This window comes from Micropterus salmoides, unplaced genomic scaffold (genome assembly GCF_014851395.1).
Source record: "Micropterus salmoides isolate LMB-PRFRI ecotype aquatic unplaced genomic scaffold, ASM1485139v1 Ms_hic_scaffold_12, whole genome shotgun sequence".
NCBI classification, from domain to species: Eukaryota; Metazoa; Chordata; class Actinopteri; order Centrarchiformes; family Centrarchidae; genus Micropterus; species Micropterus salmoides.
This window is the reverse complement of record NW_024040263.1, coordinates 29,778,641-30,820,965: the sequence shown is the minus strand read 5'-3', so window position 1 is coordinate 30,820,965 and position 1,042,325 is coordinate 29,778,641. Positions and strand designations below refer to the sequence as shown.

Genomic DNA, 1,042,325 nt, shown 5'->3' with positions numbered 1-1,042,325 from the left:
CTGTTACTCTTACTTAATATAATGTAAAAAATTAAGCAGAAGGAGCTCCTTCGGAGCACGGACGTTGTTATCTTTAAACATTGGGGTATTGATAATTGCACCGTTTAACAGGCCCAGGTTAACACAGCGTGGTGGTGCCCTAGGGTGACTATACCTGGGGGCTCGCTGCAGTTCCATATCTGACCACAGATTTACACAGGGAAATTGTTGGGTGCTGTGGGCATGAGGCAAAAACACAGGTGTGAGTCATGAAAGTCAATTTCTGGGTATTTCACAAGTCAGCAAATCATTCCATATTGACATTACATAGCAAAGCATAGGGTTCATGTAAATGAGCAGATGTTGGAGTGTAGCCAAAAAAGCAATCTAGCAAAATTTTTGTTAACTGTACTGGATTATATAAAAGCGTGCAGCACCTTCTCTGCAAGTGGACCAAGTTCACTGCTGATCTCAGCACAGGAGAACTGAAGGAATACTAGGTGAGCCAAAAGTAATAACCTCTGTTTTTATTTTCATAATATAATAAAGCTGAGTATCATCAGCATAGCAATGAGGTGTTTGACGATGTTTCATAATGAACAAGGAACATAACCTGGTAATTTGACACACTATATGGGGAAATAACACACACAAATAATGAGACGATTTTGTATATTAAACCTCCTTTATCCTAGCTCTATATCCAGGAAAAGACATTACCAAAATTAATCAGGTCCTCAAACATCAGGCCTTTATGGATATTTCTTGTCTCCTTTCATAGGTCAGACGCTAAGGAATGTGAATCCATTAAAAGTAAATCCATTTCTGGTACCATTTCAGAGTAAATGGAGATGCAATAAAAGAAAAGATAAGATTTTCATCCTCGCCTAATTTAAAATCTAAATTTCATGGCCAATATAACTATTATAACAAAGATCCTGTAGATAATGATAAACTTAAGGACTTCTGCTAATGTAATTTGTTCAGATCTTGGTTGTGTCGGCTTAAATATTGCATTCTTAATTTAGTTTTGTGACTTGTGTACACTTCTCTCTCTCTCTCTCTCTCTCCCTCCCTTCCTCCATGTCCATGTTCCACATTAATATCAGAGTGCACGCAGGCTAGCTAGACTAGCAGCTAGCTAAGAGCCTACTTCATCAACCACAGCTTTAAGATGAGTGAGAGGATGGCAACAGGAGATAAATCCTCTACCTCCTATTGCCTCGCCTGTGCCTTGTTGCCATCATGATCCCTTCATTTTAATTTTTTTTAAGTTTCTAATATCCATAGCTACCAGCAGATGCCAACACTGACAAGCCCTGAAGCTGCAACCATTGCACACTTTCACTCTCTCTCTCTTCTCTTTCTCTCTCTCTCTTCTCCCGTGCTCACTCAAAATGCAGGCATGTTGAGTAGTGTGGAGTGACTGGAGCTGCTGCTTGGACAGAGGACCCACTGATATGATATTATTTTCTTTAATTCATGATCGGAATGATAGATAAATAAATCTGGAGCTGTAGAGTTGCACCACTCTTAGGGGAAAAGCATCGCCTATAGAGACCTATTAAAGAGAGAGAGGGAGGAGAGGGAGTGCCGGGATACAGTGCTGCTGTGTCCTGCGCAGAGTGCGAATGGAATGGTCATATGAAAGCAGGACGTGTGTGCATGTGTGTGTTGTGATTGTGTGAGAAAGACAGAGAGAGCGAGAGAGAGTGTGCTTGCTTGTATGACTAAGTGAGTTTGTTTGAGTATATTGTGCAGCAGGGTTGCTTTTGATAGTGAGCATGTTGTGCCATTGTCTTGCCTTGATCAACTTGACTGCCCCCAAATTCCCCATCAGGGAACAGTCAGAGGAGAAATTTGAATTTCAACAAATTTACAATTATATTAGTGTGAAAAGAGCAGATATGCACATTTAACGCCGGAGTCGAGAGGAAAATCAGCTTTCCTTACAGCACCTTATGTAATTATCTTCGCCATGCGTAAACCCAGAGAGGGTCGTGTGTGGTGTGTGCGTGTCTGTCCACAGGTGATCTTGCATACTACTGGTCCCTACTACAACTGGATGGGTTCACACAGCCATTAATGTCTAAACCGCTGGCAACAAAAGTGAGTACACCTCTAAGTGAAAATGTCCTAATTGAGCCCAAAGTTTTCTGGGCCATTGAGGACGCCCCACAGATGCTAAATAGGATTTAAGTCTGGAGACACGCTTGGCCAGTCCATCACCTTTACCCTCAGTTTCATTAGCAAGGCAGTGGTCGTCTTGGAGGTATCTTTATCATGTTGGAATACTGCTCTGCGGCCCAGTCTCCAAGGTGCCGGCAGCACTCATGCAGCCCCAGACCATGACACTCCCACCACCATGCTTAAATGTAGGCAAGACACACTTGTGTTTGTACTCCTCACCTGGTTGCTGCCACACATGCTTGACACCATCTGAACCAAATAAGTTTATCATCAGACCACAGGATGTGGTTCCAGTAATCCATGTCCTTAGTCTGCTTGTCTTCAGCAAACTGTTTGCGGGCTTTCTTGTGCATCATCTTTAGAAGAGGGTTCCTTCTGGGACAACAGCCATGCAGACCAGTTTGATGCAGTGTGCGCAGTATGGTCTGAGCACTGTCAGGCTGACGCCCCACCCCTTCAACCTCTGCAGCAATGCTGGCAGCACTCATACGTCTATTTCCCAAAGACAACTTCTGGATATGACCCTGAGCACGTGCACTCAACTTCTTTGGTCGACCATGGCGAGGTCTGTTCTGAGTGGAACCTGTACTGTTGAACCGCAGTATGGTCTTGGCCACCGTGCTGCAGCTCGGTTTCACTAACACTGACACTGTCATATAACACTAACAAGTCACATGACAGCGGGGAGGGAAAATGGCTAATTGGGCCCAATTTGGACATTTTCACTTAGGGGTGTAGTCCCTTTTGTTGTCAGCGGTTAAGACATTAATGGCTGTGTGATGTGTTGTTTTGAGGGGACAGCAAATTTACACTGTTATGCAAGCTGTACACTCACTACTTTACATTGTAGCAAAGTGTAATTTCTTCAGTGTTGTCACATGAAAAGATATAATCAAATATTTACAAAAATGTGAGGGGTGTACTCACTTGTGAGAATAACCCTCTAATATTTTTGTGCATTTAAGACTGCATGCTCAAGCATCTCTTATGGTTGCAGTGATTAACAATTTTTTAAAAACCTATTTTACTAATAGAGCCTATAGTAAAGCTTAGACTTCCATTTTCTAGCGGTATTCACCATTTTATATTTGTGTAACAACATAGCTAATTATTGTTTAGCCCTCCGCTAAATTGAGTGGGTGGACAAAATTATTTTACCATGCCGCTCTTTTAGACTTTCCAAGTGTTACAGAACTGAATGGATCATTTTGTGTGGATTTGACTCTCAAAAAATTATCATCCACCATTTTACAGCCATTTTCAAAAAAGTCTTTTTGGGCCAGTGTGCATTATATCACAGACCTGGAAGATTAATTAAACGGCTAGGCGCTATGTCAATTTGGCAAAACATGGCGGACTTCCTGGTGATTTTAAATTCTATTCTGGATTTTACAGGAAGCCAATGCAGAGAAGCTAAGACAGGAGAAATGTGATCTCTTTTCCTGGTTCCTGTCAGAACACGTGCTGCAGCATTCTGAATCAGCTGATCAGCTTTTTCGAGCAGCCTGATGATAGGGAATTGCAGTAATCCAGCCTAGAAGTAACAAATGCATGGACAAGTTTTTCTGCATCATTTTTAGACAGGATGTTCCTGATTTGAAATATTTCAGGCCTTTTTGTTTTAATCTTGAGGATTACTGCTTAAAAGTCATGTAAATCAAAAATCCATATCTCCAAAAATTAGAATAAAGAATGTATAAAACAGATATTTTTCTTCTGAGAAGTTTAAAACTTCTGGAAAGGGTCATTTATGCACTCAGTACTTGGTTGTGGCTCATTTTTCACATATTACTGCCTCAATGCGGCGTGGCATGGAGGCAATCAGCCTGTAGCACTGCTGAGGTGTTATGGATCCCAGGTTGCTTTGATAGCGGCCTTCAGCTCGTCTGTACTGTTGGTCTGGTGTCTCTCACTTTCCTCTTGACAACACACCATAGATTCTCTATGGCAGGGGAATTCATTTAAAATTCAAAGCGGTCCAGTTAGATAAAATTTCCTCAAGCAAAGGTACGGAACATCATATTGACTAACTTGTGTTATCATTCAGTACCATAGCCTAGATGTATCAACATATGTATGTAGTCAACAATCGACAAAATAAAAATACAAATTCAATAAAAGTTTAACAATTTACTGTACGTTTTCACATTAAACTGGCGGGATATAAATAAAAAGTAGACTTCTCTTATAATAACTTCTATATTTAAGTTAAAATAAAGGCTGCATTTAAAAATTAAATACATAATAGAGCTTTTTTTAAAAATATACATCTCAAAATTAAGTGCTTTATTTTAAAAAACATTTTTATCAACTCCATTTCACATCTTAAGTCTTAAACAATTTTATATCAAACAATGTCAGCACATCTTAACAATTGAACAGCTTTAAACCCCTACTTTTCTTACTTACATACCCCTTCCCCACTTTCTCATGTTCAGTGAAAAAAGTGAGCTTTAGCTTGTCCTGCCAGCGAGAATTATATTTTCTGTACCTTCAGTTGGGATTTGAGTATGATTGCTCAAAAGATTTGTGCTTTGTCTCGTAGTGGTGGTTTTAATAATCACGATAGTCTTGGAACAAAAGTGACATAGGCCTACTGGTTTTGAACTGCCTGTTGGATTAATGAACACGTAAGAATCTGTCCATTCTTGATTAATCCTTATGAGTCTTGTGCTATTTTAGCCTATCTTTTAAATACTTTTGATGTTCCCTTTATATAGCCTACCACATTAAAACATGTTTGCTCAATCTAGCATATTGAAGGATGCAAATGTAAACTTGCAAATATGAATAAAAAGATTTTCTTGTTCATCTCTTCTCTCTCTTGTGTCTCACTCGCTGACTGGAGACTCAATGGTTATTGTAATACACAGACTTGATTGGCTGAGAAGCATCACATGTACAGTAGCATCAAAGTTAATTGAAATCAATCAAGCACCATTATGTTGCCTCAATAAAACATATTTCTGGCCACATCAATATGCAATAATAACCACTTAAAACCACAAATTAAATGTTAACATGCTTAACAAAGCTTCTGAGAACAGAAAACTTTAAAGTTCCCATGAAACGGAAGCCGGAGTGCTATTTGCTTCCGTATATGTACGTGTTTCCTGCTAAAACACAAAGCTAGGGAGGGACTTGTCACAAATATTGATTGACGTTTGCAGTAGTCAGTAGAGCTCCCGCACCTGTCATGCAGACTGTGAGGACTGGTTCCAGAGTGAACATGGCAGTCGAGACCAAACACATCCTCCGAGGCCGACAGAGGCCAGTTTGACGAGAGGGAATATAGTACCAGGGTGGTTTTCTTTTTGGGTTTGGCTCTTAGAACCCCGGGGCCGGAGTCAGCTAATAGGACCCATAGCAGCACAGCTAATGTTAACCAAGCTAAATAGCTAACAGTTACAGATACAGTTAGCAGCATTTAACTGTATAGCAAAAAGTTAAGCTATCTGTCCTGAAACTGTAAATCACCCGGGTAACATTACTGTATTCCCTGTTGGTCTTTGAGGCTGTGTTTGGTCCTGTTTAGGCTGTGTTCACTGGAAGGCTGCTAAAGGCAGTATCACTGCCCGCTCGCCTGGCTCCGGTTCTGGCGCCCATTCCAGAGCTGCTACCCGCCATCACTCCCTGCTGGGTCCCCCACCCCTGGTCAAAGACTCTATGACGCCCCCTGGCCTGAAAACCTCCATGGCTTGAGTAATGTTAGACGTGTAAACACTAACACTCCTCCAGTGCTCTGAGCTCTCCCAGTCCAGGCAGAGTCAGCTAATATGACAGCTAACTGAGATATCTAGATAACAGCAGCTAGTAGCAGTTAGCTGTTACTTTAGCAACAATAAAGCTATCTGTTCATCAGTAGCTCTGTAAATCACAGATAGTTGAGGCAGGGCAGCCAAGGGACATCAGAGAGAGAACCACAACATATTGTTCTCCATCAAATATAATCCAGTTTCACCAAAATCAGTTAATAAAGATGTTTTTATACAGTAATCAGTAAGACCTGGCCGGCCAGAGACACTGCTCCGGTGGCGTCATGAAAATTGAAAAAGCCTTTCATTGGACGCTAAATTAATACACGCCCCCAAGAGTCATAAACATTTTAAAATTGTTTTCCAGGATATGACAAACTCTTAAATACCATCAAGAATACCTAGAAAACAAATAAGTTAGCAATCAACCACAACATCTCCTTTGTACCAGCAACTAACTGTAAAAGTACAGAGGTGGATTTAAGCTAAGCATGAAATCTGATTGGCTAGTGTCGATTTCTGACAACGTGATGGTTTAGATGCGTCATCTGTTTCTGTGTGTAAGGAACCCCGATTTTGGGAGATTCCCGAGGCGGCGAGGTTGATTCGGGAGTTGGAACTCGTCAAAAGAGCCCTGTTCGTGGCTTTGAACTCCAGGGCTCCTCAAGCTGGGCTCAGCATGAGGCCTGCTGGTCTTCCACCTGATCTCCTGGGTGGAGATCAGGTGGAAGACCAGCTTAAGTCCAGGCCATGACCAGGCCATGCTCCACACCCTGCTCCGCTAGCGCTCCAGCGACTAGCCCCCAGCCTGTTCCCCAGCCTGTTCCCCGGCCTGCTAGCACCGCTAGCCCCCAGCCTGTTTCCCAGCCTGCTCTTCATGCCCTGTCGGATGACCGACCGACCCCTGGCCCTCGCTCCAAGGCCGTCGCCCAGCCCGCGGCCCAGACCACGCCACCCCCTGTCCACGGTCCCCAACCCTCCAACCCCGTCTCTGGTTCCCCCTGCTCCCGCTTCGGTGCCGGCCCTCAGCCCAGCAGCCCCGTCCCTGTTTCCCCCTACTGCTGTCTCGCTGCCGGCCTTCAGTCCTACTCCCCGGCCTCTGGAGAGGTCTCGCCCCCGGCCTCTGGAGAGGTCTCGCCCTCATCCCAGTCGCCCCTTAGCTCGACCTCCGGAGAGGTTACGTCTTCTCCGCCGGGCTCGTGGACGGCCTCCCAGGGCCTCTGGTCCTCGTGGTCGACCCTCTGCTCTGCCCCCTGTGGACCTTAGCTCAGGCTCTCATCCTCCTGACCTTCCCATGTTCCCTCTCTGCCCTGCCTCCGGGCCATCCACCCGAGGTTCCCTGTTCTGTACTCACCTCCGTCCTTCGTCCCGTTATCTGGGCTCGCCACCCTGCCCTCTCCCCTCGGACCTCTTCCACAACGTCCTCCCAGTGCCTCCTTACTTCCTCGGTCCCCAGTGCCCCCGGCTCCCTTGTCTCAGTCTCCTCGGTTCCCCGTGTTTCCCCGGCGTCCACCTCTCCCTCACCTCCACTCCCTGAACCCCTTTCCCCCTTCAATAAAGCCTGTTTATCCCGAGTGTTGCATTTGGGTCCACTCTGTCCCCACAACCTAATCATAATTTATATTCTTTAAACTAGTACTGCAATGAAATGAACTGAAAACATAAATGAAATGACCTGTCATGTGTCAGTTAATGCTAGCCCATATGCTAATGACAATGGTAATGCTAATGTTCACGTTAATGCCCATGTCTATGTATTATTTGCAACGATTTCAAACAAACTTCTTTCACATAGTCATATGGGGTTTTGTTTGTAGAATTTTGAGGAAAATAATGAATTCATCAATCATCCATTTTGGAATAAGGCTGTAACATAACTTTAATAGGTCACGAGACAAAATGCTTGGGAATCACAGCCTTATACGCCATGTCCTCCACCCCCTCTAACCTAAGAGGAGTATGACCAAGCAAGCCTTCACCCAAGAAAAACAAAGCAACTCAGATCAACACAGAGACAGGGACTGTGTGCCACGACTGAATTATTTCAGAGAACCATGTAGCCTAATGAGTTTTTAATGAAAGTGAATGAAACTTCTCATCTCTTGTGATGTTGCCATTCATCAATTACCATATTACTAATGGAGTGGAAATTATTAATCCCTTTTAACTACAAATCAGATGGAATTTTTCAAATCAATCAACATCCAAGTAAGATGTATTTTGGAGGAGCACTGCACCAAAAAGAAACCGGTACATTTTATGACTCAGCCCTAGCGCACACACACACACATATATCTCAGCTATATGAAGTGGTCTTTATGGGCAGGGTAGCCTGTGCCTATTAACAGGAGGAAGTGTCCTTCAGCAAGACACTCAATTCCTCCCTGAACCAGGGGTGCTGATCTGTAGCTCACCCTGCTCTGTCCATGCAGCGAGGCAGCTGAAAACTAAGCATCCCGTATAGCATTATGTAAAAACATACTTTTTTGATGTGTAGCACTTCAGCTGGGAATGTCATTTTTCAATAACTGGGTGTTAATGATTGTTAAGCTGTCTAGTGAACCTTGAGTTTGGAATATTTGATCACAAAGGAAAGTAAATAGCATTCCTAAAAACACAATAGTTCACAATACCAATAAAATATAATTTAAAATAAATATTTTTCAATTCTTGTGAAAAATATTACCATTTTATGACCAAAAATCATCCCAGCTCTGAGAATGTCACATATTGTCTCTCAGATGTATTTTCTGCATGGTAACTAATGTTACTGCTTACATTGTTACTTAAATTAGTTTTCAGTGGCTCCCCCACAGACTTCCAAGCAGAACACCTCAGCCTAGTCAGCATGTCAAACTCGCCACTGCTCCAGCAAAGCTAACATAGTGCTTTGAAAGCCAATGACTCAATCAATTGAGGTTCAAAGAGCTGCAAATGGAATCTGCTTTATGGCAAGTAAATGATGCTTAGCTGCTTTGAAGAATGTTGATTTACTAAAGAGCATGATGAAGACAACATGTGTATTTAAGGGAGCTATTTCAATGGAATCCAGACAGAGTTTCATTGTGTTAGCCTCCCATAGGACTGCTGAAGGTAAAAGAATGAAAGAACAATCTTTGCTGTGGGTCGGTACAATGGGAAAATGGCCTGCAGCCATCTGACTTATTTTTAATTCTGGGGACAGACAGGAGCCCTCTTTTCTGAGAATGGGCAGCAGCATGGGGTGGAGTATAAGTTAACATCAGACAGGTACAGTGAGGGAAAAATTTATTTGATCCCCTTCTGATTTTGTACGTTTGCCCACTGACAAAGAAATGATCAGGCTATATTTTTATAGGTAGGTTTATTTGAACAATGACAGACAGAATTACAACAACAAAAAAAATAGAAAAACACATGTCAAATTTGACCCTTCTGCAAAACATGACTTAGTATTTGGTGGCAAAACCATTGTTGGCAATCACAGAGGTCAGACGTTTTTTGTAGTTGGCCACCAGATTTGCACACATCTCAGTAGGGATGGTGTTCCACTCCTCTTTGCAGATCTTCTCCAAGTCATTAAGGTTTCGAAGGCTAATGTTTGGCAACTCGAACCTCCAGCTCCCTCCACAGATTTTCAATGGGATTATGGTCTGGAGACTGGCTAGGCCACTCAAGCACTTTAATGTGCTTCTTCTTGAGCGATTTGTTTGTTGCCTTGGCCGTGTGTTTTGGCTCAGTGGCATGCTGGACCCATTTTTAATACCCTGGCTGAGCGAAGGAGGTTCTCACCCAATATTTGATGGTACATGGCCCCATCCATCGTCCCTTTGATGCTGTGAAGTTGTCTTGTCCCCTTAGGAGAAAAACAAGCCTAAAGCATAATGTTTCCACCTACATTTTTGATGGTGGGGATAGTGTTCTTGGGGTCATATGCAGCAGTCCTCCTTCTCCAAACATGGTGCGTTGAGTTGATGCCAAAGAGCTCGATTCAGATGATCATTGGCAAACTAGACGGGCCTGTACATGTGCTTTCTTGAGCAGGGGACCTTGCGGGCGCTGCAGGATTTCAGTCCTTGTCAGGGTTTGTAGAGTGTGTGGAAAGGTTGAGGACCCAAAGGTAACAGTTGTAGAGATTTATTAACAAAAAGCGTACACACAAGTGGGAGTGGCTCCAGTTCCAACAAGTCCAAATAAAACATGTAATCCAAACTGAGAATCCAAAAATGTAAAGCAAAGTCCAAAGAGGGGAAGTCAAAAAAACACAACTTAATCCAAAGACAAAAATCCCAAATCCATAGGAACTGGCAGGGAACAAGCAGGTCATGACACAAGACAGAGCATGACAAGCAACAATGGACCAACAAGAGCAGAACAGGAATGACAAACATGACATGACTGGCTAACGAGCAAGGAGGGAATCCACAGGTGAGACACATGAGGTGTAATCAAGACAAGACAGGAAACAAGGTGGCTACAAACAGATGCAGACAAGTTCAAAACAAAATAGGAAACAGAGCATGACACCAAGACATGGACTGAACAGACAGCACTCAGACAAAAATGTAAGTTGACACCAACACTGAACATACAACTCTCAAAAACATGTTGAAACAAGAATCAGAACACAAAAAAGTGGACAAAAACCAGAACAAATGACAACGGACTAGGATGAGTAAAACAAAACACAATACATGTGACTCAAAATGGGAAGAAACTAGTAAACACATCTGAGGGCCAAGGCAAAGAACGGACACAGAAATCTGATTACACAACTAAAATAATAACACTGAACTGATAACTGAACAAAGTTGAAGAGCAAATAAACACAAACAACAGAGGAAACAAGACATGGAACAAAACCGCAAACACAAGACAGGAACACCCAACACCATAAACATGTTGAAACGAACGTTCAGAAGAATCAGAACACAAAAAAGACAAGACAAAATAACAAACAGACAGACTGAGACCAGTGGCCTGTACTACGAAGGGAGTTCAACCTACTCAGAGCTAACTCAGGTTTATCAGGCAAACTCAGGGTTGACAAACGGAAGGGTTTTACGCCACCAATTATCCACCACTTACAATGTTGTCAGATGAAAACACCAGAGTGATTTAGATTTTTTTGACATTAATTTCACCGAATTTCTGATTTTTGTTCCTGTAAAATTCACACTTTCATGTAGGATTTTTTTTCTCGGTTTATAACTCCCACCCTGGCTCCGTATTTTTTGGACACGTAAAATAGTCAATCTAAATATGTGAAAACACATAGGATAATTCAATTATAGACTACATCTAAGAAACTGTCCCGTTAATTAATTAAGATCTCCTCCCTAAAATCACAGAGGCTGCAGGGCTCGCTGCATGAACGTAATACTGATGTGTTTTAAGAATAACTTAATTTCAGCTGTAACCAGAGTGGAACACTTCAGGATGAAATATAAACATATTTTCTCAAGTGGTGTGTATTAATATCCATCTTCTCATCATTAACATTGGATACAGATGTGGTGTGTAGCTCATGTATACAGGGTAACCTCGAGTTAACCACGAAAAAACGTGCTCGGAGCAGTTTAGAGATGCAGCGTAAATTTCCATGGCAACAGACCTCGGTTAACACCTATCCACCTTTCGTAGTACGGGTTAATCAGGGAGTTACACCCGACATCACAAAGGTTACTCCTGAAGTTACCTGGATAAGCTAGTTACCTCGCTTCGTAGTACAGGCCACAGGATAGTGACAGTCCTTCATGGTGTAGTGTGTTACCAATTGTTTTCTTTGGGACTGTGGTCCCAGCTGCCATGAGATCATTGACAAGATCCTCCCGTATAGTTCTGGGCTAATTCCTCACCGTTCTCATGATCATTGCAACTCCACGAGGTGAGATCTTGCATGGAGCCCCAGCTCTCACCAAGCTGCTTGGAGATGGTGTTTTAGCCAGGGTGCGAATTATACAATGACAACCGGGGGTCAACTTTTTTCCCCAGTTCCTAAAGGAAATCCAGTACAGCGCAGATATGTGCGACAGTGAACTAAAATCTTACAATACTTACCATATCCACGCTTGTTTAACTAATGTCATCAGTGTAGATGATAAATCAAATTCATTCCACCAGTTGATGGCTGCCCAATACCACACAACAACTTTTGTAGTCAGAGGTCACGTTCTAGAGCAAAATGCAACTCACAACAGCAGACCATCAAAAATTATCATTTCTAAATGTAAAGTTTCAACTTAATCTTTTTTTAGCAAATATCTCCTTTCCTCTTGCTCATGTTGACTGTGAATACAATGTAATGCAATGTTCAATAAAGCAGTAGTCTTACATTGTTGGGGAATTGGAAATTGTTGGATATCTTCCCTGCTCTGTATAAAAACTGCAATGAAATGACTTTTGTAAATGGTGAAAATAAAACTGAAACTGAATACATTTGAAATAACACCTGGATTTTAACATTTATCTGAGCAGGTAAAACTTCTGAGTGAAAACATATTGCTGCTTATTGTAAAAAGACTCACAAAAGACTTAAAATTACATTCTAAACTCTGTATTGAAGTCAAAATGTATCTACAATAAATAATCAGTTTCACTGCTAATGCCCAGTGCTAGCTGACAATTAGAAAAAATATTAGATGGGCTATCAGCTGGCTAACATTAGATGGCTCATTTTAAGTAAAAGAAATTCTAATTATGAAAATCTAAAGGTAGGAAAGTTAAGTGTATTAAAGAAGCTAGATAGCTAACTACTGACATTAACTTAAAGTGTCTCCACCAGCGTGTGGTTGACTGGACTGGAGCAGCTGCTGCAAGTGATGTGGGCAGACAAGATGTTCAATATATATATTGTAATATTTACAAATACAGGTATGAAAGACCACCATGAACTGTTGTTTATGCCTTTTTTGGGGGGGTTCAATCCTTAATTAGGGCGGTCAAACCCCCTGTAATTCTAGCCATGGTTGTAGCCCATTCCAGCCTTGTGTAGGTCTACAATCTTGTCCCTGACATCCTTGGACAGCTCTTTGGTCTTGGCCATGGTGTAGTTTTTGGAATCTGACTGATTGCTTCTGTGGACAGGTGTCTTTTATAAAGGTAACAGAAAGAGATTAAACTAAGTATAAACAACACTCGTTTGAGGACCACCAGGTGCACATTTTAGACTGAGAGGATGGATGGTTTGAAAGAGGTGTCAAGGAAGCCATTTACACCCGGGTTGAGAAGCTGTCGCTGAACAGAGGAGGGGTTTTACACCACCACTTATCTACCACTTACAATGCTGTCCTTTCATCCCTTCCCAGGAAACTTAACAAACGTTCACTTTTGGCCTCAGGTGAAGATGCCAACGATTGTCGTTCAGATTTGGCCTGGGGTGGCACTAACGACCAAAACGGCTGTCATTACAACAGCCAGGAGCACTAACAAAGCGGCTGTATCGATGATCTTGGCATACAATCCCACAGAGGTTAAATAGTGGAGTTTCTCTACCAGACAGTCAGAACTGAAGAAGTTTCTTGGATGAGGGACGAAACGTCTTCCAGTATCTTCAACCAAGTCCAGCTGCCCTTGATTTTAACCTTCTTTGGATACATGGTAAGTAGAAGATAATTTACCACTTTAGTAAGTACAGTTTCAGTGTAGAGACAGGCCCTGAAAGCAGATTGAAAAGGTTTAAAAACATTACTAAATATACTAAATATGTGGGCTGAAAGTTGCTGAGACACAACTCTTTCTAGTACTTTTCAAAAGAACGAAAGGTTTACAATTACAGGAGTTAGTTAGGTCGCTGAGACGGTGTGTCCCCTGTTGCCTGTCTTAATCTAACAGCTCACTGTAGTTACACCTTCTCATTCCATTACTCCTTCCAATATTTTAAACTGATCTGCTGTCAGAAAATATCAGAAATGACTGTTGTCTTGTTTTGTAGACACGTTTTGTTTGAATGACAGCTGTCAGTGTCCAACTGACAAACACATTGCATTTCCTGCTGTGGTGGATGAAGTATTCAGATTGTTTACTTAAGTAAAAGTACTAATACATCACTGTAAAAACTCTGGAAAATGTTACTTATATAAGTGTGCAAGTATAATCAGGATGCAGAATGAAAAATGTATCTGAAAATCTTTAAGGTCAAATTTTCAATAACATTTTATATTTTTACAATGTATCTTCTTTTGTATGTCAAATATTGATTTGTAAAGTAACTAGTAACTATAGATGTTGAATAATTGTAGTAAAATAAAAAGTACAATATTGCCCTCTGAAATGTAGTGGAGTATAAGTAGTAGTGTCATTAAACAGAAAGCTAAAGCCACATCTAAAGCTACATATACCTCATATTTGTACAGTATTTAAGTATGTTCCACCACTGGTAAATACTGTAAGACAGATTTCTTCTTTTGAATACAAAACTTCAGCTTCTCTCATTATATTATTTATTTTGAAGTTCTGAACACATGATACTCATTGTTTAAAAGCAACCTAATATAATGTATTCTACTTACTGTAAGGCAAGGCAGGGCAAGTTTATTTATATAGCACCTTTCATACACTGCAGTCGTTCAAAGTGCATTACAAATGTGCACATTTCAGTACAGAGATAACTTGGAAAAAATAAAAAGACTATTTAGAAAGAGAACAGAAAATTGAGAGCAAACAAATCCCAAAGTCCCTAATTGGGATATCTACTGAAAAGTGCAAGTCCTTCTACCTTCACAACAAAAATAACAGTGTCAGTGCAGGAACGTGTGTTCCAAAACTGTTGCAAAACATATTTGTCTGACTTTGGTTAAGAGCAACTTAACACCTATACACTCATTTGAGATAGTAAATTCTATCAGTGAGTCTGCTGAAGTAGCAGTGCTGCACTGATAATCTGGCATTTACCCGGTGGGCCCTGTCGTATGGCCATATTTTATTTTTATTTTTTCTAACAATGGCCCATAAAGCAGGTGACGTGGCCCATTGGTTCATTTTCTATTATGACACTAGGCTGGCCCAATCACATCTCTTACTAGGCTGGACCCACCACTCCCCCTCTGTCCTCTCTGCTTCTTGTGTCAGGTGCTGTAACTCTGGCTCAGAGCCAAACATCCACGGCGACCGCAATAACAGCAACAGGTGAAAAGAGGAGAGGTGGTTGGCCATGTGAGGAGCAGGCGAGTGACAGGGAAGAAAGTAACAGAGTGAGAAGGAGGAGAGTGTAGTTGAAGCGGTAAGCAGGGAGTAGCATACAGGGAAACAGGGCCTCTCAGGGAGGTGGTGTGTGTGCCATGTCATGATAATGATGGACGACGACTGATTCAATTAATGACAGCTATAATAACATAATTGTAATGCTCACTTAGTCAGTCAATGTCAAGTAGTGTAGCAACGTTTGTGTTGGCTGAGCAGTGAGTGACCTATAGGTCCATATTCACCTTTACATTTACTCATTTGGCAGACGCTTTTATCCAAAGCAATTTACGTTTGAGGAACAACATACAAGCATCAATAAAGCATCAATACAGTAAGAGATCTACAACTGACAATATTCTTTTATAATATTATTCAAATTATTAGGCTAATGGTTCCCTTAATAAAGATGTGCAAAAAGTTTGTATAATAATAATCTGTAGCTCCACTACACTAAATGTATGCCTGCTTATTTATTACCCTAGTACAGGGGAAGGAGTTTTCATTTTTAACAACTTGTTACAAACTTGTCATATGTTATTTATGCTATTTTGATATATATGGTATGGATGACCAACACATTCTCATCTCAATGCGTCATAACTGACGCTTTTAGAAAGTATGACAAAGCGTAAGGAATTTACGCTAAAGGTACCCTTTAGCATCTGTATGAAACACCCCCGTTTGCTACGTTGAAGAACACAAGGGAGGCTAACGGCTGATGTGCTAACTGGTAGGATTAGCTGATCGACATGCATAAAGTTAGTGACTTAGGTTTAGGTACTAACATTTATGATGGTTGTGGTAAGGGTTGGGGCTTCGGGGGGCTGTCAACACCTTTATCACGAACGTAGCTAGCTAGCTAGCTAACTAGCACTTCCGGTCTGTACGGGACGCCCCAGAGTGTCTCACACAGACGCTAAAGGGTACCTTTAGCATCTAATAACTACGCTTTGGCACCCTTTCTCAAATCGTTGGTATATGACGCCCGGAGATGAGAACGGGCATTAACTATCTGTGGGGTAATGCCTACTCCAGACTTTTCTCTACCTACAGTATGTTAGGTGCTGCTGTCCAGCATGCATATTCATGTGGTAGGCACATAAGTACCAGTGCGCATGCAGAGAGGTCAACTGTAGTTCAAACTCAGCAAACAAACAAGCACACCCTTGATTTCATTGCTCTATCACATACACAGGAGTATTATTCCTCTCTGAACATAAAGCAAAAAGGTGATCTATTAATTACTAAACATTTCATGCAACAGTCAATGAAATACAATGACGTCATGCATTAATCGAATAAACAACTATTTGTGTGGTGTTTATTAAATTCTCTTAGTAATGTTTAGATTACAGTACAGCTTTTTGCACGTAATTGTCAAGTCAATCCAGGTTGTTGAGGTGAAAGACCGTAAGAAACAAGAAGCTGTAGACTACTTGAGTATGGAAACTGTGTACTCCATAGCCACCTCTGATCACCACATAGTCAGTCAAGAGTCTGTGAGTACACTGGTCCACTTACATCTGTACTCTTGTCCACGCCGCAAGGATGGTGTACTGGTGGGGGTGGTCGACTGATTGCGGGGGGCCGGTCTGGGCCAAAAATGCCAGGGCCAATTTTTTGTGCTAGTCCAGCCAGAAGAATTGACAACTTTCATTGAAACGCTGGCCGACAATATCCCTATTGTGACTGTACTGTCATTTCTGAACTAGAAACCATGGGTTGGTCGATCCATCCGCAATGCTTTGTGCAGACAGGCTGCTTCTTATGGCTCATAACTTGGAATACAAGATGGCATCCTACAATCTGAGACACGCAGTCAAAGTTGCTAAAGGAACTCAAATGTAATTATTTTTATAAATCTGTGTATGTGACCAGGGTTTGACATTAACACCCGCCAACCCGCCAAATGCGGGTGGATTTCAGCCGTGGCGGGTAACACAGTCAGTCCCACTAGCCACTTTGGCGTGTTGAAAAATTGTAGTCTTCAAAACGCATCTGCATTAACAAATGTATTGCAATTTGACACCATGACACTACAACTCCCATGAGTACTACCTGCACACAGTGTTTGCTCATTGGTCCATTCGTGAAGCCTACTATCTTTACTGACACTGTAAACGTGAAGACGCTGTGGAGATTAAACTAGCGGACTGAGGGCTGTTTTTGCCTGCCGTTAATTATCAATTTAACCAGCGGCAGTGATGATATAGCGATCTTTTTTAATAGCAGGAGAATCCAGACCACAGGCGCGACTCACTCTTTCCTGCAGTGTTGCCGCGCCAGGGTGCGCGTGCCAAATATGACATCCAGACTTTTGTCAAAGAAAAGATAAAAGCTGAATCTGTCACAGGGCAGCCACAGTCCCTCAGATCTGTAGACCGTCAGCCTCCCGCCTGCTTTTAACCTGGTGGTATGATCTCTGTCATCACACGTGACTGATCGCATGCACACAGACAGTGTTCAGTCAGTGAGTGAGTGTGCGTGGCCGAGCCATGTGGAGAAAAAATGCACAAGAGAGCAAGGGCAAAGGCACGAGGAAAGTGCCGGTAAATGCTGGAAAATAACAGATTTCTGAAGATTACGGGACATGGTGTTACTACTAGCAGAGCTGCCGTTATGTCACATCATAACATCATATCACAACTACCTTTCCAGAGTTAATTCTATTTTTTAATAAAACTACTCATGCCATGTAGGAAAGCAAGAGATACCTTTTGTATGGGAATAATCTGGGAAATAAAGACCTCGTTTCAGGTGATCTCCAGTTACTCAGAGCTTAATGATGATAAACATAAATCCAGCTAAAGCTCTGAGGAAATGCAGATGCAAAAAAGTGCCCAAAACTGGTATAGGACTACATAAAATTTTAATCCTGTTGCCTTAATTGTGGATTTTTCTTCGACAAAATGTATTCTTTGCTCTTTGTTTCTAATGCAAATACCTTTTCTACTCTGTATACTGCTGGTAAAAATATATAAACAGTGTTTCTGATGATTTTTTTTCAGTATAGTTTTTATCCTTTCAGTTCATCTTTTACACCCATGCAGCACTTCCATTATACATAATAAGAATATACTCTTTTATGTGTTTATCTTAATAGACTACATGTTTTACAAGAAAAGGAGCTTTACACACAACCTTATCCAAGCTAATTATAATATTAGTACATTTTAGCATGCCAGTTTAAGCACGCTATAGTCAGCTTGAATCATATAAAATGTAATTTTAAACAAAAATGTGTGGCTAGTAACTTTGTAAAAAAAAAAAGTTAATGTCAAGCCCTGCATGGGACAAATAAATCCTTCAATTTTGAATATACATGGTATGTACAGTAACTGTAGTTACTTATGACTTGTTTTGGGGTGGGATTTCCAAAGAGCCAGAGATATAGAGACCGAGAGTGGACAGGTTGCAGTTATGCTTGAGTGAAATGTGAGCCATTATGCCGCCAATGTAGACAGCTGTATTGGTTGAAACAGAGATGGACAATTGAATTACTCAGATGAAACATGTAATTTGATAAGGCTGTGCTGTTTTGATTTAAATACATCAAATAAAAAAGAAAATAAACATGGTATCTAGCACTTTAAGGTTAGGTTAGTTCTTGGTTAAAATCAGCATAAATCTTAACATTAAATGCTCCAGAAAAGCAAGTAGACCTTTGTGGAAAACTTTCTTGGTTAGGGAAAATTGTGGTCATGTTTAAAGAAACTACTTTGCTTTCAAGGGATCATTTTTGGTGATGCCAATCACCAACCCTCCATGAACTGGGGTCTTCAGTGTAACAGCGATGCTTTTTATACCCAGTCATCCTCCTTAAAAGGTTTTGCTGCTTCTGCCTTTGCTTCTGAGAGATTATTCGCAAAACTATGAGTGTGACGAAATGGCAAACATGATAAACATGAATGATGGTGACTGATAACCATTGTTGCAAGTAGAGTTACAAAAGGAACGCAATTACAGTAATGTATTGCTTTTTGCTGTAACACAGGCATTACTAAAAAAAATCTGTAACATTATACCTGTTACAATCTCAGTAACGCATGTTACAATGCACTTTAACCCAAAATTAAGTGGTGTTCACCAATTCACCAACACTTTTCGGCACCAGAAAAACAAAGAGTAACGCTATTTCCTGTTGTTTATCACAAGGTTATTTGTTATGACAAAGACCCACCCGAATAACATAATTACACATAACTAGAACCCACCTATGCAGGCACATCTTACTATCAGAATAATGTGTCCATTAAATTGCAGTGTAATTTGCATTCAAATTCAGAGACAGTAATATTGTAATATAACTAATTACTCTCAAATGGCAGCATGTTACGACCTGGCTCGTGGGGAAAAGGGAAGCAACATAAACCAGAATGTTTTTGGTAAAAAAGCAAGTTATTTATTTGCAGGTTTGTACAAAAGAACAGAAAACAGGATGGCAGGTGCTGCTTAAAGCAATGAATAAAATATAACAGAGAGATCTCTCCAAAGTGAGAGATTAACTACAGACTACTCTGAGAACAAAGTAAAACAAAACCTCAGTCTTTTTTATAACAATAACCATACACAAGGCGAGAAGCACCCTTTAAGCCTAAAAGTCTCCGTAAACATAAAGTTAAAATACCGTAAAATTTAAATTAATAGCCAAGTCCCAAATAGCTGCCTACTGTGTTTACTGACCGGAACACATTTTGACAAATAAATGCAGGTCTCCATTAAATGCCTGATCAGTTCTTTGGATGTAGCCTCTTAAACCCTGCGAGGTCGCCCGCTTTAGCTGCTTCTAAGCTGCTTAGATCATTAATACAAATATTAATGTTTAAATGTATGATCAATATGTCAATATGAATATGCTACACCTTGTTAGATCATCATATTCTCCACAATTCAGTCGTTCAGTTGATGTAACGAAAACAAAAAGCCCCAAAGTCTAATTCTTCTAGATTTACAAGTGTAAGCGGCATGGTACAAGAGATGACAAGAAAAAGAAAAGCTCTGACTCCTGTTATCTTTGAAGCAAACCTGACCCTGTCCAACCTGTCTAGTAGGTGTGAGTGGCCTTACGAAAGTCACAAATTCAGGGTGAGCTTCGCCTGCGCGAGCCAGGAAAACACCTGCTCAAGGACTCGCATATGCTCCGTCCAAGTCTCCGTATGACCAAATTGTGCAGATAAGCGTTACAGTTAGTCAACCAACGCGGTATTCACCAACCTCTGAAAGGTGGCCGGAGCATTACACATTCCAAATGCCGTAACAGTATACTGTAGGAAGTGATCAGGGGTAACGAATGCAGATATTTTAGAGGCGCGCTCTGTAAGGTGAACTTGCCAATAACCATTTAGCAAATCCAACTGACTGACATGCTTGACAGTGCTTAAGTTATCAATACAGTCCTCCATTCTAGGCAGAGGATAACAATCACAAACTGTAACACCATTTACTTTACAAAAGTCCATTATGAATCTGGGAGAGCCATCAGACTTAGCCTCTAAGAGACAGGGAGAACATCAAGGACTTGAACTGGGGGTAGCTAAACCATTCTGTAGGAGATACTGTTTCTTTTTTCATCAACCCACGCTTCATCTGATTGACATGGTACGGATGCTGCTAAAGGGGTCGCGATCGTTGGTTACTCCCATGTCATATTGCAAAACATTTGTCTGCGTTGGATTATCATTGAAAAGAGAAGGAAATTGATTTACAAGATCAACTACATCTTGTTGTTGTTCAGAAGGCAGGTGTTGTAGTTGGGATGGTAACGCTTTCACCGCCTGAGAGTTTGGCAGTCGCACCCTGGTGCACGGAGGGACGTAGCTTTACGTCATAACTGATTGACAGATCAGGCCGATCAGTTACAATCAGTGCGGAGACACCTGAATTATTTACCAAAACAGGGGTCTAGGATGACAGGGAATCAACTGGACTGGTTTTGGTCTCCTCGTGATAAAACTTCAACACATTAACATGACAAAATTAGGTGCCGATTACATTATCCGTATCACTTAGGCACTTCCCAAATGTAAGGACCAGAGAACTTGGCGGAGAGAGCAGAGCTGGCAACTGGCAGCAACCAAAACTTTATCTCCTACCTGGACCCGGTGAGCAACAGCAGAGCAATCATACTGACGCTTCATCACGGACTGGGAAACTGCCAGGGCCTCTTTAGCGAGCGCTCTCTGGACTGGCTGATATAATCTAACACAATGGTACTAGGTGACGCATTAAGTGACAGAAACTGGTCATGCAGGGATTTAGGTGGACCATCTGGAGTATGACCGAAAACAAGCTCTGGGGGACTACTGAACAGCTTCATGGACAGCAAACAACAAAAACGGGATCCCCTTATCCCACACTCTTCACGTTCTACACAGTATTTGCGCAGCATTGACTTTAAAGTCTGGTGCCATCTCTCTAAAGCGGCCTGGGATTCAGAGTGGTGTGAAAACAAAACTGTCTATCGAGCTACAACTATTTGATAGACAGCATCCCAATCAGAATCAGTAGATTTCAAAGGGGACCACTACAAACCAGAGCTTCCTTACCTAACAGGTAAGTTACTTTTTCACCACTTGCTTTACCGTTACTCACTACAATGTTGGGTTAGCCTTCTGCGCAGAGATCAGATGCTCTCGGGTGACTGGGAGTGCCCCTTCACTGGGTAGCGTTAAGCCTGGGCTGGGAAGATATTCCAGCACAGCAACCTCATCCTGAGATGTAGCAGACTTCACCACCTCTTTCTCCGCCTCAGCTTCATCTGAAACAGCTAAAAGGAAATCAGAAACATCGTTTTCATTCTCACGCGCACGAGCACGCATAATGGCACAGATGGGAAACAAAGTTGACGGTAGATGACCTACTGGAGATGATCATCAACCACGGGTGAATCTAACACTTCCAGTGCAGGGCTTACTTTACCTCCAGCAATGTCATTACCCATCACAAGAACGATACCTTGGACTGGCAACTCAGAACAGACAGTGACATGGAAAAATCCAGTAACTAATTTAGACAGACATACATACAGCGGCACAACACAGATACACATGGATACACAGGCTGTAACACAGTAACTAGCAATCTATAATGTATTACATTTTGAAAGTTACTTGCCCAGGACTGCTGATAACAGCATTGTAGTCCTTTAGGCTTTGTTTTGCCCAGTGAAAGGTGATTGGTCAAATTAACTTTATTGTCATAATAATAAATGCTAAACTATGAGTTAAAGATTTCCTAATGAATCAGGATACTCTGTCTGTCTCACTAAAACACATAACATATAATATAAATATTAGATAAATAGTATTGAACTTTATTGAATTGAGTACTGTATTTATACAGCCTAAGCACTAAATGTAGGATATTTCATCAGTAGGAGGTCACACATACTGAATCAATACAGACAGGGAACACAGTAAATAGTCCAAAGCCTGGGGAATCAAGCACTGTCAGGAAACATGTGACATTTGGATGAGCCTCTTCTGGGCTTCCTGGCACATCAAGCTAAAAGGTCAGGCTATGATAGAGAGTCCTTGGACACGCAACTGTAATTGACCTTTTCCTTTCATAGTAGAGCATGGACTGACATATGCTTCTATAGGGCCCAGCTTCGTTCACTGCTGTACAAATATAATTAGTTAAGTTGCTCGGGGAGTCATTACGTACAGTAAGTATTAAGCCTAAGCTTAGATGACAGGGTTCAGCAGTGGTGACTTAAGTTAAACATAATAGCTTTTTCTTTCTTTGTATCTGCCGTTGTGCTGGATTTGCTGCCAACAAAATTTTAATACAAAAACAAAGATTCATCATGTCATTGGTGGGATGGGCTATGTTTTGTGCTCTATATCTAATTACAAGACTATTACAGAGGCTTGCTGTTGGGTCTAAAGGTTTCTCTTCTTCACTTCTGTAATACAACAACATTAATTATACTATTATAATAATTATACTGAATTATGCTGCAGGGGTGTGGGGCCTGAAAGAATCCAAAGCAGTAGATACCATACAGAATAGAGCTATACCCGTTTTCTGGGGGTTCATAAATTTGCTCCGATCTTAGCAATTCAGGGAGATATGGGCTGGGTACCAGGAGTCTTACAAAGAAAATGTGAAATGGTACAACTGTGGAACTGTCTAATCAAAATAAGAGTAAATAAAAGAGTATTTAGGTGGAGTAAAGCTCACAGGTCTCCATGGGTAAAGGAGATTTATTCTATTTTTGAGGAGGTGGATTTGTTGTATATCTACAGGAATAAGAGAGTTGGGATTTTACCTCTGGCCATTGAGGTTGGCCGTTTCAAAATTATTCCAAAGGAAAACCGATTGTGTGAGCTGTGTGACCTGGGTGAAGTGGAAATTGAATCTCATTTCCTCTTGTACTGTACACATTACGATGATCTCAGAGAATCATTGTTTCTGGAATTTACACAACAAGTCCCTGAAATATTTTGGTATGCTGATGACCAAAAATCTGTATGCTTGTTTGACTGTGATGTATTTAACTTTGCAAACTTTGTCTCAAAGGCTTGGAAAAGAAGGCAAGCTAGTTTGTTTATCTAGATTTAATTATGTTTTGTGTAGGGGTATGTGTATATGTGGGTGGTTATCTGAGTAAATGTGGATGCATCTGTGTATGAATATACTGTATGCCTGTATTTCCATACAAAAGTATTTTTCCTCTTCTAATTCTTGTTTCTGTTTGGCTAACATTGTATATGATGTACTCTGGACCTGGCTATCTTGTATATTAATTTTTTGAATATTAATGTCGGTGTCTTGTAAGCCCATGCGGGCTGGGCGTAATTATACGCATGACACAATAATAAAACTTCATTCATTCATTCATATATCACAGTGATTTCCAACCTGATGTTGTGATTATTTGACAGATGTTCTAATGAGTGCCTGCATCTCATGAGCTAGCACTCTGTCTCACTTACCTTTTTATTTCAGTAATCTAGCAACCTATAAACATCAGCTAGGCTACACATGCTAACCAGCATTAGTGGATTTCTACTGTGTGAAAATACATGATAGCAACTTTATCACATGTATTAGCTTTGACTATCTGAATAAGCCTCAAATTAGCCATAGATGTTGATTAATGGAAAAGTTTACATCTCTCCCTTCATGAAGTGCCAGTCAAACAGCTGTCAGGCATGTTGTCTTTTGTCTGAAGCTGGCTAGCACATCCTGCTTCCGGTCACAGCTTAGGGACAAATACTATTCAGATCATAGCTGATGCTGTAATGGAGGCAGAGAGAACATGACTGTAAGTGGACACAGATCAGAAAGAGTCTCTGCAGAATAGACGATCAGGAAGTGACAGATAATATTTTCCAGTGCTTATGTAATTTGACTGTTTTATCTTGGAGTTGCTTTTTCTTTGCAATTTCTCACCAAGCTTAACTGTGTAAACAGCTTTCCATGAATGTCAGTAATAAAATGGCGGTTTGGTAAGAATATGTGTGATACTACATGACATTGCATGGACAGATTAACGGGTTTGGAGGCCTTGGGGCAAAAAAATGCTGTTTGGGCGCTATTGCGGAACAAAGTCTTAGACTTTCTGGGAGTCTACTCTTAAAATGTTTTGGTTATTTTTTTCCATTTAGTGGTGAAAAAGCCAAAGAGTGAATATTGGACTTACATTCGTCAGGTGGCCAGAAATGAGACTCAAAAATAATGCTAATGTGACTCAGCTGCTCAGGTTTACCTCTTGTTCTGCTGCCTCCAGATGGCCAAAAAAATCAATGAATGCTTTAAAAAGCATTTCAGCCCTAACACAGAGAACAGAACATGATATTTCATTAAGGGTAGGGTTATTTTGGTATTGGGCTGTATTCTTCGTCTTTAAACCACTTTACACCATCCCACATGCCAATTAGTGAATTGTTGAGTCCCATTGCCCTTCAGTGATGTTTTTTGTTTAAAGTGGAAAATATAGCCTGGTGGTGGTGCTAAAGGAAAGATCATTGGGGTCACCTGAGACAGAATGAATTAATCTTTTTTTTTTTCTCCTTTTTTGGGACAGTATGGTAATAGTAATATATATTATCATTGTTATTATTATTTATTTAGAATTGTTAAATCTTTTTATTTCTTATTCTTTTTTTTGATGTTCCAATGTAGTCCACCTTTGTCTGGAGAGCAGGGTGGGTCATGGGTTTGATAAGAAAAATACAGGTAGCCATCCAGTTCAGTTACGTTTTTGGGCTTGATAGTCAAAAAAAGAAGTGGATCTGGTATCCAGGGTAACTTCACTTTCTACCAATGGTCAACTTTCCCTGTAAAATGGTAGAGAACATATTTACTATGTTGTGGTGGCCTGTAAAAACACTTTGTATGTTGTTGCCGCAAATGATTGGCAATGGGCCTTAACAGCTAAAATAATTCTGAGTATTCGGATTCAGAAGAGAATCTTTACAGCCATATATGAGTGTTCCTAGTGTTTTTTAAGAAATATAAAAGGTCAGTGTTAAAAGGTGTGTAGGGTTTTCTCAGGCATTTTAAAACATCTTATATTATTATATAATATTAATAATTTGAAACAGTGCAAGAAAACATACCCAGCTTTATAATGCTTCCTTTGTATGTCCACTTGGTTTGGAACTCCAGAAGCGAGATAGCTGCAGCAATGACTTCGGGGTCCTTCTTCATTTCCCCAAATCACTTGTTGAATCCATGTTGGAGAGACTGTAGTTGTAGGAGGCACACTTTGATTGAAGTCTCCATCTTTGCCAGCTTGTCTTCCAGAAGATAGATGGTGGAGAGAAGCCAACTCATTTGAGAGTTTGATTCTACCTGGAGAAAGTTGAGAGCTGCTGCCATAGGCTTCATTACTGCTTGTACTCCTCCAGAAAGGACAGTTCTGCAGCACTCCACCTAAAATTTAAGAAATGAGTAGAGAAGAGACGAAACACAAGTAGGGACAGCAATGTATTCATGCTACAGCCAAGTATTTATTTATTTTTGTTGTGCTTATAATCTTAAAGACTACAAAAACATAAAACATGTTCATCATTTAATATAATGACATTATGGATCAGAAATAAATAAACAAAAGAGGTGTGTGTGTGTGTGTGTGTGTGTGGCGCGTGTGTGTGTGTGTGTGTGTGAACTCAATACATGTAATGATGTAATGGCTTCCTCTCCTTTCTCCTTGACAATACAAACAAGCTGCTCCACTGCCATGAATTAGGAACTCCATATTATCTGTTTGGGATAGATGTGCTGCAGATCACACTAATTCTCCACCACGTCTTCTCCCAATCTGACCTCCCCACCTTGTTCCATAATGCAGTGCACTTAGCAAATGTAGGGCGAAAGAGGCGTTTGAAAGTGCCGTGGTTCCCCTTCTCCAAGCTCGTGTGATGTGGCCACAAGATTCAGTAGATGGCGGGCACATCTTTGATGTGGTGGTAGCTGGCACTCCATGGTGTGGTTGTTGTCACTTAATATTTCAGTAATATTCTGGAGCTCCATATCTTCTGACTCATTCTCAAGCGCGTTGTCATCCTCATCATTCATCTCTCGCTCAGGTTCTTAGATTATTGTGTGCTCCCCAATTTTTCCAACTGGTACCACTGTCAGTGGTTATGTTGACAGCTTGGCATGGATTTGATCTTTGATCTTCAGCTTGCTATCGAGTGAAAGCACAAATTTAAAAGCCCAACAGAACACAAGCTATAAATTAATGTAATTATAATATCAAAGATTAACGTTACACATGAAAAATTAACATAGCTAACGTTAGCTAGCTAACTACATTTTCACCTACAGTATGTGCAACTCAATATGTTTGCGGAGGTTGGAAGAGCACAGCAACCACTCCATTTTCAGATTTTGGTATAAAAATGTGGCTAGATGTGGCCAGGTATTGTCACTGGAAGTGACCTCTTGTTCTGGGTTTTGCTACTTCATTATCGCATGAAGTACAGTTTTTTTAAAAAGACCATCAAAAGTAACCTTCCTTAAAAAAGATACTTTTTGTTCATGTGCGTTTTGTACTTGTCACGCATTACTACCCACCACTAATTATGTTGTACAAAACATTACATGTACATATGTCTCAAGTTGGGAAAAGAAAATATATTTATTTCAATGAGAGGAGACTTCATTGTAAGTAGTGAAGAAGTATTGTAGAGTCTTTGGCAATCAGGTTCCATGTCATGAAAATAAAGTGAGGTGTTGAAGAAGTTTCTGAGACAGATGAAGACCTTCACAGCGTTGTTTATTAAGCCTGGCCAGAGAAAATGATAACATCATACAACGTATGTACACAGTGTACACCAAAAGCAATCTCAAGGATATATATATATATACTAGGATATTTATCCTTCCTAGAACTGTAAAGATTCACTATGTCTCCAAATAAGGTTGTTGTTCACTCCTCTATACATTTATGAAGATTCTATTGGATATTGGTTCAAACCAAGGCACTATGCTTACTTACGTTAACCTAAGTCATGTTGTGTGTCTTGCAAGCCACAAGCAACACTTTCTACATAGAGCCAGTCAGTCTGTCTGTAATGAAACAAAATAAAGAAGATCTCAACCTGGCAAATGGATAACAGTGCATCATTAACAAGACAGCTGCGCCAAGCAGGCAGAGAGGACAGAAAGTCTGACCTACTGTGTTGTCACAGGCTGTCACATTAGTTTAGCAATTGACCCTAACATGACCTGGAGAAACCTGTGTCACAGTACCCCTACAATTCCTTAACACTCCATTGTGGCGTCATCATATTTTAAAGGGGGTAGTGAAACCATTAGTAGTATATGACATCCCCCTGATTGAGTCTGGACACTTGTTCCTGTGGAATTATACAGAAGAGCTGGATTTGATGAGGAGTGGACTTCTGATGAGCTCAACCTGTACTGGATGTGATGAACTGGAGGTGAACGGGGGGAAGGAGGCTCACAAGAAGAAGAGGTCAGCTGACTCAAGTTAGCCTGGAAAAGGGATTATGACAAGAAGTTGGAAGGCAAAATAGGATACAAGGACATGAGAGGATTTGAAAATAAAAGGAAAAGGGAGAACAGTTTTCCAAGTGATTCCATTCAGATAATGGGGAAATAGGATAGTGGCTGTGACACAAACACACAGGATTTTTAAGGATCCACATGAGGTCGGAAAGTATGTAGGAGTAAAAACTTGGAGATGTACGGTCGGTGAGGATAACAAGAACTCGGTTGGTTATCATTGAGTGTGTGTCAAAGCATCAGAAGCCCTGAAGATTCATCTATTTGGAGATTAAAGTTGCGTGCTTGCTCCCACTTCGATCAGATATGAAAAACGAGGGAGTGGTAAGTGGCATGTCATTGTCAGTGGAGATCGAATCATTTATATGATATTAAAGATGTGTGTGAGGCAAGAAGACTAACATGATTCCGACAAGGGGAGAAGGAGGAAAGTAATTCAGTGTTTTTGTCCTTTGACAGGGAATTGCTGTAAAGCTATATCCTGATTATGTGTGTTATAGGGTGAAGCCATATTATAGAGTTCTGCTCAGATGTTCCTTTTAATTTTATTGTACTTTATTGATCCCTGAGGGGAAATTTGTTAGTCCCCTGCATTTAGCCCATCCTAATTAGGAACAAAGGGCTATTGGGCAGCACCCAGGGAGTAATCAGGGCCTTGCTCAGGGGCACCTTCAGCAATGGTCCATGCTGGACACATCGGTAACTCTCTGGTTCCCAAGCCACATCCCCACGGACTGACAAATATGGATATGTTGTTGCAGTACGTAGAGAAGTCAGAAGATGTGGGAGGTGTGGGAGAACAAGTGCAATGTGGAGGAGTGCAAAGAAGAGAAGGAGCAAGTGCCTGCACTGTCGGGGAAATCACTGGAAATGGAAAATGCAAATAATATAATAAGCAGAAAAGGGACAAACGGAACAGGAACAGAAGATCTGTGGTTATCTGCCGAGGTAATGAATTGTACAGTTGAAATAAAAGGAACATTGGAAAGGATGAAGATGGTGCTGGACGCTGCAAGGAGATTCTTGAACGTTGTGAACATATCGTGAGAAGAGCCAGATGTTACACTAAGGGAAGGATTTGTACCAATTCATACAACTGAGTCGGAGTTATAGAGTGGACAGTGCTGTGAATGAGATCACTTTGGGTGGCCACTGTAAATAGTTTGCACTGCAAAACTGTTCATTCCAGCAGTTGGTGATGCAATCTTAATGGATGCCAACTACAATAAAACTCAGACAGATGCAAACATTTAGTGGTGAGGACAGATGTTTCATCTGAATGTGTTGGTTCTCTTGCTATGAAGGGATCCGGATGGAGTTATGCGCAGGAATGCGATGACCTCTACCCTGGAGGATGGAGGCCGGAACTGCACTGCCGTGAACCCTATGTTCCCACAGGCAGTGCAGGAAATGTGCATTTGATTGGAAATAGAAAATGGCTGCTGAAGAATGATTTGAGATACTGATAAACAATTTTCCTTTTAGGATTCAGATTACCAGTCAGTGCTGAATAGTCTTGTCTTCTCTCTGGATAGATGGAGCAGATCATGTCACTGTAGCTGATATTTGCTGCATGAGGATGTTTGCCCACCTGTGAGAGCTGAGGCAGCAGAGGCAAGAGAGTGGTGAGTGGCTTGAATGTGAAGTACTGTTGAAACACAGAGGCAGGCTGCAGCATGAGGCCTGGCAGTGAAGAGGGACGCCATGGGGATGTGGCTGGAGCGTTTTCCAAGCACCGAAGGCATGTGTGGATAGTTTGGATGGAATTAGTCAGAGGCTGCATGGTGGCGATCAGGGTGCTGTCTGCAGCGGACAGTCCAAGAGTAGCAGAAAGAGGAGAACAGATTCAAGTTTGCCAGCAGCAAGTTGACTGGCATATGAATAGTGTGGCAAAATGTGCTTGGTTAACTGAAAGAGTAGATGCCCGTATCAGCTGATTAATAGAGAGAGAGATTTTATTGAATGAGGCATAAAGATAGTCTTCTTCATGTCAACTAATAGCAGTTCCAATTCTACCAGTATCACTACATAAATAAGTAGAAAACAAGGTACAAATACAATGGTAATTGAGAATTTGATGAGACGTGATTTACTGGACTAATTTCTCACTGCAGACTTGTTGAGACCAATACTGCATTGCAGAATACAAATGTTGTTTTCTGTTCTAATTGATTAAGGAAGACTAGAGTTAGTTCTTAATTCAATGTACCAAATAGCTTTTTAGAGAACTGTCTGTTGCAAGATAGACAAAAAAGCTAATCAGGAAGCATGGCATGTATTTTCCTGGCCATGTATTTGTTGAACTGAGCTCATAGCATTGATTGACACTTCAATCAATCATTATACAGTATGTACAGTGGTCTTACATAGGCATGCAAAAGTTATAATTAGATTTATAGCTCATTTGGGTATGGCCACTTTGTGCACTTCATGAGTGGATGCAAAAATGAAAGTGAAAGTAAAAGCATCTCTCATCTTTGAGCATACAGCCCTGCATATAGAACTATTTTGTGTTTCTTATCCAATATCATTTAAATACTTAACACTGTGTGTCTCACTTGTTCACTTATCACTTGATCAGTCTACCACTAATTGCTTGTTCTTTGCACTATGACATCTGACAGCCTAATTACTTGTATTGCGTTTGTGAGTTATTTTTCTGGTGATAAATCTGCTCCGAACAGTGTTGTTTTATATGACTAATTGTAGGAGCCTTGAGGCATCATTGCTGTGAATGTCATTTGTTTATGTGCAAGGATGCAAGAACCTAATAAATGCAAAAAATTTGAAGTACTTCAAAGCCTTCCATTAAGTTGCAGAAAGCATGAGGGGCAGGGTGAATGGTTGCTGTATCGATTACTGCTTTAATTCTAAATTGAGACTGACAGTTCAGGCAGCTACTGGATCCTCCAATGGCTGAGTCAGTGCCTTGTCGCTGTCACAGCTGTGCTTGCCAGTGGCAGTCTCGTTCCCCTATCAGTGGATAAGGATATCCATCTTCACACCTCAGGGTCCTCAGTAGGCAGCCGCTTTCCCAACCGGCCAACTTATTGCTGAATTTAAGCAGGGCATTTCAGGTAACCAGTTCTCTGGGTGCATTATTTAGCCATACTTCAGGGACGTTTTTGGTGCTGGAGCAAGAAAATCAAGGGCAATGCTTTGAACTTTATCATACCCCTTTTTTGTGCGTATGAAATTTCACAAGTTAGCCACCCTTTCTAGAATCATGTCATACCAATATGTGGTGTGTTCAGTTATGTTAATATTTCAGAAGGAAATAAAAAGGTATGTCGTGACAGAGCTGGCAGTCTGGTATCAGGAAGTCAGAGAAGTCAGATTTGAACCACTTTGTCAGCAATGCTGGCCTCATCCCTCCTGAAGTATCCTTGAGCAAGTTACTGATTGCTTGCATTGACGTGCTGAAGAAGACCTCAGATCATTTGGGACAAGGAGAAAGAGAAGATCTGTACAAGGATTGATGGAAAATATAATGTTAATGATCCTTAGCAACAGTTAATCAGGAAGACGTTCATCCTCCCCAACTCCTTCATTTATTACTGCTGCTAAGGCACACCTCTTGGCTTATATCCCTGCTTGCTTTATTTTCCTTACCATTAAAACCCAAAAGGCAGCTTCTTTGGATAGTGTTCATTTTGGATAGTGTTATTGTTTGAGACCATCCAAACTGAGACCAAGTCATGCCCAAGACCAGTGCCCCGCAATACATAAAATGTGAAACATGATCATAGGCAATTCTCAAATTGATCGCAAAGATCCACATTACCATGAAAACACCCACATACAAACACTAAGGGCTGAATTCAGCACTCTTTTTCCATATTTTACCATCCACCATAACAGAATCTTTTGTGCAAGTTTTCTATTTGACTCTTGCCTTCCATATCTGCAACTGTGTATTCAAACTCATTATTATCGCTCTTAAAGTAAATGTGCCATGTGCCATGTCCATACAGAGCAACCTATTTAACATGTAAATTTTTCATGGAAGTGGAGGCACATTACTCTGCAGTCACACTATGTATCTATATGAATTTTCTAGCCATAGGTGCATTCTCTGTTTAATGTTTTATTCTGGCCTCGTCGTTAACTCATGAAACATAGCATGTGCTTGTGTACAGGAATTTAATAATAATAATAATAATAATAATAATAATAAATTAGATAGCACTTTTCTAACTACAGTACTAAAAGACTCCTTACAGGGGGTAAGATGAAAGTAATTGGTTAAAAAAAGAAGATGAGGGGAGAGAGGACAAGGAAGTCTTAGAACTTGTCTTAGTCTTAAAAAGACTGCATTCCCTAGTTTTGAGGGCCAGTTTGAAAGATGGCATGGAGTTAGCCTGTCGGATGTGGCTGGGGAGGGCGTTCCAGAAGAAGTCTGCAGCAATGGAAAAGGATCCCAGGTCCTGTGCTTTGTCCTGATGGTTTTTAGTGTTGCTGCGTCCGCGCACCTGAGGCGACAAGTGGAAGTGTGGCGGGGGTGGTATCTGGAGAGGTAGGGAGGGGCCAGGTTATTTCCCTGAACTGCTGCACATAAAAAAAGAAAAAGACAAAAGCCATTCTTTCGTCAAAGGGATAAACAGCTGTTGTATTATAAAGTAAAATGTCTGGTTGCATAGATGCTTTCTGCTTGGTTTTAGGAAACCGTTACGGAGGCGTTTCAAACTGTTTTTCTTTTTGAAGAAAGACAGAACACCAACAACATTTAAAAGTGGGCAGCGACAGACGTGTAATCACTGTTTTCAATGGCAGAAAAGACATGATAAAACTACAAAAATTATACAGTTTTGTTTGGAGGTAACAACTTAATGTAATTTTGTGCCTCCTCTGATTTTGTGCTCTACCCAGCATATTTAGTATTGCACTTCTACAGAGTTGTGGGACTTTTTAGGGACAGGAGATGGTCAGATGCTAAGATCCTGACTTTTAGGCCTTTGTATGGGTCAAGGTTCAATTATACTAGATCCTATCATTTCCCATAATCCACCTCAAAAGAAAACTAAAAAAATGTAACAGGCATTTACCAGGCCTGGTAATCTTTAAACCCAAGTGAGATTTAAGACATAAACGGGGTAAGTTTTCAGACCTCAGACAGAAATCTTCCACCAAAGCCACATTATACAACTGTTTTCACAGGCTTTAGCACTCCTTGTAAGTAAACCCGTGTTAAATCAGTCGAGTCTCCATATTGTATGAAAATGAAATCTTAAGCACAAGAAGTCTCATACAAAAACATTTCTTTAAAAGGCAGACGTGATAAAAACTTTTGAAATATAAACCCTTTTTGTTACATAGATATCAGTGGAAATATTTCAGTTTGCACTACACTAATTTTAGTGATCCTTTACTGTCTTTTTAATAGGTAATATTTTATTTATTTCTGTTTCTGTATAGTTTTAAACTTAAACAACAAGAAAGAAATTCTACTAACTAAGACAATAAGTATCAACTGTTGGGTGATGTAATGGGGCTACCAACTGTAGTCCATGGTCAGTGGACAAACACACAGACATAATGACTCCTAGTGGTGCCAACTCATTAATCAGCATTTCAGTATGATTATTATAAAAATAGCTGTGGTACGCTAGTGGTAATTTCTATAACACCAGCTGATGCACTTAAAGTGCAACATAAATAGGAATAATTTGATTCATTCACACGTGATCTTCTAAAAAAGGAGACAGGAGACTATACTTACTGAAGCTATGACTTTTTATCTCCTATGAATCTTTTAAAAATGATGTTTTTTAATTGCACAAGAAGAATCGTCACCACTTCTGTGCCTTTTCATTTACAATTCTCTCTTTCTTCCTTAAGAGTTAGAAGAGGCCAACTGCTATATTTCAGTGCCTCTGAATAATTGATGTTTAATGCTGTTGTGAAGTCAGAAGCACCTCATAGTGGTTGCTTGAGCAAGCAAGGGAGAAACGGTGCACCCTGTTCAAGCTTCCTCCTCTTGTCTTAAGAACAGAGAGAAAGAATGGGAGAGAGACAGATTAAGTTGCAGAAAAAAGAGAAAGGCACCAAAATAAAAGGATAGAAAACGCCCCCCATGGCCAGCGATGCAATTGACACATGGCAGTGGAGGTTAGAGAGAAGTAGAACTGACAAAAAGACAGAGCAGCGGCTGATCTAAAGTCAGTGGAGATACGGGGATTAGCCCTGAAATATTTGTCCTGCACTGATAGATACATATTGTAATATAAATAACTGCTATATGAATAAATGATTATTATTGTTGTTGTAATCGTTACTATTATTATGTTATTATTACTTCACAGACACTGCAGTGTTGGGTAAGTTACTCAGAAATGGTAATAAGTTACTAGTTACTACTCCTTAAAAAAGATCCACGGCCACTGACCTGCCACGCAGTCGCGCATTAACGTCAAGCATAGTGTGTTCAGTAACACAGTAACGCAGCGTTACTTGGATTAGTAACTGTAACATTATTACTGTTTTGGAAATAGTAATCCATTACACTACCAGTTTCGGGTTACTGAGTTACACATTCCTGTCCAACACTGGTCAACTTCTGGTCAAAAACACATCTTTTCCACGAAGCCTATAGTCTTTAGACTTTTTATCCTTGACTTGTGTAATTGTTTTTAACTCGTTATTTTAGACATTTTTAACTTGCACTATTTGAATTATGCACCTCATTTAATTGTACCTTTTAATACACATTATGTAAGATGTCCTGAGTGTCCTGAAAGGACTATAAATAAATGTATTATTATTATTATTATTATTATTAACGGTCAAAAAGTAATGTATCAGTACTGATCGGTTATCGTCAGCTGCCACTGATGTTATGTGGCCGACAGACTCAGGTGCATTCAGTGGACTGTTTTTCCAACTTGAGGATCTAGACTTTGCTGATGACCTTGCTGTTCTCTCCTCAGAGCATATCCATCTGCAGGAGAAAACAGACAGACTGAACAAGTTCGCCAAACCGACAAGCTCCAACATTATTTCCTCAAAAACCCAAGTGCCACTCCAGATGCACCAATCACAGTGAATGGGGACAATCCTAACTATGTCGAGGAGTTTACCTACCTTGAAAGTCTTGTCAGCAAAGACAATGCAGCACAAAAGGACATCAAAAGAAGGACAAATATTTGACTGTAAAACACCTATGTAAAACTGTTTTATGGCTCAGAATACTGGCAAGTGACAACATGTGACATGAAGATCAATGCCTTAGGAAAATTTGACTCATCTTCTGGCCGGAGAAGATCTTAAACCAACAGTTATACAAGATGACTAAGTGCAACAGTACGGTGCTGGAGATCCAACACCATTGAATCCGAATGGCTACGGGATGTCTTCAGAATGGACCAGGATTGAGGCAATAAGTTGCACCAGGATGGACTCCATCAGGTAAAAGGAAGCAAGGTTGGCCCAAAACAACTGTCTCAGCTGAGCTAAAGTAGATTCATCTAACAAGAGGCAAGGCCCAGCATGTAGCACAAGGTCTAGATGGTGGCAGATCATCAAAGCCTTATGTTCCACCAGGGATTTGTTAATTTATCAGAGATGCCCCCCTGACTAGATGTTCCTGGTGTGAGCAAATCTCGTTAAATGGTAATAGTTTCAACTAGTTTGAGGTTTAAGACTAACCCTGGACTTCCATGCATGTTGCATGTTGTTGGTTTGTTGCTAATTTCTACTTTTTGTGCTTCAAGTAGGCCTACAAGCAATGGCTCTCTGCAACCTGGTTTTGTTCCATTCTCTGCCCGGCTGCATATCCCAAGCATTACATAGTCAGAGTGTTTTGCCTGCCTGATTTTGCTAACATGATTAGATTTTATTGATTTGGTAATTGGTGCTTGATTTTTGTGTTTCTAATAATAATAAGAATTATAATAATACATTTTATTTCTATAGCACTTTTCAGGACACTCAAAGACACTTTACAGGTAAAAGCGGAAGTTATGTACATTTAAAACCAATTAAAAACATAATTAGCATAATATAAAATATACAAACAGTAGATAAAAACATGTTGTGCGGAAATACATAAGAGCAAGTGGCGACCATATAAATAACAAAATAACAAACAGCAGCAGGCAGTTGCGGCTCCTACTAAATCTCTCGGTGGGGGGGGGGCAATTAATAATAACTATTAATATTTTTTTACAGTCACAGTTATTAGCTTAGCCTCTGGCATTTTACGGAGCATAAATTTGCCTAGTGGCAAGCGGACTTTCCCTTTCCTCATAGCTTAACAAATTAAATGTATTAGGCTATATTTATACTGTGTCTTACTCACTGGCAGGTCACATCAGGCATCATTGTCATGCGTTGTCTTCAGCAGATGTAGGTTGTAGCTGAACAGAGATAAGAGAAGGCCAGTACAGGGCTAACAGAGGGAGGCAGTTGTAGAAAGGCAATCTATTTATTAACTGTCGCTACAAAGCGAGGTGCATGGACACTTACAGGCAGGGGCTCCAAACTGGAGCCCACTGTGCTGGTATGGCTTTGATAGGAGGTTGAAGAAGTGGACCGGCTGTGGACATGAGGCTCTGTTTTTCGGAGTTGGCTTAGGTGGCTCTCGACAATGATCCAGGCATCCAGTTTTTAGAACAAGTGGACCGGATTAAAAGTCTTACTTTAAAACAAATGAGTAATAAAATTGTATCCTAAAACTATGGCTAAGCTAAGATAAAATCACTTTGGGAGAGGAGTAGTCAGTGCACAAACAAAACGTCGTGCTGCCGTAAGTTGCGCCGTTGTCGTTTCTACCATGGTTAAATAGCTTTTCTTTTTTGTCTGCTTTAATTGTGTTTATTGTTGGTATATGATCGAGAGTGTGTGCAGGCAGACACAAGGACAACTCATCACGCATGGTTTACTCGTGCTCCACAAAAGAGGCAAAGACTAAAATTCCTGTTTTCAACTGTCTCCACCCTTTTTTGTATACAGTCCATAGCCTCCATGGGGCTTCCTGGAAGGTCTTTACTCAATGTGGGCGTGGTCAAACGTTTAACGCCACCCACATTGAGCACTGCCCCGATCTGCACACTGCAGTTAGGGGCTTCTCGATTAAAGCGGCAATGTCAATTTTATTTCTATAGCACATTTGAAAACAACAACAGTCCAAAGTGCTGAACAGGGTCGATGTCAAATACATAAATAACATGTACAAAAATTACTACAGCCAAAGTGAATTACAGGGAAACAAAACAACAACACTTAAAAACATCAGAAACCAGGTTAACGAAGGTTAAAAGCTGCTTCTTAGTCTTAAGCAGGACCTGGGGCGTATGATTATTGTTGGAGACAATGTTGGATCTAAATTTAGTTATAGTGATTTTTACGGCTCTCTGATAGCTTGCAAGGCAGTCTCTTAGAATTTCTAGGGAGACCTGAAGCTGATCTTTTTTCCATTTCCTTTCAGCCTGTCTACAAGTACGCTTAAGAGAGAGCGGGTTGTGTTATTTAGCCATGGTTCTGAGGATGGTTTTGGGGGTTTAATTCTAAAAGGAGCAACAGAAGGAGGAAATGAGCTCCTCAGCACTGAGACCACAGCCACCGTCCAAGTTACAGAGTTTAGATTCTTTACCAGCATTTGTAAACTGCAACGTAATTGAAGGGTTGATCGCACGCTGAAAACGAGCAGGATGACAAGCTGCGATCCTGGAGCAGGGGAAGGTAGCAGTGAACAGACAGGTGATCGGATATACCGGTGTTACAGATTTCCTTGATATGGACACATAGACTGCGTGACAGTACAAGGTCCAATGTGTGACCTTTTTCGTGTGTATCATGTGTCATTGACTGGTTAAGATTGAATGAGTCAGTAAGATTCAAAAATTCTTTGGCCAAAGGATTGTTTTCACAGCATACCTGAATGTTAAAATCACCAACAATAAGAAGACGATCATATTTTAACATTATCACTGCCAGAAACTCCGCAAAGTCAGTTATAAAATCCTTGTTGAACTTCGGAGGGCGAAATACAACCGTGCACAACATAGGAAAAGGATGGCTGAACTCGAAAAGTTGCAGTTCTAGGCTAGCGAAGATGTCACTGGGAATCTGTCGGCAGTGGATACCGCTGCTAGACCTCCACCCCTTCCAGTGGTCCGTGGGGAGCTGAGAAATGTACAGTCGGGAGGAAGAAGTTCTTAGAATGGACTAGACTCAGGGAGAGTCATTGAGCAGGAACATCTTGTTTGCTAGTGATCTAGCGCTGATCAGGGTCATGCGAAGGACAAGCTCAGCCTAGTGGCCGAAAGGTTCTCGTGGTTCACGCCGCCTCCACAAGCCTGCATACGCCGGAGTACGGGAGCCTCGATCGATGGGTAGCAGACAACAGTTTGAGCGGAAGTAATAGGCCAGATCCACCGACCTCTAAAGTCTGGTGAGTAGACAGCAGGGCGACGGTAACATCCATTGCTCCAGAGGCAAGGAATGATCGCATCGGTGGACATCAGGTAGGCTTTGGATCTCACCAGTACACCTCCCCACTTTCTCAGATTTCTAAGACTGTTCTTACGGGAATAGGCACTGGGTAAGCGCCACAGGCCTATAGGTATACTGGACAAGAAGGGAGATTTGAAGTTTGGTCTCTTAGATCGTATTTTGAAAGCAGTGATTCCATGGAGGCTCAGATGTTGAGAAGAGCTTGGTGATTGTACACAAATAAGGCTGAGACATCTCTGCGGCATACATAGAAAAGCAGCAAAGATAACACTGAGCAGACAATTCGGCGCACACATTGGCGCCATCTTGCTTCAGTTGTTTTGACTGTGCTCTGAACAGGTTTGAAAAAAGTCAATCACTGTCGGGCTGAGAAAGCGCCTGGAGCTTCATCATCCAATATTTTTCACAGGCCAATTCATCTAAAAGCCACTGCCCCCTTTGAGGAAGGAAAGGAAAGCATTTTTTTTCATGGCAGTTCTTAAGACAAGCCTGTGTGCATTTACAGAATCATAGAATGGCAATGCATATGATGTGTATGTACACTGTATGTGAATGTGTACAAATTGTATAACTGCTACTGATTATTAAAAGAAGCAGCAAAAAGCAAAAGCAAATTTGGATAAGAAAAAAAATAGAAGATACTGCATCTGTGAAATCTGCTCTTGCTATTCATATGCAAGTATAAATATTAATGCAACTGTTCTGCCAACAAACTTTTAAAGACCCGTATACTGACATGTGGCAGGGACTCCACTGGCACATTTTGTTGTCAGCTCTCAATGCTTTTAAGTCATTTGGACAGATTCTGACAAAAAGTATTCCATAAACTTTGAACAAGGAAATCTGCGCCGTTGTCCTCAGTCAACTGTATTTGGTTACTAATATGGTAACAATAACTGACAGTATATTGTGAACAGAAAAGTGGGAGATGGGAGTGCTCCCACTCACTGCTCTCCCCAATGTTCAATATCCAATCTTAAATTTAGGACCACCTTGAAAATGAGATGGTTCATCGCAATCTTGTTTAAAAAATGTCCTCATCGTCTTCCTCAAATTCTGAATATATCACTCACACACACTGATGGAGAGTGTCTCAAATACACTGAAAACACCATTTGAAGTATAAGTGAAGTATTCTGAATGTGGTAAATGTCATAAATGCCGAGTTTGAAAAAACCTTTGAGTGAGTGGTTGCTCATGTTTTATTTTTCAGACTTACCTCTAATAGTTGCAATTTTATGAATAATTGACTAATTACAGGCTAATTAATTCAAATAAAATAGGGGAAGGACTACACTTGAAATGTTCACAACCAAACTGTAGGGGTCATAAGAAGTGTTTTAACCTTCAGACCTTTTGACCTGCAAATGGCTTGAACCGCACTTAGTGGGAATATTCATCCTTATGTGGAAAACCAATTTTGGATGTTTCAGTCAATTGAACAAAAACAACAAATGCCAAATCTGAGGTAAACAAGGCTAAAATGTCATCAGATGGCATTCTTTCAGATAAACAATGGCTTCATTTCATGGTTGCACTCTAAAGATGGAAATCAAACCACATGTCTAGAAAAACACCCTCGGCAATGTCACATATGCTAACTTGTTCCCCCTGTATGCTAATTCAAAAAGAGACAATCTCCTGTTTTAATAAGTGGGAATCAGCAGCCAACACTGTCATCATATACTGGATTCCTGTTTGTTGGCTCTGGCAGAGATTTGCACAATAAAAGCCTGTGGAAATCTAGACACTGATTACTAGTCCTGCTGACACAAACGAGGGAGGAGTAAGTGAACGATAGCAGTATTGTCTCTGCTTCTTCCCTGATATTGTGTTCCTTCTATAATTTAAGCATCTTATTTCAGATCAGAAATTCTGCATAATAATACATTTTTTGGAGGACAAAAATGACAATCACTGTCAATCAATCTTTTTTGTTACCCTCTAACACAGTTTTCTAAGCTACAGCTAACCACTCCCCAGTCGATCTATGACAGACCAGTACTGTGACAAAATCACACTATCCAAGTCAATGTTTGATTGTGGCATTCATGGATACAGAAATGAGAGAATCTTTGGTGCTATAAACACACTCTGCCCTGACAGACAGTAACATCAACTCAAATTCTTGTTTTGGGAAGGAAGAGTTTTCTGTTCCTCCAGCATCTCATACTGTACTGTCTCCACTCCACTCTCTGTGTCAATAAGCAGCTAATTATCGTGCTGAGGTGTCAAGCAGCACACAGCATTTGGCATGGCCCCTACCGCCTCACCGGTCTCAGGCACATTGTGTAATTAACAGCTTTGGATTATACCTCTGATCGGCCTTTAACCTGGTTTGCCTGGCCGTTTGCAGCAGGGCACTTTATTGTGATGAGCTCCCTTTATCTATGTATACTCTACTTGGTCTATATAGATGTTCAATCATTGCTGGAACTATACCATCAGCTAAAAATATGCCAGATCAGTATATGACTTTTTGGTATGTAAATTTATTCTGAATTGAAGCAACGTATTAACCAGTTTGCACAACTTTCCTTTCAATTTCCCCTCACACTACTGATTTTAATATGGTGTTTGATAACAAAGCTCTTTGGGAGTGCACAGAGGGGATTTCATTGTGATGGAAAGATGATGGATTCATTTTCACGGGCAGTTGAAGGATCAGTCTTAATTATCTCAGGTTTTGGACTTTGATCTGATTCCACGTCTCCTGTCACCTCAGGTGTCTTTACACATCATATTGAATGTATTTGAAGTGTGTGAGTGTGTCCGGTTGGGCTTGTGTCTTTGTGAGGACCACTGTCCTCACAATGACAGTAAAGTGAGGAAAACTTTTTGTTGGTCCTCAGTGTCCAAGTGAATTTGTGGTTATTTCTGGGCTATTGGTAAGGTTTAGCCCTTATATAACATTGGGGGATAGGTCATGGAAAGAAAGATTAAGCAAGACAATCTTAGGACTGATTTTAGGGTACAGATTTAAGGAAAATAGGAATTCACTCAATTCTCATAGTCCTCAATGTCTATAAAACAGCAGAAGCACAGCTGATATGGGTAGAAAGAGAACCAAATCAGCCCCTGGGCATAAATTTGATATTAATGATTCCCAATTCAACAATGTAAGAGCCAACTGGTTGTGTTTGATAAACAGACTGTATTAATGCAACAAAGCCCACAATGGTAAATGTAGAAATACATGGTGTCAATGTATGAGGACTCCTGGTCCCTGCTGAAACTCATGATTTCACTGTGGGCCTACTGAAGTGCAGTATGTTTAGTACTGCTGTGGCTGTCTCTAGAACCAAAAGTGTAGCTATGATGTTAACACAGAGAGAACTCACTGGGCAATTGTTTCTATATACAAAACAAACGTGCATTGGGTAAAATAAAAAAAACGTTGCAGGCATGAATCTGACCTTGATCTGTCTGCAAGTGTTAAGGTACTACAATTTCACTATACTATCATGCTTTGACCGATAATGATCCACATCTTTGCCCTATCAGGTAAAAAAGCTCTACTGCAGCTATGACCATATCTTAGTTTATGTTAGTGTTTAGCTGAGCCTGGCCCTCTTGTCTCCCTCCAATCATGTTTAAACAACTTCTACGACTTTATAATGAAGCATGATGAAGCCTAAGTAATGAGGTGGCAGTGAAAGGCCCTTGTATAGCTTTTCCCAAGCCCTTTAACACAGAGCCCTGACCTTTTTAACCAGCAGAATTAATTGGGCTGGGCTAACCTTTTAGAGGCTAGCTGTGAAATAAGACTAGCGTTCCCGGGTTGCCTCATTATACCACACTAGCTTTGGAGAGTGTGTGCTCCTTTTCCTCTATAGTTTGGGGACGAACTGTAGCCAAAGCCCGTAGCTCAGATGGGGAATACATTTCAGGTCAGTCCAATTGAGCCCAAGCCTGGTCTTTTAGACTCTACTGTCGCATCAAAACTGTTTTCACGGGATGCAGCAGGACAGCGACAGAGTTGTTCTTGATGACAGTTTCTGAAAAGGGTCCTATTAAACCCAAATACCATAGTCCTGGAGAGCTTTAAATGTTGTATAAGGACACCCACAGTAAAACCAATGGTAATTTATCGAGAATTATGGGAAAAAGTAGACCAGATTGTAGGTACTCTTCACCAAGACGAGTAAGAGGGAATGTTCAAAAAGGAAACAGGCATTTAGAATATTCAAACCCAAAAGTGCTCAGTATACAGTATGAACAACAGTTACTGGAAACCATTGAGGTCACAGTAACTGAAAGAATGAGATCATGGGTAAAGTGACCAAAATGGGTTTACTTTTACAGGGTGTCTGGACTCACTCTTAGGGACAGAGTTAGGACATCTGAAAGGAGCTCCTTCTTCAAGTTGGAAGACGCCATTTAAGGTACTTCTTTTGATCTGATTAGGATGCCCCCCGGACACCTTTCTGTGGAGGTATTCCAATTGCGTCCAACTGGGAGGAGACCCTGAGGCAAACACAGAGCATGCTGGAGGGATTATATGTCCCATCTGGCCAGGGAAAACCTTGGGACCCCCAGGAGAAACTCAAGAAAGTATCTAGGGAGATCTGGGCTATTTTGCATAGCCTGCTACATTTGCGACTCAGACCTGCATTAGCATAAGGAAATGGATGGATGGAAACATGTAACCCTTTATAAGTTAGGTACACTCAGACAAAAAGTATTTTTGCAATCAAATACACTATCCAGGTAGGCGTGAACAGTGGCTCTTAAAAGTTGGTAATTTCCTCATTCACGGAGAAGAGCTGCTTGGGCCAGCCTGACTTTACATTGGTGATGCAATGTTAAGTTCATGCTGACAAGTTTTGAAGAACTGAAGAGACAATGTTGCTTTGGCCTTTCAACATGTCACAGCCTCTCATATGTTGTCTGCGATGTCAGATACTCACTTAGTGAATCATAGCAATTTGAAAATAGCCTATTGGATCACTGGCCAAAGTGGTTACTAGATTCAGTCATTGCATCCATTTCAACATTAAAAAATGTCAATTTGTCAAAGAGTCAATGTCAAAGAGTCAATTTTAAACATACACTGTATGTAATTTCACAGGTAAACTGGTCAGAGAGAGATACTCGATCAGTCTTGGGAAGTAACGGAACACATGGAACGGTGTTACGTAATTAGGACACCGTTACAATATTCCGTTAATGTCACAAAAAAGACAATCACAACACTGATACATTAATTTATGATAAAAAAATTTTTAAAGTACCATGCACTTGCCATCCCACAACTCTGTCGCTGTAAAACAGTTTTGAAGCGACTGTAGAGTCTAAAAGGCTCAATTGGACTGACTTGAAATGTATTCCCCATCTGAGCTGCTGACTGGCTACTGGTCATCCCCAACTACCTGACTGTGAGTAGCTACTCACAATAATAGTGCTGCATTTTGTTTGAAGGTCACGTAACGTGACCCCACACCGAAACTCAGACTGCCTGCGTTTAGAGAGAGCACAAGAGGAGAGAGAGAGGGAGAGAGAGAGAGAGAGAGAGTGCAAACTGTAATCAATACATTTAAATATAGGCTAAATGTTGTCGGTCAGTGTCTAGTCAGTGTATTCACTACACAAACGGTGAACAGTCGCCGCAAAGTACTGAGAGAATATCATGACGCACCTGACCGCGACACTGACACCTGTCCTTTTTGTCCTGCTATCTCTGTCCCCCTCGCTTTGAGACACTTTGCTCTGTTTGACTGTCTCTCTGCTCCAGGATGCTTTATTCCCTCTAAAGCGGCTGTGAGCTGCATTTTATCAGAGGTGCTGAAGTTGAAGCTGAAACATTTTTGTGGAATTGTGGTGCTCTTTCTGTCTGATTACAAGTGTTTTCAGTTTCGGTTTTCTTCCTCTGATGAAGAGTAGTGCGCTCGTGTCATCGAGTAGGCTACAAGTCAAATTATTTATTTATATAGGCCTAACTGTTTTTTTAAAAAATGGGCCAACGATCAGTCCATAAAGCATAGGCCTATACTGACATTAGGCTGGCCCAATCACATCTCTTACAGCACTCCCTCCCCCTCTGCTCGAGCTGTTTCTTGTGTTGTGGGACAAAAAATAATAATTCGCCAAATTCGCGTAAATAACCGATATGTAGATATAAGCTAAAAAAATAATAAGCTACTGATTACTGCATTACATTCTATTATATTTTTATGTTCTGAATTGTCTGTATGCAGGATAAGCGGTTGACGGTGGATGGATGGATGGATGGATATATCATTTATTGTTGCTTTATAGACGTACTTTGGGTAGGCGGCAATGGGGGGTGGGGGGGTTAAAACATGAAAGAATTCTGTGCTGGGCTAAGCCCCCAACATTTCAACAGGCTGGAAACGCCCCTGGCATTGAGGTAATCCAAAGTAGGTTGATTATTTAGGTTACTTAACAGTTAATTAGTAATTGTAAAGTAATTTAAAGTAACCGTCCCAACCTTGTCAATGTTTTACCAATCTGAAAAACTGCCTATGTGATCACTCAAATTGAGAGTACATTCAGGTTATTTGAGAAACCAGGTCAAAAACCGAATTCTCTAGTCACAAAGCAGTTAGGTCGGCTATTATAATATAAAGGTCAATAAAGACTGACTGACATCATCTAGTATTTTCTGAATCACCCTATGCCCATTCAACAGTGCAGATATAGGTTATATTGTCTGCACTGATTAATTCCAATGAGAATGCGCCAACCCAAACAAGAGGCATCTGCTCTGTCTAGTGGCCAAGCATGTTGGTACTGGACTGGAGCTTGTCCAGGGGTAGGTACTGTGTGCTGAACATCTATTTTTATATTTTGCATGACATTTAATGTTGGTCTGCCCGTGAGTGGTTTGTTTTTGACCCAGAAAAAGAAAAGTGTAGCTAGCAGTGAGGAGTGCAAAGTCGACACAACTGAAAAATATTAGATTAATCAGTAGTATTTTCTCTTTCATTTAAAATGTGCTAAATCAGTTAAGTTTTCAATGACATTTACAAATACAAGTGAAATGATATAACTGTTTAAATGATGTTTTAGATTAATGAAAATATCAGTTTATGTGCTTATGTGCAGTACAGGATTTTCATGAATCCTGTGGGTCACGGGACTCCTGTGGGATTTCAATTTCACTGTTCACCAAGGGACTGGGACGGAACAGGAACAAAAGTAAATGGCAGTGGGCAGTACAGGCGTCAAAGGTCAGTTTGTATATATAAATATGCAGTTGTAAGATGAATAAATGCGGTTTTGTTTTTTTAATGGGAATGGGATGGGTCATTCTTCTGGGATTGGGACAGGACTGGATGTTTTTTAACTGTCATTGGACTTGAAGGGGTCAGAAGTATTTTCTTGAGAGTGGGATGTGACAGGAGTGAAAATCCTTTCCGGTGTTACTCTCTAGGCTGCAGTGACTGAAGTTATGTTGAAATAAGCCAATGTCTGGTTTATTTCAAGAAAACTATTCAGCACATGGAAATTCAGAGTGGGTGGGAACTTTATATTCAAGCTGTTGATCCAAGTTAATTCCCAACCCTGTTTAAACTGCCTTTTCATTTAGAGAGGAGCTGATATCACAGATAGTATACAGAGGGCTTGTGTTAAAAATATTCCTGACAGTTAAGTCAGGAAAAGTCTTTCCTACCAGTCTGCAGAAATGTGTTAAGGACAAAGCATCAATGTCTCTTGAGTTCTTGTTATTTTTATTGTTTTTTTCTAAGGCTTTTAACAGGAAGTTTATTCCAATGTTACCATTGGACTGGAAGTTAGTGTTACAATCTTTATGAGGAGGCCAGACATGTGGCTGATGAAGATAGGGGGTTCAGGAGGAAATCTAACACACAGAATAAGTTCCACATAGAGTTGTAAAATACTAGTAATGGTAGTGGCAGTATTACAAATATCAATAAAAAATAATTCTAATAATAATGATAGCAATAATAATAATAATAGGACTAATAATAATAATTGAAGCAGCGTGGGGGCAGTAGTTGGCTTGCAATAATAGATCAAGTCTTTCCTAATAATATCGCCTAAAGTAACTATATATGTGGTAATCAGAATCAGTTTTATTGCCAGGTACGTGTACACATACGAGGAATTTGACTCTGGATTGTACAATGCCCACGATGTGCTTACTCATACAAAAAACAAAATCACAATAATAAAAATAAGATGAAATCAGACACAGACTTCAGTGGATAAATAGGACTGGTCCAAGCACATTACGTTTTGGAACTACATTTGAGAGCCATCTGATAAATATGACTAAAACCTTTCAATCCGGTTCCTTTAATGCCAATTACATGTTTCAGTCTCTGTAATAGGATATGATGGTCAGTGGTCTTGAATGAAGCAAAAATCTAACAAGAAAAGACAAATCCTTTGTCTGATGCCATTAGAAGATCGTTTGTAATTTTCACCACTGCTGTCTCTGTGCTATGATGCACTCTAAATCCTGACGGAAAATCCCCCAAAAAACTATTGTTTTGTGTAGAAAGTCACACAAATGTTTGGTTGACTGCTTTCTCAATGACCTTAGCGAGAAAGGCACGGTTGGATATTGGTCTATAGTTGGCTAAAACCCCTGGATATACAGTTGGGTTTTTAATAAGAGGTTTAATTACAGCTACTTTAAAAGACTGTGGTACATAGCCTTAGTAAAGACAGACTGATCATCTCTTGTAAATAAGTGTAACTATGTGTAAAACTTCTTTAAGCAGCCTAGTTTGGATGGGATCTAAGAAATAGCTGAAGTTAGTTGGTGAACTTCGATGGGAGAGAAGCAGCCTAAATATAAATCAGGTTTTACAGTTGTTTATAAGGTTCTTGAGTTTAAAGATAAATCATTACCGGTTGGGGGCAGGAGGTGATGGATTTTGTCTCCTATACTTAGAACTATATCATTAAAGAAACTCATGAATTTGATACTACCGAGGCCTATAAGAATACATGGCTCAATAGAGCTGTGACTCTCTGTCATTCTCGCTACAGTGCTGAAAAGGAACCAGTGGTTGTTCTTATTTTCCACTATTAATGATGAGTAAAACGCTGCTCTGGCATTAAGGAGGGCCTTCCTAAATGTTTTAAGAATATCATGCCAGATTAAACTAGATTCCTCCAGATTGGTGGATTGGCGCCCAATACGCTTCCTGTCCAACACCAAAAGACAGGCAAAGTTAGCAGCAGTTGGTGAAGACCAAAAGAGAGCTTGGAGAGTGCAGAGTGAAAACTGGATTTGTGTCTTTTAAGTGGCCAGAATCACTGTGCCAAATGAATGCTATTGTTGTCTGCTGTGTAAATAAGCAACTTTTTTGCTAACATGTTTACCATTTTAACTTTATAGGGTGATAAATTGTCAGTGTTGTGTTTACAGCTTAATGTGCTGCCAACTGTAATAAGTGGTCATGCTAGCACAGTTAAGAGGAATATTTTAACTTTGCTAACTCTTTGCTCTCTCCATTGCCCCTTTCACTAGCCATGTTTACATCTAATTGTCATGCAAATTTTAAGAGGACTTTTGAAATGTTGCAAAAAATAAAAAAGTAAATGCGAAATGTGTCATTTCCATCAGCTGGTTTGGAGCGAATAAACCAGGCTACAGCAAGCGTAGTTACGTCAGTAGTGGATGTTACTCGTGGCTGTAATAAACAAGACGTATGGGTTCCAAACCAGAAACAACCGGTCGCATTGAACTGAGGGCTAGTGATCTTAGAAAAATGGAGAGAGGTCCCCAGAAATGTATTTTAAGCTGTGAGAATATCCGGCAAGTTCGCTACATCAGAACTTATTCAGCAAAAGTGTTTCCATCTCCTATTTAGCGCATTTACTCTTTTTCGACAAAAGCAAAAATGACCTCAAGCGAATGTAACAACGTTTTTGTGAAATCAAGGATTTTTTTGGGAATTTTGCCATTGCCATCAACCTTTTCTAATGTGATACTTCAAAATGCATAAAAAACGTTAAAGGAAACATGGTTACTGACTCTATACATAATGAGATCCTGCTCCTTTAATGTTACCTTTCCCTAATACATAAGAAACTTGTCATGTTTAAATGTTTAGTATGTTTAGTTTGAGTTAGGTTAAAAAATGAATGGCATCATTTAGCATATGCCATGCTTGTCGACACCACTAAAGGGCAGTATCAAAAAGATATGTCTTGTGATCAATCGCATCGTTAGTCAAATGATATACACACCCTTCAATGAATCCAAACAAGCTTTTACCTGATTGTGCATTATAAATGTATCGGTAGCATTTGGTAGACATAAAGACAGATAGCATTATCATCATAGCTTGTAATATTAGTCCTCAAAAAGTAACTTTTTCTGGTTAAAACTCAAAATCCTGTGATCTGAATAATTACAGATCATTTTAGCATGCCAAGTGTAACTTACAGTGTATATTGGGTGTACTGCACATGTCTTAGTTACAATGAAAAATGACAATGACCTTGTTTAACATTCATGGATGTAATTTAATTTGCCAGAATGATCCTCATAATAGCATTAATGTGTTGTGTTATCTGCATTATTTTTCAAAGAAAAAAAAACACATTTAAAGCATACTCTACAGTGCCTTTGTGCAAGCATTTTAATACAGACTGTACATCTGATGAAAAGATTCAACTATATACAATTTCATGTTTTTGACAGTTTCACTTGGGTGGCAATTTCCTCGTCTCTGGCAGCTGGTAAAATGGCAGTCTGCATTAACAGTGTGGTGTTTAGTTCACAGGGTATTAACCAGGCTTATCCCTGCAGTGTCTGATGAGCTCCTTAACTTTTTTTTTCGCAGGGTAATTCCTGTTTCAAGACAACCTGTGAAAAAGCTAAATCAGCAGTAATGGTATCAAACACAAACATGCATTTAGCTTAATTTAGGACTTGCTGCAACTGAAATAAGAACTTAAAGCTCCCAGAAAGGTGGCTTATATTTGGCTGTTCACTGAGTTCCTTTCAGCATGTGAACAGATTCTTCCTCTGCATTTGCTTATTTGCTTACTTTATTAGATGATTCATGCATGATTCGTCCTGGAACAGTAGTATTTATGGTTTAAATTCAGCCCGACTGGGTAATTGCACAGTAGTTATTGTCTTACCAAACAGAGAAAATGCTCACTTTTTGTGTCATCTTTAAGGCCTAATGAGTATTTGTCATTTGTAATGACATCCTCAAGTGGCACACTGACATTCTTGCCTTCACTAACTTCCAAGCGCCACCCAAACATTTGAATCAATCCACCCTCAAATTGTGTGCCAGCTTTTGTCAGTACAATTCAGCTTGAAGAACAAAAAACAGTACAATTCTACTTTATATGCTAAAGATTTAGTCTAGGTAAGAATGCCTTATCTATATGCAAATTATAAGTTATCAACTTCAATAACTGTTGAACGAGGTGTCTCCAAACATGCTATTGCCTTCATTTGTCAGGCTGCCAGGGTGGCCTAGTTTTTAATGCAAAGTGTTCAATCTTGAGGGAGATGGCAGCATACGCAGACACATAGTCCATAGAAAAACGAGAGGATGGTTAAAAACACAAAATGCCAGTGATGATAATGAGTCTTGTTTGTGTTGCCCACTTTATCTTTATAGCAAATGATAAACCAGCTAGTCAAAAGCAAATGAAAAACTCCTCTGTGATTCTAATTGAAACAATTTCCCTGCCCAGCAAGGGGAACTGAGCAGTTTTAGAAAATATGAGAAAGTATGTCCTTGAGAGGATGCTGAGACAGAACATTGTCCAACAGCCATCTGCAAAGAAAAAAGTGGCACGCATAATTTTAAAATAATGGCTGACATTTTCTTTATATATTGTTGGCCCACTTCATATTGTACAGAAGTTATTTCGTATGGCCCCAGGGCAGCTCCTTTCATAAGACTTATTGCTGGCACAAAAAAGGCACTGGCATCACTGAGCTTGGAGTTAAAATATGGAAATCACACTGATACTTAATTTCTGCTCAAAAGCATCATCAGGAGTGATACTGGAGCTGGGAGGGAGGGGGATGATTGGTTGGTGAATCACTGAGTAGGGAAAGGGAGGATGTGTGGGTGTTAGGGAGACCAAACCAAAAGGTCATACAACGGTTCAACAGGACGGGTTCCACTCAGAACAGGCCTCGCCATGGTCAACCAAAGAAGTTGTGTGCACGTGCTCACCGTCATACCCAGAGGTTCTCTTTGGGAAAAAGAGTATGCCGGCATTGCTGCAGAGGATGAGGGTGGGGGGTCAGCCTGTCAGTGCTCAGACTATTCTGCGCACACTGCATCAAATTGGTCTGCATGGCTGTTGTCCCAGAAGGAACCCTCTTCTAAAGATGATGCACAAGAAAGCCCGCAAACAGTTTGCTGAAGACAAGCAGACTAAGGACATGGATTACTGGAACCATGTCCTGTGGTCTGATGAGACCAAGATAAACTTATTTGGTTCAGATGGTGTCAAGCATGTGTGGCAGCAACCAGGTGAGGAGTACAAAGACAAGTGTGTCTTGACCTACAGACAAGAATGGTGGTGGGAGTGTCATGGTCTGGGGTTGCATGAGTGCTGCTGGCACTGGGGAGCTACAGTTCATTGAGGGAACCATGAATGCCAGCATGTACTGTGACATACTGAAACAGAGCTCGATCCCCTCCCCGCAGGGCAGTGTTCCAACATGATAAAGATACCTCCAAGACGACCACTGCCTTGCTAAAGAAGCTGAGGGTAAAGGTGATGGACTGGCCAAGCGTGTCTCCAGACTTAAATCCTATTTAGCATCTGTGGGGCGTCCTCAAACGGAAGGTGGAGGAGCACAAGCAACCGCCAGCTCTGTGATGTCATCATGGAGGAGTGGAAGAGGACTCCTGTGGCAACCTGTGAAGCTCTGGTGAACTCCATGCCCAAGAGGGTTAAGGCAGTGCTGGAAAATAATGCTGGCCCCACAAAATATTGAAACATTGGGCCCAATTTGGACATTTTGACTTAGGGGTGTACTCCCTTTTGTTGCCAGCGGTTAAGACATTAATGGCTGTGTGATGTGTTATTTTGAGGGGACAGCAAATTTACACTGTTATACAAGCTGTACACTCACTACTTTACATTGTTGCAAAGTCTCATTTCTTCAGTGTTGTCACATGAAAAGAAATAATCAAATATTTACAAAAATGTGAGGGGTGTACTTACTTTTGTGAGATACTGTATGTGCCATTGAGCAAGGCACCTATAGTCCCGACACTGGAACTGGTGCAACACTGCCCCACTTACAAAAAGAATATTGTAAGTAACGTTACTGCATAACTTACATAAAGACATTCATTAAATGTTTCACACGGGAAACAAACAGCAACCTCCTGGGTTAAAGTACGACGTGCACCCAATTTTTTTTTCACTGCTAGATAACCTGAGTAAGCATCAAATAACCTCCTTGATTGTAAGGCAGCGGACCCCTTCTACTTCTTGACCATTGCCCCCCCCCCCCCCCCCCAAAAAAAAGAATTATATAAAATATATGTAGTTAGTTATTATTTTTTTACTTATTTATTTGCTCAGTGTCCCGCCCACAGCCGATATTACTGAAGGTGCAATAAACATCAAATTCTGAAGATCTTTTTCTATGATGACAAGCAGCGCAGTGTGTGAGTAGCCTGTGAACTAACTATTAATAACGTTTTTACTTTTAAACTAAAGTTACAAAGGAAAGTTTTCAATTCAAGTTTTTATTTCATGAAAAGTTCCACAAAAAATAATTGCTATAGTTATTATACTACTACACCACCATTACATTTTTCCTGTCGCGCACCCCCTAGAGGCAGGAATTGCTATTGTAAGGCTAGCTTAGCTTGTTAGCTACCAACCAATGTTTTCTTGCACCATAAAGTTGTGATTTTGAACCAATTAAACTGAACATAACCAAATAATTTGAACCTGGTAAGCTGGCTGGACAGTTATGTATGTAAAATTAATTTTGTGAAAACATTTTTCATTAGAACAAGCTCAATTTCTTCTTGATTTATAATTTAAAAGGGCTAGCTGTGCTTGTAGTTACCAATGTTTTCTTGCAACATTAAATTTGTGTTTTGATTTATTATTTTAATACATAACATATTTTATGTCCAATTTGCCCCAATAAAAAGCTAAATATTTGTTTTCTAGCTATTTTAAATCGTATGTTTGTAGATAATATATACAGTATAACCATTTAAGACATATTTGGAAAATTTGCATTTTTGGATAAAAGTGATTATTGTGTGGTTAGTAAATAGGCCTGGAAAATACATATAACATACCTATGGAATGTCTTCTCATCTATATTTAAAATATAATAATCTATTGTATAATCTTTTGTGGGGCTTTATTTAAATATTTTGGAGCTACACCAGGACCATCTACCTCGTCGGCAGACGTGACTGCTACTGAGGAAACATCGTCAGAGACTTCAGGGGCATCTACTCCCTCTGACTGCAGCTGCAGAGGTCAAAACAGCAATACCACAGCCCTCTACATTCTCCTTTGTTGTTAATTAATTTGTCCATCTCTAGAGTGTGTGTATATTTCTTCGGTTATGGCCAGTGTATGTGATTTTGTGGTTGGTAGGTTGGATTTGGGGCCAACAAAAAATCTTTTTTAGGGTTGGGCTGGCCCTGAATAGGCTATACAGTACACGACAGTTATCTCAACAGTAATTCAGAAATTATTTATAATGTTTACTTGATTTTGTGAAAATGAGGGTCCCTAATTAAATTAAAAGGTAAACATTACCTACATTACCTTAAATAAAAAACACATTACCATTGTAATATTATTGAATGACAAAAGCTCTAACATGTTAGTATTTCCACCTTGAAATGGGCTCCCTTTTGAACATCCCACCATCACCTTGTCTTGGACATACAGGTTCAGTATGAGGGTGTAGGGACTGGGTCGCCAACATACGCCTGCTGAGAAGAGCCTGGCTGCATATTCTTCCATCTGTCTGCCTGCAGAAACTCTATCCGTACAGACAAATTGTCACAGAAATCCAAAAGGAAAGTGTCTCCTTTTTACAGCCTCTTTGAATGTCAGGCAGTTGCATATATCTAATACACTTGAAGGCAAAACTGTTGAGATCCAACGAGTCTGAGGCAGATGATTTGAGCCTTAGAAGCCCTAAGAGCTATAGTCCTTATCTGGTCCTCTTTCCTTTAGCAGACGGCAACTGTATGAACGTTTCCTCCACTCGTCTGTGCTGCAAAGGCTCTTATCTCTGCTCCACTGCATACCTTCTCCCTGCACTCACAAAATTGAGCCACAATTCATTTAACTGCATGTTAACGCTCTCATCCCAAAATGTGATATGTGATATACCCATTTAGAAGAAAAGGTACTTGATATTTTTATATCTATTATCACGTGTGATTGCATCCCCTAAAATATAACCACTTTGCACTTAAAGGTCAAAGGATGGCTAATGACACAAGGAATGTTCCAAAATAACTTTTTCCCTCTTCATTCGATTTGTAATAGATGGTATATTTCACAATGTAACCATCTTCTTTTAAACCCCTTATAATATAATCACTGATACCAATGGAGGCTTGCCATTACATGGCCTCTCAGAAATCTAAGAGCAAAAATCAATGGCATGAGGAAGATTAATGCTTCAAAGTAATGTAGCAGCTTAAACAATAATTTTGTTACAGTTGAGTACTGACTTAAATTCCCTGCATGCCTCCTGCAAGTGTTATTAACAAAGGTAGTGTTTCTCATGGTGCTGTCCAGCAAATGAAACAAAGAGAGAAATGTGTTTGTGCTTGTAGCAGTGTAACACACTACATCACTGTAATTGAGTGTATGCAGGCAAAGCAGGGAAAGATGGTGAGTGGCCACAACAGTGATTGTGTTTGACTTGAACTAATTTTAAACACAAATGAAAGAATGAACTGTACAGTGCTGTGTATCAAAATGTCAGTGTTGTGAGTTAGCAGCTAAGTTTACTGTTCTGGAAAACTGTGGAATGCTACATTGTCTTGCGAACAGTGAAACGTATGATGAAGTAGGTTTGGGTAATCAAACTGTGGAGATCTGCCATAAACATTGTTTTTGTTTCTCTCATTATAAATGTCCACATCACACCCCAGTCACACTGTTTTTCTATCTTTTGTTGTTTACTGTTCAGTCTCCGGACAGATAGACGACATATGTGCCTCATTTGAACAACTTATTGACAGACCTGGCATTCCTAGAGCTCACCGTGTGAGATACTTTGAAGTCAGGGACTTGAGTGTAAGCAGTACCGTGGTTTTTCATCCATCCCCGCTGCCTCACCTATTGACCTTCTTCTGGATCTCACCCATGCCTTAAAGGTGCCATTTCTATATTTTATAGTAATCTTTGTGAGCTGCAGTTATGGTTAGCTGTTACTTTAAGATCAGTCAGGTGTCAATACTCTTCTTCTATTTATGCCAGGTATGGGCTGATTCAGAGCAAAATTATCCACAGGGCACACTGGACCAGGTGCAGAATCCAGGCAAGAATCGACCCAAATATTGACCCATGTATGTGCCTGCTACAGAGATCCTGCCAATCTAATTCACATGTTTTGGTCCTGTACCCCCCTAAATACATAGCCTACTTGGAATTTGTATACGAAACACTCTGTCAGGCTTTATTTCTCCGCGGCTTTATTTCATCTTGAGTCTTCACCTTTTGCTTCCTTGGAAAAGTGGAGAAGTGTTTCTCCTCCAACGCACTGACAAAGTATAACTAGCGTACTTCACTTCATGAAAGTGGAAACATTTAACATTTTCTTAAAGCTACAAGACAGGAACTTGTAGTTTCTAAGGAAGGTTTCTTTAAGGCACTATGTAATTTGGTGCTTTTATTATAAAGAAATAGAGACAGTGTTCAAGTACTACACTTCCAATACATTTCGATTAATCAGTACCCTTTTTTTCTTTTTCTTTTTTACAAAAATGTAATTCCAAGTTTTACCAATTCTTTGTCAGTGCAAAGCAGATCAGCTGAGCATGTAAAAAAATTACAAAATACAAGTAAATAACTATGGAAACTAAAATGTCAAATAATTAATGAATATTTACTGTGTTTAAAGGAAAAGTTTAACGTTTTGGGCCGAGATGAGACGATTGATACCGATAGTTTAGTATAAAAACTGGAAGAGGAGGAAACTCTGGCCCCGTAAAACCCACAAACTTCCATTGTTACATTCTGGTATTTGTACACATTAAGCAAATAAAATGTGTCGAATAGAGTCAGGCTAGCTGCTCCAACCTGCTCCCAATCTTTATGCTAAGGTAGGCTAAGCCACTTCTCTAGCTCTAGCTTCGTATTTTATACAAAGACACAGATTTTCCAGTCATTCAGATTAAAGCTGTTCTTTCAAGGAAATTTCTCTGAAAACCAAAAGCTGCACATAAACTTTGCCCAACTGTATAACTACGGCATAATTTTGTGGTTCTTTATCTTAAACTCGAGACATTACAATAAATATAATGTACTTCTCAGAACACTGTTTACAGTTTCCCTATTACTAGTACACTGTTTCTTTTCCAGGAAAATGATTATGAAATGATGGACCCATAAAAAACAACATTACCACATACATTTTAGTAATATTTGGAGGATACAACATTTAAACTGATGGTTTTAAAAAGCAGCAGATACTTTCATGTTATTTGCCCCTCTTTCTTTGCACGCAATGCCTTGACTTAAAGTCTTTATTCTGAGTGAGGTCATCAGAGCATATGTCATTGAAAAAAAGCCAATATTGTCCATTAACAAAGAGATAAGAGCATATTATTGTGTTTTCTCCTAATCTCAAAGTCCCCCCGACACACACACACACACACACACACACAATGATGCATGCATGCACCTATTCATCAACAACCAAGGGCATGAAATCAATCTCAATATTCATACGTAGCTTCGATGAGTTCACTATAACTGCGTCCTGAGAGATACCATCAACGTGACGCTCACATGACAATAACTGCGGCGAGAACAGAAAAGGGCTCATTTTCCGAGACATGTCCTCTTCGTTCTATGAAGCAGGGCCCGGTAGGACTCAAGGTTACCCTTATCACCAGGAGAAATCATTACGGCGAGACGGGAAGAGAAATCTACAGAGCTTGGTCCCCTATTCCCAAGCATCACAGCTAACCTGTTTATTGATATTCTAACAATCAGAGCGCATGGATGTTGTCAAGGCGAGGCAAGCTTTCTCAGACCTCCTCTCTCCACGCAATTGGCTATTCAGCACATTTATAACATTATGCTTGGCAGCTCCCCTGGAGTTGCCCTCTCCTGCACCACATGCACTGATACGCAGCATGTCATAACAGGGTGATGTCGATCAAAACACTCATTGTGTTCATGTCTATGAGCACTATTACAATATTCACAGCAAAAGAGTTTCACATTAGCTTTTTTTCTTAGATTGAAATACTAAATCGACAAAAAAAATATCGACTAGTTCTCATTTTGTGAAATACCTGACTCAGTCTGCACGGGTCCCATGTGAGCCTGAATGCATATTGCACTGTAGTGTCAGATATGCAGCCTCTTCACTGAGGATCACAGTTTAGTAAAGAATGGGAAAAATGTTCGTTTTTATTGAATTCTTTAACTTGATCTTTTCTCCGGAGTCAAAGTCTTTGTAATTAACAGGTCATTTGTATTTCTTTATTGCCGACTTGGCAGGTGCCAGAAGTCTGTTCTTTTCCTCCTGAGAGCTGTGGCTGCGCTCTCCCCGACGCCTCCATTGATTATAGAGGCTGATAGGACCGGGCCATCAGGGAGCCCATTCTATAAATGCAGCACGCTGTTTGTTCCCCTGTGTGCTGGCCATTCTCTGCTCTCTCTCAACTGTAAGGATGTGTGTGGGGTTCACAGTGTGTGTGTGTGTGTGTGTGTGTGTGTGTGTGTGTGTGTGTGTGTGTGTTTCTTGACTTGTAGTCAGACAATATGAGGTGGGGAAACCAAGTCAAGGATAATCTAAGGCGAAAGAAAGACTGCAGGAGAGTGAAATAAAGAGGCAGAAAAAGAGAACGTCTCTGCTTCTTCAGTGTGCAGCTGCCAATAACACTACTGGTGTCAGCTCCTCACACCAACATCTCCTTTTCTCGTTTCCTGGCTGGTTGTTCCCTCTCTCTTTACTGTCCTTTTTTTACCTCATCCCTTATTCTTCTTTACCCCACATCCTCCTCCTTTTATCCTAGTTTTTTCTCTCCGTTGCCTCCCTCCTCAGCTCTCCCATCCTTTTTCCTCTTTGCTATTATTACCAGCCACATTAATACCAGGTGTGTAATTGTAATGATTCTTGTCTGTTTGGTAACATGTACAAACTCCTCATTATTAAGTACAGTACAAAAAGTGGCAAAAGGTGTTGTGGTTATTTTGAATCTGGGAAGGAAAGCATGGTGTTGGTTTGGTTTGGTTTCATGATACATCGCATTTCCTCAAAGCTCTACAGTGCAGGTTGCAAAGTTAGCTTGACCCATAGAGGCACATTAGCCACATTTACGGGAAATACGCTAGATTGAAAAATACTGGAAATTTCTTTTAAGTTGACATGATGATGTTGTTTACTACAGTTATCATTTAGCATACTGAGCTACTTCAGCTTTCATTTGAAAGAGTTTTTCTGGCTCAGATACTGTAAATGTATTCACTACAACATGTCTCACTGAAATGTAGTAAATAGTAAAAGTATAGAGTAACTACATCTACATATCTACAGCTATTGAGTAAGAGTAGTGTGCGAAGTTTGACTGTGTTCCAGTTAAAAAACTGACTTGGCACATTCTTACCTCAATAAAAGGCAAACAAGATGTTATGCATAAACTGAAGCATGATACAGGATGAAGCAGTGGGCTACAAGTTCTGTATGTATTTCTGTCTTGATAATATTTCACTGTTACAGAGTGCTGCAGTCTTGCCTCAATGTAGAGTATGGATTTGGTTTACTTCACCATAACCAAAATTGCTGGTGGGCGATTCCTGTTACCTTAACAATACATTATTTATATATTTATAACAGTGTATTATAGTGCAGTATACGTGTGAAATTAGAATGAATGACACATGTACCCACATGCTGAACAGTTCACTTATGGCTGTACGTAAATGCCAGCCAGCTCCAGTGTTGGCTTCAGCTGAGAGCAGGAGGTCTTGCTCACTCCCTTGCTGAAAGGATTCAGCAGCGCTTCAGTTGTTCATCTCTGGAGTTGGTCCACTGCACAGCTCCATTTGTAGCATCAACTGTCTGAATGCACAGCTTGTTAGCAGCTCCAGGCCAGCAAGCTCGCTGCGGTGCAATGGGGACGCAAGCAGGGAAGCAGCAGGCCCACCGGCACCGCTGGCCCAGCCTTAATGGTCATCATAGCAGACAGGTTAGATACTGGTTGGAGAGAGAGAGAGAGAGAGAGAGAGAGAGAGAGAGAGGAATGGCGAGAGCTGGGGAGGCGGGGGTGAGAGATGAACAGAAAGGAGCAAGACACTTCTTTGATATTAAAAACTGAAATGAAAAAAATCACTGGGCTCTCTGTTTATCAAAATACTCCCGTCAGCAAAAAAGGTCAGGAGAACTGTCAATTTAACATGGATTGTGGCTAAAGGGTTCTAAAGAAATAGTGTAAATGCTAGGGTCAAAAGAATGAGAAGTCTTTCTGAACAGTGAGGGTGAGGATTTTCTCTGTAGAGCCCAAGTTACTGTACCTGCTTGTCTATAAGAAACGTAAAATAGATCATGACCCTGGTAGTGCTAAAAGACACATGGCTTTATGGATTCAAAGATGAACAAAAGTCAGACATGTTTGTAGTGTATTGTGTCAGATTTGTAGCCTGGGTGGCGGCAGTGACAATGTCAGTCGGTCCACCACTTTGGTCTAGACTGAAATATCTCAATAACTACTGGATGGATGAAAATTGTACATTAGTAGATATGAAGTATTAAAGGGTAATGAGAATTTCCAGGACGGTTGGATTTTTGGCCCTGTCCCAGAGGAGAACTTATTTCAGAAATTGAGAAATGTGGTGAAACCTTCCAAAAAATATTGGCCCAAAATGGTGGTCCTAGATAATGCGGTTAGAAACTTTCTCTTTAGTTCTCACAGTGTGATCGCTGCTACAACCCACAGATGCAAACCAACCAAACTTGAAATGACACAGAATACACAAGTCAGTGCAGCTTTGAAATTGACATTTTTGAAAAGTTAAGAAAAGAGGTTTTTGGGACTTTTCTGCGCTTTCAAAATATGAAATGGATGATGTGCAATTGATCGCACAATCTGACATGTCTCAAAACTGATATTGTATTGTCTGTAAGAAATTGCACCCAAGAATCTTTTATACCCGTCTCACACAGTGTGACATTCAATAAACCTGTAAGCTTGCTCCTATCGTGCAGTGTACAGTGGCCATCGGATGAATGCAACCTATCAGCATGTGTCAGCTATTGAAGAGGTTTGACAATCAGCAGATTATAAGCAAGTTTTATCATTATGTCCAGTTAAAGGTAAATATAAACTTATTTTTGTGAGTTATTTTGCAACATCATTTAAATATGTGACCCTGTCGACCCTGTGTTATCACCAGCGGGAATTCCATCACTGAGGAATAAATAAAGTTTACCAAAATGAAGAAAAAAATGTGAGGATGTTCCGAAGATGCTGTTTATAGTCTTCAGGCTGGACCTCCAGCAGGAACTGAACAAACATTAATGAGTAAAATAGATATTCCATTTTGGAAAGAATCCATAAATGCCTGCAGAGACAAAAAAAACTTTTTTGTAACATTGCAATTAACATAAAGTCACTCAATCATGTAAAAGTCTAAACAGCACAGTAGGAGAAGGGGCACAGTGGTTGCCAGCATTTGTTTTCCAAGGAAGAGCGAGACAAGGACTAAAACAAACAGCATCTGGTAACAAAGGCAAACTGTATGACCCACTTAGAGCTGGGCTCCGATTGGAAAGGTCTTCTCCTCTATGTTCTGGACACTCTGTACTTCAAAGTTGCTCTCTCATTATGCTATCTCTCATGTTGGCCGACTAGACACTCAGCTGACTCTAAACTTCAGGTCGGCTTGTTTTCTGCCGCCCGCACACGCCGCTCTGCGTCCAGATGGAACCAAACACAGAGTGAGCGTTTGCACTTTCTGTGGGGGTTCAGACATCTGTGCCATGCTTTGAGCTCACTTTGAGCACGCTTCTTGGCTTAAGAAAGCTTTGATACTGAAAGCAGCAGGCACGGAGCCACAAGTACGAACAGTATGTCGAGCAAGAACAATGGTACATTTGTAAAATCAACCAATTAGCATGGAAACGGAACCAGGACAAAAGCTGCCCCCATGGCACTAAGAGGAAAATTGAAAAATGAACCAACCTGGAGACGCTCGCAGTATCCAGGTGGGGCTAACGACCACAGAGAACTCAAACATATGAAGTCCTATTTAAAGAGCGGTGACATGGCTGAGATGTTGGCGCCTCGCTGTTTTGTTGTGGGAGAGAGAGTGAGAGATTTAAAATGGAACAACTCCCAGGGGCACGAACATTCATATTTGCAGGGAACAACAGAAACCTAAAAGGGATTGTTGAAGAAATATAACAGCCATTAGTTGTGCAGAAAGTGGTTGCTGACAATGAAGGAAACCATTTTCCTTCAGAGTGTGACTCTCCCTCCAAAGTGAATGCAATGAGCCCTGTGGAGCTAAACAGTCCATACATGCTAATTCATTTTTCCCTGATTGAGGATACCTGAAAGAAGAAGATAAGTTGAGAGTGTACACAATATTTCCACTATTATATTCACTTTCCTGAATTCATTAAACTGAAACAATAGCAGAGAAAGTGGTGGCCTGCTGTGTTATAGAGAAAGAAATCAGTATGGAATATGTGCAAGAATGTGCACAAATGAAAAAACAAAAAAAGTACAATCCTAAATATTCAAAAAAAAAAGAACCTGCTCTCATTGTGTGATGTCTTTTTGTAGCTCTTTCAAGGCGGGTGGCAAAAAAGGTGGAGAAAGTAAACAACGGGTAAACAAGGCTGTCAGTATGAGCGACGTGTAAAGTTGCAACAGACAAACGTAACGAGGTGCATGTCTGAAAGGCCTAATGAATAGTTAAAATACATAAAGGTATAAAAGCATAAAGTGCGTCACAGCTATGCACCATTATGAAAGTTCTTCTTCCTCTTGTTGTTCTGCAAGTGGCGTGAACCACTTTTACCTTCTAGATACGCTGTTTGTACAAGGTGATCAGAGACCAGAGGGAGACCCATAATCTTATATGTACAGACAGATAGCATGTGAAAATATGCTTGTGGTACCTGTTGGGTGGTCTGAGTTTGTGGTTTAAGTTTCTACTTGTATGTGCTGTTCTGAAAAGAGCAGAAATGAAGGATAGGTTATCCATGCCAAGCACGGAAGTAAGGCTGAAAATGTTTTTTTTGTCTTTTCTTATATTTCCTGAAAAATAGAACAGTGGCATATTCTGACAGCTTACGATCAGCTTTTTGCTACAGGTAAAAAAGGGGAAAATATTAGGGGCTGTGGCCGAGGATGTTATGAGAGCAGTCTAACAGCCAGTCTGTTAGCTCTATTTTGGTTACTTTTTTGATCAATTCTCACGTCGATCTTTTTTCCAGCTGCAGCTGTGAAAAAGCTTTGAGAAACTCACTGTGCAATTGCTCAGCACCACACAGCATGCAGAAAAAGTTGGCGTCTAGCTGGTGATTGGAGCAAAAGGTGAGTAAACTTAGGCTGCGTTCAGACTAAAGTGACCTAAATCAGATTTTCAGTGTGAACAGGCCAAGTCACATGGAATCCGATCTCTTCCAGTTCAGATTTGGGCCACTTTCATATGGGGTTCAACTCAAATACAGGTTGGATTTTTTTAAATGCGTAGAGCTCCCATCATCACAATTCTGCTCTAGCGGGAGTCATGGTAAACGAAAAAGAGATAGATAGATAGATAGATTAACAGATAGATAGACGTGCCAGAATCAGTAATGAATGTAATGAAAAGGACACAAAGTTTTGAACATCTGTCATGTGACCTCGAGAGGAAACAAGTAAGGGGCAATGAAAAGCGGGCCGTGAAAATTGAGAGGGCCTCAATGTTAACTTTTGTGTGATAAGGTGATGCGTGTCATCATATTATTCTTTTGTTCACACTGGAGCCTTATATGGACATATAAAAAATAATGTAACCAGTCATTCAAAAAAATATGCTCTGAGCAATACATCAGCACTAAGGCCTAAATGAATCAGGTGGCCAGAAAAATGACTCTAAATCAATGCTAATGTTGCTCCATGATGGATGTGTAAAACTGCAACCAACACGTTTGCATAAACAACTTTAAGAGGCGATATTTCAATGTTGTGTTTACACATTGTAGTTTGCATTTTAAAAAAAGTAGGAATACAAAAAGCCATCACTGTCCCCGTATGACATTTGGTTGTGGAAAGTACTGTCATTTATAGGTTCCTATTGTCAACAGTAGGCTCTCACCATAGTCCAGGCTTGTCATCCGTGGGCGAGGACAATCTCTTCTCGTCACTCTCTTGATCTCCAGATTGGGAGCAGGCAGGCAATTCCTTTGTGCTGACAGGCAACGGCAGTTCCTCTGAAGAGGAAGAATCACACTTTGTAATGAGCTATCTTCCCCAAATAGGCTCAGGAGGACGGGCATAAGAGGTAGCAGCGCGGGAGCTGACATAGGGGTATGATAGGAATTAAAATACGCTGCGCATGAGAGGAACATCACAAGGATGACAATGCCTCTTTGCTTCAATGTAGACTGTAGTAGTATCTGTCACCACCATAGACTTTCAACTTCACATTCAGTCAGTTAGTGCATTGTGACACAGCCAGGATGAAGTTCATTTTACACTGCTGACAAATGTTCTCTTAGAACCTTTAAATGCTACAGAGTTAGTTAACTTCATGTTCAATTTGTACCTGGAATCTGGTGCCAGGACCTACTGAGTGATTGCATTTGTATTTCCCCAGTTTACACTGTAAAGCAGCCTCTAAATATTAGATGTGGAAATGATAGTTAATATAGTGGTAAACAATGAGAAAAAAAACAGTGAATTAGACAAAATGCCCCTCAGGTAATTTGCTTATTGAAAAAATATGCACCCACAGGGGAGTGGTTAAAAATTCACTAATTAATTATTGGCAAATACTATGAGGTCCTCTGAAGTGGCACAGCAATCTGTTCAGTTTTTTAAGACATGTATTTTCACATGGATTGAGACGGATGGGTTACTATTATTATTTCAGTTATGAGGGTCCTACTTGAAGAATGAATCTTAATTGCAAATTCAAATTTTTCTTTGTCAAAAGTTGGTGTTTGTCTGATGGGACATGTTGTATTGGTGTATTAGTTTTCGTTCTAGATTGAGTGGTTAATCAAAAAGAAAATCTAGTAACAGTTTCTCTTCCATATTGTCACCACAAGTGACAAGTTCGTATGAAGGTGTTTTTCTGTAGGGAATATGATGTTCTTTGTGCATGGGTGGCGGCTGTTTTTTTGTCTGCAGTGGTGTGTGTCCGTGTGTGTGGTGGGCTGCAGGTGAGCTTTGGCTGATGAGTGGGTGTAGGTTGTTCCAGGGAGCTGACTGGTTCCAGCCTCTTAGCGGGCCGTTTAATCTGTTGTAACAGATTCATTTCTTAAAATGTAAAAGCTGGTCATTTTGCATCATTATTGAGTAAATATTGAGTCCATCCACATGCGGACAAACTGCATGATTCAGTTTGATGATAAAAAATCTCGTAATGGGAGCATGTGAAGGAGAGCACAGTGAGAGAACACCTCATTCTATCTACAATTTTCAATCTGCACGCCAAAACTGTTAATTATGACAATCTGAGTTCCATGTGTTAATCTTTTCTCTCAAATCATGCAGCAATTAGTGTCATTATGTGCACAATGAGTGCTTAGCTAAGTTCCAGGAATTATGCAGGGTTCCCCTTTGACCCTATCTCACAGTTACTATTTTTGGATCTGTAAAAACAGACAATGTGAGCTCGTGAGCTATTTAGGTAGAGGCGGTCTAGCATAGAGATCCCAGTCTTCTGTAATGCAGTTGTTTATGTAAGTTAGATAGCATTTACGTAAGTTTTGGTACAGTACAGAAGACCATAATTAAAAGAGGTAAGCTGATAGTGTAATACTATTGTTTTAACCAAAACAATAAAATAAAAAGCCAATTACTGGGGATGCACAGCAGGTTCACAGAGTTCACCACAGAATCTGCAACAACAAAATGAAAAGCTGAAAAAGGGACTTGCCTTCGTGACTTACCTGAAATGATGATGAAATGGAAACATTCCAAGGGACAATCCAACTTTTTAATAAGATTATAACTTGACCTAAACTTCACATAATGCCTTCAGTCACCTTTGACATTACCATATAACATCTTGTTTTACCAATACAGGATTATGTACGTTCAATTTTGTGACATATTTGACCTAACTAAGAGCACCACAGTGACCTTGTGAGTGTCATGTCTCACAGACATATTAGTCTGGATGTGCAGGTATCTTTATGATCTGAATCTACATTGGTTTTTATCACAACATATGGCATTAGAAATATGAAAAAGACAAATAATTAATCTTCAAAACTACTGAAAGCAGTTATAACAGAATGTTAAACTGAGAAAGTTGCTTAGTTTGGTAACATGAAGTATCACTTACAGAAACAACCAGTTTTCTCCCTAATGTCTATACCAGTACAAAAACCCTTTGTTCATTTCTCTGCCAAGCTGTCACTGACAACCAACGATATGCAGTTAAAACTGATTGAAAAAGATATATTAAAGCTTTAAACTGCTTGTTTGGGGTAATTAGCAGTCTGAAACAAGAAGAACAACAGCATCAATCATTTCAGAAAGTGTCCCAGAACGGCATATGTTTACATTCAAGTGATGAAGTCGTCTAATGGCCGTAGGAATCATTACAGGCGCTGTATATAGAGTGACAAAATCCATGTCAGGAGGAGGTTGAGGTGGATGGTGGACAAAACATGTGTTAAATGACAATGTTAAAACAATGTCACAGTCTAAAAGGGGGTCTTTTCTAGCCATGTCTCTGCACCTCACCTCTGCTTTAGTGCGATTTATAACGAGCTTCAGCTCATTGTTTACCTTTCCGGCCTGCCACAAAATGTCTTTTTCGGCCACAGCAGGCAGCTGTTGTCAGCAAAAAATCTAAAAACCCACATCTCACTACCTGCTCAGCACCACTGTTTGCAACTGGCTGGTGAACTTAGTGGAGCATTTAGCAGTTAAAGAGTCAGATATTCTACTCAGGGAGAGACCAAAAACAGAGCAAAAAGAGGCTTAATATTGGTCAGGTTGCCATAACTTGACTCCAAATCATATCAACTTGTATTGTCACATATTCAATAATACACAGTATGCAATATTCATTCTCTTCATTAAATCCATCGTAATTAGGGTAAGTCCCTTGGTCAACGGGACTGACTGGAAATTTACCTAACATAAGCCATGCAAACACAGGGATAACATACATCCAACAGCAGTGCTAACCACTGAGCAGTACTGGTCTGTTGTTATGCAAAGGAAAAGTAAACCACGGGTGTTGCCCCACTAACATTAACTTCATGTGGCATGTTGCCTGCGTCTTGCACATCTTGCGCAACTTTCTCAGAAAGGCCAAGAGAGCCAGCACGCCCCTCTTATAAGAGATCAGTGGTATCTGATCCTAAACAAGTTTTAACCACACAACTACACAAAAAACACTTCTGCTCTCACCTTGCACACAAACTGTTATGGACTATATTTACTGCTTGAAAGGATGGTGTAGGTGTCATTTGAAAAGAACTCACAATAAGATAGAAAATATCCCCAACGTTATAATAAATGTTTTGCTCTCCACAGTCATGGAAAGGGAAATAAGGAGGGAGTAAATGGTCAGAATTTTCATCAGCAAGCTTGACTTCTCTTCTGTTTCCCTGCCAATCATATGTGAAGGCCTTTGTGCATAAGAGACACATTACTTGTACTCTTTCTTGAATAGCCAGTCCCTTTAAAGTACTACTGGAAATTTTATTCTCAAGAGTGGTTTCTTTCATCAAGTCTGCTCGGCTTTATTATTAAGCTATTAATTATAACCTACTCTTGGCTAGACATTACAATTAAGATAATTTATTGTTACAGGTTTAAATTAAATCAACAGTTAAAACCAGGTACACTGGATGGCATTATGCTGTTAATGAGCCCCTCTTGTGTTTTCCTTTCTTTTAAATAAAAGCCTGGATGTTCCACCGGTGCTGATGATGGGCTGCTTGTGGCCAGACAGTTAGAGTACACGACACATCTTTAAATAAATTACCTCTTAATAGTTTCAATAAGACATTTTATTTCAAAGCCCTCTACTCTGTGCTGCAGGGCTGTCATCTTATTCTCATTTCCGCCGCCTTCTTGTCTTTGCTTTGGTAGTAGGCCTACAGGGTTGTAGTGTTTATTTTTTGCCGTCACTCTTTCCTATTTTATCATTATCTGGGGTCTAGGATTGCAGTTGAAATTAATTTGTAAAATTGACCTTTTCTTTTTATTGCTTTCATCTGTATTAGGAAAGTCTCCTTTCCCAACATAACTTTTTTTCTTCTGTACCAGAGCTTGACCCAGCCATATTTAAGTGGTGGTGTTTGACCTGATATACTTTGGTTTATGAGACAAAACTATAACTATATGTAACTAACCATTAAATTAACATAATTTGAACGCTGTTATCTAACGTGTTACCCAAACAATATAAATGAAATATGTTAATGTAACACTTCAAATGTAAGACTAAACATTTTGTCTCACTTGTGCCCTTAGAGGCAAAAATCTTCATTACTCCCCCAATAATAAGTGTTGGATGGAATAAACAAAATACCAATAATTTTACCATTCTATTTTGTTTCATTTAGGTCATGTAATCATCAAACTCAGAAGTGTTTATCCTCTGAGGAGCATGCATATACTTACATAGCAGTCACAAAATGAAATGTATGCGCTGGATAAAGGAATAAAATTCAGCTCATTTAGGCACCATTTAATGTTATTAATGTGGTCATTTATTATAATAATAATATATTTATACAAAAACATTACATGCATGCATTTTTGTGGTCTGTCAATAAGCCTACCTGAAATTCTATGATAAGATTTAATGCCATGTTCAACCACCAATTAATGAGTCCTTATCTCAATTTAACTCTCCACATGAGTCCATATCTCAACAAAAACCTATTTTCCGGATCCCAGCAAGCAAGCAAAATACTCAGTTTGAGTTTAAATCCAAGAGTTGGCCAGCAAAAATATAACCAAGTGAACCCTGAGTCAAGCTCTGTAATTCTCTGACAACACCGGAGTTCAACCTTCTTAAGTTTCCTTAAGAAATACAAACGTGTCTGAGCTTTCTTCACCATTGTGGAGATGTGAGATGATCATGTCCGGTTCTCGGTGTGCAGTGTCAGCTTCTGTCAAGCCTGAGGCCCTTGTACAACAAGTCCCGGTGCAGCATAACGTGTGAAGTTGATCGTAACATATCGCCATATTAACGCAAGCCCTACTCAATATACTTCATGGTAGCCTTCTCATTAAATTTTCATTTGAAGATTTGACCTGATGGTGGTGCAAAAGGAAAGGTCAGCGGTTCAATCCACTTAGCTCATGAGAGGAGACGAGGCACGACCCTGGGTTCACGAGAACGAGGCGAGATTTTAACACGATTTTTAAGAAATTTTCATTGGCAAAGTATATGACTGGAAAACTTGTCTTTTATTCAACAGAAAGTCACAAAATGCAAAACAATGCAGGGGCATTTTGTTTGTTGCTTAAAGGGTTTGAAACTATTTTTTTTCATTGTCTACCTCTCAGAAAATGTATCTGCCACTTGTATGTATGTGCTAAATTAAGTAATAACATTCAGCTCATTGCGGCAACATTTAATGTAAATGTTGTTATTCAATGTTCAGTATATTTATACAAAAATATTACATGCATGTTTTGCACATTTATCAAGGCATAAGGAACAGAAATAATAATACAAAGTGGGTAGATAAAGTACTATAAATATGTGAGTATAAATATAAAATATAATACAAAATATAATGGAGTGTGGGTATATACATTATTTACATTATTAAATAATTATTATGGTATAAAATAATTGTTATTTTAGAACAGTACTAGTGAATAAATAGCAGCAGAATAGCAGCAGAGATTATTGCACATTAATTATTAAACAGATAACATTGGACAATGCACAAATGACCCATGTATTTCAGTGCATGGCAATCATTCCACCTTACTTAACAACCAAGTATTTCAAAGGTACCTATGATAACAAGAAAGATAAAGGTCACCACAGTGTAACATACAGTCAGCGCTTAATACAAAACCCACAGTTCAATCACCAATGAATGGGTCCTTATCTAAGTGTACTTTTCAACAAGAGTCCATATTTCCAGAAAAACCTCCTTCTGGATCTCAGACAGCAAACAGAAAAATACTTATTTTCAATATAAAGAGTTGGCCTACGAAGGCCTCTTGCGTATAATAGACTTAGCTTAGTGTTGCTCCACAGCACCGCAGTTGCCTCCCGTAGTCCAGCCGGTGCTGCTAGCCAGATAACAACAAGCTGGGCTTCCTCCACTGGTGAATTTGGTTTGAAACGCTGCCATAGATATTCCCTGAGCTGACTGGTGGGTGTGTTGTGTGTTACACAGGCACGTGCATGATTGTCACTAACATCTTCTATGCTAATTTCACCCTAACACTCCATCATGCTGGTCACCCTACACAGTAAGGCTGGGGTACACATACAACAAAGTCATTCCTACCACCACATTTGGAGACCAATGTGTTAGCTGTTCCAGAAAGCCAGACCTGAAGTGTGAAAAGCCTGCCATCATAGTGAGGGGTGACATGTAATTATCATTCAAGTGGGTATTATGACTCACACAATTGGACAGTCTTCCCTCAAAGGCATTCAAAGTATTGTTCTCAGTTTTGTCCACGAGAAGTTTCAGTGGTGTGAAGGATTGTAAATTTACAGCTTGAGAGAAAAAGTTGATATTGGTTCAAAAACAAAAGGTTCAAGACCAAAATCAAAGGGTCTTTGATTTGGGGGATCATGAATGTGCTGAGCGAGAGTAGATGTGGCTGCTAGTAGTGGTTAAACAAGACTTCCTCAAACATGTGCCTTGGGCCACCAAATATCCAGAGCAAATGTTTGAAAATGTGCCTATTTGTTTGTGACCAAGATTGACATGAAGGAAAATTTGACTTAAAGACCATGACAACATGTCAGAGGGTCAACAAAATTAGGAATTATTAGCCGTGTTTCGACCTAAGGAACCATACCCCGGAACTAAGAACCTTTGGAGGAACTTACTGTGTTTCCACCCTCGGGGGGTAGTACTTTCAGAAAGTACCGGTACTTTGGGTGGGCGGGAATTGCCTTGCAGTGAATTTCTGAATGGGCGAGTAGAAGCTACTGGCTTTAACTCGAGCGTGTCGAATGTTTTCCTACGACTGCTCCTCTCTTTTCCACCGTTGTTTGCAACCCAGTAACTCACAATCAACGGTCAGCTAGCCACACAAGGGTCCAGAGTTGTTGTTTTAACTTTTCATCAGTCAGGAAGTTTATACACAGAGCCGAAGTCGGTCTGCTCCTCTTATGTTTATGTTTGTGTTGCTTTCTCTGTGCTGGAGTTATTTTAAGAACGTTATGGCTTTATCCAGTTTGTTATAACATTTGTAACAAACTTTATCATGTGTCTCTCCATTATAGTCCCACACAAAAAAGCTGTTTTAATGGTCAAGCATAGCCTATAGTTTCTCATTATATTCCAATCAAATCTGATGTTTATTTACACATCCATACCCACGCAACACCATCGCAATCTGACCTGTAGTTGTAGACCTGTAGTAGTAGACATACATGTGACTCTGGCCAACAGTGTTGTACAGGCAGACAAGCTGATAGACAAACCAAAAGACTCACTAACCAGCATGGCCATCCTCACGGTCTGCTGCTAGAGGGCAGAAGTGTACACGCACTGTTGTATGTAAAAAATACATTTTCTAGGCTCCCATGGAAATACATATAAACAGTTATTAGTGCAAAACATTACATTTAGTGTGCGCACGCCTTGTTCACGCAAGCACCAAAACTCACATATATAAACACACACATACAGTGCTGCTGAGTCCTGAGTATGAAAACACCTAAACAGGCATACACACGTACAAATTCACTGCATGTTTGTTCTCCCAGCAGCTGATGCTGGCAGAGACAGCTCTTTCAACTCTTCTCCACAGAGACGGGGAATTTATGGCGAAGTCTGTAAGGCTGTCCAACAGTGACCTCTTGGAACCCTTCTCCTCATCTTACCTGTGAAATTTGTTAAAGGTTTGAAACAAAGACAGATTAAGCCAGACATAGTTTTTAGGCCACACACTTAGTAAAGAAATATTAGATTATTGCATCAAACACAGGACATCGCCATGAGTTTAATCTAGATCCAGACATTGGTTAGTCACTACTTCATCCAAGTTTTCATCCAAAGTTTGAACTCACTATATTCTTGTCATATGGGGCATTTAACAGGAGGAGGTCAATAAGGATTGGTGTTGTGGAGTCATGTGAAGTAACGTAATGTGAAGTCAGTCAGTGGTAAACTGCACCAGACAACTCGCTAGACTTGCTAACAGTGTTGACAGCTAAATGAGGTTAGTGGCGTTTCTGCATTGATGCCCAATTTGCAGGTTAGATTGACTGGGACCTCCAGTATTTCACATGGCTAAGTAATGGATGCAAGGGTGGATAAGGAACACAACAAATCAAAAGTGAGGCACGGTCTGGTAGAGCAGCACAAGGCCAACCCTAATTCTGTCCGGAAGATCAATGCTTTCTGTTAAGTCCATGGGTTTTACACGCAGACGTGTGAGTGGCAACCTATGTTAAGGTTGACAGAGATCTAACAGTAACTATCCAAAAATCCTTTCAACTCCAAATTACTTGTTTGCCAGCTCTAAAATAAAAATTTATATAGATGGAACCTGAAACAAATAGCTGTAATTATTTCTCAGGTTGTAAAAGGTGAAATAGATGTTATTTACAGCAGGCATGTTGACTTGTCATAGCAGGAAAAAGCACAGACAGAGAGACAAATGCTCACACAATTCCTTCTCCTACAGAGATTAATGCTCTCTCATCCACACTGATCTCAACAGTTTTGAATGCTCCTTGAATTAATTTGAATTTTTGATTAATTATGAATAATTTGAACTTATTTTTTCTAAGATGAGATATCCAACTCGCCCAAGACACATGAAGTGCCAGCCAAAGCATGTATATGTATATGTTAAGTTTAAACAAAAGTGTGCGAAATTTTATCAGTTAATCTATATAGGAGACACTAGATATAGCAGATGATGTTCTTGGGAATCAGCATCACCGAGAACCTGACACGGTCATCTCACATCTCCACATTGGTGAAGAAAGCTCAGACACATTTGTATTTCTTAACGAAACTTACTTTTGCTTTTTCTTAACTTTTACAGAGGAGCAATAGAAAGCATTCTGACTGGAAACATCACCAACTGGCATGGGATGTGCACGGCCCAGGACCGGAGGGCTCTGCAGCAGGTAGTGTTGTAGTCAAGACCGCCGAAATCAAGAGCAAGTCAAGACCAAGACCAGAGTTTATCAAGACCAAGACTTTTAGGGGCTGAGACCAAGTCGAGACCAAGACCGAGGGAGGCTGAGACCGAGTCAAGACCAAGACCAGTTCCCCACATTACATGACACACGATAAAATGTGAAACATGATCATAGGTACTTCACAAATTGATCTGAAAGATCCACATTCCCATTGAAACACCCACATATAAACACTATGGGCTTGATTTACTAAAGGTTTGTGTGAGTACAAATGTGTGCAAACGTGATATCACCAGCAAATTACCACGTAAGCTGATCTACTAACGGTGTGCACGCAGAATGACGTCTTTCAAAAGTGCAAGATAGCACCTGTTGTTCATTTACTACTTTTTCCTTAATGAATATGCAGTTTGGGGTGTTTTAATTTTATTGTTCAAAGAAATGGGAGGGTAGCATGCAAATACATTTATTTACTACACGCAATGTGATCTACCAAGCCTAAACGCAATTTCATGGGAGTGCAACAGCATCTATATTTAATATGTTTGAAAGGAAGGTGCAAACCGCCAAGTGTTGCACGGAGATGGCTGCTGTTATTGTTGTGAGGAGACACAGCCGTAATGAAAGAAGATGCAGAGAAATTAACAATATTAGATAATATAATTCTATATCCATTATATTGAAATACAATTATTTCATTTTATTTACATGTTGTTTTTTGTCTATTTTCCTTTAGCTTTGTCAATACTGTTGTATTAACATTCATGCCAATAAAGCAAATTTTGTTTCGACCAGACATCTTTTCTCTGTGAGATGAAAGAATTTAGAAAGTTGCGTGGCGCTGCGGAGAGCCCCCAGCTGCAATGGATCAAGCATAAAACCAAATGTTCACAGCGCGACAGTCATAATAGCTACACAGCCCATTTTAGGTACTGTATCAGAGACGGAATGGGGAGTTGGGGTGTACAGGGCCAGGGACAAGAGATCGCGGAGCGACCCGGCACGGTGTGGACGGTCGGTGATTGTTCTTTCTGGCTGGATGAAGCACAATCTGCTGCCATTTCCTTGAGTCTGGGTCATTCTGGCATACTGTATCTGTTTCTGCTGGAGTTTCCCAAAGCAGTTTTTCCAGGTGTCCTGTCCCAAGTACTTAGTGCAGTCTCAGGCAGGATGGGCAGGTACATGTGATTTCCACAATGAATGAAACAAACCAAGGTTCTTACACATTGGCTGCTTTCCCTCCCGACTCTCCATGGCAGAAACCATTAAACCCACCTCCATTATGTTTGCTCCTGTTGTCATCTACACAATAATTCTTAGTAAATCACCTATAACAGGTATTACAAATGCACGTGCAATATTTTGGAATATTATATATATATATATATATTATTATTATAATATTCATAAAATATCAAAAATCTCTCGTTTCGGGGCAACACCGGAGTTGTTATTATCCTAGAGTCTCCGGACCTCTTTAGTTAGTTAGTTAGTTAGTTAATAATCGCTCAATTATCTTAAATCAATCAGTCAGTCTCGTATCTAAAGGGTCAAAGGGACGTGGAAATAGGCAACACACACACTTTCTTGATTACAGTGAATTTATTAACTAACTAAAGTGATATAAAAGGTGGTTAAAATACATCAGGGAAAATAAGCAATGGCTAAATGAGAATGGAGGTTCATTTGTGGGAAGCAGAGGAGAACTAATAAGAGTAAGCTATGAGTTTAGGAGTTAAAAAGACAATATTGACATTATGGGACATCCCTGACCACAGAATGCTTTGTTAGGTCTTACGGCTTGTCGACAGCCTGCTTTGGCCTGTTGCACGGGTCCCACGCTAGCTGCCCGATCCTGGCTTTTTGCTAGGGATTCTCCGGGGTTCTCCGTGTCTGAAGAAAAACCTCAAGGGTTGGCCGTCCTCCATCTGGCAATTCGGTTTTTTTCAGGTTTCCTTCGTTTCCTTCGAGACGACATGGCTTGGTCTGACCTCGGTAAAGTTGGCTCAATGAAAAAGCTTAAAAGGGAACTTGGTCGTTCCTGAATTAGACCAGTGTAACTTAACAGACTGATAACTTTAACAAAACAAAAACAAAGAAAATAAAACAAGTAAAGTTGCTGGAACTGAGGGAAAATCGATGTCGCGGTACTTCGCGTGTGTAGCTTCAAGCGAAACAAAGACTTTGTTGCGCTGGTGGGAATTCTTAGGGCGTTGCCTGGAGAGGCACGCCGGACGCGTGCCGAAGCGTCCAGAGAGCAGAGCAGAAGGGCAAGAGCACGAGGAGAAGAGAAGAGAGGAGAAGAGGCGATTTCGTGTGTAGCTCTTTTGTTGTCTGGGGCGTGGTTCCCCAGAGGGCGTTTCCGGTTTCCCGAGGGACTGCCTTTCTACGCGTATTATAATCAGATATTTTCCACATTCAAACCTGGTCAAACAGTTGTACCGTTCTCCGTTAAGCATTTGGTAACAGGAAAACAATTGTCACATTATTGGTCACGATGTTAAATAATGAGTGACATTTATACATTTCCGACGATGGTATGTAATACTTATTTCGTCCACTTGGGGGAGCTCAGGTTACATGAGGAAAGCTTAGATTAATCTAAACAATCTTTCCTTAGGGACTGGGGAATTTAGTTATTCAGCCTTAAATTCCATCTGGCGATTAAGAGTATAGTATGACATTTCTTTATCATCATTTCTAAAGGAATTTTGTGAAAAAGTATTGTGAACAAGCATTGGTTACACATAAGATGAAGGAGTGTCCTTAATCTTGCTGAAAATAAAAACACTGCAAAAGTAACTTATTTAGATTCTTTTCAGCACTAATATCAACAACAGATAGCAACAACATGGTAATATAACTACTCAAATAGAGGCAAACATAATCTAGTAACTAAAAGATTTAATTGAACAGTTAATGCTTTGACTGCAGTCTTTGTTTATTTAAAATCTGGCTGTCCTGGATTATGTCACACTTAGGCGTAAAAGGGGGTATCCCTTTGATGAGGTAATGAAACACAGAGCAAGGACAGCTGCCACGGTTACAGGTGTGTGTGTGTGGGGGGGGGGGGGGGGCAGTTTAGGATTTCCTGCCCCCCTCCAAGGAGAGTTTCGATAGGCTGTTATATATATATATATATATATATATATATGATGGTTAGAACTACAACCATGTAATTTTAAACATATTTGCATTCGCGATTGATTTGCAGTCTCTGGACGCAGAGGGGTGAACATCTCCTGCTCTGACTGCAGCTGGGAGGGACTGCTGTGCAAGGACTGGGCTGCCTGTCGGTGCGCCGCTGAGAAGAGAATAAGAACGATACGTGCTTTCAAGTCAGAGACTCCAAAAGTCTCCAACAACACAGCTAACATTGCTAGAGTTGGCGCAAGTTGTGTTTTTGAAAAAAAAAGAAAGTAGACAGGTCTGAAAACACGCTAAATACAATTGGCAACCTTACCCCTGACCTTCTGGAACAGCAGCCTCTCTCTTTTCTGGGACCTCCTGATTTACAAATTAAGCACTGAATATTAACATTGAGGGTTGCGTGAATTGCATTCAAGGCAAGGCTACTTCATTTACAAAATAAAATGTATACACGGGGTTCATTCAAAGTGGTAAATTCACTGACAACGCAAAAAGGATATGGTGTCACCTTGTGTAATGTTTACAACGCAGATCATTAGGTCTGGCAATACCAGTAATTTATTGCTGCTAAACCTAGTCCATGCATGCAAATTGAAATTATATTGGTGGATTGTCTAAATTTGAGTCTGATCCAAACCTTTCCGTCTTGTCATTATCCTAGTGATTATTTTGCAGATAAACCCAGTAACCACCACCCCTTTGAAAAAAAGGAACCTAAACAGAGGAATGGAGCCATTAAATCTGGGTCCCTTCAAAGAGCCGTTTTTCCGATCCCTAGGGCGGCTGTGGCTCAGGGGGTAGAGCGGTCGTCCTCTTATCAGAAAGTTGGTGGTTGATCCCCAGCTCCTCCAGTCTGGATGTCGAAGTATCTTTGGACAAGATACTGAATCCCAAATTGCTCCTGATGGCATAGCCATTGGTGTGTTAATATATATATATTTCTGTTTCAGAGTGTGGAAGGGATGAGTGCTCAGAAAGACTAGAAAGGCGCTATACAAGTTCAGACCACTCGCCATAGTTGAGATTGAAGACTGGTCTATTCATGTGATAAACACCTATAGTGTTTGATGAGAAACCAGAATAACAGGAGGAAACATATATACCATATGACATCATTTTTGTATAAGTAATACTTAAATACTTTAAATCAACAGGTTGCTCGGTAGGAGGTTTGTGTGAAAGGAATTAAAGGGATCTCCAAATTTATAGGTAGATACGGTTAATACAATGAGGATATACAAGTACAAACGGTGTGTTTCTGTAGCTAAGATTCAAACCCACAACCTTTGTGTTAGGGGTTCCAGTCACAGAAATCTCTTATGCTTTTGATGACCCCCCTGACAACTGAATGTATTAACAATTGATCTGATCATTGATTAGAAGCAATATATTTTGTGGCAGAGAATGCTGTGAGTGTGTGCACTAGTTTTCTACTGTTGCTGTTGAAGATTTATTTGGAGTAATTTTGCTAAACAAGGAAATGTGGCCATGGCAAATTAGATTAAGCTAATTGTTTATTCCTTGGGGTTTATATGAACAACATTACACACAAGGTTAATTATCTCAATAAAATACCCTAACATAATCGACAAAGATCATGTCTTTGATTAGCAAACGAGTTCCGTTGCTTTATTCCAATTAAACACATGATAAATGGCGTGTGACAATCTGCTGGCTCTGCTCGCTATGTTTACACAGGAACCCTCTGAACCTCTTTTAAAAATCACAGTTTAGTAGTGACATACAGTATAAGTCATAGGCTTTACAACTGACAATAAAGTCACGGCTCATAAATCATTATGTCACGCTGCAGCTGGTTTGCTGTGTGCTGTGATAATGACTTATATTTTGACAGCAGACGGAAAAAAAATGTTGGCCATTTAACGACTATCCATTAACATCTAAAAATGTAGTCAACCTTATGCAGCCGCGCTCGAAAAACAGATAAAATGTCCTGTCAGTCAGCGTTTGTCAGGGGAGAAACGGAGCCACATGACAGCAGGAGGATACCTGCATGTTACACACTTTCACCGCTTCCCTGAGTCATTAGCATCGGTTTGTCATGACAGCACCTGACACATGACAGGCAAAGGCCTTCTCTGCTTATCATCCCAGGAGAGCACATCTGACAGCCAGACAACTTGACTGACTCACTCACTCATACACTGACTAACTGGCTAACTAACAGACAATCCTACAGTTGGGTGCTGCAGCACTACACAGATGATAAGCATAGAGGACAAACAAGCTGCAGACTGGAAGTGTAGAGTGGAATGGAAGAAATTGGCAAATGGCAAACTGCTCTGTTTGTTTGGAAAGTAGCCTACGATGCAACGCACCAAAGCCATTTGTGACCTGAGTGACACCCTCCCACACTGCCACTGCTCCGCCACAATCCCCCTCCAAACTTGGAGAGTCAGAAATAGCAGCAGAAAGGAAAGGGAAACAAAGAAGCTAAAAGACTTAGAGAGACTAGTGGTGCTCTCTGTGCTAGCCTGCCAAGTGGCACCGGCGCAACTGCGCACAGAGTTAGGAGCCAAAGCTTGTCAAACACAGGGCACCCATCCAATCCAATGGCAGAGGGGAGGGCTGGCTGCCACTTGTGTCACCTAGAAAAAAGACGAAAAGAAAAGGTCTCTTTGCGGTATAAAGACCCAGATTGCAGGTGCATGTTCACATCAAGGGGTGGAGGAAATTAGATCACACTCCGACTACTAGAATGGGCCAAAGATTTGATTTTTGCACTGAACTGTTAATTCCTTCCACACCAAACCATATGTCTGGACTGCTGCATATGTCCTGCACTATAAATAAAAGGAGGGTTATTGCTGAACAAGTAAATTTCATGGCGCACAATGATAAATGTGTCTTGTGATTGTAAATGGTGTTGGCTCGCTTGCAAAGGCGCTTTGTTCTGGGTATTTACTGGGAAAAAGCACCTGGGGGACATAAAAGGAGAGTTGCCTTCTCATCCGGGCAAAGTGTGTGTGTGTGTGCGCAGATGTTTCTTGATTGGGTTTGGACTGAGTCTACCTGTGCATGATGTGGGTCTTGATTGGGTTTTGGTGTATGATTGTCTGTGAGTGTGTTTGTGTGCATGTTTAATTCCATGTATCTGCATAATTATCTTTAACAATGTTTCTCATTGTCAAAGCAAGAAACTATTAACATTTTTCACACGTAACCCCCCCCCCCCCCTCCTCCCCACACACACACACACACACACACACACACACACAGACACACACACCCTTAGATAAATGAGTGAGATGTCCAAGAGAGATCATTATGGGAGAGGCTCTAAATCGATGCATCCTAATTAATTACCTGCTTGATGAATAGGAGCGAGGCCCATCACACTTGACAGCCCAAGAGAACAGGACTGGCTGTTCAATCTCACACATAATACCCACAGACAACTATAGACCCCCTGTACAGACAAATGTATAACAGTGTTGTCGGTGATAACAAACTAAAATTACTGGTTGGAAAATGTTTTTTTAACAGAGACCCCCATACACCTGATATTAAGATGTGACCTGCATCCGGATATCTTGAAAGAAGGAAATGTATGTTGATGCAAATGGAAATGCATGCAGAACGCATTGCAATCAGAATGCTATTTCATTTTAGTGTGATCGGATGGCTCCCAGAGTCTCCAAAAGTAGATTCGGAACCAGAGCCTTCAGCTATCAAGCTCCTCCCCTGTGGAATCAGGTCCCACTTTGGGTTCGGAAGGAAGGCACCATCTCCACATTTAAGAGTAGACTTTCCTCTGTTATAATGCTTATAGTTATAAGCTGACACAGGAGAGGCCTGAACCATGCCTTAGTAATTGAACTCAGCGTTAAGTTCAACCAGGAAGACTGTCATGACACGCCACTCATTCATATCTCTGTCTCCCTCCTTCACTCCTTCTTTCCCTGCATCTAGCAGCCGTCTATGGGTGTCTCACTTAGTTTTCCAGTCAGGTTTCACCACAATAAGCTCAGCCAATCATGATGTCACTATTACACTTTAAACCTGTTCTTCCCTCTGCTGACAGCTGTCATTTCAGTCTGAAAAGCTGGGGCCCTTCTCCACCTCATCACCCCCTGCTCACCAGAACCAGGCTTTTCCAACATCTTCTCCATCTTCTCATCACATCTCCACCAATGTCTAGACTTCATGGGGGTTTCTATGCATTGGCAGCTCCACCCCCTTTTTATATAATACCTTGTCTAATTGCCAAATGACTTTGCACATTTTCATTGTATTACATGTCAATAAATTGTCATTGTTCACTCAATCAGGTCTCTCCTGATTGAAATGCTGCTGCTATAGGCCAAGACTAATGATAGACTTCCCATGATGCATTGTGCTCTTCCTTTCTGTGGAGATATTGCATTGGGCTGCTTCTCTCTCTGGGGGGAATTGTTGGGTCTCTGTAAATAGCATTGCAAAGAGTCTACACCTGCTGTATGAAAAGTGCAATGAGATAACTTTTTTATGAATTGGCACTCTATAAATACAGCTGAATTAAATTGAATATTCTTAAGAATACTTTGCACCCAGCAAGCAAAAGGTCACCTGACTCAGCCGCTTCCTGCCAGCTCAAGCAAAAACAACAAAAAGCTATGGATGACCTTCCTTCTCAAACAAAAAAGAAGTAGAGCCCCTACAGCAGCCTTTTTTCCCTTGACTTTAGGTGTGCAATGTTTGTTGATAAGTCAGTCAGAGCAGTTTAAGATTATATTATTAGCTTAATATTAAGATTCACAACTGGTATTAATTTCTACAGCATAGTGATTAGATAGAATAGGTAGAATGGAAATAAAGTGTATTATATGTATTATATCTAATCACTATGCTTGTAGAAATTATTACCAGGTGTGAATACACTGGCCTGGGATCAGATATTCAGAAAAACAGCCTAGGATCCCAGAAATTACATTCATGTTGGACGAATGGGTCTCTAACAGCAAGGGCAGATGTCTTATGCACTATGCTACACATACTGTAAGGATGGGGTGACATCATAGTTCAGGTTATAATTGTAATAACTAACTAAATGGCAGACTAGAATCCAAAAGCACGGCACAGAGAGCAGTCAAAGTCAGTTTACAGAGGCAAGCAGGCACCAGGAAATCAAGAAACACAAGCAAACAAATCTGATGAGGGTTCCAAAAATCCACATGCAAAGGTGTAAAACAGGTAGGGCAGTGAAACAGGATACAGAATGCTGGAAAGCTAGGCCAAGCACACTAGACAATCTGGCGGCGTGTGAGTGGAAATGGCCCATCATATATACACAGACTGAGGGGCTAATGAAGGAATGGGATACAGGTGAGGAGATAGGCGGGGACACTCAGGTGAGGTGAATGGATGAACAAGGTAATGGGGGGCAGCAGAGAATGGCTGATCTGTAACGACAGGAGAGTTAGAATGTGAAATCATGACTAATGACTGGGAAGAGTTGCAACTATAATGGCTACTTCACTAAGGTGAGGGGACCTTCATCATCATTGTTACAACATCAAACAAGCGGTTAAGGTTGTAGACTTGCTCCCTTAATAATTGCTACGGCCACTTTACAGGCTTTACGTGTTTTATTTATATAGCACAGATTTATAACAGAAGAATTAACATAACATAAGAATTCTTATTGCACTGTTCATTTAGAGCAGGTCTGTACTGTACTCTTTGTAATATTTTTACAAAGAGACAACACGTTCCACCATAAGCAAGCACTTGGCAACAGTGGCAAGGAATAACTCCCTTTTAACAGGCAACTTCGAGCAGAACCTAGACTCAGGGTGAGTGAGAGAGCAGGAGTAAAAAGAACACACAGTTGCACAATATAAGTTCCACATAGAGATGTAAAATAATAGTAATGGTAGTAATAATTAGGACTAAGGATTTACAGAATCAGAATCGTCAAGTCCTGCCTATAGTTGACTGATAGTCGAATCATGTGGCAGGGTTACACACGGTAGCTCTGCTTTAATCTTGAGAAGCTGCAGAGCTGCAGTCTCTATTAATTCAACTTACATTGTAAATTCCCAGCTAAACTGAGGCTTTTTGAAGACCCTTTTCTGTCTCTCGCCTGTCATTCACCGGTCTTGTTCAGAGTTTTGCGTGCATTCCGTGCTGTCGACAACTGCATGCACTTCGCGGTTCCTTGCGGGTCTATTTCAAGTAGCTGGCTATTTAAAAACGATATAATATTCCTTGCTTGGTTCATCGACAGTGATAAATTATCTGAAAGTCCTGCGAGGTGCAGACAACTTGGCACAACACCAGTGAAGCAGGGGCTCCGCTCGTCTCTTCAGCAAGTGTTCCTCTTTTGCTACTACACACATACACGTTACACCTACACATGCGCACTGATGACCCAGGGTTAGGATTACAATTTTGGATTTATTTACACACTTTGAAAACATTTTTTGAAAGTTAAACATTGAAATGTATATTGTAATAGGCTGGATATTAACTTACTGGGAGAAAACTGGTAGTTCTATGTAAAATCAGACGTTGAGCACCCCCATATCGCCAAAATCGTATGATCCTTGTTTCGCTGCAAAGCCTCGACTGTGAGACTGGCAGTCGAATCAGGCTCCACCCATCGAAGCATAGAATCTTCGACTATTAGGAGTCAGCCCTAGTATTAATACAAATATCAATAAAAATAACAGTAATAATAATAATAATAGGACTAATAATTGTAACAGCAAGTGTCGAACAGGAACACGATCCAGTCTCTTTAGCTCCAGAGCCAGAACCGCCTGCAGAAAGCAACAGAAGGAGAGAGGAGAGAGATGAGAAAGCAAAAAACTACAGGAGAGGGAAGAAGTGGCGTTAGTAACGTGCATTAATGGAATAAGAATGCATACAGATGGAGAGGAACAGGAGGTAAGAGAAACTGCATATTTAAAAAAAATATTTTGTAAAGCAGTTGAAAAAAAGTAACGGTTGAAAAGTACAAAATGAATAAAGTTTATTACGGATTATTATCTTTCCCTAACCTTAACATTGTGTTGGTCATAGATAACGTATCTACACCACATGTCAAAAGCAGGTGTAAATGGGCTATGAAAAAAAACATCTAAAAACAGAAACTACACATTACAAAGACAATTGATTCCATCTTTTAATGTAAGTACAACCTAGGTTTAATTATGTTTCAGTTACTTTCATAAAAAAGATGTATACAAAAAGTAATATTTCATATTTCATTCAGCCACTTCAACATGTTAGATGATTTAATTGCTGGTGAAGGTTTTTTGACTGTTGATTACATCGATTTGTCATTTTTAGTTCATGATCAATACACAGGCCTTATGCAGGCCCTTAAAGTTCCTACATAAAGTGTTATTTAAAAAAGTAACTGCACCCAGGCAATTAACCTGACTTAGGCTGCAGACTAGTGGTGACAACATCCTCTGTCGTGACTCTGTGCCATGGTGATGTAGTTATGCACTACTGCAGCTGGGTGTGATTGGAAGTACAACTGACCACATCCAGCTATGATCAGTGCTCACAGGTCAAAATATTTTAAACTAGTTACAAAACCAAGTACCCGAACTAACTTTAAATAAGAAAGAAAGACTGCGCAAAGTATTGAACTCAGTATGGACAAATGGACACGCAGCCAGGGTGAAGGAACCTACACACCCTCCAGAGCACACAGGAAGGGAGCACAGAATCCAATAACTTTTCATTTTCCCATTGAAAAGGACTGTCTTACTCCTCTGTAATCCTGTCTGTGCAATGATCCCCAAAGACATGCACCTAAGAAGAAGATCAGTAGGCTCATCTCTGAGCTATCTGGACGACCAACGTCACATTAAAACCCTGCTAAATTCAAATAACACAGTGTGTTAAAGAGCGACAGATGAAATACGGTCGTATTGTAATCTGGTAATCTGATTGATGGATTGGGACACTGTGTCAGCAGAAGAAATAAAGAATGTGAGTGGCAATGTGAGAAATAAACCAGCTCAGATTGGTTGAGTGAAGCATGATATACGTATCTACTGGCCACATCTTCTCAGTGTGGCCTATTGTGTGTGTCTGTGTCTTTTCTGTCTCTGAGTTTTTCCCTCGGTTGCTGTTGAGACTATCTATCTCCTCTCCCTCATATGCTCCATTTCTCCCATCACACTCATTCCTTTCTTGGACTAAAGCAATAGTTTTAACGTTGTTTTCTGCACTTGGAAAATGTTTCTTTGTGGATCATCACAAAGACAATAAAGACACATATTTTTGTGAGAAAATTTGCACTGTGATGATACTGCCGCTATTATAAATAATGACATTTTCTAATACAGGTACATTGGAAATACAGGTGCATTAAAAAAATTTTACATCGTGAAGAAGTTCACTTTCTTCCGTATTTTAATTTATAAAGTGAAACTTTCATGTATTCCAGATTCATTATACTTAAAGTGAATATGATAATTATGGCTTACAGCTCATGAAAATCAAAACTCCAGTATCTAAAAATGTATTATTTTTAGAATTGTAGAATATGATGAATAATAATGTCGACCTGAGAAGAGCTCTCATCAGCTAATTAAGTCAAAACAACTGCAAATGTTTCCTGAGCCTATAATCTTTCAGTCTGGTTCTGGGGTGCACAATGAACGTTTCAACGATATTCACATTCGTTTAGATGCACCTGTATTTGTGGAAACAGCATGCAGCTGTTGACTCATATTTGAGACTGGCCGTTGTTGGGAGACATGTTCTCTTGCTCTTCTTGGTGCTCTACCAACTGAAACATGGCTTCACCCTGTAGCAATGAACACTGATAAAACAAATTTTATTTCTTTAGGCTATTAACCATTTATGACAGCTCCTTCACACTGCTGTGTTCATCCTACACCATACAAAGGGGAGGGGGCGGGGTCCTGCATTGTCAAGTTGTGGTGATAGCAAATGGCCAGACTGTTAAAACTCCACAACAATGAGTAGTCCTGTAACCTTTATTATCCCATGATCCCAATCGCGACATGGAGTAACATTGCACTCAAAGCACACAGGACTGAGCAACAGCTGACAATGTTAGCCCCAACAGCCGGTTAAAGGTGGACTAAGTAATTCTAGAGAAATCCAACAATATGACAACATGAAATCTTTATTGCCAGGTACGTGTACACATACGAGGAATTTGACTCAGGATTGTACATTGCTCATGATGTGCTTACTCATACAAAAATACCATAACACAATAATAGAATAATAATAAAGTAAAAACAGACACAGACTACAGTATAGACAACACTAATATACACACTATGAACAAAACAATATTGACATATTGACAAATAGTGCAGTGATCAGATTGCAAAGGATGCAAGAGTAAACTATTATTCTCACTATGTACATGTTGAAGGTGGATATGATATACAGGTACACATACACATGTACACAGTGTGATGGAGCATAGTGCAAAGGATGCTGGAAAAAATAAATAAGACATATGACCTTATGACCTGAGGTAGGTGTATTTGTATACAGTATATACAATATGACATAGTATGAACAGCACTGAAATAGAGAATGGTGAATAAATAAATAATAAGTGGAAACCAGTACACAGGTGGCTGATTAGAGAGAGAGTTACTGGGTTATTGCACAGGAATTGTTCCTGACACTGTGAGTCAGAAATCAGCTGTTCATCAGAGTGATGGCTTGTGGGAAGAAACTGCTTCTGTGCCAGTTGGTTTTGGCGTACAGTGCTCTTTAGCGCCTACCAGAGGGGAGGAGTTGGAACAGGAGCTGGAGCTGGGAGCTGGTCAGTTGCTGCTGCTAAGCTAACATGTAGAGAGGACGAGACGGTCCCAGAGCCAGCACGTCAGCTCCAGACAGTGAAACTCGAAACTCTGCTGCTGCTATAGCTAACATCACGACAACGGCGTGTCTTAGTGAACTAGAAAGTAGCTGAATGCCTGTGGGCAAGACATTTAACTTTACCTGACACACTATTCATAGCTGGATCTGCCGGAATAGTGTTGTGTGGTGGGGTGCATGCAACTTTGTTTGTTTCCCATTTACAGAGCCAGGGCTTTGTACAAACAGACAGCTAGCAGACCATGAGGAGATATTCGCTGAACTGGACAAAAAGACGTGGATTAGATTAGAACCGAGAGTTGGGCAAGTTACTTGAAACATGAAATCAATTACACATTACATTTTACATTACGTATGTTACATTTTTAATTACTTTGTAATTGCTCAAGTTGCAAAAGTTGTTATATTACTGGTTACTTTGTTTTTGTTACTCAGCCCAGCTCCATCAAAGGTGTCTTCAAACAAGTCTACACCCACACGTATGGAGGACCGGTCCTGACACAGTCAGAAATAAATAAAGAAATAAGTAAATGCTCAGTAAATAAATAAGCATCCAATTAAACACACAAAAAAATAAAGTAAATAAATAAATGTAGGTAGTAATTAAATTATACAAGGAGACACAAATGTATATATTTTAATTAGCGCCTTTACTTATTCACCTTTGTAATAATTACCTTATTTGTTTATTCTCCGTTATAATCTTCAACTTCATTTATTAATTACTTGTGTGTTTTAATATTTTTGTCTGTTTTATTCTTCCTTTGTATTTTTTTACCTTATTTATTTTCACCCATGGTATTTATTTCTGCCTGTCCTTTTTACATTTCTGTATGCATTTCTGCCTCATTATGCAAATGAGGAGGGGCTGTGTCTCAAGGGGTGAACTTCTGCACCATTGGTGGACCAGTCAGACGGGAGAGCTCTAGGCCTTCTCTGCTTGCACACATCAACGAGCAGCTCTTTACACAGTCAGATGGCTTCCTTCAGTATATTTAACACGTGTAGAAATAGAAAACGAGAAACTTGACAAGCAGCCAGCCTACAGTTCGCAGGTATTAACTGACCATCAACTGCTAGCTTAACATTAGCCATGGTGATTGCACCTTCACACACCTTCCAGCTCTGAACAAAAGGCTAGTGATTCTGAATGGAGGGTTACCAGTGGCTAACGTTTACAAGCTAGTTAAAGCTAAGGTAGGCAATTAGCATTTATTGTTATTTTTTGGAATTCACTTTACAACCTAACAGCAACCAATAAATCAAAGGTGCTAAGGTGCAAAGAAATGTAACAAATCCAGTATCTGCGAGTCAAACAAGCATGGCCAATCATTTCATTAGGACCAAATGGCCTACCTGCCTGTCGACATGTCTACATGCCTACCTGCGTGCACTCTGCCCATGCTTTCACTCCACACGAAAATAGGTTGAAAATAGGCGGAGTAGCTTTGGATGGGGTTTTTTTTCGGATACCTTCGAAATCTAGCTGTCTATTGCTAGTTTATAACGTCCTCACCCAGCTTTAAGAATAGATGGAGTTACCAGGAGACATTTCTCCTCTCCTAGTAGAGGCTAAATGCTTGCCCCAGCACCAAACTTTACTTATTTCTTGGCAAAAAAAATGTATTTTCACTTCAGTTCTTTAAGAAAATTAAGACCAAAGAGAAAATAGGTTCACATACAAATGCGTTTGCGTGTGACTTGGCATGACTCAATTCTCCCAGTGTCCTTTACTTTACAGTATTGTGTGTGTGTGTGTGTGTGTGTGTGTGTGTGTGTGTGTGTGTGTGTGTGTGTGTGTATGGATATCAGAGGGGACAGACAGAGTGAGTCTGAGGTTCTGGGGAGGTTAGGCAGGCAGACAGAGCGACCACGCAGCGATGCCACACTGTGTATGTCACGCTTGATCAACTCTCATTACAGCTGTGCTTGCACAGTAGGCTCATAAACATGACCACAGAAGCAGGATCACATCCACACCCACACACACACCTGAACACTCACACTGGCAGATGTAATAACCTGTGGCCTAATTTGCATACATTTTATTGCAGACTTGTCAGCCTTCTGCCCGACACCTCCTGCCTCGACGCCTTTACATGAGAATTGGCGTCAAGCTGCGATCGCTCATTGCACATCATCAGAATCACAGGAAGTACCTCAACACACAAACACACAGAGAAACAAAGGACAAACGAGGCAGAAATAAATCCACCATCCACCATCATTTTAGGAGGGAGAAGCAAACAAAACTATTGCTTTCATGATAAAGTGTGTTACAGTGACGTCTTGATGTCTAAATAGTCAAAGTGATTTATTTTCCTTCCTGTTTCTTCCAGATATTTTTAAAGCATCTACAAACCAGGCATACAAGGGTGTGCTATGCTGACGATACATGCTCCACTGAGAGCAAGATGCAATCTTGATCCATAATTTTCACGGCTGATGTAGTTTAAAATGTCAATTTGCACCCGTTATCGAGATAAACACAGAGAGCTCACGGTATTGTTAAATAATTTAATTTCATGGTCTAATCAGTGTGGGTTTCATGGACATCAGATCCATATCCAAACACATCTCATTACAGGCTACCTGCTCGGATCAGCCAAATGCTGTTTGAATATTCTTCATTGATCAGATCGTCATTAGCGACTAGACACGTGTGAGCCGTGAAAATGGATTACCTTAATTTTGAAGATGGGAAAATGGTGGATTAGAGAAAAGCATAGAAGTTAGACTGGCTATCTCCTCTTGCCAACAATCAATAGATGTAGAAAGTGATTGAAGCTTATTACTGACTAGAGTTAAAGGTGGGAAAGAAAGCCAAGATAATCCGAACCCTCTGTATGCTCTGTTACTGAGGAATTTGACATATCCTAAAACAATCTAATCCCGAGGATGAGTTTAAAATCTTCTTCCAAGTTTCTGGTTGAGTTTTTTGATGTGAGCATTAGCATTCAGGTGCTGGAGCTGTTAATAATGTCAAAGGTCTCCATCTGAACTGCATGACTAATTTAACAGAGGTGCGATTTCATTAAAAGAGAGCAATGTGTCATGATACCTTCCAGTCAATTTGCTCAAAAGAGACACTGATCTACATTTGATCTACTCTGCTGGTGGCCCTGAGGACTTGATTCCTCAATGACTCTGCACTGATGAATCATCTACTTGTGTTGTAGTTGACCCTGGACTCTATTAAAAGGCGTCCGAACCCAGAACTGAACAGACACAACCTTCCCTGTGCTTCTGAGGGAAACAGAAGATGAAAATCTAAACTGCACTCCTCCCTGGGGGGATCAGAGTGTTCTGAACACTGAGAGGCTGTAGTTAGCTGTCATGTTGCTTCTCCTTTTAGGATTGAGATTTTCACTTTTGGAAATAAGTCAAAAGAGTTTCCCATGGCATTAAGAACATGCGGAAACACACACATTTCACTGTCAGCACACACACACACAAACTTCCCTTAATATCCTCTACTCCTCGCCACTGTCACTGCCACCATGTGAAGCATGAGGGACGAGAGACAAGACAAGGAGGGTAATGAAAGGATTGATGAGGAGGGATTGCAGAGGGCAGGATGCAGGGAAGGGGTGAGGGAGAAAACTGTCAGTCAGGAATTGTGGGAGGTAGGAAAAGAGAGAAATAAGGGAAGATATACAGAAAGAATTCTGCTACTTTTCTCTTTCCCCTGTAAGGTAGGGAGTTGGTCAGTCAGAGGCTGAGCTGAAAACGGGCTCACTCCCACACACGGTCAGTACATATGTTGCCAGGGAAAATACATTTATGCACATAACAAAAGTTTTACAAAACAAAAACTTAAAAGCAAAGAAAACTGCATTAAAACCACACTTGTGACCGTTATTGCTCTAAACACAGTCCAACATTTCGCATAAAGCATGAAAAACCAAAGATGAAGTCCGCAGTCCCAAACACAATTTAGAAACTAAACCCTTTGACCTTAGACCCGAGTGGGTGCAGCGAGTCAGCAATTTTCATCTTAATGTTATTCACTTCATCATCCTCTGGCTCCGGTGAGCTGACGGTGACATGTCGCCTATGAGGAGATCCTTTCCACACTGTCTAAGTGGCTCATCTGCGTGTTAAGGGGCATAGTTTGAGGTGATATTATGTTTACTGCAAGACAATCCCATGCCTCAGAGCTCCCTTAGCATCAGTGGAGATGAAGAAAAAGAGCAAGGGAAATAGCTTTTTGTTCACTGAGGCGATGAGCTTCATGAGCACAGCCAATAGAGAGGGAATGAAGTAGGAGAAAACAATGAGTCACCATGAGGGGCATAAATGAAATCCATCTTATCTATTTCTAATTTCAGACAAAGGTATATTGGAGGTGTGAAAATAAACAAATAGTTGTGTGTGGTATATTGGCACTGTTTCCATCTCCGTGCTATTTCACACCTCTCATCTCTAATTGTCTCGGCTGTTCTGATAAAGCTGTCTAGACACTTCAACGCCATGAGTGGGATTAGTATCCGGTGCATTGCACATGTTAACATCAGATTCAAGTGAAAGTAAGTACTTTTCTTTTGGGGTGTTCTGGAGCCGAGCTGAGGGAGCACCCAGCAGAAGGGACACCACACAGGCCAGCTGGGGTGAACGGCCTGTCAAAAGCCCGGCTGGATCTGGTGCATCAAACCTCTGTTGCACAGTAATGGAGACAGCGCCCCAGTCTGCGTGTGGCATCCAGAGAGGAAGCACTCTGAAATGGAAGCGCTGACTTTTGGATGCCATTAATTTGCAGTGACAGTTTGGCTTTTGTCGGCCACAGTGCTGCATAAGAGAGGTCGACCTTAATACTGCGCTCAGCCTCTTATTTTATGTGCTTGAAAAAAAGGAGGGGAGGGAACTGTCTCTCTTTACATACATTTGGTTAAACAGCAGCTGGCAGTCAGCAGTGATTATACACCTAAGCCTGTGCATTATTTATGCCACCTTTTAAAATCCATTAAAAGTCATTTTGGTCTCCTCTAAAACCTGTCATTATCGATTGACTTTACTGTAATTGCTGCTTTAAGCCCTCAAAGATTTTCTGCCGGGTGATTAAGGATGTAGGCACGGCTGCAAGAGTGTGCAGCGAACATACGCTAATCAAGGCACCGTAAAACTAGCCAGTCCAGGTTATATTTCACTGGTGGTCAGCAGCTGAGGCAGATACCTGGATTCAGTCTCAGCCTGGAGACTTAGATTCCTCAGACTTACTGTGGCTCTCCTCCTCAGCTGATGATTTGTACACTAATAAGGCTGTGGTTTATTCCCACAGTAGCAGCTACTAAATTTGAATGGTATCAATCACTTGCACTGCAAAAACATGCACAGTGCTGGCTTCATACTGTGACTTGCTGAATTGAAGCGTGCAGCGTTTCTAAGCAGAAACCATCTGACTTTATCAAACCCATAACCACATGCTGGTTCTCAATATCACAATGTTTTTATTCACAAAAACACAATTAGCAGCTCAGATCTCTCACTCTCTCTATTAAAGAACTGCAGAAGTGCTTGAGTGAGAGAGAGTAATCAATACTGACATCATTAGCATGGCCTCGCCCGAGTGGCTGTCTCAATGTTCTGTGTTTAACATTTAACGCCATGAGCCATTGGAAATGTTTCTGGAGGGGCTTATTAATTCAAAAGCAAGTCCAGCAGAGTGTGAGGCCACCCAGCAGCTCGGTGATCTAATGCTAAATGGGCTTTCAATTGCTTTAGTATGGTTTTTAACTGCAAAATGAGTCTAAAGTAAGTGTAGTAATGATTGAGGACAGACAAATTGTGAAAGAGAAAATAGTTCAAGGGCCAAAGTTCATGTTTGATCCTTTGCAGTCATAGTGAACTAAATGTAACAACCGGCCATCAGGTCATGACAGAAATAGGTCTTTCTGTTAGAGAATGGTGCAGTGTAGGCCTTGTCTAGCATGTCATATCTTGTGGTGTAAATTAATTTATATAACAATGCATTAAAAGGCAATATGATTTGTCTGCGTGTGAAGGTAATCTTCTATTTATAGATTGTTTCGCATTGATTTTCCGAATTTTTTGCTGTTTCTCTGTTTTACAAATTACAAATGCACACACATTCACAATTTTCGTCTAACTTGTATTTTCAAACCACTGTTTCAAGACATGCATATAAATTCTGTGTTTGCGGATCAGTTCCTAAATGTCATTTTGACTTGGAGAGTGTGAATATAAGATCCACAAATGTAGTGTTTGCAAATTTTTGTAGATCGTGTTTTGTGTTTACAAATTGTAATAAATTATTGTATAAATTTGTGTGTTCTGTGCATTTGCTGATAGTGACATCACTTTACCCCAATAGAACTGCTTGAAACTGACAAGGTGTAGGGAGTAGACTTTGCTTTGCTTTCAAGAGTCACAACCCACAGCTGTAGAGTGATGTGTGACCCCTCACAGGCCTCATATGTATCACCTTAGAGAGTCTCTTCAATCAACGCCGCTCAAACTTTCAATGTCATCCTTCGACCCCAGCAGTTGAATAGATGCACTGCTCTATAACTGTGAATCAAACTGTGCTTTGTTTCAAGCGGTAAACACACCAGATGAAGTGTAATTGGGCACCAGTTCAGAGATGACAGCATATGTAGCAGCCACCTGAACAGAGTCCAGGCCAGGCCTGGGCTGGGGCTGGTCCGATGGGAGGTCTATACACCAGACTCCCATGGTACCAGCAGATGGCTGAGAGGCTGACCAAGTATGGAGATTCAATCTGCTACTATTATCCAAGGTGGGCCAACTTCCTCCCGCCAGCAGGTTGTCTCTTTCATCATGCACTCGCTCTCCAAACCTAATGTGTCCTCTGTGTATCAGCTGTGATGTTGTATAGCTCTGCTGTGGGTGGAGAAATAGGAGAATTTCTGAGTCATGCTGACAATTTTGGGAATAGCACTTGATTGCAAATGAAAATGAAGCAAGCAAATAAATCTTGAAATGATGCAGAGCACTTGGGAGCTTAGCAACAAGGGATAATTCCTCCCAAATATTTCCATATCTGTGTATGGGAGGAGCTGATGAGTGTGAAATGTTGAAAGGAAATAGGAGTATGATTAAATCAAGTGAGCAATGGGGCTGCATGTGTATCCATTTGTTTGTGGACGCTAGTGTGTCTGTATAACTGTCTGTTTATGTGTGCGAGTGTGTCCGCAAAGGTGGTTCATTAAATTGGACAAAAATAAGAGAAAATAATCTTTCAATCACTTCCCACAGGTCAAAACGTTGGTATGTTGGTATGGAGATATAAATCAATATTTGGGTAAACAAGAAACTAAACTCCAGGAAACACAGGGCTGTAGAGGTGAGCCTTCAATTTAATTCTTAAAATGTGATCAGAGTGGAGATTCCCATGGAAGGAGCCACAGACGAGACGCACACATGCACCGCTCAACCGGACATCTTTAGCAGCACATTTTCCTCTTTAAGAGCCCGTAATGAGGGACAGCCACATATCACTGTTTAATCTTCCATGGCGCAGTTTCTATCTGAAGCCAGACAAATGATGGGAGGTAAGGAAAAGGAAAGGTCAGCCGATTCTCTGGCTCATTGATTGTCTCAGTTTTGTACCTAAGTTGCTTGTGTGTCCCCTCGCCTGAGTATGAAGTATAGTTTGCCACATGTCAGGAGCCCACACTGATAACTGTGGATCATGAAGGTCACCTGCAGTAACAAACGCAAATAGGAAGGCACACATACACACAAAGCAGAAAGATGTGTACACCGAGACGGATAACACACCGTAATTGTACCACTGATATAAAATACAGCACTGCGTGTTCTACCTTTCCCTCTCTCTACTTGGCACAGTCCGTCCTACTCAGTCTTCTCAGCCTCCTGCACAGTTCAAGTTCAGTCATCTCCTAGGGGGCTGAAGCACTTACCTAGGAGAGCAATCTCACTTTTTTCTGCTGCTTTTCACTCCTATTTCTTCTTCTGCTCATTTGACAACCTTTCACTCCTTTTTCCTACTGCTTCATCTTGGATCCCACCAGCTCTGTCGTTTCTCTCGCTGCAGGAGGAAATATAAGGTGGTCAAAGAAAAGGTGCACAAAGACAAACAGGTACAATGCTGTTTGCCTGTCTTTTGCCAAAAGTGTTGGCAAGCTCTACATTATCTTTTCAATGTTGGATTCCACATGGCACGGCTGCGTCGCGTTCCAGCTATTACGTGATTCCACCAGATGCGCCGCAGCACGTTTCAGAAGTTTCCCAGAGGAAGCTCTCCACGCTGCTCCACAGAGAATATACGGCTAGTCTATTTTTCACGGAAGCTGTGTCAAGCTGCACAGAGCGGATCAAACCGGACAGGAAGTCAGGCACAGAAACAGCACAGACAATCCAGTCAATTTTGATAAGAGCTCAGTACAGTTTCAGAATTATCTCATGCAGGTGTGGCCTATAATAGTCTTACATTACATTACATTTGTCATGACAGTATAGTGTTAAGAAACACATAAAATGAAAATACTGAATGCATATTTCTATTTTGGAAATTTAAGTTGACATGCAAGGCTGGAATATGCATTAGTGATTAGGATTGGCAATTGGCAATTGGCAATTAGCATTTAGCAGACAAATCAGAAATACCTTATTGATCCCTGTAGGGAAATTCTTTGTTACAATTGCAATTCCTTAATTGTAATTAAGGAATAGAATAATGACAGAAAGATGAAGTAGAAAATATAAAGAAATATATAAATATAAAAAATACAAAAATAAAATATAAAGAAAAATATGTAAAGTAGTGTGGATATGTACAATATTTACATTATTAACGGATTTGTAATGATTGTTTATAGCGTAACCAGGCATGACATTTACGTGATTATAGCCAATAATGGAAGCCTGTTGTAGCCGATGGATTATGTGTTTGGTAGGCCTATGTCTAATATCCTTGTTTATATTTGGAAAACAGAATGTAGCCTATAGCTAACATGGCTCACTGTTGAGTTATATATAAAATAAAGACATGATTGCTTTTGCAATTATCCTTATGACTCTATATTATTTACCTTGCTGTGGACCAACCAATCCAGTCCTTTTTCCCTGTTGAAATACCTTTAAATGACCAATACGACGTATTAGCCTGTGTAGAATTAGCTAGGTTGGAAAGCTAGCCTTCTTGTATCACCCAGCAAAAAGATTCATTATAATGTAAAAAGGCAAGCTATGCAACCTAAAACAGAAAACAAATGCATTTAAAGGTATGTACTGTAAATAATATTTGTTGTTTAATATGTTTCATATGATTTTTGTAGGGAGAATGTTATTGAATTCAGGTACAGTGTACACATTTCCTGTTATTGTGTATTCAGTTTACGGCAGGACGGTAGGTCAAGGTGGTTCCACTCCTATTCACATTCTAGAACAAAAGGAGAGCTGATGCACGTTGAATTTACCTCATAATTATACGAATTTCACGACTAATATCATGAATAAGTTTTGCCCCATTAACACCTGTTATTAAATGTGTTGCACCAGTCTGGATTCAGCATTTCATTCTGAGCGGTAAAAGGCAAGCATTGTCTTTTTATTTTCATGCCAATTTAAAAATTTAAATATTAATAAAGACACCTTCAGATTTTGTTATGTCTGTATGTTGGGAAATTAACAATGACTGTCTCCCATTAATTTCAGTACTGTTGATGGTCTGCTATTGTGAATCCCTTTTATTATCTCATCGTTTACGGGACATTTTACCCCTAATGATGTGGTAGTCCACCAAGTGCTTGTGGTCTATGTGGTCCATTAAAACTATAACCCCATTGGTGCCATTTGTATTGGCAGATAAAATATCACTGTCTCACTGTGCCTACAAGCTCCTTTATGCATGGTCGATGTTCAATGTCAGCCTACTGACAGAAAGTTACTGCTCGTGGTCTGGCAAATTAACAAATAATACACATGTGGCGTTGCATGTTTTGTTACAATGGGTAGTTTTGTGCATTTGAAACAAGCAGATAAAACACTTAGTACCTCTAATGCATACTGTCAGTAGCTTTATTTAGCAAACCTAACAGCTGCAATTTACAGTGTATTCCTGGCCATATGAAAAAAAATACAGAATACAGGAATACAGAAGGATCAACAGCACTCTTCTTCATGTTTGTCTGTTTTATTTCACATAAGCTTGCACTCATTGGGAGTTTTAGATGCCTCAGTTAATCATGTACATGTCTACATGCAATGAGATTTTTATGTAGGACTACATAAACGTCTGGATGAATCTGCAGCAGTTCTTCACCCATCTACATTTCACCTGTTGGTGTGGCTTATACCTACTGTGTTTAGCTACTCTCCCACCACTCAAACCTGTTTGAACACAGCGCTTGAGCGTCACATGTAGAGCCACACAAACAAATACTGTCATGTGTCTTCATACATTACATTTGCACTGCTGTATTTCAGTGGAACACGGCTTTGGCTACGGGCATCTGACATGGTTTTAGCAAACTGGTGGCAGATCATGATATTCTGTGTCTCACTGGATGCCTAGATTGCAGTGTACTGCAGGATTTGTAATGGCATGCCCACATCCATATCTTCCTCCCAATCTGATCAACAAACCAGGCAAGGGAAAAAACATAATTGTCAATTTGCCAGGGCAACGCTGTGCTATGTGCATGAAAACTATGTTGATATGTGTCATTACATCAGTGTCATGACAGGAGATGTGTAGGCATCAGGATTTACCATTTGAGCCATTAAAGCCTTTTAGCTCCAGGAACAACTTTTGTGCCATGATCACAAGTGCAGGTACTGTAATTGAAGCAACCTTGGTCTGCCAACGGCTGCTGAAGAGTTACTCTGCTGCCATGATATCCACACTGGGAATCTAAACTAGCTTCATCCAAAGAATTTCCATGCACATTCTATACTTTTTTCAAGCTTTTCCTTTTGCTTGCTTACTGAAGAGTCTTGTTGGTGCCATAAACCAATATGCTGTTGTCATGAAACATTGTCCGAGCACAGGACTCTAATGGTACATAGCGCCAATAACTGTCGGTCCAGAGTGGTAATGACATCATAGACCATATTACAAGTCTATGTAAAATGTCAAAATTATTTGTGTAGCTGTTATTTTAAGATAAAATGTCTACACAATGTTTGCTTTAAATAGGCTTTTGATGATATGATGTGCCGGAAATCAGTGCAAAGATGATCCTGTCATGATCAAACATACAGTAGTTAGTATGTGTAACAGTCATTTCTTTTAGTTTCGGGAAGTTTTGGAACAAGTTTCAATGCATTCTCTTGCACCTTCTCTGTGCTGGCATCAGTACCAGATTCTGACAAAACAGGGCAACAGTGAAACTCGCTGCAGCTTAGTGACGTGTTTCGGTTGGCACTGATGGGCAGTAGGAGCACAAGAGCTGCCATTTGGCTCCACCTGGCAGCTCCTGGCAGCTCTGGGTTGATCTCAATGGTGCGGGATGCTGCTGTATTGCTATTTCATAACTTCAATTCTTCATCTGTGTAGAAGATCTCACAATAAAAAACATTATTGTGCCTTTCAGTGTCTGCACAGCTGCTGATTATCCATAGCTCTGTTGTCACCTACTATTTTGTTTCAGGAAAGATGAATTTACTCTGTAAAGGTGCTCTCACTCCACATTCACTACTGCCTGTGAGGCTGCAAGCTAAGGGTCAAAAGGGATGGTAGAAAAGGTTAAATAAAACGAGAATAAGTATCACAATTTGTGAAGGAAAAATAAAAATGAACATTTTCAGACTTTGAAGAATATTCTTTTGTTATATCCGCAATAATGTGGACACAGAGAAGCAAGGATTTGGACCCAAAATGAAACCTAAAAAACCTAGGCTGAGCAGATTCAGTTCTTGGCATTTATTAGTGAAGTAAGACCAAGAATCCACAAACAGAAAATGACAATGTAATCCAGGCACGGATGTCCAAAACAAAAACCAAAATACACATCCTCAAAAATTCTAAGTCTGGCAGTAAAGCACATGAAACTAGCAGAGAATCTCGACAAGAAACACAGGGAGTGAGTGAGACGAACTGACAAAGACAGAAGGACACAAGCAGACAACAAATCACAGAGGGTAGGATGACTGAACACAGGTGAGAAACATTAGGACGGGCGCAAACAATCAACCAAGGAAAACACAAAAGCAGGAAGTTAAAGTTAAGATAAGACACATAACACAGCAGGAAGAATAATTTCAAAATACAACAGGAACAAAGACGACTCAAAAAAGGTTTTGAGAAATGCTACATCCGTCTCTGCAATACAAAGTTGTAACATAGTGTAGAGTTCATTAAATCAGTCGTACAACCTGTTCATCTAACTTTATGAGATAACAAATTGTTTCTTTCCCCCCTGTTTGTTTTTTAATTATTGTGAAAATTAGTGTCATGACTTTTGCTGGCATTCGCTTCCACATTATAAAACAATGGAGCTGAAAAGCAAAAGAAATGTCTTTGTGAGTTTAAAAGTGCTTTTTAATTTAGTAATTTCTTTGGCTATGACAGACACTTATTTACAATGTATTGCAATGTAATACCAGAATCTAAAGTCTGTGTGTCTCAGTTGGTAGATAAATGCTTGAATCTGCGTTAATCACTGTAGCCTTACCATTTGAATGTAGGTAAATATAAAGCATGGTTTTCCATTTGACATTGTATCACTAATATGACCACATCACAAGGGCTAACAAAGTAATTAATAAGGTATTACTCTAATTAGCAGTGATTGCAAATAAAAAAGCCAACTTTTCTAATTTCAGAAAAACAGATTCTTCGGTTTTGGCTTACTGGAGGCCTAAACGGTGCTTACCCATATTAGCATTGCAATTGCCTGCATGCAAACTTGTTTAGCTAAACCATTGCCAACAGTGCCAGGGGTCCACATTTAATTAAGCTTGGTAATAAATTATCAAAGAATTCAGCTCAGAACGTCTACACCTCTGGGCATGGGCATGCTTTCTATTCGTTAACTACAGATACTGCACACCTGCAGTATTTTGAAAAAAATCCCTTCAAACATATAATATGGCATTTCTATGAACACTGTGAGATCACCTAAGGCGTCACAAAGAGGGAACAATGCTAATAACTTTTTCATTTTACCCAGTATTCATCTCAATGTTTTCATGATGTCTGAATTAGAAGTTTCAAAAAATAAAAAGGAAGTAAAAAGAGTGGGAGACTGGAAGGGGCATAATTCTTTATGGCTGAGCTCTTAATTAGGTGACAGGGGTGGATGTGGTGGTGGTGGTGGTGGTGTGTGGGGGGGGGGGGGGGGGGGGCATAATTATTCATTTAAGTGAACTGGCTCGAACTCACAACTAGTCTGTGAGGGAGAAATGATTTATGGGAGCCCTGAAAAGCCCTCTGTGGGATGGGCGATAGAGGCGAGTGGAGAGGCAGGGCTGCTGGACATGGTGGCAGTAGTACTGTGAGCATAACAGAAGGCGAGGACAGACACAGAGACGGGGGGGAAAAACAGGCACTCTAGGGCTGATGGGAAATACTGCTGCCTTACATGCACTGCAGGACTGTTTCCAACCCGGGTTTGCTGTGCCTCAATTACCATATCTGTGCCAGCGGTCAGAGATACTAGAATAACAAAAACGACAAAGTAAAAAAGTATGAGACAGAAAGCAAGACAGGGGATGGGTGGGACAGAGAAAAGATAACAATACAGAGAATGACCGAAGTGGACATGTAGGACTTTAACAGAAATAAAGAGGTTAGAAAATGAACACAATCGCTGAAGATTACACTGATAACAGTGGAAGATTCACAACTCAAAATCCCTCATTTCAGCACAAGGTAGACAAAAGCAATCCTCTCAACTCTTGCCAGCGGGATTTTGCTGAAATGACAACTGTTGCTTGCAGATTTTATTAGCTGTAGCTAGCTTTGCTAAATAAGCTAACTCGCTCCATGACTTTGTTAAAGAAGCTTACTCCATCTGGCTTTTTCAGATTTTCAGCTGAATCAATTTAAAATGAAAACTTGAAAAAGAAAATTAAGGGGGGGGGTCATAAATATGCTCTAGATGGTTAAATGATATCATATTAAAGACAGAGGTTAAAGCTGCATGTCCCAGGCAAATAGTCAGCATCCTTACCAGTTTATGATCCATGAGCAAGGCATGGAAATAAGTAAATAAATACCATTGTTCTTGTATTGCAGTGTGGAGCCTATATAATGTACTTCTTCATATTTTCAAACAGTAAATTTTCACTTTCATGTAACAAGACAAAAAGCTTTTAGGATGAGGACGAACCAATGTGTTTGTGTTTGGCAAGCGTAACTAACGCAGTATCTCGGGTAATGTTGGTTGGAGTGTAAACCTGCAAAAGCAAGACAGAACTGCAAATGTACCTATGAATTCTGTTACCATCCAGACATTGGGGATATTACGCAGTGGATGTGCTTCTCGTGTACAGGACTTTTTAAACCACAAGATATTGTAGCAAGTTATAAGATTGTAGAGGTGACACGCACAGTTTAATCCTTACACATTTGGAAAGGCAAGGAAAAAGACTGGACCCCCCAAACTCTTTGTATACAGAGTAACTATCTACTCCTCATGCACACCACTCCAGCATGTGGAGATGTCCTAAGCTTGATAGGCCTGCCATATGATTGGAAGATTAAAATTTGCAGGGGGGGTTTAATGAATGGTCAATTGACCAGTCCCCTGCACGCATACAAAGCCAGACTCACTCTTTCACACTATCACTAACAATTAAAACATAATCTCAGCAGGCCTACTAAATCAAAGCCACAGTCTATTTAAAGTGTGATCAGGCACACTGTGGTGGGACTGCAGGCCTAGTTTGACCCCATCAAGTCTTAATGAGGTCCACCGAGTCATTAACCCATACATTTAAATAACATGCATCAATATTAATAGGTTATTAATGACTCAAAGCAATTATGTATACAGTAGACTGAACAGTGAGTGCAGTGAGGCAGACACCGCAAGCAAGAGCAAGAGATAAAGACAGTGATATTTTAAGAGTGTTTGTACATGATGTTATATGTGCTTGTCAGTGAGGAGATTGTGTAAATGATCAAATAAAAGCAAGTATTCAAATATTAGCTGAGTTTCACATTTCTTGCGTTGGCGGGCATGAACAAATAAAAGCTGGTCCTTGACAAAACCTATTTTTAATTCAATTGAATGAACACAGACTTACATTGCCAAAGCAAGGGTGAAATAAAAACGTGTACACAGAAGAATTGTGATTTTGCTAGTAAATGTAAATGTATGTCAATGTATTTTATATAATCAGTGTCTGGGAGCGGGCAGTTAGTTTCAGCACCAACACCGACTCTTTTCTGGGCTCAGTTCTTGAGTTTGGAGGGCTTTGGAATAGAGGGTGTCTAGGGGGCTGAATTTAAGGTGATTAAATTATTTGACTGATCTCTTTTGAAATTTAATTATCAGTGGGTATCTGCCCATTTCTGCTCTACACACATCACTCAGTTCAGTTCACTTTCTGTGTACTTGTAAAATGAGTTCTGCATGTCAAGATTCAGTTGGATGTTTGTCCCAGCAGGTATAGCTACGGTGACTGACTGGACCCCGTACTTCACTACCACACCGTGAAATGGTCTGGAAATATTTCATGGACACCGCTTCTCTTGGTGAAGAATTCTGTTTGTTTTCATACATTTTATAGTTTTGAAGTCTGTAATAGAGCCCTTCATGCCAAATACTCAAAAGCTTTTTTGAAATCAATAAAACAAGTGAATATATTACAATCGTTTGTTTGTCAAAGAAAGTTTAGGGCAACTTAAAGATGTTTCGCCTCTCATCCATGAGGCCTCTTCAGAGAAGAAACCCTTTTTGATGAGAGACGAAACATCTTCAAGTTGCCCTTGATTTAACCTTTCTTGGATAACTATGTTCTGGATGACTCACATATTTTGTTTGTTGTACATATATTTCAATTAAAGTGTGAAGGATAAACTCGGTTGGTGTTACAGTGTTTTGGAGGAAGCCAATTTGATTTTTTTTTTTGTTTGTCAAGGGAAAATCTAGTATTCTTGTATTTAGCTTACTACAGAATAATTTACCTATACAACAGCTGACACAGATGCCAAAGCATTTAATAGAGTGTGATTTGTCCCCGCTCTTGTGAATGGGGGAAATGAGCCCTTTGCACCAGATGACTATAATGAGTGTAACACAAATTGTAACACTGCACTCTGCATCTCTGATGTGCTGCATCTGAGTATTTCGTTATTAATGCTGTCCGGGCAACAAGAAAGACTTTGTCTGTGCAATCAAGTCTTCCTCAAGTAATTAGGAAATCAAGGGTGTTTCTGTATCTTCAACTGTTTCTTATAACGTATTTAGTTTTACTTTTTAATACATTGATCTGAATTCATTAGATTTATTGGTATGTCTTTGTACAGATTTTCAAAATGTGCTCTAAAGATGACCAATCAACATTTTTGATGGGTCGTTCTTGTGGATGCTTTTGTGTTGAAGTTGTTCCACATTTCTCATAATTCATTTTGATCAAAGGCATCCCCAATATCTTCAAGTTTCATGTGGGTCTAATTGTGTTTTTGTTCCCACTTGTACATTTATTGTTAAATTCTGCCACGGTGCAGACATGGAGTATAAAGGTTTGGGCCCAAATGCAGACACTGGCAATCAGAGGTAAGGTCTAGTGACTCTTTATTAAACAACAGATGAACTTAAAGGTCACAGAGGTAGAGGTGTCTGAAAAACAAACGCACAGTTCTCCAAAGGGTAATCTAAAAATCCAGCAGGAAACTTAAAGCCAAAGAGCATGAGAGGCATGAGGAAAACACTGGTGAAAACACAAGACACTGGAAAGTACACTGTGTGAACAACACATGAAACAACAATGAACAGGCAACTAGACAGAGTGAGGCAGAGACTTGAATTGCTGGGGGTGGAGATAACAAGACAGGTGAAACACATCAGGGCAGGCGCAAACAGTCAACCTAGAAACAAAAGGAAGTAAAAGCAGCACAACAATCCGGGGCGGCAGTGGCACAGGAGATAGAGCGGGTTGCCCATTAATTGCGGATTAATCCTCTGCTCCTCCGGGCTGCACGTTCCATCGGTGTGTGAATGTTAGCTTCCGTTTGAGCCTTTTATAGACAGTGTATGGTTTGAGCACTTAGGCTGTGTATGAATGGGTGAATGTTATGTAGTGTAAAAGCACTTTGAGTGGTCGCTATACAAAATACAGAGCATTTACATGACTGGTGGTAGACAAACTCACACTACAGTGGCAGGGAACACAAGAGGAAAGCTCACTAAAAAAACAACAGCACAAAAACCAAAATAACATTTAAAAAACGAGTGACAGTTTCTGATTTCATGTAGCTGTGTGGGGCCGATCTGTGAGTGAGATTTAATTTATAAAGCTTTCTGGGTTCCCTTCTTGTGTCTTGTGTCTGTCAGTTGGAGTTTAAAGAACACATTTATTTAGTTGTGGTTTGAAAGGAGGGATTGCTGTCTGATACTGAATGCACTGACAGTGGAGGGGTCTGTGTCAGGAATCGCACAGTACATCTTCTACGCTGGACTCAAGAGCAGGGGAGTATGTGAATCTCCATAAAGAGTCCCATCTGAACGTGCTGTTAACTATGTACAGGCCCGAGGCAGACAGAGAGATGCACTGCCTCCCTGCCACTTTGATTTATTTCAAGGTTGTTATGATGGTTGATGCTTGGTGTGGGAGCCCATCTTTTGTCCTACTATAATAGCTTATATGTAAAATGAAGCACAATGTTCCACAGCACTAATTCCATGAATAGGGTCATGTCATACTCACCAATCTACGGCTCTTCTGGTTACTAGCAAATTCCAATCACTTCTACTCTGCTGGGGGTTTTTTTAGTCTGTGTTAAATATAATTTAACACATCATGAAGATGCCTCACATTTAAAACCTACCTAAGGGGTGATGCATGCCTGGATGTCTTCACGGTTCTGCCACAAGAGGCAACAATGAGCCCCTCCTGCACTGGAAACCAGGCTTTGAAAAGCCAAACAACAGTGAGAAAAGACTTGAAAAATGCCTGCATGGTTAACTTTCCATCTCAGATAAAGGGCAGCAAACAGCCAGTTGTTCTTTCTTTGTTTGGGTCTGTTCGGGTTGATTTTATACCTGGTCTAATTATACTGAACTCCAAGCCAAGTCTGACTGTTCTTGAGTCTTTTTGTCTCGTTCAGACTTGATCTAATCATGCATACTTCGAGCTGATGGAAGGTGTGAAGCATCTTTGCAGGAAGCGCTGAGTTCCATTGACATTAGCTTAACACAAAGGAAAAAAATGGCAAAGTTGAAGACACTGCAAACAAAAACAGTATTTCTGTTAAAAAGATGTGAATTCAGCAGCAGAGTGGTGAGTAAACATGACTGTAGTCATACTGATGGAATTAGTGCTTAACTTCAAGATAAACATGTAAACATGTAAGTGTTGGGTGTAAAATGGCATCACATTAGAAAGGGAGAGAATCTTAGAGCATCTTTTTAATATATGATAAAATATACTTAAAAAAACAGGGAAAATTATGAGTGAAGGCCTATCACTAATATAAACCTATTTCGTATAAAGGTCTCTCTGCAGTTGAGGTAAATGGATAGATGATGGGTCTTCCCTTTGTGTAATCTCATACACTCATGACTGGGGGCAAACAGCAGTGAGTCCATTCATATGCAGCACCTTCACAGAAATGTCTATGCTAATAGCAGCTGTGTATTTGTGCACGTGTGTGTACAAGTATGCGTCTTTACACCACAGAGGTGAGTGACAGTGTTGTTCGGTTCGGATCAGCCCAAGCCCAGACGGTTCACCGGCGGGTGAAGCCGAGCACAGAGGGAGAAAATGGCACAAAAATCTCAAAAGCTGGTCCTAAGCGAAAGCCTAATCCTTTTATGTGAGGACTCTTTTCATGTTGTGAGTGACGGATGCATGTGCGAACACCTACCGTAAGCAAAGGTTTATGTATAGATTGCAAATCTGCAGAATCAAAGCTTGAAGATTTGAAAGCAGCTGCACATTGTGAAGTCTGGGAGAATAAATCTAAGTTAGACTTTTCTCCAAGTCATTTCTACTTTCAGTGAAGTGTAGGAGTAACCTTTAAGACCAGCTTTCAAGTGATCACGTCAGTAATCACATATACATGCAGAGCAGGAACAGTCAGAAATGAGAATTTCAACCTACAGTTTCTACAATGATGATTTTTAAGTAAAAATCAAACATACCACCACTAGCAATAAACACATTGTCATTTGCACCAGTGAGGAAGAAACTACACAATATAATGTAATAGCAATAGCACATTTGGAGATAACATCGAACATCCATCCATCCATCGTCAACCGCTTATCCTGCGTACAGGGCAGTCCCAGCTGACATCGTGCGACCCTACTCTGTATTATTTAGTAGTTACTGCTTTAGGTAAGGTTTTGTTCATTGAGGCTACCAATACATCGCACCGTCATCCCAAAAAATGAACTTGTTGGTAATTGCATGCCCAAGAAACCACGTCACTCAAAGATATCACTTTATGCAGGTTATCTGAGAATCGTGTTTGCATCCACTGTGGTAACCTGAAAATTCACATATGCATGCAGCAGGTCAGTCATCAGATGACTTCCCTACCTACCTAATTTTAACAGCATTACTTACTCATACTAACTGTAGTGACTCTACAGTATGCTGTTTATTCGTGTTTTTGTTTCTTTCTTTTTTTGTTTATGTTTGTCCGGGGAATAGTGCAGCCGCGAGAGGAAACAACAGTGGTGTAAATTGAGACTTTTGATGGAAATATTTCAAATAAAAGGATGCATACCATTACACATGTGTACACGTAAAAAGCCAATGCAAACCCTGTTACCGGTAATTGCCGTTCTCCAGGAAAACTCTTGCTGGGGAAATCAGGTTTCTCTAATCCCTGGTTTAAGTGATTGTAAATGCACTACATGTCTGTCTTTTGTAAATGCAAATAAAACAGCCTCTGTCCCTTTAACACTGTCATCTAGGACCTAACTGGCAACTCTCACTGTTACTCTTACTGTAAATCAAAGGTTTTCAAACTATGATGCACGTCTGTCCAACTGGGCGGAAGAGTTGAAAGGGGGGTGTGGAAAAAGAGATGTGATGCAAAGATATTGCTGGAGTTGAGGGGATTTTTACTTTCATCGTTAATTTAAAGGGTATGGTAGGTTGTTAAAATAAAGATAATTTGGAACTTGACGGTAGTTTGTGTAGGAGTAATGTGAAATCTATCTGCGCAGCCTCATATAAATCTGCATTATGAACTTTAACTATGTTGAAGAGATATCATAAAGCATACTTAAGCAATAGTGTATAGTGTAGAACATGATATAGAGAGAATACATTTTTTACACAATAGGCAAAAGATGGCCCAACATGTGACATCGCAGCTTGGTTTTGAGGATAAGAGGACTGAGGCAGTCTGAGAATATGCCATGAAAGCATAAATCTGTGCCTCCATGTGGTGTTTTTCTCTGCTGTGTCCAGATGTTAATTGTCACAGCCAGCCACAATTACGACAATCAAAGCCCTTGTGTTGTAGCAGCCTTTTACTGGACACATGAAAACACAGTGTATTTTCCACATCAGAAGGAACTGTGTGGATCCTCAGTACATAAAAAAGGACACATGGTCCTTGTAGATTTAGTGTCAGTTTTCAGAATGTATGTTTCCTGCTAAATGAGGGAACGGAGAGAGAACGCAGAGACTCACTGGACTCTTTGCCATCGTTATTTTTTTTTTTGCTCTCCCTGTCTTGATTGAGTCCACATAGTGAATTGGAACAAATGACTCTGGCTCACTGGCTGCGTCCAGAGCAACTGCAGGAAAATGTTTTCAAAACGGCCAATTTTTTCTGAGTTCACATGCCCGCTCCCAGACATGAATTCAATGGGATTCATCAGTAGAAATCACAACAAGGGACGAGCAATACCAAAGGATTGGCACCTGAAACGGCCTAGACATGTTTTTAAAGCACTGCTCATGGAGAGTATACTATATTTCCACTGTGACACAGCATCAACATGAGCATGATTTGTCTATATGTGGGTGCTTGGGCAATTGTCAGCTAAGTGAGAGCAATCAATATAAATGTTATCGAGTCATGGGTCCGCTGTATGAATGGCATTGTTATCTGCCCGGGAAGAACAATATTCTCACAGCAGTTATTCCGGGCACAATGACTTGCTCTTTATTGGCTCATGAAAATCTAAGCTGTCAAACTGTCAAACGGAAGCCAGCTTTCACTAATATATCTCAAAACTGTCTGCAATACCTCTACTGCAAGAGAGGGAGGAAAAAAAAAAAACAGCTACGGAGAAAATTAAACCACTGCCAGTATATTGACTGCCACTTAGCGAGAGAAGAAAGAGAGCAAATGAAAAAAGGGAGACAAATTTTTTATTGCTGCATTGTAAATTAGTGGGACACAAACAAATGCAATCTCAATATGAGAGAGGTAAACACAAACGGGTAAAGCGCGGGACCCTGAAGGACCAAAAGGCCAACCAAAGCAATCACAATTATGGCTGTTTATAATCAGAATAATGCATTTTAATGCCTCTGCACACCCAGCAGGGGGCTAGCGGCATCTACAGGTTGCCATTTTGATTGATAATAACAAGGATGTGCTCACAGTAACCATGGCAACGGTCGCATATCATGCATGATGCCCAGGTCCGCCTTTGTCCTCTAATAGCAGGCTAATGAGCGGCACCGGCATCGGAGTCAGAGATGACAGAGACTGAAGGAACGAGCGAGCGAGTAGTGTGAAACAGAGAATAACAGGCACACAGAATGAGGACCATTACTGCAGACTGAAATCATCTCAATTCCACAACAGCGTTCAGCTTCAGAGTATCTTGGTAACAGTAGCTGTCACTCGCACTCCCTCCCACAGTTCCATTATCTTTCTGCTGCTCACAATATAAAGATTTCAACCACAGCTGTAACAGTCTAAACCACTGGAACGCGGACTTGGCCGGGCACCAGCATGTGTGGGAGGGGGGCATAGGAGCAGGTAGCCAGAAATAACAATATAGGTGGGAAAACTGTTCATTTAAAGCAGAACAGCCAAACAAAAGTTAATTGGAGCAAGCTAAAATGAAGAAACAACATATTTCTATGCTACCATAACACCAGACAACATAAATCTTACTCTTAATTGAAGACTGACTAATAGGCTAAGTCCTCCTCTGTTCTCTTTGTAATGATCCTGTCCTATCCTGCATTAGTAATGTAAATAATACCCAGTGGATCTACAAATAGTACCATTTGTAATACAAAACACTAATGTTTCTTAGTTTCTTGTCAGTCAACAACACATAGGACAGGATATTACTATGTTTGTACCAAAATCCAGGTAGGCTAATTGCAAAACTAAGAAATTACTGTCTAATAGTGGAAATGAGAGCAGAGGTTGGTATCAAGGATGTGCTGTAATGGAGTCAGAGGACAACCTTTGCAGTTTGTTTTATTTAGACTACTCGAGCTGGTTGACTTGCTAAGTAGTACATAGCATACACTAAGCCCACTGAATGTCAAAAAGGAGCACAGGCTTACAGATACTACACTGCTGAAAAAAAATTAATGGAACACTTAAATCACACATCAGATCTCGATGAACAAAGTAGCTCAAAGTTCAAAATCTTCACTGTACACTGTAAAATTATGTAACGACGGTCAGTAGATACTAAAATCACCAACCAATTGAGGGCTGGATTCAAAATCACACTGAAAATCTAAGTAAAAAATTTAAATCACAGGCTGATACAACTTGCTCATCCAACTTCCCTCATATTGTGGCTCAGTGGTGTGTCTGGCCCACACTCGCCTGTATGCACTCCAGACAACGTCAGCCCATGCTCCTGATGAGACAGCGGATGGTGTCCTGTGGGATCTCCTCCTAGACCTGGATCAGGTCCTCAGTGAGCTCCTGCACAGTCTGTGGCTGTACTTGGTGGCGTCAGATGCACTGATACATAGTGTCCCAGAGGTTCTCAATTGGATTTAGGTCTGGGGAATGTAAGGGCCAGTCAATGGAATTAATGCTTTCATCACCCAGGAGTTGCCTATACACACTGTCCTGCACCAGGAGGAACCCAGGGCCCACTGCACCAGCGTAAGGTCTGACAATGGTTTTGAGGATTTCATCCCGGTCAGGGTACCGTTGGCTAGCACGTGGAGGTCTGTGCGACCCTCCAAGGATATGCCTCTCCGGACCAACACTGACCCACCGCCGAACCAGTCATGCAGGCAGCATAATGTTCACCACTGCGTCTCCAGACTCTTTCTTGTCTGTCACATGTGCTCAGTGTGAACCTGCCCTCATCTGTGAAGAGAATGGGTTATAATAATAGCGGACCTGCCAATACTGTTCTTTGGAGAATGCCAATTGAGCTGCACAGTGCTGTGAGCACAGTCTGTTTCTGACAGTTTGGTCAGAAACATGCAAACCAGCAGCACTCTGAAGGTCATTTTGTAGGGCTCCGGCAGTGTTCCTCCTGTTCCTCCTCACACAAAGGAGCAGATACTGGTCCTGCTGCTGGGTTGATGCCCATGGCCCTGTCCCTTCGATAACTACACTGTTAAAGGCTGTAGTGTCTCAAAAATTATCCCAGGCATCAGTGATCTCATGTTGATGATTCTACAACACTTAGTTTGTAGAAATATTGTTTCAAATAATTTTGGAAAAATTGTCTCTTCGATAACTTCACTTTTAAGAGTTTTAGTGTCTCAAAAGTCACCCCACAAAATCATTGATATCTTGTTTGTGATACTTCAACACTTAGACACAGAAATGTAGTTTTGTATAATTTTGGAGAATTTCTATCTTCAATAACTTTACTGTTATAAGCTGTATTGTCTCCAAAATCACCCTACATGCCAGTGATCTAATGCTTGTGATACTACAACACTTAGTTCATAGAAATATAGGTTTGCATAATTTTGGGGAATATTTATTTTCAGTACATTTACTGTAATAAGCTGTAGTGTCTCCAAAATCACCCCAATCGTCAATGGTCTCATTTTGAGAACGGGTGCCACCAATCAGGCAGACAGACAACTTCCACTTAAGGTCTGCCAAATAACGTCCCCCAACACTTTAAAGAACTTCACATCGTGTCCATTTGGGGAACAATCTGCGAACATTATAAGGCAATGTCATTGACACCAGCAGGAAAGTTATCAAAATGTTCTAGGAAAGTAAAATGTCTAGCTGGGTATCTGAATAACAGTGAAGCTCAAAGCACATTTTTTCAAACTAAGTGCTGTAGTATCATCAATAGAAGACCACTTATGATTGAAGTGATTTTGGAGACACTACTGCTTATAACATTACATTTATTCATTTAGCTGACACTTTCATCCAAAGCGACTTTCAATTGCTATATATATCAGAGGTCGCGCGCCTCTGGAGAAACTAGGGGTTAAGAGTCTTGCTCAGGGACACATCAGTGTCTCACAGTGGATTTGAACCAAGGTCTCTCACATCAAAGGCATGTGTCTTAACCACTGCTCTATCACCACCCCTTAGCAGTAGCAGTGAAGTTATTGTATATTACTGAATATTAAAATTCCACATAATTATGCAAAGCTATATTTCTACGAACTAAGTGTTGTAGTATCACAAGAAGGAGATCACTGATGTGTGGGGTGATTTTGGAGACACTACAGCTTAGAACAGTGACGTTAATGAATATTAAAATTATGCAAAATTATGCAAAACAATATTTCTACAAACCAAGTAGTCATATCACAAGCAGGATATCAATGATTTGTGGGGTGATTTTTGAGACACTACAGCCTTTAACAGTGTAGTTATTGAATATTAAAAATAGGCCTACCTAATATTAGGTGTGCAAAAGACTTTTTTCCCCTAAACTAAGCAGTATATCATTAATGTGTAAGGTGATTTTGGGGGCACTACATTGTCTAAGTGTGAAGTTATTGAATATCTCTGCAGTATGTGTTTTCGGTGTTGCACTTTGTAGACGGTCCCTGCACACTCGTCTCACAGCCGGCTGCACGTAGAGACCAATGTGATTTGTGCTGCTCCTAGGAAGACTCATTTATGTGAAAATGTACTTGTAGCTTGTTGTCTACTTAACTATGATAATAAAGAGCTGGCCAATCACAGCGCAGTATACTGTAGGACTTGCTCTAACTACGGTTGCTCCATTGACTCTAATGCAAAAGGAATAATTTTCTAGCTTTTTTTTTTTTTGCTGTATTTTTCTAAGATCTGGTCAAATGCTGTTCTCGGGGCACCTGTAATAGTTACATTCGCTAAGCGGAGAGGTTGAAAGGAGAAGTACTACTTATTCCCATTCCTCAATCTAAAACAAATCAAGAAAAATGTAGGCTGTGGATTGTTTCTAATGTAATGTTAGTTAGCTAATGCTACCTAACTTACTACTGAATGTAAAAGCCCTACTTTTTTGCTTTTTAATGATTGTAATAGTGAATAGAGACCTACCCAGCTGGACAGGAACTGTGTTAATCCTTAATATCGTTGTCCTTTGTCTCAAACCTCAGGTGAGTCAGTGGTTCACTTTTACTCTGTGATCATTAGGCTTAGCTTCTATCATTATTTTATTCACGTCAGTCTGACAGCCTGAATACAACCTTCAAATGTATAATGCAAACCTTTCTGTCTCCATTCTGAGATCACTTTTTCGTTTTCCCAAAAATTAGACATTATTTCTCCAGAGAGTGCAGTTATAGACAGTTGCTGCTCTGTGTTAGGTCAGACAGATTGTTGGACTTAGCAACAGTAACTAAGGGGGGCGTAGCTTAGCAACGGGTCAATTGCTTATGCTTCCTTACTGCACAGATTGATATCCCTGAAAATTAATTGACTGATGTTACACTGTGATGTTTAAGTGGGGTGTTGATCGTGAGACATTCACCAATTTATCCAGGTGAAAGACATTCCCTAGTTGCTCCAGAGGCGTGCGACCCCTGACATACAGTACTTATAAGTTGCTTTGGGCAGCACGTTTGCTACCGGGCTGGAACTTGCTGCTGGTGCTTTTCCCTGCTGGCTTTCGCCGTTGTGTTGAATTCCCCTGAATGAGAAGCACAGGAATTTTCCCTGCCTGGAGATGATAAAAAGAAAATAAGCGTCTGTAGGTTGATAGATGTGGATCAATTGCCTAGACATACACACTCCAGAACATGCTTTAGTGTGAGCATGTGAAACAGTTTCTTCATAATTAATTTGTTGAAGAGGGGAAATAAATGTATTTACACAAGGGGGGACCAAACACACAACCCTCCGATGAAGGGCCTGTGAACTACTGAGCACGTATTTGCCGACCCTTGACCTAAAGCCTTCATTACACTGAAACAACACGACGTTGGTGGAGATACTGCTGGATATTCAGTGCTTCCTTAGAACTAAACATAAAAAATTTAACTCTTACAATTCTGTTTCAACACATTCGTTTTGAAAATATATCAAATCTGCATGGTGATGATAACTCTGTTTCAACAATTCATTACCACATCTGAGCTTATAAGCCCCATCCCTGAGAGTATACCCCGCTCTCGCTGCTGCGGAGCTGAGGAGCATAATCCCCGCCCCGTGTGAGCATCTCCGCTGTGTCCCGCGAGCGCTCCCTGCAGTCGCTGCTGCAGAGCTCCGCTTAGTGCTGTTCTCTACAATACGTATTAATTCTGAACATGTTGCGTGCGTTACGGGTACCGGGTTGCAGCACCCATAAGCAGCTATATGTGTCCCGAAATACAAGAAAAATAGTGAGAGATGTGGTGTTCCCTCGCTGAAGTCTCTGCAGTTATTTATTAATTTACATTTCCTTTATACCATCAGAATTGTCTTTGTTTCAATTTACCAGCATTTATCAGTCCTGTACAGGTCTTGTCTTCCAAGACACATTTTCATGTTTTTAACAAATAACATGCAATAAAACTCCAAACCAAAAAACATATACATTTTACATCCTCCATTTCCATACATATATTCATCTGTCCAAATACATTTATTCATTTAGCTGACACTTTTATCCAAAGCAACTTATAATTGCTATACATGTCAAAGTTCACACGCCTCTGGAGCAGCTAGGAGTTAAGTGTCTCAGAGACACAATGGTTGATGTGTCACAGTGGGAATTGAACCCCGGTGTCCCACGCCAAAGGCAAGCATCTTACCTATGCACCACCCCCCAAATATCTTTGGCTATTACTGCAGTGCAACATACAATCTGTCACTCATAAACTGACGGCATGAAATAGGATAACAGTATAACAGTATTCATCACGAAACGTGTACAATTAAAGCATTTTCAATAGTATCAAAAATAACACCATTTCAAAATATTCCAACATGCCACATCGTTATGTAGCCAGCCAGTATATTACTCTAACCCCGCAGTTATTGAGGGAAAACAGCAGCACGTGTGCTCTTGATCATGGTCCCTAAGGGTAAACCACAGTGCTGCTACCTGCTACAGCAGACCGACCATTCAGACTTTTAAGCCATTTTACTCATTTTACAGCACATAAAATCATCTTCAAATAAAGGAAATAAAGTACAGATATCACCTTAGATATTTTAACACCATAAAATCTATAAACGATTCCTGACATAATCGAAATACAAACAGACACACACACATAAACACACACAGATTTCTTTCTTTATTAGAGAGATTATATTTATTTGATACAGAATGCTATCAGCGTTGCCAGGTCACTTTTCTTGGGCTTTAGCCCCGAATGTTTTGACTGTAGCTCCAAATGTAACTCAACAACAACATCAAAAACATTTTCCGTTTTAATATGCAATAATCCTCATGATGCACCCTCTCTCGCAGGTCTTGGACCTGCCTGACCTAATACTGCTACATTTTGTTTGAGGTTCATGTGACGTGACCCCCCCCCCCCCCCCTCCCTCACTGTTACCCAGCATGCCTTAATTCCCTCTGAAGATTCTGTGAGCTGCACTTTATCAACTGCTGAAGTTAACGTTTGTGTGGATTTGTGGTGAGATTTATGTCTGAGCACAAGTGTTTTCAGTTTTGGTTTTCTACCTCTGATGAAGAGCAGCGCAGTACAGTTCCAGACGGGCTCCGTGTCTGTCAGACAGTTTAAAAGGGGTAGCCTACTACCATATCAGCAGAGCAATAACGAAGGTTAATGCACAGCAGGGGGGCAGGTAGATTTTGTTGAAATATTATGACTCCATTCTCACAAGATTGTAATTTTATTCTCGTAATATTATGAGTTTTGGCTTCAAAATATTATTCTGCAAATGTCAGAGAACACAGGTATGTGGGAGAGATTCTGAATGTGCAGAAAGTTTTAAACATGAGTAAAACCTGCTGAAACACAAGAGCTATTAAAGTCCTCGAGTTTATAACTGAATTTAAATGAATACATATATTATTGAGATTAACAGGTACCACATGCACATTTAAAGACTTTAATTCAGTGATGCCTGCTGTGTGCCTGACTCAGCAGGGATGAAATGAGAATGAGAAAAGTTATATCTACAGTTGACAGAATGCCTGAGAGCCTTACTGCATTATATTACACTATATTTTTATATATTATAAATATTATATTTTATATTGTCATCTGTCACCTGAATTTTGTGATTCCCTTATATATATATAAATAAATACATTTCCTCAATAAATTGGTACAGAACAATTTACCAGAAGGCAAGAAATTAAGTGTTTCAAGTACAAACTCTTCAGGGGGAGGACCCCCCGACCCCCCCTCCTCTCCCATTAATATTAATGTTAATTATAATCATAATAAATGTATGTAAATGGCCCATGATATTTAATCATTAAAATGTAGCTCAATGATTTATAAAAAAAAAAAAAAGAGTGAAAAGGAAGGTGTTAAAGACAACTTTCAGTTTGACAAATGGCATAGCAAGGGAGCAACAGAAAATGAGAGTTGATAGAGTTGCTGTGCTGTCTTTGAAAGTGTTCTGGACTGGGATAAGCCCCCAATGTTTCAGGAGCCTGGAAACGCCCCTGCATAATGCACATAGTTGTTTGTTCCTAAGTAAAATAGCACTGCTTTTACTTTTTTTAGCTCAGTTGTTTAACTAACCCATAGGCAGATGTAAAAGATTTGGCTGAAACTAACAAGTACATCATGAAAATAAGGTGAGAGATGCAAGAAACCCTGTATGTCTGACTGTGGATTCAGAGAAATCTCAATTTTCACTGCTTTCCCTTTTTGTCTGTTATGTTTGCAGACAAATCGATGAATACTAGGTAGATGTCAAAAGAAGTGTAACCCACGAGGCAGCACACATCCTCCTACAGCACTGAACGATGTGCTAATATCCACTGATTTATTTTCCCCTTGTAGATCCTGTGACTCTCCATCTAGTGAATTAATGATGGAACTAAAAGCAGGTTATCAACAAGTGATCAAAAGAGGACACAGACAAACACCCCTGTGAAGTCAAAGTGTGTGTACAGTATAATGGCCTGCATTTGAGGATAAAATTTCATACTGTTGTCCTGCTAACTGGGCTGACAGCTTTTGGTTTCATGCCACCAAACTCCTTTCACACATGCAAAAAGTTCTGTACACATGATAGAGCCATATTGTTGCATAGGGTGACATGTGAACACTCCTACTTGCAATAAAGAGTGACATGTTTATATTACTCTATGTACAACCTGTCATGGGACTACACTGTGTGCAGCTCTTGGGAAGGCACTTATTCACATGCATGGCACTGTTATCAAAGAAACATTTCATAAAGTTTGTCAACCACAGGACCATGAAATCATTATCTGTCATTAATTTGAGATTGAGGTTTCTTCTAAATTCCTAAAAAGTCACTCTGATGCTGCAGATAAACTCTGCATTGACAGATTCTATGCACATGTCATGCTTGCTTGTTAGCTCTGCATTACATGTTTCATGCACTTTGTTTGCCACTGCCTTCTTTTATTAAATTAAATATGAGACTATTTATTGATATTGTGTTTTGCACTGAAGCTGCATTGTAATATTTATTTTCCTGTTTAATGTGTATTATTCAATAAAAAAAACTTTCTTTTACTCTGTGATTATGTGTCTTCATATTGTCTAGGGTTTTTTATAACTAGACTTATTACTCAATGACTTATGTACAGCACTTTGAATTGCCTTTTTTTTAAAAGGTGCAATACAAATACATTTGCCTTCCCTTGTCTTTTCCATGCTGAGCCAACATGATCCCTCACTGGCTTCCCTTCTACAGACACTGTAAAGGTGAGTGAACATGTTATGCTCCTATAATCTAAATTTAATGCTTGTTTGTTATGCCCCTGTGCCAGTGGGCATGTTTTTGACAGTAACCCAAGATGATGACAATGATGACATTTCTGGCCATTATTATTGTAACACCATAACTCAGGAACAGTAGGGGAGTTTGTGAACATATTTCACCGTTGGTGAAAGCTTATTGTGACATCATAATAGGTTTTTAGCCATAATTCAAGAATTAAATGGGTGATTCCAGATTTTGCACACATAGGACAGGGCAACACAATAAGTAAACAATAACTAGTGGGCTATAGTATGGGCTTTCCTCCATGTCATCGATTGTGCCTTTAACTTCCTGCCTTGAATTAGAGCATCACAGGAATTGCGAGACTGTAAACAACACCTAGCTCATTGTGATCCTGTGAGTTATGCTGGGTACACACAAAAAGATAATTGGGCTGATTTTGGGCCAATTTCCCCCCTTCCGACAATCCTAGCTATGTCCCGATTATCTTGATGGTTCTACAGATTATCTTATCAGATTCTCCCTTGGTGTGAGGTGTGTTAAGAGTGTCCGAACCTGATCGGAAGAACGTCGGAGGCGTCCAGATCGCGAATCCTGATGTATGGGGGGATCCCCGAGGACAAACGCGCGCACGTTCTGGAGATTATCATGTGAAACGGAACAATATCCAATCAGAAAGCGAGATGATTGAAGACGGAAGCATAAGAAACACATACATGGCACAGCACAAGGTGAAATTAATGTGGACAGCAGAGATGGAGGATCAGCTTGTAGATTTGTGGCAACAGCACAAATGTTTGTTCAACGTCACAATTTCTTCCTGCAGATAGTCCGCCATGCTTATTCTGAAGTCTCACGAGATTTTGCGAGATTTCCTGTGTTCACAGTCTAGACTCGGGTTGAAAATCTGTTTGTGTGTGGTGTGCTGTCTTTGTCACATCATGGCACACCACACACTATAAGAGCAAAACGGTTAAATCTAGGATTTTTTCTCCTCATGTTAGTGGTCTATCACATTTTGAAAATCTTATAAGATGTAAAAAAATCCTTTGGTGTGTACCCAGCATTAGTGAGTCAGTTTCAGCTCAGAAAGAAGCTTTGCATCTAAAACTGCAACAACAAAAGCACCACATTTCAGCACACTATACGCAATAGAATCCATCTTTACATAGTAATGAAGTACATATGTCCGGTTAGCCAATACATCCATGATAATCAGTTCAACAATGTATATTCACTGGAATCATACATGTATTATCAACATAGTGATAGTTTCTATTTAGCCAAAAATATACTTTATACCTTTTTTGTAAATCCTTCCAAGTATTCAATACATACACACGGGAAACAAATTAAAGGAAACCCCTGAATAAAAGAGTGGATAAACTTATGAAATGCAGATGCTTCAATGCACCAGGGCTCAGTGAGTTGGTGAGTTTGAAAATGATTTGAATAAAATGCCACGGCCTTTACATTCACCAGATCTCAACCCAGTTTCACACCTTTTTGGAGCAATGTGTTATAAAATGCTCTCCACCACCATCTCCTTAAGTACAAATGATATGAATAAACTTTCATTCAAGGTCTTGTGTACTCCTATGAGATTGCTGTCAAAGAGGCAAGGAACACATATTTCCCGAATCTGATTGCTAGTCAAGGTCATAACTCCAGAATCCTTTTTAAAACTATATATTCAGTAACTAGTCCTGCACCCATTCAGCCAGATGAATCTTTTCCTGAAAAATGTGAAGAATTTCTTAATCGCTTTTTTAACAAAATCGTGGAGATTCGGCAGCATTTTAACAATAACCTCAGGGAGGTTGGAGCGGACACATGCCCACACACTTCATTAACTAACTTTAAGGAAATCTCTCTGTCAACCCTGGAAAGCAGGTACCATCTGCCCTTCAGACTGCATTCCGACTTGGTTCTTAAATGCTGTATTTCAGACGGTTGGCCCAGACATTTTAGACATCATAAACAGCTCATTGTCAGTTGGCATTTTTCTTTCTTGCCTCTGTTGATCCACTTTTAAAAAAGCCCTCTTTAGATGCCTGTTTTAAGACCCATTTTAATTTTAGACCCATTTCCAAGCTGCCATTTTTATCTAAGATTTTAGAAAAAAATCGTTTCAACTCAGTAAATCTCCTTTATGAACAATAATGACATTTTTGAAAAATTTCAATCAGGTTTCCGCTCCCTACTCTGCTCTGATTAAGGTCACTAATGATTTGCTGCTTGCAGCTGATTCAGGCATGTGCTCTGTTTTAATTCTTCTTGACCTCAGCTGAGCTTTTGACACTGTGGACCATGATGTTTTAATTAGTCGTCTGAAAACTACGCTGGCATCAATGATGTGGCCCTGGATTGGTTTGTCTCCTATCTGTCAAATAGATCATTTTCTGTGATCCATGAAGAAGCCTCCTCTTCTCATGCTCCTCTATTTTGTGGGGTTGATCTTGGGGCCACTGTTATTCACCATATACATGAAAATCATTCAGACTCATAATATTGATTTCCATTTGTATGCAGATGACACCCAGTTGTATGTCCCATTAAGGCCTGGTTCTTTCAATGTCTCTGGTATTCTCTCTTGCCTCGCTGAGATAGAAGCCTGGATGTCGAATAACTTCTTTCAGTTAAACGACACAAAATCAGAAATCATTGTATTTACCCCCATAGGAACCAGCACTAGCTACCTCAATAACCTCAACAACAGCCTGGATGTCTTCTCGGATAACTTTCATAAAGAAGCTTGCAACCTTGTGTTATGGCAGAAAATTGTGTCCTCTTACATTTAATCTTTTATGTATGTTCTTTTACTATTATTATTATGTATTGTGTTGTATCCTTAACCTTTCCTCCCCTATACTTCTTATGTTAGTCTGTCCACATTTACTAGGGTTTAGGTCAGAGCTATGAGATTGTTTTGGTGCTTTCCCTCTCTTGTTGTTACTCTCCTCTCCTGGAATGTTCATTCAAGGCCAAAACATAGAGACCTAGACTGTGCAAATGATTATGCATCCCTTTGCTCGCGGCCAGACATTAGTGACTGTCTTAGGAGACAGAACCTCTGGTCCAGCTGATTTGTGTTGTAGTACTTCTCTGCTTATTCTCTTTTGTTAAATAAATTCTTCAAAGACAACGGTTTGTTGTAACTCAATTATTTGCTCAGCCCCTCACCAGGAATATAATTTCCACAACACCTTGGTGTCATTTTTGACTCAGAGCTGTCTTTTGATGCTCAGGTGATGAAATGAGTGCAGTCCTGTTTTGTCTAGCTGAGACAGCTAACTAAGATAAGACCGTTCATCTCCTCTGCTGACTTAGAGAAGTGTTCATCTCTCTAATAGAAGCTGTTCTGGAGGCTCATGGTGGCCCGACTGCATACTGAGACACGTTGGTTTATCCTTTCATTTGTCACCCGTCTGTACTTTATATGAGTATGGAGAGACACTGCAACTTGACTGGTTGGCAGAGGCATACAAGCTGCATGGCGGTAATTCTAGGTTGTTATGTGTTTTGCATATGTTTTGCCTTTTGTTTACCTGTTTTCTTCCTCTTTCCTTGAATACTGTATGTGTTTCACGACCCCCGCAGATCCAGGATTAGCTGATTTTGAAGATTCACTATAGAGATGCCTGAAGAACTAAGAACAAAGGGCCTTTACAGAAGGTAAGAGCTCCACAAACTGCTACATACACAGACTGTAACAAGCATGTTTACTACAAATCCTCTCAATTCCGGCATCCTGACCAACCAGTAGAATTCAGGGATGATCCCTGACGGTCAACCCACCCACAAACACTGCAGAGACGAGTGATGTTACCTCACTCTGTATGCTTGTTTGTTTGCTTTAAAGTATGTGTTGCACTTTATAGAACTTTAGCTATCTACCTTTAATTAAAAATTTCAGTCTATCCTTTCTAACATCCTGTGAATTAGCTATAACTTGGAATAGATGGCTAGCTTCGGCATGAATTCATGAATTTTAATAATTGTAATGATATATTGGTAAATATTTCATTAATTCATCCTTAAGTCTTGAAAACATAATAACGAAAACGTGAAAAAGTTACATTTGAGTTGCAGGGTTTTTCTTTCAGCATCTTCCGCAAATTCTGTTAGTGTAAGTCTGTAATAAAAAATATTTCTTGCGTATTTTGGCAATAATTTAGATATAATGTCACAACTGTGATCTATATACAATTTGTTGATAAGCAGTGCCTTATGTATATTTTGACAACTCTATACAGTTTCTCTCATCTGTCTTTCTGGACATTGTTCATGGCTGTGAAAAAGTCAACCTGGGCGCAGGTGACATCTGGTCTCTCTATAGTTTAAAAATGTGAGCTGCAGAATATAAAATGTCTTTAATGTTATGTTATGCTCTGTCATTTTAGAGAAACATTACTATTCAGTGATCCACTGTTATTATAGCAGGGCACAGCTATGCAAATAAGCATTGACAATAATCAATGTAAGTTCTTGCTCACATAAATCAGATGTCTGTTGTTAGGTATAGCTATAATCCACCAATAAACACACATAGCCATAAATTACCATTGAATGAAAAATATTTTTGCTAACTAACTAACTAAGTAACAATATGCATTTCCTGATCCACAATCAAACCAATAACCATATTCAGAGTGAAAGTTCAGAGTGCTGCGACCCCCTGTCACTAACAGAGGGATACTGAACACCATCAATTAGCATTCTTATTAACATCATTAGTTTTCACACTTGTGAATTATATACAAATAAGTACGCTAGTGGCATAGCAGTGAACAGATTTCAGAAGCACTTAGTTTCTCCACTCAGATTTCCATGACTGTGTGCCCAAACGCAGGTCAAATAAGAGCTGCTTCATGAATTCCAGATCCAGCAGATCTGTGTCTGTGCGTGTGTGTGTGTGTGTGTGTGTGCGTGTGTGTGTGTGTTGGTGTGTGTGTATGTGTGTGTGTGTGTGTGTGTGTGTGTGTCTGCTTTAAATTAATAAATGTATATTAATTAAAACAATCTTCACTGAATACTTTATACACAAATATACACACATTTTATTTAACAAAATGCAAAAGTATATTATCATTTTGATAATGTCGGCAGCCTTGATAGTGTTCAGCAATCTCCAGAGGCTGGTAGATAAGTGTTGCGTGCTGCTATAAAACTAGTGGTGCATGCATGCGTCTAAAACAGTGGTTCTGCAGGGACTTTCTGGCTCTGTAGGTTGATGATATTGACAAACATGGCCCATTGTATTAATTGGAAGTCTGAACATATTTGGAGACCACTGCCAGAAATTCACTCTCAGATCTTTGCTGAGATCTCTACCTGGAAAGTGGCTGATGCTGTTTAACTTAATGGGCTGTGGTGGCAATGGGGATGTCTGCTCAGCAGCACTGACTGAAGATGTCACCTCAGATGAGTTAGATGACAGTTACTTCACCTCTGGACTAAAAATAAGTAAGTACTGAAAATTTAAGCATGAAAATGCACAGCAATATAGTGCATAACTGAATCAGTTAGATAACCTGCACTACAGTTTATTGTGTTGATTTCCTACTTTGAGCATTATAAAACTGTACAAAAGAACTTTTTCATCTCTTGCCAACCATTCTGACCCGAGTATAATCCACTGTGTTCAAAGAGGATCAAGTGAAATGGAGTTTGTGTCCTTTGCATCCTTTCACCAACAGGAAGCAGTGTGTGTGTGTGTGTGTGCGTATGTGTGTGCAGAAGCAAGCACATGTGTGTGTATGCCTACATGTGGTATAACAGGAGGATGACAGGGCATCATGCTCCATTTCTGCTATCTTTCCCTTTTCATTAATTCTCCAGAGGTAGTCAAAATAAGGCTTCACTCCAATTCCCACTGCACAAGAAAACCTGTCAGTGGGTTCATGTTGCAATACAGAGATCTCATAAAGGACCCCCCTCCCACACACACACACACACACACACACACACACACATACTGTCTCTCTGCCTTTCTTTCTCACATGCTCTCTCTCTCTCTCGCCTCTCTGTTTTATGATCCTTATAGACTATCAGCTTAGCAATTCTCTCTCTGCAGCCAAAAGTATTGTGGTAACAAATCTCACGCCCTAATCTCACCTGGGCTTATGTCAGGGGATGTTGCTGCTCATGTTTTCCAATCTAAGCACTGAAAACTCATATGATTAAATTACTGAGGCAAATCAGATATGGGTGAGGCGGAGTGCCTGGCTCTCCTTTCAGCTACCTCATAGATAGGAGGCCTGTGTATGGAAAGGTTCAGCCAACTCTGCAGAATAGCCTTACCAGACAAAATCTGTCAAGATCAATGTGTTTTGACAGTGGCGAGAGCAAAATAGCAACTGACAAACAGTACAATGATTTTGGCAGAAGTGGATGTGGTGGCATTGATGCAATCCGCTGCAAGTCTGGCTACAGGGCGAGCAAAAGCCGTGAGCAAAGCTGCATGGGATACATCAAGCTGTGCATGTGAAGTCATAGTGGAAAGGGGCTATCTGCAGCAATCCTAAAAATGACATCATGGGGGTAAACTTACTTTGTTAGATGAAAAACTATTCTTGTATGATACAAGACATTTTCATTTTATGCTAGAGAGCACAGATGGGGCCAAAAAGCAGACATAACATCTAGCTACTGAGCATCACTTTGCAGTTGCAGCTTCTTGCCTGACCATCTCCACAAAGTAAATCAAAAAGTTATACTTTACTAATCCCTGTGGGGAACTTCACTGACCTACCTTAACTTTTTTCAGGAAGAACCCAGGGAACAATTGTTGTTTTAAGGTCAGTGCCTTGCAATGGCAGAAGAATTTTTAATTCAACTGATAAAACTAGTATTGAACCATTACTCTGAATACTAATATATGTCTGAATATACACATAGTATACTTTATATAGTAAATATTCTTGTCATAGTGTGTGTGTCTATGCAGCTGTGTGTGGAGCCCTTACCTTCGGTAAAGGCCCTTTGTTCTTAGGTCTTCAGGCATCTCTATAGTGAATCTTCAGAATCAGCTAATCCTGGATCTGCGGGGGATGTGAAAGATGTTAAAAGCTGCTACTGACACATATGTAACCTTTTCCTTTTCACGTAGCTCCTCTGTTTCTGCTGAGCCTCTGTGAGGGTCATCACTCTTTTTGAAGAGGTAGCTTTGAACATAGGTGACCAAATCCAAATACTACAAATGCTGGGCTTCACATTGATTATTTTTTTGCAGGCACACAAAAAAAAGATTAAAACTGCAGAGAAAATCCGGGACTCGTGCTGACAGGTTATATAAACAGTACTCTACATTTAAGTGAAAAAATATATAAATATACCATATTTATAGTATCCATCACAGTTCATCACACGGTACCATATTTACCATATTTATAGTACCCATCACAGAGTGGGTTGCCCAGCGTTTGAGGCAAAGGGATTTGGTCACCCTAGTTTAAAACTACTGTATCTCTCCGAATAAAATAGTAAAGTAGGTGTGTAAGGAAGTGTCACAGCATGGTCCGGGGCAGAATTATGGACATAATTCTTGTTGTTGGCAGGCCAGCTGTGGCTTAGAGGAAGAGCGGGTCGCCCAGTAATCTGAAGATCAGTGGTTTGAGTCCTTGGGCATGATACTGTACCCCAAATTGCTCCCGAAGGCTGTGCAATGATTAGTTTCTTCCCGGTAGCAGAGGCACCTTGCATGATAGCCTCTGTCATAATGGGGTGAATGTGACATGTAGTGTAAAAGCACTTTGAATATTTGAAAGACTAGTTATGTGCTATACAGTCACAATCCATATGCCATTATTTTGTTCTATCTTGTGCTGTTCAGTGTTTCCACATTTCCATCATTCTTGGACAGGTTATTATTAAAAGTGAAAAACTCCTTTTTCCATGTAGCAGTGGCTGTCTCAACACCACACCAGATGTCCCCTCGCTGTTTCTAAAAAGTAGATTTTGGTTGTTATTAGTACCAATGTGAATAATGTATTTGTAATAAATCAAAATTAGCCCTAGTCTTAATAATAAAACGACAGATTTTTAATAAAGCAAATTAATTAAAATTACTGATTCAAATGATAAATTCAGTGGAGTTAGAGAAGGATGTAACTGGGACTGTTTTAAATGAGAGGGGTGAGGCAGGGTAATGTGTTTGGGAGCTCACTGCTCTGTTACTGATCCCTTTCTTCATCATCATGCCCTGAGCTGAAGCAGAGTTAAATGGATGAAACTGCGATTCAGATGGCAGTGGTGGCCCAATCAATTGCTTTTCAGATGTCTGCTTTACTGCCCAGGCATTTTATTCCAATGCGAGGTGTTTTCGTCAAGCCTCCTCCTTCTTTCAAATGATGCACTGATGGTGTCAAGTCAGCCATATGCTAACCAATTGAGAGGCAAACCGGAGACATATAATCCTGCACTTAAAGTCAAATGTTCCAGAGACTTGATGGTTTTATTGTGAGGAGAACAAATGGTGATAATTGGACGTACACAGACAAACACGGACAGAGAATCAAGCTGTTCAGACATATCAAATCATACATATGTCCTTGCATAAGGACCCAACTTTGACCTTATGCTTGATGCACCAAATCTCCACTGTCACAGACTTCATCATACAAACAAGTCATTAAAGAGAAGATCGATTCAAGTCATAATGGAGGAACATTTGCATATAAAAGTTCCTTTAACAATCTCACCATATGTGTCTACAACACACATTGAACTTTTCCTCACCCTGTCTCTTGTGATGGAGCTGAAGAAATTAATTGTGTATGTGTATGTGTTTACTGAGCATTCACAGTGCCTAGCGCATGTGTGTGATTGAGGTAAGCGGGGCTGCTGTAATGCTGATAGCCTCCTGCCTTAAAGTTTAATCACTACCTTAGACTGCAAGCCAGAGCCACAGCCATTTCTATGCATCTGTATTATAATTCGACTTGTGCAAGCTCACGTAAAACTGTGTTCGCAGCCTGCTGTCAATGTGCCCCTGATCTGATCCTCTCATCAGACAGACAAAACAAAGTCTTTGGGGGCATTTTGTTTTGTTTATGAAATCTGGTTCTACTGTATGAGAGCTATAGATTGAAGACAGCAAAAGGTCACAGTTGTCTTACTCTGAGAGGAAAGGTTTTAATCTGTCATCATAATTCAGTTTCTTAGAAACAATACAAAGACTGGAAGCTCTGAGCCTGAACTGGAACACAGCACACGCTACAAGATAAGAATAAAAAATTAAATTATGACAGTTAGAACTGGGCTTTAATACTGTACACATGTTTTGAGGGATGCCTATGTTTGCCTTGAAGGGATAGTTCAACATTTTGGGAAATTAGCCTTTTCTTTTGCCGAGTGTGAGATGAAATGATACCAATCTTGTCTGCGTGTAACACCCCCAAACTAGTTCCCAATTGACCAACCACTGTATAAAATAAGCGGGCAACAATAGAACACGCTGTACAAAATATAACCTCCAAATTTATTCATATAAAATAGACATGCAAAGGGTTAAAACAAGACTGAGGCTAAGATAGTTAAAAAGAGAGTTCAAATGGGGGAAACTGTTAGTTAAACGGAACTGCAGTTCGTCGTGGCTGGGTGTGCTCAACTTCGTCTTCCTGCGTGGGCGAAGCCAAACACAACAGGAACGGGTCTGCTGTTGGTCACAGGCTGGTCGGTTGTAGCCTCACTGCTTGGGCCTCTGGTAACTCTACTAAGGAGCGGTTGCTCTACACTGGCAGCTCCCCAGACCACGACCCAGCCGGGTACCACACTCTTACAAAGAATCAGCAGCCTCAGCACACCCACACACTGCACACAGGAGACAAACAGAAGACTCTTGAACCTAGTGTGTGGCTGGTTAAATAGTTTGCAGATGGATGTCATGCCCAAGCACACCTGTCTGCCATTAGTCCATACCCATGCAATTAACCCAAGTGCAAAACTACACCCACCAAATGCACACTCACTCTAAGTGCTCACCCCTCACACTAACACTGCACTCAAATTTGGCTGATACAGGTCTACCCCGTTACATGCGCATTAAGTACTGAGCTGGAGTCAGGACGTGTTTAGGCTAGCTTAGCATGGAAACAGGGGTGAATTGCTAACCTGGATCTGTCTTAATTTAAAGAGGTGGTATTATGCTGATTTTCAGTTTCAAAATCTTATTTAGGGGTTGTACCAGAGCAGGTTTACATGCTTTAATTAAAAAAACAATAACATATTTTTTGCTGCACATTGTTGCGGCTCCTCTTTTCACCCTGGGTGTTGAACGCTTCCTTTTAGCTATGGAGTGATACATCTTGTCTCTACATGATGCTCCTAGTTAAGGACTACCAGCCAGTCAGAAGCAAAGTAGGGCGGGTCGTGATAAACACTGCTTCGGTTCAGCTGTACATATTCCCCTTACCAGCTTGTCAAAATGGACTGGAGCAAGAGTTTCAGAGTGGTGAGTTATTAATCTGAAAGTATCTTTCATCCATAAAGTTTTAACTGAGCTCTGTCTCTACATCACAGTAACAACTTTATGTCCACTGACTGCCTGGAGGGTAGCTAGTGTTTGGAAGGGAGAGAAGAGGTGTATTGCAGCTCGGAATTTTGCCACCAATGTTTTTGAGGGCATGTCGGAGTAGCCGCTTGGCGAGCGTTATATGAGGCGCATTTAGGAAACGGCTGGACTACAAACGAGCTGTTTTCAGGCAGTTCAGAGCAGAGTTTTCTGTGGGAGATGGGATCTCTTTGGGCAGGACTTTGGGCTTTTTCACTTTGCAAACCTATTACATGCACAAAAAGGTATAAACTCAATAAAGTAGAGGGGAAAAGCCAAAAAGCAAGTGTAAAAACAATCATTTGTGTGTAGTTACAGTACATGCTGAAAGAAATTCTTGGCAAAAAACAGCCAGATGCATTAACTGCGCTATCGTATTGGGCAGATGTTGTTTAAGTAATAACTGAATTTATTTCTGCTTACAGATTAAACAAATAAGATACAAAGTGTTAATACTGTAAGTGAGTTTTAGAGGTGTTGGTAAAAGTGTTTTTGAATTTTGAGAAAGCCAGGCTTGCTGGTCTGCGCTGCTTCCATTCTCCATGCTAAGCTAGGCTAGCCACGACCTGACTCCAGCTTCGTTCTTAGAGCAGCAAAAATAATTATTTTGTTAACAACAGATCCAATGACTACATGTAATTTGAAAGCTGTCGCTTCCAGGGACAAGCTGCCAGAGAAAATCACCTAACTCTGCAGTTCCCTCATCCCAACAAAGTGTTTGTTTGTTTTTTTGCATTTTTAAGCTAATGGTTTTGTTTTTAGGGCCCACAGCTTTACTGTTTTGCTTCAGTCTCATAACTTTCGTGCACCTCTTTGCCAGCTGCAGCAGGCAGCTGTTTTTAATTTTAAAAAACCTTTGATTGACCACTATATGCTACATGCTCAGCACCATACAAAACAGACCAAGTTAGCAACTAGCTGGTGAACATAATGGAACGTCTAGCAGCTAAGGACTAAGACAAAACGGAGCTAAAAGAACCATCCCTTTGAACTGTTCTCTCATACTCTCACACACATGCCGACACCTAAAGATCTATCCCAATAGATCACACCAAAGCCCTTTGGATATATTGGTAATAATGGAGAGGAGGCCAGGCTCTAACATGAAGTTGCACAGCACTCTTGGGAATTAAGTGATGTGAATCACAGAGACTGACAAATTAATGTCACTATTATTGAGCATGAGACCAAGCCATGCTTAATGCATGCAATAGTGTTCTGCAAGTGTCTATGTATGTGCAAATGCATACAGTTTGAGTAAAGAAGAATTTTGTGTCTGTGTGTGTGTGACTGTGTTTATGTATGCACATGTGCGTTTGTTTGTTTGTGTATGTGCCCAGGATGTATGTGGCTATCTATGATATTCACATTTCCATTCAGGCAGGGGAGTAAGTAGGCTGGTACCTAATGAGCCGATAACTGGGAGCAGCATATGGTGTGTTCTGTATGGTTCTTTTGGCTCCACCATTAGCACAGATGTGAGATGGTATAGATGTGGAGAGTGGGTGGGTCAGCTATGTGAGAAAATGCACAGATATGCGTCTGCTTAGACACACAAAGCTGTTTCATGATTACACAATCTCTTTGGGATGGAATGTAGATGATGTGACACAAATGCAGATGATACCAAATCCCAGAACTGTAGGGTTTTGGAATTTCCTTCATTTCATCTCATGTCATTATGAAAGTCCTCTTCAGATGACAACAAAATGTGCCACTGTGTTTGAAGAGGCAGTTTAATGAGGAGAAGCTTCTGGCAGTTCAGATTGATACATATTTTTAGGATAGAATAAATGAATGAATACATGCCATTGACTTCTGTTTGCTTTTTCCCACTGTTAAGACCTTGCTCATTAAAAATGACAAACTGGACTTTGTTTTCATGTAGTATTAATTAAATTGTATGCATGATGTGCTACCAAGGTATCACGCAAAAACAGCCTTTAGATATCCAAACACTTCTGTCATATAACATTTTAATGTGGCTGCTCTAAATGTGAGCGTTAAATATGGGGGCGGATTAGTGTTCCCTGCCCAAAGTTTGCTGTAACTTTTTAAAACGTAATGGTATTTCACCAAAATGTCTTTAATAATCAGTCAACGGATCAAATGACTACATGTATGAAGAAGGCATTGCTTGTAAACCCACAGAGGATTATTGCCCGACTCTTGAGTTTACTGTTACTGTTCCTATTAGCATTATTTCTAGCAGCAACATGCCTCTGTTTTCAACAAAAAGCGCTAAAAACCCACTACAGACAAACATTTTTGTCCAAGGGCCCTATGGCTTGTTTTCATGGTCGCTGCCAACTCCTAAGGGATAATTTTTTTTCACTGCTAAATGCTCCACTATGTTCACCAGCTAGTCAGTAACTGTGTCTGTGTGGTTCTGGATAGGTAGCGAACATTAGAACTTTTAGAACAGCTGCTGGCTGTGTGAGGTTGACAGGTGATGTGAGAATAAACCAACACAATAAAGGTGCAGGCTTTAAAACCAGAACAATGAGCTGAAAGACACTAAGACGCTTCATAGAGTTGAGCAGATCTGCAGAGCCGGTGGTAATTCTCTGTAGGTTAGTCACTACGAGCAACACCTTTGATATTACACATTATCATTGTAACATTGTTAATGTGAAAATCTCACGTGTAGCTATGAACTATGGAAGCATGATTTCAACTGAAACATTGAAGGTATTAAAACTAAATGTTGACACAGGCCCACGTTAGGGCCCTTACCATTTCACTTTTTTATTGCAATTCAGTGGTGCATATTATCTAACATTACGCTCACCAATTGCCTACAAACCAAACAACCTGGGTGATTTGGGGCTTTTGGGCCACTGGGGGCCCCAGGGCAGTTGCCCGCTTTATTTAATCAATTGTTGCCTAAATAGAAAAGGTGCTAGATAATTACCAGGACTTATTTATTGTCTGTAAAGTCCTCATTATCATTTGAATTAATACAATTAATTAAAACCATATTCCAAATACGCACAGTGCTTTATCCTGAATCCGCATGTGCCAAGTGTGGCCATAACATCTCCCACAAGTGCCCAGGAAAACTTTGAAATATCTAAACTTTAATAATAAAATAATCCAAAATGAGAAGCCTTTTTATTAGTGCATAATTCAGGCTCATTGATTATTTATCGTAGCGGCTGGGGGCTGACTGCAGTCTGAAAGGTTATATAGCAATATTCCTGCTACAGAAATAACCCAGAAGTAGGAGGGACGATAGAGTTTTAATTTAAATGAATCGGCCAGGAGTTGGAGCTGAATGTTCAAGAGAAGGGCTCCCAGTGTTTCTATCATGTCATCTCATTGACAACTCAGTCTTTATCCTATTTCTTATTGCTGTGCTTTCTCAATGCTTAATACAAACCTATTTTTGTCTTTAGCCTCTTTAGTCTGTGTTTTCCTCTCTACCTCACTATCTCTGCCTTCCTCCAAACCATTTTTACTGCACTCCCATCCACCTTATCCCATTTAGTCCTTGTCATTTCTATGAGAAGTGGAACTTGCAGAAGATATGTATGCATGTTTATTTTATAATTCTGGTGTTAAATTCTTGAAGGATTCCTGCAACAAACTATGTACTTGGGTACTAAGAGGTAGAGCAAAGACAAAATTCTCAATTATTCTTTTGTTGTCTTAACTGTTGATTTCAAGAGGAATTTCCTTGAAAGTGACATAATGAAAGAACATCTCCTTTAAACTAAAGTCTGTAGTTGTTTATCACTCATTTATTTATTATTGGACACTTTAATCATCTTTAACTTTAATAATTTAATTGCATGCTTGCCTGTAGACAAATTGCATATATTTGAATGTTCAGCAGACCTGCTACAAACTGGCTAAAAGATCTCAATAGGTTTGGCAGGATTGGCATTTCAGTGGAATGAATCTACTGGAAGTGTACAATCCAAACACTGTCCCTATTTTTCCCAATAATAAGTGCCACATTAGTTCTTTCCAGGAAATGCCCTGCGGCATTATTACAAACTGACATAAAAGCCAACAAATAATTAATTTACATTTCAAAAAAAACAAAAAGCAAACGAGTGCCACCTAAATTTAAACGTTTCATATCAAATGAATAAAGAAAATACATATGGGCTTAATTATTGAGTCCATTTGCATTTTCTTTATAAGCTTTATTATAACCACCTGTATGGTAAAGTGTGGTGAGAGACTGATCATAGTTGAGAACAGTTCCCAAACTGCTATTTGGAAATGCTGATCAGACATGTTGGATCACCCCTGTCAGCTGATAATGTCGGTGCATCACAATGTAATATTTGATGCACAGACATATTTGCTTCATCGTCAACTCTGAATACAGTATAACCATTGGTAAGGAAAAATAGATGCCATCTATAGTATAGGGATTCAAGTATCACTGGCAGTGCATTGACGTAACATGTCACAAGATAAAGAGACAATTGTTCGAACCCCAAAACAGCCTTCATATAGCTTTGTCTGTTCTCCATTTTGATCAAATTTGTCCCTGCAGTGTCTCTCTTCAGTAAACACAGCACCATACAGTAAAAAAGCAGATATGGTGGAAGCAGATTGTACATCTAGATATCAGATACAACATTACTTGGCCAAGGATGTGATACTTTTTCCTCTTGTGGATCAAATGTTTTATTTTGTTGAAATTAGCTATTGGTTTTAAAACAGGAATTTACATTTACTTTTTAATGAAACATTTGTATTGGTACATATGAATGCCTACTCATTGTCACATGTTTTGCAGTGGTCTACCCAGTTATCCTCTTATTTATGGGACCCTGTATCTCTGTATCTCTGGTCCGAGCTGGACTCAAACCTCCACTTTCTAAGTCCTTACGGACTGAGCTACTGCCGCCTCCTAGCATTGTCACTGTGAGCATGTTAGCATGCCAACATTAGGGTTTAGCTCAGTAGTCTCATACAGCAGCTGGCATAGTCTTGTTTTCCTGTACAGTGTGTCCGAATGTTTTTACACTCCATAAATATCTGTATCTGTGGGAATGTAACCATGTACAAACTATAATGTTGCCATGACAGTGAGTGAAAGACATGAAACGGTGAATAAGCTAATTCCTACTACTTCTTTCCTTAGATTTTGGAAAATGTGTACCATTAAAAGTCTTGCTAAACTAGCTATTAACAGGTCCTGTGGACACACAGACAACATCAGCCGGACAACTTCTAATGGAAAGAGTGTGATGTCAGTGTGCTCTAATTTGTTTGAGTTATGTGGCTGATAAGAAGGGGTGCAAGCGCTTTCAATCTTGTTGCATCAATCACAAAAAAATTCACTGACACCATAGCTTAGCGTCTCTATAGGAAAACAATCTTGATGTCAGCCACTAGTGTGACTCTGCTGCTATTGTCAGTGTTTCAAGTCAAGAATCATTATCTTGTTAAACAGTGATTCACCCATTCATCATGTTGAATATCCCCATCAACACTGTTTTGGCTCTGTAGAAAAAGACTGCACAGTTGTGCTAGTTGATGGAAAAATGTTTGTCCATTGCCAGCTTCAAACATGTTCAAACATCACACTTAGCCAAAACAAGTATTAAGTAAGTAATCCAAATTGCACATATTTGCTGTTAATTGTTAATCATTGTTGTTCTATATTTTTATATTGTCAATTTATATATGTACACAATGATCTCCTCCGTTGCAATACGTCTGCACAACACAAACCTGGAATAATGCATATTGTAAATATCTGCAACGTTGTTCTTTGTCTGCAAATAGTTGTATTATTTTTCTCTATTCTTTTTATTATTCTTATTTAACTTGCATTGTTTATTCCATATTTATATATTTCTAGATTTATTTTTGTCAGCTGTGTGTTTGTCTACGTGTAGCACCTTATCACCAAAGCAAAGTCCTTGTATGTGTAAAACACTACATGACAATAAAGCTCCTTCTGATTCAAAACTCTTGCTCACACATTTATTTACTTAGCTGACGCTTTCATCCAAAGCAACTTACAATTGCTAATTATGTCAGAGGTCTCACCCCTCTGGGGGTGACTAAGGGTTAAGTGTCTTGCTCAGGGACACAATGGTATTTGTGTCACAGTGGGGAATTGAACCCAGGTCTCTCACACCAAAGGCAAGCGTCTTATCCACCGCCCCACCACACAGTGCTTGAAGTGGGGGAAAAAGTGCCTGCACTTTCCATTCACGTGTTGGTGCGTGTGTATTCACCACCCCCAATGCATTCTGGAGACGTTTTTCGCAACAATTTATGGTGGAAATGTCTTCAGATGAAGGGAAACACAAAATGGCACAGACTAAATAAATATATTGGAATATAATGCTGTAATTAGTAGCTTGTTTTTTTTTGTTTGTTTTTTTGACAATGCACATTTGTTTCTTCTATATTTAACAAATGCTTTCAAAAAGTGATGGGGACATTCTGATTCTGACATGTCCCCAGCCGCGCCAGCTTAAACGCTGTCATCCTTTTTTTTTAATGTCCCGTGCCATCCAGGCTGTGATTGGTCGGTTCACGAAAAGTGACATTGACTAACTACTTTCTGCACACGGCTTCATGAAAGGCACCCAAGCTTCTCCCTTTCCTGTCTCCGCCGACAGAAATTAGCAGGCAGAGTGAGAACGGGAACAGGGCAGCGTCACATAGTGCCCAGAGAACCTGATATGGAGAAGGCAGAGAAGAGTGTAGACAGCTTGGGAAAAGTGCTGGTATCCAAGAAAAAATCCCGGCATGCCAAAGAGTAAAATGTAAAAGTGCTAGTACTGCGTACCGATGTGTACTTGCCCACTTCAAGCACTGGGCTCACACCAACATATGTAGTTCCCCAAAGGAAGCCCGTAACAGTAACAGAAAAGATCGAATTCAGCATTCTTCTATCACTAATCACAGTCTATTGTGTCTGTTTGGTCAGGGTCCATTTAGTCACCTGTTGACATCAGCGATTTGCGTTGCAAATGCTTCTCCCAGTGTGTCGCAACAGGGGAACTTGAGAGCTGTATTCAGATAGCTGCATTTTACTTCATGCAGGGTTAGCAAGGTGGCAGAGGCCTTTAGGCTTCAATGGGAGAGGCTGGCTCTGTGCTTAATGAGCTTGGAGCCGTCCCAGACTTTGGTCTCTTTCATCCCTGTAGCAGTCAGTGCAGCCAGTTAGCTCACGAATGTATGGAACAACCCCCCCACCCACCCACTCTCTCAGTTCTTTCTTTCTTCACATCTCTTTCCCTCCGAGTCTTACTGTCTGTGTCTCTGTACCTCTCTCGGGCTGCTTCTTTACCTGGTCCAGTCGTTTGTTCTGTCGGATCCGCTAAGTGTCAGCATCCGCTATGATCATGCGCACTTTTGCTACTCCTCTGCCTTCTGGCTGTCAATGCACTGCCTTGTTTCTTCTTCCTGCTGCTTCATTAGCTGTGGGTCCCTGTGTATCGGGACACGGGGAGAAAGAAAATGCTAGACGCTCACATGCAAACACCAGAGCTTGCGTCTCTACAATATGTCCTATATGGAAGAGAGGTTGCCTTGAGGTTAGGAATGCTGGGTAGTGCTTCTGAAATTGTCGTGGGTTAGAATCACCAGACCAGATGATCTGTTAAGGGAAAATAGCCCAATTACTCTTTCTTCCCTTAGCATTGACAAATCCTTGACCAAGACACTTAATTGCCGGTAGAGATTTGTTGGCTGCACAGATGCCATTGGCTGTGGTAGTTGGTACTGGACTTCTTGCCAGAGTGATTATGTGTAATTCTTGGACTGTACAGCTAGGCAATGCCAAAACATTTTGCCTAAACATGATATTTGCTACTTTTTTCCTGTTCTGTTTTTTTAGTTAAATGTAGATGATACGTCTGAGAAATTCAAAGCAAAGAGACAGAAGGTAAGGGATCAAAGAGCAGGAGAAAAAGTTAAGTAATTGTCTTCTGTCTAAAAAGCCTCCACCCTGTCCTTTCATTCAGCATAAAGAGGTGGCGAGGTCAGGCTGGTGGTGAGAAACTGCTATGCTGATGTCGCTGAAAGGACAAAAGATCTTTGTTAGTACCCAGATCAGGTGTCCTTTAGGCTGGCTGTGCTCCCAGATCAGGCTGTGGTTTGTACTGGGGCCCCAACTACTGTGGGTGGGGAAGTGGTAGTGATATTCTCAGCAAAATAAAGTCCATTAGACAAAAACAGAGCACTGCCTTTCTTTCACTTCTCTTTCATGTAGGTGGAGCTACTTGGGTATGTAATACAATAAAATAGCCTGGGAGACCTGATAGTGGCTAATTAGGGTAAATTTAATATTTAAAATATTTAAATTAAGGCAACTAAAAATCCAAATGTGCAAATGTTATTTGTTAAGATCCCCATTAGATTCTGCATGGCAGCATCTATTCTTCCTGGGGTCCACACAGTTTACATGCTGACAACCCAAAAAATTTACATTTACTCATTACATACACAAACATAATAACAAAAACCGTAATGCACATCTACTGTAAATTAAACAGTAACAACTGACACAATTTAAATACCATAAACACAGAGAAAGTAGACCGTCTCTGACTTTCCAGATAACTATCATCTTTGAACGTAGAATGCTCATGGAAGCCTTACACACCGAAGAATACTTATTAAAGCAGCAGTAGGCAATTCTTCTAAAAATAACTTACAGAGAGTACATGAGACAGACAATCTGTGAAAGGAATCTGGTTCCTCTGGCTCCTCTTATTGCTCCTAATGCCATTTGCAAGAATCCACTGCTCCCGAGTCAAAACCGAAAAACAGAGCCATGAGCAGTCTGTAGCCACTGCTCGTGCACACGCTGTGCAGCCCACTCCTTGCGTATGCTCTCACTCAGTCAAGCTCAATATCTTCAGCTCACAGCTTCAAAAGTTTTGCAAAGAGGAAAAAATATGTCTGAGAAACTACCAGCAGCAATGAAAGAACTGCCTGTCCCTCCTTCGCCACCAACAGCGCATAGTACAAAACACGTGTGTGCATGGGCGTAAATCTCATCTCACAGTAGGGGGGACAATAAAAATAAAATTTCACAAGAGCAATTTTTGAGGGGGACACAAATAATACAGCCAAAATTGTACTTGTTGGCCTATAGGATACGTGTACACAGAGAGAAGTCTTACTACTATTTTTCTGGCCAACAACTCAAAGCAATAGTTGTTTAAATATGACTTAAGTTCATAGGTTAACCACACGGCCATATTATCCTAAATAAATTGCGACCTCTAGGCTACATAGTAATTTAGGTTTCTTCTGGGATGGAGCATGTCTCTTACATACATATTATATATAATTAGATATTTAACAGAAGCAAGCCAACTGCTCTGCCACTTAACATCATAATGCGCAAAACCCAACACAACGGTGGATCTACGGTATCAGCCTAATATCGGTTCACACACAGGATTATCGCTGTAGTAAGAGATGCACAGATTACGTTTTCCTGGCTGATTCCAGTTACTGATTTTTTTTAAAACGTCTGACCTGCCGATTCTAATTTTATTTCTTTCTAAGATCCATAACTGACAGCATACACCAACATTTTTGCAACTATTTATTGGAAAAATCTATTTTAGGATCCCCATCAGCACCAGTATAAATGTTAGCTTTTCTCACTGGTCTCAATTGTATGGTCATAATGAAACACTGATTATAATATAACATTTTCACTGGAAGGAGCTGAAAATGAATTGCAAACCATTTTAATTGTTCTGAAATCTCAATTTATTTGTGTTTAATCACAAACTACAGTAATCTGCTCACCTTGCTTTTCCCCTCAGACACACAACCACACACCTACACCTGTCTGTCTCTCTCTGTCTGCTCTGACTTTATTTGTCAGCAGTTTTATTTAAAAGATCTCGCGTTTGGTTTTTCACCTGCGATTCTGTTTTCACAGCAGCAGATGAGCCGCGAGTAGAGGAGGCTTGTTGGGGAATAACTTTTGAAGGGGGACAGTGGTGTACTAGCCTCTCATCCAGCTGTTTCTGAAGGCAAGGTTGGGCAACAAAGCACTGGTGGGACGTCTTTGAGAAGAAGAGCTGTGGTGAGAGGGGCCAGGGCCTTGGCAAGACTCTTGCCTTGAAGAGCGGGCCCTAGCTGGGATGAGTTTTTTCAGGGATAGGCTCCTGCTCCTGCTCCTGCTCCTGCGTTTGGTGGGAGGGGCTTAGCGGAGTGGAAAGAACAGAAGGAAGAGACACTGACGGTTTTGCATTGTATGTTCAATTTGTTACCGAATCCTGCTTTAATTACGAAAGCAAAAAGAAAAAGCACAATAACTCATAGAAAACATGTATAACATAAATAAGCTCATGAAATTCCCATATTCAGTAACATTATATATCAAATGTACATACTTCTTCTAACATGAAATCAATCCATTGTTTATCATCTGGAGGTATTGGAATTAGCTGAGTAGTTCTAGCTACTGCCAAACCTATAATCATAGTCCTGGCATTTCATTTGATAAAATGTTAATATGTTCTTTTGATTGGGGTTAAAGAGGCAAAGGGAAAACCGCTAAGCATCTCTCTGGATGAAGAATTTCACAAGGCTTAATTGGTACAGGGCTTTATGATAAGACCCTCATTTAACAACTGCAACATATACAACTACAGGACTTTAGTGACAGGAGACCATGCTCTTCTGTATGTTATTAAAGTAGAAAGAAAGAGGGAAAACGAAAAGCTTTTTCTCTCTATATCTTCAGCTCAAGGTTCAGCAAAGAGCAGACTCACACTTCAAAGAGCGAGGGTTGAATCCCTCATTGAGGTAGACTAACTGAAACATCTTTGCTGAGCATCTATAGTGCACTCATTGTGTGCTGCTTCACAGCACAGCATGCACACAAAAATGAATAGCAGGTGGCCACTTAGAGGTAAAGACGTCTAATTTAACATAATTTAACACATGCTTTGAAATGATAGTAAAGGGGCAGCTGTACTCAAATATAAAAATATAGTTATTCCACAGCATTAAATGAAGCATGTGGGAGTGAAATTAGATCATGTTTATGCACCTAATATCACACCAAGCCAAATCAGTTTAAAATCAGTAATTGTAAAAAGCATTTTTGAGGCATTAATGAGAGTTTTGGAGATTTTGTGTGATATTTTTTTATTCACTACATAACCAGTTCAAAGAAAAGCAGAACCCTTTTTGAATCTGTATTTTCAAACTCTTTCATATGGGTAACAGAGAAAATCAAAGTAACAAGACTGTCTCTGACTATAAAAAGGAAAACTGTTGAGAGAGTCCAGAAAGTCAAACATTTAAGATCTGTTTCAGCTGCATACATTAAAGTCTATTATGAATAACAAAAACCCCTGAAATGAACAGAACAAAATGACTCAAGATGTTTTTTAGAAATACATGATGGTGAGATTTGCAGTCAGGTTAAATCTGGTTTGTTTTGGTGAGGAGAACAGAAAATGCAATCCAAGTGACAGGGTGGTACATGGGTGCTGGGAGGCTTTAGGGGCCAAACACATGGGAAACCTGTGTGGGGCAAAAATAATTCAGGATTGTGGAATAATTCAGCCGGCACAGTGTTTAGAAACGACTAGAGCTTTCACACAATTCTAAGGAAAACTTGCTGATGGTGATGTTTTTTGACAGGACGAAAAGTAGGAGCGTGCTAGAAATTCAACAGCCATGGTTTGGAAAAAAAAAAGGCGAGAGTAACGAGGAGAAAAGAGGAATATGACAGGATATTTTTCCCATTTTCGTTGGGTTTGTAAGGTGGAGGCAGAATTTGTTAGTATCTCCAGAAAGATCTATTGACATCCTGTCACAGAACTGGTAGAAGGGTAATTGTTAAATGAAGAGTGAAATATGAAAGGTTGACAAGAGCAAGGGCTGACACTTTACAAATTGGTAGAGAGGATTTGAGAAGAGAGAAATCATCTTTCTTTAATGGTGATCCGGAATGTCAATATCCTTTTAAAGGGTCATACATTTAAAAAATGTATAGTGTTATGCAATTTAAATAGTAACACATCTGTACGAATTTTAACTCCCTAACACATTTGTTTGGAAAGTGCCACGTCACACCCAGACACATGTAAAGCCAATGACAGGAGACAATGCTGTGTTTGCTCTAGTAGAAAAAAACAGGAAAGGGGAAAAAAAGCAAGTCAGTAGAGCGGTAAACTCGCCCTTGCTGATCAGCTTTTGTGGTAAGCCTTTTTCTTTTATTCAAAATCCCTTCTCTTTCCTGCTTTTTCCCTTCCTTTTCACTTCAAAACCAAGTCAGCCAACCTCATCTACACCAATCTCAGCTGTAGAAACAGAAAAGACAGAAGAATGACTTTAAATTGAACAGAGAAACAAAGCGAAAAATGATTTAGAGTTACCCACAGACCTGACAGGAGGTAATGGCTTCTTGTAGGAATCACTGCAGGAATATGATGTAGGGAATTTAAGAGAAGCATCAGACTCAACTAGGCATATAATTTCTTCACCTAATCAATACAGTTACTTTAAGCTATATAAACAGTGAATCAAATGGCTATGTTTAATGTGAAAGCAGTCACTTGCATTGAGAAGTGTGAGCCTGTTCTGCTGTTCCCCTTTGCTCTACTTAGCTTTTTAGCCTCTTTTAGCACATTATTTTGGTTTTGTAGCACATTTACTGTTCAGTCTCACATCTCTCAGCTGCTTTCAGCAAAGAAAAGCCCTGATAAACCCAGTATACCTGCCCCAAACAGAAGACAGGAAAAGTTAGCTATTAGCTAGAAGAGAAAGTTGCACATTTAGCAGCTAAAATTTAGATATTTCACAGGAGTTGGAGAGCAAAACAAAGCTAAAATGAGAGGGAATACTGGACATATACTGGAAGAAAGTCCAAGTTCAGATTTATTTATATAGCGCATTTAAAAAACAACCATAGTTGACCAAAGTGCTTTCCAAGCTCAGGATATACAAACAAATATACAAAACAAAGACAGAAGAAAAGGTCAAGGTATCAAAACTCAACTCAAATGGAAAGCCAATGAATAGAGGGAATAGTGAGTCATAAGCAAGGACTTTTTTTCAATTTCAGCTGTCCGAGCAATTCTTGTTTAAATAGATAAAATGTTCCAGAGATTTGGAGCAGCCACTCAAAAGGCTGGGTCACCTTTATATTTTGACCTGGATATGGGAACATTGAGAAGCATCTGATCCGATGACCTCAGTGCTTTGACAGAAGTGTGAGCGTGTAAAAGTTCTGATAAATAAGAAGGCGCCAACCCATTTCAAATCTTAAAAACAAGCAATACAATCTTTAATTCAATCCTGAAGTGGACAGGAAGCCAGTGGAGCGAGGCTAACGCTGATGTGCTCACGCTTTTTAGTTCCAGTTAGATGTCGAGCTGCTGCATTGTGGACTAACTGTAACCGATGAAGAGACTTATCCAATTCAACTTGTAAAAAATTACAGTAGTTAGTCGAGACATAATAACCAGATTCTACCAGATTTTTGGTAGATGGACGAATATATGATTCTAAAGTACCAAGAGCATCTACATCGGCACTTAAATCACCAGGACAACTAAAGTTCTCACTCATATTTTCGTTAAAACAGAGAAAATTCTGATCCAACCATATTTCAAGATCTCTCAGGCAGTTAAGCGAGGTCTGAACTGAGGCTTAGTCATTGGAGTTTACGGGCAAATAGATTTGTATGTCATCTGCAAAACAATGGAAGGAAATAATATTGTGTTAATGGTGCTGAGTATAGCTGCCTCGGTGTTAGGTGCGCTTTGTTTTGTTTTTGTGTGTTAATTCAGTTATCGGCTGTGATTCCCGGAGCTCTTTGAACATCAGGGGAACAACTCCAACGGATTTAATTTCCACTTTTCTCGCATCATCAGTGGAATTATTGAACATTTTGGTGAAGGGTTCTCTTGCTGTCGCTCGCGCTGTGAAGCGCCGCAGGAGAGGAAAAAGAGCTGGGTCGCTCGTGCGCCTTCGCTGGCGGGAACTCTGCACACCACGACCGGCAATATTTCTCTCCAACGTGCGCTCACTGTGCAACAAACTGGATGAACTTCAGCTTCTGGTGGGGGAAAAACAGAGACTTTTATTCATCTTCTGTTCTGTGCTTCACAGAGACGTGGCTGTGTGAGCTCATACCGGACTCCGCACTGCAGCTGGCAGGCTTCCAACTGTACAGACTGGACCGCGACACAGAACTCTCTGACAAAACAAAAGGTGGAGGTGTCTGTTTTTATATTAAGAATGGTTGGTGTAGCAACGTTACAGTGGTTCAGCAGCACTGTTCTCCTATTCTGGAATATTTTATCATTAAGTGTAAACCGTTTTACTCCCCTCGTGAGTTTGCTTCATTCACTCTGGTCGGTGTTTACATCTCACCGCACGCCAACATTCAGGACACACAGAGCATGCTGGCTGACCGGATACTGTGTTTGGAGCAGACAAACACGGACTCCCTTGTTATTGTTCTCGGTGACTTTAACAGGGGAAATCTCAGCCAAGAACTCCCCAAATACAGACATTTTTGGGGGGAGAGAGAGGGGAACACTTTAGATCACTGTTATACCACAGTTAGCAGTGCCTATCACGCTGTCACTCGCGCTCCACTAGGACACTCTGATCACGTGATGGTCCATCTGATTCCTGCTTACAGGCAAAAACTAAAACGCTGTAAACCTGTAGTGAGGACATCAAAGAAGTGGACTAGTGAAGCTGTTGAGGATCTTCAGGCATGTTTGGACTGCACTGACTGGGATGTTTTCAAGAAGGCTACCAACAATCTGGATGAGTTTACAGAGGCTGTGACGTCCTACATCAGCTTCTGTGAGGACACATGTATACCATATACTACGTTTACAGCTAACCTCAGACAGCTAAGGTTGGAAAAGGAGGAGGCATTTAGGAGGGGTGACAGGGCGTTAAAGTACAGGTTTAGCAAGGAGGTGCGAGAAGCTAAACGACTGTACTCAGAGAGACTAAAGAACCAGTTCTCTGCAAACGACGCCACTTCTGTCTGGAGTTGGTTCAGACAGATCACAAACTATAAACCCAAAGTCCCCCCACTCCATAAACGATTCTCACCTGGCAAATGAGCTGAACCGGTTCTACTGCCGCTTTGAGAGTCAATGGGACACCATCCCCTGTGACTCTTCCGCTCAGCTTCAGCCTCAGTCCACCACTTCTTCCGCCCCCCCTCCTGACGGGGTCGGGTGCACCACCTGCCTGTCTCGCCCGCACCGTCGGGGAGGTGGAGCATGAGCGCGTGCGATAGGATGCAAATATGTCGTGGACAAAGACAATGATGGTGCACTTCTACACCACCATTATAAGTCCATCCTCACCTCCTCCATCACTATCTGGTATGCTGCTGCCACTGTCAGGGATAAGGGCAGGCTGCAGCGCATCATTTGCTCTGCTGAGAAGGTGATTGGCTGCAATCTTCCATCACTTCAGGACCTGTACTCCTCCAGGACTCTGAGGTGTGCAGGAAAGATTGCAGCTGACTCCTCCCACCCCGGACACAAACTGTTTCAGACTCTCCCCTCTGGCAGGAGGCTGCGGTCCATCAGGACCAAAACCGCTCGCCACAAAAACAGTTTCTACCCTTCTGCAGCTAGCCTCATCAACAAGGCCCGGGCCGCCACTGACACTTCCCCCTTTACAAATGATACAAATGTCTCTGCACATGTAAATACTGTTTCATCTCGTGTCGTGCACAGACCTGGTACGTTGCACATATTTGTTGTTAACTGTTGATCTTTGTTGTTGTATATTTTTATATTGTCAGTTATATTTATATGTACACAATATTCTCTTCCGTTGCGTTACTTCTGCACGGCACAGACCCAGAATAATGTATATGTATATATCTGCAACGTTGTTCTTCTATTCCATATTTATATATTTTTACATTTCTTTATGTCGACTGTATGTTTGTCTACGTGTAGCACCTTATTACCACAGCAAATTCCTCGTATGTGTAAAACACTACTTGGCAATAAAGTTCCTTCTGATTCTGATGTACAGTTAAAAACCAAGGGGAACATTATGGATCCTTGGGGGACCCCACAAGAAAGAGGGACAGCAGATGAAGAAAATTTACTAACGTGAACAGAAAAACGCTTATCTGCCAAATACAATCAGAACCATTTGAGGGCTGTGTCCTTAATACCGACACTCTGTTCGAGTTGGAATAAAAGAAACGAGTGGTTCACCTTTTCAAAGGAAGCTCTCAAATACAAGAGCACTAAAACAGCAGAGTTTCCCATGTCAACAGCTAAAAGAAGATTGTTTAAAAACTTTTAAAAAGGTTTCGGTACTGTGACAGGGCTTACATTTTCATTAGTACTAAACTCATCTAAAAATGACTGAAGTTAATTTAAAAACAACTTTTAGAGTTTAGAGATAGGTCTAAAATGAGTTCGCAGGACGTAGTTGTTTAACTACGTCAGAAAGAAGGGGGAATGTAACTGGCTCAAACTGCTGGAAGACCGCTTTGCCGAAAGGGGAGACAGAGGGGTCACTGGTAAACATAGTGGGTGAAAAATGAAAAAAATAAAGTAACAACATTGTAGATGGCACAATCAGTGACTGGCACAGTCTGAGTCAGGGTTTACAAGAGAGTTAAAAACATTAAAAAGAACCTGCTGCTACTGGCTGAAATTATTAATTTAATTTTAGCAGATTTAACTGCTCTCTGGTATTTACATAATGTGTCCTGCAAAATTTCAAATTTGTCCTTTTTCCACTCTCTCTCAGCTATTCTGCAGGCACGTCTGAAAGAGCAGGTAGTATCATTCAGCCACAGTCATGAAAGTGGTTAAGAAAGGTTTTTCCTCAGTGGAGCAACAGAGTCCAATATCTCAGTACAAGTACAGTCAAATAGGTAGGTGAGTTCCTCAACACTGAGATTACATCGAGATTACGTCATCGAGATTAGCAGGGTACGCTTTAGGGTGAGGCTACCTTGAGATTGACAATTCACTACACGGTGGCCTGTAATGCATATCCCTCCCCAGCTCCACCTGTACAAATTTGGTCACTTCTGGTTACAAAAAACGAGATAGCATGGGCCAATGGCTATGTCCACTTATTTTATGCAGTCTATGGCATAATGCATCAGATTTTGTTTGAGTCAATTTCATGTGGAATTTGTCTGTCCCAATTAGGTCAAAATCTTATCTGGATTTTATCAGCATACAAGACACTTGAAATGACAAGTAAATGGCAAAAGGCTCTTGCACACTTGTGAACAGGTATAAAGAACAACAAATAGAGGACAGGACACTTGCAGAATTGTCATTGCTTTTACAATAGGCCTGGGACGTAATCAGGATAAAGTGCTTTTACCCATTTAATCTCAAATGTTTCAATGCTGAACAGTGACTGGGAAACCAGATGTTATGGCACATTAACTCAGCACAGACAGCATCTTGATGGAGCCCAATTCCATTACAACTGTTAATAAACTGATGAGCAGTTGGCACCTTACTTGGCAGCCACTGCCATCAGTGTATGAATGTGTGTGTGAACGGGTTAATGTGACATTTAGTGTAGAGCTATTCAAATTAAAACTAGAAAGTTGCTATACAAGAACAGTCCCTTAACCATGTACTATAAAAGTAGAGATCTGCTGAAAACAGCTTAAGTGGCTTCATGAAAAGGTACTCCGAGCAAAGAGTGGCAACAATTTAAGTCAGTGAGAGAAATAGAGAGAGAGCAGAGATAAAACTGAATGTGTCAGTTATTAAGTTATTATGCCTTTATGGCTTGTGCAGTATGTAAAAGTCATAAAAAAAAACAATTTAAAAAGTGAGAAAATTACAGGAGGATAATGACAGGGTAAGACGACAGATGGGATGGATTTTTCTTTCTCTGGTCAGTCAGAGACTTAACATGTTAAAGAGGTGGTATTATGCTCATATTCAGGTTAAAAAAATAAAAATTAAAAAAACACACCATATTTTTCTCATACTGCACATTGCTGTAGCTCCTCTTTTCACCCTGTGTGTTGCACGCTCCGCTCTTGAGCTACAGAGTGACGCATCTTACTTGTACAAAATCTTTGCTGGGAGTTGCACATGCACAGTTCCCAGGTAAGGACTACTAGTCAATCAGAAGCAGAGAAGGGCAGGTCGTAAGAAACAAGGTAGTGTGATCCAAATCAAAGCCGCTTCAGACTGCGACTGAAACCTAGCAGATGGTATAAGTTATTCTCAAGTCCACAACATCATTGTTCCACATCTTACCATCAGGACTAAACGTTGAACCGTTGCCGGTGTTCTGACGATCTATACTGCCTTGCCGAAAAATGCTACCATAGCGCAAATCGATAGACTCGACTCTACTCGACCCTGCTCCGTTTTCCATTGCAGATAGTACCCACAGATAGTATGTAGCTTGTTGTCATAGCGATGCCACACACAACTGCCGCGACGTAATGTTCAATGCAACACACGCACCAGTGATCCACACAGCTTTCTCTTTTTTTAAGTTAAAACGTTTCAACATTCCTCAGAATGTAAAGACAGATAAGCGGTATGAAAACCTTCCAGCTGTGTTTTCCTCTGCCATTATTGCTGCAGCGGTCTGTGTGACGGCGGGAGCAGAGGGCTCTGTGAGCAGGCGGCCGGCCGGCCTCAGAGTCTTCCCCCCGCAGCCACTTGCGGAGCTCCTCAACTCCGAAAATATTCAAGCACATTTTTCTTCCGCCATCATCTCTTGTAAAACTGTCAATATTCAAAATCTACACAGCTGATTTCTCACCTCAAAAATTCTCAGAAGTGGATTTAGTGATGAAATTCCATACGAAATCTGTAAAATATAAAACTTTGTTGCTGGCCTCTGTCTGGTGCAGCAATGATGATTCAGTGAATAGAGTATATTCTCTCTGACCAGTCAGCAGTCTGTCATGTTTTCATATTACATTTTAGTACCCCTCCACTTGCTTGGAACCTCGATGGAGGTGAGGTGATTCGAAAAAAAGTACCTGAAAGCAGGTACAGGTACAACATTTCTACAATGGAAAACCAAACAAAGGCGAGTCGAGCTAAAGGGCCTCCGCTCAGACTAGCTTGGTTTGAGGGCGTGCCTGACCCCCTAGCTGCTTGGCAAGCTTTATGACATGTTTTCATTGTGACGTCACAAGTACAGGAAGTGAAGGGCTGGACTACAAACGAGCTGTTTTCAAGCGGTTCAGAGCAGAGTTTTCTGTGGGAGATCGGAAATCTCTTTGGGCTGGACTTTGGGCTTTTTCACTTTGCAAACCTGTTACATACACAAAAAAGATATATAACTCAATAAAGGAGAGGGAAAAAGCCAAAAAGCAGAATACCACTTCTTTAAAGTGAAAAGTATACTGGTAGTGTGAAAATTGGGATAAAATTTATTTTCAAAAAAGTTGGTTTGGAAATGTCTAGTTTAGATTAGCTGTGGTGTTTTCATTTAGTGTAATTGCACATAATAACATGTTTTGCTATCAAAATATTCCTGTCATGTTTTAAGTAATGAATTTAGGGCTGGCCCCCAATAGTCGAAGATTCGATGCTTTGATGGGCGGAGCCTGAATCGACTGCCAGTCTCACAGTCGAAGCTTCGCAGCGAAACAAGGATCATGCCATTTTGGCGATATGGGGGTGCTCAACGTATGATTTTAAATAGAACTACCAGTTTTCTCCCAATAAGTTAATATACAGCCTATTACAATATACATTTAAACGTTTAATGCTGTAAATAAACATGTAAAAAGAAAAACACTTTCAATCAATGTTTTTAAAAATGCGTGAATAAATCCAAAATTGTAACCCTAACCCTGGCTTGTCAGTGTGCATGTGTAAGCGTAGCATGTGTGTGGTGGCGGAAGAGGAACACTTGCTGAAGAGACTGAGCCCCAGCTTCACTGGTGTTGTGCCGAATTGTCCGCACGAAAACACACATGACACAACTATCAGTCGACTGTAGGCAGGACTTGACGATTCTGATTCGACTATGTAAATCGTTAGTCGGGGACAGCCCTAAATGAATTGTTAATATATAAAAAAATGACACATTTAAAAATGCTCTCTATGCTCTGTAATCGAAAAATGCTGAGAGTTAATTACGGGATGTCAGATTGTCCCTATGCAGCCAATAAAGTTTGAAACAGACCTCAATACACCCAACACTGTTCCCAAAGTTAACACTCTGATCCCAAGATGAACACAAACATTTTACATATTATCGATGATACATACTAGATGACACTGATACTCAGATTCTGCCATTATAAGTACCTTCTGTAAAAACACTTACAGATCACCTAGTCAAACTGCTGGCTACTTGTACAGGATTAAGAACTATTTTCTCATGGGTAGATCTTTCTCGCTGAGGTCATCTGACTCGGTGGTGACTTGATGGTGTAACTAATAAAATGCTTATGACTCCATTCCATTTAGATGTGCTAAAAATCCATGCAAAAAGATAGGATTTACAGTGCCAGGTCTCTGGCATTAGCCCACATAAATGTAATTCATCCGTTATTAATGTTATTCTATACACCAAGCTGTGTTTGACAAGTAAAAATGTCGGCTGGGAGAAAAGTCTGTATGGATATTGTAACATGAACTTTCCTCTCAGTTCATGATTATTAAGCAATTTATAGACTTATTATCTAGCAATTGACTAAAACCTTGTTGATTCTTTGTAAATACAAGTGGATACATTTCAAGTTACTTTAGTTGTAGCAATGTCTTCTAAAAAAACCTTGATCATCTCTCCATTTTGAAAGGAATCTCAGATGTCTCCTGAAGTGTCAGTTGATGTAATCACCTTTCTGAGCTCACTGTCAACGTGATGTGACTCACCTACTTTCTGTCATACTTATTGAACCTGTCATGTAAATTGAAGCCCACTTTTCTGCAGGGCCAGCAGCAAGTGTTCTACTCTTCATACAGCTTTCAAACAGCTCATTAATTCAGAGTTCTCAGAGCAAGGCGGGTTTGTGGATGGTATAGAAGGCTCTTCAGGGACTGCTGGTTGGTGAGTAAAGGGCCTGAGGTCGGCCTCCCTGCTGGTTTTATGTCTTCTCTTCCTTAGAAGCTGGACAGATAACAGTACGGTGGGAAGCCGCCATGCTAATCAGTTGCTGAGGGCACAAGCCAGTAGTCCCTGGTGTTGAACGAAAGCTACTGGATTCCAATGGATCATGGTGTTACAGAGCATGACTAGACCCTGAAGCGTGCTGGGTTAAAGTTGAAGGTGGAATTAAAGTGCACCGAGAGAGTTAAGATCACATAGAACAGAGTGAAGAGGTTTGGAATTGTGTGGCCATAGCCAAGAGACCAGCTGATATTCATTCCACCATCAGAACATTTTGCTTATTACCAAGCTGGACTGACTTGCAACAGTGTTTGGTGTCAGTACTGTACATGTTTGAAAATACCACGTAGAATAACAAAAATAAAAATAACAAATTTGACAATGGCAATAGACCAACACAGAATACAATACAGCAGCCCACCAGCACAAAGCATAAACCTTCCAGCCAATAAGCCAGAGTTTTAGCAACAATAAACAAACTGGAGTCAAATACCAGCATGTAACACTACAGCATCCCAAAGTATCCAGCCCGGAGGTTGTACTGCACAGTCCAGACACAAATCATGCCCCCTGGTACGGGAGGCAGACACGCAAACAAGGAGGCTAAAACTCATGGGGACATTAGTCGCTAGCATGTCTCTTAAGGCGTCGGGGTGTGAGGTTTACACACTGCCTAGCTGGCTACTGGCAGTAAGCCAGATCATTTATTATATTTATGTCACTGACACGAGGTTGAGGTCCCATGGTCGAGTTTGAGTCTGGACTGCACAGTACAACCTCAGGCCAGTTACATCAGTACAGATCTTCCTAACTGGTTAGTTGATCAACTTCTCCCAATATCGATCAGATGAACTAGGCTGGTAAACTCAAAATGTCTTTCCCAGCTGCACTTAACGGTCCAAACAGATATAATCCTGAACAGAACAGAAAAGGGCATGATTGTGATGCTCTTTAGGAGTTGTGCCTGTAGCTGACTTTACAATGGCCGTCAATCTACATATCAGTTGACATTCCCACATTTATGTCAGATGTAATTGCTGAAATCTCTCAGAGTAACACTTGCCTCTTCGTTGCTGCAATATCCTTACATTTTCTGGAAGTAGTAGAGGATTTTGGAAGTACACTGTCCACTGGTATACAACCACAGCCAGCCCTTTCATTATTTAGCTGTGGTGCTAGATCTTTAAATCCTTGTCCTACAGTTGTGTGCCGGGGCCTGATATCCTGACAACAAAAATCCACACAATTGTTTGATAGTTGCAATTTTACAGCGGCTGGTGGTTGCCTGGATTTTTGTCCATGGTCAGCTTCTTCTCAATGTGTCTCTGCAAAGAGGATGTGCCGTATTATGTGGCCAGTGAGATTTTTGTCTGTTGTCACAACAAGGTCATAATGTTATATCACTGTACCGCCTTCTGCAAGTTTTTGTTTTGTTTCATCCATTAAAGACTGTTAGCTCTGCAGACTAGTTTAGCACATGAGCTACGCTCTCACTCAACATGTATTCACATGGGAAACGGACACAGTTTGATATTAGTTGGGTTAATTCATAACCAAACTAATTCATTTCTCCTATACTGTGTTGCTCCTCATGTGTTTAAAAAAAAATAAAAAATCTGTTTTCTGTTGCAACTGTGACAACAATTGCTAATGAGCTGAAGTGTGTGGCCGAGCGCCCACTCTCCACAAGGGGAATCACAGGCTCGGTCAGAGCCCCAGTGGAGATTCAGTTCACAACAGTGAACAAATTGTTTTATACTACTGTCACCGCCCCCACACTTCTGTGATCCTTTTGATGGATATCATGTTTATTCCTTTGTGATTTTCTCTGTCAGCGGTGGCAGTTTAGTGCGGTGCCCCACTATCACTGAATGAATGATAGATTTACAGTGAACAATGACAGTGGGGAATTCACATACCCTCTGTTTTTACTATGACTAGTGATCTGTCACTCCCTCCATTTGGACTGGAACTCATTTTGTTGGTTGGAGGCACTTCCACTGATGTGCTCAGTCAAACAGATCATAATTGCTTTTTTATAATCATGGCCTGCTGTTCTACAGCTAAAAGATGGCAAACATGAAAAAAACAGAAGAGGAGACAATTTTACACTTCAGATCACCAACACAAAAAAACAAACATATAGGTTGTGGTTGTGTCCCCAGTTCCTCTGGTCTGATATATGGCAAGCCCCCCAGTGGTTGAGTCAGCTAGCCGTGAACATCGCCCCACCAAATCCATCTGTTCAGGCCTCTGGTGCTGGGCAGCCCCACAATGTCTCCACACAGCCGGGGAACTGTTGAACCCACACACCTTCCTGTTTGGCTGGCTGGCTAATTGCTGTCTCTCACTCTTCGCACATGTACACACTCCTCTTTTCTCCTTGCCTTTCTTAATGGCCCATGCTATGAATATGCATGGTGTTGTATTGTGCCCACAAAGGGGTTAGACTGGCATATGTGAATGCATGCATTATTGTGATGAATATTTCTTTTGGCTGCCATTCCATACATTTCTGAAATCGTGGTAAGGAGATAGATTACCATAGAGAGGCCAACTGTTATAATGTTCTATGCTTCAGCCGTTGCAACTTAATACTGAAACACAATTATTTTCAACCAACCATACTGAACATACCCACACAATGCAACTATACAAAATTACAGATTCTTACAAATATTTCTGAACTTTCCAACTTCTCTTTATGCATGGTTAAGCACCTAAAACTCAAACACTAATATATTTACGTATATTTTACCAAAAGAGTCAGCCAGTCTAGCAACTCTGTGTGGCTTTATTTAGGCACTGTCATGCCTTGAGCAAATGCTATCAACATGCCAACATGCTCGTAATGTTTACCATGTTCCCTATCTTAGTTTGGAGTGTTTGCATGCTAACATTAGCTAATTAGCGCTAAAAAAATACAGCTGAGGCTAATGGATATGTCACTTATATTATATAGGTATTTTGTATTAAACCACAGTATGAAAACTTTGTCCCGATAATGGCACTAGTCAAAGTCAGGGAAAGACTAGAGTTATACGAAGTCCTCCTGAGGGGAACTTGAATGTCTGTCTAACGTTTCACAGCAATCCATCCGATGGTTTTAGAGACATTTCACTCAAAACCACAAAAGCCCATACAGATAACTGCAACTACACTACAGGGTGTTTTTACTCAAATTGTTATACACAGTGAGGGAAGTTCTCAGTCATCAGTTGCGCTTAACAAGGTCTATAAATGACCTTCTTGTTTTAAAAAACAGGCTTTGATGTTTTAAGACTATTCATAGCAAATCTGTGTGCATTGGCATTTCAAATATATTGCTAAAATAGTGATGCAACACCTTCTGTGATAAACATGTTTTAACAGACCTTGTTTTCAGTTATTTAATTAGGGCCAGATTTCATGGGAAGCGCCTTAGCTGGAGATATTTCTAAAGTTTTTAATAGAAATCATGTGAATAGACGTCCTCTTAAAGCACTCCTGATCCCCTGGATCACTCTCCAGTGAATCCCTGTTCGAAATGTTGGGCCTATATGATTTGTAAAAAACACACTGCTTGCTGCTGTTTTGAATAGGATTTTAGTTAAAAAGTCAGGAGAGACTGCTTTGTTTGTGGGTGAAAGCAGTGTTTCCCGTAATTAGCCTATGATTTGGACAATTATCAACGCTGACCGCCACATACTACTGATTTTCTATTTATTTTTACTAGGCATATTTAAAATTGGATTTGATTGAGGAGCTGCATTTTGGAGTGGCCTTTTATTGTGGCCAGCCTAAGGCACATATTTGTAAACTGTAGTTAAAGAATATGCGTTTAGAAAATAATGGGCCCCGGGTTGAGTGCTGACGGGGAAATCAGAAAGTTTTCAGAGAAAGACACATTAACACACTTGTTAGTTTTGGCCTTTTCACTGGATTTTTTGACAATAAGAGAAATACAGAATAACACCCAACATTTAGCCTCGAATTAACATGCTTTTTAGCGTCTATCATTTGTTTAGTCAATTTGACTTGTTTTGTCTTTTAAATGTGCCCCTTTAAAGCTTATATTGCACCATCATTGTGTAGCCAGTAATCTTCTATAACAGATTTGTTTTTGCCATGGTTATTGACACTCCAAGGTAAGGTTGTCAATAATACAGTATAGTTAATATTATATCAACTCCTGCATGATCGTAGAGAACAACTCCTCTGTTTCTGCTTCAAGGCAGGCTCCAGATTTGTTTTATGAAACCCTCTGAGAACAAATAATATAGTCAAATATAAAGGAATATCTATGTGCAGGGAGAATAAAGTAGAGATCTGTTAGACGCAGCCCTTCCTATACAGTATCAAGATATGCTTTGTCTATTCCCTGATTTGTTTAAAATCTACCTGCAATTCCTTCTGATTACTGAAGTCTATAGAGTGCACACTTACGAAGTTAGTGAACATTGTGATGGTAAGTCATAAATCCACCAGTACTGACATACTGCTGTGCATTTAATAGAGAATAGGCATAATCCTTCCCTTTTTCAATTTTTCTGATCCCTCCTCAGTCAAATGGCTCTCATGGTCCACTGTTAGATGATTTATTTTAAGATATCTAGATTTCTTTGATATGACAGTTTTTCAGTATCTTTAAATGAGTCATAGAATAATCATTCTGAACACCATTCGATTTTTACAACGTTGTTGTTTTTGTTTTAGTTTGTTAGGAGCTATTGTGCAAGGTTTCCAAAGGGAGTTTTGAAACTTCTGTATCCTGTGATACAGCATAGACATTACTATTAGCTTTACTGCTCTACACATGAACCTCCCAAACAATTATCAGTTAGTATCTAGTTTGGTACAGACCAAATGGTGTAGATCTGTTTAAGTGTATATTTCTATTCAGAGCTTAGTTATTTTTGGACTACTAACTCAGTTTATGGCATTATACTTGTGTTATTTGGGTAACAAAAAGTTCAAAATATTATTTATTCTACTAAGAAATATTGTGCTATTACAATTATCATGAATCCTCTAAGGTTCACAAGAAGAGTGGCTTATCCAAAAATGAACTAATATGTAGCGATCTGCTCTGTATAAAAAGTCTTTGCCTCCTCTGGTGACTTAAACATGTGGGTCCCCCTTTTCAAGCAAGATCTTCCACACAGCAGTGCTTTCCCATAAACAACAACATATTTATGTGAAAAAAACTCCTTTTACTCAAAGGACACCTTTCACTGTGTTAAACAGCACTTGCTTCTTGGCAACAACAGTGCTCAGATCAGGGTAAACTCTGCAGATATATCCTTGGTATTTCATCTCACGATGCGTCGGCCTCTCAGGACGACATCCTGGTTACTATATGGAACAAATGGGTACAGGTTTAGTAGTAGCAGGCTGGGAGCCAAGAGTGCAGTGTGCAAGCAACTATGGAGTTCTATAAACCTCTAAACGTATTTATTCTCTCAATACTCCAGGTCCTCGCTGTCTTTGTATCCCTTAAGCACATTTAAGAGGACCTGTGTGATCTATTAGAATTACCTTGTAGGACCTCAAAACTTTGTGTGTTTGGCTATTTTGGTCACCAGATGTTCATGGAGAAAGTCAAGAGATACCATTATCTAGAGGGTGCACATTATGATCTTTCAATGGAATATTGTTGAACAGATATTAGTGCTAGAAGCAAAGAAGAAAATGGAATTCAGAGGGAACATACGAATTATTCTATTCTAATACTTAAAATAGGAATGTTGCAGGAACTTGTTAGTTAAGGATATCAGTAATTAACTGAGCATATTCAAACACAGACAAACACTGGTAAAGTATTTTGTAATGCACAAAGTGGCTTATCTTGGCTACATGTAGAAATTTAATTATAAGACCACAAAGAAAACTATCTTCTGAAAAATGTTACGTTAAGGAAGCCAACCTACTGTAAATGTAGAAAGCAGAGTTGCTCAATACTGACAGAGTCACAGCAAAATTACAGCTGATTGGTGCATATGTTGACATGGCACTTCATAGCTGTAATTGCAATTATTCTCTTGACCAGTACAACAAATCCAGACATTTAATGTTATCATAAAGCTCTGTTTATGCTCAGAAGGAATGATCAACAAATATTTATTTTCTTAAAGACAACGTTGGTTCATCTTGGTTGACATTATTAGCAGAGTGACGGTATATTATATACACAGCGGTAGTGTTTTCAACTGTAATCTGTGACCATCAGAATATTTGACCCCAGAAACAACAGCTGAAAGAGAACTCTTCAGCTGTAGGTCCCTACAGACTATTTCAGACCAAACCTTTATCCTCACACATTTCCTGTGTCTATTATTTTCAGGCCAAATAGGACATTGTCTAAATAGTACTAATACAGGTAGGCCTGTAGGTACCATAGCTTGGCATGGCTATAGGTTGTACCAGACAAAAAAATATTAAATACTTATAAATGGATTGCCATGACATTTTGTATAGACAAGAATGGTACCTAGAAGATCGCTAGTCACTACCCACAGCCATAGCTGTCATTTACACTTTTTTGAAATGGCTGATCTTGTCCCCACCACTTTTTTGAAAGCATTTGTTACAATTGTTCTGAAAAACAGCTTGCAACAAGAAATGTTAACTAACAACTGAAAATTTAAGTTTTATTAGCACGATAAGAAAACATGCAATGCAAAGTAAATATAGAAGATCTGTGTTGTCCAAAAAAAGTAACTTAAGCTCAACAAGCTATTTATTACTGCATTATATTTTATTTTATTACTGAATTGTCACCTGCCACCTGAATTTTGGGCATTCCTCTTTGTAAATAAATACATTTCCAGCATAAATTGGTGCTGAACATTTCTCCAGAACGCAGGAAATTAAATGTTTAATGCTCAAAATCTTCAGGTGTAGGATCCACAGAATCCCAAATTGAATATTTCTTCTAAATAGTGTTAAATTATCTTCTTGTCTCCCCAAATTTTGTGCATTGTTAAGTCTCGTGGGCTAAGTGTTTTGTCACACCCCTAATCTGAGCCCTTAAATGATCCCACCACTTTTCAACACAAAGTGACACCCTTGCGGTACCATGAGGTCAACTTTGTTGTTTTTTCTGAAATATCTCAAAAGCTATTCAGTGGAATTTCATGAAATTCTGTACATATTCATAGTGCTGAGACAATGAATGACAACTATTGGACTATGGGACCATAAAAGTTTGTGTTGATATTCATGATCTCCAGAGGATGAATTGTAATCACTTTAGTGAACCCGTGACTTTTCATCTAGCTCCATCATCAGTTCAAAGATTTCAATTGTTAATTTGATTTATAACCAAATACATGCACAAATAATGACATTCCCATCAGCTTCAGTTCTACTTTGTGTTTTAATCCTAGATAGAAAAGGTTAACATGCTAAGACATTCAACATAGTAAACACTGCTTACTATTAAATGGCATTGTGAGTTTGTTGGAATGCTGACATTAGCGTTTATTTCAAAGCACTGCTGTGCCTAAGTACAGTCTCACAGGGCTGCTAGCCTGGCTGTAAACTCTTGTTTCTTGACAAATGCTAATAAATCCAAGCCCTCAGATCATATAGCGCAACTGGTAGTTAGGGAAGCAATAATGAAAAAATGTTTTGATGCAAGTTATTTGCCTCTGGCCCCAGTCTATTTTTCAGATATTGTGTTGCATGGCAGCACACATCTTCAGCCTCAAAACTGGCAATGACAAACTGACATAGACCCAAAGGTGGTGGTAATTTTCAGCTCGTTATCTCTACAATTTAACCTTGACAAGAAAGGAAAGGGCAGAATGTCTGTCTGTCTGTCTGCCAGTCACTTAGTCGATGGGTCCGTCGGTCGGTCTGTCAGTCAGTCAGTCAGACAGTCCAACCATGAGATACAGTGAATGGAACAAAGGAATAAGTAAAGAGCCAAGCAGAGATATTGCGGCACATGTAGAGAGAGAGAAAGGAGCGGGGTCAGGCCAGGGCACACTGGGACACTCATTAAATAATTACAGCCTGTGGTCAAAAAGCTGTGAAAAAATGTGACAAGGTCGCTGTGCTTGTCAGTGGAGGACACTCTCAGAGAAAAGTGGGAGTTGAACATCAGCCTTCTTTCTCAAACTATCAGAGACATGATATAAAAAGATGATGAAACCAAAAAGGGAATCAAAAAAGGCTCTCATATATAGTGTATCAGAACTCTTCCTGTGATTTGGCATTTTGTGACATGAAAGCAGTTATTCTGTTCTGTTTTGCCTAACAGTCGGTGCAGTGCATTAATATTGGCAGCCCCCACTGAAAAGGTTCAATTGGTCTGGAACAGCATTTTAATGGGGATAAAATGGAACAAGCTCAAACAAACAAACATTAGGCTCTGAGTTAATGAGCTTGGCTGCACAATATAAATGACATGGCTGTCGAGTCCTTCGCTGTGTATGGTGTAGCTGCACTGTCTACCATGAGAAATCCAGCTTGTTGACAAGAGGCAGCATGCAAAATTAGATGTGTGGGTGAGAATGTGAATGAGCGAGCAGGTCAGTGAATGAGTAGACTGACTGACATTGTTGGGATTCATTATGTATTTGTTGTCATGGCTTCCGGTCATTTAAAACATATGTCGCCTGTATTTTAATGTTCTGTTGGATTTATCCAAATTTAGGGGAACAATTATATTGAATTATATTCAATATAACATATACTGTGTATGTACTGTATATATGTGTGTGTGTGTGTGTGTATGTATGTATGTATGTATGTATGTATGTTCTAACCATTTTGCTTCTGCTTGAGGACCAGTAACATAACAAAGTAGAGCTTTTTAAATTCGATATGATATCGATATGATGTTTCAATTGTAACAATACTATTTCTTATATGGGTATGTGATTTTTCAAAATAATGGTTATTTTGGGGGGGGGTGATTACTACCAATTTAAGCTATCATGATTGTTGGACTATTCATGTGTTCATTGTTGTTGGAGAGCGGAGCAGGAGAGGAGAGGAGACAGCATGAAAGCAGCAGAGCAGAGAACAGTAGGAAAATATGTTTTTGAAGCTGAAGAAGTGTTCTCAAATCTGTCATCAAGAAAAAAATCAGTTGATCTTGGCAATCTTATACTGTAAGTACTACTACTTACTGTGATCAGCACACACCTACATGCTTCTCCTTCATTCAAGAACAAATGTATCTGCAGTTGTACATGGTTGGCCCTAAAAATACATGACAGTATAATGTACAATTAACAGTGACTTTGCCATGTTTTACAGATTATCTGAGTGACTTCATGAAGCTTGTGTTTGATGAGGTGTTCCCGGTCCCACCAGACTCTCCTGATAGTCTGAGAAAGGACTGGAGGAGGAAGGCTGGGTTTTATGCATCAGTCAAGCAAAGGCCTAAAGACATCAAGAAAGTCTCAGTATCCACAGGAAGACGTATCAGGATGACCACTGTGACCCAAGAGCTCCACTGCCTGTTGACACAACTTCAGTACTTCAGTAACACGTTACCCCAATGGAGGACATGATCTGTACTTTTTACAAAACTTATGGCTTTGCTACATTGTGCATTTTATTTATATATATATATATATATATATATATATATATATATATATATATATATACACACGCGCGCACACACACACACACACTTACCCAATTTGTATTTCCATTCCATTGGATATAACTTGTGCTTTAGTTTTAAGGTTTTTGCTCATTTCTAAATATATCATCTATTTCCCTCTAAATGTGTCCATGATTTACAAAATGAACATCGTGCTGAATTGAAGAAGACTTTAGCTATTTAGACCATACACTCATCAGGAAAGTGTTTACTAAGGTAATAAATCAAGTGAGAAGTAGGGTCAATGCAATCAGACTTCTTTTAGCAACCAGTGAAGTAGCTCCCTGCTGGCCATTAGAAAGAATGCAGGTTTAGGCACTTCCGCATTGGCTTCACCTTTCAGACCCGGAGTTTGCCTCTTGGTGGGCTTATAATAAACACTAGCTCCCAAGCATCCTACCGACTACAGCAACGACACCGCTGCTAACAAAATGGAGCGATTTGTTTATACTAGCCTTGATACAAGGCAGGAGCTGTGACGTTGCTGTGCCTCCGGTGAAAGTAACAGAGCCTGAACAGCATGCCGGTGTTTCTGCATTGATTGTGGGATCTCTGTATAAAAGTGGTTGTGTTTCTGGTTATGCTTGCTCATGAGTTCATACACACCTGGTTGCAATCTTAAAACTGCACCGCTATTGGCCACTGAAAACCACATATTGCACCTTTAATTTATTTTATTCATATTAATCCTAGTATTGCTATGAATTACTGGAATATTTTTACACTTTTTTAAATTGTACACATATTTGCTTTTGTAATAAATTATTACAGTTATTAATGGCCAGTATGGGTCATGTGATTTGGCAATACGTGTAATGATCTTGAAAAATCACATAAGCTATATAGCGCTCCTAAATAAACAATCTGCTCGGAACAAGATGGCTTGAAGCACTTACGGCACTTTATTTATTTATTTTTAAGCATAGTTTATTGTTTGATCACTTGCACTAATGTTTTATCAACCAGATCTATATGAGTTATTTTTTTATATAGAATTGTGGCGGTAGTACTTTTAGTGTCTGTCATACTATTTTGTGATTTATGTGCTCAAGTGCAATTGAATATAATAATTCTGAGGTTTATTATCACTCAGGTTCTACTTACCTTGTAATCAATGATTGACAGGGGCAGGGTCATAAATAATTGTGCAATGAAATGTAAACGTATGGTGGATTGTATGACGTATGTGAGTGTTAAGTCCATATGTGTTACTGGTGTTTACTGCAGCCTCATGCGGCACTGATTCCCCAAGACAAATTTACCTCAGTGGACAATAAAGTTGATCTTATCTTATTTAGCTGTGCTCACTTTGCTGGGCTTCCGGTGAAAGATACACAAATATTTATTGAAAGGGGCAATGGAGCTAACGCAGTTAAATGCAGTCAGTGTAACGTTAAAATGCAACCAGCATGGATTAGTTCAACCTGCAGCTGATAAAAATATTACTGTAACGTTGCAGTGGGAGTTTACCTGAGTTTCCAACATGTTGTGTGAAGCTGTCTTTGTGTGCTTATCAGTCTCTGTGCGAGCACTGACCAGGGTGCATCTAAAAACCACAGCGCTCGTGGCCGATGAAAACTACATATAGCCCCTTTAAGAAATCAGTATCGGTTTTAAGATTAAAACAAAAAGTATTGGTATGACATTGAATTTAAAAAGCTTGGTTTCACCCATCCCTATTTTGTAATGATACTGGTCCTCATAAAGCTTCAGTTTCTAGTGACTCATATTTGTGCCCATGTCAGTAGCCACTGTGACCCATCCACCATTGTGTCCCTGAGCAAGACACTTAACCCCTAGTTGCTCCAGAGGAGTGCAACCTTTGATATGTATAGTAATTGTAAGTTGCTTTGGATAAAAGCATCAGCTACATGAATAACTGTTAAATGTAACTGGACTGGAGGACATCCTGGCTGAAGACCAGATTTGAAGAAGGGACTGACTGGTCTTGTGCACAGTTTTGTGTGCATGCCGTGCTGCCGACGTCGCGGGTCTATTTCAAGAAGCCGGTTATTTAAATTTAAATTTAAAAACGATATAATATTCTTTGTGTGGTTCATCAACCCGAAAGTCCCACGAGGTGCGGACAACTTGGCACAACACCAGTGAAGCTGGAGCTCTGCTCGTCTCTGCAGCAAGTGTTCCTCTTCTGCCACAGCACACACGCTACACCTACACATGCGCACTGACAACCCAGGGTTAGGGTTACAATTTTGGATTTATGCCCTTTAAAAACATTCATTGGCGGTTTTTTGGTTTTTACATGTTTATTTACAGCATTTAACATTGAAATGTATATTGTTATAGGCTGTATATTAAAATATTGGGAGAAAACTGGTAGTTGAGCACCCCCATATCGCCAAAATGGCATGATCCTTGTTTTGCTGCAAAGCTTCGACTGTGAGATTGGCAGTCGAATCAGGCTCCACTCATCGAATCTTCGACTATTTGGGGCCAGCCCTACATTTGAATATTGTCCACTGGACAGCGGATATAAATTTGAAAATGAAATGTCAAAACAGATTTTCCATTTCCATCCAAAGTATGTGAAAATGAAAATGCAATGAAATTACGGAGGTGTAAAAAATCAAGCAGCATAGATGTCTGTGTTACCCCAATGTAAAATGTAAAAGCTCCCATTGCTGTTGGATGACTAGAAATGTGTGTTATAGGCCTATTTTAATTTGTATGAGATCAATACAGCTTTCACACAGACTGTCCAGTTTTTTGTTTTTACCTCTCCTCTGTCCGGCACAAAGCAAGATAAGAAACATCAAATTACATTCCTCGATCCTTTCCAAATCAAATTAGATTTCTGGGTTGTGTTATGCCACTCCCAGTGCATGGGTCTACTAATCCAATCATGGAGGGCCAAGGCTCACTTCATCCAAGTCCAAGATAAGATGCACAGAATCAAATTAATTATTTTATTCGAGAGGGATTTTTGAATGAAGCAATTGTAGAACGCTCCCCTGTTCTTGGTGGTGGGAAACATTAACCGCAGAGGAGAACTGACTGTTTCTCACCGTAATCCTGAACAATCTCATGAACAAAGTATGCACTTAAATCCAAGGACGCTCCTTTAAAAGTAGCTGCTGTTCTAGAAAACAAGTGAGATGAAAAATCAATTTTTAATATTTTCTCGGGTTCAGCTCAAGCACACCGATTGTCTACAAACTGAATGAGGTTAGTAGTGCATATTTTTCTTCTCATTCAAGGAAGATCAATTGTTCCTTATGAAATACTTGTTTGTTTTTTTTTCAGCTGCTCTGGCAAAGCCATTTTTTTTCACCTCACAGGTGACCGCCTAAGGCTATGAAGAAACAGGAATTAATGCTGCTGAAAGATGATTGATTAAAGGCGGAACATTGGATTAAAATCAATAGCTGCACTGCAATGCTCAAGCAGAATTTTATTGTTTTAACTCTGTTGACTGCTCCAGCTACAGTTTTAGATTGATTTATTGAGTAGTGTTTTGTGCACTGGTGGCAGATTTTTAAACAAAAAGGGAAATATTCATGAATGTTTAAGTGTTTCAGTGACTCAGTGAGCTAGTCAGAGGTAAAGACACAGTCAGAAAAACATTGGTAGAGGCTGGTTTCTAAGGATACGTTCAGGCTGCAGGCCTTAATGCTCAATCCCGATTATTTTCCCAGATCTGACTTATTTTGTTTGACAGTTCACATTATTGCTTAAATGTGGCCCATATCAGACTCCAGTGTGAAATGTCCATGGCCAGAAAGTGACCTGCATGCACATAAGAATAAGGGTGCTTTCACACCTAGATCGTTTGTTTTTGACCGAATCAATTTATCAAAATATGTCACTTGTGTTCACACCGCACTAGGGCTGTCCCCGACTAAAGATTTCTATAGTCGAATCAGAATCGTCAAGTCCTGCCTACAGTCGAATCGTGTGTTTTTCTGCAATGCGAGAAGCTAAACTGAGGCTTATTGTTGACCGTTTTCTCTCTCTCTCTCTCTCTCTCTCTCTCTCTCGCCTGTCATTCACCGGTAATGTGCAGAGTTTTGCGTGCATGCCGTGCTGCGGACAACTGCATGCACATCGCAGTTCCTCGTGGGTCTATTTCAAGTAGCTGGCTATTTAACAGATATAATATTCTTTGTGTGGTTCATCAACGGTGATAAATTATCCGAAAGTTCCGCGAGGTGCGGACAACTCGGCACAACACCAGTGAAGCTGGAGCTCTGCTCGTCTGCTATTTTGGATATATCCATGACAACAGCAACACAAAATGAATCGCGGGATGACTTGGTGCTGCGAGAAGCTGAAATGCCTCATAGATATTTGGTCAGAACAACACAGATCTGACAGATGTTGACACCACAAGAACATCAAAGTCTACAAACTGGTTAGTGATAAAATGAAAGAGAGGTGTTGTGATCGCTCCATTGAGCAGTGCCGCGCGAAGGCAAAAAAACTCTGACAGCAGTACATTATACAATACATTTACCACAACAGCATACTGCAACAAATTGGCAAAATACAATGCTGAAGCTCCATGTTGACAAGCGATCTTTTGGCGTTGGTTGCCAGGCAACGCATTAATTTGTTCCGGTTCATGGGTCAGCTGTGTGTGAACCGCTCCAGGGTTCGTATGGAATCCAGAACACCTCTTCTAGGCCATCTTGTGTTCACATATTTCCAAACAAACCGGGCCAAAGGGAAATGCCCCCTTCTTTTGGAACAACGTCTCCAATCAATCCAGGTGTGAAAACACCCTAACACAACTTCACACGCAACATGCTGTCATGCAGAAGTAAACACAACAACTCAAGTTTTCATGGGAGACTCCCGTTTTTCATTGACCTCTAATGGGTCACATTTCTCCCAAATTATGACAAGTGTTCACAACTTTCTGTTCTTTCCATTACGATTTCTGGCGCTGTTTAATGTAACTGCCCAACTCACTAACGTTACACTTCCTCTCTCTCTCGACTGTGTCCGCACAGACACAAGTAGCATGCACATAACTCAGAAGAGAGCTCACGCTCCGGTGGATTTCAGGTGGAAGAAAGGGAATTTGTGAGCAGATGATAGCAAGGTAGAGAAGAAAGAGAACCACATGTTTAATTATACCTTTTTGAGGAGCTTTTTGTTCACCACGGCTCAGTCTACAGCAGAGCCGTGACAACAGCTGCTCTAGAGTGACGTCAAAGGCGCATCAATTCCGACCTGCGTGTCCAGACTCAGGTCGCATTTGGATCACATATGGAAGTGGCCCAAATCCAAACTGGAAAAGATCAGATTCCATGTGACTTGGGTTGTTCACACTGTCATAAAAAGATCAGATCTGAACCATATCTGAGCAAAAAAAATCAGAATCTGAACGTAGCCAAAATCCTGCGCATTGCTTTGCTGCAGATGTCCGTTGGAGATGTTATTTACCAAGCTCAGCAAGACATTTCTTTACACAACATGGGAATATTGTAAGTCAGTTTAGTTCAAAACTGAAATGTAGAATAGTTTTTGCTAGAGACAAAAGTGACCAACCACTGTAATGTGCAGTGGCATAACCAGAAAGCTGAATATGAAGACAGTGAGCAAAATCAAAGTGAAAGTTTGGCAGGAAGCTGAGGAGAACATTGACTTTTGACACCAGCTGGAGAAAAAAAATTACAGGAATGAAATGAAATTCCTTACAAAGGAAATGGAGATGATAAACCCTGTCTCTGCATTACACAATAGGGAAAGCATATTTTGAGCTAATTTTTTTCACTTGAAAGTCACAAATAGATGAGCACTTGCTCAGCTTTGGGAAAGAGCAACTGGTGGTGTTTGCTAATGTGCTACAGTGTAATACAATGACACAGATGGAATAAAACTAGATAATAAGGTGCGGTAGCACTAGTCCTGTTACAATAATTAATCAGTCTATTTTAACAAATGTCACTTTAGAGACTGCAGAACAGCAGTGCATCATGAGAGATTAATGTACATGGCCTAGGGTAGTGACGCAGCCTGCTTCTACAGTGCACTGTAATACAAAGCCTGTGTGCATGCTGTTGCTTTGATGAGTGCCTTTTCAAAACTGATTTCAACTCTTTTAGAGAAACTGAGATGCATGACCACGATGTCTTCCACTGGAGGGGGACAGGGGAAATGTTTGCAGGGGCTCTACTGTCACTATCACCTGGATTGCTGGTTGTCCTTCCTCTTCATAATGTCAGTGTCTGTTTGCAGAGGTGATGTATCCGGCTGACAGAAACATGTTCAAATTGTGAGACAAACGCGGTGAGCTGAGGATAACCGTCTGTGTTGCAACCAACAATCTAGACAAAGTGCCAGCATGTAGCCAGGAGTCACTGATGATAAGTTGCCATATTTAAATCAAGTTGCTTCCTCGCTCATTTTTTCTGCCTCATCGACAACACGTGTAAATGTTTTATGTTCAGCCCCCTACATGTTCAAATTTATGAAGTACGTCATTAGACCATATGTTGGTGAGTGGTTTGAATTCTAATGTCATCTGTGTTTATACACGTTTTGTTTGTGTGTACTGGAAATAATAAACTAAATTCATAAATCCCACATACCATTTCAAACTTTTACTGTATGGGACACATGCCAAGTCAAGTATAAATTCTTACTCCTATACCTTTAAAAATGAAACTGAATGGCCTTTTTCTGTCTGCAGTATTATATTGTTTTAGTGATTCCTTTTCATTCTTACGGCCTTTTCTCAACTTATACTGCTACTTTGGTGCAAGATGGAATATTTCAGCTGTATGGGTCAATATTTAGAACAGCAAAAAATTAGTGAATATGAGAATCTGTTATGCTCTTGTGATTGACACAATGGTCCTGGAATGGTGCTGAATTGGGTTTGCTGTGAAGAGTATCTGTGAGAATGAATGACCTGTCTGCTCTTTTGACACAGCAGTTGTGGTCTTTTTCTAACTGGACAACTGATATATTGGCACTGCCTATTAATGGTCGATGTCACGTCGTTATCTATGTATATGATGGCCAGTAAGTTAGAACAAACTAAGTGTTTGGAAAGCTGCTATACAGCTGTAGTAAGTGTTGCTACAAGTAAATCTTCATTGGAAGCAGTTAAGCTACAGCAACAGTTCACATCTGTGAAAAGTAAGAAGCAACACAACAAGCTGCTCAGAAAAACTCTCATCAGGAGCAATTTTGGGTTCAGTATCTTGCCCAAGGACACTTCAACATGCAGACTGGAGGAGCCAGGGATCGAATGGCAAATCTGGTTTAGTGGGCAACTCAATTTCCCTCCTGAGCCACAGCTGCCCCATAACAGTGTGTCCATTACATTGTTTGTCCACCAGAGAGCAGAGGCAAGTTTATTTTTCATTTTCCCACTTATACTATATCTTAGTGACAATTCTTCAGGAACCAGAGCCATTGGATCCCTATCATATTAAGTTTGAAATGTTTAGTCTTTGTTTAGTTTTTGTACTTTTTTTAGTTCAATATCTGTCTGCCTCAAAAATCCCAAATAGTTGGGCTCTATTACACTTACACAAAAGTGTGTATTTGTTGTATAAGATGTAAGACAAAGTCAGACGTGAAGATTTCTATCTTCTTCTCTGCTGCTTGTGCAGTCTTGTGTATCTTAGCAAACCAGAGTGTGGCGCAATGTTGCCCAGGCCAATTAAATATGAATGGGCACTCGTCTCCTTATGCACAACAACGATACAATATTTAGCACATGATGATCTGTGTCACAAGTACTCTCCTTTCCCTTGCATCTCGCATCGAGAGCCCTGAAGAGCAATTAGGGCCCTTTTTTCAAGAAGAGGAGAGACAGGATGCGGCTGGGACTTTAAATGGCTGTGTTTTAGAAGCAGCAATACTGCAGATCAAAGCCTGCCTGTCAGAGCCTCTTATTAACCATTAACCATTTTGGGGCTCCGGTGTGTGTATTGTCATTAAAAAGTAGGCCGTTGGTCCGTACTTCTACGGCATCTGTATTTAGGTTTCTTTATATTTTAAATTAATAGAAGTCCAATGCATGCTTGAAGTGCATCCAAAAAAATGCAAGGGTTTTGGTAAAGGTTGTCAGGAGTTGGTGATTCAATTTAAATTTAATTTATATTGCACCATTTGATTGCTCTTAGCACATAGCCAGAGATGTTATCAGGCCCAGCATCTTGACTCATATTCACCCTCAGCAGGACTTTCTCACATCCGTTGTAGATACTTACAGTCTGTCTGCATCTCAGCATCTCTGAAGTCAGTCTGTGCACTCAGCACAGTCCTGTAGAGCTACTGTAGTTTCATCTGTCCACACCTATCTGTTTTTTGTGATGGTTTAACACTTTTAATTATCTGGGAGTAAGTAGGCAGGACTCTCACTGTTATCAAGCTTTGCAAGGTGATTTGCTTTTGTTTGCCCAGGTTTTAAGATATTTGGGTCAAAGAGTTCTGCTTCCACACTGATACAGTGGAGGTCAATCAAATGCCCTGCACAGACAAATTACTATTATTTGTAAGTCAACAATGTATCAGTCTTGAAGCAATCTCCTCATTACACTTGGTCATGCTGTTAACACATTTTCATAGGGATAATTTTTGGTGCAAAGTACTTCTGGTAAGCTAGGCCAATGGCATATCCACTGTAACCATAGCTTGAATTTAATTGTATTTACCTGTTTATCTCATTCAACCAACTCCTAATATTCTCATTAGTGGATGGGAGTATTCATTTGCATTTTCTTACTTACTTACTTACTTCCCCTGCCCTTTCTGTTCAGTGGTAGAAGGACAAAAGTAGGACCTACAGATTATCTGTTCTAAGGTGCATAATAGTTCCTTGTCAGTGAGCTTCATTTTAGTCTTTTATGGACTGATGTGAAATTGTGCTATTCTTGTGACTCATGTATGTTGTTTTACATTTTTCTGATGGTATTAATCACATTTATGTTGTTTGTATTATAGTATTTTATCTAATATGTTGATGTTTTTATAAAAATGATAAAACACTGAAAACAAAAGTTATAGAGAAAATTAAAATTTGGGATTACTAGACATGTGACCTACTCATTGCCTATTTAGCACACCTGTGAGTGCTCTTGCAATTTCCTCAAAGTGAACCAGAAGAAGCCATAGGCGAAACATGCGTTGTTCACAATACATATAGTAAAGTCCTATCAGTGTGCAGTGGGTTGTTTTTGATTTGTCATTATTTGAATGTTTGGCCACACACTTAACATGAAGATCTGACACTGTAATATTGTAGATATGACAGAAAATATGGAAAAGCATAATAGGTCCCCTTTAATAGCAGTTCACTTACAAACCTGAGATGAAAGCAACTATGTAGAATAAGAGGATCACTGGAAATGTTCGTTTGAGTACCACAAACAAATATGGAAATTACACCTGTTGGCATTGCTAGAAACCACCAGAAGAAAAGGTGGACATTTTGTGTTTTTTGTTTGTTGTTTTTTAGCCTGTGAGTGTTAAGGCAGCATAGATACAGAGCAAACATGTTTACAAAGGCTTTATTGCTTGTGAATAAATTTGATGTTTTCCTATGAAACACAAATAATGCCAATCAGCTGGTGGATGTGAAATTTGATACAGTATGTTGTGCGTGAAGTAGTATGCCATGTAGGTCTTGTTGTAGCACCATGGTTACATTATCAAGCTGCGGGACATGTGACCTATACAATGAAACACGGTGGGTCTCCATATGGGCTCGAACAGGAAGAGGTAATGGAAGTGACAGGTTTATATACCTCACACCACTAACTTCAGGAGCGTATAGCTTATTCAACCTGTCTCTTGGGCCTGCTTCTTTGGGGGTTTGAGTCCTGCCTGAACTGTAAAAACGATTTGTTTGTAACATTTTGATAACTATTTTTCTTGCCTGACGAGCAGTATGCCAGCGTGCCATTTAATTTTGTAGCAGGATGTGGGCTGTGAAGTCTCAAAGAAAGCTTACAGTGGTGAGAAAAAGCCTATTATTTTTATGTCTAACAGCATATGATGAGAGAATGCATAACAGAAGCAATACAAAGGGAGAGAGATGGTAAAAGGAAGAATGCAGTTGAAAGAGACAAATCTCTTGAAAAAATGAAAAGGTGAGAGGTATAAAAACAGTCAGGGGCAAAAGTAAACCTGGATAAAAACAAAGAGATCTGAAGTACGACAGGTAGATAGATCAACATGAAGGGATAAATGGGAGGAAAAAAAGTGAGAAACAGGAAAAAAACTAGCGAGTAATCACGTCTTTGAAAGCAACAGAGGGACCAGTGAACATTGCTAAGTGCATACATTGTCAGAAAGCATGAGCATCTGGGTTGTCATAAGAAATGGCTATTTCGTGTTCTCCCTTTGGTTCCTGAGCAGTGGATTGTGTCTCTTGACCTCCCTATCAGATCCTGGACTCCCATCCATCACCTCAGGGAGACATATTAATGTGGCAGCATGTTTTTAGCTCATCCATCACAACATCTGATGGCCCACACAGTACTCAGGTAAGGACACAGTCTAGTCACTCAGACTGTTGATTAATCAGACCTTGTCTGACTCTCTTAAAGGAAAGACCATGTGGAATAGGTGGTTCTTTGGTCTCTGAGTAGAAAAAGTAGGTGTAAAATAAATGAATAGGCAACCAAATCATACAGAGTGTGTAAAGGTTAGTTATATCAATGGTCCTCCTTTTCTGGAAGGTTCTCCAAGAGCTCACTGGGTTGAGCTTTTGTTTGCACTTCTTGACCTAAGCCTTGGTCATGATCTTTGAGGGCACTTGACAGGCAGCTGCTCCTGGAACAGTTTTCAGCCTCGTGCTCCTCTTCTGCATCCGTGAACTGGACAGGGCTGTTCGTCTTCGTGGTTCTTGCATGGCCTTTTTGAGTCAGTGATCGGACAGGGCTGCAGCTATGCAAGTACTGTGTTTTAGAGGTCTGACTTGTGGAGTTGCCAAAAAGGGCAGCCCAAACATCATTGGAAGCATGTGACTGCAGGTCGAAAAATTGGAGTCTGGACTGCAACACTAGCAGTTCTAGCCACTAGGTTTTAAGTCGTTGTCGGAAACATTAGGAGATCAAAACAACCAGGGGACATGGGCATCTTCAAGTGAGATACACGGTCAAGTACACAGGGGAGACAATTCAGTGCAGTAGATCCACAGCATCCCTTACTTGTGATAACATTTGAGGTTTCACCAGGACAAGGACTACACAAGTCCTGGTTAATGGTGGTGTTGCTTCATGCCTTGTGGGTTTGTCCTTTTGTTGGACATTCCTTGAAGTTGGTGGTGGAGGGTTGCGCTTGTCAGAGAACAGTAAGATGGAGGCTTTCTGCCATATGGGTCAACATTCAGATTGCCAGAAAGTAAGGCTATCACAGAGAAAAATAAGAAAGCAGATTTGTTATGCTATTGTGATTGATACGTTGATCAACAGTTTTTGGACATAGCAGTTATGGTCTTTTCCAACTGTTGGATGATTTTGACCTGCTTTTGGGCTGGGGTCTGAGTCTGGGTCTGGGTCAGACGATGTGTAGCCCATGTATGGGCAAAACCTTTCCACAGTGCAGAAGCAAAGACAGTCAAATGCAGAAAAAAACTACTTTAATTCAAAGTGGCTGACTATCAGTGGGTTTAAAGCTCTCAAAAAACATATACGACATAACAAAATAACATACTTATATTCCCCACTGTGGTGATTTTTGTCCCTAAGGTGCTATAGGAGGAGTTTGTTAAAGTATGGAGGTAGATAAATGGAGGTAGATCCAATATTCAATGCAATTTGGCTGACTTCCTGTTGGGTTTAGCATATGGTTCCAAGAGACTTTGAGTCCCGGCATTGTACACGTGTCTACAAAAATTTGGTAGATCTAGGTGTAACAGACAGCTGGGGCCATTGAAATCTTGCAGGGGACTATAGAGCTGTTTTTCCAAACACATGCCCTTGAGCAGTATCAGACAGACACATTTCTGATGTGTGTGTGGAAGGTTTTGTGAGATTTCAAGCATCCTAAACCTCTCAAAATACAGCTTGCATACAGGGCGGCAGTAGTTCAGTCCATAAGGATTAGGCTGGGAACCGGAGGGTCTGGTCAGCTCAGACCAGAGTTGTGGAGGAGGAGGCCTTGAGCAAGCTCCTGAACCCCCAACTGCTTGGGGCGCCATACTGACTGGCAGCCCCCTCACTTTGACATCTCTCCATGTGTTGCTATGGGTTGTGTTTGTGCATGTGTGTGTATTTCAGACCTGTGCGTATACTACTGTTTCATGGCGAATAATGCGTTGCCATCACAACGGCGTTTGACATTAACTCACAACCTTACATCATCTAGGTCTTAAGGCTTTTTTGCGATCCTTTTGTGGCAAATCGGATCATCCTGCTAGAATGAGTACTGTAACAAATAAAACATGTCACTTCCTGTTGCCAGCAGGTGGCGCTTTCACTACGACTGTATTTTAATTATCTTCCCAAATTATGTATTTTATGGGCTCTTCTTTTATGTGTAATATGATGTAAAAGGTACAACTGCACATTGTAATAGAAAAAAAGGAGCCAGCGGAGGGGTAGTCCTAATAATCCAAGAGAAAATTTAATTTAGGCTACAAGTAAATAACTTGAATATTCACTGACATTATAGTCACACATTTGAGCGTTGCAAGGCTGCAACATCTCACACACACACACACACACACACACACACACACACACACGTCTGCCACGTATTATGCATGCATTGGAAAGTTATATTAAACTTTGCAATCGGATTTAGCAGTGAGGAAATACTCCTGAGTTAAGCCCACAATCACTATCATGCAGCTCAGAGACTTTGCCTTGGATTGGGCGTATTCAGAAGAAAACACAGTGATTTTCGATTTTTTATGACCAGGGAATTTCCAATTTTTCTTCTTCAAATCAGGATGAAATCTAAACATATTTTATGAAGTGGTGTGTATTAATAATAATTAATATGCTACTTCTCATCATTAACACTGAGTACAGATGTGGTGTGTAGTCCGCGTGCTGGGTAACCTCGAGTTAACCACAAATAAAACCTGCTCGGAGCAGTTTAGAGGTGCAGCGTCAATTGCCATGGCAACAAACCTCGGGTAACACCTATCCACCTTTCGTAGTACGGGTTAACCGGAAAGTTACACCCGACGTCACAAAGTTACTCCTGAAGTTACTTCGATAAGCCAGTGCGTTCTGTCTGTTTTCCCTCTCCCTTGTGTTTTTGTTTTGTCAACTGTCTGTCCTGTGTTGAGTAGGTGTGGCTCTCCTGGACCTCTCTCTCTCCTCGTCAGGACACCTGCGGCTTTCTACTCACCTGAAGCAGATCCAGCAATCACAACTCCTGCCTTAAACCCTGGCTTTCCAACCAGTCTCTGCCAGATCGTCTGTCTTTTTGGACCTGTCTCTCACCTGTCTGCCCGCACTCAGCCCCAGTCTCTCAGAGGAATTCACAGCACCATCATTCCCCTTTTGTTCAATAAAACCTCTGTACCTGTTGCTAACCGTACCTCCGTGTCTGCTACTGAATCCTAGACAGCCCAGGCTAACATTTACACACAAAGTGAAAGTCTGACATCAGTAATGCAGAGAATAAACGTTATTGCTGATCCTGTCTTCCATTACTGCCGATCAGATGGAAAGTCAGGCAAAGCTGTAAATGTTCTGGTAAATTAACTAAACTGGGTTAATCCTCAACAGCTGACCCAAGCCATTCTCATTCCTAGGGCATCAGATACCTATGGGGGTATTTATGTTTCAATATTATTTGTGTGAACAGATGAGCGATCTGTGTGTAAATGTGTAATCTGTAAATATAAGACACTTTGCACAAACACAAAATGAAGATTTGTAAACTCTCAAAAATATTTTGCTAATAGAAAACAGATGTGCAAATACATAAATAAATTTCACAAATAATAAAAATATCTGAATATATTTAATAGCTTACAAATAAATGAACCACATTTGTGAAATCTTCCTAACATTTACAGCATTCAAATTATGCATTTGTGAGTCCAGTTTTAATTTACAAATTAAAGTATTTGTCACTTTTAAACAGGCATTTGTGAGTCCTGCCTGTATTTGTCGATCTCAGTTCTTCACACACGAAGTTTTTTGAAACAAACTTTCCGCCAATGGAAAGAAAATTGACTCGTGTCATTCAGCTGTTTTCGGAGACCACGGCTGTTTCTCAGTACCGAGTTTGCCAAGTTTGGACTTCTGTACTTTAAAGCTCGGACTTGGCAAGTTTGGCTCGGGAGTACAAACTTCCAGGAACGGGAGCATGCAGTCAGTTATTCAGCAATTGGAACAGCAGCAGACTTGATGACGGCAGGACCGTTAACGGCCGGGATCTCACATCTCCAAAAACGTCGTAGCAATTTTTTAAATCAGCTCTGTCTTCAGAAATCAACCACATATTTGGAGTTTAAATAACTATATTCCCGCATTTAAAAACTACTGTGACACAAGAACAGCAGTATTATAAGTTACAGTTCTGAGTTTTCTCGTCCAACATTTCCGCTTTTTGGCAGCGAATGCATCCTGGGATATCTGGCGATCCGAAGTCCACACAAGTCACCAACGAGGCAGGCTTGATAAAACGGGCGGAGCGAGAACACATCCGAGTATTTGGCTAGATACCTGGGGCTAGACGGTTCACACAAATAATACTGAAACATAAATACCCCCATAGATACCTTGCTTTGTCACGTCCTTCGGCGTCTGGTACCATGGCACATGGCCGCCTTTAGCATCATTGTTCAAGTATGTCTAATATAAATAACAAAAGTTCAGTCTTTCACCCAGGAGACCAGTGTTTGTCAACAGTGATTGTTTTTAGTTAAGTAACGTTACTTAAGTTACTCAAGTAAGTAACATAGCCAGTTCATGATTTCCCTAAACATATCCAAGTAGTTTCGTTGCCTAAACCTAACTAAATTGCAATGTTTGACAATGTGTAAACCACTTTTATTTATGTTTATTTATTTATTCATGCTAACTTTTAATGCAGAGCCCTACACTTGCAAAAATTGTGCTAAGGGGCCCCCGGGGCATTAAAAAGAAACGCCATGGGTGTTGACCAATCCATGCGTGACAAGATGAGAATGAGTTGGCTGAACCCACCAGGATCGTATACAGTAGAGGGTGGTAGGACAGGAGTGAAAATCCACTCCCATCCTATCCCTCTCCCACAAAAATACTCCTGTCCAGTTCCAATCCAAGAAGAATGACTCCCGTCACATCACCAATTTAAAAAAAGGAATACAGAGTTCAATCATAATCCGTGTGTCATTCGTTCTTTTAATATTCAATTGAAAATCAAATTCAGAAAATGAAGAAACCGTTCATATTTATTCATTTAGGAATCTGATTCCAAAAAGCAAATGGCTTGTTTTACATACTTTCGATTTCATGCTCAAGTCAAAAATAAGAAATGACAATATGGGCCACAGACTGAATTTAATTTTGAGTCTGATTTGTATAACCAGGAAGTTACTGAACCGTTTGTCTTGCACTTGATGATAAACGTGCCTCAAATACACTTGGGAGATGTCGGTACCTGATTAAATGTAATGAATTGAGCTTGAACATCAACATGAGTGTTTGTAGTTAGTGTTTTGGGAAATAAAAAATGAGAACTTAATTTGCACTCACTTGTGCATTTGTGTAACTCACTGTATGCGTGGACAGGAATAGGAACGATTCCGAACTTCTTGAGAAGCCTCAGGTTTTTAAGATTTTTTTTTCAGTAGCAAAGAAATTCAATAGTCAGTACATCTAATGCTGTTATTATGCAATTTGGTGAACCTTTACCATTTTTCAAAGGTTAGTAAATATAAAAACGGGGCTCACATCGCTTACTGTTTCTATGTTTTCTTAGTTTATCTGTTCACGACAGTAAAAACCTTTTTAACATAACATTCTTCAAAATAGTTGAACAAACTTACATTGATGTTCAAGCTCATGTTCATTACATTAAATCACGTAGCCAGTGACGGACTGGCCATCTGGAATATGGGCCACTCAGAATGGGTCATTGTATTGATAGAAGAAATAATACTAACAATAATTTTGTCTTTGAATATTTTCAAAATGTTATTTTATGCATGCAGCCACAAACATTTACGATCAGCCCAAATGTATGTTTTTATAAACACAATCATGATCTATATTATGTAACCAGTTGGTCGCATAAAGGTGGAAACCAGAAATTGAGCATGAGCTATAGGATATAAAATAAACCTGGGGCCTGTACCACGAAGCGAGTTCAACATACCCAGATTTTCGTTATCTGGCTTAACTAACCCTAACAATCGCGGTCGGGATTAGCGGTACCACAAAGCTGGTTATCAACTAAGTCAACCCAGGGTTTCCCAATTCGGCCATGAGAGCCTTCACATAAAAGAGGCGGTGTTGGCAGAAGATGACCAATCACAGACATGAACAAGTCCGCTGTCAGCAGAGCGTCATATTTTATGAACAAGGATTAAACTGTAACACTACAGAAATACGACGCCTGCATCTGACACATGCAGGGAGACAGTATGGAATCAGTATGAAGTCCTAAATAAACAGGCGCAGGCATAGTCTATAACATTGCGTTGATTTAAAGTGTTATGAGCTGTATGAAAATATCAGCCTTATTCATTCAGCTCGACTCTGTCGGCGTTTCCACATTAAAAGACTCGAGCACTGAATAAGTGGTCTTCCACCTCACTTGTCGTCACTTTAAAAATGAGATTAATTTATTTAACACACACACACACACACACACACACACACACACACACACACACACACACACACACACACACACACACACACACACACACACACACACACACAAAATTGTCTCAAAACTCTAAATTAACTTCATAAAGCAATGAAACGAAAACTCCATTCATGCCATAAAATGTGCTCATAGTTGTTGAAAGACTAAATCTCAACATTTAGGCTACTGAAAACTCATGACTACAGTTTCTGTAGTAGGCCCAAGAAAGCTATATTAACCTAAAATAGATAGCCTACGTTCATAAGACATGAACATACATAAGAAAAATTAAACCCATTTATTTTAACGGCTGCCTCAGGGTGTGTGAAACAAACTGGGAGCAAATAAAAAATATTAAGCACATTTCAAAGGAGTAAGTAGGCTTATCCTGCTGTACTGTAAATACGTGTAGGCAACAATAGCCTAAGGCTTTTAATCAGTCTCTGTAGGATTACATCGCTATAGTCAAAAGTTTCTGCACATCACCGCTGCAAACATAAAGCAGCCTATTAGCTAAAACAGGATTTCCTACAGATGGTGATGTCATTTTCCAAGAGAGCTGATTAGTCAGTAGGGAGCATTTTCATAGACTTGATCTCTTATCTGGAACATAACCTGCTCCGGAGCAGGTTAGCTGTTCAGCATAAGTTACCATGGAGATCTACACCGGTAAGAAGTGAACTCCTTCCTGGTATTGAAAACACAGGGTTAACCCCGAAATAACCTGGATAAGTTCAAATCCTGCTTCATGGTACAGGCCTCTGGACGATGTGATTGACAACCTTGCAGAGAAAAGCAAACTCCTTTTGTAGATTGTTAACTTTGATGGTCAGACACATTTATTTATTATACTGTCGCTATGCAGTGCTTTTTTGATATCCTGGTAAACTCTTAATAATATAGTTTAATGTAATGGGCACTGTGGCAATACATTACTCTTTCCATGTTTTGGTGGACCTGTTGTTTTATTAGGCCTATGTAGGCTTACTGTGCTTTAACTTTGAACCATTGTGTTTGTGCTGAATGTGCCTAGTGGAGTGGATCACATACCACCAATATCACTCTGCTGCCACTCTCAGATGGTAAATTGTTGTGGGAAATATGTCTATTTCTAATGACGCACTGAGATGAGAACGCGTTTCTGATTTATCAGAGGTGGGTAGAGAAGCTTAACTGTACTCAAGTAAAAGTACTTTGCATAAACAAGTAATCAAGTAGAAGTCAAAATAATTACTTGATTAAGAGTATGAAAGTATTTACTAAAAAATTACTTTGTGAGTAACTTAAGGGGGAAAAAAGGGTCTTTTCCCCCTAGTCTTTTATTTGATGTGGATGTGATTTGAATTATTTCAGATGGTCTTCCTCAGATAAAGGTAAAAAAGTGAACATACACTTTATTTATCTCCTGATTAGATAGCGTGCCACATTTACACCAGGACAATATTCCCACTGTGTATCCATCAAGAAGAAAGCAAATTCCTGGTCACACAAATTGGATACATTGAATATCAAAAACAAATTTGGTTATTTCAGTTCCTATTTTTGAATTGAGCATACAATCAAAAGAAAAAAATCAGTATGGAATCAGATTCATAAACAATAATAAAATAACAAATAGGTTTGTTTTCTGATTTTGGATTCCCAATCCAATGAAATGAATGAATGAATGATAACATGGATTCTTCATATTAGATCTGCATATTTTTATATAAAAATAGATCACACACACATCTGATTCCCGTGACACCAACTTTTTTTTTTCTGTCATGTCTCAGTCCCGTGATGAATAGTGAAATTAACTCCAAAAAACAAATAGTCACCCTCTAGTGTACAGCAAAATATAGGGAAATTTTACTGATTACATAATTCATTCATAAGTTATTTGTATACTACTTTTTTTTTTTGGTCATGTCTGTCTTCATAAAGACATTTTATTGTCTTGTCAGTAAATTAAAGGGGGAAAAAAGAAAACAATGTTCAGAGTCTTTGAAAGAGAAACTGTACAGTCATCTGGCACATCTGACATACCTCTTCATAACACCTGTGAGGGGCAGGGGAATCTCTAAATAGGAGATTGTGAAGACCATCGTGTAATGGATTTTATTGTGTCACAGGCATTAGGCTTTTTACCCTGTTTTCCTCGTCTCTCTGGTTGCATTTCATGGTCAGCTTGTTTTTTTTCCCCCACAGGGTTTGCTCAAGGAAGACAGGTATTACTGTGCTGTTGGCCCTTCCTGTGTTTCATCACTTTCCCTTATGTCCTCCTCTTTCTCAGCCATCTCTATATTTGGTCAGCCTTATCTTTTCCCTTTCTCCCTTTTACAAATTACTACCTCCACTTCTTAGGAAATGACAACAGTCCTGCCGCAGCATGAAGAGAGCTTCTCATGTGAAATCAAAATGCACGTCATGTGCCAGCACATCAAAAGCAGGCTGTGTTGGCATTCTCCTCCGCCTCACAAGAGGCATTAAGGATGCTTGGTTGTAAAGCGTTCCACTGGTTGATGAATCTCAATGAAATGTAAACTTAAATAGAACATTTTTCATGCTCAGGATTAGAAATGATGTTCCTTCTTCTGTTAGTGGAATACAATAGAATACAAGGGTTTGAGCAGATGTGGTTGTTTTGTCTGGGTCCATTACATGATGAACTGTGTCCAAGCAGTGCCCCCTTGTGGTTGCATGTGACAGAGTCCACCGACAAGCCTTTAGACAGGTTTCCATTTTGGGGGAGGGGGAGGGTGGGCGGTCATATTTTGCCTTGTACACACTTAATCTGAGAATCCTCCACCCCCCTTTTTATTTCTATTTAAAATGAAGGTGATATGATTTAGAGATTTATGCTTCTGAAGGTGTAGAAAGAGGAATCCAGAGCTCTGCCTCTATCATTATTTTAAAATGAGTACCATAAAGCAAAGGTGGTAGCCATGTTGGATTAATTTAGCTCGGTATAAATGTAAAATCAATGGAGGTGGGGGTAGTTGGATGGGGGGGGGGGGGGGGACAGTTAAGCTCCAGCTAAGCATGAATCATACACTAAAGAGCAGTTTTTTTAGAGCTCTACATGATACAAGCGTACAGGGCCACAGTTGGATGCAGTCAAAACTCCAAAAAGCCAAACCAAAAGCTTTTCTTTTCACCATCCCGTCGCCTCAGGCTTGCGGAGGCTTTTTTCAATGGAGGTGAGTTGAGATTTTGACATTGAGGAATAACATTAGAAACCTAGCCATCTTTCCAAAAAGGTCAGATATCATCCAGCTCTTGCCTACCTATAGTTAAAAGCAACACTGGACTCCCAGGACTACTTAGTCCTTTCTACTGGCAGCGCCACCGTCCACAGCGAGGAACACTTTGAGATGAGAGTACTGTGTGTGTCTTTCATCTGCACAGTGTGAACCTCCTGTCAGATCCTTTCCTTCTGCTCCTCTTTCTCTCTCAGGCTCTCACACTCATAAACATGCATGTGAAGGCATGGAAAAACACTGTGGGCACACACAGACACACACAATACATCAGAGTCGAGGTGGTCCTCTGCTGCTCAGGTGTGTTGGCGGTCGAGAGTTTACCTTCAGGTCATTTGCTGCCATTCCTGTGAGAGAGGCTCATTGGCCGATGCAAGCAGCTTGCTCTGGCGTCCGCAGTTTGTACAGTTACTGCTCGCTTTTTGGGTAATTCAAGATCTGTCAGATGCGGGGGAGGACTGCAGTGTGGGGGAGAAACAACACAGGACTAGATGAGATGTCTAAATGGCATGTCTGTGCAACTTGTTTAGGATTGGAGTGCAGGGGTAAAGCCAAAAGGAAAATAAGTAAATTAAATTAGGTTTCTTTTCCACAGCGAGCTCAGTAGGGGCCATTTGCAAAATGTCACTAAACACTTCAAGCTATGGCAAACCACAAATGTCAACATAAAAAATCAACTATGGCACGCTGACTCAGATTGAGTGCAGCCAAACGATAGAGGCAACAGCTGAGCGTTTATCACTCTGCATGCCAGCAACACATCCGATTGGCACGGTGGGTAAACCTGGCTCCGCTACACCTCGTCACAGCCGCGGGAACAGCCGGGAAGAAGCAATAGATGGTGAATCAGAAGAAGAGTGGGAAAGACTGGGAGACAGACGGGGATAGGAGAGTGTGTCTGATTGCATGAGTCTGGCCATGTTTTTTATCTGTACTAAGCTAGAGAGTAATTTCCTGTGGTTACACTGTTGATGTAGTGAGCTATGTACTTTCCACTGCCTTTCTTACTATATTGACCTGTTGCCACTGGAGACAGTTATAAAGGAGAAGAAATCTTCTCAAACACTTCTTTTAGTGGCTGACAAAAAGCAAACCCTGGAAGCGGGCTGCTGAAAATCCCTGTTGCTGTCGTAGCAAACTGCATTACCTGCTGTAGTTGTGCACACAAGGCTCTCACCAGGCTGTTTTGCTGTATTAAGTGGACTGAGTTTCGGTCCTTCTCTCAGACTATGCCCGCCGAATAAAGCAAAAATGGGTCTCAGGTCAGGATCAGGTCATTCGTCATGTTATAAAGTTGTTATGGTGGACGTGTTAGCAAACAGTGGTGTGTATACACATCCAGTAGAGTCATGTTTCTGGCCACTAGGTGAAGGCAAGTCCCGAATCCACTCTCCTTTTTTACTTCTGATATGGTTTCCACCACCGGCTGCTTGAGGCCAGTGGCTCAAAGCTATATCAGCTGCTACTGGCATAATACAACCAAATCTCTGGCCAAAGTGTCAGCTTTTGATTTGCATTGTGGGTAATGTAGGTGCCAGGTTTTGACATGGAAGAATGTGGAATAAAAAAGACCTTATCTCTGGTCCTGCTGCATCGATTTTGATCCTTTTTTTTTATCTAGAGCCGTTATAGGAGTGCAATATGTGACGGACTCTCTGCTTGGTTCACACTGCTGTTGGTTTGCTCTTTGTCTCCAGGGCTGCAGACCTGACTGGCAGGGTAATCAGTAGCATGGAACACACCTAGGCCCGGTATGCCCTATGCATATAAGCCAGAGCAGCAGTCAATCTTTGGGTGGATCTCCTCATCGCACATCTTGCGTAGTGGTGTTCAGTTTCCTGTTCCTTTTTTTTGCAGCACAAAATCCATGCAGCACATTTCCACTCATCCTCTCTCTACACTACTGACTTTACAGATTCCTCCCACTCATTGGTTTTGCTTGTTTGTTTTAAATAAATTACTTTGTTACTTAGTTAACCCACGTATCTCCCCTTTTTTATGCATTTTTTGTCAGTGACAAATGCTGAATCTATAAAGGTACTCGTTTCCCAAATCTCCAGAACAGAGGTGGTGAGTAACATGTTATGAACAAATTGAGGGTCATAGGATTAAAGTCCTTTGTTGTACAAATTGAAAAGCCCTTTGAGGGAAATATGCAATTTTGAGTTATATAAATAAGTCACTAGACCAATAGTCTCATTGGACTTAAATATGATAATTAAACCCAGTTTGTCAAATACAGAGATATCCCTTAATTATCCCTTAAATTTTCTTCTGTTTGGCAGAGTAAAGATCAAGCACCAATGCTTTCTTCCTGTGTAATGCCTGAGTGCTGCCATATTAGTGTTTATTCTACTTTATCACTGACTGCTTTTCGGCCCTCTTGGCCCTGCAGTGTGCAGGGCTTTTGATGACTGCTGTCTTGGCCTTCATGCCGCCTGTATTGCTGCTTCACCTCCTTGTCCAGTTCCTACTTCATCATCTCTGCTAGAGCTGAACTTGGAAAACACCAAAGAGTGAATAGATGAAAAAGATGCTGGTTGGTGTGCTGCACTGCTGGAGTTATAAATGCCAGTGATGGCCAGTAGGACTGTATCCTGCTGGGGCTTTCTACCTTTCTGACTGCCCCCTCTCTAAAGCATGATATCCTTTACCTGTACCAGTGTTCAGTAGTTACTGGTGTACAAAGTAACATTTCCCTTATTGATTTTGGGCATTTGCTCAGCAGGAATCCCAGTGGCTTTTATCTGCAACCTTTAAAAAGACATTAAAAGCAAGGTAAAAGGTGGTGTCGATGCAGAGGTGTGAGCAGAAAATCTGCTTCTCTGCATGTCTGATATACTGTATCTAACTTGCAGTTCTGAGGTCAGGCTTATGCCAATATACTGTGATGATTAAAAGACTACAGCCAAGAGCTTTGAAATGTCTTGACTTTCTACCACTCCCCTGCAGAACAGTCTCTGAAAATGTACCACACAACAATTCTTCTCTAATCAACTTGCTCCCTGGGCTGCTGTCACTTGCTGGGGAGGATGTGATTGATTAAAGGGGAACTGATGTTACACATCAGAGTCTGCTTGCAGGTGTTGGGGAGCCTCAAGTGATGTCACTAGTAGAAGATTACAAGTTGTTGTTGAAAATGACAAAAGACCTGGGTGTGTGGAATGAGAAAGAAATGAGAAACAGCTGGTTCTTCTTCATCAGGAATCAATCAGTGTTGGGATCGATCTTCACTGCATCATCAAAATAAACCATAAATTACTATAATGCAAAACAGTGAAGGGAACTGTGGCTTTTCCCCTCTCCTTAATTGAGTTTTATACCTTTTGTGCATGTAACAGGTTTGCAAAGTGAAAAAGCCCAAATTCCAGCCCAAAGGGAGTTCCCATCTCCCACAGAAAACTCTGCTCTGAACTGTCTGAAAACAGCTCTCTTGTAGTCCAGCTGCTTCCCTTTCATCCCTGTGACGACACAGGGATGAAAGCTAAATGCTCCTCATAACGCTCGTCAAGCATCTCAAAAAAACGGTGGAAAAATGGTGATCTGCAGCACACAGCTCTCTTCTCCCTTCCAAACACTAGCTACCCTCCAGGCAGTCAGTGGACATAAAGTTGTTACTGTGATGTAGAGACAGAGCTCAGTTAAAACTTTATGGATGAAAGATACTTTTGTTGCAGATTAATAACTCACCACTCTGAAACTCTTGCGCAAGCCTACGTTGCCGAGCTGGTCGGCAACATGTACAGCTGAAATGAAGCCGTGTGTACCGGCTTCTCACTGGCCTGCCCTTCTCTGCTTCTGATTTGCTAGTAGTCCTTAACTGTAGGATCTACGCATGTGCAACTCCCAACAAAGATAAATTAGAAGATGTGCAGTATGACAAATAATAGTTAATGGTTAATGTTTTTTTTTTTATTATTAAACAATGTAAACCTGTTGTGGTCCTACCCCTTTTTTTACTAACACATATGAAGAGTTTAAAAATGTGTGTGTGTGTGTGTACACAGAGAGAGATAGTACATTTGTTGATTCACAGAAATTGAATTGGCAACTAGTCGTTTTTCATGTAAAAACATTTCATGGTTCCTGTTTCACAAATGGGAAGAAATGTGTTTTTTATAATTTTGAGGTTTGGAATGATAAAACAAGCATTGTGAAGGTGTCACTCTGGGCTCTGGGCAATTGTGATAACAATTCTCACTATTTTCAGAATGTTTATAATCAAAAATTATCATAAGATTTATCCATAATGGAAAAAAAGAATTAATTGCAGTCTGATAAAAAAAAATAGTTCAACCTCAGCCAACTACAACAGTAAATTGCTGCTTTTACATTCAGTCAATGCATGAGTATTAATAATTATAATATATACTAGCATGACAACCCCAGGTGACTTTTTCATTGCGCATTGAGTTTGTTAACTCTGTGCTGGGGCTGCGCGGTGTTGCGATTGTTTTGATTGGGATGCTGTATGGCCATGTTGTGATCTTAATGGCATCTCAATGAACTGGTCAGCCTTAGCTCATTGATTATCATGTTGTTTTTAACTGTGACCTGTGAAGGGACAGCAGATGCAAATTAGCTTGAAGCTTTAGTCTGGTACAGTGCATCAAATGGAAATGTTTCTGTTTTTCTGTAGGCTGTCCCTTTTTAAATAAATAAATGACATGAAATCCACCACTGCTCACCTGACACCACCTTATCTTAGGACATATCATTTCTAAGATTTCTCTCTCTCCCTTTATTTAATTTATTATATATATAAATAATACACACGCTACTATGAGCTTGTTCAGAATGTTATTGTGGAGTCAAACACTTTTTTTAGACAAATGTTTAGGATGTAGTTCTGATGATTGATGAACTTCTGTTAAGTTAAAAGACCAAATTTCTTGTAATGTTGTTTAAAGAAAAATAATTTATTGGAAGGCAGCAGGTCCGTCTAGGTCATTATTTGTTATTTTACTGTGAGATTCATCAGGATTCTTTCACTAATCAACAGAACAAACCTGAACAAAAATTCATTCCTTTGCCATTCGTACTGCAGGTCAAAGTGCGCCACAAAACATAAGTGTAGCAAAGCAGCGAAAAAAATAGACTTGAGATTTTCAATCAGATTTTTAGATAGAAAAGCCAAAACTGTCAATGGCTTCTTTTGTTTTATTGTTTGTTGATTTACACTAGATGGCAGCTTTACACAATTCATGAGCCATGACAAAACGCTCTTTTAGGCATGTATGTTTTGCACTTGTTTGGTAGACCTGCACGTTCAGAGGACTGCAGGTGGTTCAGGCTGAGCTGGAGTTACGTTTGGTTTCAGATGATAGCTAGGCCTATATTGCTTATTACCATTTTTTTAAGTCTATTTCCCTTTTTTTGCACAAATTCCACCCTTTTAACGGAACAGTGAAACAGTGAAAGGAACAGTAAAAGGGAATAATAAAAGACACTTCTTAGGCCTAATCTTTTAAATACAGCTTAGGCTGCTCTAAAAAGCTGCATGTTGAACTTCTTGCACTGTTTTTAATGTAGGAAAGTAATACAGCGATCTCAGCTGTTGTGTGGGGTCACTCAGGGCTTGCTGAAGAGGATTATTCAGTCGTTAAATTCCGCTGATGAAAAGCCTAAAGCTCCATCCTGGATTCAACATCCTCACATGATCGCTGCACTCTGACTCCACACACCTGTGCGCGTGCTGTCTGTCCTCCCTCTCGCTTTTGTCGTTTGGTGATGAGTGGATGACGTCATTAAAGACAACTACACATTGACTCCTGTCCGCGACTGAGGAAACTGTTTATTTGCCTGCCTCGGAGGAAGCCGTCTCCGCGGGATACAGGCAGCAATCATCAGTCGGATAAACAGACTTCTGTCAAAGCCGCGGTGAATCATTGTCAGCCTCTTGTCATGGGCAGTAATGTGTCGGGCATATCGACGCTGCAAAGAGGACAACAGCAGGGGTTCCATAGACTTCGAAACTCTCAGAAAGGTCAGTGGTCATGCCAAAAACTAAATGACTGATAACTAAACGCATCATTTGGCACCTTCTTAAGAACGTCTGTACCTGAAAACGAGTAGTTTGTGTGTGTGTGTTATACATCCTCGGGTAGAAAACCGAACTTAAATGTTGTTTTGTAGCCTAGAGGGCGGAGTTTAATATGGAAAGATGTTGAAGTCACTCATGAACCACTTTCTGCAGTTGTTGACGCACCTGTATTGTCCGGGGTGCTGAAGGACAGCTCCCGGTTCGGGCTGCAGAAGGAGGGCCCGCTTCTTGTTGGTTTAAGTAGCCAGTAATGGTTGGGGGCATGCAGGTAAGGTGTGATCTGATCTGAAGCCAGTGAAAGCTTATCAAAAGGCAAACACACCATGCGTAACTTCACTGGACTGAGATTTTCTAAAACGTTTGCTGGACTGAGCAGAATATTGAACATTTGTTAGCCTGTAAGAAATACAGAACAGATTGGTTCTAAACTTTTCTACATAACTTTTATTTTATAATTTCCCTTGACAACTCTTCCTCCCCTCTCTCAACCCAATGGCAAGATTAAACTGGTAGAGTTCCCTTGGGCAAACATTGGCTACTGGGCTTCTACTAGGTCTTCAACTACCACCCTCTGGGCATGGTTTACAATGCAGGATCCATTGTAGTTGACGTGGTACACAATAGGTCTTGTTCATGGGTGACTTATAAATAATGACATTATAAATGATGGCTGGATTTCATTTAGCTGCTTCAGATTCAGCATCGTGGCTCACTGTAACATGCCTTACTGGGACACTTATATCAACACGTTCACAGTGAACCTGCTGCTTCCAGGGCTCTTTGTTGCAGCTGGTCTTAAAGGCAGGGGAAGGCCAACAGATTTATTTAATAGCTGTGGTAGTTGGAGATGGGTTGAGGAGACAGGGTGGCTGGTTGTGGCAGAGGAGAGAGGACAAATGGAGAACAGCAAGGCGCTGTGGCCAGCAGAGCTAGCAGGGAAGTGTTGGTTAGCATGCAGGTAGGCAAGCAGGGAGGCAGGCATGAGATAAGAGATGATCCTGAGGCACAAGGGAAAGGCAGTTAGCGGCAGGCTAGGAATCGAGACGAATAATAATCACAAAAACGGCCGAGCACAAGAAACTAAACTAGCCCTGAGCTGAGGCAATGATCTGGCGCCAAGCGGGAGTTAAACCAGAGTAGATGAGCTGATGGACTGCAGGTGTGTGTAGGCTGAGAGGTGACAAGCTGATAGCAGACAGGTGTGCACGAGGAGCCAGGAGCAGAGGCCACCCCCACACAATCAAACACACACATAAGTATGCTACCACCAATTCAGCTGCTTTAATTGGGACATGTTTACAAGTGCAAACAGCTGCTAACATCAAATACTTCTCCTCATTCAGCACTAATTTGCTGTATGTCATGTAATAGTGAAAGCGCCCATTATGTCGTCTGCAAATGTCCAAAAGGATAATCCTGTGACAGCAGTGAAAAAAAGTTCATACATTCTTGTCACATTACGCCGTGTTGTGAACTGAGTTAAAAGTTGATATATAAGTTGACGTGATCATCTGACACAGGGTCATAAAATACAGTGGTAGGCTTTAACAAAACCATGGACAGATTTATAATGAGAGGAGGCGAGGAAAGTAATGAAGGATGTAGACTACAGACCGAGAGATGAGAAAGGCCTCTAGACAGAAGGTGCATCTCAACTGCATTCACGTTTCCCTCACTTGCGTCTTTACCTTGTGTGTCAGCAAGGAAACCATGCGAGCAGAGAAGAAATGAGGAAATATGTTTTTAGAGAAATGAGACGTCCCTTCCCCTGAAGTTCCTCGGGAAGAGGCGTCCGTTTCTGATGACGGTGGCAGCTCATCGCAGCTAGATCAGCTGTCAGTCGGCTTTAACAGATGTAGAGACTTTTGATGGAGTTTGTGTGCACACACGCGTACTGTGCGGATACTGATAAAGTCTCCCAGTTATCAGTGCAGAGCAGCACGTTTTGTCTTTGTAGCTGTTACCTGTTAAACAAACACCTGCACATGAAGAACACCCTGCATTCTGTATTTAGACTGTGTCAGAAGCACAGATTCATTCCCACTGGCACTATACGCGTTTATATTTCTTCATTATCTGCATATCTGTATTTATTGATATTCTGATTGTGAATTCATTATTGAATAACCCTGAACATGATCATGGCGTCTTTGGAACATTATGATTTATTAGGGTAAATGTTTAATGGGAAATTTAAATGATTTAACTCATATCAAAGCCAAGACTCTCCAACTTTTTCTGACTTTAATTGTCTCCTTAACAAAAGTTAATGGTGGAAATAACAAAAGATCAATCTTTCTAATAAATGAAGAAAGTGGTTTGAGGTGTTTTTGTTGTTCAGACCTACAATGAACACGTGTTTTTAACTAGATGGTGAGTCAATTCAAATACATTTGGGAGTGCTACACTTGAGTTTAATCTGTTATTTATGATGTTGTGATTGATCAGTCTGATCAGCAGCAGAGTCCAGTCAATATAGGGGAATCCAATAAGGGGTTGTGTCGGTCAGTGAAAGACTTTGGTGAAGGCTGGTCTCTGTTTCCTCACTCATGGCTCCTCCTCGATCCTGTTGCACAAGAGCTTTGGGGCAGTCTGCAAGATGGTGGACCACAACACCATCCGGTTCAAGCCCACCTGATCCAGCCCCACCCCTACCCAACACTTTGCTCAGGAACAATGTCCAAAGAACACTCTTCAAAACATACAAGTGCAAATCAGGAATCTCAGTGCTGCAGTCACGTTAAACCTGCAGTGGGGAACTTTTTTCTCCCCCCCTCTGGCAGTGAGAGCGTACTCATGATGTACTGTATGGCTACAGGTGAGCTTGCCCCAGGCTCGTCTTCAGAAATAGGCTGGTTACAAAAGAAGTTTCCTGTTCCAAGAAAAAAATCCATTATTTAGGTGGCCTAAATGTAATAGCTACAAATATTTTACAAATACTAACCTGTCCAAGAGCAGTAACATGATACCATGTCTGTCCTCAGTCCCTTCGCTTCTGTCGCTGCCCTCCAACGAGGGAAAGCTACACCAAGGTTTATCTGTTTGTCCACGCTGCCGATCACTTTCTTTTTTTTTGACTTTCATCCTTCCTCTGAACACAGTTTCTTTTTTATGTGGAGCATCAGAAACTCTTCCTTAGGTTTTCCTGCCAAGGGCTGTGCCATACCCATAGTTGCTGTAGCTACTCCGTCACTACAGTTTCTCCGGAGCCATGTAAAGAGAGAGTTGCGTCATCTCCATTCACCTTCATACCACGTTACCGAAGCATATTAACACAAACTATACAATAATAATAAACAAAACTTTCTCTCCAATGGACTTTTTTTTTTTTGACAGCAGCGGTGGATCATGGAGTTCTCTTCATGGCTCTGGGTTGCCACTGGCAAACCAATTATTGCTGGATGGTGTAAAACGCATCATTACACATCAGTAAACTGTGAATACAGAGAGATTTCCCTGCCAGTGATGGGCTTAATCAGCATTGTGTGAGCTTATTTGGCAAGGGCTTAAATGTAATGGATGTTTATATTTAAAAGTCCCACACTCCAGCTTTAAGGTCCATTTAGAGGCTGCTCTAGAGCTCTCTAACATACCACATGATCTTCTTCAGCAGATAGTTTGTCCATTGTCGTGGAATTGCACCCTGACTTTGACCAGTTGACAAAAGAAATCTTACCTCAAGATCTATGGAAAAAATTCACTTTGATGAGAAGTGCTCAGGAAAAAAACATCAATTTCATCTCCTAAAGAAGATCATGCGATACGATCTAAAGCTCCAGAATAGCTACTAAATGGGCATTGATGTGGGATTGTTTTGTCAGTTGCGGTTTCCAAGGTCCAGAATGAACTTCCTGTTATACATGTGTTGACGGGGATAAACTCGGGTGCACTCTAAAATAGATTTATACACAGAGGAGGGAAATAATGTTAGGTAGGTGTCTATAAGTACACAGACCAGCTAAAGTAACAAAATCCGTCTGCATACTTAGTTAAACAATAAAATGTGCTTTTTTACAGCCAAACTTATTGTTCTCACGTACCCACTCTAAAGCATTTCCCAGGACCCTCTGGACTGAGTCCCATGTGTAATATATTCATGCAACGTAAATAAATAGTAAAAGTCCACCTCCACATCCCCCGGTCCTGATCCCACTGTTACATCTGGATTACAGAGGGGAAAATGAGCCTGCGGAGCAGTTTAAAAAGGAGCTGTCATCAGGATAATCACCATAAGCACACAGTTTGCTCTTTCACATCCTCGCTCTCTATCTCGAACACACTATCATCGAGTGCACGGCTATTTTCACATCGCAGGAACACAGATCAGAACAAGTGAGTCAGGCGAAGAGAGGCAAGGCGGTGCATTAGAAAAGAGGGACCGTTATTCAGCCAGGTTCCCTTGACAACCACCCGTAACATGTGCAACAGTTCCCATGGTGATGGTTTGCAGAGTGCGTTATCAGCAGGAGATGATAGCCGATTGGGATGAGAACAGACAACGTCACTGGCTGCCATTCAGAAATGAAAAGACGGAAAGGGGTTTGTGCTGCTCTGCATCCCAGTTTATTAGGTTGGTGTTTGGACAGAGCGCAGTGATTGGTTGGATATGGAACAGAGATATTTTCAAATCAATGCTCAGCCGAGGAGACAATGAATCCACTCAGTCACATATTCAGCCTATAACCCTCCAACACATGTCTCTCCAAATGACATCTGAAACACACACTTTTCTTAGCTGAGTGTGTAACTCAACTTTGTGCTGATGACTTCCCATACATTGTCAGAGCAATCTTATGCTCATTTCCTACATAAATAATAAACAATTCTTTGATTTGATTATTTAATTTGATCTTAAAGCTGTTATTCGCTTCTCTGCAATGTCTTCCTATAGGTATGCTGTCGCACTGGGCCCTAATATTGTAGGAGACATGAGTTTCAATAATCAGTTGTTAGAGAACAGTTCAGATTGGTTGGGCAGAATGTATACAATTGTATGTTTTGTGTAACAATTACTTGATATGTTAAAAGAATTGTGAAAAGGTGCCAAACATGTCTTGTTTCAGCTACTCAAATGAGAGGATTTGTTATTGTTTCTTTGGTCAGGTATCCGCTAAGCCTAAACTTAAAGCAGCAGAGGTCTACACAGAGGGTTAAAGTAATTGACACAGTCGGCTTAACGTTACCGTGGCCTCTTTAGTTGGGTCTAGAAACAAATCAATGAGTCGTGCTTTCTTCTCAATTATGAGAGATAACATTCACTGCCCGAGACATATGGTCTTTAACAGACTGCAAGAATCCATAATCTGTACAATGTTCCATCTCCATAAGCAGCTTTCCAACACACACATACATCCAAACAAACAGGCACAGCAGTGGGAGATGCAGCAGCGGTACTAATTGTACAAATAGTAGTGAAGTAACTTCCAAGAATTTTCCCCTAAATCTGCAACTCCCTTTCAGCTTTTCAGAGCTTTATAATGAGTTTCAGCTCATTGTTTAGAGGTCCAGACAGTCAGTGTCAGAGTTAGATTGCAAGGCTTTAGCTATTTTCTGGATGTAGCATGTAACTCAAAAAAGACATGGTACAAAAGATTTGTTTGTAAATGTTTTGCACTATATATAAAGAATTTTGTTCCTATAGAAGTATTTTTTGGCTTTTGTACTAGAGTTTTTGTTTCCTCTTCAGCGACATTAAGAACCAGCATTATGGTCTGTGATGATATAATGCCACTGAGCACAGCTGGTCATGTGACAGATGTAGTGGGACTGCATGTCGGCAAGAGTCTTCCTTGGGGACACCGCATCACCAAATGCACTTAAACATGGTGTTCAGTCGCAGCCGCTGACACAAATATAACGTCTGAAAGTACGAACCGCCTTAGGTTCCCACTAAGTGCATGCAGACAGAAAAGAATAACTGAGACATTGAACAGATGTAGCTGAAGAAGGCATGTAGTGTGATAATGTGTGCGCGTCTCTGTGGGAAAAACAGAGTGAGCACTAGAGAAAGAGAGAGGCAGGCATGGGGAATGCAAATGCACAAACGAACAAGATGTAAAATAAGTCCTCATGGGTAAACAACAGTTTAGTTCCAGCTCATTTCTCCATCTTTTTGGAGATGAACCCCACCTCACTCAGAAAGTCCTGCCCGGGTAAAGAGATAAATGCAAACTACAAATAATACATTTTTGAACATTTATCCAACCAGGGAAATGAATTCATTTGATGTTTTCCTCAAGGCACTCTAAAAGCAAGAGAGAGAGAGAGCAAACCATCCACTTTTAATACCTATGAATGGCAGTCCTAACACTAAGAGGTCAAAGTTGTGCCGTAGGTTTTCGTCCTTTGACAAGACAGAAAATGCTTTTGTAGAAAGTGTTTTATTGGTTGGTATGTTTTGCTTCATTGAGTTGTGAAACAGCCCATTTTTCATGAGTGACTTAAACAGTCAGTCAGAGCCGTACATCATCGCTTTTTCATTAGAGCAAACTGACTCAGATCATTATACTACATGAAACTACTGCGAGGGCGCCACAAGGTCATGTTATTACCTCATGCACGCACTGACACTCATACATATGCAAATAGATGACCAGTTTCCAGTTCACATACTTCACAGTACACAATAGTGACCAGTTACTGTTGACTCAATCCAAAAGATCAAGTCCGGTTAGGTTTATTTATAAAGCCCCATATCACAAATTTGCCACTGAATCTGTGCAGCATACAACACCATATATCCTTAGACCCTCTATTTGGATGTAGAAAAATCTCTAAACAAAACTTCAGTGATTTCAAATACATCAGTAAGTCATCTCCATTCACCTTAAGTGGTGAAACAGGCCCAACTTGCAGTCTGCAAAATGTGGATGACAATCTCAAACATGTGATTGTCTTCTGCCTATTTTCAACCACAGTTTCCACCATGATAGGGCTGATGTGGACTTGATTTTCTTTTTTTAATAAAAGTAGAACTAAACAGGGGCGGACTGGCACAATAATTAAGGCCGGGAATTTGACCCCATACCAGGCCACCCTGTTCACGCAAACCACCAGACCGCTAATTTTATAGACTTTTGTACAAAACAGGTACCAAACTAGGTATAGATTTGGCCACTATGTTCACCTGACCAACAAGTAGTTATCAGAACACCAAGTTTTCTAGGTATGCTATGGCTATGGGTGCACTTTTTAAATAGAGAATGAGATATTCAGAGTTTGCTCAGATTTTCAAATAATTATCTTTATATTCATGCAGCAATCATAACAAAGGTATCAAACAACTGCAAACACACACACGTTACATATTCGTAGTGGTTACCTTAACAAGACCTGACACGGGGGACTTCCAGGAGTGCAGACATGTGAATGTGTTTACTTTGAGATTCGTTCATGGTTATGTTTACTTCATGTAAACCTATCCCCTCATTGTAAAACTTCATCCCAAGTTCTTGTAATAATTCACATGAACATGGTTTCAACAAAATCATGCCAAAAACCACAAAGTATAAACTAGGCTGTGAAGCCCACAGATGCGCCTGATGAAGATGCTTTATATGTCATGCTCCATCATGAAAGCACTTATAATGGTCATTAAGGAATTGGTGCAAGGAGTGCTAGCAAAGAGAAACAGATTGATTCATCGCAAATGTACATGCTGAACACTCCAAGGCAATTGGAGTAGTTAAAAAAGGTTGTAGGTATGGTAGCTGGTATGGTTTGCTATAGGAATCAGTCTACATTATGAACAACCAACAGCCACAAGAACTGCAGAAAGAGTAAACTTTTCATTATTAGAGCGCCAGTCAATATTTATTTTTTAGCTATATGCTAACATGAGAATAAGCCATGACAGCTTGATAGGTGCCAGGCAGCAGGCTACCTGTCACTATTACTGATGTTTTGACAATGACGATGCTTCTTGATCATATCACCCACCAATTAATTACTGGGAGGGGATTTTCATTGCGTCCTTTATAATCAGATACCTGCCTGTCCAAATCTGCATCTGTAATCAACTCCTTTCTACATTCATATACATTATCTGAGCCCTGGAGGAGAAGCAATTAAACAATACGCATTTTTTTTTCTCCCCAGTTCACCATAGCTATTTGAAGTAAGATTATTTCTTGATCGACTGCAGCCCTTTGTCTGCAACAGCCATTACCACAGCATTGCCATATCATGTTCTAGTCCAAATTAATTATAATTAATTTCACAGTGCATGGTCTGAGAGGCTCTGAAGGGGTTTATTAGAAGGCGGGTAATTTCATACACTGCCTACGAGAACAAACAGTGTTCTATACAGATTGCAGATATGCCATCTCATTCTGGAAATTGACAGTAGATATGCCCTCTCCCCTAATCCAGCCCTATTCAAAGAAAAGCTTTTGCTCCAGACTGAATTCAACAATCTAAATGCTATGTATTCCACTCATGCTGAGCTCCAATGTCCTGGAGCTGCTAAAACCTTTTGGAAAGCTTTCAGGCAACAAATTGACCCTGTCAAAAAGCCTCCTGTTCCCTGTTAATAAGGTATAAGGTAGCAAAGGAAATCACCTACAAATAATTTCCTTGTGAAGTCGAATAGGAATGCTTTACATACCTAGGGATTTATTTCAAGTTAATTTAAAGCACTATGCAAAGATGGCAACAGGAAGCACGAGTGGTTTGACACTTAACCATTTTAATTTCTATCCACCAACTGATCAAATAATGCCCTCATATAAGCATAAATTCAAAGTCTCATTCAAAACAATATAGAAAAAAACAAAGTGTAAAACAAAAACAATGCTTGAGTTTTCAAACTGTTATTTGAGACTGTAAACTAAATCTAAAGCCATACTAACCTGGACTTTCTATGTCTTACTGAGAGCTGGCTCCACTGTGGCATATCATCTGTCTTTTGAAAAGACAGAGCAAAAGGGAGAAGAGGAGCAGTTTTCATATACTGTACATAGCAGAGGATTTTAGACATATACAGAAATACAACGGGTAATCTTCAATGCTTGGGACTGAATATTGTTATCACCCCAAATTAACTTCAATGTTCTTTAGTACAACCCGCTTTTACACAACACAAGCTTTCACGATGAGTGAAAAAAAGTATTGTAATATGTGATCACTTTTCTGTGTATCTTGTTTGGGGATTATAATATCACCTGGATGGCTAAAGGCGCTAAATGGAAATAGAAAGCATCATGTCAAAATTGAATTACCTACAAGAACAACAAGGACAAGTAAAGTCCCTCCTTGTTTTCATGAATAACTAACATGCAATCTGATCACAGGCCTATCAGATCATAATATGACATTGGTTGTTGGAAAACTGACCAAGAAATGACTGGTCCATTATACAACAAATGTCATGACTGTTAAAATCAGGGATTCCAAAATGTAAAATGGCAGACTTGAACTGGTATACAGTAACAATGACGCATGACTTCAACACCTGCTGTGATAATTTCATGACAGGTATTAATGGCTTAATTGACATATACACTGAAGTGTAGCTCTGAAAGAAGCTCATGTCAAGTGAAGATATCTGAAGGAATATAATGTAATATCTATAATGAAAAAACGTGACTCTCCCTTCAAAACAAAAGGAAACTGATCATCTCATTTACACAGGCCTGAGAAACAATGTTGTCACTGAACTACACAAGGCTATGATGAATTACATCTTAAAACTTTTTGAAGAGGCTAAGAGTAGTAGCTCCAAACTGTGAGAGCACACCACCAGTTTAACCAAGTCAAACACCCATAAGCATCAGAGTGTAAAGGAGCTGAGAATAAACAACGGACATATCTCTGACAATTGTTACATCCCGAGGTGATATTTATTTGAAGTAACGCAAATGGTGTACAGACAGAAAATGGGCCAATGGGTGCTGTGGAAATCAACAAACAATTAGAACAAAAGGAGGAGATCCTCAAAAGGAGGATTACTGCTCTACAGGGGTACTAACAAAAACAAGAGTAAACCTACAGCATTTGCAAAACACAAAACACAAAGCGCACAGCACCCCTGAACCTGGTGAAAACTAACATGAAATATGGTGTGTGCAAGAAAGGTGTCAGTTATCTCTAAAGCTTAAACCTGGCCCACTTCCTTACCTTCACACAGTCAAGTACACAAAGTCTTGCATGGGTAACAAAACACTACTACTTCAAGCTCTGAGACATGTGTACCCAACGCAAGCAACTCAGGTCAGATTGCTGCCACGAACGGCAGACCCGTAGTAGCACGCCGCACGAATCGATGGCATGGTCACCGGAAACCCAGGAAGTAGGCGGGACCTTCCCTCCTCGTGCAGCCAATCCTCCGCGTGGGTTGCACAGCCTGCTCAGCATACCAGGTAGCCTACTCAAAAGCACAGGCAAATACAGGGGGGGGCAGCGGCAGCCGTAACACAATGCAACAACTGCAGAAGAATTCTCTACTTTTTTTCCAACACAGTGGACTACAACACTATTTTAATCTATTTTACATACAGATTACTCTTGAAGAAAGTCCAGAAAATGATGAGTAACATGAGCAACTCAAAAGCCAAAGACATCCATAATCTCGAATCTGCAGTGATAAAGAAATACAAAACCCAACTTGAGCCAATAACAGACCTTGTTAACTTGTCAATTAAAACAAGGATTTATTATAGGATCTATTTAGCATGTTTATCAGCAACCTCCCGGAGAGATGTTTTGAGGTTGGCTGCCAAATGTATAATGAAGAAACTGTCATTTATATATCTGCCAGAACAACTAGCAAACTAGCTTTCTGAATTTTTGCATTTTGGATTGGGATGGCTTGAGTCCTCTCACTTTACACTGAATGTAAAAAAAACCCCATTTGTTTCCTAAACAACATGAAAATGAAACTATCATGGTAAAAATATAGAATGAGGTGATCAGTAAGATTGACAACAGCAATATATAAGTATATAAGAATCATCTTAGACTCACATGGATAGACAAATAAATAATATTTGCAAAAAGGTTAAATCAAACTGCTTCAGACTTATCAGAAAGTATCTGACATAGAGAACAGCCCAGTTTTACTTGCATGCAGGGTTGGGGAGTAACAGATTACATGTTATGTGTTATGTTATCAGGATACAAAAAAAAGGTAACTGTACTTCCGTTACAGTACAGGAAAAAAAATGACGTAATCAGATACATTTTGGCAGGTACATTTTGAAAAATGTTACCTGCCTCCATGTGTGTCTTTTTATGAACAGTAGATGGTATATGGGGGGGACGTGTCGCAGACATTGATTGTTGGCGTTTACAATTGCTAGTAGCGCCGAATGTTTGTTAACGTTAGGCCACCCACCCCATCATGCAGACTCTGTGCAGAATAGTCCCGGCTCTCAGAGTGTGAACACGGCAGCTGGACAAGGACCGAGCAAAGCCTCTGAGACCGAAAAAGTCCAGTTTGACCGCTGGGAATACAGTAACATTACTGAGGTGGTTTTCTTGCCGGGTTTGGATCTTGGCACCCAGAGGCTGAGTAAGGCTTATAGAACCGCTAGCAGCACAGGTAACTGACCGAGCTAACCAGCCACAGATACAGGCAGACAGGCTACAGTTAGCGGTAGCGATGAGCCAACCCTCCCAAGTTGAGCTGTTGTAAACTGTTGCTTATTAATGAACAAACAATAATAATTCATAAAAACACGTTTTAACTGAATAAGTACATATAATTTCTTCTTGACTGGCAACTCTCTGCTATCTCACAGAGGACATCTCTTGTCCTGTCTGAGGCACCATAGCTATACAACTCGCTTGGATAGGGGAAGGGGGGGATGCAATTGGCAACTTTCACCACTAGATGCCACTGAAACTTACACACTGAACCTTTAAATGTCATCAAGAATACCTACAAAACAACGTTTTTTGTCATTGATGGGCCAGATACTGCCATAGTGGTGACATAGTGCAAATCATATCATATAAAAACATTTAAACATGGATTATGGGAGATTTTGTTATTCTGTTTCTCTAAAAATACACTGAGGAGACAACACATCTTTGATACTCTCTTGTCTTCATTTGCCTATTGAAGTAATCCAAAAGTAACTAAAAGTAATCAGACTACATTACTTTTATTTTGTGGTACTTGGATTACATTACTGATTTTTAAACAAGTAACTAGTAATTGTACTGGATTACATTTTTTAAAGTAACCCTCCCAACCCTGCATGCATGCCATGATATTCTCACACCAATCATATTGTGCTACTTCCTGACCACAAGCCTCACAATCAACAAAAAAAACCATCACATCACTATAAAACCAAAAAATAAAATCAAGGAGAAAGAAACAATGAGGCTGGACCACTGTCACATCTTGGAGAAACACAGTGTGTTTAGCTTTGAAAGCTTAGAAAGCTATTCCAACCCTAATGCTTATTTTTAAATGCCTAAATGGCCGTGCTCCATCCCTGCTTAATTTGTTTGTTGAAAGACACCAGTACTTAAGTAGAGTCAGCACAAGGGCCTCAATAAACTGTTACTGATGTGTTAATGTGTAAAACCTCATTTGGACAGTCAGTCTTCTCTGTTAAAGAAGCAAAACACTGGAGCTGTCTGGCCACTATATTGAAAATGCAAATGCACAGTTTTATTGTTTTCAGTAGAGATGCTAAATCATGGCTAATAGAGAAGCACCATTGTTCAATAACCCTTTACAGACACACATGTATTTTTATTTTATTGTATTTTTATGCCTGAATTGTATTTTTCTTGTCTTTTCTTTCAATTTTAAATTCTTTTAATTTCTTTTTTATATTTTAACTTTTTAAAAAGCCTCCTGTGGACAGGTATTGTTAATTAGTATTTCTCTACTGACACTAGACACAGCACATCTAAATGCCGATGGTGCTCTGTGTCTGCAAGATGTGTAAATGAGCAGTGAGTGTTGTGTTTTCATCTACCGCTGCTACACCGAAGGGTCCAAAAGATGATTTAACAGAAATCACTTCTGCAATGCTTACTTTAACAACGTACAACTATTAAGGATTGATTTCAACTTCGTTTGCTGAATTTTTTGCCATATAGCCCCTATTTATCAGTTTGTGAATAATAGGAGCTACATAGTAGAACACAGCCGAGTGGAGTCATAATAAAAGACACTTATAACATACCCAGGAAATATTCAGAAAATATTTCAACCATTTTCTACACTCCTTGCTGTAGAAGTGACCTCTCTGTTTTCATTGTGTGACAGTTGACCTCGCTTATGCAACGTAGCACCGACAGTACAGCTGCCTGCCCGGAGTGTTTTCGAACATGCTTAACACCTGCCTAAATCAGATACAAGGTGATACAGGCACGCCGTCACTCCTGGGAGGATTCAAGCTCCTCCGGCACTCTAATGCAGCATTCACACTTTATGTAAACATTTTTTATAAATAAAAAAGGCAGGCATTTTCAAACCCAGACAGTCGCCTGTGCCAGATGAGCTCACCAGGTTAGACAATGTGTCATACTTATATAAGACAACGTAAAGGCAATGTGCTATCACAAGAGTGGTATTAATGCATTTTGAAATTGCTTACGAGTGCCTTGGTGACAAGGATGCATTGTTTTTCTCTTGAAGAAACAGCAACCTGTTATTTTATAGTCTATTTATGTTATGTGTTGTCAGAAATATTTGATGAAATTGATAAAATTATGCAATTTTATTCCTAGAACTGCGTGAAGGTGAAACATGTATTCATGTAATGGCTCCATGGCTGCTTTAGTTTCCTGCTTTGATGACAGTATTTGTCTCCTTGCCCTTACATTTCCAACAGGATCACTTGCCTTGTAACTGCTATCCAAGAGTATAAGTTGACTATCTTGAGGGAAGTATTGACTTCCCTCAAGATGGGAATATTGCCTGCTCATACTCACTACGACAGATGTGTGTTTTAATGGTACATTGCCGTGATGTTGGGGACGAGCAGCTTGCCTTTTGTAGTCAGCAGCTCCACAGCTTTTAAGGGTGGAACAATAAAATCTCAGCTTGAATCATGATCATGTGCCTTTTATACATGCACAGTGAGTTCTATAAAACATGGTGAATCATGGAAACAGTTGCTGGAAATGATATGTTAAATTTAGGTCAAGGATTCATAGACTTCTCTGAATGGTGTAAAACGACTTCTTGTCATTTTCGGAATGTTTTTCATATTACAGAATTAAAGTGAAATCCAAGCTCACATGGGTAGCAAGCAACAGTGTTTGAGATCCAGATGGTTCTATACTGCCATGGTTTTCAAAGGGAACATGTTCTGCATTCTGGACTTCTTTGGCTAAGTGCTCAGAACAAAATATTTGCGTAGAGGTTGTTTAGTTTCCCCAATGTACAGGTCTGTGCATTCCTCACTGCACTGGACCGCATACACTAGACTGCTTTTCTTGGTGTTTGGGTGTGTGGTCTTTCGGGTGGAAAAGTATCTGTCTTAGCATGTTATTTTATAAAACGCAGGGATTTGGTGTTCTCCAATCTTGTGATACTCCAGACACACATAGAATCACAATGTTGTTGCATTTACTTTTTTTTTTTCCCTTCATCACTCGTTGTGTGGGTGTTCTCTGGATCTTGTGGCTGTTTGCACAAAGCTCCAGTTTGGATATCCAAGTTTTAAGTGCATCCTTCAGGAGTTTATGTACCATCTCTTGGGCTTGGACGCTTGTTGGTATGTTATCAGCTCGATGGTACAGGGTACTGATAACTCCTAGCTTATACTCCAGTGGGTGGTGAGAGTCAAAGATTAAGTATTGGTCTGCGTGTGGGTTTCCTGTATGCTTCAATGTGGAGAGTCCTGTCCTCTTCACTGTGTACAGCACAGTCCAAGAACACCAAACTTTTGATGCTGACATCCTCTCGTGTAAATTTGATGTTACTGTCCACTGAGGGTTTTAATTGCGTCATCCACAGATCTGTACCAAAGGCTTGGTGCTGTTTCAGGGCTCTGGACTGTGAAAATAGCCACAAGATCCAAGAAGAGCACCCACACTTTGGTTGATGAGGAAAAGAAGAGTAACCGCAGTATCAGAGAAACGGACAGATGGTCTGAAAGAGGAGTAAAAGAATCCATTTACACCAGAGTAGAGAAGCCATCTCTCAACCTGGCAGGAGGTCGGCAACACCACTTAGCCCTCACCAACAATGCTGTCCTTTCATCCCTGCTCGAGAGATTAAATAAACACTCACAATGGCCTCATGTGACAATGCCAACAACAGCCTTTCAGACTTGGCCTCAGTTGACTGTAATGACCATATAGACAGTCGGCCCGGAGCACTAACTGTGCACTAAGAGTGAAATCCATCACCTTGATAACAACCACACAGAGGTTAAATAGCTGGGATTCCCTGACCATCAGTCAAAACTGAAGAAGCCTCTTCGATGAGAGGCGAAACGTCTTCAAGTATGTTTAACTAAGTCCAGTTCCCCTAATTTAACCTTCCTTACTCAGTTATTAATCTTAAACCTCCATTTACCAATTCTTTGGCGGCTTGAGTGCAATGAAAGCGAGCTTTAAACACAACACTGACAGACGATCGCCCTTTCAATGAATATGAAGAATGTATGCATATGAGAAAGGTTAGGATAATTTGAATAATTAAATTAGTTTAATTGGTTTCAAAATTAGTTTGTAAATGTGCTAAAACACAATAACTGAAGTGAGATGGTCCCATAAGGTGACTTTTGAAGTGTTTCTTTATGTCCAGTCTTGTGTGACAATATAGTTTTATTACCTTGTTTTTTCACTTGATATTACATTTTCATTTCAAAATGAATTTGTGGTCAATCAAAATACCACAAAAGAAAAGAGCATACACAATGCCCATAGAGTAGGAGGAAGGGGAATAAGAGAGGTCAATAGGGGCCCACAGCTAATTTTTGCCCCAGGGCCTCTTGGCAAGTTAATGTCTGTCTATGACTATGACTTAATTTGTGCTCTTAGGATTTTTCTTTTGTGTTATTAGATCATTATTTTGATGCTCCAAACCCCAAAAGAGCACTTCAGGTGAAACCATGTGGGCCACATATTATAATCCCTTGTTGCATCAAATGACTTGATAGAAAAAAGTGTGTGTGGCACTGACAGTATCTTAATTCATATTAGATCAAATGTTGTTACTCAACTCGTATCAAATAAAATAAAACATAACGGCATTTGTGGTGAGCTGCTCTGCACAGAAGAGTCATTGTGATTGGAAAATGAACTGACTTGGAGAGGCCAATACCCTGTCCTAATGTGACCTAATGCTTAAAATGTAAAAAAAAAAAAAACTAAACAAAACTATTTTTCTTTCCGACCAGACCACCAAACAAATAGCTTTTCTAAATGGCACCAGATCAAAAGAAGTATATAAACCACACAAATGGTTTTGATTGCACAATTAAAAAAAGAGAAGAAGTTGGACAGAAAGTCAGAAATGTGGAAGTAAATGTTGGCAAAATGACAAGTCAATCAGGATGTGAAGTGATGGTTTGCGTTTTCCATCACGCTAGCATTGGGAACATTGTGACAGGGAGGCAATTATTTTTAGATTAAAAGGGTGCATTACACTTCATTTAAAATTCATTGCACATTGTTGCATGCAGAAAATCAGTTACATGTGACTATAGTCTGATCATTTTAAAAAGGACAATATGAGTGTAATACTGTAAAAACAACATCCACATGAGATTTGCACATTAACAATTTCCACTGTGTACAGATGCAACTACGTTACGATTCCTGTGAGCTATTTGTTCACTCCGTGGGGAGAGCAAAGGGTTTGGTGTTGGTTCATTGTCAACTGAAAAACACACAGTATGGCTTGATATGAAGTTTTAGCAAAACTTGTTGGCATAACTCTTAACTGGCTAACTGAGTGGCTAAATATCTTTTATTTTTAACATTGTAAGACTACAAAATCTAGCAAAAAGAGTCAAAGTTTGACTGGTGAAGGTTTAGTCAAAGGTCAATATAGTATAATATTTGGACACATTTACCATTAATACAATAAATTAATGCAAAACCCATTTTCAGTTAGCAGCATGATAGTCATCATAGTCTTCATGTCAGCAAACTAGCCATAGACACTATTCTGCTGTTCAATAAGCAAATTTTTTTGTTGTTGATGGAGTATACCAACAATGGTGAGTGTTGCATCATGGGCTGTTTGTACTGTAGCTTTTTTGTTAGGCTCTTCAAGGCTGTTTATGGTGTGTCTTTGCGAATAAGATACATCTTCTGATACTTAGGGCAACATCATCAGTGATGTACACTGGGTCATCTTCTGGGTGGGTGTGCTGGCTGTTATTGTACTTCCTCTTTCCTCATAAACTGTGGAGCTGCTGAGTACACACAGTGGGCTGTTTGCTTCCATATTACAGAATGGTACCAGTAAAACACATCTGTCACTGTTCGTAAAAGCATGTAATGTTCCTATCTTTATGGGGAGAAGTCAACATATGTTGGTGCTTGGACAACAGTTGTAAGGCTTATAATCATAAAAGTGCCATGATTGCATCCTGGTTGCCATACAGGTAGGAAAACCCCACAGAGGCACCAAAAAACAAGGAATTAAAGTAACTATAAATCACTTAAATTTATTTTTTATGTTACTGGTGTGTGAAACTGGATAGCGTGCTGGGAGCTCTTTATTTCACTGATGATTACACAGTAAACAAGTATTCATATGATTTGTAAATACATTCCAATCAAATCTGAAGTGTTACACATCACCTCTGCCACTCAAAAAGCACAGGCTGCCATTCAAAAACACACTAGCACTGCTTTCAAATAATTTTATGCACACACACACAGACACACAAGACGGATCTCCCCTCCGGCCTGCTGCTCTGCAGAGCTGCAGTAGTGTTTCTGATGGGATAATCTTAATCTTTGTGTTGTGCGACGGCCCATGTGAGGAAGGGATTACATATTTATTTGGGGAGTTTTCATCCCGCCTTTACCATCTGTCACCAGTAGCATGGCCATGGGACATTTACAAGAGCTTTATAGTGGAGTTATGGAGTGATGGTATGAACATGAGAGCGAGAGAGGTTGTGTATGAGTAAGTGTGCATGAGTAAGAGAGAGAAAGAGGAAGGAAGGAGTGGGAGTTACCGTTGGTAACCCCCCCTCACCCCCACCTGCTGGGTGAATATTCATTAAAGTGAAAAAATTGGGGGCTTTCCAGTAAAGTGAAGCAGAATTGTCTGGGTGTTTTCCCATGCTTTCTGTTGGGAAAGGGAAGATCCTTTTTAAGTCCCAGGGTGATTGAGAACCAACTCAGCAGTAATATCATAAACCACATGCCTAAAAAAACTTTTCATGGTATTTCACATACAGAACTAAAATACAAAAGTCTTAGAAACACATTTTATTTATATATAGCGCTGGGCACGTTAACGCGTTATTATTGCGTTAACGCATTAATTTATGCTGACAATTATTTTATCTAAGTTTTTATTTTATTATTATAAGTTTGAAAGTCCGTTGCTCACTGGCTCTGAATACACATACAGTCAAACCATGGGTCACAGGAGGGGCGGGATGTTGATCAGCCTGCAAATCACCCACCCAAACAAGCAGTGGAGGGAGGCTTCTGCAGACTAAACCAACATCTGCACCCTGTGTTCAATGTTGCTTTACGTTACTTGGTCTGTGCTTGTAAAATATCCGCGACTTGTAACGTCATTTCAAGTTTTTAACAGAGTGAAGTCTGTGCGAGTGAACACACGCACCGACCCCCCCAGGTAAATCCCTGGCAGTGGCAAATAGCTTTAGTTTAATATTTGATTTGATTACATTAATGTTTAAGTTGATATTTACAAGAAATATTTTATTGCTACTGTGTAAAGAGAATACTGCTGGTAAAAAGCACCTTATTTGTTTAAAGTGTTTGCAAACCAAATGTTATTACACTTTTGTGTGTGTATAGCAGTACATTTAAATGAAAATTGCGCAATACACTACTTTAGAATTCATTATTCAATTTTACACATAACAATGCGATTAATTGCAAGAAAATCATGCAATTAAAAATTGTAATCGTTGCCCAGCACTAAACTTTTTACCTGCAATATGCTGTAGCCACTCTCCCAGTTTGGGGGTCACAGCCCCCAGTGCTCCAATTACCAGTTTATCCAGTTTGTCAGTCTGGATCTTGAAGTCCCACAGGATCTTAGCTCGGTCATTCTCAACTACCTTAGGAGGTGTCTCTCCATGAAGGTTCTTCATCTTCCTCGTCCTCACCCTCGGGTTTCTGCTGTCTGAGGTTTTCACTAAGCCCTTCATCTTTGGAGGCCATCTTCCTGATGTACTCCTGGATCTTTGTTGTTTCATCCTGGACAGTGGTCTTGACACTCACTAGCCCTCAACCTCCCTCGCTACGCTTGGTGAACAGTCTCAGGGTGCTGGATTTGGGGTGAAACCCTCCATGCATCTTCTTCTGCTTCTGCTTCTCCCTTGTATCTCTTTAGGCGAGTAGCCAGAGCGGTAACTGTGCTTTCAGAGCAAACGCAAATTTTCGTCTCGCAACGCTTTTCTTGCGTGAGTGCATTCGCTGCAAGTGTTCACACACAACGCAAGAAGGTGATTTTAACGCGATAACGAGAATAAACACAACTTGCAGGTCTGTCAGCAAGTCAGCAGGACAACAACTTCTAAAATGTTTTCTGAATGGAGTTCAGATCGATCAGGGCTATGCTATGCTAACTTGGTCACAGTAAAGTACAACGATAGCTGGAATAAAGTTACATACAACTGTTTTCTGAACTCACCAGGTAGTTCAACCTCCTCGCTTTCTTTTCTCCCAGCAATGTCCAGTTTTGTCCGTTTTTTATATAATTATGAAGTAGTGCCGAACAACGCTAGCTGCTGAGAAGCTAAAGATAAATCAACGTTGTATGCTAAAAACTAAAGTAAAAAGCTAATTTAATAAAAGCAGTTTATTCCAAGCTCCTCCCTTGAGCAAACGGCGTAGTTGCGAGCAAAGTCCAGTCCGACCACGGATGTTTATTTGTCCGAAGCTGTAGCGCTGCTCCCTGCTCCTCTAGCCCAAGTTTAGCAACTTGCAGATTTTCAATCGCCCGACCTGCCTGGCCTCTCCGCTCTGAAGCTGTCGGTGACGTATGCACAATCTCAACGTTGATAGGCTATCGCAACACAGCGTCATGCGAATTTCTCGCTTGAGTTGAAAATATTGTAACTCACCACCCCGAACGCTCACTTCGCTTTTGGTCTGGAAGCACCATAAGTCTTTGTTTGGCAGTCCCCGGAGCCTCAGGTATCGACAGCTTGTTGTATTTTTTAGGTAGCCCGTTCCTTGCACAATTTTGTAGCTCTGAGAGCTGACTAATCTCTCTTCGTGTTGCCTTGATCTTGGCCTCTAGCATTCTCCTCTTTGTGGCTTGAGGTGTTCATCTCTGGCATACATCAGCTCATTGGTCTCGGTTTGGCTTTAGTAGGGATAGTATGTAGAGGTTGTGGAGGGTGTGTGGTAGTGGAGCAGGTCAGTGAGGCAGTGGGTGGGGGCCTGGTTGTGGAGGGCATAAAGGCAAAAACTAAAACGGTCCAGAAAGTGTAAACAAAAGCCATGTCATATAATTATTGGTCATACAATCTGCTGTGAAAAAGACAACACACTCCTCCAAATTTCTACCTGGAAGTCACGTTTATTTGCATGTAATGTCTGCTTGATCCAGATAAAAGCAGCTGTAAACGTAAAGACACTGGGCGATAACATTACATGATGCGTGCGCTCCCATGCGATCACTTTTTAGCACAACATCTGTCTACTCTGCTGTCCAGTCTTTCTGGCCACGTAAAATCCGATTTCAGGTCTTTTAAAACCTTATACAGTCATGATTAACACACGTTTAAAGACAGGGACATTTCCAGGGACAGCTACAGACGGGGACAGGCCACCAAGAACCAGAAAACGGGGACAGGGGACTAGTCCCACTACTTTAGATCGTCATGGATGAACGTCTCATAGCGGGTAATAATTTAATAAAGCAGGCATTTCTAGAAGGCACTCTGCATCAAAGTTTTAGTACAGGTTTGTTTGGTCTCCACAAGTTCTTGAAGGAAATATCTAGTTCCTAGGCTGCTAAATGCTCCACTATGTTCACCAGCTCATAGCTAACTTTTTCATTGTCTAGTTTGGTGGAAGGAAGGTGATGTACAGTGGGTTTAACAGAGCTTTTTCACTGAAAATATCTGCTGCCACTGCAAAAACAGGGTTTATAAGAGAAGTAGACAGAACCAAAATTCTTGGCTGTAAAACCAAAAAGAAGAAGCTGAAAGATACTGAAATGCTTTTTCAGCTCACTGCAGAGTCTGTCAGTCACTAAATCACAGCAATCTTAGGAAAAATGTAGTCATTGCTTGAGATGACATGAGATGAGACACATTATCATACCCACACCAACACTGTTTGCCACAATCTTCTCAATATGCAAATGTTTCTGTTCTCTGGCTTATGATTTATTTTACTAAATAACTGATTCAGTTTTTTGGTTTGTTTACATTGGAAATACCAGCCCTTGAAGTACTTGCCTGACATCAACTTTGATTACCTGAGTTTGGGTATAGAACCTGATACTGTTTTGGTTTAAAACATTTGCGTTTTGGGGCAAATTTATGGCCCATGGCACAATATTACCAAACTTCCAAGGCATGGCTCCCACTTTTTATTTACCCAGACACAGTGGAAACTGGCGGCTGACCTGTTGTCTTAGCAAATGCCCAAAAGTGACACATGTTTATGTTCAAGTGACAAATCCATCTTTCTCCAAAAAGCAGGAGTCAGGTGACGTTACAGAACAGCAAAGCAGGATATGGGAAACCACTGTTCATTTTCCATTTCCTTCCGACAGTCAGTGTTGGTTTCTTTTAGCCATGCCACGATTGTTCCCTAATCTTTACCAATTGGTTATTATTGTAACTGTGGCGCGGAGCTGCTCTAACCTTAACCACAATGTTTTTCAAGCTGTACGAGTCCTGAAACATGCTGAAACATTACTTAGAATTTTAAGGAGTGCCCTTGCTCTGCAGAATGCCTTTGTGGTTATGGTTACTTTCCAGCTCTCACAGCATCGAAAGTCAACAGAAGGGACGCACATAACATCTTTTTAGATAAGAAGATATCCACACAAAATGCTTACGCAATCACATGTTGTTAGCAAATGTTTTTTACATTCACAAACCCACATACTGTACATCTTTTGCATCAGTTCACCACATTCACATTTTACTGCAAAGCCTCCACCACAAGCCCTAGCTTTACTCACTCGCTTGCACAAACATGCTTTTAGTAGCTCTCATTCCTTTCAATGTAACTTCACAGCTGATTCTGCCTCTGCTCAGATAGCTCTAAATGCAGGATTACTTTCCAATAAAACTTGCATTCTAAAATTACTTTTTCCACTTTACCTCTTTAATTGGTTTTTCTGTTGTGACTGAGATCTGGCTCAGTTTTGTCATTCAACCCACTGTCTGGACTCTCTGCCAGACCTTAAGTTCTTTAGCCCCGTTAGCACCTCTGGCTACAGTACGAGATAAGCTCATATTTTTACAATTTGTTTAAAATGCTGCCAGTTGCTCCATGACTCAGTTTTGAAGTTGTAACTGCTTCAGCAGTCTAATGCAGGGATCTTTGCTGTTGTGCATCCTACAGACATACAAGGACTTTAATATTCAAATTTCTTTGCTATTCTGGTTGTTTGATGCAAATTTATCTTGTCAACTGTTAGAAATCTGTATTCATCTTTCTGTTTTGCATTTCATCAACACAAAAACTGCCAGACAATTCTCAAACACCCACACATCTCAAGAGGCTCCAACTCCTGACCTCATGTCTGTGTCAGATCACTTCTTTAAGGGTCCCCAAGCGGTGCTATTTTACTAGCTCGACACTTTGACGCGTCCTTGCTACTGGATGCTAGCTGTGAGCGCAGATGTGCCCCTAGCATGATAGGTGCTCCTTCGTCTGTGACATTGTCTATTTGGTTATTATGAAATCTGAAAAGCAAGTCAATCCCCATAGACCCCCATGTTAATGCCTAACTTCACAGGAGGAATAAACACGTTTACAGCCTGGTACAAAAAATTGTTTTGGTCTCCACCTTCACAGCTGGAGCAGCCCACACTGAGCTTCACAATGACTCTTCAGAGACCTATGAGTGATGTAATTGAGACTACATCTGTTTTTTATTATTCACTCTATGGTTTTCATAATGTCCCAACCTCACACCCTGCACCCAGGCTGATGTCCAGAAATGTCCCCAACACAGCAAAACAATAAGAAAAAAAGAAATTGCAGGCAGAGAGCAGGGTCTCTGCAGATACAGATGCCGCCACACAGTTCTAGTGGGTCATGAGTGATGATTGAGAGGGATTAGCAGGGATTATCATTGTATGAACATGGACTTGAATTGCATCGAGTTAAATTGAGTTGCATCAACTCCGTAGATATAAGGATTAAAAATATATTTGTATTATTGTTATTGTCGTCAACATCAGCAGTGTCACAAGTGTTGCCAGAAGGACTTGCTAAAATTTGACAGAAAATCCTTTGGAGCTAGCATCCAATCACAAGGATGCATCGAAGTGACGAGGAAGCCAATCATAGCACTAGTCGGGCGGGACTTGATGGGAAAAAAATAAAAACCCCAGGCATGAGGTTTGTCATCCACATCCAACACCCACTATGGACAGGGGAACATGCACTTTTCAAAATCCTGTTTTTGCCCTCAAAAACACACTATTTTTAATCCAGCAAAATGCCGTGGAAGCTGAACATGGTCCACTAGATTAGTCTACTGAAGACAAAGGGATGGTGCCTATGTTTATATATTTAAAAAATAATAATAATCCCCCACTCATGTATGTGTCATCCTCAAGCTCTGGTCCTCTACCAGAGGCCTGGGAGTGTGTGTGTGTGTGTGTGTGTGTGTGTGTGTGTGTGTGTGTGTGTGTGTGTGTATATATGTGTGTATATATATATATATATATACACACACATATTATATATATATATAAAATTTTTGCGTGTGTGTAAAAAAGACTTTCAAAAGGCTTTGAACATAAGAAAAAGCTAACTCATTCACTTACCGTGATTTTGATAAAACTATTAACAGTGTGTGACTTTTTCATATTTTGATTTCTTATATCTCAATAAAAAAAAATCTACCAGTCCCATTATTTAAAGAGGCGGTATTATGCTCATTTTCCGGTTCAAAATCTTATTTAGGGGTTGTACCAGAACAGGTTTACATGGTTTAATTTTCAAAAAACACCATATTTTTCTCATACTGCACATTGTTGCAGCTCCTCTTTTCACCCTGTGTGTTGTACTCTCTGCTCTTGAGCTAAAGAGCGATGCATCTTACAAATCTTTGTTGGGAGTTGCACATGCGCAGTTCCCAGGTAAGGACTACTAGCTAATCAGCAGCAGAGAAAGGCGGGTCGTAAGAAACAAGGTAGTGTGATCCAAATCAAAGCCGCTTCAGACTGCGACCGTAACCTAGCAGATGGTATAAGTTACTCACAAGTCCACAACTACACAACATCATTGTTCCTCATCTTACCATAAACCACTACAAAAATCACCATATTTCAACTCAATTTTCCATAAAAATTGGCCAAAATTTTGAGTGTTTGCTCAGTAGCTTTCACATCAGGTGTAATGTTAGCATTATAGTTATAACTTTAGCTGTGTTAGCCAACGATTACACCAACTCCGCACTTGAACAGTCTGTGAAGTTACGTGTTTATTTTAAATATAATTCACAACCAATAAAGCATACTTACGGGTTGTGATTGTGAATTTCCAGGCCCAAACAGAGTCGGAGTTGCATCGTCTTTTAGGACTAAACGTTGAACTGTTGCCGGTGTTCTGACGATCTATGCTGCCTTGCCGAAAAATGCTACCATAGCGCAAATCAATACTCAAATGTACTCGGCCCTGCTCCGTTTTCCATTGCAGATAGTACCCACAGATAGTACGTAGCTGTGTTTTCCTCTGCCGTTGTTGCTGCAGCGGTCTGTGTGACGGCGGGAGCAGAGGGCTCTGTGAGCGGGCGGCTGTCCTGCCTCACACGCTCCTCCCGCGGGTTGGCGCAGGCTTCCCCTGCAGCCACTTGCGGAGCTCCTCAACTCCGAAAATATTCAAGCACATTTTTGTTCCACCATCACACAGCTGTAAAATATAAAACTTTCTGTTGCTGACCTCTGTCTGGTGCAGCGGTGATGATGCAGTGAATAGTGAATATTCTCTCAGCAGTCTGTCTTGTTTTCACGTGACATTTTAGTACCACTCAGCTCGCTTGGAACCTCGACGGAGGTCAGGTGATACAACAAAAAGTACCTGGAAGCAGGTACAGGTACAACATTTCTACAATGGAAACCCAAACAAAGGCGAGTCGAGCCAAAGGGCCTCCGCTCAGACTAGCTTGGTTTGAGGGCGTGCGTGACCCCGCTAGCCGCTTGGCCAGCTTCATGATGTGTTTTCATTGTGACGTCACAGTGAAGGAAGTGAAGGGCTGGACTACAAATGAGCTGTTTTCAAGCAGTTCAGAGCAGAGCTTTCTGTGGACTTTTTCACTTTGCAACCCTGTTACATGCACAAAAAAGAGATATAACTCAATAAAGGAGAGGGAAAAAGCCTAAAAGCATAATACCACCTCTTTAAAGTATCACTCATATCGCCAAATGTTTTATTCCACAAGATGTATTGTTTCACATGATTTTATAGGACTAAGATAAATGTTAGCTTCTCCAACAGGCCAACATTGCCAGGTTGTAGTTTTAAGGGAAATGTAGCAGAGTATATACTGTACACTACAAGAAAGAATATTTAGCTAGTTTATTACCTGACTAAAAACATTATGAGCAGGGAAATGTGACTGTTTGTGTTTACTGCACTCACCATCTCTAAAATTGCAATTTTATCCAAAGTGGCCTTGCTTCAACTACTAACCTTTTCTGAACCAAAAAACTGATCTGAGTCAAGTGGTCTTCATATTACATAATTTTCTCTTTTAGAAATGTGAAATGATTATGCACTGATTGTTGACTCTGTTAATCATGCCACTCTCACTGATGATCTTCAACACTGGGTTGAATTTAAGGAAACAGCCCTGGAGTTAAAGATATTGGGATGCTTTCAACCTGTTTGTGTTGCTCCAAATCTTGTATAACATTTATTATATGTGCTTCCCTCGGGGTGTATCATTCAGAAACACAATGTCTCCTTTCATTGCTTCTCTGATGATGATGTAACGTAATGGCAATTCTCTGAAGCCAAACACGATATTACGCGATGCTGGATGGAAGATTTTAAGATAAATAAAAACAATCCTGGGGTTATTCTCTGAGCCTTTTGACTATTTAAGGGAAATCTCGAGTTAGTCTTATGCTACATGCCAAAAATGACTTTTCCAGCTCCACCCTCCAGTTTGTGCAGGGTTGCACACTTGTGACTGTGCCTTTCAAAAGTGCTACAGATAATAAAAAGAAATCTGTTTTATGATCTGACAACACCATGGTTAATGTCTGGTTGCACAATGTCTACACAGGTGTAGCAAAAGCAGCACGTTAACAGAGCAGCAGCAGCTTCAGTCCTCTCTCTGTGTCTACACTAGTGAATGTAGGTTGCTTTAGTTTTGGCAGTGCTCGGAACCCAGTGCACAATCACTGTAGTCACGTGCGTGAAATTGAAGAAAATCGACTTGGAGTGGATATAGTGAAAATATCTATCTGTGATTCAAAAGCAATAACTTTTCATATACTGTACTATTACCCCATTATAAGTGTTGACTTCCTGATTCTTGTACCCTGAAGCTACCAGATCCCAGCTAAGTCCTGTGACTCCTCTTCTATCCTTCTCTCAGGCTCAGAGCAAATCGTGTTTTTCCATCGTGCTGGAGAGACACTGATACTCAGGTCTGAGCTGCTGGAACAAGAGGACAAGATGCCCTTAAAACACTGCTTCAATCTGCTTTTCTCTGTTCAACTCTGTCCCAAAAGAGAAACAGATTACAGATTACCTCTGGGTAATATCTTTGGTAGCCTCTCCTGTGTCTAATTAAAAAGGCTATTGTTTTAGTGAGTACATAAAGCAGTGATTGAGGTGATTTTCATTTTGAGCTGTGCCAGCTCTATGGGACAATCACAACACTCTCAAGAACTCAATTTTCTTTTGATCTCAACTCAGCTCAACACACCTCCTGAAGGATCTAAACGCTGCAAAAAACCTAGAGAGGGAAGCCTAACAGGTTGTAAATGTGATAAATGAGAGGAAAGATAAAGTGAGGGTCACATAAATGGATAAAAGAAAGCTCTGGTGATCTGTCTGTACATCTGGAGCTATCCTTTTGCCAAATGTGACATGAGCCAATGGATGTCAAGGAGGATACAGTGTGCTGATTCAGTGCTGAGGGCATGGTTTGGAAACCACTAAACCAACAGGGCCCCTGATTGATGGCGCCAAAAATCCATGCAAACGCATTCATATGTTTCCCCACGCAGCAGCTGTCCCATATTAATGTAATGTAATGAACAATAAACACCCCATCGTGATCGGAATTGCAATTTAAAAGTCACAGAGATCTGTTCTGAGAGGAATTACAACCATATGTAGCCTACTTCTGCCCGTAAGAGAGGGGAGAGCTACAGGAAACAATCACTTTCCTCATTAAAGCAAATATGTTTTTTTTTTCTGGACACATGTTTTTAGCCATGGCGATGACAACGTCTTTGTCTGTCTGCTGTTCAGTCGGTTGATCAGTGCACGACTTTGGCCCAGACTAAAATGTCCCAACGACTATTGCCATGATATTTTGGACATACATTCATTTGAATCCTGCTGACTTTGGTGATCTCCTGAGTCTTCCTCAATAGCGCCACCATGAGGCTAATATTTTTTAGATGAGAAGATCGATATTGCTCTCATGTCTGTACAGTAAATATGAAGCTACCACCAGCAACCAAATGAGCATACCAAAGCACTGGAAATGTTTCTATCTACCTGTTTCCCCATCTTTTCAGCTTTGCGCTAAGCTAACTATGCCTTTATGACATTCTCCATGTATGACGTTGATTGTTTTTATGTAGTTTGTATGATGCTTTGGCAATACTGTTGTTACACATTCATGCCAGTAAAGCTAATTTGAATTGAACTGAATTGAATTGAAATGTTGGCACCCTTAACTGAGATGGTAAACATGCTAAACATGAAAAAACGTAGCATTGTCAACGTGAGCATGTTAGCCTGCATGCAGCTGCAGCGAACCACCACACTATAGACTCTTGTTTAACTGATAATACAGAGAAAATATAGTACTGAATATACACCAGACAACATGTAGAACTTATTAGATCGCCAACATAGTTCATAATTCAAATGTTTTCATATCCACAGTGACACCTCACTGTAACTTGTCACTCCACACCAGCACATTTTGCCTCAGCGTATCAGACATGGAAACGGTATTTTCAGTTTCTAAGCAGCAGAGACAATAAGGCATTTCTTTGCAACAATCCAGCCCTGGGCCGAGCAGGTCTGAGAGATATTAAAGCAGAGTGACAGATCTAATTATCACCTCCCCACTTCTGCTCCAACTCTGATGAAAAGTACTACATTACACCAGACATCCTATGCCCTCAAACTAACTTTCACCTTTGCTAATAACTAAGAGTGTAGATATCTGGAATACCTGCTGAGGGCATGTCTCAGAATAGAAAGAAAGGGATTTGCAATAAGGCTGGATTTATGAAAGGAGGAGACCATCATTATTCCAATGCTTGCTGCAGCCACTGTGCAAATGCCCCCTACTCGTTATCTCTCACCTTTCCCACCTCAGTCTTTCCATGTTTCTCATTTTCTCTACTTCAGATTACATAATGATCCATAGTCACTTTAGCAAAGATTAAGTGCAGTTTCTCCACCTCTCCTCCCTTCTCTCTCGATATTGTCCTGTTTCTGGATTATATGAGGTTCCACCTTTACTCATATTACAAATGGCCTTGTGATGCAGCTCCAGTGGCTGCGCTGAATAGGAGGTTTTGTTTACACACAAGCCGAACAGCACTCTCAGGCAACACCAACTGCAGGAGGCCCATTCTGCTGACCTCCCTGCCACTCTGCATCTGCTGCCAGATTCCCTTTCACTTCCACACAAATCACTTACAAAGAGGCAGCAGGCCCCTTTCTGCTGGCAGGATGTTATGTCGCCCCTGTAGATTGGTATACTTGATATACGTCGTGCTCAGCTCACACCTTGCTGTTGTATTACTCTTCTGAATACTCTGTCTCTTTTTGTCTAACTGTATAGTTACTGTTCATTGACTCTGTTTCATTGGACTAATGGACTGATGAGTGTGTGTGTGTGTGTGTCCCTGTGTGCTTACATATGCATCTTTGTTAGCTGTACGTAATTCCTTTCGAGCAGTGGTTGTCGTGGAAACCTTGCTCGTGTCTGTTCTCCAGCTGCTGTCAAGCCGGAAGCATGCCGGGACATGTGGCAATGTAGGTTGGTTAATCATCAGCCACAATGTCAGATCACTGCAGCCACGTGATGTCTGATGGCTGTACTCAATTTCAAAAAACCAAGAAACACTTTAACTGCAGACACAGAAAGATCTCTCATTCAGATGTCACATCTAAAATGACAACAAACTAATAAACATGTGAAATGTGTATTGATACGTATTTCATCCTCATCTTTTGTCCCATCTTTACTGTGTATGAAGTGGAGACGAAGGCCTGTGGGTGTGAGTACATCACATGCCAGCGAATATTTACATAGATGGTGATTTTACATTATTGAAAGAATTAACAATTCAAGTCAAAGAGTAGAATGTGGTCTTCTTATCTGTTGGTCTGTTGGTAAAAAAAAAGATAAGAATGAAATGGACCCATGTTTTTGATGCCATAAAGTGACGTTTTTCAGCTTTTTGTCTTGCTTGACTGGTCTCTTTGTCATCTTATCCCAACTTGCTTTTATTTTAACTATTTTAACCCATTAAAAAGGCAGATACCTGAATCTGAACCAACTTTGTTGGCCAAGTATCTTTACACATCCAAGGAATATGACTAAATTTTATAGTAGCTCTTAATTCACTTACGCACAGTGCAAAGAACATAGAGGAAGACAAAATGAGACACACATAGACACGCAGCTAAAATTAGATAGATTTAAATTTATTGTCATTATGCAAACTATTGGTACAGAGCTAACGAAATGCAGTTAGCATCAAGTACAACAACATTCACATTAGGTTATATAACCGGTTGGTTAATGTAGAGTAATATTGTTGTATTATAACAGTGTAGGGGTTCAGTCAAAAATATCAATAGTGTGCGAATAACGCAATAACTGTATGTTAAAGTACTGTGAACAGTGCAGTATGAATACAAGGTGCAATTGGATTGAAGGTGTGTAGTTCAGCAGGGTCACAGCCTCAGGGAAGAAGCTGGTGCAAGAGCGTAGGCTCCTGTAACGCCTGCCAGATGGTAGGAGGGTAAAAAGTCCCTGGTTGGGGGGGCATCCTTCATGAGGTTTCTTGCCTTGCCCAGGAGGTGCTTTTGATAAGTGTTTGAGATGGTGGGTAACTGGGTGGCGGTGATCCGTTGGGCAGTCTGATGCAGAGCGGTTACCATACCACACTGAGATGCAGTTTGTGAGTAAGCTCTCAATAGTACAGGGTAGAAGCCCACCGGGATCCTGGGACACAGGTGAGCTTTCTTAAGGCTCAGTATTAGGAAGTAATGGAAAGGTAAGATCATCAGAGATGTGAGTGTGATGGAACTTGAAGCTTGACACAGGCTGGAATACAGCTCCTATGTTGTGTTCATGTTTTTTGACTGTTCAGGTGAGTTAGGGCAGAGTGGAGTAGCTGTAATTGTCATGTCATTCACATTGACGCAAGAAAGAAAACTGTTCATGCAATAAAAGCATATGTGCTTATGTTGGAAATCCACATTAATACTGTATAAATCCAAATATCTGCAGCCTTTATTCTGTGCAAACACCAGTTATCTCTAAAGGGACTGTCAGAAATAGTAAGTTCAGCTAGAGCACACCAAACCTAAACAGAACAGAGCAGAATAACATATGTTGATGCTTGTGGTATTAGCCAGAGAAGTCCCCATCAGCCAAGAAGATATGGATGAAATAAATGGCATACATAGAACTTATAAATAGTCACAAAGGCAGTGTATCCGCTGAAGATGTATAGTCTCCTCTGATACCAGTTGAACTGCATTGAACCATGAGCCGCATCGCATTATCTAGGTTATGTAATGCAATTTAATGTACAAACTCTCAGAAGTTCACCTCAATCATGTTGCAGAGGGGACTGCAGGCCAAAGGAAGCTTTCTTGTTTAAAGGTTAAGGCCGACAGAGCGGTGGCTGCATTATTAAAACAGGAAGTAAAAGGTTCTGTACAAAGGAAGGATGTTCTAGCAATCCATTTGTGTGCAGTACCAAAGTCAAGCACGACAAGGAAGTGCACTTTACTTCAGCCCCTTCCTTTAGTTTGTATCTGCAAGGTTACATGACATAGTGACTATAAAGTCAAACTGAAAGTTGTCTGTCCAGTCACCATCCTTCTTGCAGCCGCGTCCATTGCAAGCCAAAAAGTTGTTATACCTTAGTGATGTGATGTGATAATGATGTTACCAGTGGGGAGACTCACCTGGCTTGTTGGTGATACTTATATCACAGCTTTTTCTCCAAATATAATTTATCCAGGACCAAAACTTTAGCTCCTTCCATGCTGTTAATTAATCATTCTTACTCTAACCTATCAAACTTCAATGGAATTGCTTTTTTTATTTTTACTTTGCTCTAACTCAGGAAGTCAATTTTGATTTTTGTTGCTTGTGGTGTCTTGAAAGTTGTCTTGCATTGGCTTAAGTCAACTAGGCTTCTTTAAAAATCCTGAACCCAGATTTTTTTCAATTGTCTGCCGAGGTGATACATGAAACCAAATGTGGTTAGGCTCTCATTGTGCTTTGAGCACTTTCCATCAACTGTCTTCACCTCAAATGTGTGCACCATGTGTGTATCTACAGTGTCTCATTTAGCAAAACCAAACCTTGAGGTTGTGCTCCTGATTTCATTTTGATCACCATCCCAGCCAGGCTGCAGTATTTGTTATGGTTACATGGTCATAATCATTAAAAGTGATGGGGGGAATGGGAACATGTAAATATTATTACCTGCAGGATTTAGTGGGTAATGTTTTAAACATAAACATGAATGTACAGTGTAATGCAGCCAGTTGTTTAACACTCACTCAGCATCTCATTTCATCATGTCTCTAAATGGCAAAATTGTCTCCTTATCCCAATAAAATTTAAACTTACTTTTTATATACAAGATTTCTTTTCGAAAACATAAACGATACACAATCTAGAATCAATGGCCGATCATTTTAATAGAACATGATGCAACTGTGACTGAAATGCTGTGAAATTGATAATTATCCAGTGGTGACATGTAACTAACTACATTTACGCAAGCACTGTACTTAAATGCAATTTTACAATTTTAACTTCACTACACTTATCTGACAGCTGCCATTATAGTAACTTTTAGATTAAACTTGTATGTGTAAAACATATGATTACTTGAAAATGTAATGAAAAATAGTAGACAGAATAGAACAGATTAAAATATCCTATTGTACATGAAGAAAATATTGTTAATGAGTTCCACCTGCCTGTTAATTTATCAGTAATAAATATTTGATAACACTCTGAATTGTGCCATTTTGCATAGTGAGTACCTTATTTTATTGGCAAATAGGTTTTCTGATACAAGGAATTTGCTTTGCGTTGGCGCACAATGATGAACATACTGCAAAAAGTCAAGAAATATATAGAAAATAAAAAATGACAATAAAGAAATTAGGAATATTAATGAGTATGTACAGCATATCTGATTTTAGAAGAGCTGTACAGTTCAGTGCAGGGATGTGCAAAATATTGACCAGAGAATGTGCAAAAGTTCACAGTATGAGGTACAACAAATACTATGTAGAATGCATATATCATATATCACATATCACATATATAACATCATATATTGAGTGATCGTGATCATCTTATCTAAATCTCTGCCAGAAAGCATAAGCCTCTTGTATATTATATAGGAAAAATATCTTTCACAACTGTAATTATGTATTCCTAGCTTTCAGCCAGTATATGTTAATTTATATATATATATATATATATATATATATATATATATATAAACAAAAGTATATATGAAATTAGATATATCTACTTTACCTTACCCTGTCCTTCACAGTGCCACTATCTAAGAGCCTGCAGCTTTAGGCCCAAACTGCACACAGTGGTGTCTGAGATTGAGGGCTATGAGGTCACCATGGATACGTGATGACAGCTGGAGTCAGAGGCCTGACTCTTGAGGGGTCACCCAGTCTGTCTGCCAGGGGCCTGGAGCACATAAAGAAGTATGTAAGGTGGAAGAGTGAGTGCTGAGAGCAAAGAATGTGGCCGCTTGCTCTCTGAGGTTGTGGGTCCATACTTTGCCTCAGACAGATTTTTGAAACAACAAAGTCTATGTGGAACAGTTTACAGTGTAATCGATTTCATTCATTAATGTTATTACACTTCTTGGTCTAAATCCTGCAAACGGATCAATATGAATGCAGGTCAAAAGGGCCTACATCTTCGCATGAAACTTCCCCACCTCCATAAATAGGCCTACTCCTTGTCAGGACTTGGCTTGGCAGTGACAGCGTTAAAGGCGCTCAGCCAGTCTCCACCTTTTATGTAAATGCGAGTGTGAGTGATTGGGACTGGAGGCAGGAGAGCGCTCAGTGAATGGGGGGGAGTTGCCTTTACGGATGTGTCTCTACGCTCACAAGAAGGAGGTGTGGGTCTCTGTCTCCAGTGTTTGCATCTATTCGGAGGAAAGGAGCGGTAGGCTGCCCTCGGATGCGAACGTGCAATCATGTCACGAGCGCTGGACTGTGCAACGAGAGCGTCTGAATAATCCATACAGACGATAAGCAGACTCTACGGGAATAAAGCAATGGGTGGGCAGATAACGCGAAATGCCTTTTACGGTAAGACTTATACATTTTTGGCTGTAATGTTTTGGTATATTAAAATGTAACACAGTCTTGTGTAGGCCAGTACGTTCAGTTTTTGTCATTTGGTTCTGAAAAGTGGTTAAGTGTTAAATTCATATAGCCTATTAGCTGTGTTTTCAGGTACCATATTGCTACTACAGCCTGTTCTTTGGTCACAGTTACGTCACTCCGGTGATCACAATAGGGGTCTCGAGACGTACAGCTGTGATTCTCTGGTCTTTTGATGAAGGCGTTGCTACAAACAGGGTCTCGCCATCTCCTTGCGCTCTAACGAAGATCCTGTGACCTGTTCAGTGAAGAATGGAAAGTTGTGGGTTTCCCTTTGCTCCGTGCTGTGGTGCGGTTTCCCCCCCCGAAACCCCTCATTAATGAAGAGACACACACGTTGATTTCCTATTTCGTTATCCTTTATTCTAACGGTTTGTTTTGGTCTTGCAGTAAGGTAGTGTTTGGGTGTTTTTATGTGTGTCTTCAGGTTTTCAGGTCTCCCTCCTGGGGACTTTGTGGCTTTACTGTCAGTTAATAACCAGTGGAAGTCAACAGTGTGGTTTCTGTGTAGGTTTATGGGCAAAAATGTAGGCCAGTTTCAGGCCCTGCGTGTCTTGTTTGATGATCCCTGAGGCCACAAGCAGCAATAAACATCTTCATTTTTGTTACAATAAAAATAGTTAATTTTCCCCCTTTCTCTCTCTCACTTTCTCTCTTTCTCTCTACATTTACAAAATAGAACATAATAGCAAACTCTGAACAAATAGTCCCACAGGGAACCAATGGGGCGATGGGACCTATGGGAGGTTTCCGCAGCCTTTTCTGCTGTTGACCACCTGATCATTCTAATTAAAGCCCCAAGATAAATCCAATTAGAGGGACAGACTAAGACAGTAGGATGAGGAAGCTATAGCTCCTTCTCTTTGGGATCAAGGTCAAACACCTAATTAAATAACTTTTTGTAAGGTGTTTGCATTCAAATACAATATTACCTGATTTATGGGCTCACCGTGTAAATATTGACATTCAACAGGCGAGTTTTTGATTTTTCAGTTAGCAGTATGTAAACTGAAAAATCAAATCTAAAGTTCCCTTTAGTACCCTTGTGAAAACATGGATCCCTCAGGACTAATACTCATTTCACTCCGTATTAATTGGTCAATTTTACAAGACAGGCACAATTTTGGTATAATTTAGGAGAATTTTGCAAAAGATCTCTGAACTCTACCCACAGGTCCATTTTCATCCCTAAATTACCAGCCACTTAGGGATACAAAACTGTATCTGGTTGAGGCTACTGTTTAGGCTAACATTTGCAGTTGTAATCTTTCCCTGACTTGTGTCAGTGTGCCCCCTTATTTCTGAAAGAATTTGTTGACAAGACAAGGATCTGAGCTTCTACAATACCAGTGTACAGTGGTTAATCCACTTCTGTAGATCATAAACATTGTAAATGGTCCACATTTTTTCCCTCTGGCTTTTAGACTCGGGCTGTTTCCTTGCCACACAGTCCTGATGGAATGGATTGTATCAGAATCACCTTGTAAATAAATTAGATTGCCTTTACAATCATGGTTTATAGTTTGCCATTGTAACATTCCTCCATTTTGACAAGTTTGCGGATTTTGTTGCTGTTTTGTTTATTTGTTTATTAGGTCCTCTTTATGTTCTTCTACATGCCAGACGTCTATGACGCAGCTGTTGCATCTACACAGCAAATATTTTGAATCCCCCCCTGCTTCATTAGTTCTGTTCTTCAATAGACATCATGGTGTTATGCATGCTGGCTCACTGAAATGGTTACTCAGACACTTCAATGCAATTGACTCGTTAATTAATGTTATTAATTACACATGTGCTTCTCCTACTATCACAAGCCAAAATGTCTGCTTTGAAAAAAGTCCATTACCTTGCCTTTTTGGCAGCTTAACCCACACCTGTGAACTTTATAGTTGTTAACATTTGCTGTTGAACTTCATTTATAACTCAATTGGCATTGAGTATTTGGCTCATTTTAAGTTCTTTATAAAACATACACAGTGAGCTTGTCATTATTGGAACATATTTCGCAATACTAACAAGAGTTCTGTACATTATACCACATATTACAATGCTAATTAGGCCATCAATCAGTAATTTGACATTATATGTTGTGTCTGAAATTGATTATTAGCCTAAAATAGTTTTTTATTGTATTATCTGTCTTCAGTCTTTAAACACGACTAAAACGTTTGTTCTCAAAATTAAAATCATAACATACATGTGATTTCGTGATGTTTTCAGAGGTCTTCAAGAATCAAATATTCATTTCAGCTGTGTGATAATCACTAACTTACATTTAGAAAAGCTGTGTTACAAGTGAATGGGAAAAAGTCTGGTAATCCTAAATGGAAGAGAGGACTGAACGAAATGTAATATAAAAGTACAAGCGTTGCCATGGGTACCCACAGCCATTGATAGAAAGCATCACTTTGCTTCTGCTGCTTCTTATAGAACTGAGAAGACAGAGCAAAGTTTAAGAAACCAGGTTTTCATCACATTTTAACCCTCCCAGTGCTGTTTTCCTCCATGCTTGCAGCTGTCGAAGAACTAAAACTTCCTAAATTGAAATCTCTTATCCTCAGAGCTGTCACTGTTCTTATTACTACTCACTGTTTATACATAGATATGAAAAAGGTGTGAGGTACTGAGGAACATGTTATGCTTTCTCAAGTTGCACCTCTGCAGGCTGTTGTTCTCAGGTGTGAGGTACCAGAGCACATCCAAACAGTGTGTGCTGAGTTGGTTGCATAATTTGGTCTGCCAAGTGTGTGGGAGCTCCACTTCTGTGCTCCCGATTGACTGAAAGTGGGCCAGAGTCTGAGGCTGCACAGGCTGATTCGATGGAGCGTCTGGCTCCTCTAGATGTGAATTGGATTCGGTGTCCAAATGTAAAGCGGAGACTGAGCTGAAAATATGCCACATAACAAAGTAAAGTTCCTAGAATCTGATGGGATCTCAGTATTGTTGTGGCTTATCTGAATGCCAAATAAAGGCAATGGATAGTTAATACGGTGTGCAAGCTACAAGCCACCATTGAAAATATTTCCTTTTTCTTCTTCCTCTATCTTTTTTTCCCCTCTTTCTATTTGTGTGCAGCTAGAAAGACAGAGGTTTAATCAGGCCTGGACAGTTGCTGTGGAGTGACTGAAACATATGTCCCAGGGTCAGGTGACATTGTTAAGAGTGTGTGTCAGTGTGGTCCATGTAATTCTTACTTCGTTTGACTGAGGGCAGCATGTTCTGGGGCAAAAGTCTGTCACCTACATCAACACAGAGTGGCGAGATCCCCTCACATATACACGTGCGCAACCCAACCCTTTCATCAAATCATGTGTGTCTGTGTCTATCTGTCTGTTTACGTGTGTCTGCAGCCAGTCCTTTCAGCCTCTTCCTCATGACAGGTCACCTTCAAGGCAGTGCTCACATTATTACTTCCAGCCAGTACTGAATTGCATGTTGCCTGCTTTCAGTCAATACACACTGCATATCATTACGCCTCTCCACCAGCCTGCTCTCTGTCACTGCCAAAGAACGTCACTGGATTGCATCGTGCTCCATTGTATGGGGCCTCACGATATTATTACTTATTGATTACTGTTGCGTAATCCTGCTCATCAGGAGAACGTGGTAACAGCAGGAAGACTAGTGGGCCATAGTGGATGACGTCAGCCAGACTCGTCCCCATGTGTCTCACTTGTCACTGCCAGGTCAGTGTGCAGTGAATTATTGATAGCAGAGGATCTCTACAGCAGGGTAACCCAGGACAGGAAACTAGAGATAAATAGTCCTTTGGGTAGTAAAGAGTAAATAAAGTTATTTAGTTGCCACTTCTTATAATATATATTTTGTTATATGTTTTATGTATTTATTATGTTTCGTGCTCAGGTCTGTATTCTGCGTTTTAACTGGCTGCGAAACAACCTAGGGGACAACAAACTTTTACTTTCATTAACAATTAATCTGCAGGTTATTCTCTTGAAACCAATGTTTAAAGAGGTCATTTTAGGCTTTTTGGTTTTTTCCCTCTCCTTTACTGAGTTATATTTATTTTTTGTGCATGTAACAGGTTTGCAAAGTGAAAAAGCCCAAAGTCCAGCCCAAAGGGAGTTCCCATCTGCCACAGAAAACTCTGCTCTGAAAAGCTCGTTTGTGGTCCAGCCTTTTCCCTTTGATTCCTGCGACGTCACAGCAAAACACGCACTCGTAATATTTGATAGTCCGACACGCCCTCAAAAACACCGGTGGAAAAACACTGAGCCACAGCACACAGTGACAAGACATCCACCTACTGCCTCTCCTCTCCCTTCCAAACACTAGCTACCCTCCAGGCAGTCAGTGGACATAAAGTTGTTACTGTGATGTAGAGACAGAGCTCAGTTAAAACTTTATGGATGATACTTTTGTTACAGATTAATAACTCACCACTCTGAAACTGTTGATCCAGTCTATGTTGCTAAGCTGGTCAGGGGATATACAGCTGAACCGAAGCTGTATTTACCGGCTTCTCACAACCCGCCCTACTCTGCTTCTGATTGGCTAGTAGTCCTTAAGCTTGAAGCTCCCAACAAAGATCTTGTAGAGATAGGATGTATCACTCAATAGCTAAAACGAAGCCTTCAACACAGGGTGATACGAGGAGCTGCAGCAATGTGCAGTTTGACAAAAATATGGTGTTTTTTTTTGAAAATTAAACCTTGTAAATCTGTTCTGGTACAACCCCTAAATAAGATTTTGAACCTGAAAATGAGCAGAATATGACCTCTTTTAAATCCATTGTTTCCACAGACTGTGCTGTCTCTGCAACAGACCTATGTACGTTCCAATAAAGAAGGAAGAGCAAGCTCCAGGCAAACATTTTATTTTAGGCAGAACATAGGCACTTGTGAGATCATAAATATTTTTTTTTACAAACCCAATCTGCTTCTGGACAACAGATAAAAGTGGCTAAAATGAAGACAATCTCAGGATGAATGAAGAAGTAGCCTCAAATTAGGTCAGTCTAATGCCACCAAATAGCTGCTAATCTAGAGTAAATCATTAACTGACAGGATCACTTGATACAGCTCTGACCAGTGGCATTGTGGAAACCCCCCACCATGCAACATTACCATGGGCACGAGTCATCTATCAATGCATCAACACCGAATCAATAGATTTGTCATGATGTTGCCTAGCAGCCCTTCAAGCCCTTTGGTTACTACCAACATAATGAGTTATGAGTCTGTAATGAGTGTCCCCAGGTAGAATAGCAGCTACAGGTACAGTTACTATCACCACAGTACTCATTGAGTCATTGAGAAACACACAGCCTATTGAGTTTCACACTCAACCTGTATCTCCATAGCATCTGTCCACATCTATAAACACACATGCCAGAAACTTTGGAGCTCAGTAAGAACAGTAAGACGCTGTGAAAACAAGGGTCAGTGTAAAAGGCACCATACATTAGCTGTGAGCTTCTGCCAGGGCATAGAGTACATTAAGCCATCTTGCCTGAGCTGTATTTTTAAGCACGTAAGCCTAAATGATAACGTGTGTGATTAATCGTTGCTATTATTGCGTGATTCATTTCACAGTTGGTGTGAAACAGGCTGAAATGCCATTTTGTCATGAGTCAGTGGGACTGAATACATCATCTAGACACTGCTATGTAAACATCATTAAGATTGTGTTTGTCATTGCCCTCCAGGCTCGTTGGCAGTGTAGTAAATGACACTGTCAACGGAGAGCAAAATCAAATAAAGAACTTGAGCAGAAAGAGTAACATTTTACATTGGTAACCTTTTGTAAAAGAGGAAATTTGTGCTTTTATCTTTCCTGAGATGGTAATGCTTGCAGTTATTGCAAGAGAAGAAAATGAGTGTTTAGCCATAACAGTCCAAGATTGATGGATCTAAAGTACGGTAGTACATTAACAATAATTTACACTAATGGCTACATCTGTACACAGTGATAAGTTTCACTTGAAATGCTAATCTAAGAGTTTATTTTATGTTACACCCAACACTAGCCTGCATGCTTGCATATTTCCAAATGTCTTGAATACTATTATGGTAAGAGACTATTATAGATTCACACAGCCTGTGTGTGTGTGTGTGTGTGTGTGTGTGTGCCTGCGTATTCTCTCTCCAAGTCTCTGAGGATGAGTGTTAAGCTGGGCTTTACATAGCAACAGGTACAGGGTGTGGGTTGCTATGTGGGCTACCTGTGCTACATAAGCAGCGCTGCTGTTGTGACAGACTCATCATGTTTCCATGCTAATAGTAGGCATAATGGTTATATATGGTGGAGGGTCTGCCTCAACGGTCTATTGTTTCAGGCTACCTTGTAGACACATGGGGGGGGGGGGGGGGGGGGGGGGGGGGGTTGCTGCATCTTAGATCACAATAGAAGAGGATTACTTACACACACTTTAGATGGAAATGAATATACTTGTACGTATACTCTCCATCTGCTGTTTAGTATTCTTTTACACCACACCCTGTCAGCGTTTCATTGCATTTGAAAAACACCAAGCATGGCTTATTTGCAAATAATATTTTTTTAATTGTATGTAATACAGCTTAACTGTTACCTTATGAGAACTTTTAATATGGAGAATAGCTTTTACAGTTGTTCCCCGGAGCAAGTAAGACATTTGATTTCCAAATACGGAGCAAATCTTTGAATAGTCTTCTCCCACCTATCAAATCCTATTTGCATGGTAAACCACTTAGCTGATGGTTGGTTGGTTGGTAACGACTGCGTAACTCTAGATAAAAAAAACAAATAACAACACACTGATGCACACACACGAACACACAGACAGCTCACCTCTCACTCACGTCGTCAGCCAAATTAACTGGTGAGAGATTAGCTTTCTGCTCCACGGGGATGTTCATTGGTGTATGACAGGTATTAGCCGCACACGAGCCTGTGTATTGTGTCGAGGGATTGGAGCTGTCGAGTGTGTGTTGTTATTAGTTGGATAAAGACCTCTATACTTCGGGGCAGAGGAATACAAGTGTTTCATCCCATTTATTCATAATAAGACATCCTTGACCTTTGGAAGAATGTCTCCTTTGAGGCTGTTTTACCAGATAACACGCATAAAGCTGTGTGCACAAACAGAGGTTTTTCAGAGGCAGCTGTCAGATTGATGTTAACAGGAGCCGTTTTCAAGGCTTTTACATCAAGGGGTCGCATCTAGGGCTATGTTGTCATGAGCATACGTCAGGATTTGTGTTGCTGAGGTAATTGAATGGCGAGGAGAAGCCTTTAGGCTGAAGCTGCTTTGGTCTGTCTAATAACTTATAACTACAACATATGATTTAAGAGTAAACCCTGAATCTTAAACAGTAGAAATGCTACGTGGGAAAATAACCCCACACATAAAAACCTTATTTTGCTCAAAGTTCTACAAAAAAAAAAATACAAAGCTTAACTCATATTTTACTGTCACATACTCTGAGGCCATGTTCGGACAGACTATAGCCCTCAGGCAAATACCATATGAGGTGGCGTTGGTGTTGACGTGTTGCTACAGAATACCTGTGTAGAAGATAAAATGTGAAACAGGAAGTTTGAACTGTAAATGCAATGGGATAAACATAGAAGCCATACTCTCCCTCTTCCTGTACTTAACTTGGATAACAGGATGGGTCAAAATGTCACAAAGCACTTAAAGACACGTAAATCCCATTTAATCGGGAATAGCTGCTCAGCAGTTAACTCATTTGTTACAAGGTATGAGTCAGTATATCCTGCAAAGCTGTTGTGTCTTTAAGGATGTGTTGCTAGTCAAGAGATTTGGTAAAATATAGGATTAAAAGATCTATCAGAATGATACAAATAAGCAAAGATGTTAGTATTGTTCCATACATGGATATTTCCCTTTGTTTGAATCGACTCGGCTAGCCAAAGTGTGCACAGGCTGAGTTGCAAAAAGCTAGAATGTGAGACTATAAATATAATTTTGTTGTGTCTGAGTAAACAAAAGGCATCTGTTGTATCCTAGCTGATAGCCACAGAGTAAAAGAGTGCACTGATCAAGACCTTTAGATCTGAGGGGTTGCTAAGGAACATGAATTCACACATAGCCTATTTCTCTCCACAGCAGCTGTGCCTCTTTAGAGCCCGGTAATGCATTCAGCTCAATCTGCCCAGGACCACGTGCACCACATTCAACAACTGCTCTCCTGTGGCTCTGCCTAAGACAAAAGGCCTTAACGATGCTCTTTAGGCTGAGGCCAGCTTGAACGGCAGACACGCTTAGGGTGAAAAAATAGAAGCGTCATAAAAAAAGACGAGAGGGAGACAAAGAGAAAGGGAGAACACAAAGAGTGCTGTTTTTTAGGACTAGCTGCACGGTCTTATCAGAACTCCACAGGACATCTGCTTACACGATGTTAGCTTTCATCTTTCTGTTTGTCAAACTGTCCTCTGTGATTATGGCAGTGGGTACAGAGCGAGTCCAAATCACCATTAACTGAATTTTAACTACGATTTTACTTTGACATTTTCAATTATAGCTATTTATTTTTGTGAGCGAGCACCTGCTAAGGGGAGGAATGAAACTTCACTAACTTATACATCCAGGTAAACTTCGAGTGTTGTTGATGTTTATGTTGATGGATCAGTCCCTCGGATTTGAAAAAAATAGTTTTTTTTCCTAGTCCTATATTATACAGGGAAAAATCAGTCAAAAAAGAGACAGACCAATTTCTCCTCTGAAAGTAGCTTGAATAGGGCATAACGCATCACAGCAGGGAGACGGATACAAAATATCCAGGTGAGATTTTTGAGGAAAATGTGGATCACTAACTGGATGCAAAAGTAGAGCAGACAAGTTGAGAGAATGAATATAAATTACTACTTCACCACAAAATACTGGAATGTGCTTACCCAACTTAGAGTTCAGTGTCTTACCCTGGGACACTTTGGCATGTGAACAGGAGGAGCCGGGGATCGAACTGCCATGAAATTAGTGGACGACCAGCTCTACTGCCCCATGTTGTTTCTAGTAGCTGCTTAATCATGGCCATATCCCCCAGACTCTTTTCAGACACATTTACTGCTGATGCATCTAATTATCAAGTCAGTGAAGCCTTCCTCTGCATGTTTTCTTGACTCTTGGCAAACAGCCATAGAACTGCTGGATTTTGGGATGAGGCACATGACAGTGTGATGTGTGATATTTAGTCTTGTTAGGAACTTGTGATGGATTTATTTTGTGGGCCACTGTTTTTTATACAAGAGTAATGTCTCAATCAATTTCAATTTAGCCAAATAATGGATGGTTATTAATATCTGTTATGCAATAGGTTGAAACTGCATTATACTGCCAGCCAGCGCATGGCTTCTACTAAAGGCTTGTGGTGACAGATGCCCAACCGAATGGGTGACATGGACCATCTTATCACATCCATTGTCTTTCTAAATGGCTGTTTGTCTGGGAACAGTTCAGCATGTCAAGAACTGAAGAGCATCATTTCTGTCATGTTTTGCAATGTTGACCTGCATGGAAATTTGTTTTTCACCATGCAGAGCCCAATGTGATTATGGCTGATTAGCTTATTACTCCGTTGCTCACAAATAATCATTAAAGAACCCAAAAACAAGAACTCAGAAAGGTTAAATTATGCGGTACTATCTGATGTTATTTTCTGTGATGCAAAGCTTTTCATCAAATTCAAAACAAACTGACTGACTGAACCTGACGTCCTGCTCCAAATTAGGACATGTTTATTTCACAGTAGAGCTCATCTCCATTTGTGCTTTGCTCTTCTTCTGTCTCTCTCTGCCTCAGACTCCCTCGGTGGCCCGTTCCCATCCACGTCGCACCGATGTCACCACAAACCCAAGAGGTGCCTGCCTATCCAGTGTGGCAGCGTTGGTGGTCCCCTTCCCATCAGCCCACTCCTCTTCCATCCAAATGCAAAGGGATCCCAAATCGTCATGGACCTTGCCCAGAAGACAGTCAAGAGGCAGGCCAGTTTCTGCAATGCCATCACCTTCTGCAACAGGCCCATAATGCTGTATGAGCAAGTTCGCCTCAAGGTATTTCATGTCAGAGTGGAGCACTTGAGCTCCGGAAAGTCTGGGAACTTTTAAACCATACTATTGACTTTAATTTTAGGTTCACGCTTAAAATACTGAGTCCCACGAGAAAGATTCAACTACATTGTCTGCAATGGAATGGAAACCAGCACTGCACTATTTATATCAAATCTTAAATCAAATATTTTCCAAATAAATTAATAAAGCTACATTTGGTTTTCTTCTCCCCAGATTACTAAAAAGCAGTGCTGCTGGAGTGGGGCTCTACGTCTGGGCTTCACCTCCAAAGACCCATCCAGGATAAATCCAGACAACCTGCCCAAGTACGCCTGCCCCGACCTGGTCTCCCAGAGCGGCTTCTGGGCCAAGGCCCTGCCTGAGGAGTTTGCCAATGAGGGCAACGTTATCGCCTTTTGGGTTGACAAGAAGGGCAGAGTCTTCTACCGCATTAACGAGTCCAGTCCCATGCTGTTCTTCAGCGGAGTCCGCACAGCTGAGCCCCTCTGGGCCCTCATCGATGTATACGGTCTGACCCGTGGAGTGCAGCTGCTAGGTAGGTTTGTTGAAGAAGCATAAGATCCAGAGCTTTACCAACCAGGCAAAAGGGCAACTGCCCCAGGAACCCAGACCCACGGGGGCCCTAATTTAATTAACTGAATATAAACTGAAATGAAAAGGGGTTATAATACCGTATATAAAAGAACTGGACTATTTCTTGGGCGGGTGCTGTTACCTTCTGGATTGTCCGTTGGTTGCCTGGCAACCTCATGGTGACTAGAGGACTCCAGCAAGTCAGGCCAATAAATAGTATGCCCCATAACACTTTTCATTTTTGACACTGGATATTTTACAGATTTCAGGCGCATTTCGTCACCAACAAAGCCAGGCTAGCTCTTTCCTCCATTTCCCAGCATTTATGCTTAGCTAAACTAACTTGCTGCTGGTTTTAGCTTCAGATTAAGCATGCATCCAACCTACAGCAAGAAAGGGAATAAATGTGTTTCCCAAAATGCCGAACCATTTCCTAGTGGCATCTCCTCCATTTGTAACTAATCTTAAAGGACATTTCCGGTTTATTCCAACCGGCTGTGTTTTCCATTACAGTGACTATTGTGGCTCCATGTTAATTTTGCACTACCTCCAACTCGTACAAAAAAATGTACGGCTTTCCAAATACACATGATTTTACATGAATCATTTCAAAAACTTGTCTCACTTTGCTAAGAGTAAAGCTGCAATTATAGCTACCTGCAAAGTGTCTCACAGGCTGTAATGGCTTTTTCTTAATCCATATGGAGAACGGACCATTTGGGCCGAGTGGCCTTATCTGTTTTCCAAGTCTGGCTCTCTGCAGCAAAAGTTTTTCTCGCCAGTCTGCTGTGGTGAGCAGTGAGAGCAGGAAGACCACTAGCTTCTTGACGTTTGCTGTCTTTTGGGACAGTCCTGTTGTCTTTCTACCTCCATTCTACATGTCTCCCCTTCCATTTAATTTAGCTACTCCTCTGCGTACTTTGTTTTAATAAATTTTGTCGGCCATCAAAGCGAAATTGACTTCATTGTCAGTCAGGTAAACAAACTAGCGTGAAAGGATGAATATGGAGGGTCAGCCAGCAAGTTGCCACAGGTGCAGATTCCTATGCACTTACTATTTACTATTATTTCTGTGTTTTCCTTCGGTCAGACTCAGTGACAACTGTAAAAAATGTTTTGAAAGCTTTGGGATGGCTTGCCCAGCTTGCCTCATATCAACGTTGTTTTGTGCAAGTCCCCATTTACTTCAGTCTTATTAACAAAGGTTGTGAGTGCAAAGCATGACCCATAGAGCCACAGTAGCCACATTTATTTTGAAATGCGCCAGGTTGGCGGAATTATCCTTTAAGGCCTCGTGTTGTAGAGAGGTCCTGTGTTAAGATCTACTTTTAAAACCTTTAATATTTTGGTTAATATATTGCTTTATGCTATAGCCCTTTTCCATACACATGCTGGCTTGGCTTGACTCAGTTTAACTCGGCGCAACAGACCAGCATGGCAGTGATTTCCATCTCCATTACAGTAGGGCTACCTGCTTGAAGGTATGGCAAGGATTATGCGAGTACGCGAGGGTCCGCTAGGGTGTGCGTGACAAAAAAATCATCCTCAGAGGGGGTACGCGTAGGGTCTGTGCGGACGTCCGCGTGCCTCCTGTTTTTTGCAACTAGCACTACCTGTGCACCAACCTACTAATCTACTGTGCATGTGTGTAACTTGTCCGCCAAGCTGACTCCAGAAAGTAGTATAAACAGAAGTAGTCCGCCTCCGCTCCAGAGTATATATGAGGCTTATGTCTTGGTGAGCTGAGGAATGAATGAAGAGAGGGAGTGGTGTTCAGAGAATTAAAATGTTATTTTCTGATTGTTTCATGGCGGGTACATTCCGAAGCACAAACAAACACATCCACAAACCTCCTCACAAACGGAGCACACGCTTCAGCCTCTTTACTCTGCGTGTGTGCAGCTCAGCCACACCCTTTGGCAAACAGACGCACACAGACCTGCAGCAAACGAAGCCCAGGCGGTCGGGCGTGCTTTGGCTCAACTACACAAATAGTCAGGCGCAACTCGGCGCGACTCAGCACAGCTCGGCGCATTTAAACTTGTAATGGAAATTTAAATGAACCAGGCATGTTGTGATGTTGTCTCCACTGACTGAAGTGCCAATGGAAAAGACCTACTACTACTACTACTACTGTGTTATTCCAGTCTTGATACTGTGTTTTCGCGAATGCTATGTTTCTGGTGTCCTTTCACTACAACCTTCTGCCCAATGACAACTGACAATCATAAACACACATTTAAAAAAAGGCTTATCTCCAATTATACCACGTCAGTTTAATGTATTTTAACACAATCTTTTACCATAGCACCAATGATTGTGATCATTTATTGATGTCATAACTATTTGTCTTTAATGGGGTGAAAGCAATGGGGTATTTTTAGATGACTTCAGACTTTGGTGCTTTTTGCTTTGCATATTTCGGCATTTCTTGTGTCCTCAGGTTTACTGTAAACATTTTCTTTCTAGAGGGTACCCTTGCTGTCTTTGTGTACAGTAAAGCCTTCCATGAAGCAATGGAATAACAATGAACAAAGGCTATCTATATATCTGAACAATATTTGGCCCCCAAATTTACACAACAGCAACAGCAGTCAAAAAGCTACGCTGTGCATTATCAAGGTATGGTAGATAGCTTAACATACATACCGCTAAGGGTATAGGACAGGATTGTGCGGCCCAGGCTTTGATGTGAGATAATGTATACACATATTTCTTTCCCTAGGAGAGTCAGTGCTGTCATCTCCTTGGCTGTTGTAAAAATAGACCATGGGTCACATGTTCCACAGATAGCACATTTGATTGTAATTGTGCACTGTGTTGATTGACACTGGGATCTCCAGGCTGGATGTTTAGTCTCTTGATTACGTGGGAACCCATATTCTTAGTTTTCCCCTCTCTGTGTTTGCCTTTCCCTTGATGACCAGTGGCATTTATGGTTCATAACTCAAAGTCCTGTTGCCATATTCAACATAGCCTGTCCTAATAAATCACTGTTTGCAGATGGGGGGAAAAAAACCCTTATTAGATAAAGGGACTTGTAGAATATCAAATAGCATAGGCCCACTAGCAGAGCTTACCCCCCCAAGGTTTGCTGACTGAAGTCTATGTAATGCATCTTTCCAAGAAAGATCTGACCCCTTTCAAACACTGCCCCAAATACAATTTCAATCAAAAACCTGGCTTCTGCTTAGCCCTACTGTCTTTTTTCAGTCAGGCTATATGCAAGGCTGCCTACAAAGCAGTGCTCCTGTTCCTCAGGGGGCCGACTGACTGACATCTGCCCCCACAAACGGGCCTGTTCAGAGGGGCGGAACACTACCGGAGGTCGAGATAGAAATACATCTTCTAGACAAGAAACGGCCCTTTGTGACGCTGAATGGCCAATTGAGTCAGCTCTGTGTAACACGTTTCTGTGCGCCACGCTCAATGAACCTTTCCCTATCCTCAGATAAGCCCTTGGGCTTTCACATCTGAGGCCTTTGCCTTGCTTTCACTCCTTATTTTATCTGGCATTTGAGGAGCTGTTGGGTTTTTTTTCAGCCTCAGATTCTCAATTAAACCAATAGCTTGGGAAGCAACAGATAAAGCAATAGCAATGGAGCATTTTCTTTGTTCCTTCTAAATCTTCCAATACCTAAATAGCCATTTTAGTACACATTTTGCTTTTGCTGTTGCTGAAAAGGGTTTTATAACGGTTGTAGACAGTTTATCTGTGAGCTCCCTTTTACTTTAATTTAGATACTTGATCACATTCTTTCTCAAAACATCCCATTCTCTCAAGCCTACACCTCTATTCTTTGCAGCCATGATGAACAAATTTCCCCTCTAGTTTCCAAAACAATTATATTATCTCCATTTCAGCATTTTTCAGCAGAGAGTGAGATTATTCGTGTGCCTCCCTGGAAATACTATAATCCTTGCTACATAAAGATTGAATTAAAGTTGTATGGTGGATTAAGTGTCTCGCTCAAAGACATTTTGCACAGCTTGTGCATGTAGCCCTTTCATAATGTAAATTAACAGCTCCGGTAGTGTCTCTAGTGTCTGCATTCAGCAGGGAGAGTTCTACACACAAACACTTGCACAAACATCCACACACCTTCAAAAGCAGCTTTCACAGTCTATTCAAATCAGCCATTCTACCTGTCTTTATATCAATTTAGATCCTTCTCCTTCCAGCTGTTGCGATTATGTTGGTCATTTCACGTCATCCATTTTATTTAATGGCCCCTGTGTATTTGCTGTCAGCATATATCTGGAATAGTTGTTTCCATAAATGCTTAGCTGGGTGCTTTGCTTTATCACGACTAATGGTTAGACAAGTAGAAGGCAGGTTTTCCCACAGTAACTCACAGGTAGGTTTTGCTCTTAACCAAAGACAACATTAATAAGGAGCTTACTGCAACCCATATATACAAATATAGCTTCTAAAAGAGGGATTTAAGAATAACTTGACTTAACTGTCAAGGCATGGTTTGTAGTTTTAATCCTCACAATAAATATATGGGAACACATTTAAACAGCATAAACTTAATTAACAGATATTTCCCCCACTTTGGGACTGCAGAGACAAACTGTAAACACAATATTGACATATTATCACTGTTTAAATTGATATGGCAAACTTGTTACGAAACAATTGTGTGTGACTCCTACTGATGTAAGTCCAATATTCACCCTCCTTTTAGTTCTGTTTTTAGTCTTTATCAAATGCTGTCTCTTTAGCGGCTAAACACTCTACTGTGTACTGTGTACTGTACTGTGTCTAACCAGGAAATATGCCTTTAAAGAGGTATTAAGTGATGATTTGCCATATGGGGCCAGCATAAAAAGGAATAATGACTACATTAGCATTGTCCCCATATAAAGTTGTTATGAAGAACATATTTGTAAACATTTGCCTGAGTCAGAGATGCCTTTGTACACCCATTTTTAATGGGTGTTGCCTTGGCCAGGAGGAGAGGTCATCAGGTGGTGCCAAACCCTTAACCACAACACTGCAGTTGGCGGGTCAGCAGTAGTGACCAGGCCACTGCCCCTCTCCTCCAGGCTTCCAGTTAATGTCCTCCCTCTTGCCCCGGAGCCAATAGGAGGCTGTTTTTCCCTCTTCTCCCAACCTCCCAACAGCTGTTTTACTTTTGTGGCCTCTCATTCCAACTTTAGTTATCAAATTCCTCACCGCTTTGAGCCGGGAATCCTCGGCATCCCACTTCTACTGTAAATAGCTGTGTTGACCAACCTTCGTCTAAACAATCCTGGACAAGTTTTTGGTACTTTGCCCCCTTCCATGGGACGATTTTCTTTTCATCAGGGGACTACTTGATAATGTCAGGTCTCAGGGTTATGGACAGTACCTCCTCGTGTACACGGAGTTTACTCCCCAGGTCGCGCTTCATTTCCCATCCCTGGGTCGAGTGCAGCAGATTCTGATGTGCTTCGCCCTGAAAACAGGATAGTTATTTACAAAGATAGTGGTGCTCAGTAGTGATTTTCTTTTGGCTGGATGTTTGTTTCTTCTTTTCTGTTCCATGGTATCTGCAAGCGTTGTAAACACCTTGTCATTGTGCCACCATTATCTCCTCAGGGGTCAAAGCACTTTTACACCCTGATAGAATGTGTGCCATGGTTCCTTTGGCTCCACACAACTTACAGAAGGCAGTCCTCCCTCATTTCCCTCCTGCTTTGGGGGACAAAGCACACACCTGCTCCTCTCAAGCTTGTCAGGACATTGCCCTCAAACGAGCTTAGGGCATTTCTTGTATACATGGCACAGTATACCTCTGGGACCTGGAGGAGAAGATGAGAGGGCTTCATGACATCTTGAACCTCTCTCTGGCTACATCCACATTACTATGTTTTTATTTAAAAGCGCAGACCCCTTGCTACGTGTGCACCTCCCATGCAGACTAAAACTGCGAATCTAAAGAACAAAGCAGAAAAGTTTGAAAACCCCGTTTTCATTTTAAAACAAAAAAGTAGTAGTGTGGCTGTAGCCTCCATGATGGGATCTCTGTGCTGAGGAGCTTTGTTGCTGGGTCAATGGTGCCGTAATTTCCTGATGGGTCACTGAAAGTTTCCTTAACATACTCCTCCACCTCTTCTTTAGAGTTTTTTAGAGTCTCAGACTTTGCCACTCCTAGAAGTGATTTGCTGAAGCGCTATGGGTCTTTTATAAACTGGGCTCTTGTCACTTCATTCCTTTTGTGCCTTCGTTTTAACCCCGCAGCTCTGCTCACTCTGATGAGCTGTTCTCAGAAGCTGGCTGTCACTTCTTTTATTTCTTCTTTTTCCTCAGTACTGGCCACTTTGAACTGTTTTTTCAGGGTTTTGATCTTCTTCCTAAGTTGTTTGGTCTTCCTCTTCTCTCTTCTATTGGCCTGCTTTGCTGGTCAAGGAATTCACCTTTCTTTCTATTGTTCCTGCTTGAACCGCTACAAGCACTTTGTTCAGGTATTCATCAAGCCCACTCTTGGCTTTGCTCATCGTGGGCTACTTGATTCTTCCTTTGTTGGCTGCGGTGGGCTGTCTGGGATGGCACTGGAGGTTTCCTGTTTGTGATCTTTGGGAAATGCAGACACTGTGAGATTTCTACAAATGTGGTGTGCTTCCAGTTTAGAAGTCTCCTGCATTTCACCAGACTGTATGCCTGTACAGTGTGCATATATTTCTCCTTATCCACACTTGGACCTAATCTGATGAGGAGTGATAGGGATGAATGAGGTTATCAGAACTTGGCAGAGTCTATGGCAGAAAAAAGATTTTGATGAGAGGAGCAATGAGTATAATAAGGCCAAGTGCAGACACAGGAACCCAAGGGATTTAGACCAAAACACAAGACACACAAGTTCAGTTTCCAGTGTTTATTTCAACTTACGCCACAGGTGAGACAAGTAAAATCCTAAATAGGTGCAAGCTCTAATCAAAGTTCAAGGAAATCCAAAAATGTACCAAAACATGTGTAGAATACAAAGGAAAACAGACAGATGCTCACTTAAATAAACAAGAGGGGGTGATTGACGAGACATGGGTGGGACACATGAGGGCTGGGCAAACAATCAACTAAGGAACAGGAAATAAAACTGGAAATCACAAAAACCCAAAACCGTAACAGTAAGAGTGAACCAAAAAAATAAAGTGAAAGATGCTAATATACTGCTTATAACTAGGGGTAACTGCAGAGTTGGGTGATAATTCTCTAGAAGTGGTAGATTTTACATTACATATTTAAAAGTATTTTGTAAAAATTGCTATTTTTTTAGAACATTTGATCTTAAAAGTCTCCTTTCACATACTGTACAAACAGCCCTTCATTGTTTCATCAATAATATAAAAATATTGATTTTAATTTTTAAAATGTCTTAGCACATGTCCTCAGCAACGTTTAGCATGTTGCACCAATGTCTTGAGATTCCTGTCCTGAGGTCAGTGCAAAAGTAGAAAAGCGAAGGATGAACTTGGAACACATTTGGAACACCTTTGATCTAGAAAGGTTGAAATAGGAGCAGTATCATGGTGATAATCCATCCCACATGAATCACCTGGGGGATACATCATCCATGACAGGAACAAAGGGGGGCAGGGCTGATTTAGTGGTTTCACGCCTCCCCAAGTATGATGACAGCAATTTAAGAATTTACCCTCCCACCTTCCAACCCGCTAATGCAGTTGAGACAGAAAAACCGATGGGACATCCTCAGTGACTCTATAAACTAATGCATGTTGGCAAAGCTTTCTGGGGAAAGCTTTCTGGGGCCCAGCTGCTAGGGGGGCCCATGCAGTCCAGCACTAATGATGTTCAAAGATAACCAAATTTTATTATGAACCAAAATACTCACCATTACTTATTAAAATAACAAAACAATTTAATTTTAAATGTTGCTTTAGTAAAATATATCCTGTTTCATAATGAAAACCCCCCTCTCCTGAAAATGGTATGAGTCATGTTTGTCGTACACAACGTCAGAACATCAAAAGTGCACCACATGCAGCAGGTCTGTGTTTATGCAGGAGATAGAGAGAGATCACAGCATGTGTTGACATGAGTAAACTAGATTTGCGGAGGGCCCATTTACTGGACATTTTCAGGGGCCTAGTCATTTAAATGGACAGGCCTGCATGTAGGAGAGTATACTTTCACACATCCATATTTTTGTGCTTTTGCTACAGAGAAAATGTGTCACATAAGGTGACGTTTCTGCTTAGGTGCCTGAGGTAGCAGGTGATTGACTGCACCTGGCCTTAAAATGGGTAAAAACAATATTGCAGAGTTTGGCAGGATAATCTTTAGGGCAGACTGAAGCTGTCCCCCGCGGGCTTGAAATCCAACAAGCCAGAAAAAGTTTGTTTAATATATACCCATGTCCCGTTCCTAAGGTTAGCTGTCACTCTCATACAGTATTTACACACACGTACACACAGCCGAACTTTACTTGACACTGGGAAGGAGGCTGAGTAACTGAGCAATTCCAGCTGTTGTGAAGCCAGCAGGACTCAGATTGTATGAGTCAGTCACAGTGGAGCTTTAATCAAGAGGGGCCCTCTGTGGGACTTCCCTGAAGGACAAGAGAATGAAGCCTGATTGCAAATCCTTGAGGCTGCTAACACCTCTCAACCAGGCTGACTCAGAGAAGGCCAATCTAGCTGTCGCCCAAAAGAAGCAAAGCAGTTAATTTAGTTCATAGAAAACATAGTGTCCTGGAAGAGAGACTATCTCTGCATTTCATCAGGAAAAACTACATTTCACTCTGCGGGGGAAACACTAAAGAGCTTCTGACGTCTGCAGTGTAATGACAGATTGTCCTCAGGTCCTCAGGTGATGGAGTGAATTACACGGTAGCTCTTGACCAGAGAATGAGGTCCTATTGGAAGGTCAGGAAGCAATTTTTGCTGTCACTCTACATGACTGGCAGAGCAGCTGTAGTAAAGTGGGAGAAACATATGAAATGCCCATTTTTATCATATCAACCAGAAAATATGATGCAGGGATTCTTACAAGCATAATCAAAGCGGTGTGCTCTTTCTGTAATGTATCTTCTGTATACAACCACAGTAGTCTCCTCTTTTATGTAATCACACTTTGTTTATTTTGTTGGATAAATCACCATTGATTGTAGAAATGTTATTTTGTGTAAAGATGACAGATGTGGGCGAGGTGAAAGGAAAACTAATCCTGGAAACTGAAGTGCTTCGGTGAGAGTAAAACAATGTGTGAAGGCATGATGGATGGAGGCGCGGCAGGCCCGACTCTTTGTTTATGTCTTTCACAAGACGTGTCAGAGGAGCTGGCTTGTCTCTGACAGCGCGTCAGCTCGCGAGGCAGGGTTGTCCTGTTTGAACCTTTCACAACATGTCATGTTCGTAAGGCAAAAGTGAAGGATGCCATCACTGATAGAAATGTCATCCCTCATGTGTTCCGATGTAGCTTAGCAGCTGGTTTGGTTAAAGATTGGCTTCTACACCTGCATGTGCTCAGAGGTTTCCCTTCACTGATGTTACAGGTGTAGGAAAAGCACAATTTCTCTAGGTGCCAAAATAAAATGCAAGCCTTGTCTGGCAGCTTTTATCTCCAAATATGTTGAAGCCTGATGCCAGCAAATATAAGTCTCCTCCAGTTTAACAATACCCAGTACAAAAGACAAAGTAAAGGTTGGGAACTTACCTACAGCAAGTAATATTACAACATTCCCTTTACAAACCCTCTCAGACTTGATTGCTATGCGTGACTAGCAACTCACTCAGAACAGGCTGTAGAGCATTATCGTATTAAAGTATTAATGACATATGAAATTTGGATTAAACCAGTTGGTCTGGTGTGGGCTCACATGTAAATGTGCTGTTAGCCTTAGCTTGTTGGTGTAAGATAGAAAGAGGTTGAGATATCAGGAGAGTGTGTGAGTGACAAGTGAGAATAAAGGGGTGGATTAGCACAGCCTTCATCAGTGGTATAATTTGGTTCGCTTTTCCCTTCCCACGTCAATTGGAAAGGTTTTCTCTAGCCCACGGTACACAGAGACGAATTACCATGAAAAACTAAATCTAATGACAATGAGTAGAACTTAGCAAGGGATGAAACAAATTTAATCCCAGCACTAATTATGAAAGTTCAAAGGTGTTCAGAGAAACAAACACTTTTTAAATGTTACCCAGTTCGGGAGTTGTCTTATAGGAGGTTTAAGTTTTTTCGCAGTGTACAATACAAACAGGATTTAAAAAATTAAATAACTCAAAACTTCTGTAATACTTCGTATTTTGTACTTTTGGTTACTGACTGTGCTTTGGCTCCACTCCTAGGACTCCACTAACGTGAAGTCACATAGAATGACAGAAGTCTATTAAAAACACTTGTTGTGTTATCCAGCTCAGAGAGAGAGACAGACCAAGGTTCCCTTACTTCTGAAATCGATTACTTTCAGTGGAATGATGACTTGATTATTGCGCGCACTTGACTGGCACTGGTGTTTGACTTGGCAGGACTCCCAGTTACTAGCAGCACTTACGAATCATGATGCTGCACGCAGAACCTCCAACGAAAATACACAAAGCAGAAAAGATGGTGTAAATCTGACTTTTTTGTAGTCATTTAGGAAATGTAGTGGGTGTAGGCTTGTAAAGACATCAAGCAAAGTAAATTTAGCCACATTCTTTATCTTGGCTTATGTTACATATAATTTATGACGGTTCTTTGTCAAAGAGAGTTAGTCAAAAGAAGAATAAACTGGAATTGTATGATTTGGCATTTAGAATCAGTTTTAAATGACTGTACCTTGGCTAGATTTCCTCGTCAGAGAGCCAGATCAAAGGACATTAGTAAAATAATTCCATTTCAGACTTTATCAGAAGTGAGAAATATCTTTATGTGGAGTGTTCCTGTTTTTCCTGTGCTCAAAAGAAGCTATTTTACCCATACTTTAAAACATGGTGTTCAGGGATCATCCTCTGAAACATCCGGCCATTGAATTCTGCTTGGGGTTTATGAATGTTCCTTTATGACACAGATCACGTAAGTGGATGACAGTCAGAATCCCTGATCAGAAATACGATTCAAAAACAAAGTGAGCATGTTAGTCATGTGCTGTTATTATTTAAAGGATAATTCCAGTTCATCACACCTTGGGACATATTTTCTTAGGCCGTCATTCCTAGTGGTAATAAAACCTGGGAACACTGCAACATCAATAAAACAAGTGTGATGGGGCAACATGAGCAGGTATCCAACCACATAGGTTTTAAACAAACACCACTACGAGCAACAGATTTCACATTACACATAATTCATCCACACTCCTGGATTCCTATAAATATGAATGATAGCAAAGGGGTGGACGTGCATGTGTTCAGAGTGTCCGTCTTCTCCCAGTAATAAATAATTAGCCTAATAACAGCCTTCCTTCATGCTTGAGCACAGAAATAAAACAGGGGAGCTTTAATATAAGAAGCTTGTGATGGAGGTTATTAACGCTGAGGTCCTGGCATGCTGATTGGCATAGAAGGGGCGGCACATGCTGAATTCTGCCGATGACCTAAGGGACAGGGCTTTTGTGACTTACCGGGCGTTTTGCCTGCCTCTTTGTTATGGCCATGTGTCGCCCTGGGAGCCTGCTGCTCTTTCCAAAAGCCCAGGGTTCAAAGCGGCCCCGCCCGATCACGGAGCGGGGATTGGGCCAACGCCAGGGAATAAAGAACATCCTAAACATCTAGCACAAGACCCCTCTGACTCCGTCTCTCTCTTCCACTATACCAACCCCTCTCTTTCTCTTTCCTGCTTTATATATATCTGTGTCTCACTCGCTTGGCCAGTCAGTTTTCATTTCTTAATCCCCAGGTCAGTGACTCAACTATACGCTGCCTTGTCCCTCAAAGGCCCTGTGTTGACTCCATGCTTTACCTGTTCATAGCAAAATCTCCCTGGATTTCCATCTCTACCTTTTGCCTTCTCCTCAGTTCTCAATTCCCTTTATAGCTTTTGCCCTCTCTTCTCCACTCCCCTCCCGTCCCCTCCCCTCTCCATTTCAAATTGCTCTAAATTTTATTTTCTCTTCCTAGTTTTAGCTCTTTCTTCACCTTTTACCAACATCAGATGAACACCTCCAGAGACTATGGATAAAGATAAGCCCTGTGAGATAGATTGTGTGCGTGAGATAGAGTAAATCCTCCCCCATCACACCCCCCCCCCTTCCAACACTGGCTCAAACTCCTGGCACGTTCCATCTACTCAGGCTAGAAAAGCCACTAAGCCAGCCTCTGCCTCTATCCACGTCCCCATGCACAGCATTAGCTAACCTGCTTTGCAGCTATTCCCTAATCAAAAACATTTAAAGTGTGAGCCAACGCCCGTGTAGGCCAAAATAGACACGCTACCATTCCTCCTCCCATTACCCGCCACCCTTGTCCATTCATTTGCGATGGATTAGCCCAACAGGTGCTTAATTATTCTAATCAAAAAATGCTCCAAGGAGAAACTGGGCGAAAAAAGGCAACCTAAACTGTGTTTCAATTTTTTTTATAAATTTCAATGAAAGAGCTAATCTATAACTCTCACACTCCTGTGCATGAATTAATTAATGGTTCAGCACAACAGGTGCTATATTTGATTTGAAATTCAATTAAAAGTGAAGAAGGTGAACCCCTCCCCCCTACCCAATCCCTCCTGGCTCACAGTGTCAGCAGCTGCATCTTCCATGGCCTCATTACAACTCACACGTACACACACAAACACACGCACACAATGTTTAATACTGCTTTCAAAGTGCTAAATTCTGGCCCTGGCCAATGGGAAAGAGCATCTGTAAGTGGTGGATTTGAAAGGGACCAATAGGACAAAGGGATTGTATCAGCTAAAAACGCAGGTGCACCATGATCAGCAGGCAGCAGCTGGTGAGGTCACAAACGGACTCACACACACACACACTCACACACACACACACACACACACACACACATACACATTGTGTGCACAAACATGGCAAACACGCACACAAGCTTTTCCAAATGCATGGTAAATATTCTACAGTCCTTTCATTCCTCTCTCTGTCCTCCAAGCTAACAACAAGCGTCAGGAACACATAAAGTACAGCAGTGCCTCCATCTCACCAGCCTTTGATGAATAAAGAAGCAAAAAGAAGAATACATGGCACGCCAGCCAATATGGGTTTGAAATGACTGCTCTTTGAAAAGTGAGAGAGGAAGAGAAAAAGGGGCAGGATATAGAAAGGAACATAAACCCTTCTGAAAAGCTTTTTGAAAAATAGCTGATAAAATACTATATTTTTTAGAGGAATCAATTCACCGTGTGTATGAGTTTGTGTTCACACTTTCTACGTTTGAGTTAGAGTCGGAGTGACACGCAGAGCGGGTGAGATGATTTGCGGCTCTCTGGAAGCCTCCGCAGACTCCTTTCAACACAAATCCAGCATTGTCACTGGCAGCCATCCCTCCCTCTCTGAATTTACCTCTCCTCTCTGTTCTCTCTCCCATCCGCTGTTATCCCCCGAGACATGTCATCATCCTCTCTGCAGCTCCAGTCCTCCCGCATGTCCTGGAGGTCTTGCAACAAAGTCTATCCCATCGTAATCCAATTTAGGATGGAGTGATGGGCAGCAGGGAAATTGCCAGCTCTGGAAGACACACACACACACAGATAAAATTTCATTTGCTGATGTCATTCAAATCCCTCAATCACTCTGCGCGAGTGGGCCGCCGACTGCACGGCATCGCAATCAGTTTGTGGTTGAGCGGTTCGTATGCCTCCTCCTCACTCTATGGCCAAAGGAGAGGCCTTCCCTAATCATCAGAGAGCAGCATTCGAGGTCTGAGTCACATTATGGTTTCTCTACTTCATTAAAGGCCTCCCTTCAGCAAATGGCTCTCTGTCTGAGGAAATGGCATAAAATCAGGCAATGGACTACATGGCAGACTGAGCTGTTCAATTACAACTTAACAGCCATACGTTGTCAGGCTCTGCTCATTTCCACAGTCTGTTCTCTAAGATCTGGCGAGGGTTATCACGGAGGCTGAGAGTCCATCAGGGGGAACTGATAGCAGAGGAAGTAGTAGATGAAAATACGAGCTGGCATGCTAGTCATCTTCAGCTAGCCTTGGGGACTCACAGTTAACTGCTGCACACACTTCTGAGCAGAGAGGTGTTTAATGGTTAATTAGCAGTCTCTGGGAGCTGCCCTGTGCACCAAAGGCTCTGTCCTCTCCATTTTATGTCTCTAAAAAATCAATTAGCAAAATTACAGGGCCCTGGTTCCATTAAACATTAATCACAGAGCATCCTGCTCTGGGTTAGCAGCTAAAATTAATTGACGGCTGACATGACTTTGAAGGAGCAGTGATGCCATCTCAGCTTTACAGTGTACAAGGACTCATCGGGCGGCATTTCAGTGGTGCAGATCAGTTTCAGTTCAAGACATTTGCAGCATGATATGATGTTAGCCACTGTCTTTGTAGATGACTAAGGTATACTCAGGTGAACCCTCTGAGGTAGATTTAGTTAAGATGTGGACTTGGACCTTGAAGCCTGGAATGATTGTCTGTAGGGCTGGGTATTTAAAAAAAAAAAAAACGTCTTTGGTACCCATCAAAATGTGGGTGACGCAACTGCCAATTAGCTTGAAAAGTCTATGCAGAAAGTGAATGGGACTTTTATTTCTGAAACCCTGGACACCTGAAAGAAAATTCTATTCTACTCTCTTCTACTTCCCAACGCTATACCGAGAGCTGGCCTGGAATGTCGGGTTACATATTTAGCCCTGTTAACTTATTCTTTGTAAAGATAGTTCCTGATCTTCATTTTTCATCAAAAATCTTTCTTATGCAACATGTTGAGCCTCATCCCACATATGAATTCTAGTCTAGTAAAACAAAAAAAATATATAACTAGTCCTATCTGTCTGTAATCTTAGACGAAATACCTAATTCTGCTGACTCAATCAACCCAACAGTACTGTATTCAACTACTTCTCGCCTTATGCTTAACTAATCTGAAATTGAATTGAATTAATCTCAATGCAAAAACTACAAATTCTTTTTCAACTTGCCACTTGCTGTTATAAATTAGCAACATAATCAAACTATAAAAACTATATTGAGAAAACGTCAAAACTGTTCCTGGTTCAGCCAGTATGACAGCAGTGCTTCCTCCAGGCCTGTCATGACTCGATCTTCCTTTGGCTGCATCCCTTTCAGCTGTGGGAGGGCATCATAAGAGGCTTGGCTGCTCTCTTTTCACTGCTACAGTTTACAGTTAGTGGTGGGCAGCCTGTCCCACAGCCCTGGTAATTGAGGCTAAGAGGTTTATCTGGAGTCGGGCTCTCAGGTCCTGGTCAGATAGAGGGGCCAGGACTGGAGAGACTCTCCAGAGACAGTCACTGGCCAGTCACTGTCTTTTATCCCCCCCTTTTTCTTAGTGTCAATGGCTTTCCTCTGCCTCTGTCTTTGACTGAGGAAGGTTGCTCTATATCTCCATAATCTTAAGGGGTGTCTCTTGTTTTCCTCCGGTCCTACAAATACACATGTGCATACATCAGACACAAACACAGACGGCCCACCCCTGTAGCCCACGCCCGCCCAAACTCCGAGTAGCACGGGTCTCTCTCGGAACGCCAAGCTAATTTTACCCCTACCACCGGGCGAGGCGGGGGGGGGGGGAGAGAGGAAGGGCACATTTAGAGGTGTTATTTTGAGACCGTAAGCAAGTTTGAAGGCAGCTTATCAGAGGAGGAGGCATTTATGTGCATGTGACCCACTACTCTTGCTATTGGACACATTGGCTGATATTAATGGCTTTCTGTAGAGGGATACTGTACTATGGATTGCAAGGAATCCAACCAACGAATGTATTCACACAAACATGCGCACACATCCACCCACGTATTAAAATTTGTTTTCAGGAAAGTAATTTGTTCTTTGCTAACTGACACCATACCACATTTTCTTGTATAAAACTAGATGATTCAGCTCTGTGCATATATAGGAGCAACTGGCTTTCTTTCATTTCTTTATCTTTAAACACACTTCCTGACACTCTCATTTGCCGCAGCCTTGAGTAATTAGAACTACCCTACACTGCATACAACTTGAGCAACTGAAGCTAAATTGCTCTCTCTTTTTTATCATTATCGTGTTGTCACACTAGCTGCAGATTCAGCCCTTCTTAGAACTGAATGTTCGCAACTGGGATTCAGCTGACTGCAAACTTCATCGCCACAGGCGTTAGGCAAATTGCTAATCAAAGCAAAACACAGTAAGGCCACTATTAACTGCTGTTCTCTCTCCATCTCCATCCCACTTTCTCTTCTCTCCCCTCCCTTTCCAGACAGTGAGATTGTACCTCCTGACTGTCTGCGCCCACGCTCCTTCACCACAGTGCGCTCCTCCTCTCTGCGGCGTGAAGCTGACGACTCCCGCCTGTCCGTCAGCCTGTGTGACCTCAACCTGCAGCAGGATGATGGAGGCTCTGCCCACAATCACTCCCACCGCCACACCCTCCACCTGGCCTCGGCTGCCTCCTCATCCACCTGCCCAATACCCCAGAACTCCCTCAACTCCCAGCAGTCCTCTTTGCTGCCGTCTGCCCTGGAGAGCGACCTCCACTTCCACCAGCTGCGCGGCGCCCACATTAAGACACTGGACGAGCAGACGGTGGCACGATCTGAGAACGCACGGGAGGAACGCACTCTAGTTTTCACCAACCGGCCCTTGCGCACTGGAGAAACGGTCTTCATCAAAGTCACCAAGTCCAGCCCGGCACGCTCGGGCTCATTGTCCTACGGTGTGACGTCCTGTGACCCGGCGGTGCTGCGCCCCAGCGACTTGCCCTATAATCCAGAGGCTCTGGTGGACAGGAAGGAGTTTTGGGCAGTGTGTCGTGTGCCGACGCCTCTCCAAAGCAGTGACATCCTGGGCTTCTTGGTCAATCCCGAAGGGGAGGTCATCCTCAGCCACAACGGCACCAACGTGGGCATGCAGGTGTGTGTGGACAACTCCCGCCCACTCTGGATGTTCTTTGGTCTCCATGGGGCTGTGACTCAGCTGAGGATTCTCGGTAAGTAAGCAACGCATGAAGTCTCATTAGATACTAGGGGGTATAAAAAGAAAGAGCATTTAAAGGGATACTCAAGAGATTTACTCTTGCACTTCATTACAGTTGGGGATTTGTGAGAATGATCAATCTAATATGTCCAAAAGCGCCAGATCCTACAATGCTCATAATGCAACCAATAGCTTCTGTTTGCTAGATCCTCCCTGCCTGATAAACACCAACATCTTTTAAACTCCAGGTCCCCAGTTTGCCAGGCTTTCTGTTAGAGCTAGACTAAATATGACATATTGCCCAATATAAGCTTGTTGCTAATATATGGTATCTGTCTATATGAAGTCGGGTAAGTAACAAGAAACTATAGTACAGAATGGCCAAACTCGGTTTAAGTTTATCCAGAAACAGTGTCACATTTACATAGTTTTTCTACCAGAGAACAAGTTTATTTTTACTACTAAAATGTTCACAGAAAAAAAGAGAGATCCCTGTAGAAATAATGTGTTCATTTAAAAAAAAAAAAAAAAGACTATCAGTCAATATATTGTTTTGTTTGATTGTTATGATTTGACATCCGGTACGGTTCAGGCTTTACGTTCTGTCGCAGGAGCGATGACATTATACATCTGTTCTCACAGGCTAAGTGTGAACTGAAAACTTACTCGTACTAAAGCTGTTTTCAGAATGGCAATAGCACTACATCAGTATGTCAGGTGAAAGACTGAATAGTCTCAGAAATTCATAACGACAAATGTCTGACACAGATTAAGTACACTGGAATATCGGAAATGTTGGACATAGCAAGCACCTTCATATGACCATCTTACTTTGCAACTGTTGTGTAATTCACTAAAACTTAGCTCATATTGAATGAAGTGTTGACGTTATTTTGTCTACCTCCTGGAAGTGTCCTAAGTGGAGTAATGAGCACCCTTTGTTCTTTGACCACATGCTTTATCTTGTGGGATAATTTAGGCCAGTGATGCGTCCCGGGTCAGAAACTTACAGATCGGGATATTGATCTTCATTTGGCTGGGCACACAACTGGTGAGGCCATGCTTAATTCACTTACTCCATGCGGTTGAAATCTATTTGTGCACAGTGTTGATAGCTCTGACAGTTCGCCAATGGAGGCAAACCACATCTCCTCGTTTGGAAATTACAGCTATGGTCGTGACCAGCACGAAAGGGTCAAGAGTTAGGGAGAGCACTTTGTCACTTTATTTGTCACAATATTTACGGCAGATGTCTTGAGACAGGAAGCTTCTATACACATTCATAGGATTAGCGAGAAAAGTAGATGCTCTGTCACGACCTTGGAAGATGAAAAACAGGAAGCACAGCAGGGATGACAAGATGTCTCAGCGGGGTAGATACTTTGCCTGCCAGTGGTGGGGGACACCTGAGGTTTGTTTACCCTTTCTAAACGCTGATAATGACAGGGGGAGCAGGAAAGGTGTGTGGCAGTTCTGGACCGACACTTCATTTCACCCTGCCAAGCATATTCCCCTCCCATGATGTGCGTGGGGAGGTATGGGGGGGGGGGTATGAAAAGTGGAAGACAGCTCTGCAACAGGCTATCTTTATGAATGACATTCTGAATGATATTTGTTCCCACATCCGCCAAAGAAAATCGACAAAATCCTATTTAAACAATAGCAGCACACACATTTACACCCATTCTTAAAATCATCATTTTGAACAGAAGGCCATTATTGCATATAATCACCCAGTGAGAGTAAAGAGTTGACAGCCTTTGTCAGCTGTATAATGCAAACTGGCACATGCAGCAGTGGATAATGTCTTCTATTAATGCAGCTCTAAAGAGGCACAACAACAAAAACCAGCACCGGCCTTTCAAAGTGGTTGTCTGTGGAGGAAGAGGCATCTGCAAATGCATCCTGCTTTTCTTTTCTGACAGGAGCGGAAAAGGAAGCAAAGGTTAAAAGAGGTTAGAGGGAGCAACCTTAGCTTTAACTGGACATGCAAGAGAGCCTGTCTATACGGCTTAAACCTTTCACTCCTCAACAGATAATGTTAGAAGATTTTAAACTTGGTTCTTTGTATGTTACACATGGGGAATCTCTTTATTCACTATAGTCTGTTAGGTTTACCCACTTAACATCAAGCCAAGTAACAATGACAGTTATGTCAGTACAAATCACAGTGAGTTTCAATAGTATATGTTGAGGGAGAATATCAGTGATCAATTCAGCGAATACCAAAATATCAGAAATTCAGCTTTTAAGGACTTTATGTCCCTCTTTACCTTGAATAAAACAAACCTTACCTTCTCTTGCATTTAAAAAAAGAACAATGTTTTGATGGCACAGTAAGGGCTTTTGCTAGATCCTGTGTCATTTGTCAGAGAGATTGCCTACTTTACTGTTACATTACACTTTGACTTGGCAACTGGGCATTACAGACCACCTGGCTTGTGCATTTAATCATTTACTGAAACCAGAGCGCCTTGGCAGCACAACAAAACAGGAATAGCAGAACAATGAAACCGGTATGAGGAACATCTCCTTATCAGAGCAAAACTTGGAATTCCCACTGAGGTGTGAATCATCTTTACTTTCCGGCTGCTTCGAATTTAGAAAGCATCTCTTATCTCGCTCTTGCAACTCTTGATCCATTGCTTTGTGTTGACCGTAGAGCAATTTAGCTTTCAGTGATGCTGAATTCAAGCTGTGCCTTCTACAGTGGGCTCCTGCTCTTTAGAATGGCAAGATAGAGCAGTCATCACAAAGGCCTCTCACTTCAAACAAAGCATGAGGTAATGGACTTTTCTATTAGGAACAGGCATACTCAAACAGATACATCAGGATAGCTCAGGCCAAGAGTCCCTGGACAAGATAATGATGTGGATGAAATTGATGCTCTATTAGGTCTATTAGTAATGGCAGTTAATACGGATTTTATCATATTATATTAGGAATCTATATCAGGAAATGTATTCTGTACAATAGATATACTTCAATATGTGTCTTAGTATCAGAATATCTATGTGTAACAATTCGTTCGCCTGCCCTTCGGGCCTGTGGGTAATAAGCGTCTACAAGTTCTTCTTCAATAATCTTCTTTAATCGACACCAAGATCCCAGACGGTACACACATGAGCTGCGTTTTGACCAAAGGAACTACACCCCAGAACTAGGAACCTTTGGAGGAACTCACTGTTTTTCCACCGGAGGGACCAGGGTCTAAATGTAGTTCTGGGGTCTACATCTTACCCCCTAAAAAGTCCCTGCTCAGGGGGTAGTACTTTCCGAAAGTACCGGGTACTTTGGGGGGGCGGGGCTTGCCTTGCAGTGAAATTCTGAATGGGCGAGTAGAGGCTTCTGGCTTTAACTGGAGAATGTCTGCCGTTTTTCTACGACTGCTCCTCTCTTTTCCACCATTGTTTGCAAACCAATAAATCACAGTCAAATAGCCACACAAGTCTCGCCGATGTCCGCCTGAGATCGTATGTTGGCATTAAATATATTGGAAATAGCAGCCAGCGTGCAGCAGTGTGTTTACGCTAAATACTGGGTCCTAAGTTGTTGTCAGGAGGTTTTTACACAGAGCCGAAGTCGGTCTCCTCTCCAAAACAAGCGGAACAGCTGATTACAGCAGGTAATGAAGCTCGTTAAACATCACGTTCCTCCGACGCTCAGGCGACACAAAAGTGAGTTCTGCAGCTGATCTGCGGCCTTTGTCTGCTGGAAATGTTTTAATAACCTTCCAAACTGTCGCAATTTTATGTTTGTGTTGCTTTCTCTGTGCTGGAGTTATTTTAAGAACGTTATGGCTTTATCCAGTTTATTAAATGTGTAACGGACTTTATCGTGCGTCTCTTCATCACACTCCCACACAAAAAAGCTGCTTTAATGGTCAAGCAGTTCTATAGTTTTTCATTATATTCCAGTCAAATCTGATGTTCATTTATAAATGTTGCTCATGGATAGTGGTTACAAATAATGATGCCTGTGCATCGCTGTGTACAGCCAGGCCTACAGCCAACGTCAGCTGGTTACTTTGCCTAACAGTTCGCAGGTCTTTAGACCACGGTGGAAACGAACACAACAGAGGGCTGAAGGAACCTTTTAGTTCCTTGAAAATAGACCTGGGGACTTAAAAGTTCCTGGTACCTTTGGTCAGAAGTGCCTATGTCTCCCCCTGGAAACATGCAGGTGGGAACCAAAATAATCTGAATTAACAAATGATAAGGAAACAATTTCTGTGTACCAATAAACTTAATTCTGCAAGTCCAAATAATTTTATATTACTGCTACTGTACAATAAATCCTATCACCTTATACTGCAAAGTTTCATAAGCAACATAAATTATTATCAGAAATTAAGTAACCAAAATCTATAATGTAACTAAGTAACTAAGGTTACATATGTAAGAATACATTTTGTATATCAGTTTACCCTGATCACCCTGTTGTGGATGCATTTCCTTCCTCATAATTATACAGTTTTTGAACATTTTACATCCTGCATTGTTTACAATGCGTTTGTTAGCTTGTAGTCTTCTGAGAAATCTACTAAAGCAGCGGAGAAAAACTGTAATAACCTTAACTAATTACTCCACAAAGTGGATCTGGGATTAGTTTGGGGTTGTGAACTGCAATAAAGGTTTTGCCATGTTGTTAGCACTTGGCACTGTCCTTTGGGCTATAATGAATGTGTAAAGAAAAACATTCACAGCGATCCATGCAACTTTAATATTTCACTCTAAACCAAAAGTGTTGGTCTGACAGACTGACTGAATGACCAGCTGGTGCCCTCCCTAAAGCCACACCAGTAGCATGGCCAAAATATATGTGGGTGGATTAATCTGATATACATAAAAACTGACAGTCTGTGTTCTCAATGCTCTCCATGCCAAGACATGTCACCCTCAGTTTTACCCACTGGGATACACTAACTTAAAGAATTGCATTCACCACATTTCTTTCCTCCATTTTACACGTACATCATCTCATACATCTCTTATTAGTGTATCAAAAAATAAGCTGAAAAACAAACCAGCTGACAGTTGAACTTCAACAGAGAGAGAGATATTGAAGGGACCTTGTGGCGTGGAAATAGGACACCCATGCAGTGACCCACTTTGCATGAATTATAGATTCCATTAAAATGTCAGCATGCTCATGCTCAAGTCTCACCACCCACATCCTCATACACTGCAGCTGCCACGCTTCTCTCCTCTCAACTTCTGTCATCCTCGCTGGTGTCGTCTTCTCTCCTCTTCTCTTTACTTATCTTCTTTCCTCTTCTGCACTTTTTTCCTCATCATTTTTGTGGTGCCTTCACACCTCTTTCTTTCTAACCCCCCAATTATCACACATGCATGCCTGCTGCAGTGTCTGACACACACACAGAGTACTAGTATTATTACTTAATTATTGAATGATATGATTATTGATTATGATTATTTTGTTGCATGTTGGCTGAGAGTTTGTTTTGCACTCCTGCAAAATGGTGGCAGCCTTTATAGAAGAGACTTTCACACCTCGGTTGTGGAATTTTGTTTATAATGTTGCTTTTTCTATTATTTGTTATTTGTGCAGTGGTTTGTGAGGGGTTGGCATTTCATGCTGCGGCAGGCTAAGCAAAGGACACAATTCAGGATGAAAGAATGAGAAACAAGTTGCACCCAATTATCATTTTTAATTTCATAGGCATTTTCTAAAACTTTAAAAGCAGCTTTTTTTTTTTAAAGCAGATCCTTTTTTGCTCTCTCTCTCTGTCTAGGCATACGGCATGCATGCATACATGTGTTGACACATATGAATAGAAGCACATCTACGCTTCTCACTACACCTGATAAAGCGATAAACTACTCTGTGTAGAGGACTATGTGTTCTCCCTCCAAAACAGCACTTTTGTCTCTTAAGGTAAAGTCTCCAGCGAAGACGAAAAGAGGCTATTAACATTTTCTGCAGCAAGGTAAACCATGACCTTAAACTACTACCTTCTGAACAGCTTTCCTCTCATCCAATCTAAACACACACAAATGAGCTGAGCATAAGTGCACGTTTGTCCCAATAGTGCCCTTAGAACAAGAGATTCTCTGCAATTAAATTAATGGCCACCAATTTTGAAACTGTTTGTGTTTGAGGATAACATTTCACCAAAAAAAATGTTCATGTAAACTATTTGCAAGGGTCCTTTTCCTCTTATCCTTTATTTCTGTGTTGCTTTGTTTCTATTTATTGCTTTTTCAGTCCATAAACAGGCCTGGAGATTTCTATTCCCTCCCCTTAGGTTGTATTGTAGAAAGAAATCTGTGAATCACTGAAGGCTGTCAAGGGTGATCCTCATACACGAAAACACACACTAATCCCCCAACCCTCAGCCTCCACTGTCGTCCTCTGCAACCCTCATCCCCAGCCTCACCCACCTCCCTCGTCACATACTTTGCATTCCGCCCATGCTTGCAGAAGGAAGAGGCTCTCTCCATAGATGTACTCGCATGTGCTAAAGATGGGCGGATAAACGGATGGAAGGACGATTAGATGGACGGATGGGTGGATGGAAGTAGATGGCAGTAGAGATGTGGCCACAGAGAGGCAGCCTGCCTCTCACAGCTGTTCACTCAGGTCCGTTTAATCTAGTGGTGAACAGGGGGGATCAGGGCTAGGCACCACGGATCCTGCCTCAGCTGCCCTGGGTGGGAGGTGCCTGCCTGCCAGGGGGATTAAGAGGGAGAGATGGGCGAGAGGGAGGGAGGGGAGGGACGTGCAGAGAAAGAGGATTTAGTTCCACAGGGGAACCACTCATGCTACAGGGCTGCAGCGTGATCAGGCTCGAGTAATCTGATGAAAGGTGAAACATGATGAGTGCAGTAGCACCTTGTAGGGGTGGCATGGTGACTTTACTGATCAACACTCACAAGCATGATGCTTTGATTCTGAGCCTTTCTACACATATATAGTCTACATTTTTTACATGTAACTTCTAGGGGTATTCTCTGGCTGCTTTGAGTTCCTTTTACAGTGCATGTTTTAAGGACAAGACCAAGTGTTTATCAGGCCACTTAAAGTTTGAAACCTAATTTCCGTCAGTGGAAGGTGGGGGCTGTGTCCAACCATTTTTGTAGCATTTTTTTCATTTGAAGTTCTCTCTCAAGCTCCTTTTTCCTTCTTCACTTCACTGCTTTTGTCACTTTTTGTGATGACTCAAACACTATGAATGCCTTTAAGGAGGGACTGTAAAAACATGTCTCACCCTTCTCTATGACGGCAGAGTTTTTTGCCCAGCGTCAGAGAGTGGCTGTTCAAAATAGCTTTAAAATGTTTAGACGCATCCTAAAACCTAGTTTGTTTCAAGCAAACTGAAGCCTTTATCTTTTCTTGTTTATAGCATAGCTTGCCCATATGCAGTGCCTAGGTCCATATAGACACACCGAGATAACACGGGACAAAAACCTTAAAAGTCTCAAATTTATCAAGAGGAACACAACATGCAGTAAAAACAAGAGAAAAGTGATAATGAGACTAAATCAGACAACTACTTTGGTGCAGTGTTAATTTACAGCCAGGCAATTTATTTCAGAAGCATTTTTTGTTATTTGTTGAAATTCTCTTTACATCACGACAGCAATGAAAAATTAAATAACCTGTTATCTGTGGCAATTTGGATAATTTCAAACTCTAGCTGGATTTTCTCCAACACTGCCTGCCCCAGCTTTACCTGATACATCCAATGGATGGAGCAACAAAAGTAAAACTTTTAATTGGTTATAATGCACTGGGGTTTTCCTTTGAGCTGGGCCAACATATTTCAGGTTTACCTTAGAAAATAAAATTCAATACGATGCATAAACAGAGTTTGGTCTTCACAAGTAGCCAGGATAGTTTGGAATGCATTTTGGATGCCAGGCAGATTAGAGACAAAACGTTGTGGGTTTGCTTGCGATGAAGTAGCAGTCCATCAGCGGTGTATCCCTGCCTTACGCCAGGACGTGCTTATGTTTGTGGCCTGCCTTGTATCTATAAATAGACATTGGGTTACAGCATCTCACACATACTGAGTGGATAAGGAGCGTGATTCTGCCTGGGGCGTCCCTGCTAAAAATGTTTACCTGTTACATCATGCAACACGCTGTACATACATTACAGATTATACACAGTTCAACAGGGTAACCCCCCCCACCCCCAGCAATGCCAAATCAAATAGCTCCTAATTGAACTCACACTGAGGTGTTTCAGCAACGGTGCGTTTAGCCTGCCCTACGTTGTTGACATGTTGTTAATTTGTCCTTTCTTGTGCTTCAACTACAGATAACATCTCTCTGTGAGCATTTTGTTAACTTGTTCAGATTTTGTTGATTTGTCCTTGATTTTTGTGCTTCTACTACGGTTTAGTAGGCTACGTACTTAAATTGTTTATTTTCTTTTGTCTGTTTTAGCTCCGTTTATTGTTGATATATGACCGGGAGTCTGCACAGGGTGTTTTATTTTGAAAATCGACCAGATTCTCTATGCCATTCTGTGTCTGACTTCCTGCTCGCTTCATCTGCTCTGTGCTGCTTGATGCGGCTTCCGTCAAAAATAGACTGGCAGATAGTGTTGTAGTACTCGAGACCGGTCTTCTTGATGGTCTTGGTGTCGTCTTGGACCACATTTGTACTCGGTCTTGTCTCGGTCTCGGACATTGAGGACTCGGGATTTTATTTCAAGACCAGTCAAGACCATAACTTTGGGAATAAATTGCCTTTGCATTGTCTGATTTATTTGTTAACATCCTAACTTTGATTGGATGGAAAATATATTGCTTTGAATACAACCAGTAACCCTAATTAAACATGTGTTGTTCCCGTTAACGACTGTCACCTCTCCCCACGACTACAACACTACTGGCAGTGAATATTGAACTTCAGCTAAACTTTTTTAAAAAACAAAGCAAATCGAATCGTAATCGCAATATCTGGCAGAAAAATTGCAATTTGATTTTTTTTTTGCTCTGCCCTACTCCTACTATAGATGCATAAGCAACAGTGACATGATGCCACACCAACTGTGACCAAATCACTGACACTTTTTATGACTTGCCAGTTATGGGACAGTTTCTCTCTATTCCAATGACCCGTTATTGGCTTGGCCCTGAAGTGCCCTGAGCATCAGTTGGATTGATCAGATTGCTGGTGCAGATGGCAGCACAGAGAAGCAGCCTGCCAGACTGCTGGGACATTCATTCGTGTGGGGCTGTCATGATGATGTTACTGGTCAGTGTCGACGGTGACTCTGCCACACCGGATGACTATGGTTTTACTTTATTTCCTGTCAGCGGTCCAGGAGAATAGACACACCATGACCTGTTCCTCAGTAAGTTTCACCACAGTGGAGTGGTGTTTTCTGAAATAGGATGGTAAAATATCAAAATGTGCGCACAGCAGCTTATTTCTGATGCAGTTGTTGGTCTGCTATTTTTTGGTAGGAAGGTAGTGTACACTGGGTTTATTATTGTTTCTCTGTCTGTTTCATCTGGATACAATACAAAAAGCACTAAATTAGTTTACACCAAAACAATTAGCTAAAAGAGACTAAAAAGCACATTAGAGCTGCAGATTCTAGTAATATTTATCACTATAAGCAACCACTTGCACATTACACAGACATTGGATCCATTGTTAATGTATAAAAATTGATTAGTGGAGCTTTAAAGTCACATGTTCAACTGGTTATGTTAAGGAATTTGAATCCAGTCTCGTCAGTCATACGAAAGCCTGACGTGTCTTTTCTGGCATCACTGGCATTTCAACATGTGTTTCCTAAACTTGTTCATGGAATTCCCATTTGTTCCCCCGACCGACATGTAAAGATAGGACGTGGAAGAATGTAGGACCTCTACGCTGTTTTGAAATAGAAAGGAAAGTAGGGAGAAGTTCTTCCCTTCAGTGATGAATTTGCGCGCACTTCTAAAATGACTGACTCACAAATTGGAGCGCTCTCTCTGCGCACTCATGACGATAAATGTAATGCCTGGATACCTGGGAAAAAATGTTAACCCGGCACTTAATTGTTTGTACTATTGTGGATCAAAAATTATGATATTGCTATTGCAAGTGGTTACTGAAGTAAGTTGAGTAGTTCAGTAAAACTAATTCCCTGCCTTTATCTGCTCCGACTAGGTTCCACTCATCTCGGGGATCCGCGGGCCACATCGAACCCCAGCTCGCCCTCCTCCTCTCCGCATACCCCCAGTGCCCTGGGCAGTGGCAGCTCTGATCCGGTGCTGAACGGAGGCCTGTGCTCAGCCGCTTACTGCAGCTCAGCGGGGGGTAGGTACACCCAGATAGGGAGCTACTGCCGCAGAAGCAGAGAATCAATCACCCCACAGGGGACTGGGTGGAAGCCATAATGGGACACTGAGCAGATGTCCTCCTGTAGTAGTTGAAAACAATGGCCAGAGCTTCATTGTCCCACCGCTGCAGTAGAAAAATGTTCGGCACGTGCTGTCATGTCATATAGCACTGTTACACAAAGAGGCCCGATGCAGTGTCTTTTATTCTGTCACTTAGTTTCACTTTATTCATTCAGCTTGATGTCGTTTAAGTTCAAGTATATATTGTCAAGTTTGAATTTATTTGGCTACTGTACTTTTCCCATGTTTCCTAATTTAACATTTGGTTTCCATTTCACCACAGGAACAACCCAAAATTCACCAGTCAGCCTCCCCAAGTCACCTACGTTCCCATCAGGCCGCGGGCCTTGGTCCGACGAGTGTTCGATCTGTTATGAGAACACGGTGGACACGGTCATCTATGCCTGCGGACACATGTGTCTGTGCTACACATGCGGCCTCAAACTCAAGAAGATGTCCAACGCCTGCTGTCCCATCTGCAGAAGGCAGATCAAAGACATTATCAAGACCTACCGGAGCACGTAAGGGGACGGACGCCCTCGGTAAGAACGGCAAAATCCCAGAGTCAGGGAAAGAAATGTCTAAGTTCAGGGAATATGAACTCTGGTACTTTAATTTTGGTATATTCACACATTTATCGTTGGTTGGTTCTTTCACATGGCCTTCACTGGGAAGGTCTCTTTCATTTTAGAGTCGCTGTCACAGCCTCCCTGCAGAGGCAGCACTTGAAGTGACAGGGGGATCCACGGAGAACTTTATTCTTACCAGAAGTGTTCGATCTCTCCTGGAATCCTGGAAAACTTTGAAGGAGAGGGGAAAAACTGAACCAGTTCCAAAAGTCTTTCATTTGTTGAGCCATGTCATAAGATTTAGGGACTGGGGCTGATTGTCTTGATAATAGTTCTCTTCCATGATGACTAAAGCTCTGAAATATGCTTTCAACCCGATGCATATTTCTGACTCAGTAAGAATGAACACCCTCAGCAGGTAATCATCTCAGTATGTCACAACTTTTGTCTGTGTGTTACTGATCATTAGAAAGGAGAAGTCATCCTGGCAGCGCCATGACAAAGTGATTTCTGTAATTATCGTGGTGATTATCAGTGAGTGATGTGCTTAGAGATGAAAGGCGGTGCTGAGTGTATTAAGTAGGATTGTAACACCTCTTGTACTCATATAATCTAATGTACCTTTATGGTAGTTCTATTGCAAATGTCAGTGGTAACTATATTGTTGTGCTAGCTAGCTGCTTGCTCTGCAGTGTGGTATATTGCACTGAAATCAGCATCGTCCTCTCAGAAATGCCCCGTTACTAGCAGAGAGGATAAAGACATTCATGAGTTCAAACTATCTAAAAACCTGCGTCCAGCAGACTCAGCAGCTCTGAATCTATGAAGGAATCAGGAAGTGGAGTGTGTGTGTGTGGGGGGGGGGGGATCAGTAATTTGGATTCTCCTCAGGGCAAGAAGTCTTTTTTTTAAGAAGATGTGAACTATTTTCCCAAACTCTACCTACAACCATGCCTGAATACACTGTGAGTGCTCATGACAAATTGACAGGTCCTCTAAAACAGTTCCCATAACAACACGTAAAGTCAAAGGATTGTTGCCATGGTATCAAAAGCCAGCACAGCCTCCTGCCTTAACCCACAGAGGGTTCATTTGTTACATGCGGATGTATCGTATGCTGTGTTTTCTGCCGTTCTCCAAAACCCCAATGACAAATTACCAAATAATGCTGTTGTGTGGCACAAACACAAACTGTCACAAAACGTTCACTCAGAGGGGGGAAAAAAAGCACACAAATTTAAAGTTATTTTTGTAACATAAATCCATAACAATTCCAATATTTAACTATTACATTGTGTAATAACCCTTGTGACAGGCCTTTCACCAGCAACAAAGATCCTTTACAGAATCAGTTTAGGGGCAGGGTAATAAAAAGCTCATATTTTGAATATTTGTATGACTTCTATCCCCTAATTTCATTATAAACAGAAATTTCACCTGTAAATACAACAACTCAGCAGTAAGCCATAGCTTATTATAGGACATCACTCGAAGCTGAGAGGCTGTTTTTTTCATTTTGTAGATCAATAAATGGGGCTCAAACCTATGCTGCTATGGTATTTGCCAGTTGTCTTCTCTGGGCAAATGCTGACATTGATGTTTTACACATCCCTCCTCCCACATTACAGTTTGATTACGCTACAGCTTGAAGTGTTAATTCACATTTGAATGTTAACTTATGTACTTAGAGAGAAACAGTTTTTATCAGTGTGCTTGAATTGGAAAAAAAAAAAAAAAAAAAAGGAAAAAAGTGTTTCTGTTTTGTTTTTTGAAGTTAGTTTTGATTGATACTCATGATTCTAAGATTTGTTTTCTTGTTTATCCAAAACCATGAGAAATGTATTCTTGTTTTTTTAATAGTGAGAATATAGAGGGTTTCTTGTACCTTGCAGCAATAACAGATATTGCAGTTCACAATCAAAAGCTCATTGCTTTGGGGTGCAAGATGTAAACTCGGTTTTATTACAATCCATGACTTTCAGATGTTCTTTTTGTAATTTATCTTGTGCCCTTGTTAGGGAGCCCTACTACCCGTTCTGTATTTATATCTCTCATCATTATATAGTGTGAAAACCATCACTGGATGGAAATGATAAACGTCACTTTATAAAGCTACTGATTGTAATCTTATAAATGTTTTGGCCAGCGTTGCTCTGAGACTCTGGCATGTTTCATTTTGTGCAGATACTCCGACCAAATTGAAAAATCTTTGATATTTTTATTTTTTTAATACATTGTATAAATGCAATTCCCTTGGTACAAAATCCAGTACTCTGTTTGGGCTTTTTTAAGATTTACATCCATCAGTTTTGGACTACATTAATTAATAAAAACAACTTTCATGAATTCATACTAAAACAAATAAATACAATTTTGGCTGTAATCTGTAAATTATTTTGCACACACACTTTAATGAAAGGATGTAATGCCATTATTTTATTTTACTTCTTGCATCCAGAATACTCCACAGGCTCCTTGAATGTTACTGATCCTGTAATGTATATTTATTTGTCCATCACAGGTGTGTGGACTATTTCCTCCAAACTTGCTTTTCTTGTGTTTGTTTTCTTCTACTTCTACCGATATGACTCCTGTGTCTCCAGCCAGTCGCACAGCAGCGCATTTAGAGATTCTTTCTGTATATCTTAGTACTTTTTGTCACGCATGCATTATGTGTTCACTCTGCGTGAACATCGGGACCAACAGTACACAAGCATCAGGGTGGAACACTGTTTTGTGTTTATGTAGACGGGAAATCACTGGCTAGGAATACTATACAGATGGCCATTGTTGGGACACAGCGGCTGAAGTACTTTGCAAAACTGTATTTTCTTTCTTTTTCATTTGAAACAAGTTTTTGTGAGCTCTCTTCAGTGCGAGTCGGATGATTGTGGTAAATAAACTTTCCAGATGTGTTTGAGCAAAAATGGTTTGTTTCATAATTGAAATGACATTGACACATATGTGACAATATTTTCTTTCATGGAGTGAGAATATAATACATTTTCAGGAATAAGAGACAACCATATTTGAAGGCTGTGTACCTTAAAAGCGGCTGTAGTTTTTTATGAAATTACTTATCAATTAATCACTTTTTTATTGCCTATTGGTGAACGGGTTGTAACCGCACATAAAAATGAACCACACGCCTGCTTTTTCGGGCGCTTGGAACTGCCATTAATCTGTGTCCGTGAAGGAATCGGGTCAGATTTTCTGCATGCACGCTCACGAGTCTCATGCCTACTGATAATAAACTATTTACTGTACACAGCGACAACACCCCAGCTGACAAAATGAAGTCAGCACAAACGCCCAGCTCCCAACACAACATAGACTCCAACACAAACTCCACGTAAGGATTAAAAAAAAACAACTTATGTGCTGGAGCCTGTCAGGTCAAACAAGAATCTGGCGAAAAAAATGGGTTAACGTCAGAAAGGCATTTGAGTTATGGACAGACCTCCGCTTTGTTTTGGATATAAAAACCGACCCAGAGTTGGCTTTCATCCTGTTGGACAGGTAAACTAACATTACTGCAAAACATGAAATATAGTGGTGGGGTTTTTGTTGGCTCAAGTTAGATAACCAGTTGCTAAAGTTATCCATTGCGAAATACTAAAGCTGTAACATTATGGCTTGCCACATTACTTCACCAGCTACTGCTGGTGTTATATCAAAGTTTTGATTTTAGCCTGCAAGAAATGATGTAAACAAAGCAAATGGGGAGTGATTTGTTAGCCTATTGTGATGCAAGGCAGCTAAATTAGCATGGATCTTGACCTTGTTTGCTTTGTAACGTTAAATTTAGATTTATTGTTATTTTACCAATGTTTTTGCCGATGCCAAGTGGTCATTCATTCATTCGAGAATGTGGAGGAGCAAGCATTTGGAAAGGTAGTGGTGCAATCTGAAACCTTACCACTAGAGGCTACTGAAAACTACACATGGTGCTTTCAAAGCTTCATTACCCATCTTTTCGGCCCCTTGGGGGCAATGCAACAAGCAATGGACAAAACACAATTATCACCTTATAAAGTTGTTAGGCAAACTTGTAAGCAACAGCTGCTTATTATTATCATCTCACTGCATAACAAGCTGAGATATATTTTATGACTTAATCAAATACATTTTGTAAATCTTAAGGCATTTTTCGCAGTGCCAACACTGACAAATTATCACTATATAAAGATGGTGCAAGCATGTTACCAAACAGTCGTCATTTACACATCCAAGGAACACTCCGGCAACATTAGCACTACTGCTGGAAATAAAGAGGATGAGAGCAGAAAGTAGTTTGAACCATACATTAAAATTGCAGGCCGGAAAAAGGACCAGATTTGGTTGACCAGTACCTGTGGGTTTGTCACTATGAGTAACACCTTTCACAATATACATGGTCATGTGACCCATTGGAAACAGCAGCTTTAACTCAAAGTACTGAAAGTATTTGTTTTCGTCTCACCACCACTGCAGCTTGTGCAATGACTCATTGCAAAGTGCCCGTCACACGTGCTCATTACGTGCCGCTATACTTAACAAGGTCCAGCTGAAGCCTCACCTAATCAAGTCATCTGTAAATCGCCTCACTGCAAGAAAAAACCCGTTTTACACAGGTTGCCGTGCCTTCTAGAATACCTCAAATGTAGAGATGTCCTGGATTGCAACATCTGGATATATAAACCCCTGTCTCACAATGGACAGTAGCTCTGTTAAGACCCTTCTGCAGGAATGATTAACATGCTAAAGCTGCAGATTCATAAATGCTCATTGGCTCTGTGCAGCAGAGGTTTCACATGAGTCACTGAAGGCCTGCTTTTCATTTCTCACTTTACTTTCCATTACAGAGTAGATTGAAAATAGAAATTTCATTGCAAGTGTTGAAAAAGCAGCATTTCTTTCTTCAATCTCATATCATACATAAATAGATTTGGAGTGTCTGCATTAGTACTTTAAACATAAATATAAAGATATTATCAGATAAGTACAGCATGGCTTGGCCAACTACTGTAGCCAACAGACCGTTCCTTGTAGTTTTTAACAGCTGATAAGTCAAATCTCTATTTTCCACAATTTGTCATATTTGTGTTTGCATTTCTAATTTTGTGTTTGCAAATAATATTATTTCAGTCAGGACCACTTTAGTTACAGAAACTTATCGATCTGCAGTAGTTATATTTGGCGTTATGGCTCTGTTCAGCAGCAGCAGAGATTGTACTAATGCTATGCCGGATTTAGGTTTACAAAACAATCACCATATTTAAGGACTGCTTACTAGGTTTTTATGAAGCTCTTGACTATCACATGACCTTCACCAACTGTAAATGCTGCTGGCTTGGCCAGGCCTCCTTTGTAACAAATCGTTGATCTCAGCGGGTCTTACCTGGTCAAATATGGGTTAAATTAAAAACATTAAAAAAAAACATTTGACAGACCTAAAGAAACTGAAATTTTAGTTAGGAAATCACACAGATGTAGCCAGACGTGCCCTTTGGAGGTCTAAGTAAAACACAATGTTAAGTCAACTGGGGGTCCCGGCCCTCCGTTACATCGTGTGCTTTGGCTACAGCTGGGGGTCCTCAAGGTGACAGGTAGGGGATTAGGAAATACTTGCACCCTACATTGAAACTGACTGCACATGTGCTCCTACTAAAATGGCTGCACTATAAATTCATGGAGCATCTCATCCAGATGTGTCTTCAGAGCTTCCCGATAGCCATCTGTCTATCTGTGTCTGCAATAGACTGACTAATGACATCTCCATATAAAATAATAGATTAAGGGATATGAATAATTTGAGTAATCTCATGAAAAGAATAATCCACACGAGTGTATCTAATAATTCTCATTGTTCAACTGAGCATTCATAACCCTGACAGAGATCATCATCCTTCAGTGTTCACACCCAATATTATAAGTTATGCTGTATAAAAGAGGACCCATCATAATATAATTTAATTTCAAGACTCAGTTATGTACATATTGAGATTGTAATGTGCAAGTCTATTCATATGAAAATCTCTCTGTGCTTGCGGTCTGTCCAAGCAACACTGGTTCAATAGAGCCATCTAGTGGAGATACACTGGCATGGTCACCTGTTAGTTTGTCAGCACATGAAGGGTTTAGTTAAAATAAAAAAAATAGCATTTAATTGCTTTTTTTCCTGGAGTTTTCAACAGAATCTCAAGGTCTTTTTGACTTGATGGAATTTGCTTTGCTGTCATCTGAGTAGTCCTCAAATTCAATCTCCTCCATACTATACCAACTGTTATATGAACAAATTCCTTACTTTTGTCACAAGATTGTAGTTTATAGCTCAGTATTATATACTTACTATTTTTTTTTTTTATTCACATGACTTTTTCACAGGTCCAGGTAACTGTTATTAACTGATATTAAAAATCCAACTGATTAAAGCTGCACTAATCAATATTTTTTATATTAACAATGGATCAAAAGACTAGTAGGAGTGTGAGAGATATCACTCATAGTGACCAACCCACAGAAACTGCAATTTCCTTCAGTTCTATGGAGCATTTCAGCATTTGTTAGCTAGTAGTTTTTTTGTTTCAGGGTCCACAACTTTACTTTAGTTTTAATTAACTCACTGCTCTCATTATCATCATTTCCAGCAGGTGTTTCCAAGGAAAAGGTTCTTATTCCAACTGTAGGCTATGCGTCACCAAACATAGACAAAAGTTGACTAGAAGCTAGCTAGTGAACATAGTAGAGCATCTAGCACCAAAAGAGCTATATATTTTTTTCCTCAGGAGCATATGGGAGGCCAAAACTAAGCTAACCAACTAAAAGGAGAGGAGAATATATTGGACTTACATTCCTTATGTGGACAGAAACAGAACACCAAATGAATGCTAATGTTGCTCCCTGACTGCTGGATGTCTAAATAGGCAATTGTTAGCTAACTTTTGCCAGACTATCTATAGTGTCAGCAATGCTTTAAATGGTCAACATTTTACAAAATTCTACAGATTCAGTACCCGGTATGTCTCAATCTCAGTCAGAAAAGTATGAACGATGGTATGAACCGAACAGCGGTGTAAGCATATATTTCATGTAACTCTGGACACAAGTTATAAATCTCTCCACACACACACACACATTTGGATACAGGAGAGCAAAACTTCTAGTCTCCTCATTCCTGGGGCTCCGAGAGCTCGTTCATCTTCATTCATCGCTCTCAGCCTCCTCACACTTTTCTCTCATAATTCATACCTTGCTATATATAACCAGCTGCATTGTTCTGCTCCTCCACATCTAAACTCACTTAATCTGGCTCACACAATAAAGCGAATAAAGATAAATGTCTCAATGTGTAATATTACTGTCAAATACTATCTAGCTATATCACCAGCAGGGAGGGGGTTTGCTGCTCTTTATCTGCAGTAGCACATGTGACTGGAAGTGACTTCCAGACAAATGAAAAGGAGCCGGTCTAAAACAACAAAGATAATACATTTAATATTGTTTCTCTTTTGGGCAATGCGAGATACAATGTAAACATGTACAAGATACAAAAAACAGGGAACAAGACTTGTCAAAATGAAAAGGGTAGATAAGAAAATGCCCCGTTTTCAAAATAATGCACACGTGCAGAATGTCTCCAATCAGAAAGGAATTTGGACAGCATTTGCTTTCATTGTATGTCGTCCCAGTGCACTGGACACTTTGAACAGATTAGTGTGTGTGGCCTTGCAATGTATGATTTAGTGTTCAGACTCTCATTGGATTATTATTGACATTTACAGTGGAATAACGCCCCCTTTTGTCCTCCTTGTGAAGGAGGAAAACAAGCAGTTTGCAAGGGTTAAACACACTTTGCATAACAACAACGGTGATAGAAAAAGAAAATAAAAGAATTGCACCTCCTTTGGTCCAACTCGAGGCCCGTAGTTGTTATTGTGTTCGTTAGTGTGGCTTACATGCTGGTAACGGCTTGTTTTCGTCAGAATTTACAGATCAAGAGCTTGATGGCATACGGCTTCCAAGTGTTTTTTTTTTGGCACACTGCTCTCGACAGCAGGATGGTAACAAACTCTATTCTATAAACGCAACTTTGACGCTAAAAGAAGGATCCACCTTCCCATGAATCTACCCCACGCTGTAACTCAACATCAATCACTTCTGACAGCTCACCTCCACCACAAAGATACGGCTGAGTGCCGACCTGCACCAGAGGCTCCCACGTAGAATGGCCGTTAGCGCTGCAATAGCATCCGACTGGCTAAGGTTAATTAAGACACAATGTTGTGCTAATTAGAAACAGGGATTCAAAACAGAGACAAAGAAAAAGTGCCACAGAGACACAGCTGCATGCCTCGTTCCTCGACACAGCCTCTTCTCTGGAGCTCTGAGACAGCTCCCGCTGATGCCCGCTAGTGCGTCAAATAACTGCGATTCTGTGAACAAGTTTTCAGAATGACATAAATAATCAGCATTCTCTGATTCACAGGCTTGGGATTTTTTATTTTTTTTTACCCCAACTGCTTGAAAAAAGCCCTGCAGCCTCGCTTGTTATTTTTCTTTGTTCTCTCACACTCTAACAACTAGATATTAATTTAAAAAACCTGCAAAATCATCCCCTTAAATACCTCTCACCTGCTCCTACACACTTACTAAAACTTTCCTATCCAACCTACCCCCATCTTCTATCAAACCAATGTCATCATTAACTTTTAATTGCCATTTTTATTAACTCAGCAATCACTTCCAGAGCTGGGTGCTGTTGACTTCAAGCACTTTTGGGTTTTTTTGGATTTCTTCCCATTATAAATTAAAGCTTGTTTCATAGATGTGAATAAACCCTTCAAATCCTGTGTTACACTTTGATGGCATTCAATTGTTTTCTCAACAGAAACACAAAGGAACAAGGCAAAAACAGAGACAGGGAATCCACCGTTTGAAGTCATTTTTTGTCTTTTCCCAAAAAACTTTTTCCCCAACACCCAGCTCAACTCTCACACCCTCAGGGCTACATAAGATCTGAAGACACTGACAGTAAAAGAAGCTAAAATCAGACGCAGAATCACCTTTAAAAAGGCATTCTGTGGACGAAGAGTTAAGACAGACAGAAGCTGCTGTGGTGTGAACTCACTTGTCTCTCACTGACTTGCCGTTTCTTGCGCAGCAGAATCAAAAACGTCAAGTGCTGCAATTAAAAACATTGTTTGGAGTAATGAGATCTCACAGTTCAGAAGAGGAGCTCATTAGGTCTGGGTTGTTGTTTTTTTACCTGTTTACGGGAATTATTTTTCATCGTTTTTAGAGTGGAAGCAGTGCCCACTCGCCTTTCATCTCCCTCCTATCAAAGCAAAGCTCCTCTCACCTCCCTCTCACCTTGTCTCCTAGAATCCACTATCTTATCCATCTTGTGTCTCACTGCATCCTGCTCTCGCAAATCTCCTCCTTGACCTCCAAATTCTCTTCTCCTGAGCGCACCTGCAAACAATCCATCTCATCATGCAAAAACACCCCCTCCACCCCACCGCAAACCCTCCTAGATATCTCAATCATTTCACTGGGAATAGACTGCTTGGCTGTGTCGAGGAAGGACAGAGATGCAAATACGGTGAGGGAAGAAAGAAAGAGAAGTGGGGAGCAGAAAGGAAGTGTTGGAATATGCTATGGCAGCAGCTAGTGTTGGGGATTACAGAGCTTAAGGTGCTTCACGCCTGAGAGGTGCCATCCATTTGTTAAAATAAAAATAGAGTGAGGAATAAAACAGGGTGAAGGCGTAGCGGAGCTATCTCGCCCGCCTGACTTCGGAGAATACGTCGGGGACACTCATATATTTCCTTTTGGCATGAATGACTCCTCATCATCATAGAGCGCGTGTTGGCATGTGCGCACACGCTCGGTTTTGCAGGTGGAATGCAAAAATATTACCTCCCCCAAATCCATTTCCATTCTGCCAAGTGGATGCAGCCAGGTTTACGTGCGGCGTAGCTGAGACAGGCTGAACTGGCGTAGGCCATGATTGGAAAAAGAAGCGTGTAACTTAAAGGAGCAGTTAGACATTTTGGGAAATAAAGTCACTTTCTTACCCAATAGGAGTTAAGATTGATAACCTACCACTCTCATGTCTGTATGCTAAAGCCAAAACCAGGATCGAGTCAGCTTAGCATAAAGACTGAAAACCGAGATAAACAGCTGACCGAATGTCCAACATCTCTAAAGTTCATTAATTAGCACGTTAGGCCTATATCTCATTTGTTTAATGTTGCCAGATACAGGACACAGCAGACAGGTGTAAGTTGCGTGCTGGACCACGATTGGCTTCCAGTTGTGATGTCACACTCTGATTGGCTAGCACATATTGCCTCAGTTGGTTAAAAAAAATGACGTGTCAAACATCCAACTAAGTGAGGTAACCATAAGCAAAACATGTCTTAACGTCATGAGAGTGGTATATCTTGGCAAAAAAAAAGTGAATCAGGATATTTCCTAAAATGTCAAGCTAAAGGATTTATGGACAACCCCCCCCAACAACAATACAGGCAACTCTGTGTATATGTCTGTACACGCAAGAAGTCTTTAGCACAATGACGTATTCACCTTTAGCACATGGATAAGGCCTGCCTGGGGCACAGCAAAGACGAAAATAAAGGTTTTTCTATTTTTGGCGTACATCCTGGAAGTTGATGGATTGAAATGAAAAGGCCTGAAGGAGCGTTCATCTCCCCGCTTTCTTGTTTACCATCTAGACTCTCTCCAGCCGATTCCAAATGTCACCTTCGCCATTGTGATTGGTGGGGGGAAAAGTCCGGTCCTGGTTTGACAACAGGGGGGTAAATGTCGAGAGAGGGCTCCACGTAGGTGCAGAGAGGATACACTCCAGAGGGATGACAAAGAATAAAAGACGACAACAACAACAACACAAGAAAATATCAAAAATCCATTCAGGCACAAACGTGACAGCTCAGAGCAGGGCCACAGAGGGCCCTGATGATGGGCCTATGACTCTCCATCGTCGAAAAAGACCCCAGATGGCTGTAATGTCAATACAGAATGGGTCAGCGGGTTTCTGCCATGCCATTCACAAATCACTGTCCGCTGCTGATCCAGGGCAGGAGGAGCAGAGATGCTCATGTTCGTTATTATAAAAGTACATGTCAGGAGATTATGAGATATCACATACCACTGCTTTGGTCCAATGATGCTTTCAGGGCCTTTCACATGTGCTCTTTGAAATAAACTTCAAATAATATGCTTGAAATGGTGGTAAAAGCTTGTGACTGGCAGTTTAACTGGAAATATCTGCTCCCAGCATGAGAAGTGGCAATGTTCACGTTTTCCTACACCTGTGATATTTTTCCTCATGTTCAAGCATGATGTGTTTCTTATCTATTGCACATTTCCTTGTGGGTACATTCCCGAATTTGACAAAAAGGGTAAAAAAATAAAAATAAAAAATGGGGGAAATAAGAAGGAAAAAATAAAATGAAAGCATGAATAAAAAAAAAGATGCTACACAGCTAAATGTAAGCCTGACACAGAACGATTCCCTTGCTATTTCAGAAGTAAATTCAACTCGATCAAACAAAACAATAAGCAATAATAATAAAAGCAAAATGTTAAAAGTGATTCAACACATTTACATAATGCCTTCGTCTGTATGGGCAGAGGCCTTGTTGCATCCTAATTCTTAATTTTAGTATTTTAGGTCCTTATATGATGATATTTTTACATTTTGTTGATTGAGTCGACATTTTGCATATCAAGCTGAGTGCAAAGTGTAACAATGATAATGTGTATAATAGGATACAGAGATATTTGGAATGGGGGAATAAGGTGATTATCAAACTGTGAAAAGAGTATTCATAATAAATATACATTAAATCAGGCATTATGTAAAGCACAATAAAGATGAAGGAAGTGCCCATGATTTGCTAAAGTTGCAGCACACAGCATAGATAAAAAAAAAAAAGGATTTTTGTTTAAATTTTCAAAAAAATTAATTATTTCCCAATGAAAACATGTGGTACAAAATATTTTTAGCTGCACTGAGATTTTTAAAAAAAGAAAAGAAAACAACATTACATTTCTGTACAGTTATAAATGTGACTCACTGACCAGCAGCGCATTTCTTATTGCACTGAGGTAGGACGGCTGGTAAGCCAGGTAGATGGAACAGAAATAATTTGTAGTACCTTTGACCTCCCACAAGAGGTCTCTATTACTCCAATTCTACTCAGACTTTGGCATGGTCACTGCCATAACCTCATTTGAGGTAAGAAAAAAAAAATTACGATTAAATAATTCCAAAAAACGTATTCAATAAATAATATGCTGATTATTTACTGCATCTTTACATTAATGCACCATAAAAACAGGTTTAAAGTGCACTAATTCACAAAACAGAATCACTTCGTTCCTAATTATTGTCACTGTGTGATCACAGAGTAACGTATTAACAAACAAAAAACAAATACGGTTTCACTAAAATAGATTACTGCGATCTAGCAGGTACTGTACTTTGTTTAATACTATGATACTGTCCAGCAGAAACATAATGAAGTTAGTGTTCAGCCTCATACAGAGAGCTCAAACCGTTCGTTAGAAAACGTATTTCAGCAGTCTTGAACATCAGCCATTTGAATTTTGAAAGCTGGATTTTAGCTCCACATTTTCCATATAACAATTCTGCAATGGGGGAGAATCTTTCCAAACTTGATATTTTAGGTGAGAAGTCTTATTTATATGATCTTATAATATATGAAACCCAACTATCATTAACTTTTAAACAAGTTAATACACTACGTTGTGTTCTATTTAAAGGTCAAAACCCCATACTGCACAGCAATACCTAATAACTTTTTAATTGACTGTGTCTTTTTTAGAAAATACATCAAGTGCTTCCAGTCCAGGCCTTTTCAGTTCACTCAGGCATTTTGTTGAATACACTGTATTACTTGCATATAAATAAATAGTAAAATCACAAACAAAGCCAATGAAATGACATTTCTCTGTGGGCTAAATGCCATGCAAATATGTCCCTGGGATTTAATTATTTCACCGTATTTCCAGTAACTATTCAAAACATATCTGCAACAGCAGTATTATTATATGTATACAAAGCAAAATATATACAAAATAAATTGTTTCCGGAACTAAAAGCACTACAGTAAACCTAAACCTTTGTAAACTAATTGTTTTCATCTTTTGAGGTTAAGATATCCAGATACGAGGTTGTTTTGTTCTGGAGAGCACTGAAGTTACAAGTTGTTCTGTTGTGTTTTTTCAAGTTTCACAGGTTTATTTTATGCATTTGTTATCCCAGATAGTTACACCTGGGATTAAAAACATGAATATTACTGTCACATATTTTCTGGGGCTTGAGAATCTACGATAAAGCTAAGCCAATGTATCGAACCTGAGCACCTACTGATTACTTTGCCAGTGTCCAATGGTACAAGACACGAGGCAGGAGCTTTAACTTTTCCAATTCTAGGCAGACGGTGGAAAACAGATGTCACAAGAAAGCAGAAATAATTCTCTAAGAAAGACTTGCACCAACACAAGACATTATAACATGAACAATGAAACAAAATAAAAATATCGATAACAAGATTAAAATGTTGTTTTAGTTTGCTTGGTGACTTTGTGCTTCAAACGAATAAAGTCTCTGCTGACTTGAACCCCTTAAAAGCACTCTAGATCGAAACCTTGCACTTTGTTTGCACTCTATAGTGGCGCTCTTAATTGGTTATGGAAATACTCCTGGTGGTGTTCATAGGCCTATGGCACTCTAAAAAGATTTGGTTGATTTAATGTTTTACCATCCACCATTTAGGACCATCCAGGTGAACAAAATACAAAAGGCACTTATCGGCCATCATAGTCAGTGATGGGCAGGAATAAACATAGCCATTACCCTGCTCAATTTCTGTATTACATGATGCAAACCTCTTTAAGAGGTTATCACTCCCATTCATACCATTTTAAATCTTAAAGACACTGTCCTCCTCAAATTTGAAGGGTGACCAATCCCATGTTTCTGTCCCCCATTGCCAGCCAAAATATTTAAAATGTTTATACTCCCCTTCGTATACATTTTAGTAAACCAGCACTAAAGGTGTCCTTCCCTATCAGATTAAAACATCTTTCTTTTTACACCCAGTCTTTTCATAAATGTACATTTTCAAGGACATATTGCTTAGAGGAGATTGCGGGTAACATTCTTAAGGAGTGATGCCACCCATGTCCTTAAAGACATCAAAAGGGGGGGTGGGGGGGGGGGGGGGGGGGCGAAGGGTTGTTTTTATTTTTTCCGCTCTAGGTAGTTGGAGGGGACCCAGCCCTTGCGAGGAAGCAGGCTGTCCTGCACCTGGCAGTACCACCATCCATTGGGGTTTCTCTCCAAAACCTCCAGATAGGTGCCCTCAGTGAAACCCATAGTTTCCTCATCACCACGATAGTCAGCGATGGACACGTACACATCCCTGCCAAGGTTGTTGTGGATCAGTTGGCTCTTCTCTATGGGCTTGGGTCGGACTGTGGACACGGGGATGCCATTGCGTTGGTTAACTCTGCTAAGGGCGTCCTGGACATTGCTTGTGCTGAATGAGCTCCCTGAGGACCCCAGGCTGGAGCGGTCGGTAGGCCTCGTCTGACTTTCAACAACTACATGCGGCCGCACTGTGCTGAAGGAAGCATTTCGACGGACACCAAGAGTGGCAGAACCAGAGCCATAGTGATCACTTCTGCCAAGTGAGTCATTTCGCCTCAGAGATCCTGTCATGTAGTGCGCGTCCTTGGCTGGCTGTGTTGTGGTCACATACACAGACTGAGGCCTCACCGCCACCTGGCGTACCCCATTTCTCATCCTAACGCCTCCATTAACCATTCCAGATGGCTTAGAGAAGCCACCAGGAGGCTTAGAGGGAATCGGTGGCGTGTTCCTCCTCAAGCCTTGATGCTGCTGGTTCAGACCCTGAATATTGATGTTATTGAGGGTCAAAACATGCTGCTCGTTTTTCTCCAGGCTGTTGGACTTGCTGCCACCACTCCCGTGGCCATCTGATTCTAACCCACCTGCATCACCCACTTGTCTGACAGGTTCCAGGTAGTACGAGGGAGCCCAGCCTTCCTCTGACCCCCAACGGATGTACCACCAACCGCTTTCCTGCTTCTCCAGAACCTCGACCTCCACACCGGCTGGAAAGCTGATCTCCGAGTCCTGGATCTTTTTATAGGCGTCCACGGAGCGGTAGAGATTGGGGCCTTCAACGTCTGAGTCACCACGGCTCCCTTTGGAGTAAACAGAAGAGAGATCTGAGGTACTGCGCGAACACATTGAGTCCTCTGATGAGATAACGGAGGCTGTTTCAGAGTCATCTCCACGAGTAGGTTTGAGGCCATGTCGAAACTGACTTGTAGGCCTCAGCTGCCGTCTCAGAGAGCTGATGTCCATCCTCTCAGGACTCTGGGGCTCTGATTTGGTCAGGAGTGGTTTAGGTCTTACAGAAGGCTTGGGCCTAGTGGAGGGGCTCTGGCCTATTCTCTGCTCCACATCTCGGCTTAAGGCAGGGTTTTTCTTGGGGCCTCTGCTCAATTCATCTGATGAAGAGTGGGGGCTGTTGTCGTGCGACCTGAGGCTGATATCTACGTGTCTGCCCAGGGTCTGGCTTCTCCGGTTCATCTCTGGTGTCACTGTCTTCATGGGTCTACCAGCTAAAGGTGATGATCCAGAGGGTTTGCGTGGGACTGTGGAGGAATGGTAGCTCCTTGGGGAATTCGGCTCACTGGAACCTTTGACTGAAGTTCCTTCAATGCCACTGCTTCGCCTGAAGCCATCATTCTCATAGATAGACTCCTCTTTTGCACCCTCCTCTACAGACCTGAAGGAAGCTCTTCGATGGGTGAACACAGGGGATGCCTTGCAGACAGGAGAAGCCTTGCACGAAGGAGGGGAGTTGCGGTACTTGTCGCTGACCACGCTGCTGATCTTCACATCCAGGACACGGTCATCCTTCAGGGAATCTGTGTCCGATTCACCTTCACATCCAATTGCAGGAACATCATATTCAGGTTCCTCATACACAGGCCTGCTCGGTGGCTCTGAGGCTTTAGAGGCAGAGTTAGCAAGAGTGGGAGTCTCCTCGGAGTCTTGTTTTTTGACAGGTGGAGCTGGGGGAGGAACTTTGGGCCGCGTCAGGGTGCTGGTCCGGCGGTTGAGGTTAGGCTTCTTGCGCTTGTCGATGTAGGAGCAAGGGGCCCAGCCCTCCATTTCTCCGATCTGCACATACCACCAGCCTCCAGGGTTCTTCTCTATCACCTGGACAACAAGACATGAAAGATAAAAGAGTATTTTATTTTCTTTAGGATTTGTCAAACTTGCTAAACACTGAAATGGGATAAGGTTAGGGTTTAGATGATCTGATAATCAAAGACATGCCGTTATTTTACCTGCTATTACTTCTTACTGCTTCTTGCACAGACAAGACAGACAGACTGACAAAAGTTAACACACTGTCGAGAACTGTCAGCTCAACATAACTTAAAAAACCCTGGAAGGAATCTATGTTGTTATCTTCATCCCTCTACCTGAGTCTCTGCAGAGTGAATTCTGTCTACATCATCACTGTCTACATAAACACAATTCTCAAGGTCGCATCTCTCTTGCATCAGCTTTCCTGTCTATCTGGGGAGCACTCAGTTGACATACATATTCAGTGAGCCCTGACTGTCTCATCTCAGTGACAACAATGTAGACCTGGCCTCTTACATCAGCCTTTTGTCCTCCACGGAAACTGATGCCGTCAGAGATCGAGGACTGGAAATCAGCTATAGTGTAATACTCTGCTTCCACAGCAGGGGGCTCTGGTGGCTTTGGTAACTGGAATCCCTGTACAGCAAAGGGGGAGAGATGTGGGCAGCTGACATCATATCTAGCCATCCTTATATTTAATCTGACAAAGACTTAAGAATGATTATGACTAAAGACATAATGAAGAAGACATCTTCAATGCTATTCACATTTCATAGTATGTATAGTATATATAGTAAGTGTGTACAGCGGTAGATTCAGATGATCAAGGCTGAAAGTGTATTTGTGTTGTTACTGTGCTTTAATGGTTGCTATGTCAACTGGGAGCTAATCAATAATCTTTCTTAAAGTAGGAAATATTCTTATTTACTGTATTTATAGTGTGTTGAAAATAGTTTTCATCTAGAACCTCATCTAGAACCAACATCTCTGGTATTTTTAGGAAGCAGTAGCTTGTGAATTCTCTTACCAAGTTGGTTTCTCTTCTCGGGGGAGGTTTTTGTCTCAGATTTGGAGACCCTAAAAAACAAACAAAGAAACATCTCAATAAAATGTATTTGCAATGTACTTATCCTCAGAGTTATATTTGTGCCTCATTCCTGTGTAACAGAAACACTGAGAGGCTGGCAGTCATGAAGTCTGCGCAAGGGCCCCCTTTTACATGACTGAAGCAACATCGCTCGTCATTCAGAATGAGCACGCCACTTCTCGTTTCACCCCAGTAGCCAGAGGGAAGGTCCGGTGAGACATCTCAACCATGCTACTCAGAGCAGTATTATCTAGCTACAGTTCCGGAGGTTAACCGGTCGACATGCATATATGCATATCAATAACTTGGGTTTAGGCACACACACTTCAGGGGGCTGTCAAGAGTAACACAGCCAGCTAGCTAGCTAGCCAGCCAGCTAGCTGGCGGTATAAAAGTAAACAAGGGTCTTACAAATGCAGTTCCGGTCCTAGGATTGCTGTCCTAAAACTGGAGCCTCCGGTACTGCAGCGACATACTACTCACTGGGGTTATGCAAGTAAGTTGTCTTTCATAGCACTCGTTTCACTGTCTCACTATGGGACATGAGGTAGTCTTATTACCAAACAAGACTACCTCAAGCAGTCCCTCTAGGATTTCGCGATCACAACTATTAATGCAAATTCAACAAATCCCCACGAATTCAGCGCGACTTGCAATTTTGACCAATCACCACAGCTTTTCTGCAAGTTTGACCGATCATCGCCATTTCCCGCATAACATTATCATACGTCAGCTTGTCATTTTTGAAATTGTCTTTTTTTGAAAAGCTGCCGCGAAATCGGGCATTTTACACTGCAACAATCACTGAAAATGCCCACGAAATTTTGCGCGCAATCAAGTGCTCAATGATTGCCCACCTCACTCCAGTCAGATTGCTAGTATTATCTAGGGCTCACTAGGGATGTAGGGAAGCACTAGAACAATGGTAATCAGCTCCACAGCCCCATAACAAAACCTTAGTAATAGTTAGTGTTTAGTTTTTCTTAACTTCTGGTTGTTAAATTATTGTGTAATTGATTATCTTGGTATGTTGCCAGCTAAATTCTGCCATATATGCAGTAGCCAACTAAGCCATTGGTTGCTTTGCTGATTGCCAGCTAGCATACTCTGGTCAATAAAATTATAAATTAGATTTAGATTTATTTAAATTTACAGACACTATATTTCCAAGCTATATTTTAAAGGAACTAGTGTACATTAATGATTGTAATGCCTTGGTCGTGTAGCTGTGGTATACCTGCTCCCTCTCCCTACCTACAGTTACTACTGTAGTAGTAACTGACAATGCTACTAGTCACCTGACAGATAGTCAGAAATTATCTCCTCAATTTTCTGATTGTCTGGAATCGTGGCACGCTGTTACACAAGCTGAGGAAGTGCACAGTGTGAGCAAGTGTCCAAGGGTTTGCCAGCATGCAACAGGGACATTGAAAGTGAGTAAATGTGTAAAACTGGGTGAGATGAAAACACTCTTGTGGATATTGGCAAACACGCAGACAAATGTGTTGAACATAAAATAGATTTTTGTTTCCCCAAATTTAAACTTTCTTTGTGTGATAATAACTTCTCTACAATATAATGCACTTGAAAAAAACATCTCTTTCTGTGCACGACATGTTCCAACACATGCTCAGGAATGAGGCACAAATCTAATGCCATACACTATTAAACACAAGCTGGCCATACATTCTGACTTAAGTAAGTGAGTAAGTACGTAAGACAGAAATCCACACACAAAACATTTTAAAATCAAATAAATAACCTCAGGTTAGTGTGACAAAGTATTATTTATTAGATTATACCAACCCCACCCCCACCATTAGATACACCACCAGCCATGTAGCTTACCTATAGCATCAAAACCTACACAAAAGGAAAATGACATGCCTTAATGTCTCATACATACACTACAAATTCTCTCCATAGCTGCAGTGCATTTACTGCTTTATTCACTGGTACAGAAAGCTCAATTGGCTCCTAACATACCACAAATACTCACCAATTTCCACTCTATGCGGTGCCACTCTTGCAACAGCTGGGGACCCTGGCTCGCCTCTCCCTTTATTTTCATTTAGAGCAGCACTCGCTGCTATTCCCAGACATGGGCTGTTGGTGTCACGGCCCGCGCTTAGCCTCCTGCCCGTCTCGGCGTTGATTTCAGAGTTATAGGGCATGGGCAGGCTAATTTCGCTCTTAGAGATGTGGCGCTCTGGTGTGGTGCTACCCTCTCCGTCTGTCTGGATGTCCTTCTCGCTGACCGACTTCTTTTGCAAAAGGTTGCTGATCTCCATGATGTTGCCGATGATCTCCACAGGGCCGGTCAGGGTCTTCTTGCGAGGGGAGAAGTCCTCTTTCACCTTTTTCAAGTAGGAGGCCGGGGCCCAGCCCTCTTTCCCTAAATATCTGCGGGTAGGATGCATAAAGACAGAATGTTTCATCCTGTATTCTGGTGAATTGTTTCTTGCTATCATTTAAAGAGGCACTGCACCAATTTTACACATAAAGGTCAGTATATGGCGGCATGAAGTTTGAAAGGTGTGGACATTTTGTTTTTTAAATGTGCTTTTTGTGACTCCCCTAGCTGGAAGTGTAATAATAACCTGTTATGATGAGTGAATAAACAACTAAATTTCCACATTCTCTGACATTTCTGTACAAGTATGTAATAAAATACAAAAAGAAAGATCGTGTGTATTGAAAAACAGACACTTTTAATTCTAGTGACGCAGGGGTAGCTAAAGGCAAATAAAAGAGACACCACTTCCCACATTTCCACATTCATTGTCTAGCTAATTGAGTCATTTTAGAGTGCTGTGTGAAACACTAAGTGATGTTTCCAAATGTAACTCTGAGTCATTTCCACTAGGTGGACCATTTTCTGCTCACACAAGATGTGATTGTTTCTGCTCCCCTGTTGCACAAATCCAACGGGACCACAAGGAGTCCCCCTAACTAAAAAATCCCCATGCTTGGACTTCAATGTATAAACAGCCCACTGAGAGCAGCACGACTCCAGCCTACATCTAGAGGATTATTTCTTGTTGGACAGTGTGCTCTAAAATGACTTGCTGTGCATTCACTGAAGGCAAAGTAAGTAAGTCAAGTCAGTTTTATGTATACAGCCAAATATCACTAACCACACTCCCTCTATCCGTAGACCCTTGATTTGGATGAGGAAAAACTCCACAACAGGCTGTTTAAACAAGCAGTTTGTGTATTAGCCATATACTACAAATAAGCACATATAAGCATGTTTAACAGGGACTCTGTGTCTATGTTTGTGTGTCCATAAGCATGCACACTCTTAAGTCTGCATGTGTATTTCAAATGCCACGAGGCAGCATGTGATAGTAATCCTCTGCGCAGTGGAGCTCCACTCTGTTTTGCACCCGGGGATACAAGGAAACAAACAACCGACAGGAAATATAGAGGGGCTGGGCAAAAAAACATACATATGTGCAAACAGGCAAGACAGACTACACGTTAGAAATCTCAAGCAGGACACCCAGTTGATCTGTACAGAGCAACATATACCAATGTTTTCTCCTCAATATCATTACGGCAATAAAAGCCGCAGGACACAGCTGCCTTAATCACAGCACTCAGCAATGATGACTGACCAACAATGTCACTGTTCTGTGAGGATTATACATTGAAACTGGAAAGAAAATTTGGACAGATTCCATTTCTCCCATTTAGCTGCTATGTGTTGATGCTATTGCTGTGGCGGTCCTGTCAGCTGAGCACCTTTTACTCCTCAGTGTTTGCTCACCTGATGTACCACCAGCCCTCCAGGTTCTTTTGGATGACCTCCACGGTGACCCCTTTCTCAAAGCTGACTTCATCCTTCCCTTGACTGGTGTGCGGCTGTGTGGTCACATATTTCTCCTCTGGGGGTCATAAGGGGTAAAGGAAAGAGAAAGATGAGAAACAAAGTGATAGAACTGTTATCATTGAACACTCTTACATCGAGGGTTCAATGATAACATATAGTTTACATCTTCCCGGAGGGCCTTCTGAGGGGGAAAATGGTGAGTATGACCTACTTAAAATGTTCTGACTGTTACAATACCAACATAAACACAACCGTCTCTCCCTTGTCTTACACAATAATAACACCCGGCTCCCTCTACTGGCTGAACCTCTCCCGCTTGCTGCTTGTTTCTTACCCACGCTAAAACTCATTCAAGCTATTTGGACACTGATCCAAATGTTCATCTCTCTCCAGAGGGAGATTCCGCTCCTAGCAGCAGGCCTACATCAGAGCCCCCCTCGAGGAGATAAGATATTTGGACCAAGGTCTCTCTTCTCAGATGCATATCTGACTGCCACTACCTTCTCACACTCTGCTGGGCTTCCAACACCCTGTAGGGAAGGAAATCCTACAACGGGCTTAGTAGGGAGAAGTAAAAGGTAAAGGGATTTATAGCCACCAAGGCAAAAGATGGCCGCAGAGGAGGAGACAAAAGACTGGCAGACCAAGCATCAGTGGGAGAGATGATTAGCGGACAGCACATTGGCTTTTCAATGGATGGTGAATTGGTACGGTATGCAGAGGAAGAAGAATCTTTTACATATGCAATTCAGTGGCAGAAAATATGACGGGAGGGAGGGAGGAAGAGCTGTAAGAAGGGATCAAAAAATAAATGAGACCTGAGTTAGACAGGAGAGAATGTGATTTTAGATTACGGGTAGTTAATAAAATCCGTAATGGTAACAAGATTGCTCCGGGAAATGTGAGGGGCAGGGAGGAGATCTCAGAGCTATGTGAGACTTTGTTCTGAATGCATGCTTTCGATAGGTGGGGTATGTCCAAACGGAGGGGATTCAAGTTCCTCTCCTGCCTGTCACTGCTGAGCAGCTGAGGTCAATAATGTGGACCAGAGTGGAATGTCTGGCCCTGAACCTCAACTCCCAAAGCATATTGTGTATGTGTGTGTGTGTGTGTGTGTGTGTAGAGGTTAGGTTGAGTACTTGCAGACGGACAGGGAATAACAAATGGGGTGGCTTACAGAGGAATCTGGAACGTCTACCGAAATGTATGTCCTGTTATGTGTGTATTGATGTACTACTAACAAAATATTTGGCTCATCTTTGTGTGTGTGTGTGTCTGTGTGTGTCATGTAATCACTTTTAATCCCCTGAGGTAAGGAACAAAAATGATGTGATAATAAATCACGTCTGTTAGTCACATCTGTGTGTGTGTGTGTGTGTCTTTCACGAGCTTTACATGTGCCTTAGTGTCCAAAACTGTGTGTGTGTGCGTGCTGGCACCGGCGTCACACTGCAGGGACAGAACAATGAGTTGAGTGGGCGGTCAGTGAGACTCTATAAATCAGATTAGGGGCCTGCTGTAAATGATAGCGCTCTGTGAAAGCACAGGCCGCTGCCAGCAGTGCCGAGGTAGGACCTGCTCTTACTGAACCTTGTCGAGCACACATCAAGGTCACTTTGGCGTCAGTAACCAATCAACACTCCCAGAGAGGTCAAGACGCCCTGACCTGGCTTTGGGTCAGAGCACGGGTGAGTCAAAAAGAGGTGTGCTGTAATTGAATTGTATTGTCAAGATCTCTGGATCAGGTCCATGTCTTTATGACGCACCACGTATAAGACAAAGAAATCTGTGTCAGCAAACAGGCTGCAGAGTATACGACTGCTTTCTACCATTAGCAAATTACATCCTGAGAGAACATAAATCTACGGGATCTGTCTTTGTTTTTGTCCTTTGCCAGTGCTGCTAAATCAAACTGTATCTCAAGTGTCTGCGCGGAGCTGTAAAACCTCACTCACCCGTTTCTTATCGCTAGCTCAGCAATGCATTATCAGGCAGGGACAGTAGTGCCTCCATTCACAAAGCAAAAAAAGAAGGAATTGGGGATGACAAAGTGGGGAGGATAAGAATAGGAGAGAGGTGGAAAGACTGAAATTTGGCACAGGTCAAATATTAGCTGCAAATATTTATATAACAGTTTTAATATAACAGTGTTAGAACTCAACTCAAGATGAAATCCACTCCTATTATTTCCAATAGCAAGCCATCTAAAGTGCCAAGCAATTCAACACAAACCACTACTGTACCTGCACACAGTGGTATTTGATCCAGGTCTAACTGAAGCACAGATAAACCGACTTGAGGCAGAGACAGACAGCATACAGTAATTGGACAGCACGTCAACAGACAGTAATACAGCCGCAGAGTGAAGAGTGGTTCTGGATGAAATAGTTGGAAAATCCACAAAAACGAAGTCTGACCTAACTCCAGACAACAGCTGGTGGTGGTGATGGTGGAAAATAGGCTACTGGTCCAGGAGCCGTTAGCTTGTTTGCAGCAGAGCCAGCAACACTGGCTGCCGTGTGAGACTGCTCTGTCCTCTGCGGCCTTTATTAATATGACACATTTTCAACCAGTAAATCTTAACAGTCACACAGCAGTGTTTTCATTTCTCTATCTAAGCTAAACCGACGCTGTTTTAAGCAGCAATATCCTCTGTAACAAAAAGTACAACAAAAACGAGCTCCGGACGTGGTCTACAAAGTCGTGGATCCAACCAATCACATTTTTTGATGATCTGAGGGCCAAATGTCAAAGTTGTACAACGGAATGATGTACTTCATATACAACACAGCTGCCTCAGATTTCTGCACTGACATTCAATAGATGTGAGTAACTTTGGTACGCAACAAAGGATGATAACAGAAACACCTTTCCATGGCAGCATGAACAGATTAACCTGTTTAGGGGGGCCCTCAGGGTAGAAATGAGCAGCTGGACCCGCATTTACCCACCTGCCCAACAACATATAACTCCAAAATTTAGTATAGAAGGTCTTTAAACTAGAATTTGGCACAGGGCCACTCAAGGTCTTTATGTCAGTTAACGTTGTACTGCGTTTAGACCGACTATATCCCTGCAAATTCTTTGCGTCGATGCTTTCGTTTAATCCATATAACTGTATAGCACACTGCTTCACGCGGACATTTATTGCCTATCGCAACAGCAGGACGGCATCTGATCAGAAAGCATCCGCTCTATCGTCAAGTCACGGAGCATAGACAAGGAAACAGTAACAGCAACTTTAGCATTTAACTGATATCATTACTGCTTGTTGAGTTGAAGGCTAGCCAAAGTAAGCTGTAAATGTATACACACGTGCGTTTGGTGTTCTTCGCCTGGTTGGGCCGTGAGTTTGGGTTGTAACGTCACACTCATGGGTTAACTTACACAGTTGATCCCTGAAGAAGCAAAAGTACTTCTTAAAGGATGAAACGATGAAATAATCTGTAGAAGCTTCGATTACTAAAATCGTGTCTCAGAATTGTACAAGCTGTTGTGTAGAGTTCCCAAATTACAACAAAGCAACATAATGTGAAATGAAAAAGTAACTCTGCCCTATGGAAGTAAAAAACCTAGGTGTCTAAAAAGTGCTGGAATTCAAGAATATGGCCTCCAAAAGTGTTTCATGCTCTCATTCTCTGGTGGCGACAGCTATCCGGGTGACTCATCCACGCTCTGAGGTTGAGGTCTGTGTGATTAAAACCAGTCCGCAGATTAGGCTGCTGTCCCACTTTCACACTTTCCACCACTTTCTCACTGTTCTGGGAGACATATGTAGTTAGGTAAGGCTAACACTGTTCTCCTAACCTGCTACAGTATACGCTTCATATGCTTTCATGAATGATGATATACTGTAAATGGTGACCCTTTAATGTTTCTACTTAGACTTGTGACAAAAAGGTTGCCAGTTTGAATTCCTAAATCAGCCGAGTGGGGGAAGTGAATGAGTGAATGACAGGTATCACTGTTGTTTCACACAAAACCAAATAGGATGAAGGACTTCGGTATGTGGTTACCGTGCATCAACTGCTTGAGGCGGTGGAGTATGTAAGAATATTTCCTGTATGTCAGTGTGTGTTTGTTTTTAGAAGGAGCAGGGGCCCATGTTGTTTTTATTCTAATGTTTTTTTCTCTCCTGAACAGTATAAGTTACTGTTTGCTCTACAGTAGAAGCACATGCCATTTGACTTTTTAGTTTTGTACATGCAGATTGTATTGTATTCATTCACCTCTCTTTATTCTATGCCCTGTTCCCCGCTGGTCTGGGGGGAAGGTGGTGACAAAAGCCAGTCCAGCCAGGTTATATTATGATAATGAGAAACAAAGACTATTTGAAAAGTTTTTACAGGAGGTTGAACAACTCCAGGAACAACTTCCATAAATTATAACTACAAGGTGTATTTCTAGAAGTTGCCTGACTGAGAAGTCCGAGAAAGGTTTGAATTCAAAAGCTCTGACTCGCCCCAAAGAGAAGTGATTGTGTACTTTCAGACATAGACTCATGTCTCTCTTTCAGTACTAAAGCAATAATGACTGGACAAAACCGCAGGTAACTTGCCAAATGCAAAAGTTAAAAACATGAAAGACCATTTTCATATTTGTCTGTTGAGTTTTCTTTTATGAAAGCATTCCATGCAAAATGTGAAAGTCCTTAACGTCATTTTAAACCTGAGGGAGCTTGCTTTAATTAAGCAGTAACACTCTTATACAATCATTTATGTTCACATGGCTCAGTTGCTGTAAAGGTTGTTGCGTTTGCGCTGTAGGAGCCAAAGAGCCTTAATTACTCAAATGTGTTTAATGCAGTCCAATTATTTTCTTGCTCCATGTGAACTAAAGGGTGTTTCATTTTGACGCAGTGACTTTTGAGATTTTACTGTAAGGGCTGACTCACGGCCACCCAATATGCTGCTCCCGGTAGTTACTTGAGGCCAGTTGTTGTTGGCTGAGTATGTTCATGAGGTTGTTTACCATGTGGCCGCAAAATAGGTGAAGAGTGGGGCTCAGCAGCGGTACTGTATATTTGTTTCTTAGTATGTGGGGAAGGTGTGTACTGTATGTGTGGGTAAGTGAGATTCAGACACTTATTATTGTCTTGTTTGGACTCTTTTGCAATTATCAACATTTTTATCTCTTATAATAACATTTTACATGTTTATGTGACTAAATAATCTGAGCTTCTGCAACTCACAATCTTATTGGCAAAAATAACGGACTCAGGTGCCATTACGTGAGCTAACGTTAGCTACTCTGTATGCTAATCATTTTTTTAAAGTGCAACATTTTAGCAAATTTTATTAAACAAAAGATAATGTTGTCGTGATAACCTGTATCAGACATGTATGGAATTTACTCTTAAATCACAATTTAATAAACTTTGTATTTTTAGTTGATGAAAATATGGCCATATATTTTGCAGGCCTGCACTGCAAACATTTTATCCTGGCAAACTGTTAGCTTGCCACAAACAGCTACAGGTTAGCACTAAATCACAGGCTGTAAGAGAAAAGTTTAATGTTCTCTGAAACATGCTACCATCATCTTTTGTCAATAACCTTTGAACACTTTGCTGAAAAGCTGCACACGTCAAAAACTGAAATGGCTTACAAAGTAGCTAAAGTTAGGTCACATAATGACACCTGAGGCACATCTATTCGATGATGAAGACTGTAAGATATTGTTGAAAACTCTGAAATAGCAAATAAACGGACATAGCAGGAACCTCCGGCTCTGAAAAGTGAAGCCAATGTGTCTCTCACATCACTAATTTTTCCCAAAAAACCAAGATGGTGAAAATGCCAAACTCGAGGCCTCAACACTCGAGGCTTGAAATAAATGTCACAAGAATTAACTAGCACACTGGTTACATGCATGTTGATCATTGCTCTTTTAGTTTCTGTAGGCTAAGAAAACAACAAGTATTTTCATCTGTAAATGCATATGTGGTATATGTATATATGCTAACAATTATGCTCTACATGTGTATGTGTGGTCTACAAGTATGAGTCCACATGCATGAGCTGGTTTGTTACCTTATGTGATGTGGAGAGAGAAAATGACTCAGTGTTTGATTCCTTGTGGGTACATGTGTGGGTTTGTATTGATTTATGTATGTGCAGGCTCAGCCATGTGGGATATGTATATATGCATTTATGCAAACTGGGTTTTCTGTGCACGTGAGTGTGTGTGCCCGCTGTCGCCCAGTTCACCTCTGCTCTGCTGGCGGTTGACGATACCACCGAGGGTCCAGCGGCGGTCCAGCCTCTTCAGATGCGCCTTGCGTCTCTTAGTAACTGATGATGATGAGCAACCAAGAAGGAAAATACGCAAACAAATGTAGAGTTAGTGTAAGAAGCAGAGATTAAAAAAGTGAACAAATGCAAAAAAAAGCTGTTGTTAGTGGCACCAAAAAAGTTTCCAAAGGACAATGGCAAATAAAAAGCTTCTTTAAATCAATTACAAAGCCAGCAGATCATTTCTTACAGGGTGAGGACAACCAAATAATAACAACAACCAAATCTTTTTTGTCTTTTTTAAATGTCAAAAGTAAAAATCAAAAATGGTATATGAAGGATATTTAGTAAGGATAGCTAAGCACCACATGTTATTCCTTACCATTATATATTTGTGGATGTGTACTTCACTATTTGGTCCATATTTATCATGTAAATATCAGCATGTAATAAGATTCTATTTTATTTTATAGCATCTGACGAAAGACAACAGACAACACACCACTGTGTACCTTAAGCTACGTGTTATAAGGTAACAATGCACAGCCCTGCAATAAATACTAACTTTGTAACTTATTTCCAGCTTTTTGTGCCAGAGACATGTGAAACAAAAACAAAAACCACTGATACTTTCTAGTTGACACAGAGAAGCAGGTAGGATTCCCGCTACAGGGAGGCGTTTCTGTGTGTACCGTCTAACCATGAACCTCAGCTCAGTAAATGTGTCAAATCAGTTTGTGGCTGAAACTTGTTTTAATTTTGACCTGTTCTGTTGATTTCTTTTCCCAATAATACACATTTTTGTTTAGACTATGAACTGTTAAAAAAGGGCAACATGCCTTTAACAATATCCAAGAATCCTAGGTTGCATCTTTGAATTATTTCCTTTGGTCGACAGTCCAAAATCCCAAATCCCAAAGGTATTTAATTTACAAGGATATAAAACAGGGAAAAGCAGGAACCATTATGACACCTGTTGTGGTTTTGTGGGCTCCAAAACGCTACAGACTGACATGAGATGACACAAATCTATAAATGAGGAATTCCTTTTGAGCACCTGATTTAGCACAATGTCGTGGTGAGGATATTTCAACCTGTGCTGAAACGGAGATTTTTGCAGTGCATATAAAACATACTTTTACAGTAAGCTGTGCAAGCTAATGAACACTGACAAACGTAGATGGCTAACATTACTATATTCTTTTAGCTTATCATCTGATCAACTAGTAAGAAAGACAAAGCTCAGTCCCTGTTGATATAAACTGGTAATTGATGAGATCTACATACAGTATCTTAGTAGGACTGTACACTGTCTCTAGCTGCTGCTGCTGCTGCTGCTGAACTCTCAGCCTCTAGGACCCTTTATTAGTTCAAAGCCTGTATGGTAAAGCAACATGATGAGTCAGTTTCCTGTCTTATTGCATTCTCGGACGCCATATGAAGAGCTAATAGATTTTTGCAGGGAAGGATAGATGCAGCACTTGTCTTCTGTCTATCTACTGTGGTAATCTAATTCCTTCTCTGTCGCTCACTTTCACCATCTTCTGTCCTCCTTCACCTTCTTATCTCTCCATCTTTCCTCCTGCTCGACATCCCCCACTCTCCCTTTGTTTGCTTCTGCTACTTGTCATTTCCTCTCCCTTTTGATTCCTCTCTGCCTTCCATCCTTCCCACTGAGCACCACCCTACTCCTGCTGACCTCCTAATTGAAATATCAGCTAAGGGAAGGCACAAAGGGAAATGTTATTTCAAGGTAATTTCAGTGGGGCCAGGCTGCGCCTGTCGGTTCCTCTCCAGTGAGCTGAGCTGTCAGTGGAATTAGGTTACAGACCACGCAGAGATAATGAGATGTAAGAGACGACAGGAAGCGGGAAGGGGAGATCAGAAATAAGAAGTGACGATGTGTGCAAACACAAAGACACCAGGCCTAATGGGAAAATGGCAGCCACTGACAGTGGACAGGGGTCCACAGTGTGTGTGTGTGTAATGGTGAGCTCAGGTACTTCAGGCATAAACTCACTTGAGCAAATTGGTTAACAGAGAAAGAAGAGAGTGAGAAAAGGCAATGCGATGAGAGCGTGTCCACATTTTTTTAGTGTGTTATTTTTTTCTTATCTGTAATTACAGCATACATTTCTATTTTTGGTTGTTTTTTTATTTTAGACATGCTTTGGCGATGCAAACATCTGTGTTATCATGCCAATAAAGCCTTTCAATTGAATAGAATGTATTGTTTCTCCTTTAAATTCACTGCCAGACCCCACAGGCTTAAAGGATAATTCACAACACCCATAAACAGACTTTGATGTGTAGAATGGGTGCAGCTCCCCTTTAAGGCACTATTACACAGCCTTTGTCATTAACAAACAGCGTGAAAATGCTCAAAATTAAAAAAACAAACAAAAACATTGCATCAAAAGCATTTACATGTACCATGATGCAAACGTAAAGCTTTGCACAACCAAAGGACAAGATGACGGCTAGAAAAGAGCTCTGAAATCACCCCTGCACCTAATAGCAGGTGGAATTAACTTGTGTCAGTGAAGTAAGGAAGATACCAGCCCAGATTCACTGTCAGAAGGCAGAGGGCCCTGTAGCTTGGATAAAACTGGCCAATTGTCTTAAAATCCCCACGGATGAAAGCTGTGGTATCCAGCTGTTTGACTTTTTATCACGGAAATAGTTAAATAACTTGCCATCACACGCTATAGGCTACATGTTCTCTCCCAGTACCTATGCACCTTTATCAAATAGCGCCTGCTGCTGTGAGACATCGTTGTTACTGTACGTTGCCATGTAGCGGTTCCCGTGTGTCATGTTGCTTGTAGTGATTGGCTTATTTCAGTTGTAAAAAAAATTGACCTGTGAGAATTTTTGAGAATCTTTTTTTTTATAAAGAGCAAAAGTTGGGCTTGTGAGTGTGTGTGAGAGAAAAACAAATCCAAGAAAGAAATGAGAAGAGCAAATCACAGTGGCTGTGACAGCTGTGCAGGCACTGTCATCATTCTAGCAGAGTGTGATTTTGTGTGTGTGTGTGTGTGTGTGTGTGTGTGTGTGTGTGTGTGCGTCTGGCAGAATGTGCACGGTTCAATGAAGCGTGGAGGCTTTTGTGTTTTAACGAGAGACAGAAAATGTGTGTTAGATCGTCCAGTGGCATTCTACAGCATAATAAACTATTGCACCATTCCTGTTTAATTACTACATTACTTACTGGAGATAAACGGTGCGCATATGCATGCTCCCTGCATTTCTGAGCATGCATGTGTGTTTGCATTATATTTATCGCTATTGGAATCGATCGGTCTAAAAGCAGAAAGGGGCTTATGACACAGTGATGAAATGCTCCATCCCAGCAGTCAGACTAAACAGTAGGGAGGAAAGGGTCACAACAAAATGAGGCTCCTGCAAAAGTTGCAGCCTCCCAGGGGAGTTAAAAGGAATTTTTAGTGTTGCCAAAATATTGCAAACGCTTTGGCTGCGGTCTGGTACCATTTTACCATGGAGCTGCGACTGTGGTCTTCAAGGTTCCTAATGTGTGACTGGAAGTGTGTTTGTGAGTTCGTGTTTGTGCATGCATGTTTAGCGCTGACTCCTGTATTCTGTTTTTAGTCTTTAATCCGGGAAAACCACACACCAAAACCTTTATTGAGAAATCAGGGTCTGTTCCACGCAGACATTTCTCGAATAACGAGTAGGCCAGCATGACGTTTATGTCTTTCTGTGTTTTATGAATCCAATAATGTTCTGTCTGTGTGTGTGTGCTTGCGCCAACCTTCTCCAGTCCTGGAAGTGCCCAGATCCAAATCGTCTCTGGTTACATTCTGGGAGTCCAGGTATGTGGCAGGCACCCAGCCCTGCTCCTCTGCTGTGCTGACAAACCACCAACCTAGAGAGAGAGAGAGAGAGAGATACAGGAAAGAAAGATGAAAAAAGACAGAGAGACAAACATGTTCGTACTGCTAACAGTCATCAAGGCCTGAAGGATGGCAGCGGGCATCATTCCCACATGGTGATTTACACCAAACAATGGAAATTACACATCATTGTTGCTCATCTCTCTAAAGTAGCACAATGTACTGTGACTGTGGATGAGCGCGCATTTGCACTAGAGCAGATTCAGCCTGTGTATGGGTGATAAAACTGTACATCTAATACGGTGGGCTTTTCCGTAGCATGACAGAGAGATCTGAGGCGGACTCACGGTGGCTAAACGTTTCACCTACTTGGAAAGCTCTCAACATTACTAAACCAGACACTGAAAGAGAAGACAGCTACTGGAGAGAAGAAAGTCTTAGATCAATGCAGGTTAAAAAAGCAACTGTTGAGACAAGTTGCTGCACTTTTCACTATTGCTCAATACGAAACATGTTATATTGCAGCTGTTTCGGGACCTCGCTAAGTGGCTCCAAGTCGGACAATTCAAGGTTATACAGTGTGAAAGCCTAAGAGTCCAAGCCATGCTGGCAGCACAGTGAGGGAGTACTTAGGCACAACAGTGCTTTAAGTGAAAGGCTAATATTAGAATAGCAACAGGCTCACAACAATAATGTTAATGCTAATATTTAGGAAGTACAGTGTTTACCATGTTTACAAGCTTAGTTTCAGGATCAGAAATCTGTCAGGATCAGAAATCTTTTTATTATAGTAGGTTTTCACTTACAACGAATCTGCATTGGTATTTCGGAGCACAAAATAGCACATACCACAAAAAAGATCAAACAAGTGAATGAATCTAAAATATAAATATACAATAAAAACGTAAGATAGATCTGTTTTAAAATAACTTCACAATGTTTAAAACGAAGAAGATGTGCAAAACACTGACTAAGGAATGTGTGACAATGTTGTGAATGTGTAAAAAATAATAGTGCTAGATTTGCAAAAATGTGTGTTAAGGTAATGCAGTGGATGTCACTAGTTTTGCAGGAATTTAGTCATAAACCAACGTATTGTGAAACATTTCTCTGATAATGAAAGAAGATGGATAACCTTTGGGATGACCAAATTTTTGGGGGGAACACAAATGTTTTTTCCACTAATTTAACTCTAACCCAAAAATGTCAACCTAATCCCTAGATGAAAAGTCAGGGGGGATCACCAAAATCATAAGGTTTCATCCTTTGAAGACCATGAATGTTGCTGAGACATCGCAGTCTGGACCGACAGACCTATCGACCAGCCAGCATCGTCATCCCTAAGAGTCCTGCTGCTACTGTGGCTAATAATACCTTGGAAAAGAATAGCATGCTGAATTGATGCCATTAGAGAGCTCAGTGTATAATGTACAAGAATTCTTTGCAATATTGGTGATTAATGACACATCATTTCTTTGTAAAACAGCCAGAGAACTTTTGCTGGACTGTCCACATTTTCCCAGACTATCCTTCGTCCACTGACTCACTCTTGTGTCTTCAGGGAGTCTCATGAAGCTGGACGGATTTTCACTCACAAATGAATTAAATATCACAGTATGTAACGCCACACGGTTGCACTTTATTTGAATTAAACTTTACTTACATACAGTACTTCCTCCATACCAAAGTTGTAGAGCAGAGATCATACTTTGACTACCACTGACTAATGAGGAGTTTGTGGTCACATGTAAGCTGTTCTGTTACAACTTTCACTGAGCTGACTTGACACAACTACAAAAACATGTCACTTTGGGCGCCACCCGCAACCAAAACAACCGAGAATCAAGTCATTTACATCGATCACATTTTGACAACTAGCATGTGCCGTTCTTTAACGAAGAGTATGTTTGCCAAATTTGAAGGTGTGTCTAGTATTGCCTTTGTAACATTTGGGATCATAGCAATGGTGCTGACATGTCTTAAAACGAGATGTGACATTTTTGTTGTCGCTCTAACTTCTGGCTAGAAAACCATTGCGTGACCCATTCTTCCAATATACACAGGACACAGATATTTCTATCTAACAGTATGGATGAATGTCTTTATGAAGGCACTGCAGCACAACCAAAGTAAGTAGTTCAATGCCTTGCTTGTAGGCACTTCTAATAGTAGCTGTTGTGTGTATATGTTTGCTACAATCACAGTAAATTTCACTAATATCCCTTGGTTTTATTTTGGCAACCCTCTCGTCTAAAGTGCTCAGACTGGTTTCAAGTGTCCTTTCGTATGTTAAGTGTAACTGAATGAAAACTAGAACTAGAAAAGGAGAACTAGAATGGAAACAAACTAATTTTTTCCAAGAACCAGGTCATCACAATGTATTTAGAGCTATATGGCTCAGCTCTCTAATGTGGTAGGCGAAGCCTGGGTGAATCAACCCATCACGCCCTCTTTTATTACCCGGCAAGACACCAATCACATCAACACGTATGAATGATGTGGAAAATATGCCTGTAACATAGAGCTGTATCATAGGGAAACTTGCAGTAATGGTGACAAGGGGGAAGGTGTGTTTCTACTGTATTAAGCAGCTACAGTAAGTGAAAGCAACTACAGACCATGGCTCCAGAGAAACAGAGATTTGGTTGGAACAGAGAAATTGTCAGAAATGAATACTCATAACTACATGTGTAATCATTTAAACAATTACTGAGTAAATAGTGAAATAATTTGCATTTACAAATAAACAATACTTTGACATTATTTATCTTGCTGTTAAAGAGACCACGGTCTTAGCAAATAATATGGTACAACCAAGTTGACTAGAGCAGTTATCAGAAAATAATGCACTTCCCTCTACTTTAGAGGTCGGCCATTCTTTGTGTTGCACTTTTGAGTTTAGTATCTGCCTTATAGTATGTTGAGTTTTGGGTTCTGTCCTGTATAGTATCCAGTATCTGCTTTATAGTCTGTTGTGTTTTGAGTTTCTCTGAGTTATTGTTTGGTCAGTTCATTATCTGTTATTTAGTTGGTCTTTGATTCCATGTCATGTTCTTAGTCTTGTATAGTTCATGTCTTTAGTGTTTACTCCTGGTCTTGTGTTCTCTGTACTGTGTTCTAGTTCTGTGTTCTGATATTTTGTAACATGTGTGCGTTTCTGTGTTGTCGCTTATTCACTCTGCCCCAGGTCTGCAAGATCAAGTCTCTCTGTTTTCCTCTGCTCTCCCTCTCTGCCTCGTTAGTCTCATGTCTGTCACCTGTGTTGCTCCCGCCCTGCTCGTTAGTCCCTGTGTATATATACCTGGTGTTTCTGTCTTGTCTTTGTCTGGTCATTGTTCATGTTACCTCCCAGTCTGTCGTGCGTGTACTCGCTGCCTTCCTGTAGCCAGCCTTGCTCGTCTTGTCACCCTGTACCTTTGGATTTTTGTTAGGATCACCTTGTTTTTGGACTCTGTTAACCAGCCACTCTGTCAGTAAGTGTGCTCGCCTTTTGTTTGTTTTTTGCCTCAATAAATCCTCTCGTTTCACTGCACCACCTCTGCCTTGCGTCCTGCATTTGGGTCCTCCAACCTGCCTCCACTCCACCCATCGTGACAGTTAAATGTGTTTTTGAACAACTATGCAGCCTGTTTTGGATTATTATGTCTTACACGTAATAATGAATAATAAATATATATATATGTGTGTGCCTAAATTATTAAATATTCAGTTTAATCAGTAGTCCATATTTGTCATAAAAATGCCCCAAGCCAGAGGTGACATGTTCAATGTCACCTTGAAATGGAGAAAAAGACACACAAAAAAAGTAAATCTTCATATTCACAAACAGTGTTGGGCAAATTACTTCCAAAATGAAATCCATTATAGATTAGTAGTTACTGTCACTTGAGAGTAACTAGTTATATTACAATATTAGTGTCTCTGAATTGTAATGCTTTGCACTACTTTCACTTAAGTTATTTTCACTGCTATTTAATTGGTGCATTAATCAGGTGTGTGGCTGCATAGGAGGGTTCTAGTGATGTGCAGATCGCAGTTCTAGACTCTCTGATCATGAAAGGAATTTGTTTTATGAAAACCCATACAGAATTCAATGTACACGTGATCCATGATGATAAAGACACAGAAAAATAGAAATGCCGGTGCTTAAATGTTTCTCGGTGTTGGTGACTTATTCAAAAAAAAAAAAAAAAACACCACTTACTTTCAGGTTAAAATGAGTTATTACACACATTACTGAGATTCTAACAAGTATATCACCAAATTTTTATTAGTAATGCGTTATGTTAACGCAGCAAAAAGCAATACATTACTGTAATTGCATTACTTTTGTAACGCGTTACTCCCAACACTGTTCATGAATGTTTTGGATATTTTGCTGGATCATATTATTGATTCATTTTATGTTGATAAATTCATCAATCAACAACTAATCATTTCCACAATACACTATTCAAATGTTGTTTTAGTGCAATGTGTGGTAACATTTCTCATGTTTGACAAAAAAGTTTTAATGTGCTTACTATAGGTAGCTGTCTAATGTATATGAGAGCATGTGTTGTGTTGCAGGAGAATATGTGTTGAGAGATGTTTATTTCTGTATTTTGTGTTATCTTTGTAATGCTGCAGAACGGAGTCCAAAACAAATTTCCCTTCGGGGACAATAAAGTATATCTTATCTTATCTGATCTTAATTAAAGCTCATGCCACTATATACCCTTTTTCGCTTCTGGACTTGTCTCTTGTAAGACAGTGAGGCCTGTGGCATAAAAACACCTTCTTCTTACACACACAAGCTCACACAAAATCATGCTGAAATACTGTCTCTCCTGAATTTCCCCACAGCGGGTCATGTCTCGCAGTTACACAGGGGTTCATTCAACCCAAAGGCCTACAGACACATGGGGGTTGTGCACAGTAGCTGCAGTGTAGCTACTCCAGCCTGAACTTGCTCACAGTGACACTAGCTTTCTGTGGATGCTCTGTACCTTCCTCCCGACTGCTTTCATACCTTTGCAGAGACAGTTACAGTGCAGTTTGGCTACGGGAGAGGTCATTTTGGACCAGTCAGGATCTATTTAAGACCTGTTATAATGAACAGCGCTTGCACTGCTGAAGCAGCCTTGGTTGCTTCAGTGGAGAGTTTTGATTCCTGAAGGTAGATTTATTTTCTGCCGTGTGAAAGGTCTGTCTAGCAGTAAGAATAACCGTATGAAACACATTAGTGCTCTCATAGGTTGATTCATTGCAACTGCTTAAAAAGCTCAAAAAGAATTGGAGCCACCTGTATGGAGGAGAGCAGTAGTTGTGCACAGAGACAAATGCAGTTCTTCCGCTCTTTAGCCCACCTGGCATGCAGTGGAAAAATAGACCAATAAATCTCCTGCACTGATATGATTGAGGTGAATTTTTGCCATCTGCAGTGGCAAGTGCAAGACCTAAGCTGCTGCATGTCTCATCTTCAGCAAGACCTCATTTTACTGACGGTGCAAATCATCAATGGTTTACTCCAGACCACTAAAGAATAAAAATCTGTTCAGTTCTTGAAGTTGTGCAAGTATCTTTAGCCATACTGCTGATCAAAGCTGACATCAGAACCAAAAATTATTCCCAAATTTGTACCTGTAGTCAATTTATCTAGCTACACTGGCCAGCAGGATTCCTAGTTGTTTTTGGGGAACTTTGTTGTTTATCTTTGAAGAATTTAGTGACACGCAGCACTATTTTAGGAAACACGCTAATTAGCTCTCCTGCCAAGAGTTAAATGAGAAGATACCACTCTTATGAGTTTACACTTAATATCGCATTATCCTATTTTATGTTAATTAGTGAGCTTTAGAGGTGGTTTTGTTAGAGCCAGGCTAGCTGTTTCCCTGTGCTTCCTGTCTTTATTCTAGGCTAAGCTAAGCGGCAGCTGGCTCCAGCTAAATATTGACCGTACAGATGAGTGGTATCGATCTTCTCATCCAACTCTTGGCAAGAAAGTGGACTTTCCCAAAATGTCAAACTATTCCCATAAGTCATGCTCTGCCATACAATCACAGGTTTGCAGGTGGAAAATATGTTACGGTATGACCAGTTGTGCAAAAAATAATGTTTTTTTTTTCATTTATAAGCACTGATCGGCATGTGTGAAGAAAAATGAACAATATCACTTGGCCATCACCAGGCTGGGAGATATTTTTCTGGTTTTCTGTCTTCTTCACATATGCACGCCAACACAAAACATCCTAAAGGCCAGAAACAGTCAAGCAGGCTCTCTATCTTACTCACACACGCCAAGCTTCAGACTCCATCGTGTGCACACATGGTAGTGCAAGGCAAGGTTTTGACAGCACCCAGTTCCCCAATAAATCCAGCTCTGGAGAAAGTGGGCACAGTAAAAGCAGATAAATGAGGACCAGAAACAGCGCTGGACCCCCTCAATTATACACATGCACTCTACTCTCACACAGACTGGAGACAAAGGGTAAGAAAAACAAAATGGAGATGCAGATATATAGGAGAAATGAAAAAGCAGTCACTCTCTCACTGTAATAGCCAGTTGGCAGCATAGCAAACCTGGACCCTGAGAGAAGTGGGCTGACCCTCATGTATGAGAAGCCTGTAGTCAGATTGCAGTTTTCACAGTAAATCTGTCCCGTAGGAGGAGATGTGAGCCAAAGATTGGCAGCCAGATGGAGAAAAATTACTCAGAGTCAATTAAAGCAAAGCATAACTTGGCTGAGCAAATGCAAGGAATGATGCATAAACTGACCAGTAAGGTTCAGAGAGGGCGTGGTGGGCCGAATTACTGTTAGGTTGAATATGCTCACTTGAAGAGAGATTGACTATTGACAGTTAAGTAGATTTGTTCATTTTTGTCCCTTTGGAGGCAATGCCTAATGGCCGGAGTATTCTTCAACCAAACTAGTTGGTACAACATGTCATATGATGATGCCGACAGACAAAATAGTTTATAGCTGTTTGAAACGGCCACACTCAAAGCCTGTCATCACAGAGAGGGGTTCAAATGAGGATAACGGTGCACACTTTTGGACAGTCTCTGTCCCGGTAGGACCCCTTGAGAGAGGAGTTGGTTGCATTGGAGTAACGTTAAAAACACCTCGGCAACAACTCGCCTCTCGCAAAATTTCAGAGCGAGAATCATCCTTGAGTGAAACTCTGAGGGGGGTCACTCGTGGGGATCCTTTCCAAGATGTCGGCCACCTGGTAAAACAGTTTGAGCCTGTCAGTGGCAAAAGGAAGGAACTTTTTGTGGACATAATTTTGACAGGCGCAATTGCCCCAAAGGAATATGTTGCAGCCACTGCAGACGGTTCGCAGCTGCCGGCTGAAGCCATCTGCTGCACGGATTCCAAAACTTTTTGTACCTGCGCTAGTCATTTCGATCCAGAATATGAGAAAATATGGCCCAGGTTTAAAAATACCTAAATTACCCTCAGAGTTCCCACTGATATTAGCACAGCGTGAAAAAATGAAACTGAGCTAACTAAAAAGTTCAATCTGGCTCAATTTTTGCTGCAACGCAATGCGACAACATCCAGTAACGCACTGCGCCAACCAATCAAGTACATTCAAATTCCTAGTTTAATTAATTTGTGACATGAATTGGGTGTAAATCTACTGTTTACCCTTTCAGCTAATATCAGTAAGATATTTCATCATCTTACTGATGGATGAAGCAACACACCCCAACTACCGCAACTCTTTGTGTTTTTTTAATGCTGTTTTTGGTCTTAACTGGCTTGGTTTGTTGCCCTTGTTCAAGACCATGATATCCAAACTAGTACCAGTCAAATCTTTTTAAGAAATTAGACATGGATATTCTCATCCCCCCAGGGGATGAATCCAAATGATTTTGGTGACATAAGGACACAGTTTCAACTTGTGCACAAGACATTTCAAAATCAGACAGGCATTTGCATTCCCTGAGCACATTTAACCATTTTGGACTCTCCGTGACCTTTCCTCTACCACCAACCTCAGGACAAATTCACTACTTTGCACACAGTTTATCTCTTCATCTGACAGGCACATTGCAATGAACTGTACTGAGCACATCCAGGCTTCCAAGGGGATATGCGATTTAAATTCTAATATCCTTTAATACTGCCTTTCAGCATCAGGGCAAAATTAACTTTGTTAGTTTCACTACTTGCTAGAAGAAAAACAAAATTACTAGTATGTTTTTAAGGATGTAATGAAAAGCTGCTTGGAACTGATAAAAATGCTTTTTAACTTTTCGTTTTTCTGAGTTAAGTTTCCTATTTCATGTAAGTAAAAATACAGGCACACGGTGGAAACTACAGTGTGTATAAGTCTTGGAGATCGAGAGATTCAATTCAAATCTTAACTTCCCACATAATCTTGCCTCATATGAAGTTCAGTGTGGCTTCAAATAATGTCAAATTGCACCCTAGAAGTTTTGATAAAAGACCTACTTAATCACTTTTCCTTTGAAACATCACAACATGATAACTGCACATGTACAGTACATGGCCTGCCATGGAAAAACAAAAATCACGCTGGCCAAAAGCCAGTTGGTGGGGTGGACGCCGGGTTTGGTTTGACAAATAAAAGGTCTTCAGGTAATTATACTGTAGAGCCATCTGTACATACAGCAGAACACAGGGGCAGACTGTTGTTTTAACAGGTTGAAATCATCATACCTTGTTTTTATTTTGGCTGGGTCCACTCTGTGTGTGTGTGTGTGTGTGTGTGGGTTTGAGTGAGTCACACTGATAAGCACAGCAATCCTGGAGCTCTGTGAGTCCTCTCGACTTGAACCTGAGCTGTAATGAATGGAATTCGATAGGATGAGAACATGAGCGCTCATTTCCTGTTGGTTATCAGGTCTTTTCATTGCCCAGGTGCTTAGTGAAGTGGAACCTGACCTACTCTTTACCTAAAGCAAACACTAAAATTTCGAACCGGTCTAAAAATCGTGTCGTTTTGTTTTGGGGGGGGGTTTCTAAATTGACGCCCTTGCTGGTTTGTCTGACATAACAGACCCAACTGCTCTGGAGGATTTATGAGGCGCTCAACAACTAATGACTAATATTCAGAAAGGTAATGCAGCAACACCTGCTGTCTCCCACACACACACAAACACACATAACAAAATCTGAATATGTAAGACAGTAGAGGAGCTGTAATTGGCATATTCTTACAGTGTTCAGCTCTAATTGGAGTTTCAAGTGCTGCACCATGTCTTGGCAGGCAATAATTGGCTACTTTCTCCTGCGGAGGGAAAGAGGAGGTCACGGGGGAGACAGTGGTACAGTAACTAAGCAGACCAAGATTATCTCCGCTACAGGCCTGTGCTCTGCGGGAGAGGTCTGAAGATATAGGAGATGTGATGCAGGGTCCGAAAAGTATGGGTGATGAAAAAAACATTAGAAAGTGAGCAAACCTGAACGAGTGGTGTGGGCAAAGACAGAAAGAAAGAAGACAAAAGAGGGAGAGCCAGCAGATGTTTGGCCGGGCCTTCAAAGCCATATTATTCACACATGCACTTTCTCATTTTGAGTGTTTCAGAACGGTGATCAGACAGTTTTGACAATGATGTCTTTTGGAAATGTGACATTGGTGGTAACAAGGTGACTCATTCTTGTTTTTCCTCTCAGCTTCTAATTAAACACAGATCCCCTGGAGAGCAGCGAGCACTGGAATGCTTATCTTCAGAGCAACGTATTGAATTGCCTGCATGTATTTCTGCAGAGTAAGCAGAAGGGGGGATTCAAAGTCGAAAATAGCAGCACAGCAATTGTTGTTGCCTAAAACCAGCTGTGAAATCAGCCACAGTATAATCTTTAACATGAACTTTCACTGCACCAGCTTTATCAATGGAATCGAACGACAACGGGTTTTTTTTTACGTAGATCCTCCTCCTCATCATCATCATTTTATACATACATTTCTGATCCATCCAGTGGACATGCTAAAGATGATAAACGAGGTGGCTGTGGCTCCCGTTGAATCATCAGTGTGAAAGATGAGCAACTGTGTAAGTAAATACCTGGTGCTCTGACAAAAAGTCTATGTACAACTTGTGTTTTCTGAGCTGCTAATGGTGAAATAAAGCTGATATTACACTGTGTAGATATAGCTTCAGCAATTAAGCTCAATTAGTTTGGATTTTGCTCAACGGCTACAGCTCAGATTCTCACCTCTGATTGAAACATTAGGGGTCGACCGATATGTTTTTTCAGGGCCAGTACCGACACCAATTATTAGTAATCAAGGAGATCCATGACCAATATTTGGAACCGACATACATTTGCAGTATAAATTTAAAGAGTTAAAATTTAGAATAACACAAACTCCAACACAAAACTTTGCTGCAGTGCGTTTAAATGTATGTTTAATTAAACGTATAATTAATTGTCATGTCTTTTTTAATTGTCAATCTTTATAAATAATAAAGTAATATGAATCAGAACAAGGACACAGGAGGTCAGTTGATACTCCTTATCGGTTCTTTTTCATTACTGAATAATTGCCCTTTAAAAAAATACATGATTTTTACAAAGAATAAATTCAGAACAGGATTAGAATTGAATATTTTATTGTAACTTAATGTTTCCGGGTCACCAACAAAACTAACATTTACAACAGCAACGTCACTATACAAACTCAATATCTCACTGAAAACAAATATATACCTGACGTCAAAGTACTGAGTGGAGTTTAGAAAGAATGTCAGACATCAGTCAGTATCTGCCGTTCCTCCTTTACCACCTCCTCCTCCCTCTGCTGCTACAGGGCAATGTGCCTTCTTTGTTGCCCAATGTATAGTTATCCCAATCTCAATTATCTTACACTCCCATATTTCCTCTTGTGTTGAGAAACATTAACGTTATCAAGATAACTTTTAAATGTTATGTTTATAATATAATTAAGAATGATCTTAAATCATGTTTTTTTTATTTTACACTTCAGGGAATATCAATGAAACTTGTGTTTGTTCATTTGTTTAAGAGTAGATTTGATCGTTTTTTGCAAATAAACTCTATTATGTTATATTAAGTATTATATGATTTATTTTACTCATTGGTATCCCTTTTAAATCATTTAATTCTTCAGCCATCTGAGTTGCAGTTTCTCATTTTCCATACGCATGTGTCAGAGTTAAAATGGAGGAGCGCCATTTACAGTGGGGACGCTGGGGACATGTCCCCGCCACTTTTTGAAGAGGCTGATTTTGTCCCTATCAATTTTTGAAAGCAACAACAAATGATAACAAATGAAAATGCTTTGAAAAAGGTTTGTTTTCACCTTAAAAAAAAAACATGTAATGCAATGTAAATATAGAAGAAGTACAAATAAAAAAGTAACTTAAGCTAAAAAAGACAAGCTACTAACTGGGCATACTACATTTTTAGATTTTGAAATGTCACCTGCCACCTGAATTTTGTGTTTCCGTTTCTATAAATAAAGACATTTTCAGCATTGGTGCAGAAAATGTTTCTATTTATGCAGGAAATTAAGTGTTTGATTCTCAAAATCATCTGAGGGACGACAGACCCCGACTCATATATTTCAGCACTGAATATTTCAGTCTCTCCCCTAATCTGTCCCCACCACTTTTTAGTGACGCCGTTGAGGAGCGCACATTCTCCCGTCAAGTTTGTTTTGTTATATATCTCAAAGTTTACGTATGCAGCGTTTCTCAAAGAGGCCCTGGGTCTTTGTCCACGCTGTAAGATGGAGACATTACATCCCAGTTTGAAGCTCATGTTTCCCTGTTGAAGTTTTCATAAAACGCAGGGGTCTTGTTACTGAGCCCGATTTGTTACATGTAAAAGGGGATAGCCAGCTGTGGGGTTTTCAATAACCAGTGTTGCCTAAACATCACGCTCAGTAGGGTAAAGCTCTTGCCATTACTCCTTCATACAGTGTATGTTTGTGTGCTCTCCTGTGCTGCCAATATTGTCCTCTGACACGCACACACCTCACACACACTATCATCGTGCTCATTAAAGACAACACAGTTTTCTGAAATGCAGAGCATTCACCAGCCTGTTGGGTTCCTGCCAGTATCTGTAAGCATCTCTTTGCTATGCTTATCGACACATGCTGGTTTTAACCTGAGCCCCTGACAGTGGCTCCCCGTTCAGCTTAAAGTAGTCTCCTCTGAGCCTCCGCTATCCCCAGATTGTCTGAGCTCAATGAAGTGACTGAAGCAGTTTAGCACTTTTTTACTGCCTGAGGGTAAAGCTAGCTAACAGGGCTAAGCTAGTACATTGTGAGAATGATACTAAGCCATCTCTTGGCTCAAGACATACCATCCTGACTGATGTTTGCTGTCTGTTTTATAGCCTAATGCTAATGCTTGCCTCCGGCCTCCCATGTGCACTCTGTCCAAAACAGCATTCTCTGATCCAGAATATCCTTTAAGCTAGCCCTCAGTACACCTTGATTAAAGACATGGGTTACATTTGACAGCCTAAGGCAAAGCTTATGTCAAGTTAGCATGCATGCAAAACATTTCGAAGCGACCTAAGGAGAAGACTTTAAAAGGGAAATGCTGCATCATTTCACATTTGGGCACTTTGATCATTTTTATGGTCACTGACAATCCACTTAATATTTAAACTATAAATTAATTCTGAATGATTCAACTTTGTATCACATTGGCCCCATAAACCAAAGATGTGTCACTCATATCTTGTATCTTCCACGCAACATTGTTGGCTATATAGAATGTATTGTGTAGGACCTTTCTAGTTTTCCAACCGCTTAACCCACATCACATTCATCACATTTGCACACATTGATACACTGATGACAGAAGTTACCTGCAAAGTGTCATCTGCGTATTAGTTGAAAGAAACTAATTATTCACACACAGTCACAGCAATTTGGGGCTAAGTATCTTTCCTAAGGACACTTCGACATGCAGACTGGACACAGTGTAGTTCTGAAACAACTAGTTGATTAATGGATTAGAGGTGTCTTTTCTCCATTTTATATAACTAGTGCAGATGGGACGCCTCCCTGCCTTGTTCAAAATGTGCATCTCACATTGGTAATAAATACCTAAATAAATGAATAAATACTTTGATATAGATCTCAGTTGTAATAGCAACAGCAACTCACATAATCATTTCCTCTGAAGTAATGGGCCTACAAAATAAAAGTGCAACATCTTTTGCTGCACCGCTTTATTTCGAGTCTGTGGCTTGCTTAACACACCTCTGAAAAAAAGCCTCAGGAAACTTGAGATTGGATTCCCCAGAATGAGAAGCACAGGAATTTTCCCTGCCTGGAGATGTTGGGGAAATTAAAATAAGTGTCTATAGGTTGATAGATGTGGATCAATCGCCGGGACTCACACACTACAGCACATGCTTTATTTTGAGCATATAAAACAGTCTTTTCATAGTTAATTTGTTGAATTAACTATGAAAAGTAAGAAAATATGACCGAACACACAACCCTCCGATTGAAAGGCCCGGGCAGTACTGACTGAGCTAACCGGTCACTCAAACTAATGTGACAACCCCTGACCTACAGCATTAATAACACTGAAACAAGATTCTGCTGGATATTCAGTGCTTCCTTAGAACTTAACATAAAAAATAAAACTTTTACAAGTCCGTTTCAACACATTCGTTTCTAACATAGATCCAACCTGTATGATGACGATAACTCCGTTTCAACTATTCACTACCACATCGGAGCATATAAACCCTGTCCCCCACGAGCGCTCCCCGCCATCATCGCTGCAGAGCTCTGCTAAGCACTGTTATGTAGTATAGGCTTTTTATTCATTCTGAATGTGTCACATGTTAAACTTGTATATGTTGGTTTCCTGCTTGGGTTTTTACCTTATGATGGGCATTATTAGTGAATGATCATGATTAGGGCCATAATAATGAACTCATTTGCCTCAAACATCGCAAACCAGGATTCTGTGTAAGCCTACTGACTATGGTTTCTTAACACAAGGGGTAGAGCCTTAAGCGGCAGGCAGTCCAATACACTGACTTTAATTCAGAGGAATTTCTTGACATTTTCAAGCCACTACACTACAGTAATGTAATTATTTTGTAGCCTTAAGGTAAGGCTTACCCTAAACTAACAAAAGCATGTGGTGCAAATGACATAATGCAATGCGTGGTTCTGATACTAAATTTCAGCTCCAGGCTTTCACTTTATGAAACTGGTCTGCACAGGGTACAGCCAGACCAAGCAAAGCACTGAGGACAAACCCTTGGAAAGGCATTGTGGGTTAGACTGAGTGCTGCCAGCCTCACCAGATCTCGTGCACACTGGGAAAGGTGTGGCGTGAAAATGTTGCCAAACTCATGGCATTGATTCTATCTCAACAGAATTGTACCTGCAGAGCTGAGCAACAAAAGCCCTGCCTGCGCGAGCAGCTCCACTGTTCCCCGCGACCGCTCCCCGCCATCATCGCTGCAGAGCTCTGCTAAGCACTGTTCCATAGTATAGGCTTTTTATTAATTCTGAACGTATCATATGTTAAAACTGTATTTGTTGGTTTCCTACTTGGGATTTTACCTTATGATGGGCCATAACAATAAACTCCTTTGCCTCAAACATCAAAACCAGGATTCTGTGTAAGCCTACTGACAAGAAATATACCACATAACTGAGAGACATCTTCAGTGTTTCCATATAGTCCACAGAAATTTACAAAAACATAGCTGTTATCACTTTCCAGAATAGAGGATTAGTACTAACTGACAACCCAACAGGAAGTTGTACTCTATGTGGGGTGTAGAGTCAAGTCCAGAGATAGGTAAGCAAATCTGTCTAATCTCTTTAAATCAACTGTGACAAAACAGCAAGTAGGGCCAAGATATTTCGGCAAATGGCTTTTCCGCCTGGTGTTGTGGCTCGGGCGGTACGCTAACCCAAAGGATCCTGTTTGCAGTTTAGTGTCAAGGTCCTCCTGGCAGATCCATTAGTCTCGGCTGATGGAACAAGGGAAAAAAGGGTATTTTCCCCCACATATATTCCCCCCTCTGTCACTGTGGCCACAGAGTGGAACGCTAGTCACTTAAATTTACAAGTAATTGTCTGAGATGATATCAGAAAGTGAGGAAGAAAACATCTATAGGATTACTGCTCATGAGGCCATGTGTACACAACATCAAGTATTTGTTTGAGTGCTTGTGTCTTTATTAGGTAGAGAGCAGAAAGAAAAAGAAATTGCGAGAGATTACATGCAAAAAAGGTCCCCTACCTGTCTAAAACTGGGAATGCGATTACAAGGCCACCTCGGCCCAGAACAAAAATGAATGTACATATATTTGGCACTTTAAAAAGCCAACAAATATCCCGGATCCCCATGTGTTCATCTATTACTGTCCATGCTCACTTTCCATTTTGCTGACACTTTTATCCACTCTGGATTCCCCTGATTTGTTTTATAGTTTAAAAGTGAAATGTCTTAACAAGTGTTGCATGGATTGCCATGAATTTTGGTACAATTTGGTGATCCTCTGACTTTTCAACTAGCACCATATCCCTGGTTTAAATTTTGATTTGTATACTAATACTTTGGTTTATGGCTAATGACATTCCCATCAGCCTCAGCTTCATCAGGAAAACTGTCACTAACTAAAAATACGAATGCCTTTAAAAACTTGCCTCTTAATCTTCTAGTACTAACTGTTTTGCTCCATGTGCCCCATCTGCTATTCCAAGAGGGATGTCCAAGTTTTTCAAAAGGGGTTCTCATCAAGTACTGACACAGGTCTGTGGCTTTTAAACCACACTGACCTTTCCTCTCCATCGCCTTCACATTACTGCCTCTCCTTAGTGTAAAACACCATATAATTTAACTGGTCGCATATGCAGATTTATTTTCTCCAGCTGGGACATTCCTCTCTCCAGACGCTCTATGGTTCCCATGTCCAAGGACGGACCACAGGGAGAAAACCAGGACAGTGGCCCGGATGAGGCCTCTACTCCTCTCGCAGGGACAATTTCATTGCATGTCCAGCCCCCACCCCCTTGGTGCTTCATAAATCTCACTTTACTATATAGCGGTTCCTAAGTTGCAAGATACATGTGCAAGGATACAGGATACACCCAAACAAACTAATGCAAATACACACCAATCCCTCATCTCACACACAACTTGTGATTTAACCAGTTTTCACTATGACAATGGGTCTTCTTGACACAATACTGTGAAACAGCTGGGTCTAGACATGCAAGGGCAATAACTTCTCACGGGGGCAAAACAACAACATCCAACTCTGGAGTTGAACCCATAATTAGGTCAAGCCTGCAGACACTTAATAACTAGTTGAAATATTCAGTGTTGGAATGAGGAACAGCATCTACATGCTACCATGCATCTATGATACCATGTGTGCTCAATATGTGGATGGAAAAAAAGCAGCATTTAAAGAAAAAATCAGGTGAAATATGGATTACAGCCTGCCTTGGAGAGGGTTAAAAGACATCACTGCACTACAAATAGGCACGTGTAGACCAGGAGGCTGCAGTAAAACCTTGAAACGGGGAAGGGGTTTGTGGGATACTATACGAGTTCTCAGATGTGTTTGTCTTGGCATAGCCTCCGAGTGATGTCATCATCATCTTCGTCATGGCTGTTCCTTCACTTCTTTGGCCCAGTAAATGACGACAGCACACATATCCAGCTCAGGCATATTGCTGTAAGTGCTTCAGTCAATATTAAATGTTAACATTCAGAATGGGGCTTTCAAATGGGTCTGGTGAGCAGATGCTGTCAAGCCAGATTTTCATAAGTGGGATCTCCAAAGAAAATGACTGTGTAGCTAAGTCACACTAATAAATATTTATTAACACTCAATGATGCATGCACCTAATTCCAAATAGTTTCTGAATTCCCCACTAAGTAAAGAGTTAACAGGAACACTTGACATTTCCAAACCTCAAAAAACAAAGTTGAAAGGAAAGCCGGAAATTACACTCACGTACTTGAAGTCAATCTTGAGAAGACATCAACTTCCTTGAGTACAAGTTTGACCGAAAGCCACAACACAAAAAGAAATAATTTCCCATGCAACATATTTACTCTTCATTTAACAATTACCTAATTTATGCTGACAGAGGACAAATAGGAAATGAACCAAATGCGATGTTCGTCATACACAGAAATGATAAAATAACAAGCTGGTTCAATGCTAAAACTGGCTAATTAAGGCACATAATCACTCAGATGTGATATCTCTATCTCTATGACAATGAATTCACATGCATAATAAGTGCATAGATAAGAGCAGAGACAACAATGGCAACGCGGCTTATTTGTGCCAAGCTGCTGAGTTCTCTTGAGTTGTGCAAGCTGCTGGCTGTCAGTGGCTGTTTGCATGGAAAATAAGACCAGCTCTGGGATTGCTAAACAGAATTTCCACAGGGGGGAGGGCCAGGTGAAACATGAAGTGCTGCATCTCATGGTGATGCAGACAGTATCGGTGTTCAGTTGATCGGCATTGTTATAATAATAATAATAATAATAATAATAATAATAATCTTTATTTGTAGAGTTACAAAGTGCTTTAATTAATTAATCAAATATAGTCAAATATTGTCACTGCAGTTCATTGCGTACATACTGGATAAACCTTTATCCTCGTAAATGTTGGCTTTACACCTTTACCAGCCTGGCTCCAAAACAGAAAGTAACCAATCCAACATCTCAATTCTCACTTTTACTAAGAGGAACAATAACATCTGAATTTACTTTGCATTCTTGTTGCAAAAGGAAAGAGACTGGCCTCCAGCCATCACACTGCCTTTCCTCCACAATCTACCCCCCCAACACACACAGACACACACTGACTGCTGCCAGTCAAACAGCACCTCCAGGTGGTGCCAAGCCTCAGCTAGGAGTTTGGGAGAAGAGGGGAGAGACCGAGGGAGAGCAGAGGAGCGAGGGGGGGGGACTCTTGCGGACAAAGGGAGTAAAAGAAGGGAGAAAGAAGGGAGACAGAGTTACTGGGTGAGCGTGCTTCTATGTATATGTCAGTATGTTTGTGCTACTACTGTGTCCTCAGAGAGAGGAAGATACAAACAGGAAGAAATGCCAAACGCCAAACCAAATGTCAGGCTATTCCAAGAACTTGTATTTCTTTAACAAAGCCACATTTTTATGTTATTTAGCACATAACTTATGTAAATGATAATGTTCTGTTATGATCTAAGTGTGTGGATGGTTGTCACAGACGTGCTTGGCATATAAACAAAAGAAGAATCCTCTTACCACTTTCGCTCTTCTCAATCACATCCACCGTCTCGCCGGCCTTTAGGCTGATCTCGGAGTTCTCCTGCCTCTCGTAGTTGGCCACGGCCACGTACTGCTCCAGCACCATGGGCTCCGAGCTGTCAATCCCTGAGGGGAAGAAACAGGCCGTCAGCCACCTGCCCGCTGTGGCACCCCGCGAACGCCCGCCGCAACCAACTACACTGCTGCCGCTGTGCACCCGGTACGCCGCCATCGGCCGACCCCCGCTCCCTGCCGCCCTGACCAATCAGAACGCAAGCTCAGGACTTGGCTGCATAGTCCAAAACATCTGGCCATATAGCGGAGTCGACCCCCGGCCCACAGCGATGGACTGAGGAGCATTGGAAGGAATCAAAACAAAAGGAGGGAACGGGGTGAAGATGTTTGTAGGGGCTGCATCTCGTGACTAAAGTGGATCCATGACCTCAACCAAACTTCTAAAGAGAAGTCTAAAGAAAAAAGAGAAATAGAGGAGCTGCTAATGGTTTGAGGGGAAGACTGGGGAGAGAACGAATGGAAGAATGGTGAAGTTTCCTTGTGGAAAATCAACAGTGCAGTTCAGAGGAAAGGCCTCCCCTCTACTGCCTTTGGGAGCCAGCCGTTGGACGGCGAGTCGGGAGGGGGGGTGAACACACCAATCATGGTAGTCAGCACTGCTGGCCTTAAATAGAAACATATGAGTGGACTAGAGAAAGAGAGAGAGAGAGAAACAGGGAAGGAGGTTGAGTCCATGTTTATGTGAAACAAAAGAAGAAAGCATTTCATTTGGGGTTAGGCCACTCTGTTTTCTCTCTCTCCTTCTCTCTGATGTTTAACCTTTTCAGTGCCAGCAGTGATTTCATTTACTGACTTCATGTGGTCTGATTGTTTGGTCACAAAGAGATGACCCCCACAGATTCAATTGGTCTTTCCAACAGACTACCCTTCATATCCTGGTGTTTTGTTGTTAAAGTGTTACAATGTATGTGCCCGTGATGTGATCAGGAACAGAACATGTGTGCAGCAAGAAGAAAGAAATTGACCAACAATCACTGTATAAAGAAATGAAAAGTCTTAGCTATTTATTTTTAACAAAAAGCATTTATTCAAATCTCTCCTGAAATTTGTTAAAATTGTGAATCCACTCCATGACTCATTCCATGAGGTGGTCCAACGAAACAGATGTCGCCAAAAGCTGATCATAACAAATCATGAAATAAATGTAACCAACTGACTCACCATAAGATTGAAACTGGACAATTTAAAACACTTTATTTTAGTGTTTCACTGATGATGTTCGTGAACATTTAATGCCATTTCTTAAAATTATCAGCACATGGATACTTCCAGCTTGGCAATGTGAGGTGCAGACACGCGTCAGCAGAGCTCCCGACAGTTTCTGATGAACTACACTTTAATAGCGCAAGTTAAGCAGTCCAAATCGTCTTTATAAGGGTTGAAGTGGTGCTTACGAAAATCGCATTGATACAGCAAGATGAATAAGAACAAAACGGTAGCAAATGCCCCACCAACGACGAGAACCAGTTTAGCTAGCAAGTTAGCCACGATGGCTAGCGTAGGGAAGTCTGAAGACTCTCTGTCAGATAATGACGGTGTCTCCATGAGCCAGCTAGTAAGATGTTAATGGAAGTCATGGGTCCCGAAGTTTTTGAAAAACCACCTGAATTGGAACGAGCACACCAATGTTTGGGGCCAAAACCACAGGAAGGTCGGCATCCTCGCCCACTGGTAGTATGTTTTCACAGATTCCAGGAGAAGGAAAAAGCACTAAGATGGGCCAGACAACATGAGGCAATGTATAAGGACTCTACTTTGAGGATTTATCCTTACATCTCTGCCGATCTCGTCAGAAAACGCGCCGCTTTTAAAAACAGTTGCTGTATCAGAAGGAGGTACGATTCCAGTTGCTCCATCAAGCACAACTACGATTTCGTTTTGGGGACAAAACATTACTTTTCAATACGCCTGATGAGTCTCAGCAGTTCTACGACCAGCGGTTGTTGCCAGACATGAATAAACCTTGATATTATGGCAGCAATATTGCGAGTTACAGAAGAGAAATGTTGACTAGGTTGGTTTATGTTCTCCTTTGAGTTGATAATTGCAATGCACTTTTTTCACAACTCATTTAGTAGGCTTATGGATCCTACATTTGATATCAGGTTTAAAACACCTTAATGTGACAGGTCTGTTCTAGGTCTAATACATAATGCACTTTATTTAGCTGGGCTAATTAACAGGTTATTCAGTAATTGTAATGATGATGAAAACCTTTACCATTGATTGCCCCCCCCCCCCCCCCCTTTTTTTTCTCTCACATTCATGTTTATGCGACATTATTAATGCGACGCTGTGTCTGGTAATGGTGCCTGTGGTCCGTTTATACACTCATGGGTAGGCTTGATTTTACATTTTATGCTTAACGTTTTTCTGGATAGATATTATGTCGGGAGCTCTGGGAAATAACTGAAAAGGATATGGACTTGGATCGTCGGAAGTTGAGAGATAGTTGTATGCTACGGCAAATCTAGACTGTTTTATAGTTTGGTTGGGTTTGTTAAAATGTACCATTTGCTGGGTTTTTGTTTTTTGGGGGGGGGTATACGATATTTGGGCACACAGACAACTATTGATAAATAATGGTAGACACTAGTGATAAGGTGACAAGTACTGGAGGGTCAGCTGTGCGCTTTATTAGTTGGAATGTTAGAGGCTTAAACGGACCAGTGAAAAGAACTCGCATATTTACGCATTTGAAGAGATTGAATACAGAAATAGCCTTTCTACATGAAACGCACCTGCGTACTGAAGATCATAACCAGCTGAGGAAAAATTGGGTCGCCCCGGGCCTACCACTCCAGTTTTAACCATAGGGCTAGGGGTGCAGCAATTATTCACAAAAGAATACAGTTTACTGCATCTGGAACGATTTCAGATCCCCAAGGGCGGTACATTGTTGTATATGGTCATCTCTTTAATATTCCAGTAGTCTTGGTCAGTGTTTACGCACCTAATTGGGATGACATTAACTTTGTTAAAAAAAAAATTTCCTTGTTACCGGATTTAAACACTTATACACCTTATATTTGGCGGAGATTTGAATTGTGTGATGGTTACGGATCGTTCCACCCTAAAACAGTACCCCTCTTAAAAATGTCTCAGACTCCTGCGGGTTATATGACACAAATTGGTTGTGTGGATCCATGGAGATTTTTATTTCCTGATAAAGAAGAATTCTCTTGTTTTTCACATGTCCACCAGACTTATTCAAGGATAGATTATTTCTTCACCGATAAAAGGCTTATCCCCTCAATAAAAAAGATTTTACTCTGCTATTGTTGAATCAGACCATGCCCCCGTCATTCTCGATATTTGTTTCTCTTATAACTACCCATCGCAGCCTGTGTGGAGACTGAACACAACTTTAATTTCAGATACAACCTTTTGCCAGTTCATATCTAACGCGATTGACAACTTTTTACTAACTTATAAAACAGACTCTATATCACCATCATTATTATGGGAGACATTCAAGGTTGTAATAAGGGGAGAAATAATATCGTACTCTGCCTCACGTAACAAAGAATCTATACGGAAAATTGATCACCAATATACTATGGCTCCAAAACCAAAACTGTGCCTTAAGACAAGATATGATTTATTATCGACAGAAAAAACAGAGCATGATTTGGTTTTTGCCTGTGCTAGGTTTTATGAACATGGAGAAAAGGCAGGTCATCTACTTGCCCAACAGTTAAAAATTAAATCAGCATCCCAGCTTATTCCCAAGATTAGGAAAACATGTCAAGAAGTGGATCAATTGTCAGTGGACCCTCAAGAAATAATTCTGCTTTTCAAAAATTCTATTCAGATTTGTATACTTCCGAATTTCCACAGGATGTCACTTTTATGTCAGCATTCGTGGCTAATGTAAACTTACCCTCAATTAAACAAGATCAACAGAGTAACCTGGATAAATCCTTACAACTTCGAGAGATAGAAGATTCAATCAAAGCCATGCAGAGCGGTAAAGCCCCGGGACCAGACAGATTTCCCGTCGAGTTCTATAAAAAATTCTCTTCTGTCTCCCTTACTTCTCAGTATGTTCAACAATTCTCTCGAAAAGTCGACTCTGCCATCAAGTCTTACACAGGGCCATATCACAGTTCTCCTGAAGCCAGATAAAGACCCCCTGGATTGTAGTTCCTATAGACCGATTTCCTTATTAAATGTGGATGTTAAAATTTTATCTAAAGTATTGGCCTCTAGAATAGAGCATCTAATTCCAGAAGTTATCTCACAAGACCAAACGGGCTTCATTAAGGGACGTCACTCTTTCATTAATATTCAAAAACGTCTTAATGTTGTACATTCCTCTGCGTTGGAGGGTAGTCCTGAAGTGATTATCTCTCTGGACGCAGAGAAAACATTTGATAGAGTTGAATGGAACTATCTATTTGCTGTGTTAGACAAATTTGGATTCGGTCCAAAATTCACTTCCTGGATTCGCCTGCTTTATCATCAACCAAAGGCAGCTGTAATCACAAATATGCTCACAATATTTCTCTCTGTTACACGGCAAGGTTGTCCCCTTAGCCCTTTGCTATTTATTTTAGCTATAGAGCCACTATCATCAGTACTCAGAACTTCACACTCTATTAGTGGTATTAAAAGAATGAATGTTGAGTACAAAGTTTCTTTATATGCTGATGATTTATTATTATATATAACTAATCCGCTGTCGTGTGCCTCTCAGATTGTGAAGATATTTATAAGACTACGGGGTCTTTTCAGGTTATAAACTGAACTTTTCTGAAAGTATATGCTTCCCTATAAACCATATGGCAGATCAGATCATGGATACAGACCTGCCCTTTTGCATATCAAAATCTGGTTTTAAATACTTGGGAATTAATATTACTCGCTCATACACTGGTCTGTTTAAAGCAAATTACAGTCCCATACTTAAAAAACTTGAATCTGACTTCCAACGTTGGAGTGTTATATATTTGTCTCTAGCTGGTAAAATCAATTGTGTTAAAATGAATGTGCTATCCAGATTACCGTATTGAGTCTCCCAATTTTTCTGCCAAAATCCTTTTTTCAGTCAGCTAATAGGCTGCTGTCTTCCTTTATTTGGGTTGGCAAAAAAACAAGGATACGTAGAGAGCTTCTTGAGAGACCAAAAAAGGATGGAGGATTGGCTCTCCCGAATTTGTTAAATTATTATTGGGCAGCAAATTTACAAAAAGTCGTTTATTGGTTTCAGTCTCCACATACAGACTGGTGTGCAGTGGAAGCCTTATCATGCAGGTCAACATCGCTTGCTGTGCTGATTACAATGAAGTCAGAATTCTCACCATCGCAATTATCCTCAAGTCCAGTTGTAGTCCAGCTGTTGAGATTTTAAACTCAGTTTTTAAATTAAGAATTCACCCTAACCCAATAATGGCTCTGTTTGGAGTCAGAGGTGACGACCTCCAAATAGCTAAAAATAAAGAGAATGCCCTGGCTTTTGTCACATTAATAGCTAGAAGAAGAATTCTCCTAGAGTGGAAATCACACAATCCACCTACTATGTCATCATGGCTTAGTGACCTAATGATGTTTCTAAAAACTGAAAAAATTAAATATTTTCTCAGGGGATCAACCATAACATTTTACAAAACATGGGACCCTCTAATAAGCTATTTTGAGAAGAATATACTCCTCCCTCTTTAAAGTAATTTGAGGACCCCCCCCCCTTTATTTATTCATCTATTATGTATATGGGTATGTGTATATAGGTATACGGTTATGTATGTATCCTTAAAATTTATTTATTTAGTTTGGTTTTTTTTCGCAAAAAATTAGTTGTTGGGGCTGTTTGTGATTCACAATTTTTGAAAAACCTATTTTATTGACTGGTGCTATTGTAAAGCGTAGACTTTCATCTTTTCAGCAGTACTCCCAATATCACAATTTGCATTAAGACATAGCAAAAGGCATTCCTGGCAATCAGCAGGGCTAAAAACGAGGCTTACCTAGTCTGCCTTCATTCAGTTGCTCATGCATACATGCTGGACAATGTGACGATGACTCACAGTTTGGGGTTGGTCTCCCACTACATACGCAGTGTTGGGCAAGTTACTTCCAAACTGTGATACATTATAGATTGATAGTTACTGTCATTTGAGAGTAATTAGTTTTATTGCAATATTACTGTCTCTTAATTGTAATTCTTTACACTACTTTTGCGTTACTTTTCACTGCTGTTTAATGGGAGCATTATTCTGATAGTAAGATGTGCTGTATAGGTTTATCCGCAGATCAGGTGGGTCTTTGCCATAACCTGCTGATTAATAGCGCGTGGAGCGAGGGGTGAAATAGGATGAATCGTCTCCCCATTAAGAAAGATGCTGTGCGCATTTACACACGTGGTACAGCAGCATAACGTCATTCATTATTTGAATCCCCCAACACTCCAACAAGATCGGTCAGGATGGATTGACAGCAGCCTCTCTAATCATGAAAGTAATTCATTAAAGCACAAACACACAGCCTATAGAAATCTATTTACGCATGATCCATCAGGGGAGCTATGTCTTGTTAGGAGGAGCCATGTTATAGCAAATCCAATACATTACTGAAATACACGTTACTCCCAACACTGTAAGTACGTCATAGATTTTTTTAGATTTTTGGGGTCAAAATGTGTGACAAGGTGTCAGACAAGAATGCATTTACACAACCATCCACCAACTTTGAGTGGACTGGTACTAAACGCTGTCATTTAATGTAATGTTAAGAAAATATACTACACATCATACATCATCATGCGTGAAGGGAAAAGGCACGTCAGCCCCAGCAATGACACAATACAGAAATCATGTGGAGTCTGTGATGAGCAAATAAATAATCACTGGCTAATTACTGAGGCTGAAAAGAAAAGTAAGTGTCATTCTTTGTCAGCAAATCTCTCCATCTGAGATGGTGAATTCTCTGTTGTCAGCGTCTTTGTCATTTTGTAAATGGGATTAGACCTTGAACATAAATTGTATTATAAGAGTTAAGCTGTGCATATCCAGCATGTTAGATGACACTGTCCTTAAAGATCTAGGAGAAGATCTTTCTAGCTTAGAAGAATCAATCATCACTAGAATAAGCCTAGTGTTAACTGTGCAGCTCACATCTACAGTAAATAGTGAGTGTTCACAGTGGCCTTGTATTGTGTTTTTATGAGAGTGAAACATGTTGCAGTTCACTCATACATGGGGGAATAAGAAGTAGGCTAAAGCTTTGACGCAGTGCTTAAAACACAATTAAGCATCTCTACATGTTGTTCCTCAAATAAACAGGCGGGGAACTCCAGGGAATGCTCGTAACCTCACTTCCCCACTGGGTGAGGCTGGGCATTCATCTCAGTCTTTCTTCTTTCGCATTCTCCCGGGAGGCAAAATAAAGTAACATATTGCAGAGAATGTACGTATGTGCAGGGAGCAATCAAAGTCAGCCTGAGGTAATAAAGCAGCACATATCCAGCTATTTAAAAGCTTTATGCTGTTGTAATAGCAACTACGCCTTGTTGAGACCTGTTACATTCTGCCTTCAACATCGCAATATTTTTTATTGCACAAGATTTCATGTTGAAATTAGGGAAATTAGAGAGTTCTGAACCTTCGCGTCTGCAAGAAATATGATGTGTTTTTTGTGTGACTAAGTCTGTTCGAAGGGGGCTTTGTCTTTGTTGTTCCTAACTCGTACTGACACAGTGACAGTTCTAATGGAAGGAAACAACATATCTTTCCCCACCAATGCCTCAATTAAAGTTGAATGTCTCAAAGAACACTGACTAAATGTTCACCAGATGGGATTGTATTTGTGTCAAAATGTGCATTTATATCTGCAAGAAAAACATGTTCTTTCCTGGAATGTTTATTTGCAATAGAGACCATTTTGATTCCTCTTCTTCTCTCTCGGCTCATTAGTCCTATACACCCATACACCCAAAGTTGATTGAGGTCACAGCAGTGATCTATTTTGCAGACAAATGTAAAGAACCCGACTTGACACCTCATTTCAGTCTAAGACGCTTCACCTAAGGTCCATGTTCTGGCCCTGGCACTTTGCCCAGCTGTAACGTTGGACAACCAGGTCTGCAAAGATGGATGGACAGACTGCAGAGGAAGAGAGGGTGAATTTGAGCAGATGGGTGGAAGGAGAGGCTGATGACAGCGCATGCAAAGCAGATGTCGAGAGAAAGCTCTAGTCTGAAAAGAAGTAAACTGAAAACCAAAAGGGATGCAGCTGGCACGTCTCTCTCACACAAGCACAGTAGCGCATGCATATTCAACATGTTGACAGAGACGCACAAGGCTACCTGAGGCCTCTTTCCTCGGGCTGTCTGTAAAGCCGTACATCCATACTGCAGACGAAGAGAAGGAAGAAGAGAAGCAGAGAGAGATTATTCAGTTTGACAGCATGCAGAAGCAACAGTATGGCAAAGCACACCTTTATCACACCTACTGAACGCGAAATACAAAGTGGCAGAGATAAATTACTGCAAATACTCCTCATCTGGGTCTGACACACAAAGCTATGTTGTTCAGCTTAATGTTTACCCTCCCTCCTTTAGACTGCATGACACTCATTCCACTCCACTTCCATGATCCCCTTTCGCCTCACCCAACACCCCCACCCCCCCTTTATACTGTATTTTATGAGCAGTTTGACATATTTTGTAAATTTAAAAAAAAAGGACTAAAGCATGTTTATATTCCCCAAATAAAGGAAAGTATTGGTTTGGTAACAGCACCAAAACTCTTGGCACAGATATTAAAAATGTACAACCATTCGACAAGTAGTTCAACTTGACCTAACTCCTGGAGTAGTAAAGTAGGTTTTATTACATGGGAGTCTATTAACGTGACTGATTGTTTTCCAGTTATTAGTCAGACCCCATGTTTTTCCATGGAGACAGAGATAACACTAGCAAAAAAAAATGTATTTCAAGAGTGAATTTCCCCACAATGTGAACACATTCTCATTAAATATTTCATTTAGTTGTAACCACATCCCTGTCGTACAAATAATGACAGTAAAGCACACCCTCTTGTGCAATATTGTTTACATATTATCCAGTCCTACTTATCTTGGATTTCCTTTGCTTTTAATCGATCATTTTGATTAACAATGGTTTTAATTGTTTTCTCCTCTAGGTGTTTACTACCCTTGGTAGGAGCAGTTATGTAGCCAGCCGTTTTTTACAATAATCAAAGACGTGTTGTCTTAACTAGACTCACAACAGCTTTGACTGTTTCTAGAATTAGGAGAAACTGCCATCAATGGGCGCATCAGCAGAGCTATGTGGGCAGTGAATCAGGGGCCTGGAAGCAGGCTAACTAACTGGTAGTTCAAAAATATCTTCCTTGGTTTATGGCTTTAACAAGTACATCTCGTTTTATCGCTCTACGGTCCATGAAACATTCAAAAGCCATCGCAAATTGTCATCAATCTGAAAATAGTGCGGGTTCCTAAATAGTGAACTCATCATTTGATAAGTACACGTTTTCCTGACGAGTGCTGCCCCTGCTGTGAAGCCGGCAGCTCCTCTCCGTTGACTCACGTGAGATAATAAAAGCCAAATCCCCTCTCGCTATCCACCAGAGCCTCAGGAGCCTTGCTGGATTGATGTTGGCCCCAGAGGGAGGGATACGGGCTCATCCCAGGTCAGCCAGGGTCAAACCCCACTCGCTAACTCCCTTCAGTGATTATTATTACCCACCCGGCTGCTGTCACTGTAGCGGTCAACATCTGATTAAAGTTAACCCTCCTCTCCACTCTGGTTTTCTCCAGGGTAAATCACTCCCCCTCTAAACAAATACACACACATACATACGGATGCTTAATTCCTTTCAGGTTTGAGCGATGACGCAACACACCAGCAGAACCAGGAGTGTTTTCTCTCTCCCTTTGCTGCTGTCGATAATTTTCCTAGAATTCTGGATCCCCAAATGTCTAAATTCCCCCGCGATTGAGGGCCCAGGGAGGGTGAAAATGGCTTCTCTGAAGTCCTTATTTATAGGTTTGGATTGGAGGGGATTAATACTAGACAACTAGCCCCCAACCCCCACCCCACCAACAAGGAGTGTGTCAACTCCCTATGAAGCCTGGTAGACGCAGCCTGGTTTGTTCCCTTAAATTCTTTTTCAAGCCTTAAAATGCCGACATCCTGCTCTCAGATTATTTAATTTGCCCCCAACCACGTCTCTTGTGTAAGGCACCTATCTACCTTCACTATCTCTAGTCAATTTAAGAAAATACAGTGTGTTTAACAGCTACAACATCTGAGGCTGAGATCTGCGAAGGCTTATGGTGTACCCTGGAGTCACTCAGTGCCAGAGCCCCCCATGGAGAAATGGGTTGGACTCGCACAAAGCTCTAGAGGGAGTGTAACTCGCATTTATGATTCGTTACATCAGCATCACTTTAAAGAACTAGCAGCAGAAAGGGTGTGGGAAATGGACTTTTAATACACAGGGTTTAATGTTTATATATATATCATATATATCAAATGAGTTTTTTTTAAATGAAACATCTCCCAAGAACAGGCACTTGGCACAACAATTCACACATTTTGGGTGTGTTTTCTGGAATGATGTATTTTCTACAGTGTAGTTGCTACTGGAAACTAACGTCCAACCTGCCTCTGCCTTCTGAATGATGATTCACAGCAATCCCTTACTCTCAATCAGCGTAGACTAGGCTTAGCAGGGCTCATTGCAGCGAGAAAAAAAAACATATTTAGACTTTGGTTCCAACCCAATCTGCCCTAAAAACAATGCTGGCTAACAGTATATCCTATCCCTTGAGTGCACAACTACCCACAACTGTGTGGTCTGTAGCCTATATATCCTATGTGCGTAACATGGTATTGCTGCCTGTATCTTTATATGTCAAATATTGTTTTTGTAATTCAAGTGTATAAATTCCTCATTTGAGAGAACAAATTATTGAGCACACATAGTAAGTATTTTGAGGGAATGCTTTGTGATTTGATTAACTGACAAACAAGAATCATACGTTAATGACTCTATTGTTGACATCCCAAAGAACCAAGACAAAGGCGACCAATAACAAATTACAGCTAACCAATATTGATTCGACACTTGTGAAAAAGCACAGCAGCCGAGAGTGACACCAGCGCTAACAATGTCAAACCACAGGCAGACGCTAACTAGTATTGACGCAATGTTTAGCAAGAAGTGGAGAGGCCAGCAGAGAGGAAACAATTCAGCCCTGACTGTGAGACACACAAACGTTGGCGGGACAAATAACATTTGTGTGACGTGACACAAAGCTAGCAAAAAAACAGCCGTTAGCAATGACGAACGCTTCCCGATCCAAGCTGGGAGAGTGTGACACGGTGTGGGTGCTCGCTTCAGGGTGAGGTCAAATCACATCACAGGCCACATCTGGTCCACGGCGAGCGCTGCCACTTCTGGGCCGTCCGAACTCTCTCTTCTTCCTGTTCTCCTGCTCTGTGCTTCACTCTTTCCTCTGGCTCACCTCACGCACAGGTTTTTGTTTTAAACGTCGCCTCCTTTAGATTTAAAGGAAGCCGAGCCACGCAGACACAACACCATCACTCCCCAGGGAAGAACTCTTACTGCTCTGTCATCCTGCATTTGCTGAGCCACAAGGCTTTAAAGCTATAAAGCTGTGATAGACAATTATCATTTTTCGGCCTAAATCAATACTTACTTTACTGTGTCTTCAACACTGATGAGATAAGAGTGTGCTGACGTTATTATTGCTGCAATTAAGTGCTCAGTGTGATGTTAAATGTGTTAAGGTCAACATAGAGAAGGATTTTATTCTCACAGGTTCTGCACAGCAGGTAATGGAGGGTGTAAGTGTCATATAAATGTGTCTATTGACTGAGGAACTCCTGATTGTACAAACCACAGCCCGGCTCTAAGATCCTAATTAGCACAGACAGCTTAACAGATATGTACACACACAAACTGCCCCTGTCCACTAAACCTTAACTTGTAAAAACCCTGACACACACACACATCGACATGAAGATACAGCCCTCCTCCCTCCTCCAAGTAAATACGACTGGCCATTCCAGCATCTGACTGAAATCTTATCCACTGTGCCACGTAAACAAAGTAGCGCCTGTCTCAACCCTGAGGCCTCTGCAGCCCAAACAGCACCCTCCTCCATTCCCTCTGAATCTGGCCCTCACACGGAGGAACGCAAGCGCCGTCTGCACTCTGCAGAGCAGGGGAAGAGTGCAGAGCCACGGGCCCCTGAAACTCCCTGGACCTGACCTGACCCCATGTTTTAGAAAACAAAAACACGCCTGATATGATATGTCCCCCGCAGAGTTGAGGTAAGATGAATTAGTGTTCTGTTTCATTTATTTCTTTCTTTTGAATCATTAGGTGGAATGAAATAAAATACACTTTCAAATGTTTTCTGGTTGGTTAAGCCATCAGGACACCCTCAACTGGGGGCCACTGTCTTCCACTTTGCTACTCTTTTTTGCCAGCTTGATATTACACAATGGTGAGTCAACAAATACCCAGTGTACATGTGCTGTTCAAAACATCCTCTGTTGCTTGAGAAAAGTGCTCTGGCACAGTGGAAGCGATACGTTTATGCTTCCAGCAACGACAACAACAATTTGTTTGGAATGAACAGAAGAACGGCATGTTGAAAGCAGCAATAGTCATTGTGGAAAAAACGGGCAAACAAACAAACGAAACACTCAAAGTAACTTTAAGCAACAGCTCAACATTCTGGACACTTATTTGCTTTCTTTCTGACAGAAGAGAAGATGTTTATCACTGTTGTGTGTTCATTAAGTATGGAGCTAGGGGCAGGAGCTGCAGCTAGAAAACAGGGGTAAACAGCTAGTCTGGCTTTTTCTCAAGTTTACAACTATACCAGCACCTCTAATGATGCTTTCAGACCAAAAGTGAGGGTTTGGGGCGGCGCGATTACATACAAAGTCAATGCAAAGATGCAGAGAAAAGAGATTTCCTGTCAGGCAGTGGGGAGGGGGCGCTGCTGGCTGCTGAAAATTTTCAACTCGAGCAAGAAAGTCGCATGACGCTGTGTCGCGATAGCCTATCCACTGGCCGACGGAGAGCTGCTGAGCACTGGAAGAGAAAGCTCGGAGGCAGCGCAGTAGCTGTTGGACAAGTAAACATCCGTAGTTGGGACTGGATTATGCTCCGACAACTACGCCGTTTACCCACGGGAGGAGCTCAGAGTTGACTGCTTTTATTAAATTAACTTTTGACTTTATTCTTTGTAATTAAAACATTGATTTATCTTCACTCGCGCTTCTCAGCAGCGAGCTACCGTGGGCACCCAGAGCTCTGTGATACTACTTCATATTTATATTAAAAAAGGGACAAAACTGGACATTACTTGGAGAAAAGAAAGCGAAGAAGTTGAACTACGTTTGGAAAATATGTGTCTGTTACTTGATTCCAGCTATTGTTGCCCTGATCGATCCGAACTCCATTCAGAAAAGAAATATTTTAAAAGTTGTCGTGCTGTCAGACCTGACAAAGCATCAATTCATAAATTTAACAAATCGGCATCATGTCAGCCCTAAATTTCCTCAGCCTTAGTCTTTTCTAAGTGTTAAAACATTTTTCCTAACAGATCTAATCTAAAACCATTACTGGCTAGAGTTAAATATATATTGTTATACTGTAGAGAATAATGCAGTTGAATGAGGTTACTTCTGAAAAACTTTACCCGACTCTCCCTTAAACACCAGTCATGTTCTGAAATCTACAGCAGAACCCAATGTATGTCTCTATTTCATCCATTACCATTTCATGTAAAACAACACGTTACTGGCTAAGATAATCATGTATCTTAGATTGTACTATGCATGGAATAATAGAATTACACATGACTTTGTTTTGTTCTTGTCTAAATATTGGCATTGGCCATCGGTCGACAACTTCTCAAGAAGCTGCACTGTGTACTGTGTTGATTGCTAAGAAAAAGTTGCATCATATAACTCAACAAATTGTAATTTTACATTTGTGTTTATGAACAAATAAAACAAACAAACCTCCACACACTCTCACACACACATCCACATAGGTCGACACAGTTTAAACAACAGCGAACATTGAAAGGAAAAAGATTTACTCTACCCTAAATGTTATGATGATGAACGGTGGTTACTAAACCCTCTCTCAACACAAAGCCTTCAGAAGCATCTCAGGGGTTTACAGTGAGAGCAGCAGCACAAAGAAAACACCACAAATACGCCCTGTCCTTTAGGATAGCGATAGGGTGTGATCTACTTTATGTCATTCACCACCTCTGCATGTATATAAAAAATACTGATAAGTTTATTTTAATTGGTTCATGATGCCACTTCCATTCTCCCCCTTGTGCCATTTGTTTGCAAGAATCAAATTATAGGAGAGATCGGGTGCAGAGGGCATGTGGCACTTCCCCTTCATTAGGGGATAGTGTTCCTTCACTTTCCACTCACAAAAATATTGCAGACGTTCAGTAACTAAAAATAGACATTCAGACACCCTCTTGCAATGCTGACTGACATAATGTTACTTCAGGTCATAGCAGAGATCACTGGGTCAGTGGAGTGGCATCCAACTGGGCAACATCCCAAAGACTTAGGTTGCTGACACAAAGGGTATGAAAGCCAGCTGTTTCAAAGCATAATGCGCTACACTGTGGGGATGTAGAGAAAAACCACAAGCTGGCTTATCTGCAGCAGCAATCAGCTTCCACTTTAAGGAATGTGGATGTAATTGAATTGGTAGTAAGCTCCCTCTGGGGATACATCAAAACCGATTCCTTGCAAGAGGGTCACAAGGTGCCTGTGCTTTTAATTCAAAACTAAACTCACAATTAATTTCAAGAGTGGTTTACTTGAAAGAAGTCACCTTGACATTTATTCAAAAGGTTTATGAATGAGCTAAAAATCAAAGGGATGTAACTAGTGATAGACCGATTCATTGGTCGGTCAATTAATCGGTATCTGGCCGATTTTATATTAATCTGGATCGGCCAAAACCTGCACTCACGAGGCCAATATATCATCCTAAATGACAGCAGATCTAATTTAAAACCATTACTGGCTGACATTAAATATATATTGTTATACTGTTGGAGAATAATGCAGTTGAATGACGTCACTTCTGACAAACTTCATCCCCCTCTCACTTAAACACCAGTCATGTTCTGAAGTATTTTTCTATTTCATCCATTAACATTTCATCTAAAACAACACGTTACTGGCTAAGATAATCATGTATCTTAGATTGTACTATGCATCTATTTCATTCATTAATAAAAACTCCATCCAAACAAGCTGTTTCCAAGCTGTTGCTCTCTAAATATCAGCATTGGCCATTGAAAAATCGGTCGACCATTAGACACAACATATAAGCTACTTTTTGCATTGCTGTACCCCTTCTCATTAGCAAAAGCTCTCTCAAAAGATTTCCAGTTCCAAACACAACCTTTAAGCTACTTATATATAAAGACAAAGCAGTCTTTTAAGGCATCTGTAGCAAGAGAATCATATTCTCCATTAACCACAAGCCATTTCCTGCATTTCCTTATCAATAATTCATGAGAGGTATGACTGATACTTCCCTGAATTCCCTCAGTCTACCTACTCTTAAAAACACAGGGTTCTAAGATGCATATATTAGTGACTCACATGTACCAATGCTTTTGTTAAGCAGCTATACTGTAGCTAATACCCTCTAAAAGCCATACATTTGCTAAGATGGCTAATGAGGCAAAGAATGCTTGACAGTAAGGAATGGATGAATAGCCTTACAGTCAAACAAGCCTGTTATTGGCTTGATGGCCCGTGCCACTGAATTCACATGTTGGATGCAGCGGATGTATGACTGGATGTTTTTACTCAATATTCTACTGATTTGCACACAGTAGGGCCTATGTTTTATCATATTATTAATATTAATATTAATAATAATAATCACATATTAATATTATCATATTACAGCTTTTGTTTACCTCTTAAGTCTCAGGGTGTCCCCTAACTAGCACATACCTTCAAAAGCATCTCTTATAAAGAAAAATCATTATTATAATTATTATTTAGAATACTAGACATGTGTCATTCAAAAAGCAAACAATCCTTTAAAAGTCCTGACTGCCACATCCAAGAATAACGCTTTCTCTTAACGGGACATATGTTAATGACTCTATTTTGACATCCCATAAAAGTGTCAGGCAATTCTGAAACCCCACCCTGGACTGCAAGGCAAATCTAGGGCCAGAAGTAGAGGGCTTGGCAGCTTTTTCAAACCACTCCAGACGACAGTAAGTCAGCGTTCCACACCAGGACAAGTAAACAAGCCCTCTATTTCTTTTCCACACATTGACATCACTCAACAGACAAGTCACAGGGAGAGTTTAAGAGTCATACGCCATGCAGCATAATGTCCCCCCCTTGGAGCTCAAAGAGGTGTTCTATTAAGAGCAACAAGTTGAAAGAGAAAGGAGGGTGAAGTTAGCTTTGGTGAAGGATAGTGAAGGAAAACAGGTGACTTACCCGACTTGCGCTTCGAGCCATAGTCCCTGAGGGAGAAGCAACAGAAGAGGGACATGGTTAGTGACAGCAGTTCCCGCTCGTTCAAGAAAAAAACATGCAGTCACCGCATATGGAATTTGACAATCCTAAATGGCAAAATCTCGCAACTGCACTCACGCAAAAACACATGAATGCAATGGGCTTTAGGACACTAACAAATGCATGTGTTTGAGGGGGAGAGCGAGAGAGACAGAGTGAAGGATGGAGAGGGAGGGAGGGATGACTTTGGACAGCTGCCCGTACTCCCTGCAACAGACACAAATTAGTCATGTGACTCCAAAGCGGCACCACCATCCTCTTCCTATACTCCTTCTCTTCCTCCCTCCCTCCTTCCCTCCATCGTCCTGTCAGACAGAAGAAGGAGACCTCTCCCCACATTTGAAAGAAGCAGGATCAGTTTGTTGACTTGCTTAATTGATTCTAATGGGATTATGCCACAAGGCTAAGCTATGGGGGAAGGTGGGGGGTGACACAGCGTTGTGAGTGTGCTTGTGTGCGAGGTTTGACGTGTCTCTGCTTCTGCGCTTGTCAATAGTGGCTTTTGGACTCAGGCAGTGTGGCCATTGGGTTAGAAATGATAAACGAATGGAAAGATCAGGTGAACACATATTTTTTCCCTCCCTCCTATCATTTTATTTATCTTGTGCTACTCAGAATCAGTATGCCATTTCAGTTTCCCCAAGGCCTAATCAAAACCTCACCTAACCACAAATTCTGCCATGTCATCCTGCTGCAGTTCAGTTTGAAAAACAGACACAGGCAGAGCAATAAAACTAGAGCAAAATGCTGTAGTGAAATCCCACTAGAACCTTCTCTCCCAAGTGAAATACCCCCCTATGGTTTAAAAAAAAAACACCACATAGGCGGTAATATCAACCCCCACACAGCAACAAGGGATGCAGAGACCAGAAGGTGATGCGCTTTGTGGATGAGCAACACGACTCTCATTTCAAGAGGAGTACCAGATTGCAGCTGACAACTGTCGGTATATCTTGGGATTACAGACGGAGGTGTGTGAGGTAAGCAGGTGTGTGTAGGCACATTGGTGTGGATGTCAAGTCAGTGACCGTGTGCCCACAAACAGGCGGTGTGTGTAATTGATCATGGATGTTCCCCTAAGATTCAGGATCAACTACCCAGTTGCAAGAGCATCCTTGATTGGGACAGTTGACCTCGCTGGCCCTTGTCAAACAGCCCATTTCATTAATAAGGGGCCTCTTATCGTGGAAGGTATGAAAGAGTGCAAATAGGTCGGGAAGATTATACTGCAGTGCCCAGAGAGCAGAAACAGCTCAGGGCAGCGTAGCCGGCAGTCAAGGTAGTGCCCTCTCACTGCATGAGGTTAATGAAAACCTCCTCACCGCATTCAAGCTAATAAAGAGACACACCGACATGTGCTGGCCGTGCACATGATTGCACACAAGTGCACGACAAGAAGACAGTGGAAGAGCAGACAGTAGTCTGTAGCCTCACTATGCTTTTCCTAGCTCTCTTTTTCTCTATCCCTTCATCCATTCCCCTGTGAGCTGATGTATTTGTCTCTTTGTGACGGGCTACAGCAGATGAATAAAGCCTTTATACCAACCTCTCCACCAAGATCACTGTGTGCTAGCAACCAGAATATGCTTCATTGTCACCAAAAGTGGGACACAGAGAGAGCGGGACTTGACCCCTCGCCTCATCCCATCCATCTTGAGTCATGCTGGACGCACAGCCTCTAATACATAGGGAATGGATAATATTCAAGTCAATGGCCAACGACTTTCAATGAGTTATACAGCCGAGTGGAAAGTATGCTGTGGACTGACCGCGTCTCAGAGTTGGCAGGATATCTGCCAGGATGCTTGCCCTTTTCACTCTGGGCTTGCCATAGTGGCATTAAAAGATGCTGATATCCTCTGTTCAGGCGCAACAGAATATTTTGCATTTCCATGTAATGTCACATTTCCATGTGCACAGGACTCTTCTCTTACCCACTCTCAATCTTTTGCCAGCTCAAATGCACTGTCAAAAAAATTATGGATGCTAAGGTCTAAAATTAGTTACTACCTTCAGTTAAATTCCAAAGTGAGTCTTACTTTCATGTCACAAAACAAAGAATTATTTTAGAAACTGCATGCTTATTAACATCACAGAATTGGTTCCTCAGTCGTAGAAGCTTACATTAACAAGAAAACTCCTTTTAATTTCCTCTATTACTGGTAATTCAATTAATTTGCAAACATAAAATAATACTATGCACAGATCCTGTAGCAATCGTTGATGTTTTTGTCCTGGTCCACCTTTGTAGGACTTTAAAGGACAGCAGAGATTCATGGTCATCTGTCTCTGGCAGCAGCCTTTACAGCAACTAGCAGACTCCGACGCCAGCACTGTTTGCTCTTTTTAAAGCTAGAGGCCTGTTTACCAACAATAACAACCTGCTCAACATATATATACATGACAGTTAACCAATGTACAACTGACCTAATGTGTAAACGGATTGGCCCTACGTCAGCCAAACTGCAAACACAGGTTTTATATGCAAGCTGGTTGCCTGCTGGGTTAATTGAATAAGCTAAGGGTAAATGATCTATGCAGGGCGACAATACAATAGGTGTAAGAGTGGGACCTGGAAATGGCTGGTTGTAACTTATCAAGAAGGTGAGGACAGGGGCCAGTGTTTGGTGGAAAACAGCAGCAGCATGAAAAGTACTTTGCTGCAGCAAATTCCCTGGGACCCCGTTAAGCTATTCACGCTGTGCATGGTTTGAAATGCAAACATGACCTCGAAGCTCTATAAACAAGTTCCAATCAAGAGAAACGCAGGGACATAAGCAGTTTCTGGTCCAACTGTAGATGTGTACACAAATCCTTCAGTCTTCAAGTGAAGGCCTAAACCGAAACTGATTGCATTTGATTCTCTGGGGTTAATTGTTCTCAATAAATGATCATATGCAGTCACAGGAGATCCAGCTGTTGAATCCCTGTGTTAATCCTGACACATAAAGTGCCTTACGACTGGATCAATAGCATGTGCTTTTACTGTTGTCATGGAAAGCAGGTCAAAGTAAAGGTTAGCTTGTATCGCGTGTGGTTGTTAGCATTAAGCAATCACAAAGGGATTTACAACAACATGTCTGCACGACATCCAAGCATTAGCCCACTAAAACAGCTCAGGACACATTAGCCATACTTGCAATTAGCAGCTAATTACGATAGCACCAAAATGAAGAAGAGACATTATTTCTGTAACAAAGTAAAAAACGTTTAGCTTGTTAGCTAAGGAGCTAACATTTAACATTATATTAGGACATGACAGTGGGAGTGCAGGTGGCTATTTTTGGCTTATCGAAGTATGGTTTTGGAGGCATCTGCAAAGAATTATGGTAGGAAAGAGGGGCAGGTGAGTGCAAAATGTGGAGAGACAGAGTAAGAGGATGAGGACGGCGAGCAGAAACACAGCGTCCAGGCTCTATCCAGTGACCCGAATCCCTCAAGCTGAAATCCAACTCTTCCCTCCAAGGTTGAGCAACGGCCTCTTTTCCTATACATCTCCTAGAAGTATGGAGAGGAGGAAGCGAGGGGTGAAAGGTGATGTGAAGAATACATACTGCAGTGGTGGAGAAAAGGGTTTTTTATGCGACTGGAATCTCAAGGCCATTTTTCCAGCCATCACATTTTAGCGTATTTTTTAAGTATACTTCCAGTATGAAAAACAATTTCACAGTCTTGACGTCATTTGCTTTTGGTGAAGTGAGAAAGGTTCATGCTCACATCAATACCCTTCAAGTTAGTTCTATTTAACTACTTTAAGCCTTACACCTCTTTTCCTGTGTTTCAGAATTTTGACAGTGTGAATCTTTTGATATCAGAATCTAAGAAGAATCTCGGTTCTTATGTGAATATCGACCCCCCGCCCCTACTATTTGTGGCGACAGATTATTACACGCACAGATGTTGATGTTGACAATTCCATCACAAATACATGACATGAAATATGGATGTTATTTTGACAGCAGCAATTTTTTACTGCCACTCAGTCTCACGTATGCAATAAGCAACCAAATGCCATGTATCTGTTAGTGTGTGTGTATATCTGTCAGACATAGTAAAGAAAGGTATGTGTATCCTGAACAAAAATACTAACAGATGGGCTAGTTGCATACATAACAACACACAAACGCACTCGCACACATTTCATCCCACTTTTCATCACATACTGACATTTTGTCACGGTGCCTTCACTGACTACATCTCCATGAAACAGGGGCGCTTCCATGCATGTCTTATCAGTTCCAGAGCATTGAGCTCTCGACATTGATTGTCAAGGCAAAATTTAGCACAGTGAGGCAGGCCATGTGGGGAAAGGGTCAGGCAGGTCAGCTCAGTGGTCAGCTGACTTCAGAAGTGTTAGCCAAGGTATTTTTAACTGTTTGGTCATGAATGATTATGTATACAGCAGACTCAGGAATCTGTTTTTCAGCCAGTCCCTCAAATTGACACAATTCCACACAGGAAAATGAATAAATCATGCCTTTTGTTTTTTATTCTGTCTAACCACCTATTCCTCAACTGGTATCTATAGGACATCGGAGTGCTGCTGAACTAGGATTATGTTGGCTTTTAAGGGGTAAAGAAATGAGGTTGTTAGTTGAATTAAGCCTCTTAAAGAAAAGCTGTAGCTCTGATTAAACAGTAGATGCTATTGCTCAGTTTATGTCCACAGACGGGGACATAAGAGATTGAACTTGCCGAATGAAATTGCTTAGATCTGGCTTGAAAAAAGAAAACCCCAATGAATTTGAGATATTTAATAGCATGTCTTAATGATATAAAATTAAAGTACTGTTCTTCCCAATCGCTCTGTTTTACTGAGATTTTGGTTCGGAGTAGCGTTGGGTGCTTGGATCCCGTTACGCTTCCTTGCAAGCCTAGTGTATTGGATTTGTTTGTGGACAGTCATAAACTCTGACTACACTCTTTATATAAACGTTTGGTTGCTTCAAATTGTAAAAGACACTTAAAAACTGGTCCATGAAGGCAATGGATTTACTCATTCAGAGTGAGTGGGTAGGCAGATAAAGGCCTAATCAATGTGTTTACAAGTATTAGCATAATGGCTGCAAGTTAATGACTTTCAATGGCCCCCCGCTAGGCTAGCCTGCAGGACCAGTAAATAAACACTTCTCGAGGTTATCTGCTTAGCCTATCTCTCTCTCTCTGCCTCGTCTTGTCCCTGGACTCCACACCTCAGTTTGAGCTTTGCGTCGCCAAATCTGGAACTCAGGAGTTTTTTTCTAACCCTCCCGCCGACAGGCCCACCTACTCTAAGCCCCCCAAGAGCCCCAAATTAGCCTCAGCCGTCCCGTGTCTATTAGCCCTCATGGCTTTGACAAGGCTAAAGCCCACTGTGGGCGTTAACACTCCAGATGGGGTTCAAGGAATCAATTAACCTCAACCCTCTCCCGTACACACAAGTGCAGACACACTTATTTTACACACGGAGACACATGGAGGTTGCAGATATACAAAAGGATTGGCAGCTGAGGGATTATTAAGCAAATAAACACACAAGTTTCCTACCACTGTGAGGTGCATATACACAACATGAAAGTGCACAATTTTATTACTAAATTGGGTATCTGGACCTTTTCCGATTTTCAGTCGCTGCATACAGTCCGTGCCTGCAGTTGCCCGGTCATAAATTTGGGGCTGTATGTGGACAATCTGCTCTGACCTTGGCAGACGACAAAATGTATGTTCCATGGACCCTCAGGGCTATGTGCATGCTTCACTGGCTCCCAGGTAAATACCACACTGATTTTAAGATTCTGCTCTTCGCCTTCAAGGCCGTTCACAGCCTCGCTGCTCTGTACCTCACCGACCTCCTTCACATCAACACACCCAGACGTACTCTCAGGTCTTCTTCTTCCATCCAGGAGGCCTATGTAAAAGATGTAGACTGTGCTTCTTGCAAAAGGATTAAATAAATAAAACCACCTACTGAAATTATATTAGGCTTCTACTGGTGGTAAACCATATGAAATGATAATGAATGTAGTAACTATAAGTAATAATAACACTTGTAATATAGTACAATATGTAATTAACATTGTATTTTTCAAAATTGTCCTTATTTTCAAATCTCAATGATGACAGTTTTGACTCCTCTCTGTAGCCGGCTCTCCCTCTCACTCCTCTCTCCACCCCTGAAGCCCACAGAACCTGCCTGAGCTTTCCAGAACAAAAGCGGCTACTTCAGAGTTTATCATCGACTCATGATGCCTGTGCTCCTTTATCTCCGACATATTTGGGCTACAGCCTTTTTTGTTGCAGTTTTTATAGCTGAAGTACATTAATAAAGATGCTGTTTGTTCTGTTTTTGTAGTATATTCCACAGGGAAGCTATATTTGTTAAGCTATAACATGTTCGCAGTAACTATGGTTTAAGTCTCTAAGACAGAGGGAGAGGAATTTGTTGCCCATGTTTCCTGGCAATCAAATAAATAGAACAGTGGCTATACAGTAAGTGACCATTATAGGAAAATAGTAGCACAAGTAGCTACATCAAGCAAAACTGTCTCGGTACACAGCAATATCTATCTAGAGTTTACAGTAGCCACCATAAGCTATTAGTCATACCAGACCAAATAAGGCTGTCTATCTAATCAAGCAAGGGTATATTTCAATTCAATTCAATTTTGCTTCATTGGCATGAATGTCAAATAACAATATTGCTAAAGCTTATGTGACGCCCTGTGGGGTCATGTGTGGGTGTAGGCTATCTCTCTCTCTTCCTTGTAGAGGAAGAGCTGATTGCAGTAACTCTGGGCACCTGGGCTAATTGCCCTGTAGAGTATTTGTAACTCTGTTTTCTAATTCTGCAGGAGGCTGCTGTCGAGGCCAGCTATTTTGAAATACCTCTTATTTTGGTTAAATTTGGTTTAAATAAACATATTTTGTTAAACCTCTACCATGGTGTGTCTCCCTTTCGTTGTGGCCTTCTGAGCCGGGTCATAACACTTAAAAGATAATACAAAAGAACAATTAATTTTGTGTGGGTGCACCATAGGCCAGTAGTACGTAGAAGTCATTTTATGTCACGATCCTGTCCTGAGTTTCTCTGAGTTATTGTTTTGTCAGTTCAGTATCTGCATTTAGTCTGTTTTGGTTCCATGTCTTTGTTCCCAGTCCTGTGCCTTAGTTCATGTCGTAGTATTTGCTTCTAGTTCTTTCTCTTCATCATTTTGGTTTATTCTGCTCGGTACTCTGTGTTCCAGTTGTGTGTCCTCGTTTAGGTATTGTCCTGTTATGATCCCTGTGTTAGAGTTTGTCTGTGTCTTAGCTCCTCGTTCTGTGTCTCGGTTCATGTCTTAGTGTTTTGGGTTCTGTCCTGTGTCCAGTGTCAGTTATATAGTCTGTTGTGTTTTGGGTTTCACTCATGTCCGTCTCTGTCTGTCACTCATGTCTGTCTTCTTGGTTTCTTAGTTCCCAGTTCAGTGTTTTACTTAGCTTCAGTCTGTGTTAGTTTAGTGGGGATATGTCTGATGGTGTCTGAAGTAGTTTGTTGTCTGATCTGTTACTTCTTACTTTGATATATATTTGTCTCTCTGTTTTCCCCTTCTGTCTCTGCCCCGTTAACCCTGATCCCTCTCACCTGTGTTGCTCCCGCCCTGCTCGTTAGTCCCTGTGTATATAAGTTTGGTGTTTCTGTTCATTCCCTGTCCAGTCATTGTTGCGTGTAGACGCTCTGTCTGGTGATGTTCTGTTGCCCTGCCCTGCCCTGCCCTGCCCTGCCCTGCCCGTTATTTTGGATTCGGCCACTCCGTAGTAAGTGTGCTCACCTTCTGTCTGTGTGAAACCTTTGGAACTGTACCTGCACTATCCGTGTCCTGCAAATGGGTCCTCCAACCTGCTTCACCACCTCACACACTCCTGACATTTTATGTAGAAGTAGTTATGAATTCAACCTTTCATCAGTAAGTGGAATAATGTTATTTCATCTTTCAAATGCAAGTTACATAGTCTTCCTTTAACTCACGGGGGTGGATGTATAGTGGATTTCACTCGCCTGCAATGTTAACTGACTGTACTTTGAGGGGAGTTGCACTCAAATCTCGTTGAACTACGGTCAGTGACAAGAAAGCTTTTTGATTCTGATTCTTAATGATTGATAAAACCGAAATCCACATTAGCCGGGGTGGGGGGGCATGAACTTTTTTTGACTTCTGAAAGGGGGCGTGACAGAAAAAGTTTGAGAACCACTGATTTAAATATACAGTGACAGAGCTGTACACAGCCCTAATACTCAGTAACACAAACTCAAATCACCCACTTATTCCTAATTAGCCCAAAAATACCAAATCTGTCCTCAGCCCTGCCACCCGGTTGAGAAGCTCAAAAGCTGACCAATCACAGGAGCCCATGACTTATCCCAGTAATAATCTGATAATCTTGCAGCATCTCTCTCCTCCAGGCACTAGCCAAGGTCGATCCCTATTGTTATTCATGGAGAGGGTTGTGAGGGGGCATGATGAATGATGATAATATCACCCGTGTCTCACACTACGGTAGCCTATGGGGGACAGTGGCCAATATTTTCATCATGGCTAAAATGCGGCATGCGCATATTAATAGAGAAATTTGTCAACGTTATGGTCTGCAGAGGACAGATAATGCCACTTAGGCTGATAGTTATATGATTGCTATACCACAGGCCCAGAGAGATAAAACAAATCACAGCCCACGTCTCATGCAAATTGACTCAATAAAAATGCAAGATGGGGAGAAAGATGCAAAGTAAGAGAAGAAAAAAATGAAGTCTCACAAAAAAACAGAAAGGAGATAGGAGGGAGGGGCGTCTATGAGGGTTTGGACAAGTAAGAAATTCCATCCGGTGGACATAGATCTCACACAGGAAGAGTGGGGTGCCAAAATGGATATAAATACAGAAAGAAATACAGAAAAAGACATGAAAGGAAGCCTTGGGGAGGTTTTTGAGTGGACACAAGATTGGACCAGCGGCTGACCTGCATACAGCAGCTGAGGGGGAAGAGAAATCCATTTGTATGCTGTTTGTATTGTGAAGTGACGCCACCATGTGGAGTCACTGGAGAGCAGAAAGTTGAGATTTCTTACTTTTCTGTTAGTAGTTTGACGCAAATGCAGTGCATTACCTTGAGTATTGGTTCCCAGCATTTTCTGCTTGTGATCTTTCAAAGACTAGATTCACATTATTTATCCTATTCTTAAACAACACACAAATGCCCATATGTGCATATGAAAGGGTTACTGGTTTCCTGGTCCATACTTGACATGAAAGACTCCTATAGTGACTCCAGTTTAAGTGATGCGGGACAAGCTCCACAGTCCTCGTTCTGAGCAAAAATGCATTCCAATGTTTGGCCAAAGCTGATGTGAGGCTTCAGATATCTGCGATAGACAAATAAAAGTGGGTATCTTCCAAAGGTATAGAGTCTTTAGTACCTAACTTCCTCTGTGTTTCATAGGACAGTGTCTCTTTTAGAGCAAGGCAATTAATCAAAAAGTAACCGAAAGTGGCATTATGACTACTTATTTTAGTCACATCAACGTGACTAAATACACTACCAGGCAGAGTTTACTGTGTGGATTCATTTCACCAATCAAGTTGGCACTGTTCCACATTAATCATTCACGTGTGTCCAGTCACTCGGACAAACAAAACAACTCAAATGTTGGAGAAAAGCAGCTGCTGGGAGGTGCAGATGAGAAAGAGCTGGTACACAAAAAAGTTGTCCTGTCACACGACAAATTTCTATCTCTTGTGTTCCTGTATCTGTCAACTTGTTCGTATCTTCTTTCTCCAAGATGTCAAGTGCTTTGCATTTGTTTTTCTAAGATTTCATCTTCAGCTCTCTTCTAGGACCGTTGCACTTCAAAACTTTCACTTAGGATCTACTGAATCAACTGACTTCTAAAATCTTAAAGAGGTCATATTATGCTTTTTGTCTTTTTCCCTCTCCTTTATAAAGTTACATATCTCGTGTGGGCACACTTCTCACAACCTCTGACAACATGACACAGGACTAAACACTAAGCTAAATGTAAATACTGCCACAAATAGCGGAGCATTGCAGCCTTCTTTTTCGTTTTTCTTATATTCTGCCCGTTTTCAACTCGTGATGACCTTTCCACTGATCCAAAACCCACATGGTGGGAACCACTGACCTCGAGGATCTAACACCAAAAAGAAGCGACTCTGTAGAGGAGTTACACGGGGCAGTTCCCATGTGTGTGAAAGTGCCTGAAATGTCTACAGCTGTGTGAAAGTGTGCAAAGTACCCGTTTTGTCACATCAAAATGTCATGAAGCTGTTAGGATGAAGTCCGTCCTTTGATATCAGTCTTTTGCGAAACATCCATGTTTTTGTTGTTTTCATTCATTCCCGCTGAAGGTCCATTCAGAAGACATTAAACATCAAGGGCGCTCGGCTTCAAAAAAGGAGCAACTGATTGCACAAGAGTGACATCAGCTCAGGAGTCTCACTGAGCTGCAGCGCTCCGCAGCTCTTAAAGACAGGCAGGCGGGAGAGGAAACTGTGGCTGATGGCGGGGATCTGCTCAGGGTCTGTGTGTTTTCTGAGCTTTGATTGATGGGATTGATTCCTGTGCTGTGCAGCGGGGCTCATGGTTCCCTTTTCTAATCGGATCATAGTCTGAAAATTCAATCTTACATAATAGAGTAGGAGAGGTGCTGGCTATTGTCAAAGCTTGACTTCTTTAATAAGATTTTATAGAGGGAGTATAAAAAGACATCGCAGTTCGATCCGGTCATAAAAATGGCACTGAGGTCAGACTGTACCCCTCGCTTTAACCTAAATGCTAACATATTGCATCCGCTGCCTCCTCAATGGATCATTTTTATGTCTTCTGTAGCTTGTCGGAGATATTGAGGGATGGTCAGTTTCTGACCAGAGGTGCTCACCCTCCCCCCACCTCCTCTTCATCACCCTCCTCTTTTTTCCAGGAAGTGATGCAGTAGACAAATTTCATCACCGTTGCAGCTACAGCTGTCCTGGCCTGCACTATTCATCACACTCATGTGCAGTCTGGCCCTTCCGAGAGCTATTACTGTACCAAGGCGGACCCCACCTTGACAACACCCGGTGAGTAAGCGCGCAAGGACACGAGTGAGTCAGACACCGCATCCAATAGAGCAGAGACTGTAGAGCACAGACAGAGGAGGGAGGTGCACTGAACTAACTGGAGAGCAACAAACACGCTGCACACAGCGAGCTATAAAACTCAGCTATTCTCCCGCCGCCGTATTTCTTTCACCATGAACACAAACATTTTAAAATATAATTACGTGACTTGTATAACTGCTCTGCTTGAGATGGATCGAAAATACGGTCACACATGAGAGCACATACATGTACACACCTCACACACAAGACCTCCCACAGGCCTCACGCTCGGCTGACTCCTCACCACTCTGACACACTTTGTTTGTGTTTAACCCCACGGACGCCGGTGCTGCACACCACTCGTGCTGTGCTGTGCGGCCTCCAGTGAGTGCTATTGATCCTAATAGTGAAGGGAATAGAGCAGCTTATCCATTAAGCTTGAGTGAGTCTGTCGCCTGTCTCCTGCTCGCAGCAGACGGACTAGAACAGACAGATGACTGGGAGGAGAAAGAGAGAGGTGGAAGACTTGGCGGCGGAGGAGGCGAGAGGGAGGGATGCTTCATGTCTCCTGGACAATGGAGAGGAGAGGATGAAATAAGTGAGGCAAGAGAAAAATTGAAGGAGATAGTGGAAGGAATCGCACAAAAACAAAAACAGACATTAAATACAGACTTAAGGACAGTAAAAAGCACCATAAACAATAAAACATTACACAAAGGCAAGTCTAAACAGCCTTTTAAAGTTGTCCACAGTGTCAGCATGCCAACAAGCCCCGGTCAGAGGACCTTAGAGACCTACTGGTGGCCAGTGTTAGGCAAGTTACCTCAAATGTAATCCATTATAGATTACTAGTCATTTGAGAGTAATTAGTTATATTACAATATTACTGTATCTGGATTGTAATGCTTTAAACTACTTTATCTATTTAATGGGCCTATTATTCTCATACTGAGATGTGCTGCATAGGTGGTTTTCTAGTGATGTGAAGAATTAAATCCATGGATGGGGTGGGTCTTTGTCATAAAAATTAACCTTCTGATTAATAGCGGGGGAGGAGGGGATGGGTAAAATGGGATGAATCGTCTCACCATTAAGAAACACGCTGTGCGCATTTACGCATGGGTTTGAATCTTAATTTCAGGTTAAAACGCAAGTTACTGAGATTGTAACAAGTATTATATCACCAACTTTTTGGTAATGTGCTAAATTACTGCTTAAAAGCAGTACATTACTGTTATTGCGTACTTTTGTAAGAGGTTACTCCCAACACTGCTGGTGGCATAGGGCAGCAGTAGATATATAGTAGTAATGTAGGCTGGTTGTAACTTAATAAATAACTCAGGATGACCAGGACATTCAACGACACACAAAGTCACGCACATGAAGACGTAACAGCAAACAGAGGAGATGGTATGGTAAGAAGTTAACACCAGATCACTAGGATATAATCGATGAGCTGAAAGGACGCGCACTCCAATACACCCAAACACACCCAAACCCTGGTGGATTAATATTATTCTCCAGCAGTCCATCCTTCTAAGGGTTTCAAATCACTTTTCTTCCTCCACAGCACCTAGGACACACATGTATTTGCACGCAAACATTAAAAAACACACACGCTTCTAACACTCACTCTCAAATGACGATTTTAAATCAATGGCCAATCTCATTCCTGAACACACTCCCCCATGATTCATTTTCATTTAGCAGATGCATTATGGGTAGCAAGGAATCCAATTTAGCCCTGACACAAGTCAAGTCCTCTGGTTGGAACTAAGCAGTCTTGTGAACGATTCACCCCCCCTGAGTATGTTCTTCTTTGACTGCATTAAAGCCAGCAAGAAAGAAGAGGTTCTGGCTCCTTTTCATCTGAAGCTGACTGGAGCACAGCACCTAGTCAGGCAGACGTTTGCTCAGCTACACCATCTCTGGGTTTAATCTGCTACTTCCACTTCATAACGTACATAACATCTTTAGTACATTCTATGTGCTCCATATTTAACAGATGTATTCAGGGAGCATTTCTTTGTCGACAAAAAAGATAAATCTTACATCACATGTGTATTTCTATCTAAACTCACTGGTGATGGTTGGTAAAAAAAACTTCTTTCTATCTACATGTACATCTTTATATTAGTTTTCACTCAAGTGAAAGTTGAAGCCAAGATAAGGCTTTATTGTATCAGTCTCTGTGTTACAGTCTGTGTGTCACAGTCGGTCTGTTACAGTCTGTGTGTCACAGTCTGTGTGTCACAGTCTGTCTGTTACAGTCTGTGTGTCACAGTCTGTCTGTTACAGTCTGTGTGTCACAGTCTGTGTGTCACAGTCTGTGTGTCACAGTCTGTCTGTTACAGTCTGTGTGTCACAGTCTGTGTGTCACAGTCTGTCTGTTACAGTCTGTGTGTCACAGTCTGTCTGTTACAGTCTGTGTGTCACAGTCTGTGTGTCACAGTCTGTCTGTTACAGTCTGTCTGTTACAGTCTGTGTGTCACAGTCTGTCTGTCACAATCTGTCTGTTACAGTCTGTGTGTCACAGTCTGTGTGTCACAGTCTGTGTGTCACAGTCTGTGTGTCACAGTCTGTGTGTCACAGTCTGTCTGTCACAGTCTGTGTGTCACAGTCTGTGTGTCACAGTCTGTCTGTTACAGTCTGTGTGTCACAGTCTGTGTGTCACAGTCTGTGTGTCACAGTCTGTGTGTCACAGTCTGTCTGTTACAGTCTGTGTGTCACAATCTGTCTGTCACAGTCTGTCTGTCACAGTCTGTCTGTTACAGTCTGTCTGTTACAGTCTGTGTGTCACAATCTGTCTGTCACAGTCTGTCTGTCACAGTCTGTCTGTCACAGTCTGTGTGTCACAATCTGTCTGTCACAGTCTGTCTGTCACAGTCTGTGTGTCACAGTCTGTCTGTCACAGTCTGTCTGTTACAGTCTGTGTGTCACAATCTGTCTGTCACAGTCTGTCTGTCACAGTCTGTGTGTCACAGTCTGTCTGTCACAGTCTGTCTGTTACAGTCTGTGTGTCACAATCTGTCTGTCACAGTCTGTCTGTCACAGTCTGTGTGTCACAGTCTGTGTGTCACAGTCTGTCTGTTACAGTCTGTCTGTTACAGTCTGTCTGTTACAGTCTGTCTGTTACAGTCTGTGTGTCACAGTCTGTGTGTCACAGTCTGTCTGTTACAGTCTGTGTGTCACAATCTGTCTGTCACAGTCTGTCTGTTACAGTCTGTGTGTCACAGTCTGTCTGTTACAGTCTGTCTGTTACAGTCTGTGTGTCACAGTCTGTGTGTCACAGTCTGTCTGTCACAGTCTGTGTGTCACAGTCTGTCTGTCACAGTCTGTGTGTCACAGTCTGTGTGTTACAGTCTGTGTGTCACAGTCTGTCTGTCACAGTCTGTGTGTCACAGTCTGTCTGTTACAGTCTGTCTGTTACAGTCTGTGTGTCACAGTCTGTGTGTCACAGTCTGTCTGTTACAGTCTGTCTGTTACAGTCTGTGTGTCACAGTCTGTGTGTCACAGTCTGTCTGTCACAGTCTGTGTGTCACAGTCTGTGTGTCACAGTCTGTCTGTCACAGTCTGTGTGTCACAGTCTGTGTGTCACAGTCTGTCTGTCACAGTCTGTGTGTCACAGTCTGTGTGTCACAGTCTGTCTGTCACAGTCTGTGTGTCACAGTCTGTGTGTCACAGTCTGTCTGTTACAGTCTGTCTGTCACAGTCTGTGTGTCACAGTCTGTGTGTCACAGTCTGTCTGTTACAGTCTGTCTGTCACAGTCTGTCTGTCACAGTCTCTGTGTCACAGTCTGTCTGTCACAGTCTGTCTGTTACAGTCTGTGTGTCACAGTCTGTGTGTCACAGTCTGTCTGTCACAGTCTGTGTGTCACAGTCTGTCTGTCACAGTCTGTCTGTTACAGTCTGTCTGTTACAGTCTGTGTGTCACAGTCTGTGTGTCACAGTCTGTGTGTCACAGTCTGTCTGTCACAGTCTCTGTGTTACAGTCTGTGTGTCACAATCTGTCTGTCACAGTCTCTGTGTTACAGTCTGTGTGTCACAGTCTGTGTGTCACAGTCTGTCTGTCACAGTCTGTGTGTCACAGTCTGTGTGTCACAGTCTGTCTGTCACAGTCTGTCTGTCACAGTCTGTCTGTCACAGTCTGTGTGTCACAGTCTGTGTGTCACAGTCTGTGTGTCACAATCTGTCTGTCACAGTCTCTGTGTTACAGTCTGTGTGTCACAGTCTCTGTGTTACAGTCTGTGTGTCACAGTCTGTGTGTCACAGTCTGTGTGTCACAGTCTGTGTGTCACAATCTGTCTGTCACAGTCTCTGTGTTACAGTCTGTCTGTCACAGTCTCTGTGTTACAGTCTGTGTGTCACAGTCTGTGTGTCACAGTCTGTCTGTCACAGTCTGTGTGTCACAATCTGTCTGTCACAGTCTCTGTGTTACAGTCTGTGTGTCACAGTCTGTGTGTCACAGTCTGTCTGTCACAGTCTGTGTGTCACAGTCTGTGTGTCACAATCTGTCTGTCACAGTCTGTGTGTCACAGTCTGTCTGTCACAGTCTGTCTGTCACAGTCTGTCTGTCACAGTCTGTGTGTCACAGTCTGTGTGTCACAGTCTGTGTGTCACAGTCTGTGTGTCACAGTCTGTGTGTCACAGTCTGTGTGTCACAGTCTGTCTGTTACAGTCTGTCTGTTACAGTCTGTCTGTCACAGACTGTCTGTTACAGTCTGTCTGTTACAGTCTGTCTGTTACAGTCTGTCTGTTACAGTCTGTGTGTCACGGTCTGTGTGTTACAGTCTGTGTGTTACAGTCTGTCTGTTACGGTCTGTGTGTCACGGTCTGTGTGTCACAGTCTGTGTGTCACAGTCTGTGTGTCACAGTCTGTCTGTTACAGTCTGTGTGTCACGGTCTGTGTGTCACAGTCTGTCTGTCACAGTCTGTGTGTCACAGTCTGTCTGTCACAGTCTGTCTGTCACAGTCTGTGTGTCACAGTCTGTGTGTCACAGTCTGTGTGTCACAGTCTGTGTGTCACAGTCTGTCTGTCACAGTCTGTGTGTCACAGTCTGTCTGTTACAGTCTGTGTGTCACAGTCTGTCTGTTACGGTCTGTGTGTCACGGTCTGTGTGTTACAGTCTGTCTGTGTGTTACAGTCTGTGTGTCACAGTCTGTCTGTGTGTCACAGTCTGTGTGTCACAGTCTGTCTGTCACAGTCTGTCTGTCACAGTCTGTCTGTCACAGTCTGTGTGTCACAGTCTGTGTGTTACAGTCTGTCTGTCACAGTCTGTCTGTTACGGTCTGTGTGTCACGGTCTGTGTGTCACAGTCTGTGTGTTACAGTCTGTCTGTGTGTTACAGTCTGTGTGTCACAGTCTGTCTGTGTGTCACAGTCTGTGTGTCACAGTCTGTCTGTCACAGTCTGTGTGTCACAGTCTGTCTGTCACAGTCTGTCTGTCACAGTCTGTGTGTCACAGTCTGTCTGTCACAGTCTGTGTGTCACAGTCTGTGTGTCACAGTCTGTGTGTCACAGTCTGTGTGTCACAGTCTGTCTGTTACAGTCTGTGTGTCACAGTCTGTGTGTCACAGTCTGTGTGTTACAGTCTGTCTGTCACAGTCTGTGTGTCACAGTCTGTGTGTCACAGTCTGTGTGTCACAGTCTGTCTGTCACAGTCTGTGTGTTACAGTCTGTCTGTCACAGTCTGTGTGTCACAGTCTGTGTGTCACAGTCTGTGTGTCACAGTCTGTGTGTCACAGTCTGTCTGTTACAGTCTGTCTGTTACAGTCTGTCTGTCACAGTCTGTCTGTTACAGTCTGTCTGTCACAGTCTGTCTGTTACAGTCTGTCTGTTACAGTCTGTCTGTCACAGTCTGTCTGTTACAGTCTGTGTGTCACAGTCTAAATTACACTGGCATATACAGGACAGAGGAAAAGACTGGGAGAAAGAAGAGAGCGAATGATGCTCATAGAGACAAAGGAAAGAGGAGAGACCAAAAGACAGTAAAAGAGAGATGTAAGCAAGATGGAAATTTGTATGGACAGCGAGGAAATGAATGAGTCGCATGACTGCATTGGTGTTGGTGTTTGTAACCTTGAGTTGTCACATCAATTAAACGTACTTGAATTTATGAAGCCGAGACAGATACAAAGAATTAGAGGAGGGGGGGAAGATAGAGAGACCCTATCATGGTGTGCCGGAAAACCCTGGCAGGGAGAGGTCACTAAATCCTGCCTGCTTCACGTCTTTCCTCACATCCAAGAGAGAAAGATGAGGACAAAACTCTGAACTACAGACTGACAACAGAGGAGAGGAGAGGAGAAAATATTGGGAAAAGTAATTAAAATACCAAAAAAGACATAGCCTGGGTCTAACAAGACCAAATACTTGTGTGCAGCTGTCTCAGGATGCATGCAGGAACACATTACAAATGAATAGTGCAATACTGTCATTTGAGTTTTGGAGAAGTGAGTGTGTTCTCTAATTAAAAACTACCCAAAGGGGCTATCTCCTGCTACGAAACAAGTCATTCTCCTCACCCACTCTCATATCCATCAATTCTCTGTAACCCCCCCTTCTGTCTGGCCTGGTAGGAGGTTTCAACGAACTCAGAGAGAAAGAGCTGATTCGGGAATAGGCTAGGAAGTGAGGACAGACAGAGGGGTAATGAGCTTAGCCACGGTATAATCATGCTGTTTTTGAGGTGATGGGTGAAACAACGTCACGCAAAATTCGGTTACATCCGTGACACGATGCACAGGTGCTGAAGCACTTGTGCTAGGTGTATCAACAACTCTGAGCTATTGTTGTGTGATTAAAGTGATTTAATTCCTCTTCAACATTTTGTTTTCATGTTGTGCATGTAATTAGTATGAGCAAATTTACATACTGTGTGCATGCATGTGCATCTGTGTGTGTGCATTCATATGAATCTGTACAGACTGATCCAGTTTGTAGGCAAAAATAAATAAGCCATCATTACTGCGGTGGCATCTCACTTGTAAACTTGAGCAATGATGCTATAATTTATGTAAAGAATGAAGATTTGAAGCTGTGTGTACAACTTTTGTCAAGAAACACGTCCAGTAGCTCTTGTACAACGTGCTGCATGCTGAAATATAGTCATGAAAATGCCATTGAAACTATGGTTATATGTTAGCATCTAAAAAACTTTGCAACCAAATTTAGTACAGTGTTTCATCTTATGGTGTGTAGTTTTAAGATTCTCCCACAATAAACTTTCAATTAATCTCAAAAATATTTCCTTACACTTAACCCCAGTTTCAGGGGTTTACAATATGTAAGAGGTTTATAATAAGTATTTAATCTGACTAGCAATAACTAATAGATTAGTTTGTTGATTTATAATCACACGCAAGCAAATTCAAAGTTCTTTTAAAATTTGTATCGGCTACGGTTCAAAGTGAGACTATGCAATTTTTGTTGACCAGCCCCCACTAGTCGTGATTACAGGACATCGGCGCACTAAAACATACATACAAGAGTCAACAAACTATTAATGCCAGCTACTGCACACAGCAATACCTATCAAAGGTTTCCTAATATTAGCTAACATTAGACTCCAAGGCTACTGGTCATACTGCACTGTATCATCATCTTTTTTACATGTTAATATGTTCCAGGTCTTAAAGCAAGAACATTTTCTGTGCCTGAAATGTGTATGGGGGCTTAGATTAGGGGTGTGACGATACACTTAGCTCACCAGACACATGGAAACACGATACTGGGTTCACAAGAACAAGACGAGAAGATAATTATACATTGTTCAGAAGAAATCTTCAATGTGGAAATATATGATGGGGGGGCAGAAAAACAAAAACTGATGTCTGTTTATCTGTTTTTCCGTTTTGAAAAAACAACTTGGTTTTGAAACAGAATAATGAAAGAACGAACCATAGATGGATTCTTCAAGTACTGCCTGTAATCAGAATTGACGCCACTTATCTGTGAAGCCGTAGTCCACTGATTTATTACATTCTGACAAAAATGGCCTTGTTACGCTGGCAAAGGTCCATACGATCAATAAAATATTTAATCCAAAAAGCATTATTATTTCAATAAATACACACGGACTGCTGTTGCGTTGTTTTATATCAGCCTAACTTCAGTTAGCGTGTAAACCAAAAAAAGTGCCTACACGTTGACCTTTTGATAGACACCTCAGTTGACCCAATAGAAATTTCCCCTGTTTACAGACTTCAACAGCCAATGAGTGTCCACATAGTCGGGAAGTGCCAGTCCCTTTTCTTTCTTTCGTGTATACACCGAACCACCAATTGTGCTGCGGACTGGTGCTTCACACACACATATCACATACAGTTAAAAAAAAAAATATGCAAGAATACTTTCCACAGACATATTGTCGAATATTAAACGCCCCACGCCGGAATTCCGGCACAGCGCCGGAGAACTTTAAGCCCTTTGTTTCTCCGATCCTAAATGAAAGCGGATCTAATCTAAAACCACTTACTGGCTAGCGTTAAATAATATATTTATACTGTAGAGAATAATGACGTCACTTCGGACAAACTGTACCCCACTTTTCCTTAAACTCCAGTCATGTTCTGAAATCTACAGAAGAACCCAATGTACAGTATTTTTCTATTTCATTCATTTGCAACTCCCGCTAAAACCATGTTACTGATAACCATGTATATCAGATGTACTCTGAATGGAATAATAGATATATCAGCATTATATATCGGCCAATGGCAGCCCTGCTCTCTTAATATCAGGATCAGCATTGGCCCTTGAAAAACCCATATCGGTCACCCACTAGTACCACCGCAGTAATGGTGGTGTCACTGGAGAATTTGACGCCTAAATCAGGCGGTGGATAAGCCTTTACGTAGAGCGTGTGTTTTGCGTTTCTTTGTGCATGCACAGTATGTGTATGTGACACTCACTCCACTGGGGGGTTGATGTCCTCGGCTTTTGTCTCAAAGAAGCGCAGCACCTCCTCACTCTGAGAAATCTGAGGGGGGAGTCGCACCAGCGCCTGAAGAGAGAGACAGAGCGAGAAAGGGAGGTTACTGAGACGACAGCCTACATCTGAAATCATGTTCTTTACTTGTTTAGTACATTAAAGCTGCACTGATCAACAGTTTTATATTAATAATGGATCAAATGACTGTGTGTAATTTTAAACGGGCCACTCAAACAGACAAACCAACAAGGAATTATCACTCCATAGTTACCGTTTACCTTTACAGAGCTCTTTCAGCTTCTTTAGATATTTTTGCCGCAGACAGTTGCTCTGATAAACCCACTGTTACTGCTAACTGCCTAGCACCAAAAAGCAGACCAAGTTAAAGGCAGAATGAGTAGGATTTGTCGGCTGCGGTTTGTAAACACAACATTCAAAGTTGGCCCCGGCTCAATGACAGCAGAAGCTCACGCCCACAGACAGCGGTTGCCAGGACACAACCCAATGTACCACCTACACATACCTACATAAGGCAGTGACTCAAGAGCAGTGTACCGGACTACCTGCGGGAACATTTTTGATTTTTGATTATAGTGTCAAACATGGCAGAACAGAGCCCCGAGGGAGAGGCAGAGCAAGGAACAGAGGTTAATGCCCAGAAAAGTCCCGAATACAGCAAAATACAAAAGTTTGTTTGTTCTGTTTACTGGATTTGCAATTATCAAGTAGCCAGAAACGTGACAACAAAATAATCCACTAATGCAGCTTTAAAAAGATTTTAATGTTTAGGTTTTAAACTTGGATTTTGGAGGAAGTGTTTAACAACCTGTGTTGGGGAGGATACTTTGGAAATGTAATAGGTTACCGATTTCAAGTTAGCCTATTTGAAACAAACTTGTAGAATAACTATTTCAATTAATTTATCAAAGTAACGTAGCTTATTAAATTTAATTACTTTTTGATTACTTTTCAAATTTCTAGAGAGGCAATTTAACTGGCAGACTGTGGCTGGAAATGGCAAAGTAAGACACATGAAAAACATGCAATGAAACAAAACGAATATTATGTAACATAAAGCCTAGCTAGCGGAAAACTTTGATTAATAAACACTTAAGTCACTGAATTGACCCTGCCAAAACAGAAATGTGCTACTATTCAACAGTTTATTTATTTCAAACAAAATCTTACTGTTCAAAATTAAAAATTATTAAATAATATCAAATAAATTTTATAATTTGATCAATGATTTAATCATTCATCTCCGACAGACGGCTTATGCGCTTTTATTTTGTAGGCAGCAACGTAACGAAAACAACAACAGGGTGTAGGATGAGAGAAGCGTGGCAGAAGTTAGCAGACTGAGTGCGATGGACTTCACATAACAGGATTCATTACTTGGATTAATTTTTATGAAAAGCTGTTTTGATTCTTATGATCGGTGGACCCTTACAGACTAAAGGAATATAAATAATCAAGGAACGGACACATTCGGGCTTAACGAGCGCTTCAAGAGGTAATGGGAGTCTGAACTTCTTTTTTTCTTGCCATCTCTTGTACCATTCCGGTTAAATCTATAACAATTAGACTTTGGGGCTTGTTGTTTCCGTTAAATGAACTGAACGATTGAATTGTGGAGAATCTGACATATTGATCATAATATTAAACATTAATATTTGCATTAACGATCTAAGCAGCTTAGAAGCAGCTAAAGCTAAAGGCGACCCCGCGGGGTTTAAGAGATTTTATACATCCAAAGAACTTCTATAAAAACCAGACCAGGAGTTTAATGGAGACCTGCGTTTATGGGACTCGGCTAATAATTATTCTGCATTCACCATCCGCTCACATTTATACACTGAGCCTAAGTGCTCAAACAGAAACTAACATTCAAATACATTCATGCCCTGGCAATTCGGGGTTCAGTTTCTTGCCCAAAGACACTTTGACATGCGACCTGGAGGAGCCGGGGATTGAACCGCCGCCCTTCCGATTAATGGAACCCGCTCCACTTCCTGAGCCACAGCCGCCTGTAATGGTAACTGTAATGGATTACAGTTACATTTATTTTGGAATTTAATTACATAACTAAATTACATGTAACTAGTTACTCCCCAAGACTGATTACAACTGAGGTCTGTGTGATTCACCTCAATATAATTAAGGTGAACAACACAGACGTTTGGCTACCAAAAGGAAATTAACAATGCTTCCTACACTGTCTAACCATCTATATGTAATGATCTGGTCAGCTCCCACCAAAGGAATAGCTCATGTACAGAACCAGGGTGCTGGACCGTAAAGATACGCAACAACATATGTAGCGTGTAGGCTTTTCATTTAAATCGGCACAGCCCGAGCTACCTTCATATTTCATTCATTGGATCCTATATTATTGAAATGGCCTTGTGGTTGTGACGGAAGAGGTCATATCTCGCTGTGCACCTACCGCTGGCTGGACTCCTGCAATCTTTACAGAGCAGATCCTTCGAGAAGACTGTATAATTACTCTTCCTCTCTGTTGTGTGCCTCATAAACAGGAGGTAGGAAGTAAACAGCGTGGCACACTCCAGCACTGGGCAAAGAAAACAGGCTTGCTATAGCAACTGGAAACATTAGAGTGCTTCAGGATATTTTGGTAATGAGGAAGCCTTTGCCTGTGCTGAGGTAAAGATCAGGTTAATTTCAGATGTGTGTGATTGCTTTTGGTTTTTAAACTTCTTTAGGTCCTAATTACTGAGCTGATACTGTGGCTAACCTTTCTTAATGCAGGCCAACAATGCTGCTCCCTAACTGTGCATATAGAGACAAACATAAGAGCCCAGATGTGATTTAATGCACGCTCTCCCTACTGCTTGTGTGGTTTTGTTCCAAAATGCAAGGAAGTGGGGAGGGCATGAGGAAAGGATCTGAATCTGGCATAAATAAATAAAAACTAATAAGAGAGAGAACAGGAAGTGATAAGGCCAGCCTTCCTTTGACTAGAGAATGACGAAAGGCCGCCGCTTTCAAGGATTCTTTTTTCTTCGGGTAACGGGACGCTAATTTGGAGGAGAACTTTTTTCAAATGAAGGGATAGGGTAGTTAGTGAGTGGGACTTTTTGGAAATAACAGAAGAGCTCAAAGTCTGTTTCATGCAATGACTGAGAATTTTGATGCACAACTAGGTCACTCCGCTTTTCTGACTGTGGCACCCCTGGAAATAAACAACCCTTCTTCAAATGCAGTAGGAAAAGATCATAACATTTTCCCACCACTGTGAGTCCTTCATAGTCTCAGACAACTGAATTGTCAGAGCAGATTACTGACTCTTCAAATGTCTCAGAATAGTGTTTTTATATATATATATAAATATATAAAGAGAGAGAGAGAGAGAGAGAGAGAGAGAGAGAGAGAGAGAGAGAGAGCTGTACACTGCAAGGACTTTTCACGTCCCATGTTTCAAGCATGTGAAAGGACGATATGGGCCGTGACATTTGACCCCTCACAGGCTGGGGGACATTCCCCAGAGTCAAATGGGAAACTAAAGGTTGTTGACAGTAAAGCCTCTTTACCCTGCAGTAGTCATCGATGAAACGCAACCGCTTCATGGCCACGTCTCGCACATGACTCCTCCGGAACAGGATTTTGCCTGAAGGGGAGGAAAAGGAGAAAGAAGAAAAATCAATATGCAGGAGGAGGGAAAGGAAAGCAGAGGAATTGTGTGATGATAGATGGAAAGGAAGAGGAGACAACAGACAGAGAAGAGGAGTAAATATTTGACACGTTTACAGTCCTACCGAAAAATACAATAAGTTTATACTGATTTTGCAGCACTGACTGCTTTGTGTAATACACGGGCCGACCAGGAGATGTCCGTAATGTACACTGGTGATTCATCATGGCCAAAGCAATCTCAGTCCCACACTCAAGGCCCCAGATGTTCCCCTATGGATTCCATGACCTCTGTCTGTGACATGACTTTCTAAATAAAAACTAGGATACATACATACATCGTGCATTTTAGGCCCTCCTCTCATCCCACCCAGGGGGAACATAAAAGTCACACTACCAACCCCCTACAATCAAAATATATGCACTGCATCCTGTTTAAAGTGTAAAGCGATGAGTGTTTCTTACACAATCAGCTCATTTGGAGGTACTATTTAAGCAGTCCTAATGCTACATGACCAAGAATAAACATAGTGATCATTTTACATATTCACCGGGCTACTGATCGATGAATAAATACAAAATAAGTTTCCAAACAAATCATTTTAAACCACCATCAGGGCTTTCTGACAAGTAGTGTGCCTTATATGACTGAAACCTGATGATTTCAAGTAAATATGCTATCAGCTATTAGGTATGAGTGGGTTAGCATTACAGGTTCTCATGTTGTACACTGCGCGCCTATAAAAGAAGACACAAAATGGAGGTGAGACAAGGCAGAATTTTACTATTGTTGACGGAGTGCTGTAGTTTTATTGGGAAGACTGACAACAAGAACCAAAGGGAAGTTTTAAAATCTCTATTCATTATTTGGTCTAACAGCTTGTTTTGTCTGACCAACAGTCCAAAACCCAAGAATTTCAGTTTAGAAATGTAGAAGAAAAACATCAAATTTTGTGAAATTCTTTCTTCATTCAATTTTTATTTACTTACTGATTATTAAAACAGCTCATGTTGTTTCAGCTCTATCTAAATAACTGATGACTGAGTTTTGTTACGGATACTAAAGCAATATTTTTTAATACCTATATTTTCTTTAGTTTCTTTACACTTCTCAAATGTTAGATGCTGCCTGACCAGGGTCTGAAATGAAACTTTGACGTGCTGTTTAGCGTGTGCCTCGTGCAGACTACACGACTTTCAGCGTCGGCGATGGCCGTGCTGTTCACACTACACAACTTGCCGTCTTGTGACGGGAGTCTTGAAGTCGTTGTGGCGTTCACACTACGTGACTGATCGTGTCAGGAGGTCACACACTACGCGAGCTGACAAGGTCACCCGACGCTGGTCTCCACACCACGTTTTGAGTGCGTCGTTGAGCTGTTCATAAATAACAACTGCCGACCACTGATCAACCACTGATTTACTCCTGACCACAGCCTGGCGGTCGTCGGCTAAAAGTCGTGTAGTGTGAACATGGCTTAAGTTGTTAAAGTACACGTACTAAGGCTCTCTCTGGCTGTACTCATCTCATTAAAGGCAAAAAGCCCAAAAATATCTTTAAAGAGGTGGTATTCTGTTTTTTGTCTTTTTCCCTCTCCTTTTTTGTGCATGTAACAGGTTTGTGAAAAAGTGAAAAAGCCCAAAGTCCAGCCCAAAGGGAGTTCCCATCTCCCATAGAAAACTCTGCTCTGAACTGCCTGAAAACAGCTCATTTGTAGTCCAGCCGCTTCCCTTTCATCCCTGTGTTGTCACAAGTGCGCCTCACTTAACGCTCGCCAAGAGGCTACTCCGACACACCCTCAAAAACGCGGCAATCTGCAGCACACAGCTCTCTTCTCCCTTCCAAACACTAGCTACCCTCCAGGCAGTCAGTGGACAGAAAGTTGTTACTGTGATGTAGAGACAGAGCTCAGTTAAAACTTTATACTTTTGTTACAGAATAATAACTCACCACTCTGAAACCCTTGCTCCAGTCCATGTTGCCAAGCTGGTCGGCAACATGTACAGCTGAACCCGAGCTGTTTACAGTGTTCTCGCTGACCCGCCCTTCTCTGCTTCTGATTGGCTAGTAGTCCTTAACTAGGAACTGCGCATGTGTAACTCCCAACAAAGATCATGTAGACAAAGATGTATCACTCCATAGCTAAAACGAAGCGTTCAACACAGGATGAAAAGAGGAGCTGCAGCAATGTGCAGTATAACAAAAACTATTCTGTTTTTTGAAAATGAAACCATGTAAACCTATTCTGGTACAACCCCTAAATAGAATTTTGACCTCTTTAAATGTTGCCTAAATACAAGAAGCCCTAGAAAGGTTGTTGGCTAAATAAAATTGGCCAATGTTTTTCATTTAAATCCGGAACCATCTGATTGAAGTAAACAGGATTAAGAGTTAGAACTGGTGTTCCATGCCAGCTTTTGGTGCTTGGCAGTTTTCAATACTGTGCCGGTGCTATTTACACATTTTGGTCGGTCGGTACCAAAACAAGTACTGAGGTTCATTACCAAGCCCCACACCGAAGAAGTTGTTTTGAGATTTCTAACGTGTATATGGCAAAATGTTTAGTTAATAGTCCAACTTTATCTGAATTACTGTTCCGCAGTTTACTGAATTCACACAGCGAGGGTAGAGGAGTTTATCCTGAAACAAACATCCTCAAAGAAACGCAGACAGTCGATAATGTTTGCATCTGGTGCCACTGGCTTCATAGACAAGTGGTAGGAGGATGTTTGGTGGGTTTCCAAATTGAGTGTGTGTGTGAGCATGAGAGAGAAAGACTAAAAAGAGGGGGAGGGCTTGAGGGGTGATAGAGCGCATTTACAGTAGATGCTGTGACCGTTTGTTGGCCACAAGGCTGTAAACAGTGTTTACCAAAATAAACTGCACTGTACAGACAAGGGGCATTTCACTACCTACGCACTAATTAATCTACAGAAATCTGCAATGACAAACCTGTGTACACACACACACACACACACACACACACACACACACACACACAAGAGACATCAGAGTGATTATCAGAATCACTGTCAGCCCTTCTGCCCCTGACAGTGATCTCCCACAAACACCATTATTGATCACCGCCACACTGTACTGTAGGTCGCCGTGAGCCTGAATGTCAGGCGATGACTTAAGGCAGGAGAGATGAGCCTGGGTGGCATGACTCCAGGCAATACTAGGACACACACACACACACACACACGCGCACACATATACACACACACTGTATATCTCAGTTAGTTACACAAAATTCAAATTGATCCAAAAAATCACTCAGACATACAGGCATGCAAACCAGCTGAGATTTAAAATCACCGATAGTGCCCTGTCAGGAGTAAAACACATCTATACAGATACACACAGACACACACATGCAGCGCAGGCAGGCATCAGTAACCAGCTCATATTGACGCTGGGCTACTGCAAGCCATACATTATTAATTTGGAACCTGTTCAGATAACTGGAGCTCTGGAGCAGGCTATTACCTGGGAGAAAGGGGATGATCCTCTTCTTTGGGTCTTTCTGCCCTCCCTCAATTGGGAACTTGTCAAGAATCTGCATCTGTGGGAAGAAAAGCATTTTGGTTTTATATTTTTTGATGGAAAGTACGCTTATCTGCTTTCTTTTCCGAGAGCGCGATAAGAAGATCAATATCAATCTCATGTCTTTGGTAAAGTGCTGGAGTCAGGAGGCAATTAGCTTAGCTTGGCATAAGCACAGCTAGCCTAGCTCTTTCCAAAGTTCACACGCCAACCAGCACCTTCCCAGTTTACCAATTAACTGAAAAAACACGTTTGTTGAACCAGTATACAAAGGAAAACGTCAAAATGACAAATTGTACAAGTCATCTAACTCTCAGACACCCTGCAGCATCAACAACTAGCTTAGCCTCAGTGACTGCATGCCGGGAATCACATTTCTTTTCAATTTGCTGTTACTGGCCACATCCCATTACACAGTTAGCTTTGTGCAAACACATCCCAGACCAGTCTACTGTGTGATTATTGACTGTAATGTACATTTAATTTCAAACTGTAACCGCATACTTCCTTACACTGCTCGTTAGTGTAAGTAATGTGTCACTGCCCAAAACCGCTTTGGACAGAGCTAGGCTAGCTATTGTCCCATGCTTCTGTTTTTTGTGCTAAGCTAGGCTAACCACATCCTGACACAAGCTGCATACTAAATACAAATGACATGAAATTATTTTTTATTTTTAGTAAGAAAGCAATATGCTTACTAATTATTTCATTTGATGTGTGACTTATTTCAGTTGGTTTATTATTATTACTGTATAAGGATACTTCTCTATTACTGTAGAAAATTAGACATCCTTTACTTTTTATTTTGACTAGGAAATATCAGGTAAGACCTTTTTCCTTCAAAGTGGAAGTGCAGTATTTTGGGGAGGACGCCCTTCTTATGCATTTAATCCTTAACCCACATCAGCGTATCGCACATATACTAAAAATCAAAGCCTGTCAACAATTCTGTGGCCCCAAAGGCGCGGCGCAGCGGTGGCTTGGAGAGCTGCAGGGTTCACGGGAGTCAAACGAGCTCCGATTTATTCATACAGCACGGCGACACGCACATGGTGAGAAGAGAAATGCTGACACAGGAGCTGAACGTGCAGGCAGAAAAAAGAAATAAAAAAGGAGGAACCGAGAGAAAGTTAGACGAGAAAGACGGAGAGAGAAAGAGAGATGCAGCAGAGGTTAGGGGGTGTAGAGGAGTGTGTCAGCCCTATTGTGTTTACCCAGTTTCACCCTTCAAATAAATCATTGAAAAGAGGGATTAGAGAGAAAGTAAAAGCAAAGCAGAGGAGAGATGCAGAGGGCTAGCAGACATACTGTACAGCACTGCAGCAAACAGTTTCATACAGTAATCAGAGATGGAGAGGAGGTGAAGAAGGATGTGTGTATACAGGCACACCAGAAACCCAGAAAGGAATATAATTAAAAGGAAGGGAAGAGACATCACTTGTGTCTGTATCTGATGGCTGAGGGCTGAAAAAGACCCTGGGGAACTAAGAGAGCAAACAGCCTGGTTGGGCTTCAAGACAGCTAGTATGGAGACATCTAGACACACACATTCAAATCTCCAATGCCCCCTCCTGACACGTCCGTCCCCAGATCCAGTTCCCTCTGCCCATCTATCAATCTGCATCCACCTCTTGTTTTTAACCACTTGACTGGAGAGCTAGAGAACACCAGAAAAGAGACAATGCTACACAGGTCACGATCCAGATTCTCCCAGCCCCCAAACTCCTAGTCCTCCTAGGTGCCTGGGACAATTACAATAGGGGTCGGGCTCGAACTGGCCTACTTGGATCAAGGTCAGATCATTATTCAAAATGGTCTGCAGCTGGTTCAAGCTCGCCCTTACACACACACACACACACACACACACACACACACACACACGCCTTCCTTTCACTCGCATCCCGCCAGGAAATCACAGAGAGAGAAGATGGTGAGAGCAGGTGGGACGGTGGGATCAGGTGACAGAGCCTAAGACACGGCTGCTCTTTTAAGTGCACGCACGCACACCGCACACTGTACGGGGAACACTCAGCGCGTGTGTCTTCCTTAACTTGGAATATGACAAACACACACTCATTAGTCCAGGTGGTACTGTTCACAGGATGTCAAAAGAGAAAGAAAAATAAATAAATAAATAAATAAATAAACACTCATGCCAAACCATTGCTCCACTTCCCAGACTTCACTTCACTGTCTCCTTGGTAACCAGCACAGAGAGAGCGTGAAGAAGAGTTGTGAGGGGACGTGATTGGATGATGCTGCGCAGCTCTGGACCACTGGTGTAAATGTTGGGAGTCAGGTAAAAAAAAAAAAAATGCCGAGTCGATGAGGTTCTTTTATCTCTTGTCAGAGTGAGCACAGATTACTATGACGTAATGTGTCCAGTTCACACCTTAGCTTTTCTGCCCAACTCGTACGCATTACACCTTCAGGGAGATCAGGATTCGGTTGCTGCTTTTTGCTTTTAACACTTAATTCAAGCTGATTCCAATGCTGGGCCACATTTCTCCAGATAAGAGCTTAAAACATAAAAAGGAAATGTGATTTACAAGAGTCACATAATATTTTAACATGAATAAAAGGAAGAGAACTCACTCTCTTTGTACGCATAACTGATCCCACAACGTTCCTGATTTGGACGATGGAAAGAGAACTGATCCAAAATGCAGTGCACCTGTATGGACACGAACAGGGAGAAAGCACCAACATGTGCATCTCCACCACCAATCACAGTCGAAAATAACAGCAAGTATGTCAATTTTCTCTGCCCATCACAGTTGAGGCTCTCCGTCTCGCCTCCAAAAAAAAACCATGATTATGACGCACCACGTAATCAGGGCTGATAGCGAGGCCTCCAAATTCCATTCAGGTATTGATCGCATTGACAAAAACACACGGCAGTAAATGGGAACACATCCGGCCAGGTAAGGTCTAAATCTGGCTGGTTCCAAATGATATTCAGTCTGGTAGGGTCTCGTTTAATAAGAACTAAGTGGACCAGGGAAGACCTTTTGTCTTTGGTGGGGCTAAAACAAGTAATTATTATAAAAAAGTATGTTGAGTATTTTTTCTTCAGAGTAATCAATGAATTTTTATATTTAGTTATAACAATTTCTCGCAGCCCAAGGAGATATCTTAGATTGCTTCCTTTTTCAACCAACAATCTTTCCAAAGGTATTCAATTTTCACTGATCTTTATTCTTTATTATACCAGAGAAGGTTAAGCGAATGCTTAGGCTTAAAAAAACAACTGATCGATCGCAAAACCTTTCAGCACTTGTTCTAGGTCAAATGTGAACCTGCTAGTAGACCAAGCCAGCAAGACAGCTTGAACATTTTGTAGAGTAGCTTCTCAACTAATTAACACAACATCCACTTCAAGAACAACACTCTCTTGAAACTGCAGTATACAGTATAATCCTAGTTTCAGTTACAGAAACTTGAAAGATGTAGAGGCAGAGGAACAACGAGCAGCAGCTCCGTCTTCATATCATGCACATGTGCTAAGAATAGAGCCTCCATATAAGGAACTGTGCGAGTCAGTTGGCATAAACTTGGGGGATGCCATACTGTTATTGTGCAGTGGATTGATGCCTCACTTCCAGTTGGAGGTCATGTGACTGTAAGGGTTCACCCCAGGCTTTGCAGTAGTGGAACAGAATGGAATGGAAATAAACACACACACATTGTAAAAACTCATGACCGGCACGGGAAGGCACAGCCATGTGATCTTCGCGCCATTTCCAGAGGAACATGGTGGCAGCGAGCAAGGCCACAGACTCGGCATGCTTGTTCTCACTGGTGTCAGGGCATGACATGATAAGGTCATTGCTCTTGCTGCTCCACTTGTGTCTGCAAGCAAGCATACAGTTAACGGGACAGGCAACACATATCCTGTCTCCACGATGTAAACATGTTGTCTCCTCTCACTTTTACTCCCGGGATCCATCAATGTCCTCCTTGCCTCCCTTGACCCTGTTTTCTTCTTGTGAAACACGAACTCCGAAACTAAAATTATCCACAACTCTTTTACACACGAGGATGACCAACTTTTACTTTCTTTATCTTTCTTAGTACCGCTCAAATCCTAAAGACATAAGGGCAGAAACAAACGGAGCACATGAATCAAGTCTCAACGTGCATTAGTATCCAGTTTCAGAGAGACAGATGTCTGAGATGGGTTGGAGGGGGTGGGGTGGGGTGCTTTCTGTTCCAGCCACAACCACTCACAGTTGTGTCTCTAAATATAAACTGGCACCCTGGCACCAGATCTGGACAAATCACTGCCCTGCACTGGCACATTATATTTGGATGGAACATGATATCCTGGTATCCTGCATGCTTCTATGAAGAGATTGCATGAGTAGGAGTGGCATAGAGGTTGGATGTGTCTCAAGCTCAGTTCCTGGAGATGTCAACAGTGTGGGGTGTTATCCACCATGTGGCCTTTTAGGCTCCCATCCCCTCAATTTCAAAAAGGCAACAGGTGCAGGGACGTGGTAACGTCTGTCTGTCCACAGTCGCTCATTCATCACCCAACACTCTCAGGCTCTGGGGATGGGCTTTAACTGGGACACACCCTTAATGGAATGGGATCCCCTTTTTCTCCTGAGGCTGAACTGGAATTTCAGCTTATCTTAAAACCTGGTGGAATCTGTAGCCATATGAGTGATCTGAATCGTATCGTGCTTCCACTGTTGTAGCGACGGAGCACGGGGTTGTTTGAATACTTTTTGAGCTGCAACAAACAATCTTTATTATATATCTGTTTATTATTTTTGTTTTTCATTTAACTGACTAATTGTTTAGTCTATCAAATGTCTGAAAACAAATGTCTATCAAAATCCCCGCAGAAGTCAAGACGTTTAAAAATTTCTTGTCAACAAACCCTTTGAAATATATCAGAGAACTTTGCTTGATAAATTACTAATACAATAAAACAATTGTCAAAATTGTGGTATATTTTTTTTTCTGGTTGGCAGACTAATTGATCATTTAACCACACTATTTATAATCACCAATTTTCTATTGTACCTCCAACTTTAGATTAAGGATAAAAAATAGCAGAGGGAGCTCCTGATGAATGATTTCAGTCAAACAGAGTAATTTAATTTCATCCAAGCGCTGAAACAAATTAAAGACTCATGAGCCAGTTTGCCAATTGTGTCAATTGTGTCAACTGTGTCAACACTGGACTGGAGCAAAACACTGCCTGCTAGAGAAGAACTTTGGCAGGGAAATGTAGAGTTTTCAAACCACTGGAACAATCCATACGTCGCTCTCTCCAGTTCAGCAGAGGTAGTGGTTAGTGGTCGACTGGGTTTTTCAATGGCCGATGGTCGATATTTAGACAGCAGAAAAGTCATGTATAATTCCATTTTTCCATGCAGATATCTTAGCCAGTAACCTGTTTTAGATGGAATTTTTATTAATGAATGACAGAAAAATAGATATGGGTTATGCTGTAGATTTCAGAACATGAATGGTGTGGGCTACAGTCTGTCAGAACGTCTTTCATCTGCATTATTCCCTACAGTATAACACTATACATTTCACACTACCCATTAAAGGTTTTTCAATTAGATCTGCTTTGATTTAGGATGATTTATCGGCCTTGTGAGTGCAGGTATTGGTCGATGCTGATAACTAGTAGTGGTGTTGAAGTTCAAACAAATGGATGTTTTACTCTCACACACACAGTCATTAAAAATACATTAATCAAAGAGATAAAACAGGACAAGCTGCGAGAAAACCTTGAAAAGAGAACCTGTCCAGTGGGCAAACAAGGGAAGAAGAGAATGAAAAACTAACAGGTGCTTTTCACCACATATATTGGAATTTACGGCGCATTGGGGCCAAGATGGCAATTTATATTTAGTTCATAAGTTGCAGTTTTGAAGGAATGAGAAACAAGAACAGGGCCAAGCCTGTGCAACCCATTACATTTAAACAAAAAAGAATAATTTTAATCCTCAGAACTTTGCCCTTCATTCGTCTCTAAAGTTTTTAACCTCTCTTCATATTTAATAGAGGCACTGGCATTTTCAGGCCATGAGTTCTGCCTGAGAAACCGAACAACTGCTTGACTTTCCACAGTGCCCGTAACCTCAATCTGGGGAAAAGAACAGTGTCGGCTTACCCACACTGTTTGAGTTTGTAGGCCAGCCAATTTACAGTTCACTACAGGCGAAGGCAGAGAGGAAGGACTCTCACCTGTGCCAGGGTTCAGCGCTAACGGAGTAGCATAGGACCTAATTTAGCCATGCTGACGGTCTCAAGAGTTTCCATGCTGACAGCCAGGACAAACCTTGGGCAGTGTGGCCAAACCACAGTCTCTCCCAGAAGGGGTGAATTTGATGGCAATGCCTTCCCTGTGTGTGTGTGTGTGTGTGTGTGTGTGTGTTAGTGCTCAATGCACTCCATGGCCCACACTTATAAGGGCGTGGAAGGGAAATGAGAAGTGAGGTTTGGAATATAACCATGAGTGGGCTTGAGAGAAGTAAAGAAAGCATGAAAGAGAAAGACAAAAAACACTGGGAACACAACGGGATAAACCAAAAATAAGACAAATGTGAATACAAATTAGCAGCTTTTCCTTGTCAGGTCAAGTTATTAAATGACAAGGAAACTAGGGCAGGGATGAAAGAGTGTTTTATTGATTTAATGAAACACTCTGCAGTTTGCTATCACTGACAGCTAATAGCTAAGTTTTGCAGTTTGAAAGATCGGGACTACCTCCACTCTAAGCAGGCTAATTTTGAAAACACTGTTGATTTCTGAAAACAAACACGACTCCACACTAGCATTTTCATGTCTTTTTTTTTGAAAGATGTCTCTTCAAACCACCAGAATCCTTGCATCAGAAGTCTGCGTCTGAGTTTCCAGTTTTCAGAGTGTGACTGACGTTTATCCGACCCACAGAAGAACAGTCACCACACAGAATTCCTACTACTAGAACGTTCATCAAAGACCATCCAGGCGGTTGGCTCAGCTGGTGGAGCGGTAGTGCGCGCCCCATGTACAGGGCTGAGTCCTTATCGCAGCGGCCCGGCTTCAAATCCAGCCCCGCGGCCCTTTGCTGCATATCATCCCCTCCCTCATTTCCTGTCTTATCAGAGATAAACGCAAAAAAGGCCCAAATAAATCCAAAAACTCAGGAATGTCAACCAAAAAACAGCAACACCGTTTAACACATTTTAGCTCGCTGTCATAATTTGTAGTGATATAATTTTTTGTGTTGCTATTATCATTTGCATTTCTTTGTCTGGACAAAATCAATAGCACAGGGGTCACACTCTGGAGGCTAACTTTTCATCTGTAAATGGCACTGTGCTCTGTTAAAGCGTTTTTAATTTGAAGGTCTTTTATTTCCTTTAAAGCTCTCTGGCCTCGCTCCGTAGTATGAAATATAATCCGACTGAGACGGAGGGACCCCAGTGGGCACGGGCAATCACGAGAAACACCGGTAACGCATCACACAGGAGTACAAACATACACGTGCACACATTAACAAATAAAATGTATGCATGTAAAACCACAACGTTGTGGTGATGGGGAGGACAGGAGACCGATATGTGAGGAGTGGGGGGGGGGGAGAAAGGGTGAGTAACTGGAGGAATGAGATATGAATGTGAAAATGTGGGAGGGAGGCATAGACAAATAGGGAAAAGACTGATGGGGAAAGCAGAACGAGAGGCGACAGACACCAGGATTTCACTGTGAATTCTAGTGGGAACTCTCTTATCTCTGTGTGTCGCTATCTCTCTTTTTCTCCTTGACCAGGTAGCATTAAAAGCCTGCGTCCTGTGTGTCCCGTCCAGCCTGCTGTTTACCCAATTACTGATTATTAACCTACAGACAGAGAGGTGAGGCAGGGCATTGGCTGGACAGGGATTGGCCGTTCTCAGCGATACTGTAGATAAGGAGAGACAGTCTATTGACAGTCTTTTCTGCACTATCAGCAATAAACCGTTTGTTTGAACATGTTTGGAAAGCTAGGTGGGGTTTCGGCATCAGGAGACATAGGGAAGTATGCTTGATTAACTTTCAAATACATGGTTTTTGCGTGGTATTGCCTTTTGGACATTTATTTTAAGTAGGTGTAAGTATCCAACACCACAGTGTAGCTGTCCAGCAGTCAGAAAAAAGAGCATATAAATCATTAATCAACAATTATTTTATTTCCAAGGAAGAAAATGTGTTTTAGGCCTTCCACAAATATGTACTCTATATTTCACTCAGAATTTAAAGCTGCTTCACATAACTGTTTTGTGATTTAGCATCTTTCAAAATATGGTAATGCATTCTTTTTTGAACAATCCTAGTGAAAACTGGTGCAGCATACGTGTTGCTCATTCTCAGCGTTCCCAGGTCAAACCTGTGCGGGTCTAGTCACCAGCTTTGACAATACTGTTTGGTCTTGACAAGAATGAATGAATGCATATCATTGCCACGATATTGTTATTATTATGGCATTACCCGCAGCAACCACTTTACTGAAGGCTAGTTCAAATTCGCCAAATGAACATCCTCGTTGGGTGAACATTATGTCATTGCAAGCAATCCTTATACAGCTCTGTTCGGGGAGAGACCAAAGAGGTGAGTGGCAATTTGCTTCCATGATGGCCATCTGTTTTAAAAGATGAGCTGTCACGGGCTATTAATAATTGTGTCCTTATTTCAACGCATTTCTTCATTTTTCTTCTCTAATTTTTTTCTGCTACGTCTTCTTCTCTCGATTATTACACAGGAACCACCAAAACTTGTTGTAAATGGTCTAAAAGTCTGGACCATCCAAAAAATGCTTTCACACTAAAAACAAACCGAACCATGGTTCAGTTTCACTGCCTATCTGACCAAATTTCAGTTGTTTGGTCCAGACCATAGACTGTAAAAAAGAAGTGGACATAGTCACCGTGACATCACCAGTTGGTTTGCGTACTGCCGTTTTGCAGCCTCAAATTTGGCAGTTTGGCCACCGGCATGTAGATTTTTTTGCAACCAAGCACTGGAAGTGACCATATTTGGATGAGACGGTGGAGCTAGCAAGCTTGGTTAGCTAGGTGCATTTGTAATCTGAGTTAAATGTGATCTTAATAGGGATACTAATTTTGGCTAGCAAAAAACAGGCTTAAAACAAAAATTAACAGCAGACTCTCAATAAGCTTGTTCAACGGTGCAGGTTAACTTTATTGTCTATTTTCCAATTTACCATTATTTACTAAATGAACATTGTGATTTGTTGAAGAAGACTTGAAACTAACAATTCAGATCATAAACTCATTATGAAAGTGTTTACTGAGGTAATAAATCAGAAGTAGGGTCATTTTACCTTTATTTCTTGTGTAACCGGATTTATATTTTTGCAACCAGAGTTGCCCCCTGCTGGCCGTTAGAAAGAATCCCGCTTTAATTTACTTCGGCATTGGCTTCAGTCGTGAGAGCCGGAGGTTGCCGCTTGGTCTGAACCGTGGTCAGGGGGGATTTCACACCTGTAATTTTAGTTCGGATCAAACTGAAAAGTCAGAAAGTCCGGGCTAAACAAGGTAGGGGTGAAAAGGCCCTTAAAGGTACTCTGTGGACCACTAGTAGCACTAGGTGGGCCCCTCTTTTATTTTGTACTAGGAATGTGTATCACGCATTGCAGTAGCCTACACATTCCCACTGTTTTCATGTTATTCTGCTAATCTAGTAGTTGGTGGTGGTAACCCGCCAAGAACGTAGAAGAAACAACTAACAAACCATGATTGAAAAGATTCCTTGCAAATGTTTTATGGGGAAGAAAATCCACACAACGCACAGGTGAGTAACACCGGAGATAAACAACTTTTGCTTGTTTTCAAGAAAACTCCAGAGGGCACCCTTAAGGTTTCAATATGGTCCAAACAAAGTTCTAGTTGGATCATTTAAGTTTTTCATACTACCATTAGTGGTCGCCAAAGATAGAAATTTTCAGAAGCTACACATAAGCTAGGGCCTTTAAAAAGTGTCTTTTTAGGACACATTGATATTTGAATGTATGTAAGAGCTATAACTGACATATGAACAACCATTCAGGTGGAGGAGACCTTGAGCTAAAGAGAAACGAGGGCCGGTCAGCCGAGCACGGAGAAGACAGGGAAAGAAAACAAGACAGAGACAGATAGAGAGCAATAGCGGATCTCCAGATTACAGGCAGCAGTGTAAACAGCGGAAGCAAACTGGGGGAATATACATACTTCATTCATCAAATAATATGGTAATCGCCGCGAGCAAAAGCCAGAAGAGGAGGAATCACAAGAGAATACCCTGACAGAGACCTCTTCCTGAACTCCCATCCTCTGCCTCCATGCCATTACATACAGAGGCTGCCAGTCATTGGGAGGGCCTCTCCACCTTGACACAAAGAACACAAGCCCAGAGAGGAACAACACCTAACCTCTTCTCCACACACTGGAAGAGGCCAACCTAAACACTCCATATAAACATATGGGATCAATGTAGCAAAGGCCTTAACCTCTAACTTGAGCACGGTGGCTTTGACCCAATGCTGTGTGGCAAAACAGAAAACAAATCTGTATTGAGATCCGCATGTCAATGTCGGACTATCATCTTCGTCGGGTTATTCAAATGTGCCTGACTTACGATATGATTTGCTGCATTCATTTATTTTGTTTTATTTTTGGCTGAAAACACTGACATATAATCACCTCAAGTTATTGAACTGTAGGCAAACAATTGCCTTTTTTAAAACCAAGTTCACTATTCACTCCATTTTGGTCTCCACCAACTCTTGAGGGAAATATCTGTCTCCTTAGCTGCAAAATGCCTCACTCTGTTTACTAGGCAGCCACTAATTAGTTAGATGATAATTAATGTGGTTTGTCACCTTGACGGCCTTAGCTATGTTTCACGCTTTCCAAATGAATAATTCACCCACTACTTGTACGCATGGACTAAAACCAGGTATTACAAAAACATGAATTGATAATAAAAAAAGTGTCTCGATGAAGACTTATTATTTTGATGACCTGGTCGTGAATCTCATCTCTCTCTCATCCCCCACCAAATAAACTGCCATTAATCTTTGTTGGCTAGGTATCTCAATAACTTGTTAACAGAGATTTGGTGCAGAGTTAGGCCATGGGTCATGGAACAATTTGTTTTGTTGTGGACTTTTCTAAAGGATTTCTAACATTGCATATTTTATAAAGTTTTTGCTATTTAATCATGAACTACTGCAGACATGACATAGCATACTGATGCCTTTTTTAATCTAGATCCAAATCTGTACAGCCTACTGGTTCAAGAATTTTAACATTTTGTATCATTAAATGAACAAATCGGGCAACCTTGTCAGAGGTATATAATTTATCAAATGATATCTCCTTTTCTTGTGCTTACTATCTTTAAATTAACAATAATTATCACCCTCTGTCAACTGTCAACACTTCCATACCCCTTCCCTGTCTGTCTACCTGATTCCCTGAATTTGTCCCAGTCACCTTGCATTCACACTGGCAGGTTTTCTGAGCCATGGAATTGTCCCACAATTGGTTGAACTGTGCTCATTCATCCTAAATTTAGCCCACTCTCGTGATCCCTTGCCATGGCTGTGGGAAACACTGCATACTTTCCCCCTTCTGCTCCCGGTCCAGTGAGGACCTGGCCTGGGCCATCCTGTCAAGTGCTCGATTGTAACTCACAAGAACAGGCCCTGTGTTTGGTGTGTAGGTGTCCTTCCTCTGCCTCTCAGGGGCGAAAAAGTATGTTTCCTGCTCTTCTCTCTCTCACACACACCGATAAATTAAATAAAACAGCTCTTTATCCTCGACCTGAAACAATGGGCTCCCTCATTCAGTTGAGTTACAGTACGTTCACAGAACACCTCAAGGGCAAACAGGCTGAGCTAGTGAGCTGCCTATTTGGTAATTTATCCTCGAGGATGGCATACCGATAATGCCTAGTTGTGGTCTAGACATGTGTTTCCATCAAACACCCCACTTAGAGGTTAGAGATTCCCAATTCAATGACCTTCCTTTTAAGAGTTTTGACCACTGCTACTGTATAATTTTCTACGCTGAACATAACATGCTGTTTGCCGAAAGCCTGCTGCTAGCATCCGTAAAGCTATTTCCAAACGGACTGAACATCGACCTTGAGACTGACTCTCTCAGCAAAACAGACTTGTATCATTTGTTGTTTCTTCAAAGTTACACTTAACACCGAAAAGGGAACGTTGGAGAGATGTAACGTTAAAATGTCCCTAAACTAAATATTCAGTTGCTGTAGGGATGCTCGTATAAAGGCAGACTTGGAAAAAGACAAGAGAAGGCTTGTGTTCACGCACGCGGGCAGAATACAAACCAAAGGCCCTCGTAAAAAGCATGAGTCAGAGCGCATCCTTCTTTCAGATGGTGAGCCATGCCACAGCTTTATATATACTAACTTCGCTGTGGGCCCAAGGACACCCAGGGCACAGTCGCCCACTCCTCAGAGGTTCCTGAAACATGCTTACGAAGGCTTCTTTGCAATAGGTGAACCTGAAGAAACATGTTTCATTCCCTCCATCTGCATCATCAATGTCATCAGCATCAACACCATGAATCTTAATCATCAACGCCACTAGTATTGCTGTCATCCTCATCACCATAATCCCTGTCATATCGTCTTCACTGTCCTCCTCTGCCTCATTATCAGCACCGCAAGCATCATCATCATCATCATCATCATCCTCCTCCTCATTACTCCTTTCCTCTCTGGCCCTCCGGCTGACCTGTTCCTCTCCCTGTCACGATTTCCTTACTTCTGATGAGAAACTTTGGCGGCCTACTTTTGGCAGAAGGACACGGTTTGACTCACTAGTCGGGTCTGGATGAGACAAAACCACATCAGTGCTCACCAGAGCAGCCAGGAAGAGCCAGTCACATCCTGACAAGCAGGATGAACTGTTCTTTAATGGACAAACAGAAAAGAACAGATGGGGGTGGGCAGAAAATAATTATGTAAGGGTATGGAGAAGGATAATAGAAAATGCATGTAAGTGTTTTTAGTTTTTAGGTGACATATTGTTGTGGCAGGTGTGTGTGTGCGTGTACAAGCCTCTGTCTGTCTGGATTCACTTTTCTCTTCCTTTTTCCCTGCCTGTAATTGAGGTATGTCGATTGTTAGCCAGTAACAAAAAAAAAAAGAAGAATCAAACCTCCATTCCAGCAGGGCAGCTTTCATCTGCCAAACAAATAAAAATAATGACATGGCGATGACAAAGGATGGCAGAGAAAAAGTTGCTACTTTCTCCCTAAACAAGTGTGACAACACGAGATCCAACTCGCTCTTTACAGAACAAATGTGCACAGACAAAATGGATCCCCACCGTGCGGTTCTAGCAACATTTTGCATTAATATATTCTTTCTATTAGCCGCACATGACTTCATTTTCACAGAGGGCCACTAAATAGCACTAATATGGCTCCTTATTTTTATTATAATACATTCTCTACACGGCTGGCTTCACACTGGCAAAAGCACTTTGGAACTAAAGGACATGTGACTGGATCCGTTCAAATTCATAATTTTCCAGGAAGTGCTGGCAGAAGGTAAAGCTTTTTTAGTATGATACAAAAAGACACAAAAAGAACTGGTCAGTGCTACATCCAGCAGACCAAATGCAGAACCTAAAGAGTTGGTTTTCAGAAGAAAGCCTTAACAAAGTCAGTCAAAGCAACATCTGTGGCCCCTCTCATTCATCTCGCCAGCCCAGAACCAGGGCCATTATGTTTCTAGGAAGACAGCCTGTTATGGTTATTAGTAGGAAACAGTCTTGAAATCCCCAGCAGTCTTTGCCAAAGCTTTGGTTAAAGCACTCTCCAACCGTTTCAGAGCGGCCATCCATGTTTCTCTTCCCCAGGGTTAGCATGGCTGCTGAGAGCAGCAGGGTCTCTACACCACATAAATGTTTGGACAGGAGAGGCTCCAGGTTTCTCTGAAAACAATGGGATCAAACAGGACCATCAAAGGAATCTAGCAAAATCAAAGGCTGGCAGAGAGAACTTCACTTTCAGTCCATATACCGACAGAGATAGAGGATTACTGAGTATTAGAAAGCTGGTCTGTCAGCATTGCCAGTGGTAGTTTTATTCATGAGTGTCACAGTGCAAATGGAAACATCAAAGAACCAGGCAAGTAAGAAGTGAGCAGTGAAGTGCTGGCGGTGATATAGTGCATTGTTTTAAAAGAGATATCTGCTAAATCCTAGAAATATGTAGCAAGGGATTTTCACAATAGAACTCACTTAACAGCAGCCAGGCCAAACTTTGGCCATGTGAGAGCCGCTTTCTTTGACAACTCAATAAAGCGCAGACCAAGTTGGGTGACCTTTGCCCCGTGCCATCTGACAAAGCTAACAAAATCAATCTTGCAGCTTCTGACTGGGAGTGATTTTGTGCCAAGCCATCCATGAACCATTAAGCTTCATTAGTTTCCTCCCAAGCAATTTGAGGAACACGCTTATGCACGAGAGGCAGAATAACAGGAGGAAGAAATGTATCCACTCCACTCACCTACATGTCTCTGACTTCTCCAGAATGGAGGAACATTCAGACATACTTTGCATGCTTTCCTGTATTTATTATTCTACCTCTGTCTTTTTATTCCACATTGGCAGTATATCAGTTGAAGGGGGGAGTCTATTTCCACCTCACACTGCCCCACTGGTTATCAATGGGACCTTTCAGAAAGGACCTTTCCTCCACTGATTGGGAATTTTTTCCTGTTGGACTAGCACACTGGAGCTATTGAGATGTGTCCCCTGTAACTTTCTCACTATGGCCCCTTCATATTTACTAGTGACCCAGAGACCTCTGGTCCAATATGCATATGGTATCAGCTTGCAGCAGGCCAGGGGTGCAAGGGGCACAAGCATTCTCTCAGTATGGAATAGTCAATCTGAGAGACTGAGGGCAGGGTCCCGCTCCGTTCCAAAATAAATAGAGTCCAGCAAAGAGAACTCGATACTTTAAACATGAGAATAAAGCATCCAAGTCAAGTCAAGAAAACAGAAAAAGACCATCTTCCATATACGACTATATCTAACAAACAGAGCAGGCTGCAGTAGAGAATCTAACTGTGACCCAATATACAGCACGGTACATTAAATTGACTTCCCTGTGGATTTCTTGCTTGTACTATAAAAAAGGCCTGTCAGCTGCCTGACGTTTTGAGGGTAAGGCAGAGATGAGATGAGAGAGAGGAAGAAGAGGGGAGAAGGAAGGAGGGGAAGAGATATAGAGAGAGCAGAGAGAGATGCCGTGCAGTGATACATCTCTACGAGGCTAAGGGATACAAACCATGTCTCCCCTGCTCCCTGACCAATTACTAACACACACATTGATTCATTGAGGCGACGAGGTGTGGAGAACACGGGCATAGACACAGCGGCAGTAAACAGTCATGAGGCTTGCACATTAATCTATAGAAAACAATGCTGCAAGTTCGCAGGGTTGACAAAACACATCAGGAGCAATGGAATTAGGGATTTCGACACAAACATGCCCTGCATGGTGGATGCGGGGGAGCACATGAGTGATGGATGATTACCTGTAGGTCGAAGAATTTGCTGTATCTTCTGTAGATGATGTGGGAGGTGTTGTCAGAGTAGGTGACATTGATGAGATATACCTGCCAAGAGAAGAAAGACAAAGTAAAAACTTGGGTCACAACTTGTTCTTTTGCATAAATCTAATCTCTTCAGCACTCGTTGAAACAGTTGATGCCAATAAATTGATTGCAATGGCATACACATGTGCTCGCGGTATCAACAAACTCACAGGCAACATGCTCACACAGCCCAAAACCAATTCCCCCAACATGAACGTTCAATGACACGCACTCATAAATCTGTCAGTGGTTGACACTAGTATGGTGGATAGAGACAGCATCCCTCCTTTGTCAGCACACTGACCTGCTGGCCTTTACCCTTGACTGAAGCAGTGCTGCAGCCCAGAGAGGCCTGATAAGATTGGGCGAGATTCCATTTATCCGTCAAGAGGAGGTAAGTGGTGCCGCCATCATCTCTAATCTAATGAAACATAGATAACCAAGGTAATATCCAGAGGCCAGGAATATTTCATCAGAGACGTTAAGAGCAGGTGGGATGTTCAGAAAAGGGCTCTGTATGTGAAATTACTCTGGATAAGTTGTTATATAACGTTAGGCTACAAGCTTTCGTAGGGGGAAATTATACTGAGCTACCACTTTATTGGGTACACCTCCATGATCTAATGCAACCCAACACAACTTCCTAAAGCTTACTTTGTTCTAATACTTTGTTTCCCTCATGGATGTAAACAGGGGTAGGAAAGATTTTAAAACCCCTTCATATAATGTGATCCAGTATAACATTAACACAACTACAAGAGGTCCTAGATGTCAAAATATGTATTTTGTTATTACCTTCCAAAACAACTCAGGTTAGCATTTTCTTATGTGACCTCTGAGGTTATCAGCAGGACAATATAATTTCTCAATGCCTTTCAAAATGCATAAAGACATGACTGTGAAAAATGCATTTTGTACTGTGCCATCTCTATGACTCTCAACGACTTCTGGTCAAGTCTCGGACAGCTAAAACTACTTGGTTATGGTTAGGGGGTGATCGTGATCATGGTGAGAAGAAGTGCTTGGTTAGAAAAAGATTATGGTCATGGTGAAAAAACAGCATTGACTGTAGGCATAAGACAGGATTAAAGTCAAACATTTTGTACCTCTCGTTGAATCGTTGCATTTTTGCGTTGTAATTCCATGCATGGCCACTAGACCGCGCTTCGGAAAAAAAGGATTCATGTGTTTAAGCATTTGAAAAGATACTGCTGTGTTTCTGAACATCATTGAGTGTCAACTAGAAGCCAATATCTGCGTAATCAAAACAGCATTGTGCAGGTGCACCAATAACCTGGCAACACTGGGTATTGTAGATTTAATTCTCGACTGACGTTCCCTCCTACTTTTTGAAATCAAGACCTTTATTAAGAATACAGAGACAAAGCCATCAATCCTGACATATTATTACAGATTATAGCCATTTTTCCCATTGTTGTTGCCAGATCACAACAGCCTATACAAAAAGCATTCATAGTGTTTCTGTATTTTTTGTACCCAGCACTTCATAACTGCATACATCTGACATGTACTCAATAAAGAGCAATAAAACAAGATGTTGTCACCCAGCCAAGACATTCTAGCTAAGTGGCCCAGACTCAGCGCAAATAGAAACCCACTTAGCATCAAGCCGCCATGAACACATGAAACGATTGACTTTGCTTCATGTATAGCATTCAGATTAAATACAGGCAATGTGTTTCCCTGGTGAGCAATTCCTGCTCCTTATTTCCAGCAGGCTCCATCTTTCTGACTGATCTTACACTGTCACTCCAATCCTCTGTACCTGCCAGGAGCCTCCAGAGCAGAGCCAAGATGAATGAGGTCGAGTGAAAGACCTTGACGTTGACGTACGAAGCGCAGCAGCTTGAAACAAAAGAGGTTCCACAACAAAGCCGAGGGTTAAAAGGCCTTGTTGCTGCTGGAAGGGGCTCAGCTACTACTGGCAAGGAGCCACCGCAGTGTGTTCACTCCCATGCGAACACTACTGCTACTGGCATACAGAAGCTGTGACTGTCACAATACACTGACAAACTTGTTCTTAGCACGTTAGGGTGTAACCACAGTGATCAGCTTTGACATATTACTATGAAAATGTGCTTCCTGGGGTACTGCCGAGTTATGTAGTCCAAAAAAATGGTTTCACTGTCAGCAATGTTTCCAAGTGACTTTGAGAGTTTTGCAGACTAACAAGGATTCACGAGTTAAGCAAATAGCTCTTTTTACTGCTCAATAACAAATTTTATTTCAGAAAACTTTAAGGGCAAACATGGAAAAGTGAGTTGTCTGGTTGCTCATGTGTCCTCAAGTCACGTGGGGCTTCATCCTAGCTTCTAAAGTTTTATGTAAAGGCTAGGCTTGACTTCACTGGAGCAAAGTCTCTTGATGTTGTTAGTGCATACCAGTCAACGCTGGTAGCAACTAAATGACAAGATATGCCTCAGAGTGAATGGAGGGGCTGCCCCAGCACTTGTCAGAGCTTGTTTGTGTATGTTGAAGTCTAACAATACATTTTTATATTCATTTTTATCCACACTAGAAGTGAGGCTCTATGGATGGCAATGTCGATCAGTTGGTCAGGTTGTCCACAAAATATCCCAACTGAATACATTGCCATGAAATTTAGTACGCACATTCATGGTCCCCCATGGATGAGTCCTGCTGATTTTGGCGATCCCCTGACTTTTCCTGTTTTGTTACGTGTCTCAACAACTATTAGAAAGGATCGCCATGAAATTTGGTACGGATGTCCATGGAGCTCAGAGGATGAGTCCTAATGACTTTGGTGATCCCCAAGTTTTTAACTGGCACTACCAATTGGTCAAAGTTATGACTTATTTAGCGAAACATCTAAAAGATAGATTGGCACACACTTTTGTACAGACAATGATTTAGCGCCATCATCAGGTCAAAACTTTGTTTGACCAAATACCTGTGAAACTACTGACTTTCCATCATCCTCAGCTGCACTGTATGTTTAGTGCTAATTAGCAAACGCTAGCATGCTAACATGCTAAACTAAGAATATTAACATGGTATACATTATAACTGCCAAACATTAGCATGTTAGCATTGTCATTGTGCACATGTTAGCATTTAGCTCAACACTCATTACAGCCTCTCAGAGCCACTAGCATGACAGTAAACCCTTGTTCGAATATTTCTTTGCCATTTCCTTACTGCAATTTCTTGTAACTTCAGCCAACACATACGCTGCTACAGATACACCTGCTATAGGCTATATTGGCCTGGTCGAGTTATTGGTCAGGCTCTCGTGTATATATATACACACATCAGTCACAAATATGTGTGGATCGTACCCCAAAGTCTACTATGTGGCTGTGTGTTTGTGCTCTGACCTCAACAGTATGTCACCGTATCATCTGCCCATCATACCTCTGGGCCACTAAATTCGACTCAGAAGCAAGTCTGTGCTGAGCTGAGGTATAAGATATGAACCAGGCTGGAAGAAGTGGAAGATCCAAACCCCAGAAGCAGATGGGTATGTGATGGCAGCCACGGTGGAAAACACAACTAACACCAATCCGTGGTCAGCCTGTGCCCAAAATATCAAGCTTAAACCTAATGCCCCCCCACCCCAGTCCTCAAAATAGACTCTATTCACTCAACACAGCGAGTAAATCACAACAGTCTGGACTGCTGCCTCTCCGGTTAGGCTAAATTAAAAAACAACATCTAGCAGTAAACATCTTATTTGGCCATAATGAAATCTAATTATTTATTTTTCACATTGCATGGAAGCTGCTTTTTTTTCACCTTTTCATGAGGAATGAGACACATTCCTGCAACAACTAAAATAAGCCGACAGAGGCTGACTCAGAGCTCAAGTACATCCAGTCGTGAGTGCTAAGTACAGCCAGAAAACCCTCAATCAAGGATTTGTGGAACACAAATGTAACACTTTAACCCTCAATTTAGCATAAAATGGCACTATATAAGCATTCAATAAATTGGTTATAACACACTTGTTGTAAGCAACTTTATAGACATTTTAAGTGGTTATTAATGAACAGTATTTGTCAACAATTATTACTTCTCCCAAGCAGACATATTTTATATTATTACAACTTATTATATTGTATACTGTTTATACACCAGCATCCACTTGTGAGTGCCCACATGAGAAGTTTTAGTTGTTGACAAAAACATTAATAAACACTTAAATCAACTCACACCTACATTATAGTGTTTATTAAATGTTTATATATTAATAAATGTTAAAGTAAATTTTTACCAACTAAAGATTTTTTGCAAGCATCAACAACACTAACAACAATCCACCAATAGACCGTCCACATTCTTGTCGGGTTTTAGAGCCAAACAAATCAAGATTAAAAAGTCGATCATCTTGATTGCTGCAAGACCTCACTGCACAGCAGGCCTGTCTGGACCAATAAGGCATTGCTGCAATTCCAAAATAAAGGCTGAAATTTGGGCGAGGAAGCAACATAAAAGCTCACGTGGAGAATCTGCATGATCTCTTGGTTTGTAACACTCAGCTGTTAATAACCACGCCTAGATTTGGAAACAGGAAGGTGTTGGAAACTAAAATGGGTATCGAGGGATTATGAAACAATGAGGAGGTTGAACCATAACTCACTGTAGATGACTGTAGAGAGCCTAACATTAAGATTGACCAGAAGGACTGTTATTGTAGTGCATTGCTGCTACTGAAAAAAAGCAATTCCCTTAATGAACAATATCTATCAATCAAGAGGCATTCTATAATTCAGAGAAAAAAACAAGAGCCTTTTCTTGATCACAGATTAGTCGAGTTTTTTCGTCAGACTCCACTGCAGTCACGTGTCAATATTTTCTGACAAGTCAACTTTCTTTTCAAAGGAGTCTAAAAATTGATTCGTAAACGAGGGTGGAAAAACAACTCCAAGAAGGCTTTGGGGGCTTGGATGTCCCAGATAGCAAGAAAAGACCTGTTATTCCCACAGAGGATGCGGGACTTGAAAACAAAAGTTTTATTCATTCTCAGAAGCAAAGAGAGAAACATGAAGTCTTACGACAAAACAAATTGGACCTCTGATTATTTCATCATGTTCAGCTGAAACGGCTATTAATATTCATGTCAAGTTTACAGCTTACTTTCCTCGTCTCCTAACTCTCCTGAAGGAATCATTTCTTCAATAACTTGGACATTATCATAATTCCATGACCATAGGAGTGTACATAACATATGAAGAGAGAAAATAACTTACAGTTTCAGAGGAAAGCCAGGACCCAGTCTCACGGTTTTCAAGTGAAGAAGGCAAAAGAGCAGAGTGCTTGGTGGGGCAGAGAATGTGGGCCTAGCCACTAAATGCAGTGAACCCCGCCTAAACTACTATATTTAAACTAACCTATAAAAACAGACACACATCATACTTTCAGACTACGAAAGAGCAAATGCTCTGACTACAAAAAGTCAGGTTGGAAAAATTCTCTATGCATGGGAGTGAAGTCTTTCCACATGGAACCACAACTGGCCTAAATGTCTAATGCAGTCCGTTATTCTTTCAGTTCACCCAGAGAGGTTAACGAATGACAATAAAGCCAGACAAATTCTTCTAAGCTGTTTTACAGCAAAGCCAACAAAAATGTCACAAGAGTGAAATAAACAGTAGGACAATTCCATTCATAAGCTCTGGCAGGGGGTCTTTGGAAACCCCCTAAAGACAGAGTTTTTGTATCCGCTGCCAAAACAGTGCCCTTTATTAACCACACACCAGGTCGACGCCTCGACTTTCCTTTACTGTCGTCACTTCCACTAGGAAATGGACCAGCCTTGTCTTCTGTGCTTCTGTGGTGGGCACAGGAGGTCAGTGATTCCAATAAAGTTAAAAGGCCAACAAGGTCATGTCCTCATGTAAACAACTTTTACTAGTACATACACTGCCTCAAAGGTAGGTCTTCATAGGATGCATTCCAGTTAACTGCCTTTTACAAGTTTAAGTCTGGCTACAAGCACTTTGATATGTTAATTTCAAAGCAACATGAGACAACTAACAGACCTCCACAAAGGAATGGGTCACGATTTCCGAATTCAAAGAATGGTCGAATAGTATTTATTTTTTCAAGTAGACAGTCGAATAGTATTTTTACTCCAAAGTGGTCCAAGTTGTGCTCCAACGGCAATATTACAGATAGCAGAGTATGTATCAGAGCTGATTTTAAATATTTTGGTGCAAGTCCAACTCAAGTGTCAAGTCTGTCAACGGAAGACTGCAAGTCAACGTGCAAGTCTTTCATGTCTCTGAATGCTGAACATTAAAATGACACTGCATTTGAACATTTCCCTTTCAAAGCTATCAGTTATTTTAATGCATAGGACGGATAAATAAATACAGTGTGAGATGTGTGACAGTGCAATGTCTGCCCATGTCTTTTGTTTTTTTGTTGTTCTAAGGTTTTACTAGGTCAAGGTTTCTACATGAATGTTTTTGTGTTCAAATTAAGTCTTTAGGAAGTCAAATCCTCATTTACGTGGTTTAAACCTTCTTCTTCCTTTTTCTTACCACTTGGGGGGAAGTGGAAACATTTAATGACACAACATCAACATTTAATCACCTTATAAGTTGATAAGGAGAAAGTGTTAGCCAAGAGTTGCTTATTTTCACATTCAGCAACATTAGCATTCATTTGGAGTCATGTTTCTGTCCACCTGGCAAATGTAAGTCTAATATTATTAACCAGATCAAATATTTCTAATACCTCCTCCTTGAGTGTGTTGTTAGAGAAAGAATGTCTTACCATTTTAATCAAGCCAGTCTGATTCTAAAAACTTTTCCCTGAATATCTAGTTAATCTCCTCAAGAGCGCTCCATGCAAGTCAACGCCATTTCTTTTTTCTTCCCATTCCTCTCTTCCTCCTAAAATGGCACGACAACACACCCAGTGGTGTTAAGAGCAATGAATTCAGGTTATTTTCCCATTAAAAAAAAACAAACCAGAGCCAGCACAGTTGAGGCCACACATGATGCCCACACATATTTTGTCTAACCACAGAGCGTTGCCAACGCTGGGTGACGTAAACATAAGTAGAGCAGCTGTTCCAGAAGAATGTCAAGGAAGTGGAGGCCATGTTCAAGCGCCACAACATGTGCTTTTACACCGAACGCAGACAAAGGAGCGTGGGAGACGTGTCGCTATCAGTATAGGGCTGTTGGCGTGCATTTAAGACTTCTGCAGGAGACACATAAAACATTCACAAATCCCAAACAACATCTGGGAGTGAACACATGAAAACAGCCCCCAGCATGCCTGTGAGGTCCTGGTAATAACGGTGTTAGAACGACAACATCCGACTCTTCTGTCAACCAATCGTGTCAGTGCATGCAACGTGGATACACACTCCTGTCAGCATCAGTCAAAAAAATCACTGACTTTACATACAGGCGTCAGCAAAGCTCCGGACTTCCCATATTCTCTTTCTCTTTCTCACACACACACAATTAGCCCATGAGCACTTCCACCTAGTCGTCAAACTCTCTCAAACAATGGCCAATCCAAACAAAAAAAGCGCCTCATAAACATCCCCCCCCAGCATGCACCTCCTGGTTAGGGGGGAGCATCAACCTTTTTTACTGAGATATCACTCTGTGTTTGATAGGTCAATAAATATTTGAGCGGGGAACAGTTCTCTGAAGAGATGTTTTATGGTACCAAATAACAACACCATCTCCCAGTCTGGGCCTGTGAGTCTCTAGAAAATGAAATGTTATGGAACTGGGACTTGTAGGGGAAACAGAAGCTTTAGGTAAACATGGCCGTGCCCAACCTTGCTCTCTCTTTTATCACCTCCTCCTGCAAACGCGCATACACACAAACTGTTCACAGGGGGAGAATGTGTGTGTGTGTTTTTTGTGTGTGTGATGCACGTTTTCGACTCAGCGGTCCAGCTATCCCTACGGTCCGACAAGCACTCCCCTTTGAGAAAACCCTGGGTCTCATTCACCCCTCTGCTCACTAGATAAGCATTTCCAGCTGGTTTCACAAACATAACAAATGAGATATAATGGGTGCCACAGATTGTGTCTTTCTCTCATTTTCTCTCCCTTCCTCTTCCCTCTTTTTTCTTCTCACAGTGACTAGCCTTGTCTCATGGGACAGAGTAGCTAGAGAAACTAGGCCACAGACTGGCCCGCTGAGATAGAAGAGCCCAAAAGTACACAGTACAGCTCAGCTCAGCCCTGAGAAGCTCCTGTTACACACATACTGTACATATAGTAGCCTGGCTACTACTCAACATGCCTACCTATAGAGTTGCACTCCAGTTCCACTCTGTGGAAACAATAACTGTGCATTAGAGTCCAAGTAATCCAGTCCAAGTTGTACTAAAATAATATCACTGTATCTTAACACAGGACCATTAATTCACCATCACTGAAGTCTGCCTGAGTGTAATTTGCAACAATAGCCTGCTAAGCACAATTATTTGTTTTCAGAGATGAGAATATTGATACCATTCTTATGTCAGTGTGTTCAGTATAGAGCAAGCCGCAGGAGGTGATTAGCTTAAAACTGGAGGCAGGGGAAACAGCTGGCCTGTCTCTGTTCAAATGACAAAATGTAAAACCGCAACTTTGCTTGATTTGTGCACAACAAAAAAATATAAACACTATGTCGATCAGTTAGCTTTAGAGGTGCTGATAGGAGTATTTTTGAACATCGTACCAAACCAGGATAGCTGTTTGCCCCAGCCTCCATTTTTAATGTGGTTACAGTGGTATCGATCTTCTCATCTCCACATGAAAGTGCTAAAATGTCACACTATTCCTTTAATCATCATGCAAAGATGCGTCACTTTTTTCACATGGCAGGCGCTGAAGCATGAGGTCGGATTGTCGTCTCCGACATCCAGAAGCCATCAGCATACTTGTATTTTCGTTTATAGCTAAGGCCACGCTATTAATGTTGTCGAGACATTTAACATCCTTAGTTGAGTTCAAAGTAACCAAACATGACACCAGATCTTAGGCTAGGTTAGCATTTAAAGGTTCCCCATACCAAGATAGAAACACTCATTCCTCTGAGGCACTTTAAAGCGCTACTTACTGAGATATTTAATAATATTTATTGTTATATTAATTCATTCATGTGCGTGACAGCTTCTTTGTGTGATTGTCTCACTGTGCTATTGTATATGTCATTTGTTCCCTGATCTCTCTTATAAAAAAGATCTTGATCATGAGACTTATTGAATTGCTAAATCTTAACTTTGACATTTACAGCACACTTTCTGTCATCTACAAGGTTAAATAACCTACCAGGCAAGGTGGATATCTTCCACAGGGCCTAACCCAATCAGGGGATCTTGTACCAAACTATATGTTTAGTTTGTTGTCATTTCAATACATTTGTTTGGGAATATGCACCACTACAGCACAATATAAACTAAAGTGCCTTGAGGCACGTTTTGCATCATTAATCTTGCAGCCATGTCAACGTCTAGTATAAAGACTATTATTATTTCAGTTTGTATTGTTCTTATATGGGGCGTAAATACGTTTGTGATTAATAGGATAAACACAAACAAATTGGCACACAGCAAACCTGGAGGCAGGTGGTAACTCCAGTATGGGAGTACTGGTTGGTTTCAAGAGCTCCAGGCACACTATAATTAAGCCGCCATGTGGAGTCTGCTGTGCGTACTGTTCTTGATGGGTACTTGAAGGCAACAGAGTACATATACAACACCCAGAGAATGGGAGGAAGGAGGGTTGGAGTTGCCAATCAGGGGCCCAGAGTTCATTTTTGCCCCGGGGCTCTGACTGTACAGTGATGCTTCAACAGTGTCAGAATTTATGTATCAGTTTCACTGCGGTCACCCCGTGTTAAAAATATATACAGAGTACAGTGTTTTGGATGGTATTATCCACAAAGTCAGGTTCTCAGGTGCAAATTTGTTCTGGATGAGGATATCCATTACATGTCTAATATTCATATCATATTTCCATGTCTTATAAAACAGGTACATTGTGTCTGATAAAGGGGCACAAATGGAAAAGAGTCCTGTGAATTCCTTCTTTCAAACAATAAGTGTGCTAATTGGTGCCGTGACGTACAGAGCGCTAACACAGATTCTCACCTATTAGTGTGGTATTGATGAAGAAAGCCACAAGAGGCAAGAATCAGGAGGGTATGAATAATGCCTGAAGCCTATTGTGAGGTGACTTTACTGGAGAATAAAGCGACCTGCATTCTTACAAAATGACTGTAGACACAAGATGAAAATCCAAAAAGGTATATTTATAAGATTACCAGATCAGGTTTGACACATTTCAAAGCTCCAGGACAGCTACTAGCCTAAATGGACCTTGTGGTACGATTATTTTTGTCAACTGCTGTTTCCAAGTTCAAGGATGAATTTATAATCTCAATTTTCAAAACCAACACGAACAGAAGCCCCCTAAAGAGCTGAGAAGAAAAGAAAATTTTACAATTCCACGACAGTGGGCAACCGCCATCTGCTAACGAAGATCACGTGACCTTATCAAGAGCTCTAGAATAGAGAACAGAACAGCAATTAAATAGACGTTATGGTGAGATTTATACAGACTACTGGTTCCCAGATCATTTTGCTGTTGTTGTTTTTTCTGGAGGGTGTCAAAATCATTTCAGGATTCAGTCATTTCATAGACAGGCTCCTCTTGACTTCATACATAAAAAATAACTAAAAAAAAATGTGCTTTTTGTGCATTTACGGAAATACAAACAGTGTACATTTCTGGAAACTGTCCATTTCAGACATCTTTTGTGTGGACAGGTAGACTCGGCTTGTCTGACAAAATATCAGTGAAGATGATACCATATATTTGGACTACGTTTTGTTGTTATTTGAGTGGGTGATATTTATTGGATCCACTGGTTTTGATTCTTAAATGAAAGTTCGACTATACAGAAGCACTGCGATGAAACTATCTGGCCGGGGGAAGTTTTGCTTCCACCTTACAGCTCAGTGGGGGAAAAAAAGCAAGTTACCTGGCACTGCATGAACTGAATCATTTGGTGAGAATGCATGTAAACTAGCCACATATAATGCACCACAGCTTTGACTCCAAAAAGAGCCAGCAGTATGTCAGAAAGTCAGGATAATAATAACCTGCATTAGGAGGTCAGAGTGCTGATGGTGCCCAGGTTGCTTATTTGACATTATACACTATGACTGCTCAGTGTGGTGATGAACCATGTCTCCTGAAATATTGTGGGGAGTTAGCTTCTAATGGTTTGTGACTGTTAATTATTGATAAGCAGATCCATTGCTGATAAGAGCCTCACACTGAGCGTGGCTTAGCCGTGGTCTTCATGGAGCAGCTAGGCTCCATTTAGTGGACTAAATGCAGCGTTTATGTGTCACGCTGTGACTGTGAACAGGCCAGAGAGACACACCGCTGACACATCTGAATGGGACAAGGTGGGATTAAGGTGACATGGATGAAGATGGGGCAGGCAGGCAACTCACGTAGTGTTTGGACGGATTGCGCCTCTTCTCCACGTCCACGACTTTCACGTCCAGCACAGTCCGAAACTGCATCTTGACCCTGCAAAGGCTATGCATAAAAACTGAGAGGCGGGCAGCTGCTGCGGCTCCAGATAAGCTGTCTTGTATCACGGGAGAGAAATCACAACATTCATCACTGTGTCATTTAACAATTCAGCGGCCCATTAGGAGATCAGCTCGCTCCGCGGTCCGCGTGCCTGCTCGGACTTCCCTCCGTCGACGCAGCGACCATCAATCTGATTAGAAACTTATCGATAGTCCATTTAAGCCCGCGCTGATCGCTCTCGGTGAAATGCACGCTGCCGAATATCCGAGCAGAGAGCGGTGTGCGCGGTGCCTTCGGCCACGCAGACCGGCCAGCGGCGGGCGGAGCGCTGATCAAGTCGGTCACCTTAAAAATAAGGGGAAAGTGCAGCGAGTTCCTTTGTGTCTGCCGCGATGCCTACGAAAGGGGGCATCTGCGTACCTGGGAGGGGGGTTACAGGGGCTGGCCGAAAGCAAGGGAGCCGGCAAATCCAGCGCCAAGCGGCTCCTGCGTTACAGCAGGCGCGGTGATTTTAGGGAACGGAGTGGGATGGGCTTCACGCGCGTCCTCAAGGCTACTTGGAATAAAGCACTCAAGAAAAAAAATAAAAAAATAAAAACATTTGGCTCTGCCTTCATGACAAGAAACGTGCTGTTGCGTGATATAATTATGAGGCAGCCGATGGGCAGTGTAGTCTTCACTCGGTTTATTGACTCATTCATTCGCCTTCTTCCCCCCTGGAGACCCATAACTTTTCCTCCCCGCTTAGGACCACATGAAACAATATGTTAGAATATCTGGCACGACGTGCAGGTCTGGATTTAACAGAAACTGTATTTTATTAACTGAAATGTTCTTAATCCCGTTGTTCGAGCAGAGGGACTGTCCTCAGTTTGTGGACACTGCAGCCTCTGGGCCGCGAGCAGCTTTCTGGCCGGAGACACGAGCGACTGGAACTATGGATACAGATGTTTCACAGGCGGCCAATCAGCAGCAGCCTGCTCTACATGAAAGAACCAATTAACAACTAAACACTGCCCCCCTGTGCACACAGAAACGCACACGATAGTAAAGCCCACTTTTCTTTTCTTTTTTCAGTTCATAAGTTGAAGTTGAAGTTGCATTAAAATGCTTTCAGAGCATTACTCAGAAAAAAAAGCAGTATCATCTTTTAAATAACTTATGAAAACCTCATTTTATTTTAATGACTTTAACATATCCATGAGCCCGAGACCCGGAATTCCAACCGGGCAACTGCCCCAGGGCTTCAGGGGCCGGACGGCCTACTGTGTGTCGACTGCTCTGTGGTAATGTAACTGAAAATGCATATGGGAATATGCAAGGCTGGATTACTAGCTAGCCAATGTGGGCAACTGCCCCAGGCCCCCAGATCATTAGGGGCCCCAAAGGCCCTTGCTTCACTGCGAGGCAATTCATTTGTGGTTATTTAATGACACATGAGGTTTAGTTTCCTCATCGTAAAGAGTGCTACTCAACCTGTGGAAACGTGTACGTCTACATGTAGCTCTGCAGGGAGCCTTCTACAGTCGTGATGATGTCAAAGTCGGGATCTCAGCCTCAACCGGGGATGCATGTTGTCGCATAGTTTGCATGAAGATATAATATACTAGATATAAGATACTATACTAGTATTTTAATATAACACTATATTTCTTACATGTTTATCTTCTTGGTTTAGTGAGCCGGGTGGAGCTTCAGTTTGTTAAGGAAGAAATAGAAAAAGTTTGGGGGTAGTTAAGACATGTATACTGCTGCTTCTAGCCAATTTTTCTGTTGACTTGTCTCAAGAAACACGTAATATAAATATTTCAGAACAGTTGTACACATTTGACATCAGAGTCAAAGGAATGGGGTTTAATGGGGACCCAGGAGCTCATCTTTGCCCCAGAGCCCCCAGGCAGATTAATCCAGGTTATTTATTGTTTATTTATATCAAAATGTGCCAAACTATCACAAATATTTACAACAGTGGATTGCACAGTGGTCTTGAAATGTCCCTGATGTCCATTTTCTTAGGCATGGCTTTCAAATTTATCTTAAAATGAATATTTAACCTTAACACGGTAACACACTAGTAATTTAAAATACAACAACAAATATGCAGTTCAACTAATGTTGGCAGGCGCCTTACTTGACGTTAGTCATGATGATCAAAGGAATACAAATGGCATGATTTACTTAAATGTCTTGGACGATCACATTTAGGAGCAATAAGCCATACTACACGCAGTTTATTCTGTAATATACGGGGTGCTCAAGTTAGAACACAGTGTAATGGCTGTCGCTGGTGCTGACGATGTCACTGTTGCACTCCAGCGACGTGAGGACCAGCTCCAGCGCTGCCCTGCTCACGTTGAGGCTGTGGCGTTGCCTGACTGCAGACAGAATGTGCAGGATGTGGCAACCCTTCTCTGCATCTACAGGCGCAGGAGGAAACAACTGTCAGCACACCGGTACGAGGCCATGTGAAGCAAGGTTAAATGAAGACTTACTTAAATAACTCTTGAAAAGAGGATTTCTGAAGTTTCATTTTCCAATATTCTCGTTAGTAATTTTGAATTATTTTCTTTCATGCATCTGCATCTACAGTCAACATGAAGCTCCTCGCTGTAGATGCGATTAGTAGTTTGATCTTTGACAAGCATATACAAAAGTTTTCATTCTTAATTGCTTCTACTGAAAGACAATTGCTGCTAAACTCAACACACTGCCACACAGGAGACTGTGAATGAGTCAGACTACAACTACAGCAAATCAACACTGAGAAGAGTTTGACACTTAATTAAGAGCAAATATAAAGTCTACTTACACTTCTCTCTCTTTGAGTCCTCCCTGATGATGTCTTTGACGGCTATGAGTAGATCTGTGTCTTGTGCCGTCACCTGGTGAGGGACAACGGCATCAAACAGACACATAATGAATCCCTGCGATACTGAAGCGGGAGGAATTCATTTAAGATGTATCTGCTGTTTCTTACATGATAGACTTCATCTTGGGATTTGACCTTGCGGTACACAATACCCTCGTCCAGTAAAATTTGCAGGGCCTCCTTCAGAAGCTGGCGTAGCTGCTGGCAAGCAGACGGACCTGCCACAGGCTGCAACAGAGACGCATGATGATACAGCGCTTACAGTGGATAAGCATGTTGGCACGAGAGAAAGACACCTGTTACTGTATTTGCTGCCTTTTGTTTCAGTTTTCTTAATCATTTTCTGTTATCAAACTCCACTGCTCTGTGGAAACCTCTCAGTGTGAAGACATCGTCGGGTTTTGTGGGAAAAAGGAAAACCAAGAAGTGCCAAGAAGTTCTTTTGTCAGCAGCTTTAATAGTTGAATAATTCTAAACAATACAAATTAGCTTCTCTGCTAGGGCTGTATTTCTTCATTTCATTCATCACTCTCACCTAAGAAGGAGACTTCAAATAAAGTCTGTAGTTTGATTTTTTTCCTTTCATCCCACCACCACACATCTTCAAAAAGAAATTGTTCCCTTATAATTATTCTGGCATACCTGGTCTGCAGATGCTGTTTGAGGCTTGCTGGAGATCAGAGGCTGCAAGAGGTCCTGAACATCATAGGGTCTGAACCTGGTCACAGACTTCTGGTTAAGGAAATCCTTGATGACGTTTGTTGCCTTGCTGAGGGAACTGATGGATGAGTCACTGGAAAAAAGATCTCGCCTTAATACAATTTGTACTAATGCTTAAATATACTTTATGTCTAGTAGGGCTGAACGATTAATTGCATTTGCGATATTACCGCGATGTAATAAAACGAGATTTTCTAATCACAAAGGCTGCGATTACACTCTGGTCACATGACACCCAAGAGTAAAGCAGTCTGCAGACGAAGTTGATGCTTCGTCTGCACGTTACGCTGTACCTCGCCTTCTTGTTGCATAATGGCCTTAAGTTTGAAAGAACATAACCTTTAGTGTCACACAGGGAATGAAAGCATCACCCGCCACCCACCACCACCCGCGGGTAACGTGGTGGTGGTGGGTGAAATCGTCGGGCCATCCACGGCTTTGACGGACAGGAAAAATGCACAACAGAAAGACACGTGTAGTAAGGTAAGCATATTGTGGCGATCAGCGCCTGCGTCACACACACAGCACGAAAACCCGAGATGCGAAACTTGATTTTATTTTCGTTGGCCAACTTTTGAATTGAACCTCAAACTGAGTATTTTTTGTTTGCTTACTGGGATACAGAAAGATGGACTCCTGGGAGATTTGAACTGAGATAAGGACGCATTAATTGATGAACTGTGAGTTTTGTATTGAGCGCTTACTGTATAACACACTGTGGTGAGTTAGTTTTTCTTGTGGTTGGTAGGTAGGCCGACCTGATGATTTTATATCATTTCATCATTATTATAATTTGATATATCTTTTCCACTATTGCTCATAATAATAATTCTACCTAATTCATCCTAACACAGGCCTGACCCACAAGAAGAACAGGGTATGTTCTTCTAAAATTGTGTTGGTCATGCTATACACTGATTTACTGCTTGTCCATTTTGAATAATACAGGAGGTAAAGTGCTTAAAAATTAACTGCATATTAAATCGCAATATTGGTTAAAAAAAAATAAAAAATAAATCACAATTACATTATTTTCCAAAATCGTTCAGCCCTAATGTCAAGAAATACTGTAATTAATTTAGGGCTGGACAATAAAACAACAACAACAATAATTATGGCAACATAATTTTTTTCAATAACAATATAAAAATGTTCCATAAATATTCAATAAATCTTTGATTATCTTGAATCAAACACAAATTAGGACTTTTTTATTAAGATGTTTATTTTATTTAGGAAAAAGTACTGAAAAAAATGTTTTTCGTGCATATTGTTGACAATATTTTATCATAGTAGTTTTGAATGTTCCACCTCAGATTTGTTAAGTGATTCACTGTTTGGCATCAAGTGTGAGTTTAAACCACAATTAACCATCAGGTTTCTTCAACTTTCACTCAGCAGCAAAAGTCAGCCTTTAAACTCGAAAGAAAAATTGACTTGATACTTATTGTGATAATTTATATATATATATATATATATATATATATATATATATATATATATATATATATGAAACTTTTTAACGTGATAACATTTTTGGCCATATCGTCCAGCTAAATTAATTAGCAGTAAGTCAGGCTCAACTGTGACAGTATATAAAAATTAAAACCTGCTTTCATTGTTGTTCCATGTTAAGTTAATCAAAATTAATCCTTTTTAATAGCTCCCACCTGCTGTGCATGTTTTACTGCATCTCGTAATACAAACAAACACGGTGAAACTTTAAAGGGCAACTATTGTTTTATATGTAAACCCACAAAAACTATTACCGTCTTGACACACATCATTGCAAGCCTGATAATCAGACATAATGAACTGCCCCTTTTTTGACTTCATTCATTCAACTTGAAAATTGTGTATTCACGTTAGCCGACTGAAGGGCGAGTATTTCGTTGTGTATTGCCCGAACGAGTCAGTAGCCTTGATAGCGGGTGCCAGGTGCAGCCATCTTAACATTCAATCTCATCTAATCTGCTTGTTGCCATTTTAGTGGGCATTTTCCTGTTGCTATTTCTGATAGATTTAGCTTGGTAGCTATGAACAAAACTGATTGGTCGACTCCAATCAGCAGAAGTCAACACTTATATGAATCCCTGAGGTGGTGATTAACACCGTTTTTAGCACTGGTGATTAACACACAATTAACAATGTGTCAAATGACGCAATGCCACATGACGCAGCGAGGGTGACCACCTGCTAATAAGCTCAAGGGGGGACAAAGGGTATGTTTCTGAGGGACAGACTCACTGATAGTGGTTTACCCATTTCTAGCACATACCACCTTACATGGTATATTAATAATGCCCTATTCCCCTAAACATGTGTAATTGCTGATGTATGCTCATGAATAGGCCGACCAATGTGTATTTTTTTTCTAAATAAAGATTCATAATATTTTTATAACATTCAGTGAATTGACAGATGCACTTCCACTTACGATTTACTTTAGCTATTTAATTTTATTTATTTTTCATTACAATTTATTGACTTTAAATAATTATAATATAAAATTATAGGATTAACAGGAATTGTAGTTGTTCAACACCACAGGAACAGTTTAAAAAAAAAAAAAAAAAAAAAATAGTCTTAACTCACAACTCCAGAGGTTCACGGAACGAGAAGGGGGAGGAAGGATGGTGAACTTGCATGTTAGTAAAGGCAGGCGCAGGAAAAAAAAAAAAAAAAAAACTGTTCAGTGTTCTGGGGACACCTTTAGGACTCAAACCTTTTCACCGGCATCTGAATCAAATAAGGAAGAAAGATAAGAGACAGAGTTAAAGCAACATTAATTTTTATTATAAGCTTCCAAATGGTTTTCCAGTATAGACAGAGAAGTGCAAACCCATCACCATCACAAGGTGACAACAATACAAAAAGGTGCCAAGATACAATCCTATGCAAAACAATGACATATTTTGACCTTAAAGGCTACGGTTTCCTAAAAGTGACACATTTGCACCCCTGTAGACAGTCCACCAATGTTCAAAATCAATCAAACTTCATCTTAGACAAATGGGGTCTTACATAACTAGGTTTCTTACCTTCAGGTTTCTTCTTGAACTTGTATTTCTTCTTGGAGCGTACAGCATTTAGGAGATCCTTCTCTTTCACTACGTAAGTGTAGAAGTCCTTGCAACTGAATGTGAAGTTGCTCTTCACCTGGATTTCTGACTTGATGAGGTTTACCGAACATATGTTCCTTGTGTCCGTCCAGCATCCTGTCATCAGTGAAAAGACCCTCTCCACTGAAGCACTGGTGATTGGTACACTCAAGAGGAAAGAAGCTAATGCTGTCATGTTTGGTGTGTGTGTGTGTGCTTGAGTAAGGTGGCCCACTTCTCCACGACTGGAGCTCCAGACTGCACGATGGCCTGTTGGTGTGGCAGAACGACACAATACTCATCATATAGCGCATCCATGCCCAACTTCTTGCTTAGCTGCAGGACATCTACAGCTTCACAGAGATGGGAGAAGTTGAATGGGCTCTTCTTTAGTGCCAGGCTAGCCCACTTTCTTCTGGTAGTTGGAGTCTGAGAAGTCATAGCGCTGCTCCAGGTAGGTGAGAGAGGACTGGTAGAAGTTGCACATGTCCTCTCTGAGCGCAGCTGCCTGTCAGTCTGGAAACTGCTGGAGGAGTACACCCGTCTGGGCCCCAAAGAAACCATCTCTCTGTCGTTGCTGTAGCTTGGTTTTTAGGGTGAACATCATATCGTAAAGCTCACAGACAGTCCCATCTTCTCGCTCCAGCACCAGCACAGTGTCATGGAAAATCTTCAGCGCATTGCTGTAAGGAGAGTCAATGATCCTGTGTGCTGGCACTGTTTGCATTATCATCATTTCTCTAATCCCTGTTTCATGTAATAATATTTAGATGAAAAAAAAAAGTTGAGTGCAATTAAAATTAATTACCTGTAGATCAGCCGCCATAGTAACTTTGGGCACTGGTCCTCTCCCAATGAGAGAAAGTAGGTCTTGATAGGAGCCCAGCTGTCGTGAAGTCTCTTCACTGCAGGCCACAAGCTCAGCCATCTTGTGGGCACATGTCTAAGCAGGGACTGGTACTCTATCTCCACAAAGGTGTGAATTGACTTAAGTTCCTCAATGCGTTTTGCAGATGAGGAGAAGTGGCTAAAAGGTCTTGTTGACGACATTTTCGATGTCGATATTTAGCCGATCTCCTGCGTGTTTTGCACTGTTGTGAACGATGTGGGCCACACAGTTTGCCTTCAAAATGCAATTGTTGTTCTCTTTCAGTTTCTGGAAGACAGAGTTGTATCTCCCGTAATTCAGACTAGCAATGTCAGCGGAATACGCAGATATCATGTCTAGTCCCAGTCCGTTTTCCTCCAGACCAGACCATCTGGTTGCGGATCGCGGCAGATGTTTCATCACTGTCATCATAGAAATCAAGGACCTTCGTCTGTACTCCCAACTCTGGCGTCCAGTAACGCACTGACAGTGGGAAGAACTTGGTGGTCCCATGATTGGAGGCATCTGAAGCCACTGAGAAGAATGGCGTGTGGGCTGTGGAGACACACACGCAGATGGGATGAACTTAACAGAGGTTCACTAAAAACAAATTATTATAAAAAATACAAGATACTGCTTTACTGTTTTGATCATTATTGATTTTATATAAATATTATCTAAATATTTCAAATATTATAGCTGCTTTTGTTTGTTTAGTTTGGGAGATAACGAATAGTGAAATGTTGCTCACAATCATGTAAGGATACACAGAGCCTGGTTTCACGAAGGCACGTGTGAGCAGCATTATGTTAGTTAACGTTAGCTACTGATTCAATTTCAGTGAACTGAAGGAAAAGTTGACTTTTAACATAACAGTAGAAGATGATTAGCTAACATTAGCTAGCTAACGTTAGACAAATAGCGAACACACAACAATGTTACATCCATGAACATAACTTTAACTTTACCTTTGGTTGTTGCCTCTCGTTGCTCATTCAGTGGTCTTCTGAGGACTTTCAAGCAATCTTCGACGGAGGCAGGGGCAAGCACATCAGTGACAATGGCTTCCCGCCTTCGTCCGACCACAGGGCATCCTCTTGGCAATGTCCGAGTCCGGATAAATCGCTGGGGCTAGCTTTGTGCCACAATCTCCTGCTCGATATGATGTAGCGTGTTGGACAGTGTGATACACACTCGTCACCTCTGCAGCAGTCACTTTGTCAGCTAGAAAGTCGTTTTTAGGTCGGAGGAAAGCATCCATAGCTTTCGATGTCTCTTTCTGTTTCTTGTTTCACGTTTCTTGTGAGTCTCCGTGAGTCTGTGTCGTTTGACATCGTATTCCCCTCCATGTCCGATTGAGAAGGACGTTTTGCAAAGGTCACAAAAAGCCCTCTCGGTATCCCCCTCAACACCTTTCAGCCACAAATATTCATTTTCCCACTCTTTCTTGTACCCACACCTTCTCTTTTTAATTGATGATGGCGGTGCCTCAGACTCGGTCTCTTTCTCAATTTTTCAAATTGGAAAGCGCGCAGCTAAAAGTTCCTGCCCAGTGTGTCTGGTATGCACATACGTGCTGTCATGACAACAACGAAAAAGTTGACAACAACCTAGTCAGCAGTTCAACTGAGGGGTGGGTCACGTGGGTGTGGCAACAGTAGCATGCTGAACTGTCAAGTCATGTTCGTTTGGCTGCCTGGGGCTCGAGGATATAGAGCGACCAACTTTTCTTTTTTGAGGAAGCATTGATTATGCGTGACACGGTCTCAATTTGACGCAAGAATTGGGCTTCAAACGCGCTACACGGGACGGGTGGTCACCCTAGATGCAGCCAGTGTGTGTTTCCAATATACTGTAGTATGTGGATTGAAGTGGTTTTCTGAAAACAATATTGAGACCTCTGTGACTGCGTTTACTTTTGCCACTTATTGTACTTTTTACATGATCAAATAAACTCTGCAACTTACCCACTAGTCCTGTTGCTGTACACAGAGTATGAGTATATACATACATGTACAGTACATACAGTACATATGGGATGAATCACAGACTTTCTCTATTTCTATGTACAACAGGGATGGGCTACCCTGGCATCGTTAGATTAATTTGCATTTTAGTTTGGAACCCCTCAGTTCATTTTTCAATTTCCAAGCATGTTCCCAAGGGGAGTTATCAACAGGCGCTCATAACAATGCCTCAGCATTTATCCTGATTGATTATAGGTCTATCCAATTGCAATTGGATAGAAATGTTTGACGCAGTGGCGAGTAACACATGCAAGTTGGGCTGGTTCTTGTTCCGTTTTGAAGCCGAAAAAGCGGCCTGGTCACAAACATTCTCAAATTGTAGCACAGTACACTAAAATTTAAATAGGCACTACAGTAAGATAATCTTGATTCATATTTGATCAGCACTACCTAGTTTGACAGTTTGATCTGCTCCTCTGTCAGTCATCGTTTCAAGCCCATCCCATATTAGATAAACGTTGATGATTTGCCCGACTGGATCCGCTTTGGGTGCAAATCTGTCTGAATGGGAGAGGACCAGACGTATCTGCCAGAGCAAATGAAACATATGCTCGGCAGATTCGTCTGGTTTCCACGCTTGTGATGGGCACCAACAGAAAGGATTCTATTTTCATTGTTTTCAGTGTAAAGTTTTTGTGTCAAGACATTCAGAGGGCTCTCCACCCCACAAAGAAAACATTCTCGGTTAAACATTGGGCTGTATCATTGGTTGTCTCAGTTAGGGCTCTCACAATGTGCGTTTCCATCCACCTGCTTTTATGCTGTTAAAGTCTGTTTCCATGTGCAACGGATACAGACTTAAAGCGTGTGACTTCAACATCCACTGAAGCCTCCCCTCCACTGAAGCAGCATTCTTTTTCTGTTGTAGTTTTCCACTGTGTGAGGTTTAACTAGAACTCTTTTAATTACATATTCTTGTTAAACTTCTGCAATAATTTAATGCCACCTGACTGAAGAATGAGCGCCACCAAACTTATCTTTATCTTGATGTGCCCAACTCCTACTATTCGCGTGACAGAGGTGGATGAAAACATTAATTACCACTTTCTACTGCCGATTTTCTGGAAATTTGGTTAAAATTTGCACTAAATTTGGTCGGAAACCTGGCTCCAGCGTTATAATCTACAGTGATGGTAAGTTAAATGATGGATGTTTGTACCCTGTTGCATCAGTTTGCAGCTGGAAGGGTTTGTCATAGCACTGTTTGTAGAGCTGAGGTCCCTCCATCATCCACGCTATCTGGGCCGCCATCACTGGGTCGTTCACTTTGTCTGGGAACACACACGGATACAAACATGATGAATGGGCAGAGATGGCGTGTATTCTCAAATAAAAAGCGTGCTGTGTGAGATTGTGTGAGAAAGCGAGACACATGTAAGGCTGTCACAAAACAAGGCTGCGGTTTCCCCGCTAGACAATTCAAGCGTGTGTGGGTAGTGGATTGCATGAGCTTGTAGTTTCCAATGAACCATCAGTTAAATGTAATTTGTTGTCTTACTCTATTATTTAAAACATGTAGCTGGATGGTAAATTAGTGAAAGTGGATGGTGAATTTAGATATCATACTGCCACTCTGGCCTACGGAGAACGGCCCTCTGCACTCACAGTAGGTGGAGGCCATGATCTCTCTCTGTTGCCTCGACGTCTTCACCTTTCCTCTGACTCTGAGCAGCTCTCCAATCTCCAGGCAGCAGCGGCTCTGCTGAGCCTGTCTCAGCTTCTCCAGCTCAGCGACTGGGTTAAAGCTTTCCTGAACCCCAGCACTGTGATTCCCCCCTGCTGGAAATGAAAAATTAATATAGGATATTACATAGTGATTTGTTGTAATAATAAAATAAATGTAAAATAATTATATATATATATATAAAATAGATAAATAGGCCTTAATATTAATCAATTTATTAAGCACTGTTGAAAATCGTCAAAATAATCTATAAAGATGACAGAATTTAAAGCTGCACTGACCAATATTTTTCCATAAACAGGAGATTGGGTGCGTTCAAGATTACTGCGGCTGACTTTCGCCAACTTAATCATAATCAAACGTGAGCTGCTGGCGTCAGCAGGGACAGGGTACACATTCAACCTGTGTGAGCTTACTGTGAGCTTGGTACAACAACTGATCTCGCGGCATGGTGACGTTTGCCGGCACTGCAAAACATCACCATGCCGTGAGATTCCAGCGAGAGAGGCCAGCGGCTGCAGTTGCTTTTCTCCGGCAGCACAAAGTTGGAACCGCCTTTTGCCTGATCAATGACTGATCTCGCGGCATTTTTCTTTGCAACTGCAAAGAAAAATGGCGAGATCAGTCTGATTGATTGATCTCAGCTCACAGCTCCAAGGAGTTAAGGCAGAGTTGGAACAGTGAAGCCATCAGTGACGCTGCATTGGTGTTTGGCAGATGAGCCTTGTAGGTGGGCTGATTAAAGAGTCTCGATTCAGCACGACCTCCAATACTAGATGAGGAAAATTTTTTGAAATGATTTAATTTGATTGATCTCCTCAAAACCTAGGCCTAAGAGTGTGGAAACGTTGTGTTTAAACACATTAAACGGACTTAAAAAATGTCAAAATCTGATAGTAAGAGAGGTGGAAAATCACACGACTAAATTTCCCTTCACTGGTGTGATGTCACCCAGTGACCTAATGAGAGTGATGTCAATAAAATAAAAAAAATTCCACTTAATGTGACAGTTAACGCAACTCAACAAGGTGGACAGTGGTCACTGGGGGTAAACATAAAACCTTATTTTTTGTACAACAAAAGTTTACAACCTTGATAAAAAAAACAACATTTGATAGATTTTGAACAGGATATAATAAAATAATGATGAAATATTTGGAAATATATATGTTTTTTAGATCTAAGTTGAACGAACAACACTGGGGACATGGCAAAATCCCAAAGTACCTCTTAAACCAAAGCTTTTGTAAAAAAAAAAAAAATTAAACCAGTATCATTGTATTCATAATTAAGAACAACTGGCCTTACATGAAAAACCAAATGGAACTATTATTTGCCCCAAACTGAAATCACAAAAGGCACCACACACACCACAAACTCACATTTAGACGGACCCCCCTCCTCTTTCAACAGGTCATTTTTCCAGCATAGGCAGTTTATAACGCCAGTACCATCATCCACTGTGAACAGAAGGAGACTATTTTTAGACCTTTATACATAACAGGAAAGTGTGTGTGTGTGTGTGTGTGTCAGTTTGTGAAACGTAAACAAAAGTTGGGGCATTGTCACAGATGGAGACGTTCTCAATGCTTCATCCATCACATGCAACAAATGACGCCGTCATAGTGGGTCCCAAAATGACACTGCTAAAATCCCTAATGTATCACATAAGGTTCTGTACTTGCAAGTGTTTACTGCAGTACCAGACAAAGCACTTCTGTTACACACAGGGACACAGCAAGGTTACCCCCATAGCAGAAGAAGTCGTCTCTTTCTCTCTTGTAAACCACTGTCCCAAGCACATCAACTTTGGAGATTGGATGGGAGTTGTAGAAGTAAATACCTGTGGGTACAGAGCAAAAATAACCACCACTTATTATTACTGTGAACATCAGGGATCAGTCACTGAGTCAAAACATGAGTCACTTTTTGAACCGTATCAAGAGAAATCCAAGGGCAAAGTTAAACTTAACCACTCAATGTTGTCACAAGTGACACAGTTAAGACATTTAAAATGGTACATGGTATGAAACAAAAACATGTCTGATAAATGTGGCTGTGAACTTAACGTTACAAAGTAACTTAATTAGCTACCTTGCTAAGTTTCAGTAACCGGCGTTAGTTCACAAGTTGGTTAGTTTGGTCATATAATGATTCATGTTTCTTTAGATAGCTGTTCAGACTTGTAATGTTTCAAATGTGCAGACCGAGCATACAGTCAGTTTATTAAACTATATCTAACTATCTTTAGCGTCTCTTAGCTGTTATAAAGTTACCTGGCACCTGTGTGGACTCCATCATCTGCAGGATGTCTGTGACGTACAGCCTGGTGAAGGCAGAAAAGATCGGGTCCAGTCCCCACAACATGGATGGAGGCTCTTCCGCTGGATCCATCGTAGCTGCCTGCATTTCATCCTGAAAAGCAAAAGCAAGACTGTTTATCTCTTTTCGTGTTTTTCCAGTCGTTTGGTGCAGTGTCTAGCAAGAGAGTAAACTAGCTGCAGATGGCTACTTTTTCTTCTTCTTCGGTAGCCGCGGCACTGAGTAGTGCAATGCTGCCTCCCACCGGTGAAGGATCGACATTCCGGTGGAGAGGTTTTGTTTTGTTTTTAAATTTATGTATTTATTTTGCACAATCCAACTATCATAGCCACTTTAGGACAAAATATAGCCCAGGACTAAGTAAAAAACAAATAAGGTGCCAGTTAAAAGTGCAAGTATAGACTTCACAAACAGCAAGGAAGAACGAAAAAAATAAATCAAAGCATGAATGGAAAAGAGAAAAAATACATCAAAACAATCCATTTTAACCTCTGGTTGGGGTCCAATTAAATGAAAGATCCGATATAAGCGTATAAAGTAATATATAACCTTCTTAGAATTAACTATCTTCATTTAATTTAAATAAAGAGACAGCTCTTTCAGAAAAACAGTGAAATGTGGGGTGTTTTTTTAAGAATTTACATTTGTGTAAAATATATTTCGCTAGAATCATCATTATAGATTAAAACCCAATCTAATATGACTATAAGTCAAGGTTGATATAGTCAGATTACTATGTAATATCCAAATGTGGAAGTCCTCCCAAAATAATTTAAACATATTACAAGAAAATATTAGATGTTCAGTTGTTTCTATTTCTGTATTGCATAATACACATTCATTAGAGTCACTGTTGAATCTTAGTAGTAAAAATTATTTGCAAGGACGTATTTCATTCATTGTTTTAAAATGCACTTCTTTAGCTTAAGGGGGTACTGGGATCTAATTCTCTTAGAGGTCACACAGGGGTATTTCTGCAATATATATTTTATTTTTAGAGGAGATGGAAAACATTTCTTGGTTAGAGAAGATCTTAAAAACTAATTACATTTTCATCTAAAACAGGACATGCTTCAATAGACTTGTGAAAAGTTTAGGTACCATTGGGGTGTGTAATAAGGCCTCCCTGATCATTTGAATAAAGGCTTTTGGAATCGCTCCGATCACAGCACAATATTCTCTACTAGTACATATTACACTGTATTTATGTCTAAACTCATCATAGTCCAGTATGTTAGCTCTGTCATCCACTAGATGTTGAATAGACCATATTCTTTGCTCCATTCATTTTTAAAAATAGAAAGACTTCTTCTTTATCAGAATACATCTATTGTTCCAAATTGGTGTGTTATGAGGGGGAAAATTATGTTTATAGATCAGTTTCCAATAATGGAGGACTTGATGGATGAAGTGTGTAGCTTACTAATTTCAGAATCACAAATCTCCAGTGGACAGCTGACCTGCTTGAGAAGTTCTTCTTTTTGTTGTTCTTGTTCTTGTTCTTGTTGTTCTTCTTGTTGTTCTTGTTGTTGTTGTTCTTGTTGTTCTTGTTGTTCTTCTTCTTGTTCTTGTTGTTCTTGTTCTTGTTGTTCTTCTTGTTGTTCTTCTTCTTGTTCTTGTTGTTCTTGTTCTTGTTCTTGTTGTTCTTCTTGTTGTTCTTCTTCTTGTTCTTGTTCTTGTTGTTCTTGTTCTTGTTGTTCTTTTTGTTGTTCTTGTTGTTCTTGTTGTTCTTGTTGTTCTTGTTGTTCTTCTTGTTGTTCTTCTTGTTGTTCTTGTTCTTGTTGTTGTTTTTGTTCTTGTTGTTCTTGTTGTTGTTGTTGTTCTTCTTCTTCTTCTTCTTCTTCTTCTTGTTCTTGTTCTTCTTCTTGTTCTTGTTCTTCTCTGGGTTCATGGCTGATCGCAACCAACTTGTTTAGGTGCATACCGCCACCTACTGCACCGAAGTGTGTAATATCATGGCATTTACATGCTTCAGGTTACATTAAAGCAGGGATTTTCAAAGTCTGAGACTGTGGGCCTCCCCTCAGACAAAGCTTGGGACCCCCCCCCCCGCACCCACCCACCCCCCCACCCCCCAACCACATCTTTAGTTTACTTGGTAAGTTTCGCTCAATTCTTGGACGCCTATGATGATTATATTATTTGATTCCACAGACACTCTACAATTGAGCCAAGATGCACTAATATTGCTGTTTCACATAACTTCTGACTACACCAAATAGTTTTAAAAAAAATTCTGTCCTAAGACATTTATTAGCTTCTGACGCTGATGAGGGGTAAAGAGTTCCCCAAAACTACAGTATCTCTGAACTCTCCCACATGTAGGCTATTATATGTGATCTCCTTTTGATAACTAATGCGATCAGTGTGTAATATTGTTTCACTTCCATTCGTTGAACCTCCCCAGAAACTGTTTGGACTGTTTGGAGCTTCTTCTGCCACACGTCACTCACTGCCTTTCTAATTAATGATTTGGCCTCTCCTTTTCCAAAGGGAACTTTTATTACTTCATAACGCTCTCTTTAAAATCTCATTTGCTTTCTTATTCACCTCAACACCAACATGAGCAGGGCCGAACAAAGTTCCACATCAACTCCAGCTCTTTGTATTCTCAGCATTATCGTAAATCTTTCAATCAATAAATCATCCCTTACTGTTTCTTTGGAATTCAAACTATTAAGGGCTGCAGTAGAGCCTGAACAAATGACCTTACCTCTTCTATCTGTTTCGACAGATAATACAGATAATTTATTATTAATTCTTTTACATATCAAAGTCAGGTATGTGTGCCCCTGATCCTACATGTTCACTCCCTGGATCTTTTGATCCATCAGTAAATATTAACATATTGTTATAATAATTCCTCTTCACATAATCATGAACCAAATATCCAATATTATCCAGATTCCTTTCACTATATTCTCTCTGCTTCTCCACAAGCTTCAAGTCCACATCAGAGCACTTTTCCAACTATCAGGCATTACACCGTCTCTCCATATCTTATTAAACAGTTATATAACAGAAATATAATTTCCAAGACTTCTTCTGGTAATTGTCTAAACATAGCGTAACGTATAGTTGATCTTGTCCTGGAGCTGTATATCCACTTCCCTCAAGGACCATTTTTAACTCATCTAATGAGAAGTCCACGTCAAGTGCCGATTCACCATTATTGTTTTTCTTTCTTACATCACTATTTGTTCTTTTCTCTTGTTTATGTATTTCATCTAAATGAATTCCCCTATGTAAGCTGCAAACTTCTTACCCAGTAGTTTAGCTTTCTCCTTATGTGTAATTGCCAGGTATTCAGCACTGGGATTTTACAGATTTTTTAATCATTGCCCAAATGTCACCCAGTTTAACTTCTCTGCCAATGGAGGAGCAGTATTGCCTCCATGCATCGACTTAATTATTTTACGTGCCAAAGCTCTCTTTCTTTGATAGTCAATAAGATTATATTGACCCAAATGCTTACTTAAAATTCTGAATGCTTGATTTCTATCTTTTATAGTATTTTTACATTCATGGTTCCACCATGAAACTAGTTTCTTTTCCCCATTCATGGTGCTCTTAGGGATGCAGGTTACTGCAGCACTAATAATCATGGAAGTCACTGCTACAGCGCAGCTATTTACATCCCCCTCCATCGATTTTCTTTCAGTCTGCTCATTACAAAGTTCTCTGATTTTTTCCCATTCAGCTTTAGGAAAACACCATCTCTCTGTTACATAACCCTGCTGAACATACATGTTAAAGTTCAAGGAAATATAAGACTGGAAGGTGATCAGTTCCTTTGTTGGTGTTATTCTTTACTTTCCATTCACATAAATTACTCATATTTACAGAGAATAAAGTAAGATCTATACATGAAACTGAATTCCTTGTAATATTAACCCTAGTACCTTTTTAATGTTTCATCATTAAGGCAATAAAGTGATCTCTCCTCGATTACTTCTTCACCTACTTCTCCATTTGTGTTTGTATGGTCACTTCCCCACATAGTGTTGTGAGCATTAAAGTCTCCACATCATATTTCTCTACTATCAACACTTACTGAGATCTCATGAGATGTTTGCATTGACAATTCTGACTTCCAGATCAGTTACAACCTTCTTGAACTCTTGTCCATTAAACATCTGGCATTCAAGTGGAGGATATGAAATAGCATAATGAAGCAAATCACCCTGAGACACTCCATCATAATTAGAGAGGTTCAACATCTCATGAATCAGTTCAGCTGTAACTTCTTTAATAACCAGTATCCCTATAGCTGCCTTTACAAATGTCTGGATTCTATCACTTTTGCCGTATTGCCACATTCACAGTCTTACAGATGAAAGCAACAATGTTGGTTTTACACACAATCAGTGTATCTTCAATAATCTCCTTTATCCATGAAATTGTTTTTGTTTGTCTCTGACTTGTTATGGGTGATGAAACCTCAATTACTTATCTATTCTGAGACTTGTCCTGCCAAGTCTCCCATTCTTTGATACTTGAAACATCGAAGTGGTTCTGAGATAAACTCTCTGACATCATAACTCAGGTATCCCATTCTTACTCTCTTTGGCATAGCTTTTTCAAACTCAAGGACTATAGACAGGCTATCGGTTTTCACCCCCTTTCTTTGTGTTTGCAGTCTTGTGGCTTTGACCACCTTTCCTCCTTTTACTTCCTGAATGATCTCTATTGTCATTGCCAAAGGTACATCATAAATAACACCTCTAAGCTTTGCTGCATTCCCAGGGGTATGAGCACTGATCCTTTCACCATTCAGTGTTTCTGTTCTGAGAAACCGTTCTCTTTGCAGTTGATCTCTAGCAAACACCAAAAGCCTCCTGTTACTTAAATATTTGGCAAACTTGATCTTACCCATTTCTTTCTAAATTGCTTTTGTTAGTTTTAGTGGGTGAAAATGCCCCCAGGCTTCTCTTGAACGTTATCATCACTTCCATTCACATTCATCATTATAGGCTTCACTTTTTTGGACATGTCGCCCCCCTCTAAACCATAGGTTGAACTTCCAGAACTATCGCACCCCCCTTTCTCCTTTTTTATTTACATCCTGCCATGACATACTATCACTACCTTCGTCTGTACGTTTACCCACAATAGTCACATTCACGGTACAGTTTGTTTCTAATTCGCCAAATAATGCTCACTCTCAGCAACACGCTCGAACACAATTCCAGCAAAACTCTCTCCGCTCCGACTCGAATTAGAGGATTGCATACTTTTCATGTTTTCTTTCTGAGCAGATGTCCCCAATGAAGTTTTGTGTTTTCCATCATTTAGTACTGATATTAATTACCTTCTTTCTTCGTCATACCTGTTGCAAGCCAGGAGCAAACATTTGAGTTTGATTTTCCATACACTGCATTTATAGGCCAGTATTGACCTGTTGTCTATTCTATGGAGTGTTTGATGGACTTTCTATTCTGGAAAGTGCGGACAAGCTATCTGAAGCAATTACAACACTGGGTTGGTTATGTTCTTCCACCCATTGTAATGCTAACACCATTCTGAGTAACTGAGATGCGCACATGTTACATGTTTTTCACTGGTACCTCACAGCGAGGGATGAAGAAAGTATCTCCTGTGTGCCCAATTCAATTCAATTCAATTTTATTTATATATAGCGCCAAATCACAACAACAGTTATCTCACAGCGCTTTTCATAAAAGAGCAGGTCTAGACTGTACTCTATGATGCTATTTACAGAAGCCCAACAGTTCCCACCCAGTCTCCTGTTCATTTGAACCATCTGGAAATATGAACATCTTGTGTTGGCGATGGTCAATATAGTCTTTACTCCTGTTCTGGGTTTTCATTTTTGCAGCAGGCTATATTACTCCTGTAAAATGGCCTATATGCCTATATATATATATATATGAGAGGCTGATTTCCCCCCAAAATTGGGGAATTTTCGCAATGGTGTCTGGGACTTGTAGTTTCAGAGACACAAAGAAACCGGACCGTAGTGTTTCTTGAGGCGATGGCGGCCGATGGATGCAGTAACACTACAAAGAACAAGTGGTACACCGCAGACTAATTGTTTTGTTTCTCAGCGTCGTCGTGAATACTTTAAACATACCCCCCAACATATCTTTGTGTTCAGTCTCCGGTGCAGGGGAGGGCAGCAGGAGACTGAAATTCCCCCGCCAACTGTCACACACGAGGAGCAAGAAGAGAAAGAACCGCAGTCGCGCGCACTCGTGAGCGCGCACAGACACTAAATCCGCTAGACAACTAAACCTGTCCCGGACCGCGGGAGAGATGACTGTTTTTACCGTTTTAGCAAATCTTCATGTACGGACCACCTGTATCCATTTGTACCCTTAAGGAAACTAATTATTCTGTGGAATACAACTATTTGGGAGGACGCCTTACTCATCTTTTGTTTTCTTTTGGAGAAAAAAGCCGCACGGGGTTTGTCGAGCCAGTGGGTAACGTTAACGTTAACGTGAGTCAGGAGTTGGAACAACGACAAGCTTTCCGTACTAACTTACATTTCAAAAAACTCTTTTGCTGGACACGTAACCTTTTAAGACTTTTTTTAGGGGCTAACAATGACCCTGGACTGCCCAAAACAGTGTCAGAGGCTAAGCTAGGTTTTGAGCTGAACTATTATGAAAGCTACACGCTGTGTTGACCAAGCGGGTATTTATAGCGAAAATTTGGAGCGTTACTCCAAAAGCTATTGCTAAAGGAAACCCACACTTTAAAGTTTAAATCCACTGTCAACTTTCTAACGTTAGCTAATTGAATGACCCAGGATTCACCATGTCGTTTTTTAATTTCCGTAAAATATTTAAATTGGGATCTGAGAAGAAGAAGAAACAGTATGAACACGTCCGCAGAGATGAGAATCCAGAGGAAATATGGGACATAATCGGTGAATTGGGAGATGGCGCCTTTGGAAAAGTGTTCAAGGTACGTAATGTCTCCTTCAGTAAACCTGAGTCTTTTGTAACCTCTAAGTTACATACCCAGAAATCCTGTTTTTGAATCCCGACACAACGTGCCAGCAGTGTCACCTCAGTGTTGCATTGCTTTGACCCACCCACCATCTTCAAAGCAGCACACCAGCCCTGTGACAGAGGTAGGGTCAAATATTACTCTCCACAGATATCCAACAGGCTTGTCCCTTCTCCCTAGGAAGTTTGTTTCCATGTGACTCACGTGTCATCAGATCCACTCATTTCTGGAAACTTACTGGTCTCATTTGCAGGCAAAGCTGGAGCAAAATCTACTTTTATGATGCTGGTGGATGATGTTTTTATCCTCTCTGCTCTAAACAAAGCAGCCAAATAATTCCCCTTTTACACTGTCAAAGCAGCGTCCCTTGTTATCATTTTAATGGAGCCATTGTTTGGTTTGAGCCTCATTCAGAGCTGGAGCCAGAAGCTTCATTTGCATGAGTGACAGTAAATTTGATCACACAGGAGGGCTCGACCAAGTCCAATACCAGGAAGTCTGTGGCTTATGAATGCAGTTCAGATGTTCTGTTTTGTACTTCATTGCCAAATGCTATTTTTGGAAGTGGTGGAATAGTTGGACTTCACCAAGATTACATGCTGGCATTACTTTGTATTGTGCTTAAATTAAGCCTAATCTTCTTGCACAATGATTTAGTCACAGGTTGCCAATTTCCCAGCATTCCAACAGCAAGGCTCACATGAACTAGACCCACAGTTCAAGAAGAAGGAGAAAGTACCAAAACAGATCATTTATCGTAATTATTATATAACACGGGCAGGTCACCAGGAAGTGGCTGCATCCCATATTGCTGTGCCGACTTCATTGAGCACATCCTGCCTGCAGAGGAGCCAACACAAACAGGAGAAATTTCACTTTCCACTTTAACAAGACATTTCTGATGTTCTGCTGACTTGCGCAGACCTACAGCAAAGCAGGGGGGGGGGGTTATTTGTTGTTTTTAGATCCTCTTAAAGGCGTGTGAGATGTTTATTGCAGGTCTGAGGTCAGGGCAACTTAAAGTCCAACATAAACCAGATTTGGCCGTCCATGAGTCTTTGAGATTCATTTAGAGCAGCGAAACGGGGACAAACACAACATTTCTGAACTAGATCCAAGACAAGCAAGACTTTACACTGAAGTGAATAAATGTACGAGTCCTTTGGCAATTCAACAGTTTAATAACGTTCTCTTCCTACAGGCTCAAAACAAACAGACCGGCATCCTAGCTGCAGCCAAAGTTATTGACACAAAGACCGAGGAGGAATTGGAGGACTACATGGTGGAGATCGACATCCTGGCCTCCTGCGACCACCAAAACATCGTCAAACTGCTGGACGCTTTCTATTATGAGAGCAAACTCTGGGTGAGTATAGGGATGTGGTCTCTGCAGTGCTAATGTCGTCAGTGTTTCCTCCATGTCACCCAAGCAGAAGAAATATGGACCTAATATAGCCGTTCAAATTAGCCTAAAATTGTAAAGTAAAAGTAAATTTCTCCCCACTGTAAATCTGCTCTATAAAATCACAGAAGAAATACTGTTTCATTGAGTCTGTTTTATAAGCTCTGCTTTTCAGTTTTTATGATAATTGACATAATGGGCTCAAAATTGTATAAATGCCTTTAACCTGCAGTATTGTTATAAGCTGTAATTAAGTTCCTTTCCTGCTCTAATATTGTTATCAAAATGTGAGGCCAAAGTTCCCACGAGCAGCAGAAACAAGCAGCTTTGAGAGCAGTTAATCATCATACCAGTTTATAATCCCTTCGCTTTTGATATGGGCTTGTTTTTAAATAGCTTTGTTTTTTTTACTGTAGCCACTTATTGCAAACAAAGATATATTTTGTCATCTTGTATCTTTGAAAACTACCAGAAGTTTTGTCTAGTGGAGCATCAGTGTGTGGGCTCCAATGAATACTGATTAGTTGTGTGTGTGTGTATATATAGTGCCTTATACCTTGGCCCTGGAGCAAATAGTTTCAGTAGTTATGGATTATACCTGAGGGCTAAACGTGAGGGAAGTGTTCATGAATAAATAATCAGTCTCTGAGGAACTCAGTGACTGAGGTGGATTGCAGGTCAGTCCGAACCAGTCATTTAGGGGTTTCTCTTTCCTATCATTCACACACAATATGTAACCATGCAGAGCAAGGATTTAAAAAGGATAAAACTACATAGATGAAGGACAGATTTAGAAACAGGGCATTAACACATGAGTCAAGGCCATGGTGCACAATCGGAAGTACCACACAAGCATTCAACAAGACAGTCAGTTTATTATAAACTCCCATGTTAACCTGAGTATTTAATTTCAGTGCATTTCATTGAGCGCTCTGCCCTTTTCCTCGCCATTGTCCTCTGAACAATGGTCATAGCTGATGGCAGTTGTTGATTTTTTTTTATTATTTTTTTTATCCTGGCCTGTGTGGCCCCTGCAAACAGGAGAGAGTGTCTAGGACATTTCCTCCTTGAGATGAAAGGCTTTATTCCACATAATCCAAGAAAGTTTGGGAGGTGACTCACTATATAACTGCACACTAAATTGTGTCACTCACTGACCTTCGTTGCCCTGTGCTGTGTTAAGCAACTATTTCAATTGCACAGCAACAGTTTAGGGCTTCAGGCTGTGACATTGCTGATACTTCTGTCCTTTTAGGCCTGTACACATGTTGGTGAGATCATATACAGTCTTACATCCTCCCTCTCTGTGCCACATGAGTGGATTAGAAATTATGTTGGTTGGTGCATGCTTGTCCATTTATTTGTGTGTGTCAAATAAACATGTGGGAGAGGAAACCACAGCCCTGGCCCGTGGTTCCTCTCTGCCTGCTGCCACTCTGAAAAACCACTGTGGTGTCTATTGTACAACAACAGAGCCACTAAAACAACAGCACGCCTACAGTGAAACGTATAATGCCGTGCGTGTTGAATAGCCAAGACTGTTCTGAGACTTGAGGCATTGTATGTCTTGTAAGGGCTTTGTTGTTGTAAGTAGAACAGTCTTGAAAAGCTCAACTGAATAAAAGAATGCCACCGAACCTTGGTGAAAAGTGTTTTTAGGAAGATTTTGTCACTTTCCATTTAACATGCAGGCTGACCCTGTAAATAAAGCGAGTATCTTAACCAACATATCAACCACAATTAGTTTCTCAATGGTTACAGAATTGCAGAATCGTGGCTTTACTTCCTCTTCTTTAACGTGTTGTTGCCCAAACCTCAGTGTGGATGGATGAGTTAGCATCGTGCCATAAGGCTAGCCTTGTGTCTAGCTCGATAAAGACACATTATCATACTCACCCCTGCCTGAGGTGCCGTATCCATAGAAACTTTAATCCTATTTACAGGCCTAAAGTCTGGCAATATATCTAGCTAGCTAGCTACCTAGCAGCTGTGTGAGACCTTTTCCACAATGTGGCCCCAACTGGGCCAATCCTCTTACATCTACCGGCATACTGAAAGCTCCTAAATGCCTTTAAGGGCTCAGAGGGTTTCATTCAGACTAGGTGGAGGTTCATTCTCAAATTGTCTAGCCATGTGAGTAGTTAGGGTTTGTGATGGCGGCAGTGATGATGATGAGTGCCTTTTAGAGTTTTGTATGTATATTCCAGCAGACTAAATACATGGAGGCCAGCATTTCTCTCTGAGCTTTAGAACTATAGATAGACAATAGATTTGAAAGGTCACTGGGTACAACTAGAGCATTACTGCCTAATGAATGGCCTGTGCTCACCTCTTTATGAAATTCATTTTGTAGCACAGCTCATTGCTAACCACTAAATAATAATAATAATGTGATGCGTAATAATTTTACATAATCAAAACTGTGTTGCAAATGTTGATAAACGCACTGTGACTCTGTTCCTTTTTCTCCTCGCTGGCAGATCCTCATCGAGTTCTGTGCAGGAGGGGCTGTGGATGCTGTCATGCTAGGTGAGTCAGCATTGTTATAATGTCAAAAAGGAAACTGTCCAGAAAGCAGCACTAAAAAGCAAAGTGAAAGGCCAACCGCATATCACATGCTTCATTCGTCAATACAGTGAATGTAGCTTAATCCTTTATCAATGATTAGGTTGGATTAGTGGATTCCACAGTCAGGAATGTTAAGCATGTGTTGTGTCCCTCTGCAGAACTGGAGAGACCCCTTACAGAGCCTCAGATCAGGGTGGTTTGTAAGCAGACTCTGCAGGCCCTCGTCTACCTTCACGACAACAACATCATCCACAGAGACCTGAAGGCTGGCAACATCCTCCTCACGCTGGACGGTGACGTCAAGCTGGGTAAGGGCAAAGTCAAAGATTTAAAAAGTTACGAAGTGATTTACAATAAGAAACAAGGTAGATTAATTTATTATTTTACAACAGGGTTGTATAATGAGATAAAATTGTCATTCATTTTATGCTACTCACAAAAAGCAAACATAACATACAAAATGATATACAGGGTGAAGGAATAAGCAGAAGAAGATAGAAATAAAACTTTACATGGTGGAGTGCTGAGGATGAATTTGGGAGTCTCACAGCCTGGGGGAAAAAGCTGCTCCGCAGTCTGGTGGTGTGGCAGCAGAAACTTCTGTATCTCTTCCCAGAAGGCAGCAGGGTGAACAGGCTGTGGCTGGGTGCCTCACCTCACCGATATCACTGATACTCAGGAGTTGGGTACCAATGAGTGGTTTTAATCACCCGCTCCAGAGCCCTCCAGTCCCGGGCCGTGCACATGCCCACTTCCCATGCCAGTATGTGATGTTTTCAGGTCCAACAGAGTTGTAGCTCTCTTCACAACAACACAGACGCAGGTCGGGCACGTCTGGTCTCTCTGATACATCCGCACTTTGTTCACGCCGTGAGAACTACATTTATAAATCAACACAGTACACATATATCAGTGCATTATACAGTACATAGCTTAGCGGAAGAAAATACAAACAACACCTAGCATAGCAAAGATGACGTGGTAAAATACCTTGTTGGCCGCTTGTGTGAAAAGAGGTTATTAAATCCTTTAAAGTCCCTTGAAAGTCCATTTGTAACTTTTAATGCAGTGTAACAAAGTCTCGTAGCCATCTGCTCCGCTGGAACCCGAAACAGTGCGCTATTTTTAACTTTACATTAAATTAATTATTATTATTTGTTAGAACTGTGCATCATGAACACACAAGTATTTATGCAACAACACTTACAAGAGTTCTCTCCATGTCGGGGGATTCAGTCTTGGGTGTACAGCATGATCAGGAGAGGGGGCTGAGCACACAGCAGTGGGGGGGGGGCTCTGGTGTGACCGGCAATCCAAACTCTCTTCTGGTCTGTTTGTAAGAAAGTCCAATATCCAGTTGCAGAGTGTGGTACTTAAGCCAGCCAATCAGTTCGTCAATCACTTTCATGGGGGAGATTGTGTTGAAAGTTGGCATCCTTTGTGGATTTGTTGGTTCAATAAAAACTACTAATAAAAGTAAATAAAATCCAAAATATAACAAAACAAGATAAAACCATTTAAATAGTTACATCAGATAACATCAGTTAAGAAAAAGCCAAGAGTGAGTCTTAAGAAGAGACTTTAAAGAGGTCACTGAGTTTGTCTTCCTGAGATCCTCAGGCAAGGAGCGCTGCGGCTCAGGGGCCCGGACAGCAAAAGCCCTGTCACCTTTGGTGACAAGTGAAGATAGTGGAACCATTAGCAGGGGCCTGCCAGAGGATCTCAAGCAGCAATCGAGCAGAGATTATCCGGCGACAGATATAAGCAGGCGCCTGGCCATTCAGGGCTTTAAAAGCAAGCAGTAAAATCTTAAAATCAATTCTAAAACGGGTAACCAGTGAAGGGCAACAAGGATTAGTGTGATGTGCTCGCTTCTCTGAGTACTCTTAGATAGACTGCAGCCTCTTTTTTAACATCATTAGATAAGCCACCAGGGCTAGAGGAGAGGTTGTTAATGCTGCTGTGCAATCTCTGATTTGGAGTCATTGAACTGCAGGGAATGTTTTGACATCCACTTCTTTGTTTCAGGGAGGGGAAAAATGAAGATCCATAGGTGCTTAAATGTGTACTGTTGTAGGATGAGTGGAGAAAACTGTAAGCTATACAAACAGGGTATAGGAGAAAGTTAGGAGCTAGTGTCAGTTGTCTTGCTTAAGTACATTTTTCCTGGTTCAGTTTCGGCAATTTCTTTACTTTTCCAGGGGAAAACCATAAATGAGTTCACAGTCTAGCAATGTAGGCTGCTTGCCCTTAGCCATAGTCTCCATGTATTTATCTCATGTTTCTTAATGATATGGCACAGGAATGTCCTGTACAGTGAAACCATCCATTTATAGCTGCATTCACACATACAGCCCAAATACATTGTTAGGTTCAGGCGTCTGCGTGGGTCACACAGGTCGGGTCAAGGTAAAACAGATTTACCTCTTTGAATTTTACGACAATATATTTTTAGCTCTAGTAATGCAATAAGCTTGCAAGGTCACATGATCCCCATCATGCAGTTACTCTCTATACATGCAAAACAGTCATAAGAAAGAATATTGGGACTCTTTGTATGTTTTATCCAGAGTTGTGCTGCTCTTGTTCCTCTTACAGAGCATTTCCTGAATGACATAAAAGTCGCAATATTTACTTGCCATTTTCAGTTTGATACACATACGGTTTCATTTTTGTAGTTTTTGGCCATTATTCCTACCAGTAATAACAAATCAAATATTAAATAAAAATGCAGTAAATAGTAAAACAAATTGTTTGTGGAGATTGGAAAGTCTAAGTCACACTGAATCTAAAATCTGATGAGATTTGACTCAAATTTCAGCAATTGGTGGCAGAAGTTTTTAAAGTTTGCCTCCATGAGCTGTGTGTCGCACCCTCTGCTGCAGCCCCACCTGTTTAGCGTGCTGGTAAACATGCAAACAACTAACTTCCTGTTCTTCTTAGAACACCGGCGTGCACCTATTCCTTTGCCCTCATGCAGTATCCCCCCCCTTTATCTCTCCTATGAGAGTATCCTGAAAATGTTCCGTTTAAAAAGAGAGCCATAAAAGAAATTCACTGTATACTGCACACTCTTTCTGTTGCATGGCCACTGCAGACATGGCAACATGAATTAGTGAGCTTTATGTACAGCAATTGTTTGGACTCGCTGCTCAGTGTGTGCACACACACACACACGTATCCACAGCAGATGCAGTAACGCAGCTTACTTGGAATGAGTCACTGCTGGTGAATGGAACAAGCTCGGTGAAATAACACAGCAAGCATTTTGTCCAGAGACATAACACACAGAGGTGCCTGTGCATCTGCCCGCTGGGGCACTGATGAGCTGTTACTCATAAACGATACAAACAAGGCATGATGTCATCATGCAAATGTAGGAAGAGCTTTATAACAGCATATGTTTTTTTTGGGCTGTTATTTTGTGTTCATTTCATGTGCTGATGAGATTAGCTACTGTGCTGCTCATTGGTACAGATTTTCATGTTGTACTATGGGTTGTGTGGCTACATTTGGAATATAAATGATGACCGTGTTGTTCCTCTGGCTAATTTCTGTTGAATCACGTGTCTTTCAGCTGACTTTGGTGTCTCTGCCAAAAACACCAAGACGCTGCAGAGGAGAGACTCTTTCATTGGAACGCCTTACTGGTGAGTGGGAAAATAAAACAAAACCCATTTTTGTTGAAAAATGACCAAAGACACGATTAACATACACAACTGCTCACCATCAGGTTTGCCCTTTTGCCTTTCTTGCACCCAATACAATAAACATCCATGAACTCCACGTCTCCTTTCAATGACTTCCAGGATGGCTCCAGAGGTGGTGATGTGCGAGACGTCCAAGGACCGTCCATACGACTACAAGGCTGATATCTGGTCCCTTGGGGTCACCTTGATTGAGCTGGCACAGATTGAGCCACCCAATCACGAGATGAACCCCATGAGAGTCCTGCTGAAAATAGCCAAGGCTGATCCCCCTACCCTGATGCAGCCATCACGCTGGTGAGTCACCGCCCAGAGCTCCTTTGTCCTGTTGTTCCACCCCCCCACCCGCCTCTGGTTCAGTGCCCATTACGGATTCATTCAGCTATTAGGACCGCTAACTGAGCTAACTAGCTAACGGCAGTTATTATAATTATATGTGATGTGCTGCCCCCTATTGTTCGACAGGTGGAGAATAGTGTAAATTCTACATGTTACCTTTTAATGTCTTTGTGTTTCTGTTGTTCTTTTGTACATAATTTTTACTTGTAAATACCTCTAGTAAAGAATAAATTTAAAAAGATTGAAGTTTTATTTTTTGCTTGTTTCCACCTCTAAGGTCCCCAGAATTCAGTGATTTCTTAAGGCGGTGTCTGGACAAGAATGTGGACAACAGATGGAGTCCGACGCAGCTGTTACAGGTACCTTTGTGTTGAAATTGAGATAATCCTACCTTCCCCATCCCATACCCATGTACCACCTGCCATTCAGAGCATTAGCAGTCCTAGAGTCCGACATCTGTTTACCTGCTTGGTGTCAGGTCTGTGTCAGGTACTAAATCGTGTGTCCTGGCAAGACTGACACTCATCCCTTTGTGCTCGGGTTGACGTCAGCGGTCTTTTTCCATAGGGTTTAAAGTGCTTGCCAAGTCAGAGCCACTTAGGTACAGAGCTGCAGTAAGAACACATTCATACACACACACAGCAAATACTGTACAGCGCTGCGGCTAAAGGATTGTTCTGCGCAGAGGAAGACTCAATGGGCTTGAAAATACAAAATAGCGGTCTGCCACCGATGAAGATTTTGATATCGAAGAAGCTGCATATTCTCAGGCCAGCGATAGAATATGTGCAGCATATTTCTAATCCAAAGAAGGTGAGGTTAACGAGATGTAGACGCACTGTGTTAGGTCCTGCGTTAATTTGCATGAAAGAAGTTAACTGATCAATTTATTTACCTGTTATTGTGAAGTCACTCAGACAGAGGATGACAGAGTAACAGGGTGGAGGAATGTAAGTGTTTTAACCCATATTGTTTAAATGTTATTTGGATATACTTTGTTGTGGTTTATACAGTCAAAGTAGGCGCAGTCTGTTATACTGTGAGCAGTTTATATCTCAAAATCTATGGGATTAGTTGTTGGTGGGGTGTCCGGTCTTTGCTGCCAACCACATCGAAGTGCTTTCAGTGAAGCACTGTTGAATGTTGAGTTCACCACATGCTATGCACAAGGTGTTAACATATAAATTAAACGTTGATTTCTGATCATGTTTTTTATTTTATTTGCCTTTTGCACAGCATTCATTTGTGTCCAGTGTGATAGACAACAGGCCACTGAGGGAGCTCATAGCCGAGGCGAAGGCTGAGGTCACCGAGGAGATTGAGGAGCACAAAGAGGAAGAAGAGGAGGAAGAGACAGAAGCACATCTGGTGTGTAAACATTCATCAGTTTGTCAAAGGTTTGCTAGAGGAATTAGCATAGTTGAGCGAAGAATGCAAACACTTTTTATAGTTTTGTTTTCATTAAACGGGGCAGACTGAATTTGCAGATGAACAATATGCCACACATTGGGTTGTACTTTATACTGATTACTTTATTAATTGACTAAAGATTTATGAGCAAATATTTTGATTACAGATTTAATAGTAATTTTCAGGTTCTCAAATGGGAAGATGTGCTTTGAAGAGCTCTGCAGTTTGGCATCAAGTGTTTGTTATGTTCTGAGCATAAAGAAAAGTTTAAAGCCACTTTTAACCATCTGGTTTCCTCAAATTTCCCCCAGGAGCAAAAATCAGCTTTTAAACTTGAAATAAATATTGATTTGACATTTATCGTGGTAATTATCGATATCGAATGGTAAGAAATGTTTTTTATCGTGATAACATTATTGGCCATATCGACCAGCCCTACTTCACCTTAGGCTCTGTGTTAATGTGACATTTGGTAATCGTAATGATTAACATAGCTTTAATTGATAATTTAATTTAAAACAAAATCATTAGTTGCAGCCCTGATGCTTTCCTGATTCAGCGTTATAAACATTTTAGAATTTTATATGTTTCATTATTGATGAATCTGCTGGTTATTTCCTCGATTAATCAGTTAATTATTTGGACTATACAATGTGTGCATTACTATTACCCAGAATGCAATTTGACCCAAAGATATTCAGTATACCACATTGAAAACCAAGAAAAACAAATCTGTATTTTTGCTTGAAAAATGACTCGATCAGAACATGATTCATCTATTATCCGTTCATTTCTTGTCCATCAAGATATGGATTTGTCAGCAATTTTTTCCAGCTCTTACAGTGATTGGTCAGTGGACCCCTGTTGTGTTCTGGCTTTGGGAGAAACCACCCTTCCTCACCTCTGTCTCTTCTTCAGGGTCACAAACGCGCCGCCTCTGATGTCAGCGTGGCCAGCACAGAGGAAGAGAAGATCCCCGTCTCTCCCTCCGTCTTGGAATCAGTCCCTGAGAAGGCTGAGCCACTGCTGCCCGTGGCCACGCCCACTGAGCTCCCTGTGGTCACGCCTACTGAGCTCCCTGTGGCCACGCCCACTGAGCTCCCTGTGGCCAACCATGTGGTGGACACTAGCTTTGTGGAGGAGCCCGCTGCCCCTGGCGCTGGGGAGCACACGGAGGAGTGTTCAATCACTCCAGTTGAGGGTGGTGAGGTAGAACAGAAACAAGTGGAGGAAACGCTTCCAGAAGCAGGAGTAGATGTTGCCTCCCCAGGACCAGAGGCTGAACCAGAGGCACCTGCTAAGGAAATGCAGCAGCTGGAGATTGCTGTTGAGGATGAAAAGGAAGTGGACACAGCTGAGGTTCCAGCCAATACACAGACCAGCACAGAGAGTTCAGAGGTCACTGAAACTCCTCAGGAGGAAAAGATGACTGTTGTGGAGGAATCAAGCACACCAGCAGAGGAGGAGGAGGACCAGTACAAACATCTGAAGGTGACACTGACACTACCAGAGCCAGACAAAGTTCTTCCAGAAGAGGAGAATGGCGAGAAACCAACAGAAAAGGATAAAATAAATGCAGAAGATGAGAAGACTGTTCCAGACAAAGCTAAGGATGATAAGGAGAGAGATTCAGACTCGGGGAGCGTCTCAGCCGCAGATAACAGCAGCGTTGACCTCAATCTGTCTATCTCAAGCTTTCTGTCCAAGACAAAAGAGCGTGGATCTGTTTCCATACAGGTAACTCACACTTGACCACACACTCAAAGATAAGAAACTGTACTGCAGACTTGCATAGCTACAGGTACATCTATAAACTCCTCTTTCTTGTTTTCTCAGGACACAAGGCGTCAGAAGAAGACGTTGAAAAAGACTCGCAAATTCATTGTGGATGGAGTGGAAGTTAGCGTGACTACATCAAAGATCGTCACTGACAATGATACCAAGAACGAGGAGATGAGATTCCTGAGGTATTCGCCTACCTTCATTTGCATCCACACAGGGCTTCAGTTTTATGCAAATATTATGTAAATACATTGCCCGGGAGCCTACGTGTACATCCTGACTCCTGTCAAAGTCCTTTTAGGCCTTTTAAGTCATACCATTCGGCCGCCATCTTGGCAACGCTTCCTGGCAGCTATTTCGGACTAACAAGACCAGGCTCCTATCTGAATGAATGGGGAGAGACCGTTACGTCAGTGGAACCACACGATTGGCTGAAACGTCAGTTACGGGCTTTCCCCATAGAGTTGTATTGAGAATGTGATTGAGTGGCGTGTCTCATCTAAAATGTCTCTGCTCCTGTGTGGAGTTAATCTCTTTAATGCTGAATCTGTAAGCCACCGTTTCAGAACTCTAGGCAACAAGTGCTCACCACTCTGACATGCTTTGTGCTTTAAAGAGGTGGTATTGTGCTTCTTGGCTTTTCCCCTCTCCTTAATTGAGTTTTATACCTTTTGTGCATGTAACAGGTGTGCAAAGTGAAAAAGCCCAAAAGTCCAGCCCAGAGGGAGTTCCCATCTCCCACAGAAAACTCTGCTCTGAACTGTCTGAAAACAGCTCGTTTGTAGTCCAGACGTTTCCCTTTCATCCCTGTGACGTCACCGGGATGAAAGCTAAATGCGCCTCATATAACGCTCGCCAAGCAACTAGTCCGACACGCCGTCAAAAACAGTGAGCTGCAGCACACAGCTCCCCTGTGTTATTTGAAAATTAAACCATGTAAACCTGTTCTGGTACAAACCCTAAATAGAATTTTGAACCTGAAAATTAGCACAATACCACCTCCTTTTAAAAATAAATAAATAAATACAATTTTCTTCTTCCACCTTTCTAGGCGCCAGGAGCTGAGGGAGTTGCGTCTCCTGCAGAAGGAGGAGCAGAGGGCCCAGCAGCAGCTCAGCAACAAGCTGCAGCAGCAAAAAGAACAGATCTACCGGCGCTTTGAACAGGAGACCACGGTGAGTGACCCAACTCAGAAATGTCAGGGCTCACAGTGTTAACATTGTTTTCAAATCTGTAAATTATGGGCTCAAAGGCATCCCAACAAAAATGCTGTTGTGTTTCTTTACATTCTCCAACGGACAACCATGTGAGCAGTCTTCCCGGTAACACTTTTCACTGTAGTCTTTTGCAAATGGTGCCCATTTTTGTCTTGACTTTCTAAGCCCTTTCAGAGCCATGCTTTATATCATTGTGTAACCTTAATAATATTTATAACTTTTACTAATATAGCACTTATCAAACAAAAGTACAAAAGATAAACACAGGGTGAAAAAGGGCACGTAACACCACTATATAAGATAAAATACATAAGGACAATGCAAGAGACAAAATACAAATGAAAAAGAAATGGGAAATCACAAGTAAGTAAAACAGATTGACTATAAACATAAGACTAGAATAAATAGCGACTTTATATGACTAAAATAACACCATAAGATAAAACGGGCAACTCCGATAAAATCAGGATATGCCTTCTGATAAGTGTGTTTTTAAAAGAGATTTAAAAGATGACAATGACTCTAGGCTCGTGCGGACTACACGACATTCAGCGTCGGCCGATGGCCGTACCGTTCACACTACACAACTTGCCTTGTGACGGAAGTCGTTGTGGCGTTCACACTACGTGACTAATCGGTGACGGGGGGTCCGACGCTGGTCTCCAAACCACCTTTTGTGACGAAAACACGTGTGAAAAGGGAAACGGCGTGAACCTACAGACAAAACAGCTGTTGTTTGTTATTATAAAGAAAGCAATTATAAATACAAAGAATAATGGTGAGAGAATGGATCAACACACGCAGGTAGCAGGGATTGTCTGAGCTACAGAGGGAGCTGGAGGGGAGTAAAAAGTGTTTTGCGGTGCAAAAGTAGCTGCCTGCTCTCATTGGCTGGATGTGGATGTCGGGTCGGCCGACTCCACCAGATATATGGCTGGCGTCGACGATGTGTCAGAAATGTGTTGGGGAGCCGTTTTGATGCGTCCTTGAGTAGTTCACACATAAAGACTGGCGACCACCGATCGATCGCTGATTTACCCCTGATCACAGCCTGGCAAATCGGGCTTAAAATTGTGTAGTGTGAACTAGGCTTTGGAGAGCCTTACTTCCTCGGGCAGGTCGTTTCAGAGCCTCGGGGCCCGGACAAAAAAATACTCTGTCCCCTTTAGTTCTAAGCCTAGACGCAGGAAGATCCGGAAGATCTCAAATTTCACAGAGGTTCATAAGGAGTTAAAAGGTCTAATATATTAGCAGCAGCCCAGCCAAAGGGAGCCTTAAAAGTAATCAATGAAATTTTAAAATCAATCCTAAAAAAACAGGGAGCCAATGTAAAGAGGCTAGAGACTCCTGTGTCGTTTGTTTTTGTTTTGCGAGGTGTTGGGGACCAATAACTTTACATGTTTCTGATCATGGCAGGAAAGTGTGCCTCTGTCTTGTGATAACAATTTAATCATTTGTTCTGTTAGTCACCATTTCTGCCTGCCTTGCACCTGGAAACTCGTATGCATGAAAACTGACTGACAAACTGCATCCGCTTGATTCAAAATGAAAATTCACTCAATGCAGATGTCCACAGAACTGCTCTCAAAATTGCATGTTTGTGCAGCAAAACATTGTGACCTTATGATTTAGGAACACAATGAAGAAATGTAAAAAAGAACAGATTCTGTGGTTGTTTGAAGAGGTTTGCTTTGACCCTCTTCAAACGTAGCCTGTCCAGATGTAGGGAAATGTGTAAAAGACAAAGAGTCATCTGAGTGTGTTACTTTTCTCCACTGTACACAGATCCAGATGTTGTGGTATTCACAAATTCTTTGTGTGTTAGCCTTGGATGCAGACGGATTGTAAATGGATTTTAATGTAAAGTTGTCGTTCGCAACCGAGTTGTTACAATTTTCCATCCATTGCAATACATTAAATAATTTGCAGAGTTATGACAGAGCTTGTGTTCATCAGCAATTCATGCAAACCCAATTAGGCCTCTTTTGAACTCTGTTGGATGCCTCATATTACTTTGAAAACTTACGTAATGATGGTTATTGTCAGATCTCTTTTAAGAGTGACTCACTCTGCTAATGGCCTCTCAATTTTGTATGACTCTCCCATGTAGCTGCTTCTGTAATAGTGATTTTATTATTTCAAAATGTGGCATTTTGTCTGGCTTCTAAGACTTTGTTTATGTGGCGTCTACCAAACGCCGTTCACATCCACAGCTTCCGCCAAATGCTTCTGAGGTTTTACACACCGAAAGAACAGAATTGCTTCCTCTTTCACAGCGATTCATTTCACTCATGTGATGTGACCCTCTGTGTCCTCCCAGAGTAAGAAGCGTCAGTATGACCAGGAGGTGGAGAACCTGGAGCGACAGCAGAAGCAGACCATCGAGAGGCTGGAGCAGGAGCACACCAACCGGCTCAGGGACGAGGCCAAACGCATCAAAGCCGAGCAGGACAAAGAACTCTCCAAGTACCAGAACATGCTGAAAAACCGCAAAAAAGAGGTTAGCATGTGGACCATGTTGTGTTCAATTTCCTTTCACTCCCCTTGCCCACAAGTAGTCCCTTAGGAGGATGGGATAGCTTGTAAAGTTCCTATTTATAGTACTTTATTTTGACAGTTAGACACACCTGTCTGATCTGTCTTCTAAGTGTTTACATAACCAGCATTTAGCTGCACAGGGGCTAAATCAGTCTGCGCTGCCACTTCTTATTTATTTTCTCACATGGGGCTAATCTGGTCATAGCTGTTGTCTCATTTTATTTCCATCTATTGCTCATGGCTGCCCTGACACAGGGCAAACAGAGCATGTAACAAACGCTATCATGAAACATATTAAAGAGGAAATTATCGGAACACAGCCAGACGAGGCAATGAGGGCTTTGAATTTTGATACACACTACCTCCTTCCTCTCAGCTCTCCCCAACATGTCTTTTCTTGGAACAGACTTCAAACTGTGTGATGGTAGCATGCACAAAGTTGTTCAACAGTTACATACTGTGCTCAGTTGTGTGTGTGCGCAGTCTTTAGTGCGACGTGTAGGAGGGTAATGTTCTGTGATCCACAGGGAGTGGCTCATGTTATGATTCAGTCCTTTCAGTTGTCCTTGTGCACCCTGTGCAATGTTCCCAGACATGATCGAAGTGGACATGCTACGTTTAGAATCTGTAGGGTAATTTATAGACATTTAGAGACAGGCAATAATAGATAGCCTGAATGTGTTGACTGTACATCATTGAGCACTACATGAGCATGTAAAATGTCAGGTGAGCCAAGTAGGCCAGATTAATGTGACTGACGAGCAGGGGAATTGTCTGGTTCATCAGCTCAAGCCATGCTTAGCCTGAGGTAAACTTGGCAGAAAACCTGTAGGCCAGCAGACACACTCTAAAACTCACACCTGGCCTCATAAAGCCTCTGCTGCTTCGTGTGTTTTTAAAAGGTTTTTGTTGCACTAGATGATGCTCCTTGTCTGTCAGTGGAGAAGTGCCTCGCTAATTTAGGCTACGATGTATCATTATTGTGGATGAAGATTCAGTGAGTCTCTGGTTGTGGCTTTGTCAGTTTATTGTAGACTCTTGAGATTAACGCCTGGACCTGTTTCCTCGTGTCGTTTATGATCTCTGTCTTCCTTTTGTCCAGGAACAAGAGTTTCTTCAGAAGCAGCAGCAGGATCTGGACAGCGCTCTGAAGAAGATTATCCAGCAACACAAACATGAGCTTGCCACTATTGAGAGAGACTGTCTCAACCACAAGCAGCAGCTTCTCCGAGGTAAAAATAATAACTGGCTTTATTCACTTATATTTGGGTGTCTATTTATAAAAGCATTTATGAAATGTTTTATAAATACTTTAATGTACAAAAAAAATTCTCATACTGTCCGTTGCTTCAGCACCTTTAGTCACTCTCTGAACACCCCATTTTAGCTCCAGTCTCTTTAAAGCCCACTTTATTCTCATTCCCGGAAGCCTCCCGAGGGGTAGCCACCAGCTGGCACTGTGCATGGAGATCTGGTCTGGCTATGCAATACTAGGCCTCACTGTTTAAAGTACAAAAGCACAACTTTAGTCACTGGTTTTGGTGAAATGTCATCATTTTTTATGGAGAAAATATTTTTTTACTTGTTAGTAGGGCTGAACGATTTGGGGGAAAAAAAAGATCTAATAACGAATTTTCTGCCAGATATTGCAATTATGATTAGATTTGTGATTATTATTTTTTAAAAGTTCAATATTCACTGCCACTCTATTTTTGACGGAAGCCGTGACAAGCAGCACAGAGCAGATGACTGGGGCAGGAAGTCAGACATAGAACGGCGGAGAGAATCCGGTCAATTTTCAAAATAAAACGCCGTGTGCAGACTCTCGGTCGTATATATCAGCAATAAACACAGTTAAAACAACTTAACAACGTAGCATACTTAACCATAGTAGAAGCACAAAAAGCAAGAACAACTGAACAAAATCTGAACAAGTCAGCAAAATCAGGCAGGCAAAACGCTCTTATGTGTGATGTGTAGCCTGCACAGAGCGGAACGAAACACGCTCACTGAGAGCTGTTGACCATAGTTGAAGCACAAGAAAGGACAAATTAACAACACGTCAACCATAGGTGTCGCTACCTGTGCCCCTGTATCCATGTGCTGTGCCCCAATAAAATTGTCAAGACCCCTTGGCCCTTGACCCCTTGGAGACAGTGATTATCCGTCTCTCAGTGAAGGTTACAACTCTGGACTAATGCAAGATGGAAACTAGAGGATTCACATTGACTATTAAAATGTTGATTAGTGGGGCAGACTGGGCAATATGGACGTAGATCTCTCAGTAAATAATATAACAATAACATTCAGTTAAGTCATAGTATAAATTAGGGCTGGACAATAATGTAATAACAATAATTATTGCGACATCATTTTCCTCTAACAATATATATATGTAACAAATGTGCAATAAATATTTAATAAATCTATCGCCGATAACTATTATTTACAGGGGCTATGCTTAAATTTGTCAGTAAAGTAGATGCTGGATCATAAGCCAGTAATAGCACAGTTGATCCAAATTAAGCACCTGCCAAGACCCAGTCTAGACGTCTTTAGCAGGTCACACAGACCCAGGTGAAACACAGGCAGCCTCAGCCAGTACGAGCACAGCCAGAGATGTGCAGCCAGCAGCAGTCTTAACAGACTTTATGAGAATTTTTCTAGAAGAGCCTATTACAGAGACAGAGCGGTAGAGCACTGCAGTGTCAGGTGTGACTGTGCAGCAGTGGCAAATTGTTTACATGGCTCACAAGTCAGGTGGCAGGGCAATGTCAGAATTCTTCTTAGGTGGTGACAGGAATGTGTCCTTATGCTCCGGTTAAAGCCCTTTCTGACATGACAGCACCAGTATTAATGGGCTAAGCAAGGGAAGCTGGTAAAGCACATACTAACACTACACTTCAATCAAATTTACATGGGTGATGAGGGGCCCCTGATGTCAACAACGTAGGGCAGGCTAAACGCTCCGCTGCTGAAACACTTAAGTGTGAGTTGACGCTGAACAAAACTGCGGCACAGCCGCTGCCTGTGTCTGTTCAGCTGAAGCCATTATTCGACGTTGTCCTTCGTTTGTTGTAAAATGTACACGCCCTGTGCCCGCTGTGATTGGTGAGTAGTACCCATAGGAGGCGCATGGCACGTGTGATTGGCTAGCAGGTTTGTCACACAAGGACGAAACAGAATGAATTTTTAACTGCATGACTGTTTAAAACGGGTCAGATGCGCTGCATGATTAACCTACATTTTAATCTCCATCTTTACGATTAGCTAATCGCGTTCTTTCAAATCGCGATTTCGATTTGAAAGCGGTTAATCGTTCAGCCCTACTTGTTAGCAGTTTATTTAGTCACTAACTACAGCTAAAGGTAGCTGCCGCTAGCTAGTTAGCCGGCAGCTAGCTGTCCCATTAGCTGGCTCTGCCCGTACTAGAAGCTTGGTGCTCCGGGTTTACACCTCTATTGTTAGGACAGAAGCTTTGGACCGCTGGGAGCGCCAATTTCAAGCAGAGCCAGCTGAGTTAGCAGTAGCTAGCGGCTAAAGTAACTGCTAACAACGAGTAAAGTTATCTGTCCATCAGGAAAATCTGTATATCACAGATAGTTGAGGCAGAGCAGGACATCAGAGGGAGAACTACAAAACATTTAACTTTCTGAGAGACAGACTGAAAAATCTGCAGCTTTATCTCGATGGAATGATCTCTTGGTGTTGTGTTGGACGGCGGGGCTGAGAGCAGCGAATTCAGTGTGTGTTCAGTAGGCGGGGTCATCCACTTAATGTAAATTTCTTAATTTATTTTACTAATATGCTTCAATGTTAAACAAATAGTGAAATATGTGTTTAAGATCTTTTTGATTGACAGTGAACATCAGTGATTTGTCTTAGTCAGCAAAAATGTCAAACATTCTCTAATATCTTTATTGATAATGGAAATAATGGTTGGTTGAAGCTTTTACTTACAGCCACTGTTCTGTGCTATAAACCCCACTGATTTCCTACTCTTGTACTTGTAGAAGGTTTTATTTTTACAGTCTTGTTGCGTCTTGTTCTGCATATTACAGCATTGAACATAATAGTCTCATTTATCGTTAGTCAGATCAGCTGTAAACGAGCCTGAAAGTCCCTCCGACCAACTAACACTAACTGCATCCTCCTCTGACTTGAGTGCAGTCAACAGCAGCCTGTTAGCAGTTAGCACTTGAGACTTAAAGTGCCAACGAGCTACACAAATGACACTTCTCAGAAATGCTCACTGAACCAAGTCACGGGAGGTTGTAAGTGTGCTTTAGGAGCTTGTAAGGATCTTTTACTGGGAGTAGAAATTATGAGAGTTCAAAGCTTACAGGCTGAAACGTCATTAGTAAAGTTGATGTTAGTTGACACAAGTATCGGAAGCATTCAGCCATTTGCTTCTAATGAGGTAACTTCAGCCCACAACTGTTGTATGTCTTCTGCTCCGGCTTGTTTCTCTCCACTGCATACCATCTAGTAATACAGAATGCTCTTAAAATGAGACATCATGTTGAGCAGAAATTCCCCTCCAGTAAGCCTGTGAATGGTTCTTCTGTGCAATAATTTAGCCTCGTCTGTTGTTCACTTGTGTGTCTGCGTACAGCACGGGAGGCTGCCATGTGGGAGCTGGAAGAGCGCCATCTGCAGGAGAAGCACCAGCTGTTCAAACAGCAGCTCAAAGACCAGTACTTCATGCAGAGACACCAGCTGCTGAAGAGACATGAGAAGGTACCAGCTGGATGAGGGACTTAGCATTATTATTATAGCTCCTTTAGGTGCCGATCGGACAGAGACGCATCGCTACAGGACCGGCCCGCTTCAAAAACGCCTTAGCAAAGTATGTTGGGCAAAACAGCTGGCAGAGTTCACCCTTGCTCTACCGCCCTATTTATTGGCCACGTAAACGGAGAGATTGATCTGGCTGCTCACACAATTCCATGCATACATTCACTGATTAGTATTTGAATAATGGTGGCGGGGGGTCCTTAAATTAAATGGTTCAGAGATCACATAGACTAAACAACAAATATGTGAAATAAACTGCGTATGTGCAAAGATCTACAGTGTTTGAGAGGGAGGAGGGGAGTGTCAGTGGCGGCCCGGACCTTGTTGATGAGGCTAGCTGCAGAAGGGTAGAAACTGTTTTTGTGGCGAAAGGTTTTGGTCCTGATGGACCGCAGCCTCCTGCCAGAGGGCAGAGTCTGAAACAGTTTGTGTCCGGGGTGGGAGGAGTCAGCTGCAATCTTTCCTGCTCACCTCAGAGTCCTGGAGGCGTGAAGGTCCTAAAGTGAAGGAAGATTGCAGCCAGTCACCTTCTCTGCAGAGCGAATGATACGCTGCAGCCTGCCCTTGTCCCTGGCAGTGGCAGCAGCGTACCAGATGGTGATGATGGAGGAGGTGAGGATGGACTCAATGATGGCGGTGTAGAAGTGCACCATCATTGTCTTTGGAAGGCTGAACTTCTTCAGCTGCCGCAGGAAGTACATCCTCTGCTGGGCCTTCTTGGTGATGGAGGTGATGTTCAGCTCCCACTTGAGGTCCTGGGAGATGATGGTGCCCAGGAAGCGGAAGGAGTCCACAGTGGTGACTGGGGAGTCACTCAGGATGATGGGGGAGGGTGGGCCTGGGCTCTTCCTGAAGTCCACGACCATCTCCACTGTCTTCAGAGCGTTGAGCTCCAGACTGTTCTGGCTGCACCAGGTCACCAGATGGTCAATTTCCCACCTGTAGGCGGACTCATCCCCACCTGAGATGAGCCCAATGAGGGTGGCTATCTTCTATCTATCTATTAAGCTATCTTGGCTCAATTGTTGAGTGTCCATTGGATCAAGTAACATAATCATGATCCTATTGGCAACCAGGAACTGAGTGAAACTAAGCAAGTAGACGAGTAGACTTACTGTCACATTTACCAGAATCAAAACAGGAAGAAAGTAGTCAAGTAATAAAGCCTGTCTCTTTGATTGACCACCTGGGCCAAGTGTGATATTGACGAGTGGTGCGACTCCTCATCTTGCACTGAAAAGTAGAGAATATTTTACTTCTACTTTCTTGCACGTCTAAACTGAAAAACACAAGAGAGGAGGTCATGCTGGCCGTACCATAGGGAAACAATGGTTTTGCTGGCATCTCTGTCCGATCGGCCCCTTCCAACCTCAGAAAGACCCTTAGTTGGTTTGTTTCTGTCAAAAATGGTCTCGTCTTGTCAAATGTCAAAAATAAAGTTAGAAAAAGTTGCTGTGGAAGCTCCCTCCATGTTTCGTGTCTGCTGGCGTGTGCCCTGTACAGGAGATGGAGCAGATGCAGCGCTACAACCAGCGTCTGATTGAGGAGATGAAGAACAAGCAGACACAGGAGAGAGCCAGACTGCCGAAGATTCAGCGCAGCGAGGCCAAGACCCGCATGGCCATGTTCAAGAAGAGCCTTCGTATCACTGGGGCCGCCATCACCCCCGAGCAGGAGAGGGAGAAGGTCAAACAGGTGACACGCAATATGGAATGAAATGAACCATAATTCTTTTGGCCAGATAAAACACAGTGAGCTCAAATTTCTTAAAATAACTACCTGTGAAGCCTAATCGTGTCTGTGTTTTCCAGTTTGCAGCCCAGGAGGAGAAGAGACAGAAGAATGAGAGGCTCCATCAGCAGCAGAAACATGAAAACCAGATGAGAGACCTGCAGCTGCAGTGTGACGCCAACATCCGAGAGCTTCAGCAGATGCAGGTACAGATTTAAAAACAAACACTTTTATCACCTTCGGACACAGTAACCCTCCGTTTCTAGACACTGCTTCCCTGTGTATGTGTTTCAGAACGAGAAGTGCCACCTGCTGATTGAACATGAGACCCAGAAGCTGAAGGAATTAGACGAGGAGCACAGCCTGGAGCTGAAGGAGTGGCGGGAGAAACTACGACCCAGGAAGAAGGCACAGTATCTGTTACACCTGACCATAATATCCACCTGCAAAACATTACTTCCTTTGTTTGTTAAAAAACGCTGTCTCAGAATAATGACAGACACATTCTAGCTGATCCTTTTTATTACCTGAAGCCAGAGGCCAGGATCATGTGTTTGGTCGTGTGTGTGTGTGTGTGTGTCTGTCTCAGGGCAGGGTCTTAAAAGTATTAAAGTATTGACTTTAATAATCTCAAAATAAGTACCGTTAAAGTCACCGCCGATCTCCTTCCAGTGCTGATTCATCCTTATTTTAGCCACTTTCAGAGTTAGCTTTGTACATTCTGATCGTAGTATTTCGTAATACTATAATAGTGACTGATAACAGTTTTTCGTAAAATGGATTACGTCATACTACAATCTTCAAGTAGTCAGATCTACAACAGCGCGCTCTAGACCGTGTAGTGAGTACAAGCTCGGAAAGAAAACAAAGAACTGATTAGCTTCAGTTCAGATAGGAGCCTTTGTGACCAAAATGTGAGGCCATAAGCATCTTTTTCATTTTATGTTATGATGGTACACAGACACACACCTTACAAAGCTATTGTGTATATGAATGTGAGTAGTATTATAATATGTTATATTTGTTAGGGCTTAAAATCCATACTGATTTATATCATTATATATCCATACCATTATATCCTTCATTACTTTTCTCAGTATGACCGTGAAGTTGGCATTAAATTTCATTCTATTAAAAGTCCTAAAACGTCTTAAATTTAAGGGTGAGAACCGTGGGGGTACCCTGGTATCTGTCCGAAAGCTAATCTCTCATACTACTGGACACTGCAGCCTAATATTTTACATGCACATGCTCAAGGGCCTCTCATGGTTGCGGTGATTAATAATTTTATTCTTATTGACCGAGCCTACAGTAAATCTATCGTCTTTTCATCAATATTCCCCATTGTACGATATCAGTTTCCCATACATTGATTTATTTATACATATTGGGTTTTTATTTTTTTTATTTTTTATATACTATTTAAAATGGGTTAAATCATATGTTTGATTGCAGCGCATATTCACTCAGCGCCTCCTCTCGCTCGGCCGCTCCCTCTTTCTCTCGCATATTGACAACGGACCCGTCTGTGAATTTACATTTATTCATTTAAACTTAAAATTGCTATATATGTCAGAGGTCGCACGCCTCTGGAGCAACTAGGGGTTAAGTGTCTTGCTCAGGGACATAATGGTGGATGGGTATAGTCCAAAGGCATAATCTTATCCATTGTGCCAACGCCAACCCCAAATTGAATGTATGTATCGTGAACGCCGCTGTACCAATCTCTCCAGCACAACGCTATCAGTGTCGGAGACCCACTTTCCAAAAAGTTATCAGCAAGCATATACCAAGCCTTTCTAATAAAGATGGCGTTAGAAAACAGCTGGGATGTCGAATGTTAGCAAGCTGTACATAAATAGTCAATATCACTGCATCAAAGTGAAATGAGTGGACACAGCCCCGGCATTCAGGATCCAAAATCCACTGTTTTACTCTCATGTAGTCATATGTCACTACTGCAACAGATGGAAGTTTAACCTCCTGAGTAACCAGGCTGTTTGTCCAGCTCCTTGCCAGGTGAAGGCTGATAACACAGTTTTGTTGTTTGATCCACCAGGTGTAAAGGGACCAGATTAAACCACAGTTTAAAAATACATTAAAAAGGCTCCTCAAATATTGCTAAATGATTGTCTGAAACCAGCATGTTTCTGTGTGTATCCTGCAGGCCCTGGAGGAAGAGTTTGCCAGGAAGCTGCAGGAACAGGAAGTGTTCTTCAAGATGAGCGGAGAGTCGGAGTGCCTTAACCCCTCCACCCAGAGCCGCATCTCCAAGTTCTACCCGATCCCCACCGTCCACTCCACCGGTTTCTAGGAGAAACCTACGTACACATGCACAGACATACATACGGTGCACATGGACATGAGTGCACACGCACCGACAGTTAAGACCGAACCTGTGCTGCCTTGCCCTAATCCTCTGAAAGCTGTTGGACAGTGTGAGAAGCATTTCTGTTAATGGACTCCTCAGTCTGCAGCTCTGCCCTGCAATACTCTTACTTATTTTGCAAATTTGGTCATATTTTCAAACTACTACAGTCATTTTGAAAGAGAATTAATATTTTCAGATCCAGTGTCCAGTGGTCTTCGACTCAAAACCACTAAAGTGAAGTAGCTCTCTGTTTTCTCGCTCTCTGATCATTATTTGCTGCTCAGTTTTTCTCTCATTTAGACATTGGCACTAAAGAAAGGAAAGAATTTTTTTTTGTTTGTTTTTTGTTTTTTTTTACACACAATGTTGATGATTCAATTTGATTAAATATTAAATAGCAATCTCATAATTTTATAATAAGTGATGATAAAATTGAATTTATTTCTGATACAGGAGCCAGAGCACATTTTTAATATGAAGGAATGATCATAGAATATATCTTTACTACATTAAAAATCTCTGTTTGAATTGTAGGTTGTGTTACATCAGAGGTTCAACTAACCCGTCTAATGCATGATTTTAAAGCAAGCTTTCTTAAGTTTTTCTTACAGAAATGATTCCTTCTTTGAGGGTTTTTCTTCAGAATGCCTTTGTGTCTCGAGCATAACCTGAGATCACTATTTAGCAACAAGCATTAGTTGCTTGTTGTGTACATGGAGGTGTGGAGATGGTGTTTACATCCAGAGACAAATGATCACTGTTGGGACACTAAGGAAGTCACTGTGGTGGCAGGAAAAAAAGACTGCAACAAGCATTTATGTACCTGTATGTTTGTCAGTCTGCTTTTTCTGTTTTACGTAACACCACTTTATCATTGTCAAGCAAAACCTATGTACCTATAGGAGCATTATTCAGGGATGAATAAAGAATGCAATTTTTTCCACAAATTCTGGAAACATTTTGACAGTCTTATGACTTTCTAGCATGCTACTTTAAACAGAAATCACCTAATCTGCAGTACAGACGATGACGCGTCCTTTGTATGTGCTTTGGTTTTCTTAATATGACTCCTCATAAGGTATTTTACTACCAGATGTATCATGGGTTGGCCTGCATGGCTTTTCTTTCTTCTTTGTATTGAAATGATAATACTGTTTTTATTGTAATGCTAGCTAATAGCCTTAATAGTTCAGGAAAGCTGTACTGTACTGTACCCGCCTTTAAAGATTTCGGTTGAACTGTAGGTTTTGTGCCACCTCGCCAACTTAATGTTCTGTTCTGACTTTATGAAGGATATTAACAAATTCAGAATTATTGCATCTGTATTCAAAGTAACAAAAAAAGAACATGAACTCTTAGCAGTTTTTTATTTTTATTTAGACTGATGTATTAACGCAGTTGTAAAAACAAAATGTTCAAAAAATGGACCTGACTGGTTTAGGCCATCTTGACTTCTGATTGGTTCATTTGATCAACTTTTTTTTATGATTGGCTATTGAGAGTTATGGTTAGTCAGAGGTATTTAATAACTGAACTGTAGAAAATGCAATGAAGGAGTGCTGTGCACCTTTTTACAAAACTTTCTCAGTAGCTATTTATATAAAAACATCTCCCAAGCTACAGCATCTGTACTGTAGCTTATTAATTGCAGTTTGCAGTGTGCATCAGTCAGTTCTTGTTCTGTTGGTCAGTGAGATTCTTCAAAAAGTCAGTAAATTGATTTAATTCTGAATGTTGAATGAAAATGATATCCATATCAAAATCGTTATGCATTTAAAAAAAAAAATAAATGTATAGTTTTTAGATTACCTGTGTAAAGTAGATTTTGATTTTTGCTGTAAATAAACATTTTTCTCTGTTCTACAGTTGTTTTGTCTCTGATGTGATTCCAGCTACTAATACATTTGTTATGAAAAGTTATGAAAAAACACTTGTCGGATTAGAAAATGCCAGCGAGTATGAGAGGGTAAGAGAAGGCAACTCTTACCCTTTCACCCCTTAGTACAGTGTATGACACAAGGTAAATTTCACAAAGACAACTCTGCACAGGAGAGGTTCAGGAATATAAAAAAACAATCAAATCATTAAAAAAAACCCAGATACATTGTGGGTTTCCGTAAATTTACCACCTTTTTACACACCAGGCAAACTCCACGTGAAACAGGATTTCACACGCAGGCCCACATATTCAGTAACTTGGCTGTTAAACACCAGTGTCCCTCCTCCTCCTCTTAGTCATCAGTGTGAATTCTGAAAAAACAACACAGAGGATGCTTAATTGAGAAGCCAAGTAGAGCTTTTGCATTTAGTCATAAGTTTGCCACTCATGTCATTGACCAAATTAACTAATCTTTATCTGAACCCCCAACTGATCGGGGTTTAATGGATACAATTTTTGAAAGTCTAGTCTTCATACACAGTGGGAATTTTTAGAGAATCCCTAGTTAATCTTATTACCTTAGTTCAAATAAAAATGCTATTGTGTGTATGCAAAGTGGTTCAGTGGCCAGTTTTTCCTACAGAATGTTATAAGGAGTTTCCTCCCAAACATGTTGTTTGATAACAGCTCAGATTCATTGAACTTCCACCAATCCTCCATCAGGAGTCAATATCCCTACTTGTGAAAAAAGCTCCTGATACCGCACCAAGTCTCCAAATGTCGACGTTTGGATTATGTCTATTTTGCTTACTATTATTTCCTCAGACCAAACAGGCTTTATTAAAAATACACATTTTCTTTTAATAATAAGGTGCATATTGAATATACTTTACATATCATCTTCGTCACAGTGGTATCTCTGTTCTTGGACTCTGAGAAAGCATTCGATAGGGCTTCCTGTTCCTGTATACACACTCATCTTACTTTCCTCTTGAGCGTGGGAGAAGACAGGTGTGCCCTCCATTCCCATTGCTTTTTGTATTGGTTACAGAGTCACTGTCAACCTCAGTTCAGCACTGTACAGGTAATAAGGGGATTTTAAGAGTGAACCAGGACCGCACAATCTCATTGTATGCGGACGATGTCCTTCTTTATGTATCTGATCCTCTCTTATCCATTCTGCATATTCTCCACACTTAAAGAAATTGGTAGATTGCTATAAACTCGACCTTGATAAAAATCACCTCTTACCCATAACAACTACTGCCAGCCAAATTGTTTTTCATTTTCTACCATTTAGAATTACAAACAATACATTTGGTTATCTTTGTATATCTGTTACAAAATCTGATTCTCAACTACTAAAGGTCAATTTTACTTGTGGATCGTACCTGACTGGATCTTATTTGCTGGTCCGCTATGCTCTTCTCACTAGCCAGACAAATTAATATAATTATTAGTCTTCCAAAGTTTTTGTATTTTTTTCAGTGCATTCCATACTTCCTCCCAAAGCCTTAAATCTTGATAGCCATATTCATGATTTATTTGGAATAGTAAAAGCTTGGATCTGGAAATTTTTTTTACAGAGGCCAAATGTGCATGGTGAAACTTTCAACTTTATTACTAGGCAGCAAACATCAAAAGCTTATTAAATTTGTTCCGTGATACATCCTCCTTCAACATTGCTGCTTCTTTACTAATTTAATCTAGGTCTTGTTTATTTACACTTATTGTTTCTGAAAATAATATTATAGGGTTCATTTAAAAAATGTTGGTTATGATGCAGCAGCGATGATCTAATTATGAATTATCCTGCAATGACATTTTAAGCCTCGTTTAAAGAATTAAAAAATCCAGGCCTGTGTCAAATTGACAACCATCAAATCTGCCAACCTTACCTCTGTCACCTTTTTCACCCTTGTGTCCCTCTGGACCAGGAAGGCCTTGTTCACCTGTGTCCACACATAGAGAGAAGACTGCTTTAAAATTTGGGACATTAAGAACCAATACCAGTCACTGTAAAGTAAAGTACAGTAAACTCATTGTAGACTGACACTATAAACCAATGATACAACATTAGATGGAAAAAAGATATTACACTAAAATATTGTAGCCTATAGACAAAAAGTTTCCTTTATGGCATGAAGAAACATGGCAACATGTTTACTGTCATCATTAAATCTGAAGTATAAAAGTACTTAAACAGTACAATCCACTAGATTTCTCATTCCAAACTCCACCTTTTTCTTTAAAGATTTTAAGATCTACCTCTTTCTCCTTTCAGCCCTGGGAATCCCATGTCCCCTTTCTGTCCTGGTCTCCCAGGTGGTCCTACAATGTCTCCATGTGCTGTGGAGGACAAATTCACTTGTTGTTAGAAATCCTAATTCTCACATCTTTCAGCTACTTTATCTTTTTTCTTTTCACTCGTAACATTTGCAAAGTAAACGCTACTTTTACTTTTGATGTATTCCACTAAATCAGTGATGTTTGTGTGGGAACCAAACAATCGGCTATATCCGGGAGGACCTGGAGGGCCGGGTGGTCCCTGTGGTCCTTGAATGATGCGTTCCTCATGGTTCCGTTGGATTTCACGTAGCAGACCATGAGCTGGAAAATAAGAGAAGTTAGTGTCAACCATCACCTCTACCCATTAGGTTTCATTGTAGATTTTGATCTGTGATGTGGAACATCGTAGAACAATTGCTCACATTTAATGTATTCCAATAAATCTGTGGTGTTTCCATGGGACCCAGACCATTGTCTGTATCCAGATGGACCTGGGGGGCCTGGCGGTCCTGGAGGTCCTTGGAAGACACGACTGTTGTACTCCCTCATAATGTCGTGTAAGACACCGTGGGCTGCAAATGAGAGAACACTGTGATGCAAGTAAATGCTTTTATGCAAACCCCAAAAAATAATCAAAATTTTCAGACTGGAAGAAAATTATACTGTATCATGAGCAAAAATGCATTAGCATTTAGCATCAATAGCAATGAGGGTTTCAACTTAAGCATTAAAGACTGTCATTCTTCTTTGTGATACATTTACAGCCTGTCATCATAGGGGTTTTTACCCAATGGCAGCACTCCAACCATTAAAGCTTATACGACTTACATTTGATGTATTCCACCACATCCACGACATGTTCGGGGGAGCTAAACCATCGGCTGTGTCCAGGCATTCCTGGAAGTCCAGGCGGCCCTGGAGGTCCTTGAACAACTCGATCAGAGTCTCTCACAACATCACGGAGTAGACCGTGGGCTGCATGTGGAGGACAGTCATGTAAGAGTAGGACATATAATATTGACAGCAAGGTTCAGAGAGAGAAAACCTGTCATTTGCGATGTGGTACATAACAAACTTCCTCTAGATCACCTACATTTGATGTAATCGGTTACTTTGACAGCCATACTGGAGTAGTCTCCGGTCTCCAGGCTCCAGTCTCTGGCGCCAGACACACCTGGCTCACCCTTGTATCCTGGGGGTCCAGGAGGGCCTGGAGGACCTGGAAGTCCAAACATAGCTGCTCTCGAACTGTCCCCTGGAGACAATAAAACGTAACATGTCTTCAGAAGAAGTAACAACTTAGTTGACCATGGGTCATATTTGTAATGCAGACATGATGCAGACAGATTGTTGAAGTGACATTTTTGTGAATGTCAATGTCAGGATTGTGTCTCAAAGTAATATTTTTGTATGGATGTGACAGTAAGCCTCATGCATGTCGAGGGTTTTTTGTCTACAACACAATGCCACCTTGTATGCAAGGGCGTCACTTTGTGATGAAAAGTGGTGGGGACGTAGGGGCTCAGATTAGTGTTGTGAAGAGACTCTTAGCTCGCGAGACATCACGATACGCGATATTAGGTTCACGAGAATGAGACGAGTGTTTTAAAGATATCCTTAATGCCGAGATATATAAGTGGGGGGGCATCCCCCAGGAAATTTTGATCTTTTAACAGTTAATTTCCTCCCTTCTGGTGATATTTTCTGCACCAGTTTCTGGTGGAAATATTTTTATTTATGAAAACAAAAACACAAAATTCAGGTAGGACTTCAGGTAGGATTTCAAAATATATAAATCTAACAGATCAACTTTTCTTATGTAATATCATCCCTGCTGAGGCAACACATATTTATGATTTAGTCTTAGCCTCCTTTTTTTATCCTGTTCACAGGTAGTGAATGTAAAATTTGGCCAAAAAGAAACTGTGTCAAGAAGTTGTTAAAGTTGCTGACTGATGCATGGATGTTTTGGGGTCATTTTAAATTAGTATTTTTCTTAGCTTAAGTTACTATTTTTGGACATTGCACATTTGTTTCTTCTATATTTTAATTGCATTTCAGAATGTTTCTTTAACAATTTATACTTTAAAACGTGGTGGGGACAAAGTCAGCCATTTCAAAAAGTGGTGGGGACATGTACCCAAGCATCCCCAGTGTAAATAACACCTATGCTTGTATGTAGTAACGTTTCCCCCAAACCATACCATAATTGTTAAACCATGCCCTTAAACAATTAGCCATCCAACATCCAAGTATTCCTTTAAGCTCACTCTTTCTGTATTCTTGTCGTTCTGCTTTGAGCGTCTCTCTGTTGGAATGCTCAGCATTGGAAACCACTCCGCCGATTTGACCAGGAGGGCCCTCGGGTCCAGAAGCACCAGGGGTTCCTGGTGGGCCGCTGAAGGAAACACCTTTGGGAAGACAATGGAACAGATGTGGAGGCAGCAAAATGTATAAAAGTATTTCCTCAGAATTCCTCATGAACTTATGAAGCTAATGATTTCAGTCAATCTCACTTTGCAGGTAGTCGCGGATGTCTGAACTGATGTAGTTCCCAAATCCTGGTGGGCCAGGTACACCTGCTGGTCCAGGTGGGCCTTGTGGTCCAGGGATACCCGGGGGACCAGGTGGCCCCTGAGGACCCACAAGTGCTTGATACCCAGCTAGTTGACAATGAAAATTACCATCTGTTAGCATTAGAATGGTACTAGATCTAATCACTTCATACATAAACATAAACCCTAAAACCTTAAAAACATCATTTTTACAGCTGCACTACGTTGTATTTGTGTTGCTTACTTGACAACAAGTTTCCAGGAGGACCAGGAGGCCCAGGGGGTCCTGAGGGTCCAGGGACACCTACGGCGCCCCTCTCTGATGACAGACAGGACCCACAGTCAATCACAATCACCAACAGGACACCTTTTTAGTAGGCAACCTGTAGGTCACTCACCATTCATTAGGCTGAGGACACGTTCAACCACCTCCTGGGTGTTGACTCTGTAACTGCCAGCGTGCAGAGACCCAGGAGGTCCTGGTGGACCGGGAGGACCAGCAACGTATCTCCTCACTTCCTCTCCTGGACACAAATAATTGACACATTTTGGCAAAGAGCCTCACTTGCTATGCTCTCAAGAGCTGGGTATCAAACCAACGAACTTCCTGATTTTGAAAAAAATCAAGTAAATCGTCTGTTTGTACATAAAAGTACAGTCAAAGCTAGTTATTTTCTTTGACTAGGTCTTTGCCTATTACATAACCAATGGCTACCAGTAAATAATTACCACATGTCAACTTGAAAAATCCTTGTAAAGTTGACATGATGTCCAAAACACAGATCATTAACCAAACATAAAACAAGACTATCCCATTCAAATGTATCTGAATTTAAATGGGATAACCGTCATCACCCGTCATCATTAGCATGACAGATTCAAATTTTTACAATTCATATACAAACATGGCTGGCACCAATATGATCCATTACACAAAATGATGAAGAAATGTTTAACTTTTCATAAATTTATATGTGGCCATTAAAATAAAATATTGATTTTAGCTGCGAAGTATTCCATCGCTCAGAAATTTGAGGATGTTAACCACCCTCAAATGAGACTTACGTTGTAATAGGTTGATGATGTCATTGATAGAGATGGAGCCAGGTGGACCTGGAGGACCAGGAGGGCCAGGAGTCCCATCATATCCTCTACCTGGACCTGAATAGGTAAGCGTTAAAAGGTGGTTTTCACCACTGTTAGAAAAATGTAGATTTTCACATACAAACATCCTGTGTAATCATAAATTTAACAATATTGTGTAACTTGTCATACTCTGGATGTAGGCGATAACTCGGTTCGCCACATCATCCACCAGCCCGTCCCCTGCGGGCCCTAGGGCGCCTGGAGGACCAGGAGGCCCAGGAGGTCCAGCCAGGTACTCCCTGATGTTACTACCTGCATGTCAAGACAATTTTATATAAAACAGATCACTTAATTTAGCTCTTTGTTTCATTTGATCGTAGTACTGCATTAAGTAGACGAATACCGGTACATAGCTTACTCTGAAGGTATTCTGCGATGTACTGGCCCACATCAGGTGATCCAGATCCACTTCCATCTCTTCCAGGTGCACCAGGTAGGCCTGGGGGGCCGCCTGGTACGACAACACAAATTCTCAAAAATATGTCATGTACATGTAGAAAAGGCCATACCAGCCTCGAATAGCAATTTTAAAGATTCTTTTCAAAGATTAAATAACTACTATTATGACAACTGCTAACTTTTTAGAAGGTACTAGAGCCCGACCGATATATCGGCCGGCCGATATTATCGGCTGATATGAGCTAACTGCATTTAATCGGCATCAGCGCTTATAACAGCAGATATATGACTATTGCTAAAGAGACACAGATCCTTCACACATGTCATGAGTGTTGCCAAAGTCCTTTTAGGCAAGTCATGACACTCGGCAGCCATCTTGGCAACGCCTCCGGGCAGCTATTTCGGACTAACAAGACCAGGCTCCTATCTGAATGAATGGGGAGAGAGCCAGAACTGCACTTATACAGGTCATCAGGATAATGAAAACTACATGAATAGAATAAGCATTAAAATCTGATAAAAATCGCTGAAAATGTTTGACAACTTTGCCCCAAAATAAGGTTTAAAAAGCACGATTTGTTGAAATATGATTCCCGCTTTGGCTGTTAAAAGCAGACAATTGGCTTTCTAGCGGGAGGCGCGAGATAACCGCCATCTTTACCGTTTTGGGCTTTCCCCATAGAGTTGTATTGAGGATGTGATTGAGTGGCATGTCTCCTCTAAATTGTCTCTGGTGATGCATAGTTTGCCCACCAGAGGTAGCTCTGCAGCTCCTCTGTTAACAACACTGCCTCCATGCTCGTTCAAATTCGCCAAATAAATGTCCTTGTTGTGCGAACATTATATCGTTACCACCGGGCAGGAAAGGAGGAGAAGACAGCAAGCAATCCTTCTGCATCTCTGTTCGAGGAGAGACCAAAGACATGAGTGGCAGTTTTCTTCCATAATGGCCATCTGTATCAAAAGATGAGCTGTCACGGGAGATAATTGTGTCCTGATTTCAATGCATTCTCCGTGCATTTGTTTGATCTGAAAGTCCGAACCATCCAAAAAATGCTTTCACGCTAGAAATGAACCAAAACATCGTTCAGTTGTATCCGGACCGAGACTACCTCTTTTGGTCCGGACTGTGGTCTAGCGGAGGTTTCACACATCTAAATATTCTCTAAAATCATGACATGTTACAGCAGCTAACGATGCACATTGCTAAATTAGCCACAAAGCTAATGCCGCATTTATTAGTGGAGGAGCACTAACGTTAATGAGCCATAAAACTATTGCTTCTGATGTAATCTAAATATATCTTCGAGCCGCCTATCTGCATTTTTAATCGACTCTAAAACATGCTATATACTATATACGGCATGTTGTAGAGCCAGCTGGTGGTTGAGAAATGGTTCTCGTAGCTTTGGATATTATCAAAGAGTGATGGTACACTAGATGAATAAACTAGATGTGAATATGCTTCATTGAATGTAGTTATTTGGGCAGATTATGTGTAATGTAAAAATACATAAAGCCTACGCTTATTCTCTTTCAACCATATGTTTACAGTTGCATCTTCCTGCAGCAAACATTTATTGATGTGATTGATTGAAGTTGTTGAGACTGTAATCTATTTTATTAACATAATCCATTTAGGAAAATGTATTATAGCACACATACAGAACAGCTTTCACTATCGGCCTGTTCTAAGTGTAGTTTATATATAAAAAGGGGTCTACTACTCTTTTTCACTTTAATATTGTCATCAGCCCCCAAAAATATCGGTTGGGCTCTACAAGGTACAATTTCACTAAGCAGCAATGAACCTGGCAGAGTGGTGAAAACTGCAAAAGCATGACTGGGGGTACTGAGAATAACCACTCCAGTTTTCAATATGTTTGAGTCCTTTCAGCTCTTTCTGACAGCTACCCCTATTTAGAAAATGCTTAAAGAATAATTCAAATAAATATCTTTTAGGTCATCTTTGTCTTATTGATAGTTGTCTTAGAGTATCAGCCATCAGTGTCATCCATAGTAGCTCGCTCACAGGCAAGTAGGGCTTCTAGTAAAGATATGATGGTCTTACCAGTGGAGACCCCAGGGACTCCCGCATCGCCTGCAAGGAACACATAACAAATATGACACAAAGTCCAGCATTTTCTTTTCCAGACTTTCTTTTCAAGGAGATTCAAGGAGACAGCACAGACAGAAAGGGTTTGTGTGTAACCATTCATTATGGATAAATCCAGTGTAATAACACTTGAACAAAAGATAAAGATTTGTAACAGGTCTGTAAGACAGAATTTGAATGAGTTTACCTTTAGGTCCTTGTGGCCCCTCTGGACCCATAGGTCCAGGCTGACCTGGGAAACCTAATGTGAAAACAAAATCACTGATTCATCATCTGGTAAAAGATCTTGGAGGTTCATTATTGACCAAAGAAATATCTCCATGGTAACTGAGTAAACCCCACCTGCTGATGAAGGCCACAATATGTGGCTGAAAGGTCCAGAAAAATACAGGAAGTGAATTTTTTACTAATTTTCTACAGATAAATCACAGTTCCTCTAATTTTGTATTTGCACACAATACCTATTCTTAAATGAGTTAAGACTGCCATAGCAGATCTTCTTTATAATATATTTAGTAACAACCCGTATCGTCTAAAAGTTGTTGACATACCAACCTGGTTCTCCTGGACTTCCTGGAAGACCCGGTTGGCCTGGTTCCCCTGAAACATTCATCTTTAAATTAAAACTGAGATTGTGTCTGTTTTAAAGGCCAGTAGTTTCTAAACACAATAATGCATTCAGTTGTTTGTAATTTATTCACCTTGGTACCCTTGGGGTCCTGGGCCACCTAAGGCAAATTAATGATAAGATGAAATAAGTTTTCCTGAAAAGGTTCTTCACAATTTGAAAGAAATATCCTAATTCTTATCTTGACACTTTCACTAATAAGTTCTAGACAGATACATCGAATTTCTCAAACCTACCTGTGGAACCCTGCGGGCCTTGGGGTCCCGGAGGTCCCGGTGGTCCGGCAAAAAAGGTTTCTAAGACAAAACAGGGAAAGAATGCATGAAAATGCCAAACAAAAGCAGTAAAGGCGATTTATAACATGTCCAGCTGTTGACTTACAGTACATTTGAAAGGAAATTCCTATTCCAATTTATTACCTGATGTAGGGACAAAGCTGCCAGGTTTTCCTTTCTCTCCTGGAGGTCCAGGTAAACCAACACATGTGAGGACAGCAAGAGAAACATTACTTTTTATCCTGACATTGCTTAAATCAGAGGTTTTTAAAGTATGGGGAACCCCAGGAGACCTTAAGGGAGCTCCAGATCCCATCAAAAAGGGTAAGAATTTATTTTCACTCTAATTCCATCAATAAGTAACACAATGACAGAACATATGACTGGTTTGGTCATGGGTTTCATACACTTAACATCTTATCAGATAGACCTTTGGGCAAAATCTTATGAAATGAGGGTAAAATTTTTGTCAGTTTAGGGGTCCTTGGTGTGAAAAGGTTTTAGAACCACTGGCTTAAATCATCCTGTATGCTGATGATCTATCTATCTATCTATCTATCTATCTATCTGTCTGTTTGTATTGCAAGTTGCAAGTTACTTGTTTACCTGGCTCTCCAGGAGGACCTCTTTCTCCCGGAGGACCTTGTTTTGTCTCACCTAAACAAAAGTGACAGCAACATTTGAAGTGTCATCAGTTTGATCTAAGCCACTGTACCATTTGTTTGGAAATGCCCTTGGTATGTTACAAAAAGCTTTGAACATACCAGGAGGACCTTGATCACCAGGTACTCCAGGAGGCCCTGGAGGTCCTGGTGGGCCTGGAGGTCCAGCGACTGAGAAAAGTTCTGTAAGAAATGAAAACACAGAGGTCATAGCAGTGTGCATTAGTGTATATTACAGTGATATTCTTGATACCACATCCAGACATTACCAAAGTAACAAATTAAATAAAAAGAGAGGGACTCACTGTCTGTCTGGGTGGCACTGACACCAGGCTCACCAGGTTTTCCTTGCTCTCCCTTCTCCCCCTTTTCTCCTTTCTCTCCTTTCTCTCCTTTCACTCCTTGTTCTCCCTTTGAACCTAAATAATTATGTCAGTGTACCATCATAAAAAATAACAGTATGTTCAATGTGATTTAACAATCCTTAGGTCCATCTAACAGTTGCAACTTTTCAGATGCCTAATCTGGGTTAGGAGTTTGAATTTACCAGGTTGTCCTGGGATACCAGCAGGGCCAATGGGACCAGACAGACCAGGGGCTCCAGCAGGACCTGGAGGCCCAGCGGGCCCTGGAGGTCCAGGGATGGCCACAGTACCAGAGCCACCTAGAAACAAAATGAGAGAGACAAACACCAGTTACCCTTTATGAGACACTTTTCTATGGCTTAAAAACAAATCCACAGTACACTCTGCTCGTCTGTGTGTTTTTAGTACAAGAGTCGATGTTCTTACTTGAAGTGATGATTTTACCAGGTAATCCTGGTTCACCTAAAAGACAATGTAATGTTAGATTTCATAGTAAAACTATACATTATAGACAGATTTAAATTGTTATATTTGCCTTTAAAATTCTTCATTAGAGAGTTTCAGTGTCAAATCATAACACTAACATTTTAAAACCTTAATTAAAGGCTAATAGTAAACATTCAATTCTTAGTTTTGGCAAAAAAACAAAAAACAAACTAGAATTAACCCCTAGTTTCACTAATGTATTTCTCACATTTACATATGTTAAGAACTTGAGTAAAGTGTAAAAATAGTAAAAATAACAATGACAGCTGGTCTATCAGTTGCTCCACCACTTTGGCTGTTAAACATGGATAGATTTTCATGAACCTTTATACAGACATGAATGGTCCAGAGAAAACAACTTAAGTCATTCCTTGACTGTTCATCTTGTTCCATCAACAGGTCAACATTTCTCTTTTGACCTTAGCAACACTGTGCGGCATCATGCTGTACTCTTTGTGTTTTTGTGTTTGCATGGTTTCGCCTTTTGCATGTATATATGTTTATATTTCGTCCTACACAGCCATCTGAGATAAACGCCTAAACCCCAATAAAGGCAATATATACGTTTTAAATTAGCAATGTACCTTCCACTATCATTTGAAAGAAAACAAAGGGGAAGAAAGTGAAACATGTTATAGTAGGAAGTAAGCATAAGCATATTGTCATTATATGTATATAATGAGAATATTCTTGAGTAATAAACTTGCATAACCTCAGGTGTGCTATCTAAGTTAATGACTCTTGTGGGAATCTGTTTGTTTAATACATTTGGTACATCTCATAACCAAAAGCTTAGACAGTAAGCTGAGTGGTTATGGAGATAATTGTGCAGATGCTTTGGTTTCTTGTTTTATTGCCACTTTTATGTCCAGTACATGGCAGGGTGATGTGGACAGTTTTTACTTTCATTAGCAAGGAAATGAGGCATTACCTTTATCACCAGGCTGTCCTGGATTTCCAGCAATACCTGTGGCATTTGGATCAGAAAACAAGTATAACAGATTGTATTTATTGTATATTAAAATATAAAAATATAATCTTTAAGGAGAGTAGAATTTCATTTTGGTATATATTTTCATACCTGGGGGTCCTTGAAGCCCAGGGGGACCTTGGGGAAAAAAGATCTTTGTGAGGTTTAAGACAGATGGTTTTGATTTCAGTGCAATCAGTTAAACATAAACTACCTAAAGTTCCTCAGGCAATATTAAACACAGTTCATTACATCACAGTTGATTAAGTATGCTGCCATAATTAGACAGTGTTGCGGTACCTTGGGGACCAATATCTCCAAGAAGTCCAGGTGGTCCTCTCACACCCGGAAGTCCCATTGGACCCGTGTCACCTTACATTCAAACAGAGCGACTGGATTTTACAGAGCGATCTTTACTGAAACAGCAACTGTGATAAATCTTTTGTGGTCTTTCTTTTTACAGCAGCTGCAGAAAAATGTGAAAATGGTTTTGTTCCAAAACTGAAAGGTCTGCTTTCTGTAGCTGCAACCGATATCTAAACGAACAGACACATGATCTGTCAGTGGTGTAGCATCATTAAACCACTATGTGCTCATACACTCTACTGTACTTTTCACATCTGTTTAGCTTTCTTTGCCAAATAATGTGATATCACTGATTTGCCGTTTTGAGTGACAAATCCATCCATCTTACAGCACTCTTGCATGGTAACAGCACACATTTCAATCCAAGCAACTAACATTACCATGTCAGAAAGTATCCAAGCAACTCTCTCTCACCTTCGATTCCTTTGGATCCCTTTGGTCCAGCAGGGCCTGGTATTCCAGGATATCCTGGCTCACCTTTAGTCATGAAAACGGGAACAATCAAAATCCTTTTTCTGAACCCATACAATTTTGTTACGAGGGTTTGTAGACTTGTTAAAAGCAACTTACTAACCCTAATCCATTCTTATTATACATTTAACAGGATAAAAATACACAAATACTGAAATTGTGGAAATTTTATCTTTTCTTTTTTTTTCTATTATTTTCTCCTGTTATTATGGTCATACCAGACAAAGTGAAACTGTAGCAGCAAAACCTTTGACTTTGAGAGTATTGCATTGAGCCACGTGCATTTTTGTTACACACTGTCATTTGTTTAACACTTGCGCGCCTTTTTTAAACTAATTCTACAAGACTGTGTATCCTAGTTTATGTGCAATAAAAATAAGAAAAAGCCCAAAAGGCACCTTTTGTTCCTGGAGCTCCTACTTCACCCTGGAAACCCTTTGGACCCGGAGCGCCTGCAGACAAATATAACATATTTAATACACAAATGCCAATCAAAACCAAAGAATAGACTAATTAAAATAAAAATCACATGGAATGGAATTTACCTGGGCTTCCTGGAGCACCCTGCTCTCCCATGGCACCTAAATGAAACAGAAGAAAACATACTGGCTGCTGATTATTTGCATCATTTAAGGCCTTTTTCACATGTTCCTTATTAAATTACTGATTCTAATGTGTTTTCCCAACCTGACAATTTCCATTGTGTATACTAATGAAAATCTTTTTTTTTCATCTTGACACAACATTTTTTATTGATGTCACAGTTCACTGGTGATTTAAAGTTTAAATGGTCTGTAAATTGGCTAAACATGCAACACTCTGGTATGGTCCATTAAATGTTATCTGATCTGATATGCCATCATGACCTTTGACCTTACCTTTCAGCCCCACAGGTCCAGCAGCACCCGCAAGACCAGGATGTCCTGGCTCACCTTGAGATCCTGTCAAAACCAAGTTTCATGCTCAAAGGCTTACCCTGAACTAATAACTTTCCATATTCAACATGGGTAACATAAAAATATTTTCTACCTTTGTCTCCTTTCTCTCCAAAACCTGGTGGTCCAGTCTCTCCGCGGGGGCCCGTCGGCCCCTCCCGGCCCCTCTGGCCCGGTGGTCCCTCGGGACCTGGTTCACCTTCAAAAAGGAGAAGAGACTCAGCCAATGTTTTCTTTTTCCTAGTGTCTACTCATCCATAAAGAACAATGAAAATGAGCTAAACTTATCACTACCTGCACTTCCCTTTGGTCCCCTTGGTCCATCCAACCCTGGGTGACCCATCTGCCCGTGAGGACCTAAAGAAATTAGATATATGAGTAGAGAAGGAGGAGGCTATGAGTTTGCCAACTCTGCGGGAAGGAAAAAGCTACAACACATCTGTTCTCAGTCTTACCTGGCAGACCAGGAAAGCCGCTGTCACCTGGAAAAGACCAATTTATACCTGTTTATAGAGCTTAACTCTATGACACACTGAGAGGCTTGATATTCATAACAATTTTGAATACAGAAAGACATGCAGGACAATTCCTCACCTTTTTGTCCTAGCGGCCCTGGTTCACCTGTAAAGAAACATAACAACATAATGATGGATATCAACAAAATATACATTTTCAAAATAATTTATGATTCGTGCAAACATGCCTTTAGGTCCTGAATCTCCTTTCTCCCCTTTTAGTGAGTATGCAAGTGTTTCTAAAAGTAGAAAAAAATAGTTCCGTCACATCCAAGTCCACCAGGTTGTTTCACTGAAAGATTTATGGGCTTCTGTGAAGGCAGCTGATACCTCTTAAAGCATCCGAGCGGAGTTCAGCCCTGACCAGCTGCTGAACGGCTCTCTGCAGTTCAGCGCTGTCCTGTCTTGGTCCGCTCCCTGCATCTCCCCCTGGCCCAGCAGCCCCCAGGTTGATCCCATTGTCAGAGCGGGTCAAAGTAGAACCAGAGGAACTTCTGCCGATGTATGGTGAGTCCAGCGGGTCGATGATGTTGAGGCCTGAGGAGGCCGACAAGCGGCTGGACCTGGCTGACGCAGTGCCGGTGATGGCTTCGAGGGCGTCCACGCGATTCTTGAGGCGTTTCACTTCTTCACCTGTGAGGCCAGAGAGAATATGATGGACATGTTCAGATCACCTTCAGTGACCCCTATAAAAGTAAATAACATGCTGCCAGAGAATCCATGCGGTGGAGTTGCTGTCTTACCCAAAGCGATGAGTCCAAAGAGGAGGCCGAGGAGGAGGAGCAGGCTGAGCAGGAGGCCGAGCAGCCACTTCCACCAGCTGCAGCAGGAGCAGAAGCCAAAGCCTGCTTCATCTTTACTGATCTCTGAGAAACAAAAAAGTTAAAAGACAGAGTCACCTTTTTAGGTCCTGTATTTTTTCTCTGTACTGTTTTAGTTGAGGCGTTTACATTCATCCACATATTTCTGAGCTAAATCTCTTACTATCCGTAGTTTTTATAGTTCCTGTATTATCCTAATGCGCCACATTTTTCTTAAAAGAATAAATGGACGTTTTGGGAAATATGCTTTCTTAGTTAGATGAGAAGATTGATACCACTCTCATATCTGCATGCTAAATGGAAAGCTTCAGCCAGGAGACAGGAGGCCATTAGCTTAGCATGAGACTAGAAGCAGGAGGGAAATGGTGACGGTGGGGAGGGGAGACTTGGGGGGGCTCCCCTTATGCAATTGCTGGCTCCCCCACCCCCCTATTAACATATTAATTACCGACTTTAAGCTAAGCTAAGCTAATTACCTCCTGGATGTAGCTTCATATTTAGTGTAAAGACACCAGAATGGCACCAGTCTTCTCATCTAACTCTGGGCAAGAAAGCAAATTGCATATTTCCCAAAATGGCAAAAAAGCGAATAAGTGTAACCGTTCCTCTTTCTTTCCACTTATTTCTAAGCATTCCACTTGTCTTTCTCTGACTGATTCAACACATTGTAGGAATACAATGCAACACAATACAATACAACGTCCAAGGTTTTTCAGAAATTGTTAATCACAGCAAGAGGTCCTCAAAGACTTTTAATTCTATGATCTGATTAAGTAATTCTGCAGGGAATCAATCAGTTTTTGCTGGGGGTCTCCCAGGATTTGAATGTAAACTTGGATAAACAACAGGTTATTATAAAAATAGAAAAGTAAAAATGGGGCCATATACAGTACCTGCATAGGTGGCTTTGTCTTTTGTGGCGACTTTTAGGGGTACAGCTTAAAAATGAAACAGCAAATAATTACATACCAAACAAGATATATAATGTGTATGATACATCTAAAAACTAAGATTTAGTCTACATTTGGCATGTGTTCCTTCCTCCATTGAGCTGGATGATAGCTGTTTCTCTCTCTTCAGTGAGTCCTCAGAGTAGGTAGCTACAAGACAGAACAATTACAACAGGACGTTATCAATCATACATAGAAAATGATTGACAAGTGATTTTAAAATGGCAGTAGCAATAAAAGTAGCTGAGGCAGTGGGGAAGTATATCTGTGTTAGTTGTACTTAGTAGTATTTAATATTACCAGAAGTACTTGCAGGTACAGCAGACATGAACTGCTTCCCTGTGTCTTTGGTCATGACCAGCCGCTCTGTCTCCTTCCTGACGGGCATATTCTCCTTCTCTATCAGCACAAACTTAAAGTCTTTGCCTGAGGCCTCGTCATTAGTGGGACTGCTGGGTCTCACTGCGAGAAACATGACATTAAAAACTCAGAGATAATGAAGACCTACTGAGAGCACTGTAAATAAACAAACATCCTGTAAAAACTGAATTAACTATGATGCCTATGAAGACATTTTGAGCATCTACGTGTGCAAAGAAACATTAAAGACATTTGTTGTCACAATTTATAGTTGGATTTTGTGAATGATGACACTCTTATATGTCTGCATTATTTCTATTCTTATTTTTATTCTAAAACTTGTAATTATTTCTAATTATCAGTACTTATTTCTGTCCATGAGCTGCTGCAACATCTGAATTTTCCCTCTGCTGTAAATTAATGTATATTGTAAGGGCTTGTAGTGTCCAACAAAAAGTGTTTAAACTACCTTTTACAAATAAAAAAGTTAATGAATCTGTCTATATATCTAACGCCTCACCTGTGGTTGTGCTGATTCCAGCGCCAGATACATTTTTCTGCACACCGTAAACTGTAAAGAGACAAACGGACATTTAGACAGTAAAAAGTAACGTTATGGTACTAAAGCTTATAGAACACATAGCTTTTTTTACACTAACTCCGCTGTTTCCTCATTACATCTTGTGAAATTAGTTTGGTTGTTCATTCACTAACTTTTTTGGAGCGCAACTTTAATATGATCGATATAAATTTTATTTATAAAGCACACTTAAAACCACCAAGGTTGACCAAGGTGCTTTACAGGATATTTTAACAAGTTCAATATTGACAACTCTAAAAAAGGTCAGTTGAGCTTTATGCCTAAAACATTTTCCTTTTCCCCGGTTTTCGTTGTTGCAGGTAGACAATACCAGGTGATTAGAAGAAAATCCATGCATATGTTTTGTTTTTATCCGTGGCTGCAAATCACGGCTTTACCTATTTGTGAGTTTGTTCCAGCGGGGGAGAGGATAGCGGAGCTGGTGCTAGCCAGGTTATTCTGGACACCATACACAGGAACTGAGACAGAGGGAAAAACAACATGGTGATCTACTGTCAGGACCAAGCTTAGGATGTGAAATCCCAGTGGACTGTGACCTGACAGGAAGAGGCTCACCAGTGCTGCTAGCAGATAGTCCACTGTTCACGGGGGGAGAGCTGAATGTCAGGTTGTTCTGGACTCCTCCTGGACATGACAGAACAGAACAGATCTCTCACAGTTGGCAAAGAAAAGAAAAACTTCAGGCCCAGTTCACCTGTACCTATTACTACATCTCTTTCAACAGGTGAAGATCCATTTATGCCCTACGGTCAAATCTAATGTTCATTGGTCCATCATGCCACAGTGAAGAAGATGCTAACTGGAGAGACTGATTTACCATAAACAACTAAATGTCTTATTGTAAACAACCTTTGCTACATAGAGTTTTATTGGAAGCATCCGATAAAAGCCTTTGTGCAATACGTTTCTTGTTGTCGTCTGCGTTATTTTCATTTCATGTTTCATGTTGCATATCTCACTAACCTTCTAACACTTGATTCATTTACACCACATACATCTACACTGTTCTATTTTTTCCCCCAAACCTTTCATATATTCTAGATTCATTACACATAAAGTGAAAACATTTCTTTTTTGTTTTAATTTTGATGATTACAGCTTACAGCTCATGGGCATCAAAACTCTAGTATCTCAAAATGTATTAGAATTTCAGAATAATGAATTTATAATACAGAAATGTCGACCTCAGAGGAGCTCTAATCAGCTAATTAACTTACAACACATGCAAAGGGTTCCTGAGTCTTTAATCTCCCAGTCTGGCTCTGGTGCTCGCACTGAAACTTTCCATGATATTTTTTAGATGCACCTGCACGTAGAGAGTGTTTCTCTTCAAGTGTGAATGGAATATTTTTTCATCACTGAAGACTTTTTAGAAAGTTGTTCCTTCTGGATTTAAAGGGGCGGTTCACCCAAATAACAAAGAGATTTTTGTGGTATGAAGCCATGCAGATAGTTTTATAAACCTTGAGAGGAGAAATCAACTTTTGAAACCGATTGCATTGAAAAAAAAATGACATTAGCAACATTATCACATTGTTTTTATTCAAATAAAACATGTCTTGGTTATTTCTCTGGATAATCCACAGACTTCAGTGTTTCATTCTGCAGTATTTGAGTAAACAGGATGTTGTATTTTTGGAAAGGAAAGCTCAGTTTTTAAAATGTCATTTTTAACTGCCTTTGTATTGGTAAAACAATTTTTTTTTAATAAAACATGCTTTGATAAGGTATGATCCTGAGAATGGTTCCATACAATGTTTGTTTTAATTTCCTCTGGCAACAGGTTGCTGATGCTATTGATTGTCCTACATGACTGACCTGACTGGTAAAGGGTGGAGGTAGTGGACAGGTTGTTGGGATTGGTATTGTAACTGTAGCTACTGCTCACACCTCCTGGCCAAATGCTGCCGTAGTTGTCTTGTAGGGAAGACAGAAAAATAGAAAAAGTAATTAAAAACTGAGGGCATGTGGAATGCAGAAATCACTGTAAAGAATCAAACATTACAGTTTCTTCTTCCTGGTATATAAAGGAAACAACATTTAGAAACAATATAGATATCATAATCAACATCAGCTAGCATTTTCAAAAACATAGCACTCTCATGATCAAAAACGGAGAACTAAAACTCAAACTTGCAATGACGTCTGGCATTAGCAAGTAATTTTCATTCAGTGCTATCACAGCCTTTGGAGTATGAACTTCAACATGATCATTAAAGAAAATAGACTTGACAGCTGATTGGTTAAACCTGTGGGTGAGCTCTCAGACATGGTCCTAGTGTCCATGCTGGCCTTCCTGGGGATCGGCAGCGTGTTGGAGCTGGTGCTGGTGGAGCGGTTTCCTCTCAGCAGACGCTTCACATCATCCAGCTCCGTCCCTGCACAGCACAGGCATCCAGCTACCACTTACTTCAAATTCAAACTGATTATATTTCACGATTCACATTTTACAACAGTCTCACAGTGCATAAAAGCGCACACAAAAAAATCTGACTGCATGAATACACTCACAGCTTGCTGGAGGAGAAGCACTCTGGAGCCTGGCTCTGATCGCACTCTCTGAAGAACAGAGAAATGGTTCATTAAATATCATCATTACTTGAATCTATGATAGTAATCTGCAAAGTAAAGGTACAAAATTGTACTGATGTGTAATTTTTGTTTAGGCTCTGTACCTCTGCTCTGAGTTCTACCTCTGGTGGCAGAACTTGATGTTGTACTTGAAGTGTCTAAAAGAAAAACAAATTCATTAAGCTACAAATGTCAGCACAATATTGACCCTGCTTTGAGTTCTGTTTTGGGCTCAATTTACTTCAAAGAAAAGTATCAGACTATTCAGCTGCCAATTGATCTACCACGTTCAAAAGCTAGCCTACTTTGCCGCTCCTTTACTTGGCAAGTTTGTCAAAAGGGGAACTTACTGTACTCCTTCCTGCAGTACTCTGGAGAAGAGTTTGTGCTTGAACTTTCTGAAACATGGTGACAAAAGTAAAGATCCTGTTAGCCTTCAGTTTATTTTCTCCTATCCAAATGCTGTGAAGTATTGCTGCTGGCCTTTCATTCAAACTACCAGCAAAAAAAGACATGACAGTTCAGTAAAGAATAATTGATCTTTGACCTGTGACTAACCGTCAAAGACCTCAGAGAGGGCTGCTGCCATGGTGGTCATGCTCTTCCTCTCTTTTGGAACAGATGAATAAGTGATTGCTGAGGACGATCCTCTCTTCGCTTCCCCAGATCCTCCTGAACTGTATCTGGTCTTCGGCACTGTTGAAACTGTCACACCATCTAGACCCCCTTCTCTTTTTCCTTCTCTGCCACCACTCATAAAACTTGAAGACGTGCTGGAGGATTCCCTTCCAGCAGCCCTAAAGCCTGCCCCTGGGCCCCAAGAAGCTGCTGAACTCCCACCACCCGAGGACACGGCAGAGGAAGCTCCCAGAGTAGTGATGCTGATGCCCCCGGTGCCCTTGCTGGTTCCGGATCCACCAGAGCTGGCGGCATGGGAGCTGCTGGATGTAGTCAGAACTGAGCTGCCTGGACTGCCATAGACTCTCCCACCAGACCCTCCTGCATTCAGAGAAAGATCACCTGGAGGAAAAGAAAGGAAATAAAAAGAAAGGCGGAGATGATTTGCCCTCTTGTTATGATAAATGATAAATTACAGTGATCATTTATTAGATTTTATGTCAGAATATCATCCTTGTGTTTTTCATCTAACCTTTAAAAGGCAGATCTTATCCAATCCCTCATCATATACTTAAGTGACTTTGCCCACTGGAGCTGAGGAGGGCTAATATCTCGTGGCCTGAAGCCAGTTTCAACTACAAGACTGCACTGGCAAAGGTAATATGTGACCTATAGCGTGAACACCCATTTCAACTTATCAAATAACATTCCCAAGGTAACATGACTGAGCATGTCTTATTACTCTGTACCATTAAATCCTTCCACTTTTATGTGAGATTGATTTATGACACTCACATTTAATGTAACTGCTGCTGGTGTAGCCCAGGGCAACAATTTTTTTTTTCTGATAAAAAATTATCAGCTGTCACCTGGAAGCTTGACGGGCCTCTAGCTCCCTCCAGTGGCAAAATATTGTATATAGTGTCACTATAATTCTTTGCCTAACCCCAACACACATTAAAGGTGCATTGCTTGATGTTTTTGGCCCCATTGGGGGCAGCAGAACAAGCCATAAACATAACGCTGAGAGACAGTATATTTTGACTACCAATATATTTAAATCCAATAATCACACTCCTTTTAGCTCTTTTTTTGGTCTCCATTTACTGCAAAGAAAAATATCAGTTTCTTCGGCTGATAAACAATCTACTATGTTCACAAGCTAGTTGCTAGCTTTGAAAATCATTTGTTCTGTGCTGGGCAAGTAGCATCCAGGTGATTTATTAAAACGTTCAGCTGAAAACTGCTGCCCGCTGCGTCTAGAAACGAGGCTCATGAGAGCGGCTAGACTACAAGCACAGCTGATCCAAATCCAGTTCTAGCACAGACCCAGTCCAGACATTTTTAGCAGGTCAAACAGACCCAGGTGAAACACAGGCAGCCTCAGCCAGTGAAAGCACAGCCAGAGGTCTACAGGCAGTCTCAGATACAAGCAGCTCAGACTCTAATGGAGGATTGAGTTACTGTGCAGAGGTCCATTCAAATCAGCAGTGGTGTTTTCTAGTAGAGGTTTCCATTCAGGCTTATTACAGAGACAGACTGTTTTAAAGGAGAGGCGAGAGCACATGTTTACATGGCTCACAAGTCAGGTTTGTGGGCCCCATAGCAGAATTTTTCTTAGGTGGTACCATAGGTGTGTGTGCTTATGCTCTGGTCAAAGACCTTTCTGACATAACAGCGCTACTAATAATGGGCTAAGCATGGAAAGCTGATGAGGCACATACTAACACATGTCATACACTTCAATCAAAAATATATCAACATGTACATGGGGAATGAGGGGGTCTGTGCCTCAGTAGAGCTTTATTTCTAGCAACGCCCCTGTGCATCACTGTATTGCCTTTTTGCATTTCAGCACAGCCACAGTTATAGTCCAACACCTTACCTTTGCTACTCCCTCCAGCACCTTCACCAGAACTGACAGTCTTGACTGTAATTAGATTGTCCATCCAATGCTAGCTGTTGCGAAAAAAACAGAGGCTACACATTATTTTCTGCTACAAAGGATTCATGAGAAAAACGTCTGTTATGGGCTTCTGGGTGTAATGTTAAAAATGTTAAAGACTAAAACTAGAAAAAGTAGATTTTCATTACGTTGAATTGGAACGTTATTGTACCCTAAGGCAGTATTTACACACACAGTCCCTTTGAACAAGTCATATAGTTTCATTTCTCATAGTCATATTTCTTTCCTTTGTAGCCATCTTTAGAATCCACCATGCCTTTGATTTGAAGGCTTCACCTGAAGCTGTATAGAAAGGGGGGGTAGCTCTTTGTTCACTTGATGAATGTGACTTTCCTTTGAACAAAAAGGACCTACAGTATAATAGCAAATCACGACAGAAACTCAGTTGAGACAGGGCTGAGGTTTCAGCCATAGCTGGAAGGAAATTGCCCACTAATCATACAGTCTGAGTCTGTATGACAGAGGGAGCTCTGCTCCTGTGAAAGAGACATGAGCTCCACAAAAAAGCCTCATTAGAAAAAATTATGGGGAGCGCTAAAATATCAAAAATGTTGGTTCCACTGTTTTTTTTCTTTGTAAATGTTTTTTCCTGTACACTAGTAAAGCACTTGTCAACATGTGTGTTTATTCAAGTTAGAAGATATTGCAGTTCACTGACTTTATTACTCATTATCCCATAATGGTTCCTTGTTAACTTGGTTAACTTGAGAAAAAAAATCGTGTTGCCATTATTTATTAATGAATAAAATGACTAACTGTGTTGCTCTTACACTGGCAGTAAAAGACAGCATTTGGGACAACTGACAGTTAAAATGCATCCTGTTTGACTCTCCAGGCCAATAAAGCAATAATTTATCTGAGATGACTGGTCTTTTTGGAAATATTAACTTGATCTAACAGGAGAACTGGGCATTCAGCTCTAAGCATCCAGCACTTACCACCCCCAAACCACATCCATGCATCCACATGAAGTTATTTTTATCTGAGATGAATGGAATATCAGGTATAGCCAACATTTCTACATTTTCATTTCACAGTGTACATTTGCCTGGCACTCATACATGCACAATTTACATACATTTCTCAAATGTGTTATAAACAACTACAGCGCAAACATCAAATCTACCCCTAGCAGATAGTAGGTCTGATGTTGAGTTTTACATTGTTGAAAACCTTTCAAGCGATTTGGATCTCTGCTGGGAAACAACTGGGTTTCATTCTGCAAACAGCACATCTTTTTGGTCAAGTGCAGTTTTGTTATTTAATCAGGTATTGCAACTTCCTCATCCCCTCACTGTATTTGGTATTATGTTTGTTTAAATATACATGTGAACATATAATGCATATAATTTATACCTTCTATCTTAGAATCATTGTTTGTATTAGATGTTCACAATGCGTAGATTTCTCGTTTTTTTTAAGGTTGCTTCTTTTTTCTGTCCTTGTATTTCAAACAAATATTTTGAAGATTCAGTTTCCCTGTTTGGGATCAATAAAGTTGATCTTCCCTTATCCAGTGTTTAAAAGTCATCAGTCATTTTCTAACACAAGTTCAAAAGTAGTTTTAAACATTCTTTACAGACCATCTGTAAACGTTTGCTTTATGGCTGTAACTTCGGAGAGCATTTCCAACTTTGATAACAAACTGTAGTGAGTTTTGCTTACCTTTTAGATCATTTGTGCAAAAATGATTCCTGCCACTCTTATGTTCCCTTGCAGTAAAAACGTAATCGGTCTTTTCTATTTACCACATTGCAGTGTACAACATCCAGGTGCTTAAAGAATACGCTGCACTGTGCCAGGGACTCAAATGTGCCTGGAGAGTTTATGTATTGGCTTTGTCTGACTCATAGCTTCAGTCGACAAGTTCCAACAAAGTGGAAGGGGCCGTTAGTTCAGCCTGTGACAGGCACACTGTTTAGACAGTACAGGAAAAATAACCCCGGGTTCAAAACAATGAAAGAGTTAAAGACTGGTGTAAAGAAGTAAAAGTGGTTGAACAGTGTGTTGCACTACTGTACTACTAATTACATTTCTTTCTACTCTTGTGATTCATAAATATTAAAGGAATGTGACCTTGAATCTTCAAAGCGAAAAGCGAAAACAGCTTGGACAAAACAACGGCTCATTTTCTTCTACCTGTTTTTACAAAATATGGCGCAGCGCTATGAATTGTGAGCATCATGATTCAGCAGCAGATTCCTCCTGGTTTCCTCCCTGGTGCAGTCAGACCCACAAATCCACTTCATAAAGAAGGGCGACTTGTGAGCATACATTATACACAAATGTTGTTTCTTTATAAAAGACGTCTTTTGCAAAAGGCTAAAGTTGTTGTGTTGAGAATTTGATGACTTTGTTTACATGCTTTAAGCTTTTCAGTGGCAATGAGGCCTGACTCGCACTCTGAGCTTGGCACCACGCTCCCACACAAACCATGACTGCACTCTGTCAGATTTACATTCATTCTCACTGGAGCTGAGAAATGCATTGTTCACAGGTACACAACTTCAAATTACTGAAAAAAATCTTGTTTTATTGTGGTATAGAGCTCGCCCCTGCTGCTAAATGTTCAGCAGCTAGTTGCTAACTTTGCCTGTGTGGAGCTGGGCAGGTAATGTGCCAGTTTACTAGCGCTTTCTTGCAGAGATAAGCTCCTTGCTGAGGCTAGAAACAAGCGGGGGACCAAAACAATAAAGTTGCAGGCCGTAAAACTAAAACCATGAGCTGAAAGGTGTTGTAAAAGTCCATACAGTTGAAGAGAACTGCCGAGCTGACAATAATTCTCTGTGGGTTTGTCCCATTTGAACAGCTGTTAGTGCAACTTTAACTTGTTGTAACCTGATTGGTGTTCATATGTTGGTTTAATTCACACACTTTAGGATGTTATACATTTTTAGGGTCCATGCATATGTTGGTTTACATGGATTCTGGAGTCTGGAATATTGTACACATAAAAATCTGTACCCTTTAAGGAATTAAACTCCAGGCTAGAATTAATTTTAAGTTATATTGATATATTTAAATGTGGTGTGATCAAAAGACAAAAAGGAAGACAGAGGTCAGAAACAAGATTAAACAATATTAAATTAAATCTAGAATAATTTCGTATGATGGATGATATTTTGTTACATCTGTTGCTTGCGGTCTGAAACTGTGTTGGGTGGAATGTGTGCAGAATGAATCCTTTAGTGACACGGACGCTTCTGCTATCACATGGTCGAAATGTCTGTTGATTTAACAGCAATCAAATAACAACGTGGCATGATGTTTTTTGTCTCTATTATAGATAAGATAACATTTTCTTCATTGTCCACGAAGGGAAATTAGTTTTGGATTCTGTTTGTTCTCCAGCTTCACAAAAACAACACAAAAATAACAATAACATGGACATTTCTCAACACATACCTATGTTATTATGCACATTCACACCTTCTCACAATGGCTGCTTTTGATGGCATAACCTATAAAGTCTGCAATGCCCACCATAAATGTTGCACATATTATATTATATTGCACAAATGACAAATTGCGCATAACCTACGTAATACACAAAGACTTATTGAACCTATATAGCCTATGTGTTCCACAAATAACATATTGCACAACCCAAATAACCTATGTATTATGTATTAGTATTGTATTGTTATGTATGTGTTATGCCAACTTTCCACTTATTTATTTGAGTTTCAACATCCAGCTAGCAAGGCAAAGATTTTGTTTTGGTCTTGGCCAGGCCAAAACAAGATGTCATTGCAACATGCCTGATGTGAAGCCTACTTTTCCTCCTCAGATATGCTATAAAAAATGCATAGTTCAGGGAAAAATGAATGAGTGTCATGTAAAACCCACACACCTAGCGGCGAAACAATATTAGTCAGGTATGTTTCAGTGCTGGCAAGTGTGGACCTTCACCTAAATACTTCATTCAGGGCCTCCAGGAGTAAATAATAGCCCCAAGTTCCAAATAAAACCTAACTTGAGTCCGTTTTTAGAAATTTTTAGAAACTGGGGACATACGTAAGGTTTTCAGAAAATGATGAGCAATTAAATACACTTATAGAAGAATGTTGTGGTGAAAATGCTGGCATGGATATGTAAAACATTTCTCCACCTTCGGCATCTAACACATGCCAGTCTCAGTGATCTTTTTCTAATGGGGCCATTTGCACACAACAGCATCATTCAACTCACCAACAGTCAAAGCAAAGAATACAAAACATGCTCCGGGGCATTTTAACATCCCACCTGTAAATGTAGGAAGATGCTAAAAATCATTTTGACACTATTTAACAATGTTGACGACTTCATCAAAAGCCAAACGTGTGCCAACAGTGTCGTGGTGAAAGTTACACTGCCACACATCATTTTTGTATGAATCATATCTTCACATTCTTGTACAGGCAGCCAGCCAGCCACAGGTGTTTCATAGCATCTGTACACCTGAAACTTATGAAGACTGTGTGTGACTCACCTTCAGCAGTGCTATAAATCCTCCCACATAGGTAACAGTGGTGTGTCATATTCCCCAGGTCACAAATGACTTTTTCCAGAACTGTTTTTGAAGGAGGTCTGGTGATATTCTGAATTTTTCTTGTTGTGAACAAATCCCATGAAAACAAACGATGAATTGAACAAGTATTGTGTGTGTGGCCAAAGATGCAGAGATGGACTAAGGTAAGTCTTTTGGGGCAAGTCCAAGTTAAGCTTCAAGTGATGTCAAAGCAAGGCTAAACTCAAGTCTAAAGTCTTCTTAAGCAGTTTGCAAGTCACATTTTGAACATGTCCCTTTCAAAGCAGTGTTAGGGTTTTTACACTGCTGAGACCAAGTCCTTTTCAGTGCAGATGGCTTTAGGATTTAGGGTTGTGGGTTCTGAATAGGTCATAAGTCTGAACATATCCCTCACATCCCCTGGATCTAAAAAGACAGTCTGTAAAATGTTCTAATAATTTTTATATTTTCCATTTTCTGTTCTACTGTACAAGGGCGGCACGGTTGTGCTGTGGTTAGCACTGTCGCCTCACAGCAAGAGTTTGCATGTTCTCCCCGTGTCTGCGTGGGTTCTCTCCGGGTGCTCCGGCTTCCTCCCACCATCCAAAGACATGCAGGTTAATTGGTGACCCTAAATTGTCCTTAGGTGTGAGTGTGACTGGTTGTTTGTCTATGTGTGGCCCTGCGATGGACTGGCGACCTGTCCAGGGTGTACCCCGCCCTCCACCCGATGTCAGCTGGGATTGGCTCCAGCCCCCCCGCGACCCTGTATGCAGGATAAGCGGTTGACGATGGATGGCTAGTCTACTGTACATTTTTAAAAGTGGTTTATTATTTTGAAAATGAAATGTGAGGCTGTATATCTCAGAGTTTACTGTATGGCCGTGTGCCGAGTATTGTATTTAAACATATATTCTTTACATCTCTTAGCCTAAAAATAGGCACATTTATTGGCACTGAGATAAATAAATATGGTATTTGCCTTTAAAAACAACTAAGTGTATTTTTTACAATATAATATATTAACTGCACTTTAGACCTTTACTTATTAAGTCTCACATCTAAGTCAACAGCTCTCTCTCTCTCACCTTTGTGGGACAAATCAAATCTATTGTTTGTGTTAATGTAATGGTATGTGAGGACAGCCTGCTGTCTGCTACAATATCCAGTAAAGCACAAGTCACACACATGTTGTAGTTCAGAGGTAACAAGTGTGAGCAGTATTTCAGAGTAGGCACAAGGCATGTCCTTCATCCCACGTATCGTGCAGCACTAGGCTAATAAATCAGAGAAATTGGTGTGACTCATATCTAAAAGAAATATATTCAGCTGCTTTCCCCTTAATATATCTTTAATTTAATTCTATTAGATTTTAAAATGTAAAATTTATTTGTATAGACAGAGCATACATATATCATACAAACAAATTAGGGATATAACTAGCAAGTTTCAAAAATAAAATCAATATCACTCATTAAAAGAAGTAACTTTAGGTATTTGCAAATATATAATTTCTTGTTTTCCACATTTCTAATTGTGGTTCCATGTTGACATACTTCATGGCAAATGTGTAGTTTGATTTGAAGTCAGTGCATGTCTCTTATACTCGTCTCCTATACTGTATGAAATTCCCCCAGAAACCTACTCACAGACCTCCTCCTGCTGACTGGATTGAATATTCCTGCTGCTTTGTATGTCAGATGCAGTCTTTATGATAAGCATAAGTGCTCAACTCCAGTATGTTAACAGACGTCTGGGTCCTCACTGCGCTGCGTTATCAGAAACTATGAACCGCTCGTGGCTCACATCTCTCCCCTACAGTGGGTGTTTTATTTTGTGTTTTTTTTATTGATCTATGTTTTCTCGATTAACTTAATGATTAGAGAGGCTTCTGTCAGTCATTTTATACGTTTCCATGTGCGCAATAAAGTCAGCGCAACTATAGTGGGAGGTTTAAGCAGCTGAAATAATTTAGATAATTTAGATGCTCTGATGGAGCTCAGGACTGATCAGGACGACGGCTGCTTTACTCCAAACAGCTTAATTGTATGAACCTGGATGTGGAGAACACGGAAGATAAATTAACATTAGATTCTGACCGATCCTGTTGGCGTGTCGGGAGATTTTGATAATCAATGAAGTTACGCTGCTGTGCCTGGTGCGTAAATGCGCACAGCATCTCTCTTACCATCGGAGTAATACGCCCCTAAAATAAATAAAATAAAAAATCAGTGAAATAGGGTAGAGCGGCTAAAGTTGGCAGGCTACACTTTTGCTTTTTCCATTACCACACCAAAACTATTGACTGAAAATGAGTGATTTTTCACGACATTTCCTGTAGTACTTGTCTACTAAAATATCAGTAACATTCATAAGTAGTTTATATTTGCCACAATTTGTTCCAACTTCAGGCCTACCCTACATGTATACCTGTACCTGAGTTGAGACAGCCATCTGTAATGCTGTAAAGCTGCCCAACCAATTCATTGCAGTAAAATATCTTTTTAAAACTAGCTTTGCGCCGGATGTAAGATTGGCCCTATATGATCTCCACTCCGGTGCAGAAGGTGGCGGTAACGCATCAGTAAGCTGGGTGCTGACCGCCGTCAAGCAACAACAAGAAGAAAATATCATTGAAACTTAGAAAAATACTTATTTTGTCAATTTCTTGACAATGAAAAAACGTGTGATATGAACTGGTGATATTGCTCTTTATTTAGCTATAAACATACTTGACTTCCGGAAGTCTGTAGGCTATCATTTGTTTTTCCGTTTTGGCTGTCATGGCGGCGCCCTGAGTGCAGCAGCTCTACAGAAATCCCAACACCTTTGCATCAAGAGACAAACAAAACAGCGGGCTGCAGTCATGACGTTCAAAGATATGATGAAGTGGAACACAAGAGTGTCTGCAGCGTACGCTGTCGGCATCTGGACCCTGATAGGTTCATACGCGTTCTTCAGATACACGGGTCGTTTTGAGGACACGCCAGGTGAGGGAGGTGATCTGTGACAGCCAGTTTATTCCACACCGTAACATCCTTATTACAATTTGAACTAGTTCTTATCTCTAATCATGTGCAAGTGATTTCAGCTCGCTTGTTCTGGATTAACGTTAACCCATATAGACTATGTATTTACTCTGTTATTGCTGTCATCTCGACTCAATAGTGCTGTGTCCAGTGACGTAAAATAACTAAATACATCAATTACTGTGCTTGTGTACAGCGTACTAAAATGTGCTCCAGGCTACAACATTAAAATGATGATTGAACGATTTAATAATGTGCTCCAATAAGCACTGCCAGAGTCCTTTCTGTTTAATGAGAGCTTTTACTTTGCTGGTAATACATCTGTACCTTTACATAAATAAAAGTTAGAATGCAGGAAATGTACTTGTAATGGAATATTTTTACATTAATTTAGACTTGGGCTAATTTTCTGTTGCCGTATATTCCTTTAATCCCAGTTTATCTTTATTTAATATCAGTACTAACTGATCACTAAGTAATTTCTTACTATGCCTCTCCCCCTCAGTGAAAAAAGAAGAAGCGGCGCAAGAGCTAGAAATTCCAAATGAAGTAGTTTACCAGACTGCTCACACCAAAACTCTCATCACCTACAAGAAGGATTTTGTCCCGTACAGCACAAGGATCTACAATTTCATCAAATCCTTCAGTAGTGAACCAGGAAGTGGAGACGGTGGACAGTAGCTGCACCAGTGCAAAGGACAAAGGACATAAAGATTTGCTCGTGTGGACTATGAATTTATGTGTGAGAACATGAAATTCCAGTGTGCTATCACCTGTCCAGGTCTGAGGGAGCTGCCGTTGTGTTTGGACGCTAATGGACTAACAAAAATATTGTCAACTGTCAAAAGTAGTCATCATAATTCCTGTCATCTTCATCTGCATCATTGTCCACAATATAAAGATGCCACAACTACTGTGTATCTTTAAATAAACTCTTGTTTTAACATACTGTAGGCTCAGATTTCATACCATAATACTGTGGACAAAAGGTTCTCTGGTGTTAACATAGAACCGTTCAGTACTACATGCTGTTTGGAAGAACAATATTTTGGCAGTAAAGATATTGTCACCTTTGTGAAACCAGCAGTATATCAATAGTCCTTTTTCACCGCAGACATTTTGACTTGCCCAAGCAGGAAAACCACAGGTTAGAGACAAACAAACAGAATTCTTCACCCAGAGACTTGGTGTTCAAATCCGACTTTATATATATATATATATAAGTGAACTTGCTGTTCAGTTGGATGAATGTGCTGCTCCTGGCCTGTCCTCCTAGATAGAGAGGTGAAGTCTCTGTTTCATGCTGATGACCTTGTTGTTCTGTCTCCTACTGAACTAGGACCACAGCAGCAGCTGGACAAAGCTGAAAAAATCTTGTCAGAACTGGGCCCTGGCAGTGAATATGAAGAAAACTAATGTTGTGATTTTTCAAAACTAAAGTAGTAAATGAGAAAAGGCCTGAAGAACTCTAAATGCAATTAAGAGACAATTTTATAATTTCCAAATACCAATAAAATTTGGCATAAAATATTTCCAGCCCATTGCACTGTGTGGTAGTGAAGTACGGGGTCCAGTCAGTCACCGTAGCTGCAGATCCATTTTACAAGTACACAGAAAGTGAACTGAACTGAGTGATGTGTGTAGAGCAGAAATGGGCAAATACCCACTGATAATTAAATTTCAAAAGAGAGCATTCAAATCATTTAATCACCTTAAATTCAGCCCCCTAGACACTCTCCATTCCAAAGCCCTCCAAACTCAAGAGCTGAGCCCAGAAAAGAGTCGGTATGTCGGTGCTAAGACTAATTCCCCCTCCCAGACATTGACTCAGTCTCACGGCAACACTGCTTTCCAAACTCCAATCAGTGTAAACCAAATTATAACGTAATGTAAAGAAACATGTTTAGAACACTGGAAAGAATAAACTACAAGCCAAAGTAGATCATGATGTTATCGGGCCCTGAAAAGAGATGATGGTACTGGCAGAATATTTCTCTCCTGTCAGACACAGTACGCACAAGTACAGGCTCAGTGAGCACAAACTGGATATCCAAAAAGGAGCAACCAAAAGAAAACAGAATGTATGGTCAGTGCTTGACAGGTGAGGCTGACACGGAGACACACTACCTCTGACAATCTGAAACATTCAATGAAATAATGAAGGGTTAGGGTTCGGTTCAACTCTGTAATCTCAGATTTCAAAGAGGCAAATGAGCTCTGAACATTAAAAACAATCCTATATTTACAATAATTTAAAAAGTCTTTGTGGTGTTTATATAGTTCTGTCTTATTTGTATTATTTTAAGTTTACATTTTCTCTATTTACTTTAAGTTAAAAAAAAAAGGAGCCTGGCAGTCAGGACTGTCATTCAGCTGTCAAACACCGACATCCAGAGGACACGTTCATCATTTGTGCAGTGAAATAACCTTTACCGAGTTTTATATATATATATATCCACCTACCTCAAGTGAATAACACCTGCACAATAATACTTATACTTATTTATTCCAGCATCCTTTGCACTATGCTCCATCGCACTGTGTACATATGTATGTGTACCTGTATTTCACATACACCTCCAACATTTACTCCTGCATCCTTTGCACTCTGCTCGCTGCACTATTTGTCAATATGTCTATATTGTTTTTGTTCATAATGTGTATATTAGTGTTGTCTATACTGTAGTATGTTTTTATTTTATTATTATTTTATTATCGTGTTATGGTAATTTTGTACGAGTAAGCACATCCTGAGTCAAATTCCTCCTATGTGTACACATACCTGGCAATAAAGCTGATTCTGATATAAATGTTAAATAAATGTTTCCTAAAGCCGCTTTGACAATCAAAGCATGAAATTAAAATAACTCATGTAAAGTAAAGTAAATCAGAATTGCTCAGTAACTGAGTAAATAAACCTCCGGAAGAAGCTGAGGATGTGTGACGCTACTGCGTGTTCCGGCCGCTCGAGGGCGATAGCGTCCCGTCCGCGCCGCGAGACCACGGAAGTTGCGAGCGTGCTCCCCAGCGCAACCAAAACAATGAAAGCTATCGTTCAGAGGGTCACCAAGGCGACTGTGACAGGTAAGCGCCTGTTTTGATCCGAGCCAAGCTGTCATGCTTCGACACATCTGGCAGTGTCGAAACACCGAGGCTGATTCATTCATTCATTCATTCATTAACGTCGCGGGCCACTCACGTTAGCTAACGTTGACCTAGCCGGGTTAGCATTAGCACTCCCAGCGAAAGCGAAAGATGTGAGGAGTCCAGACAGGAGCACTGCTGGCTGGGTGTTCAGGCTCGGAGGAACTCAGTAAAGGTTATTTCACCGCGCAAATGGCGAACGTGTCCTCTGGATGTCGGTGTTTGACAGCTGAATGACAGTCCTGACTTCCGGGGCTCCTTTCCTCCACACACAGTGATGTCATTCAAACTGTCACCTGTCAGTCTTAATGTCCACAGCAGCAGCAGCAGCAGCAGCAGCAGCAGCAGCTGCCCGCTCACTCATCAAACTTCTGCTCTTTTCCTGCAGTGGGAGAAGAACAGATCAGCTCCATAGGACGAGGACTGTGTGTACTGCTGGGTATATCAGTGGAGGACACCCAGAAGGATGCTGACTACATGTGAGTGTGTGTGGGAGGGACCTTCAGCACCAGAAACAGAAAGCCAGCCCGGGTTTGAGCTCAGTCAAACATTTGTGTTAGGTGCTGGACCGCACTGATGAAATCAGAATTATTAACTGATAAGTGGTAAAAGACCAAAATACAGAGATGCTAAATTAATGAGGAGTTTTTGCATGTTTTGAATCCAGGACCATAGGGACCTCTAAGGGCGCTAAAGTCTTGTCCTTAGTATTTTGATTTTATTTTTTAATAATAATAATTTTGTATCATACAGTTTACGTTCCACAATTAAAAGTTTTAGACCTTCATGCTAGGAAATAAACTTTACAAAAGGTGTAAACAGTGCACAAGTGATTAGTTAACAGAATAAATCGGACTTGAAAAAACATATATATATATATATAAGAAGAAGGAGAAGGAGAAGAACATCAGATAGCTTAATTTTTGTTTATGGTCAAAATGTTTCAAGGTTGTCGAGGGGACTCAGTATTTCAGTCTTGGCTGTAACCCGGTAGAGCGGGGCGTTATGGCCACAGATGTGATCACGATAAAAAGTGTCCTATCTTTCTTTCAAGTTTAAAGGCTGATTTTTGCTCCTAAATGAAAGTTGCAGAAACCAGATGGTTAATAAACTTTTTAAACTTTTCTTTATGGCCAGAACAAACGCTTGCCAAACAGTGAATCACTTAACAAATCTGAGGTAGGACATTCAAAACAAGTATGCTAAAATATCTTTTCAACAAATATACATGAATAATTTAAGTAAAATCTTTTTTTCAGTCCCGTTTCCTTAACAAAATAAATATCTTAAAAGAAAGATTAAGTGTTACTTTGTTCGTGATTCAAATAAATTAAATCAAACATTTACTGAACATTTGTTATAATTTTATTGAGGAAAATCGTGATGAACTTATCATTGTTGACCTGCTTTGAATTTAACACTGCTGGGTTTTTGTTTTTAAATATTTGAATGTATTTTTGTGTTATTTAGTTCAGCATTAATGGGTTAAAACACTCAAAAGCTCAGTGTGGTCCCTTCAAATAAAGCCAATAAGTTCTTGGCCAGTATTAACGTAACTGATAAGAAGGACTGTCCCAGACAAGTCGATTCCTCACTGCTTTTCCTCGTGTGTTCTCAGAGTACGCAAGATCCTGAACCTGCGGCTGTTTGAAGACGAGAACGGCCGTGCGTGGAGCAAAAGTGTCATGGACAGGGACTTTGAGGTGCTGTGTGTGAGCCAGTTCACACTGCAGTGCATACTGAAAGGCAACAAGCCAGACTTCCACTCAGCCATGCCTGCAGAGTTGGCCCAGCCCTTCTACAACAGCATCATGGAGAACATGAGGAGCGCATACAAGCCAGAGCTCATTAAGGGTGCGTGAACCGATGACTCGGCAAGCTTTATAGTCCTACAGTGGTGTGTCCGTGCTGCTGTTGGATGTTAGAGCTAATAAAAACTCTAAATTTATGATTTATTTCCCCCTGAAAAATTAGTTGAATCATTTTCACAGTTTCTGAATATAATGGATTTTGTGAAATCCGAGGTTAAAGTAAGTAAGAATTTAAAGTGTCGTCGTGAATTGTCATTGTGTGTCAGTAATACGTTTAGATCAGTGCCTGTAGTCACTTCTCAGTGTAAGATTATGGCTTTTTGGGGGGCGGCAGATGAGGATTATCTTTGACTGTGACGCTGTGGTGGTGACGGTGGCAGTGAATTAGGTCAGCCCACCGGGGAGCAGGTGCGGAGAACACCTTGTCCCAGCAAGGGAGGCATAAGGCTTCCTAATTAGTCCCCCCCCCCCCAGAGAAGAAATATGATGGTGCAGCACTTTTCCTCCGCAGCCCACGGTTTCATTGTGCAGATGGTGTCATTAATCTCGCGGACCCAGTGGAAGAAAGGAGAACATTTAAGTCGAAACTTCCTGTCCTCCTACAGCCCCTTCGTCTTTTGTCCCCAATGTCTCAAGGCTCCACGTTATCCTACATCCTTATGAAACATCGACTGCCAATGCCAAACAAATTCCACTTTACTGTCTATTAATATTAGGATGTGGTGTCATTCGGGATGTACTGGGCTACGTGGATTTAGTGGGTTTATCTTATATCTTTTATTTATTTTTTATTTCCAGGTCTCATTTTTTTATGGCTTGTAAAATTTGTCTCTCTTTTTCGTTTCTAGACGGGGAGTTTGGGGCCTACATGCAGGTCCACATTCAAAACGACGGACCGGTTACCATCGAACTGACGTCACCTACTGGTCCCACAGACCCCAGACAGGTACGTTATTAAGCATGATGGTTTGGACAGATATTAACTCAACTTATTAGGTCTGTGCTGGAGCTTTCAGCCAAACTTCACAGTCTTACGTCAGTGGAGGGGATTTTCTCAGTTGTCGTGAAGATGGCGCAGTTGCCAGATGCAATTAAAAGCTCAGGAAAAAAACAGTGAATGGACATTAAATTAAGATTGTCCGTAGTTCATTTTTTACTAAGAGGAACAAGTTATTTACATATTGAAAGTAAATATGTAAAATTAACTTTGGTTCTCGTTCATGTGTCATTCTACTCTTCAAGGTCTTTTATTTGTCATTTTGAACCACTAGGTGGTGACATTTACTCTTCTGTTGTGCGTTCTTGTAGAGCAAAGCTTTAAAAAATGATCTGAGTATAAAAAAAGATGGATTGTCAGCAGACAGGATGTTTAAACCACTGACCATTTGCAAATTATACATTAGATTTGAGCCCAGAATTTGAGGCTGATACAGATTTTTTTGTAGTTAATAGAAAATAAACACATAACACATTGAAACTTGAAATAAAAAAATCTTATATTTGGCTTGAGCTATGTACTAATCAGGACACTACACTAGAAAAATAAGCCTTGAAATATAACTATACATTTTAAATTGTAAACTTCCTGGAATTAGGATCCATACTGTAACAACTATAAACAACAACAGAAGTACATTAAACTGTATTTAAGTTACGATTTTAAGAAGAGTCTCAAAAAATGTATAAATGCAGCCCACAAAACAATTATCAGAACTATGATAAACATTAAGCAATGGATCAAAAGTGTAATGTGATAGGTGTTGCTCATACTGACAGACCCACAGCTATCACTAACTCTGCAGTTTTCCTCCCAGCTAAAAGAGATTTTAAACCCATCTTATCTACTTTTTTTGGCCCAAAACACAAACACAAAAATCACACTCACAAAAAAAAAAAAGTTTTGTTTGCAGCAGCAGAAAGCAGCTGTGCTTAGCAAATTAGCTCTGATAAACCCATTGCACCTGCCCAGCACCAAAAACCAGACGGACACAGTTAGAGACTAGCTGGTGAACATGGCGGAGGATCAGTTTGTGGAGACTGAAACAGAAAAACATTGGCCTTACTTTGTCAGGTGGCCAGAAACACGTCAAATAAATGCGAATGTGGCCCTAATGTGTCTGCTGGATGTGCAAATAGGCAACTGTTTGCTAACATGTTCACCATTACAACTAAGAATAGCATTTTTGTCATTTTTATGAGGGTACATGAAAAAGGAATAACGTGTTATTTGTGTTGCCAACTAAAGGCTTCCTTGCTTAGTTAATGTTCTTGTGTCCAGCTGTCCATACAGTACTCAATATTGTAGAAATTACCCTTCGTAGGGGCCTCTTGGTGTATTTGCCCCCGAGAGCAGGTATTGAGGCACTATATGTATATATTTTTGTGTGGTTGCCTTTTGTGAGTAGCATAAAGGTAACTGTACCTTCATCTCATAATACAGTCTGTGTTGTAAAATGAATAATACATCTGTCTTGTATAAGCTAAATACTGATAAAGGAAGTGTTGTTTTTGGAAATTCAGACCCAAAAAAAAAACTTGTCCCAGACAGTAAGAATCGTGTCCTTGCCAACATCGACGTCTGCTATTGCCACCTCTTCCGTAGCCTTGTGGTGTGGGACTGATTCACTGTGTTCTTTCTCAGTCACCCCCATGGCGATGATGGCTTAGTTAGGTGTTTGTGTGTGTGGCGGGGGTGTTATTGTGGGCTTCATATAATTGGCAGCACAAGCCTGAATAGTGCTGAAATGAATAGTCAATTATTGATGAGTTGATTGATGTCATCTTAGAGAACTTGCAATGTTTTTTTTGTACAGATTAAAATATGTCCAGAGCACCAACTCGGCAGGACGGTCGAGCACTGAAAGTTTATATCGAATGTCTGGTGTTGTGTAGCTGTGTTTGTTTGTTATTTGATCAGAAAGCTCCTGATTCAAGCAAAATGTAAAACTATGTTATTGACTGGTTGTGTTAAAAGTTTGGCTTCTTTTGCTAAATGAAAAAAGGGTTTTATAGAAAAAGGTTTATATTTCTCAAAGAAAGATATGGAAACAAGACTAAGGCTGCAACTATGTCAGCAGCTCTGTGAGGCTGTACAGGTGCATCAAAAAAACCAAATAAATAAAAATCGATTATCATGGAAAAGTTAGTTAGTTCTTCCGTAATTTAATTCAAAAAGTAAAACACACACAAAGTGAAATATTTAAAGCCTTTTTATTGTGTTTTAATCTTGATAATTAAGGCTTACAGCCTAATGGAAATCAAAACACCCAATATCTCAAAATGTGTATAAGACAGAAATGTTTACTTGAGAAGAGTTCTAATCAGCTTATTAACTCAAAACACCTGCAAAGGTTTCCGGAGCCTTTAATCTTTCAGTCTGGTTCTGGTGCTCACAATGAACTTTTCCACAATATTCAAAGTTTTTGAGGTGCACCTGTACATAGGCACAGCAATGCTTTAAGCTCAATGTTAACATCAGCATGCTAACGTGCTCACTGGGACAGTGCTAACTTGCTGATGGTCATTTTTACCACCCCAGTTTTAGCGTGTTAGTATCCTAGTAGGCTAATGCATAGGTAGCGTTATCCGAATGTTCTCCGTCACTGACTACATTTCTTCAAACAATGGCTGTCTGTCATTTTGATCTATCATGTCGTTAAGTAATTCACATGAAACAATGTTGATAATCTCATGTAGTCCACCTGTAGCAGACCCCCTATCCATTTGGTGGCGAATGTGCATATTAATTAGCTGTAGTCTAGTTGTTTTGTCTTTGACCGCACATGCATGACCTCGTTGTCGGGCTGGCGTTAGCCATCGCTTTGGTGAGCTGTATCGCTGCATAGCTTAGCTATCTCAAAATGTCACAACAGCATTCGAAGTATCTGTAGACAACCCGATAATTGTGATGTGGTGGATAAACGAGGTGAAAAAAAGCAGTGCGTTGGAGGGTGAAGGACAAGAAAGGAATACTGAAAACGTTTATCAGCCAGCGGCAGCTAATGTTACAGGGAAAGCAAGTGGCAATGAAAAGTGTCATCTTTTCTCTCCATGTCCTTATAAATGCATCATCTGTATATAAAATGTTATTGAGATTGAGTTGTTTTTGAAAATCAAATGCTATTAAAAAGCCTATTTGTCTCATTATCATTAAAAAATGTAAACTAAAATGATGGGTGATCCTGTCTGTGAAAATGACAACGAGAAAGTCTAACACAACTTCTCTGCCAACCTTTGCTTATTAGCATAAAAGAGAAATGAATGTCTGTCTCAGATTTATGGTAAACCATTATATAGTTGTTGGGATATTTCAGTCTCGACTGACTTTGCCGTCCTTAGAGCTATTAAAACTTATTATTCTGGTATCAGTACCAAAACTTAGGCATCACATTGGCAATGATATCACGACACCCAACTACAATAATGTTTTTTAAATCTATTTTTCAAACCATTAATTTATTAATAATAAAAAAAAAGATTCAGAATTTTGTTCAGTGGTTCCCAAACACGCTGTGCCATGCCCCCCTTTGGAAACCACAAAATACTCAACTGGTAACAACTTTAGTTTCATTACTTTATGTTGCGGCAAAGAAAAAAAAAGCAAGTAAAATCCGTCAATAAATAGACTCAACAGACATAAGACTGTTACACTGACAGTGAACTCCAGAGCAAGATAGGCTTCTTCATATTTCCTCCCCTGTCAAACTTGACATATCCTTCCGAGCATCAGAGCTCTCTTTCTTCTTTATTATTTGCAAATAACTTGGATTAGTAGGCTTTTTTCACAGCAGACATTTTGAGTTGTCTTAGTAGGAAAAGCAAAGGTGGAACTAATAATATTGATGATGTGTTCCAGCAACTAATCAGTATCACCCGTGTTTCACTCCATATTGTTTCTCCTTTAATGGCTTTCTGCCCAATTTTGGAACACTGGATTCAATGATAACGAAAATGTTTTTGAGAATATTTTCTGTTAATAATACGTGGGTCATGTGTATTGGTTGGTTAGTCAGATAGTTAATGCTTAGTTTCAGCTCTAGACATCTCTCTAAAGTAATCACCATTTGTATATAGCCATTTATTAATATCAATATTTAACAAAGCAGTACAAACCAGAAACTAAGTAGTGGAGATGTTAAACCAGCGGATCCAATCTTTTCTGTCACGCCCGCCTTCAGAAGCCATAAAAAGTTCATGCCCCTCCACCCCAGCACAAGTGGATTTCATTTTTATTAATCATTAACAAAACAGGCAGTTGAAATAAACAAGATTTAGGTAACCAAAATATCCTTGCTAGGATCAGAGCCCTTGTTTACTTATGTCACCACATGACATCACATCACATTCATGCAACTTTAGGTACGCTCCACATCCACGACCCCCCTGAAGTGGCTCTACGCCCTCCCTGGGGGGCCCACCCCCCTGTCTGAGAACCACTGTATTAAACCATGGAAACGAAAGACAAATACTTCCTAGCCTCTCAGTAACAGGGATACACCTCTCCCGGCCTCTTATTCCAGCCATTTGAAAGAAGTTCATATATTTGTCTTCCTGAATCAATTCTAGTCACTTCCCTGGAACCCGGCCAACATCCTTATGCTTTGGCTTCGGGCCGTCTTTGGCTGCTCTCCCCTTGGTGGGCTTGGCTCACTAGTCCAAAGGGAGGGATATTAACCAGTCCTCAGAATTTTAATCTTGTCTGTTTGGGATGTTTTGCTGTGGGGGCCGAGGAGCCAAAGCCAAGGCTGAACATGAGGGATAAAAGGCCAGCCAATAGGCTAAGCTTGGCACAGGGAGGAAAATGAAGCAACGGCCAACAGACACTGTCCCTTTCTTTCCACAAATCAGGGATTTAGTCCACTGCAGGGTCAAGCGGCCAGCAAACAATGGTGTTATCCAGAGCAATGAAAATCATCCTGTTTGGATGTTCTCTTTGGGACGCTGAACGGCCGGGGTCGAGAGCAGAGCGGTCCTGAGTTTTTCTGTTTGTTCGTCTGACTATCTGTGCATTTTGTTTTGGGCTGTGAGCTGAAACTCAACATACACAGAAATGACGTAATGTTTGATCATGTTAGGTCAGGTTTTTATGGGGTTTGGCTCCAGAGTTTGAGGTTTTAATGTAGCTTCAACATCAGAATTTGAAATCTCGATTGCTTTATAGCAAAAAGAGAAACGCGAATGTTCGGTGTCCATTTTGTTGAAAGTATGTGTCTTCCCTCATTTTTGTGTACAGGCAGTAGGTTTGATACTACAGCATGTTAATGGGTTCATGTGGGAGGGACAGAATTTTTTGGGGGCCTTTGAATAATGTAATGTCTTATGCAATGGCTTGGATTTTTAAGATGACATTTAGTTCATAAATATTTCCCTGGCAGCCATTAAAGTTTTAGCATCTGTGTTTACAGGCCTTTTTCAGATGACGGGTAGCGTACCTACTTCATCATTACTGTGGCGGTGTTTTATGGCCTGTGAAGAATACAATGAGAAAAGGAGGAGGAGCGGTTTTGATTGGAGTTAAGACTAGTCATGCTGAGTGGCACTGGAAAGGGCTATTTTGAAGTGTGTGAGAAGGCAGTGCATGCAGTCACAACAATAGACTCCTTGAAGTGATCATATGACAAACCAGAATAGCTCTAAATGAGGAAAGAATAGCAGTGGGAGCGTATCCATAAAGACAAATCAGATGTGAAGTGCAGGTCTGTGGCGCTGATGTGTTTCTCCCTCTTTGTTTAATTAATTAGCCTATACTAATTCTCATGCATGTCGGGACCTTTGGGTGAATACCGAACATACTGCAAAGGTCATGATCTGCAAGTCATGATGCAGCGTGTACATGGTGTGTGCCTCCGCCCACTGAGCCAATAAGAACCCTAGACTGACAGGTTTCAGTTATAGTTCAGCCAAACTGTAGGCAAAAATGTATTTTTAATATAAATATACATTTACTAAGCAGAGATATTTGATCATTAAGCTTGAATAGAATTTGAATTTGAATCTGTATTTCGAACATGCAAGAGAAAGTATTAAAAAAAAATAAAACAGATGAGCAGCAAATGTACCCTTTTTTTCTTGTGTTAACATACTTCTATCACATGTGCGAAAAGTTACCTACAGTGCTTCTTGAAAATAAATTCTTTGTACATTTTGAAAAGGAATATGTTTGGGTGTTGCTTTAGGTTCTCATTTAGTTTATTCCACAATTTAACTCTGCAAATTGATAAACATAATCTTTTCCTTGTTGTTCTAAATCTTAAATTAGTCTTAAAATTTCCCCTTCCCCTTATATCGTACCCTCCCTCCCTCTCAGAGAACATCTTTTGTATAATCCCAGGCAATAGGCAATTTCTTGCTTTGAACATGAATACTGCAATTTGATATTCAATTAGATCGTGGTATTTCAGCAATTTAGACTGTAGAAATAATGAGCTTCATTAAGTTGGGGCACTTGCGAGGTACTATTTTCATAAAGGATGGTCAAAATTTAAACGGATAAGGCAGTGATATTCTATTTTTTTTACTTTTGACCTTGTATGGTCAAGCTGCAGAAATGCTGGGACCTACACCTTCTGTAATACAGTTCAGTAGCTTCTTTCATCTGACCCTTCCTGTCCGATACATGCCCACATCTTCGACTGCGGTTTGTAACGCAGGTTTTCTGTTGTAAATGTGAGGTTTCGCTACGCTGATGATGTCACACTGAATCTCTGGCTCATGGCACGCTCCGCTATGCAGCTCCTCAAGGCTGAGGAAGAATTTTAATTAACTAAACTCATATACATCGCCATTAAACGGCCCCTATAAAAACAACAAGTGTTTGGAACAACAAATGTGTTCTAATGAAATGAAGGTTAATTGTCCCGTAAACAGTTTGATTCTGCTGGCAAAATATTATTTACTGAAATGTAGATTTTAAAGCATTTAAAAAACAAATTGCCCGGCTTTTGTTCCTTGAGACATATTAATAGTAAAAATTAGTTATTTCATAATTTAAGTTACTTCTGTTATTAGTATTCGTGGCGATCAAGTTCTTAGTTGTTTTGGTAATGAACTAATGTTCTACAAACTCATCCATCTTGAAATGAAAGCCCCCCCCATGTGAGGTCCTAGTCTCAAAAACTGAGAGGTGCCCACACGCTCGACTCAAGAGGAGCGATGACCATACATTTATTTATAGAATGCTTTTCGTGGTACTCGTAGACACTTCACAAAGGTTAAAATACATACCTTTAAAATACAACACACAACAGTCAATCATACATTTAAAGCTGTTCTGAAAAGATGGGATTTGATAAGTGATTTGAATATGGACGAATCGGTACTGTGTTAGGACAGAGAGTTCCTGAGTGAGGGGGCAGCGATGGAAAAGGCTCTATCGCCCCAGGTGCCATGCTTGGACCTGAGTGACAGAGACAGGAGGTTACAGGAGGCAGTGTGGTGGTGGAGCAGGTCAGCGAGGTAAGGGGCTTTGTGAGCGAGGCGAAGGACTTTGAATTGGATTCGTTGTGGAGGACAGAGGTGATGCGGTCACGGGAGTGAGTGCGGGTGAATAGACGATCAGCAGAGTTCTGGATGTACTGCAGTTTATTTAGGACTTCGGTTGATGTGCCATATGCAACAGTCAATTCTGGATGTGATGAAGGCGTGAATGAGTGTTTCGGCAGCAGAGAAAGACTGTGATGGACGGAGACGGGCAGTATTTTTCAGGTGGAAAAGGGCACTTCTGACGTGATGTTCAAAGAAGGGGTTGCTGTTGAGAATGACTCCAAGGTTGGCGAAGTGTAGGGAGGGAGACAGAGTGGTGTTGTTAATGGCGAGGCATAAGTTGCGAGTGATTTTGGGACAGAAGTCTTAATTTATTTGGAAAAAGTTTGCTTGCGTCTATGATTTTTATTTCAGTGAGGCAGTTGGTCAGAGTGGAGTGAGTTGTAGTGGTGATGGATGTACTGGAGATGTAGAGCTGGACATCGCCGGCATATTAGTGGAAGTGGAGACGTCTCCTTTAATGTCACCCTTTTCGCCGAGGACACTGCGTCGAACATAAAGAAAGCTTTACAGTGACGTGAGGACAGTCTGCAATTACATCCTCAGGCATACACGACATACTACGTTACGACCTAGTTTTGTTTTTCGAGGGCTGAGGTTTCCTCATCATGATTTTGATGGTTAAAATCAATGGAGTGTCCCTTTTTTTAAATTGGTAGCTTTCTGGTCTTAAATAAACATTGTGTATCATTTAATAGGAAAAGGTCATCACTTTACCATTATCCTATTCTCTTTCGTTTTAAGAAAGCCATAAAAGTAAATGGTGACGTACGTTGCATTTCTGAGATATTGCAGTGGAGCTGTAACAAAGTTAGCTTCAGAAAATATTAAACTGTAAGATAAAGTTTTTTTTTTTTATTAACCACGCTTTCCTCTTTCTTGTGTTTCCTCAGCTGTCAAAGCAGGAGAAGCAGCAGCAGAGGAAAGAGAAGACGCGCTCCAAGGGCCCCTCAGAGTCCAACAGGGAGAAAGTCACCCAACGTTCCCGACAGGACCACAATGCCAGTAGTGGAGCTGACGGGGATGTGTCATCAGAGAGGGAGCCCTAGGTCAGCAGGGTGGGGGGGGAGACCCAAACGCATACAGTCACATACTGTATAGTACATGCTCATACACACACCAGGTGTCTGCTGGCTAAAACTTTCTTTTATTATCTTCGTTTCTTGTGTTAAAGAGTGTTATTGGAGGTCTTGAGTCAGTCATCATGTTGGACAGGCTAATCTTAAAATTAATTATTATTTTTGGGGGTTTTTTTCATCATATCCGATAATATTTCGGGTGTTTAAAAAATACCAGGTATGCCCCCCCCCCCCCCCCCCCATTACTTCTGCTTTAATAACCACAAGAGAACTTAATGTATTTTTAGCCCCTTTCAGAGCTGCCCTTCATTACCTTAATATGTTGTTGGCAATTTAAAATGTCAGTCTCATCTTTGAATAAGTGCCTTTTCCATAAAACATTTCACTTGCAGCTAAAATCTGAATTATATGTCTTACCCTCACCGAAAAGGCTTCAGAACACAAAATACGTGAGAGAGAGAGATATTAAATGTGCATATTATTTCCCCTTCTTAAGCATTATGTAATACATCTGTCACCTAATTATCATTTATTGTTTTGGGCGTACGACGTGTTAGCAGTCACACATCTAGCAGACAGAACATTACCATTCATTTTGAAGCTGTGTTTGTCTCAACATAATGAATGGAAGTCATAAACTCTCACTCTGCCTTTAGCTCTATTCTCATCTCCACAAACAAAGAAAAATGTCTGGCTCTTAAAGCAACATTATGTAGAATTTTTTATCTTAAAATAACAGCTTCACAATCATTTTGATGGTACACTGACTTCTGATAGGGTGAATGACGTCTTTGTCATTGCCACTCTGGGCCCAGGGCGCATGTTATTGGCACTGAGTAACACTGAAACCCCGGACGGGAAATCTTATCGCTGTAATGCTTTATGGCACCATGTCACACACCAACACGACTCTTCAGCAAGCAAGCTATAAAAAGAAGCAAAAAGTTTATAATGTACAATGTAAGTTATTTGGAAAAAGCTAGCTCAGTATTCTCAGTATGAATGTCGTGCCAGAGGCCGAAGAAGACATTGTCAGAGGAAGCGAGGAAGAGAAAAAGTGGCCGAGCAAAAATAAATAAACAAGAGTAAATATTGGACTGACGTATACTCGTTGGTGCCCAGCAGGCCTTCTTGCTGTTGGACTAGCTTTGTTGGCTATCTTGCCACACAAGTTTCAAGCACAATTAAGCTGCTGCTGGTGGAGAGCGGCGCAAGTGTCAAGCCGGAGCCAGGCGAGCCGGCAACATGAACGTTAGCTAATGGCAGAGGCAAAGAGACGGAAGAGGACGCTGATGGAGGAAGCTAAGAGGAGAATAAGAGAGTGACCAAGCTAGAGTTTGCCGGACGTTGCCGAGAGCTTTGTGAACTAAAAGGCTGAAAAGACCGATGCCGAGCTGACCTTCTTTCTTCACTCGGACTATTTTCTCTTGTGCTGTAGCACTTGCTTGACGTTTGGCTGTGTTAGCAAAGTTGTTGACTTGCTAGTTTTTGATTACAAGTAAAGAAATCACAACAAATGTACAGATGTCCTTATTTACAACGGCGGCAAATTACAGAAACAATAGGGGCGCTAAAACACACAAAAAAAACCCCACATCTTACATAATGTTGCTTTAAGCTGCTTAATGCTTCACTATGTTCACCAGCACGTCACTTAGTTTGTCTGTCTGCTGTGTGGTGCTTCAGCTATACTATGACTTTATATAGTATTATTTTTATTTTTGTGTGTGTTTTTTTTTTTTTTTGGACCCTCTTGAAAACGAGATGCTGCATCTCAAGGAGTGATCCACTAATAAATTGAATTAAATGGAATATTGACTGTTCTCTTTGTTACCTTTTATTTATTTAAAGAGTTGTATTAAATAAAAAAGTAGATTAAAGAACTCTTAATAGACATGAACACCTGAGAAAAAGACAAACATTTACAGCTGTGCCTTTTTGCAAGAGATTGCACAGTTGTTATTTTGTTTTTTTGCATCGTCAACAAATACAGTTGCCCCAAAAAAATCCTTCCCTCCCATTTATTATATTAGTGTATTGTGTCAAGTACAATATGGCAGCTTTAAATGTGCACTGAGAGGAAAAAAGGAGTATCGTTCACATTCACCTCAGCATCGCTGTTTTTCACTTCTCCTTTTCCGGCCTGTGCCTGCCCTCTTTGTTATTGTTGACATTGCGGTGAAACTCAGCAACGCTCATGAGAGACTGACCTGTTTTTTTCTCATTCTGTGCTAAAGATTGCGGGGATGAGGGGGGGGAGGGCAGTGGTTGGGGTTGCTCTTATTTGCCTTCAGTATTTGTTTACTAGTGCAAAAACAGAGGAGTTCTGGGAGAATAGAGATGGGGAGGCATTGAGTCTGCTCCCCCTGCTGAGGCTGCTCCTGCTGGCTCCTCTCCCTGCATGAACTCTCTGGCATGCATGCACGTTAACGGATACACCATCACACTGGCACTGCAACCGCACTTTAACAGTGCCCGTGCTTCTTGTTCCTCTCTCCACACGCATTGGTGCAGTCAGTTACATATTGACAGAAGCGTGCCTGACACCAGTATGAGCATCTGAAATTCACCAATGAGGTGTGTTGCATTATTTTTGCCTTGTTTGGTACAGTTTTGTTTTTGTTTTGTATTTTGTTAAACACGCATGCACACACCCTATCTCGTGTGGGACCTTGCAAGCCTGTAGTCCAATCTCAGACTCCTCTACAGCAGGGGGCCCTGCACTGTAATCCCCAAGTGCATGTTGGGTATGTGCCCCACGGCATAGAGGCTTCCATGTTACATAAGGCCTTTTTGTCTGACAGAGGGCCAGAGAGAGGGAGATGGGAGAAAGACGGGGAAGTGAGGGGGGAATAAAGGAGCACAAAATTTATTTGGTTTTTCATCTGGGTGTGCAGCAGGGGAGTGCGCACACAGCACTTCTGGAAATGTGTGCACTGTGGGGAGAGGAGAGGGAAATTTGGATGTAGGATAGATGTCAGACAAGGGGCTTGCTTGCTTGGCTCTGTCGCTGCATATTTTAAAGAGAGAATTGGTGTTCTCGAGGTTGGCTTTGCATGACTTAAACATGAGCGTTCCTCTGAATGAGTAATTTGCGACAGTCTTCCATTATCTTCTCTGATCATCCTTCCTTCCTGTCTTCAGTGTTCTGGTTTTGAAATGAACAGGTTCTGCTGCTCGTCAGGTTACTGCGAGCAATTTCTAGCCCGCAACTGCTGTTCTAATTGGTTGCAGATCACCTATTACAGGCCTGTCAGAGGTTTATTCAGCGAGTAGATGTTACTTCCATTTTAAATGTTTTATGTAGCTGCTTTCACAGTGTTGTGCCTTTTTATATTTAGTCAAGCCTACAGTCACATTCTTTGTTTTGTTTGTCCCAATTTCACTTTTGATAACTGAATTTGTATCTGTTTTCCTAAAATAGCTCTTGATACTCTTGTGACCTTTCTTTAAAGTTGCACTAATATTTTTTTTCCCCAGTATAGCAATGGATCAAATGACTGTGTGTGAAAGTTGTCACTTGTAGTGACTATCAAACTCTGCAGTTCCCCTCAGCTATTTAGACTGTGTGTAATCAGCCCATTGTTTTGGTTTTCCCCACCACAACTTTGCTCAGAGAAATGAAAGGAGAGTGAATATTGGACTTGCCAAAAACATGCTCCAAATTAATGCTACTGTTGCTTCCTGTCTGCTGGATGTGTAATTAGGTTTGCTGTTTGTTAACATGTTTGCCATAACAAAGCAAAGGTGTTGATAATATGTTTTTAAAAACAAATATATATATATACAAATACATTATTTCTTCCTTTTAGGGCTGTTATTTGTTGGTTGTCACTTGGTCCTCTGGGTTTGTTTAAATCTACAATAAAGAAGTATGGTATAAACAGTAACTTAAAGTGACTAAGCAAACTTTAAGTGGATATTGCTGTGGAACTGAATTAATTAAAATGTGAATGAATCTGCCGTTATTCTGCTATTTCCACAAAAGATGCATAGTTACGCTTTAAACTTTTAAATACTTTACCTGGACAATTATTGATTAAGGAAAATACAAATGATTAGACCCAACCCGACAAGAGACCAAACTGATTCTGTTCTGTTTTCTCTTGTGCAGATAGATGTCTGCTGGAGACATGACGGTGAGCCCACTTTCCTCAGGAAGGCCTTAATCCTTAGTGACTCTTGAACCTGATCGTGGACTGTCCTCCTTCCTGTTTGGAAATCAGCAGGATTCTCTTGGCCTGTCGCAGAACATCGTTCCCTTGCTGGTGTCCTTGGCTTCTCTCCTCCTAAATCAGATAGGACTGGCTAGGTGTAAACACCACAAGACTGTTTTCTTAGATTGATGTTGGGAGACTGAAAATGGGTGCATAGAAAGGGAATGGGTCGTATGGGATAGAACAAACATCAGCTGTTAGGTTGTGCTCTCTTACTCTGTCTTTTTCCCCCACTGCCTATCTTTCCATGTTCCTGCCTCCATCTGGCTCTGTCTCTGTTTCTCTTTCAGATTCTCCCTGCCTGTCTCACTTAGCCTGCTGTTCCCACTTGATCTTTGATCACTTGACATGACACTGACCCTGTAGCATAACTCCTAGTCCTTGTCTTATAGTACAGGCACAAGAACATCAGGACAGTGATAATGTAATAGGGCTGAACAATTAATCCAAATGTTACTGAAATCGCAATATTTAGTAACAGCAAAATGTGTGTTGAAATGCAATTTTTAAATTAAATATTTCCGTGCTGCAGAGATGTCCTGGCCTACACGTCATATTCTGCAGACTTAAGAAAACTATGATTAGAACAGAACCTTGCAAAAAATCACACCTTAATTCATTTTAATGTTATTCAATAAAAATGAGAATAACATCGCAAATCCTATCACAATTTCAGTATCAGTCAAAACAATTGCAATTAGATTTTTATTTTAAAATCGCTTAGCCCTATAAAGTGACCGCCTTGCCGATTTCACTGCACCAGTAACACCTCATACATACATATATATATATATATATATATATATATATATATATGTCACATGTGTAATGTCTGTAAGGTTATTGTGCCTGTATGAATAGAGTGTATGTTTTAAGGTTCAACTGAAATTGTTAAAGCACACAGGTATTCTCTGTAAAAATTTATATCTCATAGTTAGGCACCAACCTCTACAAAACACTCACACACACACACAAAAAGCCTCCAACTACTCACATTAAGTTACAAGCACGGACACATGTCTTGTGTTGCACCTTAGCTTCCTAAATTAGCTAACAAACAAACATCCGGCAGAAGAGGGGAAGAGGGCCCTGCTAACGTCAGGCTAGCTGCTAGTTAGCCGAACGGCTTCTAAACGTACCTTCAAATGTCAACATTGGATGGTTTCGATGCTAAATGATGTGGTCCTTCTTTAAGACTGCTGCTGACACAACACAATATTTCTAGTTTGTTTACATTGTCTCTCTGTGGTTGACAATAAAAGCCCCACACTGTTTTTTCCCACTCAGAAGCTTGGAAACTAAAGGTGCATAGTGATGTATCTCTAAAATACTTTTTTGTCTCTTTCAGAAACTGATATTTGTTATTTCATTTGGAAATCCTCATAAATGACCTGAATGTCTGTGTGCTTTATCACCTCACCAGACCCACACAGAGGAAATGATCGCTTTGACCGCAGCTATTGTGGCACCATTGTGGTTGGGACTTTTTCATTATGACACTGTCCTGCTGTCACATGACGGATCTGATTGTACACTTTGATGCCATTTTATAAAGATGTCAGTAGAAAAAGTGATCTATGCTGTGCTTTGTGTGTTTTCTTCTGCTTGTTTTATGTGATGCAAAAGCAAAGATGCTTGTCCTTATTTCTCCTTTCAGCATCGCCACCTGGCCCATCTACACTCTCCCAACTTTTTTTTTTAGTTCAGCAAATTACTCCTGACCAACCAAACCATATCCACCCACCCCTTTTCTCTCTCCCTCCAATGGTGCTGAGCTTAGGTTTCTCCACGTTGTGGTGGAGAGCGGCAGGGGAGAGCGAGGAGCTGCTGTAGCCCGTACTTGGGAGCTCTCGGAGAGGGAAGACATGACCCAAATATGTCTGCTAGCCAGCTAGCCTTCAAATTGGACTAGAACTGCAGCTTCCCTCTGCAATGACTGCATTGTGATCCCAATACCAGACAGGCATTACAGTAAGAGAGGAGGAAGGTGACTGTGGGGCCTTGGATTATTGATGTACTGTACCAAACATCTGAGACGGCTGCAATTAATCACAGCTGTAACAGGGTGAGAACGGGGAGTGTTGAGTAGGGCAGATCTTCAAGGTTTGTCTTTCTATGGAATCACCGGTGTATTTCAAAGCAACATGGCTGTTTGTGTGGACACCCTGAGCTGTGGGGCAGGGCAGAGGGAGTGGGCGTGGTCAGTCTGACATGGGAAAGTGGGTTAAATTCCAAGCATTCTCTTACATCTGAAGCCACACGGTTTCTGGTCTGTCTTCTCTACAACTTATCTCACATCTTGTGTGTGTTTGTGAGGGGCCTTTGCCAAGCCCAATGGCTATGGAAAAACAATTTAACTGGATTTAATTTGTTGCCCCCCCCTTCCTCCTCCTTCCTCTTCCCCTTGTGTGTATTTTTTTTTCTTCTTTTCTTTTGTGCGCCTCTGAGAGGTAGGGAATTCATCCTGTTTGGCACCTCCATGCCCAGTCCGAGCTCGCTTTGAAAGTTAGACAGGCCAGGTTTCATGGTAGCTTTAAGGTCTCCAGTCATGAGTGAATTGTCACCAGAGAATGCTTGCCATATGTGATGCTAAAACGAGAGGTAGTTTTTATCTTAGGACGCAGGCGTGGATTATTTTTCCTTTAGAATATGTTGGGCAACTCTCAGTCACATCTATCATCTCATTTCTTGTGATTTATTTTATCAGTCTAAGCTCCATGTTCCAAAGGGTTAACAAGCACAATGAAACCATGTTGCCAAGAGCCCTGACCACTTTTTCCATTCTTGCTGGAAAGTTTCCAGTGCTATTTATATGAAACCACAGGCTCGACAATCAAGAAACCCAACTTGGCCCTGATGAAGTACTATCCATTATCCTAAAGTTCTGTTTCACTTAAATCGTTACGTAGAAAACATACAACATTGTTATTTGTAGAAGATGTAGCTGGCGTGGAAGGAATCGCTGTAGTGTTTGGCTGCTGCCCACATAATTTGTGTACAAACTAACAGGTAAGGTTATTAGAAAGCCGAAACCGCTTCACAAACACAACTTTACTTTATTATCAGTATGTCATTTCCGCAGGCTGCTGCACTGCATATAAATATAATACATTCCCAGAAGAGGGCAGTGAAAGGCACGCATCTTTATTTCACTTTAACTGAACAACAAACAATTTACATGTATTTCAAATCAAATACATGGTATTGTCAAAATTGAGTCGGAAGAGCCAAATCATAAACCATTGTGTGTCAATGACACTTAAAGGACAGTGTATTTTTGTGCGACATGTTTAAGACATGCTTTAATGTTTCATGTATTTTTGGGTACTTTTGGCTACCAAAATATTACACACTATTTTGTAAATGTACTTGAAGTATGACAAGTGTGGTTTTGTACCTGAATTCAAAACAAAATGCATATATGTATATGAAAAGTAAATAGTAAAGAATTGTACCTGCACCTAAACCTAAACTTGACATTGTAATCTGAAACATACACACACATCCAAAGCTATTTTATTTATTATTATAAGGAGAGGAACAAGCTTATTGTTTAACGCAAGACAAGGTTTTCATGCTTTCTGTGGCAGAGGTTTTCATAACCCAACCAATCTGTGCATATTACCATTCAGCAACTCACCACTGGGCTATAACTGCTGCAAGTGCGTGCATCTGCACTGTATGCACATTTATGTGTTCTCATTTGATCAATAATTCATAACTGGCAAACTGACACAAGAATGTCTACCTTGTACTTACTGAATACTTGCAGTATATTAACGTTGCACTAATCAATATTTTTATATAACCACGGGAAGATATATGTGATGTGAAAGGTGTTGCTCCTAGTAACAAATACACAGAATTACCACTTCAGCTCTACAGAGCATTTTACCATCTTTCAGCTCATTGTTGTCGTTTTCCAGCTGCAGTTCTGATAAACCCGCTGCACGCACACACACACACACACACAAAACATACCCAGTACCAAACAGCAGACAGACAAAATAAGTAGATAACATAGTGGAGCATTTTGATAAACAGCCGGAGCTAATTATTGAGAATAAATAGTGGATATTCTTGGGTGGTCAGTAACACAACTCGAAATAAATGCTACTATCGCTTCATGTCAGATGGATGTGTCACAATATCTCACAATATCTGCTTTATGAAGTGATGTCATTGTTGTGTTTACCACTTCTGGCACTGCCCCTAATGGCCCCCCCAAAAACTCTAGTAATGCAGCTTTAATTAGCAGTCAGCCTTAACTTTGTACATTAAATAAATTAAGAATAATAGTACATAGGCTAACAAGTACAGTGTCATTTTGGTGGAAATGTACTAGAACACACACACATTACTAATAATAAGGTAATAGCCTAACTAATAATTATTTTTCCAGTATCAGAAATCACCAGGTTTGTGACCTCGGTTTCCCTTCAGTCAGCTCTCAATTCAGTTCAGCTTTATTGGCTTGAATGTCAAACAACAATGTTGCCAAAGATTAAAATATAATACAAAAGAACAATTCATTTTATACAGTTCATTAAATAAAAAAAAAAGGAAACAGTAAAAGTGTGTGTTTGTGTTGAATATGTTAAAATATTTCAAAAATAAAACAGTGTGTCAGGTGTGCTGTGAATTCAATTAATATGGTTAATGAAATAAATAAATGAAACAGTAAAAGTGTGTTAAAAAATTCTCTCTCTCTCACTGTGTCTCCCTCCCTCTCTCCCTCTCTCTCTCTTTCTCTCTCACTGTGTCTCCCTCCCTCTCTCCCTCTCTCTCTCTTTCTCTCTCACTGTGTCTCCCCCCCTCTCTCTCTCTCTCTCACTGTGTCTCTCTCTCTTTCTCTCACTGTGTCTCTCTCTCTCTCTCTCTCACTGTGTCTCCCTCCCCCCCTCTCTCTCTCTCTCTCTCTCTCTCACTGTGTCTCCCTCCCCTCTCTCTCTCTCTCTCTCTCACTGTGTCTCCCTCCCCCTCTCTCTCTCTCTCTCTCTCACTGTGTCTCCCTCTCTCTCTCTCTCTCACTGTGTCTCCCTCCCCCTCTCTCTCTCTCTCTCTCTCTCACTGTGTCTCCCTCCCCCTCTCTCTCTCTCTCTCTCACTGTGTCTCCCTCTCTCTCTCTCTCTCACTGTGTCTCCCTCCCTCTCTCCCCCCCCTCTCTCTCACTGTGTCTCACTATGTCTCCCTCCCTCTCTCTCTCTCTCTCTCTCTCTCTCACTCACTCGCTGTATCTCTCAACCTCACCTCAGCAGACGGAAGCATCCATGGAGGGCTCGTGCAGCAGTCCTCTGCCTTACTTCCAAAACCACTTTTCAACATGACATAAAAAGCAAACCCCGGCTCTTCCAGCCAGAAACTCGCCGTTTTCAGTCTTCGCAGCATCCCAGCGGTACCAATTTACCAACTTAGTTTTTTTTTTCCTCTTCTATTTATTTTATTTTTTTTACCCTCCCTCCCCCCCGCTGCACGGACACCCCTCCCCTGTAGCTCATCATCCATTCCCGGAGATAAATCCATTCCCTGGGAATTAAAGGAGCTTGCTCGTCTTTTTGTTTGTTCACTCCGGGGATCCGCATGGATGTGGCAGCGGTAGAGGGGATGTCTCTGCCGGGTATCCGACTCCGGAATCGGCCGACGCAAGTGATGCCGAACCAGAAGAAGGTCAGGGCGAGACGGAAAAGACGAAAGGAGTTGCTTTTGATCCAGATATGCTTGTTCGGCGGCTTGCTCCTGGTCGTGACGGGGTTCTCCTACTTAGCGGAACATTCAGGTGAGCGTTTCTCCGTTTGTTCGGCTCCTGTGTGGAGCGCTGGGAGAGCAGAGAAGGGGAGCTGGATTCCCCCAGCAGTTAGCTTGTTCCCCCACAGTAACGGTGCATGTTTGCCTCTGTAACATCTCACCAGTTAACTGTCTTCATTTGTCACCAAACGCACAGCTGAGCTGTGAACTGTAAAGGGACAGTAGTGTGAAAACCATCGTGCTTTCATCTTAATCTTCCTGTTATCAATTAAGCTGAATGTTACTCTTAATTTTCCCACAGGCACTTATAGTGTGGCACATTTGATTGATTGGTTAAGGTTTCATTGTAAAGTGGGACTGTTCCGTTTGAGGCTGAAAGTTGTGCTCTCTAATATTCTTCCAAAATCTTTTATTTTGTAGTAAAAAAAAAACGTGTGTTCTGTGTCATTTACAGGAGAAGATGTCTGTGGCTTTATAAAAAAAAAAAAAACAGCTTGCATTTTATCATTCTGTTAACATGTGTGGAAACCAAGTAGTTAAAGAGAGTTGGATCCTCTTAACCAGCCCTGGTCTGGCCTAAAGTGGGTGTCTGTACTGTCACACAGGTCTATAATGGGAATTCATCTGAGCTTTATCTATGGGGAACTGTTCTGGGTGGAGGGATGCAGGGGCTCCTGAATGTTCAGGTGTTAGAGCTGCAGAGGGAAATCAGGGCAGTGAGCCCCAGGGTATATAGGCCCACACCTTTCCAGGTTACTGCAAATGTGTCTCTCTCCCTCGCTCTAACTTTACTTTAGGGGTGTACAGGCATGCTTGTCAAATGATTAGTATTGCCAAAGCATCCAAATGCAATCAGATGAAACCCTGGTAATAAAGAAACTGCAGCACTCAGTTTCCTCACAGAAAACATCTGTACCACTTGACTTGATGTCTGCGCGTTCCTCCCTTTCTATCTTTGACTGTGCCCCCCAACACTCCTCTTAATTACTGAGTCAGCGTCAGTTAAAGTGAGATGCATTTATCACTTTTCATGGACAGAAGGCCTGCATGAATATTCATACACTCATGATTTGTGCATCATCAGTAGGACTTTTTTTTCCCTCTTCTTCTTCTTTCCTCCGCACCGCGTATCCTGGATACATGGAAATGCAACAGTGCTGCTCTCTGCATGTGCTCTAAATTAGAGGTGAACAAGAGACGACACCGGCGCGTTTAATGCATTTCCGTTGTCCCCATTGTGTTCTTGTTAAGTCTTAATCAGCTTGCCGGAATATCAATTAAAGTTGATTATTTATGATGCGCTTAATGAAGTTCTGCTAAATTGAGCTTGATGTTGCGGAGCTGGAAGCGGAGCACTCAACGCCTCCTCACAGGGGCACATTTATCATTCCCACACTCCTCTTCTTCTCGCCGTGTGCGAGATTGCGAGAGATAGACGGAGGGAGGGGAGCAGTGGCACGCAAACCTGCCGCTGTAACTGCTGTGTGTGGTGTAGTGAAGGTGAGGCCAGGTGAGAAGTTCAGCCATGCCCCGAGGACTGTTGAATAACTGCGCTTTTTAATTCTATCTGAATCCCTCTCTTAGGCCAGACTTGTGGTTGGCAGGGTGGAAAGGGCAGAGTGCTCCTGCTGGGCCCTCTGAAGTATGAAATGAATTCATTGGTGTTGCTGCTTTCTTGAAGAATGTGCAGATGTAGCCACAGTGGGAGCCCCACTTTGTGCGCTGCACTGTGGCTCCACCCCCACCCCCCACCCCCACCTCAAGAGGATTTTGTTTTGGAAAATCATGAAATTCCCCTTCAATGTATGAATTGGGGGGAGGGAGGGCGAAACTGAACTGACACATCTGTGGTGCACTCCTCCAGCTGTTCACTAACCTACTATTACATAAAGAATCAAACTTTAATGGGACAGAGAAGACAGCCCTGGCCATTAAAAATACAACAAATTGCTTGACACGCACTTTGGTTCCTGCAGCATCCCAGCAACGCAAACAAACATGTAACTGCTGCGTAGAAATGGAAAGGCCCAATTCGTGATGGTAAAATGTGCTGAGACACAACAGAGCTGAAAAGATTAATCGATTAGTCGAATGACGGAAATTTAATTGATGACTATTTTGGTGATCGATTAATTGTTCTAGTAATTTTTCAAGCAAAATGCTGCTTTTCTCTGCTTCATATCAAAGCTGGCACAGCGCTCTGCTGTACATTAAAAGTCCCTTTGCATTAGGACTGGGTTTCAGTCAGTGCTTTTTCAGGTTCGTAATCTTCATTAACGCCCCTGTGCACTGAGATTTTGGGCTGTCACAGGCGAAAGTTGACTTTTGTAGAGCTGCAGCGCTTAGTTGATTGATCAATTATTCAAGTGACAGAAAATTACAAAACTAATCAGCAGATAAATAGATCATGAGCGTCTGCTGGCGACCGATATTTGCTGACCCTGGTTTACAAACCAATCAATCAGAATTACTCATGAAACGATGAGCTAACCTAAGGCTCCTGCTAAAACATATTTACCTCAATCAATCAGTCAATTTGCAAAATCAGCATTTCAAGTTACCCTCTTTTCTGCCGTGACTGGCTTTACAATCTCCTACCTGTCTTTTTGGATACACAGAAGTAGCAGCATATGGTCAAACCTGGTTTATTGTTTTGTATATTCAAAACATGAGGGAGTCCCAGATGGACGGCGTGACTTGACGACGCGTCTCTACTTGCTTTTTTCTTTCCCAGCTCTGCGATTCACCATGCATTCATCGCACCATCTGATATGCCTCAAAATTGGCATTGCACAGTCTGACACAGATCGAGACAGAGACTTTTTTAGAGACATGCGATGAACTTGTTAGATTGTTGTTATCCCACCTTCTCTTATTATTTAATCAGTCTGGTTTTTTTTTTCATTTGTATGATGTTTTATTTATACAAGCTCATATTCCAAAGTAACTAAACAAATATGGTTTTTGTATCTATACTGAAACTCAGGTATCAGATCACAGTTTCAGTTTTTCTACGTCTTTATGTATGAAAATGCACCATCTAGATGTTGTAGCTGCATTGAAAATGCCCTTGAATCTATTTTGAAAGTACTTTTCACTGTGACAAACCTCTTCCAGGCTTCGCCGTCTCCAGCCCCAGCAGCGAGGACCAGGGGAGATGGGGAGGGAGGAGGCTACTGCAGGAAATGGACAACAGCAGCCTGGAGGAAATGGAGAGTGAAGGCTCTAAGAACTGCACTCCTCCAGGTAAGACAGGATGAAAGAACGAGGACAAGCGCCCCCCCCCCCTCCATTTTTTGCTCTCTCCTCCCCTTCCAGAACCGAGAGAGGGAGATGGAAAGAATGAGAGAAAGTGGGAATCAAATGATCGCCCCGCATATTCTGTCTTTTCTGGTCCCCGTTATTTTCTCTTTCTGACACGGGGTAACCCAGATTGTGAGGTCAGGTGATTTCCCATGAGCACAGGCTACGGCAGGCGGCGACATTCTTGCTGCCTCAGCTGTTTTCACTCGTTCTCCGTCATATTTGTTGTTTTTTTTTTTTAGGATCCTGCAGGTTTCATTCTCACACCCTCCACCTAGCTTCCCCTCTCCATCTCACACCAACTCTCCCTTCATGGCTCCCATTCCCTACCTCTGCGTCTCCCTCACGTTTTTTCCCCACGGTGGCCACATCTCAGAAAGAAATTCCCTGTTTCCATGGCGACATTTTATCTTATCATCAACCAGCGACTTCTGTTTGAGGCACTCAAGGATAGCGTGCGGGGAGGCTGAAGGCATTTTGTGTGGCTCCTTGTTTGTAAAGTTTAACATCACTCGATCCAGTTAAAAAGGGTTGAAAACATCCATGTGTAGCTGACCTTAAAATTATGAAACGCTTTCATGTCATATGTAACCACGTCTTATCGGACCAATTCTTACGCATGCACGGACTCTCACCATCACCCATATCTGTTGCTATTTTTAGAAGTAGATTGAAGGAAAGATGATGTTCATTCCTGTTATAATTGATGTGTACGAGGTAGGATGGAGAGGGGTGATTTTGCTGCAGATCACATTTGTCTTTTTTTACCTTGAGCAGGAGAGACTGTTGGCCTCCCTTCAGAGGGAGGGACAGTTCACTCGTGAGCTCATTAAGCAAAATGACTGTCATCAATCTCCTGTTTCGCCCTCCCAAGGTTGCCAGTGTCTTCTATAAAAGGGAACCGAGGTCAAAGTTCAACTTGTTCTGTTATCCTGCTTATTATACAGTTGCTGCTCTTTCCTCCTCTCGTGCTAAATATAAAGCACATACCCCAGTGGCCTCAGGCCCTGCCACCCTCTTGAGGACTGCAAGGTTTTTGTTTTAAAAAAAAACCCATGGCCCTCTCTGCTGATTTCTACTCCTGTGCCTGGTATGAGACACATAAAGCATACCCTCGTGGGGAGTACATGAGTCATTCCTCATCTGACCTTTGAGAGGGATGAATCTGCGTGTTTCAAAAAGATGGTGGAGGTGTGAAGAGAAGGATGTCCAAGCAGTACTCATGGGCTGTAGCGTGACAGCAGGTGTATTTTGGATGTTTATCTCCACAACTGTTTTTTTTAATCAGTAGCAAAAACTGTTTAGTCTGTAAATTATGGCAGAATTGTAAAATAATTCCATTTCAACCTCCCAGAGGTTGAGATACTTGTTTTGTCCAACCAACTGTCTAAAGGTCTCCTATTTGAAACAGCCTAGTAACCTGAGGAGTGATCGATCTTTACTTGACATGTTGCCTGTTTTGTCCTTTTCTACTTGTGTATTGCATCTGTATACTTTCCCTGACAAGGAACTATGGATGTGAATTAGCATTCTTGATAAATTCTTGCATGTTTTTATTTTTTACTGATTTCATTAATTTGCTCTGCACCTATTATATAAACAAATAAAGTAAAGTAAATAATGGTTGCTGTTAGTTCAGTGTTTACTGCAGCGTCCCGGGTTCAAATCCATCCTGTAGCCCTTTGCTGCGTGTCGCTCCATATCTGTCTCCCTCTTTCATCTCTTCATCCACTCTGCTATCAAATAAAGGCAAAAGATGCCCCAAAAATATCTTCAAATTAAAAAATTAACTGACTTCGTTCATCCAGCGCCATAGGCTAGTCTCTGTGAAGTCACCCATACGTTTCTGAAGCGCTGTGAAGCTCAATGTGGGCTCTGGCCGTCGCCGTCTTCACCTTGGCTACTCCAGAAATGGGCAAAGAGGTGGAGCGTGCGTCTGTACTTCTACTCTTTTTTTTACCATGCTTTAGGCATGTTTATTTAAGCTGTGAAGTTGGACATTTTAACATGGAGGTCTATGGAGGTTGACTCGCTTTTGGAGCCAGCATCACGTGGCTGTTTTTTTTTTTTACCATAACCATGATGCTCCTCTAACCTAAAAGGGTAAATCCACCTATTTTCCACATCATAATCTGTTTACAAGTGTTGTGGAGTACTCTATGTGAAATATGTTGTATAAAGCCTTTTGTTGCTCCATAGGGAGCTGTGTGGAGTTCACCAGACCTCTGTGGTCCACTCCTCATCAGCTCAAGGCCGGATATTCCCATAACATGCGGACACATGGCTGCTAGCAACTTGCCCGCTTGAAACACATTCCTGAGGACCTCTCTCCATTTTTCCAAGGCCATCACTGGTTTTGTTTCTGGTTGGGAACCCCCATCTTGTTTATTACAGCCATGTGTAACGTCAACTACTGACGTAACTACGCTCGCCGTAGCCTGGTTTATGCGCCATAGCCTGGTTTATTCCAATGTAATAGGCGGCTCCAAACCAGCTGATGGAAATGCACATATTTCGCATTTACTTTCTTTTTTCTTTTTTGCGACATTTCAAAAGTCAGCTTAAAATTCGTATGACAATTAGATGGAAACGTGGCTATTCAGTGTCAAAGTTCATAGTGATAGAATTGAGGGAGAAGTAGGAAACTAGGAAGCTGAATCGTTTTAACCAAGCGCAGACATAGAGAATTAGGCACAAGGCAGAGCAGGTTCTCTTTATCAGAGTTTATTAACATAAAGTACACAACTTACAACCAATGTCAGGGAGGCGAAAAACCGAACAGAATCCAACACAAAGGAATCCAAAAAGAAATCCAGACATGGGTACTGATAGTTGAATAATGTGGGAATAAAGCCGACTATTTAAAAACGATAAAATATTCTTTGTGTGGTGCATCAACGGTGATAAATTATCCGAAAGTCCCGCGAGGTGCGGACAACTCGGCACAACACCAGTGAAGCTGGAGCTCCGTCTCCCCAGCAAGTGTTCGTCTTCCGCCACCACATACACGCACACACGCTACGCCTACACATGCGCACTGACGACTCAGGGTTAGGGTCACAATTTTGGATTTATTTACACACTTTTAAAAACATTTATTGGAAGTTTTTTCTTTTTACATGTTTGTTTACAGCATTAAACCTTGAAATGTATATTGTAATAGGCTGAACATTCACTTATTGGGAGAAAACTGGTAGTAAAATCATACGTTGAGCACCCCCATATCGCCAAAATGGCACGATCCTTGTTCCGCTGCGAAGCTTCGACTGTCAGATTGACAGTCGAATCAGGCTCCGCCCATCGAAGCATCGAATCTTCGACCAGCCCTAAGACACACACTCATGTGAGGCACGTTAGGCAATCAACCGGGAAGACAGATAAGAAATAAAGTAGACTAAGACACAAGTTTTAAAATAAAACAGAACTCAAACCAAGACCATGACAGAATCAGACTGATCATCTCAAAATTGTGCACTGGTGCTAATGCGTCTGACTTCTGACACAGAGGATGGCAAAATCAACTGACACACTGCCAGTGCCCTCTCATTATTAACCTGCACTGACCATCACTTTCACTTGTTAAAATGACAAACGTCATTAAACAGGACGACTTGTCTGTTGTCAGATTAAAGTGCTCTCTGCATGCTGGTGCTCCGCCAAAGATCATTTGTCATCTCTGCAACACCACCGTACAACTGCGAGGGTAGTTCCCACACAGAGTGATACCTCTTCTCTTGTAAAGCGTGTCAATTTCAGAGTACCACTCTCCATTTAAACGTTCATTCATGTTATCGATCAAGCTCCTGACAAATAAGTAGTCCCACATTCAGTAGGCTGATACACCTGTTATTTCAGTGTGACAGATGGTCTGCATATTTAATCAACATTTAGGAAAATATAAGTTAAGGATTATGAGTGAGTATTAGATTAGACTCCATATTGGCAGATACCCAATATCAAAGGACTCAGATAGTGATCAAGTCCGAAAACCTACTAAAAACCAAAGATGTGGGCCTCGAGGTGGCACAAGGGTGGACTAAAAATAATAGATAAAGTAATAAAGTTGATTCTCAACATTGATTTTATCACATTTCTGTCAATCGGCTAATGAACGTATCGACTAGTTTTCTGTGTGATCATGTAGCTTTCACAAGTATTTGTACAAAACAGTCAAAACAGCTTGCCAGCCACAGAGCAGAGCACAAGCCTGGCTGATGAGGAAGCATCCCAACACGAGCTCTTTGTTGGGAGGCACTCACTGATTGTTGCCTGAAATTAAAGGCCTGCTGATCGAGTGCTCGAAAGATGAGGGGGAGAGAAAGTCAGATAGACTGAGAGGGAGAGAAAAGGGCCCTCATTTGCAAATTCCCCCCTCCCAGCCACACATGAAACAAGCCATCACACCCGTCGTTATGTCTCCCTCCCTGATTTTAATTGTGAGGACCCCGTCGCTTCCATGGATTCAGACACTTGTTTAGTCCTCCCACCCCTTCCCCTCACTGTCATTTTTCAGTTAAGGGAAAAAAGAGGGGAGGCATGGTTACATCTTAGTTACTTTGTCACTTCCAGTCCCTGCTTGCACTGCCCCTGCTCCCTTGAGGTTTACAAATTGCTGAAAACGTCAAAAAGAGTTTCCTAGCTTGTAAAGAGGTGGTGTGTTCACACGCTGCATGTGTGGTTGTGAGTGTTGATTTGTGTGCGAGGTGAATACAAGCAATCTTCCTTCCTTTTGTCATGGAAAACAAGAGTTGTTCATTTTAATGACTTTGCTGCTCAAATTTAGGCCACAATGTACTTTGATGCCACTCGTTTGTGGTGGAAAATAAGAAAAAGGCCATTGCTTTTGAAGATGTGTGAGGAAGGGGGAGATTAATCTTAACGTAGTTTTCATCTGCAGTAAAGCTGATAAAATGTACTTTTAACACACGTCCATGCACGTTACTCCTTCAGTGTCACACACCACCACAGTCCCCATGCATCTTCTTCTTTCTCTCTCTTTTCTTTTATTCTCTCAAACACGCTTGCAAACACAGGTGGTTAATGTAAGCCCCTGAGCAGCTCGGTGTACAGTGCCTGTGTGATTAGACCGATAGCGCTCTGCGTACGCCGTACATGTGACTGCTCTCTCAAGTGGTCTTTCCCCAGAGGACAGTCCTCCGTTATTAAAGATCCTCTCCTCTCCGCTCTGCTCAGCTCCGACGCAACACATTTTAGGTAAGGAAGCTGCCACTGTATGACTTAATCAGGGCTTCCCTGTGAGGAATGTGGCGTGTGTGCACGCATGCTTCTGGCTGCAAGTTGCACCATTAGGAATCTATCCTCTCTAGAATAGTATTGATTAATGCGAGGGTGCTGGCCCTGGGTTCAGCAGGTAGGAGTGTGTAGCGGTTTGTTCACCATGTGTGAGTACTTGTGTGTGTGTGTGTGTTTTTGCTCATGCTTGACTCACGTCACGTGGGCAGCCTCCTAGCTCCTCCCCGTGTGCCAGAGGCAAGTAAGGCAAGTAAGCATCACCATATGTTAATACAGCCGATGCATTAATCAAATCAGAAAAAATGATCACTGCCTAATACCCCGACAATAGACCCCCACTAATCAAATGACAAATTGACCCAGGGAGCTCCCAGAATGATTTCCTCTGAGAAATCAATGCTGCCATATTACAGGCTTAGCTCTGAGTGGGCTGCTGCTGCCTTCAAAACACAATGCAACAACTGTATTAACAGTTGCAGATGGTGGCAAAGTTCTTTCATAACTGCCTAACGTGCAGATTGGCAAAGTCATCTTGTTGCGATATTGCAGGAGCTCTGTGCTCAGGGGAATAAGACCAATCCATCACAGCAATTAGCTAGAGAGTCAGAGTCCCCTCTACATCCTGCTCCTGCTGATTCACTGCCTGTTTATGCCTCTTCTGTAGGTAGAACATGTATCCAACATTATTTGCTGTTTGTCTCTTACTGCTGTTTTCCTTTCTTTCCTTGCTCACTGATTGTCATGTTTCCTCTCTGTCTCTCTCCTATCTCTTCCCACATTCGAAGGAAAGGCTTCCCGGTTCCTCTGCTGAATTATAGAGCTCCGGTTGTTTGCCAGCAGCAAAAGTAGCTTGACACACCTTTAAAGATTCATCCTACTGGTGTGGCTGTGAGCAATGTTGAAGCTGTTTCCTGAGGGCCACAAACATCCTCCTTTCCAAAGAGCTTTAGAGGACATAGCAAAGTATTTTTCTAAACAGCATGTTTATATGTATACAGTGACTGGGTTGCAGGCTCCTCAGCGTGTCTCTGTTGTTTCCATTTGAGCATTTGTGGCGTTTTATATTGAATATCTTTATTAGACAAGACCTGCTTCTTTACTCTTTGCATTTGTTGTTCATTTTTAACTTGAGAAAAGTTCTGCATTGTTTTCTGTAACGTTACAGTACATGCTCCTCTTAACTCATTGGACAGCACTGATTACATGGCTACTGAAATGGGTGCAATAGGTGAAATTATCTTTCTTTCTGTAATGGTAGGGCATTTTCTTTATGTCTTCTTCAGGTGTCATTTAATGGTGCAGCTAGGTCTGTCACGATAACTATTAGTTATCGACATATCGTACAGTATATGAACATGACCTTGATAACTTCTGCTGACCTCGATATTGCCAGTTGTGTTTACATGCTTGTTTGTTTATGTTTGTATTATGAATTTTTTCCAACATTTTAGCATCATTAGCAACATCATGCCAGAATAGAATAAAAAGCAGGATTTCCCCCACCTTTATAAGACTTGGGACACAGCGCCTAAGCCAAATAAACAGAAAAAAACTATGCTGAGACACGTTTTGTTGTCATTTCTGGTTGCACTGCTTCTGTCCTCGTCGTCCTCTCTGTGTCGGAGTTTCACTGTGTGCGGGGCTCAGGCAGCTCTTCCCCACACAGCCACAGCGGCAGTGAACCGGGTGACGTGAAGTTACTCAAGTTAATTGGTGTCTTTACCGACGACTGCATAATAAGTCCAAATGGACTTGGTTTCAAAGCCGTACTCCACAGCTCCGACGTGGGAACATTTTGGGTTTAAAAACAGTGGCCACAAAAAGGAGCAATACAAGTGTTACATGTTATGTGCCAAATGTTTGATATTTATTTAAAGCTTCAGTGTGTAAGATTTAGTGTCATCTAGTGGTGAGGGTTGTGAATTGCAACCACCTGTCCAGTCTACCACTGCCCCCTAACCTTTCAAAGAGCGTAGGACAGCTACGGTGGCTGACACAGCACAAAAGGTGTCTCTTCTGAGACAGCAGAGAGTGGCCAGTCAAGAAATTAGGTTTCTTTAGGTATATTTATTAAGTTATTATATTTACTTAATTATTCAGTAAAACCATGTGTTATTGTGACTTGGCCTCTGACAGATAACATGGAAAATGTAAGCCAAGAGTGTGAAACACTGTTTCTGCACCGCAGTCCATTATAGGGCTGAACGATTTTGGAAAATAATCTAATTGCGATTTTTTAAACAATATTTATCAATATAAATAGATTTAATATGTGATTAATTTTTAAGTTCTTTACCTTCTGTATTATTCAAAATGGACAAGCAGTAAATCAGTGTATAGTCTGACCAACACAATATTAGATAGATGGAACTACACTGTTCTTTCTTGTGGGTCAGGCCTGTGTTATGATGAATTAGGTAAAATTATTATTATAAGCAATAGTGGAGAAGATATATCAAATTACAATATGAGAAAGATAATTTGAGTCAAGTCATGGCATTAAATAATATGCAGCCTGCTTGACACACCTCTGAAAGAGCTGTCAGAAAACGTTATTCCCCTAAATGTGCTCTGCCTGGAGATACTGGGGAAATGTGTCCGTAGGTTGATGAATGAGGATCAAACACTGAAACAAAAACAGTGCAGCACATGCCGTGATCTGAGAAACATTCGCTGCAGAATCTATTTGTTGAAGAGAGAGGGGAAAAAAACAATAAACAAGTTGTCCTGAGGTGCCATCCAGCCTTGGGTTATGAGTCCTGCACTGTACCAACTGAGCTAACCGAATAACATGGTGAAACAAGTCAATGTTATGCCTTATATTCTCATCCACCATCTAATGGTTGAAAATAATGCTCTGATGCAAAACTTATTTGCAGAGCCCTGCTGTATATTACTTCTACTTCTTCTTCTAACGTAATAAAAAAATAATGGTTTATTATGTATATACACCACTGAAAACATAGTTATGGATTTTATAATTGCATTTCTGTCGATAGATAGATAGATAGATACAATATGTAGTTTTTTAATGATAGCATTTACTGTATTAATAAAACACTTTTGTACTTCCTTTTTTTCATTGGGCTGTAACTACACTTAGAAACTAACAACACAACATTTTCTCTGTTGCTTGCAACAGCCACAGTTCTGCTTCTTATGTGAAGGTATCGGGTCAAGTTTTAGCTATTCACGATCCCGAGCCTCTCTCTGACTACACCACAGCTAACGACATGCACTCCTCTAACACCATAAAACAAACAGCTCCCAGCACAACACAAACTCCACAGAAGGATAAAAACCAACAACAAAGTTTTATATGCCGAATCCTGTCAGACCAAACAAGAATCACACGATGTCAGGCGAAAACAGTCAGAAAGGCTTGAGTCAGGGAGAGAGCTCCGCTTTGTTTTGGAACCAACAACACAGACACAGAGTTGACTTTCATCCTGGTGGACAGGTAAACTAACATTTCTGCAAAGAATGCAAAATATATTGTGATTTTGTGTTTTAGTTGGCTCAAGTTAGATAACTTTAGCTCGCCTGCTCATGGTGCAAAATACTCTCTGTGTGGCTTTCTACATTACTTCACCAGCTAACGTGATCCATATTACTGTCCTGTGGACCACTGTATTATGTCAAAGTGTTGATTTCAGCATAAAGGGGGGGGGGGGGCTATTACTTTGATATTGTGAGGAAAGAATGAAAGAAAAACTATGTATGACTATACTACTCTGAAGCCAATTTCTTGCTCTGCCTAAACCAGACTAAACCTGCCAACACACACACACATGTGCTGCACGTAGCACATTAAAAGTTAAGGTGCAGGGAGTATGTGATAAAGTGTTTGATGTGTTCTAAGAATATGAACATTTCAATCTGTCAGATTGCCTTATCGGAGGATAAGCTCTTCACATGAACAAGCTGAGGAGCTGAGAGGCTTTGATGGTGATTGACAGATCCGCAGCTCCCAAAGGGTAGACCAGCCAGCTTGAGACCTACCAAGGGATAGGAATATAAATAGCTAAACGGAATTATTGTCCTGATCAGAGTGAGATAAGTTGTTGCATAATTTGATGACATGTAAACATAACTGATATATTTACAGATAAAATCTGTCCTTGAAAGCTACTGCTGCATGGAATTCACTTTTTGACACGGAAATGTCAGCCAATGGGAAGCATATCTGCTTTGACTATAGGGATGTGAAAAGGTGATCAGGTTTTTGTGGCCCAGATCCTGAGCCTGTCCCTTGGCTTAAACATTCCGAATCTGCCAATACCGAGTCCAATCCAGTACTTGAACTTAACTGTTGATTAAATATGTTTCTCACACATTCAAATAATAATAATCTGTAGACTACTAAATCTGACTTTTTTTTTCCACTAGCAACTTCATCCAAATAATGGAGGTCCTGGTTCAAACCTTTAAAGTTTCTTTTTCAGTGGTTCAGGCTGGTGGTGGTGGTTTAATGGTGTGGGGGATATTTTCTTGGGACACTTTGGGCCCCTTATTGTGCATTTGGGATGTGGTGGAACAGGAGATTTGCATCATTGATGTGCAGCCGACAAATCTGCATGTCGATATGGACATGGCTTCCCTGACCACCGGTGTCCACCACGGTGTTCGAGGGTTACCGCCCCTTGAGGCACCTAAGACCTTGAGACCACAGCTTTCCGCTGCAGCTTCGGCAATAGAGGTTTTGAACATTGCCCACTCATGTTCAATGTCCCCAACCTCCACAAGGATGCCAGAAAAGCTCCGCCGGAGTTTTGAGTTGAAGATCTCACAGACAGGGGCCTCCTCCAGACGTTCCCAGTTCACCCGCACTACTCATTTGGGTTTACCAGGTCTGTCCAGAGTCTTCCCCCACCCCTGACCCAACTCACCACCAGATGGTGATCAGTTGATAGCTCCACCCCTCTCTTCACCCGAGTGTCCGAAACATGCGGCCTCAAATCAGATGAAACGATTACAAAATCGATCATCGATCTAAGGCCTAGGGTGCTCTGGTACCATGTATCCTTATGCTCGAACATGGTGTTCGTTATAGACAATCCATGACTAGCACAGAAGTCCAACGACAAACACCCACTCAGGTTCAGATCAGGGGGGCCGTTCCTCCCAATCACGCCTCACACGCCCACATGCGCGTTGAAGTCTCCCAGCAGAATTATGGAGTCCCCTACTGGAGCCCCATACAGAACTCCATTCAGGGTCTCCAAGAAGGCCAAATACTCTAAAATGCTGTTTGCTGCATATGCACAAACAACAGTCAGAGTCCCCCCCCCCCCCCCCCCCCCACTACCCGAAGGCGTAAGGAGACGACCCTCTCGTTCACCGGAGTAAACTCCAACGTAGCGGCGCTCAGCCGAGGACTTGTGAGTATCCCCACACCCGCCTGGCGCCTCACACCTTGAGCAACTCCAGAGAAGAATAGTGTCCATCTTCTATCAAGGAGTACGGTTCCAGAACCGAAACTGTGCGTGGAGGTCAGCCCCACCAGATCTAATTGGTAGCGCTCCATCTCCCGCACAAGTTCCAGCTCCTTCCTCCACAGAGAGGTGACGTTCCACGTCCCCAGAGCCAGCCTCTGCCGCCCGGGTCTGGTCCGTCGAGGCCCCTGACCTTCTCTGCCAGCCATGTGGCAGCGCACCCACCATCTCATCCATACATATAAGTTTTATTGAAAATGTTATTAATAACTGAAAAGCAGTTAATTGGTTTGGTCCTGGAAGTCTATAAGCTCCTTATGTTATGTTAGTGTTTTACACCTGGCAACATTTTCTCCACACAGACAGGAGGAGGCAACAGGATGTAACGTTAAATGTTCAGTGACTGAAGGTCTGCAAGCTGGGTTCAGCACAAAAGTGCAACTATTTGGACAGCAGCGTGCGTGTGAGCTCGCCATGCAGTGCATGTTGGTCGACCCAGCACCAAACCGCCGTGGCGTGGCGAAAGCTATTGAAAATAATGGGTTTTATAGCGCAGTGGTGCTGCTGTTGCGGTGGGTCTGAAAGGTTACACCTGCTCGACTCTCACAGCTATGGCATCGATTGTAAGTGACACCTTTGTAGCAGACCTAAAAAAATTTTGTTATGCATTTTAATAAATTTATGAGAATTGATACCCAATTATGAATTCATAATTGAAGATTCATAAAATCAAAATTTTCCTCGTTAAGGGCACCACCGGAGTTGTTATAATCCTAGAGTGTCCGGACCTCTAGGTAGTTTTGAATAATTATACAATACTAGTGATCAGTTAGTTAATAATCGCTTAGTTATCTTAAATCAGTCAGTCAGTCTCATATCTAAAGGGTCAATTCTCTTGGCAGGAACTAGAAATAGGCAACACACACAGCTCTTGATTATATTACAGTGAATTTATTCTCTAACTAAGGTGATAAAAAGATGGTTGGATACAGGGAACATAAACATTTGCTGAACAATGAGCCTGGAGGTTCGATTGTGGGAAGCATTTGACTCATACGGCATAGAAGGGCTAATGAGAGTAAACTAATGCTATAATTTAGGAGTTAAAATGGACATCTGATCACAGAACGTGTGTTGAGTCTTACTGCTTGTCGACAGCCTGCTTTTGGCCTGTTGCACGGGTCCCACGCTAGCTGCCGATCCTGGCTTTTTGCTAGGGATTCTCCGGGGTTCTCCGTGTATGATTGAAAACGCCTCCTCTGTCTGGCAATTCGGCTGTTTTCATGTTTCCTTCGTTGTACTGTTCTAAGCATTTGGTAACAGGAAACAATTGTCACATTATTGGTCAGGATATTTATACATTTAACGGCATTTCCAACGAGGGCATGTAATACTTATTTTGTCCACTTGGGGGAGCTCAGGTTACACGAGGAAAGCTTGGATTAAATCAAAGATCGTCTCTCCTTAGGAACTGGGAATATTGTTGATTCATCCTTAAATTCAAGCTGGCGATTAAGAGTATAGTAAAACATTTCTTTGTCATCATTTCTAAAGGAATTTTGTAGGAAAGTATTATGAACAAGCATTGATTACATTAGATGAAGGAGTGTCTTGCTGAAAATAAAAACACTGCACAAGTAACTTCTTTTCAGCACTAATATCAACAACAAATAGCAACAACAGTTAACATAACTACTCAAATAGAGGCAAACGTAATCAGGTAACTAAAGATTTAATTAAACTTAATTAAATGCTTTGAGTCTTTGGAGACTGCAGTCCTTTTACATTGAAAGTTCAGTGTCTGGACCATGTCACACTTGGGTGAGACAAGGAGTATCCCTTTGATGTGGTAATAAAACAAAGAATAAGGTCAGTTGCTACGGAAACGTGTGTGGGGGGCCAGTTTTGATAGGCTGTTCAGAGAGATGCCAATGGCTGGTTCGTGTCCCTTTGTCAGTTTTGTCTCGTTATCAGCTTCGGAATCAAAAAGGTGCCAGTTTTATGGTCGGGCTAGCACTTAGAGAAAGCAACTTTGACCCCTCCCCTTCTTCTCTGGGGAGGAGAAAGGAATTTAGGGTAGCTCCACATTTATTCAATGTAAAATGCACAAATCCACACCGTTGTTCACTACACCTTTATATTTAATTCCCTACCAACTTGCCACGTTATTTAACTCAGTTATTTCCTTTACTTGGGCGTGCAAAGCTGGTGATGATCCCGTAGGTGCTGCATCAAATTTAATGAAATGTTAGATATTCGTTTCTTTAGCAGCAACCTTTTAACGGCATGTTTTTGAACAGGTGATCCGTCACCTCTTCAATAACGCCCTGGTCAGTCTGTACCCGAAATGCTCCCACACTTCAACCATTTCTTTGGTGGAAATAAAGCTTCACAGTTTGGTCCCTCTGCCATAGTTTAGCCAGTGAACAGTAGTATGATGTCTCTGATAAGCACTGCACTTAAAGCTGATGCTCGTGTTACTTTGTTTTGTGCAAGATGCAACAGTTTCGTCACCCGCAACAGAAACACTCGGTGCAGCGGAGCCTTTTCGGTTTATTAACCGTGACGTTTTAAAGCTGCTGCATAATCATGCATTTTAGACCCAAACAATCACTAAAAAAGTTCCCAGAAATACTGAAGGGACTGAGTGAAGCATCTCACTTCTATTGGATCTTTGTTGGGAATTACACATGTGCAGTACCTGGTTAAGGACCACTAGCAAATCAGAAGCAGAGTAGGGCGGGTCCTGATCAGCCAGTAACCAGAGGGCTGTTTCACAAAACCAAGATAGCGGATTAGGCCGGGATTTTCCAGATATCCTGGAATTTAGCCTTGACTCGGTTTCACGAAAGCAGTAGTGTTAGGATTTCCTAAACAGAACCCAGAAGCAGCCCGGAGACAGAGAGCAGTTCAGGATGTTTATTAGTGTGAACAAAAAGGTGGATGGTAAGTAGGCAGAGAACTAAAGCTGAGATCCGAGAGGTGGGGGCTGACGGGCAGGCAAAGTAACGAGGATTGGGTCCAGACAAACTGAAGGCTGGTGTAGGTGACTAGAGACAGAGAGAGATAGGTTACAGAAGTAAAGGCTGGACTACAATCCAGCTGCCTTCAGAAGTTCAGGAGCAGTGTTTTTCCTGTGGGAGATTGTAAATGCCTTTGGGCTTTATCACTTTGCAAACCTGTTACATGCACAAAAAGATATATAAAACAATAAAGGAGAGGGAAAAAAAGCAGAATATGACCTTTTTAATAGTCTTATCAGTGCCTGTGATTAAGGCGCGGTGTTCAAACCTTTGATGCATTACTGTGTTACCATGCTGCAGATGTGAAAAGATTTTCTGTTCATTAAGCTGGCATCACGCTGAGGTAATGGGAATGTGGGTACATTCTATTGCTTCAGTCACTCATATGAAAAATGTCAGCGTAACACTAAAATTCATTCATTATTGTATTGATATTCAAATAATGTTCTGTAAGGTACCTGCTATTTCTTGGACGCAATATTTTATAACCAGAGAGGATAAGTGCCCTAGAAATAGTACAGACATGTATCTCTTCTATAATAAATCACTGTTCATATGTACAGTTTGAGTTAGAGCTGAACAACTAATCGAAATATTATTGAAATCGCCAAGTGCAATGTCCAGTATCACAGGAGCTGCTATTTTCTGATAAAGGTGCAATGTGTCACAACATACTGTTTTAAATGAAGCACTGTGGTGCTGCAGAGATGCCCCCAATAAAATCATGACTAATAATTCACAACAAGCCAAAATAATCGTAATATGATCGTTTTTTCCTCGTCCTATCAGTTATGTAGAACTGCAGTTTCTCCTTGCATTTTATCGTCCATGTGATCTGAATGCAGCAGTGATGCCATTTTTCCACAGAGATGAATCACGAGGGGTCGAGCTTTATACATGGATTCAATAGACTGATCGTAACCTGCTTCAGAGTGAGCTGTGCAGCCTGTGTTACCATGGTGATGTACACTGTTTTAAACTGAGTCACCGACGGCATAATGAAAGGCCAGGGTTATGCCCTAACTAAGCCCCATGAGTTCAGTCACACTGATTGACCTTGCTGATGTGCTGGTGAATGCAACATGCAGTATGACTCTGGATTCACTTACTTTAGATATCTAACATATTGTTGACCAGAAAGCAGAGTTGACCACCTGTTTTCGGAAAAGTGTCTGTATCAACTTTTATCAAGAGGAGAGATGTTCTAGGTACTTAGTGAGTCAAAGTGATTAGTAAAATTACTCTGTAATTAACCATGGTGTATTTTAGAAAAGATTCTCTCAATCTTTTCCTTAAAAAAATTGTATTTTGATTTGGCAACATTGCTGCATCTCAGTCGTGATAAATGTTTAAACTCCATGTATTGGCACATCTGTCTTTTTTCAGCTCTATGTATTCAGAGATGGTTAAATGAGTGTGCACTTTCTACTCTAAAGAACAAGCTACATATAATGCAGCTTGCATTTTTGGGTCATTTATCGACGAAGGTCAAGTAAAAATTAGAAACACCTCTCAATAAAACACAATGCAATTCAACAGCACCACAAACAGCCTCCAGAACGACCATACAGCTGAATCAACACCTCTCAGTTTCAAGAAAAACTAAACAATGTAAGTTTTGTGAAGGTAAATTTATTGCAGGACTGCTGACTACATGTGCTGTGTATATTCAAATACATGCTGGTCAGAATAATCAAAATTAATGGAAAATTAAATATGCTAGAGTATCAACTAGCAAATACACTATCACTAAATATAAGGTTTTTGTGTCACAAGTATGTGCTTCTTAGTTGAGGCCATTATTCTCTATATACAGGGGGACATCTATCAAAGAAGAGGCACAGACAGCACTCTACATGGACAGCACAGCACATGCAAAACTTACTCAATATTGTTGTACAGTTACATTCACTATAGATCATTTTCAGTGTGTTGTTGTCATGCATTCTGGGGTATGTAGGACATTAGGGTATGTTGAGGAACTGTAATGGTGGCTTTTAACATTGGACGGATGGATCTGTTATATTCAGGTTTCAGTAAGCCGTGACAGTGTGGTGGTCAGACGGCATGCACATTAAGAGCACCCTAAAACCATAAAACACAGCACAAGCAGCTAAATGGAATTCAGACATCATTCATTTTAGTATTTACCCCTGTGCTTTTCCTACTGTCATATGTCTCAAGCTATAGTATTAAAAAAATTAAAGTGGCTGTAACTGATAGTTGACAACAACAATGTGTCAAATGACAATGTGAAAATAATGTGACAGTTAGGGATGCACCAATCCAATACTGATAATAGATACTGGCCAAATAACTAGATCTATTCAATTCAATTATGCACACACTACACGACGTGTTAATAGCGTAGACACGAACATTTTGCTAGGACATAGCATAGAGGGAGCTAAAAATAAGAGGTCAGCAGTTTGGGAGGAATTTCACGCTTAGTACACCAACAAGTTCTGCAGCTGCTTGCAGTAAAGGGCTGAACGATTTTGGAAGATAATCTAATTGTTTTTTTTGTTTGTTTTTTTTTTACCAATATTGCAATTGCGATTTAAAATGCAATTCATTTTTAAACTCTTTACCTCCTGTATTATTCAAAATGGAGAAGCAGTAAATCAGTGTATAGTATGACCATCACAATATTAGCTAGATTAAACATACACGGTTCTTTCTTGTAGGTCAGGACTGTGTTAGGATGAAATTAGGTGATGCATGAAGTGCATGAATTATTATTATGAGCTTGGGTGGAGAAGAAATAAAAAATTATATAATATGAGAAAGATAATTTGAGAGTCAAGTCATGGCATTAAATAATACGATAATATCATCAGGTTGTCCTGCCTACAGATTACAAGAACTAAGTTTACCACAGTGTGTTATACAGTAAACGCTCAATACAAAACCCACAGTTCAACCACCAATTAATGCGTCCTTCTCTCAGTTCAAATCTCCCAGGAGTCCATCTTTCTGTATCCCAGTTGATGCTTCGTCTGCAGACTGCTTTCCTCTTGGGTGTCATGTGACCAGAGTGTAATCGCAGCCTGTGCGATTAGAAAATCTCGTTTTATCACATCGCGATAATATCGCAAATGCAATTAATCATTCAACCCTATTGCAGTATCTGTAAAGTCAATGTTTCAAGGGATGGCGGTAGCACTGCAAGATATATCATAGCCAACTTATTCAAGCACATCCAGAAGCAAAGTTAGGAAGCAATGTTTAAGTCAAGCCTGATGTTTCTTTACAGAATGATTCCCAGTCTCTTCCTCACAGTGAGGAATACAGCTAATTGATTTTACACTGGTGTAGAATCTGTACTTAAAGCCCAGGTATTGGTATCGGGATCGGGACTGAATAAGTCGGATCAGTGCATGCTTGTGACAGTGTAAAAGGGGTTGCTCGTAGTGATGTACCTACAGAGAACAACCACCTGAATCTGGAGCTCCCCTTATTTTTTGAGCCTTAAAGCTAGTTTCACCTCAGTGTTTAGCTGTCCGGCCCACAACTTTACTGTTCTGGGTCACTCTCACCACTCTCGTAGCGTTGGTTTGCCTCGCAGCAGGCACATGACTTAAACAGAAAGCTCTAAATACCCCACTGTACACTACCTGCTCATCACTAAACGGCGCTTAATTGGAAGTGAAAACAAAGGTGAACGCTGAAAGGAATGATTACCCAATGTGTCCGTTCTCCTCATCCATCACAGTTTTCTGACTGACTTTGTGGCTCAACGACTTGGTTGTGGGTGTGCTTAGTTTCTTAGAGTATGTGGCTAAACTGTTGACTTGCTTCTGATCATCAGACTGCTCGTGTTTCTTGCACTGTCAATTTTAGTTGTAGGAATTACACGTATTTCAAAAATATGAGTTATAAAAAAAACAGAATTATCCAACAGTGAAGTTGACTACAAGCAGCTTGTTTCATGATTCCTGTCCAGGGTTTGCTCAGTCCACTGTTCAATCACAGTCCAATCTCTGTGACCTCTAACTGCAGCTGTGCATTCATAAATAATAATTCTGTTGTTATGTGACTGCTCCTACGCAGTTCAGTTCATAGTTCATGTAAGATTATGTAATTTCTTTTGTAGCAGTAAAACAGTTAGCAGTGGACCTTTCTCACAGCCCCTACTGAGAAATCTTGGACTACAAAGAGCGAGAAGAGGATTAATGCAGCACAATAAACATAGAGTCATGAACTAGTGAGTGATGTGTCCTACTCAAACCATGCAGAAACTACATCTTCTCAGCTGAAGGGAGCTAGACTCATGATATATGTGTAATGCGTGCATGCGAGCACATCTGTGTATGTGTGTACATATAGAAGTTTGCTCGGGCATAGTGTGTGCGTGCTGCAAACTGTGCAAGGAAGGGAAAAAAGCGGGAGTCCTTAAATGTCACATTGCTCAGCACGGTAACTACGCTCACGACATGCGATGTGTCAGCCTGCATCATCATCGTCCACTGAGCATGTGCAGAACAGGCCCCCAGCCCTCCACGTGCGCTCAGAATATGCACGAGATGTACACGGGGATGAGCTTGTACAGATCCCCGAGGGTGGGAGATGCAACTTTAATCACTTTTGTGTGCGTGTGTGTGTGTGTGTGTGTGTGTGTGTTATGCTGAGTGCCACCATCCCCCTGGTTGTTTTTGTTATTGTCCTTAATGTTTGCTCTCTGTTGTCCCAGCAACATTAAAGCGTTGACAGCCTCACATGACGGCCGCACTTCCAAGGGTCCGTGACATCAGCTGGAATGAAACCCCTCTATCATCTGTGTGAGAGAGAGTGTGTCAATGTTAAACTTAACATGAACACTCTCACCGCTCTATTTGCTCTACCTCCCGGCCCCAGTCGAAACTCCCAGAATGCTTTGCTTCCAGCCAGTGCAGGGCCTTAAGTTCACCTGCAATTTTTCAGTACTATAATATTTGTTATTTTCATCCAGCCAGCAGTGGCCAAGACCATTTTTGGTCATTTTCTTTTTTCTTCCTTCACAATAACAGATGCAAAGATTACAGGACCAGTACAATGTGTTAGTGATAAACACGTTTTCACTCAGACAGGTTTAAGGTCTCTCTGTTTTATAGTAGAGGAATAGAGCTGTATGGATTTAAGAGCTATAAAATGAGTTGGATGTTCATAGACCATTTGGTTTGCCCTAAAGCTGAGTGGCTGTTCTTCTCAGTTTTAGGAAAGCACATATTATTCTGTTTTCTAAATCAGGATGAAAAGTCAGTTTGTTTTTTTTCCAGGGCGATTGTGCTGTGCTTCAGTGAACTTATTCCCTTTGACTAGATACAAAATAAGTGTACATGCCAGCTGTGGCATATCTTTTTTTTCTCTATCTTTCATTATCTAGAGATTTGTGTTTAGATGCTAATTGAAATGTGTCCAGAGAGTTACTGATCCTTCAAATAACGATTGGTTAAATAGCAAAACAGATGTAAAAAGTTGATCAGATGGTATTTGGACTATCACTCCCTAAAAGACCCATCCTAATATCTCAAGCCAACTCAGTCCATCTTTCTAAGCAATCTTCAGACCACACCGTTTTTTACCCTCCTTCATCCGCACTAGCAAACCATATTTCACTGCCATGTATTAGGGAAGTGGTTATCGCATCATTCAGGAGATATTTTCTCTGTTCTTTTTAACAGAGGGAAAGCATACAGTGACACACACGCACAAACACACACAAAGAAAACATTTCCCACTGTGCATAATTAGCCAGCCGAAGTGTGAGATGCAAAAGCATAATGGGCTGGATAGCCTCCAGTTGATGGTAGTTTGACGAGAGAAAGCAGAGGGTGATGTATTGCAAATCCATAGTGCTTCACACCCCTGTGTGGACTGAGCTAGCAGGGAATTCATTATTGGCATATTTAACTGTTATTCATCACCACCGCGGCACCCGCAGATCTGCTAATGGAGTTCCACTGTGGCATTTTACTCTATAAAACTGTCCCCTTGTCAATTCTGTCAACTATTGTGGGATCCAGAGCATTTGATAACTGTGAATTATTCATTATGACAACTAGGCAACCCCACAGGACATCAGGGCTGCAACTAATGATTATTTTCGTAGTCAACTAATCTGTTAATTAGTTTTTCCATTAGTTGACTTGAACCCCTAACCTTTACCAAACCATATAACTTATTCAACAAGCTATCATTTCGTGAAGATGGTTTACTATTCTAAATAAGATTTATATAAAACCAAAGTAAGTACCGTAACCACAACTGTTTTACTGAGTGCTTCTAAGTTTCACGAGCCGAGAATGTTCTCTACATCATGAGCCAGATTTTGATTTACTTTAAAATAATAAACCATTATTCAGACTGTAAAGACAGAATAACAGCGATACGATACTTACCGTTGTGGCCTGTCGTTGCTGCTTTATTGTTGCTGCTGCAGTGGTCTGTGTGACTGGGACCAAAGGGCTGTGTGGGCGTGACTGACGGTTGTGGAGCTTATCAACCCCAAACGGGAAGGCGAACACTGTAGACTGACTCCTCTGGTTGCAAAAAGAAGTCCGGTTCCATTAGAAATAAGGTAAAATGTGGCTACTTCTCAGCTGATTTATTCCCTCAGTAAACACTTTCCTGATGAGTTTATGGTCTCAGTCGCTAGTTTCAAGACTTCTTCAATACAACATGATGTTCATTGAGTAAATGATGGTCCCATTTAGAGGAAAATAGACCATAAAGCAGAGTAGGCTTCAGGGCGAGATCATCTATGATTGACAAGTTGTTACCATGGCGACCTGTCAATCTGGCGAGAGTGACTCGTACCCTTGGCACTGTGTAAATTTAACAAGCGCCGTTGAAAAAGTGTATTAGGAGTCGGCTGTTCACTTTCTCTGGCGAGTACATTTAATTTTAAGCCTGTTTTTCGCTCGACAAAATTATCATCCCGGTTAAAATGACGGGAATTGAATGAATTAAAGATGCACCTAGCTAAGCAAGCTAGCTAGATCAACACGGCGCCGTTAGCTCCACCGTCTCGTCCAAATATGGTCACGTCCGGTGCCGCTGGTTGCAAAAAATCAACATGGCGGCGCCCTAACGGCCAAACTCGAGAATTCAAAACGGCACAAACCAACAGGTGACGTCACGATGACTACGTGTGCTTCTTTTATACAGTCTATGATCATCCCCAAAAAAGTTGAGCACATTTTCGATTAGCCATCAACTTTCGTAAAACTGCCAATATTCGAAATCTACACCGTTTATTTCTCGCTTTAAAACTTGTCAAAAGACATTTAGTGATGAAATAATGTACAAAACTTTCCGCTTCTTGATTTAATGCTTCATCTTCTTGAGTAGTCTTACAATGGAAGCGATACTGCCCCCAGCGCCCAAAAAGTGCATTGCAGCTACAAATGAACAACCAGAAATCTCATCTCAACAACATCTCTGTAATGACGCTTCGACAATGAAATTCTGCCTCGACACATTTTTATAATCGACATTATCGATTATGTCGGCTAATCAACATCAAAAATAATTTTGTTTTGTTACAACCTGGGACTTTTTTTTGTAGTTGTGGCCATAAGTTAATTACGGAGCTCAGTCAGGGACACATGAAGGAACCAACCTTTTATAGCAAATGGTTGTACGGTTAGATTTGGTGGAAACGGCTCTGTTCTTTAAGGGAGCTCTCAAAGAATCCAAGCAGCAACAAGGATTCGGTTGGAATAACTATAAACACATACTTGATCTAGGGATGTCCCGGTCGATCTGTGTCCTTTATAAGTACTGACTGTCACAACCGGCTGTTATTACAACACAATACACAAACTTAAACAAAGGTATAAGAACCAAAATGGAGGATGGACTCTACTCGTCCACACCGAGACGGCATGGAGCACAGCTCAGTTAGGCTACCATGCTATCTGTGGGTTTGAGATATGTTAGTTGATGTGTGTAGGGCGTGTGTGTGATGGGTGTAGGTGTAGGCATGTAGAAGAGAGAGAGGAAAAGAAATAGGCACCCAAAGCAAGGCACAGAGAATCCTAAATGTCGTGGCAAAAAACAGTAACTGTCCCTTTTATCACTCAGGAACCCAGCAAGCGACGTTGTGATAAAAACAGTTAAATCTGTATATTCCTTTTGCGGGTATCTGAAATCGTTAAGCGTATAACGATCTCCTTTAGGATCCAAAATTTGTTCATCAAACACAAAAATAGTCTAGAGAGTCTTAACTAAAGTTGTCAAGTTATCTGGGGTTTGGCTTCAGTGACTGCCTTAAACTCGAAAAAAGGCTTAGGAGATGAAAGAGGACACTTGGACAACGCAGCTCCTTACAGTCTTTGAATTTATGTCATTTTCCACAACCATCAGTTGTAATTCATACATCATCATTGGAGTTTAGTAGGCCGATAACCTTTAAATGCAAACACACAAAAAAGAAAACACATCAGGTCAGTGTTAATTTCTATGCAGTGAAAAACTATCAAAGTGTAACTATTAGTCCACGTTTCTTTACCTTTTCTGCACCTTATTTAAATAATATTCCAATTATACACCGTCAGCATTTGTGACTCAAATTAAACACATGATCAAAATATCAAGTTATTAATCACATCCAAATAAATAAAGCAGTTCATCTAAGAATGACGATTAGTCTGAATAATAATAATTCAACTTTAACCCCAGCTCTTAAATAAACCAGTTAATCATCCATCTACAAGTATCGATCGACTACTGACTTAATTGAATCATGTTCATATTTCCGCTTTGAATGACGTAATAATGTAAAGAAACAATATCATCCTCTATCATGACTCACGACTAATAAGCACATTAAACAATCACGTAAACTAATCAACCACGTTGTTAAATCAAAGCAGACAAAATAAACGCACAGCACCATCTCAAAAGCGCCACACTGATATTTTTAAACAAACTATTTTATCTTGCCGCATGCAAATCATTAAAAAATACCGGAATCCAAATACACTTAAACAAAGCGATCGCTCACATCTCCTGCACACTGATGCACCCGCCGCTGTCAATCTCCCTTTCCTTCTCCTTCTTTAACTCGGGCACATTTGCCGGCCCTAATTCACATTAAATTGGCGTCTTTTCCCGCCTGGCTGCAGCTTTTGCTTATTCTTATAGCTTGCTTGCTAAAGAGTTGTGTTAGTGCTGTAAAGCATTACGCCATTGTCATGATGGCGAGAGACACCATTCTCCCTGTGACAAGTCAGTAGACTATCAAAATGACTTTGAAGCTGTTATTTTCAGGTACAATTACTACATAACGTTGCTTTCACTTGGTAAGGACAATGTCATCATGACCAATGGAAACAATGGTCAAAGCTCTGAAAATGAGATACCAAGGTGTAATAAACTGCAATTATCCTTTACAGTGAACATCAGGAATGTAGATGTCAGCTTGACCCATGCTCTGTTTTCCAGACAGTGAAATCTGTGAAGCAGTAAGTCAAATTTGTATTTGATTGACTGGCAATAGTGTTTCATCAGTTTGAGATGTCACATGGATCGTAGTGTGTCTGTACTGCTCTGTTTCTCTTTTTGTATGTTTATCTCTCTCTCTCTCACACACACACACACAGTGAAATCCTCTCTTTACTCCAGAGGTTGGGTCTGGCCTGTACTAAACTGTAATATCATATGCTTAGTCATTAAAACAGCAAAAAACAGCAATAGCCACAGCATCACACACACACACACACACACACACAATCCACATAAGAGCCTGCCATCCAAATCTCCAAATGCGGTTAGACAACCCCCTCCCCTCGTCATCTTACCCCCCAATGCCAAATCTAGCCAGTGGTGCCTGTTCGTTTCCATGACAACGGCCTAAAAGTATTATATCATCACTGAGGAGGGAGCAGGCAGAATTTTTGCACACATGCACACACACACACACACACACACACTTGCATTCCCTCACTTTCGCTCTCGCTCTGTCACACACATCCCTAAGTGCCCTCTACCCCACCCCCTCTTTCGGAGCATACGGAGCCTTGTCCTGTGTTACGCAAGACTCCCGGGCCCTTACTCGGGAGAGATGACATCATCAGCGGTAACAAAGAGGGCGAGGGGGACAGGAGTAGGACTTCTTGGGGAGCATCGTTGCGGCTTATTGCTGCACCGTGTAGTTATACCTTACAATGAGGTGTGCGTCCATTTGAAATTCAATTGGCAGACGCCTAAATTGCGGTTTATCCCAAAATGACTTTGGTAAACAAACACTAACAGTCGCTGCTCACATGTGCAGTTTCAGATGGCAGGACAACTCAGTTAAGACACTGAATAATTATAGGCTAATCAACAGATTTTGCCCCTAAATGAAACCATTAACATCCATGTAGCTGGTGATCTGTGGGACCTGATGGTTTCTTAGCTGTTCACTTAATTTAAGTGAGTGGGCCTGCGTTGTGGTTTGCTCTTATTATGCTAGGATATAAGGTGAGCTTCAAGATATTACTTGTGATTATTTCTCATTAACTCTTTATGGCAAGAGCTCGGCAAGGTGAAAGCAATGTGTAGAAGGTGGTGAAGGGGGAACATAGCTTGGCCTGCGGGCTTCCTGGCTCCATATTTTATAATTAAATAGCAGAGATTGCAGGAAATCCCCAGAGACGCTCAAGCATTTCTGCACCTTTTCACCCCCATCTCTGTGATGGTTATAAATAAATGTGAAAGATGGAGGGAGTGAGGGAAAGGTAAAGATGACGAGAGTGGTTATCCACTGGGATTTGTACAGTAGATGTGCGAAGGAGAGCTCCAGGCCAAGAGCAAACGGAACACCACCATATACATACATACAGTCATCCCACTTCTCTTCTCTTCTCTGTTTCCCTCTCTATATATAAACCCACACACTCGACCGCTTTCATGGTGTATTACTTGATGTGATGACATGATGACCTGAAACCTCACTAGAGCTGGAACAACAAGGCAATCGACAGAAAATGAATTAACAACTGAAAAGTCTGATTGCTTCGACATCTTTTGCAACTTGCTTTTGTGACTTTGGAATAATTCTCCTGACCGAGGGATGTACCAAAAATGAAAGTTGACACGTGTAAACATTGTTTTATGAATGCAAGTGAACCTGAAACCATTCATCATCTGTTATTGTCTCTCTCCCTTCACACTGAGATGACGTCGTGCACATACAGTAGAATTAGGCTAGCTGGTTTTGGTGGCGGTAAAGTTTGACACAGTGCATAAAGTGATCATTTACATTTTTGTCATCCATGGTGTCCTGGGTAAAATGTTTTTTGGGCCACAGGGCAGAATTTTCCGACCTGAAAATGTGACTCATGTGAATCATGCAGATCATGCTTTTTCAAACTGACACATGGAGGTAGCGAGAAAATGGGCTAATGGTGTAAGGCTGAGTTCATTTCAAGTTTTGATGTACTTGATGACTGTAGTGATGACTACTGATGATGTAGTGTTACCATAGCCACATAACCAGCTTTACTCAGGGCTGTATAGTTTTCCTGCTTTTTTGCACTTGGTCTAGGACAGAGCCACGCCTCCTAACCCCTGCCCGACTCACCTCACTTTGGTTGGTTTACAAATGTGTGTAAGAGGAGGACACAGGCTGACAGGCAGTGTTAGGTTATCGTTGTTAGTTGCAGCCTCACCTATTGTATCTGAAGGTAACATGACACAAGTCTAGTTGCCCTTGATTTTAACTCACCTTGGATTACTACGATCTGGACGCCTGTATTCACAGACAACAAGACACAATTCTAGGCCGTTAGTGACAAGAACCTAGTGAGATCAAAGATTGCTCACACAGTCTAGCACACTATACCGCCATTAGAAATTATGCAGAAGGATGCCAGACGGAGCAAATAGGAGTCTGAGGAGGGTGAAGATCGGGAGCAAAACAGATTTGGCCAAAATGCTACAACACTCCAGCTAGCGTGATACTCTTGTGCATCCCACCATGTTAAGAGGAGCCTAAAGGCAAAAGCAAAGGTACCGCAGAGCTCCGGCACGAGGACAACAAGCCAAAACAGAAGTCATGCTACATCTCGATTCAGAGCCCCTCAGTGGCTCCTTCCAAATTGCCTGGTAAATTAAACAGGCATAGGATGGTGCAGGCGGGCGGGCAGGCGGGCGGGCGGGCGGGCGGGTAGGCAGGAAGTCAGCTGCAACAGGAGAATGATGCACGCCACGGCAGAATGTGTCCCGCAGCAAGCTGAAGCCTGATTGCTGATTGATACATTGACTGCCAGTGATTGTGCATAGTGAAGAGAACGGAGAGACCGGGATGATTGCACAAAGGGAAACAATGGAAATATCACTGGTCCCCTGTGTGTTTGTGTGTCTTTGCACGTGGGTTTGTGTCTCGAACCATCTGTGTGTTCAGTGTTGGTGTGCTTTTTGTGTGTGTATGTGTAACACAGCCAGCAGGGGTAGTTGGGGCCAGAGCACCATCAGCAGCTGTTAAGGGTTATCCCAGTGACCTCACTTACAACTGTGCTAATTACCAGGCCAACTACCTCATTTTTTCTTTCTTTCGCTCTATCTTCCCCTAATGTGCCATCAGTACAACAACATCCTTCCTTCTTTCCACTCCTCCTCTTCTTATCTGTCCACTACCCCCAACCCACCAATACCGCACATGTATTTTTTTTTTCTAATCCCCAAACATCATGCATAATGCACCGCATCCCGGCCTGCGCTCTGCATGTAGTACATCAAACGTCATCGCTAATGGAAAGTGTACCGGGGAGCAGCGGCTGCAGTGGCTGCAGCAGAGGAGTGAGTCCCCTCAGGTTAAGACTGGCAGTCTATTATTTTTGCCCACCTCCCCCTTCTGCTACTTAAGCACACTCTACCTCAAGGAGACACTCACTTTGTTGCTATGGGAGTTTGTGTTCAGACGGAAACAGTTGAGCACACTTTACAGGCACCCAGACAGGAGCGCTGATAGTGATCAAACACATCAAGTCGGACTGATGGGTGTGCATATATTTGGCAGTGCTGTTCATACGATTTCATCCGCTCCGTAGACAGTTTTGTTAATTAACGTTAACAGATTTTCCAACCCCCCCGAAACTGCCATTGTGATCAGATTAATACCTACAGTATTTGAAAAATAGTTTCATAGGAATTCCTGTTGAAACAGACTAACTGAGCCAGAAGCAGCAACATTACTGCCTTTGCTCCGGATAGGCTTGCATCTTGTCATCAACTCTCTTTCATCAGCAACAGTGTGCGTAGAGTAATTTGACCATGACAGTTTTCACTCAGGTTCGGTATCTTCTGGCATTGTGCACATTTTGTTGAACCTGAAAGCACCATTTCTTTACTTAGCTTTATTGTATGAATATGTTTCTGAATAGGCTGAGTGTGAGTCATTCTTCAAATGCAGCAGTTGCATAAGAAGTGACCTGTTGGGTATAGTTAAAAGAAACCTTTTGTGTTTTTAGACAGATAGTCATATGGCAGCGATCATATGCCCTCGTGTTAATGAATGGCTGTCTTGCTGTAAGACATTCAGCAGACTGTGCATTGGTGGTGGCTCCCTGGATCACTTGTAGCCAGAAATAAACAGTGACAAAAACAACCCAAGAATGCTTGATTTAGTCTTACCTCGAATGCCTGAATGTAAAATGACCACTTGTGTTATGCCAGGGGACAAACCAATGACCATCACCACGGGAAAGTCAGAAAAGAGAATGAACCCTTTCCATGTGATGTCCTAATAATGCAAAAAGTCTCACTGTGCTTTTAGATTAAACTTTAGATTAAAATTTGACCCCAGGATTGTTTATTTGCTCCAAGCAGATTATGTACAGTAATGCCTGTACAGACGTCAGCTGTAGCTGTGGCTGTGTGTGTTCGGAGTTTGCCTCTGTAGCTCAGCCTCTGACTGATATCAAAACTAACCAGGAAATCCTGTTCTTTGTTTTATTTTTCCCTCCTTATTATCACCTGATGTTTATGAACTGGATGCCACCACCAAGTTAAACACAGTTTTCTGCGCAACTTGATATATTTTTACCTTGCCACCTTTAAAATGAGCTTTGCCATCAGTCTGAACATACCCCTAAAAAGGAAACATTAATGAGATGTGACCACTGCCATCTTATGTCACCAGACTATAGGGAAAACTCTGCATAGCAGAGTATGTGAGGAAAGCTCTGGCCTCTTGTGTCCGAACTGTTTAATCCCCAGCCAGGACAGTGTAGCTGCTCAGTGACCAGCAGTAGACCATGAATGGACAGCTCCCCAGACTCTGTGTAACTGTGTGAAGATAAAGTGTAAAGCGTGAGTCCACCCTGACACACGGCAGCATATAAAGTTAAGCCTGGTGTAGCATGCTGTTGGGGTCTAGTAAGGGCAGGTTTGGTTAAACTAGTAAAGTTAAAATAAAATATATTCAGAAATATATTCAGAAAGTTATTAATATTTTAGAAAATAGGCCTATTCATGAAGATTAATAAAACCAGGGCGCTGGCATCAGGGACCAATAACCAAACATGGAATTTTTGGAGTTTATAAAAGAGTTTTGCCCACCTATAAATGCCAATATTGAGTGCATAGTGAACAACCAGTCGTTATTACAGCCCAGTACACAAATAACCACAGGCTTCAGTTTCACAGTTTCAGCCAACAAACCATTGTCATCTACTCAAAGCACAATAAAAGCATATAGCAATCAGCAAGCATGTGATGTAAGTGTATGTGGGTGTGTGTGGGTGTGTGTGTGAGACAATATAGACGGGGGAGTGAGAAAGAAGGCTCGTCATGCAATGATCCAAAATGGCGCAGGCAGATGCTTAAGCAAGGAGTTAGGAACCAAAATGGAGGACCTGTCCTCACAAAGATGGCGTGGAGCACAGCTGGAGTTAAGCTGGCGGGGTGGGGGGAGAAAAAGGCACTCAAAGGACAGTATATAATATCGTGGTTGCTATGGCAAGACACAATGTGCCTACCACGTTTTCACACAGTACCCAGCAGTGAACTTGCATTCAGGAGCCGTGGTGCTGGACTTGGTCTTGATAAAATGTAATTATTGGCTCGTCTGGCGGTGGCAGGAGCTAACACAATAAGACAAAATCCTCATTACTGGAGCTGGTATTTGGATTCTACTTCTCACAGTCAGGTGTGAGTGTGAGGGATTTTGGGACCGTTTCTTTGTTCAGGCTTATCATCTTACATATAGGCCACTTCATAGTTCGAAATATGAACGAGATTGGAGGGTCTTTCTTACCTGTAATTGTAAATATTACAATATATATCCTATATTCATGTTTCTATAATCTTGAAATACGATTTCAGACACCCTTAAAATAGACCATACCATTTCCTAACCTTGACCTTAGTTGAACGTCTTGTCTGCCTGCATCAGTCCCAGTGGCTCATTAAAGTCCACTGCACCACACAACAAGCTAATGGAGACAATGTAGGTTAATGTAAGCAGTTCGCCATCTAGCTTGTTGAACACACATAAATATTCTACCATCGGAGTTTCGTAATTAGATTGTGTCAAGTGTCTGTGGAAGTTTAGCTAACTATTGTTAGCTATCTAAGGATAACATTAATTTTTCCTAATTTAGCTATTTGATGTTAGCTAGCTGAAAGCCCGCCCTATTATTACCAATGTTGGCTTGGTATTTCATTACCGCACTGTAAAATGTCATATTTGATCTAATTGTTAGCTAACACTGGTGCTTAGGCATGAGCAGTGAACTTGAGGATTAGTTATTGTAGAGATACATTTTGACATCAATGTAGTTTAATAGTTAATTTCTTTTTTGAGTCTTTTTACAACAAGCACACCATTTGTGTTTTCAGTCTGGAGTTTTACCTGGCAAGGTAATTGAAAAATGTTCAAATCCAGGTGTGTTACTTCAAAGGGATAACTGCTACTTTATTGAACACAGATTACATTTCATTCAGAGTCAGCATGAGCACGAGGAACGGAGATATTCAACAAAGTTGAAACTTAAATCTTGAAATGAAAAGAATTAGGAATTAGAGATGATAATTCAGCCTGTGTTTTATGATAGTGTCTTTGGTTATGGTTCAGCATTGTGTGCATCTGTGGTTGAGCGGAAATGAAGACCCTTGACTACAAAAGTTGTGTGGTATGGGACACCCATCAACTGGTGTAATAAATTAGATATTCCATCATCTACAGACTGCAGATAATACATTTAACAAGCAAGGACACTGTAAAACTTTAGTTCACTGAAGCACATGCCTGCGCTGTACTGGGTTTCCTTGCCGAGCTGGAAAAAAGGTCGACCCCCCTGATTGTCATTGTATAATTCACACTGTGGGCCACTTGTTAAGGCTTCTGGCCTTACATGTAGGCCATAACATGAGGTCCCAACAAGGCGTTAGTGAGGCAGGTGCTTGGTGTGTGTCTGCATCCTTGTTGGTGTAAACCAGACGATGGCGATGAGTACATCTGCTGCCAGTGTCTCCCCCTGCCACAGCGAGCATCAGACGCGGTGAATGCCGGCTGCTCGACCAGCGCATCCTCTCGTCTCTATCCCCATGTCCACTTGACAGAACTCAGCTGCTGAGCCCTTTTCATCACCTGCTCATGTAGAGCACCATTCACCTCAATCTGGCTGCTCTCCTGCCGTCCGCTTCTTCCTGAGTTGAGTTGCTATTGTCCACCATTGTGCTGGTTATTAACATTGTGTTATGAGATTACACATGTGTCTACATTCCACTGTGCTCTTTTAGCTGTATGTGAGGTCATCATTCTACTTTTTTAATTTTTGGGACAGGTGTCCTTTCGCACAAAAGTGTGGTGAATATTACTTGTATACCATACCAGTAAGTCTGAATTGTTCCCATAAAAATAACTGAACAATTGAACTTTGCAGAATCTCGCCAATCTTAAAATGTGTAACATGCCCGTATTGAAAACAGTTCAAACATTTATATTTGTATGTGCGATATAAGCAGCTTTGAACCAGCTGAAGCGGGTGACCCAGTGGGCTTTAAGAGGCTTTATACATTTAAAAAACTTCAATAGAAACCAGACCAGTGTCTGATTAAGATCTGCGTTTATTTGTCAAAACATGGGGCCACACTAGGCCAGTAAAAGGGACAGGCGTCTAATTGGGACTAGGATTTTGATCGAAGTTTTAGGGTAACCCTGTTTGGCTGCATAGCTTACATTGTTCGTACTTAGTGTGTTTCTCTTTTACATTTCCAAGAGGAAGATCTTTTAGGATTAGTACTAACCAATGCTTGGTGAGCGTAATGCTATCTTGGAGTTTCGCTGCAGTTGCTGAAGTATAAACTTCTCCAAATCCATTAAAGAGCAGATAGAGCTGCTAAAGTTAGCCTTGATTCTGATAACATTCAGTTTTCTGTGGTGATATACTGCACAGTGGATGAAATGTCCATCTAACCCATAAAATGTAGTTAGCTAATGAAATTATTCTTCGCCTTGAAAGTACAGCTAGGTTACTACTGTAGGCTGTAAGCTAGTTAGCCGGACATGCTAACATTTGCAGCTGGATTTGCATTTGTAGCGTGTATAATCATAACGCTAACACTTTTGCTCTTTGGTTTTGAAAAAGCTACCACCCTCCCTAGCAGAGTCCCGTGCACACCTCTTCAGCATGTTGAGGAATCCAAAGCTTGACAGGAAGGCAATGCCTAGGTGTGATTGCTAAGCTATGATTGGACAGTTTCTGTTTGATTGAGGGGTTTAGTAGATTTTAAGTTATGGTTGTCACAACTGATGGCTAAAACTACCAAAAGAAGTAGTAATAAACCAGACTTGTCCTTTAAGTGTAAAATTCTGTATGTTTTCCACATATCTAGCATTTATATAGTGCTTTTGTCTAAAGCACGTTACCATCAATTTAGGGTACAGTGTCTTACCTACCGTGTGGACAGGAGTAGCTGGTGATCGGACCGCCAACCCTGCGATCACTGGACGACCCGCTGTCCCTCCTGAGCCACAGCGTGTGTTTCTGATTGGATTTAGAAAGAGTTAGGTGCTGTGAAGGGGAACCTTTCAGTGTTGATGTGTATAAAACACCTTGTTTACATGAAGGTTCAGTGGGTTTCTTGTGGGAGTTTGTGGTTCTGCATCACATCCGCACATCTACTTACTATCTCTCATGGGAAATTGGGCTTCATGCTTCTTGGAACAGTAATTAGCAGTATGGGTTTTTATCTGCAGGCTCTTTGAAGACTTCAGAAGAGCATTCTGCTAATTTCATTTGAGTTTTTTCAGTCTTTCTTTTTCAGTCTTGTCTTTCACCCTTTGATTATTTATGGTGATTTTTTCGGGTGGGGCATTTTGCTTCAGACATTATTAATGTGTTTTTCTTTTCGCCTACAATACATAAAGCTCTAATTCCCACCATGAGAGGTGCTTGTTCTTTCCCTTCACACACTAGCCTGGCATTTTGGCTGGATTGAGGTTGAGCATGTAACAGTAAATATTAAACACATCCAGCTGTCGCTGTGAGATGGCCGTCTGTACTGCTGCTTTGTACCTTCTGTGGCTTTTTACAAGATGGTCTGCATTGTGTTAGGCTTAAGAAGTTATAGCAGTAGAACATAGTGCAGAGGAGGACTGCAGCCACTCAAACACAGCGAGATACTGTAGATGCAAATAGGTCAACAGAGTGCAAAACAGAGGGAGAGTGGGAGAAAACAGTGGGAAAGTAGTGAACTATTCTTTCTGCTCATTTTCTCTCTGCAACATGTTGTGAAGGATGTGAGATTGAAATAAGACTAAATGTAACTGAAATAATAAACTGCTCTTTTTCCTTCTTATGGTTATCCTACCTGTAGTGATGAGCCTCCTACACTAAGATGTATACCATGTGCCCTTAATGTTCCCGAGTCAAACCCTTGGTCTCATGTTTCTGTCCCTGTGTTGCTTGAAGTTTCTAGCCATGGTAGCAGTGTACTTCACAAGGGATGGCAATGTCACTGACACTCGGTCGCTTGGTTAGTCGGTCCACTGTGTTAGTCCAGACAGAAATATCTCTATATCAACTATCAGATGAATTGCCATGACATTTGGTGCATTGTAATAACTTTAGTGATCCTTTGACTTTCCATCTAGCGCCATCATCAGGTCAGAACGTCACTTTGTCCAGCACTTTAGACAAAATACATTAGTACTGACATTTCTATTTAGTGCTTAGTGTTAGCCAATGCATAATAGACTAACGTGCTAAATTATAATGATAAATGTGGTGAACTTTGTGTGCTAAACATCAGCATGTTAGCGTTCTCATTGTGAGTGTGTTAGCATGCTGACGTTAGCGTTTAGCTCATAGCACCACTGTGCTTTACTTATCTCATGTTGTCTCAAGGTGCCTCAAGCCCTGGGACTGTAACCAATTTGTTTTAATTTATTTGCCTTTTATTTAACGTGGGTTGATCTCCGGAAGTCAAAAACTCCTTTCTCTCTAACTGGCCTTACCCAGGGAACTGTGTAGGTGCTGAAATATGTAACCGATGTTAGCAGTGGCCTGTGAATGGGCTCCTGATCTGTGTGGGAGGAAATGATGACAGTGTGACTTGATGCTTGAGGGCTAAGAGGCAAAGGTTCTTCAACACTCTCCGGCAGCCAAGCGCCTGTCACTGGTCTTGGCAGTCAAGGAGGGACTGTGGGGCTGAGAGAGGGGAGGAAGTCAAGAAGCCATGGAGAGGGGGAAGAATAACTCAGACCACCATTTAAAACGAAAATCCCTCCTTTTCACCTCTTTCTGTTTCCCTTCACACGCTCTCCATGTGCCAACTTTCCACTATCCTCTCTCCGTCTTTTGCTCACACACAGTTGCCCTCTCTTGCTCACTTGTACTCATATTTCCATGCAGAGTGGAGTTTGCAAAAATCAGTTAAACACCCACCAACCTTTCTCTGTCCTTTGCTCTCCATCCCACTTGCCTTACCCTAAATATCCCTTGCTCTATTTCTACAATGCTCTCTCTCCTCTTTGCCCTCCACTTCGTCCTCCTAGTGCTCACTTTTTCCATTTCCCTATTCTTGTCGCTCTCCGAGGAAGCATGCTCAAACACGGTCCTTGGCAGAGTGCAGTTAGACTGTCACACACACTTGGGCAAGGTGCTCTCTGGGCAAGGATCCTTGTCAGTACACATGAGTTCAATGGGTTTCTGTGCTCACAGCGCTGACCTCTCTGCTGGACATTGGAAGTATGTTCCTTGCACCACGCTCTGCGGAAAACGCACACACACACTATCACACGCACACATATACACACCCTCACATGCTGTTCTAACCGTATGTGTCTGTCTCTTTCAGCTCTGCACGAGTTCCCTACAGACCTGTTCACACACAAGGAGAGAACTGAAGGAGCTGTGGCCCTGCATGTCCTTTGTGTAAGTTTTACTACACATGTACAACTCTGCGTTCATGTGTGTGTGTGTGTGTGTCTTGTCAACATGCGAAACTGCGTGTAATTGGTCTTTTACATTGCATTTTAAAGGGTACAGTATAGCTTATTCCTCTGTGCTGTAGAGCTTGCTGCTTAAGGAAATGACTGAGCCTTTTAAAAAAATTAGACAATATAATTGTGACCTGTTTATTAAATTTACATATTTGGTAGGAACCAATGGGCTTGGGGCTCCTTTTTCACATATGCTGTTGTACTTCCCAAGACCTGTAAACAGACTTTGGTGTGTAAAATCTGTGTGGAGTTATAAGTCACTACAACTGCAACACCTCAACCTAAATCCATCCCAAAGTGACACAGTCGTTGTCATTACCTGTCATGTTTGCTTTTTATCAAGTCGTAGAATAACGCTGGCAGGATATCATCCAAAGCAAGGCTAAACAAACTGTATATATTTCATCCTCTCTGGCTGAGCAGAAGACAGCGTCTGGATCAGGCCCAGTCCTTTCCTCCTCCCCCCCGCCTCCTCCTCCTCTCCCCTTCTGTATCTCATCAGTTCAGCACATGCATGACCGGCCCCACGGGCCACTCCAGCATGGTCCAGCAGGGGTCAATATGCGAGGTCAAGGCTACGATGGAGCCCCTCTGCAGTCACTCTGGTATGAGTGGCACAAGGCAGGCAGAATGTTCCAGTACATGATGACCCATGTTGTGTTGGGCTGTTGCTGATGCTCTGGGGGGCTGACTGTAATGGAAGCTCATGCCAGCAGAGCAGCGTCTCCAGGGAACTTTGCTGTGCACAAACAGAGCACTAAGAACTACCAAATGGACCACTTTGCCAGTACATGTCTGACATTATAGGCAATGTCACTACTTAGAGTGCATCCACCCTCTGAGTTAGCCTTTTCCTGTTGCAGAAGGGCAAATGAAAGTAACCTTTTCTAGGATGCTTGGGTATTTACAAAAACTATGCCAAAAACACAGTATAACAAGCTATTTCCATCTGATGTCAGGATGCGAGCTAGGGAAGAAGCTAAAGCAGCCGAAATAAACACGGAAGGAATGTCCGCCAATATGCTGAATTCGCTCATTCATGCTGAACAAAACACTGTGGAGCAATCCCGCAACCGCGTGTGCTTTCACATTGCATTCCGGCTTTCCAGGTTACCTCCGCTAAGTCCGCCTACGCCGCGGTTGCCTGAGCTTATCCGGTGAATTTTCAAAATAAATTACCCTGTGCAGAGTCCCGATCGTAAAACAAGAATAAACAACAAACAGACAAAAAATTAACCATTTATCTACGTAGCTCACTTAATCATAGTAGAAGCACAAAAGCAAGCACTGATTACCAAATCGATAAAATCTAAACATGTCAGCAAAATCTGGCAGGCAAAATGCTCTGATTCTGAAATGCTCCCTGTGGATATGCAGACTGAAGTTGACGGAACAAAACGGGGTCAGTGAGAGCGCTGAGGAGAAGGTAGTAGAAAGCACAGTAATGACAAATATATCACAAGTCAATGCTGATACACTTCCAGTGGACGTTGACTCCAGGCTGGAGACTTAATAAAAATGTGGCGCAGCTGGAGTCGGTGGACTTTCAGAATTAGGCCGTTAAGAAAAGACAGCGACTTGTAACACAACAGCTTGAAACGTGACTCCTATTGCGGCATTGCGGCTGTGGCTTTTCACACAGACCAACAACACCAACATTCCCGGCTCAGAGGCGGATCAAATCGGACCCCCCTTTCCGGTACCTTTCACACAACGCAGCGAGCCAGCATATTGGGGTAATAATCCCGGAAAATTGGGCAGTGTGAAAGCGCCTTAAGTGAGAGCACTGACAGTCTCCTCAGTAAAGCTCCTTTATCTGTCACATGCCTTTAAACAAGGTCTTAAACTAGGGCTGCAACTGATGACCATGGGAGGTATTATTTAACTAAAGGGCAACCTAGAGCTTTCAACTGCATCTCACGGTCTTGCATAGCAATAAGAATGATCTTTGTCCACTGATAACAACGGTTTGTATTACATTATTTTTATTGGATTCTTTGCAGTGCCACAAATCAACACATCACTTTCATGAGAGCAGATCTACTGTGAATAAATCAGTCAATAATAACAGGAGGGAAAGGCGCTTTTAGAAGTGCAGAACCAGCAGAGATACATCAGATTATCACATTTGGATGTAAAGTATAGCATACATTATTTCTGTAAATTTACTATATTAACCATGTCCACATAGTCTATAAAGAACTGTGACTTTACTTAGGTGTTGCTGGCACTTCACTTGGGACTTCATAGCCAAGACAGGAGACTTGCAAAACAATGGCCTTGTCCCACCTCTGCTTTGTACTGAGCAGCCAGAATACGTCATATAAATGTGCTGGCTCCACTTATTAATCAGACAGTCCTCCTACGTCGTACACAGGTTAAGATATCAAAAACCAAAGGCTTTATGAAGTCGAATCATAAAACAAAACTTCAAATCTTAAAATTCTATTGAAAAATAACTAAACAAATTACAGAGCAGATGTCATGTGGCTTATATTGTCTGCATTATGCAGCACTCATAACAGCATTTGGTGTTGCTTCAGGGATGTTGATTTAAACAGAGGAGTAGATCCATCCGTCTTTTCGTTGTATTATCCTCTGATTCAGCCACAAGTGAAGCTGCTGTGAACTGATTCCACCGTCGGTCGCAAGATTGTCATTGATCATGTATGTTTCTGGTATTGGATGCAGCTTGAAGGCAGAAATCTGTAAACCGCTTTGTGTTAGAGTCTCATTTCTGAATTTTAATATCACTGAATTTTACCTCCAACTGCTGTTATCTTGACGGCTGTACTGCTGACCCCCCTCCAATTCTGCACAGCTCATGAGTGCGTCATCACTTCACAGAATTTCTTCTTCTCAGGATTTGCTCTCTATATTTAACATTAAACATGCACACACATTTACTTTCAGTATGCACATACCATCAGTAACAGCTACAGCAGGCTTGAGATGGCGATGAAGGCTGCATTTTTTCCCTCCATCTCAACCTCACACCCGAATCAAGATTCAACCCAGTAGCCAGGATTACATGTCACACTCTGACTTTTTGCTTGCACACTGAAAGTCGTTCAGTGTGTGGGCTCAGCCGTAGCTCTCATGCAGGCGTTGGGTAGTTCAGCTCATTCTCACCTGCTTTCAGAAACAGGAAAGAGAAGAACTATTGCAAAGGAAAATGTGACTCAGTACTGAGCACAAAAGGAATAAGAAATATTCTCTCTCAGTGCCATTTTTCTGTAAGCAAGGCTTCTTTTTAACAAGGTGTAAGGATATTCATGCCTTTCCTTTGTTCACACATTTTCCGTCAGTCTGTCGTCACTACCTGACATTTTCTCTCTTGATCAACGCTGTCTTTCTTTCTCCACCCTGTCTCTGCTTCATTTTGGCTTCGGTGTTATATGTATTATGTGATGCCAAGGATAGGTTAAGTTTTCCATGATTTAACCTGCCATTTTAAGACTATTCAGGAGATATTTGGAAGGACAGGATTTATTAAAGGTTCCCCAAGGGTCAGTATTAGGACCATTATTGTTGTTTTGTACAAATATGATATTTGTTTCCAAGGTTTCCAAAACATTAATTAAGTTTTGAATTTGAAAAGTCATTGAATATTGTAAATAGTTGATTTTGATGAACTATCATTTATTTAGCAAGAATTAATTTACAGTGTCCAGAGTGTCTTAACTAGAATTTTGTGGGAGTGATAATAGATTATAAATGTATAAAGTTAAGGATTTCTTAAAGGAAAATTCCAGCATATTTCAACCTGGAATATTTGCATTGAAAACTCCCACACACTGTCTAACTTGCATAAAATAATAATAATAACAACATTTATCCCTTCATCAGGCACATGGTGTTACATACCGAATTTTTTTTGCAAGCTACGAGTGTGCAGGAATTGTTTTTGCAACTTTTGACCCACTTGTCCCCCTCCAACGCAACGTCTCTCATTATAGAGGTGCGAAGTAATTAACTGTTGAGAACCTGGAATATTTGCAATAAATGTTGCCGTTGGGACACCATGGGTCATACTGACTTCATAGTGATTCGGGGAAACGAGGACTCTTTCCTTGCAAATAATGGCTATCAGAGCAAGCTACACAAGCCTCCTACTCTTCACGTTCCTTCTATATTTTACTTCATTTTTGGAAGTATAGGGAGATAAATATAAATACAAATTCAATGTTCATGTTGCATAAAAGAGCTTAAAATGTTCAAAAAAGAACAACACATTGTTTATGTTTTTTTATATAAAGGTTGTATGAAGTGAGAAAAAGAAACAATATTACTTTAAATTTATTTAATTTATTCATGGGGTCTGAAATAAACTGCCATTATATTGAATTTATAGAGCAGTTGTATTTTGATATTTGTCAGATAGGGCCCATGGTGTCATTCTAGGTCAGAGGTCACATTTTCCATCCGTTCAGACAGTAGGGGAATAAGCCTTGTACAGTACGTAACCTTCCGCGCTGGGCTTTTTTTAATGCAGTACTTTTAAAAAGTGAAAACTAACTTCCTTATTTAAAAATGTAAATAGTGTGGTCCTACAGTTATGTTGTTCATGAACGTTTGCTGTCTTTAAACCGTTAATATACTGCACTGCATTTGCATGGATCAGACCTTTTTTTGCCTTCATTTACTAGAACTCACTGTTCCATTTTTTATGGCCATTTACATCTAAATTTAATGTAGCAGTGGGAGCAGAGGGGTATTCTTCACTGTATCTCTCAGGGTACATACAGAGATCTGTTCGAAATAGATTCAAAGGCTGGAGAAGACATGGGAGGTGGTAAACAACATCACTTTGTCCAGTTTGAAATATCAGTGCATATATTACAGCTGGTTGCTGTAATATATGTTAACCGTCTTAGTGTGGACTTTTCATCCTATGGTATCATATATATAAATCACATCAAGCAACATGTTCATACTTCACCGTCCCCTGTAATATCTCTCTCTGTCTGTCTTCGCAGACCATTTACATGTTCTGTGCCCTGGCCCTCGTCTGTGATGACTACTTCGTGCCCTCCCTGGAGAAGCTGTGTGAGGTATGAATGTGAGGTGTTAAAGGTCCTGAAAAACTAGCTCTCAGATCTTAAAAGTTTATTTAGAACATTGAATAATAATGACTAAATAAGCCACAGTCAAAACACTCAAAAACTCAGATAATGAACAGATATTTCTTCATCTGGGCTGCGTGGGTGTGCATCACGACATCATTTGGCCCATCCCACGTGGGATCACTATAGACTGCTGTACTCTATATCAAACATCAAAAATACAGCAAGGCATCCTCACCTGTACAAATCTACATTTATTAAAATATAATATTAAATATGCATGTACATAATTTCAAGTAGTGTAGGCTCATGTACAAAATGTCAAATACATGTTGGACTACACAGCCTTTAGACTTTTCTCCTCATCTCTTCCTTGAGTAACTGAATACTTAAATGTTGCCTATTTGAATAGCTAACTAAATCTTTGGATGTCACTAAACAAGGTATTGCTGGTTCCCAGTATAAAGGAGAGTATAAAATAAATAGAAAGGATATTTATTGGACCCATTTTCTTCCTCCAGACATGCTGTCAAGTTTTCACATTAAGTGGTAAAATATCGGATTAACAGTGTGTTTACATAATCAGACAAATGCAAGCTTTAGAGGATCTGTATTATCAGCTAAGGGTCAGGGTCAGGCTGTGACTGATCTTGTAGTCTGGATTTTCTAATTGCAGTGGGTATTTCCTGGTCAAAGATGCACTTTTAATTTGTCTCCTACTACTTTTCTGGCAGCGTCTCCATCTCAGCGAGGACGTAGCAGGTGCCACCTTCATGGCCGCTGGCAGCTCGGCCCCTGAGCTCTTCACGTCCATCATAGGTACTCACGACAATCACCGCCCTCCACCCTACCCCCATCTCTTAAGTCCTCTGTAAGAGGACACATGTTGCAATGCTGTAGCTGGATTAGGGAGGAAGCATGCATGCCTTTTAATGGATGTTTTATATAGATGCTTTTATCCCTAGACACTTCTTTACATGCAGTAAACAAACATGAAATCACATCAGAATAACATTAAAGTCATCTTATGCAATAATCACTAGAGAATTGCTGGTAAGGAGTAAAGGCGTTTTTTCTTTTCCCTTTTCGTCTTTGATCATGTGTTCAGTGTAGTATATCTGTCTCTGCCAACAATATGAAGAACAGTCACTTCAAAGGTGGCACATTACTGTATTCTTTATAAAAAAAAATCAAATTATACATACAGACAGGGTTTCAAGACATTTCATTCTTCTGATGGGTATAGAATGAAGAAAATTTCAGGTTTTATGGGCTTCTTTAAAAAGATTTTCTTTCCCCATGTGTGTTTGTGTGTGATTGAGAGAGAGAGATCCATGGCCGACCGTGAATATGGCCAAGTTATTTACATATGTTTTGACAGTTGTGCGACATCTGTTTGTCAGCTCTGCAGATGCTGTGCTGCAACTGGAAATGTCAAGTTGTGTACAACACATCATTCATGCTCTGTATGGCATCATAATGCTGTGTGTGTGCATGTGCGTGTGTGTGTGTGTGTGTGTGTGTGTGTGTGTGTGTGCGTGCGCTTATTCTCTCCCCAGGGGTGTTCATCACCAAAGGTGACGTGGGTGTGGGGACCATCGTGGGTTCAGCTGTCTTCAACATCCTCTGCATCATCGGCGTGTGTGGCTTCTTCGCCGGCCAGGTGCGGTACACACACAAATATGCAATTTTCATCATTTCACATCTCACTATAGATCATTCTGTATGGACTTGGCTGGGGAACCGGTTCGAGTCCAGCATGGACCATTGCCCAAAGTGCCCCTGAGCAAAGGCCTTGAACCACTTACTGCTCCCAGGGTGCTGCACAATGGATGCCCACTGCTCCTAATTAGGATGGGTTAAATGCAGAGGACAAATTTCCCCTCAGGGGTCAATCAACTATAAGAAAAAATGTACAAAATGTGCCGGTACACACTGGAAACATTTTTATATGTTTTGTTTGTTTTGTGACACTTTTATATTCTCCTCTGTGCTCGATCTGCTTAACCAGCCACATGTACAACATGCCATCAGTCTCAACCCATTAGATAGTTTGTATCTCTTTTCAGCTATGCATCCTCAGTGCTGCGTGTTGAATGAGACAGAGATATCATAATGTAGTGCAGCATCTCGCTGATGCTGTCTGACATGCCAGGGATATGGAAATGAGTGCAGTACAAGGATAAGCTCTCTGCTCTGAAAAATATATGCACTGGACTCTAAACAGTGATGCAATCCCAGATTGTGCATTATGTAATCATAGTGAGATAATGAGGGAGAAGGGCGGGCGATGTAACATGGCTTGGAGGAATGGTGTGCAGTAAAACCATCCTCAAGTCCGGCCATTGCACCTCACTACTGTTTGCTACCCTTGGCTGGCTGTTCAAAGCAGGCTCCCTCTATGAAGCACTACTGTACAAGCAAACATTTATGTTCTAACTCTACCATCTGCATCGCAACAGCAAACGATTCCACAGCTGGGAGTGGCACATTCAAGATGCGACTTCTGACCCTCCACTTATGTATAGTGGGAGTGTGAGCGCTGTGTGGGAGAGTGTTGTAGCGTTAGTCACTCCTGCATCGTAGCCCATAAAGCTGACTAACACACGGGCACCTTTCCTACAGAGGATGGTACCTTGCAGTTGGTTTTTTCAGTGACTGTGATTCAGGAGGTCAACTCAAGAGCTCGCGTAAGAGTGAATGAACTGAAGCTGCATACATATGTTTTGCAAGTGTACTGATCTCTGTTTTCCTTCCTCCTTGCAGGCAGTGAAGCTCTCTCATTGGGCTCTACTCAGAGATTCAACTTATTACATATTTTCTATCACGGCCCTCATTGTGGTAAGAGGTCATAGACTCACATGCAAATACACAGCTCACATGCTAATTTGAAAGTGCAGGTTATGGTTATCTGCTTTGCTATCAATACCCAATACCAATACCCGCTTTCTGCCTCAGCAGTAATCCTAGATAGTAGAAAGTCAATGAACACGTACAAGTACTGTACATTGACTGTCGATGTGGATACTTAGCAGTTTTTTAATCTTAGCAATCCTCCCTGTTGAAGCTGTGTCCCAAATCCATGATACAACCTAATTGTAAGCAGGGTTTGAGTATGAATTGTATTCACACTAGAACAAGGGACAAAATCATTTATACTCAAAAATGTCAGTATGCATATTAAAAAACACTTCATTTTTGAGGATGCTGATGGACACTATTGTCCCACAATGCAATGCACAAAGGAAATGCAGCAGTAGTAGGAAGTAACTAAGTACATTTATTCAGATATTGTACTTAAGTACACTTTTGAGGTTGGAAAATAATAATAAAAAATCATTATAAAAAAACAAAATTTAATAAATGAATAGCCACTAAAGTATAACGACATGACACAACAAAATATTCACAGTGGGTTTAAAAATGTACAGTATGAGTTTACTGTATACTAAAAGGGAGGGTCGGGTGGTTTGAGAGTCAGTGGGCGTCTCTGGCCTTGTTGATGAGCTGCAGACGGAAAGAAACTGTACTTGTAGCGCGAGGTTTTGGTCCTGATGGACTAAAGTAGCTACTAAAATGCCACTTACACGTTAATGCACCTAATAATAATAATAATAATAATCAAATAATGTAATGCATTTAATAATATGACACTTTTGCAAAAATGAATAATTTTGTGTTTGATACTTACATATATTTTGCTGAAAATACTTATGTATCTTTTCATAAGTAAAATGTTGAGTACTGTGCAAGTATTTTTACATTGTGGTATTGATACTTTTACTTAAGTAAAGGATGTGAATACTTCCTCCACCACTGACACAGAGGCTCTACTCCAAGCTGCAAGGTGGTGGAGAGGAAGCTCCAAAAACATCATCAAACGTTTAGCTTCCTCAGTGTAAAGTTTAATTGGCACAACTATTTGTATCTAAGGTATGTTTATTTCTTGGACACCAACTGCAAAAACAGTGTACTATAAATGATTGTGTAGTGCACGTACAGTTTGCAGTTAGTATCATGCTATGGGCCACACAGTGTGTTCTTTCATGTCATGATGAAGCCAAAGACGTTTTCCACAAGTTTCTAACCTCACCTAACCTAATCACCATGCACACAGAAACGATAAATCAAAAGCTAAATAAACAGGAGAATCACATGACTATGATATGTGATACAGAATCCATGATTTCACATATTCATTGTGCAACACGCTACAGAGACAAGCTGACCAGTGATTTCAAAATAAAAAAAGGAACTATCTGTTTCTTAAGTACCTTCCTATCTAGGAATTATGTATAATTAAGATAGATAGAGGTCATGCTTTGACCTTTTTCTGGCTGCCTGAGCTTGGTCATGCCCTCTAGTGGAGAAGATGTTGCAGAATTAATTTCCCTTTCAATTACTGCCTCCGCCTAATGTCCTCTTGTGTCCTCTTTGTCTTGCTTTTGTAGTTCATCTACGATGAGAAGGTGTGCTGGTGCGTAATGATATTTTCTGTAGCGGCCTCTCTATATATATTTATATGTTTTTTTAAATACTGAATCACTGTATAAATCTTACTGACCTTGTGTTTGTGTGCAGGTGGGAGTCTCTTGTCCTGATCCTCATGTATGCAGTCTACATCCTCATCATGAAGTGAGTGTCATCACCAGAAACTGCTAATGCCTTCAGTTAATTGATAAGTTGCATTTAGTTAGTTGCGGCCCCTTCTCATTCATCTGTCATTGCCAGGTTTAACGGCAGAGCACATCGCTACTTTGACCGTCGAAAGAAGAGCTCTATGAGTCTGGCCAATGGGCTGACAGGAAGCACTGATCTGGAGGATAATGTCACGTGTGACGCTACTGCAGTCCTGCTCAAGAAAGGTAACATAATCTGCTCTATTTAACACGGGCTTTGCCCTCTAACAGGACTCTGAAGGTTTTAGCTGCTCATCTCTGCGCACTGAAATTTACATAAACATAAAGTCAGTTGGGGCACCACTCCTCATCTATTTTTGTTCAGCTCCGGGATAAGACAGTCAAGGATGACTTTATTATTGACAAAGTTCTGTCACTTTTTTGTCTTGGGATGATTGCCAGTATAGATCTTCAATGCTAAAGCTGCACCTTGCTGTCCGTTTCTGGGCTGCGTATATGGTGAGATGATGGCCACAAATGAATCCCTGATCCCCTTGTTGGCAACTGAGAACTTCCCCTACTTGATGAAGCCCACTGCTAACACACTGAGCACTGCGCTTCCACCTCCTGGCCCTCTGTACAGAAACTCTAAGAGGGAAGCGCACAAACCAGCTGCAGACCAAGCCTGTGTCTTGTTATCTTGACAAACTCTAGGAGTATATACATGGGCCAGAATTCACTTGAGTGAAACGAACAACGGTCCCTCAACAACACCAGAGCATTCATCTGTATAGTAGTGTGGTGGCTGCCCACCTTGCATCCAGTTCTGCTAACTGGTCTTTCCAGAAGACCATGGACAAGAAGACTGTAGTAACACGGTAGTCTTGTCCTGGTGGCCCAGTTGATGGTGGCAGGATACAACTGGTGCCACCAGAAGGAAAGGACAAATCTCCTGGGTGCTCAACTGTCAAGGGAGGGACTGTTTTTGCCACCAAGATTACTCTAGTGTTTGCATCTTCTGTCCTCTCTGCCCTCAGAGGTAAGGTATAGTGTGGAACACAACAACAGCGAACAGAAGTGAGCAGCACAAGATGCTGGCTCAGGCCTTCACACATCCTTCCAACCTCCAACTTGCTTCAGCACAGCCTGCTCCGTCAGCTTGTTCTGCTGAGGAGGTGATGAAGAGAACCAGGGTGGCAGGAGACAGTTGGTTCAGCAGATGGTTACCATGCTGCATGTGCTTGAATGTGCAGCGTCCCACAGAAGCCAGCAGGGACCTGGACTACTGGACAAAAATACCTCTGGCACAGATAACCACTTACATTTCTGTGTTCTCTCTGACAGGACATGGGGATCATACCCCGCCCTAACATGGGTGGTAGGTGGTGGACACCCCTTGGAAATGGAAATGATCACATGAACCTATGGATGGCATAGTTAATGTTGGTGCTGCAAGAGGTCCAGCCACTGATGAGCAGAAAATGCATTGGTAACAATGAGGGGACCTGTTGTGTCAGCAGATAGGGTGGAATTCGCACTGTACCATTGCTGCAGCCTGCTGAAAGCCTACAGGCACTGTACATCTTTCATATTTAAGACCTGGAAAAATGCTGAGATAACATCCAAAAGTGGAACCCTGAGGATAAATCGACATACCGTCCTGACATGGCAAGCCAGAGATGTTTGAGAAGGTGGCAATGAGGCACAATGACTGTTCTTTGTTTGCTTACATGAGATTGTCCTGTGCTAGAGGTGGCCTTTGCTTGAAGGTCTTGCTTGAAGACAACGATCAGTGAGACATTACTCTGCAACACAGCGGAAATCTTCTCTAGCATCCTTGAGTCCATTCAAGCAACGTCTCAATTCATAGTCAAACAAGACAGTTTTGGCCTCAGCTGAGAGCTCCACCCCAACTCTATGTTTATATCAGAAATAACCACAGACCGCAACCCACATTTGCTTTCAGTGTCTACTTCGTATCTACAGCAAGGACACGTCCACGTCCCACACTGGCTTGCTGAATGAGCTACCGAACAAAAAGTGAAATGCAAAGCACTGTGGACCTTAGCTTGCACTCAACTCTAATTCAAACAAGTACTTTCGGGCCACCCACTCAGAGGTTTGGAGAGTAAACTGTCCAAAGACCCCATTTCTTTCAATTTCTTTCAATAATAATTGACTGTTAACAATAAATTAAAAAATCGCCTTCACATGATTCTTGACTGCAAAAACATGATGACTAAATGAAATTTTAGTGGGACTAAACAGCATTGCAGTCAGATGAACATTAGTATGTTATTTCCCTCTAGCTAACTTCCACTGTAAGCCGTCGGTGCTGATGGTTGATGAGCTGCTGTCTGCATACCCCCACCAGCTGTCTTTCTCTGAGGCCGGTATGAGGATCATGATCACCAGTCATTTCTCCCCCAGAACCCGCCTCACCATGGCCTCTCGCATGCTGATCAATGAGGTACATATGCACTAAACTAAACTGTACATGAACTCACATGTGTGAACACTACGTTTGACTCTATGTTCAGTTATGTAGTTCTACATGCTACACGTTATTTCAAATTTGAAAAAGTTGAAAGGAGAAATATTTTTGTCAACTTAAATGTATTTAAATACTCAAATCCCTGCCAAACCAGAGTCTTAGCATAAAGACAAACCAAATAACACTGTCTGTGTTCAACAGAAGAAGGAGTGGAATGAATGTTGATTTTCTTTCACTTTCCCTCAGACACCTGTCTGCTGCAGACTACAGTCTGGATGTAAATCTAAACTTCTGCTTCAGACAAATAAAAGGGACTTTTCCTGATTTCCATAATATAAATATAAAATGAAAACAAACTTGAGTAATTAACTGGGTACCATTCATGCTACACGACAGTAATGCAAAATGTCCAAATGTGTTCATGGAATGAATATAGTCAGAGCTTCATGTTGTTTATGGTAATGTGCTCTAATCACTTCCAGAGGCAAAGACTGATCAACACCACTGAGACTAGAGTCAACCGCATCACCAACGGCGACTCTGACTCAGCCGCCAGGCCTCAGGGGAGGCGGGGCTTAGAGAATGGGCTGAGCGGATCTGAACAGGGTCTGAACGGGAGATGCAGACTTCAGCGGCTGGAGTCTGGCAACGAGACAGAGAATGAAAATGAGGATAATGAAAACAATGAGAACGACGAGGAGGGAGAGGGAGAAGATGACGATAATGGCCCCCTGGTGCCTTTCAAAGTTCCAGGTACAGCGCAGATAAAATAAAATGATCGCTGTCGATAATTGCTTGTTATCGGTGCTGTCACTGAAGCCATCATCACATTTTTGGTTTTCCTCCTCCCTCCAGCTGGGGGGTGTAACAAGCTGAAGTGGCTGACCATGTGGCCGCTGTCCTTGCTGTTGTTCTTCACCGTGCCTAACTGTGCCAAGCGCCGCTGGGAGAGATGGTTCATGGTCTCCTTCTTCACTGCCACCATCTGGATCGCTGGCCTCTCCTACATCATGGTCTGGATGGTCAGTGAAGTCTCACTCACTGACATGCTGAAAACACATCCTGATCTTCAAAGAATGTAAAAATTGTCTCCATATTATCCTTTAGGGCTTTTACTTTTTAGTTTAAGTGACTTGTTATTGCAAAACAAAGAAGCTATTAAACAGTTACATCATAAATGTGTGTTTGGCCGCATTCAGAGGACAATAATCCTTTGTCTGTTTCAGGGCTTTATCTCCTCATCAAATTCAACTAGTTGCTAATATACAGTGGGACCAATATATCAGGTTTGACAAACAGAACAGACGTGAACATTATCTCTCCACAGTGTGCCACAGTTTTCACCAGCATACAGCAGCTTCTGCTGTCACTTAAATCTGAAACATAACAGAAAGCAGAACTACTGTAAAGTGAAATATTAGCCCTGTTTAACTAAACAAACTGGATTTTGCATTATTTTTGGCAATTGCTAATTCCAATTGTAATTTGAGATGTGGAGAAGATGAGAAATGGAAATGATTGTTCCATTAACATATAAACATTTAAATAGGGCTAAACCATTTAAAATGCTTAATGCACTTTTAGTTATTAATGGCAAAACAAATTGTACTAATTCAATGCTGTATTGTATTTTACTGTTATAGTAAGACTGGAGAGAGAGTTTTCCCAAAGTGAAAACATAATGTTCAGCCCCCCCCCCCTTTCCCAACCTAATCATGTTTGTGCAATCCCTTAATGAGACTGTTGCAGAGCAAGAAACGCTCTCTCTGCATAACAGAGCAGCAAAATGAATCCCAGAGACAGCTGATCTATACTCAATTCATCTGGTATCCCCTTTGTCACAGAGGAGGAAAACCCTGAGGATTGTTACATTCTGTGCTAATCTGTATTTTTTTTGAGTGTGCATAAAACTCTGTTACTGCTACTTCTGTAATTTTATTCCAGATGGGAGCTTGTTTCAGTTGTGGTCTTTATTTGATTTACTGTACTGCTGAACTATGTAGTAATATTAATAATAATAATATAGCTTTACAACAATCAATACAAAAGATAAATATGTCACTATACAAATAAAGAAAACATTAAATATGCATCACACAGTAAAAGTGTGTTTTGAAGAAGTGAGATAAAAGCGGGAACAGACCGGTATCCTCTGGTAGATTGGGCCCCTACACTCAATATAACAGTATACTAAATAAAAAACATTTTGGTTTCAGGTGACTGTGATCGGCTTCACTCTCGGCATTCCTGATGTTATCATGGGCATCACCTTCCTAGCAGCAGGCACCAGCGTCCCAGACTGCATGGCCAGTGTTATTGTTGCACGGCAAGGTACACACACACACACACACACACACACACACACACACACAAATACACTCCAAATACACCATAAGACAGAAAGCTTAAATCAATATTTCTGTTGAATGAAATGAAAGACTGAAATAAAGCACACATGCTGTGAAGAGAAGGAGTGGTGTTACACAGCAGAATATAGCTTGTCACAATTGACTTGTCTCCTGACTGTAAACAGACCTTGACAGTGTTGCTCTCCTTGCCTCAGGTCTGGGAGACATGGCCATCTCCAACTCCATAGGCAGTAATGTGTTTGACATACTGGTGGGCCTGGGCCTGCCGTGGGCACTGCAAACACTCTGCATCGACTACGGCTCCTATGTGAGTGCTTCTCAGCTCCGGCAGAGGAGATTCTGCTGGACCAGAATAGAACAGAGCGGTGTTCATGAAGGACGGGATATTCAGATATGCTGTAATATTCAGCGCAGGGCAGGCTTTGTTATACACAAAGTATTTGTTGGGGCACTGCATAGTTTATCACCTTACACTGAGAATATAATAAGTGTTAATTGGCCTGCTGATTACTTCTCATACAATAAAAAAACATTTGGACTAGGTGTAATAAAAGTCTCGGAGCATAAATACATAATGTTAGCCTGTGTGTATCAGGACAGAGCATTAACTTTTAAATACCTACATTACCTGACAGTATATCTCTGTTTGTCTCCTTAGATCCATCTCAACAGCAGAGGTCTTATATTCTCTGTTGGACTCTTACTTGCCTCAGTATTCGTCACAGTAAGTACCAGACTTTTAAAACTTACTGATCTGGGCAGTCCTGGCCATAAAGCACATTAAGCTTTTATAGTTTTGAATCCAACCACACTGTAGGCATGGATTTACATGGGGATGATATGGTTACGTCCCTGCCAACTTCCAGGAAAGCTAAAATCCCCCTACCAACATTTGGACTTTTAGTCACAAGGTTGAAACAGTTTGTCATTTTTGTTCAATGAAATCTGCACTGTGCTACACAAGCACAAAGTCAGCACACTGAACGGCAAGATCACTACACATGAGTTGCTCACCATCACCTGTGATGTGAAACTGTGTTGTGGATTTGAACATACAGTATGTAGCTATTTAGCTAGCGGATCTAGCCGAGGATGTAGTTCATCCAATGTGTGTGGAATGGATGATTATTTGAATGTTGAATGTACAGCACTGATATTTGGCGTCTGGGATCTGACCTTGTCACTGCTCACAAGGAAACACCAAGCTCAGCAAAGCAGGAAGTAGGGGTTGATGAAAATAACTGGACCCGATTCCTACGAATCTCCTCCAAGCCATATCTCCTACTGTGGTCTCGACAATCACTCATGTGATAAATACTTCTCTGGCTTCAGGAACCTTCCCGACCACTTTCAAAAGGGCTCGGGTTGCACCCTTGCTCAAAAAGCCCTCACTTGACCCAACTCAAGTTGAGAACTATCGACCAGTGTCTTTTCTACCATTTTTATCCAAAACTATTGAACGGGCAGTATTCAAACAGGTCTCAGAATTCCTCTCACGGAATGACCTCCTAGATCCATATCAGTCTGGTTTTAAGAGTGCCCACTCTACTGCAACGGCTCTTCTGTCTGTAACAGAAGCCCTAAGGTCAGCTAAAGCTGCAGCCCAGTCCTCGGTTCTTATCCTGCTTGACCTATCAGCTGCCTTTGACACAGTCAATCACATGATCCTGCTATCCGCCCTCTCATCAATGGACATCTCGAGTAAAGCACTCCTGTGGTTCGAATCCTACCTCTCTGGGCGTCCCTACAATGTTTTGTGGCAAGGACAATTATCTTCCACCCACTGCCTCTCCACAGGGGTGCCCCAAGGCTCAGTGCTAGGACCCCTTCTCTTCTCAATCTACACCACCTCACTGGGGCCGATCATTCGCTCGCACGGCTTCTCTTACCACTGCTACGCAGACGACACGCAACTCTACCTATCCTTCCCGCCAGGCGATCCCACTGTCTCGGCGGGGATCACAGACCATCTCTCGGACATATCTGCATGGATGAAGGCTTGCCACCTTCAACTAAACCTCTCTAAGACTGAACTCTTGGTCATTCCAGCCAAGCAATCTATCCACCATAACATCAAACTACAAATTGACTCCTCAACCATCACTCCAACCAAGGTGGTGAGAAACAGAAGCTGTCCTTTTCAGACCATGTTGCTGCTATCTTTCGCTCATGCCGCTTTGCTCTATACAACATAAGGAAAATCAGGCCTTACCTCAGTACGCCACCCAGCTTCTGGTACACGCCATGGTTACCTCTCGCCTCGACTATTGCAATGCCCTCCTAGCAGCTCTCCCAGCTTGTGCGGTGAAACCCTTACAAATGGTTCAGAACGCAGCAGCGCGTCTGGTTTTTGATCAGCCTAAAAGGACTCATGTCACTCCATTACTCAGTGACCTCCACTTGCTCCCTGTGGCCTCCAGAATCAAAATCAAGTCACTAATGCTTGCATACAGAGTGACTACTGGGTCTGCACCATCTACCTGAACTCCATAATATGAGTTTACGTTCCTTCTCGCCCACTATGCTCCTCCAATGAACGCCGCCTGGCTCTGCCATCCCTTCACACAAAGCAATCCCAGTCCCATCTGTGACACCACGATGGTGGAACGAGCTACCACACGCCATCAGAGCAGGGCCGTCCCTCTCTAACTTCAAGAAGCTCTTGAAAACTCATCTCTTCTGAGAACACTTCCTCTTATAACGCCTCTAACTTCTAACATGCACTTCCTGTGCTCTTCTTCTATCCCCTACAATGATCTTGTATTGATTGCACTTTTTTGTTTTGATTGCACTTTTTGTTAACTCTTACTTCCTTCCCAAGGTATTTACCCCATTGATGTGATATGTACTATGTGCTCTTACTAGTATTTATTGTTGCTCTTACACTAGTAAGAGCAGCTTACTACAGTATTATTACTTATTACAGTATTGTCAGTTGTCGATCTGTATTTGATGCTCTGTTGATGCTTGTATATTGTTCTTCAAATGTAAGTCGCTTTGGATAAAAGCGTCTGCCAAATGAGTAAATGTAAATGTAAATAACTCCCCCTCCCTCTAGGGGAAGGTAGTCTGGGAGTCTACAGGTGGAGGTTGGGGCTTGAGAAATGCTTTGTGAACAGCAGCAGCAGCAGCAAGTGACAGCAGAGCTTTCAGTACTGTGGCAGCAGGCAGTTTTTGAGGGCTAACAGACATGTTGAGTGCATTTCTTTCCTCATAAAACATTTGCAAAGATGATTTTTAAAGTATTATAAATCCAGCATTGTCCTATGTACTTTCATGTTTACCAGCTTGCAGGCTTCTTCTTCCCTGACTTTGTTGATAAGTTGCTGGGTTTCTGTTGCTCAGTGGAACAGTGATAAATCATTGACGTCGCCCAGGTGCGCTGCTAGAGGTTAAAAAACAGTACACTGCCGTTATGAAAAGGTGTGTTGGTTATATGCTGCAGTGAGAAGAGAATGTCGCGTGTTAGTGGCAGTGCACTCGCGTTGACTGCCTAAGCTCGCACACAGTCTTTGCTTCATTTGTGTCTTTTGAACAAATGAACAGACTTGATTCTGCTGCCATTATTTCATGCATTTTGGGGTAAAAAAGGACTATTTTGCTATTAGAGTCAAATTTATCCCTGATAGCGGTTCAGAGCAAATAAATGTACACAATTACCCATCCCATATCCACTGATGTGCCTGCCCCCTTTTGTGACCCTACCAACTTTTTTCTTGCATGCTCGAAATAAAGATTTCAATAGAAAAAATACAACAACTTTCAAACCAAACCTGCACCCTCGGGTTCAACCATGACCTTTGTGGCTTGGTATCACCAGTCATTTGAATTTCAATTTAATTAGTCAAACAATGTTGCCAAAGTAAAAAGTCACATATAAACAGTCTCTTCCCCTGGGCTAGACTCAGTCCACTTCAACAGGAGTTGTTTAAATACAATTCTACTAATCTCTCAGTACTCAGTGGCACGACACCCTCCCCGGTTTGTTTTGTACTGTAGTTAATATTTCATAAAATCTCTCTCCTTCCTGCAGGTTCTTGGTGTCCATTTGAACAAATGGACTCTGGATTGGCGACTGGGCTTGGCCTGCCTCATCTTGTACGCCATCTTTTTATGCTTCTCCATCCTGATTGAGTTCAACGTCTTCATCTTCGTCAACCTTCCCATGTGCCGAGACATCCACTGACCTCCCTCCTTTTCTTCTTCTTCTTCCTCTGGCTTATGGAGGAAACCTCATCTGGCTTCCGGGTTCTCGGCGCCTTGGAACCAAGTCCTACCTTTTATTTTTTAAATAGAAAAATAGAGCTCTATATGATTTATCTTTGGTGCAATACACAAAAGAGAGAAGACACCGGAAGTTTGGTTTATTTGGGACCAGACAGGAGGCGTGAGAAGAAAGTCCCAGCAGCAGAGATTGCTGCCAATCGTCTAATGAACTGAAAGGTTGGCTGGAGTTAATATAACTGTATAAACACCGACAGTTAGGCTACTGTTGGTGAAGAAGCTGCTACTGTAACTGACTGACTGGTCAAAAGAGAGAAGTCCTGCGCTAACAGCGATTTTTAGCTGGATTGTTTGTTACTCTTTGTACAAGTTTGAATATAAGCACATGATTAAGGTATTTTTAAGTAAAAACCGGCTTTCTCTGTATATATTTGAGCATTATATATATATTATAAGTACTAATATTAGCTGATATATGGGATTCTCTTATGCACAACTGGATCAGTCTTGCAAAGCTGAATGATCTGATGACAGTGGCAATACTGTTATTTTTTAATGATTTGTTCTGCCAGTCATACACTCAAAATACTTCTACACGTCTCCCATGCTCAGTAACAGCCAACACAGCATGCTGTACGAGCCACAAGTCAACGCTTTGCACTGAGAGAATCTAAATATTTAACACTATTCGCATAGTCTATTCATGTTTGTTTTTCTGTCTCTCTACAGGCATTTCTGTGTAGGCGGGGTGGGGGGGGGCTTTCTTTTCTTTAATAAAACCCTCATAGGAAAGGGATCTCCCTGGAACTAACATCCAGCACTGTCACTTTATTGATTAGAGATATTATTCTATCATTTCAAAGCCTCTGCAGGTACTCTAAACATGTAACTACTGAATTTAAAGTTCCCTCTAGACGGTAGACCTCTTACAATATTACAGAATTAGGTTTTAGTATCTGAGTTGAGTTTAACATTGTTACTTCTTAAAGCCAAAAGTATTTTTAGAATAGGTGTAAGGTCGTAGATTTGGACTTCAGTCAGCTTGAGTGCACAGTGTGTGTGTGTGTGTGTGTGTGTGTGTGTGTGTGTGTGTGTGTGTGTGTCACACTCTCGAGGGGAACCAAGGACACCACTGTTACTGGGAAGACATAATCATGATTTATTTATGAATTAATTTATTCAAAGATCATGTCTAAGCACCAGTTTCAGCCCTTTGGATCATGTACAGTGTATTAAATGGAACGTTCTCCGCTCTTTGACCACGGAGCTGTACAATGTACTATACCTAATATGTAATCTCAGTACTGGAAACTGACTTGATGTTGTTTATATTTAAGAATAGAACTTTATAATTTATAAGTTTTGTATAGTTTGGAAAGATATTGCAACATTTGTATATTGGTACAAACACAGTGGTTTCCGACGACGATGATGCGCGGCAGGGTTGAGTTGCCTTGGAGATGTTGTCATTTGGTGAGATGGACTGAAATGCAGTCTTTATCACTGGTCCTAACATGGGTGGAAGCTGTCGCTAATCCCATTGCATGTTGAAATAGTGATGAATCATGGTTGTAAAAGATTCACTTTCAGATAATAAAAAAAGGAACTGCACACCGATGGCACACCACCTTTTGAACTTTCACGACATATTGTTTCTTAAACACATTGCTTGAACTCTTGTGCCATCCCTTGTTGGTTGTGGCCATTCTCCTGCTTGTATTTGAGCCAAAGAAACACCTTTGTCAACAGTATTGTCACTCTGTTCCAGCATGTGTTGTGGAAGATGTGTATTTTTTTGGACTTTTATTTTTACCTTGAAGGATTCTTATTCAGTTATCAGGTTCTTAGAGTTGCTGATATATTAAAAGCGTCCTCTGTAGGTGTTGTTGCCTCTCCTGCAGCCACAAGAGAGCGCTGTAGCGCTGTGTTACATCTTCACAGATGGCTGCTTCATTCAGTAGTAAGTGGTTATATTTTCAGGTAGGCTACATAGAAACAAATACTGGTCTGTTTGCATGCCTCTTTCATAATTCAGATTATTTTGTGTGTAATTTTAATGCATTTCCAAGATCAAAAAGGCACTGTCTTGATTATGCTGTACATATCAGAGGGATATGCTATTATAATGATGTTGGAATAACTTCTGATGAGATATATACAGTATTTAGAATGTAGGCCTACAACAGTTAGTTTTCAGCTAATTAATGTTGTTTTATGCTCATGTCTTTTGAATTTGTTTGTAAATCCTCGTTTTTGTTGATGAGGACCTCTGGGCAGAGCTCAGAGTCAGAGAGAGTTGAAGATGTTGGCTTTTGTTCCCAGTGGTCTTCTTGCAATAAACTGATTTACATACATGAAACGTGTTCCCATGTCTTTGGAAGCTGTTCACTTCAACTTCAACTGTGTATTTTGGCAGTGTGTTATCATAACAATAAAGTGAGACACACTCAGTATACTCAGCAAGTTTGCCTGAAAAATCCTTTATTATTCATTCACAGTATATGGTACCAATTATAATTTTAAGCTGATTTAACCTCTGACATTCCAACAGTAATAGCATACGTGTGTTAAAAATGGATAGTTCATCAAGTTTGATGGTTTTACTATATCGTTCAATAAAGAATCAGTCTCACTTTCTATTAGGCATCGTTTATAAAGGGTTTAATGTATCACAGATCAGTTGGGTCAGAATTCCCGATGAGCTAAAAAGACAAAACAAATGCCATGCTGGAGATTAGCAACCCTACGCTTGTTAAAGCTACACCAATCAATGTCTTTACATTTACAATGGGTCATTTGACTATGTGTAATATGAAGGGGGTCCCTCTTCATGGTGGACCCATAGATCATTTTCAGTAACGCACAATTGCCGTAGGTTTTCGGCACCACAACTACTTGGTTAGGTTTTTGGTTAAGATCATGGTTTGGCTTGAAATAAGTACATGTTCGTGTGCAGTGAGTGCACGGGCATGCCAGCAGGTTGGTAGGTAATCAGGTAGGCAGGCTCAGTAAGCCAGCCTATGATTTCACACAGTCACAGACACCAGATTTGTTTTCATTTTGTGTCAGTATATATGATTTATTGATTGCTGTCAGGATGTAAAGAGAATTTCATCAAATGCTTCTGAAATGAATTGCCTTCCCTAGCTTTATGGTGATAAATTTAATATACTGTTACTGTGTAATATTTCTATAGTAAGCTCATCATCACAATATCTACACAATAATAGAGGAGAAAATACAATGAAATGCTTGAGCTCTGGCTTCCCCTGCCTTAATTAAACAGAATGTGCAGTACAATACAATAACATTAAATATTTACAAAAGTGTGAAGTGCACAATATACAACACAAGTGTGCAATATGCAATACAATACATAATAAAAATACATGTATTTTTGCAATACACATGTCTGCTAGTAAGTACATAGCTGTTATGTTTGCAACACAGACAGAAAATGCATGGTTTATTCTCAAACACAAGGAGTGAAATGTTATAATTCACCCCACAGTCTGGTTTAGTTGTAACAAAGCCTGGGGCGAAATGTCCATCCATCCATCGTCATCCTGCGTACAGGGTCGCGGGGGGCTGGAGCCAATCCCAGCTGACATCGGGCAAAAGGTGGGGTACACCCTGGACAGGTCGCCAATCCATCGCAGGGCCACACATAGACAATAACCACTCACGCTCAGGGACAATTTAGTGTCACCATGTCTTTGGATGGTGGGAGGAAGCCAGAGCACCCGGAGAGAACCCAAGCAGACATGAGGAGAACATGCAAACTCCACACAGAAAGGCCGGGGCAACCAGGGTTTGAACCCGTGACCTTCTTGCTGTGAGGCGACAGTGCTAACCACTGCAACACCGTGTGGGGCGAAATGTAACATTAAGTAATAAGGAGTATGAGAAAAACATGATATTGAAAGTGTTTTAACACCTGAATTTTTTACATAATTGTTGTGTGTGTGTTTGCGGGGGGTGGGTAGGTGGGGTGGTGGGGTGGGGGGGGAATCCAAGTATCTTAGTTACTGTCAGTCATAGTAGTGACATATTAGCGGACATAATCAAATTTAACCAAATGGGCAAATGTGCACCAACTGCATATTAGAATATTAGTGTGTGTGTCTGTGCTTGTTTTTCTTGCACCGACACAGTGGAGACAGACATATGGCACTACTGGAGTGCAGGCATCATGGGGAGAAGAGAAGCCTACAGGTCTTACACCAACATTTGATAAATAATAATAACCAAACAATTAAACATTGCTGTACGTGTGTCAGAGACATACTGAAATTCAAATAAAACATATACATACAACTAAACATTTTCTTGGGGTAGTTGTTATGAGTTGTTATGCATTGTTATGACTAAACTATACTCTTGTAGCCATTAACTAGCTTACCTTACAGCTGACAGCTAAAACAGCACTAACAACTTGCATAAAAGATATCTACATAGGCACCTGAGGGGCGTCTCGGCCTGCCGTTAGTTGTCAACTTGACCAGCAGCAGCGATAATATAGCAAGCTTATTTTAATAATATAGCAAGCTTATTTTAATAATATAGCAAGCTTATTTGAATAATGTGTGAGGGTGCGTGCACGCCAAATATAACGTTCAGTAGCTTGTCAACCGAGAATGTAAAGGTATGTATATAGACATTAAACATGATTTAAGTTGGATGAGTTTAACTTCAAAGCAGAAAATACTATAACAAAATAAGTAGAGTTTCAAAAAAAATACTTTCTTAATTCAAAATAATTTGTTTCCTTCTATAATTGGCAATGTGGAATAAGGACAAAACTGAGCATGTGCAGAGTGAATCAAGTGATTCATAACTTCTTCCTGAAATTGGACGTGTTACAACAGACCGGTGTTGAGCGCCGTGTGGGCCCCCTTCCTCTCTTGGTCCCTTTCTCATAAGCATCTTTTGAAAAATGTTGATAAATAATTGAGCAATTGAACAGCTGTACACATTAAACTATGGTGGTGATCAGGGTATTCACCAATGAACCGTTCTTACCACATTTAAACAAGTAATAATAATCTGGGATTTGTGCTTACGTCTGCACAGTTTGAAATCTCACCACATTTCAACTCTCTTTTCTTAACACACTGTATCCAATTACTTTACTGTGGTTACAGGAGGTTTGCTTTGAGTATCATGTTTAAAATAACACATATTATGTTCTTCATGTTTATTGAAGCATTCATCATTCCCAAGACAACGCTGACTAAATACCATCTTAGTTGTCATAGCCTTGAGAAAATGCTTACTATACTGCATAATGAAAGACAACTGAACAAGATTTCTCTAACAGTCATGCTTTGTTTGCAGAAACAAGAAGACAAACAGCTTTCAAATAAATGATAGCCTTTACATTGCCATTTGTATTATTTCAGTACATTTAATCTATCTTTGTGCCCAAGCCCACAGCGTAAATTAGTGGTTCAGAGGCATGTAGGCCTAAAAGCAAAATTATTAAAACTTTAAAACGCTATTAGCTTGATATTAGCTTAAACCATTCTTATCTGCTGGATGGGACTGTGCTCACTTTTCTTTGAAAGAAATAAGTTGGCAGCTGTTTTCTTTCTCTTTCCTTTTTGGTACCTTAAATTCCCTTTCTTTGGGACAGACTTGACTGTCACGTGTGATTGCTCCAGCAGCAGCAGTCACTCTGCTATCTTAAGGTGCATTCACACCGAAAGCGAATCCAGCGTTTTGGGGCGGCTTGATTAAACACAAAGTCAATGCAAAGATGCGAATTCGCTTCAGGCCGCGCGAATGAGGCGTTTGACGCGCAATTCGCTTGTTCGCGCAAGTTAAACGTTTCAACTTGGGCGAAAGATTCGCTTGACACGATGCTGCGAAAGTCTATCAGTGGTGACACTGTCCAAACAATACCGGTGGCTTCGGAGCGTTGTTTGGAGAGGACCAGGCGAGCGGTGTAATGACAATCCGCTGGCCGACAGGGAGCTGCTATAGAACGTGGAAGTGGACGGGGAGCAGCGCTGCAGCTTTCGGATAAATAAACACCCATAGTCGGTCTGGATTATGATCTGACAACTACGCTGTTTACCCGTGGGAGGAGCTCAGAGTTAACTGCTTTTATTAAATTTACTTTAGTTTTTGGAATTACAACTTATCTTCACTCGCGCTTGTCGGCAGCTAGCTTCCGTGCACATCCGGTTCCACTGTTGTTGTAAGCGTCGGATGGCACCAGAGTTCTGTAGGACTACTACTTCATATTTATATAAAAAACGGACAAAGCTGGACATTACTTGGAGAAAAGAAAGCGAAGAAGTTGAACTAACTGGTGAGTTTAGAAAATGTGTGTCTGTAACTTTATTTCAGCTGTCGTTGTACTTGAACAGGTTAGCATAGCATAGCCCTGATCGATCCGAACTCCATTCAGAAAACACGCATTTTAAAAGTTGTTGTCCTTCTGACAGACCTGACAAATCATGAATTCATATGTCTAACGAAACGGCATCATATTGTAGTTATTTCAGCATCATTTTGATCCGTTTATTGCAATTAAATCACAGCCAAGTGTTTACTTTGGGGTCATATAGCTATAGTATCCGCGGGCTGTGTTTATTTCGTTGTGTGTGAACACTCAAAATGTCCAGCGATCAAACTTGCGCGAGTAAAGCGAGGCGAATATTAAATTCGCTTTCGGTGTGCAGCTTTAGAGCATTTAAAGATGAATCCTACAGTGGCAGGCGGCCAAAACCATTTTGCATATTTGCATTTTATTTTTATTTTTTGGGGGGGGTGAAGGGGGGTACAAAGTTCAGTCGCTCAACTGATTTATTCAACCAATTTGAATTTAGTCATAATACTACTTGCTTAGAAATAAAACATTGCAATCAAAAACAAACTTTTTATTCAAGCTTTTTCAAGGGGCCTCCCCCCAGCCCTCCCCTATTTTTCGACGCCTTTGCCTGTGTTACAACCGTCCCCGGTCTCCCCTACCTGAAGTTTGTGGGGTCCACCCACAGTCTATGTGTCCACCGAGCATCGCATGTTTTCCAAGTGACTCTATGATAAGCAGAATTACTTGCTTTTGCACAGTGCCTTACACTGAAATGCTATGTGTGTTGAGCCAATGAGGCAGAGGCGTCATATTACTGCAGCCCTCCCCCTCGCCCTGGCTCTCTCACACCTCAGTGGTTTTATCCAAACCCGGTGTTTCCGTCTCTGTCCGACATTAAACCATGTAACCGACCCAGTTCGGGGACATTGAGGCTCCTCGGTGTCGCCCGAAATCCAAACAATACGGCAACAAACGACACAGCGGCCGTGAGTTCCCCATGGAGCCTAACCGGAGAGAAGTGCCGAGTCCGCGGTGTTGAAGGAAACCACTTTCAAGGTGAGGATCTTAGGGGTGTTTGTCTGCAGCAGTAAACAGACTCCAGACTGTTAGTTCAGGCTCTAACCAGAATTTCTGGCAGGAAATGTCGAAGTCTTGAGACATAACTAGGCGACTGACTCCAACTTTGCTGAAGGTTTTCCTGCTGGACCGTGTGCAGGCTCTCCTGTTGTCTGCCTGTGGTGCAGACCTGCTAGAAGAAATGTCCCTGTTCATTCTGTAATTTAAGGATTTGGACGTGACGTGAAATAGATTTGACAATCCACAGTGGTGGTGGAAAGCATTGGACCGTGTAGCAAGAAGTTGTAACTTAGTCTATTGCAAATCCCCATTTAATGGATCAAACCACGATGTTTTAATGCAGTTACAGGAGAATGTACACATGCATAGAGATGAGTGACTCCTCTGTGACATGACTGTGGCTGATCTGGTTTGGCTTTATCATATCATCTTAGCAGCATTTTGTATTAGTAGCATTAGTAGAAGTAAATATATGTGCATGGACTTGCATCACAAACATTTTTGACAAGGACTTTTGTCCTTGGGAATACAACTGTCATATGGATAAACAATCCTCAGGCCTTGTACTGTAGTTTCATAATTTTAGAGACTGTATAAACCATTATTTTGGGTACTAAAGACTGTAAGACCTTCCCCCCATACCCCCAAGAAAACTGAATTCATACAGTCCCTTTCATTATTTATAAGTAAAAGAGGTTAAGCATACATAATTGCAAGAAGGTGTACCCTAACTTAAACCACAATTTTAATTAGAAGGGAAATTGTAAGCTGCAAATCTCTCCACAAAAACCCAAACAATACTGAACCGTACTGTAACTCGATTTTGGAGTAAAAAGCTTCTAAATAAACTGTTACTACTGTCACTGAATGGATGAAGTGGAGCACTTCACATTTTGGCTGGATTCCAAAATAATCAAATAGGATAATACTAAAAGATGAATGTGTGCTCTCCCAAAAAGTCAAACTAACTTCTCTACAACAAAAAGAAAAAGAAACACAGACCTTCCCCAATGCTGCGCCTAATAACTTTCATACAGTCCCTTAATCGTTTATTTCCCCAGTTGTAATCCACTATCAGTGCCTGTATGGAAGTGCGTAGTGCTTCACCCCCCTTACCTTTCAGAAACACGTAGGACCTGTCTGAACCTGACTAAACACATGTCATTCTTTTCTCCAAACTTGTTTAATATCTTTCTCAGTTCCTGATGCTTATCGCTGTAAAAAAGGGAGCAATTTCCTTATTTAAGCTTCTTTGGAATCTGTTAAAGGGATTAGCTTCACTGTAAAACCCAGATTTGTTGGCACAAAGATCCCTAGTTACATACTGCTATGAGGACATGAATCAGCAGAAAGGTATTTTAATGAAAAATAACTTTTAGCTCGTCAGTACTTAATTAGGGTTGTGAAGCTGATATTGTTTTTTGTCCACAGTCACACTAAAATAATTCCGGTTGCCGTCTGCTGTCTTTCAGGTGCTTTTGTTTTTATCATCGTAGAGAGGTGTTTTCTGCTTTACCTGGATGTGATTGCTGTGAGTTTAGATTTGAAAGTAAACCACTGTCCCAACCACTTCTCTCTGCAAGTTCAAGGCAGAACTGAGAACTCCACGGGTTCATAAAAAGTGATGTCATTTTCGCTGGACAAGGAAGCGGCCACTCAAGTTACAGATGTGAGCATAAACTGTCCCTGCGGGGGACGTTAACACTGAATGCTTTCACAGGAACAACACCGATGTCTGCTGTAATCCGGCAGCGGGGCATGAAATCAAACACACTGAATATTAGCTTCATACATGTGTTCAGATTATGTTGGTGAGCTATGTATCTGCCAAAAAACCTATTAATATAAATAGTATAAGTGTGGCGAAATAGTTTCTTGCATTCCTGCCACATTTCAGAATTAAAGTGAGGCTTAGTTGCAGACAAGGCCGGATTAACCTGTTAGGGGGCCCTGGGGCAAAAATGAGCTGGACAGGATCTCTATAGATACTGAACAAAACATCTGAACTAAGAAGCATCTTTATTTCAGTGATTTCTTATCGAATTCCAGCTGCGCGTATCGTGTCTGTGGATTCAGGTATGTCTGAATTATGTATGACTCTGAGCACAAAGCATTTTTCTCTGAGCCCCAGGCAATTGCCTTTGATGTCTACAACGTGTACCACCACTGCAGAGATTTGTCATTTAGCTACCTTAATAGGAGTCCCGACTTGGGGAAAAAGGTTAAAAATCATCTTTATTGTACAGGATAGTTTTTCATCCAGATGGTTAGAAGAGTCTGCTGCAAGTCCCCTCAGAACAACGCTGTTGTTTACAACATTCTGAGTTTATTATATATCCCCCTGTAATTATTTTTTATAGAAAAATGGATGCTTAGCTCTCTGTCTTGAACGTACTAATAATACATGACAGGCACAAACTGCAGCTAGGAGCCTTGAAGCCCCTATCATCTTAGTTTAAACTGTGCTTTTTTTTTTTTTTTTATTCACAAGGAAATGTACAATAAATAAAAATACCACAATCTAATTGCCACACTGTGAGTTGAGCCTTTGGGGGCCCCATGAGGGTCTGGGGCCACAGGACACTTTTCCTGTGTAGTAATCCAGTCAGTCTTGCTTACAGACAGGCAGGGGCCAAAGTAATTTAAATCAAAATCCCTTATGTTTACCCTCTGCTTGTCTTCCATATCTCCTCCATGACTCCGTAATAACAAGTTCTGGTATAATCACGGTAATTAGACAATTTTCTGTCCGTTCTGATGCTCCCACCCTGTCTGCTCCATCTTCTGCCTCCTTCTCGTCCTTTTAAATTGAGAAGTAGAATTTCTGCAGACGAAGTTCCCACCTCCTCGCATCGGGCTCGACCCTTGGCTTGATCCAGTGTTCCTGGTACTAATTTAAAGAGGAGTGGCCCAGAGAAAACAGCCAGGCTTTTCTCGGCTGACCTCTGATGTGGAAAGTTGTTTTCTGGGCGGTGCTGGTGCCTGAGACGGTCTCTCACCACGATTCAGTCCATTGGCACTCTTATTACTGTATATGTGAAGTTGCATTTGTTTGATGGTGACTTTGAGTGTTTACGTATTGCTGGTGCAAGACTTCTAAAGCAGTGGTTAGAGGTTAGGCTGCTGGTCACGCTGGTGTTTGACTGACAGAAGTTGCATAAACATTTTGTGGAAAAAATGAAAGTAATTCAAACGAACTTCCATCTTTAAGTAAAAAAAGCTGTGAGCCAGTGAGTTCAGCTGAACTTACAGAGAACCCCTGACCCAAATACTGCTCTGTGGCCGCGTACACACACACACATTTGCAGAGCTGTTGACACTCTTTCATTACTCAAATCGAAACTTCTTTTTTTATTTAAGTAAATGGTTAAAGTCAGTGTAGGTTTCATATTAAATGAGTTGTATTTCCACCCTGCTAACACTGTGGACACACACCATTATCTGGTTTGTCTCAGGGCAATAACATACTTCTTATCTGCAGCAACCCCCCCCCCCCCCCCCCCCCCTTACAGCAGCATGGCGCCCTGCTAGCCTCTATTTCTTCACTGGATCTCACAACTGACTAATGAGGCAGCACTTCATTTGGTCTTGACAGTTTAAACAAATACAAGTTAAGTCTGTTGGATATGTTTTTATGCTTTTAGAAGGTGGGAGGTGGACGTCTTTGTTCTGGTTCAAAGGACAGCGACATTTTATATGTTCACAACTTGGTGGATCCCTGGAAAAATCAAAGCTTTCTCGATTGGAATCATTACTAACCCAAGAAAACGATCGTAAACACATCTCATTGAGCTTTGATTTATTGCTGGCACATAGCAAAACTAAGACGTCTTTGGTCAGAGAGAAATGAGAGAACGATCTTGGAACGCAGTTTGATGATGATCAGTGGTCCCTTCTGCTCAAGGGTGCACAAAACGATTAGATTAGTGCAAGATACAAAATCTTGAAACTATCCACAGAATATTTTCTTCTCCTGTTATACATCTCCAGATTGCACCAAATCGATGTAGGAAATTTCTTACATGTGACTTGGGCATGCCTAAAAAATTAGGCCCATGATGGGAGGCAAGAGAAAATACACTTAGGGCTTGATTTACTAAAGGTTTGCGTGAGTAAAAACGTGTGCAAGCTTGAGATCACCAGCAAATTAGCACGTAAGCTGATCTACTGACGGTGCGCACGCAGAATGACGTCTTTCAAAAGTGCACCTGTTGTTCATTTACTACTTTTGCCTTAATGAATATGCAATTTGGGGCGTAGCATGCAAATACATTTATTCACTGCACGCAATGTGATCTACCAAGCCTAAACGCAATTTCACGTGAGTGCAACAGCCTCTGTATTTAATGTTAAATAGAAAGGAAGGTGCAAACCGTTGCGCAGAGATGGCTGCTGTTATTGTTGCCAGAAGGAGACACAGTTGTAATGAAAGAAAATGTAGAGAAATTAACATTAGATAATATTATTCTATATCCAATATATTGAAATACAATTATTTTATTTATTCGATGAACTATATGAATAGAATTTTTTTGTATTTTCCTTTAGCTTTGGCAGGACTGTTGCATTAACATTCATGCCATTAAAGCAAATTTCGTTTCGACCCGACTTCTGTTCTCCGTGAGATGGAAGAATCTAGACAGTTGCGTGGCGCTGCGGAGAGCCCCCAGCTGCAGTAGTGCACGGATCACGGGTAAAATTATTCATCCAGCCAGAGGGAACGATCACCAGCTGTTCACAGCGCGCCGGTCGTAATAGCGACACAACCCATTGTAGGTACCGGAGAGGGAATGGGGCGTTGGGGCCGACAAGGACAGGAGCCTGCGAAGCGACCGGGCACGGTACGGTCGGTCAGTGATTGTTCCCTCTGGCTGGATGAAGCACGATCTGCTGGCATTTCCTCTCATCTAGGTTATTCCAGCCTACTGTATCTGTTTCTGCTGGACTTTTCCAAAGCTGTTTTTCCAGGTGTGCTGGCCCAAGTACTTAGTGCAGTCTCAGGCAGGATGGGCAGGTACAGACAATTTCCACATGCTGGGGAGGCACTGAATGAAACAAACCAAGGTTTTTACGCAGTGGCTGCTTTCCCTCCCGACTCTCCATGGCGCAAACCATTAAAACACGCAAAACCCTAAATACTCACACCCCCATTGTGGTGACAGCTGCCAAAAAATGTATTTTGTCAAAATAGAGTGCTGTGGATCTTCCTAGCCACTCACAATGGGTGAAGGAACTCAACAAGTGCCATTAGAGAAGATCAAATATAATGTAAGAGGTAAGATGCAGAGCAACATGGCAAGCCTGGATTCACTTTTTAGAAACATTGTCCAGTGAATCTGCACTCTTCCACTTTTGTTTTAGTAATTTCTTTTTTTCTTCTATAAAACTTAAAAAGGTCAATAAAAACAACGTTGTTTCTCAATCTAAGAGTTTTTTTAAGAACAGTGGAATCTTATGAGGCATTCACACCAAATTTAATCCACGCGACGCTGGACCACTGCTGAGTGTTCACGTACAACACGATAACGTGAATAAACCAGGAATAAACACAACTCACCATTACTACAGCTGTATTAACCCAAAGTAAACATTTTGCTGTGATTAAATAGCAATAAAGGGTCAAACTGATGCTGAAATAACTACAGTATGATGCAGTTAAACATATGATTTCATGCTTTGTCAGGTCTGTCAGCAGGACAACAACTTCTAAAATGTTTGTTTTCTGAATGGAGTTCGGATCGATCAGGGCTACGCTACACTAACTTGGTCACAGTAAAGTACAACGATAGCTGGAATAAAGCTACATACACATGTTTTCTGAACTCACCAGGTAGTTCAACCTCCTCGCTTTCTTTTCTCCCATCAATGTCCAGCTTTGTCCGTTTTTTTAAATATAATTATGAAGTAGTGCCGAACGACGCTAACGACACTGGAACCACAGTGTCCCTGATGGGGTCGACGATCTAGTTAGATTGACTGTTCATATTAAAACATTGATCCAGGTCATAGTTATCATCTGAAGAATACCACAGTTGAGCTACTTTTTGTTGGTTCAAAGGTAGGGCTGAACAATTTAGAAAAAACATCTATTTGCCTGACTGACAAGGCAAGTTTATTTGTATAGCACATTTCAACAACAAGGTAATTCAAAGTGCTTTACATAAAACATAAAAGCAACAGGGAAATATAAAAAAAGAAAAAAAAAAGTTTAAAAGCAACATAGGGAAATTGAAAAAATACACATTAAAATATAATAAAAGTTACAGTGCAGTGTACAATCAGGGTTTAAAGAGTTAAATGGAAAATAAAAACAGGCTGAGGGGTTGAGCAAATAACTGAGTTACAATTATTTTGAAAAGAGAATAAACAGAGAAGTGCACTTCATCTACTCTCTCTGACATTGCGATATGATTTGCAGTATTGGAGGGTGATATTATTTTTACATAATTGTTCTAATTTTCATTGAAAAGCATATTAAAATGCATTATGGTGTCATTTCATGCAGGGATCTGTACCAAACAAAGAGTTTTAAACATCTTCAAACTTACCATGCGGACAGAGATCAATCTTCTCATCTAACGCTCGGCAAGAAAGCAAATAAGCATATTTCCAAAAATGTTTGAGTTTAGAATGCCTAATTAATTATGACTTGAGCGTTAATAAAACATTTTTACCAAACTTAGATGAGTGAGCCACAAATCACCAATAGTAGATAATCATTTCCAAGTCAAATAAAAACATTTGTTAACGTTCAAATGATACTGAAGAAGAGCCACATACACACCACGAGTCTGTATTCACGACCATCAAACACTGAAGCTATTCGTCAGCACTGATGCAGCACAGCACAGCCTCACAGCCAGCGTGACACCCACTGGGAGAAAATTAGGGTCCCACGCCACCATTAGAGCGGGCTTTAAAACAAATACCAAAGAGCTTAATGATGTCCCACTGTCTCTCTTTTTTATTATTATAATGCAAAACACAATGAAGTCTGTGTGTGTTTGGATGTCAGGGGGAGGGGAGGGGTGTCATCTTTTTCTGTCCTGTTTCTCTTTATGAACTGGAGAATTTGTTTACGTGTTAATAATATGTTTAAATACCTGTATTTAGTTTATGACATATTAACGTATGTAATGCGTGTGTGTGTTGTTTTCGTTATGAACAGTGTGTCTCTGTGCTGCCGGGGGCTTGTGTGTGGTTCTAGAGGGAGGGGCCCGTGTTTACTTGCAGCTGATACTCTTACACACATGCACATAGACTACAGCTACACATAGACTACACACAAAGAGACACACACCGTGGTCTGTGTGCTCTGTCTGAGGAAAAAATGTTTATATTAGTTGGGGGTTTGATGGGAGTTGAGTGTTTTGGTTTGGGGGGGGGGGAGGTTCAAGGCATTCCTACACTTGGTTTTGCCAAGTAGAGCTGGAAATATGAGCTGCCCTGGTGGGAAGTCATCTTGTTTCCTACAAAACCCAGCATGCTCTCTGATTCGCAGAGGTTTATGGATGTGGAAACATTATTTACCTTGCTAGTCAGAGTTTTCATTGGCACCGTCATTAGTATCAGATCAACAGCAGAAGAACGCAAAGGATGATCACTAGCTGATTTCCAGGAAATGTCTTCACTGGGAGCTATTTCGTAAATCTCATCTTTTAACTTTCCCCCGACTCACTTTTGTCCGTTTGTGGAAATGAAACCATCGTGCCAGACAATCAACGCTACTTTGGGACACTCAGGAAACGGTACAGTCTCACCAGGTCACCAGATTTGTACTGGAGCAAAGTCAGCATGTATTTGACTTCACTGACTTTATAGGGTCAACTAAGAATTATTTAAATTTTCAGTTCAGCCATCTTCTCTTTCAGTTGAGTGAGTCTGTTAAATGTCAGAAAATAGTGAAAATGTCCCTCACAAATGTTTTCAAATAGCTTGTTTTGTCTAACTGTGCAAAACCCTAACATATTGAGATAACGGTGACATGAAACTAAGAAAAGCAGAAAATCCCCACATTTGAGATGCTGGAAACTAGGGCTGAAACGATTTATTGATGTTGACTCAGCTAACTGATTAATTGAGTTATCTTTGTTTTTCTACAGTTCATAAGCTTTAAACACAACAGTGACTTATTACTGGGGCTGTGCAAATGAACACATTTTATTTTCAAATATGATTTTGGGTGCCTTCGATTACAAAAACAACATAAAATGATTATTGTGCCGCATTCTGTTTTGCAATCCCGTTTTGTCTTGTGTTCTAAATCCTGTTCTTTACAGCGGTGGCTTTCGACCCTCCCTAAAAGCCCAAACTTCCTCTCAGCCACGCTGTAATGTTTATTTCAGCTTGAGCCGAGATGACCGGGGGTTATCTGCTATAACTTGCTAGTCTCCAGTATTAGCTTAAGCCTATGGCATTTTATACTTGGATGGGTCACAGTGTCTCACATTAAAGGCAGGCGTCTTATCCATTGCACCATCGCAGATACAGAGCAGCATTAGCATTCATAAGGAGTTGTGTTTCTGTCCAATATTTACTCTTCTTTTGGTTCTGTGTTTGGTCTCCAGCGACTCTTGAGAGAAATATCTGGTGGTTTGGATGCTAAATGTTGGACTTTACTTCGCTAGCTAGCGTTAACGTTGTCCACTGCTGATGTAAAGGTTGACGAAAAGGTCCTCACAGGCTGAGTGAGCTAAAAGCTATGGCTAAACATGCACTTCCTGTGCTCTTCTTCTATCCCTAATTATCCTAATTATCTTGCATTGATTGCACTTTTTGTTAACTCTTACTTCTTTCCGTAGGTATTGCGTTATATACTATTAGCTCTTACTAGTATTTATTAGCGCTCTTAGTAGATGTATTGTCAGTTGTATTGATGCTTGAATTGTTGTTCCTCAAATGTAAGTCGCTTTGGATAAAAGCGTCTGCCAAATGAGTAAATGTAAAGTTACATAAAGTTAAAAGAGAAGATGTTTAATTTAATTAGACGCTGGTCTGAAGTCAGTACATCAGAGAACCGTGCTGACGATGACCTTACAGAGACCACTAAGTGTGTCTGTTGTATTAATGCTAATAAGTTTAATAATATCTATATACACACAGTATTTCATGCTTCAGAACCGTAAACAAGTCATCTGATCTGATTCATCATCAGGAAGATTAGAGGCTGATTTGGCCACGTCTCCTGTTGTCTTCTAACAGCTAACAAGTGAGCTGAAAGAGTCAAAACAGCTCAGTAGAGAGAAGGCGGGGTGATACTCTCTGTGGGTGGTCCCTCACATATACATTTGAGCAATTGAGTATGTGAAAATATTGATTATCTTTAACTATGAAATAATGTAAATTAATTTCAACTTCTTTTCTAAAGAGAATATGCTGCAGTAGTGTCACCCAGACACATGTTGGCAACCAATGTGTCAGGATTTATAGCTGAAATTAAAATTTCACAGCGGTACAACTTTTATGCAATGACAATGGCACCATTGCAAATGTAGCAGACATGATCCACTTGTGTTCGTCACTGTGCCTTGTTAAACACTTACCACAGTGGGCAGTTTGGAGTTTCACTGATGTTTCCATTTAGCTAAACGTTGGTGAACAAAGACTTCCATGTTGTTTTGAAATTGGCAGGTTCACATTTGATCGTCTGAAAGTGTGCTATCCTGACCCGAGCCTCCCGACTCTGCCGTATTTGTCAGCATTCTTTTTGTTTTTTCTCTCCACCTCAGCCTGTGAAGGTGGGGGGTGATGGCCTCCTTCCTGTGTGAGATGAAAGTGCATGTTAGGACTGACGGACGAACGGACCATCTCCCCAGTGTGCGGGGGACTGTGAGCCTCTTCCAGGAAGGGAAGGGCCGGCCTAATAAATGTATCCTGGCTAGAGATAACGGGGGAAGAGAGTGAGACTGAAAGAGGCAGCGCACGGGACAAAGACAAGTCCTCCACAGAGAGAGAAACTGAAGACAAAGATAATTAAAGGGAAACAGAATCTGAGTATAGAAAGATGTCAGCTCAATTAAATACCACCAGACTTAAGTGTAGTTTCTCTGAAGCACAAAAACTTTGTGTTATGGTGTGAAAGAAGGGCAGCTGTGCTGGAACCGAGGCTCTCCAAGATGGAAAATTAATTATGTATGTATGACAGCATGGGAACAAAATTTAGGGGAAAAAGGGGAGTGAAAATGTGAGAGAGTGAGAAAACAGGAGGCACAGGTAATGAGAGACAGCAGTTCAGGCCAAAAATAAGCTGAGGATTGCATTCGAGCAGACCAGCACCTCTATAATACTGGCTGTGGCCAAAGCAGGAATTTCCTCTGGTTTCACCACAGCTGAAATGTCTGGACTGAAGTGTGTTTTTGACCCACAGAGCTGCTGCCCCTGCAGGCGCCATCCAAGACGTAAACACACACCCAGGCGTGCGAGTTACCCAGTGGACAGGAAGACAACATGGCCTCCAGCACGCCACCCGGGAGTCCTCTCAGCGGCCTCACGGACAGGACCGGCAGCTTCTTTAAGGTTTGCGAATGTTCAAAGATCTCAACACATCACTTCCTGTGTGCCAAATGTTTTTCTCTGGGAAAGGCTGACTCAGCACTGTGTGAGTTTTTCCCTGTTCCAAACACAACAAACAGCTCGGTGAATCAGCTGCATCAGGCTGATCCACAAAACCTAGTAACTACACGTCTGTCCAAAAGCTAGTTCAAAATCCAATGAAATATAACAAATTCTATTGTTTTCATTTGTAGTTCACAGAGATCCTCTTACAGTGTAGTTGACGTGAAGTCCTGGATATTAAATGTTCATCTGCAGTTTTCTGTAGTGTCCCAGTAATATTTGTGGTTACAAATACTGATATACTGAATATTCTGCTGGCAAAATATTATTTATGTTTTTTTACTTCCTTATTTAAATTGTTTGCTTTTATCAGTATATGTGGCAGTTATGTTTTTTCAATGTGGTCACAATCCATTTTCCATTTTCAGACTAAAAAATGAGCAGCACTTCTTACTTTTATTTAAAATCTGTCTCACTGTTCACAGCTTTCTCCTGGCTGCCTCTTCTTAGTTCATTCAGGTTGTTTGGCAAATCCAGTGTCCTGTGCAGATGAATAAATAAAACCCATTTTCAAGGCTAAAAACGTTTTAGACCAGGATCAACAAACACTGAAAATTGTCTCCCTTTTAATTTCGTTTGCAGTTTTTTCCATCCTTACTAATCCTGTGAAAGTGCTCTCTGTATGTGTCTGTGTGTCAAAACCAAACTCATAGTTTCCTATTGACTCCATCCATGGCTTCAACTGCAGTCCATGCAGAGAATCACTTACCTCTATATACACACACACACACACCCCACACACACACACACACACACACACACATATATGCACACACCATCTTAAAGGAGCCGAATAAATAAACCATCTTGTGTGTGTCTGTGCATGACATCTGCCTCGCTGCTTCACTCTGTCCATGTGTTGTGCAGAGTGAAGAAAAGAGTAGAAACAAACCAGATGAATGAAGTGGGGGAGGTTCATAAAAGTCACTGAAACCAGACTTTTTTGCTGAGTGCATTCCTGGATATCAGTAATTTCCCTCTAAAAGTCAGCAGTGTGAAATAAGGCCTGCATGGGCGCCACTATTAGATCTCCACAAGGCACTCTGCCCACAGCCAGTCACTGAGCAACTCTTGTGTTCACGGACCTGGATTTATAGCTTAAGAATTTCCCATGTTTTCTCCTCTGGCCCTTTTCCCCCATTTTCATTCATATAATTCACTGCCTGTCTCTTTGTAGAAGGTAGTAACTATCTTTCACCTTCCTTCCATGGCTGGATTAATAACTCTTCATGAGGCCCTGGGGCAAAAATGAGCAGCTGGGTTCCTCAGACTCTATCTGCAACCCCTGGCTGCGGTTAATTGTCTTTTTTTTGCTTAGAAAGGTTCCTAACTGAGTGAATTGACCAGGGACTTATAGGTAAGGAAAAGTGCTTTTTTCACAGAGCACCTGTTCGTTGATTTTGAGAACATCCCAAAAGTATGGAAATTCTGTATGATTAGCTTAGCTTAGCTAACCATAAATAAAAATAAGATTACTTCTTTGTCGAATCAATCCAGTTGGGAGGAATCATGAAAAACAAGCATATTGAATTTCTAGTTAACGACCTGTTAACAAAATACAATACTATACCCTGCCACCCCACAACCCCACAGAGCGGGCACAGGGCGTGTACATTTTACAACAACAAACGAAACTAGAGGAAAAGGTGTGATAATGGCGCCAGCCAAACAACTCGATTTTGTCCGGCGTTTAGCCTACACATTGTTAACGTGTTGTTTATTTGTCATTTTGTGCGCTTCAACTATGGATAAGAGCTCTCTGAGTCCACGCGGGCTAACGTTACATATCCACACGAAGCATTTCAGAATAAGAGCGTTTTGCCTGTCTGATTTTGCTTATTTGTTCTGATTTTGCTAATTTGTTCAGATGTACTTGATTCTTGTGCTTCTACCATGGTTAAGTAGGCTACGTAGATACATTGTTAATTTTTATTTGTTTCTTTTAACTGTGTTTGTTGTTGATGTACGATCAGGAGTCTTCAAAAGGTGTTTTATTTTGAAGCTTGTCTGCCAAAAGAACTTGATTCCGTATCAGATGACTGGGAGGACTACTATTTTTTTTAATGGTGTTTCATGCTTTTAGGTTGTGGAACATTGTCTTTAAAAAATAATGTTTTTTACATGCTGTGCAATGGTTCAGAGTATATGAAATCACCAGTCAGTGTTAAACAAAATGGGAAGCTTAGCATGAAAATCTGCAGAGAAGAATAACTTTGGTATTTTTTAAGCTAGGCCTATATTTTGGTGTCGAAATGAGTAGTAGGTACAAAAAGGTTTGTAATTTGTGCAGTAGATTGCTTCAGCCAGCAGCCACACAATATGACTGTTAAACCAGGTGTCTGACAACCTCATGGACAGGATCCCTACCAGTGACTCCCGGTGACATCCTTTGTTTGTAACAGGAAACAGAAGTCTCGCTCAAGGACAAGTCTAGCTCTGAAATCTGGGGGGAGATGAACGAAGGAGAGGAGTTTGCTGTGTACATGGAGGAACTGCTTGCAAGATTTTATTACTCCAACAAACAACAAACTCCTCTCTCCAACTCTGACTCACGTTTCCACCATCGTCTTCCTGCAACAACGCTCTCGCAAAGAGCCATCTACTGCACGGATTGCAAAACCTTCATTTTGACACCAAAATATGTGAAAGTAGGGCCCAGGTTTAAAAACACCAGAATTATCCTTTAAATAGGAACCGATTCCTGTTTCAGTGTAAAGTGTGCAATAATGCCTATAAGCAGTTGACATTAATAGTTAACAGTTTAGAGAATATTATAGACAAGGCATAACGGACAGAAGGGCGAGAGAAAAGGATGCAAATACAAATCAGTCTACTAATTCAGCACCACCACAGACAGCCAGCACAGTTAGGCTGCTGGTATTTCAGAGCCATGGTTGGGGCCGTAGACTCTAACTTGCACAAACCTCAGTCAAATTAAGGACTAACATATTCAGCTCACAAGCCTTCCGCCCCTGCTCTCTCTCTGCTACTAAGAGATGGCGGTGGGGGGTGGGGTAAGTTAACAAGGGGTCATTTTGCTAACAGGTGGGATGGCATCTCCCCTCATCCTCCCCCCTCTCTAATCGCACAGGCACAATTAACAGGCATGTTGCTTTAGCAGAGTTATTCTTAAAACTTCAAAATTGAAATAGAAGTCCAGGGTTAGCACTATTGGAACTGGGTCACAGAATATTAGCCAAACATAATATGGACTGACAAAGCACAATCCAACCACTGAGTAGACTACAGAAGGCCCAGAGAAAAATGGGTTCCAAAAATATTCAGAGACTAATTGCACCGTTGTGGTTCAGTAATGATCTAGGGGCACTTATGCTTTTCTGGACTGGAAAACAAAGTCTAATTTGAAAGGTTTTTTAAGGGGAAACGGGATTCTCCTGTCATGCAACACTGTAAAAACATTGACTGAACGAAAGTTTTAAGTAATTTAAAATGTAAAATAATACATTTGGTGTCTGAACTATACAGTTTTATCTATGTTGCAAATAGCTATTATTAACAAGTGATACCAAACGTTGGAAGCACAGTGTGTATGTGCACACAGTTTCCTGCTGAACGTGTGACGTTTCAATCTAGTCACCTGGTGAACGAAAGAAATTTATTCATCATAAATGTAAGAAGCCATACTGTATGTGGTCAGGCTGGTTCATCACGTACAACTAGTAATGTCAGTTTCTCAGTTGACTAATGAAACTATGGAAATACCGCATCCTCATTTCCACATCCTTTTTATTTCATATATATTAAGTAAAGTTATTTAAATAACTTCATGGTGAAGCTACTTTAGTATCCTTAGCTGAATAAAGTTCATGAGTTTGTTGTACTACACTTTCTTTAACAACCAAATGGTGAAGAAATGCTGCATAGTAATTCGATTAAACCTAAATTAATTTGGGATTTTTCAACGTGTAAGCACAAAACTGAAATTATGAAGTACCTAAAAGTAGATTTTTGATGCAAGGACACCTAAAGATAAGGTAAAAAAGCAGGACAGTCGATACTATGCTTCACTGTGCATATTCTCAGACAAATGTTTTAATTTAACAAATTAATGACATAATGACATAACAGTAGACACACAGTTTACCTGGTTGGTAATCCAATCTGGGCTCTGTCCCCTGAACCTGACTCGTGGAAGTCCAGCTGCTTAAATTTCACTATAAAACGTTTTGTTCAGAATGGTACAATGAAGTTAGCACTTCGTAACCCAAACCTATTCTCTGACATAGCTTGTGTGATCCTTCTTGGTTGCTTGAGGGGGCTGAAAGGAGAGAATGTTTCAAATGTTTCCTTCTCTGGGATGCAACCATAGTCTAGCAGTACTAGTTCAGGAGTTTAAACGGACACGTCTGTAGCATCTGGTTATAGGATTCTCACAGCTTTTCACAGGAAACATGACGCCTTGCTGTGTGCGAGCGCTGGCTGTTCCTCCAATGCAGGTCAGTTGTTCAGATATCCCTGTCTTCACTAGGGTTCAAATTGAGCATCCCCAGTCTGTGTTTGAACTGTCTGTGTGTTAGCTGCAGTGTTACTGGAGCGCTAACTTGTCAACTCATGTTTTATAATAAAGTTTTGACCTGAGACAAAGCCGGGGGAGTGTGAGGCTTTAACAGAGCTGGCTCCGCTTAGTCCTGCGAGGGGGGGGGGGATTAGAGGGGACTGTGGTGACTGTGGTCTGGCCCGAAGCCCAGCCGGTCGGAGGAAAGTTTGGGAAAGTATGCCTCCTACTGGTTGAAATGTATACTGGAAGCAGAAACTCTTCCTTAAATGATATTGTGCTTTGTGGCCAGATGCCACAATAAAATACCTAAATGGTCCATGGAAGCCATCTTGTTTGAACTGTTTGACACAGATAATCAGTGTAAAGCACCAGAATTTCAACATCTGCTCAGATATGTTTGAGGCTCTGAATCCCTGGGAGTGCTCTAAAATGTGGAATGCAGGAATGTGGACACGGGTTGAAAAAACCCGGGGGGGGGGGGGGGTTGATCAAGGCGAATGGGCAGCCAACCACGCAAGTGTTTTTTAAGTAGGAGTAAAACACCTTCCATATCTGTGTTATCACGATCTGATGACCAGAATAGGAGTGGGCTAAAACTAAATACAACTCTTATATCAGTTGACCTGAAAATAGTCCTTCGTGACATGGGAGATGCGATCTTACAAGCCTTCCGGCCCAGATGTATCCAGTTGTTTACACGCTGTTTGCTATGGAAATTGCTTTTTCAGTTGGGACACATTGCGCAAAGTCTTGTGTGCTTCTCTGCAGGACATCTTTGGAACATTTTTCGGCTCACTCTGGATGCTTATGGGGGCCTTTTTTTTTTTTTTTTTGGACAACTCTTTGTCGCCATGTTTCCTGCCTATAGTAAATCTGGTCAACACAGGAAAAATGACTAATTGTTTCCCTGCCCTTTGTCCTAGATGTGACCAGCGCAGCTCATCCGTTTGAGCAATACTGTTGGTTTCGTTTACTCCTGCCCCCTCCCTCTTATCTTTCCTCATCAGTCAAAGCCTCTCATTCTATATTCTTCCAGCTGATTGACACATTTGCGTTGGAGATTGGGGAGCTGAAGAAAGAGATGGGCCAGACCTCTCCAACAGTTGCCAAGGAGCCTATAAAGCTACAGGGGTAAGACTTTTTTCCACAAATCTTCTTACCCCCTTGATCAAAACTTGACTACTCAATCTCACTAGTTTTGTTATTAATTTCGGATAATATCTTGAAATGTTATCTTGACGATGCAGGTCATGTATTGCCATCAGCGTGTTCTGCGTTGTTTTGCATTATGCTAAATCTGATTTCCTTCAACATTTGTAAATGCTATGACACGTTGATGCTCATTTTCACCAGCAGGTGGCAAAAGTGCTTCACTCTCTGTCTTTCTCTGTGTGTGTCTCTCTCTCTCTCTCTCTGCCAGGCTGGAGAGTGAAGTGAGTGGTGTTTATCTGCAGTCCCCTCACTGTAGTGGGGTCGGGGGTGAAAGGGATTCTGGGTACGACTCCCTGCGGAGGAGGATGAGCGTCTTGGACAGGCTGACTCAAACCCACCCGGTGTGGCTGCTGCTAGCAGTCAGTGAAGAGGAGGCCAGTCGCATTCTGCTCAAACAGCCACCAGGGGTGAGGGGTTACCATCCTGGGATACAAATGTTAACGTGTCCTTTGAATATTGTATTATATTTCATGGCTTCTTACTCTGTGGTTTCAGGTGTTCCTAGTCAGGAAGTCAGCCACTCTGCAAAGAAAGGTTCTGTCTATGCGTCTGAAGGAGGATCAATCTGGGGCTCCCATCAGCCACTTCCCTGTTAGAGAGAGCCAGTACAGTAAGATTTGTTTTATCTATACCTGGAGTGCTGGGTGGGTGGAGATAATCACATTAGGATTAGGACAAGTTAATAATAATAATAGTCTAAGTGATAGGTAAGATGGTCTTTCAGTTTCCTTTGGTCTGCAGAATATTATTTTGTTGAACCACAGTCCCTGCGGTCACACTGTACTCTGGGTCACAGAGATCAGGATGTCATTTCCCGTCTGCCTCCACATACTGTGTACAAAGATAAACCAAAACGCAAAAGAGAAGTGTGTGTGAGTGGCCCACTCGTTCAGTAAATGTCTAGCGCCAACTGTGACTGCATTTTGTTATGGTCACATGAGTGGTTGCACTGTTACCTGACACTGAATGTGGGACTTGAGTCAGGTTTGGCCTTAAGATGTGGGTCAGCTTCTTCTCAGTTGGCTTCTCATACAGCACAGTCTGCTATATTAAGTTAGCCTTGTGCATAAACAGTTTGAACGGTTTTATTAAAAATATACAAATTACCCATCCTTCTTAAATCACATTTTTCATTCGCGTGCGCATTGTTTGTGTAAATATTACATTTGGAAGGTTAAATGATATCTTTATATATGGCTGTATGTAGAAACTAAAAACTGAAAGACTGCAGCAAACGCATATCAGAGAGCCTAGAGTCTACAACATAAAGCAAGGGTATTGGTACTGTACAGTAAGGAGCATTGTAGGAATATCTTGATGGGTTTAAACCAGGGGCAGACTTGGACAACTGTAGCCACACCAGCCCACATTACCACGCATCCCCACTCACGAACACACGCGTTCACTACTTCTATTTGTGCAGAGATGTTGATATAATATAAGCAGTACCGTGTGTAACAGATTTGTAACATTAAATGTATGTGACCGGCTAACAAGGCTTAATAGTCTTTAAAGAGCACATGTTTATAACAAATTTACCCAGTTAAAAACAACAGATCTCTCCATCTGAGTATGTTGTACCGTCTGTCTGCTGTCTGTCTGCTGTTGCTGTCATTCTCTACTGCACAAACCCAAAGTTACATTTGTGTGTTTTCTTCCCACCACTACTTTTGACTGAATGTCCCAATTTGAGTAACCTCTGATCGGGTCGGTCAGCCCATCTTGGGACCATGCTGGCCATTGCTAACTCTTATTATTCATTATTATTAGTAGTAATAGTAGTATACCACAGTGAACTTGTGAAAAGCAATATAACCCCGTCTTATGCACTGTTAACCTGTAAAAAAAAGTTTATGCATGTTCAGAATGACAGTATATGTCTATTTCTTGTAGCTTAGGTTATTTCTTATTTAACATTTTTAATTCTATTTCATTCTCCACCTTTATTTTAATGTTTACTCACTAGCCCACTTGAATCTGCTCTCTTTCCCTTCAGTTCTCATTTCCCCACACTTGCACACACCTACACCTCTGCTGCAAACACAGCGTCTTGCCCCGCCTCTTTCTGTTTCTCTCTCTTCCTGTATTTGTGTGCTCTGTTTACGTTCTCCACCAGCAGTGGGGTAGGTTTTACAAAGTGGCCGAAATCACAGTCGCGATTTCCAGCCGCATTTCTGTTTTCAGCCGCATGCGGAGGAAGCTTGTTAATGAGGAAGCCTATCGAAACTGAAACCATTGCTGCAGGTTACCGAGTGACATTTGCACTGGTGTGTTCACTGTTCTTTACCCGGTGCTTGTAAAATATCTGCCGTGTCAGAGTCTTATAACCTAATAATGGCATCTCTCTCTGTGTTTCTCTACAAAAGGCTAAAATGGGTCACCAAATATACTTGAGCGACTGTTAATATTCTTGGGCTGCCCGCCCAAGTAAAGCCTTTGTGTGGGAAACACTGACTATTATTAATCTGACTGGCCCACCCCAAAACAAATGGTCAGGCCCACTCTGGCAATCCGCTGCTGGTTTAAACCCTGGTACAAATCTTTGAACCAAAGTTAATGGCAATCCATAAACAGTATTTTTCTCATTTGTTATTTACATTTATTTATTTAGCTGACGCTTTTATCCAAAGCGGCTTACAATTGCTCTATATGTCAGAGGCACGCCTCTGAAGCAACTAGGAGTTAAGTGTCTTGCTCAGGGACACAATGGTGTCCCACAGTGGATTTAAACCCGGGTCTCTCACACCAAAGGCATGTGCCTCTAATAGCTATCCCTGTCTTCACTAGGGTCCATATTAAGCATCCCCACTCTGTATTTGAACTGTCCACTTGTCAGTGCTCCAGTAACACTGTAGCTAACTTGTTAATTTGCGTTGTATAAAAAAGTTTTGACCTGACACAAAGCTGGGGGAGTCTCAGGCTTTAACAGACATAGTTCTGCTTAGTCCTTTGGCACAGGCTACAAAGACGTAAAGCTTCCTTGTCAAGAATTAAATGCTGGCAAAGCTGGACATAATGGACAGAACAAATGTTCCAAATGCAAATGAGTGAGTTTCAGTCTAGTTGGGATTTAATCTCTATATTTCCTTTTGCAGCCTTTTCTCTTGAGGGATCTGGGATCAGCTTTGCAGATCTGTTCCGCCTGGTGGCTTTCTACTGTATTAGCAGGTAAACAACCAAAGCATGTTTTTCTGTCCACCCATCTGTGTTTTGCTCCGTGATGAGAGTGTGATTCGAGGATGGAAACACCGTGGATGAAAATAATGTTTGTTGAGTAAGCAGTCAGTTCTGAGTGCCCGAGGCTCTCACTTCTTGTTTTAGCTCGTGCCAGCTCGGGAGACCCAGACAGACACTGGACTTAAAACAACAGACACAGGAAATAGAGGGAATTTGTGCTGCAAGCAACACTGGATTCAACTAGCACATCAGACAGGCCTCCTAAAATTTTACAAATGTAGATTAGATTTTTTGAGCTGAACATTCTCAATCCCAGCATGTCTGTATAAGTCTGGAGTTCCATATCTTATGGCTTTGTAATGGAAACAAAGGGTTTGTCAGCATGTTTGTATTAATGATGACGGAAACTGTTTTCACTTCTTTGTATGTCAGTGTTTTGGGTTTTGCTTTGCCAACCAAACTTTTATTATCCCTTTTATTTGGGGGCATCACTGTCAAATAAGAACAGTTATAACATAAAGCAATGAACATTGAACTGCATTGATGAGACCGAATCACTAACTTGCTATTGTCAAGTACATTAAAGGTACACAGATAGATCAGCATTTTAGGTTTCAGAACTCAACTCACAGGCATTTCATTTGATTACCAGAGCTCCTTCTTTGCTTCATGTTTTAATATTTTCTTATATTTGTTGTATTTATTTTCTGTGGCATTGTCTTTTCACTGATCTAGGGATGTCCTGCCTTCCACACTCAAACTCCCAGAGGCCATTGCATCTGCTAAGACACAGAAAGACCTGGAGGAGGTCGCTCAGCTTGGTGCAGGTAGCCTCATTACTTTATTCAAAATCTGTATTAACACTTAACTTAAATTATCATAGTGGTGGTTTTGCAAGTTTTACAGCCTGTCTGCTCTGTTGTTTGCTTACTTTACTCCGTGTGTGTGTGTGTGTGTGTGTGTGTGTGTGTGTTTGAGCTCAGCCCCGACACGGAGAGTAGGATGTTGTGTACATAAATATATAAATTAATAATATTAAAAAAATAACAATAGAACAACAACGATTAACTATTAACAACAAATATGTGCAATGTGCCAGGTTCGTGCATGATATGAAATGAAGTTATGTTTACATGTGCAGAGACGATTGTATTATTTGAAAGGGAGGAGTGTCAGTGGGGGACTGACACTCGTTAATGAGGCCAGCTGAGAACTGGGAGGGGGGCTTGAGGTGGAGAAATAGCAACAACAAACAAACACAATCAAAAAAACAACACATGACAACGCAATGCCGACTGAACGCAAAAGGTGGAACCCGCGGAAGAGCAGCGCCCAGACCGACCGCGGCGCGCACACAACAGAGACCAGCGTCATCCCACCACCGCAGAGCGCACAACCAAACCGCCAAAACGCCACACAGTCATCAACATCAATGCACAAGTGACGAGCCCAACCCACACATTGTACGAGCACGGCGACACCCCATGCCTGGCAGCCCCCCGTGTATCCTGCGCGCGAGGTCAAGCGAGCGAGCAGACGGCAGAACACAACGCCAACGCCAGCAAGTCCCAGGACGGCAGCAAACCAGTGCAGGCCACCGTGAACCCACCAATAAAAGTCCGCCTCCCCCCAACCGCCGGAATAATGAAATCTGCCCGCGCCAGCAAACATCCCCCATGCACAGCACGCCCCCAGGCTGCCGTGCAACGCCGGCCAAACCAGCAACGAGGCAAAATCAACTAGCCCAGCTGCACGTCGCCACCAACCCACCCACTCGTCAAGGGCTGATTAATTCCAGGCACAAGCCCAGAATAAACTGGAGCACAGCCCTGCACCCTCACTGCACATCCCGAAAACTAACTTTATACTTCAGTCTCCAGAGGAGTCCGACAGCCGGCTGACAGAGAAATGGGGAAGCATGGATCTGGCCAACAAAGCAAACCAGGGACGCAAACCGGTCCCTCCAAGCCAACGAGGAAATGCCTCCCCCGGACTGCAACGCACAAACTAATGCCCAGCAGCCCTCCAGAGACCCTGCACAGAAAAGAAAAATGCATCAAGATGCATCGACAATCGCCCTACAATCCCATCGCAGCCCTCCGAACCGCAACCGGACTGATCTGCGCCGCGCCCAGAGACCCCCACCCCCAGTAACCAGGGCACACCGCGACCCACCAAAGCGCAAAGGACGCCTGACCACATGTCCCAGGGAGAGCTGCGCCCCGCCCCGAGGGAGAACAGCAGAGAGCCGAAATGGGGAGCTCCCCGCTGCCAGGGAGCGATAACGTGGGAGCCCCCCCCCCCCAGTCAGCCGTCCCTAAGGAAGAGGGCCAAAACCCACCCCGACAACACCGGCCATGTGCCCCAGGGACTCCCGAATGCCCCCCCCTGTGAAAGAGCCGGCAGGGGGAAGCAGCGAGAACCCCACCCCTGCCGAAGAGGGCCCTGGCTAGGAGAGGAGACAACGGGCCCCCAGTCCCAGGGACACACCATCCGACCCCGAAAATAAGCAAGAGTCCAAAGACCCCCAGATCCAGAGCGGGCCACACAATATTATTGATTTCAAAGTAGCAACTTACTTGAGGGTAGTTGCACAGTAATTAATTGTAGATAAATACAAATAAAGAAAGTGTAACAAACAGCACTAACATCTTAGATCTTGCATCTTCTTTGGTTTTTGGCAAAGTTAAGTCTTCACTTGATTGTCACAGACAATATGTCCACTGTAATTAAAAGTAGCCTGTAGATTTGGACCAGAATTTCACAGGTATGCCGAAGTTTTCTAGATACAGATAGAGATACAGTCAGTTTACATTTCATTACTGAAAAATATCCATATGATCTGTGCTTACAGGTACTTGTATTCCTCAATAACCTAAACTTCTGTCCTGGCCTTGTAGTCCCAGGTTGAGAGCTGACTGGAGATTCTGGCCTGTTTAATCTTTCAAGTAGTTATTGTCCTGGCATTACTCCTCTTATGAGCCTCTTTCCACTTTTTTCATTGGGCACACTGCTCTCACACTGCAATCATTTTGCCTTTTCTTCTTCTGTTGTTTCTACGTCTTTCCACCACTTAAATTTCTGCCGTCACCTCTGTTCATCAGCATCCCGCCTGGCATGATAACTTTCCTGCAGCACTCAGTTGTGTGCATGAAGTCTGTAGAAATCAATAAAAAATTGTAAAATACCCACTAACCTATTTAAAATTATCTTAACATGACAAACCTAGTAGTATAAATTAAGACAGAAAACCATGGTGTTAGCAAACGACTTGGTGATGTCATTCCCGCTGTGTCATGTGACTCACTGTTTTATCAGTTCCTCTGCCAGGCTAAATACGTTTCTGTAACAGACTTGCGCCCATGTTGTAGGACACAACTTCTGTGCGTATTTACTACTTTTTAAAATTTGCCGATGTTTGAATTTTTTTAATAAGTGCAAGAGACAAATATCAACAAAATCATACAGGAAAAAAAAAAGATTTAAATCTTTAACTGTTATATTTGACATCCAAATTAGTCATCAAGAAGGTGGGACATGAGAAAAATGCTATTTTATGGGGTGCTTGGGAGCCACTTATTTACAGTTTGTCTTGGGATTTAATTTACATTTACAAGTGCATGTTTTAGTATTTTGCACATGGATTATTACAAATGTAATGGGTGGGACAGAAAATGTCCTCCAATACTGGAATGTCTCTGGTGCATATTGAACAGTGGTCTGCTAATCAGCCTTTTTAATGATTAAAAAAATCCACGCTTCCATATTTGTCTTATGGGGTTGATTTCCTAACAACATACTGTAGCCTAAGAATGTGATGTTTCTGTTAGTGGACTATTTGGAAATACTGACCTATCCTTCTGTTTATTGGTAAAGTTCCTTTCCTGCCTTTGTGTGTTTTCCTGCCTGTGTGATTGTCTGCCCCACCCTGATTTATTATTATTATTATTATCTTCTCTTCACTTGTGTATTTAGTCGGTGTGTTCCTTTGTCTCAGTGCCAGTTCGTCCTCATTCTTACCTTGTATTTGTTCTCTTCACGTCTGGATCTTTTCTTTATCTTCTTGGACCTTAGATTTTGGATTTTTTGCCTGCTCCCTGATTTGAACTGCCGTGGGTTTTGACCTTTGCCTGCCTCACCATCCCCATAAGCCTCTTGTACTCTGACTTGTGCCGTTAAATAATTGAACTGCACCTTCTTTGCCTCTGAGTCTGCATATTGGTCTAACTCCTCATGTTCCCTGTTATCATGCTTGCTAACTGTGACACTTTAACAGTAAATGTCAGCATGACTTTGAACTTTCCACCAAGGGAAAATCTTTTTAAACCATCTCTTCTCTCAGATGTGTTACTGTTTTTAATAAGGTTACTGAACAACAATGCCAGAACTTTGACATAAAGAGAAAGTGTGAAAATGTATGACAAAGGCATTCGCATAGTAAACGCTCAATGTGTACACAAGTTGGTTTTCATACTGTAAAGCTATGAGCTGAAACGAATGGCTGTAAAACATATCGTATGCTTTGGAAAAAAGTTTTTGGATAAAGTTTACAAGATTGAACCTCAAGGATAAAACACCAGTAGCCTGTTGTAATTTATTACACCACATTGTCTTCAACCTAGCGTTGCCAGGGTGTATGTTACAGCAGGTGTAGCACTCACGGGCAGGCAAATAGAGATAGAACAGCCAGTATTTATTTGCAAAGGTTGTTTTTATTTTTCTTGGTCCATTCACACTGACCATTTACTTCTGGTTTCTGTCAAGTCTGTCAAGTTATTCTAGGCTGAGCTGCTTTGAAATTGCAATGAGTCAGCTTCCTAGGTTGGAAGCCAACGACATAGCTCAGTGCTTAGTGTGGGGCTGAAGGGAGTGGCAAGTGGAAAGATACTGTGGGCTGTGCAGTGTGTAAAAACACACATCACACAGAATTAAGACATATATGATAACACACAAGGCTTTGAGTATGAGTGCTTCCTAACATGTGAAATAAACAGTGTCATAGCTACTTACAAACATGGTCCTGTGCTAAAAGCTGCTAATGTATATGCATGCTGGCATTCCTGTGAATGGAAGTGGGTGTGCATTGCTGTTCAAACAGTTGAACAGCCTCTTTTAGCTAACTTGTGTAGTCATTAAGGAAGACTCCCTTTCTCCCCTCCCCGTTTCTATTTAAAGACAGACGGGAGACTGCCTTCTTTTATGTTGTTGAATGTGAGCACGCACATGTGAAACAGAAACACATGTTGGAAAATTGCTTCAAACATTTATGCCAGTGACATTGCAGCTGATTTGCCTTCCCTGAGGCCACGCATGGAGGGTGGTGTTATGCAAGAAAGGCATGTTTTTAGCATTAGGCACATTTTACTTATGAACTGCTGTTGTTGATCATACAAATTCTGTCAATGATGGATATTTCTCGTGAGGGTAGGATTCAACTGGTATTTGTAGCCAAGCTAACAGCATGACTTCAGTGATCCAGACTGACAATTGGATCCAGACTGACATATTGTAAGGGCATTTTTAGCGCCATCTTCAGGTCAACATTTGAAAATAAAATTTGGTTTATTTGATTTGTTTACAGAATAACTGCAAAACAAACGACATTCCCATCTGCTTCAGCTGTACTTTGTGTTTACTGCAAATTAGCAAATGTTAGCATGCTTACATGCTATTAAGATTGTGAGCATGCTAAACCTGCGCAACGTCAGCAATTTAGCACTGTCATTGTGAGCATGTTAGCATTCAAATGTTAGCATTTACAAAAAAATTTGGATAGATGCCTTTATTTCTATTTCTGTTTATTTCTCTTTTCCCCATCCATATGTAGTAATTATGAGTACTATTTTAGCTGTGAAGGTAATAATGACACTGTGTGTGATGTGTGTGCGCAAAGACAGTGAAAAACTTTGGCAACACTGCAAACTTCACTAAACATCTGAGATTAAGTCAAAATAATAGGAAGATGTTATGAAGCGGCAGTTCTGAGCAGGATATTTTTATTATAATTAAAGAATAATACAGTAGTTTGATGTCTTGTCATTATGCAGTGACAGTTGGACTACAGTTGAAAATTAGCCTGCTGGCTAACACTGGCACATTTACAGAAATGTTGATGCTATTTTGAATTGGTAAGGCTACAGCCTTCTCCTTATTTCTCTCATAAATACAGAAACGGGAGAGGGGAGGTCACATTAAACTAGAAATAAAATATGTCAAGGGTCAGACTCAATATATCTGCCACTCTTTCACTCTTCAGGTTAACCTTTGAACAAAAGCAAGGCAAGGATATTGTAAGCATTGTAAGATTTTAGTTCACTGATGCCCGCGTCTGTGCTGTACTGTACTTTAATGTAACTTATCAGTACAACAGACTCATGTGCTACTTGATCTGAACTCAAACTGAAATATTGTTTTCACTCATTTTGCAGTTGTTTTGCCCGCCTATCTCAAAGTGCACAATCTCTCCTGTTCCTTGCAGGCTTTTGCTTTGAAAAATCTGCAGAAAGTAGCAAGTTCCGCTGACAGTAACTCGAACAACAACAAAATAGTGACTGGAATTGATTAGTGGAGAAAAACAAGCAGTTGTCTTAAATAAAAACATTACTCAGAGCAGCAGAATGTTGAGTATGACATGACTCTGTTGTTGTACACATTTATCATGTGAGCTTTACTGGCCTTATAAATTACACAACTTTATTGCGTTGGTTATAAACAAAATCTCTTATCTGTCAATTTTTATTTGAAAATCACATATAAATATTGACATAAATCAAAGTGAGCAGCACTCCTCTTTTGTGGAATCAGTGTCTTATAGTGAGGTCAGTCAGTATTAAATGTGCTATTTGGAGTGAGTTGCCTGCTTCAGTCTTGACTGCGGTGTCAGGTGGTCATTGCTCACATGGACCAGTAAGAATACCATAGGCAGATTTCAGTCTCCAGACACCGAGGTATTAAAAGACATATGAAACTGCTTATCAGCTGGACCCTGCTTCTTTAATGCCCCGATAATCGAAGTTAACAATTCCATTTTTAGCCCGAACGAATATTCATAGATATGTTGAAGTGGCGTTATTGGTTGCTTGTTCATTTCAGTTTGGTTTAATCGTGTCACTATATTTCTAACTTCCTATTTATGCTTGGCTACTAGAGCTGAGCGTGTTAGAGAGACAGGCGGTGAAGGTGTTAAGGCATTACTGCTCTCATCTCTAAAAAAAACAACAATAAAATAAGTGAGATTATAAATAAAGAATATGTGAAGCATGAGCATGAGAACTGTCTTGCCAAATAGCCGAAAACAATGGGAGGATTCAGTGGAAAAGAACGTCACAGTGAGAGTACATGTCCTCCACTGTTATTGGACACTTGCACTGTCAAGACATGTGGAAAATGATATAAATAAGGTTTGTAGATAGAAATAGATTAATCAATAGTAGATAGTATCCTTAAATACTCAGCTAGGGGAAATACAGCAACATGTAGAAGGAAAAGAGGAAAACAGAGGAGGCAGAGGGAGTGGAGGAACGGGAACTGAGTGCTGTGTGGTGTGTTTAGTTCCCTCCCACTCTGTGATTTGCATGGGCGACTCCCTCTTTGTGTCTCTGGTTGTGTGTCAGCCAAGAGGCACAGAGCTGAACTCACCGCACTTCTGCTATCAAGCAAGACGCAACCAAGCAAAATGACAGGCGAGGAGAAAACTTAGGAAATCTTTGAGGAAAGAACTGAACCTTTGGTAAAAAAAAACAGCTGAGTCTTTTCTTTAACTGATCTGTTAAGACTTTTGATCCCAGTTGCTGTCTGAGGAAATTCTCTTTCTGGGAACCTTGAATTGTCCATGGAGAAGTATATGTCTAACTTAAGGTTAGTTAATGTTTGCCTCTCTGTGTCTGTGTATTACAGGTTTCTGGGACTCTGCCCTGTGCAGTCAGCGTCGCACCTCTCCACGCCCCAGTCGTCCTCTGAGCCGTACCCTCAGCCCCCAGCGAACGAACAGGAACAGGGAGGTTGAGGGGTCTCAGCAGAGATACCCCGGGGCTCAGTGTGACAGCGCGCCCCCGACCCTACGGCCCTGCGCTCCCCCATCTTCCTTTCGTCTGGAGAGAAAACAATCCAGCGGCCCTCTGTGCTTCGTCAACCCCTTGTTTCTCCAGACTCACCAGCACCACCACCGCTGTGAGGACGATGTGCCTTCACATGCCGCCAAGTCTAATAACAATGTAGACAATGCGGAGAAAACATCCGTGAAGCCATTAAGCAGCAGTCAAGGTAGCGAGCAGCAGGTGGACAAGATTAAACTGAGCGGCAAATCGCGGTCCCCTCCCCCTCGGCCCCCTCCCCCACACTCAATGCCACGCCGGCGCCCTGCCCCACCTCCACCTGGACCTCCAGCAGCTACCACCAGACCCAAGAGCATGCCAGAAGCCATTGCTGTGTCTGTGAGGCAACAGCAGTCCCCCAGCAGACGCCCAGCACCCGCTCGACCATCAATGGGTGCCAAGCATAGCAGCCCATCCAAAACTGTTAGCTCACCAATCCCCGTGCCTTCAAACCCACCACCTCCTAGGCCTAAGAAGCCTGATCTGGAAGCTCACCGCTGCCACATTGCCCTGGATGATGAGACCATCGCCAAGGCTCTGTCCCGTGCCAAGCTTCCATCCTGCAAGCTTTCACCTGCCGTCCCTGCTGATGAAATACTGGACAAAAATGATGGGAGCCCAGAATCCCTTCCTAATGAGAGAGGACGCCAGCGGCTCAGTGACATGAGCATGTCTACTTCTTCTTCTGACTCACTGGAATATTCACAGTCTCCTGGATTCTCTTTGGGCCTGGCCCCTAGCCCATCCCAACACCTTAATCATCCAGTGGAAGATAGTAGTGAAGACGATGAAGATGGAGAAGAAGAGGAAGAGGAAGACTATGGCGTCGGCCTGGAGACGGACCTAGAAATGCGCCTCCGTCCGTCCTTCAAAGCGCGGCGACACAGGGTCGGCGTGAGCCTGAGTGGTGGCTCTTTTGTCCTCCCCAGGGCGCTGAAGGGACGCTTCCGCAAGGTTAGCGGGATGCTCAGCTCCCTCATGACCCCGGAGAGACGGGCGGTGAAAAGGATCGCTGAGCTGTCCAGGGACAAAAGCTCATATTTTGGCTCCCTAGTCCAGGATTACATCAGCTTTGTTCAGGAGAACCGAGGCTGTCACACATCAGGGATGGATTTTCTGCAGACTCTCAGGCAGTTTATGACACAGATGAAGGCTTACCTGCGCCAGAGCTCTGAGCTAGACCCCCCTATAGAGTCGCTCATACCGGAGGACCAGATTGGTAAGTCGGCCAAGAAGATTGGCAATCTTTAAAACCATGAAGTTACATGTTCTCTTGAGATTTGTTGGTTGCAGGGTGGGATCATGTATTCTGATCTGTTAAACATCTGCTTCTGAACGCGTGGGCACATGTGTGGGATGTTTTAGTCACATCCGATCTCTGACAGTATTCACTTCTCTACATGTTTTCCTTCCAGTTTAATTTGAGAAGTAAAACCTTTTTAGTGTTGGCTCAGAAAAGAGAAGATTTACAAAATGACTTCATTCATTGACAACGTTCAGCGAGTGCCCGGGCGTGCCATTGTCTTGGGAATCAAACTACATTTACATTTATTCATTTTAGCTGACGCTTTTATCCAAAGCGACTTACAATTGCTATACATGTCAGAGGTCGCACGCCTCTGGAGCAACAAGGGGTTAAGTGTCTTGCTCAGGGACACAATGGTGGATGTCTCACAGTGGGAGACATCCACCATGTCTCCCACACCAAAGGCAAGCATCTTATCTATGCACCAGCACCACCCCAAACTAGTTGAAGTTTTCCATATTAGTCTGCCTCATTACTGGTGTTGAGTTACTGAAATGCCGGTGTGCTGTGCCCCAGTGAGTTATTCTTAGCTTCTGTTCATCGGTATGATCTCACAGTGCAGTTGAGGCTCATTTTGAAAGGCAGAACTTTCATTTAAATGTATTTGTATTCGACCTACATGGTGCTGAATGTTTGGTCAGATACGTAGTCTCTAGACTATTTCATTGAGGCAAAATTCTGGTGCGGCTGCTTGTGTTTAGACAACATTTGACATTTGAGAACTTTGGTTTCTTTTGTTACATGAAGTAGCTGTGAAAGTATTGTTGCAGCGTTAGCACTGAAACTCATACTAATTGAGGTCATGATGATTTACAAATAAAGTTTGAAGGCATGAGCAGCCCTATGAAATGGATGTTTCATTCCAGTCAGACTATTCTGGACTTAAGAATTGGCATGAATATGAAAGCATGTCTTTGCACTCATCTCAAATCCCTTGTTCATTGTAAACAATAACAGCAAAGCCTTGTTCAGGGACAGAGAAGCGCTCCATTCTGGTTGTGGTAACAGACCACACATACGCACATAAAGCATCTCACGCTAACAAGTGATCTCGTGAAGAAATGTAAATGTTTTTTAAACGGCGACTGTTGAGGTAAGCAAAAGGTTAATAGTTTTGTCTGAGCAGGCAATCCAAACTCTTTTAGAGATCCCACCATGAGAGGAATTTATTTTTTTAGACGATTAGAGGTGAATAACAGGAATACATTGTCCTGGAAAATCAAAACAAAACTCTACAAAACTCTACGAGTAGGAGCATGCAGTCTGGCTGACGTCATGCTGCAATTCTACGGAAAATTTTTAAAGAAAGGAGAAGTAGAGTTTAGCTGGTGTCTGTGCTTCTATGAGGAGTGTTTACAGAAAGATTAAAAAGAGTGTGGTTACGTTATGGCTGAAAGTCTGACGTCTTGGGAAAGAAATGTTGAAGTCTCACTCTAAATCTTTTGTGTTTGTAGTAAAAGGGGAGCTAGAAGTCCAACCATTTGAGTATTTGTAGGGACTATGATACTAAATGTTTTGTTTGTTTGGCCAACTATTTATTGTAAAGGGAGGGTGTATGCACTGCAAAAACTAAAATCTAAGTAAGATTAATTATCTTAATTGAAAGCAAAATATATTTGTCTTTTGTCTGATGAGATATTTTTATTATTAGAGAATTTCACTTTCAATTTCACAAGTTTTTTTAGTCCTTAAGTGAAATATTCCTGTTCTTTTGGCAGATAATTTTGCTTATTTTAAGTAATATTTCCCAATTTTTTATGCTTTTTTTCCTTGTTTTTGAAAGCTCACTTTTTGCAGTGTGGCGGTCAGCACACACCCTAACTTGTAATATGAGCTAACTGGGAGGATTTGAATTAAAAGGAAAGGCTGTCATTTCTGGATTGTAAATCAGAAAACTGTGTGCTTTTAAAGTACATAAAGTTTTTAGTGTACATTCTTGCTGATGAGTGTGTGTGTGTGTGTGTGTGTTTCCATGATTAAACTCTTTATACCACACACTCTCCTGCCGTTTATTGTAGTTGAGGGAAGTCTTTATACAGGTTGTAATCTTGATAAACCCCAATAACAATCATTGCTCAATATACAAAGGAAATTAGCCTTTCTGGAAGGAATCAGGATGTCTGTAATCAGAACGTGTGTGGGTGTGTGTGCGTGTGTGTGAGGGTGTGTCATTATTAGTCTCTGCACCCCTCCTTGTGTACACATGATTTGACAGACTTATCCAGCCTCTGTAAACATCCCAGGCCTCACATCGTTCATAACTTTTTATTTGTCCTAGCAGTATGCATTCAAGCACCAAACCCTTAACTCAAGCGACCCACGACACATGGTTGTTAGACAGAATGTGGAGGATTGTGCTGTAGTGTAGGTGCACATTCACCCTGTAGTGTTCTTCGGACTCACCATGAATGCAACTCAGGATTCTTGTATGTGCATGCTAACTTGTTTACGGTGTTGCAAGACATTGGTTCCATGTAGCTCACTGCATAAACACTGCCTGGAGGCTGGGAATGCGTATGCAGGAATCGCTGTGGCAGTACTGCCAGGAAACAATAAGACACAATTGTGTAAATGTACCATGCTGTACATAGTTGAAGAAGGCAGGAAATTATTTGGAGCTTATGTAGGTAGGTAGGAGGTACAGATGGAGCCATTGTAGAGGTCCGAGAGCAACTTTTTTACTGCATGCGAGATGAATGAATGGTATATTTATGAGTAGGGTAGAGTTCTATGTTGGATTTGTCAAGGGTCAGACTCAATATATCTGCCACTCTTTCACTCTTCAGGTTGCCCTTTGAACAAAAACACTAATATGTAATCTAAATGGTTAGTCAGTTATAAATTGTGTTACTTGAAGTTTTTGAAAGCCAGGAATTACAAAGGATTCACACTGAGTTTGCTACAGGCAGGATATTTTTATTATGATTAAAGAATATGACAGTAGTTTGATGTCTTGTCATTATGCAGCTATTATTTTGAATTGGTAAGGCTACAGCCTTCTCCTTATTTCTCTCATAAATACAGAAACGGGAGAGGGGAGGTCACATTAAACTAGAAATAAAATATGTAAAAAGTATCGGTATCGGAAATACCAGCAAGGATATTACTTGGCATTGGATCGGATAGGAATTAAGTGGTATCGCACATCACTAATTTTAATTCGCTTTGTTTTTAATCCTGTTAAACATGTTGTCTTGTCTGTTTAATGCATGATTTGAATTAAGGGGGGGGATTGGGGGGGTCTGACCCCCGCTAGTTAAAGCTTAGACCCCCCCAAAAGAGGCAAAACCAACAGTTCAGGCGGGGCTTTCTTACCTGTAATTGTAAATATTACAATATATTTTCCATACACATGCCTTATATTCAAGACTCTTGAAATACCACGGTATATTTATGAATAGGGTAGAGTTCTATGTTGGATTTGTCAAGGGTCAGACTCAATATATCTGCCACTCTTTCACTCTTCAGGTTGCCCTTTGAACAAAAACACTAATATGTAATCTAAATGGTTAGTCAGTTATAAAATGTGTTACTTGAAGTTGTTGAAAGCCAGGAATTACAAAGGATTCACGCTGAGTTTGCTACATTTTTGTAAAATGCTGTTTTTGTACATATATTGCACAAATGCGGTTCTTACTCTGTGTATTCCAGTCAGTGGCCACTATTGTTGATCTTGTGCAAGAATGGTGTCTTGCTTTACTCCTGTTTGAGTAGTGTTTGCTGAATAATTTCATGGCCTTTTTGAATAAAATTAAATACTATACATATGTGAAGACTGTCAAGACTTTACTGCAGCGGCCTGGGTTCGAATCCAGCCTTTGGCCCTTTGCTGCATGTCGCCCCATTTCTCTCTCCCTCATTTCCTCTTGCTATAAACATAAAGGCAAGAAATGCTTAAAAAAAAGAAACATATCAAAGAAAGTCCCATGATGACTGGAAGTTAAGAGTGTATCTGTATGTTCAGTGGAATATTAAGGACATGTATGAAAGTGTACTTTCATAACCCTTGAACCCAGCTAAATCCTGTCGTGTATGTCACTGGCCAATGAGATGGTTGGTTCTCTGAGGTTAAATGTCATTTTAGCGTTTGCGATGTCAGCTAACTTTGTAAAACACAGTGAATGTAATGTGTGTTACTGTCATCCTCTACAGACCAGGTGCTAGAGAAGGCCATGCACAAGTGTGTCCTAAAGCCTCTGAAGAGCGTGATCGAGGTGGCTTTACATGACTTCCAGGTAAGAGATGGGTGGAATCTTCTTAGCCCACTATTTCACACCATCATAAGAAAAGTATAATTTCTTAGCTAGACAAGGAACACTGTATTTAAAACACATGAGGCATAGTGAAAGAAAATTTCCCAACCTTAATTTTTTAAGGGTGAGCAGAATCCTTCCACATATCCTTACGTACTACCCTAAAAGAGGAGCTTAGAAACATTAAAGATAAAGACACAGTATTAATGTTTTGTTTATCACCTGACCTGGCCTATTGAGTCAGTAAACCTTACCATTAAGTTGGTCTGTTCTCTACAGGTGAGCAGCGGAGCGTTGCAGCAGCTGAGGGAGAACCTGGCCCTGGCTAAGACTAAGGAGCCTCAGGAGCTAGGGGTGGACGGAGCTGTGCCCCCTGACCCCATGGCTATTGAGAAGATCCGCCACAAGTTCCTAAACATGAGGAAGATGTACTCCCCCGAGAAAAAGGTGTCATTGCTGCTGCGTGTGTGTAAACTCATCTACACCATCATGCAGGATAACTCAGGTATGAAGAAGTGTTTCACTTCTTATTTTTGCAAGACAAAATGTTTTGTGAAAAGAGCTTTATTTTCCATCTTAGGTTCAGATGCTGTTTATAGCTGCTTCCTCTGTCTAACCTGTGTGACAACCACACCTACCGGCCTCTCCGCTCTCTGTCTGCTTCCTTCCAGGGAGGATGTACGGTGCTGATGACTTCCTGCCCATGCTGACTTATGTTGTTGCTCAGTGTGAGATGCCTCAGCTAGACACAGAGATCCAGTACATGATGGAGCTGCTGGACCCATCTCTGCTGCAGGGAGAGGGTAGGTCCTGTTGGTTTGCACCGTTTTCATGATCAATGACTTTCATAGTATATTTACATAGTTGTAAAAAACACACAATATACAATGAGTACAGTATCACATACTTTGGCCTTTACCCCTGTCCTCTTGGTGCATTAAGTACAGAGCTGGAGTCTGGGTGTCTTTAGCTTAGCATTGAGGAGGGAAACAACTTGCCTGGCTCTCCATAAAGTGAAAAAATAATTAAACCAAAACCTCATAAGGTCACTCAATAACAAGTTATATCTTATGTGCTTAACCTGTACGTTAAATGTAATGTAATAAATGATTATCTCAGGGTGAGATACAAGTTAATTAGTTGAATTTAGAGTTGTTGGAAGGTGTGTTTTTGAACTTTGGCTATATGTCTCCATACAAGCCTAGGCTAATAACATGCTAACCTCAGCGCCGTACTTTACCAGACATGAGATTGACACTGATGTTGTCATCTCACTGTCAGAAAGACAGCGAAAGAGTGCTGTGTCCCAGTGTTTGGAGGTTGTCCCTCCAACCTAAGCAGACAATTGGCTGAATTTGGCAGAGTCGTCAGCTGATTGCGCTCCCCAGGGGCTTTGAAAGCTGGCCCATGTATTCAGTTCAATCTCTTCCTTCCTGCATGTTACAACCCATGCTGTGGCATCTTCTTTGCACTTAGTTTATTTAATTATACTCATTTGTATTTCCCAAAATGTTGGTCTATTTCTTTAAAAACGTAAGGTTAAAGGTCCAACACATGTAAGCAAAGACCATAAAGGGAGAAGCCAGAACCTGTCCTTCTATCTGTGTTGCGCATGTGAGGAGGAGACTGGAGGGGAAAAGACACTTCACAAGTACCCAGGCTCCTCAGCTGTTTAAATATTTCAGAAGGCGTTAACCTCCACTTCAAATTATATAATGTTGGATATTTGAGGTGAGGCAAATTACAATGTGATATTATGTTAATGTCCATTGCAGCCTGTTGTATAACCTGGTCAATGGAAGGAGGAAGCACTTAACTGTGTGCCGACAAAAGTTAGAACAATTAGGTTGTTGAAGTGTTGCCCACTCTCATTGAGCGTGAGACTCTTTTTATACTCTCTCACGCCACACATCAATTTTCTCATGCAGGGAAAAACAAAAAAAGCGGTTGAGTTTTGCATTATAAAAATGCTCTGTTTGAGACTGGCTCTCTGCTCCAGGATGCTTCCCTCTGAAGCTGCTATGAGCTGCCCTTTATCGGAGGTGCTGAAGTAAACATTTGTTTGGATTTGTGGTGAGATTTCTGCCTGATCTGAGAAGTGTTTACAGTTAGTTTCTGTTTTTCATGTCTCATCCAGTACAGTCCCAAACGGTTCTGTCTTTCAGACGGTCTGAAGGGGATACTACCATATCAGCACTAACGTAGGCTAATGCACAGCAGAGTGTAGGGCAGGTAGACTTTAAAAAAATATTTATAAACTTTAATTAAATGATTCTCGTAATATTACAACTTTCTATGACTCTCTACATGTCAGGGAACACGGATATGTGGGCTAGATTTTGAATGTGCTGAAAGTTTTGAACATGAGCAGAAAACTCACTGAAACACAGGAGCTATGAAAGTCCAGGCATCTAATTTTGTTATAGATATATTTGTATTGTGTTTTTATTCTAAACTTTCCTCCCTTATACTCCTTATGTTAGTCTGTGCACATTTACTAGGATTTAGGTCAGAGCTGTGAGATTGTTTTGTTTTTTTCCTCTCCTGGAATGTTCATTCAAGGCTGAGAGAGGATCTCTGTTCGCCAAAACATAGAAACTAAAGACTAAATCATGCATAAATGTGTGTTGACTCGCCAGGGAAAATGAGAAAACACATCTGAAAGCAATACAGAATGCCTGAGAGCCTTACTACAATATATTCTGTTATTTATTTAATATTTTGAATTGTCATCTGCCGCCTGAATGTGTTTTCCTTTCTGGATTTTTCACCATAATGCAGGAAGTGTTTAATGTTCTGTCTAAGTGTTCTGTATATCTCCAAACTAAATTTAAAAAGTTGGCAGCCCTGTGTAAGTTATATAAGGATTCTCCATATATGCCTGTAGTTTCTGTTTTGCCTGCTCTGATCAATATGTTTATATAAATAAGGGATAAAATGACTAAATGTAATATCAAAAGCAGACAATTTTCTACAGTTCACATCAGTTCTACGAGTCTAACGAGTAAAACTTAAAGCAAGAAAGATGAAATATACCGGTAGGTTCATTTTGTATATCTGTGTGATTATTTGAGATCTAATGAACAGGTGAAAAGAAGTTTGCTATACCTTTTTAAGTTATTTTAGTGCAATAGATCAAAATAGCTATTTTATCATTTAGTATAAAAACAATGTATTTTATTCTTGCTTTACTATTGCAATTGTGTCACCTTGGTTCTGTCAAAACCCTGCCATCAAAACAAAAATGCCAGGTTATTTTAGCTCAGTGTTAGCACTGGTTCCATGTGTTAGTTTTGAGGGTTGCCTTTAAGGCAAAACTGTATAACCCTTGCCAAAGTCACAAGTGACACTTGATGGATGATGGTTGTATGCTATAACGTAGCATAACCGTAGCATAGTAAGTAGTGAGGAATCATAACGTAAACTCAGTTATTTTCTTTCCAAACAGCAATTTCTTTCTGAAGTCAGCTAATGTTAGCCGCTATAGGGTACCGGTTATGCCAGAGTAAGAAAGGCTGTAGCAGCTAAACCTGTGAGTGTACAGAAGATCCTGGTTTCTTGCTTTTGCATTCATTCATATATTTTATTTGTAAGAGGAAGCTGTGTGTGACTAAGAAGGTAGTCAAAACTGCCTATAGCTCTTTGGAAATGTTCCTAATCACTGCGGTATAGTCTCGATTGAAGACATGATTGTTACTACTGCAGTGAAATAGAAAGAGTTTTCTTGTGGGAGATGATTTCATTTTCACTTAAGTTTTAGGATTCTTCAGTTTTGTTTTAGTTCAGTCTAACACTGGTCTTCTACCAGGACCATCTCCGCTGAGTTGAGTTGACCAGGAAGGTTTGGGAAGCATGCTAGAGAAATGTAGGCGTATGAAGGACATTGGTAGGAAGTTTCAGCTGGCGTTTGATTTGAATGGGCTGGAACAGCTTCAGAGGAAAAAGCAGGCTGAACCTGGCCAGAATGAAATATTTTCCCATTAACCTGGCATGTGAGCTCATTGCCCAAATATGATGTATATCCTTTGGAAAGTACAGTTTCTTTTTTTATTACAAAGGAGGAAGTGTTTGACGCTAACATTGTAAATGAAGTCTTATGGTTTCATTTCTAGATCACTAACCCTGCTGGGGTTCAATGTCAGTTCAGTTTTGTTTCTTTTTCTCCATTAAGCATTTCAAACATCTTTCTCTCCTTTCTACCCCCCAGGGGGCTACTACCTAACCAGCGCGTACGGAGCCATGGCCCTGATCAAAAACTTCCAGGAGGAGCAGGCAGCCCGGGTGCTGAGCTCCGAGGCCAGGAACACTCTGCACCAGTGGCACCGCCGGCGCACCGCCCAGCGTTCAGTGCCGTCCATGGAAGACTTTCAGGTATCACGCCTGACCTGAACTCACCTTGAACATCCAGGCAGTGAGTCTAAGTTGTACCAATTCCAAATAAATCCAAACTTCGTGTTCAGTATTGGAAAGGTGCATGAAAAGTGCTGTGTTTGGCCCTCATCAGTGAAAAGGACCATCTACATTCTCTACTAACATCACAGCATGTGGATCCGGATCTGTGGTTCAATTTGTTGGTAGAAAGCTCCCTCTAGTGCAACATTTAACAACTGCATGGATTTATTTCCACTCCACTATAACTGCATCTGTTTTTTTTTTTCTTCTGCCTGCCTGCTGGACTCATCAGTCATTCTTCTTTTATTCATTGTGGAGATTTCTGTTTGTACTGCCAAATGTTAACACAGGACTTTTTGTTTCTCTCTGTAGAACTATCTCCGTGTAGCCCTGCAGGAAGTGGACACTGGCTGCACGGCCAAAACCCTGGTCGTCCACCCTTACACAACAACAGAGGAAGTCTGCTCAATCTGCGCCTACAAGTTCAAGATCCCCGACCCTGAGAACTACGCACTGTTTCTGGTCACTGAGGACACCAGCCAGCAGCTCGCCCCGGACACACACCCTCAACGAATCAAAGCTGAGCTCCACAGCCGGCCCTGTGCACACATCTTCCACTTTCTTTACAGGAGGGTGCCTAACCTTAACCTCTGTATTCCAGCTGTTATGCACAATGGAAACTGCCTTCACGTTGAATAGTGGAGGAGTATGTAACAGCTTGCTTCACTTGATCCTAAACAACAGTTCTGTTTTGTGGTATTGTCTCGGTGCTTGAAGATGTTTGTATTGTAAATAGATTTGAGGATGTCTGAATGGAAACAGAAACCAAGCTGTATATTGGCATAGTGATGCAGATATAAAATGTTTTTTGATCAAATATGACGCCATGCAAATGACAAGGTGATTTATTTTTATGAGGAACCACAAAGGGGAAGGATGGAAAGTGTTGGTGTTTCACTCACGCACCTCAAGATTGGGGCTCAAATTTGGGTCTGAAAGAATGAAGGAATTGTAAGTTTGTTCCAGGATTTGTTCAAGTTACCAACAATTTAGCCTTTTAGAGTCCACGTGGCCCTTATCTGGTTTAATAAGGCTGTAAATTGAAATTGTTGGACTGTGCATAAAGGGTTGGTTGGCAGGATTTTTAGTATGTGAAGTGTTAAATTCAGAATGTTGGACATCAACGACCTCAAAGCAAAGGTCATACATTTTAATACAGTGGAAACCACTTATAGCGATCACATCTGTCCATGTCAAATTGATCACTAATGAGTGGTTGATCATTTTAACCGCTTTTTCTTTTTTTCTAATGCAGACATTTTGATTGAACACATTTTTTACAAAAGATACCTGCTGCTGTGAGAGAGTGGGGTGGCGATAATTACACACTGTAAAAGTGGGTAAAACTAACTGACAGCAGAAGGAAGATATCACATGTGTGCACAGCAAGCACACGCACTCGCACATAGTACAGTAATGTTAATAGAGCAGGCAGGGACAGTCATTACACCCTGCGTCAGTCCCAAAACCTCGTACAAATAAATTAGAAGAGAGCCTAAACGCAATGACAGCTTGCAAAAACTGAACACTGTAAGCAGACTACTAGATTACTATAAGCAAATGATTTAAAAAGCTTTTGTATAGGAATGATTCTGTAAGCGGTTTCCACTGTATTGCATTTTATGTAACTAACGTTTGCCTTAACTGCTGTGACCCCAGGTGCCTTAGAAAGGAATTGAACATACTGCGTGCTACTGAAATCTTTCAGCTGTCATCCAGTGATTAGTCAGCTTTCATCCAAATGACCCAGATAAAAACTAAAACATTGATTTAATAAGTAAAATTATTGTTTTTTTTTATTACTCTTATTTTTATTTTGTGCAATTGCTGGTCAGTTGTAGCTTGTATGTCTGTGTAGAAATATTTTTATATTCAAATGTTACCTTTTTCATCAGTAAAGTGACAAAGATTTGTATTCTGATTTAATATTTCTGTACTGCACTCAATAGTGGACTTGGATTTATGCCAGTTATTTCTCAAAAGTCAATTAAAAAACAGTTTCTATTGTTTGTTGTGCAATCTTTGCTACATTATTTTTAAGAGGACGTGTCAGTTATTGCTGGCGACCTGTCCAGGGTGTACCCCGCCTTTCGCCCGATGTCAGCTGGGATTGGCTCCAGCCCCCCCGCGACCCTGTACACAGGACAAGCGCTTGACGATGGATGGATGGTGTCAGTTATTGAGCATAATATCAGATTTCTTTGTGGATCAATACTAGCCTTACCAGCCTTAAATTGCTTAAATCAGCCAGACTTAGCTGAGGTGCTGGAGCAATAGACAGTCTACTTGATGTATTTACAAACTGTATACATTATACAGTAATTAAACAGATTTTTAATTATTTGCAGGGGTTAAATGTAAGGTGGTAAGTGTCGTGGAAATTGCATCTTGCTGGTGAGGGATTAAGCAAATAATTCAATAACAACCAACTGTTGTCTTTGAAGAATTTATTAACAAAAGAGAATAAACAGAGAAGTACTAAAACACAAATACAGCTGGTCCAGAGACCTGCCGCCTAGGGAGGCTTCGGGTGTCTGGCCCCGAGCAAAGGGATGCATAATCATTTACACAGTCGAGGTTTGTATGTTTTGGGAAACAGAGATCCTCTCTCAGCCTTGAATGAACATTCCAGGAGAGGAGAGAAACAACAAGAGAGGGAAACACCCAAACAATCTCACAGCTCTGACCTAAACCCTAGTAAATGTGCACAGACTAACATAAGGAGTATAGGGGAGGAAAGTTTAGAATAAAAACACAATACAAAATTAGTAATAATAATAGTAAAATAATATACATATAAGATTAAATGTAAGAGGACACAATTTTCTGCCATAACAGTAAGGTAAGAGCATTTTTGTTGGTTTTATATATAAGGTCAGATGAACTTTTCCTGAGAGAGCCTTCTCTAAGAGTCGTTGCATATTAATTGGTGTTCAGTAGTAGAATGTGAATCAGTTCACACCATTGAACCTCCCATGCCTTTGATTTGAAAGTGGTCTAAAAAATAATGTCACATTCATAATCATCAAACTAGCCTTTCTACAGTTCCTATGATAAATAATAACATATTATTAGTCGTACACTACAACACCTCCATGTTGTAGATCTCTTGTGTCGAACCATCACTGACCCCAACTTTTACTCCTGAGTCTTGAGTCTTCCTCTAACTTGGGGTTCTTTAAAGAACTTTAGCAGATCACTTTCTGGAGGAGTGAGTGGTATTTCTTAAACTTGTTCTGGTCAGTGAGTACTATAGATAAAGATGGTGGTGAGGGATCAAATAAAGGTCAGTAGGTAAAGACAGGTTGTCAGATATCAACTAAAAAGTAGCCTACTACTGAACATCGGGTATCTATCAATACAGCCAATGATTGTGAATGTTAAAGTAAAATAGCAATGATGAAAACATGGTGGGTGTTTTATATTACAATTTAAAGTGATCACTTAAGTACGTGATGAACAGTCCGCCTTGGGTTAAAACATGAGCATAAATCAATAGCATTACAGTACCTTGAATGGAGGATCTTAAATTCATAGCACACCTTAGGTTTTGAGGAGCTCTAAGAGTATGATCAATTACCATGTTGGATCAAAAAGCCAATAAGAGTGAAATATAGTAAAGTTAATGAATATGTTTATTGATGCATCAAGAAGAATGTTACATAGTAAAACAGTCTTAAAAGAAATCATTCTCAGCAGGACTTCTTATACAGGCTGTTATGCATTAATGTATGACACCATACGTCATGTCTACTGCATCACCGTTTAAAAAAAAAATTACACTGACACTAATTATTAATGCTGTGAGCAAACTCACAGTAACACAGAATGAACATGCACCACACATAGAATTGTGCAATACATATCACAGCAGGTTGTCTGACACTGTCAGATTTGTTTTTTGGTTTGATGGCTGAGGTCTGGGCTTAAGGAAAACCTTGATGGCTAATTGGATGAGTCCTGTCAGTCTGGCTAATGCATCTTGGCAGATGCTGCCCCCCCCCCCCCCCCCCCTTCTCTCACCCTCACATCTTGTTCTTTCTAAGGAGAGGTGAAAAAGATATAAAGGTCTGGCTTGGGGAGCAGGGAAAATCACACCTTATGCACCACAGTGGAACATATCAACAGGGCAGGAGCACTACATGCTGCCTGTAGGAATTGTGAAGACCTTTATAGGAGGCGTTTTCACCTAGATACATCAACATAATAATAAATAAATAAATATAAATATATAATATATATAAATATATATAAATAATAAAGTTTACTCTCTTTAAAGGGCTGTTCATGTGATTAACTGTAGGCTCCATCAGCCTGGGCATAGGCGGAATAGGCAAATACTAAGGGCGCCGCTCACCCCTTGGGTCGCCCGAGCGCCCAAATTATTTTTTTTAATAATTTTTTTTTATTACTAATACAACTTAAATATTATGGATTAAAAAAAGCGATCGTGAATCCCGGGGGAATCCTGAATCCCCCCGGTCCGACTGAGTGACGCATCAATCTCCATCGCCCCCGCCCTGCTGAAAAAAACCCCGTTACCTGTGTGTGATTGTAACGTTCGCTAATTTGAATTTAAACTTGTATTAGAAATGCAAAACTTTCCACATCTGCCATCAAAAATTATGACAAACATTGAGCTCCTGACTTTCCTGCACGAGAAGAAGCTGATGGAAATTTTCCCCAATATGTGGGTCGCTCTGAGAATCTCTGCCACTCTACCTGTGACAGTCGCTGCTGCTGAAAGGAGCTTCTCTAAGCTCAAACTGATTTAAAAACTACCTGAGATCTACAATGGCTCAAGAATAGAATAGTTATTTATTTTTTGTGCAATGGTCTTATTTATAATTTTTGGAATGTTACATATGCTGTAAGAAAGGCAAGGAAAGCAAAGGAAAGCAAGGTTTCTGTAATATAGTTTTTTCTGCAATAACATAATATAATATATACATATTTATATTGTATCTATAATACGTTGTGTGTTTGTGTTTCCAAAATATTTTCAAAATAAAGAAAAACAAGACAAACCTGTGCAGTTTGTTTCTGTGTAAGTTTATGAACAAAAATCCAGGGGCATCAGGTGAAATCTTGCTATAGAGCAGCACTGCTGTGGATTTTATGAGCGACTAATAAATGTTTATTAAAATTTATTTATTTTTAATCAGATTTCAGCTTTTAAGCGAGGAAAACAGGCTTGTGTGGGCGGGTCGGTCTGGTCACACTCATCTATCTGGTCTACGCCCACCTCGCTTGCTCGGGTACCCAGTTCAGCACAGCGGCACAGTCAGGGATGTAACTTTAGTTTTAGTTACACTTTCACACCCCACGATTTTTTATTTATTTATTTTTGCTTTGTCTTTCACTAGTGCTCAAGTGAGCTCCGCTGTTCCGTCTGTACGGGAAGGGTCATGTTCTCGTGCTTCTTGGTGAGTAGGCCGTGTTGCCGTTACAGACAGTTACAGAACAGCAACGTTAGCCGATAAAACGTTAACTGTAACCGTCATCTGCAGCTACGGCTAAACGGTTTTAGCATTAAAGGCTAATGCAAGCTTTAGTTCACCGGAAGCTAACTCAACGGTTATAAAGGGCGTCACGTCAAACTTCCGTTGCTTTCGTTTTCTAAAGCTGTTTTTCAGTGGGTTTAAACTAAAAGGTTTGCGTTAAGTTACAATATTTTACCATTGCTTTGGCTCAACAGAGTTTCAGTTAGCTATAACGTTACTCCTTATATTGAAATTAAGAAAATTTAAATGAAATTATCCGCTTCAAATGAACACTTGTCACATGACGCAGGAAGTTTACCAGAGCATCGCATTATGTAACTTCTGTTCATCTCTGAACATGTTTATTTATCTTCATTTAACTTTTCTTTAGACGGCAGCAATAGTTACAACACGAAGCTACAGACACACTTAATACAGAGACATAAACATAAACCAGACAAAGTTAAGTGCCAAAGTGGTTATTACTCTGTTTTTAAAAACTATGTATAACGTTACAAGACTGTTCATATGCAGCCTAAAATAAAGTGACTAAATAAGAGGTTGTTATAACTGTTACACCAGTGCAAAGTTCTGCGCATAGGTAATGACATAAATCATTGTTGTGTTTACCTCTACAGTATGATTGCATCATATCCCCTCAATCCCCTCTAAGTTTAATCACACAGTAAGCTACAGTAATACTGGAAAGAATATAGAGTAACACCAGGCTTTTCTTTTGTCTGCCACTCAGAAATTGTACCTGCCACTTTTGAGATGTAAGCGTTAAATGAAGGATGAACATTCAACTTATCAATGTAAATAAAGTTGTTGTTTTTTTTTTTGTCTTGACCCACCTCGAAGCTACAAGTATTGTTGCTTGTATCTTGTTTAATTATATACACATTATAGGTAGCTAGTATTGGAGAAATTAAAAAGCAAAGGTGGATCTTTTCCAACCATTACGTTTAACAATGAACCACTGACTCTTAAACTTGGCCCTCTGACCCCTTTCTATCGTTGGGAACTACCTGTCCAACTGACTGTGTCCTCTTCTGTACTAGTGCTGCAAATTCCAGCTGTGAAACAAAAATAAGACGCTAAGTCAGTCCAGCTGATTGAACGAAAAACAGCACAGAGTGACTTATCACCAAAACAAACTGCTAACTTCCTAATCAAAATGCCTGAGCACATGTATGCACACATGTCATCTGTATGCTCAGTGATAAGCAGTGACGTTTATGCTAAAATTATGCGTCTGTATTCTGGATCTATTTCTGTCAGTACCACAATCATGTCATTTAGGCTGAATTAAGAGTTTTGCACACTGAAACTTTGCTTTGTGAGTCAAAGCAATCGTAAAATAATGTAATACTTTTTATGGATCAAAACAAACATCACAATTAGCTGTGATTGTGCAGGAAATTCAAATTCATCTCTTTTTTCAGGAACCTCTGCCTCCGTGATGGATCTCAAAACCTGTCTCCAAACCACACTGAAGAACAAGTATCAGAAACTGAATGAAGCGTACTCATTACTTCCTTCAAGACTTTGCTATCGGGCGCTCAAGCACGACTACCCGTTACCAAATTTGCACCAGCATGAGTTTAGATATGTTGACAAGTCTGACCTTCATGCTTGGATTCTTTTTGAAACTGTCCTGCTCACTGATATTTTATCATGTGATTGCAAACACAACAGCAGAAAAAGAACAGTCATTACTTTGGGAGTATGTGGCGTCGGGAAAACCACAACAGTGCAGAGTTGTGCTCTCGATTGGGCCGAAGGGAAAGGGTACCACAACATTCACCTCCTTTTTCCTCTCACATTCTGGGAGTTAAATTTGCTAAAATGCAAATTGAGCCTAATTGAGCTTCTCAAGACGTTTTACCCTGATTTAAAGGAGCTCAATGTTTCCAGCTTGAATGAAAACAACGTGTGGTTTGTCCTCGATGGACTGGATGAGTATCATCTCGAGCTAAACTTCAGCTGTTCAACTGTGAGTGATGTTTCTGAGGTATCCACAGTGGATGTTCTAGTGACTAATCTGATCAGGGGGAATTTACTTCCCCAAGCTCACATATGGATAACAACCCGATATGCAGGAGCAGCACAAATCCCTCATTGCCATTTGCTTAAAGAGACTGAGGTTGAGGGGTTTAATGATGAACAGAAGGAGCAGCACTTCAGGACAGTTATCGGTAATGATTATCTGGCCAACAAAGCCATCGACCATGTGAAAATATCAAGAAGCCTGGACTTCCTTTGTCAGATACCGCCAGTCTGCACCATCATGGCAACTGTTCTGAAGAATGATCTAAAAGCAGATGATGGGTTTAAAATAAATCCTTTGAATCTAACCCAAATTTACTCAAATCTGGTCAAAGCATCAAACTCTGATATTATTGCCAAGCTGAAAAAGCTGGCACTGCTTCGGATGAGAGAGGGTAATGTAATGTATGAGTCTGACCTTCAAGCGAGTGACATAAGTGTTGAGGAAGCGTCCGCTTTGGCCAGAGAGTGTCCACTGGTGTTGAGAGAAGAGAATGGGCTGCACAACACCACAGTGTTTCGCTTTGGTCACTCGAGCATTCAAGAGTTCTTGGCTGCGTGTACCAAGTTGGACGACATTGAAGCGAGTCCTACCCCGTCTGTTAACTGTCTGTATCTCGTGGACCAGGCGCTGCAGAGTGATGAGGGCAAATTTGATGTCTTCCTTCGCTTCATCTTTGGCCTCATTAAGGAGCGCGGGATGTTGGAGCCCACCGATCGGCTGTTTGTCTACACCAAGAAGAAGATCCTTGACAACATTTTGTCTTACAGAGCTGTGGGCCTGTTCCACTGTCTGAGGGAATATGACCGGCAGGCTTTACTGAGCGAAGTCAAGTCATTTCTGCACTCGGGCATCTCTCCGATCTACGGATTCACACCGATGCATTGGCAATTCATGATCCAAAGGACCAGCAATTTTGAAGGGATGCGAGGACATTTTGAGATGCAAGTGTCCAAAAGATGTGATGAAAGTCTTCTCAGACACATACCACATATTCTGAAGTCCAAGAAAGCCATGTAAGTTCAGCATCGATACATGAAAATTTGTACATTTACACTTTTTTTGTTTTTTTGAGACATCAGGCGTGTTGAAATGGGAAATTTGACTTTTTCATTGCTTTGAGCACCACAAACAAAATTCCATTTGGTTTGATTGTATTTGGGTCTGAGAGGTGGCCATCTCAAAATTTGTTTTTTTTGTTTGTGACCCCGTTGCTGAGGCCATCAAACACATTTTCCCCCTCACTTTTGTGTGATCACTTCATTGTTGGTTTTGGTCTGTGCATGCAATGTGTTTACAATTTTTTATGTGTCTTTGACTCCCATCTCCTTGCAGGCTGCGATTCTCTAACCTGACAGATAAGTGTTGTCCAGCTTTAGCAACAATCCTCAGCACAAAAGAGTCCTACCTGAGAGAGCTGGACCTGGGATACAACAGCATCAGTGACGATGGAGTCGGGAAACTTGTGGAGGGGCTGAGCGATCCGAATTGCAGACTGAAAACACTCAGGTTGCAAGGCTGTGAAATGACCTCGCATGCCTGTAAATATCTGGCCACGGCCCTGACCCAGTCCCTCAAACTGAAAGAGTTGGATCTCAGCAGGAATGAAATAGGAGATGATGGGCTGCGACATCTTGCAAATGGCTTGAGATCTTGTGAATGCAAGTTAGAAACACTAAAGTAAGTATTGGGAAACAAACGTACCTGTTCAATCCCTTTTACTGCATAACATGTTTATTTGCACATAAAATGATGATGATGGTAAAATTACACAGTTAAGAGAAATAATTATATCATAACAGTTAAAGAAATCACCAAACAAAATTACCTTAAAATGTAGCAGTGGAAAAAATAAAAACTCAAACTAAATGTGTTCATTATAGAAATGTGGCTTTATAGATATTTATTTTGTAATGTTACTATCCCATTTCCTTTTCATGGTAGACTATCACAGTGCAACATTGAGGAAAGGGGCTGCTGTTATCTGGCCTCAGCTCTGCAGAGGAATCCCTGTCTGAAAGTGTTGGATCTTAGCATCAATATGATCAGAGACAAGGGGGCCAATGAACTCTTCGCAAAATTTGATATATCACAGCTAACAAAGCTGGAGTGAGTATGAGTTAATATTCTGCTTGTCTTGTCAACATGACATAACAAACAGATACAAATTACAATAACATTTTGTTTCTCTTAATGTCTCTTTGGCAGGATGTACCACTGCGGCCTCACTGCGTTAAGCTGTGAAAATATTGGGGCATATCTGAAGGTTGAAGCCAGCAGTCTGGTAGAACTCAATTTGAGCAACAACAACTTGACAGATGCAGGGTTTGGGCTCATCTGCGAGGGCATGTACGCATGGTGTAAACTGGAAAAACTCAAGTAAGACTGCCTTGCTCTTATATTTTGTTAAGTTTGAATTATTTCTGCAATATTCAATTAAAACTGCTCATATACTAATAACTTAACATCCCTAAACCATTGATTATTTACATTTTGTCTTATTTCCCTTCAGTGTTTCAAGATGTGCAATCAGTGGTGCAGGTTGCGTTTATTTGGCAAAGGTCCTGTGTTCAGTCTCGCAGCTCTACAGTGGGTGGATACAAAAAACAGACTGGCAGGCAGTCGAGCTGAAAGACCTTGACCTCAGCATGAACTGCCTCAGAGACAAGGGAGTCAAAGAAATTTCTGCTGGACTGAAGAATCAGTACAGCCATCTGAAATCTCTCAAGTAAAATATTTTCAAATGTAATTCTTCATTACAGAAATGTTATGTTAGATGAACCGTGTGCTGTAATATGATTTTGTTCTAATTCAGCCTGAGTCACTGCAGCCTGACCGATGAGTGTTGTGCAGAGCTTGCATCAGGATTTGCGTCAGAGGAGAGCATTATCAGCGAGCTGGACCTGTCTGGCAACAACCTCCAGGACAAGGGAGTGAGGAAACTCTGCATCGGATTGAGAAGCCCTCATTGTAAACTTGAGAAGTTATCGTAAGTTGTTTTTTTTTTTTGTTAAAATAAAATGAACAGATTGTTGTCAGTCAAAACATGGGTCCAGATAACTCAGCCATTTAGTAAGGACAGCTACTCAAAGTAACTATTAGTTACTTTGTTAATAATTACCACAATATGACTCTTAACAGCTTGTCAGTCATGTTATTTGAAGGCCCACAGTGGGTCCAAATATTAAAGCTTTTATTCCTTTAAAACACGTTTTATGAAATTGAAACATGTTGTAACTAATATATTGTTTCTCTATGCTGATTTCCAAATCAGCAAGTAATCAACAAGTACGACATTATGGGCTGTGTGGAGCAATTACAGAAACCTGGCACCAAATGTCCTGTCAGATATGTAGTCTCGTTTATTCACGCTGTGATATTACCACCATCACATGTAAATCAATGAGAAAACCAACACGTCTCAAACGAAGGGCTGGGTATTTGAAATGTTTTGATACATGTGCTGATGCTGACGTTTCAGCAAATGATACTTTCATTTACTCTGAAAGCAGGAGATGCGATGTAATTTCCATGAATGGCCAGTTCCTGACACATGGGGCGGTACTGTAGCTGTAAATGTTACTATCGGCGCGTCAGTTACGCACAGAAAGCATTCGTCATCTCTCTGCTGGTTATCTGAAGTCTGATGTGGCACGGTTATACGAGCCCACAGTATGAAATAAAGTAAGAGGAAGTTAAGAAAAGATTACGAAAAAGCTCTTGCATGAGGCCCACTGTTCTGATCCTTATAGAATAACCACATGATACATTGACTACAATTTAATTTGATAGCTGCCAATATTTAGAGTGAGCTGCTATATGGTACCATGTCAAGTACTCCTGTTTCTCTCCAGACTGAGGACCTGTGGCCTGAGCTCAAAGAGCATTCAGTTCCTGATTGCTGCCCTGAAGTCAAACCCCCAACATCTGGCAGAGCTGCATCTGATGGGCAACAATCTGGAAGACTCAGGAATCCGGATCCTTATGGAAATAACAAAGAACCCGAAATACTCCTTACATACAATAGAGTGAGTACTTATATTGAGGACTTTAAAATGCCTATGTGTATTGCTCTTACTTCTACATCCTCTGGTCAGTATGAAGCAGTAATATAGTCCAGGAAATGAAGTTTCACTCACTTTCGGACTCCTGTCTCTATTTTCTTATCTTTCAGTGTCTCAACAGATTGAGGAGACAGACAGAAGGCAGACTCAAGGACACAAACTGCTACAACTGGCTCACATTTCTCAGACCACATACTTCGCTGTATTTCGGTGCATATTGTAGCAACTATATCAAGTGGTGTTTTGTTTTATTTGTTTGCCTTATCTACTCTTTTTAAAGATTATTTTCTAAAGATTATTATCTTATTTTTTTATAATACTTTGTACAATAGATTTATGTTTTTATGCAGTGCCTTAGTTCTAAACCGCCATGTGTTTTCTCAGGTTGCAGTGACCTGTACTTGAAAGTGAAATAACCCTGAGAAATATGAAGGGACATGTATGATGAATGTTATGTACTAAAGTAGTTAATCTAATGCAGTAATTGGAATAAAATGTAATCTCTTGTCACCGCAAAATAAACTGTTAGTGTTGTTTTGCAGTGTGTTCATTGTTATGTTGTAGCAGCACTCCATCTTGTGGCGAAACCTTTCATTTCAGTAGTTGACGCCAGTTGGGACCTTGGCTGCGTGTATCAGTGCAGCGCAGCAGGCAGCAGCTCCTGTGTCACCGCAGTGAACGCACTTCTGAAAGCAGGAAGCAAAGGTATGATACAGGACATTCTCCGATGTATCACAATAACAACACGTTTTGTCAGCATCCTGCAACAGGCATGTTGCAAACAGCTGTTAATGTCAGGGACGTTTGAAATAGCTGTTAAGTAAGTGCAGTGCAGTGCAGTGCAAGAGTCGGAATTGATAGTTGAATGCAATTTGGCTTTGATGTCGTGGTAATGTGATCAAGGCGAGCGGTGCCAAAAAGTGCAGAGGGGTGTGCATTGGCACCAAAGCTGGGTATTTGCCGGGTAGGCCTGTATGGCGCAGTTTCAGCGGAGAAATAGCCCACTTGGCAGTCATGCGGGAATCTCCTCTGCCATCATGCTGCCACAGCGAGATAAACAGTGTTGTGTATCCGACTGGAAAGTGGATGCTGAGACATGCAGACATTTGTAAAAGACCCTCATCCCTGCAGTGTAATCCTAACTGCGTGGTCATTGCGGCAGTATGTGTTTTACTGGCATTTAAACGAAATGCAAACGCATTTCATTAAGAAATTCGGATAAAGTAAAGATTTATTTGGATAAGAACAGTTATTTATTGCGAGCTGTTACCTCAAAGCCACGTGAGCCGTAATCATAAGATTCGCACGTGTAGGGACTGTTATGTTGCTGTGCACTCTGAAAAAACAGATGCAATTGTCCCTCGTGGAGTTTGTCTTTGATATCTGGTGAGATGGACAAAGCTGTAAACTGTGGAAGATAACTCAGTTTTTCCCCCAAAAAAAACTTTCCTCGAGATCAAAATATATAAAAATAATTAGCAGTGTGATGTAGACGCGAGCCAATGTTGCGCGTGCACGTGTTGCGGGCGCGTGCCCCCCAAACAATGTGAAACGGGTTCTAACGTTTCAACGGACGTCGCGAGCTTTATCTACAAAGTTAGCTAACTCACTAACGTTAATTATTCACATAGAGCAGAAAGCACAAGGTAAGAGGAAAGATATACAGTTATAATATAAAAATATTAGTTCCAGTAATATTTTGAAGTAGCATAGGCATATTTTTCATTAAACATACATGTGATTATTGTGTTGATATTAGCTTTTCTCATAATATTACACAAAATGAAAGGTAGTGTCCGAGTTAACGTTTTGAGATTAACGTTATATTTGAATTAGGCTAATTGAATAATAATAATTATTATTATTATTCAATTAGCCTAATAATAATAATAATAATTATTATTATCTTTTTAAAGGTAAGCTTAGCTAGTTTGTTGAAAATGTGGCTCAGATTCAGGATCAGCCGTAACTTAGATGTTAACTTATTACACATCCATAACTATATGTACTTAGTGTAAATTCAGAAACTGCTCAGAAAAGTAACCCAGTTTGCTAGATATGACAAGGTACTGTGACTTAGTGTTTTATTTAGCTGGATGCAAGTCCAGCATGAGGCTGGAAATCTGTTTTTTGAACACAGTTTAGGAGCAAACCTGTATGTATTGGTAAAGCTGAGTACAAAAGGAGACAAGAAAAGAAACGGTAAAGAAAAACTAAACAGAGGCTCATCCAGTAAATCAATAAAAAAAACAAAAGAAAATCACAAAGGGTGAGGGTTATACTCAATAAAGTCCAGTAAAGAAAGAAGGTTCAGCACATTTCTTAGTTTTTTAACATTATATAAGTACATTTACATTTAGCTGACGCTTTTATCCAAAGCGAATTACAATTGCTATGCTGGATCAATGATGGGTAAAGTGTCTTGCTCAGAGACACATTGTTGGATGTGTCACAGTGGGGGAATTGAACCTGCGTCTCTCACACCAAAGGCATGTGTCTTATCCACTGCATCATCAGCAAGGAGTTTCTGTAAGACAGTGTATCTGTTGTGCAGTGATGTCACCTCTTAAGATTACCTTTGTTCAGTTAAAGACTTGTAGAAACTCAACCACTTCTGGCTGAAAGTCATCCCCTTTTTTCCGTATAGTGTAACCTCTGCAGATACACATACCTGTTATACCTAACATAGGTTGAACATGCTCAGGAGGGGGTGGGGGGTGATGTGTTTATCTGATATGATATAAATAACTTCTCCACACATGTTAATTACCGTGCTGTTATTCAATATGCATAATTGAAAGTATGTTTGTATTGTTTCTCTGCACTCTGGCAACAGTAGCTTTAACATCCATCATTGCTTAGTTAATTGCTGTTCATGTTTTATGGACACAAAGTGCAAGCCCAGTCACTGTGCAGATGTCTGTGAAAGAGTGACAGTTCTCCACAGGTCCGCGTTATTTGGCTGCATGTTGTTGATTCTTGTTTGCTGGGATCTCACAGTATCTTCCAGGGTGATCTACTATGGGGAAGGAGAAGCTCCACATAAATATTGTGGTAATAGGACATGTCGACTCAGGCAAGTCCACCACCACCGGCCACCTCATTTACAAGTGTGGGGGCATTGACAAGAGAACAATTGAGAAGTTCGAGAAGGAAGCTGCTGAGGTATGACTCATATTGTTCTCACTTGAATTTAAAATATTATATTTTTAATGCTTTTTTATTGTAAAACTGCTTTCCTGCACGCCACTAGGTGTTCTAGTGCAACACTATCTTGTTCTGTGTAACTGGTGTCTTGTCTAACAAGTATCATGTCTATTTTTGTGTCCTTATCCTGTAATCTGTGTGTTGTTACTGTATTATTATGTGGTGATGCAATCACTTTGACAGCACTTAGCACAACAAAAAAACTCTAATTGGATTGCTGAAACATTTGGGAAAAGTGGTGGTTGTAAATGTAGCTTTATCTGTAGCCTAGATAGCCTTCAGCTATTTTCTCCCAATTACCAGCAAAACAGAGTAGTACACCAACTGTCACGGTGACTTTCTGAGAACTAATTAATTGCAAGAGTTTATTAATCATTGTCTTAAGAAGTTTATAATGGACATTTGGAATCCAAAGTTTGCATCTAGTCACAGCTTTTCATAATTTTCACAATTGTTGCTCATTGCCACCTGACCTCAAAGAGGTGAAGTTGAAAATACAACAAGGAAAGTTTTTAATCAGTAGAATTAATTAGTAAAAAGTAATATAACAAGTACTCGTCAAGTACCGTAAGTGTAGGTAAAGTTATTGATCAAAAATGCTGGGATGTGAAGTAAATGTTACACGTCTTTACTTTCCCTTCCATATCCCCTAGATGGGAAAGGGTTCGTTCAAATACGCCTGGGTTTTGGACAAGCTGAAGGCAGAGCGTGAGCGTGGCATCACCATTGACATCTCTCTTTGGAAGTTTGAGACCAGCAAGTACTACGTCACCATCATTGATGCTCCAGGACACAGGGACTTTATCAAGAACATGATCACTGGGACTTCTCAGGTAGAGGGAGAATGGGTAGAAGAGTAGAACCTGCATGACAGAGAGAGAAAAGTACTTGAGAAGGGAAGACGTTTTCACATATCTCTCTCTCCCTTCCTTAAGGCTGACTGTGCCGTGCTGATCGTGGCTGCAGGGGTGGGCGAGTTTGAAGCTGGCATCTCCAAGAACGGGCAAACTCGTGAACACGCCCTCCTTGCCTACACCCTGGGAGTGAAGCAGCTCATAGTGGGAATCAACAAGATGGATTCCACTGAGCCCAACTACAGCCAGAAGCGCTACGAGGAGATTGTGAAGGAAGTCAGCACTTACATCAAGAAGATTGGCTACAACCCTGACACTGTGGCCTTTGTGCCCATCTCTGGCTGGAACGGAGACAACATGCTGGAAGCCAGCGCTAATGTGAGTCCGCAGTGAGACCCAAAGTATATATATATATATATATGTTGACAGTATTTACAGATAATGAATAATGTCCTCACACAAAGCCCCTATGTTTAGAATTATACTGTATCTTAAGTGATTGTTACATATTTAGATATAAAATTATGCAACTTCAAACTGTTCATCAGTTCAGTTCATCTGCTTTTGGGCTTCTAATTAGTTTGAAATGTCTAAAGGTGCTTTCAGACAGTGAGCTTTTACCGCCACGCCTCCATTGTCTTCAGTGTAAACACAGCTGCAGCTGTGTTGCTGAGATCGGCTGGGAGCAGCAAGGAGAGGGAGGGCGCCTGTCGCTCTTGTGAATGTGCACATCCCTTTGCTGCTGCATTCAGAGTTTGCTATACCATTGCTAACCATTTCCTTCCAACCTAATTTATTTAGCTGTGTGATGATCTCATGCTAAGTGGATAGCAGCAGCCTGTGGTGTACAGACTAGTAGAAACGGAGGTAGGTGGGAGCCATGGCGGTGTAGTTGCACCAAGTTACATAGGAACATACCACTTTTGCATCCAAAAAATTGCTGCAGAGGCAGCACGGTTGTGTATTTAGCTAAGCAATGAAATCACCTCGCTGTAAACCTTCCCAATGAAACCTGCCTCTCCACAGATGACCTGGTTCAAGGGCTGGAAGATCAACCGTAAAGATGGTAATGCCTCAGGCACCACACTGCTGGAAGCTCTGGATGCCATCCAGCCCCCCACTCGCCCCACTGACAAGCCCCTCCGCCTGCCTCTGCAGGATGTCTACAAGATTGGAGGTGAGGGTGGCGTTGGTGGGAGTGTGATTTGTAGGTAGAAATAAACTGATGAGACGGAAGTTGTCTAATTTTCAAGTTCTTCTAGTGTTAGTGATACCAGATTATATGGTAGAAGTAGTTTGGGAATGAGAGCCCCTTGTAACCAGTGCTGGGTAACTTGGGTAACAAGCTCTCTGCCATTAACTTAGTAGGGTACTTTTGCGTTACCAAAAATAAAAAACTCTTCGAAAGTCATTTGCGTGTCTCCAGCAATTATACTGGCTAAAACAGGAATAACAGACGCAGACCCTTTACAGCCTCTTTATGTTTTGATTACAAATTATGTGTTTATGCAGTTTTTTTTTTTACAAGCTGTTGTCAGACTTTAAGTTACTAAACTTCCTCTCTGCCAGGTATTGGGACCGTGCCAGTGGGCCGAGTAGAGACAGGAACCCTAAAACCTGGCATGGTGGTGACCTTTGCCCCGGTCAATGTAACCACCGAAGTCAAGTCTGTGGAGATGCACCACGAGGCCCTGACTGAGGCGCTGCCTGGTGACAATGTGGGCTTTAATGTCAAGAATGTGTCTGTCAAGGACATTCGCCGTGGCAACGTGGCTGGAGACAGCAGGAACGACCCGCCACAGGAGGCAGCCAGCTTCACCTCTCAGGTCTGCATACAGGAGTTCAGGGTCCAAAATTAACACCGATCAAACACCACATGTGGGTAAATTTAGGATTTGGCAGAAAATAAATTGGGTCACCAGCTCACTATCCACAGCTATTTTGATGTCTGCAAATAATATATATATATATAGCAGCTTAATTCTGCTTTGATGACTCTGAAGTTGGCTATATTTCATATCAGTATAAATATCAGAACAGTGGCTAGCGTGTAACATTAAAAATGGCAGGGCTACGGCTACACTCACACTCTCTGAACTATATTGACTTAATCATCACTGCAATCTCCGCTCCTGCACGTGCCTTTGCCTGTCTCTGCTGTTGTTCAGGTGATTATCCTAAACCACCCCGGTCAGATCAGTGCTGGCTACGCCCCTGTGCTGGATTGCCACACTGCGCACATCGCATGCAAGTTTGCAGAGCTGAAGGAAAAGATTGACCGTCGCTCTGGTAAGAAGCTCGAAGACAACCCCAAGTCCCTGAAGTCTGGAGACGCTGCCATTGTGGACATGATCCCCGGCAAGCCTATGTGTGTGGAGAGCTTCTCCGAGTACCCCCCACTGGGTAAGTTACTTCATTAGAACGTCCAGGATGTTTGCTTGTGGGTCAAGTTGCCACACTATAATACTTTTTTTCGCTTCAGGTAATTGTGAATTGAAATGACATTTTAATCAAAGCTAATAGATGTCCTGTCCACCATGCTTCCTAAGGGAGATTTGCAGTCCGTGACATGCGTCAGACCGTGGCAGTGGGAGTGATTAAAGGTGTGGAAAAGAAAGTCACCGCTAGCGGTAAGATCACCAAGTCTGCACAGAAGGCGCAGAAGGCCAAATGAACGTTGTACTGGGCTGCTGCCCCAAACGCTCACCGTGGCCGAAGACAGACTAGCACCTCGCACCTTCTGCACACCATAGTCAGCGTCTGGTCTATTATCACAATGCATCGCAAAAGCAGACGAAGGAAAAAAAAAAAACTACCGCCCTGTTGGTGATTAACATGTTACCACACTGTTATATGTAGGTTTTATTGTAGGTTGTGTGCTGTTGTAGTTAGAATAAAGCTGCTAATTGATCTAGCTAACAAACTTAGCACCGATAATAAGGCATGGATGTTCTTTTGCCAGGTCTTTGTGGTAGTAATGATTTGTTCTAGCTTTAAAAGAGATATGCTACTAGCCAGAGGTAGATCGGCTGTTCGCATGTTTCCTGTTTGCATCTTAGAGAAACAAGCTCCACGAAACTCCCGGTCTGATACCTGTACGCTTCATGCCTAGCACTTTGCTTAACTTAAGCACCCTTGCCTTAGCACTGTTAGATGTTACTGTTTAATTCATGCACCTTAATCACTGTTATTTGTGAGCACATGTTCAGTAAAGATGTATAAACAGTATGTCTTTGCTCCTGGTGTCATTGCCAAGCCAAGAACCTCACTGTTTTAAGTGAACGATGATAATGGGAAAGCAAAAAACAAACCGCTTCATACAATGTCCTTTATTGTTGAATGAGAATAAAAGTTCATCTGCATTTTCATTACATTACAGGCTTCATAAATCTAACTGAGATTATTACTAGTGCGTAAATATGTGCACATAATTTAAATAAGTTAAAAGAAACGTGACAGAATGTTAACATGTCAAAGGCCCGTTTTATGCCCAGTAGCAAAATGATCTCTGAATTAAAAAACAAAACAAAACGTAAAATGCCTCAAGTCAGAACATTTGCAAGGAGAGAAAAATGAAGACAGTGCAACTATTTCTGTTTGGCAGAACCTAATGCACTTTTCAGGATTGTAGATATGGAGATCAATATGTACCACAAATGCAAGGCACCGATATACTGCATGTACTGCACATTTTGTAGACTTCATTTCAACTGGGGTCTTTTTTAAATTCAGATGCAATCAGTTGGAACCTTAACTAGTGATTTGTCTAAATGGCATGGCATTCATTTTCAGTTATAGATAGGTTTGGATATGGCAACCTCTTCATGCAAAATATACTTAAGTATATGAAGGAAATTAAAATCCACTTCTTTAAAGCAAACTGACCCAAAACCTCCTTCACATGTAATGTAGTCTTTGATACTGGATTTCAGAATTCATTGAGGTACTGCTAGCTAAGTGTGATCATTCACCTCTGAGGCTTTGGATGCTATATGGGTAGTATCTACCTGCATCTTGTGGCGCTCTCATTATTTTCCTATACTTAGAGAGAAGCACTTCATCTTACCTGATGCACCTGATTCTGTACCATGCAACGGGAAGAGGAAGTTGGTCGTTTCTCATTTTGATGTCACTGCTCAGCAGTTCAAGCAGCAATAGATGTTCTGCTCATATTAGTAATGAAATAAGCAATACATTCTGCAGCAAGCCCACTTCAAGGATGCAAATATAATCCCACATTATGAAAAAAGTAGACAGTAACCATGATTTAAATATCTTCCTTTCATGTAAAAATAGGGTGGCAAAAAGCCAAATGCAAATACAAAGTTAAATTTGTGAACATTTCTTTCAGTGTATCTGTTCCCGACCAAAACAAAGCTCTTTGCTAAGATGCAAAAATATCAAAATATCAAACAGTTTTTTAAACCAAGAAATGACATTCAAGATGTGTTTCCATGAATAATTGATCTGAAAAACAAACAACTGCTCCTAAGATCCCTTGCAACAAAATGGACATGTATCGTCATATTTTGTCTAATGTTGGCATTATGATATACAAATCAGTTACCTGACTTTTCAGACTTGCTTCTAATTCAAGTAGTTTCTGTTTGTTTATTGTTATGAGGTAATGCAATGCATTTTTCAAAGCTAAACTGCATAACCACACAATGACCATGTAGCATTGGCAAAAATCACCCGTTGTTCACTGTGACGGATTACATAACTCAAGCACATTTCAGGAGTCTGCTAATGGATTTACGGTATGGAAATAATAGCAACCCGATGCCAGAAACTGTAAAAAGAATACGTTAAAAAAATCTACCCGCATTTGAAAATGGTCAGCAAAATTGGCAAGTACACAAGACCCGTAGTTTAGGAGCCAAAACTCAACAAATACACATCGTTATGGTCCTTGTGTGTGGTATTTTGTTTTTAATTTTTGGTTGAGGATAGTAATTCATATAATTTAAAGATTATTAAAGAAACTTCGGGAGGTTATCAGGTTTTCTAAAATGATGGGGGAAAAATAAATATAGTAACAAGAATGGAAAATGAAAAGTTTGGCTATGGTGAGGTAACATTCACTTCACTATGGAGGCCTGTCATGTGATTAGAGAGACAGGAAGGATTTTGTTTACATGGCCACGCAGTTTAAGTATTAAGACCCATTTTTTTCCCCATTAATTACAACGGTTGTGAGTGGTGTTCTGGCTTGGTGTTCATGCCTTTCTACTTTGTTAAGTGTAAACCGTATCTTGCTAATCTCAGTACCTTTGAAAACATGCAATACTCATGCTGTGTCTCTAGGTCACATATAGTCAAACTGTCTTTCAGGACCAAGTTTAGTTGGCTTTTTTTAATGGCAAAGTCTCAGCTTTTGGGGGTCTGTGTTCCCATTACACAAGCCTTCATCTCAGATTTGGCAATCATTCTTTAAAACAACAAGTAACTCATGCAATGATATGTCTTGTCATCAGCCTGTATGAAAATACTGTGATTCTTATCAAATGGATCAACAAGAAAATAAACAAAAAAAGGACCCATTGTTATATCCCACACCCCTCCAAAAAGATAAAAACCGTCTTCGTGAGGTGAGATTTGCATGTACATGTAGGCAAATTTATTTTAGCCGTACGTGTGGCATGTTCAGCAATTCGGTGCTGCCAGCAGAGGGCGAGGATGCGTGACCGCTGGCCAGGCTACGATTGGAGCCCTGGGACCCTGCCCCTGCCCTGCTCCCTGTCCTCAGGAGCTCGGAGGAGTAGGTGTGGGCCTCAGCAGTCCCCAGAGACAGGAAGTCAAATCCCTGCGCCTCTATGTCCCTGTCGCTGATAAAGAGGTCTTCCTCGCCCCAACCACCTCCACTACTCCTTCCTATACCGCCTCCTCCCCCAGGGTCTTGGCTACAGCTGTGGAAGCCAATGGGGGAGTCACTGCCTGTACTGGGGCTTGGAGATGACAGGCTGTGGCTGTGGTGGGTGTCCTGGACAGTCCCCGAAGCATGCATCAGGTCCTGCACTGACATGGATTTGCCCAAGCCTCGGTCCATCTGGCTGGGGCCTGAGCAGCAGCCCAGGGCTGGAGGCACCAGGGACTGCAGCTCCAGGCTCATATGTCTCCTCCAGGAGCCCTCCTCCTTAGGGTTTAGCTTGCCATTGCTATTGGTGCTGCCGTGCAGCTGCCGCCCAAGTCTTCCCAGCCCTAACCCAAGGCCCAGGTCCTCCCCAACACTGCTGTCCTCCATCTGCATCCCTAAACCTCCACAAAAGTCCTCCATGTCGGGGGGCACTTCTGTGGAAGTCGCTCGTGGCAAGTTGTTCGGGCCCCCGCTTCGGCTGGGAGGGGGTGGTGGTGGAAGCCTCGCCAGAAGAGGAAACCCTCTGTCTCCGGCTCCTCCGCCACTGCAACTGCTGATACTGTTTGGGGTGAGGATGGGTGGAGAGCTTCCCACAGCCTCATCGGTGCCACTTTCAGGTGTGGTGGCCTGAGCCTGGGAGTGATGATGGTGGGGGTGATAATGGTGGTGATGATGGTGGGGATGACGCAGTGGTGACGGGCTAAAACATGAGGATGCAAGGCCGGAGGGAGGCGTGGAAGAGGAGGCATTGAGGTTGAGCTCGTTGGGCGGTGCCAGGATGAGATGGAGTCCTCCCTGGGAGAGCTGGGAGTTGGTGGAGGAGCGTGTGACACAGCCACCAGGGGGAGGCGCTCCGCTGCTGCTGACCTGGGTGGAGCAGGACAGGTCCTTGCTGAAGACGGAGGAGTGGTAGTCAGAGGTTTGTTCCAGCTCGAACAGGGGCAAAGAGGAGAGGGTGAGGGCTGAAGACGAGCCTTTACGCAAAACCTGCCGATAGATGTCGAGCAAGGAGTCGAGCTTCGACTCAATCGACTGGACCTGTGAGGAGAGAAAGGGAGGACAGGAGTGAGGAGTGTACAATTAATAAAGCAAGAAAAGAAAAATAATGGGGAAGGAAAGCATTTTAAAGCCACTATCTATCTTTGTCTTTGATTTCAAATGATTCTAATGGCATAAGAGGTGGGGATACGTTTAAATATGGGGATGATGCTGCTCATTCTCAGGCAGACCCTCCTGGAAGACATTAAAGGTGTTGCACTCGGTTGCACTTTACCAATCACTGCATGAAGAGGGTATAAATGTCGCAATGTTGGTATTGGAAAGTTACAGAAATTGTCAAACAACGTGGAAAAGAGAGGGGCGTTCCGAAGCTATTTGGCCACCTGACAAGCAGTTCTGATAGAAAAGTGTTACTTTCAGTCCTTCACACTCAGATCTGTGTGCATTGTTATCTACAACAGTGTAGTTTTTTGATACCGCTGGGGGGTGCGTACGTTGTGCATAACATCCATCCATCCATTGTCAACCGCTTATCCTGCGTACAGGGTCGTGGGGGGCTGGAGCCAATCCCAGCTGAGATCAGGCGAAAGGCGGGGTACATCCTGGACAGGTCGCCAGTCCATCGCAGGGCCTCCCTCACTGCATTATATTCTATTATATGTACATATTTTGAATTGTCACTGGCCACCTGAATTTTGTGTTTCCCTTTATATAATAAGACATTTGCACCATAAATTGGTGCAGAAATTTCCCCCAGAATGCAGGAAATTAACTGTTTAATGCTCAAAATCTTCTGGGGGAAGACCCCCATATCCCCCACTTGTTAAGTGTCCCCTCCAAGAAACCAGTCTCTGGCTTCACACACAGTTTCTGGGAGGAACATTCACTTATTAGTTATATATAATTGCTTTTCACATGGCTTTTTTGTTACCTGGGAAAGTGATTAATATGTTGTTTGTCATTTACTTGTGTGTTTTGTTTTTAATAACAATAGTAACAACAAGAATAAAACAAAAATACAAATTAAAACACCAAATGCCAAAGTCGATACTATTTGTTGGGTGGCGGTAAGGGACCTGGATAATGGATAGGGGGGCACAGGCCCAAAAAAGTTTGAGAACCACTGCTCTAAACCGTTAGTCTAATAGAAGAGTCTTAGCAGACAAACTTTTTATTACCCCCCCCAAACTCCATTTGGGGGCTGCGTCTTGTCAACTCTGAAGTATCAGGGGATTGTTGGAACACAGATCTTTTCTCATGTAACACAGAAGTCACTTAACGGCGCGCACTGCTCTGCTGCTAACTCGCTGCCATTAACTGGGAAGCTGGTTAATTCAATTCACTTCAAATTAGCTTTATTGGCATGAATGTGTAACAACAATATTGCCAAACTATCATACAAACTTCATAAGATCAACCCCATAAGCGTACGTGTGTTTGTGTTAGAAAAATTTAAATGTATTTAAAAAATTAAAAATAAATAAACAGTAAGCATGTGTGTGTTAAAAACAAATATGTTAAAAATTAAAATAAATAAATAAAACAGTAAGTGTGTGTTAAAAAAAATTAAAATATATTAAAAAGTTTAAATAAAGTAAATAAAATAGTAAGCTTGTGTGTGTGTTAAAAAAAATTAAAAATTAAAATAAATAAATAAAACAGTAAGTATGTGTGTTAAAAAAAATTAAAATATATTAAAAAGTTTAAATAAAATAAATAAAACAGTAAGCATGTGTGTGTTAAAAAAATAAAAATATATTAAAAATTAAAATAAATAAATGAAACAGTAAAGTATGTGTGTTATTATAATAATATATTAAAAATTAAAATAAAATAAATAAATGAAACAGTAACGTATGTGTGTTATTATAATAATATATTAAAAATTAAAATAAAATAAATAAATGAAACAGTAACGTGTGTGTGTTGTTATAATAATATATTAAAAATGAAAATAAAATAAATAGATAATAATGGTTAGCTCAGTTAGCGGTCCTATTTGCTGATTCTACCTGGACGTACAGCTCGGTTTACTGGGGAAGTGTAGGTGTAGCACATCAGCTTTGGTGCGCTAGGAGAAAGAGGTTCTCCCAGGGCGGGGAACGTCTCGGGTTACGTATGTAACCCTGGTTCCCCGAGAAGGGGAACGAGAGACTGCGTCGGTTACGACACTATGGGAACGCCTCTAGGCGAAGCAGGTCTGAACGTGAATGAAATCACTCCAATCCTATTGGCTTGTTGCTAGAACGGTAAGGTGTGACGGAATAACCGGAGGAGTATAAAGCACACCTGTACACACTCATCATTAGCTTAAACTATGAAGCAGGCGCTTCAGGCGGGGAGAGAGGTGCGGCGGGCCGACGCAGTCTCTCGTTCCCCTTCTCGGGGAACCAGGGTTACATACGTAACCCGAGACGTTCCCCTTCGAGGGAACTCGAACTGCGTCGGTTACGACACTATGGGAACGAGATACCCACTAAACCGTGCCGAAAACCCCGCCTGCCCCTGTGTGCAATAAAGTGGCACGACTAAGAGGAGAGCGCACGAGTGCCAGGTGCCGAAGGAAGGTCAAGACTGTAAAACCGAATGAATGTGTGCGGAGTGGCCCAGCCAGCCGCTAAACAAACATCCTGCAAAGAGGCCCCGGAAAGGAGGGCTCGAGAGGCCGCCATGCCTCTGGTAGAATGAGCCCTCACAGCCACAGGTGAAGGCAAACCGCGCACCTGATAGGCCAGGGAAATAGTCTGAACAATCCAGTTGCTAATCGTATGTTTGGATGCAGGGAGCCCAGCCCTGGGGGACCCAAAACATACTAGCAGCTGGTCAGCCTTCCTCCAACGGGAGGACCTCAGAGTGTAAATACTCAGTGCTCTGACCGGGCAGAGCAGATGAAGCCTCCCGTCCTCCGCCGTCACATGAGGTGGAGGATGAAATGCCTGCAGCACCGTGGACCCTGCCGCACAAGAAGGCACTTTAGGGATGTATCCTGGACGAGGGTGCAGGATAGCCCTAATGTTCCCCGGGGCAAACTCCAGGCTTTGCGGGGAAACCGAAAGCGCTTGGAGATCCCCCACCCTCCTCAGAGAGGTGATAGCAAGGAGAAAGGCCATCTTGAGGGTCAAGTGCTTAGCCTCAGCTGACTCTAGGGGTTCGAAGGGGGCCTCAGCCAACGCCCCAAGAACCACCGCCAGATCCCAAGGGGGAACCTTGGACCGAGTCGCAGGTCTCATCCTCCGGGCACCACGGAGGAAACGTACAACCAAGGGAAGTTTCCCCAAGGACCCCTCCCTCAGAGGGGTGTGGAAAGAGGAAATAGCTGCCACGTACACCTTGAGGGTGGAAGGGGAAAGACCAGCAGAGAACCGGTCCTGGAGGAACTCAAGTACCTGAACCACCGGGCAGGTAACAGGGTCCACCGACCGCTCCCTACACCAAGTGGAGAAAACACTCCACTTCAGGCCGTACATCCTCCGTGTGGACGGGGCCCTGGAGCTCAGGAGGGTCTCGACCGCTCCGGCTGTCAGACCCGCCTCTAGATACTGTGCCCCCTCAGGGGCCAGACCCATAGTCGCCATATGGCGGGGCAAGGGTGAAGAACCCGGCCCTGCGCCTGGGACAGCAGGTCTCTCCTCAGAGGGACCCGCCACGGCGGGCCGTCCAGGAGCGACATGATGTCCGAGAACCATACCCGGGTTGGCCAGAACGGGGCTACGAGCAGTAGGCTGACATTGTCCTGGCGGACCCGCTCCAGAACCCCCGGGAGCAGAGCAACTGGGGGAAAAGCGTACAGACGTAGCCTCGGCCACGAATGTACCATGGCGTCCAGACCCAACGGGGCTGGAGGAACGAGAGAAAACCATAGCGGGCAGTGCGTAGTCTCTTGAGACGCAAACAGATCCACGTCTATGGGGCCGAACTCTTCGCACAAGAGCTCCACCACTTCGGGGTGAAGTCTCCATTCCCCGGGCCTCAGCCCCTGCCTCGACAGCAGGTCTGCTCCCTGATTCTGCGTCCCCGGGAGATACATCGCCCTGAGCGACAGTAACCTCTGCTGGGACCACAGGAGGATCTGACGCGCCAGTCTGTCCAGAGGGCGCGAGCGCAGACCGCCCTGGTGATTCAGATAGGCCACCACCGTTGTGTTGTCGGAACGAACCAGGACGTGGTGGCCTTGGAGATCGGGCAGGAAACTCCTTAGAGCCTGGAACACTGCCAACATCTCGAGACAGTTGATATGCCACTCGGGTCGATGCACCTGCCAGGATCCCCTTGCAAAGCGGCCGTCCATGACCGCGCCCCAGCCCGTGAGGGAGGCGTCTGTCGAAATAACCAGCCGGCGACAAGACCCTCCCAGCGCGGGCCCCTGGGACAGGAACCAAGTTTCCTTCCAAACTGATAGGGAACGAAGACACTTGCGCGTAACCCAAATCAGATGGAGAGGATTTCCCCTCGGGGAAAAACCCTTGTTCCTTAGCCACCACTGCAGGGGTCTCATGTGCAGTAGTCCAGATGGTATTACGCTGGACGCAGCTGCCAGGAGACCCAACACTCGTTGAAAGTGTTTCATAGTGACGGCGTGGCCTAACTTCACCCCTCTCACGGCGGCCAATATGGTGTCGACACGTGCCGGAGACAATTGTGCCCGCATCGTTGTTGAATCCCATATAACCCCTAGGAACGTAGTCCGTTGGGTGGGCGCCAGCACGCTCTTCTTTGCGTTGAGCCTCAGCCCTAAACGCCGCAGATGAGCCAGAACGACATCTCGATGCCGAACCGCCAACTCTCGAGACTGGGCCAGGATGAGCCAGTCGTCGATGTAGTTGAGAATCCGGATGCCCCGGAGCCTCAGCGGGGCCAGTGCTGCATCCATACACTTGGTGAATGTGCGAGGGGAAAGTGCCAGGCCGAATGGAAGAACCCGATACTGGTAAGCCACACCCCCGAAGGCGAACCTCAGGAACTTCCTGTGAGAAGGACGGATGGAGACGTGGAAATAGGCGTCCTGTAGATCTATCGTGACGAACCAATCCTCGGATTGGATGTGCGACACGATGGCGGGGATGGTGAGCATCTTGAACCTGAATCTCCTCAGAGACCGGTTTAGAACCCGCAGATCCAAAATAGGGCGCAGCCCTCCGTCCTTCTTGGGGACTATGAAGTACCGACTGTAGAAGCCGGCGTCTCTGTCTGGGGGGGAGACACGTTCCACGGCCCCTTTCCTCAGCAGAGTCTGAACTTCTTGTCCCAACACCGGACCTTGCTCCGGGCGGACCACAGTCCAAACCACCCCGTTGAATTTTGGAGGGCGGGTTCTGAACTGTAGTCGATACCCATCTATGGCAGTGCGCAGGACCCACGGAGAAATGTTCATCAGGCTCCGCCAAGCGTCTGCAAAGTCTGCCAACGGAACCAGCCCCTCGGGGCTGGTGGTCGGTGTCTCGTGTGATCTTCTGGTGGACCCCTGAAGCCCCAGAACGGCAGGGGGGAGCCGCCGAAGATCCACGGTGGGTGAGTCGGGATGCCGTCCGCCTACAGACCCTCGGGGCAGGCAGTACGGTGCGGACTCGTTGGTGGCAGGTGCGTCCTGAACGTGTAAACGGCGGGATAACATCACCTGTTGCCACGGCGGAGGGGACCTCGGTCGGCCTCCGGGGGGGTGGGGGGGGTGCGGGAGGGGAGAAAAACCTCCCCTACCCTGGTCTTCAGGACCTCTTCCCTGAGCTCCGTCGGGACTGGATGACGGTCCTCAGATCGCGTCTCACAGAAGGCTGAGGTTGAGAGCGTCGCCTCGCTGCCCCAGCCCCTCGGGGGGGTCCCCGAGAAGCGACACTCTGCTTCCTCTCCTCTCGGTAGGAGCTTGTAGAGGGAAGGGATCTACGCCCGGCAGCCTCAGCTGCCTGGGGTGCAGACCGGCGAGGGAGGTACTGGCGGAACGCTTCGCCTTGCGTCTTAATGTGCTGGAACCGATCCACCACAGAGTCCACTGCGTCACCGAAGAGGCCCGCCGTGCTCACCGGTGCATCGAGGAGGCAGCTCTTGTCCCTCTCTGACATGCCCGCGAGGTTGAGCCATAGGTGACGCTCCGTGGCCACCAGAACCGACATGGATCGACCAATAGAGCGGGCCGTTTCCTTGGTGGCCCGGAGAGACAGGTCTGTGGTTCTGCGAAGTTCCGCCAGATCTTCCTCAGAGGGACCCCCCTCTGAACCATCTCCTGAAGCAGGTCGGCTTGGTAGGCTTGAAGCACCGCCATGGTGTGCAAGCTCGCACCTGCCTGGCCCGCTGCCATGTACGCCTTCCCCACGAGGGTGGATGTGGTGCGACATGGCTTGGAGGGTAACGCCGGCTTCTCCAGGGAGGACGCAAGTCGAGGGGAGAGATAGCTCGCAAGCGCATCCTCCACCCGAGGCATCCTCCCATAACCACGGTCCCTAACCCCCATCACATTGCTGTAATTAAGTGATCGGGGTGTGGAAAGCCGTGTAGAGAAGGGTCTGCCCCATGATTTACTCAGTTCATCATGTAAATCAGGAAAAAAAGGCAGAGATCGGCGTGGAGGTGGTGCGTGGTGCTTAAGAAACCTTTCATCAAGCTTCCCACTGGCCTGTGGTGTCTGCTCCTCCTGTGGCCAGTCGATGTCGAGCTTAGCCACGGCTCTAGTCACCACCTCGAGCAGCTCGTCATAGTCGGGCGCAGCCTGATGACGTTGCCCCGACACCCGGAAGTCATCGTCCATTACGCCGAGCACATCCACCTCCTCGGAGTCGGATTGCTGCAGCATCTCCGGATCCAACCCGCGAGCGGGAGAAGCCGAGAAACGGGCTCCCGAACGAGGAAAGGAAGCGTCGGAGCCAGCGGATGAAGGTCGGGAAAAAGCCTCAGCCGTCCCGAAATCCTCCGACAGATCGCGCTGTGAGCCCCATGAGTGAAGCCGCCGGGCCGCCTCAGCGGCCGCAGGGCCCGCACCACGGGGAGAACACATCCGGCCGTCCTCAGAAAAGAGAGCCATGCGGGACCTCAGTACCCGCACGGAAAGGGTTTCGCAATGGCCGCAGGCAGCCCCCTCGAGAGCTGCCCGGGCGTGCTCCATCCCCAAACATGAGACACACATCTCATGTGAATCTCCATCCGTGATGTACCGAGGGCAAGGAAAAACACACTTTCTGTACCTCTGATTGCCGGACATGCTGGTAGACTTCTTCCTCGGGTAAGACATTTCGCTGCTTGTAGGACTGGAGCTTTCTTCGACAACATACAGAGCGCCTGCTGAATAGAAAAAAGCTAATGATGAGTGTGTACAGGTGTGCTTTATACTCCTCCGGTTATTCCGTCACACCTTACCGTTCTAGCAACAAGCCAATAGGATTGGAGTGATTTCATTCACGTTCAGACCTGCTTCGCCTAGAGGCGTTCCCATAGTGTCGTAACCGACGCAGTTCGAGTTCCCTCGAAGGGGAACTCAGCAGGGAATGCTACAGCGCCAGAACCGGTACAGGCTCGGTGGCCTCCCAGTATATCACGGCCGGACTGCAACAGAACACATCCTCTGAGACAGTCCGAGGCCAGTTTGACATTTTCAGTACAGAGATGATTAACAGCGGCTCCGGAGTCAAGTGGGAGAGGAGAGGAGCCACCGACCAAACCAGAGTTGGTGATTGATGGAACAGTGAAACACTAACCAAGACGGTTTTGGTGAGTTATATTTAGTTTCTGTCTAGTTTGAATGAGTTAACAAGGCAAGTAGTTTGGTGAAAGACTTGAATTCAGAAGGTGTATGGCTTTATTTTTCAGTTTGATAATGAAATGTGGTGTAATAATATTAATAACTTGACATTTTGTGAGTTTATTTTGTTTATTTATAAGACTGAAAAAGTGAACAGAGCTTGTGTAATGTAGTGAAATCGCCACTCACACACATCTTCCAGCTGAAACTATGAGGAGGCAGAGCTGGAGCCTGCTTTATCATAAAAACGTGAAGCAGGGGCAAACAGTTAGCCTGGCTCTGTCTAAAGTTAAAACAAAAACAAAAAACGCCTACCAACACCTCAGAAGCTTACAAATGAACGTGCTGTAGCTCATTTGTTTTAACTGTACACAAACAGAAATATAAAAGCGACATGTTGTGGTTTTATGTGGAGTTGATTACCATTTCTTGATCTTGTCGCAACTGTGATGTTGCCACGTTTGTCACTGTACTCCACAGTATTACTCGCAGTTAATGAAAATGTTATGGCAAGCAACTTAGGTCACTGTTACATCGAATATATACCACAATATTATTTCCCACTTGCTGTAGTACAGTATCATTGTGTTTGCACTGCGTAGGCAACCCCCCATATATATATAGAGCAGAACACGAACCTGCCGCTCCACCTTACAGACACGACCCAGCATGCTCACGTCCTCTAAAATATCTCCATCAGACAGCAGCTTCTCCCGAATCTTCTTATCCAGAGGGATCTGGCCTTTCCCAAGGATTTGGTCCACTCTGGAACACACACACACACACAAACACACACACACAAGCACATGCAAATACAATAAGACATTAATGATAGGAAGACACAGACAAAAAAAAGTAGAAATCCAGAAGAAAGCCCACAGCAAGGAAGGAAAGTACAGACTGCAACAGAATAATACATTTATATTGAAGCACATTTTCTTTTCCAACATATACAGGCGAATGAGAGGTTATTCTTCCTCAGTGGATTTGACAAATACTGTATGCTGGAAGAGAAAACATTACCAACCATGTAATGATGGCACGTTACTAAATGTGTTTCTTCAGTTGTTACTCTTAATAAAACCTTGTAGTCGTGTTGTTTTACAGCACACATTCAGTTTCTTTGTCTCATTCAGCACTTCTTGCTCAATCCAGTGAAGTTCAGTAGAATTTGGTTACTAAAATATTTATGTACAGGATTAAATTCAACAGAGGGCCGTGCAATCATAATGCCACAAACAGTTTGGCGAAATATATGATTAAAGCTTTGACAAGACCCTCAAACATCAAACCAAAGTGTGTCTTTTCTTTTCCGGTGTGTTTTTATACGTCTTGGTTTGTGTGTGGTTTGCCACTTGATCTGGTGATACTAGACAAATGCAGTGTCCCCAAAAGTGTTTAAATTGAGCTGATCATTTGAAATTCTTGGGAATTATACTTTTTGTGATTAGCTAACATCTTTAGCATCTAAGTTTTGCACACATATTTACAGCTATTAATTTAGCTGATGCTTGCTTTATATGTCAGAGGTTGCACGTCTCTGGGACACCTTGGTAGATGGGTCGCAGTGGGAATTGAACCCGGGTCTCTCACACCAAAGGCAAGTGTCTTATCCACTGCGAGATCAAAACAAATACAGCTGAGTGTAAAAGGTCATTATTGACCTTTAAACCAGCTGCAATGTTAAGTCAAGGTCCGTTAACTAGCTTTTTCCGGAGCTTTCAACCGCATCTCCCAGTCTTACTAAGCGTATGGAGGAGCATACGACCATGTGAACAGGTATCACCGTGTGATGAGTCATCACCATGACAACTGAGCAAGCTCCCCTGTTGATGGAGACTGTGAGATGTGGCTGAAAACGCCCTAAAAAAATAGTCGATGAACGAAATGTTAATACAGTTTCACAATCCTATCTCCAAATCTGACCAGCACTCGCTGTATTAGAGACAGCATGAAGTGCATGCAGCAGTTTCAGTTAACAGTCAACAGCAGCAGGGGTCAGTGCTACAGCAGCAATGGCAGGTAGGCGTTCACTGTTGCTGATTGAGAATTTTGTTTGTTTGGTGTATGGTGTGTGTTACAGAAGATGTTTCTGTGTGAGATGTGTTAGTATCTGGTTGCGCGGGGATCCTAGAATTAAAACACCAAATGCCAAAGTCGATATATTGCAGACTGTTTTTAAGTGTTTGGTTAGTGGATGACAGAAGTGTGTGAGAAAAGAGCAGTGCATGACAGACATTTGTGAAGAAAGGTTTCAGTTCACTTCAGACCAATCAATTCAAAGAAGAAACATACACTTTGTCTTATAGTCCAGATTTTTTCATTTTTTATATCTTTAAGAACAAACAACCTCGTGAACTGACTGAATGAGAAGCAAACTGAAACCAGGTGACATGTGAGTGGATTTAGGGAGTAGGGGGGGCATTCTGACCCCTGAGTGGCGTTCTTTTTGCCCTGGCTGTTAGATAAGGGCAGGGAGGGGAAGGAAAAGGTCTTGGCTCGGCTGCTCGGGCCTACAATCATGTCCAGCCTGTGAGGGAAGCAAAGCAAACACACACACACACACACACACACACAGAGGCAGACATACATACACATACATACACACAAAATCACACAATGCAAAGAACAAACACACATACAAAGACATCCGCGGAGCACACAAATATACCCATGTATGTATAAGGTATGAGAGCAGGTACACACACACAAACACACACATGCATACGCACCAAGATACAGATGAATCAGTTACAGTGTGGTCAAACATCTCTAGCCAGACAGCGAAGACTAGAGGAATGAAAACTGTCAGCTGTTGTCATGCAGTCTGTTGCCAGCCCTACCTGGTCTGCAGGCTCTTGATGCGACACAGCATGTCCAAGTGACCGGCAGAGTACTGTTCGATCACGTCCTTGACATCATAAGGACGCAGTGTCTCCTTAAACTTCTTCTTGGCTACATGGAACTTCATTATCCTGCACAAAGAGCAGATAAATTCATAAATCTGCCACAAGGGGGAGCTCTTATACAGTCAGGACACATGACCTACCGACTCCCTGAAGCTGAGACTGCAGCAGTGTGGCTGATGAAAACACCTGAAACTGTGTCTTTATTTTTCGTTTTTTACAAAGTGCATGAAATCTGTAACCCCATCCCATTCCAACAACCTGTTTCTTCACACCAATGCAAGCAGTCGGAACACCTGAACAATCACTTCGTTGGACAAATAAAAAACATCCATCTGCTTATTTTAGCTGTGTGTGTGTGTGTAAAAAAATCACTCCCTGTGGAGCCTCAAGGCTAAATTCAAGTGAATTTGGGAGTTTCTGGGTCCTTGAGTGGTGAGGACAGACGGCAAGAAAACTGAGCATTAGTAAAGTGGACATGAAGCAGTTAGTAAATGTTTGTTTTGAGAAATCTTTTTCTATGGGCAGTCAAGCTATGGGCATGTTTCAGTCACAAACTCTGAACCTATATAGTCCATACCTACATTGTTTCTTCATGACTTGAGGTTACTTGTGTTGTTTTCCCAGTAAATCCAACTTAAGAGTAGATGTCACAGCAAAGGTTTAAAGGTTTAGTCAACACAAATAACCCCAAAACACATTTATTCGTACTGCACATGAACAAATTAACCAAAAAATGCAACATGTCTTTGCAGAGGCAGGCATCACTGTGATTAGTTTTATTGCTTTTTAATGAAGAAATAGACCCTGCCTGGCTTCATCGCACTAGAGGTAAGTGCAGGGTTGGGCTGTTACTAAGTACACTTACTCAAGAACTGTAGTACAATTTCTAAGGGAATAATTGTACTTTTTACTCATACATTTATCCAACTAGTGATTTAGCAGAAATATATGAGCTTTTAAAATATGAAGCACTACTACAGATTTAACTGTCCAACAGTAGTAGTTAGAATCAAATATACCAAATAATAAAGCAATAGAAAGCATCCTGAGTGGAAACATCACAAACTGGCATGGGATGTGCACGGCTCAGGACCGGAGGGCTCTGCAGCGGGTGATTAAAACTGCTCAGAAGATCACTGGTACCCATCTCCTGAGCATCAGTGAGGTGAGGCGCCTGCGCAGAGCCCAAAGGATACTAAAGGACAGTACGCACCCATCCTGTTCACCCTGCTGCCTTCTGGGAAGAGATACAGAAGTTTCCGCTGCCGCACCACCAGACTGCAGAGCAGCTTTTTCCCTCAAGCTGTCAGACTTTCTTATTCATCCCCAGCACTGCTCCACTGAATATAGTTTCTTTCTGTTTACCATTTTTATAATTGCTTCTATATTAATATATATTGTCTGCTACGTAGAAGAAGGGAGTTTCAAACTCAATTTCACTCTACAACATGTTGTACTGTGACAAATAAATCAAACTTGTAACTTGTGTATTCTATAGTTTAAAGCCTCAGAAAACTTGGCTTCAAACCTTAAGTATTTCTCAAAATATTCAGAAAAATAAAAAAGTATTATCTACATATTATCTATTCTAATTATATAATTCTCAAAAACCCAGCAAATCTGCTTCATCAGGGCTGTGTGGATGGGGATTGACTGAGTAACCAAACAGCCCACCAGACAACTTCAATCACAGTATGAATTCAGGTGATCTCAGGAGTCATGTTTACTTACTATTGACTCAAGGACTCCAAAAAGATCACTGTAACTGTTTTTGCAAGCGCCCACTATTATCTCATGGGAATATTACAGCATTAGTTGAACAGAAAAATGCCAGAATGTAACTTCAATTGTTCAGTTCTGCTATAGAGAAATGCATTTTTGTTGTAAAACAGTGGGTTGAGCCATTTGAATTCATCTTTGATTAAAGTATAATAACTTAAAGGGCTAATATGCAGTTTTCAGTAATGTGAGCACAGCTAAATATATTGGATATTAGTGAGCTAGACTGAATATTATTATGAGATATAATGAGATGAAAAGTTAGACTGCAGAAGGTAACATTACTGTCCTGAATGGTTCTTCCACTGTGTTGTTGTTCTGCGCTGTTATGTTGTTGAAAAAAACAATGGTGATGGTGGAGAAGCTGTGTAGCTGAGTATCAGTAAAACGTCAATAAATCTAAGTTGAGCCTTACAAAGCAAACAGCGGTAGATACATGCCAACATTATGTTGAAAGCCACAGAGAAAACCTGGGTGGGGTTCATTTTTAAGAGAGGTTACAGCCAAGTGACAAGAAAGTGATTTATTAACAAGTGATTTTATGGAAAAACTACACATAGTCCCTTTAAATCCAATATTTTGTTTAAATTTGATCTGGGTTTACATTTTTTAAAACAAATTTAAACATATTTAAGATATTACTACATCTATGTTTCTTTAAGGATACATCATGGCTAAGAAACACGCCGTATCCTTGTGACATGATCACTTTACATAGCTTTGCAGTGTTAATGCTCCCACTAACCATATTTCCTGTCTCTCAACTCTGTATCCAATCACATGAACTAAAGATGGTCTAAAAATAACCTTAAAAAAAAAAATCTCCCGGTCACTTTAATCCCCTGAGCATGTTCAATCATGAGAGCTGCTAGAAGGCAGCGGGTTGCAATCAGGGTTTGTTTGCACGCAACCTCTGCAATAGAAAAATTCAGCATTAATTTGACTGAAAGAGAGAGTCTGATTTCCTTTGCCTCACCTGACAGCTCTAATGACAGACTTGACTGAGGGCAGCAAGTCTTCCATCGAAATCTCGCAGTGACAGCCCTTCTCATCAAAGCCATCCTCCCCTGCAATGTTGGAGTCTGCTGCTTGGGAGAGAGGATACAGAAAGGAAAGATTATTTGAACTTTTACATGTGTCGCATTAGTCTTAATAATCTGAAACCTCAGTTTATATGCAATCAGTGATCAGATTCACCTGCAAAAAGCATCTGATTTTATTATCAGTCTTACCTGCATGGTTGTAAAACAGAGAACAGGGACATTTTTATTCTAAGCTGACTTAGTGTTGGCTTATAAAACTGATAAAGTATAGCAAACGTGCTCGCAAACAGTTGCTGGAACAACAGTTAACATTCACTGGGAGTCGTGTTTAGTAACGCTCCTTTTAGCTTTTGCTTGGTAAATGCTGCACTACGTGTACCAGCTACTTGCTAACTTCATCTGTCTGCTGTTTGGTGCTGGACAGTTAGCGCACAGCAGGTCTATCAGAGATCTGCTGCTGGAAATCAGATTGATGAGAGCAGAGTTTGTGGACCGGAAAATAGAAAACAATTAGCTCAAAGACACTAAAATGCTCAATTAAGCTGCAGAGTTGGAAGTTAATTCTTGATGGTTTCATCATTATAAGCGAACCCTTTCACATCATGCAGAGGTATATGATTCACTGTTAATACAAAAATATGTATGCAGGTTTAAGAAACCTGAGATTAAGGTATCCTAAAGTAGCATGTTGTTGCATTAACTGGGTTATTCTTAATTTTTTTAAGTAAACCAAGTTGCGGGATCTTCATTAATCATTAGTGAACTGTATTGAGAGTGAAAGACTGCTTTTTTGACTGCTGTCTGGAACAGCAGACTAGTAAAGAACAGGTCTCTGGTGTGTGCCTGCAGTTATATTGCTAACTTTGTGACAGTGGAGCTCTGTTTACGGGCCTCCTGAGTTTACAGCACCCTGAGGAAGTAAGCAGAGGGCTACACTACAAGCCGTGTAACCTGATGGAAGTGTGAACAGTGCTGATAAATGATTTGCTCCATTCAAATAACTTCTTATTTCCCCTCAAATTAAGTCATAATGAAAGGGAAATGTTTCCCTCAGCTAGCTAACATGTCAGTAACAGAGAATGACCAGACGGAGCATGGCTAATCAGTTTGGTTTTGGCTAGCATAATTATTAATTCCTCTCCACCAGCAGGTCTCAGCCAGCTGGCTGGCTCTGACACCCCATATGGCTCCTGGAGCTCACCACCCCCACCTTCCATCAATCCATCAGTCACCCACAAACACCAAATGGCTGTTACCCAGGAGGTCTTGCCAGGCCGCCACAGCTAGGCCAAAAGGAAGGAAGTGCAAACGAAAAATAGCATTCCGTTACTCCCAATGCACCTCAATAATAGACAGTAAGTGTTCAGTTGTTTCACGCTTGGACTTTAAGGATAGTTCAGCTTTATTATTTGCTTTATGTATTCAGGAAGTTACTGCGCCTGGCCTATAGTCCAGCACACACAGTGATTTTTGTGTTTTGTTACTATTCAGCTACATCCACAAGCAATTTTTCAGCTCATTCAGAGAGAATGACAATGAATTCTACCTTGAATTTGTAGGAATCACAACTCAACCTAGTACTGCAACCTTGTACTGCTTATTAATCCAAAGTCAAACCTTGTCTGGAAGTGGAATAATGGGACAGAGTCACCCACCATCAGTGGTGGAGCGCGACTGGCTCTTAAGGCGGAGTGAAGGTCTGAAGCGTGTGCGGTCGTTGAAGCTCCAGCTCTTCTGTACCTTGGCAGGGCTGGTGCCCTCTGTCCCAGCCTCAGCCACCGGAGACCGCCGGTCGTTCACTGAAGACGTCTGCCTGTTCTTGATGCTCTGACCTCGGGGGCTCGCCAACCTCACCCGCTCCTTGAAACTCAACTTCTGACTGTAGAGTGAAATGGGGATCAATGGTGGTACAGAGGGGAGTTGGAGTGAGGAGAAGAATAAGGAGGGAATGATGTTGTGAAGAGGCAGAATGACAGATAGATAAAGATATGTTAATGGTGTAAGTTTTAGGGCAACAACATCCATTCTCCAAGACTTTTGGCAAACTTCTGTTCGTTGACACGATCTTATCATATGGCAGTCATAATTAAGAACGAATTCACTAATATAAGGGTTGCAGGACAAGATGGAGAAAGAGTAGCATGCATCGCAGCGTTGCAGCAGGTGCTTTACACAAAATGCAAGCTCAGGTTAGGTATGATGCTTCAATTGCGTATTTGTAGTTTGTGCCTTGATGTGTGCATGTTTTCTTGTTTTTATCCCATATGTGAGTTTCAGTATTTCATTCATGTGACAAACTAGTTAGCATGTTGCTTAAAAGGACATCCATTATCACATTGTTGTATTTAATGGTTAAATATTATGCTTTCATTTGTGCTGATATTGTGATATATGTGAAGTACCACACCCTACAACAAATCACCATTTAAAGCTACAGGATTTATTGCACTTAAGTTCCATGTAAAGTGTCATTAAAGGGTTACGGAAGATAATGTATGAAAATGACTTGAGAAAAGTGAAGCAACAGAACAATGAGATGTACATGTAGAGAAAATAAGGGAGTGGCGAATTCTGTTTATGCAGTTGTACAGTATATAATGGTTCCATGCAAAGGCAGTGCACAGCGTCAGGCATGGCTCATTTACAGTTTTTCTCGATTGCTTAAACACATTTCTTGAAATTATGCCTCTTTTTCTCGAAACTAAAAACAAATCCACAACTTCTCACCCAATTCCCCAAACGTCCTATTTTCAGGTCTAAATGAAGCTCTCCACTCAAACCCAATAAATGTTCCTTTGCCCTCAGATACAACACACACACACTACAACACAGTCTTCCACACTGGTGAGATAAATTCAAAAAAAATATTACTAATAATGGTTATAAGTGGTTCTCCCCCTCAAAAACCTTTTCACATGATGAACACAACAAAAGAAACAAAAAATGTAAACATATTTAGACATTCTCATCCTCTACCTTCTTCTCCTCCTCCTTCCTCCTCCTCTTCCCTACTCCTGCTCTGCCTCCTCCTTCTCCTCCTCTTACTCCTACTGTTCCTCTTCCGTCACCTCTTCCTTCTCTCCATACTGCTCTTCCTCCTCCCCCTTATCTTCTTCCTCCTCCTCTCTGGTGTCTTCTACCTCTTCCTTCACATCTCTCTGGATCCATTGTTTCAAAACTGAATGAACTGACTCTGGCCCATTATGACTCTTTGTGTTTCCACCTTTGTAGCTGTGTGCTAATTAAGCTCAAGCTTTGCTGACTTGAGTGAACAATATTGAATGTCAGTGCTTTCTCAGTGACCACACGGTGTAGGCAATGAGAAATGAAAGGATTTGTGTTTAGAGTTTAGAGAAATGGATGTGCTTTTTTGGAGTTATGGGTTTTGAAATTTTAGTTCAAAAGCCTGCTTGTAGTGTTTCAACAATTGAGAAAAACTGTAAAAGTGGTACTGTATATTGGATTTAACATATGCAGTTGTATTTAAAAAGACAAGGCACACATTTTTCTCATTGTCTGCAAATCTAATGAAAAGACCAAATCCACACCAAATGTGTTGTGTGTCATTCTATACTTTCTGAAATTTCTGTGTAGACATTATATATATATATATATATATATATATATATATATATATATATATATATATATATATATATATATATATATAGCCCCCAGTGCTCAGATTACCACTGGCACCAGTGTTGCTCTTACTTTCCACATCTTTTCTAGCTCCTCTTTCAGCCCTTGGTATTTCTCAAGCTTCTCGTGTTCCTTCTTCTTGATGTTGCTGTCTCTTGGGATCACTTCATCCATCACTGCAGCCTTCTTCTGCTGTTTGTCGATCAACACGATGTCTGGTTGGTTAGCCATCACCAGTTTGTCAGTCTGGATCTTGAAGTCCCACAGGATCTTAGCTCGGTCATTCTCAACTACTTTAGGAGGTGTCTTCCATTTTGACCTTGGGACTTCCAGCCCATATTCAGATGTTCCTGTACTCTATGACAGCTACCTGGTTATGGCGTTCCACATACGCACTTCCTGCCTGCATCTTACACCCTGCTGTTATGTGCTGTACTGTCTCAGGGGCATCCTTGCACAGTCTGCACCTGGGGTGGTCCTGCCTGGTGTGGTAGATCCCAGCCTCTATTGATCTTGTACTGAGAGCCTGTTCTTGTGCTTCTGTGCTGTCTTTTAGTCCAGCCTTTTCCAGCCACTGGTAGGATTTCTTGATATCAGCCACTTCTTCTATTTGTCTGTGGTACATGCCGTGCAGCGGCTGGTCTCCTCTCCATGAAGGTTCTTCATCTTCCTCGTCCTCACCCTCGGGTTTCTGCTGCCTGAGGTTTTCACTAAGCCCTTCATCTTTGGGGACCATCTTCCTGATGTACTCCTGGATCTTTGTTGTTTCATCCTGGACAGTGGTCTTGACACTATAATTGTATATATACTTGTTAGGGTTAATCCATTGCTGGGTTTGGTCTTTTCATTGGATTTGTTGACAAGAAAAAAATATCACCATACTTATGTAGTTATTGCTGAAATAGAGGCACATGATGACTGACACAGAAACATGTCATCACTAGTGCAAGGAATAATACCATAGAGTTTATATCAGGGAGTGGAGCGTGAAATGTAGGGTAGTTTAGATGCAACACCAGAAGCTGTGTGAAGAAAAAGATAATAGTGATGATGATAATTTTCATCTCTCTACAGTCAGGAAAAAGCTGACAAATGTTAATTATTTCACATGATCTGCTTCTGAGAATGAATCCTGGTATAAATATTCTGATAGCAAATGTAGTTAAACCCAAAAACACAACAGGCAGAGGTAGCGCATTGCTCAGGCAAAGATCAAACAAAGGCGGAGAGTATTACTCTAAAGGCGACTGATGTCTCCCTGCAATATTTAATTACTCTGTGCTCTCTGTGGCAGCACAGCCTCCTACAGATACCCATGCACCAAGAATTAGTCAGCATTCCCAAATAAAAACGTCATGTAACGGAGGAGCAGAAACGCTGTGTACCTATGTTTCCGAGTGGAACGCCTCCTCAGTAGCTTCTGTTTATTACTATGAATTTTACTAAAAAACCAAGGGGAGATAGACATACGGTGATGTGTTACTTGATGCAGAAACAGAGGAGAGAAAATATTCACCTCTGAATGTTTTGTGAGGTGAAACAGCGCTTCTTAAGCCTTATTTCTCTTTTGCCTTTTTACTTTGACCCTTGTGGCTCTTACTACTTATTTCTTGTTTTATGTTGCATTCAGTCAACCTGAGAAACTGGTTAAATACCTGACATGTAAATGTGATGACTGTATGTCAGACTGTATGTATGAAGGTGTGGCAAGCCGTTTCAACATTTATTCTTTGTAGCTTACTAGTCACTATTTGAAAGCTACTAGTACTTATTTATTAGTTACTAGTAACAATTCCAAAAGATACTATTAACATTTTAATTCTTACTAGTAAGAATGAAATAGTTAATAGGTAACTAATAAATAAGTACTAGTATCTAAATCCTCATTAATATTTAATCTGCAATATCTAATTTGCATTGTTGTAGATATCAAGTTGTGAGCTGGAGATGTCTTGTGTCTGATTAGTTACTAGTAACTAAAAAATAAGTACTAGTAGCTTTTAAATAGTGACTAGTCAGTTTATGGAATATAGTCAGCTATGAAATATAAAGAAAGCTGATTTTCGGTTGAGGCTTCAATTTGTCGAACACTGACATTTAGAAGCAGCAGAACGGAGCCAATTGAGCTTATTACAGTAAAATGAACATCTACAGCACGATTCGAAAAAGGCTGCAATTTGGTGACTCACATACTACATGTCGATATCCCTCATTTAACTGTGTGAATTCAGCTGGGCCATGGCAACAAGTGTCTGAGTCACCAGTGAGAGGGCCAGTAACCTTTAGACAAATGCTTGTGGGGTCACCGAGGGTATTACAGTAAGTTTTTGTCATATAGCTGTGTTTCATCACCCCACTTCTGTGATATATTAATTTGAAGATTAATAAATAAATCTAGCTAATAAATAATGTAAGGCGGCTCCAGTTGGACTGTACCATGTGGCTTTTAATCTCGTCTCCAGCTCTGCAGTGGAGATGTAAATCAGGGAGTCATGGGCTTGCAAAACAACAGGGGTAGGCTGGAGCTCTCCTCCCTTGTTCTAACGACATGCTTAAGGTTGAGTGGGATGAATGTTCAACTCTCTAAAATTTCAATCTTCTTAATTTGGTTATTTATTTGATAGACTCTTTGGCTTTCTCTGCAATGTGGTTTAGTTTATATCACACCAGACTCAAGGGAAAACGACTACCTTCAGGATGACATGGTGGTATGCAGACAAACATTTACTCAGTGTTTCATATCTGCAAACACAACATATTAAATCCCTCAACCCTCACTGCCCTGCATGCTGTCCTCCCCTATTAATTCTAAAAACGCATTAGCTAAATGACTAACAAAATTTGGTAATATGAACACAGACCCACATATATATATATTATACTTTTATTTTCTATACATATATATATAATATGAGTATAATAGATACAGTACCTGAGGTAAGAATATAGTTAAAAAATAGAGAAAAATATGTGTGGGTATGTGTATGATTGCTTGTATTTGAGTGCCTCAGCATGTATGTGTGTTTTTATAGAGGAGAACAAGTGATAAAAAAGAAAGATAGATGATACCACCCAACGGAAAGATAAAACAATGAGTCATACAGAGTGCAAGTGTAAAAGTCGCTATTAGCGGGTCTACATTTCATCTCCCACAGCCTTAAACACCTCTCTCACTGACAGTGCAGTTCACACAGAAGTGGAGCAACAGGTGTATACTACTTTAGGTGTATACTACTTGGTATTGTCCTACATATATTGCTGGATATCAGTACAAAAATGTTGATACTAGTGGCGATACGATACCTTAGTTTTGGTACAGATGGAAAAATTATGTCACTTTAATACTTTGCTACCTTACTACACTACGCTAAGGTGAAATGGCGACTGCGATGGTATTTGGCACAAAGGTACCCATTAGCGTCCGTATGACACACCCACTAACTCCAGTGTTACCCATCCGCATCAGGTGACGTAATACACAGAACCAAAAGTCAAAGGCTACTTATTATTATATATTAATATTTCATAGACAATACAAAAAAAGTATTTATGTTCGACACCCAGCCCTATTCTTGAATGATGGAACTACAACATGGATGAACGACATTGAATTTTCAGTGAAACAGCAGTCACAAACCTTGTGGTCGACTCTCCCTGCTCCTTCCTGGAGTTGGCACAGGAGAAGAAGAAAAAAGTATATATTAGAAAGCATGTTTTTACTCTTGTTAACACTGTACTTAAAGTACCATACCAGTGCTTTTGCATGTTTGAGCCCATTTACTACAAATCACACTTTACATTACAGATAACCATGTAGCAAACTATACTGCTGTATTTCAGAATTTTTTATGCATTTTTCCCACTTGCTAAAAATCAATAATGAGGTTTATGAATGTAGGAATTTGTTAAAAAACTGTAAAGCCAAAATAGTGGGCAAAAATGTTACGTAAATGATGTGTGATTTTTGAGCGAAAACCTGCAAGCACACCATTATGATCCTCTAAATCAGCATGATAGGAAGATTTTATGCATTAAGGACTTTGTCAGCAACTGTTATACAATATTTGAGCATAGCAACACATCAATCAATAATGAGCAGTCCAGGGGAAATAGACCTTAACAATTAGCAGGCTCACTACAAACATGCAGGTTAATGCAGACTATGCAGCCAAAAAAAGGAAGCACTTGCAACCAAAGAAGATATAATGACTGAGTGACTGAAGATATGTTCACTTAATGAGATGAAGCAGTGTCTTGGATCGGCGTGTGTTTTGTACATTATGTTCATTATGACTGTAACTGTTCAATAAATGGGTGTGGGGTTGGGGTGTAGAAAAAAACAGAATTAAGCGCTTAATTTGGAGATCAACATGAAAAGTTGTTTTTCTGTTTTCTTTAAGTGTACTAATGACAAAAGTAAGAAATAGAAAATGTTCAATATCCCAAGGAACCTTCTAAGTTAGCTGTCAGTGCAGAGTTAGCTAGCGATCTGTTAGGGTGGTTAGCTTTACACAGAAACTAGTGTCCTCAACACATCAGGCATACATCTAGTGTCTGGTGTATACTGAAGAAAAACAGCAGGACCTTCATACATACTGACATTACTAATATAATATCCAGAATAATGGAGGTTCTGTGCTCTCAACTTGTACTGCAGGATAACAGCAGGAATTTCATACAAGCTAACGTTACTCTTTTATGCTAACGTTACTTGTGTATGGCGGCCATTTGAGTTTGTAACCTCTGCTCCTGTTAACGGTGTGGGACACGCAAATAATTACTCACTGCAAGAGCTAACTTTGTGTAGTGTGGGTTATTAATGCTACTAGTTGCTGTTTCTCACTGGAATTCAATGTGTTTATGCTAGATAGAGCTGAGAGATCGGTGAGGAGCGGTGTGCAATTAGTATTGAAAATACAAGGAGTGCCACATTCAAATAACAGACATTTTACTGGCTTCTAGAAAGTTGCTGTATTGCTAAATAGTGAAAATATCAATGAGCTATCATGACATCATGGCAATGAGGCTTCTGCCCCCCATGCTGTGTGCAATTACTCAATTGTTTGGTGGGAAGTGGGAAACCCATCCATAGCGATCCATTTACATATGCCAGCTACCAAAGCTACAAACAGACTAAAGTCTGCACTGCACATCTAAATTACTTAGGGCATCGGTGCTCAGTGGCCGCCCAATTTAAGGAAACTGTGCAGCAAATTCAAAAAAGCTTGATTGGCTCATTGAGGCCACAATTGGTGTCATAAATATATACGCCATGGAGGGTGAATGCAAAAATTGCTGCCTCAGTCTCTCAAAGCGACAGCAGTGAGCTCTGGCCCATTGAGCACTCAACTGACTTTAGTGAGAGAGCCTAACTCAGAGTGAATGCTATGGAGGGCTAAAATGTCCATTTACATAACAGCAGAAAAAATTAAGGCTAGTTTAGAGATGTCTTGGAAATCATCAGTTTATTGTTAATTCAAGCAAGTTGAGATTAACAGAGACTGGAAATGATCAGTCTTTTTGATAGCTGTGAAACAATTTATTTATAAAAAAGGTAATTATAAAATCAGTGCATTTGTATTTTCAATAAAGAGAGCAGGGCAAATACATTTAACAATAAGACAGCACAAAAAAACGTGAAAAGGCTGAATAATTTAAAAAAGATAAAATGAATGTACATAATTGAATGTATGGAAAAGATGGCTCGAGTGGCACAGACACCAAATACAGACACCAGCTGCCATAGTTGTACCTACTTTGTAGGGCTGCAGGTATGCAACGCCTTCAAGTGAGGCTTCCAGGTAGCAATGGAAACCGAGTTCTCATCAGCCGCATAACTACGCCAAACACACTGCATGCAGAATACACAAAACCAGGAAGAAGGAAAAAAGTACAAAGAAGACACCCCCAAAGAAAAGATAAATGGAAAGGAATAAAAAATATGAACAATAACAAAAACAACGCAGAGGGAGTCAGAAGGAAGAGGAAGAAGGAGGGTAGAAAAAAAACACATTTTAAAAGCTGATTAGTGAAACCAAAAAACAGGTGTGTCACAAGTCTGTGGTTGGGCAGAGGTCAGGCATGGATACATGCCTGTGGGAAGGCAGGAGGCTCTCATAGTGCCGCCATGTGGCGTCCAGGTAGGGTCTGGTGCTGTCGGTGGAGTAATAACGCCACGCAGCCTGGTACAACATGGGGATGAACAGGATGAAGAGGAGGAGGAGACAGGAAGAGGTGGAGGCCAGGAAAGAGGAGGATGGGAACATAAAATGGGAGAAGATGGAAGGGAGAAGCCAAAAAGGAAGAAAAGGATGCATATGGAGAAATATATAAGGAGGACAACACGAGGTCAGCACCACTGAAATTCAGGATGAAACAAACGGCGTGTGTGAAGATCGGGCTGGAAAAGATGGAAATGTGTAAAGTAGACAGAGGAGTGGCAAGAATGGGTTTGCCAAACTGGTGTTTTATCACAGGAGAGTCTGAAAGGGGTGGGGAAAAAACCTCCCAGAGATTAGAGAGCTTACTGCAAAGTGAGGATGAGGGGGCCCTGGGCTTGACAGAGTGAAGCTACATGCTATGTGCTTTTTATTGGGTAGTTTCAGGGTTTCATAGAGTCCAAAAAGGGAAAAGAGAAACTGGAGAGTGATACAGTCTTTTAAACACATTGTCTATTATGTAGGCACTCAGTTTAATTAGATGCTGTTGTGTATTGTTTTGAAAAACACCAACAATTCACAACAATAATAATTATGTTTTTTACGTACAAAAACAATAATGTGTGTCAGAGAAACTGAAAGAGAGTAGGCTGTCTGCTTTACCTGGATGAGGTAGGCGGCTGGGTTTCTCCTTTTCTCAAAGTGCTTCTGTCTGTGCTGCTCCTGGACCTTCAGGGCAAAGCCTGACCCCAGAATACCCTGGTATGATATTAATAGGAATAAATATTTGATGCGTATGTATCTCAAAGACACTCAAGTATTTTTGAGCTGCTGAGAAAGGCAATACAACACTAACAAGAACATCCATGGTGGCTGCATGAAAAATGACCGTTGACCTTTGTGGACACAGCCAATTGCTGTTGACCGCTGTTTGAACTAAAAGGAGTCGTGTGGTTGGAAACAGATTGACTCTGTCCACAGATCAAATCTGAAGCTGAAAATAATTATATATTGTATATAAAGTGCTGGTAGGCATGTTTAGAATCTGTGGAATCTAGCTGCGTTATTAAAGTAAATATTCCCTAAACCTCACACACCTGCTACCAAATACTAAAGATATAAATAAATAACCAGGCTGCAGCTCACTCACAAGCTGATATGTCAGAATAGCGCTGACAAATCTGCCTGATCTGACACTTCAAAAAGAAACGATTTACTCGAAGAATACAGACTTACCGCTGGCAAGGCAAAGAACGAGATGCCCAGTAGGGCAAACCCTGCCGACAGCATCCGCCCTGTCCATGTCTTTGGTGTCTTGTCCCCATAGCCGATGGTTGTCAGGGTAATCTGTTAAAACAAGATGATAAACTTATCATCCAGTCCTGAATGATGCTCATACTGAGGCTCTGGCAATTTATGCAGATGAGAGAAATTTTAGAGTGAAAAAACAAAAACAAATCAAATGACACCACTCTCTGTTTAAGCTTTACTTCCAGCCACGTTGTATAAAAGTCCATAATTATCAGCTTAGAAAGCAAGTGAAACAGTTAACAGGAGGTTGTTTCTTGAAGGACCTTTTGGTACCATTTTTTATTTATTTAGCCACGCTTTAAAGGTTTATTATGCTGTAACCAAGTTGTGGTTAAAGTCCTTTATATATCAGTCATAAGCAACTAATAAGAACAATGTTTAGGTTTCCAAATTCCTTTTGCTGAGCAGGACACTTGATTTGTGATTTTATTTTTACCTTGCTTGAATTTAATTTAATAAAAACACATTAATATTTACTTATGACATTTGTTTGAATGATTTTTTTTTCTAAAGTACATATTATTGCACATGTTACTGAATTGTTGAGGTGGTGTCGAATGTGTTTTGGTGTGTCCAACTGTGTGTTTTTTTCTTGTGCATACTGTGAATTCAAATGATGCCTTCAGGCAGTGCAATCACATCTAAATGATTAGACCTGGATACTTTATAGGAGCGAGTCTGTATGGCCTTGGTTCTAAGTAAACTGGTGAAAGCCTGTTGTTGAAATGCTTATTGTACCTTAGTAAAAAGGACTATCTATCTATCTATCTATTTAGGCAGACCGGGTTATCGTTTATTCAGGCTCTGATTGCCTTGCATGCCAAAGGCAGCTGCATCATTTGGTACCATTATGATTTTTAGAGCTGGTATGAAGATGGTGGTTAATGGAGCCGTGCACAGCTAATGTTTATGGAGGAGCTGTCAGTGCTCAGAGGCAATGACAAACCGAACAGGAGCAGTAGACGCTGATTTTCAGCATCCAATGCAGGGCACACATTTGTGAAAAAATTACAATAACAATGAAGACATTTAATGTAAAAAACAAAACAAATACACTCACCGTGCCCCACCACAAGGCATCTGCGTAGGTAGCAAAGTCCTTGTTGAACTTGTTTTCCACGAGGTAGACGAGGAATGAAGAGAAGATGAGAACCAAGAAGCCAATGTACCAGGCGGTTACCAGCTCCTGCAGGCAGAGGTCATCGTGGAAAAAAGAAAATCTTGTTAATCCACAACCTCTTTGGCATATGAACATCCACTTTTGCTCAACCTAAATCGGCTTTTCTATTGACTTTGAGGACAAAACTTTCTATGTAAATGAATAAGCAGGTGATACAAGTGAAAGTTATGATCAATTATTGAAAGTGCTTTAAATCCACTTCAATCATTGCAAATGAATTTCTAACACACAGGTCCTTTTGCTTTTACAGTAGGGTGAGAGCTTTTCATAGAAACTTAAATACATAAGGTACATGATAAGGTTGTCAAGCTAGCACTTCCCAGCAATTTTCATGTAATTAATGTCACCTCCTAAGATGATGCTGTCAGCAGTGAATCACTCTTACAGTTTTTCTCAGTCGCTTTGGTACATTTCCCAGATCAGAATTGAAATTCTTAAAACTAATTGTTCAACCTCCACATCATCTCGTCACTTGTGCACATCATAAAAGCACTTTCTCATTGTTTTGAACAAATTGCAAATGACTCGACACACTGATGCAAATGATTATGTACAATTGTCTGCTGTTTCCTACATTATCAATTGCTTATGTCCTGCTGATCACAATGAATTATACCAGTCTCTGCTGAATAATCTTAACCCCCAAAACATCTAGGCACAAGTTCACTGCATTAGTCACTACATGCAAAATAGTTGAACATGTTATCAAAAATAAAAGTTAAAATACTTTATTCATATAGTATAAACGGCACAACACAGTGGATTATAGATGGACTATACGTGTATAAAATGTCTATCTATATATTCATTCATGTATATACATCTAAGCCCTAATCAAATATTTTTTTACTCCGTTTTCCTGTGATAACGGGATAATTTTCTCGTGATTTCGAGATAACCATAATGGTAATTATAGCTTGGGTTGATTGATGATTAGGGCTTCCGTATATATATATACGTATATGAATATATATATATAGATAGACATTCTATACATGTCTATTAGAATTTTTTTGTAAATGTGTCCTGAATTGATGAAGATATCTGTTGTGATGTTGAAGAGAATCTGTGATACAACAAAGGGGTGTATCCCATGCAACAGTCCTGTCTCTTTCTTTTCTTCTTACAATGACATGCTCTGTCAACAAATTACAGTACAAACAGTAAAAGCATAGCTGTGATTCCTGTCCTCTCTCCTGCAATGTATAACTTTGTACTGGTGAAAGTGATATATGCCAGACAAAAAAAGTGCAGCCTTGTGCATTTTCAATCATTGTCATCGAAATCTTAACCAAAATGTACATCAGAAAATACTTACAGAGTACACAGTTATATTGACAAGATTGCTAAACATTTTGACTTGCTTGTTCATAAACAAGACACGAGGACTTGTCGTTCTGATGGCGCTGACAAGTTCAATGAAATAAAGATTTGCTTTTGAGAGATAGACTAAGGATTTTGAGCAAGTTATGGGCTTTTGCAGGTAATCCACTGTGTTGTGCCGTTTGTACTACCTGTTTTGAGAAATGCGCTTACTGTTTTGCAAATGTTAAGGATGATTCGAGAAACGCACCAAAGCGAAAGAGAAAAACCGTGAATGGAGATCATAATGTAAGTTGAAGCAAAAACATGTCAAGTCATTAGTGCCAATTATCAGGCATTGGGTTGGGTTCAGGTTCAGGACTGTGTGAAGCTTGGGGCTCAGGCCAGCAGAATTATTTTCAAAAATCTCTGTCTCATCCTGACTGGCCCAGCGGGCTGCATCTATGCGTGTCATGTATTGCAGGTAGATAGATACACAATCCCCAGCGGGAAGACTGAAAGATACACCCAGTACCTAATGTGTTGCATTAGCCCGGTCAATGGTCAATAATGGATGGGGAAAAAAGCAATTACACAGACTCCCTTTGTTTTTATTACGTTTATTTGTCAGGGTACAAAAACAATTATCTCATACAAACAGAAAAGATGGTTTGTATTTAGCGACTAGCAACTGTCCAATCTGCAGTGCCTGGGCAGGTAAACATGTCAGGTTCAGGTCTTAAACTTAACAGTACCAGTAGGGTTCAGCTAGGTTTAGGTCTCAGTTTCATGCCCATATGCCAAACTCCACCCTGACCACCAAACTACACAGCACTTTACATAGCGTTTACTATAAATGTCCAGCTTTATTGCTTTTCTTTTGGTATTGCTGTTGATGTACTGTTGACCACTGGCTTCCGCTGCAGTGCAAGCTGAAAAGGCGCCGACCACCACCTTAGCCTCCACCTTTATGTCAATCAATTTTATCTACTGCTGCTCACCAGAGTGGATACTGTTGCCGATACACTGAAAAACCTCTCCAGCATTACTCCCTTCAGTAAGTTATTTGTGAGATTCATTAAAGGTTCAGTGAGTAATATTTCTGAGGATCTATTGACAGAAATGCAATATAAGATCCATAACTATGTTTTCAGTGGTGTGTAAAGACCTTACATAATGAACCGTTATGTTTTTACTACCTTAGAATGAGACATTTATATCTACATAACCGCAGGCACCCCCTGCTGTGGAGGTCGCTGTATTTTGTCGTTATGTTTCTACCGTAGCCGCCAACGAACAAACTGCGCTACAGAGCGCATTTCGTCATCACGGCGTTCTTCTTCTGCTTGTGTAATTCAGATAGTGTAGACGCCCGTCGCTACATTGAATACGTACAAAGAAGAAGAAGAAGAGGGAATAATAATAATAATAGTAATATACAGTCTCCGAGTAGTCTTCTGGTTTATTAGAAGAGAAGTGACATTTGGACAAATGAAGGAGCACACACGTGTTATTTAGCACGAGAGCCGACAGCCAGACGGAGTCGGGACAGACAGCTGACGGTAGAAAACACGGATTTTGGGGATTTTCCTAGAGGGAAGGCTATAACGTTAATATGGGACAGTCTGAAGTTGTCTGTTTTCTACTGGACAGGTAATTAACTTTGCTTGTCAGACTTTAGCGATGCAAATGCAAACTGTTTTTTGAGAGCTTTAGCTAGAAGCTGGCCATAATCACGAGAGACTTGACATGTTTCCCCTGTCAGTGGTGTGAAATATGGATTCATTTCATACCTATTCTCCAGCCTGTGGTTTGGCTTTGCCGGTTACTTAGCGAGACAATCAGCTGATCAGTAACTGGTAATTGGCAATAAAACCGTAATGTTAGCTTAGAGCATGGAAGCATCAGCCAGCTAAACTTTTACTGCGCTGGTAGAAAAAATATGTAGTTGGATTGTAACTTCATGTAGTTCTTCTCCAGCCTCTGTTATGGCTTTGTTACGTGGACAGAAATGCGCCCTTACCTTCCTGAGAAAAACACCTGATGAATATTATTGGTATTGAAACAGTAACAGCAGGGAAGCTCAGATCAGCAGCTAAACTTCACATCTTACTGCCCTGGTGGAAAACATGTATTTCTTTTTACTGCTAATGGTGATATATAACAAGACCGTGTGCCTATCAAGTGACCAATAATGAATACTTTCCAAATTTGCATGAAAAAACTTATTGGATTGTGCTTCCCACTGTGCACACAAATATGTAATTTGTGCTTTTACATGCTAAAAGCCCATTACAAACGTTGCACCGTTTTACCACATGCTGAAATTATGGCTGTCAGCACTACTTTGTGTTTCTGCTGTATTTAAAAAAATTAAAAGAGACATTTTGGTAATTTTTGCAGATTGCTTATCTAATTAAGCAAAGCCAGAGGAGCCTTGATTCTCACCTGACTATGCCTTTGTAAACTTCATGTATTCTGTGGTTTATAATTGACTGTGGTGCAGAAACAGTGAGCCTTACATTGTCCTGTTATCTGTCAGTGGTCATACCTGATGCACTAGATGTGATAGCGTTTGAGAATTTCTTCATTTACTTTGGTATGTTTGTCCAGATGAGCCAACCCTCCCAAGATGTAAAATAATGTATTACAGGAGTATGAGACATCATGTAGCACTTCATCTCTTCATGTGGCTGTTGTTTAGTAATGAAAAAGTAACAATAATATTCAGAAAAACATATGGTTTTACATAATTTATATAATTTTTTAATATATCTAAAAGAAACCTCATTTCTTGACTGGCAATCTCTTTTATCTCATTGATATCATCTTTGTCCTGTCTCAGGCACCGTAGCTATACTGCTCGCTTGGGTAGGGAAGGGGGGGTGCAATTCGCAACCCCCACCACTAGTTGTCACTAGAACTTACACACTGAACCTTAAACATTTCAAAAAGCATGTTTTGTAAATAGTTTCTACAGTAGAAAAAGTGTATTTGTATCAGAGCCATTAGCAACACAAATCGGGGTTTGAATACTGGGGGGACGAGAGGGGCATCTGACCCCCCTAATAAAGACTTGGACTTCCCCAAAAGAGGTCCAAAATTCCTCCTGACCGTTGTTCAGGTCCAATCCGCAACTACAGCCAACGTTTGGTTGAGGTTATGGCTGCCAAAGGAGGGTCAACCGGTTATTTAATCCAAGGTTTCACATTCCTTTTTCACCCTGCACTGTTAGTGTTTTCAATAAAAACATTAAAAAAACATATAATTGTTTGTGTGGTATTAGTTAAAGCGGACTGTGTTTATCTATTGTTGTCTTAGATAAAGATCAGATCACATTTTGTGGCCAATTTATGCAGAAATCCAGGTGATTCAAAAGGGTTCACATACTTTTCATGCTTTCAAGAATCTTGTGATACCATTTCAGAAACCCCTAAAACGGACTATACCATTTCTTAGCCTTGAAGTGGCAAAAATCTAAGAGACAGATATCTCAAAACCAAACCAAACGAAAACAATCTGCATGGCTGCATACCACCAGAAGCTGAGAAAGTATCTGTGAGTTGGGTGACCTGATCCTATAAACTGATTCAGCTGCGTGTAAAGACCTTTTCTTTTACTTCAGGCTAAACAATTTCCTGGTCAGAAACGTCCACGAATCATCTACAGTGGCCCGAAAACCCTTTCAGAGAAGCCCTTACAAAACACATACTCACTACAGACACAGTCTTACCTTATTTGACCTTTTCATTTAAAACGTGCTGTTGGTTTTTCAGTGTGAAAGTGCAGCTGTGTTACAAGTAAAGAAGAACTAGGACAACAACAATGACCTGTCCCGGCTTCTGCATCTATGGGGGTTATACTGATCTAAAATAGAAGTTAAAAGTGGGTATGGGTTCATCATGGTGAAGAGAGAGGAGAGTGAGAAATGACTGAAAAGATAAAGTCAGAGAATAAAAGCTGGACTGAGCTCTAAGTATTTCAATACCAACACAGAGTCTAATACTTCTAGATTTTTTCTGTACCTTTTATTATTATATTGTATAACATTTGGTAATTTGGTAAAAAATGTAAAAAGAATTGAAATTGAACACATGAATCTGACCAGGCAAATAATACAAACAGAGTCAACATGGATAACCTCTAATTTATAGAATAAATTATAATTAAACATGTCTATAATGTGTTGTACACAACCATTTACGCAAGGGGGAGAAAATATTAGTAAACAGCACCTTAATCTGTACTACACCACCAATGACTACGACTTCAAAAATGAAGTTGAATCACCTTAAGGATTAATTACATGGCTGTGCTGCTGGATTGCATTCGTTGCACTGGGTGTATGTGCCTATTCGTTGTGTTTTTTAGAGGACAGTAATATAACTCTCTCACCAGTTTACGAGGATTTATTTAATAATTATCAACCTACCTTGCTGTGTGCGTAGACCACAGAGCCCAGCAGCTTCCAGGTGCCTCCTCTTCGGTCCATTCGCACCATGCGTAGGATCTGCAGGAAACGCAGGCTCCGCAGGACCGAGGTGGCGAAGATGTTGCCCTGGCTACCCGCCGACACCACCGCCACAGACGCTATCAGCACAATGATGTCTGGAGGGCAGAAACACACACAAGGGCTCACCAAAAGAAAAGAAGAAGTCTGCACTCAGTATAATTCATTATGCCACAATACCTGGAAACGAAATACATCATGTTCAACTGAATGAGAATAATATTCTAGGACAAGGCTTCCTATAATAAGTTGTGTTATTTTGTAAGTTACTTGTTTGACTGAAAGCTCCATTCCTGCAGTTTGTAATTTTAGTTTTTGTCATCTCTGTGTTCATATTGTTTATTTTCATGATATTTCTTGCACTGATGATGAATACAAGTCAACAAGTCAACTGTAAAGTGATTTGTTGAAGACTTTTTGTCCAAGCCAACCTGTCTTACTAACACTGATCTTAATGTAAAACAGGCCTTTTAAACAAACATGTGGGATGGTTAAAGCCTTGAATAATCACGTTGCTGCAATAACGGCGACCCACTGTTGTCACCTCACGCCTCACGGTGACAAGTTATCCCAACAAAGGCTCCATATTTCTGGAGCTGACATAATCTGCCATGAGCAACAAGAATGTACTGTGAACTCCTCCTATATACGCTACATGTTCGTATAATAATCCACATCGATCGTGTGGGTTTTGTATTATTTTCTCATTTAATTTTCCCATAAGCACATATAAGCGCAGACAAACCCTATTACTGTATGTGCTACAAATTGTGACAGACAGATACACAAACATCAACAAACAAAGGCACAGACGGAGAAACAGGCAGACACACACACACACACATACAGGTTTAACTGTTCAGAGGAAGTTCACACAGAAACCACACTGAACAAATTAATAAAATCGAACCCACAAAGAAGACCGACAACTAAAGTAACAAGCTGCTATGACTCAGGTTTGCCCTCCTCCTTCTCCCTTCGCTCCTCTCTCATACTGATCTTTAATTTTAGTGACGCACCATGTGAAACTCTAAGTAGTGTTATTTAGTTCACCCCGTGCAAGAGGTTATTCCCTTATATACTGTATAACCATCCCTTTTGCTCCTGTCGTCCTGCCGAACCCATTTTTTGAGAGAAAATGCTGACCAAGGTGTGGCTAATGGACAAGTTGACCCATAGTGGGCGAGAGAAAAGTCAGCAGCACCATAAAAAATACATAAATGACGCCCATGAGACGAGTGATTGACAGAAGGGTGAATGTATGTATGCATTTGAGTATCAGTGTGTGGTACAAAAGGTGTAGGGACTTTTGGAAAGCTGAACATTTTTAATTCTAAAGAAGTGGACGGAAAATGATGATGGCTTTTATTTATTCAACTTTTTTTGCTTTTTTGTCGCTCTGTGTCTCTGTGTGTACATTTTACAGTATAGTATATAACAGAAGAAGAAGTAATTTTCCTTTTTTGAGAAAATCCCGTGATTCTGGCCCCCAAATAATCTTTTGAAAAATGTTGACATTTGACTTTGTTATTTTTTCACCTTTATTACTGAAAAACATACTTATAACAGAAATACACTCATCACCATAGGAAAAGGAAAGTACAGGGAATGGACTGAGCGCAGTGGTACTTGAGATGATCACTGCTCACACCATCTCCCGTCCAGACCAGCTGGACCAAACGTCACCTCAAGTGGTGTGATCGAACCAGGAGAGAGGAAAGCCAGCAGGGATTAGCGCTAAGCTAACCCAGATCAGACCTAAGGCCATACCACTGCTCAGCCTACTCCTGGCTAAAGTCCGGTCGCAAGAAAATAAAATGGATGAAATAAAATACAGGATAACTCAGCAAAGCAAAGGCATTGCGATGAAACACTTAAGACATGTTATTCATGCAGCATTTGGTGATACCAGGCTTGGTGGTTATCTGCACTCCGTCTCTGCATGTATAGGAAGTACCACTAGAACCTGGCAACTGTTTTGATGGTTTAAGTAATTTTTCATGTAAAAACATTTGATGGTTCCAGGCAGCTTTACAAATTTGAAGATTTGCAGCTTTTCCTATTAATTATATTAATAATTTGAAAGTAGTGTTAATAATGTTGAAGTTTGGACTGTGGTCAAAACAAACATGTATTGTCCAACTAGTACTTTTACTTTTAATACTTCCCAATTATACTTACATATGTAGCAGCAATGCAGTACTTTTACTTTTAACAGAGTGTTTTTACAGTGTGGTATTAGTACTTAAGTAAAGGATCCTAATACTTCCACCACTGCTTGTCACGTATCATTTATCATTAAAAAAATAAATTTTCCAAGCCTTAAAAAGTCATTCAGAACCATAGGAAACATGATACAACTGTTTTTCAAGGCTGAGTAAGAACTCTTCATGAGGACTAAACTGATCTTCATGTGTAAAATTGGAGCAAAGAAAATTAAACTTATGTTTGCCCTTCAAACTGATATGCTGTCTTACCACTTTTAAAATGGCGATTTCAATCTACTGAACCTATGATAACTCTCGTCTGGTTGGATGACTTTAAGTCATGCCTGAAGTAATCAAATGGCAAAATGTAAAACATGTGTAGATGTATGTCTGTTAGTTTTCTGCCTGTAACAACAAACTGAACTAAGAAAACACAGAATGTAGTTATCGTTCTGTAATGAAATATGTAGTATGAAAAACTAGCAGAAAATCAAAACGCTTTTTTTTCTGTCTTTTAGAAGTATTCAACGTTAACTCAAGGTCAGTATTTTTCTTTCCACATTGGATATATACAAGACTGGGGAACAAAACCCCTCATTTGCAGCCAACATAAAGTGTTCTGACCTCCAGGCAAACCCTCCAGTGATGGAACCCAACAGGGAACTCAGACAAACATATCAGGAAGATTATATGATATCACAGTCCATCCTCGAGCACACTGTTCTGCACTTAGAGGACTGGGATAAACTGACATTATAAACAGTGTTTTTACACCTGCTGCTGCCTTACCACTAGGCAAAAAACATCATGTCATTGTTGCCTTTGTAATAACAAAGTGGTACCAGCATGAATAGTAAGACAAAGTCCCCACGGAAGGACGAGGAGTTTTGAATCATCGAAACACTTAACTGCAAAAGTTGCTTCTCTCATTTATGTGTTGACTCACTTATTATTTTCACTCCAGCACCATAGATCTCATAATTTTCTCCTCTATTTGCACTGTAAAAAAATCCTCAGGGCACGTCAAAACTTCGACAAGTATTATTTTTGTCTGTAAAAAAAAACCCCCAGTGATTTAGCAGCGGGGGCTGCAATCTAAAAACAAACCGTACATGTTCACATTGTATTTGTAATTTCATACAAAACTCCCACAATCCCCTTCTCGTATGCATTTTAAATTTGATTACATCACTGTGCGAGAGGTACAGGTACATACTGAGACCTGAACACACTTTTGATAACGCAGCACAGTCACAGGGTAAGGAAGCAAGAACAGAGAAAGCTAAACGATACTCTACTAATTTATTAATCTGATACTGATCATCGCCTCCAGCTGTTTCTCTGTCGCTCAGAGTTCAACTCATTTTGTCATTTAATCCCATCATCTCATTTTTTCACACTCTCTTTCTCCACGCCCTACGCTCTCTCTGTCTCTCAACGTGCTGACAAACTACAGAGCTGGCTACAAAGCGTGACGAAGGGAGCTCACGGCACCCTGCGTGATCTCTAAGCCGTGCCCCCCATCCCCCCCCACCCCCCCAGCACCCTACTGTACTTTCCAAGAAGAAGCAGAGATCCATGTCTAAACAGTGGAAAGAATAGAAGGCAGTTAATGCAACCTCGTTACGTAAATGCTCTCTGCTCTTATGAGCTCTGACCACAACTGAAAATGACACGGGCAAACTCTGGTCAATAGCGTGCTGTGGAACAGTGCTTACGTCTTACATCAAACTGCGTTCACAGAGAGGACAACTGCGATCCGCTGCAGGGCAAGTAGGAGGCAACTTGAAGGAGAAACAATGAAGGAAATGAAATGGCCTGGCTCCTTTTGAAAAAAACTTTTTGGAGGGAATAATATGCGTCTGTTTCCCCAAAAGAGACTCCACATAAAGGTTTGCTCCAACAACTAACCTATGACGCAGAAAGGCTTCCTGGCAAAGCGGAGTCGTCCCTGCCATCCTCTGTAGCGACAGCAGCATCCTGCCGACCAGATACGGATGATGTACTCCAACCCAAATACCACAATCATCACAAACTCCTGTTCAAAAAGACAGAAACAATAGTTGTTTTGGCAGTATGTTAATGAGTGTAACAGACGCATCATATATTGTCAGTGTGAAGAACAAATCATCGCTTATTATTAAACATATCATTAATGCAATGTTTATATCATTAAAATGAATGCCGGGATGACAAAGTATTGTTTCTGATAATGACTATAACAGGTCATCTGTTATTGCACACACACAGATTCAGCTCGACAACACTGGTGCAATTAGTGCAGTGCAATTTGTGAAATGGTAGTTACTGCTGCAGGGACAATCGTGTGTAAATGTGTAAAAAAATCCTCTCCTTTCATTTAGAGGCTTTTGAAAAGCATGGTTTTATAGTGAGCATCTTTCAGAAAGCACTTTCGCTCTTGTGCCCACTAGTAGCTCGTTCTGTCCTTCTTGACTTTGTTCATGAAGGCAACTTTGAACTCCATTTAGCGCTATTAGTACTAAAAGAAAGTAAAGTACCCTGTTTGAGGGCAGACTTAAGAAACAAGTCTATTTATTACAGAGGAAATACTCTTCATAATATTAATTCGGTATTTCACATCTGCCCTCTAAACTGTTAAATCACAATTAGCACAAATCCCTCTGCAAAAATATCTAATTACATTCCTACATTTTCTACCTCAGTAGACAGTGTGTTTGGACTCACTACCTTCAGACAACAAAAACAGAAAGAAAGAAAAGAAAAGAGTAAAGCATTTTGTATTTCCAAAACAAAATGTTATTCCTGGCAGTGGGGTGAAGGCTTAGAAACTAAATTTAGACCTTTGTGAAGGCAAAAACATTTACAGAAAATATGACTGTACCAATAAAATAATGTTTTGTGCATTTACAGACTCTGTCATCTGTATTTCTAAAAAAAATAAAAGTGACTGAAGACTAAAGGAACACTCTTCATGGTGCGTATGTTATGTTATACGTGTGTTAGCTAATGACAGGGAGTGGGTCAAAATTCTGCCTGCAAAAATGTAATCATATTTCATCATACTGAATAGAATTAGGTCAAACTGTCACATCCTCAAAAAAGGCTTAAGCACACTATGTTATATACTTTAACAATGCTCAGTTAGGTTCAGGGTTGGTGTGGGTAACAACCTGATAATGTTAAAATTGTCATATTTGAAGTAGTCGGTGAATATACTGTATATTTGGGTGTAAGGAAAATGGGTGAAAGGTAATGAAAGAAGAACTAAAGGAAAAAGGAAACACTATGGAGAATAGGTTTAACTGGCATTTTATGATAGAAAGTCATTTTTGGTTGTTGGTTGTTCAGTATCGTACCAGAATAAGGAGACAGTAGGAGGAGTAGTCCTGATGAGGCGGGATGGTTGAGAACACAGAGAGGACCAGGCAGCTGAACACCAAGATGAACCTTAACAGAACGACAGAAAAACAAAGGAGAGACTCATAAATAGGTAATACACACACAATTCAATCAAACAGAATGACACCACACTGACCAGCAGATAAGATCTCCAATTCCAAAACATCATTTCCACTGGTCACAAACATGCTGTTGATCATAGAAATGTGCACTAATGTGGAATTGTCCGCTGTATTTTCCTAACTGACAAACTCTTGAACCCATTCGGGTAGTGAAGGAGGACCAGAACACGAACAAACTGGCAGCACAATCACAAAACTTATTTCCTCTCCGCAGTGAACCATGAGCCCGACTATTATTCAATTTCCTGAGATATAAAGTTAATCATGCTTGTTTGTGTAACATGATTTGCAAGAAACAAGCAGTGAAACTGCGGCTATTGGAAAACAAGCAACATCCGACCATTTCCACACTCCAACTGTCGCTCCCTCCGCCAGGAAACCGTACCCTTCCATCTTCATAACCATAACTTGTTTTGTTTTTTCCATCGCATAAATCTTCCAAAAACACATCATTGTCTGAAACACAAGCTCTTGATGCTTAACTGTGAGAGCACATCTGTGTTTTATCATCTCCTCTTAAGCCTTCTGGAGAAAGGACTGCTTTTTTCAGTCATGCCCTGCTTCATGTTTGTGCAGTTACACATTAATATTTCAAACGGGAGACCTTTCGCTAAGCTCTGACCTTTAGGCCTCTAAATTTGTGAGAAACCTTCACTTCAAATGGAGAGACATCACTCTCAGGCCACTGGTTTAATGATAGTATGGGCTGATATGTGCAACGTTACTTAGCGGGACAGGAAAGTTGGAGTTAATTTAAAAAAAACAGCTGTGTGGGTGGTAACTATCGGTTTTCTGTGCTGCTTATATCATGAATCTCACTGAACCTCACAGTTTAAAGGATCAGTGTGTAATATGTCTGAGGATTTATTGACAGAAATGCAATATAATATCTGTACTATTTTTAGTGCATTGTGAACCATTATGTTTTTATTACCTTAGAATGAGCCATTTCTATCTACATAACCGCGGGTCTCCCCTTCTATGGACGTCGCAGTATTGTGTCCATGTTTCTACAATAGCCGACAAAGGACAAACAGCGCTACAGAGCGTGTTTCACCATCACGGCGTTCGTCTTCTGCTTGTACAATTCAGGCTGTGTAGACGCCTTTTTATATACAGTCTATAGTAGACGCCCATGCATCCATAGAAGAAGAAGAGGAGATAATAATAATAATAATAAACAGTCTGAGTAGTCCTCTGTAGTAAGAAGAGAAGTGACATTTGAACAAATGAACGAGCACACACGTGTTATTCAGCACAAGAGCCGACAGCGTGTGGAACTTAATAAGATGAAGGCAGGAGGAGTCGGGACAGATGCAGACAGCTGACGGCAGAAATCACGGCTATAATCTGTGTGGATTTTCCCAGATGGAAGGCGTTCATGTGGGACACATGTTTTCAAAGCGGAGCTGAAGTTGTCTGTTTCCTGCTGGACAGGTAATTAAGTCAGTCGGACTTTAGCAATGCAAATGTAATCACCGAGAGACCCGCCATGTTTCCCCCGTCAGTGGTGTAAATATGTAACGTTAGTTGGATTAATTTCATGTAGCCTTGTTATTCTCCAGCATTGTGGTTTGGCTTTTCCGGTTATGTTAGTGAGACAATCAGCTGATCAGTAACGTTGGCTTACAGAGTGGAAGCATCAGCCAACTAAACTTTTACTGCCCTGGTAGAAAAAAATATGTTGTTGGATTGTAATTTAATGTAGTTATTCTACAGCGCTCTGTTATGGCTTTGCAACGTGGACAGAAATGTGTCCTTACCTTCCTGAGATAAACCGATGATGAATATTATTGGCAATAGAATGGTAACAGCAGGGAAGCTCAGATCAGCAGCTAAACTTCTGTTCAATACTGCCCTGGTGGAAAACATGTATTTAATTTACTGCTAATAATGACACATAACATGACCGTGTGCATCAAGTGACCAATAACGAATACTTTCCGAATTTGCATTGAAAAAACGTGTTGTTGTTTTTTGGGATAGTGCTTCACCACTTTGCACACAAATGTGTAATTTGTACTTTCACATGCTAAATGCTCATTAACATTATTGCGTTTTACCACAAGCTGAAATTATGGCACTCAATAATACTTTGTGTTTCTGTTGTATTTTAAAAAATTGCAATTCGCAAGTCTTACCACTAGATGCCACTAAATCTTACACACTGAACGATGTCTATGAAGATTCTCAGTCATCCAGGTCAATGACGGCTTCTCAACCCTGGTGTAGATGCTTCCTTGACACCTCTTTCAAACCATCCATCTTCTCTGTCCAAAATGTGCACGAGGACCACCAGGTGCACATTTTAGAGGGTTGAGAAGCCGTCATTGAACAGGGGAGGGGGTCTACGCCACCACTTATCCCCCACTTACAATGCTGTCCTTTCATCACTTCCCAGGAAACTCAACAAACGTAACCTATTGGCCTCAGGTGAAGATACCAACGATGGTCGTTCAGTCTTAACGACTGTAACGACTGTCGTCACAGCAACAAGGAACACTAACGAACCAGCGGTATCGATGACCCGGGATAACGACCCCACTGAGGTTAAATAGCTGAGTTTCCCTGCCAGTCAGTCAGAACTGAAGAAGTCCTTTGGATGAGGGACGAAACGTCTTCCAGTAGCTTCAACCAAGTCCAGTTGCCCTTGATTTTAACCTTCGTTGGATACACACTAAACCTTTAATAAAACAGTCAGCCGCATCCTTTAAACTCCACCCTTCTGCAGCATAAAATAAAACTGAGGCAACCATTTAATATAAAGTTCTGAAAATGTTGAGAAATCAAGTTCAGGACACAGTTTCATGTTATTCATCACAGAAGCTGATGCTCTTCTTGCTTACTGTGCTGATTCTTTTCTTCTTCTTTTTGGCCACTGGGGGCAGCTGAAACAATTTGTGAAGACAACACTGATATATCATCACCTTTTATGTTGATATAAGCAAACAGCTTATTTACAAAAACAGCAGTTACAGAGCAACATTGGAATTGTGTTTCTGGTCACCTGACGAATGTAAGTTCAATACTCACTCTCCTTTAGCTCTATTTTGGTCTCCTCTAGCTCTTAGCTGCTAAATGCTCCACTATGTTCACCAGTTAGTCGCTGCTTAGTTCCAGACAGCTAAACATGAGTGGAAACTCATTATAAATCTCTGTACAGTTGAGGGGAGCTGCAGATTTGGGTGATTATTCTCTGTAGGAGCATCACTGAGAGCGCTACCCTTGATATTGTCATTTCACACATTATAATTATAAAGATATTACTTATAGCCATTTTAGGTGTGACCTGTGGTTAATATCTTCATCATCCAGGTAAGTGAGCTCTATTTAAAAACAGTTTGTTGATCTACTGGAGCGGCTACTTTGTCAGAAATACAGCAGGGGAAGACAAGTCATTTGTGATTGATTATAAGACCAATAGTGATTTTGATATTTGAGGATTTTAAAATCCGATATTCCGATATATCTGCTGATATTCTTTTTTTTTTTATAGAAACACATGATATAAACAAAGATTATCCCTAAAATGTGTTATGTGTAGTTATAAAACATTAGATAACCTTATATAATTCAGTTTTTTTTTTTTATTGTTGTAAAGAGTACTTTGAACAAAAGCTGATTATGTTAGCTGATTGTTGTTTTGTGGTGGATTTGTTGCATTCAAAAAATGTGTGTTGCTTACACGGGAAGTTGCAGAGTGCCTTCTGGTAGACGAACAACAAAACTCATGACATAATTGAAGGTTCCGTCTTTCCGTTTCTTTTTCAATTGTCATTTATCGGTTTTTATAAACACTATAACAGCGCTATAAGCCATTTTTGCTTGCAAAAGTGTCATCATTGGCAGTGTGACATTAATATCATTGACTTGGTTTGTGGTCCATCGCCACAGCTCCATACTATCAGCCGCTTGGTGCCCAGATTATCACAGAGTTGAAAGGAAGTCTTTCAAGCTTAAAAATTAGGAACCATCAGGATAACATCCAGTGTTTGAATGCCGCCTGTGTGAAAATGGTGGGTTTGCAGAGTGGGTCACTGTCCCATAGCCTACAGCACAGTCCAGGACTGTGCTGTTCTGACCCCAGTTGGGCCCTCTTTGACATCCAGAGAGCCAAAATGGAGGTCAAAATTTTCCACAGTCTCGAGAATAGTTATGTCATTATTTCTCGACCCAAATGTTCTCTCCGCTTTGTCACATGGCTCATAGTGCTGCTGGAGGTTCTGAGTGAAATAAAAGCATAAAGTATCAAAACTTTGAGGTTTGCTCTGTTGACTTTCCCAAAGATTTGAATAATGTGATTTTGATTGGTGGAAAACATCAAGTGACAAGCATTGTAGTGCTGTCAGCTGAAAAGCAAGCTCCTTGTCACCGGCACACCTACGCCTCTCGCACTTACAAGGTTGTCAGACCGAAAATTACAGAGTGACAATCAACTCCCTTCATCCATAGCCTAATATGTGTTTCCATTTTGAATATATTTACAGTGAATGAGAGTAGAGAATTACTGAAAAGCACCCTGACAGCGTCATTAAGCTCTCAACAAAGTTCACTAATTAATCCCCCAAACTAGTGGTCTCTCAGCTGGCCTTAGTGCCAGTGTGTTCGTGATGCCCTGTGCTCACAGGCGGCAGAATTAATCTGGAGTGTCTCGCTCCGCACTTCCAGCCAAGTGATTGCTCTTAACCTTCCAAACAGCAGCGGCTGAAAACTAAGCTAGCTTACACACACACACACACACACAAATGCACCCTCGCAAGCGCAACATAGAGGTATATGTCCTTCCACCCACTCGCCCAATCACCTCTTGCGAATGCACCCTTCACTCCCCCTTCACACACATATAAACAGAAAGAGACCACTGAATGAGTGGTAAGTGCTGCTCTTATTTGCATAATTTAATTGATCTGTTTGGAAAATGAGTCGAGGGACTGGGGGATATTAACAGGAAATCCATCTGTGATCGTCTTTGTTATCTGCGGGGAAAGAGAGGTGGCTAAAGGTGGTACTAATCGCCCACGTGAAATCTGATTGGCCACCCCTGGTTCCCTAATAGGACCTGTATATGAAGTTACTGTTAACATTTCTAGTTACAAAGTCCATCACGACCACAAAGACACACAAAACGACTACAGTGATGCAAATCAACCGCAAAATGAAGCAAAATAACTACAGTGCTGCAAACAACTACAAGGAGACACAAAACAACTAGCGAAATAACCATGAAATAAAGCAAAACAACTTCAAAGAGACACAAAACAACTACAGTGTGGCAAAACAACTACAGTGACATAAAACAACCATGAAACAAAGCAAAACAACTACAAAGAGACACAAAACAACTACAGTGACGCAAAATAACCATGAAATAAAGCAAAACAACTTCAAAGAGACACAAAACAACTACAGTGACGCAAAATAACCATGAAATAAAGCAAAACAACTTCAAAGAGACACAAAACAACTACAGTGACGCAAAATAACCATGAAATAAAGCAAAACAACTTCAAAGAGACACAAAACAACTACAGTGACACAAAACAACCATGAAATAAAGCAAAACAACTACAAAGACACAAAACAACTACAGTGACACAAAACAACCATGAAATAAAGCAAAACAACTACAAAGACACAATATAACTTCAGTGACACAAAACTACAAAGAGACACAAAACAACTACAGTGACACAAAACAACCATGAAATAAAGCAAAACAACTACAAAGACACAATACAACTTCAGTGACACAAAACTACAAAGAGACACAAAACAACTACAGTGACACAAAACAACCATGAAATAAAGCAAAACAACTTCAGTGACACAAAACTACAAAGAGACACAAAACAACTACAGTAACATAAAACAACTACAGTGACGCAAAACAACAGACACAAAACAACTACAGTGACACAGAACTACAAAGAGACACAAAACAACTTCAGTGCTGCAAACCAACAACAAAGAGACACAAAACAACTTCAGTGACACAAAACAACTACAGTGACACAAAACTGCTAAGAGACACAAAACAACTTCAGTGCTGCAAACCAACAACAAAGAGACACAAAACAACTTCAGTGACACAAAACAACTACAGTGACACAAAACTGCTAAGAGACACAAAACAACTTCAGTGCTGCAAACCAACAACAAAGAGACACAAAACAACTACAGTGACACAAAACTGCTAAGAGACACAACACAACTAAAGTGCTGCAAAACAACTACTAAGAAACACAAAACAACTATAATGAAGCAAAACTACAAAAAGACAAAAACAAATACAATGACGCAAAACTACAAACAGGCACAAAACGACTACAAACGAGTGTCTCTTTCAGTCTGGGTGTCTCCCAGATTGTCGCATAATTGTCCATGGCTATACGCTTTAATAAAAAGCAGATATTTATTAACATTATTTAATATTAGTATATTAAATGTTGTTTATTTGGCATTCATTTATGACTCTGAATAAACAATGTAACTATTAATAATGTATATCTTATTAATGCAAAATCCCGGACTTTAAAATTGAGTCTTAACATATTTTTACTAACCTCCCACATGTGTGTAAGTGTGTAAGGTATGGATTTGCCTTGCGAATCAGGTATCAGGTTTTATTTCTACAATGAACCAAGATATATGGTGGAAAGATAAAATCAATGCAACCTCAGGACCCACAGATTGAGTGTTGAGAACCATTACTCTGAAAGTCATCAAAAAGGGCCGTTCTAATGACTCCTGGTCATGTGTTAATTGGTTTACTGATAAACTAATAATGCTGTAACGATGAGATCTGATTGGGCGTCTTACGACAGATAATTACAGAAGCTCATGCTCACATGACATGAAGATGTCCTCTGATGCTGTCCATGGTCCTGAAACCAAATTCTGCTCCTGCCTTTTCATTGTATCCGTGGGTTGTTGATTCATCATTAAGTTTTATTCTCACAGTAAAAAAAGATGTTATTTAATTTGGGTTGATATGAAAGAAGATAATTAATTATCTATGTCTTTGTAGCTAACAGCTGTCTTTTCCTATTACCCTACCATTTATACTGAGCTGTTTCTCAACACATAATATTAATTTATCAATTAGAAGAGTACTAAATCAATTCTAGTGAGGGGGTCAGTGTAATCTTGTGCTGTGGCATAAGGTACCGTTCTCAAATACCATTGCTGGCCCTGCAGACAAAAAATAAACCACTTTTTCACTTGACTCGGCTGAGGCGAAAAAAAAGGCGGAGTGTGTCACATTAATGTCAGTTCTGTGTTATACTCACAATTGTACGATGAGGATACAAAAAGATACTTAAAACCTAATAATATACTTGCTAGGTAGGGTGTCTGTCAGCCTTTCAGATGTCTGTCTGTCTCGTTACTACATTGTCATCTATTTTTCACTTGACCAGGATCTGTATGTATTGTATTAGATTACTGAACAGCTTTTACATACAATTTCTGTAGTTATGAGAATTAAGGTAAGTAAGTAATTTGTGTGATCCAGTGCATTTTCTCTGTAATCAAGAAGCATGACCATGAAGTTCACGAGGTCCAAAGAATAAAACATCTTCCATAAAAGCTTCATCACCAATGGGCTCAACATAATTACCCACAGTGATCTGTTGACCTCCTTTTATGGTGACTGTAACCCCAGAGACATGACCTCATGACCTCTGACCTGCCCTGTGAGGTCATGCAGTTACATTACTCCACACAGCTGGTCATGCATTGCATGCCTCAAAGCATTCTTTACATTCGCTCTGACAAAAAGCTGGTTTATTCCAACAGCGACAGGCCTTCTCAGTGTACTCATCACATTTCTGAGGCTTACATGGGGAGGGGGGAGTAGGGTTAAGGGATGTGTCAAACACTATGAGATGGTTATCACCTGTTTATGTACTGTACTTACATTTAAACACTGTAAATGCATGCACAGCATGTGTATAACAGGGAGCCTGGGCAAATGAATGTGGCTGTAAAGACAGCTGCTTCCAGACCAAAGACGACAGAACCAGGTCCACAATGCACCTGGGCTCTTTGAAAGGCTGAGCCACTCAAACAGTGGCGGAGGGGAAACATTGTGTCTCTGCTTCCCCATTACGCTGATGTTATGCACCTCAGCCTGTAAGCGGCATTGAAAGAGAGAGCAGAACGAGCAGAATGTGTTTGGGAGATTAGACGAGTGAAAATTAACTTGCAAAGTTGGCTCAAAGAGGGACCGGGAGCGAGGATTTTCATGACGTCTGACTATTGATACAGTGAGGTGTTTAGGAGGAGTCTTGTGGGTTCGTTTGTTGGTGTGTGAGGCGTTTTGTGTTTAGAAGAACAACACAGTTCCGATAACACAGGGAACACAGAGCACTGTGAAAATAATGCCCGCAGAGTAGGATCTGTTTGTGCACAGTACACAGCACGCAGATTTTCTAACTGTTGTGGCTACATTAAGAATCACAAACACATGCACACTAGAACTTGAACATGACATATTTTCTAGGGCTGCCCCCTAAAGGTCGACTAAACCATTAGTCGATGAGAAGAGTCTTAGTCGCCAAATGTTTCGAAATAAATTAACACATCTCCTTGCTGGTTGTTCACAATCATCACGGCTTGTCATTACAGGCGGCTCCTTGCTTGCCCATTGTAAAATGTATATTATAAAAGGTCCTGGAACATTTTTGGATGCCCCAACATGTGTCCATCCATCGTCAACCGCTTATCCTGCGTACAGGGTCAGAGGGGGTGCTGGAGCAAATCCCAGATTACATTGGGCGAAAGGCGGGGTACACCCTGGACAGGTCGCCAGTCCATCGCAGGGCTACACATAGACAGACAACCACTCACACTCACGCCTATGGACAATTTCGGAGACACCAATTAACCTGCATGTCTTTGGATGGTGGGAGGAAGCCGGAGCACCTGGAGAGAACCCACACGGACACGGGGAGAACATGCAAACGCCACACAGAAAGGCCGGGGCAATCTTTGAATAATTACATGAATTACGGGGTATGACATAAACAGTCCCAGGTTTACATACTTGGATATGTAGCCACTGTTACTTAAAATATGTAATCAAATCAAATATTATCAATTACATTACATTATGGCTTATTCAATAATTAGAATTAAGAAGTTACGTCACCATTTAATCAACAGCAACAGCTACGTCACTCATTGCGTTACTTTTGTAACTCAGCCCAGCTGAGCTACATTTTCTATTTCTGGTTTTGGAAATTGGAGGTAAACAATACGGGGAATTTAAACGTAACTACCATTTTTTCTAATTTAATCTTGTGTAAGGAGAACATCTGCACCAAATGAAGCGTTGTAACTAGTTGCATTTGTCCATAGTCCGAAGCCATAACGCTTTGTTAAGTCTGCTTAGCTAACATTTGATATCACAAAGTCAGCAACGTTAAACTGAGTCCTTGTCTCTCCCACATTCCCTATCAGAAAAGGAAACAACGCAACATACATAGCTTAAATCTAACGTTGAGCTATATTTTTTGTTATCAGGGAGAGAGCAGTTGAGACTGCTTGTTAAGACTGCCTGATTAAATAAAGATTACATTAAAAAAAAAAGGTTGTTGTGACTGTTTTGTCCATTTTGACCGCTTTGCATTGTGGGATGCAGTAGGGGAGGTAAACTGGCCCGATGCATACAGCAGATTTTTTCCGAATCAGTACGACATCTAGGTATTTTGTAGCATACTGCAGATATTGCTTTTGTTTGCATACTGCAGACTACATACTACATTTTACATTTTGGCCAAATCAGTAGATACTGCTAGTAACAGTGGTTTCCAATACAACTAGAGAGAGCAAACAGATATCAAGTCTACATCCAACAACAACTAACTGTTGAAGTGATTTAGAGTCACTGGATTAGTTACTGTAATATGTGTGTAATGTTTACTGAATTTTTAAATTATTAATTATATTATATTAATTATAACAATTATAGTACTGTAACCCATTACCAAGCAATGTGTTTACATTTTTATTCATTTAGCTGACGCTTATCCAAAGCAACTTACAATTGCTATACATGTCAGAGGTCGCACGCCTCTGGAGCAACTAGGGGTTAAGTGTCTTGCTCAGGGACACAATGGTGGATGTCTCACAGTGGGAATCAAATCAAGGTCTCCCACGCCAAAGGCAAGCATTTTACCTATGCGCCATCACCACCCCTCCTTGTGTTACTGCCCAACACTGAGTGATACCAACGTTTTTATAGACAGACAGTCCCAGAAGGTGCTGAAAGGTGTGAAATAGTATATATTTTTTTACATTAACATGATGTAGCTGTAGCATCACTGAGGATCATGGTTTCAAGTTTAATGGCAGGGCACTGAGGTGGTGCTGTGAAATGTCATGCCGTGTAAAATGTAAGTACATTATGCAGACAGTTGTTTCCTGCTTCATCCTGCTGGTAGATGTACCTGCCAGCATTGTTTTTGCGCTCTTACTTCCTCCCCCATCAAACATGACGACCCTTAATGCTAAGTTGTGCACATTTTGCTGGCTTCACTTGTTGAACCCCTTAATTTAATTTCAATATAAAAAAGCAATGCACTGCACAGGGAAGGCTTTTTTTCCCTGCTGTGCGGTAAGGGCTAGATGTTCAGTTGTTAATAATACAATATATATTGGGGACATCTGGAACTACTTCCTATCTTGATTATTAGTGTTTTTCAGTATTTCTACTTAAAAAGTCTGTGATCAAAGATGTGTAACATTTTTTTACTTGTGCTCTGCCTGACAAGATGATATCTATTTTAAAGCGGTACTGTAGGTTGAGACAAAAAGCCCTGACAGCAAAGCTTGCTTCCAAACAAACACTTTAAATATGACACATAACACATCGTGTCCTGATGTCCCGGGAAGATACACACAGGCTCTACAGTTTCTAGGAACACTGTTTGTTCTTTTTCAGCTCATAGTGTACGGTCTGTGATTTGTTTTCGTAGTATTTAGAAATAAATTGTAACAGTAGACATACAGTTTAAACCGCAGTGTATTTTGCTATTATTTCAAAATGTTGCACCTCTTTTTTAAAAGCCTTAATCTTGCCCTAGTTGGTGTTATATTGTATAACCAATTACTCCCTCATCCTTCCTCATTTCCTACTGTGCCCAGAAAAGATAATTAGTGCAAAAAGCAGATGGACAGGGTGCATCATCCCCTAATGCTTCTCCCCTCACAGCAGCACAGGAGATAGAGTTAGCTACACAGCTTGGCAGAGATATCAACAGCTCAGCTCCCAAAAAAGAAACACAAGAGGAAAACAAGAGGAGCCTGTGTAGGGCATGCACATAATCCCCTGTGCTGTGAATTGATGTTCTATTACAAAAGCAAAATGTGAAGGCACTACGAGGAGATAAAGCCACAAAGACCACCCACAGTGCTCTTCTACTTCGCACTCATCCTTCATTTGAACATAGCCAAGAGACCATAATGAAAATTCAGCAAAAACTGCCATGGGTGTGTAATGAAAAGTTAAGGGCCTTTAACATGCTTGTTGGAAAAGAAAGAGCAATACATCTGGATAAAACCACAAGTGTGCAAACCCGTAAAACAGCTTTATTCCAGTTTAATGTGTCCTGTTCTCTCATGTCGAGGCACGTAAAGAGGCTGTGCAAATTAAAACTCCATCAGCAGAGCTGTAGGAGGACTTGTAATGGAAAGTAAAGGAGGAACTGAACAATTCAGACTTCATAAATGAGCAGGAGCCTGTGCGGCCTGCCACTGTTCATAAAGCTCTGCTGTGTTGTTGGTGAGGTGTCTGTCCCTATAGTTACAGTAAGTACTGTATGTTGATGGGACAGCAACTAGGACTGAGTGATTAATTGTTTACATATCAAATATTGACATTCATGTGGTTTTAAGATGACAAGAGCTGCAATGTTAATTATCTTCTTCTCCTAGTCTTAACAAACTGTTAAGGTTTCGCTAGAAAGACTATAATGACAACTGCAGGCAATCAAATGAAATCAACATTTGTCAGAAAAAAACTAACTTATTACTATTTCTAATCAGGCCCTACCTCACTGATCAGGCCCTACCTCACTCAGTACGCCACCCAGCTTCTGGTACAGGCCATGGTTACCTCTCGCCTCGACTATTGCAATGCCCTCCTAGCGGGTCTTCCAGCTTGTACGGTGAAACAACAAATGGTTCAGAACGCAGCAGTGCGTCTGGTTTTTGATCAGCCCAAAAGGACGCATGTCATTCCGTTGCTGTGTGACCTCCACTGGCTCCCCGTGGCCTCCAGAATCAGATTCAAGTCACTAATGTTTGCATACAGAGTGACTACTGGGTCTGCACCATCTACCTGAACTCCATAATACGAGTTTACATTCCTTCTCGCCAACTGCGCTCCTCTAACGAACGCCGCCTGGCTCTGCCATCCCTTCACACAAAGCAATCCCAGTCCCGGCTGTTCGCATCTGTGACACCACGATGGTGGAACGAGCTACCACACGCCATCAGAGCAGGGGCGTCCCTCTCTAACTTCAAGAAGCTCTTAAACTCATCTCTTCTGAGAACATTTCCTCTTATAACGCCTCTAACTCCTAACCTCTAACATGCACTTCCTGTGAACTTCTTCTTCTATCCCCTACAATGATCTTGTATTGATTGCACTCTTTGTTAACTCTAACTTCTTTCCCTATTGATGCGATATGTGCCATTAGCGCTTACTAGTATTTACTGCTGCTTTTATTAATATGTATTGTCAGCTGTAGATCTCGTGCTGTATTTGATGCTCTGTTAATGATTGTATGTCATTCCTCAAATGTAAGTCGCTTTGGATAAAAGCGTCTGCCAAATGAGTAAATGTAAATGTAAATTTCTGAGTAACTTGTCACATAAAGGTGGCTTAGAAAAGACAGCAAACGGTCTGTCGAAAATCGGTTGCCGTTTAAAACCACAAACTAACCACGGCACAGAATATCAAGAATATGAAAAGCTCTGGGGGTCAGCTGTCCACGACAGACCTAAACCAGCAAAGGTACCAGCACAAAAAATAACTCCGGTTCAAACACTGCTACGGTGACGAGGACAGACTCAAAGCCATTATGACCGCAGGTAAGACAGAACTCGGCTATAGCGACAGATTTACTTAGGTTTACTCATACTTGTACGGTTTGATGTCAGTACTACGTGCACTGCTGATTTCACTGTTTTTATATTGTTTTTACTAGAATGCATAAATAAGACTTGTTTCCATTAATGTCACTAGGAAGCAACAATTAACTAAATATCATCTAATTATCGTTATAGACAAAATATCCAGATGTCATTTGTCAGTATCGCGCACCCCTTCTTCAGGGCAGGCCTGGCATGACAATTCATCCTCACTACTTTGATTTGATTATTTTTCACACGCAGATCCCATTATCCCTGTCATGGGAGAGGATATTGTCCAAAGCGATCATTGTCAGGGATTGATCTGCGTCATTTACAAGCTTATCGATCCTATTCCATAGTTGAAAATGTCCTCAGTGACTTTCTCGTACAGTCGCATCTACTCGACTGTGATGTGCTTAGTCCTTCAGTGTCCCACTTTTCAGTGACTCTCTCCATCGATAAACACTATTTGTCTACTTTCTCCAGCCGGTGACGGGTCAATACTTGGACCTTCGGGCTCCATCCAACTTCTCCCTACTTCTACTACCCCCAATCTCACTCCAGGCAAACAAGTATTAATGGTGCCAGGTGAGGGGATAATGAGGCACCTAGACAGAGATTCACCGAGGTCGGCGAGTGGCAGAGACATACAGAGCTCTCATTGTCACATCGTAATGAGAAACGGACATGGAAGAGGAGTGAAGCGGCGTCCTGGACTAACCTCACAGAGTTAGGAAAACTAATACCTTTATGTCTTGAATAAAGGCATCACCTGTCCAGATGGTGTTCTGGCCAACAACCACTGGAACCACCACGCCTACACTCCCTTGTGGTGCTCACGGCGGTGTGAAGATCAATCAGCCGAGGGAGAAAAAATTAAAGTTAGAGGCTTCAATTTGTTCAGGACACACGCGGCAGAAAACAGGAATCTCAAAGGTCAGCAGTTTAGATGAAAGGAGTTTTAGCAGAATGGACCAGTGTAAAAATCATCGTCAAGACATATGTACTTCATATACTGTAGAGCTATAAACTCAATCATATCTCTGATAAACTGCCGCAGATTTCTCTTTCACTTGAGTGTGGAGAATACCAGTGGAGCTGGGCAGCAAATTCGTTTGGTGTGCTATCTGCTCAGGCAAACCCCTGTGACCTCAAAATAGCAAGGACATTAATCAACAGTGTGGGAGTGGGCCGGTCGATAGGCTGACGTCCAGCATCCATCTCCATGCAGTCTAATTTTGGATGATAACGAAGGATGAGGATGATGTCTGAGAACATTAAAATGGTCTGCGCCGCTTTGCAAGAGCTGAATTATTAATCAAACACAGATACGTTGTGACGACAGCTTCTCAATCAATAGGCAAACTTTTTTTTTAAATCTTCAGCTCCTCTTTTCTGCTTATTTTCTTCAGTGATAACTGAGGCTGGAGGATGGCATTTGAATATAATCCATTTTCTGTCCAAACTTCTGTGGAATAGTGCTCTTTTGTTATAAGTATAGTGCTTTCCACTGCTCAAGCAAATTCATATGTCCTTCATAGATGTCTGCTCCTGAAAACTAATCACTTCCTGTTCAGAAAAAGAAGGATGTAAAGGTATGTAATTTCAAATTTGCCAATTTCAACATCTAACGCCCTCCACCTTCTTCTTCTTTTTTTTTTTTTTTAAACAAAGAAAAGAACTGTGCATATAAATATTCAATGTATCTACACATAACCCTGCAGGTATTAATACCCACAAACCATCAAATCCTCAGTGGAGGTTTTGTATGTGTATGTATAGTTTATGAGCATAAACATATCAATAAGGATGGAAAAAACACCTTGGAGTCTCAGACAAGTTACTGTGAATATCTGTGAATATCTGAAAATCCACCACAAGGCTAAATACCAGTGTTTCCCAGAGGAGCAGGAAGCCTCAAGCAAGGCCACAAATGCACGAAAAGCAGGGGGAAAAAACAACAACTGGGCAGTGGGGCGGGGAGGCTGGAAGACAAGATGGTTATCAGAAAAGCAAGTGGGATCTCTGTGGTTAACTGCATGATTAACAAGCACGAAGGAGAGAGAGAGAGAGAGAGGACTGAGGAAAGAGGCTAAGGAAGAAAGAAGAGAGTGAAAAGAATGGCAGATCCATTCACAAAATACCCCCATTTCTGCTTCAAACACTGGGATTCTTTTTTTCTTCAGTGGACCTAAACCCACCTCTGATATTGTGACAATGCATTAAAAGTTTCCAAACAGGGAATGAGCTTCCTCTTTCCTGAAGGGCAGACATTTTTGTCCAGAGACAAGTTTGTCTTGCAAACATCTGATGATAGAATGTCTCATAACCTGTCCATGAATGCAACATATATTTCAGCTGTTTAAGCCTGTATTGGAGAAATACTACCACTTATATCATTCAGTCCTTTAGTGGCAGACTGGGAATTCAATCATTGGAAATGTGATAATGCTGTGATGAATGACCTCTGGATGACATGACAAATTACTTGCAGGGGAACACTAAAGACTTTACAGAGACTCCATCACTCTAACGCTGATATCCTAAATATATTCAGAGGACTAAAAGGAGGGCTATGTGATGAGGCATTAATGATTCTCAGCAGATATCTGATTGCAGAAAATAGTGTCAGTATCTCTAATGGCAGCTACAATAAAGATTTGTTTTACATGAAAGATCATCAATCACCTTTTATCATATTGTCTCTGCACAATGTGCTCAAGAAAAAGCTGGTTTCTTAAGTTTTTTCCAAACACGTTCACTTTTCAGCAGATGGCTCATTCAAACCATTCAAATAATCTGAAATCACTTTTTTATTTTCTCCACTTGAGTGAGAACAAAACCATCACCCCATCCTTCTTCTCCGCATCTAAGTCATAATCTCATCATAGATTGTGGTGACGGTGTCACAGCCAGTTTTGTAAATGCAGTCTCACAGAAGCACCTCACCAGCATGTATGATCCCTGATTCAGTTAGTGTGAAACAATGAATAAAACTGCCACCAGCCAAACCCGTCATCAGCAAACATAGAACCAAGAAGCAAAAGCATTCACATTTATAGTATGTACAGTCTTGGCGCCCTTTCCAAATTAATCTTAATTCAACATGTACAGCAAAGTACAGCTGAGGCAGATGGGCATTTCTTGAACCAAAGTAGGTCTATTGTACCAACTGAAATGTGACCTAAATGTGACCATTGACCTAATGGTCGAGAAGAGAAAATGTCAGGGCTTCACCAAAGTTTTTAGGATTCACCCTTGGCAGTACAAAATTACAATCCATCCAATAGCTGTTGAGATATTTCAGTTTGCGGTGAAAGTGGTGAACCAACGACAGACCAACATTGCCATCACTGGAACCATGCCTGCTAACATGGCTAAAATGATTTAAATCTTTTGGCACATCCAAATAGGCACAACACAAGTATATAAAGAAAACCTTACAACACTTAGGCAGCATTTAGAAAAACAACTCTGCAAACTCTATAGAGAAATGCTGCAGGTTTTAGCTCCAGAACAATCAGAGGACTAAAAAATACATTCTCAGCTAGTTTGCCAACATCATTTAGGTCGATTTTAGTCAATTGTATGTGCATATTCATCAGTTTTTAGTGTCCTGGAAAATGTATGTTATGTTATTATGTTATAGCTTTTGTTGTTGTGTCGTGTAAGCCATGCAGCATTTCTGTGCTTGTGTTTTTTGTATTTGCAATGCATTTCTGTTTTTAAAAATGGATTTTTAAGGTATCTTTTATCTGCATTGTGTTAATTTTTGTTTTACTATGTTTGTGGGGTCCAAAAAGTTTTAATAAAGACGTTAGAGTGTAACTGGCCTTTTCCCATCATTCTGTGATCTGATGCTATGCTGCACACGGCATGAGTCTGCGAACAGCAGGGCACAGTGAAAGGAGTGGGTTACCTTGCTGAGAGGTTGGAGGTGTGCAGTCTGTTGCCTGCAGCTCTTCATCTAACAGCTCACTGTGGTTGCCTGCTTTGTATTTCAAACTGATCCTCTGCCAAAAAAATCCCCAAATGACCATTTTGTACATGCATTTTTGATGATAGCAGTCAGTGCTAAACTCACTGACAAACACTTGTGAAATTCCTGTGACTACCGCATAATAAAAGTCAACTCGCGTTGTTTTAATGCGAAACTGATGTGAAATGTTCAGTTTGCATTAGCAAGAACTTAAAAAAATTTTTTAGGAAAGGTTATAATACTGCAAATACAGAAATATTACAATACGTTATCAGAGGGCCATAGGCTCACAATTGTGTTACTTGACTCACCGATGGAAAGTGACTTAACAGACATTTATTTAAATGGAAATCTTTGAGATTGATACTTTAAGATACTATTAATATTATGTTATAAACAGACTAAACAGGAGATAACAAACTGCATGTTAAAGAAGCGTGTGTGTCTACAGCAGAAGTGTTGCTATGTTCACAGGTCGACATCCACATTTAAAACATATTTTCAGTGTGTGCAAATGAGAGAAATGAGATTGAAGATTTCAGATGAACTGCAGGTGTCAGTTCACAAGATACAATCAGTACGGGAAGTGACTGTTTTTTTTTTTACAAGTGCTGCTGCAGCAAAACCTTAGCCACAGCCGACAGAAGACAAAATGACACAGCTTCAAGTTTTGACTCACATTTGTCTTTTTGTCAACAACAGCGCCGTCAGCTACCTTTTGCTTCCTCAAATGACAACGTACAAGAACTACACATGCACTGAGTCATCCAAAAACTTGTATCACAGTGACATGCACTGTTCATTAAGCATCTGGTTGGAAAGTACAAATCAGCACATTTCCACTCACGTCACTGCAAACATTTATTTCTCTCTTTATATTAGCTGCATGCAGAGATGATAAAACACAATTACTGAACAAACCTCACAATAAGGGACTTGGGAGTGTTTCCTATATGCCGTACTGTAGTTCTCTCATCATTTCATTACATCGCGTGGGCCCTTGTAAACTGTATGCGTAGGCCCTTCCATTATGATTCACTGCAGAAGAAGAAAGACATTTACACAATGGCTTTCTAAAGCGCATCCAGCACCGAGCTATAATATCTGGTTAGAGATTTACATTATTAAGTCCCAGTGTGAGACCCAGCCCCTGGTTCATGCCTTTGCTCTCGGTTCATGAAGATGAATGCAGTCGAATAAAAATGACTACAAACAACGTCTGACAAAGATGAATAGGTAGACAAAACAAAGTGGAGGGAGGCTTCCGTGAGGTGATGACAGTGGATTCACAGTGATAGATGCATCCCTTCCTGCCATCCATAACCTTCAGCCTCATCACCACATAAAGGTGATGGGCAGCCATTGTTAAAAGAGGAGTTCACCTATTGCCTCTGCTAATTTGGCGGACAACAACATTTAACTTGATTTTCAGCACCTTTCTCGCTCTTGCAGCGTTGAGATGATGACAAGGATGAGAAGTGATTGATGGAAGTCCTTCCTGACGCTGCTCTCTTGATCTCTTTGGCTCGACTGACTGGCAGATATTAACGGCCAAGAAAAAACATGCACCTGATTGCATGCCACCACTCATGGGAAAACCATTTTCTGAGTCCTGTGGAAAAGCAGTACACTTCCTGTTCAGTCGCAGAATGGTGAACAGCACATTCTTTGGCAGGTCCTCAGTGTCTCTGTTAAAGGGATTTGTTGTGCCGTTTTTACAGAGTGGGTACACTTCAGACCGATGCGTGCGACTGAGAGAGCTGCTCGGTTTTTGTGGAAACAATAATTGAGGTGCCAGATAATCCCGCTCACTGTTGACTTTTCTGTTCAAGGTAATTTGAACTTCAAGCCACCGTGGTGTAACACAGAAATCAGAAACCAAGAACAGCAAGCAAGAAGCACATAAAAAAAAGGCATTCCAGTATATCAGAGTGACAGAAAAACGTTCTGGTGAAAGGTTACACAGTGAGACATTTTATGGTGTATGAGTGGTTTTTAATAACCAGGCGAATGTTTCAAATGAGGGGCATTCATAGGGTCAGGAAGATAAAACACATAAATACAGGAGCTGGTTGGCTGTTTTTGTTACTGTAACAATAACAACCTCAAGCCATGAGACAGCCCGAGAAAGCCAAATGGAAAGATGATATAAATCTGAGATGTTAAAACTATTCACTTTAGAATGCTCAAGTTGGAAATTATGAGAAGTTTTTTGGTTAAAGGGTGTGGGGAGGATGAGGTCTGAGATGGAGGTATTTTCCATCCATTAGTGGCATAGCATGAGATACACACATAATTCACTTTCCACATCTTCACCCAATTAACTAATCGCATCATAATCGAGCGAGCTCTGGCTGGATGTTTCACGTCAGTGAGAAGTTATCGAGCCCCGAGAGCCAAGCAAAGCTTTTCTCATTCTCACACACACACACACACACACACACACACACACACACACACACACACACACACAAACATCCAGCAGGGAGCTGCATATTGTTATCTAAAATTATATGAATGAACACAGCTGATGCAACAAAACAAACCGTTTCCAAACACATTCTGGCAGATGTTAGCTTCTCGGCTTAAGTCTTTTTAAAAGATAAAAAATAAATAATACACAAATAAATAAAAAATATGAATTGGTACTGAATAATGCATGGTGCGGATGTTATGAGCTTAGGCAGCAGCTGTGGCCCAGCACTAAAAATGTTCTTTGTATGTCCCTAAAATACAGAAAATCAGACTAGAACCCAGGAGTCAAAAACACACTGATGTAATGGTGAAAATACAAAAAATTGCAGATAGAAATAACTTTTTTGTTGTTGTCATATTTTAGGGGGCTGGGTTAAGCCTCAACGTCCCCGTTCCAGCATCACATGGGTCAAGTCCAAGAGGAAGATTTGCAGATTTAATCGCTGTGGTCATCCTCGCTGTTCCTCCTCTCACTAACTATTAAGTTTTTTTCTTTCCTCTGTCACTGGTCTATGGGATAGGAGAGGGTCAACAAGCCCTTCCAATTAAACAGAATACAGTGTTTGTAATTCCCCTCTATAAAACATACAAGCCTTTTCTGATTTGATGGCCCATCAGCATGAAGACATCATTTGTCAGTGCCTTCTAAAACTGTAAGAAATCCCTCTTAAAAAACGCTTTAGGCACAAAAATGAAATGAGGGTCAGGGTTGAGGGTTACTGTAGGCTGTCTCAAGGAGACATTTCAAACAGCAACAGACAGGAAACCAACAATGGCAGAGAGAGAACTGCGCTATGAACAAGGTCGCTCTGAATGTTTGGTAACGCTACACTTGATACAGAATGGCGTACATCTTCTTTTGTCCCGATGACAATGACATTCTCGTTCCCATCTCCTGTATCATTGACCTTGAATTAAGAATCATCCATTCAGCCATTCTGACCGCTCTCTATTTCAAAGCCAAACAGCCGTCAAAGCAGATATTTGACAACAAGGTTCACTAACAGACATCAGAAGAACAATATGAATAATAGGCTTTTTCATGTCAGGATGGTCAGTTAGGCAAACAGGTGACACAAAAGCAGCATACAAATAGTTTCTTGTCTTCAGTTTCACTTTTAAAAGGTATCAGGGATGAAAAAAAAAATCTGTTGGTGAATAAAACAATTGGCATCGATTGCTTTTAGCAAACACATAGCAAAGAGGGCATTAATAATAATGGAGCGGACAGAACAAATGGATTTTCCCACACTGCTTTGACAGTAGCTCCCTTCCATCACGCCACCTGCATCTTTTAGAAAGGTAACTAAGTTAGCATGTCTGAGTGTGTTTGTCTGTGTCAGTGACACAAACTCTTATCTTTCATTTCTCCTTTCTCTTTCCCTTTGTGTCTGCTGAATCACACCAGCTAAGATTTCAGTTTGTCTGAAGACTGCTTATTATGCTTAATTACTCCCACTGATTGGCTGTTGTCCCCGGTCAGGCCCAGGCAATGCATGTTTGTGTGTATATCTGTGTACTGTATGCCTGTGGGTAAATGTGGGTGCAACTACCAACAAACATGATGTCATTTCACATTGTATGCAAAGATTTATTTAGGTTAATACGTTTGTACGGTTGCAATTTCTAAAGCAATTTCCACAGCTTTAACTCACACTTTTACAAGTAGGATATTGATTTTCATAACAAGCTGTTAAGATAAAAAAACAAAAAACATTCTGCCTCATTCATTCTTAAAGTGAATTAGTATTTTCATCTTGGCTGTTAAACTTGAATGTGTGTTTTACCAGCTGATCTCTGTTTGCTCCTGTTTGACCTTTTCATGCAGCAGTTGTTCAAGCACCTGTGTCAAACCAGTGGCTACTTGGCTCGGGTCTCTGGCAGTTCAGCTGCTTCACACCACAGTACAAGTGTAAGAGAGTTTACATCTGGAAGCCATTGCCTTAGAGTCTTATTATCAAATTACAAATGATAAAACACGCTGGTGTTAGCCTGCTAGCAAGCTGCTGGAGAGAGGCTAGGCTGGAGAGTGAGAAGTTGCCAGCATTATTCTCGACTACTGTATCAGATATCAGACAGATAAATGTGGGCACTTTGTTTAAGGTTCCTGGTTAACACTGATAAAACCATGTCTGGCACCACCAGGGTTTACTCAGAGGAAATTATGCTTCTAAAAGATTTTGTTCTTTTGACAATTTTTAAGCTAAATGCACATGCAACATATTGTATATTATCTGACATAACAGAAAGACTGCTGAGAGGAACTCACCTGTGTGTTAAGTATGGTGCTGGAGTCAGAACGTGGTTAGCGTAGCATAACGATGGAAACTGAGGGAACCTATAGCTCTTTTTGAAGTGAAATTACCAAGAAACACTCCAACTAAAATCACTATCTGAGGTGTTGCTGGGTGCACTGGGCAGGCTAGATGTTTCCCCTGCTTCCAGTCTATTAGTTATTACAACCTGGGTCTTATTTTTGTAGTCCTCCAAATTAAAACAAAACAAAATACATAATTTGTCCATGCCCAAGCATTTTCTGATCGTACGCCCCTGTCAGCAGAACAATATTATTTGTCTGCCTTCCAAAACTGTTACAAATCACTCTTGTAAAATAAATCTGTTTTGTGATGTGACAACGTCGTGGTTTGGTTAGGTTTGGGGAAAGACCATGGTCTGGGTTGAGCAGTCTCCCGTGTTACGTCCCGCATTTTGTAGACCCATTATCCATCCCGACCTCCTTCCTGTGCGGACTTTGCTGCTGTATAATAGTGTCACCTCCTTTTACGGAAGTAGCAAGAGTGCAGAGGTTAGCTGGCCTCTACAGCGTCTTACACTTGCAGCTAAATTGCTGGCTGCCTAATCCCGCTGTGGCTTTACAATGGCTGAAGCCTTCCCTTGGAGCTGTCAAATCTCTCCGTTTGTTTGTCAAACTAGCCATGCCGACATTAAAAATTGAGAAACAGCATGCTACAGCGTACAGGAGGCTGCAGACGAAGGCATTATGGCTCATGGTAGTTCACTGACAAGGCAGTTTGTATGTGTGTGAGACTGTTGACAAAGGAAATGATATAGCACATCTGTAAACTTTTTGATGGAACTTTTGCTCTGATGATCAAGTACCACAATGATCTTTATGACGTTTGTTATGCTTTAGATTAACTGGTATGTGTGGGGTGTTGTCCGATCAAAGGCAAAAGTATTTATATAAACAGCAGAATCACAAAAACCTCATTTCTCTCTAAGAACCATGTCTTTGTAATCTCTGTGCAATGCATTGTAAAAACGTGGAGAAGAGCTCACATGGCAGTCAGTCTCTCACCAGAGGCATTCATGGTGTTGCTCTCAGTTGTGCACACAAAAATGACAGAAGTGATTGTGTAAAGAATGATAAAAGAGAGCTTGGGATAGAAGTTTAAACCCTACCTTCTCCCACCTGGCAAAGCATTTGCTAATTAGCGTGAAACAAAGTAAAGCTAAGACAAATGGGAGTGTCATTAGTATTTCAGGTACTGAATATTGGTAGATATATTGACTTGATGATGGTGCTAGCTGAAAGGTCAGAGGACCAAAGTTATTACAAATGAATGTCTGTACCAAATGTCATTTCCATTTAAAAGAGTTGTTGACATTTCAAGCTGAACCAAAACATTTTAACACAATGGTGGTGCTAAAGGAAAAGTGAAGGGATTGCCAAAGTCATTAGAATTTATGTTCTGGTGACCACGAGCAACTCCCTAATTTCATTGTAATCCAACAAATATTTATTGAGATTTTTCCCTCAGGAGCAAAGCGGGTGAAAGTCATTGCCATGCCTGGAGTAACTCTTCTAGCATAGCTTAAAACAAAACACAATATTTCACTTTTATTATACTGTCATCTGCTGGTTCCCTAGTAAATCACATTAAGCCTGTGGCAAAGAACCTTGGTGTTTGGTTTGATAGTAATTTAAATTTCGAGCAGCACACCACAAAGCTTGTTCAATCATGTTTTTATCAACTTAGAAATATAGCTAAAATTCGATCTATGTTAACTTTTAAGGACACCGAGACCATTTTACACGCCTTCATCTCATCACGCCTGGATTATTGCAACAGCCTTTTCACCTGTTTAACCCAAAAATCTATTGATCGACTCCAGACTGTCCAGAACTCAGCTGCCAGGCTTTTAACCAGAACAAAGAAATATGACCACATTACTCCTATTTTAGCTTCATTACACTGGCTCCCAGTATGTTTTAGAAGTGACTTTAAAATTCTATTGATTACTTTTAAAGCTCTTCATGGCCTCTCGCCTTGTTATATTTCTGAACTTTTAGTCCCATACGCACCAGCACGCACCTTGAGATCCTCGGGCAGAGGTCTGTTGTCTGTTCCAGAGTCTCGACTGAAAACTAAAGGGGACAGAGCGTTTGCTGTCAGGGCCCCGAGGCTCTGGAACAGCCTGCCCGAGGAAATCAGGTCGGCTGAGTCAGTGAACTCTTTTAAGTCCCTTCTTAAAACATACTTTTATAGGAGAGCCTTTCCCGATCTTATTTGACTTTATTTTATTCTATTTTACTTATCTTAAACGTGTATTTTAGTCTTTTCTAATGTTTTCTTGCTTTTATCTTGTATTGTTTTTGTATGATTGTCTTTTGTGTATTATTGTTGTTATACTTGTTAAAGCACTTTGTAACTTGTTTTTGAAAAGTGCTCTACAAATAAGGATTATTATTATTACTTATTTATTGTGAATACACTTCGTAGAGCTGGCATCAAAATAAGGAAACCTACCATCTTCTGGTGTAGTTAGTCTGAGAAATCGGCTATTCATTCTTGGGAATGAATGTCTCGTGTCTGTAGCAGTGAAACTCGAATTTACGAATTTATGATCCGACTGACTACAGCCTCAAGAATGATCAGTACTGTAGATGCTTCGGAAATAAATGATGTCTTTGCTGAATGAGATATGAAATGAAACTTCACTAAAAGAGACAAACTCAGCACATAGACTCACAGACATAAATGCATATTTTCACAGCACCTGCATGAAGAGAATCTCTCAGAAAGAAGCATCAAAAAGTTCACTTAGGATAATGATGAGTGTGGGGGTCTGCATCGGTGTGGAAACCACTGTGTTATACAATCCTATCTACTCTGAGGGCTAACAGGTCAGACACACAAGTAGCTGAATGTCTGTCTGAGAACTCAGAGCCATTAGAGAAAGATCTCTGGATTGCCTCTGCACAAACTCAATGTGAGACATCAAAATGGACCCGCAACAAACAACAGAGACAAGAAATCCTGTGTCTAAATCCCTCAACAAACATGGGCTGTGGAAATGAATCGCTGTGAAAATCTGCCCCTAGTCAAAAGAGCGCAGAAAGACATCTGGTCCTGATTACACTACTCGCTGACAGCAGGATGTCTCCTGTCCTCTTTTTGTCTCTGCTTCATCACTCCTCCTCTATCTGCAGTTTCAGTTCGCCCTCAGCTTTTCTCGGCATCTCCCCGTCTTTGTCTCTTTTGTCTTTTTCTCTCACTTTCTGTCTCAGTTTTCTCTGGCTCATGTCCAGGAGTTCTGCTAATCTCTTGGCGCTTGTCTGCAGTTCTGCAGTACAAGAAGCAGTAGTTTAGGAGGTAATGAGAGAGGGATCTTAGCTCTCCAGCTAGACGAGGCCTATGGTGGTTCTGCTGCTGGGGGATGATGACCACCCTGTCACATGAACTCGCCTGCCTGGCCTCAATGACCCCCCTCAGTGCTTTGGCTTATTTACAGCCCGGCAAGGACAGACAGAATCACTGCAGCGATAGCACCAGCAGGGTGACACAAGGTCGCTCCATCACTGTAGTGTGAAAGTTGTAATCTTTGTTGCTTCATTTTGCTGCTGACATCTCAATATTACATTTGGGAGACAAGTATTTTGCCTTATTTCACCAACATCTTTTAGTCCAAAGTTTTGCTGACTGGAGATCTGATTTAATGAGATTATTACTATCAAACTGGATTATTATTCGAGACCAGAGGTTTTCAAACTGCAACTGCCCAAGGGGACATGGGAGAGATGATGAGCGGGAGTTAGTTATTGTGGTTTGTTCAACTTACCAACACACACATCTCATGGAAGCAATTATGATATGGTCCGACTGCCGCACTTTACATCGAGAATCATACTCACTCTTGATGATGAAAACGGTCATCATCATCCACAGCTGTTGCAGTTGTCTCAGTGTGTTTCACCGAAATGTGTCCTAAGTGGTAGTCTGCCCAACACATAAAACTGTACAAAAGACAAACATACTGCATATCCACACACACACACACACACACACACACACACACAGACCTGCTGACCAGATTGTGCCCTTTGAGCGCAAACATGTTAAATAATTCAGGAGCAGCTGAAATGCTTGCTAACATTAAACTGTTTTATTCTGCAAAGTGACAAAAAAGTTTCCTTTTGAAAAGTGTCTCAGTGCCATAGCGATACAGGAAAGGGGTTTTTAAGAGGGAAAGGGCTTTAAATCTTTAATGAACATCCGTCATACTGATTGTATTGGGTGTAGAAAGGGTAGAAGAATCTGTGTTATTTTCCAGCTAAAGTGTCTCGAAACAAATTGGCATGGCAGCAGATCAGGCTGACTGGCCAAAGTGCTTTCTGCTGTAAGACAATTCTTGCCATCATTCATCAAGAAAATACTGCACTCTGTGTACTGCACTTTTGTTAAATAGAAACATTGTTTGAGATTAAACAAAAGACAGAAGACAGAACAAAAGCTCCACAGTCAAATGTTCGCTTAAATGAAGAAACAAAACACTGAGCTTTAACACTAGAACCAGAAGCAGCCTGACAGCTTGCTCAAACAACCAGATGAAAAAAAAAAGATCTATTCCACATCTTTCATTAGCTATTACTTCACTTATGTATTTTCCAGGCTTTGCTGACTTGTATCATTAATCAGAAATATTGTTGTCTTTAAACACAGACATCCGGCCAGTGCACTTCTTATTGTTGCTGTCATGATTTCAGCTTTGCACACTCTGGTACACTGGTATGGATAGGTTTGCCAGTGAAAAGTCAAACAGCATGATGTAAAGTGGATGTGGGTGTGCAGGGGTCCCGTCCCTCCGGTGGCGCTCCACATCACTGCTCCAGACAGCATGAACTCACCAGAACAGCATGGTAAGCTCATGAGACGGAGGCCATAGCGGCTTTGGAAAACCTATCCCCTGACATTTTCCATTCATAAAATTCCTGGAATTGAGATGAAGGAGGGAAAATAAATCATGCTGCAGCCTGGTGTCTGTCTTTTTTCATATATGTTTTTTTCATGTTTCTGTGATTGGCAGAATGAGGGTTTAGCCATATGTTTCCTCCTACTACCATTCTCCACAGCCTCCTTTTGTTTTTCCTATTGACATAAAATAGACATAAAGAACGGATTTGCTGAGTGCGCCTTCCAAGTGAAGTGGTTAGAAATGAGAGGCTTTTACAACATGGAAAGGTCTTCATTACTCTGCATATTACCAAGAGCCATCTATTGATGGAAATTTCCGCATCCCCACACTTTTCAAAAAAAAAACAAAAAAAAACATGACTATAATTTCAAAAATGCCTCTTTAATCTCTCCCCCATCTACCCATGGTTTTGTCTTAGTTCTTAAACACTCAGCCTTTATGATGTACAGTATGTGTACCACATTGCGGCTTATTTGGTTTTCATATTTATTGAACAAAATTGGCAAGCTGGATTAAATAAGGCAATTCAATTCACTTTTCTAATCCGCAATTCTTTGAGGTGGTTTTCCATTCAGTAATTAAGGGCCCTCCCGCTAACATACCACCCGTGCTGCAGCAACAACTGCAAAAAAAAAAAAAACCCGATAACGATAAAAGGATTAACTTTGAGGTAAATGTTTTAAAAGAAATCTGTCAATTCATCAAGCGAATAGGAACAATGCTTTCTTCTGATCCCTTACAAACCAGACACTGCAGCCGTCACAGCAAATGACCTGGGTAAAGATTGGAAAACAGATGAATGCTAAAGAATAAAGTGCCTGGAGTGCCGTGACAGGCTCATTCTCAAGTTAAGCCAGTCATTACCTCTGGATAGAGCTAATTAATCACCTTCTTCATTAGTTTATTCATCACTTCATACCAAAGCTTCCTCGTCCCTTCACTCACTTATTTGTTTTTATTACTGATCCATTGCCAAAAGGTGGGCTGTGCCGAGTAAACAACAGGGAAATTACATGCAAATGGTGATGCAAAAATCAAAGCTGTGTATAAAACTCTGCATGCCCACATGTGTGTACTGACACAAAAGAACACACACATATTCACACATACAGACCAACACATATAAATCAGTCTGTGGTAGAAATACACCACACATTCTGCTCAATATTGAAGCAATATACTGAGTTCATCTGAGGCATTGATGGAGCATGGTCAAGCTTGCTGCTCTGTCCATTTCTCAACAAAAGAAAGCAAATCAAGTTTATTCTAGAGCCACTTTAACCGAAGTGCTCCACTGAGAACATTTTAATGAATTAAATGGATACACTACATTTAAAATCGGCATTTATGGATTTAAGTGTTTTGTGATGAAGTTACATTTATTCTTGAGGCTGTAAGTAAAATTACGTTTTATTGCTATTATACTATTATTATTATGTTCTCAGAAACAGCTAAGTGGTCTCAGCTGCATATTAAAACGAATGAAAAAAACATCCTGCTCCCCCCCCCCCCAAAATCCAGTTTGAGTTTTGCCTTTTTACTATTGTAGTAAGTAAGTACAATGATTCAGAATACTAAAGCATTTAAAAAAATTTTAAATCTCATCAGTTTAAACACAGTTCGTGGTCTAGACAGAAAATGCCATCCTTTTTATCTCTTTTCATAATGGTTTTACTTAGAAGAGTCTTTATATAAGTGCCTGTCTGAAATGTACTTTTAAAGTAAATTATAATACAAAAGATAGGTATGTGAGATTGTCCACACCCTTTAAGGAAGGGATTAAATCCTTTATCACGTTATACTGAGAAATAATGATCTTTCAGTCAGTCAGGCAGTCTGATTTTGGTTATTCCGCAAAGGAAATAATGCTTTGTGGCAATAAATGAGTCCTTACAACATTCCCTAAGACAGTATGAAGAGTATAGCAAAAAGGTTTATCAGTATATGGTAAATGGTCTGTACTTGTATTGCACCTTTCTGGTCTTCGGAACTGCTCATCAGAAAGAAACTAATCATTCACACACAGCCTCACACTGATGGCACAGCATTCAGGAGGAATTTGGGGTTGAGTATCTTATCCAAGGACACTTCCACTTGCAGACTGGAGAATAAAACCGCAGACCTTCGTGGGCGTCCTGTTCTATCACTAAGACACATTCACCCCTCAGTACCATCAACCTTCCCCCGACTGTGATACATTTTTTTTTGTTGTCAGCTTTTTGTAAAAGACCCTCTGTCTGAGTGTTGTCCAGCAAGGTGTTGGGAATTTGGGAAAAATGAGACTACAGGACCCCCAGAGCCTGCGGAAAGGTTGGCGTCACCGACTATTTTCTCTTTACTTTCATTTTTGCACACATGGTCTCTCCTGTGTGACTCATGTGGACTTGTGGTATGTGACATCCCCTGCTGCACACCGCCGCTAATTGGGATTAGCATATTACCCACCAAAACAATGCTGCGGTGATACGAGTCTGCCGGGTCCAGTGGCCTTTATTCACCGCAGACCCAATAATCTCCCCGTCTCTGTGAGCAAAGCTCATTAAATCTCGGGGAATGGAGCCCATTATGACTGCCTGTTGGCTCTGGCACCTCCTGCAAATCCTATCATGGCACAGAAATGGAGCTGTGGCTAGCGTGGGGGCTAGCGGACAGCTAATCACAGCCCCGGTGTTTGGACTAGCCAATTAGCACTCCTCACTGATCCCTGAGCTCACAGGATTAAACCTAAACAGCAGCAGAGGCCGACTGTCAGGACAAAATAGAAAGACAGAAATATGTCCGCTCACGCGCACGCACACACAGTCATATATAAAATAACATAAGCTCATGTAAAAAACAAGCTTTCCTTCCAGTTTGCCTGATTTGTGAAAGTTAATTTAGGAGTTATGAAACTGCTGATCCTTATTACTACATATGATATCCTTCATCTCAGCTTAGAGTACCTACACTGGAGGATAAGAAAAGCCTAAATAGCAGCATCATTACAAGTGAAATCATTTAGCATCTTATACTAAACAAGTTACTTTTATGGCACCATGCTGAGCTGTTTACTGTAGTGTCCTTTCTTGTGTGTTTTTATTGTGAACTTCCAGCAACATAGCCTAACCGCTATGCCTCCACTAACTTACTTTAGAGACAAGTGAGGTAGGTGCACATTACAAAGTCAGCTAACAGCCTGTCTTTATCCACAATTTTAACTTCTGTTGTTGAATCCAAATTGCTTCCTCATATTTCAGATACCGTGTGGTGATTATCTGTTCAGCACAACTTGCTAGTTTTTCATTTTGCATTAGTAAAGATAAATTAGCTTTGTTAGCTGAGGGCAACAGGCCTCATGCTATAGATCAGTGAATTCAGGAACATCCCCCACTAGAGTACAAGGCACAGCCTGTTGCAGAACAAATCATTAGATGAAAAATTGCAAGTTTGAATAGTAGTTCAAATTCTGGAATAAAAAGTGACAGTCCTCGCACACAGCGCTAAATCGGAGGATAAACATCATAGTGTACAATAATGCTCTGATGCTGCTGGCTGATTCAAAAACAGTTTAAAGCCCTTACCCTTGTACTGATGGAAGACTGCATGTTCCCATAATGCCTGCGTGAGTCCAATGTGAGTCTCCCACAGGGAAAATCACATCATAATGACATTGTAATTACATAACACAAAATGCAAAGCAATAAAAGTGCTGCACACTTGAAGGCAATAGAGCTCAATGTTTTGTTTTTATCGTGTTGGAAAAAGTGAAATTGTAGCTATGATACAACATGAAAAGCATTATCTCATACAACTGTTTCAACATGAATTATACTGTATGTGCACATATATATATATATATATATATATATATATATATATATATATATATATATATATATATATATAGACATACAGATAAGAAGGAGGCTGAAGAAGGTAATGGCAACCTAAATAGCCAAGAAGCTCAATATTAAATTTTACATTGTTATTTAGCTTCATGATTGCTTTCTTCCTGCCAGCCTTTGGTTTTAATTAAAATAAAACTCAGCAATATTTTCCCCTGCATGTTGATTTTCATACAATACTTAATTAAAGTTACATTATTATGAACAAGTTGGGATAGTAGATAGGCAGCAGACTTTGTAATAATTCGTTAGTCCCTTGTAATGGGTAAGATTGTTGTGAATGCAGGCCTATTTTAATCTAATCCCTTTACAGTTATTCTATTCAGGTGCACAACCAGATTCAGCTAGACTGGCGCACATTTTGGTGTGCAAAGATTTTCATGAGCTTGACTTGACATGCTTCACTGTGGCCACAAGCCACAACTAGTAATGACAGAAGGGAATGAGTAACTCGTCTCTAACTTACATGACACCCTCTAGAAGCCTTCAGATCAATCACTTCAAGACCATGTCAATAATTAGTTCTTGATAGACTGTGAACAGCCAGGTCAGATTTGCTGCAGTATCGTTACATGGCAAGGCATCTCTCTTCTCTTGTTGATCCAATCCATCAGAACACTGACTAAAACCTTTGAGCCTGTGCAGATCAGTAAACGGTGTGAAATATGCTAGTTATTTACTGAAAACCCAACAAACAGCGATACGAATAAAGAAGCTTATAGTTTGAGTCACATCGCAGCCAAACCTGTAAATGATTTGTGAGTCATGAGCAGGGAGGAAACACTACATGACTCAGGGGGCAGAGATCCATCTGTCAGGTTTCCCCATTTTCAACAGTTTCAAACACTGAAGAGCACTTAGACATCCCACAGGGCTGATGGCTCGTTTCTGGTCTATCTGCTCCGGTGAGCAGAATGTCCAAGCATGTGGAGCTATCAGGAACATAAGGAGATTTCTCAGATTTGACACAATCTGTGCAGTCAGCGGCACCAGTGAGTGTAGCCAGTATGTGCTCCTTTGCTAAATTGAGGAGCTCTTCCTCTGTTTAGCAAAGGATTATCTGTCTTATCAAACAAATGAAATCCATGCAGAGGACATTATTAATGCAATGCATGTAACTACATGCACAGAACAATGAGACTCTGACATGATGTTGGGTAAACTGTTGGGGTTGAATGGTCACACATAGTGGGTAGCAATTTTAAAACAAGTAATTATTATTATTCACTTTCAGTCCATTTTGTGGGAAATTAATCTGGTCACTCCCCTGTTTCCAGGCTGCTAAAGACTGGAGTCTAAATAGCATCACACTGTGGTGTCTATGATGGAAGAGGAAGGGTAGAGGAAGGAGCCAAGGAAATGAGAACAATTTCCCCGAGGGGCCCCAGCAACCAGAGGAGCCATTAGAGTACAACCTAATGGAAGCTCTGACCCAACCACAGGTGTTCCCCAAGGGCGTGTTCCTGGACGTTTTGAGTTTCTGTCTGGGTGTCTTCCTCTCAGTTAGCATGTCTTTCTGCAGGTCATTTAATTTGGTGTGGCATGCATGTATGTCTGTTCATGAGTCACCTCACCATGCTCCTGCTCCCCTTTTTAAGAGTAAAGAGGCTACACAAACAGTACGCTTTGTAACGGACAGGAGTTCAAGTGGCACTAATGAACTCAGGCTGGGAAAAAAACAAGATAAATCAGAGTGGCTACTGTGTAGGAAGAAGGATGCTTTGGCCAGACATCTGGGGCCATTGAGGGAGGCTCACTTTGTTTCCAGTGGCAGTAAAAGGGAGCTGGCCTGAGCTGCAAGTATAAAGTGTGCAGCGCAGACTGGAAGTTGAAGAATTTCCGTCCCGATGTGAGTGTGACAGAAAGAGAAAGCGAGAGTAGGCCAACGTCTGCCAGCAAGAGCAGCGCTCTCTTTTTCCACAAGGAAGAAGTTATGGCGTGATTTGCATGTCATCCAAACCACTCCATTTGTCGGGAAATTGGCGTGCGCATCCGCATATGTGGGTGAGATACCATCTAGGTAGTAAGATCTACCCAACTGACTGCACACAGGCACACGCACATCATTCAGTTTCCCACCTCAACAAGTGTGCCATCATGCTGGGCGCAGTGGAAGGACGGCTGGGCGCAACACAGCAATTCAAAAACCAGCACTTGACAAATTCAGCCACAGAGTCAGGAAATCATGCACATACCACGGTCAATCAAACACTAATAATAGCTTTGCCTCCGCTCAAAATTATAGTTGGGAAGGGTCATTTTGTGTTAGTCAGCTCTGATGTCTTTATTTCATATCTGCACGGCTGACTGCTGCGGATGATTGGATGCTTGCAAGTGCATCACCTCAGTCGCTTTCCGGCATGCACTGCAGGGGCGCACCGGTAACCAGGTAAGTACGTACAGTATCAAACCAGCAAAATAAAAACAGTGTCTCAGGTCCGTCATCACGTTGCACATTCTATTAGCTACACTAACATGACCACTAATGAGAAGGCATTACAGAGGCCAAAAATAACTTGGCAGGCTGGTGAGGCTTGATCCCAGCCCTGGGTGCCGTTGGCTATAAGAATATATGGACTGTGGCCGTGGCCAGCTCTCCTGTTCGCCAGGCCTAATTATCGCACAATCACGCCTCACTAGCTGCCTCCGTCAGTCCGGACAGGTGGGAGGGAAAAGAGAGAAAAAGACGAACAGAAAGACAGAGCAGGACTGAGAGGGTAAGGTAAGTGAGTGATAGGTCAAAACAATAAGGACGAGACAAAAGTGAGAAAAAGGAAGCCCAACTCACGAGTGGAGGGAATATGAGAAAGAGCTGAAAAGCCAGAGAGGAAGGTAAAGGAGAGGGTAACGTAGACAGAGGCCAAGAGAGAGTGAGGGGGTGCAAGAGTTTATGGATGACTGTGGCAATGTTTTTCTTTTTCTCTCCCTCCTTATTTTCCGTCTGAGGTACACGGTCATTTGGCGGCACTGGCTGAGACCACCAGCGTGTTTCCACTTGGCCGTCTGGTCGTCTGCCTGTCTGTCTATCTGTCTGTTTGTCTGCCTGACTACAGGTTCTCACTGTCTTCCTGATCATCAGTTTCTCTCCCTCTCAGTCTTTAGTCTTCTAGTCTGGCTGTTTGGCTGGTTAACCGTTTGTCACTGTGATCAACGAAGGAAAGCAGAGCCCTCATTTCCCCTCTGCCACAGAGTCAGGACTTCTGGGGGGCACACACACACACACACACACACACACACACGACATTTGAAACAGCCCAACATTTACTGCATATGGAAAATTTGCTGTGATTTCCTGAGATGCAGACTGTGTCATACATTCTTTCAGTGAAAGGCGTTGGTTTGGTTATTTAAAGAGACACCTTAAACAACAGCCAAGTGGTTCAAACAACACACAAACGTCTGATTTATGATGGAAAAAAGTAAATAAAAGTTGCCATCCTCTTGGAGCCAGCTGTGCTGTGTTTCCAAAATTTCCAAATTTGGCTCATTACTGCCTCATTAGCATCACAAACAGAAGAAATATGAACAGAAAAGTTGGTTTTTGTGAATGGTTAACCATGCATTATATTGGTTTTATTTAGCCAACAATCCACTCAAAAGTGTCAAAGCCTTCAGTTTTTAGGGTATGGGTGACATCAGTCTGGAACGCACCAGACAGATCAACAGCAACACATTTCACGGTGGCATATGTGCAGTATATTTGGCATCAGATGCAATATAGTGTGACATTTTGGTTCCACAGCATTTCCATTAGCCAACGCTATGGCTGAGTGGAAAATAAGAGAGAGAGAGAGAGAGAGAGAGAGACACACGCAAAAGAAAAATCCGTTGATGTTTTTTTTTTTTTTATAGTGGAAAACAACAACAGCACCAAAAATCAGCCACAGAGCATGAAGCTTTACAACCACCACAGAGGCGTTAAAGCAGGGTCAAGGAGGTAACAAGGGCATAGTCAACAGTCTTTGATTTGGTTAAAGGACTAAGAGTATGAAAACCAGACGTTGTTTGAGGTATGTGGGTAGATATGTGGGTAATGGAGGTGTATGGGGGATATCCCCACTCCCCTCCCTGTCATTTGTATTTCACTTCTCCAGATTCTCCATCAAGTTGATATGCTTTTTGTATTTCCATTTCCCCACTCTGTCACAAGGCTCACAGTAATATAATAAAAATAAATACCGGCGTAAGTGAGAAAGAGCGCAGTGAAGGGAGCAGGCGGTGGTTAACACAGTGGCCACTGAGGCGTCAAGGTGTGATTAAAGCTGACAGCTCACCAGTCTCCTCCATGTACTCAACTGCCAATCTAAAATAACCCAATACTGCTTCATCCTGCTTTAGTACCACAATGATCACTAATTTGTCCTTTATTATACAGAACTGAAAATAGGAGAATAACCAGTCTTGATCAAATGTTACCGCTATTACTTCATTATTAAAGCAGAAATCCATACATTTCCATATGTTAGCATTCTTGAACTATAGATGACAGAGAAGCATCTGGTGTGATGTGCATCCTTTTTGCATCAAGTCAGTGTTAAGGTCTCAGTATGCTTTAAATGGACTGGGTTGTTGTTAAACTACATTTAAAGGCAAAAGTGTTTATAGCCTCAGTCATAGGAGGGAAAAAAGCCCGCTGTCATGGAGAGAGGCAAGATACAATTATTGTACAAATGAGAACAGTGCACACTTTTGGAGGACATTCATGGTGTTGCATTTGGTTGTATACAATAAAAGTCTTGGAAGTAGTTGTGGGAAGTATGAAAAAAAAGTTAATATCTGGCTACTTGATTGATTGATTGAGAATTTTATGTTTCGGAAAGGACATTTGTTGTTTCAGACAGGCTCAGACTCTGTTAGCTGATTCAAGAAGCACTTTGTTTGAGGCATACTGATGCCTTTAAAGGTGGGGTATAGAATTCTGATCCAATCCAATGTCTTTTAGTCAAATTCAGTGAATATCTCCTCATGGTCCACTAGCTGTCCATTCTGTGTGTGCACTGAAAAGAATCTGTGTGTTGTACACAACCCCTGGCTCTGTAAATGGAAAACAAACAAAGTGGCTTGGACCGAGCCACACAACACTTTTCCAGCCATTCCAGCCATGATTTGTGTGTCATGCTATTGAATTTCTTCAGAATCACATACCCATCTTCAGAAGGGCTTGTAGCTTCGGAAACCGCCTCCCTCCACGCCTTTCCCGACGTCGGCTGTTACTGAACATTTCTACTACTTTCAACAATCTGACATTCACACCCACCTCATGCTATCATTAGTCAGCTGTGCGGAGGTGAGAGGGTTTGAACTTCTCTCTCGGCTCTCCTTTTTCATTCTTTACACATCTATTTCTGTCACTTTTCATGTGAACAACAGAGTGCCTTCCTGGAGAGACTGTCTGTTTGTGTCGGACAGTGAAGAAAAGGTCTGTTCAATGATTTACAGTGGCTTTGACATCCTCGTGAATTCAAATGAAAACAAAGAGAATCTCCTGTTACTGCAGCTAAAATGCAACCTTTATCATGGCTTCTGAATGTAAGGGTTTCCCATTTGATGTACTTTAATATTTTCCTCCAGGTAATCTTGCAGCTTGCGGGCATGTTTAATAATTGCCTCCAGAACAATTCCTATAATCCCAACATGAGCTTTGCAAAGGTCATCACTGTCTCTCATGCTGACGTCAGAAAGCCCATGAACTTTCCATCTGGCTACAACTGTATCACTTAAGGTGTGCTTACACTAAAGCTCATGATGCAGTGTTTGCTTGTGTCACACTGATCTTTCAGTGACCTTCTGGGCTTGCATGGCGTCGGATCACCAGGGCTGCGTCGCAAAACAAGGGAGGAAAAGTAATTATGGATGGTCAGAAATAAAATGGAAAAAAATAAGAGAAAACACATGGAGATTTCACAAACTACTTTAAAAGGAGAATTGGATTAGTTCGGGTTGGGTTTAAGTTTAGCTTGGTTAATTTAGTTTTAAGAGGAGAATGATATCAGTGATGAGCTGGTGCAGGAAATGGATCACTTGGCAGTTTTGATGGGTGCTTTGAGTTAAAACAGATATGGTACTGAAATATCAGCAACAGCGGTAGCAGAGAACAGCTTGTTTTAATTGTCTCTGAAGTGGAACAGCTGGCTGCGACTACTGGGCCTCACAGCATAACACAGAGAGAGCGAAAGAGAAGGGGGGAGAGACAGAGAGAGGGATTGGATCCAGGGCCAGGGGTTGAGGCCAAAACACTCATTCTGTTATTAAGAACTTAGGAGTTTGTCCTTGCTGACATTAAGATGACTTAGGCCTCCATACAAAATTCAAAACACTTTCCAGTGGGGTGATGCAGTGAAAAATTAAAAACACAACAACCATTTCCAGTCCCGAATCTTAGATAGATCTGCTAAAACAATGCAAACAAAATAAAAATGTGTTAACCAGTTTCAAGTAACAGCAGGCATCGTACTTTAATACCTTCGATACAGCCCATTGCTACTGGAAAATGGTCCAAAACTGTGAATTGAGACACCCAACTACCTGCTCATCGGTAGCTGGAAAACTTCCAGTGGTTGAACTCACTTCTTCTCATGCCTGTTTGCTCACACAATTTTCTGGTTGCTTTCTCCTGCACCGCAACAACGTCAGGCACCTCCTTGATAAGTGATAATTGTTCAAAAATAATCCTTAATTATGCTACTTCGAGTAAAGCCGTCTCTGTGAGAGTTGTTCCCTCTTCAGCTTTAATAGTGTTAATAACCTCTCTAAGTATTTGGTTATGGAGTGGTTTCTTAAGGCTGCTTATTTCAAAAGGTCAAACTCGTCACAAATTCTCCATAACCGCAGAGGCAAAGCTTTCTTTTTCTCTCTGTGCCACACTGTCGCTCTGTTATCAGCGGTGCACAGGAGTTGCATATGACATATTGGGTTTCACATGTGAAATGAATGTGAATCTACTCAAATGGCCCTTCTTTTGGAAGGACGTGTTGTAATATTGTGCCCTTTGTGGTGCAGATAAAGAGGTAGGTTTTTTTTTACCAGTATAACTGTCACAACTGACATTGATGGTGCTACTGTATGTGTGTCTTCTGCAGTCTGTTGAAGGCAATTTTTGACAATTGTTCATTCCTGTAACATCAACGCCAGCAGGGGTGAAAATGACAGCGGTAACTGAAATAGTAAAAATGTCTTACTGTGTGTATGTTAAGGCTGAAAATACATGCTGTAAGGATACTGGTGTCCACACTATCACCTATAAATGGTTTCTATAAATAAAAAAGCACCACTTGCAGTGTCTCTACTCTGTTGAAAAACTAGCTAGCATTAGCATATCAGGTAGTCTCAGCTAGCATTTGGTAGTAGTCTAAGTTAGTAGTAAGAATTGACAGACAGGCGTATAATGAATTGCAGTTTATACCATAAATAATAATAATCATATCATTATTTTAAACTTCTTGCTCTCTGACGCTCTATGTTATCTACGTTCTTTCTGCGACACAGTTGGTTTCGTCCTCTGCACAGCTTCATACGCTACAGGGATCGTTTTGCCTGCCCATTTTTGTTGACTTAGTCCTTTTTACTCACATTTTTGTGCTTACGCCATGGATAGGTAGACTGCCTAGTTAAATGTTTTTAATTGTGTTTAATGCTTATATACAATCAGGAGTCTGTACATGGGGTTTAATTTTAAAAGTTGACTGGATGATTTATGTCGTTTCTGTGTCTGACTACTTCGGAAGCTGCGTCGCAGCCAGAAGGGGATGCAGCCGTGTCGGGTAGGATCAAGCAGGGGACTGATATCAAAACCATTGCCATTTGTGGGCAACTATGTACCTGGTATCAATATATAAAATGCTATTTTTGAATATTATAAATGTAATGGATATTCAGATAGCAATATCACTAATATCTTACTAAATGTGAGCTAAAAATATAAAATTATAAAAAACAACTTTTCTCCAACTAAGAGGTAAAGAGCGGCAGAATGACTTTAAAAACAGGCAACGACAAAAACGGCATCAATTTATCAGACTTTCTTTCATATAAAAGTAAAACTGTGATTATGCTTGATGCAATCTTACTATATTATATGTAGCACACCGATACAAACCTGGAATATCAGTTAGACAAATTGAGATATTTTCCTCAGTGTGTTCATTTTCTTTAATGCCCTATTGTATTAGTGTACTGTAGTGTGTTATGCCATGGAGGCACCTGAAGAAACAGCATTTATCTGTATATGATTGCTACAGATGGCCTTTAGAGCTGCTGCAAACAGCATTGACACAGCATCTTAAAACCATGTGAAAGAGAAAGTAAAATACACACTTTGCTTTCTGCTGCATCTTAAATTTATCTCCATGTTTGCAATGCCCTGGAACCTAAGTGATAAAACTCTGTTGGAAATAAACCAGCAGAACAAATTCTGTTCTCACAACAAGGCAGTTTTGAGCCTGATTTATTGCACCGATATGCTGCTGAGAACAAATGCCTCTCCATTCCCCAGTCACGAATATTCAAATGAGATGTTCAATTTGTGTTGGGGAGATTATTGGAAATCTACAGACGCATGCAGGATTCTCCCTAAAGCCTGGTTGAAACCATGTTATGCTCTAGAGTGAATGACTTGCTGAGATACCAAGTCTTAAATTAAAGTGGGATCTCCTGCCTGCTCCCAGCCTGCATTTTAAGCTTTTGGCAAAACCCAATATTTCTGCTGAGTAAGACATTCTGAATTCTGCTCAGCATGACAGAGCTTTGTGCTGCTGAGCTGCTGAAGTCTAAACTTTGTGAACAAAAAAAACCTGCAGACAGGAAACTGAAGGGAGAGTAGAGGAGAGCAAACATGTCTTTTCAAATGTATGATATGCTTCTGTGTAATAAATGCATGTAACCCTTGTAAGCCGGGGGGGCAGCACTGACATGTGACAGTGACATGACATAAAAAATCATATTGATTTTTTCATGTATTCTTCATGTGGGAAATGTAAAATAGTACAGCACAATCTGAAACACGTGCAAATCAGTCAGATCAAAATACATTCAGTGCCATAGACTGTAAAAAAGAAGTGGACGTAGCCACCGTGACATCACCCACTGGACTGTGGATTCGCCCTCTCCATCTTGGTTTGTTTTTGGAACCAGAAGTGACCATATTTGGACAAGAGGGTGGAGCTAGCTAGCATGATTAGTGAGGAGCGCCTGTAACTCATGTTAACTGGGATATTAATAGACGGGTTTCTGTGCATCACAGAGATGCTCGCGCAACCGGGGGGCAGAAAGCAGCTCTCTGTCTTCACGGCACATCAGTTTATACGGCATATCTATCTGTAGTGTTGGGCAAATTACTCAGAAATTGTAATAAGTTACTTTTTACTTATTATTGGGTATTAAAAGTAAATTGTCATGTTACTCGTTATGTTACAATTACTTTCAACCACCCCACCCCATCCTAAAAAGTGACAGGAAACTTGTTCAGCAGCGCATTTTAGAAATTAATCCACTTTACTGGAACAATAATTAAACAATCATAAATAATTAATCAATCTGTGATCTATTGGGGAGTAGGTTAGTGGATGTGACTCGTCTTTTCTCAAAACTCAAATCTTTATGGTCCACCAGTGAGTTAAAGACTATAAATATAAATACCAGAAAGATTAAAACATATAAATACACTATAAAATAGCGCTAAATACAGGCAACATTTATATAAAAGAACCTTGGGAAATCTTGAAAATAATTCATGTCACCTTACAAAGCTCTTGTTGTACTGTCCAATCCCCTTGAGGGAAAGTGAAAGTGTGCTGTTTGACAGATGGCCTCAGCCTGCTACAGCGAACCATGACGTGCAGCGGATGTTCCTCATCCTCCATTATCCCACAGGACATTGGTGAATGAAGTTAGTTGGCCACATGAGCAGCAATTGGTAACAAATATTTAAACTAGGTGGAACTGCACTGCCCATCAAATGTATTCAACAGCTGCTATGTTTTTGGAAAATCAAAGCAAAGACAGTGACAGGGCATTACAATATTTTCAAAAGACTCATTTAAATAAAAAAAAATGTAATTGTACGTCCGGCATGTCAGCTGATGACCTGTGAAACCACAGAGTGACTTGCGACATGCATCTTCATGTACTTGACCTAACACACACGCTTTGACACTGGCTCAGTCATCAGGTGAAGAATCTGCGGCCGTGTAAACGATGACACGAGTTTTTCAGGAAACTTCACACATTGAAATCGTGACATTCACGCACATGATGCACACACATTGCAGCACACACCAAGATGCGAGTGTTAATAACCTGTGCTTGTGACTCACCAGCACCCAGACATGTAGCGTTTCAATATGAGAGACCATTAAAAACAGCCATTCATGACATCTTATGTGTGGCTGGTCTGTATATGTGTGTGTTTACATTTGCATCGAAGTCTGTACATGCCAGTTACTTAGAGGTTCCTTCTCCTGCCTCGCATCCCTGCAGACATCACTTCACAAAGAGCATTGCACTGCTGCTGGTCACACACATCTATCTCGCTCACAGCCCTTCGGTGACTCACTGCACTCTGGCCAAAGAAAAGGGTCATGCGCATTTATTATCAGTTGTACAGTACGCCTACACTCTGACTGAGGAGCAGGAGTGAGAGCAAGACAGCCAAAGAGATAGAGATAGAAGAAGACAAGACAGGATGAAAAAGAGATACAGCGCTGAATAAAGCTCACATGTTAAGTTACAGCCGGTGTATATGAAAAGACAAGGTAAACCTAAAGAATACCAGAAGACAAGCTCAATTTCTATGTATTTCAAGCCATGCAATAAGTGAACAGAGTTAAAGCGTTTTCTCTAAGCTGCGCCAGCAGCAGTTCAGCTGAGGTACATCTTGTTCCTGAGAGCTGGAGAAAAGGAATGAAACAAAGAATAAGCTCAGAAGAAAATCGCAGAGAAGATGTGTGCAGATGCATCGCAGCAAGGCTCTGTGGAGAATGAAAAAGCTAATTTGCTGAAATGAAGCGATGCCCTGGAGATAGACCATTACACTGAATAGCGCTACTGTGCATGTTGCAGGAAGGAACAAGGGCTGACCTGGCACAATGCTGCCTTTATGTTCATAACTGCAATGCATGCAGAGTGACGACGTCATCCACCAACATATACAAAGACATAAATTAGAAGGAGAGCAGGCCAAAATGTAGGCGGCAGACACGTTGTAATTCTGGTCTGAGTATAATGAGGTTGTTAAAATACATTAATGAATGAGGGGCCTAAGATTAGCTGCTAACACATGGACTCCCATTGCCTGACAATACTCCATTACAAGTAAAAATCATGAACTCTAAAGATTACTTACGTAAAAGTAATGACATTTTATCAGCAAAATGTACTTAAAGTATAAAAAGTAATATAATATATTATAATTAGACTGACTGAAATCAATCACTACTATTTGATTGTTTGATTTGTCTGTTCATGAAACGTATCTCCAATACCTTCAAGTCATCATCATAACTCTGCTAGGGTTCCGGTCAAACTGTGCAGGCTTCATCACTCCAAGCTTTTCTTTGGCTCCATATGGGGCTAAGGTTGTCTTAGACAAATTAGTAAAGTCAGATCTTTAATATCCTTTTGTTGGTATCTGTCACTTTCAAAAGATTAGTAATAACATGTTAACATATAACATGTTTTTCATATGTACACGCTTCAAGAGGTAGGCTGCTTAACTATAGGTAGATTAGCTTAAAATATTGATATGATACGCATATGCAGAAAAGTTTAACTTTGAGGACTTCAAGGAGGAATCCAAGTATTTTCCAGATCAAAAATGAAACAAGCTATTGGAACTCAATGCTACTTCTAACTATGCTAGGTTATCTCCAGTGACAAAAGGACTAGATTAGATAGGGACTACATTATCTAAAGTGACTATAAATTAACACTCAGGCAACTGATTTAGCAACTTTTGTTTGACATTGCTTTGTTTTCATGATGCCTTGCGCTCAGTGGCTATACCAAGGAGCCTAATATTAAATTCTTTGGAACGTTAGGCCATAGTTTTTGGTGTGGGTCAGAGGCAATACCGCCACCAAGTGAACATTAATGTGAAACTACAACCTATTTATCAATATAGTACTATCTACTCAGATTATCTACCATAGATTTTTATTTACTTATTAACACTTATTTTACTACTCCTACTAATTTCTACATGAACATATGTGTGACCCAAAAGAGGTTATTAATGTTTTTTTCGGTATTCCATGAAGTTTTCGTTTAACCAATTTTTACATCACAACTCTGAGTGATTTTGTTTATAGATTGAGTTTTTTAGGTTTACAGTTAAATATTTCTGCTTGGCTGTTTCTTACAAAAATGTGATCTAGATATTCAGTTAAACAAATTCACTTTGACACTCCTGAGACCATCTGATACACACACACACACACACACAGCACACGTACTGTACTGCACTATTTATCTCTGGCCCTTGTTCTTCGCATCAAAGAAAAGGCTTAAAAGAAAACTCCCTTTTACTTATCTTTAATTAGATTATTTTCCAAACAGCAGTAAAATATCACTGACAAAGTGCAGGCAAAGTGCAGCTGGTTTGAACAGAAGGCCCTTTCTGTAGTACAGAGAGGATGGTGCACATCCAATGTAATCATATTTCAAAGGTGCTCTGTGTAAAGCAAGACAGGTGAGAGTTTGGTCTTATTGAGTTACAGTAGACTGCAAAGCTTTTTTCAAACCTAATAAAAGACATATAAAAGTCAGACATCCAGAGATGCGCTATTTTTCTTTGAGTAACCAGTAGTATACAACTACTTTGTACTGGATTAAGCCTGCTGCGATGTAGAGGAGCTTTTCTGATTTCATAAATGTGAAGTCAGACTATAGGCATCCAAAACACACTGGCATAAATATGATAGACACCACTACGATTAACTCTGACATGGGGGAAATATACATTTTGAAAGCAATTATTAATACTCATGAACTACTGCACCTGACATAGGTAAGTGTGCTGCACAGACTGCACCTCTGTACTTCTGACATCGCTGTGCAGTGCAGTGTTTTCTCACCCTCACCATCTAATAGAATCCACCAAGGGAACAATAAGTTGTCAGCAAGTGAAGTCAACAATGGAAAGTAATTATTCAATTAACCCAACTCTAAGCAAGCATCTTTTTATTAACTGTAAATTACTCTTGAGATGTTCACATCACATCCAGGCAACTGGCTACCTCATGAAGAACATCAGAACACTAACTCATCCACTGCTCCCTATATAATAAATATCATATAGTGAGTAGCAAATTATGATTTCAGACACTTCACTGCTGACAAGTGTAGCTACGAACAAAAGTAATTTGCAAAATGTGGTGCATTGCATTGTGGGATTGTTAGCAGAAAGTAATATAGATGCCATTTACACACTCTGTCTGGTCTGTTAAGCAAAGGCACAGAGTCTACCAGAGTCTACCAGAACAGGTTTATATTGTTTCATTTTCAAAAAACACCATGTTTTTGTCATAGTGCACATTACTGCAGCACCTCTTTCCACCCTGTGTGTTGAACGCTTCATTTTAGCTACGGAGTGAAGCATCTGACTTCTCTTTGAGATGCACATGCAGAGTCCCTAGATAAGGACTACTAGCCAATCAGAAGCAGAGTAGGGCGGGTCCTGACAAGCCAGTACAGTTGAACAAGGCTTGGGTTTAACTGTACATGTTCCTGAACCAGTTTTGCAACCTACACTGGAGCAAGAGTTTCAGAGTGGAAGTTATTAATTTTTTAACAAATTGATCTTTCATATGTAAAGTTTTAACTGTCTATACATCACAGTAACAACTTGATGTCCACTGACTGCCTGGAGGGTCGCTTACATTCTGTTGGGAGGGTGGAGGTGAGGGGAGGCAGCGGGTGGATTTCTTGTCACTGTGTGTGCTGCAGCTCAGTGCGTTTCTCCACCAGTGTTTTTGAGGGCGTGCCACACAAGCTGCTAGGCGAGTCATTATGACGCATGTTACATAGTGATGCAGATAGGTTGCAGAGGTAAAGGCTGAACTACAATTTAGCTGTTTTCAGGGACTTCAGGAGCAGTGTTTTCTGTGGGAGACTTTTTCACTTTGTAAATCTATTACATGTACAAAAGAGATATACAACACAGTCAAGGAAAATGAAAAGGCCTTTAAGCAGAATATGACCTCTTTAAATTCTATTTGAAATATGTAAATACTACTTTCATTCACATTTATACTTCCTATATCAAACCCCCCCAGACACTTTCACTCATTCATGCTCCTTTATCTTCTCTGTCTTGAGACCATTCACACTTTGTTTTGTGATACACACTCTGTCCCTTCACTTTCCACTCAGTTACACCATGTATTTGTGCTTCTCTGCTTTATCTGTCTTCCTCCCCCCTTCTGTTTCTCTGCTCTTTCTTTCCATTTGCTGAACTATGCTCCAATTAGTTTGGCCCCACAAGGCAGCAGTGTACCAGTGAGGACACTTTATAAGGGCATCTCCGCACGCATGCACACACACAAAGCTTTATATACTGACCACCTTATTGTTGAACACAAAGAGTACATATTGTGTAATTAAAACCATGTATATGAATAACACTGCTATTACTACAATTTGTATTTAAGGAATTTTACTTTTCCAATGATATGTACTGTCGCAATATTACACTATACTATCGCACAATATAATAATAATAATAATAGTTAACTACCCGTTACTATGTTTATTATGCACCATACATTTGGGAAAACATTCTTAGGAGGCTGTCATCACATGCTCTATTTTCAGATTGACACAAATAGGACTTAAGCCTGGTATAATCGATTACACATCGCATAACCATGTTTTGATTTGCCTGGAAAATAAAGTGATGTTATGATATGACTCATATGTCAGATCTTCTGTGCCATTGACAGAAAAGGAGTCATTGTTTTAGGTTTCGTCAGTATAGGCCGTAGTAGACGTAGGCCTACACTGTCACAACAACACAACCTAAAATGTAAGGTTGCTGTTGTTCTTCATTGCAGGAGAGAATATGGTAGTTTTCTGTTTTTTCAAAATAAAAGAGGTGGTTCAAGTGATAGTCAAACAATATAAGGAAGTTGTCAACACCACCATTGTTGGATTGAGTTAGAGTTATGTTACTCATAACTGTCATACAAATGCAATGAGATTACTTTACTCATTAGTCGGTCAAAAAAGTAATCAAATAAAACAGCTAGGGGGAAACAGCTACATGAATACTGTTAGAGTACAAATTTGACTGTTGGACAGAGTAGGGCTAGCTGTTTCCCCTTGATCACACTCATTTTACTAGGCTAAGCTAATGTAACGTGGGAGTTCGATGTGTGGTGGTTGGAACGCTGTTTATGAGAAGAAACAACAGGATGGAGACGGATAACTTTCTTACGCAGCAATCCCTCATTCCACTTCTCACATGACTAAACTAACCAATCAGAAGCTAGCAGGAGTTAGACTGAAGTAAAGGAAAACACAGAGGTAGATTCTGCTTAATATTGTATCAGATTTACAGATTCAAATGTAATGATTTAAACATGTAAATATGTAAATACCAACTGTGTAATACAAATAAAAATGTAGTGAACTGAGTAAACACTTTAAATATATTTTTGGTAAATTACCTCAAAAATATGAACTGACTTAACTTCTCTTACATTACCTCTTACACTAATATCCTCTTAGCGCTTGTGTAGGTACCAGACATGCCGGTAAGGTCACACGTGATTGGCTGTATGTTTCTTTGATGACGAGGCAGATTGTGATTGGCTGTACGTCAGAGTGTTTACGGATATAGTTTTTGCGGGTCAACTGTGGAGAACTCAGAGCCATTAAATAATCTTAAACTTATTTACCGGCTCTGGGAGAACTTATACAATGATACAGCACTGCGTTTAAATAGGACCTACCACAGCTTGAGCATCAGCTGTAAATGCCCTGGGAGCAGAAAGGTCACGATCGGTTAATTAACGTTACAACTCTAATGTTAGCTGCCGATCAAGTTAAGCTAAAGTGTGTCTGTACGTTGTTGCCATATTTATAAAGCATATGTGAAATAAAAGCAAACATTTTAATGGATAAATAAAGAGCAGATCTGATACCTACATCTGTACATGGGGCACAATGTAGTTTATCTGAGTGGCGCTTGCATAGTGTGACGTTACCGGCAGGCGCAGGACTCCAAGCAGATCTGACCACCCGAGCACATCTGGTACCTACACTACTACTAAATACTAAATGCACAGACATGAGATATTAAGCAAAAAAAGCTTATATATGTTACTGCTGTCCTGTTTAGCAGGGACTAACGCCTTCAAACCATTATCTGTAAAGAGACTGGGTTTCTGTGGAAACCTTTGGCTGGGCCAGATATCCTCAGGTCCTCACACACACTGTTAAATTGCTTTTTATGAAACACTGTAATCTTCGAGGGTTATGTCAAATATGAATCCGAGTTGATCCCAAGAAGCAATTGACCAAGCTCCGTATTACATTTAGTGATATGCCTTTCTAGGCTCCTCTAGGCTCCTGTGGGTCTTAACGCAAGACCCTCCTTTTCTAAACTGTCCAGTTTGACAACCTGCCCTGTTCTATACAAGTTGACTCAGCCTAGCAACAATGAGAGTATTTTCCCTGCAGCAGATTATAAACAGTAAAAATTTTATTGCCATACTGTATGTGTCAATTAACACTTGCAATTAAGTCAGTGAGTTTGGTTCGCGTGCTGAACTCATAGAAAAGGTGGATGTCATCATGACCTTTGCTCAGCCGAGCGCATGCCTTAGTGAAAGCTCGCTTGCCAGAGAGAGACAGTGAGCCTCCCTCCACATAATGGGCCCCCTCGACAAGAATGCATGAGCAACACAGCCTGCTGCTAGAAACACAGGTCATATGATGCCCGATTTCTTCACATGTTAAACATTGATTGACAAACTCCTTATATTTCAAAATTGATCGGCATTTCAACTATGATTATTAGAAAATAGTCCTAACATTTCCTAAACACTTACTACGACAGGTTGCTTTGATGACTTTGCTGCTGTGGAGAAGTCAATTTTACATTTATATCTTAACAAAAATGAGAAGTTAGAAACAGGAACAGTCAGAGTATATTCACTTATCGCAGCATCTAGCCTGAGTTGTAAGGATGTGTAATATGACTATAGTAACATATTATACTGTATCACTGCCTACCACTAACATCAACTTCATAATGTCAACAAACCGTATTTTAGGGGCCTTTAATGTCAGTGCAGCATCGCTCAGCGATCCTAAGCTAGGATAGAGAGGTAAACCTACTTTTTTTATTTTCAAATAAAAAACATGAATGGGCTGAGATTAGCAGAGCATCCATTTGCTGCCTGGATCAAAACTGAAGTTGAAACCCCCTCCAATATAACTTTCTCAACATGTGAAAGGCCTATTTAGCACCTCAGATGTTGTGTGACAGATAACAGTAACTATTCTCATACACAATTTCAATAGCTATTCATTCGTGCTTCTCTCTCAGCTCCTATCAAGCAGGCTGAGAGGCTGCAGAGGCTGCCGTTAAGCAAATCCACATGTTTGCAAAGTGGTAAACACAATGCATTTATTTTGCTGTCGCACCCATGTTGACTGACACCTTCCATTCTGCTCATTCCTCTTCCTGAATAATACCAATTACTGAGCAGTGGAAGGAGGGGAGAGAGATTAAAACACTTGCGTTGAGGAGTATGAAAAGACAGATCACAGCATGAGGACTGAATTATTTACATAGTTATTTGCATGTTGGTCATGCCTCCAGGTGCATCATTTCTATTGGTCTTTAAATAATTTGCCTACTAGCTTGACTCTATCGGTCAAAATCAGTTGCATCCCAAAGTACAGCAGCTGTCATTCTAACTGAGATATTAATGCTCCCAAAACACATTTCAGCTAGCATTTCTCATTTCCACATGTCTTGCAGGGAAGTACAGGTAACAATAAGTATGGCCATGCAGAATTGAATCACATGAACATGGAGCAAGAAACATTTCTATAAGCCTTTCATAACAAGTGGAACTCCTCCTAAACTGGCTCTGCCACCTGTGTCCATACATGCATTTATATGCAGTTGTTGTCGATGACTTCAGGGTTAAGGGTGTCACCCTATTCACAGCAGCAAACGACATCATCACTGTAGGAAACTAGAGGTGCTGCTTTTCCCTGACGTTCAGAGGAAATATCAACCTCATCCTGTCTCTCAGCACAGCCATTTGTTCGGATAAAACTTTAACAGTGAGGAAGCAACAATGATAAGCATGGCCTCAATCTCAACCAGGGTCAAACCGTACACAACGGCAGTCCACCAAGGCAGCAAAAAATTTGTTATTTTAATAACATAAATGTCTCTAGATGCATCTGGATTCAAGTTTGCATCCAAAGGCACACAAGGATTATGTAAAATTGCAGACTCATGAACACTGATTCACGGTCATTTACATTGATCATGTTGCTGTAGTGCCAAGTACAGATAATTGTACTCACAGGTCCAGTTAATGAAGTACTGCAGCTGGTGGGATAACTGCTAACACGCTACAGTGGGAACACCATGGATACAGGAGAAATTAATACTTTTCAAAGATAGTGACCCCATTCATTCCTAGAAATGTTGCTCATTGGACACATAAGCCAGAAAGGTCTCTGTGGGTTTTCTCAGGTTTTTTGGTATACAGAGCTGCATGATTCTTCTGGTGGAGGAGCCGGCTGACTTCCTGTTAGCTCCCATTCCCATTCATTACTCTTTGTATTGTGAATTTTTAAACTATGAAGATTTAACATGGTTAAACTTTCTTGGAACTCAGGAAGCTATCTATGTGTCAAAGTAAATGGTAGAGAGACCAGTGGTTTCAGGGGAATACATCAATGTGCATTTGCCATGGAGAGCACAGCACAGAAGCCACCAAGGAAGAAAAACACTTCTTTGGCATATGTACTGTGTGAGCAACTTTTATTGAAATGAATAGACACCATCTTGGAACATGATATGATGTTCTCTTAATAAATCCATGATTATGTGCCAAAAACTAAATTGGTTTATAAATGGTAGTGGCACTATCTGCATCAAAAACTAATGAGTTCTTCCTTGGCCCAGAACTTCTCACCAGGCTTTGAGATATCCTGCTAACTAACAGACTGGACCAAAACATAATGTGACTAAATAATGTTCTCACAAAATTATATATATATATTTTTTTATTTTTTTTAGCTGTTTGCATTGGTGAAATATTAAAAATGTGTGCTTAAAACACAGGTATTTCTCACAGGTGCTCAGGATCAGTGGCGGACTGGGATAATAATTCAGGCCGGGGATCTAACGTCATTCCGGGCCAGGGTGTAGCAGTTGTCTGATAAAGGCATGTGTTTACATACACTTTGATCAATTTAACTGATAGGCTACGTCAATACCAAGCACAGTCACGGCTCAACATTGTGCTGTCTGCAGCCATCAGCGATGGATGATGGCATTGTCCCAACCCTAAAGGCACCCACCTGACACCCTTAACTCTGCATAACTCTAAGCCTTAATATAATTTTAATATGATTTATATAAAGATTCACCCCCTGTACAGTTGTCAACAGGGAAATTGGCTATAGAGACCAAAACATTTTTTTGTACCAGGCTGTAAACATGTTTATTTCTGCTGTTGAGGAGGGCATTTTAACATGGTGGTCTATGAGGAACTTCAGTTTTTGGCACTTCCACGGTGGCCATCTGAGGTTGCCGCAATAATGACAGGTTAAAAGTGTGGTTAAAAGTGTTGTTTCATTTAGCATTTTTAACACTCACCTGACACTCCAGGCTAGTCTCAGCTTGCCAGGCAAATGCAAATGTAATCCTGAATCACCAATTAGTCTGCCTGAGCAGTTCTAACCAGGAAACAAATCTATTGTAAATCTATTGTAAAGTGACAGAAAACACTCTGCATTATCAAAACCATTTAAATATCAGTACTTTCTGCTAAATGTACTTCTGCTTTAGAGTCTTGTGTGTGCTGCAACAGAAACTGATGCTTTCAGCCAAGCTCCAGCTATTCTGGCTGTCAGTCGCAGCAGCACACAAAGACAGGGAGGGGGTTATCACTCAGCACCTCATTAGACAGAAATGGAAACACATTAAATAATAACCCTCTATTGTGCCTCCACTCAGAGGTTATTTGGCATGTTAGGTGTGTGTGTGTTCATTAATTGTCAGAGAATTAAATAGTCCATTAATTTTGTTTTCTGGTAAAAAATAAAATAAAATAAATGTCATGGAAACCAGATATGGGCAACTTAAGTCGCACAGAGACTGACTTCAGACTCGACTTCAGACTCGTCCTCGAAAGACTTATTCCCCTCCCTCCATTACCTATAACCTGCCTACTTAACACACGGCCACGGGTGTGAGAGGACAACAAACACCGCCAGCTGCTGAGCCATTCATCATAAACTTGACTGCTAACAGGTTACAGGTTTATTGTTGATCATGTAATGTTACAGTTTTATTTAGTAACATTATACTGGGTTTGAGAGTTTGGGGAATGTGTTGACTTAGTTTATAAGCTGTGATTAGTTGCTGCAGTGCACATTACATGGTTGTGCTCTGTAAGTGAAAAACTGGTTACAGGTTCAGATTCCCTTACAGCTATGCAGTTTTATAAGCAGCCTGGTTTGAACGCAGCAGGTGATACAACATTCATTATAACCACGAGTGACTTGAGACTTAAGTTGGACTCTAGCTCAAAGACGTGTGAGCATCTCTGATACAAACGCACTGGCCCAAAACTGGATAAAAATCTGGTACAACACTGACTATAGTTTTGCTCAGTGCTGGTGTTGTTTGTTTGCGCGTCTTTGATTGACAGATTTTAGTCACATCAGACCTACTGAAGCGTCCTCATGAATGTTTCATCAGTGGACAGATCAGCAGCTAAAAGAATGAGGCAGCAAGCAGGGAACAACATGTTAGGAGCTATCGCAGACACTGCTGTTAGTGGCCACACACATGGTGAGCCACATATAGTAATCATGATGATAGGTCAGGCTTTTGAGGCTCGAGACCTGAGGCTTCCATTAACGTCAATGTTAATAATTAAGACATGACTGCTCTGGGAAAATAGCTTGGCTGTGAAACTGAGACGAGAGTGAGAGGCAAGGGACTGAAGAGGGAGATGGAGTGAGAGAGGTGGAAACCTGCAGCAGTGACAACTTTGAAGAGAGGGTGAGAAAGCGAGGAAGGGCCTGAGAGAGAGAGAGAGAGAAGATACTGTGTGAGAGGATACATGTTACATCCAAGAATCAAATGAGGGACAGTGTAACAGTTAAGTGCTATGCAAGCTAAAGTTGTAGTTCCATGTATACACACAACAGAGCATGCACTTGTTAATTTTAGCGAGAGAGGAGCTGAGAAAAATTTTAATACACTCATTTTAGTCGCCTTTAATTATTGCCATGTGCTCGAAGCAAAACGTACTGGGACTGTGTGCAGCCTGAAAGCAACACCTGCAGACATTACTCAGGGCTGAAAGTGGTACTGCCATTTTTTTTTTTTCAAGAAATAAAATTTATGTTATGTAAAATGATAATTAAATTATGAAATTATAATATTCTAGAATTAAAACTCAGTCAAAGATAAGATAGGTAATCTATGAGAAAGTATCAGGCATCTATAAAGGAAAGTAAAAATATAGTAAGTAGAGCTGATGCACTAATTTTTTATCATGATTTGTGATATTCAAATATAAATGCTTTGTCATTGTCATGTTTCCAACCACCTGGCAAATGTATTTCTAATTTCCATTTTCTTTTGGCTCAGTTTTTGGTCTCTATCAACTCCAGAGGTAAATACCTGGCTCTTTAGCTGCTAAATGCTCCACCATGTTCACTGGTGAACAACATGTCTGCTGTTTGGTGCTGAGCAGGTAGTGTACAGGGGATTTTTAGAGCTTTGTCTCTGATAACAACTGCCTGCGGTGAGAAAGATGCGATGAGAGTAAACCAGAACAGTAAAGTTAGCTAAACAATGAACTGAAACTCACTATAAAGCTTGGTAAAGCCGAGGGGAGAGGGCTCAGGCGTGGGGGCCCGCATCACCAGCCTTTGCAGCTGCTGTGTTTTGGTCCCTTGGCAGGTCACATGGTGCAGATGAGAAGATGTATGTCGGTGGTGGCGGGGGTTTATTTTTGAGCACTGCCATTCTGAAGCAAGACCCCCCCTCCCTCCCCTCACCTCTCCCCGCCATCGTTTCTCTTTTTGCATCCTCCACCCCATCCTCTTTTCTCCCCTGGCATCCCATTTCCCTGTGTAATTAGGCTTCTAATTAAGGCTGTGGATGTTGAGAGGATGAATGCCCACTGTCGGCCTTGCCTTTCTTTCTGCCGCTCTCTCTCTCTCTCTGCCAAGAGCCAGCAACTGCACTGTAAGTCTACAACACAAAGACCCAGAGCTGGCTTCTCTGACAAATTGTGTTTTTGTATATTTAATATAGAGCTGCGGATTGGTATATTCAGCCTGCTTATGAAATGAGCATAATGTTGTAAAATGCAGATATGTGCTCCATGCATCAAAAGGGAGAGAAATACAGTAAATCTCCCCACCACCAAAGGATTACATGGAGGAGGCACATCAAGAAACAGACAGCAGTGGTATTAAAATAGCACAACAAAAAGAGCTTTGATTTCCCTTTCAGTCCAGCAGCCTCCAAGTCCCAAATAATGATGAAATCAAACAGTTTTCCGTTAATCCTTTCTTTTAAACTATGCTTAATCATAGTTGTGCTTTCACATGACAGGTGAAAACGTCCTGTCCATTTCTAGATAGTGTCACATGTCACATTGTGCTTTCATTGTGTAGACAAAGGTCACAAATCATCACATCATTCATGTCTACAACACATGAACTCGATTTTAAAGGATATGCTTGTGTCAGAAATGTCATGTGACTGTAGACAGATGAAGTTCTTCATTTGTGATATAAACTAAACTTTTATCATTTGAGTCACTGAACTCTCCCACAATCCCAAAGACATTCACACCTAGGTGTAAACCCAGCTTGTGGACCCAGTTTTAAGTTAAGATTGTGTCAGTGACTTGTGACTCATGATGTCACCTGATCAACAAAAAAAACAAAATCCCTGCAAACCAGCTAAGGCCCCCATCCACGCTACTGGGTTTTCATTTTAAGAAGCTGCAGACCTCGTTTTTTGTTTTAAAACTCTGGGTAGCACCATGCAAATAACACTTATAGCCTACACTTGTAAGTTATTAAATGTCAGCATTTACTTTGCGATGACTTCCAGTCTGTTTTTTTCCGCCGTCACAGCCCGTGTTACATTCAATAACTGTCCCAGCTCGTTACTGGTCCATGCAAAAAAAATCTGGTGTGGTTCTTCGTCTGAGGTACTTTATTCTTTCGCCAAATCTTCTGTAATTACTGAATAGAGCATCTGCTTCATTACACCGGCACATGCATGCCCAGTGTACATGAATGGCCAATAGATGTGCGTTTTCCGTCTTTTTAGTACAGACGGAGATCAACTCCAGTGTTTCCCATATCAACGCTGACCGCCACATATTGATTTTAGATTTTTTTTTTTACTAGGCCTATATAAAATCGTATTAGATTGCATATCGCCAACCTCTTCCATGTAGAACTCCAAATCCTTCAACCTACTAGCTAATTTTGGTTATGCTTGTTAATTTAATTATTAATCAGAGTTCCATATTAATAGTTTATTGTATCTTATGAGACAAAATGAGGTAATTGACTTTCAATATTCTCCATGAGGGGAATTTAACAAGTTCAATTCTTTATTATTATTATTATATTATCATATTATTTAATATAACTATTCATGCCATTTAAACCCTAATTCCCAACACAATAGTTGATAATGTTATTTATGGTGTCATGAAAATACAAGGCACTTTTTTATAACCATCCAACCAGAAGAAGTCACCAGAGATAAAGGACATTATCATAAGAGGTAAATGGCTGCATTTGTGTAGTGTTTTACAGGTTTGCCTTTCATTCACTCACACACTCATACAGATGGCAGTGAGATACCATGAAAGGTGCTGGCCAGACCAACTTGGGGTTCAGTGACATAGCACAACAAGGCCTGGGCCCCCCACTGACGCCCCCCCCCCCCCCCCCTTCAAATAAGACAATTGTCTCTGCACATGTAAATATCACTTCATGCCATATAATGCACGAACCTGGCACATTGCACATATTTGTTGTTAATTTGTTGTTGATTGTAAATTGTTGTTTTTCAATTGTTATTTTTATTTATTTATTGTCAGTTGCATTATTTTTCTCTATTCTTCTGTTATTCTTATATAATTTGCATTTGTTTCTTACATATTTATATATTTCTACATCTATTTATGTCAGCGGTATGTCTGTCTGCGTGTAGCACCTTAACACCAAAGCAAATTCCTTGTATGTTTAAAACACTGCTTGGCAATAAAGCTCCTTCTGATTCCGACAAAGACAATTCAACATGTAGACAAGGATAAGCGGCTTACGATGGATGGATGGATGGATAATTGTCCACACAGACATCTTTGATTTTTGGCTAAATTTGTTTTCACATTAGGTTCTATGCTAAAGTTGTATTAAACCCCTATAGGCCACAAGGGTGCCCAATAAGGGACGGCTAAATGAGAATAGCCTGTCCAATTTAAGATATTTTCACATGCGACAGTGTCCAAGGTGGACAAATGTTGCATATCGTCACATAATTTATGTCTCACTTCTTTCCAAAGTATTTGCCCATGTTACAAAATGTATGTGATGCACAGTATTTGTCTAACTCAATATAATATGTAGAGCATGTGCATTTAGTCACAGTATTTCATGACAGTTGAACCAGCCAGAAGAAACCCATCCCCTGGCAGCAGTATAAAATAATGGGGGAGGTGTGAACAGCTGTATATATTCTAAGTAGCTGTGAGGAGTAAAAAGACCAGCCTTAAACCATGAAGAGCCAGCATGCTCCTAATCCTGGGGTGACCTCTGCTGACATGTCCTTGAGCAAGACACTATGTCCCTGCTAGGTCCAGCAGCACTGCTCACTAGTTGACCCTGCACTATGACCTGAGGATTCCAAAAACAGAGCTTCCCCATCTACTCTCTTTGATGCACTGAATGATTTCACACCTTCCAACTTCCAACCTGAAATACTGTGTCCCAATTTGTTGTTGTTTTCTGAGCATTTTGATTATTAATCAACAGAAATGTGAAGAGGCTGCTGTTTGTTTTTCTGCCCCACTCTCACACTTCAGAGCTAATCTGTCCATAGCTAACAAGCAGCTGAAAACGTGAATTTACCAACATTCGCCTTATTTGTTGCTACTTGCTTTCTTCCTGCCATCCTACACCTCTAAAAGACAAGACATTAAGCAAGGCTGAGGATGTGTATGGTAGATATGTGGACTCACAGGTGGAAGTTGTCATCCATCATATGGATATTTATACTCGTGTTCCCCCACCCATACATTCAATAACTTCAAAATGCCCAGTATGCACAAAGCCACTTTCAATCATAGGGAAGTCAATCAGGTGATCAGTGACAACACACACAGGGAATGTTCCTGCAGAGTGGATGCATGTATATTGTAGGTGGTTCTGTGGAGTGCAAACAGATGGATGGATGGATGGATGGACGGCATATGGATTGGGTGATGTGTGGGCTTTAAGTGTATGAGTGAGTGTTTGTGTGCCTGGTGGGCGTAGGCATGAGTGGTCATTGGGTAAGTATTTGTTTGTGTGTTCATGTAGGTAGAAGAGACATTCGTGCATGTGTATTAATGCAGTACCCGGGTGTGAAACAGCTGATGGGTTCACATTTGTGTGGGAGAGGCAATGAAGGCTGAGTGGCCTGCCAACAAAGGCAGCTGCCTCTCACATTCGAGTCACACATCACTCAATCACTATCACCGGATACAGATCACATTTTAATACCAGGTGTAAATGTTGTGTATCTTAAAATGATCCACTGTTGTTGTTGCCTTGTTGTTTTTCTCGTAGTGCAGTGTTTGTCATATTAAACAGCAACACAAAACTGAGAAAATTCACAGCATTTCAGTTTTGTGTAGCTCACAAGGTAGTGACTAGAAGACATATGACCATTAATAGGATTGAAGAGTAGGCATGTGAATTAATTTCCCAGGCGGTGTTGTCCTGAGTTGAGTCTATCAGGCAAGACTCACTCCCAGACTCTGCATTCTAGCCAGAAATGAGTTATTGCTAGCTTTATGTTACAGAAGGTACAGATTAGGGTTAGCTCCATAGTGAGGGGAAATATCTGACAACACTGACAAGGGAGGAGGGATTTGTGCGCAGCCAGAGAGGAAGTTCTTCCAGCGGGGTTTGACTCGGGCAATAACACTCCAATGCATGAGATATGTGCAACCACACACAGATTACTTACTCTAATTCTATTTACCTGGCAAACAAAAGATAGAAAGATTGTAGTACTAAAATCATAGTACCATAAACCACTGCGCAGTGCTTTGGTATCTAAAAGCCTTCAGCCTCATGCTCAAACAGACCCTCCTGCTTTACACAAGCTAATTTTGGTCTTAACGCTCGCTAACCTGGTCTGTATGCAGATGGTCTGCACGCACTGGCGTATGCACTGGTGTGGGTGTGTGTCAGAAAGGCTGGTTTGAATAACAGATCCATCAGTTTGAAAGCTTATTAGACGCTAAAACACTAAACAGTGGCTTATAATTCTGTTAAATTACAAAATTGTACAAAATAGTATAAAATTGTTATATTATAATTAGGTTCTGGAAAAGCTCTGGAAAAGTATCACAGTGACACATTTTATCTTTAATAGCAAAGACCACAAGGTAAATGGTAGAAGTACAGTATAATCTATGTTAAAAATTTATCCAATAGGAATGTGCATGTTTTTAATTGGTGCCTTGCCAGATGACATAATGTCTGTCTGAATACCACCTACGGCTACAGCTCCACTTTTCTTTTCTTTTGGTAATACCGTCTAACAGTGTATGCCTCAGCATACTACATGCTACAGAGCTGGTTTCCACATCTTGGAAAAGGCTAAGTGGTCCATTACACAGTATGTCAAATTAAATGGCATTTACCTCTGGAAAAAAATTACTGCACATCAGTACGCACACAAGCATCTCTCAGACATCAGGAGGTAGGGTGAGTTATAACATTGTGCAGGCGTTAGTCTTTTCATCGAATCAGTCAAACACAGCCGTGAAACAGCCATCTCTCTAGTGTCTTTCAGCACACAGTATAAAATGACTTTGGCGTGTTGCTGAGCCCAGCTGAGCCTTTTGGATTTGCTGTGAACTGAAAGAGGAGGGCACACACTGCAGGTGGGTGAGCTACCTTTGTTCCCAGCTCCTTGAAACTCCAACATTTCCATTTATCACTCCTCAAGTTTTCTCTTTCATGGGTCCATGCTGGGTATGAGGTGCAACCACAAAGGCAGGGTAAAAAAAAAAAAGTAGCTTCAACATTGATTCAAAATATCTACTGTGACATTTGCATTTAACAAACATTGGTAAAAAAAAAAATCTGTAAAATCTATTTCATGACGTTTCTCGCGTTCCTCACTTCGTATTTTTAATTATGTTTAATATTATGTTATTATTTTCTGTCAATGCTGCTCCCATTTGAGACCACGCTTTCTCTGAGAAAAAATCTTATGATGTTTGTCGTGAAACAACAACAACATGGCTGCTGTCTGTGGAGCCTGCAGAATCAAATATGAGGGCTGTTTTAACTAGTCCTCTGTGTCCCAGTCTAATTAGAAAGAAGCCAGTAAGCACACAACTTCACACTGTGTTTACAGCACCATTAAAGACAAAGCTTTTTCTCGCTGTCACCGATGGGTTCAGTTGTAATGAGTCCTGCTTCACATTTGTACTCAAATGGAGGACTTACCATTACACACACTCACCACACCATTTTCTCTCTCTCGCTAAACACCAGACACCATAACAATGTAAAAGTTTGCAGCGTCAAATTAGTTATATGTAGAAAAAGCTAGTCTGGAGGTCTTGAATACATGTAAGAGGAAAACAGTGTGTAAAATGGTGCATTTAACAGCTCAGTGGTAGTTTTACAGCTTGAATAGGCCCATGACAGACAAGTCCTGTAGACACTTGCCCACAAAGATGCGGCGCTTCAATCCTTGTAAACGCTTGTAAGAACAGTGGGTGGGCCCGATTAAAAAGGCTACAGTGAGAGTGTGTAATAGAGCATGGAGTATCATTAAGTTACAGTGGGGGAGGGCATGATATGATGCAGTTTTATCAATTAGTGGTCTGATGGATGTTCAGCTGCCTGTGATTAGCAGGGGTAAACAGCAGCTGTTCACTGGAGTGAAAGTTGTTCCACCAGGGAAGGTCATAACTCTGTCGACACAAGAAGTAGAGGCTGCAGCTCAGGACAAGATACAGCTGATTCATGAAGAGGTCTAGAAAGAGTCTAACGGCCTGATCTGAGTCGATTCATTAGTACAGTGATTCCCAACCATACCCCTGGGGGGATTCTGCAATTGGCAAGGGGTTACATGGAAATAAAAAAAATACAATGGAAAAAATAGAAATTACATTGGAACTACTAATTGACATTTGGTAAGCAAGCAGAGAAGACAGCAGTTATAAGCAGTTGAAATAGTTAGCAAAAAGTAATGAATAAACAGTAAAAAAAAAAAAAAGTTAGCTAAAAGTAATGGATATTGTTGAAATAGGTGCTAAAAGTAATGAATAAAAAGTTAGCTAAAAGTGATGGAGTAATGTAAACTTCCAGCTTCAACCAGTTCATGTGGTAATATAACAAACGTAAGCTTGACCAAACCACCTAAACATTAACTGTTTACTTGTATGAAAACATTATAGCCTGCCAATATATACTTAAATATTAATATCCACTTTTGTAATAATAATAATAATTATTATTAATTGAAGATTTTTTTAAAGTGATAAAAATATTCAGTTTAAAATCAATTCACGTCAGGTGGTTTTGATGAAGGGTTTCATCTAACAGGGCTGAGGATGCTCTTTCTCTACAGTTTTGCAGGGATTTTGAGCTTGAGCTGACGATAGAAAGGGTGAATTTATGGGCACTCAGTGGCCCCAGCAGGTTAGCATACAACGGACAGGTCGCTGCTGGAACCTTGGAGGGAAGGCAAACAGGTTGGTGGTTCAAGCAGAGCAAGCGGAGCATAGGGCCAAGGATCAGAGGCATGCAGTAACGCTCATCCAGGCGCACAGAGGAAAAAGAGAACAAGAGCAACTTCTTTCATTTCTTCTGCTGAGGCGCTCAATGAATGTATAAGCAGTGCAATCTGTTCGAAAGTCATTATATTCTTCTATTCACGAGTAGCCAGGCAGAAACCAAGATAAAGGATTACAGAGTCTCTCGGGTTGAAAGAATATGTTCATTGTGACAGATACGGTATGGTTTACTGTTTGCTAAGGCTAAGAACTGCTGGCTTATATCTTTAAAAAAAATAAAAAGTTCATATTTTAATTATTATCTTCTCATTCAACTGTTTATGTCCAATCCAATCCATTTTATTTATATAGCACATTTTAAAAACTGGGCTCACAAAGTGCTGCACAAGGAAATAAACATGTAATAAAACACATACAAACAAATGGTTCACGAACAATTGAAAGGCAACAATAGACCACACAGCTGTTATGCTGGGTTAAAAGCAAGTTTCGAGGGTGGTGGCCATTTTGACCTGTGGAGGTAGCTCATTCCATTAATTGGAATTAATCTGAGATATAACTCGGTGCCAACCAATTTAGTGATTTGAAAACAAACAGTATGTTCGTAAAATGTAATCTAAAACGGACCGGGAGACAGTGGGCTTTAGGCCAGAACTGGTGTGACGAGCAGCTGCCTTTTGGACTAATTGTAGGTGTGGGTAAAGGGTAGAAACTGTTTACATTAACAGCTTCTCTATAGTGGTCTCACTAATGAACAGAAAACACACTAAAACAAGTCTGGCTCCAAGCATGAATAAATAGATAATTTTGTGAATGACACATTCAAAATAATCACACTTTAATGACAAAAAGACAAAACAAGTTAAGCCAGACTTGGAAAGTTCACAGAACTGGTCAAAACAACCCAACCCTGTAAGAAGTTCTCTGTAATCCCACGTCAAAACAAGAACGGGGGGGAAAAAATTTGCAACAAAAACAACAAAAAATAGGTTTTGAGAGAAAGAACTAGGACGATGTGGGATTTTAATACATGCCAGCTGGGAGGGAGCCTTTTTTATTTTCCACTGTGTGAAGGTTTCATTTGGCTCAATGGGTGTTTTTCAAAGGGCAAACGGCCATTCCAAAACCAGAATAGACGTGTGAAGATGCTGTGTTTTGGGTTCAGTAAAGACTTGCCTCTGACACTGCATCTGACAGCATACCTTCCAAAATGCTTGATGTGACATAAAGGACATGCTGACCATACGTGTTGCACAAAGGACACACACCGCTGTTTGTTAAAGTTATTCTGAGGCACACAATGCTGAATCCTGAAAGCAGGATGGCTAAAAATGGGTGATGCTAAAACTTGCCCAATTTTCCCAGTGGTTTTGCACAGAGGTATCATGGTGAAGCCCCATGGCGTCATTGCTGATGACAGCCCTTTTAAATGTCATGAAGGTTAAAAGAATATAGTTAAAACAACATTTCTATTTTTTCCAGAGAGACCTTTGAGAAACCTAGAGCCTCAGCACAGTAGAGGAGCCCTCCCGCCATCTCAGCTCTTTCAGATTCAATGTGGGCACAATGCACTCGACACCAGCATGACAGAGGACTCAGGCTCTCGGTGTTCGGGGGCAGTGTGACACAGATGAGACGTAGGGGTGTGCAAGAAATAGATCGCTAGTGTACACAAAAGGAAATTGAAATTTTACTCCACTCTTTGTTAATTGTATCATCCACTCTGTTTTACAGTGATTAAGTATCAAAAGATATTTTTATCCTACAGCATTTTGATCTCTAACATTTAAAGTCCCGTATAATACAGTATATATATGAGTCCTTTAGCAGCTACAAATCAACAACACCAAGCGAAATGGAGTAGCGGCAGACAGGTGGCAAAGGCAGAGAAGTACCGTATGTAGACATGTAGCACTCTTCCATTAACTTTTGATTTACTTCAACAATTTAAAGTGAGATTATATGAAAACGCCTTACTTAACCATCATACTGGTGGTTTAGAGGTATTTACAAAGGACACTACTCCTTAATCACCACAGGAAATTGGTTAGATCTGGGTGTGTGTTTAACAACTGGCTGTGTCCTTCCGCAAAGCAGAAAACAGATCCACTGAGATCACATGGGAGCTGCGGGGAACAAATATGCAGAATTTATAGTTTGAGGATTAGATCTAAATATAAGTTATGAATAAAATCTCTCATTAAAACATATTTAATTCTCCTATAAAACCAATAACGACGGTTGGTTTTCCATCTCCCTGCAAACTGCCAAGAGCAATAATTCTACTTCACAATCCTCACCACCGCAGCCCGGCTGAGATATAAATTACTTTGACAAATATTTTTCCAAAAACCTCAGTAGCCATACGTATGTAGACTCCAGATCCAGCGGAGCAGGAGCATGACTTAATCACTGTGACAAGCCAGTCTGAGGGACATTCCAACAGAGAGCTGAAACCCAAAGGATTTCATCAATGACTATTAATATACATCAAAGTGGAGAACAGACACCTAACTTGGAAATATCTCAAAAAATTTCCTTTTGGAAACAAGCTTCATTGAAAGCCTCTCAGCTTACAATGCACCTTTACAAAGAAGACACTGTTGGCGGTATATTCCTCTGTCAACATACCTTTCAAAACCCTTTCATCTATGATATGTGATCAGGCTACTGTACTTCATGCTAATCTTTTCTCTCTGCAGTCAAGCTAGCCTATTAAAAGCCGGGGTAGGTAATATGACCCGTGCGGTACAGTCATTTCAGCCACTCTGTTATTCCAACTAGCAGCTGTTGTGTGTTCCTGCTCAGCTTGATTCCCAAAATTCCCCCCCCCCCACCACCCACGAGCTGGCATGATGTGGGGTCAAGCTTATTTTATAAAGACAAACACCTAAGAGTTGATTTGTCGAGCAACTGGCAAACATGACTTGGCAAAGAAAAGGGATGGGCAATATGAGAGTTAATTTAACAGACTTGTGTTGGTATAGTAACTGACATTCAAGCTGCTGCGATTCCTCGTGATTTAGGGATAAGAGGCTCCTCACGCACAGTTTGTAACACAGTCAACATCTGTTATGCTTGATGCTGAGTAGACATGATTTGACCCCGGCTCTCGGAACATTTAGTACAGTACAGTTGAGATATTATACTGTATGTAAAAATACTAATGTTGAACCCGTGTGGCCTCATCCTCCCTTACAGTCTTTGAGACGCTGATTGATAATGACACACCAGCTGGTCAGAAACACACTCCACTCTGAGACATCACCGTTGCTCCTATGCTCTCACTCTCTCACTGTCACATACACACACTCACTTCTGTGCTGCCTTCGCAGCAGCAACTGCCCCGTAATTCTAGTACCCAAATCCACACGCACACACTGGTTTTAGCAACCGTTGTGCTCATGTCTCCTTCTCTGCAGGTCCTGTCAGAGCTCACAAAGAGGGAAGGAACCCGTCCAGAGTAAACGCAGCACAGTTTAAGAGAGAGGCCACACTTCAGCTTTGATGAAGAGGTGAGAATATCAACAAGTATCCTTTACAAGGTATATCAAACACGAAAGAATCTTGTCTTTGTGATATATGATCCACATAACAAAGAGACATTTAAAAAGTTCAGTCATGAGGCAAACCTGGATAAAGGTGTGTTACAATTTATTTAATTCATTTCATCAGTGTGGTACCTAGCACATATTTCTGCGCAACGCGCTTGTCAGATTCTCCTTCTCTTTGGCTGCCTGCAGCAACACTTCACCTGTCCTCGTCTTAATCTACACTACAACAAACGGGAAAAGAGCATGCACGCGTGTTTCTTTGTGGCTATAACATCTCTGCTGACACAATGTCCAGATACCCTGCAGTCCCTGCTGTTGCCAGTGGAGAGCTGAAACAGCCAAACACCAAAAGAATGTTTTACAGTGATCGATATTTAATGTTTTATTAGACTATAACCAATCAAAATTCAGGTTTAGTCTAAATTTCAGGAAAAAAAGGACAGAGGTTGGGACAACTGCTCGTATTTCGGGGCAGTCACAAATTTTTTGGGAAATCTGGTCACCCTAAATAAAATATAGCTTTGGAGAGAGCCATGCAAGCTCTTTTTCTGCTTTACTGGTCTTTATGCTAAGCTAATCTAACCATTTCCTGGCTGTAGTGCTATCAATCCTCTTATATAACTCAAAATAAATAAAAAGAAAAGTATATTTTCCTGAAATGTCAAACTATTCTTTTAACAACAATTAAATTACTATGTGTAATGATAAAGGGGACGCTTGTAGTGACAAGTATCCGGGAAATTAAACAACTGGGCAGCCAGCCATACGGAGCTTTTTAGATTATTTTTGTTTATTGCTTTGGTGTTCCAGCGCATCCTGTCTGGTTTAGATTCTCTTCTCAACCTTGTTTCCTGCCTCAGCAGGCAGCTGCGTCAGTGGAAAAAAGCTCTGAGAAGCCCACTGTGAGATAACTGCCCAGCACAAATGGCAGACAGACAAAGTTAGGGACCAGTAGGGAAGAAAATTTTATATTTAGCAAGCAAACCCGGACATTTTTCTCAGGAGTTGGTGGAGAACAAAACAGAGCTAAAACAGTAGCGAATATTAAACAATATTACACAACCCGTTCTTTATGGACGCATGGTCAAGACCCCTTGGTGTCAGTTTGTATCGCACTGGGGAAACCCCTTAGCATCACAGTTCAACGCACCTGTAGCCTCATTTTACTAAAAGGTAGGTGTAGGCAGTGTTGGGGGTAAAAAGTAATGCGTTACTCTAATCAGATTACTTTTGTCAGTAATGCAGTAACGCATTTGTTACTAATAACAAAATTCATTCATGTATGCATTCACCCTAGAACCGTGTTGATGTAATTTAAATAATCCATTTGTATTGAATACATCAAATGTCGGTTCAGTATGGAGAAAAAAACACTTTCTGACAAGACAGCAGTCTTTTGCTGACTCCGATGAGGAACAGGTTGTCTGACAAACGATTTGAGAGACTCCTGCTCATCAGGTATAACCACTTCTTTGATAAGCATGTCCAGTGAGAGGGAAAATCTACTTTAAGGCCATAGTTTGGCAAGTGAGCTACAGTAAGTTTGTTGTGTGGGTTTGGCCTGTTAACTGCACAGTTCAAAGGACGTTACATAGGCCTCAATCATCTGATGTTGTGATGAGGGCCAGTGTCTTATTTTTATATTATTTTCAACAAATTAATATTTGCACTGCCCCGCGATGGACTGGCGACCTGTCCAGGGTGTACCCCGCCTTTTGCTCGATGTCAGCTGAGCTTTTTTGAGTAACTACCCCAACACTGGGTGTAGGATACTTAAACAGAAAGGTCTGAGGAGGTAAGGAGGTGATTGAACGGGTGAGGTAGAACCAGCAGCTAATTTTTCACTGAAAAACACTTTTAACTCACCTCCAGCTCTCTCTGTAGCACAAACGATCCCTGCTACCTGCGTGTGCTAATCCATTCTTTCACCCATATTCTTTGCCTTCATAATTTTTATCTTTATAATAACAAACCACAGCTGTTTCGTGTGTAGTTTTCCGTGATTTCCCATGCCTTTTTTCCCCGTGTGTTTTCTTGACAAAACGTGGTTTGGAGACCAGCCGTCGGGTGACAGAGTCGTTGTCGGCTCGTGTAGTGTGTGACCCCCCTGTCGCTGATCAGTCATGTAGTGTACCACAACGACGGGCCGTGTAGTCTGCACGAGCAGCAAATCTAACCAAATTGCGGCATTTCAAAACTACTAGTTTTATTTTGAGGGTTTAACTAGACGTTGCATATTTATTATAGCTAACTTGACTGGATGTTGCATACTTTTTGTTGCTAACTTCAGCGCAGAGACCTACACAGCGAAAAACGACCTTAAAGCGGTACCCGGGGCATTAAAAAGTGACACCATTGGGTCTTGACCAAGCGTCCATATGTGAGAAAGTGTTAACCTGACTCCCAATAAATAATAATGTAGGTACTGTATGAAACCGTTGGATGCTAGGATGTTAAGAAGAGGTACTTTATTAACTTGGGTACCTCTCCAGCTACCAGCCAACATTCAGTAAACTGGTCCATGCTGGACTGGGTATTTTCGGTATTTTTAAATCTGGGCCCTATTTTCACATGTTAGAAAGAAAGCAAAAAAATTCAATAAGTTTAAATTCAGATCCTTCAGTGGGTACATGGTACCACTTTTGGGTTTTGGGTTTGTTCATCAAAGCCTGTATAACGTTCAGTCATAATGGATTAATTGGTCTCAGCTATTAAAAAACATTAACCAGCTTTGGGGTGGAATATGTTTAAATCCACTATTGTGCCACACCATTAATGTTTCTCTTTTTTACTGCAGTTTGCCTGTGTTTGGAATAATGACCATCATTATTTTAGGGACTATCTTCTCTGTGACGTAAATCATTTCTTTTTTCTGATGCACCTGCAATTTGGGCATAGATGTCTTTTTATCTTTTATTTTGCTCGTGTTGGGAAGGAAACTCATTTTGCCAAAGCTCCTCTATAGCTGCACAACCGTTGTGTTGTCTGTGTGATTCATTTTACTTCAGAGTTTAAGTCTCTTTACAAAAGATGCTGACATTATGTGTACTCATTACATTTCAAATATGCTGTACATGCAATAGCATTATGATAGGCAGGTGTAGGAGCTGACACAACACTACTGAAGGAAACACACAGCACTCACACACACACACACACACACACACCAGGAGAGGCCTGGGGGAAAATAAGTGTTCAAAAACGTGGCACATTATGACCTCTTCATGTCAGTGGCATGTGTGTGATCTCTTTCTCCTTCAGCCCCCAACCCCCCTCCTCAAACACATGCACACACATAACACTCTCTGTATCTAGATGACAGAGGACTTCGCCTGAGGTGACCTCGGGAGCAAACTTAACCGCTAATGTGTTCTGACAAGTCAGCTACAAGAAAGTGCTAACAGAGCAATGTAACAGTTAAAAGCAGGGTGCTCATTCATACCTCAGCACTTTAACGTCAGTCCTGTAACCCAGCTGACCATTTTCCTGTACATGATGTGTAATTTGGTGTGGACAAATAAGAGATTAAATTGGCCGGGCCACGGCTGTATGGGACTATAAACCTTGTCACTGGTTCAGAAAGCATGGCTCCCTCTCACAGAATTCAGACTCAGAAATGAGTTGACCCATGACACTTGTGACTTGCCGTCATAAAACACTAACCTAAGAGAAGGCTGTCACAGAAAAAAACAGAGGAAATATCACCAAATGACTGCTTTCTTAAAATTTAAATAATTGATTTTACATTTAGCTATTTTGTAAAGACAGCTCGGGACCTGAATACTCTGCATTACCTGGTGATCTTGACAAACACACACAGTATTCTGTTTTGCCTCCAAGCTAGCTGTTAGTTTTGGAGTTGAGTGAGGTTGCCCTTCGCACAGGTTCCCACACTGAGCTTTTTATGCTCCCAAACAGATGGGCTATGTACAGGCATGTACATGTGGTAAGATGGGATAGGGCTGATATTGCATTTTTTCTGTGTGTCTGAACTGAAACATGAAGGCATCGACTACAGGAGCGAGAGAAAAGACAGGAGAAGGAAATAAAGGCCACAGAGCTGTAGTGTGTTTGTCACATGGTGGAGGAGAAGCCAATTCTGATTTTTTAGGTTTAGGAATTTAGGTTTTGCATCAGCTACAGATTTCTTAGAAAAACTGTAATGCAACAGGAAACAGAACAATAAAAGCATCACAACACAAACAGAAACCATAAAAACTCCCCCCTTCAGTCACATTGTCATTTCTCTCTCTCATTTCTACCGTTCTCTCTTTCACTTCTTCCCAGCGTGGAGGCACATTACACACTGTTCCCAGCTGCGGTGCTGCCCCTGTGGGTAAGACAGCGAGGTCAGAGGGCCTCTGGCCTGTCACCAACTACACTGAAGCGTTACCAGGCTCGTGCCGAGAGCATGGCCCAGTTCTGTATCTCCCTGATGTGCTGCCACCACCTCCCCCTCCCCAGGACCAGTCTTCAACATGTATGCTCACCCTGGCTGTGAGTAGATGGTGGTATATCCTTTGTCCTTGCATAGAACCCCCCCACCCCCTCAAATTATGACTACTGTAGTGTGTAGCCTACGTCACACTAGAACGAGGCACAGTGGTGCTATTTTTGAACCAAGAGCTTCTTTACTGTGGCATTTTGATGCTGTGGGTCTTTTGACGTTTGCAGTTAAAGTTGTGCAGCCTTTAATAAAAAATATGATATATGGCTGATTTTATTCAATGCAAATGTAGGCAGTAGTGAAACTAATCACATCCTGCATCCGAAGTCCACTTCTTCTTCCCGGAGAGTAATGCAAATCACAGAAAGCCGAATGAGCACCTATTTCAGATGTTAGATTATGTTACTGCTGGTGTTCATGGTTATTCCCACAGGGACATAACAGGACCACAGACCCATGAACTCTAAACTAGTATAACATGGCAGAAGTTGCTAGGGCATGGCTTGCATCAGCCACGACTAACTGCTGGCCATGGTGGAACAGCAGTGACAGCATGGCCAGTAGGGGTGACACCTTCAGCGTATGACAGAAACGCACACGCAGGCAGGAGTGCTCTCTCAGATTTATTTTTGTTTGCTTATTGAAACCCACCCAAGATGTCTTTCTTCCACTCTTGAACTCAAGAAGGCAGCATCAATTTCTACGGCAACACGAAAGTGCCCAAAATTGCCCTTTTCACATTGGGACTTCTCAGACGCTTTGCTGCTTATACAAAAACATACTAGGAGGCTGGCTATGTGTGATTGTGTATGTGTGTGCTTTGCATGAGGCTTGCACTGATCCACCTCAGTTGGCTTGGGCGGTCTCAAGGTATTTCAGTATACCAGGGGTATGACTTGCAATGGTGTCAAAAACACAGACGCTCCTCTTTCTATTAAACTGATGGGGAGATGCCGTGTTGAGGTGCTGTATTGTCATGTATGCATGTAATGTAGGTGGGCAACGCGTGAAACTACCTGACATCATCTTCACTTTTCCATCAGTTGGTAAATAACACACACACGGGGACAAACTGTAACAAACATTGCACGTTTAGTGCTAAACTTCATTGCTCCGCTGCATTTACCTGCCGCTCTCTCTCGCTCAGCTACACACTCACAAAAAGGAGTTACTCGATGGCGTCTACAAGTGGTGGGAAAATACTACAGGACAGATACCACCCATACCTACACCTCAGCTGTCAGCAGACAAACCCAGTGATTAGGCTTGAACTAAAAATTAGTCACACTGTTTGCCCCAATTGCTCCCCTGAAGGCAAGAATCTGCCCGAACATGTGTTGAGATCAGGAAAAACTAAAACAGTAATAATAGTCTAAAAGAGGCAGAGCTAGGAGAGGTCAGACTCTTTCCTCCTCTCTTTGTTGTAGCGACTGGCCTCAGCACAATGCTAACATAGGCACAGTGATGAAGGAAATGCAAACAAGCAGCACTGTCTTTGTATTTATACCACAGGAGAGAGAGATGAAGGGAGGATAGGTGATGACAGGAAGAGGCGATGATAACTCTCAGGAGATGTGCGTTCAACACTTGAACACCACTCACGGCTGATGGTATAGGTCATTCTGATGTAATGCCTCTTCAATCTGTGAGATTATGGCTTTCTTGGAAAAAATAACATGAAATCTGTGGAGGCATTGCAGTCAATATGAAAGGGTGAGCGAAAGGAGAGGCAATAAGGCGAAATGGTACGAGCAGATGAGAAAAAGGTGCTTTTCTCACACTGAAGGTGACTCACACAGTCCTTTCCCACACAGACTACAACCTGTGAAATGACTGGCCGGGACAAGCAGCCCCAAAACCTCCTAATCAGAAAGTGAGACTCCAGGGGCAGCCAGGTGAAAAAAACCTCGCCCACGATTGCCAATTTCCAGCTGCTGCCAGGAGTTCCTGACTTGGCTGGATCTCACAGTGTTCAGTGGTGGGAAGCCAACCAGAAGTGATGCCTACAAATATATATACACTATTTAGTAGGTATATGGGCATTCAAGATTTGCAGGAAATGGTATAGAAGCAGCAAAAATTTGCCTGAGTGACTCAACTGCTGATGCCTGCTCATTGTGGGAGGCGTTAAAGCGAGGCATCCTTAAAAGGAAGCAAAAAAAAATGTATCTCTTAGCTGAAGCACAATACCCACAATGCATGTGTACAGGTGTGGCCTCTGCTAAGGCCCTGTCTTTGTGTTTATAGAAAGGCCAACCCTGAAAACAGAGTGAGGGAACTCCCTCTGAGTAAACACAGGACTGAAACATGATACCTACAGCAGGCATCTCCCATCAAATGTGACTGTCCTCTGATTCAAACAGGCAAAGTGATTTACATATACATACATTGATACAGTACGTACATGTGATTGGCTGGATTTAATGTGTATAAATGTGTATTATTATATACTGTATAATTTCAGTGCACTATGAAGACCAACCTGAAAATACTGACATAGGTAATGCCATGGTAAACATTTAGTTGGCTTTATGTTCTTTGTGAAAGCCCAGTTACTGTGTACAGCTGCTATTTAGCAGACTTTGGATGTGAAAGCATCTTTGAACCCACGAATAGGAAGAGTTTTCTAAGCAGTTAATTGCAACAACATTCAAACAAGTTCCTGAAAGTTGATTATCATATTGTGTTGACATGAATGGAAACCATTTGAAAGCAGGACCTACACATAAATTCAATTAAAGGGCTAAGCTACGCACAGCCACGATGTTTCAAGACAAGACCAAACACACAAAAATGTAATAAATAGCAATAAAAAGCTTCATATTTTTTGACATCGATAATTAAAGTATCAAATCGTTATTTCTTTCGTGTTTAAAGGCGGATTTTGGCTCCTCAGTGAAAGTTGAAGAAACCTGATGGTTAATTGTGGTTTAAACTTTTCTTTATGGTCAACACTTCATGCCAAACACTGGATCGCTGCAGAGGTGGAACATTCAGAACAATTCTGATAAAATCTATGACAACAAATATGCATCAGTAAAATTAAAGTAAAAGCTTTTTTCAGTCCTCAACAAAATAAACATCTTAATAAAAAGTCCTTATTCATGTATGATTATTCAAGTGAATAAAATCAAACATTTATTGAATATTTATTGAACATTTGTTTTATTGTTATTGCAAAAAAAATGATATCGCGATAATTATTGTTATTGTTTTATTGTGCAGCCCTAAATTCAATACATTAACATAGAAACCATTTGCATTAAACACACATATTCTGTCCTTCCACATCTGAATCAGACTTTCCCTTCTTCTCGTCAAGCTGTCACAGAAAAAAAATGTACGTCACAAATGAGTGTGCAACGCCTATAACCATCTTGACATCCTTACACTGACATAGTGTCAAGCACCCACCATCTGGACAAAGATATCACAGCTCTGCTTCATGTCACTGCTCTGATCAAACAAGTCAGTTTCTCTTCAACACTGATGCAAATTTGATCGTAGTTTATAAGAAGCTTTTTTTCCATTGAGTCATACAATCAAAAGGTAACAGTGGACCTTGACTATGTGCTGCCGCAAAATTTCCTTACGTGTCACACAGCCAGATTACAGTTTTTGAAAGCATCACTTAGGCACTAATTTCATTTGTGGAAACTCTAGACACATCTAGAAACATCATTTCTTGTTACACATTCTGTCAAGTGTTCAAGACATTGCATTGTGCCTTTATATCTTTAAAGAAACCTTGCATGTGCAGAGTCATTGGTTAAAATAAACAAATTATCATGAAATACCATCGGGACATTCAGTTAGACCACCCACACACAACATACTGATAGTTTCACTGTGTAGTTGTTTGTACAATCATTAAAAATTGTAGTACAAAATATGTGATACATGTTTCAATTTAGCACTACACATATATACGTCCCTGTAAAAGAACTAGAATACTACAGGCACAGTGGAATCACTGAACAAAATCTGACATTTCCTGATTAAATTCAATAGAATCGTAAATTAGGTGTCTTTGAATGAAAGCAAAAATAATTAGCTACAAAGAAAACTAGAGTAAAACGTCAAATGCAGTGTTACCTGGCTTATCTTAAAAAGCAAAACAAAGGATTGATTACATTAACTTCTACATTTCCATCAACCCTGCCCACTGGATTTGGCCACAGGTTCTCAATCCATGTCACAATAGAGGTTTTCATTAGCCAAACATCTTGGGAAGAATCTTTGGGGGAAAAGTGGTACATGGGATCATAGACACAGTGACTAATAAAGAATGATGATGAAATATTACATCCATAGACTAGGTTGTCTAGATTGGTTCACATTTCACGGTACTTGGAGCTCATTATCCTGAAACTTTCATGATTTAAACATAGAATATTGTTCATCAGTTTCCATAAAACTATCCAATAAGAGTAATGCAACAATTACTTTTAATTTTGAGCAGTTGTATCAATTGATAGTTAAATTATTGTGATGAAATAAATAGACAGTCATCTCAAATGTGTTTAGCTGTGTCATTTTGAACAGGTGATTTTAGCTGAATGTACAAATGAGCTTATGTGTTTTGTATCCAAACGACTGGGAAAAGTGTTTTGAAACATGTGCATTTTGATCATCATCATTTGTGAGTTTTGTGTCTAGAGTTTTGAAAAAAGTACATCCCAGAGTAGTTGTAAAAAAATAAATAGACTGTTAAAACGTATACACTCGGTGAAAGGAAATCAGACATTTATATGAATGCCAGCGTCTACAGGGAGTTGTTTCCGAGTTGAATCTACAACAGTACTGGGACTTATTTCACACCAGAAGGCATAAGCCTCTCTAAGAGATGATAAAGGTGGGGTTTATAAGAAAAAAAAACAAATATTTCTAAGTGACAGAATCTCAATTGCTGGACTATAAACGAAAGCTCAAAATATAGTACATAACAGCACTGGGATTCAGATCATCGGATTAGTCATTCAGATGTCAACTAAACATTCAATTGTCTGTTGGCTTCAAATACCCAACAGTGCCTATCAAACACAGCTTGTAGCAGCCTATATATTTAAGTATTGCAACAATAAACCGACTAACATTTAACAAGTGAGAGCAGCATCACTCCGTCCACTCAGTTCAGAACCCTGAGGTGGAGGAACACTGTTTCCTCCCCCCACACACACACACACACTTTCCTGCCCCTGAACATACTTCCTAGGATAAGAGCTTGTTAATCCAGAGGTGAGATGAATGGTAGCCCTGTGTATGTGAGTGTGCAAGCAGGAAGGAGGGCAGGGGCTGGGACCCCCGACGCAACTCAACTCAGCACAAAGACTGGCTCAGTGCTGCTGCCGTCACACAGAGGGAATGAATAAAAATACACATGTATGCAGTAGCCAAACAGTATACAGGAAAATGCAACGGCAGAGGTGTTGAAAGGCATGTGTGAGTAATATATCAGCCTTCAGTAAGCTATCAGTATCCAGTATAAAAGTTACAGGGTCAAATGTTAACATTGCCTAACATTCCTTCTGAGCATCTACAGTGACTTTACCTCTGGCTTTTATTTTTAACCTTACAGCTAAGGCACTAATGAAGTTGACCCAGATGTTCCCAGTTCTTCGTGTTATAATTTTAAAGAAGTAATTTCCCCCGGAGGCCTGTTTGTTAGAAAGTGGAACACGGTTGAAGGCGAAATATCCCTTTAAGCATCAAAGCCAATGATGATGTGCAGTGCGGGCATGTCAAACAGAGGATAACTGAATGCTCGTAAGCATATTTGCTCCTCTGATCCGTTCCTAATGTGTCGGAGTAGAGTCAGAAGTCAGACAAGGAGAAGAGCTTTTTTTATTTGCTACCTGAAAGCAGTGGATGATGAAATTGAACTTCTGTGAGTTATCGCTTAAACTGCTCAAGCAGAACAGCTCGGCCAAATTAGTATTAAACACACTGATCCTCATCAGGAAGCATGTGCACATACATAGACACAAGAGGAATCACACAATATTGCATTACCACCACATGACAAGACTCTCACCATGGAAGCAAGACTTTGATTATCTGATTTAGTACAATGTGTCCTGGCACAAACCTCTGTTTTTATAGTGCTGTGTCTAAACAATGACTTATACAAAGCAAATAAAACACAAATAATCCTCCAGAATATGATGTTCTCTAAAGTCATGTTCATGCATTATGTTCCAGTGCCAACACGGGCAAGAATGATTTCCATATGGATTACAGTGACTGTTTAAAGCTGCATTAATCTGTTTTTGGCTGCATGGCAACAAGAAGTAACACAACACAACATATTATCACTTTATAAAGTTGATATGATGAACATGTTAACAAACAGTTTCCTATTTACAGGTACATACCCAGCAGACCTGGATTCATTTGTAGTCGTGTTTCTGGCCTGCCGACAAATTTAGGTCCAATGGTCAAACTTGTTTTAGCTCTGTTTTGGTCTTCACTTACTCCTGAGGGAAATATCTCACCTTTTGCTAAATCAGTCCCTTCAGGATTTCGCAATGTCACGATCGCAACTATTAGCACAAATTTAACAAATCCCCTTTTTTGACCACTACAAATTTTTAACCCATCATTGCATCTTTTCCGCACATTTGGGCCGCAACAATCACTACAAAAGGTACAGAGGGACTGCTAAATGCTCCACTGTGTTCACCAGCTAGTAACTACCTTTGTCTGTCTGCTGTTTGCTGCTGAGCAGATACTGTACAGTGGATTTATCAGAGGTTTCTCGCTGTAAACAATGACAGTGACAGTAACAGTGTGGGCCATAAAAACCCAAACAATGAGCTGAAATACCCTGAAATGCTCTTCAGAGATGAGGGTAACTGTGGATTTAGGCGATAATTATTAATTCACATTACACGCAGTCATTTCAATTATTGTTATTACTTATTAGTACAGCTGTAAAGTATTGTGACAGACAATGGTATGGCAAAGAACAAAAGTTACTACAAACTGTAGCAGATCTTTTTTTAACCTCCATCTGTCTATTGTTTGTCCCAACACAACACTTAACCCCTAACTTAAACCCTATTAGTGCTTTAACTTGTTTTTGACACTGAGAATCTGTGCTGTGTCTTTAAACAGGCAGGATGTTTTCAAAGCAGTAAGAACTGATATTTTACACCAACGATCTATCAAATGATAATGTGATCGTTGTGATGAACCTACTGAGAATTATCATTTGACTCTGCGGCTCTCCTCGGCTTTGTGAGTTTGTGAGAGTGAGTTTCAGTTCATTGTTTATCTGCCCGGCCCACAACTCTACTGTTTTGGTTCACTTTCACCATTCTCATAGTGTTGTTTTTAGCTGCACAAGGTAAGGTCAGTGCAAACGTTTTATTAACCCACTGTACACTACCTTCTCATCACCAAACGGCAGACAGACACAGTTGGGGACTAGCTGGTGAACACAGTGGAGCATTCAGCATCAGGGGTTGGTGGAAACCACAGGAGAGACCAAAAACAGAGCTAAAAGAGAGAGTGAATACAGAACTTACATTCATCAGATGGCCAGAAACATGACTCCAAATGAAAGCTAATGTTGCTCCGTAACTGAATGTGTAAATTAGAAAAAGCTTGATGACTGTTTACCATATCAACTTAAAAGGTGATGATATGCCAATGTTGTGTTCACAACTTGTTTCCGCTGCCCCCAAGTGGTTATTGGACATGTGTGGATCTTTTTGCTTATTATTCTGATTCTTGCTTGTATATGGACTCAAATATACAGCAAAGAAATGTGCAAGTTTCTTCTTCACCATTCAGCTCGCTGCAGTTACATCAGTTTCACTGTAATCATGGCTCTCCTGCACCCAGGCGATGAAAGGCACAGGAGTGTGTTGCAGCAGGCCCAGGTGGCTTACACAGCTCTAATGTATGCAGGGTGGGGTCGAACTTCTATTCTTAACAGATTGCATTGCTTTGAGTTTATCTTGTCAGCCTACATTTGATTATAATAATTATGCTTCTTGCATAACATACTGAAATAACTACAGACCATTCAAAGATACAGCTGGCTCAAGTTTTATGTAGAACTATGGCCTTCCTTACAGTTGACATCACAAAGCAGCATGGCAGGAGAGAAGAACACCGATTCCTTCTTTACTGAGATGATGCAAATTCACTATTTGACTCAGGGACATTCTAGTGTCGGGTATCAGTTTGTAATTAAGGGAATGCAGCAAATTTTCATCCAATGTGGGTATGAGGAACGGCTTGTGACAAAGGTACCCAAGGCAACCATCTAAATAAAACATCCTGTCATGGGACCACCAACATACAAGGCTTCTCTTTTCAAATACAGTTTTTCCAATCACTCTGGCGCTAGACACAAATCTCCCAACCGATGATCAAAATGCCCATTTTTCAAAACTCTAACTTTTTTTTTCAATTGCTTGGATACAATCCAGCTAAGATCATTGTTCATTGAACTTAGGTCACCTATTCAAAATGGCACAAATTAACATCAAAGTATTACAGTTTTAAAACACTATTCACACATTACATTTGAAACGACTGTCTATTCATTTCATAACAATGATCTAACTACCAATGGAAACACCTGCCCAGAATGATAACTTATTGCTGCATTACTCTTAATGCATAGTTTTATTGAAACTAATGAACAATATTCCATGTTTAGACCATTAAAAGGTTTCAGGATAATGAGATCCACTGACACCAGGTACTGTTAAATTTGAACCGACTGGACAACATTATTCATGGACGTAAAACTGACTACTCAGACACTGTGCCTATGGTCCCACGTACCACTTTTCTGGACCATGTTTCAGATTTGCCCTTGTAATTGCTTAGCCACTACTGCCAGCTCATTACTGAACCTGGCCAAGACAAGGAGGAGAGGTCGGAATTTCATTGGCCAGCGGGCAACAATCCAAGTGCCTGCACAGAGCAGGGCCAACATCGCCATGTGTGCAGCTATATCGTAAGATGGTGTTGTGGGGTGCAGACCTCTTACTGGATCATATAATGCAGTACTCCTTGAAACCTTCCTTGATGAGCTAAATCAGGTCTGAAGTCTTGTGTGGGATAAGGTTCCACCATGCTCAAATGGTGCAAGAATGTTTTCGGGCCCTCCACAATTTACCACCCTGTATCTACCCCCATACTCTCCTGTCCTTAACCAAACTGAGGATTTTTCTCCACATACGGTGAGCACCTTCACGAACAAGTCACCCTTCTGCACCGAAAACTTTATTGACATTTGTAATCACAGAAATTACTATAATTCTAGCCCCAAAACACCAACACAATGCCATTTTTCAAAAGAAAGCGTCGGTGGAAATCATGGATAATGATGATAATGGATCATGGGCCATGGATGGTGTATGCAATGACATCACGGCAGATCAGTGTCCGGCCTGGATTCACCATGCCCAAAGATTCTTCCCAAGATGTTTGGCTAATGAAAACATTCATTGTGATGTGGATGAGAACCTGTAGCCACATTCACAAGACAAGGTTGAAGGGAATAAGGAAGCACAGTGATCCATCCTTTGTTTGCTTTCTACAGTAAGCCAGGTGAGGAACACCATTATACTGTCGTTTTTTGTTGCTAATAATTTTGCTTTGATTCAAACACACCTATGTTGGGATTTTACTGTGCCTGTTCTATTTTCTCTACCAGTTCTTTTACAGTGACGTATTTACATGTAGTATCAAATTGAAACATGTATCACATATTTTGTAGTACAATATCTAATGATTGAACAAACAACTATACAGTGAAAACTATCAGCGTCTTGTGTGTGGATGATTTATAAAGTAAATCTTTTTTCAGTCCCTTTTCCTCAACAAAATAAATATTTTGATAGAAAAATTAAGTGTTAAGAGTTATTGTAATTGGGAAAAATTATTATTATTGTTTTATTGCCCAATCCTACATTTTAACCACCTGTTCTCAAGCAAATTCACACCCTGGGCCCTAAAAAGGCTAAGGAGGGATTTTGTTTGCCACTTTGTAAACTGACTCAGAAACAGCAGTTTTAAATGCTCCATGTGCAGAAATCTGGTTTAAAGAAACATTGATAAATATGCTCCTCAGGTTTGCAATAGCATTAAATGTGAAACACAACTAGCTTTATCAACAGCTGGACGTGAATGATGTTATTTTGTAGATGAAAACTTGGACAGTGACGCTTTCAACTGCAACAACTGTCGTATCAGCAGACCAGTGCAACTTTCAAGGCCACTAACCATCATCGCGGAAAAAAATCACAGGAGAGAGAGCAAAGGGCTGAGTGGGAGTTTAGTCCATCCATTTCACCAGTTCAAGCTCACTGCCACAGGGATGAAAGAAAATTATTCCTTCAACGTTCATGAGCGCTCATGTGAAGAGAAAAGGGTTAGAGTCCATGGAACCTCGTGGGTGTGCATGAGTCAACACTTTCACAGGTAAATTAGCATATTTGAGTCAACCTTTTAGCAAAAGTGTAGACTGAAGTGGACAAAAGGAAATCCAGTGGTGTCCCTCTTAAGTTATAGCCCCAATATACGAGGATAGGGAAAGTCATCATTTAGGTGAATGACCTCTATGATGGGCAGTGGCATCATCACAAAACCTCTTTGACCCCACAAAGGCTGGACCGGCCTCGTAAAGAACGGAGACTGAACTGATGTCTGAAACACTTTCACACCACCATAAATATTATCCTCCTCTGTGTTGGATAGAAAGGAGATTCTATAAATTACCTTAAAAAGCAACAGGACATTGTGTAAAAGGTTTGTTTAATCCTTATTTACAATTGTGTTTTCAAATGTAGGCCACTACAGCTCTAGATAAGAAAATGTTGAAGCACATCAGTTTAAATAATGAGGTGTTTGTCTCAAACTCCTCTTGGACGAATGCTGGATTTGATTGTAGAAATATAAGCTCCTCTAACTATAACTCTTAGCATGTCCGGTCCATCTTGGAAGAAACAGGGAGCCGGAGAGTCCAGAATGGAGGACGCTGTGGTAGCTTATCAGCTGTGTTGGCTCATCCACTTTGTTGGGAGTTGAGATAAAGTAAATTGCACAAATGCATTTTAAATAAACAAAATGTACTGCCTGCTTAGCCACCAAGCTAACAAGCTTGCTACTTTAGAAAGCTAGCTATGGACAGCCAGAGGGAAGCTCAGACAAGCGCCAGTGTGTTTGTGGCTTGCTAGTGTGTTTAGCCAATAACTTGCCAGCTACAGTTGTTCACCAAGTAGCACTGTGAGTAGTTCTTACATCACCAAAACTTCTAACACCTCCTGTTTCATAATTAACTTCTCTGTGCTACGCCTATACTCTGAAATTACCTGTAAAAATCAGGATGTTTTGCAACAGTAGCAATTGCTACAATTTCTTAAAAAAAAAAAAAGATATTTCCAAAGTTCACTATAAACTTCACTGAGTAGGCTATAGCACACATAACACACACACATGAACTCCCCCAACAGGGATCCTGCAGGCCTGCCCCCTATTTGAAATAGAAGCTACTTCAAGGATGCCTTAAAAAAATAAAAGTGACCAGTTTCACGTGCTGCTTGGATTAATGCAACAGCTCAAGCAAAGCAGACTCACCCATCCTCTTTGCAAACACTCCTCTTAGTGCATGGACACACACAAACCCCACCCACACACCAAAAAAAAAACCTCCACAGTCAGCATGTGTCTCAACTTCCTTCCTCTCAGTCAACAGTCATGATGCCACAACAACAGTCGCATGCGGGAAATCAAATGCAGCTGGTTGGGAAGCCAAGAACGACAGCGGGCAGACAGCAAAGCTGAAGATGTTCCTGATTTTTGGCTTTCAGGAGTCAACAGAAACTGTGTTTTGTTTTTAACAGTATAGATGTGAAACTTAAAGTAAAGATGTGAACCAATGAAGGCCTCGTGAATGCAGAAGTAACTGAAAATAAACTGAAAAAAAACAACCAGTCTTTGATGTTTATTTCTACATATTCATATTTTAGTGAAACTGTAATTCTAGTGCAAGTGTGTTAAATCTTAAATTTAAGCTCCGCTGAACAAAACAAAGGCTCCTGTACAGTCATCAAGGACGTTGCAGTAAGCCTCTCTTTGTATCATAAACCTGGACATGGATTTTTAAGGGTTAATTCAAACAGAGAATGGATTTTCTGTTAAATTGGATATGGTGAAGAGGTGCTCACCCTGAGCCTATTTTCATGACTCCACTGTGTCGGCCATTATATAGAAAAGTGACAAAGTAACGCGTGAAGATATGCAAGACTGGGGTAGAATGGTCTGCTCCTGTTAGATAAACCACGGCTGTACCATTCTGACATTTGAGCTGTTACGAAATGTGTCTGAAAGCATGTGCCTGCAATGAGGGTGGAACAGCATCAACAGGTGTTCAACTTCAGATCTTGACAACAGACTATCCTACATGCAAATTATGGAAATAAACTTACACAAAAGCATGATAAATGAACGCCCATGTTCTCGGTCTCTCCAGCACGTTGTACAGGTAGTTTTGCAGCCGCCGGTAGCGCACGTTTCTCCGGCCGCTCTGGGCGCTGTATATGAGCGGCTTCCCCAGCAGGCTGAGCCGGGCTCCCTGCTTCCCCCTCAGGCTCTCGGACCCGGCAGCACCTGCTGCCGTGGAGGTGGACAGCAAACCGTCTCCCGCGTTGTTCATCATCCTTCGTCCGGACTCCACATCTTTCGAGCCGTAGCCTTCGTTACGATGCCCCGGCGATGTTCTCATCCAGAGCCCGGTGCCGCCTTCGTCTCCGCTGTGGTTCCGGGGCATGGCATCACCAAAGCGGGCATCAAGTGCGCGGAGGTCTTTTCAAGCATGCGTGTCCTGTGGCGGGAGCTGTGACCCGAACGACAAATTACACTTGAGACGCAGTCTAACAGGCGATGACTTGGAGTGAAACCGTTGGCAGAGAAAGGCACACTGTTAGGCGTCACACTTTGACCGCCCTCTTCCTCTCGCATCAACCTTTTCTCAAGCCATTCACTCAACTGCCGCCGCGCGTACAGACATCCACCGCGGCTGTCCTGTGCGCGGAGCTGTACAGTCTGACAAAACAAGAAGTTGTGGGTACAGTGCGTGTGTGTGTGTGTCAGTGTGGATCTGGAGGGATGATATTTTTAGCATTCATTTCCAGCACAGGCTCCCCTCTCAGTGCGCTTTACCGCCTGTTGCTTCAACGCAACTCTGCGCGTCTGCGGCAGATGCACGTCCTGCTGGACGATATCTTCAACCCCGTGTTACAGCAAACAGTTAACTAACCTCCACACCATTTAAGAACGTAGATTTCAGCGTCTACGAGTTGTTTTTTTTAGGTGGTGAGAGGCGAAATGCAAATGAGCAAACGCTGCTCCTTGCATAATTTAATTTCCCCGAAACAGTTCCAAATTACACCACGTTTTTGAAAAGCCTATCAGGTAACATGGATTGGGATGAATTTTCCACTTGGTCTGCTGGAAAAGAAACCGTTGAGGACGGCTCACTGAACATCTGCAGAAAATATTATGGTGGAACCAAAATAAACTAATTCAGAGAATCTTTTTTTTAATTGAGTAGGCCTATGTTAAGGCATATGTGTCCTGTAATTATGGTGTAAGTACCTAAAGGTTATATTTAATCAATTTTGCATAAGAAAAAGCCTTGCAGGGTCATCATTTCAATAGCCTATATCAGTCTGTCATCTGCTGTCACTGATGTCTTATGGTGCTTCTGTGATATTTGCCTACTATAAAATTATATAAACTCAAAACTGGTTATGATGCACCGTTTAATTAAGATGTGTGACCCATATCGCCCTGTATGTTCACAGTAAAGGCTGCGAGTCAAGAAGCTGAACGAACTAAAAATACAGCTTCCTTTGTGTCACAATGGCCTAAAGCGAAAGCGGTTAGAAATGTGATGTCGGTTATGCCTCATGGACTTCCTCTTCACATAGGCCGTGGACACACTTCTGTTCTAGACTTGTTTTCGGCTTACAGAATTCTCCTTAAGCTGCCTCATCACCAACCTGAATGGATGCTGCCCTCAGACACACCAAAAGAAAACACTTCTTAGAGTGAAGTTGAAGGAAAGTGTGTGTGGCTGACAGCCTTATCAGCTGGAGTCAGCATCCTGTCACAACTACTCAGTGTGTGAGTAGGAGATGGCCAGAAAGCACTGAAGTGCGTATTCTCGTTTTCATGGTGCGACAGCCTCAGAGAAGCGACTCGAACAACTCTGTCTATGTCTTCCAACAAAACTACGCCATCTACTGGTGGATGCAGCACAAGACAACCTTTCCAGACACTACAATCTCACAGGTTTACAATATAAATCTTTTGCTCTCAGTTCTTATTCATGCAGTTTGCTCCAGAAGCTCATGATAGTAGGCTATGTGGTCACACAGTGATCCGTAGCGTGAGACCTATTCCTGTTACACTGACATAAGTGGTTTTGTTGGTAAGGTTCATTTCCTCCTCTTTATTTTCAAAATCTGCATCCTTTGCTCTGTTTCAATAAATCTGAAGTAAATATAGCCTACAAGTGGCTGTCAGCTGTCATTACAAACTCACGCTGTGCAGCCAAACATTGTCCAAACCCAGAGAACTTGATTTAAAATTCTAGTGAAGATCCGAACGTTTCCAAAGAAACCAAATAGACTTGGAGTTAAGTATGAACATTTGTTCTTGATCCAGTTTGGCAAACGTCAACTTAAGGCCCACTTATTAGCTTTATTTAGTAGTTTTAAGTCAGCGGATGAGGTTTGCTCAGTTTCTCATGGGATCGGATCTGATGACATCATGACATGAGAAGTCTGCTCAGAACCACTGAGGCTTGCATATCACTGCCCCCCTTCTGTGACTCTGCCACAGTGACAATTGATATAGGAGTAAGTGTGTGTTTGATTTATTTTTTATTAGCCTTTTTGTGTACTTGGTGTGTTTGGTTGTTGTCTGTCTCTCTGTGTTCTGTCTCCCTCCACACGGTCTGGTGGGAGTTCCCCGGTTGGCGCCTTCACACACCCGGCTCTGCTTACTCCTCTGCACACCTGATCCTCATCCTGCCAATCACGATGCCCTTTATAAGCCCAGTCCTGGCCAGAATGTTGAGTCATTTTGAGTATGCACTCATGTCAGCCAACTAGTCTGTCTGATAACTTATCAGCTTTTGAGAACCTCCTTGTTTGCTTACTTTGCTCTATTAATTGGATTTCCCCGTCTCCAGGAGCCACCTACCAGACCACTGACTGAACCCTGGAACAACCTGCTCTGTCTGCCAGCCACTAGAATTACTGGTTTACTTCCCGCCACACTCCACCAGCAATCTCCTGAAACCAGGACCCAACCCTAACCAACCCCCCACTCACCAGCAATCAGCCCAAACTCAGAAATCTCAGTATTTGGTGTTTTATAAAAAAATCAGTTGTCATGGAGGGTCTCTTGAAAAGAATGATAAGAACAATATATATATATATATATATATATATATATATATATAAATGGGTACTGATCACAAACTTGACATTGCATGTCAAGAGACCCATCTCCATGACAACTGAACTGAAAAAAGTAGTAATTGGACTATGATTTTGGATTGTTTTGTCAAATGAGGTCTTTGGTTTGCATATTTAACTGACTGTTAAGTAGCAGTAGCTCAGCAATAACATCTATCTTTACAAAGCTCATAATCAGTTTTGGCCCCGCAACCCTGTACGCAGGATAAGCAGTTGACGATGGATGGATGGATGGATAATCAGTTTAGCTTCAGTTCGCAATTACCGTGCACAAAAACACACATGATTCGACTATCAGTCGACTATAGGCAGGACTTGGTGATTCTGATTCGAGTCCTTAGTCGGGGACAGCCCTACTGAGCTCATAGTGTTTCTAATTCTTTGTCCATCCAATTTACATACATGAGGCTGTCAGAATATTAAAAATAATATAATATATTAAAATGCAGTACAATACAACAGCATCACTATGAACTCAATCCTAAAACATTTACTTGAATTAACGCCTCTATCACAAACAAAAACTGAACATTACAGGCATCGTAAGAGTAGACTTTATTCAGCTGCATTGGATTGCATTAGGCTGTGTAGGTGTACCTAATAAAGTCAATACGCTCGGAGGACATGTAATGGCTCATATAAACAAGTGTAATTCAACCATTAAAAGATAAATAGATAAAGGTCTATAATCACTAGAAACTCAAGTTTTTCGAATCTGCTAAGATGTACTGTAACTGTGCATGCTGAAGTCGCACTCAACATTTCCACTTGTTCCTCTTGAGAGGAAGCAGTTGTAAGCTTACAAATTGTGCAGTTATCATCTAATCTGGTGACATGATGAGGTGGCTTCCTGCAACAAGCACATGCGCCCTGCCATTCATCTTCAACAAGTGGCGTAACAAGACATTAGAATAAGGAAAAACAGTCTAACACTGAATGGATAGGCTCTTATATGTCCTTTCCCCCAAAGTGTGGATTTGTTTACTTTTTTCACGCAGTATCTTTCGGAAAGCCATCTTAATGTATAATATTAAAAATGAATAATGTTCATAATGTTTGTATTCCACTTCCGGTCATGGTCTCTGTTTCCACCAATGTGTGACCTTTGACCCGATTAGATAGATGAATCCATTTCCTGGGAGCAGCATGGAAATTTTATCGTGGCCTCTTGACTTGTATGATCTGCGGTTCCCTTTTCCACCATGGTCCGTATCCACGCTTTGTACAAGGAGGTCGTGACCCCTAGTGCTGTGACCAGGGAATCCGGGGGCCCAGCTGGCATGGCGAGGCTGGTGGGAGGGTTAGTCAAGATTGCCTGCAGATGTTGTTTCGGGGGCCCTGTGCTTATTTAACGAGAGGATGTGGAACATAAATCTCCCAAGCCCTCTGCTGCACTGTATCATTTGTGAGGTCACACATGAGGACATTTTTGTCCAGCTTCCTCTACAGTGACACGCACTGCAGCAGCACCTGAGGCAGAGAGTTATGGTGTTTTATTGTAGCAGTACATGGCTGTCATGTGCTTGATATAATTTTTGCTCTCAGAAATGTACCTCTGCTGCATGAGACTGTTTTTGCCTTGAATTTTTTCTCTTGCAGAAGCTACATGGAGAGAGCAGAGCCTGCAGTTTGTGAAAGGATAAAAAACATAGTGAAGGCAGCGCTATGACTGGAGGCAAAGCCAGGCCTGCGATTGATAAAAACAATTAAGGGAACACTGATTAGCACTGGCACAATGAGAATAGGAGCCAAGAACTCCCTAATTATCCAATACAAAAACAAACAGGATTTATCACTTTAAATGAGAAGGAAGAGATGGACGATCAATATAACAGACAAAGTAACACTAATACTGCCAACCTCAAGGGCGTAATCAAAGAGCATGTTCCTCCAATGGCAAGCTAACAAAATAACATTGCTGATAAAAGATCTTAAAATGACCATATCAAATAAATGTACTTTACTGACATGTTAGTCAGGAAGCAACAACTACTCTTTTATAAGTAAAAGGCCAGCACTGAAGATTTTTCTGAATTAAGAAAAGTAAAGACGTATTTGTTGCAAATTGTTCTTGGAGCTGCAGTTACTGATTTTCTTTGGCCACTTGGGAGCAGTGCAACAAACTGAAAACACAACTTTGACTTATCTTTAGGACGTTCTGACAACCATTGCTAGCATGTTGCCTGCAGACACGGAGCAACGTTAGCATTCAAGTCATGTTTTTTATATGGCAAATGGAAGTCCAAGATTCTCTCTGCAGTGGATAGGACACATGCCTTTGGTGTGAGAGACATAAAATATTGACTAGTGCAAGTTTAATCGGTAACTACACTACTCAAGTATAAAGCAGTGACAGTGAAAGTTAATTGTTGTCCACAACTTTAACAAAAATTGTGTGTTCAAAAGCATTTACACACTCATTAATGGCTTCCAGCCTCAGAAACAGCCGACACGCCCACCAACCCAGATAATGTTTCACTGTTGCCAATATGTACTCACTTTGGATTTCATGCTAAAATGCATGTTGTTGTCTCAGTAGTTCTACTCTGTGCAATGACAACAAAGTTGAATCTAATGTAATCTAATCATCTAATGACCATGTCATTTAAATATGAAGGGCTGCAGCACAAGATCAGGAGTCGGCTACAGATCTAGTTGCACTTGGGATATTCCAGATATATCCGCAATTTCCACAGAACAATAGTATAAAGTGGTTGTGGGACAGAAGTATGTTCACACATCTTTGATCTGTTTATTTGCACATACAGCATCTAAAAAAAGTAATGGTACAAATGGCTGTAGCTGCCAGGGAACCAAAATCACATCCCCACCATTGTTTCTGGGAAAACAAAGAATGACATTTAATTGAGCTCACAGCTGTGTTTACAGCTCCCACATTTTGACAGATACATGCAATGTTTTTCATAATGACATTCCTTATTTTTTCCATTTATTTTTATTTTTATGGTTGTCGTTGATATTTTACATAAGGTTAAAGGAATAAGGTTCAAAAATACCCTTAATTTCTTTCTTGCCAAAGTTAGATTAGAAGATTGATACCACTCTCACATGTATATGCTAAATATTAAGCTAGAGGCATAAAGCATTAGCAGAAATACGGCTATTCTACATAACGTGTTCATTGTGAGCTTTGGAGGTGCTGGTAGGTAGATTTTTTTTTTTACCTCTGGACACAGCCAGGCTAGCTGTTTCACCCAAGCTACAGGTCTCCTGGGTGTAGCCTCATATTTACCATACCGACATGGAAGTGGTATCGATCGTCTCATCAAACTCTCGGCAAGAGAGCGAATAAGCGTATTCTCAGAAATGTCAAATTATCATCAATGTAAGACCTCAAAGGAATAAATAAGTACTTGTCAGGTAATTTCCTTGACCAATATTGACCATTTATTTTCGCAAGTAATTTGTCACTATGTGAAAAGAGGAAATTTTGATATAAATCCATCTTAATCACATATCTGACTTAAATGTACCTTACATTTAAAATGTTATCCAGTGAAACACTTATGACTTAAGTCAAACTGCTCTGTGAATTTACCTCCTCAGTTTGTGGTGCTGCTCTGCTGAGACATACAAGTGAAGAACTGAATGAGGACATTTATGGGACTAAGCAAAACATTCCCCATTTTTTTCATATTATGTCAAAGGTAATTGTGGGCTTAGAGAATAATGAAAATGAAAACACAAAAAATGTGATTATTTCACTTTAGAGATTTAAGGGAGACATTGAAATGAGAGCAGTTTTCTTCCACACATTCTTTTTATTTGTAAATAATAAAAATGAACTTTTTTTTTTTAAATATAAAACATACACATCATTTGAGCCACATCTGTTATACAAACAAGAAATGTTGCAGTGAATGCTTTACTTTTTTCTAATTTTCTTTTTGTTTCAGTGGAACACAGAAGTTGTAAACAATCAGCAATTTTTTTCCTGTTAATACTGACAAAGAAAAAAAAAGAAGGAAAACCAGCTTCACCGGACGATGAAACGAAATGTCGACTCTTCTGAAGTGGGACTGAACATGGCCAGGGTTCAGACACTGGGTTTGAAGAACAAAGTGTTCGGACGACAGCCTTTAGAGTAGTGGTATACCTGTAGTTTTTGCAGCCATGTCTTTAAGCTAGGCCAGTTTGTGACCCAAGTCCATCGCCTTGTATTGTCCCACTGCATGGTCCCTTAATGACGTATTAACTGCTCCTCATCCATCCTATTACATTATGACTTGGCCCCTTTGCAAATATCACTGAACCCAATGAAAACTGTTGAGTATTTACAGTCTATGACTCTCTGTGCATCTGCATTTTTATTTATATAACTTAAAAGTTCATGTGTTAGCATAATCTGAAATGATTATTTTGAAACATAATTCATATTTCCATATAAGTGAATCTGATTTGTAAATATTTATTCATACATCTCAGCCCCTTGGAGGTATACTATGATATAACAGTAAGAGGGGCTGTGAGGTCTGCTCAGTACTACTGTACAATACAGTACATCTTTCAGAGGGTCGAGGAAAGACATCAACGTAATCTTGGGATTTAGTTTGAGAGACATTCAGCACCGGACTGAGAGACGTGGAACAGACTGCAGTTGAGTTCAGATGTCTTTGCGTAATGGGAATGGGTTCGGTTTCTTGGTTTTATCTCTTTAATATTCAAGTACGAGCAAACTGTACAACTGCATGCAACATACAAGCGGCCCTACAGTATGTGGAACTAACACACGTATCTATTTCAGTATCTTTTTTTCTGTATCTGTTTCATTTTACAAAAATGTGCATGCAGCTCGGAACAGATTCCAAAGTCATGCTGGCCCCGCCTTTTTCCTGGTGGGAGGAGCCTGCGGGGCAAACAGAGAATGAGCATTGGTGTTGGTGTCCCGACAGATCAGTCTGATTGGTTACCTTCACATTCACAGAGATGCACAAAGGAAACTGTGAGTGATTCTTTTTTTTCTGTTTGTTTGTCTGTTTCCTAATATCTTGACAAAGAAATGAACGGAACCAGTGACGGGATTGTTGCTTTTTTTCTTTTTTTAACTACATGTTTTTTTCAAAAAGTTAAACTTTTTGTTGTAAAAAAATCAAGCTCTTGTGCTTGTGTTTAAATTTCAAAAGAATGTAAACTAGGGGGTTGGATAAAAACCTGAAACGTGCTCGGGTGAGGGAATGCACTCCCCAAAAATGTGAAAAATTAGACAGTCCTATCTTCTTCTTGGTAGGTGAACAAAGTTTTTCTTTTTTGTTTAGTTTTTTTACAGTGACGTTGTACCCTTGTGATATTTCAAAGTGACGTAAATTTTATTTATTGGTCAACCTCCTGGGAGGCCTAATATACATCTATACAAAGACAACTGGCCTGGACGTTTGCCAGCGGTGGAACAAGGAAAACAACGCTGCACGCTAATCTCACTGTCAAGTGTAAAAATCTAAGATGTGTCATCATCACCAGTCCCTCTCCTGCAGACATTTAGTAGTTTTAATATCCTTTTTTATCTCTTGTGTTTTGTTTTTTTCTCTCCATGCACACACCAGACTGACAACATTATCATGAGCATTTTACAGACTGTAAGGACATTTTGTGCCAGTAGTAACAAAGGGAAAGAAATGAACGACAAAGCAAACAAGCCAAAACAGTGCGGCTTCAGAGCAGCCATGGTAAACATATTGAAAAGTGGATTTTTTTGACAGAGAGAGGGACCAGTGATGCGGCTCCAAGGTCTAGGCACCAGAAGAAGGCCCTGTGCTTCCAGACTGAATACCCATGCGGGAGCATCCTGCCTGGGGGCAGCAATGCTGGCAGTCTGTTGGGGTTCTGGAGGAGGCCACTGCAGAGAGGACTGCCCCACCTGCAGCTGTGGAGGGTGATTTCCTCTGTCTCGAGTCCATACATTCCGATGCTTACATACATTTCTTTGCTATTGTTGATTCAGTTAAAAACCACCCTGCTTCATTTGATTCTCTGACACCGACACTTTTTTGTCTCCCGTCTCGAGAGTTACTTCTTGCTGTCTATGGACAGCCCTACGTCTTCAGCATTCACAGAGAAAAACAATGAGATTTTTCTTTGAATGAATATGAAACACTAAAATGTAGCACTCCCTACAACAGACAAAATTAACAGCGACAGAAGTGATTGTCAGATCTCAACAAAGCTTTCTCGTTGTGACTGTTTATGATTGTTGTTGTTCTACATTTCCGCCACCTGCTTGTTTCTCTCTACATTACGTTTCATGAGTTTGCTACTCGTTAAGCGCTGTAGAGCTGTTGGTCCACTAGGATCGGACCCCGGGCGGTCCGGAGGAACTGTCAAGTGACGACTGGGAAGCCCGCCGCGTTAGGGAGGCAAGAGTGGGATCCACCAAGGAGGACGGTGGGAACAACTTATACCAACCAATGACTGTGCTTGATAAGTCCAATTCCTCCAATAGAATTTGTGCAACTCCCATGAAGCTTTTATGGTCCATGCGGCCGTAGTCCCCCCATACAATCACCTGAGGGAAAATAATTCTCTGTCAAATTACTTCCTCCTGCACATTTTATCAGGTGTTGAATTTAGAAAAAAAAACAACTTTGTGATGAAAACAAGTATATCTTCATCTCACCTGTAAGACTTTACCCTGTGGGCTTTCCTCGAATAGCAGTGCTTGCTGGTACAGAGGGTCAAGTGTTTTCCGTGCAATCTTGGTTTTCTTTTTGGCTACGTACGCTCCATTATTCAGCAGATAGACCTTGACATATGGAGCTGAGGGCAGAGACAAGGCAATAAAAAAGCCATCAGTGAGGAATAGGGCTGCAACTAAACTAATTTTCATTATCAGTTAATCTGTCGATCATATTCTAAATTAATTGATTAATTATTGTGGTGGTCTGTAAAATGTCAGAAAATGGGGAAAATGTCCATCAGTATTTCCCAAAGCCCAGATGACATCCTCACTTGCCTTGTTTTGTCCAAAACCCAAAGATTTACTGTCATGAAGTAGCAAGGAAACCAGGAAATATTCACATTTAAGAAGCTGAAATCAGAGAATTTGGACTTTTGTTCTTAAAAACGATTAATCGATTATCAAAGTAGATGGCAATAAATATAATAGTTGACAACTAATCAATTAATCGACTGCTTGTTGCAGTGTACGTCATAAAAAAATTTGGAGATATACGACTGATGTCTTGAGTGGAAGGGAGGGATTACTTGCTCTTTGGTTTCTCAATATCGGTTCTCACCAGGGAGAGATTTGGATCCTGGCTTCTGAACAAGCCCTCGTGCTCTGATGACTTCCACCTCCAGCTGACCCTTTTTCTCCATCATACCAATCTGGATGTCACCTGGGAAACACAAAAAAGCGAAAAGATTTAATAGAAGTGGAATGGATCGATGAAGACATGAACGTGGAGTCAGAAAAAATAAACCACCAGGTGGTAGTGACTGCACACTCAGCCCTAAAGCATATGTCATCTTTTAGTAATACTGATGGGAGCAACGTGTTTTGCTAAGCACTTCAAATTAAATCTTATATTCTTATTATATTATACTGTATACTATATACTGTACTACAATACATTATACTATATAATTACATTTTATATTATACTATGTGATATTATTACTATATTGTTACAGCTACAGTTACACATTATTACTTATCATATTATTTTCTATTGCAGTGGTTCCCAACCTTTTATCCTGGGGCCCCCCCAACAGCTGACAAAACATGCACACACACAAAAGATGATGTAATTACTTACTAATAGCAAACAAATGGAGTCAAATGACGCCTCTGTGACTCTGTGTAAATCAATGCCAGCTCTTGGTTGGCCTCCACCAACAGTCTCCTGGTGTTTTGTTTCTTGGTATTGTTTAATACCGAGTTTATTAAACACGGCAACTTTATGAAACGTACTGCTGATGGAGAAAATCAGCAGAGACATTTAACAGGGAGAGAGTGAGGGAAACGCTGCCTTGTCGAAAAATGCTACCGTAGCACAAATTGATAGTCTATCGAGTCGCTCTGCCATATCAAAAAATTATACCTTATGTGTTCCCTTTTCCAATCCCATAAAATTAAAACTCACAGTATTATGACATCTTCTGTTTTTTGATTATATTATAACATAATTTAAGGGGTAGCGTATTCTGATACACTAATTTCCCCTATCAAATAATGCTCCCACTATGGAATCATTTTAATTTGCACCACTACTCACTCCATGTGTACTGTACGGAGATGACGAGCATGTTGAAATACTATATTATGCCATCTTTATTTAAGATATCAGGGGTAGCGTATTCTGATTTTTTAGATGTTGCTAACGATCAGCCACTGTCTCCACGGCATGCCCTATAGCAAGGTTGCACAGATTTATGGGCAACGCTTGTGGGTCATACACATGAGCAGACTTTTGTGTCGCGATTTTGGTCTCTGTTTCAAAACCATTACAGCCCTACTACTAAGTAGTCTGCCTATTTTCAGTGAGGAAAAAATGTATACAGACTTTTGTACCTATAAATTATCTAGTGTGTTATCACAATTTTTAATAAATGTGCAAAACAAAGTTTTTTTGACAACCTCAAAACAGATAAAGCTTCGGGCACCCCAGGTTAGGAACGACTGTTCTATTGTATTGTACCCTGTTATAGTAGTTTTTATCATATTACTCTTACAATTACATATACATAAAATATATTACATTGTGTACACAATATAACAAATCTAATACAATATCTTGTGTGTGATATCACACTTCACTACAGACGGGGTCTAGTTAAGTTAAGACACACAAGCTGCTAGAAATAATTGAGAAAAAAACTGGATGTGTACTACCACTACTAAGGCCCCACCTACACTGAACGAATACGATCTCCATCCACACCAGCGTTTCAGCTGTGTATCAGAGTTGATCTCCGTCTATACTAAACTGACTGAAAACGCACATCTAGTGGCCGTTCATGTACACTGGGCATGCGCGTTAAAAATATTTTAACAAAAATACCCTGTCAACTTATAAGACTCAATCAGAGAGCCAAAGGTGATCGTCTGCATCATTGTTTCTAAAGTCCTCCGTTTTTGCCCGTCTTCACAAAAACGCCCTCTGGAGTTTTAAAACGTGTAAAGCGTTTTCAAACTTCTCCGTTTCTCCGTCTTTGTTTTCGCCGGTTTAGTCTGGATGGGAGGTGCAAACACAGCAAAAGGTCTCCGTTTTAAACGAAAATGCAGTAGTGTGGATGGGGCCTAAGTATCACTAGTATCTTACCTATGGCAGGAGTAGCCAGTGTTTGCCTTCCCACTAACTGAGCCGGTCCCAGGCCATCCAGAAAGTCACTGAACTGACTGCTGGCACCCAGATTCACTCCAGAGAAGATCAAACTAACACAGAAAACACATATACATGAATTAATTACAACAAGTATCACCAAAATCAACATAAAGACAGAGGTGATTCTTTTAAGGATCAGTGGTCGCCTCTCTCCTACATTACTCTTGTTGGTGTCTGAACACAGTCAGCATACTTTGAGACTTCAGAACTCATTTTGATCCTGTCAGGAAAACCCATTTGCTGCCTGTAATTATTTACAGCATGAAAAACATCTTGAAAACTGCCCAAGCGCGATAATCCATCACAGAAAACACCAGACCTTAATTTGATTCAGTCAACGGTAGTGTTTTATCACTGCCTGACTGAGCCCAAGTTGAGTGTGGTCATTATATTACACTCTGTTTACTGTCAGTCACTTGCATGCAGAAACCGAACATGTTGGCATACAAACTTTACTGTCATATCCACATCATTTTATAAACCTACAGTAGCTTTAACATTTGAAACCAACAATAAAGATATTGTATTAACATTGCAGCAAAAAACATAGGTGGAAATGTAAAGTAGACATAGAAATAAATAAATGAACTATCATTTGGCATTCTCCTTCAAAAGAGAAAAAAGATAATATCGGAGGGAGATGTAGAGTGTGTAGATGGTTGATGGAAAGTGATTAAAACAGGAATTATGTGGTTTACTGACTTCCCCTCAGAGTTGCAGCTGTTCATGCTGCCATTATTGGACTCTCTGCTGGGCTGGCGGCTCATGTTCCTGGTCAGCTCTACTGCCATGCCAGTCTCTGTGCTCCTTTGGATAGGTGCACCTTTCTCCTTTTTACTCTTCCCTTCTGGTTGAAAGAGCAAAGACAGGAAAAAATCACAACGTCAGAGATGCGGTCTTAGTTATTTTTCACCTTTATTTACCCAGGAAAAAGGTGCAGGTGTGCTTTTCCCCCTCTTTTTGGCCTGTCTCACGGTGATTCAGTTTACAGTAGAAGGAACGTACATGTAGGTGCAAGGTGACTGAAAAACAGCATTGATGAAATGAGCAATACCTGAACACTGACTCCAAACCACAGAATTCTTAAAATATTTTGATCCCAGTCTGATCTCTCATTCAAAGAACAAACAGTAAACTACTCTCAGTAATTATTATTCAAGTTGATGTCATAAAGAAAATTTACTGGGGAAGTTTAGTTTAAATTGGGAAATATACTTTTTCACTTTCTTGTGAACAGTTGGATCAATACCAACCCCCCATGTCTGTATCCTAAATTCAAAGCTTCAGCCAGCAGACAGCTATCTTAGCTTTAAACAGGAATGTTATCTCTCACAGAAAATGAGAGATTCCTTTGACCCTTGTTGTGGTTAGGAAACAAGACATCCTGACTTTTAGTCACTGGGTCAAGCTGTAATGCTGGATCCTTCCCATAATGCAATTAAAAAGAATATTTTGTTAGAAACTGCCTAGTAAACCCCTATGCCCTTAAAACTTCAACAACCCTGATGACAGGGTTATTTTTTCACCCCACAGAAGACACATGAAATACAATGAACCAGCTTCCACTGCACATGGGGTGAAGCCTTTTTTATTTTAAACAATTAGTAGGAAAAAAGGGTAAAAAATACAAGATTCAGTTAAGGACTGTGTGATGTCTCTGTCTGAAGCACGGCCAAAGTCGCACCCATGTTCTGCTGAATCTGGTAATCAGCAGTAAACAGGAAATTGTTGGGCAGAAAAGCAACCCAAACAACACTGTGTAGCATCGTGGACTGGGGTGCATGCACCTTCTGACTCATAATACTGGCACGTATGGTGAGAGAGAGAAAAATGTAGCTGAGTATGCCATTATATCTTGTATATGCGGAGGATGAGATAGATTTTTACATTTAGCAGGTGAGGTGGTCAAGAGCACACGCTGAGTAATATACAACCTAACATAAAATGGTAAGTAATTTCCTGCAATCGCATTAAAATCCTAAAGTTTAAAAACTTTAACATAAGTCTCCCTTACCTGCTTTTGCTCTTATCCTTCACAGCAAAGATTTTTCAAATTAAGGTTGATGTCTGTACTATCTCTACTCCACCTCACCCCCACCCCCTACATCAGTGAGAGAGGGCGAGAGACCCCCTTAGGCCCAGTGCTCTCTAATAGCTTTTTATGTCCACTACAAAGAAGGGGAGTGCAGTGTTTGGCTTTCATCATGAGTTTCACACCGCCCCTGTGGTAATAGTGCATGCTGGACTATGTTGTGTGACTGGGAGCTGAGCTGCGAGGGGCTCTCAGCTGCTCACAATGTTCTGAAACTCTCCGAAAGATATTATTTTGTTGTTTGTCTTTATAACGAGCGCTGGGGCAATAGAGGTTTGTCTTTCATAGAACAAAAGGACTCTTGCTCCTCAGGACAAATCTTTTGGATATTGTCTCTATGTGAAACAGTCTCATCATTTTGTGGAATCAGTACAGACATAAATTCCATGTTGTGTATTTTAAGTAAATGCTTTTTGGTTTAAATGTAGCATGGTGTTGGGCCTATGTTTTGGAGAGCAATCCAGATTAAAGTAAATTACAGAGTTTGCATTTTTCCTAATCAAAATCATCCTGACAAAATTCAATAATGGTGCTCAGTAACACACTTCACTACATGGTGAGGGAACCTTTCAGGCCGCAAATTACAAAATGTATTCTTTAAAGGGACACTCCTGCGATTTAGTATTTAGGATTTAGGATTTGTGTCTTAGAGCGTACTCACACCAGGCCCAATTGCCTTGTACCGTACCGAGAATGATTCCCCGCTGGCCTGCGCTCACATTGCGCATAATGTTCCGAGCCCAAGCACATTTACGTCATCACTACAGATGACTTGCTGTTTTATAAAAAAGCGCTCTCTTTCGCACAGCACAAAGGTTTTCATGTCCGAGTTTCGTGCTCGGTCACGGATCACCTCGTGTGAGTACACTCTTAGTGGCAACCATTAAATGCATTCGTCCCCAGTTCACGTCAGGGATATTTGTTTGAGGCCATTTACTATCTATCTCTCCTCCCTGGTGCACATACTCCCCCAGATACTTTTTTAAAAATAAAGAAAGAGATGTTTTGGTCTCAGGTGCACCGCAGCAGATCAGGGTGCATTTGGTGCACACAAGTGTTTATGTTTACTTTTTTTATTTTTTAGCAGCCATGCTAAAAAATACATGTCTAAAAGTCAAAACAAGAACAATTTGTGGGCAGACTTAAACAACTCTAAACAAGTGTGTGTGTGTGTGTGTGTGTGTGTGTGTGTGTGTATGGAGGGGGGGTCAATGTAGCTGTTGTGACCCCGCAGCCACGGGGCTTACTTTCCATTCCAATTCTAAATTAAATATTTAAGTACATAATAACGTTTACTGTTAATCCAATTTTTTAGGAGACATTTTGCCACATTCATGTCACACATAACCTGTATGATATAGAGAAGCCTAACTACTGAACATTTTAGGGTTGCCATGGCAACTCACCGGGGCCACTGATCTGTGAAGTGCTGCGGCTGCGACGGTTGCCTACGATGGCCACCACGCGTGCGCTGAGGCTGGAGCGTCTCTTCTTGCTGCCGCCACCCACCGTGCCCAGGGCTGTGTCTGATTGGCTGCCGTCGGTGCGCTCCTGGGTGTAGATCTCTCCGCTCACACTGGAGCTTTTCAGCATGTTGCGGCCCACTGATCTTATCTGCCGACTGAAGAGAGAAGACACTGAGTGACACTGTGATCTGGAGTGACAGAGAGGGGTTGTTGTTAAGGTCTCTGTAACTTCCTCTATACTGTACCTTCATGTTCGGAGAACACAGAAACAGCATGGGTGGCAAGAAATGGTGGATGATGATAATTATAACATTTCAAACTGACTGTGGTTGAGGAATAATGTTTTATGAAACAGCTTGTGAATCAAATGATAGATGAGGAAACATCTGGGGTCCCAAATAAGCAACATGTGGCAGCAAATAACTGAAACTAAGACATTGGTGTTTGGTGGTTTTTATGTTTGGTTTGACATAGTTTTGCTGTCTTTTAGGCCACAACGCTCTAGAAGCAGACATTTAGATATCAGGGGACCACCCTGGTTACAAAGAGATCAAGTAAGAACAAATGTTCTAGCAGTCCAAAGCTGATAATCATATCATGTATTAAAGTTAATTCTTCTCAAACGAGCCACTACACGCCGGAAGAAGCTGCCCAGCGCTCGATTCTGCCTCCTAGGGGTTCGGAGGAGCCGCCGCATGTCTGTCCCCTCACTGTGGGTTAAAGTGCTGCAGGAGAGCCCTGATATGCTGCCCCTACCAACCGTAGCCTCCACTCCCAGCGGGCCCCTAACAGCCACTGTGCAGTGGCCCGTGGGAGCCAGGGAATGACTCGGGAGGGGGAGAGTAGTTTGAGGCCTTTCCACCGCCCCCTGCTGGGGGTTTAGGGAAGGCTGTGTGGCAGAGGGAGAGGATGGGAGGGCAGGATCCATGTCTGGAGGATGAAGGGGGGCCCGGCGGTCACAGCACAGGATGCATGCAATGAGGGATCTGAGACATGCAGAGGGGATTGCACAAACACACATACACAGGCACATGGGCCAAATATAACAAAAATGACAGATAACATTGTATAAAATGCTAATTCATAGGCATTTAAGTAGAGTGTGGGATACATTAACATATATAGAAATATCACATTTGTTGTTTTTGTCTGAAAACCTTGGGTTTGTAAAGCTACACTGTAACTAAACATTGACCATTAACTTGTTCAATTTCAGTGAGTTCATTTAAAAAAATGTATGAATATGAGCAGGAAAAAGTATCTTTTTAGTGGTTTGATTTTGAAAGGTCAGCTTTTTGAAATACAAAATTTTCATCCAACAACAAGTGATACTAAGGATAAGCGACCAAATGAAATGAAAGATTAATTTTACACGATTTAACTTCCACTGAATTATTTGAAATTGATGAGGTGCAGCATACAAAACGATACAGGTATATCAAGCAGGGGAAATGGCTGAAGAACCACAGTTATAAAGATTTATTAAATAAAGATGTAAAAAGGGTTTGATGTGTCATTGCAGCGTCACACTGTCTCTGTTTCCGTTCCTCTGTATGTACTCAGTCTCTTCCATAACCTATCATCAAACTGGCCTGAAGCACATGGGAGGGTGTCCACTGAATCCAGATATTAATAGCCCACTCTGACTGAAAACTGACCTGAGGCCAGCTGTCCTCGTACATCACTGGATTACTAATTCATATCGCCTGTCCCTCTAAAAACTGACCCCTTGTCTGAATTATACATTACAGGTCCTCTAAAGCTGACTGAGCAGTTTTTATTACTGGCCGCTCCATTGTCTGCTTCTTTTAATTCAAACTTGTGTTTTCACCACTTTTCTGATCACAGACACACGCTCACGTCTGCCTAAACAGTGACGAGCTTCTGAACAGCTTCTGGGACGCTGTTGATTTTTTTCTCCTTTATCTCTCTGTCTCTCTGCCTGAAATGCTCCTGTGGCCACTTGATGTGATCTCTGTTATTGTTTTGTAAATACTTTATCCATGTGTAACGCAGGCATATTAAGATTTCACCTCACGCCATTCCTTATAACAACTGCATGTAGGTGTTATGTTTACGTGTCCACATACTTTTGACCATGTTTGTGATAGTGCTTGGTTTATTTAAACTGACAAATGTGAAAACCTCTGCTTTATAACACTCAAGTGAGGACACACTGTCTTTTTTATATTCTAAGTCTCTCTCTCTCTTTCTGTCCCACCCCCCCCACCCCTCACACCTCCAACTCTAGAAAGTGTGTCAAAGTCTGTGGGGCTGTTTTTATAACGCTCTATTTGGATTGATCTGTGGTAAGGCCATAAATAACGCCCCCTCTCTCTCCTCCTCCCAGACCTCAATACATTAGCCAGCTAATAAGCTGCACTACATCACCACCTGGCCTACTGAGGACCACTGGGAAAAGGTTGTTTGTCCCTGTCAACACACTGCTATTGGTCATCCGGGGATGTGTGTTTGTGTTTGTGTGGGAGTGTGTGTGCACATGAAAAGATTGTGGGGATTTTTTTGTGAGTTTTTTTTTCCCCATCTACTTTTTAATTACTTATTTCAGCACAGTTGGACTTGATGGTTTTGTAGCAAATGTTTAGTTTTAGTTTAGGTGTTTTTTAATTTAGCATTAGCATTTTTTAATGTATTCTGATTTTATGTAGAAACAAAAAGATCAAGCTAAAAATTATTTAGGCTTGGCGTTGAACTAATCCATGCTTATGAGAAGGCCAAAACTTGAAAAAAGTAAATTGAATATTTACATGTATATGTTTTGTTGCATTATTATTAGTATATTATGTTGGTCATGTTAGTTACAGCGACTGAGAAGTGGAGAAGCTTTGTACCTGAGTATCAGTAAAACCACAGTAAATCAGAATTAAACGTTATGAAGCAAACGGCAGCAGGTCCGAACTAATGTAATGTTAGCTGACTGCCCTGCCTTACATCACTGTAGGGTAACGTTAGTATAAACGAATCACTGCACATTTGCTTTTTACAGTTAAATCCTTTCTTGTAGGCTAAATCAACACTTTGACATAATATTGGTGGTACACAGAATATTAATATTCATTTTTAAGTGAGGGAACAGCCCACTGACAATAGGGTAGTAAAAATGTGATTTATTAATAAGTGATTTCATTGACAAACTACATATAGCCCCTTTAACATTTTTATATCACCTAATTTTCTTAAAGGGGTTTGTTTAGTATTTCACCTCTATAAAGTTGGAGGACATTTGTGAGACAGATAAAAAAAAAAGGTTAAAATTGATGGCTAAAATGAAATCCTGTATGGGTCAAGCACATAGACTGTATATAAAAATGGTCAAGCACCAAAAGCCACAGCAACATAATTGCATCTTTATTAGACCCTTTAGTCCCTGCCTCCTAAACATCTAACTGCAAACCCCAGTTTGCAATGCATGTTTTCTGTTTAAACTTTCAGTCTTCAAGACCAAGTATAGATTTTCTCTGACTTGAGCAAGCTTAAAGATCCACAGAAAGACATTATAAAACTGTTTATACAGGTTGAGCAAGACTCCTCATGGTGAGTAAACTAATGTTTATGTGTAAAATTGGTGTGCACTTTAAACCTAAATTACTCTGGTAGCTTTATGATGACTTGGAGAGCGGGTACGATAGTAAGGATAATGCTTTGGAAGGTGTGGATAGGTGACAAAGCACAAAATGACAGAAATGTCATGAAATGATTCATGTGAATAAGCTAACTGCGCCTCAAAAATAAGCAGAGACAACATCCTTCAGCTGAAAGATTCAAGTGTAACACTGTATCCTTAAGCAAGACCCTGTATGCCTACAAGATCAAGCTGACCTTTGACCTCCTTTTGGAGGTTTTAAGAAATAAGAAATTAACTTCACTTCACAGTTCTATGAGGAATTGTCTATAATTGCTGCTATTAAAAAGTTTCCATTGTGTGTTGTTATCTTAAACGAATAGGGATTAAGGGATTTTATATATTTGGGGATCCAGACCTGGTTGTACAGTGAGAAGATGGATCGTGTGCCATCTTCAGTGAATTCCCCATTTCAGATCTACTGATCTTTACCTGGACTCCCTCGTGTCTCCAGCTACAGTGTGTCTCCTGCGCTTCAACTCCTCAGAGAAACGTCTCTTTCCTGCCGCCCTCTTCCTCTCCTCCTCTCCATTCACCCCCCACGAGATCCTCCTGTCCTTCTTCTCCTCCTCTAATGACTTGGATCTGAGTTCAGTTTGTTTGTGTTTCCACCATTTATTGTATGTTTCCGTATGTTTGTGTGTGTGAGGAGAGAGGCGATAGAGCATGCAGACGAACAGAAACATGCAGCAGTTGGGATGCAGAAATAAAATAGAAAGACACACAGTGATCAGCATGCGTATGACATACATCTTCCAATTACCCAAACATTTAGGATTATTTCAAAAAGGGTGAACTGACTGTTTGTGGATGGATGGTGAAATTAAAAAATGATGATTTAAACTAAACATATGATCAATAGCCAATGAGGACTGACCTGAGTCGTCCCCCTGGTCGTTCTGATTGGATAGACATGTAGCTGGTGCTACTGAGGCGGGAGGCACTGCTGGCACGGGAGAGGGCTGACACATCGCTCATATCACTGTCTGACGATCTGGCCGACATGTTGTCACTGCTGCGCCTCTGTTCTGCGTACTTCTACAGAGACGAAGGGGTACAGAAATTATGATTGGGAAAAGACAAACAGACATACATATCATTTGATTAGTGCAGGAAGAGGAGGAATGGATCCAAAGATTAATTGGAAAACACGGATGCTGACCTCCCGTTTGGTCTTGAGGTCCGATTCAGGGTCGTGGGAGGCTGAAGGCCGGTAGGAATGTACTTTCATCTGCAGCTGTCGGGCTCGCTCCTCTACTGCGAGGGCTGAGACCAGAGAGACACAAAAAGATCAAGATATAAAGAATATGGACAAATAAATAGAGTGGTAGAAGGAGAAAACCAAAACCAGGAAAAACAAATCAGAAACATTGGTGAGAGAGACTACAGGGAGAATGTTTGAGGATGCAGGATCTGGTTTATGTCACTAGATGGAGCATCATGTGCACTGATTATATCTATAATGGATGCTAGGAAATGCTCATGATCAACATGGGAACAAATAGAATTTGCTTCTGTGCTGGGTTTGCCAAATTGAAAAGAATCCGACAAATTAATTTGCCACAGAAAATGACAACTACACCTGTGACTAGTAAGATTCTCTGTAGCCTACATTAAACTACACACTAATTTAACTAAAACAGTACACATTAGCAGTACTAATTATTTCAAAATGCTGTTCAACCCAGAACTATGAAATTACACTTCTGCGAATAAATATCAGCCTGTTTTACCAGGTTTATTATCTGCATGTGCTTTATTTACACAGAGACATTGCAATAGAAAATAAATAGGCTGAAATGATACATTCTTCTAGATCACTTCAATCAACCTCAGGAGCAGCAGTAAGTACTCAGTGGTTTGTTTTTATCTTCATTTTTGCATCTCAGAATACAAGGCTGCCCTACCCTAATCTGATCGACAGAATCTGATTGGTGGAGCTTGTCAAGGCTAAATGCAGCCTGACAGACAATACAGAAGGAAAAATAATAATAAATCTAGCCTAATGCAGATATTATTTTGTGTTTTGTGGGGATAAGATCATTAAATTTGCTCACACTGCTCAAAAACAATAAAGGAACACTGTCATCACAGTAAAACATCAAGGCAATAAAACTTCAAGAATATCAATCTGTCCAGTTAGGAAGTATAAGCGGTTGTGAATCAATGTCACATGTTTTGGTGCAAATGAAAGTTAACAGGTGCACTGGAGAGGCAACAGCAAGACAACCCTCAAAAAGGGAATGGTTTTGGAAGTAGTGGCCACAGACAATTACTCTCTCCTTATCCTTCCTGGGTGATTGTTCTCTAGTTCTGAGTTTTCCTAGTTTTCTTGTCATTCTGGTAACATGAGGCGGTACCTGAAGCCCACTCAGGTTGCACAGGTAGTGCAGCTGCTCCAGGATGGCACATGTTTCAACAAGGTTTGCTGTGGTTCCCAACATATTCTCAAGAACATGGTGGAGATACCAGGAGATGGGCCTTACATGAGAAGGGCTGGACAGGGCCGTAGAAGGGCATTAACATCAAGACATCAAAATGGCGTCGCAGACGGCCGCCTCTGGATTACGTTCCGTAGTACTTTTTGTGTTTTTGTTTAAACTCTTTTTTCTGCCGTCCTTCTCTAGTGACATTTACCAGAGAAGAGCACTTAAAACACTGGACTTTCAACTGCTCACACTATTCCACCGCTCTTTATCGAACCTGGAACTTTCCCGGAGTTATTAGTTGGAGAAGCAGTCACTCTGTATGGGATATACCAGAGACGCCGAAGGGGGAAGCATGCTGGCGCACTGGTTAATCTGAGACAGCAGGGTTTTCGCACTGCGCTCCCTTCTATCCACTTGGCAAATGTCCGCTCTCTGGCCAACAAAATGGATGAACTGCTGCTATTCAACAGAACTAACTTCTGCAGATCTGCTGCTTTCTGTCCTGGCTAACCAAGCACATCCCAGACAGCGCACTTCACCTACCAGGATTTAATCTCTTCGCGTATCAGAGCTCACGGGAAAAACAAGGGAAGGCAGACTCTGTTTCTACATAAACAAAGGTTGGTGTACAGATGTCACAGTGTTGAAGAAATCATGCAGCCCTCACTTAGAGACCTCATTCATAAACTGTAAACCGTTTTATTCACCGCGGGGGTTTTCCTCATTTTTTCTGGTCACCGTTTACATTCCACCTCAGGCCTGTGTTAGTGAGGCGTTACTACACCTGGCCGACCAGATAACTAACGTGGAGAAAAAACATCCAGACTCCCTGCTGGAGTTCTCGGAGACTTCAACAGAGCAAACCTCAGCCATGAACTTCCAAAGTACAGACAGCAGATTAAGTGTTCCACCAGGGACACTAACACACTGGACCACTGCTACACTAAATTAAAGGACGCCTATCGCTCTGTTCCCTGTGCAGCCTTGGGACTCTCTGATCACTGTCTGGTTCATCTTATCCCGACATACAGGCAGAAACTGAAATCTGCTAAACCTGTAAAGAGTTTGAAAAGATGGACCAACGAGTCAAAGCTGGATTTACAAGCCTGCTTTGACTGCACTGACTGGAGCGTTTTTGAGGTTGCAGCCACTTATCTTGCATCAGTTTTTGTGAGGACATCTCTGTGCCAACTAAAACCTTCCGCACATACAAGAACCAAAAACCCTGGTTCAAAGCGAAACTCGGTCAGCTTCGTCAGACCAAAGAGGAGGCCTTCAGAAGTGGGAACAGAGTCCTGTACAACGAGGCCAGGAACACTCTGACTAAAGAGGTCAAAGCAGCAAAGAGGAGCTACACTGAAAAGCTAGGAAACAGCTTCACATCCAGCGACCCTGCGTCAGTGTGGAGAGGCCTGCAGCGACTGTCTGAATGGATCTGAAAGCTGAATGGTTTCTACTGTAAGTTTGAGAAGACCACAGTCACACCTCTCCTCCACTCCAACACCATTTTCACCTTCCCCCACTGCCATGGTGTCACCCCCCCTCTCCGACCCCTCACCTGCACTCATGATCTGTGAGGGGGATGTGCGCCAGATCTTCCAGAGGCAGATGAGGAAGGCTCCTGGACCTGACGGTGTGTCTCCATCCTGCCTGAAAATCTGTGCAGACCAGCTGGCCCCCATCTTCACACAGATCTTCAACAGATCACTGGAGCTGTGTGAAGTTCCCTCCTGCTTGAAACGCTCCACAATCAACCCGGTCCCCAAAAAACCCTCCATCTCTGGACTAAATGACTACAGACCTGTCGCCCTGCATCTGACGCCACCAAGTAGAGCCACAGACTGATCTGATCTAAGTCTAGGAGAAGATCCCCTAGGACCCCGTCCGCCGTCTCATCAGGAGCATGCCCAGACGTTGTTGAGAGTGCATGCAGACACGTGGCCAGACACACTAATGAGTCACATAATGAGTTGCTGTAATGAAGGTCACGCAAGTTGAATCAGCCTGGGATTTCAATTTGTTCACTTTGATTTTTAGTGTGCGATTTTGAATCCAGCCCTCAGCCGATTGGTGATTTTGGTTTCATTTGACCATTGTAACGTCATTATGTTCTCAATGAATTATACAATGTACATTAACTATTTTGAACTTTGAACAATTTCGTTCATCAAGATCTAATGATTTAAGTGTTCCCTTTATTTTTTTTTAGCAGTGTATATTAATTCTTACAATGAAGCTTCAAGCTTACAATGCATCATTTTATATTCTAATTTTTATTTTTATTTGAATTTCTCATATACAAGTACACACACGCACACACACACACACACACACATTCTAACAAAAAAGCACAAAGCTAAAGCAGGAAGGCAATGTTCTTGTAACAAGAATAAATTTTTGGTGATTATGGCTTTCATTCAGGTCTTTGCACACTGTGCCTAATTGAGAGGTGTGTTTAAAGATGTAACAGCCTTGTCTCAGTCTTAGTTCTCTACCAGGAAACTTTCGGTGGCTGACATGACCCATCACCCATCATTTTATTGCATCCACCCTCTTCTGGAACCAAACCCACATCCTTGAATCCAACGTACCTTGCTCTATGCTGCTGCTTTTTGCAGGGAGCTTAGGCAGCTGCCTGCCCCTGCGACCTGATGAGGGAGTCCCCATTGGAGGAGAGGGGCTTCCATGAGGGTGTGCTCTGACAGGCAAGAACACAAAGACACATATATAAAAAGTTATTATTTTAACTGTATCCATTACTAACTGAAGACGCCAAAAACTGAATCACAGAGACAATATACTGAAGGCAAGTATTAAAGGTCAAAGGTCATGTCAGGAGAGGAATGGATCAGAATCATCAGTAAATTGCAGGAGAAGTAAAGGGAGTGACATTGAGTGTGTTTACAGATGGAATGCACAGTATCTCAGCATTTGCATATATCCTAATTACTGTATTATAATACTGAGTCGGTAGATTTATAAAATAAACATTACTTCACAGTACCAAAAATTACTAATAAACTGCATAAACCACTGTAGAACAGTGTTAAGATATTTACATGCCTACCCCAACAAACATGGATATCTTACTTTTTGAAATTGAGCTATGACATTATTTTGGCTTATTGAGATATGACTTTAACATGTGGTACTTGTGCATACAGTAATCCCACACTCGGTGATACATAGCAGAAATCAGCACACAGGGGAGTGGAGGCATAGTGCTGGCAGTAGCATGCACCTGTCCAGACGTGGTGAGTTTGGGCAGGACCCAGCCAGGGCTGTCTGGCCAAAGGGCCTCAGCGGGCCCCCTTTCCCCCTACTGCCCCTCAGGATAGAGGTGGGCTGGATACGACTGCCATCAGCAAATAGAAATTAAATGAAAATATAAAACCTTATAAATACAGTCAAATGAAATCAAATGAAAATAATACAATGTAATTTACTCATTTCAGGGCTCTATGTGTAATGCAGATTCGACGGGGCTGTAGTCTATTATAAGACACATGTGAAACAGGGGAGAAAAGTTAATCTGGCTCTGTCCAGAGGTAGAAAAAAAATCTGCTCCTCTAAAGCTCAACAATTAAGACATTATATCTCCTGTAAAACCACAAATGAACACCATAATGTGTTAACCAGTGAGCTTTAGGGGTGCTGGTACGCATAAAGATAGAGCCAGGCTAGCTGTTTCTAGTCATCATGCTAAACTAAGCTAATCGACTTCATAGTTTTTGGAATGACTGTCTCTTAATTCCAACCACGTCAAACACCCACCACAACAATCAAGCACCTAGAAACCTACCTAAATATCAGCAAACTTCCATTAACATGGGGGAAAAAAGCAAAAAACAAAGGTCTGTAAAAATCAAATCACAAATACTGGATTGTGAGAGGTAATGTTAGTGTGTTTAATGCTAATGCATTTGTTCTGAACGGTGTTATGAGGAAGCTTATTTAAATTTTCAGCAAGCATTCAAGGCTGCACAAGCCGCGAGTAAATGAAAAATTCAATGTTCCAGACCAGTCACAGATGTTCAGAGATCATCCAGAGAAGAAGCGACAGTTATGAGAAGAAATAAAAGTTAGGTGAGTGAATGAATGAATGAATGATCTTACCTGTCGCCCTCCAGGCTTTTTTTGCTGCCCCTTTGACAGTTTGGACTGGATGAATTGCTACACTGCCTGGTTCGGCAAACAGCAACCACAGAGAGAGAGAGAGAGGGAGAGAGAGAGAGGAAGAAAAACAAACACGATGTGGAGAATGATGACCCACAGAAGAATGGCAAAACTCAATACTGACTGATGTGTGTTAGATATAATGTAAAAGGTTCAAGCCGAGCCATTACAGTTTGTAAAAGGAATATAGCTGAGAATTGCACATTGCACATCATTTTCTTTTCCACCAGCAGCAATATCACAGAAAAGAAAGCGCTTTCAAGGCAGAGAAGTTGGAAAATTCATAACAGGTGCTCAGCAGAAAGAGCAGGTGCAGCACAATAAAAGAGGGATTTCGCAGCCTTAGACCACCAATATTTACAGGAAAGTGGAAAGAAACAGTGCTGATCACAAGATCTGCGCAACGCTATCATCTACAGGATGTGCTCTAGGCTACAGGATAGGCTTCGAAGGTACAAGCAGGCAAGCAGAGCTGTAGCTCAGTGTTTTCAGAGGTGGGCACAGCAGGAGGGTGCAGGCCTGGTATACCTGTCGTCCTCAGAGGCCACATGTTCTACTAAGATCCTGGGGCTTGGGGGAGTCTTGCGGGGCAAAGAGTTGGAGCACCTAGAGGGGCGGAAGGGTGGGGGGAGGAGCATCCCAAGGTAGGAACACCAGGAGAGGTTGTTAGTGAGTAAAGGGACAGTCGAGGCTTTGAAATCGCGAATGCATGATAAATTTGCAAAATCATAGCATAATATCAGTCAACAGATTCGCCTTGCCTTGACTTGACTTATCGTATATCTCAAGTCATTATAAGCACTGTACAAATTAACTCACAGAGTGATCATCTTACTGGCAACTTAGATGTTGCTTTTTATTTATTTAAAGGAATAGCTTTCTCATTTTGGAAAACACACTTAATAGTTTTTAAGACATAGTCAGATAAGCAATAGCCAGGAAATGCAGCTTAACTTAGAATAAATAAAGGGGGGAAGCAGACAGACCTGGTTGTGTCCATAGGTAACTAAATCCACCTATAAGCATCCACCTAAAGCTCATAAATGAACATGTTATATTTAATATTTTTTAACTGTACAAAAACATGAAGTGTAGATATGGTTTACCACTGAACAGAGCCAGGCCAGTTGTTTCCCTCTTTTTCCAGCCTTTACAGACATAAGAGTGGTATCAATCTTCTCACCTATTTCTCTGGAAGAAAATTAATAAGCACATTTCCCAAAATGTCTGAGTGAAACCTGCACTGACATAACCTTCCAGGGATTTACATTAAATTGTGTCATTATTTAGACTGCCAAACACTACCGGCTTATTTTCTGTCTTTGAAATTAAAGATATTTCAGTAATTCCAACCAGGGAACATGTTTTTCTATGAAAGTGTGCAATGGCAATTCATTCATGTATGACACGGACGCATGACATGAACTAGAGTGAAGACATGCAGCAGCTAAAACCTTATCCTCAGTGCTGGATGATTCAATCATGCAGTCCAGAAAAAAAAAAAAACTGATTTGAAAGCTGTCACTGAAGATATTTTCAGCAGATCATTGTTTCTGTATCCATCTTAATAAAAAATAAAATATTAGAATCTTTTGCTAATTAAATTCATGTACTGCATCCAAAATGTGTGAATGATTGTACCTGTCTCTGTCAGGGGAGTGAAAGTTGGTGTCTGGTCTCAGACAAGTGGTGCTGGCACTCCTCACTCTGTCCAACGACGGCTGCAGGTCGCTGCACCGTCACAACATGGCAGAAGAGAGAGAAAGAAAGATAACGAGAGAAAGAAATAGAGATGGAGACAAGATGTACAAGGACAGAGGATGCGAGCAGAGGTGTCAGGGAGAAGAGAGTGGAATGACGTGAGAGAACAAAAGGGTTACGAGTAGGAGGTAGACAAAGAGAAATACAGAGAAAGTGAGAAAATGCAGGATAATGTGTGGTAAAGTTAAGAAAAAGAGAGAGACGGGAGATAGAGGGAATGAAGGAGAGACAAAAAGAGAAAAATGAAGGCCATCAGACAGTGCAGTCACATGTAATGGCCCTGATGCTGTATCTCCGTTTATCATAGCCAGTCATTCCTTGCGGCCATACACTGTGAGACCACTCAGATGGAAGGTTGGTGAGTTGCCATGGGAACCAGGTCCAAGTGGGAGAGGGGACTGGTTGTAAGTGTGAATGCGTGAGGGGGGTGAATGAGTGAAGAGGAGAGGAGCCGCCAGTGTTCAGGTCTACTCTTCCTGCAGCTGTATGTTTGTCAAGTCATGCTGCTCTGTGACAACGGTTCCTTTCAACAGATGGCTGGCTCCGTGCCATCGCATGACATTGCACATAATGCCTCATGGATGGCAACAAGGGCTTAGGAGTTTAGTGTTTGTTTAATGCTCTGCCAGTACATGCTTAAGCCTCTGCTATCAGTTGTCACCCGAAAAAGAGAGAAACTAAAGGTTCTGGGTGGAGGGAGGACAAGGGGGGGGAGATTGTGCGTGAGGTGGGTGTTTTTCTTACCTAACCGTGACCTCATCAGTGAACCTGAGCACACGGTGTGTAAGGATGCTACGAGGCATGGTGCCGCCCCCGTCCTGCCTGCGGTGTGGCTTTCTCTTTAGGCATGCAGGGAGGGTGGAGCTGTAAGCAGGGCCCCACCCACACGAGGCGGGGAAAGACCCGCGTGCAAAGGAAGGCAAAGGGAAACAAAAATGATACATGCAACTGACAGAAATAAGCAGCGACAAAGTAAGTGAAGGGGAAGAAAACAAAAGCGTGAAACTAAGCAGGCTTCTTGCAAATGATCAGGAGAGACAAAGAAGCAACATTCACACTATCACATTATGGTGCAACATAAAATATGGTTTCCTTCTCAACTCCCTACTCAGAATATATGAGAATGGATTGCTATAGATTTGAAATGTGCCTGCTGGTGATCACCAGGCATAGCCAATCACTAAATGAACACATGAGATGAACTGCATCCTGACCTCAGAGTGAGGAATTCATTATGTAAGAGTGTAGAGATGGTTCCTCTTGCCCTCCCTCACATATATGGGGAGATTACTTGTAATACTGATTATATAACACAATCTACAGATCTAAAGCCGTTGAGGCCGTACGTGGCGAGGAAACCGAGCTATGGTAGATCTATAAAATGTATAGGAGTGCCATGAGAGCACAACAGAGAGAAATGGACGGATCATTATGTGTTTTCAGTGCTGAGAGAAAAATAGAGTATGCTTCATGTGACTATGCACCGATCTGGTACACATTATGATGCCAGGATCAACATCTTATAAATACATTAAAGGACAGTATCGATGGTTTTGCATGTTTTAGCCCATTAACTGCAACTCACATATTCTTTACATAATGCTGACCATTTCCAAACCATTCCATACAAGTTAGTACCAATTAGGTACAAATTAGTACCTAATATGGGGCAGCTGCCACTCAGGAGATAGAGTGGGTTGCCTCTATTTGGAAGATCGGTGGTGTGGTTCCCAGGATTCACTTGTCTGCATGTCAAAGTGTCCTTGGGCAAGATACTGAACCCCAAATTGCAAATTGTGCGTGAATGTTAATTTCGGTTTCTTAGGCAGTTGGTAGTGTGTGAACAGGTGAATGTGACATAGTGTAAAAGTGCTTTGAGTGGTTGGAAGACTAAAGAGGTGCTATGCAAGTACAGACCGTTGAATTTACTAGTTATACTAGGACACCATGCCCCTTGTTTGTAAACGAGGCTTTCTGTTATAATAACATAAATAATCTGTAGTCTGCAAACACAACCCAAGATAACCTGATGAGATCATTTTGGGATATTTTCTCTATAAGGATAAGGCTCCTCCAGAGACTCAGGAGATACTAAATTGACAATAGTCGTGTTTCCATCACTGTTTTTTTACGCGCATTTTGAAGTCTTGCATTAGAAAAGGTTGATGTAAATATGACTAAATTCAGGGGAAAAAAAGTTTTTACTCTCGCTTGAGGTGATTTTTGCCTTTGTAGAAAAAGAGTAAATGTGCTAATTGGGAGATGGAAACACTTTTTCTAAATAAGGTCTGACATAGCGAACTTGTAACTCACGTCTGATCAGCTGTTTCTGCTGTCGGCTCTTGCCTGATATTCTTATAACGTGTGGAGACATGGCTGGTAGCAACTTCTGCTTAATACACATTCCTGGGGACCTCGCTCCATTTTTCTCAAATCCACAGTCCTCAGTTCCATGCAACTGGTTTTATTTCTGGTTTGGAACCCATACGTCGTGTTTATTACTGCCATGTGTAACGTCAACTACTGACATAACTACACTTGTCGTGGCCTGGTTTATTCGCTCCAAACCAGCTGATGGAAACACAACTAATTCGCAGTTTCTATATTTTCTTTTTTTGCGACATTTCAAAAGTCTGCTTAAAATTTGCATGACAATTGGATGGAAACATGTCTAATAACACGTAAAATTGATCTACTGTCCCTTTAAACAAGACTAAGAGTCTGCAGCCACGCAAGCAACTCTGTGGTGCCTGGTGCTTTTGAGCTAAATGCTAGTGTCAGCATGGCTAACAATGACAGTATTGACATGCTGATGTTTTGCAGGTATAATGTTCACTGTATCCACCTTAACCAGCATGGTAGCAGGTTAAGTAGCACTAAAAATGTACAGCTGAGGCAGCTGGTAGTATCATAATTATGTGGTAATACATCCAATAATTGGAGACATTTTACACAATACCACAAATTTCAGCCTCATGGTGGCGCTAGAGCAGTGGTTCTCAAAGTGGGTCCTTGAGGGGGTTCCCCAGCAAAAAGGGGAATAATTTATTTACACTATATTTCCATCAGTAAGTAACACAATGACAGAACGTATGACTATTCTGGCCATGGTTTTCATAAGCTTTCTATAATAAAACATTTTAAATCCAAAATCCTATCAGATTGGGGACCCTGGGACAAAATCTTTTCAAATAGCGGTCCGTGGTCTAATTTGTGTCATTTTAGGGGATTCATCCTCTAGGAACCATGGGAAATCTGGTAATCACAAATGTATCTGTACAAAATTATACAAAGTATCTGACAACAAAGCTTCCAGATGGCATACCTGCTTTGACTGCACCAATGACTACCTGTTCTTAACTGCTACTTAAAACTTTGGTTTGGTGTAAAATCAGTCTTCAAACTTCTGTTATGCTATAGAAAATAGTCAGATGTGACGTCAATTACATGGGGTTTGGAGTTAATGGTCTACAAGATGTAAGAAGATGTAAGAACATCAGTATGGCCTTGCAAAGCATTGCATAATACAGAGGGGAAAGCAACACAGACCATTTAGTTAGTCAAAGCGGCACCATGACAAAGCAACTCGGCACACACTCCAACCAGAGCAAGGACAAGCAGCACAGTGGTCTGGGAGACATATAGGCATTCATTGCATTGAGAGAACACTGCCGCAACTTAAGGACCCACCAACTCCACAAATGAGTCTGGGAAAGCTGGACAGGCACAGAGAAGGGTGTGCACGACTGCCTTTCACTCTAAACGCTTACCTGTAAATGTCTTTATGGATACCATTTACTAACAGGGGCATTTTGGGGGGGAGTGTGTGGCTGTATCTACCTATGCCCCTGGTTGTATGAGTGAAGATCATGGATGTAAAGCAAGACAAGAAGAAAAGTGGAAAAAATATACAACTGCTGTGAGTGAACATATCAAATGCAATAAAACAAAAGAAATTAATCAAAAGAGCTTTGCCTTCATTGAGGTCAGTCACTGAGCAGGTCTCTAATCTCCTCACACAGTGATCACTGTGTTGTGTGTGTTTTTTTTACCAGACAGTTGTGCTGATTGACAATAGTCAGACATGGATTTATGAGTGTGCAACAACTATTTGACCCTGATGTGACACTTTGAATTTTGTGTTCATGCAGTTGCAAAAAAGCAGACATATACTGTACAGTATCTACAGTCCACTCAAGATAATCAACACTCTGTTTGCAACCTCAAGTGTGTAAAGATGGAGTTGTTGAAGTATAATGAGAATGGAAATGATAATAAAATGGCATATTTTATCCAAATAAAGCTGAATGGTGGTTGTTGTCTTTGTTAAAAGTTTTACCTGTTTGTGTGCAGGCACTCGGCACTCCCGCCGCGGACAGACCTGTGCATCTCCAGGACCTCACTGTCATTGCCATGACGATGGGTGAACAAATGAGAAACAACCCGAGAAAACACAACAGAAGAGGATGGCAACTCAGACAGGCAAAGTGAATTTATGAATGAGAGAAACCAGGAAATCATAATCCTGAGATTTCAGTTAAGTCTGCATTGAGCAGTACAGAATGATATAACAAACTTAGTATGTTGCAATGACTAGTTTCACGCTGTTAGTAGTATTAGTAGAAATTAGATAGACACATTGATTAACCAAATCAAGATTTAACCTTTATAAACTACTAATATTATAAATAGTACCATTTCAGGACTCCAAAATTACATTTTGGAACTTTATTTCATGATGAAGACCAGAGCTGCTGTCACATCTTTGCTGAATGACCCACTAGGAGCACTAATGCAATGTGTGTGAATCTTTAACAACAAGTACACAGGTTACCTGTCCTCAGAGTACTCGTAGTCCGAGTCACCAGAGCGTTGGTGCTCCAAGTGGGAGTCGTTGTAGCGAGAGGGAGAGTGGGAGTGATGCCGGTTCTGGTGGATCTCATCCAGACTCCTGATTAAAATACAAATACCTCATGAATTTAAGGTTTTCATTTTGGTATCATATGAATGTTGGTCCATTAGTTATTATAATATTTCAATATGTCCACCCTTACTTTTGGTCTGATCTAACACAATCTGAATGAACACATAACAATTTGAATTTATTCAGCAAAATGAAGGGCAACGTCAGATGCCCTGATGTTGTTTGGTTGGACTCTGGTTAAATTTTCAACAAAAATAAGAATGCAATGCAAGTGTGACAATGTTATTACAATTACATAGCATACAGGCAACACACCATAACAAAATAACTGATCTTTGACAAAAATTGTGTAAGTTCTCTGGTATTGCTCTGTAACATAAATGCTGTTTTAATTCACAAATTATTTCCACTTTTTCTTCAATGTCAGTGCATCAGCAATTTCACATTAAAAGCACTCCAGCGATCCCTATGTTTCCAGAAAGGCTTTTAATTTGAAACATATACAGAAAATAGCTGCTGTCGTACTGATGGAAGTAATATGATGGAAATGTACTTTATTCTAAATTTAGAGTGTGAGCCATTGTAGTGCAGGGACATCCATCCACCCTCAATATTTTTTACTCTTTTATGAGTCTTCATGTTGGCCACTTCTCAACACAACAATTTACAAATGGCCTTATCGATGCTTGAAAAGCAAAATCTCAGAGGAAGTGACAGCACATCTGTAAATCAGACAGACTACAAAGACAGCAGCACACAACCTCTGCTTGTTTTTGGTTGACATAACTTAGTTTGATCTGCTTAGTTGCTCAGCTGGTTATAAACGGATGTGTGCTAGCAGTTATAACAGATAAGAAAATGATCATGATGAACCCATTCCTGCAGAATACTTCACTGGTGAACTATCAAATGCAGCAGAAGCAACATGTTTGATGTGTGTTATGCGTTGAAAGAAAGAAAGACGCAAAGGTAACAGATAGCAGTAGAAAAATTGATTAATTTGGCTGAATTGGGTCCAGCCTGTCAGCTGTCACACATTGTTGATATTCCTGCCCAACTCTCTCCATTTAATATCGAGGATGTAATGTATTATTACAAGTTCTTTCATTCCCAACTCATATGGAAACTAAAAGCTAGACATATTGTAAGTTTTTCAGCCATGCTGGCTTTAACATATTCGGGTACCTCAAACTGTCAGAAGAGTTAACTATATAGACATACACAACAGAGATGTGTATTAATTGGTAGTGATTTGGCCATAAAGTAGTGAGATTAAAATCATTCATAAACACATGTTAACAAGCCGCATAAATTCCCTGACACATGTACAGTATAGTGAGGCACTCACACTGACTGGTATTGTTGAAGGCGAAACAATAATCTGATTAAAAAGCAAAAATGCCAGATGTGTGAACATGTAATTGAGACTCTACAGTGGCATTACCTTTAAACAACACTGAGATCATTAAAAGTCAGTATTTACTGGCTGAACAATCTCAGTACTGCATATGTAGTGCATATAAAAACGTTTTAAATATTGGTTAATACAGGAATTTCAACCCACACACCAATGACAATGTTCACCAGGTGATGCTGACCTTTGCATGGGCACGTGTGCGGGCCGTGACCGAGCCCTGCAGGAATCCTCTCTGTGAGGAGACACTGAACGGGAGCGGTGCTGGACGGGCCGCTCCTGCTCAGGCACAGCCAACGTACTGCCCCGCTCTCTCTCCCTGGAGTTACGCTCCGCACCTATACACACACACACACACACACACAAACACACACACAAACGCACACACACACAGATCACGCATGGATACACACACACACACATACACAAACACACACAAACACACACACAAACGCACACACACAGATCATGCATGGATACACACACACGCACACATACACACACACACATTGATACAAACGTGTTTGTTGATTCATGGATACACCGTTCACACACACAAGCATGGATACACATACAGAAACACACACACACATCCAGGCATTAGTTGTGTGTCTTTTGATTAGGATGTATCAGTTGTGCTACTGACTACCACTACAGATGCCCCTCTCTTACAGACTGTAGAACATCACATCAGGATGTTTTACAGACAAATGGCCAGCTAGCAAACAGGTTCGCTGGCCTGAGTAGCTGACTGTTTCTGCAGTGACTCTGTCGGACCTGAGATCAGTGAGATTTGCATCTCTCACTTCTCGGTTTAACCTGCATGGAGCGCCAGAATATTCACCCCCTGGGGATACTTAGCTACTACGGCTACAAAGAATATATATAATCCACAAGATACAGAACAATACAGATAATACTTCAAATGCACGAGATTAATATTTACATAATCTCTATAAACAGATATCTGCATATCAATGCAAAATTGTCATCAGACGATGGGTTCTGAGACTGATTTAGAGAACCTGTATTAGTTTAATTTTCTAGCTACATGTAGATGGATCATTTAGACAAAGACAGTTGGAACACATTAAAGGCTTAATTATATATGTAACTCTCCTGGTTGAATCATCAGTACAAAAGGTGAGCAACACTTACAGAAAATATGTGGTTGTTTGACAAAGAAAGTCAAGGTACAAGTCTGTGTATAAAAAATTATGACTCCCAAGATAAAAATCTGTTTAAATGATCTCCCTTTTAGATTCTGGGTTAACTGTGGATGAATTCAGCAACTTTGGCATCTTGGCAGCAACTATGGCGTCTTGTATTATTGCGGTTTTGAACAAAGAAATGTTTGGATTTTGCTACAGCTCCTCCCACTTAACAACTCTACTTTGCATTTATCTGTTTAAAAGATGAGATGTATCATGTATATTATTATTATCATATATATTCATTTATATCATATATCATATATTCAGAAAATATATAAATGCGCATTATTAGTGCACAATTACAATCTGAGCACAGTTCATGCCTAAGCATAAAAATAAGCACAGCAACGTTCAAATAATAATAATAATAACACTCAAAAAAACTTCAAGTGTGGCAAACCATAGCAATCTGATATTTGGAAACGCCAAAATGAACCATATAAATGTATGAATATTTAAATCAGGACAACATTCATCTGACAGGAAATTAAGCCATAGCAGAAACAGTCAAACAAAAAAGCAGTTGTAGTGATTCTATTGTCCAAAATAACACAAATTCAGCTTCTGCTGTACATGTTCAGTGTCCTTTCAGTGAAGTAAGCAACTTTTGGGATGAACTATAAGCATGCAGGAGAATGGCAGGAAACTCAGTGGAATGGCAGTGGACAACTGCAGCTCTACTGTCTAACATGCACTCAGTGCGTCAGTGTTTCTATGGTCCAGCAGAAGAGGAGAAACTGTTCACTGCAGCCTCAGTAAAGTACAGTACACTGCTAAACTGCAGCACAGCAGTAAAGGCTATACACTACAACACTGCAATACAAAATCATCAGTCCAGCAGCAAAATGATGAATTGCAAAACTCTTTGGAGTGTTGCTTTTAGCTGATACAGCAAAGTTGAATAAATTACTTTAATTTGGGTGTGCAATTTGTTCTAAAACATAGAGTGGAGTCAAAAGGAGCCTGGAAGGTTTGGGAGAAACACATGGAGGGAGGATGCAAAGAAGACACTTTCTCACCCAGTGCTGGACGCCGATAGGCTAATACAAGGAAATACTCAGTAACCATGGCCCCCACCCACCTTTAGTCACTACCATCAAACCATCATCAAACTCTGTATCAATGATGCGATGAGACCCTGCACACGCACACACACAAATACAACACACACATACAGGACAGGTAAGGTTGAGAGATTCTGTGATTCAGTCTCCCACACAGAGAGACACAAAAGAGAAAGCTCAGTAAAGAAGAGGTTAACCACTGCACACGCAGACACCCTGTAGGATTATAACAAGGGATTAAATCATACACATACACCAATATTTATATACACATAGCCTGTAAAAATACAGTATAATAAGACATACTCTGTAGTTTCTTGCTGGGGCTGTCTCCATGGACGTGTCTGCGTGGTAGATAGGGGGAGGGCTGGGGCAGAGGTATAGAGGACACATCATGTGTCTGGAGTTTATACCAATGAGGAATGTCGTCCAGCAGGGCCGTCTCCAACTCTATCAGGATCTGAGAAAGGGAAAGGGTGAAAGAGGCAGGTGAGGGAGAAAAATAGAAACAGACTTTTCAGAGGTGTAAAAAAATGTGTACAAAAGTGTAGAAAATAAACAGGAATTTGTATCCGGTGTAAGGGTGCACAAAACAATGACATGGAGTGCTCTGGTGACCTCAAGGATTAAGGTGCTGATCATGTAATTGCAACATCTATCTCTACTGTCAACTCTCTAATAAAAGCATGCAATGACCAAACTACAGGTGCTGGTCATATAATTAGAATATCATCAAAAAGTTGATTTATTTCAGTAATTCCATTCAAAAAGTGAAACTTGGATATTATATTCATTCATTACACACAGATTGATATATTCAAATGTTTATTTCATTTAATTGTGATGATCAAAACTCACAACCAAAGAAAATCCCAAATTTACTTAAGACCAATAAAAAAAAGGATTTTTAGAAATGTTGGCCAACTGAAAAGTATGAACATGAAAAGTATGAGCATGTAAAGCATTCAATACTTAGTTGGGGCTCCTTTTGCCTGAATTACTGCAGCAATGCGGCGTGGCATGGAGTCGATCAGTCTGTGGCACTGCTCAGGTGTTACGAGAGCCCAGGTTGCTCTGATAGTGGCCTTCAGCTCTTCTGCATTGTAGGGTCTGGCGTATAGCATCTTCCTCTTCACAATACCCCATAGATTTTCTATAGGGTTAAGGTCAGGCGAGTTTGCTGGCCACTTAAGAACAGGGATACCATGGTCCTTAAACCAGGTACTGGTAGCTTTGGCACTGTGTGCAGGTGCCAAGTCCTGTTGGAAAATGAAATCTGCATCTCCATAAAGTTGGTCAGCAGCAGGAAGCATGAAGTGCTCTAAAACTTCCTGGTAGACGGCTGCGTTGACCTTGGACCTCAGAAAACACAGTGGACCAACACCAGCAGATGACATGGCACCCAAACCATCACTGACTGTGGAAACTTTACACTGGACTTCAAGCAACGTGGATTCTGTGCCTCTCCTCTCTTCCTCCAGACTCTGGGACCTTGATTTCCAAAGGAAATGCAAAATTTACTTTCATCAGAGAACATAACTTTGGACCACTAAGCAGCAGTCCAGTCCTTTTTGTCTTTAGCCCAGGCGAGACGCTTCTGACGCTGTGTCTTGTTTAAGAGTGGCTTGACACAAGGAATGCGACAGCTGAAACCCATGTCTTGCATACGTCTGTGCGTGGTGGTTCTTGAAGCACTGACTCCAGCTGCAGTCCACTCTTTGTGAATCTCCCCCACATTTTTGAATGGGTTTTGTTTCACAATCCTCTCCAGGGTGCGGTTATCCCTATTGCTTGTACACTTTTTTCTACCACATCTTTTCCTTCCCTTCGCCTCTCTATTAATGTGCTTGGACACAGAGCTCTGTGAACAGCCAGCCTCTTTAGCAATGACCTTTTGTGTCTTGCCCTTCTTGTGCAAGGTGTCAATGGTCGTCTTTTGGACAGCTGTCAAGTCAGCAGTCTTCCCCATGATTGTGTAGCCTATAGTACAAGACTGACAGACCATTTAAAGGCCTTTGCAGGTGTTTTGAGTTAATTAGCTGATTAGAGTGTGGCACCAGGTGTCAACAATATTGAACACACACACTATTCACAATATTCAAATTTTCTGAAAAACTGATTTTGGGGTTTTCATTAGTTGTCAGTTATAATCATCAAAATTAAAAGGAATGAACACTTGAAATATATCAGTCTGTGTGGAATGAATGTATACATTATACAAGTTTCACATTTTGAATGGAATTACAGAAATAGATCAACTTTTTGATGATATTCTAATTATATGACCAGCACCTGTATATACATGAAAAACCTCATCTCCCACCTCTCCCAGGAATTCACTCTCCTCCTCCTGGACTCTGGGCTGGTCCCAGACTGTGATCTCTAGCATGCGTTCTCTGAAGTCTCGCCGGTGAACGTGGGAATATATGAAGGTCTGGTTCCACTTGGGCTCAGCACTCTTCTTCACTGTTTTAGTCCGCCGTTTACTCTTATCACTAGAACAAAGGCGTGAACACTCAAAGTCTAGATTACAAGGGGAAAGCCTTTAAAAAACGGCATTCCTGAAAAATAACAAGGGTGGATGATTTCAAATGAATGGCATTAAATGCTCAACATACAGTTAAACACTGAAATTCTTCATGCTGCAAATGAGATGAGGCAGATAAATGTTTTTTTTTATATCATTCCTTACTGCTGGTGTGAGGCTCTTTTGTCATGCAGGTCATTACTGATGGACTGTATTTGTGAGATTTACCTACAAAAACAGAACAGAAAAACAGAAAGACCTTACCTTCTATCAGGCAGGAAGTACATCTTGACATAGGGGTTCCGAGGTCGTCCGTCTGGTCGGGGTGGCAGGTCTATGGCTTGAAGGACGTTGACGATCAACTGATGGCCCACTTTGTCGTACCACAGCTTCACCTGGAAAAATGTGTGGAAACAGTTAGCCTCTATCCATATCTATTTCCATTCACCTGAACCTCTGACTCTCCTCTTTCAGATACTCACAGAGAGCTGTCCAGGCAGTACCAGAGGAAGGTCTCGGAGGGTCCCTGGGCTAGTAGGGGACATCACAGATATAGAGGGACGGTCCATCTTTTGCGACTCAAAAGAACTGGAGCCGGCTGTTAAAGAGAGCGAGAGTTGTTGTTATAAGCCATAGACAAAAACTCAATCAACTCCAACATTTGGAGTAAGAGCACAAGAGTAAAGAGTGTATTTCTCTCCAGAAGCTACTTACATAAGCAGTAAACAATGGTAATATACATGACCAATAAAGCTGCTCATATGAACACTTACTAGATTCTAGAGGAGGATGGGATGACTCTGGGATTCTTGGGATGTCTCTGTAAAAAGGGAAAGAGACTCCTGAACTCTCAAATTTACAGACTTGAAATCAACATACTTGCAATGTACAGACAGTCAGGACTTTAGTGTACATTCATCTTTAAAAAATGAATGCGTAAAAGACTCATGTCAACCAACATTTGTAGAAGAAAAGCAAGCAGTCAATCAAATACACATTTACATAATAAACATGGTAGGTAGGCTTGTAGAGGAAAAAGGATAGCTGGAAACAGGGATTTTCTCTTGGATCATAGGATTTCAGGAAAGGCTTAAGGGGAAGGGGCTCCACCCATTAAATCAACACTACTTACTGATATGCTCTATACACTTTTCTCAAGAAGTTTTTGGACATAATTCGGTGGATAGAGCTTTTAGATAAAGGAAGGAGACATATCAAAAGTGTCCGTCAGAAAAAAAAAATCAATCACTCAAGCACTTTAATGATAATTAATACATTTTAATTACATCAGTCTCAGTCTTACCCTATAGGTCTTGAAACAACTATTTCCACTTGAGGTTCAGCCTTGGATTCGAGGATAATGTTGTACACTTCTTTCTTAGTTGCTCCTGGCAACGACTTCCCATTCCACTGCAGCACCTCGTCACCTGGAACCAAGATGGCCAACATACACAATGGTGATCCTGCCTGAAGTTCATCTCACTTTACATTTGATTGTAAAAAGCAGCGTACCACATCTTAAAGTTAAACTGAAATTTAGGTTTTTATGTTAGGAAACACTTAAAAAGAGGATTTTTGGACATATTTGTGAAAATGAATAGCTTGACTCCTTTCATAGCTGACGTTGCTATCAATATTGCACTACTGTCTGGAGAATGTTGATCCAAGATGCTTTTCCCCTTTTTCAACAAGACCAGGTTTGGCGATCAACTGAAAGGAAATTCTGCCAGCTCACTTTTATAACATTCAAGGCTTTTAAGGCCCAATCAAGCTGTTAAGTTTGCATCCCACTCAGAAAGTGAAACCTAACAGGCTAGGCAAAGTAGCTTCACTCCTAAAGTGTGAGCGAGCCTTGCTAGCTAAAGTTAGCACTGAGTCACACATTTTGTTCATGTTATTTCAACACCTGCTGAGTCACCTCAGCTCCTGCACACATCCCACATTATACAAAGGACAGGTATCTAGCTAGCGTTAGCTTTCTCTTTTTCATGACCCTCGATGTGGTGATGGCAAAAGGACCAGACAGCCAAAACTCACAGCAACAGGTAGTTCAGGAACCACACCACTCTGTACATTACCACATGATTCCAATCAAGACACATATTAACTTAGGGAGGGATCAAATCAAAGATATGACTAAGCAATCGGTCCACAGCTGCTTAACTACCTGTGTGTCAGTTGAAGTTCACCCTCAAACAGATATTGCACCTATCAATTTAGACACTGATGTAGGGGGTCAAAAACAAAGTTTGAGATTTTACTAATTCCGCAGCAAAAACTATTTTTTTACTATTAATTATTTATTTATGGTTTATTTAATAGAGATAGATCCACAGTACATAAACAAACTGAGAACAGCTATCAAAAGCAAGTTTCACAGTGTTCATAGTACAAGATGCAATACTAGTACAATGCCAGTACAAGATACAGTAAAACATTTTTGACTTTAAAAATCTGCTTCTCTATTAAACCATTATCAATCACACACAAATAGAAACAATATATGCAACAAATTCAATATAGGCTACAGTGTATTCACGGAAATCACACCTGCACGTAGGTGTCCCACAACATCTGCCAGGCTGCCTTTCTTGACTTTGGTGATAAAGGCCCCAAGTCTCCCTGTCTCTGTCATCTTCCCTCCTACCACCTGCACACAAAGGAGAGAAAGGACAATGCATAGGAACAGAGATTGATGTTGCCAGACTCAGTGACATTTCTCTGTTCTCTGCAGGATTCAGTAATGGCTCAACAGGCACTATTCTACAAACCTGTGTCGTGGAATACTCCACCTTTCACTGTTTGTTACCCAGTACACCACAGCTTTCACAGGAACATCACTGTTTGAACTCATCGCTAAAAGCTAACAAATTATTTACAAGCTAGGTGTGATCTAGGTCTGAATGAGAGTGATTCCCTGCTTACTTTTAGGCCGAGGAGGGAGCCAGCCTCACGCGGCATTGCTGACCTCTTGCTTAGCGTGATGCGTCCGATTAAGTGGTCCCCCTCTTTGGACGGCTGCCATGTAACTGGATGCTACAGGAAGAGATATGAGGTATTGGGCATTGTGACGGAGGGTAGGGAAGAATGGAAGGAAAACAGAGAGGAGGGAAGGAAATAGTAAGAAAAAGGAGGACGGGACAGGTGTGGTGATGTGTGATAATTACTGTTTAGGCTTTGATAGAAAATAGAAAATGTTATTTTTCATTAATGCACTTAATAACATCTGTTTGCATGTGAGTCCATGCAGCTATCTGTTACTGTAAGTAGTCGGGGCAGAGGCAGCATGTTAACGCTCTGAGTCTGTCACGTTTTGCTGAAACTTACATGCCACACTGTAGGATCTAGAGAATGACAGTCCCAGTCACCTGCACAGACAAAAAGGAAGGAAATAAGTTAATTGGCATCTTTCATGTACAGTAAATGTATTTCAAATTTTATGCTTTCAGTTCCAAGAGAAAGACTGCATGTGTCACGGTCTGGGTTGCTGCATGTGTGTTTTGAGTGTTTCCTGTTTGAGTTTGAAGTTTGTCTGTCCCTAGTGTTCTTGTCTTGTTTTACTTCCTGTCTTTGAATGTCGCACCTGTCTCATTCCCCTGATTGTCATCAACTGTGCCTTGTAATCCTCATCCCTCCTGTGTGTGTGTTTATATAGTGGTTGTCTTCCTGGTTGAAGTTGCTGGTGCATTGTCTTCTTCTCTGTAAAACACTGTAGATGTTTCTGTATTTCTGGATCATTCCCTGTGTCACCTACTGTATGTACTTTTGGATTTCCTTTGTATGGGTTGGACTTTTGTTTCCTATTGGATGGTGTCAATGTTTGGATACCGTGCTTTGGTTTGGACTCTTCATTTCGTCTTCTCCTGTTTTGTTAATAAACACCTTGAACTTACTTACTCAACTTGAGTGTCTGCGTTTGGGCCCAAAACCCCTGTTACCGTAAAGTAACAGCATGAGGAAAATATGTTTCCAATTAAACGACCAAAAGATTTTGAGTTTAGGGCCTAACATTGTCATTGTGAGAAGACCTCTCACGGGTTTATCTTCCAATCTTAATTATACATCTTCTCCACCTGACACACTGGCCATTCATAAACATAGTATGGGAATGCCCAAAAGCATAATCAGCGAAGAAGGTTATAACTCGGCTAACATTGACACTAAAATACTTGCTCTACTGGATGTTATGTTTCATGAAATGCCATGATAAATGCAACTACTTGTACCATTGTCTGTTTACAGAAGGATAAAATACTGTCAAAGACTTCTTCATTGAAAGTAACCAAGCTTCTTTAAAGAGGTCATATTATGCTCATTTTCAGGTCAAAATCTTATTTAGGGGTTGTACCAGAACAGGTTTACATGGTTTCATTTAAAAAAAAAAACACCATATTTTTGTCATACTGCACATTGAGAAGCCGGTAACCACAGCTTCGGTTCAGATGTATATGTCCCCCTTACCAGCTTAGCAACATAGACTGGAGCAAGAGTTTCAGTATCCTTCATCCATAAAGTTTTAACTGAGCTCTGTCTCTACTCGCTGCTTGGCGAGCATTATGACACGCATTTTGCTTTGTCGTCACAAACGAGCTGTTTTCAGGCAGTTCAGAGCAGAGTTTTCTGTGGAAGATGGGAACTCCCTTTGGGCTGGACTTTGGGCTTTTTCACTTTGCAAACCTATTACATGCACAAAAAAGGTATATAACTCAATAAGGGAGAGGGAAAAAGCCAAAAAACAGAATATGAACTCTTTAAAAATATCCTATTGATCCATCAATTACAGACTTTTTGTTTTTATTTTTTCCCCCATTTTTGGATTTGTCCTCTTTTGGTGGAGGTTTTTTTTCTTATTTTCTTTATTACCCAATAAAATCAAACACTGAATGACAAAAGGGGGTGTAAGGTATGGAAGAACAGACTGTTAAAGACTGAAATGAAAGACTTTTGGATATTGCAAGTTAAATAGGAAAAAAAGAACCACAAAGACATAAAAGTTACTGACAAACGCAAATAAAATGCAATTACAGAAACACAGCTAAATAAAAATAACTTCATTCATAATCAAACTGATTCACTATGCTCCAAGTTGGTGTGTTCAAAACCCATGCCAGAGCCTGGCCAGGGACAAAGGCAGTGACTGTCGAGTATCCCAGCTCTCATTAACACTGACAGATGGTCGGCTAGAGTAGAAGGACTTTCTGGCCCAACATCAGACCAGAGCAGCCTACAAGATTCATGGCCACTTTTCCACCACAGGAATAAAACAGCAAGATGACATCAGATAAAAAGGACTTTGAGGAACCTCATTTTCAAGGTAAGTGAAATGTTCGAGTTTCTGGCAAAAGAGAGCAAGAAGGGAGATAACAGAGCTCAAACTTTATCGTAAGAAAAATAAACATGCATCGCTGTTTGTCAGACAAGTTTGTTAAGACATTTTTAGTAACAATCAATGGGAATCAAACGGAAAATGACTGCTCCTACAGGTTAGCCATGGATGATGGAGATCAGACGTGACTCTAGTGCTGATAATCTGAAAGTCCACTGAGAATACTTGAGGGGATAAATGCTGACTCCACAGTTTGAGCTGCTGAGTAGGGGTTTTTGTTTGAGGATGAATGCAGATTACAAAATCAGGACTGCTCTTCTAACTGATGCTACATCAAAGCATCAGCTGCAGGTATTAACGTAGTATTGTTCTTGATAAACAGTGTGTGTGGCATAGATCCTGTCCTCATCCACTCCATCTGCTATTTTACCAACTGCAGTTACTAAAATGAACGAGTTCCAAAATCCCTGCTCCCCATGCTACGTCACGATATTGAACTCCCATCAACCTGTTTATGCTCACTTTCACCACATGGTCTCAACAACCTCCCTAAATAAAAACATGAGCTAATTTGGTGTCATTTTGTACATCTTTAGAGTGATTTAAGACAATTTACAAATTCAGTTTTGTTCATTTCAAAAAGAGTTATAACAATCAGTGAAGATAAAGTCAGAAGGCTGAGATGTCCTCCCATCATCAAATAGACAAACATGTGAAGATCATAAAAACTCAAAGCTGACCCTCCATAAGTGTTAGAAATTGCAATTTTGCCCATCAGACAAAGAAATATACTATATGTGAATAAACAAAGGTCAAAGTACCTTGTGTCAAATGGCCTGTAAGGCATAGGTGACCTGACTGGTCAGATGGCAAGACCAGAGACCAGTTTTAGTATTTATCACCCAGGTATATTGTAGCATCTCTGATCTGCCATTGACATATTCTCTTGTTGTTGTACATTTTCCAAGCAATCACACTGGATGTCACCTCAAAGAAAGATGGGTGAAGAGGACGTGGTGGCAATGAACAGAAAGTTTAAGGTTCTTTTTTATTATATTTTCTTCCTGGAGTTGAAAATAAGGATTTATGGGATACTGTTTGTATTGTTTCAGTTGTTGAGAAAAGCAAATTGGGCTGGTTTTATTAAAAAAAATACCTCAGCAGCAGCCCACAAGTGTGAGGCTACAAAAAAAGCAGAAGGAATTATCGTTTGAAATAAGCAAAATTTATTTGAAAATAGTTTGTCCTCGATAATCGCTCTGGGTGTCAACAAGATGCTTCTAAATAGTGGGCTCGCATTTGGTCACGTCCACCTAAAAGGACTGGACCACCCAGATCGGAATCCCAGAAGCGGTCGGTCTTAAACATCCTCAGGTGGTCGGTGTAAATGAGGAGGAGGTCATCGGTAAGCGCCTCAGACACATGCAAAGATTGAAACCAGCAAATTTTTCTTAGTGCAGATATTTAGCCTGTCTGATTTTGAACTGGATCATTAATTTCTAATTAGTCTATTAACAAATGTTTCTTTCTACATTCATACTGCATATATAGGCTAATGAAGATGTTAAAGTTCAAGACTAGACAAAGCTGTAACACTAATTATATCAGATTTCAGCTTTGGTTAAAGCAATGATGTTCTACATCATGGAAAGGACAGAAAACAAATTATCCAGTCAACAGGCCATATTGCAATCTATCAATGATTTAAAGATGTAAAGAAAATCTCTTTCCACATCATTGGTTGTTTTCTCTGCACCAACACACCAGTACCCGGTGTTCTTTTTTACACAAAGGAAGTAACCCAATTAAATTGAATCACTCTCTGCCTCCATTTGACTTCAAACTGAGTCAAAGCTGCTGTGTCATTAAAGCCTCAGTGTAGGAGATACGCAAATATTGCCTTCTAATACCTAAATCTATGCTGTGTGCTATGACAACTGATAACAGCTATTTAACCGGCTGACAACAATCCAGCGCCTAAGCATAATATTTTCATTACTTTATGATATAATAACAAGTGCCTCATTTAAAGTATGCTCAGTGTGGGAAGCACTCCCTCACACACATCAACTATGATAAGAACAGCTGATATCAGGTGCACCGGGTCAATGAAAATGTACAGCCGCAGCAGTAACTTGTTTCAGCTCTGATAATCACTGCCCCTTTCTGTAAATAGAAAAAGCATTGGTTTGCATTGGTTTGCAATTAGTGGGCAAAATTGAAAACACTGTTTACAATAATCCTGCTAAGAGGATTCTTGGAACATATAATAAAATAATTTCTGCATGAAAATTACGTAACAACTTCCTGCTATACATCAACTCTGTTTTGCGATGAGTGTTGGAAAAAAAATCAAAGTTAAGCTACGGTATCTCACGGTCGTGAGTACACCCCTCACATTTTTGTAAACATTTGATTATATCTTTTCACTTTGCTGCAATGTAAAGTTGTGAGTGTACAGCTTGTATAACAGTGTAAATTTGCTGTGCCCTCAAAATAACACATCACACAGCCATTAATGTCTAAACCGCTGGCAACAAAAGTGAGTACGCCCCTAGGTAAAAATGTCTAAATTGGGCCCATTTAGCTATTTTCCCTCCCCGGTGTCATGTGACTTGTTAGTGTTACAAGGTCTCAGGTGTGAATGGGGAGCAGGTGTGTTAAATTTATTTTTATCGCTCTTACACCTCATGGCAAAGAACTCTCTGAGGATCTGAAAAAAAGAATGGTTGCTCTACAAAAAGATGGCCTCAGCTATACGAACATAGCCAAGACCCTGAAACTGAGCTGCAGCACGGTGGCCAAGACCATATAGCTGTTCAACACGACAGGTTCCACTCAGAACAGGCCTCGTCATGGTCAACCAAAGAAGTTGAGAGCATGTGCTCAGCGTCATATCCAGTCATTCCATTTTTGGAAAATAGACGTATGAGTGTGCCAGCATTGCTGCAGAGGTTGAAGGTGTGGAGGGTCAGCCTATCAGTGCTCAGACTATACTGCGCACACTGCATCAAATTGGTCTGCATGGCTGTTGTCCCAGAAGGAACCCTCTTCTAAAGATGATGCACAAGAAAGACCGCAAACAATTTGCTGAAGACAAGCAGACTAAGGACATGAATTACCGGAACCATGTCCTGTGGTCTGATGAGACCAAGATAAAATTCTTTGGTTCAGATGGTGTCAAGCGTGTGTGGCAGCAGCAACCTGGGCAGTAGTCAAAAATTATTTTTGCTTAGGAAGGTTCCTAACTGAGTGAAGTGAACCGGAAGTATTTCAGTGGCAGCCATGATAAGACCTAGTCAAATTCTCTAAAAGCTAAGGAAAGGAGCGTCAGTGCTTCCTTTCTTATCTCCTTTAGCATAGGGTACACCGGACCATCCTTTACGAAACTCAATTGATAAAATCCTTAAAGTCCTTGCAATAGGCAACAGTAGCACATTATGATACTTGGAGAAGACACTCACAATTTCGTTCTTTCTTTTGGTTTGTTTTAACTTTGCTTTGCAGTAATCAAATGCTTTTTCAACACCATTTTATGTTTCAGATTGTTGAAATATGCTATAAAGTGTTGCATTAGAATTTTCTACAATAGAAAAAAAAGAAATCACCAACCATGGCAGATAAAGGATGTTGATTGTAAGTTACCACTGGCTTTTAAGCCTTTTCTCTCTTAAGCCATAACTTGCTAATATGCATATGTCTTGAACTGTCAACAATAACTGAGACCAATGCAAACTGTTATTTGTCTTGTAAAATGATCAAAGTGAGTATAATGTTGCAGCATGTTGGTTCACGTTACATATTGCCAGCCTTCGGCTGAAGTAATTTGACTTCATTCACAGATGCTAACAGCATCTCCTTAATAAAGGCAATGATCAAGCTGGATGACCTCTACAGTAAATGTAATGTAATATTTCAGTGTTTCCCATACATTGATTTATTTGTGGCTGCCTACCACATTATCACCGCTGACATATTGATTTTCGATCACTATTTTTTTTCTAGGCCTATTTAAAATGGGTAAAATCGTACTTGATCACAGAGCTGTGCGCAGCGCATATATTCCATTATTTGGTGACTGCTACCCTATAGGCCTTTTTGCTGACTTCATTATGAAGTAATATATTCCACCGTGTTGTCCACCTTTAGATGGCCTGCAATAAAACAACACGGAGCACAGTGTCAAAGATGCACCTTTTGTAGTCCATCTTCAGAACATTGTAGTTTAATCACAGTAGGTCACGTCACTAACCTCTTTACCTAAGTCCTTATGAATTCTTCTGAACTCTCTTCACATCTTTCCTTGACCTCATGACGTTTTCCATTAAGGTCAAGGAAAAGTGGTTAGTGAGGCCCAGTTGAGGAGTACAAAGACAAGAATGGTGGTGGGAGTGTCATGGTCTGGGGTTGCATGAGTGCTGCTGGCACTGGAGAGCTACAGTTCACTGAGGGAACCATGAATGCCAACAGCACTGTGACATACTGAAACAGAGCTCGATCCCCTCCCTTTGGAGACTGGGCCGCAGGGCACTATTCCAACATGATAACGACCCCAAACAAACCTCCAAGACGACCACTGCCTTGCTAAAGAAGCTGAGGGTAAAGGTGATGGACTGGCCAAGCATGTCTCCAGACCTCAACCCCTTTGAGCATCTGTGGGGCGTCCTCAAATGGAAGGTAGAGGAGCACAAGGTATATAACATCCACCAGCTCCGTGATGTCGTCATAGAGGAGTGGAAGAGGACTCCAGTGGCAACCTGTGAAGCTCTGGTGAACTCCATGCCCAAGAGGGTTAAGGCAGTGCTGGAAAATAATGGTGGCCCCACAAAATATTGAAACTTTGGGCCCAATTAGGACATTTTCACTTAGGGGCGTACTTTTGTTGCCAACGGTTTAGACATTAATGGCTATGTCATGTGTTACTTTGAGGGGACAGCAAATTTACACTGTTATACAAGCTGTAAATGCTACGTATCGCTTTCTAGTCTTTTTGACCACTCAAAGCGCTTTTTACACTACATCTGCATTCACTATTCACACACATTCATACACTGAGCCTAAGTGCTCAAAGAGAAACTAACATCACAAACAGAAACTAATTCACACACACCGACCTTCCGATTAAGGGGCAACCCACTCTATCTCCTGAGCCACAGCCGGCCAGTGTACACTCACTACTTTACATTGTAGCAAAGTGTCATTTATTCAGTGTTTTCACATGAAAAGATATAATCAAATATTTACAAAAATGTGAGGGGTGTACTTTTGTGAGATACTGTATGTGCACACATTGACTCAACATTTTTACTGTTTCACAGGTCTACATAAATCTGATAAGGTAATCAGCTGACACCAACCCCAACACAATAGCATTCCATGAAATGCAGTTTCTTCTATGAACTGAAAAAGAATAAGATGCTATGTTACCATCTCACTTAACCTAATGTGCCTATATAGGAAAACATACTGCACATTATCTTGCAAACCTTGCTTCCAGCCACAGATGAGAGTAAAAGGAGACATCCTGTTTTGAGGCCCAGGAAGCTAAAGAGTGTTTAAAACAGCTAATAATCTCAATCCACACCATCTACCCATTACCAGTCCCTGAGTTAGAGTAATCTGGATTAAAACATCTGGAACAGGCCCCTTCTGTGACTGGTGAGAGCGATAAGCTGATAGAGCACAGCTAACTCTACCTACTGCCTATTCAATTTAGATGCTCTCCCATGGCTTATAGCACAGCCTAGCAATACTTCTCTAACAGCATGGAGGTGCAGAATACATAAATACCAAGAAGCCTGCGGTAACCACAGCCAGGCTTGATTTTAGCTGGTGGTCCATGGTTGGTTGGTGCAGCTGGCTGTTTACGAAGCATTACGTAGCAAGCGAGTCACTGGCCTAATTCCACAAATCTGCTGGCCTAAATCACAGGGACTCTCCAAATAAATGAGAGCTGTCCTGAGAGCAGCAGGGTTTAGCCACAGCACAGAGGTGTAGATGACACACAGTGATAGTAATGCACTGTGTGCTGGGTGGGTGCTTCATCCTATCACTTATCGTATAGTTTTACTGTCCGAAATTAGAATGTGCTGGTATTAGAATAATCTTACGACCAAAATATCTCTGCTTTTTTGCACATTATCGTAATTCTACTACCAAGGCTATTTTAGATGCCAGGGCTAGGAAAATATGGTCATGGAGTGTGGGAAGAGGAAAGACATTGCAATGGAAAGCAGCTTTATTATGGCATTCTTATTTTACTCAGCTATTTTAGGATCATTGAATCTTTACAGCCAACTTTCATTTGAAAAAGAATTCTTTTCCTAGGTTAAATGCGTCAGATCATATGTCTGATCATTCAGTTGGGATCTTTCAAGCATTAACTGCAGGTCAGGTTACAATTAGCCATGAAACCTATTAATGCTGTGATTCTAATCCTGCCTACATTTAACTGGGTATACAGGTGATACAGGCAAAGTTTGTACTTGACAGTGGTGAGAGAACAACAAATGAAATGGTTTAATTAAGTTCCTTTATGATTCATGTAGACAGAATGAGGATCACATATGCAGATTAAGCACAAACATGTGAGCTAGGTGCACAACTTAACTTCTGATGAGTTAACAAATAACTTAAAGGAACACTGGCTAATGTAAGGAAATGGATAACTGCAGTGCAAGGTATGCGATTTCAGATATTTTTAGCTTAGTAAGCTAGTGCGAGTGAGCACATCTGTCTAACTGACCTTTCTCGCTGACGCTTTCCATGTCCACGTCCTCACAGCTGGTGTACTCGGGCGTGGAGCCGCCTTCTTCCTCTGAGCTGCTGATGGACATCTGCCTCTTGCTGACTCCGCGCTTGCTCTTGTATGACCGTGGAGGGGGCGGCCGCAAAGACTCAGACTGGTCTGAGCTCTGAGAGTCTTTCCTCAGAAGGTTATCTCCACCCTTGTCCCTTGGTGTCCGTGTTGTACCAGGCTCTAGGCGGCCTTTGTTCAGGCTCCTATCTGGAGGCACCGGCCCCCCAGGTTGGGGTCCTGATCTCACTATACCTCCAGCAGGTGGAGCTCCCCCGCCAACCCCCACGGTCCTATCCACAGTGTAGGCTTGGTGGTTCTCCAAGAGGGCCTTGCGGTCTCCCTCCCCACCTCCACCCCTCCTGGCTAGACGGTTTTCAGGCACCTCCCCTGCACTGCCTCCTCCACCACCTCCTCCTTCACCAGGCCCTAGGCCGACCTCATTGATAGCCAGATCACTGTGTCGTCGTTCATGGCGAACCTTGGACACCTTAGCATGCATGCGCATCTCCTGCTCCTCCTTCTGTGGTTTCACCGGGTATCGTGCCAGATTGGGATCACTACGGTAACGATTCTGGAACTCCTCCTCACGTCGTTGGCGCTCCCTCTGCTCCTCATCCTCTGGGCGTCTCCGGTGTGTTTCTGAACGACCCAAGTTCTCCTCCCCATCCTCGTAGTCCGTAGAATGGATCTTCTCTAGCCTCCGTCCTTCTCCTAACCGCCTCTCTCCTCTTTCCCCATGCCCCACCCTCTCATCCAGGGATGACTGTGACGGCAACTTCCCAGCAGGTCTCCGGCCACTACCACGCCCTATGCCTCCCTTACCATTTTGTTCATGAAGGGAAACTGGCCTTTTCCTGTATAAGAAGAGGATTCATTATACCAATGTACCATACAGTCTACAGACACATCATTTCCATAACAGCAACGTTATCATTTGTAATATGAAAAAATAAATTTCTGTGCTAAGAACATTCCTTTATATATCTGCAAAACCCTGCTCACTTTTATATGAACAGACCACTAACCAACATGATACAGTGATGAACCCTTACCTAACTCACCCACTAAATGAAAACAAAAGGATTGAATCAAAGACCTCTCAAGACTAAAACCTGTGACCCTGCGTCTCAACTGGTTAAGCTAGAATAGACACAGATCTATTCTTTTTTTTTAACCCAGGGATTAAAAAACAACAGGAGCTTTAGCCAGCAAGCAGTCCTAGCTTTCTGGGTTTTGAAAAAAATGGTTCCCATTCTCCAATTCTCTGATTCCCATGATGTTAATGAAAAAAGGTACAGGTTGTACAGGTAAAGCATCCTCTATTACTGCAGCATAAAGATGAAATCTCATAGGCGTTGTGTTCAATGTCTATAACTTGATGCCTTACTTTTCTCTAGGTGGTTCACTTTGGGAGCGGGAGCTGGGCATGGTGTCCGCACCCTTGGCAGCAGTGACGCCGGCGGGCAGCTGTGTCCCGTCCAGCGGCCCTGCGTTGTTGTTGGTGCTGGAGGGCGGGGCTTGGGACCTGGAGCGGAGTAGCTTCCTGTCCCGTTGGGCCTCACCTCCCTTGCCTGGGTTGTTCAAGGAGGTGCCCAGGCTCCCAGGCAGCACCCCTGACTCCGAAAACCATTCTCCTGATTTGGTGAGAATCTCCTGCTGTTTACGGCACAGGTTGCATACCCACATTACCTGAGGTTAAAAAGACAAATATGTTTGCAAGCTGGGTTCAGCAGCATTACAGAAGAACATTAAATAAATGGAATACCTAAAAGAAGTTGTTAGGTATGCCTGTGACACAAAAGTAAACATTTATGCAATACAAATTAATTTGATAGAACATAGGCTAGCACACGACAAATGCAGCATTGTTACATACATGGGAGCAGATGCAACTCCTAGACATTTAAAAGTCTTGTTCTGTCTATCAACTTTCACAAACACCTTTTACAATAAATTTCAGCTCACATAAATGGTGGTAGCTCATCTTTTAGGGGAAAAAAATCTAATCTCGGTGTCCCCCGCATGCTTTCCCCTCATTTCGTTGCTACAGCTAATCAAATATTAGAGAGCACTCAGATATAACAGACTGGCTGTTTTACCATTTAAACATAGCCATTATCCATGAAAACCACTTGGTGAAGGCTATGGAACGTTACTATTATTTACTGTACTGCTGTTAGAAAAATATGATGTGTTTATGTGTGATTCTTATTGCATTGTAACCCATTCAGATCATATTGGTGATATAATAAAAAGATCACACTTGAGAGGGCTAGAAAGAATTCTGTAATACTGTAGCAGAAGAAGAGGAAGGAAAAATGAACACTAACTGGTATTGCACGGCTAATGGTAGCGCTATGTATTGTTTTTATCCAACAAGAGATGCATGTGCAAAGATGGGGCAATGACTATTCAGTGACCCTTCGTTGCACATGCAAGCAATGATTTTCTGTGATTTAGCCTCAAGATTCTATGAAATGCACCATCACAAAATAAGACTGATTACCATGCACAGTAGCCTTGTCAAAATTGTATTCTTCATCCTCTAAATCAAACCCATAGACAATATCAAATACTCACATGTAGCCATGGCTACCGAATATCACCTCACTTCGACAGCAGAAAAACAGGATTTATCTCCCTCCGTATTTATAATCCCAAAGGTTTATTTTTCAGAGAATAAATCCAAAGCAAAGAGGAAACATAGTCGTCCCTTGAAAACAAAACACCCCTGGAAACCCCAAAATGTTACTCCTTGACAACCAGGGATGGACTGTTAGCAGTCAGTTTAGCAGTTAGCTGTTAGCCTTCCGCGCGCCAAAGCACATTCATCATGGCCTGATTGAATCCTAGTTGGCGCATGTCCAGACTAATCTAAAGTAAATCAGCTGCCCGCATGGCCCACAGCTGTCGGGCAGCCGCCCAGCCACACACTACAGTCTCTTTCTCTCTCCGTCTTTCTCCACCTCTTTACCTCAGCTGAGGGGCCACAGATTAGCAGTAGCCAGTAATCCTTTCAGCTCTTTACCATTATTCAACTCAGCTCATCAGCTGACAATACCATCAGCTCACAAATCATAACTTCTAACCTATACACCCCCCCCTCGTCCAACATCCCACTCAGGCAAAAGTACACAGGTTAGAGATTAAACCTAGATGCCCCATCCCCCTTCTGCCTTCTTTCCTAGTTCATGATGGAATGTAAGCTACTTTACAGCATTTGCACCCAACAACTTTCAGCCAAATAGAAACAGTCAAATCATTCTTCACATCTGGATACCTGTTGTGACACTTTTTAACTTTTAATGTGAAGACCCACAAGTGACACCTACAAACTGAAGTTTTTGATTCGGGATTCCAATATGATACCTTTTATGAAACCTTGCTTTAGAGAATTTAAACATTATTTTTCTCTGCAAACCCCTTTTTGACATTTCAAACTTTATTTCCTTATGGGTACCAACCGAAATGTGCCTGCAGAGTATCAAAAACCATCAAGTAGTGAAAGTTGGTGTTAAATGTCTTAATGAGATATTTGCTGATCATTGTGCAAATTTTAGAAAATGTATTTTGTTCTTGTGCTGCTGCATGTTTTATACAACATTTAACAAAACGAAATAATCCTACAAAGACTTTTTTCATATTCATACTTTAAAATCCAGGCTAGGTATAGCATGTTTCAACCATAAACAAAACCAAACTTGAGGCTAAGCTAGCCATCCCAAATGAAATAGTTTGACAGTCAAATGATGCCAAACGAAAATGAAAGTCCTAAAACTAAAATACAACCACAAAGAGTTGAGACGTGAGTGGACAGTTTTCCATTATACATCATTGACAAAGCTGTAGAACTTGACTTCTTTTGTCAAATAAAAAACACATTTATATTTCTCACGGTAAGATATCATTTTGGTATTGGTACTGAAACCCAGCCCTAGTATTGAGGTTCAATCAGCACCCAGATGGCCTGAGAGTACTGTATCTATAGGTTGCTTTGCTAAACGCTGCCAACGAAGAGAAGTAAATGCTGTGATCCACAAGCTTAATCCTTGATTGAAAGCATCATATAGAAGAACGCACATCAGGACTGTTCATGGCCCAGTGTGTTCTCAAACCAAAGAACAGAACAAAAAACAGATCTCATTTTCTAATGGCACGCCTCTGTGTGTTTGTTATGTGCTTTAAAGCCTACAACGCAGATGGGGGAAGGGCAGTAAACAATAAAGAACGTATGGAACACATGGGCACACACACACACACACACACACAAAGGATATAAACATATAATCCTTCCTGGAGTGATTGTGCTCTGCATTCCTGGATAGCCTGAAAGATATTGTAGGGGGAATTAATATGTACATGAGATCCAGTCAGACCCTCCGTTAAGCTGACCAATAGGCTTCGTCCAAAGGCTGCCTACTCTGGTGTCACCTCGAGTCCATTTCGCTGCCTCGCTGCGTGCTGAGGAGTGCGATGTGCTGTGAGAATGTGTCTGTGTGTGTGCAGATATGTGTACAGTATGTATATGTAGGACACTTCTGAAACCTTCTGGCCCAAAGGAGTGTGGCGTGGGCGACTGCCTGTAGGCGAGAAGTGTGTGCATGGAGAATGAGCAGTGCCATCTCTCTCATGTAATAATGTCAACCTCCTTCTGCCTAAAAAATGTGCTTCTCCATGGTAACCAAATCGTGGTGAAGAGCCAGTGTGAGAATAGGGGGACAAAGCAGTGTGTGCAGTATGTGTGTGTCAGTACTGAAGGACAATGACAACAGAGAAAACAAAAAAAAAGCCTGCACAAATGCCATTGAGAGTGCCTCGAGTTACCATTGCATTACCAACATGAACCTGAACATGGATTTCCTCCCTCTTTCCCTTCCTCACTTTATTTACATTTCTTTCCCTTCCTACTCATTATTTCCCTTCATTTCTGTTCCTTCTCTTTCATTTTCTCTCCTTTCTTCTCCATTTTTCCTTTCCTTTCTTCTCTTTGCCCTTTATGCCGTTTCCTTTCTTTCATTTCCTCCCCTTTGTTCCTTTTCTTTCATTTCCACCCCTCCTATTTTTCTTTCATCTCCTTTATTTTCTTTTCCTAGCCCTGTATTTTTTTCTCATTCCCTTTTTTACTATCCTATCTTTCCTTTCCTTTCCATTTCATTCACTCTACTCTTTTAATTTCCTTTCTTATTTCCTTTATTCTCTCCTCACCCTCCAGCTCAGCTGACACACCCGGCTGACTTGGCAAATGAAGACACCGCACACCTGTCACTCATACTTCTTCATCCCATACCCCCTTCGCTTCATCTCCCGCCCCCAGCGCTGCTCCATCCATCTGCTGACAAAATGGTGAAGACTTGCGTCGCTGCCGCAGCTCTGCCAACAGCAGCGGCATTCAACAGCAGCTCACGGCAGGAACAGCATTCATTTAGGCCCGAGTTGTGTGAACATCAGCTTTTCCTTAAATGGGCAGAATAGATGGGAGCCTTGGGGGGGGGGGGGGGGGGGGGGGGGCAGTGGAGAAGGTGTGGTTGGCTTTCAGTGAGCGTGTGCAGTGACCTTGCCCTCAGCACACACATACACACACCTCGACAGAATGACATATGAGGCAGCGCTGGGTGTAAACTGCTATCGTTCAGGGAATGGTAAATCCTGAATGGTGGGAAGAAAGACGACCGCAAAAGACATAATGCTCCATTTCCTCTAATAAGGTAGTAGATCAACTCTGCAAGCAGGCCAAATTCATTCAGTGGTGAGGAAGGCTGAAAGAAAAGCAGAGCTGTTGGATGGTTTTACATTTCTGATCTCAGGATTGTGGAGAAGACTCTGGCTGCCCTCAGTGCTCTACATTATACCCAACAAGTTCCCCAAAAACAACTAAATACTGTACGGTGTATGTAACTGCCCTCCAAAACGACAATTATATGCTGATCTGATGCCCGTATGAGCAGGATCACATCATTTGTCTGTGCCTTCCAATACGTTACAATCAGTGTTGAAAAATGTTTTCTATGATGTCACAACACTATAAGGTTTATAAGGCTAGATGTATGCAGAAAAACGACTTGGTAAAATTTAGGGATATATTAGGTTTGACTTGAGTCCTTTGTTTAGGTTAGAAAAGCATCTTGGTTTTGATTAAAATTACTACTTGATTAAGGTTTGACATTGCAACAACATTGGCATGACCAGTGTGACTCTGATAACAACCTCACCTCCAGGGGTGGACTGGTAATTTGGTATACCGGGCAAATGCCCAGTGGGCCGATGCACATTTGGGGCCAGCGACCGGCCCATCAAGCGCAGACAGTGGCCCATGAATTTCGTGCTTCCCTTTATAAAAATATAGACTTTTCCATCTAAATTGGTGCAAACAATGTCTCCAGAATGCAGGAAATTAAGTGTTTAATGCTCAAACTCTTCTGGGGGAGAATCCCCGATCAAATATTTCATCAATAAATATTTTTTCTAAATAGAAGACATATGAAAAAATATTCTTGTCTTGTAGTCATGGCCACCAATCTTGTGAAATGTCACGTCTCAGTGTTTCGTCACACCCCTAATCTGAGCCCTTAAATGGAAGAATGGTGAATGTGTGAGGGGTGTCCGACCGATTTTGGTGGGCCGCCTGGGCCAAAAATGCCAGGGCCAATTTTTTTGTCCCAGTCCGGCCCTGCTCTCTTCATCCTTTTCTCCCCACAGACCCAGGTCCTAATTCCAGTGACTGCTATTCCAATTAGAGCTTTTTCACTTGAACGTAAACAAATGTAATTTATGGGTATTTACTGAAACGACTGATGCTGTCTTTTTTCTTGGGAGGGACAAACCATGCAGACGTTTTTAGATGAAGATTACTGCTAAAATGTTGAGGAAACAACACTATCAAAAACTGTTGGTGGAAATCATGGACATGCAAGAAAACAATTTATGATGATGAAATTACTAGCGCTGGCACACAATTAAATATTCATGATGCTGTTTTTAGTTTTTAGTTTTTTTTTAAATCACAAAGGTCTCAACCTTTAATGACCAGTCCTCAAGTAGATGACCATTTATTTTAAAATATAGACAATAAAGCTGAGCAATATGTTTCATTTTTCAGAAAGAGAAATGACTGTTTTGTTACAGAAGATTACAGAACAGTAGCTTGCATAATTGGGATGTCAAGACTTTCTATATGTTAAGCCAACCTGGGCTTAAAGCACTTTATTTTGATGCTCAAAGCGCTTCATAGTGAGGGGGGGAAACTCACCTATACCACCACCACTGTGCAGCACCCACCTGCGTGACGCATGGCAGCCATTTAGCATTTTTACCAGAAATTTCACCACACATCAGCTTGAAGTGGAAAGAGGGAAACATAGAGCCAGTTAGACTGGGGATGATTAGCAGGCTAGGTGGAGAGAGCCAGGACACCGGGGAACACCCGCGTCTTTGCGAAAAGTGCCATGGGATTTTAATGACTACAATAAGTGAGGACCTGGGTTTAACCTCTTATCTAAAGGCCCCACCAACACCACTTCCAGCAGCATTCTAGTTTCCCCAGGAGGTCTCCCATCGAAGTACTGGCCCAGCCTACACCTGCTTTGCTTCAGTCATTCAGCAGTGACAGGATACTGGCCAATGATGTCGCTGCTTTCCCTGATCTCAATAACAAAAAAAGAACATTATTTTTACTTTCCAAAACTATGAAAATGACACCTAAATTGTAATAAACCGGAATTATCCTTTAAGTTCACCCAAAGATGTCCAAAAAACGCACGGGCTTCAAATTCACACATGGGATTTCACTTTTCATTTATGACTTTTCACTGAGGGTGATAATATTAGGAACTGCAAAACTTACAAAGCACAAACTTATCTTGAGCATGTTGCTGCACGCTTTTGCCAGATCCATTCAAGTAGGTCGAGACTGTGAAGTGATATTGTCTGTCTTTGCTATAATGTTTGTCAGCCTAATAAACACATATTTTTCACATATAGGACATAAGGACAGGCACTGAAAGGGGGATAATGGACAGAAGAAGGGAACGATGAGTTGTTACAGAGGCTACTACAGACACAGTGGTGTATGGGAAGAGAGGAGAGGAGTGTGAGGATGAAGGAGAGAGCAGCGGGTTAGTCATCTAGTACTGAGGAACATGATCGAGATTATGCAGTGCGTCCTTCCTTCCAGTAAAAAGTGCAGTGTCAGCTTGATGCAGTTAGCGAACAAGATTCTGTGTTGCTGTATCAATGTGAATCTGAGTGTGTGACTTAATTTGTGTGCTAGCGGGAGATTGTTGGCCATAAAATAATTTAAACCACACAGGATATCAAGTACTTACAAATAAACATTAGAAATAGTGGCAACCAGACTACTGAAAACCCCAAATGAAACATGTACATCTTATATAATTGATTGATGCTATGACCCAGCTCCAGCCTGCTATCCACTGGGAGGCAGTGCTCATCTACAAAGGAGATAGATTGTCAGTTGGTTTGTTCAGTTTCTGGAAGCCATCTGGAGCTGACATTAAACACACAAACAAACACATAAACCAGCAAGAGCAGAGCAGCTTGACATAGAGGGCTATGAAACACACATGAGCTTCTTCACACACTTCAGCGCTAACTTAGCCTTTCTATCACATACTGAAGTTGATTTAAACTTGATAATTATGTGTTGTTTAGAAAGCGGACCAAACAGTGGCATTTAGTTCCCAACACGGATGATATAATTAACATTATTCTATCCTTCAATTTCAAGTTCAAGAAACCTGCTTGAACATGAAGTTGGTACACACATTAAGTCATTGCAATCACATCAAATACAATATATTACCAAAAGTTTTGGGTCGCCTGCCTTTACATGCACATGAAGGTTAATGATATCCCATTCTTAATCTGTCGGGTTTAATATGAAGTTGGCCCACCCTTTGCAGCGATAATAACTACAACTGTTCTGGAAGGCTGTCCACAAGGTTTAGGAGTGTGTTCATGGGACTTTTTGACCGTTCTCCCAGAAGCGCATTCAGGGGCGCCGCCAGGAATTTGTGGCCCCAAGACAAAAAAATCTAATTGGGCCCCCTCTGCATCTCTAGGACATGCAGGATGATGGTGCATATAATGTATAATAAAATATAATTTTACGTTAGATTTTACCTATTTTGGGGGGGCCCTGTCAGTCAGGGGCTCTTTGAATTGTCCTAACTTTTTCCCCCTATAAGGAGGTCAGGCGCAGAAGGCCTGGCTTGCAGTGTCTGCTCTAATTCATTCCGAAGATGTTCTATCGGCATCAGTATCAGGTCTCTGTGCAGGCCAATAAAGTTCTCCACACCAAACTCGCTCATCCACCAAGCCAAACCCCTGAAAAACTTGTCTAGATCGTCGATTTTCTCTTTGTGTAAGGAGCTAGGTAACAACCATTTGTAAATTCTGTCTTAACTTTATTGTCTGCAAGCGTCACATCATTTTTCTGGCCTGCTCTCTGGTTTGCAGTTTGCAGTTTGTGTGAATCCATGTGTTTGCAGCCTGCAGAAACGCTACTATTATGCCCCATTTGGCTGTTTAGCTTACATAAGTGTTCACCTTTTCCAACAATATGCTTTCCCTTCAAACGTTACAAGAGGAAAGGCTTTTAGTTTGAGGGTTTATTGATGTTTTTTCCAAACATAACGCTAGTTCAGGTAAGGCTGACTGGGGTTGGAGTGTAAACTTCTTTAAATCCATTTAATCCATCAGGACTGACGCACTATTAGCCTTAAATCTGACACCATAAATGCCATGAAGCTGCATCCAGCATCGTTGCCAGTTCCTTTACGAAGAAGTATGCCTCCTGGAGCTCCTTATAAAAGATCGACTTCCTCTTTAGCATGACAGCTAACCATTAGCATGCTGACAGGTACTGTCAGAAAGCGCCGCAAGCAACACTTACATATAAGGGACCTTATTTCGGACCTTGTCTTGCTTTACTCACGTGAGTAAACACAAATAGTCCAGTGGTCAAACTCGTGCAAGAATGCGGAGAGAAAAAATTCACTTTGCGTTGTGTGTGAAAACCATTAGGCTCTCTATGACGCATCTAGCAAAAGCATGTGACAACGACACATTGATTGATTGACACCGTGACAGCCAAGGTGGCTTCCTGTTTGGGCCGTCCTTTCTGAGGCCAGGACTCTCTGATTATCACCTGCTGCTCCCTAGCTATACCAGCTGGTGGAGTCAGTCACTCTGTCTCTCTCTTCCTGGGCATGTGGTTTGTGGTTTGGGTTAGGTTCTCTTCGTGTTTAATTGCTTTGTTCACTACACTTCACTGTACACACATGCAGACACTCAACACACTACTGATGTTACTGATTTACCTACTTTATCTGTTGTTTTACATTTTGTTAAATAAATCTTTAGTTACAAGTTACATGGTGTCCTCTCCTCTTTGTCCTCCCTTTGAGCCGTGTTATGACAACACACATGCAGACAAATCAGTGTGGCATTCAGTTGTTAGTTAATAATGAATCAATGTACTGTAAGTACAATTGTTCTGTACAGTTATTTGTTGGGACACCCAGCTTGAAACCAGGAACATCCCACATATACTGGGACTACTGTTGTTGTAGTGAATGAAGGACATCATACAACTTTTTCCCTTTCTATTGATTATTTTTGCCTTACTTACGTTATGCTTAGGAACAGTCAAACAATGAATTCTCCTTCTGACTATCCAAGGGCTCAGTGACATCCCAAAAAATGCAGTGAACAAGCATTAAAGGTTAAGTGTGTGAGATTTAGTGGCATCTAGCGGTTAGGTTGCCAATTGCAACCAACTGTCTAGTCTATCGGTGTTTGGATAGCGAAAAAAAAAAACAAAAAAAAATACTTTGTTATCGGTGCTGAAATAGATCTCAGTCATGGCAGCAGCAGTTACTCACATAATCACTTTGTCTTAAAAGCGCGAGAAGTTTGTTTACTAGAGTTGAACGGAGCTTTTACTTTAAAAAAGCAGGCTACAGACTAAAGACTCTGTCACATGCTTTACTGTAAACATGTGAAACAGTCCTTCATGATCAATTTGTGAAACAGAGGGACAAAATTGTACTAACAAGGGATCGAACACAGAGCCTTCTAGTTGAGAGACTTCCACTTTCCCAACTTAGCTTACCAATCACCGTTATAGCTAGTTTAAGTATTATGCCTCATATTCTCACCCACCATCTAATAGATGAAAAAATTTGCTCTGATATAAAAATTATTAGCTGACCCCTGCTGTCCATTGTAACTTCTTCTTCTTTGAATGTACGTATTCAACGTAGTGATGAACGTCTACACTGACTGAAATCTACAAAAAGGAGAAGAAGGTGAATGTAGTGGCGAAATGCCCTCTGTAGCGCTGCTTGTTTTCAGCCATCGGCGTCGCCAAGTCATTTTTCAGGGACTTTAGCCCCGAATGTTTTCACTGTAGCCCCGAATGTAACTCAACAACAACATCAAAAATATTTTCCATATTAATATGTAATCATTTTTATGACGCAGCCTGTTTCACAGGCCTTGAAAGAACAGAGGTTTGAGGCTACTTGCAATAATATTGCTACATTTTGGCCTATTGAATACATGAAAGATTTCTGGGCTGGGCTAAGACACAAATGATTCAAGAGTTTGGAACCGCCCCTGTTTTCAGCTACTGCAGAAACATGACGGGGCAACATGGCAACCTCCACAGAAGACGGGACCCACGGTTATGTAGATAGAAATGATTCATTCTAAGGTAATAAAAACATAACAGTTCATTATGTAAGGTCTTCATACACCACTGAAAACATAGTTATGGATCTTATATTGTATTTCTGTCAATAGATCCTCAGAAATATTACACACTGAACCTTTAAGGGGAAGTGGTAAGTGGACAAAGTGGAACATATACCTGGGCCCCTCCCGTCTCCCCATGGCAAGGCTGGTCTGGTCTCAAACACACAGGCAGGGAAAGCATGCACAGGCATGAGTGTGCATTCATTATGTAGTCTCATAAATGGTCTGTAGGGTACAGTGCTTTCTTATATGCATGCCCATCCCCATTTTTGTTAAGGATTTATTCCAGTATCCATTTGCCCCTTGTCAGCACAGCCATGTCTACAGCCATAGGAAGAGGGGTCAGGATGGGTCAAAAGGGTCAGACAACCCTGCCAAAAGCCTATATCATGGCTCATGCTCACTCTGTCCGCCAGTTTTAGGGTCTGCATTCATTCTCAGAATTAGAGTACTGATGCAGGATCACCAGCCAGCTGCCCTGGGACCGCTTAACCACAATGATCTATGAGGCGAGAACTGATAGTGGGTCTGAATTCCTGTTCTGATACTGTGAATGAGCACAGACCCAAGTGTGAAGGGGAGACAAAAGTAGTGACCCATGCAGCAAAATCCATCACCCAGCAAGCCTTACCCTGTCCTTCACTATGAGACACTTTGCAAGGGGAGGAGACAGACAATGGACACAAAGTTAGTAAGGGTTTACACTGGAGAGAAAATCTTCTGAGGACACACATAGTTCCAGGTGGCTCCACCCCACACAGGACAGTAAATGCTCAGAGAAATTAAAGTTGGCAAAAACTATGAACTGTCAGGGACTCCCTCAGTTCAGTTAAGTCAGTAATCCATAAGTGGATTTGTACACACACTGGCTCTGTTCCAATCGGATAGCTCGCTCTCTTGCATCTGCAGTTGTTGGGTTTTCAACCCTTTCTCTCTCAGCTGGGGAAATTATAGGTCTGGCCAACATGGAATAAACTAAACTCAGACATATTTTACATCACCTTTTCAGGGTAGAAGTCAACATGCTGTTACCAAACAAGAGAGATCTCAGCTCCAGATTTGAACACAGCCAGCATTTTTACCTTCAGGTGGCATAAACATCACATTCACAGCACAGAGAGAACACAAAAAAGATGCTAACCACTTTGTCCTCCTTTGTGGCATGCAGTCCAGGTAGCAGTGAGGATTGGGAAAAGTGAGGGTGAAAGTGGAGCAAGAGATAGAAAAGAAATGAAAGAATATAAAAGATACAAGAAATAGAGTGGCAGAGAGGGTGAATTTGTGGAATGGGATATTGGACAGATTGTGGGAATAGAAGGGAAAAAACAGAGGAGAAAAGAGGGGAAAGACAGTGGTGTAAACATTTGTTAATTACATTCTGCAGAACTGATACACATACTTAATATTCAGTGACAGAGTGTGAGGCGGTGTGGACAACAGTATGCGAATGTATGTGACCACTGACAAGTTAGGCTGCAGTGACATGCATGACCTTGGTGTGGCAACATCAATATGTGTCAAAGCTCCTCAGTACAAAGAGGAAGCTGGGACGCCAAAAGCAACATGGGGCAAATTCTTCCACAGCCCTTACTTTTAATAAAACCTCTGTCTATACCTCGGCGTTTTCATTTTCAAATACTCACATGTTAAAGACGCTTTGCTCACAGCTCAGACTATAATGAAAACGCTTCAGATGTCGGTGAAAGGGGAACAAACACCAGTTTTTATTAACTTAACTATCACTGACTTGTTTTTTTTTATAATATTACAATCTTTGTTTTGACCTCAGGTTACAAACTAATTAGTTCAAAGTCTGCTGTTGTTTTTACTTAGTTATTAATGTAACCTGCTAATGAGTCCTGTGAATACCTGTAAATACAGTGTGATGAATTAATAAATCTTTTACTGCTAATAACACAGTATGTCCGTTTTAATGTCAAGCTTTGAGGCCTAATCGGAGTGTGGATGGCATTTGCACGGCATGTTGCTGTGACGCCTTCTGCAGAGAGCGCTTCCACACAGCTGTGTTATTAGGAATTGACGAATTATCATCAATAGTAAGTTTTACAGAGCCCCTACATCATATTTCAGTGTTTTTCAATATATCTGATAGATATTTGCCTCTGAGAAGATATACAATGGATGTCAATGTAAATTAAGAGAATCTTTTTCCCTCAAGCTGTGAGACATCTTAATTCATCCTCAGCACTCCAACATATAAAACAGTTTTATTAATATTATTATTATAGGTTAGAGTTATGCTCTTTGTGAGTAGCATAAAGGGAACTACAAACTTCATGTCATTATACAACCCTGTATTGTAAAATGACAAATAAATCTACCTTACTCAACTCTTTTTCTCCACTGTTTTATGGGGAATAAATGTTTTTCACATGTGTTTTCATATGTGTTGTTTTGAAAACCTGGACAAACAAAAGCAAAACTACACTAAGTGTAATTTAATACTTTGTAAATGTATTTTTAAAAGCCAAGCTGCTAACACTACGAAAACACAAGGCGCTGCTGAAGTGGGATAAACGAGCACAATATATGAAGGAGAAGGTTTTCATATAAAGAATCAAAGTTCACACTTTCCTAACCCTGCTATTTTGCTTGGCTGGCTGGACGACCGAGGACAGAGGCAAACACATCTCTCCCACAGTTATACACACACACATACACACAACTTTTTACAAATGTACACACACGCAGAAAATAAATGAGAGACAATTTACATGTTGTGTTCTCTTATCATTTGCAAGGATTTATTAATTAAATTGCTCAGTGTAGGAAAGTCAGAAGTCTTAAGTTGTTGGTTAAGTGATGCAACAAATCTTAAATGGAACTTAAATAAACTTATTTGAAAAAAAATAAAGCTGTTGCATTATCAGAAATCCTTGTGAAAGGGTGAGATAAGTGCTAAAAGTAACAATACAGTATGTTTGAAAAATTACCTTATATTGTAACTTAAAGAGACGTGATTTTCTCTGTTTAATTCCTTCCTGGTGTTGTAAACGGACAACAATAGGATAGTGTAATGTAAAAGAACCAGGAACCAACGTTTTTTGTATGTGGTGTATTCTAAACCCAGCTAAACTGACAGGAAAAAAACGTAGTTATTGATTAATTGATTCACAAAAACATGCTCACATGAACACATATAAGAGAGTCAATTTTCTAGGCATATGTTGTTACACATGAAACAATGATCTGCACTAATTCTCCCTTTTTTTGACTGAGTTAAATTATGTAGGCCCCTTAAAATCCACATAAGTGATGATAAGTATCATCTCATGGATTTTAACATTCATTTTTAAAAAATGGCCAAATTGATTGATATTATCCTGAGCACATCCCTCAAATAAATCCTTTGCTTTATTTGTTGTTGTATTTATAGATCGCATTTACATCATTTTAGTCTCACCTCTTTATTTCCATGTAACAGCCTGCCTGCTGTGAAAGTAATATTAATGGCTTTACCAACAGGGAGACTATCTTTATCTCCTATTCTCACTGGCTTTTTAATTTTGCATACGTGCAATGCCAGTGTGAGCCCAGTCCCAGCTGGGCTGGGCGGATCCTGAACAGATTGGGGACCAGCAGGCCAAGGGTGGAGGGCCCATAGTCAGGTAAGATACCCAGGAGGAGGTCCTCTCTCTTGGGTTGGAGGGGAGCCCAGGAAATGCTTGGATGGAAGAGGGCCGGCTCTCAAAATAGTGCAAACGTGTTTGGGTTATGGATGGATGCCACACTGATCCAACCTGTATCAAGTGAATGGTTTTAATTTGGTGATATTGTGTGGGTCTTTGTTTTATAGTAGTGTGGTCTTTATAGCCTGTAGTCTTAGAGGTAGCACTGCTCAGTGACTTTAGCGCATTGTGGGTTTAAGTTAACGGATGTTTTGTGTGTTCATTTGTTTGTTTTTATTTTTTGACATACTGAGTGATGATCCGTCTGGCTTTTCATCAAATGCCACCAACATGTCACATGTTGACTTATCCAGTGAATATATCTCTGTATCTTCAAGATGGATACATTTTGAACATTCATGTTCACCAAGATTAGCTGATTTCCTGATTTTCCTCTAGTGTCATCGTCAGGTCCATTACTGTTAATAACCAAATGGTAGCATCCTAACATGCTATACTAAGAATATTAACATCTGTCTGTCTTGCTAACCTAGCTGGGCAGAGAATCTGTTCTCTTGGTGTGTATGTGTCTGTCTTGCCTGCTTGCCAGCCATTTCCAGCACTGTGTTTTGTGACTTTGTGCAAAAAACAAATATTTACCACAAGTTGATGCAGCTGATAAAAGTAACACAATCATTGTTATCTATAATTTACAGTGCTGTGCTGAAGTTTGTCAGCAGAGGAGATGCTGGATCATTAGACAGTACAAGCTGTAATATTAGCAATATTCACCTATCCTGTTCAATAAACGTTTGTTTATCCCTCATTCTGTTCTGTAGAGGTCAATTTATTCTTAGGTCAACAGATAAAGGAGGGATGATTGTAGCACTGGAGCACTGTGTGAGGTGCCAAGTAATGTAACATTAACTTTACAAAAATTTTAATATTTTTTTACTCTTTTTTGAATTGAATTGATATGGTTGTCCCCCTTGTTAAATAAATGTGATTAAAATGTAGTACTGATTTGCTGATACCAGCTGATCCACACGCCAATATGTGAAGAAGGGGGGCATTTTTATCTACTTCAAGCACTGCCAAAACTATATTTTCATAAAAATATGGCTAAATACACAATTTCCCTTTCTCATTAGGGTGGTACACTGAACCATGTTGCCCTCTTCCCTCTAGGCATGTTGCTTGAGAAGGTCAGCACTGTCACTGTTTGGCACGCTTGCTTGATGGCTATAGTGCAGTCACAGGAGACACAGGACAAAACATGCTACAGGTGTGCTTTTACATTCAAGTAAGATACGGTGCTTTAAAACCATTCCACAACACTACAACCTCAGACTTAAAATGAGCCTGGAAGGGCCTATGACTGGTGCCAAGCCATTCTTCCAATACACTTTGCTCTCGCCAAAGTGTGACCAGGAAGCCACAAAGCAGACGGTAACAAACACAGAAGCAGAAGGACTAACTGTACATCAGCTACAGCAGGAATGAGGTGAGTGTGAGAGGAACAAGGAAAAAGGGAGAGGTCAGAGGTGAGGTGTCTCACATTGTTGGAGCGCAGAGAGACCCGCCCTCCACAGCGAGCGCAGAATTTGGTCTGGCAGTAGGAGCAGAGGTGGCCGCAGCCATCGGCAAACTTGGTCTTGCGGCAGATGCCGCAGGTGGGCGCGTCGTCCTTCTGCTGTGTCTGCTGACGCCGCGTCTCAGCCCCGATACGACGCACCTCCTGTTTGTAGCTCTCAAACTGCTGGTGCAGTGTTCTGAGAGGAGAGGAGAGAAAAGTAAAGACTGCCCATTAGTGGTACATCATACATTTCCAAACTTTTTGTACTTGATAAACTTTACCCTTCAGAGCCGTCCAGTCAGATCTTCCTGTCTAAATATCCTTACGTTCATAAAATATCAACAGAAAAGGACGTGGCGGGATTTCTGAATAACTGAATAATTTTGAAAATAAACAAATGTAACAGAAACAAAAGTGATGTTATGATTGTGCATGTTTGTGAACAACTTTTCAGTTCCGGCAAAATAACTGGCAATTAGAGCACCACTTGAAAGGGGTCTTTCAAAAAAATCATACACGCAATTAAATGAAACTTCAGTTCAGTTTTGCTCTCTGTGGCTCACAGCCTTTCCCCTCCCTGCTTCCCGGGATGCCTATGATGGAAATAAACCAAGTGTGAATTGCAAATCAGGCCATGTGAAAACACCCACAATGTTGTCTCAACAGAACTGTCAAAGGAATACTGCATTAGCATACCATGGCTCTCATATATGGGACCCAGACATGCACTTTAATTACCTCTCTGAGTGAGAGAGATAGAGGAAGAAGATGGCTTCATTCACAGCTTTGCAGCCAATTTGCCTATTTGTGGAAGCAGGCAAACTTTAGTTAAGTCTCTGGCAGTACACTGACTTTACAGTTGTGTCTGTGAGTTATTTGTCAAAAACAATGCATGGAGACAATGCAGTGCTGTGCCATTTCTGGTTCTGGGCATTTGCTGAGGTAAAAATAATTAATTCATACTAAATCTGTTAACCCTAAAAAGAAAGTTGTATAAGTGGAAGGCCTACTGGTTAGCAGAACACTTAACGTCTTGTGCTGACTCACTGAACAGTTCAGAGTAAAAAAATCAGCAAAATTGCATGAAATATAAGTGTAATGGAGCAGCTGACTTTCTGATTATTCTATAAGTCTGTACATTTTCTGAAAAAAGTCCCATCGCACATTCCAAGATCCCAAAGAAACATTCAAATTTCTTGGTTTGTCTGACCAACAGTACACAAACGCCAAAGACATTTAATTTACACTGAGGTTAAGCTAGATCACCTGGGTCCATTGAAAGCAGACATGTCCTCCCGTCTACAGTGCTCGGCTGCTGGGTAGGAAACAAGTAGAAAACATAACACCTGATCTGCTGTCAGGAGATTTTTGTGGTAGAAATAATCAAACAGATAACACTCCTCCACCATGACCCATCCAAAGTCCAGGAACAATGCTGTGCTGTGTCTTCACAGAATACTTTCGAGTTTAAAAAAAGGTCTGTCGGTCTTCAAAAACAAGCTGTCCAAACAAGATGTTACATAATTCCCCCAAAGTATACAATCTCCCTGAAAAAATCTTTCCTGAGTATGCCAAATAGAAACTTTCCAAGCCGACAGAAGTCAGTTGTACATTCCTCTTCACTGGTGCCTTAAACGCTGTCTGTGGCTAGTGCTAGAGCAGAGACAGCAGACTGCCACCATACAGAGTTGGATCACCGATGTGACCGGCTGACTGGTATATATTTGGTCAATCTGCTGACACAGGGAATAGTTGGAACAGGAACAGCAATTTTGTGACGTGGAATGTTGAAAAGATGTGAAAAAATGGAAAAATACACATTGATGTCAAGGTTAGAAAATGAAACATCCTCTGTAACACATTGCCTATGTACCTTTAGGCTGAGCTTTTGAATATTATCAAGTCTTTCATGCATTTTCTCAAATATTTGGTATGTTGTGTTTAAGTTCAAATGCTGAAGTTTTGTAATGCCTGAAGGGGACTTAACAACTAGCCTAGGGGCTCAACATCAAAGCATTTGTGCCATCTATAATGCAGAGCCCGGGCACTTTAAAGCTCACTCATATAAGTTAACATAATGAAGATCATCATGTGTTATGCCTTTACACCCATTCTGATCTCTTTATCCATCACCAGTTTTGGCTGTGCGTGACTGAGGAAAACAGGGTGAAGCTTAGAACAGATTACACAGATACTGTGATAAGACATCCATTCAGATACAGATAAAGGATTTAGATATTAAGATATACTAATGATGAATGGACATTTGAGTTGACACAAACCTCTGCTTTTTCAAATGGAAAAACAACATGACACCGCCACAGCAGCAACGTCATAAACGTGACCTCTGACCCGTAGAAACTATCTATCCTGCCAATGTGAGTCCAGGGGCTGAGCCAAGCCCATGCACCATGGGAACAGCTGTCAGAAACAGAGGGTGCACAGCCGGTTGTCATAGTAACGTGGTGGCGTCAAGCGCTGCGTGTCAGCGGGTGTCAGTGCACCAGCTGTTCCTGGTCTTAGAGCCACAGTTTCATCAGTCTTTTCTACCATTTCCACACATTCAGCAGACATGCACAATTAAAGCTGCACAAGGTGACTCTTTTAAAGATAAAAATAAATCTGTGCTCTCAGCCTAGATCACAAAGGAGGTCTGTAGAAGTGAGAAGAGCCTCATCTCTCATCACCTCTGATTGAAAATCTCTAGATTTAGGGTGAATTTATGATGTAAGGTCTGGACAATTTTTTCCTTACAGGAAATGCCCCAAAAATATCAGTGGAATTTGTTCCCCACAACATTAGATATTTTATATTATCTTCTCAAATACCTTTACGTAAAGACACTTCCATGAACAGCTGCTTGGTGCCCCTGAAAACTATGTTGATGACAATGGTGAGACTGAACCAGAACAGTCGTAGGCCTTACAACAAAAACAATTAGCTGAAAGACACAGAGTGGAGAGCATATGCAGAATCAGGTCTCAGCATTTATATAAAAACATTGATTATTGCAGCTAGAAATCACAACAGTTTAATAGACCCAAAGACAAGCGCTACAACTTTTTCTCCAAATTTCATATTGCACAGTGCATCATAACCGATGTCAATGACATAGAATGTGTGATTGTAACATGCCAAGACAATATGCTCCATAAATGCATACAATACTCAGTGAAACCGCTGAGCAGTGCGCATCAAGATGGACAGCATTAGAGGAAACATTGGAAACATTCAGTAATAGCCTACATGTTTGAGCCTCAGTCAGACCAAGCAGGAAGCTTCCGGTCAGAGTACTGAGGCAAACGCGGGAGTCCCTTAAACCTGCATGCTATTGTATGGCCAGCAGGGGGCGACTCGCTGGTTGCAAATAATCAACGTGGCGGATCCCTATTGGCCAAATTTGACGCTTCAAAACAGCAGTCCACAAACCAACGGGTGACATCACGATAACTACATCCATTACATTAATTCATTCCAAAGCGACTTACAATTGCTATACATGTCAGAGGTCGCACGCCTCTGGAGCAACTAGGAGTTAAGTTTCTTGCTCAGGGACACAATGGTAGATGTCTCACAGTGGGAATCGAACTGAGGTCTCCCACACCAAAGCATCTTATCTGTGCGCCATCACCACCCACACATCCACTTCTTATATACAGTCTATGAGTCAGACGCAGACTCCGATAAGTAGTCTGTTGTGTTGGCTTTTTAGCTTGTAACTGGCTAACACAGCGTTAATTGTTGTGAAACATACAGTGATATTTGCTGCGATGTTACAGTGTGCTCACATTGTCACATTGTTATTACATAGTAGATAGTGGAAGAAAGCTCCAGGGTTTACAATCAGAAACTGCACTCTCTAAGTTTGTTGTCAAAATGTTCACTACCCTTCTGCACTGATAAATGAACTACACAGGCTCCACTACAACTACACACGCAAACAACAAATTTAAAACATTACCACAGAGCTGAATTACCATACATTTTACACAGTAGCTATAAAATTGTAAAAGCCTTTGGTACGAATCAATATTTTTGTTAATTTAACAATGTGTGTGTAATATAAAGAGGGTTGCTCATAGTGACAAGTGAAAAGTGGAACATTTAGCAGCTAAGAGCCAGATATTTTTCTAAGGAGTTGCTGGAGACCCAAGGGGCCCAAAATCAATTAAGGCAGCTTTAATCACACCACTGCTTTACCTGCTATGACGAGTCAAAATGGCTACCATGATTATTCATTAAAAAAATTATTCTAAATTCCTAAATTGCTCAACAGTAGCAGTACACTTACATGGAATGTTACATCACTCATTACATTATTTTCAACTGCATTATTACTAATGCTAATCCTAATTACCAAACTAACTGAGCACAAACTCCAACATGCACCCCAACTATTGTACAGACAGAAAAAGACACAACATGTAATATGTGTCATCTGTGCATTCCTCACTGCACAGACCTGTATCTTGGGGAAACTAAACAACCTCTACACAGAAGCATGGCTCAACACAGAAGGGCCAACTCCTCAGGTCAAGACTCAGCAGTTTATTTACATCTGAAGGATAAAGGACACTTGTTGGAGGATCACCAGGTGCAGATTTTGGACAGAGAGAATGGATGGTTTGAAAGAGGTGTAAAGGAAGGCATTTACACCCGGGTTCAGAAGCCTAAACAGAGGAGGGGGTCTACACCACCACTTATACCCCACTTACAATGCGGTCCTTTGATCACTTCCCAGGAAACTGAACAAGCATTTCCTCTGGGCCTCAGGTGAAGATACCAACGATGGTTTCAGATTTCAGATTTGGTCATGGCTGGTTCTAACGACCATGAGCACTAACAAACCCGGCGGTATTGATGATCTTGGCAAACGATCCCACAGAGGTTAAATAGCTGAGTTTCCCTACCAGTCAGTCAGAACTCAATAAGTCTCTTGGATGAGGGACGAAACGTCTTCTAGTATCTTCAGTCAAGTCCAGTTGCCCTTGACCTCAACCTTCGTTGGATAACTATGACCTGGATGACTGAGAACCTTCACAGATAACCTGTTCACACTACTGTAATGTGTTACTATCTGACACTGTTAGCATGTGGCCGTGGCAGACAGTGACCAGGGGGGTCCAAGTGGTGTGAACCACCTGAACTGTGGCTGTCTCCTCTCTCTAGTTCAACACCATAGGGACAGCCAGACAGCCAGATGTGGGATAGCCATGCTTATGCCTTGTCAAAATAAGTATGCAAATGAGCACACATGCCCACAGTTGCATACACGCACACACAAAGACGCAACTATAAACAATGACACAGACAGAAAACCCTCATATACACATGTATGGGTTCACCTATGCCTCACATATTCAGCTCAGTATGTCCAAGGACTCCTTACCTCTTTCTCTCTTTCTGCCTTTCTCTCTCTTGTTCTCTTTATCACTCCCTCTTGTGTCTCCACTGTCTTCACCAGTCATTTATGTGGAGTTGTTAATTAGCACCGCTATGAATACATTGCTCAAGGATGGAGAGTGGAGAGGGGAAAGTTGTGCTGTGTGTGTGTGTGTGTGTGTGTGTGTGTGTGTGTGTGTGTGTGTGTGGTGGTGCTATTTCTGTCTCATCAGCTGATTACTGGCAACACCTTGCAGAAGTCTTTTTCTCGGTTGGAGGAGACACAACAATTTAAAAAAGAAGCAGTCTGTATGTTTCGGCCCTCAGCAAAGAGCAGCAGGAAGTGCTGATGAACTATTCGCTAAGCCCTGCTCCTAGTTACTATAGCTTTGTCTGTAGCAAGCAGCGGCAAATTTACCACTCGCAATTCAACATATTTGAAAGAATGCCTCTTTAAGTTCACACAGAGGTAAACAAAAGCAGTCATCTCATTTCTGACCGACGGCAGTGGATTTTGCTGGCTGAGACAACTGTTGCTAACAGAATTTATGAGCTGTTGCTAGCTAGAGTAAGTTAATGCTTATAGTTGAAAACTCCATCGCAATGGAATTTAATGACTCTTTAAATAGTTTCATGTTTAATGACTTGTAAAAACAGTACCCAACTCTTAAAGATGCACATGGTACATACGATATAAAGCTTAAATACAGGCTAAAGCTAGCTGTCCCCACAAGTCAGCATCCTCGCCAGCTCACGGCTTTTGTAGAAGACATGAAAATAAAGGAGTAGAATTGTTCATGTGTTTCAGGATAGAGCTTGTTATAGTAAGATATGATTTTTTCTTTTATTGTAACATAACTCTTGTTACATAGTTTGAAAGCTTACTATAGAAAAACAAATTGTGTGTTAACCATTGACTGTATGAGGTGTTAACAGACTTGAAATCAGATTTTAAGTGGCCAGAAAGACGATGAAAAAAAAAAGGAGATAGGTAAGGAAAGGTAAAGATATGAAAACATAGCCTGCCAATTTATTTTAAAATTTAAAAAAATTAGTCAACCAATGGGAATCTGTTAACCAAAGTATTTGATCTAATACTGTGCTTTTTTAAAATTAAAGACTGGAAAGGAAGGAGAAGAGAGCGAGAAGGAAAAATGAAGTAGGTATAAAGAGTGAAGCGAGGAGAGCGTGGAAGAGTTAAGAGGAAAGATTAAGAGAAGGAGTAAGAAGAGTGACACAAGAAGAATATAATTAGTGTCTTTGCACACCACACTATGCAACACAATTACAGATTAATGCACAGCACACCTGACACAGAAGCTTTGTGAGCCAAAGTTTACATGTGCTATGACAAAATGTGACGCCACAGTGAGTAATGTCTTAGCACCATGGGCAAATAAGGACCTAGACAAAGGTGAATTTGTGTCCCTGTCCATTGATGCGTCCAATCAACGGCAGGGACTCAAGGATTGAACAGGCTGATAGTATCAGTTAGCCTGCACCATAGTTTTAGAACAGTACAATACAGTTACAATAGTCAAAATGCATGAAACCGAAATTGTCCCCCTTTTTTATTTCACATATAATAACATTATATTTTTTTAATGACATACTGACCACCAAACCAAAAATGTCCCCGGTTTTCATTTCAGAAATCTGGTCACCTTACAGTATGTTTATGCTTTAATATTTGTATTTCCAAACAGTATGTTTTACTTTTACAGTTCAAGATTTGAGGATGAGGCCTAACCAATGAGTTTGGCAAACCTAATGCCATCTAACTCAAGATTGTGTCGTGTAAATTATTGAGATAATAGCATCGTGGATCCCACAGGATGGATGTTCCAGTCCTGAGGGGTATTCTTCTGACAAAACCTGTCACCCTATTAAATAATGTATTTAGCTAATGACATGGCCCTTGTCTTTGGGTTCCTATGATTAGTTAGCAGGGCTGGCGTGCTAACAATCCCAACTTACAACAGCAGACACTGTTAAATCCATTCCTTCCATTTTTTTAGACTAAAGAAACCACACCCTCCAAACTATTGTGATATCAAGTGCTGCTCTTATTACAGTTGAGAAGTCCGAAACCTGACAAACCTGCAGTGCCTACTTAGTGTTTAAGTTATCATTTGACAAGCTCTGTCCAGGTGTGGGATTTAGCGAATAGTCAATTGACACCAGTGGTTATAACAAACTGCCATTTTTCAGTGGTTTGGAGCTTTTTTGTTGGAAGAACAAAACAAGCGTGGTGGATTAATAGTCCCAGCACTGTATGACAGCACAATTGAGGGTGTTGAAGGAGGCTTGTGATGGAGCTAGAGACCGAGAAGATGACAGACATGTTGACACACGCTGTGAGGAAGCAAGGAAAGGAGGAGTCAGGGGTGGAGGCGGAGGGATCAGAAGTGGTAAATGAAAGGGAGCAGACAGACAGTGAGAAGACACAGTGGTGTAAAAAAAGAAACAGGCAGACAGGAAGAACAGGTGAGGAGTTTGTATACACAATCCCAGAAGTCTTCCCATCTCAGAAAGAGATGGACAGACAAAATGCTATCTCCAGGGAGAAGGAGGAGGACAAGGAGGAGGAGGAGGAGGAGGAGGAGGAAGGACAACAAGTAAAAAAGCAAAGGATGAACAAAGAGAGCCAAGACGGAAACAAGCGTGGGCCAGAGACCAGCGGAGGAGAGAAGCTGATGCATCCGGAGCCACTCTATAAATACCACTTGAGAAGAGGAGTGGATGATGGAAAGAGGATGGAGACAGGATGATGGGAAGAGGAAGGGAAAAAGAATAGATAGATCTGCTCAGGAACACTGGTAATAATTTTAGGACCATTAGTAATTTATTGAAGTGAAGAATGAAGTTATGTGTCAAAAAAATCCTAAAAAAATCTGTACATTTCTGCCGTGTGTGAAAATGGTCAAAAGAAGAGAGAAATAAGTAAAGGGAAAGACAAGAGCAACAGATGAGTGCTTAACCAAACGCAAACATCGTCTTTGTTTTCGTGTTTGATTGCCGTGATGTTGTCCATGACGACTTTTACTTATTTGGCTCCCTCCATTGTCAAAAGGCTATAAAATGGTACTAACGTCATAACGCTAGCAGAAATAAAGCACCCAGATGGCCTTTGTGTATCTATCTTTAGGGCAGCAAATTTCTCAAACAATCTGGCCATTCCTCACTAGCTTGATGGGATTTGATTGCGAGCTGTCATTCTTTTCAGGATTCAGTGTCACATCTACACCGACTGCTGTTGTCACTTAAATCTGCTGGTCTAATACATACAGAGCTTTAGGGGAGCAATGTTCAGTGAAATTGCTGCGTTCTCCATCATTTATTTTTGAAAAGAATGTCGTCTTGATGCTAGACACCCTAACATTTTGGGAAAAACAGACTATTTTACCACCAAATCTTTACCCCTTTCCAATCCCTCATTCCCAGTGTCCTATGAAGGTGTACGCATAGCCAAACAACAACTATCTGCAACAAAATCTACTAAATGTCAAACTTTATGCAACAGAACTTACATTTCCATAGTGTTTCCACCATTCTTCACCACCCTTCTGTTCAGGAATAGCGCCATTTGGTAAGTCAGTTGTCCCTGTTAGGTTGTTTTATTGTTCACTTCCTCGCTGGTTTGGGATGTTCTTTAATATGGTGAACTCCCCATGGGAATGTCCCTACAGAGGTGAAGTGGATAAGGCAAGTGTACAGGGGCCAGAATTGGATTGGATATTACCCCGATCCCCTATTTTCCCAATATTTCCTTAAAGTGTCTATTTCATGAACTTTTCCTTGTAAGTTTTGACTAAAATATCTCAACAATTATTCACTTGATTACCATAAAATTTAGTACAGTAATTCAGGCAGAATTTTAGGAGGTTGGTAGATCCCCTGACATTATTCACCACTATCAGATCAATATTTCAATTTGTGCAATACTGTGGCTTAGGGTCAAAGAATTATTAATGACATCTCATCAGCATCAGCTGTACTTTGTGTTGTGCTAATTATCTCTGCCAGGGGAAGATCCTGCATTTGGTTGTGTGTGTGTCTGTCAGCATTTAATCTGGCATACTACGGGACCCATCAGCCTAATGTAGTTTGTGCACATTACGACTGTAGGCTCATTTTTGAAAAACCTACTTTATCGAAAGAGCCTACAGAAAGCTTAGACTTTTGTCTTTGTTGCCAGCTAGGCTAAAAACAAATCTTATCATGGCTGTTTCAGGCCACATTTTGCCCTTCGTAGCTCAAAACCTGACATCCATAGAAAGTTTGGTCTTATCTTGAACAGGAGCAGATTAATGCCAAACCCAATATGTTATGACCCACTAAAGGCACAGTTCGAAATGAAAAAACCCTTATTTTGTGTGGTTTGTCTGTTACAACAAAATGTAATAAATAAATAACAAAATGTTTAAAGTCAGAAGTTTGGACTTATGGTCCCGTTTATTGTTTCCTCATAAAGTTACAATCCCATCACACTATTCTGTACATCTTATAGGAAACTGAGACTATTATTATACAAAAACAACTTCCTCCCCTTCACTCCTCTCCTCTCATGTATACATGCTGGACACACAGCTGCCCTGCACTCTCTGGTGGAGATCTGCACTCTACTGAGTGCACTCTTCTAGTTAGCAAATGTAACCATGCTAACACTTTAGCTACATGTCTTCCTCCGTCCATCAGACTAAGAATCCCCTACCATGGCCAGTGCTTAGACGTTGATATATTTTTTATTGATGTTTACCCATATTTATGGAGCAGAGTGCTTTTTTGGCATGGACTCCCCACTGAGTATGTGTGTATCTCTCTCTTCTCTGCGTGCATTTTTCTTTCTTTTCCATTTATATCCCCCTAACTCTTCCTCCATTTCCTTTATTTCTTTTCCTCTCACACCTCACCCACTCTCATATCTCCAGTGCTGTATATTGAATTCCATTCTGTTAAAGCCTTCTAGTTCAAAAAATGTTCCACATCACTGTACATACAAAATTCACTTTGCACTGTTCTCCTCTCCATTTCTCTCTTAAACACTGAGACACACACATGACATGTAGTGTACAAATCCTTTGACCTCACAGCCTGCTGGGTGATGTATAAGCCACGACTCTAGTTGATGGAGTAGTTATGGAGTAATTATGGGCGACCTCTAATCCCCTGACTCTATCCCAGCAGCCTCGGCCTGCAGCCTCCCTACTTCATTTTATTCTAACTTAATTTTTTGGGGGCCCCAATCGTGTTTTATTTATGTCCAAAATGTTGTGCTTGAAATCTATGTGAAGACTTCATGTTTAGCAATTGTTTTGTTCCTGCAGGAGAGGAGTAAATACTTGGTGCCAGTCCACACGTCAGCATGCTAAGATAACATTTTCTATAACTGCTCTTGACAGTTTTTTTTACTTTTTACAAGTCTAATCATGCACACATACATAGGGCCCTGTGAAATCTGTTCTAATTTTTCCCCACATTCCGTGTTTTCAGTTTTAATTTTTCTGAATTCTGTGTTTTACAATTTAAACAGATTTTATCATCAGAAAGAGTGTGTAATCATGTGGTGGATGAATACAATTTCAACAACTTAATAAGAAAATACATATGTTACATATGTAATAATATAGAAATGTTCAAATGTATGTGTGATTATTAGACAATTAAATTATCAGAATCAGATCATACTCAGTTTTATTGCCAGGTATGTTAAATAGGTTATTACCTGCTAGGTTAGGAGGTTATTACTGATCATTTCTTCCCACAGATCTTCTGCAGGACAGCCTCCACTTTCTGCTTGACTTATCTTATTATTACAGAATATCTGACTCCGCCCACACAGACAAAGTCTTAAACAAGCTCGTGTCTTGCACACTTTTGTTTCTGTGTAAAAGATTTTCTTCCGTCTTCCGAAGTGGTTGCACTTTTGAGAGTTTGTTGAAGTGATGAGCTGTAGCTAACTCGCTGACTTTGATATGACAGCGTGTGTGTGTGTGTGTGTGTGTGCTCGCGCGCGCGCGTGTCCGCCTTCTGTGATACTCCGACACGCAGAGAGGAGGAAGCAGGGTGCGCCTAAATAACGCACCAAAACATTGCAGTATAGTTTTTCTGTCCGTTTGGAAACAAGTGCTGTGAAAAGGAAGCTTATAATGCTCGGGGAAACCCTGACGTTTATAAATTGCAACCACATTTTAGCAGATTCCTGCGACATTCCGCGTTTAACAGCTGATTCCAATTTTAGAGCCATAACTACACTTTCACTTGTCACTGGGACATCAAAACTACATGTATAGAATCAGCAGTAAAATCTGATAAAAACTGCTGAAAAAGTTTGATGACTTTTGATGACCCAAATTAAGGTTTAAAAAGCGTTTTACCTGTTATACCATATTATATGCGTAGTAGACCCTTACATCAGTGGAACCACACGCCTCGACTCCTCTTAAAACATCTCTGGTTATACATCTTTACAGCTGTGTCAGTACACTGTGACATCACTGTTGGGTATGGTCACAGGTGCAGTAGAGCATCATTTTGACCACTCCTGTCAGTGATGATGTGATGCTCACAGGAGCAACAGACTTTGAACCAGAGAGGGCAGTAAAATACTACTTTTCAGCCTGCTGTAAAGTTACTTTTTAAAGTAGCCTATATTTGTTTTTTTGTTTTAAATGACTTCACATGAAAATGTACTGTGCATCTGTTTTAGCATATGAATTATTAGCATTGCTGTGGTATATTCAGGTGTGTGCCAACATATACAGTTAGATGATTATATTGTAGCTGTTTTTACAGTTTTTGATGATAACGTGTATAATTGACATGCAGAATGTATGTAACCAAATGATTGCACAGTGAGCATTAACAAATGTTTGTGGTCAGTTTCACTCGGTTATGTTGGGTAGTGAGATGCTTTCACACAGGGCACCAGAGATCACTCAGTGTTTTGATGAGTATAAAAATGATGTGAATCATATGGCCCTCACAGTCACCGTGAGTGACCCTCACAGTCAACAGCCCTCTTCACCACCCTAAGCAACACTAAACACCAGATGAGGAAATACCTTAGGAAAGAATGATGTCCATTACTCCAATAGAGTTTCATAGACTTGGAGATTTTTAAATATTTCAATGTAAGTGATGGGGGACAAAAATCCAAAGTCCTCATTCTGTGTAATAATGCATTCAAGTTTAGCAAAAGGTAATATGAGGTTTCCGCAGACTGAGTTAGACAAATAAAGAGAGAGATTGATAGATATCTTCCAGGCCTTTCTAGCAAAAAAATTCCCTTTTAAATACAAATTAAGACAAGCTTTGTGTTGGTTTTTACCTTAATGTATTTTTTTTATTGGGAATTATATCACTTTAAGCTACTATATAGATGTGTAATAATGCCTCAGATGCTAATGCTATATTTTCTCCTTCAAAAAGATAAAGCTGCTCATTAACTAGGGAGCCAGAAAATTACATACATACACACATAAAGTGATAAATATTGATATATGTTATACAGTTTGTTATGCTCACATATGAACCATTATTAAGTCACACAGAATCTTGACTTTCTTAGTATTTTTGGGTTTTTAAATTTGAGGAATCTGCCTGGCAATGTTGCTTTCTGAAGGAGCTGTGGTGGACAAATATGGTCTTCATAAAGCAGCTGTTAAACATTACAGGTGTGTCACAATCCCTCTCTTACACACAAACACACACTATTTACATGTTACGTTATTTAAATAAACATACAGACATACTTTTTTGAGTGGTGGCTGGTTTTACCAAGAGGGTACAAATTTGAGTCCCGTGCAATGTTGTGTGTGGCCACTCAATGATAAAGTCCCATCACTTCCTCTGACCACAAACACAGACAGAGATGGAAGGAGAGAGGGAGAAGGGTGTAGAGAGCCTGGTCAACCCAAGCAGAATGCATTCTCATTAAACTTTAATGCTGGGGAGGTCTGGGAGCACTAAAGAGGCTACTCACTGAGGCTCACTGAGGCTCACTCAGGTCTCGCTCTCTCTCTCTTTCTGTCTGCCTTGCTCTCTCTCTCTTTCTCTCTGTCTCAACATACTCGCTCAGAGTCCCACCCAGCCACACACTGCCAGCTACCATCTCTTCCCATCCTCTGTGCATGTGAAAGACCGTGTCCTGGTTCTCTGTCACACTTTGTTCCCTACGTCTTTGCTGCTGTAGCTAATGATTAACCGAATCAGGCCAGCTGTATCAACACACAAGGCTGTTTCCTAAATCATACAAGATAGTTAAACATCAAAGATAGCTCAAAGGCTTAAGGTAATGTTCTCTCTCTATTCTTTTACAAAATAGGAAGAACAAGAGCAGCTTTAGAACATGCAGACATGACTTTATTATTAGGTTTTTAACACACACTGCATAGCAAAAAGCAAGTGGACACCAAGCATCTCAGCGTATATGACAGCTGAACTCATTATTATTATTCAGTTGGTTAGTGATCTAGTCCCTCATGCTACTCATGCAAGTAGCTACAGTGCTGTTATAGAGCAGTTAAAGCATTGCTACTGTAGAACAGCCTCCACTCTTCTGTTTTCATGCTTTCCACCAGTTCTGGGGAGAGCATTAGTGAGGTCCAACACTGATGCTGGGAGATAAGGTCTTGCTTAATGAGGTAGAGGAAAAAGCTTTGTGCAGGTCAGTCCTGTTCTACCAACATCAAAACTGGGAATACAATTTCTTTATGGACCGGGCTTTAAAACATCACTATCTGCAAATGTTTGGGAACCATGCAAGACATGCAATAGAGATGACAGATGTGTAGACAAACTCACAGGAACAAACACACACACACTGATGTCCCACAAATTATGTACACACACACACAGACATTGTCACCCGCCATCCCCCTCTGGAGTCCATTTATCCAGGTGTTGCGGACTCACCCGACTGCCTTTGAGTTCTTTTAATTAAGAGCAAAGTGTGTAGCTCCAATCCAGCATTACCACACACACACACACACACACACACACACACAAAGCAAATTAATTCACACTCTCTCCTGCTGTTTGGAAAAAGAGTGAAGGCTGGCTGAAAATCAACCAAACAAAGTACAGTGTACAGTGACAAAGGCAATCTGTCTTTGCAAGAGTGTAGTTTCCTTCTGCAAGCTTTCATCCACAGACCGAGACCAAGTGTTTGTGGTACATTTTGTGTCCTGCCTCTCATAAGTAGCGCAGTACCCGTGCTGTCAGACATACTGTATAGATGCTGTTTGAATGTGAAGTGTATGTGTGGATTTTAAGTGTGTGTGAGAAAGAGCACAGCTTGTATGGGTGCACCTAAAAAATGAATTAACATACAGTACACTTTCTTTCTCATTTACATTCAAATATATCATCATACATACACACACACACGGCCCACGCGCACAAACATATATCTGCACACACGGACACAGTGCAAACATTTCTCAATGTAATTAGTACATTTCAGCAGTCGGCCAAAACTGAAACAGGTTAACAAGAAAAAAAAAGGTTCAGAACATCAACAGCAGCCAGTGAAGTGAATATTTAAATATTTCAGGAACCGCTTCCAAGTGTGTGCTATTTTCAGACCTGATCCATAATTCAACATTAGCATTTTTCTCACAGAAACCTTGAAACTCTTAAGTCTGCTTGTGGAAATGTTTCTCTTTATCTCAGCTTAAAGATACCAAATTGGGTTTAGAGCAATGTTTTTTTCACTCTAGAGACAACATTTGACAATGCTAGCTGTTACGCTTTTCAGCTAGCCACAGTGCAAACAAACTAAAACTATCGTAGCAAGGAGAAGGATATCTATTTTAAACATAGAAGAGAAATAATACAAGTCATTTATATTATGTTTAAAACAAGCTTAGAGGATACAATAGACAGTTAGAAGCTGGTAAAAGCAGCTTCTAACTAAAATGCTAAAAATTCTAAAAAATGCTGCAGCACTACTTTATATGGCTTTAAACTTTCAAGCATGTTACCCTTCTGTAAACACCTAATGTAACATCACTAATGAAGGTGTGGCCAGAGATGAAACCATGAAACCATGACTAGCCTTAATCATGAGAAAGCTGTTGCTCTCCAACATTGTTCACTTAATCAGTTGAGTCAGGATACTAGTGAAGTAAATAGATCAAATAGACCATTGGATAGAAGGTCTGCGAAGTGATTTCATGGGTACCTTTGAAAAGTATTGTTAGTATTCCTGAAATACAAAAATACAGTAGTTTATTTTGATACACGGCACGGCTGCTGTACTTTGTAATATATTTTCATACATTTAAAATTAGGATGTTTAATATCTTATTTAAAAAATAACACTGTGATGTAATGAGGCCCTTTTGCAACATGCATTAGACATGGAGCAACATTAGCATAAATTTGGAGCTGTGTTTCTGGCCACCTGATGAATGTAAGTCCAATATTTGCTGTCCTTTTAGCTCTGCTACCTAGAAAAACATTTGTTTCTTTAGCTTCTTGCTTTGGCTAGAAATGAGTCTGATGAAAGAAGTGGGAATGAATCAAAACAGTAAAGTTGTGGGCCTTAAAAACCAAAACAATGAGCAAACAGACACTAAAACACTCGATAGAGCTGAGAGTCAAGTGATATTTCTCTGTGGGTTCATTACTATAAGCAACTCGTTTCCCATTATGTTGTTTATATAAAAAATATTGATTAGGGCAGCAGCTTTCAGGACAAATGGTCAAATCCACCAGGAACAAAACACTTACTTTTAGGTCTCACATTTAAACAGTCAGGCTGTTTCTCCTAGAAACGAAAGCCTGGTCTTGACCTTGACCACCAAACTACAATTGACCACTTGGTGGACAGTAGCAGCCATATCAGACAGCAGACAGGGAGAGGGGCTTTGCTGCCCTGTAGATGCACCCTGTAGCCTGCAGCCTTGGGGAGCCTGGTAAAGAGATTAGCTGTGTATGTGTGTGTGTGTGTGTGTGCGTGGAAACCCCTTACAGAAGCTCTTCCCATTCTTTTTGTCTCCCCCTTTTCTCTCTCTTTCCACCGCTCTAATCCTTAAAACCGCTAAATCCTCCCTCCTCTCCCTCTGTCTGTGCCCCGGGTCCTGATTTATTCTTCTGTCCATCTGGTGTCAGCGCACAAACTCCAGCCAAACAGCACCTAGTACTGTGCCATAGGTCAGAAAACTGTTGAAGAATTTCATAATTGCCACTAAAAATAACACTAATGCCAGATGGTGGGTTCCAGTAAATTCAAGGAGTACTAATACTAATAGCATTTCATTGTACTCTAGCTCTATTAACACAAGTGGGGAACTCCATTGACCACACCCACCACTCCAACCTTAAGGCCCTGCGTTGTGCATCCACTGTCTGAAATGTGTGCAATCTCTCTGCTGAGCACATCAATATTTTACACATTATTTCTATATTTACATTTTGGAAACCTCAAAGCTCCCCTGGGTGCATGGCAACTTGGATTGTTGAAGAGAAAATATTTCCTGTTGTGCTAGGAGAAGGCTTTTTTGACTTTTTCACAGCATCGGAGAGGTTGGTCACTGCTACGTTAATCATTTTGCTCACTCCCCACAACATGACAGCTCCCCTCCACTAACATCCTCTGGATTATGAAGTCAATGGAGGGTTTAGCAAGTCAATGGATGGAGTCTCTGTGGTCTATAGTGTATTAGACGTGGATAAAGTGTTCGTTAGCGCTTTGAATCAGTGAAGTAAAGCTCAGGTGCTTACTTCTCACAGTCAGACCAGAGCAAATTATTAGCCCAGAACCAGGTGTTCTGGCTCAGCAACAGATCGGGACACTTCAGCTTCTCTCAGGCTGGAGGTTGAACTTATGACAGATAAAGTCCAGTATCAGTAGAACCTTATCTCTGCCAGCTGCTCGGGTCTCAGGCAACTCTGCAACCAGTTGGACAGTGCTGACCAGGGGAATAGTCTTGACGTAAGGTGCAGAATGTTCTTTTTGCATGTGATTTTTCACTGCTGGGGGAAAGCACCGTTGGCTATTATACACTGCTCAAATAAAGGGAACACTTAAACAACACAATGTAACTCCAAGTCAGTCACACTCCTGTGAAATCAAACTGTCCACTTAGGAAGCAACACTGATTGACAATCAATTTCACATGCTGTTGTGCAAATGGAAAAGACAACAGGTGGAAATTATAGGTAATTAGCAAGACACCCCCGATAAAGGAGTGGTTCTGCAGGTGGTGACCACAGACCACTTCTCAGTTCCTATGCTTCCTGGCTGATGTTTTGGTCACTTTTGAATGAAATTTCACTCTAGTGGTAGCATGAGACGGAGTCTACAACCCACACAAGTGGCTCAGGTAGTGCAGCTCATCCAGGATGGCACATCAATGCGAGCTGTGGTAAGAAGGTTTGCTGTGTCTGTCAGCGTAGTGTCCAGAGCATGGAGGCGCTACCAGGAGACAGGCCAGTACATCAGGAGACGTGGAGGAGGCCGTAGGAGGGCAACAACCCAGCAGCAGGACCGCTACCTCCGCCTTTGTGCAAGGAGGAGCAGGAGGAGCACTGCCAGAGCCCAGCAAAATGACCTCCAGCAGGCCACAAATGTGCATGTGTCTGCTCAAACAGTCAGAAACAGACTCCATGAGGGCCCGACGTCCACAGGTGGGGGTTGTGCTTACAGCCCAACACCGTGCAGGACGTTTGGCATTTGCCAGAGAACACCCAGATTGGCAAATTCGCCACTGGCGCCCTTTGCTCTTCACAGATGAAAGCAGGTTCACACTGAGCACATGTGACAGACGTGACAGAGTCTGGAGACGCCGTGGAGAACGTTCTGCTGCCTGCAACATCCTCCAGCATGACCGGTTTGGCGGTGGGTCAGTAATGTTGTGGGGTGGCATTTCTTTGGGGGGCTGCACAGCCCTCCATGTGCTCACCAGAGGTAGCCTGACTGCCATTAGGTACCGAGATGAGATCCTCAGACCCGTTGTGAGACCATATGCTGGTGCGGTTGGCCCTGGGTTCCTCCTAATGCAAGACAAAGCTAGACCTCATGTGGCTGGAGTGTGTCAGCAGTTCCTGCAAGAGGAAGGCATTGATGCTACGGACCTGCCCGCCCGTTCCCCAGACCTGAATCCAATTGAGCCCATCTGGGACATCATGTCTTGCTCCATCCACCAACGCCACGTTGCACCACAGACTGTCCGGGAGTCAAATCTGGGAGGAGATCCCTCACGAGACCATCCGCCACCTCATCAGGAGCATGCCCAGGCGTTGTAGGGAGGTCATACAGGCACTAGGAGGCCACACACACTACTGAGCCTCATTTTGACTTGTTTTAAGGACATTACATCAAAGTCGGCCTGTAGTGTGGTTTTCCACTTTGATTTTGAGTGTGACTCCAAATCCAGACCTCCATGGGTTGATAAATTAGATTTGATTACCATTTTGAACACCTTGCTCATAACGTCTTTCGTTATATATACAGAATATACATATTCAAGTCTTATACCATTACAGAGCTTGTCTCTTCCTTTAAAAACAAAAAAAATAAGTAAGAATACAATCCAATAACCATAACCCATAACTATATACTCTACAATATGCTCATGATATTGCTTGTACCCTTAAACCGCTGGATGCCATTAACCACTCTAAATACTGTCAGCGATCTAGGAATTAAAACCTATGTTCCAATTGCAAGCCTAAGAGTATAAACTTACAGAGTCACACAAGCCTCCTTCTGATATTACCCAAAATACAGTAGAGTAGGGGATGCCTCCTGAATGCATGTAAAGTCAAAATAAATCGTTCTCTTCAATAACAAGAGCCCATCAGTCTTCTATTTGTCTGGTGATATTGTTCTAGTTAGCAAATGGTAACACTTATTGTTTAGCATTTTTAAGTATATAAACATTTAATACATTGTTTATAACACTATAAAGTAGTTGTATTTAGGAGTGGGAATCACCAGAGGACCCACGATACGATATCATTGCGATTTTAAACATGTTGCAATTTATTACCTATTATCCAACTTCGAATTGTGTCCCCAAAGGAAAACTCTTTTTGTCGTGGACTGAAAATGCAACTGATTTTATTATTATAGTAAAATAGTAAATTTTATATTTATCTGTATTTTAGTCTTTTTAATGTTTTCATGCTTTTATCTTGTATTGTTTTTGTATTATTGTCTCTTGGGTATTATTGTCTTTACACTTGTTAAAGCACTTTGTAACTTGTTTTTGAAAAGTGCTCTACAAATAAAGATTATTATTATTATTATAGTACCAAAAAGTTAAATTCTCATTGCCAAGGAAAATATCGCGATACTATGCTGTATCAATCCCACACCTATTTGTAAGCAGATTCAAAGGTTTATTAATGTATGGTTGGGCACCCATAAGTGGAGGCTGATGTATAAACATATAATGACTAGCAATAAAAAACACTGTACTGTAGCCTACTGTAAAATATATAATAATATTGACTTAAAGGTGTCCATTTATCTGCTTACTACTGTGTTACCATTTGTCTTGCTAAAAATCATCATATGCATTCAGCATCTTGCATAACAATCTTGCAAAATACACTGTAATAAACATTAAAGACTGCCTGACTATTGCTCACTAGCCATTATTCCCAAATTTCTCTAAAATCCCATTCCTCCTTTGTCAGTGGTGTGCTGGTCCCATCAATGATTAGCCAGATGATGAAGCCATTATTGACTGAACCTGAGCCTGTGCCTCATGGAACATTAAATACATCACTTCCTCTCAAGGGGCCTACAGCAGCTCTCACCCAGTTTCCCTTCAGGCTGCAGTCAGGAAATGAAAACAGCCATTAGAACAGAAGCAAGCCAGAGTGCTATAGGATGCTGCACGCCTGCTACGACAACATCGTTCATTAGAAACAGGGTCCTTGCATGTTTCAGTGCAGGTGTGGGTACAGCTCAGTGTAGGCTCTGGTGATTCAAATTGCCATTGCTCGTGGTGGGAACCCCTGAGGCATCAGACTACAATGTAACCAGCCATTTGTAAGAGGTAGCTGTAGCACACCAGCCCTCATGACAAAACACTGTAATATCTCTAACATCTCAAAATCTCTTAGTGTCTGTGCAAACTGTGTGTTTAAAGTGGCCTATAGCTAGCTCCTATCATTTCCCCTTAATGCCATAATGTTCTTTTAGTGGTTTACAGTCTCTGTATAGTCTCATCATTCTGTAATCTATCACCGGTTATTCTTTTCCATACACAGCTCAGATTCAGAGCTGGCATTTGATCAATATAGAGAGGGTTTGCAAAGGTGCAAAAATATATTTGGTCTCTTTTCTAATCTGTAAGGTGTCTGTTTCAGGCCTGCTAAGATTCCCAACCACACCCCATCTTCTCCTTTCCGCCGAGGGGAGCACAAATGACCGTACACACCGCCTCACCAGCGTCCGTCTGTCGGGCTTACAAAACGGTTTGTGTCGCTCCAGGCCTAAGAGCTATAATGTCATTGTTATTCCCATTTTTGTCAAAGCGCTGTCTCCCTCTCTCTCTCTCTCCTCTCTCTCTCTCACACACACACAAACACACACACAGAGGCGCGCGCACGCACACACACACACACACACACACACACACAGATAAAGCCACTCCAGTCTGCATGCGTGCGTAAAAAGGAAAATCAGAGCGGTGTTGGAGGTGTAAACTGAGGGATGGGGTGCAGTCCCCATTGATGAAAACGAGTGGGTGAAAGATGGATAATGCTATGATTCATCACCAGCACCCCCTCCCCCACAACCACCACCACTACCACCTCCACCGGCACTGTCACACCCTATCCTCGCGGCACTCTCTACATCTGTACGTTTGACCCTGATTCGGGTCATCTCCAGTGACGGTGACGGCAGCCTACATTGTTTCCAAGTATTGATTTATTCCAACAGCATCACGCCTCATAACGCACGCTGTATTTCTGGTGATGCTGAGCAGCTTTAGAAACCCACCCTGAGCTGTTACTGAGCTACTGTGTCTTCATGCTGGTGGGTTTCTTTTTAGGGAACACGCCACCACCGCTACAAGTGCACAATGATGGCAGAGCAGATGCATCGGCCAGTGGTTACTGTATGTGATGGGTGTGTGATGGTAACCACTACAATGGTAACACTGGGTTGTAACGGGCAGTTCGGTGTACAAGGGACATCTTTCTAACAGGGATTGCTCTGCGTTACGCGTTCTAACTTCCACAGAAGAGGAAAATGTTGCCCTTACTTTAGCATAGCTTGTTCTTTCTCCTCTTCCTCCTTTTGCCGAGCCATCACTGCCATGATGATCTTCCTCTCCTCCTCGGTGAGATGGCTGAGGTCCGGCAGATCCGGCATGGATGGCGGCACGGTGGGTGGGCGAGGGCCACCCTGGGGCCCCACCGAGGCGGACATCTTTTCCACCACCACCCCACCACCTCCTCCTCCTCCTCGGCGAGTCGTTTCGGCTGACAGGTTCCCCGGAGCGTTTCCGAGCCACACCTCACGACGTGGTCCGCGTGTAGAGCGGCAGCGGCAGCCGCAGCTCTGGCGAATAGTGCAAGCCGCTCATGGTTGCAGGCACCCTCGGTTGTGCTTTTGTTTGTCCTCTCTGGGTGTTTCTTCCACCACACTCTTGTCGTCGTCCCCCCCCACCCCCCGCCTGCCCGCCTCTCCCCTCCACCGCCCGGATTCAGGAGGAGCCCATCTCCGTTTTCTACGCCGGTAGTTGAGTCGAGCTGTGGGGGCCCCTGGATCACTCGGCTGGGCTGTGGTTCCTCCGCTGTCTCGGACTGGAGCTGGATGTTAGGGCGGTATCGGTCCGTACGACTTCTTAGCTCTCTCTCTCTCTCTCTCGCTCTCTCGCTCGCTCGCTCACTCACTCTCTCTCTCTTACTCTCTCTCTCAGTCAATGAGCATGCAGCCCTCCTTCCTCTCCTCTTTTTTTGCGGAGGAGCGCTTACTCATGTGAGAATGGGGTCCTCACCATCATCACACGCACGCGCAGCCTTTACAGTGGCTACTACACACACGCGCGCACACACACACACACACACACACACACACACACACACACACCCAGTGACAACAACACGCACACGCACAGATACGAGTGACACAAGTGGTACACAAAGTTACTAAGATCACAAGGGGCACAACCGACCTTAATATCCAATTCTCGCGATACTTGCTCATTATTTATTATTTTGCTAATTCAAATAAACCTATTAAAGTTTGTTTTATAAACTAAGTGTAGCCTACAGCGCCAACATAGGCCTACACACGAAAGCTGTCGTCTGTCTTTTAGCTGTTTGTCCATTTCAGCACCATGGACAGCAGCTCCCCTGAACACTTCTCTGGTTTTTCTTTAGAACATTCTGCTATCTGCCTCATAGCCTTTTGGTAATCAGCTAATTATCCTCTATTTGGCACAGTCCGTTGCAACTGTGCACATTTACTAGCACGAGCAGTTGTTGCTCACATTCTGATTATTTTATTTTATTAAACACATTGTGTATACTTTTTTTGCCAGTGTGTTTAATGAACTCTTGCTGTATCTATGTCTTCTCACTTGATGCAAATAGCATTTTATGTGAGGAAGTGTGGTGGCTTTTACTAAACATTTTACATGTTTTTATTATTTTATGTTAGCTTATGTTTAGCCTAGTCTGTGTTTCACCTGGCTACAAGACAGATTTTCTCTTAGGGACAATAAGGCACACGAAGTTATGTTCTCTTTATTATTTATACAATGTACATTGAGCAACATCAATATAGCCTAATAATAATGTCCCTATCTTATCTTCTTTTTAATGGGTTAACCCAAGCAAACAATTACTTTGTGTCTCAATTCCACAACTTTATATTCCTATTTGCCACACTAGACAAGCAGACAAATTTGAAGTTTAAGGTGTAAGAGAATATCTCCTTTTCCACAGAAACTGTAGAGATCTGTATACTTTTGTCAGCTAATCTTAGAGCGGTTTAAGCTCCCTGCTGTATCAAACTGATTATTTGTCCATCTCGCTTTGCATGCAGATCCAGACTCTCTATACCGATCCGGTGCTGACACCGGTTTCTCCCGGATGACGTAATGCTGGGTGACTGGCTGATTCCATCCAGCAGATGGCATTAACCCCGGCTGCTGCCACCCAGCCTCCTTCAAGTGACGTCACCGAGGTGGTGACTCTACCGCGGTGACGTCAACTTTCCCTGGTGCAGAATTTTGTCATCATTTAGGTCGTGACTAGGGACCACCGGCCCCGAGTGACACAGTCGTGCCACAGCAGGACAGATGTTTGGTGCAGACCTCAGACAATACTACACCCTGAGGAGTCTGTAGCAGGACAGAGAGGCCCTGCTCTTTTCTTTACATTTAGCTCCAATAAGGTTTAACAATTGTGAAATATGAAATGCCATGAAAGGTGTTATCCAAGGCCAGGTTTTCACTGATACTAATGCAGTTGAGGGGGTCGGGTGAAACCACATGAAACTACACCATATGTTTCAAAAGTTTTCCCATATCCAAGTGTCTGGTCAGGGACAGAGATGCAGTGAAAATAACCCTGAATCACACAGGCCCATGAAAACACTCTAACACTATAGTTCAATAATGAATGAAATATAGAGAGGATAATATAGTTATTGGGCAAATGTAGAGTATGGAAAATGATTCACATAAGCCTAAACACTTTAATGGCTGCAAATTAGGATTGACCTCATTACTCACTGTGAGTGATCAAGAAAAAATACATAGGGAGAATAACCTGTCATCAGTACAAAACCCCCACATTTTACAGCCTTTTTCTGTATGGGTGCCATCTCATTTGCTCAAAGGATACTGAGAAAATACAACAATTCTCCTTGCTGTGCAAATCAAGAATGTCGGGAATAAATAACATGTCATGTTTAAATAAGGTTTAATTTGTTGTAATATTTAAAACAACATTTGCTGCTATAACCCTTTTGCTTGTCTTGAATATTATCACCAATAGTTAAGCTAATAAGAAATGGTACTCTGTTGTTAGTGACTATTGGATCTAATGTTTACAATATTCAGTAACAGTATATAGTAGCTACTGTTTAAAGACAACATTCCCACAGGTGGACATCACCACACCAAGACTTTGACAAAGGGAATATACTGACATCTAGTGGACGGATGTAAACACTGCATGTACAGGGAGCGAAAATGAACTTCTTCACCACTCAAGAGTGCCTACATCCATCCATCCATCGTCAACCGCTTATCCTGCGTATAGGATCGCGGGGACCGTGCCTGCAGTTGTTGAAGAATTATTGTGAGTCAGGTTCAGGTGTGACGAAGAAGTTTCAGAGACTTAACATAGCATTGTTTATTGAGCCGAGGAGTGCCAGCATGTGAACACGTCAAATCTGAAGGACGCATCCTGTCTGGGGATATTTATCCTTCCTAGATCTACAGAGATTCACTAATTGTCCAGATAAGGTTATTGTTCATCCCTCTATACATGTGTGAAGAGTCTATTGGTCATTGGTTCAAATCAAGACACGTTGTGTGTCCTTCATGCCACATGCAACACTTTCTACACAGCGACCCTCAGTCAGTCTGCAATGAAAAAAAAGCACAGATAATCTGGACCTCGGGTTACCTAACAAATGTTTAACAGTGCATCCTCATAAACTCAGCTGTGTCAGTCAGTCAACAAGCTGGCAGAGAGGAGAGAAAGTGTCTGGAGAGTCCCTGTCTGTCACCTTTTGCTTAATTTAGCTGAGCGACTGACCCGATCATGACCTGGGGAAACCTGTTTCATAGTAATTCTGATTTATTCCTTCACACATTACTACATTCCTACTTTTCTAACATTAGCCAACATTTAGCAACCAAAAGCTTTTGGTCCTGCCAGAACATGTAAGGGCTGTTGAAACACCCTCCCCCACAATTTTCTCAACTAAACCCTCATTTGAAATTCAATATGTTAATGAGACAATTTTTTTTTTTTTTTACACAGCCTAAGTTGCAAATTGTAAGTGAAATTAGCACCCCCTGGTCATTTCTGTACAGTCCCTAAGGCATTGCCACAAAAATAGTGTTCATCTGTGTATTAAAATATCAGTGCAGCAGCACACCTGAAATTACCTTATTACCTTTTTGTTATCTTCATTTGTACTGAATTATTTTCATATTTTTGTGCAAAAGGAGATGAAACAAGTGGAGTTCAGATGTTTATTCCCTTGAGAAATTTAAATTAAAAGTCAAAGATCCCTATCACAACAGAATACAGGAAGATTTATGGGAAGTGTGGTCTTAATTTAGATAAATACTTTGCATCACAGAGACTGCCAATCCTTTTGACAATGGACTGATTTCCTTTGGTAATTTTACTAGGACAACATTTAATTTGATAAAATTTCTAAAAAAATGCTACATGAAACATTTTTACCATTGTTAACATGAGAAAAACATCACTATGCACAAATATTTTCTATTGCTTTTCATACTGGCCACATTTCCTTTCTCACAGTGCCATCCTAATTTTGTTCTTCAGGAGGCAGATTGGAGGACAGTTGGTATAACTGTTTTCAGTGGGTTTTAGATAAATGGTGGTGACAGAAAAATAAATGTAATTCAGACACAGTATATAGTCTGTTTTCCCACCAATGCTTTCACATTCACATTTTCAATTATTGGCTCTTAAAAAAATAGCAATAGATCAGAACCAATATTTTCTGGCAACAAAGTCCATCAGCACTGCACAAATATTTGGAAAATATAAGATAGGTGTCAGAAACAGAAAAAATACAGAAGGGCCTCTTGAAGCAAATTCCCCCCCTCCTTTTGTTGAACCCAGATATGTTGGGATGCAGTCTGTCTACTTCTTGATGACCTCTGAGTCTACATCTTCTGTGCGGGACACCACTTTTCCATCAACAATTTCCTCAATCACCACCCTCCTCCTCTGCGTTATAACTGGTTGAGCTGCAGACAAAAATGAAACAAAATTTTACCTGTAGGATATTGCATTTTTTTACGAGCAAAGAGCAAAAAAATACAGTGGGGGGGATTTAAACTTACGTTTGACTTCAGTCTTGACTTCGGTCTTGACTTCGGTCTTTTGAACAGTTTTGGAAATAGTTTTGCTAAAAGATAGACAAAAGTTAGTTTTTTAGCATTCAAGACACACATTTTGGAAACAGACTTAGTATTTGTTCATTAGTGAGCTTTAAATGCGCTGTTATACAGATTTTGTTCCCTTTGGACAGGGCCAGGCTAGCTGCTTCCCCTTTTTCCAGTCTTTATGCTAAGCTAACAGTCTGCTGACTGTAGCTTCCTATTTATTGTAAAGACATGGTAGTGGTATCAATCCTTTATCATCTAACTCTCAAATCAAAAGCAAAAAAGTATTTCCTAAATTGTTGAACTATTTGTTTGATAAAAGAACTGAATCAACAGATTTTTTCTCTATTCTACCTGCCTGCCCGTCCAGCTACAGAAGAATCACACGGTAAGTGTGACAAAGATCTCACTAAAGAATTCCCTTACGTTTGATCCTCTCCATCCAGCAGTCTTCTGTACTCAGCGATCTCCAGCTCCAGCCTGGTCTTAATGTCAAGCAGCACCTGGTAGTCTGTGCCCTGCCTCTCGATGTCCACCCTCACCCGACTGAGCTCGCCCTCCAGGGAGTTGACCATGGCCTGGAGCTGGTTCAGCTGCTGGCTGTAGCGTGACTCTGTCTCTGCCAGTTGGCCCTCCAAGGCAGATTTCTGCATGGCGGAGAAAACAGGAGAGTTTACTGACTGATTATTTATCGTGTACAGTCAACCATGTTGTAATATATATTACGACAATAAGATCACAGACTTGAGACTGAGCAACGCAACAGGTTAGCAACATTTATGTTATATAGTAGTGCAAAACTATTGCATGAAAATGTGTGTTGTAGCTTCCTTTGGTATTGACATATGTTGTATATGGGATCTCATTTACCAGGCTGTGCTGGGACTGTAGCTCAATCTGCAGGGCCTGCAGGGTCCTCTTGAGATCGTTGATCTGACTTCGGGAGGTCTGGAGGGTCTCTGTGCTGGATGCCACTTGCTTGTTCAGGTCGTCAAACTGGAAGACATGAGATTGTAAAATGTCCAAAAGCTACTCAGGCCATTTGGAAATTGCTTGATATTTAGGACACATTTTCAGTTAAATGCAGGCATGAGATGAGATGATATTAACAAGGTATCACCTCGTTCCCCTCACCTTGACCTTGTACCAGGCCTCCATTTCGCGGCGGTTCTTGTCAGCGATACCCTCGTACTGAGACCTGATCTCCTCCAGCATCTTGGTTATGTTCTCCTGAGGCCCGCCGTCTACCTCCACGTTCACAGAGCTGGCCTTAACTTGGCCACGCAAGCCTGCAAGCTCCTACAGGCGGGACAACAGGGACAAAAGGTCGAGTAAGGTCAAAGATAACACGAACATGAAAAAAGGACTGGACCACAGTTAAAGTGTGACTATGTAACCTTTGAAAGACAAAACAACACATACCCTTATGCAATTCGGTAAACCAGCCTGACTTGGTCTGGTCTGTATCTTGTTATGTTGTAATGTTAGCTAACATTAGCAAACTTGTTTTTTAAAATGTCTTAAAATGTCATTTTGCCCATCTTGCCATCTCCATCTATTCTTATGTATTAAATAGCGTTACCTCTGTGTTTTGTACGGCCCCTTGCACAAATAAAACTTGAAAAACGTTATTCATGTTGATGCTCATTTAGGAGCACATCTGCAAGTAAATCAACTGAGAAGTTATCAGATGAGTCACTATTTGCGTTTGGCAAATAGTTGGCTAACTGTTTCATGAAAAACCATTTTAATGTTGTTTTGACCCTTAGCAGTAAGACTTTCTAGAAGCTATGACTGGAATGGATCTTTAATATTTCTATTTGGTCATATAAAGAAACAGAACAAGACTGATCTTTTGTTTTGCAGTGCAGAAACTGATAACTGTGAAGATATTGAGGACAATTGGGCACCTGAGCTCACTGATGGTCTAATGATATTCCCAACAGCAGAACTCTCACCTCTGCATGGTTCTTCTTCAGGTAGACCAGCTCCTCCTTCAGGCCCTCCACCTGCATCTCCAGGCTAGACCGGGCTGTGGTCAGGTCATCCAAAACCCTGCGCAGTCCGGAGATGTCCGACTCCACTGACGTGCGCATTGCCATCTCATTCTCAAACCTGTCGAGAGACACCCAGCACAGTGGTTTATGTTGCTGTTCCCACTATCAAAAAGACAAACCAGTTTCACCAGTTTAATGCTCTGTGACAACCCTGGGACATTATGTCCACATGGACTGGATCTACTGAACAAACATGTGATGTCATGTCGCCATTATAAAAAAAATAGTAATGCCAATTAGATTTTTCACCACACAGGACTGAAACCTTCTGACATAACATTTCCACTCACTTTATTCTGAAGTCCTCTGATGCCAGTCTGGCGTTGTCAATCTGTAACATCAGCCTGGCATTGTCCTGTGAGGCAACACTGATCTAAATAAAGAAGAGGAAAAAAAGCATTGTCAGTGGTTTCTTATCTACATATAATATAACCACAAAGGCGTGTTTGTGATTCGTTATGTAGAATATGGGCTGGCAGTGTTTCCTTGATCAGCAGAATAGTTTGCTTTGCGCCGGACTCTTTCAATCTGGATGGCATCACATTTGCTCATTAAGTGTTAAACACCCCTCTTGGCAGTTCTTGGCACAAAAAAAAGAAAAAGAAGCTCTACTTTTAAAGTCTAGTGGTCCAGCTAACTTGTTCTTTCTGACTTTAACTCGCACTTGCAGTACATCCTGTTTGTTGTTCCTGATATTTTATGCTAACTGAGAATTATACAGCTGACTTTAATGTGTTATTCATAATGCAGTATGTCAATATGGTGGGGAAAGAATAAAAGGCTTTCTATGGGTTGGATTGTAATTTGTGGAGGATAAGCCCACCTAAAGTTTTTAAAAGTATCTTAAGTCATGTTATATAATTATCAAAAACGACATGTGTTATATATTCCAAATATGTTTTATTAAATCACATTATTTTTAGGTTATCATATTATTATTATGATTATTTTAAAGTAGTAAAATAGAATGTATATAATTAAAGACGTCTTGGTTCATGTTTCTGAGACTGTGGGGAGGGAAAAGCATACCTTTTTGCGCAGGTCGTTGATGATTGCCTCATACTTGCTGTAGTCCCTGGTGGTGGGGGTCTGCTTCTCGTACCACTCGCGGATCTGACGCTCCAGCTGCGCATTAGCGGACTCCAGAGAGCGCACTTTTCCCAGGTAGGCGGCCAGGCGGTCGTTTAGGTTCTGCATGGTCACTTTCTCGCTGCCTGAACTGTTCACGTTACCTCCGGCACCGTTCACCGCGTCTGCCAGGTCAAAGCCAGACCTAAGACCGTTGGAGGCGTAGGACACCCGGACGTTTTCCCCACCTGCACCGCCATAGACGCTTGTACCCCGCTTGGAGCCTGTCATTGTGGGCAGAGAGTACAGGGACAGGGCGGATAACCCAGAGCGGTACGGGCTGTTCATGTTGTCTTCTGTTCTGATACAGGAGCAGTCAAAGAAAGACACGAAGGAGACAGTGCTGAGGCGGACTGGAGGATGGATTTTATAGCCTAGCCTCCTTCCTGAACGTGGGCGCGGCTGAACAGGTAGGTGGAAAGATGCTGCTCGCCACCATCACAGGTGTGGCCACAGGGCGTGGTGGGTTGGCATTCAGGTTTACTGCCCGCGATAGCCTACCTAACGGCTGTCACGGAAATTTCAGTTCAGGTGAGTTAGGCGTGAGAGGCATTGTTCATCCCAATTGTCACCTTTAATTAAGCCTCACACACTTAATCTCATGAGGAAATACAGGATTAACATTCCTTTATAAGCAGTCACTGGCTAATTTATCCCAACATTAAATATACATGTCTTCAACACACGACCCAAAGCTTAATAAATAAATTGGACCATGTGTCAGTGTAATTGTACTTCCTACTCATTTTAACAAACTGACCAACTGTTGTTTTTGATATTACTGATTTTATTAGTTGTAGGTACAATCACAGTTAGGTGCTGAGAGAATGTATTGTTCCAGTGTTTTGCTGCCCCGGGCTGCTGTCGCATAAGCAAACATAGGTGAGCTTGATCTTTTTAGGTTTATGCTTGCATGTGAATAAACATGAACTCAAAAGGAGGTGAGGGGTCTGCTAAACTTTAGAAATTAATTTCACTCATTCAGAGCAGAGCTAACATAACCTTGTCTCATACAGTGGCCATGTGTACAATGGATTTTTAAGAATGGCCTATACTGATACTGAATTCACATTTTCATGTGCATGCAATCACTTGTTGTGCTTTAAGCTCTACAAACCGACAGCAGTGATCATTTTTCAGTATCAGATGGCAGCACAATGCCTGAGGATGGCTCTTGTCTTTAAACAAATTATGTTTTCTTCAATGTATATATTATTTCTTATTAGTGATTAGTGAAATAGTTTTTTCTGACCTTTCCAACATAAGTTATTTTTCTAATCAAAATCTGACCTTGGATTGGACTAAAAAACATGAATAGTTTCAGCACTTCTTCCACAACCCTCCTTTACCAGAAGGACATAGGTCTGCAATTCTCTTTCAGAAAATAATAATTCCATGCTGAGTTGTGGATTGATTGCATACGGGCACGTCTGTGTTGTGTCTGTCAGCACGTTTTAATTCAAGTGACCTCAACACGCAACATGTGTATCTCAGAAGCTAGTCACAGAAAAAGACAGCATGTTGTCTGATCCCCCAGTTGCAGATACGCAAGACTGGAAAGTTGTATTGGGATCCAGGATGACTGACTACAACAGTGTTTTGATGTTATAATATGACACTCAAAATGTTCAGGAGTCGTTCCCTTTTCCTCTGCTAGCAAGCTTGTAATGCCTATCCACTGTGCAAAATACAACTAAAAGTTGATCTTGGCAGCCATAGTGGAATACTCCCGGAGAAACAAGGACACTATAGAGACCTTATTTATTTTTCGTAACAGCTGCCAAGTAGCCCTGTTTTGAATACTGACAGTCACTCCGAAACTCAATAGGCTCCAATTCCCAAGAAACATGTTTGTTCTCATAACTGCTGACATTTATAAAAACAAGTCCAAATATCATTTAAATGATATAATTACCAGTATGGACGCTGTGAAATGGATCAATTAGAAGTGATTGGCAGGCGTTTTACTGTTAATGGGTGGACTAGCGGGTGCTGCTCTTTAATCAGGTGTTCTTAATGTGCGTGTGTGGGGTTTTTTGTTACCTTTCATGAGAAATTTACGAAACCGCCAGTAAACCAGTCTAATGAGGCATTACTAAGCCACATTTCTCTACAAGCATTTCTTAAGAACTGATCTGAGTACTGACATGTAAATGCCCCTTAAGTCAAATAGAAAATGAATCAGATAAGCTTCTTTTAGATACCGAAATCTTAGCAATACAGAGTGTTAAACTGGATCTAAACTGACAAAGGAGATTAAAATAAAGGGGGTTGGCGTTAGACCAATGCATAATTTGAAAGAATGAACTCAAGAGCTGAAACTAGGGTTTAAATAATCAATATATTTATTTTTACAATGGATCAAATTACTATTTATAATGTGACAAGTCGCTTTGTAGTGACAAACCCAGAGAGAATTATTAAACAACTCAGCTGTGTTTTAGCTACTACTAATCAATCAATGGTCTGTTTTTAGCTGATTGTGCTGTCCCCAAGAGGCCAAAAAACCTATTAATGCTGGTGTAAAATAGATCTAGACAGACAGGTGTTTAAACTAAAGATGACTAACTAAACAAAATTCAAAATCATAGTTTGAGCTAGCTGTCTTGAGAAATGATTTCTTAAGAGAGTCAGGGTCTGCAAGAGTTAATACGACACAGGAGCCTAAATTGAGGTTGAATATTTATTGGTTTTTCAACATACATGTCCAGGCCAATGGTGACCTTTTAGGGATGCTTTTCTTTTTGTTAGATTAATATTATTCTGCTTTGTTTTTGTTAAATTTAGAGTTTCTGTCTCTGTTGTTGTCACGCCTAAATAAAGCAACTAAGGACAATAACATAAACTGGCTGAACTTGGGTGAGGTTGGAAGGCTAATAGTGAAAAGGTTAGAAAAGTTTAGGTGTGGGATTCAGGACAGATTTATTTAGGTGCTTGTTTAGTTTATTTAAACAATATTTTATTTAAAATAATACAAAAGAAATAATGTCTTAACTAATTTCTAACAGGTAGCTCCAGCATCCCAGTTTGGGTTTCATCACGTTGTCACATTATCACGTTGCCAGGTTCGATCAAACCAAACTCAGTTTATCTCGTCACCTCAGACATACCCACACCACATCCACCAGCCCCTGTGCCGACCCCACCGACCACCAGGAACAACACGAAGTACACGGCGCTGACTTGTTCAGCTGTTTGAAATATTTGCCCATCCTTGTTCTACATAAAACTAAATTACAGCGTGTCACTGCTAATCTAATTGTTTTGTGAAATGCAAGTGTTGTATAACCTTGAGGTGCTTTGCAAAATGTCAAACAGATGTGAGAAGGATAACAGTTATTCAGGCACTGTCGAGGTACTTATTTTTTTAATGTTTAATGATACTGACATTAATGTAATTGTTCCCTCAGGCTAAGAATGGAAATACTCAAACTTTGTCATATAAGGCTTTGTTTTTCTGTTGCTTTTTCTTGCTGTGGTCCCTCATTATTACATAAGAACCAGAGTGGGATGGCACAAACGAGCATTCATGATGGACGTGAAAGACACATCGTCATTAACTCGGTTCCCTTCATTGCATAGGAAAAACACCCTCAAAGGAATTTCTTTTATCTGTCATGATTGTTTTCTGGGCTATAAACTGTGAAATGTATGGAATGAGGTGTGTCTGGTAGTCTATTAAGACCGCAACAACATAATTGTTCATTCTTCACTCTCTGGTATGATCAACATTAAAGTTGTGGATGGTTTGGTTGATAGAATTAAGGTTCTGATACTGGCTGAGCCAACATTAGGATGGACCTATTGAACAGTTACCTGGCTAGCTACAGTAAATATTCTGCTTAGTGGACAAGTGGGAATGTATTTCTTGAATTACAGAGTAATAAAGCAGCATTGTGGCCACTTGGACATATAATCACCTTTAAAGATTTTATGGCAAATACAACCCTTACCAATTTAGACATCAGCAGCAGCAGCACACACAGCAACATTAGCATGTACTTGTAGTCTTTTTTCTGGCCCCTTGATAAAATATCCAATATTCACTCAGTGGTGGTCTTAGCCGCGTTTCAACCGTTTCAAATGAAAAAAAGCTAAAGTTATAATATTCAAAAAATTCATCCACTTTTACAATAAACTACATAATTTCACTCAATGTGTAGAGGCATGTACATGGGATGTGGAGGTGCTAAGTGGGTTGCAGCACGCCCAAAAACCAGGCATTATAAAAAAAAACATTAATTGATTATAAATAAAACTGTGATCCAGAGTTGCAGGGAAGAGAGAGAGAGAGAGAAAGAGAGATCATGTGGACGAGAAAGTGCCAGTATGGACAAAAAAGCTGATGTTACATAAAAACTTTGTTTGATCACGTGGCCTAATGTTTTGTCTACAGCTCTGTGGTTTATCACTGAGGTGTGTGAACTCACTGCAGACTGGAGTCTCAGTTTACAGTGACAGACATACGCTTGTCTCCTCTATGAAACTTCTGCATCCTCTCTGCACTGCATTATTCTAAACTATAATGAACTGGTCGTGGGTCACATCTCTCTCTCTTGTCCAGGTGCTGTCTCTCCCTCTTCCTCTCCTTGCAGGTCGCATGCATAAATCCCTGTTGTTGACGGTGTATTTGCTGTGGCTGCTTTGACATACAGCATGTTGGTGTTTGGTGGAGTTTGTTGTCTGCTGAGATTTAAATTGTTGTTCATAACGATTAGATATAAGTTATCTTGGCCATTCAAATAACCAGATAAATCAGAATATCTTGCACCATTTAGTATGCCTTTATTATATGGTATGCGTCCCTGTGTTGGGGAGACCGGGGTTGGTTGGCATACTTTATGAATATGGAAATGTTTTCTGAAATTGATGATTCATGATTAAAGTCCTGTTGTGTATTTGTGCCAACCAGCCCCATCGTGGGGTTAGGTAGGGCCCCTACATTTGCTGCTGTATTAGCTCTGTATTCACTGTCCTTTTAGCTCATTTTTAGTCACCAACCTGAGGAATAAAACTGGCTGTTAAGCTACAAAATGCTCCACTGTGTTCACCAGTCTATTTTTGCTTAGAGACAAATCTAGCAACTTTATCTCCCTTGTAGAGAGTTGCCAATGTTTGTCATTGAAAGTGCAATGTCACATTTGAGTCATTGTTGAAATAAAAACATGTGAAGCTTTAAATGGTACAATAATAATAATGATTATTTTCAGTTGAAGCATAAATAATGAGTGCTTGAATGAGCGCTTTACAGGTTTAAATAAGCCCTGAGGGACATAGGTTGAAGGATGTGGTATCTTAAGAACATCTGTTATTATAAAAGCACATGAAACATGCTTTAGCTACACATAACCCCTACAGCAGAGTCTGGTAAATAGTTTATGTGAAGATAATCCCTTCTGCAGTTGTGGATTTAAACCATAATACCTTCCAATCCAGAACTCAAGTGCTTGTGTAATGATATCATGTACAGACAAAAACCTCCTGGCCTGGGGTTTGTTTTATAATTGTTAGAGAATGGATCAAAGCCATTGTATGTTTGTATAACAGGTGTTTCTCTTTTCCGCGTCTGTCAAACAGTAAAAAACTTCTTGTACAGAAAATGAGGGATCACATGAGAAAGATCAAAGAGCTGCTAGGCGCCCACCCGGGAGGGGAACAGAGGCAGAGGAATGTAAAGTCACAGAGGTCAGGAACACGAGGGAGCTGTTAAGACTGTTCATTGTTAAACCTGTAATCTGAGGCCGACTTGTTTATTTTCTGTCTTGTAGGCAGTGTCCGCCTCTGAAGCCTCCAACTCTGCTCCTGAACTTGACTCACTCTCGCCGTCAGTTACGTGATTCCCCTTGACCAAACAATCCTGCAAATGCCGTGTGACTAAGGCTATTTCTTTGTGGGAGAAACATGACAACTAAAAACAGGCTCGGTAGCATTCCCTGTTTGTACTCACAGCAGAAATCATCTGTCCCAGTTACTCAGAACAAAGCCGCCTACAACGCCCTGACAGGTGTCGTTTTTCCAGGATTTTAATTAATGACATTAACAATCGCCGTCATCATCATTGCTGTTCAGGAGGCCACCTTGCTGAGAGGGTGTGGGAGTGTGATGACACTAAGTATCCTGGCAGTCCTGTCTGGCACTATTTGGTTAGTCAGCATGATTTGTGTGTGGGTGTGTTTGTGTGTGTGTGTTTGTGTGTGTGTGTGTGTGTGTTTAATGATTAAAATTTGCATTAACATTTTTTCCTCTTCCCACACATTTTCCTGCTTTACTGTCTACTTATAAAGCTAATTTTCTCCTGCTCTGTCTCCATACCTGTCATTCTGTCACTCTCTATCAGTCCATCTCTCTCTCTCTTTATGACCAAACAGATGGATGAAAACCACAACCAAGACCACATGAGAAAGTCAGCTGGCTGCTGATCCTCTGTCGTTTCTCAGCGTAAAGAATAGAAGTCAAAGCACGGACAATATTTGCACAGCGGTTGTAGCAGATGGAAGTGCAGGGTCAGTTGTCTGCACATCCCCACATCCTGCTAACAGGCAGGATGTGGGGATAAAAGTATCTAAAGTATACAGCAGGCTTGTCTTTTGTAATGTGTAACTGTTAAAGTGAGACTGTTTAAATTACTAAATCAAAAGCTGAATGCATAAGCAATAAAACGCACTATCATGAATTTTATACAATTTTATTTTTTGTGCAGTTTCAGTCTTACAAAGACACACAAATAGACTTTGCTATGACACTTTTTGGTGTGACCAGAGCATTATTGCTGCATTTGAACATTTAGATTAAGATAGCGATTACAAAGACAAAGAATCTGGGTGAAAGAGTGGATTAGCATACACAGGTAGCAGGGACTGTCTGAGCTGCAGAGAGAGCTGGAGGTGAATAAAAAGTGTCTTGCAGTGAAAAAGTAGCTGCCTGCTCCCATTGGCTGGATGTAGATGTCGAGTAGGCCGACTCCTCCAGATATTCAGCATGCTAGATATGTGGCTGGCTTCGGCGATGTGTCAGTAATGTATCGGGGAGCTGTTTTGATGTGTCCTTGAGTAGTTCACACATAACAATTAGCGAGCCCGATTACAAATCGGGTTTAAAATCGTGTGAACTAGCCTTTACTTAGTTTCACGTGCGCAGTATCAGAAACCATCAATAACTTAAATTCATATGCTGTATGTATGTGTCATGCTGCGCTTTAAAAATGACCGGTCTATCAACTGGGGAGCAACACCAGGCTACAATTTTATGTTTTGATTTTTTTGTGGTAGTGAATATTTGAAGGTACTTTTGGATCCCAAAGTACCTTCAGATATTCAAAGGAGTCTTTAAATACCACACCCCTTGCTTAATCAAACACATCTTCTCATAACGCCTAAAATATTTTCAGTACAGTATGTCTGTGACGACGCCATACAGGCTGTCTGCTGGTTGTAGAAGATAGCTATGAAAATATATCAAAATTCCTGAAGCACCAAAGCCATAATGTGTCTCTGCTGAAATACAGGGCTGTAGTTGTGGCATGTCAGGTCAGTAAGCAGTGTATCCAAGGAAATATTGAAGCCACATTATAATATTAAGAAATGAAACCTTTGGCCCAGACAGACACAAACACTCAGTTATTGTCTAAAACCAGCCAAGACTGTTATTGAGCAAGATGTAGTAACTCTGCACAAAGCGTGTGTTACTTGACCTCAGTGCAGCTTCACATTAATTATAGTACATTTAAAGGTACCCTCTTATTAAAGCACAACTCAAATACACACATGCACTCACACACAGATCCCATCACTGCATCTCCCTGAACATTCACTCCACAGCTTGTGTTGCTGCCTGTGTGAAAACAGCTCAGTAATCCTGGATCAGAGAGGACAAAGGGCCCCAGAGTGCTGGTGATGTAAGCAGCGTGTCCAGTCAGTGCTTACCCCACTGCTCTCGCCTCTCCAACACGCTGCCTCGGGAGGTGAGGTGGGACGGAGAGGAACATCCCTGGCGTGGAGGACCCTCAAGACCACAAACTGACACACACACAGCGATACTGGCAGACTAATGGCAGCCTGTCTGCTCTGTCTCAGGGGCCCGCTACTGATGACCTGGGACACAGTGGGAAGCGGAACGTGTTGACCAGCTCGCTGTAGAGGAATGTAGCTAAGCTGTGTGGAGTGGTGGATCGGCTCAGTGTGACCAGGTGAACAGACTGAGGGACTTTTGCTGTCTCGTTACTACACTTACTGTGCCTTATTTCGTGGAAGGCCATGTTGCCTCAGGTGGGTAAACATTTACCTAGTAAACGCCCCTGGCAGCGTGTGATGTAAAGTGGGTGGCAGACTGTTGCTTGTTATAACTCTATAACTCCGTGTATGCATTCTGCAAGAAACATAGTAAGTTGGATAGTCGCGTGCTATCTGAATGTTTTGGCTATCAGCTGTGTTGCGTCATTTGACTGTATGGAAATATCAGCGGCTCATGTTGTGTGTCTGCAAACATTTGGGTGTGCTCTCTCTCAGGTCTCCATGGACTCCAGTCACACCATGTGGGGTTTGAACACCCGCTTGAAGAGCTTCCTGGAGCAGGTGAACAGGCTACAGGAGGCCAACTGGCGACTTGAGGCCCAGATAGCTGACTGGGGCGTCAGGAGCACCTCACGCTCCCGGGACTGGTCCCAGCAGGAACAGACCATCAATGAGCTCCGTGCCCAGGTCAGACTCAGTTTTGCTGAGATTTTTAAATATATGGTGATGATTTGGAATCACCAGAGGTTTTCAAACTGTTAAAGGTGAGGCTCAATGATCTGAAGTGAAAAAAAATTAGTTATCAAAAGGAGATCACATAGAATAGCCTAAATGCGTGTGATTTGGTTTAAGAGATAGTTCAGACACATGATAGTAGGGGATTTTTACTGACTCCTAGAGTCAGGAACTAAAACATGCCAGGGACCCACCTTTTTTATGCATTTGGTTTAGTCTGAAGGTATTAGCCTATCATGGCTCAATTGTTGAGTGTCTATGGGATCAAATAACATAATCATGATCCCAAAGGCATCCAGGTAAATTAAGGGGGTCTGGGGAGGCACATTTCCCCAAGCTTTGCCAGACGGGAGGCCCACAGTCTCAGACTTTGAAAACCCCTGACTTAGACATTTCACATCTGTTTGACAGACAAAGGTATAAAAGTGTTTCAGATGTGCCAAAGTTTTATTTCCATTCAGGCTTTATGATTATGCTCCATTACATCAGCTCAAGGCCATATTGGCTGGCAGACACCAGAAGTAGGTGTCTATGATCAAACAGCAGTCAAAACAGAGACACATCAGATTACTATTGTACTATTGTTGATGACGACTGCGTGCAACATCATGTCAACAGCTTCAAGTAAATGTTCACCAGGTAAAGTGACTTAAGGGCAGCGCTGGCTGGGAAACAGCAGCATTAATTAAAACCATCATCAACTTCAAGTTGCTGTTGGAACTTTATACAAAGACTGAGAGTGTATAGTGGCTAAACATAGGTTGGAGTCTATAGAAGTTGTAAATTGCTGTTGATTAGTGATAATTATCATGTTTGTACTCCAGGCGGTTAGCCAGCAGCCTCTTCTTGAACCTTTTCAAAACCAGCTGGATACTTATTTGCTGACAGAAATTGACATTCTGGAGAAGCAAGGGCAGTAAAAAGCTTATTTTAGTGATGTTTACTGTCCTACAATGTTGGATCAGTACTATGAAGGATCTTTGTTAGAGATAAATCATTAAACTAACTTGAGGATTAGAAACGTTGCTGTCACACAGAAAGAATGCGGAAAACATTTTATTACTTTAAAGGCCCTTCCACTTACAGCAGTAGAACATTAACGCCAACGGGTATGGTTATCTCACATGTCCCGACTTGATGGTTTTCAACTGCTTTCTTCTTTTAGCGTCACTCTCTGCATGAGTAGGTGTCACTGACTGACGTTTTAATCTCTTGTTTCTTGTTTCATACCCCGTCATCCAGCTAAACTCCAATGTTTGGCTGATGTGCCTGTGACTGTGACAGGCACAAGAGCAACCTCTGCGTGTGTCATTGTTCACTGAGCCAGGCAATGCTTTCATGTCAACATATAGGATTACTTTGTAATTGATCTTCATAAGAAGTGCTTAGATTATCTTATTATTTACAGCAGAGATGTTATGATGAGTAAGTAAGACATTAAGTTGGAAATCTTGTCAGTACTCATTCATTCATCTCACATGGGCTTAAAAATGGGGAGGCACTGAAACATCCTCATGAGTGTTTTATACGTATATGAAATAAATGTTAAGCAATTTTTCGTTATCTTTGGCGTTCCTTCAACATGGGTGCGTCTTGTTCTGAAAGTGTTGTATTCATAAGACAACAAAGGGAATAAGGGTGTGTTAGCATTTTAATGTGTAAAGACAAGGAGCCACCTTTTTGTAGGCTACTGGGATTCCTCCATTGGAACCTTTTAACCTAAACAATGAGAATCAAAAGAATCGGGAACGAATGGCACATTTTGGTCATTTTTACACAAGCCTCTGTATCACTACTAATGCTCAACTAAAAAAACCCAGTAATTTGTTTGCTGTGTTGTGTAAGATGTTAGCTTTACTCCATGTACTGTATGAATGCAGTACATGCTTCAGAACTGATTGATCCCAGAAGTGAGGTGAGGAGAGATTAAAAAAAAAACAATAAAAAAAATAATTTCAATTGTAACAGCCAATTTGATGTGCTATAAAGCACAATAATTATTACCCAAAGATTATTTCAGTGTTTTACAAAAGATGAACAAGTTATATTCACCAGACTGCACAGGGCACATCAGGCATTATTGTACAGGAACATCATAATCTATTCATGTGATTCCAGTTTTCCAAAAAGACTGTACTCCTCAGCTCATCAGTCGCCATAAGTACTTTTAATACAAAAGTTGTGGTTTGTGCAAAGTCTTTGGCTCATTATAGCTTATTTGTGAGTGGATGCATTTAGTGAGATGCAGCATTTGAAATGTTTAAAATTGTGCATTTCTTTGGTTTTAATCTGGACTGAATTTGGCTTTCCACTTTCCAAAATGACTCATTTTCATCAGGGAGGCTATACCAGGAAAATAGCTTGAAGCTAATGAGCCAATATTAGGTTAGTTTTGGCCCTGGTATAGTTTTGAATCACCTAGACAGGAAATAGATTGTTTGTCCAGATATGTACAAAGTTACTAACTCATTTCTTACAGGACAAACATTTTATTTTATGTAGAGCATCAAAGCGTACTATACTAAAGGAGAGACATAATCATCCCTGATATAAAGGTTATTCTTCCAGTAGTCCTTTTGCACAGAAGACATATTAACACATTGGTTTATTAAGTTCTCTACGCGTAGGTGGCAGTGCAAAGTAACACAGTATAATAATACAGGACGTAATGTAAACAAAGGATTTTACTCTGTTAGACAAGACCTCTACCAAATTCCCTGGCCCAAATTAACTTTACTCAGCTGTACTCTAATCTTATGTTATTGTATTGTTTTGTATTTTTTTTGTCAGGTTGGTAAACTACTGATGGAGAATGCCCAGCTGGCATTACAGTCTGACAGCATGAAGTCCAGAGCTGCTGCCATCCGGGCCAGGTCAGCTGTATTTGGCTAAAGTTTTCCTGAAAGGTCTAATGCCCCTCTCCCTTGATCAATACAGTCTAGGGCTATTAATTAGTAAATTAGGCAAGCGATTGCATACCATAAGCATATTACACTCAATCATACCAAAGTGATCCGGTACAGAGGAGAAAAAAAAATATTTGTTTCTTAATTGGAACGTAGTAATACCTGCTAGGATAGAATGTGATCATTACCGGCATCACAATATATTAAGCATAGGTTTAGAATAACTAAGAAGGACTTCCTCTTTTCATCCTGCTGCAATGCTTTTCCAGGCCTCTGTTATCTAGCTCAGGCCAGTTCTTGCTCTTGTGAGCCAGCTGGCCTGGATTTGTATGCCTCCAGCCCGGGCTTTGTGCTGCGTCAGCACTTTCACTTATGTATTGATGCAGAGTGACACCAAGCCCCCACCACCACCACCACCACCACCACCTCCCTCAACACACACAAACACACTACCTATCCACTGTCAGCCATTAACCCCTGAAGGACAGTTGCAACACTCTGCAGCTTGAAATAAATACACCAGTTCTATTTATAGCTCCAGCTGAGGTTTCTACAAGACTCTGGACTGTATGACACACATAAATTCTGTCAAGGTCTTTTTTTCTTTTTTTTCCTTCACTTTCATGTATGTAGAGTTTTAAGGACAGAAGCTAAATATATAAATACATAAATAATTATATAATAAAAATGCTTAAAGGTTCAGTGTATAAGTTTTAGTGGCATCTAGTGTTGAGGGTTGCAAATTGCAACCAGTGGCTCACGGTGCATTCACGTGCTCCTCGGATGGTCCCATTTCCAAGTCCCAAGTACACCTTGCTAGTACCGGGTTGGACCCCCTTCTGCCTTCAGACCTGCCTTAATTCTTCGTGGCATACTTTCATCAAGGTGGTGGAAACATTGCTCAGAGACTTTGGTGACAACCATGCCACATTCACAGTCACTTAAATACCCTTTCTTCCCCATTCTGATGCTCAGTTTGAACTTCAGCAAGTTGTCTTGACCACGTCTACGTGCCTAAATGCATTGAGTTGCTACCATGTGCTTGGCTGAATTGAACAGGTATACCTAATAGAGTGGCCAGTAAGTGTATTTTGCAGCAGCAAGTTATACTATGGATACATTTGAAATATATAAATAAACAAAATTCTAAATAGATAATATATCCATCCATCCATCCATCCATCGTCAACCGCTTATCCTGCATACAGGGTCACGGGGGGCTGGAGCCAATCCCAGCTGACATCGGGTGAAAGGCATCGTAGGGCCACACATAGACAGACAACCACTCACACTCACACTCAGGCCTAAGGACAATTGCATGTCTTTGGATGGTGGGAGGAAGCCGGAGCACCCGGAGAGAACCCACGCAGACACAGGGAGAACATGCAAACTCCACACAGAAAAGACCTTCTTGCTGTGAGGCCACAGTGCTATCCACCGGACCACCGTGCCACCCTAAATTAATATACAGTACATTAAATACAATTAAATACATTTAATTACATTGCTTTTTTTATTCTTTTATTCAAGAATTTTATTCTACATTAATTAATCATAGTATTTTATTATTTATTTATTATTTAAGCATTTATAATTATTTATGTATTTATATTTAGTTTCAACTCTTAAACCCTCCATTTAATGCACCAAAATAGAATCTTTCAGCTAAAATCACAATCCCTCAGTGGGTACTCACTGGCTATTGTTGGAATCCCCTTTTAAATTAAGTAGATATAAGGCAATACTTGACTTTGATCTATTGTCCTCAATTTGAATTAATATATTTTCTCTGGCCATTTCACCCTTTCCTTCCTGTGTTTATATGAGGTGTTACTGCATTATTGCATATTGCATTTGATGTATGCCATGGATATATGAGTAACAATAAATACTGAATTGGATAACCTTCCCTGTTGACATCACATCATAGGTGTGAGACGGAGGAGAGGAACACCATGCATCTGGAGCAACAGGTGGCTCTGCTCAGGGAGTCAAAGAGGAAGGCAGATCAGAACAGCCTGACGCTGCAGGCAGAGATTCGGCACTCCATGTCAGAGCTGCAGGAGATGCAACAGGAGTTTGAGGTCACTATATGTATTGCAAATGCCTGTTATGACATCTTTTTTTCTTTCTTACCCCACAACCTTTTTAATTTTAATGTACCTTTTATTTATTCAGGCAAAAATGTAACTTTACAATGACAGCCTGACAGAGGGAGAACACTTCTCTTTATCAGACTGGAAAGTTTGCTTGGTGGAAGATGTGGTGTGACTCCTTGGGAGCAATGTTGTGAGGAGCCTGAGCTCTAGGTACAGTCACAGAAGGCAAAATACTCTCTAAATTGATTCTATAAGATCAGGGAGAACTTCACAGGCAAACATCTGGTGGCTGGAAAGCCCAGCAACTGAAATTTTCAATTTCTCCAAGAGTTTATTTGGTTTAGTACCAAATATGTAGAATAAAACAAATGAGATTCTGATGTACTTTCATGTTTTGTTCCAATTACATTTTGCTAGCTTAGTCTTTGTACAAAATTTGACCACAGAGATTGAGGGCAAGGATATTTGAGATGCTCTTTTTTACGCTATGAGTGGTTCTCTAAGTGGGGTCTGGTGACCCCTAGGGGTCCTTGAGGGAGGTCCAGGGGGTACCCAGCAAAAAGTGAAATAATTTATTTTCACTACCATTCCATACTTCCAAACCTAGTGCTTTTATACAAGAAGAGTAGATTACATAACAAACTATGTGTAAAGTGCTGTATGTTATTATGGGAATAGCTGTTGTCATTGTTATGAGAACATGATCATTACAAGTAGCCTGTACTTTCACTTCCAACCCTGACATTATAGTCATGTCATGTTTGTCTGTGAGCATTTGATTTGTGAGAGTGACGTTTCACAGTATCTAGCAATTCCTCATCCCTTTACTCATCCAGCCCTCCTCTCTCCTTGCTTCCTTTCTTACCTCCTTCTTTTTTTTCTCATTCCTGCTGATTCTCATTTTCCCTCTGCATTGCGTGGACTGCCCCCCCCCACCCCACCCCCAACACACACATTGCTCTTGCCTCTTTCTCTCCTTTGGATTCATTCACAAACTAGATTCATCTCCCTTGTTTTCTTGTTTTTCTCTTGTATTTCTCACTCCTTACATCACTCACTCTCTTCTCACCGTTTCTCTCTCTCTCTGCCTCACTCTCTCTCCTGCTCACTCCCCCTTTTCCTCCCTCTGGTTGGCTGTTTGCAGGCAGCCCGGGCTCTACAGCTGCAGCGGGCCGACTCCTGTGATGCTCTGTTAGAGACGGCCACAGAAGCAGCAGCAGCAGCAGCAGCAGCGAGAGGTGAGGAGGATGGCACAGGGATGGAGCTCACCCAGCTCCTCGACCGAATCAGAGCGCAGTGCAATCAGAGCAGACTTCCCGGCCCAGGTGAGAGACACCTTGGCCTGGGTGCCGTGTCTAATCCACTCCCTGGCTTGGCTGGGCCCAGCCGCTCTGGAGCAGCAGCAGCAGCAACCAGAACACACGGAGGAGCTCTCAGTCAGGTACGCAGCGCCTCCTGCATCTTCACTCGCATCTTTTTTTCACCGATGACTCTCTCATGTTGCCCTGGCCCTCTGCCAGCGAGACACACCCTCAGGACCAACTCCAGGCTGTCACATAGGCAAGGCAGACTGATGAATTTGCTTGGCTGGAGTTAAATGCTTAGCAGAGTGTTTGCTGACGGTGGTGAAAAGCTTAGGACTCACCATGCCTCTCCCTCTTTTTTTGTGAAAGTGTGTCTGGATATGCCTTGATGCAGGTTTGTGTATGTTTTTGTGTGATTGTCTCTGTCCTCTGTTGTTAGTAAAAAAGCGCAGTGTGGGTGCCTTTTATTATCCCAATGCTCCTGTGCCACAGCACAATGACTTTGGTCTGACAGTGACAATAAAGTGCCTTCGCCAAGGGCTGCAAGCTACCACAGTGAGAAAATGGAGCGGGTTTGATGAAATGCCCGTTGTTTACATCAGACCTTCTCTGTCTGTCCTACTAAAGTAATGGTTAGACAATGCTGCAGTCAAAAGCCTGCGTGATGTCCATAATTATTATATTTTATTAATTTAAAAAAACTTGCAATCATCTGAGTATTACATTGTTATTATATTGTTTTAATATTATACAGGGAAAACCTGTGCTTCTTGGAAAGAGTTGCATTGTTGGCACTACATGACATCCATCATTTTCAGTGGCCTTTTTAATCTTGAAGGTGCTTCTAAACAAACAAAAGCTGTGTTTACATTTGGTGTAAAACGCGTTGTGGGGTATTCTTGAGGTCTTGAATGTCTCGAATGCATTTCTCACCTCATAAAACATTTTTAAAGACGATTTTTGAATATTTTAAATTGTTTACATCCATGTTTGCTTCTCTGCCTTTGCTGACACATTTCTTGTTAATAGTGTAAAACCAGTTGTAGAAAATGTGTTGCAACCTAAAGCATCTACAGTACATGTACAAAGCAGGGGCCCACTCGAAAAATATTGCTCCATAGCACCACAAGTGGTCACAGAGTACTTATTAAATTGCTCATTTAGAATCTCTGTAATGGTTTATAATATAAACTATACATCAACAACATGCACCAGTAGTTTGTCAAAATCACACCAGTGATGTCTGAAATATCACTAGATAAATAAATTGATAAATTGTGGAGTACCTAAGTACAATTACACAACTTCTGTACAATTTAAAGGTGTTTCCACTTGATGATACTTTACACTTCTACTTTACTACATTTCAGAGAGAAATATTGTACTTTTTACTCCACTAAATTTATTTGATAGATATAGTTACTAGTTACTTTGCAGATTAAGATTTTACATTCAAAACACAAGATCAACAAATAACATGATAATTATGATGAACAGTATATAAAGTAGTTTTAATGAACTCTATCTCAACTGCATTAACTACAAGTAGTAATAGAAAAACAGTAGTAATACAAGTACGAGTCATACAATATATAATAACATAACACTGTGTGACAGAAGCCATTCTGTATAATGAGTAATGGTAAAACTGTACTTCTGAACTTTTACATTAGTAACATTTTGAATACACAACTTTTAGTTGTAATAGAGTATTTTTACATTGTGGTATTGCTACGTTTAGTGGATAAGTTTCAGTTAGAAAGCTCCACTTCCATCACTGCCTGAGATGACAGATGGAATAATAATTTAGTAATCTTGTTGGCCAGTGTTGTGAGTAACGAACTGGAACTGATGTAGGAAAATCTAAATTTGCTTGTTGCAAAATTTGCCTATTAATTAAAATAGACTGCATTGAAACAGAAAATGAGAATCACTGGAGTAATAAATTAAAGAGAGGATCACTTACATAACTTCAGTAATCTTCTTTTGTTTTTACTGTCAAAATATTGCCATACAGTAACATTGCTGAGACAGCTTCACCGCTTCACTGCATTTTAAGGCGGGTGAGGACGGAGGGTGTGAAACGCCTAACAGCTGTACGATGTGTCAACACAGCTTGTACAGCTGTGTGCACACGCAGGCCTGGTTGTCTGCTTGACTATCTGACTGTGTGCCAGTGGGAAAGAACTGTTACCACAAGGTGTGTTTTGTTTATCTAGTAGGCCTACAGATTTTTTATTCCAAGAATCCACGTACCATCAGCTACTGCACCGTAACACGTTCAGTCCACATTTATGTTTATGTGTGATATGTAGAAAAACAGTTCCTCCATATTGTCCCACGAGGTTGAAAATCTGTGTTTGTTGTGTTAAGTGGTGATGCTAGCATGCTAGTAGAAGTTAAAATAAGTGAGTGTGTATGGTTGGGTGTGTATTTGAGATGGTGGCAGGGTGTTTTAGAGTTCTTGTACCTCTTTTAATGTCTGATCCATGTCACCTCACCCAGGAGGAGGCAGCATGGGCGCAGGTGAGCCTCGGCGGCGCTGCCCTGAGGGAGGCCCGGGCTGAGCTAGCTGAGGCCAGGAAGCAGTGGCACTCCCTGCAGGTGGAGATTGAGACCCTACACGCCTTGGTAAGAAAACAAACATTATCACATAGCAGGACGGCCAACTCCTTAACTTTAACACTGATAACGCTTCTTCCGTGGCAAGTAGCAGATTGTGTTGTCTTTGTAGAAGTGGTATGATAATGATAATGACAATTTAAGAACAAAGAATATACACATATTAGTAGCATAGAATATAGCAGAACACACACTGTATACGGATAGGACGGGAAATTGGTGGTGTGGTTTAGATGTTTCAGCCCAATAGCTACAAATCGCATGTATTTTACATACCTGTCAATCATTTTCCAAAGCTTTCCAAATGATTTTACCTTCCAACCACCCCTTAATTTCTAGTGATTTCTTGATTTACTATTTACTACCGTATGAATATTATTTGGAACAAGGACATCTAGAAAAGCAAATATTCAGTTGGTTTTATTTATTTACTGCCAGGTTATCATCATGTAGTGGGAGGGCAGTTGCAAGCAGGTTCTGGAGAATAGTCTGTAATAATGTATATGCAATTAGTAATTGGTTAAAACATGCAAAACCATTATCTGTTAAAACTAACAATGTAACAACTGCATATAAATGGATTTATACAATAACAGGATCTGTGAGGTTGAATTTAGGCACGGCAGTGCTTTGAGCTTGAGGCTAATACAAGTATGCTAAAATGTTTAACAGGTATAATGTTTACTGAAGCGGCAACCTCCAAGGCTGAAAAATGAAGCCAACCCAGGAGTGCAAAAAAATGCAGTTCCTTGAATGGCCACTTGAGGCTGCCTTCAAAACGAGTCAATACCCATAAAATGCCCAGCTATACAGCAGATATAAACACAATTACAGCTTGGTACAAAAACAGTTTTGAACTCTATAGCTTATTTCCCCCTTAATGACAACCGTGTAGGGGTGAATTTTTATATAATTCACTCATTTAAATTATATTAAAGCGTTGAATTATTAAGGACAAGGCTGCTTTTACCAGTTGGTGCCTTCTCAGGTTCAGCAACCAGGCTTTATTCAGTCCTCTTCAGCTCCACTTCTTGCCCATTTATTGGAGTAGCCAGAGCTAAGCACTGACAAGATGGCGATGGCCAGTGCCACCCGGATTCACAACAGCTACAGACGCTTCAGAAACTTACGGGTGACATCACGGATATTACATCCATGGTTTACACAGCCTTTTACCATGTTACCATTTACCATGTTCGCCATTTTAGTTTAGTGTGTTAGCATGCCACCTTTTGCTAATTAGCACTAAACACAAAAGTACAGCTGAGGCTGATGGGAATCTCATTTGCACCTATTTGGTGACACACCAAATAAACAAACGTATTGGACAAATAAAACTTTTGACTTGTGATGACAGTAGATGAAATGTCACCAAAGTTATTTCATCAAAGTTACATTTTTGAAATATTTCAGTCGGGATGGAAGTGGTGGACCGACTGACCAGCATTACCATTCCTAGATTCAGGCCGCTAACGTATGTTTATATATTCTACATACATATGTATATGCATCATTTTTAATAAAGTGTCTTTGCAGTATAGTTTTCTTTAAGATGCATAGAATAGTGTGATAGTTGATATTGGGCGGCTGCGGCTCACGAGGTAGAGCGGGTTGCCCGTGAAAGATCGGTGGTTCCACTTGTGTAACACATATGAATGTTAGTTTCTGTTTGTGTGATTGGTGAATGCAATGTAGCGCTTTGGGTGGTCGAAAAGACTGGAAAGGCGCAATACAAATTTACATTTACATTTTAACCAAGTGTCCTAGCTTCATCTAACTCTATAAACTTAAAGAAAAGTTCAAACTTCTGAATTTAAACATTTTGTTATTTATTTAGAACATGTTGTTGTAATGCACACAAAATAAAACCCCTCCCAAACAAAGAAGAGTTGATGTTGACTGTGGTTGTCCACTAATCAGAAGGACGCATGTTGTAGACAAGATACTGAACCCCGAATACTGAGAGTGTGTGTTTGATGAGTTGAGTAGTTGGCACCTAGCAGGGCGGCTACTGCCATCAGTGTTTCATCATCATGTGTTTGTGAATGGGTGAATCTGACATGTGTGGAAAGCACTTTGAGTGGTCGGAAGACTAGAAAGGCATAGAGTCCATTTGCCATTACCATTCAAGATAGCAGTCAAGATAACAAAAACTGGGATTGAATTTTCTAGTATCATGCCTAACTTTAGTGGGTCATAACAATATCAGATATGGAATTAACAGGCAGAATCTCCAGTTCAAGATGAGACCAAACTTTTCTATGGATATCAGTTTTTGAGCCACTAAAAAGGCCAAAATGTGGCCTGCAACAGACTAGGTAAGCCTTGTTTTTAGTCAAGACTAGGGCTGACCCCGAATAGTCGAAGATTCGACTGTCAGTCTCACAGTCGAAGCTTCGCAGTGAAACGAGGATCATGCCATTTTGGCGATATGGGGGTGCTCAACATCTGATTTTACATAGAACCACCAGTTTTCTCCCAGTAGGTTAATATACAGCCTATTACAACATAAATTTCAACGTTTAATGCTGTAAATAAACATGTAAAAAGAATAAAACTTTCAATAAATGATTTTAAAGTAAATCCAAAATTGTAACCCTAAGCCTTGGTCGTCAGTGGGCATGTGTAGGCGAAGCGTGCGTGTGTAGGGGCAGTGGAGGAACACTTGCGGAAGAGACGAAGCCCCAGCTTCACTGGTGTTGTGCCGAGTTGTCCGCACCTCGCGGGACTTTCTGATAATTTATCACCGTTGATGAACCACCCAAAGAATATTTTATTGTTTTTAAAAAGCCGGCTACTTGAAATAGACCCACGAGGAACCACGACGTGCATGAAGCTGTCGGCAGCACGGCATGCACGCAAAACCGGTATGTAGTTGCGATCATGCCACAAAAAAAGCCACTTGAGGAAATTTGAAGTCGTCTCCAACGCATAATGGTGGAAAAACTCACGTCTGGCATGGCATGCGGTTAACACTTTATTTTATGCAGAATAAAATTACTTACAAAACACTGCTGCTTGCATTACGGATGTAAGTTGAGCTCGTACATATGCAAAAAACAGTAAACACGATGCTAACGGTAGGACATGACAAAATCCATCACGAACATACACACATGCACGCAAGCACGGTTGAAAAACTGTGGCTTCCCCAGATTGTAATTCCCTCTCGCTACTTACCTGTGACTTCCTCATATAGCCTCTGTTACCATCTGTGATGCCCTGCCTATGCCCCCTGGTGTGCAGGTGGAAGACTGTCACCCCTATACAACTTACCACTAACACACAACATATAACACACATCAAAAACACACATGATTCAACTATCAGTCGACTATAGGCAGGACGTGGCGATTCTGATTCGACTATGTAAATCCTTAGTCGGGGACAGGCCTAGTCAAGACGATTGCCAGGAATGCCTTTTGCTGTGTTTTTACGCATATTGTAAAATGGGAAATATTGCTGAAATGACAAGTCTAAGCTGTATGATCAATTTAAGAGGTTTTTCAAAAACCCCTCCAGACTTTAGCCTGGCAGAGATAATATTGCATATTAAATGTGTTTAATGGATATATTTTAGCATTTCACACCCACCAACATGAGCTTGTACACCTAAAACTATTGCAGTGTCCTTGTGGCTCAACACTACAGAGACCTGTGTTCAGTTCCCAGCAGCAAGGCCTAGGGCTTAACCCGACCTAGCTAACAAACACAACTGGCACTATTCGCTATCCACAAATATAACACTATTAGTTTCTACATGGTTCTTTAAATTCAATGTGGAGTTGTTAAAGAAAGTTAAAGGTAAGTGTCCAGTCATTTTCCTAAAAGCTCCATGCCTCTTTCTTTTCAGGAGAAAGGCCTGGAGAGCTCTCTTCAGAACACCCAGAGGCTGTACTCCAGCCAGCTGCAGGACCTTTCCCAGGTGATCGCAGGGCTGGAGAATGAGCTGGAGCAGGTAAGGAGCGGGTTGGCCACCCAGCGCCAGCGTCACAGCCAGCTCCTCAACACCAAGATGAGGCTAGAGCGAGAGATCACCACTTACCGACGTCTGCTGGAGCGTGAAGAGGGCAGGTGAGGGCAGGAAATGAATGAATGGAAACATTAGAGGAACTAGGAAGTATTCGTTCAGTTGGAATTTTGTGGTTTCAGTGTCTGCCAGGAAGGAACTTGTTACATTTTAATTAATAGGTTTTCCCACAACACTGGAGCAGCTTCTTCTACAAACGCAGTGAAACAGAACAGTGTTGAACAAAAAACAAATAGGACAGAAATGTAAATTTTTATGTAGCATGCATCTAAAAAGCAGACTTCAAACACATACTCATTCACTGACATGACCAGACAGACAGTTCTTCCTCAGCTCTTACAGACAAAGTGAACAAAACTATTTCTTAATCATTTTCCATTATATAGCTGTCAAACTGATAATTTCCTGTGTTCAGTCTGGTTAAAGCCTACTAGTCTGTCAAGGATTATGTAGAATCTCTCTGTGGAAACTCTGTATGGAAGTAATGGCAGGTTGAGACATACACTGTATGGCTATAGAATATGGCCAAGTAACATAGTCATGTCACAACTGGAATTTCAAGCTGTTTTACAAGGGAATATTCAGTTCTTTTGGAATAGCCTTTAATTTTCTTTTGGACCATGGATAGACATCTCACATCGAGCTCCTTTGCAATGTAACACATTTGCTGATTGTTATAATATAGTTTGAGTAAGATAATTTGGTTTTATGACTCTTGTAGAGGTTACAGACAGATTGGCGTGCTGCCTTGAAGTGGTTTTCCTCTTTTATTTAGATTGCCTTTGACTGATGTCATTGCTGCAAGGAGAGACAGGATGTGTCATGCGAAATATCCATTTGTTTGTTAATATTTGAGAAGGGTGGCGACTGAGTGGGTAAGCAAGCTGAGGCTCAAAAGCCTGTGGGACAAAAAAAGAGATGAGAACGTCCTCATACAGTGAAAACGACTGAAGCACCTGAACACATAAAACCCCAAAGGTTTCTGAGATGGTTATGTCTGCAATTTAAACAAATAAAAGGCACAAAAGATAATACTGAAAGGTAAGTGCACAATACTTTTATATCATGTTTTAACAATTATTGTTTAATCTGTGCAAAGATAGTTCCTCTGTATTTGTGGTTGAAACTGTCTTTTGCACCATATGAGGACTCACATTTGTGCTAATGATAAAAGTGCAGACCTTAGGCACAGTGGTGCTTTGAGCTAAATGCTAAATATTCACATGCTATGTCTGAACCAAATTCTGTGGCAACCCGTCCAATAGTTGTTGAGAGGTTTCACTAAAAACCACAACTGTCAATCTCATGGTGGTGCTGGAGGAAAAGTAAGGGATTAACAAAGCCATTGAGATTCACCTTCTACGGACCATGAATGTCTGTGCAGAAGTTTAAAAAAAAGTTCATAATCCCCCAGGATGTCGGCCATAAGCAGCCATCTCTGAGGCTAAAAAATTAGGCCCACCCTGTAGTGCCAAAAACTCCAGTTCCTCGAATGGCCACTAATTATGACAGCCTGTGTTCAGCTAGGGTTGCTGTTTCCTTTTTCAAATTTAGTCCTTGTCACTTGAACACCCAGTTGGCTCTTGAAGTAGCAAAGTACATTCTTTCAGGAAATGGCGTAAGTATTTCAAGAAGACCATGAATATTGTTTTACTTAACTATGACACACAAATGTGTCTGTATTAATCTAGTGCAGAGGTCACTAATAGGCAGACCGCGGTCCGGATCCAGAGCAGCCGCCGTCCTCTCTGGACCCCCGACCTACAGCCGATTCGCTGATGCTATGCAGTGGATGTGGGTAGTCCAAGCTTCACTGCTGTAAAGGAGCGTGCCGATAAATACAGCAAGGTAGACAGCATGGGAAATTATAGTGCTATTGTCAGAGGATTATGGTAACAGTGGAGACAGGAATGGAGGCTGGAACTTCTCTGACAGACTACCTCAGGGCGATGTTGGCAGACAGTCCCATCCTGCTATACAGGCTCAGCAAAGATGGACTGAAGGGCTGTTTGGGTTTGGGCAACAAGAGCTCAGATGTGGCATGCTGCAGCTCAAGAACCTGCGCCCTTGGTGATTAGTTAGCTAGAGGTTGGTTGGAATCTTCTGATGCTGTATAAGTTACCATACGTCATTTTAAAGGAATAATTAGACATTTTGAAATAAACTGTACATTTACTCACTTATCTGTCCATTAAATATGAAGCTGCAGCATGGTGTAAAGTAGAGAAACAGCTTGTTGTGGTATCACAAATTGTCAATCTTACACTTTGGTTTCTCTATACATTAAAACAAACAAGATATAATGTGTCCATTAGTGAGCTTTAGAGGTGCTGGAAAGCCCATTTTTTAGTTTAGAAAGAGACCAGCTGTTTGGCTTCCTGTCATCATATGAAGCTAAATGTCTCACAGTTGTAGATTCACATTTGCCATACAGACATGAGAGTGTCATTGTTTTTCCAAAATGTCCAATTGCCACTTCAACCAAGACACAAGAAGGCCTTTTGGTTGTTACTACTCTGCACGCTGCCTTTCTGCCTGCAGGTACATGGGTCGTAATGGGCAACCAGTGGGTCTGCGGCCCTGGAGGTCTTCCTTGGACGAACCAAAGGAGAATGGGCTAGAGAATGGCTTCAGTGATCCTGCTGTTACTCCAGATGAACCCAAGTCTGAGCCCCTTCCTGAAATACCTTCACTCCTCCCAGAAGACAATGGGCTAAAGAAAAGCATACTGCATAGACAGCAAAGCCTTGTGATACTCACAGGTAAGACGCTCACAAGTCACAAGCTAGAGTCCAAGTCAAGTCTCAAGCCACTGAGCTAGAGTCCCAGTCAAGTCTCAAGCCACTGAGCTAGAGCCCAAGTCAAGTCTCAAGTCACTGAGCTAGAGTCCCAGTCAAGTCTCAAGCCACTGAGCTAGAGCCCAAGTCAAGTCTCAAGTCACTGAGCTAGAGTCCCAGTCATGTCTCAAGTCACTGAGCTAGAGCCCAAGTCAAGTCTCAAGCACTGAGCTAGAGTCCCAGTCATGTCTCAAGTCACTGAGCTAGAGCCCAAGTCAAGTCTCAAGCCACTGAGCTAGAGTCCCAGTCATGTCTCAAGTCACTGAGCTAGAGTCCAAGTCAAGCCTCAAGTCACTGAGCTAGAGTCCAAGTCAAGCCTCAAGTCACTGAGCTAGAGCCCAAGTCAAGTCTCAAGTCACTGAGCTAGAGCCCAAGTCAAGTCTCAAGTCACTGAGCTAGAGCCCAAGTCAAGTCTCAAGTCACTGAGCTAGAGTCCAAGTCAAGTCTCAAGTCACTGAGCTAGAGCCCAAGTCAAGTCTCAAGTCACTGAGCTAGAGCCCAAGTCAAGTCTCAAGTCACTGAGCTAGAGTCCCAGTCAAGTCTCAAGCCACTGAGCTAGAGCCCAAGTCAAGTCTCAAGTCACTTGTGGTCACTTACACTTGTCACTTACAATGAATGTTGTATCACCCAGACTCTCAAACCGAGTGTAACATTAACTAAATAAAACTGTAACGTTGCATAATCAACAATAAACCTGTCACCTGTTTTTCACTTACAGAGCACAACCATGTAATGTGCACTGTGACAACAATCATAGCATATAAACTACTGTAAGTCTACACATCCCCCAGACTCTCAAACCCAGTGTAAGGTTATAACTAAATAAAACTGTAACGTTACATGATCAACAATAAACCTGTCACCTGTTTGCAGCCATCGTTAATAAGTAACGTGATGGCAGCTAGACGTAAATCATTACACTAATCAACCACCACAAGTTTGGCAAGTAAACAAACGCTCATTCATTCATTTTTTGAAGTTTTAAAGCCAAAGTTTATGATGAACGGCTCAGCAGCTGCCGGTGTTTGTTGTCCTCTCTCATGCAGTCCGCGTGCAGCTGATACTACGTGTTGCGTAGGCAGGTTATAGGTAGCAGAGGGAGGGGAATAACAGCACGTTCATCAGACGTTTCCTAAAAATAAACATTGTTCACGAGTCCCGCACCTCTAGCCCGAGTCGAGTCTGAAGTCTTTTGAGGACGAGTTTCAAGTCGAGTCTGAAGTTACTGTGTGTGTGACTTAAGTCGAGTCCCCATCTCTGAGACGCACACATCTTATTATGATTTGTCATCAATGTCTTCTCACAGAGCCAGAGCAAGATAAAGACTTGCCAATCTCCACTGTGAAGACTCAAGAGATTCTTCAGGGCAATGTGGTGCGAGAGAGTGCAGAGGGTCACGGCACCATTGAGTAAGTATTGATCTTTTTGCCCCCCATTGACCTGTAGTCAGCACGTTTGGTTCAGTCTGAAATGTAGGCATTTTCTAGTTGCAAGCATTAACAGCATCACTTCAAAGCATACTGTTCTACATTACCCAGATAAATGCCTTTATGACTGCAAAAAAAACATAGTTTCTTGCTTGCTTAATCACCTAAAGCTTTTACACCTCTCAGGCTTTAACTCAGTAAGGTTTTTAATTACTCATGATTTTTTAAAATGACACAATCATCCACGTCCTCCCCGCCCCGGCGGCATCTGGTCCGGCAGAACAGATGCACAAATTCAAAGGAATTACATTTACACGTCAAGCAAGTTCAGATGCATAAAACGTTTAGTTGGCTGCACAGGTTCCCATGAGTAACTCATCATAGCGCTGCATGGGAATATTCCTCCTTTAATGGCTTGTGTTTGATGTGGAGAAACCCGCCTGGTGGAGAGTCTCCAGGGTGTGGCACCTGTTATTGTTGGACGGGACATGGGTGGAATTCTTTGTTCATGCTTCAGGTGTTACCAGACACATACATACGCACGCATCATATCTACAGACACACAAATCTAGTCCTCCTGACAGAATATTTACTTTGTCTTTTAGCTGTCATCACAGATAGTTTAACTGACTCTGTCACTTGATTGATTCTTTACTTAATGTTTTTTGAAGCCGTTAGTCACTGATGTTTCTTAACCCACAGTAAATGCTTTTAGCAGGTTAGTGGTTAATTGCTCCCGATGGTCAGGTTAGCTGATGTATGCTGACTTTGTGTCTGCTGGTTTTGTAAATAGGGAGCTGTTTGCTAACAAACTCACCACATCCACTTTTTAAGGTGAAACTACTGTCTGTCAGTGTTGTGTTTGTAACAGGCCAAACCAGGTAGCCAAAAGAATTATTAGTCCTAAAGTAACCAACATCTCCTACATTCATTTACCCAAAGCCTAATCTCACATGTGTTTTGGTACATTTATTGCAACTCACCTCCTAAAGAAAATATATGGTACAGATGCTCAAGCGTTCACTTTTTCCAGCCATGATCATCTGTTAGTCGGTTTATGTAGTGACACACTTGCATATACAGTGCTTGCATCTTCTGCAGAGGCAGCACTTCTATTTGTCAGACAGAGACTTCATGCATCATTTTGAATTTAGTTTGCTTGATAAGGCAAATATCCCAGGTCCTGATCTTCAGTGGCTGTGTTCACTGCCACACTGGTTGTATTTTATCACAAAACAGGCGCATATTCGGTTTTGTAGCTCTCAGACCAGGTCATTTCTAAGCCAATTAAAACGTTCTCTCTTGCTGCCCTCTGGTGTTACTTTGGTGCATACGTAAATGAATAAATTATTTTTACCATTGATTTTAACCAGTGAAATGGCCCATTCTATATGGGATTATATGATACACAATAATACTATACCTAAATAAATAGACATCCAGCAGTTGACCAGGCCAGAGGCCTAACGGGCCCCGGGCCGGTGGCCTAACGGGCCCTCATTCTCACACTTCTTTCTCTTGGATGTAACTGTAACTTAGACTTAGATGAACTGTTGTCTTTTCAATATAATTGATATTCTTTTCAATGAGACACAAATTCCAGTAAAGTTCAGATTAACTCAAATTTAGTGGTAATTTCAAATAAACAAATACAACAAATACGTGTGTATCCGTGCTGGTCCCGGGAGCAGACGTCCTTAACTCCGTATTACATTGGTTAATATGTCTCGCTCTTCCTCTGTGCACAATGTGAGGTGTGTGTGTGTGTGTGTGTGTGTGTGTGTGTGTGTGTGTGTGTGTGTGTTCTTGTGAAGTCTGAAGTCTGTCTTCCTACAAAGATGTGAAGGCCGCAGCCTGAGAGTAAAAGGGACAAGCGAGAAAAATGCATCTTACATTATTCTAATAAACATGTTAAACATTATCCAAATCAAGCGAGGCATATAAAATATTCAATCATCATAGTTAAATAAATATCTTCAACAATTCAAAGGAAATACAAATCATTATTGCATACATTATAAATGTTCCTGAACAAAAGAAAACATGTTTGATACACAAACAGAATAGAAACCTAAAACAAACAACCTTATTAAAAATGTTTTCTTAGTGTCAAAGCATTGGCCCAATAATCTGATAATACATACTGTCCTATGACAAAAATGAATTTTTGTTGCCGAGACTTCTAACCTCTTTCCTAACAGGACAGAGAAGATTGACAAGGTGATTAAGCAGTGGGAGGGCTCCTTCTTCAGAGGGAATCCCAAGCTACGTAAGAAGTCTGTGTCACTGCGCTTCGACCTGCACATGGCTGCAGCAGACGAAGGGTGCGCCCAGACCAAACAGGACAGCCTCCCTGACGTGGAGGTGCGTCTCATCATGAAGAGATCTCGCAGCATCCCAACTATCACGCAGTAACTCAGTCACTAGTATGTTTGTGGTAACACTGGTGATGTTGAAGTTACAGAGATAACGTCTGTGTCATTGACATTTGGGATATTACCATCCATTACCATCAAGCTTAATATGAATTTTAAATTACAGCATTCATTGATCTTCACGTCACAACTGATGAATGAAACTGAAACTTCTGTCATCCTATCCTGACTCTGGCAGAATTAGCACCATTTTCATTGTGCCAGAAAACCACATCAAATATATCGGACCTACTTTCAGTGGATAACAATGAAAACACCTTACTGTGTCATTATTCTGGACGAAAAAGTGTCTCTCAATACTGTCAGTATGTTGTCACAAAAGAGATTATATCAAGCATATGGCGGCTTAACTACAGCATTGAAGTCTAATTAACACCTGGTGCAGGAGGATGAGTGCACATGGAGATAAATGGAGGTGTGGACAGATCACTATGAGCTGCTGTGAACTATCTATAGGTGGATTTTTATGTTTGCTTTTCTTTAAGAGACTATATAAAAATTATTGGGGGAGGGGGCTTTCTAAATAGGGGGAGGATTGGGGGGGGGGTGTTAAACTTCATTTGTCACTTTCTAATAGCAGCTCCCAACTTCACTTTAGTCTGCATCTACACAGAAGGCTGAACATTAAGTAAATAAAATGTGTAAAAAAAAATATATATATATATATATATATATATATATAAAAATAGCCCCTCTCATGTGTCATCCTGAAGCTCGGCTCCTCTACCGGAGGCCTGGGAGTTTGAGGGTTCTGCGCAGTATCTAGCTGTTCCTAGGACTGCACTCTTCTGGACAGAGACCTCTGATGTTTTACCTGGAATCTGCTGTAGCCACTCTCCCAGTTTAGGGGTCACGGCCCCCAGTGCTCTGATTACCACTGGAACCACTGTTGCTCTTACTTTCCACATCTTTTTTGCTCTCTAGTCATGGACTAGAGAGCATATATATATATATGAAATATGAAAATTATTAAAACAATAACGCTGGAGCGGGTGATTACTTTCAGCTCCCCTTCTCACCCCAATAATTTCTGTAAAGTCCCTAAGTGTTTGCACTGCAGACATATACAGCACTTAGATACACATCAGCACTGAGAGGTATCCAGGATGTGTGTACTTCTAGTCTTTAGTCATTGCAGTTCATTCTCTATGTGGAGAAAGAAAAATCTTGCAATTCAAACTGATAATGTAGCTATATTTTAAAATGCATTATCTGGAAGGAAAAAAACTGCTCACTGTGATCTTAACAGCAGTGGGGCTTGTAATACTCACCTTGTGTCTCAGAGAATTTAGATTCCCTGTCTTAACCAGAGGAGGGCAGTATTTGTAAATAGTTAACACAGCAGTGTATCTTCTATGCTCCGCTCTGGATGTGTAGCACGTCTGTTACACCTTAGATTAAGAGTTTTTATGCTAAGTTTTGAGTTGGCACCAAAGATATTAAAAACAACAAAAGGGCCACCGTGCATTGCGTTGTGCATTAAGGTGCCTCCAAATATGTTGAAAATATTTAAAGATATTACCTATGCAGTCCTGCGCTTGACTTTGCTTTGCTTCATGAAGCACATTCTTCATTTTGGGAGCTCTGTAACTTCATAATGAAGCTTTTTGCTTTTATCTAACAATTTATCATTTAAAATAAAAAAGGAATATGTGCAGACAGTTGCGTTTTTTTTGTCATGTTTACAATCATAATCTTATTTTGATTTACTAGAAGACACAAAGCTATAAACCACAATGTCTTCCCTAATGTCTACAGAATGCTTTGATGGTAAGTTAAAGGAAGAGATAAAGCTCTGTTTATCATACACAGTGTCTCTCAGACATTAACACCAAGCATACCAATGCACAAGTTCAACATGCTTATTTTTTATCACAACAATTTGAAAAAAATCATGAATAGAAAACAAGTAGTTTACAGTGCAGTTTAATAAATACATTCTGAACTATATATCTAGGCTATCTGTTTCTGTTTGAAATGAAAGGACACGCCAGTATGTTGTGGTTGTTTTTCTTCAAGCCTGTTAAGAAAACTTCAAAATCTCTCATCGCTATATTTTATAGCATCAGCTGGTGCAGATTTTCACCCCAAATGACATGGGGATCATTCTACACTACGAAATAAGAAACATCAACTAATGTAGCATGTCCTAAAGTGTTGGTTTCTTTTACACTTTAATACAATAATATTTTACACTGAAATTATATTTGGGTGCTTCATATATTAAGTTTTACATCTGTATTGTTAAGTTTGTTTTAACATACAATCTACAAACTCCTTGGATCCTTTAACAGTAGTAGCATGTCATTTAATTACAATCCTATGTTGCTGGTATATTCCTGCGTGACAGCTGTTGAGTCTTGTCTATCTTCATATATGCCATTACACCTGTCTTTTCAGTATGACTTTTATCATCTGACCGTGCTACGACTCTGGATAGTCCTAATCAATCACTAGTTCAGATTTTGTTGCTATTGCACTCCAGCAGATACAGTAACTTGTCCAGTGTAACAACAGCAGTAGTGACACTTAACGATGACCAAGGTATTGGACAGGTTACTTAAGAAAAGTACAGCATAAGACAGGCAGGTAGGTAGTGCCTTAAGACCTAAGGCTTGGCTATGGCGGCCTGAATAAGCTCGATGACTTTGTTGCAAGGCTGCAGGGGGTCATATTCTGCAAAGATGTGGCATACATTCTCCATGCCAGCCTCTATACCTTTTGCCACAAAGCCAAACATTCTGTTGGGACAAAGAAACAATAGATTTGATTAGATTCGATTGGTATACAAGATCTGTATTGCAGGTCAGTTTGAACCCTGGGAGGGTTTACTGTGGATCATTTTGACATTGTATGCAATGAAAAATTACCTTGCACCAAAACTGGAACCTTTCACCCAGCTGTAAGAGTATAAAAGACAAAGTTTAAGATTAAAAGATGTGGTTTACTCTCATGCATTCTGCTAAGATAAATGTTCATTAGGAAAATGACTGAATTTATTTTCACTGCTGATATTTTGACATCACAGCAGGAAAAGTAGGAATAATTAATAACATTAATGAATTCAGTAATCCATTCCAGCACCCTGGTATTGTGCGTTCTGGCTCGCTGTCAAGGATTACTGAGACAACAAAATGGAACTACATGACACATTCAATCATGTGGTTGTATTTTTATGTGTTGAAAGGTATACTAATGAGGTGATTTATCAGCTTGTTATATACGCTTTCCAACATGGAACAGAATGTAACCATGTAACATGTTGGCGCCTACTCACAGTCGATTATCTGGATCTTCACCACTGTAGCTAAGCAGGTGAGCAGGGTAATGGCGCCTGAAGAAAAGCCTGTGAAGAAATGATTATGGCTGTTAGAAATGATCAATAAAATGTTGCACACAAACCACCATGAGTTTGTTGTGTGCAACACTGAGTAAAATCTCTGCAAGTTGACAGGATGTGTCTTTTCTTACTTCCTGTTGATATCTGTCAATGTAACGCCCTTCAAAGACACCTTCAGGTTGACTATGGCTGGTGTGAAGGAACCCGGGGCCTTCTCAAGTGTGGAGGACACCGCCTTCTGCACTGCACAAGGGCCCGTCAGCATCTCAATGGAGACAGCATTCAGGTAGACGAAATTGCAAGCTATGGAAAAGACAAGCATTGTGATTAGAAATAGAGGTTGAATGCACAATCAGGTGGAATTAAACATGTAGGCAGTAACACGTAAAGTGAAGCACCCTCCAACTCCCTCCTTGATTATTAGTGGATTAATCCCTTTTTTTTCAATCTCCTAGGCAAAATAGACATATTTTATAGTCATATTTTACATACAAATAATTTCAAATATGATTTGGCCCAAATTGACTCAATTCAGTTACAATACAATTTTTCCAGAATATATATAAAAAATAGACAAATGTATTTCCTCAGATAGGTGAAATCTAAAAGTCATTTGTGTGTGTGTGTGTGGGGGGGGGGGGGGTTCCTCTGTGAACTAATTAGCTAGCTAGCGTTTTTTAATCTTAGTTAGCAAGCTGTTTGGGAAAAGCTACTGTTAGCATTTCCTTCATTCCCACAGTACAGACGAAGAAAATGTAAGAGCATATCTTATTTATAGGTCAATTGAATCTAGTTTAAAACCACTTGTGTCACTTAGTAATGTCTTATTACATTTTATGTTGTTCCTTAGCCTGCTGACATCAGCAATTGTTGCTGCTGTTCCTTGTGTTTTTTACCAGAAGTTGCAGTTTGTATTGTAAGCATTACTTGAAGATAAGTGCTAGCAAATGTATAACATGCTGATGTAAAAACGCATAAATATTTATTACTGTATTGTCCCACCTGTTGTACTCTTGTCCACTGATGCTGGTTTGTCGTTTGCCCTCCCTTCTGTTGCACCCAGATCTGTGTAGGCAAATAGGTTTTATTTTTTCTTCCTTTTCTCTCTCTCTCTCTCTCTCTCTCTCTCTCACTCACACTCACACACACACACATACACCAGTGTTTTTAAAGGCCTACCTTGGGAGTGGAGCAGTAATCTGCAGGGTAAAGCATAAGCAGAAATTGTGTGCTGGTAGACCAGGGCAGAGAGACTACCTGCAATGATAACACAAAATTATAGCTTTGGTGAAGCTTAAGAATGAATGAGAAATTCTTTGTCTTATATGGGACCACAAAAGCTCAGATAAAACTTTAAATATTTAATGTATAGTGTCATTGAGGTGAGGTATATGGTATTAGGGCAGTATAGTGTTAGTGTTAGTTACTGTAAGTTATTTTCTAGTGTGAATGTGGTAATTTTGCATTTTAAATGTATCTTGATGCATTGGCCCATTCCAGGATCAGTTGCAGTTTGAAAAAGTCTGGATATTGTCATGATATGAAGACTTTAGGTGAAATTTAAATTATGGACTGAGTAAATCTGGTTTATTGCCCCTTTTTTTTGCCATGTTCAAAGCCACCACAGTTACAACACAAGTAGAATTCCGTAGAAGCAGATATATCACTGCATGTCACAGGCTCTGATAAGAAAGAGAAAGCTCACATTACACCTTGATAAAGGCTTTGTGGGTGTGAGAACACACCCCATGATCTCAAACCATTGAATAAGAACGAGATCCACCCACATCCCAAGAGGCCAGACTTGGCTGACGCAGTTCTGGTGTGGCTTCATCTGCCTGACAAGGATGTGCATTCATATAGAGTAGGCGAGTGGATTTTGGGTTTAGAAGGAAATTGATATGTAAAACAATATAATGTTGCGGTTGACTTTGACTTACCGAAGTATGGTTCCTGAGAAGAACCTTTGATGCGTACGCCCTTAGCTGATGATTCAATGAGGAAGTGTCTAACAAGATCTGAACTACTCTCTCCTGTTTTGATGAAAAGACAAATGTCAGGAAAAACAAGATTTGCATGTAGTCAGTGGAGTTAACACACAATGTTAATGTACATATCACCTCCAGACAACCAACATGTAAGGATTCTTTAAAAACATTTTTTAAATAGCTGACTGTTAGTTGTGGTACTCGAGGCACTGAGTAGGCACACCAAGATCATTAAAAACATATAAACACTGCTCTCAAGAAGGCCTTTCTATCTGACCATGCCACAGGCCAGGGATAAGGTAGCAGTTTGTAAATTATAAACTGTAAATTATATTTAATTTGAAGTAATATTCCCAAGCTTATTTCACATCTTCTTCCAATGTTGCTTACAAATCTTTAATCATTTTGTTTCACTATATCTATATATTAATAATAATAACTTTATTTGTATAGCACTTATATAGCACTTTGCAAATTGTTCCATGGAAGTCAGAAAAAGAAAATATTGTAGCGACATCTCTCCACCAAGGATGATTCTGTTCTCTAATTATCCTTGGTTGAGGGATAATTCAGTAGAGGAATATTGTTGACGTGCTCTCGGTGCTCGACACAGAATTCACATGTCTTTCTTATCCTGCATTCCTACAAAAGTTGAACGAATACAAATCTGCGAATGACGTCAAGCCTCATAATTGTTTTGAGAGTGAGTCAAATCTTTCCTCTTTGATTGCTTATAGTGCCATAAACAGCTGGTTTTCATGTATGTTTATACAGTGTATACTGTGGGTGGAAAAAATAACAGCACTGTCTACTGCCTCGCCACAGATAGCTGGATGTGATCAGACATGCCCACTGACATCAGCGGAGTTGTGTGAGAGATTCCCTGTGCCTTTCAGGTCTCTGGTATAGACAAATGACGACAGAAGCACTGTGCTACACTATGCTCAAGTTGTTTGTCTGTGATAGTGGTAGTTATGGCATTCAAGGCCTTCTCTTTACTGTATCTGACTTACCACTGCTGTGGCGTTTTATAATAGTGCATGATTCAAAAGGGGGCATTAGGTCAGGCTGCTGGACTGATTAGTAATGGTTACCTGGGTAGGCGCTAGCAGTGAAGTTGGCGGATGTTTGGTCCACCTTCATCGCCAGACCGAAACTGCCTCTGTATGAGGTGCTGTCCCTCACCACAAATGTTCCTGCTTCCTTGTCCTTTACCAGGGCTTCAGCTAGAATGAATCACAGAAATCAAGTAGAGACAGTTGCAAATGTGTGTTTATTATTGTATCTGTATCTGTAAAAGAATTAGAACATTTTTTTAAACATCAGATCCTGCAAGATGGAGTAACTTCTTAGCTTGACTAAAGCCATTATGTCCTCAGTGAGTTATCTTTGGAGTGGTGTTTGGAGATTTTTACCTTCTGCTCTGCTGACATGTGGACGGAACCAAAACTTTGAAGTGTCCATGACAAATTTCATTGAGGGCTGGCTGCCATTGAAATGGGCCTGGAAACCTAAACAACCATAACAAAAAACAACAGTAGGATCAAAAATTGTTTGAAATGTCGTTCCTGCCAACAACATAAACTACTATGAGACGTGCGACTCACTGCGAGGAGAAATTGGGCTTGAGATGGAAAAAGGGATGGTGTGTATCAAGTCAGTTTCTGGTCCATTAGACTGAATGTGCGAATCTGGCTGGGGTGCACCGTTGACTAGCAGTACAGGAATATCGGTCAGAGACCCAGAGAGCGAAGACGGACTGCTGTGGACTCCTTTGCTGTGAAGCTTCTGTAGATGTCCTCCCTTTGTAAGCGGGGGCTTGTCTGGGCTCTTATCAGATGGCCTCGTTCTGGACTCATGAGTGAAGGAGCCGGACATGCAAGTAAGGATGGAATCTGGAGAGTCTGCATCTTCACTGGCCAGGGAGAGGTTGCTATGCAGAGAGGTAGAGGTTATATTTATTGCAAATGCAACAAATCAATACCCAATATTTTCTATGTAGAGTTTGTGTCAGTAAACATTAATATGAAAGGAAGAAACATTTCTAGCATCCTTTAATTTGCAACTTTAGAATGAAATGAGGGGTGTAAATGTGGGAATGTGGTTAAATCTTGTTGTTACTGCCACAAAACTTGTGTTCCACTGCAATGTTTACCTGCCAAGGATGTAGCTGGTGTCTGAGCATGTTGACATGGAGAGGAGCGAGGTGGCACTGTTCCTGTTGGAGTGTGACAAGCGCAGGGATCCTTGGGAAAAGGCTACGTCATGCTTCGATGAGTGATTTCGTCGGGGTGCACTCCCACATGGCAGCGGAGGCAGGGAGGACGTAGGGGAGCTGGAGAAGACAAGCATGCCATGGGGACTGCAGCTGAGGCTGCTGTGTGTAGGGATGGGTATACTGGGTGACGTTAATGGGACCACGGAGGGCGAGGAGCAGGGAGAACATCCTCTAGGGACCAACACACAGCGTGAGACATCTTTATCTGAGCAGGAGTTGTCTGGTGATGGAGGGGAAAGTGTAAAAAACACACTGAAAAATGAGAATGAAATGTCAAGAACGATGTGAAACTGACACTTAGTGGAAAAAGAGTCAAAGTGCCTTTCCCTGACTTCATGCTTTGGTTTTCTATTAGCAAAGAGGCTTGGCCCCGTACGTAAACACATCATTTCTGAAACTCATCTGATAAAAACCCACATTTCTTATGCAGGTACCTGCTTGCAAAGTTCAGGCCATTCCCTCCAAACAAAATGATTTGAACTTTGCATTTCTGGCGTTGCGATGATACCAAATCACCTAGAGGCGTGCCAACTTGTTCTGCCTCACTGTTTTGATGTGCACTGTGTGAGTTTATGCTCTTAGGAAAACACTGTGGTCAAGCCATGAGCCAGACAAAGGCCTTTTGCAACTACAAGTTATATAAAAATGACTAATGTTCACACAGAAATAGAAGAATCTCTGTTTGTGACTGTAGGTAGGTGCTGTGGTGAGTGCTGGCATGAGGGAAAATACTGTTTCACAACAACAGGGAATGAGTTCTCATCAACACCTCAATTTTCCCTTTTACTGTTTTAACCGCTGCTTAACCTAAGCGTTCTATTTTCTGATTTCTCTTCACAGTTGATTGTTTTCCCTCAAACCACTGTTGTGTCTCCACCACACATCGCACTCTTTTTCATGAACCTATGACCAAACTTCTTTCAAAAAAAAAAGACGAGCAACAGGAAATTCATTTATGTGTTTTGCTGACTTTTGTGCACACTTTTTGAGTGAAAACGCCACTGTACCTCATTTGCGCCTACTTCTCTGTATCTGTAGTATGTGCAGGGTGGGGTAATCATCTTGGCAGTGATCCCAGAACAGCTGAAGTGGTGCAATTACCCCATGATTTAAAAAAAAAAAAGTAAAACGATCTCAATAAAGGGAGGGTAAATTTCCAAAGCCCCGGGCTATGTGTACTATTTATTTTATAAGAGTGACGGTGGTTTTACTGGGCTCTGTGTCACACATCTGTAGGTTGGAGGCTGCCCTTTGTTGAACTTTGTTGATGTGTTTAAGTATGACTGAGCTATAACATAGAAATGAGAATGTGTGAATAGTGCAGAAACAAAATAAAGCTCTCATGCAAAGTGGCTTGACAGTCGTATTGTACCTGTAGGAGGGCTGATGCATGTGGGACTTCCGTTGACCTGAATGGGTTCAAATGTCGGGTCCAGTTCCAGGATGAGCTGGTTGAGATTATCCAGGGAGATGTCGAGCTCAGGGTCATCATGTTTGTCACTGGGCTCTGTGAGACTGGGATGTTGATTGACTGGCTCCTGCCTCGAGTCCAGACGGATAGTTTGACCCACTCTCAGAACGTGATTGGGTATCATGTGGCACATGCCTTTAGCTGTAGGCATCATGTTAGGAGAGCTCACCGTCTTCTGGGAAGACCACAGACATAGGTGCAATGGAGAGAGATCAGTTAGAATGACAGCCTCACCTTTGTCCTCTTTGCAAAACAAACCTATCACAAACCCATCATAGCAACAGCTTGCTACCATTTCCAGAGTGTTTGCGTTTGCAGATGTCAGATTTTAATAAGAATAGTTCTTCAATAGAAAGTTTTTTCATGGCAGTTGGACAGTGCTGTTTTATATTTGGTTAGTTCACTCTAAAACTTATTAAGCAATAAGTAACTTGAGCATTGTTATTTTGGTTAATAAAGTTAATCTACAGTATGTGTCCCAGACGGTGTAAGTCAGCATGTGTAGCCCAAGGCTTCCCTCTTGTTTTGCAATCCATGCATAAAACCACTAAGTGAACAATGACACAAGCTGAGTAAATGCTGATATCAGCGTGAATAGCCTAGCAGTTCAGGAAGGGTGTGGTTTTATGGGGGATGATCAGCTCACACTGTGTCTCCCTCGCTGTGTTTCAGACAAGGAGCGGCGCCCAGTGAGTCACCCAGGTGGCTGGTGGTTGCCATGACCACACTAGTGTTTTCCTACAACAGCCAAAATGTTCAGGTATTTTGGAAAGTAGTTTACAGAAAAAAATCTGCTTTTTGGAGGGGGGTCATAGTTCAGAACATATTTTTAAATTTTGAGAGGCACCTACTAATTTTCATAAAGCTTCTCCTTGAGATGGGAGCGTACGTGTGAAGCATCAGAATTTGCTTTCCATCATGAAAATTTGCTTATTTTTTATTTTTATGACTTTGCCATTCACTTTCACATCATTTTTATTTAGTTTAGTTTATTTTTTTGTTTTTACGATTAGCATAAAAAGGGAACTATAACTTGCATTCCTGTGTGTGAAATAAATGAATCTTACAACCGCATAGCTTTTTATGTCCCTGCTAAGACCTGCTGCAATAATAGTAATAAAAATGAAGTACTGTTAATATGTTTGTTCAAAGCTGACGATACATTGACCAGTGGTGTATATTTTTACAATGTCCTGTTATAGGATAAAGTAACGAAAGGTCTTCTTACCTTATTGTCTTCAGGTGAGAGTTCCACTCTTGTAAGGTCGTTTTACTTTCAGACTGTGCACTGTTTTACTTTGATGCTTTTATTAACGAAATCCCATCCCTTTTCTACCAACCTATCAGCAGTGAGGATCACTAATCCCTGTGGCTCCAACTAATGATGTCATCATAGCATAGCATGGCTGAAGGGGTGGTTTTTTTCAGCGGTGAATTCAGATGAGTACATAGAGCTTCAACTGAAAAGGGTGTATCAAAAGAGGTGGTGAATATGATGTTATTTGGAGTGTTCCACTTACTAAGGTTTCAACTTGAGCATGATAAAATAAAATATTGAAGCATGTACAGTAGCTTTGGAGAATGTTTGGAGAGAATACCGGATGATGTGGGAAACGTTGAAACAAGCAGGGGATTGACTCCTTTAATCTTTTGTGTTGCTTTACAAGCTGTCACCCCAATTAGCTTTTTGTCTGATTTCTCTGGAGCTGTAAGATTCCACAAAGCCAGTATGGTGGTGAGTTTATTAATGCTACTAATGTTCTTTACATGTCCTCTGTTTTCACTGAACTAGTGCTGATGATGGCATGGTAAATTGTTTTAAACATGTCAGTCTGCTCTGGGTGTTTCTGCCTCTCTTAACCTGAAAGCCAAGTGATCTTTCTTCTGCCACACAGCTCCTTAGCTTGTTCTGCTTGACAAATGTGTGCACATTTTTCTGTGTACTGTAGCTGATAATGTTCACATGACACATTTGTCCTATTGTCCACCAGATGTATTACCTTCTTGATTTGGCAAAGGAAGCTATAAACATCACTGGTTTTTCTTATTATTGTGAAGATATTTACTTTTTTCCTGTTGAGCAATCTTGAACTTGCCTTCAATGTCAAATAGTTTCAGAAAAAAATTGGCTGCAGGGAGCTTGGTGGCTGGAAACCGTGCAATGGAATGCACTGCGATTTTTGACAAGTTCTTGTCTGGTTCCTGTCAGCGGTACAGCACAGAGGCTTCTCTTCCTAGAGTCTCACAAAACATCCTGATTCATTTGGGGAGAGTTAATTCCTCTGCATTTAAGTGCAGCTTTCGACTTTCTGTGGAGCATGGTTTCCTTTGTTTGTAACCTTTACTGACTTTGCTTTTACAGTCAAGTCAATTTTATTTAGATACTCCGATCACAAATTTGCCTCAAGGGGCTTTACAAGCTGTACAGTATGTACCAGCCTTTATCCTTAGACCCTTGTGTGCGCTCCCATGGCTCATGCATTTAAGATTTAATCTAAAATTATTTTCTTTACATATAAGCCTTATTTGTAGGTATAAATGAATGTATGTATTATTTGTTTTTCTATTGCTACTTTAAGTTTAATGTGTTCAAATGTTTTTAATCCACATTCATTCTGTTGTCTTAATGCTAATGTAGTAATTAGGACAACTGAATTATTGTTTCAGTGAATTTAGTCGTATTTAATTATCTTACAAAATTGCAAATGTCTTACAATACAGAAAAAAAAGAAAATAAAACGGTTTAAAGATGTGGTTTGTACAGATAGTTTAATGTATATGATTTCTTGCTTTTCAAATGGTTGAGTGACAGCACTGTAAAAAACACTGTTAATTTCATGAAATACTGTACACTGCAGCAAAATCAAAAAACAAAAACAAAGCCTTCTGTACTGGAGAGAATAAACATGAACAAAGAGACAAAAACTGTAAAAAAATTTCATTTTAGCTGACGCTTTTATCCAAAGCGACTTACAATTGCTATATATGTCAGAGGTCGCATGCCTCTGGAGCAACAAGGGGTTAAGAGTCTTGCTCAAGGCCACATTGGCGGGTGGGTGGGTCATAGTGGGGGATTGAACGCGGGTCTCTCCCACCAAAGGCATAGTCTTATCCATTGCGCCATCACCACCCGAATGCATGTAAATGTATATGATTACTTCTGATATGTACATGTAAAATATATTTTTGATTTTCAGACACTAATGTTCAACAGTCCACTGTGTGGTCTGCGGGTGTGAATAGGCTGTTGTCCATCCTGAAGCAGCTTTAAGGAGAGAATGTGGTGGTGGTCTCGGTGTCGTTGGCCGCTGAGCTCCTCCTCCTGCCGCAGGTGTACCTGAAGAACCTCTCCTGGCTCATGCAACCCAAGTCCTTCAGCAGCTTCAGGAGGTCATGACGAAACTTGACACCGATAAAGGCATAGACGAAGGGGTTCAGGCAGCACCTCAGGAAGGCCACACACTGGGTGACATCGGTGGCATAAAGGAGAAGGTTCTCATAGTTGCAGTTTTCGGTTCCTCCTTTAGCAGCGAGAACTGTGGTCCAAAATAGGACCAGGTTATAAGGGACTTGGCAGACCAGGAAGACAGCTACCACAGCCAGAATCACCTTGATTGCTTTATTGCGTTCAAAGTTACGAGCCTGGCACAGGGTCTGGACAATGCTGCTGTAACAGAAGCTCATGACCAGGAGCGGGAGGGCAAACGCCAAAACAATCTGGCTCGCCTGGACTCTGACGCGGAGCGGGTCAGAAGTGCTGGAGTAAGGGGTGCAGGTGTTGTTATTGATAGTGGTGTAGCTCATTTCTGGTATGGAGAACATCAGTGCCATCACCCAGATGAGAGCTGATGACACCTTGCTGAGAAACATTGCTTGGGAGCGGTGGCGGTGAGCGGAGACGGCCTTGGCGATGGCGAAGTAGCGGTCCACACTAATGAAAGAGAGAAGGAACATGCTGCTGTAGAAGCTGACCTTATAAATAGTGTGCATTGCTTTGCACAACGCCAGGCCCAGCACCCACTCTGCCGTGGAGTTGGCAGCCCAGAAGGGGAGCGAAAGAGCAAAGAGCAGATCGGCAAAGGACAGGTTGAGCAGGTACACATCCGTCATGGTCTTGAGACGCTTGAAGTAGAAGAAGGTGAGGATGACCAGTATGTTCCCTGCGAGCCCCAAGAGGCAGATGATGGAGTAGAAGGTCGGCATGAACCAGAGGCGGAAATGGCGGTTGGAATCTTTCACACAGAGCTGAGGAATGTCGTCGTAATCCAGACTATAGTTATAATCCGTGTAGTTGGGCATGGCGGTTGAATTGTCTTCATGCAGAGACAAGCAAGACTGCGTACAAAGATGAATTTAATGATCAATTATAAGCAAGTAACAAGTAAAGTAAGGCATGCCACCTGCTTTTCACTGCACCTGACATGTTTGACTTATTTATGTACTTTAAGGTTACCAACCACTTCCTTGAAAGATGTTGTGCGTGTGAGGGGACAGTTACCTGCCATTTGCACTTCTGGACACAAATAGCTATAAGCGTGGTAACATCCTGTTATCTTTCAACTTTATAGTAAGAGCTGCTGTACTTCTTGTGTTTTTCTTACCTTAAATTGTATGGACCATATCAGCCCAGCTGGCAGCAGCTTCAGGATATCTGAAAAACAAATAATAATAATAATTAATAATAATCAATTTTAGACAATCATCACATGTAATGAGAGTAATAGAATGATCAGATAGAGGTACCGTGATTTAGTACTACAATTCTGCAAAGTTAAAGAACTCACAAGAGACAGATTAACCAAAGAGGGGTTAAAACTGAAAAAGCAAGAAGCTGAAATATCCTGAATTTTACACCCTAGTGCGTAAAACTCCAAAAAAGCTGCACCCTACACTTCCCATACCGCAACCAATAGCATATTTATATTAGACCCTGTCTTCCTGGTACATGTCTTTCAAACTTCATAACCCCAGTTTGTAACTTAACCTTTCTGTTATAAATGTGCAGTCTCTAAGCTGAAACTGACAAAATCTAGTGACATTATTAGGGTTATTTCCTACAGAGCCACAGAAGAATTACTAGTTAACTGACATTTATGTGGAAAAGTGGTGGGGTTCCCCTTTAAAAGCTAGCCTTCTAGGCATATGTTGAATGTTTTTCAGATTACTGGTGACCTTCCAATGCTTATTGTTAGAAGGTAGTTGCCCCATGTGCAGCCAGGTCATTTTAAAAAAGGACTTGGTAGTATAGTAGTCATAAAGTACCCAGCCATTGACTGTCATACTGTTAAAGGTTATTTGTTAAACTTCAGCACAGACTGCAGTTATTCAGATAATCTGATATCAATACAACTTCTATTTGTGTGTTGGTAGAAAAGGGATGGGATTTCGTTAATAAAAGTATCAAAGTAAAACAGTGCACAGTCTGAAAGGAAAAATGTCTCTAATCTCTGTTTCGCTGTAAGATTAAGAAGAAAATTCGGGCTACTCCCAAATAATGATGGCGAACGATTGACTACAGACGCACAGTTCTAACTGTTTTTAGGAAATATTTTGTTGCCTGTAGTGTACTGTGTTTAAATGCTCATCTGCCTAGAGACTGGGGATGGAAAATTTGCGGTTTAACTATATCTCTGTGTAATGCATCAGATTTCAAGTGAAGTTTGAAGTTAATGTATATTATGCATGGTCAATGTTTAATAAAGTTGAAATAAAAAAAAAAAAAAAAAATTGATTTACACATACATGTGTAAAATCAACACCCAAAAAAATCTGTGTTGCCAGGTTGTGGCTTTCAATCAATCTGCTCTTCAAAAAGCAGATTTTAAAGAGGGGGAAACAGTTGCGGCATTGACAACGCTTTCAGTCATCTTACACATGCACAACCACGTTAGTTGTAGGTTACTGAACAGGCTACATGCTGTCATCACTCCCTGGTAGACAGAATACCTGTCACTGATTCATTTGATACCAGAAAAGTCCATCCAGCCCCAAAATCTGATCTGAAATCTTTGACACTTTTATCAAATTTGCTTTTGACATTGCTAACTCTGAATCATTTAAACATGAGCAATTCGATGTCTGTGAAGATTCTCAGTCATTCAGCTCATAGTTATCCGAGATAGGTTAAAATCAAGGGCCATTAGATGTGGCTGAAGATACTTGAAGACGTTTCTCCTCCGTCCAAGGGGCTTCTTCAGTTCAGCCCTTGATTTTAACCTTCCTTGGATTATTTCGATGGCTTTTTTACATCCATTTATTCACCACAACTCATACAACATCCTTTTAAGAATCATAGTTAATCTCTGATAACGTACTCACCGCTGACAGAAGTCATGTCGACTGTGAGAGTAGCACGCTTTAGACAAAGCCACTTAACACAGATGAGTTGAGTGTCTGTTTGATGGTGGTTTCCCCTTGCTGAAGTGAAACAAACACTCCCGTAAAAAAACTTTTTTCCCCTCAGCCCTCAAATCATGTGAGAAAACTGAAAACCACAGTCCAACAAAAATATCAATAAAACTTTTTTTTCAAATAAATAGCATTTTTTCAATTAATGTCACTACAATGTACTATTACTATTGAAATATGTAGATTAGATCAGTCCAAACTGTAGTGGCGTCTATCATCAGATGTAATTAAATATAATATATCAGGACACTTTGACAATAAAAAATAATATAGATACGCTTTATTATCTGTCTGGGTTTAGGGTCAGTGTCATAAACATACTAATCATCTAATCACTAATCACCAAAATGTTCAAAATGTTCAAAACAGTTCAGTAAAATTTAGCCAAATAAAAACATACACACAACTCATGTATTAAGACAGAGCTATTTTTTTTTGTTGTTATTTGTGGAGTTGTGTGGGTTTTATCAGTTTTAGCCCAACTAACACGACTAACCACAAACTCATGTTTCCACGAAAGGTGCTGCATTAACCCAGTTAATCAGACACTTTTTTTAAATTCCCCCATTCACATGCAGTTCTGTTATTTTTTTGCTCACAAGAGGAATTATTAAGTCAACACATAGTATACAACATTTAGTAAAATATTAATGTTGGTGAGACAGCTGTTGTAATGGACAGCAGATTAAGCTTTGCAAAAGTACACTTTTACCCACTAACTCACAAGATCTCTACAGGCTTCTGCACACCTGTATCTCTGCGGTTGTGGTTTTTTAGCTTTCACTAGAGGCAGTGCTAACCGCACGGAACATAGTGGCAGATTGTCTTGCAGTGGGACATCTTTCACATTTAAAGTAAAGCACTACTAAATCTGATGATTACACCTTCTCACGACAGGCTGAAATCATAGAAAACATCCCACTAAACCTCCTATTTGTCAGGTTTAAATCATTTCTTTAGACACTAATTCTGCTCTGTTCTAATGTTACATGCGCAACTGAACCCTCAGGAGGATTGGTACTTTTGCACTCACTGAAAACAGGAAATCAGAACAATTCCCTCACATCTTACCCACTTCCCTTACCTGTACTGTGCAAAGGACAAATGTGCTTTATATGCAAGCACCCTACATGCAGCAATGGATGTTTGTGATAAAAGCAACGATATACAGCGTACTTGTTTTTGATCATTTATGCACCTTACATTAATGAGATGTTATCAAAGAAGAAGGTTCTGTAGTATACTATTAAAAGCAATCTCATGCATTTTAAATGATGCATGTTTTTACTGTAAATGTACATTTTGTTTTATACTAAAAGATAGTAATATAACACTTTGGAAAACAATTTAAGTGAGAAGTTGTTTAGGGTAGAAAATTTTATTGGTATAAATATGCAAAAGGAAATTCATTTTAAGACTGCATGTTTATGACTGTTCAAGCTGTTTTACGACATGAAAATCCATGTTTAAGCAAACCTCGTTACACTGTGTGCACAATTACGGTACATTTAAAAGTCTTCTGCTGAAAATTGCAATATTGATCATAACACAAATGTTCTAAGCGTACTGCTTTTGATTTGATTGACAGCTAGCAAACTTGAGAACACTGGTAGTCGAGCATTGTACAGCATTGATGATCATGTGATATACATATGGACTGAACTGGGCCGGGCCCAAGACAACCAATACACAAGTATAATAAAAATGCTGATAATAAATAACAAAAATAACTTCTACTAATGACTACAAACTCCTGAGACAATACCGTCACTGTAATACTGATACAGAGAGTAAACAAATATTGGTCAACCAGCTCCACTCTTCACAAGTGTACCAACTTATTTTGAAAAATTGCAAAAATACATGCAAAAATAACAAAAAAAGCAACAATGACACTACAATACAAAAGGACAACGTTAAATATAACACTGAACAATGTTTGTTTCATGTGACAGCTTTTTTCATCTGGGCTCTGTCATACATAGTGCTAGAGATATGTATCGATATGTGCTAAGGAGGGCCTGTATGGGTTCTTCCAAATGGCAATGAGGCCTATATATAGTGCTTTCACATGGGCTTATGTGGCGCACTTAGAAGCCGTTGGTTTTAGACAGGACCATTGCTTGTCGGCTTCAAGTGTTTTGCATTTGTCATTTATTTGAATTCAGCGCATGTCTGTGAGCCGTGGTGTTTACAAACTCCTCTAGAGCATCAGCTTTGCTTCAGGCTTGTTAAACAATGAGCCCCTCTGAACTGTTTATACGCTTTGACAATCTGAGATGATACTGTGCAATATATGTTATCTGAGGATGATGTCAGGCCAGACGTGATGACAGCCAGTCATCACAGACAGTCGTGCTGGACTCAGTGGGCTGCTCTTGCTTTGCTGGGGCCCTCTGATGGCTCAGTCGGGGCATCTTCTGCCTGAGCAGAGGCGGTCTCTGAGCCTGTGTTACTGTCGCTGGTTCCCTCCTCCATGGCTCCCTCGGGCACGCTCTCCTTGTCCTCTGATGCCCCCTCCTCACTGCCTGGATGAGCCTCAAGCACCTCTGAGGCCTTTGGCTTCCCTGATTTAAAGAAAGAAAAAAAATTTCCAGAAAAAAAAAAAAAAAAAGAGCCAGATCCAGTCCCAAAGCCAGAAATAAAGGCCAGTGTTGCTCACCTGGTGTATCTGTGGTGTTGGATTCTGTATCCTCGCCTTCCTTGTTGCTGCTTTCACTGAGAGAGTTTTGCTGGGACTTGCTGCCATGTGTTGCACAAATATATGTTTTTCTTCTTCTGCTAAGACACAGGTGGGGGCCTCTCTTGCACCTCGGTCTCCCGCATCCTTCTCTCTTTCTGCCACCCGTTTGCGCGCTGCTTCTTCTGCTGCAGCAATCTCTGCAGAAATCTTCTCCATGTCCACTTCCACCTTCATACAGCACAACTTAAAAGTACAGAAATGAAGCATTCAGTGTAGAAAGGTGAAAACAATCGCTGCACTCGTGAACATGCATGTGCATGTTGGACACAAAGTGACATTTACTTTATGTAACTAAATAATGTAACTGAATGAGCAGATTGTTCTGTTCTTAACTACTTAACAATGTATCAGCATATGTTCATTCTTGAAGTGAATGGATGCTGTAAGAAGCTCTGTAAAGGATAAATGGCGCCGCCTGTTGAGAACAGTGGACAGTGCACCATTTCAGAACAACAGTTTTTGTTATGGGGGCTACAAATTGTTAACGCTGACAGCTATATGATTGCCAGAACATGTGGATGGAGTTAGCAGCAGCTGGTGGCTGTAAGGCAAACGTAGACTGGCACATAACCAGAGCTGAACACTGTACAGTTAAACATGCAAAAATAAGGCTCGCGTGCAAGTAAGCAATGACTGAGCTCCATGTAAAAGATGCCGTACCCTTTTGAGCTCATTTGTGAACGACTCTGTGGCTTCGATGAATTTTCTTTTCTTGTCCTGGTGGCGGTCTTCAATCTGAAGCAATTCTGCCTCCAACTTTCTCTGTGACACAAGACACACAGGCACCACAGTTATTAACCCATAAAAACCAAAGCTGTCTGCTCAATGTCAGTATTATGTGAACATTAGAAGACCACAACTTGATCATACCTGGTGCACCATCAAAGACTGGACCTGGCGTTTGAGGACTTGCATGCGAGCCGTGGTAACAACTGACCGCACATCTGGTACTACGCTCTCGCTAAGGATCTCGCTGATCAGGCGGTGGTTGCGTTGGAAACGAGACGCAGCTGAGTGCTTTATAGAAAACCCGTCGTCGTAATCTGAAGACATGAAAAACATCTGAGTTGTTATGACATATATATAACACACAGAAAAAGCAGCAGAGATGGGATTCACAGTCACCATCTTCGGCAAACTATGGCACAAAATGACACAATCAAGACACTATAAACATAAGGAGGATATTGCTCAATATTTATACAGAGTTAGAGTTAAGTATAGGCCATTATGTCATAATACATCCTTAAGCAAAGCAATGGGACAAACAGTTAATTATAACCCACTATATGTGGACAGAAGTTTCAAGAATGTAATCAACAATTTTCATTTGTCAGCAAATGTTCTTCTTTGTCTTAAATGTACACTCCTTTAAATACAGGATAATGGTGCAGGAAGGTCAAATCCAAACACAGTTTATCTAATGTTTTAAGACAATAATCATCCCTAGTTACTTTTTCCACACTCTCTGGTGATAAAGCATTAAGTCCAGGGGGATCATGTTTATTGGATGTATTTATTTTTGCTTCATTCAGCTTTGGATCTGCCAGAATTTGAAAACCATCATTTTGGAGCATTTCTATTTGAGGATTCTGTCCCATTCTCCTTTGCTCAGGCTTTAGATGGTATATAGATGGTATACAGCTATCCTCAGGTCACTCAAGAGATTTTCAGTAGAATTCAAGAACCAATCCAGGTCAGCATCCAAACAATAAGTTTTTGACAAATAAAAATAATGTTTGTGTTACTTTTCAACATAAGTTCTGTAAATGACAGCAGTGAAAAAGTGAAGTGTTGGTGTAGAAACATGTGACATGTGATTGTGTCAAATTATTACAAAGTTCATTATTATTAAGCAATGAATTGATTGCAATTAGTTTGGACATTTAAAGAATGGATGAGTAATCCATCTGTATACTGGATTTATTTATTTTTTTTTTTTACAAGATAAATATAGAGCCGGATTAACAAATACATTTAACAATACAGCTTTTAGAAATGAAGCGATTCTTTTCTCAATCTGCAGTTTACCAGTTGGTTCCCATTTTATATTTCCATTTGCCAGTTCAACACTACGTGCCACTCCCTTTTGGCTTTGTTGTGGCAAAACTTTGCTAAACCTCTGCGTGATGCTACAAGAGCTCATAGTGTGATCACCTGAACTTGCTGCTGTGCAGACATGTGTGCACATTTGAAACTTTCCAGAGAGCACTGCCATGTTGAAAGTTTCAAAAGGTGCTCACGTAGGTGGTCCGACACCACAACAGGAAACAGTTGAGGGAGACACTCTGAAGGTAGTGTGTGAGAAAATTAAGCTTCACTTATGTTCAAATTTAGTAGAATTCAGTGTGATTAACATGTGGAAAAGCAACTTTACCTATCAGCACAACACTAACCCTCTTCATGATTAATGTTGTTTCAGGATGTGTTGCGTGACATATTTTAAGTCAAACGCTGGCACCTACTGAATGCTGAATATTGTCCCGAGTACATTGCACCCGTGAAAAATGTTTAACAAATATAAAGCTTAAAGCTGAAGTGCAGGACACTCATATAAATGAGTGTCTGCTACATTCAAGCCCTAGCCAAAGAAGTTCACACAATGCTGATCAAGCCTATCACCGGCAGGTTAATCGCAATATACCAGAGTTTTTAAATCTGGTGTCTGTGGTTACATTCCTGCACTGGTGCACATGTGTTTTACGTCAACTAGCACTAATTGGTTTGCCAGAGGGGGTGTAATAAAAAGGTCCATTGGAGACCTATATGGGTCTGGAGACACCGTAGCTAGCGATGGAGTAGCTACAGCAACTAGGAGCAGGGCAGAGCCTATGGTGGAAAAAACCTAAGGAGCATCCAAGAAAGGTTTCTGATGCTCCAGATAAGAAAAAACTTGGGTGTTTTACTGTAAAAAAAAAAAAAAAAAGAAAGGGACTGATTGCGAGGACGAATACGGATAAACATTGGTGTAGCTTTTCCTCATTGGAGAGTACTGAGGGCTGACATGGTCTCATGTTACTGCTCTTGGACAGGTTGTAAAAATATTTGTAGCTATTACATTTACTCTGCCTAAATAATGTATTTTTGCCTTGGACTGTGGAAACGTCTCTATTTTTGTACGTATTTCTGAACAGGAGCCTGAGGCGAGCTCACCTGTAGGTATACATCACGCATCGACAGTGTTTGTGTAATTACTCTCACTGCCAGAGGGGGGAGACAAAAGTTCCTCACTGCCTGTTGAATTTATAATTACATTTAACCACCATACAGACTTCTCCCAAATGCATTTTAGATCCTTTACTTTCTGTCTGCAGCAGGCGCTTTATCTCTGTGAGCTGTTTTGATGCTGTTAAGAACAGAACAGAAGAGGGGTGACTATGGCTCAGGAGATAGAGCGGGTTGCCCGTTAAGCGGAAGATCAGCGGTTCAATCCTCGGCTCCTCCAGGCTGCATGTAGAAGTGTGCTTGGGCAAGATACTGAACCTCGGATTGCCCCTGGTGGCTGTTCCACCAGTGTGTGAATGGTAAAAGCAGTGGTCGAAAAGACTAGAAAGGTGCTATACAGGCCATTTACATTTAACAGGTGGCAGCAGCTTTCTTTAAGACTGTACTTATTACTAAAGCACAATCTCTGAACATGTAGCCACCAAGAGAGCTAAATCTTACTTAATCGTTGACATACGTGCAGTCTGTTGAGTACATAACCCTCTGAGATACCAGCTCTGACATTTTTGGGTCTGGGTGTTTCTAAATAGCAATTGGTTTTTATCTGTAGTTTTCCTGTACATCATCATCTTCTATTGCGACCCAGCCAGACCTCAGACAAGCATCATTTCCTTGAGGTGGGTGTAACTCAAACGTCTTCTTCTGGCTTGTGTGTCATGTGTGTGGCATCAGTCTTTAAAACAACAGAGAAAAGAATGTAAATTTTGCAATTATGTCCAAACCAATGCCAAGAATACCAACAAAATGTAAACAGTTGTGCAAAACAGAAACAAATATTGTTCCATTTTGCAGCTTCAATGCAGAAATGGCATTTGAAAGTTAGTATTACCAAAAATGTGTGGATGGTTGTAGCAGTGAAGAAGGAGGGGAAAAGATAACAGTCTCTGGGTATGCAGACTGGCAACTCTGTGTGGTCGTGTTCCAGTAATTACAGCCCTGTCATAGTGCTCTAAACCTTGGGAGACAAAGCATTTAGCTGAGTGGCCTTACCATCTGGATCCTCCGCTGGCTGAATACTCATGTAAGGCTCGCCCTTGTCCAGTCTGGACTGCCTCTGGCGGCTCTCCTCTTCTAGAGCTGCCTCAGCCCGGCTTTTTGCATTGACATAGGCCAAGTAGGCTGGCGAGTTGTGATAGGCCTTCATGCTCTCATTATATTCAATCTATGATGGAAAAGATGACAGGAATGACGAGGAAACAGAGAAGGCAAGCAGACACAACATGTGGACCCTCGTTTCAACCAACTACGTCAAGATAAAGAAAGAGGTTTACTCAGGACTGTTAGAAAGGAAGACATGACTGGAGGGACCACAACTGTTGGAGACACACATCTACTGGTCACCCATCAGTAAAAAAAAACCATCAACACCCCTTGTAAAACAACCAACCTTCTCTGCTTCGTAGTCATTCAAATAATCCTGTTTCTCCTCATCAGTGAGGTCCCTCCACATGCCACCGATTATCTTCCCAATTTCCCATAGCTTCAGATCAGGATTGGAGGCTTTTACTTGATCCCAAACCTGGTGATGAGAACCAGACATGGGTGTGGGGTTGGGTTGGGTTGGAGGGGCTATAAGTGGTTATCTCTTTGCAGAGAGGTCACAAACCAGAGGAGGCCGTGTGCTTTAAAGCTCCATCTCCAAATTCATAAATCCCACTATGTGATGTAGACAGTCCTAGCTAAATCCTGGCTTAATTTGTCCTACCTCCATAAACACAGTACATCTTACTCTGAGCTTATATATCTTAAAGCAAAGCATCCCTGCCTTCCAGCGGACAACATCATGATGCAAAAGGCAGCAGTTACATACTGTGTACTTACCTTACGACTATATCTCATATATGGCATCAATGGCTTATCCGGTGGTTTGGGTGGCTTTGGGATATTTATTCCAGAAGAATTCTGGTAAACAAACAAAAAGAGTCACCTTAAGGCATGGTAGCTGTTGAGTGATAGGCACCGATTTAAACACCCTCACTAAGCTAGGCTGAGTACAGCTTGTGAAACTACATGCAGGTGCACGATTATGTAATTTGACATTAAATTATTTTTAAAAAATGAGACTTGGAATCAAATATAATATGCATCAACTTAATTTCTTATCATTTCAATTAACTTGATTTAATTAATGTCAGTTTGAGGCCATACACAAGTTAGGAACCCCACAGAGTACAATGGAATAGCTGACTGTGAAAAAAAAATACAAAAATCTCACTTAAGCTGAGATTTGCCCATAATGCCATTATCAGAGTCAGCCAACCACAGCTTGCATGCAGCGACTAAATTACTGCTCAGCAGCCAGAGCCATGCCGAGCAGCGAGTCTGTAATGCCATGGCAACACTGATGGCATGGGTTACTTAGCGTGGTTGTCAGAAATGCAGACTTTGAAAGGCAGGTGGTATTTGAATACACACAGATGGACTCTTAGCCAGTCTGCACTGTGATGGAGGCAGAAGAGGGAGCTTGGAATGACACACATTTCAGATTCAGTCTCAGTAATGTAATGAGTTAGGCTTCTCAAACTGCCTATTCCCCCGCATCTGCTCTTTTAACAGTGGAAATGCTAAAATACATCTAATCTCATTTTCTCTGAACAAAAGGCTCCAATGCTATTGATGCTTGCGGGGGGCTTCCGCAGTATCTTCCTTTGACTAAGACAGCTGACTGTTTGGTGTGAAACTTAACTGGAAGGGAACGGTTACAGAGTTTTTGGTCAGCATATTTTCTCTGTTAATATTCATACCGTTACCCGACTGTTGCTGCTTTGGCTCCCTCCCAGTCTGTAGTTGTTGTAGGCCAGGTGGCTGTATGGGTTGTACCCCACAAACCCAGTAGTGTTGGGCATTTGCTGATGGGAACAAATGAGACAGAAATACGAATGAGAAATGACATAAAAGAAGGAGGGGCAAAGCCCAAAGACAAAAAAAAATAAAATAAATGAAAGGAACCAATGAAAAATGCTGGGAAAATGCAAAATAAGAACCATTGCATTCATGCTGGAGCTATAAGTGAATCTTTTCAGAAGCAGTGTATCAGCACTTCTTAGAAAAATATGTTTTGATTAAGCATAAACTGTTCTAAAGAAAAAGTCTCCTAACAGCAACATCATCTTAACTTGGGATACCCAGATGATATTTGGTACTACACTTAGTTAGGAATACTTACAGTTGCAGGGGCAGGGGGAGGAGGAGGGGCATAGGATGGTCTCTCTGTTATGAAAGAAAAAGGTCCAAATGAAATAATCCTCTAAGTTAACTAACCCCAACTATTTGCCAGTTACTAAAAATTATTTCTACGTAAAATAAAACCCTCCATAACACACTAGACCTCTATCGCTGGAATTATCTTTTAATAAATGAATATACGTTTTATTGCAGTGTTATAGTTTTATCACTTCACGTGGATTTATGGAAACAGCAGGTCTGATGTCTTTGAGTACCGCTATGCATTTTGTTATCATCACCTAACGTTACAGAGAACTTGTATCACAATTAGCTGAAACACTCCCAGTTCCTTACTTGACATCTTTGCAGTGAGGAGTAGGTAACGTTTTCAGTGTATTCCAGTCATTGGCTCTGTAATAAACACATTTTAGAGTAGGATGTCATGTTATATCATATTGATGAGGTTGACTGTATTCACAGGGTGGTTCACACATACCACAAAAAACAAAGAGATACCGACGATGAATGTCAGAAAACAGGGCTGGCTAACGCTGGCTAGCATCGATGTGCACATGAACACTGTGTGGAAAGACTGTTGGATATATTTCGCAAGCTATTGCATGTTAGCAAAATAAATAGTATCACCGGCAGCCAGTGTGTGTTGGTAGCATTAAACGCATAGGAACTGTGACTATATAACAGGTGAAATAGCTCAAGTAGTTGACGCTAGAACTGACTTTTCAGCGCTACATCTCTGCGGGATCCAATGAAGGAGCTGGAGCTTAGCTGGCAAGCTACATGCTAACGTAAAGCAGCTACAGTAATGTGTTCTTTCTTCATAGCTAGGTTAGCAAGTCTGAAGCAGACGTCGTCAATAAATAGAGCGGTAGTCAGCGTGAGCGACTTTAACTGTAATTATAATGTTATTACAGTAACTTAAATGTTTCATAGCACCGCTATGTGGTTAGCTTTACGTTAGACGGTCTGAATAACCAGCAGGCTAACGGCTAGCTTAGCTACCTAAATGAGATACAGAGGTAGTATTAGCATGCAACGTCAAAAGCAACACAGCTAGACATATACAAATTCCCGTAGATTTTAATGATGACATGCAAGCATGGTAAGCGATGGCCAGAACACTCACCCTAAACCCGTTAGTCCCCGCCACAGTGTGTAACGTTGCGTAGTGGCTTTGCCTGGGAAGGCTAACCAGCTAGCACAGAAACAGTCCCCACAATAAACGACTGAAATGGGGTCCACTCGGAAGATTCCTGCAGAATCTTCCAGAATTGCACCCCCACCCTCTCCTCATTACAGCTTGCCTCGACGCTGGTGCTCATCGCCCTCAACTGTCACTGCAGCTGCTGCTCTCACTTAATGATATGACGGCATAAACATATTTCTCTCCAAGAACAGTCTTTCCATTCACATGAAAAGAGAAAGGTGTCATAATAGCTAAATTGGGTTTTAACTACATAGCTTTATCTTGAAGGTGCTGATGTGCATCGTCAAGACTTCTCAGAAAAAAAAAAAAAAATTTAGCTCGTTTACTCACGAAGCAAAAGAAACTGACTTAACAGTTGTTACCCTGCCTGTAAAATACATAACCTGATGTCAAAAATGTGCCATATCAGTGTAGATGCTCCACAATTTACACCCATTGTTTTCTACAAGTTAATAATCTCGGGTTATAATATTTTTTTAAAAGGTGGAATTACTTATTATGTCACCACACCGCAAGTTGCATTATGGACGCTTCACAGGCTACTAAGCTTTTGAGAAAATCAAGGTTGCCCTATTCTGCTGCTCCCTTGTTGTGAGAACTGAAATACTTTGCATTCTTGTTCACATTGTCTGAGAGCTGCCCAGGTCAATAGTTGTAATAGTGTGTTCCCTAAAGATAACAATCCAAAGCCTGTAGGATTTAGCCTACATCTCTGCCCATTCAACCTGAATAGTACTTGTTTTGGATTTGTTAATTGATTGTGTTCATTGTGACCCCAGTTCTGTCTGTTTACACTGCACACTTGAGAGCTTATTTTATTTCTGCTTGACCTGCATCCTGTATAATATGCATGTAGACACTGTTGTGATCTTGCCTGCAGGTGTGGTGCTTCATCTTCTTTTCGTTCACCAGGCCATGGCCAGAAAGCTGTATGGATGGGACGGGCTGCAGATTCCACACACACATGCACGCACAGGGCAGGGCGTCGGACACCTGTGATGGAGTACATCTGAAGGTAGGGTGGAGGTCACATGCCTCCTGTAAGCTACTGTGCAGGCTTAACACAGACACTCACACAGGGCCTCCCATGCATGCCCAGGGGCAGAACAGGGCCTGTGACATTTTGAATCAACCAGACGGAAACCCGTAAAGCTGTTCCTTTAATGCAGATTCAGACCCAGTTCTTATTAAGCCTGTAGAGCTCTCCAAAATAGACTCAGGCAGTGGAACTAAGCAGACTTGAAAGTTTACTCTAGTGGTGGATGGTGGAGGTATTTTTAGAAGCTGCTGTAGTCAGATTATTATGATGTATCATCCCAGAGGTATTCCCTGGACCTGGACCTGGCCCTGGCCTTGAGTATTATCATTAACCTGTCTGTCTAACCAGCATTCACGATAGGCGGCGTACAGTACTCGATTTCAAAGCACCAAGACTCAGCAACATGTATGTATAAACTGTGCAAATGACATCGTCCTGCTGATGTGGTTGGTTTCATATTCATAAACATATTCGCAGACTGTAAATATCCACTGTAAATGTTTCATTTTCTGCCTCTTAATTTTACCTCTTTACCTCATTTGATGAAAGAAACAGGTAGACTGATGAGATCTGAGGTATTCTCACAAATGTCGGTCATCGTAAATTGTGATGTGCAGTGCATGGAACACAGGTTATTGTGTAGTCAAGCACTTACAACCTTTTATTCAAAGGTCTGTGGCCTGTTTGAGTTGGGCGCAGAGCTGGAGCTGCTTTAGGTACTTTTAGCTAATTTGGAGCTCCAAGTTGGACTGTACTTCACATAGCCAACAAATCACTTGTAAGCATTTAGAAGTCAGGTATCATTGCTTCCTCTGATAACGCTGCTGCTACCATTGCTACAGCTACCACTACTAGAGCCTGACCAATATTTGATAGTTTAAAAGTCTAGTAACAACGTACTCTTCTATAATATTGTAACATAAAAACATTACATGAACCAACATTTTTCATGAGGATCTCTAATGTAGAAATTCAGAAGATTTGGTGACCAAAAAACTTTGATAAGTCTACAGCTTATCTAACACTTAACCAAAATAGCAAATGTAACAGAAGGTTTTATATAAATGAGCCTTTAAAACTCTGAACTAAAATAAACATTATATGAAGTGGTGTGTGATGTAGGCAACCAAATATTAATAGTAAATGCATTTTTAATAGAGAGAAAAGCCTGTCACCAATGTTCAACTTATGGCACTTCTTTTGACTTATTGGCCAACAACACAAAAGAAAGTGCAAATAAATTAGAAGAGGATAAACAAATGAAACGCTGTCCTGACCTGTTTCGGCTCTACCTCCACTCTTCTTCGTCCCCTTGGAGACCCCCAACTCTGTTTATTTACTCATTCTCTGTTTATTTTTCTTCTCCCTTTCCTCTCTCTCTCTCTTTTCCCTATATCCTTACACACACACACACACACACCAACTTACATGCATCTAACTTTCTCCGGTACCTCTTAATTAATTAGTTAATTACTCTGCATATCAGCATTGCTAAAATGTCCAATGCTACTGCTACTATTACTACGGTTGCTAATAATAACAGCAACACCAACAACATTGTAGTTCCTAAAGTGTTTTAATTGATGTGTACATAAACATTTACAATGTAACTGATCATTTAATTGAAACTCTATATATTCTTTGATCACTTCAGTGTTTGAGTATAACGGCCCTGTTTTGGACAAGATACACAAGACCATAGCTATTTCCAACCCCAGTCCATTTGTACGCATGCAACATTATTTCATATCCTCTACACATTAATAGATAATATCAAAGGCAACAGGAACAGTCTATTCTCAAGAAATGCAATTAAAGTTCAGTACAGCAAAGTTAGAGATCAAGCAACATACTATAGCTTAAATACACAGTTTATGTAGTTAGAAGGCCTTTACAAAATCAAAGACAAAGCCATTTGCCTTTTCTCTCAAAGATTACTATTATTGAACAGAGATATGTGTTTAAATGTGCTTAGTAACACTTCATTAATTGATGTATGATAAGATTTAGCTGGAACTTGTTTGTGTGCACGCAGTTCACTGAATGAGTATTGCTGCCTCCTGATACTGTGCTTGTAGTCTTTGGAACGTTTTTTTAGGATATTTGGTTTTTGATCTTTTTAAGCTGTAGCAATGATCTACGATCTGTCCGTCTGTCTGTGTTTTGCTGAACTACCTTTGGATACATTTCCTTCTGTGGTGACATGTAAAAGTGTTCATCAGGTGGCAATACAATTGACCATTGGCTCCAGTGATTAGATGTATCCTACATCCTCGCAGTATGAAGTGTTGTTCATAACTGGGGACCAAAACTGTGTAATATCTTTATATATGACAGAATAACTAGGCCAACACAGAGACAAAACCTACAAAATTTATTTCACACTTGTTTTGCTTTGATCATATTTGTGAATGGTTTATTATGATTAACCATAATGTGAATCTATGGAAAATGTCTTAAATGTCTAAATGTCGTAATTCTCTGAAAGTGTTTGTCTGTGTTTGTCCGTGTACATACAAAAAGTAGAAAGATTGTTTTAATTCTCCGGAATTTGACCCTCACACCCTTCGGTATCTTCAGGATGCACTGAAGATAACATTAGAGAAACCCTCAATCTGATAAGGGACCACATTGTCTGATTAAATCTGGGGACAAATCAGCTGTCCCCAGTTAGAGTTATATTTACTGGGGTGAGCAACTGCTGTGCACACCTGAAAGTGAGTGTCTTACTACTTTCCACAATAAATGAACGGGAAAAGCACCAAATGTAGTGCATTTTACTTTTCTCGGATTCTATATATGCATATACTACTGCCGTTTAGAATAAAGACTCGATCAAATTTATTATGGACAAATGTGCAAAACACGCGTAATATTAATAGTTTTCATGGCACAAATTTTCTGTGTGAAGATGAATGAACTTCCCTTCAGTATGTTGTGCTCAAACAGTCCCAATTAAAGCTCAGCTAATGTTGAGGTAAAATCAGAGTGTGGAAACAAAATCTACTGTGGGACAGTAGCTGTGACTGTCTGTCTCGTTATGGACTTTTTGCTACATATCTGATATTTCTGCACTTTAATCTACACACCAGTCATTTGGTTGACATTTATGTGGTTCTGTGTGGGAATGACCTGACTCTCCCTCCGGACCATCTTTGTCCCTCATGTGAACTCAAGTGACACCAACACCTGTAATGACTGTCCACCTGCACAACATCAATTTTTGCTTGAGTCAATAATAACCAGCGTTTCCCATGGAACAGATAGAGCAGGCTGTCCATATCTGGTGGTGACAAACACCAGCATTAGCTTAAACCTGATACTCTGCCCTGAACTCCTAATGCACAACACCAGAACAATCAAATAGCTTTAAGAATAATACCAGCCTCGCCTCCAGTATCTAAAGTATTTGATGAGTAGCTCATGTCACTTAAGGCTGGTAATATAATCCTTTAATGTTTAGCTTGATGCTCTAAAGACAATATGAAAACTGAAAACTAGCGTTGTCAAATTAACCGAGGACATTCTGGTTTCCACATAATCATTACGCTATCTTTACTGCTACCTCAGAGTCCTCCATTCAAAACTATATGTTAAGTAAAAGCTGCTATGATGCCAGGAGCTTAATCATTGAAATGTATTACACTCTGCTTTTGAAACACATCACACTTGAGCTTTACAACACTGGCCAGTGGAACATTCAGCCAGTTAGCTTCAGTGATACTTTTATATGTTAACAACAACATTGAAAACACACATGGAAAGCCTTTATCAATAGCTAGTGCAGATAGTCCCACATTTAGATGATCCTCACACTTGCTGATGCTAATTGCTCCACTTCCTGAAAATCCCAGTCTTCTGTTCCAATCCTAAATAATGCCCAAAAAGTGCAGAAGCCATTTTTTTTGTGTGTTTTTTGGCACAGTATATAGCACCACCGAAGTTCTGCCAAGCAGTCTGTTTGGAGAGAAATCCTGTATCTTGAAGCATATTCACACAAACACGAGAGTAACACTGGCATCTTAGCACCAGCTGGAAAAATAAGATTATCCTATCAGTATTGTACAGAGTTTCTAGCCCAGCTACGCTTCCAGTCCTTCTGGACCACGATGCTAGAAAGAGCCTGTTGCAAAGAGAAGAGGATGCAGAGTTAACCATGTGGTGATGAAGCAAATCTATTCTGGCCTTTCACAGATACATTTTTTATAATGACAAACTAAACTGACTTTTCACTTAGCTCTTGATGTTGTGAAAAGCTATGGCTTATCATTTGGTAACTCAAGGATTGTTGCACATTCTTTGTTACCCCTGTTTATTTTTTTAATTTCATCAGTTGTTCTCATCCCATCTTTTATTGATACCACTACGTTTGTTGTCACTGAACTAGACTTCATGTTTGCAAACATGTTTTATGGTTTATATGAACCGACTTACCAGATGGGTGGGGTTTATGACATATAGGACAGAGCCATACGTTACAACCAATTACACACATTGTGTGAAAAACTAGTACGCAATCCTAATCTTTCTGGATTGTCCTTTTGCAGTAATTCTGATTTAGCTTGGGTATCAGATCTGATAATTCTGCTGTAATTCAACTGATCTAATGCTCCAGGAGTAAGAAAACAAATGCTAACAGCTCCTTTTGTATCTCAGGCCTGATTTTCTGGTGGGGCTGGTGCATGTTCTTACTTTTCAAGACTATTCCACTAAAGTTAGACTATAGAAAACCACACATTTGCTCTCTAACAAAGACAACTACAACTGTTATCTGTGGAAGGGTTTTTTTTCCGCCACCTGTTACTTTAAAGCGCATGTGTCTTAAGACTATCTGCCTTAAGTTCACATAATAGAAACAATACACAACAAGTGCTCAAAAGATCACATACTCTCACACACAGAAACAAAATAGCAAAAGAACTCAATTCAATGGTTTCCTTTTTGTTGCGCAAGCTCAAGTACCGTTGGCCTCAGGTGAAGCGAGGCTTTAGGGCAAAGTCCTTTCCTCATGTAGTTCTACTAATAAGCACCAGTAGAATTCAGCTGCTCCTGCACCCCCACCGCTACTCCTCACTCCTCAATCCCTCAGGGTAGCAGTCATTAACTGGTGGCAGTCTAGATCCCCTCGCAGCTCCAGAGGCCCCGGCAGCCTCATGCCCGTCTTCTGGTCCACACACCAGCACTTTCCCCGCTGACCATCACGTGCGGGATGGCACTGTGGGCATACAAGATATATGGGATATTCTAGTTACATATAACAGCTTATTCAGCTACAGGTTCAAATAATAAAGGTGCTGTAATAAATCTTTTTTATATTATTGATGAATTAAATGTAATGTTAAAGGTGTCACGCAGAATGATAAACCAACAGACACTCTGAAGTTCCCCTAAGCTTTACAGAGCTTTAGTATTTTTAAATCAATATTTTAGTTTTACTGCTCACAACTTTGCTGTTTTGGTTTACTCTCGCCATCCTCATTAGTGCGGTTTCAGTAGCAGCAGGTAACCCTCTGCACATTGCCTGCCCAGAACCAAATGGCACACCAAATGGCACACTGACAACGTTAGCGACTAGCTGGTGAACATAGTGCAGCATTTAGCAGCTGAAGAGACAGATATTTCCCTCTGGAGTAGGTGGAGACCTAAACAGAGCTAAAAAGAGAGTGTGTATTTGACTTACGCTCACCTGGTGGACACAAACACGACTCCCAAGGAATGCAATAAGCAAACATTTGATAACATATTCGCCAGTAAACGTTTAATTTATCAGAGTTGTGTGTACAGCTTGCTGCCTCCAAGAATAATTTAATTCTGGTTTGTATAAAACTGAGCACTAGGTTAGAGGTTACAGACTAGTTTGAATATCTTGAAAGAGTAGTTAAGGCTCTGTTGGCAGGGTATTCATTCTCTGAGATGACATCAGACCTGCTTTTAGTCTTTAAAGATGTTTTCATTGTTTTGCAGCACTTGGCTTTTTCCTGCATAAACGGTCAAATGACTGGAGTTTGTCAGGTAAAACATTTAGCACCAGACCACATTAAAAGAATGTTGTCAACTTACCCAAAAGCAGAATCATACATTAAACATTACAAACAAGCACTTTAAGTTGCCTTAAAGAAACTGTGAGAAGTGTTGAGAGAATAAAATTCATAATTTCATTCTGATTCCTTCTGTGAACTTTTAACAATTAATAATAATACAATAATACAAAATCTATTGTGTGATTCTGTTGTGATTTACTGCTTCAAAAAGACCAGTTAAAAATCTCAACCCTGCCATGAAATGATCCCCAGTTGTCCCTCATGACCTGTGCTTTACTTCCCGATAGGTTTTATCACAGTGCGCGTTTAGTTAAACAGTAAACAGATGCCTGCGAATCTGAGCAGACAAAGATACTTTAACCATGTTACACAATCAGCATAACTCAGACTTGACGGCTGTTGCCCTTAGCAAAGCTTTCCTTTTATCTGACTCTGCGTCTGCTGCTTTGATTGCATACACAACTCAGAGCAGTCTTATCTCTATTTCTATGTTCTCTGATTCTCTCACTCTTATCTGCATAGTTGCCCAATCTTGCAAAGGCAGAATAACAAAAAAAAAAGCAATTGCATCCAAAAGCTAATTGCATCCATCACAGCAATAAAGTGATTATTGTCCAACAGTTTAGGGGAAACCATTTTACACACGGAGTTCAACTGTTGGATTCTGAACGTAAATCACTTCTCATGTGAGCTTAGAAAAATAAGGGCTTGGCATCACCATGACAGTCTGCTTGGAGACACTTTTGAGTTGATCTTGAACTAGTGAGACAATATTTCATCGTCTGCAGACATGTTTTGGCCCACAAATTCCTGATGTGGTTTCAAGGGAACTATTTGAAGTATAAAGAGGCATTTTTATTTATATTGGCTTAATAGTAGAGATTCACACACATGGCCAAATAGTGGTCTGCTCAGTAATTTAATAAAGCTCATAACGAGCGTGTGCTTGAAATCACAGACCTGTTTAGCATGGAAATCTCCGTTCTTGTCACAGTTGGGTATAGGGATTGTGAAGAGATCATCATGTGTGCGGGTGTTTGATGCCAGTCTGTCCAGCGCTCGCTGTAGCTCAGCACGACATGGAGCCTGTAGGAGAAATAATTTCTGGTTTGATGTTTGCTCACATCAGCACTGTTCCAGATGTAGCTGAATGTAGACATTTGCAGTAGTGTGAGAAAACCGCGGTGTTAGAAAGAATGCCAAATAATTATCTCTAATCTTTAAAATGTCTAGGAAAATCATGAGAGTTAAAATCTAATCTAAAACTCAACCACCATATGTTAAGATATCATTTCAGTAAGTCATGAAAAGTAATGAATACATCTGCAGTGTCTAAAGTAATAATGTGATTTTAAAGTAGAAAATAAATACCAAGCAAACATGCATTTTGCTTTCATAATTTATTTATAATTGTTATTATTAAGTGCAACACAAAGTGCAGTTATGGATCGTTAAACTCAACATCACACATATTTAATTTGACAGTGAAATGTCAACACCTTTACATTGTTTTGCATGCAGATGTATCTGCAAATAACGCTTCAATTCAATTAATGAGCCAACTAATGATTGCATCTGAATGCATCATTCTGGCAGTTTATTTGATCTGCACAGCCAATCCAACTGCATTCCCACAAAGATAAAAAAAAAAGTATTTAAAAACATAAATATCCAAAGTATTCAGTAAACCTAACTGGGTGGGAAGCCACCATAAGCAACACCGTGGCATTAGTGTGCATTCACAGCACAACACATTTTTGTGTTACATGAAATGTGGAAAAAAACAGCCTGTTACTGATTAATGAGATGCAATGATCCTGCTCTTGCCAATGTTAAAACAGTAAATTGAATGTTGATGTCAATGTGCACCTGTGTTTTATTTCCCAAGACCCAAATTAAATGTTATGGTCTGTAAATAACTAATTTGTACAATTTATAACCTGACTGTTATGCCCATGGCTTTCGAACTATAAAGCCTTAATGTAAAACACCTGCTGTGGCGGAGGCATGTGCTGCAGAAGCGATTGCCTGGTTTTGTTTTTTTCTGTTAAACCGATAAGATGTCAGAAGATCGTTTCTCTCACCAGCGCCGCCTTGGTCTCCTCCCTGGCCGTGTTGCTTCTCTGATTTGTGGATTTCGAAGGGTGTCGGGCCAGGGTCTTCTGTATGCAGCGCTTATCTTGTGGGCTGCATCGGATATTGCTGTTGTTTGGGTGCTCAGGGATGATCTCATCCTGCCTGTCCATCGCTAAAGGACAAGGAACAATGCAGAAAGTTCCTTTAATTCAGCAGGAAAGGAGAACAGTGTACTGTCAAAAGTATTAATAAGAAACATTTTTAGGGCTTTTATTGGCATGATTGTCAGTGCAACGTAATAATATCACATTTAATTATATGAGAATTATTTAAGGCAACATCCATTATTTTAATGATTTGCTTGGGTGTCAGATATAGAGCAGGAGATGTTCTGCTACTCCTCCTTGTCTATATACATAACATCCCATACAGCTGAACGTGGTGAGATGTAGGCTAAAAATGAGGCCAGGTTAACCTCAAGGACAAATCCACGATCCAGCTCTGGGGGGTAATCTGTACCTCAGCTCTCAGCCTGGTACTTTTCAACTACAGTACCACAGCCATGCCACGAGCGCTGAGGCTTCGTAAATGATCCCACCCCTGTTCTGCCACCCTCTTTACAATGTGGTCTGTGCCACATTCACCTTTGCATCCCTGTAATCCTGCAGTTCTGTGGCCCTGCAGGCAGCCAGCTGCTTCCTCAGGAAATGCCCCCCCTCCCTCTTAATTCTCCACCCTTCCACAACAACCTCAGTCAGTGCCAGATGGAGGTTGTTAGAGGGTATTTGCATTGTCACAAGTGGGCACAACTGTGTGTATGTGTGTGTGTGTGTGTGTGTGTGTGTGTGTGTGCACTGGATGGTGATGGGGGTATACACAATGGGCAAACTGAGAGATGAAGGTTATGTGTGTCTTTCTTTGTGCACATGCATGTTGCCTGGCTTGTAAGACTTGGCAGCGTTTTACCCATTCTTCTCATAACCCATGGTATTTTACAGATTGGCGCTGGAATCAAAGCACTTTGAGCTGCGGCTTTACCATTTTGAAGCTGTTCTCGCTCTGATCATTGAACCAAGCCGGAGCTCTGGTTAATATCTAGGGTCACTGCCAGGCATCCAGTTAATTGCGGTTGGCTAAGAGACAATGAAGGTGGGTCAGTAGCCTCCTTAATCGTGTGCAGTGTGCAGCCTTTTCTCGGGTCTACAATGCATGATGACACAAACCCACATCCAAACCAGTACAAGCTTTTTTTTCCTGGCCCTGCTGTATTCAGGATGTTGACCCTGGACCATTTTTTGGTGATGACTAAAAAATTTTCTACAACTCGGTGACAGGAGTTGGAAGGTGACCAGGTTTCTCTAAACTTCATAGACAGTCATCTTGCTTGGCTTGGCTTGTCTGGGAGGAAGTGTCTCTTGGCTGTTTGTATTTTTAGTCTTGTTGCCGTTAAGCCTTGCTCATCAGCACTTTCTTCCACAAGAGCCACCAGGGTTTCAGCTGTTTCCTTCGTTCCAAGTTGTTCTTTCTCCTCTTTTGCCAGTTCACACTTTTCCGATTCCACGCTCTTTCGTAGGGCGAGCCAAAGTGATTTAGAAGTGGGTCAGGGGTGGCGTGTCCTGTTTGCTACCACTGCTGTTCTCCATGGAGGAAGTTGCCACTTCTCTGTGTGGTTTCATTTGATTTGGCTTTAGAAATATAATTCCTTCAGCGCATTATCAGCCCTGGAGCTGATACGTTGAAGTTCATTGCCAGTCACAGGTGCACAGCAAAGATAAAGAAAGGTCTTGAGTAAACATATGATCATACTCAGAGTCATGAACACTCTACATCTGTCTTTGTGTGTTTTGGTTCATTCTAATAAATCAAAACTAAGCCAACATGATCCATAAAGACAAAACAAAGACCACTATCTATCTATGAATCAGCAGGTTAAATCCATCATTTAAATTCATCCGTAGACTCTTTGTCATATTTTAATAGCCTAGTGTGAGGACAATACAGCGTATAATTATTGTGATACAGCACTGATCAATTGAGCATACAGTCGGGTGAACACAAAGCAACATTTTTTTAGCTCTTAGCTGTCAAATTCCACATCTATTTGACAATAAACTGCATTGCTTGCTCAATCTAGTTCCTTGTTAAATATTTGTCATATCACATATCTGCCGTCGCACTTGAAAATACTGTATATTCATCACAATGGTCACCAGATGTATCAGCAACTTTGATTATGGGATGAAAGAGAGCAGTCTGATTGGCCCGGCACTCTACTCCTGATGAACTCATTTTCCGCCAAGGAAAATATCATTTTGTGGTTACACAATTTGATCTACATTCTGACAAGTACGTCTTCTGACTATATACAGTCTTATATATTTTTCCGTAGAACACTAACATAAGAAAATTATGGGGCATCAGATTTCAAATTCCAATGTTACTGGCTTAAAGGCTGAACTTGTAAACCTCAAAGACAAATATCCTCCACAAATAAATATTTAGTTATGGTCAGCGAGATTGGCAGAGTACTTTCCAGTGGTTTATACTTCCACTTAGAGCTAAGCCAAAGGACAGTCCGCTGTGTGAGACATTTGTACAAAAACCTGAGATACACCCTTTTAAAATGTTTTTTCACAGTGTAAAAAACACTAATTTAAAGGATCCCTATAAAAGAGAAATATAAAAGCAGCTGAAAGACTTGCTTTGGGTCACCTCCAGTGGTTTACCTTCTCATTATGCTGCAGTGGTGTAGAATGTACTTCAGGTACTGTTGGGTGTGGATACAGGTGCAGCTGCTGCAGGTATAGATGTACCACAACCCATATCTGACCAAACACAGAAAACTTTTAACCAAAGAGGGAAGGTAAACATAGCTTTTCAGCCCGGTGTTAAGTTACTTTAAAATGTTTGTTTATGGTGCAATCAGTATTGCTAAGATAGTTTAGTATCTATCTAGATAATCTTATATATGCTATTTGTATTCTGCATTTAATACATTCTGTTAAATACCATCCTGTTCCACTGCAACTGTTTAGTTGCATTCCTGTTCTGTTATATTATTCATAAATGTTTAAACCCCAAACATTGGGATTAGCCTGATTTGAACAAAGTCAGTATGTAAAACTTGCCTAAAGTGACTTAAAATGTGATTTTCACACAGAAAAACATGTTTTGTGGTGATGTAAGTTCTCCTTGACACATGAATAGAATAGATTATACCATATTGACAGAGACTAATCTTCTAAAAAAATGGATACTCTTTCAGGAGGAAACTCACCAAAGAACATTTTGTAAAACTTTTATAGGTGTTTTTTAAGAGTTTGTGGCAGCGAGCTCAAAGTCAACTAGGCTTACTACCAAAAAAATGTTCTTTTCAGTCAACACTGGATGCTGCCAGAGTATCCAATCACTGGTTTCCAGGCAGAAGATTTCTTTGAATCAGTTAATCATCAGAGTTGATGTCTAGTGCAGTAAGCAGACTTACCGCATGTGCTGTAAGAAGGCTAATGAAAATTTTGGAAGTCTTTATGGTATCACTTGTCAGTGGAAAGATAAAACATTAAATCAAGACTGAATGCCGCTGCCTACTCTGGCTACTTCCCATTCAGCTGATGTCAAAACAGACATCCAGAAGTGCAGCATGTTTGCCAGTTTGAATCGAAAGAGAGCACAGCAGCAGCGTATGGCCCTCTTTGATTCAGTGTTGATTTACCCTTTCAGGAACAGAAAATAATTAGCAACAAATCTGAATATAATTAAAAATGTGCATTCCTGCTTTGAATCCTAAGTTCCACAAGAAACTGAAGCCAACCATAAAATCACTTTTTTCCACAGCAGCTTTCTAGCCGTTTTATTCATTTTCAGTGAAGAAAACCCTTTGGTTGCCCTGGCGCAATGCTATGAAAAACTGATATTTCAGTCCAAGGCTTGAAACTCTGTTAATGTCTGTAATAAGCCAGCTTTAACACACACACACACACACACACACACACACACACTCACACACAGACAGATAGGTATGGATCAGAGGCAGAAAAGAGAGCAGAAACTCTTCCACATGGTTCATCATCCAGATAAACATTATCCTTTATCCTGTCAAAAATCTTTTGGATCAAAACATTGTACTGCAGTATGAAAAAAAAAACATGTTTTCGGAACTTAAGTTCAGTGTGAGGCTTTTCCCACATTCACTGCCTCCTCTGAGATTCTCTGAGTCTCTTCTGTTTTCAGGAAGCAATCCTATTTTTTATCTCGATAAAAACATCTTCAAAGCCATCTGAATTTGCGTCACTTATCCAACCACATAAACTGAACTGCACTATTATAGTTATCTTTAACACAAGGACACAGCTCTATAGGCCTGATTCCATCCATACTTATTTTGTAGATTTATTTGGCAGATCTGTGAGTGAATTCTGTGATAGTGAGCCCGGGTTATCTTAGCCATCCATCACTTGTTGCTGCACTAATACTACTGCTACATGTGACGAATAGATCTATGAATAGAGGGAAACCTGCAGCTGCAGTGAATTAGGTCAAACTATTTTGAGTTACATCATTAACTTAATTTTGAGTGGATTGTTCTTGTTTTAACAGAATCAGTGTCTTGACTAGAAGTGCAAGGAGGGGAAATTGAAGTGAAGGGGACTACTGCCTGGAACACTGGTAACAAATACAATATTTGATCTTTATGAAAGGCATGAATTAACTGAAATAAACACTAAAAATCACAGTTTATCAAGATATTGAGCTGTGGATTGCTTCACTGTTTTATTGCTGAATTAATAGGTTCACGTGTGAAATCGTGTGAGTATTCACTGTCCTCCTCAGATTAGACCTGTTTCATGGCCTGGACAAAGTTGGATTGTTTATGTATATCTCCGCTCCAACACTAGAAGGGGGTCCCTGTCCCATGGAGGACAGCAATTAGCTAATCACATTTACTCCTGCATAAGAGTCCCAGCTGTACAAATGTGCTGCACAACCAAAAGAAAGCAAATACACAACATTAAGGGACATCTGCCGAAAGAGGTTTGGGAAAATCCTCATATATCGCCCTGAAAAATGCGTCCACATCTTTAACCAGTTCCCACCTTAGCAAAACGTGCTGAGGAGTCGTTGGCCGTAGGAGAAAGGAAAATCTAGGTTAGCATGCTGCTTTCATAAAGTCTCGTGTGCGTCACAGTTAATTGTGCATAGTTGGACAAAGTCTGGGCTCCACCTATAGCTTCATTCATGCAACTCCTTTGGTGCCTGTAAGTGTAAGACTTTTCATGTCTGACAACTGTATCAGTTTGTAAATAGTTTCACTGTCAGAGGGAAGCATTTGAATATGACACCAGGAAAGACTCGGCAGGAATGTCGAGACAGATCCCAACACACGCATGATGATTTATTCTAAGTATTAAGATAGAGAGGTTTTCTAGGAACGGCATATTAAGATGCACTAAAGCTGTCTTAGACCTTGACATAAGATGCAGTATAGTGCTTGTTGTTGCTATGGAAATTTGTTTCAATAATAGCCTTCAGGTTGGTACATTTTGTGAGAGAAACACTGTTTTGAACCAAAGAATGGTTTTATAGCTCATAACTCTTGCCAGCCTGATGCATTAATGCATTACTTTTTCAATTAGTAGTTAGCAACTAGGCTTAAACATGAACTCACAATGGCAGCACAAGTTTTTGTGATGCAAGTGTTATCTTGCAGTATCTAGATGCAGAGCTGTTACACCCTAAATTCCCTTCATTGGGCTGTCAAGATCTGTCTCTATCCCAGGGTCCTTTTCATTATGAATTCTCTTGGTTTTTAAAAACCCTCTTCTATTTTTATCTAGCATGTTCGCTGTTGCTAGGAGTGGGGCAGTGTCAGACATGTATTCAGGAGATGCACCCCCGTGTTTAATAATGCATAAGTACGGAGTAATGCGCCACAAAGGAAATCTCCTGCTTGTGACTGGAGTTGTTCTTCGCCTCTCCCCCGTGCCTTTCTGATTGTCTCTCCGCTGCCATGGTTTACATTGAACATTCTTACACAGCAGATCTGAGCTGCTGCCCAGAAGAATTGATTTACAGTGAGATTTATTGGGCAAAGCTTTCCCGCTTTGTTATGACAGACTCCAGGGGTGAGAAGGAGTGTGGAGGCAAACAGAACTCAGCGCTCAGATTACAGAACACCAAAAACAAAACTTATGAACTTTCCTAAATGTTCCATCTACTGCCGCCCCGCCCCGGAGAAAGGACCCGAGACTCCCCCCAGTGCACTATAACCCAGTTCCGGGCCAGCTGATCGGACAACACTGCATCAAAGAGCAGAAATAATGTTCAGGGAGCACAGCCGGGCCAAGCTGAGACAGCCCTCTGTTTTTATCATGCTCCAAACAGCTTTCCTCGTCTTTCTGATTCCAGTTAGTCATGCTATGTGCCGGCCTAACCTATGCTGGCCCTGCTCAGAGAGCAGAAGGCTCTCATTTCAGGCTTGGCAGTTAGAGTGCCGATGAGCTCATCCTCATGAAGGAGCTGGACTCGGAGGGCGATGTGCTCAAAGGCTTGTTAGGGCTGGGGGGAGGGGGTGGGGGGTTTGTGCACCCAGGGCCAGGGGAAACAGATGCTGCAATGAAGATGAGTGTCCTGGGAGTTTTGTGTTAGCTAAGTTGATCCAAATCTTTGGTGTTCTGGCATTAGCAGATAGCCTACTGCCATTACCAGTAACTGTCTGGGAGCCTGAGCTCAGCAGCGCCGGGCCAGTTAGTTGATCATCTTTGGACAAATGAAACAACCACCAAGTCTGAGACACATTATTACAATTGTCTCATATGGCATCATGGAAATCAACACCCCTCCCTTTGAGGAAAGCAGAGGAAGACAAAACAGTGGACGCAGTGAACTGGAACTGGATATGCAGATGAGACATCCAGGATTAGACATCCCACTGTGTGAAAGTGGAAACAGACTTTCCTCTTCGCAAAAGGAATGCAAGAACAAAGAGGAGAATGAGAAGCCGGCCCAGAGGAGTGTGATAGAGACATCGACAGTAGAAGACGAGTTAGACATCTGCACAAGCAGAAGGAGGAATGGGGGCGTCTATGAAAGAGCACCAAGTGAATTACTGATTGCAGAGAGCTCTAATAGCCCCAGACTGGCAACACTCCATTACAGTCATTTCATACAGCAGCTTTTATTACGTCCTCCCATTAAAAACACACGCACACAGACACACACACGCTGACTCACATTCTCAGTACCACCACAATGCATTGCACCGCCTGCACTACACGACTACCTGCAAGATCTCAGTTTAACAAAGGCATGATGAGGTAATTGCACCCCCAGAGGTTGCTGGGAAGGAGAATTGTTAGCGCATTGGTCACTGCATTAACCAAATGCATGATTCCTTCACCAAAACAGGTAATCTCCTTGCATGCCAGATGTCATAGAAAGCGCAGACACATGCAGTACAAGCTCATACACACACGCCCACCCCGGCTATCTCCACAGCGCTCTCCTCTGAAGCCTGCTCTGCGTCTTACAGCAGGGCCCCTTTCACAGCGAGCGGCCGCAAGACAGCAGAGGGACTGTGTGGGCTCTCCCATCAGGCCATGCGTGAGGAGCTGGTGTGTGTGCATGCTCTGGTTCGGGGCTTAGCTGAGATTAGGGTAAACAAGCAGCACATTGTCACCGCCCCACCCCCTAGACCCCCACCCCCAAACCCTGACCCTGCCCAGCTCAGGTAAGGCCCAGTGAGCGGAGACAGAAAATATTCTGCTCTGCTCAGCCATGCGTCCACAGAGCAAGAGGGATGTAGATACGCCGGTCCAGGTTTGGAGAGACCTGGTCATCTGTGGCTGACAGTTTCCTACTTCGAGAGCATAAACATTTGCAGAGATGTGTGTGTGTTTGGTGCTGGGAGCCTAATTGTAATTGACAATAATTAAAAGGGAGAAGTGCCCGGTGTAAAGAAGTGTATTCGTCATCAGTTCACACAGAGACTCTGACCCCTTCGCTCTCACCTGAGTTCTCCTCCACCTCTCTCTCATCGGTGCACACCCCCTGACCGTGCATCAGTGAGTGCAGTGGCCTCTCCACGCCGCGCGGCGGGTAGCAGCGGAGGCCCGTGCCACATCGGGGAGAGTAGACGCCGCAATGAGTCCCCTTAGGCAGGGCGCAGGTGGGGCAGCAGCCGCAGCCGGGCTCCCGCACCGTCTCCTCGCAACCTTCCGGCAGATGGCAGCTGGCCAGCCTCTCCTCGGAGCACACCGGGCAGCGGATGGCCTGGTCCGATAAGCACAGCACCACCAGCGTCAGGGTGCCAAACGCCCAAAGGCCCCAGCAGGAGGGAGCTACTGCCACACCACCTCCACGCACCATGGCAGCCCCGGCACCTGCACGCAATCCTTTGCCCTCGTGTATGATCCCCTTTGCTTCCCCTCTCCTCTCTTGAGTGTTGTGCGGCTTTTGATCACTTTCTACTTCAACAGCAGATCTTATACCAACAAGAGAGGAAAGCTTTGTCCCAGACGGTCTTTGATATTTTCAGCTGGTTAGTGTTTCAATTGCAGGGACACAATGCCTCTGCTGTATTGCCTCTCCGTTCCTCTGATTCAATTTCACAGCGCAGAAACTGGAGCCTGCTCGTGATCTCGTGATCGGCTGGCAAATGTAGTGGTGATAAGAACTAGTTTTTGTTGTGTTGGAATGAACAGTTGCAGGAAGGATATCCACCACTGTGTTCAGGTGAGTCTTGCTCTCTCTTCAAGTTTGAGTCCACAGGCTCGCCCGCCCTCTAATGAAGCACCAAAAAAATCTGGTCTACAAGTGTCCAAAGGCAAAGCAGGTCATCAAAAGACCGTGTTTTAAGTAACAGCTGCAGTTTCCTCCTCTTGCTGGTGCGCAGTGCAAAGGACTCGATCCTGAGAATGGCTAAACACGAGTGGCTCTCCTTGGACTTTATACTGGTCCATGGACACGCCTCTTTCTACAGTGAGAGAGGAGCTGAAAGGCACAGCGGAGAACAGCCAGGCTAAAGCTCTCTGCCTCTGTCTCCCTCTGTCTCTCTCTCTAGTTCTCTCTTACTCAGGCACACAAGCTTATATACACTCTCCCTCACTTGTCCTCTCAATCCTGAGTGCACAGAGAGAAAAAACAGCCCTTTCACTCTCACACACAGAATACACTTCTCTCCCCCACCCTCCCATTATTATTCTTTTCATTATTATTCTTATTTGACGTGACACACGATAAATTGATGTGGTCTGACCAACATTTGGATCCATAAAAACCTAAACGGCAGAGAACGCATCAGCGCTGTTCCCCTTTAATCAACCCCAAATTCCCAACACACACACGTATGTGCATCTGCGGCCGAAACATTGTTCAAACAACATCCTCTTGCCTGCACTCTCAACAGGGTCTCAGTGTGTGTTGATGTGTGTGTTTGCATACACGTGCGTCTAGTGTTCAGTTAGTCTGTGCTGTCGCTCCCCCCCAACCCACCCCCCAGATCTCTCTTTCTCTTTTTCTCTCTCTTGCTACTGGAGTGGGCAGCTATAAAAGGCAAATGGACAGTCTAACCCCCCCCCCCCACCCCCCCCTCTCGCTGCCGCCCTGCCCCCACCGGTCCTAAAAAAGCCTCCCACCAGCGGGATCGCAGGATAAGTTTTACCAATGCTGAAAGCGGGGATAGTTTATTGTACGTGTGTGTTTCTAATCATAAATCCGCAGGTTACTTTGTTCTTGTTTGCCCGTGTGTGCAGATATGCCCTGCACCCAGGCTTTAAGTTTTTGAATCATGGCTTTTATTAGTCGATGTTTTGTTTTTTGTTTTGTCCTGTGTGCCTTTGGCTCCATTTTGCCATGGAAACCCAGCATGTATTATAATGCCTTTGTGAGTGTGCTTTCTTTCTGCTTTTTCTAACCGGCTGGTAGCTGGTTGCCATAGGCGGGCCAGGGGCACCAGGCAAGCCTTACAAGGCTGTGCACCACTCAGGTGGGCGCTACAGTGTGTGTTGTTAGTTACACGGCACCCAGATTCCTCAGCCGTCCCTGTTTGGCAAATTATCAGTCAAGTTAGTCAAGATATCAATGGCCTTGCTGTAAATCATCCACTTTCTACACTGCAGGTCAAATATTTGAGAGAAAAACCACATATGGTCACATACAAGAATATAGCTTTAATGAGATGACTGACTATAATAACAATGTACTAAAGCAGTTGGTAGTTAGTGGAGCTGCTCACAAGAGGGCCAGCAGCTTCATTATGTGTCATTTACGAGGTGTTTGACTGAGTGTGTGTGTGTGTGTGTGTGTGTTTTGGGGGGAGGGTGGTGCCGTGCAGGATGGTTTCTCAGAGGTTAGATAAACAATTAACTAAAAATGTGTTCAAAGAGCTACAGTGCTTAGGTTTTTTTTACAGTGTGTACAGACTTATTTATTGATTGGAGGGAGAGTATTTGGACACATTAGTAGCTTTCAAGGTTGGCCACAAGATGGAGTAGTAGCTCCTTAAGTGGAACCAAGTCAGGAACCATGTGGACTGCCTGAACTGATACCAAACCCATAATCTGTTCTTTGTTTCATTCGTAAACGTGAAAGTGTTACAGACTCTACATGTTTAGGTATAGAAAAGGGATGTTTATATTAACATGAAAATGGTGAGGAGTAATCTAAATTGGTGTTGCTACTCTGCTGTGTGAACATTCTTTTTTGCTCCACCTTGTTCAAAAATAAGTTCCTGTTCCTTTAAGGGATCGCTCCAAGTGACGGTGCGTATATTCCATATTCAGAGAAAGTCCAGTGGCGGAGCGTGGAATCTCCTACTGCGAGAGCTGTTCTCCTCTGGGTGCTGAGCAAAAAGCGGGTAAGAATATTTCATCATTACTCAAACTTACTGTTTTCTTCAGAACAAAAAATAAAACCCCAAAAGTACCCTGGAATTAATTGTAACGTGTAGACACGCGCTTCTCAATTTCATTTTGACCGAATGAGAAAGTTTATTATTGCTGTATTTTCCTCACTGAATGTGGTGGAAGTGTAGTTAGAGCTCTCTGAATTGTGAAAACCTTTCTAAGTAACTACACAGTTTTCATGTTTTATTACAGGATAGATTTAAAATTATTCATACTTTGGCCATTTTTATTATTTCACTGTAAACTGATACAGGGCTTCTGAAACAGCTTTTAAAAAGTGCACAGCTGGGTATTTCACTTCTAATTCATTTTAAAACCACCTTGACTACGGTGTTGGAGCCTCACTGGCTGTTGGTATGGAAAGCACTTCTACACTTGCTCCTATGTACAGACTCGGCAGGAAGTGCATGTGCAGTGAATATCATCTCTTTCTCATAAGGCTAAATGTAGTGACAGGGTCGAGCAATCAACCGTGGGCTTTAACCCCCACTTTTTGCTTCTTTTTATGCTGTCCAACCAACAGGAACAGCGAGATGCAAGTGTTGCTTCTATTTCTTGCTTTGTTTTATAGAAATAGTGTTGGAGGCTTTTAATAGTATCATTGGTATTAAGAAGGTTTTATTGGCATGTGAATAGCTAAGAAAGTGTTTTCACTCGTCAGTGCTCCGTAAACACAGCAGCCTAGTTCTGAAAGTACCATAAGAAGGAATCTGGCATGACTTGGTTTGACTTACTCGGATTCTAAACTCTAAATCTCCCATTAACCAAATCTTGTAAATTCTCTTGAATTCCTCCCCACAGAACATTTTGTCATCATGAACACAGACCAACATCCTGAATTTACCACCCCAGAGGGAAACGGGATGGGTGAGTATCTTAGCGTGAAAGTGTACGTGATCAGGCTGCGCACATCTCTCCACATCTGCCACCATCCTGCCTGAGAGCACATGACATGGTATTGAAAGCTCAAGGTATATATGTGGAGGGGTTTGTGCAGGCTGCAGCTGGTAGCAGTTGTATATGTCCCTGCAACGGCAATATGAAGAAGTGTTCCTGCACATTTAATGTTCATGAAGGGATTTTAAGATTCCCTTATTCTAACAGAACTGGCCTGTACTGATTAATAGTTCTCTTAATGAAACAAAAAGTAACACAAAGTATTTGCACATGCACAACGTGTCACCTTGACTTTTTCAGATGTCTGCAGTGATGTTGCAGATGTGAAGCCACAGGAGGAGGAAGAAGAGAGGGAGGATAGCTCGTTCAGTGAGAATGGAATGCAGTGTGCTGAAGGTGTGACGGATCCACGTACGTGTACCCCCCACACACACACACACACATACGCATACGCTTGACATCTAGCATCGTACAATTACTTTTTTGTCCACGGACATTACAAACAGTTGGAAAACGTTGCTACAAACCCTGAAATTTAATACAGTGAAACGCTGCTGTTGCGAGATGTCTATCAAAGGAGTTAAATTAACTTGTTTTTTAGCGTGGCCACTGTGCTGTCCTGTTTTTATCTAAAGGAGTTTTATGGTTTCATATACAATATATATATAATATTTCTCAACCCATGGGAACGAGGAGGAGAGTTTTATTTTTTGACTTCACTTAAACATGAAAATATATTTTTTTAAATAGACTAGATGGAATGTTGTTTTTTTTTATCCAACAGCAATTAAAAAAGATTACATATGATGGAAAGGTTTGTATGTTATCCAACTGATTAGACAGGAAAGGCATCATGAAGGTCTTAAGTGCTAATTAAGCACTTAAGTGGGTATAGTAAAAAGTGACTTTTCGTGTCTCCTGCGCTGGTGCTCATCATGGTGTTTTATTCAGGGCAAAGTAATACCAAATACCTCACCATTTGATTTAATCTGCCTTCAACACTGTTTGGAAGGAGGTTGGGCAGTAACATGAGGGCCAGATCAACCCCACCTGATTTTTATAATGTCATGTATTAACAATGTCAGATATTATCTGCATTTCTACATATAAGCTCTGCAGAGTATCCTCACACCAAGTGGGACAATTATACATTTGCACATTTCTAAACTCTGACCAAATTATTTCACACATGATATTTTGAGCGTGGAAATGTTTACTCGGCCTTGTGGCCTTAGTCCCTTCATTTGTCACTTTAAAAAAAAAAGAACATGGTGTTAAAGACAGCACTCCTATTTATTTATGACTGCCACCCATCTGCCCTATTTCCTAAAGCCCTACTCTGCTACTGATGCATAGCCTGCGGTTCACTGCTCTGAGACCCTGGACTCTATATCAGGCCTCTCGGAGCTCTGCGTGTGCAAAGTTTCCATAGCACCTCGAAGCGCTTTCCACAATGCAAGGCGCTGCTGTTAAGCTCATCACCAGTCACCGCCAAGACCACAGTGTGGTTTCTGGATGGAACTGAATATGCTGGGGGTTAGTTGACACGTACCAAGAGCCTAGGTGAGAGGTCCTGCAAACCAGGCTTCGGGACTCTGCGTGTCAGCAGTTGTGGTGAAATGTGCGTTCAATTGATCTTTCCTGGAATGGAAATTTGACCTAATGTAGTAGAGGAGTTGTGGTCAAAATGGTCAAGAATAAACAACAGGAAATCTATTATATATAGTGCAAATGAGTCCGAAATAGTACTCTGCTGGCTGATAGAGTCAATTTGGAAAAGACCTTTGGTACAGATCAATGTTGGATTAGGGACTTTTTCATTGCATGTGACACAGGCAATAAACAATCAATCTGAGGTCTTTTTTTAAAAGCAGATAAGGAATGGTGTTGTTTGTATGAGGCGCCTGCTGCGTCGCTCTCCTGCCCTGGTTCTACATACTGTGTATTGAGAGGAAATGCCTTCCCCTTATCTCAAGCACACATCTTCTGACTGTCTTTGTGACACTACACATCAGCCCAAATTAAGATACCCACACTTTGGAAGTGTGCTAGTACTAATATCAGACTGTCAACTATAAATACAAATGTAGAAGTGAAGTTGTGACTGCGTTTCACATTATGGTTGGAGTCCCACCAAGCTGATTTAGCACCTTATTTGGACGTGAAAACAAACATCAAGTGTTGCATGTCCATATATCACTCCATATGTCTCGTCTCTTTAAATCTGTGCTTTTTATCACATGTTTCAGTCACTTAATTTCCAAATATATTCTGTGCTTCTCCCTTGCTTCCTCCTTGCTTAGGTACGATAAAGACAGAGGCAGAGGAGATGGAAGACAACGAGCACTTCCCCAAATCTGAAAAAGAAAGGGATATTGTGCCAAAAGAGGAAGCAGAGGGGGCCAGTGAGGACGGGATGGAGGAAGGATTTGATGAGGAGAGGACAGAGGAGGACGATGAGGAGGATAGGGAAGGGGAGGGGGACGAAGAGGGAGATACCCTGAATGAGCCACAGGACCTGTCACTGGTGGACTACTCGCGTTACGACAGTGCAGCCCTGCCAGACGCCCACGCAGCAGTAGCGGCTGGTGCAGAAGGGCCCTATGTGCCTGGATCCATGGCTCCCCGCATCCAGGCGACAGGCAAGCTCAACTGTGACATCTGTGGCCTGTCCTGCGTCAGCATCAACGTACTGTTGGTGCACAAGCGTAGCCACACGGGTAAGCACAGGAACACCTGACCTCAAACACAACAGTTGTGCAATCATCACCCTATTGACAGCTTTGGGAGATAGGGCTTTGCATTGACTAGGTCAAGATGTTTGATCGAGTAACTACGATTAAGAACACAAGAGTCTGCATCATATGTGACGCACATCCACAAGAGGATGTGAAATATCCTCTATTGTTGTTCAAATATGAAGCACATGCAATAACTTTGTGATGTGATTGCAGTGACAGATAGGTCAACACATCACAGTACATTTGCAGTCATTATTTTGCCTGAATTATGCAATTAATGTAAGAACTCGCTCATACTTTCTGTCGTGGTCAGCTTGTTGTCTGTTCACATGTAGTAATATTTGTCAGTGTGAAGAAATAGAAAGTCGCTGCTGACCACATCTGCACACACCATACATAATTATCATTCAGTGGAATATAACTATCTGTCATGCTTTTATCTTCTCATGGTTGGACTATTGTGAAAGTCTTTTAACTGGTGTAAACGAGAAATCAATTAATGGACTCCAAATTGTCAAAATTGCTGCAGCGAGAGTCCTTAAAACAAAAAAAAGACAAGAGAGCACATTACTCTAAATTTAAAGACTTACACTGGCTGTCGATTTGTTTTAGGATTTGTTTAAGATATTATTTACTACTTTTAAAGCCTTTCAGGGCCTGGCCCCAGAATATATAACTGCCGTTCCAGTACCAACCAGTGCACATCCTGAGACTGTTCCCACCTCACACTTAAGTAGACTGATAGTTTTCTGTTAGGGCCCCTCGGCTGTGGAAAGAACTCCGGCCTGCTACATCTAGATCCTCTTTTTAATCACTTTTGAAGACAGATTGTTATCAAAAGGCTTTCTTTTCATTTTTAGGTTTATTTTCATTCTTAACTATTGAGTTACACTGTACTTTATTCTTGACATTGCTCTACCTGACGTTCTAATTCACCCATTTTTTTTATTGATGGTTTTTATTCATTTGTTGTTTTAAATTTATTATGGTTGCCTGTTTACTCATACATTGCTGTGCATTATGGTTGTTTTTGTTGAAAAGCACTAAAAGCACCAGTAACGCTGGTTTTGATAAGTGTCTTACAACTTTATTATATCATCATTATTATTATTAACAGAAAACTACTTTTAAGAACCTTGTAAGAGATTTTAAGGACACAAGTAATGAATGTAATTCAATTTAATTTTAGTTATACAGCGCCAGGTTATCTCAGCGAGGGACCTTTGACACATGATGATCACTATCTGCCTCTCTTATTCCTTGATGATCATTCTTGTCTCTCTAGTGTGATAAACAGAGATCATAGTTTAAGGATTTAAGATTTTGAGGTTACCAAGCTCCTCATTATAGCCGTGATGCATTTGCGATGCAATATGATGACATTACTGACTCATTTTAAAGGATCCTCTTGCACAGACATGTTGAAGTCAAGATGATTGTCGTGAGTCGTGATTGTTGATTTTAGTAGTAAAACATACATTTTCATTGCAGCTTCATTGATAAGTGCAGTTGAATAGTAGAGTAATGCCGCCTTCAGATGGAACTGTGTGACTGTGTTTTTGACATGGGAAGTCAAGTGCATTTGTGTTGGTGCATTTGTGTAGTTCGAGTCGTGAGAACATTGTTTCTAGGTTTCTGACTGGATGTTGCCTTGTTCCCTTTTCAAAGATGGTGAATGATTCTGTGTTTTTTTTTGTTTTTTTGCAATTCACTGTAATGCCAGGAGCAAGAAAATGATATCTTTAATATCAACATCTGAGCTATCACAAAATTTCCACTCATGAAGTTGTGAACACCACACCAATGTGTGGTTAAACGGTCGAAATAATCACCCCAACACAGGTACTCTGTAACAACATAATTACCAGTGATCAAACTTTCGTGTGAAATCAAGGAATGTTATGTGTTAAAAGAAAATGTCATGTTCAGTGTTCAGATTGTTTTTCATGGTGTTTGTATTTTTTTTTTTTTAAACACTTAGGTGAGAGGCCATTCCACTGTACCCAGTGTGGGGCCTCCTTCACCCAGAAGGGAAACCTGCTTCGCCACATCAAACTGCACTCCGGGGAGAAGCCTTTCAAATGTCCCATGTGCAGCTACGCCTGCCGTCGACGCGACGCTCTGAGCGGCCACCTGCGCACACATTCTGGTACCAGCCAGCCACACACTCGCTCATTCAGTCACATGTGAAGCTGATATGCACTGATACTTGATGCACCTGTGTACAGTATCATGTTGGTTGGTTTCTCACTCCTTCATGTTGGTTTCTCACTCCCTTTGAATCTGAACACATGAGGTCTGCTGAGCCTGCATGGCTTTTCCAGTAACACCCTGCCATGCACTCGGTTACACACACTACATGTGACATCTTACTCATTTACCCCTGGAAACTTGCTCATTCACTTTCAGTTCACGTGTTTTACCTGCAGACACGCTGCACATTCTCCAATATGCACATCATCAGTTTTGTATGAAACCACTTAAGGAAATAATACTTGCTGTACCTTTTAGATGTTGTTGATGTTTCATATGTTGATGATTACCTGAAACCTCTGCTCACAGTAGAGAAGCCATTCAAGTGCAACCACTGCAGTCGCAGCTACAAACAGCGCAGCTCGCTCGAAGAGCACAGAGAGCGGTGCCATATGTACATTCAGAGCAAAGGTACCACTGAGAGAGGTGAGCAGACAGTGCACACTCGTCCCTTTCTGATACTCAACATCTTTGTCTTCACAGGACACACTTCACACATGCACATACAACTGGTGTAATGTAATGTAATCAGACCCCCGCACAGTCTACATAAACACATTTGTACATATGCAGCAGGTGCACGATTAAAGCTGTTATTGCTAACGAATCTCGTTTTACAGCCTCATTAAATTAATGAGCTTATGGCTGTTAGCCCATTATTACTGCTAAATAGGTTATGGCTGCTGTGGTGTGTGGTGGCTCAGTGCTGTGAAGACCGCTTCTCATGACTGTAGCGGCAAAGGGGAAGACAAATATGTATGTAGGGCAAATGTTTCAGCCCAGCCACTCGACACACACACAAACACACCCTCTATATCTATAACCTCTCCCCAAAAGTGGCTTTATACACTGACAGGACAGTTGCACGATTGCAACACACAGACAATGCTCTGCTTCTGTGGTCACCGAATGTCGTAAGTTTATGCCTGATAGTGCCGTAGTGGTGAGGAAGTACATCCTCATCCTGTGGTCTCCTCTCCTGCACTGATGAAATAAAAAAGCACCAGGAAGTGAGGTCAAAGGAGCTTCTGATCTCAAATTAATATCTTCTTCCTCCCAGTGTGATTCCGCTTTGAACAGCTGGTGTGTTTAGCAAGATTTTTTTTTACTTCACCTTGTTAACCACAAAAGCGTTGACATGTGGACAGTTGCAGCTCAGTTCACTCCCTTTACTCATGATACTGCTTGATCGAGAAGAGGTCTTCATTTCCTTGTTGCACTTACTCTGTCACTCTCCTGCTGTCAAGCAGAGGACGGCCAGACATCCAGGACACAGATGGGCACTGAGCGTGCTCTGCTTCTCGACAGGCTCGCCAGCAATGTAGCCAAACGGAAGAGCTCAATGCCACAGAAGTTCACCGGTAAGAGCAGCTGAACTCACACCACAGACACGTAGGTGGGGGGTTCAGTAGGGGCACTGACCTCTAAGGAGATGTGTTGAAATTTTAAAGCAGCTTATAGCTTTTAAATAAAATATTATGAATGCCTGCATTTTTTTTGTTATTTGTTTATCTACTTATTTTCTACTTGATATTTCTACATGTTAATGGCCACCTGTTTGATCACTTCTTTATTGTAAAGCTAATGAGCTTGTAATATGCTATAATACGCTGCTGTCTTTTGAAGTGTTTACATCATTTGTGCTTTTTGCTACGCATTGATGCTTTACAATACAGAATTCATGTTTTGCAGAGTATTTTAAGTTGTCTGTCTAAGCTACTTGTTTGCCTGTCTGTCTTTGCTGGCCTTCATCTCTTGCCAAACAGGAATTGAGGGCAGAGCATCTGCCTCATACCTGCACACACCGGAGAATGGTCTCCACTGTCCTAAATTCTCTGCAAGAATTGTGTCATAGGTGGGTATTGGTAACCATGCATGGCAAAATAAATGGAGACATGTTAAAATTAGAAACGTGCACTTGAAGCTTCTCAGTTTAATGACTCACTTTGTATGTTTTGATTTAAACCCAGATAATTTGTGTAGCGTGATGAATGATAAAAAGATATCAGTTTCAGTAAATGGCTGACTTTATGGGCTTACACACACACACACAGTGATTTTCAATAGTCAGCTCCCACCTTTCTGGTTAAGCCTAACTAACATCGGGTTGTAGTTTCATAATCAAGCGTGAAGCTGCTCGCAAAACGAGGGTGTATTGGTAAAAACCCTCCTACAGCTCTCTATCAGGTTGACAAATGAAGTGAGATCTTTCAATATGACAACCACAGTAATGTCTGCAACCGCAGAGAGAGAGAGAGAACAGGCGGGAGGCGTGAAACGTGAGCAGGTGCTTCTCCGTCTATACTTCTGTGGTACAGCTGCACTGGAGGCCTTCATCTTCGTCGTCTGCTTGCTCTCAGCCCTGTCCTCTCATGCCTCCAAGCTTATCTGCTTTCTCAGGATGCTGTGATGCTTTAAAGCTTCTTTTGTCCTGTGAGCTTGGCATGTTCTAATTCACTGTGTGACTTTTCCTTTGTGTTGCCCTGGGGGTGCACATTTTTCTCATTGTCTCTACTCAACACCAAAGTGAGGACTTTGACCCTTAGAGTCTTGTAAAGATCTCTATTAGATCTTTTTCCATCTGTAAGCAATAAGTGCTTGAACTGCTGCTTGCTGCCTGTGGCTCTTTCTCTGGCCATGCTGTTGGAAGTATGTGAAAACCTCCTTTTGCAGAGTCTTGAGTGCTCTTTCTTCTCATGTTGCTGGTCTAGGCGACAATGGTGTCTGCCTGGACCTGAGTTTTAATAGGGAGCTGGTCCACCGAACTGACCTCAAGGACTCTACACCAGGCTCCCCAGGGCCCGATGCCCACCATCAGCAACAACCCATCCTCACAGGGCCAGAAAGCGACCCAGCTCCCTCCCACAGGCCTTACCCCATCCAGTTAGGTCGCAATAACATCAGCCCAATAGGCCTTACCAACGGTCACAAGATGGGCATGCCACTCCTGGGCCTCCCTCACAACACCCAACCACCCCACGGCATGGACTCGTTCCACACTGATGGCTCCCAGATGTCCCAGCCTGTCATGTACAGCTTAGGCCATCTGCTGGGAGGGCTGAACCACCAGAACGGCATGCCTCACCCGCACTCCCAGCCCATCCCCTTGACACCACTGGAGGCTTTACGGGTGCCGCGGGCCGACGGGGAAGCCGGAGCGATGCCCGGGGCGGTGTACCCCTGTGGCCACTGCAGGGTGATCTTCCTGGACTACGTCATGTTTACCATCCACATGGGGTGCCACGGCTTCCGCGACCCGCTCGAGTGCAACGTCTGCGGCCACCGCAGCCGGGACCGTTACGAGTTCTCTTCCCACATAGCTCGCGGCGAGCACCGCCTAGAACTGAAGTAGCTTTCATTCATGCAGATATTCATGCAGACATTCATGCAGACATTCATGCAGACATTCATGCAGACATTCATGCTTACACACACACGCAAGCACGCACAAACACATATGCTCAGACAGATAACACTGCAGGAGCACACACAGATTTACTCATATTAGTAGCTGGTGGTATCAGAAATGAAAGCATGAAGTAGCAGCTATTTCTCTCTGTGTGTTTTTCCTGTGTGTGTGTGTGTGTGAGTGTGAGTGTTTAAGAGAGATAGATTGAGAGAGACGTTATAGGAGTGTGACGAGTGTCAGAGTGTTCTTAGTCATAATGTACTCATCTGAAAAGATGGCCTGTAAAGTTTTTATGCGGGAGTATTTCTACTTCCTTTTGATACATACATTTGTACTTAATGATCCCTCCTCTAGCCGCTGTTTATATCATATATCCATGTATACATTCAAATATTCGGAAAAATGGCAAAAATGAATGCATTGTATATCTACTATTTCTTCCATCTGTGTAAAGGTGTAAAAATAAAAGACAACTTCTTTTTTTTCCTTCATCACACATAGACCTGCACCTTGTTGAGAGACGTTTTGCTTCTCTGAAAAACACTTGCCAATTCAAGACTGCAGAAAAAAATCCTATTATCTAGAAGGTCACATGTCTTCTTTTAGGCTGTGGTTTTGAGTGCAGTTCACTGCTTCAAAGGACATCACTTCGCTCTGCACCACGTGTTGGTTTCTCCCTCCTGAATATTATACTCATTTAGCGCTAGTTAGAAATGGCTCACAGTTTTGCAGAGAGATATATAGAGGTGTATATATAAGGCATAGAAAGTGCAAAGAAGTATATCTAAGATAAAGGGGATGTATGTGAAAGTCTAAGTAAATTAAATGTAAGTTGCTGTTGCTGTAAGTTGCACCTAAAGATTACTCTGAAAGCATGTTAAAGCTGTTACGTTACATTAAATCTGGAATGAAAAGGAGGGGCCTTGATGCCTTTGCAGTTATCTAAATTTTGGTATGATCTGAAATTGATCAAATGAGGGTAAAATGTCAAATGACACTTTTCCTCGTTAATATGATTGTCTCGTGATTTCCTCATGGGATTTAGACATCACTGCTTCTTCCCAGGATGCTGTGGAAATGAATGTCAGGGGATCATAAGTCTCTTCACACCAGGATCCACCTGCAGGGGAAGTGTGGTACTGCGTGACAGTTTGATGTGTTTCCCTTAAGCAGTATTGCAGTGGGTCTCAAAGTGGTGTCTAGGACCCACTGGGGGGTCCTTATAAATGGTGCCAAACTAAATGAAGAATAGCTTAATGTCATACTTATTTCTTTAACTGGAAGAAAGCTCAGTGAGAGCATGTACAAAAATGATTTTAATGAATAGTTTCACTCTTCCCACCTAGTTCTCACCCCACCCACAGAATGAATAGCTATAAATTGTCTGCCAGTAAAACGTCACATATGGGAATTAATCTGTGTGAGGGCAAAATTTAGGTAAAAATTGAGGGTTTGTGGGAACTTTTTGATATGACAAATTTAAGGAACCTCCACTGACAGTGCATCGGGGAAGTTTTGAACACCCAAAATGGGTTCTGACTAGCCACACCAGTTATTATGTCAGTGCATCAGGCTCTGCGTGTACGTGTGAATGTGGATACACTGCACCCACATGTCTGTGCAGTGGCTTGGTCACACCTTGCTGCCTTCAGACCAGAACAGGGTGTTAACTTCATCCAGCTGCCACCACGCTATCTGTCCGCTCCATCAGTGCCAGTTCCCTTTTCTCTCTTTGAGTTTGAAGAGAAGTGACACTTGTAAGGCAAACTGTCATCACAGCTTCATGTCCATATGCCGGATTAAAAGCCTAATCATCCATTTCAAAAGTACAACTGTGGGCTTGTCTTTTTCTACTTAGAGGTTGATTTCAGGGTATTTGGTTTCTGAGTAGTTTGTTGAGTAAGATTGTGTGTTTGCAGAAGTTTAAGGCTAAACCTGAAGTCAGGGTAGTTTGTTGCAATGTAGGAGCAGCTTAATTACACTTGGAGAATATTTTCTGACGCATCACCTCTGATTAGAAATGAACCATGTGTAGAGGAATGGGACTAGTGTCTAGAAAGCCCTGTTTCTGCATAAACTCTGTATGTGTGTGTCTTAAGTCCCATTTCTACCAGAACACCAGCCTGCCAGACAGAGTTTACTCAGCCAGTCGCGACAGTAGTCATAAAGCAACAATGACGCAATTCCAGTCGAAATGAGAGACTTCTGGTGACATCTGCTGACTGAATTATAGAGTAAACTTGACAGCCAAAAAAATATAAATGAAATCCACGGAGATGAGACAGAAATGCACTGTACACTGAGAGCAACAAGGGAATCAAGGAAAGTTTGAGTTTGAGTCATGAAACCTCAGTATGGGTCAGTCAGACAAACGGGAATTTGAATTTCATATCTATTTGCTTTTGATTATTTTGGCTGCAATTACAGAGACTTTAGTCTACTAATAGAGAATGAATGAAATAAAAATGTAGACAACTGCCAATAGGTCATCGTCATCAAAACTTGCACAAAAATGAAATGAATCAGAATCAAGTTGAATCAAATGATATGGCAGGAATATATACACAGGTTTATCATTCACACTGGATGTTTTTCCTCGCAGGTCAGGACATTGGATGGTGAAATAGCTTGCAATTGTGCCGTTATACTGCGGAAACCCTGAAGATGGCGCTGTTGAAACTAAATAGAGAGAGAAACAGGGTGCAGCCAGCGGTTTTGACTGATTGATCCACATGTTTTACTAATCCAATTATAAAACTGTTCATCAGAAGAGCAGCCTTCGGGTAACAATATTCTCGCATTGATAAGAATTTAAAAAATATTATTAGAGCCTTAAAACACGCGGTGAAAAGGGAGAATCGTGTTAAAAGTAACAATAACTTGCCACCTTTGCTGTGACTTTTATTCTGACCCAGAGGAGCAGGTCTGAGCATGCGCACTGCATCGGTTCTATGGGGACGGGAGGACATCACGGAAAAAACGTAGCAGCAGCACCACAAACCCCACGCCGAGATTTCGTCTCTGCGATGCGCTAAAACTGCGCGACTAAAGCGGCCGTCGACTATGCCCCGTGCGGCGTTAAAGTGCGGGACGACCACTTGACAGGCCTGGGCGAGGTCTGAGCGGCTGTCGGGAGGGGAAATACATTATTTCATATGGGAGAAGCATGCGGGAAATGGTCGGAGGTTGCTGCGTGTGTTCAGACGAGCGAGGCTGGGCTGAGAATCCGCTGGTGTACTGTGATGGACACGGCTGCAGCGTCGCCGTTCACCAAGGTAACATTAGCCGCTGTTAGCGTGTAATTACCGGGCAGCTGTGGCCGGAGGCAGCCGGAGGGTGCTGGTAGGTCGGTAGGTTTCCAGGCAGCTCTGTCGCTGTGTACGTGCGTGTTTGTGTGTGTGTGTGTGTGTGTGTGTGTGTGGGAGGGGTAGGTAGGCGTGCTGTTTGTTGTTTCCTCGGCACACATGATTAAACACACAGGGCCAAGCAGGGTGACACCGGGCCGGATGGCGCCTTAATGGCACTTCAGGTCCGTGTGTGTGTGTGTGTGTGACCGTGGGTTTCTGGCCCGGTTCGGTTCACGACATATTGCAAGACGCGTGGGTTTTGCGACAAAACAGCCCCGGCGAGGCCCGCCGGTTTGGACACTGTGTTACCTTGTGTCCACTTGCTTTGTTGCTTTGATACGACTAGCAAAGGTTAAGAGTTTACTTATTATATCGCATTTCTGAGCAAAAATGAACCCTGTGACTGTTTGTTGGAGCAACTCTGGTGGAAAATCTTTGCCTGGCTGACTTCTCTCGCGTCTGCAGGTTGAGCTTTTGAAGTAGAGATGATTTTGTTCCTTGAAGTCAGCAAAAGTGCTGTGAAATGTAATAAAGAGAGATTAGATAGAAGCAGCCACAGCAGATAGAGTTGAGAGCTGTCTTCATAGGGTCAAATTCATTCATATTCAATGTTAAATTAAAACACCAAGTGGATTAAAAATGTCTTCCTGATGGGACAACACTATATAAGAGATAAGTGTGATATCCATTACAGTAGAAAATGGTGAAGATACAAATCTAAAAGAGACTAGGTTAAAGAGACATTTGGCATATATTACCTACATATATATATATGTTATAGTCATGTATATGTTGTAAAATAGCAGAGGTCCATGTATCAAATAACCTGTTCTCTGTGTGTGTGCGTCAGCATGCTATGGCATTGTCCAAGTGCCCACCGGTCCGTGGTTCTGTCGGAAGTGTGAGTCACAGGAGAGGGCGGCGCGCGTGGTGAGTATGAATATCATTGCTGCATCACCATGAATATCCATTCCTGCATCACCAGTTCCAACCAAATGCCACACTCACCACACGCTCTACTCTCTCCTCTCCTGCCCCAGAGGTGTGAGCTGTGTCCCCACAAAGATGGAGCCCTCAAGAGGACAGACAGCGGAGGTAAAATCTCCACCTTCTGTCCATCTCACCCCCCTGCTGTTTCCGCCCGAGTTGCACGGCGAATGCGCGACACAGCGGGACCACAGCCTTGCCTGAAATAGAATAGAAGCAACAGTTTTCCACTTCATTCATAGGGAACCTTATCGTGCCATTGATCCACTGCCAATCTCTCCATCAGGCTGGGCCCACGTTGTGTGTGCGCTGTACATCCCTGAGGTGCAGTTTGCCAACGTCCTCACTATGGAGCCCATCATCCTGCAGTATGTCCCGCATGAGCGATACATCAAGGTACAGACACACATTGTGAAGTGAAAAATTGTTTGTCTACAGCCATGTTTCCCAAACTTAGGGGTCTGGACCCAAAAAGGGTCGCAGTCCCATTTGTGTTGGGTAAAATATATCACAATGTTACAAAATCTAAATATGTGAATGAGCGCTCTTTTTTTGCTACACTTGTCTGTTCGGCTCAGATGCTGTGTGAAGTTTTCTCTTTCTCTCTTCTCTTTAACCTGATCTTCTGTCCACGTTCATACCAAAATTTTCAGGTCTGTAGTCTGTAATCTGTCACTGTCGATCCTATGATGTCCAGACTAAACTACAAGGACGAGTTTATTAGTGCTGGCTTCACCAAAGCAATTCAGAATGGAGAGGAGATGCTTCAATGTGTAATATGTGAAGAGGGTTTTAAAATTAATAAATTGGACAGGCATCTCCAAACGAAACATTTGCTGTGTCTGGGAAAGTCAAAACATTTTTTTTTTTTTTGCACAGAAGAATCCTTCAAGATGTGTTGATTCAATTTCAACATTCTTGTGTGAATCTGGCTTTCCGACTCTGGCACACATTAAAAACAGACTAAATCATCAGCATGACCTCAGAATGGCACTTATTGTTATTAGTACACACACACACGGTCTGAAATACACACATGCAACAACACGAGGAGAGATGTTTGAGCAGTTGGGGTTTAGAGGCCACCATAAGGAGAGGTGCCAGCAGAGAACCAGCTACCAGTCTACACTTCATATGTCTGGTCTGAGCTGGACTCGAACCAGCGACCCTCCAGTTTCCGCACAAGTCCTTACGGACTGAGCTACGGGTGCCCAAGAAAAAAACAACATCTTGGTGTTGGTACTAAGGGATAATGAGAGGGAATAAGAAAATGAGCGTTGAGAAAGGGATGACACAGAAAGGAGAAGAGGCCATTGCTGTTTTTGTTTACTTTAATAAGAAAGTAAATACATTTCAAATACAATTTAAATTTATGGTTTGTTGTGTCCTTTATGCGTAGTTTGTAAATGTAGATTTGTGTCCCAGGGAGACACCAGATTTCTCTTTTGGGTCTTGAGCTGAAAAAGTTTGGGTGGTGTTGTGCTCCATCTCGGAACTTAAATTAAGGATTCACAGTGGGGTTTCTCTTCAGTATTTCTGTATGGGGCCAGAGAGTGGTACCGACATGAATGCGCTGATCTGAAAACCTTCCGTTTCTTTTCCCTCCTGGAGTAGCTGAAACTCACGTGAAAATATCCTTTAATGATAAGGCAACTAAGGCCAGGTATGAAACATCAGTACTTTCCAGCATAATTATATCTGTAGCACAAAACGTCACAAAAATTTACAGAAGATTCATGAAAAGATTCATATTGACTTTTGATGCATCTGGTGTCTAAACCCCAACTGCTCGGGGCGCCGCACTGAGTGGCAGCCCCGTCACTCTGACATCTCTCCTTGTGTTGTTGCATGTGTGTATTTCAGACCGTGTGTGTGTGTACTCGAATTTATTTAGGCAAAGTTCTTCTACAGTTTTTCTTGTTTAAACAACTTGGAAATCATATGCATTACATTTCTGTGGTTTATTTTCTTCTGTGATTTTTCTGTAGAACATATGTTTAGAAGTAAGTAGGGCTGGGCAGTAAAACAATAATGATAATTATTGCAATATCATTTTCCTCAATAACAATATAACAAATGTTCTATAAATGTTTGATTTAATTCTTTTATGTTTTTTATTTTGTTGAGTAAAAGGGACTGGAAAAAGATTTTATTTAATTTATTTATTATTCATGCATATTTGTAGAAAATATTTTATCATAATAGTTTTGAAGGTTTTACCTCAGATTTGTTAAGTGATCCACTGTTTGGCAAGTGTTTGTTTTGGCCATAAAGAAAAGTTTAAAACCACAATCAACAATCTGGTTTCTGCAACTTTCACTCAGGAGCAAAAATCAGCCTTTAAACTTAAAAGAAATAAAGATTTGACATTCACAATTATCGATATACAATGATATGAAATGTTTTATCATGATAACATTTTTGGCCATATTGCCCAGCCCTAAAAGTAAGGAATTGTAAAAAGTATAGTTTTTACATCTGTATTAAAACTTATTAAATATTACATTGGCAGCTGTAAGGAAATGTATGAGGTATCCAGCCCCGTTGGTGTCACACAACTTATTCTAGAGCAATTACAATTATCCTTTGTAGCAATAAATTCTTAACTTAAAGTCAGCTTTAATATGACTTTGTTTTGGACCAGGCTTTTCCCATCAGTGACAACAATCCCGCAGAGAGAAATCAATCATAAAATGAAACGCGGCTTCAGCAAATCTGCAACGTAGCTTTAAGACCTGCGGGAAACAGCACAATTCTTGTTTTCTAAACAGGAAAAACTGTTTTGCTCCACAGTGTCGTTGCGCTCTCCACCTACATGTACCGTACCAAGAGCTGAATGTGGCCTGCTCTCTGGAGGTTTTTGAAAGTCATTCTGGGAAATGTGGGAGATTTCCTGCTGAAGTAGAAATAGATGGGGCAGGTCGAGGCAACAACAAAGTCCATTCACCATAGTTCAACACAAAATACACATTGTTATGCACTGAAGTGTGCTGAAGCAATTAGTTTAAAATAATTTGTCATGCAGAAATTTCATTCAACATTCACTGGTTGCAGTTTCTTCAGTTAGAGGATTTGCTGCACTTCCTGGTTTTTATATCATTAGGAATCAAATCTCTTTGAGTTATAGACTAACAGTTAGAAGATGTCACTTTGGTCTCTGGGAAAACTATGATGGACAATTGTTTTGACATTCTATAGATAAAATAACTGATTTCTTACAAAAATAATAAATAATTATACACTTTTTGAAAAGCACTTTAGTGAGTTTAGCACATAATAACACATTATTTACAAAGCATGAAGAATTAATAAGATCCAACATGGCAGTATCTTCAAGTTTGTTCTTCATGTAATTTACATGTATATATATATAAATAAATGAACACGGGCTAATGACATGTTTACATGTATAATGGTGTCGTGCTGCATACTGACTGCATGTTGTGCACTCATGGTCTTTGTTTTTCATCAAGACCACCTATAGAAAACAGACTGAACATATCTTTCCTCGTATAGACAGTAAAACAAACACTTTAAACCACAGACTAGTTTCTCACCATTACAGCTTTATCATACATCAGCTGTCTGGTAACTTTATCCATTTGTACATTTCTTTTCTTGTCTGTGTAGCCTTTGATAGTTGGCAGTTTGTGTACAGCAGAAGTAGTGAGCAGTGTTTCCAGCATGCGCCGGAGTGGGCCTTTTAACGCAAAGAAATCTATATTTTACACAGGGACTTACATGCTGTGTGTATGTAATGTGTGTGCGCGTGTGTCCGTGCCTGCATATAAATGTACACATGTGAGTGTTTGAGTGCCTGGTTTCATATTACTGCGTCAGCTACAGTAAATTGCATGCAGCTTTCCCCCGTCAGAGCCATTCATCCAGATTTTGCTGCCTGCATTCCTAGACAGCATTACAATGGACAGTGAAAACTTGAGAAGCCACTCTTCTTTTTACACGCTTGGTGTAGTTATGTTTCTGGCCTTTCATTACACGGCAGACATCCTCTTAGGAGAACAGAGAGCAGAGTGGGATGTGAGGAGGAGAGGGAGACAGAGGAAAGGGGAGAGAAAACGGGCGAAACAGAGAGGGCTGATGCGAAAAGGTAAAGAGCCCGCTGTTCCTTTGTCCCGCACCTGTTGCTAGGCCTCTTCTGCCCCCCACCAGTCAGCCCCGCTCGCTGGGGAAAAGCTGGGGAAGAAGTACAAAAGCTCTGTTTTTGTGTGTGTGCGTGTGTTTGTCTGCTTGTGTTGTATGTATTTTGTGGACGTGCGCACATTTACATGTCAGTGAAGACTGACGGCTTCTTTCACTCACGCCACACAAATTATAGCCTTGAGCTCTAAATTCAATTATTTCCAAAATCTTGGCTGCACGTGATAAATGTTGTTTGCTGCATCAATGTGAGTGCCCAGCAATTCATCATGAAACAAAATTTGAGGAAGTGACAAGAAGTGTAGGTGACAAGGAAATGTACAGGGAAGTACATTTTGGATTTTAGTAACATCGAGATATGAAAAACCTTTGAAAACAAATAGCCACAAGCTCCCAAACATCTGGTTAGCAGTTTTGCTGTGCAAAGCAGCACGTGCGGAGTGAACTGTGTTCTGTTTGAAAGCCCCATCTGGTGTCTTGACAAGCAAAACCATTTACAGGATAGCTGCGGCTGGACTCAAATTAAGAAGCATTTTATCTTTCCCGCACTGCACTCACAATGGCTCACTTTAATGGCCAGATAAGTTGAATGTATGAGTTTTCCCTGCTAACACTAATGCAACAGACAAAACAAGACCGCACAAGACTTCAAAACCTTCCACAGCTTTGCACATGAATCTGCATGTTTTGAAACAGCAAGGATTTTGTGTGAACGTACAGGGCAACATAGGACTTGTTGTTGTTTATAATAATAATAATCACTAATATGTCTGTGATATGCCATCATCTCTTGTTCTCTCCCTCTGTGCCGCTTCAACAGACCTGTTATATCTGTGAGGACCACGGGAGGGAGAGCAAGGCTGCCTGCGGAGCCTGTATGAGCTGCAACAGGCAGGGCTGCAGACAAGCTTTCCATGTCACCTGGTAATTATTAAGCTGTGCGTGTGAGTGTGTGTGTATTTTTCTTACAGCGAGCTGGTCGGTAAAAATCAATTAAGACCTTGATTGGCATGAAAGAGCTGCAGCAAAGATCTTGCAGGGATACTTAAGGAAAGGAATTGTTTGATATTACATACTGACATATTATCTGTAGGACAGTGTGTTGTAAATTAGGAAAAGGGGTCAAGAAGTAATCTGATTTTAGGTGCACATAATCGATTTTACTTGTTGGCCAATGCAGTTATCAGAAAGGCCTGTCACAATCCATTGCTGTGTCGGCACAACTTTTCCCACTCTGCCTCCTCATTTCTTTACATTTCATTCCTTTGCCTTGTGCCTTAATTGTGTTTTAGCACAATGCAGAATTTAAAATCAAGCCTGGAAGATTGTATGGGACAGATTTTTGTGTGCAGAGATCTGGCATTTGATCATCCTGTCATGATCAATGACAAAAGCGCTCAGGTGACTCGGGCGCCATCCAGGTGTCATTGTCAGGGTGTGCGTGTGCGTGAGAGCTCTCCTGTTCCCTCTCCTGTCTGACCCTGTGTGACACCCTGTGTTCAGTGCTCAGATGGCAGGTCTGCTGTGTGAGGAGGAAGGCCCAGAAGCTGACAACGTGAAATATTGCGGCTACTGCAAGCATCACTACAACAAAATGGTAAGATGGACTAGAGCCGGGTTAGAGACTGCAAACCAATATTCTAGCACAACACATCACAGAAATAAGGAAATAAAAGAGTTACAAATGTCACCACATGAAAAAAATAGAAGCAGCTACAAATGCACTGTGAAGTGTAGTCTGTGTATTCAGTCTGACATCGTGTTGTGACTTGTGTGTCTGTCCCATCAGAGTCATTTTCATTTGACACAGAAGATGCGGTGGGAATATTCAACCTAAGTCGAAGCCGTTGTTATTATCTCTTTAATATGGTGAATTAAAAGAGCCTGTGCGACGCCGATTTCAGAGTTGCTTGTTGACATTTTTCTAGCTCTGGCACGGGAAGATGATTTCCCCATTCTTAATTCAGCCTACAAAGCTCTGATTGGCTCTGTTGTCTGTTGGGGAAACAGCAGTCACTGAACACAACACCAGACCTGTTTAATTACTGAGATGCAGGCAGCGATGAAAAAGTCACTAAAGGCTGTCTTAGTCTAGCACTAGGGATGCACCGAATGTTCGGCCGCCGAAATTTATCTGCCGAAAATAGTAAAAATAGCACTTTCGCTGTTCTGCTGAATTGCCTCCTAGCACACCCGCTCCATCTGTGGCTGACTGCTTAGAAAAGGCAACAAACGATCTGACCCGCTTTGAGTGTTTCTGTCACTCGTTTGTGAGAAGATGATTAAGCTAGCCGCACCTACAGATGGAGTACACACGTATTTAAGCCTTTATGGTAACTGAAACAGACCAGTGCGAGCTGACAGGCGGGTTAGTGACTTTATCGTGTCATTTTCTCTCTTTACAAAGACAAGTGTTGCAGTATGTCCTACCTGAAGAGAGGCTGTGAAGTCTTCATGTTTTCATACGAGAACCACAAGTAAAAGGACTCATGTAATTTACTTCACTTGACCCTCTCGGGCCTCGGACCCCCCTCCATAATCTCTCTAAATCCTGTGGGGAAACACTGAGGAAAAAGCACATTTTCACTATTTAATCTATGCAATGGGGGAAAAAAGGCAAAATAAATGGAGAAAATGTGCTCATCTGCTCCTTCCCATATTTCCTGTTAATACAAAGCCAGATGAGCTTTGCTTTCCATTTTGATTGCACCTTTTAAGCATTAATTAACATTTATTTGGTCTTGAGACAATCCAACGAAGGTTAAAGTCAAGGGCAACTGGACTTGGTTGATGTGAAGAAGTCTTTTGGATGAGGGACAAAATGTCTTCCAGTATCTTCAACCAAGTGCAGTTGCCCTTGACTTTAACCTTCGTTGGATAACTATGACCTGGATGACTGAGAATCTTCATAGACGTCTTGAGACAATGTTCACTTCTCCTAACTTCTCCTTTGGTTTTTACAGCAGAAGAAGTTGCGCTCCAGTGAAAACACAAGTAGCTCCTTCAGCCATTCCAGGGGGCGCTCCAGCTCTCCATCGCAAGACAAATACCACCACCACAGACAGAGGAAGGTGAGCACCAATGCTGCTGTACGGGCTTGGTCAAATGTACCAAAGGTTGGCATTGCATATCTGGTCAGATTTGTAGTCATGTTTAAATATTCTTTGATCAGAAAGGTTCAGATTTAGATGAAAACTGCCACTGAGGCAAAGTTCTTGTCTGTCTGATTGTGTTAAAACAGTCAGTGTGTGTCTGGTAGGACTTGGCTTGACTCTTAACATACCTGAGCACTGTGTATTCCTGTCTGTTCAGAGTCATAAGGACAAGATTCGGCAAAAAGAGCGCCACAAGAAGTCCTCTGACAGCCTGGGCTCCTCAGTGACCACCAGCAGTATAGAAAAGGTACGAGAAGTCAACCCACTGGGTGACCTGTGAGATGCTGGACACTGTGAGATGGATGTTTAGATCTTAAGAAATAGATCTTAAGAAATCTTGATTGCCACAATACCTTTGTCAGTATTATATAAAGAAACATTTTGACAAGTAATGCCAAACTTCCTTTTGTAATAAACTAAAATTAATCTCGTTGTGACCTGTGTGTTTTGGTACAGATATCTTCCAGTCACCATAGCAGCAAGGACGGTGAGGGAAAGTCCAAGAAGCTGAGCTCACACAGTCACAGTCATCGTAGTAAGAAGACAGGAAGCACTGGCAAGAGCTGCTCCTCCTCCTCCTGCTCCTCCAGTCCATTCAACACAGGTAGAATAAAAGAGGAGCCAGAGTGAAATGTTGACATGGTGTCATAAAGACTGTTGAGTTTATTTGTCGTTGACTACAACTTTGTGTTTCTCTTGGAGGTGGCTCCCTGTCCTCCGCTCAGGATTTCCATCAGTTCTCATCGTCCTCCCGCCTGGAGCGTGACCACGACCGAGGTGGTGACGACCACAGCGGTGAGGAGCGTAAAGAGCGTCACAGGCGGCCGGCAGTCCAGGAGGACGAGGACGAAGAGGACGATGAAAAGGGGGAGGACAAAGATGAGGAGGAGGAAGAGGAGGAGGAGGAGGACAGTAAATACCACAAGCCACCGGCTTTGACTCCTGCCGATGGCCCACTGGCAGGATCACAGGGTCATGACAGGTCGGAGGGCAACTCGAGCCCTTTTGAGAACAAGGTCACTATTTCTACCTTTGGGTCCATCATGCGCATCACTTCCTCGTCAGGGCTGGGCAGCAGCAGCAAGATCCGGAAGATCTCCTCCTCAGGGGACTACAAACCCTCCAAGTCTCTCTGTAAACCCTCTCAACTGAGCACACCGCCTATTCTGGAGGAGGCGGACCTGGAGGACAAAGCCACGCCTCCACCACTGCCCAGAGAGAGGAGGCACCGCGGCAACAAGAAGAGCAGCCACGGTCCGGGGCGACCACGGGGCAGCAAGAACCGAGAGAGGAGGGAGGAGGAGCATCACCACCACCATCACCACACAGCGCTTCCCCCTCCAGCTTTAACCTGTTCGCTGTACCCAAACCCATCCTCCATCCCCCACCCCACCTTCCCCTCCACGCTTCCTCCCACCGCCGTCTCTTCCTCTTCTTCTTCTTCCTCTTCTTCTTTCTCCTCCTCCTCTGCCGGCAGTTTTTCCACAGGCCGTGGCAACTCGCTGCTCGGCTCCGGTGAGTCTAAGTGAGTGGGTGTGTGTGGTAGCCCTCTAGCTTCCTGTGTGTGTGAGCAAGCGGGAGTAAGAAAAAAAACCAGCATCACTATCTGTTTGCACTTTGGTGTGCTCATCTGCAACTTGACTGTAAAGTGTTGAAATGTTTCCATTACACATGTGCCGTGTCAGCGCCACAGCAGCAGCTTCTGTATATCAGGACCTGACAGTGTAGTAGAACAAGCCACTGGAAGTAAAAAGCCAAGCAGGACAAATAAAGATACTATTACACAGCGCTGGTTTTCATACAGTTGGTTTTAAAATTCAGTGTTTTTTAAATCTATCTCACAGTATTTATTTAATCTGTAAGAGGCAGAGATATTGTCCTAGATAGTGGTTTTTGTGTGCGCTGCACATCTCTGAGTGGTAGATTTCCTGCCCTACTTACAGTATCTACTTATTGATTCTCTCGTGTACACGAATGCTTCAGTGTTTGTGCCATTTGGGGTCTTACAGTTACTGAGATGAAAATAATAAATATATATTTTTTACCTAACTTCTGATCTCTCAGGTATCTACTCCAGTCTCAAGGACCCTCTCACGCTGGGCGGGGGTGTCTGCAGTACCCCTCTCTCGCTGGGTGGAGGGGTGTGTAGCACCTCCTTGTCCCTGGGAGGGGGTATGTGTAGCACCCCTCTCTCCTCAGGACTCCTTCCATCCCACGTCTCGTCACTCTCACTTCCGTCAGTCAACGCTGTCTCAAACACACAGGTACGGTCAGCACAAAGGCTTTCTCTGCTATAAAGCACTTACAGTCACACCCAGACTATTTGAACTGTTAACACTGCTGTTGTAGCTTGTTGTTGACTTCTTGGTATAGATTATAGACCTGAAGTGATTAGTCTCCAACTATTTTGACTTGGTAAATAAATTGTTTCAGTTATTTTTCAGTTATTTTGCAGGCAAAACCACCAAACACGTGCAGGGTCCAGTTTATCAAATGTGAGAATTGTACATGTAATGGGCATTTATTTAACTTTGACATTTTATAAATTAAATGACCCACTGAAATTGTATCGACAGACAAATGGATAATGTAATGACACTGATGATAGTTTCAGCCCTGATTATATCATTAAATGGTTTTGTTAGCAAAATGCACTTATTTGATAATATTCTAAGAATTTCAATATTGAATCATATTAAATGATGTTTTCACTCTACGGTTAATGTGGGCAGATGTGGCTTACATGACCAGCAGACTGGTGTTTACGTTGTATGAGTAGAAGGCTTTATTCTTTCCTCTTTTTTTAAACTAACATCCTTTCCAGATTGTCCAGATGATTTGTTTGTCAGCCAGATGTTGATTTTTTTCTGTCTCATAGGTCCATCCAGGTTCCAGCGCCTCCTACAGCCTGACCTCCACTCAGCCTTTCACCAGCTGTCTCTCCACCGCCCCGCCACTGCCGCCACTACTGAGCCAAGCCCAGACCTCACTGCCAGGTGAGAGGAGGACAAAGTGCAGAGATCAATATGATTCATTTGCATTTCAAACTGAAGCTAGTTTCAGATAAGCCTTCACAAGAAACCCTCTTCTGATACAAATATTCTTCCCTTTCTCAGAATCTGACATACTTTAAATCTCTTCATATTGTACCGCCTACAAGTTCATGACTCTTGTTCCCGTTCTCAGAGTCCGACCTCGATGACTGTCGCTTCCCGTGTCAGGGGAACTCACCAAGAGAGAGTCTTTCTTCACAGTATGTCTCATTTCATCTTTTTCTTGTATTTTTGATGTTTAGTCTTGGGACAGAATACATGATTTTTTTCATTCCTCCAGGGCGGCGGAAAATTGAGTGAGTAAGTAGTAAGACAGAGTTTTAGTCATGAGAAGGTCTTGCTATCATCTGTCATCCATCAAATGAAACATCATTGGGATAAATATTTTCCTGTACTGTAGCTGAAGTCTGATATGTTTCTATTTCTGTAACCAGCAACAGAAAACAGCAGGAAACTGCAAAGTGAATTTGAAGAAAATACTAACCACAGCCACAGGGTTGGTGTTTTCCAGCATGGCTGCAGCAGTGACTTCTTTCTGACTCCTTGTTGGTTTTCTCCTCTTTCACACCCAGGTCTCCGATGAGCTGTCTTCCCCTTCTGTTTGACCAGAGAGACGGGTTGGGCGCAGGAGTCCGAACCCGTCCTGAGAACGTCCCTCCAGCCAGCTCCCACATTGAGCTCCTGCTGGAGAAACACGGCAATGGAGAGATGGGAGTGAACAGTAAGTGAGCCTGCAAGAGGACGAACTCCAGTGATTCCATGTGGTTCCGAGATAAAAACTAAGGCTCACGAGATGAGATTTAAACGGAAGCTGCACCCAAAATTCAGTGTATTTTTCTGAGAGGGAGAAATTCCTCTTTGGTTGCGCAGTAAGGATATAAACCTTGGCTGAGGTGTGAATATCTTCATGTTTAAGCTGGAGTGCGGGACTCTAATGGATTACAGTCAAGAAAAGGAAGGGATTGATAGCGAGGGCAAACACAGAAAAACCTTGGTGTAGCTTTTCTCCGCTGGAGAGCGTTTAGAGAAGGGACTGAGGACAGACATGGTGTTGGGGTACTGCTGTTGGACAGCTTGTAAGGTATTTGGAGTAGGCTATGTAGCTATTACATTTACTCTTCCTAAATAATGGATTATTGCCTGGGAAGTGAGCTCCCCTGTAGCCATACGTGAGCATGCGTCAGCGGTGTTTGTGTAATTACTCTCACTGCCAGAATGGGAGACAAAGTTCTGCACTGCAGGGTGAAGGGCTGACAAGGTAAAATGGTTAGGGAACCACTGCATTACACTGTAAAAAAAAAAAAAATACAACAACAAGAAAACATTTGTAATCTGCACATGATATTGTTTACCAGCACTCCGTGTAGTTCTTGCTGTGAGCAGTGATCTGATGTTATTTAGAGATAATTAATATACCTGTGGATGCTGTTATGATAATGTTGAATAGCATCTCTAGCATGTTTGTTTCTCATGTTCCTCCTTTACATTTAATTTCTGTTGAGATCTCTCCAAAGCCAGATGTCTCACTGCCTCTCACTGAATGGCCCTTTTTTTCTCTATCTATTCTTTGCTCTCTCTTCTTTCTCCAACGCTGGGCTTGATTGATTGACGTCTCCCTCATTCTCCTGGAATTTTAGTTTCTAGTGAGGAGTAAATTGAGATTTCAGACTGAAAGTGTAATGTCGCATCACAAAGACTAATATTTCTGTGGGAAAGTACTTTTTGTGTTCCATTGTTAGAATTTAAAAGGCACTATACATTGCATACATATTATACCTACAACTCAAACGCTAAATAATGTAGTCCACAAGGTAGCAGGATGTGGAGTGATTTAGGTCACAGCTGTAGTTTGGTGGCCAAATATAGCTCTGCCCAACATCAACCCAAGCAGGGGCCTAATCAGCCTGAATAATCGCAACTAACTGTGGGAGTAGAGCAGGTCACTGTGTCTACCTTTGGGATAAATATTTCTTTATGTATTAGATTGTTTAAACATAACTAATTGATCCTGATACATACAAGATACAGGGATGTTTATATGTCTTTATACATACTGTTCTCTGCTTAACCTGGATGTCTTATCTCACATCAAGATGAAATGATGACAACAGCTCACCTTGTTTGATATAACGTTTAAATGTCAACGCTATTTCATTATAATTTCAAAACTTTCCCTTTTATTGTTTCACATTTATATTAATTACATAGCAATAATTTGATATTAAGTTTATATTTCAGTACCTGTGTGGCTACAGAAATGTTCCAGTCATCACAGGCTGTTAAAGTTTTTAAAATGCTATACATTTCCAGTGACAAGCTATGTGAAAATTTTGCTCTTGCTTTATTTTGAAAACTGTGACAGTTCAAATTTGTGAGCTCAGCTACGTTTTTGGAACTTTCCCATTGCTGGTGCCAGCTGAACTCGCCTCTACTCGACGCGAGTGACGCCACACGAAACTGCCGTGACGTAATCTTCAACACGACACACACTGCAACCCCCTTCACACATAGGACAACTGAGGATATTGAAGGGATGTAGTTTTTCATTCTCTTTATGTGACTGTTTATCTTTACAGTTACTGTCTCGCAATCTCTGGCTAAGCTATTTAAAGAGGTCATATTATGCTCAAGTTCAAGTTCAAAATCTTATTTAGGGGTTTTACCAGAACAGATAGTTTCATTTCCAAAAAACACCACATTTTTTTTTCATACTGCACATTGCTGCAGCTCCTCTCTTCACGCTGTGTGTGTTGAAGGCTTCGTTTTAGCTATGGCGTGATACATCTTGCCTCTACATGATCTTCACTGGGAGTTGCACATGCGCAGTTCCTAGTTAAGGACTAGTAGCCAATCTCTACATCACAGCAACAACTTTATGTCCATTGACTGTCTGGAGGGTAGCTAGTGTTTGGAAGGGAGAGGAGAGGCAGCCGGCGGACGTCTCGTCACTGTGTGCTGCAGGTCGGTGTGTTTTTCCACCGGAGTTTTTGAGGGCGTGTTGGAATAGCGGCTTGGCTGACCAATCAGTAGTGCACAGTGTTTTTTATGTCAGCTTTTGGTATCACCTCAGGTCTTTTGATACCAAAAAGCTGCAGATACAAGGCAACAGATTTGCCCAAAGTAAAAACAAAAAATGCGAGTTGAGAGGAGTTGAGCTGGGTCCATCCGATAGAAAAAGGACTTCAGTATATATTGACCTTCACTGCCTTCTCATGCTGGTCATTGTGCAACTCATTTGGGCCCTTTGGAAATTCTGTTTCTCTTTGATAACATATGTATCCTCCTTGTCTCTAGTTGTGGAGATGCTCCAGTCCCTCCACTCCTTGCAGCAGGAGAACCAGCGCCTCCAAGACCAGATCCTCAGCCTGACGGCCAAGAAGGAGCGACTGCAGCTGCTGAACACGGAGCTGGCCGTGCCTTTCCCTCCACACATTCTTTCCGCCCACGGCTCAATACACACCTCTGCCCAGATCAACTTCCTGTCATCCACTCAAGGTCAGATTCTTCATATCAAACCTTTAGGACACACTATTATAGTGGGGTCATGTACTTCACTCCCCCTTCACTTTTCATCTGCATTTGTCTTCCCACCTTCATCCCCTCACAACAGTCCACCTGCTTGTAGCATTTTTATCAGTGTATTATTGTCAGGTTAGCTGTGATTCGTTATAGTAAACCTATTAGACTATTGATGAGATGATTGATGGCCTCTGTCCCACGTCAATTGTATTATTAGTTTTATCCTTCTTTCTGCTGACAAAACAACTTACTGTAAACTACAACTGGTTGCTACTGCTTATTCTGTCTGCTCTGGAAGTCGGCACCAGTTTTCTGCTTTTGTTAAGTAAAGCAATATCCCTCAGTGCCATCAACCAGTGCAGCAGATTTCCCATGAAATCATGCACAAAAATGACAGGAGAATGCAGTGTAGAGGCTGCAGGTCTTTTTGGCATTGGCCACGTACACAGAAATGATACAAACAGATGATTTATTTTATTGATGTGAAAAGTGAGTCGCTTTAATATACGTAATGAAAACCATGCTAGTTAGTGTAAACCTTTGATTTTGTAGTTATCTTCCTGTGTCTTTTCCTTAGACCCCATGAGCACCAATAAGAGTCCCTTGTCCAAAAGCTGCTTCCTGAATGACACCTCCTTTGTCACCTCGTCTGAGGTGAGAACCTGTAGACCCTTTCTCACCTTGAACACTCCACACAAACCTGGGTCGACCCATTTCTGCCTTTTGAACCTTTTTGCATCAAGAATAGTGCAATTTTTCATGTCTTTGTTCCAGGAGCTCCACTCTGGTAGTCCGTCCCGCAGTAGCTCCTCCCTCTCCTTCCAGAGTACCCCTCCTCCTCAGCAGAGCCCCGCCTCCTTCGGCCAGCCCCTGCTGAACGGCCTGAGTCGAGGTTTAAGCGATGGTTTGGGGACCATCAGTCAGGCCTGCAGCTCCTCTTTGCCTGTGGTGGGCGGGCTCATGGCATCCCTCGCAGGAAGTCCTCAGCTGAATATGAATGGAGTGCTGGGCAGTCTGAACGGCGTGATCCAGTCTCCTGTGCAGAACGCCCCTCAGCCCGCACTTCCCGCTCTGCGCCCCCAGCCTCCACCGCTCAACCCCCAGGCCCTGGCACAGGGCTTTCAGCTTCCCAAGAGCGTGAGCCCGTATGTACCCAGTCTGTCTTAAAATCAGCTCCACTTTAAAAATGAATTGTTTTGTTTTAAGATTGTTGACATTATGCCAGGCAGCTGGCCGGTATTACTTGAACCCCATGTTAAAAACATGAGGATAAATGTTTTGGTCTCTATAGCTAATTTCCCCATTCATGACAACTGAATGGGGGGGGGGGTATTTTTTTATATAACTCTTCTGTTGAAATTATATGAAGGTGTAATGTTATGCATCATTAAGGGCAGGCCTAGTTGAGTGACAGGTGGGTGCCATCACAGAGGGCTAGCCTCCACCGATGCTCCGCGTCTTTGCTCATTTTTTGATAAACCACAGTCAGGGACTGCCAAGAGGGCAATGGCCAGAACCACCGACATTAACCTTCACTATCGCTCTTCAGAAACCTATGGGTGACGTCACAGAGACTAAGTTCATGTTTTATACAATCTGTGGTTTGGACTGATCAGCCAGAGGGCTGGTGCATTGTCTGGTGTGTTATGTGCGTTGTTGCATGTGTTCCAGGTCTTCTCTCCTGTCCGAGCAGCAGAAGCAGCTTCTTCTGGAGCAGCAGCAACAGCAGCAACTCCAGCAGTTCCTCACCTCACAGAACTTCACTCCTGTAATGACACTCTTTCTAGCACTTCTCATCTGTAGTATTCTTTCCGCAGGGAGACTAAAGTCATCTCATTTACATCTCTGTGGTCATAGTTGATTTACATATTACTCTGGAAGAGTTCACCACGCTCTCAGACACAGGTGCTCATTGGGCATAAACTGTAAATATCCATCAAATTTATTTAATTTAAGAGGGCAGCTTCTACATGTTGTTATGTTGTTTTTCTACACTACTGTGACATTTGTGAAAGTTGTGTCATTTGACTAGTAATGACATCAGTTTTAATGAGCAGAAATAATGTCTTGCTTACAGACTCACCTCCATTGCAAAATATCTCCATTTTTCGTCAGTCATGTCGCATGTTATGTTATCAGCAAGTCAACACAGGTTTGTTTTCGTTGGCCTTAAATGTACAATATATAAAATATAGCCTGAATTTTAGTTTAAAACATTGAGAAAATAAACTAACATTGTTGAAATTAAGTTTTGTTAAGTTAACAGTTCTGACGTCATGTCGAAGACGTCTATGTATGGTGTTTCTGCCCTATCTAACACAGCATGCTAACAAGCTAGCCCTGGCCCATCCTGTCTCGTAATAATCTCTTTGTACCTCAAGCGGCATTAGTCTGCTCGGGTGCTAAAAATTGTCAATTAATTGCAATTACACCTAATTGTGTTAAAGATTGATATGGGGATAACAATATATGTGACTAACTCATGAGTCACAAGCTTTTGAGTCACTATGTGACACCTTTACAACAACAGGAAACCAGCCACCACGATGCTTCATATTTGACTTGCAAAACTGGTAAAAGTCTGGTGGAGTTTTGGAATGAGACACTGTGGGCATCTGGTAAAGATACAACTGACTTCTTGGTGACATTGAGTTTTAAGGTTTATTTGTGATTGTGTGATGCTACATTCAATGCACCAGTGAAATGCACATTTCTCCTTTCCCCCATACAAGAGTTAAATACGGGAGAAAGGTAGATGCATGACCTAAAGACAGTTGCACTTGTTCAACTGCTTTCAGGGCAGCAGAAGCTTTGGACTAGTTATTGTAGGTCTCTCACAAACATGTAACATGTTGAGAAGAAGAAACACTCAGATCCATTTTTTTAAGCTAACCTACAATTTAGCCTCCAATGTTGAAAATAGAAAGGTGTATGATGTCACATTACACTACATATTGAGCTCAGAGCTCAGTCTCTCACACGTCTGCTTGGTAATCTCGATTGTGAGGGCAATTAAAGGAGCTTAAACTGCTACTTAAATGTAAAACCTCTCCCAGTTCACAGGTGTCCTGAACATCCCATAAACTCGCTGTCTTCTACCCCTCCACCAGGAGCAGCAGGTGGTGGTGTGCCAGATGCTGCAGCAGCAGAGACAGAGGGAGCTGCAGCGCCTCACGCTGACAGGAGCACTCACCTCCACCCCAAACTCACCCATGATCGCCCAGTCACCCAGCCTGCTGTCCTCAGCTACAGCCTCCCCCCTGCAGGGCTGCCAGGGAGGCAGCCTCTTTGGCCTGCAGGACAACGCACTTCACAAGCCCGGGGTGAGCAACACTGCTGGGTTCCTCTTAGAGATTGTATTAGTTGCAATGTTGTCAGTTTTAGAAATGTAAGAAACATTGTGTAATTGTGTTTTCAGACTGCAGGAGAAAAGGGTGACAAGAATGGGTGACTTTTCTTGATTACACGGAAGCAGCTCAAATGAAGACATGGGGCATCACGGCCCACTTGAAGAACTGAGGTCAACTTACATGACTTTCCTTCTCTGTCATCTTTATCTTACACCCTCTTTTATGAATGTATAACAGGATGGACTTAAACGTGGAGGTGAAGTTTTTCGTGTTTTGAAATTCTTTGTATCAGAGGTTCTTCTCATAGGTTTTTGTGTAGGCAGCTTTCAGAGAGCATGAATACAGTGGTCTCTTCTTAAATTGCACTAATTTGTTAGCAAGACCAATGGGGCTGCTTATGAAGGCAGAGCCAGAGTTCCTGCTCATCCCTGCAGGGGCTGTCTGTGTAGGCTTTTGGGTTGAAGTGTGAACTCAAGGTCAGAGTGTCGCTTCTCTGATTTCTCAAGCACTGACCGTTCATGATTTCCCTCCATGGCTTAAACCAGAGTTTCCATTCGGTCACTGAGAATCACAGACTTATGCCACTTCTTGCAATCTCACCTGTCTTCCTTGATATTTTGTCTTCCCTTTGTGTTCACCCCACCCAAATTTCATCCAGATCTTCTATATGTCGCAGCCTCTCACATGCACTTATGAAAAGGATAAACATACTGTCATTTTCAGTGTGATGTGTGGTTAGTTGCATTTCAACATTAAGCTAGTTATTACCTCAGATCTTTCCGCCATCTTTTTTCCATTGTTGAAATTTTGTGCTGACTCATTTCACCGCAATAACCTTCACTGGATATAAATGCCCACCAAAAAATCTTGGTGTTAACTCTAAGGTATTAACTCATGTAAATGTAAAATGACACAGACCCCAAGTGTCCAAAATGGCGCTATTGTCCACTAGAGACTGGCATCAGCGTGATCACTGAGCACCAGATTTTATTCAAAACCACCATGAGTTTCTAAAGACTTTTATATCCTTCCAGTTGCTATCGAGATTAAGCAGACAAAACCAAACATTTGGAAATTGTTAAGTAAGAAATTGTTTTTCCTAAACAAGTGTGCACTTTGCATGTTAGTAGCTAACAGAGCAAATTAGACATCTACACAGTACCTTATAAAGGATGTTTGGTACTCACTAGGCCGCTAGGGACTGACAGATTTTTTTCGATTTATGTAAGTATTTTGCACTTGTGTCAGTTTTTTATGTTACTTTCATACATAGATATTCTTTTCACGTTCACCACCTAGTTGTTCTTTTAGCAATACTGGATAGAAAATGCCTTAATGATGCTAGATTTACAGAGGAAACCATGAGCCCAAAGGCTTACTCTCTTGTCGTCTTTCTTTGATAGTGTTTTTTATCTGGGGTACATTGTTAAAGTGAAAGCACTCTTCCTAAACCCATTTATACTTTTGATAGCTAACTGATTTCAAAAGTTGAAATGTGTGAATAACCGTATAGTGGTAACTGAAGTGTCAAATTATTTTGTATTGTAATTTTTGTGTTCAGATGCAATGTTCTTTAGTTGTTTTTGCTTCAGAGAACTGAGAAACAAGGACTTGTCTGAGTAAAGCCTGCACAGTGGTGTCATAGGAGATGGCTGGGGACAGCCAAGATGTAAACTATTATTAAAGTGCTGTCACAGTCTATGATACATAGTGTAGCTGGCATCAGTTGAGCAGATGGTGAATAGCCGATGTTGTTACTGTCGGTCTTTTGCTGCAGAGCTGTCTGAGGCCAACTTAAGCCAACTATGTTAAACGTCTCTTTCCATCCACTCCACTTTATCATATGAGGCCTCTGTTTGGATAACAGAAGGCCAATCACAGAGTAAGTGACTATTTTATTATGTTTTCTCCGGAGTTCTTTAACAATATTGTCACAGGCCTTTTCAAACATTTTCTCACTTCTCTTTGAACATTATCTCCCACACATGTGATATCTCGAGTGCTAGATTGTTTTGTTAGCAGCTAATGTAGACCTCAGAAAGGAACTTCAAGCAGCTCACTAGTTGGTGATAAATACTGTAGCAATGACAGAAGGGGACAGTTGATTATGTTGATGAAGACATGAACCAATGTGTTGACATGGCTCCAAGTGGGAGGTCTGCAATTTACCAAGTATGTCCTTATGTAAGTCCAGACACACAACCATGTCCAAGAGATTGAGTGAGGAGTGGTGCGAAGGATTTCTGAAGCGGTTTCTTTCTCATGTTGCACTGGGGCGCTTTGGGCCCAATTGTAAATTGTTTTTTTTTTGTACCTTTTCAATTTTGTTGGAATATGAGTTGTATACTTTAATATGTTTGTGTAAAAACACATTCATTCTTTTAAGCTTTGAAGTTTGGGTAACCAAGATAATCCATGTTCTGAATGTCGTACTGTGTATCTTTTATGTATTACAACATTTAAGCACCTGGCTCTGAATGAGGCCTGATGGAGAGCGAGTTACTTATCGGGATATGAATTGCATGAAATGCAGTGACATCTCTCAGATGTGTTGCTAAATACCAAGTAATAACTATGCATAATTTTAAATGCATTGTTCCCTGGAAAAAAAAAGAAATTAAATGAAATGAGCACTGAATTTTAAAAAGGACAAGCATGTTGTCATTTGTACAGTGTATTTGTTTGAGAGAATTGAGCAAAACGAATTTGACAATATTCAGATTAAAAGCCCTGTAAAGTATTTTGATATTTTTGTGTGTAAAATTAAAAGGACGGATTAAGAATTTTTTTTGTCAATAAATGTATTTTACTGAGTTGTTTTACATTTTGTCTTGAGGATTGTTTTACTTACTGTCAGTAGTCTGTGTACTCGGAGAGAGGAAGGTGGGAATGAATTCATCTTTTCAGACAAGTGACGTAGCTAACTTTGTCCTGACCAGATCAAATGAAATAGTTTTAAAGAGGTCATATTCAGCTTTTTAGCTTTTTCCCTCTACTTTATTGTTTTATATATCTTTTTGTGCGTGTAACAGGTCTTCAAAATGATAAAGCCCAAAGGCATTTACCATCTCCCACAGGAAAAACACTGCTCCTGAACTTCTGAAAGCAGCTGGATTGTAGTCCAGCGTTTACTTCTGTAACCTATCTGCGTCACTTTGTGTCATAATGCTCGCCTAGTAGCTTGTGTGGCACACCCTCAAAAACACTGGAGGTGCAGCACACACAGTGACAAGGCGTCCACCCGCTGCCTCCCCTCATCTCCACCCTCCCTACAGAATGTAAGCTACCCTCCAGACAGTCAGTGAAGACATAAAGTTGTTACTGTGATGTAGAGACAGTTAAAACTTTACGCATGAAAGATCAATTTGTTACAAATTAATAACCACTTACCACAACTTTTGCTCCAGTCTAGGTTGTAAAGCTGGTTCAGGAACATGTACAGCTGAACCAAAGCCTGGGCGTACCAAAACGTTTATTTCAATTGAAAAGGTGGTGCCTTGAACACAAACGTGCTGATTATTCCTGTTACTTGTCGCAGCTGATTGTGTAACACCTATGTCATGCCTACGAAACTAAGGTATGAGAAGACATACCTTGAAACTCGTTGCACAATGTTGCACACTGTTTTGAGGAAACATTGCAAACCGGTTGAACCCCCCCTGGTCTTGTCAGGACCCGGCCTACTCTACTTCTGATTGGCTAGTAGACCTTAACTATGTACTATGCATGTGCATCTCCCAACAACAACAAATAGAAGTGAGATTCTTCACTATGTAGCTAAAACGGAGCGTAACATGGTGGAAAGAGATGCTGCAGTAATGTGCACTATTACAAAATATGTAAACCTGTTCTGGTACAACCTCTAATTAAAATTATGAACCTGAAATTGAAAATAATGTGACCACTATAACGTAATCCAGTAACTATAATAGGAGCACATATTCTACATTACAGCACTTTAAGAAGTGGATTCTGTCAGACTGTTAAAAACAGGCCGCAGTATTTTTGTTGCCATGTGCTGTGCTTGCAACACTGGAACTGATCTTTGAGTACCTGAATGTAGGATTTTAAACCATTTTTAAAATAAATCATAAAATAAAGAGAAAATAATTTAGAATAAAAGTCTCTTTTAAGGTCACTTATACAGTAATGTGCCAAAGTTGGTTGGCTGGTGTGGAAAACGCTGTAAAGTAAAAATGGACATGTTAGTAGATTATATTTATCAATTACCAAATGCAATGTGAGTGAAAAGAAGAAAAATCTAAATCAAATCAATATTTGGTTTGACCCTTTGCCTTCAAAACAGCATCAGCTCTTGTATAGGTACACTTGCAGATAGTTTTTGAAGGAACTCGGCAGGTAGGATGACCACAACATCTTGGACAACTCCCCACAGTGCTTCTGTGGATTTAGGCAGCCTCACTTGCTTCTCTGTCTTCATGTAATTCCAGACAGACTAGATGATGTTGAGATCAGGTCTCTGTGAGGGCCATACCATCACTTCGAGGACTCCTTGTTCTTCTTTACGCTGAAGATAGTACTTAATGATGGTATTGCATGATGGATAAGTTTCTGCCTGTACTTGTTTACCGTTTTGTACATCAACGCACTGAATGAAACAATATAGAGATTATTTTCTAATCAACAGTGGTTTATATGGTTGAAAGCAGGTCCAAAGGGTATGCACTTTATTGGTCAATTGTCGCCATTAGTAAGGGCAACTTTTGGGTTGCCAGGTTATGAAAAAACCCTTTGCCTGGTGTTAATCCTCATAGGACAACTTCCAAGTAAAGTACGTTTTAGAAATGCTTCATAAGTTGCAACTAATTGTTTTATCAGCATTTAAATAGAGCATTCATTAAACCCGTGGACATAAATGATTTAGCAACATTTATAACTTTATTATCAAATAGAACCCAAAAGTAACTTGGAGGGGAAGAGGAGGAGTGGTTTGGTAGAAATGATGAAGGAGTGGCTTCAGCACGCGAGCTGGTGTGTTTACTTTAGGTGTCGCAGTAAAGAGGCCATGTTGTAATATTGGCCGGGGTCCTACAAGGCTCCTGAGGACGCTGCAAAGACCAAAGGGTTCCCCACCGAGTGTTGTAGTAGCAATATTACGCCTTCGTCCGCTTGAACAAAATGAACACAGCCAGCTTTATATCCGCAGTGCGGAGAGGATGCGCGCAGACCAGACGTCCTCAAATACCTTTTTCCTCTTCGATGGTGAGCCTTCAACATATAGCCACTAAACATGTAATTGTGTTTATTCTGTGTGCTGAGTCAAGACAAGAAATCTACGGTGTACCGGTATTTTCTGCTGGTTTTTTAACTCTGCCCGAACAAAACCTGACATAACCTCCTTTAATCACCTTTGGCGCTGATGCGTTTTTGCAAATAAGCATGCAGGGGCAGTAGAGGACAGTATAGGGCCTGGCCACGATCCGCAGATTCATAACATATAGGCTCTATATGTCTATTCTGCCATTGTTTATGGTGGTCAGCTGGTGTTATGAATGCATTTTTGTATAAATATATTTTTTTAAATATCAAAACTGATTTCAAAAAATATATGTCTGCTCACAATATATTCCTGATGTTGTCTGCAGCTATCACCCAGCGCTCTGTGAGATGATTCATTTTGTCTGCAGGTTCAGTGCTGCCTGCAGTCCACGCAGCCTGTCCCTGCAGCCCGGCTGCCCTACAGAGTGAAGGTGTCTGCTGGGAAACGCTACGCATGGTGTGCTTGTGGACACAGTAAAAAACAGGTGTGCACGGCATGCGATCAACTTTCAGAGGTACCTGGGCTAAAAGTCAGGTTGTTTAAAGTCACAGCTCATTTTCAGTGGCGCCCCCAGAAAATTTTCCTAGGGGTGGCCAGATGGGGCCACTGGAAAACCTGGGGTGGCACCCTAAACCAAAAGTCACAACTGAATTTCAGGAATTCTATTATGCAGTATATAGACTAATGATAAAACTATGTTAAAATATGAGTTATGGAATCAGACTAATATACTTTGGTTTCTTCGAATACACTACTTGACCTTTTCCTTAAAAGAACAACTCCAGCTTTTGTAGGAGTGCACTGATTGCAAAGCCTACTTAAGATTACAGACATCACCGAGCATAAATATTTTTCTTTCATATTAGACTATATAGTTATTTAACGGAAATGTACAATATGTGTCTGTACAGTTGTGTAATTACTTTTAAACCATACTGTTCTATAAAAATGGTTTCTAAACATAAATGCCAGTAAAACTACAATACTCTCTCTTGCTACTGTGTTTTTAATGTAAACAAACAGCATGACTCCACTGAGAGCGAGAGTGTTAGAGAGAGCGACGAGTGCATTGACACAAGTTACAGTACCGCTGTCATAAACCTAGATTAAGAATGCAATATTTAAGCCAAAACAACCAAGCTCAGAACAAATGAGCCTACAGGGCCACAAGCAAACAGCAGTGAGCTCAACACCACTGAAGTCAACAACGACGCGCACAGACAACGTTTTAGGGATCCAGACCCTTTCTATATCGCTTTCCACAGAGATCCTGCAGTCGAAACGGAAAGAATGTCCACCAATATATATCCCATTCCCAGCTCCATACCTTTCATACAGCAGGGACCTGGCAACGACATGCAACATGAAAGCGGCTATATAACGACAACATCATGACGACAACCGCAATCCATAGCCTAGTATCAATCGATCCAGCACAACAATTTGGCCCATGCACAGACCAGCAGCACAGAGTCAGGATGATAAAAGATTCTTTCACTCACCAGAGCTGAGGGCTCACGTGAGGAGAAAGGCGGCGGCACGGCGGTTTTTCCTCTGGGCAAACTTCTGGATGACTGAAGTTTTTCAGAGAGTCTCCCGACTTGTTGCGGCCCCAGAGTGCTGTTTAACATTTTCTTCGGAGTTTAATAAACAATATGATCCCACTGTCACTGAGCTCATAGCTGTTTTCCTCCACCTGTTTGTTATGCTGCTCAATGGCTCGCCTGTGTTGGCCAGTGAACGTTAAGCCCAGTTTCACAGCATCGTCCAGATGACTCCCGCTGTTGTCATGTTTTGCAATCCTCTCAGAAAGGTGAAGATGAAAACAGTCACAGGATGGATCTCCCTCAAAGCCAAAGGTGCTTATCAGGTCACGCACGGCACTGTTAGTGGGACAGTGTCCGTTTGACGTTAGCTTGCTGTAAGCAATGGTGCTAACCTGTTGCTATCTGCAGTCTCGTATAGCTCTTACACACAGTACAGTATACAAAACTTTGTAGCAGTGTATCAAACATATTATTAAAGTTGCCAGGCTACTGACAATATACACTCACCTAAAGGATTATTAGGAACACCACACTAATACTGTGTTTGACCCCCTTTCGCCTTCAGAACTGCCTTAATTCTACGTGGCATTGATTCAACAAGGTGCTGAAAGCATTCTTTAGAAATGTTGGCCCATATTGATGGATAGCATCTGGCAGTTGATGGAGATTTGTGGGATGCACATCCAGGGCACGAAGCTCCCGTTCCACCACATCCCAAAGATGCTCTATTGGGTTGAGATCTGGTGACTGTGGGGGCCATTTTAGTACAGTGAACTCACTGTCATGTTCAAGAAACCAATTTGAAATGATTGGAGCTTTGTGACACGGTGCATTATCCTGCTGGAAGTAGCCATCAGAGGATGGGTACATGGTGGCCATAAAGGGATGGACATGGTCAGAAACAATGCTCAGGTAGGCCGTGGCATTTAAACCATGCCCAATTGGCACTAAGGGGCCTAAAGTGTGCCAAGAAAACATCCCCCACACCATTACACCACCACCACCAGCCTGCACAGTGGTAACAAGGCATGATGGATCCATGTTCTCATTCTGTTTACGCCAAATTCTGACTCTACCATCTGAATGTCTCAACAGAAATCGAGACTCATCAGACCAGGCAACATTTTTCCAGTCTTCAACTGTCCAATTTTGGTGAGCTCTTGCAAATTGTAGCCTCTTTTTTCCTATTTGTAGTGGAGATGAGTGGTACCCGGTGGGGTCTTCTGCTGTTGTAGCCCATCCGCCTCAAGGTCGTTGTGGCTTCACAAATGCTTTGCCGCATACCTCGGTTGTAACGAGTGGTTATTTCAGTCAAAGTTGCTCTTCTATCAGCTTGAATCGGTCGGCCCATTCTCCTCTGACCTCTAGCATCAACGAGGCATTTTCGCCCACAGGACTGCCGCATACTGGATGTTTTTCCCTTTTCACACCATTCTTTGTAAACCCTAGAAATGGTTGTGCGTGAAAATCCCAGTAACTGAGCAGATTGTGAAATACTCAGACCGGCCCGTCTGGCACCAACAACCATGCCACGCTCAAAATTGCTTAAATCACCTTTCTTTCCCATTCTGACATTCAGTTTGGAGTTCAGGAGATTGTCTTGACAAGGACCACACCCCTAAATGCATTGAAGCAACTGCCATGTGATTGGTTGATCAGATAATTGCATTAATAAGAAATTGAACAGGTGTTCCTAATAATCCTTTAGGTGAGTGTATATACTGTCTATATATTAATTACTGGGGTGCCCAAATCCCCCCCCCCCCCTTCCCTCCTTTCCCCCCTGGCAGCGCCATTGTTCATTTTACTGCTGTCTGTGTCCAGCAGTTGGAAAGTTGCCTTCTAAGAGGTGGAGATGGGAGACTTTGTACTTCTTCTTGTGAGTAACAGTAAAGAACAACAACAAAGTGACCACTGAGCAATATTGACAGACAACAAGGTTGCCATAAGCTTTTTTTTATGAAAGATTTTTGGATCTGCAAAGGAAACTCACAGGCGTGGTCAGTCACGTCAACAATGGCTCTGTTTTATTTACTTGTCTCAGCATGCAACAGTAGTAAGTCGGAATTCACCGCCCTGAAACGGACACACCCGAAATTCATGTTAATGATTACACCTGTGCTTTTCTTGCTATGTCAAAATGTCTGCTGTAAAAAAGAACTATCTCTGCAGTAGATTTGATCAAAATCTAGACAGTTTGCCAGTTACTGCCATTACCGTACATGCCCTATAGAGGCAACATGAATCATTGCTAATCTTGAATTGATCGTGTGCTGAAATAACTTGTGAGCACTGAACACAATCACCTGGTGCAATATATGCAGGCAGGTACGTTAGCTGGACAAACTTAACACACATTGCTTCTCAAATAAACAATTCTGATGCCAGAGGTTAATAAATGCAAACATGGAAATGCGCCAATATGTCAATGAGGATGGGAAACTCGTCACAGCTGCGTTTTATTCATTTTTAGGCTGGAAAGATGGGCATGGTTTGCAAAGTTCCTGCCCAGTTTGCTTTAAAAGTGGGAATTTTAAAATAGTTTTCCACCACTAAGGGTTAGTGTTAACATCACAATAGCATAAACACTTAAATTGTTTTGTTTTAAATTCAAATATGTGAAGACCATTTTCGACATAAATTTTTCAACATGATATATTAAAATTTCTACTCAGTTGTTTTTTTTCTGATGTAGCATGTTAAAGAGTGGTGTGTAGAGAATGTAAGAAATAAGTAAATTATTAATAAAGTCTACAGTCTAACCCAGTTCAAATTATGTGTTTCCTGTTGTCTGCTTGGGGATATAAAATAACATCTGAATAATCCAACGAGTAATCAAGAAATAATCTAAAAAGCTGAATGTGAATTGAAGATGATTTTACCGGCTGTGTCATCACACCTGTTTTCTCTCTCTCTCAGCCTTTCTGTGATGGGGCTCACAGGACAAAAGCTCCGGGCATCTCTCCTCTACACTTCACCCCTGACAAAGACAGGAAGTTCATGCTGTGTGCCTGTAAGCAAACCAGAAACGCACCGTACTGTGACGGCTCACACTTCCGGGTCATCTTCCGGGATTTGGTGAAGTCGGTGAAAGGCATCTTTAAATGAATAGTTCATCTCAACCAAAGTACGCCTGCTGTGGAGATCATCAGTAACAGTATTCATTTGATAATGCATCTGGGTTGAACTCATTACATTTTGACATTTATGGCGGTTTGCCTTTTGTTGGGAAAATGTGATGCCCTGCATCGTGTTATCCTCTTCATACTTGTCAGACTGACATTTTGGCTGTATAAATGAAGTGATTCATGATGAAGTATATATGTTTTGTAGCCTATGTTGCATATATATGCATATAAAAATGCGTAATCCAATAAAAATACTTAACAAAACAAATATGTTGCATTGGAAATGTGAATTTCAACTAGAGCAAGCGATTGTTAACAATGTGGCTTGTGCCAAAGCAGAGCAGCAACAGTTGCTATTAAATATAGATTTTTATTTATTGATTTAAAAATATGTCCCAGAGTTTCTCTCCATGATGATCAAAGGACTGCGGTCTCTCTAAAATGTGTATAATTGTTGCATTTATTCATGTGTTTGTGCATGTGTGTGTAATACTAAACATTAACAACAGAGTGAAAAAAAACATTGAATCCCCCCTTGCAGGATTAATAAAGCATGTCTTCTTCTTCTGTATTGCCTGGTCTTGAAGATCCTCATCCTACAGTTGTTGACATGGGACATCAAATCAGCGGCTGACCGATATCTGCCTCCTGATTGGTTCAGCTTGTATCGCGTGACTCTACAGGAAGAGATTTCTACAATCAGTCAGCTGTAGGCTGCTAAATCTGAGCGGTCCGCCAAAATGTGTTTCTGAACACCCTTTGAGCCGATAAATCAGCCGTCCAGATGCTGAATCTTCACTCATATTAGGTCTATAAGGTCTAATTAAAAATGTTTCGCAGTCAAGGGCACTAACGTTGCTGCACTGACCGTAAGGTTAGAGAAATTTCCCAGAGGTTATTAGCGAGTTAGCTAAGGTACGTGGTGCTCGTTAGCCGCCAGCTTCTAGCTTTCCTGCAAGTTAGTTAGTAGATGGTTATTTAGTTATGCTAGCTGATGACTGACTGCATGTTTTGCTTTATTATAATCAGATATTAATGAATGAATTGTTATTATTGTACATCCTCCTCCGACCAGCTGGGGGCGATAATACCTGCATGGGGCGCCTGAGGAGAGAGGTCTGAGGCACAGAGGGGCTAACTCTTAAATCCATCTGTTTTATTTCATGTATTTTGTATTAGCTGGGACCTAATTGAGACTTGGTGGCTTGCAGAATCACGTCGCGGTTGATTGACCTGCGCGCGACTTGAGCAGCTGCAGCTTAAGTCAGCTGTGACTGGAAACATGAACACGTTGGTGACCAAATTAGACCACAAATGGATTAGTCTAACCTTGAGACAACCTTGGATAACGGCAGCTTCCAAGGTAAATTAAGTCATTATATATTAGCCCCTGCCTGTAAATATGGAAGCGTTAGGCGTAACGTTACTCTTCTGAACTAGCTGGGCTGTTAAAATGATTTATCACATTGTTGGTTTCCCTTTATTTTTCGACCGACTTAACTGTAACTGGTAGAATTTTGAGGTTAGTGGTACTTTGACGTTCAAGACTTAATTTTTACAACACATTGCAGACAGAAACACTACTTCCCAACCTTTCATCTAACTTTTCTTTGCACATGAAATACTTGATAGCCACCTAACATTAGACTAGAGTATACAGAAGTAGTAGTGCCATCTACTTCCTATCATCCAAGCCCCTGCACAGCCTCCCACATACTGGAGCTGTTTTTGATCATAGCCGGATTAGACTTTTCCTCAGGACAGTCTGGGCCCGGTTGACCTCACTCATGTTAATTTTGATGCACTTGGGAAGAGTTAAAACTACAGCTTTGACTCTCTAAAACATATGGAGTTTGGTGACCAGCAAATATTTCAGCAGCGCTCAGTCCATCTTCACTGTGAAAAGAGGTCATAAGAGACAAAATGGCTTAATACACCTGGGTGGGTTGACCAGGCCTTTGTTAAAATACTACAAGGCTGTCACCGTGGAGTCCTGAGAAGATGACTAAATCAAGCAAAATAAGTGAACACCTGTGAAAGTGTACCATGTACGGGCTTTAAACGACTAATATGAAATTATTCAACTCTGGCCATGACTCAAAGAGTACTTTTGAAAATTAAGTATATATTTTTATGTATTTACTTTTGCTTTTACTTGTAGCTACAGTAGAGTATTTGTACCTTTTTTCTAATAGTATTACAACTTATCTTAAAAAATAAACAGTGCATACACTTATGTACCTCTGTCCACAGGTCCAGCTCTCCACACTTCCTCCAGAACCTGTCATCCCCTCTAAGAAGCCTTTCAAAGTGGAGCTGGTTGGTGGAAAGCGTTACTCATGGTGCACCTGTGGACACAGCAAGAAACAGGTGAAACCACCGTCGACGTCATCTTGTATCACTCAAGTACGCGTCCGGTATATTCCCTGATCACATCTTTATCTTTCAGCCTCTCTGTGACGGAGCCCATAAAACCAAAGCCCAAGGCCGGTCCCCGCTACGCTTTGTCCCTGAGAAAGACACCACAGCTTGGTTGTGTGGTTGCAAGTACACAAACAACCCACCTTACTGTGATGGCACGCACAAGCAGGACTTCATCGTATCCGCCCCGCTGCATGAACAAACCGACTCTTGAAAAAGAAGTGGGAGATGTCTTTGAACAGAGCATAATGTTGCCGTTGCATTGAAAGATGCTGTAGCTTGAAAGAGAAGGGAGTGGCGATGGAAAGGTTAACGCCACAACCCTCGACTTCATTTGTCCTTCCTTTGGGTCTTTTATAAAGGAGAGATCATGTTGCATTCACAACAGGGTTGGACGATATGATGATACACTGTGATATAATACAGGTTTGAGCATAGGTGTCATTTACACTGGGGATGCTGGGGACATGTTGTTTTTTTTTAAAGCAGTTCTGAAAAATTGCTTGCAACAAGAAATGTTCATTAACAAATTAAAATGCTAGAAGGAAAGGTTTATTTGCACAACAAGAATTGAAGATGAATTGCATTGCAATGTAAATATAGAGAATATAGAAAAGTTACGTAAGCTTGCTGCATTATATTCCAGTATATATTTATATTTTAAATTGTCACCTGCAACTGGAATTTTGTGTTTTCCTCTATATAAATACATTTCCACCAAAAATTGGTGCAGAAAATGTCTCCAGAATGCAGGAAATCAAGTGTTTAATGCTCACAATCTTCTGGGGAAGGACCCCCAATTGTATATTTCATCAATGAATATTTCTTCTAAATAGTTTTAAAATATCTTCTTGTCTTGTTCTCATGACCCCAAAATTGTGCATCATCACATGATGGCTTCATCATGGCTTAAGTGTTTTGTCAAACCCCTATTCTGAGCCCTTAAATGTCCCCACCACTTTTCAACACAAAATGATGCCCTTGGGTTTGAGCACCGCTGGAGAGTTTACCATGTAAAAAAACAGTACTGGAAGTCCATAGAAAAAGAATGTTAAAGTTGGGATGTAACAGTATTATGGTTAAGATATTGAAGACCTAGAGAGAGAAAAGACGAGAGAAAACTGGAGGTATTTTGGAGAAAAACATTTTTTTAACTATCATGTCAACCAGGGCTGGCCCGGGCTTTTATGGATCCCTAGGGAGGATCTAAAGAGAATTGCGCTCCAACCTTACATGTTATCCACCGGATGGCTTTTTACATGAGCTACTGATACTTTGCTGTACAAGTACACAGAGAAGTCTAACTCATGTAGACATACATTTATATTTATATATCATTCATACCTTGCACTTTGCATAATGTATCATTTTATTTCATTACTGTCATCACTTCTGTTTAGATGCTTTGTACCAGTGACATGCGCAATGACATGCGCAATGACAATAAAGTTGAATCTAATCTATTTTTATGCTTACCAAGAGATTTTTCACTATATACCGTCATTGCAGCAACAGCATTGATCATAAGCCAGTACGCCACAAAGGTTGGGAACCAGCGATATGTATCATGGTAATGAGCCCGTCTAGTCTCGTTACTCTAACTTCTGTTTGGTTTCAGTTTATTATGTACAATCTCTGACATTTGTGGTTTGATATCTAAATATGACATCTGAAAAGAAGAACACATTTAAAACTTTGCTTGTTCTTAATCCCAAGATGATGGTGTGATCGTGACACTTTGATGTCATTCCATCACACTTTGCGCGATCGCTGCGTGTAAAAAAGTAAATTCAAAATGCACAGACAAAAAATAACAACATTAATAACTGTAAACATTGCAAAAAGTACCCTGAATTATTTAACACATTAAAAGTGTTTAAATCTTTGACAGAACTGCCTGATTTCCGGTTCACTTTCATATAACACAGAATGCTAAAGTGATTAAAATGTTGAGCAAAGCTTTGTGTGTTTGACTCTCATTTCCACCACACGCACAACAGCATGCTTCACAACCAATTAAGTTCAGGGAATCATAAACAGGTGACTCAAGTCAGAAAAACCTAGTAAGTAAACATTTTATTGACCTAAAACATGCACATATGGCTGATAAAAAATTATCATCGTTTGTTTAAAAGAAACAAAAGGAATGTTGAAATTCATGGAACTACAACATAACATGGTCAAATATTCAAATCCCTTTTGAGTTCTTCGACTGCCATGAGAGAAAGAACACGGTCTGCAGACAAACAACTGCTTGCGAGCATGGTAGTGCTTGGAAATGTGTAAATAGAAATGCTTCTCCTGTTGGAAAATACTTGTTGGTTTGGATTGTGTAATCTGACTTTAACAAAGTGCATCAACAGTTATATGTAAGGTACCTGTACTGATGGCTGATGAGCGGTTGCTTATACTGGACACTTATACAGCAGTTATTAACGTGACTGTTCAAAGGCAAGGATTAGCTTTTTATTAATTAACTTTTTTTACAACAACTCCCACAGTGCTGCAATGCCTTTCAGCGTTTTGTCTCAAGTTTTATGGAGCCAAATGAATGCTGATGGAACTACGGAAATGAAACAGACCCACTGCATATACAATACAAAACGATTACAATATCTTGTATAAAAGATAAGTTTATACATATGTATGCACACATGCTCACATTTGATACATACTGTACAGTTTTGTATGTGTGCACTGTTCTAGTCTAACACACATAAACACACGCGCGCACATACATACATACAAGTGTCTATTTGGCTGCACTTTTCAGTCTTTCCTGCTGAAAGAGTAACATTAATCAGCCTCCCATGTGTCCAGAAGGAAGAAGGCGCAAACTCGTCTTTTTGCTCTGTAGAAAGAAAGAAGGGAGCAATTTCCAACACTGTCCTCCCTTGCTGCCCTGTATACACGTTAGGTCGTCGGAGGCAAACCACTTTTGTCGCCTCCCCTCGCCTCCTCCTTGCCGGCCCCAGAGCTCGTGCCATTGACAGTCACCTTCCGAGCGTTGGCGCCCTGTTTGGAGGCGAGAGTGTGTCGCTGAGTGTTGTTCGGCACAGTGGTACCGTTGGAGCTTTGGATGGCGGGGGAGGGGTTGTGGGGCGCAGGGCTGGACTGCGAGGAGGCTCGGGGCGGCTGGGCTGCAGCAGGACTGTGGACTTTGTCGCTCTGGGAGTCGCTCTCTGACGTCGGACTGGTGTTGATGCCGTCGGAGTGTCCCTGGGCGGCAGACTGGGACGGCCTCCTGCGCTTCCGGGTGGGCTTGACCAGATACTGCAGGGGGATGGGTCCAGTCTGCACAGAGGTACACATATCATTAAGGCTGTGGATAGGAGCTCAGGTTTTAAAATTCATCAATATGTGGGAGCGTTTACAAGCAGGACTGTACAAGTTAAATGATAAGACTGAAACGTTTTCTTATTGTCAACAAAGACCAGATCCATCGATGAATAGATCCTACTAAAGTGATGCATCTCATTCCTCTGAGCTCCTTCCAAAAACTATTACAAACAAATGTTCCTTCATTACCATAAACACGGGCACTGTCATTTGTTTCCCCACATACACTGCCCTGCTATTCACTTCACCAAGTGCACATTAATCCAGCGCAGAAAATAGTTCCCAACAAATGCGTTACATGCTCCAGTTTGAGTAACGTTTGCTAAAAACTACAGTGCCCAGCAAATTACTGAGCCTTTTTTAAATGAAACTATTTGTGACCAGTTTTTAAAGTAAATGATTTGTACTTGTTTAGCGCCTATCCAACCACTCAAAGTGCTTTACACTACTCACATTCACCCCTCGCACATGCATTCATACAAAATGGAGAGAGGCTAAGGAGCCATCAGAAACAGATACACACATTCATAAGCAATCTTGCCCAAGGATATTTCGACATGCAAACTGCATGCATATATTCGCCAGCCTTTTAAAATACCCTAGTCCATATATTACAGTCCTTCCTGTTACCAAAGCATTATTGAGGGAGAGGGAGGTTGAGGATAGCCGCAGCTGCTCACTTCACGTCCCATTTTATGACATCAATCTCAGTTAAATCATCTCACAAAAGAGGATTATCAGCTCACTCTGCCCACCCAGGATATTCCTAACTAGCAACAAGCACGTCCACATAAAAAGGGAGTTTTCAGCAAATATATAACTCTGGAGCTACATACTTTACATACTTTTTGTTGGAAGATCAGACCAGTCTAAAAACTTATTCAGCATTCACAAGCTATGTTGGGAGTAAACCAACCTCAGCAAGACAAACTGCAATCAGACAGACATCAGTGAAAATTAGGGATCATGGGTCCTTTCTTGCACTAAAAAAAAAGTTGCTATTTGGCTGCTGACTCTGGGAATCGCAGCTTCCTACAAAACCTTTTAAGGGACCAAACATTGACGCTAAGGACTTCAACACCAAGCATCAGCTCCTATTGGCTGCCTGTTATGCAATCAACCTAAATACATATATAGCATGTGCAAGAAAACCGTCAGCAGTAATGTCAATTTGTTGTATGTGAAAGTGAAACACCGCAAAGAGGGGAAGAATCAGGGAGCGTTTCTCTTGTCCTACCGATACACTGAAACAGCTTTTTATTAGGTTTTCTGATTTCTTGTTCAGTGTTTTAGTTCATATGTTTTTCAGTAAAATCCACTGGATCCTGTATTAATGGGAGTGCCATCTTTTCTGGCAGCTGAATAGTCCAGAGACAGACTTTATAATTAGGATTAAATAACCTGAACATGACTGCACACTAGGTAAACTTAAAAAAAAAAAAAAAAAGATATCAAACTAACTGTCATGTAGCTCCATTACTGATCTCCCTCTCAGATCTTTCACAGCATTGTTACTTTTCCCATTTCAAGGCAAGCTAAGACTGATTCCTCTTCCCATTTGAATGGAACCGAAATGAAAGCTACAGGAGACACAAGAGTGATGATCACAGTTCTTGTTTGGTAAATATTTGTCATCCACAGTTAAAAAAAACAAACAAACAAAAAAAAGGTATGAAAGCTGTCACTCACTCGTCTCCACTCATAAAAGTAGGCGATATCCATTAGTGTGTAGTAGTCCTTCAAGGGCTCGTCTCCGTACAACACCTCCACCTGTAACGTACAGTCAAAAACCAGTTAACACAGTGTGACCAGCAGAAAACAGCCGTCTGCCAGATATTCACTTTAACATGTTTAGATGTCTTCCTTTGGAGGTTTAGATCTATTCTGCAGCAATTTGTCTTGATGGGTGGTAATGCATAAAATCAACTCAACCAGTTGATGCATTTCAGTAGCCTACCAGTGGCTGAAGAAAAAAAAAATAGCCTTTATGGAATGTATTTACATTTTGGTCCCAATTTAAAGCTTCCATTGACTACAACTTTCATCATCATGGACCATTATCCCAGTTTTACTTGAATAATGACTCAATATCAGGAAAGGTCCTGCTTCTGCTGAAGTCATACGCTGCTTCCAGGCAAACTTTTGTTTCACTGACCCCAATTACTTCTGCACAACAGTTGAAAGGCTAAAAAAAAAAAAAAAAACCACAATAAAAAACATCCAACAGCACTACGTTTTGTTTCAACCTCAAGATAACTGCCGCTGCTGTACTTTGAATACCATCATTTGAAAAAAGATGCTTATTCTGTCACCATTCAAGAACATCACTTCCTGAGAGATTTTTGATCAAGGAGCTTTATCAAAAGGGAAGGAGAGGAAACGGCAGCAACAGGAAGTGTTGTAAAACACAAAGTGGCTCCACTTTTCACTTTTCAATTCTGTTGGGAGCCAGGTGTACAGGTGCACAAATAAATACCAGCATTAAATGAATGATTGACTGAATATTGTCAAGGTACCCTTGTACCTTATGCTGTGGTCATGTCATGGGTGAATTGCCGTAATAACCAGTTTCCCACCTGTCACGACTGTCTTGCCAAAATGTCGTAATCATGAAAATCTTTCCCATTGCCAATTTCCCACTTGAAGTGAACGCAGCATTACAATGTATTTGGGACATTCAAATGTTCCAGTTGTGTACACTTTATAATAAATCTTGTGTTGTAACGAATGAAACCCTGACATCTTTGACCTTTTGACCATCTTTGTCTAATGCTGACACTCGGATCATATTGTATAGACCATAACTATGAGCAAGCAAAACTTCTGCCTAGCCATGAAATCTCCCACTTGCTAAAATCGAGTGTCAAAAATACAGCGACAAGATGGCTGCCACCATCACTGCAGCTACAGCTATATAAAAAAAACAATATTAACACAAAAACAAAATGTGCCTAATTTAAAAAAATTTGTTTTTAAACCTATAAAGTCTTTGTTCGTATGTATTTCTTGTTAACAACCAGCTACAAATGCAACACAACAAAAGTAGCTAATTTAAGCTTTTCCATTTACTTGGTGTGATCACGGGCCCAGCCGGTCGGAATAACAGGAGGTTTTTGCATTCTACGCCTGTTCACCATCAAAATATCTCCTGTGAAAAATACTTTTTTGTTTTACCTTGACATATTTCTCCCCCCCCCCCTTATGGGTAGTGGAATGAGCTGTAAACTCAACACTGACATATCAATGGAGAAACATCAGCATTGATTTGGGATCGTGTTTGTGTCCACCTGATTAATGAAAGTCCAACATTCACTCACTAAATAGTAACTATTTTCCACTGGATGCTGGGCAGGTAGTACAGTGAGTTTATGAGAGCTTTTTTTTTTTCCTCCCCCCACTAAAAAGGGCTGCCTGCTGGCAGTAAAAGTGAAACAAAACTGTAAAGTTATGGGATGTAAAAACCAAAACAATCCACTCAAAAAAAGACGCTTACATGCTCTTTAGACAGGTGACAATTCTCTGTGGGTTTCTCACTTAGAGGGACCCCGTTCACATTACATAAAGTCATTTGATCCACTGTTAATATAAAAATAAATGTGTGCAGCATTTTGGTCACGAGTGACTCTTTTGGTCTCTTTGGAGCTCTGGTAGTTATCGTGTTGCACTGACAGCTCACATGTCAAAGTACTGATTGCCAGAGCTCTTTCACAGCTGACAAATGCATGCAACCTAATATGACTGTGATCACACAGCTTTAGAGTCAAAAATCCTTTTAAATTAGGTATTTATATTATTGTGTCTAAACCATAGACTGTATATAGGAAATGGACGTAGTCATCAAGACGTCACCCGTTGGTACGTGGACTCCCGTTTTGAAGCCTCAAGTTTCAAAAGCCGATAGGGCGCCGATATGACGAGTTTTTGCAACTTGCAGCTTGCAACAGTCTAAAAATTAAATGTACTCACCAGAGAAAGTGAACAGCCAACTCCTAATAAGCTTTTTCAACGGCGCTGGTTAAATTTACACAATGCCATGGGTACGAGTCGGCTCTAGCCTGATTGACAGGTCGCCATGGTAATCATACCATGCCACTTGTCAATCATAGATAATCCCACCCTGAAACATACTTTGCTTTGTGGTCCATTTTAAAATAAATGGGACCGTAATTTTCTAAATGAACATCATTTTGTATTGAAGAAGACTTGAAACTAGCGACTGAGACCATAAACTCATCAGAAAAAGCATTTACTGGGGTAATTGTTCAGCAGAGAAGTAGGGTCATTTTCCCATTATTTCTAATGGAGACTGACTTGTTTTTACAACCAGAAGAGTCGCCAAAACCATTTCAGTAGAATGCAGGTTTCAGGGACTTCCGCATCGGCTTCATATTGTCGACCGGAAGCTTCCCGCTTGGTCTACATTACATTACATTAATTCATTTAGCTGACGCTTTTATCCAAAGCGACTTACAATTGCTATACATGTCAGAGGTCGCACGCCTCTGGAGCAACTAGGGGTTAAGTCAGGGACACAATGGTGGATGTCTCACAGTGGGAATTGAACCCACACCAAAGGCAAGGATCTTCTCTATGCGCCATCACCACCCAGGTCTAAATCCTGAAGTTTGCTACACAGTCAATACAAGGAGAGAATATGGGTGCAAAGTTTCTACTTACCCGATAGTTGTTGGGAATATCCATCTTGCTTCGGAGAAACTTTGCTAAGTGCATGACGGACATGGCTGCTGGGCACTGCAGGAAGCGTTTACCGTTGGACTGGGGACAAAGAAAAAAAAGCAGAGAGGGGACCCATAGATCCAGGGTGAAATTACATTAAACAATAAATGTGTAGGCTTCAGCAGCTGCTTTAGTCAACTTAAAAATCAGGCTTTACCTTGTCTCCTTCCATCTCTGAATGCTGCCTCTCACTATTTCTGCAGGGAAATATTAAATATAAAGAAAATGTGTTAGAACAATAACAAAATATTTCCATGCATACAGAAAATTCAGATTTCTTCTCATTGCTTCCACCACTAACCCACTAACTTCGTCTTACTTGCATATTTAAGTAATTCTACTCTATTGTTTCCACACGTCTCAGCAGTGACTTTCCAGTAAACACTCCCAACACGAGGATTTCTGAACCCCCCCCCCCTTTTTTTTTTCTTTCCTTTTTTAAAATCAGAAATTATTGACTCACTTGTTCCTCTCGTAGAACTGTATGGACAGACTGATGATTTCATCCTCTGCTATGTTAAACGTCTCCACCACTTCCCCTGGCTCCAGCACACGATTCTCTGCGTAGAAGTCCCGCCTCCGTTTCATCTCATCTGAGTTCAGAAACATAAGTGTCCATTGGCAACGAAATGCATCATTAAAAAGGGAAATTATGACAAAGGCTGAGACTACGCTTGCTTCGAGATAGTTTGTTGTTGTGCAGCCTCCGCCTCACCTTTGAATAACCCTGGAACAAGCTTATAAACAATATCTTGTAGGGTTTTGTCCGCTCTGGAAAAGATGAGAAAAGGTGTCATGTAGGGACGCCAGACTGATTGCATTCAGAAGTGCTGCACAAAACACCTGATATAAACCATTATCATCTTGCCTGATGCTGAGCTGTGGACATGTCTTGTGAACCTGGACGTCACAGCGAGGGCAGAACTTATTTGTCTCCAGGAAGGCAACGATGCAAGTTTTACAAACTGTGCGGAGAGAAATGACACAGACAGATGCTAAAACACTGCTCGGTATCACAAACAGTGTTAATGGCTAGTTCGTGGACTGGACTCGGTGCACTTGCAATGCAATATAATCTAATAAAAACTACTACTACATTTTTGTTTAGTCAGTCTCACAATAGATACATTACCAGCCTCCACAGTTACTATAGAGGTGAATCAACACAGTGTCAACAAAAATGTAATTGTTGTTTCATATGCATTACAGTATTGAGCACACAGAAGAAGACTTCCTATAGGCCTGATTTTCAGTATGAACACTAAGGTGGTGTCACAGTATTAAGACTCACCATCACCTCCATACAACCACAACGTGAGCAGGACCTCTCAATATGCATACACTTACAAGGGCTACATTACATTTCATCCAGGATTAATGGAAACACTATGCATGCAAGGTAATGCTTTCATGTGAGGAACTTACAGGAGTGCAGGCATTCTACTATGGTTGTAGCATCAATTAAGTAACCAGCGCACAGTGGACATGTGAGGTGTGGATTCAGATCTGTGATTTTAATCCGGTTGGGCTGCATTTTATCCATCTGGACAGATCTGCACAGGAAACAAATAACGACATGAGAGATTCTTGTTACACAGTAGGACACAGGTAAATGTGCATAATGCTTTCAGAGACTATTAGTTGTTTCTTATATTGTCAATGAGGGGCTGCCACAGTGCTCCCCCAGACAATGTCTGCAGCTCGTCCTTGGGACAGCAGGTTGTGAAAGCACAACAAAGAGAGCAAATGACCAACAAAACCAACTGGAAGGACATGTTGGAGCGATAAATAACGTGTGGAGAGTGGGAGCCGTGCAGCTAAACGCAGGCTGTGTGGTGGTACACAGCAGCCGACTATTGAATCGCCCCTGTGTGGCCTCTTCTTGTGCACCAGCTCTGCTCCTCGACTAGCGGACCAACAAAGATCGTTTGCATTTCTCCGGAGCCCCGCCGTCCGACCGTGCACCAGAACCAAACACATCCAAAGAAAACACCGACACCGAGGGGGGTGCAGAGTCACAGAAAATCACACTGGTACACAAAGCAGCCATCTTAAATTTACTGACAGGGCTGTATCAAGAGGCGAACAAGAGAGGCTCAAAATGTGACACCGTGCACTTTGTGTGCGCCTCAGCAGACAGCGGGGCGACGTGCCCGATAAAGAGCGATCAGCGATGCTTCGTTCCTACCTGATTAGACATCAAAGTTTCCCTCTCCTCCCAACGAGGATCCAGGTAAATTATTTGGACTTGGACAGAATTTGCAGCAGCGCCAGAAAATGGCTTTTTTCAGCACCGTCAGAGGACTGCCCATTTTGGATCACGTGATATTATTTTGTCGCCTCGTTCTCGGGGCATACAGGGTATCCTCTGCAGGCCCCACATACTTTCTACATATGCATTACCCCTGCACGGGCCCGCCATTCCATTAGTTCTTTATTTCACCTTTGTTCATGCATTTATTTCAATAAGTTGCACAGGAGAGGGATCCTGCCACGCCCTCTGCGCGTCTGACTGCAAGTTATTTTGCCTGCAGGCCTCACTTCCCGGGGCCCGAGCCGAGGGTTGGCCCACAAAGATGAGTGGAACTTTATTGGAAATTAATTCTCTTGTTCCGTTTTCATTTCTGTGATTGTATAATTTTTATTATTTGTATTATAAAATAAATAACAGATAAAACAATAACTCAAGGGATAATAAATTAGCTAACAGGTGAAATGGGGAATCACATCACATATAAAATTAATGTTTAACCATTTCAGTCTGCAGTTAGAAATCTCCATTTCCAGGTACCCTTGCTAAAAGTTGCACACAATTAAAAATAATTATGACTATAAAAGAAAAACAGAAAAGAAGGACAAAGACACTTTTTACTCCATTGCATGTATTTGACAACATTAGTTGCCAGTTACATAGTAGATTCTCATTAATTAATGCACAACATAAATCTACTTATAAATTATTATGTATTATTATGGATAAGGCTTCCCCTTTTACTTAAGCAACATTTTGAATGCAAGACCTTTACTTGTAAAAGAGTATTCTACGCTGTAGTGTTGCTATTTTCACTATTAAAATATTACTAAAACTATACTGACTTCCTTATTTGTGAGTGAGGTAAACAAAATGTAGCCTATATGAAATATTTTCTTTAAAACTCAGTTACAACGCTACTGATGAGGTGGAAATTTGATTGACTGAATATTTGACAGGACAATTGCAGCACACAGGGGATAATGGTGATTACATGCTAGCAGTAAAAGTGATTAAAAATTGTGTTGTAAGAAAAAATCTTTACATTAAGGGGAAGCAAATATTCATGCTAAAGGTATTTTAATTTCACTAATCTTGAATGGGTCAAAAAAAAAAAAAACTTAATGTTTACAACTGAGGGCATCTTGTAGTGGGGTTGTACATTTATTAATGTTTTTAAAGGCGTACTCCAGTAATTTGATATTTCACTTCCATAAAGCCGGGAGGACTAACAATAGACAGATTTCAACAGGAAATGTTAAAATTTAAAGTAGAAGCTGAGATATCCTGATTATTATTCACTACAATGGGTCCAAGCTCCAAAACCACTGGATCCTGCACTTCCCATCATGCAACTTAATAGCATCTGTCTGTTAGACCCACCCGGCCTGGTAAGCACCTTTATCTCATACAACTGTAATACTAGCCATAACGAGTAAAGGTACACGGTAGATTTATTTATCATTTTGAGGTGTGCTCACAAAAAAAGCAAATGTTATATACAAACAATACAGATGGGTGGATAAATAATGTGTCATATAAATAAAACTATTTTACATGGTGTGCTGAGGATGAATTTGTCTCACAGCCTGAGGGAAGAAGCTGCTCTGCAGGCTGGTGGTGAGACAGCAGATACTTCTGTATCTCTTTCCAGACAGCAGCAGGGTGAACAGGCTGTGGCTGGCTGGGTACTGTCCTTTAGCACCTTTTGGGCTCTGCGCAGGCACCTCACCTCAACAATATTATTGATGTTCAGGAGGTACCCATAAACAATTATCTACCTGAGCAGTTTTATCACCCGCTGCAGAGCCCTCCAGTTCTGGGCCGTGCACATCCCATGCCAGTTTGTGATGTTTCCAGTCAGGATGCTTTCTATTGCTCCTCTGTAGAAGTTAATAAGAACTTGGCATGCAAATCTCTTGCCTTCCTAATACGTTTGCTTAAGAAATACAGTCGTTTCTGAGCTTTCTTCACCAGCGTGGAGAAGTGAGATGACCAAGTCAGGTTCTCTGTGATGCTGATTCCCAGGAACCTGAAACTGTTCACCTGCTCCACCTCAGCTCCACTGATGTAGACAGGAGTGTGTGTCTTTATCTCCTTATTTCAGCTCCTCGGTTTTGCTGACACTGAGCAGTAGGTTGTTCTCTGTGCACCACTCTACAAGATTATTAATTTCCTCCAGATATGAAGTATCATCGTTGTTTGAAGGGTCCGGGCCGGGATGTTGTTCTTTATGCACTGAAGAACCAGTTGCTCAAAGCACTTCATCAGAATGAGGGTGATTGCCACAGAGCTCTAGTCTTTAAGACTAGACCCAGCAGACTTTTTAGGTACAGGAACAACGGTGGCTGTCTTGAAGCAGGTGGGAACCCTCTCCTGTGACTGTGAGATAAAAATGACAAGTTTTTAGTACACGGCCAGGGATGTTATCATGCCCTGCAGCTTCACTCATAATCACCCTCAGCAGGATTCTTCTCTCACCTGCTTTGGATACTGCCGTTCTTCTGGAGGTGGGGTAGACTTTCCTGCAGACTGTTTGTTGAGGAGTTCAAAGCGAGCATGAAAGGTGTTAAGTTCATTGGTAAGCTAAAGCGATTCAAAGTGCTTTACATACAAACATAAAAGCAACATAAAAATACATTTTCTAAAGAGGTAATGTGGGCTCACACATGATGGAGGCACACCTGCTTTTGTAGCCACTGATGTTCTTGATGGCCTGCCACATATCTTTGATGTCGTTGGTGTTGAGGTCTCTCTCCAGTCTCTGCTGATGTCCCCGCTCCTTGATGCCAGCTTCCAGTCTCGCTCTGGCTTTCATCCAGGCTTTCTGATTGGGGAATGATTTCATTGTCTTAGCGATCACCACATCATCACCACATTTGCTGATGTATGATGTCTCTGATGATGTGTATCCCTCAAGAGTGATGTGGTTCTCCTGGGTGGGGTCCTCTCCTGAAAATGTGCCAGTCTGTGCTCCCAAAACAGTCCTGTAGAGCTGCTTTAGCCTCATCTGTCCACGCTTTGACTGTTTTTACTGTTGGTTTGACCCTTTTAATCAGCTGGGTGTTAAGTTGGCAGGAGAAGCAGAGAAATATGATCCTATAGATCAAAAAGAGGACAGGGAGGGGGGGGGGGGCTTTGTAGCTGCCAGAAATGTTTGTGTAAGCATGGTCGAAGGTATTGCTTGTGGACGTGCCCTTCCTTTTATCTGAGAGATGTTCCAATGTTAATGAGAGGAGAGGGACAAGAAAGGGATTGTTCCAGAATGGGAATAGCAGCATAACAAAAGGATAGTAAGAGCCAGCCCTAACTATAAGCTTTATTGAAGAGGAAAGTCTAAAACCTACTCTTAAACATGGAGATGGTGTCTGCCTCCTGAACCCAAAGAACCTTATTCCACAGGAGAGAATCTTGATTGCTGTAAGGCTCTGGCTCCTGTTATACTTTTGGAGGAACCCCAACTAATGCCAAGTGCAGACCACACAACTTTCAACATCTGCAGATTTCTGTGCTGTTCAGACTACACAGTTTGTCGTGTTGTCTTTGTGGTGTTCACAGTATGTGACTGGTCGGTGACAGCGGGTCACCCGACGACTGGTCTCCAAACCACTTTTTTTGCCAAGAAAGCACACGTGAGAAGTGAAACATGAAATTACACAAAACCATGCACAAAACCGGAGTGGTTTATTTTATATAGTTTATATTTTTATAGTTATTATACATGAAACATACATGATACATATAAACATGAAAAAGGAAAAAGACAGGGTGAAAGAATGGATTAGAACATGTGTGCAGCAGGGATTGTCTGTGCTACAGAGAGAGTTGGAGGTGAGTATAAAATGTTTTGTAAGCTGGAGCCTGACCATTAAGTGCTTTGTAGGTGAGGTTTATGCACTTACAATATAGCAAGTTAAATGGAACGTTAATATTAAAACAAAACTAGCAATGCAACCAGAATATTCGGTGCATCAAATAGAAATGATCATCAAGGTCAGTCATTGTTCTTCTATTAACATGATGATATCTGGTCACAAGGGAGGGAATGGAGATAAAAATGATCAGGTGAGAAATTGGAATGCGAGACTAAACTTGATAATATCAGTTTTAACACAATGAGATGTCAGCAGTGACTAAAACTACTGGAAATAAATGCAGAATATTCAAAAAACAATTATCATCATTGTTATTACAATGCAATTGTCTAATTGGTAGATGTGTTTAAAGTCACTAAACAGTAAGCAACTGACCAAAACAAATGTAGGGGCAGGCACTATCTTAGCAAATCAGAAACTGTTTAAATGTGAATTCAAATGGTAGGTGTCGTCATCAAAAACATGCTCTCAACATGCAGATTTACATACAGCCTAATATTAAAGATTTGTGGGAAATGCACCTGTACAACGGCTGTGGGCCATAGTAGCAATGAAGACACTAAACTCACGTCCGTTGTATTTTTGTTCAGTGAATCAATTTGAATATTAAAAAGAAGACATCAACGCCCTGTGTCAGTGGGAACCCCTGCAGTTCTGCCGGCGGCCCGTTGGAGGCGCTGTTGACTAAGAAGTGCAACACGGACGCCATCTTGAGGAGACCCCGAACGCAGCGCTTGTTGGTGGTGATTGAGAAAAAAAATCTGTAGCGCACCATGATGGGATTACTCACTGACAAGTAAAACCGTCACGTCAGTTGTGGGTTGCAGGGGTTAAAGGGAAAGGAGAGGAGCTGTCCGGCGAGTGTTCACCGCCCCAGCTTGTTTTTTCTTTGGAGAAAGAGCGGCTGCGCTGTAGCCTGATGGCCGGCTAGCTGCTCTCTGGACTCCACCGCGGCCTGCTCGGGAGGAGGAAGGGTGGTGACGGCGCAAAATGCTCTACCGCTGACTCCCCAGCAAGACAAGTTAACCTTACCCGGAGACTCGCTGCGAGTTGGACGACGGGCACGATGCACTTATAGATTTTTATTTTTATTTTTTTTAACGCTCTTAACTTTGCGATTCTTTTCGTTGTGTGTAGAGGCTCTGAACGACAGTGAGTGCCGTCTTGCGTACCCTGAATTCCCAGCCTGAGACATGTCATCCAACTGCACCAGCGCAGCGGCTGTCAGCGCTAGCAAAACCAAGACGAAAAAGAAGCATTTTATAGGACAGAAAGTGAAATTATTCCGTGCGAGTGAGCCCATTCTCAGCGTTTTAATGTGGGGTGTCAACCATACGGTAAGTACATCTTAAATGTTTCGTTTTCGCTAGTGAGCGGTTTGTTTATGCTGCTGTTTTGATTTAGCTAGCCTGCTAGCTTGTTTAGCCAGTTCCCCTCATCTGTCAAGCCAGATTTTGATGCTTTCAAGTCGGCCATGTAATTTGCCTAGTTCGTAGATATTCGCCAAGGATTTAGTAGACTGCTTGGACAGAAATCTGCAGGCTGGCTCTCCACTGAGCTGGTCTTTTCCCTACAGTGTGTCGCTAACTGCTGCTGCCTCGGTAGCTTTGCCCGATGCGCTCGTTTTGCAGGGATTTAAAAGGGTATGTGTTAAACTCTGCAGCTGCGGAATGATTATCAAAATAGCATGCCTGCAGTTTCAGTCATGGCACAGCGTTAACAATCTGCCATCATAAATCATGGATGGTCAAGTGTTTGGGAGCCAAGTCGTGAGCTGCTGCTGCTGCTGCTGCTGCTGCTGCTGTGCAGGCATGGAGTGGGAGGGGTGTGACAGGCAGCCGGAGCAGCAGGTTACACAGAATTTGAGCCCCACAGCTGCAGACAGCAGCTTGCCTATTGTTTAAATAACCCTGCTCTTGAGCTTGTATTTGCAGCTCTAATGCTCGGTGCCTGCATCAAATTGCTGCAGTTTATTCCATCGCGTCATTTCCCTATAAATAGAGCCGAAAAAGTATATATCACATTCACTTTTGGCCGCGGCTGCCTATGACTATGAAAAGCACAGTGAAGAAGGGCAGAATCGACGCCACTGATGGATGGAGTGGGTTTGCACCAGCAGTTTGGTTTTGCCTAATGTGCAAGACACCTAGTAGGCTAACTGTTTGATCAGAGTTGAGTTTGAAAAGCAGCCTCTCAGGTGTGACGGAGAGCTGTGTCCAGGGTTGAAACTTTTTGATTTGCTCTGCATAGAAGAGCAGCTGTTATCTTCACGCCCGGTTCATCGCCACAGTCGGGTGTAAAAGTGCAGTACTGTCTGATCAGCACTGTAAACTGACACTTCTTCCAAACATGAATTTTGTCAGTAGTAGTAACGCAAAGGTGGTTAATTGCCAGAACTGCTGATGGTGACAACAGCCACTGCAGGTTTGACACTGTCATAGTGTAATGTCTGTATCAAACCACACTTATTTCTGCAGGACACAGGGACCACAAACACTAGCTGGCCTGTTGAAGAAATGACACGGCGGAAAGAATGCATACAACCACGGAATAATGATATGGTTATCACTGCAGCATCGGCGGTTGAACTTTGGCTGTGGGTGTGTGGGTGCAGCACACAGGCATGGGGATTTGAGGTGTGGGTGGGAAGCCGATTCAAGACATCAAACAGACTTCTCATCAAAGTCCTCTTCTTCCAGTCAGAAGTTGTATGCATTTTTAATAGTGCCCTTGCTCGGGGACTTCACTTCCACACAGTGTCAGTTGGTGTTGAGATGATGTACTACACCACCTGTTTGATGCTGGGATCAAATGAATCCCTGGGATTTATTTAAAATGTCATGTCAGTAAATAATTGCCCACTCAGGTCTATGAGCGCTTCAATTCAAGAGAGTGTTTGTATTTTACTGCGCTGCTCTTTCAGTGAGCCCATTCAGCATTATTAAATTGCTGATGTTTCTAAAGGACAAAACACACAAAACCGCATGTTTTCATACCTCTTATATCAAAAACAAAAAAGAATGATATACATAATATTTGATTTGACGGCAGACGGAGTTCATGTATCACATGTGCAGGCACTAGGAAGCTGCCTGACTTGACTGCTTCCTTTTTGAAAACATTGTTCAAAGATTATACTCCTGCAAAGGTGTCTTTTACCGTAAATAATATTATTTACAGTTTGTCGTGCACAGACCTGGCACGTTGCACATATTTGTTGTTGATTGTTGATCTTTGTTGTTGTATAGTTATATGTCACAATATTCTCTTCCGTTGCGTTACTTCGGGCACGGCACAGACCCAGAATAATGCACATGTATATATCTGCAACGTTGTTCCTCTATTCCATATTTATATATTTTTACATTTATTTATGTCGACTGTATGTTTGTCTACGTGTAGCACCTCATCACCAAAGCAAATTCCTCATATGTGTAAAACACTACTTGGCAATAAAGCTCCTTCTGATTCTGATTTTATTATTTATGTTATGAATCTAGAAGTAAAAGCTTCAAATCAGATAGTCATTAAATTCAGGTTGGCTGGCTGTTTATGAACTCGTTTGTGTGTGTGTTCACTAAATATTGTTGTTAATTACACTGGTATAACAGCAGCGTATTTCCATTGCATTAACACTTATACATCATCAGGAGTTTGAGTTGACTTTCAAAATGAGAAAGCCCTATATTAAATTACCACTACCAGAACTGTGTACTTCCCCTTTGCTGCCCTTTTTAGTTTATTTGGCTGTTATTCCTCCCTGCATAGTTCCTTAAAGGCTGTTTGACTCCACTTTCTCCCTGGAGTAGTGGTATCTCTTCAATCTTTCCGCCCAATTTCCTTTGTATGGCTGTTTACGTGATAATCAACGAGGAGGTTTTTCTGAAGTCCGTCAGTGTGAGCTTTTGCTCTGGATGTGTTTCAGCAGATAAGATCAGCGGGGGGGAGGGTTAGCAGCAGCAGTAGCAAGAAAAGCTGTCAGCCTGTTCTTTGGTCCTGGAGTTAATGATTGGTGCTAGTAAACACTCGCAGAGATTTGGAAGAATGTGTTTGGGTCACATGAAACTGACAGTACATATTGTTTATTAGTGCAGGACTTGAGGGGGCGATGAGATGCTACCACATATCTTTCTCTATTTCTCCTTTTTAATATGATGTTTAAAGCACATCTCAACTGTTTGACTGGAACTGCACAACAGTAAAGTACTTTGTGTAGGAGTCTGTTTTGAATATCAAACTGTGCCCTTGTTGAAAATGTAAAAGTCAGTATTGCTGCTTTGATTTCTAATATTCCTAAATCATTATGCATTCAGTATATCGGCTGTTTCATCGCCTGATCTCTCTCTCTCTTTCTCTCCTTCAGGTGAACGAGTTAAGTAACGTGCCTGTACCAGTTATGCTGATGCCAGATGACTTTAAAGCCTACAGTAAGATCAAAGTGGACAACCACCTATTTAACAAGTAGGTACATCGCAGCTTATGCAGCAGTCTGCTAAAGTTACAGTCTGTAATCCACATGTAAACAAAAGGGTCAACCCACCACCAGAGTTTAAAACACCTGCTGTCCCTCCAGAATGACTTTTGATGTTTTTATAACCTGAAGGCTTTCAGTCTTTGCTCAAAAAATTGTGAACGTGAACATATCTGTAATGTATATGGTCAAAATTACAGATCGTGCCTCACAGCTCTTTGCACTCATTAAATCCCATCATAGTGCAAAAGCAGACTTTCTCCGAATGACCTAATATTTGCTCTATTCAGAATGAATGTCAGCATCCATAATGTGACAAAGGAGATGTTACTGCAGGGTCAGGTTGAATTCCCACACAGACTGTTGTCAAAGCTCTGCTGAGTACTTAGCTGAGCAGCTTTGCAATACAGATCCCTCTCATGGTAAAGGAGCAGTATAGTACTTCTGAAGCAGTGTGCCGTTTTCTTTAAGCCAGTAAGGCTGAGAATAACATCTGATCATCTCCCACAATCAGGGAAATATAGCAGGAGTGGATAAAATGAACTGTACTTTTACTCTGAAGTAGTTAGATCACCATAGCATGTTTAATGGGTTGGATGACGTTTAGTAATTTTTATCATCCTGTTGGACCTGTAGGTTAGTTCCAGCGTGGGACTCTCGCTCTGTGCTTGTAGTCATGACATTTAATAATCTTGTAGCTCCTTTGAGTGATGCACCTGGAGTTTAGGCGCAGGTGGTTTGGTCTTTTTGTTTCTCAATTACAGTGCCCCACAGTTGCTTTGAGGATTTGCATATCAAAGTGCTAACTGCCAGACATGAACCAACCAAGAATTAACAGCAAACTCAATGTGTTCTGACTAAAAGTTAATTGAAATTGATGAATGCAATTCAAATTTCTTTGCATTTCACATTTTAGCTCTTTGTCATATTTTGTAGTGATTAAAGGTTTTACGTTGCTATAATTGTTCACGCGCTTGTGAAATCTCTTTGCATGCGGGATGTGGCTAATAGAAAGAGTCAAAATTAACCATATATGCAAGTTCCATAAAGTATCTATTTACTGATGTGATTTATATTGGGTGTTGATTAAAAAGCCTTCTGTTAGGCTTTGCTTCGCTGTTTGATAGACTTTGTTCTCATCCAGCAAACAGGCAGCGCCAGTAGAACAAACGCGTTTAGAAAAGGAGCTCAAAGCTGTAAATGTCAACTCTGAATTGAATTATTGTCCGTGCAGGATCCACAAAATAGCAGAAATAAATCCAACAATCAGCAAGCAAACGTTTTGCGAACTTCAGCATGAGTCGGCCTTCTTCCTCATTTTCAGTAATGAGCTCCTGTCTGTAGTTCCACGTGTGACTCTGTCTCTTTCTTGTCAGAGAAAACCTGCCCAGCCGCTTTAAGTTCAAAGAGTACTGTCCCATGGTGTTCAGAAACCTGCGGGAGAGGTTCTGCATCGATGACCAGGACTACCAGGTGAGACACTTGTGGCCAGAAGATACAAACAAACTTTGATTGAACTTTGAATGAAAAAAATATATATTAAGATGTTTTTAATTTTAAAGTAAGAATGTACCGGGATGTCTTTTTTTGTGGGGGGGGTAGAACTCTCTGACGAGGAGCGCCCCACTCAACAGCGATTCCCAGGGTCGCTTTGGCAACCGCTTCCTGTCCAGCTATGACCACCGCTTTGTAATCAAAACCGTGTCCAGTGAGGACATCGCTGAGATGCACAACATCCTAAAGAAATATCACCAGGTAGAAGCCCCTCCTTAATCCAGGCATTTACTTTTTGTATAGATCGAGTACAGGAGAGACATTTAGGAGCATCATTCAGTGAAAATATCTGCTTCCTTCATTTGAATCTCAAGTCAGGCATTTAATTGATGCAGCCCTGCAGAAATAATATGACTGCATTATAGGGCAGTGCTGTGTCCAGTTTTAATCAGCCTTCATACTGTATATTTGATTCCTCACTCCCACACTTCCCGTCACACTCTCTGCTCTCCTCCCCTGATTCTCTCCAGTTTATTGTGGAGTGTCATGGCAACACGCTGCTCCCTCAGTTCCTGGGCATGTACAGGCTAACAGTGGACGGGGTGGAGACGTACATGGTGGTGACCCGGAATGTATTCAGCCATCGCCTCACTGTACACCGCAAATATGACCTGAAGGTAGGATTTGCTGGTTTACCTCCTGTTAGGAAAAACAACACTGACATGTATTGACTTGCCCACCGGTCTTTGTTAGGATAAATCATGCACGAATGAAACACAATACTTCAATCATGTGCAACCACATCCGTGTCTCGCGTTAAAGATACTAGAAGTGAACTCTGGATTTATTATAAACAAGGTATGTAAAGAATGAAACATTAAATAATGAAAAGAGAACAAAACATAATAGTGATATAACATTGTTACAAAAAGAGAACATTAAATTAGGTTAGATTTAAGAAATAATTGTGGGGCAAAACAAACTTTTCTAGCTTTTTGGTTTTGGCCCATGGCAGTAGTTTAGAAACCCTGTTATTATGGGAAAATGGAAATTATGTCAGTTTTTTAACAATAAACCAGCTGTAATTGTGAAAGACTCCAATAATCACTTATAATAATGATTTTACACATCAAAATGTGTTTGTAGGTCTTAGGGAGCACTGCTGCTTATGTAGAATGTGTGTTTACATTTACTTACTTGTCTGTTTGTGTGATTGTTTGACCCTGGGGAAGGTCTCTGTGCTGTTGATATGCGTTGTGTGGCCTACCAGTGCGTCAGGAGCACCTGCTACCACGACTATTAGATATGTTAGTGAATGGTGATTTAAAATTTTAGTACGACTCACATCAGTCAACTGAAAATCCTCTGTTTAGTTTTTTTTTTTACTGTCAGACGGAAAAAACAAGTATGTCAATGAAATTAAATTAGAGAAAAGTTCATGCTGTGCTTGTAAAATTGGCAGGGGGTTACAGATCCAGCTCATCAACAAAGAATTCTAGGTTTGTGCTGATTATTATGGCGAGCAGTTTCCTTACCAGCGGTGAACACAGTCTGCTGACTGCTTCTTTACGCTCTCCTAAAAAAATCCTCTTCTGCTGCCAAGTATTCTCTGGAGAAAACAACCTTACTTTTACAATACTGACAGTTTAAAAAGAAGATGTCTGAGTTAACGTGGGTAATATGCTAACAAAGCCCCTGAAGTATCTTGAGCTGCTTTCAATTAATTCTATTTTTATTCATTTTTAGGGTTCTACAGTCTCAAGGGAAGCCAGCGACAAGGAAAAGGTACGTTTCATTTTTGTGCAGTGACGGCTGCTGACAGCAGACAAAAATAAACGCCCTTAGCTCACCCCAGAGGCAAACTTAAATTAAGTAATTATAAGTAAACAGATTTATTGTAATAGTACCTTTTCCACTGGCCTCCTGCTGTCAGTGTGTAATACTCTGTTTTGACAAATGTCAGTAGACAATGATTTACTCTGAGTTGTTGGAATGGGACTTTCTCTGTTCAGTAAGAGCAGCAATCATTGAAGAGCCATTGATTTTGACCATAGTCCTGTGTATTTGTCACAATATGACTGTGTGCCTTGTAACACTTTTAAGTAGTATCTGTAATCCTGCCTCTATGCATGTGCACATAAGTCTGACATTAAAACCAACATTTCTGCTACTGTTTGATACCAGAAAACTCTCCCTTTCTTCAGGCAAAAGAACTCCCCACTTTTAAAGACAACGACTTCCTGAATGAAGGCCAGAAACTACAGATAGGAGATGAAAACAAGAAATACTTTTTGGAGAAGCTAAAACGGGACGTAGAGGTAAGAAACACATGTCCAACACTGCCAAACCTCTCCTGACTGTCCCTCGTTGTACAAACAGTGCTGTGATGGTGCTTTTCAAAATTGTCCACTCCGAATCAGTTGGACATGTTAAAACTCACCATCTTTGACTTCAACTGTAAGACATTTTATTCTTGTTACTTTCTATCTATTATTTGTCTCCATTAGCTTTGGCTATCAAAATGTGAAATGTGTCGGTAGCATCGAAAACTGGGATTGGTATTTACTTTTTTCTCTGATTAGATAGTTTCTCATTAGGGGAAAGGCCATCTGTGTATTTGCCGATGTTGTTATTATTATTTCTTCCCATGCATGAAAATAAACAAATCTTTGCAGATAGGTCCTTTGCCGAACTTCCTAAACTGGCATTATGGGCTAAAAGTACTGATGGTGGTGCTACAGCAACTCCTACTACTTTGAAGATTCATATCAAATTCGCTGCCAAACAAAAACAGTAAGCTGAAATGTTCCAGAGGCACATTTGGGTGGTTATTTCCTGTGGGACCATGAGCAGCCATTTGATTCAATGCTAGGATAAAATATGAATTAGCGCAGGATGTGATGCCCATCATTACCGAGGAGGTAAAAAGGTCCTCAAGACTGTATGACTGAGAAACCCAAATGTGCAGATGTGACAATGATTGTTTTCTGTGTATATTGAATTTTTGTGTCAGTTCCTGGCCACCCTAAAGATCATGGACTACAGTCTCCTGGTGGGCATCCATGACGTGGAGCGGGCAGAGCAGGAGGAGATGGACGTAGAGGGCGTGGGAGAGGAGGAGGAGTACGAGAACGACGGGATGGGCGGCGGTGTGCTCACCGGCTCCTTCGGCACGCCTCCCGACAGCCCTGGAAACCCTCTCAACTGTGGAGGATTCTTCGGCCCCGGGGAGTTTGACCCTTCTGTGGACGTTTACGCAATCAAGAGCCACGACGGTAAGGGTCGTCATTCCAGGCATACAGAATACAACTCAACTATCTTCTTCAGCCACGTCATTTATTTTCAGGTGAAAGTAAAACCTTGTGATGTGTTGTTCTTGTGCTAGGTGCTGTGAAGAAGGAGGTTTACTTCATGGCTATCATCGACATCCTCACGCACTATGACGCTAAGAAAAAAGCTGCACATGCTGCCAAAACTGTGAAACACGGGGTGAGTGTCGACACTATATCATGACCCATCAGTCTGTGGATGATAGCAAGGTTAGGAAGCTCCAGTATGGTTTATGTAGTGAACATAAATGTCATTATGAAACAAATAAGCATATTAATTCAAGTACTCTATAATAAAAAAATGTTTCTTTCACATGAATATAGTTTTATTGACGTTCATTGTTGTTGGTTTAGTCTGTCACTTTTGCCGACAGTGGCACTTTAATGCTGCTGAGTAATAAATCCACACTCAGCCCAACCCAGATAGTTAGCAGACAAGTGAGGTAGCATTGTTAAGCTAAATAAAAGGAGAAGCTAATTATTGTATTGTACATGTTCATTAAGTTCAGATGCAGCAGCACCCTCTAGTTTGTTGATTCAGAATAACTTTAGCAGTGCTGGTGTTTAGCTGGTTAAATGTTGGTTGCTGAGGGAAACTGGGAGCATGTGATTGGCTGAATGGTGAGGCAAAATCGTATATTTTTGAAATAAACATTAGTGTTGTTCCAGTTTTATAACATTTTACATTCAGTGTCTTTGGGTTTTAGACTGCTGGTTTGACAATACAAGAATGGTGCGTTCTGTATATTTCACTATCATTTAATATCATCTCATATTGTATGGGCATAACAAATAAATGTTATTTGTAAAAACAATCACCACAGTAATCATTAATGAAAACAATAGTTTTATGCAGGCCTAAATGTAACACAGCAAATGTGATCTTCAAGCTGAGTCAGGTCCTAGGGTCCCTGGAAAGGGCATTGACGTGTGCGTGCGTGCGTGCGTGCGTGCGTGCGTGTGTGTGTGTGTGTGTTACTCCATCTGTCTTATTTTACTTGTTTGCTTGTTTCTCAGGCGGGGGCCGAGATCTCGACGGTGAACCCGGAGCAGTACTCCAAACGATTCTACGAGTTCATGTCCAACATCTTATCATAGACTCATCTCCCGGTCCAGCCAGTCATTTCCTGTCATAGATCTGTCAAATGCCACGCACTTATTTCTCTTCTTCCTCACCTCAGTGTAGGTCCATCTACCCCTGCCTCTCTACCCCCGTTAAAAAACAACAACAACAACAACAAAAAAACTACCAGTATCCTCCCGCAGCCAGGACCACTCTGGCAGGAAGGATGCACAAGCCTGTTACAATGTCCCACACATACCACCACCAACCTCCCTGGCTTCTTCATCCACTGCAAGGAAAACTTTTGAAACCCTTCACTGAATTCGGATCGACATCCTGATAAATCTCCCTGTCCTTTTGGTTTTAATTCTTCTGCCTCCCAGTGCTCCTCAGCCACCTTGTTACTCCTCACGCCAGCACGGAAACTGTCTCACTAATGCCTTGAACGAGTGTGTCAGCTTCAGCAGTTAACAGTCTGTTAGTACAGTCTCTTCGGTTTCTGTTCATGTTGTCGTTGTCCTTATGATTTCGATTAGAAACAAACGCACACGCGCACACACACACACACAGATGTAAACAACTCGCACAGATGCTAAATGACCAGACTGCATGACAAACTCTTTGACAGTCGCCACCAGGCTTCTCTCTCAATAACAACAAAAAACTAAAAAAGTACTGCTGACAAATTGGAATGACAGGAGATAAACACATTAATATATAATGGTGTACAAAGTAAATGAATGCAATATCAAAAATGCATGGCCAATGTGTACATGAGACTCCACCAGTAAGTTGAAACATCAAAGCACTGAACTTAAGCATCTGAGTGTTATGACTAAAATGACAAAAGAGAAAAAACATTGATGTTTGAATGTTCCGTTGCCATATTGTTTTTGAATATTTTTGAAATTTTAACCGTGAGCTTGGTGGAGGTTGAAAAGAAATTGACATAAAAAGGGGAATTCTGCAGCAAATACTTGTTTTATTACCATATGGATCATTTTTATATCTTGTTTACATTAATGTAGCAATTTTGTGTTTGTATACAGTATTGTTTTGTTACCAACAGACATTAGAAAAGAAAGGTTACTTGAAAATGATTCATTGCATATTAAAGGGAGTTTTATCTTGTTTTTGTTGTTTGGCTTTGCTTATTTGTCCCGTGACTGTCCCTCAAATGCTACCGTGACACACAACTGGGCTAATATAATTTGCCACTAATGAATATGTTTTTTATATGCTTACATTTTAATTGTTTTTTTTAGATCTGGAAACAACCACACAAGCCCACCTACAATATAAGATATTGAACAGATAGTTGTCGAAGGCAGACTGGTAGCTAAATTCAGACTACTGTGTTTTTCATCCAGTTGTTTAAGTTTGAGACGATGTTTCTCTCACCTTGTGTATTTTGGCAAGATCTGCCAATTATTCTTTGCCTCAGCTTGGTGGTTTGTTTGAAAGCTGCAGGATACATTAAAAGTGAAGTCATTCTTGACCTTTAGAAACAAAATGTTTTTATTTAGGTCATGTGATAACCAAACTCCAGCTGTCCCAACTCCATCCACCAAGGATGAGTGAGATGCAGTTGAAAATGTCCAGAAAAGGCTAGTTAAATAGGCCGAAAAATGAATTGTAGTCCCTAGAATGAGTCAATTTCTTCTTTCCATAAATCAACTTGATAGCCCATTTCTGCCTATTAAATAACCCCCCCATCCCAAGTCTGTAAAGGAGGCTTTGAAGCAATGTTATGTGCATTTTCCAAGCACAAGCCGGCATAACCCGAATGACACCATCAGGCAGTGCTCCAAGTGGGTTCTCTGGGGGACTCATAGTGGCCCTAAATAAACTGCATTACCCAGATGGCACTTCATGACTCAGCTCACAATCACGGTGTCAGGTAGGTGTACAAGTATTTATTACTTTTGATAAACACCAACGGGCAACTGTGTTTATAAACTGCTGCTTGGAACATGAAATTTGACTCGCGCCTTCCAGTCCAGACAATGTAGTAGCCTATTGCTATCTATTATTAACAGCTCTGTGCTGAAGTTTGTCAGTAGAAGAGATATTGGATCATCACCCAGTACTAAGCTGTAATAAGTAATATTTACCTATCCTATTCAATAAATATTGTTTATACCTCATGCTGTTCTGTAGAGGGGAGGGTTGTAGTAGGAGCACTGGGCTGTCAGGTACGACTTTGTGGCAATGGCAAATGGTTTACATGGCTCACAGCTCAGGTAGGAGGGCCCCTTAGCAGAATTTTGCTTAGAGCTCCAGGGAGGTCAGGGCCGTCTCTGGAGGCTAGTCTAAGCAATGTTACTTTAACCGTATGGAGTTTTAGTAATTGATAGTTTTAATATCTGTTCTCTAATAATTGAAATGGTTGTCCCCCCTGGTTAAATAAATGTATGCTGTAAACATCAGTAGTATCTCCTGGCATCTTTTATTCACTGTAGAATTTAGAATGTAATTCTTGATCATTTGCTGGGGGGGGGTACTGGCGCTTACTTTTTTCCACTTCAAGCACTTTCACCAGGGTTATTACTTTCGAAATCTCCTTCACAGCCACTGAAGACACTATACTTAACTGCTGTTAACATGCTGAGTAGTTCTACCGATATCTAGTAGACTAAACTTTGTGTAAACTTTCCCTTTTAAATATTAGCAATTCTAAATGTGTGTGGCTGAATGATACTCCTAGAATTAATATTCACGTTTTGTTTGAGAGACAGTATTAAAATGGTGATCTTTTTCAAGAAGCATGTGGTTTACTTTGCTAATCCTGAATGGGGATGACAGGGGAAGTTTGAAATTACTGGCTCATGTCTAAAAACAAAACAATATATTTATACTTTTAGCATTTTGATTCCCTTCATTGTCTGTGAGGGTTCAGTGTTTAGAATTGACATTACGACCTTTAATTGTATTATTCCAGTTGCCAAGTATTGCATCTTGGTTTGGGGCAGACCCGGAGAACCCACAATATGCTACACGCAACAAAGACATTTGAAAAGTAGTGACAATGTAGTGCAAGATCCTCCAACATTAACTTAAGTCATGTTCATTCTTTAAACCTGTGTTTATTTATTGAACAATCCATAAAAGAAAAAAAGACAGTACAAGCATTCGTTATTATTTGTATACAAAACATCTGTGTTGGTGAAGTGTGGGGAGAATAAGCAGCTCTAGTCCATCCTGGCCTTCAGGGTTCTTGTGGTGATCTTGTCTTTCTCACTGCCAGGGAAAAGAGAAGGCTGTCAATCACTGCAAACCTTTCATTCCACCTAACCGGCAGATAACTTGTTATCGCTGTGCTTACATGACATGTACGACGACTCCCATGCCAGACACTGCATCTCTATCAACTGCATTCAGCATCGCCTGAGAGATGGTCTCAAACAGGTCCTCTGGTTCCTGCACGATCAAACACATTTCTCAAATAAACACTTTTGAATTTTTAACGAAATAATACACGTGACTTACGTAGACCTCACATAGGATTTGTGTCTAAAATAACTAGCCTCTATGGCTGTGTGCAGGCCAAAGTGACCCACATATGATTATTTAGCACATGGGTGACTGACAGTGTGAACAGCCCAGGTCACTTGGAAAATGATCTTTTCCAGTTTGGATTTGGGCCTCTTTCATATATGGTCACAATCTGACTGTCTGGACAGAATTCATGCGACTCTGATGTCACTCTAGAGTGACCTGCTCTAACGGGGGGCCACGGTGAACGTGATCATGGCTACTTGAGATCACCGATTGGCGATCTGATCGCCAGGGGGCGGTGTTACTATGCAGCAAGTCTGTGAAATGCCAGCATGGAAGAAACAGGCTTATTAGCTTTAAGAGAAACCACCAGAAACATATGTAAATGCACAGTACAGTGTTTCCCACATAATTACTGTGCAACTGTAGTGCCGTGCACACATGGTGGGGAGAAGGAGGGTCAGCTATGTACAGCGAGTCAACCCAGCTGTATTCTAACATTAACATATCCGTCTCCAACACTGACAGCGTTGTGTTAAGAAAATAGATAAACTAACTTCTCAGAGTTAACGGCAATACATTAGTCTATATGAGAGAGAAGGTGCTGAGTGAATCTATGCTGTTCCACACATTCACCTCCACACTGAATTATGATTTTACTCATTAAATAGTATGTGGCGGTCAGTGTAGATATTGTGGCGTGGCGCTACAAATAAATCAATGAATGGGAAACACTGCAGTGTGGTGCAGATTCTAGAGAGTTAGTTGAAATCACCTTAATATTGGTGCATGAAAAACCACTCGCTGATCATCCCTTCAATCGTGCATAAGCGATCCTTTCGCCAATTGGAACTACGGCACAAATAGCTGAACAGACAATACATATCCCAAATAAAGTGGCAGGTTTGTATTCCTCCAAAGTTGAACACTGTGTCGAATCTGTTATCGTTGGCTGAGTAAACAAACTGTTCTGATCTTGTAAATCTCTGCCCCAAAGAGATCTGACAAATTTCCGCATATGGGAGTCAGTAGTAACTAAATTCACATGCACAAAAATGGACCCTCTTTATCAGGTGTAAGAGTAACTTCAAACAGTACTTACCATGTCTGGCTCCCACAACGATTCACACATGCCGTACATCTGCTCTGAGCAGGTGCCGCTCACAACAAAGTCTTCTGTCACCATGGGGCAGCCAATCAAATCCAAGGAGCAGATGAAGGGCTCTAAGGTTTTGGGGTCCAGTCCGGCGATAACAGGCTCAATGTAGTATGGCCCAAACCTAATGAGAGGATCACATTAACCAGATCCTCTTTTATCTTCTATGCAAGTATGTATGACGAGAGTATATCATCGGTCTGCAGCTTTTAAGTTGGACATGATTCTTGTTCACACTAAATTAAGTTCAGTGCACTTACCTTCTTTCATACAGCAGATTGGACACCATACTCATGAAGGTCTTGGGCTTGATCTGGCGACCCTCCTTCAGCTCATACAGGTTCAATCTGAATTTAAGCCTCTGGGCTCTACACACAAGGCAAAGACATCCAGTTACTACCACTGTTATTCATCATTCCTGAGGCACTTGATGATACCTTTCAATTCACAGAGAATGCAAAGTAAACTTATTTTCCTAGCTGCGACTAACAGCATTACTAATACGGCAAAACTCCAGGCTTTCTTTAAATTAGTGTTTCTCAGTACCAATGCATGCGATCTGAAAGTGGTCAAAGTCTTTTGTAGAGCTTGAAAGAAAACCTGTTGTCATGCCCTGGTGGTGAAAGAACTGCTTTGCAACTTTGAGAGCGTGAAAGACATGCAGGTTAAATACACTCACACTGTCTGAACATCTGTAGCCAGTCCAGCCAGCCCAATGTACAGCCTGTCTCCCATGGGGAAGATCTTCTGGAAATCAGTGGTGACCATCTGAGCCTGAATGCCAAATCTCCGGTCTGCTGCTATCGCCACACAGTTCTTTCCCCGCATGGCCATGACGGCCCCTCCGTTATAGGACATGATAGACTGGAAGGAGGAGGAGGAGAGAAGCAAGTCAGTCAGAGTAAAAATTATTAATGGACAGACAATGAATCATTATCTATTCAAAGCAAGCTATTTAAATATGTCAATTTCAGCTATATGAGATTTTCATAAGCTTCTTTTTTTTTACTTTAACACATATTTTATTATCCAAACAATAAACTGGTTGATTAAGAAAATAATAGGCTAATTTCTATATATATATATATATCAAGTTTCTATTAAGCATAAAGAGGAAATAACAAAAACAAGAATCAAAAGGCAGCAACCTCAACCACAGGACTGGGCTACATGCAAGAATACAGTGAATATGTGTGTAAACATATAATAATATACAATATACTTTGTCCATCATGAGTGACATATATCCATTAAATCTTAAAGCGAAAGAAGCAGGTGTCAATTTAATCAGGTGTAACGTTAACCCATGGTGCAGTTGTGTAGTGTAATTGTGACAAGCAGTTTACAAATATCTGAAATATCATGCGTTATATATATATATATTTCTAAATGCAATGATGTTTAGGTGAAAAACACCGTTACTTAATTGTCAGTTTGCTGTTGACAGAAACGGTTAGCTTTAACGTTACATTATCCTGTTGCTAACCAAGCTACAGTACCTTGAAGCACATTTAACCAAGCTGACAGGCCTGATCATACGTTAGCTGACAAACTGAACTAAACTAACCGTTTAGGTTTACCTCAGTTACGCCACGAAAGTGAACTCCGGAAAGCATAACACATTTCTGTAACTTACAAAACACAGCGTTAACGTAGCTCGTGTGCAGCTAGGTGAGCTAAGCTAGCTTTCCGGGCTAACAGCAGTTACTATAGTGTAGTCTCCTATACCGTTACCTCAAACATTACTTAAAATATGATATCTAAGGAAATTATAAATGGTTAACCTAGCGTTAAATCTGTTTGCAGAAAATACTACCCAACTTTAGCAAGAATTTTAAGAGATGGTTTTGAGCTAACGTCATGCTACTAACGTTAACGTTAGCTTAGCCAAGCTCATGTAACTGTTAGCCTTTTAACTAATTTAAACCATTTTACCCAACAAACCACACGCATTATTATCTAATGTATGATGTTCTTACCATCTCGGCGGTGTTGTGGTATATCCCTAACTGCTAGAACTTCTTGTCAGATATTATGAATGACTAGTTTCCCAGAGTGACTACACGATTTAGAAACACAGGGATCAGAGTAGCCTGATTCTCCTACGTCATTGCTTGTGCAAAAGTAATTGGCTGGATGAGCTGCACTAGGCGCAACGCGCTGCTGTGATTGGCGGACATGGGCACGGCGCAGCGTAGTTTGTTCGAGACGTGTTAAAGCGAAAGAGATTTTTTTTTTTTTCTTTCACCTTTTAGGATGGAGATTGCATGACCCGCCTTACTCTGCCTCTGATTGGCTTACTCTGATACTCTTAGGTTAACTCTAACCAATCTCACTCCTCGAAGTGAGATTGCAACGGGTACTAGCCAATTAGAGGCAGGGTAGGGCGGGTCATGACCTCGCCATCCTAAGGGGGCAAATGTGGCAAATCTGGAGGATTTTTTAAATATTATGGAGGCGTTTCTAAAACTTGATAGTCACCTTAAATTCAAATCACTGGGAGTGTTTTATCGGTCGTAATTGTTTTTATACTAACTGAATGACAATAAGAAAAAGATAAGTAAATAAGTCCTGGCCTGTCTTCAAATTGTTTGACTAATGGTTACAAAAGGCAACTAAACCTATTCAGTTAGCGATTGTAACGTTACAAATAGCTAGCAAAGACAGGCATCTACCATAGACAATAATAAAAAAGAAATAAAAAAAAATAACACCCATCCATATTTGCTATGGTCACTAAACTTGATGAACAACTTAAACACTGACATAAAAAAAATCTGACCAATAAATCCCCTGTCAATTGACAAATAAATGCCTAGAGTGATTATTCATTTTTTTTTTACAATAGTAAATTAAATTCTCACGGAAAAACAGCTCTTGTGCTCAAAATAAAAAAGGTGAGTTCTGTCATTTCAGTTTGGTCATTTATTTTCTGTGTCCTGACACTGTTACTGTCACAAAGGAGTGATGATGTGAATATTTAACTTTATGCTTAAAAAGCATAAAGTTAAATGTAAGAGTAACTTCAAACAGTACTTACCATGTCTGGCTCCCACAACGATTCACACATGCCGTACATCTGCTCTGAGCAGGTGCCGCTCACAACAAAGTCTTCTTCAGTGATGATGTGAATATTTAACTTTATGCTTAAAAAGGTGTTTCATCTAGCAGTGTCTGAACAACAAGAATCCCCAGTGATGATATATGGCTGTTTTAAAAAGAAATAAACAAAAACAAAAGATGGAGCTCTGGAAATATGTTTTTATTCCAGTTGCTACTCACAGGTGTACACTAAGTAACATACTGTACATATATTACAAAAACCTTTGATATAAAAGCAGGTCCTATTATACTGTAAAAACAAAAAAAAGAATATACTATACACAGTTCAGATCACATGAACCTTAAAAGGGATATCAGCTTTCATTAAAGTAATTAGAACAGATCAGCCATTCTAGGCCTTTTGCATTTGTTGGAAATATAAATTATGTTACCACGGTGGAAACTGCTTTTCAAATTAAAAGCAATGGGTAGACATGGAGCCACATGGTTCCCTGTTTAAACTCATGACAGACTCCCACCACACCATCTATCCTCAGTGCATTAATACGTACTGTGATACACTAAGGAGACTAATGAGGGAGTGAATGGAATACTCTTTTCAAGGCTTTTCAACCAGTTCAGTTTGGTTTATCTGTATGATAAATGTCTTTATCTTTTCATGAAGTTGTCCAGGGAGGCTGGCGTCCTCTGAATGGAGTGGATATTCCTCTTCACTCTGTCCTCCAAGGAAGAGCTGGCAGCACTCTCCAGCTTCATCTGACTGCAAGAGGGAAAGGTGAGTGTTACTGAAGCTAAGAATAAGCATGCAAGAAGAAACAGAATAGGAGACATGTGTCCATAAATGTCACACTCCCTGATAAGCTGTGTTTCCATGTTGCTGAGAAACTTACTGAATGAAGCCAGCATGGCGGTCATGTTTGGCATTTTGTTCCCGCTGCTTTTCCTGCTCATCTTGCCTCTTGTATCTCTTCACTTTATTCTCCCTGTCCTCCTCCCTCTGCTTGGCCTGGTCCATCATCTCCAGCCTCTTGCGCTCCAGCTCTTCTGCAGAGAGCTTTCTACATCACATAGAAAAATCAATTTTAAAAATCCAAAAATTACCGCAATCCATTCAGTGTGGGTGGTGAATATGACAATGCTCTGAAAAACAGATTATTATTGTTCAAAAACAATGTTTTCTGATTCCCTTAACCCAAATCTCATAGTTTGAGTAAGCATAATAAAATTACAAAAAGTGGAGTAATTAATGGTTGCATCCCTGACGGTCATTTTTGACATGTATACATCTTTTTAAAACTATGGTTCTGTACCAGCATTTGGAAACACAAACCGCTTGATGGGGAAAAAAAGACATATTGAATGTACTTGCACAAACAGCTGTGAAAAGAATGATTCAAATCAGCTATTGTACAAAATATGTAAAAAGATAGAAACAAGGATATACCATGGCAGCAACATGACAGAGCCTTTAAGACTAAATACGGGAAACTCCCAACACTGTAATCTAATGAGGAAAAGATGACTGCAGTCATAATCAGCACACTGAAAGATGAATGGTATACTTCTATAAGTAAGCAAGTAATGAATCTAAAAATAAGAATTATGTCAGCCTTTGGACTAGCCAGCCTTTCTAAGTGCAGTGTCTACACTTTCTGGAGCCCTGTGAACTCTTACTTGGACACGGGGTGCCTCTGTTTGTGGTGACGCTCTTTCTGTAGGCTGGAAGCTCTAGGCTCAACCTTCCTGTCACCTCTGTGTGAGGAAGAAGAGTTTGAGTGACTTTCCCTGTCGTTCCTGTGAGGCGATCGGGAGCGGCTCCTCTCGCGGCGCCCTGAGTGATTGGAGGGAGCAGAGGACTGGTGATGCCTGCCCGTGGGGAGCTGGGGGGGGGGGGACGACACATAACTGTTAGAACTTGGTTCTGGTCCAGTGAGAGATTAATAATTGAAACGGTAGATCAAAATAACAGCGGCATGATGAAACACTGCTTTTCTGCTTACTGACCAGTAGGCCATAGCCTGGAAGATGGGAACGCGATTTGGAGTCTGCTGAATATTCATCTCGTGTATGTGACCTAAAAATAGATCAAAGACGACAATTAAAACAGTTTTCTTAATTGAACTAGCTGATTGAATATCCTCTGTGCGCAGTAAAAGTGTGGATCCCATTATAGAAAACATTTTATTTTTCATTTACACTTCATGTGTTTTGCTGGTCGAGCACACAAAAATCACTTATATACAGTGTGTTCCAATTATTCCTTTACGGTCCTTTCATACCTGTGTTTTTTCTCGTCTTCCTCGTCTGAGCTTGTGCTTGAACTCCTTCTCTTGTGCTTCTTCTCCTTTCTTCTCTGTTTATCTCCTTTCTTCTCCTTTTTATCCTTCTTCCTCTTCTTTTTCTTGTCTTTCTTGTCGAGATTTTGCCGCAGCTGTGAGAAAACCAACCCATGTTTTACCGTAAATAAAAGATACCCGACAGTCTCCCATCCTGACATGGTACCACTTTTCTAACACCACTGCAGGTGTCTTGTGTTGATAAAACTAGTGGAAACATCATTGAAAGATGCCAAGAAGGCCAATACGTGTAAATGTAAAGACATGAGTGAGCTGGCTATTTACAGTTTATTAATCAAAATCTGCAAGAGGTCTTAATCTTAAGAGGTCGTCAAAATGAATCTATTACAAATGAATATATCAAAATAGTTACACAGTCATTTTACCATTTCTTTGATTTTCTTCATCTTCACTGGATTAGTCAGGACTTCTCTCTTCTTTTCTTCCTCACGTTTCCTTCAGAAAACAAACAAAACATAAATTAAACCTTTTTGAAACTTTAAGCATATTTTCATAACATATAACAAGAGAAGGGACTTCATTACCTGATTTCAAACAGGGGGTCTTCCCTGATCTTGGCAGCCAGGTCGAGGTTGGAAGCAGGAGTGGCGGGGTTGAAGATGGACCCAGGCAGGAGGCCAGTCTCATTTGATGGGCCGCTCTCGGGCTCCTCGTATTGGTCGGTGATTTGCTTATCAATGGGACGTCCCAGCAGATACTCATCTCTGGACACCTGACCAGCAGGGCCCTGGTACATCCAGTCCAGGCGATCATCCTTTTTTCTGTCATCAGTAAGAGAGATACAACTTGACTTAGACACTACTTTTTTTTTTTATCTTAACCCACAAAACAACTTTAAAGATAATATCAGATAACTAACTTGATGGCACCGCGTTCCTCTGCGAATCTGGTGATTTCTTCTCGGCTTCGCTCCTCTTTCAGTTCTTTCTGGAGCTCCTCAATCTTCTTGCGTTCAGCCTCATGTTTCTGCTCAGCTTTCCAGACACGCTCAATGTTTTTCATAGTCTGGGGATGCCAGCTCTTTTTCAAGTTCTGGCAGAAGACAAGGTTGAAGACATTTAGCTTCTGCATGAAACTACCGGGTACTGGCTTTAGTGTAAACAAGGGTTTACCAATATTACTCTACCAACCAAAATTATTCATGTAGACAGAATGAGTACAGAAATCTGACGACAAATATAGTACATACAAATAACAATGTTCTACAAGGAATCCATAACATCTCCAGGTATATTCTTCATGGTACAAATGACTCACATCTAACATTAATGTTCAATCATCTGTCGTGAAGCTAACGCAACCTGTGTCAGCTATTAAAATATAAAAATAAGATCAGACCAAAGTTAAAATAACTAAAGGTCTTTGGTGCCGAAATGAACCATGGCTTGTAACAAATCCCAGCAGGTATTAACTCATGTTATAGCTTCTGTATAGACCCCATTAGGCAAACCAACGTCTTTAAACACCAATTTTCTGAATGGAGTTTGGTCCTTGGAACAGTCGCCAAACATAAAAGAAAGCGCCTATGGTGGATTAGATAGCTCGTACTTACCAGATCGCCGCCCCCCATCTTGAGAAATAAGTCGTTTCAGTCCGACAACAATGGAAATACAGAAATCTGTTCTTAAAACTATAAAAGGTGGAACAACAAACGCTCAACGTTAGCTAGAAAATGGAGCCACCGAGGATTGTGTGATGTATTTTACTGTTTCCTGTTTTGAAAAAAAATCACTTTCCGGTTCCAGCTCATGGTGCCTTCAGGTGCCCATCGCAAGTCCCTGTCTTGGACAAAAAAATCAACGATATGTCTCAACATTACTTGCAAGTGGAAGTGGTCACAGTTAATAAAAATGAACGTTGTGTCAGTGTACGTGTTTTGGTAGTTGTAAATAAACACAACGTGTTTACCATCAGTTTGTTGAGACAGACGCTTTCTGTAAGGGTCATCTAGATGCTTCGACAGTTTTTGACAGCACCTAAAGGCAGCACCCTGACCCTGAGCGCAACAGTGCGTCCCAACCATAGACTGTATATAAAAAGGTCCCAACCTGTTTGGCTTGTGGCAACTTAAAACATATGGCATGGGTGAAATAGGATGAATCTTCTCCCTATTAAGAAAGATGCTGTGCGCATTTACGCACGAGGTACAGCAACATAACGTCACTGATTATTTGAATCTCCCAACACCTCCAACAGGATCTAGTCCAGATTTTAGAGCTCTAGGTATAGTGGTTTTGGATCTGGACTTGGTCTAATGTGGTCTGCATGTGGGAAAAAAGCAGTGAAATCACCCAAATTTCACAAATAAAATAAAGTTTTTAAAATCTAAAAAAGTGTTTCAGACAGCGTTAAGGTTTTGCTTTAAATGCAACAGTACGATGTGCAAAAAAACGGAGAATCTGTGGCGCAGCAACGTAAGTTAACTTTCACTTAAGTTCACCTTAACTTTCCCCTTAACTTCCGAATCGGAAGCTAACTTCAGCGGCGTATCGGTCAGGAACTGACAGCAGCCTCTCTGATCATGGAAGTAATTCATTAAAGCACAAACACACAGCCTACAGAAATCTATTTACGCATGATCCATCAGGGGAGCTACGTCTTGTTAGGAGGAGCCGAGCTCCCCCGTAGTTTGCACCCTGCCTAAACGGGTATAATATTACCGATTTTTTTAGTAATGCGTTATTATGTTACTGCTTTACAGCAAAAAGCTTCCCATTACTGTAATTGCTTTACTTTTGTAACGCGTTACTCCCAACACTGTCTATATACTGTATATGTGTGTGTTCGTGTGTGGTGTGTGTGTGTTTATAATAATTATTTTTAATTGTCTTGTGACTCCCCAGATTTATCTGGCAACCTCTTGGACAGTGGTTTAACTACTGCATTAAAAAAAAAACTACTAAGCCTAATTCTAAAATTTAGAATCATATTCAATTGTGCACAAAAGTCAATTTCATATTGAAATTGTCCACATCTGATACAAACATTTACAGGCTCTAAGAGCATCCAATTAACTTATTCTTTTGCTACTTGACCTACTACTGCTAGCAATAGTGCTAATGATATTAATTATAATCATCATTTTGGTCTGTTTATTTATTTGAGTGAAAATGAAACTGCACAGAATAATGAATAATTAGCACATCTCTCTTTAGTAAACAAAGATTCAACATGGACACATAATATCGTTTTTTATTTAATAAAGGACACTTATAGATTAAATACAAGTTATTACACCATGATACTCAACTTATTAAATATTTTAGAACTTATTTTATTACAGTCAACTAAAACATTTACTACAGTAACCAATTAAAAAAAGTTGTTCATCTTGTTCTACTGACCAACATAAAAGAAGACTATCTATAATAATAACATCAACACAAAATAATAATAATAATAATAGTCAATACACAATAATTGACTAATGTTTAAGCACTTTCTTCCATTTCTTATCTTCTATACATAAATACAGCAATTCTGAGCCTCCAATAATGCAAGCTCCCTAAAATATAGAAATCTCAGCCTAATGTCTGTGATGATTACATACATCCTAATAGTTTCCAATTGAAAAGCTGCTCACTCTCTACAGAACTATTGATCACATAATATTGATTATGAAAGTTATCTATTCAAAACATGTAACCTGAACAAATTCTCGTATTGTTCAACTGCATTTTTTTTAATCTATTGGACTGCTAACACAGTCTTTTTCTGCATGCTAATTCAGAGTCAAATGGTTGTCATGTTTCTAAGACAGAGTTTTGTTACATGATTCGCCAGCGTCAGTGACCATGGATAAACTACAGACACACCACCAGCTGTTAATATAATGTGTTGAGAGAAAAGCCCTTCACACATTCTTTGCTCTTGACTTGGACTATATCTTGGTCCGACACGCAAATGGTTATCAAGCTAATGGTATTTGGAAGAGCTGTATAAACCCAATAGAGGTCCACCTGGATAGTACTGGTAGGACATCCTTCTGCTTCCACCAACACCTGAACCTTTTAAGGCATGAATTGTTTCACATTCATGATATGAAAAGCAGTAGCTATTATTCTCTTTGGGCCACTTGGGGGCAGCAGATCAAGCTGTAAATATGAAAATAACATATTAACATCATATAAAGTTAAGTTGTTTGCGAACAGTTGCCTAATTACACATCCAGCAGACACAGATCCAAGTTGGCATTAATTTGAAGTTTGTGTTTCTAGCCACCTGATAGACCTGACATTCACTCTCCTTTCAGCTTGGGTTGGTCTTCACCGATTCCTTGAGCAAAATATCAGGCTCTTTAGATGCTAAATGCTTCACTACGTTCACCAGCAATTAGATAATTTTGTCTTTCTGACGTTTGGTGCTGGGCAATCAGAGCTACAGCGGGTTCTACATTTTTTGCTGAAAACAGCTCAAATACTCTTAAATATAACATACTTCGTAGAGGGGGGCGACAGAGTTGAGTGACAATTCTCTCTGAGTTCACCACTAAGTCGTTTGATGCTTTGTTAATATGAAAATATTGACTAGCACAGCTTCAAATCAGGGGACTGAAACTGTTTCGTTCAGCACCCGCAGTCTGTTGTGTTGACTGGGCGGACATGTGGAGTAGTGTTCATGCCAAACATGATCACAGTCACCATCATTTAGCAACAGAAGCTTGGTTTCATTTGACCCAGCAGCATTTTTCTCTCCTTGTCCGGCTTTGGTGGTCCTGACGCCCAACTTGATCTTCTTGTTCTTACCTGCCCTGTCAGGACTGGAGGTCACTGTCCTCAGCGGGTCTGACCACTTTTTAGTTTTCAGGCTCAATTAGTTGTGATTTGTGAGTTTACCTTTTTTCACATAATTATCACTTAATGGTACTTTTCATCTTCGTGTTCCAGATGATAAACTGGACCAGTGTCGACATTCTCCTACTGTATGATCTTTCTCATTAAGTGTTTTGCCATCAAGACTATGTTGGCGACAGAAACATATCATTTTTGGTATACTAGCCTTTAGTGCATAGAATTCCCATTTTGTATATCATATTATATTATAGTATGGTATATTATAGTATATTATATTATATTATATTAGTATTACATCAACATCACAGCATGCTGCCACAAGCACAGCATTACTGTCTGTTGTACTTTTAACTTTGTTTATGCACCATTTTAATGACTTACATACTGACACACACACACATACACACACACACACACACAGTTTTGTGGTATGAGCTGTCAACCATCCAAATGGTTACTGATCTTTGTATATTGAGAAAATGCTGTATTATACTCCAGTGTCTTATCACAATTTGCACAGTAAACGACAGTCTGAAACAAAAACAAAACATCCCTCTCTCCTTTCTCCGTTCAAAAGCATGCTGCCTTTGAAACTGGTAAATTAAACTGTGTTGGAGACAAAAATTTCATTGTAAACAAGTTAATAAGCCACCTTCAGTTGATCTCATCCTAGTCTCTTGCTCTACTGGTATTAGTGGCTCTAGCAGCGATGGAAGTCCAGCAACAAGCTGCAGCTTCAGCTTGGTTGCCCCCGTAGCCACCCTTCACTTGAAGTAAACAGAAGAAAGTTTTATCTGTAGAATCAGTAAAACAGTTCCTGTTTTTTTTTGTATGTGTGCTATAACGTTTGGATTATCACTGAGTTAGTCCACTTTATAAATTCACAGGACCACAGACTTTCAAACACTTTCTGTTCCATCCAACTTTCATCAGTAAAAGTTTGTCCAAACCTTTTTTCTATTCTCTATTCTGTCATAAATCTATGGCACCTCTGTGACAGAGAGGGAAACCTTAAACTGCTAAATTCTTCTGAAAGTTATGAAATTAGCCGGACTGCCCTGTCACACTGGAGACTGAGGGGTCTGTCTCGCATTTCAGCTTCAGCGGAGGCTCTGTGGTGTCTGACGCAGACACGTTTGAGGATGACTGAGGAGGTGTAGGTGCATCAAAGCCCTTATCCATCCTCCCGTCTCCATTTACCCTATCCTCCCCATGTCCTGGCGGGGACTCGTGCGTGCGCATGTGCTTGACCAGGTGGTCATTGCGCATAAACACTCTAGGACATAATGCACAGCTGAACTTCTTAGCGCCAGTGTGCGTCTGCAGGTGGCGCTGCAGTTCATCAGAGCGTGTGAATCTCTTTCCGCAGAACAGCCAGTTACAGACAAAGGGCCGGTCCCCGCTGTGCCATCGTAGGTGGGCCTTCAGATGGGAGGTCTTGGCGTATGCTTTGCCACAGCCAGGGATGTGGCAGTTGTGCATGTGCTTCCTCCTGCTGTCGTCAGTGCTCTGGCCCATCTGTTCAGCATGGACGCAGTTAGGGCAGCGACACACCGCCTGGCCGGCGCCTCTGGCAGAGGAGCGGCGCTGGGGCTTAGGGCGGGCTGAGACGGCGTTCTCCTGTGGTTCCTCCAAAGAGAACGGTTCTTGCTGCATCATTTCCGGGCCCAGTGGCTCCATCTTAAAGCCATCCTGGGGGAAGAGGTGAGATGAGTGCGAGGCTGGAGCGTGTTGAGCTGGAGACAAGGTGCACAGCTGCGGGTCGGACCCGTAGGGCCCCATAGCGGACTGCAACCCCATGGAGCTCCCAGGACTCACAGAAGGCAAGCCGACACCCTGGCCCGTCTGCAGGTCTATCCAGCTCCCTGGTTGGACGTCCCTGTGGAGGTCCCACCAGGAGGGGATGTTCATGTCTTCTGAGCTGCCACTAGGTGTTGCTGTCCGTAGCCAAGGCTCGTAAGGGTGGGCCATGTGAGCAGCTGGTGCAGGTGGAAGACTGTTGATGTGGTCAGCCGCTCAAAGTGTTGTTCACTGACTTTTGGGTAATGCTGAGAAGATTACCACATGGCGGTATGGCGATGCATTGAAAAAACCTGCAGAAAGAAAGAACAGAAAAACTGTTATCTTTTCAAATCAAGTCAGCCTTTCTTACTAAGTTGTATTTTCTCAGTGACTTCACTGAACCACATGCAGTGACTTTGAAGTCTTGAGGTCATTTACCAGGCTTTGAAAATATTCAGCTTCTGCTGATCTACTGTTTCTGATCTTCAGAAGTGCAGTCACTCAGGACTAAATCCCCCTGTCTACAGCATTGAAATAACCAACCCTGAGCACACCTCCTTCAGCGCCATGGATACTGCAGTTCTCACGCTGCGTGGCCGTGGAGACAGAAGAGAGGGGGAGACAGACGTGTCCAGGCAAAAGCCTGCCACATCCATCCGCTGCCAGGTACTTCCCATGGAGGACAGTCAAAGACAAGAGCAAAGAAAACAACATCATCTGCCCTGTGCAGAGGCAGGGGCAGGGGGGAGGGATGAGAGTGAAGAGGAGTGTTGACAGGAGAGCAGTTTGGTAAAGGAAGAAGTTCCAGGGAGGTATGGCTGCAGGCCAAAGTCTATTTGTACGTCTCTGAGGTTTGTGGAGATGAAACTTGGCAGACAGCAGAACCAGTTTTTTTATAAATCACACATGATTTACAACAACAGCCCTCCAGGCAAGTCACAAAAGGAGCCCCGTAAAACTCTCCGCCTCTTACACACTGGCGGCAGAAAGCATCAACAGTTGCAGACTGACGGCATTCAGGAGCAACAATAACATGAGGACAGTTTCTTTATACTTATAATTGTGGGCAATGGGCACGCGCTCTGAAACAGCATCCTGGCCCCTAACACGCTCAACTATGTACCTCAGCAGTGTCAGTCAGCAGGAGGAGGGGCTCTGATTTCCAAAGGTGACACGAAGCTTGTTAAAGTAAAGAAATTTAGGACAAGAATCTACGAGCCTGCGAGACTCGTGCTTGGCTCCAAACGTGTCCTAGCCCCAAACAATTTTGTTGACTTCCACCACACCCCCATCCTGGAACATCTACAATTATCTTTACAGCAGGAAACAGTAAAGTATTCTAAAAGCTTTAGAGGTTGGTATCTTAGTCTTGAGATCACTTGTTGTGATATCATATCAGACACAGCAAAAAGCACAAAGTCACCCAGAAATAGGAGGTCAAGCTCCAGTGGAAGACATACATCCTTTCTGATGTGTAGATCCATTAGAGGCAGGCGGAGTGTGCACATGGTTCAGCACACAGGTGGTGTCACTCTGAATGACAGTGAAGGATCCCCTCAGCAGATCTCAATTTGTTAAGTCAATACGGCCAGACCAAGAGGATTACACGTCCTTCTCAAAGGTTCAGTCAGAGATGCTTTTTAGTCACAATAAAATCGTAAAGCAATTAGTTTGGAATTCCCCTAATGAAAGGTTTAGTGTTAAAGGTCAAACTGATTTATTTCATGTCGGCCTGAAGCCAGAGCTGCTCTGTAATTTTTTGGGAATGCGACTCAGACTCACGGCTGAATGGTCCCCCCAACTCTGCTCTTACTGACATAACCGTAAACAAACGAAGACAGCAGCATCGCCCTCCATTCGCCAAAATGCTGGGAGCGCTATGAGCTCCTAAGGGAAACAGCTGGCATAGAGGGGCCCCCCGGGGGGGACGGCAGCCTGGGAGGAGGAGGATGGTACAGAGCTCTGGTCATAAAACCTGCCCGACCAAGACCCAGCACAGCCCCAGTTTACATGCCTGCCATTGGGAAGAGGCACCGAGAGGGAGCCAACTTTTGAAACCACTACAAAATCAATGTGTATTTTATGAAAAGACAATTATTAGGCTTTTCCAGCATAAGATGTCCCTTTTTCAGACGCTAACCTGCTAAACTGCTAGTGTACACTTTTTGAAGTCCATTCCAGAATAATTTATAGGCCCAGTTTAATCCTAATTCTATCCACCACAAGTCTCCCATCCTATCTCATCTCAGACATAGAATAACACAAACAAACCGGTTTGGGTCAGACGGCATTTACAAGTAGTTTGTTTTAAGCTGCTTGGAGGACAAGATGGGTGCAATGGAACTAAATTTGGCAGGGGTCAGGTCAGTTGTCGGAGGAGTGATGCGATGAGCTTCAAACATTTTTCTGTTAAAATAAAGTGTGGGAAAATGGGAAAAAGTTTTTTTAACATGCTAAAATAAACACAAAGAACTGCTGTAATGACCAAAGTCAGACCCCAAACCTGTTAAAAATCTGGTGAGTGCGAAAACTGATTTTCTGCTGATTGTAAACTACGTAAATGTCATTTGCTCATCTGAGTGAAGGATTACGTTAGTGACATACAGCGCTAGAAATGGAAGGCTTATCTCGGCTAATCGGCTCCTCTGCACTTTAACTGTATGAAGTACAGAGATGGTTTGGATATGGATGACAGCTTTACATCCTCAGTGATTTAGGAGTGTTTGTGTGACACTGATTTATACACATGTTTGTGAAATACATTCTCTGCTGTATAGTTTATGACAATATATGCAACAGTTCTAATGACAGTAGATTTTAACAGTTTTTTATCCTTTCATCAGAGCTGCTTTTATCAGCCAGTGTAAACTAAGCGCGTGCATATTTTATATCAAGTTTGATTTTTAAATAAAAGTCTCAAAAACAGACTGCAGTTTTATGTACTTTACTTTTTTATGTTGTTTCAGTATTTACTTTATTGGGCACAGAGATTAAATTTGAAACACACAGACAGGATTTTGTTTAAAATGACGTACAAAATGTGACATCTGTTTCCATGGGTTGCATGAAAAATTTAATATGACTTACTATCAAATTTGTCAAAATACAGTGGTGGAAAGTTACTAAGAATGTGCTGAACTTACAATGAAGTACCACTTTGAGTATTTCCATTTAATGCTACTTTATGTAATATATATACTGTAGTACCTTTTACTTTTATTCAACAATAGTTATTTTTTAGATTAGCGTTTAAAAGTTTGTAGAAAATTATGCATTGTTTTAGATTAGACTACACAGCAGTATATGACACAGTTAAAATTAGCTTCACCTTTGTTTTTTTTGATATTTGACGGACATTTTGTTTCTAATACCTCTGGGCTTTTACTTAAGTGGAATGGATGACTTATATTTTATTGTGTGGTATTGCTACTGTTAAATGAAATGTAAATTATTTAAATACGCTTCCACCACTGCATATATATCTTATTCAGACTTGCATTTGAAATATTGCATTTTGAAATTACTGATAATAACTCAAAGTTGCATTTATGCATTTTTGCATAAAATCCTTACTATACAAAGAGATTCAATAAAAACTCACATATATTAGTGCATATTATCACATCCCAGCAAAACCAGCAAAACCAGGAGCAATAATTATATTAGATCAGAATTTAAAATCAGTGGCAACAATGAGCGGCACCAAATTTTCCCAACAGCATTAATGTACAAATTTGATTCCTTTCCCGTAGGAATTACACAGGTGTGATTGCCCATAATTTCTTAACTGTTTAAATGAGTAAATGATACACTAGGCTACATCCCACTGAAACTGACCCTCCACACCTACAGGTCAGCCTCTTGAATTTCTGCTGATGAAAATTGTCCCTTAAACATAATCCACACTTTGATGTTCTTAGACCTGAAAACCTGGACTTTATATTCTTATATTCCGTATATATTCATATTTTACCCAGGCCAATATTTAACTATCTTAATCATATGAATGCTTTTACTACATTCTATAAAATAGTACAGTAACAGGACAATAATTTAAACTTAAACTTTAAAAAAAAAAATACAATTTTTAGGTTTAATTGCAGCTATCATCATCTCTTGTGGGAGAATTATGTATTTTTAATTTCTGTATCCAAGTTAAATGAGTTTTAGTGCATGTGTTGTACTAAAGGTTCTGCTTACTGAGACTTTATCTTTACTTTGATATCCACATACATGAACTTATAGTCCCCTGTAGAGGACATTAAATTAATTTAATTTGGCAGTATGTCCCAAATTAGTAATTATTTGGTTATGTTCATGAAGATCAGTTCTTTTACAATTCAGTTAATATAAACAGATAGGGCCCTACAGTAACACGTACAGTTGGTCGCAGTGATAGCAAATTAAAATTCCCGTGTTACCTATTTGCCCTTGGAGCTGCTGCTGTTGTTATTTTCTTCTTGGAATAAATTCACCGTGGCGAGAGAGACGTTGTCTCAGTTCAGCTCTGCTGCTGCTTCCTTTCGTCGAAAACAGTGCACAGAAAAATAATATCCTCATCATATTTCATCTGATTGTCTCCATCGCAGACGGTCCAGGTGAAGCAATATCGGCGTTTTGGCGCACAGGTAGGCAGCATTCTCAGGAGTGACAAACTTTATGATAGGCTGTGCGTCTTGAGCTCCTCCAGGCTCCGCCCCCTGCTGGTGTGTAGTCTCCCCCTTTGAAGATGCGCCCTCCTCGGCTGCAGATGAGGAAACGGCTCGCATTGGGGTAACACGGGGATCAATGGGACAGTCTGTAAGAGATGGGCTTTAGCAGCTCTGACAGACTGTCCCGGGGATCAATGGGACCTGCAAGCCCCGAACAAAAGAGTTTCCAATTTTAGGTTACTGTTTTATGTTAAAAAGGGCAAAATGAGATTAGAAATAAGCCTACTAAGTACAGTGCAGAGAGATGTGTGATTCTGTACTAAGTCAAAAGACAACTGCATTTTTTATATAAAGTCTGATATCAACATTCAGGGGTACTCACGTACTATTATTAAGTACAGTTTTGAGGTATTTAAACTGACAGGGGTCATACTGCATTATGAGTGCTTTTACTTTTGATACTTTCATGTGATACTTTTAAGTATTTTTAAAGTAACTTTAAGTATCTTTTAAGTAACTTTTAAGTAGGCTACACTGTAATGGAATCTTTTTATAGTGTGGTATACATTTACTGAAGTAAATGAACTGATTTTTCCACCGCTGTCAACAATACGACAGTGGGGTCTTTAACCAAAAGCACTTCTGTGATCATGATGTATGGGGGAAGATCAGCTCTGTATCTGTGGCAAATTTAACCTCTCAACGGCAGTCTTTTATTTTATCAGGATGCGCATCTAGATAAATATCATAAATACTTGAAAATCATAGTTGCAAGTTATTGACCTTTAAAACAGCAGGTTGATAAAGTCCACATACTAGCTTATTCCAGTTAAATAAATTCAACTTTAGTTTTTTCTTATTCCTAGTCAACATGAGGAGATGATATTTGGTCTATGAAATTAATGACACATTCATAACCATTTTACCCCTTTTTTAACTACTTATCTATTAATACCTAACATAAATATAAGACAAACTTTAAAAGATTTGGTACATCATCGCAATGTCTTTGTCACACTTTGTTATAGGTATGGTGATATACCAAATCAAGATCAACTGTACACATTTGGTGCAGTAACCTGGTCAGTGTAGTGACTGCAGCCTGTGAATCAGATAGTTGAGACCTGGAAATCCTTTGATTGCGGACACTCCTGAGAGGTGGTTTGGTCAGGCCAAAACACAGACACAATACACCCATCTGGAGACTTTGCAGAAAACAGACACCAGTTCTGCTTCTTAAATGATCTGAACCATTTAGGGAAACACTAGGCCGATGTGCCTCTGTGCTTAATATGACTGAACTGCTACAAAAGGTTTATGGTTTGTGCCAAATGTTGAATTTCCCCCAGCTTGTGAGCCTTGTAATATGTCAGAGTTAAACAGACTGCAGTGGCTTTGAATGTGCATCAAACATTTAATAGTTTTTAACATCATCCCCCTTTGAGGGCTTTTTTTATTTTGTCTCCTTGCGGAGTTAATTCCTTTCCTGTCACAGCACGTTGGTGGAGCAGCTTCAAATCAACTGACAAACACAGACCACAGACAGGCCGGCGGGAAGTGACTTCCTACCCCCTCTGCTCCTCTTTCTCTGAAGCAGCACTTTATAAATGCTGAGTCTGAACTGATTACATGACGGTCATATAATGGAACCACAGGGCGATCAGCAAATATTGACATGGTCTTGATTCAGCAGTGACAGATTAATACAAACCTTCAAGCCAGGAAGAGTGATCACGCTAAGCAGGAAATGTCGTTTCCATGAGCTCATTACTTGACCAGAAACGGTGCCAGACCTCTGCTCAGATTTTAGCACATCAAAGAGCATTCTTTAATAACTGCAAGGAAATTCACACAAAGAACATTTTAAAATACAAATTGACAAATGGGTTGCAGACAAAAACTGAAAGTTTATATTATGTATTTCGGTATGATGTACTTGTACAGAGGAGATCAGGCCACTGAACTGAAGACCACACACCACGTCTAAATGTTGTTTACCGATGTCTTTAAATAGTCAAGCATATTTCCTCATGAATACAATGCAGCACAATCAGAAAGAGACTGCTTAATAACATTTAATTACAGTGCAACTGATGTAGGGGCTTACAAATTCTCCTAATGATTTAAATGTGTTTAGATAGCTTGTTTGACAGTTTTTATGTCTGTCACCGCTGACATGTTTTTTTTGTATAAGAGTTTATGCTGTGTGTATATGAAAATGTTTGTGGTTCTTTAAACACTCTTGCAAGGAGGCTTTTCTTGAAGTACTGACATTTACACTTGTCATCAGTCCAGCAAAATTAATGTCAGTGTGGTGAAGTAACATCTATCCACATGACTGCTCCTTTTACCTTTACGTGTTAATGCTGTTGTCGTCATCAGACCAAACCCATCCACCTACAGGTTACGTCTTACTAATCTCACAATAGAAAGCATACACATTGTGTTGATGTCAACGGTCTGGTTTGCCACTCAGTATAAATAAATGAATTCTCTACACAGTTTTGTACTCAAACTACTACCTCTACTTATACAGTGCGTGTGCCTACAGATGTTTATCAAATTGCAAATTTAGGACATACTGCCAAATTAAAGTTCAACAACTTCATTTTTTTGACCAAGAATTCATTTATGACTTTATTTTAGGGTTTTGTGAACTACTTCTGCAAGAGTCGTTGATCTACCACAAACTTGTTTGTTTTTTCTTGCTGTAAGCAACTCCTTTATTTTAATTGTGAGTTGCACTATGTCTGTGAATACAGTATTTCTGACATTTTGCAAAAATGTGTGTGTGCAACTGAGACAAAGCATCACAGGACCAGAGTGATGACAACCAAACAAATATTATTATTTTTTGCCAAACTACTGTTTCCAAGGTTATCAATTAACATTTACAGTCATTCGTTAAAATAAATAATTCAACATTTTGGGAATTACAGTTATTCACTTTTCTGCTGAGAGTTAGATAAGATTGATACCAGTCTCATGTCTGTACGCTAAATATGATGTAATAAACCGCTCCCAGTTAGCTTAGCTTAGCATGAAGCCTGGAAACAGCCTGGAAACAGAGGGGAGCAGCAAGCCTGGCTCCGACCAAAGGCAGCAAAAAGTGATGTGAAAAATGACAATTATTGGTCTAATGGGCCTCTGAGATAGGAAGAGAAAACCGCTTGGTTAAGTTTGAGGTCGCCAAGCAGTGCGCTGTGCTGCGCTTTGCTCGACGCAGCAACAAACCGCCATGGCGCGGCGCAAGCCATTGAAAATAATGGGTTTCACAGCACAGCAGCGCGGTCGTCGCTGTCTGTCTGAAAGGCCCATAAGTTAACCAGCTTTTGGTAGTTTAGATAACATACAGATGAGAGAGCGGTATCAGGCTTTCAGCAAGAAAACTAATAATCAAATGTTAATGTAAAACTAAATATTTAAATTTAATTACTTTACGGGAATAGTTGCTGGAACTATTTTTCTATGTACTACACACCCTAAACACACACTGTAAATGCTTGTTAGTATCTATTGTATTTTTAATTACAGTAATTAGTCAGGAACAAGTTTTTGGAGCTTTTGCTTTTGTTCCATGGAAGGTCAAAATTGTTTACGTGAGACATCAGTCTGAATTCTCGAGCTCACTGTTTTTAAGTGATTGTATTTATGTGTGTACAACTTGGGGTTTTCAATACAGGACTTGTTTTGTATACAAGAAGTTCACCATACAAAGTTGGTTCTGATTCGGATTCACTGGCCTCTGGCTGGTTTGACTTACCTCTAGTCCCACGGGAACCACACCGGTGTCCCAGACAAATCTTCCTGCCAACACGCCAGGCCTCCAGAGAGCTAGGCCAGCTAAAGCCTCACTTCCCCTCCAGAGGTAGAAAAAAATCCACACAAAGTAAACAGTAAGCACCTAGTAGTCAACTTCCTTATCCTTGTTAATTATTCAAAATCCCAGAAGAGAGACCGGCCCACAGTTGTCTTCTGAGTCACTTTTTTTTTTTTCTCACACAGGCACTCACTCACCACAACGCCCCCCCCCCCCTCCTGCCTCCCCTTTCAACTTCAAACCCAGTCATTTCTGCAAGCTGCGCTTTGATTGTACCAAACACCTGTATTTTTCGAGGAGAGACTTCCTTGTGAGCCCCCGCCTCCCATCTTTGATTGTTAAACAGCAGTGGCGCCGTCATTACTGTCTGTGAGACTGATGCCGCCCAGCTTCCCCTCCCATCTCCCACCTCTGCCTTTTTAACCGGAACTTTAATTGCTCAGAGAAAATTTGGATTGCTTTATTTTATCTAATTTTCAAAACCCCTTTTTTTGTGTGTGTCAAGGGTTGTAAAACCTGAAATGTGCCTTGCTGGATTTATCGGATGAATTGGAGATGATCACAGATTTCCTAACAGCTTTAAACAGAGCACACCCAAAAAATGCCCTCAGATTTGTAAAAAGATGTGAGAATTTCGAGCGTATAAAGGTGGTTAGTAGCCAGATGGACACAGACACCCAACATTTATTTCCTTGCTCACCAGTAATCCTCCAGGAAGACAGACAGATAGACACACACACCTTCATTTGCAACAGTAATACCATGCTTTATTAGGCGGCCTCTCCTGCCATCCTGTCTCCCCCCTCAGATTAATATCCTCTGGGCTTTTCACCAGCTGTTTCCGTCCCCTAACACCCCTCATCTTCCTCCAACCGGCCCCCTGCTTCACATGGCAGGGCTTACAAACTGGGCCTCAGTGCCTGCGTGGCTCTAGGAGAGGTCTTCGGCGTAGCACTGTGTGTGTAAGTGCGCGTCGATATGAATTCACTGAGCGAGCAGAATGGCAGATCTCTTGTCCAAGCAACTGAAAATATATCGCAGTCTTGAGACACAGTGTTGATAAGTTGATCACATCTTTAAACTTGTGTGGTTTACACCATCGTGTTTGCACCCACTTGAGGAAGGACAGACACAGACAGAGATAATTTTGTACACTAAATTGATTCTTAGGTATAGCCATTTCTCCACACTGGAACTGATGTTAAATATTAAAAAAATAATGTTTTAACAGGACAAGCAAAGGCTAACAACTTTAGTTTTTGGCTTTACTTAATTGAATATGAGTTCTAAATCATTTTTCAGCACTTCATCCTTCAACACAACTGGTTGTTGTCAACATGATTTGATGTATTGGTGTATTTACAAGGTTTGTTTTTCGTCTGATTAGTTTCACTGTGTCTGTGCTTGTTTCTGTGCCCGAGCGTGTGTGTTTGTGTGTGTGCGTACTATGTGCGCGATCTCATTTGGGTGTGTCTGCCTTTGGCTCAGGTGGGTGTTTACTTCTCATGGTGTTTTTACTGTTTGTGTGGAAGGGCAGACAGGATGTGCGATGCATGTCAGCACGCTCCAGGAGATGAAAGGCCGGAGAGGGTGTGGAAGTAGCCGAGTGCTGTTCAGGTAACAGGTTGTCTCAACAAATTTCTCAAGAATTCAGTCCTGTTGCCTTCAGCGTTCCTAGTGAGCCACGAGTGAACACCACTCACCACCAAGCTGCTTCAAAAAATAGCTCAACACCTCCTACAAATCTGGCCATAGCTGAACACCAATACGGTCCAGGTGCTCAATCTCAAAACACAACCATTACTTGAACATTCGGAGCAGCTAGGTTGGTGCTCCTTGATTCCTTGTTCCCTCAAGTGTGCGTGTGAACTATATTAGTCTAGTGCCATTAAACTGATTGCATCACCAACACTTGACAGACGCAACATGAGTCAGTTTTAAGAATGGAGCCTACTGACATGCATGTTGATGAGCAGCAGTTATTTACACGACTGCAGTCTGGTTTAAACACGGCAATGACACACTTGAATGTTGTGTCAGCCATTGCAAAGCAGTTGGGCAGGTTTACATTATAAGAGTTGGAACTTACAGCAACCACATACGTGACAATCTATTGTTAGTACAAATGACGTTAGTAGTTTGACTCCATGTTGTCAATTTGCTGTTCAATTGATGGAATTATTGTGAACAGAGATCTTTCAGTTTAGAGAGTTGGTTGACTCAGAACATTTGATTTATAACCCGCCATGCAGCTTTCTGCCTCCGCCCCAATACAATGGGAGTGAAAGGAATTCTGTTTTACAACTTTAAAAACATTGCCTAATAATCAGCCTGACATCATGTTCATGTTAGCTTATTTCTGTTTGGGAGGGGGTGTGACGTCTATCACACGACACATCAGCTTTGGCTAGCTGTTCCTAGAAGACTACTTTTGGGCAGCAAACACAAATTTGATATGTCGATATATCGGCTTATCCAGTTGATATGACAAACTTGTTAGCACACAGTTGCCTATTTACACAACCAGAAGACAGAGAGCAACATTAGCATTTGCAGTTGTCACCGGAGGTAAGCTAGAAAATTTGTTTTCTCAAAATTCAGGTGATTCGACCCTTTAAATTTTAAAGGGAATTTACTTACTACAACTTTAATGACACTGATTAGCCGACATGTGATGCAGAGTACTGGTTAAAAGCAGTAGTGTTAGTGTCGTTTTCACAGAGCCAAAAACTGTGAGACCTCAGAAATGAGAAAACTCTTCTGGCTGCAAAAGAAACATTTATGCAGAGTTTCCCTGCTGCAAACTAGCAGACCTACCAAACAGTTGGGTGAAAGTTTCATTAATTGCTGACATGTAGTAAAGTTTGTTTGGACAGAATGTGTTTTTTGAAGCAGTAAATACTGAGCCATTCTGCTCAATTGTTCTCGGTTCAGTCAAGCAACTGATGACATGATGTGGAAATCATTCCAGCTTTATGTTTCAATTGTTCCAAAATCAGGCGCGGTTGTCAATCGTCCTCCTGGTGCTCCATGCCCCACGTCCAAATAAAACACAGCAAGTGTCGTGGCCTCACCTCTGAATAGTCTCTGTGCCTCAGTGTGCGTGATTACCCGGCGGAGTCAGGTATGTCGGACCTGTGATGAGCCTTACCAGCTGCCTCCCATTCCCACTCAGCCCTGTCTCACTCACTTTGCCAGATTGTAACTCATGCTGAGTCAGGCTACAGTTCCAGTCTCTGACTAGGTTTAGTATTTGTACCTCTTTTGAATATCTCTGAATTGTGTTTTTGCTTTTACTGCAGTTCTAACTGCTCAGCTCCCTGTTGGTTTTGCCTCTCAGTAATGGATCCTGCTTGGTGTTGCTAGTTCTCTGGACTCAGCTCTGGCGCACACCGCTCCTGGCTTTACCTGTCAGGATCTCCCCACTTCAAATCATACACTCTTTAAGGTTGTAAATAAATCGCCTTGTTAAGAACGCTCCTGTCTTTCTGTGTCTTGCTCATGGGTTCACTAACTCTGCCGTAACAAAGTAGGCAAAATATGATTAATTGCCTTCTATGGTGGCCCAATGTGCACGAAAATGGGATGTAGTGCCCTCTAAAGCAGTGATTCTCAGGTACTGCTGTAGTTACAGGGGGTTCATGGAAAAATTGTGATGCTCAGCTAATATGAAAAAATAGAACATATGATAAATCCACATTTGTGTTTAGGAGAAAAATCAAGAAACAACTAAGTTTGTGTGATGCTGGTCTTTATAATTACTGTGAGAATAACTTACCAACTCTGGTAGTCTGCGCAAGATATGCCTCAGTTTTCCATCAACTGTAAGTTGATATAGACTAGCTAGGAAAACAGACAACAAAAAGCTAGAAGTGAAGCTACTGTTAGTGGCTGAAACAACCTTTTCCTGTCCCTCCAAACGCAAATGTACTAATGCAAACTTGGCTTAAACTACTAAAAAATACCATAAAGCCATCCCATTTATCAAAGGGGTATGATAAATGCATCTAATAAGGCTGTTTTGGTGCATCTGACAAAATAGTATAGGTTGGGAAGCACTGCTCTGGAGAGTCCTTCCAGGGGAGATAATGCATTGAATTGCCCTCTGAGTGCCAGTGCATGCAGTTGTTGCCCTTTTTTGTAAATTGTTGCCCCTGCCTGTCAGACAGCCAGGTTGCCACTGCATATTTTCATAACCCTGATGACATCATCAGGTTTTTATTTTCAAAATTTGGGAAGTTCCCTCCAGAGCTAAAAGACACTGTAGGAAAATCCACGGAGTGCCCATTCAAGTCAGGCAGTTAGCAGTGTTGATTATGAAAATGTTAACTTGTTTACTTTAGTGAATGCAAGGTAAGACATTTGTCCAGCTCATCATTTTGAGTCACACAGACATGAACTCATGAGTTCAAGTGAAGCCGATAATCAGCAGCCACGGTGAAACAAATACTTTGCATTTAATTACAGTTTTATACATTCTTTATTTGAATATAGAGACATAAAGCAAAAGCACAAAGGCTTTATTTATTGTTAACTTCTGAGTATAAAAACTTTCAGCTCGTATCAGTGGACGCTGTGATGCAGCATTATAAGCAGTACTGCGGGTTAGAGCCCTGACAAACAGGCGAAGAGTGGCAGACTCGTGATACAGAGCTACATCATTATTCAGGCCTGCTGTGCAGTTTTTCACAGGTGTGGACTGCTGTGTGAGACAGTGAGCTGTGCTTGTGGCCAGACGAGACGAGACCTTTAAGTACATACCTTTGGATTTCTCGGTCACGTGACTCGGTATCTACAACCTGCCTTCACCCAGCCGACCGGCCGCTCTCGCCATTGAAAAAAAAAAAAAAAGGTAAACATTTTCTACTGCAGAATTCGCAGACTAGGTGTAGTTTACAGACTGTTAGCGCCGAAGTTCAATCTTTTACTCAACCTCGCGAAAAAGGCGGAATGACACGAAGCGACAGGCGCGTCGCTGCCCCGGAAAGAGACGGGGAGTGACTGTGCTCAGCCGGGCCTCATCTTTCTGATAAACACTGATCACAAACCGAGCTCCGGATACTGGCACAGGCTACTTCTGCAATCAGTGTACTATTTGACGACATAATTTCCGGATTGAAAGCGATTCATGGCCGCAAATGCGAGAAGAGAGCGATAATAGAGCAACGTGGCGGTCGGATTTGTGAAGATTACCGTCAATAAAGTGCTCTGCACAAGACTGCCTCAGACTAATCCCTGTGTGAAAGGGATGGGCAGTGCACCGGCTGAATCTCGCTTTCTGCAACAACAAAAAAAAACCTGGGTGGGGAAAGGAAGGAGACTCTTGACACCGTCATGCACATTATGGTCGGCAAGGTGTAGGCTCGCTTGTGATGGGTGTCAAACGCATTGTACGACTCTTACGATTAGTTTGAAGTCAGATTGTTAACATGAGGTAGTTGCATGGTTAGAAGATCGCTTAATTTACACCTCATCACTTTTAATTCCTCCCCAAGAGCCAGCCTAAATTGACGGGCATGTGTTGCTCTTTGTTGCAGGATGGCAGAGGCTCCCATGTCATGTGATTGTTTTGTTTCGTTGCCCCCTGGCTCTCGCGATGACCATGTGATTTTTGGGAAGAACTCAGACCGTCCCCGGGATGAGGTGCAAGAGGTGGCCCTCTACCCTGCAGCATCCCATCCTCCAGGCTCCATGCTGGAGGTAAAGCAGGCCTGGACTACTACAGTCCCACACAACCACTGCTGCTGGTACAGCTGACTGACAACAGGCACCATGCATCACTGAAAGACACAAGCCTACTGATACACTGCATACTTCCACGGTCTGGTGCATTGCAGAAATTATATTAAATTATATATTAGCTCATAGTAGGCCTATTCATGCATTACTATTCACATTAACCCCATTTGAGAAAGTACTTTAAAACAGAATGGTTCACTATTTACATGAAGCAGTCTTTGGTGTTAATGTTTAATGGAAAGGAAGTGAAGGTTATTTATTCCTCTTTTTTTCCTTTCTCATTTTCACTTTTCATTTGTGTTAAGAAATACTGACAGGTTGGAGCAATGGCTTAAGAAAAATGCTCTAACCAGATGTGTTAAAGTTGTTCTGTTTTTTACATATGTCTACAGAGTTCATCTTTTGGCTTTGCTGTTGAGTTAAAAAGACAACTTGAACTTTAATCTTGGAACACAATGACACTAATCAGGTTTCTTCAGAGTTACTGTCCCTAGTGTTATGTAGTTGTTTTTTCTGTCCAGGTTTTGACATATCTGTCTCTTCAAACTTCTGCCTCTACCAAAAATACAGTGGAGGTGAATGATATTATGTTTGTAGGGTAACACCCAGTCCTTCCTGTAAACAGGTTTCATTAGAACTACTTTTTACACGAGAAATTGTCCCTTTTGAAAACCGGCGTCAGCTTGTTCTAAGTAATTTTTTTCCTCAACACCAAAGCCAGATGTTCAACTTACAAACAGCTGCCACATATACAAAAATGTGCAGTATTCATTCAAGATTGTCATATTGCCCTTTGAGTTTCACTGATTTGGGGGAAAAAAAATACACTTTCACCTTTGAACTGACAGGTGAGTGTTCAGCTTCATATATCCTGCCGATTAATGCAATTTCTGTCTGCAGTGCACATATATCCAGATCCCTCAGGTGGAGCAGACGCACGCCGTCATCCTGAGCAAGCCTGCCTGGATGTGGGGGGCCGAAATGGGAGCCAATGACCAGGGAGTCTGTATTGGGAACGAGGCTGTCTGGACTCGAGAGCCTGTCGCTCCCGGAGAGGCTCTGCTGGGCATGGACCTTGTCCGGTGAGCACTGAAAACCTTTTGATACCGTAGTCCTGTTAAACTGTACTGGATAATAAACTTTTAGCAATAAAGAAAAAAATAATCTTTAGAGCTGATAGGAGTAACTATTGACTGCAGCGTTATTGTGAAGATTATCATGGATCTTGTAGACCACTAACTCCACAGTGTCCTTTAGACACTTAGTAGTTCCTTTAGTGGCTTAAGATGCCTCGGTGTTCTGCTGAACGGCTCAGAAGGTCTTTCATAATGAGTATTTCAGATTTTTTTCTGCTGGTCACATTTTTAAAAACCAGTCAGCTCTAATCAGGGTTCTAAAGACTTTAAATGGGTGCATTGTTTGTACAGACTGGTTGTCCTTTCTGTTTATACTGTATGTTGTGTGATGTACGCTGGTGGCAATTGAATTTCCTCATTAGGGATTAATAAAGTTTTTCTATTCTATTCTATTACATATAGTGTGGAGATTGTTTATTCAGTAGCAGTATTAACTTAATCCTCTTAGGCTTTGATCAGAGGGGTGTGTAGATTCACACAAGCATGTTATGACAAGTGTAGTAAGTACCGTTAAAGCGTAGCATTTACAATAGCATTTCCTCCAAAACACGTGGCAGAGGAGCGTATAAACAACGCCAAAGAACTCAGCTGGTCTTTACAGTTAGTTAAAAAGACTAACTGATTAAAGTAACTAAGACAGTAACAATACAGTAAATAAATAATTAGATAAAAGTAGATAAATACATTAAAGTGAAAGAGTTGTTACCATTTATTAAACGTTTATAACTACATAACTGATTCCTTGAGGAAATGCAGACTTTACACTTGGAAGTAATGACTTTTGATCATCAGACTGGGGTTGGAGCGTGGGGATAGTGCCTGGGCAGCACTGACAGTGATCACCGGCCTCCTGGAGCAGCATGGCCAGGGGGGGCAGTGCAGGGAGGATCCTGAGCCCTTCAGCTACCACAACACCTTCCTTCTGGTGGACCGTAACGAGGCCTGGGTCCTTGAAACTGCTGGAAGGCTGTGGGTGGCACAGAAGTTTACAGGTAAGGATGGACGGTTAAACAATTTGAGGGTAAATGCATAGTCTAGACAATTAATTTGGCTTGGTGGGTGCTGAACTGGTAATACATGCATATTCTCCTGAGAGATGATCAGAACTGTATTTACAAAGCTGCTGTTGGTCAGTACATGACATGACTGTTGACATTCACCAACCTTCTGAATGAAGCATCAACAACTGGCACCTTGTGTGTGTGTGTTTTTGTGTGTGTGTGTGTGTCTCTTGCAATTTGTGAAGAGATTTAGGTTAATTATAGATAATGAGATCAATGCAATATCTAGCAGATCTGCTGGTTGATCAGACCTCGACTTGTGCCCGAGTGGCATTCTACTGGCCCCACTTGTCACCCCTTTTTAGCCAGAGCCATCTGGATGCTCTCTCTGCCACCTCTACATTGTTGTTAATGGCTCCTTCTTCTCCATGCTCCCGTAATGCCCAGGGTTCTGTAGGCCTTACTGAGAGAATGACTGGCAAAGCCCTGACTGCCCACCTCCACTGGCATACAATGCCCTCCTGTAGTGAATGGGTAGTGGGATTAAATGCTATGCCACAATAGGTGCCACCTTTTCAGAGTAGACAAAAGCACCAAAAAACATATTAAAAACTTCAAAATGCAATTACAATATACAGCCAAAACCTATAAGTATACGGTATACAGAATAACAGTAGCAGCAAACAGCAAATATGTTGTCGTTAGGAGGAAACTTGCATCTGCTCTTAAATAGGCAAATCTTTGACGAGGCGTCTTCACATGCTAACAGCCACTTTTACCTTTCAGAGGGTGTGAAGAACATCTCCAACCAGCTGACTATCGGGACTGAGGTCTCTACAGAGCACCGAGAGCTGCGGAGCGTGGCCCAGGCTCAGGGCTGGTGGGATGGTGAAGGAGAGTTCAACTTTTCCCAGGTGTTCAGCCCCGAGAACCCACCTGCCAGGATGGAGCTGGCCAAACGGCGCTACAAGGGAGGCACAGAGCTTCTCCAGAAACATGACGGTGAGGGGGATCCACTCCTACATTTCCCAGAATTGCTTTAGACATCACCCTGAGAACACTGTAACACTCATCTACTCTGTTGCTCCTCTGCACTCAGGCTCAGTGACGGCGGAGGTAATGATGTCTATTCTGAGGGACAAGCCCAGTGGCATCTGCATGGACTCTGGAGGTTTCTGCACCACAGGCAGCATGGTGTCTGTCCTGCCCAGAGACACCAGCCTGCCCTGCATCCACTTCTTCACCGCCACCCCAGACCCCTCCAGGTATTTCACTAACTAAACTAAGAATCTCTGTGGAAGATGAAGATCAGTTGAGAGTAAAATAACCAAATTATAACACAACATTCATATATGAAACTTTTTTTGTGTATTCTGCTTCACTTTAGCCAACTGCTGTACATGAAAGCTGTCAAATTTGCTGTTTTAAATAACTCTCCCATGCAGTCTCATGCAACACTGCCATAATATAGGACAAAACTCCTTTTGTAAGGTTTTTACACTGATTCATATCTTACTTGTTTCAGTTCTGTGTTTTAGAAATTCTCAGAAATCAGGGGAAAACAGGTTAAAATAACAAGTAATGTTTTATAAATTGCTAGAAAGCAGCATGCAGGTTGGTACTAATTACTGGGAAAATAGAGAGTGATTGGTATATTACATAGTATACTTCCAATAAGTCCAAATGCTAAGCTAGCATAAGCACTGCACTGCAAGTCAGCTGAACATGAAGATAAATTAATAAAGAATTAATAAATACTCAGTTCTTTCAGGGCAGTTCTTCTGGGAAATTGATAATAAACTCTATCTCAGAACTTATATGTTTTTACGTAAGAACATTATAATTAGGATTAAAATACATAGTTTTTCTAAGAAACTTTAATATATATGTTAAAAGTTTGCAAAACATGTTTCATAGTGCCTCAATGACCGTGTTTAGACCACTGCAGCAGAGATCCTAACATTCTTTCCCTCCTCCACTTTGCTTTTCCTGCATTCTGTCTTCACTTTGGGTTATGGGAGTTTCTGAGTCTGTTTTCTCTTTCCTGTTCCCCTCCCTGCCAACACGCCCCACCCGTACCCCGGAAGGTCTATATTCAAGCCTTTTATCTTCTCGGACTGTTCCACCCCAGTGCTGAGAGTGGTCTCTCCACAGTTCGGCCCAGATGATCCTGTCAGGAAGCAGCCTCGCTTTCAGAGCCAGGTGGACCGCAGACATGACCTGTACAAGGCCCATCAGGTGGCGCTGAACACCATGGAGACCAACCCGGTGGGCATTGATGATCAACTAGGTCAATGATAGTCCTGTACAGATCCTGGCAGAGCTGGAAGTTCATATTCATTTCATATACATCTAGTCTGGGAACCAGACAAATCTGCGAGCTCATGTTTTATTTGCTCTGACAGATTTCCAGCCGACTTGGACCGGTTCCTGGTATGAAACCCGGTCAATGTTAACAATTAGGATTGAAGTCAATTCGACAGTTATTCATTAACGCTGTCATTAGCTAGCTAATGTTAAATTGCTGCAGTTGCAACAACTGAAGTCATTTTACTTGGTACCTACTGTATGTTTTAACAAACCAGGAGAAAAGCTTGCTTGCTATAGCCAACCCTAGTGAGCTAGCTGTTAGCTAAATTAACCTTTTTGTTACAGGCTAACATTAGGCTTTTGTTGATAAGAAAGATGTTTTTGCAGTACTTTTGACAGGATTTGGTCAAAGTTTACTTTACCAACTGATCACGAGTTGTGCATCTACTGTCATTAAGTCTGCTCCTCCCGTCACAGATGTCTGATTCAATTAGACTCGGGGCTCAAAAGGCAAAGAGTGGGCTCTGTATTCTTGTAAATGTACATGGTATTATATATATTTTTAGGTGGTCACATTTCATTGCTTTCATTGGTTGTTGGTCTATCCAATTGCTCCCAGATGCAATTTGGTCTGCGCCCCTTGGAAATCAAAAATGAGGTTCCAGACAAATTCTAGGCTAATATACTACTATACAACCAAAGCAGAATAATTTTTATTCAGAGTTGAACTTGGTCAGTTGTTGCTGACAAATTATAGGCGAGTTGCACCGCACAGGACTGACACTCCCAGTGCAGAGCAAACACAACAGGACCTCACAGTTAGTAGACAAGACACATGGTAGACTAAACATAAACATGTTACGAGTACACATTCAAAGCCAAAGAGCAGGGTTTCAATCATTATTACACTGTGCAACGCCAACATGAGAATCCTGGGAGGCAATAATACTTCAAAACAAAGTGACATTTTCCAATGAAGCCGTTTAGTCAGTGTCAGATAATGACCCGGCATTGAGCTTATTATATAATAACTGAGGTAGAGTAAGGTTCTTCTCAGGCGCAGTCTGGTCGATGTTTTTTGGTGCATGTAAGCATAATTTCCTGTGTGTGTAATTGGGACACGACTATTGCCTGTTGTTTTGGTGAGCAGCTAGAGTATATAAAAACCCAGATTAGCATGTAGAGGAAATGGAGGTGCGTGACAGCAGGTGTGCAACTGCTGTCATTAAGTCTGCACCTACCGCCACAGACGTCTGGTTGAATTAGACTCTGGACTTTCAAAAGGCAAAGATCTGTATTCTTGTAAATGGACATGGTATATTACATATTTTTAGTAGTATAGGTTTTCATCAAATGACTGCCCTGAATAAGCAGGTTCTACATGCAAGTACTGTTGGACCCAGGTGTTGCTGTTGTTTTGACATCTCTCTGTCTTTTTCTCTCTGTGTCAGGACGAGGGGTTTGCAGTCTATGAGGTTCTGAGGGACCTGGAGTCGCAGTGTCTGAGCGAGATTACAGCCATGCTAAGAGGAGAGTTACCAGGAGAAGAACTGGGGGACTTGTTTTTTGATTGCGTGGACACAGAGATTAAGTTCTACCAGTGAGGAGGTGGGAGGCTTCAGCAGCTGTGATTGGTGTTTTATCGTGCATGAATGTGCTTTTGTTGTTAAGGGGAAACTTCAAACTGCATCTTTGGAGCCGAGAAACCCTTTAGAGATGATTATATATAATATAGTGATGACTATGCATGACAATGACAATAACTTCTAAAAGCAATACAGAATACATTGTCAGTATATGTTCAGGTCATAAACCAGTAGAAAATGGTATAAAAAGCACCTTGAAAAAGGTGAGCTCTGCTTTTGCAGGAGTCAGAAAGTCAGTCATTATTATGTTAACTTGGCAGCATCTCTGCATATCTTCAGAGCAAAGTACATAATATAGCGTCTGATTCAAACCCAATATGATGATGATTAATCATGGAGAGGGTGCAATTGTCTGGGGAAAAAAGAACAGATTGTGCCGGTACTGAGGATTTAAATATCTTGTGTCCGTGAGAACAATTACAAGGAGTTTTACTGCTGAAATCTGAACAAACCTGTCCATGATCCTGCAGTGTGAGCTTGTTAAAGTTCTAATCTGCAAAATTAGTTAAACGCGATTTTAACAATCATCTTGTCAGCAAGGTCATAAGGTGAACTTGAAAGTTCAAGTTCAATTTAGGGATGAATGATATGCAATATATATATATATATATATATATATATATATATATATATATATATATATAATTTTTAAAAATCATATTGCGATTGTTTTGAAAGATTGTGCAAGTCATGAGTTGGGATTTTACTGGGAATGGAAATTTTTGCATTTTCACTTTAATTGAAAAAAATATATAAAAAGTGTTTTTTGCTGGGGTCTGTACCAGACAAGCATGTTATCTGTGTGGAGAACATAATTTGTGGGCTGGGGCATCTTTTTAGCACCACGATGCTTCATTTATAATGACGCATTTTATTTTAAAAAAAGGAATATATATAATATCGCAAAACAATTCTTAATTCTCAGGCTCTCTCCAATAATGCTCAAACAATATGTATAAAAACAAAATCACACAAGTAACAGTGAATTTAAGACACAAAATAGTGCAGAAGTACCTATATACATATAGGAACCTGTCGACATTATAGTTTATTATATTGTATCATTACATTACTGTACACCTACAGTAATGTAATGATACAATATAATAAACTATGTGACTGTTCCCAGCAAAGCTAAACAAGCTCTTAACCTGTGCTGTGTCTACCTGTCCTCTGTTGCAGTGCCCTCACGTGGACATCTCTAGCACTCGCAGAGTGGCAGGACAAGGCCCTGGGACTGATTAAAAACTCTGTGTTTCTCGTCTGTTTGGCCTCCGCCTCACGCACGCAACACACATCCCTGACACCATTCCATCATTAACACAGACTAAATGTCTAAACTGCACTTGTGATCAATGCATACTAATCATCTGTATCACCCAGGGAGCAATGACTGCACCTCATTAGTGAGTATAATGATGTAGACTACACAGGCGCCTATGTAGAGCTGTGTGACGTTGCACAAATACTGTGAGTATGGCATTTGTTTAACTTTCTGTTTATTGTTGCAAATGAATGGGGTTTCATTTGATGGCTCCCTGTAGGGAAAGATCTAATAAAGAATGTGCATAATCTGTCCCGAGTGCGTTGTAATCTTTCTGGCCACCCTAGTGGTGCAGTGTGTGCGGGGTAAACCGACATAAGAACCGTAAGAACCGTAAAATACTGTCACATTATTGATACTGAGGCATTTGGTCTAAAATGTTGTGATATTTTACCAACAATGTGCAGCCTTAATATTTCTGTTTCCATACTTCAATTTACTTTCAGTATGTTCATCATCTGACTTAGTTGGATATGAATAGAAATCTTTGTGGAGTATACATTATTTTGATGTTATGAACAAAAGTCACTACTACCTCCCTTTACTGTAAAAAGAAACAGAACATTATTTCTTTAATAGGCTAAAGTGCAGCTCTGTTATAATTTGAGAAATTTGAACACCTTATCCTTAAATCAGAAAGCAATAGAAAAGACTGAAGTGATCTTTTAACTAGAGAAAAATCCTGGAGCTGCCCCATATAGACATTTCATATTGATAAAGCAACTGCATGGATGATTTGACAGCAGCAGTAAGGGACATTTGTTTCTGATCCTGTAAGACAAACAAACATTCAGAATAAACTATCTATGAGTGACTTTTAAGTTTAAGAAGTTGTGCGTGTAACTTCACTGTCAAAAAATCTCTGGACCAGTTTAACAAATAAAAAGTGGATTTTCGCTTTAGCTTTAGGTCGTCTTGCTGTTTGTCTACCGCTCCACCCCAGTTGAGTAGGTGGCGCTAATGCACATTTAGGGTTGTTAGTCAACCGTCAATAAGTTCCGAAGAAGAAGAAGCAGCAGCGGATAGTTCCCACTCCATCCAGCAGGTGGCGGTAAGTTAAATCCTCTCTCTCTGAGCGGAGGAGGTTGAAACCCAAACACCTTGGTGCCGCCGCCGCCAGTGAAATCTGGTTACAAATCCTAACCTGCTCGACAGTTTGTTTTTAGGACTTGCACGAATTGTCAAGCCTAGTTCCAGCAGTTTCCCCCCTGATTAAAGAAAGCGGAGTTGTCCAGCGGGAAAAGGTAACATTAATGTGACGCTAGGCTGCTAACGTTACCCAACGCTAACGTGAGTATTGCCAACGTTTACCAAAAAAAAACCCTGCAGTTTAGCTTTCGCTATAACGTTAGCTGCTTTATCTGAACACCAGGCCGCGGGGGGTGCGCAAAATGTGTCGCTGTGATCTGGAATTACACTTATCCGTTATAATTAGTTACGACTGTGGTCTTTTCGTAGCACCTAAAGCTAACTAGCTTCTGTGCTGACGGACTAGCAAACCGCTAATGTTGACTGTTAGCTGACTAACCAAAGGTTAGAAGGTACCGAAGCGTTAACCTCTCCATCAAAGCTCAGTGCAAACCTCAGTCACCAGAAGGGGTTCAAACACTTCAGCCTCAACATATTTGAGGTTCTCCTTTTCTTCAAGAATCGCATAAAGGTTTATATTTGCTTAAAAGTGGCAAATAGACATCTTCATGGGTATGAATGAACTGTAAACTGCAGGTTCTCCATGTTTTCTTCTTTACAGCCCTGATGTGATGGAAATGTTTTATTCTTCTCCATGGAGTGCTGCAACTTTACTGATTTTCTTTGATATCCTTTAGTTAGGGCTGGGCGATATGGCCAAAAATGTTATCACGATAAAATAATTTCATACAATTCGATATCTATAATTATCACGATATATAAGTCAAATCATTATTTCTTTCAAATTTAAAAGTTTTTTTGCTCCTGAATGAAAATTAAAGGAACCAGGTGGTTAATTATATGGTTAAACTTTTCTTTATGGTCAGAATGTGACAAACATTTGGTGCCAAACAGCGTATCACTCAACAAAGCTGAGGTAGAACATTCAAAACTATTTTGATAAAACCTTTCTTCAACAAATATGATTAGTAAATATTTTTTCAGTTCATTTTCTTCAACAAAATAAACATTTTATGAGAAATACTAAGTGCTAATTTGTCTGTGATTCAAATGAATTAAACCAAATATTTATTGACAATATATTTAACATTTATTATATTGTCATTGAGGAAAATTATATTGCGATAATTATCATTATTGTTTTATTGCCCAGCTCTACCTTCAGTTAAGACAAACTTACACTCAGATGAACCACAATGCTTTTAGAGCTCGTAAGAGACCAAATACTATTATTTAGTAAAATGTGCATGTGAGATAAGTGATTGATCAAGGTTTGGCACATCAATCTTTAATTCTTTACCTCATGATTTTACAACTCATTTTGTTTTCTTTTTTTCTGCAGTCTTTGACATCCACTAAACTGGTGGAGTTGCTGTGAAATTATGTACTCAAACAGGTCTGAGTACAGGAGGCAGCACAGTGACAGAAGTTCAAGGCAGTGGGAAGATTATGATGACAAATGGGAAGAAAGGCGTGAACCTCCCAGAGATGTACAGCGTGATTCTTATCATAAATATGGTGGGGATGGACAAAGTAGCATACAGAAGACAAGCCGAAGTAGGGAGTACAGTGACTCGCCCAAGAGGCTGTACAGTAAAGACCCATTGAACAGAGACTGGAGCAGAAAGAGCCCAGTAAGGAGACGCATGTCTTCACCTGATTGGGCTGCTTCTGAAAAGAAAAGGCGAATGATTGCACAGGATGATGAAAAAGAATACAGATACAGGCGTGAGCCTGAAGATAAAACTAGCAGAAAGTCACCAGACAATTTTTCACGTGCATACATAACCAAGAACCTTAAACATACACTACCACAGGAAGAGGATTTCAAATACAGGAAAACACCTCAAGACTCCAGACACCGATATCGAGATGAAGAGATCACCTACAGGGAACAACATGATGATTTTACTTGCCGGGAGTCTTTCGGATATACCAAAGCCAGGGATGGTCATGAAAGGAGCCGGGGCTGTTCACGAGAGAGGACACGATCACAAGAACGCTCTACAAAGGTTAGTCATAATAAACAATATGTGTTTGCTTAATGTCAAGGATTGTGACAGTTTGTTTTAAAAAATGTTTATTAATATATTCCTCCATATTAAACAGAGTTATGCCAAACCCAGAGAGAGGAATGACAGCCCAGATCATGAGGATCATCGTCAAAGCAAAAGAACACATTTTCCACTGAATGGATCTAGTGGACAGGTGGGTTTATTTGACATGTGGCAGTTAGAAACTACCTTTATCATCAGTGAGAGGTGCGGGCAGATCCGCTCGGGTACCCCGATTTGCATTTTTCCCTAAAAAGCGTTAATTCTGGAGATGTGCAGTGTGCCTACATTCTGACCTAACCTTACTGCAACACCAGATCCATACTGAGACACTGTCCATAGATACATTATAGTTCAAAACAGATATTGGACACCATACAAATTGCTGTAGGTGACCATCAACCGAAAGCTGTGATGCAGTTTAGAGTTTCTTAATAGACAGCTATTCGGCTGTCTAACATATGTACATTGCTTTACTAATATCTTTGTAAGAATACACCGTAAGCTGTAATGCACCTTAAAGGTTCCCTGTGGAGCTACAGACGTGCACCAGCGCACATAGGGTTGACACACAATACATATTTCTTGCAATTCTTTCACACTATTGTGCTGATCAGCAGATGGCACTAACACGCCAAGATATGCTGTCATACTCCCGCAAAGGCAGAGAAGAAGACTGCTAATGAGTAAACGTGTCCTTGGCTAATATTTTGAGGAATGAAATGCATTCACCACGGATATACACACTGCTTTTTGGTGAGTAACACTGAATGTAAACACAACTTGCACAGTTATTGTGGTTTCTCCCTAGCAACCAACATTACAACCGCTGAATCTACTGTGGAGCTACAAATGTAGCCTTGGCAACACCCAGACACGCCTGTATGTTAGTCTTTTGATTTGGTCCAATCACTGAAAGGTGAAAGAGCTAGCTTTTCAGCTTGGAAGGGAACCAATCACCTTAGCCAATTAAAACACTATATTTTTCTAAACGAAACATTTTAAGTCAAATAAAATACGAGAGGCCCCCAATTCACTCGGACAGAAAGGGCTGTTGTCCTATGTTTGATTTTTACACATTTCTCGCAGGTTACTACAAATGTATTAAAGAATGCAGATAATACTTCCATGAACTGTGGTTCCTTCCTTGTTTCCCATCAGTCCTTTGAGAGTGATGTCACCAACCAATTTGCTGCTGTTCCTGAGCAGAAGTCGTCAACCAAGGGTTTCCAGCGTTTCCTCGACGTGCTCAACAAGGGTGTGAATGTCGCCATGCTCACCAAGATAGTGAATCAGAACGCTACAGAAGTGGATGATCCACCGCATTCTCCAACTTCTTTCATGAGCACTGCAGATCGTCTGTGGTCTCCCAGTTGTGCTGGGAGGCAACAGGAAAACCACCAAAATACCAGCCACTGGAGTGAGAGCGAGGGATCCCAGAGACTGGCTTCTCCACACCCTCGTCACAGGTCCTTCAGCCCAAATGGGGGCGCTCTGTCTGATGTGAAGTCTCTGCAAAGGGGTGAGGGAGAACAAAGCTACTTAAGCTCCAACAGTAGATCCGGGTCTCCCTCAGTGATGGAAAAGATAACACTGACACCTGAAGATGAGCACAAGCACAGGCAAATGCAGGATGTTCTGCAGGCTATTGGCTTGAATTTAGGATTTGAGGAACTGGGCCAAATGTCACATCGGATCCAGGAGCGGTTATACGGAAAGAAGGATAGTGACCGTGGCCATGGTAGAGGAAGCAGGGAATGGGACACAAGGCGGGCGCTTTCACCAACACCACAAAGTAGATCATCCTCAAGCAGGTCTAGTTTTAGCCCTTCAACTCGGGAATATTACAAGAAAAAAGACTCCTATAGTGCTAAGAGGGATGTAACACAGGCACAGCCAGCTGTAGACTATGGTCAGCAGAGCAGCAGTAGCACTTTACCAGATAGTAAGAAATGTGAAACTAACTCCCGGCAAAGCATTGCTACATCTCCAGCATTTTCTCCAAATCCAACATACACTTTGTCAAAACCATCTCCTTCACCTGTGATGCCAGTGTACTCTCCAGTAAACTGCTTACAGGCACAGCCAGCTGTAGATTATGGTCAGAATAGCAGCAGTAGCACTTTAAAGGAGAGTAAAAACTGTGAAACTAACTCTCAGCAAAGCATTGCTACATGTCAAGCATTTTCTCAAAATCCTACATACACTCTATCAGAGCCATCTCCTCCACCTGTGATGCCAATGTACTCTCCAGTAAACTGCTTTCCACTGCCATACCCAGCTCTGCCTCCTAACCTGCCCCATGTTAGACCTGGGCTTTTCTTGCCTCGCCTGCCTCCCTTCCTCCCTTACCCCTGCGTCCCACCTTTAAACATGTTCCCTGCTGTACTGGCTCAAACGAGGCATTTAGTCCCGCAACACCTGAGTAATCCTCGGCCACACTTTTTTAACTTTCCAGATACTAATCCACCTCAGCCTCTGAACACCATACAGAAACCTAAAACCATGTCAAGACCCCGCTGTTTGCAGGTTATTGAAACCACACAACCGGGATGAAGACGGTTGCATAGGGGGGAAATCTGATTGAATCTTCATTTGGGCCTTCAGGGAGTCTCGTTTGAACCACAAAACAAAACACTAAATCAGCATTGCACATGCGCAAGCAACCTGTCCAGCAGCAACAAAAAGCAAGGCCAGAAATGAGGAAATCGACAGTGAACAGTTGTTGACCATAGACAAACCTATAGGTGTTGTTTTGTTCAGTCTGTTCTTATAACAATACAATATCATGCTAAAGAAAACAGTGTTAATTGATTTTTGAAAACTTTTGTTTTATAATTTTCTTATTCATAATTTGTTAAAACATGATGTTATATGTTTTTGTTGAAAGTATATTTGTCTGCAGAGATCTCTCGTAGGATACAGGCCTTTTATCCTAGTGAAATTGCGCCATAGTCAGCTGTTTAAGTCTTCTGAGGGTAATCTACGTCTACAAGAGTCATTTAAAGGATAAATTTTCACATATTTTGGTTTTTACTAGTAGGTACAAAAGATTTTGGAATCCGTGCAGTAGATGGCTGCAGCTGCCGTGGCTGCAACATACTCCAGGTCAATTCTGCCCGTCAAATTGACTTCGGCAAAAATGCTGCTTTTTGCCACATATGTCTACTGGCTGTTAATTGTAGGGATCCTTTCATGACACCTTCTTCACCTTAAACCTTCATTGTGACGGGCACGATGGCACAACTGCCTCAAAGGAATATTGCAGCCGGTTCACTAAACCATCTACTGCATGGATTCCAAAACTCTCTGTACCTACTGGTAATTTCATCACCAAAATAGTTGAAAATAAGGCCCAGGGTTAAAAAAAACCCCACAATGATCCTTCAAGCTTCTGTGTTTTCTGTCTTTGTGTACACATGCAGGAAATTGTGTAAATATTTGAATTGCATAATATTAAACACAATGATTCTAAGTAAATTGTGAAGGGCTGTGCAATTCTTCTGATTTTCATGGAAAAAAGTGGGATGGGACTGCCTTGTACAAAAGTCAAAATGTCACATTGAGTTTTTGTCATGGACCTGTACATAGTACAGGAGACTACATCTTTTGGAAAATGGTTAGCACTTGGAGTGTCTTATTTCACATCTATTTCTATACAAAGAAGGTTAATCTAATCACCATTTCACCCAGGAGTAAGGCAGAGTCCCTGAAAACAAAAACAACTTTATATTAGGATTAATGACCACAGGTATTCAATTACTGATGTAGATAATGTGTATTTACTTGATAAATGACAAAATTTATCACTTAAAAAATTAAAAATTGATCAGTTTCACTTCATCTCTGCCATACCTTCAAGCTCAGAGAGGTGAACGCAGAGCTCCTGAAAAATTAATTGAGCGATACCGTAGTCTCCTAAGATTTTTACCATGATGCCTGTAAAGGTCTGCCAACCATTTCAAGAATTCGCATGGACCTACAGTGCACCAGTATTGAAGGTCAATCAATACTTAAGAGTACCACTCTTCAAAAGCTAGAAACTGAAGAACTGACTGGTGAAGGTTGGATCTTCGATGCAAATTCTTGTACTGCTTCAGATACTATTAATAAATATTACTATAAGCTTTTGTTACAAAAAAAAAATAAAAATCTGATCACCACTTTTGTTTGCAGGTAATTGCATAAACATCTATAATCATGTGACCTTAAACTTTGAATTATTCCTGCGTGTTGGTACTCCATCCAGAAGGTGGCGCTGTTAACATTCAGATTTCAACACCACCGAGGCAGTGAGAGCAGTATGGCCCCTCTTCTCCAGGTCAAGCTCTATTTATAATTAACATTAACTCCTGTTATTCCCTCTGCTGCCGGAGTTTATCAAAGCTCAGTTTCGGCATTTCACTATTCAAGAATTACGTTTGCGGAGTAACAACCTTCAAATTTGTTCCCGCGATGCGACAGAGGAAGGGCTTGTTTGTTTGAGCAGCTGTTGTAGGTAAACAGTCTGTTAGCCGTCAAGCTAAGCTATCTTCAAAACGAGATTTTGCTGTTCGGTTAATCAGTTTAGCTGTTTGTTCGGTCCTTAATTTGCCACATCACTTATTTTACATAATGTTTTCAAACGCTAGCTTTTGTCTTTCATCAAAATTAGACAATGTTTAACTGTTTAGTTAATGCCTTTGGTAACTGACAGATTCATGTTAACAGGGGGCTTGTTCAGATTGTAGTTGACAGTTTCTTTTAAGGAAGGAGGTAACGTACTGTCTGTAAAGTAACAGTCTGCAGACAGCTCAGTGCTAATTAACCCACATTTCTTCCATTTTACAGAACGTGTACTGACTTCATAAACTGTCTGGCTGAAGGATGAATCCACTTGACTGGGAAGATGCTTTTCGAACACTGCAGAGACGTTTGGACCCAAATCACCAGAGTGGTTTTAATAACCGTATGGAGACTGCCTCAGAAGCTATTAATGACTGGGACACTTACTGCCAATACTCAAGGTACACTGTTGATGAACCACAAAGCAGCACGGGAGTGAATGTGGGATGGAAGGGACTCAGTCCTTCCTCACAAAACCTTTACATTAATGAGTCAGAAGCCGAGGACCCAGATGGAGAGCCGCTTCAAATGGATGAGGGGGATCCTGAGCTCACAAGAAAGCGGAAAGAGCTTAGAGAGATAGAAGAGCGGATAATACATAAGAAAGTTGCTATCGCGCTGAAGAAAGTGGAGCCGTTTGTGAAGGAGACTCCGTCAGGCTTTTCTAGTAATGAACAATCAGCTGCATGCAAAGGTGCAACTCTTAAAGACAGGGTGAATGTCATTTTGCTGCAACGGCATCCTGTCAGCTTTCTGTCGAAGGTGAGTAATAGATGGATTGATGAGATAATCAGCTGTTTCAGTTCATTTTGAGCATACAGTGTTTTTTCAGTCTGCAACAACCTCCAACTGATTTTTGTTAAAGAAATATTGTGAGCCAGGTTCAGGTGTGATAAAGAAGTTTCAGAGACTGATGAAGACTTCACATAGCGTGGTTTATTGAGCCCGGCCGAGGAGATACATAGCCAGCATACAACATGTGAACACGTCCTGTTCTACATGAAACCAAGTTTCTGTCTTCCCCCTGCTTCCTGTAGTTTCCCTATTTGGTCACCTTTAGCTGGCCTTAACCTAGAACAACAAATCTATCTGATGTTTAGACTCCAATGCTACGTCTCACTGCAATCTATAACTCTCCCAATGAGTTGTACTCTAATCTGTGGAGCCAGGAAGTTCTTGTAAACATTCTTGGAAGACTCAACCTTGTCAGATTCCCAGAGCGCACTGATATCTGCTAGCCTGACGTCTGACCTTTATCAGTGTAACTGTTGTCTCCCTAACAAGGACAGTTACATGAGAGAAATAACTAGAGCTGGAAGGTCAGTGAACACTTGTGCGGTCAGCTAATTACTCCAAGCTAGACCTGTCTTACCTTTCTCACTTACATCAATTAAGCCAGCTTAGAAATATTCTTCAGAAATGTTCAGTTAACATACTGTATTTCCTCCGCTTTTGCTGCTCAGGTCCGTTCTCCCAAAGAGAGAATGAGCTCATCCAGTCGGAGCAAAGATGGTTTGCTTCAGGAAGACCATCCCCTGAAGCTCAGACTGAAGTCACTGATGAAGCAGAGATGCAGGGATCCTTATGTTTTGCCAACAAACAGGGAGGTTTGTAATATTTTATTGCCTCCTTTTGTAGGAAATGGCAATCAATATTACATTATATTTAAAAATCATATAAATTAAACAAAGTAAACAACTTAAAATGTGCAAAAATTACAATAAGAGAAGATACTGAATCACACATCATCTTAAGTTGAATACAATTTAAATTGGACTTCATTAAATATACCGATACATTCATCTGTGTTCTACACCCGCTTATCCCTTACAGAGCCACTGGGGACTGAAACCTTTCCCAGCATGCACTGGTTGAGTGATGGGGTATACCCTGGAAAGGTTGCCCTTGAGTTAACACATAAAAAGAACCATCCACAATCACATGTTTGTGGAGAAAGTTCATTTCATGTTGAAGTTAAAACAGAAAATAACAGACATTGACTCATAACACAACTCGCTGAAGTGTAAGGCCTTCAATACGGATTTTCCCCCCCTAAGTAAATCCTAAGAAAAATGGTGGGATTTAACAGACATGGTGTAACTTTTTACCATTTAAAAAATACTTATAAAGCGGTGCATTCATTTGCTGTCCATGTAGAGGGAACTAGATGCGTGTTGTTGTTTATATGCTCTGATAATGTTAATCCAACACATCTTTGTAGTAGCATCCATGTTGATTCCACATTCAGACTTAAGAGCACATGAAAACACACTGAAGTTAGAAGAATGACTTCACAACTCGGGAAATGGGACCATCCGAGGAGCATGTGAATTAGTGATGTGCGGATCGATCCTGAAGTATCGATATTTCTGATGCCAACGTTTCCTGCTCATATAAAAGGATCAATATCTAAACTCAGTAATTTGGAGTGAGTGTGTGTTTTATCGTAAGTATCTTACTGTCACCAGGATGCTATAACTACTCGGTTGATAGGAACTACTTTTCCTTCCGCCTGTCAAAGTCATGCTTGCTCTACGGCTCTGTGACGGAGCTTCTTTGAAGTGAGCCGCTGCAGACCTTTACATTTCCCGCGATTGAATACTGACTATGGCTGACTGTAAAATTCAGTCAGGTCTGGCTCTATTTTAGCTGTGAAGATAAAAATGACACTGTGTGTGATGTGTGCGCAAAGACAGTGAAAAACTTTGGCAACACTGCAAACTTCGCTAAATATCTGAGATTAAGTCAAAATAATAGGATGATGTTATGAAGCGGCAGTTCTGAGCAGAATATTTTTATTATAATTACAGAATATGAGTTATATGATATTAAGTTTGATGTCCTGTCATTAGCAGCTATTACCCTACTCCTTATTTCTCATAAATACAGAAACGGGAGAGGGGAGGTCACATTAAACTAGAAATAAAATATGTACAAAGTATTGGTATCAGCATTACCAGCCAGGGTATTACTTGGTATTGGATCAGATAGGAATTAAGTGGTATCGCACATCACTAACGTGAATGTACCGTGAGAGCTGATTGCGTTTTGCAAGCCTCACCACTAGATGCCATTAAAACTTAAACACTCAACCTTTAAGTCATGATGGAGAGAGAGAATGTGTATCTTGTTCACCTTCTAAGATCATTATAATAAATTTAAGAAATTGTATTAAATTAATTGTCATCTCTTATGCACAAAGAAGATAAAATCAGTTTAATAAACTATGAAACCCTGTCAAAGAGCCAAAGTTCTTAAAAATTCCTGTCACAACCACAGCAACAGTCTCAAAAACAGTTCTCCCTACATTTTCACTTTTCATTCATGCCAACCGCTTGGACAAATGTAAAAAGCTTAACATACAGCATGTGAGCAAATAGGAATTAAGAAAGCAATTAACAAATTAAAGTTTTCAAATCAATCAGTGATGCAGTGCCTCCCTCTCTCTCTTTCTCTGCCTCGCGAGCGCACCAGACGCCAATAGTGTGGAAATATTGTGGCTCCTTCTGTAAATGTGGTGTCATATCTGAATTAACCTGTAAGGAACATTAACGTGAAAGACATCTCTGACTGAAAGACGTAAAGCATCACTTTAACAGACAATGCAATGTTAAGTATTCCATGTTTGAAAAGGGTTAAAGATATTTTGAGGCAGTTTCAAAAATGTCACCATTACCTAGTTTGTCTATCAGTACTGTAAAATTCAGTAGATTTCTTAGTCAGTGGAATTCTTTTTAAGGGATCCCCATCACAAATTTATTTGTTTATATGTTAAGAAATTAATATCAGATCTTTTAAAACTCAAATTTCGATCCTTAAAAAATCCAGCATCTGTCAGATAAGCTGTGGAAAAGCATGACACGTTGAAATGAATGTTTTGATAATAAGCAATCTGTCTGTATATCTGACCTGTCCCATCAGCCCCCTGATGTCCCACTGCCTCCTCCAAGCCGAAGCGTTACTTCACCCGCCAAGGAGAAGAACAGCGTCAACCAGGGTTTCCAACGTTTCCTCAGCGTGCTCAACAAAGGAGTGGACATGGACCTGCTCAGTAGGATTGTCAACGATGACAGTGAGGATCTTCCTTCGAGTGAGGAGCTCCTGAACATTCAGGATAAGTCAGATCCCCCCTTCAGGAGCAAGAGCCATCGATCGAACAGTGGAGCCTCACTGCTGAGCCGCTGTCGGACCAACAGTGGAGAGAGATCCCTCAGTGAGAGGCTCTCCCTACCTAATGAGGACAAGAAGAAGAAAGACAGAGGAGACCGCTGTTTGGGCTCTAGTAGTCGATCCAAGTCTCCCTCAGCAGTAAAGAGAAGGAAAGAAGAAGAACCAAAGCCAAAGGTGAATGAGCAGCATGAGCAGCTCCAAAACATTCTTAAAACTCTGGGGTTGAGCTTGGAAGTGGAAGAGATGAGCAAATTAGCAGACCGGACTCAGGAGAGGCTGTATGGGAAGAAGCATGAAGGCGTGAGGGCTGACAGCAGAGAGGAGCAGGAGAGTCAGCAGAAGGGCTCCCCAAGACATTACAGGGACTCCTCTTCTTCCTCCTCCACCTCCTCCTCCTCTTCATCTTCCTGCTGCTCCTCAAGGTCGACCTCTAGAAGCGTTAGTCCCAGCCCCTCTCCCCGTCAGCGCTCCCACCACAGAGATTCGAAACAAAGTCTGAAACCTTACACGTCTGAACGCAGCAGCTCCAGAGACAATAGCAGGGCTGGACTGAAATGCCAAGACGGCAACCAGGACAGCAAAGAAGCACAGGGGCACAGAGGCAATGACAGGACAGACTCAAAAGAAACCTCCGCTTATCTACCTTCATATCCACAAAACGAAACATATCCCCATCCTGCTGCTTTTTCTGCTTTTCTAGATTACAGTTTGTCCCAGTACTCTCAGTACAGTGCCCCCCACAGTGACACTTACAATGCTGCTTCAGATTCTTACTGGTCGTATGCTCAGGCTGCCATTCCTCCCTCCCTTTATCCCAGCAAGTTTCCAGTTCCGCAGAACACTTACCATCCGAACTCTGTAATGGCACCTAACACGGTTTACCCTCGTCATAATACTCGTGACGTAAACTTACTTGTGAATCCAGACCTGTCTAGAAGTGAAGGCCAAACTGGATCGTCTTCTGTCCGTCGCTGCCTGACGGTCATCAGCACTAAGCAGCCCACTCAGAGCTGTCTAAAGCAACTCACAGACTGCAAGACTAGGAGGCGGGGGAATTTTAACACGCGCCGTTTAAGGTGGAAACGGAAAAAATTGAAAAAGAAACAACTAAAAATGGCAGCAAAGCAGGTTACAGATTCTGTAAAGAAGGTGAACGCTCCGCAGGGAAACGAAGATGAGCCTGAAGCTGAGCAGTCAGAAGAGGAAAAGCGGAATCCAACGGAGGAGGAGATAAAGGCAAACCTGAGGAAAAAGGTTGGTGGAGTTTTAATCAGCTTCCTAATACATCTCATTTTAATAGGTTAAGTTGTGGTCCCCCTCGTCTGTACGTTTGTTAGCAGGAAATATGAAAGAGTTTAAATTGTGGAACAGGCCTGTAGTTATCGCGTGTGTTAGGGTAGGAACTGACTGCAATTTATTTGCTATTTGCAGACCAGCAGTAAAACCCTTTAATCAACTTTCTTAGCTGAAGAAATCACTTGAATCTCGGCCAGCATTTAGGGGCTTATTAAAAAAATACAGTATAGATGACAGGTGAGTTGGACTGTGGATAAGACATTATAAGAGTTAAGCAGTTTTATTAATTTTGGTTATAAAACAGCAACGTCACCGTCCTTCTTGTGGAAAGTCATTGTACAGAATCCCACACTGAGGTAAGAGTGTTTTAAGATCGCTTTTAGCGTGACTCCTAGGAATGATTCTGAGATGTTTGATAAATACAGGCCCAGGAATATTGAGGATTTCTCAACATTATTATTATTATTATTATTTTTGTATTTTCTCAGAATCAGAAGGAGCTTCATTACCAAGTAGTGTTTAACACATACGAGGAATTTGTTTTGGTTATAGTTGATATAAATAAATGTAGAAATATATAAATATGGAATAAACAATGCGAGTTATATAAGAATAATAAAAAGAATAGAGAAAAATAAAACAACTATTTGCAGAACATGTTCATTATTCTGGGTTTGTGTAGTGCAGACATATTGCAAAGAAATATATAAATTGACAATAGATTAACAATTAACAACAAATGTGTGCAATATTCCAGGTTTGTCTGTGATATGAAATTAAATAGTATTCTTGTGCAGAGACATTTATTATTTGCAAGGGGGTAGTGTCAGTGGGGGACCTGGACCTTGTTGATGAGGCTAGCTGCAGAAGGGTAGAAACTGTTTTTGTGGCGAGAGGTTTTGGTCCTGATGGACCGCAGCCTCCTGCCAGAGGGGAGAGTCTGAAACACTTTGTGTCCAGGGTGGGAGGAGTCAGCTGCAATCTTTCCTGCACGCCTCAGATTCCTGGAGGCGTACAGGTCCTAAAGTGAAGGAAGATTGCAGCCAGTCACCTTCTCTGCAGAGTGAATGATGCGCTGCAGCCTGCCCTTGTCCCTGGCAGTGGCAGCAGCGTACCAGATGGTGATGGAGGAGGTGAGGATGGACTCAATGATGGCGGTGTAGAAGTGCACCATCATTGTCTTTGGAAGGCTGAACTTCTTCAGCTGCCGCAGGAAGTACATCCTCTGCTGGGCCTTCTTGGTGATGGAGGTGATGTTCAGCTCCCACTTGATGTCCTGGGAGATGATGGTGCCCAGGAAGCGGAAGGACTGGTGACTGATGAGTCACAGGATGATGGGGGAGGGTGGGGCGGGGCTCTTCCTGAAGTTCACGGCCATCTGCACTGTCTTCAGAGCGTTGAGCTCCACACTGTTCTGGCTGCACCAGGTCACCAGACGGTCGATCCCCCACCTGTAGGCGGACTCATCCCCACCTGAGATGAGCCCAATGAGGGTGGTGTCATCTGCAAACGTCAGGAGCTTGACAGACTGGTGCCTGGCTGTTGGTATAAAGGGAGAAGAGAAGGGGGGAAAGATCGCAGCCTTGAGGGGAACCTGTGCTGATGGTCCTGGAATCAGAGACATGTTTTCCCAGCTTCACGTGCTGCTTCCTGTCTGTCAGGAAGTCTGTGATCCACCTGCAGGTGGAGTCAGGCACGCTCAGCTGGGATAGCTTGTCCTGAAGCAGGGCCGGGATGATGGTGTTAAAAGCAGAGCTGAAATCCACAAACAGGATCCTGGCGTAGGTTCCTGGGGAGTCCAGGTGCTGGAGGATGTAGTGAAGGGCCATGTTTACTGCATCGTCTACACACCTGTTGGCTCTATAGGCAAACTGCAGGGGGTCCAGGAGAGGGTCTGTGATGGATTTTAGGTGGGACAACACAAGGCGTTCAAAGGACTTCATAACTACAGATGTAAGGGTGACGGGTCTGTAGTCGTTTAGTCCAGTGGTCCTTGTTTTTTGGGGGGACAGGGATGATAGTGGAGGCTTTGAAGCATGCTGGCACACGGCATGTCTCCAGTGAGGTGTTAAAAATGTCTGTGAACACTGGAGACAGCTGATCAGCAAAGTGGTTCAGGATGGATGGGGAGACAGAGTCCGGCCCAGCTGCTTTGCGGGGTTTCTGCCTCCTGAAAAGCCCGTTGACTTCCCCCTCTGAGATGGAGAGAGGAGGGGAGGGGTGTAGTTGGCCAGCTCTGAGGAGTGGGAGGAGGAGGAGATGGTGGACTGGGGTTGAAAGTGAGCGGAGTCACGGGGGATGGTGTCTGATTGACTCTCAAAGCGGCACCATTTATCACCATTTATGTTTTTAGGCATAATATAAATAGCTATTGACATAACAGACATAGACGACACCTATATACAGTATATAAAAACATGATATGATCATAATCACAATTTCACTGACGGTGAGTAAATAATGATTATGACTTTTTGCATTGTTCGGCCATATGCTCTTAAAGTTTTCCTGTTACGGTTGTTTTTATTTCTTTATAATGAATCACTCTATTCTAAGATTTTCTTTGTCTTGTTCATAAACTTTTATATTTTCTAGCTCGAAGCATTTAACCAGAAGGTGAAGCAAAAGGTCACACAGCCAGCCAACTCCATAACCTCTCTGACTGGTTAAAGTAAGTAGACTAGTGTAGGAGAACACTGATGTTAACAGTGTTTGTCCTCATTGATAAATCTTTCTGCTTAGGATCGTTTCAGGTTTGTAACCACACATCAAATTGGAGCAAAACTGGTATAATAATTTATCACAGTTAAATTACGCTCTGTTTTAGGGGTTAAAACTAAATTGAACCAACAAAACATTAAAGAATATCTTTCTCTTCCTTACTGCCATCATATTTGTAGTGATATAGAATTAAATCAGCATGACAATGAAGTGAATGTCTGACATGGATAGTGTTTTGTAACACTGACATGAACTGTATGATGCTTTTAAATGGAAATTTGAAAGCAGCATTGAGTGTTGAGTCATTTTGTGAGTGTTTATAGTTTTTTTCTGTTTTTGTTTCCCTGTAGACCTGTGCAGTGCCATGGCTGTCTTTCATTTGAACCTGCTGTGAGTCACGACAGACCATGTGGACCTCATGTCTAATGTTCAGTGTCTACACATGCAGTTGATAGTGTTGCAGGACAGTTTAATATTTAGTCATATTTCCATATTTGTACTGAATCATCCTTGAACTCTAACAAATAATTGATATGTTCTTAAAAAAAATATTTTCGTGCAATTAATGGCAGGTTTGCTTAAAGACTGTAACTCTGTTTCAATTCTTTTTTTTTTTGTTTTCTTTGGTAATTTATACATGTGATTAAGAGAATGTTTTGTAGGCTCTGTCTTAATTTGTTGATGAAATATATATTTTTCTGTCTCAAAGGGTGATGTCAGTACACCGTTGGCTGTTCCCATACTCAGTAAAGAAGTCTTTCACAAAATGAAAATGTGTATACTTTTGACACAAACACTCACATCACCTATTAGAGGGGGAATCCTAATGACTTTCATTGATCCCCTGACTTTTGAGCTAGTGCCAACAAAAGGTCAGAATTTACACTTATCTGACTCTTTAGTTCATAACAAGATACCTCAAAAATGAATGGATTAGAAGTCATTGAAAAAAACGTTCTGCTGCATCGATTTTGATAAAAAAATTAAAATGTCCACTGTGAGCCTGACAGTGTGTAGTGCTAAATTGGTGCAGTACCTTTTTAAAGGCAACTCTGACCAGGTTGCAAACATTAGCTCTTTAACACATGTTAGCACTGAACTCAAATTAGAGCTTAGGCAGACAAAGGACAGCTAAAACTAACAAAGGCTAGCTGAGCCTGACAAAGTGGAGCTTACGGATGTAAACTGAGCCACATTTGACTATGAAGAGCTGAACCAGAAATGTCTTAGACGTAGTAAAATGATCTGTGTACAGTAGATAAACCCTTTTGAGCCAGCACAGTTTTACATTTGGCACGACTCTACTCTTGTTTGCCCTTTTACAGCTATAGCTCAGATTTGGACATGTTACACAATATTATTATTATTAGTAGTAGTAGTAGTAGTATTGGTATTATTTGGAAGCCTCTTTAGATGTTCCTCTGACTCAAACTAAAATAAATGTACTCGGACTTTGTCTTACCAAATTTATGGACTTAAAAGAAAGCTTTACTGTTTATTTTCCCAACAACAAGGTCTAAATGCTGTTTCAAAACTCTCTCCACCTTGTCAACACTCATTCCTGTTGGAGAAACACTAACGAAAGCGCTAGTTACAGCGTTACAAATGTTAAAATGTTTCTAACCATAGTAGTCTATGGTAGTTATGGCCCTGTCACTGGTGGTAATAATGGCACATTTCTCTCTCCATTTTTCATTACTTCCAGTTGATTATTATTATTAAAACTGGTACCCATACTAAGTACTCTAATACGTGAATTGGCTAATGCAATGTACTGATCTGAGGACTAAGAGGAAATAATTCAGTACTATACCATGAAATGAAATAGTTACATTCATGTATTTGTCAATAACATTTATTCATATAGTGAACTATGACATGTTACACATATGACACACAGCACAAGAGGCTATCTATAGCTTTTCTTATGTAATATGCTATTTCCATCTGTATTATACTGATGGCATTGATGCACCTCTAGAAACTAACAAATACACTTTTGGCTTGCAACACAGTGTTGAACTTTTAACAATAACCTACATTTTGTTGCAAAGTACAATAGTGACTTTGAGCAAAAGCACAACAAGAGCTTCCAAATAGGTAACTCGAGTAGTCACACAGCAGTCTTTGCAACACCGTAACTCAGAGCCTCATCATTTGGTATGTTGCTCAAGTTGATACTGTTATAAATAGAGAGTGGTTTGTGTTTTATTCTAAAGTTCATCTTTCTCCTCTCCTTGACAGTAGCACGCTGCTCTCTGGCTGTTCATGTAGGGTCTGCAGCCCAGAGTCCACACCGTGTTGAACAAGGTGTCAGCTACCGTTTCACATGCTGAGGAAAGAAAACGAGGGAAACAGAAGCAGCGCTGGCAGTCAGTACAAAGCAGTATGTACAGAAGAAGGTCATGTTCGACATGTTCCAGTAATTTAACATTTATTCAGCCTACGCTTCAATTCAGAAAATGTACAAATATCAGCTGTTGACATGATTTTTTGCACTTTTTTAATATGACCCTAATTTTTTCACATGGGTTTTATACATTACATTAACGCTCATTCATAATTTTTTTAAACTTAAATAGACTTTTGCAGAGTCACTGGCTGAAATACCCAGACCAGCAGTGAACTTTTCCAACCCCACCTGCTTTTTTCAAGGAGGGAAATTTTTAAAATGACGTATCGAGTCTCACAACTGGTCATCATGAGATCATTTTCAGCTGTCACATGTTGGGCCAATGTAAGTCAACTCAGGCCCTGTCCACAGTAGCAAGTATTGAATGCAAGTAGAGTGTGTACCCAAATCAGTTCAGTTTTATTATTAAAGTCAGTGGTGGACAGTAACTAAGTACATGTGCTCAAGTACTATACTTAAGTACAGATTAGAGGTTGATTAATGGAGAAAATGATCAGTGGATTAATCCATAATTGCAGTCTGATACAAAAACGTAGGAATACTTTTACTGTTAAAACTGAAGTACGTTTTCCTGATTATACCTATATACTTTTACCCAAGTAACATTTTCAGTGCAGTACTGTTGCTTGTAATATAAAGTGTTTTTAGAGTGGCATGGTAGTACTTTTACTTAAACAAAGGATCTGAATACTTTGTCAACCACTGATTAAAGGTGAGAATAGAAGGCAGAAAAGTGCTGAAAATGGGGATGGGCTCAGTAACCCTGCCCTGGATGAAATAAAGATCAAAAAATTTACCAACCTTCAACTTTTGACACAAAGCCAAGGCTCTTCTTGAGGTCAGAGCAGATGCTGTGGAGGCACCAGCGGAACTTGGAGTCGCAGCGGTACTTGTTGGAGCCGCAGGTGTCGTAACACATATCCAGCTGATTGCAACACTTGGTCATAGCAGGGATGCCGATGTCCATCTGGCACACAACAAAGACAATTAATGGTCCATTAAATTGTTTAGCAGGGCTAAATTGAAATATTAGGGCAGATGATGTTGCAGCTTTTTTAAGTCGTGGGGAGGGTCCAAAGGGAGGGTCCAAAGCAAATGTCATTAACTCTGGGGAGCGTCTTGGTTTTTAAAAAGTCAAACATACGTTTTGACCCTCTTCCCCACACCAATAGTTTTTATTTTAGGGATGTAGATTCAACTCTTTCTATCAGTATCAATTTTCCAAGTTAGATAAATTACATGAATTTGCCCTGAATAGATGAATAGAAGAAGAATACCCCATCTGGAACAGGAAGACCAAAGAAGTAAGAGCTACATCCATCAGGTTCTGGCATCTGGTAGCCAGCACGAGGAAGAGGAGCTTTACCTGAGAGGGGAAGCAAAGCAAAACATCAGGTGTAGCTCATGTTTCACAACAGGCCAGTGGAAATGGGCTGGACTCTGACAACCATGTGGGTTTAAAAGTAGATCCGTGTTTGCCCATAGAGAAACAAAGGTTACTTATTTGGTTCATATCCATTCACATCATATTCGTCACTGCATGAAACCTCTCCTATCATGCTGGGGTCACAGTCCATTTCCAGGCCCTCTTCCATTTGATAACAAAGGTAATGAGTACAAGTACAATCATACATGAAGGTAAGTATTATTACATTATTACTGGGTTTCAATTGGTGTCCCATACAGGCAGTACAGGCAAAGTATTTTGTGTTTTCCCCAAGTGTTTTATTGTGATCGGGGTTGTAACAGCAGGACTCCAAACACTCCTACAATTAAGATTTAATGCTAACATCTTTTGGAAAAAACAACCAAAAAGATAAGTCAATGGTGGAACTGGCTGGTGAAAGGCTGATTGGCAGTATTATTCTAACATTAAGCCACACTGCACAAGGCTTACTGATCAATTTAACTGACTTACCATATCGACAGCGGTATTGGCACACTCCATCACGTCCGCCCATGAACTCCAGCATCGAGTCAAAGTAGCCGCCGACTGACTCAAAGCTGTCTCTGAGGGAGTTTAGTCCCCACTCTTGGTTCTCGTCCTCCGCCTGCGTGCCATCAGAGGCCTGGCCTTGTGGTGGTGGTGCTGCTGCTGCTGCTGTAGCTGGGTCCTCCTCAGCCTCTTGACTGACAGCACTGTGGATAAACAGGCCCAGCAGGAGCAGGAAGGGAGCAAGAAGGGCCCAACGGGTCATCCTGTAGCTCAAAATGCTTAGTATGAACAGACTTCGAGTGCAGAGACTGAGGGGAAACACAAACACATGCACAGAGGCAATACTGAAACACTCTGCGTGACCTGCACTTTGAGCCAGACTCAGGGACGGCCTCATATGTGGAGGAACAAAGTCCAGCTTCTATCTCATCTGAGCTTTTATCATTCTTGCTGATTGATGAGAGTTTGCTTGTTCACTATTCAGCCAAGAGGATTCAATAACATTTTAATCCCATTAATTTAAGTGTTAATCTCTCTTGACAATAACACATAGTAGCAAACTGGACACAGTAGCTTTGCTTTAAAATGAGAGAGCATCAACTTTGTGCTCCGCTGCCTGATTTATTAAGTCAGTACATTCATGTGCAAATTGTTTGTCAGTATTAGCAAATTAATTAAATTACCACATATAACTCCCACACCTGATAGCTTTTGCTACTGAAACATCCAAACTACCTCATAACTGCTCATTTTTTCAGGAATAAACACACAATATGACGGTGTATGTATAAAATGAGTGGGTGTAAATCCACAGACTGAGAACTAAATCTAAATACTCCCTCAGTGTGTGTGTGTGTCTATGTAGTTGTTCAAAAGGATGTTTCTGACATTTGGTTTTTCATATTATAAAAGCGTGACCAAATTTGGATTCTCTGAGGCGATTGTATTATTGTAATTGTAAGTATCACAATTTTCTGGGCAGGCCAGCCTGTGCAATAATCATTCTAACAGCAACAACTGTACATCAAGGCATTTGAATGGAAGACTTTGTACAGCTTTGTCCCCAAATCCCACCCAATGTCTCCAAATCTCAAGGGATTTAATCTCATTTTATTCTAATGTGACAAATCATGGGACAATACAGTACTTTTTTTAAGAAATCTAGATAGTCACATGGACAACCACTAATTTATAGAAGGAACATATATTATTACAATTATTACAATATTATGGCCTTTTTCCAAGCAGACATTGTCATAGTAGGAGATTTCCTTGGATCAACCCAACCCAGAGCTGCATCACAAAAGGACACAAATAAGAAAAAGCATCAATAGTACATCCATTTACAGTGTGTACACTGAGCTGGGTTAAAATTAAACTCTTTGTTAAGAAAAATCTGCAACAGTGTACGTAGGCCTACATGATTAATTGACTTTCTTTCACTTTGGGAAAAACAGGAGAAGACGTGGATGAAGTGAAGGGTTAGTAGTTTTGAAATACTACATCGTTTTCTCAATAAACAATAAAAAAAATGGAGTGGTCATTATACAGAACATAATTTTCTGGTGTATTTGGTGACGTATGTACAGACAATACAAAACTTTACCACTAGGGAGCGCCAGTCGTCAGGGTCCGCGCACCCCGTCCATATTTGGTAGAGTCCATCGAGGTGACGTCGATCTCAAACACGGAAGAAGAGGGGAAGGTAAACGGTGGAGTGACGTTTGTAGCTAACGGAGCCATGTGAACCACAGTTTACTGGACTCGAAACCCGAGTATTTTGGGGCTTCGTCAGGCCTGAACAGAAAAACATAACACCTAATGACAAGCAAAATAAAATGGCTTTTGCAAACCTGTTCACGAGACTGTCTGTGGTTGAAGAAGATGTCAGGAGCCCTGATCAACCAGCCTTTACACACCGGTATTGAACCATAGATAGCCATTAGCTTTGCTGTGTTTGAAAGAGCTGTTCTAATTTAATGGCTTTCATCTATATCAGTTAATATACATGACTTACTCCTCTGTGTTTCATAGGAACGACACTGACAATGGCAAAAGAGGCAATGCCAGAAAGAGGAAAACCCAGGGTGAGCAGGCTGGCCCTTACTCAAAGGTGAGTTGAAGTTGAACTATAATGTAATTTGATTACATTGTAAAGTTAACATCACTTATTTAATATTTGTGTCCTTGTTCCAGTTCTTTGTTGAATTTTCACATGTCACAGTTGGAAGTATTAGCTGGCTGCATCTGATGGAAAGTTGTAGGTTTCTGCATTATTTTAGATACACTCAGTTTCCAGTTATTGTGGTAAAGGTATGCAACACTAATACAGTATAATATAACTGCACTGCAATAAACCGTACCTTCATGAAGGCTGTAGGAGTTGTCTGATGCACACCTGGTAGACCGATGCATAGGAAAAGGATTTCAGGCATCAAATTCACCACATGAAACACACACATCTAATCTAATTACTAAAACCAAATAAAACAAAAATACCTGAGACAATGATAATTGATAATAAAGCAAACAGCCTTAAAATAAGACAACATATGCCAAGATTCATCAAGCACGAATGACAGATGGCAAGTGAAAACAAATAAAGATTAGTTGGGCAATTTTAAATAGGGATTTTTATCAACATCCCAAGTGTCATATCTAAACTGTAGATAACTTAAAGAAAAAATAATTTTAAAAAGTCTATTAATGAAGATGCATATAAATAAACAATAAATTACTATTAAGAAAATATTGTCTAAGTAGGCTAATATTACACACAACTTAGAAACACTTCAATATATCTTATTGCCTTCAAAATGACCGTACGGTTTATTCAGTACCTCTAAAAGAGTTTCAACAAAAACGGAATATTATAACTTTTATTGCAGGAATGTTGCATTAGACCGCATTCATTTGATGTGAGTCCACCTGCAACTGAGTTTACTGAAGTTCTTCAAGGTTTATGCTGCTTGTTGCATGAATTGTTATTTATGTTCTTGCAAAAGTTCAGATAGATCTTACAATATTAACAGACATCTTTGACATTTAATCTCTATGCACTTTCTTTCCACAGAAGCGATGTTACCAAGCCCAAACAACCAGAACTTATAATGCTACATCCTTCAAAGACGATGACTCCAAGGCTATACGCTACCATATGCAGAACACTTATAGTGAACACGCAAATGTTGATTTCAACAAAGAGGTGATACATAACCAAAGAAATAAAGCTGGCTACAGTAATGTGTATCACAAAGGTCAGAATTACAAAACCAAAAATAATCATCATGCAAACAATCAGCAACAACAAAAAAAGAAGACCGAGAGGCAGAACAATCGGCATCAGCAGAAGGGTAGAGGGAAGCCTGCCAATAGAGGTGGCAGCCATCAGACAAGACCTACATGGAGAAACGGTAGATGGGACGATAAAGATAATAAGCAGGTAAGGAGGAAACGGTTGTGCTTTTCAGGATATATTTTATCCATCATCAAATGTTTGTTGCGGTCTGAATGAAAGGACATTTGCATGAAGAGGAATTTAGATCTTTTTCTGAATTAAAAAATGTTTTCTACTGTGCAATATCAACATCAGACACACGTAATCTACACAAATCAACCCACTAAATTTAAGTGAAAAAGGAACAGCCCCTAACACAGGCTCAAAATGCCCCTAGGAATTAGGTCATAGGCCAAAACAATGCTTCCTTCAAAATGTATTAATCATCTATTAATGAAAATGTTGTTATGCTCATCTTTCCTCTTAGGACTTCCAAGCAAAAAAGCCGAGGTCCATGACACAGGAGTTCATGGACCAGAACGCTTTGTTGGTGGATGGGCGGTTACTTTGTCGACATTTCATGTGGGGAAGGTGCCTCAAGGCAGGTTACGTTTATCGTGTGTATTAATAATATTTTTTAAAAGTGATATGACGCCAAAATTGACAAGTCAGAGTAACTGGCCTCATGCTTTTATCGAGTGCTGTTACAACTAGTAGTATCATAACAATGCTTTCTTCCCTTTCCTGTATGCAGGGTGACGACTGCCAACTGGAACATATTCAGGGTTACAATGACCTCATCAAAGAAGTTTGCAAATTTTACGTCCAAGGATTCTGCACGAAAGGGGACAGCTGCCCGTACATGCACAATATCCTTTGAGAGCAATGACCTTTACAGCTTTGTGGTGATGATTATTGTACTGCGAACTGTGAAAAATCTATTATTTCCTTAAACTAAGCTGCACAGTCCTTCCCCTGCAAGTTCTTCCATAAAAAAGGAAAATGTTCTCAAGGAGCAGATTGCAGGTTTTCACATGAGCAGCTTAATGATGTCACTACCAAACTGTTGGATGAGGTGTGTACGTAAAAGTTCAGTCATGAAAATGTTCTCAAAATGTTTTATTTGCATTGTTCTGTGCTGAAAATCGCATGTGCGTCACTTCTTCTCACTGCAGGCACTAAAACGGGATAATGACCTTTATGAACTTGCGAAAAAAGCCGAACAAGAGTCGTCAGGACAACCAGCGAACACGGACGAGTCTGAAATTCTAGAAGCCAATACAACCCCTGATATACTTCTACAACCACTTAGGTATGCCCATACAAGCTTTAAGCCTGTCTTTGTGATTTTGTCACACATACAAGTTATGACCTTTAGAAGTTATATTCACATGAATATTTGTATTTTTCAGGCCTAACTTTTACAAAAGCGCAGACACAAATGCTGAGAAGGAAGCCTTGTTATGTCAGACTGAAGAACTGGCTGATTTCATGAAGGAAGCTGTCCCATCACATGAGTCAAATGCCACCCAGCCTCATGGCCCCCCATCACCTAAGCTTAGTCATGAGGAGCCAGTTTGTTATTCAGTTGAAGCAGTGCTTGGACCTCAGCTGTCCAGACCTTTCTCTAGTTTCTTCACAACTCCAGGAAGTCAACAATCTGCCCCTCTCACGTCTTCTGATTGCACACCCGGCTCTGCAAACCAAAGCAAAGTTCCCTACTCTGTTGATGCTGTTCTCAGGTCTTGTAAATCAGTGGGATATTCTACCCTTGAACACACGCCTGGCCCTCCTACTGCACAAACAGTTTCCTATAGCCCAAAAAGTTACTTTGAGAACACTAAGCCTTTTCTAAACTCAGAAACCCAAAATGAGAAGGTGTTATATTCGATAAATACCAGAAATGAGGAGAAGAAATCCCAGGAAAAAATGTTCAAGAGCCTGTCATCCCTCCAAATGCACCCTGGCCGGATTTCAAAGACCAGCCCTAATCTTACTCTGGCCTCGGGGGATCACAAGAAACAAGGTGGGGATATGCCAGAGTCCCTGAAACCTGCCCAAAGTGATTCTCATGAAGTCAAGTTGGAATTGGTGCATTCTCGTGTCACTGTGGCAGAGAAGTCTGCATCCTCCAAAAGCAAAGGAGATATGAAAGGAGGCACGCAACTGCCTACGGACAGTACATGCTCTGTAAACTGTAAAAGTGATGGTCTTCCTTTTGGATCCAATAAGAACAAAAGCATTTTTTCAAGGCCCCCTAGTAAGACACCTACTTCCGAACGTCCAACACAACTGACACCACATCTCTCTGTTCAGAGAGCTGACTCACAAGCCTCAGTAAAGCCTTTTTATCCCTCTTCAGGTTTCACAGAGATTAAAGGTGGAGGTGCGGCTCCTGTTGAACCTGCCACCAGCTCCTTTAAGACAAGTGAAACTACAAACTCGGTCAGTTCTCATTTTGCTGCAAAACAACCCACTGAGATCCACCTGCACTCCAAAAAGACACAATCTGACCTCAAACTTGGCACAGAACATCATTCAACTGAAACCACAGCACATTGCAGCAGTAAAGTGGCACATTGTGGTGATTTGGCAGTTGGGTGTAAAAAGACTATGAAAAGACCCGTTCATAGCCTCTTCGCAGGCCCCATCACTGACACTCTGCAGCCTTTAGACGATTCTGTAACAAGTTCCTCTTGTCCTCAGGGTTTAATTCAGTCTTCCTGCCCTGCTCCACAGTCTGCAGATTGCAGAAGTACTCCTGCTAAAACTGTGCTTGAACCTGACAAAGCCTCTGCCAGGTCCTTCCTCAGCCTTTTTGCTGCCCCTCTCAGTGCTGCTCCTCTCCCACACATGCCGCCTCAACCAGATTGTTCAAGGACTTCCTCCTGTTCTCAACAGTCAAACCAGTCCATTGATAACACATCTCATTCATCAGACTCCAAACAAAGAGCTTCTAATTTAGAGACACCTCTCCCACTACAGGTCAGAACTGATGTAAAAGAAATCTCTCCCTTGCCAAGATCCCCTAATTTCTCTTCTAATCCTAAAATTGGAAACGAAGACAGTCCTGAGCATGTAAATCAGCATACAAAGCAGCTGTTGAATCCCGTCTGTAGCCTTGTGTCCGATTCTCTCGGTGAGATGTCTACCGATCCTACTCCTTGTGGTAACAGTCCATTTACAACCCATGTTCGTGAGCAGCTGCCCGACATCTCAAATCACAAAGGTAAGGACATGCCACACATTGCACACTTACACACATACTAGTTCAGGAAATGTTTACTTGCACTGCTGAAATATGTTGTTAATCCCTTGTTCATTTAGTAGACTCTGCAGCAGCAGCCACTGCAAATTCAGTTCTGAAGACTCTGTTTCTGTGCCTGAGCCCCTACCAACAGGACAGCATTCAGATCAGTGTCCCTTCAGGTGCTCATTCTGTTTATTCAAGACATTTCTATTCATATTTGAGTATAAAATCATCCTGGTAGAATTGAACAATAATCTGTTATTGTTTTGATTGCATTTCAGAAAGTGACACAAAGGACAAAAGCAGTACGGCGTGTGTCTCTGAGAAGCAACAGCAGGAAGCTAAGAAAAAGGGGAGGCGGAAGAAGAAGCTCAAGGTAGGTATTTTACTGTAAGGACGGGGCAGCTTTTTGTACCCATAACACATGTAGTGTTTGTCAAGTGGGGCCTCACCAGTTTTGAAACGATTTACTTTTACTTTGTGTACTTTTATTAAGTGACCGTTGCTAATGGGTGCTCCTCTTCATCTACCCTTCAAAACATAAATCTTTAAAAGCTGGTCACTATATAGTATGTATGACCTGATTTCCTGTGGAACTGCAGGAGGGTGTCCAGAACAAATTTCCCAACAGGAAATAAAGGTGTCTTATTTCTTAAAGATGGGGTATGCGATTCTGGAGATGTCAATACCGTGACAGAGCGAACAATGCCACAGCAAGTTCAATGTAACATTGTGAGTTAGCAAATATAGTCGCTGTTGCGAAGCTCACATGCAGAGAGGACGAGACGGTGCCAGAGCAGCACACCAGCTCCAGACAGCGACACTCAGAACTCTCCTGCTGCTATAGCTAACATCACAACAACAGCATATCTTGGTGAACTAGAAAATAAGTTAAGTGTCCGCAGGCAGGTCATTTAATGTTATCTGACACACAAATCATGGTTACAATAGTGTTGTGTGGCAGCCACCTGTTTACAGAGCCAGTGCTGTGTACAAACACAAGATATTTTTGTTTTTTTTGGTGCACACACAGAACGGACAGCTAGCGAACCGTGAGGAGATATGACAAAAAAAAAGACGCATATTGGATTAGAATAGCATAGTCCACTATTACATATATTGTTTCATTTATGGCCACATTAGAGCCTCACAGAGCTGCTAGGATAATGGTGTATGTGGTATTGACTTAAAAGAAAATACAGTGACCAGGTTCCTTTATACAAATCTCCTCTTAAATTAGGACAATAATTGATCTATCTAATGACGAAACACGTCAGTATTTACTTTTCATACCACTGTGTACTTCTACTCTTGTATTATTTATCACTACATGGTTTAAGTTACTTGTTACTTCAGAAATTATATTATAGCACAAACATATGAAAAGCCATATCAAATATGTTTTGTTATAAATTAAACTACAACAACAAGAAGTTGATTAATCAATTAGTCAATTAACTGAAAATGTGAAGTTGAAATGGTCACATTTGTTGCTTTTCCTTTAAATTATGTAAATAATTTATATGTATTGTTAATAATTTTGAAGATTGGCCTGTTGGTTGGACAAAAGAAGCATCGTGAAGGTGTGACTTTGGGCTCTTATTTTTGTACAAACCAAACAATCTATCAATTAATGGTGAAAATAATCAGCAGTTTAATCCGTAATGAAAATAATCATTAACTGAACAGATTTGAAGAAACTGCTGATATGTTACGCTGCACTGTAACTTTTAAACTCCTGTTTTATTTTGCTTTTATTTTCTATGTAACTCTTTAAATTGTATTTGAATGTCTTTTTATATTGCACTATGTTGCTTTTATGTAAAGCATTTTAAATTGTTTTACAAAAATTAAGCTCTAGCACAGAGAAATAAGATGTATCTTGCCGGCCTCGTAAGCCAGTATAATTCAAACACTGACTTCGGATGTTGTTGCTGTTGATTTTTGGAATTCCCATCGGCAGGATGAGACCGTCGAGCTCTATAGCCCAAGTTGTATTGGATCCTACCTTTCTCTGAATACTGTGTGGTTGCCAACCGCTTTCTGCTTGTTCTTGTTTCTCCTTAGACTCATGATTCTCACAAACAGTCCCCTGAAGAAACAGTTTTACAGTCATCAGAGCACCAGCCCTTTCTTCAGACTCATCCAGTCTTCTTGGAGGCAACAGGTGGGTCGAGTGTCGGCAGTCCAGGAATGACTGAATCTCAGGAGAGAAACTCTGGTACACACAACTTGCCATTCAAACCAGTGTTGCCGCTGATGCAGCATTATACCCGATCAAGACTGAAGTACACATCAGAGGAAGGAAAGTCGGTGAATGGGAACATGTCGGCCACACCACTCAAGGACCTTTTCAAGACTTTAGACGCCTCTGTTTTCCACTTCGGACATTAACGCTGGAATTACTCGTGTGTGGAAACACTCTTGAGTAGTCTTGCCTTGTGGTCTGTCATGGTAAACATCTAATGAGGGTGTACATATGTAAATCATGTTTTTTTTATTTCAAACCTACAGACTTTATTGAATTAGTCCTTTTTTGTGCCGTTTTTACAATTATATTTTTCTGCACTATCAACATTTTTTTGAAAATAATTGAACATTAAAATATTTTAGGTTTTAACAAGTTTTTGTTCATTGGTGTGTATATATATATATATATATATATATATATATATATATATATATATATATATATATATATATATATATATATATATATATATATATATATATATATATATATATATATATATATATATATATATATATAATAAAAGAATATGATCCCCAAACACTGATCTGAGTGTATCCTAGTAAATATGAGTAATTTATTCTACACTGACTACATAAGTAAGTTTTGCAACTGATGGTGAATTCTACTTATTTTTGTTTTCAATGTGCATAAAAATGTTGTTGAAATACAGGTTTAGATTTTCCCAGACATTACTGTTTGAAAACACAGAGACACATCGGGCAACAACTCTAATATCTACGTTTGAATCAGGATGTGTGTGTGTTATAAAGCAGAGTTAAAAGAGCACTCACAACTTCAGATGTTGTCTTTTTGATGCCATATATTGTACTTGGCCAACAACGAAGGAGGACATTTCAACAACACTGCACCAAAAACTTTGTATTCTGGGCAGATATACAGTATGTATGGAAACATTTGTGATATACTTTTATTATATACATGATGCTTCTCTCTTGCTGTTTGACATACTTGAAATCCAGCTTCCAAGTTCAGCAACACAGGTGTCATTTCCTCAACATTACTTTCGAAAGGGAACCTGTGAAATGGTTGTAGTTTCTGTTCAGGAAACTTGAAAACAGAGAGCAAGTCAAAAATTGGTCGTCAAAACAGAACAAGGACATGATTGTTGGTAAATGACGAACAGTTTTTTCTTTTGCATTTGTTTTAGTTTTATCATTTAGATTTCTCCAGACAACTTATAGTAATCTGGGGGAAATGGTGAAAACTTTTCACAGTCATGTGTTTACATGGAAGAAAGGTTGAGAGCTATGCACACCACACGTGTGTGTGTATATAGAATAGATGTGTTGGTATCTTTTGCTGCATAATAAAAGAAAAGCAAAACGATCTAGACAGACTGCTTTCCGCTTTAGTCACCGTACAAACCTCGGCAACAGCCTGCCTTTTGCTGTCCACGTTCAGGACGGCACTCGCTCTCTCACTATCAACTTGGAAGAAGTTTAGTCTGATGCTGACCAGTGAAGATTTGTCGTCCACACATTTCTGCGAAGGAAAATAAGAGTCATATTTTTAAAGAAATATTAAGAAACGTTACTGGAAACATGAATAAGAAGAGTCTAGTTTAAAATTTCTAATAATGTGACAGAAAGGTGCTACATGGGCAGGTGGGTTGGTGAGGATTTGAGCTTTTGAAAAAATAAAAAACAAGGAAATGCATATCATCTGAAACAGAGCAGATGGACATACTTTATTAACCAACATTTAAGTTTAAATGGAAATCATCAGCACTTTATTATTTTTTAACACAAATATCAAGTTGATGGCTAAGAAGAGATTGAAAGTATAGCCCAAACATGCTCTCATTTTTTTACGCTTCAAGTGAAGCACACCTTTTAAACTATTTGCTAAATGTGTATATTTTAGGAGTTTCAAAAGTGTGGGCAGGGAGAGCAGTGGGGAAGATTTAATCATAGATCTCAGGCAGGATAAGATGCACTTTATTAAGATATAGATATAGTCAAATGCTTTTCACCTGAAGTTGGTGGGTTGTGGATTGCAGTGCTTGTTAACAGATAAGTCATCCCATAACTGTGCCTCCAGTTAGGGGGTGTTAGCGTGATGTGTTCGAGCGATGTGCCTTAAGAGCCCAGCCCTGTGTTTTACCGTGTGTAGTGGACTTAACAGCTGGTGAGGTGTGGCCTGTTGTACCCCTCCTTCCTTTTTTATGAATTGTTGAATAGTTGCTATTTACCTAATAAAGATTATTATGTAGTTAGTAGTTTTTTTTATCCCTGTCTCCTGTGATTATTTAATGGTTCTGCCTTAGTGGGAGTTCAATGCCACACTGGTACAAAAAACACATTTATTATTAATAAATAAAAACATGCTTTTTTAAAATTCCCTCTCCACTTTTAAGGTGTAGTATTGATGGAAAGTAGAATTATAGGAGATCACCATCCATTAGATGTACTTAGGTGGATGTATGGATTATTTACATAGACAGACAGGAAGGTCAGTTTCTCTATAAAATCTCCATACGGGCCTGTAGACTGGGTAGTTGAAGCAGGTGTCTTTATTCCTGAGCTTTAACGTTGAGGTAAGATTCCTAGCTGTCTTATCAATTGGACTGATCATTGGATCCAGGCTGAGCACACACAAGATGTTCAGTCCTGAGTTCCCTGCCCCTGCAAAAGCATCCAAATGGATTAAATTAGCCGCAAGTGAGAAGCATCAGCAGTTGTTGAGGAATCAGATTTGGGACATCATGAAAATTATTGGTGTAGGTAGGGTCAGCTGAATCTCATATTTCAGTTTATTTAAAAATGCAAGGCTCTGCTTAGTAAGAGTAACTTGACAGCAGGCTGAAAAGCAGTGATTGCCCTTTTGGCTGGAGGTTTAAAGCCTGTTTTACTTCGAACTACACCCAACATCACTCATGCGTCTGGTTGGCTGTGGTCAGACCAGATGTCTGACTGCCCATCACAATGAAACCAACTTGGCCAGAGAACGCCCTTTTCTTTACCAACCCCCGTACAATTTCTGTACAGTCCCTCATTGGATCAGGTCCCTACCTGCTTTGCTCTTTGTTGTTTCGACCATTTCAAAGCAAGCAGTTAAGGTAACCATTGGTAGGACTATATTTTCCTCGGTGTTACCCAGACAGTCAGTTGTCTCAGTGCATATATCCTCAGGTTGAAAAGACAGACGAGCCAAGACATTAAAAACACGCCAAACATACATTGATTTAAAAATGGATTAGCCAGGGCCGGCCCATGGCATAGGCGACATAGGCGGTTGCCTAGGGCGCAAAATGTCAGGAGGCGACACCGGCATAAGCCGTAATAATAATCAAGTGCATGTGTTCCCCATACTGTAGCCTGTGTTTGATTTTATTACTGTATCATTGTGTTATTGTATTATTGTATAAGTAAGCACATCGTGAGCAATGTACAATCCAGAGTCAAATTTGTCATATGTGTACACATACCTGGCAAATAAAGCTGATTTTGACAGTTGTGACGAGTGGTAACGTAACTGGTCGAGTTTTGCTATATAAACATATAAAAACTGGGTCTGTTTTGGGACTGTGAGGCGCCAATTTCAAATCTTAGATTCTCCGACACTGTCAGACACAGGATAACACTCCAGCCCATGATTTCAGGTTTACAGGTTTTAAAGATTGACACCCTCCTCATGTTATTCATCAGTATGGATTTCGAGGTTAAGTCCAAACCAGTTTTAGCCTGATCTACTGGCATGTGTCTAACCCTGATGATGAATGATTGATCCTGACTGACAGGAAATCTGCAGCTGCGGTTTTCTCTGTCTCACCTGGCTGAAATGACTGCGTATCCCTCGGTGTCTGTCGCCAATTTTCTCTCACTGAATCTGAACCCTCATCAGTCAGTGTATAGACGTAGATCTGGCCTTGTGTCTTCTCCTGAGGCTGGTTAAACATTGGAGCTCCCACCAGCAGGAAGTCAGTGTTACTGTCTGAGTTGACATCTACTGAGCACAGCTCTGCACCAAAGTAGGAACCAATCTGAAAGCGTGTGAGTTACAAACAAGTTTTAAGTAATTGAAGTTGGAAAATAAGAAAAAAGTAACTTTACCATGTTGACAAAACCAACATGTATACATTCTATCAAGGAAAAAAGTGTTCTGTGCTAATGCCACTGCATTGGTCTTGACAAGCAATATCTTCTGTCCCCCTTACAATCTCTGTTATCTCTGGAGCCACTTGCACAGGATCACAAACCAGTCCACAATACATACCATTTCTTAACGACATATGCGGATAATATTTTAATTCATTCTTTAAAAGACTATTTAACATGTTTGAAGTATTTCAGCATATAAGATTATAAATGAATTGAGTGGCCAAACCTCAGTTAATATTCCAACAGTTCAAAATTTCAGGGATTAATCTAACAAATTTGACTTTGCTGAATGTAGGCCGTAGAGCTGCTTGGCATAACGTTGAAGAAAACCCAGTACACCACATAACCACAATGTCTACGGTTCGACTCCCAGTCTGGAGACATTTGCTGCATGTCATACTCCTCTCTCTGACCCTGATGAAGGCCACAAGCCAAAGATGCGTTGGTCTGACAATTAAGGCGTTGTGGAGTTTTGATCTCTTCAGACTTTCCCCCCTCTCTATGCACTTTGGTACGGAATCAGATTTGTGCCAATTTAAACAAACAAAACCTTTTAAACATCAAACAAAGAAAAATAATTTGAGCAAGAAAAAAACTAACTAATAACACCTTTTGCTCTCACTGTCAGTTCTGCCAGCTCTCTCGTTTGCATTGCTTCACTTTTTGTTTGCAGTTCTGACACAAATGTCTCGTGTGGGCGGGTTTTTCAGGGGTGCATCTCTATTGGCTAATGAGTGTTTGAGTGACAACTCAGTGCCCCAGACGTTCAGCTGTGTTGACACCCTATACACTGGAAAGATTACTAAAGTGAGTATTGATTATATATGTTGTCTGAGCTGTAGCCTCCATGCCGTTTTGTTGTTTTAAGCCTTGCAGACATCATCAATAGGTCTGTTCAGGTCTGCAGGTCTCACAATTTTACATTGTTCTACAAACAAAGGGCAAATTACTGTGTTTTTTAATGAAAGCTATCACACACAAACACAGTACAGGCTAACGTTGCTTAGTTAGCAATCGTTTCAGATTATGCCAATTTTATAAGTAATTTAAAAGCTTAACTTCTAACTTAAGATAACAAAACAGCTAGCAGGCTAAATTGACATAATAGGCACAAATCTCATTCCATACTTTGGAGCTAGGTGAAGTTGTGCTGAACTCTGCTTCTACAATACTTATCTTTCTCCCTACATTTCCTGTTTCTCTCACACCGACTAACAAACTGAAGGAAAAAATACTACTAATATTTTAGAAATAATAAATACAGTTGACATAATCTGCTATCTGTATGTTACAAAATCCAAACTTTTACTAAATTAAATTACTTTAAAATATGCAACAAAATTTTTATTTTTCCCACATTTGAGCTTAAATGATGTAGGCTATTTTTCAGACATTGCGTAATCTGTCATTCAAGTACAAGAAGTTGTTTATCAGCATATGTATGATAAAGCAGGTATAAACTTTCATATGAGAAATATGTGAAATATAGAGGAGCGTTATTCTTCTCTCCAACAGAATAGAGTATCCTGCAACAGTGTCAGTCACATTTGACAATCTATATATTCACTCACATCAAATTGTATATAATATATATGCATACTGTCTAAGAGTTAAAATGCAGGGAAGGAAGTGTTCAGTTTCTAAAATCACGTCCAGTTTACAGTAAGAAGCTTAATGCTGTTGTTTGTTATTATAAAGAGGTTGTAGATACACTTTCACTCAGTTTATGATCCCATTTGTTTACTACTTTCACAATACAAAGCTACTGTGCATGCCACCGTTTACTTTGCAACGACTCCCAGTCTGTTTTCCGGTGCACAGTCCCGTGTTATATTCAGTAATAGTCCCAGCTCGTTATTGGTGCATGCAAAAAAAAGTCTGGTCTGATTCTTCATCTGCATTTCTTTATTCTTTCGCCAAATCTTCTGTAACTACGGAGTAGACCATCTGATTCATGCTTACACCGGCACGTGCATGCCCAGTATACGTGAACGGCCAATAGATGTGCGTTTTCAGTCGTTTTAATGTAGACAGAGATTAACTCTGATACGCAGCTAAAACGCTGGTGTGGACGAAGATCATATTCATTTTAATTCTCCGTTTGTAAACTAAAACGTAGTAGTGTGGATGGGGCCTAAATGTCTTTTACCTTTGACCCCTGTTGTGTAACAGGAGATTTGCTGAAGAGGATCTAAGATGTTCAGAAAGGAGTTTTTATTACATTCAAGGATTGCACTTGGACTGCAGACCTAGATCAGAAAATAAAAGAGGAAATAATTTAGATTGATCACATTGAATTGTTTTGCTTAGAACTTCATAGAAATTTCACAGAGATGGTGTATTTTAACTAACTTATCGGGCTTTGCTATTTTCTTACCGTGTATAGGGAGAGTGTGGCATCTTCAGTTATTGACAGTCCAAAGTGTTTGATTGGTAATATTTTGTTTGTGAGAGACATTTCTGTGAAAATAGCATCTGGTCAGTACTATTCATAAAAAAATACCATCATTCAGCTACAGTAAAATACAAGGCTGAATCCAATTGTCTGAACACTCCCTCTCCCCCCTTTTCTCTGTCTGTATCTCTCTCTCTCTCTGTCTATCTGTCTCTAGTTGTCTGATGGCCTGCCTATGTCTTTCACTCTCTGTTTGACTGCTTCTCTCAGTTCCTCTCTCTCTCAACCTCTCTGCACATGCAGAGTTTTGGAGGTCTGGATTATGAATGTAGATTGTGAAATATTTACATGAATATAATGCATAGTCATATGGATGACACATTGAAACTACAACAACTTTATTACAGCTGTGCCATTATTAATAATGATATTGAATCTGTGTCAAATTAATATTAAGTCAAAAGTTCAGTGTGTAATGTGTGTGTGTGTGTTAAGGAGGATCTAATGACAGAATGCAATATATTATCCATAATTATGTTTTCAGTGCTGTATCAAGACCTTACTTAATGAACAGTTATGTTTTTATTACCTTATAATGAGCCATTTCTATCTTTACATAACCGCGGGTCCTCTTACATGGTAGTCGCCATGTTGCACTGCCATGTTTCTACAGTAGCCGAAATGGACAAACTGCTCTACAGATCGCGTTTCGTCACTACGTTGAATATGTGCGATAAGGAAGACGTAACGTTAGTAGTAGTAGTAGTTGACTGGTTCATTAGTAGTGTGATAGTGCATTCGTGTGGTGTCGGAATAATCAGAATCTTTTTTTCCTGCTTAAATCCTTATTGCACAAAGAGAAATCGTATAAATGGGACATAAAGAAGTAAACAGAACTTGCATAGACATATTTTGCAAACACGTAATTTGTAATATGGCTATAACGTTTAATTTGCGGTCCATGTAGAGTGAACTAGATGTCTCTGTCTCGCTCTGATAATGCTAATCCAGCACATCTTTGTTGTAGTGTCCATGTTGATTCCACATTCCTGATTAAGAGCACATGAACACGCATTGAAGTCGGAATAACAACTTCACAACTGGTGAAATTGAACCATCCTAGGAGTACGTAAATTCACTGAGACGCTGGTTGCAATTTGCAACCCTCACCACCAGATGCAACTAAAACTTACACACTGAACCTTTAACAAATATTCTTTAAGATAAATAGCATACTGTGTGTAATTGAACATGAATTGCCTTTCCTGTGCAATTACATTAATTACAGGATCAACCTCTCGGCATTGGTGATGTAAGAATTCCCGTCTCATAGCACTTGAATTCCCCTCATAGTTCAGTGCCTTTGCAGACTTGATGTGGTGATGGTGAGCACTTCTGACATGTCACAGTACAAGTTTGTAAGTTCAGAGGGTAGACATTTGGATTTAGCCTATGTTTTCATTTTATGTTTTGTGCAGTATTTCTTCATATATTATAATATTCTGATTAATTGTGGAATATTTATTTGACAAAACATATTAATGTACCTGGAATAATGAAGCACTGGTGGGTTTGGTTTAGATCAGATCTGCATGTTTCTTCAGATCTGTTTAGCTGCTGAGGTGCAGTGACAAGTCTCCTGGGGGTGAGGTCAACAGACATGAAAATATTAATCTTCTGGACCACATTTATACCAGGGGACAGATGTATAAATAATGCATTTGCACTAAACCCATGTGCAAGCACACATCTAAGTGCATGCCACAATTCATCATTAATCAACTCTTTGATATTTAATAATGATGATGTAAATATTATCACCAAGTATGGTATACAGGTGTTGCCTTAATAGCACACGCACTAAAAAAGCCACAGCTGCTCTGGCATTGTTGGAGAATGTCACCATTGCAACACAAAACCACATTTTTGGTCTAACTGTGACAAAACAACAATGACAACAATCATGGTAAGTCCCAGCTGCTGCATGTGCTTTGCTTATTCCTTGCTGAGGAATGTGGTTGCCTTTACCTATTTGCTTTGTTGAAATATTAAATAGAGGCCAAGTGGCCTTTGAACTTATCAGGCTCTCATTAGAATATGGCCCATGGGCCTATCGGTTGCATTTATGACCATCTTGAGAAAACTATTAGGAACCATGGGCATAGTTGGACACAAATGTAAGATTGAACACCAAATACATGCTTAAATGTCATTTCTGCTGTAGCGTACTACTAGGCTACTACTACTGATCAGTACTAATGATTAGTGTTGGGTAGGAACGTGTTACTCACTACTGTAATATTATTACGTTGCCCATTAACTAGTAGTGTAAAGGATAACTATTTCCAAAACAGTAATGAGATATTACAGTTACTAATCCAAGTAATGCTGCCTTACCTGAACGCACCATCCTTGATGTGAAGGCAGGTTTGGGGCATGATGATGTTGTTCAAGTCGGCAAGGCTGCTAGCCAAAAAGCTAAAGGAAGGATGGAGAACGAGGAAGATGAATGTTCCTCTGTTTTGTAACAATGAATACTGCTCTTATAAATGCATGTACAGAAAAAACTGCAGTTCAAAAGTCAGGAGAGACTTTTTTTATTTTCTTATTTCAGCCAGTGGCGTTAAGAAACCTTATGTTTTGTAAAAAAAACAAACAAACAAACAAACAAACAAAATACTCCTCACTGCTGTAGTAAAACCGTTTTTTATTTTGTTAAATATATTTCTGTATATCCATTGCCCATACTGTACAGCATCATCTGTTTTGAGAGGCTGCAGTGTTTTCAGTTTGGTTGATTGTTGACTCCTAAGGTTAATTATTGTTTCAGTAAATGAAATTCATTTCTAAAATGAGCTGCTGAACAGGTTGTCCATCACTTTTTAGGATGAGGCGGGGGCAGGGGTATGAAAGCAATATAGTAACATAACTAGATACTTTTAATACCAAGTAATAAGTAAATTAATATTATTACTTTTTTAAGGAGTAATGAGTAAAAACTAACCGATTTTATTGCCAAATCCGTGACCTACTGGCACCTGAGTGTTTTTGCTGTGCACAGGGAATTTCTTGTCCTAAAAAGTAATTTATTACAATTTCTGAGGAAGGTGCCCAACACTGTAAATGATCATTATCAAGTGTTTAACAATGTGAGTAATAACAAGGAGGGCTTGCTATTACCAGTAATACCTTTTGACTGAAACATAGTACTTACCTGTTGTTCTTGCCAGAGATGATTTGAAGCACCTTGTTTCCAAAGAAATCGTTTTGTTCCGTAGTATTGATGTGGGGGGTTATTATATTAATGTTGAAAGTGAAAGATACAGATGTGGCTGCAATTTACAGAAAGAAATTATATGTTCAATTCTGAAGGTTTCTTGAAGGTTTTACTTGCTGTCACCTCTACTCTCAACCATGTTTACCGAATCATTTCTGGGTATTTGCCACAACTCTAAGCCAAGCCTCCATTTCAAAAAAGATTCAACCCAGACCTATTTCGCTTCTTACAGTTTTTCACAATTGCTAAAATATTAAACCACATTCTCTGAACCAAATGCTCAGTGGCCTTAACCCATTTGTCAAAACCTGTCACGATCCCCCGGCCGTGTTGAGTGTTTGAGTGTTTGTTTTGGTCTGGGATTTATGTGCTGGGTGCTCATTGTGTTTTCATCTTGTGGTGTTTTGAGTCACTTTCCTGGCAGTGTTCGGGGGGCGTGCCAGTCTCTGGCTACTCACACACCTGGCTGAGGTCGTCACCGCACCTGCACCTCATCAATCCCTGCCACACATCCAGTCACTGCTGGATTGTTGTGAAGTATTACGGATGCTACTGCTTTCTAGCCAGTTATTGAACTTAGTTGCCCGTTTCTGCCTGCCTGAGCTATTCGCTTCTCGTCTGTGGTTGCCTAGAATTAACTGTGTCTCTCTGTCTCAGGAACCATCTCTTGAGATCAGCCCTGGAAACTCAGTCCCAGAACTCAACTCACTCTGCTCACTTCTCCTGTAAGACAGAGTGCGTGGACCCTCACTCTCCAAGCCAATCAGCCAGCCACCCTCTGGATCTTACCCCACTGCTGGACCCCCACTCTTGCCTGCCAGCACCCCCCTTTACACAATTTACTCTTTATCAAATAAACTGTTAAACTTGTCTGATCTGCTTCTGGGTTCCCCTCTGAATCCTGGCAAATCTCATCCACTTTTTTAGCAAAACTCTAAATATATTCTCACTCACTAAAACACATTTTGCACCGTGATGCATTTGAGTTGCAAAATGGTAAATACACGTTAAACACAACTACAACACTGCTGGCATCTTTTACACACAACTCACTCACAACTCATAATTCTGCACACTTGTTTCTAATGACCAAGCTATAAGTAAAGGACAGGTTATCTACTGTCATTCAACCTTGGGGCCATTTAACACTGAACATCTTCTTACTTTTTTAAAATTAATTTATTGTACTACAGAAAATCTCTTACAGGCAATGGAATTGGCCTGTGGTGAGATAGGTGTGGTGTGTTGTTGCAGTAAGGCTGCATCCAGCACACCTGAGTCTTTTCCTCCTTTGCTTTGCAGGGGACAATGTTGCAAAAAACAAAAAGTGTTTTGTTCAGTTTATTTACTGTACTAAGTTGTGATTACTGTACTTTTTTTAAATTGGAAAAAACTTTCTCCACTTACAGGCAGGGAGTGGTTATAAGGCCTGAAAAGGAAGTTTGCAACATGTTTCTCAAACAGGAGGGTAAACAACTGGAAAATGAATGCATCCAAGCAATACTGGATGTCCCAAAACCAAACAGCAAATGACGTCCTTATTTGGCTGCTGCTGCCCCAGGATCAGATATTTTGTTGAACTCACTCAACCTCCTTTAAATTGATCATCAGACTCTTGCCCACCTCCTTCATTACCAGAATGACCCATTTACTTTCTAGGAGTTATTGCAAAATGTGCATATATGTGACCTAAAGCAAACAAGTAACAGGAAGAGATAAGACTCAAGGCCATCTGGATAACCAGACCTCGGAGCTCTCATTATCCTCCTATCTCTTCATACCTTTGACATTTGTAAGAAAAATCACTTGGCACATCATCATCAGGATTATAGCTTTCAGAACATGGACTAGAAGTTAAGTTACATCTCAAATGAAAAAAAAAGCATGAGGAATACAAAAGTTGCTGCTTAAGAGGGCTCAGTATTCCTAAAACCCTGTCTGTAACCTTGATGTTTGCATGTAACTCCCCATAAAGCCACAAATTTGAGATTTCTACATTTCTGTTTGCGAATGTGTTTGAACACAGGTTAGCTTATTCCTCCTGTCTGCAGTCTTTACATTAGGTTAGGCTAAACACGTCCTCACATCAGATCTTTACTTTAAGCACAGACATGAGAAATGTCTTCTCATCTCATTCTCTGAAAGAAAGCCTATAAGCACATTTCTCAAAATGTTGAATTAATCCTTTAGACGCTCAGCTGAAAGACCACCTCAACTCTTTCCCCAGACTCATAAAGCACTCCTAGCTATTAGCTTTACTAGATAAATATTGTTTTAGATCTTACCAACAGCCACCGTGTAGGTAAGCCAGACAACATGATGCTTCACATGCATCTTTTCCATTAGACTCCATCCAGACTGCGGGTCTTTACAAAAATGTTTGCAGGGGGAGGATGGGTCAGAAAATGAAAGGGGGAGGGTGTTGTAATTTTGTTTGCTTAAGAACAGTCTGCCTTTTTTGGCAGAGCAGAGGAGGGCCCTTAACTTTTCTTCTTGTACTATATTTATGTCCCTATTTCCAGATTCATCCATTCACTACCAAGGTAAATGCATTGATCGAAGTCAACTCTGTAAAGCCAGAAACAAAGAACATTGTGCCCATACAGAATAAGTTACATTAGCAATACCGCTGCCTCATCCTTGTCCTTGAACAATTTGAGATACACTGCACTAAAATGCAGTTTATCGGTTCTGGTCACTCTCACATGAACAGGGAAACATCTGACATGTGTGTCTCAGAGATGGCTGGTTAAACTCCAGTTTAATGAATTATCCATGAACTCCAAACAACAAACTAAGTACAAGTTAATGTCCAATATGTAAATGAACATCTCTTTCTCTTTTATGCTGTCAAACCTGCCAATAAATCTGAAATTGGACCACACAACAAGATCAATTTGTCTGTCACCCAGATTCTGTTTTATTTCCATTTTTGCAGCATTCCAGCCCTTGTGGATTACTGAACAGGAATCAACCATCAACCATCCAAAGAAGGTGAAACAGACAGTAATCAATTTTGGATTACAGCAATACCACCTGCATATTGAGGTAAGGCCCTAGCCCTTGCATTTTCATACTTTACAGAACTTTCCATTCCTCAGCTGTTTACCAGATACTATCAGACTTCCCCAGTCACCCAATCCTACTCCACCCTACACACCTGTGCCTTGTTTCCTCATCTAACCCTAACATATTATTTATTTAGGCCACTTTCCCTCTCTCCTTTGCCAGATTGTCAAAGTTGCAATGAAGCCATTACGGTCCATTGCTTCCACATCTTGATCCCTATCTGGTACTATGTACTCAGTTTCTGCTCCACAAATTCTGCCTGCGGTGTGCACATGTTTTTAGACCAGCTGCCCGTCTCTGGCCACGTACCTTGCCCTGTTGGATTTGTTTGCCCATTTGGACTGACTTTAGGTTGCAGAACAGTTGCCAAAAACATAAATGTTTACAAGAAAAACTAAATGCATATGGTAGCCTTCTGCATGATATTATAAACTGATATATATTATTAGGAATATATATTGATTGCATAGCCTATTTGATACAGTAGTAAATGCATTTAAACAGAAAGTAAAAGAATAAGCTGAAATGTATGGTAACAAGAATCTGCAGCCATGCTAACATGCGCACAATAACAATTCAGATGTTTAGCTGCTATAAAGTTTACCATGTTCACAGTCTTAGTTTAGCATGTTAGTGTGCCAAGATTAGCTAAAAAGTACTCCATATAAAGAAAAGCTGAGGTTGATGGGAATCTCATTCATACCAGGCATTTCATAACCTGAAGTTTTGGGTAAATTAAAACTTTGACCTGATGATGGTGCTCAAAGAATATCTTTCTTCATGGCAGTCCATATTTGTTGAGATAAAATCACAAATGTCTACTTAGAGTTTATACTCTGTGAACCTATGATTAGACTGCATTTGGTGTCAACACATCAAGTCAGTCATTAGGATACATCTTTACACCACAGATATCTGTACCAACTTTTTAATGTCAATGCATCCAATATTATTTGACACATTTCAGGACCAAAGAAGCGGACTGACAGACAGACCAACATTGCCCTTAGAATCATGCAGGTGTTTAGTAGTGATCACATGGAAGCCTTTATAGCATCTTTTGATGAGTGTGAAAACATGCCTAGGATGCTGTATAGCCCCCACCCAGATGGTTAGCTGTCCCAAGCAACCACATTGCCATGTTAAAGTCTCCACGGTGCTGGGGAAGTTAACGCTGTCGCTGAGCTGACCTTGGGACTCTTTCTGGTTGATTAAAGACTGAGTGGTAGTTTGAGGCTAATCCTTTTAATCCAGCTTTCTCATAGGGATGTGCACCAAGATGCATTGCCATCAGTCAGATACATTAAAGATACATAAGCAACTACCAATGCTGGATAGTCACCCCTATTACAATGCAATATGATTTGAGTGAGCGCAATGTCATTCAGTGCAAGATAATGCAATCCAACGCGATGCAATAATATTATACTAAGCACTTCAATTTGTGAATTGGTGAATCCAATCATCCCTACTTTCTCAATGCCAATATTAGGTGTTCGAAATGAGTAAACCTCACAAACGCATTAAAATTTATGTAAAGCTTTCTTGCATTTATTTGCTGTTTTAGTGCAGTTTTTACAACCTACATTTTTTGCACCATGCTTTTTTGTATACATACAAAAGGAAATATGGGATACATATTATTATGTCAGTTTAAATTAATTAAAAGATTTTGTCATTTCTCAAAAAATGTTTTTTTGGAAGAAATACCATGAAAAGTACACAGGAAACGGAGGTGGCGAGATAATACTTGGATACTTGGAAATTCAACTCACCCAGACACGATGGACAAAGTGCTTTAATTGAGAGAGCAAAAAACATGTAACAAAATTAACACACAACACTGCATGAATAAGCAAATTATATATTCACAAACAACAGAAGGCCAGAAATTACAATGGAAGGTATGTTCATAATACTGTTTCTGTTTACACAAAATCTGATCTCAAGGAAGAACAAATAGTTTGAAACAAATTAATCCTCCTGGGTTCCAGAGTTACAAGTAATCCTCACCATTACATGCATACTGTGTGATCCTCACTTTGTCCAATTTTAACATATTTTCTTACTTCTAACAACCCAGATGACTACTACTACTAATACAACTTCATCTTCTAATCCTTATCTTTTGTTTTTTTGGGCTACTGCAGAAACATGACACTGCAGAAACATGACGCTGCAACATGCCGACTTCCATGTAAGGGTATATGTAGATATAAATGCTCATTCTAAGGTAGTAAAAACATAAAGCTTCACTATGTAAGGTCTTTATACACCACTGAAAACATTGTTATGAATATTATATTGCATTTCTGTCAATAGAGCCATCTAAATATTACACACTGGATCTTCAAATAAGGCCTCTTGTGTATATGTGCACTCGCAAGCAGTCGTTTAGAAAGAAATTTACTTATTTTTAGAATGTCAATCAGTAACTAATTTAATATCCACCCATGTTACAAGTAAACCACTGTCTTAATCAAATGTCACCACAGCAACATTGATAAGAATAAACCAAACCCTGTTGTCATATTTATTTTTACAGGGCAAAAATAGAGGCATTGATGAACAAAACTCATTTGTGGCGTTATTTTGAGTCAGAGGGGGACAAGGAGACAGATTAATGTCGACCTTCATCATTGAAGCACCACTTATAGGTGACTCCATTTCAGGCTTGAAGAAGCAAACCTGTTTCTTAAAAACTACTCACAACCAAGGACTGCTGCTTGCAAAGACAATGTTTTGCAAGATCACTAGTCAGTAAACAATGCATCAAATGTACCACTGCATTCACTCAAATGATTATAACAAAAACGTTATACATCGTCACAAGCACTCAACTATAATACAAGAAGAACCTGAGCTCAATAAATACCACGCAGAAGATCAGAAATATTTAAAGACTGTGTAGTAGCAATGTTTTTGTATATTACAATGAAAACATGCATTAATAATAAACATGGATAAGAGATTTACCTACTTTATCAATATGTATCTCTATCCTTCCATTGCATTATTCTCCCGAAACACCAGGGAGAATACTTTACTAAATATGGCCACACGCTTTCCTATACTGCTCCTCAGTGCCAAAGAATTATAATCAATTGTAAACACACTTTGCAGCAGTCAAGCCAAAAACAGCAGCAGAATAGCCTGTAACGCAGCCCTCCTTAAAACCAAACTTGCAATTGGTTGGTGTTTTTGTGTGGATTAAAGGGACTATAGTTTTCTGCCGCCTCTACCGTTGCGGTTTTTAGATTGTAACCAGGTATGTGCTCGTATGCGTGCTCGACCTCATGAGCGAGAAAATCCGCTCATGAGCATCATACAAAGTGCTGGAAACTCAGGTAAACTCCCACTGCAACATAACACAGTAACATTTTTATCAACTTGAGGTTGAACTACTCCAAGCTTGTCAGGCCCGGATTGGCCATCTGGCAATTCTGGCAGATGCCAGATGTGAGAGGCCCTACGCTCTGTGATCTGCTCCACATAATCAACTTTAAAAAGGGTTGTTGTCTTAGCGGACTCCATGTCATTAGCTTGGGTTAGTTACTGTACTTAAGTAGTTTTTTATTTGTACTTTTCTCGAGTATTTTTAGTTGTTGCATCTTTTTATTTTCACTTCACTACAAAAAGGGTTGTTGACTTACACTTCTTGGGTCTTGGTTTCTTGCCAGACTGTGGCTGAACAATATTTGAGTAAAATGAAACTATTTATTACGTTTGATAAACGCAGACGGGTTACAGTGTTTATAAACTTTAGCTCAGAAAAGATAACCGTGTTGCATGTGGAAATGCATTCATACGCAGGTGCCCCTGATGGCACTCCTCGTCCATCACTTAAAAACAAGTTTAGTTACAACTCTGGATCCACGTCCAGCCTCAGCCAGTACCAGCACAGACCCAGTCCAGACGTCTTTAGCAGGTCCCACAGATCCAGGTGAAGGTGACAGGTGTGACTCTGCAGCACCTCTGTTTTTGCACTGTGAGTCGCAGCCAGTTTGTGACCAAGTGATAAAGTAGCTGGTAAAGTTTTTTTTTCTCTATGCGGGACTGTGAGGTCCACTTTATGAGAGGTGCTGAAGTTAACATTTCTGGATTTGTGGTGAGATTTCTACTTGAGCCCAAGTGCATTTTAAGTTAGTTTTGGTTTCCACCTCCTTCTCTCA

The 1,042,325-nt window shown here is 41.1% G+C and overlaps 33 protein-coding genes across 106 annotated transcripts in view; 17 read left to right on the top strand and 16 right to left on the bottom strand.

Annotated features, from left to right (window-relative positions):
* Positions 1–181,952: 181,952 nt before the first annotated feature.
* Positions 181,953–258,408, top strand: neurl1aa (neuralized E3 ubiquitin protein ligase 1Aa). Of its 4 annotated transcripts, none has more exons than XM_038714560.1 (7): positions 181,953–182,672; positions 226,672–226,922; positions 227,154–227,475; positions 243,835–244,563; positions 254,687–254,836; positions 255,203–255,461; positions 255,611–258,408. In XM_038714560.1, the coding sequence occupies exons 1-6, from the start codon at positions 182,591–182,593 to the stop codon at positions 255,442–255,444; spliced, it is 1,776 nt and encodes a 591-aa protein (XP_038570488.1). In that variant the 5' UTR covers positions 181,953–182,590; the 3' UTR covers positions 255,445–255,461; positions 255,611–258,408. The 4 variants fall into 4 exon arrangements, with proteins under 4 accessions (XP_038570488.1, XP_038570487.1, XP_038570486.1 ...); XM_038714559.1 differs by having other exon boundaries at positions 255,595–258,408; XM_038714558.1 differs by having other exon boundaries at positions 255,203–258,408.
* A 4,531-nt stretch (positions 258,409–262,939) lies between these two features.
* On the bottom strand, positions 262,940–376,631 carry sh3pxd2aa (SH3 and PX domains 2Aa). 5 transcript variants are annotated; one of them, XM_038714549.1, is made up of 15 exons: positions 375,979–376,611; positions 364,446–364,526; positions 348,816–348,891; positions 345,226–345,302; positions 341,655–341,746; positions 321,555–321,580; positions 313,335–313,379; positions 304,955–305,083; positions 286,641–286,754; positions 282,845–282,928; positions 276,573–276,690; positions 274,800–275,203; positions 272,741–272,790; positions 272,230–272,349; positions 262,940–271,779 (listed from the first exon to the last, which is right to left on the bottom strand). In XM_038714549.1, exons 1-15 carry the CDS (start codon positions 376,072–376,074, stop codon positions 269,764–269,766), a joined length of 3,528 nt encoding a protein of 1,175 aa, XP_038570477.1. In that variant the 5' UTR covers positions 376,075–376,611; the 3' UTR covers positions 262,940–269,763. The 5 variants fall into 5 exon arrangements, with proteins under 5 accessions (XP_038570477.1, XP_038570479.1, XP_038570482.1 ...); XM_038714551.1 differs by lacking the exon at positions 282,845–282,928 and having other exon boundaries at positions 375,979–376,631; XM_038714554.1 differs by lacking the exon at positions 345,226–345,302.
* Positions 376,632–377,911: 1,280 nt separating this feature from the next.
* Positions 377,912–389,855, bottom strand: stn1 (STN1 subunit of CST complex). 3 transcript variants are annotated; one of them, XM_038714556.1, is made up of 9 exons: positions 389,609–389,855; positions 389,080–389,175; positions 388,715–388,792; positions 387,254–387,424; positions 386,808–386,919; positions 379,575–379,725; positions 379,041–379,160; positions 378,873–378,945; positions 377,912–378,480 (listed from the first exon to the last, which is right to left on the bottom strand). In XM_038714556.1, the coding sequence occupies exons 1-9, from the start codon at positions 389,739–389,741 to the stop codon at positions 378,323–378,325; spliced, it is 1,092 nt and encodes a 363-aa protein (XP_038570484.1). In that variant the 5' UTR covers positions 389,742–389,855; the 3' UTR covers positions 377,912–378,322. The 3 variants fall into 3 exon arrangements, with proteins under 3 accessions (XP_038570484.1, XP_038570483.1, XP_038570485.1); XM_038714555.1 differs by having other exon boundaries at positions 387,254–387,427; positions 389,609–389,854; XM_038714557.1 differs by lacking the exon at positions 389,080–389,175 and having other exon boundaries at positions 387,254–387,427; positions 389,609–389,854.
* A 5,899-nt stretch (positions 389,856–395,754) lies between these two features.
* On the top strand, positions 395,755–422,359 carry slkb (STE20-like kinase b). Its single transcript, XM_038714548.1, has 18 exons — positions 395,755–396,587; positions 397,834–397,998; positions 400,515–400,563; positions 400,761–400,910; positions 404,180–404,252; positions 404,412–404,606; positions 404,926–405,007; positions 405,885–406,016; positions 406,977–407,795; positions 407,895–408,025; positions 408,892–409,015; positions 411,378–411,557; positions 412,698–412,827; positions 416,211–416,335; positions 417,896–418,087; positions 418,204–418,329; positions 418,418–418,531; positions 420,291–422,359. The coding sequence occupies exons 1-18, from the start codon at positions 396,438–396,440 to the stop codon at positions 420,435–420,437; spliced, it is 3,084 nt and encodes a 1,027-aa protein (XP_038570476.1). The 5' UTR covers positions 395,755–396,437; the 3' UTR covers positions 420,438–422,359.
* LOC119899792 (collagen alpha-1(XVII) chain-like) lies at positions 421,848–446,280 on the bottom strand. Of its 3 annotated transcripts, none has more exons than XM_038714545.1 (53): positions 446,104–446,280; positions 444,358–444,431; positions 442,413–442,874; positions 442,205–442,252; positions 441,959–442,012; positions 441,795–441,842; positions 441,533–441,661; positions 441,102–441,200; positions 439,839–439,907; positions 439,661–439,741; positions 439,203–439,253; positions 438,623–438,784; positions 438,395–438,472; positions 438,266–438,310; positions 437,295–437,417; positions 436,882–437,184; positions 436,740–436,790; positions 436,631–436,657; positions 436,492–436,518; positions 436,331–436,393; positions 436,131–436,235; positions 435,980–436,042; positions 435,647–435,682; positions 435,500–435,553; positions 435,045–435,107; positions 434,565–434,636; positions 434,376–434,402; positions 434,226–434,261; positions 433,235–433,270; positions 432,991–433,107; positions 432,749–432,862; positions 432,546–432,626; positions 432,388–432,438; positions 431,926–431,964; positions 431,743–431,802; positions 431,580–431,606; positions 431,434–431,478; positions 431,066–431,119; positions 430,834–430,863; positions 428,722–428,814; positions 428,493–428,615; positions 428,283–428,378; positions 427,616–427,741; positions 427,462–427,536; positions 427,179–427,325; positions 426,933–427,073; positions 425,756–425,917; positions 425,491–425,637; positions 425,085–425,234; positions 424,828–424,983; positions 424,642–424,722; positions 424,272–424,325; positions 421,848–422,744 (listed from the first exon to the last, which is right to left on the bottom strand). In XM_038714545.1, the coding sequence occupies exons 2-53, from the start codon at positions 444,419–444,421 to the stop codon at positions 422,698–422,700; spliced, it is 4,692 nt and encodes a 1,563-aa protein (XP_038570473.1). In that variant the 5' UTR covers positions 444,422–444,431; positions 446,104–446,280; the 3' UTR covers positions 421,848–422,697. The 3 variants fall into 3 exon arrangements, with proteins under 3 accessions (XP_038570473.1, XP_038570474.1, XP_038570475.1); XM_038714546.1 differs by having other exon boundaries at positions 424,834–424,983; XM_038714547.1 differs by having other exon boundaries at positions 424,903–424,983.
* A 5,306-nt stretch (positions 446,281–451,586) lies between these two features.
* Positions 451,587–452,905, top strand: LOC119899791 (small integral membrane protein 26-like). 2 transcript variants are annotated; one of them, XM_038714543.1, is made up of 2 exons: positions 451,587–451,926; positions 452,462–452,905. In XM_038714543.1, the coding sequence occupies exons 1-2, from the start codon at positions 451,794–451,796 to the stop codon at positions 452,635–452,637; spliced, it is 309 nt and encodes a 102-aa protein (XP_038570471.1). In that variant the 5' UTR covers positions 451,587–451,793; the 3' UTR covers positions 452,638–452,905. The 2 variants fall into 2 exon arrangements, with proteins under 2 accessions (XP_038570471.1, XP_038570472.1); XM_038714544.1 differs by having other exon boundaries at positions 451,613–451,917.
* Positions 452,906–454,910: 2,005 nt separating this feature from the next.
* On the top strand, positions 454,911–472,322 carry dtd1 (D-aminoacyl-tRNA deacylase 1). The gene is made up of 6 exons (XM_038714542.1): positions 454,911–455,040; positions 455,489–455,579; positions 456,719–456,954; positions 457,760–457,857; positions 466,346–466,501; positions 470,646–472,322. The coding sequence occupies exons 1-5, from the start codon at positions 454,998–455,000 to the stop codon at positions 466,499–466,501; spliced, it is 624 nt and encodes a 207-aa protein (XP_038570470.1). The 5' UTR covers positions 454,911–454,997; the 3' UTR covers positions 470,646–472,322.
* Positions 472,323–475,986: 3,664 nt separating this feature from the next.
* slc24a3 (solute carrier family 24 member 3) lies at positions 475,987–535,057 on the top strand. Its single transcript, XM_038714541.1, has 17 exons — positions 475,987–476,524; positions 479,611–479,739; positions 513,782–513,858; positions 518,906–518,980; positions 519,727–519,811; positions 520,552–520,655; positions 521,759–521,833; positions 523,444–523,469; positions 523,574–523,627; positions 523,724–523,857; positions 525,921–526,081; positions 526,588–526,858; positions 526,961–527,127; positions 528,322–528,436; positions 528,669–528,781; positions 529,133–529,198; positions 532,508–535,057. The coding sequence occupies exons 1-17, from the start codon at positions 476,329–476,331 to the stop codon at positions 532,658–532,660; spliced, it is 2,001 nt and encodes a 666-aa protein (XP_038570469.1). The 5' UTR covers positions 475,987–476,328; the 3' UTR covers positions 532,661–535,057.
* Positions 535,058–539,754: 4,697 nt separating this feature from the next.
* Positions 539,755–579,729, top strand: LOC119899788 (ras and Rab interactor 2-like). Of its 3 annotated transcripts, none has more exons than XM_038714540.1 (13): positions 539,755–540,073; positions 550,461–550,609; positions 556,264–556,358; positions 556,648–556,846; positions 556,935–557,049; positions 559,535–559,607; positions 560,346–560,443; positions 567,513–568,928; positions 573,168–573,250; positions 573,548–573,773; positions 573,940–574,071; positions 577,476–577,679; positions 578,033–578,174. In XM_038714540.1, the coding sequence occupies exons 2-12, from the start codon at positions 550,541–550,543 to the stop codon at positions 577,655–577,657; spliced, it is 2,688 nt and encodes an 895-aa protein (XP_038570468.1). In that variant the 5' UTR covers positions 539,755–540,073; positions 550,461–550,540; the 3' UTR covers positions 577,658–577,679; positions 578,033–578,174. The 3 variants fall into 3 exon arrangements, with proteins under 3 accessions (XP_038570468.1, XP_038570465.1, XP_038570466.1); XM_038714537.1 differs by having other exon boundaries at positions 539,758–540,073; positions 577,476–577,639; positions 578,033–579,729; XM_038714538.1 differs by having other exon boundaries at positions 539,761–540,073; positions 560,352–560,443; positions 577,476–577,639; positions 578,033–579,729.
* Positions 579,730–582,971: 3,242 nt separating this feature from the next.
* LOC119899785 (NACHT, LRR and PYD domains-containing protein 3-like) lies at positions 582,972–589,851 on the top strand. Its single transcript, XM_038714534.1, has 9 exons — positions 582,972–583,146; positions 584,649–586,269; positions 586,589–586,933; positions 587,198–587,362; positions 587,462–587,632; positions 587,766–587,981; positions 588,069–588,242; positions 589,108–589,281; positions 589,428–589,851. The coding sequence occupies exons 2-9, from the start codon at positions 584,666–584,668 to the stop codon at positions 589,441–589,443; spliced, it is 2,865 nt and encodes a 954-aa protein (XP_038570462.1). The 5' UTR covers positions 582,972–583,146; positions 584,649–584,665; the 3' UTR covers positions 589,444–589,851.
* Positions 589,852–589,892: 41 nt separating this feature from the next.
* LOC119899786 (elongation factor 1-alpha 1) lies at positions 589,893–596,606 on the top strand. Of its 2 annotated transcripts, none has more exons than XM_038714535.1 (8): positions 589,893–590,022; positions 592,318–592,482; positions 593,178–593,357; positions 593,460–593,756; positions 594,405–594,555; positions 594,948–595,204; positions 595,547–595,781; positions 595,928–596,606. In XM_038714535.1, the coding sequence occupies exons 2-8, from the start codon at positions 592,339–592,341 to the stop codon at positions 596,050–596,052; spliced, it is 1,389 nt and encodes a 462-aa protein (XP_038570463.1). In that variant the 5' UTR covers positions 589,893–590,022; positions 592,318–592,338; the 3' UTR covers positions 596,053–596,606. The 2 variants fall into 2 exon arrangements, with proteins under 2 accessions (XP_038570463.1, XP_038570464.1); XM_038714536.1 differs by lacking the exon at positions 589,893–590,022 and adding an exon at positions 590,864–590,963.
* Positions 596,607–596,692: 86 nt separating this feature from the next.
* LOC119899782 (potassium voltage-gated channel subfamily KQT member 5-like) lies at positions 596,693–718,604 on the bottom strand. Of its 9 annotated transcripts, none has more exons than XM_038714525.1 (16): positions 717,918–718,604; positions 637,337–637,427; positions 635,910–636,036; positions 631,714–631,889; positions 625,860–625,985; positions 624,725–624,835; positions 624,152–624,247; positions 623,087–623,181; positions 620,968–620,994; positions 618,716–618,772; positions 615,344–615,567; positions 613,622–613,733; positions 610,801–610,932; positions 610,389–610,487; positions 608,596–608,722; positions 596,693–600,273 (listed from the first exon to the last, which is right to left on the bottom strand). In XM_038714525.1, the coding sequence occupies exons 1-16, from the start codon at positions 718,256–718,258 to the stop codon at positions 598,999–599,001; spliced, it is 3,216 nt and encodes a 1,071-aa protein (XP_038570453.1). In that variant the 5' UTR covers positions 718,259–718,604; the 3' UTR covers positions 596,693–598,998. The 9 variants fall into 9 exon arrangements, with proteins under 9 accessions (XP_038570453.1, XP_038570454.1, XP_038570457.1 ...); XM_038714526.1 differs by having other exon boundaries at positions 613,622–613,730; positions 717,918–718,601; XM_038714529.1 differs by lacking the exon at positions 610,389–610,487 and having other exon boundaries at positions 717,918–718,602.
* A 6,144-nt stretch (positions 718,605–724,748) lies between these two features.
* On the bottom strand, positions 724,749–808,134 carry rims1b (regulating synaptic membrane exocytosis 1b). Of its 4 annotated transcripts, XM_038714501.1 has the most exons (33): positions 807,748–808,134; positions 786,116–786,329; positions 782,070–782,081; positions 770,541–770,842; positions 769,100–770,007; positions 760,356–760,396; positions 759,954–760,064; positions 759,579–759,678; positions 758,332–758,455; positions 757,802–757,848; positions 757,511–757,626; positions 757,293–757,423; positions 756,825–756,996; positions 754,808–754,961; positions 752,408–752,561; positions 750,720–750,836; positions 750,225–750,287; positions 749,656–749,733; positions 746,630–746,749; positions 745,766–745,855; positions 744,653–744,730; positions 744,065–744,130; positions 743,190–743,303; positions 742,540–742,646; positions 738,682–738,785; positions 738,397–738,557; positions 737,952–738,104; positions 733,817–734,031; positions 731,021–731,165; positions 730,256–730,368; positions 728,228–728,329; positions 727,609–727,748; positions 724,749–727,497 (listed from the first exon to the last, which is right to left on the bottom strand). In XM_038714501.1, the coding sequence occupies exons 1-33, from the start codon at positions 807,912–807,914 to the stop codon at positions 727,279–727,281; spliced, it is 4,938 nt and encodes a 1,645-aa protein (XP_038570429.1). In that variant the 5' UTR covers positions 807,915–808,134; the 3' UTR covers positions 724,749–727,278. The 4 variants fall into 4 exon arrangements, with proteins under 4 accessions (XP_038570429.1, XP_038570426.1, XP_038570427.1 ...); XM_038714498.1 differs by lacking the exons at positions 737,952–738,104; positions 743,190–743,303; positions 746,630–746,749; positions 749,656–749,733; XM_038714499.1 differs by lacking the exons at positions 737,952–738,104; positions 743,190–743,303; positions 744,065–744,130; ... (1 more) ...; positions 746,630–746,749; positions 749,656–749,733.
* A 3,556-nt stretch (positions 808,135–811,690) lies between these two features.
* On the bottom strand, positions 811,691–816,092 carry LOC119899780 (keratin, type I cytoskeletal 13-like). Its single transcript, XM_038714523.1, has 8 exons — positions 815,682–816,092; positions 814,943–815,025; positions 814,554–814,710; positions 813,730–813,894; positions 813,466–813,591; positions 813,022–813,242; positions 812,554–812,618; positions 811,691–812,457 (listed from the first exon to the last, which is right to left on the bottom strand). The coding sequence occupies exons 1-8, from the start codon at positions 816,066–816,068 to the stop codon at positions 812,351–812,353; spliced, it is 1,311 nt and encodes a 436-aa protein (XP_038570451.1). The 5' UTR covers positions 816,069–816,092; the 3' UTR covers positions 811,691–812,350.
* Positions 815,775–845,845, top strand: krt222 (keratin 222). Of its 16 annotated transcripts, none has more exons than XM_038714520.1 (12): positions 815,775–815,816; positions 816,091–816,190; positions 823,853–824,044; positions 824,285–824,476; positions 827,315–827,397; positions 829,361–829,514; positions 830,674–830,970; positions 833,339–833,464; positions 837,309–837,529; positions 840,027–840,247; positions 841,629–841,731; positions 843,951–845,845. In XM_038714520.1, exons 3-12 carry the CDS (start codon positions 824,033–824,035, stop codon positions 844,162–844,164), a joined length of 1,623 nt encoding a protein of 540 aa, XP_038570448.1. In that variant the 5' UTR covers positions 815,775–815,816; positions 816,091–816,190; positions 823,853–824,032; the 3' UTR covers positions 844,165–845,845. The 16 variants fall into 16 exon arrangements, with proteins under 16 accessions (XP_038570448.1, XP_038570442.1, XP_038570443.1 ...); XM_038714514.1 differs by having other exon boundaries at positions 821,358–824,044; XM_038714515.1 differs by having other exon boundaries at positions 815,797–815,816; positions 821,549–824,044.
* A 249-nt stretch (positions 845,846–846,094) lies between these two features.
* LOC119899777 (tensin-4-like) lies at positions 846,095–855,522 on the bottom strand. Of its 3 annotated transcripts, none has more exons than XM_038714504.1 (13): positions 854,490–855,522; positions 853,163–853,436; positions 851,668–852,010; positions 851,120–851,445; positions 850,928–851,023; positions 850,607–850,738; positions 849,465–849,557; positions 848,704–848,781; positions 848,527–848,589; positions 847,656–847,827; positions 847,462–847,530; positions 847,055–847,084; positions 846,095–846,925 (listed from the first exon to the last, which is right to left on the bottom strand). In XM_038714504.1, exons 2-13 carry the CDS (start codon positions 853,413–853,415, stop codon positions 846,793–846,795), a joined length of 1,788 nt encoding a protein of 595 aa, XP_038570432.1. In that variant the 5' UTR covers positions 853,416–853,436; positions 854,490–855,522; the 3' UTR covers positions 846,095–846,792. The 3 variants fall into 3 exon arrangements, with proteins under 3 accessions (XP_038570432.1, XP_038570433.1, XP_038570431.1); XM_038714505.1 differs by having other exon boundaries at positions 853,163–853,433; XM_038714503.1 differs by lacking the exon at positions 854,490–855,522 and having other exon boundaries at positions 853,163–854,461.
* Positions 855,523–856,011: 489 nt separating this feature from the next.
* Positions 856,012–859,704, bottom strand: ccr7 (chemokine (C-C motif) receptor 7). The gene is made up of 3 exons (XM_038714524.1): positions 859,580–859,704; positions 857,863–857,912; positions 856,012–857,596 (listed from the first exon to the last, which is right to left on the bottom strand). The coding sequence occupies exons 1-3, from the start codon at positions 859,593–859,595 to the stop codon at positions 856,529–856,531; spliced, it is 1,134 nt and encodes a 377-aa protein (XP_038570452.1). The 5' UTR covers positions 859,596–859,704; the 3' UTR covers positions 856,012–856,528.
* A 1,327-nt stretch (positions 859,705–861,031) lies between these two features.
* LOC119899773 (SWI/SNF-related matrix-associated actin-dependent regulator of chromatin subfamily E member 1-like) lies at positions 861,032–870,237 on the bottom strand. The gene is given in 12 exon segments (XM_038714496.1): positions 861,032–862,236; positions 862,332–862,431; positions 862,434–862,595; positions 863,073–863,174; positions 863,283–863,455; positions 866,628–866,799; positions 867,025–867,156; positions 867,459–867,539; positions 868,382–868,486; positions 868,804–868,847; positions 869,157–869,213; positions 869,947–870,237. Coding segments are annotated over 11 exon segments (1,281 nt in total). The 5' UTR covers positions 869,164–869,213; positions 869,947–870,237; the 3' UTR covers positions 861,032–862,033.
* LOC119899771 (zinc finger protein Aiolos-like) lies at positions 869,266–899,890 on the top strand. 16 transcript variants are annotated; one of them, XM_038714487.1, is made up of 11 exons: positions 869,266–869,504; positions 870,940–871,042; positions 883,780–883,848; positions 889,923–890,035; positions 890,886–890,951; positions 891,282–891,392; positions 893,285–893,701; positions 895,704–895,871; positions 896,285–896,401; positions 897,223–897,336; positions 898,687–899,890. In XM_038714487.1, the coding sequence occupies exons 5-11, from the start codon at positions 890,900–890,902 to the stop codon at positions 899,325–899,327; spliced, it is 1,620 nt and encodes a 539-aa protein (XP_038570415.1). In that variant the 5' UTR covers positions 869,266–869,504; positions 870,940–871,042; positions 883,780–883,848; positions 889,923–890,035; positions 890,886–890,899; the 3' UTR covers positions 899,328–899,890. The 16 variants fall into 16 exon arrangements, with proteins under 16 accessions (XP_038570415.1, XP_038570413.1, XP_038570418.1 ...); XM_038714485.1 differs by having other exon boundaries at positions 869,266–869,608; XM_038714490.1 differs by having other exon boundaries at positions 869,266–869,608; positions 870,908–871,042; positions 889,962–890,035.
* Positions 874,131–888,198, bottom strand: LOC119899774 (insulin-like growth factor-binding protein 4). Its single transcript, XM_038714497.1, has 4 exons — positions 887,190–888,198; positions 879,192–879,355; positions 878,068–878,193; positions 874,131–876,281 (listed from the first exon to the last, which is right to left on the bottom strand). Exons 1-4 carry the CDS (start codon positions 887,545–887,547, stop codon positions 876,144–876,146), a joined length of 786 nt encoding a protein of 261 aa, XP_038570425.1. The 5' UTR covers positions 887,548–888,198; the 3' UTR covers positions 874,131–876,143.
* Positions 899,891–902,219: 2,329 nt separating the features above from the next.
* On the top strand, positions 902,220–923,775 carry LOC119899770 (protein AF-17-like). 2 transcript variants are annotated; one of them, XM_038714477.1, is made up of 20 exons: positions 902,224–902,659; positions 903,582–903,661; positions 903,772–903,826; positions 904,005–904,114; positions 908,697–908,800; positions 909,380–909,473; positions 910,840–910,947; positions 911,189–911,278; positions 911,488–911,635; positions 911,734–912,546; positions 913,096–913,295; positions 913,910–914,027; positions 914,218–914,284; positions 914,657–914,805; positions 917,379–917,579; positions 918,181–918,257; positions 918,378–918,748; positions 919,275–919,371; positions 920,714–920,926; positions 921,022–923,775. In XM_038714477.1, the coding sequence occupies exons 1-20, from the start codon at positions 902,551–902,553 to the stop codon at positions 921,052–921,054; spliced, it is 3,237 nt and encodes a 1,078-aa protein (XP_038570405.1). In that variant the 5' UTR covers positions 902,224–902,550; the 3' UTR covers positions 921,055–923,775. The 2 variants fall into 2 exon arrangements, with proteins under 2 accessions (XP_038570406.1, XP_038570405.1); XM_038714478.1 differs by lacking the exon at positions 921,022–923,775 and having other exon boundaries at positions 902,220–902,659; positions 920,660–920,856.
* Positions 923,776–925,944: 2,169 nt separating this feature from the next.
* LOC119899767 (CDGSH iron-sulfur domain-containing protein 3, mitochondrial-like) lies at positions 925,945–931,480 on the top strand. 2 transcript variants are annotated; one of them, XM_038714472.1, is made up of 3 exons: positions 925,945–926,176; positions 926,602–926,748; positions 930,701–931,480. In XM_038714472.1, exons 1-3 carry the CDS (start codon positions 926,093–926,095, stop codon positions 930,887–930,889), a joined length of 420 nt encoding a protein of 139 aa, XP_038570400.1. In that variant the 5' UTR covers positions 925,945–926,092; the 3' UTR covers positions 930,890–931,480. The 2 variants fall into 2 exon arrangements, with proteins under 2 accessions (XP_038570400.1, XP_038570401.1); XM_038714473.1 differs by having other exon boundaries at positions 925,948–926,176; positions 926,602–926,718.
* A 126-nt stretch (positions 931,481–931,606) lies between these two features.
* LOC119899768 (CDGSH iron-sulfur domain-containing protein 3, mitochondrial-like) lies at positions 931,607–933,959 on the top strand. 3 transcript variants are annotated; one of them, XM_038714476.1, is made up of 4 exons: positions 931,607–931,824; positions 932,121–932,272; positions 933,163–933,279; positions 933,359–933,959. In XM_038714476.1, exons 2-4 carry the CDS (start codon positions 932,192–932,194, stop codon positions 933,542–933,544), a joined length of 384 nt encoding a protein of 127 aa, XP_038570404.1. In that variant the 5' UTR covers positions 931,607–931,824; positions 932,121–932,191; the 3' UTR covers positions 933,545–933,959. The 3 variants fall into 3 exon arrangements, with proteins under 3 accessions (XP_038570404.1, XP_038570403.1, XP_038570402.1); XM_038714475.1 differs by having other exon boundaries at positions 931,608–931,824; positions 932,089–932,272; XM_038714474.1 differs by lacking the exon at positions 931,607–931,824 and having other exon boundaries at positions 931,884–932,272.
* A 1,428-nt stretch (positions 933,960–935,387) lies between these two features.
* On the bottom strand, positions 935,388–943,711 carry LOC119899766 (polycomb complex protein BMI-1-like). The gene is made up of 9 exons (XM_038714471.1): positions 943,595–943,711; positions 942,832–942,959; positions 942,275–942,371; positions 942,122–942,177; positions 941,870–941,999; positions 941,564–941,603; positions 941,347–941,445; positions 938,359–938,439; positions 935,388–936,624 (listed from the first exon to the last, which is right to left on the bottom strand). The coding sequence occupies exons 2-9, from the start codon at positions 942,947–942,949 to the stop codon at positions 936,244–936,246; spliced, it is 1,002 nt and encodes a 333-aa protein (XP_038570399.1). The 5' UTR covers positions 942,950–942,959; positions 943,595–943,711; the 3' UTR covers positions 935,388–936,243.
* Positions 943,712–948,242: 4,531 nt separating this feature from the next.
* On the top strand, positions 948,243–959,021 carry LOC119899763 (phosphatidylinositol 5-phosphate 4-kinase type-2 beta). Its single transcript, XM_038714468.1, has 10 exons — positions 948,243–948,869; positions 951,896–951,993; positions 953,380–953,476; positions 953,606–953,758; positions 954,028–954,174; positions 955,244–955,282; positions 955,702–955,815; positions 956,511–956,772; positions 956,883–956,986; positions 957,844–959,021. Exons 1-10 carry the CDS (start codon positions 948,726–948,728, stop codon positions 957,922–957,924), a joined length of 1,239 nt encoding a protein of 412 aa, XP_038570396.1. The 5' UTR covers positions 948,243–948,725; the 3' UTR covers positions 957,925–959,021.
* Positions 959,022–960,955: 1,934 nt separating this feature from the next.
* Positions 960,956–964,678, bottom strand: psmb3 (proteasome 20S subunit beta 3). Its single transcript, XM_038714470.1, has 6 exons — positions 964,523–964,678; positions 963,223–963,407; positions 962,804–962,911; positions 962,490–962,667; positions 961,215–961,309; positions 960,956–961,129 (listed from the first exon to the last, which is right to left on the bottom strand). Exons 1-6 carry the CDS (start codon positions 964,523–964,525, stop codon positions 961,081–961,083), a joined length of 618 nt encoding a protein of 205 aa, XP_038570398.1. The 5' UTR covers positions 964,526–964,678; the 3' UTR covers positions 960,956–961,080.
* A 1,106-nt stretch (positions 964,679–965,784) lies between these two features.
* On the bottom strand, positions 965,785–969,671 carry cwc25 (CWC25 spliceosome associated protein homolog). The gene is made up of 9 exons (XM_038714469.1): positions 969,516–969,671; positions 968,823–968,995; positions 968,488–968,724; positions 968,329–968,398; positions 967,886–968,037; positions 967,611–967,680; positions 967,281–967,486; positions 966,497–966,664; positions 965,785–966,366 (listed from the first exon to the last, which is right to left on the bottom strand). Exons 1-9 carry the CDS (start codon positions 969,531–969,533, stop codon positions 966,255–966,257), a joined length of 1,206 nt encoding a protein of 401 aa, XP_038570397.1. The 5' UTR covers positions 969,534–969,671; the 3' UTR covers positions 965,785–966,254.
* A 1,469-nt stretch (positions 969,672–971,140) lies between these two features.
* Positions 971,141–974,994, bottom strand: LOC119899761 (transcription factor Sp6-like). The gene has a single exon (XM_038714467.1). It carries the CDS (start codon positions 974,725–974,727, stop codon positions 973,801–973,803), a length of 927 nt encoding a protein of 308 aa, XP_038570395.1. The 5' UTR covers positions 974,728–974,994; the 3' UTR covers positions 971,141–973,800.
* Positions 974,995–987,709: 12,715 nt separating this feature from the next.
* On the top strand, positions 987,710–996,419 carry scrn2 (secernin 2). 5 transcript variants are annotated; one of them, XM_038714462.1, is made up of 9 exons: positions 988,022–988,365; positions 988,548–988,710; positions 989,650–989,831; positions 990,678–990,877; positions 991,673–991,888; positions 991,986–992,151; positions 992,974–993,154; positions 994,648–994,804; positions 996,025–996,419. In XM_038714462.1, exons 1-8 carry the CDS (start codon positions 988,259–988,261, stop codon positions 994,798–994,800), a joined length of 1,368 nt encoding a protein of 455 aa, XP_038570390.1. In that variant the 5' UTR covers positions 988,022–988,258; the 3' UTR covers positions 994,801–994,804; positions 996,025–996,419. The 5 variants fall into 5 exon arrangements, with proteins under 5 accessions (XP_038570392.1, XP_038570394.1, XP_038570393.1 ...); XM_038714464.1 differs by lacking the exons at positions 988,022–988,365; positions 996,025–996,419 and adding an exon at positions 987,710–987,862 and having other exon boundaries at positions 994,648–994,800; XM_038714466.1 differs by lacking the exons at positions 988,022–988,365; positions 996,025–996,419 and adding an exon at positions 987,712–987,859 and having other exon boundaries at positions 988,546–988,710; positions 994,648–994,800.
* Positions 996,420–997,227: 808 nt separating this feature from the next.
* LOC119899757 (zinc finger protein 318-like) lies at positions 997,228–1,012,934 on the top strand. 6 transcript variants are annotated; one of them, XM_038714457.1, is made up of 6 exons: positions 999,425–999,523; positions 1,004,200–1,004,736; positions 1,005,438–1,005,581; positions 1,007,896–1,009,398; positions 1,012,036–1,012,111; positions 1,012,512–1,012,934. In XM_038714457.1, exons 2-5 carry the CDS (start codon positions 1,004,236–1,004,238, stop codon positions 1,012,108–1,012,110), a joined length of 2,223 nt encoding a protein of 740 aa, XP_038570385.1. In that variant the 5' UTR covers positions 999,425–999,523; positions 1,004,200–1,004,235; the 3' UTR covers position 1,012,111; positions 1,012,512–1,012,934. The 6 variants fall into 6 exon arrangements, with proteins under 6 accessions (XP_038570388.1, XP_038570387.1, XP_038570385.1 ...); XM_038714456.1 differs by lacking the exon at positions 999,425–999,523 and adding an exon at positions 1,003,597–1,003,690; XM_038714458.1 differs by lacking the exon at positions 999,425–999,523 and adding an exon at positions 1,003,697–1,003,863.
* Positions 1,012,935–1,013,998: 1,064 nt separating this feature from the next.
* LOC119899759 (group XIIB secretory phospholipase A2-like protein) lies at positions 1,013,999–1,016,877 on the bottom strand. Its single transcript, XM_038714461.1, has 4 exons — positions 1,016,493–1,016,877; positions 1,015,852–1,015,940; positions 1,015,376–1,015,541; positions 1,013,999–1,014,493 (listed from the first exon to the last, which is right to left on the bottom strand). The coding sequence occupies exons 1-4, from the start codon at positions 1,016,770–1,016,772 to the stop codon at positions 1,014,375–1,014,377; spliced, it is 654 nt and encodes a 217-aa protein (XP_038570389.1). The 5' UTR covers positions 1,016,773–1,016,877; the 3' UTR covers positions 1,013,999–1,014,374.
* A 1,313-nt stretch (positions 1,016,878–1,018,190) lies between these two features.
* LOC119899755 lies at positions 1,018,191–1,025,709 on the top strand. Of its 2 annotated transcripts, none has more exons than XM_038714454.1 (11): positions 1,018,191–1,018,431; positions 1,018,545–1,018,623; positions 1,019,584–1,019,952; positions 1,020,275–1,020,388; positions 1,020,542–1,020,656; positions 1,020,753–1,020,862; positions 1,020,963–1,021,099; positions 1,021,200–1,023,016; positions 1,023,118–1,023,216; positions 1,023,319–1,023,413; positions 1,025,105–1,025,709. In XM_038714454.1, the coding sequence occupies exons 1-11, from the start codon at positions 1,018,349–1,018,351 to the stop codon at positions 1,025,429–1,025,431; spliced, it is 3,345 nt and encodes a 1,114-aa protein (XP_038570382.1). In that variant the 5' UTR covers positions 1,018,191–1,018,348; the 3' UTR covers positions 1,025,432–1,025,709. The 2 variants fall into 2 exon arrangements, with proteins under 2 accessions (XP_038570382.1, XP_038570381.1); XM_038714453.1 differs by having other exon boundaries at positions 1,023,115–1,023,216.
* A 14,224-nt stretch (positions 1,025,710–1,039,933) lies between these two features.
* Positions 1,039,934–1,042,325, bottom strand: part of zmp:0000001082 (integrin alpha-D) — a 23,289-nt gene continuing 20,897 nt past the window's right edge. For both annotated transcript variants that reach the window (XM_038714450.1, XM_038714451.1), the window contains exon 31: positions 1,039,934–1,042,325. This exon is cut by the window's right edge and continues 937 nt beyond it. The gene's annotated coding sequence lies outside the window, so the exon portion shown is untranslated.

Coding starts and splice junctions, on each gene's coding strand:
- LOC119899759 (XM_038714461.1), bottom strand. CDS start 1,016,772: ATGACCCGTTGGGCCCTTCTTGCTCCCTTCCTGCTCCTGCTGGGCCTG. Junction 1,015,941..1,016,492: donor CCAATACCGCTGTCGATATG/GTAAGTCAGTTA, acceptor TTCCCCTCTCAG/GTAAAGCTCCTCTTCCTCGT. Junction 1,015,542..1,015,851: donor GTCTTCCTGTTCCAGATGGG/GTATTCTTCTTC, acceptor GTTGTGTGCCAG/ATGGACATCGGCATCCCTGC.
- LOC119899774 (XM_038714497.1), bottom strand. CDS start 887,547: ATGGTGCGTGGAGGTGGTGTGGCAGTAGCTCCCTCCTGCTGGGGCCTT. Junction 879,356..887,189: donor AGAGGTGGAGGAGAACTCAG/GTGAGAGCGAAG, acceptor CTTGTCCTTTAG/CGATGGACAGGCAGGATGAG. Junction 878,194..879,191: donor AGGAGACCAAGGCGGCGCTG/GTGAGAGAAACG, acceptor TTTCTCCTACAG/GCTCCATGTCGTGCTGAGCT.
- LOC119899792 (XM_038714545.1), bottom strand. CDS start 444,421: ATGGACAATCTAATTACAGTCAAGACTGTCAGTTCTGGTGAAGGTGCT. Junction 442,013..442,204: donor GTACTGCAGGAAGGAGTACA/GTAAGTTCCCCT, acceptor TTTTTCTTTTAG/ACACTTCAAGTACAACATCA. Junction 427,074..427,178: donor CATCCGCGACTACCTGCAAA/GTGAGATTGACT, acceptor GTCTTCCCAAAG/GTGTTTCCTTCAGCGGCCCA.
- LOC119899780 (XM_038714523.1), bottom strand. CDS start 816,068: ATGAACAGCCCGTACCGCTCTGGGTTATCCGCCCTGTCCCTGTACTCT. Junction 813,243..813,465: donor TACAGTCCCAGCACAGCCTG/GTAAATGAGATC, acceptor TCCGCCATGCAG/AAATCTGCCTTGGAGGGCCA. Junction 812,458..812,553: donor AGTCAAGACTGAAGTCAAAC/GTAAGTTTAAAT, acceptor TTTTGTCTGCAG/CTCAACCAGTTATAACGCAG.
- LOC119899791 (XM_038714543.1), top strand. CDS start 451,794: ATGACGTTCAAAGATATGATGAAGTGGAACACAAGAGTGTCTGCAGCG. Junction 451,927..452,461: donor GGACACGCCAGGTGAGGGAG/GTGATCTGTGAC, acceptor TCTCCCCCTCAG/TGAAAAAAGAAGAAGCGGCG.
- scrn2 (XM_038714462.1), top strand. CDS start 988,259: ATGGGCAGTGCACCGGCTGAATCTCGCTTTCTGCAACAACAAAAAAAA. Junction 988,711..989,649: donor CTCCAGGCTCCATGCTGGAG/GTAAAGCAGGCC, acceptor TTCTGTCTGCAG/TGCACATATATCCAGATCCC. Junction 992,152..992,973: donor GCCACCCCAGACCCCTCCAG/GTATTTCACTAA, acceptor GTACCCCGGAAG/GTCTATATTCAAGCCTTTTA.
- LOC119899788 (XM_038714537.1), top strand. CDS start 550,541: ATGGCCTCCAGCACGCCACCCGGGAGTCCTCTCAGCGGCCTCACGGAC. Junction 550,610..556,263: donor GGACCGGCAGCTTCTTTAAG/GTTTGCGAATGT, acceptor ATATTCTTCCAG/CTGATTGACACATTTGCGTT. Junction 560,444..567,512: donor GGTCGCTCAGCTTGGTGCAG/GTAGCCTCATTA, acceptor TGTGTATTACAG/GTTTCTGGGACTCTGCCCTG.
- dtd1 (XM_038714542.1), top strand. CDS start 454,998: ATGAAAGCTATCGTTCAGAGGGTCACCAAGGCGACTGTGACAG. Junction 456,955..457,759: donor CAAGCCAGAGCTCATTAAGG/GTGCGTGAACCG, acceptor TTTCGTTTCTAG/ACGGGGAGTTTGGGGCCTAC. Junction 457,858..466,345: donor GTCCCACAGACCCCAGACAG/GTACGTTATTAA, acceptor GTGTTTCCTCAG/CTGTCAAAGCAGGAGAAGCA.
- LOC119899770 (XM_038714477.1), top strand. CDS start 902,551: ATGCGGGAAATGGTCGGAGGTTGCTGCGTGTGTTCAGACGAGCGAGGC. Junction 914,285..914,656: donor AGAGAGAGTCTTTCTTCACA/GTATGTCTCATT, acceptor TTTCACACCCAG/GTCTCCGATGAGCTGTCTTC. Junction 918,749..919,274: donor CTTCCCAAGAGCGTGAGCCC/GTATGTACCCAG, acceptor CATGTGTTCCAG/GTCTTCTCTCCTGTCCGAGC.
- LOC119899768 (XM_038714476.1), top strand. CDS start 932,192: ATGAACACGTTGGTGACCAAATTAGACCACAAATGGATTAGTCTAACC. Junction 932,273..933,162: donor GGATAACGGCAGCTTCCAAG/GTAAATTAAGTC, acceptor CTCTGTCCACAG/GTCCAGCTCTCCACACTTCC. Junction 933,280..933,358: donor GTGGACACAGCAAGAAACAG/GTGAAACCACCG, acceptor TTTATCTTTCAG/CCTCTCTGTGACGGAGCCCA.
- slkb (XM_038714548.1), top strand. CDS start 396,438: ATGTCGTTTTTTAATTTCCGTAAAATATTTAAATTGGGATCTGAGAAG. Junction 404,607..404,925: donor CTGATGCAGCCATCACGCTG/GTGAGTCACCGC, acceptor TCCACCTCTAAG/GTCCCCAGAATTCAGTGATT. Junction 418,088..418,203: donor AGAGGGAGAAGGTCAAACAG/GTGACACGCAAT, acceptor TGTGTTTTCCAG/TTTGCAGCCCAGGAGGAGAA.
- krt222 (XM_038714506.1), top strand. CDS start 824,138: ATGCATTCTGCAAGAAACATA. Junction 827,398..829,360: donor GCTGCTGCCATCCGGGCCAG/GTCAGCTGTATT, acceptor ATCACATCATAG/GTGTGAGACGGAGGAGAGGA. Junction 830,971..833,338: donor ACGGAGGAGCTCTCAGTCAG/GTACGCAGCGCC, acceptor CACCTCACCCAG/GAGGAGGCAGCATGGGCGCA.
- cwc25 (XM_038714469.1), bottom strand. Junction 968,725..968,822: donor GAGGAACGCGGTGCCATCAA/GTTAGTTATCTG, acceptor TACTGATGACAG/AAAAAAGGATGATCGCCTGG. Junction 966,665..967,280: donor CAGAGGCACCCCGTGTCCAA/GTAAGAGTTCAC, acceptor TATGTGATGTAG/AAAGCTCTCTGCAGAAGAGC.
- LOC119899771 (XM_038714492.1), top strand. CDS start 890,900: ATGAACACAGACCAACATCCTGAATTTACCACCCCAGAGGGAAACGGG. Junction 890,952..891,281: donor CCCAGAGGGAAACGGGATGG/GTGAGTATCTTA, acceptor TGACTTTTTCAG/ATGTCTGCAGTGATGTTGCA. Junction 897,337..898,686: donor AATGCCACAGAAGTTCACCG/GTAAGAGCAGCT, acceptor TTGCTGGTCTAG/GCGACAATGGTGTCTGCCTG.
- LOC119899786 (XM_038714535.1), top strand. CDS start 592,339: ATGGGGAAGGAGAAGCTCCACATAAATATTGTGGTAATAGGACATGTC. Junction 595,205..595,546: donor CAGCCAGCTTCACCTCTCAG/GTCTGCATACAG, acceptor GCTGTTGTTCAG/GTGATTATCCTAAACCACCC. Junction 595,782..595,927: donor CTCCGAGTACCCCCCACTGG/GTAAGTTACTTC, acceptor ATGCTTCCTAAG/GGAGATTTGCAGTCCGTGAC.
- neurl1aa (XM_038714560.1), top strand. CDS start 182,591: ATGGGCAGTAATGTGTCGGGCATATCGACGCTGCAAAGAGGACAACAG. Junction 227,476..243,834: donor CCGTGGAGTGCAGCTGCTAG/GTAGGTTTGTTG, acceptor CTCCCTTTCCAG/ACAGTGAGATTGTACCTCCT. Junction 254,837..255,202: donor TTACTGCAGCTCAGCGGGGG/GTAGGTACACCC, acceptor ATTTCACCACAG/GAACAACCCAAAATTCACCA.
- psmb3 (XM_038714470.1), bottom strand. Junction 962,912..963,222: donor GCTACAGATGTTCAGACAGT/GTGAGTGTATTT, acceptor CCTTGTGTGTAG/AGCCCAGAGGCTTAAATTCA. Junction 962,668..962,803: donor AATCTGCTGTATGAAAGAAG/GTAAGTGCACTG, acceptor TCCTCTCATTAG/GTTTGGGCCATACTACATTG.
- ccr7 (XM_038714524.1), bottom strand. Junction 857,597..857,862: donor TATGGTCCATACAATTTAAG/GTAAGAAAAACA, acceptor CTTTGTACGCAG/TCTTGCTTGTCTCTGCATGA.
- LOC119899785 (XM_038714534.1), top strand. CDS start 584,666: ATGGATCTCAAAACCTGTCTCCAAACCACACTGAAGAACAAGTATCAG. Junction 586,934..587,197: donor TGCAAGTTAGAAACACTAAA/GTAAGTATTGGG, acceptor TTTTCATGGTAG/ACTATCACAGTGCAACATTG. Junction 587,363..587,461: donor TCACAGCTAACAAAGCTGGA/GTGAGTATGAGT, acceptor TCTCTTTGGCAG/GATGTACCACTGCGGCCTCA.
- LOC119899767 (XM_038714472.1), top strand. CDS start 926,093: ATGAACACAGCCAGCTTTATATCCGCAGTGCGGAGAGGATGCGCGCAG. Junction 926,177..926,601: donor TACCTTTTTCCTCTTCGATG/GTGAGCCTTCAA, acceptor TTTTGTCTGCAG/GTTCAGTGCTGCCTGCAGTC. Junction 926,749..930,700: donor CATGCGATCAACTTTCAGAG/GTACCTGGGCTA, acceptor TCTCTCTCTCAG/CCTTTCTGTGATGGGGCTCA.
- LOC119899777 (XM_038714503.1), bottom strand. CDS start 853,556: ATGGTAGCAAGCTGTTGCTATGATGGGTTTGTGATAGGTTTGTTTTGC. Junction 848,590..848,703: donor ATTACTGCTCCACTCCCAAG/GTAGGCCTTTAA, acceptor TTGCCTACACAG/ATCTGGGTGCAACAGAAGGG. Junction 847,531..847,655: donor TTGACAGATATCAACAGGAA/GTAAGAAAAGAC, acceptor ATTTCTTCACAG/GCTTTTCTTCAGGCGCCATT.
- LOC119899766 (XM_038714471.1), bottom strand. CDS start 942,949: ATGGATAAAATGCAGCCCAACCGGATTAAAATCACAGATCTGAATCCA. Junction 941,604..941,869: donor CAGTTCTACGAGAGGAACAA/GTGAGTCAATAA, acceptor ATTTCCCTGCAG/AAATAGTGAGAGGCAGCATT. Junction 941,446..941,563: donor CAGAGATGGAAGGAGACAAG/GTAAAGCCTGAT, acceptor CTTTGTCCCCAG/TCCAACGGTAAACGCTTCCT.
- LOC119899782 (XM_038714525.1), bottom strand. CDS start 718,258: ATGCCCCGGAACCACAGCGGAGACGAAGGCGGCACCGGGCTCTGGATG. Junction 615,568..618,715: donor CGTTCCACTCGGAAACATAG/GTACACAGCGTT, acceptor TTCACTCTACAG/TCAGAAGTTGAGTTTCAAGG. Junction 610,488..610,800: donor ATCAAGAGCCTGCAGACCAG/GTAGGGCTGGCA, acceptor CTTCCCTCACAG/GCTGGACATGATTGTAGGCC.
- slc24a3 (XM_038714541.1), top strand. CDS start 476,329: ATGGATGTGGCAGCGGTAGAGGGGATGTCTCTGCCGGGTATCCGACTC. Junction 526,082..526,587: donor CTCGCATGCTGATCAATGAG/GTACATATGCAC, acceptor AATCACTTCCAG/AGGCAAAGACTGATCAACAC. Junction 528,437..528,668: donor TGTTATTGTTGCACGGCAAG/GTACACACACAC, acceptor TCCTTGCCTCAG/GTCTGGGAGACATGGCCATC.
- LOC119899755 (XM_038714453.1), top strand. CDS start 1,018,349: ATGGCTTTTGCAAACCTGTTCACGAGACTGTCTGTGGTTGAAGAAGAT. Junction 1,020,863..1,020,962: donor CTACCAAACTGTTGGATGAG/GTGTGTACGTAA, acceptor TTCTCACTGCAG/GCACTAAAACGGGATAATGA. Junction 1,023,217..1,023,318: donor TCAGATCAGTGTCCCTTCAG/GTGCTCATTCTG, acceptor ATTGCATTTCAG/AAAGTGACACAAAGGACAAA.
- LOC119899757 (XM_038714457.1), top strand. CDS start 1,004,236: ATGAATCCACTTGACTGGGAAGATGCTTTTCGAACACTGCAGAGACGT. Junction 1,004,737..1,005,437: donor CTGTCAGCTTTCTGTCGAAG/GTGAGTAATAGA, acceptor TTTGCTGCTCAG/GTCCGTTCTCCCAAAGAGAG. Junction 1,009,399..1,012,035: donor AGGCAAACCTGAGGAAAAAG/GTTGGTGGAGTT, acceptor TATATTTTCTAG/CTCGAAGCATTTAACCAGAA.
- sh3pxd2aa (XM_038714549.1), bottom strand. CDS start 376,074: ATGCATAGCCTTTGCAGGGTCAAGATGCAGTTTCGGACTGTGCTGGAC. Junction 341,747..345,225: donor TCATCGATGACTACTGCAGG/GTAAAGAGGCTT, acceptor CTCTCTCTTCAG/GCGCTGGTGCGACTCCCCCC. Junction 272,791..274,799: donor ACCGCATAGAGTGGAAATTG/GTGAGTATTTGT, acceptor TTTGTTTTTTAG/GGTCTCCAAATCTGAGACAA.
- LOC119899761 (XM_038714467.1), bottom strand. CDS start 974,727: ATGGCCCACCCTTACGAGCCTTGGCTACGGACAGCAACACCTAGTGGC.
- stn1 (XM_038714555.1), bottom strand. CDS start 389,741: ATGCAGGCAGCTACGATGGATCCAGCGGAAGAGCCTCCATCCATGTTG. Junction 388,793..389,079: donor CGACTTCTTCTGCTATGGGG/GTAACCTTGCTG, acceptor TTCTGTTCACAG/TGGATGATGGTACTGGCGTT. Junction 379,161..379,574: donor AAACAGCATCTGCAGACCAG/GTATGCCAGAAT, acceptor TCTCTGTTGCAG/CCTGTGGCAGGTCCGTCTGC.
- LOC119899763 (XM_038714468.1), top strand. CDS start 948,726: ATGTCATCCAACTGCACCAGCGCAGCGGCTGTCAGCGCTAGCAAAACC. Junction 951,994..953,379: donor GACAACCACCTATTTAACAA/GTAGGTACATCG, acceptor CTTTCTTGTCAG/AGAAAACCTGCCCAGCCGCT. Junction 956,987..957,843: donor CCAAAACTGTGAAACACGGG/GTGAGTGTCGAC, acceptor CTTGTTTCTCAG/GCGGGGGCCGAGATCTCGAC.
- rims1b (XM_038714501.1), bottom strand. CDS start 807,914: ATGTCCGCCTCGGTGGGGCCCCAGGGTGGCCCTCGCCCACCCACCGTG. Junction 757,424..757,510: donor TACTGCCTGGACAGCTCTCT/GTGAGTATCTGA, acceptor ACATTTTTCCAG/GTGAAGCTGTGGTACGACAA. Junction 728,330..730,255: donor ACTGGCTACTCCTGCCATAG/GTAAGATACTAG, acceptor TGTGTTTCCCAG/GTGACATCCAGATTGGTATG.